This window comes from Vidua macroura, chromosome 10 (assembly GCF_024509145.1).
Source record: "Vidua macroura isolate BioBank_ID:100142 chromosome 10, ASM2450914v1, whole genome shotgun sequence".
NCBI classification, from domain to species: domain Eukaryota; kingdom Metazoa; phylum Chordata; class Aves; order Passeriformes; family Viduidae; genus Vidua; species Vidua macroura.
The window spans coordinates 18936010-20044997 of NC_071580.1; the positions used below are offsets into that span (position 1 = coordinate 18936010).

At 43.6% G+C, this 1108988-nt stretch overlaps 32 protein-coding genes, 3 long non-coding RNA genes and 39 other non-coding genes across 153 annotated transcripts; 44 read left to right on the forward strand and 30 right to left on the reverse strand.

The window, feature by feature from the left end:
* Positions 1–9076: 9076 nt before the first annotated feature.
* Positions 9077–36887, reverse strand: LOC128812150 (uncharacterized). Of its 2 annotated transcripts, XR_008438621.1 has the most exons (5): positions 36645–36887; positions 34814–34879; positions 9866–9931; positions 9465–9548; positions 9077–9376 (listed from the first exon to the last, which is right to left on the reverse strand). It is a non-coding gene; the product is annotated as an uncharacterized LOC128812150 (long non-coding RNA). The 2 variants fall into 2 exon arrangements; XR_008438620.1 differs by lacking the exons at positions 9077–9376; positions 9465–9548; positions 9866–9931 and adding exons at positions 26375–26463; positions 29441–29553.
* A 180-nt stretch (positions 36888–37067) lies between these two features.
* SLC25A36 (solute carrier family 25 member 36) lies at positions 37068–67955 on the forward strand. Its single transcript, XM_053986202.1, has 7 exons — positions 37068–37450; positions 46617–46787; positions 51197–51274; positions 53895–53995; positions 61388–61454; positions 62908–63197; positions 63920–67955. The coding sequence occupies exons 1-7, from the start codon at positions 37410–37412 to the stop codon at positions 64111–64113; spliced, it is 942 nt and encodes a 313-aa protein (XP_053842177.1). The 5' UTR covers positions 37068–37409; the 3' UTR covers positions 64114–67955.
* Positions 67956–103944: 35989 nt separating this feature from the next.
* SPSB4 (splA/ryanodine receptor domain and SOCS box containing 4) lies at positions 103945–262762 on the forward strand. Of its 16 annotated transcripts, XM_053986177.1 has the most exons (8): positions 103947–104073; positions 106251–106326; positions 108870–108954; positions 109053–109150; positions 110589–110682; positions 150859–151101; positions 204990–205846; positions 262543–262762. In XM_053986177.1, the coding sequence occupies exons 7-8, from the start codon at positions 205153–205155 to the stop codon at positions 262668–262670; spliced, it is 822 nt and encodes a 273-aa protein (XP_053842152.1). In that variant the 5' UTR covers positions 103947–104073; positions 106251–106326; positions 108870–108954; positions 109053–109150; positions 110589–110682; positions 150859–151101; positions 204990–205152; the 3' UTR covers positions 262671–262762. The 16 variants fall into 16 exon arrangements, 14 of the variants coding, with proteins under 14 accessions (XP_053842162.1, XP_053842152.1, XP_053842150.1 ...); XR_008438581.1 differs by lacking the exons at positions 110589–110682; positions 150859–151101; positions 262543–262762 and adding exons at positions 233790–234420; positions 235599–235748 and having other exon boundaries at positions 103945–104073; XR_008438580.1 differs by lacking the exons at positions 110589–110682; positions 150859–151101; positions 262543–262762 and adding exons at positions 233790–234223; positions 235599–235748 and having other exon boundaries at positions 103945–104073.
* A 15162-nt stretch (positions 262763–277924) lies between these two features.
* TRNAQ-CUG (transfer RNA glutamine (anticodon CUG)) lies at positions 277925–277996 on the forward strand. Its single transcript has one exon. It is a non-coding gene; the product is annotated as a tRNA-Gln (tRNA).
* Positions 277997–278517: 521 nt separating this feature from the next.
* On the reverse strand, positions 278518–284007 carry LOC128812110 (feather keratin Cos1-1/Cos1-3/Cos2-1-like). Of its 4 annotated transcripts, XM_053986323.1 has the most exons (4): positions 283989–284007; positions 282993–283079; positions 279519–279600; positions 278518–278991 (listed from the first exon to the last, which is right to left on the reverse strand). In XM_053986323.1, the coding sequence occupies exons 2-4, from the start codon at positions 282995–282997 to the stop codon at positions 278653–278655; spliced, it is 426 nt and encodes a 141-aa protein (XP_053842298.1). In that variant the 5' UTR covers positions 282998–283079; positions 283989–284007; the 3' UTR covers positions 278518–278652. The 4 variants fall into 4 exon arrangements, with proteins under 4 accessions (XP_053842298.1, XP_053842296.1, XP_053842297.1 ...); XM_053986321.1 differs by lacking the exon at positions 283989–284007 and having other exon boundaries at positions 282993–283204; XM_053986322.1 differs by lacking the exons at positions 282993–283079; positions 283989–284007 and adding an exon at positions 280398–280422.
* LOC128812111 (feather keratin Cos1-1/Cos1-3/Cos2-1-like) lies at positions 283227–284145 on the forward strand. 2 transcript variants are annotated; one of them, XR_008438605.1, is made up of 2 exons: positions 283227–283279; positions 283807–283993. XR_008438605.1 is itself a non-coding variant. In XM_053986324.1 (2 exons), the coding sequence occupies exons 1-2, from the start codon at positions 283578–283580 to the stop codon at positions 284143–284145; spliced, it is 402 nt and encodes a 133-aa protein (XP_053842299.1). In that variant the 5' UTR covers positions 283521–283577. The 2 variants fall into 2 exon arrangements, 1 of the variants encoding a protein (XP_053842299.1); XM_053986324.1 differs by lacking the exon at positions 283227–283279 and adding an exon at positions 283521–283640 and having other exon boundaries at positions 283807–284145.
* Positions 284146–284802: 657 nt separating this feature from the next.
* On the reverse strand, positions 284803–284874 carry TRNAQ-CUG (transfer RNA glutamine (anticodon CUG)). Its single transcript has one exon. It is a non-coding gene; the product is annotated as a tRNA-Gln (tRNA).
* A 908-nt stretch (positions 284875–285782) lies between these two features.
* Positions 285783–285854, reverse strand: TRNAM-CAU (transfer RNA methionine (anticodon CAU)). The gene has a single exon. It is a non-coding gene; the product is annotated as a tRNA-Met (tRNA).
* A 1021-nt stretch (positions 285855–286875) lies between these two features.
* Positions 286876–286957, reverse strand: TRNAS-AGA (transfer RNA serine (anticodon AGA)). The gene has a single exon. It is a non-coding gene; the product is annotated as a tRNA-Ser (tRNA).
* Positions 286958–293344: 6387 nt separating this feature from the next.
* On the forward strand, positions 293345–296272 carry LOC128811886 (feather keratin-like). Its single transcript, XM_053985824.1, has 6 exons — positions 293345–293369; positions 294146–294227; positions 294755–294972; positions 295085–295125; positions 295225–295287; positions 296226–296272. Exons 1-6 carry the CDS (start codon positions 293362–293364, stop codon positions 296270–296272), a joined length of 459 nt encoding a protein of 152 aa, XP_053841799.1. The 5' UTR covers positions 293345–293361.
* Positions 296273–297074: 802 nt separating this feature from the next.
* TRNAS-AGA (transfer RNA serine (anticodon AGA)) lies at positions 297075–297156 on the forward strand. Its single transcript has one exon. It is a non-coding gene; the product is annotated as a tRNA-Ser (tRNA).
* Positions 297157–298177: 1021 nt separating this feature from the next.
* TRNAM-CAU (transfer RNA methionine (anticodon CAU)) lies at positions 298178–298249 on the forward strand. Its single transcript has one exon. It is a non-coding gene; the product is annotated as a tRNA-Met (tRNA).
* A 908-nt stretch (positions 298250–299157) lies between these two features.
* TRNAQ-CUG (transfer RNA glutamine (anticodon CUG)) lies at positions 299158–299229 on the forward strand. Its single transcript has one exon. It is a non-coding gene; the product is annotated as a tRNA-Gln (tRNA).
* Positions 299230–299837: 608 nt separating this feature from the next.
* Positions 299838–300511, reverse strand: LOC128812345 (feather keratin Cos1-1/Cos1-3/Cos2-1-like). Its single transcript, XM_053986686.1, has 2 exons — positions 300392–300511; positions 299838–300225 (listed from the first exon to the last, which is right to left on the reverse strand). Exons 1-2 carry the CDS (start codon positions 300452–300454, stop codon positions 299887–299889), a joined length of 402 nt encoding a protein of 133 aa, XP_053842661.1. The 5' UTR covers positions 300455–300511; the 3' UTR covers positions 299838–299886.
* A 3927-nt stretch (positions 300512–304438) lies between these two features.
* LOC128812346 (uncharacterized) lies at positions 304439–305493 on the forward strand. The gene is made up of 2 exons (XR_008438691.1): positions 304439–304492; positions 305020–305493. It is a non-coding gene; the product is annotated as an uncharacterized LOC128812346 (long non-coding RNA).
* A 522-nt stretch (positions 305494–306015) lies between these two features.
* TRNAQ-CUG (transfer RNA glutamine (anticodon CUG)) lies at positions 306016–306087 on the reverse strand. The gene has a single exon. It is a non-coding gene; the product is annotated as a tRNA-Gln (tRNA).
* A 907-nt stretch (positions 306088–306994) lies between these two features.
* On the reverse strand, positions 306995–307066 carry TRNAM-CAU (transfer RNA methionine (anticodon CAU)). The gene has a single exon. It is a non-coding gene; the product is annotated as a tRNA-Met (tRNA).
* Positions 307067–308087: 1021 nt separating this feature from the next.
* TRNAS-AGA (transfer RNA serine (anticodon AGA)) lies at positions 308088–308169 on the reverse strand. The gene has a single exon. It is a non-coding gene; the product is annotated as a tRNA-Ser (tRNA).
* A 3863-nt stretch (positions 308170–312032) lies between these two features.
* On the reverse strand, positions 312033–313305 carry LOC128812344 (feather keratin Cos1-1/Cos1-3/Cos2-1-like). 2 transcript variants are annotated; one of them, XM_053986685.1, is made up of 2 exons: positions 313034–313305; positions 312033–312506 (listed from the first exon to the last, which is right to left on the reverse strand). In XM_053986685.1, exons 1-2 carry the CDS (start codon positions 313221–313223, stop codon positions 312409–312411), a joined length of 288 nt encoding a protein of 95 aa, XP_053842660.1. In that variant the 5' UTR covers positions 313224–313305; the 3' UTR covers positions 312033–312408. The 2 variants fall into 2 exon arrangements, with proteins under 2 accessions (XP_053842660.1, XP_053842659.1); XM_053986684.1 differs by lacking the exon at positions 313034–313305 and adding an exon at positions 312673–313027.
* A 5601-nt stretch (positions 313306–318906) lies between these two features.
* TRNAQ-CUG (transfer RNA glutamine (anticodon CUG)) lies at positions 318907–318978 on the reverse strand. Its single transcript has one exon. It is a non-coding gene; the product is annotated as a tRNA-Gln (tRNA).
* Positions 318979–323192: 4214 nt separating this feature from the next.
* Positions 323193–374105, forward strand: LIMS2 (LIM zinc finger domain containing 2). 3 transcript variants are annotated; one of them, XM_053986682.1, is made up of 11 exons: positions 323193–323310; positions 336875–337034; positions 337924–337990; positions 338270–338390; positions 347334–347483; positions 348319–348469; positions 349553–349645; positions 350535–350583; positions 350770–350845; positions 351651–351807; positions 374038–374105. In XM_053986682.1, the coding sequence occupies exons 1-10, from the start codon at positions 323300–323302 to the stop codon at positions 351796–351798; spliced, it is 1026 nt and encodes a 341-aa protein (XP_053842657.1). In that variant the 5' UTR covers positions 323193–323299; the 3' UTR covers positions 351799–351807; positions 374038–374105. The 3 variants fall into 3 exon arrangements, with proteins under 3 accessions (XP_053842657.1, XP_053842656.1, XP_053842658.1); XM_053986681.1 differs by lacking the exon at positions 374038–374105 and having other exon boundaries at positions 323194–323310; positions 351651–355886; XM_053986683.1 differs by lacking the exons at positions 323193–323310; positions 374038–374105 and adding an exon at positions 326746–326782 and having other exon boundaries at positions 351651–355886.
* Positions 338878–341274, reverse strand: GPR17 (G protein-coupled receptor 17). Its single transcript, XM_053986679.1, has one exon. It carries the CDS (start codon positions 341263–341265, stop codon positions 340234–340236), a length of 1032 nt encoding a protein of 343 aa, XP_053842654.1. The 5' UTR covers positions 341266–341274; the 3' UTR covers positions 338878–340233.
* On the reverse strand, positions 355877–404103 carry MYO7B (myosin VIIB). Of its 3 annotated transcripts, none has more exons than XM_053986639.1 (48): positions 404084–404103; positions 402705–402818; positions 401974–402126; positions 400577–400761; positions 399609–399730; positions 398777–398919; positions 398570–398683; positions 396786–396939; positions 395771–395847; positions 395340–395459; positions 394976–395118; positions 393374–393584; positions 391717–391852; positions 391307–391467; positions 388903–389040; positions 387774–387926; positions 387125–387223; positions 386488–386582; positions 385287–385371; positions 383954–384100; positions 383179–383280; positions 382423–382599; positions 381499–381708; positions 380399–380566; positions 380054–380134; positions 379426–379553; positions 377230–377356; positions 375734–375853; positions 374674–374847; positions 374060–374287; positions 373448–373615; positions 372745–372862; positions 372525–372651; positions 371627–371796; positions 370767–370948; positions 369849–369976; positions 369160–369317; positions 368561–368714; positions 366511–366666; positions 363903–364008; positions 363654–363767; positions 362707–362794; positions 361516–361622; positions 360872–361057; positions 359905–360021; positions 359176–359259; positions 358352–358471; positions 355877–357529 (listed from the first exon to the last, which is right to left on the reverse strand). In XM_053986639.1, exons 1-48 carry the CDS (start codon positions 404099–404101, stop codon positions 357446–357448), a joined length of 6450 nt encoding a protein of 2149 aa, XP_053842614.1. In that variant the 5' UTR covers positions 404102–404103; the 3' UTR covers positions 355877–357445. The 3 variants fall into 3 exon arrangements, with proteins under 3 accessions (XP_053842614.1, XP_053842613.1, XP_053842615.1); XM_053986638.1 differs by having other exon boundaries at positions 383882–384100; XM_053986640.1 differs by lacking the exon at positions 383179–383280 and adding an exon at positions 390634–390672 and having other exon boundaries at positions 383882–384100.
* A 6994-nt stretch (positions 404104–411097) lies between these two features.
* Positions 411098–426830, forward strand: IWS1 (interacts with SUPT6H, CTD assembly factor 1). 3 transcript variants are annotated; one of them, XM_053986660.1, is made up of 15 exons: positions 411098–411226; positions 411538–411653; positions 417435–418185; positions 418708–418903; positions 419145–419202; positions 419518–419618; positions 419889–420039; positions 421486–421568; positions 421849–421978; positions 422661–422778; positions 423487–423598; positions 423785–423841; positions 424023–424134; positions 424696–424853; positions 426398–426485. In XM_053986660.1, exons 1-14 carry the CDS (start codon positions 411193–411195, stop codon positions 424822–424824), a joined length of 2148 nt encoding a protein of 715 aa, XP_053842635.1. In that variant the 5' UTR covers positions 411098–411192; the 3' UTR covers positions 424825–424853; positions 426398–426485. The 3 variants fall into 3 exon arrangements, with proteins under 3 accessions (XP_053842635.1, XP_053842633.1, XP_053842634.1); XM_053986658.1 differs by lacking the exon at positions 424696–424853 and having other exon boundaries at positions 426398–426830; XM_053986659.1 differs by lacking the exon at positions 426398–426485 and having other exon boundaries at positions 424696–426045.
* A 445-nt stretch (positions 426831–427275) lies between these two features.
* On the reverse strand, positions 427276–432923 carry LOC128811887 (uncharacterized). Its single transcript, XM_053985825.1, is given in 9 exon segments — positions 427276–427505; positions 428827–428953; positions 428956–429242; positions 429245–429299; positions 432027–432051; positions 432053–432230; positions 432233–432313; positions 432316–432721; positions 432822–432923. Coding segments are annotated over 9 exon segments (1491 nt in total).
* A 2855-nt stretch (positions 432924–435778) lies between these two features.
* Positions 435779–444176, reverse strand: LOC128812338 (vitamin K-dependent protein C-like). The gene is made up of 9 exons (XM_053986668.1): positions 444097–444176; positions 443679–443762; positions 443137–443297; positions 442211–442235; positions 441581–441691; positions 440740–440880; positions 440284–440393; positions 439276–439393; positions 435779–436441 (listed from the first exon to the last, which is right to left on the reverse strand). The coding sequence occupies exons 2-9, from the start codon at positions 443743–443745 to the stop codon at positions 435879–435881; spliced, it is 1296 nt and encodes a 431-aa protein (XP_053842643.1). The 5' UTR covers positions 443746–443762; positions 444097–444176; the 3' UTR covers positions 435779–435878.
* A 1552-nt stretch (positions 444177–445728) lies between these two features.
* Positions 445729–507018, reverse strand: DGKD (diacylglycerol kinase delta). Of its 5 annotated transcripts, XR_008438690.1 has the most exons (31): positions 506835–507018; positions 491321–491431; positions 490564–490644; positions 476222–476326; positions 475282–475414; positions 474605–474711; positions 473964–474089; positions 472798–472900; positions 472129–472291; positions 470071–470179; positions 469193–469332; positions 468380–468464; positions 467732–467826; positions 467544–467643; positions 467116–467389; positions 465111–465272; positions 464238–464366; positions 463179–463275; positions 462777–462887; positions 461968–462064; positions 461103–461210; positions 460395–460508; positions 459869–460003; positions 457299–457450; positions 456426–456537; positions 456168–456260; positions 455711–455830; positions 455264–455381; positions 453884–454014; positions 451782–452764; positions 445739–445819 (listed from the first exon to the last, which is right to left on the reverse strand). XR_008438690.1 is itself a non-coding variant. In XM_053986648.1 (30 exons), exons 1-30 carry the CDS (start codon positions 506982–506984, stop codon positions 452675–452677), a joined length of 3651 nt encoding a protein of 1216 aa, XP_053842623.1. In that variant the 5' UTR covers positions 506985–507018; the 3' UTR covers positions 448622–452674. The 5 variants fall into 5 exon arrangements, 4 of the variants coding, with proteins under 4 accessions (XP_053842626.1, XP_053842623.1, XP_053842624.1 ...); XM_053986648.1 differs by lacking the exon at positions 445739–445819 and having other exon boundaries at positions 448622–452764; XM_053986651.1 differs by lacking the exons at positions 451782–452764; positions 453884–454014 and having other exon boundaries at positions 445729–445819.
* A 586-nt stretch (positions 507019–507604) lies between these two features.
* SAG (S-antigen visual arrestin) lies at positions 507605–522932 on the reverse strand. Of its 5 annotated transcripts, none has more exons than XM_053986673.1 (15): positions 522717–522932; positions 522485–522545; positions 522355–522399; positions 521873–522066; positions 521111–521170; positions 519979–520046; positions 519657–519792; positions 519254–519338; positions 518994–519066; positions 517866–518003; positions 517491–517568; positions 516575–516598; positions 516091–516155; positions 510826–510835; positions 507605–510216 (listed from the first exon to the last, which is right to left on the reverse strand). In XM_053986673.1, the coding sequence occupies exons 1-15, from the start codon at positions 522813–522815 to the stop codon at positions 510123–510125; spliced, it is 1230 nt and encodes a 409-aa protein (XP_053842648.1). In that variant the 5' UTR covers positions 522816–522932; the 3' UTR covers positions 507605–510122. The 5 variants fall into 5 exon arrangements, with proteins under 5 accessions (XP_053842648.1, XP_053842645.1, XP_053842646.1 ...); XM_053986670.1 differs by having other exon boundaries at positions 510826–510899; XM_053986672.1 differs by lacking the exon at positions 507605–510216 and adding an exon at positions 513766–513770 and having other exon boundaries at positions 510809–511856.
* Positions 522933–526691: 3759 nt separating this feature from the next.
* ATG16L1 (autophagy related 16 like 1) lies at positions 526692–548134 on the reverse strand. 6 transcript variants are annotated; one of them, XM_053986667.1, is made up of 19 exons: positions 547906–548134; positions 546786–546879; positions 544520–544625; positions 543004–543077; positions 542566–542817; positions 541626–541691; positions 538741–538827; positions 537915–537971; positions 537669–537716; positions 536870–536972; positions 534851–534956; positions 534661–534731; positions 533110–533181; positions 531057–531177; positions 530125–530230; positions 529457–529606; positions 529023–529070; positions 528554–528655; positions 526692–528173 (listed from the first exon to the last, which is right to left on the reverse strand). In XM_053986667.1, the coding sequence occupies exons 1-19, from the start codon at positions 548018–548020 to the stop codon at positions 528080–528082; spliced, it is 1872 nt and encodes a 623-aa protein (XP_053842642.1). In that variant the 5' UTR covers positions 548021–548134; the 3' UTR covers positions 526692–528079. The 6 variants fall into 6 exon arrangements, with proteins under 6 accessions (XP_053842642.1, XP_053842637.1, XP_053842636.1 ...); XM_053986662.1 differs by lacking the exon at positions 537669–537716; XM_053986661.1 differs by lacking the exon at positions 537669–537716 and having other exon boundaries at positions 538741–538830.
* LOC128812530 (small Cajal body-specific RNA 6) lies at positions 534059–534321 on the reverse strand. Its single transcript, XR_008438756.1, has one exon. It is a non-coding gene; the product is annotated as a small Cajal body-specific RNA 6 (non-coding RNA).
* LOC128812531 (small Cajal body-specific RNA 6) lies at positions 536392–536661 on the reverse strand. The gene has a single exon (XR_008438757.1). It is a non-coding gene; the product is annotated as a small Cajal body-specific RNA 6 (non-coding RNA).
* A 7089-nt stretch (positions 548135–555223) lies between the features above and the next one.
* INPP5D (inositol polyphosphate-5-phosphatase D) lies at positions 555224–617222 on the reverse strand. 6 transcript variants are annotated; one of them, XM_053986643.1, is made up of 29 exons: positions 615267–615344; positions 609878–610109; positions 604921–604984; positions 582295–582445; positions 580050–580221; positions 579520–579660; positions 573816–573903; positions 573013–573093; positions 572769–572840; positions 572372–572495; positions 571243–571349; positions 570626–570728; positions 569398–569594; positions 568542–568659; positions 567966–568062; positions 566771–566909; positions 565995–566103; positions 565751–565839; positions 565431–565512; positions 564187–564276; positions 563911–564024; positions 562704–562786; positions 561594–561681; positions 560709–560858; positions 559891–559984; positions 559551–559658; positions 558783–559052; positions 557020–557596; positions 555224–556267 (listed from the first exon to the last, which is right to left on the reverse strand). In XM_053986643.1, the coding sequence occupies exons 2-29, from the start codon at positions 610009–610011 to the stop codon at positions 556265–556267; spliced, it is 3645 nt and encodes a 1214-aa protein (XP_053842618.1). In that variant the 5' UTR covers positions 610012–610109; positions 615267–615344; the 3' UTR covers positions 555224–556264. The 6 variants fall into 6 exon arrangements, with proteins under 6 accessions (XP_053842618.1, XP_053842619.1, XP_053842622.1 ...); XM_053986644.1 differs by lacking the exon at positions 615267–615344 and adding an exon at positions 605169–605269 and having other exon boundaries at positions 609878–609925; XM_053986647.1 differs by lacking the exons at positions 609878–610109; positions 615267–615344 and adding an exon at positions 596672–596805 and having other exon boundaries at positions 604921–604980.
* On the reverse strand, positions 614318–650577 carry NEU2 (neuraminidase 2). Of its 5 annotated transcripts, XM_053986674.1 has the most exons (6): positions 650419–650577; positions 647894–648048; positions 646962–647064; positions 620846–620941; positions 617141–617345; positions 614318–615428 (listed from the first exon to the last, which is right to left on the reverse strand). In XM_053986674.1, exons 5-6 carry the CDS (start codon positions 617339–617341, stop codon positions 614490–614492), a joined length of 1140 nt encoding a protein of 379 aa, XP_053842649.1. In that variant the 5' UTR covers positions 617342–617345; positions 620846–620941; positions 646962–647064; positions 647894–648048; positions 650419–650577; the 3' UTR covers positions 614318–614489. The 5 variants fall into 5 exon arrangements, with proteins under 5 accessions (XP_053842649.1, XP_053842650.1, XP_053842652.1 ...); XM_053986675.1 differs by lacking the exon at positions 647894–648048; XM_053986677.1 differs by lacking the exons at positions 646962–647064; positions 647894–648048; positions 650419–650577 and adding an exon at positions 638349–638438.
* Positions 638492–675982, forward strand: NGEF (neuronal guanine nucleotide exchange factor). Of its 5 annotated transcripts, none has more exons than XM_053986653.1 (15): positions 638492–638771; positions 642069–642183; positions 651827–652012; positions 652120–652223; positions 656759–657033; positions 661398–661558; positions 661699–661851; positions 663817–663946; positions 664686–664760; positions 666693–666782; positions 668291–668454; positions 669481–669636; positions 672089–672168; positions 672627–672731; positions 673356–675982. In XM_053986653.1, the coding sequence occupies exons 1-15, from the start codon at positions 638504–638506 to the stop codon at positions 673526–673528; spliced, it is 2235 nt and encodes a 744-aa protein (XP_053842628.1). In that variant the 5' UTR covers positions 638492–638503; the 3' UTR covers positions 673529–675982. The 5 variants fall into 5 exon arrangements, with proteins under 5 accessions (XP_053842628.1, XP_053842629.1, XP_053842632.1 ...); XM_053986654.1 differs by having other exon boundaries at positions 638492–638606; XM_053986657.1 differs by lacking the exons at positions 638492–638771; positions 642069–642183 and adding an exon at positions 650683–650735.
* Positions 675983–676414: 432 nt separating this feature from the next.
* SNORC (secondary ossification center associated regulator of chondrocyte maturation) lies at positions 676415–687474 on the reverse strand. 4 transcript variants are annotated; one of them, XM_053986911.1, is made up of 4 exons: positions 687393–687474; positions 685294–685407; positions 677239–677427; positions 676415–676551 (listed from the first exon to the last, which is right to left on the reverse strand). In XM_053986911.1, exons 2-4 carry the CDS (start codon positions 685385–685387, stop codon positions 676442–676444), a joined length of 393 nt encoding a protein of 130 aa, XP_053842886.1. In that variant the 5' UTR covers positions 685388–685407; positions 687393–687474; the 3' UTR covers positions 676415–676441. The 4 variants fall into 4 exon arrangements, with proteins under 4 accessions (XP_053842886.1, XP_053842884.1, XP_053842885.1 ...); XM_053986909.1 differs by having other exon boundaries at positions 685962–687474; XM_053986910.1 differs by having other exon boundaries at positions 685294–687239; positions 687393–687403.
* A 1436-nt stretch (positions 687475–688910) lies between these two features.
* Positions 688911–762814, reverse strand: GIGYF2 (GRB10 interacting GYF protein 2). Of its 13 annotated transcripts, none has more exons than XM_053986894.1 (30): positions 762718–762813; positions 761826–762339; positions 751146–751225; positions 748439–748568; positions 746181–746276; positions 741114–741222; positions 734265–734376; positions 733676–733716; positions 713952–714131; positions 708935–709152; positions 708687–708846; positions 708409–708609; positions 707725–707915; positions 706860–707019; positions 704866–705032; positions 704404–704492; positions 703319–703426; positions 702679–702776; positions 702084–702184; positions 701131–701292; positions 699220–699321; positions 696198–696356; positions 694827–695063; positions 694107–694229; positions 693288–693491; positions 692960–693165; positions 692505–692659; positions 691888–692057; positions 691402–691549; positions 688911–689316 (listed from the first exon to the last, which is right to left on the reverse strand). In XM_053986894.1, the coding sequence occupies exons 3-30, from the start codon at positions 751184–751186 to the stop codon at positions 689249–689251; spliced, it is 3936 nt and encodes a 1311-aa protein (XP_053842869.1). In that variant the 5' UTR covers positions 751187–751225; positions 761826–762339; positions 762718–762813; the 3' UTR covers positions 688911–689248. The 13 variants fall into 13 exon arrangements, with proteins under 13 accessions (XP_053842869.1, XP_053842872.1, XP_053842871.1 ...); XM_053986897.1 differs by lacking the exon at positions 762718–762813 and having other exon boundaries at positions 761826–761852; positions 762153–762647; XM_053986896.1 differs by lacking the exon at positions 761826–762339 and having other exon boundaries at positions 762718–762814.
* KCNJ13 (potassium inwardly rectifying channel subfamily J member 13) lies at positions 719908–728973 on the forward strand. The gene is made up of 3 exons (XM_053986908.1): positions 719908–719994; positions 726062–726542; positions 727394–728973. Exons 2-3 carry the CDS (start codon positions 726065–726067, stop codon positions 728014–728016), a joined length of 1101 nt encoding a protein of 366 aa, XP_053842883.1. The 5' UTR covers positions 719908–719994; positions 726062–726064; the 3' UTR covers positions 728017–728973.
* A 4569-nt stretch (positions 762815–767383) lies between the features above and the next one.
* Positions 767384–784204, reverse strand: EFHD1 (EF-hand domain family member D1). Its single transcript, XM_053986465.1, has 4 exons — positions 783808–784204; positions 776175–776322; positions 770322–770456; positions 767384–769019 (listed from the first exon to the last, which is right to left on the reverse strand). The coding sequence occupies exons 1-4, from the start codon at positions 784101–784103 to the stop codon at positions 768885–768887; spliced, it is 714 nt and encodes a 237-aa protein (XP_053842440.1). The 5' UTR covers positions 784104–784204; the 3' UTR covers positions 767384–768884.
* A 5153-nt stretch (positions 784205–789357) lies between these two features.
* On the forward strand, positions 789358–789476 carry LOC128812501 (5S ribosomal RNA). The gene has a single exon (XR_008438728.1). It is a non-coding gene; the product is annotated as a 5S ribosomal RNA (ribosomal RNA).
* Positions 789477–789731: 255 nt separating this feature from the next.
* LOC128812512 (5S ribosomal RNA) lies at positions 789732–789850 on the forward strand. The gene has a single exon (XR_008438739.1). It is a non-coding gene; the product is annotated as a 5S ribosomal RNA (ribosomal RNA).
* A 255-nt stretch (positions 789851–790105) lies between these two features.
* Positions 790106–790224, forward strand: LOC128812524 (5S ribosomal RNA). Its single transcript, XR_008438750.1, has one exon. It is a non-coding gene; the product is annotated as a 5S ribosomal RNA (ribosomal RNA).
* A 255-nt stretch (positions 790225–790479) lies between these two features.
* LOC128812534 (5S ribosomal RNA) lies at positions 790480–790598 on the forward strand. Its single transcript, XR_008438760.1, has one exon. It is a non-coding gene; the product is annotated as a 5S ribosomal RNA (ribosomal RNA).
* A 255-nt stretch (positions 790599–790853) lies between these two features.
* On the forward strand, positions 790854–790972 carry LOC128812538 (5S ribosomal RNA). The gene has a single exon (XR_008438764.1). It is a non-coding gene; the product is annotated as a 5S ribosomal RNA (ribosomal RNA).
* A 246-nt stretch (positions 790973–791218) lies between these two features.
* On the forward strand, positions 791219–791337 carry LOC128812502 (5S ribosomal RNA). The gene has a single exon (XR_008438729.1). It is a non-coding gene; the product is annotated as a 5S ribosomal RNA (ribosomal RNA).
* Positions 791338–791586: 249 nt separating this feature from the next.
* On the forward strand, positions 791587–791705 carry LOC128812503 (5S ribosomal RNA). Its single transcript, XR_008438730.1, has one exon. It is a non-coding gene; the product is annotated as a 5S ribosomal RNA (ribosomal RNA).
* Positions 791706–791960: 255 nt separating this feature from the next.
* LOC128812504 (5S ribosomal RNA) lies at positions 791961–792079 on the forward strand. The gene has a single exon (XR_008438731.1). It is a non-coding gene; the product is annotated as a 5S ribosomal RNA (ribosomal RNA).
* Positions 792080–792328: 249 nt separating this feature from the next.
* Positions 792329–792447, forward strand: LOC128812525 (5S ribosomal RNA). The gene has a single exon (XR_008438751.1). It is a non-coding gene; the product is annotated as a 5S ribosomal RNA (ribosomal RNA).
* A 255-nt stretch (positions 792448–792702) lies between these two features.
* LOC128812520 (5S ribosomal RNA) lies at positions 792703–792821 on the forward strand. The gene has a single exon (XR_008438746.1). It is a non-coding gene; the product is annotated as a 5S ribosomal RNA (ribosomal RNA).
* A 255-nt stretch (positions 792822–793076) lies between these two features.
* LOC128812505 (5S ribosomal RNA) lies at positions 793077–793195 on the forward strand. Its single transcript, XR_008438732.1, has one exon. It is a non-coding gene; the product is annotated as a 5S ribosomal RNA (ribosomal RNA).
* Positions 793196–793450: 255 nt separating this feature from the next.
* On the forward strand, positions 793451–793569 carry LOC128812506 (5S ribosomal RNA). Its single transcript, XR_008438733.1, has one exon. It is a non-coding gene; the product is annotated as a 5S ribosomal RNA (ribosomal RNA).
* Positions 793570–793825: 256 nt separating this feature from the next.
* On the forward strand, positions 793826–793944 carry LOC128812507 (5S ribosomal RNA). The gene has a single exon (XR_008438734.1). It is a non-coding gene; the product is annotated as a 5S ribosomal RNA (ribosomal RNA).
* Positions 793945–794199: 255 nt separating this feature from the next.
* LOC128812508 (5S ribosomal RNA) lies at positions 794200–794318 on the forward strand. Its single transcript, XR_008438735.1, has one exon. It is a non-coding gene; the product is annotated as a 5S ribosomal RNA (ribosomal RNA).
* Positions 794319–794573: 255 nt separating this feature from the next.
* LOC128812509 (5S ribosomal RNA) lies at positions 794574–794692 on the forward strand. Its single transcript, XR_008438736.1, has one exon. It is a non-coding gene; the product is annotated as a 5S ribosomal RNA (ribosomal RNA).
* Positions 794693–794947: 255 nt separating this feature from the next.
* Positions 794948–795066, forward strand: LOC128812510 (5S ribosomal RNA). The gene has a single exon (XR_008438737.1). It is a non-coding gene; the product is annotated as a 5S ribosomal RNA (ribosomal RNA).
* Positions 795067–795315: 249 nt separating this feature from the next.
* Positions 795316–795434, forward strand: LOC128812511 (5S ribosomal RNA). The gene has a single exon (XR_008438738.1). It is a non-coding gene; the product is annotated as a 5S ribosomal RNA (ribosomal RNA).
* A 249-nt stretch (positions 795435–795683) lies between these two features.
* On the forward strand, positions 795684–795802 carry LOC128812513 (5S ribosomal RNA). Its single transcript, XR_008438740.1, has one exon. It is a non-coding gene; the product is annotated as a 5S ribosomal RNA (ribosomal RNA).
* A 255-nt stretch (positions 795803–796057) lies between these two features.
* On the forward strand, positions 796058–796176 carry LOC128812521 (5S ribosomal RNA). The gene has a single exon (XR_008438747.1). It is a non-coding gene; the product is annotated as a 5S ribosomal RNA (ribosomal RNA).
* A 255-nt stretch (positions 796177–796431) lies between these two features.
* On the forward strand, positions 796432–796550 carry LOC128812514 (5S ribosomal RNA). Its single transcript, XR_008438741.1, has one exon. It is a non-coding gene; the product is annotated as a 5S ribosomal RNA (ribosomal RNA).
* A 255-nt stretch (positions 796551–796805) lies between these two features.
* Positions 796806–796924, forward strand: LOC128812515 (5S ribosomal RNA). The gene has a single exon (XR_008438742.1). It is a non-coding gene; the product is annotated as a 5S ribosomal RNA (ribosomal RNA).
* A 249-nt stretch (positions 796925–797173) lies between these two features.
* On the forward strand, positions 797174–797292 carry LOC128812517 (5S ribosomal RNA). The gene has a single exon (XR_008438743.1). It is a non-coding gene; the product is annotated as a 5S ribosomal RNA (ribosomal RNA).
* A 255-nt stretch (positions 797293–797547) lies between these two features.
* Positions 797548–797666, forward strand: LOC128812522 (5S ribosomal RNA). Its single transcript, XR_008438748.1, has one exon. It is a non-coding gene; the product is annotated as a 5S ribosomal RNA (ribosomal RNA).
* Positions 797667–797945: 279 nt separating this feature from the next.
* Positions 797946–798064, forward strand: LOC128812523 (5S ribosomal RNA). Its single transcript, XR_008438749.1, has one exon. It is a non-coding gene; the product is annotated as a 5S ribosomal RNA (ribosomal RNA).
* Positions 798065–798313: 249 nt separating this feature from the next.
* On the forward strand, positions 798314–798432 carry LOC128812518 (5S ribosomal RNA). Its single transcript, XR_008438744.1, has one exon. It is a non-coding gene; the product is annotated as a 5S ribosomal RNA (ribosomal RNA).
* A 255-nt stretch (positions 798433–798687) lies between these two features.
* Positions 798688–798806, forward strand: LOC128812519 (5S ribosomal RNA). Its single transcript, XR_008438745.1, has one exon. It is a non-coding gene; the product is annotated as a 5S ribosomal RNA (ribosomal RNA).
* A 543-nt stretch (positions 798807–799349) lies between these two features.
* AIRE (autoimmune regulator) lies at positions 799350–803478 on the reverse strand. Its single transcript, XM_053985827.1, is given in 9 exon segments — positions 799350–799848; positions 799939–800148; positions 800219–800403; positions 800625–800983; positions 801087–801200; positions 801305–801376; positions 801471–801669; positions 801672–801905; positions 801998–803478. Coding segments are annotated over 9 exon segments (1707 nt in total). The 5' UTR covers positions 802139–803478; the 3' UTR covers positions 799350–799655.
* Positions 803479–805059: 1581 nt separating this feature from the next.
* LOC128812075 (uncharacterized) lies at positions 805060–809272 on the reverse strand. 2 transcript variants are annotated; one of them, XM_053986232.1, is made up of 2 exons: positions 809182–809272; positions 805060–808550 (listed from the first exon to the last, which is right to left on the reverse strand). In XM_053986232.1, the coding sequence occupies exon 2, from the start codon at positions 808515–808517 to the stop codon at positions 807669–807671; it is 849 nt and encodes a 282-aa protein (XP_053842207.1). In that variant the 5' UTR covers positions 808518–808550; positions 809182–809272; the 3' UTR covers positions 805060–807668. The 2 variants fall into 2 exon arrangements, with proteins under 2 accessions (XP_053842207.1, XP_053842208.1); XM_053986233.1 differs by lacking the exon at positions 809182–809272 and adding an exon at positions 808776–808850.
* Positions 809273–809306: 34 nt separating this feature from the next.
* Positions 809307–814743, forward strand: SCLY (selenocysteine lyase). Of its 4 annotated transcripts, none has more exons than XM_053986228.1 (14): positions 809307–809386; positions 809919–810013; positions 810084–810196; positions 810285–810385; positions 810524–810680; positions 810972–811099; positions 811200–811364; positions 811696–811802; positions 812138–812174; positions 812502–812585; positions 812737–812839; positions 813022–813097; positions 813756–813946; positions 814471–814556. In XM_053986228.1, the coding sequence occupies exons 2-13, from the start codon at positions 809964–809966 to the stop codon at positions 813913–813915; spliced, it is 1281 nt and encodes a 426-aa protein (XP_053842203.1). In that variant the 5' UTR covers positions 809307–809386; positions 809919–809963; the 3' UTR covers positions 813916–813946; positions 814471–814556. The 4 variants fall into 4 exon arrangements, with proteins under 4 accessions (XP_053842203.1, XP_053842206.1, XP_053842205.1 ...); XM_053986230.1 differs by lacking the exon at positions 809307–809386 and adding an exon at positions 809462–809556; XM_053986229.1 differs by lacking the exon at positions 809307–809386 and adding an exon at positions 809475–809595.
* A 368-nt stretch (positions 814744–815111) lies between these two features.
* On the reverse strand, positions 815112–821979 carry SLC35G2 (solute carrier family 35 member G2). Of its 2 annotated transcripts, none has more exons than XM_053986878.1 (3): positions 821661–821979; positions 817738–817808; positions 815112–817045 (listed from the first exon to the last, which is right to left on the reverse strand). In XM_053986878.1, exon 3 carries the CDS (start codon positions 817021–817023, stop codon positions 815794–815796), a length of 1230 nt encoding a protein of 409 aa, XP_053842853.1. In that variant the 5' UTR covers positions 817024–817045; positions 817738–817808; positions 821661–821979; the 3' UTR covers positions 815112–815793. The 2 variants fall into 2 exon arrangements, with proteins under 2 accessions (XP_053842853.1, XP_053842854.1); XM_053986879.1 differs by having other exon boundaries at positions 821636–821979.
* A 680-nt stretch (positions 821980–822659) lies between these two features.
* STAG1 (stromal antigen 1) lies at positions 822660–987725 on the forward strand. Of its 2 annotated transcripts, XM_053986886.1 has the most exons (34): positions 822660–822706; positions 862352–862486; positions 869422–869524; positions 878661–878825; positions 890139–890235; positions 915467–915543; positions 918516–918720; positions 921454–921605; positions 925694–925767; positions 933422–933545; positions 938560–938658; positions 943316–943395; positions 944995–945102; positions 947344–947458; positions 949549–949666; positions 950800–950903; positions 953656–953748; positions 953873–953962; positions 954143–954346; positions 957013–957083; positions 959998–960085; positions 961184–961264; positions 967880–967972; positions 970458–970632; positions 971400–971539; positions 973193–973294; positions 974768–974916; positions 975946–976074; positions 979429–979634; positions 981781–981952; positions 982996–983106; positions 983908–984022; positions 985336–985416; positions 985499–987725. In XM_053986886.1, exons 2-34 carry the CDS (start codon positions 862458–862460, stop codon positions 985520–985522), a joined length of 3774 nt encoding a protein of 1257 aa, XP_053842861.1. In that variant the 5' UTR covers positions 822660–822706; positions 862352–862457; the 3' UTR covers positions 985523–987725. The 2 variants fall into 2 exon arrangements, with proteins under 2 accessions (XP_053842861.1, XP_053842862.1); XM_053986887.1 differs by lacking the exons at positions 822660–822706; positions 862352–862486 and adding an exon at positions 863844–863916.
* Positions 987726–990122: 2397 nt separating this feature from the next.
* Positions 990123–1022917, reverse strand: PCCB (propionyl-CoA carboxylase subunit beta). Of its 3 annotated transcripts, none has more exons than XM_053986889.1 (15): positions 1022735–1022917; positions 1011425–1011544; positions 1009063–1009131; positions 1007951–1008007; positions 1005786–1005899; positions 1004694–1004804; positions 1004278–1004386; positions 1003265–1003385; positions 999106–999187; positions 997491–997614; positions 996092–996199; positions 992561–992661; positions 991312–991410; positions 991048–991141; positions 990123–990394 (listed from the first exon to the last, which is right to left on the reverse strand). In XM_053986889.1, the coding sequence occupies exons 2-15, from the start codon at positions 1011476–1011478 to the stop codon at positions 990273–990275; spliced, it is 1365 nt and encodes a 454-aa protein (XP_053842864.1). In that variant the 5' UTR covers positions 1011479–1011544; positions 1022735–1022917; the 3' UTR covers positions 990123–990272. The 3 variants fall into 3 exon arrangements, with proteins under 3 accessions (XP_053842864.1, XP_053842863.1, XP_053842865.1); XM_053986888.1 differs by lacking the exon at positions 1022735–1022917 and adding an exon at positions 1013191–1013350; XM_053986890.1 differs by lacking the exon at positions 1022735–1022917 and adding an exon at positions 1012988–1013138.
* Positions 1013461–1022724, forward strand: LOC128812465 (uncharacterized). 2 transcript variants are annotated; one of them, XR_008438723.1, is made up of 4 exons: positions 1013461–1014040; positions 1017791–1017978; positions 1018405–1018525; positions 1020138–1022724. It is a non-coding gene; the product is annotated as an uncharacterized LOC128812465 (long non-coding RNA). The 2 variants fall into 2 exon arrangements; XR_008438724.1 differs by lacking the exon at positions 1017791–1017978.
* A 570-nt stretch (positions 1022918–1023487) lies between the features above and the next one.
* On the forward strand, positions 1023488–1039551 carry MSL2 (MSL complex subunit 2). Of its 3 annotated transcripts, none has more exons than XM_053986454.1 (2): positions 1023488–1024050; positions 1036022–1039551. In XM_053986454.1, exons 1-2 carry the CDS (start codon positions 1023909–1023911, stop codon positions 1037617–1037619), a joined length of 1740 nt encoding a protein of 579 aa, XP_053842429.1. In that variant the 5' UTR covers positions 1023488–1023908; the 3' UTR covers positions 1037620–1039551. The 3 variants fall into 3 exon arrangements, with proteins under 3 accessions (XP_053842429.1, XP_053842431.1, XP_053842430.1); XM_053986456.1 differs by lacking the exon at positions 1023488–1024050 and adding an exon at positions 1024338–1024428; XM_053986455.1 differs by lacking the exon at positions 1023488–1024050 and adding an exon at positions 1033016–1033063.
* Positions 1039552–1042231: 2680 nt separating this feature from the next.
* On the reverse strand, positions 1042232–1094849 carry PPP2R3A (protein phosphatase 2 regulatory subunit B''alpha). Its single transcript, XM_053986200.1, has 14 exons — positions 1094779–1094849; positions 1080669–1083087; positions 1068168–1068428; positions 1066642–1066745; positions 1064080–1064182; positions 1062251–1062325; positions 1057235–1057321; positions 1054864–1055020; positions 1053372–1053420; positions 1052807–1052896; positions 1051689–1051864; positions 1051091–1051209; positions 1050215–1050321; positions 1042232–1046003 (listed from the first exon to the last, which is right to left on the reverse strand). The coding sequence occupies exons 2-14, from the start codon at positions 1082595–1082597 to the stop codon at positions 1045913–1045915; spliced, it is 3348 nt and encodes a 1115-aa protein (XP_053842175.1). The 5' UTR covers positions 1082598–1083087; positions 1094779–1094849; the 3' UTR covers positions 1042232–1045912.
* Positions 1094850–1099388: 4539 nt separating this feature from the next.
* On the forward strand, positions 1099389–1107985 carry DBR1 (debranching RNA lariats 1). The gene is made up of 8 exons (XM_053985894.1): positions 1099389–1099608; positions 1099702–1099826; positions 1099924–1100004; positions 1101021–1101106; positions 1101497–1101721; positions 1102538–1102618; positions 1104811–1104956; positions 1105460–1107985. The coding sequence occupies exons 1-8, from the start codon at positions 1099412–1099414 to the stop codon at positions 1106133–1106135; spliced, it is 1617 nt and encodes a 538-aa protein (XP_053841869.1). The 5' UTR covers positions 1099389–1099411; the 3' UTR covers positions 1106136–1107985.
* The last annotated feature ends 1003 nt before the right edge of the window (positions 1107986–1108988 follow it).

Here is a 1108988-nt window from a genome sequence, read left to right on the forward strand (position 1 = left end):
TGAGATGCCAGCAAAACTGGCTTTAGTGTCTGCATGCTTCCTGGCTTCTGAGGAATTCCCAGGTATCTTGCTGGGGAAGAATTCTGACCCTTCTGGCAGTACAGTACAAAACTGAAGAGTTGTCCATAAAGTTAGGAAAATTTTAAGCACATGATAGTATTTCCCTGTTGTATTTAGTTCTCAAGGAAACTGCTAACTTAAAAAGTAAAACCAGGGAAATCTACCTGGAAAAATAGTCTTCAGTAAGGACAACATCACTTCCAGCTTCCTTATGACCCCATTCTCTGACACACATCAAACCAGATCATGAGGGACCCCAGTGAGACATGAAAAGTGGTGGCTGTTTCCTCCTGAGTCATTCCTGATGGAGCATCAGGTCTGGATGCCAAATGAAGCTGTACCTGATGGCTTTGATGCAAAGTTCTTCCATTAAAATCAATATCGAGGGCACTTGTATGTCCTACACTGCTGTCCAAAATGTGAAGTTGGGAAAAGCCTTGGAAAACTTTATGGACACACGCACACACAGAAGTTGGCGTTGACATACAGATATTTTTCATACTGCCTTCTTTTTCACCAGAGAGGCAAAGAAGTCATATGGAACAGGAATGTCAGTCTCCTTAGACTATAGGCACTAGCACTACTTTGCATCAAAGCCAGCAGGTACAGCTCCATCTGGCATCCAGACCTGATGCTCCATCAGGAAACAATGTGTACATCAACACAGATAACATGGGTGGATGTAGAAGAAAACACCTTCAAATATGAATATTAAGTTATTGCTACTTGAAATATGGAGAACACTGAATAATTTAGGTATCTGAGTATCTTAGCATCCTATTTTTGTGCACAAGTCCCTTGGCTGAGAATGCAAGGCACATATAGTCTGGAGCCATGTCCTAGTTTAAGTAGAGATAAATAGCACTGCAAGATCCACCCTCCCAAAATTTTAATTCTTCCTGCTTATAATTAACACTGACTAACATATTGTGAATCAGCAGAAGACTTAAACACACGTACATGCACATCCTGCTGTATCAGATGAACTTCCAGTACAAACCCGTGTAACTGCTCCAAGGCAAGAATAGCAACATACTAAGCAGTTATAAAGCCAGACACTTTAACATAATTTATTTCTAGCTGCATTTGATACTCATGTCAGAATACACCTCACTTTTAGGGTTCAGTTCTTCTGCATTAACATAGAGAAGGCACTACCCCAGTGTGTAGGAACAAATAAGGAAGTGTGTAGAATGTAGAGATGAATGAGTTGTGGAGTATTTTTTCAGTGTGTCAGAGGAAAAACAGTCAGTCTGGCTAAGCCAGGTTTCGCTGTTTTATACCCACATATGGTGAGGATTTCAAGAATTAATTCCTTCCTCGCTACTTTAAGGTCTGTCAAAGGAACAAATCCAGTAACCTTAGGAGTAGCCCCAGTCTTAGGAGAACTTGCTTTCAGACAAGGAAGTGAAAAAGCCATATTTTAATACTTGATTCAGCCTGGAGGAACTTGCTGTGAACAGAAGTTACAAGCAGGAAACAGACAGTATTCCCAGAATATCTAAAAAACTGTAATTGTAGCACTGTCTGATTCCTTTTGGCTTCTCCTGTTCTTACAGATCTTTGCTGAGTACATTCTGTGAAGAAAAGAAAGTCCCCCCATTCTACTCGATACCCTTAGGCAGTTCATTCCTGAATCTTCTGGTGCCTCTGGGTGGGGGCCACCAATGAGGCTGGGCAGCACCCAGCTGTCCAGCTGGGTTAGGGCTGTCAGCACCCTTAGGGCCACAACACTTCTTTCCTCTCCATATGAACAACATTTCTTGTTTACAGCCGTTCACAGAGGCCCCTTCCTCAGTGATTTGTGTGGTGTATTAATCAGCTCTTTTAATATTCTACAAAGAGCATCCCTGGCTCTCAGCAATCAGCTCTTACAAGATTTCCACTATTAGTGCAGACACAAGTGAAGCATGGCAAACATCAACAAGAGAGGCAAGGGCCAGGATGCTGGGCTGGGATGTGATGCTGGGTCAGGAGAATGACACTTTCCTACAGCCTGAGGTCCAGCATGTGCAATGTGTTGGCAGCAAAGTTTACTTCAGTGGGTCTGATGATGGCTGGGAAGAAACTGTAACTTTTAGAGTGCTCTGTAAAATTATAGATGCTAAAAAGGCTATTTGGAGATTGCCCCTTATTACGTATATCATGAGGGGAAATGTAATTTTTCTATTTTTAGTATATTAAAGACAGGGTAATTTGTTTTAGGTTAAATGAGCAAATATCAGGCCAAATGAAGGTCACCTCTATCTTGCTGAATGCAAACTATCAGCATTCAGTGTTAATGAAGAGTGCCTGCCTGTGTAAATAATTTGCCATTGTCACTCTGAGGATTCACTTGTTTTTTTCCTTTTCAGAAAAACTGATGCTTTTGTCTTGTTAGTTTTTGCATACAGCTAACTGGCATGTTTCAAGGGCAGGACAAGATCAAGCAAAGATGGGAGGGTACTGAGTCAGGAATGTAAGAGAGGCAAATAATGTGCAGTGTGTGATGACAAAGAGAGACCATTTGATCATAGTCACTGCAGAGAGTAGCTAAATAGCACAAGTCCTGTGGATTGGCATCAGATTGCCCATAATGAAAAGAATTAGCAAAGACAGGGCCCAAACGCTCATTAGCTCAAGTACATGTCTGAAAACAAACATATCCATATGCATGGAGATGTCAGGAAGGATTAATCCCAGGATCTCAAGTGAAGAGTGATCCAGCTGCAGCAGATTGGAGAGCTTCATTTTCAGCTATTGGACAGACAGGGAGAATTTTGCTACTACTGCTACCCACAAAAAGCTGCAGGGCCTCTCAAAAATTAATTAGGGAACCCACCTGAAGGATCACAACTCCTATCTAAGGACCAAGACCTGAGGGATCCACCAAAATACTTCCTTACACATAGCATGGTAAGGAATACATGCCAGGGCCCTACCAACCAGACAGGCAGGGCAAGAATACTCTCAGTCTGACACTTATACAAAGGTCTACAGACAGCTCCCAGGGTGGAACCTCCTCTCCCTGTCTGTGCTGTGGGAGAACTGGGGATTGGATGCGTATCCCAACACCAAACATCTGCATACATTGTAAACTGCAGCCCAAATGTGGAGAAAATAGAGCAACGTGCCTTCCCCTCACTGACTGTCATTAAAGTGAGCTCTGGCTGCTTTTGCAGCTGCAGGAAACCAGAGGCTTGTTTTCCTGACAGCCTTCAAGTGAAGAGTTTTCTATTTTGAGAATTTCATTACCCTTCCCCACTCCTAGTAGTTTGATATTTCTTTTTAGAAGCTTGAAAGTAGTAATAACCACTGAAATTTGTCTATTTTTTCCCCTCAAAAACGGAAGCTCTAAAATTGAATTTGAACTTGAAACATTTAAGTGATTCTTTTTCCCCATGTAATGGCAGTCTTAGTAGATTCTTAAAATTTTTAAAGTAGTCTATATTGGTTGTGCTTATTTTGCAGGCTGATTTCAGACACAAAACGAGCTCTGTCATTCCCCAGTGACCTCAGTGGGGTTCTTTCAGGTTTACATCAGCATGAATAAGAGGAGGAGAATTAGCCCTTTTAAAAAGCAAGATAGCAATGCAAGCCTCTTGCCCAGAGTCAAGTGCGAGTTCTGAATGAAGAAAGCATTCTTACATTTAATGCATATTTGAGTTCTTCTGAATTCTGCTAATATTAGGTACATGTTTGAAGAATTTTTTTTAATCCTTTAAATGGGCTTAGATATAAAGCAAGCTGCCTCTCATGTTCTGCTCTCAGTTACACTGGTGTCAGATTTACTCCACCTCCAAGCATGAGAAGTAAAACCAAGCCAGGTGGGAATGATGGAGATGACCTGAGGTGTCTCAAAAAAACAATCAAAACTTGACACACCAACTATGCCAGGTTACTCCAATACATGCTTTTAAGACTTTATGGTTCTTTAGAGGGACCATGTACAGCTGGGAAAAAGGACAACTAAAACCTGCACAGGATGAAACTTTAGTATCTGTTTTTATGGCTGCTTGTATTTATAGAAGTAAACCACTGTATAAGTGTTGGGTTTACGTGTTAAATCTTCTCTGAGTAAAATGAGATTGCACTATTTGTATGTGGGTTTTTTATTTGCTAACTTGCACACCAGGAGCAAATGCTTGTTTCTTAGCAGACTCTAAAACAATGTGTGTTTACCTAAGGGTAAGGTCTACTGTCTAATGTTTAGAGGCCCCTATTTACAGTGCATTGTAAGTATGTTTGGATTTTTCTACTCTGACAGATTAGAAACCCCCTGCAGCAGTGAAAATATTTAACTGTAGATTTTTTGTAAACCTTCTGATGTGGTTTAACCTATCCCAGCTGAAACCAGGGCACCTTCAAATTTTTCCACTGAATAAACTGTTAATTAACTGTAGCAGTCTTCAGTATATTAACAGCTTGCTCACTGAAATTACTAAATAAGCAGTAGAATTGGTAAAAGACATTATTTCACAAAAGTCTAGCACTAACAGTCTTGGGTGTATTGTTTTCCCTCTCAAATGTACGTAATTACTCACTCTTACAACAAACCTGCCCCTATACCAGTCAGTATAGGGCTCACTACACTTTAGGTCCTTGTGATACTGAATCTCATAATTCAGGTCTTTAAGATCTAATTCATCTCAGCACTTGTCACAGCAGGCAAAACTGAGTTATGGACTGTTTTGTCCTCAGCCAATAGATGGGTGGGGTATTAAACCACATGGAGAAGAGAAAGCCAATTTACCACCCTGCATGCTTAAACAAATAAGCTGATTAAAAGAGACAGTGATTTTGTGTGACTTTCCTACAGCTGCTAAATAAAAAAAATAACAGTTTTCCTCTCTGATTTTAAAGTGAAATATTTCAGTTCTGAACAAAGGAGGTGGGTAAACAAGTGGCTTTGAGGACAAGAGGAAAGCATTGCTATTCTTTGCAATGAATGCCCTAAAGCATGAGAGCAGAGCACGCTCATTGTATCCATGATACTGCTGTCTCCCTAAGGCACAAAGGGATGGCAACGGGGCTCACACAACTTTCACTCCAGCCAAGTAGCAGGGATCCCGGTGGAGTTCCCATGGAGCTTTCATCAGAAATGGAGATTCACAGTGTGTTTAATCTCATCCCCTAAAGACTTTGCTCTGTGTCAGGCAGCAGCAGTGCATAAAGACTAGAACTGCAGTCTGGCAAACTGGGTCGAAAGTTGCACAGTTTACTGTAAATCAGCACATACACATCCTGTCCCCCCCCCCTCCCCGCCCCGAAAAACAAACAACAAACAAAAAAACCAACCCAAACTCAGGAGAAATTGAAGAAAGATCACACTTCAACCCACCAAATACAGAGTCTGAATTACGATGCCTCTGCTCATCAAAACATTGTTATTACAGAACAAACTCCTGTTGGAGTTGCAGCCTGTTTGTCACATGTGATTATGCCCAGTTCTTGCCCTCAATGTCAACAGAACGTAGGCACAAAGGCATTCATTAGTGAGCTCCCTGGTAAAACACACATGAAACTTTGCACAGGAGTGATATACTGAAGAATTTTTTGCCTGGAGAAAAAGAGACATTCATTGTCTGACTGCTCTAAAAATCTGAACATGATCAGGTCAGACAGATCTGCCCAAAAGGTTACTGTTTTATCTTATAAGATCCCAGGTAGTACCTCTGAAACAGCTGTTCTACAAATTTTCTCTTTAAAAGAGCAGTATAAAAAAAATACTTCCCGTACTATCTCAGCCTTGCCTCTAATTATTTCATTTTCTCTTTGTATTTTCGTTCTTCTGATACAGGTTACAGCTGAGACATTGTTATGTTAACCCAGAATTTCACAGGGTCACCAAACTCCTCCTGTCTATGTAATTTTGCAGAATTTTACCTTCAGGTAATTTGTGAATGGATGCAGAACAGAAATATTACTTAACATCAAATATGGATTAGTTTCACTGCTTCCTGAAGTTGAAGAGTGTTGTAAGAAAAGAGCTTAATTCAGCCTTTATTCCTGTACATTTTAAACATCTTTTAACACATTACCCAATCTGGTGTCATACCCACTTTTAACTTGAAGGCTTTTCAAGTACAGCTGATGGCAAACATGTTTCAGCTCTATAATTGCCTTCTCTTCTTTGTCAAAACCGGTGACAGAACACAAGTCCCTGAGCCAATAATATTGATATTAAAATGTGCTGTAAAAAAATCTTTTTAGGATAGTGATTCTTGTTACTCTGGCAAGGGATTATTTCAGCATCAACCAGTTATTCTGGCTGTGGGAACAAATTTCAAAAGTTACTCAAGTGTCCACAGGGACGCAACATGCTCTGCTTTCAGTTTTGCCTCTTACATTTTATCCTTTCCTTTTTCTTCACAAGACAATGGTAAAGAGGATCATTTGGTACTGCCAATTACAAAAATATTTTGTTTTCAGCCCACTTCTGTATTTTATTTTAATGGCCTTTTCAATGATTTCCAGCTGAATTGTAGGGAAATATTTTTAATTTTGCATATTCTGCTTGAAAAAACCTCACATTAATGCATGGAATATGAGAAATCATTATTGGAAAGGCTTCTTCAGGCTAAAGACTTCAGTTTTAGACAATGTTTTCTATTCACAACATAAATTGCATGATCTGAATGGTGTTCCCAGAGCTTTGTACTCATACTAAGCTCCACTGGGAAACTGCTAGTAACCAGTACTTTTTGTGGACTGTGTCTGTCTTTCCACTGGTGCTCTCACTACAAATGTGAGTAAGACATACATATCTCCCCCAGATCTGCTGGTTTCTGGCATGTCAAGAGAGGAATCATCAATAATAACTATTGATGCAAAGTCTACCCGGCAGTCAGGCACTCCTGGTGTCCCTCAGGGATCAGTGCTGGGATCAGCTCTAATGTCTTCATTAACGATTTGGATGATGGCACAGAGTGTGCTCTTGCCAGGCTTGCAAATAACACAGCTTTGGGATGGCAGGGCAGCCCATCAGAGGGACCTGAACAGCCTGGGGAAATGGGCTGACAGGAACCTGGGGAGTTAAACAACAAAAGCAAATACAGATTCCTGCATCTGGGATGGAATGACCCCTCACAACCCAGACAGGCTGGAGCCAAATCTCTGGGAAGCAGCTGTGCAGAAAAAAAACTGAAGGTCCAGGTGCACAAGTTCACATCAATCAGCAGCGTGTCCTTGGATCACAGGAGCCTAGGAGACACTGTGAGACCTCTCTGGGGTCTAACATCCAGCATTGGTCTCTCCAGTACAGGACAGATATTCGCATTCTGGAGTGAGCTGAGCAAGTGGCCACCCAGATGGTTTAGGGGGATGATGGAAGAGGGGAGGCAGAGAGAAATGGGCCTGTTAATGCTGGAAGAGAAAACACTCCAGGATGTCCTTGTCTGTGCTTCCCTGAGCAGAGGGTGCAGGGAAGATGGAGTCAGATTCTTCCTAAAGTGCACAGCAGTAGGATAAAGGCAACAGGCACAAGAAGGAACATAGGAAAGCAAGTAGGCAGAAAGAAAATTTTCTTACCATGAAAGTACTCAAATGCCCAGGCAGCTGTGGAATGTCCCTCCCTCTTTGCAGGTGTTTAAGACTCACCTGGACAGATGACACCACAATCTGATCTCATTAGGTTTGCTGTTAGCAGGGAGTTGGCCTAGGTGACCTCTGGAGGTCACAAAGGAACCCAAATTATTTTAAGACACTATAATTTCTATTTAGTATGATACAGAAAGAAAAGCTACAGGGAGCTGTTGACACTTAACCTGCAAATGGCTGGAAAACAACAGCAAGATAATCAATCTAATCAACAATGAGCCTGTTGGCCTATCTTTAAGAGGTTTTAAGATTTTAGGATACATTTTAAAGGTAAGAAATACTGAAGATGAAGTGATGAACAGACAATGAGATAATATCCTGTATCAGACTACCAGTAGCACACCCTTGAGATCATTCTAGTAATTTCTTTGATAAGAAATTCCAGGTAGTTTAGACCTGCTGTGATTAAATAGCACTTTAGGTTTTTCAGGCTGAGGAAAACATTTAGTGCAACAAGTATAAAGCAGCAAGGCATCTGATTAAACCAAGGAACTGATAAATCGTACCAAGATGAGAAGGCTGAAAATTGGTTCATAGATGGTCTTTTCAAGGACTGAAATTGGGATTACATCTCTTTAATATTTAATTTTGCCATTATCATTAAAAAGATGCAGAAGGTGATATTTGTCAATGTCAAAGGTGGGACATGGTATCAGCATCAGAGAAGACTGAAATATCCTGCAGATTGAACTGAACAATCTTTGGGATGACAGCATAGAAACTGGATGATATTTAATTGCACAGCACGCAAAGCCATGTATTTAAGGAATTGCAGCCAGCTGGAAATTACTAAGGAAAAAGATGTGGACGTGCTGGCAAATCACTCACATTCTGTCTGGTGTACAACACAACAAAAGGCTGTAATTTTTTACTCACTTTTTTGATGCTTCTAGATTTCCTACCAGAGAGCAACCCTGAATATTGTACAGTTTTTCACAACCAGCTTTTAATTTTTTAGAAACCTTTGGGTTTTCCATACAGCAAAATGTATATATGTGTGTGCACAGAGGAAGAGATGGAAAAAGATGAGACAGGGGAAATTCTGAAGTACAAATATAATTTTTAGGGTTGGGATTTTCTATTTAAATAAACAACACTAATTCCAGACACATATCTAAATACTGCTTTTGAAAACTTCTGGCAACACCTTGAGTTCCACGAAGGAAGGAACTACTCCAGTTAATTCTTTTGGAGGGACAGCAGGTGACATCTTGCCAGCTTTTCTTTTGGCAGTGTCATTTCCATGCTAGACCTATCCCAAAGATTTTGCGTGCCTGAGGTATTCAGAAAATGCTGTTGTTAGGCTGTGAAAGTCAGAAGTAACAATTTTCTTATACTGAATCATATTAACAAGTTCTCTTATTCTGCTCTGATAGTTTCTTATTTTATTATTATATGCATTATTAACTATGCTAGCAGCAGGACATAACAAATGCAAAATACTTGTTCAGGAACACTACTGTTTCCAGCAGGGAATAATTAAGAATGCATGTCAATAACATTTAGGATTCTAATGAATAAAAGATAACCCATGCAGGCAACTCAGAGACCTGCATAATTTTCTCCAAGAAGGTTAAAATGCATGATGAGTGCCTAATTCATAGGGAAGCACTTTTGGGTCATATATTTCAATAGCAGACAGGATGAGATCAAGGTTCAGGTAATATACAGGTTTGAAATTTCATCTTTCCTGCAGGAAGCCTTCAAAAGGATGTCAGAAATCTTCAGTGCAATTCACCTGAAAAGCAGAAAATACCTTGCAGAGGTGGCATTTTAGACCTTCAACACTTAGCAAAGAGAATATATATCAACATCAGAAACTTTACCTCTCATTCTTTGGGAGCACTGACTGCATTTCCCCAGCTGGATTTGAGTTGGTAAACAAGTGCTAAGCACAGCTATGTTCCAATCTCCATAACAGCAGCAAATGAAAGCAGTAAAGAATGTGACCATCAAACTGACCTTCTTTCAGACCCTCCACCATTCCTCTAATTCTCCTAATTGCCAGATGCAATTTAGTTTTACATCCCAAAACAACCTTGATTTTATTTTTTTCTAGAAAAACAGCAAAGGACAAAATGTGTTTCTGTGGCTCAGTCCATTTAGACCACATCATTTGCTTTAAACTTTGCTGTCTATGGCAAGTGTAAGCTGTAGCATTATTGGCTGAATCTTGTTGGATTCCACACCACAAAATTGTAACAGTGTTATTAGGAATGGCTCCTACCTCTTTAGTACTGTTCATTTTAATTGGCATTCTGCAGGCATTTTGAAGGCAGAGGTGAGATGGGGACTGTGGGGAGAGAAAACAACAAAGAAAGCAAGTGAAGGCTGTGATTGTAGAGAACACAGGCTTAGACAGCCAGGACTCAAAACACAGGCATTGGTACACAGATCCATTTGCAGTGCTACCTTTAAAACAGCAGATTTAAAAATTATCAGAAATTTCTAACACAAAAAGCACAAAGAAGACTAGTTTGCTGGTTTGGAATTTTTAGATGCCTGCCTCTCAGTTGCATTGATAAAACCAAATGCCGAAGTGCAGCTGATGTCTTGGCATCACCTCCTCCCTTATGCAACTGAATGGTTTTCCCAAATTTTAAAAAAAATTTCTTACAACCTGAACCAAACCTAGAGAATGTAATTGGTTTTGGATAAGTTACAACTGCCCTCCCTAGCAAGCAAGCAGACAGCAGCCAGGATTCCATGTGAGGCACTCAAAGGTTTCCAGACTGGCATCAGCACGTGGGAGGTGCCCAGGCACAGCCAGGCTTCTTCTGCAGGCTGGGACTGTTCAGGGCTGGTGCAAGGCACACAGAGGAAATAAGGGGCTTTGTGTGGCCCATTTTATCACTTGTAGAAGAAAAAAAATAATTTTTCTGTCAGTTTTTGTCAATACTGTTCACGATTATTTTCATCTCGTAAATGATTTTAATCTCACCTGGCAGCTTACCTCAACCTTTATGCCTTTATCCATGCAGGGACAGCCACTAACTAGTTTTGTTCCTATTCCAAGCTGGGGTAAGCTACTACAGAGCAGGATTTTAGGCAGCTTTACCTCTATCCCTGTGCTGTTGCCTAGACTACAATAGACTGGGTTTGGCCAGATTGGTTCCTATGATGGATGGGCACAATGAAATCTCTTCTGCCCCTCTGGGTACTTCTTTCCCCAGCAGCACAGTTCCCTCCCTAAGAACAAGCCCTTTCCCTTAGCCCACTGCCATGTCATGTGTAAAGTGTTTGGTTTTCCTCGTTATAGTCTCATCCCATTTCTTTCTCTTTCAATGCAGTTTCTTCTTCCTGTTATGAGGGAGATTAAATTTTTGTGTCCAGTTTTACTGTATTTGCTGTATTTTTTTAAAAGATGATGGAGTATTTCATCCATAGGCAGTGATGTGAATTTAACTTGGTTCCAGGGTCCTCCAGATTTCTAAACCTAGCTAATGCATTTCTGATCTTTTCAAGCTCTCAAGGACTTAGAACAAAACTCAGAAATATTATCAGAGCAAACCCTAAATTTAAATGCCAGGGAGTGAGCCAAAATAGTCTTACAAGCATTAGTTTAAAACCCTCAATTGACATGTTTGTTTAAAGGCAGTATTCAAGGTGCTGCTTGGCCACAGGAGATATAATTAAAATAGTGTTTCAGACAGGGAAAACAAAACCCTTCAAGCTGATCTCTTAGCCATGCTCACTAACTGCAATGATTTAGCCCAGGGAATATGTGATGATACTTTTACATCAGAGCTTTTGAGGGCATTTTTTAAAGAGTAAGCATGTGGTGGAGGTATATCGGGCAATTTGACATTGTAATATTGTCTGATCTCCACCAACCACATCCTGCAACCAACAGCAGGAAGCAAGGCATCAGCTGGCAGCTCTAAATTCATATTCCAAAGGCTGAGGTACATTTCACAAGCCATCTGTGGCCTGCTCTCAAAGGGACAGAAGGCACACAGGAGTGCTTGGAATTCTAATGAGTGCATTGGCTTGTCAGTGCCCTCTGCACTGGCACCCTGTTTCCCTTCACACTCCAAGTTATTTACCTTGAAAAGACAGCTAAGGACCTGTGCTAAGTCACCCTCTGTTCAGCCAAGGTGCAGTGCTTCCTGATATCCCAACCATACGCCTGCAACTCTCCTTTTTCCTTTCCTTCTCTGAGAAGACAGAGTTTCTTGCTTGGAATTAATCTAATGAGGATGAAGAAAGAGCCTCTTTGCTAAAATTAGAGTTAGAGAAATGCCAGATAATATTTCTCTAGTTTCTGAGAAATTCTACACAGCACTTACCATAGGCCAAGCAATAACTTACTTGATTTTTCTATCTTTTCACTGTCCAATCTGTGGACTCATGTAAGATTTGTCACTCTGACCATTTCCTGGAGATCTTTCAGAAGAAATTGTTACTACTCCTGAAAAATACTCTGGAAATCCCAAACAGGAACAGGATGACAAGAGAGGAGCTTCACTACAAGCAGAATAATTACATTAGAATTACTGTGGCACAACTGAAGACAGTATTTGGCCCTAAGTCTCTGGTTTCAGGCTGTAAGTGCAAATGTCTTTCTGCAAACAGCAGTTATACTACTTTCCAGCAAATTAGGCAACATTCCAGGAGGACACTTGGGTTTACTGGAAATGATCTTTTAATTCTTTGTAAATGAAGGACTGAAAATTATGGTCAGGTCAAGAAGGTCTGGGGTGCACTTCAGAATGTAGATCAATAGCCAGAAAAATTCCAAATAGACTCCCAGCTAAGTGTCAGTGCAGATTTTCCTCATGAAAAGAGTAAAGTGCTGCTCTATTGGCAAACTCATTATTCACTACTTAGCAGATGCAGTAATGACTTTAGGCAAATGTGAATATTGAACCTGAAAGGTCTCAGTACTATAAGCAGGAAACAAGCAGAAATGACAGTTGTGTTATGTCTTAGTCTCTCAGAGGGCCAACAGAGCAGAAAACAGGAACTCAGAATTTGAGCAAATTGTTCTTCTAGTGCAGAACTGTTCTAAGAGTAGAGGGGTGGAATGTGAAGCAGAAAAAAACCCTGTGAAGTACTTTCCTTGTTTACTGTGCCTTTCTTTCCTGAAGAGAGCAGGGGCCCCGTGAATGTGACACAATTTCTAGTAATGTGCAGGGCTGGATGGGTCACACAGACTCCTACACCCCTGCTACACCACTGGTGAGGGAAAACATGAACCATGGCTTCCTGCACAGCAATGGCAAGCTGAGCAAGGAGCATGGCCTGGGGAGCACACATGGAAGTCTGCATGAAACATACAGACCACACTTCATCAGCCAATGGCCTCTCCTTTGTGTAACAGCCTGAATAGCCACCTGGGCAGAGCTGGGTTATTCCAGGAGACAGTGCTTCTGACAGGTTCAAAGCTTCCCTAAAGAACAGAACAGATTCTTTTGCTGGCCCAAAAGCCCTTTGAGCAGCAAAGCCTCAGTGCTGTCATAAAGCTGGTTTGGGGTGGCAATGAGACAAGGCCAATGGAATAGAAATGGTCAGTAGGATTGGTTTAAAAGGAAAGGAAAAATGAAAAGGATTCATTTGGGACCTTGGGATAAGCTTGAGAACTGTGAACAGCAGAGTCAGCCCATAAATTTTCAGACAACAGCTGTGGCATCAGCAAGCTTTTTGGGGTTTGCAGAAGGCTTTTAATGACTTGAGTAAGAAAACTGCTTCTCCTGGAGCTCCATCTCTTTGCTCTTCAACAATTCTGTGAGCAACAGCTGTTCCTCTATCAGCAATGCCCTGAGGAGCTGGGGCTTGCTCTATAAGCTGAGAAAAAAGTGGGGCCAGGAGGAAGGTGTCTGCCCATTTCCCAAAGCACCCTCTCCCTCAGCTGGGGCAACATCTGGATTGTGCTAAGCCCAGTCTCCTTCAGCACAGGAGACAGCCTCCCATGGCCCTACATTCCAGCTTCTGTGCTACCACTTCAAACTGCTGAAGATGTAAATTACTCAGTCTGACAACCTCTACCCAAAAGTGGAAGCCAGTCTGCTGTTTTTCAACCAAGAGAAACATTTCTCTGGAAAATGAGAAAGTAACCATTTTTTAAGATGAGCTGAAAGAGGGAGGAGGGGGTTTATGAGGAAATTGGCTCTAGAGGACAAATATAAAAATGTCCTGTTGCATTGTGGATATAGATATAGGAGGGGAATGTAGGTGGTATTCCTTAGTGAGACCAATTTGCAAAGATAGTAAGTCAGAAAAAGAAATGAGAACCAGAATTCTGTCCATTTTCTGTACTATTTATCCTCCCTTGAGGTAGGAAACACCTTGTCTTTTAGAAGCTGGCAAATCTACGGACAACTACTGGAATTTGAAGTTATCAGACCAGGAAAAGTAAGAAAAGCAGTATTTTCTGCTTAATACACTGATATTTCATTGTAAAATAGATTTTATTCACCTAGCAACTCTATTTTGACTTCAGTGCAGTAAGCAAAGGTAAACATGAAGAATCACTTCTAGAACTAAATGGTACATGAAAAGGCTTAAAAAGAATATTTATTGTAAACATATATTGAAAAATCTACCATTCAGTGTTTGTAAGAAGTTTTTTCAGCTTCTGACTAGTGAATTTTTTTTCACAGGAGTAAATATTCATCTTCAAATACCGTAGGTTTCAGGCAATATTTTAAATTGTTCTTGGTTAGTTTGGTCTTTGTTGTTTGGTGGGTTGGTTTTCTACGTGGTTAAGAGGATTCATGCTACTTCCAAGGTAGCTAAAGTCTGTGAATGAAAGTCAATTGCCAGCTTCAGAAAAAGGACGTAGAAGTGAAATTTCTCTGATTTAAAACAAAGACTAGCATCCTGGTCATTCAACTTAGAACTCTGCCACAAATCTTCTTACCAGATCAGAAAGATCTGAGGCAGTGGGTCCAAACAATTTAAAGAATTGTACTCTAATAGTCAAGATGTTGAGGAAACTTTCCTTACCACTGCATTCTAACACACCCCCAGACTTGGAGGTCAGTGACACTCTATAGAGCAATCATTAGGTAACACCTCCCTCGTCCACTGTGCCTGAGACAGGTTAAGATGTTGCTGTGCCTATAGAAAAATACTGAACACTAAGGAATACATAAGCAAAACTTAACTGAACCATTCCTTTAATCCTCTGGTAAATCAAAACTGAATTTCTAGTTGTACAACCCAGCCTGCCCTGTTGCCTGAAGTTTCCTGGGATTCCTTCATATGAACAGTTTATTTCCCTCCCATCATTCAGTGTGAATAAAATAAATTTAGACATATAACATTAACTGACTAGTGAGATAAAAATCTCAATGCCACAACTCAAGCCTTTTCTATATCAAGCCTAGGGAAAAAAAGTGAACAATTAATATCCATGGCATTAATATAGGTAGAAGGACCTGTCACAACCACCAGCATTGATTCCCAAAAGCAACATCCCTCTGCCAAACACTTACATATTCTCAGCCCAACAAGAAAATTGCAGGGAAAACTGAAGCAGTTGAAGGCCACTCTGAATTCTGTCTGATTCTGCTTTGTTTGCAAGTGAAAACCCTTGTTGCACTATGGCACAGAACTGTCCTCAAAAATGTTAGATGGGGTTGTCATTTCCCAATAGACTGGGGGAAGCTGCTCTGGAAGAGGCTGTATTTTAATGGCACCTGATTTACTGTCATGAGGGCAATGTGCTGCAGATCTTGGCCTTAGTTCAATTTAAAACTGGAAACACCAGAACTATAACTAATTTAGCTAAGGGGAAGCTAGAGTAAACTGTGCTTTCTAAAAGCAGTTATTTTTATGATGTGTGAGGGGGAACCTTGCTGTTTCCTTCAGCCATACTGAGCAGACAGTTTAAAAAAGAAAGAAAAACTTGCACAGGGGGGAACACTTCCCAGGCCCCAACTCCCTTGGGATTCCCTCTCCTTGCATGTAAATTTTAAATGCTTGTCATGGCATGGATTAATTGAATAGGACTGTTTTTGTGGTGTCCAAACCACAGTGCACATCACCATTGCTTCATCTGTGTAATTTCCTTTGCACACCAGCTACTGTTCAGCTCTGTATAAGTAAGTAAGTAAATAAATAAATAAATAGAGCATCTCACTGCTTCAGTAGACCTCTGATTGTTGTAGATGCCAGCGAACCCAACAGGAAGGATGATGATGTCTGACTCCAGTTCAGAAGGCTGAATGATTTCTTTATTATAATTATGCTATAATACATTAATGTACTATATAAAGGAGGATACTAAAAACTACATGCTACTTTTTCTAACTATCATATCTCACTAACTCACAACTCGTGACCTTCTCTCGAGAGTCCACACACAGGTGGATCTGATTGGCCCTCAGGCCCAAACAATCCATGATCCAACCAAGTGATCACTCCAGGTAAACAATTCTCCAAACACATTCCACAAGAGAAAAACAAGGAGCAGAAATAGAAATTGTTTTCTCTTTCATTTCTCTCTGTTCGCCTTTCTGAAAAATCCTGAGAGCGAGAGAAATGTGCTTGCCACATCTGAACACTTGTCTACAACCATTTTCTGTGTCTTTCTTAAATGCACAAGCAAAATGTGCCATCAGTAGGAACAGGGCAATCTTTTGTGGTTTAGGATATGGCAAGTGCAGAAACACTTGGCATTTTGTAGTGTCCCTGCTCACTAACGCTGGCGTGCCCTGCCTCCCTGTGGTTACTGCTGTCCTGGCATATCACAACGTGTCCTCACAGCTCAGAGGAAATCACCTCCTGCAAGGATTGCCCGAGCAACTCCTTCTTTGGACTTGTTCAAGCCTGAGAATATTTTGGAATAAGCCAAAGGATGTTGTGGAGGCCAGGAGCATCATCAGTGGCAAAAAAAGCATTTCAGTAATGCTGGAGTTTCTCTAATGCTTCTCTGATTATGAACAGATATTAAAAAATACCACATAAAGTAAGAAGCATTGTAGTATAAATTAGCTGAATTCTGAGCTCGACTAATTAAATTAAATTTACTCTAAATTAACATATTAATATTTCAGGGCAAGGTTTCTCAAAGGAAGCATTTATAAATCTTTTGGCTACAATTTGATTAAACCTCTCTTTTTCCAGCCTAAAGCCTTTTTTTTAGCACAGGTATATCATGCATGTTTTCTTTCTAGTTAAAGGCTGTTTGTTATTAGCCTTTCCCTTTGATTTACAACAAAGAAGAAAAACAAATTACTGTGAATACTGAAGCACTTTCAACACTTTAGAACAATTTTCATTATTATATATCAACATTCACAATTGATTGCATAAAACAATCAACTGTATTTAGAACGTTTTAAAAACTCATTATTTCTCCTGGCCCTTGAAACATAGCTCACAACAGGTGATGATCTGTAGAGCTGAATTTTCAGTGTTATACCATGGATAGCTTTTAATATTTTTGACAGGCCTTGCAAGGGCTGAGCTCAGTCTCACTTCTCTGCACCACTAGAGGGCAAAATGTTCTCACAGAACTGCTTAAAAAGACAGAAAAATACATTCAAGATGTAAATTTTGGAAGTACAAAAGGTGTCCTGAAAACAAGAGGATTACAAAAATAAGGAAGAGAGATATTATAGTCCCCAAAATTTAGACAAAATAGAATTGTGTATTTGGAAGCCATGTATCTTCTTTAGCCTGAGATCCTCTGTCTGCATTTTTCAGTTATTCTAGAGTTATCAAACTAGAATAAAATTCTTCTATAACTGCAAATAAATAACAATGCCCTGTGGGATGCATGTCTGTCTCAACTTCAGGAAAATAGTTTTAGTGCACTATATTTTGTTCTTTGCTAATGACTTAATGCTCAAAATATCAATAGGCCATTAATAAACAGAGCTTCTACACACAATTCCTATCTGTTAATGCAGAGTCTAAATCAGATCTGCACAGATGTAAGAAGATTTTTTTTTCCCCCCATTATTAAATATTTGCTTAAGGGCCAGGATAGATGAAGAAAGGGTTTTTCCTGCCTCCACATTCACACATGTACAGACCACGAGCATTTGGACAACCTGATGTTCCCCCTTCTCTCAGCACCTCAGTCTGAGAAGGGCTGTCCTCACCTACAGAGAACAATTGCCTCCACCACTGTTTGTGTTAATGTGTGGCATTTTGGTAGCATCAAAAAGTGAAATGTGAATTCACCTATATTTTCACCTCAAAGAGTTCCCCCCAGATGAGGATAAGCCAATTAATACTTAAGGATATAACAGAAGTAGAGAGAAATCAGTGTTAATTGGTAAGTCAACACTTATCACCTGAAAATTTTTCCTCCAGTGCTACCTAAAAAAAATTATCATAGTTTTAAGGCTTGAGTCCTCCCTGAATAGTTTTTTTTATTCATTTCCTGTAACCAACATAAAACCAATACAGAAATTTTAGTCATTATTCTGAATTTCCTCTCTTAAGCTTTTACTTTCTCTGTGCCCACACATGAAGTTCTACAGAGACTTTGCACATGTTAAAGTAAACCCAGAGCTGCCCATTAAGGGCAACCTTTTACCTTTCTCCATCCTAAGTACTGGGGAAAAAAAAAGAAGGAAAAATTCTAACATAAATAAATATTTTGCATCTGAAAAAGGGATAGATGAATCCTTCTCAAAGGAAAGTGGCCTGGAACTGATGCAGATGCTCTCTCATGGCTTTTGTGTAAAAGACTGAGTTCAAATGATAAGTTGGAATGAAATTTTGGATGTAGCAGCATAGAGAGGAGGACTGGATTGAGATGAAGTCCTGTTTAATCCAATTTAGTAAAGTTTTACATTTAAATTGGTTCCTGTAGTAATGGTAAAGGAAAAATAAACTATATCTGATGTGTTTAACAATAACATGCATGTATCTGATGTGTTTAATCATAAGAAGTATGTTAGTCCCACAAAAGGGTCAAAGAGTTTTCAGAAATTGCAAAACAACAGGCCCTGCATTGATAAGAAAAAATGGGATTTCTTTCTCTTTACAAAGCAGTATTGCTAGAATAATTCCCCTACCAGTGCTTCTGTGAGTGGTGTTCTGAGAAAACTGGTCTGAACTGGCTCTCAGTCATTCACATGTCCTACTTTGAGCTTCTCTGGCCATGAGATTGAGTGCATCTTTTAATTAAACACTGGTTTTAATAATTCACTGGCAGATTTCTCAGGAACTGCTGGTACTAAGCTCCTTTCTACTATATTACTCATACCCAGATCAGAGAGATAATTGATGCCCAGATCCATCAAGACAGGCTGTGCAGACAGGGATGACTTGCACTTTTAGTGGTCCAGTTCTTCACACTAGGAGTGCTGGCTGCTGCTTCAACACCACAGAACAGCCATGAACCTAGGTGTCCTCTTCATGCGGGATACTTTCACCAAAATAAAAAATATTATCTTCCAGATACCTCATGAGATGGACTGCCCTGCTGGGAAATAGTGCAGTTCAGAATGGATCTCAGCATTGGCACCCATGAGGAACCAGTCACTCCAAGTACAGCAAAAATGCAGCTGCTGCTTCACCTCCTCCTGCAATTACTGATGTAAAGCCTGCAACACATGAGGCACAACTGCTGCCTAATTCAATCTGAGTAAATCTTTAGATGCTTTTCTGCTTCCTATATCTGAATCAGAAGAATAAGGCTATGTAAACATCTGTTTTTCTAGGACTCTGATATCTGAGTCAATATAAAGAGAAAACATTTTGAAAAGTACCATTTTGCTGCTGTAGAAATCCTTGCCTTGCCCATATCTTAAGTACAGCATGCAGATATGGTCTCTGCATCCCAAAGACACAAATTAATTAACAGAATGTAAATATAATAGAAAGTAAACATATCAGAAAGATGTGTGGCAATATTTCCCAGGTGTGCATAATTCCCAGAGCTACAGTGATCATGTACACTGGTTTAGAACCAGTGCCATTGTCCTCTGTTCTTTAACATAGCAGGGAGGATTGTTGGCTACCTTACTTGATAGAAGGAAAGTATTCCCACATAAGATTGACCTTAACTTTGCTAATTCCTTCCCTTCTCTGTCCTATTTATGTTGTTTCCCTGGTGTAGTGTATTTTCAAGGATTGTGCCTGACAGCCTGTGATTGATTCAAACTGGTGTGGCTACTTCATGAAAACTGGATCTTATTAGCTTAAATCAATTAAAAAGAACATGGGATTCTAAGGAGGAAATAATACTGGAGTAAAGGGATTTTTTCCCTGAGCCAACAGTATCCCATTAATTTATTTTCAAATAAATTATACTATTTAATATTAATTACTCAGATAGAAAAAGGACAGAAGAATACAACTGGCTGAGCTGAAAGCCACTCCCATGGAAGTCTTATTGAGTGCCACTGATTTAATTTTGGACAGGCTTTTGAACAGGCTCTCACTTTCTCTAGAACATGCATTCTACATGTTTATTTGAAGAAATCTGACTCAGCTTTTTAAAGCTGGGTATTGGAAATGAAAGATTCTCCCACAGAGCAGTGGATTCTGTACAGATAAGTGAGATCCAGCTCCAAGACTTTCTCAATGCCTTGTACCTGCAGCACTACCATTTTCTGTCTCTCTTCCACACTGCACCCAAGTGTGTGGCTTTGCACAGAGCTGGCATGAGCCCTTGCCTGATGAGTGCTCTTCACAGAAAGGAATTGTTCTGCTAAATTTATAACCTTTCTTAAAGACACTTCCATTTTACTTTTAGGGAAAAAAGTACAGAAAAGTCTGAGAAGGTCTGATTACTTCTGAAGGTCAAATAATTAATGTTCTTGATTTAAAGGAGGTGGCTGCAGTAAATTAAAATATCTGTAAGGTTCTAGGGTCTGTATTGGGGAAGCAGGAAAGCAAAATACTGGGAAGTTGCCAATTGAATCGTCCAGAGACTCTGCAGCCAGGACTGAATTTATAAACAGTAGAGGAAATTCTGCTGTCCCTTAGGCAACAGCTCAGCTGCAAGAAGTGAAGTATGAAACCTAATAACCCTGAGCTTGCAGGGCCCAGGGCATCAGTCATATACTGCTTTTAGAATGTCCCTCCTTCTAACTGGATTTATTTCAGTGACTCAGTTTTTAAGCCCCCATTCAGCAGTACCCAAATTAATATGCACAACTGGGAATTATAGGAGTAGGCCAAATTCAGCACTGTGAACTTGGCATAGCTTCCAAAGTTAGTAGAGATCTGCAACAGCTGAGAATGTGGCTCACTGACCATTCTCCATAAATTTATGATATAAAACAGACCAGACAACCTGGGAAGCACCTGGGAATGCTGGAAATTTGCAGTGGAAGTTAAGAAGGATCAGGTTTACACACACAGCTTGTTTGCTTCAAAGCCCAAATCTTGGTAGTTGTTTTCATTCATACCATTTATGCCACTGTCTTTATTGTGGAAGGAGACCTGCTGATCAGAGCAAGTGAAAAGAGAACCTGTCCTCAAACATAGCTTCTGATTTCTAGTAGAACAGAGGCGGGAACTAGAGTTTAAAAAAATAATCTCTTAAAAATGTAACTGAAAAAATACATCTTCCCATACCTACATTCTATAAAGGGTTGCTTTCTTTCCCAATCTGCTGACCAGGTAATGCCACCACAGCAGCCATTTTTGCACCTGAAGTAGCTTTGTGATATAAATAAAACCAGGTATGAGTGAAAATTAATTATACCAAAAGCAGAACTGATGTTATCAAAGCAATTTCAGAGTGCCTTGGGGATCAGTGAAGTGTGGGTCTATTTTAGTAACACTGAGAACCAACTACACTATTACATTTCCCTGCTGTTGTGGTCAGCAAACAGCACCAGCAAATTCACTGCCTGCACTCATCAGCAGCACCAACCTGCTCCTTTCTGCGTGTTCCCCACAGGACTGAAGGGGGAAAGCACAAGCTGCACATTTTTGAGCAACCAAAATGACTCTTTTTCCTTGCCTTGCTCTTAACTTGGTCCAAGAACTGAGCAAGTTGGGCAGATCTCAGACTAAGCCAAGGAAGTTTTCAAAAAGCAGCTGCATCTGCCTTAGTTTGTTATCTCTGGCTAAAAACCTGCAGTAACACCATCTTGTAGATGCTGGTATTGCTCTGATTGAAGGCAAACAATTCATGCAGTATTGCTTCAGGTTTTTATACATTTAAAGGCTTGTGCTGCAAGGCATGTTTTGAGTCAGAGGTTGGTCACATTTTTTCTTGCTAAAAGATAAGTTTCTCTCATTTCAGCCCTTGCTAAATCTATTTGATATTTAGACTATGTAGCATCTGATTATTCTGGTATTAAGGTTACATTGAGTCAAAATTTTCAGAAAAAGCATGGTTAGCACATGAATAAAATCTTTCTAAGCAGCCATTGTTCGATAAATGACATCTTTGATCCAGATTTCTTTATAACTCACACAACAGGGCTTATATAATTTGTTACTAATATTGGAAATTAACTGTGGGGTTATTAAAAAAAAACTGTCTCCATCTTTACATAAAAAATACTCAGACTAAGAGGGGCTGTGTAATTCTTCCAATTTCTTGTAGAGATGTCTCTGTGAGTAATGCTTATGAATATACAAATTCCACTTCATATATGCTCTGCTATCAAAGCCCTGTGAAGTCAGCAGAAGCAAGCCTGCACAGACTCCAGGTGGACTTCAGAGAGCACAGTTTTGCAGTCCTTTCAAAGGGGACTTTTTCTGAAGCAAAGTTAGCATATAGATGAAACTACTGTTTTTACAGCATCTAAATGTGCGTTATGTGTCAAATGACTTAAAATATGCTGTCAAATAACTCTGGCTTGTACACATATTTAGCCACTGGCAGAAACAAGCAGCAACTTTCCAAAGGCCACACTTGCTAGACCCTCAAGATCAGATCTGCTTAGTAGTGGTAGTAGTAGCAATACTGTAATAGGAGTAATTTGATTTTTTAAAATGCATATTTAGTAAACAGAAGGTAGTGTTACAATGCTTTTGTAGCTATCTGTTCAATATATGCCTCACACACCAATCTCAGGGGTCTTGGTGTTTCTGTTTTACTCACCCCAGTGCTGAGGAGCCTTGCAATATAACATTTTGTGCTTTCACACTCCCTTCCCCAGCATTGCTGATAACAACACAACTGGCTGGTTTTCATTAAAAGATTTTTAAAGAATTTATACAACACATTATTGCATTACTGTTTTTAAAGAGGCTGCAGTTTCCAGCTCTGCCCTGCTGAAAGGCACCATGAAACACCAATAAAGCACATGCCTGTCTGCTTTTGGCCAAATACATCTTTGCTACAGCAAATTCATTTTAGGCCCTTTCTACCACAGGCTGGACCTGCTTCCAGCTGAAGTTGGGCTCAAAGTGTGTTGTTAAACACAGTTTAAAGCTTGGCAGAGAGGAGCTCAAAAGCAAGATGGAAGGCAAGTCAGACAGGTGAAGGGTGGGGAAAGTACATTAGGATTTAATAACATCAGCAAAAGAGAATCTGTCAGTATCTTTGTGCTGGTTGGCAGTTAAAGAGTTCAGGATCAACTACCATATTTAATTCATATTGCTGTAGATTCATTTGCTTTGATGAAAAGCTACAATTTGATAACTGCCTGGAAAACACTCTTTCCAGTACAAGTTCTGCTTTGCCTTATCATGAGTTGTCAACACAACAATTCTCTTCAGAGCTGTTGCAGGTCAGACAGGGGCAGAACATAAAGGCCAAATCCAAATCCTTCTACATATCAAAAGGAGGGGAAGACTACAGTAGCCCTTAACATTATTTCTGGCCTAAACTAGGACTTCTGATTTCCCATTTTGCAATTTTTAAAAAAAACTTATTTTTTCCCATAATCTCTATATGTTTTTCCTAGATAAGCTCTAAGATACATCTGTTGAGAAACATTTCCATCTAACTTCAGAGTGAAATACAAGCTTTACACAAACATGCAATCTAACTCCTGAGGGAACTCACCACACCGCAGGGCAATCAAATCCACTCAATCTTATCCTCAACTTTGTTCATATCAGACTGAGAACACTTTGCCCTTCACCTCTGTGATTTTTCCAGGCAGCCCATAGAACCACTCCTTCTCTCTGGTCCTCTCTCACAGTGGTGATATTTTCAGCCAAGCTTTCCCAAAGCAGATGGAAGCAGTGAGCTTGTTTTGCACTGCTACCAAGGATCTTCCTCTCAAGGATATCAGCAGCTGTTAGTGATAGCAAATCCAAAGTTCAAACAACTGTCTCCATATCATTACTGTTCTCCATAAATCTCTCTTGGATTTTGAAATCAAACAAGTCAACCAAAACAAGGCCTCTAGCTACTCTTTGCATCGAAGAGCTGTTTTCTCTGAGTTTTAGTTGTTCTCAGGATTTTCAGCTAAAGAAAACACTTTGAATATAATCTCTCATATTGGTCCATAAAACAAGTTCTGTTTGTGTTAAAAATTGAAAGGCCACTCAGTGCTTTCCATGAAAAAAATATTTTCTCTCTTAAAAATCAAACAGTGCAAAAGTAATTTACCAATAAGAAAAAAAAAAAAAAAAACAAACTTCAATGAAAGTGAAAATACTCAGTGTTAGTAAAGACCCAACATCTTGAGCTTAAGCTGTCTGACTTCCTGTCCATTCACTACTTGACATTTTCTCTCTTCCTCTTTGAGTTATAGAGGTTTTAACCAGATCCTACCCAACTTTAGCCAAGCTGGCCTCTCCACCATTGCATGTTCTGGCAATCCTGTCACTTAGAAATTACTACAGTCTATAAAGTTTTAGGGTTCTCAGCTGAAGTACTAGCAGGGAAAACTGCCTTTTAGAGAAGTGCTGCAGCACAGATGGTAATAACAAATGTGACTCAAGGCAATGACTGTGTGCATAGGAGAGGGAAAGCAGCAAGGGCAAGGGGAAAATCTGGAACAAATCAATGTTTTATCGATGTCCTGCTGAAAAACCTACCGAGCTTGGTGCCTTCTTTCTCTGAACACATGGCTGAACTTTAGGTCCAGCAGAGCATGCAGTGACTGTTCTCATGTTGCTATGCACTTCCTTGAGGAAGGAACTGACTGGTGAGTGTGAGGACAGTCCCCATGCACTCACCTGTCCTACACTCACTTCCAGCCCAAATGCTCCCCATGCACAACAGCTGATGAGCCACAGCATGACCACAGTCAGCAGCCAAGCAGGAGAACAGAAAGATAGGGAGGGAAAAGGTATCAGCTCATCTGTCCTATCTTCTTGGAAGTACAAGCTGGTTCTCTGTGCTTAATAGGGTTTTAAATATTTCCTAGAAACTTGTCACTGAACCCAGGCCTTATGGGTGTTGCTGATTAAAAAAATAGTTTTTCACATTCTTCAAAGCACATCTCAACATAACTAATGGTACAGCACTAATCCTCCTCTCCCTTGGCATTCATACCTACAAGAGGTCTACGGACAGTGTATTTATACTCAGTACTGCACTAGAGCTTAGCCAAACTCAGACTTAGCTCTTTAGAACTCCTTATTCTTTAGAACCTGTGCAAATTATAATAAGAATATTTGCTTTTAGACTTAAACTTCAAAATATCAGACTGGCAGTTTTAATAATACAATTACAGAAGACTAAGTCTTTGTTCTGGTAGGTTTAATATACCAGAAATTCAGGCATACTGGATGCAAATGCATGCCTGCAAAATAAAATTTATCATAATCCAGTTGCAAAGCTAGTCTTGGATATTTTGATGAAAATCTGGACACATACCTTTAATGCTGGTCATTAAATCAATATGAAGCCCTGACTGTGTAAGTGCCCATAATATGACCCATTCAAAACGCATGTTTCATAAGAGTTCATGAAAAGGGCATCAAGCAGTGTAAGGGCAGAAACAGGCTGCCTTTGCTCTGAACCTTCAGGAGTAACTCACCAAGCCTTCCCCTAAAGCATCTGCACACTTATGGCTTTGGGGTCACCAGATGTGCTTGAACCACTTCCTTAAAGCTTGCTAGTATGAATGTTTCAAAAAGGAAAATGAGAAAAAATACCATGCATTGAGCTATTCTCTTCCAATATAGCCCCACATAGATGCTTTTGCAACACACTTCCACTGCAGTAGCTTATGTAAGTTAATACTACAATAAAAACATACATTCATGCAGTTAAGGAACTTAATTTACTGCAGTTTTCTCTGTAGTCTGGATTGTGGCTAGCAAAGGGTTAAAACAAGCATAGACAGAGCTCCAGGCAGTAGAAAGCCAGTTTGCACTGCTAATTCATTTGGGGACTCCAAGGGAACCTTTCCATCTTCTGCTCTAATATGTTAAAAAGTGGATGTGTCAGACATAAAACAATCTGTGCTCTTGCTGTAGGCACTTCCACTTGCAGGGCTCTTGCAGAAATGTTGCTACAATGGGTCTGCATTTGCTCCAAACCTTGCCTACAACACTGACTATGCACAGAAAAAAACCAGCTTTCTTGCTTTGCATACTTGTCATAAGAATGGAGAAAGGAACAGGGAGAGAAGAAGCATCAGAGAAAATGCAGAGACAAGAAGGCTTTGACTGGCTCAGCACTTAGAGAAATGCAGCCTGTCCCTGCTCCTCTCAGGAGGCTGGAACAGGAGCTGCTGCCAAGCTCTGCACAATCAGTAAGTTTCCACTCTCTAGCTGCATGAGCACACATTTTTGTCTCCAGGAGGAATGTGAGATCATCATGTGAATAGGAAGAGTGCAGAGTCCAAAGGGCTCCAAGCGGGACAGGCACAGATATTGATGAAAACAGTGTATCTAGAGAAGTTGAAAACATCCCTGATAGGAAAAGGACTTTGTTTTATTAAGATAAATACAGGAAAGGGAACCGCTGTCAATTACAACATCTCCAGTTCCAGGTCATGGAAGCACTTAGCACTGAACCACTTTTCTGAAGCCAGCTGGTTTTATCTGAAAGTAAATGCCAAGAAAAGAGGATAAGCAATATGTCAGGTCAGATCTTAGTTGTCCCACTTCACCCTGAATTCTCTGTAAATTTAGAACCTCCCAAAAGCCGTCCTACTCTTTTTCTCTCTTATAACATTTAGTAATTTCACCCTTCTATATGGAAAACTAGAAGTTCACTGGTTAGACTCCCTGCACCTAAACCTCATTGCCACATTCTCTCTCTCCCCTTCCTTTTTTTTTTTTTTTGTTGTTTTTTGTTTTTTTTTTTTTTTTTTTTGTTGTTTTGTGCCATTGGGGAAATGGGAAGACAGTGGTATGACCATTTCAAGTTTGGGAAAGAGACCACAAACACAAGCCATGCAAGGTTCTTGAGTTCAGAATGAAATAATCTTCAAGTACTTTTTCACTATTTACTGTTTTATAGACTTCAATGGAATAAAACTCTTTTATAGTCAGAAACAACACAAAAACAACCAATCCAAGTGAATTTATCTACCAATCCAGACATCTCTGTGTGAATAATGCTTGATATCTTTCACTCAGCCTTATTCCTGATGTAATTCTGTACACAAACCTCTCTCTTGGGTGTAGAAATATATATGGCTTCATCCATCTCACAGCTGGCTCTGCCTTCTTGCAAAATTACTGTGCAGTATCCAGTGCAATGTAAGAAATCACTATCAACTACCGGAGTGCGTTGCCTTTTGGCTCACTTTTCTAATAAGGTTCCTGTAAATCCTCTGAACTACAGCCAACTGAACACATCTGTTGTTGAGCAGAACACAACCCCATAAAGAGGCACTTCTCTCCTTTGCAAGCCCAAAATTACCAGCTCTTGGAGTCAGAACAACCTGCTTCCTACTTTTGAGGACAAACTCCCTGCCAAAGCACTTCTCAACAGATATTCTGATTCAGCACTTTCTTTTCCTGTCAAACAACAGTCTCAGCAATGGCACCTCTACCTACTGGAGACATCATTGCTTGGGGCCTATGAAACATGACTGGCAGCCAAAATATACACTCAACAAAAACAGAGATAAAACCATGGTATTTATCAAGACTATTAGATTACAAGACAGTGGAGGAAAAGAGGATATTAAAAATAAAGGTCAATGGATAAATATTGTAGTCTCACCCACCATAGAAAAGATCATTGTTGGCAAAGACATTTAGGAAATAGCACACTTAGGTTCCATTAGAGCCTGGAAGTGACACATTGAAGTTTGTTCAGTTTTATTCAAATTGAAGTATTTCCTTCACACATATGTGCATCACAATGAGCTTTCATTTTGAGTGTTGAAGTCATGCTGAAATAACTGGGAAGAAACCACTGGAAAATTAATGAGGTTGAAAAAAACCAAACCACTGTTTTCTGTGAAGAAGGTTTGGACACTGACATATTCACTCAAAATCTACACTCTGTGTTCTATGAAATAAGTTTGAGCACTGAAGTTTTCACCTGCCATGTCTGAATTATATTGCTTATAAACACAACCAGTGATTTGGCTGCTTCCTCTAAAGCTAAATTCACACACCCATTTAAGAAAGGGAAACATTATTGCACTGGAAGAACCCTGCTGTTTATCCTGATTTTAATTGATGTCTCCATTATCTGACCTCTCAAAAAGGCTACAAAAGCAAACACCACAGTACATGTCTGACTCACCTACTCTCTCCCTGCCCAGGCTGATTTATTGATTGCAGTTGAAGATTAGCCAACAGTGAAGTGCAACTGATGACACTCTGTGTGAATTAGGTTCCACACAGTCTGAGGAGCTGGAAATGTCACATTGTTTGAGGATGCTCAGTTTTATTCCAGCTGAAGTATTTCCTTCACACACACACACCAATGAATCACCTCCAGAACAGTGAGAGAAGTCACTTATCTGACCTGGTGGAACATAAGCCTGTCTTTTGATCACCAAATAGTTTTGGGTTTTACAGACTGCTACCTAATTGCATATCATTAACACCATGGTATGTGCTCCTTTCCAGCATTACATACCAGTACTGCTTAAAATATATGAGCAACATCCAACTCCAGCTGTAACATTCTTTCTTTCTTTCGAAAATGAGGAAATTGTTAGAGCTATATTTCTAAGTATTCTATCTAATTTTTTTCCCAGAATTAGGCTGAGATTGAAAATAAACTTCCACAACAACCCATTGAGATATAACAAGCAAAAAAACCCCCTATGTTTCTGAAATGGCATCAGCAGCTGGCAGTGCTGGCAAGTTTCTCATGCATAAAAATTTCAGGATATATTTGCCATCTGATTTTAATTACGGTTCCTCCAGTTAGAAAATATCACTAATAACTACAAGCAAGAAGTGCAAAAGAGAACAATTTTCAATATATCCTCACACCTTCAGTCTTTTCTGTCACTAAGTGACTGAGGAAAAAAAATTGTATCTTGGACTTGGTCTAGGATGGAATTCCTAAAGGCAACTCAGAGAATTAGAAAACAAAAATCCCATCTGTTCACAGCAAATATAAGTTTAGTGATATTGAAAGTCTCACTTGTATCACTTAACATATGCTCAGATCTCAGGATTCCCACCTCACTCCCCCAATAATTTAAATGTATCACTGCAATTGGTTTCAGTAACTCTCTTGCATAGTATGGCATGAGGGTCCCTGTAAATAACATGGACCCTTTTTCTTGGAATGTTCACCAATGTATTTTGAACTACTTTTCCCACCTATATTTCAAAGGTGGTTTGAACACACTGTTAATAAGGGTTCCTTCAATAGCTTTTTTTATAAAGTGCCACCCTCACATTTGTAAGGGAGTTGAATTATAACCTAGAGGCCTTGTTTCAGTGTTTTTTGTAAACAATAGGAATGCAGTGCTCTTATTGTGATAAATCCTCAGTACTTGTCAAACCCTGAGAATAATACATTCTTAATTTAAGTTTATGTTTACCAGAAGGAAGCAGCAGACATAATAACCTTAAATCCAACTCACTATTAGCTTACTTTTCTGGAATTAATTGTTGCAGAATGGCAAGTAACTTTTCCTCCAAATGCTACAAATTCAGATTTTTGAGAAGAAAGCCAACTACCCAAGTACTGTCATTCAGTGCTTGTTCCTTAAAAAAAAAAAAAATAAAAAAGACCAGAGGTTAAAGCCATTCAAAGAGACCTTTACATATTGTTAAAATAAAAACTTGTCATTTTGTTACCAACATATCTCAGAAGCCCTCTATCAGTATCTCTACCACCATCCCAGACATGCAGGGTCTACATATACTTGACAATTCTTTGAATGAAGTTGTAATGCTTCCCTCTTCCATCCTCCCTTAGATATCAGAATTGTCCATATCAATTTCTGAGGATTATTTCAACATCCACAATGATGACTTTATGTGAGTATTCATTATTTGAGTATTCTTATTCATTACACCAACAAACCAATAAAAAGACTGTGAAGGACAGTGGGAATGAGCAGTAGGAGCTGGGCTCCTACTCCTACTTCACCTTTATTCCAGTGGGGATGTCCCTTCCTTCCTTTGCAGTGACAGATGGTGGTTAGGAAGGAGAGCTTGGTTTAGAGTATTTGGCAGTATCTTTTTAAAAAAATAATTCAAAACATCTGCCCTAACAGAAGAGAGACAAGCCTCAAATTACACAGCAAAGCTCCCCTCAGACTCCACTTCATGAGAAAATATGGTCAAATATCTCAGAATTTCAACATTGTGCTCCATTCTGGATAAAATACAGTGACAGGCAAGGAATCAAACTTCCACTAATTTGAACTCAGGACTTGTAGAACACAGAAAACAAAGTCAGTACTGTACTACACAGCTGGATTTAGGAACACTGAATTCTGTTTGGAGACACTTGAAGCACATGTGCATTGCATAATCTCACACAGACTTGGCTTTGTGAACACATAGACTGCTTGGCACACATGGCAAACTAAAATCAAGATAAGAGTCAAATATAACTGGAAGAAAGAATAAAGAGTATATTCTTAGCCAGAAATTCTTGTATTTTGAGAGATGGAAATTGAAAATAACTTTTTTCAAAAAGAGACAGAAAATTTTCTAGTATGATTACAAATAGGGGGCTTTAAATCTAGGTCACCACTGACACTGGGTTATGCAGAGATTCTATTTCATTTATGGGGATAAATACATCATGTTTTATCATAAAAATATAATAAATTCAATTTCCTCATGACTTCATGTCATAGGAAAAAATTAAATATAGTTGTTCCCACCACAGTGACTAACAACCTAACTCCAAATCCAGTCAAAATTTGAAAAATTAGTTTGTCAAAGCCACCGCCATCAAATCTCACTCATGTCACATCACAAAAAAACACTGCTCTTTCCACAAGGCTGATAAAATCAAAGTCATTCAAGCTGCAATTTCATCAAGGCTAAGGCACATACAGCATGTTATGAATGAAACTACTTGAGGTTCATTGTGTCTAAACTTAGAAAAAACGCACAGAATATTTTGTAGAGTATTTTCAAAGAACTAGGGAAAAATAACTCACTATATTTGATTAGAGAACACTTGAAAAAATAAGTGAGCTTGTGCTTCACAGGAGAGGAAATAACACTGAGAAATGAAGAGTTACCAGGGCTTTTTATCTGGGACTGTGGTGTATCCCCAGAACTTACGTGAGCCCACTTGTGCTAAATAAATTCCAGAACAAATGGGGATTTCACCTGTTTGACCGGATGCCCTGTCCCAGAACCATTACTTGCTCATCATAAATCTTGTTAAGTTGTTTTAAAGGTCAAGTAAGTCCTTGTAAGGATCCTTGAAAGTAAAGTGCTTCACAAATTCTTGAATAAAATAGAGCAACTTGTAAGCGTTCCTTTTGGTTTTGTTAAACATCTTTTAAACTGGCATTGCTTACACTGTAAGTAGGTTCTTTCCATTTCTTCAAGTGCCTTTTCTAGGCAAAGGAATCACTTCCACAGGCTGTTCAGGGGCAGAAAATCAATTACAATCTGACCCTTTTCAAAAAACAAACCCAAATAAACTTTGGTCCCCCACCATTTCTGGAAGTAAATGAGACTGTCAGAAGAATCTGGAACATGATAAGACATTTCCATAGCCTACAGGAAACACTGAAACTTCTTACAATGAAAATAAAATTTGAAATACTTGCCCCATTAGGATAAACAACCTGTTAATAATACTCAGCATTTTCCCTTTGTAGTAGTAGCTGATGTAACAGTTTTCCTTCTAATTATGGTTTCTATACTTCAAAATAGAGACTCTAACTGAGCTTTGTGTCATGTGCATAATATCCAGGAAACAAACTATACTGTGCAGCTACACACCTGAACTTCCAATGAATTATCTCTTGCAGAAAACAAAGACTCCTGGCAATATTTCTTTAACTGGTTCATTAGCAATAATGAAGCTTATGTCTCTAATGTACACCTGGGTCAGCAAATTCCTTGTCCAGGCTTAGACAAGCTGGAGAAGTAACATCTTCTCCAGATGGACATTAATTATTAAACCACATTTAACTCACTCCCTAGGCAACTGCCAGTGGCTTGAAAACACTTCCATAACCTCCATGCACATCTAGGATAGGTGGGTTTGCTCAGTTGTCCAAAGCAGTCTGTTCACATGAAACACCAAAGGCCAACACAGCCCAGAGAGCAAGGGGTGCTGCTGTGATCCCTCCTCTGCACTGAGACCCAGCCTCTCCAAGAAACACAACAGCCAGGTGCAGGCAGTAACACACTACTGCTAAGCTCCCTGGATTTGCTTACTCCATATTTGCAAAACCTATGCAGTCACAGTCACACATTCATTCACCTTTTCTAAATGAGTTCCACTTCCTTCTGCCTTTTGATAAAAAAAAAAAAAAAAAAAAAAAAAAAAAAAAAAAATTAGAAGTTCTGTTTCATTTAGAAGTGAATAAATTTCTCAAATATTTGAAGTTTTCCACATCAGGAAATTTATCTCTGAGCCATGGGACATTGTTTACACAGCTCTTTCAAAATAAGCTAAAGACAGAATCCCTTGCTATGGTGATGGGCTAAAACAGAACTGCATCTTGGATTCACACCTTTCAAAAGAGGGATGCCTTGACAAGGTAACCCACCCATCTTGCCACAATTTGGAAGTCAACTGAGCATAGGGTGCATACAACACTAGAAAACTTTCATTCTACCCTCTAGATGCTGTAGAAAATCACATCACAGACTCTCACTTTTTCTTCTCTACCTGAATTTATTCATGACTCCTGGTGACTCTGCTAATATTGACCTTTAGCTTATGTAGTATTTGACTGCTCTGGTCTCCGTAGTTTATTGCTCTGACAGATGTTTTCAGCAGAAATCATCTTTTCTTAGCCTTTATTTACCCAGTCTAAACCAAACAAATCTTCTAAGTGTTCCTTGATATGATAAGGCATCCATTTGGCAGATAATCTCAATCACTTTTCCCTACACCTGATTCTCTGAATAAACCAGCTGTAAAAACTGACAGCTTGTCACTGCTGACCGTGGCTGTCATGAGGGCCAACCATGAGGAAGTATCTCCTTTACTCTGTAGTAAGTACCTGCACGTTCCTGTAAAACCCATATACCACTCTCCAAGTCCTCATTTACATGGCACTTATATCCCCATCCCTTTTTTAAAGATCAGCTGCTCCTCTTTTCTTCTTTCCCTACTTATTATCCTTTTTTCCTGTCCTCCTTTATTTTCTGAATATTATGTAAGCTACAGATTTTAGATAAACAAGCAACTGAGCAATAGACTTACAAATATGTGTTTACAAATGTGTATTACAAAGGTTTTTATGTCCTCAAGGAACAGAGGCTGCTCCATTTTCAAGCAAAAGAAGGCCTACACAAAGTATAAACAGTTGTTTATCACACCCTCCCTGCTGGCTTTCTTGGTCAAAAGGTTATTTCTAAATCTGTCACTGAGCTGTAGAATGGTTTTGATTAAAAATCTATCTTGTCTCATTCTGCTTCCTTAATTGTGAAATGGAGTTTAAAATATAATAATAAACAGATTGGTAGAAATGCATTGATATAATTGAGGCACTTTTTAAATCTCCCAGAGTGGTCAGATTTTGCTAGGATAGAGTAGATGTCTTGTACTTTACACCGTTGCACAAGTTCACTTCTACCATTTCAAAGGAGCACTACAAACACACTCATTTTGTTCACTTTCAGAATCAGTACACTTTATGAGCTAAAATATTCCTTGTAATATCTTGCTATGATTCCAGATTCACAACCTAAAATATGTCCAACTCCTGACAACAAAAACCCCAATTTCACCATTCATGCTGGTGGTATTTATCACTGGAGTCTGAGTCACACAAGTCAGAAGGCAAGTTATTTATAGGACAATCTTAAGATTTTGGGATTTATATGTCTAAAATTCTTCTCCCTTCATTGAAAAGTTCTCTGAACATACTAGCAGAGAGAAAAAGAACACTATGTGAGAACCAAACCACCATTTCTCTTATTTTGAACAGTTTATGGAAACAAACTAGATAAAATATCAGGAAAATTGTATTTAAAAGGGGGTAAAAACCTCAAAATCCACTCACCCCCACAAAAAAAATCTCATACAGATCTCATATGTACTAAAGAAACCCATGCAATTTCTTCCCAGAGGCTTACTCTAGATCTAAATTTAACCTTTCTACCTTCATTAGCAATAATGAAGCAGCTCAATTTCTCAGTGTCATTAATAAGCATGAGCTCAAGTCTCATTTCTAAGCCAGACATATCAGGAGATTACTGCTGGCTGTTTAACAAGCTGTACTTCATCCACTTACAAATGTTGAATCAAATTGCTTTTAAAAATGCCTTCCATGGCACACAGAAAATAATTTGAAAAAAAGGAAGCCTCAGTCACCCACTACTCCTTTTCCAAAGCACAAAAGTTGTCATTTAAGGTCTAATGTTAGCCTGACTTTCTTGTGAGAGCAGCTCACCGTTCTCCCTCTTGGAGTAACAGCCCACTCACATTTTGTTGCTGCCAAGTCCTCAGGCTTTACCTTGCTTTGTGTACTTGTAACGAGGTCTCACCTGAGCTGCCCCTGCAGGATCACCTACCTTTAGCCATTCCAGTTTGGGATGCATTCCCAACACTTCACCCCCTGGAATTTACAACCTATGACAGTTCTTCAGGCACAGACAATTTCTGTCAGTACTGATTCTGGCCCTGAGACAGCATAGATGTTAAGCCTTGGAAAACTGTGCCTTCCAGGGGGAATATTCCTTCTTCACTCCCATCGCACTCCCTGTGCAGTGCACGATTACTCAATCTTATTCCATCAGAAAGAAATACAGGAGAACATCACACATCCTCAGGAAAACCCACACCAAGTGCAATTACACAAAACATTACCTTGTGAACTTTAAACAAAATATGGCATAGTCTCTGACAATTTCTCAGATTATGAGTGTTGAGTTCCTACAAATAAAAAAACATGTAAAGAGAAGAACATGAAGTTAGTGGTCACAGTTTTGTGAATAGTCTACATTCACTCACTCTTCCAGAAGCTCTTGAAGTATTAGAAAGACTAAAGAAAATGAACATGAAGTTCTTATTCATACAAATCTTTGTAACATTGTATTTTTATTTAAAGTATCATTCACAGGCTATTTTCCCCATTGTCCAATCAATAAAGGGGTTACCATCGGTTGCAATATTTTAATAAATCACTTTTCTTTAGGTTACTTCCTGAAATGGCTCCTAGCTCTCTCCAATGGGCCAAAACACACTCTGAAGGGCTCTTTTTGATAATTTCCTTACTGCTGGAATTACTCATTTCAATGTAACCTCAATTGTACATGATTGCACTTTATAGCAAGAACACAAATCTTACTTTTGTCAGCTCTCAGCCCCCCATGCACAACACTGCGCACACAGCAGATATCGGAGGTGTGGCAGACTTTCATATTTTCTTTCACAATTAAAACACTCAATATGCACCCAAGGGTCCCACAACCACGGGACACTGAACCAATACAGTATTCCACACACAAAACAAGGAATTGGGGTCTTATAAATGGAAGGAATGAAACAGGGTGTTAGAGCAGGCTGGGATATGGATTAAAACTGTTAGCAAAACAAAGTGTAAAAATTTCTGGCAAACAATCAAACGTAACAGCTGTAAAGGCACCAACACATACAGTGAGAACTTTTAGCAGACACACAGCAGGCAGTAACAGTTGTTAGCACACACACAGAAAAGAAACACCTATTTTTTACAAAGTACACAAAACAACACATACAACAATGAAACTCAAAATTCCAAGACCAAAACCAATAGTAAAAGTCATCAGACTTCTTTTGGGGACTCTAACCCCTTTGTATTTCTTTCAGGGATTCCAGCCTCTTTTTTCTGGGACTTGAACCCCTCTGTATCTCTTTAGGGGAGTTCTATATCACTGTAACATCATCACATACACACCAGAACTAATTTACATTGTATGATCTCATGGTTATTAGACAGTTCTTTAGCACTGCACTTGCACCTCCACAGCTCGGGGGTTGTTGGGGGCCTTTGATGAAGGCTCCCACGGTCGTCTTCTCATCTGAATTTTTCAACTTTGTCCTTGGAGCATGTGCACTTACAGTGTTCTTTGGTCTGTCTGGTCTTAACCAGCCTAAATTCTTTGTTTTGTGGCTAACTGGCTTTGCACTCATCAATTTTTCATTAGTACTATACTTCTCTATCTCTAAAGCTATCCACCTGGCGAGTTTTTTTTCTTTTTTTGTCTATTCAGCATTAAGCAACTAGTTAACCATATATTAGCCATTGCATTGTATAAAAAGTTATGATTTCAGGTTATATAGGTATAAAGAGCTAATTCAGGTTATATAGGTATCAGGTTATACAGATATATAAAAAGTTATATTGATATCAGATTATATAGATATATCAGGTTATATTGATATATAAAAAGTCATGATTTAGGTTATATTGGTATCTTATAACTCAAGCTACATAAGCACCTTGTAACTTTGATCTAAGTTATATAGGCATCCCTTAATCCTTAAATTTTTGAGGAAAACCAAGATGAAAGCCACTCAGTGAGCCAGGATACTCCCTTCAGAAACAGCCAAGGAGCAGTGTTTGAGTGCCTCTTTGGGGAGATGGGATTGCTTCAGTAGCTGAGGATGACCCAGAATTCAAGAGTAAGAAGAAACAAAAACTAAGGCCACCACACACCTTACTAATGCTGCTGGTTTGGGGTGCTGAGGGCACTGGGGCTGTTTTCATACCCTTTTCCCCACATTTTCTGCACTTGCTGGTTGTCCCCTTCCCAGCCCCGGCGGCTGCGGGTGATAACAGAAGGGCTCAGGTTGGAAGGGACCACAGGGGGCATCTGGTCCCAGCTCCCTGCTCAGGCAGGGCCATCCCAGAGCACAGGGCGCAGCACTGGAACCCCACGGACAGTGCCCGCCACGGACAGTGCCCGCCACGGACAGTGCCCGCCACGGACAGTGCCCGCCACGGACAGTGCCCGCCACAGGCGCTCCCCGCCCGCGGCGCCGCCGCCTCACGGCGCTCCCGCCCCACCCGCCCGGCCGACATTATGAGGCAGCGCGCGCGTGACGTCAGATGCCGCAGCCAACGGCGGCCTCCGTTTAATTGGGGGCGAGGAGGTTCGTTGCATATTCACGAGACGGGCCCTGTATCTGCGCTGACGTCACGCTGCCGTAGCCAATATTTGCTCTGTTTGCGGGGTTCATGCATATTCATATATGCATATTCATAGCCGCGCACTTTCGGTGCTGCAGCAGCCGCGGCGAGGGGCGGGCCCGGCCCGGCCCCGCTTCCCTCACGGCCCGTGTGCCTGCGGAGCCGCGCCGGCAGCGGGAGGCGGAGCCGGCCCGCCCGTATTTATGCTGAGCCCTGCCAGGAGCGGCGCCGTGAGCGTGGGGCGGAAGCGCCCGGCAGCTCCTTCCTCCCGCCCGGGTGCAGGCGACGAGGATGAGCCAAAGAGACACCCTAGTGCATCTCTTTGCCGGCGGGTAGGTGAAGCCCCGGGAGCTGCTCCTGCGCTTGCCCGTTCTCCTCCCTGGGCTACGGATCTGGCCCCGCTCCCGCGCCCGCCGCTGGCTGGCCTCGGCGCGGGGGCGGCGGCGGCCTGGAGCGGCTGCCTGGGAACATCTCGGTAGGGCTGCGGGGGGCTGCCCCGCTCCTCTGTGCCCGAGGGGCCGCGGGGAGGAGAGAGGGGGCCGCGCTTTGCTTCCCGCCCCGTGCCCTGAGGCCTTTCCGGGCCCGCTGCGCGCGGTCGGGCCCGGCCCCGGGTGTTGCGTTTGTCACGGACGGAACGCGGGCCCTCGGGGAGGCGGGGGTGGAGGCTTCCCGTAAAACCTCCCTCTCTCTCTGATCGCAGTTCCCGGGTTTGTCCCTTATCTGGCGTTTCCGTGGAGGTGCACGCGGGGCCCGCCGTGCTTGGCTCCCCGGTGCCGGGGAGGCTGCCGGGACTCGCCTGGCGGGCTGGCAGTGCCCCGCCGGGCACGCTCCTGCCCAGTGCCCGCTGTATCCATGCCAGGCATGTTAACGCTCCAGTGCCTGCTGCCCTTCCTTGTGCGGCTTTGGCACGTGCAGCTCTCCAGCCACAAAGACAGAAGAAATGGGAGGGAAGAATGTACCCAGAAATAAAGATTTTAACCTTAGTTAGGTTTGAGGTAACTTTTATACCTTCACAGCTATTAATGAAGTTCAAAACGTTTGTTTTTAGGTTTCAGAATGTGTGGGCTGTATTTCTGAAGCCTGTGATTCTTCCAGGGGCAGGGTGGGAAGAACACCGAGCCTAAAAGGGAAAGCTGGTGGTCCTTCTGGGCTTGAGTGTAAGAATGTATTTGGGTAGTGAGCATGACTGTACAGAAGTGATAGGGGACACACCTTGCATCCCGTGAGAGAGCTTGAAGCTGTGATTTCCCTTTGTGCTCCTCATGGACAAAAATTAGCTTGCTGCTTCTGGACTGAGGTGCTTGAGGTGGAAGAGTAGTGTATTGATTGTGAGCAAGTCTGAGTGACTTGGATGCGTGTCAGTACTTTCTCTGCTTCTGGCACACTTTGAAGTATTGTACACCTGATCTAGTGCCTGTGTGGGAGCTTTATCATCCCCTTGATTTCTTGCACCCTGTTTAAGAGGAGAGTGCTTATGCAGCAGGGGTCCCAAGATGTAGTAGTGTGTACTGTTTTCTGCAGACTTTGCATCCTTGTAAGTATCCAGAAGAAAATAGCAGGAGCTCAAGAAAGATCAGGAGCTGCTGAAGAGAGTCCAGTAGAGGGCCACAAATATGATGAGGAGTCTGGAGCATCTGTGTTATGAGAACAGATTGGGGGAGCTGGGCTTGTTTTCTGGTCCGGTCTGGAGAAGAGACTGAGAGGGGATATCATTAATGCATATGAATATCTCCAAGAGCTGCCAAGAGAATGGTGCCAGACTTTTTTCAGTGGTGCTCAGCAACAAGACAATGAGCAGAGACCATAAACTAAAACACAAGAAGTTTCACCTCAACATGAGCAAGAACTTCTTTATGTTGAGGATGGCAGAGCACTGGAACAGGCTGCCCAGGGAGATTGTGGGGTTTCCTTCTCTGGAGACATTCCAAACCCATGTGGACATATTCCTGTGTTACCTGCTCCAGGTGACCCTACCTTGGCAGGGTCATTAGACAGTATGACCTGCAGAGGTCCCTGCCAGCCCTAAGGCTTCTGAGAGTGGTGCCTGATTGTAGCCCTTCAGCTTGACAGCTCTGCACAGGAGAGGTTACTGAGCAGAATTGTGCTGCTCTATTGTTATGTCAGAAACAGGTTTATAAATGTGAAACTTGAGAGCAGATGAGGATTGCTTAGCTCAGCTTGCTCATTCCTACTTAGTGCAGAGCAGTCTGGTCGATGGGTAGGTGCTGGCCAACTGGGTCAGGGGTTATGCTGTGAGGAAAAGGCTGAGTGTGAGCCACATGTTTCCTGTAACCGTAGTTCAGCCGATCTAACACTGTATTTGATCACATTTTGCAGTAGAGGAGTTAAAAACTAGGAAGCTTTGTAGCTTTGTTTGCCTTTAAGTTGCACCAGAGCCTCTATGGAAACACCATTACTATCTCTGTCTGCTGGTGCTTTTTTTCTTTTTTTTTTTTTTTTTAATATTCAAGTTCATTCTTCAGTTCCTGCTTTCTGTAATGAAACTTTGACAGATGACATTGCTGTTTAGTAACATGAGTGGGACTATCCTGGGATTTCTCTGTAGCTGCCTAAGGCTGTGTGCAGTTTTTTATATATATCTTCTCTTTTTCTCCCACTTAGTCAAATAGCAACTGTTGTCACTGTAGACATTATGTTGGTAGTGGAAACTCAGGTGCTTTTATTCTAAACCCAGGATGCAATTGAGCATTCTTCATTCTTAAATTAAAAAGTCATGTGATTGAAATGTAGGATGCAGATAAACATTTTTAATGTAAGTAGTAAGTTATGGCTGTTATGGTTGTTAGACTCATTTTAAAAAGTAGTAGAAAACCTTAATGTTTTGCTCTATAGGAAAGATTAATATGTTTTGGATATACTGCCTTGTAACCATAATGTGAAAATTCAGGTGTTGGCTACAAAAATAGTGTTCAGGTTTTCATGATTTATTCTTCTTTTCCAGAAAGCTTATGACAGTAATTGTGTATCATACAAACTTCCATCAGAACAGTGAACTTGTGTGAGTGTTGTTTCCTCAGCAGAAGGAGGGGTTTGGGTTAGGAGATGGACCGCTGCTTTTCTGACTTCACACTTGGATAGTCTCAGGTTTGCTTCTTTTCTTCACTCTTGGTGTTTCCTGCAGAAATTTGGCTGTTTTCTCATTTAGTGTGTGAGGAAGTAGAGGGAGGAGTGTCTTTATCTTGATCATAGAACTGTTTCAGTTGGTCTGTAATTGTATGATTACACTCTGTCTGACTGAGGCTCTTAGCAAATCCCTACGGTGGCTAAAACGGTGAAGGTGCAGAAAATGTATTTAACGAAAATGTTTGAGTTCTCAACAAGATCAGAAATGTACTGCTGAAATGCATGAAGTAAAGGTAAGAGGCCCTTGGGCTTTTCAGAAGGTTGTTAATAATGTGTAGCAGGTATTGTGATGATGGGGGCTTTTTCAGGAAAGAGCCACTTGAGCCATAACTGAGTTGCCAAGCACTCAGCTCCTCTCTGCCCTAAAATACATTCGTGGCATAACCATGAATGTATTTCAGAACAAGAGAGAAGGAGTTTAGTGCCTTTCTGTCCAAACTTGACGTTATCTTATATTCAGATCCACTTTTGTGTGAAATAAGACAGTCTTTGTGTAAAGCTTGGTGTTTGCTCCGTGGAGGTACTAAATTGTATGAAAATTGCTGTCAGTACTTGAGAAACTGTGCCACTGGTATTTTTCTCATATTTCTTTCTAGATGCTTTGGGCTGTTTTTGCTTAATACAAATGTTATTGTAAATATTGATTTACCCATCTCTTAATAAAAGCTACGCTGTTCATGTTGATGTTTGTTTTGGATAATGGAACCCAGTGATGCTTGATCCCCTGGTGGTGTTTTTCCTGGTTTCACTTGCAAGTTTCTATGTGGCAGCACATAGGGGGATTTTATCTTTACACTGTTCATTAGTCATCAAGAGTTAGATTAGTATTTGTAGTTTATGGATGTGAGTTTAACTTACACTTTCTAAGTTCCAGCAAAGAAACATAACTGGTGAGTAGAGTGATTAAGGGTTTGTGACTGCTAGTACTCTAGTTGAACAGTATTATACAGGGAAAACACCGAAAATTCAGGATTAATGAATGCTGTTTCTGAAAGCTGTACTTGCTAAAGCCCTTCTATACTCTCTGAAGACTGATAATATAAATGTAATATCCAAAGCTGTAACTTTGTTGATGTGAAAGTTACTCTGGTTGGAAGACATATGCATGAAACTGCGGATAGACTCAGGACCTGAATTTGCAGTAACTGATGAAGAGAGAAAATTTCTGTTCTGTTTGTAAATGGCTTGGATACTTTTTTTTTTGACAGAATTTTGAGCTCAGTTTACATGCTGTTTCATTTGACAGCCAGTGTTTGCATGGAACTTTCATTTTTGTACAGGAAAGATAAGTAGCTGGTAAAATACATGAATTAATGTAGACCCAAGATAACAGGGTCAAGGTTTATCTTGAAGTCTTTGAGGCTGTGGTTACAAGCATACTGTGAAAGGTGAATCTGAAACTAACACTAGGTAGCCATGGCTTTTATTTTCATAAAATACATCATTATCTCAAGGAATTAAAAAAATGTGCACTGACAGTGTTAGTTCAAAGTCAGGCTACACTGGCATTTGGAGTATCAGTCTGCTTTAGAGCATTTCTGGACAGTCCAGTGGCTGAATTTGAGACCCTCATCCATGCTGGAGCTGTCTTTGTTGGTACTTGCAGGGCTGAAAGGTAGCAGTAGAAGACACTTAGCTGCTCTGGACAAGGACAGTGACTCCTTAGCAGATACCTTAACCTTGCAATATTAAGAGGAAAACTTTCTTGTGTAGCTGTGGCTGGAAGGAGAACCTGGGATTTGAGTGCCAAACAGGTTTAGGTTTTTGAAGCATGTGTGTATTTTTTTCCTTGGAGTGTCACACAAACAATGCAGATGTGTCTGAGGAAAATGGTTGTCAGAGCTGTACCTGTTGAACAGTTAGCAGAATTTAAAGCCCAATAGTTCCAGGCTTGTTTCTGTTAAACCAGTGAGATGGTAGTCTTCTAAATCACCAGTTGGGATCAAATTAAATGTGTTGTGGGTAGTCGGGGTTTCTTTTGTTGGGCTTTTTTTTTCTTTTCAATATATGCTTTCTGGGGGAGAAATGTTCTCCTTAGTTTAGGAGACCATTGCCATCTTCCTAGACTCTTCAGTCCAAGAGATGTCAAGTAGACAACTGTTCTTAGTTTTGTTGTTTTTCTTTTAGGTTTGTTGTGATCCTGCACATGATAACTACATCTTGTGATGTCCATGTCTCTGTTCCACTGAGTGTGACGTCTCTTAAATTGTACCAGAAGGCTCAAGTTGCAATTTTAATTCTCTAGCTTGACTGTATTAATAGTGGGGTTTTAGTCTTCCCTCTTTAACTATGTGTTTATTTTTGTGAATTTACCTACTGATCTCTGCTTTTCTGCCTTTCAAATTACTTGGGGCCTACAGGTGGATTCTCATACCCTTTTATGATCAAGGTATTTTTTTGCTGAAAGTCAGCTTTGCAAGCTTTTTTTATATTCACGTGGTAAAGCTGAAGAAGGCTTGTAGTAAACATTGATTAGAGGCAAATATCACATTTAGGATAGAGAAGATGGGCAACTGGTCTTCTGAATAGCATTCACTGGAAACTGCAGTAAGCATTCAGACACAGGAGTGTCTCCGGACTTGCCTTTCTTCACTTCCCATTTATACTGTGTCAGCAGGAGTGTGTTCACCTACTTTAGCAGGTGAAATTCATCTAATCCTGGAGAAAAAGTTACACATTAGTAAATGTTCCTACAAGTCACACTTGTTGGGGCCTGGTGCATGCATGACTGGAGAAACTTAAGCCCAGAGTGGTTTTAGGTGGTGGAAATTTCTGAAGTAGTTTACAAAATCCCACCTGCATTATTGAGAAGAAAACTCCTATTTTTCAAACTGTTAAAAAAATGTTTTTCTGAAGTATTCTAGTTCCTAATTTGTGTTAAACCACAAACTAAAAGTATTCACCTTAATTTGAGCCATTGAAGAGGGGAGCAGGAAAGGTGGGAGCAATCTGCTGGCAATTTATAGAGCACTTCTTGTAGGCTGGAGCTGGTGGCTGGCTGTTAATGACCTGCTAGGACTCGAGCACAAAAATGTAGCTGTCTCTGGTGGTATTCCCAGTAGTGTGTTAAATAAGCAAGGCTGGAAATACATTTCTAAGTAAAATACACTGTCCTTGATGCTGTAACAGAACAGCTGCTATGCTTCTTAGAAGTTGCTTATTTGTACAGAGTGCATATTTTTAATTGTTTCTCATCTTTGTTTACACACAAGCTCTGTTTATTGACAGTTTTTCATAAATGAGTTTTTGTCAAGCCTTGAGGTGTTTATTTTAAAGGTCAAGTGAAATAGACAAGTCAGGGTATGAAATAGACAAGTCACTGGATTATGCCTTTGTTTAGAAGTTTAATTCAAACTCAGTGGATCTTGTGACCACTGAGAAAGTTCTGGTTCCTCAACATCCAGATGTTTCTTTCACTCCTTCAGTTTCAGATGTTGTCTCTGTTATATGGGGCTTTTTGAGGGCTGGGAAAGTGATGTGTTACTTTGACAAAGTAGAAATTGGGGATTTTGCCAAGACTCATGTTACAGAACCACACAGCACTGTAAAACTTCTTAGCTTTCTTCAGCTGTAACAAGAAATTTGAGATCTTGAAGATTGGGGATGAAGAAGAAGTTTAATTCAAACTTTCAATAGTTAGTGGAAAACATTGAAAATATTCTTGGGTTCAGTGGAGACATCTTAAATTGTTTAAGGAAAGCCTAACCAAAGAAACACAACACCAAGAAACTGCCAAGAGTGCTAATAATTTGAAATTACTTGAATGGCAGAATGTGGTGCAGGAAAAGGCTCTTAAAGGAAGGCAAGTGAATCTGCTGCTTCTTCAGGATGCATGTGAGCGTAGTGCTGGCTGCTGTTGTGTCTGCTGGCTGTCACTGACCAGTGCCTGCTGTAGACAAAAACAGCAAGCACAGAGTAGCTGTGTATGAGCCCTCTTCCCCAGTAATCCACTGCTGAGTGAAGGCTGTCTGACCATCCACCCTGAATGTCTGCTGGAAGTGCTGCAGTCAGGCATCCCTTGTGATTTGGGTGTGGTGCAGGGGAGCATACAGGGCATGAGCTCCAGGTCAGTGTTAATCTTCAACTTCAGAAAATTTTTCTGCTCTGATGTAGCGGGGGGGGGGGGGGGGTGAGAGGGGGTCAATTAAGGGTTCCAAACTCCAAGCCCTGTACAAGAATGCAGGTCAAGTTTTTTTGCTACTTCTGTGGCATTTATCTCATTAAAATAAACCATACCTTGTGCTTTCTCTTGTGATTACTGTTGCTTGAAAACAAGTTCTTGTGTAGCCTGTCCAAAATCAAATGCAGAAAAGCTTTTAAGAGAGTAAGCTCAAGGAGAACAGAAATAGAGGGGTTGCAGGAAAGGAAGTAAACTCTAAAGCCAACTTCCTTCATTGCCTGCACAGGCATGTTACCATGGAGTGGGGTCTGGCTTGAACTGCAGGAAATGCAGCTTTCTGTCGGTCTCAGAGCTTTAGAGCTTCAGTAGCTTCAGGTCAGATTGTTTTGGGAGCTGACCTACCTGTGCTTCTCATGTGCTGTTCATGCCTTGAACCTTCACGTTACAGGCTCTTACTGTTTCCAACCCTGGCTAAAATAAATACTAGCGTATCTACTCTCTTTCTGCACCTTTTAAATTTAAAATAAGTCTATTTATAGCTTACTGTTAGAAGTGAATTTGCTCATTCAGAGCAGGCTGCTCTAATGTCTGTGTCAGGCTGTAACTGCTTGTGTGCAGCACACACTGAAAAACTGTATTTCATCTTCCTGTGATAACACTTTTTTCCAGACTGGCAAAGAAACTCGATATCTTTCCTCAATTAAACCTTGAAAGAGAATAGACTTCAGTCTAATGTTGAAGCTAGGGTCGGGCAGGATGCCTTTAGGCTTAGTAAAAGGATACCTCTAGGTCACTGGGTTTAAATGGAGTGTTAAGTGAACATTAAGCTTCTACTTGGCAGTTCTACTGTCAGTTCACAAACAGATTAGGTTTGTAAGATGCAGTGCTGTATTTTTGGTATTCTCTGCAGTAGAAGAGTCATCAGACTACCCTCCTGTGAAAATATATAGGGTCTCTTGGGTCTTAGCTATTACTCCTAATTTGGACTGAACTATCCATTTCATTTTGGAAAATATCTTAAAATTACTTGAACAGGCTTATAGCTTATTAAAGAGTTTGGGGGTGTTTGACCTTCTTGTGTTAGAAAAAAAATAGCTGATAATTATCTTGTCAGAATCAAGTACTTCTTCTAGTTATGTATATGTTGTTATATATATTACAGGAAGCAAATATGGCCCCTTTGACTTCAGTACAAATTGTATTTACCTGTTAGTGGATTTCAGACTGAGCTGTATTAGCAGTAACACTTGAACTGAAATGTAGGTTTGCTTCTTTGGGTTGGATTGTTTGCTTGCTTTTTAAAGGAGGTAGGTAGTGTCCTGGCCATAGTTTTAAGAAGGGTGTTTAGCAACATTAAGAATACTGATATCTGAAGAGGTTCAAGAGACTGTCTTGGAACTCAGAATTTGTGGATTTGCTATTTTTTCCTCCAAGGCTGTAGTTACAGAGCTAGGACTGTAGATATTAATAACTGAGTTCTGAAGAAGCCCAGGAAGGCTCTGAGCAGAGCTGGGCAGGGCAGTGTGTTCTGGCTGTGCTGTGGTTGAGCAGAAGGGCAGCAACTGCTGTCAGCACAAGCTGTGCATGGCTTGCCTTGGTTTGCTCTCAGGAATGAGAGACTGAAGCAAACCCAGCAAGTCTTCACCTGGTCAGCCACATGAGCTCTTCTGGCTTTGTAGTTTCTGCTCTACAGTACCTGGTCTGCCTTGCTGAAGTGGGCAGGGCTTGGGAAGCACTTGGACAATTGCTGCTTTCATGGTACAATGACCAAAATACAACTGGGCTTTTGAAGATGTTACTAAATTGCATCACCACAGATTTTACCAGTTTTTACACCTAGTCCTATGTGCAAAATCCTTCTGCCCTTAAGGATTTTTGGCACCTTTTTTATGATCAGGAGCACACTAAACATTAAAGAAAAAAGTAAAATTTATTATAAGAAGTTAAACATTGAAGCTACTGAGTTACTTTCCAGAACTGATTTGAACAGTGTGTACTATGCACCTTCACTACGTTTTGTCTGTTTAAATTTTCACTTCAAGTTGTGGGGTTTGCAAACTGACTTAGCATTTTGCTTGCCTTCAAGGGCAAATAAGTGTCATTTTCACACATGTTCCCATTGGTTCTTCACTTTGTGCAGCGGGACTGTATTGACTATAATGTCAATTCTGTGTGAATCTATCCTTTAGTTTCTTTTTCTCTTAAAAACGTGATGATCCTGTTTATCATTGCAGATGTGGAGGTACTGTTGGTGCAATTCTGACATGTCCACTGGAAGTTGTAAAGACACGACTGCAGTCCTCCTCTGTGACTCTGTACATCTCTGAAGTTCATCTCAACACTCTGAATGGTGCTGCCGTCAACCGAGTAACCAGAGTTTCTCCTGGACCTCTCCACTGTCTGAAGTGAGTGTACCTGGCACAAGGGTTTGGGTTCATTCTGGGGAGGGAGGAGATCAAAATCTGTAAAAAGGATTCAGACTTTTATGTCTGTCATGATGCTACGAGGAGATGACTTTCCATATTTTGCCTTTTAACCGTGTTTCCAATTCTCTGAATGTTCTTCATGCTTGAGTTTGTATGTTGAAGTAGCCAGAGCATGTGTACCTTTTACAACTCACATCTCCAAACTGCATCCCCACAATTCACTAACACTTAAGTGCCAGACTCCCATTTTCATCCTGAAAAAACATTAGCATAAGACTTTTTCAAACTGTTTTGTGTCCAAATCATAGAGGTTACTAAATATGGAGGCAATTAAAATTAACTCAATTTCTTTCAACTTTCACCACCCACACAGTTTTTGCCTTTGAATATCTTCTGGTGTATGTGTGACTTGTAACATTCTTTTAGCCCTAGTAAGAAATAGCTAAGGCTGGCTTTTGCAGTGATCTGTGTTGTTTGTGTAGTGCCTCACTGAATGGGGGCTGCCTTTCCTCTCCTTGTTTGCAGCGCTTGTGTAGTTCAGGAGCCAGCAGGAAAGCTGTAAGGCTACAGTTAAACTGCTTGTATGGCCCACAGGAAGGGTTCACTTTTCCCTGGGAGACTCAGGCTAGCCAGTTCAGCAGAGGGGAGGTACCTTCAGTATTTGGGGATGAGGGGAGATTTCCTACAGGAGGGACCTGCTGCTTCTTGCATTAGAAAGCTGGTTGAGTCTTGACAACTTCTATCTTCTAGTCTTAATTAATTAGTAAGTAGTAGTTTGTAGAGAGCCCCCCTTCTGGCAGTTGAAGTGTAGGGTTTAAACTTAATCTGGTTAGAGCATAGCATTTGCTTAAATAGAGCTTGTAACCAAATAGCTTCTTGAATGGAAGATCATTCTTTTCATGAAAGTTTGGGTTCAGAGCCTTTCCATGGCTCTTTTTTCAGAGTCTGATTAGTGAACATGTTGGGAGCAGGTATGGGGGAAGGAAAGGCTTGGATTGTGACCAGCAAAGAGATCTGCTTGACTTAGTGGCTTCTCTTGATGGAAATAGAGTGCTTCAGCTTCTTTCTGCATGTTTGGTTATGGATTTATTTTCCATTTAAAAATGTATATCAATGAATAGCAGGTTGAATAGGTGTCTTTTTGTAATGCTTCTCTGCTAGAAGCCTGCTATGCTTTAAATGCATCCCTAAAACTGAAAATAACTTGGTATTCCCAGGAAGCAAATTCAGACTGAGGTAGAGGTAGCCCATGATGAACTTTATTGGTAGGGCTTGTTTGTTTTGTTAGTTTAACAATTGTCCTCTTGCACGTGCTGTTTATCTGTAATATAGGAATATCTCTTCTGCTGCTTTTGTTCTGTGCTTAGATGTGTTTTCTTTCAGGCCATTATCAAAGGGCTGAGATGCAAAGCCTGGGTTTCAAGTTCTTTAAATACAGTAAATATGAAAAATCCCAGATGACATGGCAGTGGACTCTGATAATAAAAATGCATATGTGCAGGACATAATTACTCTTGGTTAAGGTACTAGGGCTGTTTATGGGGAAATAAAACTGGATTTCTTTGTCACTGTCATGCCCTTACTGTCATTAGATATTTTTTGACTCATAGTTGCCAGGCTTTGGTTGTGTCATAGCAAATTTGGTGCAGTGCTCAAGACTCACATTACACAGTCTAAAAGCAGAGTGATTCAGGCAAATTATGTCAGAATTTCAGTGAACTGACTGCTGTAGAATCACTTCTGCATCTTAAGCATCAGTAGAAGTGATTTGAAAGGCATCTCTGTCAGGAAACAAACTCAAAAACAGATGACTCTATTTTCTGGCAACAAAAGAAAAATCTTTTTTTCTTAAATATCTGTGTTGCATATCATATTTCATTTTCTCATCATTCATGTTGCACAATCTAAACCTGAGGCCTTGCTAATGGAGATCTCACCGGCCTTCCAGTGCAGGCTCTCCATGTGACATAAGAAAGTCAGTTGAGGCTGTATGGAGCACTTGTCCTGCTCTTCCAACCAGGGATTTGCCCTTAACTGCTTTCAATAAACAAGTGCAGGCCCTGGCATCTGCTCTTTAGTGCAAAAAGTTTGTGTCTTATTCTCAGTGCCACCTCTGGCACTCCTCCAGCTGGTGTCTGAATGCAAAAGAGCATCAGTAACTACCTCCATTATAATCCTGTCTGTTGCAACCTCTCTTTAGCTCTTTGCTGTTCTGTTAGATTCTGATACTGTAGATCCAAAAGAAGCTAATAGACCTGGTACACTTCATTCCTAATTTTTGAAGACAGATTCCTGCTGCTTTGAATACATGTGTAGTTATATGTGCATATATGCATGATGTGGTAGTAGTGGCTTAGTGGATACAGATCATGTTAATTGGGTTCAGCATTGCAAGGCATAAAAATGCTTTCATGATGACAGACAGGTCCAAATAATTTGTATTTCCAAGGTGTCTTTGAGTGTATGTTCAGTATTTCAATTACTGCTGTGGAGCAGCAGATGCTGCCCACATAGTGAAATGATAGCTGATTGTTACGGACAAAGAGCTGGGATGTTGCTATACACATTAAATGTCAGTATTCCTAAATAGCAGTGGTAAGTGCAGAACCACTGGTTTATTTTTGGTTAGTGGAAGCAAAGGTAAACTTTCAGTTTGACTTAGCAGCAGAGCAGTGGTGAATCAGCACCGTTGAAATCAGGAAGTCAGAATAGGCTCGGCATCTCCTTTAGTGCTATAGATTGCTTTCACTTGTTTGTTCTGATAGTAAATTCCAAACAAAATGGCCATTTATACAAGGCTTTATTGAGTAATTGACCTGTCATTAACCTACATGGCTCTTTGAAGAAATATACAGAACTATTTGTGTGCATAGGCCAATGTTTCTAAATCAGTAAGCACAGGGCTTTGTTTTGTAGCATCTGGTAATGTAGTTAATTCTTAACTTTAAGTCTGGTTCTAAAGTAATTGCTAGAGCAATTTCCAGTAATGGGATGCAGGTAGTCCTTGTTTCTCCTTCCATGTCCTGGCATACCTTTTAAAATACTAATGTGATAAGCATCTAGATTGTGGGGCAGACTGATTTCACTAGAACTGAATTTTCATGCATAATCTTTTACTGTGCCAGGGTACCTTGCTGCATAGGTCTTCAGCTCTTCCTAAAATCCCCAACTCTATGGGATCCGTATTGCAAAACTAAAGGATTAATAATGCCTTATTTGAAGTCTCAACTTGCTGCTTGTACCATGCTTTCCTGTAAATTCCACAAATGTGCAAGTTTACACCCTGCTGCCACCCAAGCAGTCTATTCTGAGCTGTGTTTATAGTAGACATGGTGCTGGAGATGTGAGGACTCTGTATGGGTCACACTCCTGTCTCAGTTACTATCAGCGAATTATCTTGCATGGATAGGTAAGGATTGTCTTCCCTGGAATGAATCAAAAGCCAGAAAACCACTGGCTCCACAGCCCAGCAGCAGTGCTTGGTTAGGAGCACACAGGCAGCAGCTCAGAACTGACAGGAGGGAATCCCTGCCAGCCTCTAGGAAGGGTCACTTCTCACATTGAAGTTTTCAACTTTCTTTGGCTATAGTCAAAATAATCATCATGTCTTAAAGAAAAAAGGTAAGAATTGGCTTCTAGTTGAATACTTAGTGGATTTCAGCATTTTATGGTTATGAGGAAGGGAGGACCAATAGGAAAGCAGCCTTACAGATACAAACTTCTGCCAGGAAACTGCTCTGTTGGAGTCTTGTGGAATCACTCTGGGGTAGCACATGCAAAGCCATGTTGAGGTCTCTCTTTGAAAGGAGGAGATAAATTGCTAAAGGTGTCTCTGGCTGAATGTCATAGGCAGTAGAGCAACATCTTCCAGAGTGGCTCTCAGACAGCAATGACTGAGTGAAACTGGACTTCTGAAGTTTCTCTCCTCTCTTGCCTTTTGCTCCCTGGCCCTTCCACTCAAAAAAGTTCACAAACATTGGGAACTGAAGGGTGGTGAAAGGAGTGTAGTGTAGAATAAGTATTTTTGCCTCCTGAACAATCTACAACCTACATGAATGGGCACATTTCCATGCTTAGTATTTTCTCCCTGATTCAAGGACGCTTCCTTTAACTTTCTAACAGACAGCTCTGTACATGTATGTGTTCCTGTGTATAAGTTAAATTTGTATTGAGATCTCAAGTCTTACTTCTGCATTTTTTATGGTTTTCATAGTATGTTGAGCAATAATGTAATTTTTTATGCTGATTCTAGGAAATTACTAATCTTTTTGTGGTCCACACTGTATTATTGTCAGTTACTATGAAAGTTTTTCACATGATATAATTTTGGTGGTTAGTGCATTCCTTAATTTTGCTGTGTGTTACAGTATTGTCTTCTTGTTTTCTAGGATGATCTTGCAAAATGAAGGCCCTCGTTCTCTCTTCAGAGGGCTGGGTCCTAATTTAGTTGGTGTTGCTCCTTCCAGGTAAATACAAACATGCACAATAAATGAAATACCTTAAGGGCTTTAATGTGTATTTGAAACAAGTCTTGTATCTGCAGTTGTAAATACTTAATTAGCAGCAAGTAACCTTTGGTTCCTGGGGTAACTTTTTGGCTGAGGCATTGAGCCATTTATGTACTCCAGAGCTCCAGCTGTCTCAGCATTTCCTATCCTATGTGCTATTGTAATAGTATTTACTTTTGTGTGCTATCCTTTATGCAATGTTTTGTCCAGTTAAAAAGAAAAATTCTTAAGGAATTGCACATGTAAACTAAAGTCTGGCTCTTGGAAAATACAAAGGTGGGCTTAGCTTTCAGTTAATCCATCATTTTCAGGAAGCAATTATGTGATTGTAGCCTCAAAACACTGGATCTTCCTTCCTGAGTTCTGGTGAAGCACAGCCTCGTGCTCCCTTGCAGGAGGAAACCTGTTCTGAAACTTCAGAAGGGGTGAGACACTGGGTAGGAGGAGAGACTTAGCAGCTGTCCCAGAGAAAGCAGATCCAGCAGTGAACTGGGCTCCAAAGGGTACTGGGGCAGTGCAGGGCTGAGGATGTAAATCTCATCTCGTTGGCAGTGGTGTTGCTGTTGTCTGTTGCTCTCCATCAGCACAAATACTCCAGTTCCTCAGCTAGTGCTGGCAGGCAGAGAGGAGCACTTTATGCCAGAGTTTGAATTTATCCTTACATAGAACTGTTCGCTGAAGTTCAGTCCAAAAATAAGAGAATACATGGGAAGAGTATAGAAACAAAGCTGTGTAAAAGTAATATATTCTTTAGGCATGGATGAGGATATTTGATGTTTTTTCCTGGCTCTTTTTTTTTTCCTCTCTGTTTAAGAGAAGAGCCTTTATGCAGAGGGAATATGTTCCACAAAGGTTTTATTCTTTCCTTGACTTAGTGCCCTGCTTTTGTTTATTTGTTTTGTTTGGAAAGAAAACATTCCTGTCTCCTGCACACTCAGTTGGAGATTATCTTAACTTTACTGGTTTGAGGTTTCTGAAAAATACTACTAAACTGAACTTTAGCTCTGATGAGGTAATGTTCTTTAGATCCTCTGCATAAATAAGAAAAAAAAAAGTTAATGAAATAATTAGGTTATCTTTATTTTACAAATTTGAGGATTTAGGAATATCAGTGGTCCTTTCTGATCACTAATTTAGCACTGCCCTTTGGAAAAGCTGAAGTAAACCCAGTAGCATTTTTGTTCTTGACACCTACAGGATATCAGCACTTCCAAGTCTGGAGAGCCTGTACTTTTGTACAATAGATCAGTCTGTTCTATCAAATCTTCAATGTTGATATCACTTTAATAGCAATTTTTACCCAGGAATGGGATCCGTTGCATAAGTGACTATCTTCCATGAAGTATATCCTCAGCTGGAAAAAAAAAATCTATTTCTTTTCAGTTAATTATATGTTAAATCTTCTGTTTCCCTTTGGTTCTTCCCCTAGGTGAAATACTTAGCTTGCTAAAATGTCTGCTTGATGTAGTGTGTAAACCTTATTTATAAACACGTCTTCATTTCCCTCTGGCTGATTCTGTCTTCAACCAGCACTTCATTTCAATTAAGCATTAGCTAAGTGGATTTAACATCAGCTCTTTGTTTAAATAAGCTGTAGAGAAGCATATTTCATAACACATCCAGTGTACTTAACTGAGTTCAGGTTCCATTTTAGAAATTACACCCATAAAGCAAGCACTTTATCTTCTTTGTAATAAAGAAAAACATGTTCACACAACTAATGAGGTTAATGTTCTGCTTGGGAAAAGTGGCATGTTCCTTTTTTTCTCTTGCAGAGGGGTGTCTGTAGATTTAAAACAACTGAGTTACAACCTGAAATGTGAGGTTTATATGTGCTTAAAATAAGTTTTTTAGCTTTAATGAGTGAAAACACCCATTTTTTCATAATTTATTGAATTGGGTTGCTGACTTTGCCTAGCTTTGTTTGGATACCAGCTCACAGACTTGAGTAGCAGAAGTTTGCAGCATTTTTCATGGTGTGTTCAGAGACAAAAATTGGTGTCTATTATAAATACAGAACTCTGGAAACAAAATGTGAATCACAGCCTCACAGCTGTTCTAGCATTTAAAGTATAAACATTTATAACATCAATTTATCAGCATTTAAATCTTAAATGCTATAATAATAAGAATGTTGTGGGTTTTTTTTTTTTAAGAAGCTACATACTTGGTAGTTCTCTTCAAATTGTCCTGCTATTGAAATGAGTTTAGGTCCATTAGAGGAAGTTTGTTCTATTATTAATTTTGAATACTGAAACTTTTTCTGTGTTTTTTGTCCCTGGCTGAACTTCCTAGTGCCACAAAAATCACTGCCATATTTCAAACTTTCTGTCCTTCCCCTCACAAATTGGTAATTGGAGCTGTTGTGTGGAAAAAACAAGTTCAAGTGTCATGTTTAGATTCTTCATTTCCATTCCTTGAATAGTCCCACTACTTTGCAAGAGTTAATCCTTGAGTAGTTCTTTACTGGGGAAGGGAGTTTTAGCCCAAGATGTCAGTCAGTGAAGTTAATGGTGCTGCTCATTGAGAATTTTGAAATGTAAAACATAACATAACTTGAATTTTGTTCTAATTTTAGAGCAATATATTTTGCTGCTTACTCAAATTGCAAGGAAAAGTTGAACAATATTTTCAATCCAGATTCTACCCAGGTACACATGATTTCAGCTGGTGTGGCAGGTAAGGATCTGTAACTTTTTAGCTTCATCCTACAGTCATATCTGCAAATGAGAGGTGACAATAAATATGGAAAAAAAACCCCAACAAAACAGAACATGCTCAGTAATTGAATGATGTCTTTTTAGTGGTTATCTGCCTTGGCCTGTCATTAAACAGGCTCTCTGGAGAATATATGAATGAAACTGCTCTAAGTGATAAATAACAGTGTGTGTGAACAGTCTTCTCTAGAAAACCTGCATGCCTGCTTTTTCAGTTTAAATTTGTGAAATGAAAAATGTAGCCTTTCAAAACAGTAACTTGTTGCTCTGTAAGCTATAAACAATGTTTGCACTGACTTCTGGTTTAATTCTTCCTAATCAATTTTTTACTACCACTTTCTGCAACAGCTTTGTATATTTTAATTATTTTTGTCTTTCAGAAATGTGCCTGCAGTTATTTGTGTAAATTATATATAACAGTCCCTCCTTCTTTGTTCATATACCAGTCTATGAGAAGTTTGCTCTGCCACTAAAGAGTCAGAGAAGAGCAGATTTTTCATAGTTCTCATGTATTTTCATCTCTATAGAAATAATTCCTATTTTATATCTGTAGTGTAACTTTGGTGTATTTTAGCAGATAGAAATATTTGTTGCTTGATTTGAATATTTTGTGTTTTGGGATCATTAACAAGGGGGAGTTAAAGGCAACTGAGCTAAGTTATGGTCATGGACTTGTGCTGGGAAAATCAAAATTTGGATTTGCAACACTTTATCTGTTGTTGCCTGTGCCTTTCTGCACAAAAATAAATGTTCAGGTGTTTTTATGGGCCATGGGCACTTTACAGATGAATTCTAACAACTTAATTGTTGAAGTTTGTAACTCCTGTCAAATTTCACAGTTAGTCTGTAGAACGTGAGTACTGACAGTCTGGAACGGACTGATAAAGGTGTGATGTCAGAATAAGGAATAGGATTTGTTTTCTGTTTAATGCTTGCTAATAATCTGATACATAGAGATTTTATATAGTGTATAAAATATAAGTGACATGAGCTTTATACCTAAATTACACTAATGTTCATCTCTGGCACATGAAATGTTGTGACAGTTTTTAATCTTTAAGGTGTAAGAAGAGCTCTTTTATTTTTCCTGAGTCAGACAAGGACGATGCAGTGTTTGGTTTTTTTATCATCTAGGAGTGTTTTTGTTTCTAGGTGAACAGCATGGGGATTGGGATGGAAGGGGATTTAATGAAGAGTTCATCCTAATCAGTTAATTACATCAAGAAAGATGAAGAGTCTTCAGGTCCTTGTCAAGGGAATAAAACACGTCCTTAATTTGGGGGCAGGGGGAAGTGTGGACTATATAAACAAGTCTGTCCTCTGTTGAAGGCAACTTGTGCATCTCATGCAGTGCTGCAGACAGATGAAGATTCTAAGTGTTCCTCATCTTTGGAAGTTCCGGCCCTCATTCTGTAAAGCACATTTACAGGGACGTGCTGTAGTGCCTTTTCCTGGGTGTTTGCAGCCTCAGGCTGTAGTTTGTCATGGAGCTCTGTAGCTGCTTCCCTTCCAGAAGGTTGGTGTTGTGCATTTGTACATACAGCTGCAGTAGACTGGGGAAATGGATTTGAGCCTTAATTGCTATTTGCCTTTTTTTACTTCTGTGTACAAATTCTAACATTGAACAGCTCTTGGGGCTGTTAAGTTTCTTGTACTTCCCAGGTTCTGCAGTTGTATTTCTAAGCCACAGTCAGTGAAACAGAATGCTCAGTCCAGGCTCGGACCATAGGTCTTGGCATTGCACAGTACAGAAATTCTCAGGTTCTTTGACAAACAACATAACAATTCTCTATTCTGGCATTATTCTGATATATAAAAAGGACTCTGCAGTTAAAATTAACAGTGTTTTATTGGGAATGTGCTAACTTTGTTTTTGTAATTCTAATATATTTCAGAAAATGCACTTAAACCAGCTATTAACAGTTTTACCTGCAAGGTTTGTATTGCTGTATGATGCAAATCACCTTAAAGAAATGGCAAAATAACAGGGACAAGATCAAATTGCTCTTACTTGGTTGACAGGTTAATAGAGAAGATCATTGTAACATTTGCTTTGGAACCTAAGATTTCAAAATTGGCAAGGTGGATAAATACTTCAGAATTAGCAAAAAAAATAATCAGTGTTGGTGTTTTTCTTTTTCAGCTGCCATTGGTTTCAGTAAGGAATTGAATAATTCAGTCTTAAATGAGGGTTGTTGTTTTGTTGGTGGTTTTTTGGTGGGTTGGTATTTTTTGGATATGACCTTTCTGTTTCATGAAGTCTAATACCTAATTAGCATGAAGTGGGATTTGCATTTACAAAGCTTTTCCTGTAGGTTGCAAGATACAGTAATGATGCAAAAATACATTTTTAAGCAAAATAATTGTAACTTTGTTTTATTAAAGTACTACAAATAGTGAACTACAGTCAACTTTAAATTCTGTTTATTTGTATAATGTGCTAATACATGTCTCAGGCTAGAGTGATGTCATTATTAAATAAGGATGGTTTTATGCACTTGGTGGTTTTGGGAGTGAAAAGCTGAGGTATAGTATTTTAAGCATATTTTTTTTGTTGGTTGGTTTTAGGCCTGATTCTTCATTCTCAAAATACATATTTATGGTTTTAAGATTCTTCTACTAAGTTTGTTTTATTCTAAGGAGAGTGAAGTATCTACATGTTAGTAACTGATGCCTTATGCAAACAGAAATGAATGCTGTCTTCTTGCTGTGCTAGTTTCCAGCATATAGGGCACATCCCCTTCATACCTAAAATACCTGTGTTGACATGAAGTACTTAGCAATCCTTTTTGCTTACTCCTCAGCATAGTCGTGGTTCTCTTTTTGCAAACTAGGCCAGGGAATATATCTGAGCTTGGTACAAGACTGTTTGCTTGTGTGAAGAGTTGATTTCTGGACACTTCCAAGTTAGGCTAAATTCTCAGATTCACTATAAACTCTGCCTTCTCATTGCACTCAGACTCTCTCACCACAGAAGAAAAGCTGTAGATAACGGGATGAGATACTTGATTCCTGTATGGCTTTCTTGTTTGCTTTTTTAATTATTCACAGCCTCAATCACACAATGTGGTTGCAAATCTGCTGCAAAACTACTTTGCCTTGTATGGTGTTGCTATTTTTTCTAGAGCTTTACTGGCAAACCAACCCAAATGCAGATTTTTAAAAAAATATTATTTATTTATTTAAAACACTTTATTACTTAGGGATACATGACTTTGTAAGTTTTTTATGCTATGTACACAGTTAATTCATACCAAATAAAATGCATATTTAGTTCACTGATCTTAGGAAGTTGGATTTAATGAGGTATCTTTTCTGTCCCAAGACTAGGCTAGCTTTAGTGAACAGTATTTTCAAGGGAGTGGGGAAGGAGATTTCACTTGTAAATTTTCTATATAGGTAAGTATTTGGAGGTGTAAAATTAAATTGCTGCAAATGAGCAGAAATTTCAGTACTCAGTGCATTTTACACATCTATTTTAATATCTGTGGCCTGTTTTGATTATTTTTCTTTCTTTTTTTTCCTAAACTTTTACCTGCAAACAGTTAGATTTCCCAATAACTAATTGACAAATCCTTCCGCTGGGATTCGATTTGTACACTTGTGTCTGATGAGGTCACTGCTTGTTGTTATGATACAGAAAAGCCTGTGTCTATTTTAGGCATTTACTGTACATTTCTCCCGTGAAAAGAGTGAGATCGTGTCATCTCATGCTCCCCCTCCGCAGGTCACTTCCTGCAGCAATATGGACTAACTTAAACCTCGTGAGTACTGAACTGAGCGTCTCTTGCAGCCTCTAGTGTAAGAACCACACATTGGGTTTGTGATATCTATTGAATAAACACCGTAAGGGGAAGACACTTCTAGCTTGAACTCAGATGATGTGCATTGTGCAAAGACGTCACTTTTCCTTAACTCTGTTTAGAGTGATTTTTTTTTTTTCTCTGCCATTCAGGGAAAGGTAGGAAATACCTTTCACTGAGAGCTGCTACTGTACTTAGCTCTGGTCAACTGAAAGCCCCTACTGGGTTAAACAAGGCATTTTGGGAGTGTTTTTTTTCCCCAGTGTTCCAGAGCTGCCTTTAAAATGCTGCAGCTGATATTCTGTGTTGTCACATTTGTTCAAAGACCTCTCTTCTTTTTCTTTTTTAATATGTGTATATAATCCTTTCTGTCTCTTTCTGTTTACTCTTTTGGTTTGTTTTTATTTTACTACTTTTAAATTTTAATTCATCATTCCATGTTCACATGCGTCTGTATCAATTACATTGGCTTATAGATTAAAAAGCACCAACCCTGTCCTTTTAAATACGATGCATAATAGGAATACCTGGGATCTTACCTGTCAGTAGCTGGGATAGCTGCAAAAGTAGATTGAGATAATTCTGCCTGAAGCTGGGATACAATAAAATAAAACTACAGGAGTTTGTAGTATTGCCAGATTTATCTGTACTTGTCATGAATCTGGGATCTTTCTTGAGGGTGCAACACATTGATAGGCATTGTACAGTATTATAAAGATCACTGAGGCGTTTAAAAAGAAAAAAGGAAACAATTGGTGGAGTTTCATGGCAGTTGTTGAAAGTACCCAAAGTTTGTTTTAACAAATATTTTTGCTACAGATTTTCTGTATTTAAAAATCAAAGTTTATCTTCTGAAGGATCCTAAATGGTATGTTTCATGTTTTGGCGGGCTTTCCTTGGTGTCAGCACCAGTCAATTCATTTTTCTTCTTCACTAGCTGCATTTGCTGCATTAGCTGTAAGAATTGACCTGTAGTCATCTCATCTTGAAACCTGAATTATTGAAGGCCCTTTGATTTGAAAACTTTGGTTTGAACTGTCAGCTTAGGCCTGTGACAGCCATGGAGAAAAATACTGGCCATGTTGCTGAGTGTCTGATCCTACTGTTGGAGGTACTGCATTTAAATAATGCTTAGAGTGACCCCAGGAGTGCAGTTTTGAGTAGAGTAGGGGCTGCATCCAGTGCCAACCACTTTTCACTGGAAATTTCCAAAATACTCTTCCCAGCCAGCCTAGAAGTATCAGGCTGCTGCTATGGCTTAATACAGTCACTGCTGTCACTCAGCCACTGCCACTGATGGCACCTGTGCATTGCCTGGTCCAGACTGAGGATTTGCAGACAGCCTTATTTTGAGTTGAATATGAAGGAGAAAGGCTGTATGTTACAGTCTAAGAGTTACAAAATTCCAAAATGTGCAAATTAAATAGGAATGCAAAAGGATTTTTACCTTTGTTAACTTCTAATGAAGAACTAGGAGAGACATAAGAACTAATTTTGGTTTTTAGAGAAGTCTTTTGTGGAGGATGTGTTGGTAGGGAAAGAGTGATTTTTCCCCCACCTCATTTCAAAGCCTTTGCTGCAGTTCTGTGCATTTCCTAGTGCACTTCATGCCACAGAGATTCTGATTGGAAGTCAAATGAAATTAAAACTTTACTAGTGCCAGTGTAAAGAAATAAAACCATGCAAGAATGAAGTTTCCTTTCAGTGTAGTTGAACTCAGGCTAAGCACTATTGGAATCAGTGGAGTTTCTGTGACATGAAGTGACAAGTCAGACAGGTTATGGCTACTTGAGCTACAGAGTCTGTTTTGCACATGTGGTGTTTTAAAAACATCTCATGCCTTGTTATGGCAGAGTAGTTCCCCAGTGCTTTGAGTTTTTACATCATTATTTACCTCCATTAAATACAGATATAGAACTCTTGGCTTGTTAGGATTTCACTCCATTATGTGAAGGTTATATATGTACTGAGATATAGGAAAAATGAGTAGTGAATCAGAAAAAAAGAAAGCCAACTCCAAATCTTTATTATCTACCGTAGGAAGCTGCTTAGTTAATAAGTTTTAGTCAGTTTAAAAATCTGTTTAATCAGAAAATTGTTTTTAATCAGAAAATCTGTTTTTATTCTTCTGGTGTGGAATACCAGCTCAATCTTAGTAGCTGCCAAGTCTGATCATTTGTTTTTAGAACCTGAACTGAAAACTGTAGTGACCTGTTTAAGCTTTGAGGGTGGGCACAGATCAAACCTTAGAACAGTTAAGATCCCCTGGCATTTCTGAGTATTGCAGACCTTTGTGTGCAATGTAAACCTAGATTGTGATTGAACAGGAGTAAGGCGTATGCAACCCGTTCTGCTAAATCTGTTTCTGTGAGCTGTTAGTGATCTGATAAACGAGCTTATCAATAGCCTGTTGCTGGATAAGTACTGTGCCCAGCCATGCACTGAGCAAGGAGCTCTGTCCTTCCCCATACACCCAGTCCATCCCCTTGCAGGAGGGCAGTGTGTCTCTGTAGTTATAAACCAGCCATGTGTGTCACTTACAGAGCAAGTGTCTAAATTTATCATCTCTTGCCTGGCCATGTTCCAGCTTTTCCCTTTTCCTATTCTCTCCTGCAGACATGACACCTCATTGATGGTGCATGTGTGGTATTACAGCTTGAGACGATTTTTTTAATTTTACTTTTTTTCAGAGCTGCCTTTCACTCTGCTTTCTCTTTCTCTCTCCACGGTTGTGCAGAAGTAAGAGTAATTCTTACTTCTTTTTTATTTTCTTTTTTTCCTTTTTTTATCTTTTGTTTCCTTTTTTCTTTTTCTTTTGTTTTCTTTAGTGGACTGAAAATCAAAGCTTTAACCCTTGGCCCTTATGCAAGCCTGTGTAGTTGCTGTCTGTCTGAATAGTTAGAAGTCATAGTATTTACTTTAACAATTTAAACACTCATATGCTTGTAAAAGTATTCCAAGGCCAGCCAACAATCTCTGCTTTGAATACTAAATAAAAGATTAGCACTCAAATATAACTGCTCATTGTAGTTCAGTATTAAAAGGTCTCTTAATTTGCAATAATAAAAGCCTTTTAACTGCACAAAAAGTAGTATTTATTCAGTCTGCATGCTTTTAAACTCGGATTGTATTTCAGGTAACAAAGTAAATTGAGGCAATGTTTTATAGCATCTCAAATTGCTATTGCTGTCTCTGCAATGCATTCTTATTGACTTTTTTGCCCAATTGGCTGATATTTGTCTAGTTGGCATTGCTGTTCTGTGGTGTCAAAACAGGGTTGGTATTAGATAGGTAGAGGACTGTACTTAATTTGGCTTATTTTATATGGGGCATCTCTTGCTAAGAATCAAACTTACTCAATATTAATGTAAAATTTAAAAACAACCTAAGTGTTTATTGGCTGTATGGATTCACAAAATGGGGACTTCAGAAAAATCAGTATAGTCCGAGTTTTTGCATCCACTGTACCTTAACTGTGTGCAATTGGAACTTAGATGAATTTGTTCTTCTGGTATTATCACATCTAATTGTGTTATTTTTGCATTTTTTAGGCTTTACTGCGATCACAACAACTAATCCCATTTGGTTGGTAAAGACGCGATTACAGCTTGATGCAAGGTAGAGACAATAGGAAACCTCGCTGCTGTGATAACATTGTACTCAAGTGTTGTGAATCTGTTCTGCACTCCAAAGTAGAATGAATTCTTAAACATTCAGCATTTCAGGTTTGCAAAGTTGATGCTGGTCTCTGTTCAAGTTATACTATCACTTCTCTTTTTTAATCTGTTCTGAGACATGCTTGAGGCACTGTAGTAGACTGACCAGCAAATTTGGAATGAATTACAAGGTTAACAGTTCCATTAAAATCATGTTCTACCAGCCATATGCTTGCATTTTCATTCAGTAATATGTTCTCTTTAACTGTTGAGCAAAACATCCCTGAAATATGGATTCAGTATTATAGCAAATGTTTAGAAAAAGACTTTAAACATACTTAGGTTTTTTTTTTTATTGTGGCTTTTTTTTCCACATACAATGAGTTCTAGCTTATACAAAAGAAAATACTTCGTTCATGGATAGAAACAGGAATTGTCCTAATATGGGATAGTCAATAAATTGTTTGGACCTAGCATAGAATTGACTACAGAAATGGTTTATTGTGAAACTTGTAATGAAAGTAGAATTTTATGCAAACAGGAAGGAAGACAGACTTCTGTATTCCCATCTATTTAAACATGTAGGGGAGAGACTGGTATGATGCCATATGATGTGTCCATATGATTACCATAACTCCTTAGAAGGTTATTCTGCTGTTTTATTCTGTGACTTGCTCACTCAGACCTCTGCTGGCACAATCCATGTGCCTGCACTTGCAGCTGTAGTGAAGCACATCTCATGCAGTGTTGTCATGGATTTGCACAGTTGTGTACAGTATTCTAACTACTTCAATATGCACAACTCAATTCAGTGTGCAAGCTCAGAATGGGAATACAACTTCATTTGCAAATACTGCTTGAAATAGGTATATGTCTAATGAGCATTTTCCTTGACATCAGCAGTGGCTTAGTTCAATCGAGCAACAGCTCCCACTGTTGCACTGGTTGCTGTGCCAGTTGTTTGCTGAAAGCTGTAATGCTGAGGGCTGCTGTTTCAACTCCTAGCCACTGAATGCTGTGGAGCTCTTTATTGAGGCAACAATTAGGGCAAACCCACTATGCAAAAGGAAATGGTCATTTTTCTCATGAGTCACTGACATTGATAGTCCATTTGGGAGTCTGTTTCCAAACAGTTTAGTCCTTTATTGCATGAGAGTTGGAGAGGCCTAAGGCTGCTCAACGTTTGTTTGTGATACTTTTTCTTTAGTCACTGTGTGAAGTTTGACTTGGATTCCATGTAATGCTTTAGCTGTGTTTAGTGCTGAAGGCCTTTGAGACTGTCAGGTGACTTGGAGCCCCTCAGCACCAGTGTTGGGTATTTCCTAGGTCTTCTTGTCACTACAAACCTGTTTAATTAATTTTCCAGTCTTGCTGGTTGCACAAGTTGATACTCGGATTTGTTTTCTCCTTTTTAGGAATCGTGGGGAAAAGCGAATGAGCGCTTTTGAGTGTGCCCGCAAAGTTTATCGCTTGGATGGCTTTAGAGGCTTTTACCGGGGAATGTCTGCGTCCTACGCAGGCATATCTGAGACTGTTATTCACTTTGTCATTTATGAGAGTATTAAGAAAAAATTACTGGAGTATAAGACTGCTGCTGCCATGGACAATGAGGATGAGACAGCAAAAGAAGCATCAGACTTTGTTCGAATGATGATGGCTGCGGCCACTTCCAAAACGTGTGCAACATCAATAGCCTATCCCCATGGTAAGTGGGACGTGTGCAGCTGAGACCCCGAGTCAGAACCTTCAAAGGGAGTCTTCTCCGTGAGATTTGTAGCCAACTTTGGTTTACTTTGCTCAAGAAATATTTCCCTGTCTGAATATCAGATTTAGCAGGTCAACATGAGTATAGTATTCAGAAATGGAAGTGCTTTACAGTGGATATCCAGCATGACCTTTCTTAGGCAATGTTTATTTTGCCAGGGTATAGCCCAAGGTACTCAAAGAGGTACTTTTTCAGTTGAAATCTTTCCATATACTCAGCAATTTTCCATGATGTGCCAGCAAGTTCTTGTCTCCCTTCTAGGGATGCAGGCTGCCTAGTTTGTGTGTCAGTTGCACTTGATCTTCCTGCAAAGTAGTTCTGTATACATTGCTTGTTAATGAACTGAGTACTGAACTAATGTCAACTTCTGAGCTAACATGTAAGCCCAAGCAACAGTCCTCTTCTGGATTGTAGAACTTCTGAACTTGCCTAGTTTAGTCAAGTATCTAATACTTTCTCTCTTCTTACACATACTTGGTTTGCTACTCTGTTTGTTTTCTTCCTCCTTTTTTTTTTTTTTTTTTTTTAAAGAGGAGTTGTGAGATTGAGAACTTGGGGAGGGCTATTTAAAAATCCCTGATCAGTTGCTGGGAAAAATAACGAAAAGTGATGAATGTACCCACTCAATTTTTCTTTTTTTTCCACTGGTTTTCTTTATACAGAGGTTGTACGAACAAGACTAAGAGAAGAGGGAACAAAATACAGATCTTTCTTCCAGACACTCTCTTTGCTTGTGCGAGAGGAAGGGTATGGCTCCCTTTACCGAGGTTTAACTACACACCTGATCAGACAGATTCCAAACACGGCTATCATGATGTCCACCTATGAAGTTGTAGTCTACTTACTTGATGGATAGCAGTGTGGCAAGGTGAAAGAAGGTGGAAGACTGAAAGACTGGAGTGGACCACTGAATGTCAATGCCAATGTGGTGGGCTAAAGGAGCGTTGTATCAGGAACAAGCAGCTGTGGACAAAACAGAAGGTTGATTGTGGGCAACTCTGAATAATTTTGCTGCCTTTATTGTGTGGTCTCATGTCAGTGTGACAAATGGGAACTGCCCCTTAGGGAATGCCTTCATACATCTCTTAATTCAGAATTATTCTTTTCATCTAGACAAACTAGACAAAGCCATTGAGTCATCTTCAGAGACCTGATGGGTGAGGGAGGGGACATGAAATATGTTCCTGGGCAGTCCTATTACCTTCTCTTAGTGATTGCTCTCAAGTACATCATTTTTGTTCTGTTTTACTGCACAGTAACCTATGGGAGGAATGGGCAAGACAGTACTTTCATAGTTTTCTATACCTGACACTTCCGTTTAGTTGCTCTGAAGATTCATAAAGAGACTGAGGTAGTGTGGTAAGTGTGTAAAGTTTTCCATGTTGCTACCTCAAGACAAAATATGGTGCAGGGACCCAGAACAGTTATTTCTTCACTACAAAAGGTGATACCTGTTGTAGCTTTTGGGTTTGATTGTTCTTTTTTTTTTTTTTTTTCCTTGATATTTGAGCAGTGTTGTAGGTTAATGAGAGAGAGTCTGATTGTTCAACTCTTCAGGTTATCAGTCTGTTAATGTTGGTGTATGTGGACTCCTGGTCCTGCTGCATCATGCTTTTTCTTTTCTGGAACTTTTCCTAAGTAAGAGAGGCCTATGAAACATTGTCCTGTATCATCAGTTTTCCTTGCCAACCTGTTCAGGTCTCTCACACAGCTAAGGAAGTTGCTGAATGCCACTTTATAGCCTTTTTAAGGATTTGTAACGTGATGAGAAATGTCAACTAATCCAGCCTCCCATTTGTGAAGACAGGATTCACTCAGTTTCATGCTGCCTAAGCACAAGCTGTATTACCCTTAAATATCTGGCAAATCCTGCCTTGGATTGCCGGTGTTTATATGGGAGTACTGGGGGAGAACACATATCACTGTGGCTAGGGTGACCAGAAAGCAGAAACCAGTTGAAGTTGTGATAGATCTTGTCAGTGCAGACAGGCTCTGTGCAGAATGATGGAGAAATTGTAAATAGTATTTTCTTGAAAGCATTCCCCCTGATAAATGCTGTATCACTTCTGTCAGCTTGAGCCTGTGTACTGAGCTATAACCTTGTCCTCCACATTGTCTGATTATTCAGGCATTGGTTTTGTTCTGTAAGCCAATTGCAAAATAATGCCTTGCATTCAGCAGTGAGGCTTAGCTGGCTTATTCTGTTGTAATTTACAGAATTTTTCAAAATCATACAACTGGAGTGTCAAGCAGTTTAATGTTACAGGAAGTTTTACAGCTTTCCAGACAGATATCTTCTCAGTCTACATCCATTATCCTTATGAGAAAGATGATCATTTAGAAGTTGGGGTCAATAGCTTTCTCCATAAAAATGCTGCTACACTGGCATGGACAGAACTGTGCTCTCAGCTCTTCCAGTGTGGTACTTCAGTACACTTGAACTGTGCATCATGTGCAATGGCTTTATTTTATGAATGACTTCTTATGCACTTTGTGGCCTTCTTAGGGCTTATGACTTTTCTTCCTCTTACTGATTATCTGGAATCAAACAGTGTTTGAAATATGCAGTTTGGTTTTAAACCAAGCATGTGGTTTAATTCCTGTGTAAGCTGTGCAGGAGTTTATGCTGTAAATCCATAGTATCTCTGTGGCAATGGTTCTGTAGGCTCTGTGTAAAACCTCAAAGCTTGCAGAACAGTCAGTCTGGGTTTTTCTCGTTTGCTTTCCTTTATTTTGACCCTTGTTATGTTTTCCATACAGTGTCAAAGTATTTGAGTATTTCATGTAATTCTCTGTATTAATTGCTCGTCCTCTAAAAGCCACCCATAGTAAGTACATTGACCTTGCAGTTCTGTATTGACTTCCCTGCTTGGAAAATGTTCCCTTTTTAAAGACAAGACAGCATGGTCTGAGGGGTGACCATAGTGAACTTGATTGTCTCAAAGAGTGAAAGGAGTGCTTAAATGTTTTAAAGTGGGCTTTTTCTAGTGATCTCTCTAGGAAAAGACTGGAGTACTTATGACTGACCTAAGCCTTGATGTGATGATTTTGTTCAGATAAATACATGCAGGAATAGTGACCTACTGTAATTTTTGTGATGTAGAAGGTGGGTCACTCCTCAGGTTATGTAGATTACTCAGTCATAGCCAAAACTTAAATTGGCAAAGACCATACTCAGATTTGGTGAATACAGTGAATAAATACCTGGAGTAGCCTAGGCTTCGTGAGAGTTTCTCTCCTCTGTTTGGATACCTTGTCCCTTGGTTCTGTGTTTGACTCCCATTCCTGGGTATTCCCTGGGTACTGTGTGTGTGCCTTCTCTGGGTAAGAGCAGAGCCCCTGGAGGTGGTAAGTAGGACGATTTAACAAGGACAGTTGAATATGGGAGATAACAGCTAAAAGCAGACAATCAGCTCATTATTCCACCTCTATAAAGGATGTTCCTTGCAGCTTTGTTTTGAACTTCAGGGGTAGATCGTTTTGTCTTCTTTTGCATAACCAAACATAACCCAAACATTTCTTGGGATTTGTCATTATTTTTAAACTACAAGTACCTGCAAAATTACCTCCGATACATTTCCCAAAGATCTTTAAATTATTTATGTAGTTTTCTTGATATTTATTATAAAAACTTAAGGGAAATAACAAGATGCTTCATTCAATAATATCTTTAACTACAGAGCTGAAAGCAGTGCATTTAAACTTGGTCATCTTGATTTGTATTAGGATGCATTTATGTCCCACTTGTGCGTGCTAGACGACAGGACGTGTGAAGAGCTCTTTAGTCAGGAATTCGTTCCCCATTTCCCTGGCTGTGCTCGGAGCCGAGGTTGGCGCGCGGCGGGGCCGCAGCTCCGCGGCGCGGCCGGCAGGTGGCGCGCGCTCCGCGGGATCGCGGCAAGCGGGTCCCGGGAGCGGCGCCCGGAGCCGCCCCGCTCTGCCCGCCTGGAAGTGCGCTTACCCCAGCGAGCTGCGGAGCTTCCTGGTGTTGTGGTTGTAACCGAGACATCGCCTGTCCGCTTACCCATCTCTGCCCCTATCTCTGTTTACATGACGCACTCCGCATCTTCCCTTGCTGATTGAGGTGTTAATGACAGCGGATCGTTTGTTCGTTAATGACAGTTTCTGCTAGTCTGCTTTTCTTACGACATTTGCAACATTCCTCAGACTGCAGCATTGTATAAGAATGCTTCCAGAGACAAGAGTGGAGAGCTTTTATAAATGTTGCTTCCTGTTTAAACGGTTCCGATTTGGAAAACAAGCTGAATGCTGAAGTGTGCCTAGGTAAATGTACTACTTTTTTCAACTTTCTGTCTGTTAAGACTGAGTTATGTAAGTTTTTTCAGTTCTTCTATTTAAAAGTCTGCCTACCCTGCATATGTGAACATAACTATGCCCTCAGAGTCATAGCTAAACACTCACAGATGACAGATTGAGAACACTTCAGTACTCATGTGAGGTTTGCTATTATTCTTGCATACATGTAGTTGGCTGTAAACTGTGTGCATTTACTCTGTATTTATATAGTTAACTTTTTGTTTGGATTGCTTTAAACTTCAAAGCAAATTAAAATTATGTGCTTCTACTCAATGTTGCCTGCTGTGCTAAACTGTACACTGTTTTTAACCTTGGAATTTTTCTATTATTGATACATACCAGTGCCTGCACAGTTATGATTAAAAATGAAAAATTCATTAACCCAGTGAATCATTTTATCTTGTACCATTTTATAGTAGCTGAAAATAAGGTGTGTGTATTGTACCTTTAGTGTGGCCTTTTTGGAGGGATTCATGGATGACTTAAGCAGTATGTGTTGGTGCAGTTGGATTTGAACAGAGTTACCTCTACAGAACCAAGCAACCCTGTCTTGTCAACTGAGATTCAGGAGCTGGTGACCACAAAACTTGTGTCCATTTGAAGTGCCAGCTAGCATAAGCCACTGGTGACAAAACTGAAGGGCAGTAATTCCTTAAAATGCTCAGAGTTAATTGCATGTGAGGTTATAACCAAGTCCTTGAACCTGACACACTGTTAGATTTTGATATTGTTCTTCTTACAATAGTTGGTGTTTGATCTGAAGTCTGTCCTGAGCTTCCTCACAAATCATTCTGCAAAGTCATACATGGATTTTGTTTGATGAATGCTGTTTTTCCCCCTCAGTGTGTGTTCTGGAACTGAGTCTTTGCAGCCTGTAATACAGAGGCAGGCTTGATGTCTCTGATTTGATTCTTTCAGCCATTCAGAACTACTTCAAAACTTGCATTAAATCAGCACATCTGTGATAGCTTTTTTCTTTCACTAGGTATTACTGTGAATTGCCCTACCTTGCCACACTTTCTAGCTCCCAGGCCAGCCAGGCTTAGAGGTAATCAGTCTGCTGGAACCAGTAGAGACAAAGAGTGTTCTTATCCCTGACACATCTGAAATTATGCCTCTAACTGGCATAGCTGTAATTGTCTCTAATTGATCTTTCATTTTTACCCTGCAAAGGAGGCACTTTGGCAGGGCAGAGCTCAGGGTAAGTCTGTGGGGATGTTTTGAAGTTCATGCTGCTTTACAACCCCTTCTGCTAGAGGGGTTATGTTGAGCATGCCATGGTCAAAAAGGTTGTGTGTAAAATGAAGGTGTATTTAAAGTGCTAATTGGTTATGACTTGGCATTAATGCAGCAGTGCAGTCTGACAGATGCAGCCCAAAAGCACGTGAGGCTTGACAATGATGTCTTTCACAAAGGAAAGCCCTTAAATTTGATAATGCACTTACACTACAATAAAATGTACTTCCAAAGACAAACACTCCCTTCATCTTGTATGTGCTGCTGCCAGCCACTGTGCTCTGTGCTGAATCAAAACATCCTTATCTTCTTGCACAGCTTCTGTAAAAGGCAGGAAATGTCAGGACTGGAATCCAGTTTTCATGAGCAAATTGATGCAAACAGAATGGTGTCTTGAACTGTAAAAGGCGGATGGGAGCACAGGATCTTCTGTTTGTGTAGATGGAATATTTCAAGGGGTGCTCCTAAGACTGGGCTCACTGCTGCAGACACCTCAGTGATGAGGTTGTGTGAAGTTGACTAGAAGCTTTCCAAGACAAGCTCAAGATGGTGAAATGCTAGTAATTCCAGGTAAACCTCTACAAAGGCAATGTTTCCTCCATTATCTGTGACTGTTTGAAGGTTGATAGCTTTTTCTAATCCTGCTCTGTAGCACACACTGGGGATGGGACTGAGGATGTGCATGTTGGAATTGTCTGGAATGCAGCCAAAATGCAAAGCACTCTGTTTTGAGACTTGGTCATTCCCCCAAACTTCTAAAATGCAAGGTGCAAGTGAGGCAGCAAATACCTTAATGTAGGAGTGTCACCTTGTAATTAGAGACTAGATAACATAGAACCAGTATTTTAAAGGGAAAACAATTAAATAGCAAAACTACAGACTTGTGTCTATGGCAGAGTTCTAGAATACGCCCCTCTTTTGCAAAGTGTGTTACTGATACAAAGGTAACTGGCCAGTAAGCAAGAATTGCTGGTGTTAAAATAAGCTGATGATTATTTGTGATCATCTGTGTTTCACATGAAGTAAATGCAGGAGAGCAAATCCATATGAGGGTTTTGTGGAGCTATGGGATGTGGAGCCACAAAGGAAATCTCTTGTTTATTCCTACATGGGTAAGGTCTTGGCTAAAAGAGCAAGTGTTTTGTAATGGGCACTACTGGATTGCTGGTGAATACTGCAAGTTCTTGATGGCCTCTGAAGAAGACTTTGACAAAAACTATTCTTGGTATTGTCAAAATCATTTGGTGTGGTCAAATTTTTTTTCTCTCTCTCTGTGGGTATCTTCAAGCAGTTAATCACTGTAACTGAACAATAGGAGTTATTACATTGCTGATCTGAATCTGTCCTGGTCCAGTGCTACGTGATGATTTTCTGGCAGCATTAGTTCTGTCAGTGTGTGACATTGTCATACACTGAGATGGTAGGGGAGAATTCATGGCTTTCATAGGGGATGTTCTGGGCTGGTTCATCCTGGTGCATTCCTGTTTGCATGTAGTGAGGGAGAGTTTCTGCAATAAGCAGAGCTTTGGAGTACTGACTGGGGGAAGTGTGTGGGCATTGTAAAGTTTTCAAGGGAACTTGGTGAGAAGCTGACCTTGCCAAGTTACAGGCTGAGAATTTTGCTGGAAAGCATAAAAATCTGGAAGTTGGACACATCTGAGTTAGAGCAATACAAAGCATTATCCTTGCCATAACAAGAAGAAACAGGTAAAAATAGAGTGGAAGAAGTGAGTAGGTAATGTGGTTGGATTTGGCTTTATTAACATTTTTGTGATTTTGGGTTAGATGTGTAACAATATTTTTAAATGGGAAAGCTGTCCCCTTTGTCAGCAGCTCTCACCCAAGGGAAAAAAGCTCTCCAAGTACAACTTGGCAGAATTTTTATCCCAGTTTAGCTGTGCTAGATCCTTCCATTGAGAAGGTAACATTATGGATGCTTTTTAGGGCTACATCAGACTCTGTGCTGTTTCTAGCTCCTCAAGGCCTCCACAAGAATGCAGCAGAAATGTTTCTGTGAACTCAGGTCACCTCCCTCTAAAAAGAAAAGGCCAGTTCTCTTAGGACTGTTCAGTATTCTCTCAGGATAGACTTTGGCTAAAATGAGCACCAGCAAGAGCCTTTTGGATCTGAATGCTGAAGGGAGAGCACACGTCGTGAGAGAAGGTGCTCCCCAGTTTCTGTATTTATCCTTTAGATAGGAAAAGGAAGTGAATGCTGAAGAAATAACCCTGTTCTTGCTAAAGCCCAGTAACTGTGAATCTGTTCCCAGAAACAGGTCATTCTTCAAGGAATTCTGTGAGAAGTCACAATGGATGTCCTGAGGTATTCTCTTTCAGTCTATCCAGGAGTGAGGTCTGCTTGGGGAAAAGTTTCCCTCCTCATTCCCTGGAAATAGTTGAAGACAGATCCTGCTGTTAAGACTTTCACTGACCACAAATGCTACTTCCTGCAGAAAATTCTTAATGATGTGCAAATAACTTTTTTCCCTCTGGCTGCTAAAGGCAGGCAAGCTGAATTTGTTTCTAAGCTGGTAAGTTTTCATTATAGTTCTCAGTTACCTTTATTGTCTTCTGGATGTATTTTTTCCATTCTGTCTCTTCTGGAATGCAGTTAGCAGCAAAAGTTTAGAGTTCTGTTACCCTGCACTGCCACTGTAAATGTTTCTGGCCTTTGCAGTGACTTGCAAGTTGATTTGGGGAGTTCCAGCTGCATTCATGCTGGATATGCTTAGAGACTTGGAAATTTGCTATGAATTACTTGAAACAAGAATGATCTATTTTCACTGACACATTTTCCAGAGAGACTACTTGAGGGGAAATACTGAAAAATGACAACCATTCAGCTCTGCTTGTAGGGTGGTCCAGTATTATTCCCTAATTCGTTCAGGCAACAGACAAAGATTTAAAGTGCTTTCTTTGCAATATTAAAAAAAAAAAAAATCACAAAACCAGTATAAAAAAATATTGACCTTTCCCCATTAGGGAGAAGAATATCTGCCCTAGTCCCTACTTGTTATAAACCAAGGAGACCACTGCCAAAACTTTATAGCTGGGATGTAAATGGAATATTGCCTCTCGAGCAGGAGCAGCTCAGATCTGTTAAAACCACATACACATTTGGACACACAGGGCTGAACCAGTCAGAGCCAGCATTCCCAGAGCTCAGGACAGCCAGAACTGAACTTTCTTCCCACCACCTTCTTTCCCAGTATAAAAGATTGTTTCCTTATGGCAGGGCAGGGACACTGGAGTGGTCATCAGGTATGACGGAATATTTCTGTGGACAGCATTCTTGTAATTCTCAGGATCCAAACTTTTCACTTGGGCTGTCACTTATCTCACCCTTTTCACCCTCCATGGAAAGGTGATCAGCATTAATTTGGGAGGGATGGGATTTTTAGAGATTGCAGATATGGAAAGGTACTGAAAGTTGAGTAAAAGCATGAGAATTCTGACTTTCCAGAGAAGACAAAACTATGTGACCATCCCCCTTCTTCCCAAAGAGCTCAAGAAAGATACATCTTTGTGAAACGTTGAGCTTTATTCATCCCTAGCTGTGGAAAAACCTGTCACTCAAAAGGAGAGTTGGCAACATGTGGTGGCAGTATCTGCCATGCTTCGTATTCCTGAAGAGGAAATAAGATTCAGCACTGTAAATTTCTTCCTAAAGTAGGATTCATGGAAAGAGACAGCATCTGGAGAAAGCAGGGAGTTTCAGCTGCTTCTTCAAGTCCCTGGGATGAACAAGGCTCTGAACTGCACTCAGTGTTACACAGTATATACACATTGCTCAATTATATCCCATCTTTCCAGTTTGTTTTTTCTGAAAAAGGAGTAGAGGAACTTTCCCAGCACCTGGTTTCTCCTCAGCCTCATCTCCACCTGCAGCTTGGAGGGGAGATGGAACAAAGCTGCAGCAATTCCCAGGCCGCTTGATGTACTCCTTCCCTCTTTGCTTGAGCCAGATGTAAAAGTAAGAGGGATAAAGGGTGACTTTAAACTGTTAACAAGGAACAAAAACTCCTCCTAATTTGACTCTGCACCTCTTTACTAGATGTCTGTGTTTTTCTTTCAGTTGTAGATTTTGATGATAAAAACGGTAATGGAGAAAACATTATTATCTCACTAAGTACAGCGGTTTTTCTACAAGAAAACTGAAGTGGCATCGCAAAAAAAAGCTTGTAACAGAAACATCCACAACCATCCTGAGCTGACAGACTAAACAGCATTCTTGGGACTGAGCAAGAAGCCTGGCAGTCTCTGCTAAAGGCAGGGTAAGAGTGGAATATCAGCAAAATCACCCTGAAAAATAATAGGTGGGCTATATATAAGAGAAGGAAGAAATGGGTTAGGTTGCAAAGGGCCTTAAATTTGTCTTGTTCCAACTCCCCTGCCATGGATAGGACACCTCCACTAGACAGTGTTTTTTGTACTGACCTTGGCTAATTCACTCTCTTACATGAAATAAAGGCAAAGAAAAAGGAAAATAATTGAGGTATTAGTCAGCTGAGCTTTGCATAAGGAAAAATGAATTTATCAGCTCACTCCACTGCAGGGAACAAACAATTTAGCAGTAGTGTTCTCAAAATGGTTTATTATGCTTAAGTAGGTTTAGAGGTGCTTTCTACAGGAAGGACTGATGAGGTGACCTAATATGAGATGATTTTAAATCTCACCTATAGTCTTCTATGGAATTACGTCGAGGGAATTTGGATTATGATGAATATTATTACTGCAACATTGAGGAGTGTTAATCATGAACAACCTGGTCTAGTGGGAGGTGTCCCTGCCCATGGCAGAGGGGTTTGGAATGAGATGATCCTTCAGCTATCTTCCAACCAAACCCTTCTGTGATTCTATGAGCAGGACCTCTTTGTGCAAGTGACAGATGTGCACCTTTGGAATGTCAGCTGCCCTCTGAGGCCCCAGTTAATGCAGAATGTTTTAGGTTACTATTAGTGCATGCAAGTTAATTTTTTGCAAACTAAGTAAAAAAAATGGTGTAGTCAAACATTCTTGATTTAGCTTTCTCTTGGTTTAATTTTTGAAGATTTAGGAGTGTTAGTGGGAAGGGAAGCATTTCTACCTGTAATGTCTGAAGTACAGAGCTGTAATTTAGCCTGTTAAGTTGAAGCGTTACCAAGTGGTTCCTTGTGAAAAAACAGTCTAAGTCCAGGAAGCCCAGAGAGACTAGTGAAAATATTTCTGTTTTTGTAAAAGGTCATTTTGAACTTTTGACTCTGAAACTGGGGGCTTGTTCTTGACCTTGGCATTTCTGATCTCTGGACTGAGGGTGATCAAGAATATTGAAAACAGAGCTATAGAGGAGTACCCATTTTCACTTATGGAAACTGATAGTCTTTCAAGTATGTGAAAATCTGATCCAGCTTACAGTGGGTTTTTTCTGCCAGCCAACCCTCCTATTCACAGTGTAAATGACTGCACTTCTCCCTCTGGGCAAAATGGTGAATTTGTTCAGGCCCAAATATGTCTTTTCATTATGCAACTTTACCCCTTTCTATCAAAAGCAGCTTTTTTTTCCATGCAGTAACATGGCTTCCCCACTGTTTTTCTAGTCGTAAGAATTTCAGTGCAGAAACTGTGGTGTGGTGTATTGGGAATTGCTGCCAGCTAAAGCAATTCCAGTCATTGTTCTCCCAGCTGTATTTCTACCCCTCTGTGGACCTCCCACTTCAGCTTTCCCAGGTTAGTGGGAAGTCAAGAATTAACAAAGGTAAAATTACATGAATGCCTAAAAGATTAATATATGCTGATTATTTCCTTCTTTACAGGGAATCAAATATCTCCTGACATGAACAGAAAGTCTCTAACATGGTGAAAAGTTTGATACTGCTTGAGAAAGCACTTTGAAGGTTAAAGACAATGTTAGTATCTTACAGTGAGAATTATGTGCAGCACAGTAGGGTCACTGACAGTAAACCATGAATGGGCCATAGCACTTACAGAACAGAAGTACCACATAAATTCACATTCATAAATAACATCTGGAGTCCCATAGGGCAGCAAAGGAAGTATACTTGAGCTTTCTCATATTTTCCCTCCGTATGTGAAACATTATGAGAATTACTTCTTATTTAAGGTGACTAAATGTAAAGGGATGTACATATAAATTACTGAGATCAAGCTCTTGGGGCTGTATTTTAACATTTTGTTGAGCTTATTGTGATTGAGGTTCATTCTGTATTTGTAGTTTCTGATTATGTCAACCTAACTGTCAATCAGAAAATCTTGACCCATGCTGCTTAAGATGTATTTGGCACCTAACAGCAAGTTGTAGAATTAACAAATCAAGTGAACTATCTACTGTGCTTCCTACAGAGTCCATTTGCAGAGCTCTGTCTGAAATGGCACTGCCCTCCAGAGATGAGGATGTAAGACACTAGAAAGAGGTGGTGTTTTATATGACTAGTCAATATAAAAACATGATTCAGAGTGGGAATTCTAACAAAAAAAAAAAAAAAAAAAAAAAAAAAAACCCACAAAGTCATGACCCAGATCTTGAATAGCCTGGAAAAAGCTTGAATATATCAGTGTATGTTAGTGCTTTTGTTCACATGACTGATAAACATTTGGAAGTGGATATGACTTGAAAGGGAGAGTCTTTAGTAGGTCACACTTGTAGTAAATTTTCATTGATGGTATTTTCTGTACAGGTTGACATTAAGGATAATTTTTGTGGTTGATAAACCTGGTCAATTCTAGTAAGTCAGTAAGTTGTTTATGATATGAGAGTATCTAATACCTTGTGCTGGTGGCACTGCTGTTTAGATAGCTCATAATGTATCTCTCAAGGATTCATAAAATTTGCAGAAAAGGGACCTTGATGTACAGATTTAGTATTATTACTGAAAAACAGTGTGATTTGCAGGTGGTTTATGGCTTAAAAGTGGCCTGGGAATGATGGCAGAGAACTACACAGCAGGACCTTAAAGACCATTGAAAAGATAAGTCATTTTTTCCAGTTCAGAACTATCCTTGCCCAGCTCCCCAAAAGGGCCTTGCCACTCAGCCAGCCTGGTGTAAACCTGTCTTGTTACTGTTCTGTGACTTTTGTGCAAGGCTAGAGTAGCTACCAAAGCACCCACAAGCACATAAGAAATTACTCCTCTCTCACTTAGCAATGCAGGACCAAAGAGGACTCTTGTGTGGTTAAATCCAGGTCCTTGTGGGAGCTTGTGGCCTATACCATTCATAACTCTACCAGGCTTCATCTTTAAACTAATTAGGTTACTTGTTCCCCTGGGAATTTGCCTCAAAATCTGGCTTTCTTGTGTTGAAACTGCTCTAATTTACTGTCCTAGCTGGAGTCCATGGAAATTGATATCACCACTGACAATAACTGCCAGCAGTCCTCTAAAGAGTCACTTGTCATAGGTACTTTGTGTTGGGGAGAGTTTCCTTGATTTCCCTTTTTCTGCTGGCTTGCCTTTGCTTTTGAGTAGCATCTTGCATATGGAAAAGTGGCCTGGGTTGCCTTGTTCTTGGATTTGCGTAGTAAAAATGCTGTCTTATTTTTATTTTAAAACAGTTCTTCGTATTTGTACAAACAAGCTGAATAATCAGCCAGCTATTGTGTCTTACAGTTAGCAAATAGCACAGCTGGCCCAGCTTCTGTGCACCCCAGCAATTAGTTCAGACTGACTCTCTTGGGTTGTTTTTGCTGTATCTTGGATCTCAATTGCTGGTTTGCAGCACTGACTCACACGCTCTGTACAAAGTTTTTCTATGGCTCTATAGACACTACATTTCCTTTTGGTTATACATGAAATTATGACACCATTGATATATTTTTGCTTGTAATATTTTTGCTTGCATCCCTCTGTGGGCCTGATTCTGCCCTCCTAACCTGCCTAAATAAATCCTTCCCATATGATGCCATTGTGCCAGCCTACTACTGCTCTTCCAGCAGCACAGTGTAAGGCTATCCTGAGCAAACATTCCAGTGGTTTTTAGCTCTGCTTCATTGCTGCACACCTACAACTGCTCCTGTAACTTTGGGGAGCTGCTGTCCTGATGTTACTGCATTGTGTGTGTCTGACCTTCAAGCCTACAGAGTCCTTCAGTGGAGGGGTTGTTTAAAGTCATGGCAGAGTCAACACTTCCATTCCTGGCTCTGCAGCTGTGCACAGCCACCAGTAAATCATGTTCCCCTCTCAGTGGGAATTAGCCACGCACTGACAGGCTGGGGATATAAATAACAACGTGTGTGGAACTTAAGGTGCATTCAATTGATCTGTCTGATAATAAAATAATTCACTGGCAGCTGGTCTTTATTACAAATTTCGTCACTGTTACTGAAAAAGCTGAGTTGTTATCCTCCTTGGTTTTTTTTTGTTTTTTTTTTTCTGAGAAAGTTTTCCATTTCCCATTATTTCCTGCTGGGAACTGTATAATTCATAAAACAGGTGACTGCACTGTACTGATTGAGGCTAATGCCAACAGAAGGAGTCTTGAGGGGGGTGGAGGCGGGGGGAAGCTGTTCCTTTAGAGAGTGAAATCACTGAGTCTTATTTTTTAATAAAAATCTATCTTCTTTTGCACTGCTCTTGATGCCAAAGAGAAATAGATCTACAGGTATTTTAGTGAACCACAAAAAGCTGTCTCTTACTTTTCCCTTTGACAGAAATAGCTTCCTGCTAATTTCAGAAAGGCCTTCTCTGGACGCTGTACTTAGAGTGGTTTCCTGGATTCCTCCAGATGATACTTTGTTTCATTCAAAAGGGATTATACATTTTGGGCTCAGAGAGCCTTTAAATTAAAGCTGCTTAAGAGTAACTTAATTTATGCCAGTATTCTCTGTCCCTCAGGCTGTTATCTTGTGCCCTCATGTAAGGTATTTTCACCCAACCAACTGCAAGTCCTAACACAAGCCTTGCATAAGTGAAGCCATTAAATTGACAAGACCAAATGGGGAAAAATATTATAGGTGCATAGCAGTCAAATTATAAACTTAAATGAGCCAATAATAATTAATTTTTCTTTTTATTATTAGAATTTTGTTTTGATTGTTTGGGGAATTGGGGAATCCTGTGAAGCTGAGGTAAATCCTTTGATGTGTAACAGTTTATGAATATTTTCATCATGATATCTGATTGTTATACTCATGCTTTGAGATTATTTTCTTCATGAAGTGAAGTTAGTTTATGATTGAAATCATGCAAAACCCAAATAAGTAGTAGGTCTGTGACTGTAGTGCTGGACTGCTTTCAGTAAGGATTTTTCTTTGTCATTATTCAATTGAGATCTTGCAAATGAAAACCTTTTGCATTTTTGCCCCTATTCTGAGACAAAGACAGAGGGATATTTTGATATACCCAGGAATTGCTTCGGGGTCTGGGATAAGTGGGCACATTGGAAATAATCTTTGTTTTCTTAATACAGAACATTTCAGAACAGGACTGGCTTTTGTCTGAGGCAATGCACTGTCATCAGCTCTCTGCACATTTCCCTGCCATGCTCCTCTAGGTCAGACACTTTCAAGAACATGAAAATCTTCCTATGCAGGAAGATTAACTGGGATGTGGCTGAGGAGTGTGAGAGTGAGAAATAACTAAAAATATTTGAAAGGCATCATGCCTGGTATGGGCACAGGACAACAGCATGGGATGGGCTTGCAGGGATGGAGAAGGGGAGCAGCTGAATAGATGAATATTCAGACTATTTACAGGCTTCCTTCCAAATCTTGTTTAGAAGGCTGGCTTGCTTCCTTAATCTTAGTGAAGCTATCACTTCAGCTGTATTACTTGTAAGGATTTTTATTAATAGAACTGCTGGAGAGACTTTTGGTTTCTTGTTGCAAAATGTAAAGAACTACCACCACAATGTAAAATGAAAAGCAGGCTTTTTAAAATCACCACACAAAACTTCAGTGAACCTGAATGAAAATATAAATAGGCTCAGAGAACAAGTATAAAAGTATACATTTTGTTGCATCAAGCATGCTGTTCCAAAGGGGAGCTGTGAATTCAGCTTTGAATATTTTCTTGTCACAGGGATTGCTGTGACCTTCACAGTAGTGAAGGGGAAGGAGCTGTAGCTCGAAGGGAACAGGGCCTTCTTTTCCTTGCATGAGTATCTGAAGCTCTCCAGCTCTCCACTTTTCAGACTGGGAGGTTGTGTTTGACCATTCTGCACCCAGTTCTGACTGCTTTGCAAGGAATGTTGCTGGAGCTGCCCATTCCCCTGGTCTGGAAGCAGCAGTGCATAAATAAAGCTCTATTTGTGCCTGCCTCTTCCTGGGCCAGGTTGGAGAGTTTCTTCTCCAGCATGGTCCATCTTCTCCAGCATGGTCACCATTCCCTTTTGGAGGGAGTTGCTTCTTGGATGTGGTGTTGTGCACATCTCAATGTTGATTTCTAACACAAATCCATTGGAATAATCAGAGCTATGGTTTTTGTTTAACTGATCATTTTGTCAGGAAAGGATTAGAATATGCTTATATGTGTATCTTGCAGCAGTGAAAGCCAGAGATGGGACAAGCAGCTGGGGAGAGGATTAGGGTGACTGTATGTCCATGGTCTGGGCACCTGGACACACCTGCAGGTGGGTATCTCTTAAAGCTGTGCTTTAAATGTTAAATTTTCTTTTTCATACATAAATATTAGTTAAATACGTGGTTCCCATTGAAAGTCATCCTGAAGGTCAGGACTTGGGTGTTTAACTCCCCATTTGTGTCTTTTGAAAGCCTCCACTTTTCATTTTGCCAGTATGCAGCATTCCAGTGGGCCCAGCTAATTTTGAGGTACTCAACATAAGGAAAAAAATTATAATGTGAAAATGCTGTTAAATTTTACAAACCTGCTTTGCAATGCAAAACTCATTCACAGCAAAGAAGTTGAATCAAAGGCTCGCCACTGCCAACTAATTATTTAATGTTCTCCAGCTAATGTTGTTATGCTGCCAAAAATATGTTTCCATCTTTTTCTTTCCTCATTAGAGAAGGATAAGCTTATAAATTATTTTTCTGCTTGAGTTGTTTGATTTGGACTAAATTTTCTTTTGTGAAACTACAAGCCTGCTCTCTCTGCTCACCGGCAAACTTGGAAAGAATGGCACATCATCTCTTTGTTGCTGAAGCTAGAAGCAAATACATTTAATTGGGTTTTATCACACTTTCCAAACAAAATATATTAAAAATATTTATATGAGAATCCAGAGACCAAAATGAATGTGTGACTGCTTGTTTCTACAAGGCTTTGAATATAATGGTACAAAATAATGTGGTAGTTGGTTGCTTGTCAAAGACTTGAGAGATTTGCCTTCAGTTTGCTGGTCTTGTAAACCATTAGAGGTGCTGTGAGATTGCTGACAAGTAGCTTAAAAAAGGCTTTTCTTAGTACACACATGAGAACAAACCCTGGAACTGAGGTGCAGTTCAGAGGTGCTCAGGGTAAAGCAGGGAGTTCAACACCTGAACACAGATGCCCCTCAGTATCACCTGCAACTGGTGGCTTTGCTGCACACCAGGACTGAACAAACACTGGCACTCTGTCCATGTCAGTCAGGGGCTGTTGATGTGAGTGCAGGTAGGATCCCCTGGATTTGATCCTAATGTAAATTCACACCATATGTGTCCCCTTGTTGCAATATCCAAAGGTAAGTATTTTCTAGTACAAGTTTATTTTTTGGACAGCTTTGTAGCTGTCCCAGCTGGAGCTAGGAATTCATCAGCTCTTGCAAACAGCATATTTCAGTCTGGTTCAGAGACTGGGAAAGAAAGAAAACCCAGGATGTTACAGCTGTGATTTATTAAGTAGTGCTATCCTTCTGTTTCAGTGCCATGCTGTGCTTCCCTCAAAAGGGACAGAATTGGTTGGGTTACACTCCACAGAGACCCCGTTTCCCTCACTCCCACCCAGTTACTTGTGGTGTTGTGGTCTCAGTGGGATCTGTGACTGACAGCTACCCCAGGAGGCACCAGCCAGCTGCTCTGTGCAAGAATTCCAGAGACCCTTGCAGACCAGATTCCCAGCTTTAACTATCACTGCAAACAGAACCTGTCCTCTCAGTCTTGCTCCAGGTTCTGACCAGCCCTGTGTTAAGCTTGTCAGATTCCTGGAGATAACAGGTGAGGAGAATACACCTGTAAGGTGATGTGGTTTACAGGCTTCCTGTGCACCAGGGCACAGCAGAGCAATGGTTGGAAACAAGGGCAAAACACTGGGAAAAACAGGAGCATTTTCATCCAAACAGGTAGTGATCCCATACATAACCTTAGTGCAGAGACAGCTGGCAATGGTCAACTGGAAGCAATACTGCACTTTAGCTAAAGCAAACATGAATTTATTGAAATAGAGCTGTTCCTATGAGTAGGAAGCATTTGTATTTGTTTTGAGAAGTAAAGCCAGCAGGAGATTCCTTTGGGCTAAGAGTCAAAGCCTGAGATCTTCAAACTAAGGTCTAATTACAAGGCATTTCTAAAAATGTGCAAATAATCAGTCTGTCAGATTTTTGGCAGAGCTTTTGCTTGTATCTCCATAGTGAACCTGACAGTTTTAGTGCATGGAACTGGTTAGTCAAAGAAGTAATTGAGGAATTAAACTATTGTAGTTGGGTTCTTTTTAGCTAAATTCAGCATAAAACACTCTGTGGAAGTAAACGTCTTTAATGCCACGGGCGGAAATGGAACTAAGAAAAGGCAGGTTGAGGTCTTGGTGACGGTGGTTGAAGACTCTGAAGCAGAACCTGGCAAAGCTGTATTAGAAGGTTGGGTTTATCAGCTGTCTTGCAGGAGATGGATGTGCGGGACATCGGTCGAACTGCTGGAATTCCGTTAGGGGAGAAACGGGACGCGGGAGCGGCAGCGCCCCTGCCGGCCGTGCCCGGAACTGCACGGGCGGGAACGCCGGGCCGGCTCCCTGGTTCCGGGCGGTGTCAGTGCCAGGGCTGCTGGGTTTGTTTGCTTTGTTGTATATGCTAGTAAAGAACTGTTGTTCCTGTCCTCATATCTTTGCCTGAGAGCCCCTTAATTTCAAAATTATAATAATTTGGAGGGAGGGGGTTTACATTTTCCATTCCAAGGGAGGCTCCTGCCTTCCTTAGCAGACACCAGTCTTTCAAACCATGACAAAATTCCAATCCTGATAAAGGCCAGAGTAGGGGTGGTTGGGTTTTAGTTGGTTGTTTGTTGTTTTCTGGTTTTGTGGTGGTTTTTTGTTTTGTTTTGTTTTTGTTTGTTTGTTTGTTTTTGGGTTTTTTGTGTTTTTTTTTTTTTTTTTTTTTTTTGGTTGTTTTTTGGGGGGTTTTTGTTGTTGTTGTTTGTTTGGGTTTTTTTGGGTAAACTCTATTTTTTTATTTATTGCTGTTTTCTGGTTTCTGAATGCACAATGTATTCAGTGTTTGATCTCACACTGCATAGAATGTGTAAATCAGGTTCCTTGGCCTACAATGTGGATGCTCTGTTTGAGTCTATTGTAGTACAAAAGGGAGGAAGACGCTACAGACATTCAGATGGCAATTTAACTTTTATAGAAAAGGTTTTCTCTATAACATGGGCAGCCTTAAAGACCATACACAGCATCTGCCTCAAAACTCAGAACTCTGGTGTTCTGACTGTGATTGAGATGGTCTGTGCCTGAGCCTGTTGAGTTCCGGCTCTTTAGGGGCATCACAAATGAAATCACAGTACCCAGGAGAGTCCTTCTGTTGAGTAGCCTGAGTACAATCCAAAATCATAAAATCCTCCTGGCAGCATGGCACAGAGCTGGAGTGTTGAGCTCTTGTTCTCCAAGTCTCCATATCAGTTCATCTCAGCTGGAACTACCTGGGCTTTTTAATAGAGAAAACCACAGAAAATACTCAAAGTGGTACAAATGTTACTCTGCTTTCAGAGATTTGAGCCTCCATGTGATTATTTGCCATCTTTAACCATGGCCCTGCAGGCATTTAAAGATGACTGTGGAGCTGGGAGGGATTGAGCATCCAGACTTCCTTCCACCTGGGTTCCTGGCATCCACAGATGCAGTGCAAGTTCTGATCTTGATGAAGCTCATGGGAGTTGAGGTGACTTGCAGGACTGAGGAACTGGAGTCCTGGGCTCAGTAAAACTGCATTCACACTCACTTGTGTCAGCATGGATGTGTGATATCCTCAGGAAAAACACTGAAAGTGAGAACAGAGTACAGCAATCCAGTTATATGCAAAGGAAAGGACAAACTGCCCTTGGATGCTCCCAGGTCACTTGCCAGGGTTTGACTGCCAACCTCTTTCTCCTCAGCTTCATGAAACCTTTCCATTGCAGTGGTCATGTCCTACATGTCCTACATCTAACAATCTGAGTAAAGTGGTCTCTCTACAGTGGCTATTAAACAGTTTATGCCTCAGGCAGCGAGTGCCTATTTAACCACTCTTCAGAAGGCTGAAGGAAGTCTGAAAAGGTTTTTTAGCAGAGCTGCAGTAAAATCATTCAGAGCCATCTTACTTGCTTTCCTGAGGTTCTCCTGCTGCAGCTGAGATGCTGCTCTAGGAAGAAGCAGTGTTGTTCCAGCTTGCAGAATCTGTTTCCCTGAGCTGGTGCTCCTTGGTGGGTGGTGACTAATGGAATGATATTCTGAGCAGTGCCGCCGTATGGCTCAGGGGTGCTGAGAAACATCTCTGGGGTCAGTAACCGCTCACAAGTAGCTCTGAGTGTAACAAATGTTTCCATCAGGGTGAGTGGGATCCACCCACGTGTGCCCCTGATGAGCTGCTGTGAATGTGCACTGTGAGCTGGGATTTAAATTGACAGAAGCAAATTTGGAATGAAAAATTTGTAATGAAGAATTTTTATCTTCCATCCATTTTACTACATAGCTGTGTCCCATGTGCCTGCCTCCCAGCTGCACTTGTGGGACTTGGAAATCTTTTGTTTCCTCCCAGCTGAGAATCAAGTACGGGCCAGGGGGAAATACTGAGTTAGTCTTTATGAAATTCTTGCATTTGTTTGCAGTAGCTCAGAAACAGATTCATGGAGTTTGTTGCTGGTCTTACTTTTCTTTTACAAGGGCACTCTGGATAGAAGCAGCTTGTTTTAAAATGCATTAAGACATGATTTAAAAAGAAGTTCAGAAATCATTGCAGAGATGACTAAAGATTTTATTTTGTGAACTGTATGCTTTATTTTAAAATGCTGCCAAGTATTGATTATGGTCTTAAAAAATCTAAAGGACAGAGAACCTAAGTCAGGGACAGGATATTAATAGACATATTATCAGGTAAAAATAACAACTAATGTTTTGGGAGAGAGGGCATTTTCCTATTAGTTCACCAAATGCCCTATAAACAACACATTAAACTCCTCTCTTCCACTCTCTTGGCTTTCTGGTTTACCAAGTTTCCCTAGTGCAGCCTTGGAAGAGAATGAAAGAAAGAAATAGCTGTATGGTTTGTACCAAATCCCTTTGTGCCTTTGACACCTTTTGTTTCAAATCCCTGCTGTAGTATTTGACAGAGATGAGTCTGCCTGCAGGTAACATAATAGCCCGTGCTGCACTTAAAGGTAAAGGTGTCCTCTGTGTGGGCGTTAGTGAGCAGGGGAGGGCTGACCTGTGCCACTGCAGGCAGCTTCCAGTTGTTTCCTTACACAGCCTGCATTGGAGGGAGTTGTCCTGCTGGGACCTCCCAGTGAATCTGCTCCACTGCAGTTGCTTACATGCAGAAATGTTTGAGGTGATTTCCAGCTGTCCTTTGATGTGTACTAACAGGTAGATCCTGCAGGGAGACACAGTGTCATGGACACAAAGATCTGTTAGGAAACCACGTTCCTTCCAAAGGGCGTTTTGTTCTCTGGGCTCCTAATTAGCCCTTCCTTTGGGCAGCCTTGCTGTCTGGGAGCTGTTGCCTGTGGCAAGCAGAGGTGGAAGAGCTGGTACATCTGGATGCACTGAAGCACAGTCACTTGACAGATAACACGTTTGAGGTTTTACTTAATGCAGTTGGAAGTATAATTCAAAACTGGCATGAGCCAAGTTTAGGATGGTGGCATAGATTGAAGTGTCAAGGTCAAGAGTAGAGTGGGTCTAGTAAGGGTGAAAACTGCCAAATAGCTTTTTCCCTGCTGATAACACAAATTGTGCTACTTTAAGCCTATACAGACTGTATAAACCATATGACAATATTGCAGTGGATAGTGATGAAAGAGAATTATGCTAAAACTGAGGGCATATGTTATCTAACTAACATTATAATATATTATTCTATGGATTTCCAGTTATTGATAAGTTTGGCACTATTTTCAATTTTCCTTTTAAGTTAAATTAACTGTAACTATCTTACTCTTTACAATCATGCACACTCATTTTCACTTACAATGCTTGTGCATTTTAGCCAAGAAAAATGCATTTGTACAAACTGAAAACTCCTCCTGAACTGAATGGGAGTTTTATCTTTGGAATGACTGTGCATCACACAGAGTATTTCTGCAGCAAAGATATCAGAATGTTTCATTTGTGTGCACTAGGAGAATGGATCCTAGATAATGTCTCTGCTTAGGTTTAAAGTTCCATCTTAGAATTGGCTTTCAGAAAAGGACTGCTACAAAGAATGCAACACAGACTGCAGATTTTCAAAGACTTTTAACCTGTCTTTAATAGCACCTACCTATAACTTACACTTAACTTTACCTCTGGAATTAGCTGTTTTTTTATTGTTGTGGTTCAGTTTCATAGCATGGATGTATGACATGGTTCTGGCTGGATTGTGTTCAGAGTTCCCTGCTAGGTCAAGTCAATGATACATCCTACCTTACACTTAGATATTTCTGTACAAACCTTTTTAAGAATTTCAGTTTTATTGGATTATGTCCTTCCCTAAATTTAGGGGATGGTACCAGACCTACACAGACTGCAGTTCAATCATTTGTATTCCTCTAGTGTAGAAAAAGCCAGGGAATTGTCTGTGCCTTGGATCCGTTTCATCGGAGATACTGGCCCTGTGGGATGGGTGTTTGGGTTAGGGTTTGGCTTTCAAAAACATGGGAACAATCAGCCCACTCTTGGAAGGGCTTGGAGAGCCAGCATGGGGGCTGCTGTAGACTCAGTTCAGCTTCCATGGGAAGGGTGGCTGCTGCTTCTGTTTCCAATTAAGGATCACTCAAGCTTAGTTTCAGAAAAGGACTGATAACTCCTGCTACTTTCTGCACAGTTCTTATGGATTCTGAGTTCACTGGGGGACAGGGAAGTAAGTGTCTGTGCAATCAGCATAAGGCTCACTCGAGCAGCTGGATTAAAAGAGCATTTATCTTCCAACAGTATCGTTATCTTTAGGTACATCCAGAGGCACTGATTCCAGCAACACAAATAGGAAGCTGTACAAATGTACATTTCATGGGCCTGAATAATGTTATGTCAGGGAAGTGATCATAAAGCCAAAAATATTCTTGTCTATACAGAGGCAGGCAATCTTTAAATCTGACCAATAATTAGAAAAAAAGTATGTGTTAATAGTAATTAACTCTGAGTGGTGTCTTGGAAAGCATGAGGCTTTGCTTTATAGAGCCACTGTACAAGTGACTGATGCAGTCAAGATGATGATATTTTGCTGAGAGCAAGTCAAGAGAAAATTAAATAGTGCATGTTGGATATTGTTGTCCATAACACTAAAAGAATTGTATTGCTTTCCACTATTTCTAGCCTGACTTCTAAAGGTAAAAGACTAATCAATTCCCACTGTCATTGACAGTGTCTTGTGTCTCTCAAATTACCTCTACTAATCTTGTTTCTCTCCCTACTACCTAATTCCTGTGAAATTTCTGTGAAGCAACAGTAAAAATTATGGTCAAACAAGTTTCTTCCCAGTAGACAGTATCTGAGGAAAGGATCTCCATGAAGTGTCCTTGTCAAGGAGAACACCACAGGGTGAGTTTACACCTGACTGGGCGTCAAAGAAGCCACCAGAGACTGAGTGCTTTGACAAAGCTTCAGTTAAAGCTCTCAGCTGTGGAGATGCAGCAAACTTCAGTAGTCCTGCTGCTCACAAAGCAAACTGGCATCACTGAGTTGTAACTGGTCACGCTGGATGTTGTGTCTGTAGGTTGCTTAGGGCCTTGAGACTTCCAACTGCAGTAGCCATCCCATGGAGCTGAAAGTCACAGTAACTGAATAAGATGGTGCTGTTGGCACCATGACTACAAATGCCTTTCACCAGAAGAAAATTTGTTTTCCAAGTTTGTAGTTTATTGGATTTAATGGTAACTTGATTCCTTAACTGCTTTGTGAGCCCTTAGTCAGAAAAGCAGCTGAGATTCAGCATTTTTGCCCATCTTCATGGCATTTGATGAGGGGAAATTTCCCTAAATGTCCATCAGGTTTAACAATGACTAATCTTCAGTAACAGCTGGAATAACGCAAAACGCACTTGTTATGCAAAAATCTGCAAACATATGGCAAGAACAGTTCCTTGCTTCTGTTTCTACAGTTGAAAATGAGAAAGATTTTGCAATGTCATGGAAACAAAATGGCTGTGCTAATCTGGAAAGAGCAGTCCTGCATAGCTTTTCAAGGAGAAAAGAAGAAACCTGATGCTTGTTGAATGGCTGAGTCTCTCATGTATCAGTCTTGGATTGGCAATTTAGTGCTTTTGCATCTCTTTCCCTCATATTCATACACGAGCCAACGTTCCATCAAAAATAACCCGCTGCACTGCTATCCTTTCAGAGGAGAAATTCAAACATATTTGTTTGCGTGTTTTCATGCATTTGAAGAATATTTTACAATTAGGCTTACTATTAAGAAAATCACCCTGTGTAGCGACATAGTACCACAGCAATCCTTCTCCCAGAAATGCATACTGGTTGTTCTTTGGGGTCTAGTTTCCTAGTTGAACAAGTTTATCCCCACTGCATGAGGGAGAGAAAAATGTGTTCTCTGATTTCTTCAATGATAGCACATCATGGATGGCTTAGCAGCTATCAGGGTTTCAAGCCAGAATATTAAAGCATCAGCCAAGCTTTTCATACATATTTCCTGTTTGTGTGTCACACCCCAGGAAGGTGAATGTGAATAGAGGTCAGCAGCACATAATGAACATGCAAACAGTGTTGTAAGAACTAGTTCATCATGGCTGTAATTGTGCTAAGAAGGATCCTGATTTCTCTTTTCTGATTCACTTGGCAATTTATGTGTAAATTCTCATCTTCTCACTGGATATGTGCTAAAACCAAGGGGAGAATGTATTCCTTCCACTTACAAATTATGGCCAGTAGGTTTGTATGCACCAGTCACACTGGCTGTGGGCTCAGTGCTCTACTTCTATATGCAGATAACGACGGAAAAAAGGAAATGTCAAAACTTCGTTGGTGAGAAAGGCATTTCTAGCAATATATAGTAAGATGGATTCAAATCAGGGAATAATTAATATTTTCTCTTTCTGCAATTGGTATAATTTATGCCATGGCAATGGCTGAGGTCCCATTTGGTTGGTCACTGAAATAAAAGCCTCCTGAAGATCCCGGTCCTGCAATTTTTGTAGCTATCTTCCCACTTTCTCCTTAAATGGTTTGTAAAATCTGCCAAATGATAAAGTTTCTCATAAGTCAAACATGTTTTAAATGGCAGAAATATTAATGCAAACACTATTCCTGGTTTATGATATAAAGGAATATTTAAAATAGTGTAACAATATTTTTCAGCTCAAATACATCCTCATACTTTTATGGCCCTGTAAAGTATCCCACTTGCATGTGAGAATCCTAAGTAAAGAAAAATAGAGTGTACAATAAGAGGAGTGATTGCTCCTTTGAGAATTTGAGTGTCAAGTCTTACTGAAGTGATGAAATCTGGGTGCTGTTATAGATATCTGAGGGGATATGCTTTGTTACCCAGTGTAACATCCATAGACAAATTAGTCTGCACCTCAGAATTCCTGCATTTCATTTTCTGGAGTTCTGCTTTGCTCAAAGGCTGTCAGACAACTCCTACTGTCAGATGGCACCATAGAAAAGTAGAACAAACAGAAAATAATGTCAGTCTCTGCTCTTTCCCTCATCTTAGTGACTTTGCCTCTGCATCAAACTGGAGTATTTGCATCTCCTATTTCCCTTTAAGAAATAAATAGGTCAGTTTTCTGCAACAGGGTGGAATGAGCCAGCCATGTCCATGGTACTGCCACAGGCATGTGATTATTTACAAAATATGATTATTAACCATGTACTCAAGTGTTTCTCTACTACATTTTTCCTGGGGTGGTTCAGTAGTCTGTTGAAAATGTGCCTGAGACAGCCTAAAGAAATGCACTGAACAAGGATTCCTGCCTGGTGATTCAGTCCTTTCCAGTTTCCTGAAGGTCACCTCCAGCTGACTGTTCATGCTTCAGTTTCTCCTAGTTCCATTTCAATGCTCTGTGCTATAACAGGTTCCAGAATTCCATTTCTTAAATTGGCATCCTTAAAAAGCCCTGCTCTGAAAATCTAAACACTTTAATGATTATGTGAATCCACTCTGCAGGCTTTCATATAATAATTTTGGTTTTCTTCTTGTTGACATTCATAAACTAAAGCAGAGAATTCAAAAAAGAAGCAAAATACTTTAGACAATTGCTTCATCTCTGGTCTGGTTGCCAGGTGGATGCTATGGAGTAAAGCCTTTGCTTCTCTTTCATTGGAATCTTTAGAAAAATAGGTACCTTTTTCTTCTGTGAAGAATTTTGTTTAACGATGCATAGAAAATTGTATCTAATAGAACATCAATAAAGACTTTTCACTGTAAATGTGCACAAAGGGATTCACCCAGGATGGCATTTTCAACATTCTTAGCTCAGCAATCTCGTATACTTTTGTGTTATTTATTCATGGTTAGAGACACAGATTTGAACACAGCCCTGTGCCATGCACTTATTAAAATGTAAATGTCTGAAATCAGCCATTAGCTTTGTGTCCCAAGGTGACTTTATGATGATTGTATCCCCATTTGTCTGTTAAGCCCAGAGAGTTTTGCACCTTTAAGACTGGTTCTGAGAGTGAAGGGGGGGAAAGAAGAAGCACAGAGTTTGTTATCAGCAACTGCACTCGCCCCTCCACATTCCTGCTCCTGGAATATGTTGTTTGCGGACGGACAGACAGTGGGACAGAGCTCTCCTTTGCTTTTAGTTAGTTTTAGCTAGCTGAGGCAGAGAAGTTTCCTGGACTGTGGGTTTTTTTATTTTCCTTGGGACTGTTTAAACCTGCTCTGGACTGAACACCCAGAAGAGCACTGGCAGCTCGCACCTGTGGCCTGCCAGGCTGGGCCTGGGCTGTGGCATTTCCAGCACCAGAGGGACTGATAACAGACTGGGTGAGCTGAACTACAGCCCACCAAGCGGACTTGCTGAGTTTGTCATCTCTTTGGAGTGGCCAGAGATTTTATTGTTTAATATTGTTCATTTTCTGTGCTGATGAGTGTTTTGCCTGTTAAATAAACAGGTTTTTCCACTTTTTTATCCAAGGAAATCCTTTCCCAAACCAGTTGGAGGAGGGGCCACGTGAATTTACTTTCTCAAGGAATCCCTTTGGAGGTTTTCTCCCAAATTTGCCCTAAACCTGAACACTTTTGGATTCATGTTATTTGTGAATATGATAGTAAATTTGGAGTTGTTCTGAAGCAATAGTTATTCTGTGAGATATGTATGGGAAACCTCACTAAAGGGTCTTCTGTTTGCTTACACTGATATTATGTCTTTGTAGCTTTTGCTGTCTTGGGGCTATGTACTTACCCCTCTGCACGATGCTTTCATGTCATCACTAAGCATGCCTCAATGTTGTGAGGTTTTGGTTAAAGTTCTACAATATTTCAGATGGCTCACAACAGAGTAAGGAAATTGTATTGGGGAAAGAAAAAAATCTAGGCAATTTGTTTTGTCAGTCTTTTCAGCAGAAACTGGGCAGTCAGTGAGCTCGTAGCTGAAATACTCGAACTGGTAATGCCAAAACAGACAAGTGACAAAGCTAAGGAGGAGGTTGTAATGACAGTTCTGGTTTATCTGTGGCATCCTTTTGACTCACCACAACCCCTGATGTTTTGGGGAAAGAGAATATTAGGCTTTTGGGAGGCCTAGACTATATGGGCCATCTCTGCAGAAAGTTCAGAACAGGCACCATTTGTCTGCTTCAGGCCTCTTGATCAATTGCAGTAGGATTTTTCATCTGGCAGCTATTAATGTTTTGTACCTGATAAAACTGGAAAGAGCAGTTTGCAGAATTTGCAGTGGATGCTTAGAGCCTTAATTTCAAGGCACCTTACCTTCTTAAAATGCTTAAAGGGACCTAGAGCTCTTTATATGGCTTGTTTAAAACTAGCTCCCATTGCTCTGTGCTGCACTGTTACCTATATTCATAATGTTACCTGCATTATGAATATAACTGAGGTTGTGCCCTGCTGTAGGTTGGCCATGCTTCCTGACCTCTGCGAATTTGCATTATGATTTCTTGTCCAAGTCATGTGCAAATATATTTTCTCTTTTTATGTTCTCCTTCTGTCTCTGAGCAGATTCTGTAGCAAGGTGCCAGTGGGGTAGGAAATGAGCTGCCTCTCAGAAGCATCTGGAGATTACTGTGAGCTGGGCTGAGCTGGACCTCTTGCTCAGCTGGACAAACAACTCAGCTGGCAGCTCCGTGCTTTTTCTGCTGCTGTTTATTTTCTCCTTAAAGAGAAAGGTTTGAGAGAAAGACTCAAGTCCACCTGGGTATGCTGCATTTAAGGTAAAGGTTTTCTTCACTGAACAAGAGTGACGTTACTGACAGAAATATTTGAAAAATAGTAAATATTAGGAAATACTCTGATAAAATTATATCTTAGTGTATATGTTGAAATCCTAAAGTCATCTATAGAAGGAAGGTGTCCAGAATTAATTGCTCATTACAGATTTGGAGACTTTGAAGTTCCAGTCTCCTCCTGTAGCACAAAACCAAAGCACTTGCCTGAGAAAACACATGAGCGAAAGACAGGTCAAGTGAATAATACAAAACAGTGAATAATAGTTCTGGAAGGGAAACAGCAGGGAAAATGCCAGAAATAGCAAAAATCAATTTGCCACCACAGAGCTCTTAAAGCTAATATCTATTGAGGTAAGGTGCTGACCTCATTAACGGTATCAGGAACGTTTCCAATGGCATTAGCAGAGTTTTGCCTGATGAAATAAGGATGAGTGCAGGGGAGTGGGCTGCATTCAACTGAGACTGCCTTTGTTTCTCAGATTGCTCTGAGGCCTAGAAGAACCAAGGGAGGAAAAGTGGTGAACTCAGAAGGGTGTGAATTCCTCAAGTGGATGCAGCTCAGCCACGGTGCTGGAGCTTGAACTGCTTTGTATCAGTGCTGCACAAATATCTCCTTATCCCATACTCGCAATTTCCCTGTGAGGCTCTGTGATTCCTGAAGTGTTCACCAGGGCTGAAATCAACTCATCTCCACAGAAGCCTGGAAACCTGACTTTACTGGGCTCTCTAAAAGTATTTTGTTATATAACTTATGCAAATTCAGTGTAAAGCAAAACCCTGCATCTGTTTCTTGGAATAATTTTCATGTATCTAGAATCAGAGTTTAAATTATCTTTTAAGTTATTTATTTAATAGATATTGCTTAATATATTTTATTGTAGTAATAAAGTGCTTCAATTACCAAGTTAATATTTCCCAAGGAAAATCTGGCAAGTACTAAGTAAAAAGTGAATTGCTGCCCACAGCTGATAGTTTAATAGTGGAAATGCTATTTAATTTCATTATTATTCAAATTTATGTTCTGTTTTCTCAATTAGCATATAAATACTATAAATCTCTCATATGGAAAAAGCCTTATCGTGGAATATTTGTCATGATTATAAATAGCTGGGTAAGGCAAAATCTTGGATAACACATAGCAGTGAACACAAATTAGGCTGAACAGGGTTATGGCACGATGAGAAATGTTTATCTTCTCCAACTTAATTTCTGTGGAAGAATTTTTGGATCCTTATGTAGGTATCAAAATCTTTCCTTCTTAAATATACTCATGTAAAGGAATAACCATTTTCTTTTATGTGTATTTTTTTAGATGGTTTGCACACCTTTTCTGTATCAGAAGCCTTTTTTAAGGATAAGTTCAAGCTCCTCTTTTGCATCTTTAAAAATTGCTGCTAAAAGGATGCTATTCCTGTGGCCACCTTTTGCCCAGTATAGGTATAAATTAGTAATGCAGCTGAAGAAAATATGCTAAATCATTCTGCTCTCTCACTAGAGCAAGGACATAGATTCAGCAACATGAATGTTTATAAATGAGCACCATTTTAGATCAATGAAAGGGGAAGTGACAAAGCCAATGATTGGTTAAGAAAAATCTGTTTTCATCCCCATTTTGTGTGTGTAGACTGAAGTGCCAACATGTTCAGTAACAGCAGTAGGAGTAAGCAGCCTCTAGTGTTTTTAGGTACAAATTAACACCTTAACCTTTTTTTCCATTTTTAGTAGACAACCAGAATAGGCAAAGGAATATCAGTTTCATTTCCTCCCACAAAAATACTCAGCCTAAGAAATGACCTGTTGATACGATGTGTAACTTCAGACAAGGAGGTATCAACACCTTCTGCAAAGTACAGTGCAGTGCAATGATCTGAGAGCAAATCCACCCTGGAGCATGTCAGAAGCTGTACTGCACCAATGGGAATTTGAGCCTTGAGTAGAGATGAAAACTTGTAGGCTCAGGTAGAGCCCTGCCCTTTGTTTCTGCAGGTGGAACAAATGACACTTTGCATCCAAAAGGAGCAGCTGTGACTTGTGGCATTCACTGTTCTGGTTGAGCTGCTCAGTGCTTTCCTAACAGGTGGTGGGAACCACCCAAATTTCAGCAGGAGCCCCAGTCCCACAGGTGAATCCTCCCAGTAACAAGACAAACACTCTCTCTGCCATCTCTTTGGGCTTTTGCATCAGCTACCAGCCTTGCTTATGTTGTTTTTCAGACTGACTCTCAGGCTCTGAGAGTGAGAATCCTCACCCTCACTTTCCTCCAAGAGCTCACTGGTTTGATCCCACACCCTTCCACTGCTGGAACTGAGGAAGTGGGTATTGGGACTGATTTTTTTTTGGCTGATATGAAAGTTTGTCAGTTATTTCTCACATAGTATGCATGGCAATTGCTATTTGAACAGCTCTGAATCTGACAGCATCTGCTCCATGCCTGCCACTGCCCTGTCTGGTTTTAAAAGAAGAATAAATATTTCACTAACAGCTAAGAATTAGATGTTGCTCATTCACACATGAATAAAAATGTACTGGTTAACCATCCAGGGCATAGTGTCGCTGGGTCCCTGCCAGGTAACTGTATGAAAATGTTTGAATATTTTGAACTGAGGTTTATTTTTCCTTGGATGCCTTCTTAATCAGCCAAACTACTCAGAATGACCATTTTACCTGCTCAACATAATTAAGCATCAGTCATCTCATTTTCTTGATTCTAACTATTGATGGGTTTATAATTAAAACTCTTACATTTCTGCATAAATTTTTAACATTGAATTGGACAATTACCTAGGCAATCTAGTAGAGCAAATACATCTTTTTAACCTCTCTCTGAAACAAAACCACTAAAAAAAATCTTTGTGATTCCACTTTTCCAGCCCAGCACAGTCATGTTTTCTCCTGGTCTCTCAACTGAGTTAGCAGCATTATATCCTTGCCTCACAGATACTTTTGACAAGAATTGTAGTGGGACAGGTTTTAAGTTGCTTTGTCTGATTGAGAGTTCAAGCAAAGCCAGCATGTTAATGTAGGAATTTACTGGGCTTATGACATTTCCCTGCTTGGTGTGTCTGGGCTGCCCTGCCAAGCTGCCAGGGTTTCTACTGGAAAAGAGGGAAGCAAATGCTGTGTTTGATCTGGCTCTTGCAGAGTGTGGGAATCGTTAGGGATGTGTGAGCTCAGGTGAGCTGCTGCTCTGAGGTGTGAAACTTCTGTTGCTCCCAAAGCACTGACACTGTTCAGCCAAAGCCATCCAGACATTCCTTGTGCTTTTCAACCACCTGAATTTGGAAGGAGAGCTAATTAAAGATGTACAAAGCTTTATTTCTAACTTTATTATAATTGCAACAGTGACACAATTCTTCAGGTGAAACCTACAATGGAAGTGATGAAAACATGCATTTCAAATGAGAGCTCAAGATAAAAAGCAGAAGAGATCTTGTCTAGGGAAATTAACCTACCTACCCAGCTACTGTGTGATGGAAAAGTTATTTTTAGCATGCCTGTGACACGTTTGATAATTACTTTTTTCAGTAATCAAAGGCTGTATTTAACACAACAGAGATGAAACAGGGAGTTCAGCATGAAGGGAGAGATGTGTGTAATCATCTTTATCTGCTGATGTTGATGCTGTGGGAATGCACTGCCTCAGAAGTTACATGCTCAAAGAGGAGCAGAAATAATTACCTGTACTGAGTGACTGCTAATAATAAATATATAACTATTATAGATAATAATATAACTATATACATAAATATATAACTATAATAAATGTTAAAGTCACTTGTGAAGGACTTGGTCCCAATAGGTGCTTAGTGGCTGCAGAACCAGAACGATGGTAGCATGTGTGGCTCCCTCCTTTGTCAGCTAGTTTGTCCTCCTTTTCCACTCAGGCATCACCTAATATTGAGACACCATGGAGTTTCCTGGGTTGAGCCAGCTGCTGTGGGGTGCCCCTGTTGGGCAGTTCAGCCTGGATTTCCCCCAGAACCTGCAGGGTGAGGTGTGTAAGAGGAGAATTGTTAGGAACTCCAGCACTGGGGAAGGCAGGTTCTGCACTAAGCTAACACAGCAGCCAAGGGCCATGCAGAGCATCTTAGGTTTGGTTGCTTGCAAAAGAAAAGATCATCTTGGAGGGGAAAAAAACCCACAAAGCCCAAAACAGGATAAAATCCAGTAAGTCATACAAAACTACAAAAGTAATGGAACCTCACTTGAAAATCAGCATGGATTTTATATATTAGATATCTCTTGTCCATTTAGGCTTTTTTTTTTTTTTAATTAAATTAACAGCTTTCAAGTAAAGTACTGAAAAACACTTGAACTGGAGGGTTTTGGAACGAAATGACAGTTTTAATATGTAGTTTGTCAGCAACTGGGAACAGAATTTCTAGCCCCATTTTGCTGAGGGCATTTTCTCTATTTAGTCTCTTTCTGATCATCTCTACTGCCTGAGAAAGGAAAAATCTATGGTTTTATTAGCTGCACCGAAGAAATTGAGTGACAGGGGCTTTTCCCACAACTGACTTAGAAAAGAAGTTATAGCTGGGTTATGATTATTTTCTCCTGCCGTGATGAGAAGTCAGCACCAGTTTGGGACAGTCATGAATACAGATGATCTACAATAAGAATTAAATCCAGAATTTCATTCACCCTTCGAGCAGCAGCTCAATTTCTGTGCTCACTTCCTCATTAATAAATTTCCCTTCAAAGAACCATCATTAAATTATGTTTCTCTGCTTCTCAGGATGATGAGCACTTCCTAACTTAGTACTTACACAGTGGGAAAGAAATAATTCATTTTGAGCTTTTCAGTTCTCTCCACTGACTTGCAAGAGGAAAAAAATATTGTAATGACTCCTTTCAGGTCTGAAAAGAGGGTGAGATATATACTTACCCATCAATATACCTGGGACAGCATGTCCCCCACCATGAACATCTATGGTGTCTTCCTAAAGTTTATCACAAACTTTAGCAAAGTTTTAATATGTTTAGTTTAGTGGATTTCACTTGAAAAGTAAATGTAGTTACTTAAACTGGATTTTGAAATATCTGAAATGAAGAGTTTGGGAAGGCATTGGAGTCCAGTATATTCCCTACATTGTGTTAAAATTCAGTGCTTTCACAGAAGGTATTAGTTAGAATTATTTAAAGGTTGCACTTATGTTTCAAGGCTTTACCAGTCAAGCATCAGCCAGATGAAAATTTATAATTGGAATCTAATTTTCTAAAATTAAACATCATTTGAACCAAACAGCTCCTTGTGCAGCATCACATGGGTACCCTCAGTTGCACACAGCTGCCTGTGCTGGACCAAACTGATGAAACCTCATAGTTTAACTGTTGGAGGATGGTAGAGAAGGCAAAATTAATAGTTAAACACTCTATTTTTAACATTCATAGAATGGCCTGGGTTGGAAGGGACCTCAGATCATCTTGTTCCAGGCCCCCTGCAATGAGCAGGGACACTTTTTACTAGACCAGGTTGCTCCAACCTGAATTTAAATTTCCAGGGATGGGGCATCCACAATGTCTCTAGACAACCTGTGCCAGTGTTTCACCACCCTCATGGTAAAGAATTTTTTCCTATTATCTAATCAAAACCAGTCATCCACAAGCTGTTTAAAATCTGTACAATTATCTTACTTATTTTAGCTTAATTTTAACTTCATGCTCATTGTCTGAATTATTTTCTTCACTGGGGGGAAATGTAACTTAGTTCATTCTGTTACTCTCTGAAGAATCAACTGGGAAAACTTTACCAGAGGCATCAGGTATTTCATTAACTATGCATTTGAGCAAATTAATTTTCTCAACCTTGTTTCCTAAGAACAGGCAATTGTGCTGCAGAGATTCTATTGCTGTTACTGCACTATAATCCAAATATTGCTCTGGTGTGCTCTTCCCAGCCTACAGATTTGTCACTGGACTATTATGTTATGCTCCACTGTTTTTTCTAATTATACTATATATCCCTCTTCTCACAGGTTCCATCCCATCCAAACAATACATTTTAATCATTTGTTGGAACATCATTTCATAGCTTCTCCATAAATTCTTATTGCCAGTATTATTTCATCACACAAAGTCAGTTCAATGTTCTAAGTTTCAGCTTTGATTAGTGGTTCTGCTTTTTTTAGTTCTCCAGAAGACAGCTGGGCTTTCTATTATGGTATATGGAAATCAAGAGTATAATAAATTTGAGTGTGACTAGCTAAATTTCTGCTTATTCCAGTAACACTATTGTGTTGGAGCTATTGTGTTGGAGTTTGGTTTATTGTTTTTTTTTGAAGTTTGGTTTGCTGTTTATTCATGGTAATAATCCACTTTTTCCTCAGCAATTGGAGCATAACTAATACCAATTACAGCTTTTACCTATATCAGACTGCTTTGAAATCCATGTTGTTATGTTTACTCTTCACTATTTATATCTGGAATTTGAGGAAAATAAAATATGTATGTCAAGAAAGGAGAGAAAGAGGAAAATACACCTGCTCAGTTTGAGGGCTCAGTTGTTTCTGGTGTGAATTGAAGAACTGCAAAGTGGTACTTAGTTACCTAATTGCTCTCCATCAGTTTGAATGTGCAGTTTACTCCAGCTAAACATGAACCACTTGGTGTGAAAAGCAATTAAGAAGTAAAATCATAGACCCTAAACCCTCAGGTTCAGGCCATTTTATTATAACCCATTGATGATTCCCACACAGACTTTACTTTCCATTCAGGTAATTTAGTTTACAAACTATTTGAAAACTCATCTTCAGTTTATACCTGGTTGTTCCACATCTGAACAATATTACTTTGCTATTTTCAGATTTGGCTTAATTTATGATTATGTTATGTAATGACATCAAGATAATTAAACCACTCTCCATGACAGGATCTGTTTCAAATTTCCTGAAGCATCAATATGAGCCTGTTGTGTTACACTGTACAGGCGAAACCTAACCCTGCCCTCATCAAAAAAGAAAAAAAGAAAAAGAATTATTTTTTGCTTGAAGGAGGACAATATATTATCAGAGGGATCAAATTAGATATCTTGCATCCTCTTAATTTCTCAGAAGTTTGGAATGGGGGAACTCTGCCTCCATCAACAGCCCCAAAGTGCTCTCAGGCATGAGACGTGGAAAGGGAAAATCCCCACAGCACAAAAGCCACTGAAGTTAGTTGAGTTTGCCAGACCTGTCTGGGGTTCAGTTAACCCTGGGGTTCAGCGTCCTGGCACCTGTAGATGGCTTTCCTGAGCGTGCACAGGCTTGCAGCACCTCCTCCTCCTCCTCCTCCGGGGTGTGGCCAAAGGACAGTCGCACTCTCCTTGGATCCTCTTCCAATGCAAGCCCAGCCAAGCCTGAAATCGTCCTACCAGCTGCACACAAGCCGTGCTTTTGTTGAGCCCTCCCACTCCCTTCTCCCCTGTTCACACATCTTGCATCTTCACTCCTGGGAGAGCTCTGAACGCACAACATGTTTTCTGTGAAAGGACACAGAAGGAGCCAAACCATTTCCCATACACAGCTAGGGCACAGAAGTTTCCTATCTCATAGATGAAGAAACAGATTTGGTCTCAGGCAAGATGCCCTGGGCATCATGTCCTGTAGTGAGATAGTGAACAGAACATTTCCATCTCCTCCTCTCTCGAGGTGAATTTACAGATGGCTTACTCCTGCCTCTATTTTCAGTAATTTATTCTTGCACCCGAATCAGCAAATTAAAAAATGAGCTCTCTTCCTAGCTGACATTTGCATATTCATTAAACATTCAATTGAATTATTTCACAACATTTTAAATAATGTTCACAGACAGCTCAGGATGTACCTATCTCATGGTAATCTAAATTGGCAGAGCTGTACCTCAGACTTGAAAGGGCACCACTATTCCTCCCCATTGCTGCATTTTGGCAATGTCAGAAGGGGCTGAACTTCCAACAGGCACTTTACCATTGCAGACTGCCTCCCCTTCAATTCCAAATGCCTTTTAAATATTTCCATATTCAGCAGCACCAGAATTATCTTCATGAGCATACATGCATAAATAGGAATGCTTATAGGTCCTGGTATGTCATATTCTGATTTATATTCATGGGCTTGACAGTGAGGTTTGCTTTATATTCCATTCAATGACTTCATTAATATGAAATTAGCACAAAATGCAGTCAAATAATAGGAAGAATATAAACTGATGGACTGTCTTTTTAAATTCTGACTTGAGCTCCTCTGGTGAAGTCAACATTTTCTAGAAAATAGCTTTATTGAATACACTGGATTATATTATACAATCTTTATTTTTAAGGACATCTGTAATAGCTGGAAGATTAATCCATTAAAATGACAAAATACATTACACTGGTAATTTATCAGTTTGGCAAAGTATGTAAAAGACTGCCTTTCCTTGGGTGCAATGTACAAACACATTGTACATTGAGCACTGCAAGGTGAGATGTGTAATCATGAGGTAGTTGCTAAATCAAAGAAAAATAGCATAGTAATAGAACTTCTTTTGTTCACTCAAATGCTTATTGATTAATGTTTATTTTCTCATTTTGGTTCAATACACATTTTGTGAAAAAGCCAACTGCTGGTGACAAGAGAGCATATATGATTTGGCAGTGAATTAGTTTGGCACCAGACAGCAAATATGGCACTTAACAGAGCTCAGAAAACAAGTTTAGATATGATACAGAGTAAGGCTGGAGCTATATGGCTGAACATTAAAGCAGTATTCCTTCAAATTCACTAAAGGTTCAATTTTTCTCTAGGTTCCTAAGTCCCTGAAGGTTTTACAACCCTGACCCTGTCTTCTAGAAGTTTCAAAAGTTATACTTCAGTGAAAAAATTATATAATAGAAATATTTGCAAACCTTAACAAAAAGCACTTCTACTTGTTTGGCTCTTAGGAGTACTAATTAAATAGATGGCAGTAGAATCAATGTGCAGACTAAATGGATGTTTAAGTCATATACATAAGAGAATGTTTTTCTGATAGCTTGCACGCAGCTTTTCTATGGTGGGATTTACTGCTTGTGGGTACATGTGACCATGCTGGAAAGCACAGATGAAAATTGGAGGAATCTGAATTATTTCCTTCCTTAATTAATATTTACACAAACTTAAGCTGTCAGAGATTTGTAAAGAACCAGGATTTTCTAGGAGGGTTTTTTCTTACTTTCTTGCCATATCTCTCATTTTGTTAAAAAGCTTTAAAGAAACATAGCAGGAAGTAGCTTCTACAGTTGGAAAACAAATATTTAACTTCCCTAGAAATCATAATTAGAAAACTGCAAAGTCACCTGCAATTATGTCACTTTGACTGGAAACAGATTCCAGGGCTTTATCTCTTACATTAGTCATGCCTAAACTTGATCTTTAGTGATGATCGTGTAAATATAAGTCAAGACTACTGTATTAGTAACACCATCAAAGTTGACTTCAGGAGCTCATGTACAGCTTTCAGTAACTTGGACAAAAGGCACGGTCTCCTGGGGATGGTCTGGTCTTCTGACACCTTTTTTTATTCATTAAGTGAGGAATGGAAGAGATTTATTATGCAAAATCAGTAAGAAATAGTGGCATGATTCGTGAGGCTTATTACTACCTTAAAGTTTGTTGCCAACAAAATTTTGCTCAGGTTCCTGAAAAACTCTTTATTGTATCTTTAATGTGGCAATGACATATTTTTTTAAACTAATAATTGTATTTATTTTTATTATGTACAGAATCTACAGTGACATGAGCATTTACTAGAATTGGGAAATTTAAAAAGTTATTTCTCTCTATCTGAAGAAAAATATTACTGTCATTGCAAAGCTATTATTTCTATTCATTTTCAGTGTAACAAATTGGTTTTGCAAGATTTTATTCCTCTTCCCTCCCACCCCCCACATCTGTCTCATCTCTACTGATCTTAGGTTAATGAAGAGCCATATGGATATGGATTTTGTCTATGCAGAAAATATACAGATCTCATTTTAGGTTCAAACATAAATTTTCTTACAAAGAATACCAATGATGTTACTAATCACAGAGTGCCTTTATAACTTTATGTGCTAACTATATTTTTGATGATTACTTTTATGCTAGTTTATTCTTTTATGCCTAATTAGTCTTTGAATAACAGAGAGAATGATGCATACATCTATTCCTTCAGATTATCCATTCACAACATTTGAAGGCTTCTGTTTCCTAAAGCAAGCATACATGATAGTTTGATATAATTTTTTTAATTTGATTTTTGTCAAGGGACAGTGTCATAATTATTATTACTAATTATCAGGCTCATCAGTAGCAAGACTTACAGATGAGCCTCCTGTGTGTATCACTGTTCTGCAAGTCTGTGTTGAAGAACAAAGAATGTAAATTTGCTCTGATAAAAGCATGGGCTCACTGCAAGTTAGAGGAAATATGAAAACGAACTGGCATCCTTGATAACTCTGGGAGGGTTTGTGATTGCTGGTTTCATTTCTGTTCTGTATTGTCCTTCCTAATGTCACCTGGCATTTTCCTTTCAGCAGGGAGATGCTCTTGGCTGTGCCTACAAATTAGGTCGTAGAATGAATCTCTAAACTGGACAAGGCTCCACTAACAAAGCTGAGTTCTGTTTAAAATATATCATCATGTCATGACTGACCAAATACCTTTTAAAGATGATTGACTTTAATATAGGACTGCAAACTTTAATTTTACATATACTGGGTACCATTATGTACTAAATTGGATACGCAGTGCTTGGCTTTTAAATTTATGGCATCCCCATGACATTTCTTAACATGAAATGATGAGCAAATTTTCTGTCTTAACCCCTCTATCAATTTCTTAAGAAATTTTACCCCCTAACCTGGACTGTGCAGAACTCGTCAGGAAGCAGAATATTTGATTCTTTTAAATGCTAAGAAGATACTAGAAACAAAAAGGGCAGAAGATCAGCATTATTTGCCTTTTTCTGTGGCTACTTTGCCACTTACACAACTCACTGCCCTCTGGGCCTCTTCTAGCACAGCATCATTGGCATTTCAATCTAGAGAAAAGTTTTTAGTCATCATTACATGTTAATAAAATAGGGGGTTGTATTCCACATATGGAATGGGTAAGGTTCAGGACAGGAGTATTCAGCCTTTGATAGTGAAATTGTTAGGTGCTGGTATTTCATTATTCATTCATATCAGAGTAACTTTTACCACTTGAAGAAACAGATATATTCCCACTTTCCAAACATCAAATTCTCTGTTCTCCCACTGTAGTCCTGGTATACATGACACCATTTCTGAAGCTGAAAGGACAACATGATTTATACGTATAAAGGATATTTTGGGTAATTTTTGTAATGTTCTAATAAAAGTGATTGAATGTAACTTGTTCCTGCTTTCCAGGAGAGTGTTGTTGGATTTATAATATGAAATGGGTCAGAATTTATTGTGGTAGCACAAAAATCTCAAAAATTTTAGATCAACAGAGAAGTTCATATGTAAAAGATAGAACTTCCATGGCAATACACAGCAGTTTTATTGTGCTGAATTTGGAATGCACACAACCCTTTTATATCCTCACACATCTCATTGACCAGGAGAACTGAAATCAAAACCCCACCTGTCAGCATCAAATGTCACTACAGTGCCAGGGAGAAGTGGTTTCCAAGTTTTAGCTGTGTATTTCCATGCTTCAGCACACAAACACTGATTCATTTCACCAGCCATTAACATGGAAAAGATTCCCATCTCAGGGATCTGCTTTGGCTGTGCAGGTAAAGCAGGGAGCTACTCTGTGCCACTCCTCCCTTCCCTGGCTCAGCAGGAATGCTGGGGACAAGGAGGATGTAGCCCCACACTTCATGTTTGTGCTGCCGAAGCACACACTCAGCAGGTGTAGATTCCTTGTGCTTGTGAAAACAGAACGTTTTTATATGGTTTAGAACACAAGCTTTGAGTGTTTATTTAAAAATCAGGTCTAATTTATGCAGGTTCTTAATAGAAGTATATAAAAATTACGTAAGATGCATATACTTCCCTTCAGTGTGCATTGCATTTCCTGCGTGATAGGTGGAAACTTTTGATTTGTGTATTACTTGTTTTTTTCTTACAGCTGAGAGGGCAAGTTATGAAGCAGACAGATGTTCACAACTCGCATTTATAAGCTTAGAAACTTCCTACCAGATGCCAAGCCAGTCCATACTCCCAGATACCTATTCCAATACCTCTGACCCTTTCCACGGTAATCAACAGCAAACTATTCAGCAAAACTCTCTGCGATCCACAATCGAAAACTTTACATACTTCCACAGGTGTCTGCAAAAGTATTAAGTATCTATTTTCTGTAAGAAGGGCTACCTTCAGCAAGAGCAGCCGAGCGAAGAAGGCATGTTTGGTTCGGGAGCGCCGAGAGCTCCAACGGCGGAGCAGCAGCCCCGGGCTGTGGCCGCCGTTCCCCGGGCGTTGAGCGGGCGCGGGGCCGTCCCCTCCGCGGGCCGGGCTCCCCTCAGCGCGCCGGGGCAACGCCTGGGACCAGCGGGCGCCTCTCCAGCACGGGCACAGCCGGGATCCTGGGCCGGACCCCCTCGCCCCGCGGGGTGCGGGGAGCCGGCCCGGCGCTGCTGCCCGCGGTCGGTGAGTACCTCCCGCGGGCCGGGGCGGCCTGAGCCTGCCTGCGGTCCCTGAGGGGCGGCGGCTCCGTGCTTGCCTTGCCCCTGGCGGCTCCGCGGAGTGCCCCGGCCGTGAGGGGGGCACAGCTCACCATAGCCCGTGCCCGACCCGCCCGGCGGTGAGGGGGGCACGGCACAGCCCGATCCCGGCGGTGAGGGGGGTACGGCACAGCCCGATCCCGGCGGTGAGGGGGGCACGGCACAGCCCGATCCCGGCGGTGAGGGGGGGCACAGCGCAGCGACGCCTCCTGCCCGGCGGTGCCCGCTGAAGGGCAAAGGCACCCACCGCCCTGAGGGCCCCTCAGACGCCTCCGCCCCGGGGCGGCCCCAGCCGGCTCCTCCCTCCCCGGCAATTCGCTGCTCCCTCTCAGCGTCTCGAACGCTCCTGTGCCGAAGTCTTCTCGCCAGCTGAGTGCCTCCAGAATCTGGGGCGGAGGCACTTGATGCTGCCTATTTAACCACCTTTGTTTAAACTGCACTTTGTCAACGTTATCGGACGTATTTTCTTCCTGTTTTGCCTTGCTATTTTTCACCTATTAAGTGACGCAATGTGCCATACCCGGAGCGCGGGGGAGGATCACTGGTGCCGTGCGCGGGTGGCAGTGGGGTTTCGAGGCGGTGATGCTCCAGCTGGAGCGCTGTGCATCCCGCAGGAGCCCGGCACTGCTCCGGGAAGCGATGAGCGCTCGCTGGGTTATTCCAATACCGCTAATGAGGAGGAGGCACTGCGGCTTTGTCCCGCAGTGTCACGGGTGACCTCCCTTCAGACGTCTGTCAGCGATAGCGTCTCCCCGGGACGGTGTTTCAGTATTCATCCACGCTCGTGGCAAAATGGTTTTGTCGCCGCCCCTTTTTTCCCGCAGCGCTGCGGGCGCTGCTGATGTCACATCGCACAGCTTGGCGCTTCGTTCAGCACGCAGAAGAGATGCACAATTCCATCAACAGTTTTCTTCAGTCTGTCCTCTCAGCTGGTTTTGAGCGCTGGACAATGAAATCAAAATACCGTAAACCTGTACTTTTACATTGCTTTTGAAAACACAGAGCCCAAAGGGCCTTAAGGAGAATAAAAAGGATAAAAAGGGAACATTTGTTTCCACTATGTTGCAGATGTATCTTATTGAGTAATCGTGGTTTTTATTTTCCTTTTGTCATTATTCCCATATCTGTGAGATCGCAGAGGATCCGAAAGAAGCAGAGAGCTCCAGGTGGAGCTGGTCTTGCATTAACTGCTCTGAGAGCCCAGGTGACTGTTGAGCTGTCACAAATTTTGTGATGCAAAGAAATAAATCCTTTGGATTTTTACCTTTCTGCTTTCCCGTGGGTAGGAGTCTGTGTGCTCCTTTTAATGAGTGGTTAACAGTGGCACCAGTGGTGTCTCCACTTACTGCATAGAGAGATTTCACCTTGAGTATATTAAAAACTACCTATGCCTTCCTATTCTGTGGCAGTAGATGAGAAACTTACGCATTTAAGTAAGCACCTCTTTTAATAAATCAAAATCAGGCTTTTCATTAATAATGCCTTAAAATAGTTTGGATGCCTCTGCACCAGTGGGACTAAGAGGCTGGTGTCACTGAAGACTTACTCAGACTTATGCTCACATCTGCATCTGACGTTAGTGGCATTTAATCCTTATTTAATTCTGGAAGGCTTTAGAAGTTAAATGCCGTCACAGAAGAATTTGTGGAAAAGCTTGATTTTTGGGTCACATTTGTGGTTTGAGTCTGAATTTGTCAAATGAAAAGCAATTTTCGTTGGTCTTTGTAGTGGCAGCAGGACCAAACCTGAAGAGGAGAGAGCTGGGCTTATTGTGTGTTCTACAAGGATGTTCTTATGGATTTTGACCCATATTCATGCCAATGTGATGACTGTTTACTGAAGAGAAAAAGCAGTGGAGAAACAGCCAGGAATTCTGTTGCTGCACTGGTTTTTGGTTTGTTTTTTTTTTTTTTTTTCCATTTTCACTTGAGCAATTTTGTAGCTGTGCAATATATTTTTTCAAAAACTTTGCATGCTACTGTTTTGCAGTGCTGGTTTCTAGCTCTTTTTAGCATGTGAGGCTGTAAGTTCTACTTTCTTACTGCCTTCATTTCATAAGGATTGGTAGTGAATTTCCTAAACCAACACTAATTTATTTTCCAGATGCAAGCCTGGGACAGATGTTTTCAAAATGTTAACTGGTCCTAGAAGAATTAGAACTGCATGATCAAAGTATCAGGTTAGTTGTCATCAGCTCTTTTTCATAAAACCTCACTTTTTTGTATTACCATTTTGCTTTTCCTTGTGCTCATGGTCCTTTGGTTTATAAATTTAGGTATATTATTTATTATTATAGGTTTATTAGGTATATTATGGCTTATTGAATGAGTTTACCAACTCCTTGTAAAATAAACTCATACAATAAAGCAGTGTAAAGCTAAGTATTTCAGCTTTCCAGCAGGATTAAATATTTAATTCTGACTTTGAACATTCATGTGTTATCAACTTTTAAAATATCAGTGCTACATCCATTTGTCTTTGGAACTTCTTCAGCATCAGAAAGACTTAATGCCTGATTTTAGACCAACACATTTCCTTAATCTCCACAAAGAAACTTTACAAGCAGTTCAGAGTGCTTGTTTCAGATGCTGAAGTGAGTGAGAGAGAGTTCTCTCCTGTAGTTCAGAACTTGCTTCTGGGAGAGTAATTTCTGAATGGCATGCATCCATTCAAGGGTTTTAGATGATTTATCCATATTACCTAATTTACTCCTAATTAGCCTAAAATAAAACACTGTCCCTTTGGTTTGTGCTAATTTTGAAAGTGCAAACTACTTGAATTCCAAATGAGCACAGCCACACTGGGATTTAACAAGCTCACTGGTTTTGCCCAATCAAAAGTGTTATAAGTTTGTCACTGTAGACAAATTTGCATTTCATTCTGATGGTGAAAAGACTGATCCTTATTAAAATTACTGATACAGCTCCTGGTAACTTCCCCAAAAGTCTCAATCTCCAAGCCTGTTGATCACGTGTTCAGCAGCCCTTAAGGCAGAATTCCATAGGCAATAGTAAGTGTGAAGGACAATTGATTTTATATGGAACAGGGGCAACATAACTCAACTCTCAGTGCAAGTATTCCAATTAGAGTGGTTTTGCTTCCTGAGATAAATATTGCTTGTGTTCAAGGCCCTGATTTTGAATATTTTTCTGGACACAGTAAAATACATGGTTCTCATTTCTTTTTTATTTGTGTTCTATTTATTTGTGTCCCATATGAGGTATGTACTTCCAGTAAAGTTACTCCAGATTTTCTTTTAAGTGGATTCTGATGAGAATTCCTATCTCAGATCCCTTATCTGAAAGTCAGGCTCTGATAAAATGTACACAGACCTAACTGTGTCTGTGATAAAAGTTAAATGTGGATGTGCTGCAGCAGAAAACAAAGATTACAGCAGACATTTCCTAAATTATTCTAGAGACCTGTTCTGGTGCACTCCAGTAGTTGTGTAGTATTAGTTGAGTGTCTTTGACTTTTTGGCCTACTCAATTATATGCCTCTTAAACCCGAAGGTGCAATTTCTTGTTAAGATTCTCCTATTCTCTATTTATTAAACTGCTCTTTAAAACTCAGCTGAGACATGGTCTGGTCACAGACTGCTGGTGAATAATCAGCTTTATAGTCTGCAAATCCATTTTAAACATCTGTTGAGCAATGTAAGTGTGAAACATATAGCCAAATATGCCCTAGATGCTTCCCTTCTGCCCTACAAGGAAGGCAGCTTTTTAAGTCTTTCAGCTTTGAGACAAAGCAACAAAATCACTTTATTGCACTAGAGTTGTATGTTATTTTAGCAAATAGGATGAGTTCCTGAAAGACCAATTAACCTTCATATAAATGGACTGTGCTGTGATGCACAGTGCCCTTTGAAACCTCTATTGAAGTTTGCTGATGCTTACAGTGGCTGCTCACAAGAATAATTAGATGTTAAAATTATGATCCTTGGATATCCAAGAGGCTGTAAGGCAGTCTCAAGGGATCAAGGCCCTAGAGAATGGAAGGTGATAACCTGAAATCTGAAGGGGAGGTAAAGCAGTGCTTAACCAATACCATTCATTTTTATTTTGTTGACTGAAAATGATATCCAGTTTAGGAATAGTTGAATGCCTTCTGACAAGTAGAATGCTTCCTGACAATTTCAAAAGGTAGTTGATAAGTCATAGGTTGTTTCTTCATACATAATTCCTTCTCCTAGGAAAATGAAGGGTATAAGCAGTCCCATGTCAATCCTGCTGAAAGCCATGCTGCTGCTTAGCCAGCCTGCCTTAGCCAGTGCCTATTTCTTCTCTTTTGCATAAATAACATTCAGAAGTTTTGCCTTCCTTTAAGAACTATTATAGCATTTTTGATACATGCATACCTGTATGTTTGCTTGGGGCCCAGAGAATTGGAATGGAAGTTGATTGGATGAGGGATGGGCTGTTGCCTGTTCATACAGGGAACACGATCAGCAGTTCAGAAATGCAGTCCGGGGAGGGTGGGTTTAGTACTGTGGGGCAGAGGTTCCTGCAACAGCAGATCCTGCACAAATTTTGTTTATCCAAAATACTGCATTAATTTAATTACAGCTTGAATGATGTTTACTTCTGCTTATAAAGTCAAATAACATGTTATTGACTCTTCCTGGGTAATTTCATGGTTTCTTCTTCCTTTCCCATGTCTCAACTGGACAGCTGAAACAGGTTTAACACTTTATATTGTTATTTGTTCCATGGACAGCAGAGGTGATTCTTGCAGAAGAAAATGAGCTGTGTGCACTCTCATCACAGAGAAATACGAGTCCCATTTCTTCTGACTTCTCATACAAGTAGGTCTTTTGGGTTGGTGTTTTTAATATAAAATTGCTGGATGCAATTTCTGTTTTGATAATAAATGGAAGAAAACAAGCTTTTTGGGAATTGTCAGGTTCCAGGTGCTTTTTCTCAACACCATTCTGGCGGCTTAGGACTATGTGAGCAAGTGGAACTTCCCCAACAGCTCGTTCTGTTGTCAGTGGACTGCAGGTACAACATTCAACCTGTAAAAGTTTCTTGAAGTTTTTATGCTTTACTTTGCTACTGAAGTGTATTTTATGTGGACATTTAATATCTATAAATACCTAATATCTATATATATTACCTATATATCCTTTTTTGCATACAGATGTGTTTGGTGTATGCACACAGATTGCACCGAGTTATTACTCTGTGTGAATAAAGCTACTAAAATGTTCACTGTGAAGTGTAAGAGATGTAAGAATTATGAGTTAATATTCACAGATCAAGATATGTGAAGGTTTTGGGGGTCAAACAAATTACCTCCTGATGCATTCAAATTATTGCAGTGCATTTATTTACTCTAGAAATGTCTGAGTGGTCATACTTAAAAGATTTTGGAGAGCAGAATAAAGCAAAAGTTAATGAAAATAAAACATTTGCTTCTGAAAACTACACATCATGAAATATTCATAGTTGTTCTACAGACAATATGTATTTTATAAAGAGGAGTAAATAATTTTGTTGAAGCATTGCAGCGTGGCGTGTGCTGATTAATGCTGGAATGTAATTGTTTGACGTAATCAGAAGGGACAATATTTTGGGATAGCAGATATTTATGGTTTTGACCAAAAACATTGATTCCTAAAGATGGGGGTGTCCTGCCAGCATTCTGTGGGGTCTCTGCTGGTGACTAGATTGAGAATTGGAAAAATACATTACCGTTTCATTTCTTTTACAAATATTTTCACCATGAGAAGCATTTGCTACTTTAAATGCTCTGAATATACTTAGCATCCTGTTCTGGTTTTGACTCTGCTTATTGCTACCACTTATTAAAATTATTTTTAGTAGGATTAGTTGTCATGTTTCAAAAATAAGTAATTATCTTTAATTTTGTTTTTTTTTCTGGAAAGATTGCCCAACTTCAGGTGCACTGCTACTTTAGACTGCTGTTAAATTGAGCCATTAGTCTCCCCTGACTTCTTTCCTTTTTTTCCTGTCAGCTCAATTACAGATTGTCGGTGCTGAAGGAAATGCTCTTGGTGGTAGAGGGAAGTGTTAGCACCTGCTCTTAAAGGAGTTCCTTATTTCTTCCTGATGCACAAACCCCATGTGGTTTTAGAGAAGACCTTAATTGGTATCAAAGTTGTCTTAATCCCAATTCTTTGAAATTCAACTCAGTGGGTGTTAGGCTGGAATATTGTATAACTCCAGATGCTGAAATTCTTTGTTGTATCTTGTGTGGCTGTTTAGGGATGTCATTTTTAACCCGCTCATATAGTCTAGATTGTCAACAAACTATGCTGCAATAAAAATGCTCTAGGAATGCATTTATTTTGCTATTCTAAAGGAAATTGCAGTACAGCTAATTTGCAAATGAATATATTTAGAAGTTCTTCTGTTCAAATCTTGTAGTATTGATCTCACAAGCCAAGTCCTTGCTCAGGGTATTCTTTTGAACCAGGAAAAAAGTGAAGAGGCAGTAATTGCAGCTGTGATGATCTGTGGTTAATTTGAAACACTTTCAAAAACATCTTAAAAGGCTTCTGAAAATCAAGGTGAGTGGGAGATAAAGTACCAAAGTTGCTTATGAAAATAGCATTTAGGAACCTGAAACATCTGGAATGCAGACTTCAAAATGTGCTTCTCTTTCCTTCAAAAACGTTTTGGCACAGAGCTGTAGACACAGAATTAATTTTCTAAACTGTGGACTCTAAATTATACCTAGAAAACTTTTAAAATGTAAACCCTGTTGTCTTTATGCCTTGGTTTGTTTAAGAGCTGTCTGAGGTCTGATCATGGATGCGTTCAGATTTGCCAGAGTTCAGGGGTCTGTGGGGATTTTGCAGCAGAAGGGATAAAGAAGGGAGTGTATTGCTTTGTTCTTTTCTTCCTCGTTAAGCTTCCTTTTAGTCCCGCCTTCTGATAAGTACCTTAAAAGGAACAATCCTAATGAAGGGACTGAGCCTCAGGTGCCAGAGGTTCTTATGGCTGCTGGTGAGCCTGGTTCCTTTTGTTAGGCTGGAAGAGATAAAGAACTCAGTCTCCAGTAGAACTGCTGTGTAAGCTCACACCAGGTTCATACAGTCCATCCAGTTAAGTGAATTCAACAGAAGTGAGGAAATCAAATAAATAGTAAATTTAAGCTCCTGGGCCCAGCACTGAAAAAAATACTTCATTATTTGATTTTAAATGAATATCAAACTTGCAATATTTTATCAGCTAAACAATAATGTTCTTAGCAAAACACGATTGTGTTTATTGGAAATAAGGATGTATTTGAAGCTAAGGCTGTTTCTCCTTGAGAATGTTATTCTGGCAAATTTTTAGTCACTGTAAATGCTTCCTGTGGTAGAAGAGAAAGCAGTGCATGTGGTTAGCTCCTGTTACACTGAGATGCACTTTAAAAATCACTGTTATTTTCATGGAAGTATAAACTTTTATAATCCCTATATACAATCATTTATTTTTAATTAAACCGATGTGTTGTTAATGCTCTGCTGTGAATGTGCTGATAGTGTAACAGCAATAGCCATGGTGAATTGTGTGTGTGTGTGTGTGTGTTAGGGCAGAAAATCTGCTCAGAATGTGTTCTGTTACTTCCTTCTCCTTGGTTACCTCCCTCAAATTATTCCAATTTTTAAATGTTCCCTTTTTTAACCACTTTTTCCCAAAAGTATCCTGTATACTTCCTGCATGTCTGCATTGTATCATTCCAGTTCATCTGTTCAGACTGTTTGACTTTGAAGAACAGGGAGTGAGGGGACCTCACTCAGAGCTTTAGAAAGTAAATGCTGATTTTGGCCTTTTCTTTTTTAGTGTACAAATGATACTTTCTGTGAAGCCTGGTTTGTTTCTTCTCTGGGCCTGTTTTTGTCACTTTTAAAAACTTCAGTGGGAGTTTGAGGTTATCTCAAGTACTTGGGGGAAGACTCAAGGATGTGTGTACTCAGCTAGGTGTGTACTTATCCAATGGTACAATCTGGCCTCAAGTATTATAGGCTTTACAAAATCACTTGTGCAACATTTATTCACCAAAACATATTTTTGACTTGCAGACTTGTCCATCAAATCTCCTCTTTTTCATTCTAAGTCATGTGAAAACTTACCAGAAATTCTTCAGTTACTATATCAGTATCCTTTCTGCCTTGCTTAGTGCATATACATGACAGACTTCAAGAATTTCCATGTTCTGTTAATTCACTTTAAACTTAAGTATTTTAATGTTCACATTCTGCATAAATAGAGGCCATCAGTTGATTTAAGCAAATACATCCACACAGGTGAAATTTGTCTTAATATTAAGTTGTTACACAGAAAAGTCACTAAGCTCATCTAGGTCCTTCAAGTAAGCCAGACTAAAATGTGAATATTTATTACTTCTAAGCTGTCACTTCCATTTATGAAGGGACTCAAGATATCTTTGCTTCACAGCAAGCAGGTAAAGACAGTGACCTGCCCTTAAGTGATAGCTGAAGTTCTTGGCTGTATTTGTATTAAATTAGTTGTGAGTGTGCAATAATTTGCTTTATGCTCACTAAAATAGGTGCATCCAAGGTGCCACTACAAACATTAAGATGTGAAATACCCATTTGTTGAATTTACTTATAGGTGGACATAAATGTCCATAAATGTCTTTTCTCCATTTGTTGAATTTACTTATAGATGGACATAAATACACAGGGTAAGTGGTAAAATATTATAAATAACTATGTGGCCAATCCAAAATCAGGTTTTTTCACAACAGTAATAAAGCCTCACCAGCCCAGGGGGTTGACAGCTATTGATCCTGACTTTTATATGTAACTCAATTTTGTCTCTTACATTGAGGACTTAAAATTTTATCTACAATTATTTCCAGGTTCAAACAGTACTTATCCAGAAATATATATATATATATATATATATATATATATTTTTTTTTTTTTTAAGAACTGCACCTTGATTTGTAGGCTTTATTTGATCCCTACTGAAATCAATAGGACCTTTTTCTGGTGGCCTCAGTAAGTATTGGACTGGGCCCATAATTTACACTTGCAAATAATTTTGGCCACAAAACCCTATCTGCAGAAATGGATGTGATTCCTCAAAACCAGGCTATCTTCTGCTTGTGGGGTTTTTTTTGCAAGGGAATTTCAGTAACTGGCTGTGGTTTTTCCTTTATCCTCTGGGGTTATCAGAAGCACAGTAATTTTCAGCCATTGCTGGGTCAGGGTGACATGATTTATGGTTGCTTCCTTGAAAGGAAAGCTTTCTCTAGAGTTAAGAGGAGTTCTGCTCCACTGTGCCTGCTGTGATGTGTCAAAAGGAGAGAAACTGCTCCTTTAGGGTAGATGTGTTTTCTAGCTATAACTTGGGCTTTCTGTTTGCAAACCTGTCAGTCCACAAAGCAATTGATTCTCGCTAGCAAAGGGCACCGTAACTGGCTCAGATGTGATCAAAGGTAAGGGGGAAATGGCTTCTACTTTAACAGAAACAACGTGGATTTTGTCTCTGAATTCTCCCCCCACAAAATCAATCACAAAACCTTAAGGATGTTGGTTGTAGGTTTAGCTGGCAGGCACCAAATATCTGCAGAAACAGAAGAAAAGCCTCAATGTGCAGATTTAAATGTTTGCAAGACAAAAATCCAGTGTGTTTCTAATAGATTGTTTACCTCAGATGAACTAGAAACTGATTGACAACTTGAAGTCATACTCCAGAAAATATCTGAAGTACTTCTTTATTCTCAAGTAGAACTTTATTTAGAAACACTTTATTTAGAAACATGGTCTGGTAGAAATTTCAAGATTTATAAACAACCTTTAATCAAAGGATAGAGGATCAGTGAAAGAGACAAAGGGTTTGATATCTCCTACATGCTGGAGTAGAAGGAATTCCAGTTGGACAAGATATCCCTTCTTTGTACAATACTGTGGGCCTGGGTCTGGAAGGCAGCATCATGGCCATAGCATTAGGACTGACACTTTCAGTGAAGTGTAGCCCTTATGACTTAGATAGTTCAGGAGGACTTCACAGTGAAATGTTTATCCTCTAGGATGGGCTGTGAATAGCTTCTTCAAAAACTATTTTAAAATTACATTGCAAGTTAGTGGAAGGAACTTTAAATATTCTAAAAAGCAGAAACACCTGCAGTTTTCTCTGCTGTTTGCCTGCATTAATTCCAAGCATGTCAGAGAAGTGACACTGCCTTCCTCTGCAGAGAATAAATAACTCTGTCTGTGATAGGATTTCTGGAGATTTATTTTCTCTGCAAATACGCTATGTCCGTGAGCATGTAACTGGAATGACTTTCATCATACTTGGTGTTTGTAAGTTGATTTGTAATTAATACTGGCAAGCCTGAAGATATGGTCCTTTGTACCTTGGTGGATGCACATCAGATTCTTTGCCTTGTGAGAGGCTTTTGTGTGTTTTCATATTGCTCTTTGCTTGTTCACAGCAGTGAAGAATATAACCTTGGAAATAGTCCAGTGCTTTAAATCTATGGTGCTATGTTTAGTTGTGGTAATCAGGATGATGAATATATAATTTTAATTCTTACTATTTTTTTTCTGGAAATGTCACTCTTCAAGATAATGTAGGTAGCAATGCCAGTATATGTAATTATTCAAAGGTGAGGTATCAATTAAAGATAGATTCTTCCCTAACCAAGATGCAGAAGAAGGAAACCAGGACAGCCCTTTTAGATGGAAAAGGTTGGTCCATGACATCCAGCTCTAACTCTGTCAGAGAATTTAACAGAGTTTGCCAGATAAAAATTATTTAAACCTTGCAGGTTTTGGAGTTAAATGTTATTAAGAAGCTGTATTTCAAACCAGAGTGCTATCCCACTTCAAGTATATCTTCAAATATATCATGAGAAAATAGTGACCCTGGCTTGAAATGCTTTTAGTGGGCTCATCGCTGTTCTTTCCTACCCTCTCTGGGAAAAGACTCACCTGAGAGAGAGGAAAAGCCTGTGAGACTACTAAACAGTTCAAAAAAACTGAACAGAGATGTTTTAGCCTATCTCCTCTTCTATATGGCACTGTTAGGAATAATTTTGGGATTCCATTCCTGGATGAAACCAGGATGTATTCAGATCCCTGAAAAGTTTGCAAAGTACATTGCAGTGCTTCACAGTAATGGAGAAGATGAACCTTGGCTGTCTTTGAAAGAGTTTAGGGAAGAGACTCCCAAACTGAGATGGATGGGGTACAGTGGCAGCACAATCCTGCAGTAGCACAGTTAGCTGTCTTGTGTCCTTCATGACACCATGAAATTGCATTTGCAGCTTCCAGATTTTCTGTTTTAGATTCTGACACCCAAATCCCATGAGGCCAAAGGAGGGAAGTGAAGGGAACTTGCAATGCTGTGCAGACATAGAGGAAAATCCATCATGTCCCATAGCTTGGTGCTGTCTGGACTCTGCTTGTCTGGAAGCACCAGGGCTGGGACTGCATAGTCCCCTTTAGGGGTTTGGTTCAGGATTTTCCTCACAGCTTTGTGTGTTCAAGCAGGGCAGGGTAGCAAAGGGCACAGAGAGGAGCTGTGTTAGCAAGTCCTGGGAAAAGTTCTCCAGATACAAGAAACCAGAGACATAAGGTCCAGTGATTACGCCAGACCATTTTGACTTCTTTGGTTCCCAATTGTATCTTTTCAAATTTGGCTGCTAAACTGTAAAAGGTCTGGTTAAGCAGTCGCAATTCAGAGCAACAGTTCGGGGGCTTGGGCTTTTTTTGCTTCGTTGGGGGTTTTTGCCACAAACTGGCTTAAGGAAATTTTAGAAAAATAATTAGAAGTCTGTCAGCCAGTTTGGTTAAAACAAACACAAAATGGATGAAGCATTGGAACTGTGGAATTGATCTCTGTGGGCAGTTCTTACAGTGTGTGCTTTGGAGAGAGCTGTGCTGTCAAATGTGGGCTATGCTGTAGTTTATGGAGGCGACCTGCACTCAGCATTTAAGCATGTTTTTCTCTTTTTTTCCCCTTTGTTTCTAATGAGAAATTAATGCAGCACAACTTTTTTTATTTCTTACTGTGCACAGTTAGTCTGTAGAGGGTATGTGTACCAGGCTTGCTTCCTGGGGCAGAACTAATCCAATCATTTATGAATTTATCAGATTTTTTTCCTGTTCAGGCCAGGGGTAATCTCATGCACCTTTTTTTAAAATTCTTCTCTGGACTAAATGCTAGCTAGGCTAATCACCAAAAATTTAATTACCTTTTTTCTTTTAGGTTTTTTTGTGGTGGTTTTTTTTTTTTTTGGTTTTGTGTTCTGTTTCTTTGGGGTTTTTTTTTTTTTTTTTGGGGTTTTTTTTGGTTTTTTTTTGTTTTTTTTTTTGTTTTTGTTTTTGTTGTTGTTTTTTTGTTTTCTTTCTAGATGTGTGTAGTGTCACTTTACATCAAACTTCCTCTCTTTTAGGAACTGCATGATGATGCATCTGTTCATACTTTGTGCAGAAAATGATCACTGACTGCTTTTCTTTTGCAATGGCATTTACTGTTGATTGTGTTTGGCACACTGGTGCGCTTTGGTCACAGAGAAAGATTTGTGTTGTTCCATATCCTAATGGAAAACTTAGCCAGAACTGGGCTAGAAAGAGAGACATGAGGGCTACAGACATTGAAGAAACACTGAGAGGGGCACAGTTCCCTTCTCTTTGGGAAGCCTGCATTCCTCTTGAGCCATTCTTTCCTAAATGGGCTGTGTTGCTGCTCACTGACTGTACCAGTAGTTTGACAAAAAAAAAAAAAAAAAAAAAAAAAGAAAAAAAAAAAAAAAAAAAAAAAAAAAAAAAACAAAAAACAAGGGTACTGATAGCAAGAGAAGTATTGGACTGTTGGGAGGCAGGAATGATACCTTGGGGATCCCTGTTAGGACTGATTGATAAAGCTGTCCTGTGACTTACCTGGAAGGAGAAGCTGGCATGCCAGTAAAACTTCTAGAAGACATTAAATCAGGATAACTGTACACCAGTGTCAAGCTGTACAGAAGTTAGAATATGGACCAAAGCCTACAAAACACATAAAACATGAAAATATTGCCTGTTGAGTCTGGAAATCCTGTTTGTCTCTTCCCCTGACATATCTGAAGCAATTGGAAAACTTTAGTGGAGCAGACCACAATACATCAACTTTGCTGGGAAAAAAATGCCAGTATCAGAAAGGGTTTCATTTTTACATACTGAATGTGAATGTTTTCCTACAGAACTTTCTTGGAGAGCTGTGATGGGCCGGGGAAAGGGAGTTTTCAACTCTCTTGTCTGTGCATGCAGAAGCACTGGATAACATGGTAATTCCATTAGCCAAGCTGTTGTTGCCAGTCCAGCTGATTTTGCTGGAGAGAGGAAGTGTAAGCACTGTGCTAACTACAGGGCTGCACCTAAAAATAGTTCGTGGCTGTGATTACCTAGGCACAATCAAGCAGAATAAAAAGCTAGAATTGTCATACTGGCAAAATGATTCTGCAAAGAGGTGGCATTGCTTGGTTTAAGAAATAAATTTTAGGTGGTTTGATTCTCTACAATTTTTAACTAAGTTTTCATAATGAGCTATAGTCTCTAAATAAAAATCTTGGTTTTGCTGGCTCTAAACAAACTGATGCTTTCAGAAGCTGATCCCTCATTTTGGTAGTTGTGGATTCATCTATAGAAATCCCTGTTTCCAATTGATGCTCAGCCACTTCAGTTAGGAGTTTAAAGGTAAGTAGTGTGCCAGTACATGTCTGTGTTTTAAGGCCCAGATGTGAATCAGGTTCACGAAGATTGGCAGATGTGCTCTCGCAGTGGGGCACCTGCTGCTGCAGCCTCAGCAAGAGTGTCCCTGTCAGCCAAGGAGGGAACTGCTCTTCCTGAAGCTCACCTGAGCACTGAGAGACCTGCAGAAATCTGGAATGGTAAACTAACACCCTGCTGAGTTTATTCATATCAACAAAACCAGCACTTATAATTCTAACTCTTTTAACCATCTGGAATCTGATGAAATGTGTTCTCTAAATGAGCCAGTGAAGCTTTGTGGGGTTGCTGCTTTTACTGCAAGTACTCAGCTGTAAGAGTAGCATGGCTAGGTGGTCTCTTATGTGCAAGAAAATTCATTGCCTGAACCAGGGTAAATTTGCAGGATGTGGCATTTTAAAATGTCAGTAAGTTAAGTGGGGTCTTGTAAACATTTCTAGACAGGTTGTGGTTCATTGGCTTATTGTTTGACCATTTTGAATGGAAACATCCATGTGGTTTTATTACATCATGACTTGATTAATTACAGCCAGTTGAACACTAAATTACATCACCAAGATACCTAAACACTGAAGAGCTTTTAGTAGAAAGAATTCCAAATACTGTCAGAATTAAGTGTGGCATTTCCTGATTAAGATTGCTGTGGTGCAGATGTTAACACTGCCACTGCTGATTAAAACAAATGGTAAATAATCATTTGTTTTCTACAATTTGTAGAAAAATTGTAGAAAATTCAGTGAAAGTCATAGTTGCTTTAGTGGTTACTTCAATGAGCAAATTTATCCATTTTAGAGGACACTTAAGGTCTCTGTTGCTGACATCAAAAAATGCAAATAGTATAGATTGCTGCTTAATCAGTACCTTAATTTTTTCAAGAGCAAAAGCCTTCAAGGTTTTGGAAATGCTGAGTCTCCCACAGTATTTTTTGGTTTAAACTTAATTTTTTTTTTAATAAAGATGAAAAATACTAAGGATCTCAAGACACAGTAAAGTTGTAGAGAGTCCAAGATATTTTTACTTGCCTCTCTAAGTACAAACACAACTGTAAAGAGTTTGATCTCTTGGCAGTATCTGGTCTGCCATTAGGGCCCTCTTTCCATGAGGCTGGACTTGGGATTTTTAAAACTGAAAGCATCCCAGCTCTGGTGAGAAATAGCAGTGCCCTTGAGCAACTCAACCCATAGCAGCAGCCGCCCAAGGGAGCCTGGGGCTCTGTAAATTTTCACTGCTCTTTGTAGATTTGTTTGTAGATTTTTCTTTGTAGACTGCTTTGTTTGTAGATTTTGGGCTGTACATCAGCTTCTGCTTTCATGAAAAGTGAATATGCAAATGTGGGGTTTGTCTCACTGATAGAAGCCAAGTAAAAAGCAGTTCAGAAAATCAATAACTTGAAGTTAACATTTGTTTGAAGAGAATGGAGATTATATGGGTCTGTAGTCCAAAAAATGCTGCATTTATTGCTGTTTAAGAAATTCAGGATAATCAGATAATGAATGGTGCTGTGTGACTCCCCATACCAAGTATAATTTGGTAACAATAATTAGGTAGGGAGTTGATCTGTTCAGTTTCATTGGCAGTGCCATAAAAGGAGGCAGTAAGTTTAATGTGTGAAACTAGTAAACTGTCAGGTGTTAAATTAAACAGCATAACTCTCCTGCTGATGGGGATCTTAACTTTTTAGTGGTGGATATAAAATAGAGTACAACTTGGGGTAGTTTTTCCATATATATCAATTTCAGTGTAATTTAGGAGCTGTGGCCTTGGGAAATACCAGTGTCAGAGATCAGAGCAGTTGTTGATGTGGTGCCTCCAGTGCAGGGTGCCAGACGTGGCAGATAAATGTCAAAATTGGATCATGCCAGTATGATCTTAACAGGCTGGACTGTTAAGAGGTGTCACCATTGTGTGCTGGGACAAGGTTTCAATCAGTGACAAACTTGGACTAGTAGTAACTTATTTTAAAACTGTGCTTTAATAGCAAGACAATATTAAATCATGCACATTCATTACATAGTTTTGATTTTTTTGTCTGCTTTGATTCTTCTGTTCTTAATGGAAAAATCAGTTTTGAGTTTAGTACTGTTAACAACTAATGCCTTAAATGCTTTCCCTCCATAAATAGAACATTGCAAATATATAAATAACTACATTGCTTTGATGCCTAGATATGATTGTCTTATAATTAATTCATTTCCCAATAAGAAAACTAATTTTAGAAAACAAATTTTACTTATCTGTATTTCTTCAAAGGAATTTAATTTTGCCGCAATTCAGTTATGTAACCACAATTAATTCATTGTTAATGTTAATTAGAGTAAATATTTCTAAAATAATTGGATAACTTGAAGTGTGGCTAATGATTTTGACTATTTTTCCTTCAGAATTTCTCATTTAGTCAGTACTTCTAATGAGTATATGCCAAGAATATTATCATGTTTTCTGTTTCTTCTTTTATTTTTTAGATTTTTTTTCTGTTTAATTTCTGTTCTCTTTTCTTCAACACTAGATCTAAAAAATGTCAGCTATGACCAGATGTTGTTTGACTATCTCCTATATACCCTTTTAACCTGTTCTGTAGAGTTTCAAAACATTCATGCTGTAACATTGCAAAAGATACCCATGGGGGCTCATTTCTTCTTGTATTATTCACTGTTAGTGGAGCAAATTGCAGTATGTCAAGTGAGGCAGATGCCTTTTTATTTAGCATCAAAGCTTAACTTTTAAGTTTTAATTCTGTTTCAGGAAGAACTATTTATGGTGATTTTTATTTATACAGGGCAGGTATGAGAGCAATGTGAGAACTGGGAAATGGCCTCAGTTTCTCATTGAACCAGTTCCTGAAGTGAAATATTTCCATAAATCTTTTCATGTTAGGCTGAAATTCCTAACAGAAGAGTTATCTCATCAGTCTAATAAACATGCTATGGGATAGGTACCTAAGGCAGTCTGAAAATCCTCCCTCACTGCCTGATTTTCAAGCACAGAACCAGCAAGCACAAGGTGGCTCTGGCTGGGCTGGGCTGGGCAGAGCTGTGCTGGCAATGCCAGGCTGGGCACCCCCTGGTCCTGCAGTACCAGGTGCTCTTGTTATGCACTGAAGGCAGGGCAGGACTGGCAGCTGATTTGTTTGATGCTATTATTGGGAGGATGGCCAGCCCTGAGGCTTAAAAAGCATGGAGTAAATTGCAGTAATTGTTCAGTCCCCAGATATTTTCTCCCACATAGCTTTGGGTGTGTCAGACACTATTCGTTTTGTGTTAGATGACCCAGCTTAATGATGATGTCATATAAACCCAGTGAGAAATCAAAATGCCTTTTTTTTTTTCAAGAAAAAATCCTGTAAGATTTAGTAAGTACTGTTTACAAAGGGTAATTGATTGCCTCATTTGTGTGGCAGCGTGTTGCTATAGAATATGGCAGGCCTTTGCCAGGAAGAAGAAATTTGTATTCTCTGGAGGATGGGGACAAGTTCACATTCCTCTGTGATGGAGAGCTAGTTGCCACCCACAGATGGGAGAGCAAATTAAAGCAAGGTAATGAGTAAAGCTTCAGGTCAATTTTGTTTTGGTTGGTTTTTCTAATATAGTTTCCCCCTCTCCCAATAAAGTACTTTATACAGATAATAGAGTTCTTTGATAGAGAGAAGGTTCTGATTGTTGAAGCTTTTCTTCATTCTCTTCACCCTTTGCAGGTGCATTTGTAAGTACTTTTCATCTTGACTGAAAGTTTTATTTAGTTATTCCAAGGGATTTTTTTACCAGGTCTGAGATAAGGAATAAATCAATTATTTTCATTGTTAGAAGGTAGCTGCTTAAAGAGAAATCAATAACAGTGTCTGTGAGTGAGCTGTTGGCCAGTTGGCAATGTAATAGCCTAGCTTTGAAGAAAACAGAAAAAAATGCAAAATAAAAATAAATTATATTGGAGCTTAGGTTTAGGATAAAGATAAATTACTTGAAAGCTGATCTACTAGCCTGATGGGTTTTCCTGTCATAACCTATCATAGAAATCTTAATCTTTACTATAACCACTGACTCTCCTTTTGATTTTTGATTTGTATGGATTTTAATGAAATCCTGCTTGTAATTAACCCTTCTTTTCCATATACTTCAGACATTGGGAATACCACCAGGCTAGCCAAAACCAATTCGTATTAGTTTTTAGTATCAGTTTTTAGTATTAGTCTTAGGAAAAAATGTTATATTAATTGTGTTATGTGTAGGCACTTTCTCTAGGCTAAATATCAGTTTGAAAGTGAGCAAACAAGATTTAAGATTCATCATTAATGGAATGATGAGAAGATTTAAATCAAGGAAAGAGAAACTCTTTGAGAGCATCTTCCTTTTTCTTTACCACTGGCTCTAGGAAACTGAAGCTGATTGTGACTTTTCTGTGGGTGACTGACATAATATTTTAATTCCCACTGCACTCCTCATTTGTCAATTGGCTTGAAAAATCCAGGGATGATCAGAGCATTGGTGCCTGTTTTAACTCAGCTGAGTAATATTAAAAAATACATGCAGCCAGCAGAGCTTGTATTGGTTATGGTGTTTCTGAAAACAAGTATCTGCTCCTGTATTTTGTCTGTCTAATAATTATACTCTATTTTACAGGGTTTTTATGCAGTAAATTCTATCAAGTACTGTATTCCAGAGGTTCAGTAATAAAATCCTTGTCCTGTTAGAGTTGATGTAGGTCCTGTGACTTCAGGAGGATTAGCATTCAAAGCCTGCCAATGCAATGAATATGTTTCCTTCGAGTCATGTGTGGGAGATGAGGCAGCACAATTACTGCGGGATGGATTCCACGGGCCAGATGTTGGCAAATCTTCTTCATTTGGCTCGGTACCAGAAGAAAGCCCACTTCTCTCCCGCCAGCTGGCAGGCAGTCGGTCTTTTTGCCTCTGCAGCTCTTCATTTTCCATGAGCAAGTCACAAATGTTCAGCACAGAGTACAGCTGTGTCTCGGCAACATAAGGAGAGATGGTCATCACAGATCTTGGGCCTGTTTGTCAGGTTCCGCAGCTACAAACCTGTATGTGTCATGCAGGCTAAAACTGAAATCTTCCTTTCTTATTTCTCCTGTAAATTTATAGGACATGTGATATTTTTTCTGTTCTATTTCTGTAAATATGGAAGGTACAATTTATAAAAACAGAGTTTGAAATGGACCTCAGGTAGCTAATTGATTCTAGGAGTTTTGTTATTTATTATATGGAATTAGGAATTTGAGGATAATTATCCACCAGTCCTCTTTAGATAAGGCAATTTAACATGGAAGAAAAACTCTACCTAAATGTATTTTCTTTCTTTTCTTACATTTAAAAATTTGATTTTTAAATTTAAAAGTTTGATTGGTCATTGTTTTACCTTGGTAAGATATGATGTCAAGGCTTTCATTTTCATCTCTGAAATGTCTGTAAACTGAAAAGTGAAGAAAAGTTTCCATGGAGTAATAAAACAGATGCTTAGCATAGGGGTTTAGTTAACCTGATTAGAATAAATCTGGACTCCAGCCTCTTCCTTGCTGAGAATCAGTCTGTGGCAAGGCTGGAACAGCGTTCAGGCTGTAGTTCAGGCCCATGATGTGTGGTTCTTATGGATTCTTTCTCTGGGAAGTTAATGTTTGCTTTGAGAGAAGCAATTGGTGTGTGGGGAATAAAGTGATGTCTCACAGCTGCAGGAATCAGCTCTGGAGAAACGAGACATTGTGCAAAGAGTTTGATTTTTGTGAACAGCTTTTTGCAGCGTCGGTTTCTTTATCTGCAGCCAGTCAGACCCATGTTCACATTTCAATAATTAAATCTCTCTGTTTACTCTTCTAAATCCAATTTGGGCCATTTTTCAAAGACCACAGCTCCTTTGCCTGACATCTGAATATTTGGTTTATCTGAGCTCTGAGCTGGTCATGTATATTGAGTGTCTCTGGTTTGGATCTGCTTTTTTGATGGGTAAATGCCTCCTTGCAAATGGTCTACAGATCTCTGGTTTTAGGGCTGTGCTGCATCTATGACTTGGTGTTGGTTATTTTTGTTGTGGGTTATTGGGGTAAGGAGGCAGGCTGGGGAAAGCAGTGAAGGGCAAACTGTTAAAGAAGTTATATTGGGATGTGAAATGTGTATCCTAAGGTGTTAAGAGCTATTACATGGATCTGCAGCATTTCTGATACCGACATGGAGTAATTACACTTCTGTTTATGACTGATAGTTCAACTTCTGCCAGTGTTTCCATTATTAACTTCTGTTTTCTTGGAATTGTACTGCAGGCAGAGTCTGTATCTGGGTAATTTTATTAAAGCAGTTTTCAACAAGCTCGTTGGCTGTGCAAGCATGGAAAGAATATTAAATTAAAAGAAAATTCTGAACCCAGGGAACCTAATGGTCTGATATGGGATGTTAAGCTATGTCATCACTAATACAACATGCAATTTCTGCTTTGCTCTGATTATATGCAAAGTCAATGGTCTTTCAGCACCAGCAGCTTCAAAACCAAGTGTTTTAAACATTACAATAATAGCCTGAAAATCACAAGATCTTAAATAATGAGTTGGCTCTCCATTGCTTTCCACTTGTAAGAGAAGTTTGACACCAGGAGTAGCTGACCAGAGGCCAGCATTGCAGCAGAGCTTTGCCTCTTTTAGCTGCAGCCTTGGAGGAGTAGCTAAGCCAGGACTGTGAGCAACAGATTGCTCAGAAGATCTGCAAACATAGCTCCTGTGTGACTGTCCAGATTCAGACATTGGTTTACAGAGGTTATTTAGGATATCAAGTATAGACCTAAACTATAGGTTTATAAAACTGTAAACACACCCAACTTAATGAATGAATAGTTTTTCAAAAATGATAGCTGGATGGTGATATCCTCAGTTTTTGTGTCTGGGTTTAGGCATAATCCCAGGGTATGATATTCTGTGTGAGGGAGGCAGAGTGATCTGAGACAATCCCAGCAGGACCAGTGGAGAGCTTTTGGCCTTTTACATCTTCATCCATGTTTGTATGCAATATAATCTACGATGACAAATCTGAATTATTTCATAAGCCTCATCAGCACAGTAACTGGGAACTGCCTAGAATGCCTCCTAAAGACTTTTTTTTATTCTCTAAATGAGCATAAAATCTGGGAATTTGCCTTTGATCTCAGTATATTGAATGTGAATGCAGTTGCCTGATGTAGAGCAAGAGGCTGTGATGAATATGGATGTGGTGCTGCTGGCCTTTGTTAGTGCAGAGGTGCCTGGAGAGATGAAACAGGGAAGACCCACTGTGCTGATCTTATGCCTCAGCTCTTGATGAAGGATGTTTGATAACTTATTTTTGAGATTTTTTATTTGCTGTTCTCTCTTCTTTGTAAAAGATTTCTTTAAGAGAGGTCCCTAGTGATCTCTGACTGTACTACTTTACATCTTAGTAGTATTTTACTTTTGGATTAGGGGTTTAGTGAATCAAGCCTTCCTGCTTTCTAAACAAAAGAAACTTAACATTTCTAATTTTTCTTTTAGTCTCAAAACTTCCTAGTTAAAAACAAAAATCACTTAAGACATGGATAAGTCAGAATTTCACTGCCTTCTCCTTTCCCCCACTTCCTACCCCACATTGAAATATTAATTATATTTCAAGTTAGTTAACTGGTAAGATAGATACAGAATTAAGTTGTGCATTTGACAGCCTTAAGCAGTATTTTGTATATTTTTGGGACAGTTATCATAGCTGACATGAATTCATATTATTACTTTGTCAGGCTATAGTTGACAAACACTTTTTGACCTATTTTTTAAGTATAAATGTAATATTTATATTGTTTGGTATATTCCTCCATAAATTACAACTACACTCTGTAATTGTAAACATAGATTCTGACAATCAAATGATAGGTTTTTTATGTGTTCTAGTTTATTTTAGTTTTCCCCAGGAGCTTCAGCTAATTAATTAAAAAAAAAAAAAAAATTAAAACCCACAACTATTTATTTTCTCTCTCAAATGGAAAATAAAATAAACATAATCAAAAGAATTTTTATTTTGAATTGGAAATCAAGTATGTTTGTGCTGTACAAATTCTTTTTTTAAGTAGTTAAAGTATACAGGCTTCCCGCAGGCATTGCCAGAGGAAAGCAAAGGTATTTTGGGAGTAGAATAGAATTTAGAAGATCTATTGTCACATGTAGGATAGCTGGAATCCTGGAATAGTTTTGTTAATTGGTTTTGCTTATACTATGTAATTATGAAATCACCCATGTTGCATTCAAACTGTTGTCATCTGAGCTTCAAAATCAACACTTGAATTTAGAGCAATGGTTTCCTTATGAATATTCATGGTTATACTTTAGATAAGCCTTTACAGAGTTTCAGGTTGCAAGTTCAGTGGGAAGCTTGAGTTTTCAGCTGTCCCTCATAGTGGAAAGGATTCTGTGATGAAGAGGGACTTGGGAATGTCAATGGCAGAAATCTGGGACTGCATAGAAAAAAAGAATTGTAAAACATTCTGTAAGCAGAGGTACTGCATGCAGAAAGAAGACGGAGGAGAAATTGTATTCCAGCACACAAAGTTTCCCAAAGAGTTTCATAAGCACAACATAAAATTATAAAAAGTCTGCTTATTAAACCCTGGGAGAATTATATTGCTTGTAGAACTGCAGTCTGAATGTCACAGCAGCTACTAATTACAACCAGGAATGTTTACAGCATTGGAGATTAATGTAACCATACATTTCAGAGCATATACAGAATAATGAGAACAGAGTGGATGCATACAGGATGATGGAAGTTTAAGGTAATGCACACATTCTTAGCTGATTAATAATAATTTGATGCCTTCATGTAATACTTTACATGTCTTTACCATTGTACATGCCTCTAATTCATAAGTCTCTAAAACACCCTGAGGAAAAAAACTGGTTGAACATCTCTTTGTGCTGCTATCTTTGGATGTTGCCTCTGTGTTAGTAAAGATTCTTCTACTGGTAACTCCTTTCCCTATTTTCTTCATAATGTATCTCTCCTTGGTCTAGTTTTGTGGTTTTTCCATGAAGTTTTCCAAAACAGTAGATCCTAAGAGCTACTAACTCTTACTAGATGATGCTGTGTTTCTATTTTTTTGCTTCTTAAAGATTTGGCTCTTGAGTTTTAGCTAGGAAGGATTTAATGTTTTGATGGGGCTTCTTTCACCATGTGGCTTTTTGAAATTACTTTAACTAATTTCATTGGCAATTCACTGCTGCTTCTAGACCTAGAGTTATGAAACTGGTGTGCAGTCTGCTGGTACCTGCTGGGCTTTGGGAAATGCTCTGCAAGAACAAGCAGTCCAGAGGGCCTCTTGGGACAGAGTTTGATGAGAGGGCATTGCCACTTGGAAAGAACCAGAGATGACAGAGGAAAACACACAGCAACACTTTGCTCATAGTGTTGAAGCCAATGGATTTTTATTTTATGTTTCCCATGAGCTAAGAACATTTGTGCAGTCAGTTCCTCAGGTGTCTGGTAATTTGTTAGGGAGTCACCTGCTCACCATTTCACCTGATTTGTAACTTGTTTCTTGTATCTATCTCTGCTGTGGACCAAGCAAATGAATTTTTGAAACTTTTCCAGTACTCTTGGCATGGAAGTAAGAGCACATGTTGTTTGATGCCCAGATTTGGCAGTTTCTTGAAGGTGTTTCACTGTCTCATCTTCTTTTTAGAAGATGGACTTCATTAAGCATGATCAACTTTATCTTTTTTTTTCTCTCTTCTCAGACCCTGTCTTGCACTCAAATAATCACGAGCCAGCTGTTTCAGTGGGAAATTTATGCAACTGAATTTTGTAATTGGCCCAGTCAGCTTGCAAACTGCCACTTGATTTTGCTTCCCACACAAGTTTTCTCTTGGAAAGGGAGCTTTAATTTCCAGCTCTGACTGTCTCAAGCAGATGCCTTGTAGAGTGTGCTCATCCCCAGCAGTGGGGAACAGCAGCCCAGGCAGAATTCCTGGAGTCTGGAGCTCATGAGCATGGTCTGCAACACAAGGAAGGAGAGAGCCACAATAGGAATGCCTGCTGTGCTCTCAAGTTGCTGACTGGGGAGAAGCCTGGGAAAGCTCCACTAGCCCACACCAGCAGAACTGGAGGTGCTTCTGGAGGGTCCAGGTGCATCTTTTCAAAAATTACAAAATTAATATGAAATCTTCTCTCTATATTCTGGTATCCATTTTTATTTATTTTCTTACTCTTTTTTATTTATTTTTTTTTTACATCTCTATGATGGTGTGAACCTCTCACACCTTATAGGAAAATTATTTGGAGAACCTTTCTCTCTATGAGGGAAATGGAGTACCCCAGCTGTGCTTCCCAGGCTTGTTAATAGATCTGTTTTATTGTGTTCTGTTCCAGTGCCAGAGAATTTTGTCAGACAATCCACAGTGATTGATTCTAGGGAAACAAAATACCATTTCCTTCTGTTTTCAGTCTCGAGTCACACTGTAGCTCTCATACCAGATTTTTTTACCAGTAATTCCAGAATTCGTGCACTTGTCTACCCACAGCTGTTCAAAATTAACTGAAAATAACTTTCAATTCTAGTCTTCATGCCTAAAAGTTATGACTCAGAGACTAATAAAAATTGCCCATCATCCTTCTGGATTTTATTTGGAACAAAAAAGGTATGTCCCAGACAACAGTTTCTGTAACTTCTTGAGTTTCATATTGTTTTTCTTGATGTAAGGTGCTCCAGTGCTGCATGGAATAATTTTTTTTTTTTTCTGATTCTAACTTCAGGTCACCAGTAACAGAACTTGAGAATTTGATGCAACATTTACAGTTTACTTTGTCTTATTCTCCTTGCAGATGAACCTCTACAGAAAAGGTAGAAAGATAGAAAGACCCAGAAAACATGAATGTTCTTTCCATTTGCAAACTCTGTAGAAAGCCAGTGTTCCATCATAAGTTGAAGCTGATATAGAAATATTTGCAATGGCAATACACTGTTCTTAGTCACACATGTCAGGTGTGTTCTGCTGAGTAACAAAATGACAAATTTAAGCAGTGCCTGCAGGGGCCAGCATGCTGTCTGCTAGGCAGCCTCCCCCTTAATAATCATGAATTCACTGCTCTTCCTGGAAATGCTGCTTCTCTTGAGGATCACATCCATACAGTTCTCTTCCCATTGGCATTCTCCATTAAGGTGTTTGAAGTCTCTTGCTTCATAGTGGACATTTTTTATTTTGTTACTGTGCAGAACAAGCTGAGTGTTGAGCATGAGAAGAGGGGAGATGAGTAATCCTTGGAAAAAGCTGCTGGGACAAGTAAGTTGAATAGGAAAAAGGTGATGGGGAGGATGGGTTGAATGTAAAAAACATTCAGGTTGGAGTGGCTTGATAGGGAATAGTGAAATTTTATAAAAAGCTATTCCATAATAAAGCACATCCATTTTCCAAAATACTGTCACCCACAAGGCGTGCGAGTCTCTGTATGCCTGACAAGGTGAATCCATACCAATCCATCCTGTCAGGTTTAGACTGCTGCCTGTCACAGCCTAAAAACCAGCCAAGGTGTACTCACCTTTCCATTGGCACCAACTTCCAACAGTCATTCCATGTCATGTTGTCACAGAACAAGAGGAATAACATGAGTTACTGTGGGTCAATTTTATCCTAAATAGTTGGAAATTTACTCCTGACTTAGAATATTTCTGAAGTTCACTACCCCTTAAAAAACAACCTACAAAGAAGCAGCAATAGTAGCAGTATACTTTTCTGGAGCAATTTTAATTCTATGGGAAGATCTACCATATTATTTGCAGTCCCCCACAGGTTCTGATGTATTTTATGACGGGCTTAAGCCTTCAGTATTTCTCTGATTTTTGGTTCAGTTCCCTGTTGATTCATTTTCAAATTCTCCATGAATGAAAAGATAAAACATTTTTCTTTTGTTAACTATGTTGTCATAATATAACAGAAAAATAATACTGCACTAAATAAAATGCAATGTTGTTGCATTTCCTTCATGGAATGCTGAAATATTTTCATGCTCTTAGAAGTTTCATCCTTTGGATTTTGTACCTGGTGCATTTTCCCAGAGCTCTCTGGCTATGCAAAGCCAGCCAGTTTCCTTTGACAGAGATTGGTTCCACTGAGGACCTGCTCACTGGGACTGCATCTTTGGCTCAGTGCAGACAGCTGACCTTTGGGTTAACTCATAGTAATTTGCTTTTTCTATTTGTTAATGATTGGAGATTTTGTAGAGGATTTCTATGGCAGCAGAAGAGCAGATGAACAATAATGTATGTCTTCATTAAGCCTTCAGTATTTCTTTTGCATTGGACTTTTCTTTGGGTGGGAAGATCAAAGCCCTTATTCAACAGGGAATGGCATCAGAATTGTCCTTAAGTGAGCAAGTACCTACTGTACTTCTTAATTTACTTTTAGTGGAAGGATTGCACAGAGGCATTATCTGGAGTTCAGCAGTGTAGCTAGCCACTATATGTTTGGTTGGGATTTTTTTCTGTTTCCCCTGACATGGCTTTTGCCCCTTTCGAGGCTCATGGAAAGTTGCTCCATTACGTGCTATCCAAGCAGCCTGGGAATAGCCAGAGGTCTTTTTATCAGTTTTCCAGTGCATTCCCACACCTCTATTTTGCCTTGATAACCCACTATTTTGTCATTACCTTCCATGTTCCTTATGTAAAGTAGTATCAAAAGGTTTCAGATTATTTAATGGAGTTTTTAGCACTTCTTTTTTCCCTAACTTCTGGAGACAATATATTTTGCTGACTTCTACAGTGGTTTTTAATTTAAGACCCTTTTGTTTTTCTTTTCCCTTGTTTGTTCTCCCCGTTACCCCACAGTCCTTTTTTATCTTATAGCAGAGAGGGTTGCATTTATCTTTGAGCTTGTATTGATGTTCTTCCATTTACCTTGCTTTTTTATATGTGTATAAATAAATTTCTGTACATCACTAATGAGTGGTGTCTGCTGTAAAATCATTGTTTAGGTAACATTATAAAATTACTGAAACTTATATTAAAAATGTCTTTTCATATCACACCACACTTTTAAAAGTGGAATTGCAGACACTGGGCAAGTTTGAATTCAATTCTGATGTGACATGTTCTTATGCATTTAACATATGGCAGCAGCTTTTCTTTTTCTGGCTGTGATCCAAGCCTTGAGTCTCCATTCCTGTTTCTTTGCTCATTGAAACATCCAGTGGCTTTGGGTGGATTTCAGGAAAGGCTATTAGAAAAAAAAAAGGCAAAATAATGGTTAATGCAATGAAAAGTATATGAAATGCTGTCTAAACTGGGTAATTAACTGCTTTCTGGTGCTCTTCATTCCTATATCATCAACACCATTCCACCAAGTTTGGTTGCTTTTCTTTTTCATTTTGAAAATGTAAGGCTACTCTGCTTTGGGTTTGGATTGTCATTTTTCTATTGCAAATAAAACACACTTACTTTTGATGTTTTTGTCATTGGTAACTTAAGAATTTAATAAGATATTCCTATGAATACCTGTGTGCAATTACTGAGTGGTGTCCTTATAATTTATCACATTTAGATCATTTTTAGGATTGTGCTAATGAACAGCCTTGTTTGCATGTAACTTCCTATGTTAACAGAACGGTATGACAGTTCATAAAAATATTTAATGAAAATTTTATTGTCTTATTGTCTTATTTATTGTAGACAAATAAGTACTGTACAAAGCATACTTTTTTTTTTTTTCCTGTCAACTACTGCATCCTCCTTTACAGCAAAGCACTAATCTCAAACTATACCCCATGTTGTTTCCCGAAGTTCCTTTCTCTGGGTCTTCCTTTAGTTACTTTGTCTTTCTCTTCCTTAAGCAGCATGTTCAAACTGCCTGATGCACATGGTAACCTTTATGTCAACGTCAAATAGGATTGTTCTAAAAAGATCCACTGACAGAGTGAAAAGGAACAAACAAATCCATCAACTTGCTAAGCTGAGGTTAAAAAGACTGGAAATGTTAGCATTTAAATTTTAAAAATGTTGATCTCCTTCCAGCCTCCTACTTTCTGTGCTCAAGTCATATGAATTGGTAGGATATCAGCTGAGGGAAGTTAACCTCTGAAGCTTTTAGGGGGAAGCTGTTTAGTCTCCTTCAGTTCCCTGCTGACTCAGGGGAAAGAAGCTGGCAGATTGAGCTGGGAAGTGTGTATTTTGAGTGGACACATTCTCAGTTTTATTTATCTTCCAGCTCTGCTGCAAAGTGAAGGGCAAGTTTTAAACACTAATTTTGAACTAGTCATGAAATAGTCCTTCATGCTATGTTATCCTACTGTTAAAAGAAGTGGAGCTGACAACACTGGTTTCTAACCAGGAGCATGAAAAGTGTCCTTAGCTGTTTAAACTTTCTGGCTCTGTGGACAGTTTGGTGCCTGCTTAGAAACAGGCGAAAAAACTGATGGCTATCTTGAACTCCTATTTTAGATACTGTATCTCTCAAGCTAGAGAATAATTTCTTTATCTGCACAATGTTGGTCAGGAAGGAAAGAAGCTCCTGTTTCTTCTGTACAACTGTGGTATGTGCTGACAGGAAATGTGCTCTACACCCATGATGATGTGATGTGAAGCAGTCTTAGAAAAATTCCCTACTGCTCTGGAAGAGCATATTCCAGCAGAAGGAATAATTCAAGATGATGAGATTGGTAGTTTTAGTCTTGAAATCACTCTACTCTCATAATATCAAGAAGCAACAGGCCAAATTTCATTTATGGTTTTCCTTTTCATTCCTCAGTGAAATGTACTGCTTTATCTTGCAGGGTTCTCTAAGCTTTGGGAATCACTGCAGGGATGGCAAAGTCAAACAAAACTGTTTTATTTTAGTTATAATTACTCTGCCTGGTAGCAATTAGGAAATCAGAGAGGCTAGACCAGTTTTTAAGCAGCAGGAAGGCTATGTTTATTGAGATTTTCATACACTTTAAAATTATTTTTTTCCAAAGAGATTTTTCTGGAAGAAGTCTTTAAGGAGAAAGGTAAACTAATGAGAACTCAGAGTGGAGTGCAGTTGTGCTACCAATGTGTCCTTTTTGCTCTTTAGAACAAATAATCTTCCATCTTTTGCTCAATAGTGAAACCCTACAGTGGATTACCTTGCAGTAGTATTTTAATAGTCTCCATAATGATCATTAAGAGGGAAATGTAAGAAGAATTGTATGATGTAGTTGATCTTAATTTGGTATAAGTGAGTAAATTAAAGAGACATCTATTCTATGATTCGTTGGTTAAGCTACAGCAAGTTGCTGCACAGGATGCTGAAAGGTCAAAGCTGTTGTTTCTCAGTGATGTGTCAGAGCTTGTTTTGTTCTGTTCTCTTTCTTTGGCCACCTAATTATGGTTTGCCTGCAGAAGGGAACTGGATGATCCATGATGAGTGCTGTGCCTTTGGCAGATGGACATTGCAGTCATACTCTTAGGCTTTCATTTGCATGTTTCTTACATCTCTGTATTTGCACAGAAAAATTCTTAGAATACATTACAGTTCCAATTGTTACATAGCAAACAATTTTAAAGATACATTTCAGAGTTTTACCATTTGGCCAACACGTAGCTGTTGTTCTTACATAAGGTGATCCCCTGCAGTACAGACTGCAGCTGTACTCCAACCCTCTTTTTAACTGGCACCACATCCCAGGAACCCTTGCTTCTTGGCTGTGTATGGCTCAGCCTGGTTATTGAAAGAGGATGGTGCATTCCTGTCTGTGTGGAAAAATTCCTGGTGCACACTCATATTGGATGGCATGAATTTCTCTGAGCACTGTCAAGACCAGCACCCACCTCTTTAGAATATTTGTGCCCCCAGTGCTACTGATGTGCCTGTCCTGGGGAGTCCCCCACAGCTCTGGTGTCAGCTTGATGCCTGCACACTATCAAAATTTGTACTTATCTCTCTGGCTTGAACTTTTTTTTTGTTTGTTTGTTTGGTTGGTTTTTTTTTTGCCTAAAAAGCTGATTGTTTGTAGCCAATGTTGCTATAGAGACCCACTGTATATTGAATAGAAAAGGATGGCTGCCATGGAAGTGTGTTGAACCTAAATGTTAGATGTGACAAAACTTGCTGATACAGACTCACTGTCTGTAGGAAAATGTTAGTTGAGGAAAGACAGGGATTACTGCACCATCAGTTGATGATACTCAGATCATACATTCACGTGCATTAGATCTATTAAGTTATTTATGAGAAATAATCCAGATGTACACTCATGGGAATTAAGAATTTCCTTAATGTAATGTTATGAAAAGGACTTAATCCAAAGAGATACAAGGCTGTGTCTTTCCCAGTCAGCAAAAAACAAACCATGTTTAAGTGGCTTGCTGAGTTTACTTGGACACATCCATAAATGGCTTAAGAAACTGGATGAACGTGTAAATGTAAGAGTTGTAATTGTCTTTGAAATAAAAAGCAGAAATCTTCCAGACTGGAGCGCAATAAAGTCAAACCTTTTCTGAAACTATTTTGGCAACACACTCATAGGAATAATCAAAATGTGAGGATCAACTTGCAAACCTTGACAGAGTGTGCAATATTTCAGAGACAGGTAAGCAGAGAAAGGGAGGAGAGCAGACAGTGAACACATCCACAGGCAGTCTAAAATGAAGCTTGATGTGGCAGGTTTCTACCTGGGCACTTCCAAAATTCCAGCACTATGAGCATTTCTTTCTCTCCGACCCACAGCTGTTACAGTGAAGCTGAGTCTTTCTCAACAAAGCCTGTCTCTGAACTGAACTAATCCCTGCTGCTGCTTTTCAGAGTGGAAATGGTGTGCAGCAGGAGGGAAGGAAAAGATTAAATGATCCTTGACTTCAGTGCTCAGTGTTAGAATCCAGTTTAAAGAAAAGTGAAGATCTTACTGTTTTTGTGCAATTATGGACTTAGAACAAGTTTATTTTATGAGTGGTTTTATTTTTATCTTGAATTCACTGGTAAGAAGTTTAAGTTCTCTTGTTTGTACCCAATACCTTTTGTTTCCCTTAGCACCCCTTGTATCTATTGAGCCTTTAAAGTTTCTAATCTGTTGTGCCTATACATCTGTCTAAACACAAATGGTGTTTCTGATGTTTTTAACACCCTGAAGGAATTTGTAAACTCTGACCCCATGATTGACATTATTGGTTCTGACTGGCCATGGTTTGTTTTGGGCTGGCTGGGTACAGTAGCACTGGTGGAGGAGGCTGAGACACCACTTTTAGTTGTAGGATTTAAGAAATAATTGGTTTAAATGTTAAATTTCTTTGATGTTAGAATAAAATGGGCTGGCAAGCACAGTGCTTCTATACTTGTGCCTATAAATAGAACAAATTTTCCTTTTAAGCCTTTGATAAAGACTTGAACCAGCTGAAACGCCTGCTTCTTGTGTTCCAGCCACTAGCAATGAAATGACTTTAATATTTAAGTAACTGTTTTTATTAGACTCTGGTAGGCTTTAATAGGTGTTCCTGGAGTGCTGTTGACTTGCTCTTTATTGGTTAGCTGAGAGAGAAAGCTTTTATTCTTTTCCAGCAGGACCCTGAGGGTGTCATTCAACACCCTAGGGCAAGATGCTGAGCCAAACCCAGCAATAGGAGGCAATGAGAAATCTGGATTTGAGGGAAATAGGGCAGGTTAGGCCTCAGCTGCACTCTCAGTTTGTTGAATTTCATTTTTGACACATTCAAAATGTAATCATCAGGTACTATTTCCAACTGATGGCCTTAAAAATATGTTTATTCACACGAAATAATTTCTGTTGGTGCTTTGAACCAGACTAACTTTTATGTGAAAGATGGTTCTGATAAGTTGTCTTCTTGCGTTACATCAAAGACAACTTTGTCACTTTCAAAGAAATATTTTGAAGAAATAATAAACAATAGAAAATTGTACCATGAGACATTAGGTCTTCTGTGAAAGTAGGCCCTGCAGTGAGACTTCCTATCCTAACACTGTTAACCATCATTTTAGCAGGAGTGAATGTAAAGGATTTACATGTTAGACTGAAAAAAACAAAACAGAAATGCCATTTCCACTAGTTAACATTGAGTCTTTTGCAGTTTAAATTGGCATCTTTTTTGTTGGTTTGGGAAAGAATAAAGAACTTCTGGCTTGTTTAAAACCAACCAGCACAACAACAAAGTAGCAATAATTTTTGCTAGCTGGGGTGTTGATCTTTATCTTTTATGTTTGGGCTTATAATTTGAATTAAGGAAAAAATGTATATTTAGACTCTCTCCTAAGCTGTAGGATCCCTATTTGGTAGATAAATACTGCATTCCCATAAGGAATGTTGAAGCATCATTTGTTCCCACCAGATGTCACAATCCCTGTCTAAGGAGGTGCAGCTGGGACTCAGGCTAAAGCCTCTCTTTAGGGAAGGGAAATTCTGCAAAGGCTTGAGAAGTAAAACCAGAGCCACCACCCAGGCTGGTCAGTGCAGAACGGGACTGGGAAATGTCTGCACTTGCTGGAGTATTGTGATGACAGGATGTCCAGTCCTGGGGTAATTGTTAATAAAACAATTTGTTAACATTATTAAACTTCTTAGGCAAGACTGTTCAGAATAACTAGGTCTATTTATGGGAAGGGGTTTTCACATAGAAAATAAGTTAGGTTAGTGAGTGCTTACAGGAAATGAACTGTGTGTACCATGGAGATGCGATCATTTGTAAGCTACCCACGCAAATATGTAAGCTTGGTGCATTATTCCACGATCCAAGGAAAATGAATACAATTTTAAAATTTAAACTTTACCATTTAAGCTTTTCCTTCCAAATTACAGCGTAATTTTTGGAGTTTTTACAACCTTACTCTAAAAGTCTAAAGTAGCAAAAGTAGTATTATTCAGTGAGGATAATGCATATGTCTTTAACATATTTTTCTTGAAAAAAGGGATCTGTAAAATACCTTTACAACTAAAGGACTATTCCAACTAATTTTGCTGAAAATACTAAAAGTATCATCTTACAGGTAGGACCTGACACAGAAAATACCATCTGAAAAAATACTCTTTATAGGAAGATTTAAGCATATGTACCTAGGTTATAATAAAGTAATGAGAGTATTTGCTGTCAGATTCAGATTCTAGAGCATTAAACAGTCCAGAACTGAAATGCGAATGTGTGTTTTTCTGAGTTTTCACCTTGTTTTTCTGTTACTGCTTTCAGCAACTACTGTTGTCAACTGGGCACTGAGGATATTTTTTCTTCTGCACAGAAGTGTTGATGGGTTGGGAACACTGCTTTAGGGTTAATTTTCTGAAGTAATGTTTTGAAATGTGGTTATTTTTGTAAGTCACCAGTCAGAATAGAGCAGACAAACTAACAAAATGTGAAATATTGGGGCTGCTGGGGATGGATTGAAGACTAAATATAATTAAATTGAAACAACAGGATGAATGATGTCACGCTCAAAATAGAACTCACATAATTTACAGTCCAATTTGATGTAGTTACTGTTTCTTGCATGAGCAAGTCTAGGACATTGAGCAATGGGCATTTAGTGGTTAGTATTTAAAATATTACCAAAAAAGAGGAGTTTAGTAACAGAATTAATTGTTTAATTTAAAGGATACCACTTGATATAGAAGCTAAATAAGGTGAATCTCTACTTGTTAAACATAAAAAAAGAATATATATTTATTTGGTGGGGGAAGGTCCAAAGACATGGGCATAAATAGGTTGTCAGTTTCAGTAAGCAAATCTTTAAGATGAGATCAGAGAAGCAGCATCGTAATTTTCCCCCTAACACTTCCTAACCCCCAGTTTATAAATCCTAGTGGCATAGTGGGGTATGTTTTATAGCAAAGTACCTGTGTGTGACTCCTCCAGGCCTCCATGAGGTCCTGGCTGCTCCTCTCCATCCTGAGCTGTCTGATCAGCAGCTGCTCCCTGCCTTTTCTTAAGGGCTCTGTGTGTAGGAGAGACCACAGTGACCACAGTGCCTGGATCCAGCTGCTCCCTAGCAATCAAACACATGAGCAGAGATGAGGAATGCTGTTTGTTTAACTCATTCACACATGAGGACGGCTCTTCTCATTCAGTCCCTCTCCTGTCCTCTTCACAGAGGTGCATTCCTGACTCCTGGGTGGGGCATTGTTACTGCTGGACAGCCACAAAAACTGAGCATTGGAGCCTCCATGAGCTGTACACTCTCCATGACTGAACTGAAGAGTCTTCTTTGACCTATGCCTGAGAAGACTTTTCTGTCTTTTCTCTCAGCAATCATTTCACTTTCATTTCCCTCATGCACATGTAGCAGAACAAGTCATGTACTCTTGTGCAAGCACTGTTTGTAACACACATGGGATATTCTATATGGCTCCTTTTCTTTCAGAATCTTTCCAGATACCTGCTGACGCTTTTGTAAGGCTGAAATTTCAAAGGCCAGAAGCAGTTTTTTCTGTCCTGAGTTATAAGGGATACTGTTATTAAGCTGGATCAGTGTAGCAGTGTAAATCAGGGAGAATCACAACAGCCCTAAACTGTTCCCAGAGGTACGGGATGGAGCCTAAGTGCACCTGCACAGGAATTTTCTCTTCCTCCTCTAGCAGGATGCTGGGGCTGCATGTCCTGGTGTTGGAAGGATGAATTCTTTCAACTCACACTGAATGAGCTTCGGCTCCCTGAAAGTCCATTTCTCTCAGGTCTCTTTCTCCTCTGCTCTAACTGTGCCAGAAGCACAGAGAGCTGCTAAGCCCCAGGAACTAAGTTCATGGATACTGCGGTGGATTGACTTTTACTGAGCTGTGTGAGGAATTCAAGAGCATCTGTAATTGTTCAAAGTGCATTTACCTATGCCTAAGGTGACCAAGAGGAATTATCTATAGATAAATAAGAAATCTTTTGCCAACTAAGGCTACCATTGCAAATAGTAAAAAATCTGATCCATTTTTTATATATAAAAATAGTATATAAGCATTGTATTTTATGGACATTTGTATATTTGCATGTGTACATTTGTAATTTTGCTTCTTTCATATTGCAGAATTGCTAGAAAAACTAGTTTATTAGCTTTTCTTAAAAAAAAATTGATTAAAAAATTCTAGAAAGTTAGAAAGATTTGTTTGGCTTTCAGCAAGAATAAACATGTCAAGTTAAACATCCAAATCTAGGTAATTTAGTTCAGCTCTGACATTTCTGCCTTAGGCACTGATTGGAAATTTATGGTTTATGTCACAACCAGCCATCTAAGCTGCCTAATTTTGATCTTGATATGTCCATGAACAATATATTTTGGTTTATTTTGCCCTTGAAATTGAAACCTCTTTACTCTGCCTGTTTTTTAGCTAATTAATATTTTCCAATCTTCCAAAATGATTACACTTACTGTGGAGTAATGAGGAACTGGACCTTTTGCAAGGCAAATGCAGCTTAATTTGAAATGTTTATAAAAGCTGTGGGGTTTATTCCTGGTTCTTCTTATCAGGTGAAGAACTTTTCTGGAAATCTCTCACATATTTTACCAAGCAGTCAAACTTATGGGAAAAACAGTGTGACATTCCTTATGAAGCACCAGGCTTTTCACAGTGAAAGGATGAAAGACAACAGACATAAACTGAAACAAAACAGGTGTAGATTGGATGAAATCTCTCTCTTTTTTTTTTCTTTTTTCCTTTTTTTTTTAATATATGAGAGTGAGGCAGTGAAACAAGTTGCTTAGAGACATTCTGCAGTCTCCATCCTTTGAGAGTTTCAAGGCTCGACTTCATAAACGTTGAGCAACCTGATCTGACCTCATAAATGACCTGCTTTGAGCAGGAGTTTGGATTAGAGACTTCAGGTTTCTTCAGGTGATTTTTGTGCCAAGTCACCCAGTTGCTCTGACAGACATGCAACACCAGCCTTTTTTATATACAAGGAACATGTGTGTATGTTGCACAGGAAACACAGTCTGAAAATCAAAACCTCTGAGAAAGAGCTGTGCCTGAGGCACTTCAGTAGAATGAGCAGTTAAAATTGTACCTGTTTGAGAAACACCTCTAACAGACAATTGCTTCCCCTTACTGCTGTCCATTTTTGGGAGCTTTTCTGCTTTTTGTTGCCTTAAAGGCTTTAAGGTTATCTTCATCCTTTCTTGCCCGCTTGATCAGATGTAGAAGCACCTGTCTCAGAATTGGTTGCTACTTGGTTGCTACATTCCAACTTGAACCTCCTTTTCATTGTATGAAAAGGTTAAAATAAATATTCTGGGATATGCCTGAGAAATTACATTTATGTATTGAAGCTGTTCCTGTGCAACAAATAACGCAATAATTAACAAACTCAAAGATACAAGATATAAATGTCTGATAAGATGATTACAAAACTGGAAAGAACGCTTAAGAGCATCTCTTTACTAGAAAGAATGTGGTCTTAACTAGTGTTGAAGGGCTTATTTCTAACTCCCAGAGCTTAGAATTTCTTGGTTTGCTTGGAAGAAGTCTTTTTATATTCATAGACTTTTTTTTTTTTCCCCCATTACATGTCTCTGGTCATTATTTACAACCAAGTTCCTACTAACCCTTTGTTTAGCTGCTCTGATTCTGCTGCTGCAGGGAGAGTTAAGCTTTAAGGTAGGTTGAGAAATCCTGTTTTAAACTTTTGAATAGGGAAAACCAGTGCAGTGGTAGTGGAAAAGGAGCAGGAGGTGGCAAAATACAGTGATGTTTACAACTTTCAGGTTTGGTTGTTTGCAATGCAAGCCTGACAACTTAACTGGTCCAGTAAAAACAAAAAAGCTTCAAATGAATGAATTCTTCAGCAGGCATGCCAAACCAAGCATCCAAACAAAAACTGACCAACTGAAAAGAAACCCACATTTCTTACTGCTCCTTTGACCCAGAGCAGCTGCAGTGGTAGTAGGAAAGCTCTGCAGGGGCTTGGCCTCTGACTTGCACAAATGTCAGGCTGCACAGGGAGTAATGCTGGAGGAATCTTGTCCTCCTTCCCACTTCACAATCCCTTGTTTAGCTTTACATTTACTTATTTAGATATATATATATTTTTAAACTAAAAGTTCATCCCAAAATAAGAACTCTAGTTTCAGGTTGCCCCATGAATACCCCCAAACAGTGTTGGGATTCCCATGTAAAGCCCCTTCTGTAAGCTTTGAGTTGTTTATTCTCATATCAAGTAAACCTTTAATTTATACTGATTAAGAAAATCTAGCCCCTCCTCTAATGCAAATGTGTAAGGGTATTCTGAATTCTCTGTAATGGCTGAGCAGATTCAGACCCACGTGGCTCAGGTTCAATAGTGTTGTTTAAATCCACAATAGAAAAACCTTGCTAGCCAGCAGGAAAGCAAATATTCAAAGGTCTGGGAGCTCTATAGAGAACACTGACCATAATGCACTGTAAATTAATTTAAAACCACGTAATATCAAACATAAAGAGAATGTACACACAAGTTATTACTCATCTATAACCATATTTGATGTCTTTCCATCCTGGTGCTTATTTTGCAAAGATGTGGAGGCCTCACTAGTAGAGAATTCATAGAAATCCAGAAAGCACTAATATGAACCTGGGAAGAATAGAAGCAGTGCCTTCAAAGTACTCTTGTTATCTGTGTTTACCTGAGCATGGCAGGTCCAGTGCCCTGTGCTCAGTTGTAGCTTTCAGGGGTGAGAATTCAGTGCCTTCAGTTCTCAGTTGTGAGCACTTCTCTCTATTCTTTTCTGACCATTCTTTTTTGCCTTTCTTATGCTAAAAAGATTTACTTTTTAAAGCTTTTAACTTAAAAGAACATACTTCTTAGAGAAATGGTAATTTTAAGGCCAGCTGAAAAGGCTGACAAAAGTCCTATAACTGCCACATGGCCTCTCCCTTCCTTTGTACAGGTTGCAATTTGGCCTTTAGGGAAAGGCCAGCATTTGCAAAGCACCCCTGGGGTCTTATCTGTGGCTGGGACCCCTGAGTGATTCTGGCTGTGGGCTGCTTGCACCAAACTCCTGTGCCCAGTGGGGAGATGGATGAACAGTGTCTGTGCTTGGGAGAGCATCCTCTGTGCTCACAGCTGACTGTCAGCAGTGATCAGACACCTTGTGGGATCTGAGCCCCACCTTCCATGTCCGTGTCACTGCTGGGAATGTAATTGCATTAAAGTGCAAAGGGAAAAAATCCTGTGGTGTTTGATTTGAGCATGGTTTGAAGAAAAATTATTAAAGCACAGCTGATGCTGGGGTTTTGTTATAAACTTGTGTGAAGTGCCCATGCTGTTATTTGGGAAATAGAATGCAATGCTGAGTAAAAACCCAAAAAAAAAAAAAAAAAAAAAAAGCAACAAAACCACAGAAAGGAAATAAGCCATTAATCCTAGAAAACAAAGGGGAAAAGGACACAAAAGAGACACTTTTCTTCCATGCCACTTCTTCAAAGTGATTCTTCTTTATGCCATCTGATATAATTGTGGCACTGGCTGAGGTGATGTTTCTATCAAAGCACTCTCTGTTTTGTTTTTCCCTTTTTCATCTCTGATTGACAGTCCCACCAAGAAATAACAATGAAAAGGACTTTTATGGGATTAGATAGAGGCAGTTAAATTTCCTGGGGCACAAGGGTGTTTTGAGGAAAGGGATAAAAGTGTATTATTCTCTGGATAATCCTGACTGAAATATAAAGGACCGCTTCTGGTGAATAATTAGAGAAAATGTCCCCAAACTATCTTTAATTGGTATAGCATAAAAACATGTATTAACAGAGATGAAATATATTTTTGCTTTGTCTCAGATAAGTTAATAATCTGTTGTATTTTACTGGCACTGGATTGTAACTTTTATTATTGGTTCACTTTAGTAGCAATAGTGACTCAGTAACTGACTAAATCAGTAAAGTACAAAATTATTAAATGAGTATTAAGGTGAATCTTCATTTTATGGCATGACTTGTATTCTTGTATTTTCCTTCATGTTCTTCTTCTATAGGTAAGGGCATTTTGTTTTGCTTTATTTGTTTTTTTAACTCCCAGGAGAAAACATAAAAAGGATATGTATGACTGGCATTAATTTGTGTTCATGATCTGGATTGCTAGGAGATAAGAAGCTCTTTGTTCCTATCTATTGGAAAGTGTGCAGAAGAACAGCTACAGAATTAAGCTATGCAGCATTCACCTCCCTCATGTGACAGTCTGTTGTGTGCTGGGAATCAGCCTCAGGAAACCAAACACTATTCTGTGTTGATCTGCTGGTACTTACAGAAGGATTTTCTGAGGAGGTTGAAGCAAAGGAAGTTCAGTTCTTGCAATACTGTGTAGTCAGAGAACAGCCAGTTCATGAGCTCTGGAAATAACAAGTATTTCTCATGGTGTGGGGAAGCCTGTATGCTTGTAGCCTCTCAGGGCTACTGGGAGAAAAGCAGCACCAAATCAACTGTGCTGAGGGGGCTGCCCAGGAGCCTTGAGTGCAGTCCACAGGACAGGGGTATTGCATGCTGAATCCTCACTGTATCTTTGGGGTTTCACTTGGGTTGTCATGTTGAGCTGAGTTTGGACAGGTTGTTTTGTCCTTTGCAGAATGTCTTGCCTTGGTCTTGCTGACTTTATGCTGTGTGCATCTGAAGCTGCCTATTTTCTTTTTTTCTGTGGCTCGTGGTAGCTGCACTGTAACTTTCTGTGGGGAAAGAGGAAGAGAAATTACAGTCTGCCTGATCTTGATGGAAGCAACGTGCTTTGGTGCTTGCCAGTTTGAACTGTCAGCCAGGCATCAGCACATGTCAGAATCACAGTTCAGAACCACTGTCCTTGGATAATTCATTACCATGATAGCTGTAATCTTTCACACACTGCTCTGCCAAAAGGAAAAATGTAACATTTATAAAGAGAAATCATATGGAAAATTAGTGCTTATAAGAAAAAAAAATCTGTCATTTTTTACGACAGTGTTCAAAGTATTTTTGGAAAGTCTAGATATGTTGTGACAAAGTGTTTATGTCAAGGTTACTTCTTTCTTTGTGTGATGTGTAGTCATACATTTACCTATTGCTGAAATAAGTTTTGTGTCTTTAAAGTTTTAGTTTTATTAAAGAAAAGCATGTTCCTTTGAAAAAATATAAATATGCTCCCTTTGTCTGATATTTTGGCAGTGAACATTCTCTGTCCATCTCATTCTCACTGAGAATTGTCCCTTCTCTTCAGTGTGGCTATTTTAGTTCTGCTGAGACTGCCTCATACCAATGAACGATTTATGAAGACCACAGAACAAGTTTGAGGGGATTTACGTAGGTTGGGAAAGTTCTGGGGTTCTGCTGAAAGAAAAAGTTATTTTGTAACTTCCATATTACAACTCACAGTACTTAGTTTCCATTGCTGCCAATTTTAACTAGATCTACAGATAACATAAACCAAATTTATCTATTTCTGATGAGGTCATGATTCCTTAATGCGCTCAGAACATTTGGGCTGCCTGTTGCTGTTTTACCCAAACTCATTTTCAGCCTTTCAGCTTGTGCTTCTGCTGTTTTTCCAGGAAGAACTGAATCCATTTGCCTTTCTGCAGCAGCAGAGGAAGCTGAGGGTATGAGCACTGTGATGGTGCGGGCATTAACTGAGCCTCTGCAGAGGTGTTGGAAGCACTTGGAGCCTTCCACAGTTGGGTGGTCTGCGAAGCAGCCCACGGAGAGCCTGGGCTCTCAGCGGGAAAGGAAAGAATGCAATTACAGCCTAATTAGAAATCCAGATTCTCTTCTGCAAAATGTGTAGTTTCCTTTTCTGCCACAAAAGTGACCTTTAAGGCACTTAAAAACAAATGCTCCAGCAAAGAAATTACATAGTTCAGAATAGCCAGTAACCACTGGTTAGGTCTTCTGTTTCATTCATCTCTGCAATCTCCAACCACTTGCCTAGTGGCTACTCTGATGGGAAAATAGAGTCCAGTCATTACAAATCTCTCCCATAAAACCTCTTTGACATGAGTATGTTCCAAGGAAAAGGTTATTTTTTCCCTTCCTCCTTCCTGCACCCCTGAAATGAGCATATTCTGACTACAAGAAATTTTTTTGGAATATCCCTAACACCTCAACTAGCAGCTGCCGAGTGCTTTTTTTGTAGAGGAGTGAAGTAGTGTGCTCTGAACAATGTGGGAACTGGCCTTTCTGGAGAAGAAGCAGTCACTTGTGAACATGATTAATGACAAATCCATGCTGTGATGCTGATTGGGTACTTGCTTTGGGTGATGTCTAAGGAATTTATTAGTGGGTAAAAACAGTTTGCAGAAAGATCAGTTTACTAAATTGATCTAGCAGAGGTTTTTCCTGAAACTTACTACATGTTTTAGGATTGCAGGGAAGCATCTCTCCTCATGTTGTTAGATTCCTAGTGGAAATACTTGTCAGATATTCACAGTCAGATTTCATACCTGATTTCATCTCCACATAACTGTTAACTAGAATTTATTGATTATCTATGTTAATTATATATTTCAAAATGTCAATTCCCTTACTGCAGAGTTCTCAGATCATTTGGAAGCTTTATTTTTCCATTGACTTAGTCATGTCTCTTGAATATAACCGAGAAAAGCAGGAAGCAGCATGGAACTGTGTGAATAGCTCACACCAAGCAATATTTGACCTTGGAGTATCTTTTCTTTCCTTGCAGTGACTATTTCACTGTCAAGGGATGAATTGTCCATGAGTCCTGTTAGAACCAAGCTGTGGATAATGAATGTCCACAGCAGAGAATGACTCAATACTTCCCAATGGGTGATACAGGAAAGAGCAAAACAAATGAAGATGATGTGCTGCAAGGCCCAGGCTTTCCAATCTGAGTCAGCTACACCTGCCTTGGGCTTCTATTTTAGTATCCTTTTAAATCATCTGTTCCTCTGCTGAGATCCTTTACAGTAATGCAAACAGACTTTGTGAGCTGGGCCCTCTAAACTGACCTGAGATGGGGAAAGATTGCTGCCTAAACTGGGACAGGGTTCCACTTATGTGTTTGGAAGAAATAGTGTTGATGAAATTAAATTATAACTTTTTTTTACATAAACATGGGTATTTTGCCACTATGTCCATGATTGATATACTTCATACTGATAACTGATTTTTGGGGAAGAGAAAATCGAACTTATTAAAATACTTCAGGGCAAAGATGAGCACATCATCTGAATGCCACTGGTGCAGGTTGGGAACAGAGATAGCAGCAATCCCAAGCAGTAGAAGGAATCACGGGAATCACGGGAAACAGGAACCTACAGTATTTGTGAAGTCATTTAACCTACTTCCCTGCCCCAGGGCAGGGTTAAATTCATTTGGTGCAGTTTCAAAGTGATGCATGTTCATTTACACAGCTAGGCAGAATTTGGTTTTGGTTGGGTTACAGAACTAGCTAGTGAATACAGCCTGGAAGGGAGGAACCTCTGCTCAGAGGACTGGTCTGGGATTTGATACCTGTCAAGCCAATTCAGTGATCCATCAAATCACTCTCGTCATTCCTTCTCCATTGTACTGTGTGCAGTGTACAAAAAAGGACTGAGCAGGCTGCAAGCACCTCTTGGAGCACTCAGATCAATGGGGCCATACAAAGGCACGAATTCTCGTTCTTTAAAAACCAGCATAGCCCGGGGGCAATGTATGTGATTTACCAAGCCCTGCTGGTGGGACTGTGCTACTTTGTTTTACCTGGCACTGGGAGCTCAGGTGTCGTTTTACTGTTCTTTATTACACGATGCGGGTGTGCTCTGTCCAGTACCGCGAATCCCAGGAGAACAAGGTTTGTAAAGCAGCTCACACACAGAGGCACCTACGTGCACAACCACACAAATACTTGTTCATCACAGGTATCTACATATGTTCTGTTTGTCTCTGCCTCTCTGAACGTGAGCAGTCACCAGAGCATTTGTCCCTGTGCTGCTGGATTTTTATTATTCCAGTAGATGTCCCATCTGTGAAATAAAAGTGGCTTTCTCCTATGTCGCTGCAGTGATTGCGACCTACTTGGTCACAGGGAGTGTAAAATACCCACGGGAGATAAAAGTTCAGAAAATCCATACCGGTATGAGAACTCTCTTGGGTCGTTTGTCCCTCTGCTTGTCTGAAGTTATTGCCGATTTATATCATCCTGATGGAATCGTCAAGTTTGGGTTGGGAATAACAGATGAATCTAGCATGGCTAAAAGGAGTCTTGCAGCTCGAAGCTGTGTCCACCAACTCTCCCCAGTTCAGTCCCAGCACGGTGACCCCAGTCCCGCACAATGCCAGTGTCCTGTTTCCCTTCTGCCGTCGGTTCCTCTCATCCCCTCTCTGGGTTTGCATTGTGTCAGCCTCACAGGCAGCTTAGAGGAGTGTTTGATCTCCGGTTTTTCAATGTGTAACGCTTTTCCTAAGGCTATCACAGGGAACACAGAAAGGTGTCTGCTCATCCGTAACACATCTGAGCTAGCGGGGGCCAGGCTCGTTAGGATCTGTTAACAGGGACAATGCTCATTTGCCTTTCTAAGGGTAAATGTGGAGAGCTGTGTTGGAGTTTGGGTGGTTTGGAGTGTTTTGTTTTGAATTCTCTGCTCATACCAGCCCGGTTTAGCTTCTTTATATTGCTTTTTCAGCAAAGAAACTAAAACAATATCGACCCGGGTACTTAAACTACTAAGTGGCTTTGAATCTGTTTATTGAAGTCTGCTCAGTTTGGCCTGAATCTGAGGCTCTTCTGCGCTAATTCAAGTTACTTTTAATTAGTATATTTTTTTCTTCTGTACTCACTTGTTTTGGCTTCTTGCTGTTACAGTGTGTTAATATATGTGTTGTGTCGGATCCTATAAAAATCCCTTTTTTTGAGAGCTTTAAAGATGACAGTACTGTATGAAACTGTAGTGTGCTTTAATCACATTTTTCTCCTCTTAATCAGCCGTTATGGGTTCTGCCAGACGGTCAGATTACAGTCACAATTCGTCCAGAAATCTGCCTGTGTTCTTTATCCTCTCTTCCTAAATCAGGCTACCCTCTTCTATTTCATATTTATGTAATGCTCGTCTTTCAGAGATCCGTCCTTTTCCAGCATTATTTTCTCTCTCAAACCCAAACAGAAATACCCCCACACCCACACGCCACCCCGTGCTGGTGATGGCCCATTAAGCACCACGGACACCAGTAAATCCAGCATATGCCAGCAGTTTGCTGCAGTTATTCCTCACTCTGATGACAGCAGAGCTTGCCAGCCTGGTCCTTGCATTACAGAAACTCTTCTGTTACTCACTAGAGCTGCAGCTTTCCTCTCAGGCTGAATTTAGGTTCGAATGTCTTCTCTCCTCTCAGCCCTTTTAATCAGACATCATAAAGTACATTAGTAAATGACTTGCTTTCCCACTTCCACGACTAATGAGCACAGGGCAGAGCAGTGAGTGTCCTAAAAGCTCGCTGGTGAATGGATTGATTTCAATCTCCTTGGAAAAAGACTATGTTGTAATGGTGCCAAGTGAGGCATCTCATTCTGACAAATTCATTTAACCACAGGCAGTTCGTGCAGGAGCCACGTTCTCAGCTGACGCCCTGGTACAGACTGGCAATGGCAGCAATATTAGGAGATGCATGGGAAGGAGCTTAGACCCTGATCCTGTCTACAACTCCCTGTGAGAGAACAGATTTGGCAGCAGACAGACAAGGATTATGTGTTGCATCAGTAATTAATGTGGTACCCTGGGTTTTAAGAACGTATCCGTAGACAGCTCTGCTCTATTTTTTTTTTAACCAAAGTCATATGAGCAACATATTTAGATATTTTTAATATGCCTCCAGTCTCAAAAAAACCCCAAACAACAAAACAACACAAACCCCACCAAACCAACTCACAACAGCAATAAAACACCACCAAAAACCTTTAACAAAAGTAATAGAGTTTTGAGATAATTTGTAAGCCTACAAAAGGTGGGAAAGTGGGATTGTGGAGGGGGTTTTCTTTGTATTTGTTTATTTTTTTGGTTGTTTATTTACATTTATCTTAAAACTAGGACGATTTATATTTGTTTTTAATTCTTTAACTATACACTGAAAGCAAATCTTGAAATCAAGGACAGAATGCCCACGCATTTTGCTAGTTGCCATTGTATTCTAGACTAGTCAGAGTAAGGTAGGGAAACCTCTGGAGAGATTGTGCAGATCCTAGCTCTCAATGTGTCTGAGATGTAAAATAATAAACCTGATTTTTTTGTCTTGTTCATGAGTAAGACTTCAAGACTAGTTTATAATGGATAAAAGTTTACTTTTTTCCCTATGATTATAATATCTTTATTTCTTATAGGGGCAGAATCTTGAGTTTCATTTCTTTCTCCCTGACTCAGTACAGGCAATTCATTTCTCATATTTATACTTGCAAGCCTCAAGGATTTACATACTTTTCTGGGAAACACAAACCAGCTCCAGGCTAACAAATATTTGTGGACCTTAACACTACTTAAAGAACAGATGATAAAAAATAGAAGTAAAATAAAACATCCAGCTTGGCTATTTCACTATAAGATCTCATGGAATTTGTGACCTGACTCAGCATCTCTGAGCATTTGGATCTGAAAGTACTGCATCACCCAGAATATGTTCATGAATCAAAAGATGACAATTAAGAACAACAAAGAAAACCTCCTAAGTGTTAATTTAATTTGTTCTTCATGTTTGAATTTTGAAATTCCCTTCTGTAGTGGTAAAGAAAGTGGTCGGGAAACATTTGAGAGCATAGTGGATCTTGGCAAAACTAGTCCTGCTCTCCCTTTCTAAAACACATTGACCCCAAAAAAGGCTAAAACCCATGTAAGCAGTTTTAGATTATGAGCAGTGTTCTTGTTCCCTGTATGACATTTATTATCAGCCTTTGTATTGCCTTTCCATGGAAATCCTCCAAAAATATTTAGATTAATAAAGAGGTTAATAAAGGATGAACTCCTTCCTAGCAGGCAATGTGTTAGCAGCAACAATTTTGCTGTTACCAAGTATTTTTAAAATTTAAATTAATGCAAATATATGAAGCAAGTGAAAAAAAAAACCCAGATTTTTTCACATGCTATTCTTTTTCATGTATAGTTTTTCCTATACAACTTCTGACATTCCCTCACATTTTTTAAAGTTTTCCTTTAAAAAAAAAAAAAATAGGATAGTGCCAGGAAAATCAGCAATCTGCAAACACCAGAGGTTTATGTCCAAAAAAGAGACAGAGGAGTCCTTGAACTTTATTTGAATAAAGGGAGAGGGTCTATTGGGCCACACGCCCGTGGGCTTTTCTCTCTCGAGGTTTCACAGGCGCAGCCTCCCTTTTATCCTAAACCCCCGGCCCTGTGTTCCTCTTCCTTTCCCCATCGGCTGAGCTGCTAGCAAGGTACAGCCTTCCCAAACCACTTACCTCATATTCCCCCCTTGAACCTGGCATTTCACCCCAAACTTCAGCCTTGTGCAGACCCTTGCCTGTTCCAGGAGCCCAAACTGTCTGGGCCTGGTAAGGAACCTGTCCCCCAAAGTCAGTAGAGACATTAAGACCCATTCCGAAGACGTTAATACCCATTCCTTCAGCCATCGAATTGTTTGTAAAGATATTAGCACGCATCTCTCCTCTCAATAGCACATGGGATATTTTGCTCTGATTTTCTCCTCTAAACATGTGTATGTGCAGTTTATTACAGGTTAAATCACACTAGCTACCCTTTGTGTGAACTTTCACTGGGTCCAGATGAAATCAGGAAGAACAATGAAAGTCCTGGAAGCTACAGATTATTTCTTAATGATTGTTCTCGTTCGAGAGCCCCACGGGGTCTACAGCTTTTTCCTGGAGATAGTTTTGCCCATGTCTATCATCAGCTTCCTGGGAGAAATTATTTTGTCCTGTGGCTGGAAATGCTACCTGGGCTGCTCAAATGGATGGACAGTCTAATGGAAACTTTTCAGAGTTACAGAATTTTTGTCTTATAATATATCAGGAGATTTCTAATCCCTCACAGGCTCTGCAACTGTTACTTCCCCAGAAGTTTAAGTAGCAGTTCAAGTCATGAGATGTATAAACCAAGGAAGGAAAATGAAGACATAGGTGAGGGGAAGATAGGAAGTCTTAAAGTAAGGGGGAAATTATCCTTGTGTGTGTGTACAGACTTTTTATTTTGTTTTATTGCTAGCCATTTTTGCAACAAGCAGATTTACAAAGAGCTCATTGGTGATGTGGTGTGCTGCAGCAATTGGGATGTTCAAGATGTAGATAACGGAGTGTGGAAGATCAGACAGCCGCAGAAGCTGAGCTGGGTAGTGCTGCAGAGCTCCTGGCCCTGGTACAGTGGAAGCCGTGGGAGAGATAAAACTCAAGGCAAGAACAAAAATGAAGACACCATGTCTGGTCACTGACCCCTCTGAGGAGAGAAGAGGTAACAAGGACATTGCTGGCACAAAAGAATGTGACAGGGACTCGATAACAGAAAAGATTGTGTTACTAAAGGAACAGGGGCAAAGGGTTCTGACTGGAAAATTCTGTATTGAAGTTAGAGAGCTCTAAATACGGGTGATTAGTGTCATAAACTGGCTTTGCTTGCACAGCATGGCCCGTGTCTGTCAATCCCTGCAGTGGAGCACACAGCAGCATGCAGCAGTAGTCTCACTGCTGGGGCAAAGAACTCCGACTGTGTTCAGAGCTTTTTTGGGTCGGGCCGGGGGCTGGGCTTGGTGGTTGTTAACACCACCCATTGATCAGGTAGGACATGCCACAAAGCTTGTTTATAATGCTTTTCTCCGTCAAACAAAATAGTGCCTGTAGTGGTGAATAATGACTTCCAAATTAATCTCGCACTGGCCAGTTTGCCCAGATGTTTATTTGAAATAAAAGACCAACACTTCAGTAATTTTTGTTACTAAAACAGAGCCTGGACTGGTTCCAGGCGCATCCCCTGGTTTACTAAGTGTTGGGTTTGTGACAAACAAGGCCCACTCCTCAGATAAAATTTAAAGAAAATTAAATAAGGGACAATAGAGGACAAATTCAATAAAGCAAAAGGAACAGTGCTGGGTGCTTAGCTGCAGCAGGGAGCACACCAGTCAACACAGCAACACCTCTTATATACCCTGGGTATTGCATCAGCCAAATACATATTCATAAATGATTATATATATTAAAATATTTTAATATAGTTCCTCCTCTGTCCCTCCACTCCACAGAGCATATGCAGCCATCCTCGTTGTGGCCATCTGTTACTTTTTGAAACATTCAACAGGCCTCGATTCTTTCATTGGTTAAATGTTAACATTACAACAACTCCCAGCCAACATTGGTATCACGACGCAACATTTGCATTAAAAGAACTCTAAACTTTAGCAAAACTTCTCTGACAAAAGTCAACTTTATAAAACAGAATATTCACTCTAACAATTGTGGGAGCCAACACTGTAATATATTTATCACAGGTTGCTTGCTGAATTTTCCATGTAGGAGGAATTAAAAGAAAACAATCTTCTCTTTCTCTTCCTCTCCTCTCCTCTCTCCTCTCCTCTCCTCTCTCCTCTCCTCTCCTCTCCTCTCCTCTCCTCTCCTCTCCTCTCCTCTCCTCTCCTCTCCTCTCCTCTCCTCTCCTCTCCTCTCCTCTCCTCTCCTCTCCTCTCCTCTCCTCTCCTCTCCTCTCCTCTCCTCTCCTCTCCTCTCCTCTCCTCTCCTCTCCTCTCCTTCTTTTCACCAGTCTTAATACCCTTTTATGCTTACAAACCACATATTACATAAAAATAAATGCTAGGGACAAATCTAAGTTTAACATTGTTTTCAATTATACTTTTGCAGATATTGAGAAGCAATACCAATTCTCTCTGAAAGAGTTTTAATTCTTCATGTTCAATTACTGGGGAGCTCTGATTGCTCTAAATGAGTAATTGCAGTTGGCTGTGCAGTCTGGAGCTGATTGACCCTGCACTTGAAGGGACTCTCAAATGGTAATGGCCACATGTACTCCTTTACGCACGTGAAAGAGGTGTGTAATTACCCACAGTTAATGTGAACATCGGGATTCTTGCTTTCTGAGAGGACTTGAGAATAAATTTTGTAAATATATGATGTTATTATGCATTTTCCCTGTAATTGCTCACAGGAAATACTACGAAATAAATTAATGTTTGAAATATTAAAACTATAAAGGTCTCCATTCTTCAATACAGATTTTTATACTGCTACTCTTTGTACTTAGGTAGTACAAATGTTGTCATTTTTCTTTATAAATTAATTTCTTTTCATAAGTTGATTGTGTGTCAGATGATGAGTTATACCATGGGAAACTAACTCTTAGACAGTTTTCTTTCAGAGAAAGCCTACTAATTTTTTCTTTTTTTATGAAATCATACTAGGGCTGACATTTAGCAGGAATGTCTTATGAATTGGGAATTGTTCTCTCGTAGAAATTTTAAACTTTTCTGAAGGAAGTGCATTCATACAATGAAATCCTATTACATTCTGTAAGATAGTTTAGAAGCAATGTATAGAAATTACTCTGTTTTTAATATATTAATTTTATTAAGTTTTGATAATATATAGCTCTCTGGGGCTTTCTACTGAAAAAGGAAGAAAATTCAAACTTCTCATGAGTATGATTGATAATCTACTTTCTTTTGAATTAAATGTAGTATCTAAAGTCTTTTTTACCTTTTAATGAAAATATCAGTAGAAGAGCATGTTGTTTCAGCCTCAATTTTAACTAATATTAATAGAAAGGACAAGTTCTGTAAATATCTATGTACTTGAGTCCCACTGAAAATTAATCTGTGTAGAATTACTCAGGTAGTGTTAATATATGGAAAATTAAAAAGAAAAAGAACCCAAATGGACTCCAGTCACCAATTGTGCAAACAGTGTGCTCTTATTTATTTTTAACAGCACATGGTGAACTTAAAAATTGTGGATATGTAGTTACATTACATAATTTGTTCATTTAAATATATTTCTTAAGGCATCTTTTAAATTTTTCTTTTTATGCTAAGGACTTTATAGTTTGTCTATACAAATGTTGAAAGTTTAGGCTCAGTTCAACTGGGTTCAGCTGAAGGTGATGAAAGTTGTAGGTATTTTGTAAAGTACTTCCTTAATGGCTCTTTTGTGTATATATATATATATATATATGAAGTAGATTCTTTAAATTATTTAAGAATTCAATTTAAAATGTTTCTTTTAAAAATTGGGAATGATATACTGTGGTGCTGTTTGTCTAATCTGAGATGTTATTGATTATACCCTGATGCTGACAGAACAGTTTTTCTTCCTTTTGTGGCTTTTTCACCTTCAGAAATTGCACCAGGTGACTCAGATATCCACAGCCACATTCAGTGATATGTAAAATTAATGAATTATAAATCTCCAGGCAGAGTCTGAAGTTGTAATTAAAAGGAAATGTATTGGGTTTTTTTAAACAAACTTTGTAGATATTCTTAGGTAGTCAAACATGTAGAAATTAATTTCTCTGAGGTTTGCCATCCAAAGTCTGTCTGTGCCACAGTTCAGAGTGGGATCTCTTATTACTAAGACACAAAATGAATATATTAAAAATATACAGTCAGAGGTGGACATGATTACTGTATGACATAAATATTCACACTGTTATTAGTACAGACTGCAAATACACAAGTGAAAATCCCTTACCTACCTGTACTTTTGTGCTTGGGTAGGAATTGGTCTAAATTTAAAATCAACAAACAAATGGAAGAAGTAAACAAGAAAATAATCCAGACTGCCCCAGCCATCTGCTTGAAATACTATATTTGAAATCTATGTAATGGGAGTTACCACTACTTGGTTTTCAGACCAAATGCCATTGTAACTCAGCGAATAAATTAGTAGTTGTGAATTAGTGAATGAATTGTGGCTTTTCTATCTTTCTATTTCCCCATTGTCCTCAAGCAGACTGAGGACAACTTCTTGTTTATTTTGGCTTATGTTTGTCATTCACAGGTTATTTCAGCAAATCATTGCTGCCTGGCAAATCATTTGAGTTCCTTACTGTGAAAATGTGCTTTCTGATGGTTTGGGCTTCTGTTCCACAGTGAGTTTCATATGTACAGGATCTTCTTTAGTTTGATGCTCTTACATGAAATTTTAGGAAGAGTAATTTAGTGCAATGAGCGTAGAAACCAAAATTGACATCTTAAACCTGTCAGAATTAATGTACATTTCAGTTAAGGTTATGGGACCTTATATATGTACATACAGTTCTTGAAAGAACTGTAGGTTTGTGGAGCCTGTACAAAATCAAAGACAGAATTTGTCAGAAGAAAGGAAATGATGCAAAATATTTTCTTCTGTTCACTTATACTCTGAAAGACTCTGGAATCACAGGTTATTTTTAAACTCATAAATAAATTATACAAGTGAAAATGCAAAACTCCTGTTACACAGCTTTTCTCTGGTAATTTTTTATTTAGAAATAGCAAGGGAATCTTCTTAAATGGATCTTTCCCAGCATACCTGTGCGAGGAAAGGCGTGTGCTAATGTCTTTACAAACAATTGGATGGGTGAAGGAATGGGTGTTCATGTCTCTAGTGACTTTGGGGGGCGGGTTCCTTACAGTTTGGGCTCCTGGAACAGGCAAGGGTCTGCACAAGGCTGAAGTTTGGGGTGAAATGCCAGGTTCAAGGGGGGAATATGAGGTAAGTGGTTTGGGAAGGCTGTACCTTGCCAGCAGCTCAGCCGATGGGGAAAGGAAGAGGAACACAGGGCGGGGGGTTTAGGATAAAAGGGAGGCTGCGCCTGTGAAACCTCGAGAGAGAAAAGCCCGCGGGCGTGTGGCCCGGTGGACTCTCTCCCTTCATTCGAATGAAGTTGAAGGACTCCTCTGTCTCCTTTTTGGACATAAACCTCTTGGGGATTTTCCTGACTTCTGCAAAGAGAGGAGCAGTTGGTGTACAGGTGCTGTATCACAGTGCTTCCTATGTCATAGTTAAAGTGCTGCATATTTGGGGCTTTGGAGTGTGAAGGTAAGAGTCTGTACAGCTTCATGGGGCCTTAATAAACATTACAATGTATGTTTTGTGCTGAGAAACAATAAATTACTCTTTTTTTCTGCAGCAGATGGGGCAAATGATCAATGGGCTTCACCTCTTTCAGGAATTTGTGGTTTTGTTTAGCATTCTGGTTACATGAAGCAGAGGAATTTCATTCACTGTTTAGATGGAAAAATACGATTTAAATATTGTGTAGGGATTTTTTCTTCTTTGCAAAAGGTGCTTTTAAGACACAGCTTCTTTGGGATGCCCATTGCTCAGATGCCCTTTTCTTGGTATGCACTCTCACGCTACTCTCATGCTCTTACCTGGGGTGTAGCTGGTGGCAGAGCTTACAGGCAAACTAGGAAAAGGTTTGTCTCCCTGATGATTTGAGAGAGCTGCTAAGACTAAGTGGGAGGAAAAGAAACTCATTAATGCCTTTGCACAGAGTAGTACACTTTCTAAGCTTTCTAAACATTTGAGAAATGGTGATTGTCAGCACTCACACAGCACAGATGTGAGAGAATGGGGATGATTCACTGGCAGATCTATCGGAGGCAATGCCCAACTCAGCTTTTCAGCCAGGATTTTGCCCTGCCCTTTAGACTCATCCGTTTGGATGGAGCAGCCACCAAATCCTTAATCTCTGAACTCATACTTGCTTACAGCTATGAAATCTATTTCCTTACGATGAAATATCATGGTAATGTTTTAGAATATTATGTTGTTATGTAGGGTCTTAGTGGTCAGTAGTTAATAAGTAGTACTACTACTTATTAGTATGGACAGCATGGGTTCAGAAGTAACATTTGACTTTACACTGCAAGAAGCTTCTCTGGAGAGTAAGATTCACTGATTTTCCATTCCACATAGAAAGTAGCATCAGGTTATAAACATATCTTTAGAGTAAAAGTAATCCTATTTTTATATCTGCTTGATACTGTGGAAATTAGCTTGCTTGGGGCTTGCTTTGCAAACAAAAGGAAATTTTAAAAAATTAGTCTGCCAGAAGTGTCTGTTGTTTGTGTATATTATTGATTTAAAATCTCTGAGTAGAATAACATGGATAGATTCTCGAGGAAACACAAATACCTGCCTGTGACAAGTTGACAAAATCACAGTGGTGAAGGTGAAACATTTGTCAATAGTATTGCAAATGCTTTCCTCACCTGCAGGTTGTCACTGTCTCCATCACCCATTTGGGTGCGGCCAAATGGCAGGAAGAAAAGGTCCCGGTGCCACGTGTCCTCACACACACCTGTCAGCAGTGAGTGTGACACTGCCACCTCGTTCACTTCTCAGGTGCACCGGATTGGCTGGTGTAACCTGCTGGTGACTTTTATTTGGTATGTCAGGGATACACGCTGCGGTCTCAAAAAGTCCTGTGTGAGGATGTGCTCTCCAGCCCAGGGTTAGAGGAAGATTAGGGGGAACATCAAAGCTGAAGTTAAAATGAAAAAAGATGAGATAAAGCCAAGTTATTAGAGATCACTTTGAAGTGTTTACAGATTAAGCCCTGTCTCTTTTAAGTGGAATACTTATCTGCCTTTCACTATTTAAATTACAAGACACGACAGGCAGTGCTTTTCTAAGGGTTATTGTATGGCTGTGCTGTGCTAAACGGCATCAGGCCAGAGGCAAGGAACACCTGTAATAATCCTTTAACTATCTCTGTATACCGGTGTTAAGCAGACCTTTTGAAGGTGAGAAGACCACACAGAAACACACTTCCACGTAAGCGTTGTAGATGATGATGTGACACTGGCATTGGCCAGACTTGAGGATGGCTTTGTATTTTGGGACAGATAAGAGATCTTCTTGTAGAATATTTTAATGACATTTTACAAGAATCAAATTTATTACTCTCGATCATTTTTCAATGCCTCCTGTTCCTGCTACCTGTACTAATCGCTTTTGGCCTGTCAATCTTATTACAAGTGTTAGAACAAGCACAGGAGACCTGGTGACTGTTACTGTGCATGTGTTAATGCAAACAAGGGCAAACTGAGTCTCAGAATGTTTTTCTGCACAGAAAGGGACAGCTGGCTTTTCCTGTGTGGATATAATGGATATATATTTTGAGAAAAGTCATGACATTCCACAGATAATTCTAAATATTCATGGCCATACCCAGAATTATTACTTTTATGGTGTGAAATGAAAAATTGGTTTTTGTTTGGGTCTTTCTACAAAGTGATTTTTCCCTGGAGAGCCTGCAAGGTTCTTGCAGTACAAGGGTTAATAGAATCATATAGTAATTTTTTTGGAAGAGACTTATGCAGGTCATCTGGTCTAGCTTCCTGTAGGCACACAGTTTGTGGTGACTGGGAGTGGGGCTGGGCCAGAATGTGAGAAGCAGTGAGCAGCACTGACAGCAATGAGCCATGGGGTGCCCAGGGGCACTGACCAACCTCCAAAGGGAGCAGAGGGCACACAGGGGCACTGCATGAACATGAGGGGATAAAAGGCTGGGCTGAAGAACGAGAAGGGCAGATGCCTGAAGCTTTCTGAAGTGGAATGGTGTTACTCTGTGTGGGCAGATGCCTGAAGCCTTCTGATGAGGTGTGGTGTTACTCTGTATGGGGAATGCTTAAAGCTTTCTGAAACTGTGTGGTGATACTCTGTGTATTGTGGTTGTGTCGACCGTGGCAGCTTCCTAAGATGAAATGTAACAGGAGAGATGGGAGGCAGGAAGGGAATAATCAATACAAGGATATAAAAGTGTGCAATTCTCATCCATGTCAAATCACGGCTACTGGATGCAGAGTTATGTGTTTTAACAAGTAGTGGTGAGTTGTGACAAGTCCTTTGAGGGACAGCTTGACCAGTAAGTGTGCTGAGCAGTGAAGGGGAGGAGAAGGCAGGCTTGTTTCTGCTTTCCATTGAAAAAAATTCACCATTTTATAGTGTTAAATTTGCATTCCATAGAAGGGTTTTGTGCTTGGCTTTGAAAACAAGAAACTATCTATAGGTAGTGGAATGAAATACATTGTCCTGCCAAGTAACAGCATTTACTGGGAAAAAATAATCATAATAATGGCTTTGGATAATTGCAACAACATTTCATGGAAACATAATATGCTAAACAAATATCTTCTGTGGAGTTTTACTGCAGCCTGTGTATTCATCCCTTCTCTTGAGACCTGTTTCCTGTGATTTCTCTCAGGGCATCTCCCAGGCTGTTGTAGGAGGAAGTGTGCTCCTGGCTGGAAGTAGTTGGTCTGCCAGTAGGAGATTGGAATTGGATTGGGTGGTACCTTAATCTGAGGTGGGAGGAACACAAATTTCAAAGGTAGCTGTAAAGTAAAGCCTCTTCTGTTTGAATGAACCTTGAACACATACAGATGCCTGTGGTGGACATGAATTAGTCCTGGCTGCTTGTCAGTGGGAATGGGATTCCATGACAATCAACTTTCCTGAGGTTCAAACCCTCTCTTCCTGATTATGTGAAGATGCAGGTGCCTGATACCTGAGATATTGTAAGCAGCTGGAGTGCTCCCTTGGTTCCAGAAGTCTTTTTCAAGAGGATGAATACTGCAAAATTATTGCCTGTAGATCTTCAGGACTCATTGTTTAGTCCCAAGTCAACTAATGTGAGATTCATATGCATTGTGGGTTTTGTGGGTTGCTTTCCATAAAAAAAAACTTCTGCATTCCACACCCACATTTTCCTATTTATTTTTTAGTGCCATTTACAGTACAATAAAGGAATTTTGTTTTTTCATGGAAGGAAAATATTTCTTTTTTATATGGTGCCTTTCAATCCACAATTGATGCCTTTTAAGTATTTAAAATTTTACCATTAGAGTTACAGATCATTCATCATTGTCATTGCTGGAACTGAAGGTGTCTAATTGTAGTGCTTTCAATATGAGGAAGACTGACTGCCCCCTTCCATGCTACATCACTGTCACTCTCTACCAAGATACCTGTGCTGTTTTTGTCAGGGCTTGATGAAGCACTGAGAAGCTGAATATTTTCTGTGTTTGCTATCTGGTTCTGATATAAAGGAAAACTAAAGAAGCTACACAGCAAGCTGACCAGCAAATTTGATTACATTTAATATGTATTTATGATAACGTGAGAGGTTTCTAGGAAAAAGTGATTTCCCAAACTTCATGGTGCAGTCAGAGTAACAGCCCCTGTGGCCCAAAGCAGGAGATGGAATGTGCAGGCAGTGCCCACTGCACAGGCACAGGTTGAGTCAGCTGTGCTGCAGCTGGATGTGACAGCAGCCCCAGCCTAGGAGCCTCTCCTCAGGGATGTGTCCATCTCTCTGTGCTCCCTGGAAGCTGTTACATGTGCTGCAGCTCCGAGCCTGTGTGGCCCTAACCATGGCAGTGTGGATAGTTTTTCTTTCTGGGGGTACTTCAGTTTTGCTTAGCAATAATATTTTCAGTTCAGCAAATACTCTTTGGTGAAAGGTTCAAGTTAAATTCCAAACCAAGCTGCTGTATCATAATGAAATCCCTCTGGGTTTGTCCTGGGATTACACTACCTGTGCAACTGGCAAGTACTTTTTCCTCTGGGCAGAAGGTAATTTTATGGTAACGTGCACATGACACATAATTTTCATGTTAATGCTGTTTTCTCCTTGCAACAGTTAAAGGCACAATATTTGGCAGCATTCCTGCTAAAAAAATATGCCTTAGAAGATTGCTTTTTCATTATTTTTCCCTTAAATTCAAAAATGTATTTGGATTATAAATGAAACAAAATCATACCTTTATAAAGCACATTTGGAAACTATACCCAGACACAAACTTCCAGCTTCTCCCTGTCCAACACAGTGCCAGGACAGACATCCTGTTAGGTGAGGAAAGCAGATACAAGGAAATCAGAGTCCTTGCAGATGGTTAAAGGGGTACTGAAAGGTCTCTGCTGTTTCAGTGCTTTATGGGTATCAGTTGTATTGTATTGTATCTTGTGTGAAATGTTTTCCTTTGACACGGGGATAACCATCAGTATCACATAATAGGAAAGCTTATTAATCATTCATGAGTCTTATATTGACTATTGCTAAACACACCTTAGTATGTAATCCAGAAGACACAGGCAAATGAATTCTGAAGAAAGTAGTAATTTATGGTGAGAATTCCTGTTTTTGTCTGCTGCAGGTTTCCAGATTGCTTGAGCTTTCCTTGCACATGGCATAGCTGAATGGCTCTCAAGCAGTTTCCTGACAAGTATCATTTTCAGTTTCTATTTTTTTTTGCCACTTTTCTCCAAAATTGTCAATATGTTAGTTTATTATAGTTTGGTGGGTTTTTTTTTTCCCCCGGTTAAAAACTGCAGCGTGTTTATGTTTCTTTGCTAGGTGAGGAGGATTGGTAGAGGAGTTGCTTATTATGTGTCAGGTGAGAGAAAGCTCAGGCTGGGAAGAGCAGGAAATAATCGCTTGATGAGAGTAGCTGGACTGCATGGTGGGACATGACATGGACTTCAGGTTGTTCTGCCTGAGGTGTTTGGGTGGGAGAGCACTTCCTTGGAATGGTAATTAAAAGCTGTTGGATTGAACACAGTGTTTGTATTTGAACTTGCACTGTTTTACTGTTCAGCTCTCTAACAACATGTTAAGGGAGGAATGCTTATCTATCTTTATTCCAGGTCCCAATCCGTTTGGGATTTAGCTGTTTGGGGAATGTACAAGAGATGATGTTATTGAAACGAAATTTTTCTCTCTTGGTGCCTTGTGTTACTCTCATCGTTTAGGAACTAATGGAGGATGCTGTTTACCAATCTGGAGCTTTCTCTTCCAATCAGATTTCTAAAAAGGAGTTTCACAAACGCGTCAATACACAGTAAAAATGTTTCCTCACATTATAACTCAGACTGCTAAAATACGTGACTTCCTCAGATACATTTCCTTTACCTGCCCTTTTTGTTTCACTTGGCAAATAGGAGGTGGCCAGAAAAGTCTTTAGGATAAACCTTTAGATTGGAGTTGTCAGAATGGCCTAAGGGAATTTATGTGTCAAAATCCCTGCCCCAGCCAGAGGCTTTAAAACAGTATTTTATTCCTGCCTATCAGCTCATCAGCAACGATGGGACCAGATTAAGTCTTTCCATTCAGTCAGGTTTTGTGGGCTGATGTTAACGAAGTGTTTTAGCTGAGCCACTGGCTTTTTTTCTACAGCATCTGCTGATACACCCCAGAGGTTTCTCTCTCAACCCAAGGTCAGGCCCACCTTGGCTTTGCTGTAAGGTCAGGTACAATCGGCCCAATATGATTGTGAAAAGCATAATTTGCAAAAAATACTCTTTTTTGGGGTAAGATTAGTTTTTCCACTATTGATTTTTATTGTAATAAGAATTTATAGTACCTAAACAAAAACTGGTAGTGGTTACAATAAATTAATTTTCCTCTTGTTTATATCGCTGAGGATTGTGCCTATAAAAATTTTTATTGACTACAGCACTGTGCATGTCTCATTAAAAACATTCATCATTTTATGCTGGCATCTTTTATTATGTCATAAAACTGCAATGCTACATAATGCCTGTTTTTTCACCCCACTCTGGTAAAAAGCTTAAATCCTGCTTTCCTTTTTGAAAGGTAGACAGGTAGTTTTATGCTAGCAAGATTAGAGCTAAATGTTACCAACCACAGCCATATTCCTCAGGGAAAGATGAAACAAAATCCTGTGAGATGGTTTGGAGTTAGAATTCTTCATTTTGGTCATATCCCCTACCATCCATAGGTAGTGTAAGACAGGAAGTCTGTTAACTGACTTCAAGAAAAAGAGCTGCCTGATTTAAATTTAAATTGTATTGTTCAACAATGTTGTGTAATTAGATGGAAAAGCAGCAAAGTCCTTTTATTAGAGATGTCTTTGTAGACAGTAGCTATGAAAGCAGTGGTTGATGCTAATTACCATATTTTGTTTAAACTTCCATCTAAATGAAAGGATCATTCAATTCCGAAGCTGCAGCCATACAAAAACCACAAGTGCAGTTGAATTGCTGCTGCCAAGCAGATGGGGCTTTGATCAGAATAAGTTATTTGCAGCTTTATTGTCTGGCTGCCAGGGAGGGGCTCGTATTGAACCACCTCGCTCAGAAGAAGGGGAAGGAGAGAAGTGAGTCTTGCTGATCTAAGTTCATGGGAACATGAATTTTCCCATTCTTAGATTATTTTTGCAGATGAAAATCCAGTGTTGAAAAGAACAGCAGTAAGGCATTCGATATTGGGCTGCTGTAACGTGTCAGATGGGTTGGTAGGAAGGGATTGGAATGTTTATTTTAGAGGTATAGAGGGGGAACACAGTGTGTTGGGCAAGCTGACTGCATATTTCTCCAAGGTCATTTCTGTCTAGAGCATATGAGCTAAAACTTGCACTACTGTGCTTTCTCATTTTGTGTTTCACACCATGTGGAATGTACAAAAACTGAGCAGCCTCGCACATCCGGGATGCTCCCTGCAAAGACAGAGGTGGCCATTTACAAAGCCATCGAGAGAATGGGACTGGGGTAAGTGAGAAGGGGCTGAGAGTTTAGGGGGTTTTGGGGGATTGTGGGTTTTTCCCAGTTATATAGTATTCCATGTGCAAGGGGATCTTTATTTACAGCAATTCACTGATACAGAAACTGGTTTCCAACAGTGGAGAAGGAAGGAAGCATTACCTGGCACTGTGTGACTAAGAGATAGATCAGTCTAAAAGTAGATATGACAACTGTAGAAGAGGACTATCCTGAGAAATGCAGAGCAAGCTTGTTTTCTGTTTTTAAATTATATTGGCTGTTCTTAATCTTGTCTCTCAGTGAAAGTCTAGAAGTCAGAATTACTGATTGCTTCTGTGATCTTTTCAGTCAAAAAGTCTAGCCATGAACATGGTCTTATTCTGACCTGTACCATAACTATCTAGATTCAGGCATTAAAGCTTTCTCAAGCTCAGAAATGCAAAAGCAGAAAGGAGGGGAGTGTGGGGTAGGGGAAAAGCCAAACCCAGACTGATAACTCTGAATTTCTTCAATGTTGCACTACAAACACTGTGGCAGAACTGTATTATTTCCAGGCAATTACAGTTGGGGATGTTCTGAGGCCGCTTCAGAATTACATGTTTCTTCCTTTTTTCTGAGATGCTGGTCCTGTTTGTGTGCATTTTTGTACAAGCTGGAGCTCAGTGTTTGGGACATGGCCATGCATATAAAGATTGATAATGGTTTACCTCCAAAATACAGTGTGTGGCCTCAAATTGGTTTAGATCTTGAGATCTGTGTGATTGGTACAGTGGAAGTGGATTCAAGATAAAGCTGTAGATTTGCTGAGACTGGCTTCCATTTTCATTTACTCAATACAAAACCAAGCCAAATCAAAACCCTCAAAGTCAATAATTTAGATATATTTTGCTTTTTTCTTCTTTAAATTCATTCTTCTTCTTTTACAGTTGCACTTCTTGTCATCTCTGAAAATATCTCCAGGTGCTTTCCACATTAGAGGGGTTTCAAAAGAAAATATAACAATCTAGACCTTGTCAGACTATCTTTAAAAAAAAAAAAAAAGAAAAATGTTAAAGTGAAAGGGTATTTCTTAGCACTTAGAAATTTTAATCGCATTTTAGAAGTCAAGCTTCGTTTTAGAAGCACAGCAACACAGATGTCTTTGTTTTAAGTAAATTGAGTGATCTTCCCAAAAGAAATATGAACACGATTTTTGTAGTAAACAAAGAAAGCCAAATTTGTGTTAAAACAAACAGACTTTGGGTGCCAATTCTTACGCTTGCTTGAGAATTTTTAACCCCTCCTGCTTTGTCCCTGAAATAAGGCCATAATAGATATGTTTTAGTAGCTTATGCAGTAGAGTGTTATCATAAGCATAGGGCGGTGGAGCACACTCTAAAATTCCTTTAACTCCATGTTCACTGCCCCTAGAATGGCAGCTTGCCAAGTGGAGTGGTAAGGAATGAATGAGGCACCCAAATCTCCAGCTCTCCTGTAGGGATGACAAGCCAAAACTACACACTTCGGAGTAAGGGGATCAAATACTTGTTCCAAGACTGTATTAATCTGATTTTCTGAAAGATCTCAAAAGAATTTGAAAACTCTCAGGGCACAATTTTTGGAAAGTCTGTTGAATTGTAATATAGGCTGTCTTCCCCCCTCCCCCTTCTGTGAGTGGTGGTGAATAGGCAAAACCTTTTTATTATATTTTTGGCAGCAATATCATTAAAAAAAAAATAGAAGCAGAGGGGGATGACAGAAATCCTTTTAACAACCTCCTTTCTGTAAGTTTTGGCTTTTCTCCAGGTACAGAAGGCGTCAGTGGTGATGGAGAGAGAAGGCATTGGTGGCAGGCAGAAACTTTGAGGTTTCCGGGTTTTTTTTGTTGTTTTTTTTTTTTTTTCTTTTTCCATGATAATGGGGCAGTCCTGATTTCTATCAGCTGTAGAATTTGGTTTAATGAGAAGATAAAAATCTCATGTTTTGATCACACACAGCTCGAATTCGAGCAGAGCTGGGTGTCAGGTGAACCCTCGTGCTCAGGGCTGGACAGTGGGATGCAATGGGATTGCTCCCAGAGATCTGCTTCCCTCTCTCACTGCCTCATGCCAGGAACTACCTGGTCGAGACAGGAGTATGTGTGTACAGGCAGTCGTGGCTGTTGGCTCGTGGGGATTTCACCACAACATTTCCTTGATCAGTAGAACCTTTTCCTCAGTAAAATGCTCAGATCAATCCTCAAATTGAATTTTCAGGTGACGTATTATGGTATCATTTAAATACTTTTTGCTATCGAAATAGTCTTTGATGTACAATTAGATGCCGTTCTGAAATTTTCAAAACTGGGATTGAAAGTCTTTCCTTGTTGAACTTGCTGTGGTAAAGAATAATACATGTGCATACTCTGCCTTGCTTAAAGATCTGTGCAGATGGCCACTCCTTCCACTGAGCCAGAGCATGAAGCCAAGGGCTAACGTTGCAATTTGTTATCTTGACAGTACAATGGGTGTTGCAGTCTAATTTGCAGTTTTAAGAATTAATGGTGCAGTGATAAGAGGTGATAAAGATCATTATCTGTGTGAAGTAACAAGGAGCAGGACAGAGTTGTGTCATTTACTTTGATGCAAATAAGGCATTTGTTCCGCATTGCTCTGGCAGTTCAAATGAGGTGAAGCACATGCAGAAAATCAGAGAAAGTGTATTTGTGAGTATTTACCATACCTGTTCATTTACCACGAAGCTGTGTTAGAGACTGTTATGGCTTTATTGGCTGGTTCATATCTTTATATTTGGACATCTTTACCAGAACAAAATAAAAATGGTTAGCTGAAGAGCGCTGTACTTGTGTAGCTTGTTTTCTTTTTGCTTTTATTATTGAAACTTCAAGGTGTCTCATGAACCATTATCATAACGACCTCTCAGATTTCTGGTCTTATTGATTAATTAAAAATATAAAGTGACAGCTCTATGGCTGTAGTGATAGTTTGAAAATAAGAAATGCAGTATTTTTTTAACCAGGAAGGATGGAAAAGCTAACCGAATGCCGATCATTGCAAGTAATCTGAAACTGGCAGCAATTTGGAGAACTTCCCAAATTGTTAAGGGTGGATTACAACCATTTTGGCGTGTTTGCATTGGTTGTACAAAGGCATTTAATGCACTAGCTGCATGTTTTTACTGTATTTTGGGGGGCTATGAGTTCTTAGAAGCTTCCATGTAGTGATTTCAGTCTTTTCAGCCTTTCAAGAACTAGTTCAGTTTTCGAGTTGAAGTCTCTATGAAAAACATTATGGATTACTAAAGCAAAAGGCTCTGTGGGTTATGGATTTGTGTTGCTTTGTTTCTGCAAAGCTGGTGGTGCACAATATGGGTGTTTTCTGATTTATGGGGGAAATGAGTGCTCCCCAGGTTGAGGGTGAAATCAGTGTATTCAAGCTGTTGTACAGAGCTTCTACCTTTAGACTCTCACCTGAGGCTCAGGATTCCCATACAGTTAAAAGTAACACACAGGTACCCCCAGCAGGTTATTAACAAGGTAACAATAATTGTCACAGAACTAATTGATCTCTAGATGAGCATGCCCAGATCCATACAGACTCCCTGGTGCTGCCCTTCAGGGGTGAGTGCCCAGTGAAAGGACAGGAGCTCTGACCGTCCTGGGTTTGGACAGCCAGACCTTGTGGGCTCTGGGCTCTCAGCCACACCTCTGCAGCTGGGCTTGGGCACACTTCCACGGCTTTTGATGACCTCATTTTATAGACATCCCTGGTAGCGCCTCTGAATCACAGCAATCTGAGAACCTGTTGATGTGGAAAGGCTGCTCCAGGTAAGATTTTAATCTCCATGATGAGCTTTAATGTACGTTTTGTATATTCAGTGACCATCGGTGTCTCCATCTCTAGCGAGTTGTGATTGACTTCTGTTTTCTGCATAGTAGAATTTTCCTTATGTTCAAAGAGCAAAACTTGTGCAAACAAATATTCTTCATACACGTGGCCAATCTGCCACTAATTCTGAAGCGAGTCTACTTACAAAACAGGTGTAATTAAGGAAATATTTTTAAAAATACCTGTCCTGACAGTTCATAGTAGTTTTGTAAACTTTTGCCAGAACTTGAAAATTTCACAGGGATAGCTTTAGTAGGTATCAGCAGCATATTTAACCTAACTGTATGGTTTTGAGATAGATACATGAAAATGTATACAAGTATAATTTTCTAAAAATAAGAAATACAGCTTAAAATAACAGATCCTAATCTAAGAAATCTTTCCTCCATCTTACTAAAAGCAATCTCTTTCAGAGTAGGTTCACTAGAACACTGATTTGTTTCACTAAATTGATCCTTTTTTTTTCTGCTCTAAGAAAATCTACATGGTAAATTGCTTACATGGTAAATTACATAAATTGCTTAGAGAATTGTAGTTAACTCATTGAGAATTACTTTTTTTCTAGAAGGAGCATAATTGTGCATTTAACCAATTTTAGGATGTTTTTTTTTAAATTCAGAAAGAACTTTACTTTTGCAGAAGAGCCCTGGCAGGACAGACTGCAAAGGAAACAGGGAGAGCTTCCTCCAGGTTGTTTTGCTAAGGAGTGTTTTTCCCTTACAAGACTTTCCCCTCCCTGTTGGCTCAAGGTCAGCAGTGACTTTCCTGGCTTGCTTGAAGCACAGCAGCAATGAGAACACACTTCTGGAAATGTCTTTGTTGTCTGTTGCCCTTGGAACTTGTCCTTAAGGAGGGGGTTGTCCTTAAAAGTGTGGAAGAGAAACTTTCAGCCTTAGCTCAATTCCTTTTCCATGGATTCACAGATTGTGGAATGGGAGGCTTCATGTGTTTCTTGGGCTTTCTGCAGGTTCGTGCCCCTGTCCCCTGGCTCGCTGACACTGCAGAGATGTCACAGGGCAGGGGACAGGACAGCTGAGCTGCACCAGCCTTTGTGCTGCTCCTCAAGGTTTGCCCACCGCAGTTTCTCCAGCGCTTGATGTTAATTAGGACTTTGGTACATTGTCTTGAAGATTAATTAATGCTGTCATTGTTTTAGAGCTGATTGCTAATGAAATTAACAGACATCAATTCCTGTGCTCTGAAATGAAACAATAATATGAAATGATGAACAGTAATAGATTAAATGAACACTAATAGAAATGAACAACAATAGATTTCCATATCAGCTTGGTTTTGCAAGCATCTTTCCTGAGCTATATGGCAAGGTGGTACTAACTGGAGCTATGTGCAGTTCTACTCACTTTAAAAGTCCACCATTTCATTAGAAATGGCTTAAGAGGCCCTAAAAATACATTTGAATTGTAGTCACCTTCAGATACCTGTACCAAATATTGAGGGTTTTTTGTTTTTAATTTCCATATTCCCAAAGCAACAATATTTCAGTTTACAAGATCTGTTGTCAGCAGCATGAATTATTGTTATCAATCTATCTATCTTCCTACATAACATAATTTTCAAAAGCCTGCATTTTGCAAAATGGAAGTTGGTGCCTTATTTGGCTAAATGATGGTGTCATGGTTTGAAAGCCAGGTGTCTGCTAAGGAAGGCAGGAGCCTCCCTTGGAATGGAAAATGTAAACCCCCTCCCTCTGAATTACTGTCATTTTGAAATTAAGGGGCTCTCGGGCAAAGATATGAGGACAGGAATAACAGTTCTTTCCTCTAGTGTGCATAACACGGCAAACAAACACCAGCTGCTCTGGCACTGACAGCAACCAGAACCAGAGACCCGGTCCCAGCCGCTCTCACCGTGGCATCCCCTTCGGGGCAGTTCCTGTCACAGCATATATTTTGGCTACTTTTAAATTTCTTATGGCTCAAATTGGTCATAAAGGGCTCTACACTTAATATTTTAAATTTTTTCCCATCAGCGTTTTAAGCTACTTGCATAATGGTTTCAAGGTTATGTAATAAAATCAATCTTTAATTTATTTAATTTTCATAGATATGCTCAACATCTTCATTTTAGAAGTCTCATAAAGAGATTATCTTTTACTGAGGGATCAAAAACTTTTCGTGTAATTTTGTTTGTAAAAGTGTAGTTTTTAATTGGGCTTTTCCTTACCTGGAATTTTTCAGGGTGTAATTTTGGAGTTTTGTTTGTTGGTTGTTTTTTTTGTTTTGTTTTGAGGAGAATTATCGACACATTTTGCTTAGTGAAAATCTGTAAATATATGCAGTTGAACTAACATTTTGAAATGTTGATTGAACTGTATTTAATTTTTTCAATTATCTGGATCCACTTTATCAGGCAAAAAAACTAAGAATGTTCTCAAGAGTTCCTTATTCAAAGTCAAGTGTAACTATCTCGAAGCCCAGAGAGAGAAACGCATTCACGGGGAACCGGGTCTCAAAAGCAAGGTTTCAATGGCAAACAAGCAATTATTTCAATAAGAAAACAAACACCTGCTCCTGCTCCTTAAAAGCCAAAAGCAAAGAGAATGCAATGCCCCCTGCCAGCCCCCAAGGCAGGCACACTCTCCTGGGCAGACTGAGTCACTGCCTCGGGAGTTTGTGACCAGAGGCTCCCAGCTGAACAGCACTCCCCAGCTTTCTCTTTAAATAGACGTGCTTTTGGTGCCTCTTTACTGAACGTGCTCTTTGTTGGTTTTGAGCTTTCTGTAGCATCCTTCTCCTTTCATCTCTTAGATTTTGAAAACATTTTTGACAGTGTGATGTATTTAAAAAAAAAAAAAAATCTGTGTCCTTTAGGGGGGAATTTATTTTTATTTTTTTTAACCTAATAAAATTGTAAAGGATCTTGCCAAGGTTGAGTTCTTTGTGTTGATCTAAAGAACTTGAGTTAAAAGCTTTTTGAAGTATGTGGCAACTGCATCAGCAATTTATATGGATGGGAGATCAGCTATATAATAAATAACTTGCTGCATATTTATAATTTCTGAAAGCCTACTATCTTGTCCATTAAATAACTTTTTTTTAATTAAAAAAAAAAAAAACCCTCTAATTAAACACGTGGTAATGTTATGGTGTGATTAAGGGAAGTTTCATTTGAGCTGCAATTCATTTATTTGCCAACATTTTGACAATATACAATTTAACTCCATCTCTGACTCGAGCTCTCTGCATGGTAGTAACATTATTAGTTTAATGATAGAGCTGCTGAGTTACAATTCAGTGAGTGTGCAATTACAGAGCCCCCTGAGTAGCCTGTCCTCCTCCCTGCTCTGCTGGCAGAGATTCCTGGGAATGATGCCCTGGAGATGACTCACATTCCAGGTTGTGGTTCATTTCAGCATCCCACAGTAACACATTTTGGGGAAGAGAGGCCTGTGCTCCCAAATGATTTCTGGAGGGAAGGATTGACCACTCCCCCCCTACTCAATTGTATCAGGGTTTAACAGGGAATGCTCAAATCCTAAAACTAACAGGCAACAGCAAAATCTCACTCCACACCCTCAGCCATCGCCTCCTGTGACTCAAGCTTTGCTTTGCTTTCTTCCTGCAGAGCTAGGGAGAGGGTATGGAGGCTCATTCTCCATCCAGCTCAGAACAGGTGGGTGCTGAATGCCATTTCATACTCCTCTGAGCTGCCTCAGGGGCTCTCGAGTGCCCAGAGCCCAGCGAGGCCCTTGTAGGGGGTGGCAGGGCTGGTTTTCCTCCCTGCTTCGCTCCCCAGTCTGATTGTGCAGGCTCCTGCTGGAGGCACCTGCCTGCTCCTGGGAGCTCATGGCCAAAACCACAGAGGATGTGCTGCTCACACAGTTCCTCAAACTGCCTCTGCTGTCCAGAGTTCTGCTGTGAATGTGATTGTTTCAAGTCATGCTAAAACAAAGACTGATTTTGTGGTAATGTACCCATGTAGTAGAACTCTGAGCATCATCTGAAATTTAAAAGTAACAGAAATTCTCTTTTGGGATTGGACTGCGGATATGAGAGGGGGAAAAAAATTAATTTGACCCTCCTTCCAGGGTTTAATGTGAAACTTTGTTTTCCTAACCCATGATTGAAATAGTTGCCTTTAATGCTTCCTCATGTGAAAAATCTGGGGCAAAAGCAGTTGAGCACATGATCTCCAGTAATACCTGAAATGTATTATTTTGACTTGGTTTGTGCTCATGCTGTTCTGTCTACTGTGTGAAAACAAGGAGAGGTGACAAGATGACAATCTTTTTTCCCTTTTTCTGAGCAAAGAAGATAGTTTCTCCATATGTCAAACGTAACATTTTGGGTCTCATGTCTTATCAAATGTTCAGTCCTCCCTTTTTAGTACATCTGAAATAGACTGCAGCTTTGGTTGGTAAGGAAGGCAAGTGACTGTTTGGAAGGGGTAAGAAAACAAAAATGTCATGGAAACTTGTTTTAACTCAAGAAAGCCCAGTTTGTATATGTATATACATACATGTATATTTATTTTTTTTTAGGTATCATCATTGTTGTACATGTCTGTATTTGTATATGTCTGGCTTTTGTTTTGCAAGTGGTGGGCAGCTAATACAAAAGATGAATGTGGCCTTGCTGGCTGAGAGGAGCTGCTGGTTTGGGCTGGGATAAAGTTAATTCTGTTCCCTGCACAACGTCAAAGCCCTTTCTGCTTCTCACCCCACCACTGAGGAGACCTCGTGGTGCACAAGGACTGGGAGGAGACACAGCCAGGACAGCAACCCCAGCTGACCCCAGGGAATTTCTGTGTCATCATGCTCAGTGTGTGAGGCTGGGGGAAGAAGAAAGAAGGGGGAACTTTGGGAGGGAAGGCATTTGTCTTCCCAAGTGACTGTCACACACCCTGCTGTCCTCAGGGTGGCTGAACACCTGCCTGCCTAAGGGAGTGATGAATGAATTCCTTGCTCTGCTTTGCTTTTATACTTCATCTCACACCACCACCACAAATTCAGTTCTACCCTTCCCGTTCTCTCCCCCATCTGACAGGGGCAGTGAGCAAGGGGCTGTGTGGGGCTGAGTTGCTGGCAAGGGTTAAGCCATGATTGAGGGCATCTCAGATGATGGCAGGACAGGGCAAAAACCACCTAAGTCAGCATCCTCTGTGGCACTGAACTGTATCCTGCTCTGCTTAGATAAAAACTCAGCAAACGAATTTTGGGACTGTATTAGCATTATTGGTACTGAGAGGTTTTTTTAATGGTACTTTGTAGGCTTATAAAAAGAGAAAGGGAGCCTGTAAGTAGTATCAGTTTTCCCCAAAGACCTTGCAGAGTAAATGAGTTTGCCTTTTTGGAAGGCAGTTCTGATAAAGTTTGGTATTTTGCATGTGTACAAGATGGGGTTTATTTTTCTGGCACTACAGGCACATTTGATTGCTGGAACATGGTGTAATTACCAGCTAAACTCTGAACTTGGGCACTGAACAACACAAGATTGCTGTTACAGGTCCTCTTTCTTTCTTGTCAGCTCTTCTGGCATACGATAGAATTGGGAAGAATTTGCTGTTTGAACATACTTATTTTTCTGGACAGAACAATCTGCAACTGCAGATATTAAATGTTCCATTACATACCATGCATACAGAATCCATAAGACATTTTATAATATATTTTGGAGTATACCCTGAGAATGTAGCTCATTATTAGAGCTAAACAATTACTTTATTTCCCTTAAAGATGTTTTTTGCTAAGTCTGATTAAAAGAAAGAAAAAGAAGAGTTTTCTCTAAGTGAAAATAGTTGAAGTACTTGGAGTTCAGCATTGTGAAATCCAGAGTACCATGCAATTATTAAGGTAGGTACAAACCAGTCAGTCTATCAAATGAAAGGAGCTCTTGGCATAGCCTGATTCATGTACTGACTGCACTTCCTGGTGTCACAAAGTGAGGTATGTGACAGCACTCCTTCCCAAAAGGCTGTTCTCCTGTTAAAATCTTTGGATCATGGCATCTAGGAAGAAATTAATTGCAAGTTAATAACTTGTAGGTAGAAATGCTGTGTTGCAGGCCATGTTTTGGTCCAAGTAACTGGATGGGGGAAAAAAATTAGAGGTTACAAAGTCCTTTTTTAACTCTCAGCACAGAAAAATCTTAATTTTTCCAGTTCTCCTCTCCACAGTTTCCATTAAATGTCCTTTTTTCCCAGTGAATTCAAGGAAACTCAAGCTGTTAACTTGAGGATGGTGCTGTAGGATGGTGTGTGTAGCATGGAGTTGGTCTCAAGCTAAATGCAGGCTTAAATTTGAAAAGCAGGCTCAACTTAGAGACAAAATATACACTAGCATTAACTCCTAAGAAAACCAGGTTCTTATAGTGGAAATTCTGCCTGACTCAGCTACGTTGATATGAACAGGACTGTTTGATTGATGACAATGTATAACTCCAAAGATGAAAAAACAAAGATATCTCCAGCTGCACACATGCTTCATTTTCATTTTTTGAGAGTTGGAACTCTGCTGTGATAGAAATACAAAAGAAATCTTGGGTCTCAAGGTTTAGGGGCCTTTACGCCCAAACTGAAGATATCAGAGGGGACTCTCTAGTAGTCCTGAATAGTTTTTTTTATTCTTTCTATAAACAAATTAACGTAATCCTCTTTGATTTCTTTTTTTAAAGTTGCATTGTGTTTTCTCTGTGCTGATATGGTAGTGGCACATTTCTAAATTGGCTCAGTTTGATTTCATTCAAAATTCACATGCTTCCTGAATGGAAGCTCTCCTCAGTGTGTTCCTCATCCTTGTTCTTCCATGTCCTGCTGTACTGGTGTCATAGCTCAGCCCCAGCTGGTGCCTGAGCCCACACAGCCCCTCACTCACTCCCTTGTCTGATGTGGGGGGACAATGGGAAGAGTAAAAGGGCCAAAATTCATAAGCTGAGAGCAAGACAGTTCAACAGATAAAGCAAAGCAGAACAAGGAATGCATTTATGGCTTCCCCTGGGTGCAGTGCTCAGCCATCCCCAGGACAGCAGGGCTCCAGCAGGGTAAGGGTGACGTGGGACAGCACCACCATCGCTGGGACTGTTCCCTCCTTCCCTCCTGCCCCAGCTTTTCCTGTGTCTCCCCCAGTCCTTTTGCACCCCCACCCCACTCACTGCTGGGGTGAGCAGCAGGAGAGCCCTGCCTGCGTAGTCACTGCCCAGCAGTAACAAAAACAGCCCTGCATTCTCTCCACTGCTCCCAGCACAAATCCAAACTACAGCCCTGAACAAGCTACTCTGAAGAAAATTAACTCTATCCCAGCCAAAACCAGCACAACTTGTGGGAGCAGCTGTTACTACAATACCACCTTCTCCCCCAGCTGGCAGGCAGATGGGCTAATCCACAAAGAGCCACTATTTGTTCATGGATCAATTTTCAGAGTCTAAAGTGAACAACTGACAACCTTTCCAAAGATGCTGAACATGTCTGTGCCTGGGCAATGTTTCACAAAACAAGAAAAGTCTTTCAAGGCTTTTAAATATTCCTCTTTCTGTCTCTCTCACAACAGGAAGAAAGACAGACCACAGTAATTTTTTTTTTAAATTAGGAGGTTGTTTTGTGTACCCAAATACATAAATGCTCTGCCTTTTAAAATTTAATTCTATTTTTTCAAGAGAGAAAATATTACAAAAGGAAAAAGGAAGGACTTTTCTTTCCTAGACAGCAGCAACTGCAGTAGTTTAAGTATTTTACGAATTTGGCAAGGATTGTGCCTGATCAGAAGACTGATATGCTTTCTTGTATTGAGCTATGATCTCCTTGATTTTTTGGTTTTCCTGCTGACATTCCTGCTTTTTATTTAAATATTTGGTCTTTATAGCCTGTTGAGTCACTATATCCTTGCTGTTTAAATAAGATGTAAAACATTTTATCTTTTTTTTTTTCAGTTTTTTAGAAAAGCACAAGATGGGCTGGAAGTGACCTTGTTCTTTCAGAGTTTAGTTAGCAGTGGGATATATGCCAGAGTATATCTGACACTGTGTAATCTGCACATAAACCACCATAAGAAAAAGCTCTATTGGAGGGTAGCTTGTTACTTTATGAATCCTATTTTTTAATCAATCATAAAAGATTGGAAGATAAGTGAATTATGTCTGAGTGTGTCCAATGAGACTATTTGTTTTCTTTGTCTGCTCAGACCCTGAGTTTCTCTTGCAGAAGTCAGCCAGTGAGCTGTGTCTCCCCTGACAAACAATGAGCCAGAGCAGAACCTGGCTGCAGCCGTGTTGTTTTCCTTCACAGAGGTGGTACCTCTCTGGTAAGCCTCGTGCATCATCCCAGGTAGGGCTGTTCAGAGACAGTATTAACAGGGGGTTGCTGCCCTGCCGGGCCACTCTTTTCACTTCACAGCCCAGGATGTCCCAGGAGTTGTAGCAGCTTTGACAATAGCAGTGGAAGTGCTCTCCTGGCCCTCGAGCATTGTGTGCTTTTCACGTTTGTTCACCATCTGTCCTTGCTGGGGCTGACGCTGCCATGTGAGGGCTGCCTCCCCCATGCTCTGATGAGCTGCTTATGGCACCCTGAAAAAACCCCCTCACTAACCCAGAGACAAACAGGGGCCTTTGTAAGGCACACACTTCCCTATCCCCATGGTGCTTTTGTGTGTGCACCCTTCCCAACAGCCTTTTGTGTGTTCAGAGCCCAGATGGTTGCTGCAGACACAGCCTTTAGCAGAAGAATCATATTCTAATTGTCTAATGGACAATAAACAGTACTGACTTTGCTTCGGAGGTGAATTGGATGTCTTCAAGTGGAAGAAACAAGATCTCCTGGGGAAAATTGCTGACGATATGTATCACTGTAAATCTCAAACTGGGGAGGGAGGGAAGCTGAATAAATTAAAACTCCTTGTTGGGTTTGGTGAGGAAACAAGCACTGCAGAAATTGAAGATTAAACCCCAGAAAATATCATAGAATTAATAGAGTGTCTTTTATATCCTACTTTCTAGATTATTTCAGCTAAGCAGCTAATACAGCCTTTTTTTCTATGTTCTGAATTCACATGGGCCATATTTGATACCTGGAATGCTTAGCAGTTTAATTTTACTGAAACAAAATGCTTTTGAGAAGACTTTACAGTTGCTAGAGTATTCCCAGAAATTTCCAGTGCCAACAACTGAAAACCTTTGAGGCTCTTTTCCCTCTCTTCTGCCCTTCAAATAAGGGAACAGAAAAATGTGACACATCCTGGAGTTTCACATGTTGGTAGTCAGTCTGAGCAAAAAAAGAGTCCACACTGATATTAGTCAGGCTTAAGTGTTAACTTTGAGTAAGTATTCCAGGGTTGGAAAACAGACTTGTAGGGTTTTATGTTTGGTTTGGTTTTTTGTTTGGTTGTTTATTAATGGGATGAAAAAATGCGTTAATGTAAATTTTTTTGGTTCTCCAAGGCATGTTGCTAGAACATGTTTTTCTAATAGCTAAACAGAGATTTTTAATCTTTTTAAAAGTAGTAATTATCACCAGACTTTTTAACATACAAATTAAGATTATGAAATAGTAAAAGGCTTAGGTGTACTAATGGTTCCAGAATATTTTATATACAAGTATATTATTAAAAACCCTCTAAATCAAAGGTGATTGTCAGGAATTGCTGAGGAACAGCAATAGTGTATTTTTATAGGAAGAATTTGAATAAATCCGTCTTTGATACAGCTTCCATAAGTTTTGGAAACTGCAGGATTTTGCTTCCAGAAGAAAGGCAGAATGCAGGATAAACTGTGGCACTTCAGAAAAAAATGGATCTTTTTTGGACCTACCTCTTCATTTGTTTGATAGTTATATGTTGAAATCCCATGGAAGTTACTCACTGAGCAGCTTAGGAAAGCAGTTTGGAAACAAAAGCAGTCTGTTTCAGTTTAAAATTTTCTGGGCACTATGTACGAGAAATACATTACTATTATTTACATTTCCAGAAACACATTGTGGGGAAATCTGGGTGACAGACCTACCCACATGAGCTCATGACAGCATTTGAAAAAGCAATTGATGTGCTATGATTCTGCACACCCAAATTGCCTGTGATCCAAAGTATGCACCTTATGGCTTTCCACAACTAATTATTTTGGGATGTTGTATTCACATGAAAAGAAAAAAGGAGAGAAAGACCATTGCAGCCACTTCTTGCTAACTATTGACTCAAAACTTTCCTGTGGGAAAAGGAAAAAACCTATTCTCTCACTGGCTCAATGGACAAGAAGCAATATTATCAAAAGTATCAATAACATCTGAGTTTGCTTCAGTGTGTAGTAGCTGAGGTAACAGAATGAATGCACAGGGACCAAATGTAGCCAGGGAGGTTGGATCAGTCATGATTTAATCTAAATCAAGGTGAGATGCTATTGGTGCATCAAAGAGACTTAAGTGAGCTAATGAGGACCCACTTGCACCCCAAACTTGTCAGTGTGTCCTGTCCTTTAGCAAAACAACCACATTATGTCCAGTGTCAGCAGTCTTTCATACTGCCCTGGGTTTAGGTGTTGTTGTATCAGCTGTTGTCCCAGACTCTGCATCCATCTCTTCTAACTGAAAAATCTGTGATTAATTCTTCTCTTGACATCCACATTCCTGCAGTTGCATGTCATTCCTGCAATGTACTGAAGGCAGCATGTTGCAGTAATACCACTTGAAATTAAAGCAAGTGCAAGATATGATTACAGTTGTTATTAGAGTTCAAAGCAGAGACCACAGAGTTTGGGGTGTGAATTAGCCACCAGTCAGGTTCTGATGGACTTTGTGGCACTGCAATGACTTAAAGGGTCTGATGTAGTTTCAAAGCAAGTTTTAAGCAAAGGCCTGTATGACCTGGACTGCAGCAGCCAGCTGGAGGAGCCAGCAGGAGGCACAGGCTCTCTGGGCTTCCCAAACAGGAACTGCCACTTCAGAGACCATTCTCAGACAGAGGCTTCTGTGTTTGAATTTAACCACTGGAATTTGCTCCTAAGGTTATGCAGAACCCAAAATAAGTAAGTAGAATGAGTTTTGGATTGTTTTCAGTACTGTAATAATGATTTCCATTGTTTATCAAGTGACTCTGTTGCATCCTCTGAGATGTCCCTACCCTGTTTACTGCTGGCCCAGGCCAGGGAGTTGTTACAGTGTTTAAGGGAAAACCCTTCCCTAAAAGCCTTGTACTCTCTTGTTTCTGTGTTGGTGGAAACTTATGGTTGTCTTTGTCCAATGAAGTTTTGCCTGAGAGAAAAACTTGAATACCAGCTCCACAGAGAAAGAAACCAACTCCTTCAGATAGTCCTTGAGACCATGAGCTCTGATGGAGATAACACACCAAGGAAAATGAAGGGGAAGGTGAGCTGCTTTCTTCTTACCTGGGAGTATTTTGTATGCATAGTCTGATTTTTTTTTTCCCCCTCTTTTCTGATGTGTTTGGGAAAGGGACTTGACTGTGTTATATGAAGTACATAGTAAACTTTGGAAACACATCTGAGAGTGCAGGTAGCTCTGCTTTTGAATAGATGGACTTCTGACATTTTAAAATACTCTACTTTTGAATTATTAAGTATTTCTGAATGCCATCCTTATTTGTCAAATGTGGTATGCAGGATCTTTATCCTCAGTTAAGAATCTATGAACTAAGGAAACATTTAGGTAAGTGCTGATTTCCTCACCTCTGTGGGGTTTTGTCATTTGCTTGTAGGGGGATGAACTCTAAGAAGGTAAATTCTAACTTCTGCCCAATGGCCTAGGAAAGCAGGTCTCGGTTCCAGCAGCAATTTGTCAATTCATTAAGAGATGCAGTATCCTGGCTTCTTGGGAAATGGTTTTGCTAGGCTCCAAGGAGCAGTGGTAAGGTCTGATTTCATGGCTACCAGGATATGGCCAGGTCAGAATGGAAGCACCCAGGTAGAGAAGCTCTGTCCAGATGGTGTTTTGAATGGCTGGAGCAAGGCAGAGGCTGCTGTGCTTCTCTGGGTACTTCCATACAAATGTCCAGCATTCATGGAAGCAGAGCTATAGGACTGGAATACTCTTAAAGTTTAAATATCCTGTGTGAGAAGTTTGTGGACTTGAGACTACTATAGTTAAGGTCACAGCTTCATATATGGATATGTAAAATGCATGGAAATACAGATTTTCATAAAAAACTTGCACCTTTGGCTCCTCTGTAGGAATGATGACTGTAGTATTGCTGTACTTAAGAGGGCTGTTAGAAATAATATGCATTACCTAAGCACCATAAATGGAAATTATGGTGCAATGAAATACAGTTCTTTACAATCCATAAACCTCAGATGTGTATTTGTTTTGTCTTACGGATTTCTACGTGGGCTTTGTCCACACTGTCCATCAACTTAAAACCTTTTCTCTGTAGTCTCACTCAACTCTCCCCCTCTACCTTTATCTGGAGCTCACCCAAACTCCAATCTGGAAGGAGGAGGAATCCCAGGGATGTAGATACACAAGATATAGCAGTGCCTGAGCAGCTTTTTGTTGCAAGTTCCTCCTGCCTGTGCTGGGAGACAGCTCTGTCTGGAAAGCTGGGCAGCTGCAGGGCAGCTCAGCTTGCTACTAAAAACCAGAGCAGATGTAGGCACCCCAAGTATAGGAGTGCCCAGAAACCAGGTGGGTAAAATATTGGTGATTTGATGAGTTATTTAGATGGATCACAGGATCGGGACTCAGTACTTTTGTGAGTGTGTGTAGGAAATGTTTCCTAATTGCTTCTCAGTGGAGTTGAGGGTGTAAGAAGGTTCACCATGCAATAATGTGGAACTTACCTCGAAGTACTTCGAAGGGGTGTGTAGGGAAAGAACAAATTTGGGCAGTTACATTTTTTTGGCCTGCTGGCTATCAGATGCCAAGATACAACTTCAAATGATGAGTCTCATGTGAGACTCAAGTAGAAAGCAGATCTTCTTGATCTAAATCAACTTTCCTCACTTTTTCCTAACTGCACTTACTGTTTCATGGGCAACAGTGAAAAAGTTTTATTCTCAACTCTCTGCCCATCAATTCCAAGCGACTGGAGAGGCAGAAAATTTCTCACCTGGCCCTCACCACCTAACCATGTTTTCTGTCAGTCAAGCACCAAGTGTGTTATTCTTAAGATTTCCTTTCTGACTGTGATTTTTATTTTGTAAGGTAATTTCAAAGTAGTGGAAGATTTTGGGGAATGTGAGTAATGCACAGTGCTTATGACACAGCCTGGGTTCTGCCCTTTGTGATGCACAGCTCCAGGAACTGTACCAAATGGTTCATTTTGTTGACTTTTGTCAGAGAGTTTATCTTGAAAGGTTTGTAATGTTACACAAACATGTGCCTCTTCCTCCCCTCCCCAGGTATTTTATGGAATCAGCTCAAAATAATGGGCTGTATCTGTACCATGCTCAAGTGTGTTTTAAAATCATGTTAATATTTTAACAGGTGATTGTTTCCTATTCTTTTACATTCTCATCTATATACAAATAGCATGTTGTAGCCCTAATTAATCAAAATGACACTTTCTACACCCTCAAGTGTTTTCACATTTGCACATGAAGTGTGTTCCCAAAACTCTGTGCTGCCTGATTGATCTCTGCATTGTGCACTTTTCAGACCGATGTGTCTAAAGCTGGCTGAAAAGATACAAAGCTTAACTTCTAATGTGATTTCTTTAATCTCCTTTTGTAGAATTAGTATTACAAACCATGTAGAAAGTCTTTCCAACTTCGCTTTTTGCATCAAGCTTGGCACAGGCACAAAGGACCACATCCCATCTTACACTGGGAAACACACTGCTGGCTGCCAAAAGAAGTGTGAGGAGACATTACTCTTTTGGGAAAGGGTGTAAAAGAAACAAGGCTGTTAAAAACTGAGGAAAGCAAAACATCCTCCAAGGCACAGACTTGCCCCACTGACTGTTCAGACATGGCTCACTCTAGGGCTCCTCTTCCCAATGAGTGCCACAGAACAGACATTAGCTGGTGGTCACATCCAAGAGGAGGATTTACATTCAGTAACTTGTCTGCTGCTAAGGGCACAGATGACTACTCCTGTCCATGTATGCATATATAAACCAGACAAAGACTGCCTGAGGGAATGGGAAGCAGCAGAAAGCCTTTCCTAGGCATAAAGAACTGTGGAGCAGATAGAAAACCCCCATTCATCCTGTGCTTTCTATTTACTGTACATCCCAAAGGGGATGGGTCTCTGCAGGGCCTGGAGAGAAAATGGAGTTTAATACTCTCTTTAAAATATTTCATTTGGGTTCAGGAGTGTCTGACCCCTGGAGGCACCAGTAGGTCCCCACAGAAGAGGTGCTGCCATTGTCTGACACTTTTTCTGCCCACATGGCATGTGTGAAACACAGCCAGTTTTACAGCAACTCATATGGAGGATTTATTGACTGAAGACTCTCAAAGAATTTGCAGAATTTCCTTTCCATTTTTTTTATGGTCTGAGCATGGATATTTCTCTTGTCTGGCTCAGTTCTTTCCTAAAAGCCTGTCTGAACATTTTAGTAAAAGAAATAAAAATACTATAGAAATAAGCATCAGCATGAAAGTGGAGGGGGGAAAAATTTTGCCTTCTCCATTGTCAGAAGTATAGAGTGTAGGTAGAACAGCAGAATTTGAGGAAAAAATACTAATCAGTAAGGTTTTCCTCACCTTTCTGAATTTTTATTTTCTTGTCCTAGAAGAGACAGTTATTTTGTGTCACCTTTCTGGTCTAAGGTCTCTAAGAGAAGATAATCTAGTTTAGGGGTGAGAAGTGCACAGCTTGAGCAGAAGCAGCATGTAACATTTCTTGTCTTGATGTGGACCCAAGTACTGCATACATGAGAATACACGTGTGACAACCTATGCTGGTGTTCCTAGGGGCCAGAGGGGAGGGAGGGTGATTTGGGGCCCAGCTTATTGGGGTTAGAAACCACAGCTTTTCAGGTAGTTATTTACTGATATTAATGAGTAGTGATCGAAGCACTTGCCTTATGACTGTTTTGTAACTTGCACTGGTTTGACTGGACTTGCCTTGCCTGTAGCCTTCTAGAAGACGTGAAGCTCACCTAAGAGTGTGGGGTTGGTTTTGGCAGCCAAAAGTATAATTAGAGTTTCACCCGCACGTCTCTGGCTTACAGAGCCCGGATAACGCAAACCCCCCGGCAGCCCCAAGGACGCGTGTGCTGAGTTTTCACGGCAGCGCCCGATGCGCGGCACGAATCCCGCGTGCGATCCCCGCCCGGCTCCGGCTCCGGCTCGGCTCTGCCTCGCACACCATGGGCCGCCCGCAGGGACTCGCTAGCAGGACTTTGGGCGCCTCCCTGTTGCTTCCCCTCGCGGGCGGCACGCCGGAAGATGCTGCTGTCCTTTGCCGGAGGTGCGAAGCCGCTCGCTGTGGCCCGTAGGGCGGCGGCGAGACGCGGTGCTGACAAAGTTTGCCGGTGGCCGAGGGCCACTTTCACGCGTGAGCGGCGGGGGCCGCCCGGCTCTGCGGGCGCCGGAGCCGCGCCGCGTCCGCGGGGGCCGGGCCGGGCCGGGGGGAAGGGGCGTTGCCATCTGCTGTTAATTCCGCGGTCATTGGATTAGTAAGCAGCGGTGATGAGATCAGCGGGATCGGCTTTCGCGAGGGGGCACGGCGCTCCCCAGCTGTGCCGGCTCTCGCATGAGGCGGCGGCGGGCGGCGCAGGGGGAGGCAGCGCGCACAAAGCCCGGTAGCCGCCGCAGGCCGCCGCCCCCGGGCAGGGCTCCCGGGCGGCCCGAGCCCGCGGCGCCCGCCTCGCTCCGAGCGCGGCTCCCCCCGGCCGCCCCGGCTCCTCTCGCCTCCCCGGGGCAGCCGCAGGCAGCGGGCGGCGGGGAGCAGCCTCTGCTGGGCGGGCGCGCTCCGGGCGGGGGGCACGGGCTCCGAGCGTGGCGAGCTCGGCCACGGCGGCTCCCGAGTTTGGTTACTCGTGCTTCGCGTCTCGTCCCCGGTCTCTCCTCTCTGCCGGCATAGCGGATCGGTGGCGGTGCCGAGCTGGGGGTTTACGGTAAGTTTGCGATGAGCCAATCCCTCAGTTCGTGGGAATTCGGTGTTTTGTTGCACAGTATGTAAAGACGCGTTTGTGAGGGGATTTCTTGTTTTGGTTTGGTTTTTTTTTTTTTTAGTAGTGCTGGATTTCAAGCTGGTGTCTGAAGAAATACACTTGCATACCGTTTTCTGCTTTATAATGAAGTGCTTTACACTATAAATTAGTTTCTTGAGCTATGTAAGAGAATTATTTCTAGATGTTGGGTAAGCGGAGATTTACGTTTCTCATAAACTGAATGTGTCTGACTTTGCGCTGCCGGACGCAAACCCTTTCGCCTCATGATTGCCACAAGCTAATGTTTTACAGTGGTTGCTTGGTGCTTTTTCGGGCAGTAAAAGCCAGACCTCAGTTCAGGTGTTTAGACCAATCTGAAATATTAAACTATCTTTTCCGTAAGAGTATGAGGGTAGCTGAACCTTCGTCAAGACAAACCTGAATTCGCATGCGAGACTTGAGTTTCAACAAAGAAAGGTATTGACTGAATTTGCCCTCGCATTACTGGTAAGAGCTCGGAGCCAGGCAGTGGGTTTGCTGTCGCTGTTGGGAAGCTGTTCCTGCCGACGGACCAAGGGCAGGGGAGCTGAACGCTGCCCCCGCCGCCCCATTCGTTCCTGGAGGGGCTCCGGCGTTGATGTGGCAGCGTCAGTGCTGGCAGCAAGTCATTTGTATTTCTTTGTGCCTTGGAGTTGGAGTGTAGACTGCTACAGGGTGGAAAGTGTCCTATATAGATAGCCAGCTACCACTTCAGCTGCTGGTTTGATGCTGGCTATAGCCCTTCGGTGCTTAAGTCATACCTGATATTTTCACAGTGCTCTGTTTGCCTTCCGGTGACAGAAGCAATCCCTGATAAGATATCTCCACACTGCAAAAGAGCTTATCAGGAGAAAAAAAGCAGTGCCAGAGAGTTGATGCTTGTGGCTGAAAGTGGCCTGACTTGTGCAGTGTATCTCGAAGGATGCTGCATTTTTAATGTTGTTTCTGTAACTAAAGCAGCCCGTCAGGGACATGAATATCAAATTGCTGTTAGATTATTTGGTGCTGCTGACAGAGAAATGCCAGATACTGTACATTCTCCTAACAACAAGCGGAAGTTTTATAACTGGCCTTAGTCATGTAAGTCTGGTTTCCTTGGTAGCTAATGTGCCTCGGTGTCTTGCTGCTGACTCCGGATGTCCTTGGATGACCGTCCTGTGCTTCGGTGACCCTGCCGGGCTGAAGGGAGACTCGGTACTTCCCTGCATCACCGGGATGAGAAAACTTCCCAGCCCCGTGCCTTCCTGAGGCCCTCATGTGGGTGCTGCTCTGGAAGTACACACTGGTGCTGCTGGGCTCCGAGAGCCCTGTCTTCACTCCCGTCCCATCCCATCGGCCTGTTTGTCTTTCAAATGTCACTGCAGCCAGCTCTGAAGAACCGGGCTTTCTGCTCAACAGGCTCTGGGGCTCGGGACTGAGAAAGCAGTGCCACCTTTTTGCAAGGAGCTTTTCAGAGTTGTGAGACTTCTGGGGTTGTTTTTGTTATTGTTTTTGGGGGGGTGGTGTTTGGGTTTGTTTGTTTGTTTTTGAAGAAGTTGTTAATGGTTGGGGTTTTGTTTTGGTTTAGGTATTTGTTTGTTTTTTTTTTTTTTTAAGAAGCATACCCCCCCCCCCGCCATGAGAAGTACTAATTGGATATCTTGTTTCTTGAAAGAACAGATTTTTCTGATTCTTGGTTTGACCAAATTATAGTCATCTTTATGACTCATGTTTGTGCAGCATGTGAATTTCTGAATGATGGGACATCTCTCCTATGACTCCACAAGCAACAAGTCATCAACTTGTCAGGCTTCATTGTTGCTGTGCAAACTTTTTAAATGGATTTTCCATGTACCAAGAAAATTCAAGGCAGCTATTTTTGTCTCATTTTCCTTCACAATCACTGTTTTCCCCTCTTCTGTTTATAGGACATTGACCTCTTTCTATGGAGAAGGAAAATAATTTTCACAGTGGCACTCAATGACATGTTGCAGGACTCCATGTAATGGTTACTTTGTGTTTGCTTCTTTTAATTGAGACGGCTGGAGAGTTTTCCTATGAGGAGCTGATTTGCTTACCCATTTGAGACATAGTGACAGCAATTGAGGAAGAAAGCATTACATGATTTTCTGAGATATTATTGTTAAAAATCTTTGGCTAAAGTGATTATCAAGATCATGCTAGATACTCAACTGTTCCATCCTGGTAATTCTTCATGGCCAAGAAGAGAAAGGTAGAAAGAGGGATGCCTTATTCAAATTCTGTAAGCCATGCTGTGTTTTAGCTGTCTGCTCTCTTCAGTCTGCTTGGCTACTCGCTACTGCTGCACTGACATCCTCTGCTCAATTCTTTTTGTGCTGGAGCAACTTCACTTCAGTGTAAACTTGAGCTCTTGCAGTGGTAAATCCCAGGCTGAATAACAATAATGCAGAGTGGCCTTGATACTCACATCTATTTCCTGCATCAGTTAGTGATGCACTGCTCTGAATACGATAGCCATGTAAAGGAAATCTAGATGTATTTTCTTCTAGCAAGTTTCCCAGGATAGAGGATGGATGTAAATGTTGCTGGACTTCATAAATCCTCTCTGAAGACTGAGGCAAGACTGACGGTAGAGAGGAGTGGAGGCTGGTACTGCTGGGTGCCCGCCTTCCTGGCGCCATCCAGGAAGCAAAGCTGGGCTCGTTGCTGCAGGAATGAAGGGCTCCATGCTGGTGGATGGATGGATGGATGGATGGATGGATGGATGGATGGATGGAGTCCATCTGAGCTGTATCAATGTGGTGTGCACCTTGAGGCTCGTGAAGGTGCAGGCCACACGTGTTGTCCTGGGAATTTTAAGTGTTTATTAAGCCAGAATAGATCCGTTCTCTGTGATGAAGGCATTGGTTAAACCTGCCCACTGAACAGTTAACCAGTTTTTGAAATCAAAACTCTCGGTAAAGTTTCTATATTATGGATAAATATTTGCCTATAATTCTGGAAGTTGTTGTTGGACTGACTGAAAATCAACAAGTGCTGTGGATTGAAACTTGCCAAACCAGACAGCTACCTCACCGACTGTATTTTTGATGGGCTTGTGTACATGTTGGTGAATCTGTGTCACTCACTGCAGCACACACAGCCTTTGGGGGTGACTTCAGACTGTCTTTGCAACATGCTCTGCTAGCTGACTCAGGTTGTGCTGTAGGATAAGATGTTAATGTATCATGTGATTCCTGGAAGAGCAGTTCATGTCTTCTGACTTCTTTAACTTCAGTCAGTTAGGCTCAGGTTGTTTGGGGGGGTTGGTTGTTTGCTTTTTGCCTTGAAAAGGTGTGTGTGCATCGCTACCACTGCTGCTGGGCTGTGCACTGCCCATATACTGGAGACTGCTGCTCCAGAAGGGCTGAAGGCAGCTTCAGGGTAACTAACTTTCCCAAAGAACAGCAGATGTGTTATTTTGTTACAGTGTCCAAGCTGCTGTTGCTTGAAGCCAGCAGTGTAGTGTACTTGACCTGTGCTCCCTCAAGAGTTAAAATATCTGAAATGGTGGATGCTGTCTGAATCCTGCTTTCAGGTGACCTTTGCAAGATGTCAGGAAATGCCTTTTCTTCAGCTGCTTGTACAGCTCTACAGCCCACAAACATTTAGATTGGATGGTGATAAAGTTAAAAGTTTAGTTTTGGTTTGGTTTTTGTCTTTGGAAAGCTGGCAGTATATTCAGCAGCATTCACAGCCCATCAGGGAAAAATCTTTGCCTTGAAGAGATTTAACAGTGCTCTAGTGGCCTTGGTGGCAGCTTGGAAAAATGCATAAAGGAGAGCTAGAAAATGTGGGTTATGTTTTTGGTAGCAGTCGTGGTTAAGAGGAATTGGTTCTCACAGGGTGCCATGACTTCGGGCTAAGAACTGCCAGTAATTGATTGACTGGCAGTAATTGATTAAAACTTGATGGCTCTATTTTGGCTGCCTCTGCTCTATTAAAGACTGGCCCATCAAGAGTGCTGGACAGAGTTCACTACTTTCCTTCCTTTGGCTCCTTTTCCACCAGAAATGGAGTAGTGTCAGGTACTAGCCTGAAATGCAGATAAGTTTATTTTTATATTTTTTGGGGGTATCTTTTTTAAGTGGATGTCACCTTTGCCTCAGAGGCCAATGTGATGCAGCATTTTATTTCTGTAACAATTGAAATGCTGAAATTTTACATAATTTGCTGTGGTTTGGCCATAGCAATTAAGCATGTGAGGAGAATTTATATGTATTTCCATCCTTAGTAAGAGGTGAGGTGCCTGGACTTAAACATGGGTGCTCTGTGACCTAAATCTGTTCATGCTGAAGTCATTTGAACTTAGACCAATGCTGAGCAGTATTCTGTATAATTTTTTGCTTCCCTGTGCTTATTTTCTGTATCTTTGGATTGAACATTGTGGGGTAATCTTGCTTATGAGTAGTGTCAGATGACAAGTTTTATTGTGTTGCATTGCAGAGTGTGGTGACTTAGCAACTTTGAGGATTTGTCAGAGGCTGAAGGGACAAGTAAGCTTTGGTGTGCAGCAATGTAGGAAATCCATCTTGGAGCTGATTGCAATCTACTTCTTTCAGAGCTGTACAGCAGGCTCTTTAGATGAGTTTGCCTTCTTGACTTAAACATGCATTTCCAGAAGCTTGTTCTTATACTGCCTTTCTCATCCTAACCTATTGCTGAAGGGTGCTGTGCACTTGTCTGCAGTTGTGCCCTTCTGCAGTAGCAACTCCTAAGGAAAATTTTGCCAAGAGATTTTGAGAAAGAGAAAAAATTGTCTGTATTTACAGTGTCTCATCAGAAGAATAAGGATTTGCTTCCTGCAGAAATGGATCCATCCCTGGGACCTAACAATGGCCCACACTGCCGGAGCTCATCTCCTGAATCCTCCCCTTGCTGGGGTTGGGAGCTGCTGAGGGAATTCCCTGCCGAGGGGCTGGAATTTCTGCTTTGTCCTGAGGCAGTAGAGGCTTTGCTCTTCTATTCCTTCAGCAGTTTTCCTGCTTGGCACCTGAATATGGCCCAGATCTTTGTGAGAGGGGGAAGTGAGGCCAGTACCTAGAGACCATTCAGGCTCCATCTACACTTCACAGCAGCAGCCTCATGTAGCCTTTGTTAAAAAGAGTTCCTTGAATGTTCAAAAATCAACATATTTAGAGTTGCTTTTTTAAAGGAGTATTAATCATGCAAGAGCACTTGTATAGCTTTAGGCATGGAAAAAGGTGTGATTTTTCAAATCTGATGAAAGGTTTACGTACTTAATTATCATTTAATTTGAACTGCTTCTCCTCTATCTCTTCTTCAAATGAATGCAGAAACAAATTACCTCCAGCAGAAGGATGCCTTTTCTTATTAGATATTGGAGGTCATAATTTTAAAAAAGAGCCACATTGCACAAAGTATTTACATCAGTGCTGCATTTCATACTGAGAGTGTGCTGTCCACAGAAATCCCTACATGGTGGTTGTAGGCATAGTTATGAGCTGTGTGTTGGTTCTTTGTTTTTCTATAAGAATATTCTAAACAATAGGTTTGCTCTGGAAGAGTGAAAATGGCTTGGAAGAAAGTTGGCTGTTGTCTTTGAACACTGAACTAATTCTCAAAAATGTTGAGCTTATTTCCTAATTAAACTATTTCATGATAGAAGCCACACGAAATGAAGCAACAAATTCAGTGTTCTCAACAAGGACTATATTACTTCACATGGGAGAAAATGCATGAGAGTCAAATCTATATGTATAGCCAAAGAAACAGTTGGTTTAAGAGTGGTAATTTTGAGCTTTAACCACTTTCTGAGTTACTAGTGAAATTATAAACAATTTCTTGTTTTGTGATTGACTTTAAGGTAGCTTGGACACAGTAATCTGGTGGCTAGTACTGGTAACTGGTACTTTTGCAACTTTATTTTCCCAGTGTTTTAGACTCCATGTCCAGAATAAGCTCTGCTTTCATTTGCTTTTTACAACAGAATGATTGCAGTGTTGTGAAGTGAATGGTTGCTTTAAAATAAAGTTTATATGCTAATTTATTTGTACTCGTATTCCTTGCTCAATAATGCTATTGCATATAATTTTGTAGTGTGTCCTGTATTTTACTCCATTTATGTGAATTTTTGGTTCAAGTTATAAATAATCCCAAAATCCAGTGTAGCTGACCTGGGGATTTAAGAGTTAAAATTGAAACCTGGTCCTTATGGTGCTGTTTGTGTGGTGTTTTCTGGCTAAGACACTTTCTTGAGTTTAAAAAAAAGCCATTAAAATGAAAATTTACTGCTTCATTTGTTTGATTGTCTTGAAAGTTAATCCTAATTTAACATGTAAAAAGGTGTACTTGTAGATACTTCAAATTTGTGTAACAACTGTGCATGGGGAATTGAGTATCTGTTCCTCATGGCTTATGACTAGTCTGCTTGGATTTAAATTGAGGATCTGAAAGTGTGATAGGAGCACATGCTGAACTCTTTCAGAGACTTAGGGTATTTTGAGGCTCCAGCTAGCTCACCTGGGCAGTTCCATTACTTTGTTCTTTGCCTAGGAAAGGAGCAGCAGTAGCGCACCTCTAGACACGTACTAAACCTGAGAACAATAAATTAAATTCTGACCTTTGGTATTTTCATCCCATGCTTGAGCAAAGACCCTGTCTATGGAGCACATTTTGGGAGTCTGACCCTGCAAGGAGGTTCAGGTGCATTTTCATCTTGCTTTCAGAAATTATGGAGCATAAAGGAATCAAAAGACTGTTTTCCTTGTCGTTGAAAACTATTGTCAAGTGTGTCAGAGATGACAGAAGTTTGAACTAAAGTCAGTGGCACATCAAAGTCTATAAAAGACAGAAACATTGCCATCCCAACCTCATTTTACTGTGTTGCTGCATATTAGTGTTACATCTGGTTTGTTCCAGCACCTAACCATCCCTGCACTTCAGCACCATCAGCCTCTGATGCTGGTAACATCTGGGTAACACTTGCTGTGATATTCTCACTTCTAAGTGTACTGGTCATTCACTAAATATTTATAGAGTCCTTCGGTTTTGATGTTGCAAGATAAAAAGAGTGGGTTTTCTATCATCTTTTGTATTCAAAGGCAAATAATACATTGAAGCTGGTGATTATTTAAAATATTATCACATCAAGAAGTTCCTTTGTACTGGGGTCAGTGTTGACGTAACTGTTTCTAGCAGGCTAGAAAACCTTGCAGAGTTCACTGCTGGCTTGTTTAGACTAAGATGCAGTGTTGTAAGTCAATGATCATCTACCAAAGATGTGAGAATGTGCTCAGGAAGGATTTGTTACAACATGTGCAGTATCTTATCCTTTGAGTTTAAATAGAACAAGATGTATTAAACAAGCATGAGCATGAGATCTGGCATATGTCCTCGTTGTTTTTAAATTTTTTTGCATTCTTATTAGTGTTATTTGAAACCAAGTGTGTGGGTGGAGAGAAGGAAGAGAGGCTCACCTGTGAGATCTCTTGGTGGCAAAGTACTGAAGTGTGGACAGGGAAAGAGAGGAACATTCAACAGCAGTTTCTGAAGGTGCTGGAGAATAAGGTGATTAATTTGTCAAAGGGACTAAGGCTAAGTATTTGTCAGGATTTAAAAAATGAAACAGGGAGTGAAAGTAGACCTCCCAGGCAGGGTGCATGAAGGAAACCATCAGGAATTGCTGCAAGGTCCTCCTCCTTTGGTGCACAAACTCCTGTGAGGAGTCAGCAGTGAAGTGGCATCAGAACTTCCCTCACCTCAGTAAGCTGCAGTGGGATGGGAGGAGGTGCATGAGGCTGCTGCCTTGAGGTTGTGTCTAGGGATACAGTGGGCTTTCAGTTTATAATAATTGGGGTTTTTTTTCAGAGAGTCACCTTCAGCACTGATAATTTGCTTGCGTTTCCTGCTCTTAGACCCAGCAACAAGAATCAATAGTTTGTTTTCACTTGAATACACCTCTGTCTAGCAATGGTGAATAATAGTGCAAGGGAAGAAAAAAATCCATATGTTTTAGTTCATGACAGTTTGACTGCTGGAAAAAGGCACCAAAGGGAAATTCAGAGTGAAATGTCTCAACACTCTGGGGATGTGAGAGTGACTGATGAGCTTGCTTTGACTGCTTTACTCCATCCACATCCTGCTAATAGAGGACATGGCAGCAGGAAGTCTTTGGGAATGCAGAAACCAACCCCCTCCCTTCACTCCCTTTATTTTTAGATTTTGTTTTCCCTGTGGTAAAATCTTTGGAACGTGGGTGAGCAGTGCCCAGGGTTAGATAGAAATGTGACTCAGTAGTGCCTGCTGCCTGGTGTGCAGTCATTCAGGAAAAGAGCAGGAACTGTTTCTCTCACCCTGGGGTGAGAGAACTGGGGATGTAATTCCAGCTTGTGTAGTTCTGACATCATGTTTTCTATCTACATGGATGAAGATAGAGAATTGATGCAGAACTGTTTTTCTTTTAACCATTGGAAGAAGTGGAAAAACCATTGGCTAAACCTAGCATCTAAATTTAGACATCTGAATTAGCAATGCAGGAAGCAGTAGTGTAGCAAACAGCTCAGTTCCTCTGGAGCACTGCTGGCTGGCAGGATAGAAAATCTGGGCACTTAACAGATGCAGGCATCTCTTTACACCTCCTGGGAAAAATGTGTGTGGGATTCTTCCTCTGGGTAATCCTTAAGCCAAGGCTAAACTGGCAGTTTAACTTTTGTCAGAATTCCCAGTGAACGGGTTTTCACAAGGGATTTTTTTACTTGTAGTTTTTTTGGTCTGAATATTTGCTTACAGTAGGGTTTGCTTCCACAGCTGTTCTGCATTTGGTTTCCGTAGTGGTAAGGAATGTGGTGTGCTGCAATCAAAGCTGAGCCTAATAGTCTATTGTAGAAATAAGATTGTAAGGAAAAATTCAAGCAGTTACTTTATTACAGCAAAGATGTGTGGGTTGATGGTCTTGGTAGAATTCAGTTCAGTCTCGTGGTACAAGAAGAAATTTCATTACGTGTAATAATTAGCTTTTGAAATAAAGAGGATTATCTTTCATTTTAATCACCCTGCCTTAATAGCAGGGAAGAAAAACCATTTTATAAGAGTGCCAACTCTGTTCTCTGTGTTTTCTAAAATGACATTTTAATAGAATTTTATATTTATGGGACTGATACTTAAAACTTGTCATTCTTGTGGATTCTTACCTGTTCCCTCTGTATATTAACCAGCTGTCTTTTTAAAGACTGTAAGCTTCTGTCCTGCTTGGCTTGCCAAAAAAAATTCCACAAACAGTTCCTTGTGAGGAGAATTATTACTTACATTGATAATTTTTAACATGCAACTCTTTAATATTCAGCCACATTTCTCTTGTTAACACAAAGCATTGTATATATATACATCATATCCAGTATGTGAATAGCTTGTAAATAAATTACAAAAGTAGGTTTAAATTCATTAGTACTTAGCAAAACTAATGGATTGTAATCAGTGTAATGGCTGATGATAGATTGTGCTGTGCCAGCAGGGGAACTGGCTCCCAGAAGAAGTAACACCACCTCAGGAATGACTAGAGACTGGCTGGTGAATGTGTTCTTCTCCAGATGCTTTTTTAATTCCTTCAATTAACTTGATTAAGCAGCTTAGCTTGAGTAAGCAGAATTTGTAACTTGGAAGTTCTCCCATGTAGGATTTTCCCATTGCCTTAGGAATTAATTCCTTTGATACTGAGTCTGTGTACAGCAGGCAGCCGTGGTGGCTCCTGTCTTGCACAGACACGAGATGGTGTGTGCTCAGTATGAGGGGCACACACAGGGGTGCTGTTTCCCCTCTCTGCAGTTGGTTCTTGGCAGAAGTCATAAATCACAATGATTTCTGCATACTGCAATTGAATGGAGCCTGACTACCTTATTTTTTTATTGGTGTTGGAAGTGCCCTCCTGCTTAGATCACTCTGAGTCCTCCATCACGAGAGAGGGGAACACATTCTTCTCTGTGCCCTGTGGTTCCCAAGCAAGGGAATTGCATTTCCTAACTGTATGACCAGTGTCCCTCCCAGGTAACCCAGTGCATTCTCTTTTCTACCCAATGATTTATCTTCACAGCACATGTCATTAGGGAATAGGGAAAGGGATGTTAAATAGGGAGTCAGAAGGTAGCACAGAGTTCTTGTCCATCTGTCTGCTTTCCTTGAAGACATCCCCTCCCTTTCCAGCAAGGATGGTGGTTATGTTACAGTATCCTATATTTTTCAGAGCACAGAAAAGTGGCCTCAGCTGGAACCAATTTCTATCCTACAGATCCTTGTGGTAGTGGGGAACCCACCCATCAGTAACTACTGCAGCACAAACAGTATTGACTGCTGAGTATTGTGGCAGCCTGGAGCTCTGCAAGGCTCAGCTCTTGTGATTACAGCTACTGGCTCAACAAATTGTTTTCCAAATTGTAAGTCATTCGTTCTGGTCCTGGCTTGCAGTTTTTTGTATAATTATAAGTTTTTTGTATAATTATAAGTTTTTTCTGCAGTATCAGAAGTTGCAGTGTCTTATACAGATTGTCATAAAATCCATGCAGTAATTTCAGAAATTTAGATCTGTGCTTACAGGTGATTTTTTTTTTTTTCCCTTAGGAGACTTTCAGAGAGGAGCTTGGCACTACATAGACTTTTTCAGCTCCCTTTGATTATGCTGTGTTAATAAGATGATAATGTATTCTGATAATTGCTCATGAGTCTGCTACCTAATGAAAGGTGAGGGTTGAGTGTGCTTCCATATGCTTCTCTTTCTAGTAGTGCCAGGTGGGGAGGTAAATACCATAAAAAGATGCTAAAAAATGGGTAAAATTTTAAGCCAAATGTGGCTTCCCAGTATTAAGGAAATTGACAATGGGATGTACAGGAAAAGGAGGGGAAGGGTTGAAAAGGAAAGGGAAACTGGAAAGACTGGGATTGTATCAAGAAGCTATTAACCATAGATGTGATGAAGATGATGTGTGAGGCAATTGAAAATACTTTTGTTTTCCATTCCTTCCTTCACTGTGGAGGAAGACCTCTGTTCATGAGAGAGATTCTCCAGGTGGTTAGAAGTGTTAATAGACTTCTGGGTTTTAATGCTCCATTAAACTTTCATACTGTATAAATTATTTTCTTCAAACTTGCCTCTATTTTTTATCTCTTGACTATGAATTGTGACAAAGTTCATGCTAGATATGAAAATGCACTACTCCTCTGGATCCCATGATTCTTGTAGCAATTTCGGTGTCCACACAGCACTTCAGGGAACAGTTTATCTGTTCAAAGAATGGTTGGAATTTAAACCCCCTCAGATTTCCAGTATCCTTAGATATTTTTTTCCTTAACCTCTTGGCCAAAAGGCTTGCTTTCCTCCTCTGAAACTATTTGTAGTGTTTGTGCAGTATCCCACATGGTTTTACATTCAAGAGTGGTGTGGTTTGTACATGTCTTGCAAGTATTTTGCAGCAGTAAATGATTGTTTGAGAAATGCAAGTTTGCATTTAGGCTCAAGTGAACATCTTGGTTAGTTCAAATGGTTCTGGAAGGATCTTTGTATAAATTTACTTCATTTTATGCTACTTGTGCTGCTCTTGAGGATGTAGTAAACAAAGACCAGTTTAGCTCTGAAGCTGAAAAAAGAATAATTTTCCCAGTATTCGTTCAGGAATGCAGGCTATACTGACTGTATTATAATTTTTACAACTCAGTGCAAGGATGACTTATTTTCCTGGAGGTAGTCCTTTACTTTTAAAGATATTTCTAAATATTACTTTTATTCTTTATCATGCTGGAAATCACGATGATCTGTATATCCCAATACAATCTAGGGTTTTGTTTTTCCAGAATTAAAAACTCAGAGCACTTTGCTTTCAGTATATTCCACCTGTTGCTGAAGCTTAACTTGTAATTACTGATGTGCTTTCTCTCTGTCTAAAGTACTGCTGATCCAAATTTAGACTGAACACATTTTTCTCCAGGGCAGAACAGGTCCCTGCCTGAGTTATTGGAGAATCAGAGTCTGGCAGATTTAGATCATGTCTGGAAGATTGTCTGCAATCATATCAAATATGGGGTTTTTTTACGAAGATTAATTGGAATATGTTATTTTTTTTTTTTAATATAGCTTTTGCAAGGCTTCCAGGACACAGTCCTACTTATTTTATTTCATCTAAAGATTAAGTACTAGTATTTTTAGAATATTTTTAGTCCCATCAAAACTTGCATCCTGATGCAGCTTTCTTCCAAATAACTTTCAATCTTTTTTTCCTCCCTTTTCATCCAATGCATTAAAGAAGGAAATATAGTTTGCCACTAATTGTTACAAATAAAATGCTGCTTAAAAGAAAATTCCCTGCAGAAGACTGCTTAGTAGGGGGAACTAGAGTGTAAAGTTATTTTGAGAAATACAGGCCTTGTGTTTGAGCTTATAGATCACAGTTTGTGTTGAGTTGCCCTGTAGGCAGGCACAAAGCTGATTTATTTTTATCCATACCTCTATTAGGAAGTCTAGTGTGGGCTTTTTAAAGTGCTTTCCTGTGGTCAGAAATACCTGGAATTGTTGGCACTTGCAGCATGAATTTCTTTGAGGATGTACATTGTTAGGTCAGTAATAGAGAGATGTCAATGCTACTCCAAGTAGCAGCTTCTTCCACCATGGCTTTTTCCTAGTTGGAGGCTCTCTCTGATTTTAACACTGCCAAGTCGGGTAGTTTTTCTCCATAGAACAGTATTGATTTGAGAAAGCAGCCTTTCAACTTCATCTGGCTCTAGGACAATGAAAGAGCCAAAAAGAAAATCACATTCCACACAGCCAGCAGGACTTCACTGAGGGCAAACTATACCTGGCAAATTTAGTGGCCTTCTATGGTGAGATTATGGCATTGGTGGATCTGGGAAATGCATTTGCTATAATCTACCTGGATTTGTGCAAAGCATCTAACACTGTCCCACAGGACATCTTCGTTTCTAAACTGGAGAGACATGGATTTGATGAAAGAATCACTTGGTGGATAAGGAGTTGGCTAGAGCAGGGTGCCCAGAGATTTTATGGGTGCCCCATCCCAGGAAATGTTCAAGGTCAGGTTGGATGGGGCTTTGTACAGCCTGGTTTAAGGGCAGGTGTCCCTGACCTTGGCAGGGAGGTTGGAACTAAATCTTAAAATCACAGAATATCCTCAGTTGGAGGGCACCCAACAGGATCATTAAGCCAAACTTCTGGCCCTGCCACTCTTCCAGGACACTGCAAGAGTCACACCATGTGTCTGAGAGCATTGACCAAACACTTCTTGAACAGGCTTGGTGCTGTGACTTTCCCTGGGGAGCCTGTTCAGTGCCCAACCACCCTCTGGGTGAGAAATGTTTTCCTGATAGCCCACCTAAACCTCCCCTTACTCAGCTTTGTGCTATTAACCCGAGTCCTGATGATCTTTAAAGTGCCTTCCAGACCATTCTATGATTCACCACTATGAGACCCATTCTGGGTTCTCACCAGGTGTCCTTTGTGTCTTCAGAAGTCAGATTTTTGACATAACTGTCTGTGAATCTTTAACTCCTTAAAGTCCTGTGCCTTTCCCCAGCCTCTCCTGTGTTGCCAAGTGCCCTATTTCCTAAATTAATAAAAAAACAGACACAAAAATTCTACTTGGTAAAATGGAAAAGCTTTTATAAGCATGAGGAAAATCAATTTTGTTGCTTAGAGCTTAGGCAGTTTGTTTCTATGATATTACTTTCTCCATTATCTCCACTTGTCTGTGCAATTGTTCTCTACTGACAGATGGGCTTTAGTAGTGGCTGGTGTTTGAAACAGATGAAATTCATTGCTGTTGCTTAAATAATGTGGAGTTTTGCAAAAACATTTATTTGTTTAACAGGAAGTTTTGTCTTTTTGTCAGCCCTCCAAAGAAACTTGATTCGTTGCCTCACCTGGGAAATATAGAATCTGTGCAATCTGATTTTGTCATGATGTTTCTTTAACATATCTGAAGTGTGTTTACTTAATTTGTGTTGTTTAGAAGAAGGAACTGTGGGGCTGATGAAGCATTGCCTTCCTGGTTTTGTGTCTTGCGGCTGACTTGACATGAAATCTTCAGGACACTTTGCCTGCAGTTACAACTTTGATGTGAGCGCCTTCTCATCAGGGTTTCTTGGCAAGATGTGGCCTGGCAGCCCAGCCTGGTGTTCCATGTGCTCACTTCCAGGATGTCTGTCCTGTCCTGTAGGAACAGTTATTCCTGAGCCTGCTGCTGCTCTGTCAGAGTTGGCTGAGGGTGGCTATTGACTGAAGTAGCTGAAGGGGGAAGGATTGGGAGGGATGCAGATGGTGTGATTGTGTAAGTCTATTTTCCTATTAAACAAAAGAATACGCTTTTGTTCAGCATCAAACTTGTTCTCCTGCACTCATCTCCTGCATGTTTGTGCAAGAACAATGGCTGGGTTGCCTCCAGCCTTGCCCTCCCCCTCTCACTCTGCAGCCCTGACTGGGGGGAATGGGCCTGACCCCATGTGCATTTGTCCACCCATGGTTTGTCCAAGACAGCCTTCTGGGGCATCTCTTCTACACCAGTCTGTTCAGTTCCTGGGGGAAGAATATCTTCAGCTCTTGTCTGCTGTGTCTGGCCAGAGGCATGGTCTCTTTGTGTCACGGGACTCCTGCAGCACTGCTGGAAGTATTAATGACATCCAGGTCACATCAGGAACTGCCTCTGATGGGCTGCTTCAGCTGAGCACATCTCACAGGTGTTGTCTGTAACTGCTTCAGTCCTAATGGGAATTACACAAAGTGAGACTTGGATGCAAAAGATGATCACAAAAGTATCCTGTTTATTCCAGAAGCATTGCAAATTTTAAGCTGGCGGTGAATGTCTTTTTTATAGAAGATACTGAGGCAAGGCCTTAGAATCATCCACTGCAAAATGTACAGACAGGCACTGTGAGAGTGGAGCCATCTCTTGTGGAGTCTGGCAAATCTGCAGTAGCCTTGTGATGTTGTAGAGCCACAGAGCTGCCACTAGTGAGTGTTCCTCTTTAGCCCCATCCTACCATGGTACTGGTAATAACCAGTTGCAGACCGAGGCTCCCTTATGGTTTACAAAGCCTCGCCAAACTTGGAAAACACTGACACAATCACAGACTGAAGCTTGAGCTGGGGGGCCAAATTTTCACTCCAGTGTGATCTTACAGTTTCTGCAGTTGCAGTAAAGTTCTGGTGAACCATTCTATCAAGCCAGAGAAGCACTCATCTGTCTGACTGTCACTTTCTACCATCTGCAGGCCTGTCCTCAGTCTGCTCAGGGATCATCTCTGGCACATTCCCTGGAATTTGCAACTGGCTAGACTGAGGAATGATGCTTTCCAGGAGTATTTCTCTCATTTATGGCTTTTAACTTATTTCATTTTAAAGGCCAACTGGCTCCAGTGCACATTACAGCAAAAGGAACTGCAGTAAAAGAAAGGCAGTGGGAATGTATTCAGCCACATCTTGAGGCTGTCACTTAATGGATGTTCTGATTTTGAAACTGCAGCTGTAGGCCTATTGATCCTCTACAAAGCTATAGAGCTAAAATATAAAATGAATTGTCTAAAAAGAAATGGGTTAGGCTGGTGAAAAGTAGTAATGACTGGTGAGAAATTGCAATATCAAAATTTAATTATTCCTTGGGTTTTAAATCTCATGTGTGTGACACCTATTGGTATTACTTACTTGGTGAAGCATGGTGAGTAGAAATATAAAATGGCAAATGATCCTGTAAAATGCAAAGTGGAGCTGAAAGCGTAATTTTCAATTTAGTATTTAGCCTTTTTCGTGTGTTAATTTGCTCTTGTGATACAACCCTGACACTTGAATATTAAAAATGGTCGCATCGGCTGTTTGGGAAAAACAGGAAGGTATGTACTGTGACTGAAGGATGGAAGACGAATGATTTTGAAGAAAGAGGAAGATGTAAGCAGAAGCTCATGCCTGTGCTGAATTCTGACATGAAGTTTAGGTGTGCCCCTTAGGGCAGCTTGAAGTGACTGTGGAAATTTGCTCCTGGTTTGGACTGCTGCCTAAATGAATGGTTCTGCCTTTGAGATTTTAATTTTTTTCTCTCTCTTTCCTTTTGCCAGAGCAAGTATTTACATAACTGTCTGGTATTCTAGATCAGAGGGCTTATTCACCTGAAAATAACCTGGCAAAATAAAACACTAGATTTTACTCACTTTAGTTTTCTGAGGCAGACCCATTTCAAGGCCATTTGAATGCAGGTGGCTGAAGACAAAAGGGAATAATGACTAGGAAGGGGTGGTGGAAAGGATGTAGCAGCTTGAACATCTGTACCCTTATGGCAATTGTAGGATTGCATGGGTATTCCTGTTGTATACCCTGGAAAGAAAAGTGCTGTTTCCTTTCAGGAACTTAAGAACTGAAATATCACTAGTTTTAAAAGTACTTGCATAGTAAAAAAAGGTAATTTTTGTTGTATTGTGTTACTATATTTGTTTTTCAAATTGCATTGCTGTATTCTGAGAAGTGATTACACAGAAAAACTGTTTACAGACTTGAAGTATTTTCAGTTCATGTTTCTTCAGAATAGAAATGTCTTCATCTAAAACCAACTTTCAGCATGAAAGGGGAGAATTACAGAAACACATGCAGAGAGAGGAAGGCATAAAACCAACCCAAAACCTCAAGTCAGCTCCGTTCCAAAATACAGTAGATGGAAGTACTTAAAAATGAACATTCCACTGTATTCATTGCTACTCAGGATTCTTTCTGCATTCTTCGTCATATGACTAAACTGCTTCTAAGTCAGATGGTACAGATGGTATGGTATTTCAGATTATTCTAATTCCAAGCAGCTAAATGCACAGGTTTTTTTTAATAACAAGCTTATCCTGAATTTTGAAACAATTACATTTTTGTGGCATTACAAAACAAGTTACTCTTTACGGAGGAATGTCCTTGGGATTTTCAGGATTTGCATTCCTTTCAGGAATCGAAGAAGTCATGACTTAGTGCTGCATTGTTCATCCCACATATTAAATGTCATTTGCTAAGTGTGCATGCAGCATCGAATTTTGTCTGTAGCACAGGATAGCTTGGAATAGCCAAGCATTTTTGTCTGGTTGCATTGTTATTGCATATTCCCAGTTTGACCAAGGAAGCCAACATTGTTGATTTATTGCCCATTTTGAACAATGTTGGATACCAGGATCTATAGTTGAATCCAGGCTACCCAGTCTCTTTAAGTGCCAAAAATGTGCTTAATTCATTGTCACCCTCAAAACAGCGTTGTCATGGTTATGTAGCTGTTTGCACACAGGGAGCAAAGTTGATAGACACTGGGCCTTGTGCCTTCACATTGTCTGGCTGGGGGTGAAAGTCCTTGTCCTTGAACATACATAAACCCTTTTCATCGATTGGCCCAGTGTAACATATAATGTGTTTTTCTTCTTCCTAGTCCTCCTGTAGGGACTTTGGGACTGAAGTTACGTTCAGAGTGTTCAGACACTGTGTCTGTTCTGTTGAGGCATCTGGGGAAGGAGCAGTTTTGGTGCCCACAGAGGAGTGGCCTTGGTTCAGAGCCTACTGCTGCCTCTCTTGGCATTCAGGAGTCCTTGCTGGCTGGTGACAAAGCCCACGTTGTCAGGGGAGGTGGCACTGAGGTCTGGCTGCAGAAAGAAAAAAAAGAATGAGGGCCAACAGCAGAAAGAGTGAGAACTGCTCTGTAGACATTGGCAGTGCTGTTGGATAGAGGCATCTCCTTTCCTGCATTTCTGATAGCCACTTTCACTGGCCAGTGTCATTAGCTGGGACTCACCTTCTGTGTCTCGCTCTCGCCTTCTGTTTCTCACTCTTTGGGTAAGTGTTATTTTAGGAGGAACCTGAATCTTAGTGTGTTCCTAATGTACTTTTGAATTGTGTTTATGTGCTGTCATTTCTTATGCATGTTTGTCAAGCTTCCTGCATGTCTAGTTTGTGACCCAGAGGGAAATACAACTATGAATGCTGAAAGCTGACTTTGCTGAAAGCATGTTTCTTTTATCAGTATGTTCTACTGATGCCAACATACCAAACTTAAGAAATGCACCCTATTTAATGACAGCAAAGTGATGTCACAGCAAGCTTTATGTAGTAAGTGTAATTTGTGATTTTATTGTGAATGATTTCCCTAAATATTTTAGCAATCTGAATGAAGATACTGCTAAGTGACATTGACACGCTTTTCCTGTTTGGAGTTGTACTGTTCCTGTACAGTACATTTACTCTAATCATTGTAGCCTGACAAAGCTCAGCATGAATGGGAAACTGTGAGACAGAAATTATTTAGGCTGCAAAAACCAGCAGTCTTCTCACACAGGGACAAGTAGTGAAATTTAGTGTTAGTCACTAAACCAGTGCAATGGAGAGGTCATATATTAAGACAGTTCGAAATAGTTTGTTTTTTAACTCCTGTAGTGGTTTGAAATTACAGGAAGAGCAAAGATTTGGGAAAACCTTCAAAGCAAAGCTATACAGTGAAAATTGATGTTCTTTCTATTTCTGAATATTTATGTATCTGGTGAGAAGATTTAGGCAAGGAAATCTAAGTTTCTCTACAAGGTATAAGACTGCAGAAAGAGCAGTTGAATGACCCTGTGCTTTGAGAAGTTTCTATTAACTCAGGAGATGGTAAGAAGGTTCTGCAACCAAATATTTCTGTAAGTGAGTTGAACTCTAACGAGTCTGACAGGATTAATCTTCTGTCCCTAACCCAGAGCTTTTGGTAATGCTGTGTAGTGTATTCATCCTGTGCTGCAGACAGGAAGCAGGTCTGGGGTACCTTTGCCAGATGAATTGTCTGTCACTCCCCTTCCCTCCATGGGAGTGTGCATGGCTTTCCCACAGCTGCTGGTGTGAGGAGAAGCTCCTGCAGATCCCCATGGTAGTTGGGGCAAGTGTGACTTTCCTGAAGTTTCTGTGCTGCCAGTGTGTGACCTGTGGAAGTAGGGAAGATTTTTTTGGTGAAGACAGGCTGGGCCCTGGTGAGCTGCATCCCTCCAACAGCAGCTCGTGGTAGGGTGGAGGGCACAGTGGTGCTTCCCTGCTGTGCCATGCCTGAGCTGGGTCTCTGCCATCTGCCTGGTGTAAAAGGACAGGACACAGGCGAGGCCATAGATGATCATCTGCCTTTTGAGACACATTGCTCCTTCAAGCCCCCAAGGGGATTGTTGTGAGCCGCCAGGAGGACTTTATGGATGAGTTGCTCCCCATGGAGCTCACATTGCTGCTGCCGGGGCTGGGAGGCAAGACTGCTCCTCACATAAAGTCTTCATGTCAGCTACTACTCAGCTCCAGCAACCAGAGCTGCCTAACTGCAAGATTTTTGCACTGTTGTTCCATGGTAATGTTCATGTGTGATGAAAGACTTAGTATTGTAAGATACAGTTTCAAATTAAAGTACTTACTGAGGGCAGCCCAGAGTGCAGGCACAGTTGTGTGTATATCAAGGTACTCATAATGATGCATTTTACTCCTCTGAATTACTGATCTATCTATTAGCAGCCTGTTTATGTTACAGTTTGGGGCACATGAGGAAGAATGTCTGTGGCTTGCCAAGTGAGTCAATTCAGTGTTTATAATTCTTGGTGATTTGCCAGGCAAACATCTGTGCCAAGTTTAGTTTCTCATGTGATCAGGAAGTGATACAGCAGGATGCACTGAGGACTTCCCCGGCTGTCTCCCCTCAGTACTCTGATAGGAATGTGGCAATTGTCTTGTGTTTTAAAGTAGAAATTTTCAAAGGCATATGTAGAGCTAAATCTCAAATAGATGTCACTGACGTTCCCTTTGAAAGTCTGATGTTTTCCCCTTTTGTTTCCTTTCAAGCTCCAATAATCACTTTTTAAAAGAAGTTACTCAATCCCTGAGCATGTGTCCTCCTATGAAAGTTTGCTTACAACACTTATTCCTGTTGCTTCCTTGTGTGTGTATTAGTGTCACTATTTAATTTCTTCTGGGATTATAGGTGTGGAATAAAGTACTGAACTTGCTCTGCTGGGCCAAATTGGCATCATGGCTTTGAATCCTTGCATCAACCCATGAGTGCTTGTGCACTATTGGAAATGGGAAGCATCAGCTTAAGTATAATTGCTGTTTAAAGTTTTGAATTCCTCTTACGTGGTTTGGAAAGGAATAAGGGGGGTCATTCAAGTTGAGCTCACGTGGAGAGCTCCTGTGAACTGTGAGTCTACCTGCAAATGTGATATGAGGGGGTTGGATACTTGTGTATATTGTTTTATTTTCAATCATTAAAAGTAGTTGCAATGAGTTGGTGTTTCTTTTACACTGATGTGTGTGCGTATGCTCTTGTGGGAACCAGCCACCAGAAAATATTTTCCTGTAATAACTTAACTGTCATGTGGTTTTGAAAAATCACCTTTGTACTTTTACTTCTTTTTTGGTTTATTTTTTTTTTTTTAAGAAGACTAGATATGGTTTAATTTCTGTATTTAATACATGCTGAAAATATTTTACATGTTATTTGCCATTGGAAATAATAAGAAGACTTCATTTACTTCTCAAACTTTGGTTGGATGGTAAATTTTATAGGGTTTTTTTCTTAAACTTCTTTTTGTTCCCTTTAATTGTGCATACATGTTTCTTAGCTTCTTTCAGAAATTATCTTTGGAATGGGACTGTGTGTTTGGAGTAGAAGTTCTTTAAAAGGAAGAACATGGGCTTGACTTAGCAAGTGAAATATTGTAGGATTTTTTTTGCAAGAACATTTCTGCCCATCTGCTGTTTGGTATTTTATGACAAGCAGCTGTCACTTGGGCTCTTCAGCCTCTTGAGAGTGTGGAGATTTTTTGATTCTTGCAGCATGTCACCACTCTGTCAATAAATAAGCAGAGTGGGTCTACTCTACTATATTTGAACATTCCTGGATTTGGCACTGATCTTGCTAGAGGATAGAAGTATGTCTGCTGCTGCAGATACTCTATCTGATCCCATGTCAATCATGTATTTGAGTTTATAGCACTTTGTCTTCATTTCTATTCCTCTAGTACTTTCAGAAGTTCTTGATTTATCTCTACACTGTACTTGAACTCTAAAATGTGAACAAATCTAACTTATTCAGGCTGCAGAGAAACTTCTCCTGGTGCTTTTTTGCCCTGTTTGTCTGTGGAAGCAGAGAAATAATACATTTCAAAATCACGTATTCCCCATAATGTGTCTTGCTGTGTTTCAGGTCAGCTGAATACTGAAATACAGGAACTGTGGATTAGCCTGCTGTCCATTAGCATTAGGAACATCCCCAGTGGCAGTAGCTGCCCATTAGAAATGTCTGCCAAAGAAATGAAACAGCCATTCTTCGTTTTTCCTTCCATGGCTCCTTTTCCTACTTCCTTCCTTTTTTTTTTTTTTCCTTTTAGCTCCTTTATTTAAAAAACCACCCCAAAATCTTGATGAGTTTTGGATGTTTTTCTCCTTTTATTTAATGTCAGGGTAAATGAAAAAGAAACATGTAAATTTTGCTGCCATTTGCTGTTGGCTGCATTTGTTTTAATAAGGGCAGAGAAGCTGAAGTCTCTGTCACCAGGGTCCAGGACAGAGCATGTCTGGAAACAAAAGATTCTGACCTAGTGTGTGTCTGAGACTGAACCAAACGCACAAGTGAAAGTGAAGCTACTGCAGCACATAAAGTTTGTCACTGCTGTTGGAGAACAGCATCTGCCTGCTTTGGGCCCGCTGTGAACTTGGCCAGACAAAATAGGTGGAAGGGCAGAAGGTGAGGAATGTCTGCATCCTATCATGAATTGGAGGAAATGACTGTCTGCGCTCCGTGCGCTGGTGGGCTCCGCATCCTGCTGGCAGCCTGGCTAGCGCTGCAGGACACTGCACAAGGAGGAGTGAATTTAGCTCTGGTGTTTAAAATAGCTCCTAGGGATGAGAAGAAGAGCTTCAAAAATATGCTGTGGGTTTTCTGTTGGCTTTCTTAAACTAACTGGAAACTTTCTGCTTTCTTTCAGGAGCCTTTTTTACTCTGAAAACATTGCTGCTAAAAAACTCCAAACAGAAGGAGTAAATCCACTCAGCTTGTCAGGTCACTGGCTCAGTGAAACGGTGCTTTCATGAGGTGACGTTGGGCCAAAGTCAACTTTTCTTTCTCCTTTGTAAACCTGCAGCCAAGCAATGGGCCAGAAAATCTCAGGGAGCATAAAATCTGTGGATGTGAGGGAGCCCCCTTATAGACCCGTGAAACGAGAGCTGAGAGGCCCGGATTTCTGCAAGCCCGCGCGCCTGGACATGCTGTTGGATATGCCCCCTGCCAAGCTGGAGGTCCAGTACAAACACGCTTGGAATAACGAAGATCGCTCGTTAAATATATTTGTAAAGGAAGATGATAAACTGACTTTTCACAGACACCCGGTGGCCCAAAGCACAGATTGCATCCGGGGCAAGGTGGGCTACACGCGGGGCCTGCACGTGTGGCAGATCCACTGGCCCACGAGGCAGCGGGGCACTCACGCCGTGGTGGGCGTCTCCACGGCCGACGCGCCGCTGCACTCAGTGGGATACACGTCCTTGGTTGGTAGCAACAATGAATCCTGGGGCTGGGATCTGGGGCGCAACAAACTCTACCACAACTGTAAAAACCAGCCCGGGGTCACGTACCCCGTCTTTTTGGAACCAGATGAGTCTTTTGTACTCCCAGACTCCTTACTGGTGGTTTTGGATATGGATGAAGGGACGCTTAGCTTCATGGTTGATGGACAGTATCTTGGAGTGGCCTTCAGAGGACTAAAAGGGAAAAAACTTTACCCCATAGTCAGTGCAGTTTGGGGGCACTGTGAAATTACAATGAGATACATCAACGGACTTGACCGTAAGTGTTACCGCGTTTGCTCGTTGCCCTCTCAATTTTTCTAATGTAGGGGTTTTTCTTTCTCCTTTTGCTTTGGACAGTGTGCTGGGGGAGCAGATGGTTCAGCTGTGAGGACTGCACCCTGTATTTGCTGCCCACAATAAATATATCTGTGTCTTGTAATACATGGTATGGATTGTGTCAAAATACCTTCCTTTTTGACAGGCAGAGTGGCAAGAATTCTATGTTCAAAGAAGCTGAACAGGCTGAGAAAAAGATATTGAGAAGCTTCCTGGGTATATTTAACAGTAAAACTCTTGTTTACTGGAGGATATGTTTTAAATCTGTGGTTTCCAAATAGGATTTGTGGATCCTGTAAAAATTTCCTGTAGTAGTGGAAACTCTTACATGGTGTGCATAAACATACTTGAAGACTGGCCAGACAACTTTCTTTCTGTAGTTGCCTTCTCAGAACCCTCAGAAGCAGCTGTGGATCCCCAAGAATCTGGAAAGTCAGGTCAAATACTGCATTCAGCAGTTTTTCTGAAAGACAGCTGTGTTCCTTAGTTCATTTCAGAAGGTACTCTCTCAGGGTATTGTCCAGAAATCAAGGTTTTTGGATAAGCATGAGCTATTTTGGATCTAATGAAATTGTTACATAACAAGGAGAAGCATGTTGCTCCTGTGACCCCCCAAGCAGTGGCCCAGTAGAAGGTGAGTGGCAGAAGTGGGTCCTGTCCAGTTCTCCATGCACAGAAATGTGTGGGCTGTGCCAGGTCTGTGCCCAATTCACACACAGGAGCATGAACTGCCTCAGAACTCCCTGAACTGAGCCAGCTTGCAGGCAGAGTGAGCAGGCTACTGGCACACAAAAACAGGAGCCAAAATTTCTGTTTGGATGATCTTTAGCCCACCTATTCCTTCATGGTAGCTAAATTCAAAGAACATACTTGGAATAATATTTCTGTTTCCTTAGGGGATGTAACTAGAGATGTTAAGAGCAGGGGATCTGTTGCATGGCAGGGCTCAGTAGCTGCTGATAAAGCCCAGGGACCCCTTGCTGGTGAGGGCCACATCCTGCAAGAAGGATGCTATTCACTGTCAGCTGCTGGAAGCTGGAGAATAAAAGAATGGACAAGGTAGCAAGTGGAACTTGGTTTTTGTTTAAAACTGTATTATCTGAGGTGTAGTAGGAGCTACAAATATGAATATATAGAAAATAAATGACTGGGCAAAATGATCATGTTATTTTGGGCTCTTTGAATGGAACTTGGTCTTTCAAGAAGGCAGTAAGAGCAAGTGTTCAACACCTGCTTTTTAATTAGTAATTTCTAAAAAATTTACTATCCTTTTCCATTAGGACGGAGTGGTCTAAGATTTTTTTTCTGTCAAAAATTAATTCTCTGCTCATTAACCTTATATCTGACATACCAAGTAGAAACAAAATTAAATAGTTCAACCCTGCTTAAGATTACCTTTTCTAAACATCTGTAATAAGCTCTGGGGGAAAGACTTTTTATCCACAGAAGCCCTGCAGGTTTTACAGCTGATGCTAAACGACAGCTTCCCAAGTGCTTTCATACAGGGGAATATCCAAGGATCTTAAGTATTTTGCAATTACTGAGTCACTGCAGAATGATGTGCTGACAGTCTTTTTCTTGGATTGTGGGGAGAGAGACTTTTGCAAAAGCAGTTTTTATAATGCTGTGAATATCTGCCAAACTAAGCAAAGTACAGCTCAGCTTGGTCCACCACGTCCACACGAGGAATTGTTCTGCATTCCTTTTGTAGCTTTCACAGGGCTGCTCAAGGGAGCTCTAGGAAGATGAAAACACAGGAGGAGGATGTGAATGAGTTTGGTAGAAATTATAAAATAAAAGGGACTAAGTGGAGAAGGATAGCTGTGGTCTGTGAGATGGCAGAGAGAAAAATTCCCATCTAGTTTCTCGTGGGATAATTTTGCTGGAAGAGGCAGGATATCCCTGAGAAAGTCAAAGTCTCTATTATTTTTAAACACATGAACCCGTGGATAAAAGAAAACTTGTGAACTAAACTTTTATGTAAGCCTGAGTGTTAATCTGATCATGTGAAGAGGAAGTTTAAAGCTACTTTGCTATGGGGCAGTTTGACATCCTGGAATCACATCATTTGTTATCACATATTCACTGATCCATTACTGTCCTGCAACAAAAACAACATTCAAGAAACCAAATGAGCTTCTTTAGCTGGTGCTCCAGAGCAAACAGTCTCTTTACCACTAAAGGTGTTTCTATCCAGGCAGCCCTTGTGCAACAGTACAAATTTGGCTGTGGCACTCTCCATGTTTGCTCTCATTGCACTTTTGATTGCAGGTTTTTATAATTGCTTATTCTTGTGAAAATCAGAGCAAGTATTGAAGAGCAGTTGTGTTCACAAATTTAAATACATTTGAACATATATGTATGTGGGGAGTTGTTACTGTTTGATTCCTCTCTAACATTACCAAGCTCTTCTTTTTCCCTCCTTTTTTCCCCCTAATCTTTCTTGCCCCCCATTCCCTGGAATAATTTCCTACTCCTGAGTGCAGCTTTTGGTAGAACTGGCCATAAAAACTTAGCTGGTCTTGAAGCTGCTGTCAAACAGTGCCTCATAACTTTCTATTCAGTGATTGATTGTTGCCGTTCAGAATGCAAACCACAGCTTGTGATGGTTGTTTGTGTGGAGTCCTGCAGGGCAAGCAGAGACCTCCATGGCAGGGATTTCTAGTGTTTTCAATACTTGCTGCTTAAATTGAAGACCTCTGAATACTTTAAAGGCCTGTGTATTTCAGTTGCTTGGCAAAGAGTGAAAGGCTTTCAGGAATGGAAGAGTGAAAGGCTCAGATGATGGCTTTCATGCAGCTGCAATGAACTTAAACATACGTCACAGATGATGCAGACTTCCAAGTGTGTTAATTACTGCAGGGATGGCAGATTCACAGGAGGATAAGGCTGCAGGTCAAAGATCAAGGACCTGTGTGCCCTCTGGACTCTGGATATTGCTCCTAGAATAATGCTGTAATTAAAATCAGTTGTACTTCTGCCAGCTGCGTCTGATCCCCACAGTATTCTGCTTCAGAAACTACCTTGAACATCACATGATGATGATCTGTCACTTTACACAATAATTTTTTTCCCTTTTTTATTTTGAGAGACTTGGAGTTGCAACTGTTTTCAGGGTTTGGGAGGGACAGGACAGAGAGTGCTCATAAGAATTACATTGAGTTCTTCCCAGCACAAACTCCTTTGATAAAATGCTGTCAGTACCTACCACACTGTTTGCCTAGTTCCTAAGCTGGACAGAAGATAGAATTTTACATCAGTCTTCTGAATTACTGCCTATTGCAATAACTAGAAACCTCAAATAATATAAAAGCAGTAAATATTACTTTTCAGATCAGGATATGTGTTTGTTTACAAAAAGCTGGTCTATTTATATCTGGTGTCTGATGAGGAGTCCTGGAGACTGTTTATAGACTGGAACAGAGAAATAGCAAAACACTTCTGTGTAAATGTACACTGCAGATCATGACTGATCCGTTAGTGTTTAAACAAAGCATTGGGAGGACAATCAATATAACAATGCTGTGATGGAAAACTTGGTCATTGAGTAGGTAAACTGAACTCATTGCACTCTTTGCACTAAACCTCCCATAGTCCTTACTCAATTCTGAAAATAATTGTTGAGCTCAGGAAGTTAGAAGCATTTGTCTCAGAAGAGAAGACTTTACTTCCAAGTATAATTTGTGGAAAACATTTGTAAAATTTATATTTTATTGTTCTTGCAGGATGTGGCCCTCACCAGCAAGGGGTCCCTGGGCTTTATCAGCAGCTACTGAGCCCTGCCATGCAACAGATCCCCTGCTCTTAACATCTCTAGTTACATCCCCTAAGGAAACAGAAATATTATTCCAAGTATGTTCTTTGAATTTAGCTACCATGAAGGAATAGGTGGGCTAAAGATCATCCAAACAGAAATTTTGGCTCCTGTTTTTGTGTGCCAGTAGCCTGCTCACTCTGCCTGCAAGCTGGCTCAGTTCAGGGAGTTCTGAGGCAGTTCATGCTCCTGTGTGTGAATTGGGCCCAGGAAGAGTAGAGCAAATTCTTGCATCCTGGGTTGCCTGGGGAAAGGATGCTGATCCCTGTGGCTCCTGCCTCTCTTGGCTGCTGGCACTTGCAGCTCCAGGGAGGAGCTGGGGGTTGTTCTGTATTGAAGGGGGAGGGAGGAGAGGGCTCAGTGCACATCCTCTCTGCTTGCTGCTCCAGCTGCAGAACTTCTGGCTTGTGGGGTCTGTTCACTCCTTTTGCTCTCAGCTGTGCAAAGATCACAGTTTAACCCCTGAAACTCTTCTGGACCTGAGGCTCTGTGTGTTTAGCATTTTGAATTGAAGGTGATGCTTCTAAGCTAAAAGACCAATTTTGGAGCTATGCACAATTTCTTTCTCTTTCCTACTATTCTCAGTTTATTTTAATTCACATTGGTCTGTGTCTAACATACCACAATTGCTAGTTATAAACATACACTCTTCCCCTTGGAGGCTTTTTTGCCATAAAGAAATCTAAGTCAAAATTGTGACATTATTAACTGCCAGGAGAAATCCATAATCTCTCATCAGACTCTGGGTTTTCCCCCCTAATGGGTTTCAATTAAAAATTTTTAATAGACTTGGTTTTTTTGTTTATCTAAACTTGTTTTATGCTATTCATATAATACAAGACTCTGGAGGCTGCAATGGAAATAATGTACTCTGAAAATCCAGTATTGCTAAACCTTAGGAAGGATTTTCCCTACAGACATGCAGTCGGAGGATGAAGCTGCAGCAATTAAGCAGCCAATGCTGTGAAGAAGCAATCTTTAACTTTTGAGATAATTTAACAGGAAACAGCATTTTCAGTGGCTGCTTCAGGAGTCAGATAGCTATTGTTAGGGTTTTTTTGTCTTCTTCTAAATGAATTCCCGTTCCCTGGATTAAGTGCATTTTTTTGTCCTTTAATCCTAATTTGTTAACACTTTCTAATTAATTCTCAGCCTTTTCCCAGCAGGCTGAAACCACTGTATTGTCACTAGAATATGCTACTCTGCTAAGTGGCTTTTCACCCCAGCCACCCCCTGTCCCTTCTTGGTGGTCTCTGCATTACATCTCTCTCCCAGATACTCTTCATTTATTCAGTCCCCATTTCTTTCTTTCCTTCCCCAGCTGAGTTTCTCTTCTGTTGTCACACTAAGCAATAATAAATAACCTACCTTGTTTGTTTTTTTTTTTTTTTTTCCTTGTCCCCAACTTCAAGTAGTGCATTTTTGTTACTGGTAACTGTAGAAGATCAGGTGCAGTGTCACTCTTCTAGATAAGGACATTTCAAATTTAAGTGTGTGACTTTAGCTGTAATGATGAATGGGGTTTGTTTTATATAACTTTCCTGTTAAGACCTCCAGTGACAGAACCTCCTCTGACAATCTAAGGCACAGATCAGCTTTACAGTTAGCAAGTTTTTTGGTTTTATGGTTTGGGAGTTATTTGTGGATTTGGTTTCTTTTTTCCTTGCAGTCTTGTCTAATTTGTTTATTAGCAAGGGATCCAGTTATCATTGGCCTAGCACATAAGAAGGTGCTGGGATATTTTCTTTCAAGCTCAAAAGTTCCCAAGGCTAAGAGCAGCCATCAGTAGTCCACAGCTGGGCTGTGGATTCTTTGCATCCTGACATACCTGGTGTTTATTCGTCCCTCTCTGGTTCATAAAAGTGCCATGGCAACTGCCAAATCTACAGTTTTAAGGAAAAAAATGCTTGATAATGTGTTCTGATCATGTTTCCACTGATTTCCCATGTACCCTCTTTTTAAGAAATAAGTACCTTAAAGAGCAGTGACTACAGCTCTCTTCTCAAGATTGAAGTGAACAAGTTACACCATGAATATTGTACTTATTACACTAAAATAGCAACTTGATAGGCTTAATTCTTTCATGAATTTGGTCAAGCTACGATGGAATTGCTAAGCAATGTAAATTAATTCTCATAGGTTTGTATAAGAAGTGGAAGTTTGTAAAGGACTATTATTGTTGAATTTGCTCTATCTGTATTGCTTTTGGGAATTGTAGACTGTAAATCCAAGTTTCAGGGCAAACAGGGATACTACTGTCATGGAGTGAAATATTTATTTTATTGTCAAAATTGCACGTGCCTTTTAAATTTTGACTGTTTTCTGTTTCATACATGTTTCCTCATAAGTTATGTTTCTCCTTAAGATATTCCTTTGTCTCTCTAGCCATGGAAGTTTCTACCCTTCTGTAATTACAAGCTCTTTTTGCAGATGGCCTCTTTCTCCTAAATCCAGTGTAGCTTCTCTACTAGAGAGAAGCTACTAAACCTTCTTTACTAGAGTTAAACAACCTGATTTCTAGTTTGAGTTCAGAGAAAATTCCACTCTAAAAAAAGAGTGTGTTTTGGCTCACGAGTTCCTATACCAGTCTTCATATTACGGCAAAATTCATATTTTTTATGGTAAATTGACAGGCAATGGGCCTGAAAATGAGCATGTCCAGAGATGCTGCTGTGCTCTGCAGGTGGTTCCGCTGAAAGTAGTGCTGGTGCTCCCTGTGTACAGGAGAATAAAGTTGCACTAGCAGCAATGCTGTGTGGAAATAATGCTGAGGCTGTGAAGTGAAGTACTTGGAAGCTGGCAAACAGCAGAATAGGATTTGGTTTTTCTGCTGCTGTAATTCTGAGCTGGGCAGCCTTGTCCCACTATCTGGAGATAGTGTTTCACTCTGATAAAAGGTTGTAGGTTCAGCTGCAAATCATCCTTTTGTACTCACTTTTTCCTCGACTCTTTTCTCCCCAGCCCTGTATGTCCAGGAGTTGGTGTATTCTGTATTTCCCCAGACAGCCAGTGTGGAAACCCCCAGAGCGTGACAGTCCCTGTGTTCTCAGGTTCAGGTTTGTGCTGCCCTTTGAAGATAAGAGCAGAAAAACCCTGCTAGCAGGACAGCACTGGATCAAAGCTCCCCCTCATCTGCTTTGATTTGGCAATATTCCTTCAGTCTTTCACTTTAAACTGTTTGGGTTGGGATTGATGATCAAATCTGTCTTCTGGTCTGTTATCAAACCTGATTTTTGCTGAAAACCCTCCAATGCTAGAAGTGTGAGATGGGACATTTCAGTCTTCAGTGCTGGAACTCACTCAGGGTTGCAGCAGAGGAGGTGCTGGAAGTTATTGACAGAATTGAACTTCATGTATGTGTACTGAGAGGATGTGTTCAGATGATTTAATGTTAGCTGGTGATGAAATACAGAAGATAAAATGCTGACACTACAAAGAGAACTTCTCTTGGTGATTTCCAGAACACCAAGAACAGTTAGTCAAGCCTATACCTGTATTTTCCATGGTTATGCTTAAGACAACACATTTCATTTTCATACATGTGTCAAACTTGTGTCATGAATAGCAATATAAGAGTATATCCCTGCCTTCTGTGAACATTTCTTTCTGAAAGTAATGAACTTCCAGATGTGGGATATCTTTGGTTTCCCCTTCCCTTTTTTTTTTTTTTTTTTTTTTTTTTTTTTTTTTTTTTTTTTTTTTGAGAAGGTTCATATTAGCTCAGTCTCTACCAATTTCTTATCACTGGTTGTCCAAAAAAATTGCCTTATTCCAGAGAAGTGATTTGTATTAAACCAAAATGTATTATAAGCAAAGTAGGTAACATTAAAAAATGAAAACTTGTTTGACAGTTTTATTTCTCACAATAGACACTTTAATTTTTACAGCAATTTTTCCCCCCATTGGAAATGGGAATTCCATTTCTGCATGTGTTGGTTCAGACATGACATTTAAAGACATGGTGCTTCTGCTTTTCAATAAAAGTAACTAGAAAATTAATAATATTCTTGTGTGTGCCACCTACCTGCATGTCTATTCACTGTGTAACTGAATGGGCCACAAAGCTTTTGAGACAGCATCTTGAAGCTGAAAAAATCTACTTCCTCTTCCTTCTGGTTTCAACAAGTTTGACAGCTACAGTTTATGTGAGCAAGACAAAGTGATTAATTTCTTTTAGATCCTGCTGCATTCCCTCATTTCTTGTAGTGTTTACCTTTCATATTTTGGTATTCTCTTAAACATGAGCCTGTAATTGCTCTCAAAAATACATTTCTCTGTCCATCAGAAAAAAACAGAATGTGGAGTTATGCTAATGCCCTGTTCACTTGTTCAAAACCGAAATGCTTTATGCTTCTGAAAACTCCTAATTTTCAAGTGATTTGTATTATGTAAAATATATTTTGAAGATACTTAAAAAATATCTTTATGAAAGGGAAAATAATTTTTAAAGGCTTAGGAATTTGGTTTGTTTAGATCTGGTGCTCAAACAACCACAGCCAAGCAGTGTGTTTGGGGTTTCTGTACTGTCCATGACTGCTTCTCTTCCAGCCTTGCTTTTTGAGCTTTTCTATTCTTTGCAGTGTTAACTGCCACCCTGATGAATTAGCTCATGCACTTAAAATTTTTGTTATATTTTGACACTGGTGATGTCAAAGGCTCCCACTTCTCATGAAACAAGTGATGTTGGGGTGAGTGACTTGGGTTAGGTTGGTGTGGAATGTGTGCCTTGGCTCCAGAAGAAATACCATTTAATTTCTTGGTTCATACTGAGTTTCACAGCACTGGAAGGCCTCCTCATCACGTGTGTGGACTCACTCTATCTTTGTTGTTTTAACTCCAGCAGTTGCTTTAATGTGCTGTGCTGTAGCTGTGACTCCAGCCCTGCTGCATGCATGCTTGCCATATGTGTAAACAATTTGCTGATTTTAGTGGTATGACCTGCTGGCCTCTGCCTGTGTAAACAAATGGAGGCCAAAGTTCAGAGAGATCAGAGGGGAAACTTTAAACATCCTGCAAAATCTGCAGTCCATTAAGTGTACGTTAGTATTTGGTTACAGTCAATCCTTTTGTACTTCTGAGTAATTTGTTCATGGCATGTTTGGGAAAGGAGGGATGGCTTCACCTGGGGCTTGGGCTTGCACTGAGAAACCAGCTTCAGTGGTATTTTCTTGGAAAGGGAATGCTCACAGGTGCTTCACTTTTCATTTAGATTGAGATTTGAAAGTTAGGGTTGTGGGGACATTGGCCAAAGGGCTGTAGTGTGCAAAGAATGAATGATACGAGAGACCTGTGATACAAGCAACAGAATGAAATGTGTGGCAAAGAAGGGGGAAAAGCAAAGAAAAGGGAGAAGTGCCAGCAAAATCTAGAAAGATATACTTGAAAGAGCAAATGTGAATAAGGCACTAGTGCTTAAAAGGAAGAGAGAAGGCAGACAAGTCTGGAAAGAGGGTTAAAAAAAAAGATGCTGAGATTTTGACAGGAAATAAACCCTGACGTAGTAAGCCTAGTAGCACATGGAAAAGAAAGGTCAGGACTATCCAAGCTCTTGAATGGCCAGACATCCCTCCTGTACTTTCTTTACTCTCACCACCACTTTTTCCGGCAGGAGCTCTGAGTCCAACCCTCAGCTGTGTGATGTTAAGCACAGCCATGCTGAGCTTTCCTGGCCACTGCTTGTAGTTGCTTGTTACTTCTTTGTAAAACAGGCTAAGAGCCTGTATAAGTCAGAGAAACTGACATATGTTCCCTGTGTTTTTAGTATGAACTTTGCAGGAATCACTGTGATGCTATTGGCATCTCCCAGGATTGTTTGTTATTCATGACTTTACAACTGGAGTTTTCAATTTGAGTAGAAATGAGTGAGCTGTTAATATTTCTGGATCTGAGAGGCTAAATTAACTCTGCATATTTTTGAGTGACATATTCTTAATTTCTGATGGACTTCTATAAGTTTTTAAATGTTTTTTTCCCCCCTAGTTTTCAGGACTTACTGTAAATTTAAATCTGTTACTTCTGTGTTATAGATCTTGTGTCCTCTAAAATAATTTGCTAAACTTCCAGGTGTAGCTGATCATCAGGCAGATGTTCAAGGCATTTTATAATTTCATTTCAAGAATAAAGCAGAAATGAAATCATCTGTGATGCAAATGTTTTCAGAGTCCTGCATGTAACTTGATGTACTTGAAACACTGGAGTTCCAGCCTTTTAGCATCATCCCCAGCAGCATTTCAGATACTAAACTCTGATAACATCTCCAAAATGCAACTCAGTTAAGTGGGCAGCATCTGTATGCAAGCAGCAGCTTCCTGAGAATGTGATATTTTTCCTAAATCACTTATGCAGAGGAAGTTCCAGACTTCCTCTGGCCCATTTTTTCCTAACACCTTTAATACATAATGCATACATAGGCTATAATCTTAAAACATTCATGAAAATAAGTTTGTCTTTAAAACAGAACAGAGCAGGAACAAACCAGGATGGTTTGGACTTGGTACCAAAGGGGGTGATGCTTTCAGCAGCTTCCCTGGCCACAGAGCAGCAGTGCTGTACTTCTGATGCTCTTGATGCCTCAGCTCCTGGCTGGGTTGCACGTGAGGTGCTGCACACAGGAGCAGTTAGTGGTGACAGCTCTGCAGAGAAGGAGCTGCAGGAGGAAATGGCCAGGAATTGACTACTACAGAAAAATGAGTTTGGGGAGGGGTGCCTGGCAGTTTGGCTGCTGTCAGAGGTTCTCTCCTGGAGGGGGAAGCAGACCCTCTGTCCATGCTGCTTTAGAGCAAGAGGAGCCATTGCACTGTTGTGGTGGATGGGTTTCTCAGCAGCCCACAGCAAAGTCCTGGTCACCAAATGCCACTGCTCCAAGGAACTTCTCATCAGTTGGAATCACCATCTGCTTTCTGTTCCCCATATTATTGTGCTGATAGAAACTTCCTTAAAATGGCAATATACCAAGAAACATTTTGTGTATGAAATGTGAAGATGAAATCTAAGAGTCACTTTTACCGTGGTACACTAAATCACTTACTCCCCATGATTGTGAATCACTGTAATTTTGGTTTAACAGCAATTTACTCTAAGTTACTCATTTGCTTTATAAGACATCTTAACAAATTGTTTCAATAGGCATGTTATGTTAAATAGGAAAAAGGTTTGCTTTCTTAGGTAGAAAATAACAAAACATTTTGTAGACTTATTTGTTTTCCCAATCACTGACAATTCCTTGCAATAACAAATGGCATTGTTTGCTATTTTCCCCTCTCGTATGCTTAGCTACCCTTATAAGCAGGATAAGCCGTAGACCCAAAACCCTATCAACTTCAGCATCTTCTTGTTTTGTTCTCAGTACACAATTGCCTTCGCAGTGGTGATTTTTAAAAAAAGAGATTAGGCTTTTAAACTAGAACTTTTGGCTAACTCTGCGGTATTTATGAAGTAATGTATTAAAGGAGGTGTTTGGTAGGAGCTGCTCTTGGAGCCGGTGAAAATGAAAATCCAATGCTCTCTCTACTTGGGAAGTTGCTCAGTAATACAAAAAAACCCCACATTTATATAACCAACACAAGAGCACACATTAAGTGTAAAAAAACTTTGTTTTTTAAGCTTTTAGGATTAAGATTTTGAGCCAAAAAGGCAGATGGTAAATCCATTTCCCAATGCTAATCTGACAGTAATGTTCTGATCCTCTGTGGAGCTCAGTAATGCTGTGTGCTTCTGTGAAATCCACTGGCTGCTGGGAAGTGGTATCTCCTTGTGCAAGAAAGTCTTCTCTTCTTTAGCTGGAGATGGAGGAGTGTCTCCTTGTAGTGAGCAGGTGGGCAATGCTGTTTCTCTGCAGGAAGTATGATGACACGTCTTTTCAGAATTGGGGAAGAAGAGTTCCTTGGTGTCCTTCTCTGAGTGTACAGCTGTAAGCTGTCTTTCACTCATTCTTTCCTTTCTTTAATCTGCAAATGATACCGTCTCTATTTGCACAGATTTGAAAAATGGGCTCTGATCAGCTGATTCTGCCAGCTGTTTTGTAAAAACAGTATTTTAAAGTAGTCTTTGAGCTAAAATGTGAAAAATTACCTTTAAAGAAATTGGGGTAAACCAAGTGAGTTATACAAATGCAGTTGTGCAAAGCTGTCTAGATGTGTCTTGAACACAACCAGATTTTACTTGATCCCCTGAATAAACTCTAATACTCTTGTGTTTTTTAAAAAAGAACTATTTTCTTTGACTGTCAAAAAGTCACTAGTTTTGTTTAATGTGGAAAATCCTGATAAAGCTGATTCAATTTTAGAGCACTCCTTTAGCCTTGCAGAACAAGGAGGAGCCAAAGAGATGGATTTTGAGGTGGTAGATGAGGGAGGTACTGACTAAAGGCTCCTCTAGATCTTCTTGCTGCCACTGCTTTCAAAGACCTGTTCTTCTGTTTCTCTGTCCAAGTTAGTTGCAGTCACAGGAGTTTTTAGGGGCTCTTTGGTTTTGTTTGACAATTTTTACTCTGTTCTGCCTAGACTGCAGTAAATGGGTAAGCAAAGGGAGCCTTTTCACAGAAGGGCTGATGATCTGTATTACATGACACGTCCAAAGAATGAAGTGTTCTGGATTAAACAGGATTATATCTGTAATTTTTTCAGATCTTTATCTGGGTTATTTAAGGTAATAAGTTCCACATATGGCCACATTATAATTTTACAAATAAGTTTCTGCAGACAAAGCCAAACTATCTATGTTCCAAATGGGCCATCCAAGATGAATGGTACATATATTTCAGAGATATATAGATAGATATAGATATCTATATCTCTGTGTGTGTATGTAATTCTTATCCATTTTAGGGCCTTTCTTCAAATTCTCATAGAACACATTCAGCTATTTTTGGAAAAGTGAAACCAAATCCTTTATTAAACACGTAATTGTGTGGTGCAGACAGCAGTCTCCAAAGATGTTACTGCTCTTTTTGCCAGGAAATTGTAGCAGGGAATTCGATGCCTCCTGGGGCACTTCTGCCAGCAGTCTCCAGTCGCTTCCTGCCTCAAAGGGAAAAACAAGGAGCAGTAAATGATTTCTGGTTTTAATTAGGCTGACAACAATTCGTGCCCTGAAGTATGTTAGGAGAGACAGTCATTAAGTGTAGTGTCCCTGGAGGCATTTCCTGCCCCATCCGGGATTTGCTGGTGTGCAGCATCTCTTTTGGCTTTGTTTTGTGGTGACTCTGCAGCCCTCATATGGCCTTCTGTGTTCAGGCTACAGCAATTCTCACATCTCTCCTGTTGACACCTCAGACCTGCTTTGGCTGTGCTTTTGTATTTATCTAGATGTTCCAGTTAAGAAAACACGTATATTTTCAATTATCTATTCCACATTACGTACAATAGAGTCCACTACAGAGGACACCTCATCTAGTTTGTGCTCCCATTGATCCAGGCTGGAGATCTAGTGTTCAAATAAAGATTAAGTTAAAATTCTAACAAGAATTTGGGCTTTTGATATTAGAAACTCTAACAAAGGATAGTATGATTAGATAGGTGAATATATATGGCAATTATTTCATCGAAGGGAATGTAATGCTTTTTAGTTGTCTGAAGGTGGGAATGTGTGGAAGTAAGGGCAGTCCAATAGGTTTTGAAATTTCAGATACTTCAGAGAACCTGATGAAAGACTTGTATGTTGGTGAAGTTGAGCAGTTCTTTTGGGAACCTTCTTTAAAAACAGGCAAGAAAAGATGGAAGCAAATGGTCAGGTTCTAAGTTGGGAGGAGCTTATTAGTAGAATCTCTGCTGGGATCTACTCTGCTCAGTATGGTAACAGTGAATTGGAAAATAAGGTGAAGTAATTTAGACACAATCTTTTAAGGCAGATAAATCTAAACACAGGACTCTGAGCAGAGTCATTACTTGACATTAAAAAAGTAGGTGAGGTTTGGTGATGTTATGTGCCCAGTACTGTGTAACAGGATGGGGTGAGGGGAGCAAATCTACCTCTGTGTGGTGTGTGAGGAGTTCTGTGCAGGATGAACTGTTGCCACCTGGAAAGAGATCCTGGAGACACTGTGCATCATATGATGAAAATGTCACTCATGAGTGACCCACAGGGTGAATGTGATGCTGTGAATTGGGATAGAGCAGGGGAGTGGTGATATTGGTGTGGCCAGCTTGTGTCTTGATTACTGCACGCTCTCGTTGTCCATACCTGCCCTCTCCTACCCTTCCTTCCCAGATGCTAAAACATGTAAATAAATACCAAACTAAATAGGTACTAAAAATTAATAGTTTGAATATGAAGAAAAGCATGGCTTCTGCACAAGGAAAGAATAAATAAACCAGGATCTGACCAGTAGTCCACCTACATCTGTATCCAGTCCTCAACAGCAGCAACTACTAGCTGGCTAAGGGACAGTGTGGGAACTGGGTAAGCTTAGAGAGAGTGAGCCCTTTATTTCACTGATTCCTCTGAAGCTTCATTTCATCTGGGTGATTCCCTAGCCTCTAATCATCTGGATTTCATACTTTACCAGATGGATATGTGTTTAGTAACCCGTAATAGTTACTTTCCCAAAAGCTCTGGTCTTCTTCTGTGGAGCTATGTAAGCTTTTTGCATCCAGAGCACGTTGTGGCAGCTTACATATGTGTTATGTGACAAAACACCTCTCTTGATTTGTTTTGGCTTAACTCTTCAGCCTGAAAAATAACTGCAGAGAATATTAAAAAAATGCCTGTGCATTTATAAATGGCATAGAAAACATTGACTGTGGAAGGTTCTGTGTCAAAATCTGATGACAGAGGTGTTCCAGCAAAATACCAGGTGCCTTATTTAAAAAATATATATATATATACATTGAAAAAATCAGTCCTATAAATTATTGCACTGATATTATGTGAAAATCAAAAGTATAAATGGGCTTGAAAAGGAATGAAATATATTTATAAAGAATCTACTGATATTTATTGGGCATGCAGTCCAGTTACATCCTTCAGCACAAGAAATGTAATAAAATGGAAAACAAAAGAGTGCCAGGCAAATCATAAAATTATCTGTTCATAAAAAAAAGTTGGAATTTTATATGGTGCTTCCTCATATATTAAAATAAATACAAGATTTAGCTATGTGTTTTTTGAAACACCAAAAGGTAACAGAAGTGAATCTGTGATATGCACATTCTGTGATCTCTGGCAGGAGAGACAGGATAACGTGATATTTAGTAAAATGTCAAGTATTTCTGAAGAGCACTAAAGCTGATGCAGGAGTTGCAGCAGGGATTACAGGTTTGTCTGGTCATGTAAGGTGAATTTCATTTCCACTTCACCTCTATGAATAAGATGAAAATAAAATATGGAAATACTGCTGCTAGAATGATTTGATATTCTGTTTGTCACATGTGTTTTCCATTACCAAGTAAATGCTTAAAATACTTCCAGGAGACTGAAAGCAAGTTTTTGTCAGACACAGTTTATAAAATAGTTTCAACCACTTAAAATGGAAACAGCTTAAAATGGATTATTATAGGTAAGCCTAAAAACTGCCCTCAATAAAGATTAGACCATGGCAGAATTCCTGCTGTTGCTTGGTAGTGAAGTTAATTCTGTCCTTTTTCTTGAGCTGAATTTGGGCATCTGTTCACATTTAGGTAACCTTTAGACCTGAAAGGAAGCTGTGCATGCTGTTTGCAGGTATCCTTGTGGCTACTCACCAGCTGTTCATTCAGAACAGGTCACCACAAACTCACTGTAAATGTAAAACCTCCCTGGTGAAGAATGGGCACAGATCCTTTGCCTTCTCTCTCACTGCAGAAAGTAGAAGCAGCCCAACCTGTGAAGAGGGAAAATAGTCTGTTTAGAATGAAGTGTCTTATTAAGCCTGAGCTAAAAATCAGCTGTTAATTTAAACCCAGTACCAGTGCTTCAGCATAGCAAGGGAAGCAAATGCTGCCTCGTGACTAATTTTAGATCAACTTCATTAGACACAACTTTATAAGAGTTCTATTGGCACTGATCACATAACTGGTACAGTATCTGAAATAGGAATTGTATTCAAAAAATAGGGAAAAACAGCTATTGCTAAAATTGCTGATAGGTATCCTTGAAATGGCTTGCCTAAGGTGAGTTTTCTCTGATTTAGGGCAAATCTACCCTTTCTGGTCTGCTTACACCATGTGTGGATTGATTCCTTTTAAAGAAGGTGTATTTGTGTTGTAAACATTTGGTGACTGACACCAGTCTGCCCTGCCTTTCTGCATACAGTTGGACACTAATGTTCCACGATGTATCCTTGAAGTGTCATTTGGCAGGGGACAAAAGCTGCCTTTTGCCTCATGTCCTTGCAAGGCTGTCAGCCTAAGCCTTGGTGTAAGTTGGCTTTCTGTGGTTTGGTTGTGGAGCATAATTGCTGCTGAATCTGAGGGCAAGCAGTGAAGCATCAGGACACCCTTCTGGCAGTCAGTGAGGTTAGTGTGACTGTCTGTTGGAAATCCTCACCTCCACCAAAGCATTGCTAACAAATACATCACTGAAATAGTGTCCCAGTGGAGGTGTCTATTAGCAACACTTTGCTAGCTAAAAAAGATGGATTAAAAAAAAAGTTTATTTTTAACTTCCCTCTTTTTTAACCTGAGAAGGTTATTGGAAAAGATATTGAGTTTTTAGGAAAATTAGTTATGGATACCTTGGATCCCTGAACCAGCTGGGAGCAGTTCATTTGCAGATTGACTTATCTGCCAGCAGCCTTAATCTATTTGACATCCATTGATCCAGTCTATTAAAGAAGGTCACTTTCTTGTTATTGCCTGAATTTGAGCTTAAGATTCCAAACTGTCCAAATTTGGCAAAGTCTTTGATTAGGTAAAGAAGCCTTCTCCAGCTCAGAATGACACCACCAACCCCTGCCTTGTTTGTTCCAGGTTTTATCCTTCAGTAGCACCAGATGTTCTACAAGCTTAGTTTTCAGCAGACCTCCTGGGCCTGTTTATTGTCAGACTGTTGCACTGCAGTGTCAGGGAGGTCAGCAGTTGACCTATTAAAAAAAAAAAAAGTTGATTTCAGAGGAAAATAAAATGCCTGAAGTGACATGTGAAAGCAGTGTGCATTTTTAATGTTTAATTCTGTGTGAGAGAGTGAGTGAATGAGGGGATGTTTTGTTGTTGGCACCTAGCTTAAATTAAAAAAAAAATCAAACTGTGAGATTTAATTAATTTAGCGGGAGAACTTGCAGCAGCTTCTACATGACAGTTTAAAACCACACACCATTTGGGGTTTTTTATTTGGTTGGTTGCTTTAAACTGAGTGCTGTTTAAATCCCCTTTGCCTGGGGAGGCTGTGTTTTCCTGAGGTAGGATGCAGGGGTCACCCCTCAGCTGCTGGGGTTGTGCTTCAGCATTAAGATCTCTTTCAGAGCTGAGTGTGTGTCCTTCTAAAGGAGTTACCTAAGCTCTGTATATTTTCTACTTTTTTTGTGTCTCTAAATTGCTCTTTTTTCCCAAGTGTTGTTTATTATGCCCTGTAACTTGACAGTGTGGTCTGTGCAATCCTCCTCTACACTCCTTGCTGCTGTTTTATTGAGTGAAAGTGACCGCTTCAAAGACAATAATGTAACAGTGCTGTGATGATGTCAGGGTTTTGACACACTTCATGCTCTTTCTTGATGTTAAGGTCCTAATAAAGTGCCAAAAATACCCAGGAAGGGAACTGATAACATGTTGCACACATCACACGAAGGACTTGACTGTGAAAAGCATTGCTTTCCTTTTAATGTTGATGTTTTGGGTTTATTGTCTGGATGCAATTGAAAAAAAGAATCATCTACCCCCTTTTCTTAAAGAAATCTCTTTCCCTTCTCCCCAGCACTGTGGGACTTGGGTCACTTTTGATGCTCTGTTCATAGTTTGATTTTTCATCCTTTGCAAGCATTGAATTTGCTTTCTCTTGGGAAAGTGAAAATACTGAAGTAAGCAAACTTGGACTGCAGTCTCAAGATAAGAAGGGACTTTGAGGGTCAGTGTTGTCCAATGACATTTAATCCTTGACTAGATTGCTCCCAGAGCATAGGAGCTAAGTTTAGATACTGAGGCTGTGTTGAACATACTGAGTTAAGCTTAGAGGGGGAAGAAAAGTATATTAAATCACACAGGACAACTCTTTGTGTTATTTGTAATGCTCATGTTTTCAAGCATCTGAGAGAATAACATCTGTATTAATGAAACTGTAATAAATCCTGGACTGTAAAGAAAGGAGGGTAACTTCGTAGTATGGTCACTTTGGGCCACAGGATGATTTTTGAAGATAGAGTTATTAAATTTGTTTTCATTAAGGAAATTATTTGAGCTTCATATTGGGATTGACTCCCATTTAAGTAGTCATCAGCAAACTTAAAAAATTAGAAATATTAAAAACGGACAGAAGAGGCTTTTGTATAAGAAACAGTTTTATCAGATACTTTTTCTTGTTGTTACTCTCCATTTTTGAAGCATTTGTTTACTGCATTAGCTCTCTGTCCAAATTTTTATTTGCTATTAAATTCTATTACAAAGCTCTTTTGACTGCAGTACTGCTGTATAGAAATACAGACTATATTGTTAAGACATGTCCTGCTTGACATTGCTTTATTACAAAGGAACTTTTTGTGGAGAGAATGGCTGTCTGTCTTGCTTTGGGTAGCTGAGATTACTACAGCGTTAACATGGCCATGTGCTCCTAGGAAGTTCATAAAGCAAGGAACAAAGCTTGGCACTTCTTGAGCTGAAGAGCTTGTGTTGGGATGAGGCCAAACTAAACACCTCCACATTTATGATTTCCATCTCTCCTCAGCTGTTGGGGTTCCCTGGCACTTCTACCACTGCTCAGGGGCTGCCTGCAGGCACTGTGGATCCCACTGTTGTGTGAACAAATACTTGAAGAGCATCTGGGGAGAAATAAAATTCCAATTCTTTGACCATTTTAAGAGAAACTTTATTGCATCTGCCTTGACAAACAGGCAATTCCTGTAGGTGAGGGATTGCTGTTTTCCATGAGAGGAAGTGTTGAGAAATGTGTGGGCGAATCCATGCATTTTTCTATTGCTGTTTAAATGGGTACTTCAACATTAGATTTTAAAAAATGTGTAAACCAACCAGCAAACCATAAATCCTTATTAAAACTCACTGAAATTGTTGAAATGTGTATTTTTCTTGAAATCACACTCAAGCCTTGTTTGTTTCTTTCGGTTTTGTTTTAAAAAGTTCGGAAAAGTTCACTGTTCAGAAAACTCTACATCAAGTCCTATTCAGATTTTTCTCTCTCCCTCTCCATATGCCTACATATTTTTATAGGTATAAATAATAACCATAACATTCTTGAGCTTGAATAACCCTCTTCTGTCTTAGTCCATCAGGATGAGGTTGCCCTCATCCCTGTTGTACTCAGCTGTCTTGCTCCACTCCCTGCATGGTTCAGTGCTCCTGGCTGAATGCTCCTCCAGCCAGAACCCACATCATGCTCTAGGAGTTGGTATTCAAGGAAAAAATGACAAGAAAGAGCCCTTTGAAGTTCACATGTGCAGGGCCCAGCAGGAGCTGCTGGTTAGAAGGAAAATATGAACTAGAAGTTGTATGTTTTAGTAGTTAGGGTAATTTATTATCCTTTGGTACACTTTATTGGGATATGCAGTAAAATGCCCAGTTGTGTGGCTTTTTTCATTTAAGTTCAGCTACCTTGATACAGCTGCTAATTCTGCGTACTGGATCAGATCGGGGAGTTGCAGGGTGATTTTGTGGCTGTTGCTGTGCAGGGTCAAAGTTGGGTGATTTTGGTTCTCCTGGATGAAGGGGAGCTGCTGAGATCCATTCAGTCACAGCAGAGGTAAATTCTGCCTTGGCTTTGTTCTGCCACAGCGAGGGCAACTCCACTTCTGATTTTTCCACGAGTGCACAACTGAGCACCTCTGGAGATGCCCCTCCCTGGCCACTGGAGTAGGCTGTAGCTATGGCAGCCAAGGTGACTCTCCTGGTGCTGCTCAGAACGTGTTTATTGCTGTGAGGAGGCACATAAAGTGGCCATTGTGTTCTCCATTGGGAAATGGAAAATCAGCCCAGCCTGGGCATCTGTCAGTTCCTGGGCACAGCAAGGCAGCCTCTCCTCTCCTTCTGCATCACACGTGGAAGTTAAAGGGTTTCAGGTACACATGCTGCAAAGTAACCCTTAATACGGGGTCATTTCCATGGCCAGCTGGATAAAGCACAAAGCCTATGACAGATTTTTGGTGTGCAAAGCCTCTGATGCCCTTGAGAAATGCCTGGCTGGCAGCTGCTTCCATGGATCCCTGGGCAGGATGAGGAGCTGGTTTGAGAGATCTGTGCCATGGGGTTCTTGTCTCTTTGTCATTAAACATCATGTACTTACTAACATTTCTTTCAGACAGCAGCTAATGGAATTAGGGATATTTTATGTCATCTCTACATCAATAATGCAATATAGGCCACATCAAGAATTGATTTTTTTGGTGTATGTTTGGGGAAGGAAGCAGAAAGATAATTTAACTCCTGACAGTGAGGGATTTCTTTCTGTAACTCCAGTTTGATGTAGATTCTGGTTGTGACCTTGAAGTCACATCTAGAAGCAAAGAGGCTAATTAGTAGAATTTTGTAATTACTTTGGATGACTCCCTAAATTACAGCCATGCAATAAAATCAATACCCCTGGAGCAAAGCAAGTTGTACTGCAAAGACAGGTTAGTGTGTAGGGTTATTCTGGTTGTATTGTTGTGCTGCATAGGTTGTAGTATCAGTATTTTATTGTGTCTGCAAATTGGATGTTGGCTGGTTGAGTTTGTTTGGTTTTGTTGGTTTGGGGTTTTTTTTCTCCATGGAGAAAAAAAACTGTGAGCAGAATTGTTAATTCTTGCATGTGCTATTTCCACAGTCAGAGAAAATCAGCACTTCTGTTTGCTAGTGCCAAGTTTGCTGTGTCCTTCGAGAGGATCAGTGGCATCCTCTAAGCTGCCTCCAAAAGAGAGGAATAACTTGAGCTTGCTGTGCCTTTGCAGATGGTGAGGGAACGCTGTGACTTAGCAGAAATAATCCAAGGCAGGAGCATATCCAAAAGGAGATGGCAATTCCTTGGGGCAGTAGAGAGCATTGGCAGTGTTTTCTACTTCTAGATAAGCAAGGAATGGACTTATAGAAGCTGCAGGTTCAGTTGACAAAGCTTCCCCTGAAGGCTGACAGGAAGCTTTTAATTCAGCATTGAACATTGGAGAAGTCTGGATTTTGTATGCATGAGCTGACATACACCTGCTTGGGTTTGTTTACCCTGCATATTAAGTACTGAAAAAACAGTATTGATGTGTTTATTTCTACAATTTGATTTTTTTGTTGCACATTGTAAGTATATATTCAAACATTGTAGCAAGCATGTATTTGGGGACATGATGTGCAAGAACTGATATTTTAAACATAGAATTGTTTGTTCATTTGTTTTTTAAAGTGGAAAGGATTTCACATGAAGCTTTTGCTTATCTCTGTGGTACTGAAGACTTTCTGTTCAAGATGCAGCATTTCTGTGTAGCAAATACTTCAAAAGTCTTATGGCCGTTACTGTTAATTCACTGTTCTAATGGAGAGTATTTATTTATTGATGGATGGGTAGCATTTAGGTAGCATTTCCAGATTAATATCTTGGTTTTTTTCTTTGTTTTATAGGGTAATAAAGATAAGTAGGGTTTCTCTTTCATGCTGTTTTCTAGTGGTTTTTGAGTAATTCCTTGAATTTTTAAATGGGGTGCTAAAATATGAGGACAGGCATTTTGGTTCTGAAAATCCGCCCACATATATCATTCATTTCAAGAGAAAACTTTCTGGTAGGCTAAGTCTTGTGTCTTCATAGAGAAGCTTAGAAGGTCCATTTGATTTCAGACAAGGGCTTCAACCATGTCTCTTGCAGCTGAAGAGATATGAGATTAATATGAACATGTTGGATGCCTTTTGCATAGCACAGAATATTGTCTTTTATTAAGTATTAAAGGTTCTAACTCCATGCTGTGCTACAAACAGCTCCAGGGTTTCCTGGTATTTCTCCAGAAGTTCCTACAGGAGCTATTTGTGTGTTGGGCCGCCCAATGTTTCTGAGCACTGATGTAGTACAGAAGTCAAACTTCAGTGTCCTCGGGTTTAGTTTAGCAAAGGCATTTTGGCTTTTCCTATTATCTGAAGTGCTAAAGCCATAACCATGTACTGAGTGCCATTCCCAGTTCACAGCATCATCTCTATTTACCAAATTCTTCCAGTGTGTGCTTTGGTGAAATGAGGAGGAAGATCAATAAGACTTTCGGAGTGCAGACTTTGGCCTGTTTAGGAGACTTATTCAGAGAGATCCTTGGAAAACAGCCCTTAAAAACAAAGTAGTCCAGGAAAGGTGGGCATGCTTCAAAACAGAGATCCTGAGGGCACAGGAACAGACCGTCCCTGTGTGCTGAAAGATGAGTCGACGAGGCAGACGTCCAGCCTGGATGGACAATGAGGTTTTGAAGGAACTTAGGAATACAAAGAGGATGTATCATCTTTGGAAGGAGGGTCAGGTTCCTTAGGAAGTGTTTAAGTGGGTTACTAGAGCATGTAGGAAAAAAATTAGAGGAGCCGAAGCTCAGTTAGAACTTAATTTGGCAACTTTTGTAAAGTATAATAAGAAATGTTTTTACAAATATATTAACGGCAAAAGGAAGGGTAAGACCAACCTTTGTTCTTTACTGCATGCGGGTGGGAACTCAGTAACTACAGATGAGGAGAAGGCAGAGGGGCTTAAGGCCTTCTTTGCCTTGGTCTTTAGTGGGAGGATGGCTTGTCCTCGGGACAGCTGTCCTCCTGGGCTGGTAGATGATGTCAGGGAGCAGAATGGGCCCCTGTTACCCAGGAGGAGGCAATCAGAGAACTGCTGAGCTGCTTGGATGTTCATAAATCCACGGGACCAGATGGAATCCATTCCTGGGTGATGAGGGAGCTGGCAGATGAGCTTGCAAAGCTGCTCTCCATCATCTACCAGCAATCCTGGCTCACTGGGGAGGTTCCAGGCGACTGGAAGCTGGCCAATGTGATGCCCATTTACAAAAAGGGTGGGAAGCAGGATCCTAGCAATTATAGGCCAGTCAGCCTGACCTCAGTACCCGGCAAGGTTATGGAACAGTTTATATTGATTTCATCAGGCAGCACTTACAGGATGGCCGGGGTATCAGACCCAGCCAGCAGGGCTTTAGGAGGGGTAGGTCGTGCTTGACCAACCTGGTCTCCTTTTATGACCAAGTGGCCTGCCTGGGGGATGTGGGACAGGCTGTGGGTGTTGTGTACCTGCACTCCAGCAAGGCCTTTGACACTGTCTCCCACAGCACACTCCTGGAAAAGCTGTCAGCCCACGGCTTGGACAGGAGCAACCCCCCACTCAGGTGGGAGCTGGTCTCTATTTCCAAGCAACTGACAGAATGAGAGGACACAGTCTTAAGCTACTCCAAGGGAGAAATATAGGTTGGATGTTAGGAAAAAAGTTTTTTACAGAAAGAGTGATAAAGTACTGGAATTGTCTGCCCGGGGAGGTGGTGGAGTCACCATCCCTGGATGTGTTTAAAAAAAGATTGGATGTGGCACTCAGTGCCATGGTCTTGTTGAGGTGTTGGGGTATGGGTTGGACTCAATGATCTTGAAGGTCTCTTCCAACCCAGTGATTCTGTGATTCTGAAAATTCATTGAAAATCAACATGTAGGCACATGCTTGACTGTCCTTGAGGACCTCCTGGTGCCTGGTCAAAATCTGCAGAAAGAGCCCAACCCACCAGTGGCAGGAGCTGGTGACGAGCACATCCTGCTGAGCCAGCTGATCCGTCATTACCGATGGAGCTTAGGGATCCTGGCTCTCCTCCTGTACACCCTGCATTAAGGTAAGAGGCTGTGATTATAGACTGACTTAGCCAGTTAAAAAAAAAAAAAACAAAGCAAAACCACAAGCTCTTTCCAGCCTTTTATCAAATATTCTTTTGCTGATGCTGACAGGAATGAGAGCAGGCAGGCTGTGAATACACTTAACCCTCTTTTAAGTTTGTCTGTGGCAATGCAGACTCACATCCTTGCCTATAGACACATGGAGCAGACGTGGTCCTTGCCTGCAGCCTTGCTGAGTTGACTGTCTCTGTTACCAGTCTGTGCTATCAGCCATCATCTGGTCACGTTTATATTCTGCTGGCAAATCTGCCCCATCTAGATCATTGATGGAAAATGTCAAGTTTTTGTTTCTTCCGATGCTTCATCTTCCTGTGATGTATTAAATTTACGATAATTGATTTTTAAGTTATTGCATGCTGTTTAATGTACATGGCAAGGAGATGTGCACTCATGGCACTGGGATATCAGCCTTTGCAAGCACACAGGTACTGGAACTCTGGAATAAGTGCCTGTTTATTGGTGGGTTTACATGTACCAAAACATTAAAAATTATATATATTCTAGGATTATTTTTTTGTCATTGCATACGCAAGTAAAGACTTATATTCTAATGTATTTTAAACACAGAGCAAGGTCTTTGCAATTCACCTCTCTCTGTTTCTCATGGGCTGTCATTCTGTCTCCATCTTCCTTTGTGTGATTTCAGCTGAAGGGGGAAAACGGATGAATCATCCATCAGCTTATTGTAAGACAGTGTAGACAGCTGTAAATATATCCTGTCTGGAGATTGGATTCCAGTAATCAGCACAAAATAACCACTGACACCACACAGGGTAACTCTGAGCTCATCTCGCTCAAAAAAAGGGGATGAGGGAAAGGGATTAATGGTGCTAAAATAGCAAAGGGCAGTACTCCTCCTTGTGTACATCATGTGTGTCTCTGTGGTGTTTGTGGCCTCCACAAACTGCATGGGAACAATTAACTTGCACACTGTTGCTGTGGGCTAGTATCTTAATAAGGCTTTCTTTTAAAAATATTAATAATAAAAATCTAGACACGAGGGCACAGCAGTTTCTGCACCTAGGGCTAAACTTGTGGCATGGGGAACAGGTACATCATGGTACTCTTCTTAATTGTAGACAGCTTGGGTTGAAATCTTGAATTTTGCTTGCAGAAATATTTGAGGAGGATGTGGCTAAAATGGGATGTGTATTCATTTTTTATGAGCATGGCTCTTGTATGCCTGTGGTTCAAGACTTATGGCTTGCATGTCTCCAATTAAAGACTGAAAGAAGTGGAAGTGAGTGAAGTGAACCAGTTTCCCCTGCATATCTTGTGTTTGTTTATTTGGAGTGCTCAAAACTACCAAGGCAATAAGGCAAAATAGCTGCTTCCAAAGGCAAATGAGAAACATGGCCAAGAGCTAGGAATAGCATGAGGTTTGACATTATTTTCTGTCTGGCTGAAAAACAGCCAGAGAGACAACAAATATCCAGGAGAGATTAAGGAAGTGATTGCACTCTCTAACATTGCTATGGCCAGCTGCTAGATCCTTCAGGAATAGCATTTTAGCAGTATGGGTCTTTATTAAAGCCCCTTTATCTTTTTGGAGTTACTAGAGTGGTGAGGATCACTCCATAATAACCCTGTCAAAACCTGCCGTGACAATTATAAGTTTTATTTTACCCAATATTATGAGTTTCATAATCTGTTGAATATGTGCATAGTGTAAATTAGGGATTTTGCATTCATTTGAAAAAGGCTAATTTGTAGTGCCTCATGCAAATCAACTCTTTATTAAGAAGCTCCAGGGAGCATGTGTGTATGTTGTTTCCATGCCCTTCTCAGATGGATCTGTAGGTTGGAAGCTTCCACAGTACAGACCAGAAGAAGCAGGTCTCTGCCTGGCATATAGAAATGGGATTTAAGGAAGCATTCAAACAGTGATGCCTAGATTTGCTGTTTTGAAATGGAAATTGGTTGCAAAACAAAAATGTTGCTTTTATATGGGTTCTGATAGTCTTGCTAGTGCTGCTACAGGAGGCAGGAATGTAGTGAAAGATATTTTAATAACTAAAGCACCAAATAATCTTTCATTTCACCCTAGCTGTATATAGTTCATATTCGAAGAGTTGTTGCATCTGTTGGAAACTTCTCAGATTAACATAAAGTCTGTAATTCTGTTAAACAAATGTTTGAAATGTTCACATCAAACGCGGGTGCAGTGGGATTTACATACCTAGGTCTGGAAGTAGGTAGCCTGAAAATCCAGCTTGGCTTGTGGCTCCCCAGGTTCCTGTGCCTTCAGGAGGCCCCAGATTTGGTGTACAAGTGCCAGCAGTCCTGGGCCCCACACACTGTGTGTGGCTGAAAACCAGCAGGAAATGGAGCTCCTAGACTGGGGTTTAAGATGCTTAATCCTGGAAATAGTCTCTCTGTGGAAACTTGTATGAGTTAATCAGTGCTATTACATTGTTTGGGTTTTGTTTTTCTTCTCCTTGTTTCCCTCCAAGTTTTTAGAACCTAATAATATTACTAATTGTAATTTTAGTTCTCCTGGTGAGTGTCTTCCTCCTTGAAGCAGCAGCAGGTCTGCTGTCCCTGCTCTTGCTGGGCACAGAGTATAGGTGACAGTGCTGCTAATGAAGAGCAGGACTTGAACCAGCCAGAGCAGCAGCCCTCTCTCATTCATAGAGTAAAAATAATGAAAAATTTCCTCTTCCGATTCATGCATTTTTTTCTACTTTTCATGCATTACAAATTTCAAAAGAAGAGGAGGATGGTGACTGTGTGTGGTCTGAGGAAAGAGATTCACCAGTTTAGTACTGAAAGATGTGCCTTAACTGCTGAATCATCCTCTTGGGGATCCTCTGAACTTTGGCTGGAAAGAAGTGAACATACTGTCTCTGTGCAGTATAGCATAAATGTGGTGTCTTCCTCTAAGGACGTTGTATTTAATGTGAAATTTGTTATTTGCATTTAAAAATGTGTTCAGAAGTTTGTAAATAAGCAGCTCGGGTTAATTGTTGGAATTAGCATGTGCAAAATGCATGGTCTTTCCCAGAGGTAATTCTGGATGAGCACTTAAGGGTTTATTCCTTGCGCAGCTACCTCATCTTTTTCAGATGACTTGAAAGGCTGCCAGCATCTCTGCTGATTCAGAACAAGCTGATAGTGTTCTCTGCAGAGCTAGCTGCGTCTTTAGGGGCTGACCTGAATGAATTAACACAATGTTTATGGGGGACAGTCTGGGAAACAGGGACAGAATCAGTTTTAGAGAGCCTCTCTTCTCATGTAAAATCAAGCAAACCAAAATAGTAGCATATTTCATATACATGTAATTAGGAAATTTCAGTGGGCTGGCTGTCTGGTGAGCTAAGGAAGGTCATAGCTGGGTGGAGATCAGGAGCTTGTGTTTCTGTGTGTTTTCCAGGAATACATACAGCAGCTCAAGCTGCTGGCACAAGTGCTGTGGTGATATGAGATTCTTATGGCTATTGGTATTACAGGAAGTGGTGTTCCTGTATCAATGTCTCATTTTAATTTGCAAAAAATCTTGACTTGAATGCTATATAATATTGAAGATAATAGAGAATATGCAGAAAGTTGTATACAGTTGTCTGCAATATGGAACATGAAATTCTATTTTATTTTTTTTTTTTTCCTTTTCTGTGATGAAGTGATTGTTTTACTGTATTGTGGTCTACTTTCTACTTTAAAAACCTGGGGATGAGTTGCTGCCAACAGCACAGGAACACTTCTGTGGCTTTGCTTCCTAGTGGTGTGATGCAGGAGGAAACCCTGCACTCCCTGCTGTCAGTAGGGTTTGCAGTAAGTGCTATGGACTTGCTTCACCAGCTCTGGGCCTGACATCTCCTCATCCTTGTGGGCATCTTACCCCTTTTCTTACTGTTTTCCAACCCCTCAACCCTTTGGTTTCAGCTGATGTGCTGTAGCTCTGTGTATTTGGAGTTGTGTTCATATTCTGGATCTCCAGGTGTGTTGCTATAATCGAGGGCAACTTTTATCCTTTTGTTAACCAAGGAAACAAGATCAGAAACAGGTAATTGTATCACACTGCAGTTTATAAAAGAGAAATTATCAGATTAGGATTTACAGGATGGTTTTTTGAAACATATTTCCTTCCACTTTATTTCTCCTTTATTAGAAATCTGAAAATTATACTCTTTCAGGAAGTTTGAGCACTGAAATAAAGTCAGCGAGTGCAGGAGCTGAAGAAGCAGGAGCAGCCTGTGTGGAGAAGCCATGAGGCTCCCAGGGAGAGTGATGTTCCTGGAGTCTGGCTCTACCCTGGCCAGTTGTGATCCAAGGTGATGGAAACCCATTGGCATATTGCTGCAGACTGTTGGATTTTTTCCTTAAAATCTTTGAATAAGAGTATGAGGAGAAGAAATCCAATCCAGGCCTCATGTGTATCTGTGAATAATGATCTTCAGGAAGACAGACTCAGGGAATAAATCTGGTTTTTAAGAATGAGCACCTGTTGCTCTCCATGGAAGCGATAATCTGGAGCAGCTGCTGGTCAGGACCAGTGGTATGAGCTCTTGGCCCTGCTTTAGCACAGGGTGTTCCAGCCCCATGTGTGGACTCACTGATCTGCTTTATGGTAAACACAGGCAGCCCTTGGATCACGAAGACTGACAAATGGAAAGTCCCAGAGGACTCCTTGTTGTAGCCCCACATAAGTTCTTTTGCCCCTGGGAGGAGATATCACCCTCCACGCTGCCCTAGGCACTGCCTGCTCCTGTCCTTCCAGCCTCCCTGGAGCACAGAAACCCCCAGTGTTTTAAAGTGAATAAATGGGTATGTTTCTGTTTCTTGAACCTCATCTTTAGAATGTTAGAGCATAGTAAATTGCTGACCTGTGGTTGTGCTGCTTCTCTCATGTGCTGAACTGGCACTGATGGAGACAGGACTCCAGGAGGTTCTGATTTAACATGAGCTCAGAAACCTGGTGGCACTGATGAGCCCTTAAAAACCTATTTTTAGACTGGGAATACTGAAGACTGACAATGTAGTCTTTTGGGATCAGTCTTTTCCCATATTTCTCTGTAATGCCAGCTCAATGGCTGTTTTGTGTGCAGAATGTTTTCATAAAGTGAGGGGAAAAAACCAAACTCACAACATTTTAAGCTCTCATATAATCTAATGCAAGCACAGAGATTTCTGTGTAATTACAGGGGCTCTCTTCCGAAACCAGTAATTTTTCTCCTGTATCTTTCTTTCTTTCTTCCTCTTAAAGTGCCTGCAGATGACTTTGTGAAGATGCAATTGCCCTTACAAGGGCTGTGCAACGTCATGGTAATGTCATTTATGTAGACCCAGGTGCCTGCTGTATTTCAGTGATTTCATTTGAAAGAATTGGACTGATAAGCCTCAGGTCAGATCCACCATTTCTATACCTGTGCAGAAGTCTGAAATTGTGTGGCTTATGTAAGCAGACATGGGTATTTGCAAGCAGAAAATCAGAGGATGCTGCTTCATTAACCACTGCTTCTTATAATTTGCCTTTTGTAGAAAGTACCATGTACATGTGTATGTGTGCAAATGCTCAGAGAGTACATATACAAGTGTATGCACATGCACACCCTCTCAGCATTGGTATTATAAAATTTTAGTTGCAGCACCAGGCAAGCAGAGTTGTCCTGAGCACTCTCAGAAGAAAATCTTGGTTCCCAGAAAAGTCTTTCAAGCCCCAGTGCAGCTCACATTGAAGCAGTGCTTATTAGTAAGAGCTGTGGCCTTCTCAGTTATGTAAAAGTCACAAAGCATGTTATAATTATGTGAAAGAAGAGATTAAAAATTCCCTTCCCGTTTTCCTTCTCTCTCTACTATCTCTACTTATCTTTTTCATCTGTTTTGGGGTGTGTCTGTGTATTTAAAATTGTTGAGGGGCAGGGACATTTGTGGGTTTTTTTAAATATATCAGGATACTCCTTTAATGCATTAGAAATCACCATTTTTATTTGAATTTATTGCAGTGTTTTCTGGAAGCTGGGAGGAGGAAAAGACAAGTGGAACAGCAGTTGCCTCTTAGCTGTGTTAGATGGCTGCAACCTAAAGCACAAAACTAGCTCTTGAGATGACCAGACTTTTATGCTTCAACTTCTTTCTGTTAAAATACAAAAGACAATTTTGAAAAAAATTCTTTTTGTTCTGGCTTTTGCTGTTGTTCAGATATCATTTGTCAAGCTCAAGCAAGTGTGGTAAATCCATTGGCAGAGGCTTATCTGGGCCCGCAGTGCAGCACCAGCAGCACACTGAGCCCTGGGCCCAGGCCAGGTGCTTGGCCAAGCCAGATCACTTGATAAATGTTGATAACCCAATGGACAGTGGGGCAGCTTTCCACATTTGTCAAGGTATTAAATATGTTTATGGCAAAAAAAGTAATTACAGTATTTTTAGGTGTCCAATACATGCTACCAGCTGTATTAATTTTCCTTCCTCATCACTGTAGGTTTTCCATTATTCCTCTTTTCACAAGTCCTGATGAACTTCAGTGTTTCCATGACTCAGGCTATAATGCTTGTTAGTTTTTCAAAACATTTATCACAGTATCATGAGCCCCAGTGATTGAGACAATACACTTTGGAATGTGCACAGACAGATAATTGTAAGTAAAGCTCAGTTTATATCAGCAGAAAATAAAATCAGATTCCTAGCTGAGGCACTGGAGAACCCCTTGCACAGAGCACAGCCTCTCAGCAGCCATCTGGGTGTCCTGTGCTGCCCAGCCTGGGAACACCTGGCCTTGACAGGGAGGGCATCTCTTGCTGGACACTGCAAGACAAATTAGTGGATGCATTTCCTGAGCCTGAGAAGTGATAGCAAGATGAGGCCGCATTTCACAGAGCTTTTTTTAGGTCACTGTGGCTTGTCTGCCTGCAGAGGAGAAGCCTTTGTCAGTCAGCACTGCTGCTGTGAAGCACAGTGACGTTCTTCTGCTGACTCCAATAGCAGCGGATCGAGCCCTGTCTTGCTTGTAACAGCTGAAGTTCCTTTTCCCACCTCATTCCCACTCTGGCAGCATCTGGTGAGCATCTGCACGCTCTGTGTTGAAGCCACAACAATGAGACTTCTGTTACATGGAGTATTTTGGGAGAGGAAGAGGCTGTGTGAAAATTATCCTGGGGGGTGGCAGCTCATCCCAGCGTGTTTCCCATCACCCTTGGGTTGGTGCTGCTGATGCAGTGATCTGTTGCCTGGCAAGGAAACTTAAGCAACTTTGTCACAACAGAAGTTAAACCTTCTAGAGGAAATCATTCTCTGGAGCTGTGGCCTCCTTAATGAGTGGGAGCTGGGACTTGGGCGAGCTACAGAAGTAGGGCTGATGAAATAGAACTTTTGCTGCCTTTCATCTCTCGTAGCTTTAATTCAACAATGGCTTTTGCATTCAGTTATTTCATTTGGTCTCCTGCTGCAGTCAGGTTTGGAGACACATGTTGATTAAATTATTTAGTAGTAATAGATCTGAAGCACTCACATATAAGTTTACAGGAATATTAAAGAAGTCAAATGCTATTCCAGGTGGGAAATAATATTTGAGTAGATGATTCATAATAACATGAGCTCCTAAAACCTTCTCAGAATTGAGGGAGGGAAGGCAGTTTGTAAAAATAAACTCTAAATGTCAAGTTAATTTATTTTGTTGTAAATATTTATATATTATTGATAATAATGCATACCATAACAGTGCTATGCAACCAAGTTACTTTTTTCCCCGTTAAGCAAAAGAGTTTGTGTCTGATCAAAAAGCAGACCCCAAAGGAAGCCATTACAAGTCTGTGTTAATGTTTGTTCTTATCCTCTTAGTAACAGAAGTGGCTCAACGCTGTTTAGGTAGGCAAGCTGGGGGTGGCTTTTTTGTTGTTGGTTTTCCCCAGATCTTTCAGTAGAAATGCTTTAAGATTGAGAGTGAGGACTCCTGTCCCTGGATTGCCAGAGGGCCTTTCTGCTGGTCACGTTGCTGCCCCCATCCTCTCAGTGTCCTCATATTCAACAGGGGAGTCTGTGCCCACCCAACCTCTTCCTAGTCCAGTGCTTAAGTTACAGATTTTTTTTTTCATACACATCAAAGCTTACTCTAATTTAGCTTTTAAGCAGTCAGTGAGATTTCTACAGATAAATGTTTTTAACAAAGTCAGAACCAGAACAGACAAGTATTGGTTTTACAGTGAAGGCTGAGCAATCCTACCAAAAGTTAAGAAGGTGTGACTGGTGATAAACCTGCTTAATGCCTTCATTCCCCATTTAGTGAATGTCAGTAGATGTGTTTTTAAAAGGGGAGGGACTGGGCAGCCTGGACGAGGACTGCTCTGTTTGATGCTGGGGTTGCACCCTGCCAGCATGTGGGACCCAGGAGAGACAGGAGTGACGGTTCCTTCCTCGAAAGCCGCCCTGTCCGCGCTGCCAAGGGTGGGAGGCGGCCGGACACGAGCCCAGAGGTGACCTCGAGCTCAGCAGGACTCGAGTGGCTGCCAGAAGGAGCAGGAAGCTGAGGCATGGCCAAGGTCTGTGTCTCTGAGGCAATGGAAGAAACAGCTTCTCTGTGGATGTGCTGGAGGAATTTGTTCCAGCCCAGAAAACGGCTGAGTGGATTAGCAAAAGGCAAGGCAGATGACAGGACCTCACTGCCAAACCATGCCAGGAGGTTTCTTTAAAAACCTTCTAACTTGGTGTGTATTACCTATGGGAGCCAAATTACATTATTTAACATTTTCTTGCTCTAGTTTGTTCTGATGAAATTAGGGTTTGAAAATGGGTGTTTCTTTAGGGTAAAGTTTTCAGATGATCTTTCCCAAAATATTTGCAGACTTGCACATCCTTTTCTATTGCTCTCCAAATATTAAGGAGCAAGTAAATTTTTTAAGCTCTCATTTCTGTGAATAGAATAACAGCCAGAGAGAATGTATTTGCTCTGAATATTTGAGATCTGCAGAGCCGGTGTGTGCATGTGATGAAGCAGCTGGATTCAGCTGGTTATGGTGAATATCACACAAGATGCAGCAAGGAAGGTGTTGACTGGGGTGACACTTGCTAGTGAGTTTATAGCAGAGCTATGGGATTTAATGTCTGTATGCTCTGGAGAGGAGGATGGGATTTGAGAAAGTAGGCTGCATGGAGCAATGGAAAGGTCTGTGGTGGTGCTGTAATGAAGTAGTAATTCATCACTCTGGTGACCTGCAAGGAGAGGGTGTGGGGGGAAAACTCTTGGCTGAAATGATGTTTGACAGGTAAGTGACCATACATGCACAGAATAATAGAAAAAGCTTACTTGAAAACTCCTTACTTTTATAGTCTTAGTTAAACTTTGATTATGGGAGATCTGTCTGGAGCAGTCAAGCACATTGCTCTTCTCTGTCCACATCTGTGGGCTGTGTGAGGCCAGGAGTACTCTCTCCTCATTTGCCCTGCCTGCAGAGGAGCTGTCAGCAGGAAAGAAGATGATTCAGTGGGGGAAAGTACAGCTAAATCTCTTGTAAACAGTGAAACTACCAATGCTTCTGTCTGTCACAGGGTGCTGGAGCTTGGAGATGGGTGGGGCAGCAGGAGCTGGTGTCTGCCTGTGTTGGGGTGGCCGTGCTGGCAGGGACAGTGTGGTGCAGGGCTGGAGCTGGGGGCAGCTTGCACCCAGGCAATCTTTGGAGCAGGGGAAGAAGGAAGCTGGTTAGGGATAGAAAGATAAACAAGCAAAGGAGGTTTGAAGCATTAAATATTTCCCTGTCAGTAAGGGATTGAGCTCATAGTTTTCACTTGTAAAGGAATCAAAAAACCCCACTTGGAATTTATTTGCAGAGCACAGTAAGTACCTTGATTGACTTACAAAACAAGGAAAAACCGAAGCCTCTTCACTGGCAGCAGGATGCTCAGCATGGTGGTTCTCATGGCTGTGGGGTCAGGCCATGGGGAGGGCAGGAGGTGGCAGGTTGTGTCCTACTGCAGCTTCAGTGTGTGGAGTTGAGAACCAGCTCCTTTCCAATGCTCTTCATTGCTGGAGACAGCTCCATGTGCAATTGTATTTCTGTATTTCTCACTCAGGATCTTTGAAGTCACACACCCACCGCAGGCCAGAGCAGCAGCACCTCAGATACAGACAGAATGGACAAGGATGAGCCTGAGGCTGCACAGAAAAGGAGATTTAGACAGTGGAGGAGGGGCATGCATAGCCAAAGCAGAAAATGGGGGAAGGAGGAAAGAATCAATAGTTCATTAGATTTATAGAGTAGAAGAAGGAGAAATGGAATCAATAGTTCATCTGCTCTGGAGACTCTGCTTGTGAGATGTTGGTGGTTAAAGACATTATGCAACAGCTCATATCAGCATATGGGAAAGAATGAAGAAGTAGAAATTAATGTAAATTGTAAAGTTTGGTTTAAGGGAGCAGACCCCCTTCAAAAGAGCTTGTTGTCAAATTAAATAATTATTTGAAGTTCTTCAGCCTTCCTTCACCAACTCTGTCTGTGGCATGAACATCATTGCTCAAAATTCTGCAGTTTTCAACTGGGATTTCAGTGAATGTGAGTTTTGTCTACAGGCTTTGGCATTGTGGTTTTAATAGTTTACAGCCCAAGTAAAAAGTAAATACTGTATTGTAACAGATTTCAGACACGGGTGTGAACTTTTCTACAAATTTAGCTCACTGATTTAACACATATGGACTAGAAGTAATGCAGTCATGCAGTTTCTATGATTATACTGTAGAAAAATAATAGCTACTGTACTATGAGGGTGCATTTTTAGAAAGAAGGTTGCAAACATGAATGTTAGTTTGGACTGGCACTTCATAGTGGATGGAAATAGCTTAAGTGTAAAGGGCTGCTTTTAGTACAAAATAGCTATTTTTTGTGGGTTTATTAATGTAAAGGATTGTGTATTGGCCAGCATTAAGTGCTGATGGTCTCATTAGGACCCACTAAAGCACCTGTATAATAGCCACATGCACTGACATCTTCTAGTAACCCAAGAATTCTTTCTTGCCTTTAGGAATATCAGTTGGCTTAAATATTCATTCATGTTTCCTTGTTGTGCCTGAGGGAGAACAGTCAAGTTCTGTGAACTCTGCAATGGAAGTTCCTGCATTGTCTGTGAAAAGCAGAAGCAATCCCTTTGTCTACATGTGCCTCTGTAGGAGATGCAGCTCCTTTGCTTTCAGATAAAATACTGCAGCTCGCCTTTTTAATGGCTACAAATCATGGGAGCTTCAGAGATCGAGTTCCCTGTAGCCCTCTTAGCTGAGTGTACTCCTGTCCAGTCATGAATAATGCAGGACCTCATGGCTTTAGTAAGATACAGCTAATTCTCTTGGCCTTTAAGGATTTTTTTTCTCCCCATTATTACTTAGCTGCCATCCTGTTGGAAGGGAATTAATTAAATGCAAGTCTACAAAGGCTGGTGAATGTAGGAGACAATAACATTATATGGGAAAAGCAGCTCCAGAGTTCAAATTCTTCAGCAGAGATTTGTCTCTCTGGATTTACTAAACATCTCTCTTGTGCTGTGGACACACTTGGTCTGCCAATATTCAGCCAGTGTTGTGTGTAAAGCTTTATTAGATGCCGTGAACACCCCTGGGCACTGCTGTGTGGGAGAGGTGGGCAGGGCAGAGCAGGGAGCTGCACACACCAGGCAGGATCTGCAGCTGGTCCCACCTGTTCTCCTGGCCTTGCCAGTGAGCATGGCACTGAGGTGCTGGCAGAGTGCCCTTTGCAGTCCTTTTTCTATGTTTGATACCATAGCTGAAGGTCAGGCAGCTGTTGGAACACATATGCATCCTTCCTAGGATGGCTAGAGAAGAGAAACCTGCCTTTCTGTATTTGTTTATCCATATAGAATATCATTTTGAAAGTCTTACTTAAAGCTTAAATCTTCTCCTGTTTACCCAGCACAGCTGCAGGGAGAATTTCGGTGAGGTCTGTTCATTTTAGCAACATGTTCTCTCCATCTTGAGTAGGTAAGGCAAAACTTGAAAAGGCAGGGATTGACAAAGCACCTGCTAAAACAGACTGCTTTTTATAATCTGTAATTCAAATGTTTACTTCAAAAGGAAATACTTTGGTTGGCAGGCTGTGAAGTGTGTGATGACAGCTGAGTAAGCCTCAGCCTGTCTGGTTAACAGGAGGTAGAACCAGGTTGTGACACGTTGTGCTTTTTCTCAAGGCACAATTTTTCATCTGGTTAGCTCGATGTGCTGACCCCTGTAAAGAATAACTGAACCCCAACAAAATGATTTTTGATTCATGGCAAGCTGTAGCTGGACTGGCAAATCAGGAACATTTAAAGCCTTTTATGGTATCTACTGACATTTATATACAGTCCTAAATAGTTGATAATAGGTGAGATTTATTGGCCTAACATACAAACAGCTCAATGCTGTGTCTTAGTTCTTATTCATTCTCAAATGAGAAAGGGAGGCCTCTTACATCATTTCACAGTACATGAGAAACATTTTAGAAAACAATAGGTGATGGTAAAAGTAACTCAGGCTGACAACACTGTGTTATTTTCTTTGCTTAAGAGATGTTTCTTGTAAAAGAAAAGTGGTATTGTAAGATAAGATTTTTAAATCCACAGGTGCTGCATGTTATATGCAATTTTTATCTGGTTTAAATTTTTGCAAGTTCTAACAATTGTTTAATTGGTGCATAAATTACTTACATGTCTTGTTCTCCCTGACAGTGTTTCACTGAATTTTGTAAAGACTAATTACTGTCATCCCCAGTAGGGTAGTTCTTTTACATCAGCAATCATTCATAACTTACTAGGTGCCTGCAGCTACAAATCAGTCATTTAAGCAACCCTGGGAAGTGTTTCACATTATCCAGCCCATCTGGTAATGGAAGAAGCTTATGGTTCTAACCATATTATCAACTTGAAACCCAGCCATTTGAGAAGCACGGTAATTAGCAGTTCCCTCAGCCAGTGACCCTGAGTGTGCACGTGCCACTGTGTGCAGAATGCAGGGGCTTTTCCCTCTTTTTTGTCTGCCTAAAAGACTTGCAGGAGGACAGAAGGGCTGATTGGAGCTCTGATGTGGAGACAGGTAGTACATACAAAAATTAAACTAAACTAATTTAGTTGAATACTAATTTAAACTAAAGGCCACAGCTTTGTTCAACTGACTAGGCAGTTTCTGAGCATATATATATAAAACAGGTTATACCTTGAGACCCACCTTCCTTGAACTATCCCTCTGTCTGGAACAGGGCAGTGACAAGCTTTAATTTGGGCAGCAGTCGCTCATCCACCAGCCTGAGAGTCAGTGGGGCTGACTTCCAGGAGCAGGAGTCAGATGTGGCCAGCAGGAAGAGCCACGTGTCCTGTGAGCCTGTGTCACCTGCCCAGCCCTGCCCCTGCTGCAGTGCTGCTGCTCTGCTGCTCCAGCCAGGGCGTGCTTGGGAGCTGCCAACCGACACAAACACCACGTGGAGCCTGCTTGAAAGGCACATTTTGCATTGCTCCATGGTAATAGTGGGTATATTTTGTAGCAGAAGTCAATTTTAAAAATAAAAAAATAATGAAAAAGGTGTGTTTTATTGGATTCCTCAGCCATCTATTCAAAACCAGTTTATTTTAAATGGCCCTTGAATGAAAGGCAACTAGAAGTTTATTGCAAAAATGCAAAGTAACTTTCCTGTAGGTCTTGTAGGAAACAATATTTCTCTTTAGATTATAGCTGTATATTCAGTGTTTCATTTTCCAGTGCCTGTTGGAGTAATAAGAGGATAGAAATTAAAAATTTTTACTTATCCATTTTCCAATTCCCAGTTTATTTTTAGGTGTTGGAACTGACCTTTTGCTACTCTAATACTTGTTATAAGGGAAAGAAACTCAGCCTGCTCTAGGATGAGGCTCAATCAGGTAATGGAAGTGTGTACTGCATTACTTACAGTAGCAACATGGTAAACTCAATGACCCTTTCATTTTGTTTTTTTTTCAAGGCTTTTGTTCATCTGCCTGAAGACTTCTGTTTTTCTGGGCTGAACACTTCTAGCATCTTTTTCATCCCCACACTTCCATTCCTATTCTACAGGTACCAAATGATAAAACTCCCATAGTCTGTCTCAGGAGGTTATTTCACAGCTCATTTCTGGTATTCATTTTGGACCACTTTTGTTTCCAAACTTGTAGTATTTCCTGAGCAGTTGTTCTTCATGCTGAGAGCTGCCACATTTGATTTTTGTTTGTCCCATCATCTCCTCATTACTGCTTTCATTTTAAGAAGTTCTGTGGCATGAGTTCTTTTAATCTCTCCTCCCAAGCTAAATTTAGTCAACCTTAGGTCAGACTTAAATGTTGTAATATTGCATACAAGTGTTGGAACATTAGAACTGTACTAATGTAATGCAGTCATATACCACATACAATTTAATGGTTCTGCACCAGGAAACTGGATTAGGGAAGTTGAAGGCTGTTTTTTTCCTTGCTATGAACTGGAAGGAGCTGGAGATATGTCTGGGCTTTGCCTTGGAGTCACGCTCCATAATTCACCACTCGGAGACACTTTGTGTGTCCATCCCCTTGGCATGTTTTGCTGCCCAGTCTCAGAGCAAGCCATCTGTTATGCTCTTAGTATATTTCACAGTCACTTTTATTCAAATATGCTGAAAGCTGCTTAAGGAAGAGATTTTTTTCAGACTCATAAGTCTGACCGTGTGGAATGAGTGATGTCTAGCTTCGCTCTTCAAGACTGAATGGTTTAATAATGGAATTAGGGCAGGCACATCCAAACCCAGAGTGCTTCCACGTCATTCCTGCCTGCCTGAACAGCCACTGTGATTCCTTCCAGCTTGTCATGATCAACCAGAGTAAGATGACAGCATTCATCTTCTGAAAAATGAATCTGACAGGCGCTTTTGCTACTAAATTAGCACTGGGAGTTCTGTCAGCAGTACCCAAGCTGGCTCTTGGTGCTGGCAAGTGAGTAACCTCACCTCTTGGCTTATTTGCAGGAACTGCTGGCACTTAGGTGAGCCATTTTCTTTTCATCTAGATGAATCAGAATGCTCCAAAGGCAGTCCTTCTGAGTTTTTTTTAAAGCTTAGTTTGGTAGTTGTGCTTCAAAGGCAAGGATGCTGACAGAGTGATGAAACTGTTGGTAAATAATTTAGGCCATGGTTGCTACTGGTTGTGGAACCATATTTTACCCTTTATGAGCAGTGACTGAGTTGAAGTGAAGGTGAAACTTTATTTTAGAGTAAAGAAAGCTGCAATGAGTCAAGCTGTGGTGGCTCATGGTTGCTGTTCCTGGCTTTCCTGCCCTGCCCTGCAGCAGGGCAGGCAGGTAGGGCATGTGTGTTGCTGGGGAAGGAGGGGAGTGGGGTTACTGGGGTTCACACCATTCCCAAAGCCCTTGCTTCCCTCCCTGTGTGCAGGACAAGGTGGTTTCACAGTTTGCTCACTCTGGGTATGTCCCTTCTGTCCCACAAAGGTGCTGTGTGCGAGCCAAGTGAACGGCCCAGGCTAAGCCCAACAAACACTGTAGCTCCTCAAGAGAAGACCAGATGTTTCTGTTCATTTGTCCAGCTTAGATATTGTTGCATCTCTTCTTCGTTCTTGAAAAATAAAGAAGTATTTTACTTCACTCATTTTTATTGGTAACAAGAATAAACAAGCATATGATTTAATGCACTGTCTCCCTCACTGTTCCTCCCGAGTGGCACAGCTGGTTTGTTTTCAGAGCTCCTCTCTTTGGTATTGCTTTTAACTGAGCAAATTTCATTTCATGGAGGAGGCAGGTGCTCATTCTGTTAATATCTTTATGATTTTCTTCACTGTGTGAAAACTGCTGTAATGGAAGCCAGCCTGGCAGAAAGGTCACCTCCTTTTAATGACTTGGTATCTAGGTTTGGAGGCAAATTTCAGGAGAAAATGCCAGGAATGAGCATTTCCTCTAAGGAGAAAGGGCTTCAAGGACTCCCTTTTCTTCTGCCAATGAGAGAAATTGATACCAGCGGGTGAAAGTGGAGAAAAAAAGAGCTATTTATTAACAGGAAAAAAAAAAAAAAAAAAAAAAAAAGCACAGGGTGGGGGGAGGGGCACAAGGCACAGAAAAGGACTGAATAAATGCTAGGTATGAATTCCCAGACACCCCCCACCCACACACATAAAGCCACACGCCCACCACCAGCAGAACAAAAAACACCCAACAAAAAAAAACCAACCAAAAAAAAAAAAAAAAAGACCACAAAAAAAAAAAAACAACCAAAAAACAAACCACAAAAGCCCGGGGAAGAAAAATACATGGGCTGACCACATGGCTCAGAAAAAGTGGTGACTGGTCCCTTTTGCCTCTGGGAAGGGGAAGAGGAGTTCACTTAGCAGCCTGGAGCAGAGATGGGAAACATGTTGAATTTCTGGTGTGGGTCTCCTCCTCGCAGCAGCTGAAGCTGATGGATTTTAATCTCCTTGCTCATGTTGGTTCAGCTCCTCTGGGGTCTCGGGTTCGGGGTGGTTCCCCCGGCTCCCCGGCTGGGCCGAAAAGAAAAACAAGCCAAGCCAGAAACAGCTCAAGGGAGCAAAAAACAAAAAAAAAAGCCACTGTGAGGATTCCCAGTACAGCCTCCAGGTGAAGGGGAAGGGAAAAAACCTTCTTGCTTCAAGCTTGCAAAAAACCAGTCCAACAAAAGGAACAATGCAGCATCCCTGGTCCACGCTGTCCGGAGCACACCAGAGAGAGATTGCACAGAACTGTGCTGGGGGTTCCCGGGCTCCAACCCTCCCCATGTCCATCTGAAAGATCCAGCAGCCCTTTCTGGGCAGAAAGCAGATGATTGGCAAAACTGGAGGGGGTGTGCGTAGGAGAAGCTCTTGCGGGGAAAAAGGTGCCAGCTGTCCTGTACCAGAGCTGCAGCACTTGGAAAGGTGCTGCCTGACCACAGGTCAGATGCTCTTACTCAAATAAAAAAAAAAACAACTTCGCAGTTATTTAACAAACTATTTTGGAGCTCTTGAAAGTTAACTTTCTTAACTAATTCTTTGCAGAGTCTTTTGGTGCCTCTCCAAAAGCTTTCTTGAACCCTTTTGTTCTGTTTCAGATGTAGCAGGTTTCCATAATTAAGGGCTAGTTTAACTTTCTCTCTCTATGGCTGTTAGTCTGTGCAACATACAATTAATGTAGAAAAAGCAATATATAATTTGTTTATGCAGATGGACCACACTATTTTAAAGAATGTAGTAAAACTTGATGGTTTACCACTTAGAAACATTCTTAAATGTTCACAGTCTATGGTATTTCCCCAGAGTGATTTATAATAGAGCAAGAAATGGAAAGCTTAAGAAAAAGGAGGAGGGTTTGGATGGGAACACTTAAAATTTCTTGGCAGATGTTTACTGCTAGGGAAGCTTAGGGTTGTTTTCTCTTTCCTTCCAGGAGTGAGAGATTTCAAGGAGGAAATGGCAGATCTGGGTTCCTGAGAGTATTTTCTGAAGGCAAGCTCCGGGAGCAGCCTCATTTACATCACAGACCACATCCCTGGGAAAATGTAGCCTGGGTTTCTCACCTGGAGGCTGCCTGAGCTCTCTGAGCAGGGTGGCTGGCACTGCTGCCAGGCTGGGGCTCCCTGCACTGCCCACAGTTCATAGAGGAGCAGTAAGAAACAGCCTTTTTCTCCTTGGAGAAAATGGAGTCACAGAGGTGCAACTAGAAATTTAAATTACTGTTCCTGAAACCCAGGGGTAAAGACCTGCATAAGATTTAAACTGTTCTGGCATTGCATGAGCAGTGCTATTTTGCTCTTATCAGATACACTTCAGGGTTGTGATGTTTGAAATTCTCACAAATGGTAGATGCAGAAGGTCATGCTATCTATTACACTGAAAAAACAAATGAATTTACAGCAGGGGAAAGAAATGAATTTTTGGGGCAATAATCACTGTTTAAATTTCAGATAACAATTCTTACTTTTACATTCTTCTAAGCTTCCCAAAAACGTGGCTGACTTCTTCCAGTAGGTGGTTTTGGTAAGGCTCTGCAGGGTTAAGACCATACCCCATGTTACATCTGCAGAGCAGAGCTTGCACAGAGGAATCCTCAGAAGAGCTGGAGCCTCCAGAGAGCTGCTGGTTTGCTTACTTTTTGCTTTCTTTGTCATCCTTTCAACTCCCCTGCTTTGTGGGCTCTAAATTAGTTTGTGCGCAATATAATTAGTTTAATTGTCAAATTTAATTACTAAGGTTTTAATAATGGGTTGGAAATTCATGATGGACATGTTCCATCTGTTTGGCAATGGGTGTAGCTGTATATTAGCAGTGTATTTGTTGTAATACTTGTGTGTCTAATGGGCCATGCTGCCCAGGAGGTGAGTTTTGGGGAAACAGGAAAGCCAAAGCACGGCAGGTGTCGTCATTTTCTCTGTACTGCAGTTTTGGCCTGGATAGGCAGTGGGAAAGAAATGCCAAACCCCAGAACTGTGACTCTGCAATGGGTTTTCAGGAAGGAAACAGGCAGTAGCTATGTAAAACAGCACTGAAATGTCTGTAGGGAGCCATCAGCACCTAAGGGGTCACCAGGCATTGGGACCTTAGAGAAGACAGAAATTCCTGTAGGCTTGCTCTGAAGTACTTTTTCTCTAAATATTTTGTTACTAGTGATAAATCCCCTCCCATTCCTCTCCTTTCCCCCTCTGGTGCACTTTGTCCTAAGAGGAACCACAAGTCCTGGGCATGATTGGAATTCTGGTGGGGAGTGGCACAGTGTAACTCAGGGGGAACTGTATCCCTCCTGCCAAGAGCATGGCAAAAAGCTGAATCTTGTATCAAAACTGGGTAAAGCCCATAAGGAAAAATGTACATAAAACGAATTGAGCTTTGCATGCTTGGGGAATAATCATTGGAAGCAAGGATTCAGTCCTGCTGTGACTACGGAGCAACAGTTGAAGAGCAATAGGCAGGTTTGGAACCAGCAAAATTTTGAGACCTTTCTTGTCAGTGGTAATTGTTAAATCCATATGGATCATCCTAGGCATGAATTTGATGAAATTACAAGTATCATGCACAACTGGCTTCTAAAATAATATGGGATGCTTCTAAGAGAGAAGTGGATGAAATGTTTTTTATTTGGAATGTGTTCACGTGGTGTTGGAAGGTTACAAACACAATGTGCCCAGTCCTGGTCCACACTGGAAATCTGCTTGGAAGGACTGTGGTCTCCTGTTGCTGCAGGGTGAGCACTGCTTTTCTGAGACCCTCAGGCAGTGATACAAGTTGCTCTCTATGAAGTTTGCTTGTGTTCAGGCATAGAAGTTCTTGTTCAAAGCTGAATGGGAAAGGGGTCCAGGAGTTTTGAAGAATTGTCATTTGGCTTTGTTGTTTTGAAGGGGAGAATGTCCTGGAAGATCAGTTTTAATTGATGTTACCTACCAAGGAAGAGGTAGTGAGGAATAATATACAGTCCTGCTTTTGTCTTTGGAAGATACATCAATAAAGGAAAAAAAAATTTTAAACATTGCCCTTTTTACTAATCTGGAAAGTTACCTTAGAGACAGTGAAATGCATATTTCAATTTTTACCAAGATTCCAAATATCCAAAGCCCAGAATTCTGGTTTTGTGTCAGTAAATAAAAATTACAGTGTATATGATAAAAATATTTCATTCAGAATATGAAATTCATGACATCAACATTCAAATATGTCAAGCAGAGATGATGAAAGCAATGCACTGAACAGAGACACAGAGAAAGGAAAGCCTTTATTTTTCCTTTGTTCATTGATATTTTAACACTGATCTTGGGGTGGTGCTGGCCACTCCCGAACTGCTGTTGTCTTTGTCCATTACTAATCTCCTGCTCTCTCAACCTTCCCAGGCAGGGGCTCAGCAGGAGGGAGCATGCCCTGCCTCCCTGGAATGTCTGCAGAGGAAAGCAGGAGGGACAGACTGTGGAGGGCTCCAGGTCTCCCCTCTGTCACTGCAGCACGCACAGCTGCATTCTGAGTTCCCAGGGAGGTATCTGGATTGGTCACTGCCCTTCTTTCCTCATCACCTCTTGAGCTGGAAGGTGCTTGGAAGGCTAAAGTCAGCCCAGTTCTCTTTGCTTTGGTGCCCCTTTGGTTTTTGCTCTTGTCTCCCAGCTCTGAAGGAAAGCGTCTTCCTTGATGTGTTAGTCCTTCTTATTGAAGAATTTTTTCCTGATTTTTGAAAGAACAAGGAGATGCAAACCAGGTCTCAGCACTTTGGGAAGTGGGATACATCCTCTTTCTTCCCCTTACTGCTGGACTGCAGTCTGCTTTGGGGTTGTGGGTTTGATTCTCTGTATGGTTGAATAAGATGCAAAACAAGCATGAGGTCTTGGTCTCTCCTCCTGGAGTAAAAGCTTATCCAAAGTAAACAACAAACTAATGCTATGGGTTTAGAGGATGGGTTTGGAATGCTCCCCAGGAAGTCTGCTCTGGTTGGCTGTTCCCACCCCTAAGAAGGGTGGTTTTGGAGAGCTCTGTGTAGCTTTTTGCTCAGTCATTGTCTACATGATTAACTTAATTAGTTAAGAAATATCCAAGACATCAGAATGGCCTGAGCATGTTCCTATGCCCAAGGAGCCAGTGTTTATCTCAAAACTCTGAGTGCTTGGGAAAAAAAATCCAATTAATCTTACAGGCAGATTGACTTGGCAATCAGAAATGACTTGGCAACAGAGATAAAGTGAAATCTATATGGATGGGGGACCCCATTTAGCAGTATTTACCCTGGCAAAAATCCCTTTGGCTTTGCTGACAGTGCTGGTAGAGTCAAAAAGGCAGAGTCACCAGGGAGCAGAAGGAATTCAGTGGGAAGCCTTTTTTTGTGCTCTGTGTAATTCTGAATTGGGAGAGTTGTATCTTGGACTAAGTACCATTTTAAAGAATTTAGGCTTATAATTTAGCATTTCATCTCTTGCAGCAATGTTACCTAGATTTTTAGATAAAACAAGTAAAATACTCTGTGCCTGATGTTTCCAGACCCACAGGTAGAAGGGCATTTTCTTTTTAAAGCCCAGTTCACTGAGTGACACTGTTTGAGAGCAGGAGATTAGAAGATAGGGAAGGAGGCAGCTGATATGACTGAAAATAAGACAAATGGTCTAATAGGCCAGAAGATTTGACTGAAAAGAGTCAGAATGGGATTATATATGTACACTATAAAAATTATATATGTGTTTATATCTGCCACACAAGCTTAAAATGGGATTGATTTTTGTCCCTCAACTTTTTGGTTTTGTAATCTCATTAATAAAACCCTAAAAAATACTGTTCAAAATATGAGACTGATAGTTAAGGAGTCTGACCAGAATCTATTAATCTATTTTCTATTAGTGGAAATTTAGCATTGAATTGATACTCCAGTACCTGAAAAAAAACTAAAACAGAAGTCTCCACTATTATTCCCATTGAAGAACTTACTGTGTAAATTCAAAATTGATATTCCAAACTGTGCCAAAATAAATAAAATGTCAAAACCCCAAAAATGACCCAAAAATCCATCCCTGTTGTAGGGGCTGGAAATAGCCTCATTGTGTTCAGTAAGCTGTGCTGTCTGCTTGGCACTGTAATGAACCAAGTCATTTACTCTGGGACCGCAGTATGGGCTTGCATAAACTCACTTACTGTAGAAAACTGTGACCTGCATATTTACCAATGCACAGATCAGAAAACAGACCCTAATGGAGCTAAAACCATGTTGAAAACAGTTTCTATTTTGTATTAAGAAATCATTGCACATCTGCCCAGGTTGTAGAATTCTAGAAATGGGTTTTTTTTCTATTATATTAATCATGCACACACATAATAGTGAGCTGAGTGCCTCGTGCTCCTGCCTGAATGCCTTCAGGAATCTGAAAACACAAACATGAAGAAACTGTCATAAGGCTTTTTTTACATATTCAGTTTCTTTCATTTTAGTTTTTTATTTGCTATCAGCTGTATTAGTGGGTAGATGAGATTCCCTTTCCTAAAGAAATCAGGTGTGCAAGTACATGAAAGAGGTGAATGAATTGCTCAGCTTTGCTTTGTTGTTCCCAGATGCCTTTTTTAATTGCCAGCCTCACAGATTGACTTTGGGACCTGAAATTCTAGATAAATCTTTGTTCATAATAGCTTTCCTGCAGGCCAAATGATGCTTTCATTTACACCTGTGCATCTGCTGCCAGCTGGCAGCTGGGGCAGAGCGAGCTGGAACAGGCTGTTTATGGACAGAGCGTGTTTGGTAACGAATCAGTGAGAAGCAAGAACCCCAGAGCACAGCCACAGCACTCGGGCTCAGCTGTTCCTGGCTTTCTCCTCTTCTCCTCCTGGTCTTACACCTGTGGGGTCCTGTGCAGATGGTGGCCCTAAAACCACGAGTGGGGACAGAAGGACCAAGCATGAAGCTGGGAGATGTGTGAGGAGGAGAGGGTTGGGGTTAATGTCCCCCAGGTCATTCCTTGCTGCCCTCCCGTTTGTGCCTGAATTCATTGGAACAACGAGTGAGCACTCCTGAGGGAGGGTCACTGTGCAGAGTTTGAGAGATCCCAAGGAAATGTGTTGGCTGCATCTGTGGTGGGCTGCAGAGGACAGGGAGAAGTCGTGAATGGTATTACCCTCCACGCTGAGCTCTGAAAATATATTAAGCAGTGCTGTCAGGAGTAGGCTGATGGATGGTTGGAGAATGGCAGCAGGTCCATCCCAGCTGCCACCCACCCCCCCTTTCAGCTGTTCTGGCCAGAGAAGACAGCTCAGAGGGGGCTCCTGCTGTCCATGTGTCCAGAAGGACCAAGTACAGGAAAGTTTTGCTCAGTGATGCTGCCCTAGAGGTGAAGAAATTCAGCTGGAGGAAAACTCAAGTTAGCTATCAGATTCTAGGAATCCTGTGTGAAATTCCAGGGGGTGTTTCTGTGAGTTTTAATATTTATCTTCATGCTGTATCCCCCTACCCTACATGCCTAAGAACAAGAAAAGTCACTTCAGTGGGCAAACCACTCTGTAGCCCACCTAAACCACTCTGTAGCCCACCTACCCTCTCATCTCTCCCATCCCATCACTGGATTTGTTCTGGAGTGATAACACATCTCATACAGTGGCTGTAGAATGCATAATATGGAAATCCTCTTTCCACACTCATATTTCTCAGAAAATGGGTTTGTAAGATGACATGGCAGCAGTGCTGACTGTAGGTGGGGCAAAGGGGTGTGACATTTCAGACAGAGCTTTGCCAGCGTTGAAAGATGGTAACAAGAGTTTGTGATTGAGAGGAGCTGCACAATGGTGAGTGGAGGCAGCCCTGTGTGCTCTATCTGTGCTATGAGAGTGTATTTGTGTTCAAACTGAATGCTTTAGAAATGTGTTCAGAGAGCATCAGCTGTGTTTGCATGCCAGGAACAATAATGAATCCTAAATTCAGTATGAAAATAATTCAGATCATCTCCAGTACCCATTTACTGCTGGTGAAGATTATGGTGCTTAAGAAAAAAAATCACTTTCAACAAGTCCAAAATATAAATGGTACTAAACTAATGGGATCAAATTCATTATATTGAGCGTAATTGCAACTTCATGGCTCCAGATTTATTCCAATGTAATTCTGTTAATACCAAAACTAGAATAATAAAGTGATGAGTCAGGTCTATTGTTTGTAAATCTCCACTAGAGATCATTAGCTTGTATACAACTGCATTAAAATTTAAATGACATGCTGCTGTAATTTTTTCGCTTGGTTTGAGAAAATCTGCATATGTTGGAGCCTCTGGGTAATTTAAATTGAAGTAGTTGAGAAAATGTCATGTAACAATGATATGAGGAATGTAGTCAAATATTAATTGTCTCAAACAGCTCAGCACAGTCTGTAGTAATATAAGTAGGTGAGTCATCAGTTCTGCTACCCTGTCAATATGGTGAAACTTTAAAGAAAGCTGTAGTGTGGTGCAAAAGTTGCTTTGAAACAATTTAATTGCTAACTAGGGTAAACAACTTTGGTGTGAGACTGAACAGGCACACAGGAGACTATTGTGAGAGGTTCCAGCTGAGAAAGGGAGTTGTAAGCAGTGGAAATGCTGAATGAGGGTGTGTTATTTATTTCAGTGTGGTAGTGTGGAGAAATTGTGGTGAGGTTCCACCATGCTGGGCACAGTACAAGCAAAGATGACAGGGAGTACTTCACTGTCCCACACAATGAATATGTCACACAAAATGCAACAGGTAAAAAAGAGGCAAATGGGAGAAGGGCAGAGGGGGCAGTCAGGCAATCAGGGACCCACTGGGTTCACAGGGTGCCAACATTTTGGTTCTTTGCATGCTTCTCATTCATTCTCTTCCCCTCTCATCCTTAATTAGCTAACCCAAAATAAAAAATGTGTTTAAGAACAGCTGTGAAAATGTACAAGTTTGAATTTTAAGATATTTTAATCAGTATGATTAGTTTCCCACCAAGAAAGCTCCTCATCTTCTGGCATGCTATTAAGGCAGAAATGTGTAAATGAATGAAAGGAATTGGAAGAGGTTCACCAAAAATATCTTTGACTTCCTGCCCCCCTTTCCTGAGCAATAAGGACTTGTTCACAGCCATAAAGGCAGATATAGGTGTGTACCTATGCATACTATTTTATATGCCCATTTATGAAGCACATCTCATGAAGAGATAAAATGCAGGGAATTGTTTCAGCATATTTCAGTCAGGATGTTGCTCGCAGTGTGCGGGTGCCTGTTGCAATAGTTGCCTGCAGTGGTTTGTCCTTGAATCCTGAACTTTCCTTCAACTTTTTCTGTTATTACTTTTTCTATAAATCTGTCCATAAGCCCTGAACAACTTTGTCTTCGAACTCCAGTGCATCTACTCAGTGAAATTCTCATCCAAGCTTTAATCTTCTCTCACCTTGATCTATTTTAACTCCCCTCTTTATGGCCTGGCACACAAGCTGAATTTAATGGTGATAAAATTATTTCTGAGATTAAAAGCTATAAAGTTTACATTACAGATTAATCTGGGCCAAATCTCCATTCTCAACGTGGTAAATTTGGGGAAGGTTGATCAGGGAGGAGCTGAGGAGCCTGTGGTTGTAGCTTAGGCTCATCTCTGATGTCAAGCACATGGTTTTGTTTGTTGGTTTTAAAGAGTGTCTATTAATTTTTGGTGTCTTTGCTACTACAGAACATTTAAATCATCACTGAAGCAACTGTCCCAATTTACCTTCACACTGTGTTCAAGTGCAAAGCTTGAAATGTGGAAGTATCTGAGGGGAGGAGAAGAGCAAACAAATCAAGGCCAGAAAGGAAATCTTTCCAGCCCATCCTCCTTATTTACATTTTCCTGATGCACACAGGGAATGAATTCATGTGTCCTTTCTCTTTCAGAAGGGAAGTGGCCACTGGTTTTGCTTATGCTCTTTGTCACCATGCAAATGTATCAAGATATGGCAAAACAAGTTTATTACGCAGCTTTGCTGCATTTTTTAAAAAGCCACTTGTTTGCTGTTAAAACTCCTTATTGTCTGTTTTGCAATTTCTGAATCACAGTACAATAGAGCAGTACAATTTAGTAATCTAAACTGTAGAAATAGTGTAGTAAATGGTTTTAAAATATGAGCTATACCCTTGATTTTGATGGTGGAAATTGGATTATTATGATGCATATGTACCTTTAAATTAGCAGTTGTAGTTGAGAAAAAGAAGATTTTTCAGGTGTGTTTCCACAGTAAGGTGTGCATGTAGATTTGGCCTGGACCAGACTTTGTACTGTGCCTGTTCTTTGTATGGAATCTGGTGGGTCAGGGCCCTTTTTTGGGTGGATCATAAACCTACCTAGAGGGAAAGAACTATTAGAGACCAGGAGGAGCTTCTCAGAGGGGTTGCTGCAGGTATAGATGTGTCTGACTATAAATACAGCTTTCCTATAAATGTACACAGACAAATTACTTTTCTAAGAACACTCCTATAACCAATATGATTTAAAAAATGTTTAGGCCTATGCTTAAGTCCACTAAATTGAAATCTTTAGGAGGGAATTTTAAGCCTGTGTTGAATTCATTGAATTTAAGCTCTGATGTTTCTGAGTCAGGATCAGTTGTCTGAGTCTTGTTTGTCTACCTCCCAAACTCTATATTGCAAAAAAGACATTGCATGGAGCTGTGTATTTATGCTTATCCAACCCATAACAAGAGGCCACTTGTGCAGTAATAAGCAGACGAGACTCAGTTTCTTTATGTAGAATTTTTTTTTTTATTCACATAATTTATTTTTATATAGTTTTTACAGAGTTTGTGTTTAATTTTGATTGGCTAGTAGTTTTCTTGCCACTTAATTCATTGGTTAAATGGTGTTTTGTGTGTACATGCTAAGACTTTTTGTTTTACTCAGATGTTTACATTTTTCTTCTGTAGATTCTCATGGGCCAGATCTTTTGTTATTACAGGTGTAAAAGGTTCTCTTACTAGAATAGCTTGTTGTGTTAAGTGCTTTCACTCTTACGGTTTTTCACATGGAAGTTAGCTAGCTGCACTTAGAAGTAACAGGCTAGCTGGCAATTTAGCACAGCAAGGCTTGATTTTATAAGTCCTTTCTTCTATAATATCTTTACTTGTACGCAGCAGCCACTGGCTTTGGAGCTTGGTTTTGGTTGTTTTCATTCTGTTCTGCTTTTCAACGATTTTCCTCTCAAGAAAGCACAGCTGGAGAGCATTAACTGAAAACAAATGATGTTGCAGAATATCTGCTTGTTCACTGCTGCTTTTTCAGCTTAATTCTGCTAAATGGTGCTTGATTCAAGTTTTGAACTGCCCTTAGCTGCATTTAGCACTTAAAAGATAAACCTGTAAACCGATTCTCCCTTCCCAACCCAAGGTATGCAGAGGAGGATGGGAGGCGGGAGGGTTGCTCTTGAGACCGTCCCTCTGTTCAAGCTTTCTTGCCTTCCTTTCTCCCTTTAATATATTAAATTTCAAGTGCCGAATTTTTGTGGGATGCGGGTGAGCTCAAATACAGGGCGGTGTTTGTGGTGTTTTATGTATTTCACCTTCCCCACCGTGCCTGCTAAAAGCAAGGGCGGGTGTGGACAGCACAAAGCTTTATTTGTGCTGGCAGACAACTGCTGGAGACAGTGTCCCCTTATCAGCCCTGCCTGATAACACAGAATCTCCCCATCTGCCACCCCTGAGCTTTGTCACACGTGCTAAAGCTGCCGGCTGCTGGGCAGGGGGGATGGATAAACCTGTGACTTCGGGAGAAATGACAGTGCTCTCCTGAAAATCACACCGTGCCCTTTGGGAGTGCAGAATTCTTTGGAGAGGTGATTTAAATATGATTTCTAAGGTGCTTCACTGGTTTAGGCTGCAGAGCTTAAAGACATCTGTGGGGAAAATAGATAAGTGTTATCCTTTGTCTGAGTTTCCATTGCTGTTAGGAGATTTATTAGCATCTTTTATGGCTGGTCATAGCCTGTGTTCTTTAATATATTATTTGCAATTTCCTCTCTCTGGATTGTGCCATTTGAGGAACACAACTCAAATTTTCCATCAGTTGCATCAGGGAAGCCATAAATATGTCACAAGGGGTGTATTTATGTACCCTATTATGGGTTGGAAAGAATTTGGCCTGTACTGTGTAAAATTAAAACAATAATTAGGCTTTGACACAAAGGTTGGAAGGAAAACTCCTGGCTTACATATATTTGTGTGCGTATTGTGTGTGATAATTAAGTGGTAGTTGCAAATTTCTGCATACTCTAAATCACCCTAATGCAAACACTTAGGCCACGTTACCTCTTAGCAGGTGTCTTAATAACTGGGGGAGGGATGAAAATTGAGGAAAAAGAATTTAACAAAAGCATGCTGCAGTCTGTACAGTGGGCACTCAGTGGGTGTCCTGGTAGGGGACAGAGGATTGTCCCTCAGAGCAGGGGGACATCAGCTGAGTGCTGACAAGCCATGGAGAAGCTTTGCCTTCCCCCTTCACCCCGCCAGGCCCCAGTGTGAGACCGATGCTTTGTGTCCATATTGGAGCACGTTCCATGGCGAGGGCTCAGTCTCTGGGGGACGCCGTCCCTCTAAAGATCGTGATGCTCACTGACCTTGGCAAAGTATGAGCTAAAAATGGAGCCATGAAGGGCAGAACTGGAGTGCTGCTGACTTAGGGAGGTGCAGACTAGAGGGAGGAAGGAGAAGGGGGCGGGAAGGACACAAACAGTGGCATCAGGCTATGAACAGTGGCATCCTGCTTTTCCTCCCTTCCAGACTCCTCTCTGTGCACCATCAGGCAGCACTTCTGCAAGACTTCACATTCCCTTTCTTGAGGCATTGTGGCTTCAGCTCCTTAATGAGCTGGCTCGTCCCTTTTGAGAAAAGCAAAGTTAGGACTGGAGAGATGCCCTTCACTTATTTAGTGGTGTGCAATCACATCTCTGTCTCCTAACACTGTTTTTTTGTTGTTTTGTTTTGTTTTGTTTTTTAATCTGACTTTAAAACTGCCTTTCAGCAATTGGAAACATTAACATGGATTGTTGAATATAAGTGCTTTTTAATGAGTTTAAGGTCAAAACTATCAAAATATGAGGTAGCTTGGTGTCTCAGGTATGTATATAAAATAACTTAAAAAAATAAATTTCTTAAGTTCTGGTAACATCAGTTCTTCTGAAAACTTCCTTTGTCTTTCACTCAGCTTTAATTTTGCTGATTGTATTTCGCCCTCCCAATCATCTCTGCTTTTATAACATGAGATAAAAATATGTTCTTCATAGATTAATGAAAGCCATGAACATGAGGTGCTGTTAGAGCTTTATAAATTTATTTTTTAAAATAGTATTGTCATTTGGCAAATAAGTGTTGTCTGCTAAGAGCTGCTCTTTTGTGTGAGCCTATGTAACATTGCAGTTAATAACATTTAGTGTTATCAGCTGCTCGATGACTTTATCTCAACTACAAAAGCCTGTTTGCAGAGAGGAGGCAGCCTTGCTGGAGTGCCAGATTGTTAAATAAGTACAGGTTGCCAAAACTAAATGAACTTTTCAGCTGGTAATGATGTGCAAATTGCTCTCAAAAATGTATGTGCACTGGAGGAATGCTCACAGGCACAGGGTTGTGTCTGGTTACAAACGTTTCTTTGCCTTTGTCCTTAACCCAGCAGTGACACCATTAGAATGACAAGATCTGTATGTATAATAACACAGTTATTTTGTGTTACTAATAGCTGAGTTACTCAATAGCTATTTTAATTAATATAATTAACCAAATATATATTTAAGAGGATTTTAAGTTGTTAGCTATTCTATTAAATAGCCATTTTAGCTATATTATGGCCCTCTTGGTGAAATGCAGCTCTGGGTAAGAGGAGTGGCTGTGGTTGTGCTGCCAAAGTGTCCCCTTGGCTGTGACTGTAGTGTATGGAAAGGAAGGTTTGCAAATGGGCCTTTTTTTAAAAACTCCTGGTGCCAAAAGGGGAGACACACTGGAATTAAACCCTGACATGTCAATTAAGCAATTCTTGATTCATTTTTTTCTTTTCTTGAGAAATACTCTTCTGTAATGTGGCAGATATGAGGAGCTTCCTTTGGGTGAAGAAGTCTCAGGGTAAACCTCAGATGAGAAGGTGATCAGTTACAGCGTTCAGGAACGTGGCTGGGCTTGGCCCAGGCGTGGAGCTGTCACCCAAAAGCTGCAGTTTCTCTCCAGGTGCTGCTGCAGCCCAGAGGAAGCGCTGGGTTTCCTGTGCAAAGCTTGCTCCCTTGCCCTGGAGTGTCTCACCTTGGATTTCTTAGCCTGGTTGGGAATTTAGTACAAAGAGCCATTCTTGTGAATCATGTTTTCTTTGCAATTTTGCATTCCAGCTCAACAATTCATTCCTCTTTTTTTCTAATGGCGAGGACTTTACTGGAGTTCACATAACTTTGGAAAAATGGTTAGTTCAGGTTCTTTTGGGAGCCTCGAATGTTCCAGTTCCCATCCATTGGGAGTTGTTTTAAAAATACAACTCTTGGTACACCTAATATGCATTAGAATTAGTGGGGTGTTCTGACAGTTAATATCCCTGAATTTAAAAGTTTTTCAAAGGTAAATATTTAAAGGTGTGAAAGAAAGGCTTTTTCTGTAGCCAAGTTAAAGCTAATGATGTGTCTCCAGAGTATTCATCTTCCCATCTCTTGCATTATTAGACTGTTCTCAGCAGTATTTATATGATGTCAAATGAAAACAGCATTTTGGAAGTATGATTTGAATGTTTGAATGTGCTGTGGAGTGTTTTGGGTGCACCACGTCTGTGTGTGTGTTTTTCAGCTGGCATGGCAACATCCCCAAGTTGAACCAGTCCTTTCCCCTCTGCAAGGACTGAGTTACTCGTGGTACTTTTAGTCCTGCTTTGTGAAATATGCAGTGAAAAGGTGAGATGTGGTGAAGGGGGAGTGCCAGCATTAAGGTTCACACCAAGTGGTTAATAATAGTTCTGTCAAGTTAGGCTGCCTGAGAATTGTCAGTCTTTAATTTTAGAGTTCTGGCTTTGTCCCATAAACTGTTTCAAAACTAAGATTATTTCTTTTCCTGAATTCAATTTTTATTCATTTAGGACTATGCACAGCTACATACACTTTTAACTTAAAATGCTATTATTACAATTTTTTCTCAAGTTCTTATAGCCAGCAACCCAGAAAACATAATTTTTATTTAGTATTGTAGGACTAACCTGTTCTGAATTTGTTGTAGGTTCGAACTGCTGTTGGGTAGAATAAAAAGAATATAGTTCAATTTTCAAGTTGCAAAAACACATTTAGTATGTGCAATTTAGCAGCTGTTGCAAACACTTGAGGGCATTTTCTTCAGCATTTGAAAATTCCCTGTAGAAGTGAGACATTCATTTAGCATTTTAAGCTTGAAAAATAATTTAACCTTTCCTTAAATTGTGTTTTGAAGTTTGGGATTAACACTGTGCCTGGCTGCACAGATGGTTACATTTTACATATTCCTTTGTCTAGAAAAAAAAAAGAGACCACATGGTCAGTTAATGGCTTTAAACACTCCTAGTCCTCATTTTATATCTTCCTAATGGGACCTCAGAGATTGTGGGAAGATACTCAGAAAATTGTTGTTTATGGTGTAAGGCTTGTAAGATGTGTTGTATTCTGTGTCCCAGAACTCATGAGCTATTTTTGCTCCTGCTTATTAATCCTGGTTAATGAATTTCACAGCTTCATCCCTTAAGATTTTACATCCATAGTTCTGCTGTGGAAAAAAAATGAAAACTAAGATCACCTATGCAGAGAAAATGTTGTTTTACTAATGGAATGTGAGGGCTCTTATTTTGTAATTTTTAATAGGTAAAGTTATCAATGAGGTGTATTGTCAAGAAGTAGACTCCATATCAAGTCACTGAAGTGGTTATAAGCTAAAAAAGCTTTTTAGTCTTTCAGAATGCTTTCTAAGCTTTTTTGCAGCCACTTTGGGGAAATATCTTAGTGAACTGTGGACGACACAAATCAAATGTGATGTTGGGATAAATGATGGAAAATCCATTAAGTCGGTGGTGTGTCACTGGAGCAGACAATTCTAGCGTATAAATCCAGTCCTTAACTGGGTATTTTGTGCTCTGTAATGATTTTTTTTTTCAAGTACTTTTAAAAGTATCAGCTAACAGATTGATAGATTAACACATAATTATAGAATAAAGTCATGGAATGGTCCCTAAAAGGGACCTTAAAGGTCATCTGGTTCCACCCCCTGCCATGAGGGGACACCTTCTGCTAGGCAGTGTGTGTAAATCTGCACATGGCACATACAACAGATCTTGAGAAAACCACTGAGTGCTGTACAGTGCTGAGCACCTGTAAGAAAACTGTCAAGTTTATAAAATGTTATCATTACAATGTAGGCACAATACCTTTTTTTCCCCTCCATTTGAAAGTGCTAGTAAGGTTTTTAAGGCTACTACTCTTTTATCATGTAAAGAAGAAAAGTTTCCTTTAATCTTTAAAGTTCTTACCCTTTTAAGCAAGCATGTGCAACAAAATCCATCTGGTTGGAATTCTTAAAGATAGCAGTAACTGGTACAAGACTTCACAGCTTTATTCCAGTTCCCGTGGCAGAAGGATTTCCATTGCCAACACTGCAGTCACAGAGATGATTCTTCCTGCTATGAGGTGGAAGTTTTATGATGTTCCTGCAATTCTGTGCTAGCTTTGCAGGCCGGGATGGGATATAGGGGTGAGATGGTTTGAGGTGCTGGGGATCAGAGTTTGGGTCTCCAGCCTTAAGTGCTATCAGCAAGGCATTTCTAGCAGATACTTAATTCGCTTTGGTTAAATTGAACTTAAGACATCTGAAGATGTTGTTTATATATTTCGGGGGTGTTTGTGGGCATACATATGGGAACACACACTCTGCCTTCCAGTCAGCCAAATCCTCCTCCACTAATTTATTCACAGAGGAAAAGGTTATGTTTCCTCTAGATTTTGGAGGGTGTTTTGTTTAATTTTTTCTTCCAAAAGAGTTCCTAGAAAGAAAGGCTAAGAGAGTGTTGCTGGAAAAGCACTGTTGGCTGAGAAGTTTGGTTACCCCTAAGTGCCATTTCCAGTTCCTAAGATGCAGAAGGAGCTGGGATGTAAAGGTCAGAAGTTGCCAGTGTAGTTCATGTTAACACAAAATGATGAATGTTGTGTTATAAACACAGTAGAAACTCCCTGTCTTGTTTGAGATCTGGAAATGTAGTAACTTCTTGTGCTTGGCAGAGTGGCCTGAAGAGTGGTTTGGCATTATTGATTTAAACCTCCCAGATAAAGAAGCTCAGTGTGAAACTTTGCAGCCCCTTACTATGGGTGAAATGTAGAAAATTCTGCCTTGGCTTCTCTTGATTATCTTAATTGCCTCAAGGTACAAAGGTTTTCCCAATGCCATCACTATCATTATGACTGATCAATAGAATACAGAATCTCTGTTAATAAACAAAACCTTGTCTGTAAATGGAGATGCTGAAAAATTAACTCTTTGTTTTCTTTTCTTTCTCCTGTTTTTCCAGCGGAACCCCTGCCTTTAATGGACTTGTGCCGAAGATCAATTCGTTTTGCTCTTGGCAGAGACCGCCTGCATGACATAGAAATTCTACCTTTGCCTCTGTCTCTGAAAAATTATTTACAGTACCAATAAGACATCTAGAACCCTCTGGCCTCACATTGGACTTCATCAATGCAAATGGCAGAAAATTGTTTACAGCAAAATATAAATCTTTGTGATGGACACTGAAGTGTTATTTAATTTTTAATATATGTATTTTTTTCTGAACCAGTGAAAGCAGATCACTGCGGGGGACTACTAAAGAATGTGAAAACATTGATTTGATTGAGGTTCATGTGTTACCTGTTGCCTTTTGTGTTTACAGTCCTGAAGGCTATAATTCTCATCTCTCATACACTGATTGGTTTATCTTTGTTGCTTCTGGTAAATGCCAATAGAAAATCTGAACTGCAAGATTCAGTGTCCTGCAGGCAGAGCATTTTTCAATATTATGAGTTTCATTTTTCTCTCTCTCTCCTACACTTTACTCCAATAAATAAAAATAAATTAGCAAAGGAAAAGTCTTGATAGTAACTTTTGAAAAATATTTATACCTTGGTATGCAGAGTTGTTGAGAGTTCTGCATATTCAGTGCTCAACATAATTAGGCCTATAATATCTAAAAGCTCTAATATTTTAAAAAAGCAGATTATTGTCTAGAAGAAGAGAATGTGGTTTAAAAACATGAGAGGAAACAAACGGTTTATGTGTCAGATCAGTTTCTGGACTTGGTAACAGTAAGGTGCTGTTCATTGTTTTCAAGACCAAATCTAGTCCCTCCAAAGTTCTGCAGTTTATAACAATGTGTTCATTGTCCCAAGAATTTAGGATTTTCATATTTTAGGAAGCTTGTCACTTTTTTTTAAAAAAAAAAAAATTATAATTTTAATGTGGTATGAACGCTAAGTACTTTGTTTTCTTTTTAATGTATGTGTGGTTATAATGTTTATTTATCTGTTTAGTGTCTGGAGTTCTCATTTAACTGTTTCCCATCTTGGGGTGACTGATTCTGGCTTTTTCCCCAGCTCCATCTGAAATGTATCAGTTTTTCAGGCTCATCCCCTTTTTTTAAGATGCTGCTTTCTGTTTGTGTTTCTTACATGTTTAAAGTTATCTGCCTGAATCAGTTATCTAGTTTTTAAACTGGAAGTTGTTGTTAGGGCAGAATGTCAAATGTTTAGACTGAGCTGCCTTCAGCATATTTTAATGTGAATTTACTGATGAATGAGGAGAAAATTTCTAATAAAGTCTACTGTCCAAAGTAAAACTCCCATCTCCTTTGATGAAGTGTTAAAACTGCTCATAGCCCAGAGCTGAAGTTCAGTTCCTTGTGCAGCTTTGCAAATGTTTCTGTCTGGTTCTTCTGTGGTATTGCTGCTCTGGGTTCCTGTGTGAGACACATGGCAGGCAGTGGCCTGTCCCATTCTGGATTTATCCCATTCACCCTGAGTATGGCCATGCTCTTGCTTTCAGCACCATTCTGGTCAGATTCCTCTGAACAAAACCTCACTTCTGTGCCAAACTGTGCTTTGGGACTTGGTGCTTTTGAGGCAGTTTGGAGATTGACTGCTGTGCACTGATGATCCAGGCAAAACCACTGACCCACAGATGGCTGCCCTGCTCTCAGTCACCCCTGGGAACAGAATTACAGTTCCAGCTGGAAAAGAGAAATGTGAGATACAAAAACACAAGCAAGAGTGGAAGCAACAAGGACGAGGTAACACAGGGATGTCAAAAGTTAAATAACTAATATTTGATTGTCGGGGTTTGTCTGTAAGCTTCAGCATGGAATTATTTTGGACTTGCTTTCACTTAAGGTGAGAGGTACATGCTGCATTCCTTCCCTTAATCTTACAAAGGGGAAGAAACTACAGCAGTGATCCACATTTCTTACTTTTCCTCCTTGCTTTATTTGATGTAAACCTTTTGTCTCAGTAGGTACATTGGAAGAAGGAGCTGTAAAAGTACAATATTCACACAAGAGCTATAAAAGTATAATATTCACACAAAAGGCAGAACAAAGGTGTGTTGAGTGATCTGTCATAAGCAAAGTAGCTGTTCAGGAATGGCAATTCTGGTAGACCTTATTTTTCCACCACCAAAATCCATGTTAGGTAAGCATCCCCTAAAATTAGTGTTCTACTGTGTGTAACTACAGACTTCATGTTCCTTTGAATTACTGCAGGGACACAACTGTTCTTTCACTTGACCCAGACCAACAGCTTTTTAATGTTACAGTAAAGTGGGAATTGATATCATAAGACAAATTAATGGTGCCTCTGTATGTTAATTAACCTTTTACAGTTGTGTTGGAATTTTAGTTGATGCCCCTTCTGTGATGATTTCTCTAAACCAATCATCCTTATTTTAACTTTCAAATATTTTTCTAACATTTAGTGTTTTCCAAGGCATTATGGTTCTTACAGGAATAATTATTTATTATTTTACTGTTTCCTAATTACATGTTGTGATTCTGTGGATGGTAGATACACTCCTTCATATGGTACTAGGGCCATGGTTTGGGGGATCAAAGTGTGTTTGATACATCTTTCTTGGTCTGCAGAAGCCTTGTAATGAGACTGCAGCATGGAGAGTATCAATGACACTTCAGTGTTCTTCCTAACCATCCCTGAGCAAATGGATTCTCTTCCAAGAGGGTTTATAGGAAACATGGAGTACAGGTAAGGATGAATCAAGCATTGAGGCTAAACAAGTGGTCAGAGAAGCTCACAAAGAGTACCAGGAAGAGTCTCCTCTCTGCCAGTGAGCTCCAGCCTGGGTGCTGGGTCCCTCACACTGATTCTCCAGGCTCCCTTTACTGGAATGCAGACATTGTTCACTGTCTGCTTCAGGAAGGAATTGAGCAATGATTTATAAAGTAGCCACACATTGGCTTTTGCCCAAGTCAGAGGTCAGACAATAAGTTGTTACATTCCTTCAACCAAAGCAGTTGAAACTTTTCAGAATCTCTATCCTGGCCACCTAAATGCAGGAAGATCCCTACCCAGAGGTCCACTCTGGGCAATATCTGACAGTGAGGGTAATCACTTACTACAAAGCTGCACTACTTTGAGATTTGGAGTGAGATCTTCCTTGCCTTCATATTTTCAATTTCCAGCCACTTCTGCCTTTCATCACATGAAAAAACAGACAATCCATGTGGTGGTTTTCAGCTTCCACTGTATCTCTGTGCCTGAGCAAAAGGAATGCAGTTTCTCTAGACATGATGTGGAAGTCAATTTCAGAATCACAGAATATCCTGTGTTGGAAGGACCATAAGGATCATTGAGTCTGACTCTCAAGTGGATGGCCCATAAGGGGATCCAGCCCACAGCCTTTTATACCCTGCTCTGACCAACTGAGCTAATCTCACACCCACTGTTCCCAAGGGTGGTAAACTGAGGGGAGCAGAAGCTCTGTAATGCAAAACTCAGGAGTTTATTGGTAGCATTTGAAGAAAAAGGGCACATGCCTGGGAGCTGCAACCAAATTGCAACCTCTGTGATGAGTGTATGCTAAGTAGTGGGTTGCAAAAGGAAATATTTTACCTGCTCTGCATTTGGTTCTCTAATGTGGCCCCTTCCTAGGAATTGTTGATGGTTGAGAATCCTTTCTATTGTAACTGTGGTTAAGATTTGTGGGAACATGTATCATAGCTTCTCTACTTTACTTTCTCCCTATTGCCATTCTTCAGCCTTCTGAAACTCATGTGAGGTTGGGGAATTGATTGATCCCCCTGGAGTTGCTGCTTTGGTGATCACGATTCACAGATGCTATAACCTGAGTGACACATTGAGCTTTTACACTTACTGAAACGGTAATTTTGTAACACCTACATTTAGAGTCAAATTTGAGAAGCTGCTGTACTTTGATGTAGCAGCTGTCCCATGTGTCCTGCTACTGGGCTGACAGAGTCTGTTCTACAAAGGCTTTATTTCTGCCTCACATTGAGCCACTGGGGGTGTGTTGAAATGCCTGTGTTCTCATCCAGAGACTATGTAGTACAATCTGTAGGGAAATCACAAAGTTTTGTTTTAGGCTTTATATGTAGTCTTTCTGGTGTCCATGTTTTTATATCAACAGATAACCTCATGCTCAGGTAGGACCTAACTTTGGAGCAGTTTCTCAGTGTTCACTTGAAGCTGGGAAAAGCTGTTACAGAGCAGATGTGTACAAATAATTTAAGTGTTTTTGATAGTTACGAAAGAGCAGCAAGCCAGAAATGCTATAAAATTTCCTTCTCATCTCCATTACAGTTGGTATTGTTAAACTATAACCACATGTTCTCCTGTCAGTGGCAGGCTCTGCGCAGCGAGCTCTGTATCAGCTCCAGCAGAGCTCATTCAGGTGCAATTCCCACTGACATCAGCGGGAGATCTGCCTGAGTCAGCACTGCTGCCCTTGGTTCCCATGTAAAGATCCCCAAACATTTCCAACACATTGTATTGAGCCATAGTTTATTATATGTAAGCAGTGTCAAGCAGATGGTTTCTGCAGCAGTTTCTCTAATTTGGCAAAACATGCTGGCAAGTGTAGTTAGGTGAATGCTGTGAGAAAGTTGAACGAAAAAATGTGTCTCCTTGAGGCTGAGAGCAGCATTAAAGGGGGAGCCAGACTTCTTGGTTCCTTGGTGATGGTTTTCCATTTATAAACCTTTAGAATCTCAGTGGTTTTTATTCTCTATGCTTAAAAGTATGTAGGATCTTTATCCACTCCTGTTTATCTCAAAAGAATGTCTGATGACCATAAGGTGGAAATCCCTTTGTTTGCTCAATTCAAAAAGACACCAAAAAACCTCCTTTCTCCTTGGGAAATGTGGAAATGTTCTCTGTAGACATAGAGCCATGGGAAATATACAACACACACTAGCCTGGATGCCCCACCGGGTCCTGTTTTTTTCTTTTTCTTGAGGTAGCAGCTGTTGATTCAGAGAAGACTTCAGTGTGTTTTGCATGCATTGTCTAAAATAGAAACATTTGGAACCATCTGCAGCAAAGCTGAACCCTTCTGAAGGTATGTTAAACCAAATTTAGGTATGCTGTGGCGGGGGCAGAGAACAAAGGATCAGAGCTTAGGAGAATAGTTTTTGCCTTTTTTTTCTTTTTTAGCCCCACTATAGAGTACAAGTAAATTCAGAGGGGAAAGGAGTAAAGAAAAGTTGTTTATGCTGCCATCACCATCAGATGTTTAGTGTTGATGTTTAAAGCTTAAGCATCTTCCCCACTAAACCTTTGTTGCACAGCCTTAACATCCCAAGGCTCTACTGCTGATTGCTTCAGAAGCCTCTGAATGTCTCTGGGCTCTGCAGTTGTGTGTAATAATACCCAATCCCACATCTTGTCCTGTTAGACCTTAATTCATTAACTTCTGGGCGAAAAGCACAGCTGCTCTCTCATCACTGGCACTGCTGCAGGAACATGTGGGGGTACCCAAACCAGCTCCCATCGTCAGCAGAGAGAGCCCAGCCCTTGGCAGAGCAGAGCAGAGCAGAGCAGTTCCTATGCCAGGCAGCACAGGCACATCTGCAGCAGTGATGGATGGCTGAGCTCACATGGGTCTGCATTTCAGCTGCGAGGCAGCTTTGCAAATCCTGTTTAAAACAGCTGTCAGGATCAGGTACTTGCAGTTTCATTTGTGTAGCTGTGACAATTTGTAAGGTATGTATAGGCTCTGATCTCTGCAGGTGACAGTAGATGTAAAAGCAGAGCTCATGTTTTTAATACCTTTAACATATTAGGGGTGCTTTCAGTGGAGACAGGTACGTTGGATTTTCATGTACTGTTTCTCTGCCTTTTGAAAGTTACACCACGAAAGGCAGATGTCTTCAGACTTCTAAGGAAAAGCAAACAAAACACATAAATGAGGTGATATTTTATTTCTGCCAGTCCTCATGTATGACAAATGCTACTGCCAGTTTAAAATACCAGTCACAGGCCAGCATCACAGAGGCACTTTGCTGAGATCAGGATCTTCTCGGTGGTGTCTTTGTTGGTTTCCTCCATATTTACCTGTTTTTTAAAGAAGAAAAAGGCTTCAAAGTTATTCAACTTGCAAGCTTAACTTAAAAATGCATTATTCTAATGAATAAAATGCTTATAGCACACTTAAGACTTTATTACAGAGACACAAGAAACTGCTGCACACATACCTGGGAAACTAGTAAATGTTTTTAATGGGAAAATGGTTCAGCCTTTTCTCATTTTATTGAGAAAATCAGTTTGGCAAGTGCAGTGCTTCTTATGTAGCAAAATGTGAACAGCTGTAAGGCATGGGGCCAGAATTTCAGTATATGCATTTGGAAGTGACTTCTCAAGCATAGTAAAGGTACCTGTGACATTATTTTGGGGACTGAAGTTTTACTTCATTTGGAGATAACTTTTAACTTTTGGGAATTAATAAGATTTGGACCCTTCTAAGCTATTCTATTAGGGCTTGTCTAGAGATGAACCAAACAAAATTTCCCCTCATAAATTAAGCTACCTGGGTAAACTTGGCCTGGCATCAAGTGCTCCCGGTATTAAAATGTTTCCCAAGTCCTACCATCTAATTGCATAAATAAACCCTCATTGGAAAAAGCCATCTAGAAAAGGAAAGGATATTTTGAGTATTAAATTGGTCTCCAGAAGTTCTGAGATGAATTCCAAGTTGTGCCAGAAACTTTCATGTTCTTGTTTATTTGCTGATTATCCCTCCACCCCCGCCTCTACCATTTCCCGTGTACATCAAAGACAGCAATCCAATTTTTCCGATTTTTCACTGACCCAAGTTTTCATGATACAAATAAAACCACCCAGTTCATTTATGCATAATTTCTAATCTTCCTGCATCTTTTACTTCACTGGTATTTGAGACTCAGGCTGTGTTTCCCAAGATGAGCTTCATGAAAATCCACCTTGTAATTTCATTCTTCTCCTCACCATCCACTTTGGGGAAAGCATTCATAAGGTGAAGTGTCTTCACTGTTCATGACTCTAAGAGTCCACTCAAAGAATGCTGGGACATGTCACATTGGTAGCTTGCTGTTGAACTGATCTAATGAGTTAATAACTGTCCAGTTACTAAGGTCAGTGCCCCCAAATGGCCTCATTCTGTACACATACACAAAGACACAAGTGACCATTTCTAATTTGCAGCTAAAACACCTTTTGTCTTTTGTGTTTGCCTTTTATATGCAATTTCTCTTGACTCTTCTACTGGGGCCTCACTCTGGGAAACAGTGGGTGCTTCAACCTTCTGTGAGCCCAGTTTATTTTGCCTTCTCAGAAGGATCAGCAGTATTTAAAGTAACAATTTGTTTTAGATCAAAGTTCTTTGAGCTGTCACGAGCATTGCACAAGATTGGAATAAATATTAATTTTAATAATAGAGCCGTTTAATGTTGAGGTTTAAAACTCCATGTTTCAGTTGCTCTCACATCATTAACCCTCCCCCAGTAAGGAATGTTATACACAACTTTACTATCAGTGATTACTCCCATATAAAAATAAGAGAAATGAATCTGTAGTTGTAATACAGAAACTTCCTTCTGTCTGAGATCCGTGACTTCCAGTTTCCTGCTGAATCTGAGCTGAAAAAAAGAATTTGGAGAGGCTGGTTCCTTGCATTGCTTGGTATTCCCATCCCCCACAGAAATGGGAACAAATGTTTTTAATTGTCAAATAACCGATGATAAATGGACAGCTGGGATAGGAACCTATCCCAGGATGTTGTGTCTTGTGCACTAAAAGGTGAAATAATTTTTTTTTTCCCCAGAACTTTATCTCTCTAGAAAGATCTCCTCAGCATTTTTCTTCTGAACATCTTCATCCCACTGGACATGGGGAGATGCTTCTAATCCTTTTGAAATACCAGCCTCCTGGATCAGGCAAGTTAGTGACTCTGGAAAAGGAAGGACACTTTATATCATGCCCTTTTTATTTATATTATCTTTAGTTAAGGTTTTAAAGTTTTGTTTGGTTTATGGTTTTGGAATTTATTTGTAGAAATATAAAAAATGTTCTTTTTTTCTTTTGTGAGTTTCCTTACTGAATCAAAAAGTTTTTATGGTCTTGCTATAATTACAGAAACTGGAGGGTCAAATGATGTCTTTTATGAGATCAGCTGAATGAAACTGAAGAGACACTTTCAGACACAGAAATGTTTCACTGAAATACAAACACCGGTTTTCAAAGCTACATTCAGATAAAGGACTGTTTAAACTTGAACAGTTTTTAAGCTGCACAGAAATTTGAGAGTTGATAAATATATTGGTTCTGTGCCCTGTTATAATTTTTCCCATTCCTGAGCTACCAGCAGCTCCTGTGTGTTCTGCTGAACCTACCACCTTTCCTCTCTCTAATGACTTACTGAATCTTCCCTGTCTGTGTTGCAGGTACAAACCTCTTTGATGATATAACTGACTAACTTGTGCAAGTTAAACTTGTATCACGAGTTTGAAGCTGTATTTTGCCTTAAGGATCAAAGCTTCAGCCTGCATATCCTGAAAGCTGGTCTGGCTTTTAGAGTACAGCATTAGTCACATTAAAGATACTATCTTTGTAAATTCAATCCTGTTTATATCCTGCAGTAATGGTGTGTATGTTCACACCATCCCTTCCTACAGAGAAGCTAACTAAAAAGAGCAGATGTCATATATTTAATCAAGACCTTTCCCTTTCATGGTTTTCCTGTTCAAAGAAAACAAAGATGAATGAGTTCTGAGAATTTTAAGTCCTCTGCTGTTTGCACAGAGCTCCTTTTTGAATGGTTTTGTAGGTGTACATCTACTCTGCTGTCATGCAGAAACATGCTAGGAGCTTACTATGAATTTCTGTAAAGGAGTTCAGGCACGGGGCAGGGCTTCCCCTGGCCATAGGAGATTTGTTGGGGTTTGCTGTGTGTTCTTGTGTGGTGAGTAATGGGAACAGGTTGAGGCAGGGCATTAAAAATCCTGGTGATGCTGACTGGCGGGTGAGGCTGTGGAGGCATTAGCCAAGGCTGGGAATGCTGCTGAGCCTCTGCCTGCCCTTTCCCAGGTGTGTGCCGCTGACTGTGGCCAGTGCCACGGCCCTGTACTTCATGGATTGCTCTGAAAGAGGGGAGCTCTGCCAGGCAGATGCACCTGGCCACGCTCCTGGAGATGCTGCTGCACCTGATGGCAAACATTGACTGGGCTTTATTGCCAACATAAAACTCATCAGTTTTCTTATAATCCCCAGCAATTTGGTCCCCAGGGCTTTGTCATTCAGTCTCTTCTTACATTGGTTTGGAGGAGCTTGATCCCAAGGAGTGGGAGGTGTGTCCCTGTGTCCCTTTTCCCCTTTTTTCTGTTCCAGTTGTGGGAAATAACTGGATTTTGGTTATTTTCCATTGCAGTTCGCTGCAGATCCCAAAAAAACCCATCAGAGGAAGGATCATCGCTTGTCCTTCCACCACCAGGTGAGAGTAGAGATGGTCATATTTCAGGAGCCTAGTTTTGGAATATTTTATGGAATTGGCCAAGTAGCTTTTACTTCTGGGGTTTCCACAGTCTTTCCATGGCAGATACGTCCTGTACTTCAATTCAGTGCCACTCTGAGCTCTTAGTCCACAGGGAAGTGAACATTTTGGGAAGTTCTTACAGCTCTACTTAATGGTTTGTGGATTATGATGATTTTCTGGAAGTAGGCTATCCATCCTGACCTGTTTTCTTCCCACTCCCTGTCAGACTGTACCTGCAGAAAGGCTGAAGTGAGACCAGGATCTCCCTGAGGCTGAAGCTGGCAGAGTGGGAGATGTAAAAGACTGAAAAATTCTTTTTTGTCCCCTGAATCCCAAGACTCTGTATCTGTAAGATACTCCTTTCTTTGTGGCACCTTGGGGATACTTCCCAATGCATTGGGCAGAGGAACCTGTTGTGTGTCAGCATGGAAACCATCAGGACATACCAAGACCAGCCAGAGATGCAGGAAGAGATCTTCCTCTGGGCTGGAGTCAGATATTAGGTCAGTGTGGCTCCTTGGGAACATTTCCAAAGGACCATACCCTTCCTGTTTTCTGGAATCTCACCATGGACATTTAAAATTTTTATTTTAAAGAAGCCAGTCCAGGATTGGAAATGTCAGTCCAGGATTGGAAATTAGCTGTTCCATGGATTTATTTTTCACAATATGTTTTTAATTTGACACAGAAGTCCTCTCCTTCCCTCAAACCCTGTCTCGTTCAGCTTTGGGTCTTCTCAAAAACAATTCCCTGTCTACACCAATGAAAAATATTCCAAATTAAGGTACTCTGGGACTCTGCAACCTGGGCTCAGTTGGTCACTTGGAGCCCTTGGGAAGGAATTTGTCATCTCTTGTGAGCATTTACAAGCTCAACCTGAACATAATTGAAGAAATAAAAAACCCAAACCTACCCACCCTGCATGGGGAGCATGGGCAGGGCCTGGCACAGGAACGCGCACCGGGAGCTGTGGCACCGGCCGTGCCTAGCAGGGGCCAGGGCACCCATGGCTGCTCCATGCCTGGGATCTCAGGAGCAGGGCAAACTCCCACTGTCCATCCCTGGATTTGCCTCCTGCCGGCACTCAGCACCCCGGGCATGCACCCATGGCTGCTCCATGCCTGGGATCTCAGGAGCAGGGCAAACTCCCACTGTCCATCCCTGGATTTGCCACCTGCCGGCACTCAGCACCCCGGGTGCAAGTGCTCCAGTGCTGCTGCCTGGAGAGATTGGGGAAATGGGCATTAACCACTCCTGAGCTCTGGCTGGGGAAAGCATTTGGCACCTCTGGCATTTCAATAAAAACAGTTTCCATCATTTTGAAAATATGTTGAACCAACCCACAGGAGACAAATAAACCTTTCTCCATAAGTACAGGCCTAGGGATTACACAATTATTCCTATGCCTGGTCAAACAAACCAGCAGACAGTTTCTGGGGAGAGATTCCAGGCTCTTGTCTCCCTCCCTGGCTGTACAACATTTGCAGAGCACCAGGATCTGGATACTCAGGCCTTAATTTAAATCCCATAGATAGTAAGGAACAAGAAGTGTCCTAAAGGCATCTCCATTCATACTTCAGTTTTTCATATTTTAATTTTAAGTCTTCTGTCACGAATGAATTTTGCTCTTCTTTTGTTAAGAATATTCCACTCCCTTCTTCTTTAGGCATCACCATCCAGGAGATAAAATAAATGTGACAAGAAGTTTGGAATGCTGCTTCCAAGTCAAGTTACCTGGTAGGAAATTACTCCAGCTCTTTGTACCTCAGTGTGTTTTAAAAACAGCCTGGCCCTTCATGGCTGCAGACTCTCTGCTACTCCCAGGGGAGTAACATCAGCGGTGGTCTCATCCCAACTGTACACAAAAACATTGATTTGGGGTTGAATTTGGATGCAGATAGGTATGGGCCAATTTTGGAAAGCTTCAATCCCTGTTTTTCAGTGATTCAGTCAGTGACTGACTGGTGGGACCTTCAGGATGGTCACCCCTTTCCTGGGCACTATCCCTGCTCTGTGGTCTGTTCCCACTCCTGGCTTGGCCTCTTCTTTTAGTGGGAGGTAAACCACAAATGTTTGCCTTGCTGGTTTTTGGGACATCAGTGACTCCCCCAAGGCAGCTGGCAAAGCTCCTGTTTCCACACCCTCTGCCTCCCAAAGCCATGCTGGAGCCAAACAGAGCAAAGGAGATATCTTAGTTCCATGCTGGAAATTTCCACTTGTGCCCAAAAACCCAGAGAAACAGTGTCTGCCCCATCCTTGAAAGTGTCCAAGGCTGCACAGGGATTGGAGCAACATCAACTAGTGGATGGAATGGCAGGGGATGGATTAAAGGGATTCTTAAGGTCTCTTCACATCCAAAACCTTCTGGGATTCTATGATGATTATATGATGTCTCCCTGCATTTATTTTGCATCATTTCCTCTTAAATTTAATTTCTCAAATTTAGATGAGTTGTTAAAGGAATCACTTAAAAATTATTCCAGGGATAAAAAGGAGAGCGTCAAACATTAAAAAAATCATTCCTACATCCATCGAATCATTATTAATTGGAAGCCTATTCCCTCATTTTTGTCCTTTTTTGTTTTCCTGGAAAACCTTATGATCCTGCAGTTTCTCAGAGACATCTGATGGGATTACAGAAAGGTTTGCTCTGTCAGAGAGCCAGGGAGGTTTAGAACACTTCTTCCTCTCCATTTTTATTCTTTAACCAGGTTTCCCCCAGAAGGGTGTTGTGGAAGAAATTCAGAATTACTAGAAATGGATGAGGTGCACATTTTTTCTCCACTGTTTTTCACCTATATTCAAATTCTTGGAATTACCCTGAAATGAGCCCTAGGAAACTACTGTGAAAAAGATCACTCAGAGGAACATCTTAAAAGAGAAAACCACATTCAGCAGCAGCAAAAACAATCCCATTGCTATTTTTACCTGGTCTCTAGGTGCTCTGCCAGAGCTCCCTACAGCCACTCCCATTCACAGACAAGCACTGTGGAAGACATTCACTTTGCCCATGAGAGTAAGGAGGCAGTTTTGGACACGTTCTTTGCTGTGGAATGGGATGACAAAGTCCAGATGGTCTTTGTGGTCCCTTCCAAGCCAAACCACCCCGTGATTCCATGACAGGATCAGCACGTATCCCAATTCCATTCCAGAAACCTCCTCCCACTAACTGAGAACTTCCCCCGTCTTCTTTTTGCACCACATCAGGGATGTGCTGCCAAGTGCCACAGGCATGGGATGCCTCAGCATTCCCTGGGGATGCCATTCAAAGATGAACTTGTGGCCTCAATACTCCAAAATACTCTGTTGGCCCCAGTTCCAGTTTGGACTATGTCAAATAGCAATGTGGGGTGTTCCCTCTCACTTCCCACCATTGGGACAGCTCACACGGAATGTGAGCGACCTACTGCATTTGAAATTCCTGGCTTAAAAAGCAGGTGTTGTAATATCCCCTCCTGGGAATATCCAGAACACCAGGAGGGTCCCTGGAAGCTATGGGTAGGGACAGAGTCAGACAAACAATTGTAAACTGGTTTTCAGGAGATGCATCCACAGCCTGTGGCTTCAATGACTCCAGAGCTGTTCCTTCCCCTTGGGACAGCCAGGCAAAACATCTGTATGGATTTCTGACAGAAAAAACCTCCAAGCTACTTGGCTCTTGCCAAATCAAGGCCAGCATTCCCAACAGGCTCTAAGTAATAAACAGGAAAGACCATCTCACAGTGCATACCACAAACTGGGCACCACATTCCTCACTGGAACTGGACTGTTCCCAAATATCTGTGACAGCTAGGAGCATCCTCATTCCCCCACTCTTCCATTCGGGAGAAAAAGACAACACAGCCCTTAGACACTCAGTGTGTAATCCCAACAATCAAGGGAAGACCACCTTGCTCTGGGAAGAAATGTAATGCCCAGTTTTGGTCAAGACCAAAGAAACCCAAATAGCAGCACTGGTAACATTTCCAGGCATAGAGCTTCCCAGCTCCAAAAATGTAGCTCATTGGGTTCTTCCCTGGTGCCGTTCTGTTTGGATGCTGACTGTGAGACTGAAGGCTTAGGGTGGTTCTCAGCACTGAGAAGGAAAGTGATGATGGCAGAGTGTGTGCTGGTCAGTCGATGGGTGCAGTTGAAGGTGCAGGCAGCAGGAGCTTTCTCAGCTGGCACTTTTCTGAGCTCTGTTTTTCCAGATGTTTTCAGGTTTGTAGCCGGACTCTGAGAGAGTGAAAAGCTTTCTTAGGACAAAGGAGTTTGCTGCTGTTTGAGTGTGGTGTAAAGAAGGGTTTGCACTTGGAAGAGGAAGATCAGTGAAATCTTTTTGTCCTGACACCATTGATTTGAGAGCAGGGATGTTTCCAGCTTGCTTCTGGGCTTGGGGTGGTTTCGAGCTGGGCTTGGTGTGTGTCCTTCTTTTGCGAGTCAACACCACCATCGTGTGGTTGTGCTCATCAACACTGACAGTGCCCAGGAAAAAGGCAAGCGCTTTCCTGGCACGACCCCATCCGTGTGAGAGCAGTTTGTGGAAGAGCTCTGCTGTGCATCCTGGCTCTTGGAGACTGACAGAATGTGATCCTGCATGTAGCAAGGAAGGAAGAATCGTTTCATTGTTGGCTGTGCAGTTAATAGGCTGCAAAAGAAAAGGCAATTGCAAAAGAAAAGGCTTCTCTTTTAGAAGCTTTTCTGTGCCATCAGCTGCTCAACATGTAACTCGTACCCACTGAACTGCATCCAGCTCCCTGGATATCTGTATTTTCCTTCAAGCTCTGCATACCATCTTACCCTCTCACTCTTGCAGATCCCAAAGCCCTTCAAAACATCCAGCAACTGCTCCCAAAGAAAAATTCTGAGAACAAAAAGCCAGCACCGGCCTTTATAGTCCCTTTGCAGTATGTACACGAGAAGAAACACACTAGTGATGCAAACTTTCCTTCTCAACTCTATATATAGCATTCATCACATTGTCTCAAGGTGACAGTCCATGGCTAAAGTGAAGCATTCCCAGCTGTAGTTCAGACTGAGACATGTCCCAGGGCAGAAAGCATTTGCTGACCTTTCCTCTTCCTCTTTCCTGAGACCAAGGGGACCCTATGCCAGCCCACTGCCAGACAGTTTGCCCCTCACATTTCTGTCTAGAACTGACCCAGAAATGCCCAATTTTTATACAGTCACTGCCATCCTGGGAACAGATCCGGAATGGGAGGGGAGGGAGCAAGGTGGGGTGGAACACTCCGCAGCAAACCCCTGCCACCCAAAAGATGTCAGAATATGAAAGTCGCTCCTTGGGGCCATCTTCGTTCTTGCACTACTTAAATGTCCGAAGGTGTAGTTAATCTCAGCCGGGAAACTGAGCGCCTCCAAACTCTTGCCATAAAGCCAGGCCCCACTCAATCACTTGATGGCAACCCCCATGCTGCCATCATGCCCTGCCAGACCCCTTTCTGCGCTGCCTACACCAACTGTCCCACATGTGCCGCTGCTGTTGTGCCCACATATCCCCCAGAAAGCACTACAATCCCCCTTGCAGAGCAGTTCCAGCAGGCCGCTTGACTCAACAGTTGACAGGGACATTTCATGGCTACCCACTCCTTGGCCCCCTGACCTCAGCCCCAAGACAACCTCATCCTGCTCCCAGGCCCATGGCACCACAACCCAACAGCCCCTCTTGCCCTTAACAATACGAATACTCCGCTGGCCTGCCAGCATTGGCATTCTCTTCTTTACACAAACCCAACCCTCTTGCCTGAGAGTACACAAGGCAAGGGAGCTTGTGCTGTGTGAAGGTGACTTCCCAAGGTAACTTGCCCTAGGTGGGAAAGGGCTTGTTGCAAGGTGGGAAAGACAAGGCTGAGTGAGGCTCAGCACAGGAGCCAGAGGTGTCTGGGGCAGAAGGTCCTATGGTGTAATGGTGAGCACTCTGGACTCTGAATCCAGTGATCTGAGTTCAAATCTCAGTGGGACCTGGCCCTTTTGGTTCCCTCGGGCTTTCCCTCAGCATGCTTCCACACTCACAGCTCTCCTCGGCCGCTGCTGGTTCACTTGTGCAGTGTTCTCTGATGAATCACACAGCAGCTGAGCTGCAAGACCACCCGCTCCAAAACGGCTCAGGCACAGGAGCCTGCTCTGGGACCATTGCTCCTATGGCAGATGCATCCAGAAATGGAGACTGGGCTAGACAGCTCTGGGCAGCTGTTCCCAGCCTGGATCGTTCCCACAGCAACACCAGCTTACTGCCTGAGGCCTTACTTCTATGCCCAGCCCTGTCCGCTGCTCCTTTCTTGCTCCTTTCATCTGTGGCTTCTTTTCCTCTTTTCCCTGCCAATTTCCTTCTATTGCTCTGCAATCCCTTCAAGGAGCTCTACCAACACTGGGCACTGCCCCATCACGGGGGTTCCATTTGTAGCCATGGGAGAGGCAAGGATCTTCCTTGCAGAGCAGGCGGTAGGTGAGGGAGGAGGAGAACAAACGACCACGACTCTCCAGCAATGCTGCACAAAGGCTTTAATGAGAAGGAGCAAAAGCAGCGGCACAGAACAGAGACCAAGGAACACGTGTGGGGGGCCAGGGAGGGAAAGAGAAGGGCCCACTTGCCAGGGCCAGCGGGGACGATGCGCCGGCCTCAGCAGATCTGACCGCAGCGGGGGAAAGGCAGACACAGGCCTGAGCCCCCCAGGCCAAGGGAGCCCCCAGAAGAGATGGGAACCCCCGAGGTGCTGAGGGAGCTGCCCACAGCAGCTGACAGAGAGGATCCCACGGCTGTGCTCTGAGGGAAAGAGGTGAGGATGGGGCCCGGCAAGGTCACCACCACCGGCGAAGGCTCGATGTACACCGTGGAGTCAGCGCAGCGGGCGAGGCAGGGCTCACTGCAGCTGCTTGCAAGGGGGGTTGGGCCACAGGGGCCGCAGGGCCGTGGGGGACAGGGTCTGCAGCAGGACATCTCTCGGTGCAGGAGGCAAAGCTGCAACACAGAGCAGGGAGCACCAACCTGCCTCAGGATCGGTCTGTCTCTCTGTCCCTCAGCTCTCTCCAGGGACACATTTGCTCTTCAAACACACTCTGTGCCTACAGCTCCCACCACCCTGCTCGTGCCCTCCCAGTGGCACGGCACGGGAAGGCCGCCCCACCTCAGCAATAGCACCCAGCACAGTGGCTTTAAGGCCCCTGTGCAAAGACTGGTCACAGCCCATCTCCGGAACAGACGTGGCTGTGTTAGAGATGTCCCGGGATGCACTGGGACATTTTGTTACACCACGGCCGGTGCAAATTCTGCCGGGCACATCCCCCTGAGGCTGAGCCCCATGGATCCCCTTCTGCTGGAACAAAGCCCCCTCTTCCCAGCCGTCCCCAGCCACCAGCATGGAAAGGCTGACGGCCCTCCAACAGCTCTGTGTCAGGGCCAAGCTGAGGCAGCCCAAGGATCAAGCCGGGCAGCCTCCATGGCAGCACTTCAGCCCACAGGGAGGGATGGAGCGGACTCAGGCTTACCTGGTTCCTGGAGGAAAGGGAGGCCAGAGACGAGGATGCAGAGCCGGGAGCAGCGCAGCCTTTTATGCCGGGTCCCAGAGCCCTGTGGGGCCACAAACATTCCTTGTCTGTGAAACATCCAAACTCCTGGGAGTGGCCACTTGCGAGGCCTCGCTCCTGATGAGGTCCCTGCCACTGTCATCTCTAATTTTGTTCTCTTCCTTCTTACAACCCAAAATCCTGCGATGACTCTTCAAATCACTTGTGGATGGAATGGGCCTTGAAATCATCTAGCTCATGCCTCCTCAAACAGATTCTACCACTTCTCTAGACAACCTGTTGCAGTGTCCTACCCCTCTCAGAGGTAAAGGTTCCTTCCCAATATCTAATCTAAATATGATATCTAATCTAAATATGTGCTTTCAGTTTCCAACGACTAGCACTTGACCCGTCACTACACATCCCAACCAGGTATCCTTCCCTTTCTCAACTGAATGCCTCCTGGGAGCCTTCTCCTCTCTTTGCTACACAACCCCAACCCTCTCAGCCTGTCCTCACAGGGCAATGGCTCCAGCTGCCTGGTGCTCTTTGTGGCTCCTCTGGACTCACTGCAGCAGGTCCACGTGTTTCTTAGGCTGTGTGTTCTAGAGCTGGAGCCAGTACCCCAAGAACGGTGTCATGAGAGCCGAGTAGAGCAGGACAATCCCCTCCCTCGACCTGCTGCCCACACGGCCCTGGATGCAGCCCAGAACACGACTGGATTTTTGCACTGGGCTGCTAGCAGGCAGTGCAGGTCCGTGTTCAGTATTTCAACCACCAGAACCTGCAAGTCCCCCTCCACCGGGCTGCTCTCAACCCACTCAAGGCCTGGCCTGTGTCCAGGTTTGGGATTGCCCTGACCTTGGCATTTGACAACCAGAGCTCTGGCCTCAGTTTGGGAGGTTGGGCTCCTCCAGGAAACAAGGAAATCAACACGTAGGAAGGTGGTCAAAGGCATGCCTACATCTCTCCCTGAAAGACAAATTGACCCATTTTGTCAAAGACAAACTGACCCACTTTGCTCAGTGTCTCCAGCCCTGAGGCCGGGATCTGGATGGCGGCTTTGGGGAAGTGGCTGAGGGCAGGGAGCCCAAAGCTCATGGCTCCTTTTCCTGGGGCAGGCATCACTTTGCCCATTTAATTCATTTCACAGTTCAAAGGGATATTGGATCAGTCTCCCAGAGCTTGTGGGAATCATTGTGATGTGGAAGAGTTGGGAAAATCCATGAGCTTCAGGCAAACCTGAATCATGCTGATGTGGAAATGAGTGCACACGGTGCCCTGGACTCAGGCATTCCAGGGATACCAGAGCACATAGCCTCTTTCCTATGAAAGGTTTTGCCTTTGACAGGGGCATTTCCAGACCCTTTAGGACTGGTCTCAAACCACCTTCTACATCCATGTAATCCTGTGCTGCTGCTGCTGCTGCTGCTGCAGCTTTCCAGAAGCCATTGCCTTTGGGTGGCTGCTCAAGGGCCCAGGGGATGCAGGGCAACCCAGGATAATGGAGGCTGGGAGAGACCTCTGGAAGTCCTCTGCTCCTGCCCAGAGAAGAACAATCTTCCCAGCTGCCTCCAGAAGCTGTGGGCCTTGTCCCAGTGTCCTCTGAACACTGCCACTGTCAGACAGGTCCTTTTCTCCTGGGCAGCATTTCCAGGGATGCCCTGCACCCCCTGGGAGGCCACCAGGAGATGGAAAGGGCTCCTACAGATGAGCCTCCCAGGTCATCAAGGGGAAGGACCAGCAGGAGATGACACTGAGGCTGCCTGCACTGGTCAGCACATGCCGTGGCAGCCTGGAGAGCACAGGGCTGGGTATGTGCCGGGAATGCCACCTGCTCTGCATTGCACTCTCAGGCCAGTGACAAGGAACCCCTTTGGGGCAGAAGGGCTGGAAAGCAGAGAGAAAGTCTGCCCCAACAGAGCTTTCACTCTGAGTCCTCTGGGGAGCTTTCACCCCTAATCCTGAGAGTTCCTTACTGTCCATGTCCAGATCTCACCCCATGAGCCTGGCACCTGTTCACCCCATGGAGGGTGCACTTTCCTTGGCACTGCAGAGACCACATCTGGGTTGGTGTTCCCATTTGGTGTCCCCAGGGACAGGGGAGGTGTACGTGGGGATCTCTTACGGAGAGAGGCACTGCCAGAGGACCAGGCAGACCATAAGGGCTGCAGCACCTGACACCATGGGGGAGGCCGAGGGCACGGCGCTTGCACAACCTGCTGCAGATGGGCAAGGCGTGGAGGGGGGCATGGAGCTGCTGCCTCCACCACCTCCTGGGGGTTCTGGAGAGAATGGAGCCAAACTCTCCCGAGAGGTGCACTGTCAAAGGGCAAGAGGCAGCAATCACAAGCAGCATGAAAGAAAATCCCAGGGCTCCCTGGAGGAGGACAAGGGACAGGCCTGGGAGAGCCGTACAAGGGATAGTGACCTCTTTGATAAGCTGTGTCAGTGCTTAGAAGCCAGCAGGACAAGGCCCACAGCCTGCTGAGCAACTGGGACAGTTTGATCTGCCCAGAGCAGCTGATAGGAGCACAAGACCTCCAGAGCTCCACCCAGACCTTCTGGGGTTGATGTGGGGTACTCTGAGTCACTACAGCCCTTGAGCAGCCACCAAAGACCATGCCTGGGGAGACAGCAAATGCAGGAGATGGCAGACAAGCACCAGGTGGTCCACGACTGGGGATACAAGGTGGGGAAATATCCTTCACGGCAGCAGAACATTGAGGATATGAGCTCTGCTATCCCTTGAGCGCCTGAGTCTGCGGCACCCAGTCCACGGAAGGCCACACTGGGTGACTCAGGTTTGCCTGGAGCTCAGGGATTTTCCCAGCTCTTCCCCATCAGGATGACACCCGTGTGCTCTGAGAGACTGATCCAGTGTCCCTTTGAAATGTAAAATGCATGGAATGGGAAACCCCATCCCAGATCCAGGAAAAAACAGCTTTGGGCTCCCTGCCCTCAGCCTTTTCCCCCAAGCCACCAGCCAGGTCTCTGGCCTCTGGGATGAGCACGCTGAGCAGTACAGGTCAGTGTGGCTGTGGGGCTCTTTCAGGGAAGGACACAGCATCTCTTTGATCACAAAATCAGGCCGTGGCAAGCAAGTTCCCCATGGCTGTCACTCAGGCCTGCAGGGGACATCCATTCAGCTGAACATGGACTTTCCTTGTCACTGAGCTTTGCCACCTCCCTGCAGAGTTGGGTCTCTTCCCCACGATGGGGTTGTGCAGTGTTGACTTTGTGCCTCAACTGACCCACAGTCTTCTGTACGTCTGTGATGACCTGTGGGAGAAATGACTCTCAGGATTAGCCTGAGTGCCTGCACTGAAAGCTCCTGAGAGCTGACCTGCGGTGTCACTTAATGGCTGAATTTAACTGTAACTGGAGCCAAAGTAACCATCAAGAAGATCAAGTGACAGAATCTTATAGACACTAGACAAATGCAATTTAACTCACCTCATACACTGGCTTGGGACCTTGAAATGAAGTGCCCTTAGTAAGCCAGGAAACACAGGAATAATTTCCACGTAGGTTGGTGTGAAACTGGTGAAAAATGCGAGAGATGAAAGAGGCAGGGACCTCATCAGGAGCGAGGCCTCGCAAGTGGCCACTCCCAGGAGTTTGGATGTTTCACAGACAAGGAATGTTTGTGGCCCCACAGGGCTCTGGGACCCGGCATAAAAGGCTGCACTGCTCCCGGCTCTGCATCCTCGTCTCTGGCCTCCCTTTCCTCCAGGAACCAGGTAAGCCTGAGTCCGCTCCATCCCTCCCTGTGGGCTGAAGTGCTGCCATGGAGGCTGCCCGGCTTGATCCTTGGGCTGCCTCAGCTTGGCCCTGACACAGAGCTGTTGGAGGGCCGTCAGCCTTTCCATGCTGGTGGCTGGGGACGGCTGGGAAGAGGGGGCTTTGTTCCAGCAGAAGGGGATCCATGGGGCTCAGCCTCAGGGGGATGTGCCCGGCAGATTTTGCACCGGCCGTGGTGTAACAAAATGTCCCAGTGCATCCCGGGACATCTCTAACACAGCCACGTCTGTTCCGGAGATGGGCTGTGACCAGTCTTTGCACAGGGGCCTTAAAGCCACTGTGCTGGGTGCTATTGCTGAGGTGGGGCGGCCTTCCCGTGCCGTGCCACTGGGAGGGCACGAGCAGGGTGGTGGGAGCTGTAGGCACAGAGTGTGTTTGAAGAGCAAATGTGTCCCTGGAGAGAGCTGAGGGACAGAGAGACAGACCGATCCTGAGGCAGGTTGGTGCTCCCTGCTCTGTGTTGCAGCTTTGCCTCCTGCACCGAGAGATGTCCTGCTGCAGACCCTGTCCCCCACGGCCCTGCGGCCCCTGTGGCCCAACCCCCCTTGCAAGCAGCTGCAGTGAGCCCTGCCTCGCCCGCTGCGCTGACTCCACGGTGTACATCGAGCCTTCGCCGGTGGTGGTGACCTTGCCGGGCCCCATCCTCACCTCTTTCCCTCAGAGCACAGCCGTGGGATCCTCTCTGTCAGCTGCTGTGGGCAGCTCCCTCAGCACCTCGGGGGTTCCCATCTCTTCTGGGGGCTCCCTTGGCCTGGGGGGCTCAGGCCTGTGTCTGCCTTTCCCCCGCTGCGGTCAGATCTGCTGAGGCCGGCGCATCGTCCCCGCTGGCCCTGGCAAATGGGCGCTTCTCTTTCCCTCCCTGGCCCCCTACACGTGTTCCTTGGTCTCTGTTCTGTGCCGCTGCTTTTGCTCCTTCTCATTAAAGCCTTTGTGCAGCATTGCTGGAGAGTCGTGGTCGTTTGTTCTCCTCCTCCCTCACCTACCGCCTGCTCTGCAAGGAAGATCCTTGCCTCTCCCTTGGCTACAAATGGAACCCCAGTGATGGGGCAGTGCCCAGTGTTGGTAGAGCTCCTTGAAGGGATTGCAGAGCAATAGAAGGAAATTGGCAGGGAAAAGAGGAAAAGAAGCCACAGATGAAAGGAGCAAGAAAGGAGCAGCGGACAGGGCTGGGCATAGAAGTAAGGCCTCAGGCAGTAAGCTGGGTGTTGCTGTGGGAACGATCCAGGCTGGGAACAGCTGCCCAGAGCTGTCTAGCCCAGTCTCCATTTCTGGATGCATCTGCCATAGGAGCAATGGTCCCAGAGCAGGCTCCTGTGCCTGAGCCGTTTTGGAGCGGGTGGTCTTGCAGCTCAGCTGCTGTGTGATTCATCAGAGAACACTGCACAAGTGAACCAGCAGCGGCCGAGGAGAGCTGTGAGTGTGGAAGCATGCTGAGGGAAAGCCCGAGGGAACCAAAAGGGCCAGGTCCCACTGAGATTTGAACTCAGATCACTGGATTCAGAGTCCAGAGTGCTCACCATTACACCATAGGACCTCCTGCCCCAGACACCTCTGGCTCCTGTGCTGAGCCTCACTCAGCCTTGTCTTTCCCACCTTGCAGCAAGCCCTTTCCCACCCAGGGCAAGTTACCTTGGGAAGTCACCTTCACACAGCACAAGCTCCCTTGCCTTCTCTTCTCCAGCCCAAGACACTCCAGCCCCTTAAGGACTAATGGGACGGAAACATTGCTCCGTCTCTACAGAAGGTGAGGAAAGACCCTCTGGGGAACCCAGGAAAGGGGCTGGAGCGGCAAGGAGAAAGGGCAGGGGCCACACCAAGGGCTCAACAACGACTGACCTCCAGCTCCTCTGAGGAACAGGTTCGCTCACTGCCTGGGGTGACGGAGCCAGGAGCTGCTGGGAACTCTTCCCTCTCCCAAGGAGCTTGACTGCACAGCAATCCCAGGGCCACACAAGCCCAAATGCCTCCTCCAAGCAGGGCTGGAGACAAAGCAAGGAGAAGGCAACCCAGCGCCTGAGCCCCACTGCAACCCCAGCCTGATGTCCAGGTGCTCTCTGCCCACCTGGCCGCGGTGGCTCCCCACTCTCTGGGAGTCTCTGCAGGATCCAGGGCAGCTCCTGCACTTGGCTTTTGCCAAGGCCAACCTGGCTCAAAGCCAGTGTCTGCCTGCTGGGCTGGCAGGTGCCCGGAGTCCTGGGCAGGAGCCCGGCTGAGGGGAGCAGGAGCAGCGGCTCGACTGCTCTGCGGGAGAAGAAGATGCAGAGAGAAGGACCCGTGCCCTTCGCGACCAGGAGAGCTCAGGTGGCGTTATACGAGTCTGATCACTTTCACTAAAAGCAGGTAGCAAGGGAAGAGGAAGGCTACGGCCCAGTGTTGCCCAAAGAGCTAGAGCCAAGCAGGGTAAAAGCTGTTGGGCGAGGCAGCCTGGGTGAAAAAGGGCCATAGCAGAGGATGGTTTCGATCCATCGACCTCTGGGTTATGGGCCCAGCACGCTCCCGCTGCGCCACTCTGCTCCTCCTGAGCCCTGTCTGCCACTGCCCTCACCGCAGACTGATGCTGCCGGACACTGACGGCCCTCGCTCCTTCCCTTCCTCTCTCCTTGGCCTCCCCCACCCCACACAGTACACCCCCTGACAAACTCAGCTCCCTTCAGCCTGCGCGCCACAGCGCCAGGGCCCGGCCTTGCCCTTCTACCACGCCTCCCCCACACTGCCCTGCACAGACCCCCGCCCTTCGACGCCCACGCTGACGCTGCACCTGCTCAACGCACCCCCGCAGGCACCCTGCGGCCTTGGGCCCTGCTAGCCATGACGCCCTCTGAAATACAGACGCATCCCGACACCTGCCGCCCTGACCACACATCCTGCTCTGCTCCCTGCGCCCTGACGCACTGCACCTGCCGGACAGTTCAGATCTTCGCTGGCCAAGGAGGGACACGGGTTGCCTTTGCCTGCAATTGCCAACAATTGGAAACAATTCTCCTCTCGGACCTCTGCAAATTCGGCTGCCTCAGCTCAATGCTGCTCAGGGCTACTCTGAAGCAAAAGCTCTCAGTTCGGGGCACTTGGTGCCAAGCGGCTTGGCAAGCTGAGGGTCCTTGCCCTGAACACTTGGTGCTTCTGTGAGGTGATGAAATGCTCCGCTCCAGGCGTTGTCTGCGTTTCCCCTGCCCTTCATCATTGGTGCTGACAAGGCCTCGGAGCTTCTTTTCTCTTGCAGGGCTTCCCCCACAACAAGTGCCTTGGCTGCAGGGCACAGACCTTGCCCCAGCAATGGGCTTTTGTCCGCTCCTCCCTCACAAGTGGAGTCCCAGGGAGGCATTTCCCTGGTTTAGGGAGACACAAGACACTTTCCCTCAAAGCTCTTCAAACCCCATTAGCTCCTTTGCCTGTTCCTATGTCTGTTCCGGTATCCCTGAAGCGCTCCCTCCTCCCTGGTCCCTGACTGACCCTCGTGGTTCACACCTGCCACCCCGTGTGCGGGGGCAGCTCTGACTGTCTCACTGTGCCCGCAGCCCAAAAGGCACGTGAGCCCCGTAGTTGGCAGGATTCGAACCTGCGCGGGGAAACCCCAATGGATTTCTAGTCCATCGCCTTCACCACTCGGCCACAACTACCTGCTCCAGCCCTCCTGGCCCTGCTCATCACATACCCTGTGCCAACACACCCACACCCCGACGCTTCGGGCCAAGGCTCCTGTTACAAACCGCTCTTTGACACGGCTTCAAAAATCACTCGCAAGGCCAGCAGCAAAAGCCACAGTTCATATTACGGGAAAGCACTGCAAAGCTCCTTCTCCGCAAGATTCGCTCCACCACTTACAGGACACTTAACGCACCACAAGATTAAACAGCCAATGACAAACACAAAGCAAAATCCAAGCAATCACAACAGAAATTAAACAAGGACTATCCGCCGGACGTTGTCTGTGCGCTTGCCTGTGTTTGGATGTGTAGGACTCTGTGTCTCGGTGTGGCAAAAGACACTGGGGGCAAGCATATAAAGGAACGCGGCCTAAACCCTTGACAGCATGCAAACTTAACCTTTAACTCAGCTCGTACCTAAAACCTAATTAATACCTTACCCTTAAAATTTGACAGAGCAAAAACACTTAATAGCATTGAACCTAACTTACTACTTCAAAGTTATGCTTAGCAACTTAGCAAAAGAACAACACCTAGCAGCATTCCGGATAAGCCTATAACTGTAACTGAACCTTCCTTAGATCTCCAAAGTACTTAGACATCTAAGAAATCAGGATTTCCCCCAGATTTGCTATAGCAAATATATGCACACGTGCATGCCCACAGACATGCAGAGTCAGTACAAGCAACGTACCTGTGAAAAATTCCCCTCAGTGGCCAGTGAAACACGCACTTTGGGTGCCTTTGCATCTCCCAGCGGGCAAAGGGTCAGGCCTCAAGGAGTGAGGGTATCAGCCCGGGACTCGTCGTCGTTGGGCAACCCTCCAGGTAAAGCAACCCTGAGAGTTCACTGGCTGTGACAGCCGTCCCCCTCAGAGGGACATTGCTGGTCACAGCCTGCTGCGGTCCAGGAGAGCTCAAATGGTCTCCTTTTGGACCACTCTTTACAGGGTTGTAACAGAGCAGGCTTTAGTCGTAACAAGGTTTCATCCTGGCCGCAGTTTGTACTGGCATTTTCTTTGAAAGTGTGACAATGGGAATGTTGTGGCCTTCAGGAAACAACAATATTTTCCAAGACCGGTCATTTTTGAGGGGCATTTTTCATAGGTATATTTACACACCTAAATACAGAGTGTGTGTGTGTGTGTGTGTGTGTGTGTGCGTGTGTGCGTGTGTGTGTGCATGAGAGAGAGAGGATAGATAATGCTATGGATGTTGTCACTGGGAATTTGAAATTAAGTCCTTGCTGTGACTGTGGATCGAGTGCTGCCAAACCCTTTTGCACCCTTTTAATTTTGTCTCCTTATCCTTTGCTTATCATACACTTTGCCTATAAAACATTAACCATTGATTTCAATTCAATATTCTATTTGTGCTTCATACATTTAGTGAGTAACTGTGCCATCAGAGTGAACTTTGCCATCAAACTCTGTTGAAGCCACACTGCCTTTGTCCAGGCATGCAAAGAAATCCTTTTCTCCTTTCCAGCCCACAGTCCTCTACTCACACCATTGACACATCCCCACATGACCAACAGAAGAGAGAAGATTCATTTTGCTAGGCTTTTGTGAAGAAGATTGGATAGTTCAGAAAAGTTACTCCAAATATTGGTATGAACTTGCGGCGTGGGTTTTCACTCTCCCCGGCTGCACGCGGCTCTTGGGAGCCCAGCTGTGGCGTAGCTTCCACGTGCTGCCGGGGTTTGCTGCCGCGGGTTCCCGGACACGGCTCCGTGTCTCGGGCGCGTGGGCTGGCCAGCCTCTGTTACCGTGCGCTAGGGGGTCCGGCAAAGAGGTAAGGAATTTGTCCATTTACTCCGTGCTTGGCAGGAACGGTTTATTGGTCACACATGGCGCGGTTCGATGGAAAGACGCGACCGCTCCCGGCACTCGCATGGGAGAAAATGGCGCCTGGGTGCCGGCAGGACAGGGCTTTATGGAGGGGCGGGGCGAGAGAATCCACGGCCTGCCGGCCAATAGGGGCGGCTGCCGTGGCGGTGACACCAGCAACAGCGACCAACCAGAGAGCCCTGCAGGGGCGGGCACCGAGCCGCGGGCTGAGCGGGATCGTGTGGCTTGGGGTGGCCAGCACGGGGTTTCCCGGGGCCGGACAGCAAGGTGGTTACAGGAGCGGCACAGGGGTAAGGATCCGGCAGCGGGCAACATGGGGTCAGAAACCGCGGGGGGGGAACAACATGGGGGAAATGCGGGATTACAGAACTTGACTTATTTTAACATAAATTAAAAACCCTAATCTAAACCCAAACTCCGGGATGCAACATGAACTCTCACAAGGAACAAATTGGCACGGAGACCTGCAGGGCTGTGATCTCCAGGTTACTGACTCAAGCTCAGTGACTGAGGCTTTGGTGCTCTGGTGTAATTTCTGGCAGTTCTTAGAGCAGATGCTGGAAAGCTCAGGACTCACCCTGGCTGAGTGGTGATACGTGAGGGAGGAGGAGAACAAACGACCACGACTCTCCAGCAATGCTGCACAAAGGCTTTAATGAGAAGGAGCAAAAGCAGCGGCACAGAACAGAGACCAAGGAACACGTGTGGGGGGCCAGGGAGGGAAAGAGAAGGGCCCACTTGCCAGGGCCAGCGGGGACGATGCGCCGGCCTCAGCAGATCTGACCGCAGCGGGGGAAAGGCAGACACAGGCCTGAGCCCCCCAGGCCAAGGGAGCCCCCAGAAGAGATGGGAACCCCCGAGGTGCTGAGGGAGCTGCCCACAGCAGCTGACAGAGAGGATCCCACGGCTGTGCTCTGAGGGAAAGAGGTGAGGATGGGGCCCGGCAAGGTCACCGCCACCGGCGAAGCCTCGATGTAGAACATGGAGTCAGCGCAGCGGGCGAGGCAGGGCTCACTGCAGCTGCTTGCAAGGGGGGTTGGGCCACAGGGGCCGCAGGGCCGTGGGGGACAGGGTCTGCAGCAGGACATCTCTCGGTGCAGGAGGCAAAGCTGCAACACAGAGCAGGGAGCACCAACCTGCCTCAGGATCGGTCTGTCTCTCTGTCCCTCAGCTCTCTCCAGGGACACATTTGCTCTTCAAACACACTCTGTGCCTACAGCTCCCACCACCCTGCTCGTGCCCTCCCAGTGGCACGGCACGGGAAGGCCGCCCCACCTCAGCAATAGCACCCAGCACAGTGGCTTTAAGGCCCCTGTGCAAAGACTGGTCACAGCCCATCTCTGGAACAGACGTGGCTGTGTTAGAGATGTCCCGGGATGCACTGGGACATTTTGTTACACCACGGCCGGTGCAAATTCTGCCGGGCACATCCCCCTGAGGCTGAGCCCCGTTGATCCCCTTCTGCTGGAACAAAGCCCCCTCTTCCCAGCCGTCCCCAGCCACCAGCATGGAAAGGCTGACGGCCCTCCAACAGCTCTGTGTCAGGGCCAAGCTGAGGCAGCCCAAGGATCAAGCCGGGCAGCCTCCATGGCAGCACTTCAGCCCACAAGGAGGGATGGAGCGGACTCAGGCTTACCTGGTTCCTGGAGGAAAGGGAGGCCAGAGACGAGGATGCAGAGCCGGGAGCAGCGCAGCCTTTTATGCCGGGTCCCAGAGCCCTGTGGGGCCACAAACATTCCTTGTCTGTGAAACATCCAAACTCCTGGGAGTGGCCACTTGCGAGGCCTCGCTCCTGATGAGGTCCCTGCCTCTTTCATCTCTCGCATTTTTCACCAGTTTCACACCAACCTACGTGGAAATTATTCCTGTGTTTCCTGGCTTACTAAGGGCACTTCATTTCAAGGTCCCAAGCCAGTGTATAAGGTGAGTTAAATTGCATTTGTCTAGTGTCTATAAGATTTTGTCACTTGATCTTCTTGATGGTTACTCTGGCTCCCGTTAGAGTCAAAATCAGCCATTAAGTGACACCGCAGGTCAGCTCTCAGGAGCTTTCAGTGCAGGCACTCAGGCTAATCCTGAGAGTCATTTCTCCCACAGGTCATCACAGACGTACAGAAGACTGTGGGTCAGTTGAGGCACAAAGTCAACACTGCACAACCCCATCGTGGGGAAGAGACCCAACTCTGCAGGGAGGTGGCAAAGCTCAGTGACAAGGAAAGTCCATGTTCAGCTGAATGGATGTCCCCTGCAGGCCTGAGTGACAGCCATGGGGAACTTGCTTTCAGTCCACAGGCCGTGTGCCATGGCCTGGTTTTGTGATCAAAGAGATGCTGTGTCCTTCCCTGAAAGAGCCCCACAGCCACACTGACCTGTATTGCTCAGCGTGCTCATCCCAGAGGCCAGAGACCTGGCTGGTGGCTTGGGGGAAAAGGCTGAGGGCAGGGAGCCCAAAGCTGTTTTTTCCTGGATCTGGGATGGGGTTTCCCAATCATGCATTTTACATTTCAAAGGGACACTGGATCAGCCTCTCAGAGCACACGGGTGTCATCCTGATGTGGAAGAGCTGGGAAAATCCCTGAGCTCCAGGCAAACCTGAGTCACCCAGTGTGGCCTTCCGTGGACTGGGTGCCGCAGACTCAGGCGCTCAAGGGATAGCAGAGCTCATATCCTCAATGTTCTGCTGCCGTGAAGGATATTTCCCCACCTTGTATCCCCAGTCGTGGACCACCTGGTGCTTGTCTGCCATCTCCTGCATTTGCTGTCTCCCCAGGCATGGTCTTTGGTGGCTGCTCAAGGGCTGTAGTGACTCAGAGTACCCCACATCAACCCCAGAAGGTCTGGGTGGAGCTCTGGAGGTCTTGTGCTCCTATCAGCTGCTCTGGGCAGATCAAACTGTCCCAGTTGCTCAGCAGGCTGTGGGCTTTGTCCTGCTGGCTTCTAAGCACTGACACAGCTTATCAAAGAGGTCACTATCCCTTGTACTGCTCTCCCAGGCCTGTCCCTTGTCCTCCTCCAGGGAGCCCTGGGATTTTCTTTCATGCTGCTTGTGATTGCTGCCTCTTGCCCTTTGACAGTGCACCTCTCGGGAGAGTTTGGCTCCATTCTCTCCAGAACCCCCAGGAGGTGGTGGAGGCAGCAGCTCCATGCCCCCCTCCACGCCTTGCCCATCTGCAGCAGGTTGTGCAAGCGCCGTGCCCTCGGCCTCCCCCATGGTGTCAGGTGCTGCAGCCCTTATGGTCTGCCTGGTCCTCTGGCAGTGCCTCTCTCCGTAAGAGATCCCCACGTACACCTCCCCTGTCCCTGGGGACACCAAATGGGAACGCCAACCCAGATGTGGTCTCTGCAGTGCCAAGGAAAGTGCACCCTCCATGGGGTGAACAGATGCCAGGCTTATGGGGTGAGATCTGGACATGGACAGTAAGGAACTCTCAGGATTAGGGGTGAAAGCTCCCCAGAGGACTCAGAGTGAAAGCTCTGTTGGGGCAGACTTTCTCTCTGCTTTCCAGCCCTTCTGCCCCAAAGGGGTTCCTTGTCACTGGCCTGAGAGTGCAATGCAGAGCAGGTGGCATTCCCGGCACATACCCAGCCCTGTGCTCTCCAGGCTGCCACGGCATGTGCTGACCAGTGCAGGCAGCCTCAGTGTCATCTCCTGCTGGTCCTTCCCCTTGATGACCTGGGAGGCTCATCTGTAGGAGCCCTTTCCATCTCCTGGTGGCCTCCCAGGGGGTGCAGGGCATCCCTGGAAATGCTGCCCAGGAGAAAAGGACCTGTCTGACAGTGGCAGTGTTCAGAGGACACTGGGACAAGGCCCACAGCTTCTGGAGGCAGCTGGGAAGTTTGTTCTTCTCTGGGCAGGAGCAGAGGACTTCCAGAGGTCTCTCCCAGCCTCCATTATCCTGGGTTGCCCTGCATCCCCTGGGCCCTTGAGCAGCCACCCAAAGGCAATGGCTTCTGGAAAGCTGCAGCAGCAGCAGCAGCAGCAGCACAGGATTACATGGATGTAGAAGGTGGTTTGAGACCAGTCCTAAAGGGTCTGGAAATGCCCCTGTCAAAGGCAAAACCTTTCATAGGAAAGAGGCTATGTGCTCTGGTATCCCTGGAATGCCTGAGTCCAGGGCACCGTGTGCACTCATTTCCACATCAGCATGATTCAGGTTTGCCTGAAGCTCATGGATTTTCCCAACTCTTCCACATCACAATGATTCCCACAAGCTCTGGGAGACTGATCCAATATCCCTTTGAACTGTGAAATGAATTAAATGGGCAAAGTGATGCCTGCCCCAGGAAAAGGAGCCATGAGCTTTGGGCTCCCTGCCCTCAGCCACTTCCCCAAAGCCGCCATCCAGATCCCAGCCTCAGGGCTGGAGACACTGAGCAAAGTGGGTCAGTTTGTCTTTGACAAAATGGGTCAATTTGTCTTTCAGGGAGAGATGTAGGCATGCCTTTGACCACCTTCCTACGTGTTGATTTCCTTGTTTCCTGGAGGAGCCCAACCTCCCAAACTGAGGCCAGAGCTCTGGTTGTCAAATGCCAAGGTCAGGGCAATCCCAAACCTGGACACAGGCCAGGCCTTGAGTGGGTTGAGAGCAGCCCGGAGGAGGGGGACTTGCAGGTTCTGGTGGTTGAAATACTGAACACGGACCTGCACTGCCTGCTAGCAGCCCAGTGCAAAAATCCAGTCGTGTTCTGGGCTGCATCCGGGGCCGTGTGGGCAGCAGGTCGAGGGAGGGGATTGTCCTGCTCTACTCGGCTCTCATGACACCGTTCTTGGGGTACTGGCTCCAGCTCTAGAACACACAGCCTAAGAAACACATGGACCTGCTGCAGTGAGTCCAGAGGAGCCACAAAGAGCACCAGGCAGCTGGAGCCATTGCCCTGTGAGGACAGGCTGAGAGGGTTGGGGTTGTGTAGCAAAGAGAGGAGAAGGCTCCCAGGAGGCATTCAGTTGAGAAAGGGAAGGATACCAGGTTGGGATGTGCAGTGATGGGTCAAGTGCTACCAGTTCAAAACTGAAAGGAGGCATATTTAGATTAGGTACTGGGAAGGAACCTTTTCCTCCGAGAGGGGAGATACACTGGAACAGGTGGTCCAGAGAAGTAGTAGAAACCATTTTAGGTGGCTTGAGATAGATGATTTTAAGGTCCATCCACAAGTGATTTGAAGAGTCATCGCAAGATTTTGGGTTGCAAGAAGCAAGAGAACAAAATTAGAGATGACAGTGGCAGGGGCCTCATCAGGAGCGAGGCCTCGCAAGTGGCCACTCCCAGGAGTTTGGATGTTTCACAGACAAGGAATGTTTGTGGCCCCACAGGGCTCTGGGACCCGGCATAAAAGGCTGCGCTGCTCCCGGCTCTGCATCCTCGTCTCTGGCCTCCCTTTCCTCCAGGAACCAGGTAAGCCTGAGTCCGCTCCATCCCTCCCTGTGGGCTGAAGTGCTGCCATGGAGGCTGCCCGGCTTGATCCTTGGGCTGCCTCAGCTTGGCCCTGACACAGAGCTGTTGGAGGGCCGTCAGCCTTTCCATGCTGGTGGCTGGGGACGGCTGGGAAGAGGGGGCTTTGTTCCAGCAGAAGGGGATCCATGGGGCTCAGCCTCAGGGGGATGTGCCCGGCAGAATTTGCACCGGCCGTGGTGTAACAAAATGTCCCAGTGCATCCCGGGACATCTCTAACACAGCCACGTCTGTTCCGGAGATGGGCTGTGACCAGTCTTTGCACAGGGGCCTTAAAGCCACTGTGCTGGGTGCTATTGCTGAGGTGGGGCGGCCTTCCCGTGCCGTGCCACTGGGAGGGCACGAGCAGGGTGGTGGGAGCTGTAGGCACAGAGTGTGTTTGAAGAGCAAATGTGTCCCTGGAGAGAGCTGAGGGACAGAGAGACAGACCGATCCTGAGGCAGGTTGGTGCTCCCTGCTCTGTGTTGCAGCTTTGCCTCCTGCACCGAGAGATGTCCTGCTGCAGACCCTGTCCCCCACGGCCCTGCGGCCCCTGTGGCCCAACCCCCCTTGCAAGCAGCTGCAGTGAGCCCTGCCTCGCCCGCTGCGCTGACTCCACGGTGTACATCGAGGCTTCGCCGGTGGTGGTGACCTTGCCGGGCCCCATCCTCACCTCTTTCCCTCAGAGCACAGCCGTGGGATCCTCTCTGTCAGCTGCTGTGGGCAGCTCCCTCAGCACCTCGGGGGTTCCCATCTCTTCTGGGGGCTCCCTTGGCCTGGGGGGCTCAGGCCTGTGTCTGCCTTTCCCCCGCTGCGGTCAGATCTGCTGAGGCCGGCGCATCGTCCCCGCTGGCCCTGGCAAGTGGGCCCTTCTCTTTCCCTCCCTGGCCCCCCACACGTGTTCCTTGGTCTCTGTTCTGTGCCGCTGCTTTTGCTCCTTCTCATTAAAGCCTTTGTGCAGCATTGCTGGAGAGTCGTGGTCGTTTGTTCTCCTCCTCCCTCACCTACCACCAGCTCAGCCAGGGTGAGTCCTGAGCTTTCCAGCATCTGCTCTAAGAACTGCCAGAAATTACACCAGAGCACCAAAGCCTCAGTCACTGAGCTTGAGTCTGTAACCTGGAGATCACAGCTCTGCAGGTCTCCGTGCCAATTTGTTCCTTGTGAGAGTTCATACCAATATTTGGAGTTACATTTCTGAACTATCCAATCTTCTTCACAAAAGCCTAGCAAAATGAATCTTCTCTCTTCTGTTGGTCATGTGGGGATGTGTCAATGGTGTGAGTAGAGGACTGTGGGCTGGAAAGGAGAAAAGGATTTCTTTGCATGCCTGGACAAAGGCAGTGTGGCTTCAACAGAGTTTGATGGCAAAGTTCACTCTGATGGCACAGTTACTCACTAAATGTATGAAGCACAAATAGAATATTGAATTGAAATCAATGGTTAATGTTTTATAGGCAAAGTGTATGATAAGCAAAGGATAAGGAGACAAAATTAAAAGGGTGCAAAAGGGTTTGGCAGCACTCGATCCACAGTCACAGCAAGGACTTAATTTCAAATTCCCAGTGACAACATCCATAGCATTATCTATCCTCTCTCTCTCATGCACACACACACGCACACACGCACACACACACACACACACACACACACACTCTGTATTTAGGTGTGTAAATATACCTATGAAAAATGCCCCTCAAAAATGACCGGTCTTGGAAAATATTGTTGTTTCCTGAAGGCCACAACATTCCCATTGTCACACTTTCAAAGAAAATGCCAGTACAAACTGCGGCCAGGATGAAACCTTGTTACGACTAAAGCCTGCTCTGTTACAACCCTGTAAAGAGTGGTCCAAAAGGAGACCATTTGAGCTCTCCTGGACCGCAGCAGGCTGTGACCAGCAATGTCCCTCTGAGGGGGACGGCTGTCACAGCCAGTGAACTCTCAGGGTTGCTTTACCTGGAGGGTTGCCCAACGACGACGAGTCCCGGGCTGATACCCTCACTCCTTGAGGCCTGACCCTTTGCCCGCTGGGAGATGCAAAGGCACCCAAAGTGCGTGTTTCACTGGCCACTGAGGGGAATTTTTCACAGGTACGTTGCTTGTACTGACTCTGCATGTCTGTGGGCATGCACGTGTGCATATATTTGCTATAGCAAATCTGGGGGAAATCCTGATTTCTTAGATGTCTAAGTACTTTGGAGATCTAAGGAAGGTTCAGTTACAGTTATAGGCTTATCCGGAATGCTGCTAGGTGTTGTTCTTTTGCTAAGTTGCTAAGCATAACTTTGAAGTAGTAAGTTAGGTTCAATGCTATTAAGTGTTTTTGCTCTGTCAAATTTTAAGGGTAAGGTATTAATTAGGTTTTAGGTACGAGCTGAGTTAAAGGTTAAGTTTGCATGCTGTCAAGGGTTTAGGCCGCGTTCCTTTATATGCTTGCCCCCAGTGTCTTTTGCCACACCGAGACACAGAGTCCTACACATCCAAACACAGGCAAGCGCACAGACAACGTCCGGCGGATAGTCCTTGTTTAATTTCTGTTGTGATTGCTTGGATTTTGCTTTGTGTTTGTCATTGGCTGTTTAATCTTGTGGTGCGTTAAGTGTCCTGTAAGTGGTGGAGCGAATCTTGCGGAGAAGGAGCTTTGCAGTGCTTTCCCGTAATATGAACTGTGGCTTTTGCTGCTGGCCTTGCGAGTGATTTTTGAAGCCGTGTCAAAGAGCGGTTTGTAACAGGAGCCTTGGCCCGAAGCGTCGGGGTGTGGGTGTGTTGGCACAGGGTATGTGATGAGCAGGGCCAGGAGGGCTGGAGCAGGTAGTTGTGGCCGAGTGGTGAAGGCGATGGACTAGAAATCCATTGGGGTTTCCCCGCGCAGGTTCGAATCCTGCCAACTACGGGGCTCACGTGCCTTTTGGGCTGCGGGCACAGTGAGACAGTCAGAGCTGCCCCCGCACACGGGGTGGCAGGTGTGAACCACGAGGGTCAGTCAGGGACCAGGGAGGAGGGAGCGCTTCAGGGATACCGGAACAGACATAGGAACAGGCAAAGGAGCTAATGGGGTTTGAAGAGCTTTGAGGGAAAGTGTCTTGTGTCTCCCTAAACCAGGGAAATGCCTCCCTGGGACTCCACTTGTGAGGGAGGAGCGGACAAAAGCCCATTGCTGGGGCAAGGTCTGTGCCCTGCAGCCAAGGCACTTGTTGTGGGGGAAGCCCTGCAAGAGAAAAGAAGCTCCGAGGCCTTGTCAGCACCAATGATGAAGGGCAGGGGAAACGCAGACAACGCCTGGAGCGGAGCATTTCATCACCTCACAGAAGCACCAAGTGTTCAGGGCAAGGACCCTCAGCTTGCCAAGCCGCTTGGCACCAAGTGCCCCGAACTGAGAGCTTTTGCTTCAGAGTAGCCCTGAGCAGCATTGAGCTGAGGCAGCCGAATTTGCAGAGGTCCGAGAGGAGAATTGTTTCCAATTGTTGGCAATTGCAGGCAAAGGCAACCCGTGTCCCTCCTTGGCCAGCGAAGATCTGAACTGTCCGGCAGGTGCAGTGCGTCAGGGCGCAGGGAGCAGAGCAGGATGTGTGGTCAGGGCGGCAGGTGTCGGGATGCGTCTGTATTTCAGAGGGCGTCATGGCTAGCAGGGCCCAAGGCCGCAGGGTGCCTGCGGGGGTGCGTTGAGCAGGTGCAGCGTCAGCGTGGGCGTCGAAGGGCGGGGGTCTGTGCAGGGCAGTGTGGGGGAGGCGTGGTAGAAGGGCAAGGCCGGGCCCTGGCGCTGTGGCGCGCAGGCTGAAGGGAGCTGAGTTTGTCAGGGGGTGTACTGTGTGGGGTGGGGGAGGCCAAGGAGAGAGGAAGGGAAGGAGCGAGGGCCGTCAGTGTCCGGCAGCATCAGTCTGCGGTGAGGGCAGTGGCAGACAGGGCTCAGGAGGAGCAGAGTGGCGCAGCGGGAGCGTGCTGGGCCCATAACCCAGAGGTCGATGGATCGAAACCATCCTCTGCTATGGCCCTTTTTCACCCAGGCTGCCTCGCCCAACAGCTTTTACCCTGCTTGGCTCTAGCTCTTTGGGCAACACTGGGCCGTAGCCTTCCTCTTCCCTTGCTACCTGCTTTTAGTGAAAGTGATCAGACTCGTATAACGCCACCTGAGCTCTCCTGGTCGCGAAGGGCACGGGTCCTTCTCTCTGCATCTTCTTCTCCCGCAGAGCAGTCGAGCCGCTGCTCCTGCTCCCCTCAGCCGGGCTCCTGCCCAGGACTCCGGGCACCTGCCAGCCCAGCAGGCAGACACTGGCTTTGAGCCAGGTTGGCCTTGGCAAAAGCCAAGTGCAGGAGCTGCCCTGGATCCTGCAGAGACTCCCAGAGAGTGGGGAGCCACCGCGGCCAGGTGGGCAGAGAGCACCTGGACATCAGGCTGGGGTTGCAGTGGGGCTCAGGCGCTGGGTTGCCTTCTCCTTGCTTTGTCTCCAGCCCTGCTTGGAGGAGGCATTTGGGCTTGTGTGGCCCTGGGATTGCCGTGCAGTCAAGCTCCTTGGGAGAGGGAAGAGTTCCCAGCAGCTCCTGGCTCCGTCACCCCAGGCAGTGAGCGAACCTGTTCCTCAGAGGAGCTGGAGGTCAGTCGTTGTTGAGCCCTTGGTGTGGCCCCTGCCCTTTCTCCTTGCCGCTCCAGCCCCTTTCCTGGGTTCCCCAGAGGGTCTTTCCTCACCTTCTGTAGAGACGGAGCAATGTTTCCGTCCCATTAGTCCTTAAGGGGCTGGAGTGTCTTGGGCTGGAGAAGAGAAGGCAAGGGAGCTTGTGCTGTGTGAAGGTGACTTCCCAAGGTAACTTGCCCTGGGTGGGAAAGGGCTTGCTGCAAGGTGGGAAAGACAAGGCTGAGTGAGGCTCAGCACAGGAGCCAGAGGTGTCTGGGGCAGGAGGTCCTATGGTGTAATGGTGAGCACTCTGGACTCTGAATCCAGTGATCTGAGTTCAAATCTCAGTGGGACCTGGCCCTTTTGGTTCCCTCGGGCTTTCCCTCAGCATGCTTCCACACTCACAGCTCTCCTCGGCCGCTGCTGGTTCACTTGTGCAGTGTTCTCTGATGAATCACACAGCAGCTGAGCTGCAAGACCACCCGCTCCAAAACGGCTCAGGCACAGGAGCCTGCTCTGGGACCATTGCTCCTATGGCAGATGCATCCAGAAATGGAGACTGGGCTAGACAGCTCTGGGCAGCTGTTCCCAGCCTGGATCGTTCCCACAGCAACACCCAGCTTACTGCCTGAGGCCTTACTTCTATGCCCAGCCCTGTCCGCTGCTCCTTTCTTGCTCCTTTCATCTGTGGCTTCTTTTCCTCTTTTCCCTGCCAATTTCCTTCTATTGCTCTGCAATCCCTTCAAGGAGCTCTACCAACACTGGGCACTGCCCCATCACTGGGGTTCCATTTGTAGCCAAGGGAGAGGCAAGGATCTTCCTTGCAGAGCAGGCGGTAGGTGAGGGAGGAGGAGAACAAACGACCACGACTCTCCAGCAATGCTGCACAAAGGCTTTAATGAGAAGGAGCAAAAGCAGCGGCACAGAACAGAGACCAAGGAACACGTGTAGGGGGCCAGGGAGGGAAAGAGAAGCGCCCATTTGCCAGGGCCAGCGGGGACGATGCGCCGGCCTCAGCAGATCTGACCGCAGCGGGGGAAAGGCAGACACAGGCCTGAGCCCCCCAGGCCAAGGGAGCCCCCAGAAGAGATGGGAACCCCCGAGGTGCTGAGGGAGCTGCCCACAGCAGCTGACAGAGAGGATCCCACGGCTGTGCTCTGAGGGAAAGAGGTGAGGATGGGGCCCGGCAAGGTCACCACCACCGGCGAAGGCTCGATGTACACCGTGGAGTCAGCGCAGCGGGCGAGGCAGGGCTCACTGCAGCTGCTTGCAAGGGGGGTTGGGCCACAGGGGCCGCAGGGCCGTGGGGGACAGGGTCTGCAGCAGGACATCTCTCGGTGCAGGAGGCAAAGCTGCAACACAGAGCAGGGAGCACCAACCTGCCTCAGGATCGGTCTGTCTCTCTGTCCCTCAGCTCTCTCCAGGGACACATTTGCTCTTCAAACACACTCTGTGCCTACAGCTCCCACCACCCTGCTCGTGCCCTCCCAGTGGCACGGCACGGGAAGGCCGCCCCACCTCAGCAATAGCACCCAGCACAGTGGCTTTAAGGCCCCTGTGCAAAGACTGGTCACAGCCCATCTCCGGAACAGACGTGGCTGTGTTAGAGATGTCCCGGGATGCACTGGGACATTTTGTTACACCACGGCCGGTGCAAAATCTGCCGGGCACATCCCCCTGAGGCTGAGCCCCATGGATCCCCTTCTGCTGGAACAAAGCCCCCTCTTCCCAGCCGTCCCCAGCCACCAGCATGGAAAGGCTGACGGCCCTCCAACAGCTCTGTGTCAGGGCCAAGCTGAGGCAGCCCAAGGATCAAGCCGGGCAGCCTCCATGGCAGCACTTCAGCCCACAGGGAGGGATGGAGCGGACTCAGGCTTACCTGGTTCCTGGAGGAAAGGGAGGCCAGAGACGAGGATGCAGAGCCGGGAGCAGTGCAGCCTTTTATGCCGGGTCCCAGAGCCCTGTGGGGCCACAAACATTCCTTGTCTGTGAAACATCCAAACTCCTGGGAGTGGCCACTTGCGAGGCCTCGCTCCTGATGAGGTCCCTGCCTCTTTCATCTCTCGCATTTTTCACCAGTTTCACACCAACCTACGTGGAAATTATTCCTGTGTTTCCTGGCTTACTAAGGGCACTTCATTTCAAGGTCCCAAGCCAGTGTATGAGGTGAGTTAAATTGCATTTGTCTAGTGTCTATAAGATTCTGTCACTTGATCTTCTTGATGGTTACTTTGGCTCCAGTTACAGTTAAATTCAGCCATTAAGTGACACCGCAGGTCAGCTCTCAGGAGCTTTCAGTGCAGGCACTCAGGCTAATCCTGAGAGTCATTTCTCCCACAGGTCATCACAGACGTACAGAAGACTGTGGGTCAGTTGAGGCACAAAGTCAACACTGCACAACCCCATCGTGGGGAAGAGACCCAACTCTGCAGGGAGGTGGCAAAGCTCAGTGACAAGGAAAGTCCATGTTCAGCTGAATGGATGTCCCCTGCAGGCCTGAGTGACAGCCATGGGGAACTTGCTTGCCACGGCCTGATTTTGTGATCAAAGAGATGCTGTGTCCTTCCCTGAAAGAGCCCCACAGCCACACTGACCTGTACTGCTCAGCGTGCTCATCCCAGAGGCCAGAGACCTGGCTGGTGGCTTGGGGGAAAAGGCTGAGGGCAGGGAGCCCAAAGCTGTTTTTTCCTGGATCTGGGATGGGGTTTCCCATTCCATGCATTTTACATTTCAAAGGGACACTGGATCAGTCTCTCAGAGCACATGGGTGTCATCCTGATGGGGAAGAGCTGGGAAAATCCCTGAGCTCCAGGCAAACCTGAGTCACCCAATGTGGCCTTCCGTGGACTGGGTGCCGCAGACTCAGGCGCTCAAGGGATAGCAGAGCTCATATCCTCAATGTTCTGCTGCCGTGAAGGATATTTCCCCACCTTGTATCCCCAGTCGTGGACCACCTGGTGCTTGTCTGCCATCTCCTGCATTTGCTGTCTCCCCAGGCATGGTCTTTGGTGGCTGCTCAAGGGCTGTAGTGACTCAGAGTACCCCACATCAACCCCAGAAGGTCTGGGTGGAGCTCTGGAGGTCTTGTGCTCCTATCAGCTGCTCTGGGCAGATCAAACTGTCCCAGTTGCTCAGCAGGCTGTGGGCCTTGTCCTGCTGGCTTCTAAGCACTGACACAGCTTATCAAAGAGGTCACTATCCCTTGTACGGCTCTCCCAGGCCTGTCCCTTGTCCTCCTCCAGGGAGCCCTGGGATTTTCTTTCATGCTGCTTGTGATTGCTGCCTCTTGCCCTTTGACAGTGCACCTCTCGGGAGAGTTTGGCTCCATTCTCTCCAGAACCCCCAGGAGGTGGTGGAGGCAGCAGCTCCATGCCCCCCTCCACGCCTTGCCCATCTGCAGCAGGTTGTGCAAGCGCCGTGCCCTCGGCCTCCCCCATGGTGTCAGGTGCTGCAGCCCTTATGGTCTGCCTGGTCCTCTGGCAGTGCCTCTCTCCGTAAGAGATCCCCACGTACACCTCCCCTGTCCCTGGGGACACCAAATGGGAACACCAACCCAGATGTGGTCTCTGCAGTGCCAAGGAAAGTGCACCCTCCATGGGGTGAACAGGTGCCAGGCTCATGGGGTGAGATCTGGACATGGACAGTAAGGAACTCTCAGGATTAGGGGTGAAAGCTCTCCAGAGGACTCAGAGTGAAAGCTCTGTTGGGGCAGACTTTCTCTCTGCTTTCCAGCCCTTCTGCCCCAAAGGGGTTCCTTGTCACTGGCCTGAGAGTGCAATGCAGAGCAGGTGGCATTCCCGGCACATACCCAGCCCTGTGCTCTCCAGGCTGCCACGGCATGTGCTGACCAGTGCAGGCAGCCTCAGTGTCATCTCCTGCTGGTCCTTCCCCTTGATGACCTGGGAGGCTCATCTGTAGGAGCTCTTTCCATCTCCTGGTGGCCTCCCAGGGGGTGCAGGGCATCCCTGGAAATGCTGCCCAGGAGAAAAGGACCTGTCTGACAGTGGCAGTGTTCAGAGGACACTGGGACAAGGCCCACAGCTTCTGGAGGCAGCTGGGAAGATTGTTCTTCTCTGGGCAGGAGCAGAGGACTTCCAGAGGTCTCTCCCAGCCTCCATTATCCTGGGTTGCCCTGCATCCCCTGGGCCCTTGAGCAGCCACCCAAAGGCAATGGCTTCTGGAAAGCTGCAGCAGCAGCAGCAGCAGCAGCACAGGATTACATGGATGTAGAAGGTGGTTTGAGACCAGTCCTAAAGGGTCTGGAAATGCCCCTGTCAAAGGCAAAACCTTTCATAGGAAAGAGGCTATGTGCTCTGGTATCCCTGGAATGCCTGAGTCCAGGGCACCGTGTGCACTCATTTCCACATCAGCATGATTCAGGTTTGCCTGAAGCTCATGGATTTTCCCAACTCTTCCACATCACAATGATTCCCACAAGCTCTGGGAGACTGATCCAATATCCCTTTGAACTGTGAAATGAATTAAATGGGCAAAGTGATGCCTGCCCCAGGAAAAGGAGCCATGAGCTTTGGGCTCCCTGCCCTCAGCCACTTCCCCAAAGCCGCCATCCAGATCCCGGCCTCAGGGCTGGAGACACTGAGCAAAGTGGGTCAGTTTGTCTTTGACAAAATGGGTCAATTTGTCTTTCAGGGAGAGATGTAGGCATGCCTTTGACCACCTTCCTACGTGTTGATTTCCTTGTTTCCTGGAGGAGCCCAACCTCCCAAGCTGAGGCCAGAGCTCTGGTTGTCAAATGCCAAGGTCAGGGCAATCCCAAACCTGGACACAGGCCAGGCCTTGAGTGGGTTGAGAGCAGCCCGGTGGAGGGGGACTTGCAGGTTCTGGTGGTTGAAATACTGAACACGGACCTGCACTGCCTGCTAGCAGCCCAGTGCAAAAATCCAGTCGTGTTCTGGGCTGCATCCAGGGCCGTGTGGGCAGCAGGTCGAGGGAGGGGATTGTCCTGCTCTACTCGGCTCTCATGACACTGTTCTTGGGGTACTGGCTCCAGCTCTAGAACACACAGCCTAAGAAACACGTGGACCTGCTGCAGTGAGTCCAGAGGAGCCACAAAGAGCACCAGGCAGCTGGAGCCATTGCCCTGTGAGGACAGGCTGAGAGGGTTGGGGTTGTGTAGCAAAGAGAGGAGAAGGCTCCCAGGAGGCATTCAGTTGAGAAAGGGAAGGATACCAGGTTGGGATGTGCAGTGATGGGTCAAGTGCTACCAGTTCAAAACTGAAAGGAGGCATATTTAGATTAGGTACTGGGAAGGAACCTTTTCCTCCGAGAGGGGAGATACACTGGAACAGGTGGTCCAGAGAAGTAGTAGAAACCATTTTAGGTGGCTTGAGATAGATGATTTTAAGGTCCATCCACAAGTGATTTGAAGAGTCATCGCAAGATTTTGGGTTGCAAGAAGCAAGAGAACAAAATTAGAGATGACAGTGGCAGGGACCTCATCAGGAGCGAGGCCTCGCAAGTGGCCACTCCCAGGAGTTTGGATGTTTCACAGACAAGGAATGTTTGTGGCCCCACAGGGCTCTGGGACCCGGCATAAAAGGCTGTGCTGCTCCCGGCTCTGCATCCTCGTCTCTGGCCTCCCTTTCCTCCAGGAACCAGGTAAGCCTGAGTCCGCTCCATCCCTCCCTGTGGGCTGAAGTGCTGCCATGGAGGCTGCCCGGCTTGATCCTTGGGCTGCCTCAGCTTGGCCCTGACACAGAGCTGTTGGAGGGCCGTCAGCCTTTCCATGCTGGTGGCTGGGGACGGCTGGGAAGAGGGGGCTTTGTTCCAGCAGAAGGGGATCCATGGGGCTCAGCCTCAGGGGGATGTGCCCGGCAGATTTTGCACCGGCCGTGGTGTAACAAAATGTCCCAGTGCATCCCGGGACATCTCTAACACAGCCACGTCTGTTCCAGAGATGGGCTGTGACCAGTCTTTGCACAGGGGCCTTAAAGCCACTGTGCTGGGTGCTATTGCTGAGGTGGGGCGGCCTTCCCGTGCCGTGCCACTGGGAGGGCACGAGCAGGGTGGTGGGAGCTGTAGGCACAGAGTGTGTTTGAAGAGCAAATGTGTCCCTGGAGAGAGCTGAGGGACAGAGAGACAGACCGATCCTGAGGCAGGTTGGTGCTCCCTGCTCTGTGTTGCAGCTTTGCCTCCTGCACCGAGAGATGTCCTGCTGCAGACCCTGTCCCCCACGGCCCTGCGGCCCCTGTGGCCCAACCCCCCTTGCAAGCAGCTGCAGTGAGCCCTGCCTCGCCCGCTGCGCTGACTCCATGTTCTACATCGAGGCTTCGCCGGTGGCGGTGACCTTGCCGGGCCCCATCCTCACCTCTTTCCCTCAGAGCACAGCCGTGGGATCCTCTCTGTCAGCTGCTGTGGGCAGCTCCCTCAGCACCTCGGGGGTTCCCATCTCTTCTGGGGGCTCCCTTGGCCTGGGGGGCTCAGGCCTGTGTCTGCCTTTCCCCCGCTGCGGTCAGATCTGCTGAGGCCGGCGCATCGTCCCCGCTGGCCCTGGCAAGTGGGCCCTTCTCTTTCCCTCCCTGGCCCCCCACACGTGTTCCTTGGTCTCTGTTCTGTGCCGCTGCTTTTGCTCCTTCTCATTAAAGCCTTTGTGCAGCATTGCTGGAGAGTCGTGGTCGTTTGTTCTCCTCCTCCCTCACCTACCGCCTGCTCTGCAAGGAAGATCCTTGCCTCTCCCTTGGCTACAAATGGAACCCCAGTGATGGGGCAGTGCCCAGTGTTGGTAGAGCTCCTTGAAGGGATTGCAGAGCAATAGAAGGAAATTGGCAGGGAAAAGAGGAAAAGAAGCCACAGATGAAAGGAGCAAGAAAGGAGCAGCGGACAGGGCTGGGCATAGAAGTAAGGCCTCAGGCAGTAAGCTGGGTGTTGCTGTGGGAACGATCCAGGCTGGGAACAGCTGCCCAGAGCTGTCTAGCCCAGTCTCCATTTCTGGATGCATCTGCCATAGGAGCAATGGTCCCAGAGCAGGCTCCTGTGCCTGAGCCGTTTTGGAGCGGGTGGTCTTGCAGCTCAGCTGCTGTGTGATTCATCAGAGAACACTGCACAAGTGAACCAGCAGCGGCCGAGGAGAGCTGTGAGTGTGGAAGCATGCTGAGGGAAAGCCCGAGGGAACCAAAAGGGCCAGGTCCCACTGAGATTTGAACTCAGATCACTGGATTCAGAGTCCAGAGTGCTCACCATTACACCATAGGACCTCCTGCCCCAGACACCTCTGGCTCCTGTGCTGAGCCTCACTCAGCCTTGTCTTTCCCACCTTGCAGCAAGCCCTTTCCCACCCAGGGCAAGTTACCTTGGGAAGTCACCTTCACACAGCACAAGCTCCCTTGCCTTCTCTTCTCCAGCCCAAGACACTCCAGCCCCTTAAGGACTAATGGGACGGAAACATTGCTCCGTCTCTACAGAAGGTGAGGAAAGACCCTCTGGGGAACCCAGGAAAGGGGCTGGAGCGGCAAGGAGAAAGGGCAGGGGCCACACCAAGGGCTCAACAACGACTGACCTCCAGCTCCTCTGAGGAACAGGTTCGCTCACTGCCTGGGGTGACGGAGCCAGGAGCTGCTGGGAACTCTTCCCTCTCCCAAGGAGCTTGACTGCACAGCAATCCCAGGGCCACACAAGCCCAAATGCCTCCTCCAAGCAGGGCTGGAGACAAAGCAAGGAGAAGGCAACCCAGCGCCTGAGCCCCACTGCAACCCCAGCCTGATGTCCAGGTGCTCTCTGCCCACCTGGCCGCGGTGGCTCCCCACTCTCTGGGAGTCTCTGCAGGATCCAGGGCAGCTCCTGCACTTGGCTTTTGCCAAGGCCAACCTGGCTCAAAGCCAGTGTCTGCCTGCTGGGCTGGCAGGTGCCCAGAGTCCTGGGCAGGAGCCCGGCTGAGGGGAGCAGGAGCAGCGGCTCGACTGCTCTGCGGGAGAAGAAGATGCAGAGAGAAGGACCCGTGCCCTTCGCGACCAGGAGAGCTCAGGTGGCGTTATACGAGTCTGATCACTTTCACTAAAAGCAGGTAGCAAGGGAAGAAGAAGGCTACGGCCAGTGTTGCCCAAAGAGCTAGAGCCAAGCAGGGTAAAAGCTGTTGGGCGAGGCAGCCTGGGTGAAAAAGGGCCATAGCAGAGGATGGTTTCGATCCATCGACCTCTGGGTTATGGGCCCAGCACGCTCCCGCTGCGCCACTCTGCTCCTCCTGAGCCCTGTCTGCCACTGCCCTCACCGCAGACTGATGCTGCCGGACACTGACGGCCCTCGCTCCTTCCCTTCCTCTCTCCTTGGCCTCCCCCACCCCACACAGTACACCCCCTGACAAACTCAGCTCCCTTCAGCCTGCGCGCCACAGCGCCAGGGCCCGGCCTTGCCCTTCTACCACGCCTCCCCCACACTGCCCTGCACAGACCCCCGCCCTTCGACGCCCACGCTGACGCTGCACCTGCTCAACGCACCCCCGCAGGCACCCTGCGGCCTTGGGCCCTGCTAGCCATGACGCCCTCTGAAATACAGACGCATCCCGACACCTGCCGCCCTGACCACACATCCTGCTCTGCTCCCTGCGCCCTGACGCACTGCACCTGCCGGACAGTTCAGATCTTCGCTGGCCAAGGAGGGACACGGGTTGCCTTTGCCTGCAATTGCCAACAATTGGAAACAATTCTCCTCTCGGACCTCTGCAAATTCGGCTGCCTCAGCTCAATGCTGCTCAGGGCTACTCTGAAGCAAAAGCTCTCAGTTCGGGGCACTTGGTGCCAAGCGGCTTGGCAAGCTGAGGGTCCTTGCCCTGAACACTTGGTGCTTCTGTGAGGTGATGAAATGCTCCGCTCCAGGCGTTGTCTGCGTTTCCCCTGCCCTTCATCATTGGTGCTGACAAGGCCTCAGAGCTTCTTTTCTCTTGCAGGGCTTCCCCCACAACAAGTGCCTTGGCTGCAGGGCACAGACCTTGCCCCAGCAATGGGCTTTTGTCCGCTCCTCCCTCACAAGTGGAGTCCCAGGGAGGCATTTCCCTGGTTTAGGGAGACACAAGACACTTTCCCTCAAAGCTCTTCAAACCCCATTAGCTCTTTTGCCTGTTCCTATGTCTGTTCCGGTATCCCTGAAGCGCTCCCTCCTCCCTGGTCCCTGACTGACCCTCGTGGTTCACACCTGCCACCCCGTGTGCGGGGGCAGCTCTGACTGTCTCACTGTGCCCGCAGCCCAAAAGGCACGTGAGCCCCGTAGTTGGCAGGATTCGAACCTGCGCGGGGAAACCCCAATGGATTTCTAGTCCATCGCCTTCACCACTCGGCCACAACTACCTGCTCCAGCCCTCCTGGCCCTGCTCATCACATACCCTGTGCCAACACACCCACACCCCGACGCTTCGGGCCAAGGCTCCTGTTACAAACCGCTCTTTGACACGGCTTCAAAAATCACTCGCAAGGCCAGCAGCAAAAGCCACAGTTCATATTACGGGAAAGCACTGCAAAGCTCCTTCTCCGCAAGATTCGCTCCACCACTTACAGGACACTTAACGCACCACAAGATTAAACAGCCAATGACAAACACAAAGCAAAATCCAAGCAATCACAACAGAAATTAAACAAGGACTATCCGCCGGACGTTGTCTGTGCGCTTGCCTGTGTTTGGATGTGTAGGACTCTGTGTCTCGGTGTGGCAAAAGACACTGGGGGCAAGCATATAAAGGAACGCGGCCTAAACCCTTGACAGCATGCAAACTTAACCTTTAACTCAGCTCGTACCTAAAACCTAATTAATACCTTACCCTTAAAATTTGACAGAGCAAAAACACTTGTCATGGTTTGACACTGGCGCAATGCCAGCGCCCCCATGAAAATGCATCTTCCCCAAATAAATGCTGTGAGATGTTATCAGGAACAGAGCAGAGCAGGCCCAAGCTTAATAACAAAGGGAAAAAAAACTTTATTAAACTACTACTAACACAAAAACCACATAACTAAATCCAGGATGAAGACCTTTTAAATCACCCCTCCTCCTCCCAATTTCCAAAAACACCCACCATGAAACATCACCCGGGATTCCTGATCAAATTACCACCCTTCAGATAATCAATACTCAAACTATCAAGGGAGAGAGAAGTCTCTCTTGCACCACAGACCCCCCAGGAAACACAGTTGCCACACCCTGTGTTTCCCTGTCACACATGGCAACCGCCCGGAGAAAATCTGCCAGTGTGACCCTCTCCTTTCCATGTCACAGTGCTCTCACCACCGTGCATGGACAGACTGCTCATAGGGCTCCTTTAAGGATGCTTTGCCACGGACCCAAAGATACAATAGTTCAGTTTCTCATCCTGGGACTACAGTCTCCCCCATTTTCCCCTGGGGCCAAGGGTCCAAGAACAGAACTCATCTTCTTTCCCGAAGACAGAGGGCATCACCATTCCCTCCTCAGCTTTCTTCTGTTCTTGCCATTCCTGTGCGGTTAGAAGCTGAAGCAGGTCTCCTTGGGTCACCACTGCATCCCCCTAGAATGCAGTCTCTATTGCAGGAGATTTTGGTTCAGTCCGTGGCTAACAAGAAAAGTCCAGCCAAAAGCTACTTCATCATCTCCTCCCACCTAAATATTTCTTCTTCTAACATCTCAGGTCCCAGACTGTCTCTCTTCCACTACAAATCAAGGAGGAGTAATATTTTACAAAGCCCTCATTTCCTGGAAAGGGTTAAAAGTTCAGACTCCCTGGATGGCTGATATCTCGGTCCGGCGTTCCATCTCCCACACTGGACATCATCCCCCCCGTTCTCCTTCTCCTCTGCCGGCAAATCTCCAGGTGCTGCCAGGCTCTCTGTCACTTTCCCTCTGTGGGGGGGGGAACAAAGGCATCTCCGCTTCTCTCCACCCTTCCATCCACAGGAGCTGGCTCGGTTCCAGACCTTCAGCCCCTCGGCCTACCTGGACAAGGCCGCATGGCTTCCCCTCCCCCGCCCAGCCCATGGCTGGGCAGGGGAGAGTCTGCACTCTCTGAGGACCGGAACCAAAGAGACAGTTCCCCTGGGAGTTCTTGCTTTTAACCCCCTGTGTTCTCAGAGGCGTGTCCATACTTTCAGTGGTCACTCCAGGTGCCAATATCCAAACCTGACCACTGATTGGTTTGACCCAACTTCCTGGAAAAAATTCACTTCCATGTCAAACCACGACAACACTTAATAGCATTGAACCTAACTTACTACTTCAAAGTTATGCTTAGCAACTTAGCAAAAGAACAACACTTAGCAGCATTCCAGATAAGTCTATAACTGTAACTGAACCTTCCTTAGATCTCCAAGGTACTTAGACATCTAAGAAATCAGGATTTCCCCCAGATTTGCTATAGCAAATATATGCATATGTGCATGCCCACAGACATGCAGAGTCAGTACAAGCAACGTACCTGTGAAAAATTCCCCAGTGGCCAGTGAAACACGCACTTTGGGTGCCTTTGCATCTCCCAGCGGGCAAAGGGTCAGGCCTCAAGGAGTGAGGGTATCAGCCCGGGACTCGTCGTCGTTGGGCAACCCTCCAGGTAAAGCAACCCTGAGAGTTCACTGGCTGTGACAGCCGTCCCCCTCAGAGGGACATTGCTGGTCACAGCCTGCTGCGGTCCAGGAGAGCTCAAATGGTCTCCTTTTGGACCACTCTTTACAGGGTTGTAACAGAGCAGGCTTTAGTCGTAACAAGGTTTCATCCTGGCCGCAGTTTGTACTGGCATTTTCTTTGAAAGTGTGACAATGGGAATGTTGTGGCCTTCAGGAAACAACAATATTTTCCAAGACCAGTCATTTTTGAGGGGCATTTTTCATAGGTATATTTACACACCTAAATACAGAGTGTGTGTGTGTGTGTGTGTGTGTGTGTGTGTGCATGAGAGAGAGGATAGACAATGCTATGGATGTTGTCACTGGGAATTTGAAATTAAGTCCTTGCTGTGACTGTGGATCGAGTGCTGCCAAACCCTTTTGCACCCTTTTAATTTTGTCTCCTTATCCTTTGCTTATCATACACTTTGCCTATAAAACATTAACCATTGATTTCAATTCAATATTCTATTTGTGCTTCATACATTTAGTGAGTAACTGTGCCATCAGAGTGAACTTTGCCATCAAACTCTGTTGAAGCCACACTGCCTTTGTCCAGGCATGCAAAGAAGTGCTTTTCTCCTTTCCAGCCCACAGTCCTCTACTCACACCATTGACACATCCCCACATGACCAATAGAAGAGAGAAGATTCATTTTGCTAGGCTTTTGTGAAGAAGATTGGATAGTTCAGAAATGTAACTCAAAATATTGGTATGAACTTGCGGCGTGGGTTTTCACTCTCCCCGGCTGCACGCGGCTCTTGGGAGCCCAGCTGTGGCGTAGCTTCCACGTGCTGCCGGGGTTTGCTGCCGCGGGTTCCCGGACACGGCTCCGTGTCTCGGGCGCGTGGGCTGGCCAGCCTCTGTTACCGTGCGCTAGGGGGTCCGGCAAAGAGGTAAGGAATTTGTCCATTTACTCCGTGCTTGGCAGGAACGGTTTATTGGTCACACATGGCGCGGTTCGATGGAAAGACGCGACCGCTCCCGGCACTCGCATGGGAGAAAATGGCGCCTGGGTGCCGGCAGGACAGGGCTTTATGGAGGGGCGGGGCGAGAGAATCCACGGCCTGCCGGCCAATAGGGGCGGCTGCCGTGGCGGTGACACCAGCAACAGCGACCAACCAGAGAGCCCTGCAGGGGCGGGCACCGAGCCGCGGGCTGAGCGGGATCGTGTGGCTTGGGGTGGCCAGCACGGGGTTTCCCGGGGCCGGACAGCAAGGTGGTTACAGGAGCGGCACAGGGGTAAGGATCCGGCAGCGGGCAACATGGGGTCAGAAACCGCGGGGGGGAACAACATGGGGGAAATGCGGGATTACAGAACTTGACTTATTTTAACATAAATTAAAAACCCTAATCTAAACCCAAACTCCGGGATGCAACATGAACTCTCACAAGGAACAAATTGGCACGGAGACCTGCAGGGCTGTGATCTCCAGGTTACTGACTCAAGCTCAGTGACTGAGGCTTTGGTGCTCTGGTGTAATTTCTGGCAGTTCTTAGAGCAGATGCTGGAAAGCTCAGGACTCACCCTGGCTGAGTGGTGATACGTGAGGGAGGAGGAGAACAAACGACCACGACTCTCCAGCAATGCTGCACAAAGGCTTTAATGAGAAGGAGCAAAAGCAGCGGCACAGAACAGAGACCAAGGAACACGTGTGGGGGGCCAGGGAGGGAAAGAGAAGGGCCCACTTGCCAGGGCCAGCGGGGACGATGCGCCGGCCTCAGCAGATCTGACCGCAGCGGGGGAAAGGCAGACACAGGCCTGAGCCCCCCAGGCCAAGGGAGCCCCCAGAAGAGATGGGAACCCCCGAGGTGCTGAGGGAGCTGCCCACAGCAGCTGACAGAGAGGATCCCACGGCTGTGCTCTGAGGGAAAGAGGTGAGGATGGGGCCCGGCAAGGTCACCGCCACCGGCGAAGCCTCGATGTAGAACATGGAGTCAGCGCAGCGGGCGAGGCAGGGCTCACTGCAGCTGCTTGCAAGGGGGGTTGGGCCACAGGGGCCGCAGGGCCGTGGGGGACAGGGTCTGCAGCAGGACATCTCTCGGTGCAGGAGGCAAAGCTGCAACACAGAGCAGGGAGCACCAACCTGCCTCAGGATCGGTCTGTCTCTCTGTCCCTCAGCTCTCTCCAGGGACACATTTGCTCTTCAAACACACTCTGTGCCTACAGCTCCCACCACCCTGCTCGTGCCCTCCCAGTGGCACGGCACGGGAAGGCCGCCCCACCTCAGCAATAGCACCCAGCACAGTGGCTTTAAGGCCCCTGTGCAAAGACTGGTCACAGCCCATCTCCGGAACAGACGTGGCTGTGTTAGAGATGTCCCGGGATGCACTGGGACATTTTGTTACACCACGGCCGGTGCAAATTCTGCCGGGCACATCCCCCTGAGGCTGAGCCCCATGGATCCCCTTCTGCTGGAACAAAGCCCCCTCTTCCCAGCCGTCCCCAGCCACCAGCATGGAAAGGCTGACGGCCCTCCAACAGCTCTGTGTCAGGGCCAAGCTGAGGCAGCCCAAGGATCAAGCCGGGCAGCCTCCATGGCAGCACTTCAGCCCACAGGGAGGGATGGAGCGGACTCAGGCTTACCTGGTTCCTGGAGGAAAGGGAGGCCAGAGACGAGGATGCAGAGCCGGGAGCAGCGCAGCCTTTTATGCCGGGTCCCAGAGCCCTGTGGGGCCACAAACATTCCTTGTCTGTGAAACATCCAAACTCCTGGGAGTGGCCACTTGCGAGGCCTCGCTCCTGATGAGGTCCCTGCCTCTTTCATCTCTCGCATTTTTCACCAGTTTCACACCAACCTACGTGGAAATTATTCCTGTGTTTCCTGGCTTACTAAGGGCACTTCATTTCAAGGTCCCAAGCCAGTGTATAAGGTGAGTTAAATTGCATTTGTCTAGTGTCTATAAGATTTTGTCACTTGATCTTCTTGACGGTTACTTTGGCTCCAGTTAGAGTCAAAATCAGCCATTAAGTGACACCGCAGGTCAGCTCTCAGGAGCTTTCAGTGTAGGCACTCAGGCTAATCCTGAGAGTCATTTCTCCCACAGGTCATCACAGACGTACAGAAGACTGTGGGTCAGTTGAAGCACAAAGTCAACACTGCACAACCCCATCGTGGGGAAGAGACCCAACTCTGCAGGGAGGTGGCAAAGCTCAGTGACAAGGAAAGTCCATGTTCAGCTGAATGGATGTCCCCTGCAGGCCTGAGTGACAGCCATGGGGAACTTGCTTTCAGTCCACAGGCCGTGTGCCATGGCCTGGTTTTGTGATCAAAGAGATGCTGTGTCCTTCCCTGAAAGAGCCCCACAGCCACACTGACCTGTATTGCTCAGCGTGCTCATCCCAGAGGCCAGAGACCTGGCTGGTGGCTTGGGGGAAAAGGCTGAGGGCAGGGAGCCCAAAGCTGTTTTTTCCTGGATCTGGGATGGGGTTTCCCATTCCATGCATTTTACATTTCAAAGGGACACTGGATCAGTCTCTCAGAGCACATGGGTGTCATCCTGATGGGGAAGAGCTGGGAAAATCCCTGAGCTCCAGGCAAACCTGAGTCACCCAGTGTGGCCTTCTGTGGACTGGGTGCCGCAGACTCAGGCGCTCAAGGGATAGCAGAGCTCATATCCTCAATGTTCTGCTGCCGTGAAGGATATTTCCCCACCTTGTATCCCCAGTCGTGGACCACCTGGTGCTTGTCTGCCATCTCCTGCATTTGCTGTCTCCCCAGGCATGGTCTTTGGTGGCTGCTCAAGGGCTGTAGTGACTCAGAGTACCCCACATCAACCCCAGAAGGTCTGGGTGGAGCTCTGGAGGTCCTGTGCTCCTATCAGCTGCTCTGGGCAGATCAAACTGTCCCAGTTGCTCAGCAGGCTGTGGGCCTTGTCCTGCTGGCTTCTAAGCACTGACACAGCTTATCAAAGAGGTCACTATCCCTTGTATGGCTCTCCCAGGCCTGTCCCTTGTCCTCCTCCAGGGAGCCCTGGGATTTTCTTTCATGCTGCTTGTGATTGCTGCCTCTTGCCCTTTGACAGTGCACCTCTCGGGAGAGTTTGGCTCCATTCTCTCCAGAACCCCCAGGAGGTGGTGGAGGCAGCAGCTCCATGCCCCCCTCCACGCCTTGCCCATCTGCAGCAGGTTGTGCAAGCGCCGTGCCCTCGGCCTCCCCCATGGTGTCAGGTGCTGCAGCCCTTATGGTCTGCCTGGTCCTCTGGCAGTGCCTCTCTCCGTAAGAGATCCCCACGTACACCTCCCCTGTCCCTGGGGACACCAAATGGGAACGCCAACCCAGATGTGGTCTCTGCAGTGCCAAGGAAAGTGCACCCTCCATGGGGTGAACAGGTGCCAGGCTTATGGGGTGAGATCTGGACATGGACAGTAAGGAACTCTCAGGATTAGGGGTGAAAGCTCCCCAGAGGACTCAGAGTGAAAGCTCTGTTGGGGCAGACTTTCTCTCTGCTTTCCAGCCCTTCTGCCCCAAAGGGGTTCCTTGTCACTGGCCTGAGAGTGCAATGCAGAGCAGGTGGCATTCCCGGCACATACCCAGCCCTGTGCTCTCCAGGCTGCCACGGCATGTGCTGACCAGTGCAGGCAGCCTCAGTGTCATCTCCTGCTGGTCCTTCCCCTTGATGACCTGGGAGGCTCATCTGTAGGAGCCCTTTCCATCTCCTGGTGGCCTCCCAGGGGGTGCAGGGCATCCCTGGAAATGCTGCCCAGGAGAAAAGGACCTGTCTGACAGTGGCAGTGTTCAGAGGACAATGGGACAAGGCCCACAGCTTCTGGAGGCAGCTGGGAAGTTTTTTCTTCTCTGGGCAGGAGCAGAGGACTTCCAGAGGTCTCTCCCAGCCTCCATTATCCTGGGTTGCCCTTGTCCTGATCCGCTAGGACAAGCGGTGTCGTGATGGTTCATTTTACCAATCCCAAAGTGCAAAAACAGACAGCCGGGGACTTTTAGTTTAATCACAACAAATGCAACTTTATTGATTGTCAACTGCAAATGCGATAGATGGATTAGAAAGGAGATAAAGGACAGAGAGAGAGAGAGAGAGAGATAGAGGAGGGGGGGAATATAGCTACCAAGAGAAAGACGAAATCATTGTGTTCCAGACAATAGATCCGTCGTTGTTTCGTGTGGGTTCATGGAGACTATCTCAGAAAGTTACAGTTTATATAGTCTTAATCCAAAGCGAGTGACATCTGGCAAAACGGTGAGGGAGATTCACGGGCCATTGTGATGAGACGCTTTGGTCTGTAAAGCAGGGGCAAGCATACAAAAACAAGCCACGGCTTGTCAGAGCCTGTTTGAAACAGTGTGCGGTGGAAGCACAGCGAGCACACCTGCAAACAATCACTTGGCAAGCATCCACCTCAGCCAGGCTAGAACTCCTGTCAGGGGTCTTCAAGGTCCCTGCGATGGTCGGTAGGCAAATGAAGGAAATTTCGGAACATCTCATACAGCCCTGCATCCCCTGGGCCCTTGAGCAGCCACCCAAAGGCAATGGCTTCTGGAAAGCTGCAGCAGCAGCAGCAGCAGCAGCACAGGATTACATGGATGTAGAAGGTGGTTTGAGACCAGTCCTAAAGGGTCTGGAAATGCCCCTGTCAAAGGCAAAACCTTTCATAGGAAAGAGGCTATGTGCTCTGGTATCCCTGGAATGCCTGAGTCCAGGGCACCTTGTGCACTCATTTCCACATCAGCATGATTCAGGTTTGCCTGAAGCTCATGGATTTTCCCAACTCTTCCACATCACAATGATTCCCACAAGCTCTGGGAGACTGATCCAATATCCCTTTGAACTGTGAAATGAATTAAATGGGCAAAGTGATGCCTGCCCCAGGAAAAGGAGCCATGAGCTTTGGGCTCCCTGCCCTCAGCCACTTCCCCAAAGCCGCCATCCAGATCCCGGCCTCAGGGCTGGAGACACTGAGCAAAGTGGGTCAGTTTGTCTTTGACAAAATGGGTCAATTTGTCTTTCAGGGAGAGATGTAGGCATGCCTTTGACCACCTTCCTACGTGTTGATTTCCTTGTTTCCTGGAGGATCCCAACCTCCCAAGCTGAGGCCAGAGCTCTGGTTGTCAAATGCCAAGGTCAGGGCAATCCCAAACCAGGACACAGGCCAGGCCTTGAGTGGGTTGAGAGCAGCCCGGAGGAGGGGGACTTGCAGGTTCTGGTGGTTGAAATACTGAACACGGACCTGCACTGCCTGCTAGCAGCCCAGTGCAAAAATCCAGTCGTGTTCTGGGCTGCATCCAGGGCCGTGTGGGCAGCAGGTCGAGGGAGGGGATTGTCCTGCTCTACTCGGCTCTCATGACACCGTTCTTGGGGTACTGGCTCCAGCTCTAGAACACACAGCCTAAGAAACACATGGACCTGCTGCAGTGAGTCCAGAGGAGCCACAAAGAGCACCAGGCAGCTGGAGCCATTGCCCTGTGAGGACAGGCTGAGAGGGTTGGGGTTGTGTAGCAAAGAGAGGAGAAGGCTCCCAGGAGGCATTCAGTTGAGAAAGGGAAGGATACCAGGTTGGGATGTGCAGTGATGGGTCAAGTGCTACCAGTTCAAAACTGAAAGGAGGCATATTTAGATTAGGTACTGGGAAGGAACCTTTTCCTCCGAGAGGGGAGATACACTGGAACAGGTGGTCCAGAGAAGTAGTAGAAACCATTTTAGGTGGCTTGAGATAGATGATTTTAAGGTCCATCCACAAGTGATTTGAAGAGTCATCGCAAGATTTTGGGTTGCAAGAAGCAAGAGAACAAAATTAGAGATGACAGTGGCAGGGACCTCATCAGGAGCGAGGCCTCGCAAGTGGCCACTCCCAGGAGTTTGGATGTTTCACAGACAAGGAATGTTTGTGGCCCCACAGGGCTCTGGGACCCGGCATAAAAGGCTGTGCTGCTCCCGGCTCTGCATCCTCGTCTCTGGCCTCCCTTTCCTCCAGGAACCAGGTAAGCCTGAGTCCGCTCCATCCCTCCCTGTGGGCTGAAGTGCTGCCATGGAGGCTGCCCGGCTTGATCCTTGGGCTGCCTCAGCTTGGCCCTGACACAGAGCTGTTGGAGGGCCGTCAGCCTTTCCATGCTGGTGGCTGGGGACGGCTGGGAAGAGGGGGCTTTGTTCCAGCAGAAGGGGATCCATGGGGCTCAGCCTCAGGGGCATGTGCCCGGCAGAATTTGCACCGGCCGTGGTGTAACAAAATGTCCCAGTGCATCCCGGGACATCTCTAACACAGCCACGTCTGTTCCAGAGATGGGCTGTGACCAGTCTTTGCACAGGGGCCTTAAAGCCACTGTGCTGGGTGCTATTGCTGAGGTGGGGCGGCCTTCCCGTGCCGTGCCACTGGGAGGGCACGAGCAGGGTGGTGGGAGCTGTAGGCACAGAGTGTGTTTGAAGAGCAAATGTGTCCCTGGAGAGAGCTGAGGGACAGAGAGACAGACCGATCCTGAGGCAGGTTGGTGCTCCCTGCTCTGTGTTGCAGCTTTGCCTCCTGCACCGAGAGATGTCCTGCTGCAGACCCTGTCCCCCACGGCCCTGCGGCCCCTGTGGCCCAACCCCCCTTGCAAGCAGCTGCAGTGAGCCCTGCCTTGCCCGCTGCGCTGACTCCACGGTGTACATCGAGCCTTCGCCGGTGGTGGTGACCTTGCCGGGCCCCATCCTCACCTCTTTCCCTCAGAGCACAGCCGTGGGATCCTCTCTGTCAGCTGCTGTGGGCAGCTCCCTCAGCACCTCGGGGGTTCCCATCTCTTCTGGGGGCTCCCTTGGCCTGGGGGGCTCAGGCCTGTGTCTGCCTTTCCCCCGCTGCGGTCAGATCTGCTGAGGCCGGCGCATCGTCCCCGCTGGCCCTGGCAAGTGGGCCCTTCTCTTTCCCTCCCTGGCCCCCCACACGTGTTCCTTGGTCTCTGTTCTGTGCCGCTGCTTTTGCTCCTTCTCATTAAAGCCTTTGTGCAGCACTGCTGGAGAGTCGTGGTCGTTTGTTCTCCTCCTCCCTCACCTACCGCCTGCTCTGCAAGGAAGATCCTTGCCTCTCCCATGGCTACAAATGGAACCCCAGTGATGGGGCAGTGCCCAGTGTTGGTAGAGCTCCTTGAAGGGATTGCAGAGCAATAGAAGGAAATTGGCAGGGAAAAGAGGAAAAGAAGCCACAGATGAAAGGAGCAAGAAAGGAGCAGCGGACAGGGCTGGGCATAGAAGTAAGGCCTCAGGCAGTAAGCTGGTGTTGCTGTGGGAACGATCCAGGCTGGGAACAGCTGCCCAGAGCTGTCTAGCCCAGTCTCCATTTCTGGATGCATCTGCCATAGGAGCAATGGTCCCAGAGCAGGCTCCTGTGCCTGAGCCGTTTTGGAGCGGGTGGTCTTGCAGCTCAGCTGCTGTGTGATTCATCAGAGAACACTGCACAAGTGAACCAGCAGCGGCCGAGGAGAGCTGTGAGTGTGGAAGCATGCTGAGGGAAAGCCCGAGGGAACCAAAAGGGCCAGGTCCCACTGAGATTTGAACTCAGATCACTGGATTCAGAGTCCAGAGTGCTCACCATTACACCATAGGACCTCCTGCCCCAGACACCTCTGGCTCCTGTGCTGAGCCTCACTCAGCCTTGTCTTTCCCACCTTGCAGCAAGCCCTTTCCCACCCAGGGCAAGTTACCTTGGGAAGTCACCTTCACACAGCACAAGCTCCCTTGCCTTCTCTTCTCCAGCCCAAGATACTCCAGCCCCTTAAGGACTAATGGGACGGAAACATTGCTCCGTCTCTACAGAAGGTGAAGAAAGACCCTCTGGGGAACCCAGGAAAGGGGCTGGAGCGGCAAGGAGAAAGGGCAGGGGCCACACCAAGGGCTCAACAACGACTGACCTCCAGCTCCTCTGAGGAACAGGTTCGCTCACTGCCTGGGGTGACGGAGCAAGGAGCTGCTGGGAACTCTTCCCTCTCCCAAGGAGCTTGACTGCACGGCAATCCCAGGGCCACACAAGCCCAAATGCCTCCTCCAAGCAGGGCTGGAGACAAAGCAAGGAGAAGGCAACCCAGTGCCTGAGCCCCACTGCAACCCCAGCCTGATGTCCAGGTGCTCTCTGCCCACCTGGCCGCGGTGGCTCCCCACTCTCTGGGAGTCTCTGCAGGATCCAGGGCAGCTCCTGCACTTGGCTTTTGCCAAGGCCAACCTGGCTCAAAGCCAGTGTCTGCCTGCTGGGCTGGCAGGTGCCTGGAGTCCTGGGCAGGAGCCCGGCTGAGGGGAGCAGGAGCAGCAGCTCAACTGCTCTGGGGGAGAAGAATTTGAGGAGGGAAGAGGCCATGCCCTTCAGGACTGGGACAGGCCAGGCACTTTGGAGACAAGCTGAAGAAATCTGGTGTACCTTGGCAGGAATGGCCAAGCCCTGCTCAACCGCTCTGCCAAGCACGGCCCCACAAGGTTCCTGCAGCACTGCTGCTCCTCACTCCTGCTGCCCGCAGTCTGCGCTGCCTCCTGCTCCTCCAGTGCCCACAGGCACTGCCTCCTGCACCGCCACCACCTCACACCCTGGCCTGGCTCCTGCTCCTGTACCTCTCACACTGGCTGGCCCCTTCTTCCAGCCCCTTGCACACACCCCAGCTCCAGCTCCTGGCATGTACCTGTGCTCCTCTGGCTCTGACACATGGGCTTGGCAAACTGACACTGCTGGGTGCTCATAATGGAACCACTCCAGTTCTAGACTGCAAGTCCTGTTTCACCGGGGAATCCTCCATGTGCCCCTGGCCTTTCAGGAAACCTCTTCAGTGCTGTGGCTACTCTGCAGAATGGAATGCCATCTGGAATATTTACGTGTTCCAGCAACGGTGCTGGGGGTGCCACAAGCTTCACAGATGTTTTAGAGTTGTGGTGGCACCAGGAACCAGCTGCGTCCTGGGCAGGCCAATCCCTAAATGCTTTCCAGGAGAGATGTCACCCACAACACCCAGTGTCTCCTCCACTCCCAACACCCAGCCACCACTAGCCAATACCAATGTCCATTTGGAATACCTGCGTTGAGCACATGTGGAGCAGCCTGAGCCTCCTTTGCCCCTGCATAGGCCTGGAGGTGCTGTCCTGTGCCTGGGAAGCTGGGGATTGAGCTGCCTGCAGCGAAGGGAGGAATACCTGTGTGCCCGTAATATGCAGGGTCTTGTGGGTGAAGCTGTGCCTGCTGCTGCACAACTCCACGGCCACCTCTTGGCTGGGCCAGGTGGCAGGGGCAGAAGAAGAGGAGAGCTAGGGCCAGGTGTGTCCAGAGAGTTACAGGCAAACAGTTTGAAATTGTTGGGTGAGGCAGCCTTGGGGAAAGTGTGCCCTAGCAGAGAGTGGTTTCTATCCATGAACCTCTGAGTTATGGGCCCAGAACATTCCCACTGCACCACTTTGCACCTCCCAGGGTTTAAATTGGACCGCCCCCAACCCAGTCTGATGCTGCTGGCCCTCACTCTCTCCCTTCCTCCCTGTTCAGCTCTAGACACTAGACACACTTCTGTCATTCCTAGACATGTTAAGCTTTCTGAATAGATTTTCTACAAGATTTTAGACCCTTGCCAGTGCTACCTGGTTCTGCCCAAAGCCCCTAATGTGTATAATTTTTAAAGTATTTAATATAGTAAGCAAGAAAAAACATGAAGAGACAGTCCTGCCAACATCCATCCAGAGACTGGATCCTTCTGGTGGTGGTCTGAGGGCATGCTGGCAAGGTGTCAAAAGTCTTCGTGTGGAATTATGTTCCTGTTTACAAAATGCAGTGACAGCCTGCTCTAAATTGTCAATCCCAACAGCTGTTGATATGGCTCCCATTTATGCCTTTGAAAATTGGACCAAAGATTTTGCAATGATGTTCAGAATATAGAGCATAGCAATATGATACCAATTATGTAGCCCCAAATATGGCAAGAAATAGTACAATAAAACTTGTCTTATTGACCTTTTTTTCCTGCTTTTTTCCAGTTTATTCAGAAAATTGAAGGTCTCTTCTGATAGACACTTGCTTGTCTGCTGCTCATCTGAAGCACTTCCCACGATGGCATAGACACTCAGTTTAAAACACAGCCAAAAACCTAAGTGATATTAATTCAAGACTAAAGTATTCAATCAACACTGAATCAACTCCTGGAAAGTCAAGCTTTCTATCCTGGAAAGACAAGTCAAAAAAGTGAAACAAAAGAAAACTCTTGTACCAGTGCATCACAGCTGGGAAACATCACAGAGAAAACACTAGTGTTCACTTATTGTGAAAGGTTTGACTTGCATCTACCTCCCTGACTGTGCCCCAGGCAGGTCTGATGCTGCTTCTGCTCTGCCCTGAGTTCTGGCTTTCTCATTTGTGTGAATTCTTTCATTTGTGTAAGTTTTCTCATTCCTATGGATGCAAATGTCTGATGGCCTGGTTTTGCTGGCTGCCAGGCTCTCACCAGCATTCTCGCACTCCAGCTCCTCAGGAGGACAAGACAGGGGGAGAAAATGAGATGAAAACTCCTGTGGGTCAACATAAACACAGGGAGATCATTGACTGATTACCATGTGGGCAAACCAGACTGATCTGGGGAAAAAATAACTTACTTCCTTGCCAATCAAAATAGATTGGACAGTGAGGAATAAAGACATAATCAAAACACCTTCCCCCAACCCTCCTTATTCTTCCCAAGCTCAACTTCACTCCTTCAGTCCCAAATCCTCCAACTCCTCAATGAACAATTAGGAATTTTTTACTTTTTTTTTTTGTTGATTTTGTTTTACTTTGAGTTGTTGTTTTGTTTGCCTTTTCCCCTCTCTTTTCCTGATTAAAATATCTCCACTCAAATTTTTTTGCATTTTTGCATTTTTACTCTTCCAATTGTTTCCTTCATCCTATGAGGAGGGATCATTTTACTGAAGCCAGAGTTTCATAAAAGGAACTCATCAAAATCTAATACTGCATGGCAGTGTGGTGTTTTGCATTAGGATACCTGGCTAACAGTTACTCAGACAGTGATGGGAGGAACAATGTACAATTTTAAATGTTTACTGTAGGGATGAAAAATGAGATTGTTTGGACACCAGAAAACACAGAGAGCACAGAGAGAGTTTCTATCATCACTGTCAAGATGCAACAATACATGTAACAATGGTCACGGCATACCAGGCTATCTCACAAGATGAAAAAAAGAGTTTGAAATTGCTTTTGGTCAGAAGCTTCCTATGGCATTTGGTGATTCATTTTACATCAGAGTATGCTTGAACATGGGCAAGAAGGGATGACATGTTATCAAAAACATCGCATTTGGAGGGGCCCTCCTTGGGGAGCGCGGTCCCTCATCCTTTAGCAGCAATGGTTGCCATGACCACTTTCTAGAAGCCTTCCAGACCTATCCTCTGCACCCCGAGGGTAAAACGCCGGAAAGTCACTTCCCCTCGCCTCGGGGCTGTGTGCAGGGATGAGCAGCGCGCAGAACAGGCTGGAATCTCGCTGCTCTGATCTCAGGAACGAAGTCCCGAAGTCAGTGCGGTGTATGTGACTGCGCGCCAGGCAGCGGCTCGGCCAGCGCTGCCCCCCTCACCCCACACTCATAGTGGCTGCCATGTGTTTACTGCCAGGTGGGGCGAAGCAGCTTCGGCGGCAGGGCAGGGGCAAGCGCCGTGCCTGTGCCTGTGCCGCCGCCTCCCCCGTCCTTCCGCTCCGCAGCCTCGCTATTCCATATTCCTTTGCCTTTATAGGAAAAGTATGCGCAGGTCCGGGGGGGCTGCCCTGAGTCACCGAGGGCTGCGCTGCCCGCCCACGCCCAAGGGGCCGGGGCCGCCGCCGGGGCGGGGTCAGCGCTGGCCGCGGGGGCCGCAGCGCCGGGGCCGAGCCGCGTGTCCCGCCCCGCAGCCCCTCGGCCGCAGCGCGGGGTTCGCCGCCATGACGGGCAGGTGAGGCCGGGCACACGGGAGCCGGGCGGGGGTCTGGGCCGTGCCCGCCTTCAGCGCCCTGGGCCGGCCCTGACGTGTCGGGAACAGCTCCTTCTGGCCCCGGGTAGCGCCACGGGGGCCTGGCGGGAAGGGTCAGGGGAGAACCGTTTGCTGCTGGGAGGCCTGGGCGGAGCGGGGCACGCTCCGGCCCGGCGTGCAAGCTGGAGCTGCTCCGCTGTGCCCGAGCCCTGCACGGGGACACGGCGGAGGGCAGAGCAGCGGCAGAGCTGGGCGGGAGCAGCTGCAGATGTGAGCTGTGCTTGCTCAGCGGCCGGGCTCTCTGGCCGCACGGCGTGACCCGGGCTGGCAGCCTGCGCCCGGTGTGTCCGCACCGCTGCCCCGTCGGGGCCCTTCTCGCTGATCTACGCGCAGCCCCTCTGCCCTCACTCTCCTCTTCTTCGAGCTGGTCTTGGAGTTAACATGTTCTGGGAACTATTTAAATCTGGAGCTTGAGTCACCTCTTATGCTGTCTGACAGTGGAGAACGCTGTGAAGCAACTTAATTGACAGTTGTAAATGAGAAGAGGAGCGGGGAAGACATTTTCTGGCATTATGCGAGGGTTTGCACAAGTGCTTTAATGTCACTTTTTTGTCCCATCTGTAAAATAAAACCGAGACGTTATAAGCCGTTTGTGAAAATAAGCTTGCTTTTGTGAAATGTTTTGGAGATGAGAAGCATGAAGAAGTAATACTACAATTAGCAAGGTGCCCTTTTTAGGACACTCATCCTCGTGAGTCCTGCTATGTTACTGTAGTTCTGAAGCATTGTTCTTCGTGATTAGGAATACTGAGATGGATTCAGAGCACTTTGTGTATAAATATTCACTTTCCTTTTGTGTCAAGTCTTGATGTTTGTATTATGCAGCGTTTTCTGATCATTCAAAGTGGATCCTGGTTAGTGGGTTGTTTGGTGTGAGAACCTGCTGAATAATTATATATGCTCATTTATGATTTGGGATTGTATTCTATTTGGTCTCTGTGATGACAAATTGATGCTCTTGTGTCATAATACATGCTCAAAACCCTTCTGGGTTTTGTCTTGTGTCTTTAATGGTCCCTTTTTTATTTTTCTGACATGTGGAACAGGTGTGTATTTACAAGTTTACATTCATTATCCTACAGCTATAGGAATACTCAGGTGCCTTAAATGTTCACAGGTCATGGGTACCCATCCAGCTCTTAAATGGAGAAAGGATGGAGAAGACTTGAAAAGAACTGTGGCTATATGAACCCAGCTGATTTTATTTTTTCAAAATGGAGTGGCTTGGTACTGTTCAGAATGACAGGCTTACCTTGGGTGAAGTCACTCAGGAGGACAGTGGGAAGTGCTGGTGGACAGTAATCTTTTGTCTTCTCTCCACGCTGCCTCTGAAACTTGCCTGTTAAAGTGCAACACTGTTCACTGGAAGCTCTGACGTGAAGTGTGAGCCTGGGTGGACAATTCCAGGGTAGCTGAGATACTGCAAAGTGGGCAGTTCAAAGTGATGCAGGACTTCTGTTCCCTTTTCCTTGGGTTTACTTCAGAGAGTTGTTAAAATGAGCAGGCCTTGGCTTTAGCTTGTGAAAAGTGAATGCGGGTGTTATTTGATGTTTTCAGAAATGTTTGTCCTGGGAAGTTTGTCAGCTATGAACATTTATTTCTAAAGTTCTGTCTGCTGTCGTTCCCAGGACAGGACAATTAACTGAAGTTGTCACAGCTGTAACTCAGCTGGCTGTTTCCTTGTTAATAGTATCATCCATTTAGGGTAGTAGTTTCCCAGCAAAGCTTTGCAGTGTCTGTGTAACGTTGCACTGCTCAGCACCTTGCCTGGCCGATGCCATTGACAAGCACAGTGTTCAGTGTTGTTTTTCAGGCTGGGACAGACTCCTATGGCATTGGAAAGAATTCAGCATTGAGAATGTTCTTCCTTAGATCCAGCTACGGGTCACTCTGCTGAGTGCTAACCAGATGTTGTTCCCTGTTTGTTATCTGGGAGTCCTTCAAGTCTGCTGACGTTATGTAGTCAGATGTTCTCCAGCTTTTGGGACATGGGATTTTCAGGGTTCTGGGAGGAGATGAACTGCTTCACAGCTGGAGCATCCCCACAATATCCAACAGTGGGAACCTTCCTGAGTCAGGAAGGGGACATAAATGTCCCTTTGGTCTTGAAACTATTGACACAGGGAATGATTGTGTTGTTTTACAGTGTTTTAAAGTGAAGAAGACTGGAAAACATGGAGTACTGAAACAGTATTCTTTTTCACTTCACCTTCCTTATAAAGTAGAAATATGAAAGGGCTCTCTTCTAGATACTCTGATTACAGATGTATTATTATTATTAAAATACATGAAAAATAACTCCATTTTCATTGTGTTCTGTCTCATTTGGCTGCAGAGGCATCTCCTGAATTTAAAAAACTGCAGTGATTTGATGTATTGATTTTTAGTGTTAGGGAAAAATATAAGTCCAGGAAAAAGAAGTGCACATCTTTCTTTTTGTGTACTTATAATAAAAAATTACTAAAATTAGGTGACTATCTAGCAGATGAAATGCAAATCTTAAACATACCACTAGTTACATTTTTACAGTGTGAGGATTGTGTTTTGCTAGAGAAAACTGATAACTAGATAATTGGATTTTAGAAATAGTATTTGTGACTGCCAGGTCTGGGCTGGGCTATTGGGGAAATAGAGGAGGAGAACCACCTCCCTGGCCTGCTGGCCACACTCTTTAGTTTTATGAGGTTACGTGTTGTTTTAACTACATTTAAAAATGCATTCTGTATAAGAGATACTGTATTAGATGTAAGAACAGTATGTTTCTAAGCAGTCTTTCTGTGATTTTCAGTGTTGATAAATACAGTTGGTGTGATTTTTGGAACATTTAGAAGTTAACTATGGTACTTCTTACCAATAAATAAGGGAAGACGGCTTCTAGAATTGTATTTGATGTATTTAGTGCATCTGTTCAGTTTGACTTTTGCCTTTTTGAGGATTGTTGGAGTTTGGGATGGGGTTGATTAATTTTGTTTGGTTAGCTGGATTTTGTTGTTTTATTTTTCTTTGTCTTCATGATGGGCTTATTCCTAAGAAAGAAGATCTGTGAATGACCAGCAAGCAAAACATTGTCAAATGCCCACAGTAGAAACTAAACAAAAATGGAAGAGAGTTTACTTTAAAACTTTGCTGCTGTGGTGTTGATTAGAAAACTCAAAGGTGAAAAATGCCTGGGCTGTTTGGAGTTGCCTTTAGAAATGAATCTAATACAAAGCCCAAGAAAAAAATATTTCCCAAGTGCATGTTTCAGAGCATGATTATCTTCATAAGAAATTTTTGTTATCACTATACTTGGTCGAATTGGGATCTGGATACGCCTATGTACTTCCTGTAGTCAACAAAAGAAGAGCAGCTGCATTTACAGATATGCTTATTGATTGTTCCTAATCCAGTGAAGGTAAGAAATAACAGTATATTATTTTCAATTAGGCTAGCTGGTTAGATGCTTTTTTAATTCAGTAGAGAGCTGCTGCTGCTTTACATGAAGCAGTTGTAAGTAAAATGGTTTGAAAGAGGAAGGAGTATAAAGGACAATATTACAAAGGATTCTTGGTGCTGAGTGGACAATACCTGTATTAAATATATAAGATATATCTTATCTTATTAAATATATAAGAGGTATCTTATCTCTCTGAGTTAAAAGCAGCCATTTCTGCTCTTCTGGGTTGAAACTGTGGTTTTAATCTTAATCTTTCGATCTAAATTTGCTCTCTGTTGCTCTCTAGATAGAAAGGTCCTTAGTCTGTTCTAGGGCCATAGAGGTCCTTCTCTGAGGAAGAACCTGAAAATGCCTGAAAGAAACCTGGCTGCTTTCTTCTCTGCTTTGGCCCAGAAAATAACCACCTGTAAGAGTGTGGCATCAGCCCTATCTCTTCAAAGCAATCTATCAAGAGGGAAAGAAAAAACAAGCCCGTGCACTTCCACTGTGTGTGTGAGGTGGCAAGAGAGGAGTGAGTGAGTGAGCTTGTGTTGAGGGATAGGAAGACAGGATGTTTGCAGTTGAGATTTTGGGGTTTTTTTCTTTAATTCCCTCATCTTCCCTTTTGAAGAAGACAGTCATAGTTTCCATGGAAGAGTGATTATTTGAAAACCAATAGAATCATGTCATATGAGTCAGATAAAATCTTAAGTGTTTGAGAGAGAAGGACGGTTTTTGTCAGATTGCTTAAGGATAAGGGAGATTATTGTTGTGGTGATTTAATACTTTGCTTTTTGCTAGAAGTAAAAAGGTGATTTAATCTTACATTTTAAAAATTGTTTATTGCTCTAAAATGTCAAAGATCAGCAGAGATATCCAGTATGGAGGACATTTTTCTTTATTCCATTTGTATTGTAAAATAGAAATGGATAAACTACACTACATTCTGAAAGAAATGGTAGTGGCAGGTTGCTGTCAGGTCAGAAGCTGAAACTCTCAAGGAAATGGGAAATGCATAGTGGATTTTAAGGCTGCTGATTTGTGATTTTAAAAGTGTTTGGTTTTTTTTGGTTGTTTTTTTTTTTTTTTTTTTTGGTTTTGGTTTTTTTAGTTTACTAAAATGGAATTTGTTAGTAATGACTCTTACGATATTTTTCATGGTAATGCTTGAAGGCCAGAGAGCTCTGGAGCCTGGAATGCCAAGTATGTTCTTCCTCCCTGCTTCCTGACCCTCTGCTGTGTGCGACTGCTGCCGGCTTTGCAACCTTGTTTCTTGGAATATGCTTTGTCCAAGTGGAAGCAACAGCTCTGTTGTTTACAATATCCTTAGGACGTGGTGTGGTACAGCAGCCTGCAGGGAAGCACTTGGAGATGCCAGGGTCAGATACTGATGTGCAGTAAACTCTCTAGTGTTTGCTATCAAGAACCCTAGTAATCTGCTTTGCCTTTCTGCATTTTTCTGTGCTTTGATCAGAAAGTTTTCTTGATTTAAGTGTCTTAATTATGTGAAGACTCAGGATTTTTTTTTTTTACCTCACTTTTGGCATTTATACAGATGTGTTCTACAAGGCTAGGAAAGAATGAGGGGTTAATGTAGCCCTTAGTGTGCTGCATTAAGTAGATAATTCCTAGTGGAATACAGGAAAGAGGCTGTCAGATCTTTAAGAATATGGCAGAATGGCAGACAGGTTGTAAGAAGCAGTGCTTGATCGGGTGTCTATGCATCCTGCTTCAGCTCTTCTAAAATGTAAACGCAACTCCCCAAAGGAAGGTGACTCACTGAGTATCGGTGCTGCTGGTGTTGCTCCAGTTGTGTCCCTGCATTTCCCTGCAGAGGGGCCGTGGGTGCCATGGCCGGCCTGAGGCTCCGGGGGCTGGCAGCCTCCAAGCTTTACCAGCGCCGGCAGGATCGGCTGAGTGGCGCCGGGTCACTGCTGAGCAGCAGGACAGACACGGCAGCTGGGATTCCTGGGTATGTCTCCAAGAAGAAGGGAATGGTGTTGTTAAAGCATTTTCCAGGATTTGATAGATTTTCGGTTCTGGTGGTGGGGCTATTTTATTTAAAGTAAGAATTGTTGACACAGGGCCAGAGGGGATGAGGTCAGTTTGTTTTCATTTCCAAGTAGATTAAGAAGGAAAGAGCTTTCCTGATGAGAAAGCTTTCAGTTTTTAACAATAACAGGAAAGCAACAATGGAGAACCATTCCCATTTCAAGCTCTGTGCTAGACTGTTCAGAACCAGCATTAGTGCTTGTGTTGGTTTTGCATGGCCTGGTTTTTGGCGGGGGGGGGGGGGGGCACAGAGGTACCTTCTGTGAGAAGCTGGTAGAAGCTTCCAGCAGAGCCAGTTCCTGATGGCTCTGAAGATGGAGATGGCCAAGGCTGGGCCAGTTAGAACTATTGGTAATGCCTCTGTGATAACATATTGAAGAAGAAGATCAAAACAAAGTGGAGCACAGATTTTTCTAGCCAGAGAAGAGGAGGAGGTGAGAATACATGAGGGAAACACCATGGACACCAAAGTCACTGGAGAAGGAGCGGGAGAAGGGGCTTCAGGTGCTGGAGCTGAGATTCATCTGCAGCTTGTGGTGAGACCATGGTGTGAAGTAGCTGTGACCCTGCAGCCCATGGGGATCCACGGGGGATGCAGAGATCTACTCACAGCCCATGGGGGAGGTGCCCACGCTGGAGTGGGTGGATGCCTGGAGGAGGCTGTGATCTAGTGGGAGACCAGGTGGTGAGACTGGGCCCCTACTTGCAAGCTGGAGGAGGACTGCACCCCATGGAAGAGTGACCCATACCGCAACAGTTTAGGGAGGACTGCTGCTTGTGAGATTGGAACCACGTTGGAGAACTGTCTCCTGCGGGAAGGGACCCCATGGCGTAACAGAGGAATGACTTCTCTTACTGAGCAGTGGGAGAAACTGTGGGTGATGAACTGACCAAAACCACCATGCCCTGTGTCCCTGCACTCTCAGTGCGAAGGAGGGAGGTGTTGGGGGGGAAAAAGGTATTTCAAGGGTTTATTTTACTTCTTCTTATCCTCCGCTCACTTTTTTAGTAAGAAATTCACTTTATACCTCTAAGTTGAGCCTGTTAGCCCTTGGAGTGTTTTCTCCCAGTTCTTATCTCAGCTTATGAACCCTTTGTTTAATTTTTTTTTTTCCTCTGCCCAGCTGTGGCAGGGGAGGATGAGTGAGTGACTGTTTGGGTGCCTGGTGCTTAGCCAGTGTCAAACCATGACAGTGCTAGTAGTGCTGATGGTGAAGCATTTAGGCACTGTGGGAGTAAAAAAAGGGTGAAATGCAGTAATTTTTCAAAATGTTGATAAAATTCTATCATTCCTTGGGTTTTAGGGTTCAGTAGTCAATTCTTTACCTATACTGTTAACAGCGAGCTTGTTGATTTTAATTTTTGTAAATAACTCCCATCCAGCTTCAGAAACCGAAGCTTTCAATTGTAGCTGCTTCATGAGAACATGTAAACCAGAGCTTCTTAAATCTGTCCTGACAATTCCACTGCTTTATGTGTCATTACTTTTTCCATGCTTCACATTAAAATTTTACTCCTGAATTTTCCTTAGTTAATGTTGTGCAGGAGGTGAATTGTAGGTACACAGTTTGTGGTAATGGCCAAGCCTCATCCCCAGTGGGCCCAGCTGTGAGAAGCAGTGAGCAGCACTGACAGCAATGAGCCATGGAGTGCCCAGGGGCACTGACCAACCTCCAAAGGGAACAGAGGGCACACAGGGGCACTGCATGAACATGAGGGGATAAAAGGCTGGGCTAAAGAACAAGAAGGGCAGATGCCTGAAGCTTTCTGAAGTGCTGTGATGTCACTCTGTATGAGCAGATGCTTGAAGCCTTCTGAAGGGGTCTGGTGTTACTCTGGATGGGTTGAAGCTTTCTGAAATTGTGTTGTGGCTGTCTCAACTGCGATACGTGCCGCGGCAGTAAATTAGCAAGAGCTAAATCAAACTTAGTCTCTTGCATTTTGGGAGAACTGTGGGCTGCAACAGCAATATGGCATCTGAAGTCTGTGTCACTGGAGAGAGCAGTGAGCATCCAGGAGAGGTAATTTTCTTTTTCTAGAAGTCAGTTCTGAATTTGAGACTTTTCTTAGCAGGAAGTAGGCCTGATACTTACCTGGACATGAGGAATTAGTTTGGCCTCTCAATATGAATTGTGCATCCCTCACGAAAACCCTCCTTTTCCTGCTGTTTTCCTTTTAGCTAATAGCTCTTAGTTAGTTGGTAGTTTTTTTATTTTTCCTACAAGAAGCTATGGGTGTGAATGTATGAGAATTTAATGAGGAGGGGGGCTAACAAGGTGGTGAAAGAAATGGTGATGCCATTGAGTGGAGACAATGCTGGTCAGGAAAAGTAAGAAGCATGGAAGAGGCCCGTGAGAGGAAAGAAAAGCGCTGAAAAAGTAGATGTACAGGTAAATTGAGTACATTTTTCACATCATACTTCTTCAAGCAAAGTAAGCATAGAGCCTATATATTTTGGTTTTATTGAGCACAGTGCTGAAAACTTCAATCCCTTTGAGATGTTTCTCTCCTGAATTATTATATTTTATCCATGAGTTTTGAGCTAGTAATTTTTGCTTCTCCTTCTTGATAGACCTTGATGGTTTACGTCCTTTCTTCAGACAAAGAAGAGTAATCCAACAGTAGTGCTGCTGCTAGTTGGTGATAATTGATAAATACATGTGGGGAATGATCTGTGTTGTCAGTGCTGGTAAAGAAACATCACATTTAAGCTCCTTTGAGATAGTGGAAGTGAAGTAGAGAAAGCTCTAATGTGTGTAAGGAGTTATTTATCAAATAGACATTCTGGGTGAAGTGGTACATGCTTGATAATAAAAGGATGGTTTTCCTGTGTAAGAGGAGTAATTGATTTAAAACCTGTACATTTTTTTATGTTGCTGATATTTGCCTGGGCTGAGTGAACACTGCTACCTGTGTGTATTTATTGAGTAACTGGTCATGATTTACTGGCAAGTAAATGTCTTGGTTTTGAGAGGGACTCCCAAGTATCCATGGCATAGGACTTTTTTCTGTGTGACTACCAAGAGACTTTTGCTGCTAGTCTCAAAAGTCTGCCTGATTGCAGCATCCTGCAGGGCAAACACACGGACCTTGTACTGTGGCCTCAGCTGCAATATGTGCAATGTTTTTTTAACCCCTCCAATTTCTACTTAATTGCAAATTGCTGTTACTGGTAGGCGCAAGGAGAGATTTTTTTTTTTTCCATATTCTGACCATAAGTTGCATTTGTACATTTTTCTTAATTTTGGTTATCCCTGTTCTAAGTAAGAAAGAAAAATGTTTATTTCACTGAGAGTTTGGAGTCTACATGATCAAGGAAGATATACTGAGCGAAACACTATTCATTTCTTACTTAGTCAGTGAAAAAATACTTAGCATGAACTGAAAATTCAATGCAAGCATAAGAAGAAATGCTGAAAATGCTAAGCTATGCACATAGTTTGCCAAATGCACAACAAATCATACATTAAACAAATGGGAAATACTTTTTTCCAGAGTTTTATGACAAGTTTAATAATAACCAAACTAAAGAAGTTAATTCAGTCTGGGAAAGTTGTCTAGATAAGTCAATTGCAGCGAAGAGATTTTGGAATGATAAGGGTAGTTTGGGGCTGTTTTTCAGCAGTAGTTCATGAACTACTACCCTTCCTCTTTCTTCTGTCTTTGCATTAGTCATTATCTGTGAAATTAATCATAAAGTGTGGTATTGTCCCAGCAGATTTCATTTGTATCTTTGTCAACATTGAGGACTTTAAGCCACTAATGCTCAGCTGTGCTGTGGGGGTGGGAACCAGCCCTTCTCCTGGACTGCTGTCATTTTTTGTCTTGGCTGCTGCTGTCTGTGACACAAACAAGTGGTGATAGCTCTTCCAGTTTATTATATCTGTCTGTGCATTCATACTAGAAATGTAACCATATTGTGATATTTTCTGTATATTGCTCCTACTGGTAGACCAGAATGAGCAGGAAACACATTTTTAGGGTTCCCCAACATAGGTTTTGCTCTCTTGCTGCGGTTTGGTTAATGCCCTACATTCTTGTATCTCAAATTATTGTCTTGCTTTCTTTTTGTATTATCTGCAAGGTTTTGGGTCACTATTAAAGCAATTCTTCATTCAGCATTGTGATGGAAAACTCTGTGTGACACTAAAACCAAAAAGGTTTTGAAACCAATTAAAAAAACTTTTTTTTTTTTTTTTTTTTGACTGGGCTTTTCTGACAGAAGCACTCCTGCAGTTCCTTTCCTTCTGAGGCAAAATCTGAGACTGTTCATCTGTTCTCCTGATTGTCCAGTTGTCTGGTTCATTTTGTCTTGTAGCCATGTTTAAGATAATGAAATCTGCAAATGTGATGGTGAAAGCTGGAGCTCCTCTTCTAATCTCTTAGCAGTGAAATTATTGTATTTGCTTCTTTTTCCTTAATCTGTCACCAGTGGTAGATCCCTGTGAACAAATTTTTTCAAACAGGGGTAATATTGACTTCAGTGATAGAAGGAGGTAAAATGCTTTCAAATATTCCAGTAGTGTTTGTACCTGTGGCACAGAATGGGTTTCCTAGATAATGTCCACTTCTTTTAAAGGAGGAATTTTTGTTTCTCTCTTTTTTGTTCCTTTTTTTTTCCCTCATTTGGGACCTATGCTGGTACTTTATAGTAAATATTTCTGAGAAGTTAAAGCACGAGAATTCTAGTTATAATGGTAAAAACATAACTTCTGTAAATCAGGTACTTTGTCAAACATAATTTGTTAAAGATACAGCACATAATGATGAAAGATTGGGAAAAGCATTGTTTCAACGCTGGTATTTTTTGGGATTGTTCAGGACAGGATAACTTCAGGATGCTGATCTCATAGTGTTTTAACAGCCTTTCCTGTCTTTGTGTCACCAGCTTATTGTTAAAACAGAGGAAGATTCTCTATTTTACTGAATAGCAAAAAATCAATGAGCAAACAGAATAGAAGAAGTACTTTATATTGGGGACTGTCTTTTGTGGGAAAGATTGGGTGTAAATATCTGATGAGTGGCACAGCAAGTCAAACTTTTGAAAAGGATGGTTGTGGTGTTACTCTTCCTTCCTCCATGCTGCCAGCAGAAGTGCTTTTGCAGTAGTATAGCAAACTGAACCATAAAATTGCTGTGAATTAGCAAGGTGCTCCCTCTTCCTTCCAGCTTTGGTTAATTTTAACCTTGAGCTAGTTGAAAAAATGCTTGGTTTTGTATAAACAAGAGGGCACACAGGGGTGTGTACTCGGGGGAAATTAAGAAATTGGCAAATGTTGAAGTAAAACCTTTGAATAAATGCAAAGTCATATCTTTAGGGCAATGCTGAAGTGACAAATTGTAGCTTGAGTGCAAAACAATAAAATGTCTTAAGTGAAAATGGATGCAGAGTTATAAGTGGAAAAAGAGCAAGGGTGCAAAGCTCTCGGTGTGGATTGTCAAAGAGCTGCAGCTGCTGGTTTGCGTTACAGGAGATCCATGGTGGGAGCTGATGTGGTTCACTTGACTTCTGGTAGTCTGGCTCTTCCCAAAAGTTTCAGTTGAGTTTTAGCTGAAGCAGAGAACTGAGTTGTTATTTTTTATACTAGTTCTTTCATTTATATTTTCATGGACTAATAGTTTCTCTCATCTGCATAATGAGTCACACTCATTAGCTCGCTTGTGTGGACAGCTCAGATTGTGTCATGATCATCTTTCTTATGCCTTTGAGGAAATCTTGTCAGCAGCAGCATCAACATCAGAGGAGTCCCTGTGTCCTCATTATCTTTCTTATCAAGACAGCAGTGGGACTTGTGTGGGAATCCCTCCTGGTGTGTCTGGTGTGCAGTGTCCCAGCTGCACTGCATTTCAGTGTCTGGTGTGCAGTGTCCCAGCTGCACTGCATTTCAGTGTCTGGTGTGCAGTGTCCCAGCTGCACTGCATTTCAGTGTCTGGTGTGCAGTGTCCCAGCTGCACTGCATTTCATGCAGGAACGTGGCTGTGCAGGTTGCAGGCTGTAGTTGTTGTGAAATGCCATTGTGTGCCAATGTTGATATTGGCACTGGCGAGTCCCTTTGGAGAAAGAAAAAAGGAAGAAAATTAGGGTTTTTAAAATGTTGACTTCTTATTTATAAAGGAAAACACCCAACAAACACAACATAAGATGGTGCTTTGCTCTTAGTGTCTAGTGTGTAATACTTGCTGGTTTGCCTGGGTTTTTCTCCTAGAGGAGATTTTTCACTATGATGATAGCAGTCTTTATTAATCTTGGCTGTTGGCTAGCTCAAGTCTTGGAATTTGGGAACTGAATTCTTTCAACAGGGAAAAAGTACTTGAAGTGAAGATTGTATTTTCAAGTCCTGGTACAGATTTGTGTGGTGCAGCTGGAAGAGTGGTGACTAAAAACCAAACCAATAAGGTGTTGGCTTTGCTGCAAACACTGATGTTTTTGTGCTGACCTATTCCCTTGGCCCTGTGTCAGGATAAAAAATATTTCTTTAACCTATGATCTCTAGTTTATGAAATTACAGGATTTCTTCTTGTCCATAATTCCAATCCATGTCTGGTTTTTTTACGTATCCTTTGTACTGCAAGAAGGAAACAAGTTGTAACAAATTTTTGCTAAATTGGTACTCCATTCTTGAGACTATTGTGGTCTGTCTTGGTTTTTGCCTCCTTTGGAATTGCAGTGTAGAAAGAAAGTCTGGTTTGACTGAGGGGTTGCTCTAGGTCACAGCCTAGGATGTGCCCTAGGTGTCCCCTCTGCAGAGGGGAGACACTTGGCTCAGCTCAGCCAGGGAATCAGGGCTGGTTGTGCTGCCTCAGGAGTGTGAGGCTGCTCCCTGCTCATTCCAGTTGTGCTCAGGGCATGAAGCCCTGGAATACAGACATTGGCCTGGTTTTGCGGGGGATGTCTCTGACCAGAGGAAAGGGAATCTTCTGCTCCTGGAAAAATTTATTGAATCACTGTTTTCCATGAAGAGATGGGGAAAGTAACATGTTGGGCTGTTGAGTAACACAAACAATGGAAAATCAGTTCAGACTAACTTTGAATCTAAAAAGAGAAAAGAGCTTAGTAAGACAAGCTATCTTTCATTTTATGCATACATTACCTACCTCAGGAAAAGTACTATACAAATAGTTTGGAGATTTTTTTTTTAAATGGTGGCAGTTTTTTATACTTCCACCTATTCCAATCATGGAATTCAAAAGGTGTTCAGAAGGCATAAAATAGTTTTTCTGTATCTAAAAATGTAATAATATTGAGGTTTTATACTATTGAATAGTCTGGTGGTTAAAAGAAAGATCACACTGCAACATGAAACTGAGATGTATCTTATAATTTTTCCCTCCTAGTTTGCACACATGATAGACATTTTTAAATTGCATTAACTTAGATTAGCACACTGGCAAGCATGAAAATTTTGTGGAAGAGATTAGCATGATTCCTTATTTTAGGGTAGATCGAGGAAATATTCTCTATGTGATTTCTAAGTGTGGCTTGGGCAGGAGGGGTGGGTTTAGCCTCATGTTCTGAGGGAATGAAGCTGAGACATTGGCCAAGCCAGCTAGAGGAACTTCTCCCTGCCCATAGCTTTGTAATGCTTTGACAGTTTGAACTAATTTGTCAGAAGGACAGGGGATCGTAGAGGGGGAAATGCTTTGTTACTGTGACAGTGAAGGGGAGAGTGCAGTGGGATATCAGTGCTTATTACATATCAGAAGATTCATGTCCTGAGAAGGCCCAAGAAGTCAAGGTCATTAGGTTTGCTGGTCTCCAAACTGCTGGTTTGTGAAAAATTGTGGGTGTTTGCTATGAGCTATTAGCAGGGTGATGTAATGGGGTGAAATATTGGTGAAGTAGCCAAAAGTGTGCAATAGGTACATCTGCTACTTGACCTCATCTGCCACATATGAGTTGTCAGAACCTTATGTCAGTGACTCATTAACTCATTGATTTTTCTTTTTCCATGTAAAAGGGAGTTTAAAGCAGCTGGAATGTTGTGTTTATGAATGTTCTTACTCTTGTCTTTATTCCAGTAATATGTCTGATGCTCTGGCAAATGCCGTGTGCGAGCGCTGCCAGGCGCGGTTCGATCCCGCAGAGAGGATTGTGAACAGCAATGGGGAGCTCTATCACGAGAGCTGCTTTGTCTGTGCTCAGTGCTTCCGGCAGTTCCCAGAGGGACTCTTCTATGAGGTGGGTTCTCAGGCTGGTGAGAAGAGAAGAGAAATAGCTCTGGTAAAATGCAAGGAATTTTCAGCTTTCTTGCGTGTTTAATTTCTTAGCCCTAAATAATTGTTGCCATTTTTTGAGGAGCTTCCAAGTTAATTTCCCTCTTTTTCTTCTCATGTATTCCTTCGGTAACAGCAAAAGCTGCTCTTTGGGTAAGACATTTCAAAAAGAAAATAGTGTTTTGTTAATCATCACAGAATGACAAAATGGTTTGGGTTGGAAGGGACCTTACAAATCATCACATTCCAAACCCTGCAATGAGCAGGGCCACTTTCCATTGGACCAGGTTGCTCAAAGCACTGTCTAACCTGGCCTTAATATTTAATTAGACATAAGTAATTTTTTTGTCTTTATTTTTAGACATACTGTACCAAACTGTTCCAGTTGGGCAGCTGAAATACGTGAACCCATTTAAAAGCTAGGCTGAATTTTTTTTTACAGAATATGCACAAGTACATATTTTGAATGACACATTGTTTTAAACTTGATGTATTTTATTTTGATGTGAGTTTTAGCCTTGTGTAGGAGGAATAGTAGTTCTGAACTAAACTAAAGCAAAAATGAAATTAAAAGCAACTATAAGAAAGGGATTGGGGTATTCTTCAGGATTTTTACTGTCTTGTAGCATCATTGCTATTAATGTAGCTGTGCAAATTCACCATGAGGGTGAAGCCGTATGTGGATATTTCTTTAATGAGAGCCTTTAGGAGTTGAAAAACAGGTGTGTAGGGGCTAGAACTGGAAAATGTGACTGACCTTGACTAAATGGTCAATCAATAGAAAATCATGCTGAACTGTCAAGATGTAAAAGTAGTTCACTTATTCATGAGGGCTCCTTCTCTCTTGTTTACAGTTTGAAGGTAGGAAGTACTGTGAGCATGACTTCCAGATGCTGTTTGCTCCTTGCTGCGGGGAATGTGGTAAGAAGTGGCAAATATCAACACCAGGGCTGTGCAAAGCTCGCAGCATTGCTGGGACATCCGGCCTTGGGCTGGGATTGTTGGGGTTGTTTTAAGGAGTCAGGAGCTCTGGGTGAGAACAAAGCAGTGATTTTGGGTTGTTCTGGTTGTGGGAATAATTTGGAGTTTTTTCAAGTTAGACTGTAATAGTAATTTTGAAATTAAAGTGGAAGGACTGTAAAGGATAGTAGATTTTGATAAGACTGTTTTCTTCATGCATCTCCTGGTTTCCTTTTGCAGGTGAGTTCATTACTGGACGTGTTATCAAGGCAATGAACAACAACTGGCACCCAGAATGTTTCCGCTGTGAGCTCTGCGATATAACCCTTGCTGACCTGGGTTTTGTGAAGAATGCTGGCAGGTAGGATGGAGCAGGAGGTCAGAAAGTTTTATCAGTATATTATTGATAAAGCTGTGAGATGCTGAGGGTGGTCAGTTAGTTTTACACTGAGAAGGAAAGCTTGAAAACGTACAGAAGAAACTTTAGGAATAACTTGTTAGGTGAGAAGTTCTTCATCCAGTGAAACACATTCTTGTTTCCAACAAGAAACTCAAATTTTAGTGGCTAGTAAATGTGTTTTGGAAGAGAAAGGGATTTCAGGCAGAAGACAGCTTTCAGGGATTTCAGGCAGAAGGCTGCATAACAAATGAGAAAAAGGGATTATGTGATCTCAGGCAGGCTGTTTATCAAGTAAGCTGCTGAGCAGGAAATCAAGATGTAGCAAAAGGCCAAAAGAATAACACAATGATTACAGCAAAGTCTTTTCAGCCTGTGATTCCACTAGTCTTCAGAAATCATTTGTTTTAAATGCAAAAATACAAAAATGAATCCTAGAGGTCGATTAATGCATTTAATTCAGAAATAAGAAATAAAAATACAAAAGAGAGCTTATACAAAAGCATACCATTATAAGAAAATAAAACAATCCAGCAGTTAGCAGACAGTGTTGCACAATTCAGAGTTAATTTTAGACTTTCATATGTTATGAGCAAAGCCTAGTAGTTTCCTAGAGTTTATATTTTCACTGACTAAATGGTGAAGGAAGGAAGAAAAGGTCATATACTTCTATCTGTCCAGCAGGGAGTCCTCTCAAGTCCCTCTTCTTTTTCATACTGCATGCAGCCTCTGTGCCTTAGTTTTTGAGCAGGGCAAAATTGATTTTCTTTTGGCATCTCATCTTGCTAGAATGGGCTGTTGGAATAGCACTTAGGGTGTTTTGGGGAAGCAGTCAGGATAAAAGCAGTTCAAGCAAGATAAAGTATGTTTGATTTTGTAATTTGTGGACCAAATCTAAAATGGTAAGGAACTTGTTCCCAAAAGCATAGCAAAAAGAGGTGTGTGAATCTCTGTAACAATATATTTCACCTGCCACATGGTTTCCTATAATATTTATATCCATAGTATTGAAGCAGTCTTTTACTAAATGTTACTGGAAATTCTTGTGTTCTTTTTTTTTCCCTTTTCATTGTACCTGGTCTACCCTAGTCTGCCTGTCACTTCCAGGCATATTCTGCTGGATGCAATTGTTATCAGTGAGAATAAAGATAATCCCTTCTTTATCCATAGTGAAGGAATAAGTCACAAAAAAGAACTGTAAACCATCTTAAAGCTAGGAATCTTTTCTGTCTGAATTCCTGTCCAGGCTGGGTTAGTTGCTTCATTCTGGTCTCTTTTCTTTTTCTTGACACCATTTAGTGCCAATTTTCTCTCTATTACACATAAACGCTTTGAATTCAGAGACTTGAACAAGATGTGCAAATGTGGAGGTTTTTTCATCAGGCAGGTCTATCTCAGGAGTGGATCTCTACTGCTGGCACAATGTGAAATTTTAAATAAGGCTGTATGCGTTGTGCAGAGGAAGTACTGAGTGCTTTGGGAATTAAGTTCTTTGAAAAAAAATTAATACATGGGTCCATTTCCCTCAATGTCCCCTTCCCTATTCCTAAGTGCTCAACCCTCAGTTTCATTCCTTGGAAACCAGAAGATCTGTCCTTCTCTTTGCAGTTTCAGCAATACAAACACACGTGTTCTCTGTGGTCGAGGGTTTCTTGTTAATGGCAGTCCCATAAAAACAACAGAACTTCCCTTCTCAGGATGAGTTTGGCTCTCGTTGGACTGTCTTGCTGCATATTTGTGCTCTCAGCTGATTTTGGTGGAAGAGAGTGTTCTTAAGATGAAGCACTGACACTGACAAGAGTCATGTTCACAGTTCAGATTTAGCACTTAGTGAGCTTTCATTTGTCTTACCCTCATATGTTTGAGGCAACATTATGGTCTTTTTAATACAAAACAGATTGCACAATGCCTCACGGAATTTCTCAGCTACAAAAAAATACATGATGGGGTCGAAGGCCCCGTTGAGGCTGGTGAGGCAGGAGGTGATGCGGTTGCTGAGGGCCAGGAGACGCTGTGTTTCACAGGAAGCTTTGGTCCCGTTGTAATGGAGAATATAAATGTAGCGATTGACGTGGTAAGGTACAAAGCAAATTAGAAAGATCATCAAGACCATGATGATCATTTTGACAGCTTTTTCCTTCAGGTGTTTCTCAACTCTGTTCCCACTCTTCAGGCTCTGGATGATGAGTAAGTAGCAAGTCACAGTAGTAATAAAGGGGAAGGTGAATGCCACTGCTAAGGACACGAGGGCGTGGCGTGAGGCCTTTTCTCTGTAGAGCTGCAGGCAGACAGTTGTGTTTTTCATCTGGACCGTCTGCACACTGAGCAGCAGAGGTGCCATTGCCACACCAACGATGACCCACAGAAAGACACATGCCACGTGGGCATAGCGGGACCTGCGGAGCTTGATGGACTTCACAGGGTGCACAATGGCCAGGAAACGGTCAACGCTGATGCACATCAGGAAGTAGATACTGGCATACATGTTGAGGTAAAAAAGGAAGCCGGTGAGTCTGCATGGGATCTCACCAAATGGCCAATGGTTACCAGAAAAATGGTACACCAGCCGTGTGGGGAGAACCAGCACAAAGGACAGGTCAGCCACAGCAAGGTGCATCAGGAAAATGTTGGCAGGTGTGCCTGACTTTTGGTCCCGGATGAAAAGCCAAAGAGCCAGGGCATTGCCAGCAAAAGCCAGGATGAAGTCCAGAAAGTAGAAAGTGGCAAAAATCATATTCTCAAGGTGTGTCTCTTTGCCACATTGCTCTGATGTTTCCAAACTGAAATTTGATTGATTTGAGCAGTTGAAGAGTAGGCTTGAAGCTGCAGGCCCATTCATTTTCCCCCACAGTTCTGAAGAAGAAAAAGCCCTAAATGTGAAAGAATTAAGACATTATATTACTGAAGAGCCTGGATTTGTGGAAAACAAAACAAAACAAAACAAAACAAAAAAAGAAAACCCAAAAAAAAAACCCCTGAAAGACTGAAAAACCCATGTATGAAAGTCAGCAATGTCTCCTGTTTGCTAGCATCGGTGTTTGGTATGACAGGTCAGTCTGAATTTAAAGGTTACATTAGAATTCTGAATACCCTCTGCTCTGCTGGGTTTACCAGAGCAGTAATTCCTGTGGAAGGAACCCCAGTGAAGAGCTGCCTAGCTGGTGATGAGCTTGTCTCCAGCCCATGCTGAGGTCAGTTTTACAACCAGGTAGTGAGATGCTTGTGTGTCTGGTTAAGAGGAGTAGGAGTGAGTTCTGTATATCTAACTCAAAAGTACTTTGCATGTTTCAGTCTGAAAGCCTGATTTAGGACTAAGGAGTTCCTCATGAGTCAGCTTTTCTGAGCACAAGTATCTGTTGTAAGGTGATCCAGCTTAGAATATCTGTCTTGTTTTTAAAAGAGATAAAAGATAGATCAAGTATTGCTGTTATTTAAAAAAAACACAGGGTTCCTGAAAACCTTTGAGCATTATTTTCAAGTCCTGTGTTTAAGGCAAATGCACCTAGTTCCAATATAGGAGGAAACTTTTCAGATAGGTAGCAACATCTCTTTTGACACTGAACTGACCCAGGGAAGATTTTAAATAATGCCCATGCTGTCAGTCACCTCTCAAAAGTGTCATCCTTTCCTGCAGATTTATCTTCCACCATAGCTCTCTCTTTTCCTGCCTCAAAAGCCTGAGCTCCACTGTAGCTTATCCAGGGCCTTTTCCAAGTAGAAGCTTAGCAAAACTGGCTTAGCTTTGCCAGTCTCTGTTTGCAGTGTCCTGAACAGCATCAAGAAGTGTGATAGGGTTTTCTGAGCACCTCCCCATGGCTTTTTATACATTGCTTGTGTGTGGGTATAGGTGGTAGGGAAATGCAGGTGGTGTGAAATTCCAGCATTGTCTCTATTACTTGAATTCCTCAGAAGTGTTACAGTCTGTGCAGCAGTACCTCTATTTTGCTCTCCCTTGAATTTTGTACTGACTGACCATTTCTCCATAATACTCAATGCATCTTTTAATACATCCATTATGCACTGTGTCCAGCTCCCCTACAGATCTCATTGTTCAGATGCCTAAAAATATTGGGATCATAGAGAACTGAAATGGATTAAGGTCAAACAAATATATTGGAAAATGTAAGAAAGCTCCCAGGTAATTAATATCTTCAGTTTGGCTGCTGTTACTTCCAGGTGAACAGAAAACTGGAATAACTGGAGATTAATGTTCTGGGAGATCCAGAACATTAATTCTGTTTGGTTCACAGTTGAAGAGACAAAGTCAACAGCAGGGAGATTGGATGAAATTCAGAAATTGGAAGTTCTTCCTGTGGCCACAGAGGGCCCTTCTTACTTCATGCATTGCTGGATACCCTTCTGGATTTGAGTAGTTATAACAAGTTGCTATCTTGCCATTACTTGCAATTGCATGTGCAAGGAAGACTGTACAGTCCTTTTGTTCTTTTCTGTAAAAATACTTGTGAAATTGTGCTTTTACATACAAGGAAAATGCCCTGGTGATTTTTTTTTTTTTTTTGTGTATGAAGGTTGCAAGTTTACAGAGGAGACCACAGGTTTTTTGTTTATATTATTCATTTGTCCCTTACAAAGTAAAACCTGCAAGTATTCTTGAACCCAAGAGTTTAAAATTTGTATGGGGTAGTAACATTGACTCACATACTTGTCCTCCTTGGATGGAATTAGTTTAAATATGTATTTTTCTGTTGCATACCAAAAGAGAAACACATGAGACTGTGCCTTTTTACTGGCTGTTAATTTATGATGGTGCTTATCACCTCATGTTCTAGCTATTAACCCTTTTTTTTTCATGTCAGGCCCATTGTTTAATTATGCTTTTCATCTGTAAAAAGTGTAAATCAGGTGACCTTGTGTACACACCTGCTCAGGATAGTCTTATGGCTAAATGTTGCTCTATCCATGGTTGTGACACCTGAGCAAGCAGTAAACACTGGCTTGGAGCAGCTGAAAAAGCAGAAACCAGGGTTATCTGATGGAACAGACTGGGATGGCTCCTGTCTTATTGATAGTGCTTTAAATCAGTTCCCAAAGTGAAGGAGTAAGCAGACTTTTCCCTGTTTACAAGCTAATTATTAGGGGTTACACTAACCGATTCATTTGAGTTGATTTCCTGAGGCAGATCTTGGAAATTCAGATTCAGCTGAGTGTCAGTGCCAGACTTAGAACAGGCAACACTTCAAAACTGAGAGTTTTATCCTCACTGATGACAGCACTGAGTCTGCTATGGATTCCTGTACGGGTGTGCTTTCAGTGCAGAATGCTGTGGGTTGGAGTAGAAAGGAGAATGTCAGAGCTATCTGGAAGCCCAGTATGTCAGTGTCAGGAAGAGAGAGGCTTAGAACTGATGATAAAATTGAAATAGATTCAGTCTTTGCAAATGACAGCCTTCATAGGAGAGCTGCTGTTATCTAATTTACTTTTTAGAGCAAGGTGAAGTAAGATGTTATTCATTGTCTGGTTAGAAGTTATAGAAAAAGGAAGTGGCTCTCTTTCTAATTTTGCTTATGTTTTAAGTTAAAAGTAAATTTTAATTACAGCTTTAATTTTTTTTTTTGTAGTTCTAGTTAATGGGTGAAAATAGTGGTGTAGCACTTGAGTAGGTTCAGAAAAAAGCCAACATGTCACTAGAATTAATTGTTGGGCTTATTTTTAGGCCTTACATGTTTTCAACAGAATTCTACAGCTTTAGATAAGTAATAATTCTCTGACAGTGTGTTCTCTAGAAGGTGTTGAAAGCCCTTTGCAGTTATTTGCAATTCCACTCCTATTCTCCTTGGGTTTATCCTATAAATTTTAAATAAATGTGTTTAGTGTTTTTATGCTTACTGACAAAGCACTGGGATTCCTATAGTCTGTATAAATGCTAAGAGCAAACTAGAAACCTTCACAAATGACCTAGAATGTGTAGTCTGTGTTTAAGCTATATGGTGCAAGAGGCTGTCATTCCACAGACAGAAAACTCCTTTAGGAGTCTGGCTCATTATCCAATAATTTCTGCTTGGACTGCACTCTTGATGTTGTGTGAATATTTAGTGATTTACGTATTGCTGAACAGAGCACTGTTCTGGAATGAGCCATTATCCCAGGCCTCCCAGGGCTGAGCTGAAATGGGGATGTCACTGCTCATTTGAAATACATGCACACTGGCCATATTTCATGCCCTGTTTCTCTTCTGCTCAGAAGCAAGAGAACAATCCACAAGGCTGTCAGTACAGACATAACGCAGTCACTCTTTCAGCAGATGCTCTGTCTGTCATTAATGAAAGAACTAGCAGGAGAAATCTTTAGCTCTTTGTACACAGTTACCTGGCTAGTTGGGAGCTTTTGTTTGCCCACTGCAGATAAACTGACCTGTATGTTAGAGTTTGTGGTAGGTATCAGAAATTCCTGATCTTGCCTTCAGCTAGAGCAGTTTTTGATGTGGTTATAGTGGTTTGTGTGTTTTTATGATTATGACTTTAGTGTCTTGTCAAATCAAGAGTTTTCTATCTTTCACTCAAAGTACTCTTCATTAGAGATAGTCAATTTCTGACTGAAATTTTTCTCCTGAAAATCACTCTCTGCTGAGCCTGTATTTCATCTGAAATACTTGGTTATTGTGAGCATCAGTGTCAGAGAGCACTAGACATGCCGTACATTAGGTAAAAAAGTTTGAAAACCTTTTTTGTTTTGAAGGAGTGACATAAAGACGAGGAAATTATTTGAAGTTCAGAAAATGCTGCCTATTCTTAGATTCAGACATTTCCATTATATTTATCCACCTTGGTATGTGTTCTGCTCCTTATTGGCACCAGCTAAAACTAATGCCGTTTGGAAAGCTCCTAAAAAAAAAGCTCCTAAAGCTCCTACTAACAAAAGTTGGTCTCTTACCTCTTTACAATGCCGTCCTGTGGGTGCAGTATAGGGTCCTTTGGGGGAATATCTCAATGAACTCCTTCTGATGACAGCAAACTAGGTAGAAACAGCAGAGCAAACAAGATGATTCCAAGAGAATGCAGAGTTGCTGAGAGCAGAGAGGGGAGCCCCTCTATATAGTGTCCTCCTCGCTGTGATAGCACATTATCAGCTCAGTCACACAACAGAGCAGGGGACAGGACACCCCAGCACTGAGGAGCAGTCTTCATCCCAGCTGAGCTCTTGGCACTGGGGCTGCTGGTATAGATATGAGTATCCTGCATGAATATGCCAGTGTTCCTGGTGCTTACTGAAGGCTGCTACTGAACCTCCAGCCCTAAACACAGAATCCTTGGAGTCCCCTGATTATTTTAGGAGGGTGGAGAGATGCATTGTTTGGGGGAAATCTAGTATTAACAGACACAACAGGACACTTCAGAATGGGATAATTCCATAATGGTGGGAAGGGGGAGGGGGAGAGGGTTAGGGAGAGGGGAGGCTGCTATGGTAACAGCTTAGCCTGTCCAGCACTTCCCCTTGCTTCCAATAGAGAGGGTCTGTGGGAGGGCAGAGGGTTTGTGAGTGGGGAGGGGGGGTTGATAATGGTTTATCAGTGCAAATGGCTGAAGGCATCTCATTCAGCTGAATGAGAGGGGTCTCTTTCAGGACTCTTGCTTTGGGGTCCCCATGTCCAGCCCTGTATAATTACTCTGCATTTGACAGTGCTGAGTAAAATTGATGCCTTTATGCTGAGATGAGCACAGCTGTGTGTTTCCTTATAATGGGGTGCTGTCTGCTTTTTCTGGACTCTGTCTGGGCGGACAGTACTTCCAGCCCTGGGCAGAGACACTTGCTGACAGAAGGACTCAGATTTGGAGAGAATAATAATGATACTTAGCACTTAGACAGACACCTGCCAGCTGAGAGTCATAAATGTTTGAGGCCTCACAACAACATGTGTTGTATTCTTATCCTCATTTCACATATCTAAGGGTAAGTAATTCATCAGGGCGGAATTTTGGAAGGAGCCCCGTGAAGAACCAGCTACTTAATCCATAAACCTGCCCTTTCCATTTGAACTTTTTCTTTTGTCTGATGTATTCTGACAATGACTTGTAAATCTCAGTGAGTGTTTGACATAGTGATACAGTGAAAGGAATGAAGCAGACTTGTTTGTTTTGGGACAAAGCAACCCACAGAAGTCATTCTCTGTCATTTGTCTTTTACTATAAATTCTTCCCAGCCCACAGTGTTGCAGCTAGAGGGATAGATAATAGGCAAGAGCTTCTCCTCAGAGCTCTGAAGTATTGGGATAAAGCTGGTGGCTTCCATCAGCCTTTACAAGATTTTTTTTTATGCCTTTGCCTGAGCTTTTCTACCAGAAATTTGAGTTATCTGCCTATTTAGAAGGGTACTTGTAATGTGTTCAAGAATATGTGCTAGGAATACAGCTGCTTTCCCCACATAAAATTGCATGGTTCTTAATTTTCTTTGACTTAGGAGTAAAAGGAATTTGTAGGCAACAAGAGGTCTCTTGTTTTTCCTAGATATTGAAGACTAAGGAATCCAGCCATGGTAAAAGGCATTCAAGCAATGCACTTTGGTTTGATACATTTAATTCTCTCTCCTTGACTCCCTCCCAGTGCTGTAATGCCTCTGTTATGGATAGAGGGTGTTGCCACCTTTCCTTCCCAGCTATCAGAGAAGATCTGCAGGTTTGGAAAGGATCCCTAGAAGAATGACTGGGTGACATCCCTGATGGCACATAAATCAGTGAATGTTGGAGTAGTCTTCTAAGGAAATACAACTGTGTGACTGACTCATTCTTCTCTGTGCAACTGGTGTGAAACACTGGACACCAAACTGAATTATGTTTTGTCTGACCTCAGAAGACAGTTCTGTTACATAAAGTACTTCCTACAGTATGTATTATATGTTGTTTTAGGAGAAAGAGTTTTTTAATATTTTCTTTCCTTTACTGTGTTCAACCAGGCACCTGTGCAGGCCATGCCACAACCGTGAAAAAGCCAAGGGACTGGGCAAGTACATCTGTCAGAAGTGCCACTTGATAATTGATGAGCAGCCTCTGATGTTTAGGAATGATTCCTACCATCCAGATCACTTCAACTGCACCCACTGTGGGTATGTTGCCCTGCTGTAAACTCCGACAAAAAGGGAGAGAGACCAACAGTTGACTCAGCAGTGCAGTCCTTCCCAAGGTCTAAACTTTGCTGCCTTTGCATTGTTGAGCAAATAGAAATTGTGTGAGGAAAAACTGAAATAAATTTGGAAAAACTACAGAAATTTTAGTTTTATTTTGCCATTCAATATTCTCTTATTCTACCATTATAATGCTAGTTTATAATGAAAGTGAAAATAGTTCCGTGGCATGAACTTACCTCAAAGGCTGTGTGCAGATTACCGTAGTAGAGTTTTCCAAAGATAGGAGTTACTAGGCTGTCCAAAATAGTTTCACTTCTAATTCCTGGATAGAAAAAAAAAAGGATGGCTTGATGAGCTGTGTCAGTCTTGTGGCACTGTCCATTGCCATGCTGATACCTGTCTGACCTGAAGTACTTACCATGAAGACATTTTAGCTGGGCACAGTGCTGCCCCAGAATGGGTGACAGTGCATGTAAATGTCTCAGTGTTGAGCACTGCTAGGATGGTTCTTGCACTTGAGCTCTCCCATTCAGAGATACTTCAAGTCTTAGCGTGGCACTGTGAGTGCTCATGTAGGTGCACCTCGTATGTCTGAGAGGATCCAGCTGCAGACGTGATGGTCTCCATACCTTCTTCTCTGGCAAACTGAGAAAGCAGTTTTAGAAAGATGAGTTGACAATAACTGTATTTCACTAGCTAAAATGACTGCATTTCTAGCGTGACTCTTGCCTAAGTTAACTTCCAAGTTTAGTCTTCCAGCACTGGGCACCGAGGAGTTTCCCTCGGCGCCCTTAGCTCAGGGTCTGTGCCGCAGGAAGGAGCTGACGGCCGAGGCGCGGGAGCTGAAGGGGGAGCTGTACTGCCTGCCCTGCCACGACAAGATGGGCATCCCCATCTGCGGGGCCTGCCGCAGGCCCATCGAGGGCCGAGTGGTCAACGCTCTGGGGAAGCAGTGGCACGTCGAGGTGAGGCCTTCTGAACATGAACTTCCTTCTACAGCTGGTTTGGAAGGAGACTAGTGCTGCTTGGAAGCTGTAGACATGCAAGTGGTCTGTAATATATGAATTCAAACTAAACTCAGTTGTTTATGCTTCGGGTTGTCTTCACCTTTTATGGGTGAATTAGTTACAGCAGACCCATCAGGGTTCCAAAGAAAGCTTCACAACTTTTAAAATTTTTAAAATTTGTAATGATCCTTGCAGAATAGGGTTCACTGAAAAGCATTTACTTACTAATAAATTTATATATTTTGTATTATGTACTTAGATATATCCTCTCCAATTCGAGTTACCAGGCACTTAACAGTGTTGGAATTCTTACTGAAAGCTGAGCAATTATTGCTTTTTAAACCTTTTCAGCTCATTGTTTCTATAACTTTCAGCTGAGTCATCACAACTTGCTCTGAAGATTTTAGTCATCTTTGTTTCAGTCATTTATGCCTCCTCGGGCTTGACCTGAGAGAGATTCTGCTGCTCATTTGAGGTGTATTCATACCAATTATGTTTATGTTCCTATTTCTCTTCCTGAAACAAGCAAGATAATAGTCCACAAGTCTATCAGGATAGACACAATAGCATTGCCTTTCCAGCAGGTCTTCCATCTATCCTTAATACAACTCTTAATTACTATAAATAGACTAAATATCTCCTTTTTTTTTTTTTTTTTTTTTTTTTTTTTTTTTTTTTTTTTTTTGCTTCCATAAAGATCTTTCCTGTCTGTGCTTCATTAAAGCATTGAGGTAACAGCTTTAAATGAAAAGAGGTGGATTTAGATTAGAGACTGGGAAGAAATTCTTCCTGGTAAGGCCCTGAGGCCCTGGCACAGGTTGCCCAGAGAAGCCGTGGCTGCCCCAGCCCTGAAAGTGTCCAGGGCCAGGTTGGAAGGTTGGAATCAGATGAGCCTTAGGGTCCCTTCCAGCCCAAACTGTTCTGTGATCAAGTGTCATGTATTGAGCTAAGATTTATTGCCATGATTTTACCTGGTGATGGGAAAGTTGTTTTGCTTGCTTGCCATGGAATGTTGTTTTTTTTTTTTTTTTCCTTTTACAGCATTTTGTTTGTGCCAAGTGTGAGAAGCCATTCTTGGGGCACCGACACTATGAAAAAAAAGGGCTGGCCTATTGTGAGACTCATTATAATCAGGTAAATTCAGCCATCTGTGATGTAGGTACTTGTTGTGTCTGGCAAATGCTTTTTCATGTTTTATATATGCAAAGCTATGCAGATTTTGTATCATCTGAATTTGTAGATTCAATGAACTATTAAAAAATTAGTCAGATTTAACAAAAAAACTAGTTTTTCTTCGTAGAAAAGTGATGCTGAAAACAGAATAGAAATGTCTTGGGGACACTGATTTTAATTTGTGCCATCGATAGAAAATCACTGACCGTGGGTTGAGATTAAAATCCCTGTGATTTTACTTCTAATGTATTTGTGTGGGGTTCTTTGATAATTACTTCTTTCTGTGAGCATGAGGCAACTATTGTGTTGTCTAAATCATAGAAAAGTAGATTAATTTAAAAAAAAAAACAAACAGAAAAACCAATGAAACCCTGTTTTTTCGGTGTGATTAGACTGAACAATGCTTTGGTTTGGTATTTTCTAGTGTCAGATAAATAACTCTCTCATAAGAGGTAAGTGTTGCTGTTCTGACAGTAGCTGTATTTTAGCAGTAGTTCTATTTTGGGGTTTGTAGTTGAGCATCAGGAGATGTTTGTCTACACTAAGCATCATACTCTACCCATCCTTTCTTCTCCACAGGACTTTTAAGATCCCATAACAGTACTAGAGTGTGAGGCATCAACAAAAAAGGTTTTGTAGTATTTAGTGGTATGAGATCCAAAGGAACATAGACTATTTGGCAAGTGTATGAGAAGTTATTCAGAAGATTTAAATTGGTATATTTGGGGGCCACTGCTGTATCTGGGAATTCTTTGATTATTAGTATTTAATGTTCACACCAGCTGTGTGATTTGGGGACCCTGAGTAGTCAGCAACATGAGTTTGTATTCTTATTTCTCTTTCTGTGCAGCTCTTTGGAGATGTTTGCTACAACTGCAGCCACGTGATAGAGGGAGATGGTAAGATTTGTTCTCTCCTTGTTTTGGGTTGCTGTCCTTGTTTCATTTGTTAGTGCAGCTGTTGCAGTCCCACAGTTGCAAGACAACAGTGTTTGTTTTCACATCTGGCCTCATTTGAATTAGGATATAAATCTGAATTCAAACAATCCCTCAGTTTCCTCTTACTTGGTGCTTTTGCTTTTGCAGTGGTATCAGCTCTTAACAAGGCCTGGTGTGTGAATTGCTTCTCCTGCTCCACCTGCAACGTCAAGCTCACGCTGAAGTAAGTCAGTGTTTGTATTTTGGACCATGTGAGTGAGACATTTGTCCCTAAGGCAGGGTATCAGCCTGCCTCTGCCTCTCTGAAGGCCAATATACCTTTTCTCTGTGGGAACAGGTGCTTATAATTCCACTGATTTCAGCACTGAAAGGGAGCTGGCACTCAGCATCCTCTCTGATTTATTTTCCTTCATTAATATATTCTGTAAGGAGGCTGGGTAAGAGGAGAGCTCATTCAGCAGTACAGATGGAAGGCTCTAAACTTGGAGGAACTGCCTGTCCTGAACAACCTGCAGCCTCCATGTCTCCTTAACTGTGATTGCTCCCCTCAGTAACAGTATTTGCTATTGCATAGATTATTTTGAAATAAAATACTGTGGTATTTACCTCAAATATCTAGAAGAGGGGCAGGAAAAAAAAAAGCAATCCTACATTTCTCCTTTCTTAGGTTCAAACTCTTATCCTACTCTGCTGGGTTGGCTCCACTGGCCATATGAAAGAGCTCTAATTCATCCCAGAGGGAACCTCTGAAGTGACACTTGTATTCTACAGTAACAAAATTAGTATTTTAGACTGCTACATGTAAATATATAGCAAAATCTTGCTCCTTATTTACCTAGCAATGCTAAAGACCTCAGTTCACCGAAAAGAACCCAATCTCTATAGTTGCATCACCAGATGAGGAAATGAGTTGTTTTATAAATGACATAGAACCCTTGCAACAACACTGATGTAGATGCATGGAGATTTTAATTAGTGAAGCGTATAGTTTGCAAATACCATTTGAATAACTGTTCTTTGTGTTAAAGGAATAAATTTGTGGAGTTTGACATGAAGCCTGTGTGCAAGAAGTGCTATGAGAAATTCCCCCTGGAGCTGAAGAAACGTCTGAAGAAGTTGTCAGAGCTGGCATCCAAGAAGATCCATCCTAAAGCTTTAGATTTAAACTCTGCTTAAAGCAAACAGGTCTGTCAGTCTCCTGACTGCACTCTTAACACAAGCTGCTGCTCCCTGCAGCTGTTGATTACAGAAGCAATTACTAAGAAGTGGAACCAAAGATAAGTAGTACCTTCCCCTGCTTCTGGTGAGGTCTCTTGCATCTAGACTGTCCCTTTTCCCAAGCAATTGTCTATTAACACTGCAGGAAGAGGAGGATGAGTTCTGCTTCAGCAGTGCACAGGCTGATTATTAATTTGCTATTAACATTGCATTTTGCCTTTGTGGAGCTATACACAATCTTTCCTTCCTCAATTGAAATGTACTACTCTTTTCACTCTTCTAGTCTAAGGAATTTGAAAAAAGTGCTTAAATGTAGGGCTGGAAGAAATGTCAGATTTGCTCTTTCTCAATCAGAGTATCAGAATTTTTCTTCTTACTCTGGCTGAAGCAATTTTTAGGTTTTTTAATATATAGGCAATTAGTCTGAAAGTTGTCTTTCTTTACTACATGCAAAAAGTTCTGGTCTTTCTCCAGATTCCTACAGAGAATATATGGGTGCCCTATGCCATATCCCAGCCCTTCTGGTTTGTAGGCTTACTGGACAAGCCCAGAAACCAATAGCTATGGCATCTGCACTGCCCATTTAGGCCCAGTGTTAAGGCAGCTAAGAAGTTTCCTTTGCTGCTTCTGTGCTCAGAACTAAGGAGATTTCAGTTGTCAAGGCCATGTGAGCTTCTTCAGAATAGTTGGGCTCTCCTTAAGGAGAAGGTGGCTATGGCAAACTAAACATTTTATTAGAACTGACACTAATTTTCTCTGTTCTCTACTACTACATGGCTGGTAGAGCTTCTGCTGGTCAACACAAAGCATGTCCTGTCCATTGGCATAGCTGATATTTATTGAGACAGTGTGGCTGGAGCATTGGCTACACTTCTGCATAAAGAAACTGAATAAATAATATGGTACCAATTTAAGCACTTCAGTTTTCCCATTCTCACTTTATTTGCCAGCCAAGAATATGCTTGTTGGTCACACTCCAGAAGGCCCAATTATATGAAGGTGTTTCTAATGTTTACAGATTGTAGCAATTGTGGTGCTATGCAGAAAAAAACCTCAATTTTTCTTAAATTTTTTTTCCCAAATAAGAGTCCCATTCATCTTTCTGAGACCTGAGTGTACTTAAGGAGAGGATCTCAGACATGATGCTAACATCTCAAGCATATTGTCCTCCTCTGTAATTTTGCCTGTCACTAGTGAGGTTTCACTGGTCCTACTGTCTCTGCTACCACAACCCAAGGTGCTGAGAAATTTACTGCTTTTGGATATTCTCAATACTTCTTTAGAGATGAGCCATGAGCAGTGCTGTTCCTGAGCCCACCCACACGATGTATGATCCTAGTGAGCTTCTGAGTCCCCCAGAGGTGACCCCCATACTTCCTTGTGCTGAACTAAGCTGAGCAGCCTGAAAATCCCTTTCTATGCACAGTTGTGAGACTTGCCCCTTTGCAAGGCTGACAGGCACTGGAGGACTACTGTCCTTTGCATGATTTAAATCTTCCAAAAAGTGGCTGGTTTAGTCAGTCAGATGAACACAGCATTTGGGCCTGGACAACACCCTGCAGGCACAGGTAAATTAGGTAGCAAGAAGTTAAAGCTTCCCCACTTCTTGTATGTGTGAGCAGCAATTGGACTGGGGCAATTGTCTACCTTAGAACTGTGTTACTGTGCTCGCTGGATCAGTACCCATGGAACTGCACCAGTGATACCAAAGCAGTGGTAGGAAATCTGGATAAGTGATCAGAATCCCACATGTGAGACCATCTCTTAGAGTTTCACTGCCTTTGCTAACTCAGTTTCCCTTAGCTGCTTTGCTTTTTCTTGCTGTAAGTTATCATTATCTTTTAACTGGGTTATGCTGTATCCACTCTAACAATGATGAGGGGTAGGCCTAATTTTAGCAGTAAACTCTTTCATCTTCTGACCAATTTGCACTGCAGATTCCAGTAACAGTAGCTGCTTGTGTCACTGCCTTAGGAGAACACGTGGCTATTCACTGTTCTCTCACCAGCCTTAAAATGGTCTTTTAGTTAAGGGCACAAAGAACAGCATGTCTTTTGGTGCAGTCATGTGGCCTTGCAAAGACCTCCATTTACAATCAAACCTGTTGTTTGGTGTTTTGTCACAGCATAAAACACTTGAATTCTGACCTAGGTGCAGCTCAGTATGTTATGCAGATTCTTCTCAGCATAAAACATTCTGGTCTGTCCCTGTAATCTCAGTCACAGGCCCTATCTGATGCTGAATCTGAGCAGCTGTGTATCCCCAGCCTCCTGGGAAGTGGTGGAGGAACACACAGCCACACATTCCTGGTAAATATGGAAGGACTAAGTTAACTAGCAGCCAATAGGTAATATTCTTTCAGCAGCCACTCTCACATTCAGCAATGGAAAATGCACGTATGTGAATGGCATTACTTTTGTGCTGCCAGTGAAGATTTAATGTGTGCTTTCACCTTGTCTCGTGTTAGAGATTTGGCAGACCTAGAAAGCTTCAGAGCTCTAAGGAGAGTTGATATCATTCTCTTTGATAAGCTGTTCAGTTCTCTAGGATTTGGAATATGTCCTTATCTTCAGGATGTTTTGCAAAATTAATTGGTGAACAAAATAATTGTAATCCCTGATACTAATGGAGGGTGATATTCTCTTAAATTATTAATTTTTCATAATAATTTTTCTTATGCTTCTGCTGCCCATAGCCTGCAATGTGCAGAGTTACAGTAGTTTATATTACCAACAAACTTTTCTTGTGAGAGTGGAATTGAAGGAGTAGGAGAAATAACTATAAATGGCTTTAAAATATGCATCTTCCTCTACTTCTGTCAGTCTACTTTTTTAAGACCGAGTAGACTATAGTGCAAACTCAGAACTTCTCCTTAGTGCCTTGGTAGGCTGACAGGTTGGGTTTTGTTTTCTTTTTAATTAATATAGTCAAGGTGTCAGTAAGAAATAAGTGGCACGCTTTTTTCCATTGCTGTAAATAGACCTGCTGGCCAAATTCTTCCTAAGCATCACACCACTGGAGAATAGAGATTTATATGAAGGTTGAGTTTGGCTCAGAAATCTACACTTAATAGAAGATGTCTCATACTATACATTTATATTTATACCTAATTAATATTTATACCTAATTAAAATCACTAACACTCACGGAGTACACTTCAAAATGGTTTTGCTTTTAGAAAACATGGTATGTGAAGCTTGTTTTTTTTTTTCCAAAGGGTATGCTAATCATTTGCAGTCTTTCTTTGTGGCACTAATCCTCCCTCTAGATTTGTGTCCTGGTGTTTCTACAGCAGTCTGTGCAACGCTGGCAAACACTGGTCAGCCTTTTGTAGAGAGAGTTCCTGATGTGGCATGGCTGGTATTAGATGATATGACTGACATTCTTTCATAAGTGATTGGATGGAGAAGGAATAGATTGCAGGTAAACATGTAATAAACATGGTTATACTAGCTTGTAAAGCACTATTAAGTGCTGAGGGTATTAGATTGAGAAAAGAATTAGCAGCTCCCTGCCTTGGTTCAGGCCTTGATGGGTTCTGCACCATGTAGAGCTCTCACTTTATCACATGTTGTTTGAGCTGTCTAACCAAAACACATGATTGTAGACTGAAATGCTGTAATACTGTACCTTTGTATGTTCTTGTATTAAAGTTAACTGTAACACATTTTAAATCTTTACACAAAAAAAAATGGTATAGTGTACAGTTAATACCATATTTTCAGTGCTTAGCCAGAAACTGTTACCCTCTCCGAGGAGCTCTGGGATTGCTGAAACCTGAGGCACTGTTGTGGTGAATTCACATTTTGGACCTGTGCTGCTTCTGTGGTGATGTGTTGGTTGATGAGGATGTGAAGAAAGGGGTATCATCCTTTTAGTGGCCGTGTTGTACAAATTGTGTTGTGTATGTAATGAGCAGATGGGATACTATGATCATTTACACGATATAGTGGATATTTGGATGATTTAGGTTACATGGATCTGGAGCAAACATTCACTTGGTTAAAAAAAAGACATTGTTGTTGATTTTCTGCAGTCTTTACTTAAAAACCAGAAACAATACAGTTTGGCTGCAAAATTTCTTTTTGTACAGGTGAAGTGTTGAACATTTCTCACTTATAGCTAGTTAGTTAGATCAGACACTGGGTGACAAAACCACTCTGGGTAATGAGACTCCAGCATTTCCATTGCCAGCAATGGACATTACAGCAGGAGCATCTAACTGCTTGCAAAAAGATCAGCTATTCTGACAGGTGTGGCACTCATTTAGATGCACAAAGAGAGTGGGGCTCTTCCCTGCCACCCATACACAAAACTCCCACCAGCATTGAATTTTGCACACACATGTCTGAGGGAACAAGAGAACCATTGTGCATCCATTGGCAAAGTTGAGAGATCAGGCAGAGCTGTTTTTCCAGGACTGCCAGATGGTGTCTCAAGGAACTTGGTGTAAATGCTTTAAGACATGTTCATGTTTCACTGGGAGCAAGGGAGGAGTACTTGATCTGAGGGGGTAGCAGCTAAGCTTGCTCCCACCATAGTCTATATCTACTTTACACACTCAGAGCACACTCTGGTTTCCCTGGCACCAAAGCTATGTTTCTATAAAGCTCTTAGAGATTAACAAGTGCTGAATCAAATTTTACCACTCAAACTGTCTGCCAAACAGGAAGTAGAAAAGATCAGGACAAATTAGAGCTATTATTCTTGTCTCGTGAGGGAATGTCTGCATAACTCCAAACAGAACATTTTTGTAGAGCAGAAAAGTCTCTTGTCAACAGACCTCTGTTAGACTGAGTTCTTCAATTCTGATTTGGACTGAATAGCTCATCTATACCTTGAAATAGGAGCAACTAAAAGTGACGGACCCAAACCCCAGACTCATTTCAGAGCTTACTAGAAACTGCACAGTAGAAAGTGGTTGTAAGTTTCCAAGAGCATTATAACATGTGGAGCAAGGCTGTGGTGACTCAGGGGACAGCCTGCAAGTTCAGCAGCATGCAGGAAGGACAGTTACATTCTGACAGTAATTGGCTGTCAGTCTGCTGTCATGTGGAGCATGTAACCTAGGGACCAGAGGATGGAACCCAGCATCTTACCTTTCAAACTGCCCAGTTATCTACTACTAAAGGGCATCTCTCCACTCTTAGAATTGCCAATAGGAGGAAAAAAATTACCTTTGTTTCCAAAGACTCTTGGAGTTTGTGCATTTGGTAAGAGCATATACAATAAGGGGTATTTTCTTTCCAGAAGGAAGACGGCTCTTAATGTGTGTCTGTCTTTGAATGGAGGAGATTCAAGCTATTAGAAGGGGCTCTTACAGGGTTTCCCCACTCCCACAGAACATTAAAATCCATCTAAACTTTCTCTAAATCCAGTACCTGAATGGAATTCTCATACTACATCTAAGACAGAAGCGTTACACATATTTGAAAGCACATGCTCACTTGAACTTCTCTTGTAGTAGTATTTAGCAACTCAGTTCATTCAGTGTGTGATCAGAAGATCAATCAACAAGATTAATATTTTTTAAATGGCATTTCTTCTGGGATATGAAATTATAGATAGTTTGGCACAATACAGGTCGTGGGCTCTATTTCCACTCTCAGGCTGGGAGGTTCTTTTGCTTGTTTACAGCATTCATGAGCAGACGTACATAAGATGTTAACAGATCATCCATTTTGTAACCCTGTCAGGAAAGAAAAAAAGTCTTAAAATCTATCAGAGAGCTCCAGAAGCAAAAATAACTATCATTTCTTCCCTCGTCCATCATCTTCTCAGGTTCTTCCTTGCACAAACATCTTTTCTTTCAACATCTGTTTCGTTTAGTTATAATTTATCCATTCTTCCCTCTGCTTTTCATGGATTTCCAAAACTTTACAAACCATAGCTCTACTGTCTCCTTGGTATTCACTCTGTAGCTTGACTTGTACTTAAGATTCTTGTATTTAAGAATCCAAGCTTTTCTGTCAGAGTAGTTATACTTTAAAAGTCTGTTATCTTTACAAATCTACCTTTAAATATTAATACAGTGATGCTTCTCTGAGACTCTGAATAGTCTGAAACAAATTGTTAAAAAGGTGGCACCACTCCCTGGAAAATATGAAGTCTTACAAGGCTGGCATTACTACATAACTGGAGGCAGACATGCAAGACAGAAAGCTTCTTATGTAGCTTTGCAGTCTTAACTTTCTCAGATGGATAAAATTTTGATGCCTGGGAAGAATTTGGGACATTACTCTTTTTCCATGTGTGCTGTGTCATGCATCTTTGCATCAGATAGCATTATATATGAACTGAACCAGTTCTAAATGGCAGTTTTATTGACACAGCAGTGAATGCTTTTGGTATTTATTATATAATTGGCATAATTATGGTATATATAGTATAATTATTTTGGTATAATGTTGCACTGGTATTTATCTGGTTTTGCGCCATCTTTTGTAGGAATTGGGGTTGGAAAGGAAAAATTGGGATTTTGTTGTGTCTTAGTTGGCAAAATTCTTCTTACCAGAGATGTCTCACATAAGAGCCGGTTTCCTCGTACCAGGTTCCCTATGGTCATGTGAAAATACGTGCTCCCACTGCTCCAGTTGGAGATCTTATTGAAGGGGTAGACTACTAAAATATCCTGTAAAGAGAAACAAAGTGATCTACAGAACATTTCTCAAATGAAAAGAGGCTGTTACATAAGAAAACCTGTAGAGCCAGAGTATTCTTGTTCTTTCCCACTTCATTTATAAAAATCATGGATCAAGGTATTTCTTGCATTCAGATTAGTGGTATATTGTATTTTCACCAAACAGATCACACTAGTGAGACTTCCTTTCATTATATATTGATCTTTGCTTTAGCACACTGCCATTAGATTTACAATAATCTAAACCTATCTTTTGTTTGGTTATTGAAAGCAAATAGTGATACTCTCTTTTCCTGAGAACTTGCTAAGACCAGACTGTTGGGGTAAGACTGCAGCTAAACATGGCCATTCAGCCTGATCTCTTAGAGAGCTGGGGCTTACTGCAAAGCATTTTTCTGAAGCAGGTTCCTGGGTGCACTGCCTATCCATCTTCCTGATCTTACCACCTTGCCAGGTCTGTCATGATTCCCATGTCTTTTTTCAGAGATGCTCTATCCTATTCCTTTCCAGAGTAGAAACTGCAAAGAAGTGATTTGAGGCAGTAGCATTTTCTTCATTTTCACATAGAAAAAAAAAAATTAATAGAGAGCCTCTATCCTCTCCTAACATTCCTGGGCAAGGTCCTATCACTGTCTCTAAACTAGCAGGGTCCATTCAGTCCTTCCTTACATGGGCTTGTGAGAAGCAGCTGTTACCTTTGTCTTCTGATGTATCAGTGAGACTCCTTGCTTGTTGATTGCAATCAGTACAATCTCTGGGAAATTGGGCTCCGAGGCTTGCTGTAAATGAGTAACACAGCAAAATAAGCAGAAAATTGAGAAATTATCTGTATCAGGGGCTTAGTGACCTTTAACAATGTCCAGTGCTTCTTGTTCTCTTTCCCAAATGAACATCGAAACACTTTGGCCATATATTGATGACTTGAGCAAATGCTACATGACAGCAGAATCAAGTCCATTATTTACTGTGCTGTCTGATGACAAGTTTAATGCTTGATTGCAAAGCATTTAAGAGCCTAGTGAGGAGAAATTCAAGGTAACACATGGGAAATTTTTCTTAGATGATACTCTAGAATGAGAGGATTAGTACCATTCTGTTCTGAGGGAAGAGTCCCCAGAGAGATAATATTTGGCAGCATTTTCTTGTGGAGAGCAATGACAGGACAATTTAGCCCCCTATAGCTACTACACAAATGTAGTAGAGGTATTATAACTAGAGCAACAACATTGCCAATAAACAACAAGCACAGTTCAGAATGGATAAAGAATCCATCTCCCAACTTGGAAGGAACTGAGTTTTCTTCTATAGATTACAGAAATTCAGCTTGATAGTGTATTTTTACTTTCAGATATGGAATTGTAGTCAGTCTGGTTCCCTTGGCACTGATCTACTACCAAATCACTCACACAGGCCTTCAAACCTACCTTCACCTCAAAAAAGGCTGATCCAAATGTTGGCCACCGGTGTATCATTTTCAAGAAAGCAATCTTGGCCTCATCCACAGTTTTTCCTTCATGTTTACTGTATGCTGCAATAATGCTCTGTTTAGAAGAGGATACAAAAGCCAGCTGAGTTGGAGACAGGCAGGTTTCCAATGCCTAGCCTTAGCACTAAAGACAGCATCAGCTCATCACCACAATCAGGTTTTTTGCCTCAGCAGCAGAAAATTGAAAATGAAAACATTTGCTATGCCATGGGGTAAGGTAAGCCAGAACCCTCCAGTGTTCCTTGTTGCCCTGCTGGGGGAAGGAAGCCCAGCAGCCTGAGGAAATGGACTTCAGGGCAGAGGGGCAACATGAGATAAAACTCAGAAAGCCAGTGTTCAACACCCACGGACATTACATCTTTGGCTGAAAAATGGAGGGTGAATTTTCCCTTCATATTTGAAAGAATGTTCTGTGTTTTCCTCAGCAGACTAAGTGGTAAGTACCTGCTAAAACCTCCTTGCCCTTTTGGTGGATAAAAGAGCCTTTTGCTGTAAGTAGCATGGACATGGTGCAAGGAGATTGATTTGCTGCCAAGAAATTCTTATGAAATCCTTAATTTTCTATTTCTGTCTGATATCCTCAACCTCTGAGTCCCACTGCTGACTCTCTTATCTGCTAACTCTTTTTCTGGCCACTAGAAATAGATTAGTATCTCCAAGAAAGATGCACACTTCAGACAAGCCATTCAAGACTGCAGATATCTTTCAGAATTTTGGTAGAATATGTGAAATCTGGATTGTAAGAGGCAAATCTTTTTGCCTGCTGGCAAATCCAGCAATATCCAATACTGTCCCTCCAGAGTACTTTCAAAGACCATCTGATCAAAAATGTACTGTGGCTCAATGTGTTTTCTCTACTAAAGCTCTGTAAATGTAGTATGACTAATGAAAGCTGATGTTCTTACCTTCTTCCATTCGTCTGGTGCCACTGCTCGGAGCAGATTGTCTGGCACCAGCTCCTTCAGGATTTTGGGGATGGCTGCCAGCTGTGTGCGGTCGTTGTTGAAGCGCGCTTTATAAATCAGCCCTGCCAGCTGCACAGCTTCATCCTTGGAGCACTTGTGGTAGCCTCTGAGGTACTTTGGCAGCTCCTGGAAGAGACCAGCTCTGAATGCAGACAGAATGGGCTAAAGCAAACACTGACTTAAGCATTCTAAATTTGTGAGGTCAGGATGCAAGTCTTGCCAAACACAGTCCCAGGACATCCCAAGAACTTTTAGCTCCTTCTGAAGGTTCTCTGGATGATCTTTAAAGATCCTTTCCAACCCGAAACTCTCTGTGATTCTCTGATTTATAGAGTAAGATGAGCAATTCCACAGTACAATGAGGTAAAGGAGGTGTACTCTCAACATGTTCAGTATAGCTAAGCTGTGAACACTGAGAAATAAATCTGTTCTGAGGCTGAGCTGTGCCCCCCACCTCTGGAGGAGTTATTCTCTGGAGGCTCTATAATGCAGGCTTTCAAGAGGGAGACAGTAGTCCTGCAGACTTAATTTCTCACAAGAAATTAAGGTATCACAAGATACCTCTTCTTTAGGGAGCTGCTTACCTGGTGGTAATGGAAAATGGTATCAGCTTTCAGATCCTTGCCAGGAGTGACATTCAGCCACAGCTTTCTCATGAAGTACACCTCATAGGCCACAGACAGAGCAGCCCCTGAGGAGATCAGATTTTTTTAGTGTTCTCTGTGTCACTGATAGTCCTACAGTTTTTAAATGGCTTGTGAATTTCTTCAGAAATGTAATTATGGTTTTAATAGTAACAAACAAAATTACTAACAAAACAACACAAAAAGCCATTTTAGATGACATAAGAAATGATCAGTTTTCAGTTCCTGGACACTGCTCATACAATGATCAGATGGAGGAGAAGTTGAGGGACTACCATAGAATGTTTGTTATTGGTGCTCATGACAGCTGTCTGCTGGTGTGCAGTACACCCAAATTCTCTTACACAGGTGCAAATACATTTCCTGGTGGCTGTGCTTCTGAAATGAATTGTGATTTAGTGCACCCATATCTTTAAACTGATTTTCAGAGCTCCTAGCAGCTACATCAGCTGAGGGAAGAGAAGTTAGAAAGTCTTAGATATATAGACAGAGCTTCAGGGAGTTGAACCTCAGCTGTCCTGAAATATGCAAAGGTGAGGACAAATTGATACAGAGTTTGATATTGTTTTCAAAATGTGTATTATCCATTGGGCGGGGGGGGCTGGGATGGTAAGTGCAAGGAGTTGCTGTTATTATTATATTGTTTTATTCTAACAAGTTGTTCCTTAACACCATAATGTGTTTGGGTATCACCAGGTAATAACCTGGTTAAAAATTTTCTAACAACTCAAGAAATGGGAGTGACACTCTGTAAAGAACCTATTTGCATGTGTTGGCTGATTCTTAGTATTTGAGGATCAACCCATCTAACGTGCATGTATCCAGCTGTGTTTTGGATACAAAAGGTCAAAAAAATCTTCTGTACCAATTTAAAATTTCTGGAGAGATCCCCTCCCCACCCCCCCCTCCCCGCCTCTGAATTTTTGATAGCCAGTACTTGGCTGCATCAGGATCAGGTCACTGGATCTTTCTGCTGGTGCAGGCATTAGCCATGTATGTGCAAGCAAAAATGATACAAGACTCTGCTAAACACTTCCCAAGATGGAGTGAATCCTACTGGATGGATCAGCTACTTTCCAGTTCAACACAGCATCTCATGCAGCTTCTTGTCATGCTGGCAATTCTCCTTACCATCTTTTCCTGGCTTGTTCCTTCTGTTCCAGTCTGTCACCTGCCTTAGTGAGTCAAAGAAGTAGTCTGCTTCATTCTGACTGATCACCTGCAGAGGCCAAGCAGTGAAGGAGAGAAAGGAGGGGTTAGTACATCATATAAAATACTGCCTGTGCCACATACCCAAGTATCAGGCTGAATTTTCTTTCCCTGTCTACAGTGAGAGGGCAGAATTACAGCAGGAAAGAAGTAGAAAAATAGGAGGAGGAAGGCTCAATTTGCTTATATTTCATACTGGGATCTTTATTGCATCTTCTGTTGCTTTTTGCTTTCCAGGTTGCTTATTGAAGTCAAGCTGAAGATGCCTAGCTTATTCCCAGTCTCCTTCTCTTTGTAAAGTGTTGTTACATACTGTGTTTCTCTTTTCAGGAAGGCAGCACACCAGAAACTCCCTGTGCTAGGGCTCAGTGCTGCTTTTGCTTTAATCAGAGTTTCAAAGAGAAGGGACCTCTCAGCAAGACAGCCAGCCCAAGCTTCAGCTCAGGCAAAGCAGGCTCCCAGCAAACCAGAGAGTAATTAACTGGTGCTGTTGCCCCTGCTTTCCCTAATCCTAGAGGGCACTGTACATGTGCAGCACATCTGGGCAAAGTCTGAGTGAAAAAGGGTTGAATCCAGCAGTATGCAACCATCCTAGCAGCCTGGACTGCCTACATCTTCTCTGCTTTTAGTGCCACCTGGGTACTGGCAGAATGATAGAAGCTCTGCATCTCCATCCAGCTCCTTCAAGAGACTAAAAATAATTGTCAAGTGCTAAAAGTTCCAAGTTTAGGTTATATCCCCCCTCAGTAAGACAGAAGCAGTAATCACCTGCTCTGGTCCTTGGCTTTATACGGTTGTTTAGATGGCCTGGTAAATAATAAGAGAGCATGGGCAGCCTGGCTACCCTGCCAGAGTCAAGAAGGAGTTACCTTGTCTGCAATCTTCACAAAGAGGCTGAAACCTTCCCAGGAGTGCAGCTGCAATTTGGAAGCGATGTTCTGACACAGAGTCTGGATTTTGGTGTTTGTTCCCACATCAAATGTCTATGAAATAACAAGACTCTTGTTACACAGAGGAGAGGAAGAAATAAGAATACTGAATGTTTTCACACATGCTCCTGGATGAGCACATCGTGGCTGGAATAATGGTCAAGGCTGGGAAAACAAGTAAGTGCTCACCAGTTCTGTTTCGTTGGGGAAGCAAATCTTGTGTGAGATCTTAGTGTTGTTCTGTAAGATGGCCTCAACCTCCACAGGATGGGGTGCCCACTTCCTGCAGCCGCTCCTGGAAAATGCCACCACCATCATAAGAGAGATCCGTTTAATCACTGAGGAAATGAACAACAGTATTCCAGCCAAACAGCAGACACCCTCCAAAATGCCAGTACTCTGCGATGGGGCGGGCTCTAATGGACGTCCACCCCAGTGCAATTTCAGTGTATTAACAGCAAGAAACTGAGGGTCTTATTAGCATGTAAAGTGAAAGTCTGTTCTGTCTCTGCAAGGAGGCTGCATGAAGAAGACACCTTCCTAGCCAGCACCATTGCCTCTTCTATGGATTCGGCAGCATTTTTCCTTACTGACATGTGAATATAATGGCTACAAGGAGAAATATATTTTATTTAATTCCTGCATCAGCAAAAATATATGTATTTGGAGCCCAAGTACCAAAAAGGTCTGGAGGGCTGCTTGAAAGCATTTATATAAGAGCTGGAGTGCAATAACTGACTTAGGAGGTGCTTAAGCTGTACAAACCCAGTTCTTTGAAATTATACCTCAGAGCAGAGCTGCTTTTTACAGCAAAGGAACTGGCCCCAAAGTCTCAGTCATGCCAAAATCTTGACATAGTTAAAGTGAGAACAAATCTAGCAAATTACCTCCTGGGGCTGGTAAGTTCCTGTTCTCAGTGGCACAGAGCAGGCTGCTGAGGTATTTTGAACACCATTGCTTATGGGCCTCTCACACGGGGTCAGTCTCTCAGGAGAAGGTTACTCTGGATTCAAGCTTTAATTGTGTGGATTTGAATTTTTTTTTTTCTGTTCAATAAAGAATCATTTCCATTTGGAAAAGGAAAACTTCACTGTAACCAAGCTGAACAGCATGTGCTTTGTACTGTGCAGGCACTGTACAAAGTGTAGGCCTGCCCTACTCAGTCACCTTTTCCTGACCTGAGATCAGAGGGAGGCCCTGGGAGCTCAAGGAATTGCAGTAGTTTGGCTGCAGAGGCATAGGACTAACCACCTCTCCTTACAGCCTGAGCTAGGAATTCACTGCCAAGGTGAGATCTGCTTAACACCCATCACGGTGGTTCCCTGGCCAAGATTCTGGGGGTGAAGTTGTAAAGTGGTTTATGGCAGAAAAGGTGTGTACCCAAGGGCTCAGTTCGGTTCCCCTGTGTGTATTTAGGTCAATCTTTTGAGCTGCCTGCTCTACCCTTTCCAAAGAGACCAGGTTACTTACAGGGAGAAGTTGGACTAGATGATTGTTGAAGATCCCTTCCAACTGAAATAGTTTATTTTATTATGTTCTATTCTATCCTATCCTAAGCAGATGCAAGTTTAATCTTAGGAAAAGAACTGCTCTTAGAAGACAAGATTTGTCTTTGTTCTACTTCCCATCCCCCAGGCTCCAGATCTGGGGCAGTTTAGCAAATAAAATCCTCCTTCCAAGCAGCCCATTCTGCTTTCCCCTCCCTATTTGCTCTCTCTAAAGAAGCTCTGTGCAGCTCAACAGGGCTTAGAGCATGAATAGCACATGATATAGGGAGGCAGGAATTTTTAAGTCTTCTCCATAGAAATAAACAATGAATAGCATTCCTTGCCATGCATTTTTCAGACACTTCAAAAGCAAGTTCAATGTGTGGTGACATTTCACCAGCAGTGCCAAACCCCACCCACTGCAAGGGGGATATCCACTGTGTTAGTTCCCCTAAAGCCTGACCCGTGGGGCTCACAGACCAAACGTGTGGCCCAGCCCGAGGGAGAGGGGAAGATGCAGGAGCTGAAAGGAGAAATCATGGGCAAATTCTTTACTGATGAGGTCTGTGGCAGGCAAGTGGTAAATCACAGCACCATCAAAAGGGAGAAGGCTGGAGTCAACCTTGATGCCAAAGCTTTCTTCTCAGAGGGGCAAGCTGGGTTATTCCAGTGCTTGGAGGAATCTAGGGAAACCTTTCTCCTACAGTTCAGTTGAGCCTTACTGAAATCCTGTTAGCCCTTCCCCTCTCTTTGGTTGTGTCATGTCCCTTAGAATGACAACTCATTTGGAAGCTCGGGAAGCACTTGTGTTTTGGGGGTCTTGTTGCTTCAGCCTGGGGTAATGCCAAGTGGATGGAGAAATGCCTTGCTGTGAGCAGCCAGGTAAGAGTCAGGGCTTTATTCATTTGGGTTTTTTCAAAGAATGGGAATTGATTGTACTGATCCTTTCAACAAGGACATGCTGCCTCACCAAAGAAAAGTAAGGTCAGGATATCATCAGTGACATCATTCCAAGCTGCATGCCCTTTAGGATGTTTGAAATACCCAGCTCTGGGAGTCAAGTGATTATGTGTGGTGATGAACTTTTTAAAATGCTGCTAACTGAAATAAAAAAGTGAAACTGTGACATAGACCTCTCTCTTCAATGGTTTAAAGTCCATAAAGAAAGTTCAAAATAATGATCACTTGAAAAACCAAGATGTAAAGAGGAAAAGGAAAGTGACAGTCACACTATTTTAGCCCATGTGTTTTTTGGGACCTGATCACTGATATTTGAACACTTTGAGCTGGTTATATGCCAGATTATTTACCTCATTACTGTCTGAATCCTCCGACGGCACCCCGGGGCCAGTGTTTCTTTCTGACGTGTCTCTATGAACTTCTGGGCATGTTTGAGCAGTGACTTGCTGGGTGGGAAGAGGCCAGTGCAGAGCCAGAGGAGCTGCCAGCCCTTGGTCTCACTGTACCTGGGAACACAAAGTCAACAATTCTGCTACAGCCACATATAATTCTCTGACCACACACCAGCTACAGGGAAGAGAAATACACTCCCATCATGGTCCCATTGTGCAGAGAGCTGCAAATCAACAGAGCCTTCACCCAGGCTCTGGCATTCATTTGCTGTGCAACAACCACAGTCTGCATGTGAAGACAGTGCCGAGTCCTGCATGAGAAATACTTGTGACAGATGCAAACCTCATGAATAAATATAAATTCCACTTTAGCAGACATCTTAGCAGCAGTGACCCTGGTGCCATCCTCTTGGAAAGCCACTGTTGATTTGGTGTTCAAGCTCACATGTATTCAGATCGTGGTTTCTCAATGGATGTATTCACCTGCCCTCTGCACTGGGCAGCTTTGCTCAGGGCATGAACATTTTGCATGCACTGGCACTTACATGTACTCCTGTTCTGAAAAATGAACATGTTGATAGCATTATGTAGTGAGGTAGATACAGTTCTTAAATGCTCCAGATCAAGCTGGTTCTATTTTTCAGGCAGAAATCCAGTTCTTCTAGCTTCTGCATCTGTGAAATCTGACAGTTGAAGCTCTTCTGGCACCTTGCCCTCACCATTAAGAAAGGCTCTGCAGCCTTGAGGTGGTCAGTCATTCTGCCTCAAAGCCAGGAGCAGAACACGCTTCAGCTGTGTCCAAGGATTGCTCTGAAATGCTCACTGGTGTGAAGTGGTTTTGGTTGGGAAAGTCAGCATGTCTGGCTCTGAAAGGGCATCAGACTTCACTGAATAAAGAGGTTCTGGCTTCTTTATTCCCACTTACTGTTCTAATTTTGTAGATGAAGACAGACTATTTTAATCCCATTTATACTCTATAGAGTGGTGTTTGTGTCTGTGTGCAAGCAGGACATGGTCCACAACACAGCAGCCTGGGAAGGATGAAAGATTTGTTGCTCTGGCTGTTCTAATGAAAGTATATGCAAATAGCCACTTTTCAAGCATTGTTTTTTCCACATCAGTGATCCTGCTCACATTGGTGGAACACATCAGGCATGGCACTGGCACCATGGTTACAGATCATGCATTAAATAGCCTGTAAGATTAACTGCTTGCAAGGGAATTTACCATTCAACACTGACACACATGATGAAAGTTCCACTACATGCAATACTTGTGGAACAGAAGAAAGAAAATAAATAGAATGCATCCAGAAATGGACAAACTATTTTGTTCATAATTAATATTATTTTAAGCTGCTTTTTGCAATTCAGTTTTCCTGGATGTAGATCAAATTGTCATTTTGTGTGTGGGGAAGAAAACACCAGCCCTTTTCAGAGACTTCTTTGTGGTCAGGTGCCTCTGTAACCAATCTGTTCTGCAAGGCAGTTTTGTAACCTAATTAATATAACTACTCAAAAGTATTTATTCACTGGTGGTAAAAATCCAGTGTGAACTATGTTTCTGTGAGAGGGGAATGCTGCTGTTGGGAAGTTTAAATGGAGGGTTGTCAGGGCAGTCACAGACGGGATGCAAGGACTATGTAGTGCCAAATTTCCCGTACAGACTGCTTCGGGAGCAGGAGAGCCTCAGTGACACCTTGCCTGCCTCACACCACAAGGAGATGAGCATGGAATGCTGATGGGAGCAAAGCGGCAGCTCAGGGGAGATGATTGATGGTGCTCTCTGGCCTCTCCCTGCCAGGGAGTGGTCCTGAGCGCTCCACAAAGGTAAGCACTGGCAAAAGGGGGAAGGGAAACTGTTACTGCAACATTTGTTTACCCTTCCTCCTGCCCCCACTGCATCACAAATGCAGCAAGGGTTCCTTGCTGCAGTGCCAAGGATGCCCCCTGCACCTGAGGCCTGGCTCTGCAGGAGCAGGGTGTTTGTACCCAGGTAAATTAAATACCTGTTTCTGTTCTCAGTCAGTTGTTTCATAATCTGACAGTAAATCTCATCCCTCAGGACCTCCTCCTGAATAGCGGGCACAAATATCTGGTCAGTGACTTCCACGGAGGAGTGTGCCTGTTTTGAGGGGTAGTCTCCCATGAATTTCATGATGGGTGAATATGCTGTTAAGGAGAAAAGGAGAAGTTTCGGAAGGCAAATGGGAGGTTTCATCCAGATCCTAACACGCTAATGACTTTGTTGATGTCTAAGTGGCTAAAACTGGGAGGAAGGTCTAGAGCATGTTCCCTGTCTGTCCCCTTCCCCTTTGCAGCAGTACTGCTTGGCTGTGATTTTTACTGTGCTAGTAGCTGCATTCTCTGGGCATATGCAGTAAATCTCTCTCTAAAGCCACATTATTAGTTTAGTGAGCCATCATAGCTGTGGAGTACTGGGAGGAAATTGGAACATTTCCCTGTAGACAAGGGAAACAGATTTGATCCCCTCCATCTTTATGAAAATGTATCCCCTATAAGGTGGCTGAGGTATCTCAGTGGACCTAGCTAAGTCTTCCTTCCCCTTTAGTATTCTCAGATGCCAAAGAAAGGAGAGAAAGGATATCAATGAAGGCCTGACAGGCCAAATCCCGAAGATCAGGGTCTGTGCATGCTCTCTTCAGCAATGGCTGTTTCAGAGGCTCCTTGGAATGTGCCCATAGTTGACTGTGCCCACGGGATTTCTGGAGTACAGCTTTGCTGATGGATTCCTTTTCAGGAGTCCTGAATGAAGACAAGTGGAAGCAATACAAAATTACTGGATCAGTATTGCTATGAACAAAGGAGGTCATTATCATGAAGTCATATCTCTAGACCTGTTCTTTCACAAGACAGTGATCTCAGATCTCCTTTGATTCTGTAGGTCAACAAGAGCAGGGAAATGTAGTTTCCTGTACATCCAGAAGGTAGGAAGCTTGCAAAAAAAGAGGAGTTTTTAGAAAATTAATTTTCCCCTTACTTTCTGAAGCCTGAGATGATGTATATCCTCACTAGTTGGTAAGTGCTGAAGAAAGGGTGAGAAATAAGAATAGAGCCTGCTGGAAGAAGTCAGCCCAGTCAGTCCTCCCCTTTGCATTTCTGCAGACTTAAGATGCAATAGGCCATGGGCCAGAATCTCTGTATCCAAAATCACAATTACAGGGAACAAAAAGAAGAAACACAATCAGAAGCGGGAGATGCCATTACATAATAGGCTTTAAGGATTACTGATCAACAAGAACTTTTCTAGGGCATACTCTACACAGAGAGCTTCACCTGAAGTGTTCGTAGGAGAACTCCTCCAGGGTGTAAGGCTTCACCTTGATATCCTCTTCATTAGGTTCCTCCATGAAGGAGTTCTGTGAAGCTGTCCTCCTCTGGTCTGGAGACATCATCAGCAAACTCTGGAATAACACAGCCACACAGAGATGTCACATGAAGACAGGTCTCTGCAGGCACTGTCAGGTATTACTCAGCATATATGTGCAGGTAGCCCTGTGTGCTGCCCGAGACCTCCTGTCTCAAAAGCAGCATCTCCAGAGACTCAAGAAAGACCTGGGAACGGTTGACTCCAAGAAGCAATTTACACACACATGACAGTAGTGGACTTGAAAACGTATGTGATTATCCAAAGCACAGCACGTGTTTTACAATGCATCTGCTTCTCTCTAGTGTGTTTTGCCACCAGTTTTTCTGCTTTTTATCTGTTAGCACAGGGTCCAATATACTGAATCCTCATAACTGAAGACAAAAATTATTAGCAAAGCATTAATGAGAAACCTTGGCTCCCTCAAAGACCATACTCTCCTTAAGTTACCAGATGCACTCAGAGGTTCTCTTGAGGCATTATGTGATTACCACTCAAGCCCAGAGTGAATACAGGAAAATTCAACTGCACACCCATACCTGTTAATTGCTACTAGTTGCAGGCACTGAAATCTCCCATGGTGAATAGAGTGGATTTTGGGGTTTTTTTTAAGTCATTGCCTTTGTGCAGCTGCAGTCTTCTCCTTAGAGTCTGGGCTAGGTTTAGCTTTGCTTTCAGATAGGACAGAATTAAATGCTTTGTTTCAATGGGAGGTATAGAACTTATCTGACTTTGGAGGGACAATTATGTTCCAGTCATAAATTCAACCATATTAACATTTTTATCTTCTTCCAGTCTTTTCACATGGAGTGCTTAGCGTTCCTTACCAGCACTTGACTAGAGGGTTTTGTGAGGGAAGGAATGATGTAGATATCTTCCAAAAATACATTCCCTGTTTTGCCTGTCCTTTCATTCTGGGCACAGATCCAGCCAGAGTCTGCATCCAGCCTTTTGTCTTCGGTGAAGATTAGCAAGTCTCCCTTCTTGAATGACAGGATGCCAGGATCTTCTGGAAAACAGAATAAGGGGGTACTGTTCAGGCTTGACAGTCTGAGAAAATGTAAAGGGGTTGCAATGTAAAAGACAAGGAAATTGTATTTTGAAGGCCTGACTTCAGTTAGCAGTAGAAAGTGATTTGTGTAAATATGGCTAATTTTCCAGTAACACTTCAGAGAAATCACTTCTGTTTCCTCTGACACCCTGACTTTGATCCACTGAGGGCAATGGCAGAAATCCATTTGATTCACATGAATGCTGACTTTGTGTCTAGACTGGCAGCAAAGCATGGAAAGAAACTCAGTAGTTGTAAGTAGCTGAAGTTAATGTTTACATTTTAAACCACCTGTATTCCACAGGAAATTCCAGTTTACTGCCTCTGTGAAATTCTTCTGCAAAGTATTTCCAGAGCACCCACATCCAACTTCCTACGATAACCAAACTGGGTTCCTGGACACTATACTATCTAAATAAAATACATGAAGAAGGAGAAGGAAGAAGGAAAGGTTATTTGTGTGCAAAGGTCCTGAATCCCATTGCCTTATGCTTGGCATTGCTGTGCTGATGCATCCCCCAGGAGCAAAGGGACTCTTGATGAAGTTTTCCCTCTCCTCTTTGAGCACCTTCAAACAAGTGCTGTGGATTCTCTCATGATTTCTTCTACACCCTATAGAAGAGTTATGAGACTTACCCTGAGATTTCTTCTCATGCATTGCCACAGCAAATTGTGATCTTTTCTTCAGTCCTTCCAGGAACATCACCACCAGTTCAGCAATGACAACACTGTTTACAGATGTCAGAACAAACTCCTCGGCACGAAGTGTGATGAGAGTGCAACTCTGTCCGAATGACTTCACTGCCCTATGTATTATTGAACAATTTGTTACCAGAGCATCTGAAAAACTTACAGATCTGTAAACACAGCCAAGGCACCCATATCTCCTTTCAGGTAACTTCCTTACAGTGAATATTGGTAGTTCTAATTTGCCTTCCCATGAGCTGGTAGGTGTGAAGGACTGAAGAGGTTCAGCTTTGCTCTGGACTCCACCATGTTTTGTATGGAAGTGCTTCCATATAGACAAAAGAACACCCTTCTTTTGGAGTAACTTGACAACTAATTAAATCTCTGGCAGTCCTCACAGGGGGCTTTTTTTGTGTATGTAAGACCCTGTTCTCTGAGTGACCTGATGTAAGGATGTGTGCCATGAGCAAGCAGTAGTTAACTGCTTTTCTCAATGATCCTGTTCTGGTCCATGACACCCAAGAAATATGTGAACTCCCAGCATGCACAACAGACAATGGCTTAAGTGTGTCAGTTATTTGGACCATTCTTGTCTCAATGCTTGCCTATGCTTCCTTACACCTTTCTGACTGAATAGGATCACTTTACACCAGCTGGAAGGATCCAGTCCTTTCAGTATTTCCTTTACAAGGCTGCTCAGAAGTTTTCCCTTTCTCTTTCCTGGACCTAGGCTAAACCACCTTTCCAGACAGAGATCAAATCATCTACAGAGGTGGCATAGAAGGTATATCCTTTCTGAGTATGGAAGAGATGCCATCTTCAGATCTTGTCTTTCTGGGGCTCTCACCTGTTGGTGTGGATGCCAGTTATCTCTGGGAAGGTCAGCTCAAGGAGCCGCTTTTCTGACTCATCCAAGAAGCAGATGCCTTTCCAATTTATAGCAATGATGAAGTGGTTCTTAGGCAAGCTGGGTCCTGAAAATACAGAAAAAAATCCTTATCAATGCTATACAAGTCTTCTCCTATTGATCTTACATCTGTCCTCTATTCCCAGGCGCCAGGTATTACCTGAAAACTTAGTGACTTCAAAGAATCTGGAAAAAAGCAAAGGCCACTGAAAGCGAGCAAAATCTACAAGTTGCTCCTTCACAGTCTGAGAGGAGAGATGGTCTTGTGTGTATGGGGCCTGCAGGAAAAAAACACACCCAAGGTTTTCTCAGTAAAATCTGGTTTGCATGATCTGCAGACAATAAAGAACAAGCCCGATCTCAGAGATCCCAACAATCCTCTGCTGTTACTGGTGTCAAGGGAACTTGGAGAAAGTAAATCAGGAACGGTCTCCAGGGACCCACATGCAGCTAACAGTGCCCACATGCATCTGGATTCCAAATTTCCCTAAAATTCCACTGACCTATTCAAAGTCTAACACACCTTGGATGCCATGGAAAGAATTCAGGTAATCCCTTTCCAGATCAAAACCGATACTTCATGCCATCCCATCCTGACTTGGTCATCAGATGGAAAATAGAGCCTTAAAAGCTACTCTATTCAGAGATTTAAATGTACTTTTTCATTCTTCCCCCTTGCTCTTCATATGGAAGCATGAGTGCAAAGGTTTTCTGCTCCCCCAGACCTAATGAGCTCTTTGGGATCCACAAAGTGAGCTGGTTTTCCTTCTTCCCCTACAGACTATTCATAAATTAAAATAGTGAAAGAAGCAGAAGCTGGTGCTCAAGAGTGGTTACCCAGCAGTGCCTGACAAACCTCTTACCTTGGCATGTGCATAGGTTACAAGGCTCACCCACTTTTCCAGGGGCTTGGACTTCAGCTGTTTTACTGGGATACAGTCATTGAGCACCTTCTGTACAAGTTCATTGTGGATGGTATCTCCAAATTGGATATAACAATATTTTGCACCTATCTCCACCAAATCTTCCTCCTGAAACAATTAATCCATTAAAAGAGGCCTAGAAGGATGTCACAAAGGCTAGATAGCCTCTTTCAACCTTTGAACCATTTAGGAATGGGTTTTTTCAATTTTTGACTGCATAACTCTTAACAGTCGCCCAGCATAAGGAGGGATGAACGTCACACAGTCATAACATCAGAGAGATTATTAGCAAAGATATTTTAAAGTACGACCCAATTTACCCCTTTGGACATGCCTCTAAGCTCTCACATGAACTGGAAGTTGCAGGGAAGGAGAAAGGATTAATTAGAACTGGCAATGTGACAGCTGGCACAATCACCTGGACAGGGATTGTTCATTAAGAAGGGAAGGGTTGTTCACATCCACTACAAACTCAGTTCATATTCCTGCTTTTTAATGTGGGAAGCATTAATATAGTTTTGTCTCTTTAGGAGGATGAATCGGGAGACTCACCTTCTCACAGCGGTACTCTCCAAACCGAACGCCCCGGATGACTTGGTGGTAGATGAGATCAGTGCTGACAGGATCCTCCCGGGAGTTGTGCCAGGGGGTGAAGATTTCCTTGCGGAAGTAGAGGCGCCAGGGCGCGTGGCGTTCGTGTGTGCCCCGCTCCTTCACCAGCTGCTCGCACTGAGAGATGGCGTCCAGGACGTGGTCCCGGCCCCCGCCCAGCGACCAGACCTGCCGCAAAGGGACACTGCATTTACCGCCTTGCCTGCTCAATAAACACAAAGCTCCTGGTCTCCTGACTGCAAAAAAACTCAAAAAACGTAAGCAGATGAGTATGCGAGTTGTATGTGATAAGTGGATGTATTTTTACTAGTCAGCTATGTGGCAAAGGAAACCTGACAGGGCTGCAGCAAGAATTGCTGAGTGATGAGCCAACAGAAAGGCACAACAGGATTATCAGGCCTTGAGATCCATCTGGGATTCAGAACTGATTTAGTTTCAGTGCAGGACTGGGTTGAGGGTGTGCCAGAATTCAGGAATCCTCAGTGAGGCTGGTTGGGCAGCAGCAACTCCATGGAAAGAGAAGGGAGCTTTCATTCTGTTTTTCTACACTTTACCTTATCAAACACAGCAATGTAGAGCGAAAACCCAAAGACATCCTTCAGTTTGGTTTTATCTGCTATGAACTGACAGATCTCTTTGGCAGTGGAAGCAGAGTCTGCAGGAACAGTGATGCTTTGGCCATTCATCAGGGTGACATTAAACATAATGGGTTTCTTCTGCTTTGTTGCCTGTAAGTCAGAGTTAATAGAGAGAAAAAAATTGTGGACAAACCTTACTTTCTTCTGAAGAATGAAGTAAGCTTTTAGATCTAAGAGCTGCACACCCTGTACAACCTGGTCAACAATCTTTAAGTGAATCACCAACACCCACACAGTTTCTTCAAAGCGTGGTGATTCGTAAATATAAATAACATCCCTGGAGCAGCACTGGACTCAAGTTTTCTCCACCTCACAGCTCAGGAAAGCTGATAATCACATAACAGTGCCAACTGATAGACTTGTCATGAGCCACATTTGTCCTGATGACTTTTGGGAACAGCCTTATGTGCATCAGTGGAGAGATGGCCTGCAGCAAGTACACTGCCCAGGAAGATGTGTGTTAAGCAATAGGGTCCCTGAGATTTAGGGAGGAATTGAACTGAGGTCTTTACTTGAAGGGGAGGGGGGTTGTGATATTTAATTACTAGGGTGACATTTAAAGGAAGTGGAGGACAATATAGCACCATCATACTCCCTTCTTCCTCTAATTTTAAAAGCATAAGCTTTGCTGAGTTCTTTCCAAAAGTGACAGTAAGAGCTTTCCTCAGGAGGTTGTTTCTGGCCTGTGGTTCTTGAGTGGATGGAGATACCTTCCTGCAAATCATCTGCTGCTGCTTTCATACTTTACTGCATATAGGGTAACTGAATAGCCAGAAGAGGTGTATCCAAGAAACTGCCCAGACCAAGGTAGCTGGTCTTCAATCCCCTTGTGCAATTGCTTTCCATGATTTGATTTAGGAACGCCTGCTATTACAGATTAGTGAATGTAGTATAACTACAAAGTAAGTAGTATACTTACAAAAACCAGTATAAAATGTCCCAGTTCAATATAATTAAGCCAAAAGGGAGTTGCTACCTGAAGTTCCAGCCAGCTGGGAGGTTCAGTCCGGGCCCCGTTGCTGTAGGTGCGTCTCAGACGCTCAGCACAGTATGGAGCGTAGCCCGTGGGGCCATGGTGGATGAAATTCAACAGGTACTACGTGCACAGAGCAGGAGAAGGAGTTAGGAAACATTAATCCTCAGCAAATATTAAAAACCTTCTGCAGCTGATACACTAGATTAGAGTGATCCATTAGCTTTTAGTTCACCAGAAAATATTAAAGATTAGGGTTGGAATTAATGTCTTCAAAAAGGAGGCTTAAGACACTTAGTTTTCACTCATTCTTCAGAACTTTCAGTCCAAAGGGAGAGAAGATTTCTGTCAGTCTGTCCACCATGTTTAACTACATGAGTAGTGGAGACTTTGTTCTTATGGTTAGGTTAGAGCAAGAGTTAGTGTTTTCAACCCAAGAGCCTGAAGTCTTAGGACATGCTGTACGAATGAAGAGTTGGGAAGAGGATTTATGGCAGATTAGGTCTAATGAGGATTGATACTTTTAGTTCTACCAAGTTCTCTGGCAATATCAACTGAAGTCCATTATTAAGATGGGACATTTGAAGAGATGAATGGGATAAATTGAGCTTTTGGAGTCTGTATGGCTCTTGGATGACATGGACTTGTATTTATGTATTTGTATTTAGTGCAAGCATGGGTCATTCATCTGGTTATTTTAATGATTAAAAATATACCTAGACATAGGGTATGGTCATATCTTTCATTAATTCTGCATGGTTCTAAGTCTTTGGATGAAGACTGGTGTCAAAATATGCCTATGGCTTGTGATTGGTTTGTTCCAAGTAGTGTCTATTTAGCAGCATTTATGATTAGATTGATTATTTGGACTGGGGTGTTAGTAAAGCAAGGCTGAAGTTGCATGCACATCCACGGATCCTGTTTGCCTCTCAGATCTAGGAGGAAGCCTGATGTCCAGTTGGAGACACAGGTTGAGTTTTTATCCTGTGGTGAAGTGGATTTATCATCCATTTAAACTTGGAAATTAATAAATAATTAAAAAGTTGAAATATCTCTTGGACTTTTTAGGGCATAGAGATATAGGGTAAAGACAGATACAACTTGAAGGTGTAATTTCATACTGGGCTCCTGAATATTTTTAATCACTAGGGTTGTAACTGGAGACATCTTTTGGTTGTCTTTGGCTGGAAAGGCAGAATTGGAGAGGCTAAAATTTGCCAGATCCCTTGCAGATTATAGATATAAAATAAGAGCTGTGATGAACAATAGAATCCAGACTGTATTATGTGTAATGAAAAAAATTAAATATGAATGCAGCAATAATTTATTTGAATTCTCAGATAAGCATATGAGATGAGAAAGTTTCTGCTGAAACCACAGCACTAGCTACTCTGGAAGCCAAACATTTTATGAGGCTATCAGCATCAAAACATCAAAATACACAAGACACCAGCTCAGCTGAGGCGTGTGAGCTGCTGTAAGAAAGGTTAGCAGTGTACCTTCACAAACGTGTCTGAAGGAGGAAAGCAGCCAAGGCAAAGTGACAGCAGGATCCAGCCACGAGCATAGCTGCTCCTGTTGCTGTTTTCTGTGAGTTGTTTGCAAATCTGGCAATAAATCTCATCTCTGTAAAGAAACATGTGAGAGCAACAGATAATTCACTGTCTGAACTGTCTTGGCTACATTTCGACTGCAAGCTTGGCAGGATTGCAGCATGATGAAGTAGATCTGAGCTAGGTTCAACCACAACATCTAGGATAGCACCTGTAATGCACCACAGGGAGTAGCTTTGTTATGGAAAAGGCTCCAGGTATGCTTAGGGTCTTTTGCCACCCCTTCTAACTCAAGTGGAATTCCCATGCTGAATTAACTTCTGTGAGAAGCAGGGGGCCGTGCAGGAAAAACAACTGCTGGGTCATCCAGCTGTGAAATGGCATTTCTGTCCAAGAGTCTAGATGTGTAACTTGATCTGAGCTCTCTACAGCATGTGGGGTTTAGCTCATGGCTCTTGTCTGTCTGCTTGTAGGTGGATTTGGAGATAAGGATGGGGGACACCCCGCTTAATTTTATATCTACATATTTACACATTTACATATTTATATATTTTATTTATATTTATATATGAACTTGTGGTGTATCTTGTACAGAAATGGAGAAAGGAGTGCTTCTGAAAATGCAAGTTATCTGCATCAAGAACCTAAGGAAAACAGATGCAAAAATCTGCATACAAATAAAACTGCTATTAAAAAATAATCTTAATTTATTCTAGACTCTTGGAACACACATTTGTCAAATCTGATGTGAGAGAACATAAGTTGGATGAGTTTTTTGTTCCCTCATAGGACATTTGATGAAACACAAACTGAGGGTATAGGTACTTAGCCTGTGGCTATTATGATATATGGATTGAATGCAATTTTTGCCAGCTGAGCATTTGATTTAGGGAGTGTCTTGACTGAAACAAATTGACTGTGGATAGAGGAATGCAGCCCATGACTGAGGTCAAGGCACGGCCTGTGTCTGTGGGCTCTGTTAAAGACTAGTGCTTAGGATAAAAAAAGGAGAAGATTCATGAGGTCAGGTCAGAATCAATGAGCTTCTGCCATGTCCTCACACCATGCTTGGCCTCAGATCCAGCCTCACACTGCTTATGGTCAGGATTTCTCCTCAGTGTCTGATACACTCAGCAATCCAAACCTTTGACCGTCTCCGATGCGGGGACATTGCTTGAGTGCTCAAAAAGAGGCTATAGGGAAACCTTTCATCCACCTAGTATACATTAACTCCATATTTCTTCTGAGTGACTCTTCTCCCTCATTCTAGGGCAGTGCTCCACCTTCAAGTGCTATTGAGTCACAGCCCTGAGCTCTGCCCCTTTCCATACCTGTGGGGTATTCAGAAAGCTATACAGGGAGGCAGCTGGCCTAAACTGCAACATGAAAATACCAGAAAAGGCAGTAAGGGAGTCATTCTCCAGGACTGCAGAAAAAGGATGCTGGATTTCCTTGCAATGAGCACCTGGCCCTAGGAAGGGGGTACATGCCGCCGTGCCTACTCTGAAGCTCCCTGGCTTCGCCTGCCCGGCCAAGGCACGGTCAGCAGCGGGGGACACTCCCTTGTGTCTCGAGGAGATTCGGGGAGTGGCTAAGACAGAGCGCTTCGCTGTCTGCCTTGTATGGAGGAGAGGTATCCAAAGAGGTAATGAGGGAGTCAACTCAAGGCCGGGGAAAAAGTCTCAGGTTTAATCCACGCTCCGAGAAGCTCCGAATGCCATTGTATCCAACAGCCAAAAGTGCCCCCGAGGCTTTCACAACAGCTCAAATACCGGGGCGGTAACAAGGGGGAAGGGATGCCCACCACCCAATGAGGGGATCTGGGGGAGTGGAAGGCAGAAGGACAGACAGACACATAAACCAATGGGGGAAGTTTAAGGGAGGGACCCCTGGCCCTCATCCACTCACTCGATGCCCAAAGTGGAAGATTCTGGGAGAGTGGGATGGGGAGCCGAGTGATGGACAGGGTACCAGGGAGGGGACAGGGGAGTGACTGAGCACTTTCAGGGAGATGGGCGTTGGGGGAAAGGCAGGAAAGCTCAGGGTGGAACCACTGGGAGAAAATGGGGGGTGAAGGGGCAAAACATTACAGAACTGTTACAGAGATATAAAACCACAATACAACAGGTACATATTTCCTACCTGATGGCAGGACGCAGAATTGCATTGCCAATAATGAAGTGTACTTTTTCTAGGTTGGACATAGGTCTCTGAGAGATCGAGATGTCCTCTTGGAAAGCTTCTTCTCCACTTCGTAGCTGCTCTGTCACCTAAAAGAAACATTAGAACCCCAGAGTGCTCTAGAAATCTCCCCTCTTAGTAGGCAGCTCTCCCATAAATGAGAGACATTCCTTCTCTTACTGGCTAAAACTCTTCCCGCTCAGTGCAGGAGAACCAGGCCATATTACCCCCTTCCCTATAAAGGTAACTCATTAAATGTGCTGTTACAGCACTGTCTCTGGCTAGGAGAACTTTCTTGTACTGTCCTGTACAGCCCTAAGCACATGGTTCTCAGTCTGCTCAGGCCTCTGGGCAAGCTGTTCTGTAATGCCAACAATTCTCCTTGTGTTCTCTGCTACAGAACAGATGACATCAGTGCACATGGGGATCGTTTCCAAAGAACACTGCACCAGGTATCCCACAAAGGGCTGCCCTGGTTTGGCAGGGAAACAAGTTCTCAGCTGGGAGGTTGCTCACATAACATCTGTCAGAAGGTGAAGATAGGGTTTCAGGCAAGAAGAAAGGGAAGCAATTTATTTCCACCTCTTACCTTCCCTGTCAGCTTGGATGACCGTTTCAGTTTCAGGGATGAAATCCCCTTAGAAATCTTGTTATCCCTTCTGCCTTCTTTCTGCAATACACATTACCATTATAGGAAATCAGTTGAATGCACAGCAAGAATGATTCATTAAGGACAGAAAGATGCTCAAGTGAAGATGTTTTTGTTTTTTCCTCTCCTGCCAGAAAGAGCTGAGTGTCCTGCCAGGACTTTTGCACTTGTGGCATTTCAAGTACAGTAGCATGAAAGAGTTCCTTTGCTTTTCTCACTCTTGGTAGAACACCACAGAAACCAGGCAAAGCAAATGAAAACACAAATATAGCCTACTTGTCTCACCATATTTGGGCTGTCATTCCTCAACTGGACCTGGTTTTTCCTGCCAAGTGTGTCATAGATCTGTGTCATCACGGAGCTGCTCTTGGTGGTGGCACTCTTGGCAAACATTGCTGGCTCTGGCAGGTCCCCCATGAACCTCAGGATGATCACCCACACAGCTAGAGAAGCCTATAATAGCAGAAAGCACAGTCAGACAGTGCCAACAGGACCAACGGCTCCATGTCATTTCTGCCTGTTTAGATTAAGGGCATTTTCTGCCTTTACCCAGTCCAAATTGTTAAAATTCCCATTTCCTCTGGCTACCTACACAAAGAGTTTAGTTTCATACCAAACAACAAGACAGCAACACACAACACTTTCCTGCTAAAGGAAGAGGGTACAGCTCTGGTGGGAAGGTCAGATTTCCTCTATGATTGCTGAGCCCTCACCATTCCCTTTACTGGCACCTAGGAGATGTGCTGTGGCTGGAGGGAGGTGGTGAAGCCTTGGCTGAACTGCAGTCTGCATTTGCTGACCTGGACAGATAAGCAGTGGAGTGGAGTCGAGTTTGCCAGGACCCTTCATGCCCAAAACTAGAAAGCCAAGTAATAGCAAAGTTCTTGAAGCATGGGGTTTTCCATTCTGCCAAGGCTCCTTAGAATCAAGGAAAACGCCCTCCTCAATCCCCCTTCTGGTTCAATGGGATATTGAAGGCCTGGCCCTCCCCCTTCTGTCCTATCTCACAAACCAGCAACCCTAACAAGAGCAGAGATAAGCTCCTATGCTTCTTCTCTCATGCTTCTTCTCTCCAGTCCATTTTTGTCCCCAAAGGGTGTCTGGAGAAGTCAAAACACACCTTTGAGTTCCCTCTTTGGAAAAGAACAAACGTGACCAGAGATCCTGCATTGAGCAGGTATTTGTGTGAAGCATCTGCCAGCAAATAGCCAAAAAATGCTGATGGGAACTGCTGCTTTCAATACCATGGCTCAGGACTATCTCCTTGGCTCTGGAGTCTCTGGTTCCCAGGGCTGTGCCAGAGCCAGGACCCAAGGATGATGGGACCTGTAAAGCCAGGGCTGTGGAGAGAGCAGGTTCAATATGAACAACAAGGAGCAAGATACCAGGACATTGTCCTTGTCATCATGGTAGAGCAGTGGGTGCCGTAGCTGTCTCCGGATATGTGTATGTGTAGAAGACCCCTGGAAATAAGTAGCTGCAAACTTGGGGAAGGTGTATTCTTCCAAACCATGTGCTTCCTCTTCTAGCTCCACACTCATGGGAATCATGTCCAGGTCCACTTCCTCCAGCTTGTTGGGCATTGTTTCCAAGTCCTGTGCAGAACATGAGGGAAAAGCATATTTTCTTTTATTGAACTCTGATATGCTTATATTTAGTTTTGGTTTTTTTCCCCTTGGCCATAGGTCTTCCAGAATTTGCCTTTCCAGCTAACCCCAAAGCCATTTACAGTTGTTACCAACAAATCATTTGGACTCAGAGCTTGTCCTTCTGAGATGCATCCATTCCATATGGTCTTCCTGTCTTGGTCCTCAGCAAGAATATTGCTGATGGAAAATCCAGGTGTTACTGTTCACATCCTATACTTATCCATACCATTTTATTTTGCCCACCTCTTCCTACAAAATTCCAACCTCACAGCTATCAGGACAAGTATATCACAAATGTTGCCTTCTAGAATATGGTGTAACTTGTGTCATGAACTTTCAGCTTGTTTCAGACAGAAAATCACTGAGAGAACTGTCAGCAGAGCATGAGGTTGGTGCCAAAATGTAGAGGGTGGTACTGTTTGGCTGGGCCAAAGAAACAAATGCAAAGTTTGAAACTATATAGTCCCTAAACTGCATGTGACCAAAACTTTTGGGAACTCACCTCTGCAAGAGATGCCTTAGTGACTGGATAACTAATTTGGGGGATTCTTTCACTGTACAGAAGTTCACTAAACAGAACTGACCACTGATAGAATTCTAACAATCAGTGGATTTACACAAGGGATAAGCATGACCCATTACCAGTCTGCAGCTGTGTACCTCAAAACCCAGAGGAGCCTGTCCTTCTTGGCCTCCAATCACAGAAGGTAAAAACCCAAAAATTTTGTCCACCATTTCTTGGTCGCTGATAACATCATGATTTGTTGGTTTATTGGCAAGCACGTTCCTCTTCTGTCTTGCTTCTGCCTCCTCTCTCTCCTGAGTTAGCAGGTGTTCCTTTAAACACAGAAATAGGCATGACTTGAACATGAACATCATGAATGAATATCATTCTGCTAGAGTGAAGGGGTATGAAGATTAAACACTTTTACAAAGGTGTGTGACTGTGAGGTCCAGCTCTGCCAGTGCAGTGTTGAAACAGGAAGTCAAATGTTGCTTGTGTCAAGCAGTCACAAAGACCTGGCACATCAGCAGCAGGGCCCTGCTCTACAGCTGTCTTTATGGACTGTTGACCTATTGGTAATGATGTGCAATTATATAAGAATTTAATCAACAACAGATAATACAGGAAAACCACAGAATTTCTAACAGAAAACCCCACAATATTTAAAATTTTAAAATGTTTTGTGTCAGGAGACTTGTAATGGCATTGGGCATATTTGGCTAAAGTGCCACCTTATGCTGCAAACAGAAATGTGTATGTATTTGCCTTGTTATATTTTCAAAACATCATTAAAAATAGGGTTACAACTATGTCTTACCATTCTTTAAATATAGCAGTGCTCAGAGGTTTGAGCAAGTCCACAGGTGTGAGCTGGGTAATGCTGGCCAGTGTTCCTCCACCAGCATACCTACCTTTTGTAATTTCATAGCTTCTTCCCTTCCTTTCAGTGGTCCCAGGGCTTGGATGAGATGGTTTTCTTCTTTCAAGTGGATATTTCTGGCTTCCAGCTTGTTCTGTGGACAACAGGACTATTCTGTGACTGTTTGTACAACTGCTGAACCAACTCCCTTCTGCTTTTAACAAACTGTCCACACCAGGACTTTGTCCCAACAGAGTCTTAGTTCAAGATTTGACATTTTAGGGAACAGTCCATGGGTAGAAATCTGCAAACTGGCTTTGTCCTGTTTGTACAGCATTAGTACAGAAAGGAAATCAGGGAGAGGCCTCTCATGTGCTATAGACTGACAAGGGCAGCACCTACCAAGACACACTGCATTTGGATTCCCTTCTGGCAGTCCCTGAGTGCCACCTTGCTGTAGAAATTAATCTCCCCTTGCAGGACTGGCTGATACACACATATCTTTTCTCCCTTCTGTCACAGCCACTGCAGCTGTATCAGTGAAGTTTTGATCCATGATAATGATCACATAAAGCAAATGTAAACAAGATCAATCTGCTTAACATCTGCTTTTATACTTGGCAAGAGTTCAAAATAAAATACCCCAAAATGAATATCCACACCCAATGCTATGTTAAGGCAACACTTGCTGGTGCTAAAATCTCTATTGGAATTCCATAGAAGCAAGGTGTTCACAAGGTATCTGTGAGCATTACCTCCCTCTTTATCCTCTGGTAGGTTTGGCGAGCGAGCATGCCCCTTGCATATGCCTGTATGACACACGCAGCTTTCTTCTGCTCTGCCAGCTTCTGACGCAGCAGGAACCCGCGGCACAGGGCCTGGAAGCTGACGATCCGAGCCCGCGTGGCCTCGTACTGCTGAGCCAGCTGCCGGCTGCGGTACAGCGCCTGCAGGCGCCCGAAGCCCAGCAGCGCCTGCGCGTGGTGCAGAAAGAAGAACTCATTACGGTTCCAAACCATCGGGACAGGCTGGGATGTAAGTTGGGATGAGTAGAAGACAACAACATTTGGTAACTGGATAAAGAAACTGGAAGTAGGTAATGTAATATTGCCCTTTATGCTTTGTTTTCTACCAGTAATAGGCCTTTAAAACTAGTATATAGAGTTATTTGGGGATCTGTTCTAGGGAGTGGCTCCAGAAACTGACAATGGTAGCATGGGATTAGGACAAGAGAAGGAACAGAGCAGAAATGAAGCCAGGAGAATGGAAACAATCAGACAGGAATTGCATCACTGAATGTTTCTGACTAAAACTGGCAGTTTCTCCGTCCCATCTCAAATGGGATCTATGGGATATAATAATAATAATAACAACAGTAATAATAATAATAATCCCTGCCGCACAAATACATAATCTGTGAGTGCCCCCAGTTTTCCTCATCCAGAAAATGCACCATTTATAGAAGATCAGTTAGTTGTTTTCACACAGAATCACACAGAATCATCAAGGTTGGAAGAGACCTTCAAAATTATCTACTCCAGTTGTCAACCCAGCATCATCATAACTACCCCTAAACCATAGCCACAGGTGCCACATTCAGATGTCTCTTGAACACGTGCCAAGATGGTGACTCCACCACCAGCCTGGGCAACTTATTCCAGTGCCTGACCATTCTTTCAGTGAAATTTTTTTCCTAATATCTAATCTGAATCTGAACCTCCCCCAGCAACATTTTTAATAATGTGAGATTAATATAATGACTTTTCTGATAATTTTTTACAAATTCCCAGTTTTCCTGCAGTTTTCCAGTTGTGGAAGACACTTTGCTCATAGTGTGGTGGTGATGCACAAAGGCTAGGCTTGTGTTTCTGGCTATAAAAAGTGTGGAACCACTTATATGTCAGGTCTCTGGAGCCAGGCCTGCCAAAGGTGAGTTGGGTTCCTATTTCACCAAAAAGCAGAAATGTCTCAGGTTCAGCAAGGCCTGAGAGGTCCCAGAGCCCTCCTTGGACTTTATACCTTCCTTTACACCCTCTCATCTTGTCTATTCTCCCTTCAGTTGAGAAAATCTTGATTCCTAATATACCACTCAGTCTGGCAGGGCACAATATATAAACACACACACACAAATATATATTCATTGATACAACTTTATCTTACCATTCTGAATTCCTTCCGGCAGCAGTAGCCTCTCCAGGCTGACTGAATGGCTACAGCAGACCTCCTCTGTTTCAGGAACTGCTTCCTATGCAGACAGACATATGAGGTGACAAACAATAGGTTATTTATGTTGCTTCTTATGATAATAGTGGAGAATAAGGTGGCTTTTTTTTCTCTTTTATGGGATGTCCACAGTCTGATGTAAGCCTTGTTTGCTGCAAAAATACTCATAGCAACTACAGACCAAGTTAATTGCTGTGGTCAGAGAGCTCTGTAAGAACTGAAAACCCCTGACATCAAGACTGGACAAGTTAACTTCCCCATCTAGTAACCTCTTTCTCTCTGTTTTGCTGCCAGGACGAGGAGCCCATCTGAGCAAGATGAACCTCCCATGGTACAAACTCTCACACTGCAGCTGAAAAAGGCAGCACATAGCTCTGATGGGTTAAAAGTAAAAGCAAGGTGAGCCTTTTGGTTTGGATACTGTGTTGGATAGCAGGCAGAGTCTGAAAAAGAAAAGAGGGAAGTTTTGGGGCATTTGTGTCATGTTTTTTAGTTCTTCCTTCACTATGGTCAAGAGTATTTCTAAACCAAACCAAAACTCAGTCCTATATAATGGTTCTGATTGAGGGGATACAAGATCCATGAGTACAAATCATGATGTAAAGCATTTAATGAGGACAAACATTTTTTGACAGCAACTAAATTTCACTTCTGAAGATACTTCAAACTAAACCAGACACAATGCAAGAATTAGGCATCTTTGGCAAACAGAAGGACTAGTTAATTTCCATCTGATTCTTATCAACGTCTTGTATCAAAGAAGCATCCTAAATAAGAGAATTCTTGTAGTTCTGAGAAGGACACAGATTCCATGGGGATTTCCTGCTTTCCAGATGTCTACTGTTTACTGAAAATATTAAGAGCAAGTCATCCTTTCAAACCTTCCTTTTCATACATGCCACAGCCCCGCATTTTGAAAAACATCACAAAAATAACAAAACTGAGCCAAAACAAATCTTTGTCCAACATCTGCATAGATACACTGTGCATTATTACATGATGAGCATGAAATTTAGGCTGGTGGAAGGTATAGCCTGATACATTTTGCACTCAAAATGCAGCATGGAGTGTGTTAAGCTGCACCACAAAGATTAGCTACTTCAAAATAAAGCAAATTCCCTTCTGTAAGATCACTGACCTGTCCTTCAATCCTCTCATCACCTTCTGGATAAGAAGTACCTTATCTGTGAGTATATTTTGGCGTTGCAGCTCCAATACAGTGTCATGATGATCCTGTTAAAAGAAAATGTGGATATGCCAGCTTAGCAGACACACCTACAACCTCTGGAAATGGGACATATGATCAGAAAGTGGCCCAAAATCAGTATGATGTAGCATAATGTGACTAAAATGCATTTATGGGACTGCAGTAGGAAAAGTGCACACCACCTGACCAGACTTGGTCTAGATATAGCCATAAACAAGCAAGAATCTGCCTGAAGCAAGACTGTTTTCAACTAGGGGTATGCTACAGGCAAGGTGTCCTCTGCAACAGTGCACTGGTATCCTGTTCTTTTTTATGCTCCAATACATTGCAGTGTGCTGTTTCAGCTGCAGCGCTGTAGCACAGAAAAAGGATCAGCCTCTCCTACACCAAACAGTCTCAATTGAATTATTTGGCTTTCAAAAACAAAGGTCCACCCTCAGATTCAAGAGAGAGTTTGTAAGACAACCCAGTCCTCCTTGGTTGCTACTCTTGCACAAGCAGGCCAAGCTGTACTGTGAAGCATCCAGTTTTTCATGAGAAAAGACAATAAACTGTCCTTTTTACTTACTTTAAGGAAAATCTTGGTCCTTCCAACTTGCCAGCTTTCATCCTTGCCCAGCACTGCTTCAGAGATGCTGATGCAGCTCTGTCGAGTATCATTCTTCAGCTGATGTGCAAAAGCATCATGACGTTAGGGCTTGGCTGTGAAACACAGCAAGTACTATGCAAGGATCTATTGCCCTGCATTCCAAAGGGTGAAGAACAGGAACAGATGAGGTCTTGCAGACCTCTGGGCTGACAGTACAATGAATGAAAGTGGTTCAGCTCACATGGTCAGGAAGAGGAGGAACATGATTGCATGACTAAATATTCCAGAGTCAAGGTGTGAGGAGGACATCAGAGACCTGAGAAATATGTGATCACAGAAAAAAAACATCTGAGGGCAATGGGAATGGGGCTGATACCCTGCCTAGGATGTCTGTGAGAAGCAGGCCAAGGACAGCTGGACTTCAAAGCAACTGTGTTTTCAGCTAAGGTCGAAGGGAATATTTAACTATTTAGCTATAATTACTATGATAACAGTCCCTGTGATGACTTCTGTGCTGACAGCTCTCTCAACTCTGGCAGCATCATTCAAGAACTTCCTGCTGTGGGAAAGACTAAAGCCTCATAAGGAGAAGTTAGATTAGCCTCAAACCGTGTTTTTGCTTGCACACCTTTTGTCGAAGAGACCATGGCAGAAGAACTCTGTATCTCTCGAAGAACTCCTCAAAGCTGTAGCGAACGGGGTACCCAGCCTTCCTGATCTGAATGGTCTCCATCATCCCTGAATATCGCAGCTGTTTGATACATAGCTCCCGATCAAACAACTGAAGGGGAAAGCAGACAAGGAGGAGACTTAGCACTGATAAAAGGTACACGTGCAGTATCCCTCAGAACATGTCTATTAACCTCCAGCCTCAGAGGGCCTCCAATTGGCCTACTGTGCTTTTTTAAATTGTATTTTTCTTCCATGCACTAAATGAATTCATTTCAAGCATAAACAAGTCACCCCAAAGGGTCTTCAATTTTGTGTATGTCAGCAGTAAAAACAGTCTGTTAACTTCAGTCTGGCTACCATTTTTCATTCTACCATTTTTTGTCCTGCAATTTCAGATGAACAGTGAATTGATCATATAATTTTGTAGGTGTGAACAGATGCATTAGCAACTTAGGCCTTTGGGCATAGCATGCAAAGCACAGCAGGCATGCTGCTCTTTTCTTCTTATTATTGTTTAATCTTTTCTGAGTTTAAAAATTGGCTCACTAAGCCACATGCAGTGCTTCAAAAATTTTTAAATCACTTGACCAACACCATACAAGGTTTTACAGTAGAACCAGGTCAAAATCCCCCAAGTCCCAGCCACACATCCTAATGACAAATGGATGGTATGTCAGATTAAGCCAAATAACCCCTCTCACAAACTCCCACAGCTCTCCTATTCTCTCTCAGGCTATTTCATACTATGAGCACTGTTGATCCTAATGATTTTTGTTTGTTCCTGTGTTGAGGGGCTACAGATTTTTCAGTTTTGTCTTTATCTTTACCAAAAAGGAGTCTGTAACTCTACTCAGGAATACGCCTGTGTGTTTTTTTGCTATCCATTACTCTCTGGTGTTTTTTTGAGATGCTTTTGTAAATTAACCATGCTATATCCTCCTATTATGTTTATTGCAAGAATACCCTGTACTCCATCTATTCTTGGAAGCAGCCAAGTACAACTATAAAATGTTACACAGAAACGGAGAGCCTTTTCTCATTACAAACTTTACCAAAGGTAAGACTCTGTACTGTTAGAACATTACCAGTGGTTTCTTGTAGTCATTTGGCTTGATGCAGCGGATGAAGTATGGCTGGCACTGCTCAAGGATTTTCATTAGTTTTTCCAGGGACTGCTTGAACTGTCCTCCCAGTGTCGAGAGCCGCTTGGTGGTATCCAAGCCCTGGGAGGAGAAAGCACATGCTGACTGCAACATCATTCACTCTCAGAGGCCAATTAATAAACCTTTGTATTTTTGTACAATGTAACAGTATCACACAAGCACCAGAAAAAAAATTATTTACCTACATGGGAGCTACACTGGCCATCTGCACCTTATTAATTTGTGTTTATTCTTGTAAAGAAACCCCTCACTAAGTGCTTTCACCTAGTTGGGCACTAAGTTCTAGCAGCAGGGGTGGCTGTGGTGGAAGTAATTCCACCCACAGGAGCCCACATGTACCTGTCTGTTCCAACCAAGGCTGTGTTTAGTGCTGGGCCTGGGTGCCAAGCTGTGATTTGTGGGAGTGTGCCTGAAAGCTTGGTGAGAAACAGCCACTCCCAATGCAGGAATAAACTCCAAGCCAGATATTTTGCTGCCATCATAGCTAGGAATGCTAAAGATCCAGAACAGCCCATTCCTTAGGGATTAGGATGGCTGATCACCTTGCTCATTAATACTACAGTAAGCAGTGAAAAGGCAAACTTTTACTGGAGTATAAACTATGAGGCACTCCAGACTTTCCCAGCCTCTCTGACAGCACAATTCCACCTGTCTTTTTCACGCAAATCATCACATTAGTCCTAAGTTTCTACATCTCAGTATGGGCACATTAAATTACAGTGACAAGAGTACAGATTCCACTGAACAAAAGGACTCCACTGGCCTTTTACATACAGGCAATGAGCTGATCAGTGCAGCACAACACGGCCTGTTTGTTTGTTAGTTAGTTTGGGGGGTTTGGTCTGTTGTGGGTTCTTGGAATTTTTTCAAAGTAAATAATTTAAAGTCCAGTGGCTCCCCTTTACTTCTGTGATCTTTAGGGTACCTCATCCTGCTGTTCTTACTTCTAAAGTGCCCTTTTGAATACTCAGATTTCCACCCTCTGCTTTAGCTACAGGGCAAGGCTGCCCTCCAGTGATCAATCATTTGTGTCTTTTGAAAACAGCTCCTGGGAATTTCTCATTGCAGCTCTGATGCATCTTAGGGCTAGCAAGCACCCAAAGTAGGTATAATAACAACATATATGTATTTTACTGATTTCACTCTCAGGCCTCAGAGGCCTTTCTGCTGTACCATCAGTGGGATGGCCACACAAGGCCAAGGTCCATGCCCTCATGATCTCACACATGCAACATTGTTAAAGCTGAATTTGTTGTGGAGTTAATGGTGACTTTTCTGTTGTGGTGTGTCAGAAAAGGAACTCTAACAAAACTCAGGACAAAAAAGTGTTTTCTGGCACATCATTCATTATTCTTTTCTGTAGCCTGCTTCTTAGGCTTCCCAATGGTGGTCCCATTTATTTGAACATGAACAGCTAATTTCTGTGCATTCTGACATGGGGTAGCCCACATTTGTATTTCCTTTCTTGAGATGCTGCTGTACTTTTTTTTCAATAACACAGCCTTATTTATAGGGACAAGGCCCGTTAGAGCATTAGAGCAATGTAAATACACCTAATATTTAATCAGGAGGTATTCATAGCATTTAAGAGATGTTAAGCAAGTTATCTGCTGTTTATACCACTTCTGACATTCTTTGCCCCAGGATGTTTACCTGTCCGTGGCCAGGTGTTCTGGACAGCAAAAAGCCACACTGGGACAAAGACAGAGGAAGAAAGGACAAGATCAGAAAACAATGCCAGGAGAATAGACAGATAACAGGTAAGATAGCAAGCTGATTGTTCTGTATCCTGACAGGAAAACTCAGAGATGTAAACAAGCAAAAGCAAAAGTACCTTCACATACTGGTGACACTACATAGCTAAATGTTCAGAAATCAAGGTATTGGAAGTTGGAGCAGGACAGAGAACCTGAACTGTGCCCCACACTGTTTTGTAGTCCACTGCACTTCACACTTATTTTTACTAGGCACAGACACAACAGGCTCAGTGGAGTCTGTGATAATGACCCATCATGAATTTTGTCACATCCAGTCGGTGACAACATGTGGGAGGCATCAGGACTTGTGGTTCTGAAACAGCCTGCAGGCATGGCTACACAGATGGCCAGGGTGCACACCTGGGAGACAGGGCTGACATTGCACTTGTTTACAGCATGAACGCCAGACCCTGACTTTTCCTGCAGCCCCCTTGGCAGAAACAATTTGAATGAAAGAGACAGGGATTTGCAGAGACAGTACAAAAGAAAGAGGAGATCAAGAACAGCCAGAGCTTTATGGAAGGCAGGAGAAATTAGTTGTTTCTGCAAGACAGTGCCAGTAAACCAACCTTGTAGACCTGATCAGATCCAAGATGCCGAATGGTCCCACGTCCCAGAATATGTGGGGTTGTTTCCACCTGGAAAATCTCTCTCAGGAATTTGTTTTTGGAGGAATGGACCACTTGCATTACATTAGCACTCAGTGTGTCACGATTTTTCTCCAGGAAATCTATAGGATGGAAACAATATTAGCCTGTCACCTTGGCAGCCTGCTGGCTCTAGCACCACTGTCTACCTAAAATCCACTTTATTTCCAGTAACTTGCAGATTGGTTTAAAGTAATCCTTCTGATCTCCTGATCAACTTCAGATCAACACTACCCTGGAGAGCCACACATCCAGGTCATGCATCCATCATGCATCCAAGGGCAGGTCATGCTCTTCCCTTCACCCTCTGTATCCAGCAGAGATAGGCTCACCTTTTGATTCGTAAAAGACAACCCCAGCAAAGTGGTTGATGCCAAACTTGGTATCATGGACACTCTTAGGTGGGATGTAGACTTTACTTTTACCATGGAGGGAATTGATTTTGACTAGCATGGTGGCATCTGTGCCCTAGAAACAAATAGAGGTAAAAACGGATGGTTAAGCAGATTGTCCCCAGCACTGGCCTGTGCTCAGCAAACAAACAGAAGTGGTGCTTAGAGAAAACAAAAGCTCAAATTCTGCCCTTATGTGTGTAGTAGATCTGGAGAAAGTGCCAAAAGTATCCTCCCTTTTACACAGACCCCTGTCTCAAGCATCATGACAGAATACAATATCAAGCACAGGGCCTGATGTTCTAGGGCTGTACACAAGCCCCCATAACATTACTAACATCACCAGCTGGGCTGAGAGTTTACCAGATTTTTGGACCTTACAAGCAAAGCCCCCACCAACCTTCTCACACTCTGCTACCCAGGAAGCTGTAAGGGATGCCTCCTCCTTCTCCTGGGCAGGCACAGTTCTTCTTGCATTCCCCAGCTGGTGCAAGACTCAGAGATCCCTGGACGAATCCCTGAGCAGATCCCAGTCAGCATGGCCAGACCATGAGTTCCAGAGGCTAGGCAGTCAGCTGGGTGCTTCTCTTCAAGGGGTGCCATCATGATGCCATCCCCTCATGGGCCATGCGAGCTCTCTGCACTCACCTGCACCCAGGGCAGTGGGGGCTTTGCTCTCAGAAGTCACGTGCTCTGGGAATCATGGAAGAGGTGCTTTCTTGATCTGTGGGACCACCCTCTTCTTGGGGAAGAAAGGGGAAAGCTGTCTGCCTGTACATGATCCTCTCAAATAGTTACCTGAAGGACTACAAATGAGCTGAGGCAGGGGCTTGCTTTTCTGGACCATTGTCATCTGATTCCTGCACCAACACTCCAGTTTAGCCTCACCATGCTCTGCAGCCTATGAAAATGCTCTATAGGGATGACTGAGGTCAGATGCTACTTCATCTTTGCTCTTCTGACTGGCCTTTGCAGGATAACATTTCACAGAATCACAGAATCATGGCAGACAAAGCCACAGGCTTTCCCTCATGCACTAAACAGGTCACCTTGTCATGGAAGGAGTTCAGGTTAGTCAAGCAGGGCCCTTGCTGACTGGACCCAATCAACTTATTGCTCTGTACCTGCTCTGTGATGGTGTTCAAAATGATCTGTTTATGACCTTCCCTGGCACCAAGGCTAGCTGCCAGGCCTGTAGTTCCCCTTCAGTTCCTCACAATGGTGACATTGCTCAATTAAGTGTCAGCAAGGGGAAGAAAGAGCAAGCTGCAGCCCAGACCAACAGCAGAACAATACTCAAACAATAAACAATTTCAAAGATTTCCCAAGAAGCCCTTGTAAAATGGTCGGGACTCCTTCCTTCTCTGTCTGGAACAGCGGTAAGAGTTTCAACAGCAAGGCACTAGGAAGAGCACATTCCAGCAGAGAGTGAAGCAGTTGTGTAGTGAGCTAATTTGAAAGAAACATCTATGGGGAGAAGATATTGCCTCTCCTAATGTATCTGAAGGCCACTTTTGCACTTTTGTGTGTCTAAACCCAAGTGTTACCTGTGAGCTGTATGCAAAGCCAGGCATTATGAATGAAACCAGAAATTTACCTTTGGGAACCTGCTCTCTTCATCAATGAGGGAGATGATATTCATGGGCTTGAGTGCAATGACTTCCAGAGCCTGGTGGTTATCAGTGAAATCAATGTTGTTCCAGGCAATGTGCTCTGCAAGGTATTCCTCTTGCTCCAGCTTGAAGACATGGTGCACAAAGAACTGCTGAAGGTGCTCATTTGCAATATTAATGCACAGCTGCTCAAAGCTGGGGAAGAACAAGATGAAAGCCCGTGGTCATCTTTGGCCAGTGCTGCAGTGCTCTCTGCTACTTGTTTAGCCTCTGCAATAAATGCATTCCAGATACACCACTGCCATATTCCACAGTGCTGGTGACCACCATCGCTGCACATCGCCAATCTTAGCAATCCAAGGGAGGCATTTTCTGCTGTGGCAGAGACCAGCAGCAATGACCCAGCGGATGACTGAATGTTGCTGAGTAGGCAAGAAAAGATTTTTTATGTGTTTCAAGAAACTCCAGAGATAAATGGGAATATGTAACTGTGAAAATCGCTTGACTTATGAGCATGTGACATGTTTCTGCTTGCACTTTATGCTGCACCTGAGTATCATTACTGCATACTGTGTGTGTCTCTGGGGTGCTCACCACAGTGAGGACCCATGGGCACTGCAGATCTTGGGAACAGCACAAAATAACAGGAGAGAACACAAAAGTTAGAAGACAGACTGTAGAGATCCCAGATTCTGTTCCAAAAGTCACTGAGGAACATTATCCTGCTGAAGGCAAGAGGCATCAGTTGAAATGAATTGCAGAGACTGCAGAGTACTGCAGAGTACGTGCTGATGGTTTGTGGAGAACTGATGGTACCTGACAAATTGAGGGCTGCTACCCCTCCCCCCAGAGAGAAGGGCAAACAGAAATGCTGCTTTGGGAATGGAAACACCAGTGGAAGACACAGCAGTGACAGGCAGTGACACAATGATGTGCTGACCAGGAACTTTGCTGACCTGCCCTTAGGAGTAAAGAAATGAAGCAGAAAAAAAAAAAAAAAAAAAAAAAAAAAAAAAGCTAAAACCCAAAAAACCAACCAAGCAAAACCCACAAACAAACAAAAACCCAAAACCAACAACAACAGCAACAAAAAAAACAACCAAAAGAAACCCAAACTAAAATGGTAGAACACTGAGAAAAATGTAAGCATGAGCTGAAATGGGAAACACAACACAGTCTCCTTTGTACTACATGCCAAATGTATCCTAAGAAATATTGTAAAATGCTATGGAACAGGAAAGTTTGGTACAGAGACACAGGGATATACTACATCCTCACATAGTGGCTGCCTGCCATAATAGCTCCATAGCAATCTCCCTATAGAAAATTCCTCAGGTTCTGGAACAGACATGTGCAATACCTGCACTAAAATGAAGGCTGGGGAAGGAGGCAGAAATATGATCAAGACTGAAGAAAAATGGAATCTGCATGATCAAAACTGGGAAAATCCAGTAATGGAATTTTCACTATTTTTCTGAGAATCAGGATGATGATGAAAAAGCATGTGTTTCTTTGTTTTTTTCATTCTTTCCCTTTATGTCAGCTGTTTTTCAGCTTCCTATTGCATTGCATCTGGAGTTTCCTACCTGTTGTTGCTGAAGTTTTCAAACCCAAAAATGTCCAGCAGTCCAATGGATTGATGTCTGTCTTTAGGTTTCTGAGAAGCTGGGTTGAAAATGGCTGAGTTGATTTTGTTCACGATCCACAAGAAAATCCGTCCATATATACCCTGAGAAAAAAAAAAATAAATTAAAGAGGAATTAGAGCCCATCATTAGAGACTTTGGATATAACTTACTGCTTGCTATTGTGCTGTCAAGCTATGCCTGAGAACTGCAAAGGCCTGGAACCCCTGGGTCAATGTTTATCACATGGGGCTCCTCAGCCAGGAAGAAAGACAACTCTGAAAGCATCCCCGGTCTTTAAACAGGGAAGCTGTGAGCACCAGTACCTTCACAAAGGCATCCCTCCCATTGGCAGCTTGAACCACATTCAGAGGCCTGGACACGCTTTCTCCTCGGACAATGATGGAGAGGTTTGTGAGGCTGTTCTGGAGTTCACTCGAGTCCACCTGGAGAAACAGTCATGGTAACCTGGTCATTCCTGGTCATTGAACAAAGGAAATCCAGCAAAGTTTGTGTCAGGAGGAGGACTGTGACAAACTGCTTGTCTAGCAGCATCCACTGGCAACTTGCTGTCCCATTTAAAGTTCTCCCAGCTTGGAGAGACATCTGCAACAGCATGACTGGAGTGTCAGCAGGACAGAGGCAACATGCCTGTTGAATGTTCATTCCTACATTATCTCCAGAGATGTGCTCTGCCAGCGTGCTCATGGGACAAGGGAGAAGGAAGAACCAGCAGGAGAAGATGAGAGTCCATTACCTCGAGCAATTTGGTGGCGATGGAGAAGTGTGGAGAGTCTATCACATCAGAGCAGTCCAGGTTGTCGTACACGGCCGCTGCAAGGAAGAAACAGCCAGTCTCAGGGGGAACCATCACTGTTGTTAATGTAGCTGTATTTCTGTGACCCCATAACACTGGGAATGTGGCAAGGTACTCAGTTCTCATTTGAAACTGACAGGTTTGGTGAATTTACCAATGAAGGTCCTGATTTCACCTGGATCCTGAGATCTACAGGGCTCTGTCATGCCTAGAACGTCAGGCTAAAAACAGCAGCCAAACTGACAAGGTTATTCATTTAAAATAGTAATCTTTGGGGATCTGAGGACGTGATATCTGACTCCAGAAAATGTGTTTCTGGAAATGTTTTTCCTGTGTATCTGACTTGTGGGAAATTTAGACAACAAAGAGGAATAAAAGAAATCCCTAATTTTAGTAATCAACATTAATCCAAAGAATCCAGCTGGCATCTCTGTATCGGGCCTGCAGTATCACAAAGCAAGGAGCTCTTTTCTAAAATGTGAAAGCTTCTGGCATGTGCTGGTGGGTCACACTGTCACACTGTGCCTGTCCATTCCAGAAGTGCACCTGTGCAGGTAAGTGTTCAGCAGACTTAAGCAGGAGGATGACTGCTATTATGTCCAAGGCAAACATCACTCCTGTGTTATCTGGCCTGTGTAGAACAACAATCAGCAAATATAAGATGGCATTATACTCTGTTGTTTCAGTTTGTGTGATAAGGGCCTGTTTACAACCATGAAGACCTGACAGTGTAACAAAATAATAATAAGATGCTGTTTTTCAAATCACATAGCAGTGGAGTCACAAATCAGAATTTCATGGTGCTTATCTGCCTGCCCTTCCAGCTCTGTTCACCTGTTAGTACAGGTCAGAGCAGCACAACCTAATCTGTGCAGGTGGAAGCAGGAAGCACCCAAGGGAAGTACCTTTACCATCAAGTCTGAGGAAAGGTAAGCACAGGCAATGCTGACTTTACCTTGGAACTCTACATTCCCTAGGTGCAGGATCGCAGCCAGCAGCTTGCTGATGTCCCAGTGCTCAGAGTCTGAGAACATGAGGATCTTCATGGCCGAGCGGATGTGGGCATAATCCTTGGCATCATTCCGGCTGTCACAGGACATGCAGTTACCCTGCAAGTACCACACCAACAGGTAAGGAAGATCCTCCTGCTACCCAGACAAGGAAGAAAGCACGTGCAGCCTGACAAGCCTTTGTACACAGGGTGGCTATCCTGTGAGTCCACAAGGATGCAAAGTAAAAGCCTATTTAGACATTCTATATCCTCCTCCCATGATTGTAACTTCCTTCATCTTTTCTCTCAAAAAGAACGCATTAACAGAGGGCTCAATAATGCATTTCTCCAGGGCTAGACTGAATACTGGGGAAGCCAAAAGGAAAAGTTGGTGGGAAGGCTGCTCTGGAGCACAGAAGGACAAGGTTACCTACATTTACAAGGCCATGCCTGTTTCTTTGGTTTCCTCTCTCTGCCTTGTCAATGGAAAATTAAGAGCCCTCGTCCCAAACCAAAGAATGTTGGATAAGTAGTAGAAGGCAGATCTCAAAATAAAAATATTAGGTCCTAGTGGAAGGCAAATGGAAGCATCCAAGGCAGCATCAGAAGCACGTCCATCAAAGCTTGCACAGCAGGTCCTAGGATGCTGCTGCTAAGAGAAACTATTTTCAGCCGTAATGGAGATGGGGAAATGCCTTTTTTACCCTTGCCATTTCTGACAATATAGTGTGATAATCACAAAAATGAAATATTCCTAGACATTTCAGTTTACAGCATGTAAACATGCCAGCTTGTACCAAGAGCTGACCTTTACAAAACCATGGATATGTTCTCCTTTAATCAAATCCTCCTATTTTGGTATCACAGTGCCCTACTCTGACCCAGGAGCCTTTTTATGGAATAGCCAATGGGCTAATTCCACTAATTGCACTCATCAGTTTTGCTGCAAGATCACTGCCATTTTGAAAACATTACATTTGAAAAACCTCCACAACTTTAATGGTTTTGCTTTTGAGACTTCAGAAACAGACTTGTTTTCATTTCCTAGAAAATAGATGCCCAGCTCATCTAATTTCAGTAAAGGAAGGACTTAAACACATTCTTTCCACAGCTGTAGAACAGCCCAAATCTAACAGCTGGCATATTTAATATGAGGTATATACACAGGCTAAAGGATAGGATTTTCATCATGGCTTTCATGTCCTAAATCACGCAATTAGCAATTTCCACAACCTCACCTATGAAGATCCCACTTCTGCCACAATGGCATCGTAACTCATGATCATTAGCATCAAACATGGGAGGTTACACTGAATGCCAGCTGCCTGCATTATGTATATAAGATTTTTTAGATATAAGAACTAGGATTCTTATTAATTTTCCTCTAAGATACACATATGTGATTACTGTTCTCCCTGGCATGAGATCCCTTGCATTCCTTTGAAATCTGAGTGTCTGTGGAAGTGGGGGATGTTGTCCGCATTCTGTTTTAAGATGTCCTTTATGTTTCTTAGGTCTGACTTTGACAGAAAGCTTTGACCTGCCACAAGCTGCTTCCCACTGGTGGACAATACAGTAAGTGTCTGAAACTGATGCTCACAGCATTTTTGGTATTACTGCTTCTGGTACTCTAAGGGAAGGACTGTTCATATTTGGTAACTACCATCTGCAGCTCCTAGTGATTGCAATTGCACGATGGAAGAAGCAAATGGCAGAGGCATAATGGAGAATAAAGCAGAGATTATTACCATAGTGAGATAAGTGTACTCTGAAGCAGTGCCCAGATTCAGCATCTTTTTCTGCTCTGTATTCATCCCCATTAGCATGCAGTAGAAGATGTGATAGTTCCTCTCCTCTGGAGCCTAAAAATAAAAGAAATAGTCCAAGGGACTGCCTTGTCAGGATAAGCTTCTAACACAAGAACAGGCAGAACATACACCTGCCAGTGCCCTCACCTGCCGGCAAACCCGGGACTTCTCCAGGAGAAACTGTTCTATCCGGGCTCCTTCTATCACACCATTTTGGTTGAAGTGGATATCAATGTATTTCCCAAAGCGGCTTGAATTGTCATTTCGAATTGTCTTGGCATTTCCAAAAGCTGATGGGCAAGGGACAGAGATAGTATCTGTATTATTGCAGTTCGTGGACATCAAGCCTGTTTTTTTCCCCTTCTACTTTACTGCTAGTATTCTACACATTGTGTTCCAAATGACAGTGCTGAGAAGCACTGGAGAATGTCTTGTCTGAGTCTGTCTCCTGAAGAGAGGAGCAGGCATACTGTGCACCCAGAAAATTGGGTCCTAAAAGACATGTTCACGTGATCCAAATGTGGTCCATATCTGGCCAGCCAAGAGATCTGGGCAAGTCTGAAGACCTCCAGAATGATTTACTGAGAACATCTTGATCCCTGTGCAGAGAAAGATGGGTGTCTCAGGGAGCTCCCCTACAGATACAGCTATGCTTGGCCAGTCACTTTGTCACTGTCTAGGGCAAATGCCAAACCAGGGGGCTTTGCCTTGGGCTCTGCAATCCCAATGACTCTTGTGCTCCTGGCAGTTCCAGGGTGTATATACTACAGAGGCAACAACTCATCCTACAGTGTGAGAGCAAAGCTGCTGTGGACTGCATGGGAACAGGGCAGAAAAGTATAGAGAACATCTACAGTGCATCATCAGTGTTTCAGGGGGGTTACCAGTTAAGCAGATACAATGGTTCAAGGATCTGTTTCTGATTCATTTTATCCTGAGACAAATGTGGTAAATCAGCCATGTTTGCTAAGTAACCCACCTTCCAGGATGGGGTTGGCCTCTAGGATTTGCTGCTCTATCCAGGAATGCTGGCCACTGACAGCTGCGAGGAACTGTAGTATTAGCTTTGTACTTTCGGTTTTACCAGCACCAGATTCTCCACTGCAGTAAGAAATAAGATCATTACAGGCTTCCTTTCTTTTTTTGGTAACGTGGCAGACCAAGTTACAAAAAAAACAATCCCACTTAAATTTACCCTGTGAATGGCAGATCAGACTGTCTTTCATAGAGGGCTGGAAAATTTGAGTCTTTCATCATCTTATCTACTCAAATTTAAGTTGTTTCTCAGATTTAGGCTGAGAACTCAATTCTCCCACTAATTAAAAACAAGCAAATCCAGGGAAGACATTCTGTACCTGTACAAATTAAATGACCACTTGCTTTTCTTCTTTATTGCACTACCAGTTTGTCAATGCTAGTGTTAGCACATAGCTGAGTTGGCTCAGCTATAATCATATGCTATTGCAATGAGACTATCTGCTTCTTCACATTGATGACAAACAGAAAATGGATTCTTTATAGGAGGAAGAAAGTTTCCATCCACCTTTGGGTTAGCAGAGGTTATTTCTCTTGAGGAAATGTCTAGCCTTGGAAAATACATGTAACAAAATATCCTGTCTCCAAGGTAAAAGATAGCCCTACATCACACACACTCAGGTGTTATGTTTCTGTATGTAGTGACCACATGCAGAATGTACAACCACATGCAAAGATTCTGAGACAAAACAATGGGCTTCAGAAGTCCTTTGCTTACATTTTACCTTTTGCAGTCCTAACTGAAAAAGAAGGAGCAGGGAAGAAAATATTTCCTTCCTGTTGTCTCTAGTTTCATCTGTGCCCTTCCATTTGGAAGGTCTGGAGACCTTCCTATGTCCACCTGTGTCCACAAGATGCCCCAAACCATGCCAGACTTGGTTTCTGCTATTTGTCCTCTCTGAGTCCATTCACCTGATCACACAGCACTGGTCTCTCTTATTCCTCTTCATATTGAAGTAACAATTATCTGCAATGGCAAAGACATGAGGTGGAAGCTCTCCAATCCTCTTGTTACAGTAGAGTCTGATCTGATCCACCGTGTAGAGGGGCAGCAGCTGGTATGGATTCACTGCTACAAGGATTGATCCTGTGTAAGTCTGGAAAACAGTTGTGAGGATTATTGCTACAGCAAACCTGCAAACAAGAATACAACCAAAGCCACTTGCAGTATAAATCTAAACAGAAGCAGGAGGGAAGCCTAGGAGATCATAGCACTTGGGTGAGGCTGAGAGCCCAGTTCCTCACTATCAGCTGCTGGTACACATCCCAAGATAAGGAGGGGTTTGCCCAAGGAAGAATGCTAGGTGTGATCTCCTTGCTAAATGGCAGCTCAGTCCTCTGTCTCAAGCTGAAGTACACAGAAGTCCACTTTGACCTGGCACGTTGGTGCTATCATAAGGGGTTTTGCAGTGTTCTGTTAAGCTGCTTTTGTATTCTAGTGCAGATGTAGCTGAACTTTGCTAATGGACCAATTTACAGTTGTGCTATTCATACAGTGATTTAGAAACATTTGTAAACAGCACCACCAGTGAAATGAAGGAGGCTGTTGAAAGCTGTGGAGATACAAGGCAATAATATGGTTTGAAAACTACATTAAACAAATGTAGGCCACTAGAGTTTAATATAACAGGTCTATACACACACCTTGTTAGTTGTAACTGTAGGATATATAAAATCAGTCCTTTTTTACACTAAATATCATCACATCTATGGTTTAAGAGGCAGCTTCTTTCTAGTACTGTATATAATATGGGAGGCAAAGCATGGGAAAACATGAATATTAATTATAATATTACAAACTGGAAACTAAGGAAAAAGAAAATAAAAATGCCAAATTTCCCAGTTACAGATAAAACCTGTAATGGACAAAATATCCAAATTTATTCATTAGCCATCTTATTACAATAAAATCAAGTAAATGTTGGCCTGGACTGGGAGACAGTTGAAATCATGTCACTGCATACTAGTTAGGCTGATCCTCCAGGTAATAGCAGCAGTGAGCTGTAACGTGGGCTGGATTTAGTTCACTGTCAGTGGCTGGTGGCAATGATTGCTCTGGGAGAAAGTAAGTGGAGTCACTACCTGTGCCAGCACTGTGACTGAGGGGCTGCTGGTAGCTCTCTTCTTCACAGACAAAGTACTTGAGTGAAAGAAGAGAAAAACTGTGTTGTGTCTCCTTGGCACCCTCAGTCATTAAAGTCAGAGGGCCCCATGTGTGAAAGGCTCACAGGCTGCTCAAGTGTAGAAGCCGTTCCTGGAAGTGACCTGGAAGTGACCTGGCTGTTCCTGGAAGTGACTGTGGCACTCACATAGATTTTGTGCTCCTGATGTCGGATGAGGAGGTTGTGCACCATGCCAGCTTCATGGAGATCCCCGAGGCGGATCATGTCCTCTACCCCCTGGACGGAGGAAGGGTGCATCAGGTGCACCATGTGCATATTCCGAGCCGTGATCCAGTGCTCCTGACAAAGGCAAGGCACAGACTTTAACATGTCATGCTGTGGCTCAGGAGCAAACAAAGGGTTAGACTAGAGTGAGCTTCAGCATAATACATGCTCAAGCAAGCATGTTCTAACACACAGGTGACTGGCCTACAGGAATTAACTGGTTTAAAACACTGAATGAAGCCATTCAGGTGGGTTCTGAACCAATTTTAACACTGTTCAGAGTGTAACTCTGTCATCACAGGCAGAACATTGTATAAGGTAGGGATGAACTGATTTCAGTGGGATGATGTTTCCACCTAAAGTTTCACCAAATTTAGAGATTGGAGCCCATCCATTTCCTTTTCCTAACCATGTAGATATAACCTCTATCTTATGAAGTTCTGAATCTTCCTAATGCTCAGTCCTGGAGATATCAGGTGACCATCCTATACTTGCCTTATTTCTATAGCCTTTCTTCCAGTATATCCTACCTATATCAAAGTCAGACTACCTGGATAGATGGAGCTTTGGTCTGACCCAATAGGGCCTTCTTTTGTACTTTGTACTTTTACATTTTATGTTCATCTTTTACAGAAGTTTATAGCATAGCCCACCTTGCCTTCATCATCCTCCAGCAAGATCCGTCCTGAGTCAGATTCCTTCACAACTGCCCCAATAGGGACATTAAATTCACTGTTTGGTTGAGTGTCCAGCCACACATGATCACCCTGGGGAGAAAAAAGCTACTGTCAAGTACAGTGACATACTTGATGCCATGTAGCTCACAGGCAAACACCTCTTGGTCTTCCTATTTTAGTTATTTGATTTCTTTAACAGTGTTTAACTGAGTAAGTTCTTACTGCTTGCAGGCAGTACATTTACAGACCTCTGAATTCTACTCCCATCTCCACAGCTGATCTGGAACATGACTTTGGACAGGTCATCAAACCCAGCTGTCTCACAAGAGGAAATGAGGCAACACTTTTTCCAAGGACAGCAATAATGCAGCTCCAGTACCTCTCAGAGGCTGGCTGGGGGCATAGTGAATGCTGGGGAACTGGCTTGGCAGCCTCACATGAGCTCTGATACTTTCTCAGAAGAGATTCTTGAGAACATAGACTTTACCAGGAAAGAGAAATATAAAGGGAAATTTTAGATATATATTTTTCCTGCTATAGCTGAAATGTGAGTGCATCCATGATCTCTCTCATGAAAAAACCGACCAACATTCTTTATCCAGCCCAGTTCCTCTCTTCACATAGGTAGAGGCTTATCAACATCTGGCACCTCTGCAGAGCAAGCAAGAACCTGCTCTGCTGTGCCTGGAGAAAGGGGTGAGCCACAGCTGCCCTTTCCTAGGAATAAGCAACATCTTGGTGCTGCCTGTACCAGTGTCCTGGTTATACTTCCCTACTCCAGGCTCTCAGGAACACCTTACCTTGCTCCAGTCCCTAATACAAATTCAAACAGAAAGATGGAATAAAAACTGAACAGAGTTATAGATCAGTGGACTTTCTAGCTGTGTCTTGTCATATACAACTTTTGTTACACACCACAGCACCGATTGTCATAGTTTCAATGTTTTTACATTGAAACAAATAAAAAAAACATTGAAAAAAAATTTATTTTTCCTCTCAAAATACTTTGTGGCTTACATTTAAAACCAAACAACCAATTTTAAGCATCCATAAACACTGCACAAGATTATGAAGAATGTTACAGACTAACAGCTCTTATTTGTGTTAAATAAAACTCCAAAGGTAACTTGTGTAGTTTTAGTGCCACACCTTGTGACAGAGGTCACCTGCTCAACAAGAGGATGGCCTGGTAAGGCAAGACACCTCTGCTTCTCTAGTCTAGGATGAAATTGTTTATACCTTGTTGATACTGGGTTATTGCAACTTTCTTTTGATTGAATCATGATGGTAAGGTAATTTTCCTCCTCTTTGGGCCTCAGGCTAATCAGTCAATCAGAGCAAAGAGTAGGACTTACCTTTCTGAAAACCACCATTATGTTTCAGATCACTGTATGCAACCTGCATGCCAAAAACATAATGTTAGGTCAGAAAAGGGCTTTGATGAGAACAGACAGCAGGGTTTCCTTGCAAAAAAATAACATCAAAATGTCTTAAAATAATTTTGTTAAAGCAGAAGAGATCATAGTAAAATAGAACCAATGTAGAAACAATGACACCATCTACACAAAGCAAAGAACCTGCAGCACTGGGGTGGTGCTCTGAGTTCTACCACATAACACTGGAGATGCTCTCAGCCCTAAAGATTTCACTGTGCACATTTTCATACCAAATAATTCTCTCAGTCAAGTGCTAGGCACAATTATTGTCTGAACTTCAAGGTTGGCTCAATAATAAAAAGACTCCACAGTGCAATGTGATTTGATGCACAACAGAGTTACCTTTCGCTGGTCCATTGACCCAGCAGTTCAGTGGCTATCCCAGAGACACAGGTTTAATTAATACTTTCTGAGCTGAGTTCCCTCAGACCCTCCAGCTTGAACCCACCACCAAACAGAAACAAAGGCCTAGAGTTCACCTTCCTTGGCTAGAATGGGAGGGATTGCAATCAAGGCATGAACAGCAAAATAAGGGACTGGAGGGAACCACAATAAAATTAGGAATGCACTGTCAAGAACATAACAGCCAAAATATCAGTGGCCAGAAATCTACAGCAGTGCTTTAATTAAGGGATGATGCAGTTTAGGCTGTCCTAATCAGGAAACTGAAGTCTTCAAAGCAACTTTCTGTCCCACAGAGCTGGATTTTAGGAGTGATTCCATGGCTAGGATGATTTGCCAGCTGGTCTTTCATATTCTGTTATTCTTACAGTGAAGTCCTCATGATCTTATTCAGGACTCAGAGGCAGGACCTATGTATCAACTTCAACACTGAGATGGCCTGTTGCTGTGAGTGGTGCAGGGTGGCACAGAAGCACAGTCCTTGGCAAATATATGCTAAAGATGGGCCACAGTCAGCGACTCACAACTGATAAGCCCTTTTTCACCTGCACCAGAAAGCAAAATATGGCAAAGGAGTAGAAATATTGACCCCGAACAAGGAAGGAGTGGCAGATGCAAGCACAGAGACAGCCGTACAGTGTCACATCAAAGGGACAGCTGTCTCCAGATACGGTCTGACAGCAGCCAAGAGCAGACATGTAGGGAGGAGATGCCATATAATCCCAGGATATGCAGTTCCAACATTTAAAATTCTTATTCCCAGAGAAATTGTAAGTGGCCACCCCCTCCACCTGGTTGCATGGCCACTTCCTGGCCAAGCCTGTCTCTCTCTGCTGCTGCTCTTGACAAGGTAATGCTGCACCATATACCAAATCACACCCCACAGGATGGGAATTTACCTCTCCAGAAGAAATCTTCAGTGTGGCTTTTGCAACTCAGGTCCCTCTTTTTCATAAGCATTGGAGTAAGAAGGGAAAGGATGGTGAAAGTGGCCCTGGTGCCATTAAGTTACAGTTCTCCACTGCACACAGGAGGAAATGACTGAAGCACGGTTATTTATTACAGGACTTTGCTCCCAGTTCAGTGTATATGTCACTTCCATGTCAGGTGTTCCACGGAGCATGAAGGCTAATTCTTGCCTGAGTGAACCTTAAACTTCAGTCTCTCCACTAGGCCTGTATCCTTTCAGATTTCTGGAAAGCACTCCCAGAAGAAAACCCTTTAGTATCTGGTCTTATCCTGCTCCGACATGACTGACTTCCCTAGGACTGTCTCTCACCCTGTTATGTATGAAGAAAATCAGACCCTCATTCCTTCATCAAAACCTCCCCTTGGTTTTCCATAACTGTTTTCTGCAAGAAAATGCCCATCAATCTGTGTTCTGTCTGGTCTGTGTTTCACAGTACCTAGAGTTCAGACCAAAATTAACTCATCACATTTAACTGAAATTCATAATACAGACACACATAATTGGACAAAACATCCTGGTTTCACTCTCATTAATTTATCTCTCAACAAACACTCTGTCCCTGTGTTCCAGAATCTAGGTGCATGTTAACTCCCTAGTTGTCCACTTCTCTCTTCCCAAAATGGGACAGGATGGCCAAGAATTTTCCTCTGTCTGTTGGCTCCATATGTACTCTCTGTGGCCTTCTTGCAAAACTGGTAAAATTCCCATATGGGAAAGAAACACTAGTGTAGTACATATGTAGAGAGGCAGACACAGGGTTTCTGCAGCCAAAGCAAGAACTCAGGAATCAAGCACGTTCCAACATTCATGATGAGCCCAAACAGTGAAGATGAGATTTTTTCCAAGTCCCTTAACCCAGCCATGTCACCTTCCTCCAGGGCCCTGTGCACAACACTGTGCACTAGTCTGTGTACCCACTATTAAACATGCAAATGTAAATGTGCAATAATTGTGAGCATGTGCTAGTATACTTAATACCCTAATTCTTATTTTCTTGTTTCCTAGGTTCAGTGTGGCTGCACTGTATAATGGGGCCCCTGCTGTAGCTCCACATCCAAATCAGAGGTAAGTATTCAAGCATGACAATAAATAGTTGGGAGTAGCATGTGTTTATCAACATCACATATTTGTGTTTTAATGTCAGCCTCCTTACCAGAGTTTTTGTTCAAGTCTTACAGCAGCAGATACAGATGCAGAAATAAAATGTAGGCCTTTCAGGGCTCAGAGACTTTTGGAGAGAAGCAGAAAGCCACAGGGAGCTTTCTTCAAGTTTCTAACTGTGCAAATCATTCCTACTCAAAGATTTTGCTTCAAAGTAGTTATTTAGCAGACTTATTTTTGATACAGTATTTAGACGTCTATATGCTGTATGCGATTAACAAAATTCCAAGTACTGGTTTTATTAGGTAAAGGTCAAATAGTGGCAAAGAAATCAAAGCACATACCTTTATATTACCAAGGCAGATATCTAAACCCAAAGCTTTTTGTATAATTGGACAAAAAAATGCCATGCATATTCCTTCAGCAAACAAAACATACCTGCTGAAATTCCAAATGGAGCCTGTTTGGGGGCAGAGAATCTCATTTTAAAATTAACTACACTGTTAATACTTGTGCCCAAGACACAGTGCTTGGGCTACTTCAGAGAGAAGTACAGGATTTAGGTCCTATAGAGACTGTACTAGATGGAATCATAGGGAAATCAAGGTCATCTGAAAGAAAAGCACAACTTATTGTACAGCTGAAATATGCACTAGAGGGGAGATTTTGATTTCCACAGCTGACATACTCAAGAGGCAGAAAACAAAAGCTGAGGGAGCAGGGACTGATACACCAAGGGGAAGCAGCCAAGATGCTCTGTGCAGCACATGCAGCTAATGAGATGAGCAGGCTAAAGGTGCCTCCAGAGAAGGACCTGTGAGTGCACAGGGGCAGCTCAGGTTTGGCAGGCACTGAGCTGTGCAGACGAGGAAAGATGGGAGAGGAGCTTGCCAGGAATGAGCAACGCGATGTACTGCTGAACACAGAGTTTGATGAGCAGGGCACAGGAACATTTCTAGTGGTAATTAGGGGTGATCTGTAGCATGGTCTATGCTGATTAATTGTTGTAAGCTTTCCTTTAAGGAAATTGCTGATGGTGAAGATAGTGACATTACATCTTAAGTAATAAAGCTCAAAAAATTATTATGTAGCAAAACACTGGCACAGGCTGCCCAGATAAACTGTGGCTGCCCCATCCCTGGAAGTGTCCAAGGCCAGGTTGGACAGGGCTTGGAGCAACCTGGGATAGTGGAGGGTGCCCCTGCTATGGTGGAACTGGATGAGCTTTAAAGTCCCTTCCAATCCAAACCAGTCTGTGATTCTATGATGAATGCTGCACCGAGAAAAGCAACAAAATAAAATTGGATGAACCCTGGTGAATTTAATTCTGCTGTTGTTCAAAGTAATAGGTCTGTCCAGATAGACATGTGTTACCAAAACTGCCTCTTCCTGACACTTCCTAATTAAGAGATTGATGTCAGGATCAAAGGATTTAATTTGCTCATGGCACTACCTTTCATATTTTCTCTCCAGCTAAATCAAAGTGGCCTCGTCACTTCTGCATCACCAGGTCCTGGATACCAAACATCATTTTATGTTATTCTAGTTATTTCTCTGAGGTTTCTGAAACAAGGTGGATTGGGTGTAACAATTTGCAATTTAAACTGTTCATTCAGCAGTCCTACACTAACCTCCTTCCCTTCCTCTAAGCAGATTTGTAGCTCTAAGTCACTGATGTCTGTTAACTCTGAAAGGGGCAGTGCAGGAAACAAACTAAATAAGAAGTACATACCATTAAAGGATTTCCAAGTGCATCGCATGGTTTTCTTGAGCATTCTGTTCCTCAGGGAAAGGCTCATTTCATTCCAGCCTGTTCATGGAGTTCATGGAGCACAGTGAGGCAGACTGGCAGGGCTCTGGGATCTGTGTCATTACACACCTTCACACATGCCAAGTGGGCGCTGCTTACACTGCTTGGTAGAAGACAGGTCATTCTCCCCCACTGTGCAATCCCATTATGGTCTGACTGTCACTCCATCCTTCCTTTTGGAAAGCAGCCAGGATGGTATTACAGGAGTATGTTACAGACTGATACTGCCAAGCTCTGGCCCATGAGGAACAAAGGCATGTGCACGTTAGCGTGCACACGCACTTACTGCAGAACGAGGGCTGGAATGGATGCCCAGTTATTCACTATTGATGAGGTGAGGTTGTTTCAGACACAGTGCTCCCTCTCCTGTGTGATGCATGTGGCATGTCACAAGTAGGTTAGGAGGTTTCATTTCAGAAAGATTGGAATTCATAACAATTAGGAAGAAACTTCTGTGCCTCCTTCTGCTCTCAGTAAATGGGCAAAATCTCTATTCTTTCATCAGTGCTGCCTCAGTGCATCTGGAATTTGGGACAGTGGCTCACTGTAACTGCAGAACATGACATACACCTATAAAGAACTAATTTCCAAGGCATCATCATACTCTGATCCTCTTGGAAATTTAGTATGGGATAAATTTCTGTGTTTTCTAGGCCCCTTGGTACAATTTCCAGGTACCTGGGTACACATTATTCACCAGGGATTTTTGGGTTTTTTTTTTGCTAGTTTCTATTTATGTTTTCCCTTGTCCATTATTTTCTGATACACTACTCCCAAGTTATTTCCTTATTCCTTTATTTGTTGTGTTGTAAAGTTGTGATCCTGCCTTCTATTTAGTCAGTTGTGTAAAGTCATTCCATTTCTTTATGGAAGACAGAGAAGTGCAATGACAGGAGCCTCCCATCACATACTGCCACAAGTGCCTGCTCCTTCCAGAAAAGATCTCAGTGAAACCGCACAGCACAAAGACCTAAAAGAAGTAAAAATCATACAGGAACAGGAAAAAGGGCATGATACTATTAAGAGCATGGTCCTGAGACTTAAGGATCTTTGTGGCTATCTGAAAAAGACCAGAGCAGTAGAGCTAGGAACAGAGATATTATCTGTGTTTTATGGAAGCCTCTTTCAGAAAAAAAAAAAAAGTTTTCTGCATTGTTACTAAGAATTTAGGATTGTATCTGAGAAACATCTGATTCCATTGCCAAGTTCTCCTTCTAAGTGTTTTGCTGTAGAAGATGTTGAGTAATGACTCAGTTCTGAGAGTTAGCTGTGTTTAGCCTGGTACACTGAACTCCCTGCATGAAACTGTGCTTGCTGCTGGACAGAAAGTGTTGGTAAATAATGGCTTAACCTCTCTGCCATCCCCTCCAAGGCACCTCTAGCACAGAAGAATTAGACTCATTTTGGTCCGAATATTCAACTTACTAAATTTTGATGAGTCTGAACAAAGGTGCAGCACGCAGAATTAGAAAAGTCACTGTTGTTCAGAAATACACCAAATGACATGGACAGCAGTTTTCTATCTGTCTCATATTGACCTGTATTTCCCTAGAAAATGAAGGTGTTTTTATGACAGACTGAGGAGCAGGTCACCAGTACTGTATGCATTCATTAGACTCATCATTTTGAAATGCTGCAGGAACGACAGCAGCCATCCCTAATAACCCTCAACTAGCATATCATGTGCATGCCAAATACTTGAGTAATGCTACTACTACTTGAGTAATGCTACTACTCAGAGGATAGGGGCTATTGAAACAGAACACAACAATCCCTGAAAAACACGAGCATTGTTTTGCCCTGCCCACGTTCACTCCGGAAGTCACCATCCCCCGGGAGCTCAGGGTGAACTTTCAGTCAATCCTGAAAGGCTAAATCTGGAGGAGCCACCCACACATGAACTAGATTGAACTGGAGCTTCAGCCAGGCCAGTGAGGCCTCAGTGTGCTGGGAGAACCTGTCCTTCCTTTCCATGGCCATGGTGGGTCCCCTTCTAGCCAGCTGCAAACATGAACATTGCCAACCCCTTGCAGTATCAGAGCCCCTCGTGTGCCTGAGCTCTGGCTCTGCTTTGCCACCTTCTGATGCACGTTAATCTTGCTGATTTGGCTTGTAAAGACCAGATAAATTTACCTGTTAAACGTTTAAGTGGTAAAATATTTTCTGCTCTAGATCACTCTCCAGATCTCCCACCCTTAGTCACTGTGGGAAGCATGGCACCAGCTGCCCTTTGTCTGGCAGAAGGGAGATGTTGGGAACTCTCACGTAGCTCAGTGCTGTGGTTCCAAGCAGCCATTAACAGTGTCGGGGGTTGGTTTGGTCTCTTGGAAATTTCCGCAGGGCTCAGACCTTTGCCAGGATCACAACCAGGTCACACTGCCGTGGTCACCCAGGGGCTACAAACAGCCTTTTATCCTCCTTTTATCCTTCAGTTTCCCCAGCGCTTCAGCTACCGAGCTGAAATCAACCCGCATTCGAAGGGTGGGAGGGAAGCAGCCCGGCGAGGCCGAAGCGCGCCGGGGTTCGCTGTGGCGGAGCCCGAGCCCGCAGGGCGGGGCCGGCTGGGAGCGGCCGACGCCCCCTGGCGGCCGCTGCCCCGCCAGTCTCGCGAGAGCCGCGCGCGCGGGGCGGGGGTGCTGCTGGGCGGGGAGGCGCCATCTTGTTCCTGTGCGAGGCGGCGGGGCCGGGCCGGGCCCGCGCTGAGGGAGCGCCCAGGGCAGCGCCCGCCGCCACCGCGGGGCGGGCATGGACACCCACTATTACGGCGGGGAGCAGTCAGGTAGCGGCGCGGGGCGCAGGACCTTCCCGGGAGGGCGTCGGGCACGGCAGGGCCCGCGGGTTCGGGGGGCACAGCGGCGGGGCCCTGGCCCGAGGGCGGCGCGGCGGTAATTGCTTCGATAGCCCGGTGTCTGGGCAGTGCAGCAGTCGCTGCCCGCTTGGTGCAGGAGGTTTTGTGCGCTCCCGGGGGTGTCTGGGGTGGTTTGTTCGGACAGCCCCGTTTCCCTGCCCCGTTAGAACGGGAGCCCGCTCGGTTCCCGTGCGGTTCCTTTAAACGCTGAGTTTTACTTCCTTTTTTAAATGTCGGAATAGATGATGGAGGAGCTACTCCAGTGCAAGACGAGCGAGACTCAGGATCCGATGTGGAAGATGAAGGAAACGAACAACATTCTGGATCGGAGAATGGCAGTGTAGGACACCATTCAGAGGTACTAAGGGAGCTTTATCTAGATAAAGTTTACTTTCCTCTGAATTCTTCTTTGTTGTTGTTGAAAGTGGCATTCTCTCTTAACCGAGACATATGTGTTTATTTAGTTCTTCTTAAGGGTTCCATCGGGTAAAACTTTATTTCCATAAAAAAGCTTTGGATAGTCTCTTGACAAGTATGTTGGCTAGGGTTTGTTTGGTTTTTGTCTTGTTATGGTAGCACACACTATTCTGAACTTTAATAAGTTGTATTCGATTAGCCTCAATTTCACAAAGAGAAAATGCTGGGGGTTTAAAAGAGATGGATTATGAGGAATGTTAAATTGCACCTGAAATTCTGCACAGTGATGTAAGACCACATGCTTTGGAGGTGGGGATTTCCTTGACAGAGAATGAATGCTCTGCCATCTTCCATGTCAGATGGGGGCACTGACTTTTGAGTCTGCTTTGTGCTGGTTTTCACCTTATCATTCACAAAGGAGCAGCTGTGCATATGGAGCAGGTTAAGGTTCCTAAATGGGACCTGTTTTTCCTTTGAAGTGGTTCTCACTCGGAGAAGTGTTCAGCACGGAAAAGCTTTGGTCCAGGGTTGTTTCTGGGGCAGAGTCACTTCATTTGAGGATTGACTGGGCTGAGAAGGGGTTCTGGAAAAAGAGAAGGCTCCTTTTAGACTTCTAGGACAGTTTGGGAAGTTGAGATTTAATTTTTCAGAGTTGTTTGTGACTCACAATAGAGCTACATCAGGTCTTAGTTGGAAGGAATAATTTTGGCCTGTGAATTCAGGTGTTCTGCCAGCAAAGTTACAGAGAACTTTTTGATACTTAAAAAAAACTGTAATCAAAGCCATTTGATAGTGTTCTGTGTATTCTGCTGTATTTTATGTAAAGATCAGGATTTACTCTGACTAGGTTTCCAGTGTTATATGTTTTAGAAATTGCTTAAAATGCGACAAAGGCTGATGTGAGAGAAGGCTTGACTCCACTGTGGCATAGCTTGCAATCTTTTTTTTTTATTTTTTTCCCCCTGCCTTTATTGAATTCATACTTCCCTCAGAGTTAGAAAGTAGATGAAGATTGTATTTTTATAAAATGAAAGTTCTTCCCATGTATTTGAACTTAATTGTAAAGCACATTTGGAATTTACTTTTTTTGATAGGTGTTGATATTTCTAAGGGAAGAAATCAATTTGGTGTGAGGCAGCATCTCCTGTTATGACAATATAAAATTTCAGTGTGGCAGGAAACACATTTCTCAGGATGGGAAAAATAACTGTCTATCTGGAGGAATTTAGTACTTCTGTTTTAATGAAAGAAAAGTGTGATGAGTGTGTGGAGAGTCATGCTGCTGCTATAATTAATAATTATATTAATAATATATTTATTATATTAATATTATTAATATTTTTCTTCTGTGTCATTGGTTTATGCTTGATTATTGGTTCTTCCTTTTCTATACTTCTCTGAGATTTTTACTTTACTTACTGGGAATTGACTGTTGTTTACATCTGCAGTGTGTCTTCTTCAGATCTAGGTGAGCAGAAAGTACCAGTTACCATTGTTAACTGGTCCTCTTCATGTGCTGTATTATTTTAAAGACTTTGTTCTGTGATGGCAGTTGAATATTCCTCTATAGATAAAATACTTTAGAAAGTTAATTAAAATAAAAGAGCCAAGCTAAGTCACCTTCTGACCAATACTAAAAGAGAACTTGTTAAGCCTTAATGCTTTATTTGATTCAGCTCAAATCAAAATTCAAATATTTTGTTTTGCGATTTTATCTTTCCCTCCATTGAGTTCATTTTGCACTCAAAAGGCAATAAAGTGGAGCAGCCACCTCTGAAAGGAGTGGTTTTCAGTCATTTGTCATATTACTTACTCTAAATATTCTCTCCTCCTCTTATTTTCTTCATCTTTAGGAGTATGTGGGAGAAATGACACTCAAAGGTAATAAAACCTTTGAGACAGCCTAATCAGTTAAGTCTATTTAATTACTATTTTCTCTCTAATTTAGAACTCAGATGTAAAGAACTGAAGTTTTAAAATTTCAAACTTTTCTTTCAGGTTTTTAACTTTAAAGAAAAGGGGAATTCCGAGGAATTACTTATGTAGGTCTCAGGTATGTGGGTTTTTCTTTTCCACAATTCTTTTCTGGCTTTCCTTCCCCCAATCCCACTTTATCTATAAATGTTCTCCTTGATGTCCTTACTGATTCTGCTTTAGACAATTAGAATTAGTTTTAGTACAGTAATGAATCTGAAATCATGTTTACAGTGTTTGTCCAAGTCAGGCTCATACAGAAATCTATAATAACTTAGTTCTTACACTTCCACCGAGTTGCTGCTGCTTCATGAATTAAGTTGTGGTTAGTCTGTGGCTGTTAACAAATACAAATATGTGACACTTCTGAAAAAAAAGGAGAAACTTGCTGATCTGCCCATGATGGTTGTGTAGGTCTTAGTTTAACACTCACCTTTCATGAAATTGTTGTGGATGGGTTCAATTTTGTTGAAGTTACTAAATGATCAAAGAAGTAGCACTTAAAAGTGGCTGCATGTTGATCCAATAAAGTGCTTGGTAGCTGTAATTTTTATGTAGAAGTGTAACACTGTAAATTTGATTTTGATATATTCCTTATTTTATACTGTACTAAAGTCTCATTTTATAGAACTCATTAAACAAAAATTAAGGACATCTCAATTAAAATGTTTATAGATAAAGAGGAGGAAGAAAAGAAAGCAAAGGAATTAGAGAAAAATGCAGTAGCAATTACCTGAGACCTACTCAGTTTTGAGGATGTCTGATCTTTCAGTCAATCATTTGGAAAATGAAAACCAGAAAACTCAAAAATTACATATTTCATTTCTTTGAAAACAGTTTTGTAAAGATGAACAATTAAAAAAGGAAAAGTGAAGACTATCAAGCATACCCAGTAACGTTTTGTCATTTTACTGGGAAATTGGTCACTTTTTTTATCAATTATATTCCAAAACATGCAGATTCATTAATTTTTTAATTGTGTACAGAAGGCTCTTGCGCAGGGGGCTGCGGGCAGGTCCTGCCCTGTGCGGGGTCTCAGCTCTGCTGCAGAAGGTGCTCTGTGCTGCTGGCTGGGGGCTCGGGCAGCGCTGCACTCACTGACACAGTGGTGCTGCCTGGCTCAGCTTTGCACGCCGGCTCGAGGAGGTGCTGCCTGTGTGCCCAGAGCGTGCAGGGACACCTGTGTCACCTTGGGTGCTGCTTCTCCAGGTGGTCACAGTGCAGCAGTTGAGCTGCTGTGACCACTGGGTGAGTCTGGCAGCTGCGTGTCTGCTCTCCCTCGCCAAACATCTTCATTCTCAGGAGTGATGGTCAGTTTGCAGTAACAGATTAAAGATTCAGGATCTTGTAGTAATCTTCAGTAATAATGCTCTGTAATTATAGTGTCTTCTCACCAAGGTTTTGCATAAGAAGTTCTTTGTAATTTAGTGATTAATTCTGAACAGGTGCATCTATAACCTGCAGCCACACTTCTGACCTTAGAAATATGAAGAATCATTACTGATTCTTGTTGCTTCTCAATTTTGTTTATTTGTTCACCAAATAATTCCTAAACTGTAAGCTGGGAAGGTGGTGGTCCTAATATCTTAAAGAGGACTATTTTTATTCATTTTCTTGGGTTTGTTTGGCAAAATCCTTTATTACTGCTGACATAACTATCAGTACTAAGCATTCACCAGCTGGCATTGAGAGAAGACAGACAAACCCACACAAAATAAAATGGTAGAAAAACAAAGATTAAATAATTTTTGTTACTGTAGATTCCAGTTTGATTTCAGTGTTTCTCAATAACCTTACCTGTAACTGCTGTAGAATCTGCTTTCTGTTCTGTTTCCAGCTTCAGTTTTCTTTAGTCTAAAGTAATACAGTCAGGGAAGATCTGTGACGTACACCTATGATGGGTTTATATGGGACATACTAGGCAGGAGAAGGGCAATCAAAGTGATTTTTTGGTAAAGGAATAAAATATTAACAAGCTGAGAGCTGTTGAGTACATCCTCAACATTCTGTCACTTCCTAATATTAATATTTATTTAAAATTCCGGATTCAGGTTTTAACAAAACCGTGTTTCCTTTCTGTGAGGAGAAATGAGAATTACTGGATACGAAAGATTCAAAAGATGCATTGCTGTAGAGACAGGAACAAGCAGCAGAGAGAAAACAATTTAGATTGTTATACTAGCTGTTTGTAGTTAGCATTAAATAACATGGAAACAGTGAAGTAGTGTTTGAAGTGCATGTTCTAAAATTTCATGGTCCTGGGGTTTTTTTCATTGTTCAGTAACTTTGTTAGTCATTCTGCAGTAATTTAGAAGATCTTTGTCCAGTGCTAGCCAAAGGAATAAGTATATAAAGTCCAAAGTCTTAAAAAGCAATGCTCTTTGCCACTTAGAATAATTATGGAGGAAGTAGTTCCTAAAAGCAATTGAAATTAATTTTATTTAAAATTCTTCCTGCATCATGCATTTTAAAGATGAATAGTATTCTTTGTTGTAGGTGTAGAATTGCTACACCTACCTTTTTTATGGCTCTGAATGTGGGAGTAGAACAACTACAGAAAATAAAAATAGATAGAAAGTCTGTTTCCAAGGAAATTAAATTGCAGGAAAAAAAAGATTTGGAAACTTCAGGACACACAGGTCTTAAAGCATCTCCTATCGCAATAAATACTCAGTCTGCAAGTAGAAAAGGTTTATAGCTGAGACAAAATGACTGAGGAAAGCCTGACTGAGGCTTTGAGTATGCAAAAGAGAAGTTCCTTGTACAATGTTGTTGTTTTCAGCTGAAAACAGGATTATGGTGACAGTAGCTGTGAGAGCTGAATTAATGGAATGAGTTTTCAAGAATCTAATTCCATATTCTCAGGTAAATGCAATTGAGATTTTTTTCTCAAGTAGATTTTAGATGTTGGAAAGATAAAAGATGATGCTGTAATTACACTTAGCAAGGTGGCTTGTGAGATGTTCTCTTAAAAATGGAGTATGTGCCTCGGTATTTTTTGCTGTGTAGAAAAGTCAAAGGATTATTTCAGAAGTTGCCAGATGGGTGTGTTTGTGCATGGGTTATCTTGGATATCTGGATAAGCATGGGAGCTGTCAGCATAGCGGGGAGAGTAGTTGAATCTGAAACACAAAACTGGTTAACAGTAATACTCTGAAAGGTCTGACTAAAACTTTATTCTTGTTTTTTGGCTTGCTAGGCTTTTGCTCTTGAGTTATTCTTAAATAGGTTTCCTTGACAAAGAAGGAACAGGCGCTAGCTTCATTTGGAGCATAATTCATGTGCTGTTTCACTAAGATGCATTTCACACAGGAAACATCTGTTTGAGATCGTCAGGAAAATAAAATGACAAATGCAAGATGCTCTTTCTTGCCTTGTTCCTGGGAATTTCAACTAAACCACTTTGAATGCCTGACCTATTAAAACTAAAGTATTAAACCTTTACCCTTGAGCAACTGGACCCTTCTTAGACATGCTTATTTAAGTGTTTTATGAATTCTGTTACTGTTTTCAAAATACCATGGAGCTGCTTGATGGACATACTTCCATTGATAATACTTTCTTTGATGTAAAATACTTGATAGTCTTTTGATGCAAATTGTCTAATTATTTCTACATAGACATTATTTCAGTTTGCAGCACCTTGGGTAATCAAATTGGAGGAAGGACAAGCAAAAATTCAGAACATTTTTTCTTTACTTTTTAAGGTGTTTTTGCTTAGTTGTCTGAGATTATTTTTCTGTTTCAGAATGAACACAGTGATGGAGAAGATGATGGGCAAGTGGGAGAGCCTCATATGACAGACTCTGAAAATGAAGATAACCCAAGGCAAAAAGAAAGTGACTCAGATAATGAGGAGCCCCCAAATCACAATGTGAGTGATTCAGAAAATGAAGCAACTCATGGAGAGAAAGACAGTGACTCTGATACTGAGGACCATCCAAACCGGCATTTAAGTGACTCTGAAAATGAAGAGGCTTTAAATCATCAAGCGAGTGACTCTGACAATGGAGAACCTCCAAGGGATCACAGCAGTGATTTCGAAAATGAGGAATCACACAAGCAGCCAGCCAGTGACTCTGAGAGCGAGGAACTCCAGAAGCAGCCAGCCAGTGACTCCGAGAGTGAAGAGCTCCAGAAGCAGCCAGCCAGTGACTCTGAGAGTGAAGAGCCTCAGAAGCAGCCAGCCAGTGACTCCGAGAGTGAAGAGCCTCAGAAGCAGCCAGCCAGCGACTCGGAGAGCGAGGATGTGTCCAGACACAAGCAGATAGGCTCCGAAGATAGCGATGGGGAGGACAGGAAGGAAAAGGTGCAGAATGACTCTCATCATTCAGATAATGAACATGTAAGGAAAGGATTTCAGGGCTCTGACAGTGAAGACGAAGCTCCTAAGAGACATAAAATATCAGACAGTGATGAAGATGAAAAAGAGGAAGAAAAGACAGTGAAGAGGAAAACAGCCATCCTTTCTGATAGTGAGGATGACAGTGAGAAAACACGTAAGAAACTATACTGTGAAAACGTGCTGTGACAGGCAGTGGTGTGAAAGTTAAATCATTGCTTTTGCATTAATAAAGCCTCTAAGTGAGAAACCATAAATCAGATTTGGTTTTGGAGCAGAACTGCATTTGTAGAGGCTGTTCTGACTGCTTTGCTGTATAAATGTGTATATAACACTTCTGAGTAATAAGTAGGTCTAACAGAAGACTGTCAGGATCTAACTGGCATCTGTTGACATGGTAGTTTGTTATTTATTTACTTTGTTTCTGTTTCTCTAGTAATTTTTTCCTGTGTATTTTTTTAATACACTGGGAGTGAGAGATTTGAAATTACAAATTTTTTATGGGCGGATGTGGTGTATGGAAGCTCCAGTTACTGATTTAATAAAACACTTCAGAATGGACATGCTTTTTAGGAAATGGCAGTGGTTTGGTGTTGGAAGACTAGTCAGAGAATAATTTAGAGTAACAGTTGTCCCCTCTGTTATTGGGACATGTAGTAATGATCCTTTCTGCTGGCAGCTGCAAAAAAGGTACGAATCCTTTCCGATGCTGAAGAATCAGATAGTGACGCTGCTTCAGAGAAATCTGACAAAAGGAAGAAAAATGTTGTATCTGATAGTGAGGAGGAAGAAGAAGAAGAAGGAAAAGAGAATGCTGGGAAGAAAAAAGGAAAAGATCTGTTTGGCAGTGACAGTGAATCTGGAAATGAACAAGAGTAAGTGGGAAAGAATATGAATTCTTTCGCGGTTTTAGACAGTGGGAGTGATGGTGAATGGAAAATGGATAAATCCCAACCAGAGAATGACAGTTCACCTTCATTGGTGGCATGAAGAGAAAGGTTAATAGGAGGAGACAGAACAAAAGGGAGATCTTCACACAGTCATTAGCAATTTTGCAGAAAAGGTACATCTCATTGTTGTAGTCCAGGTAGATAAATGTTGCTGTTACCTTCACAGGAACCTGATTGCAGATATATTTGGAGAATCTGGTGATGAGGAAGAGGAGGAATTTACAGTAAGTGTTACTGTGGATATCTCCTGTTGACTTGCTAGATTTGAAGAGAATATATATGCTGCATCATTCATTTTTGTGAAATGACCAGACTCACTGGGGTACTCTTTGGGTTAAATAACATTAACAGCTCATCTTTTGGGAGAATTGTTGGTGTCACAACAATTGTTGGTAGTCACAGGGGGAATTAAAAGACTCTGTTAATCTTTCTAGATCCTCTGAAGACTTACCTGAATCTTTTTTAGTGTCAGTGTCAGATACCTGAGTAGATGCTCAATCCTGATCCATACACTGATTTGCACTATCTGTACTCATCAGGGTTTTAACCAGGAGGATTTGGAGGAAGAGAAGGGTGATGGAGACATGAAGGAGGCAGCAGATGAATCAGACTCTGATGATAACATCAAAAGAGGAAAGCAGTAAGTCATTGTGCTACATATTCCTTTCTTTATGCCAGATTTTGGTGAAAGGGCATTATGGACCCTGGATAGTACAGGTGTGCACATGTTGGGTATTACAGCAAGGTCTGAGGGTGTCTGGGAGCCTTTGGAACCCTTTGCTAGTTTTGCATTTTGCATACTGAGGATAATTATCTCACAGGGACCATGAGACACATTGTTGGTACAGTACAGAAACACAAAATTATTTCCTACCAAGGACCATCAGTTAACACTGTGGTTGTGTTTCAGCATGGACTTCATGTCAGATTTCGACATGATGCTGCAGCGGAAGAAGAGCATGAGTGGCAAGCGCAGGCGGAACCGTGATGGGGGAACTTTCATCAGTGACGCAGATGATGTGGTCAGTGCCATGATTGTGAAGATGAATGAAGCTGCTGAGGTAAGTTTTCCAGGCTCCAAACACACCCTGAAATTCAGTTCCCTTCTATGGGAAAATCATATGATTAATAAGATACAAAATTCTAGCTTGGGTTCAGCAGGAGTAATCTGTATGCTATGGAAAGCATCTAATGTCTATATAACCATTTAAATGTTATTTTGCTATTCTAAATTAAAACAGTCTGTTAAAATTTTGATAGAATACTAATTTTAAAAATTAGTTAAGTTGCTAAACTTTCATCAGCTGAGATCAAATTAGATAAAAAGGGATATATAGGTGGTCTCTAAACTACCTTGTAGTATGTTAAATACTGAGAAAGGGACTATACTTTAATTTCATTATAGTGTTACTGGCATGTGTCATACTTTGGTATTTGTTCCTGAGAAGAGCCCTTTTCCAAACTGTTTGAATGACAGTGCCATGGTAATGATATCAAAGTAACAGATTCATGGGACCTTCTGTCATGGCAGCCTGCCTTTTTCTAGGAGAAATGTTTAATATGTTACTGTGGAAGGTTTTTTGGGATCTTGCCTTTTGTCAGGTCTCTTCTGTTTTGTTGGAGTAGCAATCAAATTAATAAAGAGCACAGTGAAACCCGTTAAAACCAATTGAGGGATATACACGACTTGAGAAACTAGAGGAGCTTTGCAAATAACAACAACAACAAAATCTTCCTGAGAATGAGATCAGGATGCCAAGTTCAGAAAGATGGGGAGAGTGAGAAAGCAATTTGGAAGGCAACTGAAGCTTCTCAGGCTTGACAGGAAGGCCATTCTCAGACAAGATGACAGCCAGATACTTCAAATGAGATGGCAAAGTTTGAAATACAGGGGCAGGAAGAGAAAAGAGATGCATTAGAAGAATCTCCTCCCTTGCAATAAAACAAACATTGCACAGAAAGAGCCTTCAGTGGATTAGGACAAGTAGAAAGGAATTACCAGAGCTGGACAGAAATCTGTTTGATTGCACTGGGTGTTTTTTGTATGGGAGACAAGTTTTGAACAGATAGTGACAGTCAGGCCTTGGATGCAAGTAATTTTGAAATGACAGAGGGGAAAATACATGCTCTCCCTTGCCATTGTTCTGCTTAGCTATTTTTCTGTTTTTCAGGTGAGGCTTTACTTAACAAAGTGTTACCTGTGCACAGTATAAAGGACCTCCAGTTATTGTAGTCAATCTAAGTAATGAAGTGGAAAAAAAGTAAAATTAGGAGCACTCTCCTAATGTGATGCTTTTGTGGGAAATACTGACTTCTTTTTTCAAAGAAATTGTTGCATAATTGTTGGTGAGCTGTGGAGCAGGGGACAAAATTAGTGTAATCCCTCCCAAGTTGCACTTCTAGTTTAATAGACTAGTCTTTTTTTTTTTTTTGTAAGTGTTGCAAAAAATGGGAGTTGCTGATTTCTTTCTTTGATTAACTTGTGCTGATTCTTCAACTCTCTACAGGAGGATCGTCAGCTAAATACACAAAAGAAACCAGCACTGAAGAAATTAACTTTGCTACCAACTGTAGTTATGCATCTTAAAAAGTGAGTTGTCATTCTTTCAGTTAACTGTAACCTTGGGTAATAGTCTGAATTTGTAAGATTTCATGGAGTTACACTACAGCTATACTGAATACGCAGTAAAACACTTTTTATTCCAAGTAAATGCTGAAGCTAGGTGACCTCAAAAACATAAAATTACACATAATTTCCCCTCTTAATGTAACATGAAGCAAAGTCAAATGTGCTATTTTCCTGAAGGAACATCACATCTTAAGATGTTGCGATATTACATGATTTTTGGGCCTCTCTTTAAACCTTTTAGGCAGGATCTCAAAGAAACTTTCATCGATAGTGGTGTTATGTCTGCCATCAAAGAGTGGCTTTCTCCTCTTCCAGACCGAAGTCTGCCAGCACTAAAGATAAGAGAGGAGCTTCTGAAGATCCTGCAAGAGGTTTGGACCTGACTTTTCACCAGATTTGATTTGGAGCTTCTCCACAGTTTTACAGTTATGTGCTTTAGGGAAATGTGAGGTGACAAGTGAACTGCAGCTGTACCGATGGGCTTTGCAGTGAAACACACAAGGAAGCAACCTGCACAACAGGAGTGCTTGTGTAAAAGAATTTAGATGATTTGGCCCTGCCTGCCTGTTTCAGGTTTATATCCAAATTTAAGTGAAGAGTTACTTGCTGTGCATCCCTGAATTTTCTTCCCTTGTGGTCCCTTCTCTTTTCTGTTCTGTTAAAGTGTGCAGTGCATGGGAAGGTCCCTCACACTCAGTGTAGGCTTTCAGTGTCTGTGGCTAAGCTGATTGGTTGAGTGTCTTTGTCATGTAAGTTTTTATTTATAGAATGAATGATTTGAAGGCAGTAGCACAGTTTTGGGGTAATATAAACTAGAGAGCATTTGGAGCAAAAAGTTGTAGAAAGCTACCTAATTCTGTGTATAAACCAAGAATGTTATGGCAGATTTCTAGATTTAGGTGTTTAATACTTTAAACAATTCCCAGTGGGACAATGAAAACATTAAATTTTCCAAGCTGATTTAAGTGAAAGATCTTTCTGCAAAGTTCAGTGACACCATTAATGTTCAGACATAATTTATTGCTGTTTTCTGACTTTTCCTTTTCTCTGCAGCTGCCCAGTGTGAGCCAGGAGACCCTGAAGCACAGTGGCATTGGACGGGCTGTGATGTACCTGTACAAACACCCCAAGGAGTCGAGACCGAACAAGGACATGGCTGGGAAGCTGATCAGTATGTAAACCTGCCTGTGCCTTGTCTGAGATTCCACTGATGATGAATGGAACTTCTGCACTGGTTTCTGATGCACTGCTGTTGGCTGTAGAGTAGATTTTGCAACGTAGGAACCTCACTGATGTGTTTCATAACTTCGCAGAGCTCTTAACAAACACTTCTACATTAGCTTCTGCATGCACCTGTTTCATTGTCTTAAACCAGACGATGCCATTTGTTTTGCTGCGGTTCTCTTGGTTCATGTTCCAGATCTTTTGCATATGCTGCAAAGGCAGGAGGGTGCTGCCAGAGGACTCTTTATTCCATGGACTTCAGAAAGAACTTAGCTGACTGAATGTTAGCCATGGAATACATGTGGAATGTATTCCATCCAGAATGGCTTCAGATTGATGATAAACTTAAATTCTTTAGGACCTTTTCTGCATATTTTTAAAATGCCATTCCTGGGTTGTGCAGGAGGTCCTGACACTGAGTATTCTGAGAGCTTGGAGATGTTCTAGGAGAGCAGGCAACAAAGAGACTTTGGGGATGAAAGCTCTTGCCTTTTGTTCACTAGGCTAGTTTTCCATTAAATACTAAGGGCTCAAAAATTGTTTGGTTGAAAGGAAGTGTAAATACTTGCCACAAACTTTAAAAGCTGTACTTGATCACCAGAGTGGTTAAGAGAAACAAAGGCCTGGTCTTTGTTAACTAATCATTTTTTAATAGATGAATGGTCTCGACCCATCTTCGGCCTTACCTCAAACTACAAAGGCATGACCAGAGAAGAGAGGGAACAGAGAGATTTGGAACAGATGCCTCATCGAAGGAAAATGAGCAGGTAGGAGTAGCAGGCAGAAACACGAAATTCTTCTAAGACTTTGTCAAGAGAAACCAAGTGGTGTGTAAATACTAAAGGAAGGAAAAGGGTAAAAGGGTAGTCAGTTATGGTTTCTCTTTTAACATACTTTATTGTCTTTTTTAACATTTGTGTATAGATACCTATAAATACTTGTTTTTCTTGCAGCTCTGGTGGTCAGACTCCCCGTAGGGACCTGGAAAAAGTATTAACAGGAGAAGAAAAGTAGGTTGGGTATATAATTTTTTTTTTAAAGTGAAGTATTGTGGTGGCACTACCACTATGGAATTTCTGTAGAGGTTTTAGAGGCAGTGGTATACAGGGTGTTTCAGAGGAGTACACTGGGTGGCTTTACTTGTTTCTGGATAAGATTTGTCCATAATAGTCACATCCTTTTTTTCCGTAGGGCTCTCAGGCCCGGGGACCCTGGGTTCTGTGCCCGTGCAAGGGTCCCAATGCCCTCCAACAAAGACTATGTCGTCAGGCCCAAGTGGAACGTGGAGATGGAGTCCTCCAGGGTAAGCACTGGCAGTGTCCTGGTGACTGTTCGAAGCCTGGGATTCTGTCACCATATCAGCATGGTTTACTGTACAGGAGGGTAGTTCTTCTAAGGGCCTCTTTTAGTGAGTATGGACAGTAAATGCTCCGATAAGTAGGCTGCTCTAAGCTCATCACATGTTTTCACAGGAAAACATCTCTGACCAAAAATAGGTTTTTGAGTTAACTTTTCTAGAATTTCTCTCTCAGGTGAGAATCTGATTACAGGCCTCTTGCTTTGAAGCATTTTGAGCTAAAGCTGCAGTTCAGTACCTGTCTCACTGCACTGATGTTTTTATACCTCTCCCAGTTTTTGTATCATGTTCTAATAATATTCCAGTTTGGGAAACCTTTGAGGTTTTGGTAAACATTAACAGCTTCGGTGGAGGCCTTTGTGTTGCTTTGTCTTCATCCATCTACTCATACAGTTTCATTTAAAAGGGGTATATGTGGTAGAATGTGTGTAAGTGGGAGAAGTAACAATTGCTGTGCTGTCTGCTGTTCTTTCTCCTTCTGTCCATTAATTGAGATGTTGTTTCTAGCCCGGGACTATTAAGAGAGGTATTAGTCGCTTGGAAAAGCACAAGAGACGGTTTGCTGAACAGAAACGACTCAGCAAAGTGCATCGGGCCATCAAGTTCAGCATTGAAGGCAACAGGATGCCCCTGTAGCCATACCACTGCCTTCCCAAGTTGGAGAGGTATCCCTCGAGGGAGGTGTGAACAGTGCATGTGCTCCAGCTGTTGGCAGTTTGCACATGCAGGACAGGAGTGTGTACACCCTAACTTTAACCTGGAAAACTCTCCTTGAATTCTCTCGTGTCTGTACTGTGACCTACAAGGGAACTTGTACAGGAGAAAACAGGCTCTAGCACATAACCTCTGCCATGGCTCCTGCCTGCACAGTGTCAGGGTACCCAAATGACAGCAGTTCAGTGAGCTGTGCTCAAAACCAGCTTTGCACCACCTGTGGTTTTGAATGCTGTTCTGACACAATTAGGTTTTCCAGATTCACCTGAAGTGACATATGGGAATTCTTAGCCCTTGGTAAGGGCCTTGTGTCACTGCATGCCGGCGTCTGTGGCTGACCTCTGACTGGGGCACAGTGAGGTGTTTTTCACACCTCCTCGTTCAAGGAACTAGAATGATGTGAGACAGTAGGGGTGGTTGATGGGAGCTACAGAATGAGACCAGGGGGAGAAGAATCCTCTGCTGTGAGTGTGGGTTGGGAGAGCATGTATCAATGGGAATTGTTTTGACAATTCCTTGTCTGCATTTCAATGCTGTGAGCAGGGCTGCCACAAGCTAACAGTGACGGGAAGAGGTGAGCACAAGCCATAGATAACTGTTGAGTTCACATTAAGCTTCATATTTATTTGATTTTAAAAAGATATTTTCTTAAACATCACTGTGAAATTTTAGGTATAATTTCAACGAACAGATTTATGAATAAACCTTATTTTAAATCAGCATGTTAGGAGCACCTTCCTTAGCCATGGGAACTAGTTTCTAATGGATGTGTTTTTCAGATACTAAGTAGCATGTTTTGGATATCACTGTTTCTCCCACACTTAAAAGTGTCATGTTTCCATCACTTTTTGTTGTCTAGTTAAGGAAAATTGCCTTCTAGGAAGCACTGGCAATGGCTTGGAAGGTCCTTGCTGTTTGTCTTCAGTGGCATTTCAGCACACCATCGCTGAATTAATCTGTGCAGAATAACTGTTACGCCACCTGGTTTTCATTTGCAGTTCACATACAGAGATGAAATGCAATGCTTGTGTGATCAGCTTAGGCATTTCTTTTTGCTACCCCCTACACTGCCTTTGTTCAGTAATCCCTTCCTTGCTAAATACTAATCCCTGACCTTTAAAATAAATGGCAGCCTGAAATTGATGTGTCAGCCTTAGTCACAATGCATCTGTGTCTAACTCTCCTGCAAGAAGTCCATAGTGGTGACACTGGTGTGCTGTGGTTCTGACATAGCTCCAGCCAATAGATACAAAATTTCCAGATAGTATCCAGCCACACAGTGATTGACCCTGCACTGTGATGGCTGTGAGTGCCACTGGGCCCTGCAGCTACTGGGGGAAGCATTTTCCCCTTCTGGGAAGAGAACAGACAGATCAGCTGGGCCCAGTGGCTCCCCCAGCTCCTTGCCCAGGTGCAGCCTTGCATGTGCCGCTTGCCTTGGACCTCTGGGGCGTCTGCTTTTTTTCAGTGGTAATTATTAGTTTTATTTTTTAAGTTCCAGGGGACCTCTAAGAAAGGGGTGAGTCGACTGGACAAACAGATGCGGAAATTCACAGATATCAGGAAAAAAAGCAGATCGGCCCATGCAGTGAAAATCAGCATTGAGGGCAATAAGATGCCATTGTGACCCTTCACAGAATGCCCCATGAGCTCTGCTGTAAGACAATACACCCACAGACTCTTTGGAGACCTTTAAATTTTTTAACTTGTTTGGGGTGGGTTTGGTTTTTTTAGTTTGTTTTTTAAGTGAATCCTTAAATTGTTGGTTCAGGTTCTGGTAGAAGATGTTGTCTGAGGACTGTGAATATGGGGACTCCTTTTTCCTGATTGTATTTAAACTGGCCCTGTTGTGTCCTTTGTACAGATCATGTATTTGTTGTATTGCAACACTTAAAAAAATAAAACATCTTCTGGGGGTTTTTTTGGGAGGGGACTGCCTGTTCATTGCTCAGATGAAAGTATACACAGTCCACCTGGGATGTGGAAAAACAGAGGTTAATTTTTTGTTCAGCTTTGTCCATTTTCTTTTTATTAATTGTTATTTGTATTCATTATTAATCAGTCATTATATCTTTTTGAGATCTGCATCTATTGCTTTTGATTTAGATGTATTTTGACCATGTTCCATGCAAAGGAGTTTCTTTTCATGAAGATGAATGTAAAGTTTGGGAGAAAGCCAGCAGATTGACCACTAAAAATTTCAGCAGCTTCCAGCTAAAATGTCACTGTGGCTTACCAGTGACTTTGCAAAAGTCTGTTTTACTAGTGGGAAGGAGGACATTCTTGTGTTAGGGGGGATAATGCTGTTTGTTTGTTCCTGCTGCTACAGACTGACAATAGAATAACACCTGGTACTCTGTGGCTTCTTTGCCTCTACCTCTGAAAATGGCTGTCTCTGCTGAGGTTGCCTCCCATAAGAGGACTCTTGCCCAGGTAATTGGCAGTTGGCCTTTTTTCATTAAGAAAAAGCACCTTTGTGCTGGAGGAGCAGAGCCTCTGTAATGAATAGTCTGTAATTCTGTGGATCCTGGTGTTGGCTGAGTTACTGCTGGCACCCGTCATGGAGAGATTGCAAGTTTGTGTAGGGGTTGTTGAATTTGCCCCTGTGAGAGTGGAAGGAATGACAGTAACATAGAGTTGTGTGCTGGGACAGCAGCTTGAAGCAAGGAGAAGGCAAGCCCCTGTGCTGGCTGGGGAGCTAAAGAGCTCTGCTGCTTTCTCCAGGTATGTGTATAATGCAGTAGCCACCTCGGGGGTGTGTTTTTAGTATGCTGAGCCCTTCAGGGGCTTAGGGTTTGTTGTTTTTTTTTTTTAGTTTTAATTAATTTCTTGAAAGCCAGGACATTTTTTACTGCCATAGTGGCAGATGAAACACTGTGAAAAATAATTTAACTGTGTCCAGCTGTTCAGAGCCAGAGTCTGTTTGGCCTGGGAGGTTCAGGGGTTAGATGGGACTTTTTTTTTTCATCCCCCAACTTTTTTTGTAGTTCTGGTGCTAGAGTCTGGTCCTACTGTTTATGGGGGTTGCTCGGGGTTATTACTTCTACATCCTAAGAGGCGTTTCCCTGAAGTACTGAACCTGGTGGTCTTGTGTACTAAGACCTAAGATCTAATACAAATTCTTCCAGTCAAAATTATTCATAATAGCTGAGCACTACTTGTTCTCTGAGGAAAACAAAGGTTCTGTTGTGGAATGGTAAGAACAGACTTTGACAAGTGCTGGGGGTTTGTAATTATAACTTCACAGTCAATTGTAAGAAAGGGTCACAAAATCAAAACTTCTTTTAACATGAAACACAAAGATCAACTGTTCAAATTCCTGCCATAAAATCCTTCCTATCCTCCTGCAGCTAGGTCAGTTCCTGCTCGGTTTACACACAATTCCATACAGACATTAATTTTTGTATTGGAAAGCATCCGTAATTGTGATCTGTAATACAAGTTTGTATACAAATACAGATTTGTAAATACAAACCTGTAACTGATTTGTACTCGAGGTTGTACTTAGTGCCAGAACTTCAGCACTTCCTCTGTGTTCATTGTCTTGTGATGGACATTGTTACCACAACTGCATTTCCTTCAGTGAGCACTGAATTCACACAGGGCTGTGGGCCTGTAGGAACACAGGCTTGAGAATTGCTAAGTGCTTGCTTTCTCTAAAACAAAAAAATCTTCCTGATTCACATTAAGAGGAGTTATCTCTGCCTTTGTTACTTGCAGATGGTTCTTTATTATACACAAGTACTTTACTCAGCAATACTTAAAGAGCAATTTATGTATGTCAGAATTTCTTGGAGGGTAAGTTGATTTTACACCATTGCCTGAGCAGGCATAGTGTCATAGATTGAAACACTGTAACCAATAAAATTGATCCTGTTCTTAGAGGTGGTATTATAAAAGTCAATGGAAAAGTTCTAAAACCACCTCTGGTCTGGGGGATGTAGTTGGATACTCTGGTGTATACACCGTATTTCCCTTGCTTGGCACAGCCCTTGCCCCAGCCCCAGCTGACGGTGCCCAGAAGAAAGGAAGTGTTGCAGTGGGACACAGTGACAGAGGGCCCCTGGAGGGCCAGGGGAAGGGCCCCCTGCTGTCTCCCATGCAGGCAGCGGCTGTGGCCACGCTGTGCAGGCTGTCGGTGAGCTGCCTGGCCATGGCCCGCTGGCAGCGCTCCAGGCCCACGATGGGCAGCTGCACCTTCGTGATGAAGCGCAGGGTTGGAGCCCTCTCGTGTGTGGCAGCCCAGCTGCTGACCATCCACATTCTCCCCTCTTCGGAGAGCAGTGCAGCCAGGATAGGGCTGGGCAGGCAGATGGGAATCACAGACTCATTCAAAACAGCAGCAGAGCAACGTCACCACTGTAGTTGTTGGAATTGTCATGTTCAGCTCCGTTCAGCTATCTTTGTTCCTTGAATTCTCTCTGGTATTTGTCTCCTGCAGTCAGGACAGGTTAAAAATTTAAGCAAACTGAACAGCCTTGGTGATATTTTCACAGGGAACAGGAATGATAGGGGATTATAATGCTTGGATCTTTTGTTCTAACGTAGCACAGCCCAAACCAGATCCTGCTTGTGACAATGAGTTCTGATGCTGGCTGTGATCCTGCAGTCCAAACTCTCCAGGTGGCCTTTGGAGGCAAGACAGAGCTGGAGCCTGGATGCTGACACATCAGCAGAGATTATTTATTTTCCATAAATACTGTCAGTCGTTTTTAGTAAGCACTGTTGTGTCTAAACTTCCATGCAATTGTATGTTTTCCACTCAGGAACCTGACATCAGCATTAAGCTGCAGCTGGGTCTAAGACTGGAGAATTGTTTCCTGTCAGGAACGCTGTTTGCTCCCGCTACATATTCCTCTCCTCGAGGGTTCAGGCACAAAACTGTGTTTGCTGCAGCATTCCTGCTACAAAGGCTCCAGTTCCTGTGGCTGGAGCTGGGGAGAGGAGCTTTGTGCTCTAAGGCAGTTACAGGCTTAGTGGAAGAGGCAGCACAGGAGGAAACTGATCTCAAGGCTGATTGAAACCCAAAATGACCTTGAGCTCAGACTGTCCCCTGGGGGAACTCTTCAGCCTGAAGTGTCCCCTCGATGTGCTCAGTCTCTGTGCACAGTGAGTTTGCTAAAATGGGTGTGTGCTCTCAGGTTCTCAGTGAGAACAAAAGGGACCAGGTGGAGCACCACCTGGTCATGAGGTGCTCCCTAAATCCCAGAGCGGCTGGGCCTGTCTCAGCGCTGCCTTGCTGTGTCACACAAAGCACAGCTGTGGTCACAGGTGCCCGTGCTCACCAGGGGGCCGTGCTGGCGGCTGACAAGGTCGAGGCAGTGTCCAGCCCTGAGCAGCCAGCGCCGGCCGAGGGGGCTCCCGCCGCACATCCAATGTCCCGGCCGCTCCGGAGCAGCACCTGCGGGACGGGAGAGGTGGAACCCGGCTCTTGCACACCCTGTCGGCTGCAGGCCCGACCCTGTGTAAGGAACACGGCTGCTGGGAATGACCAGCACACCAAGCACAGGGGGGGTGAAATCAATAAAATTATTCAACTGCTGGGACAAGGGAGCAGACTATTTTAAATCACTAATATTGACAAAGAAATTGCCTGCTGAAGAGGCTGGCATTCTTCAGAAGGAACAATTATGACTGTGATTTTATTCATGTGGTTTGAAAAATTTTGGGGGCTGGGAACAGAAACACAAGGTGTAGTTCTTTGGGACTCTTATAATAAAATTTGTAATCATCTACACAGTAGCAAATGGACAAGTTAAAACATGCTGCTCTGTTTTTGATGTCTATGTTGTCTGTTCAAAGTTATAAGCTCCATCACTGCCTCAGCATCTCCTCAATTAAACTTCCCAGACCTGTTAATTCATGTGTTAAACTGAAATAAAAGCATAAATGTTGGTACTCTGTGCCTCCAGTGAAGTTCATAATCAAAGAGTGGAAAGGAGTGTGACACAGTCTGGCCTCCTACCATGGTCCAGCTCCTGGAGTTTTACATGACCCATTTTGACTTAATTCTATATACTATTGACGCTTTTAATTCTCTTCAGTAGTGCTAGAAATAAACACTGAAAAGTAGCAAAGAACAATTACCAGAAAAGGCTGCTGTCTTAGGTTATGCAAAACTCTTTAAAAAAACAGAATTAAATTTTTTTATATATATATATATATATATATATATATACAAGATTAAATTACAAATTGCCAGCTGTAAGGAAAATTTAAAACTTCCTCAACTTCTTTGATGGTAACACTTCAAGAAGAAAATGTACAAGTTGGAAGAAAATGTACAGGTTGGGCAGCATTCAAACAACATTCCCATCTACCAACCCAGAATCAGGCTAGATAGTAGAAACACCTAAAATTGGCTCATAGTGACATTTTCACTTGTCAAAGTGCACAATGAATGCACAGTCTACCCAGGCTCAGCCTTGGATTCTTCTACCTGTAAATACCTCCTGATGTGTGGAACTGGGAAATCCACTTGTATGACAGCAGTAAAACAGACTGAGGGTAACGTAAGGCTTTTTTAGATCAGAATTTCTGTGCCCTCACACAGCACTAGGACACTGACCAGAGACAATAGAGTGAAAATTAGTAACAAATAAGGACATGCACAAAAAATGCCCAAACCATGATTTAAAATCCAAAACAAGACAATGGAAACAAACATTCAGTTGTCCCTGTTTGCCACATGCACTTGCCTTCACCTTTAAGCCCTCAGTTTTACCTCCCTTACTATGATCAGCATTCTAAGGAACCTCACCTGGCCATGGAACTTGCCTTGTGAAAATTACCAGCCTTCCAAAAGGAGGCAAAGCCTGGCTTCTCCCCAAGAACATGCAGACACGACCTGAAAGCACTGATGATCTGACTGACTTAATAGAGAGGGTATTAACATTCCAATCCAAAAGCAAGATAAGGGGAAGAATGATAAAGGTATTTAAGGTCCCTATTATCAAAAAGCCTGGCAGAAGACTGAGAATTACATGTGGTTCCATTGCTCTTGACCTGAAAAAACAACTTTATAATGGCTTGATGAACTCTGCTCCTCCTGAGGACCCAGCGATGATGAAGTAAGAAAGCATTTAGGTGTGGTGTTTATGGTGAGATTGGAAGTAAAGTATTACCTGCCAGGGGCAATGTCCACGGTGCTCCTCCCGTTTCCCTGGAGTCCAAAGCAGAGCTGATGTTTGTCTGGGTGGTTTGAGGGGTGGACTGAGGCTTGTCTAAAACATCTCCCCAGCCACTGCCCTGATGCAGCACCTCATTCCCAGGCTGAACAGCCCCCATTCCATTCTGGCCAGAGCCCTCCCATCGCTGGTGTTGCCCATTGCATTTCCCACCGCTCCTTCCCACCTGGCTGCAGGTGCTGGGCTCTCCTTCTGCCCTGCAGGACCCTGGCTCGGCTCACCCTGGGCAGCCGGGGCTCCCCTGGCCTGCCAGGCCTGCCATTCTCCTCCACTGCCTCGTGGTGCTCAGCGACAGCCAGCTCTTGCCCTGCAGCACTGTCCCATAGTGGCTTCTGGGTCCCAGAGCCCACCAGTGTTTTGTTCCAGCTGAAAACATCTCCTGCCATCCCCATTTGTCCAGCGTCACCCTTTCTGCACACGCCCTGTCCAAAAGCATCCTTTAAAGTCTGCTTTTCCCCAACATCACCATGTTCCAGTTTTGTCTGTCTAACTGTGTCCTCTGTGCTCCCATTCCACTTGGGCACAACATCCCTGTGCTCCCACTGGCCCCTGTAGAGCCATTTCAGCCCCAGCCGCTGTTCCTCCAGAGCCCACCTGGCTTCCTGGCTTTGATCAGGCCACAGGAAACGGTGCTGGAGGGAAGAATGACAGAAACAAAGACTTGAGCTTAGGATATGTGGTGTCATGTTGAACTCAACACAGTGCTTTTCCTGTCCAAGGATGGTACTCAACCTTCCAGTAAGAGTCCGGGAACAACTCTGACACCATGATGTTCAACAGCCCCTTGGCCACCAACTGAGGTGTGCAGAGCTCATTGCCCAGACATGGGCCCATGGCTGTGCCTTCTCTGAGTCAGTAGCATCAGCCAGGAGCAGCCTGCCCAGGACCCTCTTCAGGACAGAATGCAGGCCCAGCACTGCCTTCCTGCCTTTTTTCTTGTGCATTTCAGAAAGTGTTTCTTCAACCCACAGGACTTTGTGTGCAGAACAGGAATGTAGTTTCAGTTTAAATGCTGAAATTGCCACAGTAACACAAAAAGGTAACTCGGAAGTACTACCTGAATATGAAAATGGGCAGCTGCTGTTGATATAGCACATCAGCAGGAGAAATGTCCCAAGGAGCTGCTCTCCATGTCAGTGAGATTCAGAACACTCTGACTTCCTTCAGAGGGAAAAGAAGAATCAAATTAGTCTGTTGTCAGGAAACCAGCCGGCAACAATGATGAAGTAGAAGCAAGAGGACAAGAGCAGAGACAAAGAAATCAGAATCTCCCCAGTTCAGTCTGACCTCATGTGCCTTGTTTCTCCAAGCCAGCCCAGCAAGAATCCCCACAGACAGAGGCTGAGCCAGCCCAGGCTGTGGTGCAGGGTCTGAACCAGAGTCCCAGTGGAAAAGCCTTGGGACAGGAGTGCAGGGGCCAGGCTCCAGAGGAGCAGGGGCCACTCCCAGCCACAGCTCAGTCCCTGCTGTGCTGGCTCTTGTGCCAAGGCAGATACACAACCAGCTAAGAGCTCCAGCAGTTCCAGCAGCCACTGTGCAATTCCTGATGGTCTTGGCAAGTAACATCATCCACTCCAACCCCAGCCAGGCACCAACCACCACGTACTTTGGAGTCACAGGTACAAGACAGAAGTTTGGATTTCTTGGCATTACCCTCCCACGCTGACTGATTTACCAGGATTCGACAGCATGTACCCCTCTGCTTCCTGCAGCATGTTTTCAAAAACACAGGATCCAGAGTGAGTTCACCTAAACAGAACCATGCAACTATACTCACTTTTTTCTTTCTTTTTTTAGAGGAAGACAGAAAAGAGATTTGGATGTACACCAGGAACAGCCATGAGGTCAAGACGTTGATCATTAACTTGTCACAAATATTGACAGAAGAGAGACAACCTGGATTCTGTGAAACACATTAGAAAACCAAAATCAGAAGAAAATTTCATGTGTGTTTCCACAAATATACACAGGTGCATTAAAAAGAGAATCAAAATGTCTTTAAAAATATCCTTCAGTAATAAAAGCCAGCTTTTGCAACAAATTTATTCAGGAAAATATGGAAATTTTGAGAGCAGATTTCTGACACTCCATGGCCTTCCAGCAGGTAAAACCAAGCCATTTGGAAAATACACAAGCTGCTCTGTAAACCTCTGCTGAAATATGCAGAGCTGGGAGGGTGCAGGAGGATTCACAGCAGTCACCAGCAGGCAGGCAAATATTGTCCTGTCACAGTCACAGCCACTCCAATTTCTGCTGTTACTCAGACCTGTGTTTTACTGGCTTTGAACACATTTGTGCAAGTCAGTGTTACAGGTTCCCTCTTCTCAATGCAGGCCTGGTGGGAAGGCTGCTGTTCAAAGCATTATTCTTTAACATTCGTCCATCCCTAAATCCTATCCCAAGGCAAAAAGACAAGGAGAGGAGAGAGACAGAGCCAGCAAGTGACACAGAAGCCCTTGGTTTGACTGCTACTTCTTCAGTGCATGACTCAGAATCCTCACTTGGGAATAAGCACAGAGGCAGCTTCTGAGGGAACAAATTTAAGAGATATTAAGCCTCTTTGCTGATATCATATTAAACTTCTTACAAACTCTAATAAAATTTTGTTATACCTGGGTTTTTTTTGTTTAACAATCTCGTCACAAGAGCAGACTGAAGTTCTTCACTGATGCAAACATGCATCCAAGCCCATCGAGATGTTGGAAACATCACTACAGCAGAGATAATTTTCCTTTTTCTTTCTACAATATTAATTACGTTTAACAAGTCTCAAGTACTAAGATTAGAATCAAGTATAAATTGTGATATTAAACTTCACTTGGACTATTGCTACTTCCTATGGACTTATTGGTGCTGTATGTCTTTGTTTACTGATATAAACATAGACAGAGACACAAGCAAACATGTGTTTATCAGTAAAAGCATCGGCAGTGCTAACACAGCCCGGAGCCCATTACACCCACAGAACAGGAATGAACAGAAGTGTTTGCTTGCTTGTTAATTAGAAGAGAATTACAGACTTCATGATAAATAGAGCCTGCAAAAGCTTGGAATTAAAGTGGGTTTTGTTTTGGGTTTTTGTTTGTTTTGGTTTTTGTTTGTTTGTTCAGGTTTTTGGGAATAACACTAAAGAGAGTTCCCACTCTCTTTTAAGGAAGTTTGGGAGGGTAAAATCTGGCATCAAGTGTGCAAAGAATGGAAAATACAGGTAAGTTACAGTAATCTGCTGAATCAACAATCTCTGAACACTGGAGTAAGGTGTGAAGAACTGGAGGTAGTAATGATGGAATAAAAATTTCACTGGGTTGAAAGGAAAATTATACAAATACCGAGCAAACCAAAACAGTTACTGTGGGTAATACCTTGCAGTACAGCTGAAATTACAGAACTGCACCTCTAGGTTATTTGCAAAACACATTTCTGTGTCCCCTCCTGTCTCCCCCGCAGCCAGTTCAGACATTTTACACAACTGATATTTTTATTTCAAAGATGGAGTTGCCTGACCACGGACAACCTTATTTTCTACAATGCTGTATGTACAGCATCTCAGCTAACAGAGGATATTTTCTTTCCTGTAAGGCCGAAGTAGGACCATGCCACAAATAAACAACATAACCTGCAACAAACCAATGTAAACAATAAAAAAAAGGAGGAAAAAAAATAGATACCAAAGAAAACAGCACACAAGGTTAGCACATACTCAATATTTAATACTGAAGATCTGACAGTACATTTTAATGCATACTGTCACTAGCACAGAGTCACAACATCCCAGACTCTGGATCAGAATCAACCCTTCAAAGGAGCTGATGTATCTATGTGGTGCTGGATCCACTCAAGGTACTGACTAACTTTGGTGTAGACTCCAAATTTCTCCTTTCTTCCACAGCCTTCACCCCAGCTCACCAGCCCTACCAAAAACCAAGTATCCTTATATCTAGCGAACATAGGGCCTCCGCTGTCGCCACGGCAGGAATCCTTCCTGTCTCCCAGGCTCCCAGCACACAGCATGTTGTCAGAGATATGGGAGCTCATGGCCTGGGCACACTCGTTGTGGGGCACGATGGGGATTTCGATGTACCTGAGGAGAGCAGCGTAGCTCTGGTTATCCTCGCTCACGCTGCCCCAGCCCGTCACCACCACCTGCTTCCCACTCCTCATCAGCTCCTGCTCTGCCAGGTTGCGGGTGGGAAGGCAGATTGGGAGCGCGTATTTGTAATACATCACATGCTCAGCCAAGTGCAGCATGGCTATGTCATTATCTGAGGTCTTCTTGGTGTAATTTTCATGGGTCACCCATTTATCAATCCAAATGGTTTGCTCATCTGCCTCAGGACGGAAGCGGAATTTACCTGGAAGAGCAAGCAAGATGACAGATGCTGTCAAAGCTTCCTTTACTTTGAAGACCAAAGCATCTGGATTACACTGGGCATTAGGACTGCACTCCATGTTTTTACTTCTCTTGTAATACAACTGTTTGTGTCATAAGTTAACAGTGTTCTTAACAGATGGACAAATCTCTAAACTTGCCATATTTACAAAAATCATGAAAACCTATAGACCTCTAGAGCTCTGGTTATCAGCTGAGAAACCAAATTGCCCTGTGGTGTTCATATTTCAGTACACCTGTGCAATGTGAGTCACCTTCAGGAGGAAAACCTTCTTGGAGTCAGCATTCAAAGCTGGGAGAGCAAGTCCACCACAAAACCGGGACATTTACAACAGGACATGAGCTTTATGCCACATAGCCAGGGCCTGAATGGCTGAATGTCAGCATTTGGAAGATAAAGTTGACCAACAGGTAAGATTATTCCTTTCTGAAATCTTACATATGTATTTTAAGGAATTTTTCACTGCTTAAGACTCCTCAGTTGCTATTTGTGCTACAAGATCATGGCTACTTCATGGGCCAAGCAGTTATGGAACAGCAAGCAAGAATCTATGTTGAAAAGGGCCAGAAATGCAAGAAGGCATTTGTGATACATCACAATAGGAAAGGCAGAGCTAGGTTTTCTGGCAGGCTGTCAATGGGGTCTTGCAAGTTTTTTTCTGTAAGGAGTGTCTCCAAGCATAGGGACTTACAAGCCACAGTAGTTACAGAAATATATTCTCAAAAGATCTCTTAAACCCAGCTTTGGATTCTTGGTCTTCCAGACCATTTATCTCTGAGTCTCTCTTCTTGCTCCTCTGCAGACAGAAAATGGACAGTTCACATGTGGCTGGAGCAGACAGCTGAAACTGCTCTGATGTCTTGTGCTGAGTGGCACAAGCCCCTGATGGACTTGCTAGTATTGAGCCAACAATCACAAATCAGTTTTTCTCTCCTATCACAATCTATTTTCTTTGCGGTGACAGTGCTTGCAGCACTCCTGAGGCAGCCTGAAGTCACTGTGGCTGGGGGCTGGCTGGCAGGGCTTTATTCCTGCCTCCACAAATACAAACTCTGCTTTAGGCCTCAGAAATAACTCTGGACTCAAGCACTGTCAGACCATCTCCTCTGAGGGGGGCAGAGTGGCTGTGCAGGAACACACTTGCTGTGGGGCCACACGCTCTGTACAGCAGCACAGCCACGAGCTGTCTCCATCCTGAGGCACCCACCAACCAGCGGGTGACACCTTTCGCACTGCAGTGACAGACTCCCTCACCCCCAGGGGGACACCCTTTGACTTCTGGTGGTTCATCCACCCCCAGAGTTTTAAATTCCAAAAATCCCGGATGTACACCTGGAGGTACTGAACCCAGAGGCTGTGGAAACGCATCAAATTCCTTCCACACAATAAGGACCATCATAATCTTGCTGCTGGCACAAAAAAAAACAAACAAAAAAACAAACTGTGAAGGCAGAAACATTAATTTGAATAGAACCATTACATCCACCTATCCGCTCTATCTTCTTGGAGTTCTGAACACACTTCTGGATGCTCTTAGGCTGGGGATGCAGGAACAAGAGCCACAAACAAGAAATACTGTGTTATTTCCAAATCCATCTTCCAAAACTTCAGCTACTCCGAGAACGAACTTTCTATTTCAAACACTAAAATGCCACATGAGCGCTGATACAAGACTTCTCCCCAGGCCAAGTGTAAACTCCGATGCAAGTTCCCAGTTTTGCTCCTGTTGATGGCAAGCTGCAGTGAGAAAAGTCCAGAAGGGTGTGGGGTATCCCAGCCTGACAGACACAGGTTGAGTAGCACCTGTGCAGGCTCAGTACAAACACTTTCCTGGCTGTCCGCATGGCCATGGCGATGTCTTCATCCGAAACTCTCCTCCTTGTCGCTCACAGATGTCTCCAGGTTTTTCTGATGAGAACTGCTTTTGTGGTGACAGATGTCTCTCTGTGAAAAGGTGAATATTCTGGCACTAAGAGGACCAAAGGCTACATCACACACTTTTTGATTTGTTCTTTATGTTGGATGTACAAAAACTTATTGTCTCTGCTCTCAAGCATCTGCACATCCACAGTGTGTATGGAACATGCACACAGACGTCTATTTTTAAGGCTATATACACAGACAATATATTGGCAGGACTCTCCACAAATACTGGGAATAATCTATCCTTTCACTAATGGAAAGCAAGCAGTTGAGCTATTAGGCCTCAACACCAATGTTAGATAGAAAACACTGTCTAAAAAAAAATCTAAGTGTGAATTAAATACTAATTATCTTTGTCTGTTAATTCAGGAGAAGCACTTACTTGACATAGTGACATTTTCTTATGCTCCAGAGCAGCAGAGCAAGTAAAGGCAGTGTTGCCATTCTGCAGCACCTCTCCAGTGAAACATTCTTAAGTAACAGTGTTTAAATACATGAAAAGGCAGGAAGAGGCCCTGTGACATTCTCCTTCTGGGATCAAGACTTTTTTTCAGTATTGGGATGGTCTTAAATATTTTCACCACCAGAAAAACATAGGCAGAAGAGACCAAGACTTTCTACTTTACAGACTAGCAGCAGTGCTCAGAAGACATCAGCTCACTTCCAGAGTAAGGCTCAAATAGCCCAAATGAAATCAGATTTTTACTAAACTTTGTTTTAAGCTAAGGTGCATATAAATAGTGCCTAGACAGACCATTCCTACAGCCAAGGACTTTTGTCTTCAGAACCTGCCAGTCTTTTCCCTGAGATGATAAATGTTAGGAAATAAACAGTTACATTTAAAAAACATAGGGACAGGTGATTTTCCATACCAAGTTTAACTCTGAACCCCTTGTTTTCCTCAAGGCAGTGTGCTGCTGTTAGGACCCAAGCTGGATGGATGAGAACACCCCCACACAGAAACGTCCCTTTGGTATTTTGCAGCATAATCTGAAACAAGACAAGGGAGGTGTGACACTGCATGGAGCACAGCTCACAGAATACTGTACTTATTCTTCTTGGGTGCTGCCAAATACCCAGACTTATCAAGCACCAAAGCATGTCACATTCACTGAAGCCAAAACTCTATAGGGGGACAAAAGTTCTATAAATAGAGTATCTGTGAAATACCTACAAAAAAGTTTTGAATGTCTTTCCTGAATGAGGGCTGGCTTCATCCAAATCATCATGGGCTGATGCTGGTCACTGCAAAGAAGCACTTTGTACTCAAAGCTTTGAAATACAGAGCACAAATGAGGGCTGTGTCCCACACCAGAGACCATCATCTCAGGCTGCAGCTCTCACACTGTGGTGTGTAAAAGGCCCTTTAATATCAAAGGGAACCAGGCGCTATTTATTTCCATTCACTAGTTCCATGGTAAGCTCTGTGAGGTCTCCTTTTTCTTTGCAATAAGCCAACCTGCCATGGCATATTTTGCTGATTAAGTCTGCTAATTTGAATTTATGACAGACAAGGCTTATAAGAAAGGGCAGGAAGATCACCTCCCACTGGAAGGCTGTTACAGGAGCTGAAGTACACATCACACACCATGAGTTCCCCAGGATGGAGCAACAGAGCAGGTGTGTGCCATCACCATCCTCTCTCTTGGCAGTGTTGGCACAGTTAGGTCAAAAACTTAACAAGGTCAAGAATCCTCACAGATACAAATTCTTCTTTCCTGCTACTCCAGCCTTTGGGATGCTTTTGAAAAAGCTAAGGGAATCTTAACTTCATATGACACCACCAGTAACAACACAAGAGCCTTTCTGGAGCTAGAGGGAGGCAGAGCAGTTCAGGAAGAGCCTGATCTATTTGTGGCAAAGAATCCCTTTCTCCTTACCTGCCAAGGGCTGCCTCCCCTTCTTCCAGCTGTTCCATCAATGAGCCGAATATTGAAATCTGCTTTGCCTTCAATGTAGTCCAACTTCACTCTTCCACAGGGGAACTCCACTGCAGAAGATGCAGAGAATTCACTAGCAAAGCCCAGGTCACCCAATCCTCTTTTTAGAGGATTTCCTCTGTCTAACCTAGGCAATATTGTTCAGAGGCTTCATGGAAGTCCCTTAGTGCTTGGCAGAGGAGGCAGTCTCCTGATTCCCCTCTATATCTCCATGAGGCAAACATGGATAAAGGGCCATAAAGTGGGTATGGAGCTGGGAAATGCAGTTACTCTTCACAGAATAGATGTTTTGAAAATGAGTACAAAGTGCACTGCAGACAAATCTCCCCTAAAACTCTTTTACATCAGTCTGAATCATCCTCTGTCAAAGCTGGACTACAAACATCCTGCTCTTACCTACAGGCTCACACGTGGTGTGGTCATCCTTGAGCTGATACCCCGATGCGCAGCTGCACAAGCGATGCTGCTCGGCAGGGTCCTCCCTGCAGAAATGTTCACAGCCCCCATTATCCATGGAACAGTTGCTGTATTTGACCTCTGTGGGAAAAACAAACAGCAAGAGAGATGTGGAGTTGGGAAGGCAGAGTCACAGAAAGGTAAGGTGGCAAAGTGACATCGTGCTTCAAGTGGGTAACAGCTGTAAATGGATTTAGAATGACAGTTGTGGCCTTCAGTGACACTCAGGCCCCTAGACAGTAAACAGACCTAGGTCCAGAATCAGGGAGTGGGGAGATGGAGGAAACAGATTACTAGAGACTAGAGAACAGAAAATGCCCTGTCACTATGTGCCAACTCCCACAGTGAAAACCTTTGATGATACACGACATACAATGCTCAGCCCTAAATATGCTATCCAGCTTTGGCCAAGGAAGGAACTGCCACAGTAATAAAATATTCGCAGTGGATTGGGTTTTCTCCTGTATTTAAAAACCCCACCATAATCCCTGTGTTGACAATTCTCAAGTAAACCTCTTCTTCACAGAGTTATTTACAGTATTGTCCAAAATTTAGATATCTCATACCTCTAAAATTATCCTATGGCAATACAAAGCTAATTTTGCTTTAGATAAGCACAGATAAACTTCTTACCACATCAAGAAGCAAGAGAGAAATCACATTAGTAAAGAAAGTAGTAAAGAAAGAATATGCTGTGCAATGACTGAAGTGTCTATCCCTATCACACAGAGATCCCCATCACAAAGGATGTTATTTTATAGTGAATTAAATGCAGAGTTACCATAATTGCACAAAACCCCCTCCCAGCCTTTGTTACAGATGCAGGAAAATTTTCCAATACTGTCCTTGCAGATCCCGTTGGAACAAGGATGTTGGTCACACTGATCTCCATCTGAAACAGAGGTAGGAAAACTCAGTCGCTGAACCATACAGAGCTCGCAGATCAAATGTCAACACAAACAGACCCTCTCCAGACTTCCAAGTGTCAGCCATGTTTCTGGCACTTAATGGTGACACCTCTGTGGCACTTGGCCAGAGACAGGGCCATCCCTTTGGGTTCTCAATTACATCTGCAGAGTGAGTGGAGTGGGCAGAAGGGGAGGAAAGAGTAAAGCCTGAAGGAGGCAGGGCAGCAGCAGGTTACTGCTGGACCACGTCAGGCATGGTTAGAGTATCAAAGCATTTTTCACCAATTCCTTAACTCTGGGAAGATGACTGATGATAGGTACAGGTGCACCTCAAGTGTTTTAGGAAGGTTGCTTGTATGATAGAACAGGAAAACATCCTCTGCACACCCCTTATGAGAGAGAATGAGAATTTGAATTAGTATATGACACATGGCAGGAAGAAGGCTGAGTACTGGTAACTCCTGAGGAAGCAGAGAGAAGTGATTGGGAAAGTCTTTACTTACCTACATACTTGCTCCAAAATTCTAGCTGTGGAGAAACAAAACTTGTATTACAGCGAGAAAACCATTTTCAAAAAGTGAGGGATTTCAAGTGTTTTGTAGTCTTGGCCAACAGGACACAGCACTTGGGTCAGTAACATCAGTCTCATTCTTCTTGGCAGTGTAGTGACTGGCACTACGAACCAAGAAAACCAGCCAATGATCCTCCTGTACTCTCTGTACTAAGCACAGACTCCCCTGCTCTCCTTGCAGGTCATTTTCTTGGCACTTACTGCCAGGTAAGTCACCTGAGTTCACTTAAGCCCAGTTATTCAAAACATGGGCATTCCAAGGACAGCCCCTCTCTCCTCTAGGGACAGCAAGGATGGGGTAATCCTATGCTTTGAGCTTACTCTGCTAAAAATAGCAACAGGGATACAACCCAACACAACAATTGAGTGTGGAAAGGGGCAGGAATCAGTAGACAGTAAACATAGTGTCCAATTCAAAATAGGAGTTTGGAGAAGGAGAGAAAGAATGCAGTGATAAGATAAATGTTTGTCAGGCATAACTGGGAGACTTGGAAGATACACTGAAAAGCAGCCAGGACTGGACAACAATGGAACAAAGGAATGGACAACAAAGGGGAAAGACTGGGAAAAACTTACTAGCAGCAAGAATAGCTAGGGGGGGGTCAAGCAAGGATTGGAATTAACTGTCTAGAACCTAAACCTCACCAGGTGGGTCAGGTGGGACATGCTTGAGTAGCCAAGCTTTGTGGCCTATAGAGGGGTAACTTGACAATCATTGTAACACAGTGACACTCAAAACCATGCCTACACACAAGGAGTCAGGAAAGATCTGTGTTCACTACTGACAGCATGATCTCCTGCACCCTGGATTGCAATATTTTAAGAAAATCATTGATTGGCTAAAAAAAACCAACTTACTGTTGCTTCCTTGGTTTCAAATATCTCACTGGCCTCCTCAAAGTCACAGACCTCTTCAACACACTCACGCTCCACAGAGCCTGACTTGAGCTCCTCCAGGAAAGTGTTTGACCGCTTCTGGATTCTCAGCACTTGGTTTGCATCTCTACTGCTGTAAAATACTGCAAGCAAAAAGGTGAGAGCAGAAGCAGAGAAAAGAGCTGCCTGAAAACTCATAGTGGTGCTTCCCAAAGGACACTTACAAGAACAAGAGCCTCTCTCCAGTACAGCAAGAGAGGCTGCCCTAGACACCATGTGCTGTCTATCCTGTGCTGCAGAAACAAGCCTCTGCCCTGTGGTACTCTGACATCTCATGGGGCTCAGTAGGGCTCTGACCAGACAGCTGCCATGGCCCCAGCACTGTCTGTCAACCTCTGCTAAAGAAAGTCAAACCCCCCCTAATGGGAATGATTCCAGCCACCCCCTCTGACTAACAGGGGAGCAGGAAATGAAACTCCACTGATTGGGAAAGGTTGAAGGCCATCTCTCAAAAGAATGCTTACTTGAGGTGCAGCAGCCCCAGGAAGTGCAGGCAGCCAGCAGCAGCCCCACAGTGAGGAGCTTCCACATCCTGCAGCAGGAGTCACCTGAGGAGAAGGCAGGTGTCAGGAAGAACACATTGCCAAGTGACACAAGACCCTGCTGCAGACAGTCCCCACCCATCCCGCTCAGCCAGCTCGCACACTGGCTTTTCAGAAAGCCACTTCTCTGCTGAATGCTCTGCTGTGCCTGTCTCTGACTCCAGCTCTGGAGCAGCTGTTCACTAGGGTCCCTCCAGACTGGTCTGCTCCTTCCCTTTAATACATCAGCCTGTCCTGACACCCTCCTCTTGTCAGTGGACATTTTTTACAAGCTTCATGCTCCATTAAAGCAAGCTGTACTTGGAAATCTCAAAGGATACAATACTTTTAAAGCACTTACTGCTTTATTCAGTGGGAATCAGTGTGATCTGTTCTTCCTCCATGAGCTCTGCTGGAACTTAGTTAATCCATAACTTCAGATATTTACTCTTTGGAGTGACATTAAGTGCTTTCTTTTTAGTTGTTAAACAAACAGAGCTCAGGGAGAGCTTGACCATTTACCTGCATACAGGGGAAAAGTAAAACAGCTGAGGCACCCACTCTGCCTTTCTCAAACCGTTTTCTCTTTTGATTTTCTGGTGAGTAGAAATGGTTATATATTATTTGCAAGTGTACATATCCAGTGCTGCGGTCTCTTGAGAGATCCTGCCCTCTTCTCACAGCACACAATCACCCAAAAGAGACACATATTGCAATTTTTAACAGTCCTCCTACTTCATTTGCTCATCAAAGCTTCCACCACAAAACAGCAAAGGGAACTAACCACCCCTGGCAGCCATGAGCAGATACCAGATGCTTGTATCAGCATATTGCATCTTCTGGTGTCCTGGGTTAGCTCTCATCAGAACAGAGTATTCTACTGAATTCTGAACACTAAGCATTTAGAGAAAACCCCCAATCCTTTTCAGATATTTTCTTGCATTGGAGGTGGTAGGAAGCAGCATGTCCGAGTTCTCTGCAAACAGTGTCTGCAGTGGCATCTCTGTGAGCTGTGCAGCAGAATTCCAGAATCACTCAGGTTGGAAAAGATCTCCAAGACCATCGAGTCTAAGCTGTGACTGATCCCCACCTTGTCACCCAGCCCAGAGCACTGAGTGCCACATCCAGTTGTTCCTTGAACACCTCCAGTAATGGGAACTCCAAACCTCTCTGGGCAGCCCCTTCCAATGCCTGACCACCCTTTGCAGGAAGAAATTCTTCCTGATGTTGAAGATACAGCATCTTCATGCAAATTACCTGTGCACCCAGGAGTCTTCTGGGGTCCCTCATCAGGGAAAGTGCCACCAGAGGTTAGGGAAAGATGGGCCCCCCAGCATCTCAGCTCACATCCCCGTGACACTGATTAGGAGAGCCCTGACTGCTTATAAAACTTTTATTTCCTTTTTCCCTCACAAATTTGGCCACGGACTTTCTTGAAAACAAGTTCTCTTTAAATGAAGTTCATCCATTTGGGACTTCAGTTTAAAAGATTGCTGCATCCATATCCCAGCTGAGGAAGAAGTGTGCACTACAAAGCTCTACTGGTACGTTCTTTATCCTCACTTCAGCCATTCAACAAGAAAGCTTCAACTGAGATTAATGACAACAGATTTTTGCTGCAAATTGAGTTTATGAAACACACCTGAAGACAGGAAATGTAAAATAGGAAACCTAAATAGATACACAGGTAATACCCTATATTACATGTATTATTCATATTTGTAGCTTACCCGGCCATTTGCTACCATGTAGGTTACGTGGTTTTGAATAAGAGTGGAAATTCAGGACACGCACACCAACTGCCAACCTCAAACATGCAAACCAATGGGTCAGCCTCCCAAAAACATCCTATTTTTTTTTTACTCCTGTACTGATACTCAGTAAGAATTAACTTACTTTTTCATCATCCCTTTTGTTTTGAGGGCTTGATTTTCCTGTTTTCTCCTGCCATTGTAGTGAAGAAATGAGTATTTTAAAAGCCAGCACTTGGGCTCTCAGGTGATCTTATGACTACAGGTGCAGGGGATTGAAGAAAAGATGGTCCAGGTACTTCAAGTTTTGCATGCCAGGGGATCAATTTCAATCTAAAAAAAAAAAAAAAAAAAATCACAGTGCTGGGCTGTTTTCTAGTTCATTTTCATTTTAAAAAATAGGATTTTTTTCTAAGGAGGGCTAGAAGAGGGTAAAGAGGAGAAAATAGAAACCTCACAAGAGAATGGCAAGACAGAAGCTCCATAAATTTAAATTAGCACTGTGGAGACTTCTGATTTAGTGTGTTATGAACAGGCACTAATAATCGAAGAACCCACCTCCTTGAAATAAAAAAAAAGCAAATTATCAAATGTGTTCTTGGCCTTTAGCCTCTTAGCCAGGACCACCAAATTACTCCTCTCAAATTTTTCTAAATTGAAATTAAAAATGTACATTTCTACAAATTAAATAAATTATAGACAGATGTAAATTTTGATAAAGAAGGAAACTGAAGTGGTAAAAAAAAAATCACATAAATCAAACCCCACAGCTCTTCAGCAATCATGCTGTGCTGCATCTATGAGCACTTCCTAGTTCATAACTTTTTATTTGCAACAAATCTGAATAATTCACTGAGCAATAAAAGCACCAAGCCTACTTTCTACATGCACACTGGAGCCTCTACCTGCCAGAACTCTATCAAAGTCTTCCTCTCATCCCAAGTCCTGATTTCTTGCAAGACTTACAGAAACAGTGTTCTGTCAGCCATCATCTCTCCCTGTGAACTGTTTGAAACAAGAGAGCAGTTCCAAATAGGCATTAAAAGGGGAAAGACAGGCTCATACACACAGCACCAGACAGACTGCACCTGCTTCCCTAGGAAACCCAAGCTGAAGTATCAGTTTCCTCAGGTCGCTCTTCTTAAAAGAAAAGGTCCTTAGAGCCCAAGGTTTTCCACAGTTGGGAGGAGCACTGGAACATGTGCCAGAAAGGCAAGAACACCTCTCCATGGAGAGCCTGTGTGCTGCTGGGAAGTGCTGTGAATCCAGTTTGCAGCCTGGGAACAAGAGGAATTCAACAACCTGTGCAGATATCGAATTCCTCCCAGCCTGTTACTTCCCTGGTTGGGATCTGCTCGCTGCTGGGGCTGCAGTTCTGTACAGCCTCTGCCAAGAGAGACCATCACCTTGCTCCAACTCCTCCTCTGGAGCAGCCCATCAATGCAAACCAACCTGCTCATGGAGGAGGACGTGAGAGCTTAGGCCACCTGCTTCCCTGCTCCCATAAAGAAAAGCCATAGGCCACAACTGGCTTGCATTTTACCATGAAGTCAACCAAAGGGGTCTTCTAGGTCATATGCACACTGCCTCAGCTCTTCTTTTCTTGTAAAGAAAAACACTCCCAGGTCACTAGGTAAATACAAAATGCTAGAACTCTTCAGACAGAAGTTGCTGGAGAACTGCCATCACTCTTTTAGCTGTTATCAATGTGGAATGTCACTTTCCAGTCTCAGGACCTTTTCATTCTGCTCTCATGAGAATTAAACACCTCAAGCTACTCCAGGCCCAGCTAGGGGGTGCACAGTTATTCATACTTTTGTATTTAAACTCACTGGTAGAGATCTTCACAGCACACCTTCCTCCCAACCCATTCCATCTTCCTGACATCCTTTAGGTAGTTAAATCAAACCAAGAGGATGTCAGCCCTGGGAAGGAGGTCTGACATTCTGTAATGACACAATGAGTGGGGCAGTAAGTTTTTTTTCTATTAGCTTCTGCCACATTACTGAAAAAATACCAAAATTAATTAACCTGTATCAGAGGAGTAAGAATATCTTCTGTCTCTGCTGCTGCCTTCTTTGCATGTTTTCTGTAGTGCCACTTAAAGCAGAGCCTGACTTTAAGGGTTTGATGCATGTGTGAGTAAACACAGTAGTTCTTCTTTTCTCCTTATTCTGGCTCCAGGTAACCAACACTGTAATGCTCAATTTTACCATTTTCATCATGCAAGAGTATGTAACATTAGAACGATGTTCCTGTTCCATACGCTATTCTCTCCATACTTCTGTTTAATTAGCACGTACAAAGATGTTTTTCACATGGAAAATATTCATGACCATTGTAACTTACTTTCCACCCACTTTGTGACAGTACTGTGGAACTCTACATCAATCCTCTCAATTTAAATAAATCTGCTGGAAGTTTCCTATCAGCATCTTATGAACACACCAATCTGTACAGACAGAAGAGAAAGCTTATCACAATCCACTCTATGGACTGCTCATCCAAATACCTCCAAATTTTTTTGTTTCAAGTTTACAGGTGTCATTTATGGCACTCAGTTTCTACATTTCATGAGAAAATTCACTTCTCCCACATTTCTGTAAATGTATTTTCACTTATTCCAGTCACTGTACATACTGCCTGCAATAAATGGAATAGGCAGAGGCTCAGGTGCAGGAGAGAACAACTGCTCCCATCTCATCCTGGCACTGCAGCACCATGGCCAGGAACAGCCACCTGAGGAGGAGTAACCAACACAGCCCTGCTGAGTCTGACAGAGTGCTCCCATCGAGCTGTGGGTTTGCTGCCAGCAGAGCTTTGATCAGGATGAGCACCAGTAGAAGCACCACATTTAAAACATCTTTTGTTCACTGCAAGACATAGCTAAAAAAACTAAACTACCTGATGCTTTCTACTCCATGCCAATTAAACCAACACAAAAAATGCTACAAAATTTACATTTTGCTACAACACTTACATTTACCATTTCCCTCCTCTCTAAGGAATAGCTCTGAACTTCTGGTGCAAGCCAGGATAAAACCATTTAATCGCAGCACAGGTTTTATTAGCTGGTTCCCATCTGATGGGCACAGCAGCCCTCTCACAACAAAATCAGTAACAGAGAATCCTTACTGGAAGCTCAGAAACATGTTTACTTTATATACAAGAAAAACATATTTACAACAAGTAAACTATGTACAAAAAAATCCCAAGAGACATTTCCATGGTAATCACTGTATAAATTAACAAAATAAATAGGAGGGAAGCAGGTCCCATTCTTAAGGCACAAAACCTTCTTCCCAAGACTGTACAGGGATTCACTTGCTTCCCGATGCTTTTAACAGGATCGCAGGAATGGTGGGGAGACCCCTGAGGAACAACAGTTGGTGGAGAATGATACAGACATGCAGTCACTGCTGACAGTTGTAGAAAAACATCATTTTTCATCCTTTCCTTTTTTACAGTACACACAACTTAAGATACAAAATATGTCTTGTAAACAGTCTGTTTTATAAATCACATCGCTATTATGCATATTTTAAAATAACACTAAAACAATGATCGAAGCTTTCCATACGATTTGGGTGCAGAAACAGACGTAGCACAGGTACTGAAGGCCTCAGCAGAGCTGGAGGCTCCCAGGTGCCAGGCCAGCACCGCCAGGCACCCAGTGGCACAGTTCCCCTTGGCCACTGTGCTGGCTCCTGCCAACATCCCACAAGGTACAACAAAGAGGCTCTACCAGCCGTCCTGAGGGCAGCCCAGGGCAGGGCACTGCCAACAGCCAAACCTCCCTTCAGTCTCCACTGCACGCAATCTCACTTAGCCCCAATCATCATTCCCCAGAATCTGCCATTAAATATCCACGATGGTGCCAGAATGTGAGAAATTGGACTGAAGCCTCTTCCAAGCAGAAGAAACCCTGTGCCCAGCTCACTGCAGCCACTGCCAGGGGTGAAGGATGTGAACAGAAGGTGCCGCATGGCTTTCACAGGAGTTGCTTTTCTTCAGGGACTAAACACCTGTCTGATATGTGCAGTTCTAGCTTCTCTCAGGCTGGTGCTCCTGAGACTGCTGGACAATCTCTTTTTGGCAAAGCAGCATATTTTTTACTAATTGTCATTCCTGAGTTTCTCTCCCACAAAAAATTATCAGATGTCAGAAGAGAAACTCAGGCAGTAGCCAAGAGTTCTACCTGGCTCCCTACTTTGCAGATAGCACTCACTGATAGCACTCACTGATGTTCAAGACAAGTTGTCTTCATCTATTCACAAAAATCTCGCCAACAGAAATCTGCACTGTTCCCAGTGAGACACACAGAACTACAACCCTTTGTGGTTTCATAGATCTAAACATTAATAAATATTCAAAGGCACTCAGGTTAAACGTGGATCCTGTTTTCTAGCTCTTAGAAGAAGGAAGAACTCCCTTCCTGCCTCTGATAAGTAAGACAGGAATATAGTGGCTGTCAACCCATTGATACATGTGCATGTGCACAAAAAGGATCTAAAGGCATTGACACACAGATCAAAAAAGCAAAAAAAAAAAAAAAAAGAAGATGCATCTGTGCAGGCCTCATCACTCATGCAAATGGCTAATGGCCATCAGGTCTTGATAGACATGGCATGAATTAAGGAACACACCTGAATGTAAAAACTCTTTGGATTCCTCTGTTGCTCTGGGCAGGAAGAGTAGAGAGGAGCTGTTTCTATGCAAGCAAGAATTTAATCCCTCAAGGATTTATGCAAGGCAAGAGCTTATTGTTTATGCATCTTTAATCATGAAGCTGCTGGGGAAAGTTTACAGAACAGCTCCTTCACTGCATATAGAACAAACACAGATCTCACCTGTTCTCTGGAGTTATCACCTGCCTTGCCCTCCTGCTGCACTCTCCTGGGAAGGCACATGGATGTCCCAGCCACGCACAATTCTGAGATAGACAGTGTGATGCACACACTGTGAGGTCACTGCACACCACCACTGAGGATGGCTGCATCCTGAGGCTCTCCTGAAGAGATTTCTCCTCATTTTCATCCAGACACTGCTCTGTGCCTCAACAAGCAATACAGTATGCTTGCAATTCCTACTTACCTGATACCTCAGGAATTCAATATAGTTAGAGGGAGTCTGTACTGATAAATAAAAACTACAGCTATGGAAGCAATTGCCAACATATACATAGGAGAAATACATTCAGGGCAAGGCTGGATATATTTCCTGCTCAGGCCCCACACTATTTATACTGTAAGTGTTTCTAGCTGGAACAAGCATGTTTAGTCTTCTTTTACCTACTCATGAGCAAACCCTGTTACTCGCCAGGCTGCAAGGAGACACATGGGTGAATGTGTCTGGTTAGAACAGACAGGCAGAGTCAGAATAACCCCTGGTGAAATACTAGGGAATTCAATGGAGTTTGCCCAGCTGAAACGAAATCAGCCCAGAGCCTTTATAAGCTGACAAATCTTTATATAAACTAATTTGACTGATTGTTATTAGACTAGAGAAGTGATACCAATTTGATAAAAATCCTTACAAGTAAAAAAGAATGATGTCCTCAGCAAATTATCTTTTATGCCACTGTGTATGTGGGCTTTTCTGTCAGCAACTGTAGCCAGACAGGTGCCCCCTCTGTAATAATAATAAAAAAAATAAATAAATACACAGAAAATGACAGAGTAATTAAAAATTTCTGCTGTCTCCCAAGTTTTACAGCACTGACTGTTGCCAAATTCCCTTTGCAGTGATAAAGATGGTGATATAACTATGCATGCTGGTCTTGGGCTTTAACAGCCACCCAACTGAGGTCAGCCATCTAGAAACTCTGATTCAGAGGCACTAATTTTTCCATGCTCCACTGTTGCTGGTACCAAAGGCAATTTATCAATATATTCCAGTTTTCATTATGATGCTCATTTGCTCAGTAACAATCTCCTTCTCTCAGAGTTCTTACAGGAGCCCCAATGTTTGACAGCATAAGGAATCTTTTAGGGGTACAGCCCAGGAGAAGTGAGCTACTCTAATCTTTTGTATCACCCTGGAGTGAAGGAGCAAGGCAGAAGAAAGAGAAGCAAGGTGGAAAAGCTACTGAAACCTAGACAGGTGAAAAGATACAAGTACTAGACTTAAATCACTTATTTTGTGACAGAAATAGTTTTGTACACTGCAAGCTGAAGTAAAGAAACAGCTCTCGTGTTTGTGGCCACATAAGTGGTACTGAACAGGCAGGAAGCTACACCGGGCCATTGACAGTCATATTGCTCCCTCCCTCAAGATGAAGCAAGTTGTCCTATACCTCCCTTCTTGTGCAGCACAAACAGCTCATTAGCTTTCCTCTCCCTTTTATCTGGTCTCTCAAAGATGAATTCAGAAGAAGGAATGTCAGAGCTGATTTCCTGTAACCATTTGTCTCTCCAGAATTTTCTTTTCTTACTGCCAGGAATTTCTGAACAATTGTCCGTGATGATTCAGCACCACATTTTTTGTGACAACCTAAAGGTTGTACCATTGCCCCTGGCTGGTAGAGGAGAGCAGGCCCAGCAGAAGGCCCCACCAGCTGGTGCAAACCCTGTCTAAAATGCATGCACTGTTTGTTGCAAAAGCATGAGTGAATGAGAATCACTTGATATTCATCGGAAGAGGTCTGCACTGGCTTCGAATTTCAGATGCAAATTACACACAGCTACAGATGCATTAAAAAGGGATTAGCAAGATGAAAGGAGAGGCTTTGTCCCACTTAAATATGCTAAATACAGGTGTGACACACAGATGAACAGGAAAGTTTTGGGTCTGAAAAGACTGTCAGATGCTCCTGAATTAAGACTGGCCAATACGTCTTTTGCCCTGAATGATTCTACTGTGATGAAGTTATCCAGTAAAGGTATCTGTGTTGCAGTTCTCAGGAGTCCTGCAGTGTCCCTGGAACCAGAACTTCCCACGACACAGGACATGGTTCTTCAAACAGCAAGTGAGTTCTCTCCAGGAGGCTCTGTCAACCACAGAGGAAGTGCCTCTCCAATGGATGCAGCCATACCCCACAGGAAAAAAGTAGCACCATGCTTGGTTGATATGAGCTCTGAACAGCTAAAATTTGGCTGTTCAGCAGAGATAGTTGTGAGCACATCTGCTTTGTGAGGTGACTGCTGTGCAGTTAGGGAGAATGGTAGACACAGGCTGTGAAAACAGAGGCTAAGCCTCGCTGGCAGGAGTATTCCGGCTCAGCTCCTTGATCCCGTGCAGTATCCTCTTCATGTGACCTACTTTGGTCACACCCAGGTCCTGTAAGAAAAAACAAAACCTTACTCTAAAAGAAAGGCAGAAGGAAACTCCAGGTGGCCAAGCAACAGTTACAAACTAGTCAGCCAGTTACAAAGAGAGGAGGAAACCAACCAGAAAAATTCCAAACCTGAGAGTTATATACAGAGCCTCAAACCACATGTCAAAAAGCTACTAAGGAATGCAGAGTGGGCACAGTGCAATGCGAAGAAACAACTATGGACTGTTAGCCAGAAACACAAATTGACTGTCAAAGGCTGTGAGAACAGAAAGAGCACATAGATGTCAAGGACCCAATTTAGAAGCCAAAACATGCAGGAAGAACTAACCAGTCACATCTGATAGCTGGTACCATGCAACAAACACAGGCTGTAGGTGGATGACATGCAGAGGGGTCAGCTACACAGCTTACAGCAAATCTCACCATGGGAAGATGGTAAAAATTATAAATAAAGGTTCAAGGGGCATCCAACAAATGCCACATACTACTTCAAAAAAAAACAAACAGTGTTTTCCTGGTCTATGCAAGTCACCAGAATGATGACACAATTCTCTTCTACATGCAAAGAACCACCACTTTCAATTTTTCCTCAGTAGAAACAATGTCTCCTGGTGAGGAGATGAAAAGTTGTGCAGTGTGGCTGCTAAGCCTGCTTAAAAAAGATTCTCTCCATCCATAAGCCTCATCAAAGTGCACAATCATTTTTTCTTGTAACAAAGAAGTATGATGATCCATTTGTCCAGTCACTGCATGGTAAGAACCAAATCTTCCCAATTACAGCACCTTCTGCAAAGATGGTACAGTAGCTGAGAAAAACTTCCGTCATTAAAATCAGAGACTCTCAAGAACACTACTGGCAATCTGTGTGCTGGACTGTATCATATGTCCAGGAAGCTGTGGCAGAACTGGACAGCTGGTCCCTCAACCAGCTCTTCTACTTCCCTGCTATGAAAAACCAGGGGACCCAAAAGGGTGAGAAAATAAAACGAGGCTGTAGTGAACCTGTTCATCTTGCCAAGGCACCTGGAATGAACAGCGGGCAGACCACTTCCAAGCACATTCAGCACAGGAGGTCATGCAGATGCAGCTGGCTATTTCTCATGAGCCGACCGTGAAAGTACCTTGAGGTCCCTCCGTTCAAGGTGCAGGAGCTCAGAGCCCCGGACGTCATGCCGGATGAAGATATCCTTATACTCACAAAGACTGAGGTGCTCAAGCCACGCCGCAACCTCCTCCGTTCCCCAGAGGTGAACTGTTAGAGATGGAAAAGCAGGAGTGCATTGAGTACCCAGAATCCCAGGAGACAGGGAGAGATGAGGACACCACAGCAGTCAGTGCCAGAGGAGGAGGGCAAGCAGGACCACAGTCTCTACCTAAGGGGAGGGCAGCACAACCTTCAATCTCAAATGAAGGAGGTAGGGCAAAAAAGGTAGGAGATGTTCTCTTAAGAAGAGTCCTGCTGCAGTACAGCCAGGAGGAAGTGCATATTTGTTTGGATGAGATGGCATATCTTTTCATAGGGGTAACTTTTTTCAAGTTTACACCCATGTTTAAGAAGAGTAAATTAATTGTGTAAATTCTGTGTACAAAACAACAGATTCATAAAATATATGATGGAGAATCACAGCACAGATCAGTTCGCACATTATTATGTACAACCACTTGCAATCAGTAAACAAAATGGCAACTTCTCTCCCCCTTGTCTGACGGAGAGAGGAAGAGTTTAGACTTCCACCTTCTTGCAGTCTCTAAATAAGAGAATAATAAAATTTCCCAGTTTTGGAAGGCAGTGAATGAACACCAGCCTGTCAGACAGGAGACTGTACCCACAACTCCATGGCTGAGGACAGGACCCAAGAGCTAACAGCACAGGTCATGCTTCTGAATTTTGGAAAAAGACTTCATAAGGAGAGCATAAACCAAAAATCAACTAGACCAATTTAAAGAGAAAGTGTCTTGAATGGCAATTTGTTGATTCATGGCCAGTTTTTATTTACTGACCAATAGGATTAAAGGTCAGGAAGCACCTGTGGTGATGCTGATTCCCAGCCAATTAGACATGAAACTTGATTAAGGCCTGAAGGTGAATCAATGAGAAAAGTATCATTTATTGTATCACAGAGAATAAGCAGTGAAAAGACTGGAGTTAAGCGGACTTGAGCCCCACAGTCATTTTTATACTTAAAATGCCAAAATCCTCAAATTCACTTCCCTAAACATCCTCTGAAATATCTGTGAAAATCTGTATAGTGTAGGGGAGAATTCTTCAGAGAGTACCTCCTGTTCCTGCTCACGAATGTTGGCATGGTACAGGGGGACCATGACTCAGAAGGGAGCAATAAGCTATTTTGCCACATGAAAAAGACTGACTAGACCTGCAAGAAGAGGCAGATGCAGATGAAACAGAAGGAGAGGATATGTGAGGAAACAGACCGAGAACAGGTAGTGGTGTGACCACACTGATGGGATAAAAAGACACAATGAATGAGCAGACTTGGTACCCGGCAATCCCATGCTACTGTGAGTCTCCTTATTTTTGTTGTTCTTCTCCTTTTTAAACTTGGTCACCAGGCGGAATTTGCCACTGCGACTGCGTTTAGAATAATCCAGCATCTGGTTCTGCAAGAACAGAAGGGAAAATCAAGCACACATAAACTGATTGGAATGGACTAAGAGCAACAAGCACTGTCAAGATCAGTTCCGTGATCTCGAAAGGAAAAAAAATCCTAAACTCATTCTCATCAAGACAGAAAAGGAAGCAGAGAAAGTTGATCCCATATTAGGCAAGGGATCTTGGCAGGAAATTACTTTCTTTAGCCCTAGGGAGTCAAGTTTATTTCTTAATATTTTTTTCTCACATCAGCCATATAGTAACAGGAAGTCAAACACACAGAGAGAACTAGGGAAAAAGAGAACAGGTAGGGAGAAATAGCCTTGGTCCTCCTCACCTCCTCATCACAGGGCTCCATAAGCTGCCACAGCCAAGGGATGTCTGCCAGTTTCCTCAGCTGGAGGTCCATGTCTGCCAGGGCTGCCTGGAGCTGCTCCTTCTGTGGAGGATCTAATTGCTGGATCAGGAATAGAAGAAAGGCAGAGTTAAAAGCCTCATGGTAGAACACACAGCCAGGCCCTTGTCTTGAAATTCCTAGCTAACAAAGCAGTTCCTTTGACAGGAAGTGCAGAGCAGGTACTCTGCCCAGACCAAGTTAACAACTCTTCTATTTTCTGAGCTTCAAGCTCCACAGCATAGTCGTGTAGCAAAATTTTCTGTAGCAAATGATTCCTGGATAGTAACATCTAAACTGACTTACAGAGTCCAAGACCAGCAAAATGCTAGGCCAAGGCAATAGGAGGAGAGGAGAGGAAGTGTGAGGCTGGTTTTTCCTCCTGCTTTATGCTCCTTACCAGTGCCATCTTGCCTGCCAGCAGCAGCTCTGTCTCATTGTGCAGGGCTTTGACATTATTCACCATCTCTACAACAAGGCTGCAGTTCAGACCCTGCAGGGAAGCAGTTCATGTACAAGTTAAGCTTAGAAGTGCACAGGTCTGAGCAGTCAAAAGGAAGAAGTCTTAGACTAGCAAGGCCTACTTTTGGTCATCTAGAATGGAAAACCAAGAGCTCTGGAGTGAGGACAAATGGGAGATGCCAAGTGAGTGCAGTACCTCTGTAGACTTGGATTTAGCGTAGACTTTGTCCATAGACTTGGAGCTGGCATTGACAGCATGGGCAAGCTCCTGTTCCATGTCCTGATAGGATTGAGCTATTTCCCGAATGCTAAAGAGAGAATTACAGATTGCATCAGCATATCAGATTGCATATGTTCAAATCAGGAGATCTCTCCTGACTGGGTATCCCATTTAAACACTCATCCAAGTGATGAGCCGAGCCGGGCTCATGGCAGGGGCACAGCCTCTGGCAAAGCAGGGCAGTTCTCCTGCCACACTGAGCATGCATAGGCAAGGAAATGCAGCTCTCTCACAGGAACAACATGTTCAATTCTGCACACAAACTGGGATCAGTTTGAAATACAACCCAGACATTTTAGTATGACTAGAGTGATGTGAAAGGCAGCTGCACTTACAGCAACCTTCTCTAATGACTCTGGGAACTTTCTCTCAGAAGCCCAATGGAATGCCTGACTAAAGGATAAGCAGGTAAGCATACATTCTGGGCATTGTACAAAAATTTCTGCTAGGCATCAGGGTTACAACAACCCAGGCTGTCATCTGAGCTCCTTGAGAGGCTTTTGTTTCTTTTCTGAAAAAACTACTTTATATTCAAAGGCAACAGGTTCTTTCAGGATTAAAGGATCCATGTTTGCTCATAAAAGTAACATATTTTGTTCAAAATGGCCTACGAAAGTTTATTCAGCTTTAGTCCTTGTTGAGCTGGGACACTGAACAACAAATGATGCTACTCTCAGTGACATGGACCAGCAATGTAGCTGAACAGGAACATCTCCAGAAACAGGAAGCAGGACAAGAACTTCAGGCCCTAAAGGAGGCTCTATTCACCAAAAGCAAGTTGAGTCACACCTGTGGATAAGAGCACCTGCAGCTTGACCAAACTGGATGATCTGGGTGGATTCTTCTTCAGACATGATCTCTGGTTGCAGAGAGAAAGAGGACGGTCGTGACAACTCACACTTCTGCTTGTCCTCCCAAGACTTCAGGGTGCTCTCAAATGCCTAAAAACACAGTAAGCAAACTATGAAGTACCTTGTAAAACTCCTATAAAAACCCAGTGACTGTGCCTATGCCTGTAAAACATGTAGATCTGGTACAGGCACTTTTCACTGCAGGGCCCAGTAGTTAAGTTGCTTATAACTTTGCTAAGTAGCTGTCTGGGATGAAGTTTTCCATGCCACATGCTTGCCTTGGCTGAATTTCTATTTAAGCACAGTTTTAGTCAAAATTACTGGGCAGTACTGAGAGCCAGACTTAAAAAATCCAACAATTCTCTACTGGTGGCAGCCTTTTCTTTGAGCAGCTGTATCACCTTTACACCTCAGTATTACTGAGACACTTCAGAGCTTGAAATTAAAAATGTTCAAGGCTCCTCCTTATCTGGAAGTAAACTGGGCTTCCCTAGGAACTGGTGGGCCAAGCATCTGAACTCAGAGCTAGGACCTGACACATTTGAAACCTTACTGATACTCCTGTGGGCAGCAGGTAGTGGTGTAGGAAGAAGCAAAACAGATCCAATGTAGAAGGATTTATATTGAATATGGTGAGAATGAAAACTATGGAGCCTTGTGGTAAAGCACTCTCTTCCCCTACTGCCTCTAACACTGGAAAACCAGGCTCTGTCAGCTCAGTGCAAGCTACCTGCCGATCTCACTCTTGCTGATGACTCTTTAGTGCTCCAGATGAGGCCAAACAAATACGGGAATTTGAGTTTTTCCATCTTCAGTTTAGGAAATTATATAACCCAAATCACATTTGAAAAATGTTACCAAAGGTACAGGGTCACATGCATCAAGTCCACTTCAACTGAAGAGGACAGGTTTGCTCTGTGAAAGAAGGAGTATGCAGTGACCTTTAAAAGGACAGCAGGAAAAACAAGGGTAAGTTGAGACAAAGTTGAGTGTGCAACTGCAAAACTGGAACCTCTTCCTCACTGGCAATTCCATGACTGCAAAACCAAGTTGGTAGGCAATTAGGAATGGGCTGGCACAATCATAGCTGTGATTTCTGATGGCCCAACACATAGCACACTCACAAGGGACTACCTTGTCTTCTCTGTCTCTTGTGCCACCTTTCCCACCATGCCCACACATAGGTTGCCTCTCCTTTTTTCCCTCCCTTTACCTTTACAGCAGCAATCCTGTTCTCTCTTGCTCTCTGTGCTATCTCTTTCAGTCATTGTCCCTCCAAGTGTCAATGTGATGCTGCAGAAGCTCTCTTACCCTTCACAAAAGATTGTGTGCACTATTCCTGTCTCCTCTCCACAACATTCACATCAGAGCTGACAGGACACTCTTTGAACTCAAAAGAGGATACATTCAGCTAGATATAAGGAAGGATTTTATATGATGAGGGGGATGAAACACTGGCACAGGTTGCCCAGAGAAGTGGTGGATGCCCCATCTCTGGCAACATTTAGACCACAGGCTCGATGGGGCTTTAAGCAACCTGGTCTAGTGGAAGGTGTCCCTCCCCAAGGGGCTTGGACTAGATGACCTTTAAAGTCCCTTCCAACCCAAACCATTCTGTGGTTCTATGATCAACACCCACTGCTCTCCCAGTTAAGAGGTCTCTGGTCTCCTGTCCTACCACGATAGGGGCTTTGTATGCCCACCTTTGCTCTCCTTTCATACTATCATCTTTGTCATTCCCTTGCCAGGCAATCTGCCTCAGGCCTGTGTATCAGGCTGCTTTCCCTTTTTCCCTTTGTTGTACTCCTTCTTATTGTGATTCAGCAGGTGAGTCCCTTTGCAGAGGACTTTGATTTGCTCTGGAAGCTGGGTAAAGGGGTGTTATGCTGGAAAATATGAAGATCTGCTCTCAACTGAACTGTTTATGCATGGACAGTCACAGAGCTGGGAGGACTCAAAGTGTGTCTGTGCCACAGCATGGTCTTTATCCTTTCCTTTGTCTCACCACTGCTCAGTCATATAGCAAAAGAGCAAGGAGGCTTCCTTATCTGCTGGTACTCATCAGATATATTTGAAAATTATGAGATGAGACTGACACACACTTCTGGAACAAGGCAAAAGACACTGTTTTGCATGGTCAATGAAGCCAGATACTGAATAACAATGACAAATTAAAACATTGACCGTCTGAATCTAGACAATCCACAGTGCTTGGCGAGGCAGGCATCCTGTAGAAAAAACAGCATGCAAGCATGTTAAGAAACACTGTCTTAAGGCAACTAGAAAAGGAAGTAAAATAAGCTTGCATAAACAACCTTACTTATGACATTTCCCAAGTGCTGAATGCAAGTTTAATCACGTTCTTTCCCAAAAGGTTTATGGTGTGTAATAAAATATGCTTCTTGCATTCACAAAGATCATGTTCACGTGTGGCCCTGTCCATGCTCTCCAGAAATATGTGACGTTGAAACACATGTATACTGCACAAGCAATTCAGGATGCTCTTACCCTGTCTCGGGTGAGGGTCTGTGCCCTGTTCTTATGAACAATCCAAATGTAACCTGGAGGCTGGATCCAGGCTTCTCCATCCACTTGCACAGGAACTCCTTCTTCTCCAAGGATTGCTATCTTTACTGTCCGGCACTGCAAGGAGTGACTGGGTCAGAAGAATGCTAAAAGGTTGATTTTCCAAAAGCATAAGCCATTCTCTGTCATTCCAAAGCCCCTCCCCAGGTGCTGTAGCTTTGGTGCTACTTGAGGCACACACATCTAGGCAGCAGGACACACCTCAGCCTTGAGCAGCGGGGAACACCTGCTTTGCCTTTGGACTAATCTGTATTTGAGTTGTTGGTCTAACTCCTACTAAAATGAATGCTAGCAAACAATTCCATACTCAAATTGCCCCTGAGCACGTCCATTTCCAACCCTGGCGAATGCTCTTTCCATGGACCAGACAGAGCAGAAAGAAGGGCTTTACAAAGTCCACCAGCTGGAGAGGGGGCAGGCAGGAAGAGCTCACAAAAGCAGCTGATACCTGTGCAATCCGGTGATGCTGTAGGTTTATCACACGTGATACTGCCATCTGCATGCTACCAAACACGGCTACCACCTCCAAAATCTTGTCATCAAAGGAAGGGGCTGTAAATGTCTGCCACATACAAGGGAGAGAGAATTCAGCTGAGGCACAGCTCTCTTGGAGATGTTTCCTTTACCCCCTATTGGTGCCAACCTGGGGGTTGGCTCTTAATTGTGCTCTTTAATCTGTATAAAATTAACAAGGTTAGAAAGTGAAGATCTGGAACGAGCTAGAAGTGAAAAAGGGAAGCTTCCAATTGCTAAAGTATAATTCAGACATGAAAGCTGTAGGTCATACGGCGATAATTATTTTTTTGAAAGTAGGCACTCCAAAATATTTCCAAAGAATACAACGTTTCTGAGTGAATCTAGCTGCCTTTGCTATCAAGGGGCTTTACTTCTCTTTACTTCTCTGTGTTGACAAGGGCAACCTAAAGAACTTCCTGCAGGTCCAAATGCTCTGGTGATGTTTTTTTCTAAATCCTTACAGACTGCCTGGGTATGAAAGCTGCTAAAGGTTAGGTTTCAGTATCTCAGCCACATCCAACAGAAAGTGCATGCAGACAGGCCCCCTGCCCTCTTCTTCCAAGCACTATTTTCAGAGGCTGTGACCTCAAAAGCAACAGTAAGTAGAAACATTTCCTGTACAGTCTTAGAGAATACTCACATCATCTTCCTTGGTTCCCCCCCAGAAGTTGGTGCCTCCTGCATAGCTGGGAATGTTGAGCACAGCAATCCCCTGGAGACTGGGCAGAGGGATTGGCCTCCCATCGCACTGCACAAAAATGAAGGCAACACTAGTCTCAGCCCAGCAGGAGAGAGACCCTCCTGCCAGAGCACATGCTCTGTGAACAGAAAACAGCCAGCACCATCTTAGTAATACAGTAATTCAGGTTTCTTCCTGTTCATTCTTGGCCTAGAAGAGTAGAAGGTATCCACTCAAGCCTCATGAGCCACACATCTTCTGGCAGACATGTTCTTCAACAAACTCTTGTTTCTTTTCCTCTAACAGGAATAGGACACACCTGAGAGGCTTGGCAAAGCCTCTTGATTTATTTCTCAAGAAAGTGGAATACAACTCCTGAAACATCCATGTGATGAGGGTCTTCTCCTGCAAGTTACCTGTTTATGCTGTACATGACCTATACAAAAGTATTTCTTTTCCAGCTGGATACACATCACAGCACAGTTAAATTCAGAACTTTCCACTGCACCCACCATCAAAAATTATGTGCTCACGTGAGAAACCACATGGAACGTAACAATCTTATCCATGCTGAACACTGCACTGCGAACAGCAAATACTTTCCAGCAGGATGATACTTCTTCCCTTTTGGGCTTAGAATACAAGTTATGCTCCTGAACCAGGAAAAGCCACTTTTAGTTAGCTCAGCGTGACACATAGCCAAGTACATTGTTTCAGGCAGACAAATGTCACCAAGCCAAATCACCATGCCAAAAATCACAGTGCCTGAAGGAGATGGAATTAGGCATCCCAGTCTTAGGAACACAAGAACATGCTAATTCCTCACCTCCAGCAAGACCTTCTGCTCCAGGTTTTTATATGTTCTGTGCAGCAGCTCCTTGGTCCCCAATACTCCATACCACATCATATTCTTAGTACGACTTCTAAGGGGGCAAACAAAAAGAGAAAAAGTCAGCACAGACATTTACCCTTTCACTAAGAAGGAATGAAATCTTCACATTGAAATGGTACCTGCTACATCCTTAACCACAAAGGTGCTTTGCTTCCAAAAGGGTCAATTGTTTCAAGTGGTCACTGTGCTAGAAAACTACTTCCCTTTAAGTAAATGTCAGGTAGGAATCAAGCATGAGTAACAGACACTACCAGAAATATACACAGACTGCCCTGGCACAGAACTTGTCCATCTCATACACCAAGACATCAACAGTGCTTGGCTGTATTAGCTCATATACAGCAAATATAGCCAATCCTAGGCTACACAAAGCATCCTGTAGTTGCTCAGGTATTCAAAAGGCCAAACCTGTGGTTTGTATTGAATCAGGATCAATGCCAAAACCAGCCTCTGCTGCATTTAGAATTGAGATGTGTTTCTCTCTGTGCGTGAGATGATATAAATAGAACCAATGTGCTAAATGTTGCTCCAATGTAGCAACTTAAATACCTTATAGCATAATGAACCAGTAATAAATCAGTAACTTATCTCTTCCATCATGATTTCAAGCCTTGAAGGAGCATTATGTAGACAATACACCTACTCAGCACATTGTACACAATCAGCTTCAAAACCACACAGAAGCATGAAGTGGTTCAGTCACTTTTGGCATAATTCCAAAGGTCATTTAAAACCAAACTCACCTGCATTTCTCTGGGTGCTCATCACGTTTGTTGTTGAAGTCCAAGGAAATCTTTGCATCCAGTCCAATTCCAAAGTAATTATTCATGACACACTTCTCAGTGTAACATTCACTGCCAAACAGAAGAACAAAACTTCCGCTCATAAGTCTTGTTACCATTTGGTGCGTATCTCACACAGAATCATTTAGATTGGAAAAGACCACCAAGCCCAACTGTGTCAGATGTGTGTCACTGCACATTCCATAAGCTGATCCTTAAGCTCTAGAATCCACCATATGAATCCATTTATGGAACTCCAGGCTGTTGCAGTCCATTACTTTGGTCCATAAATGAATCCCCCTCTCTGCTGAGGTCCGTTTGCAAATGCCCATGCCCTCCCTTCCAGCTCCTGAGCATACTCACAGATTTTCAGGCTCAGAGTTAAAGGGATCCGCATGGATCAACAATCGACTGATGACAGAGCTCCCAGGCAAAGAACCTGACATGCCAGCACGTATATCTGTAGGAAAATTGACCATGGAGAAGAGCATGACAAATAATAAGGAGAAAACAGGTAACGTCAAAGACTAGATAACAAGAGTTGATACATTCTTCCCTGTCATTCATGAAGAAAGCAAAGAGCATTAGTGTCTTCTTTCACTAACCCAGAGGTTAGTTCTTTTGACAAGGAGAAGGGTTTCTGGGGCTGCCTGCAGGGTTTCTGACTGACAGTGTACTGCCTAAGGCTAGCAGCACAGTTGTATAGAAACATGGAAAAGAGAAATAGGAGTTCTCTCTGCAGCAGCTTTTTTGTTCCAGGGTGAGACATGCAATATCCCTGATACAGTGAATAGAGAGAAAGGAGCAGGACTGAAGCTATGATCCAAGTTATTCAAGAATTACTGTCTCCTGCTTCTTAAATTATTAACTGGTGAACCACAAATAGTAGGTTTGTCAGAGAGAAAGGAAATTACCTGCTTCCAGAAGGAGCAATTTGAACAAGTAATTTGGGCGAAGAGATGGAAAGATACTGCTACACTGATGGGGAGAAGTTGCTGCACATCATGTGAGAGGTGGGAATTCTGCTGAGTCTGTGCACTTCCAGTCACTTCACATAAAGGAACTGCTGCTCTCAACCTATGGCTGCCATTCTTCAGAAATCTTTCTCAACAGCATCATCTCCCCCTTCTCATGGTTACTTTGAGATAAGTATCTCCTTACAATTGGCATCTAAATTCTGCCACTTCATGGCATTAATAGAAATCTGTGTCTAAGTCTTAGCTACAAACTGGAAACTACTACAGCTCATTCCAAGCCTCCACTTGCAGTTATCCACAAAGGGATTTCTCTCATGGTTGACCTTGCACAAAAGGGCATCTGGCAGGACAATCTCATGTTTTCACATGAGGACTGCAGCCTGTGCTGCAGTCACCTATGCTCCAGATGGCTGCCTCATTGGGAAGTGGTGGGTGTTATACCTACTTGGGTAGAGGATTTTTGTGTTCAGCATTGGCAAGTTGTCCCGACCTCCTGTCTGGGGAGGAAGAGATGCAGAGCTGCCCAGTGACAAACTTCCTTTGTTTATTAGTCTTTCACAAGGAGACTTGGAGGCTGTAAAACACAACACAAACTTGGCTATTGACAAACATAGTGCTGTGATTCAGACCAACGCAGGCCAAGCGGCAAGACTGGGTTAGGAATCACTCAACAGCAAAACACTTGAGCCCCCAGAAAACAAAAAAGTGACAGAACCAGTCATTAAGAGACAGAGATGTCAGATATGTGCTGCTGGAAAACCCCACAGAATGGAAGTACCAAAATGCCACAAGAAAAATGTTAGAAATGAGAAAAATGTTAGAGATGAGAAAAAGCTGGTGCCAGCAGCACAACAGATAGGTTATTTGGCTCCAAATCAATAATCAGGGAAGTTCCAAATGTATTAGCAGTGATCAAGGATCTCTAACAAATTACTCACATAACACAGTTATTAAAGCAAACTGGCTGCTGTTCTCTGTCATCTGCAAAGGATGACATGAAAAGTGCTCAAGACTGTCCTTGTCCAAGCACTGAAAACCAAGAGAATCCAGATTACTGGCTAAGGTGCAAGAAAATTTCTGAATCCTAGGTTTCATATGCTAAGATCATGGACCAACTATGAGAGATGCAGCAAAAAATTGAGTGTATAATGCATAGACTAGAACACAGAAACGTGCAAGGCCTGAAGAGCAATCATGCAAAAATTTGAGAAGAACAGAACACAGAAGGTAATACACATAACACCTCCTTCCCTTTTTATAACTAACAGAATTATAATCCACAGGCAAGATCTACATGGTGGCAGCCCCAAAGCAGTACCTTTCCTCTGGCTCCTCCCCTTGGACACTCCATAGCTGCTGCTGTGTGATGACTGCATGGATATTTTATCCTCGTTCCTCAGCTCCTTGCCTTCCTCAGAGGCTGAGAGACTAAGGAGGAAGCCCTCTTGCTCCTGGGTCTGAGCATTCTGCTCATCTACAGCTGTATGAAGAGATAAAGCAGGTGAGTACCTCACAGCTCTTCTGGCAAGGAATACCTCCCACTCATGTAAATAACAACAGGATGGGATTCTAAATGTCCTGATTCCTTAAAGGAAAGAATAGGAATAACACAAAGCTTTCCTTTATCATTTGTCTCAGCTCTGCTCTGGAGAGCTTTTGGAACCAGGTTGGCTTAGCCTCTTTGTTTACTTTGCTGAGCTCTTTAGCAGTCAGGCTCTAAATAGAAGTGTCTATTTTTAATGCCACAGGTACTCAGGCATCCTGAGATGTAAACTGTGCTAGAGGTGATGGGCTTCCATTTATTTGCACTTAGATGTTGCCAGGAATTCTAATCAGACAGACATGAAATGATTAATGAATTTCCTGTTTGTTTAATCTGTAGTGGTGCAATAACATAAGGCACTTGAAATGGGGACTTAGACACACATAATCAAAAAGGAAGAAAACAGCAGTCGGTAAAAACCAATACAATCAGAAGAAAGAATCAGATTGCACACTCTGGAAGAAGAAAAACAGTTTGGAAAAGCTGAACAAATACATCTGAAATGTAACTGGAGTTTGCTCGAGAGCTCGTAAGATTTAAACGCTAGCATGCTGCCTAAAGAAATCAAAACTTACTTCGCAAGCAATCAACAAGTCTTTTCCTCCCCAGCAGCCCCTGCCAGGGCTCAGCTCTGAATGCCCTCAGCTGCTCTACCAGCTCACTGCCTGCACAGATCACCCCCTTCTTTCAGTCTCTTCCTCTCTATTGTGCTGACCCGGTAGTTCAGCAGAACTACCCGTGAAGCAATCCAACCCACTCGTGCAGCAGAAACAGGAACACTTCTAGCTGGATTAAGCAAATTGCTTGGGCTCCAATAGAACTTCACAAACATCAAACTGGCGTACGGCAAGCAGCAGCAAAGTGAAGGAGCAGTGAGGTCAAGGCCTCCTGTTTCACCAGAAGTAGGCTGTTTGCTGGACTTCCACTATTCACCTCCAGCAAATGTTGTATACAGTGCTGCAGTGCTGGAAATCCAAGCAACTTTGCAATGATTTGTAACTTACTACACAGTTGTTCAGAGTGCACTCCTGGATGTGCATGGATGTTAGATCTGCAATTTCAATGCTTTTATCTCCAGTAACAATCTGTTAAGTACTTCCTTTGGTCTCAGTTAACCCCCGACTTTATGACTAACACTTGGAGACTGATGCCTTTCTAAGGAAAAGAAACTTGGAGCATTGGGGGTGTGTGCCTGGAGACAGACAAGGGTCAAGACATGGAGAAGAGGGTTACCTGCCTAAGAAGTTAACATCAGAACAGAAATTACTTGCACCAAAGTGCAGTATTATAAGTTTTTCCCAGGAACAAAGCTCATTTAAGAAGCTCCTGCCCTCTCCTGCAGTTGTACCACAGCAACGTTTTGCTGGCCTCTGCTATAAAGAAATTGAAACAATGTTAAAATACTTAAAATCCCTTCTTCCCAATTATTTTCAGATCTGTTTTACAGCAAGGCCACACAAAGATCTGCACTGACACAATTGCGGTATGGGTGGGGACAGGCAGGAAATGCAAATTAACAGTGTGGTAGGGTAGGAACTTCCTAAACCAGCCAGCTAGAAGAGAACACACCTTGAACTTCAGACTCATTTATTAAGCAATGTTTCCAGAAGGTGGGCTTGGTAGAGATGACACTGAAACTAAATGGTCAGAGTTACTGAATAGCTTCTCTAGCTCAGGAAAGCTGCTTTCAATAAAGAAGCCTGCTGCCCCCCAGAATAAAGGAAATTTATACTTCTTAAGAGGCTGTAGGAAGTGACAAGCAGGACTCCTGAAGGGTTACCTTTCTCTGCATGCTCTATTATCTGGCGAATGGCTTTTTTCAAGCTGTTGGCTCTCAGCATGAGCTGCTCTCGGGGACGGAATATCTGGGGCCGTGCAGTGCAGGCCGAGCCCACTGAGAGCTCACTTGAAGAGTCACCTGCACTGCCCGACCCATCCCCATCCTCTGTCTCCTCTGCAATGGTGGGAGGAGGGTTGGGCAGAGAGGAAGACGCTTGAGATTCATCATTCAGTGTCTTCAGCAATAAGTCCAGCTTCTCCTTCAGGACAGAGCACTACATGAAGAAGAACAACATGTGAGTAGAACTAACAGTTGCCTGGGTAGCTCATTCTTTCAGTGCTAACTGAACTGCTGCTAACCCAGTTCTCTGAAAACAGAGCAGTTTTACACTTCAGAAGCAGAAACCCAAACATTTTTTCAAATTTTACCTTCCTGGCCATGACCTCTGACTCCTCTGAGCTTTCTGTTGCCTTCTCATAGGCTTTCCCTACTCGAGCCACAAAATCCTTCACTGTCTCACAAAGTACTCTAGACAGAGGAGCAAAACAAAATCATGCAAGGGTTGTTGCAGGATTTTCACAGTGAAATTTAGATTAGTTGTCCTCTAAGTACTCACTTGGCTGAGGAGATCACCACTGAGTGTTGGTCAGAAGTCAAAATTTTGGACAAATGAGCAGCCACAGAATCTTCATAGCAGAGAATCTTCTGCACCTGTTGACAATCAGAAAGAAACACTGGGGTGCTGCTGCTTCCCAGCATTACAACATATGCTGTGAAATCCTGGCTCCTCTAAGAGTACCTATCACTCTACAGATTTTTTTTGCCCTGAAAAAGTTCCACAGAGTCCAGGGCTCTGTTACTCACTGAAGACCTGAACCTGATCAAGAAACTAATTCTGAACCTACAAATCATCAGCAGTCCTTAGAGTCTCTGATCAACTGCAAATCTGAAAGCACTGAGGGTCTTCATGACTGCTATGCAGTTTGCCACTATTTCAACAACTTGACATAATGAAGCAAATAAAAGCCAGTAATTTCCTTTCCATTCAATTCCAAAGTATCTTCTCATCCCTCATTATGGTTGTTGACTTTGGTAACCCAACCTCCATCTTTCTCCATAATGCTTCACTGACTTAAAGCCCTGGATCTTTGCAGCTCTGGCTACACCCATGGCTTAGCTCTGCTCCACTGGAGCTCAGCCACTGCCTCCTATCTCGTGTGCTCCAAGGCTGGTGCTCCAGACCCCTGCCCCTCCTGAGAAGTACCTCTGAATTCTCACTGCAATCTTCAGTGACTGTGGAAGTGGAGGCCTGGCGAGGGAGTTTGGTTTCATACACCATGATGCTCCACCTGTTGAAAATCATACTTGTCACTACAATGCAGATGGTTTCCTCTGTTATCCAAATATAACAGGTTAGAACCTCAAAGCAGAACAAACTGCACTTTGGGGAGCCATCACTGATATAAAGAAGCCACAGAGTGGCAATGGAAATACAGAAGGGCTGAACTGGGGAAGAAGGAAGCATGACACTATGAACAAGTATTCTACAGCACAGGGAATATCTCTACTTCTTCCCTCTCCACAAAAATTCCACTGGCATTACTTGATTCAACATAAGAGATGCCAAGATGCAACTCTAAAGGCATGAGACAGTCTTATATATTATGTACAAAGACATATACAGGAGGTATCAATACCAAGCATTGACACCCACTTCTGTATTTGGCTTTCACTTCTAAGCCAAGCTCAAGATAAACTGGTTTAGATTTACAAAGAAGAAATTGCTTTTAAAAAAAAGTCATAACTTTAAGGCTGTCTTAGGTTATGACATAAGTTTGGTTTCAAACTAGGACAAAGAAATCACAAATTCAATTGATGAGGACTCTGGGACAGAAGTGAGGACACTGGAACCCCAATAATTTCATTTTTTCTCACGAGAGGGTATCAGTAACAAAAATGTTATCTGGCATTAGTAAGAGGTCCAAAAGCTTGTCAGAGTCAGGACTGCCCCGTTCTCCTGGAAGGATATCTTCACACAACTCTTGAAGAGCAGATGATGTTAGTGATGGTTACCCACCTGTCCAGCATTTTGGTACTGGCCCTCTCCAGCTTCTCCAGGATCTGCGGGAGCTGGGTATCATCATCACAAGCAGAACCCCAGCCTAAAACACGGGCAAGGTCATTCCCTGTTCCCAAGGGCAGCACTCCCAACTGGCACTGCATTAGAGAAAAGGAAAATGAAAATGATATTCAAATGGGGAAACATGAGCCAGGAACAGCCATGAGTAACATGACTGATTCCTTAACACACCAGTCACTGGAAAACAGCTAATCCCAGGGTGGGAGAAAGTAACTGGATGGGGAAAACAGCCAGAAAAGCATACAATTAAGGAAAAATTTCCTGTACTTTTGGTTGTGAATTGAGAGAGGAGGATTTTACTGCTACCATGTCAAGGAGCACCTCGCTATAGTAAACCTCTTACAGATTTATATTTAGCCATCAGGTGGTGCCATTGTGTTTCTGTAAAATTAGCACAGACAGTTCCCAGGCAAAACAGTGCATGATATCTGTACCCCAGTGAAGTTACAGCCTATCCCTAAGACTCAGATACTACACCACAAGAATTAAAGGGAACAGAGCATAACCCATGTGGAACTCCCAAGTTTCCCAACCACAGCCCTTTCAGAGTATGTCTCTACTGGCGATGGAGCAGGAGTACTCAGAGCTACTCCTAAAGCTGGATCTTGTGGATGAACAATGGAGACAGGCATAAAGAATTAATCCATTACTGGATTTATTTCTTGCAGAAAACTAGTGCAAGAGCACTGCTATGGTAAGCTTTCAGCAGCTTCAGTCCTGGGGCAAATGATATCTGCATGACCAAGGAAAGTCCTCTTCAGCCCATGCTGTTGTTACTTCATTCCTTCATCCAACCAAGCTCCTGGGGCAGGTACCTGCTTGTGAAGGTTGAGGCTATCAATTTCAGAGAGAACCCAGCCAACACTTCCGTCCCCACCACAAACTAGAATCCGGAAAGTGTCAAATTTCTGGAATAAGCGTAAACTACAGAGAAGAGAAAGAAAAAAGCAAGAGGGAAAAACAATCAGCTGTTACAGAAAGAAATTATAATTCCAATCTAGGTAACAAACATGACAATGTTGCTTAAAGTAAGCACTGATTTTGCAATGAATACAGGTCACGGCCAGATTACAGATGAATTAAAATGGTTATAATTAAGAGATTATAAATGCAGCTAAGCAACTTACCATAGCTATTCACTACAGAAATATCTCCCAAGACATACTCATCTACTAAAGCAGGGCATTTTTGTCTCTACAGAAGAGGAGACAAGCATGTAATAGCTGATTATCCGTTGAATTAACTCCCTCTTGCAGCCTTGCTGCATCCACCCTAACATTAGCTATTTGTCACAGTTCTAAGTGCTCTGATGTCACTGCCTTCACACTCACAGCCATACCAACTAAAGCAAATCTTCAAGAGGGGGATCCTCATGCAGTCAATCAGCCATGAGATAACTGCAAGAGGATGTAAAACATCACAAGCTTTAGTTTTTCTGGGAAAGCAACATAAATCACTGCTCTGGTGCCTTGTCTGTCCCACAGGCAGGCAAACAGCTCACCAGGGTGAATTTCTCCATTCACCCTTTCCAGAATAATAAAAACAACCTCTCCTGTTTGAAACTGTGCTTCCTACTGAACATTTTTGAGATCTGCTCTTGCTTTTATTTTGGCTTTATATGTATGTTTTTTTACTATTATTATCTAAACAGGATTTGCTGTAGTACAGGATTTGCTGGCTTTACTCTGTACCATCACTTTCTTTTTAAGCAAATATATAAGAGCATCTCTTTTAGAAGTGTGCACCGCAGCTCAAGAAGGTAACTGATTCCCTCCTTTCCATTCCTGCTTGAAAGCAAAATTCCTCACAACAGTCAGTCTGGCCGGGGAGGGGAACAAGAAAGCACTTAATTTTACAAGTCTTTTATAAATTATTTTTCAGCGAAACACATCCCCTCGACAGAACACTGCAGTTTTACATGCCAGTGTTTTGCAATATGCTATGGCAAAGAACCACAACAGGACTCAGGAGAGCAGAACCCAATGACCACTAATCCAGGGACACTCCCAGATTCAGCCCCTGCATCTACAGATCTAGTCAAAGACTTGGAGTCACTGGGAGGAAAAGATGAAGAAAATTCACCTTGTGTTGGCTCTCATTATAAGGAGCACCAATTAATGACAAAAGTTACTTAAATCTGACGCAACAGAAAACCAATTGGAAGTGGACAAACTTAAGACAAAACTTTTCTTTTAAATGAGAGTTGCAAAAATACACAAAAGATGTTTATTTTACAGCACTCACTTTTTTTTATATCCACAGATACTCTAGCATAATTTGGCAAAAAGTCTGAAGCATAACTTAGATCCTAGGGCAGAACCAGCTTTACCAAAAGAGTAACACTCTTAAAGACTCAAAAGAGTCTCTCCACAATATCACCACAAAGTCTTTGAAGGATGGAAGTTATACAGACTTCTCAGATAAGTTACTTCTCAATAAATCTCATCTTGACAATATTAATTTGCTATCTATGACATCTGTTCACTTGAGTTAACTGAAATTAACTTTTCTTAGCAGTATATGAGGATGCCTGTTAAAAGACTGTTTGCTGACAAGTTTTCTTATGGGTTCAAGCTTTCCATGCTTGGTCTTCTTCCAGGGGAGTGTTTTTGGAATTCCCCCAAAATGCCTCAGGCTGTCTTGCTATTACTGATGAATGGATATAATAACCTTTGCGACAACATTTTTCGATTTTAGCTAATCAGTAACACTTAACACAGAGAGAGGAAAATCCCTCCAAACCTCACGTGTTTAGTTTTCTCTGAGGAATAGGTTCCCTGTTATATTTGAGGATGAGCTTAACCAAGTAAATCCCTTGTACTTTCTGGGTATTTACAAGGAATTTTTGTTTCAAAAAAAAAAAATCTGCCTACCCAAGGTGAGGTCCTCCATTCATGAGGTCAAAGACCTGGGCTGGATTCAGCAGTTGTTTGAATCTTCGCAGAAATTTTACACCTTGGTTGTCTCCACTTTTTGAGTTGACAAAGACCAACAAAGGGCTTGTGCAAGAAGGGGGACAGGTGGCTTTCCAGAAACCTGTTGGGGCAAAGGAAAGAGAGAGGGAGGAAAAGCCAAGAGATGTGAAGCTGCCCATGGGGATGGATGGAGAGAAAAACCAGCAGCCCACACCCCAGCCCAGCTATAAAGCAGCTAATATTTTCCTTGTGCTTATGGCACTCACTAGTGAATGCCAAATGTGCACAGCCCTGAATTCAGCAGAACCACACCTCATGCTGCCAAATGTCACACTTATGTCCTAGCAGTATGCCAAAATTTTCAGCTTCCCCAACCTTCCCAAACTGCTTCTGCAATATAGTTATTGTCAATAAATTTAATCAGCTGCAGCTCAGCAAACACTGATATTACAGGGAGATAAACTGAATGCAAAGCAAACAGTTCACTGTCATACTCAGCAAACTGGCGAGTTTCAGCAACAGCAAAAGCAGAACATTCAGCTGACAGAACCTGGCATTAATAGTGCCAGCTGAAGTGACTATGACTGAGAGGAAGTGAAAGAAGTGCTACTTACTAGGAATACTTACCATCTGAATCAATGCTGTTAAGAGCAGTAGGAGGAATGACAGACACTTTGCAGAGCCCAAGAGGGCACTTGTTTGGCAACAACTCTTTACATGCTGTGTGCACCTGGAAAAACCACCAAAAAGGAGTAATTCAGACTCTTTTGGACATTGTGGTATAACTCCTAAAGCCACCCAAAAGAAGTTGTAAGAGGAAGAATGGCAGAGGGGGTGAAATCACCAAAAAATGTCAATTGATAAATATATCAATAAAATTATTTTAAGAATGATCTAATCAGAGCCTTCTATGAATTCTCTTCTTTCCATTAGTATGTACTTTCCTGCCATTTGAATTTATGAGACCAGCACTTTCAGTGCTGAGAGAACCAGATACCAGCTTCTGTGGCTTTAGGAGCCTTCAGGCATTCTGCTTTCAAAATCCCAGCCTCAACTGAGAGATCTGAAGTAGCAACAAAAGAAAAAGCTGGGAACTCAAGAGAATAAGAAAGCAAAAAACAAACCAGGAAGACATGAGAGATATAAGAGGTAAAAGAAGAAAATATTAATGAAGCCACTCAAAAAAGGAAATACAAAGTAGAGCAGGGCTTTTCTGGTACACAAAGACTGTAAGATAGAGGGTTTGCTTGGCATTTGAGCCCCTCATTCTAAAAACATATTTTGTGATACTTCTCCTACTAGTATTATAGACAACTGAAAACACAGCAAGATCTGCATCACTTCAGTGGTTAGGCAAGAGCAATCTATTACAATGGAAGGGAAACTGCTATTATTAAAATAGCTGAGTATTCCTTATAGTTTGTTGAACCTTTTCAACCTGTAGAAATAACAAATAATGGCTCCTTAAAATCCAATGTAGTCCATGACAGAAGCTTTGATTCATGTCTACCGTACTTAGATTCTTCTATGAAAGCTCACTCTCAAAATAAAATGAGCTTGGCTAGAAGCAGGATACTTTTTTCAGGTCTTGCTTTTATATATCACAGCAACACTTTTGAGCACAAATTAAATTCCTATTTCTTGCAGAACAATAAAGTCCTTCATGGCAAACACTGACAGCATGGTTAGAGATTTTATTCTAAGCAAGTGTCATTAAAAGAACATACCATAGAGCTGATGAAAAGCTGTCCTTTTACTGAAAGGACACTTATGATCACACTTATTCAACTCACCATGGCTTTGCACCACAGGCAGCGCCAGTCTTGCAAACGCAGGACACTGCCACAGGTTTTATCACACACAGTGCATTTGGCACTCACGGGCAGGTTTCCTTCCAGCCACTGATGTGGCATTGAGATCTGCAAAAGGGACAGAAGCGTAAAAGTACAGGAGACATCATGACTCTGAGATACATAGAGAAGCAAGTCTTTATATGCACTGTTTAAGGACAGCAAAGGCAATTTCTAGAAAACACCTAAGGACCAATTCTGGCATTTTACATCATGCTCAAGCACAGAGTCCAGGTGACTCACCCCAGGCTACTCAGGAAACACTGACTTGCATGAGACATCCCAATATGCTAAGGTGCTGTTCCAAACACTCATTTCTTTTTCTTTTGCCAAAACTTAGATCAAGTTCCCCATGCCTCCAATTATTTAATCTCAACTCCCCCAGTCCACAGCAGTTTATTTCTACTCAGGAGTCCCTTGCTATCCTGGTTGGACTTTTCACACAAAATCTCATGATTTGACAGTAGAAATCTTTTCCATGTAAAGGCAGAATTTGCTATTTACAAAATGAAAAAAAAGCTACAGAACACAAGGCAGTGCCTCCCTATCAAGGCAAGGCTGGAAAAGTTCAAACTAACACCTACCCCATCTTCATCCTCAATGATATCCTTCCCAATAGAGGCCAGAGTTGTCCACTTGCAATTGTTGGTTGCCCGCACAGCACAGCGCTTGTGGGCTTTAAACTTGCACACTAGGGAGGAAGAAATGAATGTAATTAATCCTGCCTCAGGAGGTCTAACGTGGCAGCGTGTATTTGGCTCCAGAAGAAAGCATGGGCACACTCTATCCTTTTTAGCATCACCAAAACAATCAGCTCTAAGTGTTCTGATCTAGCTTTTAATTCTTGCCTTGTCATTTTTGCCAGTTGCTTGTACAAAGCTTAGTGATCAACTTGTTAAATTTAATATGATTTACATAGTCACACACTCCTCCGTCGTTTTACACAATGTAGGTGTCACCGCATTCATGTCAGACACATGAGCTGTGCCAGGCATTTCTGCTAAGCCAAAGCTGGGGAAAGGGGAACCTCCTGGCACTCAAACATTAAACAAAGATGTTCTTACAAATACAGTTATTCCCGTGAATAGGAGTCTTCTTTTGAATATTCTCTCAGACACCTCAGAAGTGTCTGAGAGGCACTTCTGCACTGTCATTGCAGACACATGACTTTAATAAGGGATGGCAGTATTTGGGTATACGGGCAAAAACAAAAATAAAACGAGGCTGTTTCTCCCCAGGCAAAAGACGAGAGCACACCTACCTTCACAGGACAGCCCATGTGACGTGACCCCAGACAAGGCCTCCCGACACACGTTGCAGTATGTTGGCCGGGCATGGGAGCAGGCGTACCAGTTATGCATCCCTGAGAAATGGTCCATGCTGTACTGGGTAGACTGATGATATAAATGTATTACAGCAAGGTCTAAAGTAGAGCAACAAGACTTTTTTTCTCAGAAGAGCTGCATGAAGCAGTCAGAAAAAGCAGAAACAGAGCAATTTTCACTAGGAAAGAGTGCGCCACATGCAGTTTATACACATTAGCTGAAACTCAAGAAGGTCTCTAAGGCAAAAGAGACTACCTGAAGAAGCCACACCTTCAGTACAGCTCCTGTACCACCTCCCATCCTTGTCTTACTACAAGTGTGTCTAGGGAAATGAACCGGATAATTTATCTGCTAAAGAATTTATCCCCATTTTTTTGTTGGATTAAATTTTCAGAAAGATCAGTTCCCCAGCCTGGCTCATTCTGTAGCAGAGAAATGCTTGTACCGGCATAAGGGAGGCAAGCATCAGAGTGGGGAAAACACAAGACGTCTTTTTGTGGTGGCACTGCTGGTCTCACTCACCCCAGGAAGCAGGTAGATGCACTGAAGCTGGCATACTATCAAGCAGGCAAGATGTGAATTGGGACAGGGAGAATAATTGAAAAATGAAAAGACAGTGGGAGGGAAACTTGGCTTCATAACCTATCCATGCTCTGAAAATTCTCTCTGAATTCCTAGGGGAGCATATACAAAGCCAAACATTCTTTGGAGAATCACTTCAATTTATTTAGGATAAATTTTACAGAAGGTCCTAACACTGTTACCCATTGTAGTCAATAAAATGACTTCTATTAAGTTCATTCGAGCTGACTCTCAAAACAAGCTGTGATTTAGCAGAGGAAGCACAGAATACAAAGAAACACATTTTCTTATTACCTCAAAATGTTCACGGTTTTGGACAGTCTTCAGTGCTGCGATCCAATCTTCCATCTCTTTTCTGTTGTCAGCACAAAGGATGAGCTTCCGACATGGAGTGATAATCTGAAGAGAGAAAATGAGGAGTGGACATGTCAGTGAGACAGCAAAATACCTTACCACTAGTGCAGTCTGTTGAAGCTATTTTCAGAGCTACACAATGAAAGTTATTTGCACCTCTGAACTGTGCTTCTCTTCCACCACAGCACACCTTAATTTCTTCCTAAATGTATAGAACCACCAAGATTTTAGCTGTCATTCCCAATACTGAACTGAGTAAAGAAATCTCTCATACCTAAATAACAGCACAACACAAATCAAGCATGGAGCAGCAGGAGTAATTATGTGCAGACCTTGCATAAGTATTTTTAAAGGACTTACTGTACTTTCAAAACTGGTAAGAACATAAAGACATTTTGTTAATAGCATAGTATACCAGTTTCTAGCAATTAATGAGTCAGATAACATACTCTACAATATCATTCTAAAATTTTGTTTAGTCATGACAATTTGTTTAGTCTCCCTCATGGGGAGGGGAGCAACAAAATAAGCAATTTGAACCGTCATGTTTTCTGAGGGCTTGTTCTACCTACTTAAAAGATATTCTAACAAATAGTCCCCTATCAGGCTGAAGCTCTGGTGAGTTTACCTCCCTCCAACAATCCCATCCTCAGTGTGTTTGTACCCTGGGCTAATTCCCATGCATTAGTTGCCCTGTGTTAAATAAACAATATTTTAACAAACCAGCAGAAGACATGCAGGGTGACCAAAGTTCCCCTTTGCCCAGGGAGACACCAGGCCTCTGTGTCCTCTACCACCAACTCCCTCTCCTTCAGTCAGCTGGTGGCAGCAGAGAGAAATAAAAGCTCTGCTTTTCAGAGGACCATGTCTGCTGTTCTCAGAGCTGCCCATTCAGCTGGAGTCCAGACTTGACTATATACCAACCGTTATTCTTCCTAAGACTAAAGTCTTTCTTCCCCACAGTGCAGTTATCTCACTGTCTCTTTTGCACACCTCTGCATTGATTTCCATCAAGCTGACTTAAATTAGATCAATACTGAAGTGTTTGCAAGACCTGGATTTAAGAAAAGCTGCATTAAGGTTGAGTACTGTTACTGTTAACAAAAATCAAAAGGCTCCCTTTTATGTCAATTCTAACATTTCCAGCAGTCCAGACTCTCCTGCACCCCTCTACATACAGTACATGAAAAAAATTTGTCTACATCATCTGCTTTTCAAGCAAATTGTACCTAACACCTGAAAGAATGGATTAAAATAAACTAGGATTGTGTCAATCTCATGAAGCCCAATCATTCAGCCAAAGTTTTGTTAATGAACACTAAAATACCCACACACATCACCCCAATACCTGATGTCCCGGTTTTCCAGTCTGTTTCTCACTTCTCTCATCATCATTCATAAAACAGATTAAAAATAAAAGCCTCTGAAGTTGAACACCAAACTTTTAGTTGATGTTGAAGTGCCTCAGAGCATTCGCCAAGAAATGTGGATGTAATGTCAACAAAAAAGATACACCTGGAAAGTTCTGCTTTATTTTAAGGTCTGCAATTTTTCAAACTGTGTTTCTTTTCATTCACAGACTGCAGATTCCCCTGCAATAACACCACCTTACCCAGAGGCACGACCAATACCTAGTAACCGGTGCTAGAGACACATGAAGTAGGCAATGAAAGGAACTAAATCTCTTTGTAAAGAAAGGACTGGCCATTCATATTAGAAACACAGTTTTTGCATTTGAAGCATTCTATCTTGGACAAAATGACCTGATCTGTATCAACTGTAAGCACACAGAAATAAATATTTACACTATTTTAAAAATAAAACTTTGAAGAAGTCCTCTCTTCCCTCACTTTCCTTTAAACATTTCCAGCTTTGAAAAAAAATTATTTTCAAAGAAGGTAATCACGGGAATGCTTCTTCTTCCTTGGGAAAGCAGGAAAGTGTTTAGTTAAATGCATTTCCATCAAAAACTCTTCTATGTAAGAATGTTTGCCCTAGAGAAACTTGTTCCAGAGCATGAAACACTGATGCATAAATCAGTATGAAGATAGAGAAAAACAAGGGGCATGTCTGAGTCCTGCTAAGAGGATGCAGCTTTTTCCCTGGAAGTAAAACCCAGGTTAACTTATTTGTTCAGACACCACTGGGCATCACTTTCTTCCTGGTAATAAGGCCAAGAACATCTATAGTTGCATATGTACAACAGTAGCACATATAAAGTCCAAACATCCTAGGATGAAGCATCCAAAGACCTTTCATGGCTGTAAAATCAGACAAATTCTGTAAGGAACCACCAGTTCATTTGAGTTACTGGCATGCTCTGGAGCACTAGGGAAGAACAGCTTCAGAACACTCATACTCAGTGCTGTCCCTTTTCCTATTTTTCTGCCTTTTTGGGTGGACAGAAGGAAAATGCAAACTAAACATAGTTTTTAATCACACTGGAAGACTAGAACTTTAAAACATTGACATAAAATACAGAAATACAGACATTCCTTTCATAAGAATTAATTTCTAAGGCTACTGTCTTCCTGGATAATTGGATAGAACATCCAATATAGAAAGCAACTAATTCCTTCTTAAGTCACCTACTGCATCATCTTAAAAATCCCCACATTCAGTGTTAGACAACCCTCTGTTCAAAGAACAAAGTCAAAGTTTATAAGACAAGAGGATAAATAAAGAGATCAAAAGATTTTCATACATGAATCATCCAGAAAAAGAGTCACAGAAATAAAATAAAGGGTCTATTGTGTAACTACAAACTGCAAATAAAAATGTAACTGTGCAGGACAAACATATGAAAACCATTCCCTATTAGTCAGTTCAATAGCATCATTTGCTCTGGGATTTATTGGTATTACCAGAGATGGGAAATAAAAGAATAAATCTCTTTAAAAAGCTCGCTCCTAAGGAGAACAAACTGAGACAACTCAGACTTCACTATGAAGGACAGACGAGATTTTAATGTAACTAGTGCAGCAATTATTTGGGGAAATGAAGAAACCATCCAAACCTGTTTTCCTGATTAATACGCAGCGGTATTACAGTTAAACATCTTAACAAGGATAATGAGGAATCCAGAAATGTGTTAACAGCCCCGTTCCTTTGCAGAGCAGTTCAGCAGCTCTGCTGTTCACACACCCCACACTCCCCAGCCCAGCCCAGGTACCTGGCGAGCATCAGCCCCTCGTGCCTGCCCTGTAGCGCAGCAGCTGCCGGCTCCTTCCTGCACGGGCTGTTGGGCAGCACGTGTGCTACTGCACTCGCTGAGCAACAGAAGCTCACACTCACACTCCTCCTGCCACTGTTCCCTCCCTCTCCTTGAACCAGCTATTTCAGCTCCAGACATCCCCCTGCTGAAGGATACTGACACAGGGGCAAGGCTGTTACATACACTGCACTGCACTGTCCAGGCAAGAGCAATGATCATTTTAACATCTCATAAAATCATTCTTGTTGTCTTGTTGTCTCAAAAGAAGCCATGCCAATCTTCCCCCTGGAAAGCTGTCCTTTCCCAGCCAGGAATCCAGGGAGTTCACTCTCAGTTACAACTGCAATGAGCCACCACTGTGGAACACAAGGCTTGGTTATCCCTGTTGGTGAACATGGCTACAAACGAGCATGGTCCAGCTATTTTTTTATGTTCCGGCTACAGCTTTTGACTAACATCCTGGAACAGTATATTCCACAGGATGACGACGCACTAGGTGAAGTAGCATTTCCTTTTATTTGTTCTAAATTTACAAAGCAGTAATGTCATCCAGTGACCTCTTGTTCTCATAAACGGAGAGCACAAAAACAACAATCTCACTGCTTCTGAGTTAGGATGAGGGCTGCCTTACTAGGAGTTAAAAAAAAAAAAGCAACAAAAAGTCTTCAGATTTATTTTTAATCTCATAGATTTTTGGCCTGTTTCGGGATTGGCAGAACTCTGAGCATTCCTGCCCCAAAACAGCTCAGAACTGTATTTAGATATGAGCAATTATGCAAATTAAAAGTGCTTGTTCTGCCTAAAAAGTGAGTATTAAAAACTTTTTTGATCCTAAATGCTACTGAACTTCTGGGTGTGATTCTTTAGATTTCACTCATTAGTAGAAACTGGGTGCCCAGTGCTCACTACATGGTAATATGATTGGCATCTAATCCTGACCAGAAAAAGAGCTCCACAGTCATGGTGGGGGGAAAAAAGGCTGCCAATCCCTCTAATCACTCCTGGAGAGTCATAAAAACACATGGGAATGGCAGAAAGGGTTAAAAACATTTCAAATAAGGAAAAAGGTTAATTACTAACTTCTCATTGCATATGAAACCCCTGAAATACATTTTGCAGAAATGGGGGTGATAGTCAGGTCCCCAGCAAGTAGTTATGTGCCCTCCATGAGTCATCTCAAGTCTATTAGAGAAATTCTCAATTTTCAAGCATGCCCACTCTAAATCTAAAAAAAATAAATTTGAAAATAACCACGCCTTCATTAGCTGTCTTATGCAAATACAGACACTTTTAACACTGAAAATTTAGCTTTATCTCCTCTCTCTGTCACACATGGTCCATTCCCTCTTACCAGCTGTTAACCCCACCTCTCATGTTGACCCACACTCCTCTGTCCAAAACTAACACCAGTTTACTGACATTTCAAATCCAGTCAGCTAACAAACAACAGAGCCAACAAAAGAAAACTCCTCATTTCATGTTCTAAAAATGGACTAATGTCCCTGGATGTCCTTCCCTGATGAACAGCTGTGAATAATCAGATTCGAAAGGCAGTCCCAAAAAGACTCCTGTATTAGACCAAATTTTAAACAGAAATCTGATATACTTCACCCTTTGTTGTACTGAGCAACTTTCCCCTTCCCAACAGCTGGAGCATAAACTTCATCCTCTTGTCTTGCTGCCACCCAAGACAACATTATCATCTCTGCTCACCTGGGGCATTTTCTGTCTGCCCAGAAACTTCTCAGCAATAAAGTGACAGGGTAGCCAAGCATGCCCGGGGACTGTTTGTTATCAGAGTACATCTGGTGAGCTCAGTGACCACAAAAGATGGCAAAGCAAGTTAAGACCACACTGGCCCAATCAGAGAGCTGACAGAAGAAATGTTGCGGGGGGAGATGGGGTGAGGGGACATTGAACTTCGCTAAACATAATTTTCCCGATGTGTGCATTTCTCAGAATGGCCAAATATGGGGGTATGAGAACACCTGTTCATTCTGACTGCTTCCTTTTACTCATATCCTGTTCTAATACAGACTTACATTCAAAGGTGCTAGCCATAAATCCCCCTAAGAGATCCTGCATTATTCCAAACAGTTGATGATTTGAGTACAGAGACAACAGGAATTTCTGGAGCTCTAGAGACCTAGAAACCAGAAAAAAAAAAAAAAAAAAAGTGCAAAACCTTCAGTTTGATCACATATGGCAAAGGTAAGGAAACCATCCCCCACCTGTAGCTAACTGCTATGTCTGCTTTGTATGGTGGAGAATGATCTTGGCATCCTGAGAGCCCAAGATTCAGGAAGGAAAACTGGGTGAGACTGTAATGAGGACCCAGCCATTTTTCCACTTCAGCTCCTGTTTCAGCGATAGCAGTAGTGAAATGAACACTGGAATACAATAAAACACCTCACCGGTATTCATCAGCAAGGTTCAACAACCAGCAAATCCACTGTGTTTCAAACACAATTACTGAACTCACACAGCCAAAATGGATTAAGTATGGACTAGCAAGTGCTACTCCCTTGGCAAATACACAAAAAAGAAGACTGTGAAAAAGGGAGAAGAAAACACAAAATTTGAGATTCAAACCAGCCTGTCTCAATGATGTCTGTTTCTGAAACAATTAACTCACTGCAGAGGTCAGTTAGAGCTCTCTAGAACTGCACCAATTCTCTTTCCCCAAAACCTGGATGATATGGGAAAGAAAAAGTAGCTTTTTATATAACACTGGAGAAATGCACCAGTTTTGTATGTTTTTTCATAATGCAAGATCATAGTTTCCTGCTAAAATGACCATCTTCCACCTATGGAAACTCTCATTTCCACCAAATAAAACAAGTCAATACTGGTCTTATAGTTGTGCCAAATTCCTTTCCCATTTTTTTTTAAACAGCAGTAACAAGATTTTCCTCAAAGCCCTAAGTGCCTAAATCTCTGTTCGCAATACACTGGCTATTTTATCCCCCCATGTGGCTGTTTTACTTTCATTTTCAATCTATAAAATCCAGGACAGTTCATTTCTATAGGAAAGCAGGCCCAGCATGTGTTGTGGTTCTCTTTAGGACCATTTTTACTTTATTAGGTTCACGTACCATGTAATCTGTCCCTCCTGAGCCAGGGCAGCAGTGCATCTTCTCTGAGCATTAGCACTGGCACTTATTGCGCTACGCTGTGCCACAGGTCAAGTTCAACTCGTGCTGACCCTCCATCTGGGATTTCTCCCAGTCCCTATCCTCCCCCTTGCTGCAGCAGGAAACTAGACCAGTCACAGCATTATCCCTGGGAAAATTATCATCTCTCATACCAGGGTCACATTCCTACAGGCTTCTGGAAACTGTTCCTAAACAAGGCACATTCCTGTTCTTGGCAATCGGCAAGAGGAGCATAGACAAGAAGAGGATTTTAAGACTTTAACAACAACTTAACAGATGTCAAAAGCTAGAGCATGCCACTGTTATCAGGTGAGAAAAGCAACTATCCTGGTAGTTCAGGTCTGTTAACCTCTAGAGATCTCCAAGGATGGAGCAGTACCCAATGGGAGTGGATAGAGTGGCTGTACCAACTGCCAAAGAATCTTACCACAGCTCTATTACCCACACACCCTCCACCTCATGCAGCAGATGCACATGCAACCCTTTACCTGTTTTCCAAAGGACACAGTCCTACCAGGAAGAGTTCCTAAACAGAACTACTCTGTTCAGAAACGGCAGCCCATTTAGGAAGGTAAAGGATATTTCAGAGTAAGCTTCCTACTCACTCAAACAGAAGTAAGCTGATGAAAAAAAAGGGGCAAGACTGTTCCCTAGTGGCAGAGCTGCTGTCTCAGTGGGCTCACACATGGCAAGGCTGGCACCCAGTAAATGACAACACTGAGCAATAAAAGATCCTAAAATGACCTGTTACAGAGAGTTTATTGTTCGTAGCAGTTCCTCATAGCCCCGTAACTTCAGCAGTGTTGAACAAAGGCTGGTAGCTATCACAAAAGGAAATTAATAGCTTTCAACAGTTTGATGAACCCAGGAGCTTTCCACACTGGGCCACCAGGCTAAGACAAGTCCTGTTCACGCACCATCAGAAGCACCAGAAATAGGGAGGCAACATTTCTGCAAGTAATGCTAGCAAGCCTCTCCCTGCATAAAAAGGAGCCTTTTCCTTCTAGAGTAGCTTCTATGTAAAGCTGAACATGTTCTCAAATGACCAGACCTTGTTCTACCCTTGTGCCCTCACCTGGAAGGGGAGAAGCAGGTAAAATCTGCAGTCTTAGGAAGGTTGGTGAAACCGCAATTCAGCATGACAGTTACGAAGAGCAAAGAGATTATCAAACAAAAGCTTCCAGTGTTCAGGCACAAGGGCAGATATTATTTCAAAGCTGTAAACTTCCCTTTACAAAAGCAAAAGCTCTTCACAGTCTCCTTCACTTTTCAGCTCCCTGTCTATCCTGTACCACTGTAAAACAGTTAAAGCTCAGTCTGATGACTTCTTACAGTAGTTTCATCTCTCTCAAAACCTCCCGCATATTTTTGAGTCACTCTGTAACGTACAGTAGCAATAGCCAGATCTCTCCACCCACAGCAACTTCTTCCAGACTCTCTAACTCTTCTCCATATTTATCTACTTTTTGGTAGTTTTTCTCCAGGTTTTTCCTTCTTTTGTGACAACAGACTAATAACCAGCTCCTACAGGAGGCTGGATTAAGAGTCCCAAAAATCCTTGACATGAAAGGATTTTAAATGACTATTTTCACTGACTAACAGTGACTCAGAATGGTCTGTTTACCAAAGGGCCTTTTCTCAAGGAGAAAAAAACTGAAGTCTGGATTACAAACTACTAAAATAGCAAAGTATTTTGAAACTGCAGCAGTTCTGACAGGAAATGGAGGCTGAACTGCACTTAATGAAGGAAGGTGGAAAACCAGCAGAGCAATTCTAGACACGGCAATACACGGCTCTACTCATCTTTTCACTTGCTTATAAAGGAAATTCTGACAGCTGCCAATATAAACAGAGTACAAGCACTAGCAAAGAGTGTACAATTCCTGAATGCGTACACACATGGGTGTGGAGAAGACTACAACCCCCAGCAAAAACTGAATTTCCAGCATGTGCTCCAATTTTGCCCAATTTAGAGACAAGAGTTTAAAAACAAGGAGAAAAGAACCATCCTCTTCAGAAGTCCCTCTTTTCTAATCTTCCCCTATTCCAAACATTAACAGGGCAATCCATGACTGTGTGAGAATTCAGGACACTTGGGACTGGCCTGTGTCACTATGTCTCCAGATCAATCAGTCTTTTTGCCCAGCTGATGCCTTCTCTCTGGTCCCTTTACCCCCTAGCAGAGGAAGCAGGGGAGAAAAATCCTCTCCCTTGCTAGGAAGCCCAGTGACTCCCTGGAGCATATGTTCAATTCCATTTTCTTCAGAGGGCTGAAGCCACACAGGACAGTTTAGGGAATCTGTGCAAGTGTCAAACCACGAAGATTTTCCTGATCTCTATCAGCCGAAGCTTGAAGTCCAACTATGACTTCCTGCAAAAAGCTTTGGAACAAAAGTTCTTACATTCTTTCTCGTCATAAAAATAAGTGTCATGCTCTTTCTCGAAGCCTGTATTTCAAATCAGCACAACCAACCTCTAATCTGGGTTTCTCTTGTTCCAACAGTGCCTTACAGGCACACAGCTCCTGTGCTAGGCAAGAGCAGCAAACTTTCTGTAGCTTCAGCAGCTCTATTTTCTTTCAAAACCAAACTCTTCAGAGAAGACTTCACTGCCTTCTCTACTGAAAAGAATATATTTTAATTTAAAAGCACCTACACAAATAATTCAACTTGACACAAAATCATGAACAGGCATAGGCACTTTCACTTCACTGTGAATGAACTGCAAACATCAACAACATACTCTCCCCATCAGGAAGGACTGTCAGCACTTCAATTTTTTACCCAAGCTCAAGCACTTTGGCCTCTGTTTATAGGAAAGGTTACTAATCCAGAAATGAAAATTCATGCTATTTCTCCATAGCATCAGTAAGCCCTGGGACAATACAGCAAAAATAGACACTCTGGAGGAGATCAGTAAAGTAAAACTTCACAAGACAGAAACCACCAACTTTGCTGCTGAATAAGAGTCAGTACTAAGTAATAAGGTTATAATATGAAAAAACTGTAGCACACCTTAGGCTTCCATACAGCTGGAGAATGACATCCATACTCCTTCTCAAAGATGATTGCACTCTCTCATTCAAGGGCACCAGCAACTCCCTGTTCCTCAGCCTACGAGAACCACTGTTGCCTCCAGTCATGCAAGTGCTCTGTAAGAGAGGTATTATTCTAACCTGAATACTTCCTCTCTCCTGGGACATTGGTCAGGGTGAATCATCAGTTAATAAATAGTATTTCTTAACTGGGTGCAGCATTTCCAACAGCACTGCAGGCACATTTCCCTTTACTCCTCTTCTAGAGAATACATCTACATGAATCCACTCAGGAGAGAACACCTGAACAATAAGAGCTTGTAGCAAACGTATGCCAAAGAACCTGAGCTTCTGATATCTGTTATGCTGGCACAGGTGCCATGTTTCCCAGTGCTAAATCCAGAAAACTCACTCCTGCTCTTACCTTTCACGTTCAATCTTCCTCTACACTAGTATCCAGAGCAGCCTACTCCCTCAGAAAAAAAACTAAACAGATTGCTTGACATGCAAGGATTAGTCTCGTCTGTGGTCAGTTTCTCTGAGCTACGTACCACTTGCCACAAGCTGATTAGCTGCCTGCTTAAGGAGGAGCTGGGATAAGTTTCCTTCTGACGGCAATGAAGTGAGAGGCAGGCGCTGACTGTAATAATATGCTGTTTCCTGTCTGCGGCTGAGCTGAGAGGTACTTCCCAACAAAAAAGGGTTTACAGGACCTCAGGAGCTCAAGCTCCACCTCTTGAAGTGAAGAGCCATTAACTGTGGAGGAGGGGTCACTAGCATGGCTCCTGGCACTCAAAAACGTGCTCTGAACCACCTTCCATTTCACCAAAGCATCAGAAAGAAGAAACCAAACTATATAAAATTCCCTCTCCACACAGAGGATAATTCTCCTACGGGATCTCAAAGCTCTGAATCAGATGGGGTAAGAAGTAAATGTTGTAATTCATGTTATGTGAATGAGGGTGAAAGTCCACACCACCACTTGGTAGCAATAACTGGAAAACATTTACCAAACCACCATGTGAGAATCATATTGGAACACAAGATATGTACCTGGGAAGATATGATGTCCTTTCCAGGCCCTCTCCTGACAATGACAGGCGTTTTTGACTACTATTAAAGAACCTTATCTTTATACAAATCCTCCACAAAAGGTCAATGAACTGCTAAGGAATCACTTCTTTAACTGTGCCAACTACACTAAAGGCAGCAGGCTTAACTCAGTTGGCACCTTCTAGAAAAGAGCAGATCTTCAGCCTACACACCAATCTGAGGAAGAACTTGTTCAGCACAAAAACATTTACAAAACTGGACTAAAGGAGATAATCCAAAGTCTTTTCAAAGACTTTTGAGGGGACAGCTGTGGTGGCAAAGTGTTGACCTGAGCAACAGGCAAGAGAGTGTTTGGTGTCCCCCATACCTTGCAGGTGTTGCAGAGGAGAACAAGCATGATGGATGGCTCAGGCCATGACTCAGGTAAAGCAGATAATTTTGAGACAGAGATCAGTAAAACCTAGGCTTCCCAGCATCATCTCGAGAAAATGCTACTCCAGATTAAAGCATGGAACTCATCCTCACTGTAGATTTTGTTTTAATGCTCCTCAGAGAACTGCAGGCCAGTCTATCATGTGGGCACCTTAACAAATCACAGTTACAGCAAAACTGCACTGTCCAAGAAAAAACTGTTAATGGAAAGAGCTAAAATCTCACTGTGAAGATCCAATGCACTCAGTGTGATCCCAAATCATCTATCAGCCTTTTAGAAATCACAAGAGGTTTTGAGGGTATGGCTAAGAAAGTGCTGCTCAGAAATCAGGGCCAGGCTCTGACCTCACCCATCCAATGCTGCTGATTTCTATTTTGTTAGGAGTACAAAATAGCACACACTGATGGCAAGAGTCCAGGCTAAAAGTTGACTGCTCTCTTTGAAATAAAGAGTCCTGAAGTAGCAGGACAACACGCTCATCATTGCATTTGTGCCCCAGCAGATCTTCTCTAAGGCCCTGTGCAAGACAGCAACCCTAGGAAAAGGCACTGGGGAGAGATCTATGCACCATAAACCAAGGGATCATACATGGAAAGCACCTGTCACAGCCCAGTCATCCCAGAAGAATTTACCTTGTAGACAGCTGACTCTCAAGGACAGAGATGGCAGAGATGTGACAGAACCAGAAAACACCACACCTAGAGGCCTGATGAGAGAAGAGAGCTCTGGCATGGGGCTGCTATAAGATTTATTCCCAGAGGCTTCCTATTAAATACCTCTGCAGCCACACTGCCTGACCTAAAGGAACAAAGCTAAACATAAAGCTTTTCATTACACATCAGGGAAAAGAGCAGTACAACACTGTAAGCTCAAAAATGCCCCATGTCACATGCTTCCAGCCCATTCTATAGCCATATATCCATTAACTCTGGGTAGCAGTCCTGAAAACTGTCCCCATTGCAAACAGGATACATTTACTGAGGAAATCTATGCAAGATCAACCAAGTAAACCACGGTGGAATTTGTTATTACACACTTTTTTTAAAAGGAAGAGGTCCGTATCTTAAAACTCACTTTTCTTGCTCTCCTTCCTGCTGATAGCAAACAAATTACCTTTCAGTCATGTCCTATGTAAAAGGTTTACCAGCAGCTATTTTTTAACCTTACTCCTTTCTCCATGCAGCACAACCTTTGCGGGCTTTATGCTCTGGTTTTCTCCTCTCATGAGGCTGCCTCGCCATGCTCCTCAGTGCACTTTCAACAGCTGTTCTTCTGACTGGTCAGCCCTTATTACCTCTTTGGTTTGGATAAACATTGTTCCTCCAAGTGGTTTATCTGATGTTTTTGTTGCTTGTCAGGAACTTAGGGGTGTCATTCAGGCAACCTGACCTGCAGAATCTATACATTAGGCAGTACAGATGCCTGCACAGAGGCTGAATTTTCTCAGAAAGAAACCATTCTTTTATAAATCTACAAGTAGCAGTCTCCATTGAAGAAAAGAGAAAACCAAAAAGAAAACCACAACATCTAAAACTCTGCTTACAACACCAAATGCTACATATTTTCAGTTTAGGAGAAAAACCTCAAATCATTTAACCCACTGATTTGAAACAGGGGAAAAAATGCATCAAAGAACTCTGAATTTTAGAAAGGAAGATACAGAGGGGAAGCAGAGTGGTCTCAAATAAAACCAACAGAAAACTGCATAACTGCAAGGGATCCAAAGCACTGACAGCAATGATGTAACAGAGCAAACAGCAGCAAGACTAGGCCACCTTCTGATTTCCTAAGTAGTTTTAAACCTCAAGGTAAATGATTCAAGTGCCTCCATAAGCCACAAAAAAAAAGAGCAGATAGAAATAAGGAGGAAACATATTTTTCTTGAATTTACCTAAGCACCGTGATATACTGCTCAGCTGGAGACAGCACAAACTGTATCTGCTTGAATTTCAAAGTAACCCTTTACCTTTTATCAGCTAGGGAAGGCAGAGCCTGATACCAGAGTCTTGGAAATAACTCTTCACTGTTTGACTCAAATGGGGCAATCTGAGAGAGCAAATACACTACTCCCTTCTGTCCCTAAGATGCAGTCTTCCTGACAGGTATTAGATCTCTCCCAGCTACAACAGTAAGCAGCACAGTAACAGTACACTTACCTGAAAAAACAGTCTTTATATATATTTCAAAAAACTGAAGCAAGATGCAGGATAAAATGCTTTTTTAACAGGTAAGTAACATCACAGTCTTGAAAACATATCCCCTACTCAAATCACTGCATAAAACTCTCTGAAGTCTCAACATTGACACCTGATATCAATATTTACTTACCATACCCAGATGTGTCTCCCACCTGTCCAACTACAGATGTAGAAAGCGTTTTCAAGCTTTGGGAAGGTGTTGGGGCTTTATCTGGACACAGGCATTACAAAGCCAAAAGCTACAGCTACACAACAGAAATGCCCTTTTGCAGATGTTTAAAGCAGCAGATCACTCCTGTGGCAGCACAAGGCACACTGCTCAGTGTTGGTCGCCACCTGCAGGACCAGGAGGGATTCTTCCCTCCACCTGGATTGCTCTCCCCTTCATTTTGCTTTAGAGCAACACTTCCTTTCCCCAGGCCCTCCTCCTCCTCTGTTCTGAGTCCCTCACAGCAGCGGTGTGGGGGTTTGCTGCTGTTTACCAGTTCGACACTCACCCTGCAGGGCTGATATTAATGGCTTTTTTTCTGTACAACAGGTGCTCCCCCAAATTTGAGCTTGCAGAACACCTATACCTTAGAAATACAATCATTCTTCCTCCTAGTTCCTGAGCCTGGAGAAAATGAAGCAGGGACACCACCACATTTCCAGACTGCAACTACTTAGCACACATTCCACATCTGACGAGTATCCTGAACCAATCCCACAGTTATTTCTGTGCTATTTCTTTCTGTTCCTCCTTTTGCTTTCCCACTATATATAGCATGCATATATAAACACACACACAGACACACACAAATAAAGTCAGAGAAAGAAGTTTACATATTTTAAAGCCTATGGGAAAAACTAAATTCCTTTAGCAAGATCTCCAGCACAAACATGAACATCACCTCTAACTCCCTCAGCAGAACAGATTTTTCTGTCCCACTGTGCAAACAGGTTCTATCAAACCCTCTTGGCTTACAGGGAAGAAAATCCCTGAATGCCAAGTCTTAGCACAATACGTAGTAACCTAAGGTATTTCCCTGAGGTAATTTCCCACATGAGTTATCAGATTGTAAAGAAAAGTAAGTTTATTATTTATTTTTCATGGAAGATGCTGTGAAGATTGTTCAGGTATTTTTCAACTCTACAAAAGAGATGGGATGTGGGGAAAAGATGGAAGATGAACATAAAACATTGCAAAAAGTCCTACCGTGAAGCTATTGTTGACATTCTTTGTGCTGGATTCTGCCACACTGGCATCTGTCAGATCCACCTCATCAAAAATAATGGACTGCAAAGAAAAAATCCAAAATCTCAATAAATTATTGAATCCAATGTATAAGCAGCAGACTCAAAGGGAGTCTGCCTAGCATGCTCCATATCACAGCTTTTTGTGATTTGAAGGAAAGACATAGCACGAACAACATCGAGGACCTGGAAGTCTAGTTCCATACACTAGAGATCACTCTGGCCTGCCTTCAGACAGTGAACACAATGACTTTATTTTTATTAAAGGATTATTTTAAAAGAACACCAAATAACTGTAGGTTTTGTTCTTGTGAAAAGAGACAGTTTTATATTTAGTTGACTATCAGCATACTAAACCAGAGGCATAGCAGCTCTGATTTGATAAATTCTAGCCTTGCTTGTCTACTTCACTTTCTCCTTTTGCTCGTATTCTCTTCTTTCTATTGATTCAGAGTCCATTCCCTACTAACATGCACCAAAGGGAGAAAAAATGTGGAAAAATCAGTATCACAGGTCCACATGATGCTTCACTTCAAAACCAAGGATTTCCAAGTGTGAGGCAAAACACAGGGATCTTCTAGTAGCTACAAAGCCTGAAGACCAGTGCCTAAAGAGCTCTTTTCTCTGCTGAGGGCTGCTTCCCCACTGACACCCACCTGCCTCCAAAGCCCCTCTACTGACTTCCTTCCTTGGCCTCACAGGTATTGTCAGGACCTTACCTTAGCAGTTTTTGCATAGTAGAGCGTTCGTCCTCGCAGCTTAAAGTATCGTCTCTTCCAGCGCTGGAAGGAGCTGGTCTGTTTCATGAGCATCCCCTCTTTTATGACAGTCTACAAAAGCATCAGAGGAGAGCAGTGAAGCATAGGTTTTACTAACAGGCACGTTTTCTGCTTCCCCAGCACACACCCGTACGGGCACAACTGGAGTTGGAGACCAATAACCTCAGTGCCCTCTGCTGGAAGCATTTCACAGATTCATTCAGCAAAACTGAGCAGCCTTCACAAGATAAAACTCTCATGAACAAACAACCCACACTGCGGTGAGGTTTCACCCTTGTCTCCAGTGCTATCACAATAACAAAGAAGATAAATAACTTAAAACTGAGTGAGCAGTTCAAATCTAACAGTGATTTGGGGAGTGTAACAGTTAAACTCACCAAGGTCTGATTTCAGTCACAGGTAATTGCACCTTTCATTTAATTGGCATCTGATTACCAGCACAAACACACCCAGGATATCTGTCTCTACCTCCAGCTGTGCTTGCGAACCAGCATCTACCTGGCACAGAGATGGCAAGCTGCAAGCCCAAGGGGTGAAGAGTGAAACCAGAGCAAAGAAGGAGCTCTATCCAACATCAGCATTTGGTATTCTTCAGAGAGTCTTGGCCCTGCTTCGGTACTCTCTGGCCAGCTGCCATTTCCCAGGGCTGCAGTGCCAGAACTGTCTGTGCACACTGACTTTCTTTCTTTAACTGCTTTATAACTAGACTGACATACCAGCATACACAGCCTCATGTGCTCGTTCATATACTGTGCATATGTGGGGGTATAGATTTAATCCACATATACTTCATTCAGGTTTGAATACCAACAGCTACATGAAAATAATCTCAAAAACTGCAGCTCAGAAAAACAAAAAAGTCATGGCTGAATGTCCAACCCCAAATTCCTGATTGTAAATACTGCCTAAGAGCTGCAAGCAGTGCTATGTCATGCCTTGGTACCACAAGAAACCTACTTCTCTCCCCAAAAGAGTTGCAGGAACCTACTTCTTGCTGAGAGCCCAATGAGATAAACACTCAGTTAAAAAACAGGACACAAATGGTCTGACAATCTTGTAAGACAGGTTATTCTGTATCTTGGTGCCAGGAAAATGACATAGCTTTAACATACCAGAGGTCTCAGTGGAATTCAGGTTTGTAACAGTCAGGTCGTTGATAACTATCAATTCACAAACAGCACCAAATGGACACTGCCAGGCTACTACAGCACACAAAATAAATACTCTTACTGATCCACAGGGTTTAGTTCATTTTAGAACTCCTTTCCAGGGCATTAAACTTGCTTTTAAAATGCTATATATATTTCTAATGTGTGCCTTTAGTTTTTGGAACAGCTGAGGATTTTGATACATTCCACATATAGTGGCCCTTGCCAAGCTCAAAGCTTCCTCAAAAACCACTTCGAAAAAAAAATGCTGACTATAAGGAGAAACATCCGTCTGACAATATTTGCATCTCTTTTGCTAGACTGAGCTATCCTTAAACTGGCCTGAGAGATCACAGGGTCTGGACCACCATGGTAAAGCCTCTACTCACAAATCAGCTGGAAAGGAGCAGGGTCCACATTCCACCAGATCCTAAAGAGAGCTGTCGGCTATAGAAGCCACTACAATGTTCTTCCTCCACTGTGTTGGGAAATAGAAAAGGGGAAGAGCTCCCCTGTCTCCTAGAAGAACAGCATCTACCTTGGATGCTGGGCACTGGCCAGCTCCAAGGTTAGCAAACCCCAAGCCTCATTGCATCCCAGTGATCTATTTGACAAAGCCACCTGCACAGTGGAAGAGATACCTGCTAGTGCTCAGGCAAACACCAGTTAGCGTGCCTGCTTCAGGCACACTGGGAATTGCCAAACTCCACAGAACTTCCACTAGAATGAAAAGAGAAAACAAAAATGCACAGTTGAGGATTAAGCTCCTATAAGAAAATGGCTGTTTCCCATAGCAGCTCCCCACACCTCTGAAGTAGTCACTGAAAGGCATCCTGGCACTCGTTTTCACAGGACACAGCAGCAGGAATACACTCAAAGAAGCCATAAAGCATTTAGTAGTGGCTTTAGGGTCCAGGAGTTAAACACACCATAGCAAAACCCAGAAACAAAATGTTAAACCACCTTAGAGCTGGTGTTATGTAAATAATCCAAAATTCAGACATTATCTTAGCTGAAGCTTCAGCATAAGAGAAAACGAAGTGCAAAAACTGACCAAGCAGCATCCCTTGCTGAAACAACCCTGCAGGCAAGGCCAGAGCTGAAGGCACTCATCTGGAACCCAGAAAGATGCATTCATGCTCCTACTCTGCCATGGACTTTTTATGAGTTCCCAATAAAGCAATTTTCACTCTGTGCGTCTCCATCCCCCATCTGTCAAGTGGAACAAAAAGCACTTGCCAACTCTGTGGAAACCCACTAAAATATATATTTCTCTCACAAGTTATTTTAACCTCCAGCACCTGAGTATCAAACAGAAATGTAAAGTACCACCATCAAAATTACCACATTAAAGAAATCACACATTTCTGCAGCTCATTTTTTTACAGGGAAGAAAATGGGAAAGTGGCAGATTTTCCAGCTTAAGGCAGAAACATGGAGTGATTTTTGCATTCCCTGGGAAAAATCATGTATAAATAAAAAATGAGACTAAGAAAGCAGCTACTGAACTCTGCAAAGCCCTGAACCAAAATTCGAGAGGAACAAAAAATCTTGAGGAAGACTCCTCGGTCGAAAAGCCCGAAGATATCCAGTCAGCCAGGAGGCTGATCAAAAAATAGCAACTTGCAGGAAGAGATTTCAGAGCTCTGTTGCTACGCTTGTTTACAGCTATGGTTAAACTGGGGTCAGCCAGAGCCCTTACGCACCCCAGGCTCAGGCAGCATCACTTTAGCCAAACTCTTGCCCAGCCCACCAGCACAGTAACTCTCAGCAAAACAATGCCTCTGCCTTCCTGCAGCTCCCATAGCTCCCACCCGCTCCCTCACCTGAGTTGGGCTCACTCACCTCTGCACAAGATGTGCATTCCTCCATTCCTCTTTTAAACCCTCTTTTTTTCTTTTTTTTTTTTTTCTTTACGAAAATGCTACACTTGCAGAGGTCACCTTGCCCCGGTCTAAGCGGCAGTTCCTGTCATTGCCAGGCTCTATCTATAGAAAACCTCACAGCTACCCAGCTCAGACATGAAAGGCCAGAACAGCTCCTTCTGCTCACAGCAAACACGCCTCTGGTTCAGCGCTGCCCATCTCTGCACGAGAGCAGCCGGGCTATTTATAGGCACTCAGTTCAGCACAGTTTGGTGGGTTTGGGCGGAAAGGGCCAGAGATAAGATCAAGATGACTTTATAAAATTATGTAGACATCACTGCCTTTCTCTTCCTCTATTTTGACTTTACAGCCAAAGGACTTGCTACTTGCAGAGGAATGCAGCTGCAGAAAATGAACTGGGGAAAGGGCCTGACTGCAAAGTAACACAAATTAAATAAAAGGGGGGAGATGAACAGCTACTTCTGCTCCCCAGCCTCTCCACAGATTTTTAATTGAAGATCTACTCTGATCAGATTACTGGGCATGTAATTCATCAAGATAAAAGTGAAATTGCTTCTCCCATAATGGAAAGAGAGTGTTAAATCTATTTTTAGTATCATATATTGGATCCTACGGGAAAAGCTACTGCCCTGATACACTATGAGGATGCGTATATAATTATGCACATCCTATCCAGGATAAATACTAAAATTGTTTGCAATGGAACTGTGCAGACTGTTTTCTATCCAGCTGAGTCCCTTTCCAGTGTGGTGTCCTGTGGCATGGCATTCCATGGGCAGATAATGCTATGAAAAAATGAATTATTGTCTCGGATCACGTGTAAAATGATGTGATAGCGGTTTCAACACTGACCCCTTTTATCATATTGCAAGTCAGTGTAAAAAAGGTTACTGAAAAAACTGACAATTTAAAACAACACTGCACATAGCAGAGTGTCTTAGGAAGTCTGAAAAGAACAAGATTAGATAACTGAAAGGCAAGGCCTAGGAAATTTCTAACATTTTAGTATTTATCTTTGGCCATGAAGAACAGCAACTTCCTGCAGAAAAAAAATCAGTTTATGGCAAGCAATACACAACCCTTCCCCCAGCTCATCCCCTTTCAAAACTTGACATTTAGGAAGAGCAATAATATGTTCTCAGATTTCTCCTGTCAAAATGGATGCAGGGTGCAGGCCTAATCCTGATTTGACAAAAGAAAAGTTTTGCCACTGACCTCAACAGGAATGGTTTCAAACAACTCAGAGGACTTAAAAAAAAGAACTTAAAAGAAAGAGAGCCTTGTGCTTCACTGTTTCCCCTTCCGGCCTTGTAAGAACAAGAAGCCAAAAGATTAACAGGAGCTGTTCAGAAAACCAACAAGACAAAATTGTGTTTTTGGCAGCACTGCTCCTCTGAGGTGTCTCTGCACCCAGTAACCCATGTCAGGTGGTCAGAGACAGCCTACACAGATTAAGTGCTTTCTACACTGATGAGTGATTCTACTAAAAGTTAGGAAGTATCACGTCAGATTTCAGCTACTTTCAGATTACTTCCCTTGTTCTCCTGCACATAGTAGTGCTCACCAAATGAAACACAGGAGTAGACAATCCCTTCCTGAAGCTTAAATCTATTGCCCCATTTGGAAGTAGGGCTCTTAATAAAACTGATTTCCTAATCTGGAAAACAATCCCTATTAGCCAGACTGAGGGTGACTATCAAGCATGTCCAGCTGTCAGGCTGGCAAGTGTCCCTCGGCACAGGGAGGCTCCAAACCATGTTTGATAGAGACAGAGGAAGAACAATGCAACTTATTTCATTGCTGAGATCATAACATATTCTTAGGGGCAATTACTCAGTGCAGCATATTAAAAACAAAAATTATGCTTCACTGACACGTCTTTCAAACGCAGAAAAAAACTATGTACAAGGTAACAGCAAAATGAAACAAAGCTATCTAAATAGCAGCTCAAGAATCCCAAACCCGAAGTCCCCAGCATGTGGATTTCTCTGTTGATCATGTGTCTTTAGAATGTAAAAACTTTAAGACACACACAGTTTCTATTTGTATGCACCACAAAACACTGATGCCAACCAAATGCAGAGAGGAAAAAACAAAATGCAAAAGTATATGCGGAACAGGGCTATCTTTATAGATGCTTACTAGGCAATTTTTACAGGCAGCTGAACCCCAGGGACCAAACAACCTCATCCAGTCACTGATTTTGAGTAAGCTGTGGCAAAAAGCATAGGAGTAGGCCTGCAGGCACTTCAACATGGCCATGCCATGCTAGGGCAGGCACAAATCTGAGTGCTGTACCTTGTGGGTAAAACAGTTTTAGTAGATGGTGTCATAAAAGCTCTCCGTGGTCATAAACATGAAACTAATTAATATTTACAAATCAAATAAAACACTGTAAATCCAACAATGAAACTATAGGAATAAATACAATCAACCCCATTGAATAAGACATGAAATGTCAAAAGGGTAGGGGTTAACAAGCTAATCTGAGAGCAACATCCTTCCACCAGACAGTGGTCACACCCTGGAAATGAACTCCCGGAAGCTTGGAGGGGGGAAATCTGGATCAGTAAAGCAATTCTAATGATGGGACACACAGAGAGCTATACAGATCTATAGGGGAGCACAAGGTAATTACAGTTTGCATAGTCCTGTTTGGAAATTCTACATTAAATGCACTTTGCTCTTGAAAAAGTGAAAATCGCATTAAGATTTCTTTCACTGGTATCAAAAGAGCAATACATTATGAGACCCCACTGCAAAAAAAAGGACTCCAGAAGAGGAGAAAAAGAAAAAAAAAAAAAATCAGAACTGGAATCAAATGTCAAAATAGAAGCTGGGGCAATAAGTCAGAGGCCCACTAACAGAAGATGAGCACTACAACTGAGGAAGGGGCTTACAGTACAGACCTTTGTACAGCCACATGGGAAAGCCTAAGAAAACTCTCCTAACAACATCCTCCCAATTCTCCTCTTGTAACTTCCAGACCTGCTGAATGAGCTGGACTTGGCACATCCAGCGAGAGACAAGCACGGTCAACAGCTCTCCTACAGCCTCCCTGCAACTCCTGAGCCAGCAGAATCCAGAGCAGAGCACAGCAACCTATCCATGAAGTAGCTGAGATGTCACTGAAACAGGTAATGCAAGCTCATTCCCCAGATCCACAGTAAAAAACAGGAGGTGGTATCAAATAAATACTGAAAAGGCTTTAATTTGCCTTGGCACAGATGAATGGTCAAAAACTTCATTAGTTAATGCTGCAGCCAATAAACAAAGAACAGGCCTTTGAATCAGCTTCTTTCAATACCAGGTTCAGCTGCTACTATTATGAACAACTCTCCTGAAAGGGATGCACAGTCACAGACCTTAAGTGAACAAATTACCAAATGAAAAACTTTTTGAGAGCACACAAAAATGTATATGGGGAAGGAAATACAACATACAGCGAATCAACGCACAACTCCTTGGTAAAATGAGCCCTGTCAGAGAGCTCCAAGAAAAGTACTAAAACAGATGAATATTCTGGTCAGCTACTTAGAAGGGAGAATGAAAAACACACCAGTACACTGATGCAGGATGAGTTAGGAGCTGGACAACTCCTGGCACACTAACTGCTTAGGCCTCAGGATGCTTTCCATAGGCTCCCAGCATCCTTCCCAAACATATTTATTGTAAGAGGGAAACTTGAGCACAAAACGCCAGTCAAACTATAGCAAAGATGGAAGATAAGGGCTCAAACCCATCCACAGAGAGAACTAAAGGCAAAAAGGCAACAGTTTAATAGCTACCTGAAAATTTTGGAATGGAATAAATCTGTAAATTTGTACTAATTAAATGTGAACTTCATACATTTAAGGACAAACATGAAAAGTTTGACTGTTATTTTTTCTACCATCTAAAATTATATATACATGACTACATCCCTTCCTTGGGCATTTCCGCTGTACACAAAATATGTCAAAACACGCTACCTACTGGAAAACCTTCTGAGACATGCCTGTCACAAGCTATGCACCAGCACCACAGAATCCCCTGCCTGAACTCAGAAGCATGTGGCTCTTCTGCTGAGGCACAGCAATCGAACCTCATTTGGAATCATAGCTTGTACACAGAACCCTCTAATGCCGCAGCCTGTACCCCCACAGCTTAAATCACAAGCTCTTATTCATTCAGAGAGACAAGTTACTACCAAAATCACGAGTCTAAGCCCCCCCCATCCACTTCACCAGGAAGCAGAAGGAGCCAGGCACTCACCATAGTGGGCTGTGAGGGCCATTTGACATGCGAGTACCAGGCTGGGAAGTGTGACCAGGGCGAGCACAGAACAGCGAACGTATGGGAAAGCACATGCAGAATACAGCTGCGGATCTCATCCTCACACTCACAACAACCCCATCCTTCCCACACCGCTGAACGTCATGGAGACCTTGGCCAAGTAGGAAGGAAAAATCAGCAGAAAGAGTAAGAGACCTTCAGGATATGGGAAAGTGAAAGTTATACCTTGAGGAAGAAAACTGAATCCTTTGCCCTGGTGCTGAGGAGGTTGAAAGAAAGCTTCCTCCCACTGTGTCAGGATTCCCATCACCTCTGCTACTGAATTCTGCAAGGAGCCTTGTTTGGTAGGGACTGGGAGATGCAGAGGCAAATCCTCATCCTTTTACTCCAACTGGTATTCAAATTGGTTGAGAGCAGAAAGCGGCTTTTGGCCTTTGGCCATTTAATTAATACTTAGGTATCTTAGAATTTATTTTTATCTCATCTGTAACAACTGTCGCAATCAGATTTTCCATATTTATGTATTAAACAACCTATGCTTTTAAGTTTTTTTTTCCTCATCTATTTAACATCATTTTTAAAGGATACTGCGAAGTTTTAATTTGTTTTTCCACTTCCCCTGTTTTAATGTCCTGCAAATACCTTTGACCATGCCAAAGACTTTTTGATCAGCACCAGCAACAACAAAAAAGATGAGCACAGCCCTGGGAACACCGTTTTGTTAACTTTCAGCTGAACAGAACAGAAGGGGATGGTTCCCCTTCTGTGAGTTCCCAGAATACTGATTTTTAATAAAACCTCAATGATAGATCTATACATTCTAGAGCATGCTCTGCCCTGCCTCAGCTGAGAGCAGCTCCAAGGGCAGGCAGCTTGTCTTCCCTGTTTTATCAGAGACATTTCTGTCTTTCAAAGACCACTGAAGGCAGCCGTCCCACAGGGTAAGACATTACCTGGAGCTTGCACCACCTGCCAAAGTTCCCAGATCTGGGGATGCCCTGGGTGAGTTCTTGCATTTGATACAAGAAGTATGTATCTACATTTTCCCTATAGGAAACTGTGGGTGGCATCACCATTCCTCCCTAGAAAATTACATGGATAAATTTACTAAAGCTTGCAAGTCTCAAGTGCAATGTGCTCAATACAAGCATTATGTGATTAAGAGGGCATTTCCTTTCTTAAAAAAGGCAAACCACAACATCAGAACAGTGATCAGATGAAAAACTTTTCAACTTAGCAATGAAATGGTGAGGAAACAAAATGTTCTATAAATAAAACCAAATGAAGCAATCCTGTAATAATCATTTGCCTAACTGAAGTGGTAATGTTGTAGCCATCAAACCAACCTTTTCCTCTCTGGATGAGAGGAGGGCAGGCAGCTTTAGACCTCCTCCTCTATGTAAGTGCTCTCATGTCCAGGTGTGGTCCAGGGCCTGCAGATTGCAAGCTCCACACCCTGTGGAAGCACTGCACTGCTGCTGCAGAGGTGCAGCACTACTGAACAGGGCATGCACAATAAGCTCATTACTTTCTGAAGTGTTTTATATAAAACATGTGAGGAGGGACCAGAAACCATGGGAGCTGCTGTGGAACAGTGCTGCTGCCTCAGCTATTCTGCCAGAAGCTCAACTACCCCTGGATGACTATCCCATCAGGCTGCAGTACCAAACAGAAACATCTTAATATAAATTCTTAGCGAAACAAGAAGCAGTAACTGCTCAGTTACTGAAAAGAAAAAGCAGGGAACAAACTGTTTCAGCAGAGAGTTAATAAAATATCCTTTAAATAATGGTTGGTGCATTTGAGATCTTGAAAAAAAGTGTTCCAAGAGGAACACGTGTTCACTTGGGACAGTAGTGTGCCGTGAAATTTCCAATGATGCTCTGCCAGTATCTAGGGTAAACCTTAAGCTTTCCAGGAATAGGGAAAAACTCTCTATATCTCATTTGTGCTTTCTCTTACATATAGCAGGTATAGCTTCAGAAAGAATCAGACTAGATTTGTAATTAAAGAAGATAAAGTTATGCAGTGTCTCACATGGTATACTGGATTTCCTAATCAGGTAATCTGGAGATAGATATTTCACAGTTTTCATTTATAATCCTGTACACCTCCAAAGTAAAAACTCAATAATTTTTCTGTAACAAGAGGTTTTGGGTAAGGGAAAATAGTCTAAATATTTTAATTAAGTTTTATTTTTAAAAAAGCAAGCAATTAAACCAAAACATTCAATACCTATGGGTTTTTTTATCTCTAATTTTATTAGAGAGAATAATTAGAAGCCTGGAAATGTTTTAGTGATGTGGTCTAAGTAAATCCAAGCTCTCAAAACATGCAAAAGTTTAATGTTGGCTCTTTAGTTCTTGGAACCTGATCTATAGTTAGAAGGAATGAGAAACGCTTCAAGTGCGTGTGGTTTTGTGCTTTGTTTTGTTGTGCGGCGGGATTTTTTAGTTTAGTTAGGGGTTTGTTGGCTTTTGTTTTTTTTTTATTTTAACAAGGAAGTAACAGCTGTTGCTTTCATACAACATCCAAAACTCTCCAGCAGCAAGGCAAACTTACAGTACACCACTGGAAACAGCGCTGGGAGGCTTCCCAAATTGTGTCAAAACAGATGAGTCTGAAGTGCACATGAAACAGAATGTATATTACGGGACAGAAACATTCATATAGCCTAAAATCCTACCTGTGTCTTGGTGCTCAGAGAAGAAACTAGTATGTTCATACTGTGAATCCAAGAAAATTCATGTCCTTAAACCTGTGCTCAAGATGTTCAGTTTCAGTTCAATAACAAAAACTTCTCCTTTTCAACAGTTCTCACTCTCTTTAGGTGAAGAGTTCCCAGTTTCTACCTGGATTAAAACATAAGCCACTACAATTTATAACACATGAAGATCCTAAAATGTCCTCTTTCAGATAGCCTTTTAGAAGGCAGCAAAACAAAACATACAGACATTTTAATATGTTTTAGTGGAAGACGACACAGACAGAATATGAATTGAGTAACAAATTCTGAAAAATTCCTTCTTCATTTCTTGCTTATTTCTTTTATAATATTGCTTTACTGAAATGCTTTGCTTCTTATCATAATACTTCTTTCAATATTTGTATTTCAAACTAATAAACTCGTCATTTTCCTCACTCTAATCTCAGGAAACCTTAAAACATTTGCCCTCCAGAAATAAAAATACCACTTCTTTACCTATAAAATGGACAGTTTATCTAATAGGCAATACAAGAAGAAATAAAATGAGCTTTCTTCAGCTGCCCATGCTACCCACCATATATCTGAGGACTCGGTGTAGTACACTCTGGAATCTTGAACAAAAAACAGGAGAAACATTTTGCTTTCCCCTGTTTTCCTGCCTTTATCCTGCAGGGTGGCTCCAAGACCTCAAGGCTACTGGTGAGAAAGAATCACAACTTCCCATAGCACAAAAAGCATCAGCTATACCTGGTACACAGCACAGAGAAGGGAAATGTGCTAGTTCAGACACTGAACAGTCTGTGCAGTGCAGCATAAAGCTCAACATCAGTTCATCTGTACTGCTTTTCAGAATATAAATGAACTTGACATATCTCTGCTACCAGAGCTAGACAGCTTCCCAGAAAGTTTGGAGAGTTGCTCGCTCTGTTAGCAACTCTGGTGAAATATACACTGCAAACTTGTCTTAAAAAGTTCAAGGCAATGATAAATGCTTATAAACTGAAAATATTACAGAGAAATTGCTTGTGAAAGTAAACAGAACTTAGACTAAACTAGTCTAAACAAGAAGTTCTCCTGATGCCACCCAAGGACGCTGCTGAAATCCTGTCTGGTAAACAAACTGAGAGCTCAACATACCAAAGCTGGCAGGCTGGAAATCCCACAGAACTGATGAATGAAATGGGAAAATGGCCTGTTCATCCACCCTCCAGCTTTCTGAGCATTGTAATGTGACGCTGGAAATGAAAGGTCAAGTTCAAAGGAAGAAGCACATTTCACTGTCAGAGCTTATAAAAGGTTCTGTGCTCCTTGGTTTCACACCCTCAGCTCCCAGGACCACTTTGAGTATTCCTGTGCCTCAGTCCATGCTGAGTGACAATGAGATGACATTACCACTTCAGCTGGTTCCAGCTGAGGTCTCAGCACTGCTTAGGAGGTGGGAGCAAGGTCCTGCAGTTGCCTCTCCTCACACACATCTTCCTTCTCTTAGCTCATTTCATCTCTTTCCTAATTCCTATCCATTCAAAAATACTTAATCTGCAGCTGCACCAACACCAGCCTGAGATCAGAGAGGAGCTAAAAGCAGTGCACTCTGAGGCCTTATGCTGGTTCAAGTCTGTCAGGTCTCAAAATGGCTGATGAAGCACACAATTCAGCCTCTGCTTCTCAGCCAGCTGAGACAAGACCACTCACATTACCTGCTATACCTTATCATGTGAGACTTTATTCTTTCCCCATAATAATAATAACAATTAAAAGACTGCTAAACATGCTTCCCTTATAGCTTCTTCTCTGCCTCAAAAATTCTTTCTAGCTAAAAGCAAGTAAGTACATTAGAACACAGTACTTCACTTTCCAAACACTGAGTCTTCCACTTCTCCTTACCCTGCCCACTGCCTCACAAGGGACAGGTTTATTGGCTGAAGAGATGTTACCTGTGATTTGCCTTTAGACCCTGCACATCAACACCTTAGTCCTTAAACATCCAAATGATTCCACTTCCCCACTACTATCACACCAAGCTACTTCAGTCAAATACAGTTGGACAATTGTGGGGCCTTGAGACAAATTCATTAAAGTTTTATGGTCTTGCAAGCAAGCAGCTTTACTTTACAGCATCTCTTAGGAAAACAGATGGCAGTACAAGAGGAAGGAAAACATACCTTCAAAGTGCTTGCAACTGTGACAAACAAGTAAATTCTGAGGAATTCCATGGGCACAACAGATTTCACACTCAAACTGTGATAACAGTAAGCTTCCATGGTGATTTAGTTGTACATACAGGCATGGTCTTAAGCTAGCTGCAGCAAAAGATGTAGTCGGAAGAGATTTATATCCTCAGGCCATAGTAAAAGTCTGCCTGCATCTCTTACTGTCACTGACAGACCTGTCCAACAGCTTCTACAGCTTACAGTAGTCAGCACTCTATCATTCAACAAATTCAGAATTACGTCTGCCTTTACAAAGGAAGAAAGCTCCTCAAAATCTCATCAAAACCATGACTACCTGCAAAGTTGTCTTTGCTTCTTGCCCTCAGGGCAAGGAAAGAGTATACATGCAGCAGCGTGCAGAAAAGACAATGACAAACTGAAATTACATCAACAAGCAATAGAACAAGTCAATCCTGAATACCATAATACCTGGGCTTACTTGGAAAATTTGACATGATTTAGTCAAAGGTTTTTGGCAGGTTAACACACAGCTGTTAACCTGTTACTGTCTACAGCTATTAAGCTGTGTTAACACACAGCTTAATAGCTGTAGGCAATATCTGTTTATAATCCTTGTTCTTAATATGCTTATGTTTGTGGCTGGTTTCGAAACAAGTGGCTGGTTTCGTCTTTTTCCAGCCATGCTGACACCAGAAGTGACGTAAAACAGGGAAAATTATTAAGTAGGGACAGGAGGATGTGTTCTGCTATAGCCAAACAAAAATACAATTCAATGCACCTTTCACCTTAGCATCTCTAACATCCTGCTATAAGAAAGAGCTCCCACTCTGACACTGGAAAAGCCATTGTATCCCTGCTCTCAACACAAACACCACCATGGAGAGAGACAGAGTATAGCATCCTTCCTTCCTGTTCACGAGACCCCTGCCACAAGTGGTGTTAAAAAATCCCAAGGTTCATCCAATCTCCAGCAAGCCAAATTCTTAATATTCAGCACTCTCGATACAGGAAAATATTTCAAAAGGTTTATTTTTTTTTTCACAGCAGAATAACAGACTATCTTAAGTCACCCAGTGCTACAGCACAGCCAAGATCTGCTTGATACAGAACATCAACAGGTTTAGAGGGCTCCAGTGTTTCCTGGTGTGGGCAAAAGAACCATCTGACAGCCCAACCCCACAGTGCCGCAGCCCAAGAAGCCAGTGGCAGCGCCAGCAGCACCTCACAGATGGAGGAAGCAGCCCCCTCACAGTCTGCACGTACCACTGCACTTTGTCACAGGGGTTTCATAACTGGCACCAACGCAGCCAAACAATGATGTGCAGCAGAATGATGGCAGGTCCTGTGTTTGAAAGCAGGGCAAATCAGCCAGCATGAGAAAGAGCCCTTTGAACAATGCTTAAGACACTGCACCATGCAGAGACATTTACTGTCCTTTGCTATGAGTACAAGAGAAGCAACACTGAGCTGCAGCACCAGCGCTGAGCGAGCTTTTGCATCCCCACAGCTGCACTGTGCTTGTCCATGCTGCAGAGACAAGGTGAGCACAAGGCAGGTGATGACAGAGTAACTAACCTGGTATTTCTAAGCAGAAACACATGACACAACAGTCCAAGAGTTACTCAGGAGCTTAGTGGCTACAAAGAAAAATCATGCTGCTATAATAAAAAAGAGTACAGAAAATGGAAACTCCCTATGTGTGGTTCCCAGTCTAAAACTGAAGAAAACCTTCACATCTTCTTTTACAGTAACAATACAGAAGAACTACAGTTTTGGTTATAGCTGCAGAATGTTGTTACTGCCCATAAAAATTTGGGCAGAATTATAATAACACCTTCTGGTGTTATTGTTCCAGGATGAGCCACAGACGGATAAAATATGACTGAACCAAGGGAACCTGGGTGGAAAGGACTGTTACCTTACCAGGAAGGCAAAGCAAGACAGACAAAGCTGTGAACAAAGACTAACCAGCTGTAAGATCACTGCTTGACTAGACAGAAAGCTAAATATTGTTATATGGCTACAGAAAGGTAAAACAGCACAGTGTGAGATGGGGAGAATTAGGATACACAAAAAGGATGGGAAGATGCTGAGGGAGGCACCACACAAAGACTGCAGGGAATAACGAGGGCTGCACCTTCCAGAGCAGAGCTGTGAAGATGAGACAGTGACTTGTGCCAGCTACATCAGGATCATGGAGGAAGGTGGTGTTGGAAAGCAATAATGGAACACTGTGACAGGGAGCTATGGCTGGGATGCGCAGAGGTTCTCAGGGAAGGCAGGGGGAGGTGAGGAAGGAGACCGTGGCAACTGTGACATGAGGAGAAATGGGGAGATGCAGCTTCATGGGGTGAGGATGCCCTTGAGGATTCAACTACCAGGTAAATGGAGCAGCACTAAGGAGTAGGAGCCCAAATCTGACCTCCATGACTCCAAGAAAATATCACAGAGAAAGAGGGTAAGGAAGGAAAGAAGTAAGACGGGGTCCTGCTGAGCTGCTCACTGAGTACACTGCTCACTGAGCTGGGTAAAGCTCCCTGGGAGGTCTGAACCTGGGCACTGAGAAGAAGGTGGCCTAAGCTGGGCTACTGGGGAGGGGAACTGGAGAGGTTCACAGACGCACCGGGGGCAACTCGAGGAGCCCCTGAGGGCAGTTTGTGGGGCACTAGCAGACGCTGAAGGGCATTTAGGGGGCAACTGTTAACGGGCACCTGAGAAACAGTTAATTATGGGGATCCCTGAGGGGCATTCTGGGGTTCACAAGTGCCTGGACAGCTGTTGGGGGTGTTGTCAGGGGATCTCTGCCGTGGGGGTTGAGGTTCACCAGCAGGACCCGGAGCGGTGGTTGGGCTGTCACCGAGAACGACGGGATAAATAAACCTTTCTAACACAGACAATATTTGTTACAATTGAAGATTTTCCAGCCAACAGGGGGAAAGGGGGAAATGGCCGAGTCGCTGAGGGGCGCTTTGGCGGATGTGAGGTGGTCACAGGCAGACTCCTGAGGGGTCGTTGTGAGGGGAGAGGAGTGGGATGTGGGGGGGATCACCGGCAGCTCCCTGAGGGACGGGCTCGGTGGCAGGCCCCAGGGGAAAGCTTCGGGGGTCTTTGGCAACTCCCAAAGCGGCGGCCCGGGCTGGCGGAGGCGCGGACCGTGCCGGGCGGGAGGGAGAGGCGGCGGCACCGATCGTAACGCGGAGGCAGCGCCGGCCGCAGCGCCTCCAGGACCCCGAGGCCCTGCCCGCGGCCCCCTCCCGCCGCACGCACCTTCTGGCGGATCTGCCCGGACGTCGAGACTTTGCGGATGAGCTTCTGCAGGGAGCCGGGCTCCTGCTCCGGCTCGCTGTCCGACGACTCCTCGGGCGCGGCGCCGGCGGCCGGCTCTGGCTGTGTCTGCTCAGCCCCCGCCGCCGCCATGCTGCACGGACCGGCGGCGCGCCCGGCGCCCCCTACCGGCCCCGCACGCGCGGCGCCCCCCAGCGGCGGCCGCGTCACACGGCGGCGGCAGCGGCGGCGGCGGGGCGGGAGGGGCCCGGCCGCCGTAACGGGACGGGCACGGCCACCCCGCCCCGCCGCGGCTCCCTGCGAACCGCCCGAGCGCCGATCGCAACGGCCCGGCCGTAGCTTCTTGGAGCCCGGACAAAGGTGTTCAGCGCAGCCCTCCCCGCTGAGGCGAGCCCGACAGTCGGGACTGCGGTCCCTATTGCTTCCCATTCTTCGTGGCTACTGCAGCACAGAATCACAGAGTCATTCGGGTTGGAAAAGACCTCCGACATCTCGAGTCCAGCCTATAACCGAACACCACCTTGGCAACCAGACCAGAGCACTGAGTGCCACGTTCCTTCGTTCCTTGAATACCTCCACTGACGAGCACACCACCGCCTCCCTGGACAGCCCCTCCCAAAGTTCGCCCCGTGTTCCCTGGATTTAATGACCTGCTGCGGGCACACCCCACCGCCCAGGCTCCACCTGCCGTGCAGCCCCCGCCCCGAAGGGCACTTCAGCGGCGCTGAGGCCGGACCGCTCCCACTGCCGAGCCCGCCCGGGGCCGCAGCAGCCCCGGCCCGGCCCCACTCCATTCGCAATGGCCAGGTAACTTCCTCCCGCCTCTCTAAGACCCATCAGCTACGGGCAGTGTAGTGTTCCCGCTGGGATCTCACGGAGATGTGCGAGGGGAAAGCGTCTGTCACGAAACCCATCCTGTCACGTATTTGCTCCAAGCTGTCTTCAAGCACAGCAGGTCCAGAGATGCCATCGCTCCCAGAGCGCATCCCTCTCCGGGAGCTGGCGAGCTCTTTACAAACAGAGTCCCACCACATCAAAGCCGCGGAGTCAGGAAATCGGATCTGCTCTCCCTCAGCGGTAAACAGGAGGAGCAGGCCACAGGTCTGACTCGGAAGAGCAACATAACACCAGAACCAGAAGAAAGGGAAGATAAAAGGCAGAGACCTATTTTCTGCTGACAGAAGTCAGCATCTGCTGCCCGAAGGGCCGGAGAAAAGTCCAGCTTGTCCTGCAGAACAGGGATCTGCAGGAACCAGCAGAAAGCCCTCCTTGCTCCCTAAGCAAATGACCAGCATGAACAAATAGTGTCTCAAAGTGCTTTCCCAAGCCCAGACAAAAGAACAGATTTAATAACCATTTAACAACCATTTCCTCCCCACTGCACAGAGTGCACTATGACTTTGTCCCACTTAGCTTACAGAAGTCATCACCACAACTGAATTTCAGAGCAATGTCAGGCAGCAACAGAGGGCCCTCACAAAGTAGACATATAAGAAATTCTTTAAAAAGGAAAAAAAAAATTAATCAGATCTCTGAGTTTACTGGTCCCATACTTACAGGTCTAGTTGCCAGAAACACTGAAGGAAAAACCTTTGTGGAGAAATACACACTCTGTAGTAAGACTCCTGTTCCCTCTTCTTCTCTTAGATCTTTAAAGGATTTTATGAATTCCTGCTCTCCAAGACCAGCATATTCACAAACAGTAATTTCTTCAACCTTACTGTATCTTCTGTGTGTTCTTGAGCCACCAACAAATTAGTAATAAAAATACCAGGGAAAAGCCTTCCCAGACATCTAGGTGCAAATACCTGACCCTCCCCCAAAGCTGAAATCACACAGAAATGATCCTGATCACAAACACCTGGAACTAGCCGGGTTCCTTTAGCAGCAAAACACCCAATGCAGAGCAAACATTGTGCCTCTTGCAATTCAAGCTAAGGTGAGACACCTGTGAAATGGACAGCACTGAGGAACAGGTGTATTAGGGGAGAGCACTGATGGAAACCTGAAATCAGCTGTGGTCTTAATTAACTGCATCCAGCATCTTAATTGAGACCAGTTTACAGAAGCAAGCAGCAAACAGATATAAGTGTGAAGTTCTTAATTCTATTTTCCAGAGCGTAGTGTAGGAAATGTAAGTCTATATTAATAAATGTGGGCCCTGCATTCAGACTTTCCAGGGAAATTTAAACCAGGGACGCTGAAAAGCAGATTTAAAGCAAAAATGAAAAAAATAAAACACCAGTTGTTTTACATGCAAAGTGTAATTAGCCGATGCAACTCACTTCAGCAGAAATCTATGTGAGATTCAGGAAAATAGCCGACATTTACATGGATAATGAGAATATCCAGATCAACAAGAGAAAACAAAGTTTGCAGAATGCAATCTTATTTCTTAGAGCATAAACCAACTACTGGCAGATGGATGTTGGGAAAGGCTCCTCAGGGAAGGCTGCGCCATAATTTCCTCCTTAATTTTCTTGCACCCTCTTTTGAAGCTGTTGCCTACAGGAAACTAGATTAAATACAGACTCTGTCTGGACTTGTATTTCTGTTTGGCATTGTATATAGGGAGCTTTAAGCAATTCATTGACAGTGCACATTTATCTCATCTTTAATAATGTGGTTATTAAGCATATTGCTAGAAAGCTAATACTGTGTATAAGCATTGTCTATGTTGTGGGAGACAACCTGTGAGATATTTACTGGTACAGAAAGTGAATGTAAAAGCCACATGGGGACAGAGCAAGCACTGAAAAAAATTACTGGCTGAATTTGGTAAAGCATCAATGCAAAAGCAACCAAAAGGAAGTAAAATCAGTTTTGTACAGTCTGCTGAGAAACTTTGATGAATCACCCATGGCTGCAAGCCAGCCTTCCAGGCTAGGATTTCATTCACTGGCACTTCAAAGTCATAGACTTTGACACTGAGTAAGTCCAGGCAGGCTGCATAAACTCCCATTTAAGCTCTCACCAGTGTTGAAAGCAACCAACCTTTTTATTAGGCAGCCCTGAAAGCAGAAGTCATGATATGGCAGGTGTCCTGTTGTCCTCTGGTAGCTCAAGTAAGAACCAGTTGTTGTGTTTGCCCCATTCAAGGTGAATCTTGTAATAAGCAATAGAGATTCCTGATGTCATGTCCACTGACCTCAGGGCTGATCCCTGGAAGACCATGCATGAACTGAGAACATGCAGATTACTAGAAACTTGGGTCCTACATTTGTAACTGAAGCCAGACAACACAGCTCCTCTGTCAGCCCGTTCTTTTAATCACTCATCAGTTGAGGGTGAATTCTTGTCCTCTTCATCAGGTGTATTTTTTAGCTGCTGACGAGCAAACTCCTCAAATACCAGCTCTGCTTCACTGCAATGAATGAAACACAGGTTTTTCAAAATGATGTTACCCTATTTTTACACCAATAGACTATAGGCAACAGAAGCCCACAACAGACTGATAGTGTTTCCTTTGTCTCCAAAGTGATTTGGATCACATTCCCACAAACACCATCTTCAGTGGTGCTATTCTACCTAAAATGAAAAGCAGTTGATTGAGCAAGTCAAGGCACAAACTGAGGATGTTTTTCATCTGTACTGAATCATGTCCGTTCCGGATACATATTTATCAGCTAGCTGAATAGCCTAGAGCTTGCAAGGGGCTTTGTCAAGCAATAAAATGTGAAACATTTGACCCTTACTGCTTCTATACTAAAATAGAGGCACATGGTCAAACCTAAATAAGTTCCTTGCACTTCCAGCTATAGAGCACAAACACACCCTATTAGGCAAAACACAATCTCTTAATCTATCTTCACATGGTCAGTCACTACTGTTTAACTCAGAGCAGTCATTTGTCAGGCCACAGTAACTTGCTCACTTTGGATTTTAAGCTGGGGATTTTTGGGAGTTTTGAGGAGTTTTTAAAGGAGTCAATACACAAGTGTAGCTAGAATGTGAAATACTAAATTAAACTTACCCATCCTTCCCTGCAGTCATGAGCATGCAGCAAAGGAGGAAAAAAGACACACCGTGTAGTCAGAACAGCAGATGCTAAAACATTTGCAAAATGTTTAATGCAAAAAAATGTATAGACCAGAGCAGTGACAAGAAGCAGCATTTGAAGCAGTACAAGCAGAATTCCAGAAAGTCTCAAAATGTGCATAACTACACCTGATGAGGCAAATCTCGATCTCCCAAATGGAAAAACATTCCAGCAATGATACCCAAGCTATCTGAAGGGCTGAGGAACCAAGGCAGATTTTCCCATCTAGGCTTGCTCGTGGTCACAGCTGTGGGAGACATCTATGCACACACCTGGACTCTGAGCTGACAGTGCTTGCATGACATGATGTTAGCTTTAATTGCTCTATCACTGTGATTGAAGAAGTCAGCTTAGACTTAGATGAGAAGACAATGCTCTTGTTCAATAAACATGAAGGTATTAAAATTAGAGGTCAAAGTACAGAAGCACCTCAGGGATCTCTCATCAGATGGGTTAAGGCTTTTGGGGCAACACTCCTGATTTCATCTTGCCCTAAAAATGGTTTCAAGACCTTTGGCATTTGTGTTTCTTTAGTGGGATCTTTGCTAACCACACTATAACAAATCCTGCTTACTAGCAGGATTCCTTGAAAGTTGTTTCAGCACAGCCTAAAATAAGCAGAAGACTGTATTTGCAGGGATTTTATTGTTCTCACAGTTATTTTAGGAAGGCATATTCACTTAACTGGCTTACTTCTCATGGGTTTGGGTCAGGGAGCAAAGCACCGTTGTTCTACAGAAATCAGCAGGAATCTGGGGCACAGCAGTGACTGGATAACTCACTACCTGGAGATTTCCCATCCACAACACACACTGCTGGAAAAGACAGCATTAAAAGTGTGCCAAAGGGGGCCACTCCAGCCAAAATGCCTCAAAGGATGGCTCATGTAAAGACACTCCTGATGGCATCTCTCCAGACCAGGACAGAAGCCAAGATGAAGTCTGGAAAGTCTCAGGACATGTATGCTTGATTGACATGAATTTAAAATGAAACATTTGGAACTTCTAAAATTTCCAACATATAAAGCATCATTCTCATTCCATTTTTTCTCCAATTTTTATTCTTTAGTCTGCTCTCTTTCCCCTCTGGAGGTACTTTCATTACTATGGGAACAGTGATATCAGTGATGTGGGTGAAGCTGAGCGAGATCCCCACCAGTGATTTGAAACTGATTTTACAAAATAGAGTGAGGGGGGAAATAGGTATTGTTTCAATTGGGCATATACTTAACTGTCAGATAAATGATTGCTGAGTCAATACACAGATAGTGTGGCAGCAGAGTACTGCTTATAATGTACCTCAGATGGAAGATTACATTCAAAGATGCCCCACTTCACCTTCAGGCTGCAACACTAACTCCAACATGCTGCAGTTGTACACTAGTATAAGTTAGGTCTACTCCAGAGTTTTCTGGCTGTCCTGTGGCTTATTTAATATTATAATATTAAAAAATTCTCAGAAAATGGGTAGACTTTTGCTTCTTTTAATTAGCATTCAAGTAATTGTTTTGAGGGTTGGGATGGGAGGGGGATTGATGAGGGTCCAGAATATCATCATCCTCTCAGGGAAGGGTTTTCTGGAAGCTTTTATTATGCAGCCACAGAAATTATTCCATGTAATTCAAGTCATAGCATGCAGTAATTTTCAGTATAAACTTGCTTTTAACCTCTCTTAACTTAATGGGGGAGAAAAGAAAAAGAGAGTGGGTTTTGTTATTTTCCAAGACATTCAATGCTTTAAAATTTCCTAATTTCTGAAAGTCAAAATACCAAAACAGGGAAAGTATTGCTTTACTGTTAGAAGGACAAAGCATTCCTGGGTTTCTTGAAAACAGCCCTTTTGTGCAAGTTTAATCAGGGAGCAGATAAATGGCCATTTGTTGAACAACAGCCAAAACAAAGGCCGGTGTCCAAGACATAGGCCCACAAAACGTAAAACATCAGAAGATTGGCAGGAAAACCCCAGACCAAAGAACTCATGCTGAGACCACAGCCTTGAGGAAAACTCAGCAGGAACTTCTGGGCTAACTGCTGACCAGGAAAGGTCTTGGAAGCATGAAGAGACACAGCCCCATTTGAATCTATCTTTAAAAGAAACAGATCTCTACACATTTTTTGTCAACAGGCGGAACAGACAGACTGCCAATGTGACAGGAGCTGCTTTGCCTAAAAATAACCACATGTGAGCCACATGGGTCCAGAAACAGTCACAAAACCAGCACACATGAAACATGCAAATCCTGACCTAGCAGAAGACCAAGAGAAGGAAGTGATAAACGCAGGGAAGGAAAGATAGCAAGCTGCTTCTTTTCTGTCTCCTGCAGGCATAGGGAAGAAAGATCAAGCAATCTGCAACAGCCATGCACTCTGACAGACCTGCTGTTTACTGAGTGATGAATGCTTCAGAGCTTGCTCACAGATAGCTAGAGAGGGCAAAGCCATCTGCTGTGAAATAGAGCACACAGCACTTGCTCACACTTGCCCCAGCTTGGCCCTGAAAAAAATTACATCATGTTCTCAGGAAGCTTATGTTTCTGAGCTTCTCTGTACTCAAGTCAGCCCTGCATGATTAAATGCATTGATGCTACACATTTTACTTCTGCCATAAATCACCTTGGCTAGAGAAAAGGATATTCCCCCACTGCAAAATAAATCACAATATGTGGCATTTTTAAATCCCACTCCAGCTTTAACTCTGTAAGATGGTTGCTCTGACTTCTTTCTGTTCTACCAGCTATGCCTTAAGACAATCAAGTGAGCGGGAAGGTGCAGTAGGCAAACTGGTCACTACTGACTCATGAATAAAAACAAAAGGGAATCAGAAAAGAAGACAAGGAGTGATCTCAAAACTCCCTGTGCATGCACCTTTGCCTACTCTCACTGCAGAAACTGCTGAACAAACCAACAAAGAAAAATTCCATATTTTGGGACCTTTGAGGGTCCAAACACTGTTGAAGCTCCATCTCTGCAATTAAGCCTGGATTTGCTTGATTCCAAATTAGATGGTATTTCACTAATGAAACACATTATGTTTCTCAGAGTTCATGAGCTAAAGTGGTAGAAGAAAAAATTAAAAAGCCTGAACTCAAAACTGGGAAAAGTGATGAAGCACAGTGCATGGAAAACTACCAACCAATAAAGCTGAAAAGCGTTTCAGTTTACCACCTTCATATGGGAGACTGTAATAAGCTCACACACCACATTACAGCACAGTTTTCAAGTCAGCTATTCAGGCTTCAGAGGAATTTTCTGTTGTGTTAGAGTATCTGTTTTTAAGAGAAAGCATTTATTTCCTGTGTTAACCATTTGCAGGGCTTTCCCATGGGATAGCTCCCGAAATTACCTGCGTTTTTTTCAATTTATAAGAAACCTGGTATTTCCATCTGTACAAAATGCATAGAACATAGCTGACACTTCTGACAGCAAGCTCCTAGAAGACTTTGATGTAGCAAACAACATGTGGGCTATGACTCTGGTAAGAGGATATGCTGGGGGAAGTGATCTGAGAAATAGTGCAGGTCTCCATTTTCCTTGTAAAGTCTTCTGCCCACATCCTTTTGAGTGTACTGTATAAAGGAGTACATCATCCCTCCTTTGAAATGATCTTAGAAGGCAGAATTGCCTGACTTCCATTTTTCCTCATATTACAAATGCTCCTGCCAGAAGTTTAAAGTAATAAAAAGGGGTTGTTGGCATTTCAACAAAAAAGTCATGTAAAAAAAAATCGCACCACTCTAAAAATGTAAAATTCTTTACAGTTGCCTAAACCTTTGGATGAGCCTTGTTAGAGGTTTCCAAGCTTTCCTTGATGTCCATGAAAGCTCCTGAGCTGCCCAGAGGTACTAGATGGCCCTCACTAGCCACATTCCTGGGATCACCAGTGGCATCCCAGCCTCCACCACTTCTGTGCCAAAGAGAATGTGCTGGCACTGCTCACAGCAGGGGCTTTCCCAGGGAAAATCAGTTTCCTGTAGGTGCAACTGTTACAGGAGAGAGAAAACCTACCTTTGCCCACTCCAGCACATCCATAATTACCAAAGCCTGATTCCCAACCAGAGCATCTGAATGTGGAGTGGATCACCAGCTCTCTTCTCATTGCTGACACTTGATTCCTCCAACAATTTCACACAGTAAGGACTCGAGTCACCCCTTTCTAATGCTTCCAGTATAGACCAAAGCATTTATCTAAGGATAACTCTTCTCAAAGGTTTCACTGTCACTTTCATGTGAAAGTTTCATGTTCTTAGAAACAGCAGCTTTAAGGCAGTTTGGGCACAAAGAGAAAATGAAAGGGGAAAAAAAAGGAGCACAAAAGCAGCCATGGCTTTTGTTTGAAGCTCATTAAACTTTGTGAGAGTAGGACAAGATGGGTCATTTGTAACAGCCACAGCAGGAAAGGGCTGGTGTGTCTGGTGGTCAAGAGAGGCTTCAGATGCTGTATGGGAGCTTCTGATTTAGAGTGAGCACCTTGCAATCTCTGGTGCTCACCACTGGTGAACAGAGCCAGCCAGGGCCTCAGGAAGTGGGAGGATGCTCCTGACAGCCTGTGGTTTTGGCATCTGATCCCAAGCCTCAAGATTGCTACTCACACTGTTATAGAGGTCCCTCACTTCCACACAGAGACCTAACATTGAAGAGATGTTAATCTTGGATAACCATTGAACAAGAAGGCCCCATCACAGACACCATGGCAAATGCCACATCAAGATAACAGGAACTCAAGACTCATCTGTACTTTTATCACCTCTTCACTTTGCTTAAAAGTATTTGGCTTTGTACAGTGCTCATGGGTGTTAGGTATTTTCTGCATCAGAATTTTTTTCTTTTTTTGCTTATACTGCAATCTGGCTGGGAATTGCTGACAGCTTCATATAGGATATTTTGCACTGCAGTCATAAGATTTAACTGTGCAGAGTTTCCCTCAAACCCCTGTTCTCTGAGCTGTGATTCCATGCATGAAAGATGAAAGGGAACATGAGTCTTTTCCATTTTCTCCCATCTTTGCATCCCTGCTCTCTGTTTAGTGCATGCAAGTTGATACATACATACACACACATATATATATTAAAACACAAACACACAGAACAGCTCCACACTGGAGCCTTGTAGGCTCTGAAGGCTTCCTGTAGCACAAATCACTCTAAGCCTTACAATGGTGAGATCTCAGCAGAGCCTGTCAATGAACAAAGGTGTAACTGACCTGCTGGGTTCTTTTCCTCAGGTTTGGGGTGCATGAGACGAAATGGCAGCTCTGTGCCCACTTCACTTTAGGGAGAAGAAAGAATGCATCAGATCCACAGCTCCACACACATGCCTGGTTCAGCCTCCTTCCTCCTTAGGCCAGCCTGAGCCCTCAGCTTCAGCTTCACCCATTCTTTCATATTTTTCTAATAATAATTTTCCTCTCAAAAAAGTTAAGCTCAAATTTCTCCACAAATATCCCAGGCATATTCACTTACATAGACTGGGTTTATTGTGTGCTGAATGTACTTGCATGTATATAAAATCAAAAGATATTTTTGTAATAGCTTCATTTTCAGAGGAGAACCACAAACTACTTGCTTCTAACAGCTTAAGGGACAGTTACTTTTTTAGGGAGGTGGGAATGGCAATTAAAAAAAAAAGAATAAACAGATGAACTAACAACTAGGACTGCATGGTCTGAAAAGGAAGATGACATTTACCTGGAAGTGAGGTCTCCCAGCATTCTACAAAAGAAAACAAGGAGAAACACGAAGAATATTTAATGCCTCTCTATTTTGGTTTCCTACAGGAAACAGCAAGTGCTGTTTAATTGGTGGACTACTGAAATCACTTTCCTGATGTACTGTTCTCTACTTGCCACAAATTCAACTGAACTCGTTTTTCAAAAAGGTAGTCTTACTTTTTCATGTCATTCTCATGGAGAAAGAGAGTGAGTTTTTGAACTCCTGACCAAGTGTTGGGCATGGCCCCTTTTCCAACAGCCAAAAGGCAAGTGGCTGACCACAGAAAGCAGCAGGCATTTTATCATGCTTTAGGCAAACCTTTGATGCATTTTTATACTAGAACGAAGCATAGATGAATGAAATACAAATGTAAATGGTGACTAGCATCAACCAAGAATCACTATTCTGGCCCTTTTTTTGTACTGTATCCTGGGTCTGTCTCGTGTTGGTAACATCAGCTTTACGCAGAAAGCTGGCTGAGTACAGAACCTGAGCTACAATGTTTATGACTCAGGCAGATGCTTTCACCTTCTGCTCTGGGAGAACAGCAATGCCAACATAAGAGGTTCACACAAAGTTTCACCTCACTTCTCACAAAATAGGTTACAGCTTTGAAACAAAAATTGCAATGCAAACATGAGGTTCCTACTTCAACCATAAAGTTATATGGTATCTAAGGAGAGTAACACAAACCCTTTGGCTCAGGGCAAGTTCTATGGATAGGCCAAGACTGTTTTCCAGGCAATTTATGCTTTATAGGGAGCCTCATATCCTATAACATGTGCCCTTTCTCTTGTGGTGGACTGTTCTGGTTTCTCCTCACTCTTCAATGACAAACATACTCTCCTCCCTTAATTCCAGGCAGATGTAGCAAAAAGTGTGTTACACTTACCCTGGAACAGTGAGCTTCACTTTGATCTTGTAGGAAACCAGAATCCCCATCACTGTCTTGTCTATTCCATCCTTAATGCTGCCAGAGAAAACAGAGAGCAGTGTGAGGTGGCACAGCAGTATAGCAACAACACACACCTGGAGCAAGAACTAGAACATCCGGAAAGTGGGAGGGCAGGCAAGCCTCAGGTACAGCCAAAACTTCTCCAGATCTGTGATCCCCATTCATCCTGAAGGAACATGATGGCATTAGCAATGGTGCTACATGTATCCATCTGGGCACAACTTTACAAAGTCCTGAGGGAGGTGTCTCCTCCATGCTCCCCTCTTCTCTGTAACTCTCCTACTACCTGGGACCATTTAAAACTTCACTCACATAGTACTAGAAGCCAAGTTGGTGTCCTCATCCTTCAGTTTTCCATCCAGAGCAATTTCCCGTGTCTCCCGGTTATTCGCAAGCAAGGGCAGAAGTGTCAGTGTCTTGGTCAGGCTACTGTTTGGCTGCACCTTTTCCCTGAAAATAAGAAGGGAAGGTGGTTACACACCCAACTAGGAGAATTTCAAAACAGATTACAAAGCTGCCCAAAAGGAGAGGAATTTATCTGTGCAAATTCAGTTGTCAACAATACAGAAGTCCACCTCTAATCTAGGCAGCAAAATCCCCTTTATAATCAACAGAGAAAAATAAGCACTTATAGAAAATGCTTAATTTCACATTAAGGCAGAGAAGTAGGTAAAATCCACAGAATAATAGAATAGTTTAGGTTGGAAAAGCCCTTTAAGATTATCAAGTCCAACCACTAACCAACACTGCCAAGGCCACCAGTGAACCATGTCCCTAAGTGCCACATTGACTTTTCCTAATATCTAATCTACACCTCCCTGGGTGCCACATCCTCTGTGCTGCAAAACTCTGAATTTGGACAAAATGAATCCTAGTTGAGAATACCAATACTGAATGGAAAACACGTCCCTAAGCTACAGAGGAGAACACTAGACAAAGTACCTGGGTATGCCCAACCCTCCTCACAGTGTGAGGTTCAGAGCTATACTGCCAGTACAGTGCAAAGAAGCAAGTGGTTCTCCTAACATCTACAGACTCAAGGTTTCTGTGGGCTTTGTCAGGCCAGAAGAAATTAAATGGAATGCTCTTGCTCAAGCAGGAGTCCATGACTTCCACTCAAACAGCAGCACCTTTCAGAAAAGTGTTGCAGATTTCCAGCAATTGGGAACCTTCCACCATCACCACTAAGCTTGTCTAGCAGGTAATTACTCTTCAAACCTATTCTGCAACATCCCCATTCCCTGAAAAAACATGAGGATCTCTGCTGCTCTGTGGAAAGGAGACCAGCTGCATCTAGACAGTATGAGTGGTGTGGCACACACGAGGCAAGAGGAGAGAGCACTGTAACAGCAGGAGACTGCCAGACTCTCAGTATGAGAACCTCTCATCACTGATGATGAGGGTAATGAAAAGGGTGAAGGAGCAGGAGCATTCACTCACTGTGCTTCCTCAGTAGCCACCACTTTGGTATAGAAGTCACTGGAGTACAGTACCACATTGGCCACCTGCTCCACTGAGGGAGAATGAAGAAAGCAGACACTCAGGTGTGTGCATGCACCACAAACAACACACTTGCCCCCACCCCAAGTCCAAGGAATGGGAAACATGGTGAAGAAAGCAGAAACCCCATCCATTAGAGCCTGAAGGGACCCCCAGGTCAGACAGCCTGACCTGGACAGAGACCAACAGCAAAAACATACCCTGGACTTTGATCTTCTTCACTGTTTTCTCTGTGTTGTTGTTGATGGTGACAGTGACTGGAATGGGCTCACCATGGTAGTATACCTATGAAGAATGTGATGCTCAGAAATCCAGCCAGGACACTTCTTCCAAGCCCAAACCCCTCTAGTTCCTCCAGATTACACCCCACATAGGGCAGACAGGGGAAGATGACCCCTCCCAGTGATTCATGACCCCTCCTTCAATGACTTCAAATGTGTTTGGTAACAGGGTTTCAACCACCCCTAGCAGTAGCCACTGACAGAAATTACATTAGAGCCCTTGAGTGCTGGGACAAGTCAGTCTCAGCTGAGAAAGCAGCAAAATGCCCATTGGCCTGCAGATACCACGATGCCCCCAGCTCCAGGGCAAATGCCCCCTCACCTCTTTACTGAGCCAAGCTTTCAGGTGCAGGGGCTTGTTGGACATGAAGAACTGCCAGGTGGTCTCTGCACAAGGCTGGGGTCCTGGCTTCTCCGGAGCATACTGCACCTTACGGATCAGCAGACGTGCAGAGTTCCTGGGAAGCAGCAGAGGACACCCATGGTGACTCCCAGTGCTTGGCAGAGGAAGGAGTTCTGCACTCCCATGTGCCCACAGCCAGGAAGTCACTGACAAGGGGGGCAAAGCTGAACAAACAACCCAGGCGCATCACTGGACCACCCATCTCCTTAAGGCAAAGCTGAAGAGAGACACATCCTGTTACCTCCTATGAATTCTCTCTTCCACATTTTCTGTTGAGAAAGCTTTCACCTCAAAGTCCACCCCACAAGTCTGCCAGAGAGAGAGAGGAGAGCTGTGAAATCAGGATCAGAAGACAGGAACATCTGCAGATGTTTCAGTATCTTTCTGCACACCAGAAACTGTCAGACTCCTGCCAGCTGCAAATTACTCTGGCCTCCCATCACTGTCACAGACATCCCTGACAACTGGTGTTGGCACATGCACCTGTTCTACAGTGCTTCTGATAAATGGGACTTAATCCCAGCCTCTGAAAGATGACATCCCTGCTCCTGGAAAGGCTTCCTGTGAGACCAGAGCTGGAAAGGTCACATCATAAGACTGACCAGTGTGCTCCGCTCTCTGGCCCACCCTGGGTTTCTGAACTGAATTTCTGAGTTGGCTTTGCAATGCCAAAACCAGCATCTAAGGAGTGGAAGTGATCATGCCAAGCTAACCTTTGCTTTAACAGGTTTATAGCATCGTGGGGCACCTGTGTGAGTCCCAGGTAATTCTCTGCAGAGACATTTTTGCACTAGATTCTACAACCCTCATCCCAACTTTGCCTGCTGGATTGCCTAGTTCTGCTGTCCAGACAAGCATCCAGTCAAGTATAAAAGGAATATTTTTAACAGTATCAGAAACCTTGCAGAACATATAATTATTTAGCGACTTTTACTACAGGGTCTTTTTCCTGTTTACACATATGTACAAGCCAGCTTTTCTCTGCATTTAATTCAGGGCAGGTCTTAACACAAGTTATTTATAGCAATCTGTGAGATTTTAGGCACTCAGTCTCCTTTTCTTTCATGTAGCTTCACAGCAACAATCATTTTATGTGCAGCCAAACCACAAATCATGTGATATTCTTAAAGAAGCTACAACACTGCAGATTTTGTAGTCTTGCTGCTATTTGTTTGGATTCCCTTTCTTATTCTGAGGATTTCAACTCCAATTCTCTGACACATACTTGTAGCCCTTAGCTCTTGACATTCGTGGCACAGCACAGTAAAATCAGTATCAGCTTCTCCTACTCTCAAGCTAAACAAATTCCCATGGTTTTCTTCCATCTAACTTTCCTTAACCAGGATAAGGCACAAGTGTCCCACTGGCCTCACCTTATCAACATCACGAGGTGCAGGCTGCAGACAGACTGAGCAAGGCAGGTAATCTGGAAACTGTGGGAGGAAGAAGAGGAAATGCCCCAAACCAATAGCACACAGATGTTTTAGGTAACATACTGCTCACAAAAGCAGTCCTGAAGACAAGGGGTCACTCATTGTAACACCGTATCCCTTTGGAATTCTGGCTAGTATACTTGCCTTGTATGAACAAATCCCTTTCTTCCAAAAATACTTTAAAAGTCAAGAAAGAAAAAAAAAAAGTCCATGTTCCTCAGGAACACTAAGACAGACATATGACTGACAGCACTGGAAGGATTTCCTGTTAGAATCTGGCAGTCAGCTGTCATTTGTCATCAGCTCTCCAAGACCTTTTCATCTCCTTATTTGATCCAAAGTTTTTAAAGGAAAAGGATTTGGCACTGGGGCAATGGTAAAAAGTATTCCAGCCCCTCAGGAATGGGAAGGCAAGAATATATGGGGCTGTTGCTAGCATAAAGCCATTGCAAATTCCCTTGCCTTTTTTAAGAAAACACTTCTCATAGTGCTGTGATCACTACACAGTTAGGATCTTCTTGCACTTTACCTCTCAGGATTGCAAGAAGAAAGAAAAACATTGGTACCACCACCTGTCATTCAAAACTGGAACTTGCAGAACACGAATTCGCTATTACTTCCCATCTTCAGTCCATCACCAGTCCTCAACAGCCTGATAAGTACAGGCAAGAAGAGAATCAGAGGCTCTTCTGAAATACTTACTGTAAAGAAAAAGGGATAAGCATTTTTCCCCAGCTTCTTTAGCAGAGATTCCTGCAAGAGGGTGAGAGACTCTGGCTTGTCAGCAGGTGGGTACACCTGGACCCTGGAGAAGAACAGGTCCCGGCGGAAGGTGAGGCCAATCACATCAATGTCTTCCTGGCCGTAGCGGAACGCGCAGGTGAGGGACACAAACACTGGCAAGAAGCACAGGACAGGTGAAACATGCAGCAGGATAACAGTGAAGCCAGGCTGGGATGGGGACACCTCCTGCCTCAGGGAGACATGGAAACTCATTTCAACACTTGCATAACCCAGTGACTATTCATCCCATGTGTAACAACAGATATTGCATTGATAAGAAGCCCATTCACTGAGGCAGAGAGTTATGTTTGTACCCTTAAAAGAATAAAAAGGTTCTACCTTAGCATCTCACTCAGAAACACAAACAATTTCTGAGACATACATTGCATAAAACCTCAAACCTTTTTTCCCCTTGATAATAGCAGGATCCACCAATACAACACCGTCTGAAAGAAAGGGAATAATCAAGATTAACATACATAAAAGCAGGGTTGAGAGCAGGAAGAGCAGCACATAACCTCGTGGACTTACCTACAGGTTCCACATTCCCTATGTTGTCAATGAAGTCCCGCTTTCCCAGGTAGATGGTCAGCTGTGGGGAGAGGATGACCACAGTTGAACTATAAAATGTTTGTAGTTGTTGAGGGAAGGGGGACACACACATCAGAGGGCTATAAATTTTGCAGAGAAAAAGACTGAAAAGACTTCTGTCTGACTACAGGTAAAACTCAAACCTAAATAAGCCCATTATTAATGTACTCACAGCTTTGTCACGGGTGCTTTTTCTGAAGATAACTTGTTTTTGAGCAGAATCAGCATTCTTCCCACCAATCCCAGTCTTTTGAGACTCAGGGCAGCTCATGGTCAAAGACAGGGATGTGACTGGGTGAATGAAGATTTTCTGTCCCAAAATGTCCTGCGCCAGATGCCTGGGAAAAATAGGTGGATGAGATAAAAGCGGTAGGTAAAGCACTGTACTCCTGTGCTGTTTCAGACCCCCTCACACATCCAAATGTGTGTCTAAAAGCTACAAAGGTGGTTTGTGTTGATAAGGAGTCAGACCAATCCCCAAATAAGAACTCATCTGTCCTGTTGCATTTTCCTCAACCAGAACCCAGTGCAACCCATCATGGGCAGAGCAGCACTGAGCTCAAAGCAGAATGCACCGTAAGGATAGAACAGCCCAGCCACCTGCCCAGAAAGGCAACAATTATACTTAGAGGTAGGGAACAGCTTGCACCTGAGGGGTAGAAAACATATGGAATAAAAATTCTTCAGGAGAAAAAGAAGGAGGGAGAGAAAAGCCGGGGGGAGGGGGGGGAAAGAGAATGGGGGAAAAATAAGAAAAGCAGTGGACAAAAGAAGAGAAGGGAAGAAGAGAAAGGGGAGACCACAAAGGCACAAGAGATATCCAGAGAGAGAAGTCCATAAAACCTAAGTGGTACAAAGCAGAGAGAGTAGCTTTTCATTTTGTTTTAAGTCATAAAATAGCATCCAGTTAATGATCAGACAGCAAATTTAAAATAAGGTGAAGCATTTCCCAAGTTAACAGAAGATTCAAGGTGGCTCCGGTAATCACCAATATGAACTGAATCACAGGATTAGACATATTCACAGGAAAAAAGGCTTTTGGCAGCTGTTGGATGAGGATCAACCTTAACCCATTAAGATTCTGAAGCAGAGTAGCAGCATCAGGAAAGGATGATGCCACACATACCCTGTCCTTACACTCCTCACCATCACAGCTGTGTGAATGAGAGCACTGTGCTAGACAGACCCCAGCTCTCATGGAGTATGACTGTCCTTGCAATTTGCCCCCATTCTATTTCTCAGCTTGCTTTCCCATTTTAAAACTGTTTCAAGAGTAGAAAAAGTTTCTAGGGCCTATTTGTAGATAACAAACCATAGAAAAAGGAAATACTTGCCTTCTTGGAAAGCTGAAAAAAATGTAAGGCAGACATTAGAAACAGACCATACACAAGTAAGCATTTCTGTTTTTATTAAGTAGGTTTTTCAAGTCCAGACTAGTATTTGTTGCTGACTAGACATGCTGTAGACTCAAAGAAACACACCAGCAAATAACATTAAATACCTTGCTGTGTTCCAAATGGCACAGGAGCTTCCACAGACAGTGATGGGCACTTCTAAATTATTGAAGAAAGATGAATTTTCCAAGGCAGCTGTGTCCTATGCTTCTTTGCATCTACCAGAGGGAATTACTGCCCTCTCCACAAACAAGGAAGACAATTTGTAGGGGATTTGAAAGCTTGTCTCTAGCTGCATGCATCCAGGATTTCAATAATTAATCCCTCTGCAAGAGCAAATATTGTACCTGGGCTAAGATTCGGTTGGGAAGTGGTTAAGTCAGCAACAACAAGGCATTACCTAAGGACACTCATGTAGTCAGTGAGTGAAGAGGTCTACAATGTCCTGTTCACATGTTTTGAAAAGACTAGACTGCTGTAGCACAGGACAGCTACTGAAAGCAGTTTATTCTAAAGCTCTATCTCCTCCTTTCTAGGGCTGCAAGACATGCAGCCTGGTAAGAAACTGAACAGACAAGAGTCATTTATGAAAAAGGGAGTTTATAAAACACTAAAATGCCATTTTCATGGCCTGTCAAACACTGAGAACAATGCACTAAGCAATTTATCTATTACTGCTTCACCAGCAGCCAACTGACATGCTGATGCAAAACAATACACTGCTGGTTTGTACAATCCCCTCCTCGATTTTCTTACAAAAGCACAACATTCGGGATTTAAGAAACACAGATATTTCAATTAACTTCAGCTTTGCTGTTCCTTAATCTTCCAAGAGTAGCTTTCCCCCAACCAGTGAACTTGGCCCTGATATTTTGCACAACAGTATACATTAACTTTTGGCTTGTGACCTGCAGGAACAGATGTAGCTTTCCTCTGGCTGCATCTGTTCATTTGATTACAAGGATCACATGATATCCTGTCCACTTGCCAGCCTAACTGCTCCCTCCAGCTCAAGCAACCTTGTAGTCACAGATCAAGCTTGCTTTTCACAAACAATCACTGACATTTGTCTGAATATAGTGGTCAGGGCTACACAAATTACTCAAAAAAAAAAAAAAAAAAAAAAAAAAAAAAAAAAAAAAAAAAAGAATGACAGAACCAACGTTCCTCAGCTCTTTCAGGGTTCCAGCAACATTTTATAAACTGGAGGTGGATTATTTGGAGAGCTTAATCACTACTCTGTCTAATCAACTCTGGCAAACACAAACCAGCCAGGCTGGAACCACAGAAATTCACATGTGCCTGTGCTGCAGAAGGAAAGTCAGGTCCTTATTGTAGGAAGTAAGAAAGAAGCCCCAGAGATGAAACTCAGTCACACTTTGCAAAAGCAAACGGGAGGAGGCTGGATTTGTACAAGTCTGTGCTGCAGCCACTGCAGCATTATTAGTTCTCTAAGAGAGGATGAGCATTCCTGTTGGCACATGTACCATTGCAAACATCTTCAGGGGATCTTGGAAACAGCTTCTCTGTAACACACGCTCCTAGTGCACCCGTAATCCAGAGAAAGATGTCCAACCCACCCCCAAATCCACTTGAAGGGCAGCTCCACCTCTGGCAGCAAAACTGCTACCACCACCTCTGCACTGCAGGTACCTTCATTTGTTCTTCTTCCCTCTGCAGGCTGAAGGATAAAAGGAGGCAATAAAAGTAATCAAAATATAGGAAAAAAAGAAAAGCTAAAATTGCTCACTAGAATTTCTTACATACTTGGTGCTAAGGAATTTTAATCTAAAATGCTTAAGGACTTAAGTTAGCTGGCTGTTATCCTTCAGCATTATTAACCTGCTTCATAAAAGCATCAACGGGCCCTTTGGGTAAGATCTGTGTCCATGTTGTAGAAAAACACAAGTGTAGCAGTCTAAATTATAAACATCCTAAACCCATTCTGATCCTTCTCAGCAGAGCTTGCAGTTTTTATTATGCTAATCTCCCAATAATCTTTCATCAAGCTGACTTGCTACTTCACGATCTGCTTTCCTGCAGTAACCAAGGTCACTTGGACTCATGGCAGGTGCCTTTTCAAGGACCATATGCCAGTGCAACAGGCAGCAGAAAAAATATCTTGCCTTTAGAAACTGTTCAGAATGCCAACTTTCCGTTTTTGCTACAGTTCTCACATCCATGAGCTGAATAAAAGCTTCTTTTCTTATGAAAAACAGAGGGTGCCCAGTGACGGCTATTGGTTATGAAATATGTACACTGAGGAGCTGAAGACTTTGCTTCATCACTCTGAAGCTGGAACCAGAGCAACATCTTCAACAGGGTTTTTGTGTTTTTAAAGAAATGTGCAACTCCTATTCCTGTCTTAAAAACTTGACAAGCTAGCAGTCAAAGTCTCACAGCAGAAAAAGACACCTATTTTTAGCAGTGTTTGAAATACAGATCCTGATTTCCTCAGTTCAGTAGTTTATCTAAAACATCCAACAATACATCAACCTTTCAAGGACAGAGACAGAGGCACTTGTTCAATGAGGCAAGACTTTCTTCAGTCTCAAGGCAGGACTACTGAGACAGTGCAAGCCCAGGCTGCACCTGCAGGACATCCAGCCTCAAGCTAAAAGCATTATCCTTTTTCCCCCTCTACACCAAATTCCCCAATTCACCAGGAAAATGGTATTTCAGGTCCCCCTCTGCACTCATTCCAAACAAGATCTCGCACACAGATGCACAAATAAATAAATCAGAGCAGTGTGGGGTTTTAAAAGCAGAACACCAGTTTATTTACAATCAAGTTCTTATGGGCAGCTGAATAAATAAAAACTTTGCCCCATATACTCTAATTCCCCTCTGCAGAAAGTGTCTGAACGAAAGGCTGGGTTAGAGGGAGCCTGTCAGACCAGCTCCCCCAACCCAGCCCCTCCAAAGAACACACTTCCATAGTAAAACACTATCGGGAAAGAAGAAAATAAAGTGCAAATAAAAAGGCAATAAAACGCTGGTGGCTTGTCTTGAGGCCCAGATGATGTGGAAAGGTTTGGCTGGATAAAGATATGCCAGGTAGCTCACGCTCAGACACATCATGGTTTAGGGTGCCAGAAGAGGGACAGAGCTAAGACACCGTTCCGTACCACAGAGGGCTCCAGCGCAAATGGGAATATTGCACGTGTGCTCAAGAACGGGGCAAGTGGCCTGGAATTGCCAGCACCAAAACAACGGATTTGGGATGTGATGCCACTGCTCCCCTGTGTGCTGACAGCCGCCAGGACAGGACGGATGAACAGAAAAAGGAACCAAACATCTGTATTCCAGGACTGAAGTCACAGGATTACTACATTCCTCATCACTGCAGCACAACTTCTACAACAACCTCAACAAGCTTAGCTCTCTCCTCACACCCAGTAATCAAAATTGCCTGTGGTATAAAAAGATGAAAAAACCTCCTATTTTGTGATGCCCAAGCTGCTGAAGGGCATTTCAACACAAGGGTGCAGAAGTCCTGAAGAACAGACCGTTACCTCAAGAACCGATACACAGAGTTCACATGACAGTGCTGGAGAGCCTGTGCCAGGATCAGAACAGATCTAAACTGACTTGATGACTCAAAGGCAGAGCTGTCAGATCCACTGGAGACTCATTAAAAGCTGTTCTAACACTTCAAACTGCCTAGGACGTGTTTCAGGATCTTCTCACCCCATGCCTGAACTAGGCCACCAGAACAGAACACAGGAGACAGAACATGCTTTAAGTTAGCATACACAATGACTTCTTTCCAAAGTTTCCACCTCAGAAGTGCTGTAGATACATTTGTGTGACAGGATATTTGGCACAGCTGTCTGGTGAGGAATCCCGCTAGTATCTTCAGCTCCACGTGGTGCATAGATACTGCAAGTAAAGGCATGACTAAGTAGCATTTTCCATCTACAACAGCTAATCCCATTCTGAGTCCGAGTGCCACAGTGCAGTTATGGCCATGAGAAGTCTCTGACTCAGGCTCCTTTCTCCATCGCTTTAGAACTTCCCTCTGGAAAGCAAAGCCCATGTGCTTGTCAGTATCCTGACTCTGGATGGATCTGGGCTCAGGTCTCCATGCTGCGCAGCCAGGGACCAGCACCACCACACACAGCCTTTCACCCTCCGTCAGTCAAAACTCAGACCACAGCACAGCCTTGTTTCCTTTGTCCACACTGACCACGTGGGCACCCGCTGGCGACCACGTGACTGCATTGATAGAAGAACTGAAAGGGAAGGCAAGAGTAAGTTTAAAAGAAAGCTGACCTCCACAACAACACTTAGCACTGAAATGAAATACTATTACCAATTAAACCCTCCCCCACTTTCTCACATCTCAAGAGACTTGGGCTTTTAATAAGTCTCAGAGAGGTACAATTTCTTCAAAATGTACTAAATGCACTTTATTAGAATCATATCTCAGTTTAACAACAAGAAATCTAATTCAATCTAGAGAACACTGCCATGAATCCACAAAGACTTTGCATATCAATAATTCTCACATGCCAATAAAAGTTGTAAAGCTGTACAACTCCAACTTTTTGATAGCTCAGCAAGATCCACAACCCAGATCCCCACCCTAGACTGCATGTCCCACTTCCCTCACCTGTGATGCTTTGCAAGCGTCCTCTCCAATTTCCCAGTGAGCACATTCCAAATGTAGAGGGCCCCATCAGCTGAGCCAGCAGCCACATAGTTACCATCAGGGCTGTGAGATCAGACCAGGCAAGGAAAGGCAAAGAACAATTTGCAAGTCAGCAATTTTCAGCACACATCATCATTCCACCCACAACTTCCTAAGCAAGCAACTTGGCATTAAATAGTCTTTTAGGAGTTATGTGTTATCACCTGCTAATACTAAGAGGTGAAAGCACTTTGAAATCAGAGCATTTCCAAGACATTGGATCAATATTTACAAATATACTCTGGCTTGACCAAGAGGTAACCTTGGACAAATTACAAACGCTGACCCGTTTTTCTAGCTGTAACTGGGGGCCAGTGCAGTCAAGCATCAGGAATCTCTCAGTTTAGCTGAGGACAAGTTTATCAGGTATCTTGTTTATGTCTGACCTTACCTGAACACAACTCTTGTCCAGTCAGAGCCACATTTGAATCCCTGGGCACTGGAAAATTAGAATCAGATAACTGTTAACTCCTTTATGAGAAGAGATACTCACTAAAGACAATGTTAAGCATTTCTGCATAGTTCAGAATAAACTCCAGCATCCCTTTATCCTAATTCATGTTTCTCATACACCCTTCTGTCAATGGCATCTGAAGAAATTCTTTCCTTTAGAACACAGACTTAAAAGCCAAGCTGCCTTCTTTAAAGAGAAACATGAGAAGATCCATTAGAGCAGATTTTTAATGTTTCTAGGCATTCTACAGAACTTTGCCATGTAGAAAAAAAAAAAGTCAGGAGACTGCAGTCTTCACAGAGCTCCTGCACCAAGGGTAACTCACAATACAAGGTACTGAAATTCAGTGTTCCTGTGAAGAATATACTCACCTGAATGTCTGCTTGACAGCACCAACCCGTAGATCAATGATCTTGAGTAGATCATCACGGGAACAGGTCAGAAGCTCTGTTCGCTCTGGGTTCAGGTCCAGAGCTGTGATTCTTCCCAGCAACTCCAGTTCTTTTACTATGCTTTCAGTCCTAAAGACAGAAAGAGGAAAGGAAAGAAAAAAAAAAAGTAAGAAAGCAGTGAACGAGGGTCCAGAAGCCAAACCAGTGCATCAAAACTTTGACTTGTCACAATATGGAAGAGAATAAAAAGGATTACTGGTTTATTCTTGCATTTTGTTTCTTTCCCAAGCTAGATCCCACCTTGTGGATAGCATTTCCAGCAAACAGTTGAGACACTACTTTCCTCACCACCCCACCCTAGAATACCAAGTACTGACCAATGAAAAATACTTATCAGCAAGCAGGCTGTCTTTCCAGAAAATAAATGGCATCCCAAAAAACAAACAAACCAACCCCAAAAAAACCCCAAACCTGTAATACCAAACAGCTTAAAAGGAGTAACAAAAGTATCTTTAATAGCTTTTTGCTGCTTTTATAATAGTCTCCCCAGCTACCAAGCTCAGGAAGAAGAATTCCCTACTTCATATTAACCTGACAGCAAACCCATAACCACTAATACACCATAAGCTCTCCTACAATAGTTTTACCTGATGTCCCAGAAACGAATTTTCTTATCAAAATGTCCACTCATTACACACTGCTCAGTACACACGATGTCATTGCAGCTAGATCCTGCAAACACTGTTTTTATACCTAAAAAGGAGAAACCAATGGTGACACACTTAAATTCACTTTGTCCAAACTGATGAAAACTGAGACAGAAAATAATCCCTAAACCCTCTCCCACCCATAGAGTGGCCACACAGCAGTGCCCAAGGAGTGGCATAGGGCAAACAGTCTTAAAATAATCCTGATTAAGTCTCCAACCTCTCTGCCCTTCTCAATCTCCTTTGCTGGGACTTGAAATGTTCCCATGACAGCTGCTTTACTTCCACTTCATATTTAGCCAGCTATAATTTGGTACTATTAAACAACATGAATCTGTCTCCTTGACCTATGCTTGCAATACAGGTATCAAGGTAACTTTGAATCTCAAATGCTCTCTCAGTGCAAGCAGGTTTAAGAGCCCCCAGTAGGAGAAAACCAAGGAAATATGGTGTTTCTCCCATAGAAAAGCCTGGATCCTAGCAATTCCTTCATTTGAGATGCTGAAATTTTTGGTATGTTTCCAAGAGACACTTCCAACCACCTCAGGGTTAAAAACCTGGCCTGGCTCCAAGTTTTTAGTGGAATACTAAAATACCCATCCCCAGACTCATAAACAAAGAACACTCCCAAAAACAGCTGCTCTCAGTGTAATAGCATTAACAGTGCTTCCTGCACACACAGGATTTGTTATTCCAGGTAACAGGCAGAAAGAATTCAGTTACTTAAGAAATAACAGAAAATGGGATGACTGCTAGCTCTTGCTATTTTTATACTGGCAAAAAGATTCAATAATTGATCTGACACCAGACTGCCAGGATCATTCAGCAGAAGCACAAAACATGGATGAAAGGCAGAAGTTAGGCTTCCTTACAAACTTTGCTGCGGAGGTCCCAGAGCTTGAGGGTCCGGTCATGACTTCCCGAAACAATACGTGCATTGTCCAGCAAGAACTTGGCTGACAGAACTTTACCACTGTGACCTGTAAGGGTGTGCTGGGGACAGGAGATTGACATGGTCAATCTGAGTATTTCCACTTTCTCAAATTGAAATTTGCATGTCTCCTGTATTGCTTGGCAGAAAAAACATCTAATACAGTTAAAAAGCTATCACCATTGAGTATGAGTGTTGATTATCAGAGTCCAGCCTGGAGCTGGGAAACACAGGTCACCTTTTGCTGCAGTTTCTCCAGTTACTCAGGAACCTGCCAGCTCCTTCCTCAACACTCTGTACATATACATTTCATGGACAGATGGCAACTGCAACACAGCCTTGCAGGACAAACCAAGGGGTTAAAGCATGCTGAAAATGGAAATTGTGCCTGTTTTCATATGGAGCTTCCCTCAAGGACACAACAGGATCCAGTCTCAACTGTTATTACATCTTAAAGCCTGAAAGCTGAGACAACCAGGGATTTCAGAAAAATTCCCTACAGCAGCTTCTTTAAGTGCAGAGGGAGGCTCTCTGGTGTTGAGAACATGAACCACATTGACTTAGAATTGCTCAACATTTACATACTAAATCACAAAGCAGACAATGAATTACTAAAGTAAGAGTTATGAAAAACAAGACAAAAATCTTTGTAGATAGTTAAGATTAAAAAAAAAATACTCAACAGAATTTTAAATTATATAAAGCAATCTGGGCTTGGCAAAACACAAAATAAAAGTCCTTAAGAATGGAAAGAAATGGGAGCTAAGTTTGGAAGAAAACCCAAAACTGACATATAAAACATCATCCCAAAAAGACCACCTTGCCTTAACAAAGGAATACAAACTCCAGCAAGGAGGATCTATCTTCCACTCTGCATCTCTCTTCCGCCCTTGCTGCACAGATATTACATACAGGTATTGCATTTAGGCAGGGAGTTTTGGCAAAGTTTGCAGTGATTTCATCTTTACTACCTCCTGCTTATGTGCAAGCCATGAAGAGTTCACAGTGCTCACACTTGAAACAGAGAGGACTATTTCATCTCAGAAACAATGAGTGCACTCCAAAGAATTACAGGAAGATTATGTGAATGTTTACAAGTGTACTAACCTTTTGCAGTGAGTAATTTATGTCTGCTAAACTTGTATTCACTATAATTCACATACAATAGTAGGTTTTGCAGCCAAAGAACTGATACTCTTCACTTTCCTAAGTAGAATGATATCTTTCCTTGACATCTCCAGACTGAGAACTACCCAATGAATTACAGTGCATCTGTTGGTTATAACCAACACTGAAATGTCAGAAGATTTGAATGTCAAAGTAGCATCTTACTAAAATAAAAAGTTGAGGAAAAGTGTACATAGGAAATGACAATCAAAAAAGGCTCTTGGAAAGCTGTGAAACTTTTCTTTTGGTCTATCAAAGGATTATTTTCAAATCAGAGGCAACTGTTAGAGAAAAATATGAGTACAAAGTATTTGGGAGGAAAGAGCTTTTCAAAAGACATTGAGGATGATGTCCAACATGTTGAGGCATGCTGCCTTGGACAGCCAGGCAGAGGGCTCCTTTTCCAGAATGCTGCTCCTGACTTAAAACAAAAGTCCCTCTTTGTCTTCCACAAAGTCCTTTTCAACAGCCTGTCCTTTGAGAGAGGCTGAAACATTGAGGTGGCTCTCCATAAATCGTAAGCATTTAAAGCTCCCCAGAGGGACACACAGAAGTGTACACACACTTTATGTGGCAAGGTTTTTCTAGGGGGGGTTGTATTGGGAAATTACACAGTAACTGGAGCTTCCTGCAAGGCTGTGTGGAGATCAACACTGTGTTTTAGGTCTTGCTGTGAAGATCTTTAAGAGATAAAGAACCTCTCAACAAAAAGAACTATTAAAAGTGTCTGTAAATGCCCAACTTCCAAAATTGCCATGTCCCCATTAGACAAAACTCGGAATACAAGACAGAAACAACCTTGCACTGCTTTGCCTTGCAAGACTCACCCGTAATCGATTGTCATCAACCGTCCAGATTCTGCTGGCAAAGTCATTTGAAGCTGCTAAGAGGTAAGAACCCTGTAAACACAAGATTCCTTTCAAATTCCTTCTGCTAGTCAATATGCAAACCAAATTCAAATATTTCCAATAAACCACTGAAACCATATTAGTGCTATTTTGTCAAAGGAAAAAAGGAATAAAACCAAAACCACAGTAGCAAATGCCAGTATGGAAAGCTAATGTAACCCTTCCCAAAGGGCTATGGCACCTGCTTCTCACAAAAATGGAAGGGTTTGTAGAATCATGGCTATAGATTATAACAAGAATAATGTATACCAATTATAAGAATAACCAGACCAGAAAAAGGAGATTCATCTCTCCTTTCTGCTGCAGTGAGAAAATGAGTTCTAGTTTACCCTCATCTGTTGTGGAGTTGTTTTCCTATTTTTTGTTTGGTTGTTTGTTTTTTTGTTTTGTTTTTTTTTTTTCCAGAGGAAAAAAGCCCTGCATCATCTACCCCCACTGCTTAGAAAGGTCTCAGAGTGGAATTTGTCTGATTCTTGCCATTTTCATTAACATTCTAGCATTTAAAGCTAAGATTTCAAAAATGAAATCTGCCTGAGGAGAGAGAAATCGACTTGTTCATGGCTTTAGGCTTAGGGCTTCCACAAGTCACCCATGATGGAGAATGGCCACCACAAAATTTAGGCTTGCAGTCCTGTCCATTACAAAAAACTTTCCTGAATCCTTGTAATCCTTTGCCATCTCACCCAGGCAACTCTCACAGCAAATGTGTTCAAGCGACTTGCCAAACCTCAGGACTAGTTTTACCTGCAGATTAACACCGCATCTCTAATGAGCTGGTCAGTGTCCAAAAGAAGGATCCTCTTGGGTATAATTTAGCACATAGAATCACCAAATGGCAGAAATCATATCAGCTTTGTGCTATGGAAGAGGTCTCAGCAGAAAAGTCAGATCACATGTCCAGTTAGACCTATCCAAGACCCCAAACTCCTTCAAGCAGGACTGTTGGATGCTGATCTCAGTCATGTCTCCGCTGCTCCAGGTGAACATGACCTGAGCACATCTCACACTGTCAGCAAACACTCTGCCAGCCACACCATTGCTGTGCCATGGCTGGGGAGAAACTGCTGGGAGAAGAGGGCATGGAACTGCAAGTCTTGGGATAATCAGACCTTTTACTATTCATCACAGACCTCAGTAAAGCACTCATGGAAAAAAAACTTCACAGAAATAAAGCCTCAGTGTATTTGCTTCTTCTGTGCTGTTATACCAGCTTCAGTGGAATGCTAATTTCTTTAAACAAAAATCCTTAACAGCCAAGGTCTGAGCTGCATATCATCATCTGAATTGTAAAGCAAGGATCAGAATTACTGCATCTTATCAAATAAAGAACTTTTGTACAATTTCAGCTACTTTCATGTTTTAACTAATTTCTTAGGTAACTTCAATTAGAATGGAAACAATAGTAGAGAACAACATAATTCCATTAATTTATTCCCAACCACAAACAGTGGATATTGCACAGATACTCACAGCACTATCAAATTCTATGCTGGTAATCCCAGCATTACTGCCAGAGAGGGAACCTTTGGGCTCACACCTATCTGCACAGAGAAAGATGAACAAAAACTTGAGCAATGGATTACAGCAGAAGTGTACACAAAGTAACCCGTAATACGAGTTTTTTTAGCATCCCACCAAACCCCAAAGCAAAAAGGTTTACCTCCCAAGACTTCCCAAAGTTTAACCCTCCGGTCCATGCCTCCTGTTGCTAGTAATCGGGAGCCAGGGCTGAACTGCACTGCATTCACCTCCCCATCATGTGCATCCTGAGGAGAGGAAGGAACAGAACAGCCACCCAAAAGGGAATTAGCATACACCCATAACCCACAGATCAGAAAGCTACAGAACTTAAAGGTTACACAGAATCACAGCTGTGCATCTTTCAGAGGAAATAAAGCCACAGACTGAAACTCTGCTGTGGCTGGTGGTGCACAGACAACAAAAAGGCCGATCTTTATCAGAAGAAAAAACAACGGCATATCAAAAAAAAACAGTAGCAATAACAAACTACCAAAAGCCATATAATGCTTCCTAAGCTTAGGCTCTTAAGTCACACCAGAAAAAAAAAAAATAAGGAAAGGACAGGACAAAAAACAGTAACAGGTAATGTGCTGTAGAAGGAAAGTAACTTTTCATTCCTCCATCTAGAGACAGCCATGGAACATGACCCAATCAGTTCATGCAACCATGGAACAATCAAGTCAGGCTTGAGTTAAGCAGGTCTGCTAGGAAACAGCACAGCAGATGCACTGTATTCTCTGGGTGTGTTGGTGATTCTGCAGTACAAGTGTGACAGCACCTGCTTGCAAAGGACTTGGGCTTAAGCTGTGCCTCCTCTCTGCAGATGCACTGACCCCCCAGCACCCCTGCTTCTCACAGTTTAATGTCCTGAAATCTTGAACTTTAAATACCTATGAGAATTTTAAAATTAATTCCTTTTTTATTCCTCTATTCATTTCACAGCTTTATACTACTTACCCACACAGTATTATCACCACAATCGTAATTATTGTTGAAGTATTTTCAGTAACTGCTCTTTCAAAACCAGCTTTTCTGGAAACATGTATTTTTATGGAACTTGTTGCTTGAATGTGGTCTTCCAACTCATATTTAAGGCTAATCTGATCTAGTGAAAGGCCTTGTCTAGAAGCTATGTCTGGGAATGATTCCTGAAGTGACTACCTTTTCCACCTCTTACTTGCCTCTTCAAAGGTGAGCCCAGTCTGGTCCCCACATTTGCCAAACCTCTGCCATAGATCCCCTGCATTAATTCCTGGAATGCTCTGCCAGACCTAGAGAAGTCTTGACCCTCCACCTGGGCTCAAAATACTGCAGCTAAAGCCCAACACCTCCTCCCCTAATGCCCCCTATTCAAGCCAGCTCCAGCTGCCATTTCAGTCATGACCCTACTCTCACCTGAGGTGACTTGCTACTCCCTCCATCCACAACTTCTACTACATAATATGATAACATGGCAGGCAAGAATACACATGCTTCCCTGCTGCAGTGAGCCACACTGATACTCTGGATGAAGAAAATCAGTCATTTAATATCCATGAAAAATCCACATCCAGCTCTGGAGTGCCTAAGAAAGCTCCAGAGGCATGTTCAAAAAAGCAGCTGCATTACAAGACAACTTACTTTCAGACAATGCACAAAAACTGAAGTTTGGCTTTATGAGTCCAAAGAACACATAAAGGAGGTCTCAGCTTGAAAACCTTTGATCATGCACAGCCAATGAAGACACCCCATCCCCATAAGCTCCTCTTCATCAGGTTTGTTGGATTACATTTGGTGCCACAACTCCCTTTACTGTGGAGAACTGGAACTGAATTAATCCCAAATTGTCAGCAATCTCTTCTTCAATCACAGCTCTACTATGGCATGATAGAATAGGGACTGCTGGGAGCCAAGGGGTAATGGGGTGGAATTTCCCTGTGCCCTCAGAAAACTTCTTTGTCATCATCGACCTCAGTAAGACAGACATCGAGCATACCAGCTCTGAGAAACATGTAGGGTAAGAATTAAATGGAATGAATGCTTCTACCAAACCAAGAATTCCTTCCTGTTTGGCAGCACTAATAGAAAGAGTCTCGGGATATCAGTTCTCACATTGGGGATTCTCTCCCTCTAAACCAGAACAAAGAATGGCAGAGCAGAGAATTCCTTCTGTACTCACAAAGACACATATGGCAGTAGTGGGCACTCTCACTTCTTTACTGACACCTGGATGTGGCTCTGCATTATCCTGGGGTGCAGGGAATGAGGACATAGAACGCCTCCTGAGATGAAACAAAGCAGAAACATTTTAAAATGAGAAATGAACACTGTTTCTCTTGAGTTCATCCTGATGTCTACCTGTCAATTAACTACTCTGTACAGAAAGTAAAAAATGGGGGAAGGTGCTTTTAACATCTTTTTTTTCATCCTATCTTTCAAAAATTACATTTGTCATGTAACACTATTCACTTGTGGCTTTAGATACTTCACAGTTCACCACATAAGTTATCTGAACTGATTACTGACCTCATTTTGGAGCAGTGTTTTAATGTTTTCAATAGGAAGAGAAACGTGGGACTGGCTGCAGCTCCACTGTTATGTTAAGACTCAACACCATTTCAGCACTACGTCCCAGGTAGCAAAATGCTCTGTTCCAAAGCTTGGGCTGCTCCATTTAAGCAAAGACATCCACCTACTGCAGAGCTTAGTTTAGAAGGATTGGCTCCATTCTGGATACAAAGCACAGAACCCAACGACGTATTTTAATTAACCCTACTAAAGGAGCAAAGTGCAGTGGAAAGTAAGAGCAAACCCCATGTAGTCTCTCCACAAAGAGGGGCTCATTGCCTCTCTCACTGTAGATAGTTTCTAACCAGAGTTATCAACTGCAGAATCTAATCAGCACAATGCAGCTGGGCTCCACGTTACTTCAATGGAATACAATCACATGCTGGACTAAGAGTGGATAATGTTTTCACCTGGCAGTATCAGAAGGCTGATGTCCCAAAAGGGGAGACTCAGACAGACTGGAGGGAAAGGTCAGAGGTCAGCACACGGCAAGATGGAAGAAACAGGAAGTTGAGGAGAACAAAAAAGAAAAAAAAAGAAAGGCAGAAGCTAGAAGGAAGGCTGAAAATACTCGTTTGCATTCCCTGCATCACCAAGATTTTGGTGTACATTGAAACCAATAAACAAAACAAGGAGGTGAAAGTGTTCTAACCTACCCAAAGATATTACTGATAGAGTCCAGAAGGCCTCCAGCTGGCTGGGAGAGTCGCTTACTGAAGGAGGGGAGGACAGGTTTAAACCTTGTGAATAGCTTCTTCACATAAAGATCAATACAAACATTTCATAGCAACATGTCTCCGGAAAGACTCCCTCCCCTCAGACCCAGCCCAGAGACAGAACAGCAAGGCAGGCATCAGTGCAAAAGTCATCAGTAACTACAACTCAGAACACGTTTTGTGGGTGAAGTTTCTTCAGTGTCCCTCAACCTCTCCCTGTGAATTGCTGGGTTTAGATAGAACAATCTGCCATGTCTGAAATTTCAATCAAATTAATCCATGATCTCAGTAACTACCTCTTACTTTCCACTCACTGCTATTTTAGAGAAAGAACAAGATGTATTTAATCTAGGTGAAGATTATTTTCAGCATTTCAGATAAACCCAGCTATTTGCAAATAGCTATTGCTATTGTGATATCAATAATCACATTGACATCTTGTAGAGTAATGGAGGCATAAAACAACAGGCATTGTAACAGCCACATTATTAACTATATAGTTTTTAAATATTTGTTTTAAAGATTAAACAAAGATTCTTCAGGCACTAGGATAATTTAGTTAAAACAGCAAAGGAAAACCAGCACATCTAAAGCATGGCAACAGAGGGTACAGCACATGAGTTTCCTACTGGTCTGGTAGAAGCATAAACTGTGTTCTACCTAAAGGCAACTAGAAACCTAAGTTACATTCCCACCATTGTTCCAGCTCTACTATGCTCCTTGTTCTTCCTCAGTGACATGCTACAAGGATCTCTTGCTCACAAACCTGGACGTCCGGCTGACAGCTCGCACTGGAGAGGTTTCCTCAGCTGTGTCAGAGGTTTCATCTGCAAGCACTTCGATATCATCATCCCTGCTGAAGTGAGAGAAAACACCTCCTTTTCAATCAGCCACTGACAGCATCAACTGACAGGATGGCACCGTTTCAGGGCCTGTCAGTGTCCATGCCCAGCGCACCCCAGTTTTATGAAGCTGTAGCAACACGCAGGTAGATCCAGGTAACACACACTGATGCAACTGCCAGAGATGTAATTCAACACACAGTGTCAGAAAATAGATATAGACAGCAACTAAATTTCAGGCTTTTTCCTTCCAGCTTCACTGGAAGATTCCACTTCACTGACAGCAGTGCTGGATTTCCACAACCTCTTGTTTCTGTTTTCAGACCTCCTTTTCACATTCTCTTTACTACAGGCATCCTATTGCAGCCCATAGCACTAACTACATACAGCATTTTAACAACCCACCACACCTGAGCAAGGCTGCACTACAGAGTGAATGACATTTGCTGGAGCAGTTACAGAACAACAAAAACATGAGTTACTGCAACACCAAGTATAAGTGATATCAGCACCTTTTTTGCTGTTTCTAAACAAGCAAGTGTTAAAGAAAGCACAAGAGGTTAATTGAATTTTCCTGCTTCACCTACACCAAAGACACCCTGATACTTTCTACACTGTTGTATTTCAGGTGCAGCACCATTAAGTGTAACAGCTGTTTTTGCTCACTCCATTAAAGTGTTGGTGGTCAGCTGAACACAAGTGTGAGGTTCCAACCCATGTAAAATGAATTAATCCAGCTAAATTGGATAAACTGACTCAGCCAGTGCTGAACATTTCCTCCGTTAGTCACCATGGGCTCTGACAGCCTAGTATTCTTTCCTTCAATGATGATTTTTCCTCCACTACTGATTTTGCAGACCAAACTATGTCAGAACCCAAGGTGTCCCTCAGACACTCTTGGATGTTCCGGGTCCAGGTCAGAAGCATCTGAGACCCTGGCATGCAGCCGGAAACCCCTGTGGTTTTGAATTTGATCCATGGAACAATTCACCAACCTTGCAGGAAGAACAAGAAATCACAAAAGTTTAGATATTTTAATAGAAGAAGTCACAAAGTGAAAGGAAGGATTTTTGAGTGCTGTACAGGGGGGTTTTAGGCCTTGTACAGAGGGGTTTGAGTTTTGTACATGGGGGTCAGAAGTTCTAAGATGGAGGGATTTGGGCGTTCCCTGTCCTCCTTGTTTCTCCTTCCTAACCTCCATGTTCTTGGTGATGTTGGCACTCACAGATTGGTTTAGAGTAGAAAGACACTGTTCAATATAGGTGATAATAGGCATTGGGGAAAAACTATAAACATTTAACATGTAATGTGTGATATAAAAGATGGCACCAGCCCCTGGGGCAGGCAGAGAGGGTCAGACGCAGAGGGAGAAGGAGTCCAAGAGAGTGTCAGGGAGTGTGTGTGCCTTGAGATAACATGCAATAAACTACCTTGAGACCGGACAACTGAAGACTACTGAGTCTTTCTTTGAAGGCCTGGGTTGGAGGAAAGACTTTACCACCTCCCAGGGCCACCCCAATTTGGGGGTGAGCCTCATCAAAACTATTTTTAAATACACTTTAGTAATGCTATTTGACTGAAGAGAAGTTTAAGTTCAACATTTAAATAACCAATTTGTGCCATCAGATAACACTCAGCTGCAAAAGCATTTAAAAGGACAAAATCAATTAATCTCATTTCAGAATATAGCTGCACTTTCAATTCTGAGATTTTGGAGGAGAGTATACATGAAAAGACTACAGAAAATATATTCGCTGATTGAATGTATCAGGCTGGTGTTCCAAGAAAATACTACCAAGTTCTGCCAATATTCATTTTTAAAAATGTAACGTTTCTGCTACTATGTGTAGCAAAAGAACTTTCCAAGTTAACAATGTATTTTTAAATAAATATAAACACCAGGGCACACCCCTGAAATGGTGTAGTTTTTCCCTTCAGTAAGCAGCACATTTACACAACAGAAACCCTCTCAAATTATAAAATCATGAAGAAGAAATCAAAGCCATCTCTGAAGCAGAGTTTGAGTAGTAAACAGAAGCAATTATACTACAGGGTAGCTTGCAGCACAGCACTTAATGTGACTCTGTGATGTGAACATAAAGAGAAAAGCTCTCCAGAAAAAGCCTGCAGGCTGCTCTGGCACCACGCAGCAGGGCCCAGGAACAGAGCATCAGATGCAGCTGTTCTAGACTGGGCAAACACAAACACCCTGGTCAGCCCAGCCCAGAGCACCCGCAGCTCCCACTGCCCACTTCAGCCACCTGATCCCACACCACCCAGGGCCAAACACAGCAGGGCAAGAACAAGGGACTAGAGGGATCTCTCTTCAGCTTACCAGGTAAAGTACTCTACTGGTTTTCCTGGCAGTATGGAACCCATGTATTTGCACCCAGGTTAATTCACTCAGTACCTGCTCCTACAGGAAATCCTTGAGCATGTTTGTAGTCTAACATTTTAAAATCCAGACACCTCCAGAGTAATTGGTTCATTATTTCACTGTTTCATGAAAAACTATCTTGAAGACCAAAGGCACATATCTCAGTATAAAAACATTTTTGTAACAACATCTATTGACCATATGAACCATTTCTGGGACTTTCACTCCAAGCGTCTATTTTCAGTCCTAAAAGAGCTCCTTCTCCTATAAGTTCAGGTAGGGAGAGTTACTGCATATTTTGACTTTACATGAGAAGTGCAAACACTCCTCTACATCACCCAATTTAGGAGTAACAAAGATACCATTTAACATGCTTCTGCATAAACCTGAGGCATAAACTGATGAAAGAGACTATAAATCAAAACTGCTTACGGTTCAACAGGCAAGGGTTCTTTGGCAGCTTCTGCCAGCTCCTTCTGCAGCCTGGCCTGGCGTCTCCTAAGAAAGAGTACCCAAGGTTATTAAAAAAGAAAAACAACAACATTTCCTTAATCCCATTCCAAAGGCTACCCTGCACAGCTTTGATGTGCCTCATAAGATTTAAAATTAAAAAAAAAAAAAATATCAGTACCCTGCTCTTCTTTTATCCTGCTTTTCAAGACACTGAGCAGGAGAGGCAGTTTTCTTACCAAGAGTAGCAAAGGACAACATCACTCAAGTGAGGCAATGAGACAAAGTGAACTTATGGCCCTTTATGAACCATATGAATATGCATTAGCTTGGAGAGCAAGAACTTGCCAGAATAATGATTATGTTAGTGAAGCTAATACAAAACTGCCAGCTACTGTGAGACTTGTAATACAGGTCAGTCTCTAGGTATCATTAGCTGGCAAGTAAACTGAAACAATTCAGAAGACTTATTTTGCAAGGAAAAAAAGCCATACAAATTACTTTTGCAGTAAGTTTTACATAGCTCAGTCTCATGGCAGATGCTCATTCTAGAGGAATGCAAAAAACACTGAAGTTAGTCAAATCAAAGAATGATAAAACTAGGAGCAGTATAAGATGCAATATGAACAAGAGAAGTCCAAATCTAATACCAGCAAAACCCCACAGTTTCTATCTGTTTTATGATCTTCAGCACACAGTTAAATGTTGCTGAAGAAACAAAAGAACGTGCTTTATTAATTTAAAAGACAGGAAAGTTTTCACAAAGTGTCTGTCTGTATTGGCTGGAAAAAGAAAGCTCTGGACTCTCACTGTGCTGTGCAAGAATAGAGATCTCAGAGGTCAAAACTAAATCTGGTTTTATCCTATTCACTCATAACTGAAAAACATATCAGTTTTATCAAACAAAGGTCATGGATCTCACCTTGAATCCTTTTCATTTTCTGCATTCAAACGATTGGCTTCTTGTGCTTTCTCTGCCATCCAACGTGAGACCAGCTCCTGGTTGTCTTCAGTAGTTTTCCTTAGTTTCTCCTCCAAGGCATTGAAGGTGATCTGGAGAGCATCATATTCATCTTTCAGTGTCTGATTAGCTCGCTCAAGATCTTGCAGTTTGCTACGCAATTCCTGGCACTCTGTTTCCAGTTCAGAAATCTTTTGCAAATATTCTGCAATCCTGGAATGGCAACAAAACATACAAAACCATGAGGAGCTCCTTTGGGACCTGCGCCATCTTCCTTGTGCTGTTTGCACAATGCCTCACAAAGGCATTTTTAGCCCTGGGCTAAGACTCCTAGAGATTATAACTCCAATAAAGAACTCCATCAGAAGTCTGGTCACAGACAAAACAGTTCTTACTCACTTGGCTTCATTCATCTGCATCTCTTTGTCCTTCTGCTGCATTTGGTTGTTCAAATCAATTACAGACTGGGCCAGCTGGAGAGAGGAGAAAATTGCATTACAAACTGCAGGGATGTCAGTAGATAACATACTGAGCAGCTTTCAGTGCAAGCACAGACTAATCTAGAATTAAAAGCATGGATCACACATTTCAGGTCTTTTTTACCCCAGCTTTCTATGCAGATCTGCTATACAGGTCATTAAATCAGAGAATCCACTTTCAAAAATGAATTGTCAAGAAGCTGCTGTCCTTTGATGTCTCTCTCTCTTCCCTCAAAAAGTTTCATTAATAGTCATATCAAACAAAATGTATATTAGGAAGAAATTTTAGTAGTGGAAAAATCAATACAGAAATTTAAAATTATCAAGTAAGTAAATTAAACAAATGAGTACTGACAACCAAGAAACAAATCATCCTGTTAGAGCCAGGACAGCCATTTCAGGAGACACACAGCTCTCACTGTGAACACAGGTACCACTAAGAGTTTTCTCACAGAGGAAGTTGCTGGTGGAGTGCCTGCAGAGCACAGGGAACAGTGAGGCAGAGGCCAGTGCTGCCAAGCTGCAGCTGCCAGCTCATAGCTTTCCCTGCAGCACAGCCTCAGCTGCCCAGGAAGAAGGAAGACTGATTTCTGGGAAGAGTGCCTGTCTGTGTAAGTGGTTTTAGGACACCAGGCAGGGAGCAAAGAAAGTACTTTGAGTGGCCTAACCACTTGGTGCACACCTCCTAGAGAAAACAGTCTCCTTTTGGAAAGCTCAGAATTGCTGACACTGGAGCTTCTCCACACCTCCAGTGGGGTGTGATCAGAGGAGCATGATAGCATACTTCAGGCCATTCACACCTTTTCCCTATCAAAGTGTGAGTCCCATTCAGCTTTCAGATTCATTCAGTCCACTGCTGTGCTTTTAAAAAATGCAATTCTGCTGCTGAAATTCCCTATCTCCTGGTCAAAAAAATCCGCAAAACACAAATATCCAAGACACCTGGCTTTTCCTCTCCTCCAGGCCCAAGTGTCATCATTACAGAACTCCTGAGCTCTGAACCAGCACTCCCTTTCCAGCCTAGCACTGTGGCTCTTTCAGCCTTGGCTGGTGCTTGTTTACTTGGCTGGTGCTGCAAAGAGAGACCAGTGAAACCACACACAGCCCCCTATGCCCCACTCATTCTATGTCTTTCCAAGTTCAGTTCAGTTCCAGATCAGTTCCTTCCTCCTCTAATACAATTAAAAACCTATTAATTAAGCAGAAAATTCAGCACTTAATAATCATGCTATGCTGACAATGTGAGCTCTCATGTCCTGGTGACAGTACTACAGACCAGCCTGTGTCTGGTTGATTTTAATAATCAAAAATTGGGGAAGCTTAAAAAAGGCTCTAGATGAAAGGAGGAAAAAATGATCATTAATGAGCCTGGTAAAATCATGGTCAGGCTCCCAAAAGGCCACATATGGACCACAGAGAACATAAGACTTTCCAACCTCGCCACGTTTCTTGTGCAGCTCAGTCAGCTCCTCTTGGTGCTTTATCTTCAGCTGGGCCAGTTCCTGCAGCTGAGCGTCGTTCCATGTGCTATCATGTCCTGGGCTGCAATTGGACAGAGAAGAAGAGATGTCCCAAACTAGAATCCAGTTGTTTCTGTGCCTTTGCCAGGGTCCAGACATTGCCTCCTTCGGAAGCTCTGTACACCAGGGACACAGGTGATTCATAACAAACCAAATCACACAGTACTGGAAAGTTACATCTCCTGAGCACTAGATTCACTTTTTGTACATTTCTAAACCAGAATTCACACTCCAAGGGAAGAGAACTAGCGTTTGCTTAAATTTGCATGAAGACATCTGAGTCTTGAAAGTACACTCTCTAAATTCTGGAACAATTACAAATATTTTACCACCCTGATTTGCTCTGGAGGGAGCTGGTAGACCTTGTAGATGCAAGATGTCTGGAGAGGGTACAGAACCAAAAGTCAGGAAACCAAGGGACTATTCCCAGGCTCTTGGGTTTACAGTCTCAGGTGTGACAAGTCACTCCTCCATTGGCTTGACTATACTCTTTTTGTGCATAAGTTTAAGTGCTTACTAATTGTGTTTTTTAACACTATTACTGTGAGACAAGCTTGAATTTTTACATATCAGAACATTTATATCACCCTCCTCCCCAAACAACTACAGAATGTAACATTCCTGTCTCTGAAAGCACAGAGACAGAAACAGAGAAAACCAAGCTTTTTAAAAAGCATATACACACACAGACTCTGAGCACATTATCAGCTATATTTTGAATATAGCTTTTAGAGCTTTTTTAAAAAATAATAATTTTAACAACAACACCATTATATCAGACAAACAGAACAAGGTAATTGCATCCTTTTCTGCAGTCATTTTGTGTTGTAACAGTCCAGGGAGATAATCCATCCAAATGTCTCACAGTGATACCAGTAACCTAATGTTCTTCCCAAAAAACAACCAACCAGCCCCTCACTGAACTAATGCTGCACTAACTGCATTTCCAAAAAAATGTGTGCAGACAAGAAACCAAGTCCTGTGGTAATATCCAACACATCCTATAGCTCCAGCCACACATACCTCTACAGCCAGAACTAGATACTACTCCTTGGCCTTGAGGGAAGTAAAAACAGTTTTCTCCAGCTATCTGGGATTAGAAAAGTAATTTTGTTTCAAAAACCTGTCATATACTGAGCACAGTATCAGAGTTCAGCTGAGTATTTACTTTCAGATGCTGCTTCTGTGTGTTTCTTCTCATCCACATTTAGTCCAGCCTCATCTCTCAGACCTGGCATTCAGCCAGAACACAATTCCCATAAATTGAATGGTTCGAGACAGCTGCAGCCATCAGAAAGCTTTGGGAACTTTCACATGGCTGTTAACTCCAGTCTGCTGGAGTTTTGCCTGCAATTCCTGTAAACCTAGCATTTCTTCCTTCTCTGCTATATTGGTTTGTTTTGTATCCCAATTAGACATGCTCATACAGTTCCCTGCTGTAGAGGGGTTCTGGTTTCAGGACAAGAGCAAAAAGAACCTCAACAGAGGAAGCAATTCTTACAGAAGTAGGAATTCTGAGCTCCTTGGCCCTGCCTTCTTTTCAGGTACACTGAGGGCAGAGCTGGCCAGCGCTCACCTGGAACAGACAGGCTGTCCAAGGGACAGTTCTGGCACAAGGGTTTGCTGTGCAGTCAAAAGCTAGCAGAACCTTCAGCAAAATGCTACTCTCAGGATAGGGCGGAAGCTTCCCAAGAAATCCTATTAAAAAGCAGGCACAAAGCACCTTCCTTTTGGTATCTGGTCCTTACTTAGGACTGACATTTTGCAATCATGGTTTATGTCTGTTCTCCCCTTTCATGTGATGACACAGATTGAAAGAAACTAAGCCATTAAACCATCCTATACTCAACAGGAAGAGCAGAAAAACACTGTAAGTGTTACAAGGCAAACAGACCACGAGCAGCAGCTCACTGTGGTCCACCTCTGTTCCATGAGTTTGTGATAAGTCAGCTTCCTTCCCAAATCTGGCCAGATCTTTCTGTGCTGCATACTCTGAACATACTGTAACTTTGTAACAGCCTTAGACACAGCTGTAAATTATATTTAGTCCAACAGAATTTCAGTTTGTTGTGTGTGAAGTCACTGTAGGGATCCAGGAGCTGTTTGTGTGAGGCATCAAACAGTGGTTTAGGTTACAAGGTGTATCACAAACAGCTGCTGACAAAAAAGGAGTGTTACATACCTGATCTCATGTCTGCTCTGCATATCATATTTTTCTGCTTGAAGTTTATCAGCCAGCACTGCATGAAGGTCTGATTTCTCCAGCAGCTTGTTATCTGCAGGAGCAAAAAGTGCACTTAAGACAACCAGAAAGCAAATCCAGATCCCCACCTTCTCCTGCCTAGATGACTAGCTACGATCCAGTCCCTTTAATTACTGTGACACAGCCAAATGCTACATGACACTCCACCACATCACTGTGCTCTCCCTCCTCTTTGATCTTAACAGGCACCATCCACCTACAACCCCAGGAACTCCTCATTAATCCAGATGCTGTGTGGGACTGGTCTTATGGAAGTTTAATAGAGAAAGAGAGAGCAACTTCTTAGGTGCATTGCTATCTGCTAAAACAGAGAGAGTTCAAAGTTCAGACTCTTTACAGCTCCTCAAAGGACAGCAACCAGGAGAACAGGCCTGGCAGAGAGGCCAAACCCAGCTCTGCCGTTTGTTTTCTCCACAGTGTGTGGGACCCCCCTTCCATCCTGACACAGCTGAGGCTGGAGAGGGGCGGGCAGGAAAGCCCTGAACAGAGAGTGCTGGCCCCTGGATAGCTCCAAATTTTACAAAAGACCACGAGCAGGGTCAATACCACCATTGTTCTCGGTTCCACAAGCAACTGGGCAGGAATTGTGCAGACAATTCAGACATTCAATCACTGTCCAGAGCACAAAGCGCTTCAGCCTCGCAGAGAACTGAAACAACTACAAATTTTCCTCTATAAAGCAGAATTTCCCGCTTTTCTGTTATTACAGACACGTCCCAAACAGTCCCGTGAAAGCGGCTCTGGCGAGGCCCCGGGGACCCTGTGCCACCACGGCTTTCCCACTTTGAATAAGAGCAGAAATCGCAGAATGATTCGGGCTGGAAAGGAGCACAGCGGGTCCTCAGGTCCCACCTCCCTGCTCAAGCAAGGTCATCCCATAGCACACGGCACCAGACAGAATCCAGTTCTGCAAAAACCTCCAGAGAGGAAGACTCCACACCCTCCCCACTGAGCAGAGTCTCCCTGCACATACTGATGGGCATCGGTGAGGGAGAAGAGAAGCGCTACTTCGGCCGCGCCCCCGCCGGGCCCCGCTTACACTGGGCGATGATCTCCTCGAAAGCCTGGCGCTGCAGCCGGTCCCGCCGCCGCAACTCCTCCGCGATGTGCCTCTTCCAGCGGGGAAACCCGGCGGCGCGCAGCCCCGACGCCATCTCCGCGGCAGGCCGGGGCGGAGCGGGCCGGGGCGGGCGGCGCGGGAGGGTCAGAGAGGCGGCGGGAGCGCGGGGAGGCGGCGGGAGCCCCCTCACAGCCAGGCCCGGGCCCGCGGCCGCGCCCCCGCACCCGCCATGGCACCGCGCTACGTCAGGGGCCCTCGCGTCTGTGCGGCGCGCCGCGACCGCGACAGAAGCTGCCCCGCCGCTGCCTGATGCCGTCCGCCCGCCTCCGGCGCCGCCGACTCCAGCACCGGTGTCCCCAGGCCGGAAAGCGCCGCGCGAAATCGCGCTGCAAACGCGGAGGCGGGGCCGGCCTCAGGCGGGAGAACAGGCGCTTTCTGAGGCGAGGAGGTCCCGCGCCGCGCCATTTTGTGCCCTCCGTGCAGGCGCCATCTTGAGAGTGGCCCCGCTGCCACGTTGAGTATGGCCCTATCGCCATCTTGAGAGCGGCTTCACCGCCATCTTGGCGTGTCTGAGCCGCCATCTTGAGAGCGTCTTCACCGCCCTCTTGGGTGCTCCGGTGCCGCCATCTTGAGAGTGGCCAACCCGCCATGTTGAGGCCCCGGCCGCCCGTAGCAGCGCATGCGCATAGGGCGGCCGCTGTGGGGTGTGATGGCCGCGCCGGGCCGCGGTGGAGTGGGCGCGGCGAGTCACAGAGCCCGAGCTTTGCGCGGTCACACCGCTCGCAGCTCAGCGTCCCTGCAGGGCCGGCAGCACTGTCTCGTGCTAGTGACACCAGCGGGGCTTTGGTGAGGTGAAGGGCTGGTGCCGCGTGACAACGGGACTGTCCGGCCTCGGCAGCTACTGCCGCACCTCTACCTGCCACTGTTAAAGCACGGGTGTTACTGTGAGTGAACATTAAACATTTATTAAGGGCTCCACAGAGAGCAGAGGGAATGTTGTACTACACTACGCAAGTGCGACACACCTGCAGTGCCATTTGTTGAGTGATCTTTGTACTCTTTCTCTCCTTTTACAAGACACCACCGCTTCCCTCATCACCTGCCGGGAGTCAGGGAATAATGGGATAGGGTCAGGCTGGGAGGGCCCACAGTGGCTCATCTGGTCCCACCTCCCTGCTCCAGAGCACAGGGCATAGGATTGTATCCAGAGGACTCTGGAATATCCCCTGTAAGGACAGTCCACACCTTTCTGAGCAATCTTTTCAGGGCTGGGGCACTGCCCTGGGAAGAAGTTCTGGCTCCTGTGCAGGGGGAATTCTTGGGATCAGTCCCTGCCCGTTCCTCTGATGCCATTGCTGACCCCCCAGAGCAGAGCCTGGGCTCCCTGTAGACGGGGACAGACAGGGACGAAGGCCACTCTTGAGGCTGAAGAGCCCCTGCTCAGCCTTCAAGGAGGGTGGTGGTGAAATGAAATGGAGCATGTAGGGCTTTCTAGGTAAAACTGCTTAATTTGGAACACGCCAGAAGCTACTATGCAACTCTCCTGGCACTCCCACCTTCTGGCCAGCCTCATGAAAAAGCCACACATTCTCTGGCAATTGTAAAAATCCATAACTCACTCCATTGCTCTACTTTCAACTGCTTAATGAGAGAAAAGATGTGTGCTAATGTCTTTACAAACAATTGGATGGGTGAAGGAATGGGTATTCATGTCTCTAGTGACTTTGGGGGGCGGGTTCCTTACAGTTTGGGCTCCTGGAACAGGCAAGGGTCTGCACAAGGCTGAAGTTTGGGGTGAAATGCCAGGTTCAAGGGGGGAATATGAGGTAAGTGGTTTGGGAAGGCTGTACCTTGCTAGCAGCTCAGCCGATGGGGAAAGGAAGAGGAACACAGGGCCGGGGGTTTAGGATAAAAGGGAGGCTGCGCCTGTGAAACCTCGAGAGAGAAAAGCCCGCGGGCGTGTGGCCCGGTGGACTCTCTCCCTTCATTCGAATGAAGTTGAAGGACTCCTCTGTCTCCTTTTTGGACATAAACCTCTGGCATTTGTGGATTTGCCTGACATTAACTTCCTAAGTAATGTGTTAGGTAACCATATTATTATAATTTAATTAGAAACTGGGCAGAACTCATAATGCTTTTTGTCTTGGACTGTCTAAATTGCTTTGTTTTTCTTTTGAGTAAGTGAATGAAGATGCAATTATGAAATTGTAACAGTGTGAAATAGATGATTCACTAGATTATTAGACTGGAGGAGAGTGTGCCGCTGGTTGAGTTAATAATAGCTCATGCTCTTGTTTTACAAAGTACACAATGCAGGAGGTTATGTGCATTCACTGTAAAGCTGATTTGGCCAAGTGTAAGCACACAGACTATATCATTCTACTTATACATCATGAAATCAAATTAGTTGTTTAAAAACTTAAAATTACCTGTAACTGTGTGAGAAGCAAGTTAATGGGAATTGGCTTTCACAGGGTATCATATGAATTGATATTAGATATTATAATGTTGTTAATATTAATATGTGATATAAAGTCGTTGATGTTGTTACAATGGCCTAGTTGTGAAGATGGTTTTGTATGTTGTAATGTGGGTTTATGAGTTTACATTGGACAGACTGTTGCTAGCCAAACCTTTGAGACACGACCTTAAAAGGAGTAGAACTTCATCCAGTGATAACCCTAATGACCACAGTGACGAAACTACGTCAGTGCCAAAAAGAGTGACATGGGGCAGGACTGTGTAAAATCAAAATAAATATGCATAAAGCTGATGTAAAACAAGGGGTATAAAAGGCGGAGCCACCATTCTGCGCATGAGCCTCTGGCATTTGGCCGCACTCCCAGCACTGTCCCTTTTGTTTTGCAAATTTTTTTATTGTTCTCAATAAAACTTTTGTAACTCTTTACTACTCAGGGTCTGGGTCGGTTATAACAACTGTAAGGTTAAGTCCTAATTCTACAGCTAAAGTTACTGAACTTCTAAAGGGCAGTGCTGAGAGAAATTCATCCTGTCAGATCTTCTTCTCTACATCTTTATCCTTTGAAGAGAAAGAGGAAAGCAACCAAAGCATGAGGAAAAGGGAAAGGCAAAAATAAAAAAATACAAGGATTAGATTCAATAACTCCTCTCCTGAGGCTTTAATATATAATCAGCCCCAAAGTTCCTCACTGAGTTTGAACTGCCAACCCTCTGGTTTTTTTTAGCCCCTCCAAAAAAATTCCTTCAGCTCATTTTTGAGAGCAGGCTTTTCTCACTAAAACTGGGAGGGAAAATAATTGTCTCCTATTTCTTTCAGCAAGGCAGGAAAAAGAATCAGTGTGAGTAGAAAAGACATGGGGGAAAAAGAAGTGTGTCCTCAAGCATTAGATAAATGAATTACATCAAACATTGCACGTTTTACTGTTTACAGCAGCTGCTAGAATGTTCCAAGGGACTTAAATTAATTGTTATCTGTATATGTTTGAATTTATAAAAATCACACTACGTTACAGATGTCTACCTTTCTGTAATCTTTGATTTCTGTAGTGGGCAGGACATCCTGATATTCTTTACTTTTTCTTTAGTACCTGCTAACAATGACTTTCCCACTCTAATACAATATTCTTAAATATATCTGAGATTTCTGGAAGTCTGTCCAATAGCACATGCCTGCTCTGTGTCATCATCTGTCATCCTGCTCTCCTTTTATATCCACAAGAACTGTAAGAGCACATGACAAAACAGCTTGTTCTGGCTGAAAGTGCTTCTTCACTTGAAGCACCTTTCTGCCACCAGCAGCATCAAAATCTGGCAATTTGTTCAACACTCCAATTCAGAAGTAAAAATTTCAGACTACCAACAAATTATTCTGCTTGTCAGGAAGCTCCTTCTGCAGTGAAGAAGCAAAAACTGTGCCTCCAATGAATATTGCACTCCACATCCATAGAGGGAAAAGCAGAACTTCTGGTGGAGACGTGTCCAGCTTTAGCTAGCACATTTCAGGAAGAATTGAGAATGTCAAACTATCTCAGCAGAAATGACAAATGTATATAGGAGATTTGATCCAGAAGGAAGACTTGGACAGTTGGAATTGTTTACCCTAACAAGGAGAAGACACATGGGAAACATGACAGCACTATGTAAATATGCATGTCAGAAAAATAAGACAATGTCCTGATCTGCTTGTTTATGTGGGAGAGGATTACACTGAAAGGGCCTAAAGTTAACCCCAAAAAATGGCTGCTAGAGATGAGGAAGGGCTGGTAGAAGCTGGTGAAGCTCAAAACAGGCTGCTTGAGGCAGATGAGAATCTTTGCTGCTGGAGGATTATAAGGCCACTTGAAAACATGGTGAAGCATTTTGTAGTTTACCCTTTGCTGGTATGTGAATGGATTGCAGGGCCCCCTCCAGCCCAGTTCTGATTCTGAGCTGGCTGTGTTGTAAATGACACTCGGGTGACAGAATGAATCCCTGCTCCAAGGTGAGTGGAGCAGGTTCTGATGGGATGTTTCCCTGAAGCTTGGCGCTCAGATTCACTTACTTCCTTCACTGCTTCCTGACTGGGAATCAGAAATGCTAATTTTCCAGGAAGATACTGATCACCAGTGTTCTTCCCAAAGTTACTCTCAAAACACCACTTTCAAATTCAGCTTTGTTTAGGATCTTCAGTTTACCTTTGAAAAGAGGGAACATGTCCCACACCTGGTCATTTTCTTTGTACTTCAAATCATAATGTCAAGATGCAAATTACTGTGAAGTATGGAGCAGACATAAATTCTGTGCTAACTCTCCATCCTTTCTGTTGCAAAGGTCTCTTTTTATTTTCCAGTCTCTTTGCTGCCTTTACTTTCTTTCCTTGTCTGACCTGTTTCTATGAGAGAGAGCTTTTACCCGCCTCCCTTCCGCTGGGTTCCCTCTCCTTCCACAAAGTCTTTGTTAGTTGCTTTTCTGTAACCTTTCTGCATGTTGCTGGACACCTTCATTCATTTCCATCCATGCATTCTCTCTCGAGCCCAACATTTACTACCCTGTTCTGTGCCATCTTTATTAGTTATGATATAATCTAATACTTCATGATAAGAGAGACTAATTTGTTTTCTATGTAACCTAGACCAGACCTTGGGAAAAATTGCAGTAAAGTGTTAATAATAACTGTAACGTGTAGCAGATTACCATCCCTGGTACAGAATGGTCTCAGTAAAATAGAACCACACAAATATGGAATAGCTGAGTCTGGATGGGTCTCTGGAGATTCTCCAGTCCAAGCATCACATTCAGCAGACCCGTGTCTGGTTTTTGTGATGGCTTCTGCAATACTGGGGTTTGTAAAACAGTTCTGATCACAGTTGTCTGAGATCTATAGAAGAATGTCAGTTAGTTTTGATCTACAAGGGCACACTGAAGTATCCCTTAGTTTAGCTAACTTGGGAGCTAGAGCAAAGATTATCTGCAAATAAAATTAATGAAACTGAATAATGGTAATGAACTCAGAACAGAAGTTCAGGGAAATTTGGTGATGCATAACGAGATAATGCTTTGTGATGATGCATAATAAGATAATGCAGAAAAAATATAGCAAATTACATTAGGCAAAAAGAAATCTTGCTCTTCTGTCAACCTGGGATTCAACTCTGAAAGAATTTCTGAGAAACTTCAGTAGTTTAACATAAGTGCAATCTTAAAATACTTCTTATTAGGAGCCTTATTTGAAGCAACACCATGCACACACTGTAGAGTTAGGAGGATCTTTTTCATATTCATGTGAGTAATAACTTGATGTTTGCTTACATATATATTTAGAAAGAACATCTCGTACCTCTGCAGCTAACACCTTTCCTACATTGAAAGGAGTATTTGGATTATTTTGTAGCACTTGCATAACGAATACTTCCATAGGCCTTTCAGAAATGCCCTGGGGACTGCAGCAGCCCTTTGGTGGCAGGTGTGACCAGCATGTGAGACAGTGCCAGCTGGGCAGAGAGAACAGGCAAAGCCATTGACCCCGTCACTAGATACTTCAGCCTCAACAACGTGAGCACCACACAGATGCAGCTGATGTAGCTGATGATCGAGAGGCTTTGCAGCACCGCTCACTTCCCCAAGCCCAGCCCACTGGCTGCACCTTTGATCTGTGTTATCAGCAAGGAACATCACAAATGACAGCAGGGACAGAGTCTTGTTGGCAAATGTCCCACAGGGGAAAGTGTCCATTTCTCTCAGGAAGAGATTATGGAAATAAAAATGAAATATCTGGGTATTGTCTATTACCAGTCCATCTGCTGATACTGGTTAGGAAGTCTCTGGGAACTGTCCTGCGTCACCTTGGTCAGTTATACTGACACCCACAGTTTATTCACACATAAGCATCTGAGCCTTTGCAATGTTATAAAAATAAGGAGCTTGGTCTGGAGGTGAATCAATTAATTTCTGGGGAATACGTCCCTTCAATCACATGGACTATTATTGTATTATCACAAGGACAACAGAAAATCATCGTAAAATTTTAGCAAACCTTTCATTTTAAAAACAAGTGGGAGGACAGTGACTAAATGGTTAGTTTTAAGCTGTACAGAAAAAGGGTGCTTGGTCCCAGTAGATTACAGGCTTAAGCAACATTATTTCTAACATCAGAATTATCCCCTTGCTATTTTGGAATAAGTAACTCACTTTAATTTGGTTTTCCTTCTGTTTTTCCTCTTCCCTTGAGCAATTTTCCGTAAGACCATACCTTTATTAGGAAGAAAATGTGTCGCCCACAACATCTTAGGAAAAGGCTTAAAGATGTCCTGTGGTGGTTGTACACTGAGAGGACAAGGAAGCTGGTGTTAGGTGCAACAGGTGCAGGCAGGAAATGGGGGGTTTAAAACTTACTGTGCAGCATAACATCCTGTAGCTGGGAACTTCAAGCATTTTTGACAGCTGGGTCTCCATGGAAATAAGTACAAAAAGACTCCAGCTATTTTAAGAACTTAAAATAAAGGATGCTGGAAGGTTATGGATAGATATTACATCTGGGGGAAATCAGTACATTTTTGAACAATTCATATCCTTCAGTTTATGTCTTTTGTTCATACTGCCTGTACCAACTTAACTGGACAACAGCAGAGATGGAAGAGAAATGTGCCTAGTTTGGCAGGAGGAACTCAGGCTCAGAGATGTGAGAAGAAGAAGCAGCTTGTATTCAGTTCTGCATTCTCAGTCATGTCTTCCCTGTTCTCCTTGGTGCCTTTGGTGTTTTCTGTCAGTGAGCAAGCTGGTGTAACACCCACCTAAAGCTGTATCATGTGACAGGCAGTTCTGAATTTTCAATAAAGAATGACCAGAAAGATGACTATTTTATTATTTTTTAAGTAATCAACACAGAAACAAGTAGCAGTGATTAAGTCACAACAGGCTTAGTCTAATAGTAACTACAGCATTAATACTTAACATGAATATAACAGAAATTACAAGTATGTTAACATTATTCATTCTCAGTCAATGAACAAAAGTGTACAGTAAGGTGAGCATTAGTCTATTAAGAATGCTCCAAAACCAGCTGGCCAGTGTCCTCCAAAGCAGAGTGCTTGCTGCCAGGCAGGCTGAGGTGCTGCTATCTGCCCCTACAGGCAGTTTTACTCCTGGGCTCCCATGGCTCTTTCCTCTTCCCCTATTTCTGCCTGTGGTTCTGGTGTTTCCCTCTGTCTGTTGGGGTATCAAAGAGGGCCTGCTTGAAGGCAAAGGAGCCGCAGTGCCACGGGCCGGTCCTCACTTGCTGTGTCCCCTGGGTGGTGCAGGGATGCAGCCCCGAGCTCCAGGCAAGGCTGGCTCCACTGAGAGTGTGACCTGCATCAGTATCTGCTATTCAGACTCCTTCCCACCCTCCCTGACCTCCTTGCTCCATGGATAGGACATGCTTTTGGAGCTGTACCGCTTTTAAGATGCTTTCTTTTACATATCACTCTTTTAATAGGAATCCCTGTAACACAAAATAGAAATCTTTCTTTTGTAGGAAGGGTTTTTTTGACAATGCACCCTTTCCATCTCCTAGTCCTTGTACCGTACCATCCTCTTTTCCAAAACATTTACTAATGCACGTACTTGGCCACCCACCTTCAATGGAAGTACCAAAGTGACACTCAAAAGAATAACTTGCATTTGGTATTGTGGTCCTGGCCCCTCTTGGTCTGAGCAACATAGGATAAACTTCTCAGCTAGAACATTTTCATAATCACAAGGAGGGCTGCACCCTCAAAAATAAAATTCCTCAGTCTTTTTTAGAATCAGACTAGAGGATATCAGTGTGAACAAAGCAGTAGTCTCCGTCATTCTTCCCATCAGGATTCCTCCTAGGGTACCACCAGCTGCTGTGTCGTGTTCACTGTAGAGACAAGAGAAGACATCAGCTTGTATATTGTCAATTCTACAAGTTTTGATGGAGATGGAAAAGAAAAAAATCCTACAGCCTGCTCAAGTGGGCTTTTTCTCCCAAATGCACTTACTAAGGCCTCCCCTACTTCTTCTCATACAGCTCATATGTTCTCTTGAAAAAAACTCCAAAGCCAACACAAAACTAAACCAAACCACAACAAATAAGCCCACCAGCCCAGGAAAGCATATATCTGATTATTTCTGTAGAGGGTTCAGTAATGGTTTTGGACACACTAAGTTGCTAAGTGTTTTCCACTAACTACTAACTGCTTTTAATCATCTTTTTATTACTTACAGCAAAGTCAATCCATTTTCCAGTACTACAGATTTCTGCTATCAGGCCAGGATCAGCCACTTTGAGGAACAGCACAGTGTGCCCAAAACAAGACATAGCAACATACTGACTATTTGCATTCCTCTTGTGGACCACCAGGCTTAAACAGTCCAGAAGAACATAAAAATTCCTGCAAAGCTAAGGCCATAGTTTCACAACATGCCATCCTCTGCAGCAATACTGCTTCAGGATATTCCCTGGCACCCCTTGCTCTGCAAGCCCTGTAGGTTTGTGGGACAGCAGTAAGCTTGGATAGGAACCATGGAGTGAGAACTTAGTGACTGAGCCAGTACTACTCTAATCACAGTGACATCACAGCCCAAGACAACTCCCACCCCACTTCATTCCCCGAGTAACGAGTAACACACCGGTGTAGTTGTCCTGCTGACTGGGCCCTCCTCCATCCGGTGCTTCCCGGAGTGCGGCAGCTCTGAACTGTCCCGATAATCACGGCCCTTGGAGTTCTGCATGTCCAGCACTGCCCGGCTCTTGGAGGGAAGGGGTGGCTTGTTCTGCTGTCCCTGGATGCTCAGGCTGACTTCAGTCCTTGATGGCTTCACGAGTTTTTTGAGCGGTGCCGAGTTTTCCAATGGGGTTGTCATCTTTGGTTTGCCTTGACTCTTTTCCCCTGTATTCTTTTCTTCCAATTGGCAGGAAGAAGTGTAGGACCGGAATCGCTGTGTGGGCACCAGGAAAGGTGGTGATGGCTGTTTGCCAGAGGTCTTGCTGCACTCAGGCTCCTGTGGCTTTGTGAGATGACAGCTCTGCTCAGGCAGTGGTGGCTGCTCTTTCCGCAAAGCCTTGGGATACTCCTGCTCTTTCTTGGGAGCCACCTTGCCCTTGGAGCCCATGGAGCCATACAGTGGGTTCTCGAACATCTCCGGCCTTTGCTGCCCCTCCTCCTGCAGCACAGGCTCTGCTGTGGATTTCCCCACATCAGGCAGCCTACAATCATGGAAGTAGGATGAAAAGGAGACTTGTGAAGAGCAAGCAAGACAGTCACTGACTGATTTAGAGAGAACATGAATAGTAAATGAGTGTGAGCAAATTAAACTGACTGCCTAAAGGGGCAACAAGAAAACAATTAAACTTGGGGAGAGAGAACAGAAGTGTGTTTAACAGAGGGAACAGAAGTGTGTTTTACTTTTTTTAATCATTAGTAACATGACAGCAGAGAACAGATATGCATAGCATTGTGTAAACTCCCTGCTAGGTTACAGTCCTGTCAAAGTGATGTTTGGCTTCTTTTTAAACACAGATAAACTACTGAGCCAAACTGTGCCAGGTCCTTTGATGACTCTGCGACACACACAATCTGAATTTGAATATTAATCTTCAGATCTGGTGGAGAGGATGGAAATGGTTGTCTAGAGGCTTAAAATAAGAACTCCCATCATACTGTGGCATTTTACAATTAGGTCAATCCCCTCTTGCTACCAATACAGCATGGTATTCCTAAGGAATCCTTTTCTTCTTTGTTATTACAGTCAACTTGGTAAATTTCTCCTTCTCTTCTTTTGCTACAGAATTAAACCTTCATATATCAGGCTGAGACAACAGGTTGTTCAGTCTGGAGAAGACTCCAAGGAGCCTTCCAGTGCATAAAGGGGACTTAATCAAAGGAGGGAGAGTGCAGATAATGACAGGACAAGGGGGAAGTTTTAAGACAGAAGAGGAGAGATTTAGGTTAGATGTTAGGAAGAAGGGTGCTGAGGCCCTGGCACAGGGAAGCTGTGGCTCTCCCATCCCTGGAAGTGTCCAAGGCAAGGGGCTTAAAGCACTCTGGGATAGTGGAAGGTGTCTCTCCCCATGACAGGGGGTGGAATGAGATAAGCTTTAGGGTCCATTCCAATCTAAACCATTCTATGATTCTAAGATTCCATTATTTAATTGTAAGTTTATCTCATTATCTTTAGCTTTCCTTTCACAAAAGTCTGAGGAACTGCTACACTAGTTTTCTTTGAGAATGTGATGTCAGCACTTGTGACCTTCACTTATCTTTCTAATTCTACAGATAAAATATGTAAAGAATATGCTGTACCTTGAACTCTCTAAACAGATAATGAAACAGTGACTGTGCAGAATGACAGGAGAGAGGAGCCCAGCCTCAGTGCAGAACTCAAACACTCACTGGTATTCTTGACTCCAATTACAAATGCTTCTGTTTGCTGTAGGCTGAAGGGATGGTTTTGGAGATAGAGGTGACAAGGAAGGTGATGTCGAGGATGACTGACTCTGCCCCATTAGGGAGGTGTTCTCTTTGGACTGCTGCTCATAGTTCCAGAGGGAAGGTGCCTGCTCTGATGAAGCTGTCTGCTTAAGCTGGCAGGTTGCAGAGGGCTGCTGAGAGAAGGCAGCCATGCCCAGGTAGTTGGGGTTGCTGATGTCTGTGGGGGTGGAGCTGCTCAAGAGAAGAAATATTGTTAGGGAGGTACATGCACAAATACGTTTGAGGTTTATTGTCTCCCTGCCAGCTACAAAGAAGTTAGTGCCCACTGACTGCTTAGATTAAATACTACCTTTTTTTTTTTTTTTTTTTTTTTTTTTTTTTTTTTTTTTTTTTTTTTTTTGTCACAGTTGCCTCAGAATCAGGGAATAAGTGGGAATCCTATTAGTGCCTCACTCCCCTTAGTCACTGGAGAGGAAGCAGCTGGGTCAAGACAACCTCCCCCATCCCTAAAATAGTTCCTGTGGCTGTAGCAGATGCTTCCCTTTCCAGGCTGCAGAGAGCACTCAACTTCTGCAGCCACATATAGGGGCTGTTATGGGTTTCTGGGCCCGGCCAGAAGCTGCCTGCAAGGAAAAGCCCCAGTGAAAACAGGTGAAAGGACAGCCTTACTCAGACTCATGCTACGACTCTTGGAAAGGAAAAGCCAAGCAGTTTAGGTGGCAAGGTTACCGTAAGACATCCTCCTTTCCCAGGCTGTCTGGAGAAGAGACAGCACTCCCCCAGTAGCGAGCGATGGCTGCTGCCTCTCTGGCCATCAGATGAGTAGATTTTGACTTTCTGTTGGAAATAAAAGGGCCTTTTTAAAGAGGGTTCAGGGACCCACTCTGGCTAATGCATTATCAGCTTTTGAAGCTTTGGGCACAGGAGCATTGACCAGTCCTGACCAGAGAGCCACTAAGCAGCTTCCCAGTGCTCAGCACACCTGTTGATGCTGCTCCCCAGCAAGCCCAATTTTGCATTTATGGTGCCAACCATTTTCCTGGAACTGACTTACCCACTTGCCCTTTACCTGTTAGTCTGATCCCAGTCTTTGTTAGGCTCTAAATTGCTGATGTTCTTTGGTTTCTGACCAGTGATTTCATCACGTTCAATCTTGACAAAATCTGAAGGAAAGAAGGGGCACACATATCTCGAGTCTGTCTGCTCAAGTTTTCTGTGTTCCCATGTTCATTAAAGCATCTCTCTTTGTCCATCAGAGTGATGGTCAGTTTTAAACTGTTGTTGCTGTTATGTTTTCAACTACCCACTAATACATGTCATGTCTTGTTGACAGAAGAAGAAGTGTGAGTCTTGAAGTACAAAGGTCATGACCTACCATACAGCCACATACAGTCATTTTACCATTGAGAATAATTGTAAATGGCTGCTTCTGTACTCTGAATGAGAACAAAAGATAGCAAGGTGAAAAAAGCAAAGTTTGTGATCTTCTAGCTACAGAACTGCTCATTGAGAGCCTGACATACTCTTTGCTCCCCAGGATGACTGGAGTAGGGAGAGCTTGGCATGGGAGTGTGTCATGTCACAAGTGGAAGATATCCCCATTCAGTAAAACCAGTGCGGGTGACAGATAGGGGGCTCTCTCAGTCTGCTGAATTTACTTGAATGATGATAAACCCCACAGAATCCAATCGTCGTGTCTTCCTGAAAGAGTACAGGTATGCTCCTGAGAGCTAACCATAGTCACACCTCCTTGCACTCAGCATCAAAAGCACTCTCTGTGACTATAGGCACTGCAGAGATAATTTTCAATTGCTTGACAGTTATCAGAAATCTTTTGAGGTGAGCATTCTTTAGCATGAGCATTGCAGAGATGATGATGTTCCTTACCGTACAGTTTCTCTCTCTGTTTTCCTTGTGATGTTTGTAACTTGATTTCACCTTGGAAGATCCCCGTTTTCTCTCCATGGTGTGTCAGCACAGTATGGATAGGAGCTAAGGATTCTGTTGCTTCTATTCGCAAGGCAATGCAGCCTTCCCCTAAAAGACAACAGGGAGACAATGAGGCTGGGACTGAGAAACTAAGCACTGAAATATTTTGTGCCATCTACTACCAATGCACTGACAGGTATGTGATTACTGGAGAGAATCTGCTTTGGATCACAGTAAGGAGCATCATATCGCCTGAGAAATTAGGGGCATTTATTTCACTTCATGTATGTGTCAAGGATTTGGGCATCAAAGTTACCTGTGGGTAATTTCAGGGTTCTGAGCTTCCACTCCTGGTAAGGAAAACATGAGCCTATGGCTGCTATTGCTGTTAATGGGATTTAGGCAAAGAGCCTTCTGTGGACAAGGACTGCATTCTCTGGCTACTGACAATCTGGGAGCCACAAGCACAGCCAAATACTTTTCTGTAGCCAGGAGAAATGCCTCAAGTAAGTGCAAGTGAAATAGGATTTGTATGTTCTGAATAAATGCATTTAAACATGCTGACTCCTGATTTAGTTCCTGTAAAGGACTTTCTTTTTAAACCACTGCTCTTTCAGAGCTGGTAAAGCTCAAACAGGTTGTTGCTTTGCATTCATATTCCTCTAATTATAATTACTTCACAAAATATTGACCACAGTGAATGTATATTTCTGTGTATGTTGAGTTCTAAATCATAGATGTTCAGTCTATAGGAGTTACTTTTGTTCTCTCCCACTCTTTCAGTAGTTTGGAAAAATCTAAGTAGATTTTGACTCATCCAGAACTTTAGAGCTAAGCACTTACCATAAGATTCATCACTGTCTGACGACTTAATGCTGATCAGGATATGTTGATCCAGTAGGTATTCTGGGTCTGAAATAATTGGAGTCAGCTGCAAAGACAAGTTAAGGTGGGTCAATACAACACATGGTTGACAGGAGCACACTTCTCCCTGGGACTCAGTCCCAAATGAGGAAAACCCTGCTGGATAAACCCATGAGGATATGATGTCACCTCCAGGATCAGCCTCTGATAATATCTGGATATCTGGGGTAGAAGGCAGCACTCTGAGTCCCAGCACAGCAAATAGAATGCTGCAAATCTGACACTCATGGGACGAGCTGCAGTTTTCTCCTGTAGTCCAGGACTGAAAATCACCTGAGGAGGAAGTCATCTGGACTCTGATTACAGTCTGTTCCCAAAAATCTGTCTGGCTGTTGTTGCAATCACTTATTGTAGAGTCTTTCCCCAGTTTCTCAGTGTAAGGCACTCTTCCAAAGTCAGCACTTCTGGGCTATTTATAAAGGTATTGACATGCACATTTGCTCCAAATCCAGGAGCTCCTGTAGTTCTTTCAACTCCCACCATGCCAAGAAATGAAGAACAGCTCTGATCTCAAGGACAGGGCTTGTGTCTGACACTGACACTCAGAATACGACTTCTGGACACTGATGTTCTTTTTAACACAGGTAAAAAATACTTAATCAACTTTTCTAAAATATACCAAGTTTTATCTAACCAGGCAAAGAAACTCCAGGGCAGAGTTACTCTCTAAGATGTTTTAGAAGTTTTATTTTCCGTTTAAAACTAAAAAAAAAAAAAATGGGCCTGCTCAAACCAGCATTATGTTCTCTAAAAAGGTGAGAAAAAAGTCATGGTCCTGAATGGCATAATCACACCAGCAAAATTCTTGATAGACATGTAAGTACACTGACATGGAAGTCCTTTCCTGTTTACAACATACTCTGTTTAGCCTAAGCCCATGCTGCCTTCTTACAGTCCCTTTAAGTGTAAACAAGACCACAACAGTGTTCCTGAAAGTAGTATTTATTAAAGTAAAAGACCTAATGTTGCTTATGGGATGAAAGTGGAAGCTTCTCTTCCATACGAATATGGAGATAAGTCCCAGTTTACCTTTGGAAGTGCCTCAACGAACTTTACCACAAGCTCCCCTTCATTTCCATCCTCATTTTCTCCTTCCTGGCTCTTTACAAAGCCTGCAAAGGGACAAGAAAGAAGTTTACCAGGAGAGAGACAGCAAGAACTGGGCTACAGATCCTCTTCACTATGTCTCCAAAAAGCCTACAACTATTCTCCTACTTGGATGCAAATTTTAAAAATATTAAGAAGCTTAAAGTCTGAGCTTTGGATGAATTTTTACACAGTAAATTTGCAAGTGGTTTTGCTAGAGCATTGTTAAATGGTTTCATTTTGCAGTTAAACTTGGCACTAAGGAGATCAGTGCATACATGGACTGGAGGATAAGAACATGACAGCTCTTCCTACGCCACTCAAGATAGCATACTTTTGAAATTCTAATTTAAGATTCGTAATACACTGTTTCCATAGAAATTTATGCAAATTTTGATACAGCCAAAAAATAATCTTTTATGGAACTGTCTTTGACACAGCGCTCTGACATGCGATAATGTGATGAAGCATCCACCAAAGGCTTGCTGTCCCACTTACAAGAGCAGTTCTGTGATGGGAGATTGCTTTAAAAAACCCACAGCAAGGGCACGTAGGCTTGTGTTACATAAACAGCTGAGACTCAGCCCCACAGCATGGGCACAGGCAGTAAAATCTGCAGTACTGTGGGGTACACAGTCCCACTTACAAAGTCACATTACTAGCATTCATTTCCCTTTTAGTTGAGCCTCGGACTTATTTTTTGTTAAACCAGGTTAATTTAATTATTTTAAATTATTTTTGCTAGGATAATGCAGATGTTTTATTTTGAAATCACGTGATCATTTGTAGCAGGCACAATTAGAAATTTAATCATGTCTTTACTACGTAGGCATTTTCTGTGTGATAAGCAAGATTAATATATGTTTCCCATCAAGAAAGGAATTATCAGATTGACAAACAAGGTGGCAAAACTGTTTGGAAGGCTACATGTCTAAGCATGGATTACAGCTACCTTGGGTGTGGGGTTTGCATTGTATTGCTGATAGTATAGAATGTCTTGAAAACTACAGCCAATCTTTAGGACATCCCTTTTTTTTGCACTGGAACAAATGAGCCACATAGCTATTTTTTTATAGCAAAGCAAGAAGAAGAAGAACTAATCCAAACATGCAGAAAACTTTCATAGAGAGAAAGATGGGCAAACCCATACTTTCTAAGCAGCTGGAATGAAACTCAATGTAGAACTTGGTCTGGGACTTGGTCTTCAGAGTAGCGTAGCAGTGCAGGAACTCTATCTCCCCTTGGGAATCTGTGTATTTGGAGTCTAGGAAAGAGGAAGGGAAAGTAATGTCACTTTCAGTAGGAGATAAAGAGAGGGCATTTTTGAGTGGACTCTTAAAGAACTGGCTTTTTCTCTCAGCATATACAAAGCAATGGATTCTGTATCCAAGGTGAAGATGGCACACATGCACCCAACCTGACTGACCGTTCTTGGAAACAAACTGTGAGGTGACTCCCACTTCAAAGGTGGCAAACACAGGACTGTGGTCACTTGTCATGATGTCAGTGGTGCAGCCTGCCAGGAGAAAGGGAGGACGGTTACTGCCCTGCTCCAGGGAGATCACTGTCAAAGAAATATTATTCTGTAATTTTCCAGAAAACGTAACAGTCTCTCTGGTAACTGTCTCTAGTCAAAAGTGTTCCTCTACATAAACTCATGTCAGTACACATGAATGTAACTCTTCTGTCAGAATACAGAAAGATTTGATTAAGGGACACCATTTTACTGTATTGTTTTGTAGATGACTGTCAATGTTAGATCCCTGCAGTAGAAAAAGCCCTTACAGGCTTCCTGGTTACCTCTGCAACATGCACAGCTAATTATAGAACTAATGTCAGGAGATCACACAAGAATACACTGGTGCTGCTTCAGTGCTACAAAGCAACTCCTGGCTCAGAGTTAACAGTGGGTGAGCAAGGCCTGATTGGATCTAAACACACACTGAGTTCCAGCAAACCCAGTCATTCCAGAGAGGCCTATTCAACCCCACACCTCAGCATCATGGGCTTTGTGATCAGATCAGCCTGCTTTATCCCTGAGAAACTTTCACAGCCCTGCTCCCAGTCCACCCATAGGAAACCATGAACAGCATACTCAGATGCTCAGTCCTACATATAGTTGATGACATTTCAGGAACTGGTATTTGAGTATTTTATTAAACAGGTTTTGTGGGCTTTTTCTCTTCCCTGCACTGCACTTTAGTGATGCTTCTCAGCAGGAAAGGGAACAGGCTCTTGGTACTACACAGTTCTTCTGGAATATGATTTGATACAAGAGATGTGTTTGCAGCTTCAGTCTCTGCCGACTGGACTGTGCACGCAGGGTCTGTCCTGCTGGCGCTCACTGTCAGGAGGTCCTGGTAGTGACTGCACAGGAAAAGTGGTGGTTGCTGCCAAGAAATAACTGGTGTAAAGTGATCCTACAGCATGGTCTAAAGTTGGACAGCTGCAACTGTCCAGGTGGTGTTCTGCATATAAAAGAATAACAGAATGAATTCCCAGCCCTGTAAGGTTACAGGCAGAGAGATTTTGGCTCCCTTCTGCCTCGTTTAACATCAGGTCCCTCTATGCTGAGTGCCTGGCAGTGCAGGGAGATCCTACAGACTCTGTTCTGAATCATTTCCGTTTCAGACTGGTTGCCTTGCTATTGACAATCTGTTCTCCACCCACCATAGGACTGACACACAACGTGCACCATGGGGTAGGATTTCCAGAGCACTCGATCACACCAGGATGGCAAATTGTACTTCATCTGCAAACCAAAGGAGAAGTAATGTCAAGAAGAATGGAAAGGGCCAGTTCACAAAAGAACAGGAAATTAATTCACCCAAGCACCATATATTTGTGTCAAGTCTTTTTGTTTGTATTGACTCCTTTCAAAACACTACAAGGGCAGAAAACAGAGAGATTGGTTTAGGTCACTTTGTTCTGCAGGAGTTGCTGTCACAGCTCTGCTATATACCTCTGAAGGGAAATCAGTTTTAACCTACCCCTGTAGCTTTTTGCTTGGTGTAAACATACTTCTCCCGCGTGCCTCTCTCAAAGCGGTAGGTTGGAGCAAAAGTAATCTCCTCTTCCTCTAAAACAGGGAAAGAGCTCGGTTACAGCTTGGCCATTGGGAACCCTCACCTGGGCAACAGAGCCACTGCCCTCTACACCCTGCCCCATGCTGGGGCTGGCAGATAACACTGGTGGATGTAGCAGAGGAACCTGCCAGCCAGTACAGGATCTCACCGAACTGCAGGAACACCTTTTGGTCTCTTCTCTCGAGGAGAAGCTGGTCGAAAGCCAGCAGCTCCGGATACTGCTGCTGCCTGATCTTCTGGATAATATTCTCTGCTTCCTGCCAACAGGGAAACAGCAGAGCTGCAGATGATGCAAAACTTCTTATAAATACTCCCTTCACAGGTTAACTGGTGAGTGCTCCTGAACTGTTTGACAGAGCTGTAGGCCCTGCCACTTCCCTGTCCTTCCCTTCACTGAAAAGCCCCAGCTTTTTTTGTGTGGCTGAACATTTGTCTATTAAAACAGGTATTGAAATGCCCACACATCCACTACACAGAACACACACACAACCACATGCACATTGAGACCGAGCTTGGTGTTTTCTCCCACATACTGAAACCTATCCAGTATTTATGAGGGCTTTCCTGTTCCTGAAGGCCTCTTTGAGCCATTCCAAGCTCACCAACCAGAGCAGAAAGGCAATCTCTGGATTGAACCATTCAGGGACAGATGCTTGTTCACAGTGGGAAAGAAAAGTTGGGAGGTTTGGGGAACCGAGGTTGCCTGAAGCAGCAAAGTGTGCCAGATGGCATTCCTGGGTCCATTAATCCTTGGAGAGGGCAAAAGGGATTTCCTTACTCTCCTTCAACTGGGGCCATACTCATGCCCTGGGGATCCCTTCTGTCTCCCCTCTTTTTGCCATGTTGCCCTAGATTGGAAGAAGAGAGCACTCCTATAGCAATAGAGCGTGCTGTCCCTGCAGGGCTTCCTGCAGTGTCCCGCACCGTCGGGGGCTGTTCCACACGGTAGTTCAAGTCTCCCAGCCAGAAAAGATGAGTAAAGCGATGAGTGATGTTAAATGGACTCAGTTTCTTATCTCCCAGAGTCAGGAAGCGCAGGATGTTCGTGTAGTTCTGGTTGCGTCTGTCAAGACAAGAAAACATCTGCCTGACATCCTAAATTGCCATGTAATTTCCAAATGCCTGGGATGGCAGAGGCTGCAGCTTTACCAGGATGGAGCTAATCCAACTCAGAGCTACAGAGGAGCAGATCAGAAACTGAGAACTTGCCACCCCAGCAGACAGGCCCAGGGAATGTGCTCCTGAAGCCACTTCTGCTGCCTTCTGGGGCTGTGCTTTTCTGAGCTACATGTCCTAGAAACCCAGCATTAGATTGTTTCCTTCACATTTCAGCAGCAAACACATAACTAGATTTTGGCAGCTTTTCCAGGCCCTGAGGAACCCTTCAGTAGAAGTTAACTTTATCAGTAGCAAAGACCCTGTGCAGAAATCCCACACCGTCTGTTTCCTGGACTGGCAAAGATGACAAGGCCAAACTCTTCATTTCAAGTCCAGTTCACTTTCAAAACCACTCCTTCCAGCTGCTCCAGCTCCTCCCAGTGTGGGCACTGATTTCCCAGTGGTGTCAGGATCTTTGCCTTCCAGTCCTATGCTGACCAGAACCTGCCTAATCCACAAACACTTATTTCACAGCTGGGTATAGAGAATTAGTCACCGCGGGGATATTCCTGTTCTACACCTCCCTCCTTGTATTCCTGAGGGATCTTTCTCAGCTGTGTCCTAGGGCTCACAGCACTGCCTACATTGAGAAGGAAGACAGTCCCCTTCAGCACATTATTTTGGGATGGGAAAAGCCTTCCTACATTTCTCCAAAACATTGTAGATCATGGAAATGTTTTCCTCATGCAGTGGGTTTTCATGACAGGTCATGCAAGTGTTGTGCGAGACTTTTATGCTTGGCACTGAAATAATTTCGCTATCCATTTGCCCTGCACCCAAGTGATATGGCCACATAGCAGAAGTCCCTTGTTTAAATGCCCTCCCAGGGGACAGTAAACAAATTTTTTTATGGTCAGGAAAACATGTTTGTGTCTGTCTGGTGGGCTGTCCTTCCAAATATGGCCCAGAGAATTTCACCCTGGCTCAACAGCCATTTTTGAGAGGGGCAGATGTATCTTACCTGTGTTTCTTTTCACTTCCTGAAGTCAAATGGCTGTTAACAAACCCAAAGGAGGTTCCATTAAACATGAATGACACCCCCACTGCTCCTTTATTACCTGGTAAAAGGGAAGCAAAAAATGACAAAAAATTAATCCACCTCCAGGCTGAGTCTAGCAAAGATAATAAAGCACCTAGCACATGTGAAGTAAAGTGAAGGATGGAGAAGAGAAACTGACTTAATCAACACAGAAAAAAATTAGTGCATACAGCACAGATTGTCAGAAGAAATTTTTAAGGGTGCTAAAAAATTAGTTGAAGGGACAGAAGTGCAACTTCCTTGTGAAACCCAAGAAAAAGCAATCCAATAGCCAGTCAACAGTGTTTGCTGGGAATATAAATGTATATATGTGTGTGTGTGCTAAGTATACACCCAGATAGATTTCCTCTCTTACAGGGTAAAACACAACCAGTGCTAGTGGGATATAACTTTAGGAGTGTCACATAAATGTTGCCCAAGGAGTGTTGTAGAAGAAGAGCTGTTCCTTGTGGGCTGAGCAGATCGCAGCTGCCTGGGCAGGCCCTGCCCGTGCCTCACCCAGCGTGTTTGCGATGCCTGTCTTCACATTGGCTGTGCAGATGTGACTGATGCGGTTCTCATGTTCTGGCTTGGCCAGGACAACGATCCTGATGTTCCAGAGGGTATGGATGGCTATCTGCAGGAATGGGAAGGGTAGAGGTTATATTTCTGCAAATACTTGCCGAGCTGCACTGTGGCTGCAGCATTCTTGACTCCTTCGATAGCACTGCTCCAGAAATTTTCTTCCTGTGCTCAGGATATATTTCTAATAATTTTAATCAATGCTGCAACCTTGCTATTTTCTAGTCCTCTTTTCTAGTTAATCTGTGGATCATCTTGCTTGAACAAAATAGTTTCCCAATCACCATGAGACTTAGCTTTCCAGATATGCTTAGATTTGTTTCTTGACATCACTGAAACCCAGGAATGTCCAAACCTGGTGTTAATAAGGTTCAAGTTTCTCTTATGACTCTGCTTGTGTACTGTTACATCCTACTTTGAAAGTGCAGTAGCCTAGGATGAGATCTAGGCTACAATTGGCTCAGGAAATTTAACAGGCTTCTCCTTTTTGAAAGTCAAAATAACACCAGCACTCGACCTGAGTGCTCAACATCTCCCCTTGCTCCTAGGCTGGCAGGGTCCCTGCTTTGGCCAGAGGGGTCACTGTCCATAGCAACAGGCCCATCTAGCCAGCTCCAGGGGGGCATCTTGTGGAGCCCACAGACATAGTCAGTTCATTCTCCTTCACCCAAATGCAATGAAAATAAAGGGAGGAGGTACAGGCAAAATCTCACTTATTCCCATCTCTTTTATTTGTACATCATGTACACCCTCATCTCCTGAGTTCCATGCAATAGCTAGAATAACCCCTCACCACTTTGAAGCTGATACTGGTGATTTCCTGCAGAGATTGCCTTAGGGTCTCCAGCCATTCCTTCTCCCCCTGGGGATCCTCCTGGGTGCCAATCACATAGATGTCATGAGGGATGTAGTCAGCAGTGTCATCACGAGTCCTCCCCTGCCCCTTGGAGAGGAACCAGGAGGTGATTTTCTTTGGGGCTGGGGCTGCACCTTTTATTAATACATCAAACACCAAAGGAAGTTAGAGCATGTTTGTCAAAACCAGGATGAAGATAACACACGGGGACAGAAATTATGGGCTTCGTATCTCATATCACTTTTGTATCAGCCAGGGCACACTATTCTAAGATGACAATGCTGTTACCCCCACCTGGGTCACTGAGAAAGAAGTGATTCTGCTTTGACCACCTTCCTCCTGTTGATCAGTTTTCCAAGGCCAAGGCTAGCCAGGAGTAAAGGCAGAGAGCTGTACTCCTCCTGGCCTACCATTGCCTTGACCTTATTCCTTAAGGATGGCCAAACACAGACAGCTCAGCTCACAGCAGCTGAACCAGGCTTCTGTCCCAAAAGGGAGAAAAATAACCTATATTTAACTGTCCTCAGCCACACCTTGTCCCCTTCTATAAGTACCACAGACACTCAGCTGTCTTCTGAGGCTGGACATGAACTGTCCCTAGTTAAATGAGAGCAGCTGATGTGCAGTTTTGTCACAGCACACCTCACAGCATATGTGGCAGATGAGATGGCCATGATATACAGAGTATCACCATACATTTTTGGAAATCTTCAACCTATACGGAGTAACATCATAGCACTTCAGAAGGCTGCGTCTGCCCTTCTTGTTCTAGCCCAGCCTTTTATCCCCTCATGTTCATGCAGTGCCCCTGTGTGCCCTCTGTTCCCTTTGGAGGTTGGTCAGTGCACCTGGGCACTCCTTGGCTCATTGCTGTCAGTGCTGCTCACCTGCTTCTCACAGCTGTGCCCATTGGGGATGAGGCTTGGCATAGCCCCACTCCCAATCACCACAAACTGTGTACCTACACAGTTTGTGGAATTGCTCCTGTCCTTTCTGCAAGGTGGATGATGATGTGCACTGGTGCACCAGTTTTGTGTCAGCCACAGTTCCCTGTCACTTGAGCAATCCTTCAGAACCCAACAGAGAGTCTGGAGCTTGTCATGCCAGCTGAGCACACCTTTAGGGAGTGTTTGAAGGAGTGCCCATGGCAGAAGGGAGCCCATACCCATATTCCAGGTGCCAATGAAGATGGTGATCATATCAGGCTCTGGTTGCTCTGAGTGTTTATTCTTCATCTGCTGTAAAAGCTGGCAGAACCCTTCTCTCTTCTAGATAGGGAAGAGTAAAGAAAATTAATGAGATACTTAACTCCGCTGACATGACCTCTTGAAAAACCTGCTGAACCAGGAAATTCCCAGCACACTTGAAGGGCAGATTAGCTCTGCACTATTCTGAAACCTTACAAGAGGCTGCCTTTCCTGTGGTGCTTTTTTAGGCATTTAGCTTGTGCATTGCTTTAACAAATGCTGAGCTGGTCAGAAAAAAAATGTTTTATTCCCTCTTTGTCTGTAAGAACCTTTTCACAGGGGCCATCTTGACTCCTTGCTTCTCCTCGGTGCTTGTTCTGTCCTCCTGCCTCAGTGGCAGCAGTCCAGTATCTCTCCCTTTAGACAGTATACTTGTTCATTTTCTGGATGTTTCCAGAACAAAGGAGAACATTATTTTTTACAAAGACAACTACTGTCCTTCAACAGTTCTACTTTCTACCAAGGAATGCCCCATGTTCCACTTCCACCTGGGCACCTGCTCCAGGCTGGCAGGAAAGAAACACCATGTACATACCTTGGAATCAGAAAAAATATATTCCTTCCGCTGTGTTTTTTCTTTTTCTGTTTCCAGAACAATAACCAGCTTGTTTGGAACCTTCTGGGACTTGATAAGCTGCAAGACTGAACACAGGCTGGGTGTCACAAGCTGCACTCACTGAAATAAGGGTCCCACCGAAACAAACAGAACTCTGCTCAAAGGCTTGGGATTTACATGGTATTTTCTGTCTGTCAGTTTGCCTTGCAGACCTGCATTTTAAAGTTGTTTAATCCTCTTCCCAATAGGAACAGATTTGGATTCCGAGTGAAGAGGACCCCCCAGAACTCTTCTGCTTGGAGCTCTTTTCCATCCCAAGCCTGGCACTGTGAAATGAAGCCTTAACTTTGTGCAGGCAACCCCCCTGTATCCCGAGCCAGCCTACATGTGTTCCTTCCCCATCTGTGAAAGAGGATGTAAGACCTCATTTGGTGGTAAAGGTGATTCCTTCCATCTAAAATAGCAGCTAATTATTATGAACACCAGGTGGAGAAAGCCATGCATGAAAGCTCATCTTTTCAATTACTGCCAGCAACAGGTTGATTTTCTAGCGGGAGAGAGCCCAAGGGTATAATCTACTCTCTCACAGATCTCTTTGTCTCAACTTCAGTGAGCTGCCTGTTCAGAAGGAAAACAGATAAAAGGGAAGTTGTTGGAATCAGGCAATCACAGTCCAAACAGGCGTTGCTCATGATGAGAGATACTGATCTACATACAAAAAAATCAAGGGAAATTCACCGAAAAATGTTACTGAAACTGAGTGTCTGGGATGGCTCTTTACCAGACACTCAAAATGGCTTTTTACCATGAAAAATCATCACAGAAGTCAGCATGTTCTTTTTTTCAAGTGGCACTGCTTTTCAGAAGAAAAATGGTTCTATTGCAATCAGCTCTATGGGGAATCTTCTACCAAAACCTGGTCCCTTGCAGTGCTGATTCCAGTGTCTTCATTTAGACCTGGAGATTGGGTCTAAAACAATCTGTGAAAGCTGGTTATCCTGCTACAGAGATGTCTGTGTCTTGCTGACTGGTGCTCATGCAGCACCCAGGACCTAGCAGAATTCCCAGAGCCTAGTTCAGCATTTGTGACATTAAGCTGACATCTTACTTTTCTTGTGGGTATAAAATTTGTCTTCTGGACCATCCTTAGATCTCTTGATAATCAGTTTTCCCATTTCCACATCCACTTTGAGTTGGATTTTTGAGAAAATTCCTAGGGAGTCAGTTTTCACCTAGTGGAATACAGAGAGGTTTTCCATGAGGGACCTTCTACACTTCAGTCACATGTATTACAAATGCAGCACTTCCCTTAATTCCTGGATGCATATCATTATGCCAGTCTCACCAGACATCTCTTAGGCATTTTCATGGTGCCAAACAGCACCCAGGAATAGCTGTTATCTCTGTGGCAGCAGAGCAAACTTCCCAGGAGCTGAGATACTGACATAAATCTGCATTACTGTCCTTCCACATTATGATCAGCATCGTTAAAGGAGTAAATTTACCTCAAAAGTGACAGGGGGGATAAGGGAGCGCCGGTGTGTTGAATCAGGACCTTCAATCAACAGTGTTTTCACCTGTAAAATAATTATGTCATTTATTGCTTGGTGATTCTGCACTACACTGAGAGTAATGAAATCAGAACAAAGAAATCTTACTGTGGCAGAGCACTGCACTGATGATGAACAAGAAACAAATTAGAGGCAAAGGAGGACAAGAAGATGATATAAAATAGCTTGAAAACTGTACCTTTTCTTCAATAGAAGACAGCAAAGAAATCAGCTGGTTGAGTTTCAATACAATATTGACTGGACTCGCTTCACCAAGCATCTGAAACCGCAGCACAGGTACAAAAAAGAGAGGGAGATGGGTGATTACCAAGCCCACAAAGCACAGCCTGGAGTGCAGTCCCAGGAATATCTCTCACAGGCCAAGGAGCAGCACTTGTTCCTTTGCCACTCTGATCTACAGCAGGTACCACAAGAACACAGAACATGCAGAAATGTGGGAGGCTGGAAGGACAAATCTGCAAACCTGTTCCATAGGGTCAAGGCAGCAGGCCGTGCATGGGAGTCCGCTTGCTGCTGGGGGCAAGCTCACATGACCAGGCCTGGGGCTCAGCAGAGTCCAGAAGTCCTGGACTTTTGGTTTTCTGGCAGGGAGAGGAAAGTCATGGGGACTTAAGTGGGCTTGGGAAAAGGAAGGATGTGGCAGTGAAACATCCTGGAGTGAGGTTTATGGAAAAAGAAGTGTGCAGTGCCAGCCCACATTCTGAGGGAGGATGGGGAGGTAGGAATCCTCAGGCAGTTGGTGGCATTTTCCTCTAGGACAGGAAGGGGGAGCAGGTGGAGAGGACTATGGAATAAGTGAAACTGCGGGACAGAACTCACTTTGTGCCCTCTGCACTGCAGCAGAATGAGGCTAAAGAGAATAGATGTTGTGTGTGCCCACCTGCACCCCACTGGCCATGGCTGCACACCAGAGCCATCCCTGCCCCCACTGACAGCCACCCACACATCTGTCCTGCTCTTCCCACCGCCCAGCCCCCTTACCTGGGAGCGCTGGTGGGTACCAGGATGCAGCTGCTGCTCAAACACCTTCTGGATGGACTCCAGAGATGGGAGAGTCCTCGAGGCCTCACTGGGAACACAGACACGGCACAAGTCTAAGGCTGTGGCCGGCTCCCTGGCTCTGTTCACACTTGGACAAAGCCTCACAGACAAGATGACAGGCACACGTTCACAACGGGCACATATCCACACTGGGCCTGCCCTCATCATGTGCCCTCTGAGCTGTGGGATGCGTGATGGGAGCAAATCCCAGCTGCTTGGTGACACGGTCAGCAGGGCAGTGTGAGTCACACAGCTGACTTTGCCTTGCAAAGCTGGAACATGGCTGCTCCTTGGGTTTTGCTTTGGAGGTTCTAACTTCCTAAATCTCCCCAGAAAGGTATCCCAGTCTGGGCAAAACCTGAAGATATGGTGTACAAGCAGCATCAACCCAACTATGCCAACTCATAGATCCAAGTGCACTCAAATGCCTCAGAGCCCAGCTCAGTCTGGTGCCTCTGAATGCTGCAGCTGTGGGAGCAGCTCGGTTCTGTACAGGACCTGTGCAGCTGCTATGGTTGCTGAGGGCAGTGCTGGGGACTCAGTATGAAGAGGAAACCAATTCACAGATATTTCATCTCACATGACAACGAGGGGCCAGGCGCAGCAAGGGTGTGGAAGAGGCAGCCCTTGATCTCCTGAGCAGAACCATTTACAGGTAACAATGACATTCCTCCAGCGCTTCCCAATGAGATTCCACAGGATGCTCATTTGTTGAAACACTGCTATGTGAATTTGGCACAGAAGCTGCATGCTGATAATGACAAGACTTATCCTGGAAAGAGCAGCCAGGGAGCACAGGTCAAAAGGAAGGTGATGGTGGTGAGCAGCACTAGGATGCTTGCACTGTGTCTAGTCAACTGTGGATATTAATGATTTCCCTCACTTTCCTAAGTCTGAATGGACTGAATTTTATTCCATGTTTGTTAGGGAAAGTGCTTCAAAGCAAAAGCATGCCTGCCTGAAGATATTTCTCTAGATGCTGAACCAAGGATGACTAATTGCCTAAATTAAACATTCATGTTTGACATTTCAGTCTGAAAGACTTGCCGTGGCACACACAGCAGTACAAGGCACATGTAGGAATCTGGTTCAGCTAATTTTATTTCTCCAATGCCACTGTTCAGCTCTGGATCACCTAGGGCCAGTGTCACTGCAAACAGTTTTGGCCCCAAACCCAAGAGTCCCATTGATTTCTGCAGCCATGGAGTCAGACCCCAGGAGGCTGCAAGCAGTTGCAGGAACATTGGGAGAAGTTTAGTTTGAGAAGAGTGGAAGGATATTTACTGTGATGTGCAGGGCATCTCTTGAAAACACAGCAGCAGCTGTTTGAAGCAACTCAGGAGTGATTTCACATGAGAAAACTGCCCTCTGTTCACAGTGCAACATGTAGGCTGTGTGTGAGGAGGAGGAGGAGGAACAGCTCCTGTGGGCGTTCAAGCCCACTAAAACCACAGGGTGGTTTTAATTACATTTGTAACTTGTTTTCTTCTCTTGACAGTATAAGTACCTTTAGTATTGCATTGAAGTGTCAGAAGCCTGTGTGTCCACATGCAGTTTCACAAGTGCTGGTAATACAAGTGCTTGAAAAACTGCCTTAAAAACTCTATGTGCATATTATCTATTGAGGGAGAGTAAAGAAGAATATGCAGAGCAGCAACTGATGACCATACTGATGGCTTCTGACAATAGCAGATTGAATAGACCACTATTGGTGTTTTTCACTGGAAGTTGAACAAATCCCCTTGCACGGGTAGTCCCAGCTCTCTCTGAGTCAGCTTTTCATCAGCTGAAGGATTCCCCTGGCCAAGGAAACTCTTGTATGGCAACTTCTTTAGCATGGAATGCCTCACAAAAGTATCCATCAGCCTTACAGGTCTTGGTTTTGTTTGTATATTTCCAGTATAAGATCTGCTAGAGGGAGTGGCCTCTCCCCAGGGTGGCTGTTCCTGGTCCCCCAGGCTCTAATAAGGAGATGTGCCCTGACACCCTTGGCCACTGCTAGCCCTAAAAGGTAGTAGTAGCAGAAGCAGCAGAGTTAAAACCAGCTTTCCCAGTCTCTGATGAACACTGGGGTCCAGGCCTTGCTAAATTAATCAAGGACAAAGGGTGAGGGAAGAGCTCACAAACTTTGCACTCTGGTCTGCTGCGCTTGAGCTTCTTGGCCAGATGTGCATCCTGCCCCTGCCCATGGGCAGTACCTGAACTGCCAAAGGCACAGTTCACAGTTGGTCCAGTTCCTCTCCCAGCCCCACTACTCACTATAAGCTCTTTTCTTCTGACCACTGAGCAGCTCCAGTACTGTCCCCTCTGCTTTGCTGACCTCAGCCGCCACCACAGCCCGGGGTCACAGCATGGGGCTGAGGAGCAAACGGCACTGGATGCTCCTTTCTCACAGTGCAGCGTGGCTGAGCCTGACCCTGAGAGATGGCACCACTGAGCACTGTGAGGTGGGGGAAGCCAGAGCACAGATCATAAAACCCTCACATTCCCAGCAAGTCTTTGTGGCTCCCCAGCAGCCGGGCCAGCCCAGCCACAACAAGTCTGTGCTGCACACTCATAATCCTCAGCACTGCCTGGAAATTCAGAGGAGCTTCAGCTCCACTGCAAGAGCTCCACTGTGCTGATTAAAAACTCTGGGGGTTTTGTTTTGTTTTTTAACCTATTCTCAAATAGTGTGAAAATAATGGAATTGGACATTAAAAGAAGACACCAAGAAGTAGCCTAGGAATAACCTGTACTTTCAGCTGGAATTCCCTGCACAGCTGAAGGAAGCTCAGGGAAATAAAAACTAAATTTAGGGAATGCCGCTGGTAAAATCTGAGTTTGGAAGTCACATAAGGGAAGTGAAAGGAATGAGACAGATTTGTCTTTACAAACAAACTGTGGGTCTGCTGATAAATTAAACTAGATACTGAGAGATAAAAGAAACAATGGGAAGAATTCCACTGATTGATGAAAGGAATGAAAGGGATTTGTCTTTACAAACAAACTGTGCGTCTGCTGATAAATAAAGGTAGATACTAAGAGATGAAGGAAGCAATAGGAGGAACCATGAATTACATAAGAATTCCACTGATTGACACAAAGAAAAGAAAAGGGGGGGTATATATTAGAAGGGGGTCTGTATTAATTGATTTGGGAAGTCTGTACCTCTCAAGTACCTCAGCCAATGGGGAAAGAGAGAGGGAAATGCGGTCGGGAAATTAGGATAAAAAGGAGGCTGTGTCCTCTAACAATTTGAGAGACCTCAGGGGAATGCCCCATGGCCTCTCCCTTTATTCAAATAAAGTAACAGGACTCCTCTGTTTCCTTTTTGGACATAAACCTCTGGTGTTTGTGGATTCATTTTCTTGACTGAAGTAATCTTAAACCCTAGACAGCCTCAGAGATTTAGTGTAAAACAGTAGGATACCCAAGCATCTGATTATTAGCCAGCTGAAGGTAAACAAGTAGTTTGGTTGGATGGTAGAGATCCACAAGACATTGTGAATAGAGGGGGAGAGGCTCCTCAGTGTCTGACAGGCACTGAAGGAGACACAGCCTGCAATACTGGAATGTCATGGCAAAATTCAGAAGGCAGCTCCAACAAACAAAAATAATGCAGGTATGGGAAGAAAATGCTGGGGTAGAACTGCATGAGGACATGCATTTCCATAGCTATGTTAAGTCACCAGAAGGACAGAGGGCAAGCCCTTGTCCTTTGCTGGGTTTGTGGTGGTGCAGTGTCCTGTCTTGGGGATGGTTTTTATCCCATATCCTCTTGTTTATTTTTGGTTTTGTTTTTTTTTTGTACTGTGTCCGGGGTGGTTGCAGCCCTCTCCCTAAAGTTTTTGCTACACTTGTTTGCCACCCCAGGTGTGCTGGCCTCTGCCGTTCCAGCCGCCGCCCCGAGGTTCCTGCTGCAGCCATTTCGCCGTCCGGAGGGCACCGGCCCGGCTGCCCCTGCGGGGCTGCAAGGGAAGCCCCTTTTCCCTCTCTCCCGCCATCACCCACGGGCAGAGCGGCGGCCACAGCGCCCCCTGCAGGCGCGGGGGAATCATCGCACCTGCCCTGCCCGGCCGGGAGCCACCAGCGCCCCTGCTGGCTGTGACCGGAACTGCACCGAAGGGAAAGTGCCTGCGGCCAAGAGAAGGCTGGTACTGGGTTTCTGTTTTTGTTTGTTGTTGCTGCTGTTGTTGTCCTTAGCTTGTCTTGTTATATATATAAAAAGAATATGTAAGAAAAAAAAAATATATATTCTAGTAAAGAACTGTTATTCCTTTTCTCGTACCTTTGCCTGAGAGCCCCTTAATTTCAAAGTTAAACAATTTGAATGGAAGGGGATCATATTTTCCATTCTAAGGGAGGTTCTCACCTTCCTTGGCAGACACCTGTCTTTCAAACCATGACATGTCCCTACATTCAGCAGGCTTCCACCAGCAGCGGAACTCATCCAGCTCTGCTTGAGGATGTCAGTTTGCAATGTCTAGTCACCAGAAATACTACAGAAAATCCAGAAATCTTAAAGATGTCCTGGCAGTTGAGTGAATTATAGCCTTGCTGCATTTCCTTTCTTTCATTTCTCCACATGCATTTATGAGGAATAGGGTTGTGAATCCCACATAAACTTAAGTAGAATAAGAAGTTGGAAATGGGAGAAACCAAATATCATTACAACAGCAGCACTGGAGGTATTTTAGTAACACAAGACTCTCACTTGTGATTTCATTCGATTTGAGCTTCCACTATTCTTAGCTGGCCACTTGGGTCTCCCCTCCTGTGTGTGTAGAGAAGCAAAACACTCAGGTAGGGTGCAGAAGGGCACCTCTTGGAACAATCTGTCCTCAGTCCTCACAGGGGCTTGTCTGTGGGCAGCTGGCTTCTAGGAGAACAGGATCAAGCCAGCAGCACAACTAGCCTCACCTGTGCATACACCAGAGAGAAGGGTATGGCAAGCCATGGAGAGAAGTGTGGAAATACATGCCCTCTGCTACAGAGTGCTCCAAGAGCTCTGCACAAGTTTGGGTGGTCCCTTTGATTACAGTCAGCAAGGGGGAAATAACATCCTTCCACCAGAGAAGGAGGGAGCTCTGCAATGTTCTAGCACCCTGTCAGAGTTTTTCTATTTGTGACATGGAAGGTCTACAAACAGGAATGGTAAAATTTGTAGACTCAAGAACAAGTCTAGGCTTGTTCCTTTTTTCATTTCAGCTGGCCTTCACCAACATCAGTGGAATCACTCCAAGTTCATAATGCATTAGTGGGAAGGAAAATCAGTGTTTAAAATCTAGTTATACACTAATTTGTGCTTGTTTCCATAAATGGCTTGTGCTTGACTATCCTGTGGGTGTCATTTATGCATTACCAAATTATGCAGTTAATCAGTTAGTGCTTTTTTTGTTTTGTTTCTTTCTAAACAAAGTATAAAATATAATACTCCGCTGTCTGAAACCACCTAGAAGAAAACTTGATTGTCAGAGCTGTCTCTTCTATATAGATTTCATATCTTTGGACCAGAATCACAGGTCATGACATCTAAATATTCTAGTTTTGCGGGAAAGGCAATTTCCTGTGCCAGAAATGAGGGTTCTGAATGCATTCACATGGAACCTTTGTTAGACTACAGTGTTATGGCATTACACTCTGAAAACCAGCTTCTAGTTACCTGAAGAGTCCTTTGCAAAGAGCTGTAAGTAATTTCTTCAGTTGAGGAAGATTGCTTGAGCCAGTCTGCACCATCTCAAAGTCACTGATGATGTGAACTCGCAGGTAATCCTGGATGAGTTTAAGATGCTCATCAGAGACACTGTGAAGGAAACAGACAGGTCAAAAGCCAGCTCTTCTCTCTACTCCCAAATATCAAACAGCTTTCTTATTTTTCTCAAATTCCCACTGTTTACGCACATGGCTAATAAACCAAGTTCTCTCAGATATTACCCATCCTTTATATTAAAAAACTATACCTCAGTGGAGAAAGTGTATGAGTGATTTTAATAATTCAGAAATGTATTTTTTCTAGACAACAGCTGGACTGTAAACAGCAGTCAATGCACTGTTGATCTGATTCTATTTTTTATTTGGTAGTATAAATGAGGAGTAATCTTGTTGAATCAAACAGATCCTCAGCTGTTCCAAACACAGAGGCCCAGCAAGCACAGAACTGGCCTGAAGGCTGGTTCAGCTGCCCTTCCTTACCTGCTTGTGTCCTGGTACTGCAGTCGCTGGAGTAGTGTCTCAGAAAGGGACAGTTTATTCACTTCTGCCACCCGTGAGTTTTCGGGGAGAGAACAGACCTCCTTTGTCTCACTGCTCGGCAGTGCCATGAGGATGTTGCGTGGGGGCAGGACAGGAGGTGTGGGTACCAGGTCTAGCAAGAAGGAAAGGAAAGGCACAGTCATTCTAGCACGGAAACCGGACATCTTGTCCCTCACCCCAGGCAGGGCAGAGCCCACCCTGTAGGGGCAGTATTTGCAGAAACCATCTCTTCCGACAGGTCTGTGGAGGAATATCAGAGCTGGGAAGCTCAAGGCTCAGCACTAGGTCAGCTGTTATTTCCAGGGGTGGCAGTGGTGTAAGAGCAGTGGGATGAAGTGTCAGGCTTGAACCTCACATGCAGACAGCACATGCCTCTGCCTCTGCCAGCAGTGAACCTCACCCCAGCCAGTTTTGACTCTCACATCTGCAGAGCAGCTGTGAAGGTTAATTTGTTAAGTTGAATATAATGCTTAGAGGACATAGCTGAACCTCACCCATGTCATTCCCATTATCATGGGGATCTACTACTGAGGCAGAATGGATGGAGGGACATGATGGAAGGAGCACCAGAAACTGCTAACGGATAGAAGTGAATGGCAAAAGTAAACAAACTGAGATGAAGAAAATAGACCCCATGACCCAGTGCATAGGGGCTAAATATCCTGCCTTGTCTTGCGGGCATTGAGTTGGAAGGAAAAAGGATTTTCCTGCTGCTCATCATATCTCCCTCTCCTGGAAGAAGAGTGGGCTCATCTCCACTGATCCCAACCATGGTTACCTTTCTTTTCATACCAATTGCTCCAACACTTTGTTACACATGTTGTATTGTAGCTGGTTGAGTTGTGAGGTTTTGTTTGGTTATTTCCTAATGGTGGAATCTGCATTACAAAAAGACCCCTAGGACTGACCCACTGCTTCTGGGCCACTGCTGTGATTCAGAGCCACCACAGCACTGAGACATGGGCAGTTAATCTGCAGGGTACTCATCTTCCACCTCTGCAGTTTCACATCTAAGATGACCAGACATCTGTAGGCCCTACATGGCTCCACCATGATGGCACAAAGTGCCTTAACAAAACTAAATTCTGTACATAAGCAGCCCAGACCCAGTGCTAATCTCTCTTCATCTGAAGTCTTGGATAGAATTTCATTCCCTGCTGCTTGCCTCTCTCTGTATTATTTTTGCTGTAGTTCCCTCCCCAGCCCTGAGAGCTGGAGACTCAGTACAACTGGCCAAAAGCCAGGAACATCTTTCCTGAGCAGCTTTGCAAAATTTTGTTCTATTTCTTCCAGAAAATTGCATACCAAAATCTTCCAGCTCCTGTTAGATATAACAGTGGATTCCATCAAAGACTTACACAGACACTGGGTTGCACAGGCACATCAACCTGCCCTAGTTCACAGGGCCTGTCCGTGTGTTCCAGAGATTGTGTCCTTCAGACAAGTTTGATTGCAGTGCTTATCATTTCCAGACAGACATCACACAGGACAGGAAGGATGGCTCTGTGTACATGACCTTCCTCTGGGAGAACTATGACATATCCAAGGGGTGATCCAGGAAAAATCCAAGGAATTATCTGAGACCAGTGAGTGTCAGGAACCCACAGTGGCATTTGATATAAAATAGTTGGGATGATGCCAATCACACCTCTTCATTATACACCTGCCTCTGTACATGGAGTTAGACTGTCTGCCACTGCCGGAGCTGTGCCCTCTGCTTTTGACTGTCAAAAATGTCACCTAAAGCAGAGCAGAGCAGCTGAGGGCTTTCAGATGCCCCTCAGTAGCTGCAGGTGCATGGCACAGCAGAAAAATGTGCTTCAAGCCCCAAGGGAGCATCTGTGTTTTGAGAGAGGCCCTACAGATGCAGGACAAGGAGAGGGTGCAGAGGTTTGGAAGAAGGCTGGGCATAAAGAGTTGGAGTCCAGATAAGGACACCAGATTAACCACCCCCACACCAGATGCAGTATACTTCCACAGAGGGTCTCAGTGTATTCCCTCCAGGTGCCATACCACAGGAGACATGAGGGTTCACTGCTGCAGGGCCTTGCCAGCTCAGGCCTCTCTATGCTCTGCTCTATTTTATGGCACAACATGTTCTAATCTCCTGCCTGCAGTGCATATCTCCAGTCAAGAGGTATGAGTCAAGGGTCTGCATCACCAAGTCACATCATGGGTTTCTTACCAGTGTCCTCCTCCAGCTCATCAGCAGCCTCCTCCTCTTCCCGCGGCACTGGATATTTGAGGTGCCATACCAGACCCATGTTCTCCTTCTTGTAATAGTCTATCAGTTCCTCCAGGTTCTGAAAGTATTTCACAGGGACACCCTCTGATGCCTGAAACAAAACACAGAGGCAGTCATGGCATGGGATTTCCTACCACACAAACATTGCCCCTTGCAGAAGGAAATCAAAGCCATAGAGAGGGGAAAAAGCCACTGCTGCTGCCCACAAGAGAACCTGCCCTGCTCTTGCTGCCCATCTGACCACAGGCTCTATGCAGAACAAACAGAAACAGATAAGCTCACACATTCCAGCCAGAGTCAGCACAGACACCAACCTCAAAGAGTCACTGAAGCCAAATGGAAGAGCTCTCTCACTGTGTTCAGGGTGATTGGCTTCACAGCAAAGGAAGATTTTAAAATCAAATAATTCTCCCGAATTAATCTTTGTATTCTCTCTTTTACTGAGCATAAAGCCCCTAGACTGTGTTATATTTTGTGGTATCCAGGAAGAATTTTTCTGTGAAATTGAAAGGTAAACATTGCTAAATCCAGCATCTTAGCATCCCTTCCAGGATTCAAAGGCTCAGAACTGGGTTCAAATGAAACAAGGTGCCACCCACACAGAAATGCTGGGATGGAGGTTTAGAGAGTGGCAAGGACTGCAAATGCGCATGGCACGACACTGTGTGTGCCAGCTGAATTTTGTGACCAAACCTGTCTCAAGCACACCCTGGCTATTAATCTCAGCAAATGGTTACCCACAGAGACCAAACACAGGGATAAAGTTTTAGAGGTGTTCAGAGCCAAAGCTTCAGAGTAATTATATCCACACATTTGGCACAGTGACTCTGCCAGCAGGAACAGCTGCTATCCCTCTAGGGGCAGCTGCTCTGCCCCCTTGCTTCAACCACAGACCCTACCAAAGACAGACTGAGCCATGGTCTCTCATGGCTCAGTACAGACCTGACCAAGGGAAAGGACCCTGCATCACCTTCCAAACTGCACTGAAGTGCCATCCAATCCCAAGGCTACAGCAACACACAGCCAAAGCTCTGATCCCTCTCCTTGGGGCACCCTCTTCCTGGCAGGGTGCTCCTTCTGGACAAAAGATTTTCCCACAGAAACCAAACCAAGAAGGCCCTGTCTTTATTTGCCATAAAAGATCAAGAAGTGGGGGCAGAATGGTAGAGAGCAATTGTTTTCCATCCCCACAAGGCTGTTGTTCTTGATTTAAAAGATCAACACTTGGAACTGCTCACAACTGGGCAATCTGAAGGAAGACCTGACCACCCCAATGGCAGGCTTGACTGGCACTGTTTTGCATGTATAAAACTAGATTTTGCATAGGAAACATGGTTAATTAGTAAGGAATTAAAGCTGTGACTCCAGTTTGACATAACTTGTTACACAGACATTCTGCCTCTGACTAACAGGCAGGGTATTTAAATTTATTTTGGGATTGCAATGATTGCCAGTAAAAAGTAGCACATACAAAGTTTAAATACGTGTTTGAAAAAGCTTATTTACTTGCCATTCATCTTTGCTCAGTTTCTTATTCTCTGTGAACTTTTTTTGTTTGAAAGTCAATTGTAGAAAATCCAAGAAATTAAACAGGCAAAAACCACAGCAGAACACAGGAAAATGTCTTCAGTGAGTCCTAGCAGCAACAAGATTTCTTTTTAACTTCTCCTAAAGAATAAAATCTCAGGCCAGAAATTAGGACAGTGCTTTCAATAGTGAACTGAACTTGAAGTCATCAGTACCCTCAGGCCTGCCATTAAAAATACCTTTCATTTTTAGCTACACCTGAAGATCTTTAAAGACTCAGCAAGGCACATTTTCACAACAGACATGGGTGATGTTTCTGAGAGCTCTGCCTGTAAAGCCTCCTTTTCTGTCTTCCATGTAACTGCTCCTGCATTTAACAAGATTTATTATTCTCATAAACTGGAAAATGTCATGTTCAGCATGAAGGCAATGTTTGGGCAAACACTGGACTATATTTTTGTGAGATGTTGAAACAATCATCGCTTAAAACGTCTCATGATCTTACCCAGTATAGGCCAAATATTGCTTTTCTAGAGCAGCACATTCAGAATGTGCTGAATTCAGAATGTGAGACTCTGCACATTCAGAATGACTTCTCATTTACACCAATTAATGCAAATAGTGTCTGGGTCCTCCCAGACTCTTCTGCTACTTGGTGCCAAGTGCGAAGGTTGAGAATCAGGGAAAACCATCAAGGAAAAAACAGCTCTAATCCATGGCATGAAAGGATTCTGAAGTCACAGTGCTGCACTGGAACAGACCTGGAATAGTTCAGCCAGTCTTCCATGCTTCTCTGTTCATCTTCCATGCAGTACCTTCATCTCTGAAATCCCCATTTTTGTGATTATTCATTGTCCAGCACCCCCCCAGCAGTCCAGAGGGCACTGTTAGAAGCTCTGGTGGTGGGGTGGCAGCACACTCAGTCTCCGTGACCTGCCCATGGGAGTGTTACCCACACTTTACCCTCTGGATAACCCTGCCTGGGCTGCCTTCTGCCCGCCTGCAGCCACCATAGATGGGCTGGAGCTCATGAGGCACAAGACTTGGGGTGGCTTGCTTTGCCATAAGCTACCCAAAGGGCACCTGGGAAAAAGCATCAGCCCCAACAGAGCACACAACGACACCCTAAAACACAACAAGGACAAACAGAGTCAGGGTTTCCTATGTGCATCCCTGTAGAAGAAAAGCTTTGCTGTCAGTACACTCTCACCTCTGGAATCACTGCAGCCTACTCGGCTCCTCCTCTTTCCAAACTCCTCCTTCACTTTCCTTTGCTACTTCACCACCTGCCTGCTTCCCCAGATCTTCCCTGACTGTGCCTGAAGGCCCCTGCCCTGTTCCTGCACAGCATCCCTGACACCCTCTGTGCCCAAACACTGTCTTCTCAGCCTTGTTCTGCCCCTCAGCTCCTGCTCTCCCAGGGTGCCTGCAGGAAGACAGACTGCCATGAACAGCACTTTTAAGGCCAAACAAAGTCTTGATAGAAGTGGTAGGAAAGGCTGAATTAGCACTTTTTGCTGCCAAGGATAGTTCAGTCTCTGAAACCGTCCTGGTCTCTAGTAAGCAGAAGAAGGAGCATTTTGCAACAGGCCTCCTTCCTCTAACTCACTGCACAGTCCAAAGCCTGTGTTCCAGCTCAAATTCCCCGGCATGGCCATCAGCCCTAGCTCTCATGCAGCCTGGCTAGGTGGACACATGAGCAGAGAGGCTCTGCTGTTACACACCCCTCCTAATCTGTTAACTTGGCCCACTGCGCCCAGCCACCTTTCTTGATGAAGCCCTCCCTTCTCCTCCATCAAGGATAACTGGAACTTGTGGCCATGTCGAGGAGCTGAGCTTTGCATGCATCTGAATCCAGATGCTCATTCCCAAAGAGAAGCAGTCTCCATTCCAGCAGTGCCAGCTCCTCTGACAGCCCACTTTCCCCAAGTCCAGTCAGGAGAAACAGGACCAACTCCCCATGGCACACAGTAAAATAAAGGACAGCATTTCATATTTTAAGACAGAATTCAGCAAAGAACTGAACACGTGGCCCGAGCAGCTGCACAGAGATAGATGAGAGCTGAAATAAGAAAATGGGGAACCGGCAGGGTCAGGAGCTCCAACCAACCATGGCCAAGCACAGAGGGAAGGATGGGCAGCCTCAAACCTGTTCAGCACACACTCATGGTGGGGGTGCTCGAAGGTCCTTCCCCACACCACAAAAGGCAGTGGCACCACCTTGCTACACATCAGCTCAGCTATCATAAAAGTCTGAAAGTAAAATCATTGGATTATTCTCATTCATTTACTTTTGTATTATAATTGTTATTATTTACAAAGACCTCAACAGAGGAAATGTGTGGGAAGGGCTGCACCCCTCCAACACACAGCCATGCCCAGCTGCCCTCTCTGCCTTTTGCCTGCACTATGAAACAAGCTCCTTCCAGTTCAAACACCCCCCAAACATCCCCACTCCCCACAAGAGAGCAGGACACCCTGTTTTGTGCTGCCTCCCTCTGCACAGAGGCACAGCAAACATTCTACATTGTTTGAAATGGGAGAGAGAACGTAAAAGCAAGATTTTGTTGCACTTGCTTCTCCTGTTGGAGAGGGGATGAGAACAAAGCCTGCATGACAGACAACAGTCACGTTGTTTGGCACACAAGTGCAAGGTACTCAGATACTGCCTGTGCTGCGTGAGCCTCTCCAAATCCAGCAGCTCATCATTTTGCTCCCAGCCACAGAGCAATAGAACCATGGCTGAGGCTGTGGTGTGTTTCCAGCCAGCGCTGCCTGGGACTGCAGGGACGATGCCTGAGCAGCATCAGTTGAACACGGAAAGTCTGGCTCAGTAATGTTGCTGTGAGTGCACACGTTGCCGGATGACCCCCCTGAGAGTTGGTCCCTGCCAGCAAGCAAGGAAAGCAGCCCAAATCTGGGACATCTGCTAGGACATCTGCTTTCTTCCCACTTGAACTTGTGGCAAAGGTTTATAGGTGGGGAAGGAAAAGTGGTGGTGGATAATGAAGTACGGGTATTGAGTCAGGTTGCGGAGCAAATTACCAAAAACTGGATTGATGGTAAACTATTAATAAATATCCTCCAGACAACTGCATTGGATGACAGGAGCAAGGCAAAATGCAGCCTAAACTTTACACAAGCTTGTTCTGGATTTTGAGACAGGAAGCAGAGGCAGAATAGGGCACTGTGAACAAACCAAAGCAGGATGGGGCAGCACAGAGCAAACTGGAGCCACCCCAGCAGAGCCAACAATGAAATCCACTTCCCGCCCCCCTGCCTGCATTTAGTAAGTAACTGTTTCCTCAGGGTTATCACAGGATAGATCTTGTTTTAATTGCACAGTGAATTGTTTCAAGTCATTATAAACGGGGATGGCAAGTGTCATCTCCATGGCAACACACCACATCCCCAGAAATGTGCTCACAGGGCTCATGGGACACCAGAGAGGTGTGGAGGGCAGACTCCCCCTCCGTGGGGTTCTTCCATCATCCCTGCTGGTACCTCAGCTTTGTGCTAATGGCAGCCATAACATATGGGAAGGAAACACCTAGTGAATGTATGCAATTTAGGGAACAGCCCACAAAACAGCAGAGTTGTACACAGGAATCTGGAGAACAGTGAATCAGAGCCTGAGCAGTAATTTTTAAAGCAGGAAGCTACATCTAAAGCAGAAGTCTCTCCAAGATCTATTAATGAGAGTGTCGTACAAGATGCAAGAAGAAATTCTTCTTCTGTACTTAGTTCCATAAGGCTTTAACTGGACTGCTGTGGCCAGCTTGGGGCACCAATTCTTATGGAACTTATAAGTGCCATAAACTATGGTACTTATAAAGTACCATAGAAAGTCCCAAGGAAAATTTCCAAGGAAGACTGAAGAGTTGGAAACTGGGTTTCACACAGAAAGCTTAGAAGGGCCTTGTATGGTCTGGCAAAGGGACAGCCTGGAGATGTCACAGCAGGAGTCTTACAAGTTTTAAATTCTCTTCTAAAGAAGATGGCAACCAGAGGTGCTGCAAGGCCCCAAGGGACAGCAGTGCCATGCACCCAGGCACTCCTCACAGCCAGCTAGCAAGTGTCTGATCCTGCCTCAGCCCAAAACCAGGCCAACGCTGGGCTCAGACATCTGCAGGGCCTCCTGCCACTCCAAACTCTGTGGCTAAGGGAAGCCCTCTGCAAATCTCCCAGCTTCCTTTATCCAGATCCAGAACCCTTGAAGAGCATGGGTAAAGCTGGACATGACCATGCTTTTCACCAGCTTTCAGACCTTCCATTTCTGACTCCAGCCCTTTTGGCTGTGAACCTTCTTTCCCACAGGATGTCTTGGTGTCTCCTGTCCCCCAGAGCCTGCCCCTGATTCTGCATGTCCTTCCAGTTTTCAATTTCCTCCAGTCCTCTGTATGCTCAGAGTACAATAGCTGAGCACAACTAGCTACAACTTGCTCTTGTTTTCTTGCTGAACTGGCTTCTAGGCTGTTCATTTCATGACGACAGGTACAACTAATGCCTTTAATCACTAGCCTTTGGTTAAATCTTGTGACCCCCTTTCCAAATTCAACCACCTGAACTTTTCAACAGGTTTTTGTATGGCTGTTGACCAGATAATCTGGTCTTCCTTTGTATCTGGTGTATTCAAGTAATACCATCTGGCCAAGAGAACTCCTTGCCAAAGACACTCCAAACAGGGGTTTAGTGAAGAGCAGCTGTGAACATGACTTTAAGAGAAGTTGCAAGACATGAAGTAAAAAGATGTAAAGCCTATGCTAAAATAGGAGAGGAACTGGTTAACTTGGGGTTCATTACAACAATTGTATAAATAGATGGCACAGGAAGTCTGGGGCCCTCAGAAGGAAGAGGAAGTGTTTTCCTTTCCTGTGCCAAGGCACAAGGAGGAACTAGGAAACTGATCATCTGGTTATACTGCTTGAGGCCAAATTTTTCTAACTAGAGTACCTTAAAACAGGTACTTAAACACATACATTGGCATTTCAGCAACTGGCAATAAGTTTTCTAAGTTACAAAATTCTTGCAAATACCCACCAGCTTAAATGGAAGCAGTAAATCAGAAAGATTTCTGTGGTAAGAAAGGCTGGCAGGAACTCTTATCTTCTTTTAGATTTGAAAAAAATATTATGTTTTGAGGTTTGGAAAAAAACTTGTCTTCAATACTCTCTGTTAGCTAGGAAGTCTAGGTGGCATTTTTAAATTGATGTTTGGCTCTCATGTAGACAAGCTTTTTGTATCTTAACTAAAGAAGTGAACCTAAGAGCTAAGAAATGCCTGGTAAATTATTTTTAAAAGCATTTTTAGCAACTTGGCTGTGTTTCACTTTCATTTTGTTAGCAAACCTGCCTTATTTTTAGATTGAATCTTATGCTAAGAAGTTTCAGGAACATTTCACAAAAACAGGATCGTAGACAGGAATCACAGCTGGGAGAAACAGCTACTTTCCAAAATATAAGCTACCCAGAAATGTACTCTAATTTGAATGCAACACCTCGGGCTTGGAAGAAATGGAGCTACTTAGGGACACAGAGGAAGAGAAGCAAGTGTGTGCCTGAGGAAAAGAGGGCTCCTGTGACCTGGAGGGTCAATAAAGAAATGATCTTTTATAAGAGGTGAGAACTTGTGGGCTGGCAAGAGAGTTCTGCTGCTGGATAAAGCTCAGCAAGAGGGCCTCTGCCAGGGAACTAAGCATGAGAGAAGAGGTAAAGGGAGGAATCTAGGGAACATGAGCAGAGGATGCTGGTGGGTGGCCAGAGCAGCACTTCCTCACTTGGAAAAAGATCATACAAATTTTGTGAAGAATAGCAGCACATTGTTAGTGCAGTTATAAGTCATACACCTTGAATAAGGTTGGAGGGAATGGAAGGCAAACAGTTGCTCTCTCCTCCAAGGTGAGAGATGATGGAGGCTTTTTGTCCCAATCCACTTCTGGTTTGGTCCTGATATTCAGGTTTGTTAACACATGTCACTTCTGCTACAGTGACCTTTTAAGACTTTGGGTGAAAATCATGGAATTCATAGAGTTCTGGGAAAGAGGTATTCAGAATTTCTGAAAGAGATGATTCATGGAAGGAAACAAGGAATTACAATTTAACAACAACTAAGCATGTATTACTTCTAGCTTGTGATCTTGGCTGAAAATCAGACATCCAAAAAAATTTGAGTTAAAAAAAGGAAAAAAAAAAAGAAAATTACTGTATTGTCAATCCTATAGAATTCCCTCTGTTCCTCCAGTGCAACTGAAGGATGCCAGTACATACTACCACAAGCTCCCGTTTTTTTAAGCATGATACTGACTTAAGAGACTGTATATTAATTACTCACACTGCATCACAATTCTATTCTTATTAAAAATTAGAAAAAATGGGAATGCAGAAGGTTTCCAATTTTGGGAAAGGCCATATCACTTTTTTCCTATGTGCAGTGTCACGGAAAGGACTTGAGAAGCACAATACATTCTTAGTTTCAAATGCTTCACATGTTCTGCGTGTGTGGAATGTGAGCCCAGTTGCAGTTAATCCTAAAAAAGATCCTGACTCTCATATCTGCTACTGTTGATCTCTTCTGGCTGTGCAAGAGTTCTCCTCTCTGTGATCCCATCCAAGCTTCGTTCTGGCAGCACAAAGACATGTCATGTTCACAGATAGGCAATGGTCCCATGGCAGAACTGGGACATTTGCAAATTAGGAGAGTCTGATGGAGGAAAGGAATATTGAAAGGAGTTCTCAGTAGAGTATAATTGGCTGCCAGATTTTTATCTCAAGTTCCTTGCTAAAATTCTACATCCTAAAGAAAAACATATTAGAAGCTCTGGAAGGTAAGCAATATGTGGAAGTCTTTTGAACTGGCATTCTCCACACATGATAAATACATAGATCATAAAACCAATGTACTCAGATCCTACTTAAAGACCCCGCTCCACTCTGCTCCAGCACTTCATGGTTCACCTGAAAATATGTTAATTGCCAAATATCCAACTAATATAGTTAGATAGAAGCCAATAAGAACACCAAACAATTCTATAAAGCACCAAGACCATGTACTTGGGATAGTTCTTCACATTCTTCACACTAAATAAACCATTCAAACTCTAGCCTTCAAAAAAGATATTGCCAATACAGCACATAATGATTCAGCTTGTAGCACCAAGAGAACCCTGCTGAGCAAACAACCCTTTCAGCATTTCTCTGTGTTATAATAAATAAGATTTACATCAACAAAAAGCAAACAACAGTTCCATGATGGAACATGAAGGACTGGTATTAAATTTAGCTACAGGGTGCAAGTCAGATGAGTTGATGATGAATGAGCAAGGACTGCAGATCCATGAGGATTTAGCACTTCTGTAGTGTGTAGGTGGAATTTAAGTTTTGGAGTATGCTACTTCTAAGAACTTTTGTGAATTTATCACAAGCCTTGTGCTTTTTGGTTTTCCACTGAAGAGCTTCAACACTTGAAGTCAAATGAAAATTTCCATTTTAATTTCTTCATAAAGTATCTAGCTCTAGTGCTTACCAAGATAACCTTGAAAACAAGTGTCCCAAAGAGCTATCAAGGCACCGAAGGCAGCAAATGTAGTACAGTCATTGTTTCTGAAGGCACCTAGTGGAGGTCATCATTGTGATTCTGTCAGTGCTCTCTGCTCACATTAGCTGGACTGGGAGAACTATTGCAGGTTACTTGCTTCTTATGGAAGTTCCCAAGCTCCCTTCAGCTTTTCCCTCTGTAGAAGGCAATAAATACATACCCAGGCAAGCATGTGTGGTGTTCGAAGTCCTAGGAGAAAGAACTTTTCCCTGAAACAGGTGAAGACATGCCCACAATGGCTGTGTATGCACAGCTGGGCAGGATCCCTCAGCCCACGTCAGTCTTATACTGAGTTCCTGGGGATCTTCTCCAACCTGTGCAGCAGACAGTGGAGGATCCATAATCAGCTCTCTGCTTTCCCTATTGTCTTCTTGGCTGAATTAATCCCAGTTTCAACTGTCACCAAGCACTAAATATGCATAAATTACATAAACTATCCAATGGGAAAGGAAAAAATATAAGATTTAAAAGGTAATACTTATTGAAGATATGCTGCTGAAGCAAAGCAATGCAGGCAGAAGGTGCATAGGAAGCAGCTGCATGCACCACATTGAACTGCATAATTTTCTGGGATTGCATAATTCAAACCCCTAAGCAATGCACAGTAAGGGTAGATGCCTTAGTTACAATTTCTGTCTTCAGTCTGCAGAATTTCTCAGGCTTTAGCTACAGCAACTGATTACTATGTTTGAGACACTACAGATGACCACTTGTCCTTTCTTTCAAGGGGCTGTCCCTTATTTCATTCAGTTCCTGCAAACTTTTAATCTGTTAGAAACCCTGAGCCATAGCTGCTGACTGAACAGATACAGAACCCAGCCTGAAGGAGCACCATCATTTAGCAAAACTAACCACAAAACTAAAACCAGAAAGAAAACACCCTTCAAACCCTATCCTTTTATGTTCTCCCCTGAACGACACTACTGGAATAAAAATAGTGGATGTTACACATTTTTTTGCTACACTTTGGCCCCTAAAATTGGACTCAGGATCTCTGGGTTTGCATGCACAGGAATGTACAATGACAACAGGCTACCCAGTGCCTCTGTGAGCATCCAGTGCCTGCCTGTGGCTCCTGCTATGTCTGATCACAAGGAACACTTGATACTAGGGCTGTTAAACAGCACAGGTCACTACAGCCCCATCAAGTTTAGTAAAAGAATAAGGCTTAACGCAGAGTTGCTTGGAAATTTTAACTCAGGCTTACCAGTCTGCTAACCGAGAGTAACCCCAGCCCACAGGGAGCTTCACCATCCTTTGCCCATGAGGTTTGCTGAATCCAGCTGTGCTGCTTGTTGACTTTTAAAATACTGCAGAGGGACAGCTTCAGAACCCTGGGATGGAACAGACCTCAACCAGTTTAGATTTTCAGAGGAGAACCAAGACTGAAAACTCTGACAGAAGTACAAATTGAAGACATAAGAAGTCAGACAACTGGGCAAAGGTCTGGGAACAACCAAAAGCTGCATTGTTTCTTCATTCTTTCAGAGGGACTGAAACAACTGAGTCTGAGCTATCTTTGCTAAAGTTTGTTTCGTTTCCCTAAACTATTTTGTCATTTGAAATCAAGCCTTGCATGCATTTATGCAGCCATCTGAAAATTCAAGGATACTAAATTTCATTTAAAAGCTGTAATAACTTCAACCACCAAAAGGTAAATTTGAAGAGTATTGGTGAAGCAGATCCTGTTTACCTAAAACAAGTGCAACTAGGACAATACTTTAAGTTGATATTCAAAGGGGATTGTATCTTTTTATTTTACATTTATGTCAGCAATACGCTGCAGCCCATGTAGGTTGTATTGGTCCCATTCCCCACGGGTGCAGTGCAGACTGACTGAATGAGATCTAACTGGAGCCTACGTGTCACTTGTGATGTGCTGGATGAGTTCCATGTCTGCATGGAGAGGGATGCAGCCTGCAATGATCCATCCCATCAGCAAATCAAGGTAGATCTCTGAAGAAGAAAGGACATATCCTTGTCAGTATGGAGTGTGGAAACAATTTTGTAGTGACAGCGATACTTGTCATAAGACTTATTGTACACAAATCTAATATCAGTGTTTTCCAAGACTCATTCCTATCTTAAATGCTCAGGACAAAAAGCCTCATACAGCACCTCATACAACAATATAATAATAATAATTTCTCTTTCTTTGAGGAAACAACTCAAGACTTGCCTGTAAATGAGCACTTTCCTCTATGGTCCATCATCCCTCAAAGCACAGAAGCAATAGAACACAGTGTTTCATTATCACACAGCTGAGAGGGAAATAATCTGTTGTCTTCCTGAATACCTGAAATTGAGTTACAAAGCTTCATCTGAAGTCTTTGGAAATATAAAATATTTCTAGTTGCTTCCCAACTAGAGCAGCCTATCCTTTGAGGACTGTACCCCATGGACGAGTGACCGACGCAACAACAATTCTGGAAAGACTGTTTGTCCATGGGAGGGATTCACGATGCAACAGTTTTGGCAGGACTGCTGCTCATGAGATTGGAGCCACATTGGAGAAGTTCATGGAGAACTGCCTCCCGTGGGAGGGACCCAAGGACCTAACAGAGAAAAAACTCCTCTCCTTGAGCAAACAGAAAAAGATCTTGGGTGACAAACTGACCAAAACCCCCATGCCCTGTCTCCCTGCGCTCTCAGTAGGAAAAGCGAGGGGCAGGGGGAAAAAAAGGTGGTTTACAGGCTTATTTTTCTCTCATTATCCTCCCCTGACTCTGTTAATAATAAATTTATCTTACACCTTTAAATTTCAACCTGTTTTGCCTTTAGAGTGTTTTTTCTCAGTCCTTATCTCAACTCATGAACCCTCTGTTAATTTTTTTTCCCTCTCCTCTGCTCAGCTGTAGCAGGAGAGGGTGAGCAAATGGCTTTCGTGGGTGCCTGGTGTTTGGCCAGTGTCAAACAACAAATACATAAAGGATAAGACAATCAAATGGATTGAACAACATGTGACTGTGATATGTGATAACATTCAAGCTAATATCCATCAAATCATTTCAAAATGAGAGCATTTTCTTGTTGATAATGTTGGTTGCGTAAGTTTTCAGGGTTTTTTTCTCATCTGCCATAAGAGTTCCAAATTTCAGGAAAATTTTCCTGTTGCTAGTCTAGGAGACATTGAGGTGGGTATGCCAGGGGCTCATCTAAGGGTTATACATGTTTGTAACTTGATTGGCTGCACACCCAAGCTCTTGTAGCAGAGTGGGAGGACGATCCAGCAGGACAGGAAAGAGCTGCTGGGTATGTGATTTTGGGTGGTCAAAGCCTTTCCAAAGGATAACAGCTGAAACAATTACTCTTCTAAAACAGTAATTGTTAAACTGCTTATTGTATAACAGCCCTAATCCTTATCTCCTGACTCTGGAAGGATTTTGCAGCTCCCAGAAGCTGCTTTGTACCTTCAGCAAGGATTGGCTATTTGCAATTTTCATTTGTTTGAGTGTGATGAAGGCTTTACAACATAACACAATTATTAGAGGGCAAACAGCAAAAGAAATTGATGACATTCATTCACATTTCACTTGTTAGAGGGAGATTTTGTCTGACAGCACAGATCCAGATAAAAGGAAAAGGGATTTCACTTCATGGTATGCATTAGCTTCCAAATACCTGGTTACATTTTCTGAATGTTGAAAAACAAAATAGTATCACTTTAACTTGACTTAAACCATATTCTCTGAATTACTTTTTTTTAATATTTCAGGAAACTGGAAACATTCTGGAAGGGTTCAAACTACACAAAAGCTGGATGTGGTTTGTTTGTATGAAGATTTCTGTATACTGAGAGATTCAGTAGCAGAAATGTGCAAGTTTCAGGAAATACCTAGCTCTCTTATTAAATGCTGCTTCTTTCAGCTTTCCAAAACCCTGTGTAGTGCATTAAGTTCATTCCTACCTCAGATACAAAAATGGAAAAAATATTTTGCTTGCATAAACAGATTTGGATAGTTTGCAAAAATATGAAATACATGGATTTTGCAAAGCCCTGATTGTAAAATATTTTCAGTCCTACATGTAAAGTGCTTTGCAAAGTGATTAAAATCAACATTAAATTATGCTGAAAAATATTAAAATTTTAACATCTACATTTTTTGGTAATAAAATGAAGCTTAATATAATTAAATTATGGTTTTGGACATACTAGAAATGTGCTGCCCTAACCATACTTCAATACATTGCGTATAAGTATTGTCTGGTTGTTCACTTATCCCTTCTTTCTATCCAAGAAAAGTGATCACCCTGATTAATCTCTCAGCCCTGCAGTGCCAACAGAGTCCCACGAGCACAGTGAGTTTTCTGCAGTAACAGATAACTCAGGTGAAATCTGTTCCATTCTCATCATTATGTTTTCTTAAGACAGCCTCTGTGCAATCTGCAAATGGCACAATCCTGTCAGCAGGATTGTGCCTGCCCTGTCTTCACTGCAGCCCATGAGGTTGTACAGTTACAAATGCCTCCCAGAGCTGTGACAGAAGCTGTAAGTGGTGGAGGGCTGAGCCTCACCTCAAGCCTTTTACTTTGCTTTATCACCCAATGACACCAGCTCCAGAGCAATTTCCCAGTAGAAAGGTTTTGATCAGATACAGATAGATTAGCAAAGTCCACAGCAAATCACGAAGGCCTGTTACAGAAAACCTTTCGGTAGCCACATGAGCCACAGCAGCACAGCACACTGAGATTACAGTGCAGCAACAAAGAGAACAACGAAAAGTTTCCATCTCTCTGCAAAGGGCTGACAATGGACTTGCACTGCAAATGGCACGGGCAGACAGTGTCTCTGACGTTGGCGACAGCAGCAGTGACACCAGGAATGCAGGAACTGAACTGAACTCATAGCTCTTATCAGATGCTGCTAGCAGGCCAGCAGCCTGCGCTCCAGAGCGAGTTTGCACACCGGATGGGGCCTCTGCCCCAGCTCCGCCCTGCAGGACTCATAAACAGAAGGCACAACTAATCCTGCTCAGGAGCAGGCACAATCCTGCTGACAACGATGTGTCAGGCACCCCTCTCATTGTGCGTCTTGCCCATCCCAGGAGAGAGAATTTCATTTGTTCTGGCATATTTAGTCAACCCACATACAGTGTATAAATCAAGATTGTTCCCAAAATACGTTTCTAGAAGTGCACTTCTAGGGGAGGGAGGGTTTCAGCAGAAAACCCTATACAGTGTTTAGGGCTTCTCCTACCTCCTGGGAGCCGCAGAGCACACTGGTGATCTGCTCTTAGTGTCAGTTGGCACCGTGAGTCACAGCTGCTGGCCTGCTTTCTAACTGCTCACATAGCACTATTTGCTTCCTGTTGCACAAAGCCCCGTGTCAGACTAGAAGAAAATTACCAGAAAAAGAAAAAAAAAAAAAAAAAAATAGCATATGATCACTCACTGTAAAACAGTGCTGCCAGGACATCTATAATTTTCACTGAAGTTAGCAAAACACACAAGTAAAAAGGATCAGGCCGTCCCTTTACAACAGGTAATAAGTACAAATGTAAGTAATTTTTTAAAATAGTGAATTTCAGCACAAATGCAAGAAGTGCTCATGCACACAGGAATGATAATCTGACACTATGACTGCAAAATGAATATTTCCTATGTTTCCCCATGGAGCAGGGAGCAGGAAGATGCATACACACTGCTGCCTTCTGAGAAAGAGCTGGGCAGCTAGGACAGCCCAGGGAGAGGAAGAGGAAACAAAGACAGGCTGTAACTTTAAAAACATTAATGGTTTCTTTACTGTAATACAGTCTCTTGTAAAGCATGAGAAGAAGGCTGCTTTTCCTGATCCCTTCTCACAACAAGGTAATCCACAAAACTCTGGAGTTGGCAAAACAGTTTTGCTCAAAGCAAAGAAAAAGTTATTAAAAAAATTAAGGGCCTTGGAGCATGTGCTATGTAAGGCATAGTTTTGGTTCAACATGACTTCCCCCTGTTAATGTAAAAAAAAAATGATGGGTCAGGTTAGGATTTTTCTGGGATTTTTTCCTCTTTCAGGGAATTTTCTCCCATTTGTTGCCTAAGAGATAATAAAGATGATACTTAAGAGAGACAAAAGATGTAGCCATAGAGGAAGGGGAAGGGTGCAGCTGGCTGCAGTCTGTTAGCTCAGGGGCTTTCTCTTTGGAAGTGCAGAAATGCCACGAGATTTTTGGCTGGGGCATGAGGGACTATTCTCAGCATCTTGCTCGCTGTTGGGATTGGAGGGGAGACACTGCTGCTGCTGCAGGGAGAATTCGCTGCCACCGCGGCGTTCTGTCCCTCACTGGTTCTCCTTACTGTGGGTGAGCCTCAGCTCAGCAGAGCGGCCGTGGGACTGGGACCTTGTTAACACCCGATCTCCCTGGGAAGGACACTCACCATCTATTCAGGTGCCTCAGGGGAAAACTCCTCCTCACTCCAAGGGAGCATCTCCCAGCTGCCTTCAGGAGCCCGGCTGCCGCTGCACAGCCCCGGCCATTTTCTGCCACTGCTTTGGGTTTTTGTTATACTTTAGCCTGAAACCAGCGCTCACTGGGACCCCCCCACTCCTTCTGCCACCTCTTGGGGCTCTTGCTACCCTTGGACTCGCTGCCCCTGGAGGCCTGCTGGCCTCTGCCGTTCCAGCCGCCGCCCCGAGGTTCCTGCTGCAGCCATTTCGCCGTCCGGAGGGCACCGGCCCGGCTGCCCCTGCGGGGCTGCAAGGGAAGCCCCTTTTCCCTCTCTCCCGCCATCACCCACGGGCAGAGCGGCGGCCACAGCGCCCCCTGCAGGCGCGGGGGAATCATCGCCCCTGCCCTGCCCGGCCAGGAGCCACCAGCGCCCCTGCTGGCTGTGACCGGAACTGCACCGAAGGGAAAGTGCCTGCGGCCGAGAGAAGGCCGAGAATACATAAATATACATTTTCTAGTCAAGAACTGTTATTGCTTTTCTCGTATCTTTGCCTGAAAGCCCCATAATTTTGAAGCTATAATAATTCAGAGGGAAGAGGATCATATTTTCCATTCTGAGGGAGATTCCTGCCTTCCTTGGCAGACTCCTGCCTTTCTAACGAAGGCAGGTGTCATGTTCAAATTGCTTATCTGGACTCTTTCAAAATGGTGATCCAATTTTTCCATCTGAAACAACACTTTCCTTCAACATCCTGGCAACACCATGATCACTTCTGAAAAGTTCAAAATCAAAATGAAACATTTCATGTGAAAGCACCTTTAAAAAAAAAAATTCCATTTTGCTCAAAAATATACAGTGCTTCCTATTTCTGCTCCAGGCAAGCTCTATTTCTGCCCTCTCCTCTGGGGCAGACAAAAGATATAAGCAGCATTTAAGGCACTGTGGATGGCATGAACCTCCATCTTTAGCAACCCACAACATTTCAAGATAGGATCTGGCTTGAAGCAAGAGCTCACCTAGAGGCATGAATGGAAGAGCAGACTTGAGGGTAACACAAGAAAAAAACCAAACCTGGTCAAGCACCAGGTCATACCCACAGGAAAGCACAATAAGGCTGCACCTTCCTCAGGCTGAGGCCAGATTCTGCCACCCAACACACAAGACAGCACATTATATATTATAATAATTATATATATATAATAGAACCAGAGAACCACATAATATGCTGAGCTGGAAGGGACCCACAGGATCATCAAGTCCAACTCCTAGCCTGGCACAGACATCCCGCCCTGTGCCTGGGAGCGTTGTCCAAATGTTTCTGGAGCTCTGGCATCCTTGGGGGCATCACCATTCCCTGGTGAGCCTGTTCAGTGCCCCACCACCCTCTGGGGGAAGAACCATTCACTGATATCCAACCTAATTGTCCCCTGACACAGCTCTAGCCATTCCCTTGGGTTCTGCCACTGGTCACCAGAGTGAAGAGATCAGTACCTGCCCCCACTCTTGCCCTCACAAGGAAGTTGTATGAGTCTCCCCACAGTTTCCTCTGCTCAAGCTGAACAGACCAAGTGCCCTCAGCAACACTTCATATGGCCTCTCCAGACCCTTCACCATCTTCATGGCCTCCTCTGGGCACTCTTCAATAGTTTGATGTCTTTTATATATTGTGGTACCTGAAACTACCCACAGGACTCAAGGTGAGTTTGCACATGCTACCAAAAGGCTGCTTTGCAGGTGACCCCAGTTTCTTAAGGAGACTCCACCTTTATCCACAAGCCAAAGCTGCTCCTGTAACTACTAGGTTCACTCAGCAGCTTTTACAAAGGACTTCTTTGGTGCCAGCCCTGTTTGTGCAGTGTTGCCATCTGTCCACCAGGATATCTCCCCCAGCCTTCACATACAGTGGCACGATGCCAGTGCTTGATCCTGTAAATGACCTATGAAGTGTTATCTAGCAGAACATAAGATGCAATCTAGTTGCCCCTGAGAAATTATTGATTTCACTGCACCAGCAGATAACATGAGCTATGAACTCCTGTCCAAGATGCACCAGAAACTGAAGGACATCAAAGTCCACTTTACCCTATTCCAATCCATATTTACTGACCAGCCAAGACCAGCGTCTTGTTCCTTCTCAGCACCTCTTTCAAGCATCCTCACTCATGAGGCAGGTTATATTCTTGGCAGTGACCCTTTGAAGGTGAAGTATATACAGGCAATAGAGGGTAAAGCATTAGGCAAGGGTAGTACCACAGGTTTTCAACAGCAGCTCTTGACCTCAGCACCTTCTCACACGGAACAAGAGTCAGTTGTAATGGGAACATCCTCACCTGACTGCAGCCTGCCAAGGTTGGCAGTTTAAGGGGGTTATTTTTTAGGCAACAGAGACAGGACCTGCCAAGGACACTTCAGCCACCCAGATGAGAAACTGGTTTCTTTCCTGCTCACTACAGATATAACTCGGCTTTGACTACATGACAGCTTTGACTGTACATCCAAATGAAGGGGGATGAATACTGATGTATCACACACATCCTCTGATCCTGGTAAGTGCAGCCAGGGATCGATGTTTAAAATTATTTTCAGTAACCCAGTCCTTGACTGGGCCAAGTTCCCCATTTGTTGAGGGGATGCTAAGGTCATAAGGAATGCAGAGTGGGCAGTGATGAGGGTCATATTGACACCTCAGCCAGTTGAATAAATTAGATGCTTTCAGTGACAGCACAGGAAAGTTATATCTTCTGTGAATCTGGATGGTAAGAACTGACCATAGATGCCTAGTTGAGAAAGGCAATTTTAGTGTCTTTAGTTTGTCTTTGGTGTTTAGTTTGGTCCCGTGATGCCCAAGGACTTCTTTGCTGCTTTACCCCTCTTTGCACAAACATGATTACACTTAGCTAGTCTCCAAATATTCAATAGCTACACATTAATTATGTCTCCCCACTGAAGCAAGGGAAAATCATATTTGTTTTCACAGAGAAGAAAGTAAAGTACCCCAGCTGTGATGTGCCCACAGGCAGGCAGCAGCTGAACTCACTCAGGGGCAGTTATTTCCAGCCTCCTGCCCCTGCTCCTGGATCTCTGTGTAATTGTGTTTTTTGCTCTCTTCCTGTTCTCTCTTATTGCAGCAAGAGTTTGTAAACTAGCAGGGATATCTTGACTATTTTGATGACTCAGACTAAAGATCTCTACTTGTTGCTACAGATCCTGTGTTTCAAGGAGTTTTCATTACCCTACCCTCCTTCCTTAAATGTTTTCATCAGCAGGATGCAAGTTTGATTCATCCAAGCCATGCTTTCATATATTCTAAAGTCTCAAGTAATGAAAGGAGAAAATTCATCAGAAAAGAAAGGCAAAAATTCTATTTGTGTTTAAAGAAAGCTGCCTGTTACAGTGACCTCTACAGCTCACTATGCTTTGGGGGGACACCAGATGAATTCCAGATATAGCAGGCAAGAGAGATTCCTGACCATGCTAACTGCTGTAGAGGTGCTACAGATGTAAATCCTAATGGCAGATCACAAACCATGCTACAAAACGCTGGAAGGACATATGCCAATATTTTTTTATTCAACCTGAATGCAAAAGTGCACCTTTGCATGCAAAAATGTGTACTTTCCTTTCTGCCACCTGTCCTTGAACAGTTAATTTAACCATGCAAAAAAAATGACACTATCATTCCATTAGGGTGGGACCAGGCTTGAGAAAAATCAAATGTAGTCTCCAAAACTCAACAAAAAAAGTGATGCAACTTGCACTTTAAGGGTGAAAAAACTTCACAGAGTGGCAGAGGGAGAGCTGTCATATCACATGTGCTGTGTATGTAGCTGTGATATTACAGATCTTCTAAACCTGCTGTCATCAAGAAAAATTCCTGACAGACAACAGTCCAGATCTGGGCAGGAAGACAGCCCTTTTTTTAGGAAGAAGTGCTGTGCAGGTTAAAAAAAAAAAAGATCACATTGATAATCAGGGCTCATATTTCTAATCAATACAGGCTAATCTCAAGATTGAGTATTGAATTTTTCCTAAATAATTTTTATAAACCCAGAAATGAGAAGCATCTACTGATTGCTGTATTAATTTAACACCTGATCTAGTTCCACAGGATTAGTAGACCCTTTCCTTTATTAATGGGATTTTTTAAAATATCCACGTTCCATCCTATTCAACAGCTTTTAGATCCTTGCAAAAAAGTAATTTTTCAAGAATCTGATCTTTTAAGACACATGAAGTAGTTTTTGATTTATCCAAAAATCGATAGACCAAAAAAAAGCCTGGGCCAGCTGGAACACTGTACCAAGAACAGCAGCCAAGAACACAGGACTGTTTTCCCTCTGAGCCTTAATTATAACTCTCACTGCATCTTTCTCTTGCCGGAAGAAGCCAACCCCCTTCATTTGCCTTTACCTCAGAACTGGAATAAGGCAGCACAAAGCAGGAGGTGTCATGTCTTCAAAACATGAGTTAACAACACACTGTATTTAGCCTCCTCCTGATATTCAACCTACAGCTCCTGGCAACCCAGCTTACAAAGGTACTCCACCACAGTCCCTCTGCACTCCATGACATAGGAACAAGAGAAATCCCTTGCAACCACAACATGGGACCCAAGAGAATCTCACAAATTTCTTGTTCATAAACCTTGATCCAGCAGGAGAGCTGCCCATTGCTACAGCACAGAGAAACAAAGATTTCTTACGGCTGCAGTGCTCTGTGCACTGTACAACTCCGCAGACAAGAATTGTACATGAAAACAGGCCCTTTGTCAGAGCAGAAACAATCACGGACCCAGTACAAATTGGGAAGCCCAACTCACATCTTCCTGGGTTGTAGTACACAGAACTCCCTGCACAGACCTTCCCTGGAAGGTGCTGTGAAGAGCCTGTGCACCCCAGCACTCTCCAGAGAGTAGCTGCACACAGGTACATTGCTCTCTGCTCAGGTTTCAAACTCTCCTGTCACTCATGGCATCGGTGTCCTGCTAGAACAGGCTGCAGGCCAGGCTGCATGTCCAGTGTTTCTCACGTGATCTGCCATCAGGGCAGCTGAGAGACAAGGAGGAGGCACAGCTTTCCCAGGGCACAGAGGGACAAAGTGTGGGGCTGTGTGGCTGCCTTTGCAGATACCCTCTGGCCTGCTTTTCTTCCTCTCCCACAGGGGAAAACCCAACATAGGATCATTTCTGTGCTTGTTTTCTAAAAGACAAAGCAGCTGTCAAACTCATACCACAAAGTTATTCAGCATTAGGGTTCCACAAGTTCCCTTCATCATACTGCTGCCAGTGCAAAAAGCAAGGACACCATTAGCAGTGCCAGGGTCCCATGCTAGCCATAACACAGAACTGGTGTGGGACATAGATAGTTGTGCCCATTGCCTGGGCCTCAGGTGTCCCCCAACACTCTCCCTGCCTGTGGGGCTCCATCTGTGAGCTTTCTGGCACAGTGAGACCCCAGTCTCTGCAGCTGCTCTGGGTACTGTCAAAGATAAACACCATATTACCTTCTGGGCTCTTACCACCACCACATCACACCAGCACAATGCACCAAAACACATGCTTTAGGACAGAATGGCTGGGATATATCACAAGATGGGGGAGTATCAAGTATCACTACAAAGAGCCTACAGCACAGTGTGGAGCCAGGTGGGAATGGCAAGTTATTGGTTCCAGCTGGGGTCTGGTCCCAGGCTTGCACCTGGCTGAGCCCGCACAAGTTCCTCAGCACAGTGTCAGCCAGTGCTTCATGAAGAGGGATGAACTCTCGTGACATGCCATAGTAACACTACAGACCCAGGTCATGTCCAGCATAGACTCCTGCTGCCAGTTCCTCCTCAGAAACAGAAGTGCAAGTGAGGCAGAGGAATCTCAATGGCTCTGGGGAATCCAGCTGTCAAGGCAACAGGGCCATAGTGGCTGGCCCTGGGCACACAGTCCTCTGGAGCGCAGCAGCAAGAGCCTGGAGTTAGCCTTGGAGGCAATACAGCTGTGTCTGTGCAGAGCTGCATCTGAGTGGGGCTCCTGAGAACAGCCCAAGATACTCAAAAGTAGTTCTTGAAGGAGCCAAGTTGGATCTGTGCACCCAGGACACACAATCCACCATTCTTACCAAAAGCCCACAGCTGAAAGCAAGCTGCCAGCATGCCACTGTTCTCACTAAGTCATGACTTCAGTTTCAGATATGCTGCCTCTTAGTGGAGATCTCAAAGAAACACTGATAACCCCAAAGCACATGAGGAAATACACAACTAACATGGTGCATGAGAGACGTATAAGCTGCTCATGAAGTTGGTAGAAATCTGATTTATAGTGTGGGAAGCTAGCTGTCAACTGAAATGGGAAGGAATTATTGCAGAACCACTCTGAATAGCAAAGCAGACTGGGTAGCCTGGGCATTTCCATTCCGTTTAGCAGGGAATGGCCTTGCAGCACTGACTGTGCCAAGAGCATGGGTCAGCTGCAGCTCCCACTGTTGCCCAGTAAACCCATGCCCAATTCTTGGGGCTGTAGGAGTCCACGCCTCCCTCCCCACCTCAAGTTTCATGGTTTATATTAAAAAATAGGGGCTGAGAGGTGGCACCGGAAAGGGAAGTGGCACCGGAAGGGGAAGCGGCTCATTTAGGCTCCTAAATCAAAATAGGAATAAACAGAACATCGGAAATTCCTGCCCTCAGTCTTGGTGCTTTCTGGATCCTGAGACCAGAACTCAATTTACATTCTCTAGGTGTAGGCAACTGTGCTACAATTTTGGATTGAAAAGATCCATGATGCATTGATAAGAAGTAGGCTTCAGAGGAAAAGTCATGCTGAGCTTCTCAGTTACATAAAACATGGCTGTGCCACTAGGAATTGAAGGCGTGTGTGTTAAAGAGTGTGCCAATGGCCACAGCTATGGAATGGACTGAACCGAAAACTGAAATCTCCACGGTAGCAGAGTGGAGACCAGCACTGTGCTGGCCTGACATTATTTAATTCCTTATATCTTTTTTTTTCTGCTGGTATTAGAATTACTTTGAAAACCAGCAGTTCTCAAATACATTTTTGTGGAACCAAATAGTACAGAGATGGCTTACCTGGACAATTAGTTTATTTTCTTTATCGGGCAGAATTCGGTAGGTATAAACGCAATTCCGGTACCTGGAACAGACCACAGGTGATATAAGGTTAGACCACGTCCAGAAGGGAATCTCACTATGGCATCCCTCCCTATGAGAAAAGACATTGGAAAATCCTGAGACATATAGATTGCTTCATGCACAAGGGTTTTAAACCATTTCTCTTTCTTACTTTCTTTTCCTGGAGCCTGCAGACTAACACAAACCTGAAGTGTTCCTGGTCACTGAAACAGGAACGTCTGCTTGGGGATGTCACTGCAGAAAGTGATATCAGCATTAGCTCTGAGGGAGTTATTCCACTCTTCTTCTGGCCGGAAAGAGAGAAAACACCAAGTGGCTCTAGCTGTCAGTAGAGCAGGTATCTCAGGAAGAAATGAAAAAGCAAAAATCCCAAAGGCAAAGGGCCAAAATCAGCAATAAATGAGTAAACTGAAGGGCTAGTGCATTGACTTGCATTGGAAAAAGCAAATAATGTATTTCAGCTAAATCACAGTACAACAGCTGATTGCCATGCACATTTTTATCCACAAATCCTAAACAAGAGTTTAAATGAAAACCCATCTCACCTGGTGTGGATGCACACTGTACATGCGCATCTGTAGGGCACCCACAACAAATACTTTGTCCCAGCTAAATTCAATTAGATTCTTATTTAAGGGAGAATGGAGGAGTCTTGTGTTCAGTGGAGGGTCACATCAATGCACAGGAGCCCAAGGGAAGCCTGAACAGCACTGTAAGCTTGACCTCCCTCAGCAGCTGCTGAGCTTTGTGCAGTTCACCCAAGAAGTATTGACTAGAAAATATATTTTCGCCTTCCTAACAACAAAAGATTGATCAAATCTTTTAAGTCATCTGCAAAGCACTTAAAAGATACAATATTGCTTTGAGCCACCAAAAGTTGCAAGTTCAAGCCCTTCCTTCTCAAAAGAAAGAACAGAATCCACACTCAGATCTTCCTTGGTTTGTAACAGAAACATTGCACTATCTGTGGAATTGTCACAAAATGTGGGCTGAGGTCAGCCCCCCAGCTGGGGAGATCAGGCAAATCAATAAACATCCTAATCTCTCAGAGTTGTGATGTGAGTCTATTCATCATACGCCTTTCAGAATCATTCCACACAGGAGAGAGGAGACTGCCAGGATTTCAGGCAGCGTTATATGAGGAGTCACAAAGAGACATTGGAAATGAAAATAAATTCCTCATAGATCATAGCTGAGTTTTTCCAGGATGTCTGGAGGACTGAGTCATGTATCCACATGAACGTGTGTCTTTTGATAGCATTAACGCAAAGGACGCAGAAGAATTCAAGCTGTTTCTAGAGCTCATTTCTCAGGCATCTATTTATTCACATCTGGTACAGAGCTGGAAGTCACAGACATGATCGCCAACTGTAGGACAGCTACAGCACTGCTAATTCCACCTATACCAGGGCAATCAGTGCCAGGTGAGGATATGAACCAAGGAAGAGTATGGGGTTTGTTTTTATATGTCAATGCAGCTCTCTTACACCATTTACTCCTGCTGATATTCAAATAGAGCTAAGCAGAATTATTTATGCAGCACAGACAATTTGTGGGGGGGGGGGGATTATGAAATTGATAAATGAAGCAGTCCAATGGCTCTCTTGCTCACAAGAGGACCCTGATGTGGCCTTCGCAGAAAGTGACCCATCACACAGACCATTCAAGGCTGCTGTCATAATGCTTGAAAAGAGGTTTAGGCTGAGGACCAGTAAGATCAGTATAAGAACAATGAAAGAAGGGTGGTTGGGTGAGACGGGAGAAGGGAGGAACACTCCTAGGATCAAAGGAGGAATCCTCCTTGCCAGTCCCCTAATTTAGTGCATGTGGATGGAGAAGACCGGGATTCTTACTCCATTTTTACCCTTAGGCTTCCTCTCCTCAGCATCCTGACTGTCAAGTTATATGGTCCCAGTCACCATCACATTCTAGGTCCTCCCTAAAAGCTGGGTTGAGTTCAGAATTGTTCAGTCATTGTTCAGGCTGTCCATGTGGAGGGTAAATAAAACATCAGCCTCGGCTTAAACAAGTCTCCAAGTACTTGTCATCTCTCTGTCCTCTCAACCAACCAGAGGAGGTAGCAGTGTGACAAGGCAGGCATTTTCTCCTTCCTCTCCTGCTGTATGTTTTTATGCACAGGTGATGATGTGCATATTGGGAGTGTCTGGAGCACTGAACAGGGCCGCTGTGCTAGGCCTGGTGCCATGTGCCAAGTGCATCATGAGAGAGACATGGCATTGAAAAGGACATCTCACAGGTAGGGTCCTCTTAGAGGGGTCCCAAAGCTGCAGCTGGTCCTTGAGTGTCACCTCCAGAAAATGTTGTTAGTCCTGCAGACATTCTTGGATGAACTGCCAACAGAAGATACCCTGAAGGAACGGTACCAGTTCAGGTGCAGGGAAGACTAAGCAGTCTCCTTTGGATTTCAGGATTCAGGCATTCCCCTCCAGGGGAGTAAAAAAGCCCATTTCTTGTCAATAAACTGACAGATCAAACTATTTAGGCACAGAGAAAGGAGGAGGAAAAGAGCTTTGCCTTTTGCCTTTTATGGGGCAGTGTGACCAGAGCAGGGGACAGCTGTGCAGGGGGAGGAGCATTCCCCAGTCTTTCACTCTCTAAATGCTGCTGCTCTAAGTTTCAGAAAAGAAGGCAAGGCACTCTTAAAAGGCTCTCCAAATACACCTCCCCTAACTTGTCTATATTTATACAAACCCTGTTTTTCTAAAGCAGCTCTTCAATGAAATCATTATTTCATTCTATGATATTATAATAATAAATGCTTTTGCTGGATCTTGATTGATCTGCCCAATAAATATTAGAGCTTTGTAGAATATGACATTTCTTTTTCAGAGCAAATTTCATGTTTTTTTGTTTTCCATATGTATACACAGTGACACCTGCTCCTTTTCAACATAATTCTCTTTCGTGGAAACAATTTGCAGTCAGCCTTTCAATTCCCCACTCACCCATTCTTTGTCTCCAGCCTCTCTATTTTTTAAACAGAAGTAACTGAAGAGCTCAAACTTCAAACACCTCCCAGTCAATAGCACAACTGAAACTGATACATCTCTGAGGAAGTTTTCAGCTTCAGCAAAGGTGCCCATTTTGTGGAGATGACATTCAGAGGGAAAGATCTATTCACCACCTCTCCACAAACTAACTGCAAGCCAGCATAAGCTGAAAGCTTGTCAGATCGTTTGACAGCAGTCTGCGTGATGTTTCCCAGACTTCCCAGACTTCCCAGCCCTTTGCACCTCTGATCCAGCTGCTCTTGGCTGGCAAGGCTGGGTGCTCCCTAATTCTTTAAGCAAGCCGTTCATATTAGCTACCTCAGAATGGATTTAAGAATATAACCTTTGGCTTCCGGTTCAGAAAATCGTGGTCATTATATTGTTTCTATTTCCTGATCCCATGTCTCTCAAGTCACAAAAGGCTTTCAAAGCCGGCTGCATAAACATTTACAATGGAAAAACTTATGCAAATGCGTGTTAGTAGGCTTTTTGCAGCACCTTCCCTTTCTATAATCCCCACCATCACTTGGTGAAAATATTTTGTGTACATACTGGTTACAAGTCAAATCAACAGGGTAATACTAAAATCACTCAATGGAAGCAACAGTCTGTTCTAATAAATTGTTCCCTGACTGACCACTTGGGCCCTCAGCCCCTGTTACAGGATTTTCTCTCCTCCTTCCTACTAGCACTGGCTATTCATCTGCAGCTGCCCTTCTTTCTCTGCTCCTTCCAGAAAGACAAAACTCTTCCCTGTGTTGTTTCAAGCACCTTAACAGGCAGACACTGAGGCTCTCTGCGCCTTGTGAAGACGCCCACTCCCAAGCCACCACTCCCTGGCAGTCCAACACCTATGCCCACGGGGCGGTTACCCAGCCCCATGGCACTCGGCAGCCGACAGTGCTGTCACCAGAATCTGACCTCAGAGACAAGCAGTTAGCCCAGAGTTATAAACAGCAGCACCATCTTCATCACTACAAGAAATATACTTTCAGACAGAAAATGAGAAACCTGCTTGTAATGTAATGTGGGATAAAGATTAAATGAGTTTCATTGATCTGCTGCAAAATGGCAGCAAAGAGGATCTGACAGAATCCCACACGGGCTCTCTTGATCACTCCTAAGCAAGGAGCAACTGTCTGATCTCTCTGTAAGACCAAGTTAAATGTCTCAGATTTTACCTATTGACTTCAGTCTCCTCTCAGCCCTGCTCTCCTGCCTCCAGGAAAAAAAAACCTGCCTCTCACAAACCCAGGGCAGGAGGTCTTGCTCTCTGGTTCCTGACCTAACCCAGAATGAGGGGATCAGGGCTGCCAGCACTTCTCTCCCTATTCCCCACGTGAAACATTAACCCCATGACCCACATTAATGATGCAGGTGGAATCACTGTTTTGCTGGGTATACTATTCACAGCTCCAGGAACTATTTCAAGCCTTTTGCTGAACGCAACACAGTACAAGCAGGGAGCTCAAACATACACTGAACCAGAGCAAGAAAAGTGCCTGGGAGGTCCCAGGCTCGGGACTGGGGTTACTAAAGATAAATATTTGACCGAAGTTGTTAAGACACTACAGAAGTTCAAGAGGTTATTTTCTCTCAGAGCATGGCAGCAGTGCCTTTGACCATTCTCTCCTTTTGAATCAGGGGCAGGAGCAGTGTGAGCAGTACAGGAGTACATAAACTATGGATTTATTCAGCCTGGCTCCTAACCTTTCCCCACCCCATTGGCCCAGTCTGGTGAAACCAGCGGAGCCCTGAGAAGGGCTGCACATTCCCAGTGAGTACAGCACCTGTTTGCCTCTGTGCTGGGGAGGAGGCAGGAGTGACCCCTGCCCAGCAGGGATAGCAGTGTGGGCTGAGGGCGCGGTGAACGCTGTACTTACAGCACGCAGAGTGCATATGCTGAAGCAATTGACTCACTGGCCCGCACAAGGAAGCTGCCATCCTTGCCTACTTTGGAGAGCAGGTCTTCAGCTCTGGAGCGAGTGATGTTGCCGTGGTACCAGCCCTGATCCATCGCTGGAGCTGGAGGAAACCTGAATGCCAACACAGGAGCTGCCAGAGCTGCCTGTGTGTCTGTGTGTAACGATCAGCCAGCTTCGGCTCACCAGCTTCCTGTTTCAATAGCACAGAGAGGGAAAGGAAACTCAGCCACGGACAACTTCCTCAACTCAAACAGCTCAGAGAGTGAGTGTGACATATCCCTGCAGCCCCCACTCTCCCTCTTCATGCTGCTGCTGAAGTGACTAGCAAGCCCACGTTCCCTGCCTTTCCCTCATGCTTTGTGTCCAAAAGTCCCAGCTGGTGATCTCTTCTACTCCCTCACAGATTCAGTCCCCCAGGTTTTGGTGGCCTGCTGTCCAATTTACGATCTCCTGCCAGATCCTTTGAGATTTCATCTTTTTCCTGTCTCTCTGTCCTACCCTCTACAGATCTCCATGGGGAATAAATAAATCTCTGATCAGAAACACACTGTGCATTAGGATACATAGCACTGACTGCCCCATTCTTGCCTTGACTAGTCCTATCTAACTAAGTGTGAGGAGGGAACTTCAAAGTATTGAAAAAACTAAAATAATTACTGCATGTCTCCACGCATAGAAGCAGATTGAAAGGCTGATTTGTGCTGGGGATTTTTGACCAAAGCTCCCTGTCAGCTACTGTGAGATGGATTCAAAGATCTTTCCTACTCTAAATCCCCAAAGGTGGGATAGAGCAAAGCTGTGTCTGCAACCTGCGTCAGAGAGGGGAGAACCGGAGCTTTCACTTCCCTTTTCTTTGTCTGTACATCTGTCCCTCAGCTATGCTGTGTGATATGCTTAGTGCTGCATCTCCAAGACATGTTTGCAGCAATGCCAGAATATTCCTACAGGGGCACTGCCTGCATGACAATTTTGGTTGTCTATCTTGTACCTCCAACCACACTGCCCTGTGCACATCCACATTTGAGCTATACCTGAAAGCAGCAGCTGAGCTGAAACTCAAAGTCCAGAGGCAGAGGAAAGGTGCAAACCCTGTTAGCCCTATGCAACCCTTGGTTCCCAGACCCAGGAGAAGTGCTGGAACTGCAGTACCTGGACCATGCACAAAGTGCTATGCTGTACACTGCATGGACAGCAAGGCAGGAGAGAACAGACTGTCACTGCACAGGGGGAAGCTAGAAAGACTAGAATGTGTGTGTGGAGTGGAGAGGGTGTGGAGAGGGAGAGTGAACCAGCACAACCCAGCATTCATCCCTGTAAGCCTTCTTGGTGCTCTCAGCTATGCAGAGGCTTGGTCTCCAGTGTCCAGCTTAACCTCTGCAGTAAGATGAAACTGTGGGCAGTGGCAGCCCAAAGCTGTGCAGCCAGAACAGGGCCCTGCTAGATGAGCAGAACTCCACCTTGCAGGGCTTCCTGTCCAGGCTGAGCAAGCACTGTCTGCACACAAAAATTAGCTCAGCTGAACCTGGCCTTCAGCTCCACCAACATCCACACGGGTCCTTAGCAGACAAACTCCTATGGATTCGGGTGCCTAAATGCAGTCAGACACAGAATGCCATGAAGTGGCTCTGCCAGTAGCTGTAAGCTACAGAGTGGTTACAAACTCTATTCTCCAAACCAAAATGAGAGTCTGAACATGGCAAAGGCACCATGCAGCTGCCCTGACAGCCCTGCCTGGCCACAGGGCACTGCTAACCTCACCTGCACCTTGGGATTTCTGCTACCTCCAGTATCTCCTCTGGAGCACAGCTGCAGCAGGAAGCAGAACAGCTCTGAATGTCAACCACTGCTTGACCTCACAGTGCTCTCCATGCAACAGACATATATCTGGATGCAGAGCAGACAGAGCTGCTCACAACATCAATTTTGATAGAATGAAACTATTTGGAGAGCTTCTCCTGATCTTCTGCAAACTAACACCAGGTAACAGGTAAAAGCCCTCGTTAGACATCTGAGACTAATCAGCTGCACACTTAGCTTCTATCCACCTCACCACCAACATAGATTTTTAGCAATCTGCTGCTATTTCCTTCAAATCCTGTGTCCAGGCACACACTAGTCCTTGACTTGGAGATAAAAACAAGGGGAGGGGATCCAAGTACAACTGATGACTGTGACAATCGAATATGCAGGCTGGTTTGTGTGAGGATTTCTTGGTCCTAAAAGAAAACAAAGTACAGCTCCAGCGGCTCAAAAGGTGAATCCCAATCTCCTAATATAAACGGCTCTGTGATCCCTAATGGCTTGTTAGCTTGGAATAATAGCTTATCTCCAAGACACTATAATAGACACTTTATCTGACCTGGCTTTGTTATAGATGTCCAGGTAGTACTGTACCAGATGGGTGTCCACACACTAGCGTCTCCAGAACCAGTAAATAAATACTGTCTGTGGCATCATTCAAGATGTACAGTGGTCACCCAGTTCCTCCTCTCCACTTATATTCAGCCTGTGCACTGCATCAGCATGGGAACTGCCAGGCTTAGAAACTTAAGTATGCATTTCCATGTCATGAAACGAAAGTATTCCATAGTACCTGATGAGGAGGTTAAGTCTATAGGGCAGCAGTTAGCTTTGCAGAAGGCTAAATATACCATTCCTGAATTAGGCATCAGTGACAGGCTGTTGGCCACAAAGGTTATTTAGACTCTGGCCAACATCTAAAGTGCATATGAGTAATACCCAAAAAGTACTGGCTACCTGAGCCACTCTGCTACTCCAGCCCAGCATGTTACTGACCTGCTGCTTGGGAAAAGCTTGACAAGTTACCAGTGTATCTGTGAAGGTCAAAAGATCCCTTCACTCCCATGGTATCTGCAGCATCCAGGTGCCCTGAAACAAATCTCCATAGTGAGGAAAGTCAGGGCCTCTTTTCCCAACATCCATGAAAGCTGTCGGTAGTAAAAGGCAAGGGTAGGAGCACTATGCAAACAGATATTCACAGACCTGAGCAGTGACACTGCAAAGGATCCTATGGGACTTAGTAGTGTTCACCAAAGGGGATGTGTTCTGAGAGACCTCTGAAAAGCAGGTGTTTTTCTTCACGAAGAGGGCGAACAAACATATTTACCTTGCAGTCATTGAACATGTGCACACACGCAGGATACAACACACAGGAAACAAGCACAGACTGGTTCATATGCAGAATTTTGTCCAGAGGCATGGGTAACACTTTTCTAGCTTCATCTGCTCTGATGTGTCTTGCATGGTAGCCATTTGTTTCTGGTCAGTCCCCTGTCTAGTCATTGTATAATGCCTCCTTTCAAAACACACTGTGTAGTAGTAGAATAGTGTCTCTCTCACCAAAACTAGAGCTGTTTCATTCAGAAATCTGCTGAAAATCTGTCTACACTGGAAAGCCTTCCAGCTTGAGTGTTTTATGTTACTCTGGCCTTGGTCAGTTCTCCTTCCTCTGACACTGGTGGTTTTTTGCAGAAAGTGGGGCAATGTTATTTGTTTGACATAGTACCTCATGCCAGTAATATTCTGTAATAACAAGACATGGAGTTGTCAACAATAAGAGTAGTTGCTATGTAGATCACAGCTTGGCAGTTGTGTTAGAAAGACCAGCAAGCACTTCCCCTCCTGACTCTAAATTGGGAGCTCCCTCTGCAGACCTGTCCTGATCCTGCAGTTTCCATATAGGCAAAATGCCATTTTTGCCACTTGCTCTGTCCCCCAACATGGAAGGGTCCTGGTGTCCTCATTGACTCCAGCTATCACTGCCCAGGGAGAGGGAGCAGCCAGAGCACGCAAAGCTGTGGTTTTCTTACACATGGGAAACTGCACCTTCTCAATGCAGTGTCAGCAAAAGGGCGAATAAGCAAGAAAATACAGCATGGGAAGTAAGGAGAAGGTTAAGTTAGGCAGAAGCCTCTGGGGTGCCTGGGAAGTCAACAAGGCAGCCCCAAAACTACTGAAGAAGTTGGCATGGAATATCCCAAGAGCAAGGGATCACATGGCCTTGCTGAAATAAGGAGACAGAAAGCCCTGGAAATTACAGGTGCCCGTATTCCTACACTGGTTGCAAGAAGCAGTGCTCCTTACCAGAGCGAAAGCAGCTTCCTGAAGAAGATGGCAGCAGACATAGGGTAGCAAGCCCAGTGCCCTCTCTAGAAGTTTCTCCACAACTTACTAAATATCACTCAGCATAACCTGCTGCCATTTGTTCCCTTGCAGCCCCTGCACTGTCAGCACACATGTCCCTGATGAAGTCTATCAGAGACCTCAAGATGAGAAGCCCTATACAAAGGTCACACTTGTTTTGGGCATATGATGTGTGAAAAAAAAGCCAAAGAGAAACACAAAAAGAGAGAACAGGCAATAGAAAACAAAACCAAATGTGTTGTGGTATGTTTAATGGACTTCACAATCTACAGACACAACAAGCCAACACCAAACTATGTGTGCAGCAGGAGTAAAAAAATACCCTTTTGCTAAGGGATGAGAAATGACAGTAAAAAGTATCAGCAAAGATGGTTTTTGGAAGGATGCTGATGGAAAGGCTTGAGACTCAGTGTTCTGAGGGAAAGGCTTGCTTCAAGGTGAACATGACAAAAATAATCTCTTCACATTGTCTGTGGGTCCCATATTCAAAGAGGCAGGAGAACAAAGGTGAGCCATCAGGCCCAACGCCCATGTACTGCAGATCCGAATAAGCACACAGGCCCTTGAAGAGTATGCTGGGTTTTGTCCAGTGTGCTGGATTTAAAGGGCTTTTGTTGAGGTAAATTCCTAAATCTTTTCGACCCCTTGGGTCTGTAGGATGAGCGTAGAGTAACCAACTATCTTGACATCTGGCATCCGGGGGAGGTGGAAAGGCAGTAACACTTCCATGGCATCCCGAGGGAGGTTCTATTAGCATTTCAACCCGCTGGCCTCCCTCGAAGTCCAGCCCATGGTTGTAGCTGACAGCCTGGATCCTGGCTCCCCTGTTACTCCTTGCATTGCAGTAAAGGACCTTTCTGCCACAGGTATGCACCTCTGCTACCTGGCACTCCACTGCACTCTCCTCCCCCACAAAGTTCCCCTTCTCCCATGTTATCCCATGGTCAGAGCTGATGAAGCAGAAGGCATGAGGGGTGGGGTGTTGCTTGGGGTCCAAGATACGATAGGCATAGGCAGGAATCACAAGGCTCCGGGCCTCATTGAGCAATTGCAATCCATGACCTGGACCCACCGCAAATGTGGCCCAGTTCTTGTACTCATTCCTAATGGTCCTGTCGGTGACATCCTGGGCAGTGCTCCAGGTGCGTCCTTGGTCCATGCTAGTGACGTAGCAGAGACGTACCAGGTTGATTTTTGTCCTCAGCTGATGCTGCTCAGAGATCTTTCCTGGGACGGCTATGAAGAACAAGATGAGTTTCCCCGAGACTTCATCATATACCGGGCAGGGGTTCATAGATCGGTGGCCTTCAAGCTGTGCACTGACAAGTGTCTCCATCCTTTTCCACTGCCATAGCCCGTGAGAAGAGAGACAAGAATGGAACACACTGTTACAAAGAGACCCACGTTATGGTGCAAGGATGTCTGGATAAAAGCTACAGAAGAGCATGGGAAGAACAGAAGCAGGGTAATGCATAGAGCAAGAAATGGGAAGACAATAATCTGGCATCACCAAAGGCAACTGAAAATTACTTTGATGACGCAAATCATGTACACTTCACCAAGCATGTGGGTTATATCCTTTTCAATTCCTTATCAGTTCCCTGAGGAACTGATAGCTCCATATCTCAATGCAGCTGGTGGCTGATGACACCCTTTAAAAAGCTATAGCGGCTGAATTTTCAGAAATCCTCACAAATATATATATATGGCACACAGACATGCCCGGTGGTCAAAGTGTGCTAGTACAGACACTGTGTCAATATTTTTTAGGAAGTCACAGAGAAACCCAAGCCCTTTTCAAGCATCCTGGATGATGACAAATCCCTGTTCATTCGGGCTCCTGTTCCTCCACTTTGATGTGAATGGGCAACCCAGCCTACACTGGGGCACCTTCCTAGGGCTGATTATGTGACTCTTGTGTGGAGATCTGGACCCTGAGCTGTCTGACTCAGAAAATAGGTCACAGAGCTGGTATAACTACCCAGCAAGCCCTGTTTTCTTCAAATGAATAGCACATAACGCAATCATGCTTCTAACACTAGCATTGCAATTAGAAAACTATGACTACATAGTGTTATTGGCTTGGTAAGCAAAGCAGTAGTTTTCAGTAAGATTATATTAATTAGCTTTTCTGCCCTGATTTGCTGATTAGCCTTTTTGTTCATATCTTATCTTTTTCTATCCAACTAATATTAACTTTTATTGAAAATGTAGTATTTCCATTTTAAGAAACTCTAGCATATGAACACAAATTACTAAGTTTATGACCAACTGAACCCCACTAACAGGGAATTACACAAGAGGTTACCTGAATGGTATGACACTGCAGGTGGGCTCAGAGGCTGCTTCTGCTAGGCAGACTCCAGCTCTTTCAGAGCCTATAATCTAAGACAACCAATGAAGGTTTGAATAGAAAAAAAAAAATTTTCCCCAAGACATTCATGCCTTTGCATATGCAAAAAATTATTATAAATAGAGTTTCCACTACCCCCAGACACACAGCAGCATAAGTGTTAATAATAACTGATAGGTTAATAAGGTAGCCAATTCACTGGCACCAGCAAAACAAACACTTCTTTTGCATGGAGAGACTAGCTATTCTCAATAGTTTTTTAAACCAGAAATTAGTCCTAAAATGATGAATTAAAAAAAAAAAAAAAAAAAAAAAAAGAATAGTCACTGATTACTAATTTACTCCTCCCCATTGTTGTGGCATTTCTTCCTCTTCCTTGAGGCATTTCTGCCTCTCCACCGCATTTTTCCTGCTAAAACAGGACTTTTGTCCCATCTCTGTATCTGCATCCCCAGCTCTGCAATGATGGGTCAAAGCCACCCCTAGAATATCGACTCCATTTTAGTCCCCCCAACAGCTGCCCATAGGGTTGAATCCCAGCACTTATAACGAGATGTGCATTATTTATAGGCAGATTTGTCTCCTGTACCTGGGGAGGAGAAGCTGCCCCGTCCCTACAGCAAGAGGGCAAATACATTCCATTCAGTGGGGCCAGGTGGGCAGAACAGGGGGCAGTGTCCCCCGCTTCTTCCCTGCACTGGTACCTGAACGTGTTGCGTGGCTGGGTCATACACGCCTCTGCGCATGGCTATCAGCTTGGCATGTTCATCCACCAGGTCTTCTCGTTCCTCAGCAAAGGCCAGGATCATGCTGAACCGTGGCAGGTAGAGCAGGGCTGGAATTCGATAGCTCCAGGTACCGTTCCGGAATAATGCTTCTTGCTCCAGGACAGGGAACGCAGCCATTGTGCTGGGGGGAAGAGGACAAAGCACACTGCATTTTCACCCAGCAAAGTGTCATGGGGCAGATTCCACTGCTTTTTGCTCTCTCTGCTCAGTGGGACTTGTTGGGCATTGAAACATACTTTCAGCTTTGTATTATCCTTCTGCTTTTCCAAAGAGACCCTAGGCATAACGCAGTAGCTGGAACTCAGGCCAAACTTACCCCAGGAACAGCCTGGCTGGTCTGACTGCTGGAGTGTTGCAAGGTAAGTACACCAAATACAGTTAATTAAAAAGCTGTGCTTTGTTTTGTCTTTCTAATTAAATGCACAGGCTGGGTTTTTGTTTTGTTTGTTTGGTTGGTTGGGTTTTTTTGTTTTTGTTTTTTTTTTCTTGTTTACTCTGTAATTCAGAAGACTGTTGATAATAAGACATTGTAGTCATTTCTCTCAAAAGACCATTAATTTCTCTTTTGAGGTTGTATCCAAAACTTGGCACAGAACTTCCACTTTGCCAAATATAAGCTTAAAATCCCATATAAATGACACACTGAGGCAATCCCTGGCCCCAGGTGTGCCCCAGTTTGAGGATGGCAAGCATCGAGCATGAATAAGGAAAGGAAAATAACACCCCTCCTTCCATAAGATCAAAAAACAGTCTGAATGGTGTCACATCACTTGGGATGTGACCAGGCAGAAACCTTGTCCTCTCTACAGTGATTTAATAGCAATGTTATGAAGGAAAGCAAACATGAGGGCCAATTTAGGGAAGCTGCCTCTGTGTAACTGGTCTGTGCTATGCCCCCACATATCCTCTCTTCCCCTCCTCAGACCTGTTTGACCCTCTGCCCTCTTGTACCAGTGAGCCAACTCATCTCAGTAAAAAAGCCAATAGATTAAGGGAATTGTGTCTCAGCAGATGGGGGAAAAATAAGAAAGAAAAAAAAGAAAAATATAAAATGAAAAAAAAAATCTCACATGATGCACCAGAAACTGAAGGCTTGGATATTCCCTGCTCAGCAGAGAAGGTGGGGAAGAAAAAAAAAGAAAAATCAATATTAAAAAATCAAGCCTTAGATCTCTGACGCATTGAGTGGGTAGGATAGCAGGAAGAAGATGACAATACACTATGAGTAAGAAATTCAAATGCCTCCTACCTCGCTGAGGCAAGACTTGCTGCCCTCTTCGTTGAGGATTCTCCTATTTACCTAAATCTTGGAAAGTGCTATAGCAGCTACTGGACATGGATTAGCTCCTGATGTTCTTGAAGGCTGCTTTGATAATTCAGGACCAGATATGGAGATAGCTGAAGAGTGCTTGTACCTACCTGGAGAATGCTTTGTACTCTTCCATCTTTAAGAAGATTATATTAGCTAGCCTAACTAACATAGACTTGGTAAATTTTGGGGGTTTTTTTAACAGCATTTATTTCTGAGTCAGGAAAACACAGATAAACTGAGTTTATCCTTCAGACAAGTCTGAAGCACAAGGCTACCAAGCTCACAGGACCATATATTCCACTGTATCCAGATCCATAGCTAGGCAGCAAGTGTTCAAATATTCCTTGTTTTTGCGTTCCAGGTACATAAATATCAGTGAGATTTTTGAACTCACATCACTGCTCAGAACGGTCTGAACTGCACTGCTCTACCTAAAGCCAGCTGTACAGTCCACAGCAAGCCCCAGCTCCACTGCCACTCCGATCCAAAGGCACTGGAAAGGGAAGTCAATTTCCCAGGAGCAGCTGCTCCCTCCTCATTGTCACAGAAGATACAGCAGCGTGAGGAAAGGCAGCAGCACTGCTACCATACAGAGTGTTACCAGAACTGGATACAGCTATCCATGCAATAACATGAAGGAAATAGGAAGACCTTCCTAGAACAAATAACTGTGCTGTTTGCTACTTACCAGCATGGATCTGGCTATTTATGGCTCCTGAAAGAGAAACTCACCAGTGTGCTTCCAGACTATTTAAAGGGAGATTATTTAAAGGGAGATTAGTCAGCCTGTCTAGTGCAGCACAGGTTCCCTAGTGTTTCTGCTCATTATGCCATCCTGATCTTGCAGTCCTGCTTCAGAGCAGGGCAACAGGGAAGGAAAAGAAAGGAAAAAAAAATAAAGAAGAAAAAAGGGAGAGAGAGAGAGAGAAATCTGGGCTGGTCCGTGAAGCCCTTGATAGAAAGCCAAGAGACCAGTGCCACAGGAGGCCATGCTGCAGCCTGCTGCACATGAGTCCCTCCTGTCTGAGCCTGTCACCTGCACGCAGCTCTGCCCACATTCTCAGCCCCTCTGTGACATGCTCACTGTGAGTGCCACAACATCTTCCACTTACTGCCAAATGGGGATTGAGGAAATAGCTGAACTGGGAGTAGCTGCCATAGAAACAAGCCTGAGGTTCCTGGACACAGCAACTATAATCAAGGAAAATACTGGAATCAAGTGACATTTCCATCTATCCAGAGACCAGACAGAGATACGTGTGTGTGTGTGTGTGTGTGTGTGTGTGTATACACTAGTACATACATTTCCCACACACAGTGTGGGTATTATGGCTGTATGTATATATATACATGCTATGTATCCACCTGCAAAGAAACTTTTCCATCCTTTTTTAAACACACAAAGTCAGTATTTAGCTTTTTTTGTGTTCTTCCTTGTGGATTCTCATGCAGAGCCTGAGTCATAACAGTGTGAGTTTCACACAGAATCAAAAATGCAGGATCTTTAAATAAGCTTTAAGTTCACAATATATATATTAAAAGAAAGCAAAATAGTGCTGATTTACTTGTCCAGCCAACTGAAAGGAATTGATTTTTCTTTTGACCCCAACCTGTATTCAAAGGCATGCTCACCAACTAGACCCTTCTGAATAAAAAAGAAGCAAAATTGGCAAATCATTGACTGGACAGCCATACAAAGAGTGTTCCAATGTTCATACTTCAGGAGTGCAGGAAGTCAAATCACACATGCTAGTCCTTCCAAGGCTACATTGCCAGGGGATGTGTCTGTCCATGATGCTACTGGGTTCCTAAACCTCACTGAAATAGCACTGGCTGGCCTGCAAGGAAGAAAAGAGTGTTGCAGCCAGCACACCCTAAGGACATGGGCAAGACAGAGATCCAGCAATAGCTTTTGAAACACTAAGAGCTAAATTGGAAAAAAAATATAAACTTCTAGGAATACAAAGGCCTGAAACAGAAGCAAGAGACTGGAGAGCTGTACACATGAAGACAAAAAATTGCTCAGACCAGTATCAATTCAACAACCTTGGACAGAGAGTTAGCTGTACTTTCATGAACTATAGGAGTAAGAAAGGGGAACTGGATGTAGTAATTTTTTTTCTTAAGGGAAAAAAATATGGCTGGTCAACTCTTTCTGGATGATAGAGGTACTAGTGAGGAGAAGGGAAATTTATCATGTAGCCATTAAGCCAATATCCGCTACTGTGTTTTGGTATTTACTGGAGTCTTTAATTTATTTTCCAGGTTTATCCTAGCAAAGTGTCGTATTCAGGGAGGCTGATGTTTACCTGCAATTCCTCTCCAAGGCACGAGGGAAGCTGCTGCACTGAGATCCAGTACCTCACCTCTGGGCAGGACTGGGCAGACAGGGAAAGATGAGCACACTGCAAACAGTAAGAGAAGAGGGAGTTAAACTGGAGGAAGCCATTACTCATCATTTGCAAGTTACACAGCTGTAATGATTTCCAAAGCAGAGACCGTTTCCAGCACACCAGAAGAGTCAAAAGAAATAAGTTGTCAACAAGTGAATCTATGGTGGATTTCATCCCTGGAAGGAGCCCAAGTGGCAGAAAAGAAAAGGTGCTGGTCGACACCAGAAGAGAGTACTTGTTCCTTCCACTTCTGTCCTTCAAGGCAGCTCACATGGACTTGGAGCAGGATGAGCCATTGCATGTTTATTTGCTTTAATCCTCTCCAAGAAAAGTGAGTAAAAAGCATAACATTTCCACTGGCCTCAGCTTCTGTAAAAACCTGTTCTGAACATGATCAGAACCAAGCTGAAATGACAGCATGTCTTTAAAACAAACCAGCAGAAATGAGGCAATATGCTGAACTTGATCCCTTGGTCCCTGTCAGAGAGCTCTACATTCTGTAGAGCAGGTAGCTGGTTCTTGAATGATTTCAGATAGGTCCCAAAAGAACTATCCAACTCATTAAGGGAGAGTCTGGGGGAAAAAAACAGAATAAAAAAAACCTGAGTCAAGTGCAAAACTCAACGAAAATTCCACTTTTCAAGGCAAGCACAAGAACCCAGGACTGATAATTTTCTACTCAGCATCAGACCTGGACTTACAGTGTTTTCCAAATGTATAAAGTCAACCAAGCATTATGCCAAAACACACTCCTTGTCTCACTTAAAGGGAAATAAGACATTTCTCTTGGGATATTGCATAGAGGGGTCCCAGAAGTCATCACGTTCCAGTTGTATACGGCTAAGAAATAGAAAATCCAGTTTGCTTCTAGAATAATTGCTGCACAGTACACTCCTGCATGGAAGTTTCCCTCCCTCCTAAGCAGCATGACTGTGCCTGTTTCTGCCAAAGCCCAGCATCAGAGCACTCCATCTCCAGCCTGCTTATGCCCTTAGACCCTAAACTAAATCTAGGCTATGGAATTTCTTAACAAGTCAAGCAACACACATTTATTTAGTCTACTAAATCACCCTCATTGTAAAGTCAGAAAGATGTTATCAGCAAAAACTGTCAAACAATAAACCTTAAACAAATTAAAACATTCAGAAATGTTTTTAAATGTTTTTAAAACTGACAAAGACACAAGATTGGAATTACTTTAATCCAGCGGCCAATTGAACTAAACTTTTTAAGCACACTGGAAACAGAAAGTTTCTTTTATGGTAAAAACGTCGTACCACATTTACAAGGGGATTTTCCATCACCCCAGTACGCGCTTTCCTAAACAATCAGTCAGGGTCTGCTTTCAAACTGTTGTGGCTCATCTTGGCAGTAGCTCCTGTGCCTTAAAGTGGACGTTTTCTTAGCAAGAGAGAGGAATCACATGAAACAGCAGTATTTTTCTTAAAATATATTTGGTGGGGGAATACACAAACTGCATTCCTATTTGAACCTACAAAATGCTGTATTTACCTTTTTAGTTCCTAGCAATATCCACAGTTATGAAAAGGAAAAAAATAAAAAGGAAAAGAAAAAATACCTTTTTTACTCTGTGTCTTCTGGAAGTCACATCAAAAGGAAATAAATAAATAAATAAACAAATAAAACCAGAACAAAAAAAAAGCACTCCTAATGGATTAGACAAAAGGGAAGGCTCACCACACTCTTACCAGCTAATCTCCGACCTGCAAAATTATTTATGTTGGCAGCAATGCCAGCTGTTGTGGATCCCCAGGAAAAGCTATCAGCTGGCATATAAACACAAGCTTACATTTAAATAGCAAACCTGTTTTGCATATAAGGGGTGGTTCTATGGGAGCCAGACAAACAATAGGGAAAGACTTTTACATTATCATAGTAATTAAGCAGCATGTTTCTACCTGCCTGCGTTGCCACACTATGGCACAGCTGTTGTTTCTATACAGTTCAGCATGCTGTCTTGTTTCTTGGTGCTTTACTCCCCTGGTGCTGAGGAAGGCAAAGTTCCGCTGGTTGCAGCATGTGGACTCCCAGTGCTTTCCCTCAGAGCTCTGGGAAAGTTTGCCTAAAGAACCCACAAAACTGATATAACCAACAGGTAATGGTGGTGTGATAATCTAACATTCTGTCTCCACACACCTCCAATCCATCAACATGTTCTTTATGGATAAGAAATGGGTTAACTCAGGAGTGGCCAGGCAGGAATGCAGGAATGACATGCTGATGCATTCAGGTGCAGCTCCCAGAGCCTCTGTGGAAGTGTTCCAAGGCCAAACTATCCCAGCAGCTGCAGGCAAGGAGCTACTGGGGGGAACCAAGCAGAGCGAGGAGAGTACAAGCCTAAGGTCACACCTGAGGAAGAAAGGGATGGCAGTACCCCTTCTCCCAGCTGTGCCCTGGCTGGCTGAGAGGCAGCACCTGCAGCTGCTGCAAGTACCCAAGCAAATCATTTCACAACTACATTGTGCTACTGCTGTCAGAGATGACAGCAGTATCCCATTTCCTCTCCCATTTCTTGCTGCATCCCTTGAGTTCCCCTCTTCTCTACTGAGTTTCCATTGCTGCCATTAACACTTCTTGTCTTTGAAATTATCTGAAAGAATGAGAATAACAATCCTGTGAACAGATCTTGCTAGTCGTGGAAAAAGAGTAAGAAAAGTCTCCTCATTTGATGGCAGTTGTGGTTGATCTGTGCAAGCCAAATAGGAAGCTGCAAAGATGTGGATTTACAACCAATCAGCTGAGCAACCAAATTAAGGTAATGCTTCTATATTACTCTGTTTCTCTTGGGCAACCCTGTATCCTTTCCTGTGCCAGCAAGAATCCTCATCTTACCTTGGCAAGCCATCAGAGGATATGAGACTGGCAAAAAATTAATCCAGGAAAAAAAAAAAAAAAGTGAACCGTTTCTGCTGGGTCATTGTCCTGGATTGCGTCAGCAAGAGTCCATCAAGCAGCAGAATCTGCAGCTGGAGCAGGAGCATGAAGCTGCTGACAGGAGGAGCAAACTCAGACCCAGACTAGCTCTTAGTCATTGGATCTAATTAGCTGCACTGTAAAACCACACCCCGTGTTTACGAACCTTGCCTAACTGGGCAGGTAAAGTATGGCCTTAATTGGGGCACACAAGAGAAAACTGAAGGCATTTGTATCTCACTGCATTACCTGGAATCAAACAAGTGTGTAAGGAAAAGTCCTTCCAGAGACAATATCATTGACATCCACCAGATACTAACTTTTAACAGTGGCTCCTGGAGAAAATCCAGAGTCAAGTAAAGCAGAAGCAATTAATAGAGGACAAAAGACATTGAAGAGGCTGCTAAGGTGCAGTCTGCCTGAGAGCGAGACATGAATGATTGCTTTATGGATTTCTTCCACTTTTTTCTTCTCCCTGGCTAGCAGCAGTGTTATTCAGGTGGTTTTCTGAGTCACACACTTGGCTTCTGCAGCCAGACAACCCATAAATACTCATTTGTTTAATAGAAATCACCTTTCCCTGCTGCAGCTTAAAACTGGTTGTCCATCTCTTCTGAGTGGAAGTCCCAAGTGTGGCTTGGTGTGGTGGCAATGGTTCCATGGGCTACAGTGGCAGCGTGCATATGGCAGAGTAGCTCTGCTTCTGGCCACCTCCCACCTTCCCTTATCGGCTCTTCCTCTCTGAGTAAGATTCCACACATTCCCCTGCAGCCAGCTGGGGTGCCCTGACTTTGACCCACTCTCCAGGACCAGTCAGTATCAGACATGGCTGTGCAGAAGTTAACAGTTTAGAAAGGCTAAATCTACTCCTAAAATGAAGGATGTGCTGCTTAGTCGTGCTATGAGGTTAAAATGAGGGAATCCCAGTGCAGGACAGTCCCACAATCAACATGCAGGTGCCCCACACTGCTTCCCTGCAGCCACCAACACCACAGCCAGCATCCAGGCTCCGGCACTGCTCTTCAGCCTCCAGCCCATAGCACAGACCTCTATTTGCAAAACCCCTGCCTTCTGATAAAAGAAAATGTGCTTTTCCCAAACAACATGTTGTGTTCTGAAACTATTTTACAAAACTGTTCCTTATTAATTATCAAAAATTGATGTCCCACTGTAGACATGCACAGCCTGATCCTTCCTCTTTCCTTTCAGTGTAAATCAAAGTCAGTGTCACCACTGAAGTTTAAAACAGGTTTAGGTCTGAGGAGGATCAAAATCTTCACTTCTATTGTTCCACACTTACTTCATTGCCCTTATATCTGATTGTTGTAATGAAAACGTTTTTAAAAAGGTTAAAAAATGCAAATGGGGTGTGTGGGTGCATTAATAAGAGGATATAAAAATAATGCAGAAGATAATATAATGACAGAATCCTGAACAATGGAGCATTTGAATTTGGAGGACCGTGTTCAGTTTTGGGTGCCACCTCTTAGGAAAGATATCGCAATAGCTGCAAATGGAGGCTGAGGAAAAGAATTGAGAAGCTAATGTTCATGAGTGTATGTGAAAAATTGGCAGGAAAACAAGAAATGGTAGATCTAGTGAGTGACAGGCAGTCCATTAAAAATTGCCAATGTATATTTCCCTTGCAAAATGCTCAAACTTGATTCCGTTGATTCCCAACATCATTAGAAAGGCAAGGCTGGCTCAGGTAATTCAGTGGTTTTGCTGTGCTGTACAGTGTAGCTGCTGTTGTCAAGCAGCTGTAGTTCAAATCAAGAGGTCTGTGGGGTCAGATCATGTGAAGCAGCAATTACATAGTACTGCAAATTTTAAGTTAAAACATGATGTACTGCTTTCCAGGCATTGGGAAACATGGTATCCTTGGTGCAGAGGATAAATCCTACAGACCTGGGCTTTGACTAAAAGTCTGTTATATCTCAGGAGGAAAAAAAAGACAAACAAGAAAAAGCCAAAGTAATAATAATTATGAATGTAAGAAGCAAATGCTAATGGCAGAGATCTTTGGGAAACAGAGTTCACTAGATGAGAAAACATCCACTGTTTTCTTTTAATGCCAATTCTAGTTAAGGAAAAGAGCCTCTGAGCACATTTGAGACGAGCACCTTACTATCCTTATCAACTGTAGGTACAACAGGCATGAGGAGCAGGTACTCTTTGGGTTTGTACTCTTTCACACTCCACTGACTCCACTTATATTACTTTTGATTTCCATCAGGAGGAGTAAGCACAGAATCCTGCTGCTGATTCCTGTCTCACAGTAAATACAATTTATTTCCTCACCTTGTGGAAAAAATTGGACAAAATAAAAAAAATATTCTCTTAACTCAAAGGGCAACAGCCTTATCCCATAGTAGACCTGTAAGCCTTCTGGCACTCTATGGTGAGTCATGGGTTTGTCACAGGGAAGGTTCCTCACCCTGTGAGAGACAACACCCTAAAAACAGCCTGCCTATTATACACATTACACCATTTCTCCATTTACTTTGCCCATTTGGAAGAAAAAAGAAAATACACTTTATTTTTGTTAGCAAAATGAATGGCATGATCTATGAGAAGCAAAGGAAGAGAGGTGGTGAGGTTTGAATACAAAAAGAGGATTGTAGAAGCAGGATTTATTTAGCCTTCAAAAAAAACCCACTGAGGAGTCACTGCAGCAATTTAACGATTGGAAAATGCAATAAAACCGTCATTTCTTGCTTCATGTACTCTGCAGTGCTCGGACACTCAGATGAGCAAATCTGAAGCACAAGTCTAGCTTAAATTCACCCTAGGCAAGTCTTGCAACAGATAGAAGCCCAAATTCCACTGCATCCTTCATTCCTGAGTCCTGCCAGCTCTCAGACCAGGAGTGCACAGGCCTGATGGCGACCTTGATTAATCATTACAGGATTAATTGCTGGCAGCCCTCTATGCCAGACCAGACCTTCAGCTGGTATAAAGGGACATTGACACTGGTGACCATGAATCTATTATGCTTGAGCTCAAATTAACCCAAGCTTAACTCAGCGAACATCTTCCATGGAGTAGGCTGGGCATACAGCTGCATTTTAAAAAGAGTAATGTTGTGACCAATTAAAATATTTTGAAATGAACAAGATACCTGGCAAGTTCAGTGAACTTCAAAAAGAAAATAAAAAACAAAGGAAAGATTAGCATCAAATTCAGCAGGCTATGTGATGCTTTTTCTAAGAGTCAATCCAAATGCAGTCTTAAAAATACAAAGTGAGTTATCCAAGTATGAAGGGAAAATTCTCTCCTAGGAATAGTACTGATCCAAGCAACCGCTAATATTTGTCTTCCTTTGAAGCACAGGGCCTAAGATGCCCCCAGAAGAGAGACGTTCAAATCACAGCAAGCAAGTAGTCCGGTAATAAGAAATTATTTCAAAAGGGAAAATTATCATAGGCATTTGGATTGATCCAAAAAGCCTTAAAATAAAACCAAGCTGGCTCTGCTGTATCTACCCCAGTGCCCAGGTATGTGAACACACATGAAATTAAGAAATGGCAATCTAAAAATAGTCATAAACATGTAGGTCTTTTCATCTCAAATGGCTGGAAATAATGTAAAGCAAGAGCAGTTTCTCATCCAGTGGGCCTTAAAAATGGAAGCAAATACTATTTACTGTTTCCACTTGAGTTTGCAGATTTGGACTGAAGTTTCGCCCAGTTGTTAAAGATTTATACGGTAGGTTTAACAATCCCCTGTCATTAAGCCTTGGCACAAGCAGTGCAAAGGACGTTCAGGGCATATTTGTACTAACTTATCTGGTAAAGAGAAAGCTGTTCCTTTAAACTGTGTTTGCTGTGACTCTGGAAACTGAGCAAACAAAATCTGAGGCACACTTTACTCTCAAGTCTAACTGACAGGAAGGTACAAGGACTGAAGGACAGTGAACTTCTGTAGGACATACCTGCCTCTGGATTCACAACTGAATTGCAAATCCCTAACAATTTGGGGGAGTTTAATTCAGACTTTATGGAAATACCTCATCCCAACGGCAAATGAGAGACTGGCTCAGCCCTTGAGTGTCAGGTGAGTAAAATCCTATTCTGGGGGGATGCTGGAAGAGGAACTGCCCGAGGAGGAAACCTCAGGCCACAAACAAAGGCACAAATCCAGTGCCCAAGAAAGAACTGACTTTGCTCTACAAGCAAAGTCACACTGAAGGAGTCCTGTGCAAGCCAGAGAGAGCACAGTTGTGACACTGTTGAAATACTGGCTGACAGAGAGGAGAGACACCACTGGGACAACCTGGTAGGCATAAAACCCACCACCCACAGGGAGAAGCCTAGTCAGAGGGGAGACCTAGACTGCAAAGAATGGCATTCATATGACCAAGTGAACAGCAAACATTCCCAAACCAACCAAGCTGTGTGTATTTTTCCAGGAGCAGCACAAGTTGTGATTTTTCCTGTCAAACAGTTTATGTGTGATCTTGCTTTAAAAAATATATATAAATAAAGACAGGAAATATGAAAAACAGCCTGTTTTCCTCTTACCTCCAGGCTGATCCTTCCTCTGAGCCAATTTTTCCTTTCACTCTCAGGAGGCCAATTGCTGTGAATCCAGTGTAGCTGTGAACTCTCTCCCAGCAATTATGTGTATTTTTAAATGCACAAAGTAAACAAGGACTCAAATTTCATAAGAACAAGGTAGCTCTTCTGATCTTAAACTATCAACAGATTCAACCGTTATAGTGGAACTGTCACTTCCAGACCTAGCTGAAAGTAGGAAATTGCACTAAAATAATGAAAACTATTTAGAATATTTGGCTGAACCTGCAAGAAGTACTAATTGGCTGGCATCCATTTTAACAGACAGACAGGTATTTTATTCAGGGCTGATTTTCTACAGATACAAATTGGGACTGTTAATTTGAACCTACTTTAAGAAAAACTCTAAATACAGATGTGTGAAACACCACAGTAACTTCCAGACAAGAAGAACCCAAAGAACCCATTGTCCCATATTGCTATATTTTGGACATTTGCAAGACAACATAAAATGCTTTAACAATACAATTACCCTCATCTGTCCCTGAGTATGTGGCCAGTGCCTGGGGATTTCACTCAGATTTTCCTTTTGAAAGTAGCTTGTTCTATGATTTCAATAGGCAATTATAATTTTCCCCTCAAATAGTTATGGGAGGAAATAATGCATGTTTCCAAGCACGACCCCATGGAAACTGCCCCATCATATCTAAAATAAGGAAAATTGACAAGACTCAGTAAAAGCCTGGAACAATCTGGAAGTCTCATCTCCCTCTTGCCTTCTCTTTCCTATATGAAATCATCTTGGAAAGAGATGTCTATGATAAAACAGGTCAAGCAGGCTACTCAATCTGCAAAACTTGGACTTTGCTTTTCCAAAAGGAAGCAATTCCTAAAACAATAACCCTTTTTAGGAGCAGTTGCAGTCAGCTCAAATAAAACTTAAAAAGAACAACAGGGCCACTGAGGAACTAGAAATCTAGACAAGATGCTTGCTTTTCACTTGGGGACTGAAATATAGAAAACATCAAACGAAAAATAACCAAAACCAAGAGAATACTCAATCTAGTTCATTTTTCCTTTAATTACAGTATGTTCCAGAGTTCTTTTGAGCACGTCAGGTTATCTCATGTCATGCTCTTGCACTTATATTGAGTTCCTGCTTAAGTAATTCAGAAGAAAAAAAGACTATAGAAAAATGCTGGAGTATTCACAAACTATAATATACTACTCCTAGTCTAGAGATGGGGAACTATGACTGACGTGCTCCAGATTTCCCAGGGAACTGCAGTAGAGCTAAGAAAATCCATCTATGCTCCCAGAACCCTATCCTGTGCCACAGCCATGAGATTAACTACCCTCGTCCCAGCCTTCCTCTTTCTGTGCTTGAAAACTGGGAATGAAGAGGAGGGTAAAAGCTGCTGTTAGAAGGAAAGATCCAGAAGGGAAAGTTTTGCCAACCTTTTCCAGCGCTTGGGTAAAGTGAGCTACAGAATTGCAGTTGCAGAAGCATGACACTAATTTGACAAGATGGAGACTCCTTGGGCATATACATGCAGCCAGAACACTGCATATGTCCCTTGTTTTCTACAGTACCATGCTGGCTGGGTCTGCAGCTGGCAAATTAGAGGCAAGTGGGGAAGGCTTGGGATTGATTGCCTAAGACCTGGGCTAGTCCCCTAGTATGGGGAGAGAAGAGGCTACTCTGCACTGGGAGTTGCATTCCAGCAAGCTTCTCTTCCCACCAGGGTCTAAATACGGCTATCTTGAAGGGGAAGTTTGCATTGGTCAATGCTGTTTGCTAATGAGTTTCCAGAGTTGTGTATCAAATGCTTTTCCTGAGTTACTAAAGACCCATGCAGTCAGAGTAACAGGCTGTAAGAATAGAATCAGCTTATGTCATGTTTGAAATTAGCTTGATGCAGTTGACAAGGATAGCATGGCATAGCAGCACTCCAAACCTGCCTGGCTTTTCAAACTAGCAGTAATCAGCCTAACAGGATTCTGATGTCTTAGTGACTTCTGGCTCTCCTGTAGCTACACATTTGCAAGCAGATTCACTAAACAGGCACTCCTTGGACCCTCCACCTAATAAACACTGAGGGAGGAAAAAGTGAGAACTCTACTATTTCTTGATGAACAAAATTAGCCTTCTCTTTCCCTGCTTCTATATGGAACCTTTCAAATGAAAAATCCTATGAATTCTTACCTTTCTGCAGTTCAAACAACCACCCATGCTCATTTCTTCCATAACAAGTGTCTAATACACAACCAGCAAATCTAGAAATAGAAGTGGGCATCATTCTGTTTTTCCCCAAGAGCAGCACAGGTCTTGTCTGCCCAAGGGACACTTGGCTTGTCTGCTTACTAATGAGTCTGTCTTGAAAAGCTTCAACCAAGACATCTATTAATCCTCCTTTTCCAAGTGTTCTAGAATTACTAAACCTCTCTGCTTTCAGCAAGGCATTATGCCCTGGATATTATTTCTCGTACTGTGTTTTTGACTAAATCATTTCATCAGAGACTAAAGCTTCCATAGCTTAGTGCTTTAAGTTTTTAAAGTAACTTCTACATTGCATACACATTCTGTGGCTAGAAGGCTTCACACAGCCCAAACAGAACAAACAAAAAGGAACAAGGACTCACAACTCCCACGTGCAATCCTGCAAAACAGAAGAGAGCACCAGGCAGACTGCTGAGAGCCTTCCTGTGTATGTACTTGCAGAGTACATGGGTATCTCCTGCTTTGAGGCTACATCCTGTGATTTGCCCCTAAGCCCTGAGCTGATAATTGTGTACTCCCCCCAGCCTAGGAGATGCAGTGATTTGGTGTTTAATTATTCACTTAACTTCCAGAGATAAACCTGGAAAACCTCAAGAGTTTTCAACCACAGCTACTTAGCAACAATTTCACGAGTATCTTCTCAGCAGAAATAAGGAATGGGATGGCATCAACAGCAAGAACATTTCATAAACAGCAGGAAGAAGGAAAGGCGGGTTCCTCTAGAAGCAGGAGTTCTTGTTAGTAGAGAGATATCAGTGATGTCAGAAGAACAAGGATGAGTTTTAAACATTTTATTTCTCAGGACTCTCTCAAAATCTTCGAGCAAAGATGCAATTTCACTATTGCATGTATAATAATTTAAGGAAAGGAATAGAAATAAGGTCAGATTTTTTGTTTTATTAGTATTATAATAAAAAGCAGAAAAGTTTTTAGATTTCCACTTGTGCTCTTCTGTATGATTTAAAAATGAGGTTGACTCCTTCTACACAGCTGTAGGGAACGTGTGTGTTTTTATATGTACATATACACATACGTAGTACAGCTCCAGAGGTGAAATTCTTTAACACCTTAGCTCTTGTCTATGGCTACATCTACTACATGAGGCCCAGGGGATGAAGCATTGAATTCAATGGGATAGGGCTGGACCACTCACTGAGTTGCATGGATTGAGCAAGGATGACAATTAGTAGCAGCATATAAGAAAGCACATCCTTTTAGATAATTGTTTTTGAATCATAAAGAATCAGTAAACAGTAAAAAAGATAAACCATGCTGCAGCAGAAAAATATGCAGCTTTTTACTGTTATTTACTAAGTATATATATATATATATTAGTTAATTTAAACAAAGTAGTGAAATAGGTCATGTTTCATGCAGAGGGAATTGTATGAAGGCATGTATCCTCTTCTGTCATGTGTCGTAACATTTGTAGAACACACTTATTTGGTGGTCGTATGGACACATGGCTTACCTTTATGCATAGAGCTACCCACAATGCCAGACTTAATTCCAGAAACAGTTTTAGAGCTAGTAAGAACATCTGAGTAATTTTTAGCCACTTTAAATGTACTGGTTTCTCTCTCCATCCCCATTCATTTGGTCTGAGGGTTTCAAAAGCACATGGTTTGGAGGATTTATTATATGGGTCCAATGTATTTATTTTTAGTAGCTGAAGTATTTCTAAAACAGGTTCTCTGTAACATGTGCAAGACAAAAAGGGTTTTCTTGTCACAAAAGTGTAATGAACTATATAATTCTGTCTTGGTTTTGCTTGCTATAAATAAGGTACCAGCATAGAATCATGGCAATAGAACCATTATGTTAGCTTCCTCAGCTGAAAGACTATCTCACAATCAGAGTGGTTGTCGTTTGATTCTGTTAAGGCTGGTTATAGAATTCAATCTTATTTACAAAATGAGCTCAAAATGTTTAATTTATGGAAACATGTGGGGTCAAACTACTTTATATTCTTTCAGCCAGCATTCCCAAACTCATGGTCTAATTTTCTCTGGCTTCTGCTCTGAACCTCTTTGGTCCATGTGTTACTATCTGGTCAGTCTGTTCTCATGCTCCACCTGTTTGTCTCTACCTCTGTGCCTTAATCAAATAATACCTTGGCCTTGCACCTAAATAGTTGAAATTCCTTTGTCATGTACATTGCTCTGGACATGCGCTTAAGTGTCTTTTGCTGCCACTTAATAGAAAGCATCAGGATTATAAACACTTCCAAGGATGGTGATCCCAGCCAGGAACAATGAAAATATAGATATTTGTGTAGTCAGGCAGTTGAGGGCTGTGAGAGCTTTAGGGTAAGATGTTACCACGCCCGTACATCCTTCTGCTGAAAGTCAGTCCCCCTGGAGCAGGGGTGGCTCAGCAGGACACGTGAGAGCGCCACACACTGGTTCCAAGTCTTCACCTCAACCACTGATGAGGCTTAAAAAAATTCATAGCTGCATCTGCTGAGAGCTAAATCTGCCAGAGCCTAGGGCTGAGTCTGTGGGTGTTAGTATTCCCCTGACTCAGACAGAAATATCTCCCAATGCAAATGCAGGCCTGAGCTTGGGCAGAGTCCCAGAGCCTCTGCCAGGGTCCTCTCGCATGTGGCACTCCTTAAGGGTTTGGCACCCGCATGAGCAAGAGCGGCTGTCGATGAGTAAGGCCTGTTGCTGGATTTTGGACTGTGCTGCATACCAGCAGAGCTGGGTTTGCCTCATTATCATGCAGAGTGAAAGAATTTAGAGATGACATTCCACTCCAATTAAAACCAAGTAACATGGACAAAAGTCACTGTCTAACACACGAGCAGGGATGTAATGGGGACTGTTGCTGATGGGAGACACAAGTTTGGTTTTGGTTTGCACAAGACTTTAAGAAAAGCATTTTAAAATTAAACCATTAAGATGCAGCTAAATTAGTATTTGCATGTACATTTAAAGAAGAAATATTAAAGGAGCCATGTTATTTATAAGGGCTTGAAGTCAAAATTCTGTCCTGAAAGAGCGCTATCTGGTTCATCAAATATACATGAAAGGTGCATCCCTATATTCAGCACACAAAACCTTCCAGATGAGTCATTAATAGAGCTTTTACACTTGAGATGACTTCAACACATAAAAAGGAAGAAAAGATTATAAGATTTTCTGCCTTTCTACAGCACAAACACACTACAGCCAAGACAGCAATTTCTGCATTGAGCCCCAAAACAAAATTATGTGGAGCTAGACATCATTTAAAGGGGCATCCAGCCATGGATGGATTTGAGCTGATGGCAAAACTAACACAGCACTAGGTAACACAGAGTAGGCGTTCACTGCCCTGTGTGATGAGAGCAGCCACCTGCATATTTTGAGTGGACACTCAGACACTGTTACCTTCATTCCTGGTGGTGGTAGGGACACAGTCAGACACATGCAATTCTTCTGTGACTGCATGTCCCTATATAGGCAAACCATTCAGTCAAGTTGTATTCATACCTGTTATTTTCTGCTTTGAAACATCCCTGAATCACACAGCTGGAGATTTCAGTCTGTCTCTAGTATTAATTGAGCAATCTTCATTACTCTTCCAGGCTGGGCAACAGTGTTGTATAATATCAGCAATTTGAGCAGTTTTAATTTCAAAATCCTTGTGTTAACTTCCTTATTACAGTGCTTAACACTTTTCAGTCAGCCAATACACCTTCCCACTTTAAAGAGGAATTAGGAATTTATTGAAGGACTGGATTCACCAGCAAGAAGAGCCACCAGTCTTGTCCTGCTGCACCCCTTCTATCACAGGGAAGGCTGGGAACAGGAAGCCAAGTAAGTCCCACATAAATGATTACCTTGTGGCAGTGGAAGAGAGGGTGCAGAAAAAATCCTCCCAGAGACACAGGCTGTCAGATCAGGGCCAGCACCAGGCACACCAAAATAGTCCATTATCCAGGACAACAAAGTACTAGGGAGGCAAAGAATCCATGATCCAGCTGCTGCTCTGCTGTGCTGGAGCTCTGGAAAACTGCCACTGAGAGAGGGGCCAGGGTGTGTGGAGCAGCAGGTTTGGCAGGGAAGGAGATGGCTCTTTCCAGCAGCTCAGACACCACTTGCACCCCTCCTGTCTCAGCAACAGCTGAGGCAGCCAGGTGGCTTTCCAGGGCTGCCAGCCCCCAGCAGCTCCCTCTGCTACCAGTGCCCACCGGCGCTGCCACCAGTGACAGACCACACAGTCTGCCTCTACCATGACTCGTTTAGCTGTGCCTGCCTGGCGCATCGTGGGATGAGGGAGAGATGCTCAACTGGTGCCAGAATGTACCTCCTGCTCCAAACTCCCACATCAAACTGCCCATAATAAACCCATTTGAAATACCTGCAGGTCTACATGGCTGCAATCTCAGCTTTCAGTCTGCAGCTTCTGCTTCTAAAAGCATCCTTATCTAAAAGCCCTAACTGGTTAACAGAAGTTACACCTAATACACCTTTGATACATCTGATACCCTTCATATTCCTCTAAGTCCACTCTCTTTATACAGTGGTCACATCCACAGCCAGCCCATGCCTTGAAAACACCTCCAGTTCCCACCCTCCCAGAGGTAGCAGTGCTCCCTGTTTCCTACACACATCCATATGTCCAGGTCCACACTGTTCTAGGAACCTCAGTCCCTTTTACAGCTTGTATTAGCATCTTACCCAACATCCCTGAGTTCAGCTGTTCTTGTACAAATTCATGGCATTTGCTGGTAAATGCCAGTTTTTTACATAAGCAAGTAAAATTTCTACACAGTCAAATTCCTGGAGGCTGGATTATGTGTGAGTCAAAATGCATATTTCTAGTGTTGCTGTATGTGCATCACTTGTTGGCTTCACTGTTGTCATCTTTCCCTTTTCCCTACAGACTGCTACTTTGGTCTCCATGAGCTCCAGGGAAGTGTTTGCCTGCAAAGCACATTCAGGTGGGTGGTGACTCAAGCCACGTGATTTCAAGGTGGCATGTGACTGTACTTGGGAGGGGTTACTCCTGACAAAAGACCTGGCACTCATCTACCTCTGACTATCAGAGATTAATACCTTCTTCAAAAATTCTCTACAAACACTCAGACAGGGGTAGTTAAGGTCCACACATGCTTGAGCCATTCTCTGTCACAGAATAGTTTGACTGCTACCAGAAAAAAGTAATACTAAATTTGAATGTATCCTTCAAATATATCCCTAGTTTTTTAATACACCTTAATTACTGGAAAAGTCAGGACTATTTGATTGACATATCAGTAAATGGTTTCTCAATACTTTCTTAGAGTATCAATTTTGAAATCAGAAGTATTGACTTCAGAAATGCAGTTTGTTCTTGAATTCTTCATTGGAGAAAGTAAAAAACAGTATATATTGTTTATAACCACCACACTAAATGAGTGCCCCTCTACCTCTCCTAGAAAACATGAAAGTCTCTCTCTCATCCATTGCTATCTTTGTTTCTGGTCAAGGATCTTGTTTGTTAGGGACTGATTGATAACCTGGAAACAAGTTAATTTTTCAGGACAGGCACCCTTTACTCCTCCGATGAACAAAAGAAGGAGTATCTGGCAAAGAGAAGCACACAGGTTTGCCAGGGGTACTGAACACATAGATGAGTCTTTGGGTAACCCAGCTGAGTGTCACCTGGCCATGCAGGGGGCTCCTTCTCTGCCAAGGAACTTTGTAAAAGCTCAACAATGACATCCATGTACTCTCATATTCACTGGGTAGGTGAAAGGGGAAAACAGTCTTCTCCATGCACATATGTGCATCTCTTTGCCTAATGACCCCTTTGGACATTTAATGGTTTTGAAACTACTCCTGACTGGTGAGCAGCTCCTGTGAAAACTTTATCCACTTTTTCAATAAAACACCAGCAGCAATTTGCAAAGCATTGCAAGTTACGTCAGCTTTGCAAAAGCCATGAGAGAGACAGGCCTCAGTATGAGTCACATGGACAAGGGGTGGCCACTTGAAGCACAAAGGAACTTTGATGTAGAGGAGATTGTTATAGGTTCATCTCCTCGAGTGCCAAGGCATAAAATAACCTATAGAAGAGAAATAAATAAAAAATTTAACAATTGTTAGAGTTGGGGTTAAGTAGGATTACAGCTGTAATATTAATTGTAGTCCACTTAGAAGACATACTTCCATCACAGTTGCAAGGATCAAGCCTTTGGGGCTCTAGTCTTGGGACAGAGAAAGGCAGAGGAAAAGAAGTAGCCTCTTCTTTCTTTTCAAACTATCTCCAACAGCAGCTGTTTTTATTCCGTTGTTCCACATACTCACAGAAAAAGAAGTAGGCTTAGTGAATCTCCATACCTCAGAGTAGTTTACAAACCAAACTTAAAACCACCAACAACAAATACGTCCTTCATACACTTCCATTAACTCTGGAAACAGTCCCAGAGCAACCACCATAGTTCCAAACAGCCCAAAAGGCAGAACTGAAGTCAGGATCCAAATTTAGAGCTGCATGCTGTGGTTAGGTTATGAAAGAAGAAAGCAGACTTTCTCCTCTGTAGAGCCAAGAAGCTCATGCCCAGTGCATGATTTCAGGGAGTGACCTTCTCTTTGTAAGGATAAATCATAGTGCCTTCAAAAAATACTGGAAAGCAGAGGATTCACAGATGATGGCCCAACTGTCCCTGACGTCCCAGGGTCTGCTAGAGTGACACCAGGGGCAAGCATGAGGAATGTTTATGGAACACATGAGTTCTCAGAGATTGCAGAAGACCCATAAAAAATGGAAACACCTACTTTCTAAGCTATCTTGTGCTTTGGATTTACTGTAACATAACAAACCAATGATACATGTGACTTCTTAAAACAGCATCTAACTAATCCACAGCACAGTTTTATGCCTTTCTCTCAGCCTGCTGTCGATTTTATATTCACATTTTCTATACAGCATCTCTTTTGATTACTCATGACAGCCCCATCAGTCATAAAATCATATTCAGGAAGATTTTGACAGCTGAAAGAATTCAGCAAAGGACCAGAGAATGCTTAAGTAATCCGTTCACATTTTACCCAGTCCCCCAAAGGCTGAAGGATCAACTGATGTTTTGCTGTTGTGATGTGCCTCCTAAAAATTCTTGGGAGCCCTGGCATAGTCCACATACTGACACACAGAGCAGAGGATTTTTGTGCTGAAGTCACTGTGTGAATGAGGAGGTACACTGGCACTGGACGGGAATTCTGAGAAAGCAAATCAAGCATCTGCACTCTATAACCTTGTCTCTTCTACCTTCATGCTCTACAGTTATGGATTTTTCTTCACTTATCTGCACGGCAGGAGTGAGTGCTGTTGATAAGTATTAGAAGGCACCCAGCCCTGTAAAAGGCATTAATTCTTCTCTATTACATGGAGAACTATACAGATAATAGACAGATTTATGGAGCTTTCTCTTCAGCTTTTACCTTCTATTTAGTAATATTTTCACTCTCATAAAAAAGGACATGGGCACTATCTGTTATACACTCTAAATCAACCAGTAATACCAAACCAAAATATAACATTCTTCCAGTAACATCTGTCATATGTCATGGAATGACAACCATGAGCATATCAAAACAGTGTTCAGGACATTAGAATAAGGCTTGTAAGGTGATGATGTCAGAATGATCTCCGATAAAAAGTCCTGTATAGTCCCTGTTATCCTAATCAGATGATGGACTATGGCCTCTGAACTAACCAGAACTTTGTCCTCTCTTCTCCTGTTCCGTTCTGTTTTGTCTGTCTCCAGCTCTAATCCAGATAAAGCTGATGGAGTTTTGGAAGCTACCTGTCTTCTGCTGCTCTGCTGCTGATCCACCATCTCAGTTGCCATAGAGACAAGTTCTGGAAGCCATGGATGAGCATGGGAGAGAAGCCACCCACAGGCTCTCCAGTGGTGGGCTCTGGCAGGGCCATTCTCAGCACGTACTGAGAGAGTCAGGTTCGGTCTCTGAAGGTGAGGAAGAGTCAGCAGGTGCTAACCCAGTGACGCACGAGGGGGACTTGCACACACAATACATTGCTATTCAAAGGAATTCCAGGTACTACCGATCCATGAGGCTTCCAAAAAGAGGGAAAAGAAAGACTTCGAGAGAGACAATGCACATGCAGCATGCTACAGGTGAGTACCCAAACAGCATTATGCTTCTTTTTCCAGTGAGATTAGAAACTAGAGGAGTCAATAGAACAGAAGGACAGGAAGATAGAAAGCAGCTCAGCAGTCAGCACATGACAGAACACCCCTGCCCTACAGCACAGTGGGCAGAGGAGTGCCATCCTTCTTTTTTCAGCTTGGAAATATAAAATGGTTGGATGTTTAAAGAAATCATGACAGAGAATCTAAACATACGTGGGACTCTGCACTGCCACTCCTCTGCTCTTTAAGAGAAAAATAACTTAGAGAAAGACATGAAGCTGTCAATGAAGCAGGGACTTCTTTAACATACAGAAATTACATATTCAAAAGTACAGAAAACAGCCAGCAAAACCAGAGGAAATTGCAATGGTTCGTTCTGAGGGACAAACAAGACTTCACGAAAGTGCAGTTACTGCTACTTTGCACTGAAGAGAGCTGTGAGAAACACCTAGGCTCCCTTTAAAAAAGGAGCCTGAAATAACAGGAGCACCATCCATAACATACATGCATTCAGCCGTGGCTTCAATAGAAAAGGAATGAGTTGGCTTTCCCTGAGTATGAATAGTACAGAGCATTACTGCAAGGCCAGGCTGGAACCAGGCATCTTTCAGGTGCCAGAGCTGGAACCTTGTCTGAGCAGCTGTCTGTGAAAGAAGCAAGGGAAAGATAGGAGAAATTAAGAGAGTGCCAGGAAATGAGCTACTGCAACACACTGAGAAGCACTGGAAACAGGGCTGCATGAAGGAAATTGAAGTGGTTTTAATCTAAGTCTGAAATGAGAGAGACCTGGAACGGGGAACATAGAAAATGCCCTTTGCTTCCATCTCCCAGATGCTGAATTTTAAAACTCCTTCACAGCAAAGCTACCTTATCCTATTTTCAGATTATAATCTAACATAACCAATGCTCTGGACTATGAACTTTGGATAGCTGTATGAATCAAGAAGATAACCACTGCTTATGTTCCACTGCTGTGCAAACCACTGAAAGCTATTGCTTTGTTATGTATCAGTAAAGCCCCCTCTTCAGCTCCTGAAAGTAGATCAAGTTCCTTAAGAAAAAAAAGAACAGACATCCTCCACCACCCAAATAAAAGGGGTGTGGGAAATGTCCCCAAGAAAATAGGTGTGTCCTGCCTGCCTCACCAAGGGAGCCATGCTATTTCAGTATAAAGGTCCATTCAACCCTGTGGCATGGACAGAAGGAAAATTCCCTCCTTTCTCCAAGTTTCCAAGTAGACAGCAGCAAAGAGCTCCTGTTTAATATTCAGCTACTGTTGCAATGAAGTTTGTGGATAAACTGAGTGTTGCCTATGCCAGAGCAGAGCTGCTCTCTACCCTGTGGGTGCAGACAGGACCAGAGCAGAGCCACCCTCTCCTCGCCTCCCGGAGCACTGCTGCAGAGCTAGCACAGCACAGACCCACCTTCCCTCCTGTTCTCGGGTGTCAGAGTGTCCCCACAGCTGCTGAGGAGGTCCTCACCTCTGCAATCTGCAGCTGGCAGTGCAGCAGCACCAGCACAGAAGGATTCACCTTCTTCATAGACCTGGAGCATGATGGCATCAGGATGTTGGCAGAGGAGGACATCCCTTATGTCTTGGCAAGTGTCATTGAAGAAGGACAAGTTAAGAGAAGGGCTTCTCTCTTAGCAACTCATTAGAGCATCCACAATGCTGACCTGTGCTTCTCTGCCACTCCCCTCCCTGTATTACCACTTCTGAAACAGGATTGGTTCCAAACAGGGCTTTTCCTTCCATGCCTGCAATTGTTCAGCAGTCCATAGTGGGGAACGTGTCTCTTCTCCAGTCCATACAGCAAGACCTGCCCTAGGAGCAATAGTTCTTTATCTGAGGTAACGGTAGCAAGTCCTCCTCAGACCTACAGCCTTTAAATTCAGCTAGGATTGTGTAAGCAGCACTTCTGCTCTCTCTATTTACTTCCCTGAATCCATTCCCTCTCCCTGAAACTGGACAGTGGGTGCTTCTAAACCAGCCTCATTTGAACTTCTGACAGCATTTGCTGACATGTATGGAAGCAAGGGATGGGTGAGCTATTTTATATTGCCTTCCAACCCATTTGAACAGCAGCTATCCAAGAATGTGACTCAAGCTCAAGTGTTAACCTGTTCTCATTTTGCTTAGGGAACAACTGGAGGGGAGGAGAGGGGAGGGCAAGAAGACAAGAAGAGACTGAAAAGACAGAGTAGGATACGAAATGAGAAAAATAAAGACTCAAGAAATGAGATCACAGAAAAACAATTTAAAATTATCTAAATCCAGCTGAGGGAAGGCTTCCATATAGGCACCCTTTGCACCAGCCCAGCTTTGGCTTATAGCCAAGAAGCTGTAAAACATAATAGATGCTTTTCTTTAACTGGAAAAAGAATTGTTGGGTTGTTTTGGTTTTTTTAAGCAATCTTCTTTGGCAGAAGAATAAAGTGTTTAAACTATTCAAAGTTAATAACTCACACTACTGTTTTATAAGGCCTTGGCTCTCTTTTAGGAAGTCTTGAAACTCTGGATGTCATCTCTCACATCTGAAAATTGATTTAAAAGGTGTATCAGAACCCTTCTTCAGTCAGAGCACTGACCTGACTGTGCTGTCACCAGTGTGAAAGACAAACAGAATTATGACTTAGAATAAAATATTTCTAATAAAAAACAGCAAGGCCATTTATCAACAAGCCTCAAACAATGGGAAATTTCATTTGAAAAGTGAGACACATCCTCTCCTGCCAACTATTGCAGTAGTGAGCCTTGGACTTAATGCAACTTTGACTCCCTGTGAAAGGATCAGTGGTTCATCTGAGGGAAATTGGAGAAGCAATTAAAAGTAAAGCTCCTCTCTCACCAAAACTAACCTTCAGTTTATCTAGTAAACTGAACATCTTCAGAAGGCAGATGCAGTAAAGCAGAGCAATAATGAAGCCTTGATTTGTCAAACCAAATATTGGCACGCACAGGCACACACAGCTGAACATTTTCTGCCTAAATAATTGCACTGAAAATCACTCATGTTGGGACCCAGCCTGCAGTGGTGAGAATGCTACTCTCATACATAAGAACTGATACCCTAAATCCAAATTCACCTTTTCTCAGCTGCATTTGCATTACACAAGCGGATGACACTTCAATCTTGTTTGAAAATCAAACCTAAAATGTAACCACCTTTGTGTCTTGTGGTTTTCCTGTTGCCTTTGGTGTCAACAAACCACTACATACAGTAAAGGTAAATTAGAAAAATTACTGTTTTAACACCCTCTTGGCTTTCTCTTATATCACAGGTTCACTCAAAAACTATGAGCCCATCAAAGAGCCTCTGAGTGTTTTATCACATAAGGGTTCACCATCTCCAGCAAACTCTGATCCAACAACTTTAGATGAATTATTGATCCAAAGGTAAGGAGGTTCCCATGCAGGTTATTCCCCATGCCTTCCCTGAAAACTAGTCTGTGGTGTCAGAGTGAGAATGCTTCTTTTGGGAAGGACAGCTGGATTTATCTGTAGCTCTGATCCATGCCTTCTCACCTTGACTTGTGGTGCTGCTTTCAGTCTTAATGACTTATACAGCAGAGTATTAGCATGGTGGTAAAAGGGTCTTATCCATGTGGGTTTGGGGAAGACAGTGAAGGAAAAAGGGGGAACAAGAAGACAGTGGGGAAGATGGAAAAAAGGGGAATGTGATGTAGGATCACCCAGCAGTGTTAGCAAACTGGGCAGACTGCCTTAAGCAGTTTCTTGAGAATAAGGAGAACCTGTGGGCATTTTGTTATGAACATCCCAGCATCAGGGTAATTCCATTCTTGGCCTTCATAGAGAGCTCTTCTGAAGCCTGTTACACAATCCTGCATGGAAAACAGGATTTTATAGCCAAAGAAGTAGCTACAAAGACTTTTTCTAAAATATCCAGACTTTTGCTTTTTACTTTAAAGAACTGATAAGCAACAGAGGCTTTCAGTGAGGTAGTCCTTTTTGGCTTAAATCCCTCAACAACAAAGGTCTAGCAGAAGACCCTGGTCCTGTATGTCAGAAATTTACATACATCCCATAAATCTGCCCTCACTCCTGCTCTCTTGCCACTGCAGCCAGGCAGAGAAAGGAGTAGCTACCTATCCCTACATTTTCAAATATAACTGAGGTTTTCTCCCAAACTCATTCTCCAACTACTCACCTCCTGTGTGTACAACTATGAGATAGTCCCTCCTTCTATTGTAGATCAAGCTGGAAGCAGTAAGCACTTGTCCTCTAAGGGTGCATGCATCCTGCTGCACCATCTGGTCCTAATTACTGAGACCAGCTGTGTTGGGGTAGTACAGAGTGCTTTCCCAGGCACCTTTCCTTCTGGAGAGGACTCCAACAGAACAATTTTAGCCAAATGTCAAGTTTGATTTAAATAAATTAATTGCCTTGGCCAAAATTGATTGCCCCTTGGCCATAAACTGAGCATATGAAACTAGACAGCCACAGTCTGCTGCAATGTCAAACCTATCTGTCTTCCTTTCCTTGGGGCATAATCATCACTGTCAGTCTGACATCCTGACACTGGCACTTAGGCAGCTCTGAAATATGCAATTTCTGATTCTCCCTGGAGCTAGAAACAATGAGCCTATGCTAGGAGTTGGTTGTATTAAAGATGCTGCTGTGCACAGAGCCTGGCAGGTCAGTACAGGTTCTAAGTCATGTGTCTGCTAAAAAGCAGGCAGTCCTGCTGAGTGGCATCTCTTGAAATTGAGCACAGAGATTTAACAGAGAATGAGACCAAAGTTCCAGCTCAAATTCAACCCATGTCCTCTTTCCTTTTCCAAAAGATCAGTTGTAATTTATAAGAGAACCACTAGAAATCTGCATTGCGAAAGCATGCAAGAGCCTAAAAAAATACCATTATTTGTAGTAATCAATAGTATCTCACTTCTATTTGGAAAAAATGGCCATTATGCAGATAATACATTTAAAATATTGCTGGTCTCAAGAAATACATTTAATTTCTCCTCAAAAGAATAAATCTGGTGCCTGCCAACTAACCATTCTTCTGAAAGCAGAAGCTAGCGGTTCTGCAGAAGAGACAGTACACGCACCTCTGACCAGGACTGGGAAGATCCATGACATTCTCAGGAGCAGATCACCACAGTCCTGAGGGCCAGCAGTGCTGCATCTCTTCACATTCAGAATCATCCTACAGCAACCATATCAATACTAGGGCTGGGCAGTCACAATCCCTTCTCCTTGCATGAAGATAATCAGCAAGTCTGACACAAATGGGTTCTTCACAGGCAAGGATGTAATTTCACATATAGCCATGCCACATAATTCAGGGCAGGAAGTAAACACAGCTGGGCAACATAGTAAAGAGCTCAGGAAAAGGAATTGTCACCTGCATTGTACTCAGATGGCATTTTGATTTGAATTTACATGTCTTTCAAAGCCCTGAGAGTAGTAGAGTAATTCACTGATCTCAGAACACTGATGTCTGAACACAAGATGCCCTCAAACATTATTGCTGGTGTTCCAAACTCTGGATTTGGACATACTTCCTCCAGAAGTATCCAGTAAGATACTTCCTGAGAGTTTTTTTGCCTAACTATGCTCAAATTATATTTTTCCCCATGACCTTTCTCTTATGTGATTTCCAGCTCTCCCTAAGCACTCTAGAGCTCTCCACAACATTCCACAGCTTCCTCTCAGTCTTGCCCATTGTACAAAGGTCCAAACCAGGTCCAAATGACAAGCCACTTCCCACCAACTCAGGGGATTTGCCCTGACCATATCAGTGCTGAAGTTCTAGCACAACTTCTGCTTCCCAGAGTAACCAGAGCCAAAACCCTGTAAGGAGCTGAACTCATAAAAAGCTGATCTTTCGTGCTGGGATCAGTCCTTCCCTCTCCGGTGTGGCAGCAGTTGTGCAGAGATCATCGAAAGCTGTCACAGAAGATACATTGGAAGAGAAACGCAGTGTGAAATTTCACTTTGCAAAGCTCATGGAGGCCATTGGTCTACCAGTGCAGAGCAAACTATTTCTTTATGCTGCTTATGAAACCTCCAATTCAGATAAACAAGGACCATATAAAAACCCTTTGATCACATGTGATCTAAGCTCAAAGAATGGAAGTACTACAACAATGAATACAAATAGTCATCTCTGGCAGCAAGAGGGAACCTAGCTCGTTTGAATTCCTGCAAACACATGTATTAGAGAGAAGCAGTATATATGTGAAGTAGCACAGCACTCTGAAGTGTGCTCATGTGAGTTTGGGTTAGCATCCCTTAGCCCAGCACTCTCGGTCCTGGGCAGCAGAGGGCACTGCTTTTATAGCCTGATTTAACCAGAAGAGCAGGAAAAGCCTCTAGAGAGTCCGGGACCTGGATTGCAAAAGGACTTATACCATATTTGAGCAAGCTTCATTCTACTTATGAAATACATTTCTTAAAGTTGCCTCCTCTTTATGCTGCCAATGGTGCTTCAATTTGCAAGTGGTGAAGTCATGAATAGCTGGTGCAAACACCTGTTGACCAAATCTTTAAATCTGGTTGCTCTACAACAAATTTTTGTTCTTTCAGAGACAGATAAATAGATTTTTTTTTCTATCCCTCTTTTTGTGCAATCTGCATCCTACAAAGTCTAAGAGCAACCATATTTGCAGGGAGAAGTATTTTTAAAACCAATAGATTTTCAGTAAAAATAGCCACTGTTGGTATTAAAATGTCATTACTGTCAAAATCTCATATTTCACAAGATCACGCAGAATAGCAAACAATAACATACACAATTCTAATAAAGCATCCTTCCAGCATATAGTAAATGTAGATCCCAATCCCAGCCTGCCCACCTATTCCACCCACTCTCTGCTTTCCAGGTTTTTCAGCCCCTTCACACTTTCATTACTGTGCAAGGTCTAGGCTTTGTCCTCTAGGTCTCCCAATCTGATCTGCTTCATCTGGACATGCCCTGACCCCCAAATTCTCCATCAATCTCTTTGTTTCACTCCTTTTCTATCAGCTTCAACTTGTAATTCTACACAATTCCCTCAGCTTACTATTTCCCAGACACATTCTTCTCACTTCCCCACCTGTGGCTTATATCTCAGTGTCCTTTTGGTCCTCAAGCTCTTCACCATTTGGCTCCTTATACAATCTTAGTAACCCATCCCTCCTCCTAGCTCCAGTGCCAAATTTTACAGTCTTTTCCAATTCACCGTTTCCTGAAGCATCCAGCTGTGGGTGAGTTCCTCTCTTCATAGCGGTCCCTGGTCCAGAAGTAGACCTCTTCCTCACCATGCTTGAGTCTTGCTCCTTCTGTTTTTCAGTCAAGTGGATTTCTTATCATGCTGATCACAGAAATTGCCTTTATTCACAGAAAGTGCCTAGATCTGGACCAGTCAGCTTTTACAGCTACAACATCAGAAATTTTCTCAGCCCTCAGCACAACACACATTCTCTCCATGGGCAGGAGCTCAGGAATTTTAGGTGCTAAAATCTAAGTCTAAAATTTGTGTGCATTGTGGACAGTGGAAAAGGACCTATAAGTCTATGGATTTTCATGAGTGTGGAGAAGATAAAACCCTTGCAATCCCTAAATGTCATTTTGCATATCAACAGAAAGCAAAGTTGCTTGAAGGAGAGAACAACAGGAATCCAATAATATTTTCCAATAATAAGAAATTATTGGGAAACAGGGATCCAATAATATTAAGTCTAATAAACAGTTTATTTTTTTATATATTAAAAAAACCCTTGTCTCTGGCAGATGGTCAGTAAGTAAAAGGATAACCCTGATGATTATGAGCCTCTAAATGTTAGAAACGCATAAAGATCTCATAAACAGAATTTCTGAACATTTTTAATTCTTGGTAAGGCTGCCAGTCCCAACAGATATAACTAAGGTATTTTGATGAAAGCTTAAGGAGCTTCAGAAGAACAGATATGTTCCTAGGCTTTAGGATCTAAAAATACTAGGGATGAGAATTTCTGCTGTCTACCATTAAAAAGTCAAAAATCAGGAATAGAAACTGCCCAGTCATACCAATTACTAAAATCACTGTTAAAATATACACATGAACAGAGGGAACCTGAATGAAACTGAGGTATGAAAAAGTCCTTCACTAGGTATAACATTCAAATCTATTAGTAACTTCACACTTCTCAATAATTTGGTTAGCTCAGATTTAAAAAGTGCTTCTTACCTCATCTTGTGGCCTTTCATGGTGTGAAACTCCCACTGACTAGAAGAGTTTGGGGAATTTTTCCTGAATAAGATCTGCTGGGCTCCCTCTTCTCTTTTAGTTGCTAGAACAGGAGATATAATTTCTAAAAATTGCTATAAGACAACATTTAGAAAATGCATTTAAATTTCATTTGAAAACAAGCTCGTTGCATGGCTTTATTCTGAGGATTGCTTTTGATTTGAAATATACATAATAAATCTTAATTAAAATGATTACTCATTTTTCAAAATTACTAGTGCCTCAAAATACAAACCAAAATTGGGAATTCATGCCTCAAGTGTAACTTAAATGAGATAATTGTGATAAACTAATTATAAACTCTCATCAATCATCACATTTTTAACACAACATGGACCAGGTCAGCCAGCATTTCAAATCTCTTCCAGCAGCAGTACAGTGAAGCTGGAAACAGTCTGCAACAACACAAACCCTTCTTTGCAGAATTATATGCAAGCTCCCTTTGCCCACAGGGAGCTGAACCATGATCATGCTCCATGTCAATAGAGCATGGCCACCAAGGATCTTTTCCAGTGCCTTTATGCTTGCAGACCCTAAGAATTCCAGAGACAAAACTGGGATTTGGTCTGTTGGGGCATTGCATGGCTTCTGTCACCTACAAGAGCAGAGGTCACACAGCACTGCTTCTGCAGTGCTGCAGGAGAATTATTATGGGGCTTTAATGTATATTGTTCTAGTAGTCAGATCCTTTCTTTCCCACTACAACTAGACAAGGAATTTTAGGATTAATTAAAGGGATTGAGGTGAGAAAACTGGTTTGCCATCATGAGTTTGTACTGATTTTGGTAACTGGGGAAAAACTCTTCAGGCTCTGGATCAAATTGCTTGTTGTTACAGTGAGAGAAAAAAATACACCTCCTCTAAACTCCTACCTCATGTTTAAGATTAGGTGGAGTAGGAACCTCTCCAGGCCTGAGCCTGCCATTTCACAGCAGTGAAAAATTATCCAAGGTGGCACTGCCATGGTCTTGACATCCATCTGCACGTCTGCCACTTCTGCTCCGTTGGCACTCCCTTTGAGCTCACTCTGTAGTGAGACAATACACACACAGATCTAGTTCTACCAAAAAAAGAGAATCATTTTCCAAGAGTTTAGCTGCCCAGACTTGCTTACTGTGAATGGGATAAGCTTGAGTGAGTGCTGGCATAAAAGCAGAGGTAGATATCTGCCTCAGGGAGTAGAATGAAAAAAAAAAAAAAAAAAAAAAGAATTGAGCAGCTATATCAGCTTAAACTGCATACAAAATCATAACAATTGTGGAAATAGGGAGGCATCTTATAGCTATTCTACTTCATAGAAATAGTTCAGTATTGACTGACTTAAAGTAGTATCTGGTGAATAGGGCATTTAGCATGTTCAAGAACCTTTCCAAGTGACCAGAGAAAGCAGAGCAGCTCCATGAAGAGACTGACCTGCCCTGGAACAGGCAGTAACATGTGGGATGCAATGGAATAATACACCTCTGACTCTAACCTGGATCCCCCACCCCCAGCATGAAGATCCCAGTCGCCAGACCACTCTGACAGAATCACTTGTTTGCCTGCCTTTAGTTTTTGTGTGAAACTTTAAAAGCTTTCTATTTTGTCCCCAAACAGAAAAGCAAGACTTAGAAAATCCCAGCAAATTTTGTAGGACAAAAATATCTCCTTCTTGCTAAATATAATTTTTGTGTTCCAGTCCCATGAGTACTGGGAACCCTCTGTCACCTCAGCTGGGAGAAAAAGTATTTCTCAGTATTTCTTGTTTTGTTTATGGATATTCCGTGTTACAAGAATAAAACTGGGAAGGAAGGAAGAACAACATCTTTGAAAGATCAAATTACAATTAAGAAAGAAACCATCGTAAAAGAAGGAAAAGTAGAGTACTGATCATTGCTATGCAGTGTAACAGCTCTCTGAGACACAGAAACACAAGCTGGGCCTGCCATGGCCATGGGGAGCATTTCACTTCTAGCTGCTGTTTCACCTCTTCAGAGCTTCCACTGGGTTTATTATCATTATTGCTTTCTGTGATATTTTCAAGTTTTCATCTCAGACCATAAGTAAAATTATGTTGGAAAAAGTGAAAGAAAAGGGAAGACAGGCAGGATCAAATTACCAGTTACAGGATCATAAGAAGATGCTTTCTATTTATGAATGTTTTTCATAGCATGACCCAGACATTTTTCTAAGAAATTTCAATTTTCAATAGATTTAACCCTTGAGAGTGAAGCAATGTGAGGGGTTAGGAGTCTGTTAAACTCTTAAAACATACTTCTGAAAGATTTGTTTTGTTTTTTTTAGTTAATACATCCAAAAGTTATCGTTAGATATACGTTCATTCTAGTAGTGTCAGTTAAGAGCTTATACACTGATTTCACTTTGCATACCGGAGAGAACTCCTCACTGCTCTTGGTCCTTCCCTTGAGAAAACAGTAAAGAGCATATCTGATTTTCCAGATTTCAGGGTAATGAAGAGGCTCCCTTTTTTTAAGAAATAAGCTTTTTAAAAGCCTACCCACTCTCTGAAACCCTTGACAATATTCTTGCCCTGAAAATAAGCCACCAAAAAATGAGCTTCAGATAGTTGCTGCTGCTTTATCCCTTCCACAAGGTTTTGGCCACCCCCACACTGACTTGGCTGCCCCAACCCCCTAATGCCCAGTGTTTAATGTCTGATAATGCATACTGACCATCTATCCAGTGACTATCTCAGCCACAGCTCTCAGGCTCTCATCCTCCTCTGTAAGTACAACACAGGCTCCAGCTCTCACCCTCACGCTGGTATTTCCTTTCAGTTGCCTGGTTCTTCTGACCTCCTGGTCTGGGACTGCACAAAGACCACACTCGCAGCCCTCTCTGAGCTCTCAATAACATTTCCAGCTGTTTTTCTTTCACATTCTGCTTCTTAATGACTTAACAACTGAGCTCTCCTGTGTGCCAAATCTAGATCTAGTTCACATAAGCTGAAGGAGTTTCTCTGGACGTATCATCATGTGCTGATTAAAAGCTATCCTATCATTTAGCAAAACCAATATAAAAATGATGAAAAGGAAGCCATTTTACACACACTGACCAACACATGGATTTTATGTTGTTGCATAAATTACTTTATCACATAACAGAAAAAAATCATGGTAATTTATGCAACAGGGAGAGAGCAAGCACAAGGAATAGCAGAGTATTTTTCCTCTGTTAACTCCTCAGTTACAACGTCGTGCAGATGACTTTTTTTTTTTTTTTTTTTGCTGAGGGCTACTAACGTGTGGTGAAGAGCTGCACCCAACCTGTCCAGAACCACTTGAACTGATGCAAGGATGTAACCGTACTCTGAAGCTCAAGAGAATTTATCCCTGAGGCAGAAAAACAATTAGCTGAACGAAGACAGATATAGATTACTGAGTACTGAGATACTTACTTCCTAAACGAGGGAATATATCCTTATGGCAGTAGCGACGCTAAGGAAGGGGAGATGAGGGAAATGACCGAGCGGGTGCGAAGCCCTGCCGGAGAAGGAGAGGCGAATAGCAGCCAATCCTGTGGGGTAATCAGGAGTGCGCTTCCCGGCAGGAGGGATTAGGCTGAGTTTCCCAGTTACATTCCTCCATCTCAGGGTTTCACTCCTGGAGAAGAAATGCACCATATGCACCAGATCTGGAAGCAGTTCAGGAGAACCCCCCGCTGCCACCCCCTTTCTTCCCTCAAAGCCGGCGCCATCCACACATAAGCAGAGAGGTGCAGGGGATGGGGGGCAGCGCTGCGCCCCGGGGCTGAGGGACGGGAGGTCAGTGCCGGGGCAGGACCCCCTCCCGGTGTGGGGTGGCCGTGCATGGAAGAGAGGGGCTGTGGCATGAGGTGGGACGGGGTGTGTGGGTGCTCGCTGGGGGAGGGTGCTTTGCTGGGGAGGGAGGGAGCGAACGGAGGAAAGGGCTTCCCTGCATCGAGGGAAGAAGCCCCTCTGCAGGAGCTCCGGGGGCATGGAGGTAGGGGGGCCTGTGAAGGTGGGGGGCCTCTGGGGCAGGGATTGCTGCCTTTTGGCGGGGCCCTTGGGGAGGAGGGAGTCAGCCTCCCGGCGGAGGAGGGACCTTCGCTGGAGGGGAACCGGGGAGCTGAGGAGGTCTCTGCGGGCTGGAGTACCGGGACCTGGGTGGGGGGCTCTGAGAAGGGAGCTTGTGGAGGAGGGGAACGACACGACACCTGAGGGGTCTGCGGGGGCTCGGAAAAGATTTTGGTGGCATTGAGAGGGTCTGCAGGGGGGGCTCTAAGAAGCTCTGGGGAAACTCGGGGGTCAGGCGGGAGCTCTGAGGGCTCCGAGGAACAGGGGTTGGGAACTGCCGGACTTCGAGGGTCTCGGGAGGGATTTAGGGAAGGTTGAGGGAGCTCCGCCGGCATTTGGCAGAACTCCGTAGAGCCTCGGAGAAAATCTGGGAACGAGGAGAAAGGCTGCAAGGGGCTAGGGGCGCTCTGAGGGGATGGTGGAAGCCCGCGGGAAGGCTCTGAGGGGGTCTCTATGGGGATAATCTGGGAAGGCTTTGAGGAGGGTCTGAGGGGAGGCTCTGAGGGGGCTCTGAGAGGATTTGGATGGAGAGCCCCCGGGGGTGCCTGACGGAAGGTCTGAGGGGAGGCTCTGAGGGGATTTGAGGAGGCTGTCTAGAGATTTTAGGGGAGAGCCATGGGGACGCTTTGGGAGAAGCGGGTGTCTAAGGAAAGACTCTGAGGAGACCAGCGAGGCTCTGAGGAGGCTTGGGGGCTCAGAGGGCCGGAGTGGGGGCGGGCTGCGGGGGTGCCCCGCGGGCGGTTGCAAGTCCCTTTTCCCTCCTGTGCAGGCTGCTGCCTTCCTACCCCCGTTACCGTGGCAACCACCCGGGCTCCCCCAGCCCCGCACCGCCGCCGCCGCTGCCGCCGGAGCTGCTGGGCAGCCGCCTGCCGCCACCAGACATGGAGCTACTGGCCGCGGCCCTCAGCGCCGCTTGCGCCTTCGACCAGGAGGGCTCGGCGGGACACCTCAGCAGGTGAGAGGGGGTGCTGAGAGCGGGAGCGCGGGGCGCGGGCGGGCGTAGGGGCCGCTCTCCCGCCGCTGTCCTGCCACTGCTCTGAGGGCGCCTCCGCCTCTCCGCAGGGTCCCCGCCGCCTCTGAGGAGACCCCTGCCCCCGGCACGGCCGCGGCACCGCCCGCACACCCCATGACGGCAGACTCCTGGAGGAACCTCATCGAGCACATCGGTAAGGAGCCGTGCCCATCGCGGGATGTCCGGCCGCCGCTGCGGCCTCAAACTTCGCCGCTTCTCCCGCTCCCCGCACCGACGGCGGCACAGCAGCCCCTAGAGGTGCCCCTCAGCCCGGCCGGACTGCACCTGCCGGGCCCCTGAACCCCCAAACCCAGAGCTAAAGACAAATGGTGCACAGATGGGGGGTGTTAAGGGTGGGGTAAAGGCTTGTGCTGCAGGTCCCCAGCTCCCTATCCTTGCTGGGAACCTCCTCATCATCATTACCGTGGCATTTTGAGGTCTTTAGGGGCATCAGGTTTGCACGTTGCCTGGCAGTGGATTAATGCTATTGCGGAACAGCCTAACCTTGTTCATAAATTACGATTATTCTTGTGATTACTAAACAATCATTAAGGCTACCCCAAACTTCCTACTAAAATATGATTTTGCATACTCCAGAAGGCATAAGACTAAAGTATTTTTTCATCCATCCTCTTGGACATTAGTTGTATGCACCAGGTTCTGCATCTATTCAGTGTAACAGCCACTGGCATAGCACTTTCAACACAAGAGTAAGTTATTTTACCCTTTGTGGTCTCTAAAAAGACAAAGTTGAGGTTATCTGGGTGACTATGGAGGAGACTGTTAAGCTTTTGCTCTTATGGTATTTTATCTTTATCTTTTGTGGGATGGGGAGAGGACCTCCACAGCTTGTTTCTTGGTTTCCCATATCAGAATTTTGACATTCCTCAGAGGGATTTCATCAACAGCAAAGCTAAATCTCATCCTGAGGCAGGTTTTATGGTGGGAATATAGAAGCTTTGTTTTTAAACACTCCTGCTCAGTTTCAGGAAATGGAATCAACATACTTGAATCTAGAGGGCAGGAATGTAGCACTTAGCATGGGAAAATCGAATATATAACTCTCACAAGCAGCAATGCAAACCTCCCTGGCAGAAATGAGAAGGCTTCTTAGGGTGTCTCTGCTGTTTGCTGCAGGCTGTAGCATGCAAGGCTGATTCTTGGTACACCTGATGCCTCTGGGACAGTGCTGGAAAAGGAGGCTGGTGTGAAACCAGCAGCCTGCCAGCATCTGTCAGACAAACCAGCTGAGTTTGGGGCCTCCTGGAGGAAAGTGGTGAACAATTTGCATGATTGTTGCCAGATCTGTTACCTCCTTTTGGCTGTGTAGATACTAACCTACCAAGGGAGCTGTGTCAAAACACTCTTAGTTTACTGGGACTGTGCACCTTAGAGGTGAGATAAAAATACTAAAACCAGCAGGAGTTCAGAGCAACCCAGTTGCTGTATTCATATATATTTTTATGTGTTGTATATCAGAGGGAAGCTGTGCAAAAACTCTGCACGCATCAGTGTAACTGCAAGTAGGTCTATTGCACCTTTATGGAGGAGACTGGGTTTTGACAATCTGAGGTGTTTTGTTTATCTCCACCAGAGATGTTACATCAAATGCCTGGAGCTCACTCACTCCTTCCTTCTCTCCTGCTTTTGAGACATTAGTGGACTCTTTGCTTGAAACTGGAGCAGAGAATTTCAGAGAAAACCTCTCTGGGCCTCCTGGGATTTTACATAGCTTTCAATGCAATAACATTTACTTGAAGAGCGCTGCTAACTCTCTAAGGCAAGGATTTCCACAATTAGTAACTAGTTTTTCAATTCCCCTCCCAGGTTTTAAGAGAGCTGGGAAGGGAGACTGTGACAGCAAAATTAAATGGAATAAACAAAAAGGGAAATGTCTGTTATGTACTATAAAAATTATATTAACATGCCTTATGAAGATCAGTCTTAAACACTTAAGCCAACAGATAACACCAAACTCATGCTCTGACCACAGGGTTAACCGTTAGCCAGGTCACAGTAGGGACAGTTGGGACATTAAGCAATGAAGGGAGCTTATGAAGGTCTCTGACATTTTGTACTTGTTCACTTACTGAAAGTAAACATTTACTAAATAATTATATAATCTGAGTCACATTCAGTTATTGATCCCAGCATTTTTTCTACACATTCAGTCAGTTCCTAGATGTCTTGTTGTCTCCTTTCAACATGTCAAAACCTTGTTCCTTGACCTTTCATCTGTTACCCCTCCTGTGCTGTGATCATCTCCTTTTCCATCTAGACAAGGCCATAGCTTCTCTCCATCTCTCTTATCTACATACTTTTTCTACTCATTGTAACCTCTTTACCAACATATGGGTAGACCCTTAGGGCAAAGACAGCAGGGATATCTTTTATCCTTGCTAGCACACCCTCCTTATTTCTTCCTACCCTTCTGCCTACACATCTACCTGTCTTTTGTCTTTTTTCTGTACCATCTTTCTGCTTTCTCCCCAGATTGCTCTCTTAGAGCTGGTAGAGCTTCAACCAGTCTCTCTTGCTGTCATTTCCAATTGAATTCTGATGGTGGATGCTTTCCATCAGTCAGATCTTTCCATGTCTGTATTTGCTTTGCCTGCCACTGACTGCTCCATAGCTCTTATCCAGTCAGTCAGAGAACCCGGAAACAAAACCAGCTTTCCTTATCTGGGTCTTATTTTGTTAAAAGCAAGAGATAAATAGCCTTTGGGATCTTTTAAAAAGGGCTGCTCTTCAGGTTTGCATGAAGGACCTTAAATTCCCCTTACACAAAGCATCCTCTGACTTGCAAGGCAGAGCCAGCAGCGCAACATGGCTGTATACCTGCAGTCAAACACTGCAAGTATCATTATCTCCAATTTGAGTAAAATAGACTACGCTTCAGTTTCCCAGTGTGTTTTCCCTTGAGTCAAGCACTGCCCACGCTGCTGCAGGATGTTGCTTCCCAGCTTGTCCTGCTCTCTATGGGGCAAAAAGAACCCAGAACCCTCGAGCACAGGCTGGCCATATGGATCAGTACCACCAAAAGCAGCTCCAATTTAGCAGGCTCTCTGCTACATACCTGAAGGAGTGTTTCCACCCTGCTACATCCTCCCTGATGGTGAAAAACAGCCTGAAATGCTTAGGAAAGCCATATAAACCTAGTTGACGCAGAGAGAAATTACATAAGTGGCAGCAGCATGCAAAACTTCAGGGGAAGTCTCCTCTGCTCAGTATTGTGTAGGAAGCTAACAGAAGACTGTATGGTTTCCTAGGCACAGCTACCCTTACTGCTATTTTAATCTGGTGTTGAACATCTTTCCAGGAAGAACAGATAAGAGGACACAGACTGCAGTAATGCTGTGCTTATTCCTGTGCCTTTCTCCAGCATATTTCCTATATAGTTTTAACACTGACTGGTACAGAGCCTCATTGAAACTGGTCCAGAGATTTAATAGGCAACAACATCTTCATTTCTGCCTGCTTTAGACAAACTTTTAATCCCATTGTTTCTCATTACACACAGAATCTCAGATCAAATATCATGAATACATGTGACCAGATAAATTTTAACCTCTAATGATTTATACAAAAATTATTTAGGATAGTTTTGTTAACATCAAAGGCTTTTCTCTTTATTCATTCATGTTACACTGCAATTCAAGTATAAACCAAGGAAGATAATGTAAACTGTGCTTCAGTTTCATTAAGGGAGGAAAGTGACTCAGTGTGCTCATGCTCTCCTGCCTTTACATGTCTTCTAAATTACATTTTATATTCAAGCAATTAAAATTCTGGGTCCTACAGATGGTTCAGAAAGAAAAATGGGACAGTTTGAAAGCCCTCAGAGAGACAAAGGATGTTCTAAAGATTGGCAGTGAACTTCAGGATTCCTACCTTTTCCGTGCTGTCAATTGATATTGGAGTGGAGGCAAATCCAGTGCAATTTCATCTACTCCTGAAGTTAGTAATTGAAACTTGGAAGACACCTGGTGTCATTGATGTGCTGCCCCATGGCGTGAACTCAGAGCCTGTTCCTTAGTGCTGTAGCAAATAGGTGCCTTTTGGACATTAATTTTGTATCTTCAAGCATCATAGAAGCTAAGATGGAAAACAGCAGGATATTAAGCAACATGTCCAAGACTAACCATAAGATCCAAAACAAACCTAGTCACTGTAGTTAGTTGTCCCAAAACTTCACCTGTCCAATGCCAGTAAAGCAGCTCAGTGTTTCCTCATTAAGGATTTTTGTGGCCATCAAATTGCTCCTTTTAAAGTCATTTCAATGTGAACAGTATTACTTTTCCAGACACACACTTAAACATAGACATCAGCCTGTATAATTTGTAACATCGTAATATAACAGAGAAAATCAAGGTTTAAAAGACATTTAAAAGCCTGACAAATCAGTTCTTTTATGTCTTCTGAGTGATCATGGATTCATCTGACTGTGTTACTAAATGTTTCGTGAGAGCAGATTGTTAACAAGACTTTAGATTTAGAAATGGCCTTCCATTTATAGTTTCCACTTCTGGCTGAAGTAGGAATACTGTAACAGGCTTTTCACCCTGCTTGGAAAAGACATCTCTCACCTCTGCTGAGGTGAACTAATGCAAAGCAGTTGTCCTTTCCCATAATACTTTTCTACTATCTCGTTCAATTGGAACCTCTCAGACCTGCTATGTTCCTTCCTAGGGCTCTTGTACCAGGAATATCGAGATAAATCTACACGCGAGGAGATTGAAACCAGGCGATTGCAAGATTCACAGACAGACCCTGAGGAGACTTCACCCAGTGAGGAAAACCCATCTGAAGCAGAACCCACAAGTACAATTGAAAACAAAGCTCCACCACAAATTAATTTGCTGAGAAATTCCAACTCCAGGTTCAACTTATGGCAGGATCTTCCTGAGGTCCAGAGCAGTGGTGTCCTCAGCATCCTCCAACCAGATGAGATCAAGCTGCAGGAGGTAATGGAGGGATATTACAAATATTTCTTAACTGTGTTGCTGCTTAAAAAATGGAGATTGAGTTAGGCCAAATGATCAAGATTTAAAAACTAAAAGCTTCACAGCAGTCACAGACAAGCCTTGCCCTGTTGAGTACTTTCTGAGTTGCACTGGTTAGCACACCATTCACTCTTTATTGTGAAACTGCAGACATTGTTCTATATGCTACTGCCGCTGGACGTTTCTGTACCAAAAGGAACTTCTTTTCCCTTTTCTGATTCAGTGTTAGGAGCAATTCACAAAGGAAGAGGGATATTTAGGAGGTTTTTACAAAAGAGTTTTTAGGAGGTTTTTACAAAAGAGTTACTCGTTTCAGGGCACAATAATCCTTTTCTGAAGTAACTATCAGGACACATAACTTTCCACCAGAAATCTTAAAAGAATTCAACCATTAACTGTAAGGTTTTGAATATGACATTAGTAGAAATAGAAGAGATAGAGATTGATAGATGTCCTTATATTTAATTGTTGTTACTTGGAGTCTATTGCAAACAGTAAAAAGTAATGACAGGTGTATTTGCATTTAGCTATGCAGTGCAGTGACATCACTATTTTAGAGCCATGTGCTGTGATTTACAGGACTACATCAAACACTGAAAGGAGTAGGTGGGGGTAGCTGTCACAAGTGATGACAACATCAGCTGCACCACAATTTACAACTGGTCGCTATTTTGGGTATCATGGGGAGTGTGAGTTCTTTGTCACTGCATAGCACTGCATTCATAGCCAGCAGTGGAGAGGGCAAACCCTGTTCAGTGTGCGGTTTGCATTGTGGTATGAGGAGTGGGCTTGCCAAGGCGTAATCCCATAAATCCAGCTGTACTCCTGCACCAGGACTGCTTCTGATGAGATGGTGAGATGGGTGTGGCAGTGTATCTGCCTAGCCCTGGCTCACAGGATTGTACCCAAAGTGCTGAAGAACATCTCGGGGTGTAAGCAGTCCCTCCTAAGTTCCCTGAGACTTCCAAAACCCACACAGTGCCAGTCCTGGCTAGGGCTGTAACTTGATTGTCACACTGGAAAGGTTCATCTTGTGCACCCCAAGGGCTGTGTTATTCACACCCTTAGTGGAGCAGACTGGTGTTTATATACAGTAGTTTGGGCTAGCACGCACAGGCTGTTAGTGTATCAGGGTTAGGGCTGAAGGTGAATGAAATTATTTGTTGTTTTTCCGTGTTCTTCTTCTGCACTGGTTATTTGGATTTGTTCTGTTTACCTGGCAAAACATGGTACTTCCAAGTGCCAGCATTAGAAACACAATCTGGCATCTGAAAAATTACAAGCTTTTATTTTTACTTCAAAATTAAGAATTTTTACAAAGAAATATTTTACTTAAAAGTGTGCATTATAGATTTCAAAACTTGTCTTTTCTGTTAAGTTACATTTGTTACCTGTATGTGTTTTTGGGAAAAAAATCTTGATGCTGCTAAACCCCAATATTAAGTGTGCACAATTTTCTTCTTTCTGTTAAAATAAACAGAATAAAGCAGTTGGAGAATGGGACAGTGCTGTCATAAAGAAGTGCTGTGCCTTCTCCACTGTTTATCAGACCTGAAATTTTCTTCCTGCTTGTCCTGGGATTAGCACAGTAAGAGATTGTAAAATTGCTCAAAGCCAGAAAGTTGTGAAATTGGCTGAACATTGAACAGATAGAGTGGAGAATTTGCTTTGTGAGGAGAATCAAGGTCAGAAAACAAGGAGGGCTAAAGAAGTCACTGAAGCTATTGAAGAGATGATGTTGAATTCAGCCTTGCTCTAAGCAAGCACTACTTGCTCTTGCAGTTCTGGAACTTTGTTCATGTTGGATGTGAACTGTGAGAGTGAGCTGTACATGAGGGCTTAATTTAGTGAATGTAAACTGTTCAGCATCATAAAGGAGAATTGGAGAAGTTTTCCTGAAGTACAGGACAGCAGAAATTCTGGAATAAATATCTTAAGGACAAAACTGTATTTTCTGACCCATTTTATCTTCAAAACTGTAGTAAACACAGGGGCTAGAAAAGCTTGCTTGTCTTCAGCCAGGAAAGGTGGAGCAAGAGTATTATTTTGATCATAGGGAGAAATACTGGTACACAAATGGAAAGAAAGTTGAACACCCTGCTTTGTAGCTGAGGAAGGGAACACCACCGTAGCTGTGACAGAGCAGGGCTTAAACAGTCAGAGAAAAAGTTGGTTATCTGAAATGATCTTCAAAGTGAAAGAGACTGGAACAAGAAGAGAAATCTGATGTTCATTAGTGGCAATGGTGGAAAATTACTGAGCAGCTTATCAATGCAAGAATTAAAAAAAAAGGGTTTTCAAGCATCAAAACAAGAAACTTGACTGGAAGAAGAGTGGATGCTTGAAAAGTGTCATGGAAAGTAATTTTTTTTATTGTTCCCATTGGAACAAACAAGACAGATATTTTCACTATAGAGTTCATTATTTCTTTAGTATAGCCTGCATTCTGGACCTGCCCTTGCAGGTCTGGCACCCTACACTATAGCAAACAGCAAACACAAATTCTACAGTCAGACTTAAGCAGAAAAAAAATCCTGACTTGGAGTCTCTGGAAAGCTGCAGCGCAAAATGATTGGAGGTGTCAATCTTCAGGATACCTGGAAGGGACAGGCTATCCTAACACACCCTGTATATCTTTGCCTATTTCCACCTCTCTCATTTATCAAATAAAAAGGTACAGTTAAAGCTGTAAAAGTTACATTTAGGACTGAGCCAGTTATGCAGAAAGAGAGAGGTTCTCTCACAGGTTCATCTAGTGCCTGGGTAAAGCTTCTGGAAGAAGCTGAGCTGATGCTCCTCCACTTTTCTCATTAGGAATCTGGCCTTGAAAAAAACCCAGCATCCTCTTATTTCTTAAACACTGTCTGTTCCATGGTCACTGACTAAGTTCATCTGCATAGACACCCTTTGCTCTGTCTTCCATCTGGGGGCTGTACAGACACAACCTCCTCCTCCTCTGGTGCAGGAAACCACTTGTTGGACTTAAGTGCCCATTGGGAACATTTCCTAGGCTGCCAACTCTGTGAAGAGCTGAAATGTCACTTAAATTGCTATTTTAGCAGCTCTGGATTGAGTAACAGTCCCTTCTTGCTGAACCCATTCACCCAGATCTTGGACTGCAGCACAGTGTCAGGGACACAACCCACGTCTCTACCTTGAGTTCTTATGTGATGCACAGTGATATTTCCAGGAAAAAGCCAAAAACTGATCAGTGGAAAATTCCAAATAATTTCTTTAAAGGGGAAAAACAGACAACAACCAAGCCACAAGACAGACCCCCAGCTAATTTAGAGTATATTTCTCTATGTACACATCACAAAAGCCACTGCATGTACCTGTGGCTCCATATGACCTCCTCAACATTAGCTGGGCCCCAGCAGCCAGTGAGAACCAGCAGAGCTCAGGGACTGACACTCACACTGCCTGGCCAGCTCCCCCCTCAGCAGGGTGCAACAGAGGAGCTGTGGGAACAAAGGGAGCATTGAAGCAGCTTTAGATTCAAGGGAGCAAAACTTTCACTGAGCTACCAACTACCTCCCTTAGTAAAGGCAGCATGGGCCATGGGCCCCAGGACAAGGAACCCAAGGTACCCCTTCATCAGGAGATGCCTGAAAGATCTAACAGCTTTTCATTTTCTGGAACCTCTTGTGAGAATCTTCACTTAATCTTACTTCAACTAATGGATTCAGTAGTTGTGTAAATAAACACCTTTTGTATCTACCTCTGAACAGAGACAACATATACTCACCCAGAGAGTAAGGAATCTCTGAGTGGTAATAGTGGAATGTCTCTGCAGCACTTGTAGAAGGTAGAAGACTTTATATCAACATCTCATTAAACTGATTTTTATCTCTGAATGAAACCATCAATTTGCCTTTCCACTTCCACAGACCACATCCTTGGCCTGAGGAAACCAGGCTTTGCTCCAGGCTTTTCCCTTCTAACAGGATCAGCAAAGGCTGAAATTTGGAGATTATTTATGATTTCTAGTAATACTTAGGGACTACTGTATCTTGTCCTGTTCTGTTGTGAATTGGGGCAGAAAAGTGTATGGCCAGGGCTGACCAGGGAGGCTTACTTGGACAGTAACAGCTGTATTTCCTCTAGGTCAGGGCTGATGGTTGTGAGAGGAAGACTCCCCTGATTAACTCACTATCTCCTGTAACATGTGGCAAATGCATTGTGGGCTTACCTCTCCCTGCAGCCTGGGCCTGCAGGGTGGGTGCAAGGTCCATGGCTGTACAGCACAGATGTTCTCATTAATGCCCGGTGTGCCTCTCTGTAGAACGTACCTGCTGACTTCCTTCTTTGGGATTTCCCCCCAGGCCATGTTTGAGCTGGTTACTTCCGAAGCATCATATTACAAGAGTCTGAATCTGCTGGTGTCTCACTTCATGGAGAATGAACGTCTGAAAAAGATCTTACACCAGTCTGAGGCACACATCCTCTTCTCCAACGTGCTGGATGTCATGGCTGTCAGTGAGCGGTAAGTTGGCTGCTGAATGGCACTGAAAGCAGCAGCTTTAGGCAACTGCAGTTGTAGAGGGATGGAGGAGCTGACTTCTCCTGGGAATTGCCTGGGACAGATAGGTCACAATTAATATGGGTGCTGACTTTCTCATTTAGCTTCCTGTTGGACCTCGAGCAGCGAGTGGAAGAGAACATTGTGATCTCGGACGTGTGTGATATTGTCTACCAGCACACAGTTAATCACTTCTCTGTGTACATCACCTACGTCTCCAACCAGACCTACCAGGAGAGAGCCTACAAGCAGCTTCTGTGAGTTCTAGCACTTATTGCTGAACTATTTTGCAAAATTTTACAGGCCACAGATTTAGCTGTAATTTTGGTATTTATGAGAAAGGGCTAGATAGCACAGAAATGGGGTTTCCCACTTCATGATTTCTCACTGCATCCGTAAAAAGAAAACACAATTAAAGGCTTTATAGTAAGGATTGGTTGATGCAGGTAACATGGCAAGTAAATTCAAGGACTTTCTCAACTGCAGGAAATATTTATGGTGCATGCAGGGCCATGTACATGCTTGTGTAATGCATGTATTTTTAACCTGCAAGTAGAGGCAAGAGATGGAAGGCCAAGAATATAATACAGATCTCTGATATTATAGAAGAATAGCCACTGCTTTTCCCAGCCTTCTCAGCAAGGCATCTCGAATTCATAACTATTCTTTTTCAGAACAACAGGATTTTCTTAAAAGGAGAAAAAAATGTTTAAAAAGCTATTTTCTTCACATTCTACTGTTATACACACAGATCTAGGTCCGAGGAGATAATCCAGCATATTTTTGTAGTATTTTTCAAGTGTAGCAAGTCTTTTGGTCCAGTAGGAATTCGCTGATACAAGCTCAAAACAACGAGTGCCCTACAAGCTTGTCTTTGAGAGGAGGAGAATCAATTTTTCTCTAGTTACAGTGTCCTGGATTCTTTCAGGACAGCCCATTGCACATGCTGCAGTGTATTTTTTCCTATAGCATCAGCTGGTTCAGGCAAGTGTAACAATGTTTAGTCCTTTCATTTCTCTGCTCTCTAACTTTTGAGGAAAAAAAATTTAAGGGGCTTTTACTGAGCTTGGCCTGCTGTTCTCTCAAAAAAGAGGGTACCACAGGGTTTTCTTCAGTCAGAGGTGCGCAATACAGCTGCAGAAAGAATTTGCCTACAGCCATTATCTAAACACTTAGAAGCAAAGAAAAAAAAATAGGCTGGGTTACTTGAGCTTGTAAGGGACATGTTGGAGATGAGGTGTTCCTAAATGTGAATACAGAGGGCAGCATTTTTGTCTGCAGGAATACATAAAGCAAGTTGAAAATAACTGACTCCCTTCCCCAGGCTCCCAGCTAGCACAGGAATTTTGCAACACTTGGCTGAACTAAAAGCCTGAGGTGTGTCACAGTTTCCCCCATTTGACTGTTCCTCAGACACAGGCAGTTCCATTCTGCTGTGAGTCACACTGTCACAGAGGTACCTGCTGCAGCAAGGAGGAATGCTGCCAATGGCTTCTTTCAAATGTTGTAAGAAACACATAGTACAGACAGGTTTTGCACAGTTAGCAACCTCTTTGCATTCATGCTGTTTTCACAACTAGCCAGGACTCCAGCAGCACAAGCATTGCTCAGGTTTGCTCAGTCCGTGGCTGCCAGGAAGCTTTGTCTGCCTGTGGCTCTGCTCTGCACAGCTGTGTCTGTAGCCCAGCCGTGCCCTCATCTCCTGCAAACATCATCAGGGAAGGCCCAGGCATGGCCCCTGCCCTTCTCAGCTCAGATAATGATTTCCATCCTCTAGCTAAGCAGCAAGGAATATTCAAGCTTGTGATACTTTGTGGCTTGTCTTGTTCTTATGACTGTGAATTTCACCTTATCACAAAGTTCCAACTGTGTAAAAATATATAATTATGCCTCTGACTCATTTACTTGGACACACACCCCATTCACATACACCTACACACGCAGTGTATGCTGCTGAGTTAGATATGAACACATGTGAGTACTGCTGTGGCTTGTACATTAGAAGTCTATTTTTTCCCTCCCCCAACACTATAAATAGTTTTAGATTTAAACTAAAATACACCCAGAGGCATTCAGTCCCCTCCTTCCCACTTCTCTCCTATTGGGAGAGATCAGGCAGATGCTGTCCCTGGGACCAAGCTGCTTTTGGGTCACCAGCCATATACCAGAGTCCCAGGCAGGGTAGCACTCAAAGTTCTCAGCTTCTCTCTCTCTCCTCTCAGCCAGGACAAACCAGCCTTTCGGGAAGTGATCTCACAGCTGGAGCTGGATCCAAAGTGCAAAGGCCTGTCTTTTTCTTCCTTCCTGATTCTGCCATTTCAAAGGATCACTCGACTCAAGCTGCTGGTGCAGGTAGAGTTTTACTCTTCTCTCTCTCACAAAGGACTTCTGGATTACTCGTGGAATTTTCCTTTCCAGCAGCTGTGAATGGGGCTTAGATACAGCCACAGTCGACCCTAGAACTAGATGAAGCCTTTCCACAGAGTCAGACATTCACCACAGCTATGGAAAAAGGATTTCAGTCACTCAGAGTCCATCCCCAAATTAGTATTGAATTTGCCATATAGCTTTTACTGAGTGAAAGAGTTGAGGAGGAGCTTTGTTGAGCTGCCAGAGGAGGTAGCAACAGTCCATTAATCCAGCTGCCTGACAGTTAGGATAGTGACACACACATGCAGAGCAGCTGGATGGCATGGGGATGCTACACCATGATGGCTTGGACCAGTCAGCCAGTGCTTTGCCACCTTATCTAAACACTGCTGGAGAACATGCTTCTAGGGATGAGGAAACAGCTCAGTCCCAAATGGTCTTATCCCCCTGGGATTACCTATAACACTATCTGTTAGTGCCAGGTCTAGTTATTTATTAAATTTTTTTCATAAAATAAGAATCTACCTGTTATATTTCTCTTAGATATAAGGTCAGATGGGAAGAAGTTTTAATGAGAAAGAGGAACTAAGAGGTGAAAGTCACTGTACTGTGTCACCTTTACTGTAATTAGGCTGATGGCCAGAAGTAGTTTGTAGGCTAGCAAAGACCTTTCTATTTTCACATTGGGATCAGCATTAACCAAGCCTTTCCTCCCCTGCAGAATATTTTGAAGAAAGTAGAAGAGAAATCTGACAGGGAATCCACTGCCCTGGATGCACATAAAGAACTGGAAACAGTAAGTTTGAATAAGTAAATGGAAGCCCATCAATGTTAAACCACCATGCTCATTTCACACACACACATCCCCCTGAAAAAATCACCTGCAGACTACATTCTGTCCAAGAGTGGTTTCTTTGAATTCTGTTGCTGTGTTTCAAGAGGTCTTTTTTTTCTAAAGTCTGAAAGATGGACTAGTCTACTTGCATTTAGATGTCAGTGACAGTGGATCCTTTGCTAACAATAGGTGTTTGTTTCTGCCATAGGAAAGGGCAGAGAATGTTTTCTCCAAGAACACAAAATGGTTTTTGCAGACACCTGAAGGTGATGGATCTGACTGAGAGGTGTGATTAGGTGCAGAGTATAACTGTGTCAGGTTCCTCCAACACAGCACACTTTTTCCTCCGACCTAGAATAACAGCTTCCTAATGAAGTACACAAGCCAGCTTTTAGCCCTCTTCCCTGAAGCTGGTAGGTAGGTGTGGTGTTCAGTTATGCTAGTTACTGATGTGTACAAAACCCCAGGAAGGCAGTGGGATGTTTCCCATCTGGGCTGTTCCTGATATGGCTTGACAGGATAATGAATGCCATATCTGAATGGTCTAGACATAGCTGTCAGCTGCATGGGCTGGGATAATGTTTCAACGCTTCTCCATCAGAAGCTTGGAACATCTCCTAACTCTAGCAGTTCAACACAAGTATTTGAAGTTGAAAACTGTGCTAGATCATCAGCCTAAGGATGGGCCTGCAGTCTCTGACTGAAACAGTAGAACAGAACAGGCTCTTGGATTTGCCCTGAACCAGTCTAGGAAGTGTCTGCGTGGAGATCACTAGGGATAAAGACAAGGACTTTATCAATGAAGGATGTTCTACATTGAGTTAGTATTTCCAGAATCCTTCTTGACACATCTGGTAGCCAATTATTTTTCCATTGGTCAGTAGCCTGAAGAAAGCTGTTCCTGTAGCATGCAGATGACTATAGCCGCTGATGGAGAAATGCTGGGTTTGTATTCAGTTATCAGTGACTCACGTGATCAGTTTACTAATTCTTTTGCACAGTTAAACACTTACCTGTAAGTGTTGAAGCTGAGATACCTAATATCCAGCTAGGTACAGGCATCACAACAGAGACCATTTGATGCTTATTTTTTCTGTAAGTTTATTTTCTCTCTTTCTATTTGAGAGGCAAGACATGATCACAGTTTCAGTTACTGATATTCTGTTTGATTTTGAGTAGCAGAAACAGAGCACAAAGTGGAGCTTGTTCTCCAATGTAATTTTTCTACCTAGCCAGTTCTCAAGAGAGTTGCTCCTTATGAAACAGGCAGTGGCATCTAGGTTAAGGTCCCTGTAACAGCATAGTGCTTGCACGTTGGTTGTGGTTTTTCAGTTAAAAGTTTGTACTCAGAATACAGCTGTGCTCTGTATGATGAACGTCTCTTTCCCTAGGACATTTCATAGCCCTGGCATCTAGTGCTGCTTGGCAGAACTACAGCATCTGCATTTTTGAAAAAAAAGATATTTGGCTTCGTTCTCACCTTGAAGATGATACTGCAAATGTACCTCATTTCAAGTGTTGGGAACAGGGAAAATGAGATATATGATGTGTCAGGTTCTGGAAAACAAGCTGTTCATTTTGCTGTGCAACCAGAAGCATTGTTTTATACTGTCTGGTTCAGTAACTGAATGTAGCCACCTAATATGTCCTCTGACAGTCAGCTTCCACCTGTAACACCTTCTGGGTGTTTGGGAGCTTTTTGGTTGTTCAGGTTTTGGGGTTTTTTTTCCCCTTCTCTTCTTCATGCACCCACAGTGCTGATAAAAGAACTTGGCTTTGTCAATTCCTGTTACGGCAGGGCACTGTTACCTGATTGTGGTCAGGCCTTTTCATGCTGTCCATCATCACTTACCTGCTTAAGGCCAGCAGAACCTTTGTGCTCTCTTTTCCCAGGTGGTGAAAGCGTGTAATGAAGGTGTCCGGAAGATGAGCCGAACAGAGCAGATGATCAGCATCCAGAAGAAACTAGAATTCAAGATAAAGGTATAAGCACAGGCTGGATAGTTTTGGTTCACTGTCTGCACTTTGCAGACAGCCTCCAAAGGGCCCCCTCCAAAGGGGCTGCTGCAGGCACAGCACCTCTGTGTGTGCTCAGTGCACACCTGCTGCAGAGGCTGGGTCAGGACCAAGGCCAGTGTGGTGTGCATGTACACAGGTGGGACACATTGGCATCACTTCTCCTGTGCACTGTGTTCCTGTTCCAGCACTCAGGCCTGGCTCTTCCCTCTTACCTCTCTTCAAAACACTGGTCAGTTTTCAGCTGCTATTTTACATACAAAATATATTAAAGGTAGATGAAAGCTACAAAGCAAAACACTTTAAAACTGAAAAATACCAAAGACTGTCCCACCATTTTAATTCTTTCCTGTTCTTACGCATTGTGTACAGTCTCTAAATACCTGCTGCTGATCTTTTTCAGCTCCACTGAGGGAATTACTACATCAATATTTAGGGGTGTCTCATCAGATCTCAGTTGATATATACCATGAAATTCCAGTGCTGAGTATGAAGTTGTCAGTTCTTTAATGCTACAGAGTTGCTTCTCAGGTCTCTCTGCTTCACAAAACTGTAGGGATCATACTTAGCTTCCAAGCAATCTTTTTATGGATGTGAACAACCAAAAAAAAATTTTTATTTTTATTTTTATAGAGCACTTTACCAGTGTGTCAGGGCTAGACCACAGGACAGCAGTAGATTAGGGAAGCAACGCAGTTGCTTCCACCTCTTGTAAAGCTGAGGCCGTAATGACAAGCAGCAGCTGGTCCATCTCTGGAGCAGATCTGCCTTGGGAACTGGCATGGGTAGGGCTCTTCTGGGGAGAAGAGTTGAAAAGAAAGATTGTGTCACCATGCATGTGTTGAGGACTGGGAGTGAAGGTAGAAAGAGTGACAGTTATACAGGTATTTTTCAATATTTCGGTCATATGGAAGTGTAGTATTCATCTAGTACAAGATGTGCTTTGTTCTGGGCTTCTTGATTTTAGCACAATATGTGTTGAAACTCCAGCAGAAATGCTGTGGTGGGTGCGTGGACAGTATCTCCTCCTGACTGGGACAGACCCAACCAGAGGAAACCTGTTTAATCTTGGATTTTTTGTAGCCAAAGGCCAAATCCGTGGTTTTAAAAGTCAGTCTTACTGTTTAGGAAAGTTCAGCCCAGGTGACAGGATCTCTCAGAGAGAGATCAGGGCATGGGCTGTTGTTTCATTCCACCACTTGGCACTCTAGCATTGCCATCCTTAAATATCTGTCCATCCTTGGGCTACTGCTGTACCCCTGTCAAACTTCTGTCACGTTGTGCTGGGCTGTGTGGATGGTAGAGCACAATGTCCTCTCCCTGCAGCTCTGCTCCAGCCTCTGCAGTGCAAGTTGTGGTGACAGGAGCTCACCACCCTTCCCTTTGCATCTCTTGGCACTTTCAGCATCATAACCACTTGAATCCATAGGGTTTTGCTGCTCTCCTAAACTTTGCCGTCTTTTCCTCCCTTCTAGTCTGTACCCATCATCTCTCACTCCCGCTGGCTGCTGAAGCAGGGGGAGCTGCAGCAAATGAATGGTCCAAAGACGTCACGAACACTTCGCACCAAGAAACTCTTCAGAGAAATCTATCTGTTCCTTTTCAATGATCTGCTGGTGATTTGCCGGCAAATTCCGGGGTGAGTGCAAAATTCAGGTAGTACACAGGATACTTCATTAGTTCTATTGCCCCAGGTTTATTCAACTTGTGATGCTGTGACCCCATCCTGTCCCTCAGGCACAGGCACATCCCTTGGCCTAACATATACACCTCCTTCCAGTAGTCACCTTACCTTTGAGCACAGCTGACTCTTTATGGGTGGCACAGCTCTCTCCAGCTGAAAATTCATGGCCAACAGGAGTTAAACAGATCCCAGGGCAGATCTGCCAGCAGAGTGACTATGCATCCAGCAGTTTCTGCAGGGTGGCAGTGAGTTACATTGACTGGTGAGCTGACCCTGGAAACCTGTCTTCCTGTCAGGAAGTGATTTTTGACTCATCACTTCCTGAAGAACAGCTCAGATTTAGTCATTTAAAACTCTAAGAAAGCTGACTGGAAAGTTAGAGTAGCAGAGAGGGGTATAAATTTCAGCCCGAGGCCAGCAGTTATATATGACATGGTGTAACCTGCCTGAGGAGGAGGAGAATGTTGTCATGCTGAGGACTGTGTCTTGTGCAAGCAGACACAGCAGCAGAGAACAGCATGCTCTTTGTGGCATGAATTAGACCCACTGGTAGGGAGTATCTTGCCCATCCACTGTTCCTAATGAACGTGTCGCCACAGTGTCTGTACGCTGGGAAATGTTTTGCTTCTGTGGCAACTTGTATCCAGAAAACACAGAGGCACTTCATAAATAGGAATTAATTAAGCCTCACAATCCCCTTTGAGGGGGCGCCATCTGTGTTTAGGACGCAAGGAGCTCAGACAGAGCAAGCAACTTGATCCAGGCCATGAGGGATGCCCAGGGCAGAGTATGGAGAGGGTTCCTTGCTTTGCAGTGGGTTTTCATAGCCACACGCACATCCCGTCCCACAGCAGGACATCTTTTTTCCTCCTTCCATGCAGCAGCTCCTGGTCTGTGTGCTCAGTACAGTTCTGGGTGGCTGAAGTCAAAGTCTCCTGCCATAACCACAGCTTTTCCTAATCTCTCTCTAACCTCTCCCAGGGACAAATACCAAGTGTTTGACTCTGCTCCCCGAGGGCTTCTTCGGGTAGAGGAGTTAGAAGATCAGGGGCAGAGTTTGGCCAATGTCTTCATCTTGAGGCTGCTAGAGAATGCAGATGACCGGGAGGCCAGCTACATGCTGAAGGCATCGTCCCAGTGAGTACCAGTCACCCCGCTATCACTCAGCAGTGCTCTCTCCCTGTATCCTGCCTTCATGGAGACCAGCTGTCCAGGCTTTCCATGGATGGGCTATGAGGGATCCCACTGCTGCAGCTGAGCTGGCCCTACCAACCTCTCTGCCCAGCATAATTCCCCTGAGGCTACTGAAAGCCCCATGGCTACTGGTCACCTAGGCAGATTTCTCTCCTCTGCGGTGTGTTTGAGGCCTCTGGGGTGGCAGTCCCTTTCTGGGACAGAGAGGTCAGAAATCAACCCAGGCACCAGGCCCCAGCTGATTTACAGACTGCAGCATATTCAGAAAGTAAAACCAAGCAGGATATACACTCACACACTCCAGTGGCTCCACTGACTCACAAGAATCGTGGCCATGCCTGACCAGCCCTGTGGAGCAAAGTGTCTCCTGCTTGTGGGTGAAGGTTGGGAGAAAAGGCTACTTCCTCCGTGTCTCCACAGCCAGTGCCAATCTTGTGCAGCCCTTCTGCAGCTCAGGGCCTCCTTGTCTCCCTGGATACAGATTTTCTGGCTCACTGATTTTTTACTTCAGGCTCCAACAAGCTCAGGCTGGGCAAATGATTCAGCTGACCCGATTGTTTTGGAGCACAGGGCATGGCTTTCTCACTGACCCGAGCATTACCAGGCCTACATTTTCTAGCCACCAGCTAAACAGCTCCTAGAGACTATGCACATCCCCAGGTTGATGTTGTCTGCTGTCAGCAGGCTGGTGTTCATCATCCATATTCCTAAATGAACTCCAGCCCCGGGGTTGCACCCTGAGCCGCTCCTCCCCCCCCACCACCACAGGATCAGCGTCAGGACAATGAGCCCCCAGTACAGTGAGCAGCTGCACCTTCTCCCCAGACATATGGCTGCAGTTCTGTTGCACTGAAAATAGAGATGTCAGTCACACTATGCAGGGCAAGCGCACGTGTGACGTCTGTGAGGCTTGGCTGTGCAACAAACGGTAAACCAGGCCAGGATTTGCTCAGCTCAGGGGAGGCAGTCGCAGGTCCGTGCTCTGCATCCTGTCCCATCTTCTAGGTGGCCACAGCAGGTATGTGATCTAGAACATGGGTTGCCAACAGGTCTTGAGCACTGAAATGTGACATATCAGCTGCTGAAGGCTGCTGTTTCAGAGATGCAAGAATGATGGAGGTAGTACTGGACACAGACTAAAAACAGTTAGAAGAGATAAGTGGGAGCCAAACAGAGACTTCTTCTACAGCTCTTGCATCAGGCAACAATGCTGCTCAGTGACAGCTTGCAGCTCATGCCCTGGGTGGGCTCTGCCAGGAGCTGACACTTTAATTGGACACAAGTGGTTGCACCAATACAACTGTAGTGTGGGTGGGCTCCTTGCAGACTGCAAGGAGCTGGGCACTGTGGGCGGATCCATGGAGCCCCGTAAGGATCTGTGTGCAGGGCCAGCATGCAGAGAGGGCCACAAGCATGGCAAGACTCTGGGTTTGACCTCTATATGTTATAGCTCCTCGGTGTTCAAGGCTCTCATCCCACACATCTTCATGTGATGTGACCTGCAAGTATTTCCACTGGTCCTTGGCATTGTTCTTCATACCTGAAGTATAAAGTATTCCCAACCCTACAGATCAACCTGCCAGCAGTTGTCCTTTACATACCCCTTTTAGGCCCCTCTCCTCCCTGAAGACACTCCCATGGCTTTTCATGTGTGTCAAGCTCAGGCTTTAAAACCACCTGAGAAGGTAGAAAACTGGCTCTCTGGCAGATGGAAGCACAGCTGGTCCTCCAGGCAGGAGCTGGAGCCTGTGAAGGTGAACTGCCCCATTTCCTCATGGGGCTGGGGGAAGGCCTGAGGGGAGCCAAGCCTGGGACTTCTCCAGCATTTGTGAGATCTTCACCCTCCCAACTGCAGGTCCAGGTTTTGCAGCGTTCTGTTCACATGGGTCTTGTTGCCAAGCAAGTGCTACCCTTGGTGTGCTGCAGTGCTCTTCTGCAAGGGAATTAATCAGCTCTGCCCTTTAAATGTTCCTACACAGCAGTTGTGGGAATAAATCGTTCCTGTAACTGCTTGCCTCCCAGAAAAACTGCTCCTGTTGACCAGCCCAGCCAGGAGCTGCCTTTGCTTGCTATTTCTCAGAGAATGCCAGGCCCCCCACCTTGCTGCTGGCTCTTGACAACAATGCTAACAGAGGGACCCTCCCCAGAAAGGGACCGTGCTGCCTGTGGGGGACAGCCAGGGCTGTGCAGCAGGGCCCAGAGCACTGTGTCACATGTGACATCCCAACCGGGGTGTGAAACAGTGGGGCTCAGCATCACGACTGCACCCAGGACCCTGGAGGGGCAGGCAGAAAAAGGCTGGGTGGAGGAACATGAAGTCCAGAACTGGCTGGGCAGAAGAACTAGAGATGTAGTTGTTGCATGTTCACAGCTTTGGTTTGTCTCCCCTGTCCAGGAGTGAAATGAAGCGCTGGATGATTTCACTAGCCCCAAACCGGAGAACCAAATTTGTTTCATTTACATCCAGACTTGTTGGTAAGAGACACAGCATGGGAGCTGGGAGCTCTTCACCCCTACCCCGGGGCACCTTATTCTGCCTGATCTCAGTGCAGCCACATATCTGGGACCTATGCTGAACCCTCCCCTGGGCTCCCCTCCTTTTCCACCATCAATACCTGCTTGTCTCTGGGCCTGGCCCTGACCTCAACCCCTCCAACCTGGGCTGGGCTGCACCAGCACTCTCCCTCCCATCCAGGCTGCTCATGGCTGGCTGCTCATGGCTAGCACTGTGGTGGTGACATGAACCCGGCTCCCTTCCCAAGAGTTGCTTCCCCAGTACCTGTGGCTGGGGCACTCCCTGGTTTCCCCAGAGGCCCTTACCAGATCAGAGGGACCATGTGCAGAGCTCATGGGGCTACAGCCACCCAAGCCGTGCTGTTCTTCAAGGGGCTCCATCCCAGTCCATCCCTCACTTTTGCCCTGTTCCTTGGCAGACTGCCCACAGATCCAGTGTGTCCACCCGTACGTGGCCCAGCAACCTGATGAGCTCTCCTTAGAACTGGCTGATGTCCTCAACATCCTGGACAAGACAGATGATGGTATGGGGATGGTATAGGGATGGGTTGGGAGTCCCTGTGGAAGGATGGGTTTGCTACAGGCAAGCAGCTGTAAGTCTCTCCCTCCAGCCAGGGAGAGGCTCTGGCATCAGCATCACAGCCAGAGAAGAAAGTTACTTTCTCCTAATAGCCAATCCAGGTTGCCTAAGTTGTGGCAACACTGGCACAGTCTCCCAGCACCAGCTGTGAGCCATGGTAGAGCTAGCACAGCCACTCCAGATATAATCCAGTGCTATTCTGGCCTTCATGATGCTTCACAGCCACGTGGTCCTACTCTCTGGGGTACTCTTGTAGCTGGTGGTCTCAGTCACATTGGATGTCTGCTGAGGACCACTCCTGTGGCTCCAGGGACAGCAGAGGGCACTTGGTGGCAGCAATGCCTGCTGGCATCCCTTGAGCCAGTTGTCCTCACACAATGCTGCTCAGGTGAGAAGGCCTTGCTGGATGGACAGCCTGGGTCTGCTCCAGTACAGGTGTCTGAGTAGCTTCCAGAAAGCTCTGCCAGCTTCAATGGTTCTTTCCAGCACAACTGTCCCACAACTGCACAACTGTGCAGGAGCAAGGGCCAGTCCTTCCCCACTTATGCCTATCTCTGTCTATACTCAGGCTGGATATTTGGGGAACGTCTTCATGACCAGGAGAGGGGCTGGTTCCCCAGTTCTATGGGGGAGGAGATCCTGAACCCCAAAATCCGAGCCCAGAACCTGAAGGAGTGTTTCCGGGTGCACAAGTCAGATGACAGTCAGAGAAGAAAACTGGGCAGCAGAAACCGCCAATGACAACCAGCATCCCCAAGCATCTGGAGTGCCTCAGGGAGGCAGAAGACAGAGGCTGCCAGCTGGGAGGAGTTGGCAGCTGTGGGACACTGTGGGGGACCTGGTGCACCGGACAAGGCATGCAGACCCATGAACAAACAGACTGTCATTCCTAGGCCCCCCAGAAGCACTGGTCCTTTCCTGGAGATCAGCGCTTTAAACTGTAAATAACCCTTTTCCAAGTGTTCTGTAAAGCCCCAAAGAGCATGAGCTCAACGGACACTGCCCAAAGGCCACCAGGTGCTGGCCAGATGAGCCACAAGTGCTGGCTTGGGCTGGCTCAGGCTGCTTGAGAAAGGCAGTGGCCACAAACAAGCAATTGATATCACCCGGTTTAAGCATGAACAGCTCATTGCTACCTTCCAAGTCTGGAGTGCTCTGAACCCAGTATCTCACAGGGGCAGAACTGAGGTCAAGCAGCAGTCTCAACTCTCTCAGAGCTCATTGACAACAGGCTGGGATGAGGTCCAGGAGCTCCACCACCCTAGTCCTGCTGTGAAGCTGCTGGGCTCATTCCCACAGGCAGATCCTCGATCTGCTTCCATTCAAATGCTCTGCAGTGCTCCACACCCAGCTCTTCTCCAGCAGCAGCCCAGCCTTGCCAGCTCTGGCCCACATCTCTGCCTGCCAACCTTGAAGCACATCTGGACACTGTCCCATGGCTCAGCCCCCTCTACCACAGCCTTCCTCCTTCTGCAGGGCCATTGCAGAACCTTTCCTGGTTGATCGTGCACTTGTGGTCTTTGCTACGCCCTGCTGCTAAGGCCAGAGCAGGGGTGGCTGTGCCAGCGCCATCTCGCACACCACACAAACCATTGGAGCACCAGCAGCCCCAGCTGCCACACAGCAGGTGAGTGACCTTAGCTGGGAGCTGCTGTCCTATGTGCTCTGGGAGGCCCAGCAACCGCTGCCTGCATGCTCATAACCCACCCCCACCAGCCTCCCTGTACAGGCTCACCTCCATGTAAATATGCGAGTCTTGTGGCCAGCAGAGCCAGCTCATCACTCCTTCCTGCTGTGGCACTGAGCAACTCATGAAGCCCCAGGCACAGCACTGAGAGCAGCGTGGGGGACAGACCCACAGCAGCCACCCCTTGTTCAACTGTCCCACACGTGGCTGAGGGCCTCTCAGCCACAAGCTGGGCCTAAGCCAGCATCCATTAGGAAAATCAATTATTTGGCACCTTTCTGTAACATGGCAAAGGATTGTCTTCCAGGCATTGTAGCCTGTACTGATTTATGCTCTGGCTGTGCTATGGTTGTGCTCAGAGGGGGGACAGAGAGCAGCTGCCAACAGAGCCACACAGAGGCCACGGGCATGGACAGGAGGAGCACAGCGATGCCAGCAGGAATGTGGGGAGAAAGCAGGAGCTTGGAAGCTATGAAGGGAGGCTACAGAACTGCTCTTTGGACTACATGGGGTGTGCAGTTTGAGGCTGAACACAGCTGAGGTGGGTTCCAAGGCTGTCCCTACTGACACCACACAGCCTTGGGCCAGCCAGCCCAGAGCCAGCACCCAGGACCAAAGTGGTGGGAGCCACAGCAGTGAAGGGGGAAGAAGGCATTCTTCATTCAGTGCCACTCCATTAGCATGTGAGAACAGCCAGCAGGGCTGTGCTGCCTTGGCCAGCTGTGGGAAGTTCATACTAGCCAGTAGTTCCCGGTCACTGCCCAGCCCCAGAGCTGGGCCAGGAAGGACTTGCAGCCTTCCTGGTACAGTAAGCAGATTTAATGGGGACACTCCAAGCCAGGTTCCTCCAGCAGCACCCCACAGTCACCTTTCTGAGATAACCAAACCTCCAGCTCAGGATCCAAACCTTGCAACAGCCACAAATTCACTAGTGCAAACCCCAGAAGAGCTCCAGCTCTAGGAATTTCTTAAAATTGCCTGAGAAATCACCTCATCTCACAGCATCCAGCTTTGCAGCCCAGCAGCCAGCCCAGTCCAGCACAGGCCTGCAGCCCCACGTGCCTGCCTGGCATGTTTCTCACAGCACAGAAATGCTCCCTTGCCCATCAGATGCTTCACCAGTTTGCCATAGCCAGGATGCCAGCTCCTCACAGCACTTCTCCAGGGAGAGGGGCTCAGTGCTGCTGTGCCCTGTTCCACCACTCACCACCAAGCCCTGGGATTGCTCCAGCCCCTCCTGCTCCGTTGTGATTCCATAGGACTCCAGACCCCACGCACAGGCTGTGCCGTTTTCACTGAATGGGATCCAGTGTTACTTCCTCAGACCCAGCCCTGCACGCCTCCATCTCCGTGATCTCCAGTGTTGTACAGGGCCAGGCCTGGGGCCCACAAGCACGGGCTGGAGCTCCCCAGCCCTTGCCAGGCTGCCTCAGTGAACTGAGGGGAACTTCTTGTTGTCTATTTCTTCCGTGTGATAAAATGTAGCTGAGCAAGCCAGCACCAAAACACTTGTGTGTCTCCTTCCTCCCCCAAACTGATCACTTGCCTCCTCTCCAGTCTCCTCTGGTGCAACTGGCCCAAATGCAGTGAGTCAAAATGGGGTTGCACATGAACTTGGGGTGGCTTACACCCATGAACAACCCTTCCCTAGGAAAGCTGTGCAGAGTGATGCCCAACATTGTTACCATCACCCAGAAGGGCTCTTTTGAGCTCCCTTCTCAAAGTGACACACTGCCACAGGTTCCTCCTGAGTGGGGTTGACAGGCCCTGCTAGGTCTGTGCCACCCAGGAGATACACACACACCAAGGGCAATGAGCAGTTGATGCAGCCTGGCTGTCCAGCACAGGGCCTGCAGTGCTTTTCCTGTATCTGTGGCACCATTTCTCCCAGGGCCCCAGGCAGACAGTTCAGGAGCAGTTGAGGGCTGGAGACAGGCCAGTTGTGTAACAAAAATGTTTTATTGAGTTCAGGAGGCCGAGAACTTTCTCAGTGTGATGACAACCAAGGCCACAAGCACAGATGTACCCAGGAGGGAGGCGATGACAATGGCACCAATAGCTCCAGGCCCCAGTGAGCCTGCAGGCAGAGAGAAAAAGGCATGAGGTCAGCAGAGGCAGTGGGGCTCAGATGGGAGGGCTGCAAGGATCTCCCCACACCCAGTGCATCCCCAGCATCAGGCCACACTCCATCCTGGGGCTCCCTGCACTGGCCACATCCCAGGTATCATCCTGTGCACCTTTGAGCAGGGGGCTGTAGCCAGCCACCACCACCTCAGCCAGCTCCCAGTGACAAGCACAGTTGCACAAAGTGGATCAGTGGTGCCCTGCTTTCCTGCTAACACACTGGAAGAATTGCTTTGCTTGCAGCAGGACCACATCTCAGCTTGTGCTTGCTGTCAGTCAGGAGCTGTGAGCCAGGAAAGGCACTCATGCTCCCTGTTCAGGGAGCTCCTGGCACATTCTGTCCTGGAGAGCCCTACCTACACTCAGGGCAGTTTTCTTTTCAGGGCAGGTGCCTGCCATGACAGGTCATGGGGCAGGAAGAAGCGTCTTGGAGCCATCTTGGGGCTGGCAAGAGCTCTGCAGCAGAGGTTTTTCAGCAGGGAAGTTTCCATGAGCAGGCAATAAAGGCAACCTTCCCCCTCCCCAGCAGTGTGGCTTTAAACCCTCCCGGGAGGTGACAGGCCCGCAGGGAGCAAATCTGTGAGGACGTCCCAGGCTGCTGCGGGAGTGAGCCCGGGCAGTCCCTCTCGCAGTCACTCACCGTCCCCTGTGTCCAGCCGGTGCAGGTGGGTGGTGTCCTCGGGCTCCAGCTCGGAGGTGTACGGGGGGAAGGCAGTGGCATCTGACAGCCGGGCGGTGGTGGTGGCAGCAGCGTCGAAGGGACCGGCTCCAGAGGGCAGCTCGGGCGGCTCGTTCCAGAAGGTGGGGACCGGGTCCTGTGGGTACTCTGCTGGAAGAAAAGCACCCACGGGCACGGGGGCCCAGTCAGGCTACTAGTGACAACCACAGCTCAGCAGGTCCCTGGGCCTCAGCTGCCTGCCAGGTGTCCCCGGGCTGGATGAACGGTGGGTGACCTGAGGGCTGAGAACTCCGGTGTGGCAGAGCTCTCCTCCGAGGAGACACCACCTCTGCTGAACCCACACCCAGAGCAGCCAAAGGCAATGTGCTTCTGTGGCAACCTACATGGGACAACACAGAGTGCCCTGACACCCTGCAACCTCTGCTCATGCACAAACAGGCCCCACATGAACATCTTCAGCTGGCTTGCTCATGGATGCCCTTGAGACTGGGCTGGGAAGGGCTGTCACACTGCTAACAGGCAGAGGCCACTGGACCACCTGCGCTGGCCATATTCATATCATCTCAGGGCCCTTTTGTCCTGCACCACCAGCCCGTGCAGTGCAGGATGCTGGAGGTGCTGGCACAGCACAGGACATGGCTCCCCCAGACAGGACCCCAGAGCCTCAACTTCCCCCTGCTGCACCCCCGCCATACCGGGGAGATGAAAGCCAGGCTGGGCTCTGTTTAATGTTACCACTCGTCTCCTGTTATTCCTTCCTGCCGTGGGTCAGAGACCAAGCCAGAGAGCCCTCCCTGTGTGTGGCTCAGCGAGTGCTCCCTGTCAATGCCCAGCCTTGTTAAGGTGGGCTCTGGCAGGAGCAGGAGACATTCCACAGCTCCCTGCCGAAACCGCTGGGAATGTTGCACTGGGATGGGGAAAAAACAGGGGTGAGAAAAAACGAACAACATTCACTGCCAGGGCCCTCCTGAACTGACACAATGGTTATCAGGACTGGGGAACATGGCGTCAAGAGCTGCAGTAAGCAGCCCGGGCTCCCTGGGGCAAAGCACAGAGGTATCCCTAAGCACCCCAGCTCTGGCATGTGAACCTTGGTGTACCAGGGGCACTTGAAGACTTGTCCCAGGCTCTCTGTGGCCCAGGAAGAGAGATGGCAGCAGCACATCTTGGCAGTACCAGCCCCATCTTTAAATGCCTGGAGCCCTCCTTGCCTCCTGTGGACAGAAGGTGCTGTGGGGGGAGAGCAAAGAATCCTCATTAATGGGCTGCACCACACTTTGTTCTCCCTTAAGATCCCTCCCTGGAACAGGAGGGCCAAAACACTCACATTTCCCTGCCGGTACAAACCCACTGAGAACTTACTGCAGGGTTTGCATCAAAGAGGAGCTCCCACCATGGCCAGAGCTATTCCACAATCTTCGGAACACAGCAAAGTTCTAGACTCATTTTGAAAGCTCTTTCAACAGGCAGAAAAGCTACAGAGTGTCCAGCGAGACAACTGCCAGGTTTAACCCTGGCCCAATGAGCATCGACAGAGACAAGTTCCCAGTGTGCAGCCTGTGCCAGTTAGACCCAGGCAGGAACCCACCAAAGCTGGCTATAGCAGAGAATGCAGTGTCCTCACACACTTGGTACATCCGTGGTCTCTGCATCAGAGGTGGCATCTCAGCTCCCCTGTACAAGCACACAGAGGTTTGTGTTCCACAAGAGCTCCCCACAAACACCTGAGCCTTTGCAGGGCCCTTCCCAACCTGTGCTGCAAAACCAACCAGCAGAGCTAAAGAATCATATCCCATCCCACGGCTCCTCCACAAAGTGCCATTTCCAGGGGACCTCTCTACTTTAAATCCTGTGGTTTCACAGCCAGAGAATGGAACAAGAGGAAATACAGAATTCAGTGAGCAAAAGTAGCTAAGCAGGAGAGAACCAAGCAGAGCTGGGCTATTTAGCTGGCAACAGTGGCGTGGGGAAGCTGTTGGTTCAGCAACAGACCAAACATATGGAATGCTTTGGAAGCCCTGGTTCCAGGCTGCTTTTGTAAGGGAGGAACTCCACACAGCCACACTCCAGCCGTGACCTTCGTGATTCTGTCAACACCCCCCTGGACCAGAACCAACACTGCCACTGTCCCCACCTGGCAGAGGAACGCAGTGCTGGGAGGACAGTGTTGCTTCCTTTCCCACGAATGTTTTTTTTCTCCAGAGCTGCATGTATGCCTTGCGTGTGACCAGGGACTGGTGTTAGCTCAGATGATCTGTAACAGATGCAGGCACCATCCAGGGAGACTGTATGACCTGGGCTGGGTCTTCCCAATCCCTGCTCTCAAAGGGATGAGGAGGGAGCACTATCTCTTCTAGCCATAGTGCAAAGGTCCCACAGGTGCCACGAGACCCAGAGGTGCCAGAAAGTCTCTCCTGTTCTCAAGTACATCTAACTCCTGAAATTTCTGGCAGCTCTCTTTAAACAGGGCACAGAGCTCATTTTTGATAGCCAAATACAGAGGAAACAGTCTAATTCATTTATGATCTCTGCTATTTTTAAAAACTTAGATGGCTGCTGGATATGTATTTTGTTAATTCCCCTCATCCAACTGACACACACTTTCAGTTTGCCCGCACAGAAAAGACAGAATATGCTTAGCATGCATTTGCTGTCCCAAGTTCTTGTGGTTTTATCCTACCAGCACTTCAGCCCAGGGAAACACAACCCCTTTCAGTCAGGTCTGGTGCCTCAGGAACAGTTGTGAGCTCAGAGGCAGCAGCAGATTCCTGCACACACATTGAAATACCTGCAGCTGAGCCTCCCCAGGAGCCAGGGCTCAGTGCTGGTCCCCTTTGCAGCTCCTGCCCCTCAATGCTGCTGGAACAGGTGCCAAGGGCCCTGCTGTGAGCACACAAGGTGGGGGAGCGTAAAACAAGAGGCAGGTTCCTCCAGAGCCCATTGCTGCAGCCTGGGAAATGTCTGCTCATAACAGCACTGTTCTCTCCAGGTCTCTCCTTTGATTTTCCCTCCTAACCTAAAAGCTCATGTCTTCACATGCCTCCACTCCTCCAGCTGAGAAGCCCAAGCACCCATCCACCCATCCTCATGCATCCAAGCAGGTTTCTTTAACAAGCAGAGGTTTCACACCTGCTTCCCTGACAGTCCCAAGGAGCGTCAGCCACACAGCTGGTGGCTGGGAGTGGAAGATCTCTAATGGACCCACATCAAATGCCACAATCCCATTTCAGTCCCCTGGTAAAAGCAAGAAAAGTGATGGGAAGGACAGAGTTTGTGTCAGGTACCAAACCCCAACGCATGCACACTATTAGTAAGATCTTATGTCTCCAAGTGAGACACAAGGGCCTTTTCCAGTCATCTCTTGGATAGAATCTGGAGAGAGTCTATCTACAGGCAGGGGACCCAGTCCAGGAAGTTCAGTTCTCTGCTCTGCTGCTGATGTTTTGGGTGACCACCCCAAGTCCTGTTCTTCCCAGGCTCAGTTTCTCTGTGCATGAGCAGGAGACGAGGATCTAAACATGATCCACAGAGAAAGCAGCACCAGAGTGGCCAGGCCTTCCTGCCCACACTGTCGCTGGCATTCTGACTGTGATGAGGGGGACGTGGCCTGTGAACCTCAACAACTGCCTCAGTGACATTTCTGGAGCCAGCAGCAGCCCTTCCCAAGGACAGGACAAAGTTGAAGGGAAGCTCCATGGCCATGGGGCAAGAAAACAGCAATCTTAACTTTGCGTGTAAAAACACCCAAACACGGCTACCATCTCCAGGGAGGGAGTGCAACCAAGAGCTGGAAACTAAATATCGAAGGTAAGGTAGTGCATGGCTTTCCTGTTCATCCAAGAATTTTGCAGAAATAAAGAACTAGCAAGAAACACACTCAAAATACATCATCCATCACAGAGCAGATGCTTAATACATGGGAGAAAGCCACGCATTAGCTGTGCTGCCATCAGTCTCAGGATCAGTCCCACCTCTAGAAAACTCCCGTGGCACACTCACGTGGTTTGCTTGCCCTGGAGGGACTCTGCAGGGGCAGCCGGGGGCACTTGGAGGGGCTGCCAGGCTGCTGAGGCACACGAGTGACCCACCACTGCCGAGGCTCTGTGCCTCAGTGCCGGCTGCTCCGCAGGGAGGGAAGCCTCCAGACCCTGGCACAAATGAGCTCTTCCCCAGCGTTAGCTCTGGCTGAGCACTGAAACAGAAGCTGAGGGCAACTGTTGCTTTCAGACTAACAGTAAAAGCCTTTTCATGAGAAATACAGCTGGAGAACACTTAGGAGAACAACATGCAATAATCTTATTGGCACTTTACTGGAGATGGAACTGGACAAAATGGACTAAAACTATTAGTGTTTTGCAGAAGGCCAGGTGGATGATGGTAGTTCTTCCTTCCCACATATTAATGCTACAGATTGTCTTTAGGGAAATCTCTTTGCTGCACTGTCTTCTTCCTCTCTCCAGCACAGGTTAGTTATAACTGAGATGAGGAAATGGGAACCAAATATCAGTTACCATAAAAAATACATGATGAGTTTTCCAAGTCATGCAGGGGCCAGTGGAACTCCAGACACATGGGCCATAGAGAGATCTAGAGGGGATAATGGCAAAGGCAACTTGACAGCACTGCTATTTCCATGCTCAGAAAGAAGAAGGTGGGGTGAGCTGCCAGTACAGTGATGTGGTAGCCAGTACCCCAGGTACTCAGTGACTGAAAGGTTAGACCGAACAGTCTCTACAAGTGACAGCCCCGGGGGATGCCAACCAAATCTGAAGGAACCAGACCCTCCCCACAGGCCAACTGTAAGACCTTTAAGCAGGCAGATGTGGCCACACCACATCACTGTCTCTGAAGGTTACTTGCCAGTGGCCAATAGTCACCTTCACACAAACTGACTTCAGCACCTTATCCTCATTCTCCACCTCCAACCTAGCTCCTTATTCAGGAGACAATACCAGTGTCAGAAATTTGTAAGGAGTGTTGGAAAAAAGCAAGGTTGAGTAAGGGCTTACAAAGTCCTGGTTCAAGTGTGGACAGATCTGCTGGAACAACTACATCTTTTCCTGAAATTTGCCAAACAAAACCTATTTACTGCTAAGTACTAGAATATTTAAGCTTTTAAAAATTTCCTAATAATCTTTTATTCTCCCATAGTTGAAAACAAAGACACACAAGAAAGACGTCCTTGGTCAGGGTGTTTTCCTGTGTCTTTAGTGTGTGTGCTCTGTTGCTTTTTCACCCCCAGACTCATTCTGACATGCTACTGCAGTAAAACATATTTCCACATTAGCTCAAAACAGGCTCATGAGCCCTCATGCGAGTTTAAATACCAAACATACACATGATTCAGAAGCCAATGCCTTGCAAAGCCTTTATACTAACTCGCACCTCACTTGGGGCTCTGAATACATTACAGGAATTGAAACTGGGTTTGCTGATAGGAAAAAAAAAAATCAGCTCTTCATAATCCTCCTGTGCTCTAGGCCTACGTGCCACATGGGTTTTGAGAAAGAGGAAGCGGAGAAAGCTTAGGTTTGTCACAGATCCTTGAGCTGGTTGTTTCCTGTTGCACCCAGATGATGTGGATAAAGGGGATAAAAGATGTGCTTGGTTGCCTCCCCACCTTTGACAAATGTGATGTTGGAAAGAGCTCCGTAACTTGGAGAAGTTCACACTTTCACCAGTCACAGAGCCCTGACCATGCTGTTCAGGAAATCAGACCAGCTGAGCAAGCAGCCAGGAGGGTGAGGAGACTCATCCTGGACATGGGGTCTGCACGACCCCATGGTCAGCGCTCTCAGAGGCAGAGCCGCTCCCGCTCACTCTGGAGGGCTCTGCTGGGGAGAGTCAGAGGTGCTGACACGAAAGGGCAGGGGCTGGTGAACTCCGAGGCCAGCAAGGGGTGTCCGGCCCCAGGTGGCCATGGCAGGCACAGGGCCAGGGCTGGGCTGAAAGGAGGCCTTCAGCAGCAACACAAAGGGCAGCCTGTGGAGGGCAAGGCCAGGAGCTCCTGTGTGCAGCAACACAGAGCTGCGGTTCTGATGGATACTAAGTAAACTTGTTTACAGAAAGGCAGGGCTGTGTGCGTATGTGCTGAGACCAGAGAGCTGTCTGTGTGCCCTTTCCCTCTTTGTCTGAGCCAGGCCGGAAATTTCCTTTTCTAATGGAGTAAAAGGCAGAAAAAGTTCCACTGTTCCTCAAAGCACCTGTACTGGGGGCAGGAACTCTCCACGTCTAATGCAGCGGAGAATCATTCTGCTCCTGGGATGGCTTACTGTCCAGGCTCTGTCTCTGTCCTCCTCTGTCCTCTCTGAGGGAGCAGGGAACAACCTGTTAGAGGCCTTACGTCTCTGAAGCACTGCAGAGAAAGCAGAGAAAGCACAAAATCTCTCCTACACCCCAAGATCTGAATATTGCACTCCCGAGTCCAAAGCCCTTCAAGCCTCACTGCACAAGCACAACTCACCCAGTAACAGGATCAAGTAAACTTGGGAGGGCATCACAGGAGCAAAGTGACACAGGGAGGCAGCGCCAGGCACAAACCACAGCTGCAATACCATAGCAAGCACATGGAAAAGCTGGCAAGGAGAGGGGCCAGAGCAAATGCACCAAATACTGGAAATTTAAAACGGCATAGAAGAGATCCCAGCTTGGAGAGGAAGCAGATTGAATTCTCCCTGGAAATCAACCACTTCCCGTAGAGTGAAATACTGCTAATGATTAAGACCTTACCTGGTTTGGGGGAAGAGCATGGCCAGTGCTTCTGAGAGTAAGACCAAGGCACAAACTGAAACTGTGTTAAAATTATTAATGTTCCACTGCACAAAAAAAGTTCATGGTTTGAGAAGGGAAGTATCCACTTTTTAGTGCTCATTTCTTAGTTACTTTGAAGGTTTCCCTTCAAAGGTGTCCTAGAAGGAGACTATATCAGCTGCACTAATTCTGCTCCTCCACCCACAGATGTTCCAGCCAAGCACAGCGGTGAATTTCCCTACCCATATGAAAGCTCCTTTAAAAAGAACTCCATAATTTGATCTGCTAGACAGCTGGCCAGATCTCCCTGCGAGGCAAGATGCTTAGAAGAAAGTGGGAGAGAACTGCAAAACAACATTGCTCCAGGTCTTGGAAGGCAGGACAGAAATTCAAGAAAACAGATGCTGTGCCTGTTATCTTGGCCCCAGCCATCTCTTCAGCCTCGCCTCCACTGCAAGAAAGGCTTTGGGGGAAGCAATTCCCCATTAGAGCTTCCACCTGTATGCTCAGAGCCCATCAGTGCAGTGGGTTTGGAAGTCAGTTTTTTCCCAGTTGTAAAACCCACCTCAGACCTGCAGCCTTTGAAGCTGCCTGTGCCCCCAGCTCCCTGCAGCCAGCACAGCTCTGCTGAAGGCAGGAGCAGATAAAGCTGAAATTAGTAACAATCCCCAGAAAAAAAGTGCCTTACACAAGGCATCTCTCCCATTCTCCTTCCCATCACCTCACTGAAAGCAAGTCAGAGCCAGGCACCTTTCCAGCACTGCCCTGGTGCCCCAGCTCCAGAGCAACCCCGTAAGGATGCACACTTGGCTCTGGACTGAGGTTTTCATGGACACTTCCCTACTTCTGCCTAAAGCAGCTGCTGTGCTCTGCTGCAGTACAGAGCACAGAAGGAACCAGGAATTGGCACACGTGCTTTAGCCAAAGAAAAATGTTTCTTTCCATAACTGTAACTTCTTCCTGCTATTGAAAGCTGAGGGGCAGCCTGTCCCATCAGCCGCTGAGAGGTTTTCAATCTCCTGCTGACTGATGTGCCCACTGACCCCCCCCACCCCCCAATGCTCACAAGAGGTGCTACTGCCATTCTGCTTAGGAAAAGTTAAAGGATTTTCTCCACTGAAAAGATATTCTTGCTCACCAGCAGCCCCCAAAGCTACTTTCCCTTACATATTTAGGGATGTTTTCAGGGAAGGGAGAAGAGAGAGGGGTAATGTAGTAAAGGATCTCCCATGCTTTTGGGCTTTAAATGCAAACAAAGCTCCTTACCTGCCAGCACAGCAGGGACCAGGATGCTGCACAGCGTTAGCACGACCAGGCGAAGGACTCTGTGGTAGGGCATGGCTTCCCTCAGGAAAAGCATCAGCAGGAATCCTTAGGACTCTTCAAAGCACAAAACAACTCAGAAATGTCACTGGTATAATAAAATTTTTTTTCAGTCAGGTAAGAAAAAAAAAGAAGAAAAAAAAAAAAGTCCCTCACAAGAGCAGCTGTGCAGAGAGTGCAAAGCCCAGCAGAGCCTCCCTCTCTCTGGCTCCAGGAGCACACCTCCTCCCAAAGGCAGCTCCACCCTCCCAAACTTGTGCCTAAAACCCCATAGGCAGCTAAGCAGAGCCATGAGGACCCTGCCAGGTCACCACACACACAAGCAGTTATTGGTGAGCCCTTCCCAGAGGCCACGAGGATGCTCCTGGAATGCCTTCCCTCGGGCTGGCCATCCCGAGGCACAGGAAATAACACAGGAGCCATTGGGGCAGCTCAGCCCAAGACCAAGCAGCCCATTTGAGGGCTCTGCTCTCCCCTCACTGTGCAGGGTGGCAGGGCATTGCAGGGTGGGGAGAGCAAAGAACAAGGGCCTCAATCTTCTGAGGCTAAAATGCTCTGACACAGAGCCAGAGCAGCTCCATGGCATCCTTGTTGCTGGGTGGAATACTTACAGAGCTGGCCTGGGAGCCATGGGTGGTCTCAGAACTGCTGTCAAAGTCTCCAAGTGTTCCAGGAAAGTCACCTTTGGCAGGCAATGCCAGCATCCTCCTCGGATCCCAACTGCTCAGGCACCACCTCCTCCCACCAGCCTCGGCCACTCTGCCCCTGCCTGCCTCTGGGGCTCATGACAGTTCATAGCACAGGAAACTCAGGTTTGCTTCAAATCACATTTGCAGCAACAAAGAATGGCAAAAGGATGAGGTGTATAAAAAGGGGAACACTCCAGCTGATTGTCACAGAAATTTCATTAGTATTTTGGTGCTGATATGATGATGAATACGTCATGGTTTCCCATCATGTAATGAATACATAAACACCTCCAATATCAGTTCTTTATGCTCTGAAAATAACACAAGTAGTTAAGTCTTAAATTTCAGATTTTTCTGCAGGAATTGCTTTGCATTTTGGAGCCCCTATTTTGCCCACCCCTACAGATCCAAATGACTCGTGCTATAGAAAAGGGACCTGTTTGTCACAGAAGGTGACAAGGCAGTCATCTGAGCACACAATCTGCACATGCCACCACCTTACCTTCATAGAAACACAGAGACCAGAGTATTTCAGTATTACCAACAGTGTTATCTTCCCCACTGATCCATTATCTACAGCTTCTCAGGAGCCAAGTGAGGTCCTCAAGGTTTGACAAATTATTGCACATTTTCCCTGCTTGCATTTCTGCATTTTCATTTAGCAATCAAGAAGCTGTTCCTTTCCTGCTTCCCAGCCAAGCTCAAAACTAATAACGCTTTTGTGTACTTGTAACACAGTGTAGAGCAGTACAAAATTAGCTTGCAGAAAATAGATCATACCACTAAAAAATCAGAAAGCACTTATGAACCATACACCTTATATGCTAAAACGAGAAGATATTAAAACAAAGGTTATCAGCCTAAACATAAACTGTTCTCTCAGACACCAGCTAAACATCATGCACAGCTACCGTGTAAGTTAGGCCTTAGCAGACTTATTTTCCATGGTCATGTGAATGGCAAGACATTTACCATTACCTTTACTGGGATTTTCCACACAAAAACAAGTAGAAAAAAAGGAAAGTAAGTCTAAAAAGAGAAACTTACAAGGTTTCCATGTGGACTTTAGGTTGAGGGGAGAAATAAAACACCTTATTTAGGGCAGTGCATTGGAGTGCACGGGGTGGGCACCAACTGGCAAAGGAGGCTCCGTGGCCAAGTGTTTGTGTTAAGAGCAAACCAGCCATGGCTTGATCTCCCCTGCATAAACAACACCAGCATGAATGCACACGTTTCTCTACAGACAGCAGAGGAAAATTAAAGCTTTCTTGTTAGAAATTTCCAATATCAACTTACTGGTGTTTATTTGAACTCTAAAATTATCAAGTAGAAAAACCAACCAGTATTCCTCACCAGGGAAGAAATAAAGCAGCAGCTGTTGTTCCACATCCTGTGTATCTATTGTTGTTTCTTGATGAAAACTGATGCAAGTTGAGTTTGGGTGGTTTTAGCACCAGGAATTATCTCAATACTCAGCTTTGACAAAAGCAAGCAGAAAGTTTTCTCTCAGATATAATACAACCAGGTTTTATTTAAGTTCTCTCTTTTTTCCCCCCCACACTGGCAAAAGTTCAGAGGGAGTTTAAAGTTTTGTAAACATTTTAACTACCCCTCTTCCCCCTTTTATGAATTTACAAAGCAAAGGAGACAGGGAGACCAGATTTGCAACAGTTCCAAGTCTCTCCATGCTATCGGATCCAAAAACTATATACAAGTCTGCAGCAGTCTCTGTATAGTTACTGTACATGTTTGGGGACGGGGGAAGAGAGAGGAGGAGGAGGGGAAGGTGACCCCAAAAAATGAATAAACCAAACAAAATAAACTCCAAAGCCAAACTGCTCTTGAGCAACTCAAACTGTTTTCTTTAGGCAGTGATGACAGAATAACAGACACCTTTATACAACTCCACCAAAACTGCAGCATATCTCCCTTCGCAGGTTACACCCCTCTGGGGACGGGAGATGGGACCAGGGGGTTCAAACTAAGTGCATTTGGCAGTTTTCCTTCTCTGTCGTTTGTGGTGTGTGTGTGGGGGTGGTGGGTGGTTACGTGGAGCAGGGAAGGTGGTGTTAATCTTTCGGTGAGAGAGGAAGGTTATGACTCCATAAACACTTAGAGGTTATGGATCCCAGTGAAGGTGCATGAAGTACTTTTAAGGTGTAGAAGATAAGCAGGGCCATCATTGCACAAAGCTTCGTCCTCCAGTGTCTCTCTCCATGACGAAAGGGCATTCTGCTCGATACCTAAGCACTGCTTCAAGTGACAACCAGCTGAGGCTGCTGGCACGTCTCTGAAAGCCAGGGTCCACCCTCTCCAGAGACTACAGATCCACACTGTAAAGATCCCACTGTCTCTTAAACGAGACAAATTTGCAGGAAAAGAGCTCAAAATAAACTGGTCCTAACCCTCTGAAGGTAGCACTTATGGGGTAAATTCAGCCTGAAAGAAGAGATGCCACCCCCCTTTTTCCAGAGCAGAAGTCCCCACTTGTCCAGGAAGGCTGGAGAATGCCGACAGGAACTCCACCAGCTTCAGCATCACCACCTAATGAAGACAGTCTCAAGCTTTCCCTCCAAAAATTATGTGCTGAGAAGGGCTGGCAGGGGGTGTGCAACTTCAAACCAACCCAAGCTAAACTGTGCCCGCTACCGCCCCTCTCCTGTTGCCAGTTTCTAAGGGTAGCTTATGAATGCAACTCCTGGCCAGGAGAGCACCTCTTGCCCTGATGGAGCAGCCAAGTCAGTATCTGTGTGGCATTTTGGTTTTGACCAACATCTGTTAACCACAAACTCTCAATCTCTCTCTCTCTCTCTCTCCATATGACTGCACGTGTTGGATGTGGTAAGAGTAACCAGGAGAAGGAAGCAATGCTTTGCAGAATCCCAATTGATTTTTTTTTCCAGGTATGTCAGCAGAATGAATCACAGCACAGTGAAAGCTTGCTGCCCAATTCAGCCTTGTTGTGAACAAAGCCTAACTCCCACCCTCCCGGGACTCTGAACAAAGTCCACTTGAGTGGGCTGACAGTAGGAACAATGCCTGTGCAGTCCTGGGCAGAAAGGGTTTGCTGGGGCCAGAGGAAGCAGCCTGAGATGATTGATCCTGTGATTCACTGCGAGGCAAAGAACAACACAAGGTGGAGAGTACGGTGTCCAAACAGAGAATCCATGGTTAACAGATGCAGGAAAAGCCAGTTGATTTGCACATGCTCAGTAGTCTTCCAAAGTCTCTATTTCTCCCATATTGAGCCGCTCTGATGAAGCATTCACTGAAAACCCTGTGAACCAAGAAGAACTGGTGTTAAAAATCTGGCTGTGGCATAGTGTACTTGATGCAAAACATCTGTTAAATGCAGTACCACGTGTAAGAGAAAGTGAATCTAGGGGTAATTCAGTAAGGCTACAGATGCAGTTACCCAAACTGTCTGATTTTTTCCTAGATAAACTAAAGATAATCAACTGTATATTTAGACAAGCATCACTTGTCTTTAAAACCAGATCAGAAGACTGTTTTCAAGTTCCATTTAAAAGATGTCACCTGCAGAGCCAGTAGGAGGCACATCTATACCTGGTGGCAACATGGCTCTGCAACATCTCGAAAGGGAGCGTGTTTAAGTCAACTGGTTCTTGGAAGTGGCTGTCAACACCATACTTACTTGGTCTGAGAGGAAGAAGTGGGCATGCTGAGAACTTGGAATGCACACGTGGAATGATGCTCCCACACTTCAGGAGTTGTGAGCAATTTTACCCTTTAAAGTCTCAATGCATGTACCTATGAAATCTAGTAGCAATTACATCTATTTCCATGCTTTTCTACAAGCTTCCCTCTCAGGAGTACAACATGAAAATGTACAAAGTTACCCAGGGCCATGCAGGTGGCTCAAGATGCACCCAAACTTCTATCCAACCTTTTAGCCGTATGTGTTGAGGACATGATGCACATGAGAAAAGTGTGAGAAAGAGTGAAAACACTTTCAGTAAGGAAACAAATCCAATAAATCAAATGCAGCTTTCCTATTGAAATCCCCTTTTTAAGGCTGTACAAACACCATGTGGCATATAAGAACAGGGAAAGTTTCCCCTTGTAAGGCAAAGTTGAACTCCAGTGTCTTGAGAGTGCTACACTGGTTTGCTCTGTGCTAGACAACCAACTGCCTTCCACTTCGAGAGATAAGAAATGCTCTGTTCAGTAGGTTTAGGAAAGTTGTTCTAGCTCCCTCACGTGGCTGTGTGGCCTAAAAGCATCTGAAACTATTCTGTAAAAGAGTATGCATTTTTAAAAAGCTGCACAGGCTACTTCCCTTCCAGCTGGAACTTCTAAATTGTATTTAGTGATTTCTTCTTCACATCACATGAGTTGTTTTTTTTTTTTAATATATTCAACTGAGTACCCAGATCAGACTCAGTGGATGGGCATAAGTCAGGATCCCACTGAGAAGTTCCATACACACCAGTGCAGAAATCACTGATTTAGTTGGAGTACTGACTTTGGTGAGACCAAAAATAGAAGAAAGGCAAAAACCAAAGGCAGGGCTCTGCTAGAGCCTTAAAAAAGCAGTGACTTCAGGTGGACAATACCTGTCTGCTCTAAAGCAATTGGGCTCAGCAGAAGCAGCACAACAAAGCCTGGCCTGGTGCAGTGCCCTGGCTTCCTCTCTGTCATACAGGGCACAAACACAGACATTTATTCCACAGGAACACAACAGTGATCTGTCATCCCACAGTGTCCATGCACTCACTATGGCCTTGTACCTTAAAAGCTACTGCAAAGAAACTTTTGCATAAAGTGCTACAGGGGACTGTTAAAACCAGCCTCACATAAAAATTAAGACACAGAACATAATAAATAAATAAAGGACTCCTAATGAGGTCATCATCTCCACAGTCTCCAACTGAAAATCTGTGACCACTTCAACCTTTGCTCTCTTTTCTGACTAGGGCAGTGGTCAGCTCCCAGCAAAAGGTGGCAAGGCAAAGACAGCCTCAGAAAGCTGCTCCTCATAAAGAAAGGAAAACACGCTTTTCTTCAAAGAACAAATCAGCATTAAAGCAATAAAATAGCCATAGGTCAACTCAAAAGAGGAAAGGGAATTTAACTGACATGCCTGAACTACTTAAGAGGTTTCCAGGTAATAACCCAGGTATGAAAGAGGCCATTACATGAGGTAAAGTTCAACAAAAGTTTTTCATGACACTCATACAGAATTTTTCAAATCATTAAATAAATAATACTACTGAAAAGAGTCTAAAGATATTCCAACTTTTGTACTCAAATTCAGAAGGTCCAATAAGAATCCTCTACATTCCCCAAAGCAAACCACCACTACCAAATTAAACACTGATTTTTAAAAACTGAAACGGACCTAACAAGCTGGGATCTGCTCGAACCATTTTCTGTTTCTTCTTTTTCTTCCCGCTCTGCACAGCCTCAAAGTTGGACTGCTGGTTGTTGCTCTGATTGGTCTGAAAGACTGAATGTAGCGAACTGTGGTTCATCCCCCACACTGAATCCTAGAGAACAAATTAAGAACAAGATTACAGAGCACAGTGAAGTCTGGTTTATTTATACACTAAATATTCAGAGAGCCCACAGCACTTCCTAAATCCATGTGGCAGCACTAGCTACTGATGTATCCACCTCATCTTCCCACAGCGCTTCCCAGATCACCATGCAAAAACACTCTGATCTACTGTTGGCCTCAACTGTTAAGTTACAAAGCAAACTTGATCCTGTGGTAAAAACTGGAAAGCTGCTTTCTTGTCTGCATTTGGCAGGACGGTGATGAATCCAGCAGGGTGCTGACTCTCCAGCCTCACACAGTCCCCAGGGAGAGCAGAGCCACCTTTACCTGCTGTTGCTGCTGTTGCCGCTGCTGACTGGCTTTCTGTTTGGCACGGCGCTCGAGGAACTGCTTGGCAAACTCCTTGGCCTCAGGAGTATCTCCAAGGTAGGCTCGGATGTAGTCATGGACCTCATAGGGAGACTCCACTTCCTTCAGGAAAGAAACAAATGTGGGAACTGCAAGAAGAAGACAGACCATGAGCGAATGCATGTTGATAGCAAACACACACATGCAATAAACAACAGTGCCAGATTCCTGTGTCAAATATTTGCTGGTCTAGTAGCTTGCCCTTCCCAGTTTCCCACAATAAAGCCCTTATCATGCAATGCAGGATGAAACTGGATCCTCATCTATCTGCTGGATAATGCTTCCATGACTACCAGAAATCCTCAGGAGGGCTCTGGCTGACAGACTTCAGAACTTTTTCAAACCCCACTGATTTGGTATAGTTAGGACAATGAAAACCTAAAAGAGGATGCAGCCAGTTCTTCTAGCCACTATTTAACGATGTCCTTTTGCTGAGTGCATTGGAAACATTGGTTTGATACCATTACAGTCCCTCAGAACTACTCTGTCAGGAAACAGAACAGGTATTGTTCCCCCCGTTTCTTTCCATCTCTTACCATCTAAGTTGTTGGCTGTGTTGAGTGCATGAAGCATCTGTTCACACCACTGAGTGAATCCATCCTGGGCTTTATTAACCCCCTGGAACAATTTCAACAGCTTCTCCTCTTCTTCTACCTTCTTGTTTTGTCTACTTGTAATACCTACAGATTTACTGAGGTAAAGAAAAAGCATATAATTAGATTATCAGTTACCAGGCTTACCCACAGTACCATATACAGTACAGTGTTGTAAGACTATTTTACAAGATGCAAACACTTTTTAAGAACAAAATAATTGTCTAAGCAAGTGATAAAATGAATGGTGAATGGTCACCTATTAGCTATTTTTGTTGTCAAAATAGATGCTGAATGACAGAGAAAAAAAAAAGGAAAACACATGATGTTCTAACTGCTAAGTGATCACGCCAGGAGTAGCAATCTTTCTTTGCAAAAGCTCCTTCCCCAGTTCCTACCTGAGGCTGGCATTGCTTTTGTTTTTATTGGTCGAGTTACGAGGTCCCACTTCCTTCACTGCATCATCCCAGAAACCCATGTTTGAGTTTTTGGTATCGGCGTTACTCCAGATGCTACTGACTAGGTCAGATGCCCACTGGTTGCTGGGATTCGTGTTTAGAGAGCCCCACACTGAATTCCCAATGCTGGTGTGCAGGTTAGAGTGCTGTTGAGACATAACAAAGAGATGCTGGTTATTAGCACAGACCCAGAAGAAAAGACATGAACAGACAGAGGGAACTGTCACGGCTGCTTTCCTCCATGTACTGATTAGATAAATAAACGTACCGTGGTATTTCTGACTCTGTTCGGCTGCTGGTGCTGCTGTTGCTGCTGTTTCTGCATCTGCCTTGCCTCTTCCTGCTGTATCTCCAGCAGGGACTTAGTGGTGCCTGTTGGTTTGGTGACATTACCCCAGCCTGACAATTTTTGCTGCTGTTGCTGCTGTTGTTGCTGGAGGGCCTTCATTAGTTCACGCTGCTGACGCCTTTGCTGTTGCATGCAAGACAAAAGTGCTTGTAAATACTTTCATATGATCATTACTATACAAAAGTCTAACTTGGAAACTGGTTTTAAACAGAATTCACAGAAGCCTGGCTGACCTATTATTGTTCTGAGCCATTACTGTTCCTCCAAAAAGGGAGACATTAGGTAACCAGTAAATATAAATTGTTTATTAGCCTTGGACAGATTAAATTTATCAAATCATTCCTACAGTCAGCTTCTTGGAAGATGACCTTCTCTCCTACCATCACTTGTTCCCCCCACAACCCATCCTCCCTTTAACTGCCCTGGTCTTGTGAATATCTTCAAACACATTAGAATATAGATGTGAAATAATTGTATACTGTTTTGTGAACATATTACACTCCCAAGGTTAAAAGGGTGCAGTTTTCCCTTCTTTCAGATTCTTGTACTAAGAAGCAATAAAAATTTTCACACAAGTGCTTACTGAACCTATGCCTGAAGGACAGGATTTTGAGTTATGCTATTTCAAAAAAACATTCCTCATCCTCACCATTCCTTCTAATAACTGAAGTGACAGCTAAGCAGTCCCACAGCTGAGTCCCCTCTAACAAGTTGCACTCCGCTGCTGTCAGTGTTTACCTCTTCTCGGAGCTGCCGTTCTCGTTCTTCTTCTAACTTTTGGATTTCGGCCAATGACAGTGTGGTCTGGGATTGACAAGCTCCTGAATTTGATTGCTGACCCCATGTTGAAGATGAAGGGAGCTGGGCCAAAATAGACACCATCAGGAATTACAAAACATTTGAGAACACTGCTGGAGTATAATCAGGAAAGAAACGGTATAAACCCAGGGGAAAAGAACGGCCACGTTTAAAGATTAACAAAACCCTAGAAAGTACTAAATGGTATAATGGTATAAATGGTGTAAGGTATGAAAAGGTAGACAATGTAAATTATACATTCTTTGAATTGCCCTCTGATGTATCAGTGTTTGACACACTGTATCAAGAATAATGTAACACATCATTACCTGAAAAAAAGCAATCCATTTAGATTTCAAAGACTTTAGGAATTTCAAGCTTTAGAAACTTTGCACTGGCCCTTGCTCATTGTGGCAAAACAAAACATCCGTGCCCACGTGTGATGCCTTCCCAGTGTGCTTCTATTGACAGAACATTTTCGGGTTTTAATTTGTAACTTCTCTTCCTCTTTCTTCTCGCATCAACTCTTTATCCTCTTCCCTCTCCAGACAGTTCATCCATCCCTGCTCTGCCCAAGCTACCAGAGACTGTCCTGAATGCAGCTGTGGCTTTACTTCCCATGCTGAGCTGAAAGGAAGTAAAACTGCAGGAACAGGTTACCTTCATTTGTGCAAGTTGCTGCTGTTGCTGCTGCTGCTGCAGCCGCCGTAAAGCCTCCTGCTGCTGCTGCCTCTGCCTCATGATCTCCTTCTGGCGCTGGAGTTCCAGCTCCTTGCGCTTCCGCTCCTCCTCCTCCAGCCGCTGCCGGGCCGCCTCCTCCTCCATGCGCAGCCGGCTCTCCTCCAGCCGCCGCTGAGCTTCCTCCTCTTCACGTGCCCATTTGGCAGCCTCCTCTTCCTTCCCAGGACACAAAAAGGAATAAGGTCTGAGGAGACTTTGCAGAATTTAAAATACTCAACTCTGTGGCACCGATATTCTGACAGAACAGAGAGGGACCATGTTATCTCTAATCTGTGCTGTTTGGGTTGTTTATTTACCTTTCCATTTCTCAGTAACAAAGTATTAACAGTCTGTATTCCCTAAAAATATATGTTTCCCATTGCTCCACCAAAGAACTTGGAAGAGAATGGCATCTCCCTCATTCACACCAGCTCATTTCTTACTACTTTCCTTCTAGTAGCTACACACTTTTCAGTCTGAGCTTCTGCCTGCTTGTACTACTTACAGTACCACCACACTTTCAGTGGAATAAAACTTCGCAAAAATAAGGAAAGAAGAGACAGGTGACAAAGATGGAGATATTTACTGTTGTTACTCAACAATAGAGTTCCACAGAAGACACTTCTGCTAACAAATGACAGAAATGGTGATGGACATCTTACAAAGGAGGACCCTGAAAAGGCATTTTTAAATCATAACCGTGAATTCTGAAATAGACTTGGAAGTTAATGTGAAGCCAATCATGTTTCAAGATTAGTTTGACCAAGGGACTGTGAGAATATCAATTAGGGGACTGGAAGCTCAATTCCCCAATAGGGACTTCTAATACTGACCCCAAGGAGAAAAAAATCCTGTTAATAAGAAAGGGAAGAAAAAAAGTTGAAACTCTGGTAATATAGTCTTGGCACTACACAGAAAAAACGGCAAAACTGATCATCTCAGATGACAAGATAACAAAGTAAAGGTCCTGAGAGTGTAAATTCAAAATAAACTGCTATTCCAATACTGTACTCTGCCTCAGAAAGGAGCATAAATACTGTGCTGCAAAGCCATTCTTAAGGCTAAATGTGAAGGCAGAACACTCACTCCCACCCAAATCTCTTTACCTAAGAGTACAGTGGTACTGATTGTTTTGTCTGAAGTCAGGATACAAGTAAACAACCTTTTCTCACTCAACTTGATACGGTTTGCAAGCTCTGCTTTCTTTAACCCAAACTGATGGTCTCTCAAGCACTGGTGCAAGTTTCAAAGCCTGTTTGTTGTGGCAGCCTCCATAATTAATCAGAAGAGGTCCCTTTTGTCATTTTTCACCTGTTTACGAATTAACTCCTCTCGCTGACGTCTTTCCTCCTCCTCTCTTCTTCTCTCCTCCAATCTCCTAAGTGCTTCCTCCTGTTGTTGCCTCTCCTCTTCCTCCCGCTGCCGCCTTAGTGCAATTTCCTGCTCTCGTTGTCGCCTGAGGGCCTCCTCCTGGAGTTGGGAACAAAATGTCAGTCTATAAATGCCATTTCATCAACAAACAACATCAGAACACAGATTACAGCATTGTCTGGCCAAATAAGTAGCCTCAAGAAAAGCTCCCTAGCTCCAAACTAAACTCTACCAAAACAGTGCATTAAGCACAACAAACCCACATGTTAACAAATATTTCTGATGCAATGTGCATCTCCTACATAAATTATTTTAACAAAAAACAGAAGACATAATTGCCCATCTTCGCTTTTAAGAAGACTGGCATTGAGAATGACAACAAAAGGTGAGACTCCTCTTTTCACTATACAGCACTAGCAGATGAACATTAGATCTATAAATATTTCAAAGTGTGGGTATCATTAATTCTTTCTGGTGAAGGCTGTCAGCTAAAAATTGGAAGCTTTTCCTACTTATAGGAGTTTCTGAATAGTGACTGTTCAAGAGCACTACAAAACTCAAACAACATCTCCAGACACCAGAAAGAAGCTGACACAGCCCAGTGTACTTAAGGACAGTTACTTTTGAAGTCTCAAGGGCTTTGACTGGGCTCTCCCTATACTATTTGAATATTTTGGGTAACAAGGTCTCTCAGGAGCTTTGATTTTGGGCTATCCCTAAATTGTTCAAATTGCTTCCAATAATTTTTATTCTGTTTTCCAAGTACTAAAATTATTTCCTTAACTTCAAAACTAAATGTTAGCACCCTTTCCTAGCAACATAAACAGACATTATTTCATTCTGCTACTTGGGTTTTTTTTGAGGAATGGGGTCAAGCAGCTTCCTGTATATTGTTAAATGGGATCCCACCTGGGGACCTCCTCCACCAGTTCTGACTTTCCCTTGCATAAAAAAGCCTTAGTTTTTGCAGTCTTTTCTGACCTACTTAAGGCCACCCTACTTTTCACCCCTTCTGTTGTCTGACTTACCCTACCAGCTCAACCTGAAGATCTTAATTTTTGGACCAGAACCTTTTTAAGCTTTTACAATTTTGCATTTTCCTTTAAAAATGACCACTACCGTAATCACACTCCTGCAAGTTTTTTATAAGCAATACATTATTCATAGGATGATTGGGGATTAACTGTGCAACACAGATGTAAACACTGGTAAATCAAGGGAAGACCCTTTTATCCAATCTGACACCAAAGATTCATGTACAAACAGCACAGATAAACTACACTACAGTTCCCTGAACAACTGCCCTGGGTTTTTCTCTGACAAAGAATTTCAGAAGCCTGCAACAAAACTGTCAGGAGACAGAAGATCTTTTGTAAGTAATCCCATGGCACTGAACAGCTGCTGGCTGCAAGCCACACAATTCACTCATATTCCTGAATATCACTTAAGTGGTTTGGTGCTAGATATAAGTGCAGTAAGTGGGTTTTTCCATTAGCTGGACATAGAACAATAGCCTGTGATTCATTTTCTCATTAATCAAATCAGCTTCAAGTGCAACACATACCACCTGAACCATTTTTGAAATTTGGGCCTTTAACTGTATTAATTTGACACATGCAGTCAAGTCACAGTAATCAAGTGTCCCCAGTACAAGTGCTGAAAAATTTCTGCTTGCTGTATCTTTTATTGAAAAGGCCGCTGAACAGGCTGAAGGTGTCAGTCTTTTTTGTTTGCCTGGAGACCACAGAGCAAGATCTCAAGCTCAGGAGTCCTCAGTGCCAGCCAGTCTGGGTGCTCTCACTGACAAAGCACATAGTACCTGGGAGAGATGAACAAAGTCACCAAGTCCTCCTTGGAGGGCTTGTCCCTTGAGTGGGACAACACTTCAGTGACATCGCTGCCCTACTTCCCCCTTGGGTAACAAGGCTAGAATTGCCATTAAAAAAGCTGTACAGGTCTCCTTATTGCTCAGGTATGCCAGGAGAGACACTGTTGAATGACATGAGTAAAAGACTTCTCTCCCCTACAAAACTAAAGATGAACAGTGTCTCACTGACACCAAAATAAAAAAGAAAAAAAAAGAAAAAAAAGAAAAAAAAAGAAAAAAAGAAAAAAAAAAGAAAAAAAAAGAAAAAAGAGAAAAAAGAAGAAAAAAAACCCCAACCCTGTAAGATATGAAAAGCTGGGAAACACAGCCTTTTTCCTGACTCTTCACAGCTATAAAAATGTTGTCTTAATATTTACTTCTGTATCTTATTATGTGATGTTTTTGTTTGACCAAAACCATTCAAAGCTCTCCAGCTTTCTCCAGCCACTGACTGGTATGGAAAACAATCAATCCTTTGGTTCTTAGTGTTCCCATGTTCGTAGATTCCTGCTCCAAGATATTCCCAGTGTTCTTTAGCATCTTTCTTAGTAATTGTTTTCAAACATACACATCTGGCTGTACAGACAGCTTATTTCACATCTTTTAAAAAATCTGTAGTATTACAAAAAAAATCCTTAAGCAGCAATCCCCAGTTCAATAGACTCTGGATTTTTAAGTAAAACAGAATTTTCAGATTTTTTTTGCAGTTGGTGACAACTGCAATTCTGCTTGTCTATTTTACTAGGGCTCACAAATCTTTTTATTCTCCTCTTTGAAACAGGTATTTTAAAGGGAGAACTAAAGACATAATTCAGAGAAAACAATAATTAACTGGTTATTAAACCTCAAATTTTGTTCCTGAAAGCAATCAATTATTACAAAATAGAATATACCAGACCAGAGACAAAAATGAAATACAGGAGCTACACAAGCTGGGCATTACTGTTTTCAATTCTACAGTGCAAAGTAATTGATGAAAACTGTGAACAGAACTGAATTCAACATTTGGTATGACATTTCATCCTACAGAATTGAATTTCTATTAGTTATTTTTTTTTTAATTTAGAATTCACCATCAACAGCATATTTACTAACCTTATATACTAGTCTTTTATGCAGTATTACATCAAAAGCCTTCCTGAAGTCCAGGCAGATTAAGTCTACTGCTTCACCCCTCTCAGCTCTCACTGTCATCTCCTCAAAAGAAGTTAATCAAATTTGTTAAGCATCATCTCCTCTGCATAAATCCATGCTAATAAATCAGTTCATCCCTGATTCTATAATGCCTTTCAGTACAGAAGTCAGATTCAAATAATGACCAGTTTCTTTTTTTAATACAGAATACAACATTATTTTCTCTTTCCAGAGAAGAGCTTAAACTCTTTGTTACCTTTTCAAGACATTACTGCTCAGAATTAAGCATTGTGGCAATTATTGCATTGGTAATGAACTAAAATACTTGCTGTTACTGCTTTTCAACCCCGTTCTGCTTCCTTCGTGTAAATAGTTATATTTCCCATGGCGTCTCAGAACGGGAGAGGCAGACTGTTTACTGTACAAATCCAAAGTGGACAAGAAAACTTTGGAATTTAACAGACATTGTTATACACAGAGGCAAAACTGTTAGTGAAAAGAAACAACCCAAGTCTACTTGAAGCCAGCACAGATGACACAAATTGAGTTACCAGCTGAAAAATGCATTCTTGTTATTGAACCAGATCTAAAGCAATTGATCTCAATAGTTAAACTTTTGAGTATCTTATTGCTTCAATGTTAGTTTGACCTCAAGTGGAGGATGCTTTTCTGTACAGCATAATGACTTCCTGCACACAAAGTAGATACATTAAAGCAAGGAGCCATTTATTTGCACACTTGATTCCAAAAGATACCATGAAATCATCTACATATTATACTGTACCAATTAAAATAGACCTTCTGTGACAAAACCCAAACCCTGAGTGAACAGAGATCTACAATGAACTTCCAACAAAACTAGAGATTCTAGAGGCTTCCTCAGATGTGTCTGACCCTTAAAGCAGGAACACGCTTTACAGCTGCCTAAGCTCATAAGAAATACTATAAAGGACAGAATTATTTAGTACTTTTGCCTATTATTCATGTGGTACTTTTCAGGACATTTACTGACTTACTCCTTAGAGAATAAGCTCAGTCTTGTGCTTGCCCTTATCCTTCACATGAAGAGTGAAAACTTTCACTGTCTTTCCCTCCTGCAACACTTAAGGAATAATTACATTTTCTTCCATACAGAATTCAGAAATAAATGCTAGAAATGCCAAACTAGTAATGTCTCCACTGTGTATTCTTGGATGATTAAGAATGTATTACACTTCCTACATTCATTTGCCTACTGCAACATTGACCACGTAATTCTTTTTAAGAAATATACTTGATCAAACTACATCCCTTCCTTTCCCAAGTATCAACTCAAGTAAAAAAGCTGACAGACTCTATTACCCAGATAATAATTTATTCAAAAAAATAATTTACTAAGTTAAAAAAAAAAAACAACAGGGGAAAAATAAGCTGAATGCCACATCACTTTTTGTCCACTATAGCCCTCTACCACTTATTCATTTGAAACAGTTGCTCAAGCTCCATCTACTCCAGAACATATCTTCATAAAACACTTGACTGCATAACTGGGAAATAAAGATCGAAACATGCAGTAACTGGGCAACTAACTAAAGTCTAACACTGACATTAAGAAGTTGAGAGGGAATATTCCACATGGAATAAAGGCCCTGCTCTCACAAACAGAAACCTATCTTAAAGTGAACCATCAAAGCCCATTTCTCAGATTGAAGTTTGGGCTCTTAAAAAAAAATCAAGAACGGAAGAATCATAATTTAATATACTCACATGAAAAATATTAAAACTGTCTTCATACACACCTACCAAAGATTACTTAGATCCCACAGGATTCTTAAAGTGAGTTTTATAAATTATTATAATTTATTAGAGATTAACTACATTGGGTAAACTCACTTGCTTCCTGCGGGCCAGTTCTTCTTCTTCCCGTCGTTTCCTCTCATCTTCCTGCTGCCTCCTAAGTAGCTCTTCTTGTTGCCTCCGAAGTTCCTCCTGCCTTTTCCTCTCCTCTTCCTCTCGTTTGGCCCTCATTTCCACTTCTCTCCTCTCTTGCTCTAGCTACAATTCACATAAAACTATACTCAGATGCAGGTAACGTATTCCTACACCATTTCTTAGGGCAACTCTGCTGATATTACAGTAACAGCTTAACAGATTAAGCCTCTGACAGATGCTCTCCCTTAATTGCAATTTTACCTATCAGCTGGCTGTCTACTGAGGTCAGATTCCTGAAACAGTCCAGAACAATTTTGGACAATTTCTGTTTGTAACAAACACCAGTTTTCCAGTCAGTCTTTCTACATCAGCTCCTCAAAATACCCTCTGACTTCAGAAGTGAGTAGTGAGTTGCTTTGCAGTCATCATAAAATAGTAATTTTCAGGAAACGTACAGAGTCATATAGGTTCAAACTGACAAAAATAATTTAATACTAGAGTACTTGTAGAATAACCCTACTAAATAGGAGTCTTATGATTCCCCAAACCAGTCTGGGTGAAAATCACAAGGATTAAGAGTACAACTACCTGGTCTCAACTCAGGGTTTGGCCTGACAGCTCATGATGATCTCAGTTTAAAACAGAGGTGGCCAGTGAAGAGGTTTTAATCACAAATGTAGAACACAACCACTATTTCAGAGGTCAGTAGTACCTCCACAGCAATGGTTTCCAAACAGCTGTCCACAAGGATTTCATAACTTGTCTTTATAACCCCTATTCTCTTTATGGTGTTTTCGATGAAAATCTAGTCAAAAATCATCCATTGAAGAGCTCAATCTTCCACTGGCTCAAGAACCACAATTACATTGCAGAAGAGCAATCCCAACTTCTTACAGTACAAAACAGTTTCTGACCTTTGCAGCCTTGGCCTTCTCGAGCTGCTGAAGTTGTTCTAGAGCTGGTCCCTGAGCTGCAGTATCAATGGGCAGATCCCAGACACTGCTTCCTTCCCAGACTAGACAGTGAAGAAAACAAACATTGACAAGCAAAAATAAGCACATGAACAAAACATAACTGAAAGGGGAGAATCTTGTTTATGCTGTTACTATGTTTTAGGAACTAAAATCATGTTAACACTTTTGCTTTAGTCAGTAGAGGGCCACCTTATCTTCCTGGAGATCAAGGCCTGTACATGACTGAAGGAAGGCTGGGATTCCTATGAAATTCCACAGAAGAACCAGCTATTCCAGCTCCTCCCATCAGAACAGAACATCCTTAAATAGAACAATCCCTTCAGATCTAGACTTCCATAACCACTGGAAAAGTTATTATATTCTTCACTGCTCCCAAATTAAACTTCTACTGTAAGGCAAAGTAGGCTGATCCAGTTAAACATCATGATGCAGAAATAATTTCCCTTGTGTCAAAAAGAGAGGAATCATCTCAAAGATGCTGATTTTTAACACATGGATTTTTCCCAAGAGACCTGACCCAGGCTAAGCACCTTACCTGTAGGCTGTGAAGCTGACTGAAGTTCCCATATTGAGCCAGTGTCCGGCACTGACACAGACCTTGTAACAGGCGGCATCATGTTCTGTTCAGATATTCTGTAATACCAACAGGAAGAGTCAACACGCCACTTCCATGGAGAGGAGTGCTCTGAACACTGAGATTCAGTAACTTGTAACACACTGCTTTCCTTCCACACCTCTATTTAAAACAAAAATATGATGTGGGCAACAGTAGCTGCTTGCAGAGCTCTTGCTGAGCTCACCCCTGCTGCTAAGTCAAGGGCTAAGCTACAGTTTTGCATTTGTTGCTTAGAGGCCAGTTTAAGGAACAAGCATCCAGTACTGCAGAACTGGCAAAGGTCCTTGGTGATCAGCACAACATATCTGTCAGACAGGTACAATTCAAACTCATTTCCATAAACACTCTCTGAAACAAAGGTTTATATAAAGAAGTACTCCATATCCTGAAACTGTTTCCTATTATTCTGAAACACATTCTCATTACTATCTTTAACACACATAATCCTAAAATATGAGAAAACTTAACTAGAACAGACAGCTGACAAAATATAATTATTGTTACATACAAACTAGAGCACAGGGAGAACAGAATTCAGTTCAAGCCTGGGCTAGCTCACCTCATCTTCAGGGCCTGGAACTGTTGAAGGAGAATAGCAAGCTGCTGCTGCTGCTGGGATGAGAGGGCTGCCTTCTGCTGCTGAGCCAGCATCTGTGCATACTGTTGTCTTCAAAAGAGAAGCAGATAAATGGTATTTGTTCACTTACACCCAAGTTGCAGGCAGATTCATGCTCTGGGACTAATACCCACTGACATATATAATGTACATGCTAAATACTAGAGGAAACCACAGCACAGGAGCTTGACAAGAATCGAAATACAAGAATATAGCCAGTTGGCTCACATGAGCAGAACCAGACTTCTCTTCACCCTCAGCTATGCCACCTGGCTATTATTGCCCCATGTTTGTCTCATAAGCTGTGCAACACTACTTCCTTTTTTGTCTAAATTCCATCATTTTAGCTCAAATTAATCTGGCTTTGATCACTGCCCATTTGCATTCAGTCTCTTCCCCAGTATGTCAAGGCATTGCCTAGCACAGGAGCAGGCTCTTGCCTCATTCAATCATGAGCCGACAATCAGTATTGAAAAACTATAGTCATGACACGTGCTTTCAGGATCCGCTTAAAAAAGAAGCCTGACTGCTTTCTTTCCTTCAAACTGCTGCAAAAACAGCTGTCAGGAGCTGGCCATAACTGCACACCTGAATTTCAAATTGCTTTGCCCAGCAGGACCTTCCACTGATCTTCAAACAGCTGAGCAAGCAGACCAAAGGTAAGTTCCACCTTCTCCATCTCCAGATCCAAAGATGTGTAGCCTTCTCCTGACATCAAAACATCTGAAGGTCATTACTACGACACCTGGGATTCAGACCAACCATAACAGCTACCTATAAAGCAAGTCTCACTAAACTAGCTATGTGTGACACTGGAAAGGACTCTGAAAAGCGAGCCTGGGGCAGATACACTGCCCTAATCCTGTACACTATCAACATCTCCAGTGTTTGTGGAAGCAGCTATTGCTGTTGTGAAGCACTCCCAGCCCCATTGCCCAAGGAAACAACAACAAGCAGCTGAACTTAGACGATTAAAAATGCAGACCAGAACACAGCCACTGGAAGATCTCTGGGACAAGAAGTCTTACTGTATTAAAAGATGCTGATACTGCAGGTGCTGCATTTGGATTAGAGCCAACTCCTGTTGTCTAGTCAGTCGCTCTTGGTCCAGCTCGCCCTATGTTAAGGGAAAAAACATTCTTTTTCAATAACATATATACTAAGAGTAGTAGATTGCAAATGAAAGCAATGTAGAAGTTGTATTTTGACCAGAAAAAAACGAAAATAGAAAAATACCTAGACCAAGATCAAGATTTACAAAGCCTGTGAAATATACAGCATCTTTACATATCACAGTACCCAGCCTCCCAGCCATACCAAGCATTTTTAAATTACACGTCTTTTCTACTCTTGCAAAAGTAATCTAACACCAAGTTCAACTTTGATGCTTGGAACACCTGCAATTCCAAGACAGAGTAGATGACACCTAAATTAATTAAATTCCCACTTGTTAGAGGACTATTTCAATACTGTAACTGTCACATAATTACCAGATGCGGAAGCGGTGCTGGGCCTGGAGTGAAGGGAACCCTGCCCCACATTTTCATGATGTCTCCAAGTGGCTGGAAAGTCTCATCACAGGCTCTCTTCACCAACAGTGACATTGTGAAGTATCCAGCCTGGAACCACTCTGCCATCTCCTGATTACTGAACGGACCTGAAATCATATCAACCAGCACACGTTGTGGGGAAGGGGAAGCAAGGCCAGGTTCAGCATGCTGGAAACAAGGAGCTGCCTATGGTCACACAGTGCCCAGCACCAGGCATTCCTGTCTGCCTCACCCACTCGTGGGGACACTGCTCATCCAAGGTTGGAGTGTCCATGCACATCTGCACAGGGGCTACAGCACTGCCCTACAGCCTCAGGAAAAATCCATGATGGCTTTCATCTTGCCTTGAAGGGAGACAGGTCAGCTCTGGGTGCAAGCCAAGCAGCCACCATGGTGTGGGGCTTGGGCCAGTCAATCCCCCTGCTGTCCTCCAGCAGCACTTACTGCTTCAGTCTCACAGCAGCTGCAGCTTCTACCCTGGAGCTCAGCAGTACCTGCTGGCTGACACTGCTCAAACCACAACTGCTGCTTTCTCAACTGCACTGCACAGATAATTAAACAATCTTAGCCTGCTTCAACTCTTGCCTTCAAACCAGAGGAACCCTCATGTTTTACACAAGTTTTGCTTCTGGAACTTAGCAGATAAACAGATTCACCTCTAATGAACAACTACATTTTTTAAGATAATGAGGATCCAGTTTCTTTCCTTTGTAAAAATCTACACTTTTCCTTCTCTTCCTCTTTTTTCCAAGAAAGGTTTCAGTCATTCCTTTCAAAGGAGGGTTCCTATACTAATTTTACATATTCAAATACACAGAAAATCAGTATAAAAATATTATTTAACCAAGTAAGAACCACATAAATAAGTTTTGCAAAACATCTTCTGAAAAGTAGGAACATTCAGTAACGCTTGCCTTCTCTGTAAGGAGTATCTCTTTCTTGATGTCACACTGAAGTACTTAATCCAGCAACAGAAATATTTAGATTGTCACCCACCAATAAACACTGAGCAGTGACTGACATACAATGAGCAAACAAAAGAACTTCATGGTCAACATTCTTTAAACTTAAACGGATGAAAAAAAAACCCCTAAAGACGTGCAATACCTGCAGACAAGAGATTGACACAGATCCCACAAACACCACCCCCACCAATCCTATCTGGAGTTCACAGCTGCGAAGTCATTCACACTACAGAGTGTGAAGTACAGCAAGGAAAGAATTCACTAATTCACTGTTTAACTGCACTTTTGGGAAGCAGACGCTAAACCGAGCCCTGGGACCTCCAAAGGAAATGTACCTTCTGAAAGCAAAGATGCAAGTATCTATATCAAAGGCCTGCTTCAAATTTTATTTACAAAAAAAAATTCTTAAGCAAAAATTGAAAGCAGGGAGTAGTTCCTATCTATTATATGAACTAACAAAGCAGTGGCAGCAAGTGTAATTTAAATTGAGATTCTGCACAAGCACTGGCTGGTGGAAACTTGATTCTTCTTTGCCCTCGATTCTAAACAAACCACCCTCCCTGACTATTCCACGTCCTCAGGCTGAGTCTAGAAAACCATTTTCAAGGTTTCTTGTGGATTCTTTACAACAACTACTTGAGTGGTCACATTCCTTGTTTGTTTCTGCTGTTATCTGGAAATCTGAGTAACTAATGGTATGTGAAACAGGTTTTAGTCTAACCTAATTTACAGGAACATGAACTGATGGCAAACCTCAGCCACGATAAAGCACAGTTCTGGACGTTTGGCCTGCTGAGCTCATGGGGGCAGTGATGGGTTGAAGACATTTTCAAAACCTAGTTCTAGAATGGTAAATTCCCTGTGCTGCTTTTGTAAAAAGAAGCACCAGCATTTTTTGGTGGTAATTCTGTGAAGAGCTCTTTAACAATTCTGTGAAACAAAAGAGAAGTGTAAATGGCACAGACCTACCCTGAATTTCTCCTTGTGGATCTTTGTAGTACCACTTCTGCATGGCTTCATGAAACAGGGGCATAGAGGAACCCTTTGCTCTGTGCTCTTGGATTTTTGCTGCTAGTCTTTCATCATCAAGGGCACTGTCCTGCAGATATGCCACCATTTTTTCTGCTTGCTGGAAGAGACATCAAAACCAGCAAGAAATAAAGAGTTAGATGGGGGCTTATAGATTTGGAAATGACTGTACCAAACACAACCACCTTGTGCTACCCAGTGCTCCAGAGTGTACCAGCAATGACAGGCAGCCCCAGGACAGGAGTGACTGCTACACAAACCTGGAGCTCTGTCTACCACACTTGTCAGGCAGAATCCTGAACAAGCACAGTTCACCTGCTTAGAAAAAGCTTTAGAGCAACTTGCCAAGGAGGTCCCATGCAGTACCACAGTGAAAAATAAAACAGGCATGGAAGCATGAGCACAAAGAAGGCTCTACATCTCAGCAGTCACTACAGTTTCATCAAGACAGTGTTGTGATTCACTTACAGGATTTTTGGTTGGGTTTTTGTTTGCTTGATGGTTTGTTTGTTTGGGGGTTTTAACAGACATACATAATTTATCAAGGCAAATCATAATGCTACTTGACAGTGGTCATAAGCACTATGGTCTCTAGCTCTTCAACTCGGGGTATAGCACAGAAAAATACAACAGCTTGAATTATTTGAAAAAAAAAAAAAAAAAAGAGGGAAGCAGCTTTCAGTATAAATTGTGGAGTGTAAAGTTTTAGCTGCATTTCTGATTTTATGAGCTTCAAATATTTCCTGCATTCCACATTCCTCCAGTCTCTCTATTGTCAACAACAAAGGAATTAGAGAAATTTTACCTGCTCTAGGTGTTTGAGGCCCTCTTCATCATCTGGATCAGTGGGAATGTTGCCCATGCCTGGAGCAGCTGTGACAGGTGTTTGAACTGGCCGCAGAGCAGGATTTGAATTGGAAACAGGAGGAGAAAGATGAGCAGAAGCAGCTGTGTCTGCAGAAATCTGTGGCAAAGGTTGAGCAAGAGAAGCCAAATCTAAAGAAAAATGTTTAAGTTAGTTCATTATCTTTAACATAAATGACAATTACTTTTAAGAACTTAATGCACAGAATATTCAACAGCTCAAATTTAGCACCAAAGCAAAAGTATTTTCAGATCTTCCTGAATGTACTGCTTACAGCACAGGTACCCAGCCTAACTTCAAGGAACAAACAGTTTAATTCTATGAGTGCAGAACTTGGCACATTTGAGCATATCCCATTTCCTGGCTACACACATTTGTCCAGGCTATTCTGCTGTACCACAGTAAGGCACATCCACAACTAGCTCATGTTTCTCTGGACCACAGTTCAGTGTGAAGTACCAGTGCACTGCAAGCATTTGAAATGGCATAGCCAACAAATCCTGTATTTATAAATGAGTTGGTGAATTCTGGCTTTCCATCACAAGTCCTTGCCTCTTTTAAGGGGCTAGGATTATTCACAGTGAGTAATGGAAACTTACTAAATTTATCTGTCAGGTTTATTACCTTCCCCTCTGTTGGACATTTTGGCTGACAGTGTATTCTCCACTTGATTCTCTTTATCTTCTGTTTTTTCTGTTCTTTCTGGCACAGAATCTTCCTTCCTCTCAAAAAGGTTTGTCTGCAGCGGGTCTGAAGGCTGGGATTTTGGTGGGGTGTCTGACCTGGCAGCTGGAGATGATGCCTGAGCTGCTTCTTCCACTGCTTCTGTAACAAGGCACAGTTCTAAGTAACTGAGTTAACAGAAATTCTACACTGACAGTTACAGAAGTCATCCCCCTTACCTGCCACTATTCTTTCTGTTTTCTCTCCCTCCTTCTTGGTCTTTTCATGATCTTTGGCTTCTTCATTGTGGCTCCCTTCAGAATCAGACCTTTCCTCCCCTTCCTCCACAGGCCGGAAGTCCATCTCCTGTTCCTCTGGTATTGGCTCCTTCTGCACTTTCTGCAAAGTCAATGCCATCATCCATAACCCACTTGACATCACAGGACATTTGCACCAAGTGACCCAAGGGCCCAAAGCAGCTTTTCACCTTTAAAGAGTGAAACGCTCCAGAGGAGTCAAACGTGCCCATTTCTTCCTCTGCATCCTCCAAGCACCACTCAGGGAGACTGTCCCTGTCGTCGTCCATGCTGCCGCTGCCGCAGCGCACGCGGCGATAGCCCCGCTCGTCATCTCGGTCCCGGAAATCAAACTCGAATCTCCGCCGTCGCTCCATGTGCTCCCGCCAGCCTGCGGAATGAGGGCCGTCTAAGGCAGGGAAAGGAGCTTTACCACACAGTCCTGGGGCAGTGCTCACACAACGGGGGGGGAAGGACACTGACAGCAATTCAGAAAGCTGCTACACGGTACAGCCCACCTATGAACAGGCAACTTCAAGGCAAAGAAAAGGAGCATCTTGCCAATAAGCAGGAGACTTTCAAATATTGTCCACTGTATATCCTCACATTATTAACTGTGGAATAAGCATTAAAAACCATGTAAGGCTAAAAAAGCTTGTCTACAAAATCTAAAACAGGCACCAAAATAAGACAAGCAACACTAGTTGCCAATTGAATTTACCAGCCATCATTGATTTCAGTCTTTTGTGGCACCTTTACATGTGTAAGATTTTGTGTTTTCCTTCAGGGGCTCTGCAGCAGTTGCATCCTGAACAAAACACCCATGTTTTTGCCTCTTGCCCTCAGGTATGCTTTTGTACACATACATGAAAAATGGAGTGACAACTGTTCAAATACCTTTGAAAGGACTGGTCAGTCTCTGGAATGGTTTTTTTAAGCCATGGAATACCAAAACTTGGAAAGATAAGAAATGGAAGAACATTCCCAATTCATGTATAAACTTCATATTCAGAAGACACCTTCATTCAGCCAAGCTTCAAATCCTCTGAGTGCAATAATGTTATTTAAGCTGTAAAGAGCTGGCTGCTAAGGAAAACAAATTGGGAGTGAAAGGACTGTTCACAGCTTTCCACGAAATACAAGCCATCTTTATCACAAAGGGGAAAGAAAAATGAAGGCACCTTAGAGATTTTCATGATGGCTGTTCTTAACTGGATAAAAAAAAAAGTTAATTTTTTTTTTTGCTCCACCAATCTGTGCACCAGAATTAGTGCAGCCTCACAGTATCAAATGTCTACCAAAAAAAAAAAAAAAAAACAAATCACAGAAAAGGGGAGAAACATGGTCCTGTTTAATGACTGATGAATGTTTCCACACTGACCTTAATACCCTAACAATTAATATTAGCCATGCAAAAAATCCACTTTTGTCTCACAAATACAGGAAATGTAAAACAAACTCCTTCCAGAAACATTCTGAACTTCAATCTTTAAATTTACCAAGGAAACAAATGTTAGACTTTAACAATGCCTTCACTATTCCATATGTGCTTATTTGCGAATAATTCCACTGGATAACTTAACCTACACTTCTAGTTATGCTTCGCAAAGAAAGTAACATTAAACCATCAAATCAGTGTTCTGAGGAAATCTTTTTAATGCTATTAAGGAAAGAGATTTAAGTGTGAGAGGTTGTTGACAACCAGACAGCATTTCTGATTTGAGTCCCTGGACAGACAGCTCCTCATTACAAGCAGCCATGTCCATGTCAGGGTTTCCAGCAGGGGAGAGTAGCCTGCATTGAAGGGAGCCTCTGTTTTTCTACAGTTCACATGTCAGTATCAGGAGTGCAGCTCTTCATAGTGAGACACAGAAATGTGGTTTCTAAAGGTGAATTCTAAGTACTTTGTTAAGCCCGGGTATCTTCAAAGTTCATATGAAGAACCATTTAGTCTGCTTGCAGAGATTTAGTCAAACCATCTTTTACAGCCCCCACATTTTCAGAGCTAGGTGGAGAGGCAAAAAGACATAGGTAGCAGACTCATGCCCTTGTTTCTTAGTAACAAAATATGTTTATAAAAGCCCAGTTAGAATATAGGCCATAATTCAGGTCTGAAATATTAGGCTGCCAACCTTTTAAAGCAAGCCAAGAGGAGAGATAAACCTGAATTCTTACCTTAAGTTTTTTAACCAGCAGTTAAGACACAAGCACAGCTTTAAGTTCAGCTCCATACTATCTCTAGGCAGTAGTTATATGTTCAATATTTCAAGTGTAGAGACAATTTTAAGCTTAATTTATCCCTTGCAATTTATGGTGACATTGTAGGTAAAAGACAGGACTACTGGCTGCTTCAGGAAATCCAAGAACACATCAGCCTTATTAATATCTATTTCTCTCTTTAAACTTTTATTCTCTAACTCTGCAGTAAAATTTTCCATATATACCAGAACAACACTAAATGCTAAACTGAACACTTCACAAAGGAATAGTACACTTTTCTGGCATTATATACAGACCTAGTTCTTCTTTTGCTCAATTTCAGAGCAAGATTCCCCAATGTACTTTAGTTGCTTCATGATATTTAAGAAATGCAAAGGAACAATGCCCAAAAATTCAACTCTAGTTGAATCACAGCACCTGAAAGTGTAGTGAATCAAGATGAATTTGAAAAACCTTTCAAACAAAGCAGTAACTGAAAAATCTTTATATGAGAGTACAGCCTAAGGCCTCTCTTAAATGCTTCTCAGGAAAAAGATCAATTTGAAAAGCTATTTAAGCAAAGACACAAAATAATATCAGAAATTCTAGTCAAGAAAAACTTAGTCCTATTCCTTAAGGCTGACTTGGTAACCAAAACCATAAGCATCTATAGATCAATCACTATTTTTGAGACCAAAACAGGTCTGTATATGTTTCTGACAAAACAGACTTGGCCTTGTAAATTTAAAGGGCAATCATTGTATGAATGCAAGAATTGGAGTAACAGAAAGAGGGGGTTTTTAGACATTTAAAATTTTAAAACATGGTTAAAAATTAAAAGGGAAAAAAAAAAAATTCTTCGAAGCAGCCAGTGAATCTAGATCTGTGATCACACTCTTCCAGCAGTTATTAAAGCCAGTGTAAAGATCCTAGCAGGGAATACACAGAGACAAGCCACAGGAAGGACCAACTAAACAAATTACAACAGTCCTCTGAAGATACTTCTCTATTTTTTAGCAGGACATATGACTATGCTATTACCTAACACCAGAGTAAGTACGAAGTAGTACTTTAAACCACGCCAATTTGAGTTAAACTCACTGTTTAAAGCAAAAATGTGATTTAAACCATTTTGATAGTTCTGTGGCTACTACTAAGAGGAGAATTCAAATACAGCTCTGATGAAAGCTGAAACTAGGACAATACAGCTGTCAGCTCAGGCTATCTCAAAATTAGCAACTTTTTTGCAAATTCACGTAAGTCTTTGAACAGGCTATCAATGATAGCTGCTAAAACTAACTTATAAGGGAAGTTCAGTTCATTTCTACTACACTGTAAATTCAAATAAGTAGTATTATTTTCCATGACAGAAGTGAGATGAATTTTCAAAACCTTTCTCAGAACATCCAAAAAGTTCAAGACCTGAATGAACTTCTGGAGTTTGAGGTCTACACTTCCTTTTAAGCTAAAGCATGCAGGCTGGTACTCACAGAACACTCCACTCCTGAGTATCACGCTGCATCATAAGGAAGCTGGCCTGATGTTGCCTCAACTAGATAACAAAGCAGCAGTGTCTGATCAACAACTGTGACCAAACACCAGGGAAAAGAAAATTATATTCTTCAAAATTTGCCTCTTAGCCTTGCTCTAAATAGAAAACATATGATGACAAATCAACCCCTGGGCTCATTGCTACATTTTAGTACAAGAGAACAGCTGTTTGAGAGCTGAGTTATAAACAGCTGTGAAGAAGGCTCAGAATAGAGGTCATGGTTGCTCCCAACAATAACTGTACAGAAAGTCTTGGGATGTTGAAAAGGGCAACAGAGCCATTGTAAGAGTGACTGGCACTTTTTTTTATTGAAGAGAAGTTGTCCACCTCAGCTCCAAAAATGTCCTGTGCTTTCTTTGCTTTCCTATTAAGTTTAGCATGGAGCAAAGGACACTCAAGCGGGGAGACCTTATCACCCTCTAGAACTACCAGAAAGAAGGTTTAGATGGGCATTAGGAGCAATTTCTTCACTGAAAGGGCTGTCAAGCATTAGCACAGATGCCCAGGGAGGTGGTGGAGGCCCCATCCCTGGAGAGATTTAAAAGCCATGTAGATGTGGCACTTAAGGACACGGTTTAGTGGTGGACTTGGCAGTGCTGGGCCAACTGTTGGGCTCAAACACCTTGAAGGTCTTTTCCAAACTTAACAATTTTATTATTCTATGAAGATGTAATAGTAGAAGGGCCTAATCCCCTCCTGGTAATCCAGAAGCCTTCTGCAGCCAAAAGATAGCCAAACCCAGGATCCCACACCAGGTATGACTGAATCTTTCTCCAAAAAGAAGGGAAAAAACTATAATATGTTTTAGTTCTACTACTGAAATACCAAGATCTGCTTTGTATTTCTCCTGCAATTTCAGCAATGCTGGAAAGCAAGTGAACAGACTTGCCTTGTCAGGCCTGGGAATGGGAGAGTGAAACCAAACAGGTGCCTGAAATTTATTGAGACAAGATATCCTGTAACTAACTACAAAATGTGTAGAGCAACATATTTTGAGATTTTCCAGGGATGCTTCTTAGCATAGCAAATACATCTGCAAAACTAGAAAGAGGTCAATGACCAGAGTGGTTTAGTGTCAGTGTCACTCTGTAGCATTAGGTATGCTGTCTAATATGGGTGATTTCAGCCCCCTCATTGTCACAGCCACAAAGAAACAGTACTATTAAAAACACCCCTTATTTTACCAGGTACATACACACCTGGAGCACAACACAGTGCACACCTGGAAAGTATTGTTCCCTTAAATATATTAGGGTACTGAAGATGCTAAAAGGAAAACAAAAGGCACAATTTTATGCTAATCATCTTGTGACCAGGAGCCACATGTGCCCAGAACAGTATTTAATCGCCAAAATTATATGAATTGATTTTTCCCTGAACGTGGCACCTCCCTCTCCTCATGGCCTTTTCCCTCTCTCTGTAACCACAGCTGCATGTTTGCCCAGCTCTGCTCTCACCTGGACTGTGAGGACGCCACCTCTCCCCATCCCTCCGTGACCCAGCCAGTCGCCAGCCTCCATCCTCATCTTCCCCATTCTGCTCCTCCCTGAAGATGCGCCAGTTCTCGCTCTCAGAGCGTATAAATTCGTGTTTCCTCCCCGCGGTCACTGTCCCACCTTCCTCAAAGTTTGGTCTCACTGCAAAGAAAACACAGGCCAGTGAACATGTGCCCTGTCTTTACAAACACAGAAATACAAAAGGGTTGAAATCTTGCTCTCTTGAAGTCAAAAAACGCACCAGAAGTGATTATAGGAACCTAGGAGAGAACAGAAACTCAAGAAGGAAACATGAGAGATTTAAGAAATCCAGGTCCCTATGTACTTTGGCAAAAGTACATATGTCCCTATGTACTTTGGCAAAAGACAAAAAAAAAAAAAATCTAGAAGGAAGCAAAGCATATAAGCAATTAGAACATGGATAGGAGAGGCAAAGGAGGAAAAGGTAGTTTAAGAGATGTAGGGAAATGTAACAGAAAGAAGTCAAAAGTGTGCAGAGAAAAAGAATAAACTGCTTTATCATGAAGTGTCTCAAGCTAAATGGGAGCACAGTGTACACATTATATAAACCAAACATACTTCCTAATTCTGTAATAAAAAGAAGGTGAAATCTATTTATTTAATCCAGCATACAGCAGTCTAACTATTAGGAAACACTGAAAATTTAAAGTAGCATTGAGGAATAAATAAGAAAAAAACTTAGCAATGTTAACATTATGCTGTGAATCCATCTTCTGCAGAGCCAAGGTCAGTGTATGAAGGGCTAGAAGCAACTATGCCTGAGCTGAAGGATAAGTCTACTAGAAGTTTAGGAGACAGGATAGTCTTTTAGTTGCCAATGTACATTATGTTATATTTAAAACAAAACATAAAATCCTGAAGTACTTATGAAGAGCAACCTTGCCAGAAAAGGATGATACAAATATTTTTATGAAAAGACTCCACATTATACACCAAGATTTCCAAGTCGTACACCAATATGCCAAGGTTTAACACAGATGCTGCTTTCACTGCTGACTTGCCCTGACAAGACAGCCCATCACTGAAATAAGTTTATTCAGCTGTGTAGCACCAGAATTGTCACAGGAACCACAGTGATGTCATTTCTTTACTGGTACCATAACCCAGTGTTAACCCGAAATTATGGTGCTCTCTATAAAAAGAAAAGTTTTCAAGTACTAAAGAAAGGTATACTGAATCTTCCATCTTAGAAAGTCCTAAAAACCAAAAATTTAAGATGTTATTTGGTGAAGTCTGTTTGGCATGCCTGCTTTCTTAGACAGGAAAAACAAAATAAAGTAGGATCATGTACTAAGACTCCTGAGGTAGAAAGAGACATTTTTAAGTATTTAGTTTAGGATGCATAGGAGAATGCTTTCTCAGCATCAGGCAATTTTTTCAGTCCATGAAAAAGATGAGGAAACAAAGAAGATCTGAAATTCTGTGGCATATCAGATCTCTGTTCAAAACATGAAAATTCTTCCTGCTACAGATACTGCACTCTGGAGACAGGAAGCACACACTGGCTCTTCTATTTTGTGTGCACCTTGGAAAAAAACTTCTTGGACATCCCTTCTCCACCATTTCAAAACACTGGAGGGAAAAAACCTTTATCTTTCTCCAGATCTAAATTTTTTTAATACTTTTCCCTTATGCTGTTCCCATATGAAGAGCTAAAGCACACTGGCTAATTTGAAGTCCAGCACCAGTACCTAATTTAAAGTCAAGCACCAGTACCAACAGGCAATGTCAGCTATGAAGCCAAGTATAACCCAGTTACACCTTTACTTCGCTAAAGGGGACATCTGGCTGAAGATCACTTCTGTATTTGCTGGGTTTTGAGAAACATAAAAATCTTCAGACAATATATTTTGGGGAGTCTCTGGTAATACTCCAAATAAAACGAAATTGCTGGAGGCACTCAACTCCCTTCATTTGGTACCTGTGATGCTGGCAACTTTTTATCTAGAGTGGTTAAATCTTTGCAGATGAAGTCAGCCACATTCTATATTTCCTGTGCTTCATGGAAAAGACAGGAAAGGAACAAGCTAGACAGAAAAATCCAAGTCTGGGAATTTTTTTTAATAGTTTTGGTATCTAAAAAATATAATGCAGACTACAGTAACAAAAAGTGCAGGGAAACCTCTCACCATTGCTCCTTGGATGGGCTTCCCATAGTAGAAAGGCAAAAGGCAAAGCTACAGAGCTGAGTCAGCTGGAAGTAAAACACACAGAGGTGCACAGGAGAGAGCTGCAACCCAACAGACCAGGGAGCCTAAGTCCCAGACAACAAGAAAAGTGCCTCATTCTTTATGAAATTATTTTAAAATGCTACAGAGAGGAAGAGAGATCCATTTTTTTTCATTTTGCATCACATTAGGTTTTTTCTTACTAAAACAGTTACCAAAAGAAAAAAGTTATTCGAATCACTATTTTGAGACATGAGAAGTAATATTTTTACCATTTATCTATTATTTTCATGAAGACTCACAGCTATTACTTGACACTTATTCAGTAACATTAATTTGAGCTATTTTAGACTCTACCAATAAAGGAAAAAAAGGGGATGTTATTCACTTTCACTGTAAGTTCAGCTGATTCTGAAGACTGCTCTTTAACACAGATAAGCTCTCAGCTCACAGGTCCTGTTCCACTCTTCCAAAAACATTTAGGAGGAAAGGTCACTCAAAGAATATTGTGCAGTCTGCTTTGCCACTGTATATCCAGATTTTAGCCCCACTGCACATCTACTCATACTATAGGCAAATCAAGGCAACTCAGGTTCTGTTAGTCCTTAGGACAGCAGATTTTGTTCCCAAGAACTGAACTATCAAAGTCAGGTTTTGTATGCTGAACTTGCAGAAAGTGGGGTTTGAAACATATCTCTGTAAAGGTTACAGAACATCAAATGCTGTTTGCCAAGACCAGACTCAAGTGAGATCCTGCCCCTCTTCTGATTTTAAATTCTGTAGCATTACAAATGTAGAAATGAAAAAAAAATCAAATATAAGGGGTCAGTATTATATCTGAGCATGGGATCACCTGTGGTTCCAAAACCTTTCCAAACACAGCAGCACTCCAGTGTCACATCAAAGACTGTTCTGATGCCACATTCAGTGGAATTAAGAGGAAAAAATGTAGTGTCTCATGACATACTTCAGTTTTCTTGTTTACTTCAGTTTTCTAGGACATCACAGCAAGCATCAAAGAACAAGGTATGTGTCCAAACAGGTCTGGCATTAGATGATCCTGAAGATTACACAGACCAGACAAGAAACTGGTTCTTTACAAACACAAACCAGTCACAGGTTAAGGATCAGAAAAATCAAGTTACCCAAGTGACAGAAAGACTCTGACAAACTGAATACAGGAATATTCCTACAGATTACATCTAAATTCATAACTTATAAAGTGCCAGTATACTCTTTGCAAACTGTTTTTAGATTTGAGAACAATAATTTCAGCTGAAATTACTTAGATCACAGAGTCAGGACTTGGCAATGTTTTAAGGATGAAAGAAACTAAAATGCAATCTATGGTTTTGCCTTGGACTAATTGACTGGACTTCCTGAAGAGAAGGAGCAGTAAAAGGGCACCTCTGTTCAGGCCTGTCACAAAGCCAGCTATGGTGTTTACAGAAAACTTCAGACAGAGCCGAGTGGTATCCAGCCAGAAAAGCCTACAGCTGTGCAACACTGATTTGAAGGGATACTGACTGTGGAGAACAAGACTGGATTCAGGGATGTGGCCCCATGGCAACACATTTATGAAGAGGACTTACTAACAGAATGGCAAATAACTTCTGTTCTCCAGGCTGTCAGCCCACGTTTCCTATGCCATCCTCACTGTCTGGAAAGAATAAACAGGAAAGTGATGACTGACAGCACTGCTGTTTCCTCTACAGAGGGGCAAGAACCAGGAGAGTCTATTAAGTACTTTGACTTGCTCTCTTCTCTCTGCTGCCTGCTATATAATTCCTCAAGAGGAAGATAAAAATAAAAACCTTTGCAGTCAGTGTTTTTAAAGGAACTGAAATAACTTTGCCTAAATGTGTAATTGCTTAGTTTATTTTACAGAAGAATAAAATAAATGAATAAATGTCCTTAAGATGATGCTTCTAAAGAAAGACTACCTTCTCAATTGAACACTATGGACAAGCTAGGAACACCACAAGAATACAAATACCATGAAGTGACTCCCAATGACAGATCAGAAGTTCTAAATCCCATTTCTAGCCTCAAATTTTCAATCTCTCTGCATAAAATCTCAATCTCAACAGCAGGTCTCAAAAACATACTATGAAATATAACCCTGTATTTTTTCACTAAATTATTAGTGAAATTCACTAAATAATTAGACCATTGTCTTCTGTCACCAGTGTGAGCCAATAGATTCAGAGGAATTAACAAGAGTTCAATTCCATAACACACCTGAAATACACACACTGTACCTAATTTCACCTGCTATACAACTGTGTAAATATTTCCAATTCATTCAGTTGAACTAGATTAGAAAACCAGTGACCACACAGTAAATACTTTCTACAACTCAAAAGATGGTTTCTAAGAAAATACTGTTTGAAACCAAAATCCTACTTGTAACTAAGTGAGGCTGTCTGCAGTGGAGGGAAGGGTGAAGGCAAGTCACACTGTCCTACAAGCCTTGTCACACTGGTGGGAGTCCCCTGGCACTACATTATTTGCCCTGGTTTTCAAAGTTACACTATGCCTATCAACTTTCAGTGCTGTGCCTGAACATGTATTAAAATGTTCCATACTAATGAAGCAAAAAATTAATGTTTTGCAATTTAGGGTTGGGGGAAGGTTAAAGAAGAAAAAAATAGGGAGGATTTTCTTTCCTAAGCAGGAAAGTCTACATTAATGATTTTCCCAGCAGGCCTTCAGTAGTTTTTCTGCAAACAACCACAGCCTTTGTTTCTCAGATCCTCTTACATCTGACGTTCAGTCAAAGCTCTCACATCAGCAGCTCACCAAGGGATAAAAAAAAAAAAAAAAAAAAAAAAAAAAGTGAACCAGTACTGTGTTCAGAACTGTCCTTAGTTGGTCCAGCAGGGAAACACACTGACCACTCTGCACAGCTGCTCACTCAGACATACCCTCAGCAACTCCTCTCATTTCATGAGTGAAAGAGCAAACAGCTTAAGCGAAAATGGTTTCATCTGCCGCGTGGAATCAGCAAGCCACCTAATCTGCCTTGTTTCATTCCTAGGCTTTAGCAAAATCCCGTGATTAATTCCATGTTTTCACAAAGGAGCAATGTGGAGATGGAAATGGCCAGGTCTACGTCTTCTGAGCAGCATTAGGCTGCAATTCAGCAACACCCTCCTGAGACCACAGGCTGCATCCACCTTTCCATTCACATTCCAGATTTTGGGACCTAACAGGAAAGGAAGAAGTGGAGCAGGAGAGGAACACAAGAGTGTCTCCCTTCACCCAAATGAACAGTAGTTCACCCTGGTTAGAGAAAAGGTATCAGTGAACAGTGTGGGTTTTCAGCAGCAATATGGGAACTTTTCCACTCAGCTTTTCCAAGGGAATTTTGGCCTTTTCAACTTTCATGCAAAACTTTAGGTTATACAAACCTAAAAATTTATCTTGATTAAGGAGGTGAGGAGAAAGGCACCCCTTCTCCAAGTAAGTGTTTGAGGATTTCTCCTTGGCTGCTAAGAGTTTGTGTTGGGTAAAGAAATGCTCCTAACAAACCAGCATTCTTTTCCACATGATCAGAGCCAACCAGCCCCCCTACAGGCAAAATGACCAATCAAATCAGCTTCAGATGGAAACCAATCCCCCCCCAGCATATAAACACAGGAATGAGACATACAAACCCATTTTTAAAGGTTTTGGGGTTTTTTTTAAATCGCTACCAACCACCTTGTGGGAAGTTTCTTGCTAGTGCTGGGACCAGTATACCAGACCAGAGCAGTTCCTCTCCTGGAGCCCAGGTTATCCCCTCCTCCTGCACAAAGACTCTCTGAAGACTGGTAAGTACACAGAACCACCATATTTTTTCTTCCTTTTTTCTTATTGTACAATTTGAATTGTTCTGTCACTCTTTAATCAAAGAAATCAAAGTTCTTTTCAGGGCAGAGTTCTATTTCCAAAGCTTGCTAAACTAAGTATCACCTTAAACAAAATGGTTGCTGATTTTTCCTCCTCAAAAAGAAGAAAATGCTCTCTCAGGTGACCACAGTCCTAAGAGCACACAGAGCAAATCCAAAGTCTTTATGCAGTATTTTTTCAAAAGTTTTTGAGATAAGTGCTGGAAAGGCTCGGCAGACAGGGAGCATTTACAAGCTCTGACTACAGCAGACGGGTGTCATGAAATTGGCCAAGAATTATGAAAAAGTCATTCTCACCTTGCTGCACTCATAACTCAGCATTCAGTTCCATCACAAATTACAAGAAACAAGCTTCACATCTTCAAATTTGCTTTTACCATCTCCAATTATATCTCAGACATCAACAGTTTTCAATCAATGCATTCATCCTTGTGCTTATGGACACAGAGCGAGCTGGCACCGCTACCCAGGACACCACATACAGACATGGAGTGAACTCCACTGTCCTGCAAAACTCAGCCATTCTAGGCAAGCCATGGGAAAGCCTGTATCACACAGGGCAGGACTGCTCTTCAAAAACAGCAAGTTCCACAAAAAAAGGGTGGCAACAAACTTCTATTACTGCAGCTTTACATCAAATAAAACCCTCCCTAGTAACTATCAAATTACTCCTCTGTTACTAATATTTAATTCTGCATTTAAGTTTCCTTGTAAGAATTTCATATATACTGGAATATTTTAAAGCCTTTACCAAGACTTTGCTTAAATGTTGCTTTTCTCCTTCTCTGAAAGTGGCCAGACTAGTTGGTCCACTCAGTCGCTACTTCAAAATCAAGAATTAGTGCTCATATGAATCTTCACAGTATTTATGTGAAAATACATTATATATAAAATGGAGCATCCCAAAAATCAAGTACATAAGCAGCTTTGTTTTCTGTACTATAAAAGGAGACATACCCTCCTATTTTACCACCTCTTTCTTTAAAGTGCATTCGGTAAAAAACTGTCACAGAAAGTCAAAAGTACCAGCTCTCACATCCTATCCTTTATGGCACTTGCTTTGAAAAGTAACTTGCAGTTGACAAATTCAAGTTTCCATTTTAACAAGACCTACTTATAAATGTAACAAGTCCTGAAAGCTTATCTTAATTCTGCACGCTGCTCAGAAGTAACAGTTTTGTCACAAACTACTTCAATTCATCTCAATGAGGCATTAGATACAAAACCAAAAGGACAAATCTGTTTGAAATGTTATCTGTTCTACTCACAACAGAAGCATAAGCTTTCAACCAATGCAGCTTCTCAAGCTGAATTACTTCCTACATTTCTAAGACTGTCCCCTAATGTAAGTTATATGATCCAGTAATTTCATCCATACTGAAAAAAACTTCATTTCCTAATAATAACGTCAGAGCATCTCCAAGGGTGGCCATTCACTCTTAAAAAACAATACACTATCATCTAAAAATAAAACCACACAAAATAGCCATTTTAATAGCATGAAAAAATGCCTTTAAAAATTATATTCTTAGTTTGTTCTTGTTGCAAAGTGCAGAGGCAGCAACAGACCTGCATAATCCTAGCTCAGAGCAGACAAGGTTTACATCTGAAGCTCGTACATGATCATGCAAACCCAGGCCAAGTAAAGAAGGAATGTACACATCTCCACAGGGGCATGCCACCACACGGATTCTAGTAAATCTCTGAATGATGCTGCAGTTATAAGCAGTTTTTGCAGTCACTCCCAGAAAATAGCAAGTCCTCGAGACCACTTTCCTGTTAGAACGAAGCAGCACAGCGCATAAACTGTTTCAAATCCCTTCCAAGGTCAATTAGAACAGACTTTGTTCAGACTAGAAGCTGGGCAAGTAGGACAGCACTGCAGAAGTCTCCCCTGAACACAACTCCTTACTCAGGCTCCTCAAAAGGTTGCAGATGCATTTGTGTATCAAGCTGAGAACAGGCTGGAAGTGTCACTTTGAATGCCTTCAACTGAGAAGGCAAATGGAAATGAACACAGCGCTGCCAATGAGTTTCCCTGCAACCCTACCAAAGTCCTAAGAAAAAACTAAGCAAGAGGAAAGGAGAGGAAATCAATGTGGTGGCATGGAACAGGAATACAATAAGGGCTGTTACAACACAAGGAAGACCTCAACCAAAAAGGCAAAGCATGGGAGAGCCACATGCTGGATCATGAATTTCAGAAATGCAAGCAACATCCCAAAGCTGTAAGGCAAGGTTTTATCACACATAAATCATTAGCCAGGCAGGTCAGTTTAAAACCTGTCCTACTGCTAGAAAGAATCTGTGATTTTTTAAAAAATTAGTACTCACCCTACCTTGATTTGTCTTAGAGGAGTGTATAAAAGAAAGAAGCCAGGATGAGGGACAAGATGATAAAAAAGCTAAGAACTGACTGCACACTGGTGTTGGTGATAATTTAGCTTTCAAGGAAGGTAAACAGGAAGGATTACACACAGCAAATGCAAGATAAGGGACTGGTCAGCATGCCAAAAGAGGTTTAGAAAAGTGATTTCTGACAGTTCCTGTATTTCTAGTCAGGGGCTATCAGCTGAGAAATGGAGAGACAAGAAACACCCCAAAGCTTCATCAACAATTGCGTAAGTCAGGAACCAGGAAAACCAAACCCACCGAATAATTTAACAAAGGCAGTTGAGAGAGATCACCGGACAAACCTGGATAAGAAACACTGCATGTATATTATAGCAGAGACCAGCGTTCTCCAACAAACATTGAATTTTTCTTCTCAAGTCAAAGTTTAATGTCTTTCCCAAAACACACACTGAAACAGGGATTAATGTGGGGTCATCAAGGACCATGCCAGGCAGGGGATTCAATCAGGTGGTCCAAATTGTACTTTGTAACTTTGCTAATTTATCACTAACATGGAAAGAAGGTACTTGTATTTTTTTACTATGGGCAAGCAAAGGTGTAGACAGAAGACATTAACACTTTTTAAATTCAAAGTCACATCTGCTCTTAAGCTGCCTCTGCTTTTGAGAATACAGAGGACCACTCCTCCAACCCAGGTAAGCTATTTCCCATGGGGCAGTTGCTCTTTTGCCTCTTACACCCAACTGCACTGCTCTCAGTGTCTATTTGCAGTTTCTTATCTGTTTTTCTCACTCCAAGAAGCGAAGACTTGTGGCTCTTAATCCATCAATAGCGCTTGAAAAAAGGGGTTTTGGAACTCGAGCTTACACATTTCCAATGCTATCCCTGCCACTGAGATAGAAAAGTAACACTTCCAACAGTCCTAGACTAGAAAAATCAGAGCACTGTACCAGTGCATAACCTGGTTAACCTCAGAAGGCAAATTCACCTGCTTGGTAGGCTCAAGGAGCAGAGACACAGGACTGTTCTGAAATGTGTTGTTGGGGGCTAATGCAGTGCCTTCAAAATCTGTCAGCAATCAATCCTCCCCCATTTAAAAAATTCCAAAGAACCTGACTGATTTTTTTCAGAGTTTAAGACAACATTAAGTGATCACCACCTTAAGAAGCTCCTTAATCAACAAATCTGAGATCCTACAATGCTGACAGCATTTGCTCTCACTCTCTAGTGTTCAAACACACTGCCTTAGCACTCGTGTGAAGATCTGAAGCACAGCCAGGAAAAGTGTACCATCTTAAGAATGTTTTCCTTTTTTTCTTAATGTACATAACACCACAGAAAAGGCTTCTGTCACCAATCAGTCAGCATCAGAATAATTTTCACAACATCTATTTGCTCTGTAAACCCATATTGCTTAGAGTCTACAAAGCAGATCTTGCCCTCAAAGTACCACAAGAATTTACAGGAAAACACAAGCTTTGACTTTTGGTTGTGTTTCGTTGTTTTGGGTTTTTTGTTGGTTTTCTGGTTTGTTTTGAATGCATGATGCATTCAGAGGCATTTTGTTCTTAAGTGTTCTCTATTCAAACAAGGGAGTGTTTCTTCTGAATACTGCTTACTCTGATAAAACCAAGGCACTGTTCAGAGCTCATTTTGAGCACAGTCCCCATCATCCTTTCTTATCCAGAGATGCTCATTTTACAGCTCCTTCAAGGTGTTCCAGAAGGGCTCATCTAAATCTTAACACAAGGACTGTGCTCTACAGACAAGTCACTAATCACTGGATTACTGAAATATATATAATTACATTCTGGTTACTGTACAGCAAAAGTGAGAACTGCCATTCAGGGAGCCATGCAGCAGATTGAAGAGCCAAGCCAGTGAAGGTGGGGGGTCATGCTATTAACTGGATGGACTACAACCGAAATCCCCCAAGAAAAGTAGCCTGGTACCATATGCCAGGAGAACCTCACTAAGTCCACCGCAGTCTCTGACACAGAGAATGATTTTAAAATATTCCTCCTGGGAGATGTGAACCAGAAAATTGAAAATAAGGGGAAAATTGCCAAATTCCACTCAGGCCATCATCTACTTTATCTCCCTCTGACTACAGCATGGATAGAAGTTATAGCTGGATGTTTTGAGAAAATTAAAAAAAAAAATTAGCTAAATAGTCACTGTGATGTCAATCCTCATATCTCAGTAGGCATTAAACATAAGTAAAACCAAAAGAGAATCTTCTGTAGTTACTAAAATTTGGTTGAAGGTTAAGCAAACAGTCATGTAAACTGCTGGTTTATGGGATCAAAGATCACAGGACAAATTTTCACCTACCATAAATTCATTCTGAATTTCAGGATCCTTACTTCTAATGCATTTCAAGAGAAAACTAGGATGGCACTGTTGAAAGGGAAAAATCCAATTCCTCTACGAAAAAATGTAATAGACTGAAACAGTCATCATTCAAAGAAAAGTCAAAATTGATAGGAAACCAAAACTGACTAAATACACCACATATAATTATAATTTGCAGAATTTACAGGTATTTTTAAATTCTCTGTTGTTCTACAAACAAGCTTCCTCACAACTTTCTTTAAACGGGTTGTACACATCATGAGGTCTCTATTTTACACAAACCTGTACTTAATTTTAATCTGCCCCATGTTAACTTTAAACATACAGTATTTATAAAACATATGGATTTGAGTGACCACTGTCTTTTCAAAAGACATTCACCAGCTCTGGCACACTCCACAAGCTTTGAGGTTTAAAAGCAAACAAAGGAGCCTAATATGCCAAATACCTACAGATATCCATTTTGCTTCCCATATCTGCAATTCCACCTTAATTCCCATATGCCTTCTGTCCTATTTTATTTGGTCACTAATAATAATTGCACTGCTCAGGCAGACTAGACTGGAAATTATGTCACAGTGTATTTTCTGAATTGCTCTCCTGCCCTCTTTTTACCTGATCCTTACATAAACAGCCTCAGACTCCCAAAAGCAGCTCTGCCCTGAATACTGTAATTCTGTTTAACTGGACATGGTGGGTGCAGACAGCAGACAATTCTTGAACTAGAAGAGTCAGAAAGGGCTAGTAGCTATAGTACAGCAGTCTCCTAAAATGCATAAATATGTTACAGAAATAATATAACGAACATTCTTTCCTTAGTACTATACTATTGTTAATAGTATTCATAATAGTACTGGTAAATTATTATACTCTGCTCAAAAAAAGTTAGAAAATCTGATATAATCAGCAAAATTCAGGTTCTTTTCACACACAATATGCCTAATCCCATCCCACTCACCCCCAAAGAATTAAAGCATGTGACTCCAATGTAAATTTAGGAAGGTAAAGTATGAAATTTTTATTTAAACAGCTAAGCAGGGAGAATTTGAGAAGTAGTCAGATTTTTAAACCTAATCTTTTTTAGCAAAGTATTACCACAAACAGTGGTAAATTCCTCTCCAGGCTCCTGACTTAATCTTCTCTGGATTGCAATGTATAAGCCCTCCTTTGTTGGCTGCAGTATTTCTACCCCTGCTGATGTGTCAGAAGCTGTGAACATTAGGCAAAATACAAATATGTGGCATTGTATCATTTTTTTTTCCTTTCTTCTCCTTTCTAGAAGATGACAACAGACACGATAGAGAGCAATAACACCAAATCCAGTGCTCCCCTCCTGACTCAGAGATACCTGAGGCTGGTGACCAAGGATGGACACAGCACGTTCCAGATGGCCGGTGCCCAAGGCAGAGGTGTGGCATACCTCCGAGACGTGTGGGGGATACTCATGGACATGCGCTGGAGATGGATGATGCTCGTCTTCTCAGCCTCCTTTGTCATTCACTGGCTGGTCTTTGCAGTGCTCTGGTATCTGCTGGCTGAGATGAATGGGGACCTGGAGCTGGATCACGATGCTCCACCTGACAACCACACTATATGTGTCAAGTACATCACCAGTTTTACAGCTGCCTTCTCCTTCTCGCTGGAGACGCAACTCACGATTGGCTACGGCACCATGTTCCCAAGTGGGGATTGTCCCAGTGCCATCGCACTGCTGGCAATCCAGATGGTCCTGGGGCTCATGCTAGAAGCCTTCCTCACAGGTAAAACTTCCTACTCCATCTTTATACACAACAGGCATAACAACTGGATTTAAGAATAGAGCTAGAAATAAATATTGTTCATTTTGATATATGAAAGAACAATTAAGGTTGCCACTACAAGGATGACAAGATTTCAACTATGCAGTACTAAAAGTTAAACACCTTTACTTAACAAAAGACAAATTAGGTGTTATCTATACCTGGACTTAAGAATTTCAATATTAATTGGAAAATACTTGTGATGGATCACTGCATATCACTCTCAATCATTTATTTCTTATACCATTCTCTCTCTCAGCTATCACCATATAAGTACAGTATGTAAAGTCAATTTGTTTTAACTTTTAAGGCATTCTTTCATCTAGCTGAGCTATCTTCATTAATCTTTAACTCAATGTTTATGCATTCCTCAGTACCCAATGCAATGAAAGTTTTTACAGTGTCACAGCTATTTTGAGGTATTTTAAGTTTTTTAAAATATTCTTCATGTTTAAAGTTATTCAAAATACTTTGGAAACACACAGGTTAGTTTACTGTGTACTGTATACTGTTCTACAGTATAACATACCAAGAGCAGTTTCTATTACCAATTACAGTTAAGTTGGGGCAAGCTAACAGCCTCCTTACAGCTACAGTTAACTTACAAATATTAATAAGTGAACATAATTTAGAAAAATAAGTATTTTAGGAAAGCTATACTTTTTTGAACAAAAGCAGGTTAGTATGATGCCAACCTAATAGTTTCCAAACATGGTCTTTCCAGCCTCAGTCTGCTTCTGCTCTCTTGGAACCTGCAGGGAACCAGCCCGGGCCCCATGCTCACACTGAGTTTGCTCTTTCCCATGCTCCAGGTGCTTTTGTGGCCAAGATTGCACGCCCGAAGAACCGGGCACTCTCCATCCGCTTCTCGCGCTCTGCTGTGGTCACACTCACTGAGGGCAAGCCTCACCTCATGTTCCAGGTGGCCAACACTCGCTCCAGCCCCCTGACCAGCGTGCAGATCTCTGCTATACTTTACCAAGAACAAGAGAGCGGGCAGCTGCACCAAACTAGCATTGACTTTCACCTGGACAGTGTCACTGCGGACGAGTGTCCTTTTTTCATTTTCCCACTGACCTACTACCACTCCATCACTGCATCCAGCCCACTGGCTGCTCTCCTTCAAAGAGAAGCTCCTCACCACTTTGAGCTGGTTGTCTTCCTGTCAGCTGTGCAGGAGGGCACAGGAGAAACGTGTCAGAGGAGAACATCCTACCTCCCGTCAGAGATCCTGGTGTACCACCGCTTTGCCTCCCTGCTAGCCCGCAATGCCAAAGGTGAATACCAGACCAAGATGGAGAATTTTGACAAGACTATCCCTGAGCTCCCAGCTGCAGCTGACTCAAAGAGTCCAAAAAGGACTGACAAGGAGATCCGCATCAATGGACAGCATACTGACAGCTTCCAGCTCTCGGAGACTGGCCTCACAGAGTAGAGATAACAGACCTTGAACTTTGTGCTTTTTTAATTATTATTACATTAAACTTGCGGGTTCCATTTAAAAAACTTACTTCCTTGCCTGCCCTGCCATCTTCTAGTGATCTCTCTCTTGTAGTCCCATGCTTTTGATTACAATGTGAAATACAGAGTGAAGAGAATGCGTGTGCCCACTGAGGAAAGGCTGCATTAACCACCCAGGATGAGGGCAGGTGCCTGAATCACAGTTCTAATTCTTGAGAAATTAGAAGAGCTATCTGAATTCACCAGACTATGATTAAAGCCGCAATGACCCTGAGAGATCTTCAAAACTCCCAAAGCTGATGAAAGTCATAATTGACCAGCTTGTGACAAAATGGACAACAAAACAAAAGCAGAAAACAATATGGGGTCATTCAGTGAATACATGAGTTCTGGAATAAGTAACCCTGTTCATCCAAAAGCCTAGCTTTTCTGTTCTCTCTTCTATCTCTTTGGGAATGCAGACTTACATCATTTTTCAGATGGATGGAAGTCCTGCCAATCTCTCGTGGCAGTGAACAGCACTCCAGCTGTGCTTATTAAGCGGAATTGTAAACCCTAACTGCAGTTCTTCATTCTGCCAAATAAGAGAGCATCTCACTCCCAGACAGGTTTAGGAAGACACTATCAAAAAATTTGGGTGTATATGACAAATACTGCAATGGAAATTTTTTCTTATTTGAAAACACTGAATAAATTATGTAGCAGTGAAAAAAAAAAAAAGACTATTTTTAATGAATGAATGTAAGGTTTTCTTAAAGGCCCTTACATTCCACATGTTTTCACCTTTGTGCTGCTTATCTCAAGTATATCTGACCCAGAAGGATGCACTATATATATATGAGAAGTAGAACTGCATCCATTGATATTTTATGCTTTTTAACATCAATCTTCGCCTGTACACACAGCACAAAAAATATTTAGAGACACTTGAATCAATTTTGAAATAAAAAATTAAAACAAACTATACATGAGACTTCTGTATTTAAGTGCCTCATAAACCTACTGCAATTAAGACGCCCCTCTGAAGCTCCTAAATAATTTAAGATGCTAAAGGAAAAACACAATTATGGATAACTACTTCCAAGCTCTCAACAAAAGCAGTGCCTATTAGGTGTTCATACCTGAACACTCAAGTAGAATTAAAATAAAGTTACCTTTCAAAGGTAAAAGACTTTTCCCAGAAACCCAGACGGCGTAAATAGCAACTGTCATTGACAATAGCATAAGACATTACCAAATATACTTCCTCTTAAATTCACCCAAGTGGTCAGCAGCAGGAAAAATGGCCTCAAGCTATCTGATGAGATAGCTTAAACTGAATTCTTCTCAAGTCACAAAACCTTTCACTGAAGTGTGTTCATAACCCAAACGGGGTCAGCAAAAAGCTGCTTTGGTTTAGGGTCTGGGGAATAACCCCACAGAAGCATTCCACACACAGTAGGGGAAGGAGGCAGAAGGGCCTCATTTTTGTTCCAACTGAGCTCTCATTCCAAAATAGTTCAAGTGTTGCCTTCCCCCATTGCAGACCTCAGACAGATTAGATTTATCACAGACACTCCCAAAATCTTTTTCAAACTTAATTCTATGGACAAGCTTTCATGACTATTTTGGAGCTTGGAGAGCAGCACACTATCAAGTTGCATTGCCTTCATCCCTCTTCATCACAGTTGTTTTTAGTTATTGACTCATACACAGTTTAAAGAACCCTTTTCCACCTTGTGTCAACACCAATAATTTTTAATTATTTCTTGCATTTTTTCCACATTCTCTATCAATGTAAGACATTGATAAGAGTCCTACAAATTAAAAGCCAGTGCAAGAGCAGTAAAAGACTCTCATGCAAAGGCTGAAATAGGGCAGCATTTTCTGTGAGGTATTGAGTATTGTTTGACAGCATTCTGGGTGAGGCATTATTTCTCCCATATATCACATGGGACTATAATCTCATTATTTAGAGCCAAAGATATACAATGCTATTTCTAATTTCAATTCACATCTAATCAAAGGTGGGCTGTTTTGTTTGATTTCTACATGACTTGATACTTTGAAGCTGTCCTGGTTTTAAAAGAATTTTATTTTTACAGATTTGGTTTAAAAGGGAGTACAACAGCAAGTATAAAGAAAAAATATGTTGTCAGTATATGCTAAATACAATCTTCAAATATTACATTTTGGAATGCAAAACTGAATGATACTGCAAAAGCTATTAGACAAAGAACTGTGTAGCTACTTCAGAACAAGGGCAAAAAATACATTAATATTGCTTTCAGTTCCAGAGAACTGGTGAATCATGGATGTCTGAAAGTACTGGAAATATGCCACAGCCCAAATTGGAGTAGAAACCTAGGAAAATTGCTGATAGGCTCTGATGCACCAACATAGCACTCCACGCTTTAGTATAGCAAGAGCAAACTGGTGATGAACCTACTGTGAATGCAACTCCTGCCAGCAAGACAGGGCAGGAGAACAAGCCAGGCAGAGGGAATGTATGCTTCAAAGAAACTGAACATCCTTTTTATAGCCACTTGAACACATCTTTTATATTCAAGTCTTCTGAACTTAACCAAAGCCCACACATAAAACAGAACTCAACCAGGTTCCACAACTGACTTACTAACAGGTTTGTTTAAACCACATAACAATTGTTCACTACCAGTTTATAACTGCTGGTAGCTAACCAAATCCCTTCAGCTACTAAGCTGGTATTAGTCAGGAGGCTGCACAGAAAATTAAGCAGCTTTTGTGAAGAGACAGACATGCTCAAGAAAGCAACTTGCTCATTTTCCTTGCTAATGGCCTCAGCCTTCCAAATACAATTTGAGTTCTAAGCGAAGTCTGTCAGAACTGAGACAATCTGCAACAAACTTGCAAATACTTTGTGCACCTTCAATCTGCATGGGGAAACACTGTTTAGGCTGAGAATCATTCAAATGTGACCTCACAAATTGTTGTGAGGACTGAAAAAGCAAATCATTAATTTTTAAGAACAGCATACTGATCATATTTGAGAAGTAAGTATTTGTTAAATTTCTTTTACTTTTTTAATCTCTTGGTTTTTAATTGAAGGTTCTTACATTGTCCTCCATTACAAATAATCAGAAGTTATTAAATATTTGATCTCTTAATAATTCTCTAATGGGATCATCCAGAACAAAGAACATGAAAAAGTTGGCAACTCAGAAAATTATGTAATCTGAATCCAATGCTCTATGAAACAGCAAGGAAAAATTGAAGCATGATAAAATTATAGAATAAAATCCTCAACTATGGAGTTTAATCATGGTAACAGAAACCAGTACAGGCATCTGCTAAGGCATGTGAGCCTGAATTATAATCTGTTTGTCAATTCCTTTCCTTTCTGCCTCCACAGCTTTGTGTGGATACTAGTGCTTGCTATTAACCTGGGACTTCTTTTGGCACATCTGTATCCCTCTCTCACACTCAAAATATTTTCTCATTGGAAAGCCATTACATAACAATAACTACTTGTAATTAACCAAGGCTTGAGTCAGAACAGACCAACACTTTCTGTCAATATTTCTGTGCTCTCCACCTGATCTCTCTTTGGAAGTAAAGGGGAGAGAAATGGTCTTCCCACTTACTGCAACATTAACCTCTAACATAGCAATACTATTGTTTAAACAGTATTTTTATAATAGAACTTCAGAAAGATTGAAGGTCTTTTGCCTCTCATACTGACTAGCAGAGAAATACAAGAGAATAAAGAAGAGCAATTAGGTACTCAAAGTTTCATAATTTGAGAATAAGCACATCATCTCTCACAATGAGCTTCCAACAAATTGCACCAGAGACACCATCTTCCCTAGGGAACAGTTCTTGGAAGACACATTCAACAGAGCCCTCATCACTAGCAGTTGCTACAAACACAAAATGCTCTACACTAGCTGCAGATTATCCCCTGGCAGACATCAACTTCTGAAAGGATATTTTGCACACTGTAAATTCTCCTCAATTTCAACTGAGAAATACATCTGATTCTATACCAATATGCAATATTTTTATTCTTCTTTATCAGAAACATGGTACATTCTATACCCTGGAACTGGAATTGTTGTATTTCTAATCACAACAAGAAGAAGCAGCTAAATAAATAAAACTAAATCAAACGTAGTAGATACTACTTCTATATCCTTTTTTCTTTTGTAAAAAATGCAGTCCTGAAATCTCAGTAGTACTTACTTTCCCCCATTTTAATTTTTTTCCTAAAAGATTTCTGAATACATAGATACATGGAAAGTCCAGAGTTTCACTACTGATACTTAAAACTGGCCAATCTCTGACCAATATCATATTATTTTCTAGAAGTATCCTCTTTTTAAAGGAGACAATGAGGAAAACATATACATCTTAATTTTGTGTTGACATTCAACTTAACAAGCAGAAAAATAAAAGCACTCTTTAGAAGCTGTGAACAATTCCTATATGGAGAGAGGACTGGAAGGGCTTTAAAAGCTCCTATGGCATGTGTCACCATGGTAATCCAGAAACTCATAAATATGGCAATTTATGCTACTCTTACTACAAAAATACCAACAGCTACGCAGGGATTAAAATACATTGCTGTCAATTTCTAATTACAATTGGATCTCTTTGGGTTTGTCTTTAAATTCAACCTGCAATTATCTCCTCTAATCTATGATTTCTCAGCATATTACCAAGAAGGGTATGTAGCCAAGACTCCTTTAGCAAAGCCAAAGATTCCTTGGGTCCTAAATAGGGAAGACACGTTGTCAGTAAGCTCTTACTAGTACAAAACCTCTCAGTAGGCACAGCTGTGCTCCATGCACAGGGAAACATGCCACGGAGAAAGAGAATGGGCACACCAGAGAACAAGCAACAACACATGAGCCCGCACAGCAGAAGTCACTGCAGTTACTAGATAGCCAAAGCTGCCCTGACATTCCCACCACCCTTAGAATGTCTATGTTTTATCTCCAAGATGACAAACCCATTCCAACTCAAGTTCAGATGTACTGGATCACAATTAAGGATCCAGCATTCTGACAGAACACAGCCAGTGTGAAGCATTTCAGAAACAGAACAGGGGAGGAACGAGACTGAAGAGCAGATAACCAGACTGAACAGGAGGTTCAAGATGATGACTTAACTAATTTGATCAACAGTAAATCCATCAGCATGGGAATTTCAGGACACTGCTGGATCTTTCTCACACTAGGAAGCATTCAAAAAAATTCAAGTTCAAATGATCAAGAAGTCCTAGGTATGAAAACAGCCCACACCAGGAATGCTTAAAGCTGCACTGAAAAAAGGCGTATTACTACAGCACGCCTATTCATCAGGAAAGGCTTCTTTCACAGAGGTACAGGAACTTAGTTCCAGTTGTAAACATCACAACTTCATTAAATAAACAGAACCTAATTACTCCTCATGCTTCTTATCTACCACACTTAAATGTCCAATAGTGAGAAAAACACAAAGTAAAAGAAACAACCCTGTGAGAACACACTTAGCAACCTGGCACAGTATCATGAATTTTGCATCAACAATATACTTGGAGCAATAAGAAAGGCTGATACATGTACAGATCCCTTCCCCCAAACACACCCTGCTCCTCCCTCCCATTTTCTGCCCACACAGTAACAAAACCATACCTGGATCTTTTCGCCCTGGTTTTTCAAAGCGTCTGTCTCCCCTAGAAAGGCAGAATAGAAGTTTCAAATAAGGTTTTGGAACTACTCCAAAAACTCATTTTAGGTATAGGTTTTGTTGGTTTTCTTTACTTGGTGGGAACTTTTTTAAAATCGGAGCTTGATGGACATTACCTTTAGAGGTCCAAGTAACAACTGAAATTTTCAGGAACACCAATACACACATGGCCCTTGGGAACTGGAAATGTTTTCAAATGTGCCCCTAAGTACTGTGAACAATGTCAAGACTAAAACTGAAGCAAATTCTTAGCACCAGCCTTCGATTGCAACTGTCATAATTTATGTTCTCTTAAAGTAGTTAGCTCCTTCTTCCCAGGAACTCAGCAGAAAAAAATCTTTGCAAGAAATGTTCTTTTACTTTCTCCAGAACCTCAAGAAACATTACTGTGTTTGACTCCATCTTAGAAATGCAGACACTTCACTCACAGGTATAACTAATTACCTTTCCTACAGTGTTTTTATGAAGTCAAAAGGCACAAATGGAAGCTGAACAGATGTGTGTAAAAAACTTTAAGGGCTAGAGTTCTGTTACCTTTCCTCCCAACTCTGTGATCTGTGCATTTCCCTGCCCCCTCCTCGCCCAAATCCACCCTCCACTTCATCAAAACTTCTTTGGTAGAAACCGCTTTCTCCTCGGCCTCTGCCTGAAAAGACAAAAAACACAAGTGTTTGTATAAATAATAATAGAAGTTGAAAGAATCAGGTAGGTTTCCCTTTCCAGGTGTCCCTGAGAACTAATCTTGCAGTCTTAAGCCCCAGTGAAATTATCTGGGACAAATGGAAAAAGGAACAACGACTGAAGAAAGTGTCTTATGCAAAAATTCTTATCAAGAAGTGCAAGACCAGACAGAACAGGCAAACAATTCTGAAATAAATATGATGCAGAAAAACACAGATACTTACCCAAGAGAAATTACCAAGTAAGTATGCATTGTTTACATAACATCCACATTGCACATGTGTGCTTCACAGACAAAAATCGTGTTACTTTTAACAGCAAACTCCAGTACAATGGCACTGCACTGTGGATGTACTCTAATTTTTGCTGTCAAGGGTCATAAAGGAGAAGGAAGCTATTAAGCTCCAGTGACTGCCAGCAAAAATCACCCCCAGGATCAGTGGGAAGAAAGGAGGATCACAGGATGGCTATAGGCAGGTCAGAATGAAGGAGGACATTAGCTATAGCTTAAAAATTATCCTACTGACCTTTTCAGTAAATGGTTCTCTATAGGCAGCTACCAAGTACCAAGCCTCAAGCCAAAAAGTTAGATATATCCTCAAGCAAAGCATCTCAAAGCACATCTTCAGGGCTTGAAAAGGCATGGGGTGTTTGGATAAAAGAAAACAAGCCCTACACAACAGGAAAACAACACCCACATACATCCCCAGCCCTTCAAAACAACTTCCAGCACTGATCAGATTAATGGATGGTGTGAAGTTTCCAGATCTACAAAAGAGAAATACTGCTTCACACAGTGCTCCAGCAGAAGAAATAGCAGGTTTCTAACCAGCTAATTTACAATTTCAAGATCTCATGGAAATAAGATGAACAAGTGGAACATCTATCAGCTAGTTGTCAGGATAATGCCTTGCCTACATACACATGTAGTCTCTACAGTCAAGTTTAGAACCTAAAAAGGACCTGGTAACTTGGCTGGGTAAGTATCTCAAACATCTATCTTTTCATTATTTCTCCCTTCCTGGCTTCAAGGAAAAAAAACATCTCAAAGCATGAGGTGCAAATCTGGCCAGGGATCTGCAGAAGTAAGAATGACCAAATGAAACAGGAAACAAACACCTTCAGAATGGACTGCAGTTCTTGCAGTCTTCTGAAGAAAATAGTAATAAAAAGCCTCTACATTTAAAATCTAAAGACACCTGGATGTATCAAGAAATCATACCATGTTTCACTATTTTATGACCAGAGAAATTTGAAATCATCAAGACAGGTGCAACAGTTTCTCTACTATTCCATACCAAATCTCTTAGAAGGGTTGGTAGGTGAAATGGGCAGAAAGTTGCTTTTCAGGCAGAGAAAAAGAAAAGTGATCCATAGATAATCCAGTCGGGGTCTTTAAATACACAAATGCTTTTGTATCAGGCAGAACCGGCTGCAGGGTGTAAAACCAACAATTTTAACATTCCCTTTAGACAAAACTAGCCTGTTCTATCACCAGCAAAGTTGATCAGTGGCAGATCTCCCAGAAACACAGAGATGCAGCCTTCCTTACCACAGTGTTTCGAGGATGCCTAAGTTCAGATGAAGACTGGATAAACTCAAAAAAGATAAACAAAATTCATTAACGGAGGCCACATCTGGTTCAGGAAATATGCTGAGCTGCAAACATCTGGCAGCTAAGCCTCTTCACCTTTGTGTTTTTCTCAGTCCTTATTCTCTTGCCAAGATGCCTTCTTTTGGCTGTTACTAGACTATGGCCATTATGGAGTTGAGCAAGCCCATGCCATATTCAGCATAGCTGTTTTTAGACAAACTCAGGGATAGGCAGAGGAGCTGACTGAGCACTCAAGGTAAAAGGAGAAATTAGCATCAGACCTAGGAGAGTTATTAGAAACACCTTCACTATGGGAAACCTGATACAAGGTTGACCATAGTCACACACGTAAAACAAGATGCAAAGGCAAGAAGCAGGAAGAAGTGATACAACATCAAAAATAGCATGATGTTTATCCAGTTAAAGCATTGTGGGTCCCCTAAAATCCCAGAAAAGGACTCAAAGTTTTTATTCTTCACAAATAAAAGCCAGGAAAGTTTCAGCAGCTCACCCAATAACGATCTTTGCCTAATTTCTTCATTACAGGAAAGCTCTTTTCCTTCCTCTCAGAAGAGATAATAAAGCAAAAGCAGTTCATAGAGTCAAAACAGAACAAAGGCACTGACTCATCTCCTGTCTCTGAGGTAGCAGAAGTGGGAAGTTGCATACACTTTCCCAACAAAAACAAAGCAGGCTTGTACAGTGAGCAGCAGCAGCACTGCAGCGCTCCCCTCTCAGGGTGAGCACATGCTGCACGCTGGGAGCAGCCACGCACCACCAGAGCCAGAGCATGGGTGATACAGGACATTTCACCAGCAAACAAAGCAAGTGTCCTGTACAAGAGCAAGAATCAGTTGTTTTACCAGCAGCATGGCTGATGGCTGTTCTAAAGTATGTGAAATCACAGCCTGAGAAACCTCCCCCCCCCGCTCACCACCCCTGTATGGTGGTCCATCAATATTTCAGTTGTGCTCAGCCACCAAAATGGTCTGAATTAAAAGATAACCTTGCAAAATATCCAAACAATTGATCTCAGGCATTCAGGTTAAGGCTGCCTGTGGGGACACAGTACTCAGCTGCCAGCTGCAGTGATACCACATAATACTGGCAGGGCTACTGAAGCCACATTTGCCCTGGCTGTGTTGCCACCCCATCCACGTATGGAAACAACATGGGCTCATCCAACAGTGCCAAGTAGAAGCACATGTGCAGCCCCAGCAGACACCAAGCAGACCACAGTGTGGGAAGCATCAAACAGATCCTACCAAGCTACAGAAGAGAAGCAGCCAGCCAAGGGAAACTGTAGCGTGCAAAGTCAGTCAGGCAAACTGTGGTGCACAAAGTCAGTCATTCAGCAAGTACTATGTGGGTGGGTCTGACCTGAAAGGCACACTAGGGCACAGCTAATGCTGGTCACAGAACGCACAAGAAATGCCTGCAGAGAGGATAAAACTGCACATGTAAGCACACCACCTGACATTCTGCTTCTGCACTCCTTGGCTTATTTTAAACAAAATGCCACTTCTGGAAAAAAAAAACACCTGGCACACAGGCAGCAGACTAAGTACATATGTTGCACAAAGTACTGAATGCAAAGCCAATAAATGTCAATAAACCCCTCAATTTAATAACAGAGTGGAGCAAATGTGTCATTTGTATTTCAGTAATGTCTCAAAAACCTCAGGATGAGGACATCAATCCACTGGACATTGCAATCATAACAGCTAAGTCTCTAACCTGAAAAATAGACAAGTTTGAATTTAAATAAAAATATAAGACAGAAGCAGGAGGGTAAGAAGCAGCACGAACTATCATTCTACTTATAATTACAAAAAAACCTAAAGCCCTACAGAATACAAGAAGCAAATTTTTGAAATTACAGCATAACTGGAGTTTACGATCTATAATCACAGTCATAATACTGTTTGGGAAAAACAGAATAACTGTAGTTCAATTACTGCTGTTTAGATATGCAAACATTACACTTTCACACCATTGACACACTTTCCAACAGCAGCAAAAACAGATTACAAAGGAGACAGGGTGGGTGGGGAAAGAGCTCTAATAGGAAGCAAAGGACCCTTCATAACAGTCTTAACCAAAAGGGAGAACAGCTACAAAACAAAGTGTCTGTAAGCTTACAGCCCATTCCAGGGACTATTTAAATCTCTCCTCATCCGAGGCTCTTATTCATGAATGTTGACATTCCAGTCCTGCCAGCACAAAGCACAGGGCTTAACTGCACACCACAGGGAGCTCCCAGGAAAACAAGTCAATTAGAAAAGAGTCACGTGCAAGTACTTGGTTTCTTCAGAGAAACTTCTTTTAAACTTCTTTTAAAAAATAATAAACCAACAAACCAAAAATCAAAGCAGCCTCCACATAGTAACCACGTTCTCATCATCACAACATAAGCATTTTCAGTAAAAGCTGGGGTGACCACCCAGAGAATATTTACTGAGTGTTATCTTGCAGTTTTAAATACTGGTAAGAGAATCCCATTTAGAGTTCTACCCATAACACCCCTTTAGCAGCATTTCTTTCCCTTGCCAATCCACCACAGATTGCTTCTTGCGCTCTCAAATGCTGGAACACAATTCTGTGATTTGTGCCTTAGTCAGGGAACTTCATTAACAAATCTAATCACACATGCAAATTCCTCTATAAAGCTGCTGTGGTGCAAGTCCCTTCAAGACAGAAATCTCATTTTGGTAAAGCTGAAGCCCACACTGACTCGGCAGCAGCTTTGCTGCACACAGCTGTGTAAAGTTCATGGAAAACACCAGAAAACCTTTTGAACTCGGGCAATTTTGCAGTGCAATAAGAATGTTTTCCAACTGTTAAGTGAGGCAGCTCATTTAGTGAACAAACTCCCAAGAAATTTCAAGTCCTTTTCACTGTAACCTGAAAAAACAAAATTGCATTTAAACCCTGCTACTTGCAAGTAAAGTTTTTGTAAACATTAACAGTCCTATATGGAATTTTCATAAATAACTATGGAATTTTCATAAATAACTATGGGGGAAAAGTCCTTGGCTAAAACAGCATCATGTGTGTAATTACGAAAATGGTACCATTTTGTCCTGGCAGAAGCCTTAACTTCTTTGCTGCAATAGAGAAACTTTGGGAAGATTCATCATGCCTAGAACCCAACACTAATTGTTCGTGGGAAGAAGAGGAGAAGAATGGAAGAAACAAGCAGCAACCAGGATCAATGAAAGAAGGAAAGCTCAGAAAGCTGAAGATATTTACTGCAGAAATGTGTCCTTAATAGCTTAGTCAGAGCAGCCTAACAAGCATACCATGTAACAATTCCAACACATTAAAAGATCAAATTAGGATAAACAAAAAAGAAAGTGAAAACTATTAATTTTGCAACAAAGTTCTTGCTAGTATTTCTTAACAAATCTTAAAAATTAACTATGAGGAACCAGGAATACATGCAACAGCTTTCAAACAGTCTTAATACTGCATACATTTTAAGTTCTGTCCACTAAAATGTAAGGAATCAAACTTTACTGCCAAACAAAAGAGTCATGCATATGAGTAGATTCAATAATAGAATTACTGGATTAGAAGCCATATTCTGCTACATTTAGCCTTACAACCTCACTGAAACTAGTGGGGGCAATTAAAAAACAACCCACTGCTCACTGCATAAGGATGACATTGTTAATAGTGCAGCAAGAAAACAAAGAGAAACTTGACAAAAGAAAGCTAAATAAAAGGTTTGCCAAATTAGAAATGGTCAAAGTATAAGATACTGAAACTAGAGAGCACACTAGTGGGTGTATGATCTCAAATCATCAAATTTTAAGCAGCAATAATTTAATTTGCAGAATTATGTCTTGATGCATCTAAAAAAAACAGCCGATACATGTATTCCTAGCAAAAGTGAAACATAGGTGGTAGAAACACACACATTAAAGTAAAACAAAAAAGCAACTCCCAAATGAGTAGACACTATATACATCTATATATATGCACACTTTTTTTTTAATTAAACCCTGAGCATTTGTGCAACTACAATGGCAAACAAAGGGGAAGCAGCAGGAAAATCTAGTGATAGTCTCATAAAGCTTTAAATTCATATCTTAGCTGGGAAGCAACCACAAGAAGACCAACAACAAGCTACAAGTATCTGAGAGATGTAAACTAAAAAGAAAGCAGGATTAAGGAATGAGAACAGAAATGAGAGAACATATTAAGTCAAAGCAAAATTCTGGTCAAGCCTCTAATTATATATGAAGTACTTTCTGAAGATCTTATTGAAAATACCACCCATTAAGGGCACGTAAAATTAAATTTAAAAGGGCTTTAAGAGAAATCTCACCTAAGCACCTGCAAAGACAGAGGTTACAAGATTATTTACTCAGTATTTCCAAGTTACTAGCTTCCTAGTATTCTAAATGCAACTCATCCTATTTATATATGAAGCCTCCCAAAAAGAGTTCACAGAAGTGCACACATTGAAAAGGAATTGCTAAGATAAATTCTGGGTTTAACAATTTGGTTTGACTTTAGCAATATGGCTTCAGGACATTTTCTCTATTCATTTGCAAATGTTTCAGGTGATCCTGGATGAGACAACTACAGTGATGCACCAGAACTGGAAAGACTCAAATGTCTCCCAAATTCAATTACATCTTTCCACTAACTGTTTATGCTCAGGATGTTAACAAATGAAGATGGCTTTTCAGAACACAACACAACTTATTACAACCATGATGTTTTAAGTATATTCATAGATTTTTCCTACCCTCTCCCTGTAAATTGGTTTTATGCTTTTAATAAAATTATTTCTAACAATTCTGAACCAAAGAATTTCCTATTCCGTCCCAAAACTACCTTCCCCTTTTGGTTTCCCACCCAGCAACCTGGCAAAGGCATATAACAGAGATACCAGTTGTGCACTAAGATGTGCAGAATCATCACTAAACACAATATTCATTCTCCAGAACCACCTTGTTGGAAAGGTTTCAAAGCTTTAAGCAAAAAGAAACTGGGCATGACAACACATGGCTCTAGCCAAGGTCCACTTAGTATCTCTGAGCAGCTTTGACCTGGATCACCTGGATCCATTGCAGCACACCTCATGGGCAGCTCACCTCGACCTCTAGAGGAACTTCGACCTCGAGGAGCCCCTACCACCGTTCCTCCTCCACGTCCCGTCAACCGCAGGACAGCAGCACTGTTTACAGACATCGAGAAATTTCTCTGCCAAGAAGAAAGAGTCACAGTCAGATTTCACTGAAAAAAACCTTCACAAAGAAACCACTAACAAATACACAAATAAACAATAAAAATCAAACAAAACAGGAAAAAACAAACATTTACCATTATCTTAAATTTGGCTCTGTTTTCATTACAAATTCTCTACAATTAATACAAGAAAGGAAAAGGATTCCACGCACACGTGAGCAGCTGAAGCAGTCTATAAAAAGGTCTTGGTCAATATTACCATTTCCAAGTTACTTAGCTGAGATTTCTATGCTCTGAAGTATTTGAACAGCTACTGACGCCTTTTTCAGGTGATGCCAACACAGAAGCCATTAGAACACCAGCAGTGTTAAACACACATTCTGCTGCAAAAAGAGACTGGCATCTGCCTATACCTGACACCAATAATTAATACCAACTCTAGACTTATTTCTTAAGCAAAGCAGGAACATGTAAAGACCAAGAGAACTTGAATAAAATTCTATTTACCAATGTCCTTTGAAGAAATAAGCCTTTTTATTCTCTAAATATCACAAGAGTAACTTATTTTAGGAAAAACTAAGTGTACTTAGGGCTTCTGAAATTTAAGTGATACTCATTTTCATAAGAAAATAAACACCAGTAAAATTCAACTTTAGCTTAATACAAAAATTGCTAAAAGAAAAAGCTATTTCAATAAAGAATGGATAAATACAACCAACTCTGACCCTATTCTCTGAGCACAAATACTTGGAAAACTGGGCCAAAGAATTCAGAAGCATGTACAGAAACATTAACAAGTAAATCTGAACTGACACACACTTTCTGAATGCAAAGGACTCCAAACAGCTGTTATATCAGGCTTCTTGAAAGGTACTTAGAGCTGGCAAGGTGCTTACATCAACTCATCTGAATTACTATGACTTTGAAGGTCTTCAGAGAACAATGAGACAAGTGATTACATACTATTTAAAATCTAAATCACTAACATCAAAGCCAACAGGAGATTTAACACATTACAGAAACATTTCAAAAACTGCTTGATATGTGCTCCCTACAAAACTAGATCTTCCTTCAAGAGAGAATTGGTAACTAATTAGACTTGAGGGGAAAGAAAAAATGCAGTCATGCATGGCAAAAAAGCAAGGTCAGCCTCCAGCAAATCTGTTTTCTGAGCTAGCTCTTAAAGTTTAAAGCAACTATTTCAACTGCAAGTCCAAAGGGACCATGTCCATCTGCCTCTGAGCAAACCACCACCTTTCCGGGTGTGGATACTTCCGCTTTTTTGTGAAGCGCTGAAATTTCACTACAAAAACATTTAAGCTATTTATCAAAATCTTTGTCTTGCATAGGAAATTCCTCTTTTTTTATGCTTTATTTATCCTGTAGGAATAATAATCTTATTTTCTTTTCCAATTCATTTTTGACTTGTCTGCCTGAACTCTGAGCAACATCTCCCTCTCCTCTGTAGAGCCTGCTGCAGTGTAGGCATAGTGGTAACAACCCACCTGGTAAGACACAGTAAGAAGTAAAAAAAGCAAAAGTCAAAAAAGCAAAAATTGCCCTGCTATTGATCAGCATATTCCTTCAATGACTAATGCTGATAATGCAAGAAGAACAAAGAACAAAGCTGCTGGAGAACAAAGCTGCTGCAAAACAGCTTCAGCAGCAAATGAAGATGTTTTAAGAAACAGATGTCAGGAAAATAACCAAGGAGGACACAAAAGCATGTCCGTTATACTCAGCAAGAGTTTGAGCCTCCCTTACTGTGCAAGCAGGTAAGATTAAGACAACCAAATTCTCCCCTAATGCAAATAGGAAAAACAGGAGCAGTAGGAAAGGCATTGCCAGTGCTCCTTGGTGGAAAGCCCTTTTAAAGCCATCTACAGAAACCTTCTTTGCTTCAACAGACACTACCTTGGAAAACACATCTTAGACAAATCTATGATTATAAATATATTGTATTTCTTTAAGTGAATCACTTGAACTCTAGGTTAGCTCAATTTTATCTTCAGAAAACTAACATTTTACATAAAAAGAACCAGCAATTCCATCTAAAGCACGTCCATGTCCTGTTACAGGGAACACTGTAGCCTTAAGTATCCAATTAAATACTACAAGACTAAACACATTTAAGTTCAAATTAACGTAGCTGACATGATCTGTCATCCATCCCTATATAATACATCTTTAATTCAGTTTGAGACATGTTCTTCCCATAGTACACATACAACTGGAGTGTCATCAGGTGCACAACACAGCAGGAATTGTTCTGAATCTAAGGCCAAAGTAATCCTGACATGCTCAGCTCTAACTGAACACTAACTATGCCAAAGGCACCGGTGGTCTGATCAGCCTCTCCTCTAAGGACTCCCAAAGCCCTGCCCCTCAAGTTCTGAGACAACAATTCTATCCTAAGTATTCATGGAGAGGCTAAAAAGGTCTTTTAAACTCTTTTGTCAATCTTAATTGTAAGAACTTTCCTGCACCAAAGCTAGCAGCAAACCCATTAATATTTACCTCAAGATCACATCTGAAAATGATTCTTAACGACAAACATGCTATGTCATGGGGAACAAACACTTAAAAAATGCCATTCCCTTGGTACCTCCTATCAGTCATGAACAGAGGAAAAAAAGGAAATGAAAAACCAGATTGTTCACATCCTCTGGGTCCCCAGAAAGCATTAAAATAAAAGCTTTCTTAAAAAGGGAGTATGGACCTCTTCTTCCAGATTATGATTTCTGTGGACATTTTAGAGAATTGTTAAACTGCTGAAAAGCTCCTGCATGATTACATACAGAAGTGAAGAGGTGAAGAGGAACAGGGAAAAGCTGTGACACAGTATACACCAACTCCTCAGGAGTTTTCCAGACTAGTGAAATACAGGGAACTGCAGCAGAGGACCACATCTATCCCTGATGCTCAGCAGCACTTACCATCTCATCTGTACTCTGCAGACTTTCAATACCATAGCCTTCAACTCATGTTATTCCTTGCAGAGAGTATCCTGACATACACCAGAAGTCAGCATCCCCTTAAACTGTAAGAGGCCTCTAAGTCCTCCCTGAAGGACTCCACCATGCATCAGCAAAAGAATACGTCCAAACACATTTACACAAAGGTTCAACATTTAGGTGTGCTACTGTTATGTCTGGCTGACCATTTCTGGGGTTTGCTCCTGAATCCCTTCTCTTCCTACTCAAAAACAGGAGCTAAGTAAGATAAGACTTCCCATAAAAGCATAGTCTCAATCTCAGCTGCCTTTTAAGACTAACTATGACATGAAGTGCTTACAGTGTATCCACATGAACTCAAATATAATAGCTGATTAAAAACTAAACCATTAGTATCTTGTGTGAAATGACAGCATCCTACAGAGACACAACTATAGACCAACTCTGAAGAGGAAGGAAGTCTAAAAAAGATGAAGAGGATATGCCAAAATACCCAGGCACAAAATGAAATTAAAAATTCAAGAACACAACAGCCTGGGGCAGACAAAGGAAGAAGGATGCTCTGATTTCTTAAGAAACTAATAGTAACACTACCCACCCCTGCAAAAATCAAATTACTCAAGCCAGTAAAAATACTCAGTTTCCTATTACAAATGAAACAAAAAATCCAAACCACAGTATTGTGAAGTAAGAGAAGTGCTAAGAAACACGACAAATTGGAGAGCAACTGTGAAATCAAAGGTTCTGACAGCCAAAAAGCAGAAATCAGTTCAGAGTCAAAAGTCAGAGGGTCTTATCCAGAGAAGATGGGCAGTTTTCTCCATTAGGAATCAAATTTAAAGCCAGAGATTTCAAACTACCCAGATGAGACATCCTTGAAATGGAATCCTTATGGACCTGTTCTCACTCTCATTTTATCCATCTCTATGTGGTTATATACCTATAGACACCAAAGGAGGAGATAAACAAGTAACTGCTTATATACAGAGCAGTTAACAGTATTGCATCTTCTTAATAAACATTAACAGTCAAAAAACTTCAGCATTTCTCTAACGAACACAAAACTGAGGCTACAGAACTTGGCTACTTTTGTGACTCTATAGTTACCAAAGAGAAGGTGGCAGAAAACTGTAGAAAATGTCACTGATCTGAAAATGGTGCATACTTAAAAATAGGTAACACTTCCCAGATGGTGATCCTGGATTTAACAACCTGTCTACCTTCAACAGGACAAAAAACATTTTTTCAAATTTAAGACAATAATTGAGCATGATTAGAATTTAAACTTTATGCTGACACAGTATGTTTTTATAATTCCTTTCTCTGTGTCCTAGGTTACAATGAAAAGGTGTAACCAAAAGTATGTATTCTATTACCATCTTCATAAGCTGTTTAAATAGGTGAGGCAGTGTTCTTTATCTCCTCTGTGACTCATCCCTGGTAACTCCCTCTGGGGGACTATCTCTACTAAAGGGCCATCAAGGTCTCCCATAACCTTGACTCCCCATGACTCACAAAATTACAGCACCCCATTGTGAGATGCCCCACCCAGGGAGAGGAACCAAACATTCTTACCTTTATATAATCTGAGGCTTGGAACACCAGGAGAGCACTACTACTGGATTCCCAGAGGACAAGAGCTCAATAACCACCGCTGGACATTCAGAGAAGGACCAGATCTTTCTACAGGATCACCACTTTGACAAAACCACATCCACCATTCCAAGAGGACTGCAGCCACCATGTAATGAGACTGCTACCACCTCCCTGACCAACAGGGTGTCAGGTCGTATCCTGACTCCGGCAGTTTTAAGTCAGAGTTTCTGTCCTACTGCCTTTATTTTAATTTTCCTATTAAACTGTAGTTCTGGCTTGGAATCTCCTGCTGGTTTGCTTTCAAATAGTACACTCTGAGATCTACTAATTTCAAATTTCACTGTTTTTCTTAATGGAAGCATACTCTTTATTATGTCATTATATTAATAACAATCTAAAGATTTAAAAACAAAAGATACAAACCTGTTCTTCTTCTGTAAAAGGTACAAGTGCCAGTGGTGGCAGGGGCTCCTCTTGTAAAATAGGCAAAAATTCCTTATCCAAAAGGTCTGAAGGTATCTGTATGAAAGAAAAAGAGCATTCTACTACATGCAAGTATTTCCACTTCAGGGATGATGCCACACACACCGATTCACAAAAAATTTTTATTCTTCCAACTCTGTCTCCATCTACCCAATACTTCCAGTACTCTTATTGGGGGTAGGTATAACTGTGCTGCAAATTTACAACCCTCAGAAAAGAAGTTCTTATAAACAAGGCATCCAAAGCATCACGCACCAACAAGGCCACAGACATCAGAACTCAAGCTTACACACCACTGCAGCTGAAATCTGAATCAAGTGACACTTCATCTGTTAAATTAAAAACTATTGCTTTTAACTTCAACACATTTTTATTGCCAAATTTTTAATTATCAAAACTGCCACCTACAGCAGAGAGGTTGTATTTGATTTGAAGTAAGCAACTCCAATTTATAACCAACCAGGAGAGCAAAAAAAAAAAAAAAATCAAAACCCAAACCACCACACCAGACCCAACCCAAACAAACAAAAAAGCCAAGTACAAAGAAAGAAACTATATGTACAGATTACCTAGAGAACACTAATGATATAAACCAAAATAAATGTTAACATTAATTTTGAATCAGAAGCTCCATCAATAGTTGTGACCTTGAGAATGTGGACAAGAACCTCCAATCACATACAGCCAAGTGAGCTCTAATTATGACAACTGCTTCAAAAATACTTAGTTCATAACACTAAAGACATTTTTTCATTTAGATACATGCTAGCAGATGTCTTCCTGCTTTCAGTCAGTCTCTCTTTTAATTAGAGATGCAACAGCTTAAAAACATTGCTGACATCCACTAGCTGACTTGAACCACTGTAAGGAGTCCTTTCAGTCTGCATAACTAGAATCACTCAATACCCTGGAAACATGTGGATAGCAAAAGAAAGACATACTCTAATCATAATGCCCTTCTGGCAAACACATAAGAAAATATTCTTTTGGACCATTCATATCAGAGAACTTCCTGTAACACAGGATATTTGAGGGTTGTTCTGAATCAGCCCCAAGAGCAGAGGTCTCAGCATCATCTGACATAACAAACACAAACTGCAAAAAACAACGACTTCTGACTGGCTGACCTATTCAAGCATAACATCAAGATTTAAACAGCAGTTTCCTGAAGTAGAACAGGACAATTCTGCATGTTAAAGCATGGCTTTAAGCTATACCACACTTAACAGACTGAGAAAAATCTTTGACATTCAATGCCCTTAGATCCATTATTTAAGCAATGCAGGGCTTCCAGTATTGTACAAGAATGTCAGCACAGCCAAGACAGGATACATGAAGCTGTGTGTGCACATCTCCATTCCAAGCTCAAAGCATAATCTCGACATAATTTCTTGCAGTCCCTCCTTCCCCCAAGGGATAAGCTCTCAGGGGCAGTCAGATCTCCAAGTCTGCTGCAACAATAAACACTGCCACCATCTAAAGAAAAACCCAATGTTTACAACTGCAAAATGTATTCATCATTTGCCTGAAAGATCTCTGAAATTTTGTATCATCTTTTACATCACTGAGAACCTTTGTTTGAAGTGAAACCAGAAGGAAGTTCTTGATTTTCTATACTGCTCTTATGCATTACATGTCATTGTTTCTGTGTCCCAATTGCCAGAGAAGGGAGCTACCTGAGGACTGCTCTCATTGGGCTAGTTACCTGCTAAAGTGAACTGACTTGAGATGGGATAGAGACCACCAGTTCTTTTTCAGATTATCTGCTCATATGATTTATTGCCTGACTTTGTAGCTGAATCAAATAACTATTATGCACTACATTAAATAAAATCCTACTGAGGCAAGCAGATCTGCACAGCTGCAAGGCAACTTTAACCCTCAGTCATCTGTGGCAGTGAGACTGAATATGGCAATCAGGTTTTTTTGTTCTCTGGGGTACAGGAAGTTACCCCTAAAATGGAAAATGGAAAAGAAAAAAAAAAAAAAAAAAGGCCATACACAAAAATACAAACAAATAAAACCCCCCCCCCAAACCATGCATACATGAAAACCCCCACAATCAGCCCTCTTCAGTCCAGGATTGCAAGGAATATGTGATGTCCTTGTCCATAACCACAAAATACAAACAACTATTCCTAATCACAAGACTGTCATTAGGAATACACACACAAGGCCACCTTCCTCTTCCTGCTCACCTTATTATCCTTTAGAAAAAGTGCCAACATTTCTTCTCTCCCATAGCGATAGTCTGCTAGTTTGTACTTCGGCAAAGCCGGAGACAGAGGAGGGGATGTCACACTCCCGCCACTAGACAAAGCTCGCAGCCTAAAAGAAAGCAGAAAAGCAATGAAAACTGAGTTGAGCATATCTTCACCTGTGCTACCATTCCTCTGCACATTTACAGATTTGACACAAACAAAATGAATACAATACTGAAAGTAAAGACATTAACAGTTCAGTTTAACTTTCAGTGCTTCAATACGAAAAGTGGAAGAACTCCCCCTTGTTTCACCCACAACCAGGAGAGTAAGAAAGAAAAAAATTCCCACAAGCACATCAAGGAATTCAACTTGCCCCAGGAAAATGCTTATGTTGACTATACAGCAAGCCAGCTACACCCCCCATAAGCCTTGCCTAAGCTATTCACACAGGCTGCACACAAATCAGTGGGACATCTTAATGACAACAGCTTCCTTTTGCCAAGAAAAATTCTTACCATGCTAGAGAGTGCAGCAAATATTAAGCTAAGGAAATAGTTTATTCAGATGTTTCATGAAGTTTAACAGAACAGCACAGTAAATTTTATAACAAAGTTTCTTCTTGTGTCTCTGGAATCTGTCCTTATCATAAATTCCTTTTACACAAGTTAAAATTAATGGCTTTTATTTTTTTTAGAGTGCATGTAACATCTAACTTAGGGTATCAATAAAAGAAAAATAAAATTTAAAAAAAGATATGTACAAAATATAGCGACACTCTACTTCAGAGACAATGGAAGCAGCAATCTAATAAATCTAATTTATGGTAACAGATAAATATGCTATTACATTGTTCTCATCCCACACAAGTAAGTTACTTGACTTCTTGCAAGTAGCATCTTACTGTTGTACATTATTCCCATTCTGCAGGTGAATTAGTCTCATTCTACATAGCTTCCTCAGCTACCCAAATACTTTGTATTTTTAAGTTTGAAGAATGTTTTACAAAAGGCTACGTGTGTCAAGAAACAAAACCCTGCCAATTTTCCTACATTCCCTTTGATGGGCAACTTAGACAAGTAGAACAGTAAAAGCTCTTCTCAGCAATCAAAAAATCCTTGGAAGGGAAGTAGCTCTAAATTAAAACAGTGATTCAGAGACTACCTTTCACCTAATTATTGAAGCATGCTTTGATTTGTTTTATTGTTCTTTAAACAGAAAAAAAGAAAAGCATTTGCAAGTCAAAAGCTGATCTTATTTTTTTAGTTTGGTGCCACCCCGTGGCAGTTCCTCTACATACCACTTCCAAACAAATTGGGCCTGCAGAAGAATTATTTAAAGGATTTGATGGCTCACTGCAATGTTCAGCACCAATCAGATCAAACATGACCCAGAGTTTCACTGTTAAGTGATACAGCAGCATACATGACGACATGACTATACCACAACCCAAAAGAAAAGTTATAAATCTTATGTTCCATTATTCCTGCAAAAATACACTAATTCACTGAAGTATAATATATGCTTCCATACATAATCTAATCTGGTTTTTAAACTAACTGGAGAGTCACTATGACAGTCCCCTCACTGTGACACAGCAATTAAGTTACTGTTGAAATATGTGCTTTTTTTAGAATTGTCTTCCCCCTTTTCTTTTTTTAATATAACTTTGGCTTCCATCCATCAAGAATCTAATCATGTCTGTCTCTTACACTGAAGAGCACTCCAGCCTGGTGGGTATATTTATAGATACTGATGAATTCATTCTTTAACTTTCTTTCATTCTAACAAAATAGACTGAGCTCTCATTGTTTCACAGGCTGCAAATCATGTCTTACTTCTTCACTGAATCCTCTCCAATTTCTGTATATTGTGTATAGAAATGTGTCAGCAAAAGTGAATGTATTCAAGTAACAGTTCTATCACATGCTATGCAGCAACTGTATTTCCTGTAACCACTCTACATTCCCATTCACACACTTGGACATCAATCACCCTTCAGAGACCACAACATTCACAATTCTTGTTTGTAACTGAAGTCACCAATATTTTAACAAGAAACTGGAACAAATACTGAATTATCACACCTGTGCAATTGCTCTTTAGCAAAAGCCAGGAGGACAATGCATGTCAGACAAGCTGTAAAACTAACAGCTGACAAAATTATATGACAGCATAGATTCCCTTAAACACAATAGCTCTCTTTTCCTGACACTTTTCAATACAAATGCACAGGACACTGATACAAAACTCACACTTTTACCATATTCCATACAGCAATTAGGTTTTTTAAAACTGGGAAAAGAAAAAGCTCGCTTAGCTATAGATTTAAGTATAGTGAGGAGAGTTTAAGAACTTCCTCATTAACATGCATCACATAGAAAGACTGAACAAGCACATCTTCAATTATTCTGTGCATACCTATGAGATCATAAACATTATTCTTCCTTCAAATGCTTGGCAGTAAGGTAAATATTATGCATTAACATAACAAAAATCCAACTCTATTCATACACAATGCTAATTCACAAAATGAAGACTAATTTTATAATATTGCTTTAGATCACAGGCCAGGGACTGAGGTGAAACAGGACAAAATAACATAGATATTATATCCCATTCAGTCCCATAATCAATTCTGCTCCAAAGGGAAAAAAATCCTTTTAAACAAGATCTGGAGTGTGACAAAACAGACAAAACTTACCATTCAGGCCCAAAGTTAAGTGTCTGAGTTTCTGCTGCCATTTTTTCCTGTTCTATTCCTCTTTTTTAAAAAGTGTGAACCTGAAAAATAAAGATATTTATTATGAAAACAGCTGGATTGATACAACCCTTCATAGATTAGTTCAAAATACAAAAGCACACCTGGTCATGCAAAGAAGTGAAAAAATTGACTACACTGATTTTTTTTTTTTTTTTGAAGGAATCCATTTCAGCTTTCCAACACAGATTGATTTAGTAAGATAGGAGCAACTGCATGAAGATTTCTTCCTTAAATCCCTCTTTTAAAAGCTCAAACAGGACACTGGATTAGGGTGTCTGAGGAAACAATTTGTACAAACACGGAGAACTTGATGCATAATCCTCTCCTCTAAGAACAGTAATGCTTAATTAACAGAATTGCCGCTTCCTGACAATTACAAGAGGATAAAAACCCCACTAGAATTACAGCAAGACAGATTTGCCAGCTGAGTGGCAGAGTATTCAAGAATTTTCCACTGCTCATTCTTGAAAAATAAGCCTTCTAAAGATTGAGTACATCCAATGCTACCAAATACTCCAAAATTCTGCAGGCAAGTGACAATATTTTTTTCATTCTTGGTTTTATTAAGTAAAAGAAATGTGTAACTTCAGACTTCAGCTGATTTCATTGCTACTAGCCAAGGTAGGTCCTGCAGACACTAGCAAAGCTCAAGTCAAGTTCCTACATATCCAGAGGGTATGGATAAGAGCAGATGAAGCCATACAGGAGGGAAAGAACAAGGGTATGGTAAGACTATGAACTTTTCCCTAACAGAACCGAGTCCAGCCCAGGCAGTTCTGGAGAAGTGTCTTTTCACACAATAAATAAAGCTCCTCTTTCCTTCCAGCAGAAGCCAAATCCAAATCTGCAGAGGTAGATAGTTTGGTTTTTTAAAAACCAAACACACTGTAGGTAAAGCCCAAGAAAAAGAAGAATTTGAAGCATCATCTTCAGACACTGGTTGATTAGACTTCAAGAAGCCATAACATCAGAGAGGGAACTTTGCTGTATCAGAACCATATCCCTTAGCAGATTCAGGGACTAAATAAGGAACTTCATGAGTTTGTCTATACTTTGTATAAAAAGGTGACGAAAAAGAAAAACAAAATCCAGGGAGACAGAGGTGGAAAGGGCATTAGTTACTGCAAAAAAACAAAAGAAAACTAGACAATGGAAGTTTTTTTCTTGTATCTATTCCACTCAAGTAATAATATTAAAGAAAATAAATCAAGATGCTCAAAGCAAGAAAATGATAAAACATGCTAAAACTAAATATGCTAAAATTGCTGGAGCAGATTTTACCCAAATACTTTGGGCATAAGATTACAAATGCTTATAAAACTCCCTGCAGTCTAAACCCACCAATTAACATTTGGCTTAGGTATTTTAACAACATGCTGTATCTTCTTTGTCCCATACACAAAGTAATTTATAGACAAATCTTAATGTTTTTATTTTCACAATAATTATAGACAATTAAATGGAATTACCCCTACTACCTGCACCAAAAGCTAATACAAACATACCCAGATATTCTCACAGGCCTAGTCTGAGATTATTTTGGTCTGATCTGAGCTGCCTTTTTGAAGCAGCTGACAGCTCATTAGAACATTCAAGCTATATCCATTCACCATCCTGCAAATCAAAATATAAAGTGAGGTACCCAAATACAACATGCAGCAGCCACAAGAGAAAATATTGTGGGGCAATTCAAGTAAACCATGATGCACACTTGGGGAGAAAGAAGCCTCTAACACAATTCCTAGTAGCTTTAATTGGATGGCTGTCCCTCCACTTCCTGCAATGCCTGTAATCCTTCTGCTGGGGGTGGTGCAGGGTGGAGAGGTTTCACATCAATCCAGGAGCATCACCAGGTAACCTGGGATCTTTAACTCCTAACATCAAAGCTAGTCTAGTAGCAGTAATACCAAAAAGGCTGGCACTCAGGGTTAAATAACAAAAACACAGCTGAAAAACATCAGATACAAGGACAAAGCACTAAAACCCAGTTAGAATCAAGCTGTTTACTGGTTCAGGACCCACTCTTCAGCCTCTGCATTATCTTCCCAAAAAATTGAGGATGCTGTGTCATGTTTCTCTATTAGACTTCTAAGCAGTTTAGCACCTACAAGAATGCTAGTCTCATCCCAGTGAGCTGCTGAATGGCTTTCCCTATCCCTCATTTTGGCCCCCGCACTTTGTTTTGTGAACTCTCCCTCTTCTGTAGTGCACTCAGGTAAGTTACTCCACCCCTAGAAGTTCTGACTGTATCAATTTTGAACTGAAAACAAGACAACTGTAAGTGAATGAAATTGTACTGAATACATCTCCTCCAAAACAGAATAAAACAGACATGCAAGAGATCTGAATAGGTGTGACAGGTGAACTGAACAGACAAGCTAGAAATAAAACACACATGAAAAAGAAATCACAGGCAAGGCTGAGAGAAAAATGTTGGGCAAGAAACACTCTGGAAATGGGCAATGATTTGGGAGGAGGAGGGCAGATAACAGGGAAAAGGCTCAGGAAAGCTAAGACAGCAAGTGCACCACAGGAAAACACTAAAGCCACATCAGAGCAGATGAAACAAAGGGAGTGGAAACCCTGTGCTGCTTCCGCTGGCTTTCAAAGTGGCAGCCAAAAGGGGAGAGCATGGAAGCCAACCTGAGAGGAACCTCTGACAGTGACTGCACACCACACCTGGCTCGTGTGCAGGAGAAGCTGCACTAACTGGAAAGGCAAGTTGGAGTGGACAAGGCAGTACTCGCATCACAGGAGATGAAAGTCAGGGTGGAGCAAGAAAAAGGATGAGGAATTCAGAGACGAGAATGAATGATCAGGTCACAAACTTCACGCCTTTTGCTTAGCCAAAATTGTTAACTTATCACATCTTTATTATCTAGATCACTTTCTTGGGTCTTAAAATTCAATATTAATAACAGAAATGTTGATTTTTGTCTTTATTAAAATGTTGCTTCCTTATTAATCAAGAATGGCAAGTTACAAAAATAACATATAACATATAAATAATATATACCTCCTTGATATAATTTGATGAGGGAAAACCACCTTTCTGAACAGCTAGTTTTGTGAGTTGAGGTCTTCTACAAATCAGAGGCTATTAATCAAGGAATCTCCACAGTACAGATTTTATATGGGCAGAGAGCACACAGACAGCCTCAAACCGAGCAAGAAACTGAGGCAATATTTTGATAATGGCAAGTTAACACCGCTGCCCAGCCAAGGCAGCTACCTGGTACTTCCCACCACTCCTCCAAACTGGAACATTTTTCCAAAGTTTTCTTCAAATAAGGTCAATACCTGATCAAGGTGTCAGTGCAACCCTACAAACAGTTGGGGTTTTCCTGCATATTTTTAGCGAAAAATGGAATTGGCTTGTAAACTGGAATTGGGACCCCATTCTCTTGAGGTGACAGCCACAACCAGCCACCAACCTGCTATCAATATGCAGGAGTGAAAAGAGAAGAAATCACATCAACCCCACCAACAACCTGCAGGCTGGCAAAGGGGAAAAAAGCCCCAATTTTGTCAGCTGTTTAATACCTTGAAAGTCAGAAGCCCACTCTCTGAACAGACACAAACTGTAATCTAATAACATGAAGCCTTTAAGTGGCTTTCACTCACAACTAACAGGTAATATTATATGTGCAGAAGCTGCCATCAGCAACACTCATTTCACTGGTTCACTTTAGGAACAATCGTTATTTTACCAAGCTTACAGTTTCTTAAATTATTTTTCAAGCTCAATACTTAGTACCTTACAAGTGTATTAAAGCTCTCAAACATCTGCTACAGACACAAGCCAGAACTTGATTCTACTAGCTAGATTTATGCGTTAAAATGCATAAGATGTTTCAGTTGAAGGTCTACAATGACTATGGGACATTTTGCCCCTAAGCTCAGGTATCTTATTTAAAACATACAGCTAGCTAATAAATATCAGACAAAAACTGTTTTGAGATTTGAAATATCAAAATTACCACGTTTTCTAGACTTTGCTCAACCTCACATAATTGCCATTAAGGTTCATTTGTTACTGATGGACACCTGCATTAAGATTTTCAGGCGATGTTGAATTCCTACATCTCCATTACAGAATTCTCTCAGCTAGTAGCATATGACTATCTGTCTCACCAAAATGTTCTGCTGTTCTGGGTAGAGACTAGCAAGACAGAAGTTCTTAGCATTCCAAGTTAAGCCTAGGCAATGGCTGCATTCAGGTCTGACCCATCTAATCTTTTCTGAAAAAAAAAAAATAAAAAAATTTGGATTGTCATTGCAATTTATAGCTTTGGGGGCACTGCGTGCTTAGGTTTTTAATTAACTTTGGAAACCTAAACCTTGAAAAAAAATATACCACTGATCCTTCCTATACACAGCTATTTTATTTTTAAATGGTCTACTCTTTGATCAGAGATGTTTAGGAAGAAAAGTATCTTTTCCTTTCAAGGTAGTTCTGTTGCTGCTGTAGGTCTGAAAGAGTCTTTTAAACCTAGACACTGGATGAAAATGTGAGAACCAAAATCCACAACAGAAACCCAACATGAGCAGACTTAAGTGCAAGGAAATGGGTTGTCCTTAAATAAATGTGGAGAAGGAATTTAACAGCAGTGTTCCACCATTCAACAGCAACATTACATCAAGATGAGAGAACTTCACCTTCCACAGGCAATAAAACATTCCACAGACAGCTACTAGAGCTAGCTAATGTCAGTGCCAGTAACTGTGTTTTAAAAAAAATTAACAGGTTGACTGAATAATTAATGCTGATTTTCTCTAATTCTTGAAATATTAAGGATGATCCACAACTGTATGCAAGCCACCTTTGAAGTATAATGGTAAACAGGATGACTGAGGTGGCTACACAACCTGTTTGATATTATTCACTGGCCAAATCAGACAACACTGATTAAAGGACACTGACATAATTAAGGCCAGGTAACATAGATTTATGGAAGACATGCAATCAAAATATACTTTTCTAAGAACAGAAATGTCATTGCTTGAGCAAGTAGATAAATTCTAACTTCTACAAAACATTTCAGTTCAGTAGAAAGGACAAAATCATTCAGAACCACACAAAAAGTCTCAAATCATCACAACCTAAGTTGTCTTCTCTTCTAAAGAATCTACAACAATCCATCTCAGACAGAACAAAATTCTCAAAACCAAGTAAGAGGTAAGAAGCTATCTTCTACAGAGTCTGTAACACTGGCCACCCAACTTCTAAAACATAAGGATGACAAACATGGATATGGTAAATAATGGAAATGACACATCATCAATAGTACCACCATGAATTATTCAATGACTCAGTCCAGTATAGCAGGTTGCACTGAATAAGGCAAAGTCAAGAGACTCACAGGCAGAAGACACAGGTGATATATAAGCAATGCAAGACTATTCTGGAAAAACACAGTCCTGAAACCATGCTGAGATGTATTACATTAATCAACTGAAAAGGAATATATGATACAACATTGACTAGAAGAGCTAACAAAAAAACATTTAACCCAGGAAAACAAAAATGCAGAGTAAATATATGCCAAATTTTACCACTGATGGGATACAGTGTCCTTTCTCCTTTAAGAGGCAAAAGATCAGGTGTTCAAAAATTGATAGAATCTGACAGACATGCCCTACAGTGAGAAGAAAAAACACCAACAACATACTAAAGCTCTATTTATTGAGCTTTGAGAAAAAATTAAGTATCTTAGTCTGTAAATGATCACTCAGGTAAAAACATCAGAAGACCCAAGTTTATTCAGTGAAGGGACTAAAGCAAAACATTCGGAGATAATCAACAAAGTTAGCTGGTTTTAGATCAACGTAAAAAAAAAAAAAAAAGAAAAAAGACAAAAAAAATAAAAGAAAAAAAAACAAAACAAAACAAAACCACTATTAGTCACATTATACAAGATGCCAGACAAGTCACAGGAGTCCCTTCTGGCTTACCAAACCTGATTCCTGATAAAGGCATGAATTTTCCAAGGCCTATCTACCCACACACCAGAAAGATTTTTCCTAAGGGAGCAATGTCCAAAACATCCACTTCTCCAGAAACTATGCCTCTATTATTACACTTACATTTCTAGATCTCTTGAAGTCTTATAACCTCCCTGTCCCAAATCCTTGACAAAGTATTTCAATCTCTTGGTAGTTTCTGTTCAAAAATTGTCCATGACTACCTCAAATGGCACTTTCAAACTGGCACTCCCCTGTTCACTGCACAGGTGCACCTAAAGCTTTATGGAGCACCTCAGCTTGCAACATGTTGCACCCTAGTCAGGAAGGACAAATACAAGTAGGCCTTCAAGGACAGAACTGACACAGGAGACTAACCAAGACCTATACACCTAATAACCAAATCCAAGAAAAATTTAAAACATTAAGTAACACAACTCCAAATGTTCTCCTCCTTTCCTACCTACTATTGCAAACTTGGTGGTTAGATGTAGGCTGGAGAGCTTTCCACTTCTTGCTTCACCTGCACACAGCCAAATGTGAATGATTTTCCCACTTCCTCCACCAGAACACAGCGTGACCTCCACCTTACCAGACTCCCAGCCAAAGGCAGACACCAGCGATTAAGCTCCAAGCAGAGTCAGGGAACCACACCCTTGGCCTTGCCACTGGCTGGAACACAAATGCTTCTCATTCCAAATCCTATCCCAAAATCCTGCCAGAGCTCACTTTTCAGCTTAAAAAAAAAAAAAAAAATCACTTCCAGATCTGCCTAACTTGTACATGGAAACTTGCTGGTAGATAACCATTTCATCTGTGCCCTTCCACAAGGCACTACAGACCAAGATGCCAAGTCTATCTACCTGCTCCCCAGCAGGGCCAGAAGCCAGACTGTGAAAGCAACCAAAACCCCACTGCACCACCTCTCTCCCACTCATCACACACATTATATAGTCCATACATATTTTCAAAGTGGAAGAACACAGCTTCAGACTACATTCACTGACAACAATCACTGAATTAAGAGATCTGGGTTGCTGAGAGGGTTCAGGGGTTCGTTTCTAACATGTCATTTAAATAACCAGCTTCTTTGGGCTTTGGAAATTCTCTCCCTCCCCTCCCACCCTGTTCCTTAAGGTTTCCTGCTCATGCAGTTCTGAGACATCCTATACTTCAGGAAACAAACATTCAATAGTGAGTGTTTAATAAATATTCTAACAGAGAGAATCAGCATGTCTATCAGACTGCATACTACATATGAACTACAATACTTTTTAATAGCTTATCAATTTTTGCAAAATTTGCTAAAAAAATTCACTTATTTTGATCTAAGAACAGTGTCTTTGTAAATTGACTTGTGATGTTAGCCTGATCCTGGCCTTAGTACACTCAAAACTTAGTATAACATAGAAAATCACATATGCAGATGATTCAGCATTAACTAAGCCTACCATAAAACCTTCCACTGGTTTTAATGGTGGTTGAATGGGGCCTCTGATTTATTAAGTTATGAAATGTTTTTACATAAAAACCTTGCCATATGCTATTCCATGATCAGCCTCACTCACTTTCTGTCACACACAGTCTAACACTGACGTCAGCCCTGCTTTGTGCAGGAGGCTGGAGCAGACAACCACCAAAGGCCCTTCCAACTAAATCATCCTCAGATTCTAACACAAGGGGCTCAAAAAATCAGTTTATAAATCCATTATTTGCTAACCAAACCGACTCCTTGCCACATGACATTCTGACTCTAAGGCTGAAGGCACATAAATTCAGCTGTTCAGCTACCTATCATCACAAAACTTCACCCAAAGTCATCTCAGCAGTGTCCAGAGTGTATCTCTTCCTTGTTTCTTCCAGTCTCAATGGACACACCACACATGGATCCCATCTGCTTTCACCCAAACTGATCTACCCATGGACAAGCCGGTATCTTTATGATAAAATACTACTAACAGAATGCAATTTACATTTATTGTCAAGAAGGGAAGGCACATGAAAAACCTGTTTCATTGTAACCAGAACCTGAAACAAGTATTTCTCTACTGAATAAAAAATTTCAACTAACAAAACATTTCACAAACTGCAGTGCATCATGATTATTTTCACTGGAATTATAACTATTTAACAGTACGAAAATAACTTTCTAACCAGTTTTTGTAACTGTATATGTAAGCTTGTTTATCTGTTTATAATGACAAACTACAGTAGCAGACCTACTAAAGCCATCAAGTTCTTGTTCTTTATTTCCCTAGATTATTTAAACATATGGCCAAAGAGAGAATTATGATAATTCACTGCTTTAATAACTGAGATGATCAAAAATTAGTAAGTGGTCCAAAAAGCAGTCAACAACACAGAATTTTAAAGCAATTCTCTAAATATCCATCAAAATTTTTCACTGACCTACACACTCTACAACCTCTACATAGCTCATGGGATTCCTTCTGCTTTTCTCTATAATCCTGAGGTCTATATATCCAGCTTCTATATATTAAAAGCTTTAAGGATTACAGGATAGGCTCACTCCTGAAAAAAACACACTTTCATTTCATGCTTGGGAAAAACCTCAGATGCATCAAAACAATTCTATGCATCCTTCCCATTAAAAAAGGAAGAGAGGCAAAGAAAAAATTCAATGGCAGCCTAGTTTCCCATGCAGGCATCAAGCCACCTCTACAGTGTCTAAATTCAAGGAATGCTTAATCACCTTTAGAGGAAATGGAATGAAAGCCCTCCCTCTGCAAAAAAAGAGAAGTGGACACATTTTGTAATCAAAACACAGTGGCAATCTCAGCTCCTAACAAAGCAATGCAAAGACCTCAGCCTGCTACAGTCTCCAGCTGCCATCTGAGCTAAACATAAAAAAAAAATGGTATTAAACATCCCCATGATGAACTGGTTATATATATCCACACACATATTACCACCAACCACAAGAGGGCCAATGCCATACAGACCTTGTCACTTAAAGCACTTAATTCTTAGCTCCATCCATAACTTAGGCACACCTTGAGCAAACTCGCTAAGTTTTCTCACTTCTGGTGATTTTCAAGCCAGATCCTTCGTGCAAACAAAACAAAACAAAATCAAAAAAAAAAAAAAAAAAAAAAAGCTCCGGAGTTCAGAGCAAGAGATACAAGGAGAGACTAAGCTGGGCTGGAAACTGACTTCATTCCCTAAAGAGCAAACCCCATCCCCCTGCAGCATTTCACACACCTTGCATTTCAAATGTCACTCTATGAATTAAAATAAATTGATGAGAAAACCACACAAAGCAAGAGTCTCTTTCAAGGCAAATGCTTCCTCAGTAAACAAAGAAAAAGGTTTCTCCTCACCAAGGCATCCAATGGCTCTCTAGCAAGCTCTGTAGGGAGAAGGCTCCCTTGCTCTGCCCCATGGTTCTATCTATAATCATGAATTATGTATAGTTTATCTCCACTAATCTTTGAGCAGAAGCACTGAAGGGGAAAAAAGTGAGAAAAAACCAAAAATTAATAAAAAACTGCTAGGAAATGGATTTGTTTTTTTCCTAAATCAGACTATGAGAGAACTTAATACCATACTTTGAAGAGTCATAGGGAAGAATGTTAAAGACTTCAATGAAAGAATAAGAAACATATATATGACAGTAACTTGAACTTGCAAGACCAGACAAAAGTAGACAAAATCAAATTTTCACTTACATAATCACAGGGATCATACTTTTAGTTTACTGTATGTTTTAGAAACACAAGCAAAAATGCTAACAGGAGCACCTGAGGATATTTTACAATCCTCAAGGTCAACACCTGTAACAAAAGTAAGAGTCCAAGTTTTCATTGTGGTATCAAATTTTTTTTAGGCACCCTTTGAAACAATTAACTGCTGCTCCAAAAACACATTACGTTTTAGTTCTATGCTCCTGCTTTCAAACACAGGCTCAAGAAACCATTCAGAAAAAGGCCCCAAAAGAAATACAGTGACCAGGTGTCCTCAGGCATATTCCTGTATCCAGGGGCTGGGAGAACCTGAGAAGCTCTTAAAACCATTCTACCCCAGTATTTACCCACAATATTGTCAGATACTGAGCAGTTTATCAAAGTCTCAACATAAAAGGTGACATCCAACTTCCAGGGCTAAAATTCTGCCTTCTCTTTAATCCAGCAGACTATTAGACAGAAACTTTGTTTTTTATAATCACACATTCATTCAGAAATTAACACCAACACACAACCACTGACATCAACTGACTTGTAGAACTACATGAACCTAGGGAGCAAAGCAGGTGCAGAAGGGGCCATGGACACTCAACATTTCTGCTGGCACCCCCAGGATTAATTAGGTCACACATTTTCACACCAGCATCAGCTAACTGCTCAAAGGATACCTATACAAATGCATGGCAAGAAAACCAACACCTCGTAGCAATAAAGCTCTTATTATCCACTGCAGTCACCACCCAATAACAAAACTTAAAAATACCAAAACAAAGCTTTTGTTGGTGACAACTGCAACCAATTTTGTTTACAAAGGTTTCCAATTATCACACTGTGTATCAACCAAATGCTCCATTCACAGAACAGCAAATTAATTTTTGTTTATTAAAGAGTTTCTTAAGAACAAAAGCAACCAGCAGAGTCATAAGAGAAAAAAAAAAAAATTCACACGTACTTTCCAGGAACTTGCTCAAGTCAGCTCCTGAAGCAAGAAAATAAAACGTGCAGCAAGAAGTTAGAGGAATATAATCAGAATCCAAAAGTCCTTTCCCCGCCCACCCAAGCAAACAGATATTCAGGAATTACAGTAAAAGCAGCACACCACAAACGTTGAACTGAATGTTACTGGGGAAACGTGGATTTTTATTGCAGAAACACTACTGGGCAAGTAGTGTTGGCCTACACCTTGTGTCAATTCAAAGTGCAATCACAGAGAACTGAAAGAGCCATAAGTGCTCTGTTGACACTGAAACTACTTGTCTTGGATCAATACCAAACGTACACAATTCTGATCGATGCTCTCTTCAGCCTGCCAAGGCTTCTCCAGTCAAACACTGCCGGTCACCGCTGCTCCCAACACCCTGCTGCCTGCGCGGGGGAAGGCTCGGAGCTCCCTCCTTCCTCGGCCAGTGCAACCCGACAGGGCCGGGCGTGCTCGAAGCGGGGCTCACCGCGGCGCTCCCGCTGGGCTGGGAGGGGACGAGCGAGTTCACAAGGGTCAGTGCGAGGGGAGACGGCCCCGGAGGGCGGTGAGGAGCGGCGGGCGCCCCGCCGCCGCCTGACAAGTACCAAGGACCCGCATGGAGAGCTCAAGGCCTGCTCGCCCCGGCTCCAACGACCCCGGCAGAAGCCCATGGGGAGCGCAGGGGGGTCCTCCAGGCGCACCCCCCCACCCCCCTGGGCGGCCTCACCTCCCCGTTAGGCCGCGGGGCGCCTCGGTGCTGCGGCAGCCGAGGCGGACAGGAGCAGCCGGCAGGGCCGGCGGTCAGATGGGGCGCGCGGCGGCGGGGGCGTGGTGGGGACGGCCGGGGCAGCGGCGGGGCTGGGCGGCGGCGGGACGGCGTTACCTGCGCTCCCGGGCGGAGAGTCCCTCACAGCCGCGGCGGCTCCTCAACCCAACAACACAAGATGGCGGGTGCGCCGCCACGCAGCGTCACGTGAGGGTGAGGCCACGCCCCCCCGGCCCCGCCGCGGGACCCGGATGAAGCAGCGGCGCTTCCCGCCCACCCTCCGTGTGACGTCATCCCGGAGAGGGGGCGGGTCTGCAGCGCCCCCTGCCGGACGCGCGAGCCCGCCGCAGCAGCACCCCCACCCCTTCCCCTGACAGCCCTGAGGGGAGAGGGCGCTGGAGGGAAATGCCTGCGCCGGGGGTCCCCGCGCCTCCCGCCCTGCCCCAACCCCCGCTAACCAAACCACTGCGTCAGTTCCCCTTGCACTCGGCACTGGTAAGGCCACACCTTGAGTCCTGTGTCCAGTTTTGGGCCTCTCAATTCGGGAAGGATATAAAGGGGCTGGAGCATGTCCAGAGAAGGGAACGAAGCTGAGGAAGGGTTACGGTCTGACGAGGAGCAGCTGAAGGAGCTGGGGGCGGGGCTCAGCCTGAAGAAAAGGAGGCTCAGGGGGGCCCTCCCTGCTCGCCACAGCTCCCGATGACAGGAGGGTACAGCCGGGGGCTGGGCTCTGCTCCTAGGGAACAAGGGACAGGAGAACATGGCCTTATGCTGCAGCAGGTGAGGTTTAGGTTGGATACTAGAATTCTTCACAGAAGGGATAATTAGACATTGGAAGGGGTTGTGAAGGGAGGTGGTGGAGTCACTGTTTCAGGAGGTGTTCAATGAGAATGCCTGGACTTGGCACTCAGTGCCCGGGTCTGGTTGATAAGGTGGGAATCAGTCCCAGGTTCAACTGGATGATCTCAGAGGTCTTTTTCAACCTGAATGATTCCGTGATTCTGCCCCCCTCTTGCCACGGTCTCACACACACACACACAGGCAGCCTCAGCAGTGCAGTGTGGCTCCCAGCCTTATCTCTTTCTTCTATGTGGTTCCATGAGGCAATCCAGCTTTATCGGTGGCCACGAGAATCTCTGTGAGGAGCCACCATGTGTGAGCACTCACAGTGCCCAGGCACCGAGGGCTGGACCTGCTCTTGCCCGGGCACTGGAGGAGCCCTGAGGACACTTTGCTGTGGGAGTCACCCTGGGAGGCAGCGGCAGCAGCTGCTGTTGCTGCTGACAGAGAAAGGGCATTAGATGATACATATTTTGACTCTTCTGATGGAAAAATCAGCAGCTCAAGGCAAACTTTCTTCAGCTAAAAATACCAGTTTATTTTTAGTCCCCAAACCCATATTAGTACATGAGGCAGAATAGACCCATGTGGTTCCTTCAGCGTAAAAAACTATTCTTGGCTGTTACGCATTGCTGAAGGTATAACCGTTTTCAGCTGAAACAGTTTCACTCTAATCATGATGTCAGCCACAACCCATGTAGCTTTCTCCATCCTTTTCTAGGTGAACAAATACTTGTCATTGTGTACTGAATGGCAGCCAAAAATGATGCAACAGTGAATACTAGTGATTTTTATGAGCTAATGGGTTGAAAGCCTGTAATTCTTGGGGCTTATTTTTAGCTGAGAGCTACATAGGACTACCTCACCCAAAAAACCTAGAATGGAATTTCTCCATTAGGAGGCTGGTATGGAAAAGCAAATCTCCCTAGAAAAGGGCTGGCCTCTGATAAGCTGCATTCAGTCCCCCTGGTTGTTGTCACACAGCTTGAGCCAATACTAATAATGATAAAGAGAGGGTGGGAGGGAGACTGATGCATTTCAAGCTGTCAGTGAGAACTTCCAATTTCATTGCAGAAGCAGCTGTGCCTTGTTATTCTACTTATCAAATGTGAGTTTGAGCACTCAAAAATATTTTCACATGCTCTAAGACAACCTTTATCTGAGATGGAAGATGTTCAGCATTTGTGGAAATTTTTTTATCCCAGTTAACACAAACATTATATTACTGAGACAAAAAAAAATCAAATTCAAGAAGCATCTGAAACATTCCTCATCTGCAGAACTTGGCATTTCTGTAAAATACCTCAAGGAAACTCAGATGACAATCTTTTGGTAATAGTAGATGCATCTTAAATCTTCCACAACTCATTCAAGCAGAACAGAGAGAATCTCATGAAAATTCAAGACTGTACCCGTGCAGTAAAATTCCTGCATGGCTCAATGACAGAATGTCAGCTGATATTGTGTAGGTGTGAAATCACCCCAGCAGCCAGTCTGGGCACCAAGGGCATGATGTACTTCAGAGCCCTGGATTACTGTGCCAATTCATTCACACTATTAAAAACCCAAGTGCAGGGAAGCTGCATCCCCAACAAACTATAAACTTTCCTTACTAATCCCTTGTTTTCACCCATTCTGGCTTGGAGGCAAGAGCCTGCCTCCCTCAGTACACTGGTCGAGCTATGAACACAGAGCACAGCTTTGAAATGATAAATAATGGTCACAAAGCAGCCCAGAAGGATGTGTCAGAGTCATGTTTCCCCTTGGCACTCCTGCATTTTGTTACTTGGAAAAGTGGTTCCCCTGTTTGTTGAAATAACCAGGGATTTTGTCTGGGAAGAGTCAATATGTTCTCAGCAGCCTCTGTTTTCCATGTCCTCATTTGTCACATCCCTAAAAATAATGAAAACAGCAGCAAAGCAGGCAAACATCCAACTGCAGTTTTTAAAGTCAGTCACTTCAATGCATCTGTCACCTCAGGTGGCTTGTGCTGAAAGATGGAATACCACAAACAAGCTGCTACTTCTGCAACCCTCAATTACTTCTGGATGTCTTGGGTTTATTTGGACACTCCTATAAGGTTAAAATGTTATTTTGTCACCTTAATCCTCACACATAAGCCCCAAACCCTGAGCCAGGAAGAACTTGATCACACCATTTCTCTTTCTCTCCACTGTGACCACACTGAGCTCTTTAGGTGAGACTTCCTGCTGCCATAGGCTGTCCCCTGCGGCCAAAGGCAATGACTGTGACAGGAGCATCCTTGAGAAATCCACTGCAATCTGAGCATCCAGACAGGCTGAACCCACCCTCAGTGCTGGCTGAAGTGCTAGTGACTCCTGTATTGCATTTTGCCTACTCTGGGCAAACTAATGTTTTGTTAAACAAAATCCCTTCAGGGATCAAGGACTACCTGAAGTTCCCATTCTAGATGAATGACTTGAGGCAAGTATTTATCCCTTCTGAGAAAGACCACTAAGTGCAACAGGTTTTTCATCAAGCTCCTCTACTTGCCATCACCAACTTAAGAGTCACTTGTGGCATGTCAGAAATACCAGAGAGGCGTTAATATATACCAGCAGGCACCACTAAAGAGAGCTGGGATTGCCAGGACCTTTGAGAGCCACCTGTGGTGACTCAGGCATAAAAGGACAGAACATCAAAGATTGTAGTAGATAAATTACAGGTAAATACAACTAAGTGTTTTCACATGGTTTTAGGTGGGAGATACAGCTGGGCAACTTCTCTTTAGTACTTCTGCATAACCTAATGACACTTAGCTAATCCAATAATTGCCAGTAAAACAGAACAATTTAGAAAGCAATTAATTTCCCAATGTGCATTTTTGCAAAGCTGATTTCAAAACACACATTGCTGCAACTTCCAAATAAATGCACATCCAAAAGCACTTATTGTTCACTGCACTGAATGCAGGGCCCAACTAACAGCACCTGTTTGAATTGAACAAAACCATAGACAATGCTCATTTCCTTACTGAAACTTGTCAGCTGGAGTTGACTCAATTCTATTAAAATAAAACCACTGAAAAGCCTTTTTTCACCCTCTTCTTCTGCAGCTCTGGACTCCTTACCCAGCTGCATGTGCAAAGCAGTACAACCCAGCAGTGCTTGCTATGCTGTAAAGAAAAAACAAACAAACAAAAACCAAACAAAAAAAAAAAAACAAACAAAAAACAACAAAATATAAATCAAGAGCTGCAGTGTCACAATTTTCCTGGGGAAATAGAGACTAAGGAATCTTCACCCAGATATCACCTGACCTCTGAGACCTGAGGACTCATAGACACAGTGAACGTATTGGCACAGAGCAGAGCTGCATGGGATAAAATATTTATATCAATGAATATAAATATTTATATTCATCTATATAAAATATAGAAGAATATAAATACTTCTGTTTCATCACTGGACCTGAAACAAGGCATGGTTAAACCTCTACCTGAACCCCCTTCTCAGAGTGGCCATGCCAGCAAAGCTTAGCAGATCAGCAATAGTAGAAACAAAATGCTTGGAGACATATTTTCAGGTATCCATGTATTTTTCTTTTTTCTCCCTTAATAAAGGCAGAAGCAGGAAATGCAAAGGGAATTCCAGCTGAAACAACCTGCCCAGCTCCCAGCTGGGGCACTACGGGGGCTGAGACAGAGGCTATTTTAAGATAAGGAAAGGCTGACAACCTTCAGATGTCAACATTTAGCAGTAGGCAGTATTTCAAGTATTTACACAGCCATATCCCTTTCTGAGGGAATGCAAACATTAGGGCTTTTTACACCAGAACTGCTGTGCAAAAGAGGAAGTGTTATCAAGAAGGGGTTGAACACTTCCCCCACTCATCCAAGTCAGGATGCCAAGCTTTGGGGATTACTATTGTAATTTGTGAAAACTGCTATATTCAAAGACCTGAAATAAGCCACAGACAAGACTGGAGATAACAATGCTTTATTTTTACATTTCAGCAACAGGAGAAATAATTGAAGATGAAATTATCTGCTTTGTTGTAAAGTATAAAAACATTTAATTATAAATATTTAGCTACAAAAGCGTGACTTATAAAATATAATCTGTGAAGATATATACACAGTTTAATCGTTTAGCAAGTCTTTCACCTGACATTAAAGAGTAGAGGTTTTTCTATTTATTATTCCATGCTCACAGTTTAGTGCTCACAGTTTAAGAAGCAAAACAGACAAGTGAAAAGATGACTGGTGAGTTTCTTTCTGGGGAAAAAAAATATAACATTTTGCCATGAATTTGGGCAAGAGCAGAGGCAAAATTTCACCAAATCCATTCTTGAGAGAGGTCTCTGAGGGAAGTTCCCCTGCCATGACCGACAGTGTTTATATCCAGACAAGCAGTGGACATCTCAACATTTGTGGGCAAGTTTCCCATGTTTCCAAGAAAAAAATGGCTAATAGTATAATGCAAGCCCTCAAAATTCAGTTCAGTTAAATGTGCTCACCTCCCTGCTCTCTGAGCAGGGGTTGCTCAGTATGCTATGCTGGTGTCCTCTGTTGTGCCTCTAATGAAATCAAACAACAATGTCACCTTCATGATTCAGGCTATGAGCAAATTTCCAAATAGAAAACCCCAGTGTGCCATCCAATTGCACTGTCCAGCTGACAATACTCCCTAAAAACGGATACAGCTGCCTAAGCCTGGAAAACAACAGTGAAGCTGTACAGTACACTAAATGTGATGGAATGTGAAAGAAGATAAATGGTCAGGCAACTCAGTTTTCTATTACTCGTTTAAGAGAGCCAGCTTCTTCCCTTTGAAGTCTTGGGGAATCTCACCTCTGATTGAAGGGTTTGTTACTATGGCACTTCAGAGAAGAAAAACTGGAAGACTCTTCAACATGCTGGGTGGCAGAAAATGCTACAGGAAATGATAGTGAATTTGATCCATGTCCCTAGTAATTATCTTTCTCTCTTCACAGTGTTTTCATGGTGCCTGTGGCACGGGGCTTTGAGGAATAAGGAAAGGGTGACAACACCCAACAGCAGTACAAACATACAGAAGTCAAACTGTACTTTGTACACCCTGATTTACACAAGACCTCATTACTTGCCTGTAAGAAAGGAATTAATATAGGATTAAGAGAAAAAGGATGTATAGGAAACAATGAAGTAGGCAAACATGACGCTTGTCAGTGCTCACCCATGATTTGCTACCTGCTGTTTCTGCTTTAGGGTCCTGTGCTCGTAACAGCTCAGAGCAAACAGTCCCTGCTATTCACATCATTATAACTGCATAGTAACTGCAAGAGTTGTGCCCTTAGGAGCTCAGGAGGATCTTCCGGAAAGGAAGGCTAGCAAAGCTGTGATGAGTTTTAGGCAGGATCCAAGCAGTTCTGTCCAGGCAGAGCCCTGATCTGGGAAACGTACCAAGTCGTGTGCAATTTCAGAGTGCATATTGGCTGGTTGGTTACTGGGTAAATGCAGACTTTAACTCCCTGAAAGCCGCTCGGCGGTGCTTCCTTTCCTCCTCTTCCCGCTTTCGCTCATCCTGCTCAGCTTTTATTTCTGCTTCAAACTTACTGGCTGAGGAGAGGGCTTGAGCCTTTACGAGACAGAGAGAAAATAAACAAGTGTCAGGCCTTGCATCAGAGGGAGAGCCAAAGCCTGAACTACTCCCAGATGAGCAACACAGAACTGCTTGCTGCACCTCCCAGTACTTGCTGGGATCCTCTGCCTGGACAGCTCAAGTATTAATTACACTGCAATGCTTGGGTGTTTACACACAATACCTGTTACTTTCCTTTACTTCAACATCAACAGAAGAAAGGTCACTTACTAGTAAGTCACTAACAAGTGACCAAAACAAGGCCATCAGTACTGGGTCACATACATTATTTCTGTAACCAGGCAGCAGGAATAGGTTGTGAGTATGCAGTGGGAGAAACTACTGCAGAAAACACTCTGAATCACAGCCAAATCTGAGAACATCATACTACACCATGGATAATCTGCAGATCAAAGAGACATTGTTTACTTGCTGGCTATTTTTCCAGCTTTCATCTCAGTACATCTGCTGTGCAATAGCTGTGTTAGGCTCTTGGGAAAAAACTTCTTATATAAACAAGCAGGATTATTTTCTCTCCAAGAGAGCTTTCAGAAAGGGTGCTTTGTCAGCTTCGGATGGTGTACAGCTCTTTCTGCCAACCCCAGGACCTGCAGAATTATTTTGATTCCAAAGGTTACAGAGAAAGAGATATCTGAAATCCTACACTCCAAAGCACTCCGTTCACCACTGAACTCAGAGTGTTCTCAGAGAAGGTTTTGCAAAATGGGAAAACTCTGTCTCTATTGCATTTGTTTTTCAGGACACTTTTGTCATTAAAAGAGGTCAGCCACCTAGTGTTGTACTACGACACAAAATAATTCACATATTTAGGCTAGATGTAAAAGAGGGAAAAGAGAGTTTATTTCTGACTTCTTAATATATAGAATTCTAAAAGTGACAGTGGATTGGAGGACAGAATTGCTACCTCTCCAATTACACTGGTCAAACTAACAGTCTATCAATTCTCTCTCCTTACAAAGAAGAATGAAAAATAATTATTATTTACATGACAGCATGTGAGAAACTCTAGTAGAAATACGTAAACATCAGAAGGTATAGAAAACTTTTAGAAGAACTTTAAAACTTTTAAAAGAACAGGGTGATAACCTAGTTCCAGCCACAGGGATATAGCTCAGCCAGTCAGTTCTACCAGGATAAGACCCAGAACACAGACTGTGAATTACACTGCTCTGGTGGGTTGACTGAGCCACAGAAAGACTCTAGCTAGAGTCCAACAAAACTTGAAAGGAAACTCAGCTACAGCTGAGTTTTTTCATATTCCTCTGTGCCACACCATACCTTAGCTTCAAAGAAGTTCTTGGCTCCTTTGACTCCCTCAATGGATACATCTATCTCCGAGAGCTTCGCAAGAGTCAATAGGCCGCTGTCCTCCTCGAGTTCCCCAGCTGCAGCTTTATGGAAAATCAGCAGGAACTAGCAAGACAGAGAGGAAACATTCAGGTTTTTCACTGAGGTACAAACAACTTAAAATACAAACAGCACAATCACCTGGAGAGGGATGGAATTCACATTTCAGAGCAAAGGAAACCAGGTCTATATAAACCAAGTGGCAGCAAGGAGCTTGTGCTCCAGTACACAGTCCTGTTACAGACTAAAAGCAGTAGGAATCTCACAGGAAAAGAAGGTTTCCCAGGAATCAGAGCCCTGATAAAGCACAGTTCCTACCAAGCCTGGGCTGCTATGTGGCCAGAGGAAGGAGGCCACTTCTGCACCTGCCAAATACAACCACTGGGCAGGCTCAGATATAGCTATGTCCCCACACCCTAATGGCATATTCACAAGCCCTCCACCAGCTTCCCCAGTGTTTAGGAACTCAGGTCACATCCCATGACAATGAAAGCAGGGCAAACAGCTCTGGTTCACCTCAGGCTCCCAGAACCAAAGCATTAGTGCAGTCCTTTTAGAGAGAACAGCAGCCCAGGTGCATGCCCTTGTGACAGAGTGGCTTGAACAAGTGTCCACAGAGCAAGTTGGTGTGAAACTTCTGTCCTGCACTGGACCATGGCTATTTAACAAATCCAGAGTCACTACAGCAGAGTGTGTATTGGGAAGTGAATTGCAAAGGGAAACAAACAAAAAAGTTGTATCTCATTCCACAAAAACATAATTTTTCTTTTTGTTTTAACAGAAGGAACAAAACCTGCCTGCTTAAAAATAAAGACCTCTGCACCACCATCCACCTGCCAACCAAACTCCAGGTTAAGATGTGGAAGCTCTAGGTGTACTTGCAGAGGTCCTGTAACTCCCTGCTATTCTTGGCAACCCCAGGAGGTGTCTCAGTGCTTGGAACAGTGCAGAGAGAACAGACACAAGGACAAGCCACTCAGGTACAGAAGGAGCACAAAGCAACAAAGCTGTGCCAGTGCAGCACTTCAGCCAAAGGGCTGCAGATACCAGGTAGGGCTGCCCTGAAATCCCTTTGCACAGGAACATCAAATATCTCTAGTGCTGTGTTCCTCAGACTGCCAGGCTGGGGAGTCTGATGTTTCCTACGGAGAGCTCGAGCTGCCCCAGAGGAGGGCAGCAGAGTCCCAGCATCCACACTGAGACAGCCCTACCTCAAGTTGCTCGCAGAAGCTGGTGCGAATGCAAGAGTTTGGGTAGGCCTCCCATGAGGAAGGGTGTGGAGATGACAGCAGCGCTGGCCGCTCTCTCACTCACCAGTCACTGCTCCATGCAACAGCCTCTTAACCTGTGAGTGCTCAGCACAGGGCAATCAGAAAGGAGGCTAGCCTAGGCAAGGGAATTTTTCCTTCTCCAAACACATTGTAGTTGGCTGACCCTGGCTGGATGCCAGACTACCAAAGCCACTCTATCACTCCCCTTCTCATCTGGATAGGGGAGAGAAAATATAACAAAAGTTCATGAGTTCTAAGGCCCTGGAGAGATTATTCACCAAAATACTGTCATAGGCAAAAAAGGCTCAACTTGGGGATATTAATTGAATTTATTACTACCAAAATCAGAGCAGGATAATGAGAAGTAAAATAAATCTTAAAGACACCTTCCCCTCACCCCTCCCTCCTTGCCAGCTCTACCTCCTGTCTCCAGCGGTACAGGGAGATAGGGAATGGGGGTTATGATCAGTTCTTCACAGGTTGTTCCTGCCACTGTGCAGAGAAGAGTCCTTCCCCTGCTCCAGCATGGGCTCCTCTATCCACAGGTCTGCAGGTCTCTGCCAGGAGCCTGCCTCAGCATGGGCTTCCCATGGGTTCACATCTTCCTTTCAGGCAACCACCTGCTCTGGCATGGGTATCCTCCATGGGCTGCAGGTGGATTTCTGCATCCCCATGGACCTCCATGGGCTGCAGGAGGACAGCCTGTTTCACCACAGGCTGCAGGGGAACCTCAGCTCCAGTACCTGGATCACCTCCTGTCCCTCCCTCTCCACTGACCAGATGTCTCACATATTCTCACTCCTCTCTTCTCTGGCCATAATTACCTCTGCACAAGAACTTTTTAACCTTCTTATATATGTTATCACAGAGGCACTACTATCATTCCAGATTGGCTCGCCTTAGTCAATGGCAGGAATGTCCTGGAGCAGACTGGTTATGGCTTACCAGACACAGGGGAAAATTTAAGAGCTTCTCACAGAAGCCACTCCTTGCAGACCCCCTGCTATGAAAACCTGGCCATGCAAACCCAATACACACTCATAAGAAACAAACCAAATAAATAGTTCACTGCTTTTCATGTAAGAAATAAATGGTTTCTTTTGGAAAGAAACCAAATCCTCCCCAAGACATCCTCTCACTCTGCTCAGATCCACTGGGCTCTGGCTAGTTCCCCTTTGCCACCATCAGGCACTGTGACACAGAGGGCTGGCAGCTAGGCTGGAATTAGTCATGCTTCCTTCTGCTCCACCCTTAAAGTCCCACTTCCTGGCATTGGAAAAGAGCAGTGGAGGCAGCACAATCCTGAGGTCTGATACAGCTGTCACCTGGGGAGGGACTGGGTCATGAGTACAAGTGAGCATGAATCATCCTGAAACTAAAGGATGGTACAGCAATTGTCTAGAAGAATATAGGTCGCTGTGGCCACAAAGGGCAGGCTGAGGTAACTTGGGACTAAGACACTGCTTAGGGTGGACAGAGCATAATGTCAGTTCCAAGGATCAAGCAAGGTGCACTACGGGACATCGTGCTGGTTCCCACAGGAGCTCAGCAGCAATCACTCCAGCACACAGCCTGCAGCCCACCTCACCTTGAGGTATTAGTTCTTACTAACTAGGAACACCAGCAGTCTGCATTCAGCTCCCATTGCCAGCCTGTGTAACACCCTTGCTGAGCCCAGGACACACCATGTACAGCTAAGTCTCAAGGAAATGTCAACATACAAGTAAAAGTGAATAACGAAGGTAAGTACCTTTCAAAGTTCTGCTCTTAAAGAGGACAACATGACCCACACTTTCCAACCCACTAACCTGGCAAATTGTATCTGCTCTCACATCCTTCATGATCCAAGACCTATGCCACAGAGCCAGGCTGGACATCATGCAACAAAAGGTGTGGGACTTTCAGGCAGCAGCAGTCTTGCAACAACAGCTTGCCAGAAAAGCAGCACTATGTAAGGATGTGGTTTGCACCAACCCTGGTAGCAAACACATCATGTGAGTCAACATTTCAGCTGGTGAGGGTATAGAGGGCAGTGGGTGGATTTCTGTGGGTTCTAGGTAGCAGCTCCAATTACACATTACTATCACAGCAATTAACTCCAGTTTCCTGTGGTAATGATGGAACTAGACAGTCAGAGGTGTGGGGTTTCCCCCCCCCCACCCCACTATACCTAATCTTTTTAAGCCTAAATGTCATTGCTTGACTCACAGCAGGAGTCTTGTACAGTTAATTGTTAATGTATTGGTGGATGTTCAAAGGTCAGTGGTAGAAGGCAGCTTTCCTAACAGGCCCTGTGGTTCATCAGCAGTCTGCTTGCCAGGCAACAGCTTATCTGGGATGGCAGGACACTACTCAAAGCAGTAGAAAAAGGTAATCTATTGCAAGTGAAAGAGGTCCCTACCAATTCTCTGGTCAGGCCACAAGAAGAGTACATTCACACGTAGGTATGCCAGGACTTGGTATTATCTGGATAGGCAGACAGGAGCCCTCCAGTACTATAGATGCACCCGATTGAGTTCAGACACTCATTTAAACCAGGTTTCTCCAGTATTATCTGAATGACCCAAGTCATCTAAGTCACCCTCCACATGCTTGCTTGTCACCACCAATGAGAAGCAGAATGGGACAGGTTATGGTTGAGGTCTCCTGACCCTCCAGGGAACCTGCTTCCCTGTCAGCCCTCTGCCTGAACACAGCAGCTGGACAGGGCACACCTGCTCCTCTCTACCACAGGAAGCTTTGTGTGTCTGCCAAAGCTGCTGTGTAATTTGTCCCCAGAGCTCTGCCAGTGATGCTCCCTCATTCCAACCCATGGGCCTCAAGCTTGCAATTGCATGACCATTGTTTCCCCTTCTGGCACAACACTTAAACAGCACCAGCTGCTGTGTGCCACATGCCAGGGGCTGGCAGCACAGGCGCCCCTGCAGGAGGCTGTGCTCCAAACAGGTGGCAGCAGAAGAGGAGCTGCTCTGCTACTTGTGCCATACCACTGATGCTAGGACATCATAGCATCTTTCAGGGCCTTGAGGATAAACGCATTTCTCTTCGATGGGAGAGAGCCCCTGCAGCAAGCCTGGAGGCTGTCCCCACCTGGAATGAAGGGTGGCCCAGAATGCACACAGAGGGCTCTTCAGCCTACACAGTGATTTGGCAATCAGAGACCTGGGGCCATGGGCATGGCGTTCTTCCTGCTCCACTGGATTCTTTGTTACCTCCAGTTCACCTCTGACCGGGCAGCAGGGAACTCAGGGACAGGTTCTCAGTTCCCAGATTTGCATATCCTTCCCCCTCTCTCAAAACCCAAGTCTTTGGCCTCTGTCTTTTCACGCTGCCCTCTTACAATGAAATAAATCCAACAAAGTCCTTGGGGCACGAAAGCAGAGGAAGATGGTATGATGTGCCAGCACAGAGAGATGGTGCAGCAGCTCTGTAAGTGACAGCCACCCATCATGCCCCAACCAGTGCAGTGCACCGCCCCAGCACTGCCAAAGCCCTCAAATTTCCACAATGGAGAGCTTGATGTTCTGAGCCCTAGCCTGGATGAGGCTTGGTGAGAACATCATGCCTACAGAAACTAGGGAGCCCAGCTGCTCAGGGCCCACCGCAGGCATCCCACAGGACAGAAGGAAGCAGCACAGCCCTCAAAACCAGTGCAGGACATAAGCAGTGCTTCCCCTCCTCTTGCTACGTAAGGGGCTATGGGTTAATTCAGAAAGCCACAGTGTGACATTTGCTTGTGACCGAGCCAGCTATCAAAGTCTGAGAGGAGGAAATGATGTAACAGGAGCTTTTGGTCCCTGGGGTCCCCCTTCCTGCTGAGATTATTTGGGTACCCCTGAGTGCATGCAGGTCACTGCTCAAATTTACTCTTCCTCTGCCTGGCAGAGGATCCTGGCTTGTCCTCCCAGCTGTCACAATACAGTGATAGCAGGCAGACCTGTTTGAGCTGTGTCCTGGCTGAGCCAGCATGCAGTACCAAACTGCTGTATCCACACATTTATTCCTTGCTGCAGGGAGGTGACCACCCCTCATAAAGCTTGCCATGAGTGTTCACTGCATGATGCAGAGAGGGTCCCAATACAAACTAGTGGAGAGAGCCTTTTGTGCCCCATGAGATGAGCTGCTCCAAGCAGAGCTCCTGCACTGCACCTGAAATGAGGCCTCAGCTGCTGTACCACAGGAGCCAAGCAATGAGACCTGGAAACTCAAGGGACCTAACTCCCTCCAGCTACAACAGTGAGCTCAGTGAGCACTCCCAGCAGCTGCAACAGGGCTCAAATGTGCTCCCAAAACAAGCAGGGAGGTTGGAGAGCTTTGGCATCAGGTACCATGACTGCCACATGGAGCTGGAGGTTAACAGTGCTCTGCACCCTTGGCATGGGGAAGCTCACCTCCTTCTCCACTGCACCCCACCACTGGAAAAACACAGAGGGGAGAGGGCTACCTACAGCCCAGCTGCCTCCTCCTTCAACCCCACAGCCACATCCCTGTCTGTTACTGCAGCCACCCTCACCTCACGGAAGCTGAGCTTCCCATCAAAGTCTTCATCCACCTCCTTGATCATGTTCTTCAGCCCCAGGTGGGTCTGCGGGGCTCCCAGCTTTTCCATCATGAGCTTCAGCTCCATCAAGTCAATATATCCATCCCGTCCCGAGTCATACCTGCAGGGTGCAAAGGGGAAAGGGTTAACCATCATCATCCCCATGCTCATCTCCCCAGAAGAGGAACCATGCACATGGATAAAGTCACTGTGTGGTTCAAAGCTTAGTGGAGAGGGGAAGCTGCACGACATGGCCAGTGCTGAGTTATATTAAGCTCAGGAAAGTAGCTGTCAACTTTCAGAGCTGTCTCACCAAAGAGAGAAGTACTCAGGGGAACTCAGACCAAACAACCCACACAGAAGGAGCACAGAGGAACTCAGCTTATCTCAGTGGGATTTCCATTTCACCATTTGCCTGTCCAGCACAAAGGCAACTTGCATGCAGCTTACACCATGCACCAACACGGTGAGGCAAAGGCATGCAGAGTCAGCTGCTGTCAGGTTTCCTGCTAGTTTCAAGGGAACAGAGACCAAGCAGAACCTCTTGGCAGAAAGCAATCTTTCTCTGTAAGCAGAACTCTCCCCCTCTAGCTATTAAGATCTTTTCTCTCCAAAATGCTTTTGAACTACAAGCAGCACCACTACAACACCTGCACTTCAGAGCAGCTGTTTATTCTCTGTCCCCGGGCAGAGCAGAAAAACAATCCCAGGGGAGCACAGCAATCCTAGCCAGGGCTGTGGTACCAGGGCTGCACCACAGGACCACCACAGAGGAAACCAGTGCCCACCTCCAGCAGCAAGACTAGAGTGGGACCACGCTCCCTATGGAGCACAAAGGACTGCAAGGACCCTTCAAAGGAGAGCACCCAAGCAAGGGGAGGAGTGTTTTAGGGTTGGGGAGGCAGCGAGTGATCTGCTGTGCACAGTCTGGGACTGTGCACCAACTCCTCCCAACATCTGCTGTGGGTGTGGGTAAAGCATCTGGCCCATCCAGCAACCAACACTTCACACCCACTAGGGCTATCACCGGCTTTCAAAGTCCAAAAGCTGCAGGCATGGGTGCTCTGTTATCAGCCAGTCAACAGCCCTCTTTCATCCTGGTCTTGCCATCAAGGTTCAGCACAGAGCTAAGGCTTCACAGGAGAGGACAGGGCAGGGTCTCCCAAGCTGGGCTCAGCCTTGGCATACAGCCTGCCACCATCTCAACCCTGAAGGAAACCCTAGGCACAGTGCTGAAGCTTTCCAGTGGACAGGAGCCAGTCAAATCCTCCCACCCATCACCTTTCATTGACTGTTAGCTCTCTTCCAAAGAGATAAGGGCTGTAGCCATCCCAGAGAGAGATCTGCACAGTTGTGGTTACCCTGGAAGAAAGCCCTTTCCCCAGCTGAATAACCTCACAGCCACAGAGGAAGCTGTGGCAAAGGAAGGCACGAACAAAGCCACCAGCCCCAAACTGCATACAGGCATGAGCAGCACAAGGCAGAGCTGGAGCCAAGATCTCTGCCCCTGCTTTAATGAACACAGGCACAGCATGCTTTTCCCCCAAACTAGGGTGGCCTCCATGACTTTCCAGAGTCCCACCACCCCCACAACTATTTCTGATACTCTTTATGGCTCTTAGTTTCCAAGGGTCCCAGGACTAAGAGAATCCCAAAGACAGAGATATAATTGCCAGACTAGGGGGCCCCTGTTACCAATCTGCCTACATTCTCTGAAACCAGCAAACCCATGAGCCCACCAGGCTGGATGGCTTTCTCTAAAACTAGGAAAGAAACCTCCATCAGAGCAGAAACCAGGTCACAGACCTGGGATGTCACAGGGAAGAAGTGCAGCAGGTTCTTCACAGCAAGGAAGGTGTCAGTTAATTAAAGCACATTCACAGCATTACCCAGCCCAGCACTGAGATGCACTTCCAAGACATCACAGAAGCATAGCAAGTGCAATATTTAATTGTCAATTTGCTTTGCTTTCAAGTTTGGGAGAAACGGTGCAGAGCTGTCACTGTTGGAGATGCAGTGCCTTTGATTAGACACAGCAGCAAAATGTGCAATGGCAGAAAGGCACCTGGGGTTGCATTTTTTCGGGGGCCCAGCAGGCTCATGCTGCCCTTTGACTGGATGCAGAAACAAAGTAATAACGAGGTCCCCTCCAAGGACTGTTCATCTGGGGTTGGGACACTGCCCAGCCCCACATGGAAGCTCTGTGTAACAGAGATGAAGGCAGAAGTAGGGCACAAGCCCAGCCCGTGCCTACCGTGCTCATCTCACCCTCCTGTTATGGACACTACCTGCAGATAAACACTGGCCCAGGGGCCAGTACACTGCCCTGAAAGGGTTAAGCGTGGGGCACAGCTTCAGGGCTCATCCCTGCAGAGAGGCAGGACAAAGCCAGGATTGTGAGAGATGGGGTCTTGCCAACAGTGGGCCTGGCTGAGCAGCACTCTGTACCAGCCACACAATGGGTGTTGAGCATGAATACAGCTGGTGCTGAGAAGCACCCAGAAATCAGGTTACCAGTCCCCTGCACTCAGGGACAGCCAGACAGAGGGGCACTGAAACCCAATGGAAACCCTGCAAACTGCTACATTCCCTCCCTGCCCCCTCGCCTCCTAAAACAGCCAAACTATTTTAGGACCTGGGTACAGCCACCCAGCTGCTGCACAGCCAGACTATTTAGGGAGACGCATATTTACATGGCGCAAGAAACAGCACTATTCATTCCTCACCACCCACCCCCAACAGACCACAGGCATTCAACACTGTGGGGCACAATGCAGACTGCACCTTGCTGGTCAGTTGATGCTCCCAGCACACCTCAGCCCTACCAAAGACCCCACAGTCTGCCTTTCAAGAGATCATAAAACTCCCCTGTCTGCCTTTTGGGAGCCCCCTTTCAGGGCCCTGGGCTCAGACAGCCTCAGATGCCTCTCACACACAGCTGCCCACATCCTGGTGATGGACAGCCATCACCTTCACAGAAGAGCTGGCACCAGGGCAAGTTAAACACATTTCAGCATCTGGGGGAGCCATCCCAACCTGAACTCCAGGAGTGGCTCGGCAAGAGCACACAGCACTCAGGTGTCTGGTGAGCCCTGCCATCACTCACTGTTCTGCTGTGACACCAGCGCTGTGCTTCCTTCAGACTCAAAGCTCCCTGGGGCATGAGCCAAGCCTCACCTGAGTGATGTGCAGGCATTACAGACAGAGTGGAATTGTGCCAACAGGCACAGACATCTCATGTCACAGGAAAGCCACTCCAGCAGCAGGTTGGTGCCATGGCTACAGCAGATCCCACCTGTAACAGCTGGGATGCTGCAGGCAGGTACAGGCACTGTGGCCGGCATGATAAAGCTTTGCCACACTGCTGCCACAGCAGCGTTCCTGGCAGCAAATGAGACACAGCAGTGACTGCCAAAATCTGCTGCAACAAGGATGCACCCAGATTCCAATGCTGGCTCGCTTCCACCGGGACTGCAGAGCGTGCCCGGCTGCTGAAGCACCAGGAGAGGAAAGCAGGAGACAAAATTGGAGGAAGGAGGGAATACTTGCTGAACAGCCCTGCTTAAGAGCACAAAGTCTGTTACGCACAATTACTGCCCAAGTATAAATGTTGCACTGGTGTTCCACAGGTGCTGGGGGTTTACATCGCAGAAGAAAGAGGGACGAGGAAGGGAGGAAAAAGGAGATGCCAAGGATTGAATTGCCTGTAGTGACTCTGCAGTCACGTTCCAGCTGCCTCTAAAGCCCCACTTAACAAAAAAGGGACAATTGAGAAATTACAGATGCTGAAGGATGAAACAGCAGTTTCGAAACATTCACATTTCTTGAGAAAAACTGGAATGAGAACCTGCCCTCCCTGTACATGTTTTACTGCACCTTACCTTGCTTCACATACTATGAGCACCTGTACTTTGATCTGCAGTTCCTGTATGCTGCAATGGCCTAATTGAGGCTTTGAAGTAAAGCAGTTGGAATAATGGTGCTAAAGTAATAATCTCCTCTTAAATATTTCAAATCCTAAGTAGCACTTTATTCCCTCTGACCATTGTGTTTCACCTTACATGGAGAAGGTAGTGCTAATCTCTGCTCCCTGATATCCAGTGATAGGGTAAATGGGAATGGTTCAAAACTGCCTCAGAGGAGGATCAGACTGGACCTGAGGAAGCCTTTTTTTCAGCCTGAGAGGGCTGTCAGACCCTGGAACAGGTTTCCTAGAAAGGTGGTCAGTGCCCCAAGCCTGTCAGGGTTTGAGAGACCTTTAGACAATGCCCTTAATAACAGGGCTTAACTTTTGGTCAACCCTGAAGCAATCAGGCAGTTGAACTAGACGTGATCATTGGTGGTCTATTCTAAATTGAATAGTCTATTCTACTGCCAAGAGCTTTGGAAATAATTCCTCCATACCAAGGTGGGGACAGGAACAGGCTCCTCAGCCACATGCAGCTTCACCCTCCCCAGCCCAGGCAGAAGGAGGTCTCCTGCTCTTGGAGAGACATGAGGGCAAAATGAGAGTCTCCTTCTCTAAGATCTTCTCCAAGATGTTGGGCAAGACCTGCAGGTCCAGGCTGAGTGCCTATGGGAATAACCTCCCTGCCCACTGGAAGTCCACAGACAGCCAGTCACAGACCAGAGACAGCCGGTCACATATGGCACACGGCAGCTCTGGAGAGAACATGTCTGCTGCAGCATGTCAGACGAGGCTGGGGCACCTGGCAAAGGGGCTCCTAAGTGGCTCCAGGAGGGCAAGGGGACATCACAGCCTCTCCCACCAGCAAGTCACTTAGGCAATGTGTGGGCAACACATGAAATTCCCTAGATATAAAAAGCAATAGCAAGTCTGGAATTTTCCAACTCCCTCATGCCCCACAGATGAAGCTGCTGTCTGTTTTCCTCCCCCTTACATTTCTTATAAAGGTCATTCCTGCTAGGCACAGCCTCACTGCCTGGCTTTCACACTACCCTCTGCCATTTTCCTGGACAAAGATGGCACCAAGGGGAGCTCTGAGACTCCAGAGGCCATGAGAGTTCACTTAAACAACTCAGGAAAGAACGGTTATCATGGTTATCACAGTCCTCACACACTGTCAGAATAGGCAGCTAATTAGGTCACATTATAATTAGCCTGAGCCGCAGACTTCCTGGTTTCTGCCAAAAAAATACCCACCCTGAGAGCTACCTGCACCCACCACTCCATCAGATACCTGCACCCCATCTCCAGTGGACTGGGGCCAAAAAGGACAGATGCTGACAAGATGAGGCTTGGACAAGAGAGGGGGGAAAAGTGAGCCCAGCTGTGGCAGCCAGAGCAAAGAGCATTATTTCTCCTGTGGAAGGATGCTCCTGGCATAGCTAGCAGCACACAACACTGGATGGAGCACTATATTTTGGGAAGTCCCACTTTCAGACGAGTTCTTTGCTTCCACCCTGGCAGTCACAGCCACCATCCATACCATGGGATGCCCTGACAGGCATTCAGGGTAGCCGCTATCACCAGGACATCTTTTCAGCTGAAGCACCATGACCCAGCCTACATCGTGCACAGAACCACAGGCTCAAATTTAGTCTGAACTAGAGATTTAAAAGTCTCACTAAACTGGTAAGAAACATTTTTTTTTTTTTTTGGATGGGAAGTTTCATAGTGGAAACTCAGCATCCTTTGACAATGAAAAGATACTAAAGGAAAAAAATAAGCCTTTGAGAGAGGGATGTAAGAAAGGCCACCCTGAATTGTAGTGGCCAGGGCCAATAAGCCATACAGAGAATTAAAGCCTTAATCACATTAACTCAAGCTCTGACTGGCAGGAATTAAGGGGAACATTTCCTCTCCTCATGGAGCACATGATGTCAGCCAATAGTTGAGACAGGTCACTGGCAGCAGATGGACCAAAGACCACATCCTCTGCCACTGCAAACCTCAGGTGCCTGTAACAGTAAACACCAGGACACAGTTTTCTGGCTGCCTGTCCAGGAAACACAACAGGGGAGCATGCAGCCCACCTTCTCCCCCCTTTGGCATCAGCAGTTCTCACAGGGTATGCAATGCTTTCCAGTTACATTGACCAGCTGATTAGCATTCAACTGCAAAGCCTAGCTTTTCCTGCTTACAGGGCTAGTGTTTAATGAGCTCATTGTTGAAAAATTAGGCTGCAATTCAGCTCTTCCACTTTTTATTTCCCAAAACCACCGCCATTACTTTCCTCTTCCCTATTGAGGCAGTGCCACTGCCCAGTCCAGGCTCTCATGCACAGCTTTCAGGTCTTGCCTGCATTGTTTGTCCTCCAGTCCTCACAAGCACCGTGTCTCAGCATTCCATAGAGTGGGATTCCCTTTAAGCACAGTGAAAAGGGACACAGGAGAGAGTGGAGCAGCAGTCCTGCCTGGACCACCTCGCTTCCTGCACCAACTGCCAACACAACACTGCCTGTGCAACAAAGAACTCCAAACTCCAGTAAGCTCACAAAAGCCCATCGCATGGTCTCCTGTGGCAACAGCCTGGCTGGGACAGGCAACATCCCGCAGCGCTGGGAGCTGACAGCATTCAACCAGCTCTTGATCGCCTCACAACAATCCAGGGTGCCCAAGGCAGCTTTCAGCTAGGAGAACAATGATCTAACAATTTACAAATCTCACTTCAGTCACCTCCATAAGGTCACCTCCACATCTTCACACCTTGCTCTATAGTCCTCCCATCTCCTGCCAGGCAGCAGCTCCCTCCCAGTCTGGCAGCCTGTTGTGGGGCTGGGAGGACACTGGTCCCCAGGAGCCCACGCGTCTTGGTGCTGGAGGGAAAACTGAGTGCAGACAAAGGTACCCAGACACAGCCTAACTGCAGGAGCCAGGACACGGTCTGGAGGAGAGAAAAGGTCAGGATCGTGGTCCCGGGCAGGGCCAAGCCTTTCTGCTTACAGAAGCAGCTCTCCCAGCAGCTTGACTTTAACACAAACCTTCCTGCTGGGAGGGGAATCCCATCCCAGCCCCCACGAAGGGGGTAGCAAGAGGAAGCTGTGCTCAACCTTTGCTTGGGTGCACGGGAAGGAGCACCAAGCCACCAAGCCCGGCAAACAGGACTTTGCGTGGAGCTAGGACGCTGCCAGGCAGAGCCAGCAAGGAGTGCTAGGGGTGCTCAGGGTCGCAGTTGTTTCGGGCAAATGTCCAGTGCCTCTGCCGGGCCCCGGGACACAGACCCACCTGGTACCCCAGGGTGTGGGGCAGAAGACTGCCTGTGTTCTCTCCCCGTCCCACCCAGAGCGTCCTGCAAAGCCATAGCTCCTGGGTGCCACCAGGAACAGCCGCCGTCCCAATCCCAGGCAGAGCAAAGGGCATGAGTTAAATGCAGGGCCGAGCCTCAGGCAAACTCTACGAGCCCCCGCGGCAAAGCACAGAGACAATCTGGGGATCAGATGGCGCTGCGAACGCGCCGCGGCTTCCTCCAGCCCGACCGCAAAACCGCGGAGAAATGCGAGCGTGCCGCCGAGAGCGGGCAGCCCTTCTCCAGATGTGCCCCCGGGGACCAGCAACGGGAGGGGCTGCGGGGGAAAGCAGAGTCCCAGCCCCGGAGCCCACGGGCCAGGCAGCGAGCCCCCCGCCCCGCTCCCGCCCCACTCACAGGCGGAACATGCGCTCCATGTCCTTGATCTGCCGGCGGCTGAACTCCTTGAACTCGGTGTAGGGGTTGAAGACAGCGGCCCGCCGGGGCTGCGCCGCGCCCTCGTTTATGTCCTGCCGCCGGCACAGCTTAGCACTCAGCTCTGCGCCCGCACTGGCCGTCAAGCAGCTCCGCTCTTCTACTTCCCCGGCCGCCGCCGCGCCCTTGAACGCCTCTGCCTCGCCCTCCGCCGCTGCCCCGCTCTCCTCCAGCTGCAGTCGCCGCTGCAGCTTCTGCGCCAGCTCCTGCGAGGCCATGGCCCGGCGCTCCCGCCGGCGAGCCGCGGTGCCGCCCGCCTCGGCCCCGCTCCGCTCCAGCCAGGACCGCCCGCCCCAGTGCGCAACTTTATTCCCTCACTTAGAGGGAGCGGGGCGGGACGGGGCGGGACGGGGCGGAGGGAGGCCGGGATGGGGCGGGCACTTAAGGAGGCGCGGCGGGACGGGGGGGAAAGAGGGGGAGGAAAGGGGGTGGGGGGAAAGATGGGGGCCGTGAATACTGTCGCCACTGCATGCGGAGGTACCCCGCGCATGTGGTGCGCCAGTATCCCCCAGGCTGACCTCTGACATGTATACTCTCCCACACAGCAGCCACCCCCCATATAGATGATCCACACAGGCTTTCTCCCCACATCCTCATGCAGGGAACCCCCCACTCCATGGTCACTCTCCGACGCTTCCCTCAACCGATAGGATCCTCCCCAGGTACCCCCTGCACCCCACAGCAGGGCGCTGCACTTGGCGCTGGGATGCACAGGCCACGTACATCCCACAACGCTGCCTGCTCTGCTCCGTTCCGTGGGGCGAGACGTGCCCCGAACCTGACCGGGAGCTCCCCGCGCTCGGGGAGAGCAGCAGGACCCCGTCGGCTCTCCAGGCGCTGCAGGGACGACGGAGATCAGGCTTGCCCCGCACCAGGGCAGAGGGACCCCTTAAGCACCTCCCTTCTCTTACCTCCTTGGTCTAAAATTAGCCCAGGACAAAGCTCGGCTCAGGCCTGGATTCCCTCTCCTTCCCCAGAGAACATGGGCAGCAGGCGGCCTCTTCCCACCACCCAGCCCCCCTTCCCAGGACAATGCCCAATGCCACCTCTGCTGTACCCCCGGCTCTTGCAGGGGTGTCCCTCCCAGGACTGTCAGTCCCTCGCCTGGCTGATGTGAGCCTGATGGCGTACCTGAGATGGTATTAGGGCTGGCGTGGGGCGGTTTACGGTGACGGCTGATGGGATTTACCCACCGGGGAGGAGGGGGAGAGAAAAGAACCGGCTCGGACACATCGCCTGCTTATGGCTCCCGCGTGCCCGAGCCTGTGCGTCATGGGGAACCGGTCCCAGCGTCTGTTATGTGGCTGTTTGACACCTCCGGGCAGGTAGTAAGCAGTTCTCTGATGTGGTGACCTGCAGCTGACCCTCTTGGATAAGCTCATTCCCACCAAACCTACTCAGAAAATGACTGATGAGGCCATCTGCAGCCACCCTGCCCCTACATACTGCCTGGGCAGCTCTAGGCTACCCCAGCGAGGGTCGGGAGGGTCAAGACGGCTGCAGGTTCACCACAGCATGTGACACAGGAAGGCCACTGCAGGTATATCACACCAGGACTGCCTGAAAACGGGCTGCTGTGTGGAAGGGGTGGCATATGCTATGCCCACACCGCACTGCCCTCACGCGGTACCACGTCTGTGATGGAGAGACGTTCCTTCCACCAGAGAGGAATGGGGAGGAGAGCGGGGAGCTCTGCCTGGGTCACTGGCCACCCTGAAGAACAACGAGCCCAACACATGGCGCATCTGTGCCTGCAGGGTGTCCAGGGAAAAGAGTAGTTGAGGGTGAAACCAGCAACTGCAAAGCCAGGCTGCCATCTGGTGGAAATAGAGCTCTAGGCTACAGCTATGGGTAGGAGACGGCCGCAAGGGACGGGTAGGAGAGGCTATGAAAGGTAAGCAAGGTAAGGCAGGGATTTGCATGCCCTTCCCTTCCCTTCCCTTCCCTTCCCTTCCCTTCCCTTCCCTTCCCTTCCCTTCCCTTCCCTTCCCTTCCCTTCCCTTCCCTTCCCTTCCCTTCCCTTCCCTTCCCTATAGTGATTCCAGCTCCATCCCTAACGTTGTTATCCTGACCCCATAATTCCTATCACAGACACACAGTCCTATCCCAGCCCTACAGTGATTCCAGCTCCAGCCCCACAAGCTCCACCAGCTCTGATGTTTCTGCTCCAGCTCTACATCCTCCTGATGCTGCCATGTGAAGCTGCTTCTGGATCAAGGCAGGATCTTCATTTCAGCTTCAGCTCTCTGGCGCTTCAGCTCCAGCCCTACAGTGCCTATCCCAGCCCCACAGCCCCTATCTAGCCCCACAGTGGTTTCACCCTAAGCCTCACATTCTCTATGAAACTGCCAGCTCTGCTGCTTCAGTTCCAGGTCCTCACCTTTCCACTGCCTCTGGCTAAAAGCTGCTCCTGGTTGTCACTTTGCTCCTGTGCTGTTGACAAGGCGATGAATCAGAAACTGTCATCACTTAAATATCTCTATGAGCTACCAAGCTCATCCCAATGGGGCCCCAACTTTGGGGGTAAATGAGCCCTGGCCTGAGCACACACCTTGCCCTGCACCCCACCTGCCCACAGGCCCCTCAGCCAGCATTGGGTGCTGGAAACAGCAGCTCGGTCTCTGGTTCCACACCCCAAAAGGTGCCCCTGGGCTGGCTCTGAGCCCCAGGATCAGCCCTGAGACCCCCACTCCCAGCTTGTGGGTGGTACCATTGCTGGGAGGGCTGAAACCCCCCCTGGCAGCTCCTGCAGCCCCCAAGCTTTCAGCTCCATCCCCTTCCCCATGGGATTTATCCACCTCCAGCCTCACCATTTCCATTGCTTCACATCAGTTTGGGTGTAGATCCACGTTCATTTTCTACCGATTCTATTTTATTATTTATTCTCTTAGTTTTACATTATTCTAGTTGTATTCATATTTATTTATACTGTTGCATTGTCATATTTTTATTTTATTCTATTTTTTATTCTATTACTAGATATATGATGTTTTTAAAATAAAAATTATAGGGCTGTTGCTGTGAGGCCAGAGGGCATATTGAAGCCCCTGGGGCTAAATCCAGACCCAAACCGATGTAGAGCAATGGAAACTCTGGAGCTAGATAAATCCCATGTGTCTGGGGGTAGAATCACTCTGGGGCTGGGGCTGGGATAGGGACTGTAGAGCTGTGTAACAGGATGCTCAGCCCTGAAATGTGGTCAAACAATTCGAACAATGCCCTATTTTGCAAGCTACCAACAGTGGGCTGAGAGGGGCATCATGTGCTGGTTTTTGGTGTTGAATCATGCTAAAAATTTGGCACACTATCTCAATCTGGCAGATCAGCCTCAACTCAACCTGCTGATAACAAGACAAAGATTTGGCAGATAAACTGCTAAATTGACCTGTAGCCATAAGACTACACCTCCTTCACACTATAAAAGTGCAGTCCACTTTCCATATAGTAGGTTCTTCTAATATATTCCTCCTCGGAGTGTGTGGAGATTCTTCCATTGGGTTTTAGGGATAGTCACCAAGGATACTCCTAAAGGTTAGAAGAAAGAGATTTGTCCACAGTCATTGGTATGGGTGAGTTACATCTGTCTCTAATAATGGTTTCTTTTTGCTAGCTTTAATATAATTGCTTTAATATTGCTTTGATCTGATGCACTATCCTATATTGTAGTATAATAGTTTTATCTTTTATAGTGTGTAGTAAATAATTCTGATTTAGTTATTTTTGTCTAATCATTTATCATAATAAATAATTCATTCTTAAAAATATATATCTGATTCACTGTCATTAAAACCTGTGGGACAAAGTTGTAAAACTTAAATTGTTGGCAAAGTCCGGGGCTGGGACTGGATCCAGCTGCCCCAGGCTCCTCTCTCTGAGAAGGAGTTTAGAAAGCAAGGGAATACTTTTTTGCACCTTGTGACACAATGGGAGGGCTTTTTAAATAAACTTTGTCTGAAGTTACCACTCCCACTCGTGACAGGCTGGAGCCAGAATGTGAATTCTAGAGCTGGAACTGAAGCATGAGAGATCTGGATGTGAAAAGAAGATCCAGCCCTGTTTCAGGAGCAGCTTCACCTGGAAGTGGTGGGAAGATGTGGAACTGAAGCTGAAGCAGTGGAGCTGGCAGAGAAATAAAAGGATGGAGCTGAAATGACTGCAGGATGGGATAAGGACTGTAGGGCTGGTACAGGGATTGTTGGGCTGGAATGCAACTTTAGGGATGGAGCTGAAATCACTATATGACTGGGATAGCAACTGTGGAGCTAGAATTGGAAAAAGAGTTTTTCAGGCTGGGTTTGGAATATGGATTCTAGAGTTGAAGTTGAAACCTCACAGATCTGCAACGAAAGTGAAGATCCTTCCACAACAAGAAGGAGAAGCTTCACCTGGAAGCAGAGGGAACATGCAAAGATGGAGCTGGTTAAATAAACATTGTGGGACTAGAGCCAGAATCACTGCGATGTTGGGATAGTGACTATAGGACTGCAGCTGAAATCACTGTAGGGTTGGGGTAGTAACTGTAGGCCTGGGATAGTGATTGTAGGGTTGGAATTGGGACTGTGCAGCCAGATTATGGGCTGTGGGTCAGGGTACGGTCTGTGGGCTGGGGGAGGGATTGCGGCCCGGAATAGGGACTGTGGGCCAAACTAGGGACAGTGGGCCGGGGAAGGTCTTGTGGGTGGAACAGGGACAGTGAGTCGGGATAGGGTCTGTAGGGCCGGGGTAGGGCCTATGGAGGCGGGATAGGGACTGTAGGACCGCGGTAGTGTTTGTAGTGCTGGGGTAGGGACTCTGGGGCAGGGGAGGGAAATCTCAGCTGGGGACGTCAAGCGCCACCAATCGTCACAAGCGGCAGGGAACGGATCGGCCAATCGCGACCGCCGGAACGCACGTTCACCAATGGCGTTCACCCGTTCCAAAGAGCCTTGGGCCCGCCAAGCCTACCGCCCGCCACGGCCCGGCCCGCGGACCGGCCTCGACCGCATTCCGCTCACGCGGCTCCTCGGACTGTGATCCACGGACAGGAAAAAGCGGGATTACGTTCCACAGAACCTTCGGGCCGGCGAGGAAGCAAATATAAACGTGATTTGCACCATAGTAAACATACGAAGACAGAAGCTGCTAATGAATGGCGATTAATTATCAGAATATAAAAAGCATCGGGCCCGGTTAGTACTTGGATGGGAGACCGCCTGGGAATACCGGGTGCTGTAGGCTTCTTTTGCTGGGTGGCAGGCGGTGTGTGGTTTTGCTTGGGCAGCCTGGGCGAGGGGCAGGAGGGCAGGGGCAGGTGTGCGTGGTGTGCGTGGTGTGCCTTTTGTGAGGTGTGTGCGTTGTGGGCTGGGGTGGGGGTGATGGTTCCGCTGTGGTGAGGGGCGTCGGTGTTGGGGGTGCGTCATGGGCGTGAGGTGGTGGGGCGTGTCGGGAGGCTGGTGGTGGGTGCTGGAGAGCGGTGCTGAGGGGCCGAGGGGTGCCTACGGCCATACCACCCTGAGAACGCCCGATCTCGTCTGATCTCGGAAGCTAAGCAGGGTCGGGCCCGGTTAGTACTTGGATGGGAGACCGCCTGGGAATACCGGGTGCTGTAGGCTTCTTTTGCTGGGTGGCAGGCGGTGTGTGGTTTTGCTTGGGCAGCCTGGGCGAGGGGCAGGAGGGCAGGGGCAGGTGTGCGTGGTGTGCGTGGTGTGCCTTTTGTGAGGTGTGTGCGTTGTGGGCTGGGGTGGGGGTGATGGTTCCGCTGTGGTGAGGGGCGTCGGTGTTGGGGGTGCGTCATGGGCGTGAGGTGGTGGGGCGTGTCGGGAGGCTGGTGGTGGGTGCTGGAGAGCGGTGCTGAGGGGTTGCGGGGTGCCTACGGCCATACCACCCTGAGAACGCCCGATCTCGTCTGATCTCGGAAGCTAAGCAGGGTCGGGCCCGGTTAGTACTTGGATGGGAGACCGCCTGGGAATACCGGGTGCTGTAGGCTTCTTTTGCTGGGTGGCAGGCGGTGTGTGGTTTTGCTTGGGCAGCCTGGGCGAGGGGCGGGAGGGCAGGGGCAGGTGTGCGTGGTGTGCGTGGTGTGCCTTTTGTGAGGTGTGTGCGTTGTGGGCTGGGGTGGGGGTGATGGTTCCGCTGTGGTGAGGGGCGTCGGTGTTGGGGGTGCGTCATGGGCGTGAGGTGGTGGGGCGTGTCGGGAGGCTGGTGGTGGGTGCTGGAGAGCGGTGCTGAGGGGCTGAGGGGTGCCTACGGCCATACCACCCTGAGAACGCCCGATCTCGTCTGATCTCGGAAGCTAAGCAGGGTCGGGCCCGGTTAGTACTTGGATGGGAGACCGCCTGGGAATACCGGGTGCTGTAGGCTTCTTTTGCTGGGTGGCAGGCGGTGTGTGGTTTTGCTTGGGCAGCCTGGGCGAGGGGCAGGAGGGCAGGGGCAGGTGTGCGTGGTGTGCGTGGTGTGCCTTTTGTGAGGTGTGTGCGTTGTGGGCTGGGGTGGGGGTGATGGTTTCGCTGTGGTGAGGGGCGTCGGTGTTGGGGGTGCGTCATGGGCGTGAGGTGGTGGGGCGTGTCGGGAGGCTGGTGGTGGGTGCTGGAGAGCGGTGCTGAGGGGCTGAGGGGTGCCTACGGCCATACCACCCTGAGAACGCCCGATCTCGTCTGATCTCGGAAGCTAAGCAGGGTCGGGCCCGGTTAGTACTTGGATGGGAGACCGCCTGGGAATACCGGGTGCTGTAGGCTTCTTTTGCTGGGTGGCAGGCGGTGTGTGGTTTTGCTTGGGCAGCCTGGGCGAGGGGCGGGAGGGCAGGGGCAGGTGTGCGTGGTGTGCGTGGTGTGCCTTTTGTGAGGTGTGTGCGTTGTGGGCTGGGGTGGGGGTGATGGTTCCGCTGTGGTGAGGGGCGTCGGTGTTGGGGGTGCGTCATGGGCGTGAGGTGGTGGGGCATGTCGGGAGGCTGGTGGTGGGTGCTGGAGAGCGGTGCTGAGGGGCTGAGGGGTGCCTACGGCCATACCACCCTGAGAACGCCCGATCTCGTCTGATCTCGGAAGCTAAGCAGGGTCGGGCCCGGTTAGTACTTGGATGGGAGACCGCCTGGGAATACCGGGTGCTGTAGGCTTCTTTTGCTGGGTGGCAGGCGGTGTGTGGTTTTGCTTGGGCAGCCTGGGCGAGGGGCGGGAGGGCAGGGGCAGGTGTGCGTGGTGTGCCTTTTGTGAGGTGTGTGCGTTGTGGGCTGGGGTGGGGGTGATGGTTCCGCTGTGGTGAGGGGCGTCGGTGTTGGGGGTGCGTCATGGGCGTGAGGTGGTGGGGCGTGTCGGGAGGCTGGTGGTGGGTGCTGGAGAGCGGTGCTGAGGGGTTGCGGGGTGCCTACGGCCATACCACCCTGAGAACGCCCGATCTCGTCTGATCTCGGAAGCTAAGCAGGGTCGGGCCCGGTTAGTACTTGGATGGGAGACCGCCTGGGAATACCGGGTGCTGTAGGCTTCTTTTGCTGGGTGGCAGGCGGTGTGTGGTTTTGCTTGGGCAGCCTGGGCGAGGGGCAGGAGGGCAGGTGTGCGTGGTGTGCGTGGTGTGCCTTTTGTGAGGTGTGTGCGTTGTGGGCTGGGGTGGGGGTGATGGTTCCGCTGTGGTGAGGGGCGTCGGTGTTGGGGGTGCGTCATGGGCGTGAGGTGGTGGGGCGTGTCGGGAGGCTGGTGGTGGGTGCTGGAGAGCGGTGCTGAGGGGTTGCGGGGTGCCTACGGCCATACCACCCTGAGAACGCCCGATCTCGTCTGATCTCGGAAGCTAAGCAGGGTCGGGCCCGGTTAGTACTTGGATGGGAGACCGCCTGGGAATACCGGGTGCTGTAGGCTTCTTTTGCTGGGTGGCAGGCGGTGTGTGGTTTTGCTTGGGCAGCCTGGGCGAGGGGCGGGAGGGCAGGGGCAGGTGTGCGTGGTGTGCGTGGTGTGCCTTTTGTGAGGTGTGTGCGTTGTGGGCTGGGGTGGGGGTGATGGTTCCGCTGTGGTGAGGGGCGTCGGTGTTGGGGGTGCGTCATGGGCGTGAGGTGGTGGGGCGTGTCGGGAGGCTGGTGGTGGGTGCTGGAGAGCGGTGCTGAGGGGTTGCGGGGTGCCTACGGCCATACCACCCTGAGAACGCCCGATCTCGTCTGATCTCGGAAGCTAAGCAGGGTCGGGCCCGGTTAGTACTTGGATGGGAGACCGCCTGGGAATACCGGGTGCTGTAGGCTTCTTTTGCTGGGTGGCAGGCGGTGTGTGGTTTTGCTTGGGCAGCCTGGGCGAGGGGCGGGAGGGCAGGTGTGCGTGGTGTGCGTGGTGTGCCTTTTGTGAGGTGTGTGCATTGTGGGCTGGGGTGGGGGTGATGGTTCCGCTGTGGTGAGGGGCGTCGGTGTTGGGGGTGCGTCATGGGCGTGAGGTGGTGGGGCGTGTCGGGAGGCTGGTGGTGGGTGCTGGAGAGCGGTGCTGAGGGGCTGAGGGGTGCCTACGGCCATACCACCCAGTGAACGCCCGATCTCGTCTGATCTCGGAAGCTAAGCAGGGTCGGGCCCGGTTAGTACTTGGATGGGAGACCGCCTGGGAATACCGGGTGCTGTAGGCTTCTTTTGCTGGGTGGCAGGCGGTGTGTGGTTTTGCTTGGGCAGCCTGGGCGAGGGGCAGGAGGGCAGGGGCAGGTGTGCGTGGTGTGCGTGGTGTGCCTTTTGTGAGGTGTGTGCGTTGTGGGCTGGGGTGGGGGTGATGGTTCCGCTGTGGTGAGGGGCGTCGGTGTTGGGGGTGCGTCATGGGCGTGAGGTGGTGGGGCGTGTCGGGAGGCTGGTGGTGGGTGCTGGAGAGCGGTGCTGAGGGGTTGCGGGGTGCCTACGGCCATACCACCCTGAGAATGCCCGATCTCGTCTGATCTCGGAAGCTAAGCAGGGTCGGGCCCGGTTAGTACTTGGATGGGAGACCGCCTGGGAATACCGGGTGCTGTAGGCTTCTTTTGCTGGGTGGCAGGCGGTGTGTGGTTTTGCTTGGGCAGCCTGGGCGAGGGGCGGGAGGGCAGGGGCAGGTGTGCGTGGTGTGCGTGGTGTGCCTTTTGTGAGGTGTGTGCGTTGTGGGCTGGGGTGGGGGTGATGGTTCCGCTGTGGTGAGGGGCGTCGGTGTTGGGGGTGCGTCATGGGCGTGAGGTGGTGGGGCGTGTCGGGAGGCTGGTGGTGGGTGCTGGAGAGCGGTGCTGAGGGGCTGAGGGGTGCCTACGGCCATACCACCCTGAGAACGCCCGATCTCGTCTGATCTCGGAAGCTAAGCAGGGTCGGGCCCGGTTAGTACTTGGATGGGAGACCGCCTGGGAATACCGGGTGCTGTAGGCTTCTTTTGCTGGGTGGCAGGCGGTGTGTGGTTTTGCTTGGGCAGCCTGGGCGAGGGGCGGGAGGGCAGGGGCAGGTGTGCGTGGTGTGCGTGGTGTGCCTTTTGTGAGGTGTGTGCGTTGTGGGCTGGGGTGGGGGTGATGGTTCCGCTGTGGTGAGGGGCGTCGGTGTTGGGGGTGCGTCATGGGCGTGAGGTGGTGGGGCGTGTCGGGAGGCTGGTGGTGGGTGCTGGAGAGCGATGCTGAGGGGCTGAGGGGTGCCTACGGCCATACCACCCTGAGAACGCCCGATCTCGTCTGATCTCGGAAGCTAAGCAGGGTCGGGCCCGGTTAGTACTTGGATGGGAGACCGCCTGGGAATACCGGGTGCTGTAGGCTTCTTTTGCTGGGTGGCAGGCGGTGTGTGGTTTTGCTTGGGCAGCCTGGGCGAGGGGCAGGAGGGCAGGGGCAGGTGTGCGTGGTGTGCGTGGTGTGCCTTTTGTGAGGTGTGTGCGTTGTGGGCTGGGGTGGGGGTGATGGTTCCGCTGTGGTGAGGGGCGTCGGTGTTTGGGGGTGCGTCATGGGCGTGAGGTGGTGGGGCGTGTCGGGAGGCTGGTGGTGGGTGCTGGAGAGCGGTGCTGAGGGGCTGAGGGGTGCCTACGGCCATACCACCCTGAGAACGCCCGATCTCGTCTGATCTCGGAAGCTAAGCAGGGTCGGGCCCGGTTAGTACTTGGATGGGAGACCGCCTGGGAATACCGGGTGCTGTAGGCTTCTTTTGCTGGGTGGCAGGCGGTGTGTGGTTTTGCTTGGGCAGCCTGGGCGAGGGGCGGGAGGGCAGGGGCAGGTGTGCGTGGTGTGCGTGGTGTGCCTTTTGTGAGGTGTGTGCGTTGTGGGCTGGGGTGGGGGTGATGGTTCCGCTGTGGTGAGGGGCGTCGGTGTTGGGGGTGCGTCATGGGCGTGAGGTGGTGGGGCGTGTCGGGAGGCTGGTGGTGGGTGCTGGAGAGCGGTGCTGAGGGGCTGAGGGGTGCCTACGGCCATACCACCCTGAGAACGCCCGATCTCGTCTGATCTCGGAAGCTAAGCAGGGTCGGGCCCGGTTAGTACTTGGATGGGAGACCGCCTGGGAATACCGGGTGCTGTAGGCTTCTTTTGCTGGGTGGCAGGCGGTGTGTGGTTTTGCTTGGGCAGCCTGGGCGAGGGGCGGGAGGGCAGGGGCAGGTGTGCGTGGTGTGCGTGGTGTGCCTTTTGTGAGGTGTGTGCGTTGTGGGCTGGGGTGGGGGTGATGGTTCCGCTGTGGTGAGGGGCGTCGGTGTTGGGGGTGCGTCATGGGCGTGAGGTGGTGGGGCGTGTCGGGAGGCTGGTGGTGGGTGCTGGAGAGCGGTGCTGAGGGGCTGAGGGGTGCCTACGGCCATACCACCCTGAGAACGCCCGATCTCGTCTGATCTCGGAAGCTAAGCAGGGTCGGGCCCGGTTAGTACTTGGATGGGAGACCGCCTGGGAATACCGGGTGCTGTAGGCTTCTTTTGCTGGGTGGCAGGCGGTGTGTGGTTTTGCTTGGGCAGCCTGGGCGAGGGGCGGGAGGGCAGGGGCAGGTGTGCGTGGTGTGCGTGGTGTGCCTTTTGTGAGGTGTGTGCGTTGTGGGCTGGGGTGGGGGTGATGGTTCCGCTGTGGTGAGGGGCGTCGGTGTTGGGGGTGCGTCATGGGCGTGAGGTGGTGGGGCGTGTCGGGAGGCTGGTGGTGGGTGCTGGAGAGCGGTGCTGAGGGGCTGAGGGGTGCCTACGGCCATACCACCCTGAGAACGCCCGATCTCGTCTGATCTCGGAAGCTAAGCAGGGTCGGGCCCGGTTAGTACTTGGATGGGAGACCGCCTGGGAATACCGGGTGCTGTAGGCTTCTTTTGCTGGGTGGCAGGCGGTGTGTGGTTTTGCTTGGGCAGCCTGGGCGAGGGGCGGGAGGGCAGGTGTGCGTGGTGTGCGTGGTGTGCCTTTTGTGAGGTGTGTGCGTTGTGGGCTGGGGTGGGGGTGATGGTTCCGCTGTGGTGAGGGGCGTCGGTGTTGGGGGTGCGTCATGGGCGTGAGGTGGTGGGGCGTGTCGGGAGGCTGGTGGTGGGTGCTGGAGAGCGGTGCTGAGGGGCTAAGGGGTGCCTACGGCCATACCACCCTGAGAACGCCCGATCTCGTCTGATCTCGGAAGCTAAGCAGGGTCGGGCCCGGTTAGTACTTGGATGGGAGACCGCCTGGGAATACCGGGTGCTGTAGGCTTCTTTTGCTGGGTGGCAGGCGGTGTGTGGTTTTGCTTGGGCAGCCTGGGCGAGGGGCGGGAGGGCAGGTGTGCGTGGTGTGCGTGGTGTGCCTTTTGTGAGGTGTGTGCGTTGTGGGCTGGGGTGGGGGTGATGGTTCCGCTGTGGTGAGGGGCGTCGGTGTTGGGGGTGCGTCATGGGCATGAGGTGGTGGGGCGTGTCGGGAGGCTGGTGGTGGGTGCTGGAGAGCGATGCTGAGGGGTTGTGGGGTGCCTACGGCCATACCACCCTGAGAACGCCCGATCTCGTCTGATCTCGGAAGCTAAGCAGGGTCGGGCCCGGTTAGTACTTGGATGGGAGACCGCCTGGGAATACCGGGTGCTGTAGGCTTCTTTTGCTGGGTGGCAGGCGGTGTGTGGTTTTGCTTGGGCAGCCTGGGCGAGGGGCAGGAGGGCAGGGGCAGGTGTGCGTGGTGTGCGTGGTGTGCCTTTTGTGAGGTGTGTGCGTTGTGGGCTGGGGTGGGGGTGATGGTTCCGCTGTGGTGAGGGGCGTCGGTGTTGGGGGTGCGTCATGGGCGTGAGGTGGTGGGGCGTGTCGGGAGGCTGGTGGTGGGTGCTGGAGAGCGGTGCTGAGGGGTTGCGGGGTGCCTACGGCCATACCACCCTGAGAATGCCCGATCTCGTCTGATCTCGGAAGCTAAGCAGGGTCGGGCCCGGTTAGTACTTGGATGGGAGACCGCCTGGGAATACCGGGTGCTGTAGGCTTCTTTTGCTGGGTGGCAGGCGGTGTGTGGTTTTGCTTGGGCAGCCTGGGCGAGGGGCGGGAGGGCAGGGGCAGGTGTGCGTGGTGTGCGTGGTGTGCCTTTTGTGAGGTGTGTGCGTTGTGGGCTGGGGTGGGGGTGATGGTTCCGCTGTGGTGAGGGGCGTCGGTGTTGGGGGTGCGTCATGGGCGTGAGGTGGTGGGGCGTGTCGGGAGGCTGGTGGTGGGTGCTGGAGAGCGGTGCTGAGGGGCTGAGGGGTGCCTACGGCCATACCACCCTGAGAACGCCCGATCTCGTCTGATCTCGGAAGCTAAGCAGGGTCGGGCCCGGTTAGTACTTGGATGGGAGACCGCCTGGGAATACCGGGTGCTGTAGGCTTCTTTTGCTGGGTGGCAGGCGGTGTGTGGTTTTGCTTGGGCAGCCTGGGCGAGGGGCGGGAGGGCAGGGGCAGGTGTGCGTGGTGTGCGTGGTGTGCCTTTTGTGAGGTGTGTGCGTTGTGGGCTGGGGTGGGGGTGATGGTTCCGCTGTGGTGAGGGGCGTCGGTGTTGGGGGTGCGTCATGGGCGTGAGGTGGTGGGGCGTGTCGGGAGGCTGGTGGTGGGTGCTGGAGAGCGGTGCTGAGGGGCTGAGGGGTGCCTACGGCCATACCACCCTGAGAACGCCCGATCTCGTCTGATCTCGGAAGCTAAGCAGGGTCGGGCCCGGTTAGTACTTGGATGGGAGACCGCCTGGGAATACCGGGTGCTGTAGGCTTCTTTTGCTGGGTGGCAGGCGGTGTGTGGTTTTGCTTGGGCAGCCTGGGCGAGGGGCGGGAGGGCAGGTGTGCGTGGTGTGCGTGGTGTGCCTTTTGTGAGGTGTGTGCGTTGTGGGCTGGGGTGGGGGTGATGGTTCCGCTGTGGTGAGGGGCGTCGGTGTTGGGGGTGCGTCATGGGCGTGAGGTGGTGGGGCGTGTCGGGAGGCTGGTGGTGGGTGCTGGAGAGCGATGCTGAGGGGTTGTGGGGTGCCTACGGCCATACCACCCTGAGAACGCCCGATCTCGTCTGATCTCGGAAGCTAAGCAGGGTCGGGCCCGGTTAGTACTTGGATGGGAGACCGCCTGGGAATACCGGGTGCTGTAGGCTTCTTTTGCTGGGTGGCAGGCGGTGTGTGGTTTTGCTTGGGCAGCCTGGGCGAGGGGCAGGAGGGCAGGGGCAGGTGTGCGTGGTGTGCGTGGTGTGCCTTTTGTGAGGTGTGTGCGTTGTGGGCTGGGGTGGGGGTGATGGTTCCGCTGTGGTGAGGGGCGTCGGTGTTGGGGGTGCGTCATGGGCGTGAGGTGGTGGGGCGTGTCGGGAGGCTGGTGGTGGGTGCTGGAGAGCGGTGCTGAGGGGTTGCGGGGTGCCTACGGCCATACCACCCTGAGAATGCCCGATCTCGTCTGATCTCGGAAGCTAAGCAGGGTCGGGCCCGGTTAGTACTTGGATGGGAGACCGCCTGGGAATACCGGGTGCTGTAGGCTTCTTTTGCTGGGTGGCAGGCGGTGTGTGGTTTTGCTTGGGCAGCCTGGGCGAGGGGCGGGAGGGCAGGGGCAGGTGTGCGTGGTGTGCGTGGTGTGCCTTTTGTGAGGTGTGTGCGTTGTGGGCTGGGGTGGGGGTGATGGTTCCGCTGTGGTGAGGGGCGTCGGTGTTGGGGGTGCGTCATGGGCGTGAGGTGGTGGGGCGTGTCGGGAGGCTGGTGGTGGGGCGTGTCGGGAGGCTGGTGGTGGGTGCTGGAGAGCGGTGCTGAGGGGTTGCGGGGTGCCTACGGCCATACCACCCTGAGAACGCCCGATCTCGTCTGATCTCGGAAGCTAAGCAGGGTCGGGCCCGTTTAGTACTTGGATGGGAGACCGCCTGGGAATACCGGGTGCTGTAGGCTTCTTTTGCTGGGTGGCAGGCGGTGTGTGGTTTTGCTTGGGCAGCCTGGGCGAGGGGCGGGAGGGCAGGTGTGCGTGGTGTGCGTGGTGTGCCTTTTGTGAGGTGTGTGCATTGTGGGCTGGGGTGGGGGTGATGGTTCCGCTGTGGTGAGGGGCGTCGGTGTTGGGGGTGCGTCATGGGCGTGAGGTGGTGGGGCGTGTCGGGAGGCTGGTGGTGGGTGCTGGAGAGCGGTGCTGAGGGGCTGAGGGGTGCCTACGGCCATACCACCCTGAGAACGCCCGATCTCGTCTGATCTCGGAAGCTAAGCAGGGTCGGGCCCGGTTAGTACTTGGATGGGAGACCGCCTGGGAATACCGGGTGCTGTAGGCTTCTTTTGCTGGGTGGCAGGCGGTGTGTGGTTTTGCTTGGGCAGCCTGGGCGAGGGGCAGGAGGGCAGGGGCAGGTGTGCGTGGTGTGCGTGGTGTGCCTTTTGTGAGGTGTGTGCGTTGTGGGCTGGGGTGGGGGTGATGGTTCCGCTGTGGTGAGGGGCGTCGGTGTTGGGGGTGCGTCATGGGCGTGAGGTGGTGGGGCGTGTCGGGAGGCTGGTGGTGGGTGCTGGAGAGCGGTGCTGAGGGGCTGAGGGGTGCCTACGGCCATACCACCCTGAGAACGCCCGATCTCGTCTGATCTCGGAAGCTAAGCAGGGTCGGGCCCGGTTAGTACTTGGATGGGAGACCGCCTGGGAATACCGGGTGCTGTAGGCTTCTTTTGTGTCCCTGTGCATTTTCATTTCATAAATTTATCTTTCCACTTCCCTTTTCTTTTTGGATTTGTTTATACATGTATTTTTCTTTAAATTTTTTTTCCTTTTAATTTGAAGAATGTTTTTATCTCTTGTTTCTTTTCTTTTGTTAAATTATGCTTATTGGATTTACTCTCGCATGTTGTTTATGTACATTTTCTGTTTGGTTATTCTCCGTTGAGGGTCACTGGGTGTGGCCTCCTGTCTGTCTCTGTCATTTTGTTATGTTCTGTTGATGGTCAGTGTTTTGTTCTGAGACTTTTTTGTGCTCTCATTATGCCTCAGTTTGTCTTGTTTTATGTGTGTCTCAGAGGGTTCTTTTTCATGGCTTGGGTTGTGAAGTCTTCTGCTTCGTCTGTGCACTAGGCAAGTAGCCCCTGGGTTTCTGCGAGTGGCCGTGCCATGGTCTGGAAAGCCCACTGCAAGATCCCATCCCACGTGCTCTGTGGGACAGCCCCAGTCATTTTCTATTCCTATCCCACTGCCTTCCCCTCTGTGCAGGTACATGCTGCCTGACCCACAGCCCTATGTCACCCTGTGGGCCACACCAGAGACATGGTCCCCTTTGCATGGAATCTGCCTGTTGGTGTCACACAGAGTCTTACCTCACCTAGCAGCGCATCGAGCTCCTCCCGGCTCAGCACAGGGTCACTGCCAAGAGCTGCATCCTCTGCCTGTGTGTGGGGAGATGTCCTGCCAGCTCCCTTGCTGCCCTCAGCTTGCTCATGTTCAGTCCCTCACCTGGTGTGGGCCCAGCTCATGCTCCCCCATTACAGCTTCACTAACTTGCCTCCATGTGGTGTCAGCCTGTCTATCCCTCACACTGCCTGACCCACCTCCACCTTCCTGCTCCCCTTAGGCCCCACTCTTCCTCTCTCACCCCGTTCCTGGCACTGCTTGTGCTGACCTTGGCTGCTGGAAGCAGTTGGTCTCCAGCTGCTGCAGTAGTGCCCAGACTGCCTGTGTCCAGGGTGCCCGTGCAGGACATGCACAGCTGAAGCCCCCTATACCATCAGGAATGACACAGACCAGTCAGGGCAGAACCGCCCAGGGAGGAACTAAGGCTGGGATGTGGGGCGTGATGGGGAACTCACCTGGGGTCCCCACTGGGAGCAGGACAGTGGTGGGGAGTGGGGATACGGGTGCAGCAGCGGCTGCAGACGCTCCCCTCCACCCCACCCGGCTGGGTGTCCCGCGCCGCCTCCCCCAGGATCTCGGCGGGTCTCTCCACAGGCAAGTCTGCCTCCAGCAGCTGGCCTGGTTCAGTCACATTCTCCACACAGGAGCCACATCGCCATGTCCCGCTGCACAGTGGGAGCAGAGCAGTGAGGGACGGCAGGGGGCACTGGCATCTCTGTGTGCCCTGGGACTCACCTGGGGACGTGGGGCAGTGGGGGCACCAGGCAGGCAAGGTGAAAGGCCCTGGGGCAGCCGTCACAGCAGATGAGCTCACCGCCATCACCGCATGCTGCACACTCATCCTCGTTCTCCTGCCCCCGGGGGAGTGGGCAGGGTGTCACTGCCACCCTCATGGGCTGAAGCCATGGCTGTGGCAAGGTCTTTCATCCCCCTTGCTCTCTCCCCCTGCATCACCCGCCCTGCACCAAATATACCAATCCTTTCAGGGTGGTAAAATTGCCTGTTTCTTGGGGGTCGTAACGTGGTGCACCCCCAGTAGCTGAACCCTGTGTTTCCTTTTCAAGGCCAGGGCAAATGGACATGCCAGGGAAACCCCAACAGTTCCTCCTGCGGGTGCATCAGGTGTCACATCCAGGGCTCACCTGGTGGGGCACAGGGTCCTGGCTGTAGACAGTGGCTGCTTGCAGCTGGCCCTGGGGGTGCAATTGGGGTTCCCTGTTCTGTTGGTGAGACAAGAAGGAGTTTGGAGAGGCACTGCTTGCACTGGGGGACCCACCCAGGCCATGGCTATGATGCCATGCAGGAACAACCCCCTGCCACAGCCTTGACAGCTGCACAAGATGGGGGTGAAAACATCTGAGGGGGGGGTATCTACACTTTGGCATGCCTTGGGCTGGGTGGGGGGCTTCAGGCTGTGGCTTTTGCTCCTGGCCTCTGGCTCCTCGCAGGCAGCTGGGGTATATGGCTTGTCACCAGCTCTGCTGCCTGTCTTGGAGCTGCCTGCAAGAGAGGCCAGAGGCAGCTCCAGCTCCCCTTCCTGAGGGTGGCTTCTGAATCTGGGGACTAAACTGGGCAGGAAGTGGCTGGGCTGGGCTGTACTTACTTGGATCCAGAACGTGTTTAATGAGGATGCCCTCGATGGCCCCACGGCTGACGGGCACCTCACCACCTGCCCCAGCCACCGCTCTCTGCACTGAGGCAGCCACTGCCTGGAGAGCTGCGGGCAGGGGAGTGGCTCAGTGGGGTGGGTAGCCCCCTGCCCACGGCTGTGGGCAAACAGGGCACACAGGCAGAAGCTGCCCTGGGGGTTTAGGCACTCACCGCTGGCACGAGAGGTGCGGGGGGTATCTGTGCCCTCCGGCTTCTTCACAGTCTTTGCCTTCACCAGGGGCCCTGCAGCATTGTGAGGATGGGCATCAGGGGGCACCCCACAACACCTCGGGGGCAGCACCCTGCCCCATCTCCATCCTGCTCTGGGTCTCCATACCAGGACTGGCACTGTGCCGTGGAGCGGGCTGTGCCGCCCGGGCCTTGTCCCGCTCCTCAGGGGCTTTCCTCTTGCCTTGGGGTCTGTGTGGGGCCGGTGCTGTGGGGCTCGGGGAGAGACGCCTTCCACGGCGCTGCCGTCCCAGCTCCACCTCTGCAAGAAGAATAGGGACAGGCACCAGCACCCTGGCTGTCACCCCTGCCCACTGTCAGCCCCCGGGCCAGTCCCAGGTGGGCCAGTCCCACCTGACCCCCTACTACCTCTGGGGAAGGCGCCGCGGAGAGGCCGGAGCCGGGAGTACCGCTCCAGGTTATAGTCCTTGAAGAGGACGGCCCAGAAGTCTCGGACGGCGGCAGTGTCGCGGCCCAGCAGCCAGGTGAGCAGCGCGTGGAAAGCGCGGTGGGAGCCCTCCCGCTCCGTCCGGCTCAGCGTCTCCTGCGGGGCACACCACCGCCCACGGGCTGCCCTCCAGCCCTCCGGCCCCAGCCCCCACAGCATGGCCGTCCTGTCCTGCTCCGCAGCCTCACCTTGAAGATGTGGTCAGGGACGACATCGTGGTCAGCCAGGCCATGCAGCAGCGGGAAGACGTCGTCCACTGCCATGGCGATCTCGGTGCGGTGCAGCTTCAGCAGGCGCCGCAGGTCCCCGTCGCTGCCCGGGCCCGCCATGCCCGGGGACACTGCCGGAGCCCGCAGCCGCCCGCGCACTGCCCTTTAATACACCTTGGCCGCGGCACCAGAAACCTCATTGGACTCCCGCAGCCCCACTCATTTCTGTACGAGGCTGTAACCTGAACCCGTTCCTCACGCGCGGGCGGCGGTGCCGGAGGGCAGCAGGCAGCGTGGGGTCGGCTGTGCCGCTGGTGAAGGACACCTAACCCGCATGGACCGCCCCAGGGTGACCAGGGAGAGGGGGTCAGTGAGGTCCTGGCGAGGGCTTCCCAGCTCTCTCCTATCTGCGGTCACCCAGGCGTCTCCCAAAATTTCTGGACTTTCCGCAGGACCTGTTTCTCTCATCCAGAAACTCGGCTGCAGGAGCATGTGGGAAGTAAGCACCCAGCAGCTGGGGGTGTGACGGCTAAGAGAGTCAGGTTGCCTTTGAATGTGTCCTCCACCCACACTGCCCACTTCCCTTCCCAGCATCTCTCATGGACCATGTGGTATGTCTCAAGATAGAAACACAGGGTACTGCAGGAGGAACTGTCTGGGTGCTCACATAATGAATGCATTCCAGAGACAGAGGAGCCAAGATGTGAGTGATTTAGGGGCACATTGGCCTGCAAAAGGATATAAAATGCTGCTGGAGACTGGGCCAGCTAAGCAAACTGCTCTCCTGCAAGGCAGCTTCTGTGGGGCAGCAGGAAGTGCTGACACACAAAGAAACTCCACAAAAGATGTGTTTGGGTACAAATGTGTTGAGGATGCTGAACAAGCAAACATCTCGCCAGAGCCATGGCAGTGCCACGAGTGCACCCAGGGAATACCTGGGCATGTGCAGCCCACAGCTCTGTCAATACCCACTTCCCAAAACTGAGCATATGGAGCTGCAAAAAGCTTGGAGCCAGGGAGAAGCTGGCTCCTTGAAAGCATCTAGCATAGAAAAGTCTGGGGGCCTGGCTGCTCTCTACCAGGTAGCTGGGAAAGAGAAAGCTCAACAGCTCCTACGCCAACTCCCAGACATTTGGATTTCCCCAGGATCAATTTCTAGCCTCCCTCACTCTGAAGGTGTGTCTGGGCTGCGCAGCAGGCTCTGCCAGGGGTGCTGTGGCTGTGCACAGCTGTCCCCAGGCCCCAGAGGAAACCCTGACCTGAGCAGGACTGGAGCATGGTGCAAGAGGGGACGCTGCTGGACAGCACAAGAGGATACAGGGAGGAACTTTCATTGCTATGTCTTAAAAGAATGGAGCAGTATCTACTGGCTCCAAAGCTGTGCCAGGAGGAAGCATCTGCTGTCAAGAAACTCAGGAAGAATAACAAGACAACACCCTTGGTGAGAGCAGGAAATACCCTTGTACGTGTCTGGTTAATAAATTAATGTGGTTGCCTTTGGAAAAGCTCGCCCTGCAGCTCTTTTCAGCATTCAGGGGGATTTTTCCTGTGGGGGCAGTGAAAGCCATAGGATGGGGGTAGGGCAGCTGCCAAGCCGGGTTCCTGTGCCCCACACCAGGATTTCTGTGCCTAGCTCTGCCACAGTGGGGATGGCTTCACCACCACCTGTGCCATACATCCCCCCTGTGGCAAAAAACGTGGGTGTCAGGTGACACAGGAGGTTCATCTCCCCTCCTGGAGCTCTGCCCAAGCCCGGCCACTGGCGCTGAGCACAAGCATAGTTGTGACACAGCCTCACAAGTCTGCTCTATTCTTCCCAGGAACACTGTTTTCCCCAGTATCTTGCCTATAGTGCCACAGTTTATCACTGCCACCCTGTGTTAAGCCATCTGGCACAGCTGGTCTAGGATGAGGCTCTGGCACTTCCCCCTGCCCACCCAGCTCCCTCGTGGGGAGGCACTGCCCAACACTCCATGAGCCATATGCCCACAGAGTTGGGCTTGGACTTGTTTTAAATTCCAGCTTTGTGACTCTTTCTGTGCTGAGTCACAGACGTTGTTTTCCACATCCAGCCCACTCACTAGAGCCATGATTTGCATTTTGGGTTGTTTTTTTTTGTGTTCCTTCCTCTTTCTGAGAGGGGCAGGAGGCAGAGCACTGGCCACGAGAGGCACATCCATGCTGGGAAATCAAGCGGGTGTTTCTGTATAACCTCACTCTGGCCAGCTCTAAGGAACTTGTAAAGGCTGCAAAAAGACAGCTTTTGCCTGGGGCTGGCATGTGCCCTGCCTGGCTGTCAGGGCCTCAGGCTGGGGTGCAGGGCTTTCAGGATGCCCTCTCCTTTCTATTGCTCCCCCTGCAGAAACCAGAAGGACTCAAGGGGCGAAGGTTGACAATGTTCTCCCCAAATACCCAGTAAAACCAGTGACTCAGCATCCAGCACAAGTATTTGTAGCCCCTGGGATGCACCTCAATTCCCTCCTGCAAAAGCTGTTGATGCAAACACGCTCCTTCCAGCATTTCCTTTCCAATTTCCCTTCCTTGCTGAAGTCCTGTGGTGCAAACCATTGCTGTGTCTCTTAGACACAACTGCCCCTCACTCATCTCAAACAGCATCCCTGAACCACAGTCGGGAGAGAACAGGCATCGGTGGAGCACTCAGGCATGGGATCACACCGGGAAGGCAGGGAGGCTCCACCTCTGTCACTGATGCCAATCCCACCACACCTGAGGCACACAGAGTCCTCATGAAACACTGCCATCATGTGCAGAGATTTTATTCCTCTCCCCTTACCTTCAGCTGCTCCAGGTTCCAGCATCTTTGAAAAAAAGGGCTTCATGTGGGCCCCTGTGCCAGATTCCCATTTCTTGCTGCTTCCCTACCACCACCCCACAAAGTCTGGACAGGAGCAGCTCCACCTGCATGCATCCCAGCTGCTCCTGCAAGGGCCTGGGAAGGAGAGCTAAAGCAGGGAAGATTTACTTTAGCTTCAGTTTCCTCTTTCCTCCCCCTTTAGAAAGAAGAAACAAAAGCCCAGAGGTATGTTATATTAATTTATTTGGGACACACCAAAAAGGAAAGTCAACAACTGTTAACGTACAAAAGTACAGAATCCTGGGACAAGATTTACTGTCCTGATTAAAAAGGCACCATGGTCCCAAAGAAGAGTAATCAGAATACCAGAATACATGATTTAGAAATTTTCCCCCTGTTGCAGCAGAAACAGAGCCAGGCTTTGGCTCTATCCACAGTCAAACCCAGTTAAAAAACCCAAATATTATTTTAATGTGATAAACTCTGCTCAGCCTGTATAGAATGTTATGGAAAGAATCACAGCCTAGAAGTTGGTCAGATTTTTTATCTTATTTTGAAACAGTGAAGGTGATTAATCACTGAATAGGTAACAAGGAGGACAGCAGAATGCTGACACCTGTGGCTCGACTTTGTCACACACGTCAGTTCAACTGAGACCAGCAGGCTGAGTGTGGGGCTTCTGAATGAAATGTAATTCCCTGTGGTAGACAGGAAGTCAAATTTGACAACCTTAAATTCCCTGAATCCCTGAAAATCATAAAGCACTATATAGCCGTGTTCCATATCCGAGCCAACCCAAATGGATTTGCTTTTCACACAAGCATTTATACATCAGCTATATCTGTAATAAAAAGGGGGCTTACAGCAGTTATTTAAAAACTTCTACTTTGGCGAGGTCCGAGCTTGGCTATATTCCCTGCTGAAACAGAGCTGCTGGTGTAGAGACCCAGTGAGAGGCTCAATCCAGCACCTCTGGGCTGGAAGGCAAATAGTTTAAATGTGACATAATTTGCATGGGGAGGTCAGTGAAGCATGTCAGAGAAAGGAGGTAAGAGGGAGGCTGCGAAGCCTCAGGCAGTGGAGGCTCAAGGGTGCTGCTACCAAACCTGTAAAACTACAAGTGGTGCAGAGCGCGCGGCGGGCACTAAATACTTTGGAGCAACTTACCATGAAGAACTTGTCAGAGACAGAGAGCAAGGACCTCGGCAGTAAGGAGCACGGTCCCCGAGAAGGGACACGCAGCTCACAGCCAGACAGATCTGTGCCAGGTGGCCGAGGCTGGAGCCTGCCTGGGCAGCCCAGCCGGGGCCGCTGTGTCCCAGGGGACCAGCAGCTGCTCTGTGTTTCATTCCTCCTTTGGCACAGGACTTCAAAGCAGTCCGAGGACTGATTCATCAAAAGTAAATGAACTGTCAAAATTATTCGTACATGCATTTATTGTTAAAGGGAGCAAAAGCCAAAGAATGAAAGAGCACGAGTTAACGTCAGTAAATGATGTGCAGGACGGAGAGGAAATAAACAGGGAAAAGCTGAGATACTGGAGTGGGGAAACCAACATTCACACTGGAAGGTAAATTTTAAAACCAGGCAAGTTTGCGCTCTTTCTACCACAGATCTTTTGTGGACAAATAGAGACTTGGGGGTTTTCCATTTTTAGTGTGCTCTGGCAAGGTTTGGGCATCTCACCAGAGAGATCTCCAGCACTGGGTTTCACTGGAAGTTCAAGTCTCTTACCTTTAAAAACCAGCAAAACAACTCTTAACTAAAAAAGTCACAGATACGTCACTGCTCAGGATGTATGTGGGCAAGAGGGTCACGCTTTGTTCAAACAACCTCCGGGTGGAAAACTACCATCTCCCCCCCTGCTGGTCTACAAACACCACCTCGGGGGTGGAAGAGCAAGCCCAGATCTGGGTGCCTGCTGCTGTGAACACCACAGCTACACCTGGGAAGGCTTATTCTTCCCTATGTCCTAAAAAGGCAGTATAACAGTTTATAAAATTACTCTCATCTTAAAACTAAATAATGCAATTTGCATTTTCTCCTATGTTAATCCCCTCCCCCAAAAGATAAAACATTACCACTTCATTTAGAATTCACACCCCAGATCCTAGATTAGGGACTTCATGATAAAACTCATCCAGTTATGGAAAGGTTTATCCTGATCAAGGAAACGTTGGTAAAATAGAATCTAGAATAAAACATTCAGAATCACCAATGCTTTAACAGCCAAAGCACTCCACTGTCTTCTGCTCTCTGCCTGTTCCTCAAGCAGGAGAGCAGTCCCTTTCCAAAAGCACAGCGTGCCTCTCTGGGGCTGGTGACACACGCTGCAAACCCACTTCCTTCCTGGCAGAAATGCCAGCTCCCGCAGGAAGAGGCCAAGCATCTTTCACCCCCACTGCAGCCAGGGCTCTTCAGCACAGGGATTTTCTGTTAGCAACAAGTCCAAGTTATCACCCTGCAGTAAATCCGTGTTCTGATTCACGCTGTTAGGCCACCACTGGCTCAGAAACGTTGAGACTTCCAAACCCCACGGATGCAGACAGGACCTTGGAAGAAGAGGCTTATTTGCTACGTAACCTTGGATCATCCGCTGCATTTGAGCCTTGGCATCGCTGGCTGCTGACAGCTCATCCTTCCAAATCCATATGGTTTAGTCCTTGCTGTCATTGTCATCATCCCAGCCCTCTTCCCTGGAGGCAGCATGTTCCTGAGCTCTGGCTTGAGGATCTACAACAATCACTTCCAATGGATGGTGGGATTTCAAACTTGCCTAACGTGTGCATTGCCACCTTGTACTCCAGCAGCTCTGCCCGCTCTCTGCGGCGGGCGCTAGCAGTTTTTCACCTTTTCCACAGTCTCGTAGAAGCCCGGCCTGACCCTGCGGATGCTCATCCGTATGTGCTCGCCCTCCAGGGGCAGGTCAGTGCCGGCAGCGGCCGCGGTGCAGCGGCGCTTCCGCCGGCCCCGCAGCGAGAAGGCCGGGGCGCCGCCGTTCTCCTCGTCCGCAGGGTACAGCTCGTCCACGCTTGTGCCCTCATCCGACTGCTCCTCGCCCTTGTACTTCATCTCCTTTGCCTTGCTGCTCTCCTTCTCTTCCCTGGCGAGCTTCCTGAAGTGCTCTAGACACTGTATCTTCTGCCTTCTCTCCATCATCTTCAGCTCCTGCTTCTCTGTGAAATCTTCGTAGTACATTTTTCTCTCACTCCTCTGATCTTCCAGAAACTTCCACTCGATGCTGGTCATTTTTATCCCACTGTACTCCTCCAGTTTATCCCTCATCTGCGTGTCTGTACAAAACACGTCGAAGAGCTTCTCTGAACTCTCGTTGAATCTGTCGGCTCGCTCGGAAAAAGCCTGGTTCTGTCTCTGCTTCCTGGTCTGGTACAATCGGGTGAATTCCTCATACATTTTGAGGATGAGTTTCTTTATGTTCTGCGTGGCGATGGTGTGCAGGTTGCAGACCAGCCAGTGTTCCTGCAGGTGCTCTGCGAGCAGCTGGGCCGCGTCCTCCTTGGAGCGCTGGGCCTGGCCGGCCCTCTTGGGCTGCAGCAGGTACAGCATGTTCTGCACCACATCCTTCTTGGTGGGCAGCACCCCCTGCGCGAAGCCCGAAGACTCCACGTATTCCACAGTCCCCAGGGTCTTCCGTGCCCTCACCTCAGTGTCCAGTGATTCCATCACTGCTCGGTAGTTCTGTGGTTACGACATAATCTGAAAGACAGGAGGAAAAGAGAAGAATGTGTCAAACGAGGCAGTTTTTTCCACGCAGCAGAAACAAGCCGATGTAAGCCGTGCTGAGGCCAATGGGACGCGGGGCTTTGCGGCGCTCCGCCGCTGTTGGACGGCTGCGTTAGCCCAGCCCATCCCAGCCCCTATTCCGCGAGCCTATCGCTCCTCGGAGCGGCTCCCAGAGCCTAATACGGCGCGTCTGCGTACGGGAATTCGGCTTTAATTGAGTTTTGCACTTCGCCTCGTCAATTCCAGCGCGGCAGGCACGCCGGGGCCGCAGCGCGGGCGCAGCGCCGGCCCGGCCGTGCCCTGCCCGCGGCTCCGCCCGCCTGACCCCGCGACAGCGCCCGAGCCGCCCGCTCCCCCCCCCGGCCCGGAGCACGGCCCGCAGCGCCGCAACCCCCCCCGGGGCACGGAGCCACGAGGCACGGCCGCCTTAGGCGCATCCCCGGGCGGCTCCCGCGTCGCGGCCCCGCACCGGGGGCCCCCGCACGCGGGGCCGCCTCCGCCGTGCGGCGCTGAGTCACGGCGCGGCGGGCCCCGGGGACCGCCCGCCCCAGCCCCGCGCGGAGGTCGTCGCTGCTCGCCCCGGCACCCCCTGCCCGGCGCTCACCGCCATCGCGCGGAGCGCGGCGCGGAGCCCGCGCGGGGCGCGGCACGGGAACCGCACCGACGGTGCCGCCGCCATCTTGACGAGGGGAAGCGCCGCCGCTCCCCGGCCTCGCGTCCGTCCCGGAAGTACCGCCCACCCCCGCGCGCCGGAAGCGCACCGCTCGCGAGCCACGCCCATTCCGACTCGGGCCGCGCGTGAGCAGCGCGTGAGTGACGCCCGCCGCGACGTGGGGGGGGGGGGGGAAAGGGGGACAGGGGGCTCGTGCACCGCCCGCAGCGGGAGCTCCACGCGCTCGCAGGGCCCCGGCCAATGGGCTGGCGGCAGCGGATTGGGCGGCGCGGCCGGGGAGCGGGGTTACTGCGGGGCAGCTGATTGGTCACTGCCCTGAGGGGGCAGCGGCCAGTGAGTTGATTGGTGGGTGCCTTCGCTGTGGGGCAGGAAGGAGGGAGCTGATTGGTGGGTGGTTTGGCTGTGGGGCAGGCAGGAGGGAGCTGATTGGTGGGTGCTTTGGCTGTGGGGCAGGCAGGAGGGAGCTGATTGGTGGGTGGTTTGGCTGTGGGGCAGGCGGGAGGGAGCTGATTGGTGGGTGCTTTGGCTGTGGGGCAGGCGGGAGGGAGCTGATTGGTGGGTGCTTTGGCTGTGGTCAGGCAGGAGGGTGATGGGCTGCTGTGATGCCCCAGGCAGGGCAGGTGCCTGGTCCCCCATGGGCAGCCACATGTCTGTAACCCCGATGCCAGGTTGGTGACGGCAGCCAGACGGTGGCAGTGACAGTGACAGCAGTGATGGGCGCGGGGACGGAGCCGGCGGAGGCGCAGTGTGACTCATTGGAGGGGTGAGGCCCTGGCCTGCCTCGTGCTCCCCCTGTGCCCCCCAGCACCGCTTATCTGCCCCTGCCCCTACAGGAGGGTCTACCTGGACTACAACGCCACCACTCCCCTGGCTCCCGAGGTGGCCCAGGCCATGTGGGATGCCATGTGGCAGGCCTGGGGCAACCCCAGCAGCTCCCACCCTGCAGGTAGGGACCAGGATGGTCCATGTTGCCTCCTCGGGCTGGGCCCCGTGCTGACAAGAGCCTGCAGGAGCTGCTAGATCTGGTCCTGCAGGCAGCAAGGCGAAGGAGCTCATCAGCAGCGCGCGGGAGAGCCTGGCGAAGATGCTAGGAGGCCGCCCCGAGGACATCGTCTTCACCTCGGGGGGCACAGAGGTGGGAGCAGGGGGGGACCCCCTTCCTGGGAATCCCTGCCTGCCATTCCCTCTCCAGCAAGTAGCAATGAGGAGGGTGGGGATGGAGGGCACTGTGCTCCTTCTGAGCCTCCATTTTCCCTCTCCTTCCCTCCTTCAGGCGAACAACATGGTGATCCACAGTGCCCGCAGGCACTTCCATGACAGCCAGCGTGGGATGGGGGACAGCCAGGGCATACCACACATCGTGACATCGAGCGTAGAGCACGACTCCATCCGCCTGCCACTGGAGCAGCTGGGGAGGGAGGGCCTGGCAGGTGAGTGCCACAGGCACAGATGAGGTTTGAATGGGGGACTTGTCTCTGCCGGTGTTTTTGGAGGAGGGCAAGATCCTGCATGTTCTGTGATGTTCCACTTTCTCCCCCTGGAGAAGGGCACCATTTCTCCCCGTGGTTGCCCATGTGGCTCCAGGCTGGACGTGTCACCTCCCTGCTCTGTGCCTGTGCTCCCACTGCCCACACACTCCTGCCCTGCTCAGTGGGGCACATGCAGCCCTGAGCACTCACAGCCTACCCAGCCAGCCTCAGGGCTTGTCTCCTGGCCTGCAGAAGCCACCTTTGTGCCTGTGTCCCCACGGAGCGGGCAGGCAGAGGTGGACGATGTCCTGGCCGCCATCCAGCCAAACACCTGCCTGGTCTCCCTCATGTTGGCCAATAACGAGACGGGGGTCATCATGGTGAGTGTGTGCAGAGAGGGGGATGGGGCAGAGATACCCTCGCAAAGAGGCGGTGACAGAGGGGAGCAGAAGGGATGCAGACCCTCATCGCTGCCACCAGCCCGTCGCAGAGCTGAGCCAGCGCATCTGTGCCCTCAACCGGCGCAGAGCAGCAGAGGGTCTGCCCAGGATCCTGGTGCACACAGATGCAGCACAGATGATTGGCAAGGGGTGCGTGGACGTGCAGGAGCTGGGCGTGGACTACCTGACCATCGTGGGACACAAGGTGTGGCCCTGCTCGTGTGGCCCAGCTGCTGATCACCCCGTGTGACATCTCTGCTGGGGTGCCAGCGGGACTTTGGGTGCCCCACGCAGCTTGGTAACTCACAGTAGCCAAAGTTCTCCTGCTGGGTGGTGCTCTGCAGATAGACTTCACTCCTGTGGAACTTGTCTGGGCTGGGGGCCAGGAGACTGAGCATGGGGAGCAGCTCAGTAATGGCTTGTGCCTGTGTGATGGGCAGGGGCCAGCACTGGAGGGCACTCAGATTTGGGCAGGAGGGCAGGAAGCACTGTCAGGGCTGTCAGTGTCCCCAGGGTCACTGTGGCTGTCCCCATAGTTCCACGGCCCACGGATTGGAGCGCTGTACATCCGCAGCCCCGGCACCGCCACCCCGCTGCACCCCATGCTCTTCGGAGGGGGACAGGAGAGGAGTTTCCGGCCAGGGTAAGGGTGCAGGTGGTTACCTGGAGAGCTGGGCCCCTGGCTGGTGGCCAAGCCACATGGGCTGCCTTGTCTGAGCTGAGCTGGCAGCTGTGTCACCTGCCAGCCCTGGGGTGAGCAGCCCAGCACGGCAAGGGAATGGATCCGTGCATGGAAACTCCCTGGAGCTCAAGCTTTGCCAAGCGTGTAACTTCAGGGTGGAACTGCCTCCTCAACCACCTCAGAGAGGTGTCCAGGAGCCCCTGCCAGCCGTGAGGGGTCACATGAGGAAATGTCTGTGTCTCAAGGTTGGGTTTCTGGTCTGGAGAAATAACTTAGTGATCCCTGTTCCCTTCCAGCACTGAGAACACCCCGATGATTGCCGGCCTTGGCCAGGTCAGTTGGAATGGTCAGGGGTGAGTGGTGCAGACCCAGCTCAGAGACAGCCACTTGTGCTCCCTGATCATCAGAAGGGACAAACTTGGGATATGTGGGAGGGAGGGTGAGCTGGGAAAGGTGGTGGGGCTTTCTGATGTCAGTCGAAGGAGGTCTTTGGCATGCTTGCTGCGGGTTTGCAGCCCTGACAGTCACCCAGCTCACATGGCACAGGGCACTGAGAGGGGACACAGGGGACCTGGCACTGCAGAGGCTGTTCTAGGCTGGGTTCACATCCCGGGGACAATGCTCCAGGGTCACTGGTGGAGCCTGTCTGTGTGTTCTCAGGCTGCAGAGTTAGTGAACAAGAACTGGGAGGCCTATGAGGCTCATATGCGGGATGTCCGGGATTACCTGGAGGCCACGCTGGAGGTGAGCACACGTGGTCCCTTCCCGCAGTCTCAGGCTGCAGGGTGTGGGGCCTGGAGCAGGGTGGATATGTCCCTCTGGCCCTGCCCACCCCTCATAAGGACAGAGCTGCTTGGAAACCCCAGAGAGGTTCACAGCCCTCTAATTTCTCCAGGCCTCCTTTGGGAAGCAGAGGATTTGCTTCAACAGTCACTTTAAGGGCTCCAAACGACTCTGCAACACCTGTAATTTCTCCATCCTGGGCTCAGGCCTTCAAGGTAGCTCTTATCCTGCTGCTGTCCCGTGATCGTTACACAGAGCCAAGCACCTGCCCCTCACAGCACCCGTGGCTGAGACTGACGGGCACTTGGCACGGCTCAGGCAGGGAGGTGAGGCAGGAGCAGCCCCTGGAGAGAGCCTTGGCAGTGTGAGAGCTGTGCTTGTGTTGCTTGTGCTGCAGGACGAAGGGTGCTGGCTCACTGCAAGGTGCTCCTCGCCAGCGTCGGGGCTGCCTGCCACTCTGAGAAGGGGGATCGGTGAGCAGACAGCTTTTCCAGCCCCTGGGTTCTTCCCAGAGGACAGCAGGTTGGGAGGGACGGAAACAGGACAGGGAAAGGGACGGTGGGTGGCTTGGGCAGCGTCACCTGGAACAAAGAAGGTATAGAGCTTTCCAGAGGGGCTGAATGGCTATGAAAGGGATTTTTGCAGGAGACACAGCTGGAATGCTTGATTGCTGCTTGGAAGGAGTTTGTCCTTCCCAGCTTTGGTTATCCAGCTAAGCTTGGAAGTACTCTTGAACTCCTGGCACTACCAGAAGAGAGCCTGCCCTGTTTCTGTGTGTGCCTGGCTCACCTGCTCCAGCCCTGCTTGGGTCTCCAGATGGTTCCTTTAGGGGATATGGGGCCTTGTGGGTGCATTTGGCCTGGTCTAGAGCAATGCCCTGTGGATGTAGCAGAGCTGCCAACCCACAGGGACATGGAACAGGCTCTTCTTAGAAGAGCCAGATCCCCCAGAGGGCAACAAGCCTAGTGGGATTGGGTGCCCCTGGAAAGCAAATGGGGCTGTGCAGGGGATAGGTGCCCTGGAGTGTTATCTGCAGATGTGATTTCTCCTGTGGCTTGGTGAGGCTCTCTGCTGATGTGTGGGGCTTCCTCGGCCTTCAAGTCCAACCTCCTCCTCCTGGCTGTGTTCCAGGCCCTCCCCAGTGCTGCTGAGCTGTGGGATTCCCCCAGAGGTGGCGCAGAACGCGCTGCGGCTGAGCGTGGGGCGTGGCACCACACGGGCAGATGTGGACAGGGCTGTGCAGGACCTCATGCAGGCTGTGGAGGAGCTGGAGCGGGACCAGGCCCCATAGACCCCTGAACTGATCCACCGACACCACTCAGGTTCTTGGGGTGGGCCCCGGGGTGTGAGCTGCCTGTGCCAGCCTGGGCTCAGGGGTGGCAGGGGGAGGTTCTGAGGAGAGGGCTCGGCTGCTTTGGGGCTGGGGCAGCTCCTCCAGGGCTTGCCCAGGACTCAGCCCTGCTGCACAGTGGAGGATTTTGCAGAGTCCTGTTGTCCAGTGCCCCTGGCTTGCCAGATGTACCTAGCTGGGTGCCTGCACAGGTATGTGTTGGCACAGCTGAGCCTCAGAACTCGAGTCCCTGCGAGGGACAGGCGTGGAAGCCATGGAAGGAGGAGCCTCATGACCTGGTTGCTTTCCACAAAGGAAGCTTTCCTGCTGCCTGAGCAGCCAGAGGAAGAAAGACCATCTGCCCCAGAGTGAAATAAGGAGTTGATAAGAAGCACAGCAGGATTCTGGGCTGGGAACTGCTCTGCCCTAAGCTGTCAAAGGGATTTCTGGCTGGGCAGAGCTTTCCCAGCACTGTTTTGCTTTACCTGCTCCCCTTTTCTTCTGTCCTTCCTACAGGGGGCAGAGCTCCTGTTACCAGCTCCATCTGCTCCTCAAGGAAACAGTTGTTGGGGCAGCTGTGACTGTGCCAGCACCTGAGGGACTCCTGCGTGGCCCAGGGGGTCTCTGTCATCACCAGCACTGGAGGACACAAGTGTCACGTGGATCAGGAGCATTGCCATCTGGGCTGGCTGATGTCAGGGAACTTGATCTCCCTAAGTATTCATAGGAATAAAAGTAATTGCTGCTTCTTTTCACAAGTAAAATATATTTTCTATGGGGGAAGCTGGATTGGTTGGAGCCATCTGAGTGATGCCTTTTCCCTCAGAAAATGCTCATGTCACAGAACAGAGGCACAGGCAGCTGGAGTGGGAGGCCAGGCCTGCAGGGCCTGGTTGGCACAGAGCCCATGGACAAAGGTGCTGGCCTTTCTCTTTACAGCCACACATTAGAATGACCAGGAATACTATTTGGGCTCATAAAACCCTGGGGCTCTTGGCAAATCTGATGTCTTCCTGGAGTTTTAGGACCTAAGCACCCTGACTGACGGTCACTGATGCTGCCAGGCTGGTCAGTATTACCATGCTGCTCACACCTCCATCTCAAATGCATTCTTTTATTTCTCCATTTTTTCCACTCCCTTGGATAATACTCAAAACCTCCTTTAGAAAAAAATATTCCATAGAAGGGATTTTGGTCTGTTGCAGGGCTTGATCCTTAATCTGTCATGGACCTCACAGTTCATGGGGACTTGTCACAGCTGTGACACAACTGGAGATTCAGTTTTTGGGGCTCATTTTCTCACACAGGACATGTGGGCTCCCTGTGTTGTTTTCAGCCAGAAATTTAGCCACAAAGCACAAAAAGCTTTACTGACTTCTTTATACGCACAGGAAATGGAAGTTTTAGCCACAGAAACTTAGCATTGCTCCATTTAGAATATGACAGCCAAAGCTTAAGAAGCATTACAGAGGAAATGACAATTTGGTTTGACCGTTTTAATGGCTTTGCTGCTCATCTTCCTACTACCACAGCACACATGAATGAGAGTCACTTTTGAGTCCCTCTGTATTGCTTTATCCAGAGAAGGTCAAGAAGAGCTTAAGAAGCATTTCAGTGGGCCAGCCTGTGCTGGCTGTGCTACTCTTTTGGGTATGACAAAATGGTTGTGTGCAGCAGAACAAATCCACTTGGCACGGGAGCCTGGAAATACCAACATTGCTACATCAGCTGAGAAGTGAAGTGGTAGAGAGAGGGCCTGGCCACTAGGCTTGGACACAGGAGTTGAAAGAAGTCACTTCCACATGGTCACAGCCAGAATCAGACATTGAAAACCAACATTCATTTACTGGACAAATCCACAATCTCCTGATAATCTTGCTTTCTTAATTCCTTCAAGGAAAGCTTATAACACGCAAGGAAAAAAACACTCACCAAAATAAGCACTGCCCCAACCAGATCACAAGTGCCTGGGAAGCTGTGCAGCACAAGGAGCTGCAGGACCATGGCGATGACGATCTCCAGGTGCTGCACAGTGCTCACCAGAGCGGGGTGGAACTTGCCCAGGGCATGGTAGACCCCCAGGAAGGCTGCAGTGGAGCACAGGCAGATGGCAAGGAGATAGCTCCACGTTTCCCCATCCAGTGGGACGATTGGCTCTTGGAGCAGGAACATGGTGGATGCTCCCCACACTGTTCCTGTCCAGCTGAAAGTGAACAGCGCTGTCCACATGCTGATGTTGTCTTTGATGGACCTGTAGATTATCATGGAGAGGGCAGTGGTCAGACCAGCCATGACGGTCATGGTATAACCAAAAGCTTCCTTCCAGGTGCTCAGCAAAGAGTTTTCCTCCCTAACAATGTTGGGGATCATGACCAGACAAACACCAAACACACTGCCAATGACAGTGAGTATGTCTATATAAGCCATTCCTTCATCTATGAGCAAAAAAGCCAGAATGGCACTGAACACCGTGGTGGTGGCCCTCCACATGATGGTCCCATTGCTGGGGGGCACTATGGAGAAGGAGGTGTAGGCACAGGTGATGGAGATGACATTGCAGACCCCATAGAGGAACAGCCGGAGCCTGTAGCCTTTGGGGCCGAAGGGAGGCTCGTGGTGATAGCACACAGCAATGAGGGACAGCACCTGCAGGACCGAGCGGATGAAAATCAGCTCCAGAGATGGCACTTTGGAACGGTCAGAAATTAATCTCGTGATCAGAGCCACACATCCGTGAGCCACGGCAGACCCAAAAAGGACTGCCCACGTTTTCCTGGACTGCAGAACATTTCCTTCAGGAAAGTGCTGGGATTGTCCAACCTCATCAGGTTTTGGCAGTTGTGCTGGCTTGGTGTCTATTGTACCAAAAAAACTATTTTCTCTCTTTTTCCCATCATTCAGTAGTCTTCTCTTAGGATTATCCTCCATAAATACTCCAGTATCTTCATTAAGATCCTCACATCCCTCTTCTCCTGGCTGGGGATAATGAGAGGTGTATTTCACTGTTACAGTGTTGGGGTGAATTTTCACTCGCTTTTTGACTGGGTGTTTTTGGGAAGATGTATCCATTTCCTTAGAGAAATGCCCTGGTCTTAAGAAAAAAAATGGAGATACACTGTTGTTTATTGAATAGTAAGAGATTAATGGATAAAAGTGCTTTTAGTGTTTACAAGCTATTTTTATCAACCAAATCCAAGTACTAGTAGCCAGTTCTCGGTTTTGCTTTAATTTTCCACTGAGTTACTGCTAAATACCTTTGATGGCTGGGCCATTTGGATCTCCTTAAAAGTCAACCATGGCACTTCACTTTAGTCACTAATTTTTGAGAATAACAGATTTTGTCATTATGCATGGTATACATAATGAATTGTAGTATATTCTAATAAGAAAGTTCTCTTGCTAAGCTTTTTACCCTGTGGTTATGCATTATTGTTAATGTCTTGCCAGTGTTACAAGATTACAGGAGAAATTTGGCTGGAGGAGATGACAGAGTAACACAGGGAAATAGGGAGCACCCCCGGGCAAGTCAGCAGTTTGCATATGGATAACAACACATCTTTGAACACAACTGTGACAGTGTTAAACCCTTCTGTCTCCTGTGTAGGGCCATTTCCCACTACACAAACAGTGCCTGTGATTCCTGTGGGGTGGAGCAGCTGTTTAATAAAGGCAGGGGTACGTCATTGAAATTACTGTTTTCACACTATCTGTTCAGAGCCTGCCAAGTGAAAACCTTCCCTGCCTTCTCCTCACCCCAGCAAATAAAACCCGTGCAGACCTTACCTGTGACAGACACATTCGATCCCAAGGCAGAGGGGGAAAACACTTCATAATCTACATCTTCAATGGGCTATCTAGACAGAAACAACAGTTGCTCTCAGGTACCAGCAGTGTAGGTTACAACCATCTTGGCACAGAAAGTAAAACCCAAGGGAGGCTCAAACCCCAAACCACTTTAGATGGAGAGAAAGCAATCAGTGGCATCTTGTCAAAACCGCTCCTCAGCCGTCTCCCGGAATTACTGAGGGAACTAATCCAAAGAACAAGTGGTGGCTTGTGAGCATAAGGTTCCTACAGCTCGACAACAAGCCAACCCAACCTCCTGTGCCTGCTGTGCTGCCCCACGGGCTGCAGAGCAGAGGGAGCCCAGGAGGACCTATCCTCCCTGCCCGGAGATCCCCCGCCTCCGGAGCCGAGCTCTGAGAGCAGCAGCAGCAGCTTGGCCTCTGCGCTGGCACCGCAGGAGGGGTACAGAGGGGTACAGACACTCCTTGTCCCCAGGGAGGACAGCAGCCTTCCTGGGGGTCCCGGTGGTGCAAGACCACAGCTGATGGCCAATGCGCTGAACGGCAGGACAGCAGATTGTCAGGGAGAGCGCAGGTCTAAAGGCAATGGTAAAGTGCGGGCAATAGTTCCTCACAGAAACACTGAAAATACCCCGGGGCCAGGTTCTGTGCTTGTAATCTGTGACAGCCAAGCACAGCCTGCGGCTCTGGCAAATTAATTTACATGAGAATGGGACAGTGCCTTTTTCCTCACAGGCTGAGTGTTCATTAACCCCCTGCTACACCCAACTGAGCTGTAGCCGACTTCAATGGGCTCTCGTAGGGATGAACGGGAGCAGGGACACGGGGCACCAGTCCCAGCTCTGGAGGAAGCAGCAGCACCAGTTTGGAGCTGCACAAGTACCACGGGCTGAGGACCCTCTCGAGCCCCCCCGTCTCTCAGGAGGCCTTGCCCAGCACTGCTGTTCACGTTTTTCTGCTGCAGACCCAGGGCGAGAGCTCACCCAGCACGCCCTGCACGGTGAAGAGCATTCCGGGGTGTTCATGGGCAGCTTCCTGGGCAAGGAACTTGGGAACGAGCAAATGAACGCCAGGGAGAGTAAACGGAGCAGGGCATCAGCTGTGCTAGCGGGCACTTCAAACAACACATCAACATTTACCAACACCTGCCAGAAATCTGCCCCAGGCTCACCTGCTACCTTCACTTTTCCTTCAGTTAAACTGTTCATTTCCGAATCTTAACATGCAAATGCAAACCGCACCGCATGAGCCCAGGAAGGCAGTGGTTTTCACCTGCACAGCTTTTCCTACCTAGCATTTTCATTGTGTTACAATCCACAGTTTTGCCTTGCAGCCTTAAAAAAATTAAGACTTTATTGCTTTAAGGCACAACATACTGGATCGTGAATGAAGTAAGTGGGAAGAAAAGAAGACAAAAGTGGACAACAGGAATTATTATTAGATTGACAGTAGACCACTGGGTAAACTCATTCATTTCCTTAAGAAACAGCTGACTAAACGCTGCAACTGTTCCTGAAAACAGAACCAAAACAGGTCATTTGTTACTGCGAGCATACAACGGTAACTTTCTTGGTTCCAGGCTTTAGATTACATTTTCTTTCAACAAATAGTTGCAAATTCAACATCACAGTTTCAAATGCGGCACTGGACCTGTGCAATGTATTCAGGGATCTCTCTGGAGGAAAACAATAGATGGTGAGTGTGTAGCTCAAAATGGCTGTTCTGCACAGAGCTGCTCAGCTGGGAACCAGAACAGTTGGGAGTCTGCGAAGTGCAAGGGCAAACACGTGTGAAAGGCAGGAGCCGGGAAGTAATAAAGAACAAAAACAAAACAAAACAAAACAAAAACAGGAATGCTTAGCCCAAATTTTCATTTTCCCAACTAAACACTGAGTGTATGACAAATGTGATGCCAACCCTCCTACAGCACATTTGTTTGTAGTCTTTGGTGACCTCGCTTTTCTTAACCACTGAGATTTTCTATGGAGACTGAGATTAGGGCATATCCCAGATCCATTATGTGTGCCCCTGACACAAATTTAAAATAGACAGAAATCAGCACAGGCTATACAGACAACTTGCTACTTCTCTTTCTGCCCATGCCTTTTGTGGAAATGACATGAACTTTTTTATTCTTCCTTCATATCTGGAAAGTTAACATGGGTTATTTGCATTTTCTATTAAAAACACAAGTTGATTTTGAATCAAGTTTAATACAAGGCTGATGATTAAGCACTATGCAAAATTCTCAAGTTATATAATAAACATTCCTAATTCAGCCTGGGACACCTATTTAAATTCCTAGCTTTGACTGCAAAGTGTGAAACCTGTTTTACCTGGGGGAACAAATAACCACTGTAGATGAAATAAATGGCATAGATCATTGATAGAATACAAACCATGATTTATTTTAAAAGAAAAAAATCCGAATACTCCCCTCCTTCCTTTCCTCAACCACTGCAAGTACTGGTTAGCCAGGTAGAAATAGGTGATTAGCTGCCCCTTGACTGCTGGGGGTGGGAGCCTGAACTCTCCTCCTGTTCCTGAAGGAATGAGGGCTTTGATGTCTGGTGATTCTAACCACTAATCTTGAATAAACTCACCAAAAAAATACTCTCATCTTCTGCCAGATTGGTTAAAATCAGTCAGGCTACTAAAGTGTTATTATGAAAGACTCACAGATGTGGCAATTCCAGCCACGGATGCAGAGTTGGGAAGAAGTCAGCTACCCCTGCACTCTGAAAAACGGGCTCCATAGGAATGCTCCTCTGCCTCGTCTGTGGAAAATCACCCCGTCCTGACCAGATCAGGCTGAAACTACCAGAGGGCTGGGAGCAGTCTCTACAGGATAACTACAGACTGGCAATTCTCCCTGAACATCACACAAAGGAAAGACCCACCCACCCCTGGAAAGGCACGAACTGACTGAACTCGTGCCACCTTCACTGAGCACATGTGTGCACCGACTTCTCAGCATAAGGGGTTTTCTTTTGATTCTGTATCAGGTGCAGGAAAATCTCCTATAGTCCTGTTTCAGCACCATTAAACCACCTGGATATTCTTACGTGTTTCATACTTCAGGCAACTGCACGTGCCAAGAGATCTACACTTAGGCGGTGTACAAGTACCTTTATCTTTTTAGCCAGATTGACATAAATCAATTTGACTAAAAATACATTCCAGTAAACTCAAGTCTTTATTAAAATTTAATGAATAGCAAAAGGTATTTAAGAAAATGAAGAAGCAATTTCATGAAAGGAGTTTTTAGCACTTAAGCACAAGAGCAAGCATTATACACAAACCAACAAACCAGTATCCCGTGTCTTCAAATTAATTGAGTCACGTCCAGCAGCACTGTCTGAAGGAAGAGCCAGTACAACCTTCACTGAATACAAATACAAACCCTACACTGAAGTCCCACGAGTTGTCTGTACATTTCTGATAATATTTTGCTACCCAAAAAACGACCTCTGTTTTTGCTAGCTCACTGAAGCAACCTCATTTGATGGGATATACCTTTAATTCTCCTTGCTTTTTCTAATCTCTTGCTGAATACGGGCTCCATTTGCAGCCATTTCCATGAAAAAAATGTTCTAATTTCTCCATTCATGCCTGTTGCAGCTCCTACCTCTGCAGCAGCAACACTTGCATTAAGTGATTTTGGGAGAAGAGCCACTTTGCCTGCAAACTTCCCATTCCAAAAACCCTTATCTGAACAAACCCCTTCAGATAGCAATTCCAGGCACAGGGGAAATAACAGAGAATACATTAACACTGAAATATAGGGGACTATACTGAAATATAGTCCCCTACAGCACAGGAAACCAGGAAAACAACTCAGTTAAATGTAAGAAAGGTTTTAAGAGGTACATTACAATGGGGAGAAGCACGAGACAGCACCTTCGGTCCATGACAGCAGATGACAGGTCGAGATTAGAGATACCTCACTCATTGCTTTGGATCCTCTCCCAAAAATCTGCAACCCCTGGCAGCCAGCGGTGCGCGCGGGGTGTGCAGGAGGGGACAGTCGCTCGCAAAGCGACCGAGCTCGGGAGCGCTGCGAGGAGGGCGGCACCAATCACGATGGCAACTGTCACCGATAAGAGGGCACTCGTCAGAGGACGCGGGGCGTCTCCATGGGAACCCCGGCAGCGGCTGCAGGGAAGCCCCTCCGGGCAGGAGCGGCCGAAGGGCGGTGGCTGCCCGGGCTCGGTCCTCGCCGTGCCGCGCCCTCCGCGACCGCCCCCGCCATGGCGGAGAGCGCCGGCCCCGCTCGGCCCCAGACACATCACTGCCACCGCCCTGGCGCCGCGGGGCGCGCCCGCCGAGGCGCCGCCGCGGGCTGGTGACGCGCTCCGGCCAGGCTGGGCCCTCGCCCCTGTTCTGTCGCGACAGTCGCGATCCCCTTCCCCCGCTCGTGTCCCTGTCCCCGCCGCTTCACTGGGCCCCGAGTCTGTGCCCTGCCCCCGCTCTGTCGCGACAGACGCCCCATCCGCCGGTGCCTGTGTCCCCGCCGGCTCTGTCGCGACAATCGTCATCCCCCCCCCCCCCCACCCGGGCGGTGTTTGTGGGCACGCGGCGCACGCGCGGCCGTTTCCGCGCGAAAGACGTTTTCCCGCGTGCCGCGCGCGCCGGGGCGGGGCCGCTTCCCCTCGTTCCCGCCCCTTCCTCTGCGCGCGGCGCAGCGGCGCGGGGCCGGGCGCGCGCGGTGCGGCGGCGCGGGCGGCAGGGGGCGCTGCGCGCCCGGCGCGCGGGGCGGCTGCGCCGTGGCGGGTCGGAAATGCCGCCAGGTGGCGGTTTAGGATCGCGGCCCCGCTGAGCCCCGCGCGGGCCCCGCCAGCGCCGCCGCCCCGGCCCCGGCCCGCGCCCGCCGGACCCCGCGCGCCGCCGCCGCTCCCGCAGCGCTCCCGGGGCGCTCCCGGGGCGCCGCCGCGGCGCGGCCCGAGGTGAGCGCGGCGCGCGGGGAGGGAGCGCGCGGGAGGCGCCGATCCAAGATGGAGGCGCGAGGGGCGGGGGCAGCGGGGCCGGGGCCGCTCGCTCGCTCGCTCGGTCTCCGCGGCGGCCGGGCCGGGAGCGGGCGCTGCCCGTGCGAGGAGAGAGGAGAAGGGGAGGGGAGGGAAGAGGAGGCGGCGCGGGGCGGGGCGGCTCCTGCCGGAGCAACGGGTCCCCCGGGCGCGGCGCTCTTCGCCGCCATCTCATTGTCCCCGCCGGGGCTTTGCCGGGGGCGCGGGGCCGAGCCGGGCCGGCCTCCCCCGCCGCCGGGCCTGCGCCCCGCTCGGGGTGGTGGCGGCCGCGGCGGGCCTGTGGGGGCGACGGGGGATGCTCGGGCGGAGCGGGGGTGGCGCTTCCGCCGCGCGGGGCTCGGTGGCGGCGGCCCCCGGCCGGCCCCGGGCGGCGGCGGAGGAGGGAAAGTTCCGGGAGCCGGTGGGCGGCCCGACCCGCCTTTGGCCCGGCCCGGCCCGGCCCGCCGCCGGGACCCAGCCCACGGGAGCGCCCGGGCCGCCCGAGTGCCTGGCCGGAATCCAGGGGGGCCAGGCCGGGGTGCAGCCCCGGGGCCGGGGACCCCCGCCCGCCGCTCCTGTTGCTCATCCCTGAGTTTCCAGTGCGGTGGCACCGGGGCGAGCGGCCGCCCCTCGGCTGGCCCGGGGCACAGAACCGTGTCACGCAGTCGTGGGGCTGCCCCGTGCTTTAAATGGGAAAAGCAGCGCGCCGAGCCCCGGGGATGGCGGGACCGGAGCCGGGATCCAGGGATCCACGGCTCCGGGAGCAGCCAAGTGCAGGCAGTGCTCTATGGCCGGTGCTGGGAGTGGGCGAGAGGCACAATTCCAGCTTGGGGTTCTGCACTGTTGAGCTCAAACATAGCAGAGGTCGTGCTTGGAGTAGTGGAAGGTTTCGGTGGTGGGTGCTGGTCACTTGGTACCTGGCCCATCCTGGGAAGTGGTGGACAGCCGCACTTTGCTTTCCCTGTGCTCCTGGGATGGAACAGGGAGTGTGAGCAGTGGCTGGGAGGAAGTGTGACTTGGGAGAAAGAAAATAGTTGTAGTATCCATGGAGAAACTTAAAGGGACGTGACTGTCAATACCGATGTCAAAAAACTTAGCTTCTGGGAAGACAGTGTGAGTTTAATTAAAGTGAGTTGAGCTGCTTTGTGAGTATTGATTATTTCAGTTGCATTTCACACAATTTTGTAGAGTCAGTCTAGTGATAGCATCTATTGTTGAGGTTGCTGAGGAATGAAAAACCTTCTCCAGATCGCACCACCAATGCAACTGTTACTAAACTGTGTCCTGTGTTTGGTGGGGCAGACGACATTAATGTCTGGGTTCATTAACTTTTCCGTGTTATTACACTAGTGAAAAAGGAGAGGTGTGAGAGAAGGATCCAAATTCGTTGGATCCAAAGCAGTTTGGTCTTGCCTAGTGCTATAGCAAGGTTATTTGATGAGTGGTTTTACAGTGTAACCCATCCACCCCTGAAGAAATCACTGGGCCACAAGGCAGTGTGCAGGTTGTCTGTCAAAAGGTGTCCTGACCATTTGAAGAAGTTCTTCCTATTGCAGAATTAGAGGCCAGTTTATTCTTTCTTTGTGTGTTTTTTGTTTTTTTTTTCTGACTCAATTGTGATGACTTTTTGTTGGAAAGCTTGGGAAAATACACGTAGGGGTGCAGAGGGCTTTGAAATGACACGCTAACCTGTGATGCAGCAGGATTTCCGTGTGAGCGGGAGTGGGGGGGCTGACTTCAGGATTGTGATTAATCTGAGAGGATGTATTTTTTACTGGCTGCTCAATAGAGATTGTGCAATTGAAATTCTTTGTTGCTGCTGCTGATGGACACATGGATTTACATCAGTGAGAGTAGGTAATGGGAACGAAGCTTTTCTGAAGCTGGGCGAACAATTAATGCCACTTCTGGAGGTTCTGAGCACTTCATCCATCTAGAGCCCCTGTGTCCAGAGGACTGCAGTCCACAGCCTCTGGTGCTTCCTAATATTTTACAAAGTGCTGGAGTTGCCAGGTTCACTGGGGGACAGCATTTCTGACCAAATGTCCCACCCAGTATGCTGTGGTCCAAAGTTGTGAGGGCAGCTGAAACCCTGCTACTGGAGCTGTGTGCCTGGGGTCTCTGAGCTTGCCACCCCCTGTCCTTGTCCACAGCCTGCCCTTCATGTTGTGCAGACTTGTACGTGACTTCTGCAACTGCAGTGCACCTTTTGAGAGCTGAGAAGGTTTGTGAACAAGATTATAGCTCATATTTGGATGCATTGACAAAATTTGTTCCTTGGGGTAGTCAGAAACTCGACAGGTGAATATTTTTCATGTGAAAGAACAAAATGTACCTCGAGTTTGTGGTGGTGACTGTGGAATCTCTTGTTTCTTTCCCTTGATTGTAAAGACATGCCCTGGTACAATCTGGCTAAATACTGGTAATTTAAATAACATTTTAGTGGGCAAGCGAGCCCATAGAACTGTAAAGATGCAGTGAGAGAAGTGCTGAATTGTGATTACTTTTTAAGAAGAATCCTTTTAGTGGGATGAGAACATGCCTTTATGGTAATATTGTGGTTTGTTTTCTGGTAACATGCACAAAAGCCTCTCACACCCTGCTGAGAATTCCAGAGTGCCAGATCTGTAATTACCACAAGACATACTGAAAAAGGCAAACTCTACTGAAGTTGTACAGGAATGTTAAAGCCAGAATTCAGATGCAGCACTGCTGAATGGCTGATCGGCCTCTCTGGGATCTCCCCATCCTCGGAGTTGTGGGATGAAGCTCTGGCTTCTGGTGCTTGGAGTCAAACCCAGAAGGTGATCCTGAATCTGGTGCCAAAATAAGGAGGTGCCTTATCTCAATCTGCTGTATTGACTTCAGGACTTAAAATGCCAGCCCACGTCTGCAAGATCTTTCCTGCTTTCTTGAAGGTTTTGGGGGTTTTCTTGTAGTCTCATTTATCAGTGGAGCTCTGAAACTCCAGTTGCAGATTGTCATCTCTTGCTTGTGCTGTGTCTGCTCATTTGGCTAAAAACAGAAAGGTCTGGAGTTGGTTTTTGCTCTTGGAGAAGAAAGGGAAATCCTACAAAGTTTGAGTTCATGAGCAGATAATTGTTTTGTTGTTTCTACCCACGGCATCCAGGGATATGCAGTATTTTGTTTTTCCATGCTGATTTTTTTCCATGTTGTTTTGTTGGTTTGGGTGTTCAATATGTAATCAGAACACAGAAACCTGTTTTTTTGTTCCCTTAGAAAATATGTGGTTTAGAGAGTGTTACTATGACCTCTTGCAACTTTTCAGTCTGAAAATGCACTTTCAAAAATAAGTGTTGTTTTGTGAAGGTGCACTCTGCTTTTTTTTTTTTTTAAGGCAGACCTCACCTTCAGCTTGCTGTAAGAGCTGAAGGGAAGGAACTGCAGAGGGAATCTTGTCCTTAGTTATGATTTTGTAGCTATGTGCCAATTTAATTTCTGACATGTCCTGTTGGAGGTCTGACTGTAGGCAATGGTTGCAGCACTTGGCAGCTCACGTGTCACTGTCAGAGAATACCCAGGAACTCAGGTGCTCTCCCTGTGGTTTGAAGGATCCGTGCTCCTGGCTTTGCCACATTTCCTTGTTTGCATCCCTGCAGGCATTTTATAGTTTGGAAAATGCTTTTTAATAATAACAGTGTGCTTGAGATAGCAGGTTGCCTCCAACAAGAGATCCATCAGGGCCCAAAGTGTCACCTGTGTCCTGTTCTGAACTGTAGGCATGACATGAACTTGGTAAATTTGGTAATTCTGCCTTAATTTTGGAGTATCTGGGGAGAAAATGCCTGTTTATGAATGCAGGTAATTCCATACGAAGTACAAGTAATGCAGATGCAAGGTTTTTCATGCCTTAGGCCCCTGACGTTGGTGAGTGCTGCTCTCTGTGCCCAGAGCTGGGAGCACTGGCTGGCCAAAGCTACCAGCACCCAGTCCCTGACCTGCTGCTCATCCTGCCCAGAGGGGATTTGGGTCTTAAAGACACAAAAAGGCTGCACATGGTGTGGTGGGACAGGCTCTCAGCCACAGTTTTCAGCATTATTAGACATGAGAGTGGGAGTGTGTTGTGAGCTCCAGTCACATAGTTATTAATAATTTATTTCAGAATTAGGAGCAGGAGGTGGAATTAAGTCTTTCCCCCTTCAGCTGAAGGGCAGGTTGTTTCAGGTGGTTCTCAAAAGTAATGTTTTACAAGAAAGCAGTGTGAGGGAACATCCAGCCAACTGTGTTCCTTGCTGTGCAAGGTTTCAGCAGCAGATATGTTATTTATTCTATAAATAAATCTAGTGAGTTTATATTCTGTAGCTCTACAAATAGCAGGCTTGTATTATATTGGCAGGTTAGTTGAATGAAAACAGTGTTGACAGATTGTTCAGCTCATAGGAAAAAAAGTATTTCTTTGTAGAGTTACTTAGGGATTATCCTGTGTGTCAGAAATGTTTCTAAATGTCAACTATTTTTCTACAATAAAATAATAAAAATTGAAACAATTAATCTTGAATACATTTTTACATACTAAAGCATACCGTGTGAAGGTGTTTTTTGAAACCAAAATCAAATAACAAGCTGAGTATCTGTTTGCTCTCCCCCACATGAGGGTTTCTTTCTCTCCTTTTAGGGTTAGAATCCCCAAGGACCTGGAAGATACCAACATGTTTGTGTTTATAAGTGGAAAATGAAACTTCATTTGCCAGCGGGTAATGAATTCCACCTTAAGTGCATGCTCAGTGTGCCAGTTTTGCATTGTTAATTTCTAGGTCTGTTCATTAAGACCACATGAGCTGGTTGCTGCCAGTGGAGTTGCACAAGATGGTTGAGCTGCTTTGCCAGGCTGCCTCAGCTGAGAGGAATCTGTGTCTCCACAGCTGTACAGCTCTCCCTTCCCTTTGTGCTGCTGCTGCCTTGACCTTCCCTGGAGCTGAATTCCCTACCTGGCAAACTGCTCTGCTTGGGAGGGAGGTTTTGCTGCTCAGTGAGTGGATCGAGTCAGGCTCTCAGAGTCAGGAGTTGATAGAGGTGATGCAAGGTCAGTGGCAGAAATACTTTTGAGGAAAAATGGTCCTGGAGATGGGGATCCTTCAGATGAGAGGTTCAGGTTGGCTCAGCTGTGCGTCCCTGTGCTGGGTGTGGATGTTCAGCATGGAGCCCATTGCTCTGTGTGCACTTGGGATTCTGTGGGTAACTCTTACCCTCTCTGGCTGCCCCCTGCCACCTCTGCTGTCTGCAGCCTGTGTCTGTTCTTCCCTTCCTCGGGGCTGGTCCTGCCCTACCAGAGTAGCCTGGTGCCATCAGCACATTGTTTGCATTCTGTTCTAGATGGAAGAGTGTCCCAGTGTGGCCTCCAGCTCATTCTCTCGGTATCATGGGGTTGTTTGGGTTGGAAGGGACCTTACAGATCATCTTGGGGACACCTTGTGCTCCAAACCCTATGTTCCTTGGGGCCCTGGGGCCCTTCTGTGGTGGCAGAGATGACCACTTGGTTTGCTCTTTGTCTCCTGTCTCTTCACCAGGTAACCCAACCCGTCTGTGCAAGGTCTGTTGTTGCCATGGCAGCCTAATTTCTTTAAAGGGCCTTTTCTGAAGAATGTTGTTAAATGTCTCTTGGAAATTAAAGCAGGCTTTGTCAAGTATAGTCCACTGGTGTAAGAGAGGGCCTTGTGAGAAATCCTGTAGATTTGTGGAACTTGACTTTCTTATACAAAAGGAAGGTTGATTTCCCTGTCTGAATGCTGTAGTTTATTTAGTTCCCTGCAGATCTGTTTTCTAGAATGCTTTCTACTAAATTAGGCTCACTAGACTGTAACATCAGAGTGTTAGGTGAGAGAGTAAACATAACTATAAATTATGTTCAAGAGTAAGCACTGCTTCAAGCAGTAGCATTTTATTTTGAAGGCTGATTTTTTTCTGGTTCACACATGTGGCTTCTTTGGCGTCTGATAGTTTTGTTTTTCCCACATCCTTACTTGAATAGGACATTGCTTGTGGGAAAGGAATTAAACATATCTTTTCTAAGAAATGAATATTTTTAACAATGGAGAGGTGCTTACATATTTTGGGATCTCTGTTTTCCTGAGTTCAGTGGAAATTGGTCCATGCACTGATAAATATTGATAGTGGAGATGGAGAAAAGGACAGAGAGAAGGAATATACACAGAGTACTCTCCTGTAGGCCTGTTCCTGTTGGCTACTGGGCTTAAACAAACCCAAACAAATGGTTGCAGCGATACTGTAAAACAAATAATGTAGCACAGGGAGTGCAAGTCAGCACTGCACAGGTCATCCTTGCACACAGAGCTGAGATTGGAGGGGCTGCCTGCCTTTGGCTGCTTCCAAACTGTGCTCAGCCATCTGTAACCTTTGTGCCCTGCTGTACAAAGTGCTCTGGGAATGGCAGTGAGAGTGCAGAAGGAGAGCTTCAGTGGGAAGGAGGGAAGCTCTTCTGCAGACTTGGCCACAGTTTTGGGTACTCTGCCCTTTGAGTCTCAGATCCTGGCTTGTTTATTCTTCACCTCCTTTCAGTTCTACAATCCTAGTGTTTCCCTTAAGCTCTTTGATGCTTTTTCTATTTTAGCACTAGCTGATTGTTCTGCTTGTATTTACATAAATCGAATAGAATTAACCTATAATGTGTCCTTTCACATGCCTCTGAGAAGGGTCAGTGTAGCTGATTGAAGAAATGGCATCATTTCTGTGGGTTTGTGTATCTCTTTTGCTCCCTAGTCAGAGGAATGATTTTTTTTAAAATATCTTTTGTTTCTGTAAGTTCCATTTGCAACAGATTTCTCTGACAAAGCAGTAAGATGGAACTGAAATTTAATTCCTGATTCAAAATGTTCCAGGGAAGTTTTGAATACTAATTATTGTGCTGTTGTAAAAGATACTGGAGATGCTCAGAACCTGGAGAGGTGTGTTTTGATATTGAACTGTTACACTTATTTTTCTTCCCAAAAGGAACCAGAGAACCTGCTTGTTTTTGCTTTACACACTCAAGTTCGTGTTGGTGGAACTATAAAGCACCAGCATCAAGGACAGAAAGCACTGGTGTGGGGGTTATGGTAATGAATCGGGAATTTCTTGTCTTGGAGGTAAATGTTTGTGAATGCCAGAGCCATTAGAGCTGGGAGGACAAACCTTTTCTATTGGTATGCCTTGCTTTTCTGATTTGTCATTGCTGGTTGTTGGTTCAGAGCTGTTGGTGTCCTGGTGGAAAGTTGAGAAGGAAAGACAAGGGCTAAGAGATAAGGCTGAGGGATAAGAATCAAGGGAAGCAAAGTGTCACGTTTGAGGGGTGGAGGGAGGAATTGCCACTTGGACCTGCCATTATTTCCTGGACATTTTGTTTCTCCAAGGTAAATACATTGCTACAAAACTGCTAAGACTTGAATGTGTATCCTTTTCTAAACTTGCAGAATATTTTCTTGGTGATCTCTGCCATAGAGAATTGCCAGGCCTTTTGCAAGAGTGTGCCATGCATCAGCATCATCCATAGCATTTGTGCAGGACTTGGAGCCCCTGTGCAGTGGCAGGAGGTACCCACGAGCATTTTCTGCAGTAAATTCTGAGCTATTGGCAGGGTATGTCACTGACAGAGTTTTATTGTGAAATACACAGCCGAGAATAACCTTTCACATCTTCCTCACCCATAAATTTTTGGCAGTCAGCTCCTTTGTTGTCTGTCCCTCAAACAACTTCCTTGACCTAAAGCCATGCTTTGATAACACCCACATCCAGGATTGAGCTATTGTGTCTGCCTCTGTCCCGAGGGCCACGTGTTGCTCCTCTTTGTAACTCGTGCTTGCATTCATGTCGATGTCAAAAGATAATGACTTTGTGTGGCAGTGGTCACAAAAAGCATTCAGCATGTGGGACAGTCAGCTCTGATTTGTAGTTCCCCAATTCTGATCTCTTCACCCACAGGCCTAGTAAATGACAAGTAGCAGCACTGTGAAGTGTCACAGAGTGCCACTGCAGTTTTATGCTGCTGGAATCCTGAGCCTGTGTGCAGGTTCACTGGTACTGGCTGAAGTGAGCCTGACACAGGGAAGAGCTTGTGGAGCCGAGCTGTCGTGGAACAATTATATAATTAAAGAACATGGGAATGTACAAAACCAGGGACTTCCAGCTCTTCAGAAGAAATAAATTCATGGTTAGCTCTCTGCACCAAATGAGGTGTCAGGGGTGAGAGGAACTGCTGTTCCTGGCACGTGATAGGGCAGCTGGTAGAGAAAGTGATGTTATGCAAAGTAACTGCAGATCCTGCAGCTCCTCAAGTGGCTTGTTTTATGTATGTATATAAGAAAGAGATGTCCTTTTTAATCTCTGGACAAGCTGCTGCTGGTGTTGGTGGCATGCCAGGCTCTTTGAGGGAAGACCCAAGAGCAGCAGGAGTGTCTTGAGGCAGTGTAGGAACTGTCCTGCCCTTCCTGTGGCTCCTGCCTCTGATGTTGCAGTCAGAGCTCCCTGAAATGGGGCCTGGGCTGGGAAGACAAAAAGCTGTGGGGAAGGAAGGGAAAAACGTGCTGTTAGAAGGCTAGAAATTATCTGAATATCATCTTACATTCACCACACTTGCCTATTAATAGCCAACAAAGAACAAAAATTTAATGCACAGGGCAGCCTCATTTGTACTATTTTTCTTTAGCTGTAAGCTCAGGCAGTTTGGGACTCGGTTGCTGGGGATTTTTTTTAATCCCCAAGGGGAATGTTGGTTTTTCCATTGTTATAGATGGCTCAGATGAGCAGGCCTGTGGTTGAGATTAGGTTAGGTTTTGTTAGGCAGTTACTCCCATCTTATTTAAAATAACACATGCCTTTGACAAATCAACTGTCTGGACTGGAAATTCCTGTGTTAAGTTTTTAGCTGCAGATTGATTATTTTTGTGGTGTTCCAACAAAACTTATTCAAATTTGAATATGAGATTAAGGTGGGGTGTTTTTTTGGCTTTTGTTTGGTTTTGTGTTTCTGTTTTTTGGTGGGTTGTTTTTTTATTTTTTTTTCTGTTTGTTTGGTTTGGCTTGGTTTTTTTAGGTGTGGTAAATATATCTTTTTCTAAGGATTTCAGTGGGCAATTCCTGCTGAGTTTTCATGCTTTAGGGTAAAGGCCAGTGGCTTTAATGAGATCATTGTTTCTCAGTTGTTAAAAAAAAAAAAAATCCACATTGCTTGATCATTTTATAATTGTCTGAAAAATAGCAAGTGGTAGCTTGGTTTGACTCGGATATCTCTTTCTTGCAGATTTTGTAGTTGTGCAGGTTTTGCATAGGAGCATTTTGTGTGTGCCACAGGGAGAGTAACCTTCACTGCATCCTTCCAACTCTGGGAAGGACAGGAGTTTGACAGACATCAGTCTGCTACTAGTGAACAGAAGCCATTCCTGAACACCAGAGCGTGTGAGGCACAACTCTGCAGGTTTGGAAACCAGGCTTTGATTTTTTGGTCTCTTGCCATAAAGTTGCCAAAAGGTGGAACTTGTCAGTCAGCTGTCTTTTGTGCTGTATCCTTGTTTCCTTCAAAGCAGGCAAGTTACTGAGGACTCAGATAAGGAACAAATGTCTTTCCTAACTTTGTTTAGGAGAGAACATGTATTTTGGATGAAATCTCCCAGAGGAACTTGAACAGATACTGATGGGAAGATCAGTAAACCCAGCAGGATATAACAGCATCGTGTGCTTGGGCACTTGAGAATGTCATAGTGGAAAATGAAATAAGGGAGCAAAGTCATGTGCTTTTTAAGCTGGCCAAGAGCTGACTGATGGCGTTGGGGTCAGAGTTGTTGGTGCTCAGGGTGCACCTCCACACAGTGTAGGCACACAGTTTGTGGTGACTGGGAGTGGGGCTGAGCGTCATCCCCAGTGGGCACAGCTGTGAGAAGCAGTGAGCAGCACTGACAGCAATGAGCCATGGAGTGCCCAGGGGCACTGACCAACCTCCAAAGGGAACAGAGGGCACACAGGGGCACTGCATGAACATGAGGGGATAAAAGGCTGGGCTGAAGAACAAGGGGAGCAGATGCTGCAGCTTCTGAGGTGACGTGATGTTACTCTGTATGGGCAGACACATGAAGCCTTCTGATGAGGTGTGGTGTTACTCTGTTTGGGTGAGTGCTTAAAGCCTTCTGAAATTGTGTGGTGACACTCTGTGTATTGTGGCTGTCTCAACTGTGACAACAGAGTGTCTCAGTTTGGCTGTGATCCTAGGTGGAAGGTTCCTGTCTTGGGAGTGCTTTGGTCACTTTGTCGTGTGAGTGTCCATGCTCTCATCACTGGAGCCCAGTGGCTCTAATATTATTTTTCCCCCTTAATTTTAAATGTTCTGATCATATGTGATGGGAAGAATTGATGCCACCCTGCCCCCATCATGTTCTTTTCTTTGCAGTATTTTTTTCCTTATCCTGCAGCTGATAAGAATTTTCCTGTATTACTAGCAGAGATTTAACCTTGCAGTATGATTTCTTGAGGACCAGTACCCAACATGTTGCAGTGGTTAATAGTTTCCTAAAATACCTGCTCTACAGTCCTCTATGCCTGGCTTTCAAGCGGAAGTTTTCTATTGTTTAGTCCTATAATTATCTTCCTTTAAGAACAGTAGTTCACTGTTGAAAAATTGCAAAGTGTTTATCACTTATATGTCTCCATCCTCTAACTGGAATGTCCTGTGTTGTGAGAATAGATGTTAGAAAGACTTTCACTGTTGTGGTTTTATTTAGTGAAAGAACTGGTATTGGAGTGTGTTTTTCTCTAATTATTTTATTTGAATTTTTTTCACTGATTTGTTTTGTGCACTGCTGGAATCTCTAGGGTCACAACTCTTAAGTCCAAAGTCATCTTGCTTTTACAGCCATTAAGGGATTATTGAAGCTGTAGACCTCTGTGCAGTCTTGTGTTTTACTGGAACAATGGACTTATACTAGGATGGTTATTTATTTACTTTTACTTTTGTGGCACTTCCTGGGCTTTTTTGTTCCTGGAAGAATACAGGAAAAACAAACAAACAAACAGAAAAACCAACCAAACAAAAAAACACACAAAAAAAACCCCCAAAAAATGGAGAGAGAGCTTGAGTTAATCCTGTTGTCTGTCTTGGGGTGTGACAATTTAGTGTTCTTGACAGCTGCTTGTCTAATATCTTAGTTGCTGGAAATTTCACTGCATTTCCTAAGCAGTTTATTCCAGTGCTATATGTTCTTACTGACTGGTTTGTTTCCAATGTTTAACTGACACATTTTGTAGTTAACTTTTGGGTTTTATTTCATCATAGTGAGCTATTTCTGGTGTACCTCAATGTCCATGAGCTGTCTTTTTTTTTTTTTTTTTTTTTTTTTTTTTTTTTTTTTTTCCTACTTGAGCTGTAACACAAACTGTGTCTTTGGGTTTCTCAGTGTTTCTCCCTGCCTCTGGTTTCCTTGTCCTCTGACCCAGCTTACAGCTTTGTAGACTCTCTCCTGTCAGTTCATATCTCGAAGTCTGGGCCCCCAAACTGGGCACTCTGTTCTGATGCTGATGATTTAGTGGTGCAATGTGGATTGTTCTTTGTTTATTTATTTATTGTGATAAGCTCTTCACAAGAGTCCCTTGCACTTCCCTCATCCTTTTGCTTGTTGTTAAATATGGAAGGCTTTGCAGGGCATCCCAGAGAACCTGCCTGGAACCTGGAGTCACTGTGGATTTCTGTCACCAAGAGCCACGGTCACCTTTGTCACAAAGGGAGGGATGGCACCAGCGTGGGAAGCGATTGTCACTGGTGAAACAAAGGGGCATTGGCCCGTGGCAGGGACAGCTTCCCGTGTGTAGCACTACAGCACAAACACAGGGTCAATCCCTGGCTGAGAGGGCATCAGAGAGCAGCTCTCCCCTTGCTCCTGGTGAGGAGCGGGAGGATGCTCTGGCTGATGCTGCTGGCTGATGCAGTTGTCTGTGCTGTCATTTGATTAGCTGCAGTCTTCAATATTCATGAAGAGCACTGAAGAAAGAGGCTGCCTTGTTTGTTCAGCATCAAGCTGCTGGAAGCATACATGGAACATTGGTTTCTCCACGTCCTTTGATTTCAAATGCTGCTTTTTTGTTATTATAAAATGGTACAAGTCTTCATGACAACTTTGACAATACGGAAAGAAGACTTGTTTTTTTTTTTTTTTTTTTTTTGTGGTAAAAGTATAATAGCAGCTGTAAGAGGAAAAAACTGGGAAAGAAAATTAAAATATGCAAAAACAGTTAAAAAGGGATGCATTTAATATGAATATAATCTGTGTGTTTCACAGACTTGCCCTAAAATTTTCCTAGGAAATGGCTGTCTTCCAGCATGGACAGCATTTGCAGCTTTTGTTTCTTACAAACTGTAGGTACATTTTTGTACCAAGCAGAGAGGTTTTGAGCTTTGAAACCAGTCTTCTAGTTATGACATCATTAGCAACATTTATTTATTGTCTGTTTATATCCTGTTGTATCCTGTTTGTATTCCTCATGTCACAGCATTTGTTTCCTATCAGTTTATAATTTTCAGGGAATAGCTTCAGACAGATCTGCTTTGATGCTCTACTGTTTAAAGTGCATTATGATTTGAAATCTGGATTTCACTCCTTATTTGCTTATTTTGAAACTGCCTTTTGCTGTGTTTTACAACCTAATTTGTCATGGGACTATATTGGTAGATGTGGGATGAAAATTAAAAATGGGTTAATTTATAAGTAAATAAATTGAACTAGGTTGTACTTTTTAGGCTTTACTGAATTTTGTTCACTTTGTAGCTTTATATTGTTCAGCATACCTAACTTTATTTTTTAGTGCTTTTTTTGTCCTCAGTTAGTGCTTTCCCACCTCTTTTTTTTTCTTTTAGGTGACAGGCTGACACCTTTGTTGCCCTCCTGTCACCAAGTGTCTGCTTTTGACTGATGAGCCTCTGTCCCCTCACCATTGTCGCTGCTTCCTCCAGGAGCAGTTTGGCTCCTGCTGGAGCACAGGGTCGTGTGCCTGGCAGCGCTGGAGGTTGTTCCAGGCCGTGCCCCGGGGAGGGGACAAGTGCCCCAGGCAGGTGTGGGACAAAGCGAGGCTGCTGTGTGTGTCACATAGCAGCGACAGTGCCAAGTGCTGCCTTTGCCAGCTCAGCAGCGGCCGCTACATTGTACAGGTGTTTGGAAACACACGGAGGGAATTTGACAGCTTTTAGGCGCTGTTTTGGCAGCAGATGGACGGGACTTCGAGTAGCAGGAAAATGCAGGGGACAGTGACTGAAGAGCCTTCCTTTGGTGCCACAAGCCCTCCCTCAGCTGCGGCTCCCGCGGAGCTGCTGTGCTGGGGGTGTTGCCGAGGCGTGTGGGAAGGCAGGGATCCACCTCTGCAGGTTACTCTGTGCTGTGCTCTGGTGGATGGGAGCTGGGATACGGGGGTTGGGGTGGAGGAGCAGCTGATGTTTTGGTTCTGTGCTCGTGTGGCTCGCAGGCTTTGTGGTGTAGTTGGGCATTCCACTGGGTGGGGCAGGCCAGAGGACAGCGGGAAATGAGTGGCTGCCCGGGAACCTGGCTGGTTCTCTGGGAATAGGCCTTTCTTCCCTATCATTGCAGCTGGGAGGCAGGCCATCAGCACTTTATCCTTCCAGTGTATCTCCCAGGGAAGCTCATCTCCATGATTACATCACTTATCTTACCACTGTATCTCCCTTTTTAATAGATGAGGAAGAGCCTTGACATCAATCTCTTACTTTCCCTTCTAATTGCCCTGAAAATCCAAGGGGAAAAAAAAGTCAACTGATCTCGGATCTCTTGAGAGTTTGGTACTGTGTGTGTATAAGGAGCTTGATCTTTCAATGTTTAAATCAAAATCAATTCACTCTTAGGATGTTTTTCTCTCTGCTTTCATCCATGTAGTGCACAATTCTGCCAGTTTCTCTTCTGCTCTGTTTTCTGTAGACTGCAATATTTCTAAGAATCCTTTCCTTGATCAAGCTCCAAAACTGTTTTCCTGCCCCTCCTCTTCACAGTGGCTGTATCTAAGTTCTTGATTAACAGATTCAACAGTTCAGTGTTAAAATAAGAAAAAGTTTGTGCTGTTTTATCACAATCTTGTAACTCTTTCTTATCTGAAATTAAAAAAAAAAAACAAAAAAAACCAAATCAAAACCCAAACACTAAAACAGACCAAAACAACAGCCAGTGGGAAGGGGAAGCTAAACAACTAAATATGGGGTATAACAACTCAAGGCAGAATTTCTTGCTTCTCACAGCCAAGAACTGCATGGTTGGGTGTCAGGAGCAGGAATCTCAGCAGCTACTGGCAGTGGTTTGTCCCTAAAATCATCTTTGCTTAGGAACTTTTAGATGTTCAAGATTCATTTTCCCTTGTAACTTGGGGGTTCTGCTCAGAAAACAGGAGATGGACTTCAAGCATTCATTTCAATCTTGTCTTGCTCTTGTAATGTCAGTTGTTGACTTAAGTAAACTGTCTTATGTTTGCAAGTCAGTATTTAATTACTGTGCTGATTGTTTTCTCTTCCATTTCCCTGCAATGGGGTTTAATTTATCCAAGTCTTCATCAGTCTGGGAGTTTGCAAGAAGATTAGAAATTAAACTGTACAGTAGAGAACAAGCAATAATAAATACCCTTTAAAATGTTAATTTTTAAATAATAAAAACCTCTCCTGTTAAAAATGATACTTTGAAATATGTTCTGGGTACCCACTTTCAAGTGAACTGAAATCTCTCTATGTTTTCTTTCTTCTTCCTTTGGCAATTAATCTCATAACCCATTCTCACAGATCATTCTTCTGGTGTTTTAGTAAGGTCGGCAGCTACTCTAAATGACACCCTTTTTTCAAATGTGGCTGCCCAATTAGAGAGATATCTTCTGTCTGCAAAGAACACATGGACACTCCTGTTACACAAACAATAGCTGTTCCATCTCTGCTCACTGTGTTCATGTATCAGTGCTCCCTCATTTGAGGAATAATTGAAAACTTGTGGAAGAGACTTATGTGCCCATTGATAAGGAGCTCATGAAACTTTTTATAGCTTTAAAGACAAAATTTTCTCAGCACTGCCCTAGGAATTCTGGAGAGATGTTTTTAGCTTCAATGTGAGGAATTTTGCTGAAACGAATAACTGTCTTATTTTGCATTCTGTTAACATGCCCAATATCTCTGAACTGCAAGATGGCTGTATTGACTGCAGTTAATATGTGAATAAAACATACAATAATACATATTAGTCTCTATAATATATATACAGTATATAAAATGAATAAAACATGAAAGTGTTGAAGAGTTCCCTGAATTCTGACTGCAAAGGAAGGTTTAAGGTTTGGGAGTGCTCAGGGCTGGGTTTCTCTGGTGCTATAGGTTCAGAGGGCTGGCACTGGAACAGGCTGTTCTTTAAGAGTGCAGTACCCACAGGTTCTGTTCAGGCTCTGGGTTATCTCACATCTGCTCATGGTGCTCTGTCTGCAAGGTCACATCCTTCTTACAGTCCTGGTTTTGAATGGTACCTACAGAAATAAGAACTTGTGGACAGGATTTGACTTAACTTTTTTTTTTTTTTTTTTTTTTTTTAATTGAAGACTGTAAGAAGAAAAACCCACAGGCATAAAAACCTCAAACACGTTCACAGGTGGAATTTTTGCTCCATGTACTGATTGAGAGTTACCTGTGAATTCTCTGGGAGTTCTATATTCAGGACTTTCTGTACTTAGGAAGGATGTGTGATTTTTTAGCATATATATTTTAGGATGCTGAACACCTGCTGTAAGTGCACAGTGAAGTCCAAGTTTCAGCCTGCAGGTAAGACAGGTGCCTTCCGTAGCAGATGCACAAGTAATTCCCCATGTTCCTGCAAAAGAGGAATAAGCCTTAAAAGCATTAGTTTAAAAAGGTAGTCAGTTCCCTTTTCTGTCCTTGGCAGTATTAAGACCAGAGCATTTTTGATAAAGAAATGTAAAAATCTGTGCTGGGAATCACACTAGAGTTGCAGGGCTTTTGGAGTTCCCATTCCTCTTGTGTTTCCTCTTCGAGCCAGGTGTGGGAAGGCCAGTTAGCAATCCTGCAGGGATGTGCTCCTTCCCAAGTGGCTGGGGGCCTGGGACAGACTGAGAATGTGTTTTTCTATAGATTTTACAAATGCACATTAAAGCAGTGTATCCTACTTGAAACCCATTATTTAGAAAGCCAAGTGTGACAGAGACAGGAGAACGTGGTAATCACAGCAGAACAGGCCAGGCTGAGGTAAAGAATGAGAGGTGGGATTGTTCTCTTCTGTTGGTCATGGGCTGGAAATCGATTAGTGTTGGACATGAAAAATGTAATTAATGATGAAAAGAGCCACTGGCAATTTGGAGTGTATCAAACATGAGCTGTGTAATGCAGTAGGGAGGTGAGCTCAACCACTTTAAATGGGAGAACCTGTCATATCTATAATATTAAAAATCTGTCATAGTAGTAGAAAACTGAAGTGTTAGAGTACTCAGTAATTTATAGTATTTAGCATTAAAAATCTGAACGAGCTAATTATGGGTATTAAAATGGCTGCAATAAAATTTGGACATTGAAAATTCATATAAGCTCTAAGCAGTAATTAAGGATGCTATTTTAATATATAAACTTGAGCAAAGAAAAATCCTCATGCAGCTCTCAAGGGAAAGTGTAGAAAGAAAAATGTGCTTTTAAATTCTTGTTGTCTCTTACTGGATTTAGTTGAATAACTAAGAAACGTGAAACTAGACTATTCTCATATATAGTATAATTTGAGATATTTCCATGTCCTTACTAAAATTGAAGAACATAGTCCTTTGCATGTTTATCTAATTTTATACTTCAGTTGATAGGGGATTAGAGACAAAGTTGTGAATTTTTTGTCTACTTTGTATTTTCTGGGATTTTTCTATTTTAGGGCTTCTGAGATCACAGTTGAAATAAGAGCTATACTTTTATGCCTAATCAAGGAGCTTCCTCATTTTTAGCTGGTGAAATATTTTTGGCACCCTTTTCTCAATCTGACCTTGCTGGGCTACTACAGCTGGGAGAGTGGCAGCTCCCTGAAGAAAAGAAGGAAAGCTCTGCTTTCAGCTGGCTCTGGATGACCCTTTTGGGGCTGGAACCTCCTCATGGAGCAGTCAGAGAAAATCCAGGCAAACTCCTTATCCACCTGCAGGCCTTTGCATAAGCTCAAACAGTAGCCACGAAGCTCCTGGGGAAAAGGGAGAAAGCCATTTGGCAAGAATGTACAAAGTCTCACCAATTTCTTCAGAAGCACAACAGAGGCTTAATGGATTATCTGAATATTGAGTTGTCACCTGGAATGGCACTTTTCCAAAAGAGATTTACATTATGTGTGTTCTTGAGCCATCCACCCTCTCCCCTTCCAGACAGGTAATGGTACATCAGTGACATGGAGTTGGATTAAGTACATTGCTCAGTTAGACTGGAGAAGATTAAGTAAATAAAATGGGGCCTTTCAGTTTGCCACCACTTTGTTTTTTAACTGCTTTCCACTGGGGATAATCAGAATTACCAAGATGTGCTCCTTTCTGCTAAAATTTTGGTGGTGTTTCTTTAGCACATGCTTTTGCCATTCATAGTTTGGGCCATGGCAGGTTTGAAAGTTCAGGCTAAAAATCCTTTGGGACAGGGAGGCATGCAGAGCTCACTTTTAAACTGTGCTTAATGATGAGTAATCTTTGTTCATTAATACCTGTGTTTGTTGATGAGTAATCTTTGATTAGCACCAGCATCATTGAACATCATTGCCTTTCTCTAAGAATACAGGAGGATTTGTGTTGAATTCTAGCTGTTCTAGGCTTTATGCCTCCCCTAAATGGAGTTTGAGCATGTCCAGTCACTCTTTTTGAAACCCAAAATAGAATTACCATCTTGTGTGTCGCTGAACAAATAATTCTGGAAATGTCTTAATTTGCTCTTTTTCTCTAAGTTTTACACTCACTACATTTTCCTTGAGAAGTATTTTTGAAAAATATTTAGTTGGCTTTTCCTCAAATCAGAAAGTGTTTGTTCTTTTTACATCTAGCTGTTCAGGTGGATGGCTATTACCTTGACCACTGGACTGAATTCTCCATGAAATAGTGGCAGGGCTCTGAGAGCACTCCTTTTGAATTATGTGCTCTTCAGCACTTCTCTTAGCAGGACCCTGATCAATACAGTACTTCATAATTCCTTGGGTTCAACTCAGATTTAGAGAGGATGTCAGGATTAATGTGTTCAAATTATTCTCTGGAAGCAATCATGCTGCTAGTTCATTCAGCAGACCAAATCAACTTGACCTGGACCAGGAAGCTGCCTCTCATCCTAAACCCTTATCATAATTTACTAAACCCTCTGTATTCATTGATGTTGCCTGTTCATACTACTGCTTTTCATATTATCAGAGAACTCATTAACAGCTTCCTCTTCTCTGAGATAATGGTGGTTTCTTAGAAGCCACATACCAGTCTGTTTTTTTCTTGTATCACCTCCTTTCCCTAATCCTTGAACCTTTCTTTCCCCTACTAAAAAATAAATAAGTAAAAGACTAGCAACTCAGAAGAGCAAAATGCTGAGCATTAAATCCTGTGCTGCTGAAGTTCTCGGATTAAGAGTTTTTTTAACTGCTGAATTCTGGGAGATTTTTGAAACAAAATTCTTTGAACTTGTACTAGTTTGGAAACAGAGAAATCAATTTTTTAAAACAGTTCTGCAGTACACATTTAATTGTCTGTGTTTATTCCAAATGCTTCTAAGGTAGAAAAGAAGCTTAAAGATTCTTGGCAAATACATACTACTTGGATAGAAACCCAAGAATTTTAACAGCTGTTTTCTGGAGAATGTCTTGGCTTTTCTTGTTCTTGGTGATTTATACCTATATGGGCAGTTTGATGTCACCTTTTGCTGATTTGTGGTTTTCAGTTTGGTTCTCTAAGGCAGCGTGGCTTTGCAAGTGTTTGAGTCACTCCTGTCACTGCCAGGACAGTGGGACAGAGGAGGGGACGAGGGAAAGAAGCTTGGGGTACTTTAATAATGCTAATTTTTGGTCTTTTGAATAGGATTAATATTTTTTATGGTTTGACATAACATGGTATTTAAATGCATTAGAAGGATTGAATTGCTGCATGTCTCTTTGGTGCACAGCCACTAATTTGAATTAAATTTGGAGGGGGTGGGAGGTCTCCAAAAGACAAATTCCTGCAGTTTTTGTGAAGGTAGATAATTGGCCAAAGTTACTCTCTTAACAGCTCTTTCCCACCCATCTTTTACACACTCTTCTAAAAAACCAAGAGCAGGATTTCAATTGTTTGAGAATCCACACAGTTACAGAACAGTAATCCATGAAGAACCAAGCTTCATTGTTTCCACAGCTTGTGGAACTGCTGGAAAAGACAAACAGAAAGGAAGAGTAAGTGTGCAGCAGTCTCAGATGGCCAAACCCTACGAAGAGAGCTTTTATCAGTGTATCAGCATGGCAGCAAAGACTTCTGATTCTGCGGTTCCTGGAAACAGAAATCATGTTTTGGTTCTGGAAGAAAATCTTAATCACAGTTTAAACTGGAGCAATTACATTCCCAGGAAAGGCATGAGGAGGGACAGAAAAATGTGTGTTGTACCTTCTCAGAAATCCCCACAAAGCAGCTGATCAGATTCAGGATCTCATTTGATGGCTCATGATGTGTTCTGGCAAATTCATTATTTTTAAAGTGGGGTTGTGCCTGACTCTTCCAAAGCCACATAATCCATCTACTGCATTGACAGAGAGAAGTCTGTGTACCAATCACTGTTCTTACTCTCTGGGTCAGGAGGTGGTTCCACTGCTGCTTGTACACTCCTTGTTTCTCTGGTGGGTGAGGGCAGGGGGCTTGGTGCACTCAGCCTCGGGCAGCAGAATGGGAATGCACCTTGATCATAAGAGGGAATATGGTTTTATTACATTTGATGCATATTGTATAAATGTTTATGGATTAGTATTTTACTTCTAATTTAAGAAGCAGTTTATTTGTATTAATTGCGTTTGAAACTTGACAGCTAGTTGGGAGCAATGATTCATTTACTGGGGAAAAATTCAGCTTGTTTGAGGTTTCAGGTTAAATTTGGCACTTTGAAATCTGGCTCTCCAGTGCAAACCGAGCTTTATGCAGTGCTGATGGCAAATGGGAAATTATTTCTAGTTAGCTAATAAATACAACTATTGACAGTTAAATACCAGAAAGGAGACACACCTTTAAATAAAATGAAAGCCTGGTGAGTTCTACAGCCTTATTAGAAGTCTTTTAAGAACTAAAATGTGGGAATTATCTCAATGATGAACAGATTACTGGAAAAAAGCCATGTAGGAGTCATTTAAACCATCAATTTTTCATGTTAGTGCTAATGTATTCATTTAGTAAGAAATTGTTATGTTCTTGCAATCCTGATAGCAAAGCTGATGTTAATGTGGCCTTTTGACTTCCATCTGAAGAAAAAGTGGAAGCCTAAGGACCACATGAATTTTCAGTGATAAGTGTCACGGCTCCAATGTTTAATTACAATGGCAAATTACGCATAAAGGGACAGTGGGATTTTGTAACACATCCTGATTATGTAAAGGCCAAGGCTGTATCTCCTCCTAACAGTGAGACAACAGCAGCGTAAGGATAAAATGTAAAAGGTACATCTTTAGGATCAAAAGAACACCTGAAATTATGGACCTAAAGGTCTGGTAGTCGGCAAATTATTTGTGGAGGGATGTTCTGGGAGGTAGGTAAGAATACAGTTAAACAGTGACCTCAGAACTCGCTGTAGGCTGCTGCTGGAAGGCACATCCAGCTTCCCTCCATCCTTCTGCCCTTGTTTGCCATGCTTTGTGCTCTTGCCAATGTAGTCTGCAGCACTTAATGTTTCAGAGGACTGTATTCTAAAATTGTGAATGTTTTATTTTTCAACTGGAAATGTTTCTTAGAAGAGGAGGCCCAGGAAAAGATATGAAGTATCTGAGTGCCAAGCAGAGAAGTAGTTATTTAGAGGGGCTTGCTGGCATACCTGACCTTGGTGACAGGAATGTAAAGACGGGCACAGACTCAAAAGAACAGGGGAGGGTTAGGACAGGGCAGGATGGAACCTTCATTTGGGTCAGTGAAGGAAAAGAATCAGAGAGGGATGGTGGTCCCTGACAGGGAGGTGTCCCAGCTCTGCCTGAATCTGCAATCCTTGAGCCACCGTCATGGAAAGAGGAGGAGAGGAAACTGCTCGAGTCTCACTCTGCATGGTCAGGGTTCTCACACTGGGTCTGTGAGAGGAACCAGCCTCCTGAAAATGCAAAGGAGAAGCTGGAAAGCTGATTCCAGCATGGCCTGGCTGTGTGGTTGGAGAAGTGGGGATGGCCATGGCATTCTGACTGCTGAGGAGCCATTGCCCTGTGAACTTCACCGGGTGCCTCAAGATACCAGGGTGGATGTCAAGACAAGTAGGGATTTTGTCCTGAATAAAGGGAAAGGTCCAGAGGGGAGAGGTAAATTTGGAAAGACACAAGAGCAACTGTAGTACTGAATGTAGGTGGTAGTGAAAGCTGGCCTGCATTGTTTATTGTCAGAGGGGTTTGCCAGGGTGGGATATAACGACATTTTTGAATAAGAAGGGACTCCCATATACTTATAATATTAGGGAATGAAAAGTATCACCTAAAAAGATAATACTGATGAAAAATCTAACTTGTGTAAATACAAGCAGTTGGGAATATATAGATTTTGGGAGTGTTCTGGGGAGTATGGCTACACACATGCATTTGTCTTGTGACTGGGCTTTTGGCCTCAGTAGAAGTACAGGTCTTTCTTCTGCCCTGTGTGGTGTTTTTATTATTGTAGATGTGTTAAAAAAAATTAGCCAGAAAATGGCACAGCTTTTTAATAACTTTGAAGATTAGGCTGTCTTGCTGTTCTAAATTATTTAAAGGTTTGATTCATGAAACTGTGATCAGCCAAAATCTGGATTAAAAAAAAAAAGATAATTACATTTTAAGATTCCTATTATAAAACCTGGAGAGCTATGTCTGTTGTTATCTCACTGGAAAGATGAAGAGACACTTCATTGTTGTATTTACAGTAGTTTTTAACTAGCCCTCTGCCTCATGACTGCTGCCAGCTGTCCACAGGTAGGAAGAAAAACGTTCTTCCATCTTCACGTGAGAAAGGAGATTTGAAGGCAGGTTTTTTTTTTTTTTTTGCTGTTCAGAAACTTTTCAGAACGTTACATTAACCATAACTAGAAATACTGGTTGGTTGTGCCTCTGCCTGCTTTGGTCCTGTGAAGTGTCAGCCAGATGCTGGGAGATAGAATTGCCCCTGTACCCTGACTCTGGGCCTCGCTGCCCCGGGGAGACTGCATCTCACAGCTCTCTTACAATATATGTTATGTATGTATAAGAATCAGACTTTCAGAGGTGGTCTTTGTTATCCAAGCTAAAAGGATTAGTTGTGATTCAGTTTTTAGAAAATCCTCCCTGTGAAGTCCAGGATAAGTGGAAAGTCCCTTCAGGAATTGCTGCACACATGTAACCAGGCCAGGGTTTTTGGTGGAGCTCACTTGGACTGAGCTGCTCCCTGAGGTCATGCAGAGGTTTGGGCAGGATTTCTGTCCCTTCCAGCCACCAGGCCCTCACACTCACACTTGCTTGTTCCGCCACCAGCGGGGTGAGAGAGAGAAATGGAAGGGTAAAAGCTGGACAACTCATGGGTTGAGAGAGGTTCAGTTTAACAGGGAAAGCAAAAGCTGCACATACAAGCAAAGGAAATCAAGGAATTCACTCAGCTCTCCCACAGGCAGGTGTGCTGCACCTCCAGGGGAGGGCCCAACACTGGTAACAGTGACTTGGGAAGACAAATGCCATCACTCCAAATGTCCCCCCTTCCTCCCTCTTCCCTCCAATTCATATACTATTCATGATGTCATGAGGTCTGAAATATCCCTTGGGTTGGTTTAGGTCACCTGTGTCCCATCCCTGGCATTGCCCTGGGAGGGCAGGGAAGGCCCTGGCTCTGTGTGAGCTCAGAACAGAAAGATCTCACTATTATCAACCTGTGTTCAGCACACACCCGAACACAGCCCCGTACCAGCCCCTGGGAAGGAAATTAACTCTACCCCAGTTGAAACCAGCATGGCCTTTTACTCTGTTTTCTGATACCCAGGAGGATTTCAGCTGGCATCAATACCAGTATATTGTCAAAGGCTGGGTGCTGTGAGAGCTTGATGTTCATCTCAAACAAGAAAATATTACAGGAAAGCGATTCTTATCTTTGTCATGTGAGAGAATAATTTGAACTGGATTTGGAGGATGTGAGAAAGGAAGTTGAAACACTTTTCAAGGTCACATTGGAGCTCAGAAGCTCTGCAGGCTTTCTCACCATGTCATTGATGCAGACAGCCCCTGGTGATCCAGGCTCTCTGCAAAGCTCATGCATCAGCCTTTATGTTCTGTACAGAGAATATTGTGCAGTTAGCAGTGCACTGACCTTCCCCTGCTCAGAGTGGCAGTCCATGGACAGCACAGGTGCCATAGCTGAGCCAGGTGAAGAACTGGAACTTAGGGCATTGCACTTGACTGAACATCACCTGCTGGTGTAAGGCAGGGCTGTGAGAGGAAACAACAGAAATGAGCTCCTCTGGGTAGTACTGGAGTATTCTTGAGTTTCTCATTGTGCTAGTTGAATTTTCTTGAAGTTTTTGCTCTGTGAATTGAATTTTAGATGTTCAGTTCTTTTCTGTGTTTATGCTTTGTATCTAACACTTATCACAAAAAACTGGTGGACACCTGCATCTAGGGAAAGGGACAATGTCACAGGCTTAGTCTGATGGCTAATTAGAAATAACCTGGCCACAGGATTTCATGAAGTCTTCCGAGGCTGAAAGTAGATACTCAGTTTGTTTACTCAATGTGTTTTCAAATCCATTGCTTCTTATTAGAGATTTCACTCAAAACATGTAACAGAAACTTAAATTATGTTTTCTGTCTGTTCCTATAGATTACTTTACAACTGAGTTGGACTTGCTTAAATTAGACATTTAATGATATTTACGAGTGATTTCCCCCTTTAAGACTGAACTGAAGTTTTTTCATACTTCATTAATTGTATGCACTTAAACAGGAATATAAGAGTTACATCTTGGTGCTAAATATGTGTCATTTGTTCCTTTTTTTCCATTGGTAGTGAGTCTAAGCCCACACTGGGTTTCCCAGTACTTACTTTTGTGGACATAAAGCCTCTGTGTTTATTTGTTAATTTTTTTTTAGTATGTGGTGTGTTCCTGTGAGCCATGGTTATTAATTGACAGATGAGTTACACTATGATGGCACTTAAAATGCACAACGTGTATTTCTGAAAGCAGTCGTTGCTATAGCAACTTTCTAGTAGGTCACTGGCGGTGTTGTGTGAGTGTGTGTGTATGATTTGGCTGTTAATGCAGACTAATACTGGTAGAAAAATGAGAAATGGGAGAGTCAGAAAGAAGGTAGCCCTTCCCCCCTCCCTGTCCTCTCCCCTCAAAACAGGATAAGAGAATTTTGTGGAGAAAATGCTTACTTAGGCTATTGCATGTATTGGCAAGAAACTGGCTATCATCTGCTATAATTAGATGCTTTCTTTCTATTTATGCAAAGATTATTAAAAAGCCTCCAAATGGCCTTAATCTGACTGTTTTTTCTTCGACATCTTAAGAGTTTGTTTAGGAGAGGACTCCATACTCAGTTGATCCAAAAGCAACGTGTTGTATTTATTGAGCATTAATACCTATTTTTGAAGTACATCTGTGGTATACTCTGGAATTTTGAGAAATTGGAGGGGTTTTCCCTCTTTTTTTGTAAGATCTTTCAGCAAGGTACAATACATTTCCGTGGCAGTTTAGGCCAATGCAGATCTCCTGGTCCTGTTCTTTCCTGGTTGTTCCCGTCTCTTCCCTAGCCCTGGTCCTGTGCTCATGCAAAAAAGGGATGAGCGAGTTCAGGGAGCTGATCCAAATACAAACAACTGGAAAAGAGTTTTTGAAATTGCTAGATGATTTCCTGGATTGTGCAAATGGGCAGAAAGCCAAGTGCCAATACAGCCCTGGGAAGGAGGAGCCACGGTGCCTGATGTTCAGGGCAGTGGACAGTAGTGACTGGCATTCCCAGACATTCATTCAGATGTTACTTCCTACTGACTCTGCTTTTTGTTTTGCTCTGAAACTTCGCTAAAAGTGCTTTGCAGAGGACTCTATCCCAAATGCTTTGCATTTGTGTTTTTCTCTGAAGTAGTTCTCTAATAGTGTCTCCCGGGTTTTTCTTTACTTTTAAATTTTTACTGCTCTATTTAGAGAGCATTCATATATCTCTTTTAAAGTGATCAACCTATAGCTAGGCCATTATTTTGAGTCTTGAATTAATACTGCCTTAAAATAACAGAAAATTAATGACTTATGGGAGCACATTCTAGATGGTGATAAATGAAAATAATGTAACATGTAGGAAGTGTACTATGATACTGTAATCTAATAGATTTTTTTTTCTCGGGTTATATATATTGTGGAGTGTTTAATGTGGGCTTTGTTATGTGTTGCCTCCTTTGTTCTGCAAAAGCTATGAAGAAGCTGTGCTGCATTTTCAATTGAATCAATATGGTAGAATTGCTGTGCTGCCTGGATGGGAGCAGGGAGGGCAGGAGGACTGGATCTGCTTCCCCCCTTCTCTTCTATTCCAGTGTCCCCTGTGTCTCCATTCACTGGTTTGCTGGGAGTATCCAAGCTGTTTAAAAAAAACTAAAAAAGGGGTTAGGAACATGTGGTCAGGAGCAGGAGGAAAAAGCAGGGACTGCATTTTAAACAACAGCAAGCAATCAGATTGGTTCAACCATTGTATGAAACCCCATCCCAAAACCCTATTGAAAAAGAAAGTATCTGTTCCATGTTGGTTTGGTTTATTATTATTATTCTTTGATATGTCACCATGTTCTCTGTGTTTTGAGAACTTGATTTGTGGAAATGCTATGTGTTGTTATAACCCCTGGATAAAAAACTTCCTTGATACTTTTTAAGTATTCAAATGATTGCTGAATGCTATATTAAATATATTTGTGTATACTGTGTGCTCTGGAAAAGCTTGCTCTAACTTTGCCTCAAGGGTGAAGGCAATGCTTATAGATTAATGTTTACATTTATTTGAATAATTTCTAGGGAAATGGAGGTAGGACCAGGTACAAGAGAAGTGAAAACTTGTGTCTTCCTTGTATTTTCTGTAAGGATTGTTCCTAGAGGAAATGTTCCCTTAGTTAACTCCTGGGGTTAAAATTTTTAGCTAGCATTTGCTCTTCAGAATCTCATGGGAATTGAGAATCTGTTTAAGGAAATGCTTCAAAATATTCTTACTCTTGCTCTCGCAGCCTGACAGTTTCAAATATCAGTTGCTGGATGTATTTTCATTTTATGTAGCTGTGTAAGATACTGAAAGTCCTCTGCTTGTTTTTCTGAAGCACAGAAGAAAGATTTGCAAATTCTTCAACATTTAAAGCTCTGTGGTCTGTTCTCTTCTCTGCAAAAACAAAAGCCAAGGAGTCTTACAGGGGGAAGTATCCTCTTGTGTGGATCAGCTGCTGGAGTTCCCCCCTCACTAGAGACCCTCAGCTTCTGTTTTCCATAGCTTCTGTAAAGTTTTGCTCAGTCTTACCAGCAGTGCTGAGGGTATTGTGCATTTTCTATTTCCAGCGTCTTATATTTGATGGTAGATGATTCTCTTCTAGGCACGAGGTTTTCTTTTCTCACCTGTTAATTTTTCTTTTTTCTTAGTCTATTGTTCCCAGGGAAAAGATTTGTAAGGCTGTCTGTGGGTAAGCAGGAGGTTGGTACTGTTGGAGACCATCACTGTAGCTTAGCAGAGAATTCTGTGAGTAGCAGTTCTTAAATTCCAGATGTTGAAGACTGTGCTCTGAACACTGGCCTTGACTGTGCTCTGAACACTGGCCTTAACTTCACCACTCTATCCTGAATGGAGCTTTGGCCTTGCACAGACACAAACCAGCAGATGCCTCTAAGCCCCCAGCACATTTCTAAACAAGTTTTGGTTGTTTCAGGGTAGCCTCAGGATCCCACATTTTTCCTGTTCTTGGGTCCCTCAGAGATGTTGGTTTGTGGCTTGGTTTCATCTGTTAGCCTGCTACTTGTGAGGTAGCTCACTGCAGCTACTCTGCACTTCTTCTGGTGATTAATACTTGGATTCTTTCCTCAATTCACAGTCAGGGTTAGCTGTCTTTGGGGATCAGGTGGGGAAGAGGTTTGGTACCTTAATTATTTCCTATGGGAGGATAATGGGTGTAGGTTGCTGGCAAAGCCCATGTTCCATTTTTCCAGTACCACAGGGTTTCCTCTCTGCTTGGGTATCTTTAGAAAAATAAAGCACTGGAACTGTTGATAGTGTTACTACCAACACCATGGAGCAGCCTTTATCTGCTGGCAGCTTTTCCAAGGGAGGCAAGATCTTTCTTGTGTCTCTTTTTAAGTGGTCCATTTTGGCTAAGCTTTAGTTAAGCTATTTTATTAGGCTGAAAACTACTGCATTAGTCCAATAAATTATTTGAGTAAATACTTCCCAGATCAAAAAATTCTTCCTTGTCTAGGGGGAAGGACTGCTGTCAGTGTTACCAGGAGAAAGTATTTTGGGCTAGGCTTTGAAGTTGGGAGCACAGAAATGAATTATGCTTGCACAGACACTGTCACACTAATTCCAGTTTTTGTCATCTGCTTGTCAAATAACTCTTCAGAAATAAAAAGAGGTGTTCCTGTATTTCTGTAAGCAATGCAAGATACAGTTATAAAAGAAATCATCAGTGTTTGCAATTTAGAGTATCCAAGTAAATTAGTGATAGCTTTGACGTTTGAGTTGCCACCGTGCCTTCAAAGTATTGAGTCAGGAGGGAAAACACTCAAAAGGGAAGTGTGGAAGATGGTGAGAAATCAGCTGTTGTGTGGTCAGTGCAGTTAGCAAAGCATGATTTGGTAATGCTGCACTGCAGTAAATCCACAGTTCACCTGTGTCCTTGTGCTCTCCACCTCCATTGCAGCATCACCTCTGCACCTTCCCTGGGCCAGGCAGGGCATGTGGGCTCTGAGCCGTGAGTCTGATAAACAGGACAAAAGCAGCCCTGCAGATCCTGCTCCCCTGCTCCACCTGTGCCAGAGCACTGGGCTCAGCCAGTGCCTCCTTTCAGAAATGCCCTTTTGAGGTACCGTCCTTCTGTCAGGCCTGTTGGTGTTTGACAACACAGCCAGAAATTGTCAGGAGATGGAGGGCAAACAGCCTGGATGGATGTGTAGTCCTTAAGAAAGGAAACTGAATTAGCTTCTTGTCCAGGTCATGCACACTGGTTTTTGTGTCCTTGCCTCTCCTCCTTGTACTTCTGATAATGTTTGTTTGGTTTGTCAGATTGTCCAGTTTGGAACTGGCTTCTCAACTGGTTTCACACAGTGTGATCATTATCTTCCACCTGTACACTCATCATTCCTGTATCTGGAAAAATGAAAAAGCAATGGAAGAGATATTGAGGTTTTTTCCAAACATTTTTTTCCCTGAGAAAGTTTCCCTTTTAATGGGTTTATTGTGCTACGCAAGACATTTTTAAATAACAAAGAGCAACCAATTTTGCCCCCCCTAGCTAGTCTTCCTAGGGTTTTTGACTAACCAATATTAATTTCTGAATGATAAAAACTTTTTTTCAGGATTATTTACTGAGCTAAAATAAATCTTTTCCCCAGGCACTAATTTGTCTTTTCCCGACTGCTATTTGCTTTTTGGCCTATTGCAGAACTGTTGCCAGTTGTACATAGTACTTGATAATAACTTAGTTCCTAGTTCTTATTATTTCTTTGTTAGGGAGGTCATTAGGAAATGTTGGTGGGTAGCCATCCCTCTTTTAGCTTATATTTTAATTCTTGAGTCCTTGGATTCTTTTTTTTCCCCTCATATCTCAATCTCAATCAGGAAAGGCTTGTAGGTAAAGGTAATGTATTTTTTAGGTTGATTGACATTGCTGTGAAAAAGCAGGCAAGCTCCTGGATTACACTGCTTTAGACTGAAATAATAATATTTAGATTGAAATAAAGCCACAGTCCTGAAGATCAGTACAGGTAGAAGGCAGTTGATTGCTGTGAGCTCTGCTGAGGTGTGGGGAGGTATTGCCTGTGGGGCAGAGAGATAAGTTATAGTGATGGAGAAAACTAATGTGGGATAAAGCCACTTTCCCTTTTGAATCAATTATTTAAAATGAATGTGAATCTTTATTTTCCAGCTGTGCACCTCCCTAAGTGTTTCGGATCAGTTTCAGATCAGATTCCATTAGGAGTGGAATGGTTTTGTTCTGGGAGGTGGTGTTCAGGCAAATCATCATTTTCTTGTTTGCTGCTCATCCTCTTGCTGTTCACCTGTGTAGTGTTGGGGAAGCCATTGGGCTTTGGGGAATTGTGTTAGCCTGTGGATTTACATTTGAATTTTGGTTGCAATATGAGGTCACCTGGGAAACATGCTTGCAAGGCTTTTTATTTCTAGCTCCAGTATGGCTGTGTGTGTCCATTGAAAAAAATGTGCTTTTCCTCACAATTTTGTTGTGGTGGTCAGGTTGTTTTAAGACAGATGAGAAGAAATTTTTTGATGTATGCTGTTTCAGTGAAGGATTTGACTGTAGTGCTGTTACAGGTCAAAAGCTGTGCCATGTGTACTAATGGAGGATGTACCATTGGTGAGGTTTGTTCAGCGATGCCGGTAGGTTTTTGTGTGAGGAAGTCTTTGGGGAGATTCTCTTGGCTTAGTGCAGTGCTGAGCGCTCACAGCACACACCCAGGCTCTTGGGGCACTGCCTCCACTTTATGGCTTGTTTGAGTTTCACATTGTTGGCTTCCTGACAGGAGGTGTTGGCCTGGTGGACAGGAAACCAGTCTCAGTGTAGGCTTTGGGAACGGTCTGATAGAGGTGTTTGGTGTCACACATTGGATGGCTTTGAAAGTGTAAGAGTCTTCAGAGGAAAAATACACATCACCTATATGGTTCAGAAGAGTAGGCTTGGTTGTACCTTTATAATCTTTGTTGAAGTAATAAGCTGATGAGGATTTCGGCCTGTTTATGAGTCTCGTCCACTGCCTTTAGACTGGGACAACATCAGGTTAGGATGGATTTGGACTATGTAGCAGCATGTGGACTCTGGAGTTCTTTTAAGTTCTTAAGGCAAAATGTGGTCGATGGGAAACTGATGATCTGACTTAGTGACTTTGTGATATCATTGATGGTTTGATGGAGGGATGATTTAAATTGCGTAGTTTGTCTTGTAACCAGCTCACTGAGTGGTGAAGAGGGGAATACTCTAATGTGTTCTGATGGGGTTTTTTTTCCATATGCTCTCCTTGGATTAATGACCTGCACAGCTTCTTGGTCTTGGGGAACACATAAGAAAATTCCTGGTAGAGGAGACTACTGTTGATTCATTTACTGTGAGGAGAATTTGAAGCAAATTTTAATGAAGAAGAACCAAGTTAGAGTTGCCTGCTTGTTTTGCTATTGACAGGATTTGAGATTACTCACAGCTTTTTCTTTGGTGTCTAGGACATGGTGAGATTTAGGGCTTGGGTGGTTTGTTTTTTTTCCCTGAAATGCTGCAAGTTGTGGATTGGTTCAGAAGAGGGATTGTTCTGGTACAAGGTGTAGTTGGAGGGTGTCTGGTTTGATATCAGGTTGAATTTTGTCAAGAAGTTGTTAAAGTTGGGAAGTAGAGGTTCATTCTGTAACTTTTCTATTGATATATATAATCTTTTTTTGATAACCTAATCTTTTATGGTCCCCCTCTGCTCCTTTTTTTTGACTCCTGTTCAGTTTTCACAAACTCTTTTTTAGGAGCAGCTTTTCAGGTGTTTATAATTTAGGTTCTCTGGCTAGTGGATATGGGAAGGATATGGAAATTATTCTCTCTCTGTGGTACATCCATATACTCTGTTGATAGTCCCATAGAATGTCAAGAATCAAAAAATCTGTGGTACCATGACCTCTTTTGAGAAGTCTCTTATATGCTAAAGCAAATGGGATTTAAAAAAATCATTTACAGAGTTACTTGGGCTAAAAATAATTAATAATGGAAGAAAAATGGCTTTCTTATATTTCCTGTTGAAATTTATTCCTGCTTAAATCAATAGCATCGGTAGAACCCCTGTCCACTTAATGCTAGTAAAAATGGTTACTAAAAGCAAGGGTGTTTGGACTGCCTCACTGCAGAGGGGATAGCATTATGGTCCTTATAAAATACTTAATGGATATTTACTAATCCATTTTTTAAATGCAACGTCACTTCTGAGCAGCTTGAAACATGAAGTCCTTAATTTAAAAAATCCATGTACCCTCATGTACACAAAAAAATATTGGAGTGAATAAGGAGCTGTAGTGGAACAGATGCCAATTAGCTGCATCAGGTTGAAGGTCAAGCTGAGCCTCCAACCTGTTGTTAGGCAGTAGTACAGGAGTCCATGGGGTTTTGTCATTGGAGCATTGCTGAATTCCCTGGACTCGGAAAAACTAGTGCACCGGGATCTTCCAGTTCCTGAACTGATAGCACTGAAAGACTCTTAGCCTAAAACTTTGTAGGGCTTATTTCTGGAGTAGATGAGAATACTGAGGAGAGGCTTTCAGTGCCTCAGTCACTCTGAGATCATGCCCAGAAATCTTTGCTGTTTGAGGGTCTTGGATCAGGACATCTTTGCAAGGCTGTCGATCTTGACAAGTCTGGCAATGAAGGAATCGACGGAGCTGTTGCTCCAAAGCTCAGAGTTTGAGATGTTGGCTTCCTGAAGGATCGGTTTTCAGTGGTGGGAATGCTTTAACAAAGTCCTCAACACCACCTCCTTCCTTTGAAGAACCGTTATACATTTGTGTTCTTTTGAGGAGAGTATTATAGGTGCCTATCAGCAAATTGGTGCAATATTACACATTAGGGTGGTACTACATTTTCTTCTACTTAATACATACAAGTCTCTATATTAGCCATTAAATATCCTTTCTCTGAGCAGCTAAGTTAGTACTTTAGTGACCTTATTTTCTTCTAGCCTTTGTGCACTTCCCCCATAAGTTCAAATGAGTACCAGAATCAGTCATTTTGCAGAGTTTTTAATTTATATGTGAATTCAAAATGCTTGTTTTCTTTTATAATCTGGAAAAAATGTTCTGCACTTCCTTTTGGCTTTTCTACTCAGAGTCCCCCATATGAGGAGAAAAGAAAAGACAAAGAGAACAAAACCGTGAACCATTCTGAGAGTTTTTTCCCTTTATTCCATCATTCTGCATGTCAGTCTTTGCTTCCTTTTTGTGAAAATTGGTTTTATTGTTGGCAGTTTTCCAGATACAATGAATAATAGAACACCAGATGTCCACTGCTGAGAAAAATTGCAGATGAGTAAACACTTTTCTGAGGTAGTATAAAAATCTATTAACGGTGCTTCTGGTGTGCCTGCAGACAGTGTGAGCTCCTGGCCTGCTGTGCTTTGTGCTGCACAGAGACGAATATCTACAGCCTCTGTGGCCCTCTATGTGTCTGACTCTACCAGGGATTCTTGCCTTCCTCTAGATGTGGATTATTTTCTAGGAATGAGCACTCACTGCAGTGCTTGAGTGTGATTTTAATCCCTGTATTTAGTTTTAATTATTGCCACACGTGTTTGATTGAAGGTAAAAGTCCCAGAAACATTAGAAGACATGGGGGTAAGAAAGGGTATGGAGATTTGGCCTAGTCCCCAGCCTTTCCCTCCAGCAGGCACAGCTCTGCTTGTGCCATGTTTTCAGACCCAAAGCAGGCTGTGTCCCAAAAGCCTTGTCTGGTTTTTCCCAGCTGTTTCAAGCTCCTCAGAATAAGCTTTCATCACAGATTTTGCCTGCTGCAACTGACAAACATGACCCATCTACTTGGGAAAAGCAAAAATATTCAGTAGTGGGTAATTCACATTTGATTGAGCAAACTATTGTCGAGCTTCACTGGTCCTTACCTGGTTTGTATGTGTCTTACCTGAGTTTTCCTTGCTGCAGTAAAACCCATTGCTTGTGTGTTCCCACTGAGGAAAAACTCTGTGTCCCTCTCCATTGCTTTTGCAGCAGTTTTTACATATGGGAAAAGAAGTCATCCTCTTTAGTCTGGTGTGTGTCCAGTTGTACCCTCCTGTTGCTTTCCTGGGCACAGTTGTGTTAGAGCCTCCTGGAACATTGGCTTGGCCCACTAAAATCAACTGTGCAAAACCTCAAGAGGCTTTTGGTCATTTTAGTGAGCTGAGTAAGCATCAGCTGATCAGAATGGTCCTTTTGGGGGGAACATTTAATTACCTTGATAACTTAAATTGTCTTGATAACTCACACTTTTCCTGTCCCTTTCATTATTCAGTCTTTTGCAAGTTTTTATTGATTGTTCAGTCTTTTGTTTGGAAGATGACTTGATTCCACAGTTTCTACAATAAGCAAAATCTCTCTCAACTTAAAATTTGTTTCATGAGGTTTTTTTATGATTCTCAATACTCTTGTATAATCTTAAAAAGACAATTGAGTTTATCTTCTCAAGATTCCTAAGCTTTGGAAATACAAGTGCAGAGAAACAGAAGGCTTCAAGGGTCCATCTGTTCTTTCTCACTGGTTGAGGACAGTAGAAGTAACTTAGTAGTAGAGCCCTTTTTGTTTTTTGTATTTTGTGTTTCGAGCAGGTAGGCATGAGGCTGGTAGGTAGCTGATGTTATCCTAATGGAGAGATGGGAAGGAGCAAGTCGTTAATTTAGACCTCAATCATTCAGATATTGGACTAACATTAGAACTCAGTGCCTTAACTCTTAGTCTTGTGCAATCAGCCCATAATTATCTGCCCTATGAGTGATGGAGTGCCCGTAGCCCCCGGTGATCTCAGCAACAGTTATGAATGCTCAGTGCTGCAGAAAATCAGGTCAAATTTCTTGAGAGTGTCCACAGAGGAAGGAGCAGTTATATCTGAAGAGTCTGTAAGAATAACAAAGGGAAAGCAAGCTTGTTTTCATATGCTCAGTCCATAAAACTTATGCTTATTAAAAAAAAATATAATTACCAATTGAAATTATAACATTTCTGTTCTTGAGCAAGCCAGAATCTATAGGCAATTGTTTTCATGAAGCATTGATTAGTATTTTTAGTATTAGCCATCCTAGGCATTAGAAAAAAGCAGTATATGAAAATATATTTAAAAGCTATTGGACTAAACACTAGAGATCAAACATTTGTCTGAGTGATGTGTGACATTTAAATTAATTATGCTACTATAGCCATGGTTAAAGGATTGTATCAGCTTTCCTGTGTGATCTTGGTGTCGGTGCCTTAGCACAGACCAGCACAGTACAGGAATTAACTGCTACCTTCTGGAAATGATAGCAGAAGATACAGAAAAACTGATTGGTTTTGGCAGCTCACACATTTTTAGAGACAGAAAACTAAGTATAGAAGTGTGGTGGCATGGCTCGGATGTTTTTGTCATGTAAGGATTTTATTCCCAGCTCTGGAAGAAGGGATTTGTGCAGCCTTTCAGTGCGAGGTCTTGTGTTTGGAATTTCGAGTGGCACAGAATAATTTCGCACGCTGTGATGTGACACTTCAGATGATTTTTCTGGCTGACTGGGCAGGACCTGTCGAGGCTAAAAGCATTTGGTGAGAGGAAGCAGCAACAGCTGTTTTGCCTGTAGAGTCAGTTCTGCATGTTGGTGCAACTGAGGAGACAACTGCAATTGAAGGCAATTTAAATGGATAGCTAGTGGTTGCCACAAAGTAGTTTTTGATCCCACAGATATGGGTAAAATGTCTGGTGATACCTGTAAAGAATGGAAGAAAAAAGAAACTTAAGTCAATGATAATAAGCATCTGCTAAATACTCCACTTTTGTGTACAGGTCTTTGTGTGGTTCTTGGCTGTACATTTATTGAACTTCACATCATCCCTGTGTGTCCAGTGCTGCAGTCTGCCCAGGTCCCTCTGAATAGCAGCACAAGCATCTGGTGTGTCAAACAGCTCTCCCAGGGTTTTGGGTTTGACAGTGACATGCCACTGCAGCTTGTACTAGAATGGCTAACAAGAACAGCAGAGGCACACTGGAGAGGGATGTAGGGTACTACTACTAATATATCCAGGATGATTTTGATGGGGGTAGGAGGTGAAGCATGGCCATGCTGTGCTAGCCTAGTTGATGCTGATATTTCCTCCTTCTGTCATGGTTTGACTGGATTAGGAATGCTGCAGACCACATAGAGAGCTTGCTATGCACCATAAGTAGTGAGGAACTCACTAGTGCTCAGTGATAATTTTTCTATCAGTTGGGCTTTCAATTTTGGTTCAAGTAATTATTAGAATGTGATAGAGTGCAATATATATTGTGCACAGAACTTCAATGAAGTTATTTTAAAGATGGGCTGAATGAGCATTATGCTTTGTTTGGCTTTAAATGATACTATGTCCTTTCAAAATCAGAGCTGGGAGTGGTGATCTAATGTGGTTTTCGATCAAGTGGCTGTAGGGTCAACATGAATTAATATGTTTCAAGTTCCAAACCTTTAGCAGAAATGAAGCTTATGCTTATAGAATATTTAATCCCAAGCAAACAAAAATTCCTGAGTGATGCAAAACGCATCATGGCATTTGGTAAATTTGTTACAAGGTTAGTTGCTGATGATTGTTTTTCTATTTCTGCAGGATTTAGAATTCATGTTTGCAATTTCTAGATACTATTTTCACTTTGCAGATGGGTAGCCGGGCAGGTGGGGTTTCCATGTTGTGCCCAAGACATTGGATAAAGCAGTGAAGGTTGGAATTGATCTGCCTGCATCTGATCCTCTCTTCTCTCTCACCTGGTTGATGGAAGCTCTGCTTGGCTGTACAGTGCAGGATTGTTTTTTGTGCTGATGCCTTTTCCTAGTGGTCAGATGCAAATTTTGGGCAAGAATATTGAGGGGACAAATCCTCTAAACTATGAAAAACTAGAGTTTTCCATGCCTTGTTTTCTGGTGCTGTGCAGGAGCATAACACACCATCATGTACTCCAGCAGGGAGCACTGAGGGAGAGAGCAGGGTCATTGGAAATGGGAAATGAAGGAAGGGGGTAAAGGTATGACCAATTAATTGTGGAAGACATTGCTTCATTTGTTTGAGCTGTTGTTTGAATATATTTTGCACTTGGGAAGGATAAGGTGATTTGGTCAACAAGGAAAGGATTTTGTATTAAAAGTCAGCCTAATGCCTGTTATCTTTTGTTTTGGGTGTCTTCTAGGCAATTGAATCAATAATGTAGTAACTGCTAGATTAAGTAGTTGATTTTCTTTGTTATTTAAGTTTTGGTTCAACTTTATAAGATGTAGGTACCTAGTCTACAATAGAGTTAATTTAACTTGATTTGGTTTTGTTGCTCTCAGAGAGTTGCTTGGAAGGATTCTGTCAGGATGTTGTCAGTCTTTTAATTTGTTTGGTTTTTGGCTAAAATGGGTGGATTACTTCAGCACTGGAGAGGTAAACAACCTAAGGACTGCAAAAAATGTGGGTACCTTTGTGTGTTAGTAAAAACTACAGGAAATATTGATGGAATGCATGTATTGGATTAATTGTTGTAGGATCCTAGTCTTTTTAAAACAGAGCTCATTATGAGATTGTTATTGAAATACTATAATAAGCCAGACAATCTACTAGAAAATATGTTTCTTATGAAGGCAGTTTTATATAATGGTCGTCGTGTCTGCCCTGACTATTATGCATGCTTGGAAAACAAGCAAAAAAGGGAAACATTTCCTTGTTTCCCATTGTATGTTTGAACTAAATGGTATCTTCTACTGCCTGCTTTATATTCCTCTATAGGTATTTTTAACTGCACCAGCATAAATTTATGTCATCTTAAAATATAGAGGCGCAGGTTCAAAAAACTGCAAAGGTACACAGGTCATTATAATTGGGATTGAATGAAAACATCAGACTTTCTTTTTCTAAACTAAAATAAGCAATTAACTGTATGTTAAAGGACTGTATTATGTTTATTTAACTCCAAATGTTGAAGTATGAAGTATTCCTCCCCCTGTTCTGTTCTCCAGGACAGGCGATAGTCCTGGAGAAAATAGTTATGTGTCTCAAGCTTTCAGGATGTTTTTTATCAATGACTTTGTTCTCAGGTGGAAGGAGAGAAAGAGGGAGAGTTTGATTTTTCCTGGTCATGAAAACATCATCTTTCAGAAATAGGTATTTCTTCTATTAAAACCAGAAAAACACGAAGGTTCATATTTGTGTAGTCCATAAGGATCAATGAATTTTCCACAGTTGTCAAACAGTCCTTGGATTTTGTCACACACTGGCTCTATTAATACAAAAGTGTAGGGGGGTAACTTTGTTGTCTTCTGATGGTCCAGTCTGAACTTCACCACAGAGGGGTGGCTTCTTCCAGTCCTGTTTCAGCAGCAGTTTCCTTTTTAGCATAAGGACAAGGAGAAAGCAGCATAGGCCCTTGCAGTTCCCTGATGTAGGTTTTCTGCCCCAGCACTGAGGGTCCAGCTGCCTTGGTCTTCTATTCTGCTTCTGGCTTTTTACACCCTTCACTCCATACTTCTAAGTCAGGACTTTGCTTTTCAAATAAGGTATCTCTGAGCAAGTGTCCTTTTCCTTGTGTGTGAGAGCACTTCCTTAGAGCAGCTGGATGTTGGTGCATCTGAGCATGCACAGCTAACAGTTGGGAAGGGTGATTAGGTTAAAAAGGAAAATAAAGAAAAGAAATCCCACATAGCAGTTGTACAGAATGCCTTAAATGTCTGTGGAAGATACCTCACCTGGAGCACACACAAATTTCCTTGAACTTCTTTAGAAAGCTTTTCTGGAAAGTAAGATTACCATGAATTCTGCTAGAATTAGAAAGTCTGGAGGTCCAAGATGGATAGTTTCCTTTGACATCCAGCTAGCATAACTTGTGTGTGTGTGAGACTGCTTGTGTGAGTACAAAAAAAAAAACCAAAAAAACCCCAACTTTTTTCTTCAATCTTGTTCAGTTTCTTCAGTTCTTGTTCAACTTCTTGTTCAGAAGTTGTAGTGAACTTCTCCGTTTCAGAGATCTGAATACTGCCTTTATTTTTTCATATAGGAAGTCAACTCAGAACTTAATGCTGTGTTTGTTTATGATAAATTCTTACCAGTGTCTGAAGTGGTTGCTTTATGTTGTGGACTGGATATGTCATTGCCCTGTTATGAGCAATTACATCTTTTGAAACACAGTAATGAGCAGTGTCTTTAATGAAGAAATGCTTGTGGAAGTAGCACAAATAGCACATATGACATTTTTGATCAAGGAGAACTCAGATTAACTTCTGTCTCATAGTGAAACTGGAGAGCTTTTACACCAGCCTGGTATATTGGCCCCTTTAAACCATTAATGCTGGAGTGGTGGTTTTAGCTCCAAACAGACTTTGTTTGTTAACGTGTTTGGCAACAAAATGGCTTGCTAATTATATGGTATAAAAAAATGTAAATTTCATGATAAGGCACCATAAGTAAAACTGTTGGTAGCACAAAGTAGTAAGTACTGGAAGAACTAGTTGTATGCAACTGAGTCTAATTGGAACTGTAATATGAAGAGGCAAAAAAGTCTGTTCATTCTGTACAGTTGGTAAATAAGCACTAGTGTATGTGTAGTAGGATGGAAATTATACTTTATATGCTGTACTGGTTTGTTTAGTACACTTTCATTTAACTCTTCTTCCTGGCTGGATTTTCCTCCTGCCTTGTGCAAAGCTACTAGTGCACAGGGAAAAAAATGCCCATCAAGAGGAAATAAATATTTAAATAAAAGAGTTTGAACATATCCCGTGTTCAAACATATCCCCACACAGTTGAGTCCTTGGTATTCCTTGCCATTGCTGAACTGCAGTGCTGCATGCAGCTCTTCATATTTCTCCAGGACGTGTAAAAGGGGAGACTGAAACAAACCTACGTAGTTTCTTAGTTTCTTTCTTTTCTCTTAGTTTCTTAGTTACTTGCTTTTCCTGCAAGACTAGGATGGCAGTTCTGTGTTTTATTACACTGCAGATTATTGAATCTGTCACATTGTGCCATTATTTAATGGTAAAGTCACATCTGCTGCCATTTGTCAGCTCCTTGGCTAGTCTTTTGGGTAGAGAAATGTTACTAGTGGGTGTAGTGACACCACAGATGCAGTCTACATTATTATTTAAACTTCAGTTTCATTAAGTTGAAATGCCTTCTGCTGCAGTTAGACCCTTCCACAGCTTCTGACTATTTTGTGAAGTTCAGTCACACAAAGCTGTGAGCCAGAGGGTCTGATTGAATAGATGTAGTGTCATTGAAACACACGTATATGTGGTAAACAAGTACAGGAGGTAATGCAGAACATTTAAAAATAAATTTTTATTTAATTGCACAAAGTTACCTAAACAGAAATGTAAAAACAGAATTCAAGAATATGATTAAGCTGTTTTGGGGTCATTCATTCTAAAGTTCTTGTGGTTTAATAGTGATGCTACTTCAAAATTGACCTTTTTTTTTGACAGCATGTTTTATTCAATGTATTACTATTTTGGAGTCACATCTAAAATTTTTTTTCTCTCTCTTACAGACTGGACTTTGACATTGCTTTCATGAAAGAGGTTTCCGAGTAGTAGTCTTACAATAACTTTGAGAAGAAGTTCTATGTAGCTCTTACTTCCAAGACTGCTGCAAAAATGATTACTTCAGATTTGCCAGTACTACAGTGAGTATACGCTTCTCTCTACATTTGAAATCTTGGCTTTAAAAAAGGTTGAAGTAAACAGAGAGGTGATTGTGAAGATAAAGCACAAGCTTGAAAGAAGTGCATGTTAGTGTGACTGTTCCAGGCCTCCTGTGTTTTCATGAGCTGAAAAACTGTGTAAAAAAACTGCAAAACACTTAATCTAAAAAAATATTTCTTTCTCTATATGGAGACTTAACTTTGCTCTGCAAAGCAAAACAAGGTCTTTGCTACTTGTATGCTTTAGAATGTTGTGAGATTTCAGCAGCATGTATTGGTTTTGGTCATAATGGACCATATTGTGTTTTCCAGTTGTGTATTTTCTTCCAATGAGCTGAATTTATTGTGCAAAAAGCCTTTGCCTGCTGCAGTTGAGGATCGCAAGTGTCATGAACGTGTTTTCATCCTGCTGGGAATTAGGAGTGGCTAATGCACATGGGAACATGGCTGTGCTTGGATAAAGTGAGCTACTGGGAAGAACAGAGTGAAAGTCTATAACAGGAGGAGCTGGAGAGTAAATCAAGTAGAATTAAGAAGGAATTTTAGAGACTGCAACCTGCTCTTCTCTTCACAGAGCAGGGAGAGCACACAAAGTGAGGAAGCTCATGGGGTGAGGTAATGACAGAGAAATCAAAACAGACCTAATGGGCTTGGCTTGAAGAAAATTAATTTATTGCTAATTAAAAAGGGTTTGGATGATGGTGAGAAACAAAGACAAAACCTACCAGGTGTTCCTTCTACCCCTGCCCTTACCTGAGTTCACTTTCAACCTTTCATCCCACGCTATCCCCTCATGCCCCAGTGTGGGTGCCCAGCCCACTCCAGGATGGGCTCCCCTCACAGAGCTCCCCCCCCTTTTCCCTCACAGAGCTGCCCCCACTGTGCCCTCACAGAGCCCTTCATGCCCTCACACTGCACAGGGCCCCCCACCATGCCCTTCATCCCCTCATACCACATAGAGCCCCCCATCGTGCCCTCACAGAGCCCTTCATGCCCTCACAGAGCCTTTCATGCCCTCACACCACACAGAGCCCCCCACTGTGCCCTCACAGAGCCCTTCATGCCCTCACAGAGCCCTTCATGCCCTCACACCACACAGAGCCCCCCACTGTGCCCTCACAGAGCCTTTCATGCCCTCACAGAGCCTTTCATGCCCTCACAGAGCCCTTCGTGCCCTCACAGAGCCCTTCGTGCCCTCACAGAGCCTTTCATGCCCTCACAGAGCCTTTCATGCCCTCACAGAGCCTTTCATGCCCTCACAGAGCCCTTCATGCCCTCACACCACACAGAGCCCCCCACTGTGCCCTCACAGAGCCCTTCATGCCCTCACAGGGCCCCGCACTGTTCCCTCACAGAGCTCCCTCTGTCACCACCCTGCTGCTAGTGCCAGGCACCTGTGCCATGTACATTTGGTAACTATCTAATGTTAGTTTATTTTTGTTTGGAATGTATTCTCTTTTTTTCTTTTTTTTTACCTCAGGGTGTGAAGGAACCCCAGTTTATTAGGGTTGGGTGGCATTCCAAGCTAAGATTTCAAGTCCTGTTATTTAAGAAACTGAATGGTTGGACAATTAAAAATAAATTTGTCTGACCTTAATAATAGCATGCTTTGCGTTACAGTTTTTTCTTGTATTTTTAAAACTTCTTTAAAAAATGTAGTTGTGGATGAGTACAGGCTAAAGCTGGGGATGACCTTGATGGGCAGCACTGAGGGGGAGTGTCAGCCTGAGGGGGTTCTTGTTAGCTTAGGGATTAGTTGTGGAAGAACATTTTCTTGGTTCATATTTCCTGGATTTGCCACATTCAAGAAGTGAGGGAATGTTTGTGAAGTATGCCAAGAACAAAAAACTAGGAGAATCTGTGGTGGTGGGAAAGGGATATTTGCATTCCCACTTCAAGGACCCAGATTGACTTAAAAAGTGAATGGAATATCACAGATTTTAAGGTTAAAAAGGGCATATTAATGGATTTGGTAACTCTACACACCAGCTGAAAAACCTGAGGGATGTTAAATATAGCAGCACATTCTTTAGTTAGAGCCACTGATATTAAACAAATTGAAGAGCGTGAGAAAACAATTTTTTTTTTTTTCCTGGTAAAGTTGGGAAACATTTAGTGCTACTCTATGAAGTGTTGGTGAGATGTCATCCTCAACAATACATGTAGTTTTGATTGCTTATGAGCAAGAGGAGATTTTTCATTTTCAAATAACTCAGAATGATTTGCAGATAAAGGTTTTGGGACTCTCCTGAGGGCTCAGAACATTGGCCAGTGTGGATGAAGTATCAAAGAAAGTGATAAATTCTAATTCCGAAGGTCCCAGTCATGCTGTCATCAGGAAGAGTGTTGGCTATGGGTGAGGAAACCTGAAGCAGTTTCTGGGCTAGGGAGTATTAGCTTCACACATTTATGAATTTGGGAAGACACAGTCCAGTTCCACACAGAACGCCGAGGTTTCCTTGCTAGCTCTTAAATGAATTATTTGAAGGATTATTATAATCTCCCATTCCTGTGCTTATTTTCTACTTCTTTTTGTAATGTTTTGTAATCTTTTTGGCTACCCTCTTTAAACAAACAATCCTAAAGCCAGTTTGATATGTTAATACACATTGCTTAGGACCATATCATATATTCCCTCCCAAATTCTTCTTTGTTGAGGGAACATGAAAGGAGAATATTTAACCTTTCTAGATTCATAGAAGTGGCTTTGGAACACAGTGAAGACAGGATTTCACTTATTGGTGGTTCAGATGTTTGGAGAAAACATTTGGTGTACTTGATCTGTGTGATGGACAGGTATGAATCTTCTCTCCATGCATGACTCATGTTTGCTCCTTAGATTTTTGAAGATCAGCCGTGAGAACTGATTCATCCATGATTCATGAGCCTGTGCATTTAGCCATTTTTCTTCATGAATGCTTTTTTTCACAAGGCTGAATCTGGTGATAGCAATTACTGAATTTATTGGCCAGAATGCTGAGCCCCTCAGCAATAGCTATAAAGGCTTATGGAAGTGTTTTGGTTCCTTTTTTTTACAAAACCTGAAACATGAACACAGGTTTTTGCTGTGGAATAGTAGAAGAAAGGTAAATTGATTTTAGTTTGTTTTACAGAGGTGTGAAATTTACTCTGTTAATGGAAACATTTTTCTCAGAAGCATGACATGGTAAAGGGCTGTCCAGTAATCTGGTAATTCTTCATTAACATGGATAGTTTCAAGGATTAGTAATTATAACTCTGGAATAATATCTGGAGTTTTTAGAAGGAATCCTGGAGTTGCTGCCACTTTCCTAGGATGCTTTAGTTACCACAGAAACCAGAAAGCAAAGCAGAGTATACCTGAGCAAAACTTGTCTCCTTTGCTCTGCTCACCCCGGTCTTGTAGGTCCCCTCCCACCTCTGTCAAATTCTCTTGGGTCCCTGTCATTTCAAAAGAGTCTTAAGAGAGGAAAGGCTTAGCTTTAGGCACTTCCACCTCTCCTTAGATGAGGCAGGTTTCCTTAGGCCCAGATTGTCTTCCCTCACAACAGCTTCAGGAAGGATAAATTATGACTAAGCCAAAGTTTCCCCCTCAGGTGCCTAGTCACACAAACGTGGAATGAGGATAGGATAATTCTGGTCTATTAAGATGTGGATAATTGCCACCAGATAAATTACTTCTTAGCAGTTCTGTGACATGTGTAGGGAATGAGGGAGATGGATGCTGGCCAGCTGCTTCTCTCACTGAGTGTTACAAACTGACAGGACTGCAGGCAGTTAGGAGATGCTGTACTGCTCTGAGCTGAGAAATAAGAGGAAAAGGGTGTGCTCTGTGTGTACCCAGAGCAACTGCAAGGCTGGGACAGAAGGAAGAGGCATAACCTCCCAAACTGAAAGGGCTCACAGCCGTGCTGGAAAGATGTTTGTGTGCAGGAGTTGGATGATTAAAACAGAATTCCTTGCTGCTTGAAATGATGTTGATTTTAATATGAAACCAGCTAAAGACTGGAGGTTGTCCTTGATCCTGTCTCCCTACTCCAAATAATGTGAGGATTGAAGGGAACCTAGTTTTTGATGTTTCCCCCTTGCTCCTTACATATATCCTTTGCTGGAAAGAAGTTTCCTTTCTTCCTCACATATTGTTAGGGTGACAGTTACTTTGTTTAATTTCAAACATTTATATTCAAGCTGCTTGTCTTGATCATCTTATCATCAATGGAGAGAAAACAAAATTTATAAGACTTAAACTGTCTGATCAGTTTTGGACACTCACCTTAGCATGAGGTATCTTGTACATTAAGATTTTCTGCATTGCATGTGTCTCTAATTTAGACTAGGTGCATCTTACCCTTAGTAGTAATTTATTGAGCTTTTCCCAAAAAGGGAAATGGGCAAAGAGGCTTCCAGCAAATCAGAGAAGTTTTACCAGAAGAATATTAAGAGAATCAGGTTTAAGGCAACAGTCTTTTTAAGGCAAAGAACAGAAGGTGGTTAATAACTTAACTGTTCCTTCCATGTGCAGTGTTTGGAAATACTTGAAATTTCCAGAACTAAATAGACAAATTTATCTGGAGGTTTTGCTAGACTGGACTGAGGCTGTAAATCAGCAGAAAGTCAAATTCTCTGTGGAGTAGATGCATGTGAAGTAGTAGTAAAGTTTAATTTATTTATATGGCTCTGGTGTTTCAAGGGAAGGGTTTGAGATGTTTGCCTAGGAGGATTGCTGAATCTGTTTTTAATAGAGAGAAATCTTTATCCTGATGATCCTAGGGGTGCAAGTTTATAAGCTAGCAAAGCACAGTGTTTCTCCCGGAATGGGGATATTGTTTAGATAGACACACCATGCCTGGAACTTTTCCAGTAAGGATCTGAGCAGACCAGAGAGAAAAGCTTTGGGGTTTTATTTTTAGAGAGAGCAATAGAGAATGGTTTTAATTTCTCTCCAGCAACCAGAAGGGAGTAAATACTTTTATGGGGTTCCTTACTTCTGTATTCAAAATCTATTAAAATCGCCATTGTTAGCCAGTGTGCATTTTTGTCAAATTGACTTGCAGCGTGATGAGCTATTTGAGTAAAGGCTGGATACATCCATCTGCACAAGCATGTTTTCAGCTGTACTTACTGCATTGCTTTTCTCTGCTGTGGCCCTAATCTACCAAATAATTTTGAACTCTATTTGGGGTATCTTTTATTTGATTTTAGGCTTTTTACATTTTTTGGGTGTTTTTCCAAATACGTAGCTTGATGCTAAGTTTTTCAAATTTTGTATTTTATGAGGTGCAAAAGCTACTTTTTAGCTGTATCACAACAAAGCTGCATTTTCAATATTTTGTAGAGGTACTGCATTACAAGCATGTAATTTGTGAACTCAAATGCACTTGAATAGTGGTTTTTCATCTAGGGTGCCTGATTTTCTGGGGTGTATAGAGTATTTAGAGATAATCCACTGAAGTTACTTTCAGTAAAAGAGTTTCATAGATATTCTTGTGCATTCTGGCTTTTGTAAAAGACTCTGTGGACCCCTTGGTGTTTATGTGCTTGCAAATAGAAAAAGCTTGGAAAACAATGTCTTAATATTAGAAATTCACCATAGTTCTGCAGGATGACTTGAGAGCAGACCTAGACAATACAGTAATTTCAGTAAAGAGGAGTATGAGAACATTCCCAGTTCTGATACAATATTATTTTTCTGCATTATTAAATAGCATTCTTGATGATACAACAAATTTCTGAAGTATTCCTGATCTATAAAGCAAAATACAAAATAACCCTCAGACAAAGTGAAAGATCTGTGTAGATCTTTGCTTGCTGGAGTGTCTCAGTTTCTCTAGAGCAGATCACTAATGCTGCTGTTCATGTTTGAGGCTCTATAAAATATGGAATAGGTCTGGTTTTCACCTACCCTTTGTCAAGTTGAACAGCAGCTGAACTCCTTTCACTTCAAGGAAAATATTTTGGATTTCAAGAAGTCTATGATAATAACTACACTTGACCCATCCTTGAGTACCCTAGAACGTTACTAGTTGTGAATTAAAATGTATAGAGATCTGGTGCACTGGTGGTCTTGCGCAGTAAAAGTAAAGCCCATCAGTAACAAGTGTGGTTTTGCATGTGAGCTGCTCTTGGGCAAGGTCTAATGCCTCAAAAGATCAATTACAATCTGAGTTTCTTCAAGCAGCCATGTCTGTTTGGAAGGCAGAGAAGTACCTGTGCCTCTGGCTGGGAGGGGTGGTGAAAATTAGGGAAATTTTTTTTTCTTATCATGAACTTAAATCTGAGATGGCAACAAATGAGAAATTATTGTTTGGGCTTCTCTGCTAACAGCAGTTGAGCAATGTCAAAGCTTTTCCATTGTACAAATGAAAATATTTTTCTAATTGCAAAAGTTAGAAATGTCGTCAGGTCAAAGGGAGTTTTTGGGTTTGGGCCTCACAGTCAGCATTAATTCTCTTTATTAATAGCTGCCCAAGCCCCTTGTCTTGGGGTGTGACTGAGAGCTGTGTGGAACCTTGTGTAACTGTGCTAATGATGAGACAGCTGGATTGGACTGCACATTGCTCCTGGGGCCTTGACAACAGCTCAGAAGCAGCTACAAAGAGTAAAAGGAAGTTCTTGGTAGTGAATACATTGTGGGATTGATGAATTGAGCATGTGCTGGTTAATATAGCCAGTTTTGAAGTTCACGTGTTTTCAAATTAAAATTAATTTAAAGAATTCCAGTCAATAAAATGACATTGCAGCTGATGTCAAAAGGGAAGGCCTTTTGCCAGGGCTAACAATGCTCATTTCCTTGGTTTGCAGAATAAATGGGGAAAGCCTTTTAAAGTCTTTTGTTGTTTATTTGTTTTCTGGTTTAGGACTGAGTATTTAATTGGTCAGTTACAGACTACTAGTTGATTTCAGATCATTTGAATTTATATAATGTTTTTCTCCCCTAGGGATTCTACAAATGAAACTACTGCACATTCAGATGCTGGCAGTGAGCTTGAAGAAGCAGAAGTCAAAGGAAAAAGAAAAAGGGGCCGACCCGGCAGGCCTCCAGTATGTGTTACTTATTTTGGTTTTGTTATGCATCTATTTAATTTATTTTTGTTTTGTAATGCATCTATTTATAATTGACTGCAGACTCTTTTTCATCTGATCATGTTGTGGTCACATAAATAGGCTTTTAATGAGTCCTGTGTCAGACTTGTCGTATGAAATATTCATCAAATTGATGTGCAAACAATGTTTGGAGTCCTTAAAAAAGGGCATTAAAATGATGTCATAATAGCTATTAATTTTTCTTTTGCTAGCTGCTCTCATGAACAATACCGTTTTGTTATTATTGTCATTACAACATTCTTCCAGATATGAGAATAACCTTGGTAAGTATAACCACTTTCTTCTTGAAAGTTGTAATGGACTTTAAGTGACAAATTACATTTGAGCCATCCTTTTATTGCTGATAATCTCTTAATGTGAGTGGAAGAATTACAGCATGATATTTACTAGATTCCTGAGAAAATCTATTAACACCTTTAAAAGTCATGTGATTGACATACACTGCATTGTACTTACAGACTGGCAGCTTCAGCATATCCCCTGGCGTAGTGCAGCAGGTGATATGGTTGTCTTTGCTGGCCTATCAGTAGGAACATACAGAAACAGTTCTCTATTACACGTGTATTAGGGAGGCTTTCTCTTTTATTTTAATCTATTTTATAAAATAGACAATTTATTGGAAAATAAAGGGAAAGTTCTGTGTATCATATTGTCCTTCATCTTTGTTCTTGAAGATGATCAGTTTAGTTCCCTTGGCTGTATCACTTGAAGTACACAGTGTGGAGTAAGACTTGGTGGGAACTTGTGTATTTGTTATTAATGAGTTTGATATATATAGCACTAGTAGATGGAAGTGATTTTTTTTTAACCCTGAGGGCTTTGATTCTAAGGCTTATCTCAAACCATGGGCTTGGTGAGGATGTAAGAATGGATAGATCCATGTGTTAGTCTCTCAGGCATGCTGGCCAAGCTGGAGCAAATTCCTCTTTACTGTTGATTTTCAATTTGCATCACAGTCTCTGGACTTACTCAGGGTGCCAGTATTTTAAATCCTGGTCATTTCTGGGCACATTGTCTTCCTTTTTGAAAGCTTTCAAACACTTTCCTATGATGCATATATTCTTCATTAGATAAATGGATTTGCTCATGAACATGAAGCCTCTTCAGAGCAAGCCTTAAAGAAGTGTTTAAAGAGAACAGCTTATCTGTTTACATAGCTTGTAAGCAAAGGCTAAAATGAAAAATTATCGTATGAATATTTAATTAGCAAATCTATGGGGTTTTGTAACTCTAATAAAAAAAAAGCAGGCTGGTGCAACCTGATTGCTAACCCAGAATGTTGTTACAATATACAAATTCAAGTTATAGCAACACATGGGGTATTTTGTACCCAGCACATACTCACTGGAAGGGAAAGGTGAATGTTACAAAAAGCATTTCTCATTCCTCTGCTTCACTTTATTAGTAGCTCCTATGGGAACATTTGCTGAAGCACTCTGCTGGTCCTGCTATCAGGTTTCTAGGGGAGGAATTGCTCATTTTGCTTAGAACAACTCCATGCTCATTAGGTGTGATTGTCAAGTGATGAACATGCAGAGGGAGCAGCCATTGCTTCATTCACAAAGTGATGGGGGCTGTGAGCTGACTGCTGCTGCTAAGGGGCAAGACCATAGGGTTATCAGGGGGAATTCTGTTGAAGCTTCATCTTAATGCTTAAGAGGAGTCAAAAAACCCCAAATCCAGTCTTAAAACTTAGAGGAAGAAAATAGAGAATGAAACAAATACAGTGTCCTTTATAAAACTGTAGTTTGTCAAAATTTGGAAGAATTTGCTCAGTTGCACTTTTTCTTTCCCTTTCGACCTCCATCCCAAAATCTCAGGAAAGCGTATATTAGGACTGGAAGAGTTGCAGAGAGGAAAAGCAATATGGTCATTTATGGAATGGGACTCAGCAGATCTCATTGCAGCCTCCTGGTCAGAGTGGAGTCAGCTTTGGGATCAGACCACATTGCTCATGGCTTTTCCAGTTTGATTTTGAAAACTACCAAGGCTGGAGACTGCACAGCCTCTCTTAGGTGCCTATTCCATTTTACTTCATGATAAATTTCTCCCTTGGTTCTTCAAAAAAAAAAAAAAAAAGCCCCAAAAGCAAAAAGCCACTCTAATGACTAGAGGATAGATGCAAAAACCTTGGAAAGGCTAATCTAGGCAATAGAATTTACAGCATTATTTGATGTTAAAAGTCAGGAACTTGGTAATTGTATTGCTTTATCAAATCATGTTGCCAGCCCAGCCACTTCCCTCAGGAGAATTGCCTGGTTCTTACAGGAGGTGCAGCTCTGACATTTTCCCCCCAACTCCTCACTACCATGGTTTTTGTTTCTTTCACAGGTACCACCTACCTTTATTGTCAGATGTGAAACAGATTAAAAGGTTTATTTAAGTTCAGAAATATTTTTCTTAGCTGAGATTTAGCTTAGATGATTTTAATTTCTGTTACAGACCTGAAGAATGGTAGCCCAAAGGCTCTTCTGATTTCTGTGGCTGGGATTTTTTTCTAACTTAAATATTATGATCTAATAAGATTTAATCTCTTCCTGCAAATGCATATTTGCTGATGTCCTTAGGCCATCACAACTACAGTGGCACATCTGCCATAAACATACTGACCTCTTTTGGAAAGGGATTTTACTTTGTGCTGCATGATCCAATTACAGAGCTGCATAGAATATATTCCATTAAATATATGTATGTATTTTAAACAGGTTTCTGCTGAGTGTCACAGAACGGACTTGACCTTTTATCAGAAAGATACACTACAATAAGAGGATTTTCCAGATTGTTTTCCAAAGAAAGACATTCTCTGTAGATTTGAAGCCTTTGTAAGAAGATAATGCTCATTTGAAAAACTGCCGTTTGTAACAAATACCTCTTCAGTTCATAGAGAACTGTAATGCTTTGGGGGTACCTTCACTTTGTAAAACACTTGGAACCAGTTGATCTTTAAGATTTCCTTTCAATCCAAGTCATTCCATTCTAAAACATTGCATTTCAAGGGGCAATTCATTGCCCCTTCGCTTCTATACGCTGTTCTAATGCGTACTTGACTGAGTAGGCTACATAGTCAATTTGCAAATAGATTAAGTGCATTGGTCATGCAGAATGGATCTCAGAATCTAACCTGACTGTCCTGAACTCCCTGGCCCTTGCTGTGAGTTTAGCAAGGGCTGCACCATGTCCTGCTCCAGTGGCTGGGGCTGGGTCTTGGCCATGTGCCCTTCTAAGCAGTGGGCCTTGTAGAGCAGATGTCCATGGAGTGACTGGCCAAGAGCTGAGCCTGTCCAGCCTGTGGCATATTGTGGTGTACATGTTTGTGATGCTGTATGTCAGGATACTGTCTGGGTATGTATTTAATGAATTCTGGGAATAGAATTTAACAAATTCTATTTAAGGAGTGACTTCTAACAGTGCTCTCCTTGAAATTGCTGAGTAATACTGGCCAAAATGCCCTCTCTGTCTGCTGCATTATTGAAATACATGGGTATGGATGTGCTCTCCTGTTCTGCGCAGGGGATTTGAAAGCCCAAGGGCTTATGATGCAGTATAGCATTCACGTCAGTGAGCTCAGGCTCAGATCACTTATTTACCCATCCTTTTATGTGTCCTCTTTTGGATAAACACTCTGTTCAGCATTGTTGGCATGCTTTATTTTAAACTACCTGGCCTCACCTTCCCAGGAGCTCAGATCGCTTGGCTTAAACTTCAGCTGCTGGAGGTTGAGGCAGTGAGAGAGATCCCTGGCTGTGTTTCAGATTTGAAGCAGGAGTAGACAGATTTAATCTCTAATTCAGAGGACAGGGAGAAACATCAGTTTGTCTGTTCCAGAGGTGGCAATTTGGAGATCTCTGCTGGTTTCTCTCTCATCCCATACTCAGAGCCACAGCCTATCTTTCTCCACTTAAAGCAAGAGGAAACAAGGCACATCTGATGCTTTTGTGCCAAGCAAAGCCTGTACAACTTTGCTTTCAGGTCCTTTTGTAGTTTTTGGTACGGAGGAGACAGACCACAATGCCTTATCTTTGCATTCATATGGGAAATTTTAACTTTGCAGCAGATTCCTGGCCTTATTTAATCTTGCAGTATAGATGTTAGATACAGCAGGGGATTGAGTTTTGCTTCTAGTTCCAAGTCTACGTGTCCTGATTAATAACAGGGAGGAATCCTCTTAGAAGAATTTCTTTTCATACAGTGGAGGTTTGTGGTTGGTGTGATTTAAATCAGTGTCCTGTTTCAGCTTGCCTGCCTGATGATTTAGGTCTGTCCCTTACAACTGAAGGGAGTCTGTAGTTCAGTAGAAATGCAGTGCATCGATAGCATCTTTGTGAAGACTTTTCTATCCTGTTACCTGTAGCATTATAAGTTTTCCTTTTAAGCTTTTGATGGGATGGTTGTATTTTTGGCAGTCTAATCTGTTCTTCATTTTTTTGTGGAAATAAGTATTTTTTTGGTAGTAAATGCCTCAGCTAGAAGAAATGAAATTATTCAAGCATTTACAGTATACTCTCTTGATTCTTTAAGATGACTTTGAAAGCTCTTGATAGATTTTTAAATAAGGGTGAAAAATAGCACTACCACTCCCATCACTGCCCCTGCTTTTTTTGTCCTAAACTGCAAGCGCTGCAGCTGAAGCAGCTCTGGGTGCAGCGGGTGTTAGGAGACCCACACCCATCTTTATTTGTAGGATGAGACTTTCCACAGGGAGCAATCTCTGTTTATTTGTTTGTTTCTAGGACCAAAACAGTCCACAGGACTGTTGGAATCCAAGAACCTTCTCCCTAGATAACCATTAAGATGGTATGAAATGTGTCATAGTCTTTTTATAATCTGGATTAATTCATGAAGACCTCAGGCATTAACATTCTTCCACTTAACAGAAGCTTATAACACAGGGCTTCTTGAGGGGCTGGTGCCTTGGAGAGGCAAGTTCTTCAGTCTTACTCAAGTGGAGGTTAAAAAGTTTCTTCCACCTTCCCAGGGAAGTGGGGTATTCAATTCCTCTAAATGACTCACAGTATGAATGCACATACAGGTCATTGTTTTCAGGTGGTGTGTTAGGAGTTACTGACTCTAGGACTTTCACTGCCTTTATTTCTTCATGAAGTGCATCACATCAACTTGGGGAAAGTTAATGGAAAATGTCAAGCCACTTTTACTTTTTTTTTTTGGTAGTGTGTGAATCGGTTTTCACTGTATTAATTGATTTTACAAATGTGGGTGACTTTATTTTCTTCACAGTCATTTTAAAGATATGAAAGGAAAAGTATTGTGTAGCTAATTTGTTACAAAATCCCAAACTGTCATCATTTTAGTTTAATTGCAGTCAAGGTGAGTATTTTGTTTCCTGTTGGCATTCATTTAAGCCTTAAAGCAACAGGTAAGGTATGTGACAATCAACATGGCCATGGTTGGTTGTTGCTTCTGTGGCATATTCTGGAACTTCTGAATTTCCTAATGCTGGTGTATATAAACCCTCAGCTTTTGTTGTCACAAATTTGAAAAATCATCAGTAATTTCTGTTTTCATTTGGCACCTCAGTCCATTTTGATAGCACACCAGCCCAGCTGTCCTGGGTTTTAGAGTGAAATCACAAATGCAACTGCTGCATCCTCTCAGCTCCATGCAGCACTTTTTGTGGTGTATGATTAAAAAGCCTCAAGCATTCTTACCTTGTCATGCTGCTTTATCCCTCTCTTTGGCAGTCCTAATTCACCCACTTCAGGGGGAACTTTCTGGTTGAAAGCTGTAAAATGGTGTGCAATAATCACAATTTTTGCTCCTGTTAGGGCTTGAGGTTCTGTTTTTTCTGTGTCTTGATGAGCATTTGGTGGATCCATGGGAGCAGACCTGCTATAAATTCACTCTCATCTTATGAAACATCTCATTTTATAGTTGCCAGTGATAGTCTTGACAGGTTTACTGGGGCCACACTCAACCTTGAGCAGGGCTGTTTCTGTGTGGAAGCTCTTGATGGCATTAGAGAACGAGTTTTTTTGTTTTTTGCAGAAGGATCACCTTTTCCTGTGAGTGCATGTGTCTCTTTTCTGGGATGGTTACCTGTGCCTGGCATCCTCAAAGCCAAACATAATTTTTAGATTTGTAGCTTTTGAAACTCCACTTCCAAGAGCAGCTTACCTTTGGAGATATGCCACGGATGCTCTGTATCATGAATGAGTCTTATCTGTGTTTCTACGGATGTACCAGTCCTGCCTTTGCCTTCATTTGCTCCAGTGGTGGTGGGGGATGTGTCCATCCTGGGATGGAATCATAGAATACCAGGTTGGAAGGGACCTCACACATCATTTGGTTCAACCTTGTCTGGCAAAAACACAGTCTAGAGAAGATGCCCTAGCAGCCTGTCTAGCTGAATCTGAACTGCTCAATGTTGAGGAACCCCCAAATTCCCTGGGGAGATTATTCTAGTGGCTGATTGGTTCTCTTTGAAGTAGGATTTTCTACTGAACTTTGTGCCCAGAGGCAGGAACCTGTATGAAGCTCAAACCCTGTCAACATGGCCTGCCAAGTTTCTTTCTGTAAATTCAGAGACATCATGTGCAAATAATGTTTGACAACTGCATTGTAATATTGTGTGTTAATGACTAAGGGAATGCCATGTGCTTTATGCTTGCAAAACTTTGGAGCACAAGACAGTTGCTGGAGGACCTATATACGTGACTTTGTTTCATCTTCACACTCTGGAGTGAGATTGAACTTGGGCTTCCTGCCAGATGCCTGCTGGGTGGAAGTGCTGAGGGGTGGAGCCCTTCCACTAGTGCCTTTCCACCTGAAGACAGTGTTAATCCTTGCCTAGCTCAGAAAGTTCACATTTTGGGTTTTCTTCAGTCTTGAGTGGAGCATCTTGTCTACTTGTTTTGTCTCTAGAGACAGGATTCAATACAGATCCTGCATCTGGATTTTGCTACCCCAGCTTGGATACACAATGGCTTTTGTTAGATGCAAGATTTTTCTCCACTCTGAGAGATGTTCTCATTGTCAAAAGAAAATCTGCTCCAGAGAGAAATTTTATTCAAATAGACTTGGTAATATACCTGGTGCTAATTCAGGGCCAGGATATTGAGGTATTTACTTGGATCTGAAGAACCTGGATTTACCCAGTAATTTGTCAGAAGTACATCTGTCAGTTATTTCTGTACCTCTTCTGAGGGCTCGGTGGTGAGCTCGCCCTTCCAGCTCAGACTGGGAGCCTTGGTCAAAGCACTCCCTTTTCCCAGGATACCTGACAAAGGGAATTGAAACTGGCCATTTATGTGCCTAGTGATTACACGTTTTGAGCCTGTGTCCATGGTCCTCATGCTCAGGTACTCAAACAGGCGGCTTTTCTCATTGCTTTCATTAACAAGGTAGCTTTGGATATGTGCATTTCACATCCATCTCTTACTTTTCCCTTCATTTTTGCAGCGTTTAATGTCTCTATTTCAATTACACATTGAGAAAACCTGAGCGTAGAGGGGGCTTGCATTAGTTTCTGAGGAGGGCATCGGTTTGCATTCAGGCTTTCATTTAGCAGTCCTTGTAGCTAGGTGAAGTGCTTACTGTCTCCCAGATGGAATAAGTGTATGGATTATACCTCTCAAAAGAGTCAATTTACTTCTAATTCTTTCCCATTTTAATAAATAGTGATCAAATGTCTCTTTTAAGCTCAGTAGAACTTAAACATTTCATATGTTGATTATATTCTTGCTGTTACAGGCAGCTTTGCACATATTTAAAAATTCACTGAGGAGATACTCTTTTGATCCTAAGTGCAAATGTTATCCAAAAAACGTCACAGAGATTGTACATTATTTTAAGCTTTCCAGCTTGCATTTCTATGCAAGTCCTTAATTGAATATTTGCAAGAGGCAGTTGCACTCTACCTTGCCCTTTGCTTCAGCCCTCTGGCCCCACCCCTTTTAAAGCAGTGATCCCTTTTAAAGCATGGGGAAAGCTGGACTTTTCAGGGCTGTCTTCTACCAGCTCTCTGTCAGAAATTAGATCCCTTTCCTCTGCAGTAAAATTCTCAATGTGTCTGCACTGTAATATGCAACTGAAAATGTTGACTTTGTGTTCTTTACTTAAAAGCATTAATAGAAACTCAGCTGACAATATACTTGAGTAAACGGTGCCATGAGGATATAGTCCAAAATTTAATCTTTGAGTTGCTTGTGTGTTGTTTTCTTTAACATAATTCCTCACAATAGCTTCATTGTTCTGTGGAAAACAGCAGATTTTGCTTTTGTTTGCCTCGCAGTAGGGAGAAAGAATAGAATATGGAAGTAAGAAATCTGATGTTATTTTCCCTTGAATTTTTTTGGTCTGTTTCACAAATGACTTAAATTCAGAGCAAACTGTTCAGTAGGTGAATCTTGACAGGTGGTGTCTATACCACCTGATTAAAACCTTGAAGAACATAGAAAAAATTTACATTAAATAATTTAGACTCAAATGGAAAATGTTTTAACTGAAAATTTTGAAGCAAGAGGCTGTTATGCTGATCTACTAAATCTGGCTGTACAAATCTGGTGATTTGAGTTGAAGAGCTGACTATGTACACTGTTTCTTATAAAAGTTGTATGAAAATGAAAATACAGAAAATTAATGTTAATGTGGCAAATGTATTTTTAATAACTTACTGTCTTAGAAAGATCATTCGTTAAAATCATTATTCTTAATGTCTGTGTTGTGTAAGACTCATACAGGGATTGACATGAACTGGTACTCCAGCATTGGGACTTCACCACTGTCTTGGGGTAACCACTACTTACCTTGGCATGGCAGTGGCTTTTAACTAGTCCCTCAACAACTACTGATAAATAAAATGATATGTACCTGACTGGATAAAGTCCTGATTTATTTTCCTAGCTGACCCTGCTTTGAGCAGGCGGTCAGGCTGGAGACCTCTGGAGATACCTTCCAGCCTGGCTCATCCCGTGATCTTTGTGTGTATAAATGTGTGTGAGGGTGTAACCACATAATGTTTATGGATTATAAAGATAAACTGTGTGTATAAAGAAACATTGGGTGATTTCAGATGTAGCTATAATCAACTTTCACTCTGCTGGTTTCCTTTGCTCAGTCTGCCACGAAGAAACCCCGGAAGTCCCCAGCGGACAAGGGACGTTCTGACGCTGGAGCTCGAGGAGCAAGTCGTGGGAGAGCCAACGGCCACCCGCAGCAGAATGGAGAAGGGGACCCTGTCACCTTGTTCGAGGTGGTTAAGCTGGGAAAGAGTGCTATGCAGGTAAAATATCTACTTGTGTTCCTCCTCACAATTCAGTGTATCCTGACTGGAGTCCAGTCTAAGCTCTGCTTTTGTAAACAGTAGTATTTTCTCATGACTGCATTGGTCCAACAGACTGCGTAGGATAAAGTACAGGACTGAGTGGGTTCTGATTGAGGGCTGTCATGTATCCTGCTGAAGAACAAGAGACCTGGCAGGGTCAAATGTGTTTCAAATTCTCCATTATTTTGTTCATTACTCCTAAGTTAAAAATGTATGTTGATATTAAGCATAAAGCTTTATATGGGCAAAAAGTGTATGAAAGTAATGATGGATCCAAGCCTTTTTCGTTCACTTGTTTTTTCAAGAATACCTGCTCACACAAGCAGTTTGGAGCACTTTGCACTGCAACTTGCATTCCTGCACCATCAGGACAGCAGGTGAAGGATAAACTATTTGCCTAGACTTCCACTGAGTCTGAGGGAAAGCGTTGACACATCCTGAAGGGAAATTTTTATTTATTGTAAAATAAATTAGATTGTCCTAGTTGCCCCTAGAAATGTTTCTTACCCTCTTATGTTTTGATCAGTTCAGTTTACAGGATGTGGGGCCAGGTGAGTTGCACTTCCAGATCCAGTACAGATGATTAGTTTTGAGAGTGTTGTGTGGTTTTTAGTAAGCTGCTGTGCTGCAGCCCTTGGTTTGATATGCAAAGGAGAAACAATGGGCCCAAAACACTCTTCAGCCCATGTAGTCCAAAGCCAACAGTCATTCCTGCTCTGAAGGATTGTTTAAGCAAACCTCCTTTACTTAGCATTTCAACAACACAGGACTTAGGCAGTATCAGTTAGTTTGTTAATTTGTACTTTTCTCATGCTGACTAACATGAGAAAAGTACAAATTAGGAAAATTAGGTCCTAAGTCCCATTCTCAATATTAATTTTAGTATAGCTAAAACCTAAGCCTCTTTTAAATCTCACAGAAATCAAATATTGCAAATGAGTGAAAGTTGTTGAAAATTTTCTGTCTCAAACCTGTGAAAAGTATGAGATTCAATATTAAAGAAGTAATATACAAGAAGGAAATGAGAATTTTTGTTCTTCATAGTTTCTGTGTTTACACTTATTCAGGATTGACCCTTCTTATCTAGTAGGTGAAGACAGAACAAATTTACTTGTAACAAAGCTATGGATTCCTTATGCCTTTTTCTCCTACAACAGAGCTTCCAACTTTGGTTTTCAGCACTTTTTCAAATTTTGTTTTTGGCAGGCATTGAGGAAACATCTGGAGTCTATTTTCTGGTTTTACTGTGGTACAGAACATACAATATACTTTATGTAGTATAGTTGACTTAGAGTTGTTGATATTTGCAGAAGCCAAATGGAAAGGAATGAGCGACTGCTTTGATATTTGATGACTCTGTGTGTATGTGGAATTGACTTTGATACTTTTTATCTATTTCAAAAGAGATGCTGACACAAGTCTCCTGCAGATTAAATTTAAAAAAATTGTCTGCATGTTTGTATTAAGAAACCTTTGGAATTCAGATACAAAGAAATTGAGAAGTGGAGAATTTGTATATGCATGTAGATATTGCATGTATATGCATTTGTATATGTATATGGATGTATGTCTTTATATTCACATAAACATACCTGTATCCATAAATCACATATGCATGTGATGCAAACATACACACATGCCTAACCTGCAGATAGGAGAAAAAGTACACAGCACCAGCTATGCAGGGGAAGATTATATGCAATAGGAAAGGAATAGGCATGAGTATTTGAAGGCCTTGTTTATGCAAACCAGCATAAACAACTTGAGCCCTAATTTCAGGAGTATGCATTGCTTGGGCACCTTTGAAAAATTTACTGTTGGTAAAAATATCCTAAAGAATTAAAGAAACCCTACAGTAGGGAAGAGAATGCAAAATGTGATTTAATATTTTTTAACTTGCACTTCTGGACAATCATCTCATGTGAAACGAAGGTTCTGTAAAGCAAATTTATTAGTGTCTTTATACTTGTATTTTTCTGTAATAGCTTAGAGATTTTGATGTAACAATTAGGAATGCTTGGCATTTTTGTTTTTCATATTTTGATGTAGGTTTTTTGTTCAGCTTTAGCAATTTTGTCAATATTGCAGTTTTCAAAAAAGCACCATATATTTGTATTTGGCCGAACATATTATTTCTCAATACTTAGTTCTTTCCCTGTAATATGAACATACTTTTTTTTCTAGTGATCCTGAGTTTGCTTCTAGCAATGAAAACCCAGGAAAATTCAATTAATATTTTCTGAGATTACATGGAAATCATGTGCTTTCATTTCTGATCTATCATCTCCTGCTGTTTGCTTTTAGAATTATTTTTTAGCTGTTAGATTTTTCTGGCTTTGTGATGCCAATTCATAAAAGTCTTTTGCTGAATTCAATTTTCACTTCTAAGCTTCTCTATTTTGGTTCTCACAGCAGGATTCATTTATTACTTCTCTTCAGGCTTATTGCTGGTTGCTTCTTCCAGGGAAATAAAATCAGTTTAATTTTTTGTATTTCAAGTATACATAATTCCAGGACTGCTCTTTGCATAAAATCTTTGCCTCTGTCATGAGGTGCAGCTTGTGTCTTGCTTGAACTCTGTAAATCTATTTGATGCCCACATTAAGTTGGTATCAGATGGTTGTCGGTGGTTTTCATTTGCTCTGTAACCTTTTGTACAGTTAGTGCTTCAGAAATTGTTCTGTCAGCAGCTCTCTGTGTATGAAGTGTGACATGACCTTCTCATGCTTTCTGCAGGTACAGTTTCAAGTGTTACTCCATTAAGACTGTACATAGAACTTCTTAAGTGATTTTTGTTTTCATAGTTAAACATGATACTCTTCTGCTTTTTGTCATTTATCTCTTCCATATATTTATTTTTTAGTTATATCATTTTATGGCGACAGCTATATCCTCTACATTTCCCTACTCTGAACTTCCATAGGCAGAACAGTCTCTATCAGCATTTCTCATGGGCTCAGCTGCCCACTGGTGGGAATGAAGGCTTGGGTGAGCCTCTGCTCTTCCAGGTGAGCCACCCAAGCAGAGACTGACTGGTAGCTAAAATCTTCAGACATCTCTGCAGTGATCTCTGACCCTGCTGTTAAGATGACAGGGAAATAAAGAACTTGTGATGAGATCAGATTTTGTTTAGGACTCAGACTGCAAATTTCTCATGAGCTATGACCAGTTATCTGTAATGAAGTTTGTACTACTGGTGGTCAAACCAAGCATGGAAATGTTCTGCTTTCTTGTCTGCAAAGGGTTTTGTTCCCCTAGAACATCGGGAGAATGCATCATCAGTAACTAGGAGGTGTTCAGTACCAAAACATGAACAGATCTGTGCCTTGATAATTCTGCAATATTCCATACATTACCAGTCACCCTTAATTGTTGTTGGCAGTTCACTACAGAGTAGAGACTGATTTTGAGGGAAAAAAACTTTTAAAAATTGCTGTCTCTGCTTATGCTCAGCTAATAAAAGGTAATCTTGGTGTTGATTAGATATAGTTCAGAATAAATATGGCTCCGTTATATGCCAACAGGTATTTTAAGATAAGTATCCAAGTATCTAGTGTGTTGAAATGGAATTTTTTCATGATGCCACCAGTTCTTCCTTGTCTTTCCAGAAATCAGGGATGCACGGGGTTCCTCACTGTTCTTACCTGCCCATCTTGGCACGTGGGGATTTGTGTCCTTTGAGGTTCCCTCGCTGTCCAAGTGAAGCAGTATTTGTAGCTCTGCTTACCCTGCCTTGGGAAGTCCATCTCTGGCAATAGGTCAGACTTATTCCTGATTAGAGTGACTGTAGAACTGTATTTACCTTGTGCAGGAGGAATTATGTGTGTTTTTACATAGATCCTTGAGATTAAGAACATCAGAGCAGCTGTAACTGGATTGTACCAAAAATCCAACAGCCTATCACTGACAATGGCAGCTAAAAAAGGGAATAAGGTGGCAAAAAAGAATTTTGGGTGTTCTCCCTTCCTCTGACTGTTGGCACTTCAGGGCCACTCTGGTGTCTGTTTTCAGGGGCCTTAATGGATCTCTCTTCTCTGAGTTTCTTTTGTCCCTCTGGAAGTGTCTTTTGCCTGATCACATCTCTGTGTCTCCCTCAGCTATTTCTGAAAGCAAAGATCTTTGAAGATTAAAAATATACAGACATACATGAAGCATTTAACACATGCTCTTTGTGTTTAAATGCATGTTTTAGTTTAATTGGCCTTTATTGTATTTTAACTGCTGGATCCTCCAGTTGAAGGATGGATAATAACTCAGGGTTTCCCCAGATTGTCTCAGAAACTCCTGAGGAGTTTGAACATGCAGTCTCTAAAGTTTACTGGGCAAAATTACTGCATCTGTTATTAACATTTAAACTAGTATCTTCGTTTTGCTCGACAGATTTCTTCTGTAGCCTAATCTTGCTTTACTTTTGATTCCATGGTACTGAATTAAAAAAAAAAAAAAATAGGTACATGGTTTTACAGTTGTTACACTGGGAACAATTTAGCCACCAAATGAAGCATTAATTAATTAGAGGAGTATCCCTTAATACCAAATCAAATTTTCTGCAGTCATCACACAAGGCTTCTTTTCCCTTGTGATTTAATAAGATGTGAGATGATTTTGCTCTTAATGTGAACATAAGTGCCAGTAGTGCAGTGTGTGAAAGCATTTGTACCTGAAAATACTCATTATACTTGGAGGCAGAGAAGTCTTTTGCTGTCTAGAATGTTGATGTTTTTTGAAGTGTCTGGGGTGATCTGTGAACCCTTTACAAACTGTGGGAGCAAAGGAATGCAAATCAGGTGTTTTAATAAATTGATGGATCTCTTGCTGGAGTAACTCCATTTTGTTTTGGCACTCCTCCAAGTATATTTTCATTCTGGTGCTCAATGTTTATGAGCAGTTTTGATGCTTTGTGGCATCATTCATGCCCATGATTGGCTCAGCTTAAAGAGACACAGCCGCTTGGAAACGGTAACGTGTCAACTGTGAGAGATGAGCACCTGCAAAACTTCTGTACCACCTTAGAAAATCTTCTTGGTGAGAGCTTTGTGTGGTGCACCCACATTTTCTGAGCACTCAGGTGAGGAACTGCTGCTCTGAGTAGTGTGGATCTGCTGGGCAAGAGTGCCCAGCCTCAGGAGTTCCTGTGATTTTAGTCTATTTGAAAGCAGAATTTTCCCAGTACCTTTTATGCACTCAGTGTAATGCCAGTTAACCTTTACCATTCTAAGATTCTCCTAAGATAATATTTTTTTTTTCTTTTGGTAGTGTTTTTTCTCCCAAATGGTTCAATGTAACATGTTTCATTGATTTCCCCGTGTAATGATATTTAATACCCCGTCTACTGCATAGAAATAAGTTATTTACACAAAAATGCCAAACATATAATTCTGTATTGACAGTATAAATACCCTAGTTTTATTGGGAAGAAATACTTCTAGGATTGTATATTCCTTTCCTCTCTGTGCTTCAAAAATTAAAAAGTTACGTAGGTAGATGCTGCAGAAAACAAATTTTCTCATCTTTGCTTACTGTTACCTAAAGTGAGATTTTTTTGGGTTTTTTAAAGAAAATCATTTTGGCTTATCAGGAAGTGCATGATAGGTGTTAGCAAAGTATGAACTCTTTCATAATTTAAAATACAATCCTTAGAGAAAAAGAATAAAGTGCATGTCCTCAAGCTGCAGTTCATTTTTATTATCCTTATATTAGGTTTTCACTGGGTGTATATTAGACTTTCTGCCTGCAGTTTGGAATGCAGCCAGGCACTCGTCCTGGAGTGTACTGCCCAATCTAAATTGCACATACTTTCACACATTAGGAACCACCTTCTCTCCAGTAGCTATCCGTGTAATTTCTTCAGTTTTAACAAAATATAGCCTTAAAAGGCTTTTATTCCTTTTTTAAACAACCCAACCTAAACAGATTCCCTTAAAAATTTTTATGCAGAGTGTTTTAAGTCTCTCACTACTTGCCTTTTTTTTTTTTTTCCTGGGTCCTTATTTTTAATGTACTAAGTTCTTCTCACTATCTGTTAAAGTGTAATTTCTGCTTTTCTATTTGAGTTGCTCTTTATACAGGTTACTGAAATATTTAATGTCACAGTGCATTCCTTTTTTAATCAGTTTAAAGTTTCATTTGAGTGACTTTCGGTTTTTCACTGAAGTTGTTAGTGTAAGCTTTGACTTTTGGATTTTTTTCTACCTTGATGTAAACACATTGCACACCCATTCTAGAGTAATTTTTTTCTTTCATATTCACTGTAAATGAAGCATGTCCATGATCAGTGGTATGAAATGGCAAATTATATAAAGTTCTTTATACTCTATTTGCCTTGGTTTACAGTTGACTGAGATCTTCCATTTTAACATGAACTTTGTATATGGTGTAATTTGTTTTCCCTTTTGTTTGTAGCACTGTTGCCATATGTTTACTTAATTGAAATTGTGAAATAGTTTTTTTTTAAATCAACTTTCATTAATATTTAGTGGGACTGTGCTAATTTACAGGAGCTGGCAAGGTGTCCTCTGCAGTCAGTCCTTCTGCTTCCGCCAGCACTTAATGCTCCTAAATTCTCTCGCGCTGGAGGAATATGAAATGGATCCATAGCTGCAAAGCCTAAAGGAGTTAATAAGATCACTAGCTTCATTATTTAATTCATTGAATCTGACTTGCTTTTACTGGCAACCCCAAGCTGCTGTTCCTCTTCAGCACCATAAAATGCTTTGGTTTATCTTTTAGCAGACTTTGAGATGTGGTCAATATTTCTGCAAGTTGATCGATTTGAAGTTGTTTACTCAGGCTGTGGATCTATTCTGCTACTTGCTTGACTTCATTTAGGCTTCTTACTTCTTTAGGGTTGCTTACCTGCCATATTCTTCAAATTATGCTCCATAGTTGTTCTTAAAACAGAATCATCAGAGAGTTCATTTCTGTGAGATTCTCTTGAAAACTGTTGCAGGCTTTGGAAAATCTTTGTACTGACTACATTTGTACCATACATCGTCTGCCATTTGCGGGAAACCTTGATTTTTTTTTTACTCAGTTCTCATAAGAATAGAAGCCATTTCATAATTTAAAAAAAAAACAGTTTGAGTCTTATTTTTGTTATGTACCTGTATGGGCTTGTTGACTGACCCAGAGATGTGGTGCATGTATGTAAGTGTGTGTGTATATGTGTTTAGATGTGTCCTGACAGCAGGGAGTGGAGGAAGGTTGTTGGTGTTACTGGAGTCATTTGGAGGTTTTATTTGTGGAATTAAGCTCATTGCCAAGGGAGCCTTTTCCTTGTGCATGTGCCTTGAAGTTGGTGAATCCCAAAAGCATGGGTGTGCTGCCCCTGGGCAGGCTGCAGCACATGTCCTTTAGGTCCTGTGCCTCCCCAGAATGCTGACTTTATCATGTATTTCATGCACAGCATGTAAGTGCACACTTCCATATGCTAAATCCATGCTCCCCCCTGCATCTGAAGGTAAAAACATCTGGAAGCAGATGGATACCACTGGAGCAGCTCATGGAATCTATTGCTGCCTTCTTTTCTAGGTGTTTTGTGGAAGTAGGCTGGGAGACTTGTGGGGATGAATTCTGGGAGTTGGAACCTGCTTGTAGCTACCTCCTTTCCAAAAGGGCCACCTGGTCCTTCCCTCTTGTCACCTCACATGCCTTCAAGGTGTTAATGATCTGTGCTTGGGTCAGGTGACAGGGAGGGGCAAGAACAGGACATCTCTGGGCAAGGGCATCAAATGTGGGCCATTTCCCTGAGTTTGCTCTTGGATTATGTATAAAAAGAGGGTTTGCTGTAACCTGGGACCTGTTGGTTAGAAATCCTTGGTTTTAATAGGAGTCCTTCTCTCTGTGCATATTTATGCAAAATAATTCCATTTTTGGCAAGGCTTGCATGTTGCACCATTTGCTACAGTGCTGCCTGTGGTTTGATTCCTTTTTTGCTTGTATTCAATTTTTTTTCCTGATATTTGTATTACTGCTGTTTTGTCTTGGTTCAGTTGATACTTGGTCTCTCTTTTGGGTCTAATGTGTGTCATTTTTATTTATTCATGTAGGGTTTTCAGTTTTTATAGCTCTTTTCTGTTACATCAAAAGTCAACAGTTTGAGTAAGTTCCAACTGTTGTAGCATATGTAGTCTGGCTTCATCATCTCCTGTTGCCTTAAACTGTAATCTCTAACAAAATTAGGCAGCCAGCATGCCAAGCGTGCGCAGGGGCTGAGTGTGTGGGCCTGTGGGTGTTATTTTGGGGCACTGATTTTTAGGGCTTAGTGAATGCAGTTCGTGTGTGGCTCTGTGCTGATGCTGGCAGGTCAGGTGCCTGTATGTGATTTGTTTCCTGCAGCCCCTCAGTCAGTGGGGCTCTCTTGGGGTAAACACAACATTGTGCAGCTCAATTACATTGTCCAGCTCTCCGCAGGTACCTGTTCGGAGCAGGGAGTTACACTGACTGTGTGTGAGAACCTTTGCTCTGATTTTTCTGTTTTTCTTATCTACTGCTGCCACTGAAGACTGCACTGCCTCAAGTCTGGTACCCAAGTCTGGAGATGAGCCACTTATCTTTATTTTTCTGTAAATTGCATGATGGTTTTGGGTTGAAAGTGCAAGTGCTGCACTGGTAGGACAGAGTGGGCTCCCAGTGCCCAAGGACACAGTGTGTCCCACACAATTCTTTTTGTACGACAGACAAAAAATAGAAGTGAGAGGAGCTGCCCTGATGCTGCAGTTTGAGATAGTGCTGCAAAAATCATCTAAATAATAGTATAAAAGAAACAGAAGAAAAATTTAAAGGTATTCCTTCACATTTCTTCCCTTGCCTCCCCATATTTTTAAGTCCAGATGGGTCCATTGGCAGTATTTATAGCACAATCCATGAGAAGCTGCAGTGGTATGGCTGAAGAGGCAGTGTGTTGTAGCAACAAACAGGAGTAAGACTGAACATGGGAGGGAATTTCTTGGGCCAGCCTTACTTCCACAGGGAGTGTTTTCTGTGAAACTCAGCTGTGGATAATGAACAGATGCTGGGAAACTAGTTATTAACACTCAGGGAAAGCAGCTGGGATTTCCCAGGCTGAAAGAAGAATATAGTAGACTTCAGAAACTGTCAGGAGATGTGTGACAAGAGTGGGCAAGGATAGAGATACAGAATTATTTCTGAGCAAGCCACATGGCACAGATAGGAATATTCTGCCTGGAAAGAGGTGACCAGATGGGAGCATGCAAAATGCAAACAGGAGCTTGGAGTTTGTTTTTTCTTGTTTCATAAGAATTGGGTCACGTCAAGTGGATCTAACAATTGTCAAGTTTAAAACACAATTATTATTTTGTTTTGCAATTATTCTTTTATTTTGCACAATGCTGCAAGACAATGTAGATATAAAGCTGGTTTAGACAGACATATCTATGAGAGAAGAAATTTGCTGGGGTCTTAAGGGTCTGGGACAATAACTCAAAAATATCAGTGTGTTCTTGAACTTTTCTTATGCTTTTCTCTACGTGTATAAGCCCTGTTGGGCAGGCAAACCTGTTGCCTGGCCCTGCACAGCTGCTATTTTCTTTAGTGTAAAAAATGGCTCTGGCAATTGCATGTTCTGATATCTACAGTAATAGAGCTGTTCAAACAAATCTTGTAAATTGGTAGTACACCAACAGCCTGGTCATTAAGCTCTGTCAATATTTGGTGTAGTAAATACTTTTTACATTCGGCTACACTTGGTTTCTGTGCCCTAGAGAATTTTGCTGATTGATTGAAATAATTGATATTTCCACTAACAGGTCTGAATTCATGATGAAATAACAGTGAGATAACATTCTAGATAACTGGTTTTGTGCTGCTGCTTCCTCAACTTGTGTGAAGCTTAGAGGCCAAGACTTGCTTTCTAATTTCTTCTAAGTAGCAGATGGACCCCTTTTTAAGATTGCTTCTCCTACAGGGTGTGTGTGTGGGGGATGTGTGTGTGTTTTGGGAGGCAAAACCTGTGAAAACTGAGTTTCCTGGCAAATTGGGTGTTTAGAGATTGATGCTGTTTGTTGGATAACATGATAGTACTGCTAGTCTGCTCCTGGCTCAAGGGTGAGTGTAGTGCTGTGTGTTAAACATGGAGTGCTTTGGCTCAGTTCAGAGTTCTCTGTGTCTCTGGTACACATACAAGTGGTTTGCTGCATCCTTTTCCTCACACACCTGCCAAGGGTAGTCTTGGGAGTTTGCACTTGGATAAACTGGAAACTGCAGAGGGATTTTTCAAGATCCCACCTTACAGCTACTAATTAAGAAAAAGGCAGATTTTTCTAAGAGATCAAATTTGGATTTTTTTTTGCCTTTCCTATTGATTTCTTTTTAGCATGGTAGAGGACAGTTGTGTGGGTATGGTGGGGTGTTTGTGTGTGTGGTTATTTAATTTTATAGAAATTCATTGTAGACCTGAACTGTCCAGAATAAACTAATCTATTTGCAAGGTGTGCTCTGATAACATAATCGAGCTTTTCCTAATGAATGCTGTTGCATGTGAGGAACAGAAAAGTTTCCTTTCCCTCATAAAATAAGTAAAGCATAATATTTGATTACATTCAATATACACAATTCCTTACCTACAGTGTTTATGTACCTGAGGAGCTTGGAATATCAGAGATGATGAAAATAGCTCCTGGCTAACTGTAGTTCTGAGGGCAGGTAAAAACTGAGTGTCCTATCCTGTGATCCAGGTAGCTTACAAACACCCTAAGTCCAACTTCTCTGTGTTATTTTATTTACTACGTATTCCTCATTATATTTTGTTTTCCTGAACTATTTACAGTGTTCCTGAGTGACTGAATGAGATATTAACTATGCAATATAAAATCAGTATTTATCCCAAAGTATTTCTACTCATCGGTTTTCTGGGAATATATGTTAGTCATTCTGAATAGAGTAGCAATATTTGGGGTTTTTTTCAACACAATTTTAAAACTGAAAAAATTCTCTAAGTAGTGTTGGGGAATTACAGTAATTTCAATTTGAACTTGTATTTATACAATATAATACCAGAAAATGGTGCATATAGTTCTACTCTCTAACAATATTTGTTCTGTCTCCACCTTGAGAGAAGGTGCATATATCTGAATTTGTAAACATGTATAATTATGCAGAGAGAGAAGGTGCAGATACCTGAATTTGTACACATGTATAATTATGCAAAATAAATACTCAAATATAAAATTATATTCTAAAAAGAATAAGTAATTTGCCTTTAATAAAACACTTTTTAAAAGTCTCTGATAAATATTCTTTTTTTCTTGACAGTCTGTGGTGGACGACTGGATTGAATCATATAAACAAGACAGGGACATAGCACTTCTGGATTTAATCAACTTCTTTATCCAGTGTTCAGGATGTCGAGGTACAGAACATGGGAAACAAGTTGTATAGAATAAATCTGACCTACAAACGTGTGTTAATGCAAATGCTGGTAAAGATGGGGAAGACACTTGGATTGGTGCTCCTTGTGTGCATGATTTGTATAGAAATACTGTCTGCATTCCAGAATAACTTGATTTAAAGCTTGTTTGTCAAGGGCTACCCTTTTTCTTTCTCACTTTCCTGTCATCATGCCAAAGTGTACAAATCCTCACTGAGACATTCTACTCATCAGCAGCAGGAGACAAAAGATCTGGTACTCCAGGTAGGCATAGCTTTATTTTCCCTTTTTGTTTCTTCCCAGTTTTTTTATTGCAAAAAATTAGTAGGTAACGATACCTTAACTTTGATATTTTTTCTTTCTTTTAGGAAAATGATTTTTTTTTTAACTGAAGAGGAAGGAATCAGGCTTCAATTCACAGCAAGAAGAATTTCCTGTGGATGAAGCATCAGTGTTATTTGTTCCTCTGTGATCCTTTATCACGTCAGCAGCGAGTGCCCTGCCTTTTATACCCTACTTAAGTAGTCTCCATTACCAGGCTGCAGCAGTCAGCCATTCTAGCATTCTGTTGCCACACTGTGCCTTCTAATGAATTTTTCATGTGTTGTCTTTTTTCAGTTAACTCAGCCTTGAAAAGAGACAGAGCTCCACTCTCTCTGTAGTACCCAGAACCAAGCTATTTACTGTTTTCTGATGCTTCCTAGAATTTACTTCAAATAGAGTTGAAAACAACTAATTAAGAAAATTCTAAGAGATCAAATTGTTTGGATTTTTTAGAAATAATTTAGAAATTCTTTTTCTTTATTTTGTATCTGATGTGGGAATACACCTTTAAGCATCAAATGGTCTGGGTAGAAGTCCCTTTTCTTCTTTCTTATGTATAAGGTGAAGTCTTGAGTAGTTAAAAGCATCAGAGAAAAGAAATAAGAACCATCAGCAGCTTCAGCAACCCTTTTTCATAGCTGAAGGAAATAAACTTATTTTGTGGATGACAGGAAAGACTGAAGCTCTGGGAGCATCTGTGAAAGGGCTGAAGGATAGGGCTTAGGTTACCAGCCTGTGTCAATGTCTGCACTGTTCACACAGAACCCCTGAAACCTTTTCCAGTTGTGTTTGGCAGCTTATGTGAACGTAGTTGTATTCTGTGTGCTTTTTCTTTTTTTTTTAACTCTCTCCTGAAGGTGTGTATATGAAAAAAAAGCAACCCCACAAGCTTATTTGTAAGGATTTGGGCAGCATTAAACCAAAGGCATCCTTGGCCATATGTTTATATTGTTGATGCAAGCTTTTGGTGAAGGCATATCATAAATACCTTCATTCCCCTGCTGCTCTCTAATTTATTCTCCCTTTCTTTCTCCTCATTAGAGAAAGCAGTGCTCTGATCAGACTCCTATTTTTTAAACCCCTTGTTGGTGAGTGATGCAGGCTGAATGCCCACTGTCAGCCATCTGCTGCTGGAGCAAGTGCTTCCCAGAAAAGCTTTCTGTTTCTGGCTGGGAGGCAGTAGCACTGCGAGTGCCTGATGTCACTGACTTACTTGGCTTTTCCTTGAATGGTGACTTTTCATTTTCAGTGCTCTGCTCTGTATCCCAGGGCTATCTCTGCTGAGCTTCTTTCAGTGCCTTCTCCTCCCAAACAGCAATGGTAGGAGAAAGGAAGCAAAAATTTCTTATCCCCAATCTATAATGTGTTTGGGAGATTTATTCCTGTGCTGGAATTTTTGCAGTGGGTACAGTAACAGCTGTAGAACAGGGTTAAAATCCTGGCAATTCTTTGCAGTTTCCAGTAATATACTTGTTTTCTAGAATAAATAAGCGCTTATCAGAAGAGAGTGGATTTTATTGGTAGTCCACCTAGGGTAAAGTGCATACCAAGCTGTCCTTAATGGAAATGAGAAATAGGGGTTGTTACATATTTTGTGAGGAAGACAAAGGTTCATTTTTACGGAAAGATCATATGTTATGACATCTTTATTTCCCTTTAGAGACTTCGTTGACATTCTTGCTTATTTCTAGTTCTCATAAATATAATCACCCCTTGTGAATCTCAACAACTGCTTTATCTTCCTTAATTTTCTTCTTTTGAATTTGCTCCACTAACATTGTCTTGGATTCTCTAGCCTCCTTTCCCAAAGTTGGATCTAAATGATGAATGATAATATATCTAAGTTTGTGATCATTAACTGAAGGGAGAAGGAGAACTAACTTGGGACGAAGTTTCTCAGGAAATTGTGATCCTAGGTTTAAAAATCTGCCATTTCAATAGTGCTTAGAATCACTTAGTATCTAAATATATGTAAAGTACATTTAGCTTGATGTGTCTTTCAGAAGTTTTGAGCAGGTGGAAGAGTGTGTGTCCATTTACTGGCTTTAATTAGACACTGAGGCACCAAACTTTCATTTAGCAGCACTATTGACCCTGAAAAAATACCTTTCTGTTTAGAGAAACATTAATTTTTATGTATTTATCCCATTCTCTTGGGCAGCACAGATGCTTGAATGAACCTCTTGGCATCTTCCAGCTTTGCTTGTAGCTGTTGCTGAAATGAGAAGTGATCTCTTGTAAATATGAGTAAGCAGGTGTATTATGTAAATTGTTAATACTAACAATTGTTAAATTAGTGGCTTCTGCTGGTGAATGTAAAATACCTGTGCAAAAATTAAAATTCAATAAATATTCAAGCATATCTGTCCTTTGTCAACTCTTCTGATTATCTAGTTAATGTATGTCCATTAAAAACATAGGAGATTAGGTTTTAGTGTGACTCCAGTAATCTTTCTGTGTTTTTAGAGTGCTAGTTGCTGTAAATGAGAAGTTTCCTGTATTGAACTGTCAAAACATCTCAGTTCAATAAGCAGATTTGCATGGGAGTTGGTCACTTGTCATGTCATCTTTCCTCTAGTTTGCCTGCTCAATCTGTACATATGTTGCCTTTGCTAATTTTGATTACAAAGAAGTGAAATGGTTATGTAAACAACTTTATCTTGCTTGCTTTTTTCATTTGAGAATACAAAAAATGTCCCTGCCTTTCACAGCTTGTCTGTATAGTCTTTTCCATCATGTTATGTTGAATTTTTGTGGCAGAAAAATGGTTAACAAGGACTGATACATTCAGCGATTCACTTTTTGTTTCTAACCCTTTTAAAATGTGTTGCTGCTTCTGGAGGGAGGATCTTGTATCAGATAGTACCTTAGAAAGATAAAAAGGTAAGTGTTAAAATACTACTTCTTTATGGAAAAACAGCAAAAATGCTGTTTGCCATCCTTGAAAATAAAACAGGTATGTCTGTTGGTAGTAGGTATTTATTTTCCGTAGGATTTACAATCTGTAAAGCAGGTGGTGTTGTATTTGCCTTCTTATTTCTAAGTCAGGAGCAAAATTTCAGAGTTTTCATTATTAGGGAACTTTTTGACATTAGCTTGTAATGATAAAGGCCTTTTTTCAGTTAAGTGCCACTGGACTGGGAGTGGAGATGTGTCTACACTACTCAGCTTTTTTCCATCTCCATTGCTGGTGCTTTGGTCTGCAGCATTGTGGATTCAGGCACTCTCCTTCCTTGCAGAAGTGTTACAGTTCAATGTTTAGTGTTTTCTGGGGGGTTTTGTGAGCTCTTTTCCATTGTTTTCTTCTTTGTAGCTTTTCCCCCTTTTTTATCTTCTCCTTTTGAATGTTTATGTAAAGCACAGAATTGAGTGCTGAGCTCTCTGAGCTGGTTGCAAGCAAACTGAAATGTCTAATCAGCAATATGTATGTGAGGTCCCAGAAGGATTATAACTGTGTCAGTGTGATGCTGCATCAGGGCTAATTAGCTCTGCCTCTCAGACTGAGTAATTAGCTCAGGTATCCTGCTCTGCTGCTATGACAACCAGGCTGTTTCCATTTCTGGAGCTCCCTGGATTTAGAGCTGACTTGGGTATCTGCATGGCTGTCATCTTGTGCCTTCTGTTATTGATAGAAAACAAACAGAAAGCTCCTCGAGCACTCTGACCTTTCTACATTTTCAAGGCAGAGAGCCATGCATGTGGAATAAATATTTTTTTTCCTAACCAGAAGCAATTAGTGGTTGAAACAGCCTCTTGAGCTGTGAAGGAAAACCAGCCACTGAGTCCATGGGAGAAAAGAAGCTTTCTTTTGCAGGGTAGAAGGGTCTCACATAATTGAAGAGGAAACTACTTGACTGCTTTCAAGTGCACAGTGAAATTATTCCCATTCCTTCTTTCCTACCCATCTCCATCATTAGCTTTCCCTCTCATCTGTTTTCTGCTGGGTAAGCCAGAGACCTGTACATTTTTAAGCAGGTTTTCAGAAGTGGTCATAGATGAGCAAATATTCTAGCTGTCACCTCTTGGCCTGGATTGCTGGTGCTGCTTAAGGCTGGGTTTTTCTCAGTTGTGAGTAAGCAGAGATCTATCTGACACTTTCCCCAGGGCTTAAAGCCAGAGTCCTTTGTGGAACTTTTCCTGTGAAGCAAACATTGGGGGTTCCATTCCACACTGTCTTCCCACTTCATCCTCGAGTGCCTGGCTGTTACTCACTTGTTCTACATCCTCTGTCAAATTCTGATTGAATGGCACAAACTGTGCCAATAAGTGCAGGAGTTCTGAGTTAACTTGCTCATTTTGGTTTTTATTAATGTTCTATGAGCTTAATTAAGAGCAAACTAATAGATTTCTGCTTTGGCAAAGGAAATTGAAGGCTAAAACCAGGAAAATGTAGCATAGAGTGGCTGTGTCTGGCAAAAGCAGTCAACAAGCAAATACGTGCTTTGCTGTTGGAAAGAATTCCAGAAACAAATTAGCCAGGAAATAGTTTTATTTACTCTGAATAATAATATTTTAATAAGGGAGTGTAACATGGTAATTAGAGAAGAGGTCTAAAAAAAATTACTTGTCCGTGGTTTTGTTTTGTGATCGATAGAATTGTTGTTCTGTACAGGTGGATATTACAGACCACAAAGAAGACTTTGGTAAATCTAAATCCCTGCATATGGGCCTTTTGCAGGGAACTGCAGAGAGTGAGAAATGTTGCTGACTTTGACATGTGTTAAAAAGCTTTACCTCTTGAGTCATTCAGTTATTATTAAGAAGTTGATATCATAAATATTTTGTATTGTGACCAAATTAGAAAATACTGCAATTCATTGCATTGGAGCTTGTATTTTTATTAAGTGTATAAAGTCTGCTTTCTCACAGTTTCTTCAACAAAATCCCTTTTCAGTGTGTGAATATAGGGGAGAATGTTGCAAAGTAAGAACTAATACACATTTTGAAAAATTGTTACTTACTTGTGTAGGATTTAAGTCATAGCAATGGCAAGGATTTCTAAAATATTTTGTATGCATAGTATAAAGAAATAAATGCAGCCCAACAACTATTAAGCAGTTAAAAACATGTTGTTAACCACATGTAAAAATGGGAAGATTAGACTGTAGGATGGAAATGGCTTGATCTTAATTTCATGTGTGGTGTAGATAAACAAAGCCAAGTACTTCTTGGTTATGAGCCTTAGGTAATTTTTACAGTGTGTGTATCTTGAAGTGAAAGCTTGCAAAATTTAAACTAAAAATAAGATGCAAATTGCTTGGGTGAAAGGTAAATCAAATTACCACACATACATTAAATGTTTCATTAGTTCTTTAAATAGCTGTAGGTAGGGTTAAAAAGTTCATATCAGACACTTGACAATTAATATGGTTATGTCAAAATTAATTTTTTGTGAAGAAATACAAATAGTTAATATCTGCTGACATTCTGGAAATTAAAGCATTGGTTTTGTTGTGTGTATAGTTTTAAATCAGAAAGGTTTTTACTATTTCTTTCTGTTTGCGTCTGAATGTATTTGTACTTGCCATCTCATTTATTCTTTCTTCCTTACTATTTCTTTTTCCTCTTCTTCAGCTATTCAAAGATTCTTTGGCTATAAGGAAAGGAATTATAATTACTTCTAAAATTCTTTTAAACTCTGCTTGTTACTGTCTTTGGGGGATGAGAAGAGTTGAAAAAAAAATCCCATCTGAAAGTGTAACAAAGTGTTGGAAGTAGTGCAATACATTTTATAGCCACTTGTGAACTAATAGTATCTCTTTCCCAAAAGATGTATCCTGCTACTTTCAAAAACAAATGAGAAAAAGCCATAGGAATTTACTTTCTGTGCAGGAGACATGAAGGAAGGGCACACTGGTTTGTGGTTTGAAAATCTGAATGAAATACCTGGTGTGCTGTGTTCTGACTGCAGTCCAAGGTTTCCCTCTGTGAATTGGTAGCAGGAGCGATAGTAATTTAAACCAAACATATCTTTATTTTTTGCTACCTGAATATATCAAACTATTCACATTGCATGTACAACAGCAGACCAAAAAGGACCTGGCTTAAAATCAGCTATTAACTAATCTATGGGTATGAATTAATAGAAACTTCTAAATAATTTTAAATAAATTTATTGAATTAATTGACAGAACTTGTGGTACTAGAATATTTTAGAGTGAATCTATAATGTAAGGAAAGACAAATTAGCTATGAAATGAATTCTGCACTGCTAGTTCTGTATAATAAGTTCAAATCTCTGCTGAAAATGAAAGCACTCCTTGTAAGCTTGGAACAAAGTCTGTGTTCTGCCCCTCTGCACTACTAAGTAAACTCAGAGCTTGTAAAATTATTTTTGGCACTGCTCATTGGAGAAAAATTATGCAAGGAGTTAAAATACTATTGCCTGTTTTCTACTATATTAATTTAATTACATCCATATTGATCTGGAAAATAGTGCTACTCACATGACTACAGAGGTGAAACTTGAGGAGTCTCTCAGCTAGGCCGTGCTTTTTAATGCTGCAGCTTTCCATGAGAAGAGCAGTAAATATCTCTTGGTGTTAATAATTCCAGATAGTTGCTGCCTTACTAGCCAGATCTGTGCCATTTCCTCTTTATTTATGGTTTTTTTTTTTTTCTGTATTACACAAATTTATTACAGGAGGAACACCCTTTGTACTAAGCAGAGGAGTAAAAGCCTTAGTGTGATTTATTTTTGCAGTATGATTCTCAGACTTGTGAACAAATTATGTCAGTGTATGAGTTTGCTAGCTGTGTGTAAGATACATTGCTGGATTTACTGTAGATGACAGGTGCTTCCTGAGGAGACAAAAATTAATTATAAAAAGCAACCAAATACTACTAGATCTTAGATCCTCTCTGACTGGATCACAAATTGGGAAAGTACTCATGTCTCTGGCCTTTCCAAACATGCAAATTCTGCTGAAGGTTTAGTCAGACCTCTTGCAGACCAAAGGTAGGAATTAAATTGTAAAAAAGATACTTCTCTCAGCAAACACTGTAATTACAGTTCTCTCTCTGCATTAGTGAAGCCACAGACTTATTTGATTAAGTGCAGGGCTGATACACTGCAGTAATTATTTCTGCAGAGAAGATGAGGCTGATAAGAAAGGGTCTGTATCCTAATGAAAAAGTGGTATTCTCTGGCACAAAGAAAGTGGTTAAACCAAGCCCAGTATTCTGTTAATCTGCAGGTATTCAGGAGTAGCTGGGTATAGGGAAAAAAAGCTTGGGTTTCAAAGAAGAGACATCCTAAACTGGAAGAAGTGGACTCTGCAGCAGATCCAGTTCTGCTCACATTCCACCACTGCCTACTTCTTTCCTTATTTATATCAGTCTGATCAGATTGCCTCTGTTGTCTTTAACCTGAACTGTGACCAGTTGAACCTTACAATTGTTCATGTCATTTTAACTGGAAGCTACAGCATTTTCTAGCACTGCTGGTGTCAAAGTTATTACAGGGCAGAATCGTGTAAATAGCCTTTCCTTGTCTTTTCCCTATTTGCATGGAGCAGGAAGTGTGGTGGGATGTTTTTGAATGCCTGGAAGGGTAGGAATGGGTGTTGTACAAAAGTGCTCCCAGACCCTGCAGGAGCAGCCAGGAGTTCCCTGGCCAGCAGCCTCTGTCCCCTTGTTTAAGCCCAGCAGAGCTGAGCCCAGTTCTTGGGTGACTGTCACCAACTCTGCACTGGTGTAGAGTTTTGCATTTCTTTCTGGTAATGCAAGCAGCCTAAATTTAAACTTTGAACTACTGGTGTTGGCCCTCGACCTGTAGCATTGGCCCTGGGTGTGAGGGGATGAAGCTCAAAGCACCTCAGGCTGATGAGAGCCCTTTGCCTCAGGAGCAGTCCCTGGCCTTTAACAGGCACCATCCCTTGTGGGAATTGGCTTCTACAAAGTCATTACATCAGTTTTTGGAAAACCATTTATGTAGTTTGTCAGATTTACTACAATCTCTACTCTTTATTTTGTTTATTTCATCATTATTGAAATAAATGTTCTGGATAACCTAATAGTTCTTGTGACTTAAGAAAAAGGGCCTAGAAATACTTTCAGCAGCTTATGAGAGTGAAAACAAGCTGTATGTATATTTAGTCACATGGAAGTAGATGTAGTGGAATTTCAATCTGTGGTGACACAAATAATGGCAGTTTTCTGTACTGTTGTTTCAAACCTTCTTTGCCCCCACCTTGATTTTCAGCTTATGTTCTTCAAGTCACTTCAATTAGCCATTCAAAGTGACTTTTTTTTCATTGATGAAGAGGCAGATGTATTTCAAGAAGACAACATTTTTTAAGGTTAATAAAGTATTTCTGTTATTCCTGTGATCTCACAGCCTACCTTGTAAGCTACTACTTTTTTTCCTTATGGTGGAGAAGACTGAAAAATACAAAATTTGATATCTGGTGAGTCTCTTTCCACAGTTCTCCACTGGGCTTAACAACAGGTTTTCTTTCCGAAGTTTGGAACCAAAAGAAATAGAGAATCTCACCAACTAGAGCCTATGTATGGAAGTCCTGCTGTAGGCAGTGGCTGTGTGTACCACAGTGTATTTTTAAGGAGCTCCTTTGGTTCCAAGGATACTGCTCACATGACATGTTTGAAGGGATGTCAACTGGATTCCTCAAAGTAGTCCTTTCAGATTTGTCGGACAACCTAAAAAGGCATGGAATTCCATGCTGTTGTGACTGCGACTGTAAATTGGCCTCTGATCTTGGGACCTGTGTCACTTTTGGAGTCTGAAACTGTTGCTGAATGGCCACAGTCAAGTTGCTCAGTGACCTTTCTGCTCTCAAGTCTATGTCTTGTAACAATTTTATGTCTTAGTTTTACTTACTGTTTAGAACCAGCTGTAGACTCTCACTTATTCCCTATCATTAAGACATATAGTGGGTATCATTAAAATTCTGTCTTTAGAGCCTTTGAAAACAGTTTACTTCTCATCTGCAGTGAGGGGTTATTCTAAAGCTTGTGGCCTAACAAAACAAAAATCTTAAGTGATTTTTGCAGTTCATGGAATTGTAAAATGGGTTGGATGGGAAGGGACTTCAAGGCTCATCTTATGCCACCCCTGCCATGGTCAGGGACACCTTCCACTATCCCAGGTTACTCCAAGCCCCATCTAACCTGGCCTTGGACACTTCCAGGGATCCAGGGGTAGCCACAGCTTCTCTGGGCAACCTCTGCCAGGGCCTCAGCACCCTCACAGGGAAGAATTCCTTCCCAATATCCCATCTGACCCTGCCCTCGGGCAGTAGGAAGCCATTCCCTGTATCCGTTCCCTCCATCCCTTGTCCAAAGTCTCTCTCCAGCTCTCCTGGAGTCCCTTTAGGCACTGGCAGGGGCTCTGAGGTCTCCCTGGATCCTTCCCTTCTCCAGGTGAACACGCCTAGCTCTCCCAGCCTGGCTCCAGAGTAGAGGGGCTCCAGCCCTTGGAGCATCTCCGTGGCCTCCTCTGGACTTGCTCCAGCAGCTCCGTGCCTGTCCTGTGTTGGGAGCCCCAGGGCTGGAGGCAGCTCTGCAGTGGTGGTCTCACCTGAGCAGAGGGGGAGAATCCCCTCCCCTGCCCTGCTGCCCATGATGTGGGATGAGCCCAGGATGGGGCTCTGTGAGCACAAACGGCTGGGTCACAGCCAGTTTTTCATCCACCTGTTCCAATTAGAGTCACACACACTGATGTATTTACATTTAAAGAGAAAAGGAAATACATTCAACTGTTACGCCTGTCTGGACATTATCATTTCATCCTGTCATGGCACCATCAATAGAATATCAGCAGATCACATTCTTTTCAGGTTCAGAGGAAAGGAATCAATTCGTTTTCATTTCTTGTTTTATAATTTGGTGAATTGGATAAGTGGTCAGTGACAGAGTAGCTTTTTGCTCCAAAGAGTGAGAAGGTTGAGTTAGAGTTGGCAGCACTTTGATCTCTTAATTTTCCAATGGTTGCAACAGGTTGAATTGTCTTTTCAATCAATCACCAGGGAATTTGCTTCCAGAAGATGTAAACCTTTCCATTAATATAGAGAAGAAAATATATGTCAGTCAACTCCTGGTACCACTTATGATATTTCAGTACCAGATTGAATCTTAAGTCCTGATAAACAAAGGAAGGAGATTCAACTGCCATGAATTTTTTATCTGATTTACAAAGGATTTAATCTTAGTGATAATGGTGCAGAAAGCCAGGCTGAGTTACTCTTTGTTCTCAAAAATTGTTAATGTATTTTTTTTTCTCTTGCACTTTTTTTTTCCCCTTTTCCCCCTGAAGGCACCAGGCTTGTGGGGCTGAAACCAAATAGTGAAGGTTTATTATTGATGCAGAAATTTGCCTTACTGGTGTCATATGCTTATTCTAAAAGAATAAGAATTTTTACTAAGACTAAAGAAACAACTTTTTCTGATATTTCACTCTTGAATATATTTGTTGTAAACATCTAACTGAACTAATGGATTAGAGTTTAATTGTTGATGTTTGTGTTTGGAATTGCTTACTCTTCTGTCAAACAGATACTTCTATTTTTTCTCCTTTTTGTGGTGTGTGAATACACTTGAGCTGTAAAGATTTTTGAATATTTTCTCTGTCCTGCGTTCAGCTCTGCTTGTAGCACTTACAGGAGAAAGTGGCAAACAGGAAAGGTTCCAGCCAAGACCCATTAATAGAAGCATTTGCAAACCATTTTGTGTAATAGCAGTGATGGATATTCTCACTCTCAAATTTTAATATTCAGCCCTTTTTTCCCCTCTGGTTTCCATGGTAGCCTGTAACAGCAGGATTATTCTTCAATTATGTGCTGTGTGTAAAAATCACTTTATAGAGCTCTGAGCTGGCTACTTCCTTGGGAAGAACAGGCTGCTTTTGGGGAAGGGGAGCAGTCCTCAGCCTGGGAAGTGCTCCCTTCTGCCTGTGCTGAGCGAAGCTTGCAGTTCCTTCTGACTGGAAACAGGGAGAGGCATCATACTGTGATGAAAAATGCATTTAACCCTTAGGGAGTTGGAGACTTTGATCTCATGCAAACAGTTCAAGGTGGCAGGGATTGTGAAAATGGGCAATCCTCCCTGCATTTCTTTCTTACTTTTGTCAATCTGTAATAACAGCAACCAAGTATTAAATATCACAGAATCTCAGGATGGTTTGGGTTGGAAGGGATCTTAAAGCTCCTATTGTTCCACCTCCTGTTGTGGGCAGGGACACCTTCCACTATCCCAGGTTGCTCCAAGCCCTGTCCAACCTGGCCTTGGACACTTCCAGGGATCCAAGGGCAGCCCCAGCTTCTCTGGGCAACCTCTGCCAGAGCCTCACCACCCTCACAGGGAGGAATTCCTTCCCAATATCTCACCTAACCCTGCCTTCTGACAGTGGGAAGCCATTCCTCATTGTCCTGTCACTCCAGGCCTTTGTCCAAAGTCCCTCTCCAGCTCTCTTAGAGCTCCCTTATGCACTGAAAGGTGCATAAAACCTCCCTAGAGACCTATAAAATTAATTACTTGTATGAAGTCTCATTTGTAGGGAAGATGCAAGGAGAAAGTGAAACTGAAACACTTGTAGCAGTGGAATGAAGGATGGAAAGGTAAACTTGTGCCTTTCAATGCAGCAAAGTATAAGGGGAAAGGAAGAAATTATGGATTCTGAAAACTGCAAGAAAGGAATGTGTACTTTTTAGGACACATCTCCACAGAGGAGCTTAGGAAGCAGGAGAAAAGAGAGGGAGGCAGGCATATATCCTAGTGGTTTTGCTTTGCTTCAACAGCCAAAAAAGCAATTTTCTCCTTTTACCTGATGAACACACTGCTTTAAGGTACTGCAGAATGACGGAGCCAGGATATACCACTGAACAGGGCCAGAAATTACAGTCTAACTCCATTTTTTAATAATCTCATCAAGCAGGTGATTCAGGTGTAGCACCCCTTGGTGTTTATGTTGTGAGCTTCAAGGACAATTTCATGGGGGAAGGACAAGAAAGCAATTAATGGCTAAAAGTCTATGTTGACAGGAAGGAGAATGTAGTTATGCCCAAAAAAAAGGATACTCTATAGAGTACTCAGCCTTCTGGTTAAACTTAAAAATGTGAATATGTTACAGGAAGGCATCCTGATATTAAGGCTTCCAGACATCTTAAAGTGGGGGAGAGGGAGACTGAAATGTCCTAAAAGGAAAATTTGCTGAAAGGTGTGGGGGGGAAATACTGTTTGTTACAAAATACTGAGAAAACGAAATGCCCTTTACAAAATAAAACACTTGATGAAGGTTCTGTTAAAATATTTTGTTTTACAGTATCACTCTGTATTTTTCCACTTTAAAGATTTTTTACACTAAGCTGTAAGACACAGCCAGAGGAGTTACAGGGTTGGTTAACCTGGTCTGGCGGAAGTTGTTTCTGTCCGTGGCAGGGGCTTGGAACAAGATGAGCTTTAAGATCCCTTCAACCCAAACCATTCTGTGAGTCAGCTGGCTGCTTTATTCTGTGTCTTGCATTTGTGTATCTACCAGGAATTATATGGTGTGTTTACACAGCCATTTTTAATTTGCACAAAATATACCATTTCAACTCTTTCTGGTAGTTAAATTTGTAAGATAGAGGATCCAAAGCAATGTAAGAGGAGTTATAACTAAGAATTTAAGAATTTTTTTCTGATTAAATATGCTTTACTTGCAGTGCTCCTCTGTGTTTTTCTTCTTTCCTTTTTACTTAGCAGCACTTGATTAATTTTCCCCCTTGAGTCCACTATCTTTATGTTAATTAATATACTCAGACTTTTCATTCCCTCTTGTATTCCATATGCCGTTTATTATTATTTGTCTTTCAGCACTCTTTTCAGGGCCTCCTGCTTTATTACTTTTGCAAAGTTTTGGGTTTCTAGTATTAATAAGTTTATACAAGTGAACCTTTTTTATATTTTACTCTCAAATACTCCTTAGTGAATCTTAGACACAGACTGTTGAGAAACACATTGTGTGTTGAGCTTTCCTAGTTTTCGGTCCTATTTCCACATTCCCGTTTATATTTGTCCTGTCAACACTTGCTGTGATCTGTGTGTGTTCCAGCAGTTTATCTTTTCTCAATTCTGAGGTGACAGTTCCCTCTTGCATTGTATTTTTAGAAGCATATCGGGACTTTTATGGATTTTGGCTCTAATATATGCTCTCTCATTCTCTTACCCATGCCAAAACATGTTGAGCAAGTATTCATTGTGTTGTTTTAACTTCACTTTTGATATGATGCTTCCTCTTATTTTTCTATAGTAGCCAAGTTCCAACCAAAAATTTAGAAGTTAAAGTTTTCCTTAAGGGCATTTTATCAACAGGGTTTCTTCTGGTTATCTTTGTAAATCCCTTTTAAGTAAAGATCCTTTCTCTGCTCTGGAAATGGCCGAACCAGGAACAGAGTCATTCATATCAAAAGCTTTTGAGGCAGCAGATAGAAAATCTGTGCCACTCCTAGAGGGGAGGTTTTCCAGATAATATGGGACCTGTTTAAACCATTGCTGTTACTAGTTTCCTACTCCTCCTCAAATTGCTTAAAAACTAAGCTCAGAGTACCCAGACTTCTTAAAGTTCATGGGATGGAAACTTGAAGTCCTTGATTTTTTCTGATAGATAGATATTTGCAATAAGGAAAAAGCAGGAATGCAGCCTAGGAATGGAGTAAGGATTGGCTCTGGGAAACCTGGAGTTTAGCAGTCCCTTTGGTGTGCCCTTGCTAATAAGGTTTGGCACTGTATAGATACCAAATGCAGACACCCCTGTAGTCCTGATCCTTCCCTTTCACGTGCAGGAGCAGCAAATAGTTACAGGAAAATGCAGAGGCCCTGAACTGAGAGTGTTTCTTCAGAGCTGTGTCTGGGAAGCTCTCATGTAAGTAAGAGCAGCTTCCTCGAGGAAAATGAAGAAAGGGCAGTTCTCTCAAGGGACAGGAGGCAGCTGAGCAAGGAGCAGAGTATGATGGTCCATCAGCAGCTGCAAGGGACTTGCGTTTGGCTTGCTGAGCTCTGTCAGATCTTTGGCAACTCCCAGGTGTGGTACAAAAAGTCTGACCTCTTGTTTCTCTCTTTTTTCCCCTTCTTAGTTTTCCTATTACATACCATGTTTTGTGGTCTCTAGAGCCTGTCACATCAATGGAAAATCTCTAAATTACTTCTCTTTTTGTATTTTTTAGGACTTGACTTTAATCTTCCCTACTTTACTACTTCTGAGAAACACTGAGAAATACAGGTAGAAATAAGAGTAACAGATGGTAGAGGAAAGGATCAAATCTCCATCAGGGAAAGCAGAAAGACTGAGGGAAAGAGGATAGACCATGCCTATCCTCCTGTCATTGTCTTTTGCCTCCTGACTTTATGGAAAGTGGAGGTACCATGTTTTATGGCATTTTGTTTTATGAGCTGGAGAGATGTTGATGCTGAGTAAGAAGAGGTTTGGTCCTCTAATAAAGAAAATACCTTTTAGCAAAAACATGTGAAGGTGTGTTGCAATGCTGACAGCATGTGTGTGGGTAACTGCTGAGTTCTGGGAACCTGCAGATGGGAAAAGCATATCCATAGAAAGTGGAAGGAAGGGTGGACACTGAAGTAAATGTCTTTGGTTTCTGTGAAAGTGAGCTTGAAGTTCTTGGAAGCATGAAATGTGGATAAGTGTGATGTGGTTAAGAGAGTCAGCCTGGATTTCCAGGAGGCCTTCTGAGGAGTCCTCACTCTACTGAGCAAGGAGAAACTTGGCAGCAGCATTGCTCCGCTTTAAAAAGGCTGAAGGAAGATCTTGCTGCTTTCTTCAATTATTGAAGGACTAGAGAGAAGGGGACTGCAGACTCTTCACATGGTTCTGTGCCAGGTAACAAGTTGAAATGTGGGGAATTCTAGTTTGACAGAATGGAAAACATTTCTGCCGTGAGGTGGTCAGGCACCAGAGGCAGAAGCGCTCCCTTTGTGGGTTCACTGTCCTAGAAAAAGACTCACCTGGTCTCTGCTTTGGGAGGGGTTTGGACTAGTGACAGCTACCTGAAATTATTCTACAATTCTAGACTTCTAAAGAAGGTAAGAAGCTGTTGGTCCTTCTGTGGACAGCATTTGGTAAAAATAATAGGAAATAGAATAGGGATAAATAATACTGTGTTAAAATAGTAATTAGATACTTACTGCTTTTAAAATTGGTGATTAAACCTTTTAGCTATCCAGAAGAATGCATAATAAAGAATCTATAGTATATGAAGCCTATTCCAGTATGGTGGAACAGAAATCCATTATTCTTCCTTCGAGAAGTACTCAGTGTTTTAAAAGTTGCTCTGGGGTTTATTGTAGAAAGTACAGAAGTGGTAGAAAGCAATTGCTCTCCCTTGAAATGAGTTTATCAGACAGGTTGAATGTTTTCAAGGCCATTGTTATTACATTATCCCACACCTGAGCTTGTGTTATAACAAGAGACACCTGGTGCCAAGCCTCAGCTCACTCAGCAAGTACTTATAGCCAGTGGAAAACTCCCCCAAGAGCCTAGGACTGGAGCTGTGCCCCAGGGACGGGGCACAGGGAGGATGCTTGTTAGCAATGACAATACTGTTTTCTCTCCATTGGTGGCTATAGAAATGCTTACTCAGCAGGAATGTGCTCATGTTTGGGTTTTCAGGCTCTTGTCATGTCACCTGACCCCACTGAGAAGTGTCTGGCGCCACTGCCCCCTCAGATCAGGTGTTTGTGCACACAGGTTCCTCTGTGAGGAGGGAAGAACTTGTGCTCACACTGGGCTCCTCGTTTCAGAGGGAAGCTTTGGTGGGGGCCTGTTCACAGGGTAGGTGAGGGGGGAGAGCAGATGTGAAAACAGCCTGTAATAAAGTCACTCAGAAAGAGGAGAAAGACCTAAATGCACTTAGTGCAAATATTTACATTGTTGTATCTTACACTTAACTTAGAGCTCAGCGTCCACACTACCTATGTTTATATTGCTGGATTTGAGTCAATTCTGACAGCAGACAGCCAAAGGCTGCTTCCACACATGCACTGATAAGTTGTAGTTACTCACATTCTGTTCTTGGAGCCTGCTGTCATTGGGAATAATCTGAAAATACAACCTCTGTGCTTGGCAGTGCTCTGAGAGGCAAAGTTAAGAATTAGAAATAAAGGGCAAATTTATGTGTACATATATTAGACATGAAAAATCTCTCTCAAACTTACATTGCATCTGCACCTTGAACATTGAATGTAGCTATGACCATTCCACTTCCTAAAGGATATACAGATTTAGAGAGAAAACCCAGGAATGTGGAACAGAATAGCAAATAGAATAGTTTTTCATGCATTGCAAAAAGATCCTGCTTTATCAAATAAAATGATCAAGCAGCAGTTTTAGAAATAGAATGAGGTATCTTCTGAAGGAGTGTGGGGCTGAACTGCAGGTTGCATTGATGCAGAGTTCTGTGGAGATGGAAATTACAAATGAGTTAAGAGATGATGGATCCACTATCAGCTGTTAAATGCAGTAGTCACAGTGTGCCTTAACACTCTAGAGCTCAGGAGAACTCTGAACTACTGCCAAATCTGAGATTTGTGTGATGCTGACTTGTGTTTGCATTCTGCCTAACACCCGGTGCTGATTGCTGAGTACAGGAATCCCGAGGTTAATTTGTTTCATCACATCCACCAGGAAGATTCTTAACAAACATCTGCTTTACAGCACATGTGCAGGAAGCACAGCATGAGCAGTGCTCACAGAAATGAACCTTGGAACCAGCCCTGGGAGAGCAGGTGGGAAGTTTCAGCAGAGCATTTCTTGGATGTGTGCTTTTACCTCTCTCCTCAAGTGTGAGTGTCCTCTGTGGCCACAGACTCCTCATTCAGCCAGGGTCACCTGGGGCAGTGCAGGGCAGGACATGGCTGCGGGGCCACTTGAGAGCTGAGGCTTCCATGAGCAAAAGCTGTAAGACATTGCCAGGAGCAAACTGCTGCCTTTGGGGCAGCACAGGCTCCTCAGCTTTTCACTCACGTTCAGGTCACTGACTGCTGTTCAAAGTTACCTTATAAAGAGGTTGGTGCCATATGAGAATTGCTACTTTAAGTCATCAAAGCATGAAAAGATCTCTTATGAAATAATTCAGTGAAAATACTACATTGCAAGTTTAGTGTCTTTGGTTAGTAATTATGTAGCTTCATGTAAATCATCTCTGTGAGGATGCAAAGCAGCTTACACTTGGCAAATGCTATAGAGCCATTTCAAACTAGCCTTATCAGCCTTAAACCCAGAGCTTTACGGGAGTTTTCTTTATCAAAATTTTAAGACTTAAGCACATTAAGTGTACTGTTTCTGATGCACTAAATTATGTAGGCCTACTTCTTTTTAAACTAGTAGTCTGGGGACTGAGCATGCTTTCTTGCTGAAGAGCATTTTACCAGTTTCTGCCTATGGCATCCTTTGGCAGTCTTGGCTGGCAGCTGTCAGTCTAGCTGTTCTAAATAATTATGTTACCAGCAAACTATCTGCTCCATTATTATCCTTTCTTTCAAAGCATTTATATCTGCTGTGGAACATATTTTTTCAACATCTTTACATGGAAAGATCTATTGGTAGGTTCATTTTGTTCTGAAAACTGACCATTTTTGCTATATCTGTTTTCCTGGTTTTAATCTGAAAATTTTTCTTGCATATAATTATTGCACATCAGCTCCTTTAAGAAAATGAGGGAGGTCATTGTAGGATTTTGAAAATGTCTCTGTGTTGCATAAATGTATGATTTTTAGGTGGTTATTGATGCCTTATGGAGCTCCAGGGGGGGTGTGAAGCACTACTTGACAAATAACATCAACCCTTGAACAGACACAGCAGATCTGTAGTACAACACCTCCCAGTCTGACACAGCAGTCACATTTAATGGTGTGTAGTTCTTTGGATCACTCCTGAATTCATTATTTTTTTCCTTTTTTATTCTTCTGACATTCAACATAGTTTAAGCAAGTAACAAATTCTCGCACATAATTGCAGTTTCAGAATTTCATAAGATCTATTTTCTTTAAAGTAGGGATGAAGTTTCTGTCTCTTTACACTATATGAATATGTACTTTTTTCTTTTCTGCAAGGGGAAACAATTGGATTGTCAGTGACATACATCGTTCTCTTTGTAAAAATCTCTGATTATCTTCAATGTATTTCTTCCCATACTTGTAATGAGGAAATCAGTGCCATCACTGTTATCTTCTGGATCAAATAACATTTTGGATTTTAAGAGATTAGCAGTTCAAATCATATGAAATGCTAGCTATGTATATAAAGTTATCAACTCTTTCATCTCATTCAGAGCTTTGAACTTCTAAGTGTAATACAGAATTGCTCTTAAAGTGGAATAATTGTCATTGAATTTGAGTATCAAAAATAGCAAGGATTTGATATTAAATTCCACTGTATTGCACAGTGACCTGTATGGTAGTAAAAAACAATTAATAAATCCTCCCAGATTTACTGATAACCTTTAATTATGCTCCTTATAGATATTGACAGTGTTAACATTACTGATTGTTTTAAGCACAGACTGATGGAATTGTTTAGATTGGAAAAGCCCTCTGACACTACTGAGTTCAGCCCTTCCCCAGCACTGCCAAGGCCATCACTCTCCCATGTCCCCAAGTGCCACATCCACATGGCTTTTAAGTCCCTGCAATGATGGGGACTTCAGCACTGCCCTCGTCAGCCTGTGCCAGGCCTGGACAACTCTTCTGGTGAAGAAATTGTCCCTAATATCCAACCTAACCCTCCTCTGGCACAGCTTAAGGTTATTTCCTCTTGCCCTGGTGCTTGTTACTTGAGAGAAGTGTCTGACCCCAGCTCGCTACCACCTCCCTCGAGGCAGCGAGTCCAAAGGTGTTCCTTGCACCTTCTTACTGAGTGTGCCCTCGATCCCCTCATCCAGATCGTGGCTAAAGGCACTAAACAGGAGTGACCCCAGCACTGGGCCCTGGGGACAGCCCTTGTTACCAGCCACCACCTGGGCTCCATTCCCCCTGCTCCCTGGGCCCACCATCCAGCCGGTTTTTAACCCCATGAAAACTCTGCCCATCCAAGCCATGAACAGCCAGTTTCTCTGGAGAAGGCTGTGGGAAATGATCAGAGGCTTTTCTGATGTCCAGGTAGGGCCTCCACAGTCCTTCCCTCATCCCCTTAGCAGGTCATAGAAGGAGGTCAGGTTGATCAAGCAGGGCCTGGCCTGTCTTTCATAAACCCACACTGGCTAGGCCTGGTCTCTAAAGCTAAATTTTTTTGAAAACTCTGATATTATATTGAGATTTCCATACTGGAGAAGATGTCATCTTCTAGGCTAAATCGATGTGAAAGGACAGCAGAAACAATTAAGATAATTTCTAAATTACAGTAGGAACAAAGTGTTTCCTCTGTTATATCTAAGTTATATAAACCAGAATAGTAATGGATTTCTGGGCCTGGTGTAATGAAAGAGGTAAAATTGAACATACTTTAGTTGTGGTCCCTTGGACTGTCCTGTTCTCTCCCAGTGACAGTGGCTGTTGGATGTACATGCCATGGTGGGCACAGAGTGGGGTCTGTAGGTGGCAGACAGGGAGCAGAGAGCACTAAAGGGCCATAAGGACAGTGAAAAGACTCTTAACAACCAAAGTTTCCTCATTCCACAGTCATTTCCACAGATTTCCTTTCAGATTTTCCCAGCTTTAACAGCACCTTGCAGTAAAAGTGGCAATGCTAATGTAGTTCTCTGTAATGACTTTCCTTCATTCAATTTTCATTCAATTCCAAAAAATTGCCTGGAAGGATTTTTAGCAAAATCAAGATCTGAAAATTCAGGAAAAGGAGTTTGCCACTAAATCCTTGTCCTGTGTAATGTTTACATTTGTTCTGAAATCCAGAATAGCTTTCCTGAAAATGTCTAGGTGACAGAAGGGGAGAGAAGCCAGGAGTTTCTGCTGGAGACATCTCCTATGAGCCACCAAAACAGGAAGGCAGACAAAAAAGCTTCACTACTGTTTATACTTGGTATATAGAGCTGCATGATGTACAGTAGTTGGGAAAGGGACTCAAACTAGTGAGGTGCCATCAAAGAGTAGACTTAGAGCCAGTTAAAGATTGTTCAGTGAATTCTTACAGTGTGGTGGTGACAAGTTTTTTATACAGAAAATGAAGACCACATGGAAAATAACCTTCTCTACAGGAAATTCTCATCATTTGTGGCTGTACTGTGTATAAGGCTTTCACATTGCAAAGAGGTTTTACAGAATACATTCAAACATATTTTTGGTTTTGTTGTAGGAGGATAGACTTAGGTGAACCATTAGAATAATTTTTAACAGTTATCTATGATTCTGTTTGATAAGGTTTTAATTGCACAAGACTGTACTTATTTTTCCACTGGGATTCTTGCTGATTCATTCAGTAAGAGTTCACTGGCAAAAGCTGCTCTAAGGATGAATTGGCTGTGTGCCTTATAGGAAGCTTCTGTCTTTTGAATACTGCTTCACTGGCAGCAGAAGTTGGGCAGTGTAGAGTCCATGCAGCAGGAAGAACTGGGGAGTAAATCAATGAAAGGGTCTTCTATTCCTACATGTGTGGAAATTCAACCAAATACTTGGACTGACTTCTTTCTCAAGTCTCAACTTCTGGTCTCAGCAAAGAGTTTCAGTTTTTAGGGACAGAAATCAATAGAAAGTCAGGAGCTCTGGTGGGATTTAGGAGTCTCAGCATCTATTTGGATATGCTTCACCTGCCCCACTACTGCTTCTATTTAAATTAATGATTAACATGTATTGATTCCAGTGAGGTAAGAGCTACGTCAGTGTTCTTACATGATCATGAGCAAGCCACAGAAAATGAACTTTTCTACTGGCCTGAGTAAGTTTGGGTAGATTCACGCATCTCTCTTCTGGAAACAGTCAGTGGAAATGCTACAGCAGAGTATCCTGACCCAGGCTGAGCATTGAGAAATCATGTGCTCCTGATGGTTTGACTTCAGTCTTTATCATCTATCACATGGAATTTGTCAGTACCACTTCTCAGATGATTGAAAACTGCACTTAAGGACATTATAGAAGTGGATTATTTCTTATGATCTAAATTATATGTGGGACAAAAGGTATAGGAGTTACACATTGAATGATATCAAGAGAGATAAATACTGCCTATCTCGCAGTTCTATAATCACCATCCATCCTCACACATATTTTATTAAACTTGCCCTCTCTTGGCAATTTCAATTAGGTTGTGGTGCTGTGGTCCCTACTATTCACTTTGAGCGATGCAAAAGAGCACATTTTGGTTTTTATGTACTTTCCTGGCCAAATCTCCTTGTGTCTTCTTCTCAGAATAAATTTTTCTCCTGTTTTTCCAGTTTGTGTGTTTGAGAGGTCAGTCTAATCAGTTACCATGATTTTAAGGTACCACAATTAATCCTCCTTTGGCAGGGGATTGTGGGCTTATTTCATATCCATTCATGTCAGTCTTGAGCTGCAATTTTCTCACTGCTTTTCTTGAAGCTTACTCAGTGTGGACAGGTGGTCTAAAAGAGAAGGGATGAAATTGTCTGTGCAGCTTTGGTGAATAAAGGTCCCCATGGTGAAAACTGACCATATAGTATAGGTAGTATCCTCCATAGTATATAATTTATTGCCATCAGCAGTTTACATTTCAGGAGTATGTGACTGTCAGTGGGCTCCTAGAGCTGATGTTTCTCTCATCTGACTTTTCTTTTCCTGTAGAAATCCCAGAGCTGCCATGTGCAGGAGGCCACTGGAGTGTGACACTTGGTGTGATAGTGTTCCCTGATTGCCAGCAGTGGTCAGCACCAGTACCTCCTGTTTGCAGCAGGAAAGGCAGTCATGGGACCACCCACATCCCAAGGGTAACCCTGTTTAACTCCTGGTGGCAAAGGCTGGTGGTTGCTCAGACTTGAGGGCTTTTGCATCCTATAAATCTCTTGAAGATCTTCATTGTTGCTTTGCTTTTACAGGGCTTACTAATAAAACTGGTTATTCTTCTCACTCTAAATACACTGAGTCCACGGTGTGTTATATCTCTCAGAAATACTATATCTGGTTTTGTACACAATTTAGGGTTTTTTAAGGTGTATTCATCCAGTTTTGCATAGGCCTCTTTAGTCTTTCACTTCTCTCATTGAAATTAAATTTTGTGCTCTGTATGGGTTTTTTCTTTTCACTCTTAAAGGCTGTGTTGTGTTGGGTGCTGTGATTATTGACAAATTATGTTGATATCTGTTTTATCTGAAAGTTAAACTGGAATTTGGTCATTAAGGAAATAAGTGTCAGCGAGAAGACTTTTTAAAACACAATATATGTGAATAGGTTTTAACTGAGAACTTAGTCCTGAAGTAAAATAGGCTTCTCAATTTTTAATGGATTAAGACAATTTCAATTCTTTTCACTAAATACAGAGTGAGAGCTTCATGGCAGAGGTAAAACTCAGCTTAGAAAAGGACATGAAGTGCCTTGAGTAAGGTAAAGACTTCAGGGATGCATGCCACTCCTCACTTGTACTTTATAGACAATCTGTTACATTTTAAGAATTCACCTGAAAATGGGAAAATTTTGCTTTTCACTAATCATAAAAACTACGGGTTTGAATAATGTTGACCACTGCAGTGCTGAAATGTTGTGGTAACACCATGAAATCTGCGCAAAGCCTTCGTAGCATACTTACAGTGTTAAATGAGTTTGCCAGAAAAACAAATGGGACTGTGCTGTGATTGGGTGGGGGAGAGATGGTGGAAGGAAAAGCAGTCAGGCCAGGGCCATTGCCTACTGCCAGATAAGCAGAAACACCCCTTGTGCTTTCCATGACTTCTGTAAACTGAGTCCTGAAAAGTGAGGGGAAGAATGGGACAGGACAGTGGGTAAGTGCTGTTCTCCACTCCAAGCGCTTGGCCGTGTGGAGCTCTTGCCCACCCTGGCAGCCCTGGGAGATGTCAGGAGTGTGTCTCCTGGTGTGTGCACATCCCTGCCTCCTGGTCCTAAAGAACTGCACCACTGTTTGTTGGAAGGTGTTGGAGGATCTCCCCAGCCTCAGCTATGGCACCTCTGCGTGAGGATCAGCAACACCCTCCGAGTGCCCAGGGAGGGATGGTGCTCTCTCGGTTCTGATCATGCAAGGTAAACATGGCCATGACTGCAGAGAAGCTGAGGCTATGGCAGGTTATTAGAAGAAGCCATGAATAGATAAGAATAGCATTAGCATCAAGGCCATAAACCAGTAAAATAGCAAAGGTCAGTAAGTTCCTCTTTGACTGAGGGGTATGCTGCCAGTGGGAAGAGCAGCAGACACCAGCATGCTGTGGGGAAAAGGGGCATTCCTGCAGCAGAGGGGGTTTGCAATTGTACCTGTACACTGTTCTGAGACATACTGGGAAACTGCTTCATTTAGCCAAAAAAAAACTTTCAGGACTGGGAGAAAGATTAAAATATATCTGCATGTACAGATGATTTCCAAGCTGAGAAAATATATTTTCAACTGTCACCTGGTGGTATTCTCTTGGGTTCCTGGTTTTATGTTGATATACTGCATTAGTAATTGTTTGTTAATGATACGGAAATTACCACGCACAAATTTAAATTGCTGTTGTCAGAACTGAGGTTGACAGTATTACCCAGTACGAAATAGATAACAAGTATTATTTCAGGAAGAAGCAAAGGCAATTCAAGAAATCAGTATTTAATTTGCCTTGTACAACTGTATCCATACTAACGTAGAGAGACTCGATGTGCTCTAACTGTGTTTGCATGTTTTGAAATGCATATATTTCTAATGCTCTTTTTTAAGGAATAAAATACCAGAATGAAAACATTTGCATAATATTTAGTATATTTAAATTATCTTTATTTATCCTTTGTGGAGTGACTAATACCGTTAGCTGTTAAGCTGCTTCTATTATGGTCTCAATTTTTGAAGCCATGCAGTAGCTTATTAATCCAGTTGAACTTTTTGCAAAACCTGAGGGACTTACTCTTTGTAACGTTAATGATGTTGGGGTGGATTTTGTAGTTCTGCAGTTTGCTTAATTTTTCTGAATTTCCTCCATTAACAAAAGATTATGAAGTGATGAAGAGAAGATCATGCAGCAGCAGCAGCAAAAAAAAGATCTTTATGTTGCCCTGGGTTGTATGGTTAGACATTTAGATAGTGTCTAGTTGAGGAGGCAATAATATGTCAGAATACTTTATTTGTATACTGATTGAATTTTGATCAAGACACAAGAATTTTCATTTATAGCTATTGTGTTGTTCTATTTTCAATTTTGGTAACTTTGATTTACAATGAAAAATTAATCCTATCAACTCCAGTGTTCAGGTAACAAGGAAGAGTGGAAAATCTTTGTGAAAGAATAACAACGATACAGTTGCTGCTTCTGATGGTGAGCTGGCTCATGTCTTGGCTGAGCCCTTTGGAGCCTCTGGGTTTGGAAAACGTGCCTCAGTCAATAAACCATGCTGGTCCTGCGCTGGACAGTGTGAAAACTTCCAGTGGGTGCATAGAGAACCTGAATATATGTCATCCAGGGCACTCAGCATGGAGTGTCTGTGAAACTGAAAGATGGTGCTCATTTGATTTTGCAGACAAAATTGAAAGCCTTGGGCAGCTGCAGACATAACACAAGCCCTCCATGGTTATCACTGCTTTATCACTTTTGCTTGGCTGCGAAGAGTGGAAGGATGGAAAATGGTACCAATTCCTCATTTGAAAGCACATTACAGGACAGATGAGTTCTCTTTGCCTACTTCTTCAAGAGACAGCTTTTTTCAAAGCATTCCTGTTATTGTTGCAGTCTGCATATTCTTATATGTATCACTGAGCTGTTTGTTTAGCAGCAGAAGAACATTGATATTTTGATGTAGAAAACCATGTTGTGTTCATTTCTTTTGTTCTTTCATTACATTACAGGTACAGTAAGAATTGAAATGTTCAGGAACATGCAAAACGCAGAAATCATAAGGAAAATGACAGAAGAATTTGATGAGGTAGAGTACACAAATAGTTGTTTGAAGCATTATGAAATATATTACTGTCATACTTCTGGTTTAAATTAAAAATGCAATGGGCCAGTGGATAATTAATGTCTCAGTGTGGGAAACTGCACTGACAAGCAAAGCAGCAACTTCAGCTGTTGGATGCAGAGTAACAGGGCAGAGGGAGGTTCATCAGAGGAGGGAGGAAGGGCAACTGGAGACGTCTCATCCACTGAGAGTGGTGGTGGCATTCTGGGTGCTGAACTTCAGCTCTTGGGAGTGCCGTTGTACAACAAAGAGCTCCAGATTCTTGACACATCAGATTCATGAGACAGGATTACAGTATTCTGCTGTTTTCTCTGTGCAAATTAATGTTTTGTGCATTTTAAATGGCAATTTAAACCAAATAGGAACTTGACATGAAAATTACCATTTTGGAACAGTGATACAGAAAGTAATACTCTTTCAAAAGATCTGAGCATTTTGTTTGAAACAAGTAAATTACAATTCAGACCGGGTATCTTCTGTCAAAATAAAAGTGTTCCTAATGGTAAATGGTTTTTAGCATTGAGATTTTTGAATTGTGTTTTCTTTGATTTTGGTGTATAAAAAGCTGAATATTCTGAGTGTTCATTTTGTTTAGTCAGGAAAACTAAAGCTGGAGCAGGAATTTCTCTAGGACAGCAGTGTCTCTGACCTGTTCTAAATGAATGCCAAGCCTGTGATTCAGAAAGTTAAGCAGGAAAATAATAAATACAAGAAATGCTCTTTTTCAGGATGTATTTACACACAATTTCCTTCTTTGCCACAGCCTTGAACAACAAAATGTTTCCATTAATTCCTGACTACAGCCATAGGGGTGCTTCTTTTGTTGTGTGGTTGTCCCATAGTTGATGAAGGGAGTGTTTTTCAAAAAATTGTTTTTAAAAACTGTCAAAGTTTTTTCTCACAGGAGGAAAAAACCTCTTCCTATGAATGTACTTGAAAGCAACATCTCTCAAAGAGTTGCAGTTATTCTTTCTCCATTGCCTAAAACTTTTCAGAATGTCTAGTTCTAAAAAAAAGTTTCATTTCTAGCTTCTGCCTTAACGTTTGAATGGATTTGTGAGAGAATTTGTGGAGTTAAGTACAAAAGCATAAAATTGTTAGTCCTAGGCTGCAACCCAATGGATATTTTGAAATCTGGAATAAACTGTTGGCACCTGTAATAGCTCCCCCAGTGCCCCAGAAATCCCAAACTTCCCATTGTTCCATGAGTGCTGCAGGAATTAGCTGGCTGCAGGCCTGAATTTTGCATTTATAGCAGGGATTGAAGTATTGATTTTCCTCCTCATGAGTGGAGAAATGCTTGTGCAGGATTTAAACAATGGAAATAACTTTGTTCACAAAGTTCACTTTGGGACATGGAATTCTATGGACATCCATTGGCTGCACTGTTTGGCTGCTTGGCTTAGGAGTACAGGTGTTTTGTAGGTGAATTCCCTTGTAATTTTTGTGCTAGAGCTGGCAGGTGAACAAAGACTTGGTTTACTTTGAATTTTCTAGGCACTGGGCCATCAAGTATTGTGTCAGCATCACTAATATATCCCATTTTTATTGGTATTCAAGAACAAAAGATCCATGAAGTGACTTTATTGTAAATTTATTCTTCCCATTTCAGCCAGATGAGGTGTTCATGGTACAGTCTTCATAGGCTTTTCAAAAGAGTTGTCTGATACGTACTTGTAGGTTAAAAATACACCACACAGAGATGAGTAGTTACACACAGCACTTCAGATTACGAGGATCTGTTCCAAAAGATTGCTTATACACACACCTCGAGGAAGCATATGTTATGTATCAAAGTTCACATGTAAAGATCCATAGGTCATTTTGGTGTGGTTGAAATGGGTGTGATTTGGTTAAATGTGATGGCTAAAGGGTTTTCTGTAGGGGGATGCTGTTTATGAAGTTCAGATTCAAGGTTGTTTGATTGCAGCTCCTCTGTGCTGACATTGCTGCCTTTGCATGTTTCAGGCTGGGTGATAAGTCCTGAGGAGGAAAGTGTTTGTTCCTCACAAAACCACAGAATAAATGTGTACAAATGGATGTGACTTTGGTACTACTGACTTCTTATGCTGGCTGAGAGATTCACGGTGGAGCATTACTGCCTTGATGTTTTGGATACTCTGGAATTGGCTTGCAAATCAAGTGGTCAGGGAGATTTATACTCAGGCTTTTTCACTGAGGGGAAAAAGCATTTTCTGATTGTGGGGGAACAGTCTCCCTATAATGCAGTATATATAGTGAAGGTAGTAAGAGCAGACCTGGAGAGGCGTTAAATGAACATGCCCAGTCCAATCTTGTAATAATTTTTTGAAGATGAAGTGTATGAATCTGTAGTAAAACTTCCATTACTGTTATCAGAAGGCAAGTTTTACCACTAGAAAAAGGCTGCATTTACAAGATAAAAGAGGGTGGTGCTTGCTTTCTGATAAGGAAACTGTAAGCTTGAGTAAACCGTACTCAGCTGTAAGCTTGAGCAAAGCAAAGTTTTTGGGGAGGGGCAGCCAGCTGATTAGAATATTAACCTGAAGTTGAAGTGGGGATGGAGAATGACACAAACTGTCAATCACACAAGCCTTTTTTAAAGTTTTGACCTTAAACACTTTGAAATATTCCTGTCTCATCCTTTACTCCCACTTCCTAACCAAGGATACAAAGAAGAGAATTTGGTCTTGATACTTATTTTGGACTATACGGAGCCAATACTCCAAGTAAAAAACAATTACAATTATGTCTTTGCAAAAGTGGTTTCATGCCAATGAGCCTCCTTGTTTATTGAAGAATTATGTGTTGGTTTTATTTGTTATTTTCCTTTGGCTTGAAGGAACAAGATGATGTTTATTTTAGAACCATAGACCACAATGGCTACACCAACATTAAAATAAATCAAATGGGAAGACCTTTAATACTTGATTTTTTTTTCTTCTGTTGTTCTGCAGGACAGTGGTGATTATCCCCTGACCATGCCTGGGCCCCAGTGGAAGAAGTTCCGCTCCAACTTCTGCGAGTTCATCGGGGTGCTGATCCGGCAGTGCCAGTACAGCATCATCTACGACGAGTACATGATGGACACGGTGATCTCGCTGCTCACCGGCCTCTCCGACTCGCAGGTCCGCGCCTTCCGGCACACCAGCACGCTGGCTGGTGAGTGAGTGCCCAGGAGGGCTCTGTCACAGATCTTGCTGCTGCTTATCCACTGCCAGGAGCACTTGTAATTTGGATTGAGGTGGACCCTGACCAACATTAAAACTGTGGAAAGCTTCATCAAATCCAAGTACCACATATGGTACAACTATACGTAAAATACTCCTTTTTTATTTGGAAAGTAGCTTCCTGAGGCACTTAGGGATTCCTGTCATCCCCAGGGCCTCCAGTGAATCCTGAGAATCGGGAGTGACGTGCTTATGTCTTGTATTTTGTTATTAATTGTTCACTTGTTGTACAGAATGTTGGAGTAATTATATATTTTAGAGTATAAATTTATTCTAAAGAAGTGTCAGGACAGTTGTATTATAAAAGAGTTTCCATTCACCAGAAAAGATAATCTGTGCTTCTGGAGAAGCATAAGGTTTGGGATTACTGGGCCGTGGTTGTAGGGCTCCCTGTCTTCTGCCTGCAGCCACACCACCTTCAAGTGCAGCTGCCTCACCTAAGGAAAGCCCTGGGTGTGTCATTAAGTAGAAATGGGCTTTCCTTGTGTATTTCATCACACCTATATGAGATGTCTTCTCTAAGAGGGATGAATTGCTCTCCACAAGGAACTATTCTTCCCAATTACAAAGCACTACCAGAGTGGCTGGCTTGGGTGTAGGTGTCTACAGCTGGTCATGTCGGATGATAAGAAATCGGTCTTATTGCAGGGTTCATAGATCATACCAGATATTTGAAACTCTTAGAGCAGACATTTGTCATAATCTGAATGTTTCTATGGCCAGTATTTATTACTATTTAGTCTTTCCACAGTCAGCCTCATACACATTTTTTCAGTTTCGAGTGTACCAATACCCAGTGTTAAAAAAATACGATCTGAATTTATTTAAAATTTCATTTCTTCTTATGAATCAAAGAAAGAGGCAAATTTCCAGTGATATTGCAAAAACAACTCTAGATTTGAGTGGATTTTGATTTTAAAAGTGAAACCCAAACCCTTCAACTCACATTGACTGAACTCCTTTGGAAACACATTCCCTTAACATCTTCACCATACTTAGCAATGGGATGGTAAAACCATGAATTATGCAGGCTTAGCTTCCAGGTTTGGAGTTTCCTCTTCAAATTCAGTATGCCAAGGTGAATACTCTTTGAGCCTAGATAATCTGCTGGAAATCCATGCCTGTTATTTAAACTCTGTTCCCTTCCATCTGATGCTGTCTGCAGTTCTGGGTGGTTTTGATTTGCTCTTTGCTCAGACTGTGGTTGATTGGTTTAGGGAAGAGTTTATGGAGTGAGGTTTGCACTCCAGTCCCTGGGATTGATTGGTCCATCCTTGCATAGGGCAGATGTTTGGAAAGTATGACGAGCTTGATTAAAAGACAGGAAACAGAAGCACTTAAAACAGTTATTTCCCAAGACCTGTGCTCTGCAGACTAAAGAGTTACCACTGTTTGGAATGGATTCTGTGGCTAGAAGCTTGCAGCAAGAATAAGCTGATGCTAAAGCTGAGGTTCATCACAACAGACTGCAGTTATTTCAGCCACTGTTGACTTCTTGCATTAATGACACATTTATATAACATAACATAACATAACATAACATAACATAACATAACATAACATAACATAACATCATGGATGGGAGCTGCCAAAGATCTCAACATTTACCAGTGATAATACATGCCATTTATTTATTTATTTGCTTGATGTGACAAGCTTGAGGCTTTGCTTTGATTCTACAAATTTCCTTCAAGTTGTTTTTAGCACATTTAATTGTGTTGCAGCCCAAAAGAGCAGAGGTCAACATGATGCCATAGAGCTCAGTCTTGATCAAGTTTTTGAAAATCTGCTTATAGACTGGCATTTTTTCTTGAAGGAGTGTTTGTAGGTCCTTGTTTTCCATTTTCGTCTATGCTAGTCAGTTGAAATGAGAGATGATTCATTGTAGGAAGAAGTACCTGTAGGTTACCAGTTTTGAGCTATAGCAGTGTAAATCAATCCAAGGTAGCCTCACCTCTCCATTTGTGTGGTTGCTTTTCTACCTTGAAGCAATGCTGCACATTTAGAGGAGCATGCAGAGAGGATGTGATAGTTTGTTGCATTATTTTGCTGTTTTTTCAATAACATAAAATGTGTTGTACTATGTAACCACACAAAACTTGGGAAAGACCCTTATTCATATTTTTTGTAAAAATAAATTTTAGTACTGAAAAGCAGACACGAACACTATCATATCCAGCATGTGTAAAAATAAAAATTGCATTTTTATTTGGCTGTACAGCTGACTTTAGAGCAATGTCAGACCTGCATTTAGAGAAGCTGTGCTGTGGTCCCTTGTGAACTGAGCCATCCTCAGCAGCCATTGGTTAAGGTCACCCTTAGTGTGGAGCCATCTCTGCTGGCACTCTTCTATGCAGAAATGGCTGTAGCTCCCCAGCAGCTGCCTTCATGGTGCCCTGATGCTGCAGGCTCAGGTGCTGGCTCCCTGGTGCACTCAGAGCTCATCTGGAGAAGACAGCAAGGAGCACTGCCTGCAGCTCAGTGTGGGATATAGACTCTGCTTTCTGACTATGGGCCAATCACCGGGGTATTGCCTGGGTGGAAGTGCCTATCCAGATGGCTTTGCCAGGGTTGAGAGGCTTTTTGCTATGAGTATTTGCTGAGGAAATATTTTCTGAGCTCTGACTACAGGTAAAGAGTCATAATCTGTCTTGTGCCTTTGCAGCTATGAAGCTTATGACTGCTCTTGTGAATGTTGCCTTAAACCTGAGCATTCATCAGGACAATACACAGAGGCAGTATGAAGCTGAGAGAAACAAAATGATTGGCAAAAGAGCTAATGAAAGATTGGAGCTGCTGCTTCAGAAAAGAAAAGAGGCAAGTGAAAAGATTTTTTTTTTTTTCCCTGGTTCATATGCATTCCCTCCAACAGAAAGCCCAGGGTGGTTTGTGACTTGAGTACCACAGTGAAAAAGAACTTAGTTCTGCAGTGGTGTTTGTGTGATCTCAAGCAGACTACTTAAATCCTGTACTGCCACATTCAGTTGAGTTTGTGGTGCTGTTTTGCACGCAAAGGAGAATTCTGTTCTCAAGCTTCTATGAATGACCAGGCAGGAAGAGTCTCAAACTGTAAGCAGTCACTGTTCTGGTGATGCAGAAAGATTCTGACAAGAGGATCACACATTCCCTCCCTGCACTGCCCAGTTTTCCCCTTGATCACTGCAGTTATTCCACAGTGTCTCATTACTACTTCTTTTTTAGCTGCTTTCAGGAAACACTGTGGAGTTGAGGCTATAGCACCTGTTCTCAGGGAGAAGGAGCTAGGGAGACATTAAAGTCGCCTTTAGTAAGTACCAGCCTGGCATTAGGTGAGAAAAACCATTAGAAGGTTGCTGTAATCATCCCTAAATAAAGTATTATATCACAGGAAATTTCAGTTTTAGAGGTGTACTTAAATTTAAAGTGACAAGTAGAAAATTAATACACATACATCCAAACAAACATAATGTGTAAAGATGCCAAGTAAAACTCATAAGAGAAATTGAAAAATCAAAGTTTGTATGGCTTAGATTTAAATTTATTATTTTTAATATATTAGTTTTGAATTTTCTCCACCACTGTTTTACTCTGGCAATTAAAGATGTCTGGGTGCTTTGTCTGTGTGCACCTTGAATTCCTTTAGGTGTAACTTTGACTCAGAATTGCTTGACTTTGTAGTCTTTGTCTGGGGATAATTACAATTATGTGTTTCTATTTTACCCCTATGATCTGTAGCACAACTTTATTTGGTTTTCATACTTCTTGAAAAGCATGCATTAAGATACAATGCAAGAACAATCTCTCCTGCCTAAACAGTGAGAGAAACATTTTTAATTAAATATTAAATTGAATGTGAGTTCTTAAGCATTTTTAAAAGCAAAATAGCTGGAACAGAGTTTGTATTACACATTTGTTGATTGTTGCTTTGAATTTGCAAAGAACAAAGGCACTAATTGCACAGATTACCTTGGGCTGGTGGCTCTGTGGCTGGGGACTCCTCTGACCCATTCCCCAGCCGCTCTTTCAGAGCAGCAGGACATCCTCTCTCTGGGGAGCTGTAGCAAGGATGCCCAGGCTGCACAGGGCTGGGGAGCCTTGACAGGAGAAGGAGCATTTCTTAGTCCTTACCTTTGGCTCTGTGTCTTCAGGGGCTCTCATCTCACTGCTCATGACAGCTGAGCAAAGCATTGCCTGGCTATAGCCAGATTGAGTATGTCCATGGGGTTAAGCACACCAGGGGCACCTGGGCAGAAGAGATCTGTTAGGATTAGATTACTTAATGCTCTGTGGAAGAATTCCTGACATAATACTGTATATTTCCAGTGTTTAAATACACTGAATTGACAGTGGCATTCTGTGCTGGCACTTCCTCAGTTGATTCTTTGATGAAGTGCCATCCTAACAACCCCTCCTGAGCACATACATGTGCATGTGTTGGTCTTCATGAGCTGATTGAGAGACAGCTCACTAACTGAGTGTGGCAGGTTAGTCTGAAGCAGAGGAGATGGAGCACTTCCTAAGTGTTTCATTCTCAGGCCATCATCTACAGGCCTGGTGGGAGAGCCATGCATGGAGCTCTGTCTCATCAATGAGATTTTCAACTCAAGTGGATTATTTACGTAGCAATATGCCACAAAGCAGAGAAAAATTGTCTTTTTAGTATCTGCCAGTAGTAATTCAAATTTTGTGTTTGTCATACATGTCTTTTTCAGCTTCCAAACCTGCTTGCAGAGTCAGCAAGAGAATGTTTCCCTCATTTTTTACCTCAGTTTAAGAGGGGGGGTGTTAAATCATTTTTGCATTGGTAAAAGCAGGAATCCCAAGACACAGATTCTCTCTCAAGATACTTGAAGTTAAGCACTCAGATTCAAGTGCATGATTTAAAAAACTTGAAACTACAGAAAGCAGTTAGAGTTTCAGAGAAAATTCATTATTGAATCTAAAATATATTAGAGAATGATATCCTTTAAATGTTAGGTAAAAGGGATCTCACATGGACCTACTGAATCTCTGATTCTGCTTCCACACCAGCTGTGCCCCAACACCTGGATACCTGTACCAGATGATAATTTACCATGTTCATAGTGAACTGTAAATTCTGTGCAGAAGAAGAGGGTGGAAGCCATCTGTGCTGTCCCTTCATCTGTGCTGCTCAGGCCTCTACTGTGCTGCTTCACTTTGCACTCAGAGAGATGTCAAAGTACACTTTTTTCAGAATCTCAACTTTCTCATGGCTCAGAAAGTCCATCCTCTCCTACCTGTCTTCTGTGGTGTGGTTTTATACCAAGAAATCATTCCCTGAGTTCTCTGTGAGCTCTGGTAGCTTTTCAGAATGCCTCCTGAGGCTTCTTGGTTCATTCCCATCCTCATTTTACTGCACAGCCTGTGCTAGGCTGTCTCTACCTCCAATGTTGCTGTGGATGTTTCCCTGTCTGTTGCCTGTGGAGTGAGGAGTTGAGGAGTGATTAGGAACTCACAGTCCCCTTTGGGTTATGAATTCTCAAACAAGCATTTAGTCTGTGCATATTTGGGTTGAGCTGATGCTGCAAACCATGCTTTTCCCAGAGGCCATGTCTAAATATGCTTGGTTTGTGTATGCAGAGCTGGTGTGGACCCAGCTCTTCCCTTTGTACATAATCCCTTTTACTGTGAAATTAGTTTCTTTGGCAGTCTTTTGACAATTCAGTCAAGAGCCCTCAATGCCTTGGTTTCTCCACATGCAAATTGAAGACAGCACCTCCTTATGCTTTAATGAACTGGGAGGCTTCACTCCCTGAGTTCTGAAGCTACTTCAGCTTGTACCTGGAAGATGCAGTAGAAATATTTGGCTGAAAAATAGAAGCCCTTAGGTGAAAGTGTTTCAGAGCTGATGCCATGCAGGAGGTCAAACCAGCTGATCACAATTTTGCTTCTGGCTTTAAAACCTTTTATCTGTTAAATATATACAGCCATAATTATGCAGGTTTAATTATTTTATGCATATGTGCACTCCAGCAGCAAGGCTCTGTTGTGGTTTTCCTGCTGTGAAAGTGTGGACAAATTTACATTCCTACATTGTGATGCTGTACTTGGACTGTAATGAACACCTTGATGGAAGAACGATGGCTGCTCCAAAAACTGGTTGGATAAAATTGGTGTCATCTTATTAACAAAGCTGCATTTAGGTGTAATTAAGTTATACTTAGTTTAGTACAAGATCTGACAGTATGAGAATACTGTAATTAATTCCAAGTTGTGTTAACATATTAATTGACACAAGGTAAGCTTCCCATAGTACTTGCAAAACGTGCTCATATTACCCAGGAAGTGAAAAGATTTTTTAAAAAGTGCTCTTATTTATAAAAGCATGCTCATAACACCTTTTCATTTGGAATTTGGTTTGGTTTCTTACGGGCTAAGGCCTGGCCTGGATGTCAGATGTGCTCCGGTCCTGGAAATCTTCCTGCTTCTGAAACCCAGTTATTGTGGGTGCTGAAGTTCAAGCAACTGACAGTCTTTTACTTAAGATTGAGAAAGTCTTCAACTCTTTTTCTTAAATAGAACATTAATTTTTTAAATTGTTTCTGCAGCTGTCATTCATTCAGCTCTGTGTTTCCCTGTGAACACAGCACTGCTGAAATTACTGCACACATTGTCTCTATTGTCTCATTTTCAGTAGCAAAAGTTTATGATCACTTCAAAGAATTAATTAGACTAAATTGATGTTTGTAGTGAATGTTCATTTTCTTCCATTAAGATATTGCATATATAATGTAAATATTTGTATGTATATGCACACAATATAGGCATGTGCTGGAAAAGCAGAAATTGTGAATTTACTCAAATGCTCTTCCAAGGTGGTCTAAGGTTTCCCAATAGGGAATTGTAGAATACCAAATTATAATCACCAATGATCTTTTATTTATTTTGTGTTTTGTTTTTCACAGCTACAAGAAAACCAAGATGAAATCGAAAATATGATGAACTCTATTTTTAAGGGTATATTTGTTCATAGATACCGGTAAGAAAATGCATGTTCCAGTAGGCTCTGCTAACAAAGTGTGTTCATAAGGAAAGTCAAGGGCAGTTTCTGGGTTGATTTTCTTCTGATGTAATATTCTAGATGCTGCAAGATCACTGTCAAAAACACTTGAAGTTATGGAAGAATATACAAATTGTAATTAATTACTCAATAATTTACAATAATTTAGAAAATATTTTTACAAAATATTTTTTACAAAATATTACTACTAATAATTATTCAATAGAGCCATCCACAGAACTTTCTTTTAATTCAGTAGACAGCTTTAAAGGGTTGTGGGAGACATGGGCTTTCAATCTTTGCATTTTGAAAAGAAAAGTTGTCCATGTTTGGAGCACATAAATGACATATCTTAAGAATAATCAAATAATTACTGTGTATCATAGCATAGCAGTTGTCCTCCAGCCTGTATTTCCTTTTGTATGTCTTGGGTGTAAACAGCAAATTTGGAATATGGTTTACCAGAAAGCAGTAGTCTTTTAAAATAGATTTAGGGTTGTTGTGCATCACAAGATGCCTCAGAGCATCTGCATCACCTTGGTGCAACCAACTCTTTAAGTGTTAATTGACTTGCTGAAATCAAAAGATAAAATTCCAGGGCACCAAACTATGCAATTAACCTTTCAGATTTCAGTTCTGCTTGAAAGGTTTATAACTTACGGAATCTTTTAGGAAAATGGCAGGAAAAAAGGGTGTATGAGAAGAGGGTTAGAAGGTGAAGAGGAACCCATAGTTCAGACTGTAATTTGGGGAAAAGCACACAGGAAACCGAGAAGGTGCTCATACTTGACAAATGTGTGAGTGTGAGTAGTACAGTGGGGTTGGAGAGTGTCTCCTCAGTACCTGAGCATGCAAAGAAAGTTCCTGGTTTATGGTGAGGAAGCCTTGAGCTCCTTGGCAGCAGGAAGATGGGTATGCAGAGCCAGCAGCTACATGAGTGTGCTAGATCATGTAGCACTCACACCATTTTGTAAGGAGAGCAGCTTTCATGGCATAGATAAAAAAGCTCAAGAAATTAAATTCTAAGAGTGTTTCCATTTTTATCCCTTAAGAACTTAGTGTATTATTTCAAACAAAACATTAATTTAAAATATCCTCTTAGTAGTTCATAATCTTGCGTGGGATTGGAAAAAAACTCAGCCTTTTGGTGGTCTGCATTCTGGTGATTTTGCTTTTTCTTTTGAAATCCCCCTTTTACAAAAAAAAGTTTCTTTTCATGCCTCCTGCCACCACTAGTAAAGACCTGATTTTGCTGATGTTACTGTAAAAAAGGAGAGAGGAGAGACCAAATCAATAAACTCCATCCATGTCCTGGGAAAAAGGTGCCCATGGTGGCCCTGTTAGACCAGTAGGGAATTGACTGAAATCAGACAGGTGGTGGCACCACTTGTGCCACTGTTCAGAGGGGTCAGGAGGAAACTGTTGCCACCCTGCTCCCAGAGGCACAGTGTGAGCACTAGCCATCCCTGACGTTTTGGGGAGCCCCAAAGAGTCTCTTACAACATACACCAAACTATGAGTAATGGTACACAACAGAGAGCACAGAGTGACACTCCTGCACTCACAGCTGGATGAGAAAATAGAGGGGGGAAAACATCTGTGTGAAACCCAGCTAATTGACAACAAAGCCCAGAGGGGCTAAAATGTAAAGGATTGTGAACTACTACCTGCTTTCATAACTTCTTAATTCTTGAATCTTCCTTCTCTCAAATAGTTAAAATTATTTATAAACTTCATGATTTTACAGGCCTTAGACCATGCACAAGTGGTGATGATTTCTAAAGAATGTTACTTTAATTATTCCCAGAGAATAAGTCCCCTCCTTCAATAAGATTCAGACTCAGCCACAGTGATTCATGCTTAGTGACCTTTGTATCTTAAATAACGAGTCCTTGACCTAAACAAAACTCCCAAAAGTGTTTCATTCAGAATGTGTCTTCTGACAAGTGTTGCAGTGAGATTACATCTTCTTGCTGTAGATTGGCTTCCAATTTACTGGAAGATTCAGTCCTCACTTCTCTTACCAAGGGAATAAAAAATTGCAGAAATAACTAAAGAGTTTTCTAGGTATAATGCTAGTCTAGTGTGAACAGCAGATTTGGTCAAAAATTGAGTATTCTTAATAAGCATGCAGGAAATGTACCCACCTCACTGCATGTTGCCTTTTCTCCTTCCTCAGCCATTTGTTCTCACTAAGTTTCTGTGACTTTATGATATATTTGGTTGTCCAATGTTTTTTTTATCCTTTTTTTTTAACCTTAAAAATGAGTTTAAAACTTTTTTTTTTTTTTGACTGAGGTCAGAAGCTGAAAATTGCTTGCAAGGTACATGTGTATAAAAAAAAAAAAGGAGAGGTCTATTTTTGCATTTTAATTGTATCTCATATCAGAGATAACCGAATCTGAGATAATTGCCACATCACTGCTCAGATGTAATGAGTATTTATAAAATGTTCATCCCTCTAAACCATTATCTTAACCAAGGTGTCAGAGTTTTGGTTTGGCTCTTTCCCTGTCCAGGACTTAGCACTTCAGACACATTCCCCTTTCAGAGGGCAAGATCGAGAGATCTCAAATTCCTGTTCTACTTCATAGCATCTTTTTTGTTTTGAGTGCTCAAAGATGTTTTCCTCCAGGTATGACTGTTCAGAAAAACGGAACTGTTACAGTTTTAGCTTATGGCAGACCAGAATGATCTTCACACTGATGGACACAGTGGGTTTGAGAATATATTCAGGGCATGAGCCTGTCCTGAGGTAATGTTTTGTCAGTACTGGCAAATAAAGTAAACCTTGCCAAATCTAGATGGCATTGTCATTTTTATGGAGAAGATGCTTCTGTCTCCTTCCTAGGTGTTCCTTTGCCTGCTACAGAGTAAATAGGATTATGCTGACATGGGAATTCCAAGTTACATGGGAATTTCACTGTGGGAAACAAGACATGGCAAAAAGGGAGAAGGGGTTATTGGATGACAGTTTGGTGAGGAAGCACAAACCAGTCAGCACAGGGAAATAAAACCTAAACCAAACCAGAGAAAAATCCTTCTCCCTGCACCCTAAATGTTTTACCCTAAGGATGCAAAATGTACTTATTAGGTGACAAGGAAATGCATTAGGTATGTTTGAAAAAACAGTCAGAAATTGCTGGTGTCACTTAAAGGCATAGAAAAAAGAGAAGGCAAAAAGTTGCATAATTTAATTTACGTGAGTTTGACCTTTCTATGAAGTTTAAAAGCACACGCTGCTCCCTTCCCTGCAGAGCTGTGCCTCATAATTCATTCAGGCAAAGGTGTTGGGACAGGAACTCTTTGAGAAGCACAGGAGTCACAGATCCATAAAGCTACATCTCAGAATCCATGTCATGCCTTCAAACAATAAATTCCTTGGCCTGGCAGGAGCACTGGGTATTCAGCCTACTAACAGGTTATTGGAATAGATATTTAAATAGCCACTGTGCACAGGAGCATTTAGGAATGGGAGTGCTGTGTGCAGCCCCTCCCATGAAGGGGATATGCAGTGAGCATTCACCAGAACTTTTGGAAGTTGGCTCTGAACTCTTGCTTTTCTAACCCTTCTTCTTTTATGGGGTCCTAATTCAGCTCCAGAGATGAGAATCATAGAAAAAAAGAAGTACAAAAGATATTTTTGTCCAGTTGTCATTATAATTGCATCTTCAGAATGTTTCTAAACTGATAGGCAGCCCAAGAGATGGGCCCACTTCTGTCCAAGTGGAGTAGTGTGGTCCTGTGCAGCTGCTCCATTTCCTGTCCCTTGGGTGGTGGGAGTTTGAGCTTCCATCCCACAGAAAGCCTAAGGCAGTGAGTCACCCTTGTTTCTGTCCTTGTTAGAAAGTTTTCCTCCCAGCCCAACCTATTGACTGAAATTTCTGTATTTTTCTGTTCATACTGGTTTGCCTGTTGAGTAATACCACTGTCTTCTGATGGTTATCTGCAGTTCTGGCTGTCTCAGAACAGGGTGTGAGAAGCAGCACCTCCAGTGGTTAGATTGGACAAGCAGGTGCAATGAGAGTAGTCAGGCTCCTGTAGGAGCTTCCAAGAAGCCTTGAAGCAGTTCCTGCTCTGCTGGTCATCCCCAGGTCATGCCTTGATCTGACTCAGCACTGGCAGTGCTGTAGGATGTGAGCATCCAGGGCACTGCACGTCAGCCAGGTTTGCTTAGAGAGCTTTCAGTTCAGTTGTGATTAACCTTGTGAGTTTGTGATTAAACACACTGAAAGAACCCGTGAGCTGGAGCTGAAGCTGACAACCACTCCAGCAACCCTGAGGAGCACACTGCTCTGCACCTGACATTTCCCAAATATCCATCTGAGACTCTGTGACTCAGGTGCTGAATACTTCTGGCCTTAATCACAATTCCTGTGTGTACTTAGGCATGAAAGGTACATTGAAGTGGCACTTGGAGTGGTGCTGGTAAAATCTGTTTCCTGACACTGCTGTGGTTTGTCCTAAGGTTTATGGGCATGTCTTGTCAAGCCAAAATTTCAAAAGGAAATGCAGAATTTCTTATCTGTGCCCCTTTTGTCAAATCCTTTCAGAAGTTGCATCATGGAGGATCTCTTTACCCAGAGTAGGAACTTAGGCTGTGAATTGTGCTGTGAATATTTTCACCTTGTAGATCTTTCTTTGCATTTTGTGCTGAAAAGAGAGTTAAAATATTTCATGTCTAATATCTGTAAATGCCATGTTAGTTTTCATCTCTGTGCTGGACTAGATTCTATTCCTTTCTAGAAGCATTTGGCAAGTAATACAAGCTTACATCACTGATTTATAATTAGGATAATTAATAATTCATTCATTATTCCAGAAACACTTCCAGTGCAGGTATAATTAGTATTTATATGTTCTTGTGCCATCCAGAAATAATGTGTATTTTCAAAAACATAAACAATTCATAGTGACCAGAAGCTAAAATGTATTTAACTGTATAAAAAATTAGAAGAAAAGAATGACAGTTTAATAACAAGCTATTACCACATTGAAAGCAAAAGTACAAAGATTTTTTTGGCTGTATTGTGTTTGATACAGCATTGTATGGGCTTGGAGTCCATCTTAGTGATTCCTGCAGCAACACAAGTGATTCTGATCAGTGATAGTTACCTGGAAGGTGTTGTGGAGTGGGAAGTGGTGTCTCACAACTTCCCCTGCTTCTCCAGCAGCTTGAGTCTGTTTGCTGGTCTCACATGCCTTATCTTTGATTCTGTCTTATTTTCAATTATACTGGAGATGTTAAATTCTTACTATACTAAATCTCCTAATAAGTTGAATAGCTTTCTTCTTTCTTTCTTTCTTTGTTTTTTTAATTAGCAGCTTGGACTGAGTGTCTGTAGTGCTGAGGGATCCCTGAGAAGGCTTTTTAATCAAGAAGCAGATTTTCACTGTCTGCCTAGGGAAGCTTGAATGCACTCTTAGAGAAAACATGATTTTTCCTGCTTTTTGGCTGGCTGTGCTGCATGATTAAATAGTTGTTGACATTTAGGTTCTTTTTGGGATTGCCATTAAATCCTTCCAAAATCCTTTACAGTTAGTAAATTTATAAGGTGGTGAAGTAACTTACTTGGATGTGAGGACTTGGGCTGTCATCCCCTAGTAAGAATGTCTTCCTCACTACTTTGTGTTGCTGCAGATGTGGCTCCACATTTTTTATTGATTTATATTTACTAGTCTTTTAGGTTTTTCCTGTAAGTCTTGCATTTGTCCACCTATATTTTGCTTTTTAAATTGTTTAAAAGTAACTCCACATAAGAGAACATATATATATGCGACTATAGTAATAGTTTTAACTAAAACTTGTCTTCATTATGGTTGCCTTTCCCATAAGGAATGCGGTTTTTAACCTTTGAGTGTGATATTTAGCACATTGGTCCTTACACTACTTAAGCCTGTTTGAGAAATCCCTAGTAGGAGCAACTTGTTTGATGCCCTGCCCTGCTCCTAATGCAGCTTGTCTCCATTGTAGATTGCCCCTTACCTTGCTTCTGAGGTTACAGAGGCTTCAGGAAGCTGGACAGACCAGGTTTACTGATGCTGTTGGGAAGTTGTTAAAATTAATGTTTCTCCTAGGTAGAGAGAGACAGTGGCAGTGGTTTGGTGGCATTCACACAGGTGTACCCCTCAGGTTATTGCATTAAATGCATTACATGCTTTTTATGCTTTCCTGCTGTTGCAGCAGTACAGTTTCCTCCCTACAAGTTGAATTCAAACACTGAGACGTGCCTGGAGAAGTTCCCCTGGCCTTGTGTGATGCTGAGCTTGGTTCGTGGTCCCTGTGGGACCTGGGGTTCCAGCTCAGGGTCTGCAAAGTCAGGGGCAGGACAGAGGCACTGGATCAGCTGGGACAGCCTGCAGGAGGGGAGTACATAGCTCCAGTATGGAGTCACCAGGGGGCTGCTGCTTTGGGTTAGGGCTATGAACCTCTGCAGTGTCTTGACCAGAAGAGTGAGGGCATTTTATTTGTATTTTGTAAAATCGATTACTTTCAGAACAGTGCAGTTTTTCGTTTTTGCAATTATTCTCTTGCTTAAAGCTTGAAATTTTTCTTTCCTTCCCATAAATTAAATTTCATTTTGGGGCTCTGTTGGTCTGGTTTAGATTTAAATTGATGTTTATTACTTTTCCAAGAAGATTTTTTTCCATAAAAATACAAAATAAGGGTCTCAATTACAAGCAAGTTCCAGTGTTCGCAAAGCATCAGACATTCCCTTCTTCTTTACAGTGACTCTTTGTGTTCTTCTTGTATTACAGCTGAAATTTGGGACTGTGAGGCAGTGCCAGCTGGAGTGGCACAAGTGATTTCTCATGGTAACAGATGTCCCAGAGATGGAATTACTGAAGGGACAGATGGCCCCCATCCCTTTTCCCGTTGTTTCAGTATTAGTAAAGATGCCATGCTCCATGTCAGGCAGGCAGGAAAGTGCCAATAAAATGGAAAGCATTTCCATCATGGTCTCCTTAGGTGACCTCTCCGGTTTCCTGCCACCCCTCCTCACTAAGCAGCTGATAAGTCTGCCTGAGATATCTTTGCTGACTTGCCACAGTTGGAATGTAGGATAAAAGCAAGAAAATGGGAAGAAACCAATGCTGAAGTACAAAATTCTCATGGGTTTTGTTGTAGGAGTGTTCATGGGGGGTATAAAATGAGATCTCTTCATGTAGCAAATTCCACTGTGCTCCTCTGGAGGAGGAGGTGCCTTTGGCTAAACCAAATAGCTTCTCCCACCTTGCAATGGTTCTGCACCTCGAGCTGGAGACAGGGCGGCAAAGCAAGTGTCAGTGATGCTGTTTCAGAAATGATTGCCCAGAGGTTTGTGGCTTGGGTTCACAATTCTTTTTGAAAAGAGAAAGGTTAAAGATGGAGTAATAGACTAAGAAGCAAACTTGGGTGAGAATTTCTTTATGTAGAGGAAGTGCAGGAGCATATATAAACACTGAAATTACTAGATCAGTGAGTTCAAGGATGTAGAGGAACAGAAAATCAGTGAGATGGCAGTAAGAACAGTGACAGGCCTCACATAGTGGGGTTCATGACAAGTAAAAGCAGAATATTATAGCTATGGGAATGAGAAGTATATGTGTCTGTAATCTGGCTAATCCTTGTTCTTTTCTTTTTCTATATTAGTGATGCTATTGCTGAGATTAGAGCTGTCTGTATTGAAGAAATTGGTGTCTGGATGAAAATGTACAGTGATGCCTTCCTGAATGATAGTTATTTAAAATACGTTGGTTGGACACTACATGACAGGGTGAGTATTATGTATTCCCACACACAGCAGAGTGCACTGGAGGCAGCTGCTGCTGTGCTGCCCAGCACAGCAGCATCCTTGGCTTACAAAGAGATTGTTCTGTTTCCTCACCTGGTATCCTTCAATCAGGTCACTTCCAGGTATTAAATTAGGAGGCAGTACTCCCAGTCTGCTTGGTCCATGTGCTTTTCATGTGGTCAGTCTCTGATGAAGTATCTTGACAGAAATTCTTCCATAGGGCTTTTTTGTTGTTTACAAGAGAAAAGAAGTCTCCTCAGAGCACCCTTGAGAGCCTCTGTGTCTGAAGCAGAATGGAAAAGGAATTTCCATGTTTCCATTTACATTGCCCAAAAGTTAGAGGGAAAAAGGAGATCTCTGGGTCCTCAATAGACACCATTGGTTCCAGAACCAGTGGAGTGCTCATCAGTTCACTTTCTCTTCCTTGAAGAATCTTTTCAAGGTTCTCTTTAGCTTTTTCTTCAGAAAATTGTTGAAACACTTCAGAGCCACTGCACTGTGTTTCAGTGAATGCTGGACATGGAAACGCAGCCATGGCAGTGCCTGGAGGGACAGAGCTGCTGCTCTGTATCCCTTGTTGGTGACATCACTGTGCCTCACAAGCTGCCACGCTCCAGGAGAAGACATCATTGTTCAAGTTAGCATACCAGTGGGGAGGTCAGCTCAGGTTGGAGGATCAGGATTTGAGCTGTGTGGAGGGCTTTGTTTTACTAGGACTTATAATTTAAATAAATTATTCCTTGAATAATTGCAGTGGATATTTGGGAGCACATTCTAAACCTTGTAGAACATTTCCACAAAGTAGCACCTCCAGAATGTAGTGGAGTTGCATTTCACAGCTCTCAGCTCCCTCCTAGTGTCTTTGAAGTCCATCAATTTCTCACATCACTCCCTTTACCCATCTGTGGAATCTCACACTCTCATCTGTCACATCCAGCAATTTCTCATGTCATGTGCAGTATTTTCTCACACCCTCTTCAGTTAGTTTAACCTCAGGGCAGGGTCTAGTCATCTACCTGCAGCCTTAACACATATTTATTCCTCAGCTATTTTAAAATTAACGTGTTCTTTCATAGCAGAGAAATTTTGAATTACGGTGTTAGGGTAAAAAAATGGACCATTTGAACCAGGCACAGTAGAATTCTGTCAGACTTGCTCTTCCTCTCTTTTGTAAGGTTTTTTGTTGCAGGCCACAGGAGTGCCTTGGGGTTCTAAGTCTTTAAATCACTAATGTGTTTAATGTCCCAGGCCACCTGATAGGTGGTGGGGTTTTATTGATGTTGTGGATGTGTCATCTACAGAGTGAGACAGACTGTAGGCAGAATGGGGAAGAGTCTGGGGCAGGTGTCAAAGGATAAAAAGGGAGGGAATGGAGAGAGAGGGAGGACATTTTGGGAGGCACAGAGAGGAGGGTGGAGGTGCAATAGGAAGAATATATTGGAAAAAGCTGGAGTGAGAGCCAACTGAAAATGCAAAGCCTCCAGAAGTACTTAACAGCTCCAAACAACTCCAAAATCCCTTAACAGCATGGTTTTCATTGGCACCGCCTGAAAAAACTGCCAGCTGGTACCCAAGTTTCTTGATTTTGCTTTGCTTTGATCAGGAGATAATTTTTGCTGTAATTGGTATTTTAAAATATGAAGGCTGAGGCAATAGCCATAAGCTATTTCCACTTCACATGAACAGCAGTCACCCCAAAATTATTAACTTCTCTGGAAATTTACTGCTGCAAAAAGGAGACAGCAGTGCAGGAGATTCCAGAGCAGTTTCATATTCTACTTCAGAAGACATACAAATTAAACTACAGGGAAGAACAGTTCTTACATTTCTTTGTAGTAGCTCCAATGTAGTCTTTCAGAGGTAGAATACAGAAGTTTAGTTCTCTAACTTGGAAAATCCTTATATTTTGTATGTTAATCATGTCTCCCAGATTTCACAAAATGTCTATAGGGATTTTTTTTTTATATATAGATTCGCATTTGAATGTGGCTTTCAAGTTTTGCCTTTCTCTGCTTTTAAGCATCTTTTTTTCTTGTGTATCTGGGAGCATAAATTTAAAGTGTGTAAACTGTGATATAATTGCATTTAAAAACTCTCTTGAAAATAAGAATGTTAAATTAGACTGTTCAGTCTTAATTTTCACCTACTTCATTGATGCGTGGAACTGTTTTGAAACCGTAATTATCTCTAGATACCTGGACAGTCACGGTTCTTAAAACAAGTTCCTAACACATAAGAAAATGCTTTTTCCTTCTTTGCATTCCTCTTACTTCGCTTATTGTCTGTTTCTGTGGAGAGGATGAACCCAGGGTGCTCTGGAACAGATGTTCCTCTTGTGCTTGACCTCCTAATGAATGAATGAATGAATTAGTTAAATAAGTTCATCTCTTAGTTTATTAAGTCTCTTGCCGGCCTTCCTGTCCATCCCTGCTTGCAGCATTTACGCTGGCATAAGTTTCTTAAGAGTCACCCTAACCTGAGCATTCTCACCCAATTACTTCCTTGCTGGGAAGGTGTTTGGGGTGTTGAAAGCTCTTGTGAGCTGGATGATTCTCACAGTTAGGAAGAACCATCTCGTGTGTGGTGTGTTGAGTGTCAGTGGCACATTGCTACTCCTCCACTCTGGACTGGAGAGCATCCACACACACCTTCACCCTGCCCTTCTTTGCTTCCTGTCCAGCTCACTGCCCTTTAGGCTTCCAGGGCGTTCCTGCCACTCACCTCCACTGATGTTGTTTTAAAACCTTCTTACCAGGATTAGCAAGCTGATGTACAGGAGCTCTTCCCTCTCCAAAGAGGTGAATTCCATCCTTGACCAACAGTTCAAAAGACAGAGAAAGTCCTCCTTCATCATTCTTCTGCCATAGGGGCAGTCATTTCCAGGGTTGGCCTTTGTGTCTCTTAGTCCTGCTCCCAGCCAGAGGGACCAGATGTAACATAGCTTTTCGCTCTCTCTCTTCCTCACCTGCTCCTGCAGTCCCTTTTCCTCAGATCTGGTCCAGGACACTTTGGTTAGGGCCTGGCTGCAGTCTTCTGGCAGGGCATGCGAGGAGCCATACAAGGAGCCCGTGCTCAGGGTGTGGTTCCTGCCTGCCTGGCTGCCTTTGGTGGCTTGAGCTTTACAGAGAGCCCAGTACAGGGCCTGGACTGAGCTCTGCAACCATGGATCCACAGAGTTTGGGGAAGTCTCCAAGGGCTTTGGGCTCTATGGGCCCAAACAATCTGAGCCTGCTCTGCACAGGTCTTGGGTCCCATCGTGGGTGAGTTTTACATTTGGCTGTGTGCTCACAGGTGGGACAGGCTCCAGTGCAGCTGTAACTAAAGCTGCTGCCTTACTGTGCCTTACAGTGTTCATGCAGGCCAGAGCTAGCCTGATCCTAGGTCCTGATCCTCTGGGGCTCAGCAAGCTGAGGCCATCAGAGGCCCATGTCCTGTGAGTGGTGATGACTCCAGACATCCTGGGCATTTATGAGCATCACAGAACAGAGGAGGACGCCATTTCTGGTACTGCCACACAGGTGCTATTAAAAAAAAGAATGTCAAGCAGCATTTCTCTGGGCTTTTTTAGCAGTTGATCAAATCCATGTAATTTTTCTTCAAGAAAGTTCTTTTCTGTACCTTGAAAGATCTTATGTTAGATCTCTTGAAATGTAGCTTATATCTCATTGACTTTCTCTGCAGTGGTAGTCAAAAAGATCCCTAGAAGAGAACACGATTTCTCAGAGACTCCTCATGGATATAGAGAGATGATTTCTCAAGAACAATTGTACTTCATGGAAGTTCTTCTGAAAATCCAACTTCTGTGCTGCTTTTGTCTTCTATTTCAAATTTTGAAATAGGTGTGAAGGAGGAAAGAAACTGTAAAATTTGGATTTATATCTTCTGGTTTTTATGTCAGTCTGTGAATGTTCTTTCAGTTTTTAGTGTGATCACTTTTTAAGTACAGACTGGATTCTGGAATAGATAGTTTCAGAAATTAAGCCCTCTGGGTATGGAGTTTTATTTATGAAGCTCAACAGTTCATTTTAGTTCTTCAGCAACTTAAGGCCTTAGACTTGGTAGTGTCTTCACTTTCATAAAAGTAAATTGACACTGCAGTGAACTATACAGAGTATATTTGAATAGATTTGCGTTTATAACCTTTTCCCTATCCACAAATATTTTTCAACAAATTTTCCACCTGCAGCACAGGGGCTCCAGTCCCTCTCTTCATCAGCAGTGTTCGTGCAGGACACAAGCCTTGATCCACCGGCCCTGTCCTGTGACACCTCCATTTCCTGCTGCAGCCCACCAGACCAGAGCAGTCCCCAGCAGTTGGGAATGAGCTGCTGCCACCAGCACAGCTCAGGCACAGGGACACAAGTCACCCTTCTTCCCACGGGCTCCGCGGGCTGTGGCTCAGATGTGTTGTTCCTGTGGCAGCAGCCTGCTCCCCACTGGAGGATCTCTCACACCTTTTGCATCCTTCAGCCTGTGCTATCCTGTTGTGAGGGATGGAGTGTAAAACATGTGGGGATAACAAATGCAATGTGTGTGCCCTGTGTTCCTGTCCTTGGAGCTAGCTGAGTTGCTGAGCCCGTGCCCAGTCATTTTGAGCCCCTGTGCACTGATTGTGAGCATGAGCTGTCAGCCACGGGCCTGTGGGCTCCTTCCTGAAAGACAAACAGCCACACTGCCTGCACCAACCACCTGGAGATCCTACATCCTTACTTTGGATTTACTTGCTACATTCTTTTTGTGGAGTCACTTGAAAGGGAAGCACTAACAGACATATAAGTGATGGGACATTAATTCTTTCTGTATGCAGATAGGAACAAATTTAACATTGTAGGTGACTGCATGTGGGTTTTGGTTTTTAGCTAAATTGCAAATTGGCTTTGGTCATTTGCATAAAATTTTAAATGTACATTAAACAAATTACAGTATTATGTTTTTTAATATTCATGTGCATTTGGTTGAAGTATTCTGACAGCTAACCTCAGTGTTTTTTATTTAGCAAGGTGAAGTGAGGTTGAAGTGTTTGAAAGCTCTTCAGAGTCTGTATACCAACAGAGAGTTGTTTCCCAAACTGGAGCTGTTCACTAATAGATTCAAGGTAAGAAGAAATACAGTTTTTGGAAGGAGGACAGAAAGTAAAAGTGTCCTCATCCTGTTGTGGTCTTTGAGTCACATCTATTAAGAATAAACTCATTAGTTTGTAACAAGGCTCGTAACTGCACTACTGAAACTGTGTTACTGAATGCTGAAATTAAGCCAAATGCATTTCCCAGGGTTTATCTTGGAAGATTTGTCAGACTTAACTAGGATGATTATTTGTCTGTATGTATTATTTATAGTTTATATATTGTCCTTATTCAATCTGTCTGTACTTACTTAATTTTATATTTATGAATTTAAAGGATGTATACTAACACAATCTAAAATATAGCTGAAAGTAGCAGCCTATAATGAAAGATTGTTTATTGCACAGCTTTTTTAGCTCGATGTGTGCTTGTGTTTGGAGTGAGAGTCACTTGGATGTGCACCACAGTCCTACACAGTGAACTGGCCTCACTGCAGAACAGGAGTTCACATTGTGCTTCCAAACCCCTTGAGCCAGATTAGTCCTTCAGGAGACAAGTGCTGGGGGGGATATTTCATGGGTTTTTTATTAGAACAAACTTTTTGTGTAATAATCTGGATAAGAATGTGGCTGTTAATTCACTTTGTGGTCTGACTGCTTTATTGTACAAGTGAACTGTCTGGAGAGATGGGTGTGGAAACACTGTCCCTGCTCTTGTTTGGGTGCCTGGTGAGGAGAGTGTTCAGGCACTGGCACCATGTCAGCTGCTCCCTTTCCCTGTGGCTCTTGTGTTCTGCAGAACACACTACTGTGGGAAAGGCTACCCCCAAGGAAAAACTCATTTATCTCATTTAAATCTTTATTAGAATGCTGATGAAAAAATTTGTTTAGAAAAGAAACAGAGCTGACTGGTTTATTTTAACTTAAATCATTATTATAATGCTGATAAAAAATTCTGTTTAGAAAAGTGGAAATGTAAATATTTATAAATACTGTGCACAGGACTTAAACTTCTCCTTGTAGATTTTCCCTGTATGTAAACAATTTATAAAAACATGATAATCAGCCTTTTACCACATTCACTTGAGATGCAGAAAAAAGATTCTTAACCTGCAATAAGCCTAGATATTAAGGAAGGCTTTTTTCCAAAATGGTAATTATATAATAGAGCAGACTCTTTATTAATAGTCTCCTTCATTTAAGATAACAGTCTTAAAGGGCAGATTAAATAAATGTCTGCCAGAAATGAACTAAGTATAGTTGACTAAAGTAGGAGATAAAACTCGATCATTTTAAGAAACCAGTTTAGGACCTGCATTCTACTAATTTTATAATGCCTGTTTCTGGGACTGTTGCAGTAAAGACAGAATTTCCTCTCATAGGAGAGAACCTGGCAAACAGGTTCAGACCTCAAACTTATTCTCTAATGCCTCCATAAGTCTGGTTTGCTTTATCCTCACTGGACAACCAGAAAAATGGACCCTCCAACTCTGCTGATTTTCCTGTTCCCTCTGTGCAGATTTAGATTTGTTTATATATGCTTCTTCTGTAATTCCATTTATTTTTAAAATGACCACTAAAGCTCTCGCAAGCTTTTATCTACTTCTCTTCACTAGGAAATGTGCTGGATGCTTCTTTGTCATGATCCCATAATTTGTAAGGGAAAAGACTGCTTTGAGGCTGAACTCTCCCAAGCACCTGCAAAACTTTCAGGACAATTGGAGACATTTTGGGCAATAGTTACTCTGTAATGTACTCCAGAAAACTACAGGGACATGAAACCTCTAAATACATCCTGCTTTTCACAGCACAGAAGTTCTCTTAAAGGAAGCTAGGCTAGCCTGTGCATTGCTGCTTGGCTTGGGATGGCACAAGGAATTTTCATTTCTGTCAAAGAGGTTCAGAGGGAAGGGAGCCTTGCCAGGAATTAATCTTTCTTCTGTCCCATAAAAGCTGGTTTTACTACAGAAATCTCTATCTTATGAAATAAATAAGAGGAAAATGTGTGCTCAAAGTCTCTGTGAGCCTAGAGAACAAATTTGTTTAACATAATGATTAATCCCTTTCAGTTTCTGCCACATCAAGAGAACAAAAAGCTGGCATGGCCTAAATGCCTGCACTTGGATTTACAGCTGTGCTGTCAGGGATGTGGCCTTTGGCACCAGGATGGAGCAAAGTTCCAAATTAATGCTTTTTGAATCTCTGATACATTAGCTAAATGTCTTGCCACCACAGACTCTACCACCACCTCTTTGAAAAATAATTGACCTTACTGCCATTTTCAGTTCCATGGCTACTTATTTATACGTCTTCATCAGAATTTAATCAACCTGCACAGTTCAGCTGGTATTCAGTTCCATCCATTCAAACTGAGAGAAATCTCTCTAGAGGTCTTCTAGCTGTTTAAAGAATAAATTAATTTGATCCAGAGTGCCTTGTGCTGGTGTGTTAATATTTCACCTCCTTCCAGAGAGCTGTGACAAGGATGTGATCCTTCCCTTTTTCAAAGAAAAATGCCTGTTCTTTCCAGCATTTGTAAGAGTAGGTGATATGCTGGAAAATAAGCTTCGTCCATAAAAACAAAAATTTGTCCATCAAAGAGAAGACTTTTTGTTTTCCATCAAGAAGTCCTGTCTGATACAGACATTAACTGACCCCATATGGAAAAGCTGTGAATTAACTCCTCTGCAGTCAGGGCCAGAGGCCCTCATCCCTCACCCTGTGCTGTCTCCACAGCCTGGGAGCACAAGGAGAGATTGGCTCTTCAGTCTGCCTTGTTCACAACCTAACATAGAATGGAAAACTGATCTTCAGAGACATGGAGAATTCGTATTTCAGCTTAAAAATCCAGCCTGTGCCCTGTTCTGCTGCTGTACAATGGCACAGGGAATCTCTGTAAAGGCAAATTGAGCAGATGGGGGTTGGAACTTCCTGAGCTACTGAAGTTACACCTTCAGAGGCACTGAGTGTGTGGGTCTTTCTGGGAAGGCTTTTGGGGCCTGGCCTGGCAGGTGCCACCACTCAGACATCTCCCCAACCAGGGCAGAAAATGACACATCCATGCTGTTTATTTTAAGCCTGATATTTTTGGGGGAAATTGAGAGAACGGTCTTTAAGGATAAGGAAACCTTCTCATGTCAGTTGGTTTCAAAGTCCGAAAGGACTCCAGATTCAGAGGGTACCTCCTGCTCTGTGGACAGGAGAGGGGATTCCCTCCCTAAGGTATCCTGGAGTGCAAGATAAACTCTGAGGGAATACCTTAAATTCTACTGAGACATTCAAGATCAGTATCTCTGGCTGTTCTTTCTCTTGGTGCTGTTACTGCTGTTCCTTGGCTGGGACCTTAGGAAAAGTTGACAGCAGTTTTTTTGTCTTGTCCATAACAGAGTGTCCTGTGCAGAAAGTTGTTTCTTTGAGTGTCTTCATGGACTTCTCACAGTCTTTAAAACGGTTTAGAGCTACATGAAATGTATCAAATTCCCCAGGAACTTCATAATGATTGATAGAGGCTCCTTCAGTCACAGTGACAAAAAGTGTCTCTGCATTCCTGATTTTGTTGGGAAGTAACACCTGAGACAGGCACGATGCATTTTTAAAGTACTGATCTGAAATTTCTGTATCGGAATAAACATCAGTTGCTTGATGTTCTCCTTCAGCCCTTAAATGCATGGAATAGTAGAGAAGAAAGGTGAAAACCTTTATTTTGACCTGGTTTGTTCTAGTGGCTTTCACTGTTGTTGCCTTACACTTCCCTTGTTTCTTTTCCAGTCCCTGATTACTATTTTTCCATATCCCAAAATGTCATAGAGTACCTACTCATTCCTGAAGCAGGTTAAGCCAGCAAAATCAAGTTTGATTTTCAGGTGGCCTGATTTCTCTTCAGTAACTTGCTCAGTCAGGCAAAGAGCACTGAGACATACTGCATTTTTATGGCTGGATGGAAATTCTCCCCAGATAGGAAGGACAACATACACCAATCACAGCTATTTTTGCCAGTAAGCAAATGGAACCTAAGGAGAAAGAAACCCTTAAAAGACTTCTCATAACTACAGGGAAGTAGAAGTTAGAAAATCATTAGATTTGATAGGAGAATGATGTGCTTGTCTCCACTAGAGAGTATGGGAAAACACAAAATCAAACCACGGAATTCCTCACTTTCCTGGGGAAGCTTTGTAGTGTAATTCTTGAGATCTGTGTCAAACCTTGAGATGTAGCCAGGAAAAAGGTCACAACTTTACAGGCAGCCTGCAGATGCATGAATTCAGGTGTGATTTTTCTTCACAGTATTTCCATTTATGCAGCATTCCTTCCTCTGAAATTACTTGGTTGCAGGGAAATGAAATGGGGAAGTTTTTCTGCTGTTGTTCAACCCAAGTATGTGACTTTTCAGGAGAGACCTGTTAAATTTTTAAATTAATTCAACCCAGAACAGTGCTGTAGCTCCCAAGTCTCCTCCCTACCTTTCTGGCAAACACACAAGGATAAGGACTGTTGAAGCACTTGTTCCTGTTCTTATACCACACAGCTAAGGGGTACATTAAAAGTTCAGGTAATATTGAGGGGCTCTCATTGTCAGCGTGCAGTTGAAACATCTTTCTCCCCAGAAGTATTTCTTTTATAACCTGTTGAATTTTCCATCTGCTGGCCTTGCTGTGTTTGTGCCTGTGACTGACCTCGAGTTGCCTTGCAGGACCGCATTGTGTCCATGACCCTGGACAAGGAGTACGATGTTGCTGTGGAAGCCATTCGATTGGTCACGCTCATCCTCCAGTGAGTGCTGCTCCAACCCCTGCACTCCCTTGGAAAATTCCCATAACCACTAACATTTGAGTGACTTGAGTGCTTTGCTTGTGTATTGAAGTGAATGTGTTACTTTACACTTAGTATGAAGGTGAACTGAACATATAATGTGGACATGAAGCTAAAGGTAGATATTTTCTTTCATGGAAATACAAGAGGCAAAGCTTAAAAATGTGTGGATGTTTTGGCATCCACACATTAGTGCATCCATTGCGTGGAAAATGCCAAAGGGCATTTCTACCTTTTACCAAGGGCAGAACAACTGTCCTCCCAAAATGAGTGCCTGTGGGTTATGCTTGCTAGAGTAACTCCAGCAGTAACACAGATCCAGTGTAGAGTTGATTGATTTCCTGACACAGTTGAAAAGAGTCACCTGGTAGGACACCTACTTCCAGGCTTTTCCATGTGGGCATGCAATGGCTCCCCTGAGGTAAGGATCACCTCAGACATCCTCCCACATGCTGATGTGGATGGAACCAGCCTTTCCCCAGCAGCCTCGTGAGTGTGCACCTGGAGGGGCACTGCTAGGCTTTTATAATATATTTATTAAAAGCTGTATTAAAGAACACCTGAGATCTCTGCTAAACAGAGATTAGCATTGTAATATTAGCAAGAAATGAAAACTTGCATCTGCTGTTATATTTTTAAAGTAAATATAACACATATGATCTGGAATGTTGTTTAGACCACTTACCTACCCTGTATTATTAGCAATTTTTGGGAACACAGTAAGTTTTAAGGTCAGAAATTACCCAATACCCTTTTTTTTTTTTTTTTTTTTTGTCTGTTCCTGCTTTCTTTTTGGTTGCCTATTGAAAGCACAGGCAATGCTAAATGCATTTAGCACCAGAAGAGTCTGGGTCACCTTGAAGCGCACAGGGCTGCTTATATTAATATTCTGGCAGGTAGGAACTCCAAAAAGGTGTCTGGAACAATCCTGGTGGGGAATGACCAATTAAAATTATGTCTAGTATGAAGCCAAATGATTTAGAGTCCTGATATATAAATGGTTCTGATGGATGCCAACTGAACAAGGTTGGAGGTAATATCCTGATTGTGACAGTGCTGGTATTTTTATATCATTTTTGCTACCATTCTGGGACAGGCTGCCCAGGGAAGTGTTCAAAAATGGGGACATGGATTAGTGGTGAACACAGTGGGCCCAGGTTAATGGTTGGACTCAGTGTGCATGGAAGTCTTTCCCAACCTAAAGGATTCTGTGATTCCAGGTTTTTAGTTTATGATGTTTGATGAGTGTTCAGCATCTTGCAGTATGTGCATTAAAGTTTGTGTGATGATCTAAGGAATAAGCAGAGGAGGGTTTGTATTATTTTATCTCTCTATTGATACAACTGGGAGAAGGAAATCAGAGAAACTTCCAGTTTTACAGGCCTTTTAAATACCTCTGTATTTTCAAGTTGAACCAAAGATCTTTGAAGTCCTTGTTCAACCATGTAGGATTTTGTGGGAAGTGAACCAACCTTGTAGCTGTCCCAAGTGAGCTGTGGGAGGTGAGGGGATGGAAATGAAACCTCTGCTGTAGTTCAGGTGTTATTGTGACTCTTTCAGTGGGAGTGAGGAGGCTCTGTCCAATGAAGACTGTGAGAATGTGTATCACCTGGTGTACTCAGCACACCGGCCTGTGGCAGTAGCAGCTGGGGAATTCCTCCACAAAAAGTAAGTCATCAGTTGCCCTGGAATAAGACCAAGTTTGTGAATACTTCCTAGAGAGGTAACATCAAAAAGAAAAGAAGCAGTGGAGTGAAATATTCCAATTTATCAAATCAGGTATTTCATTTAAACCAGAGACTTTATTCTCTTGTTTAAATAAGATCTGAGGACTTGAAGAAACTGATTATACATTTTTCTTGCTCTGCAATTCAGGTAACATTTCCTAACTCCTTGAGGGTTAAATATACAAAGGCTGCACAAACTTCTAAAGTTGGTTTAAGTCCTGCAGCACTTGCTGAATTCCTGGTGTGATAAGATATGTATATTTGGCTTGTAGTCTGTGGTGATCTACCTGATAAATCAACAGTCACAATTTTTAGCAAGCTTTAAGCCAGTTTATTTCTCTGTTGTGAACTTGGGAGGTTTTTATGTAGCATTAACTACAAAATTTGTTTCTAAACTCACTGCCTTCCCCTGAAAATATGCTGCATTATGGTTACATCTTTCATGTCCTCACTATGCCAAAGGACATGAGCCAGCTTTTCCATGGATGTGAGTCACACCACCTCAGTAACTGTGACCAGGGCATTGCCATATCATGGGAGTTAACCTCTTCTTTTTATTGTTTGCAGTTAAAAATCTTCCAGCAGGAATTTGATTTTTCCCCTCATGGGTTGTGACATTAGAGTTTGTATTACATATATATAGGATTTATATTAGAACCTAGGTTATCTAATTTTTTCATGCCAAGATACAAGTAGGAAACAATACACAAAGACATCTGTTTTTCTTTGCCAGTGCTCTATTTTTCTATGGTTTATTAAGGATTTACAACTCCACATTGTAATTGTAAGCTTTCACTGGTGGATTTTTGGAATTCCAGCTTTGTGATCAAGCACTATCTGTTTCAAGGAATATATGTGCAGATCTCCGTTACCAACAAGACATTGTGCTAGTTACTGAAAAGGGTTAGGTTCTCATTAAAAATACTCCCTAAAATGCCTTTATTAATCAACATGTGGCAAAATACTTTTGAAAAATGCCTCAAAGGTAAATAAGGACGTACCTGCACCTCAGTGTTCTTAGGATAAAGACAAAACTTCATTCTGACTTCTTTTACAAGGTACTAAGCTGTGTTCTGTAAATGTGTCTCAAGGCTAACAGCATGAAGACAAGATTATCCCATTCTTAACTAATTTTGTCTTGGTTTCTGCAAAGAAAATCTTAAATTAGTTAGAATCTATTTCAGGCACTTGAGGTGTGATTTATCCCACCTATTTTAATACATTTCACTATCACTTTCTCGGTGATAATCATCAGACATGCTCTCTGTACTTAGCAAAGGAAAGCAAATAGTACAGAGGATATAAAGGATTACCAAATACAGAGGATCACTGGCTCAACCCTGAAGTGCAGGTTATAAGGTATCTAAGCACCTGCAGAGATGCTAATTGCTTATGTGTTAAGATAAGCAGGAAGGATGAGGTGATGTTTTTAACTAAAATACAACAATTTGTGTGTAACTTGTCTTTCTCTTCAGTGAATTACAGCAGTGAAATCAGAATTCTGTGTTTCACGTGTTAATCTGCTTTGTGATTTCACTGTAAAAGCCAGGAACAGTCTTCAAACTTCTCAAAGTAAAACAATCATTGCTGTAACAGTAATACTGGCACATCTGAGGTCTCTTGGAAAATTTGAACATTGAGAGGAGTTTGGCATGCGACCATGCATCAGGGAACTCAGTGCAGAGTGTGTCACTCACCTCTAAAACCCAAAATAATGAGTAGGAGCTGTTTTTCTTTGATGCTGCTCCTGGTACCTGAGGTTGGCTGTTTGATGTATGTCAGGTTTGTTGTGTACCATGTCCCAGCCAAAGTGATACAACCTTAGCTCTCAGTGCATTGGTGCAGTAGGTGCTGCCTCCATTGCAAGACTGGATAAGGTATAAATGAAAAACTGTACAAATGATGCAAATACTTGAAACTCTGCAAAACTTTCAATGTAAGTAGGTTTTGGAGAACTTTTTCCCCGTGTGAAATTCTTCCAGCCTTGTGAACTCAAAGACTGAAGACAAATTCATCTTTTCAGACAGGCAGAGGTTGTGGCCTCTTTCCCTTGAAAGAAATAGCTTGAGATACTTGCACTGTTTTATGAACAAATTTACTATATCAAGAATGAATGCTCATCATATTCTTGCAGAAATGAGAATTGTTGTGATAGCCATGGGCTCCTTCTGCTTATTTTCAGGCTGTTCAGCAGACATGATCCCCAAGCTGAAGAGGCTCTAGCAAAGAGGAGGGGGCGAAATAGCCCAAATGGAAACCTTATTAGAATGTTGGTTCTTTTCTTTCTTGAAAGTGAGGTAAAAAAGTAATTTTTAACCTTTAAATGTTTAATAAAACGTGAAACTTAAGTAGTGATTTATCAACATACAGTAATAAATTGTCTTCCTTTTTTTTTATATTTTCAGAAATACCATAAGCCCTTTTCCCTGCCCCTCCATTTCCTTGTCCATTAAGGAAATTGATCTGAAAATCTTCATGGTTTATTTAACTCATGCATGTCCCCACTGTACTGACACTGCATTGCTGGTGCTGTGGTGGCTGCCAGGCTGCATTGCTGCACACAAATGGAAATGGTTCTTTGCTTACATAACCATGCAAGAATACCTCTGGAGTTATTTTTTGTGGAGTAAAATAATTTGAAACAGGCCAGAACAAAAACTGCATAATCTCTCCAATTCTGATCAGAATCGTAGATGAACTCCATGGGAAGAACCTGAGGGTCCTTACCTCAGAGCAGAGTCAGCTGTGAGATGAGATGAGGTGAGGTCTCTCAGGCCTATATGCAGATGAATCTTGGAAACAATGGAGGTTGAGGAAAACAAGCATAGATGTGGTGACATGAAGTGTTTGATGAACACACCCAGGGTGGGATTGTGCCCATGATTTATAGAGACAACATCTATGGGAAATTGTATTGTACATGTAGTAACAGTAATAGAGATGGGGAATGGCAGTGGAGGGAGGAAAGTTTGAGAAGATACTGTCAGGTACAGGATGTTCTTAAGATAGAGGGGAAAAGGTTCAGAATTATTCATTTGATTTGATAATAAGTAGATTGAAAGAAAGGAATGACAGAAATATTTCTCTAGAGAAGGGAGGGTAGTATATGTTGGGTAAAAAGCAGAAGTAAAGATACTACAATTGGTTATTTTAATTGTTATGAAGCCTTGAACAAGAGACTTGACTGTGAGAATGAAAAGAAACACTCAGAGTTGCTGAGAAGGAAGAACAAAATTTTGGTACAGTGTTCCTGTTTTTTAAAAACACCTCATAAACCTACAAATTAATCTGGATGAAATGTCACTACCTGTGTGAGCCTTCCGTCTGCCACCTGAATGGATTTTTAGTTCTAGCTTTATTAAAACTTAGATTGTAAAGTTCATTGTGTTTTACAGTGTAGACACCTTAGATGTGAATGTGATTTGAGTTCCTGAGCACTGACCTTGTTTGTCCTCCTAAGGAGAAAAGAAACTGCTCCACTCCCAAAGCCAAGATCAGCAAAGTGCCTCCGATGCTGCTCCCTGAGGGTCACTTCTCTCTCAGGGCCAGTTTTTGCTATTGTTGTTTTTGAGAGAGTTGTTAGGAGCCAAGTAGAATATTCTGACTCCAGTTTTAGTAAAGAGTTGGAGAATTGGGAGTTTGCATGTGGGTGGGATGAGTTAAAGCTGCAGCCTGGGGTGCATTCAAGGGAGTGAACCTTGCCCTGCAGCAGTAACTCTGTGACATTTTACCGAAAGCTGTCAGAAACAGGAGGGGAGTGTACAGACACCTCCTTCTCTGCACTTGGGGATGTTTTCCAGCTAAGGAGTCAGTCCCTGGCAAGCACAAGCCGTGTTTTGTGCTTGTTACTTTTTGGTAGTAGCTATGAATTATTTTCTCACTTTACAACAGTTGTGTTTAATTCACATGAAAACATTTTTTGAAGTTGAGGTTAGTGTTAAATCTACAACCCCTGAAGTCACCAGGGTTTTTGCTCCTTTTTTTCTGAGCACATAGCAGCATGTATGAAAACCAATTGCTTGTTCCAAACAAATACATTACAACTCTCATGCCTCACCATCTCTCCTTTTTGTAATGCAGTGAGAAAGTGAGGGAAGGTAAGTTTACAGCTTCTGGGTCAAAACTCTGGGAAAGATTTTTCACAAACAAGCAGCTTTGTGCAAAAGAAGCTCAGTTTGGTATTATTTAATTTCTGTTAAAACATAACCCCATTGCACTGGTGTCATTCAGTTGGGAGAAAACCTTCCTGAATTCGTTTCAAACTGACTGTTCTTTCCAACTATCACAAGATATATGCCCAGGACACTCTGTGGCCACATGATTATGAAAGTTGAAGAACTGGTGCTTATACCAAGAGCTGTACTGATGATTGCTTTGGATTTTCTAGTTGCATGAACATGCAGCCTATTTGGTGGACAGCTTGTGGGAGAGCTCTCAAGAACTGCTGAAAGACTGGGAATGTATGACAGAATTGCTCTTGGAGGAGCCAGTCCAAGGAGAAGAAGGTATTGGATTAACCCAGTGCTTCCTTGATATTGCACAGTATTGTTAATTATTCCTTAAATACCTCTGCCACCCATAGTGAAACATCTTTTTATGTTGTAGTTTGTTTGGAAAACATATTTGAAGATTTTGGGTTAATCTATTTTTAATGTACTTTCCTTCAAAAGCAGCAATTTGTACTCTATTTTTCTTTTTATTTGTACTCTGGAGGATTTTTTAATCAAGTGTGCTGCACTGTGGTTCCCTAATATTAAAGGGAGTTTACTCAAGTCTTAACTTGATTTTGTCTGAATGTTTAAATAACTATTTCAATAAATTAAATAGCTAATACAATTTTGAATAAACAAGCACTTCAGGTGATGCTAATTAATATGGGGCTTTTCCAGGCAATGTGAACACAATGAATTCTCAAGAGAAAAAACAAAGGGGATTCTTTCACCATTAGTTTCAGATTTCCTTTTGCTGATAATAGACCTGGCTGCACAAAGTAGCTAAGGAGACTGGGGGCAAAGTGTCTGTAAGGTTAATGAGTGTCATTCAAGATCCTTTATAATTCCTCAGGGTTCTCCTGCTTCAGGGGCCTTCAAAGGGCTTAGGTGTTTGAAAAATCAGTGTTCCCGGCATGATGTTCCTCATCATGTCCATGCTTCAAAGGCTGGCCTTTTGGTATGCACCTGCTACAGTGGGGGTATTTACAGGGTAATTTCCTTAGGAAATGAGGCACTTTGCTTCCTTGATTCTGCTTAGCCTAGTGGGGTTTGATCCTCCAAATATGAGTAGAAGCACTTGCCAAAGAGCAGAGAATTTATGAGGAAATGACAGTGAATTGTCTGTCACTGTTTCTCCTCTATGACTCTCCCTTATTTTGTAGGTCTTCCTTACGTTCCCCTTCATTGATCCTTTTTTCCAGCCTACATTTCTCTGGGCTGCTTTCACTTCTGCCATGTCCATTTTGAGAGGATGTGAATGGCAGATCAAAGAGGCGGCAGGAAAGCCTCGATAAATGTGACAAAGTACCTTGTGTGTGGTGTTCCGTGCTGCTGTGTGCTCCCCTGTTGCTGTGTGTTCCCCTGCTGTCCCACACGTGTCCCCGTTGTGCTGCCTTGCCCCCAGTGATGCCCTGTTGTCCCCGCAGCGATGTCGGACCGGCAGGAGAGCGCTCTGATCGAGCTCATGGTGTGCACCATCAGACAGGCTGCCGAGGCACATCCCCCCGTGGGCAGGGGCACCGGCAAGAGGGTGAGTGGGGCTGCAGCTGCCTGCCTGTCACCAGAGCATGGAAGATATTTGTAACACCACTTTGGACACTCTTGCAGTAGAGTTTTTCAATTGGTGTTTGCTGTTTCATCTGAACACTTGTAAGAAAAATATTAGAAACTCTGTTTCTGGACACTTGGTTTTCTCTTTGTTTGATTTTGGGGTTTGCTTTGGCAAGTTAAGCAATATAAATTTTCAGTATAAAAGTTTTTTTTATTGTATTTTTGGATGTTCTTTTTATCATACCCCTGCCTTCTATTTGTAATGTACCCACATCATCATCCCCTAATGTTGAAACTAGATTAGAGTGGGAAGTGTAGGAGCAGAGCAGACTACCTCTGACTGTGTTCCATGAAAACAAACGTGCTGCTAATATGGACATAAAATTTGCAGGCACTGGGAGTTGGTGCCCTTTCCATGCTTGGTCATTTTTGAGATCTGACTGGACAAAGCCCTGATCCTCCCAGTGTGACCCCTGGGCTGACTCTGCTTTGAGCAGGAGGCCTAGGACTGGGACCAGTTTGAATGTGTCTGTGCTTTTAGGCATCCATCCTCTTAGGCCTCTTCCACTGAGTGCCCTAAAAATTTCAGAACTTTACATTCTGGCCAAATTGCCTCTTTAGTTTATTTTATAGGGACTGTTTGAGCACCAGCGGAAGGCCATTCCTAAAGCTGGACATGCAGTTTTAAATACTTCCTTCTAAGTCACAGGGTCAGGGTAATATCAGGATTTCAGCTGTATTTAAATATAACATCCATGTTCCAAAGCAGTCTCAGCTTCTTAAGCATATTCACCTGATTTTTGGTAGCCCCCAACTCATTTAGGATAGACAAAACCCACGTGCATATATGTTTTTTCTTTAAACATCCATTCTAAATAATGATAACTAGTTTTTAAAACCACAGATTTAATAAAGACAAAATCTGGAGTGTCTTGGCATTCTCTATTGCTAAAATAATGCAGTTACTTAACTTTGTAATTTTTTATGTGCCAAAGCAGTTGAGTCTCATGTCCAGAAACAGCATCCCAGGAAAAGCTCCAAGAAACCATCAGTTTAAACATGCTTTATGTACTTTAATTTATAAAGTGTGTTCTTAGGAATTTCTAATTTATTAAAACATTTCAGGGTTAAGGAGGGAATCCATGAAAGCACTTACTGAAATTTACACAAGCGTGTCTTATCTTTTGTTAGGAAAACTGTATTGTAAGCACAACTTTTTTTGTCTCAAGCTGCAAACCCTTCTAGCAGTCAAAGTGACCTTTAAATTAAAAAAAAAAAAATCATGTTGGTGTTTTCTATTTGAAGCACCAAATAATGTCAGTATTAACTTTCCAGGTATTTTCTCTTTCTCAAGAGATCTACAGCTCAATTCACTGAAGTTCAGCAAATTGCTTAGTCTTAAGTTTTCAATGTCTGTATTTGGAGCTAAAGAAAACAGATCAGTAAAACAAATTCCACCTTCTGAAGGATGATCAAAAGAGCCTGGAATTCATGCTGGGGACCCAGATCAATTCCCAGTGCCAGGGAACAGCCATATTTGGTCACCAGAACACGACTGGGCTGTCAGGGTTGGGATTCTGACCTGGGTTTGTACTGCTTTGAGCTTGGCTGGTACTGCCCTGGTGGGTGTGCAGGGGCTGAGGCTGCCATCCCTGGGGCCATCCCTGCACCTTGCACTGTGCAAGTGGTGTCTTGTCCTGGTCACTGATCCATTCCCCGCCACTTCCATGGCTGTTTTGGGTTCCTGCTGGCACAGTGCCTGGCATCCAACCACATGCCTTGTGTCCAGCTGCTCCTCCTCCCTTGCAGAGCCATGTAGGGGTCCCACTTAGCTTTTGCTTCTTTTCAGTTAGAGCATGGGTTGTGGAATGGTAACTGCAGGGATCTCTGCTTTGTCCCTGGAGATTCATCCTGTCTCATGATCCCACCAACTTCTTCTCCGAGTTGAAATGGGAACAGATTTCTAATTAAGCACTCACCTTCTTGTGAAGTAGTTTCTCCTCTGACTTTAGCTTGTAACCCTTACTCTCCAATTTGGCTGATTGGCTATATGTGAATCATTAGCTAACTTGAGTATTTCATTACCATTATTTTTTCTCAAAAGTATTCTTTTCTTTCCTGAAGCCAGGAAGCCAGATCTAAGCTTTGATGAAGTATGCCGGTTTGATTATTGTCCCTCTGGTTACTGTTTCAAGGGGGTTTTGTTCTGACAGTGCTTCAGTACCTCACTGTGAACTTGGATGTACATTTTCACTGAGAATTCCATTCCATTTATAGAGGAGACCATGAATCTGCTAATGAAAATCATTGTTACAGTGTGGTTTGATTTTGGTTTTCTTAATTATACTTCAGTTTGCCCTAAGGTATTACATTAACGCTTGGTTTAATGTGTGAAAGCCAGAGTTTAGTACAGTTGGAAGCAATTGCAAAAATTCCACTGACTGGGGTTATATTTGAATTTCAATCCTAAAAAGATGTTAATGTGTGGAGACAATGTCATGCTGGGTGATACTGTATTTTCCTTGTCAATCACAGCTGCTTAGGACACAGAGTCCTCCCTCTTCAATCACTGTTCAGCCCAAATGTGTTTTGAGTTTTTTTATTCCCTCCTCATCTGATTTAGTAAAAAATACACTTGCATGGGTTTTTGTTTGTAATACAATGTTTAGAAAAGTTAATGAATGCTATATGCAGAAAATGTATTTACTGTAGTTATGTTTGATCACTTCCAGGTCTTGACAGCAAAAGAAAGAAAAACTCAGATAGACGACAGAAATAAATTGACTGAGCATTTCATTATTGCACTTCCCATGCTGCTATCAAAGGTACAGTTTTCAACAAAATAAATCTTTCACTGGGATTTACAGCTGTCTTTAAACTTTCTCATGTTGTAGTGCAGGAGTTTATTTTTACTTCCCTGTTGTTTATTTTGTTGCCATGATGTTCCAGTATTCCGCTGACGCCGAGAAGGTTGCAAACCTCCTGCAAATCCCTCAGTACTTTGACCTGGAAATCTACAGCACGGGCAGAATGGAAAAGGTATCGTGCCTTGGGCAGGAAGTGTGGCTGCTCTCAGGTGTGACCACTGTTCAGCCCCACAGTGCTGTGCCTTTGTTTGGCACGTGAGCAATGCAGCCTTGGTTGGGTGTTGTGGCAGTGGCTTTGCTCAGTGTCATTGTCCCATTGAGGGGAAAGCTGAAGTTCTTTTCTGCTCTGCAGCATTTGGATGCCTTACTGAAGCAGATTAAGTTTGTTGTGGAAAAGCATGTGGAATCAGATGTTCTGGAAGCCTGCAGCAAAACCTACAGCATCCTCTGCAGTGAAGAATACACCATCCAGAACAGAGTTGACATAGCCCACAGCCAACTTATTGATGAATTTGTGGATCGATTTAACCATTCTGTTGAGGATCTACTGCAGGAGGTTCGTTTTCTTAAAATTGTTGAACTGCCTAAAATATGGTAGGATAGGCTACAGAAAAACATTCTTAGCAAGCCATTAAATTACCCATCTGAAGATATAGTGCAGCAGCAGCTATTTCATAATTATTTGGAGCTACTTCTCCCTGTGGAAAGTCCCTTACAGCAGCCATTAAACCTTCAAATCATTGATGGTTAAGACAAGACTATGGAACAATCCTGCTTCTGAAAATTTAGTTGAGTATTAAAACAATGCACATAAGGAATTAAGTGGATCAATGGGTGAAAGATGATGAAAAATGCAGAGGAAGTTATACTTACATTAATGTTTTTAGTGATTCCAGTAGTCCCAGATGTATATGTAGGCAGCAAAATCAAGATTGGATTATGTTTAGAATGGAAGAGAGAATTTAAGAAAATATGTATAATGGCATATTAAAAGAGCCCTGGAAAGAGTAAAAGATACAGGTCTGGAACCTGGAAGTACCTGGATTTAGTTGTAAGAATTTATTCTTCTAAATTTCATAAGGCAGAATAGATTAAATAGAATAGAAAGAATAGAAACCGTACTCATTTTTTCCTCCTTTGCAGCAATTTAACTTTGTGTAGCACTACTTAATTTGTTGTAATTTTCATGCCTTTTAAACTTAACATGGGAGCTGCACAGACCTTTTTCTTTGCTTGTAGTCATGCACTTCACTGTAGTGGATACAGTTATTTTCTGATGTACATTTAGGAAAGTTAAGCTAAGTCCCTGATACAGAATGGCATATTAAAGGAAATACGCCCTTTTTCCTATTTTAATGTAACATGCGACATACAGGCACACTGTAAATATGCCTTGTCACATTGCAGAGTAAATAAAAATGTTTGTATAGCTGCAGAAATGTGCATGAGTGAAAGGGCAGCACAGCACAGAGGAGATGGGGCACCACTGTGCATTCTTTAGTAAAATACATGGAGCTCTCTGCCTGTCTGCCATTTTTGGTGTACTTTCTCCTAAGTACTACTTTTCTCCTACTTTTTGATCAGAACCTGGAAAAACAGTCCAGAATTTGTGCTCCATCTCTGCCCACCTGTGTGTGCCAAAGGAATCCTTCCAGTTACGCCTTAGCCTGGGTTTTTGAAGTTTCTCACCTCTGGCCAACAGGACCAAAACCTGACTTGTGCAGCAAAAAGGGCTAAGGCTGGACTGCCACAGCAGAGTCCAGCTGCAGAACCACCTGAGCTGTGCACACCCAATGGATGCCCAGCAACTTAGCACTGGAAATAGTGGCCTTAGAGAGCCTTCCTGGACCTGCTCCAAAGGTCCCTCTGGCCTTACCCTCTTACCCAAGGGGAGTCAGAGGAGAGCACTGAGGTGCTGGGATTTATAAATGCCTTCCCAAAAGTCTTTTCGGGAGTAGTGGACTAGGAGAGAAAAAGATTTTTCCTACAATTTTCCTTAATTTTGTTTTTTCTTTAGAATTGCTCTATGACTGCTGTTGAATCAGGAAGCCAGTACCTGCTTATTCCCACTCCTTTTCCTTTCACCTCTCTTTGCCAGTGGCTTCCCTTTGTGCTGCAGTGCAGAAAGCAGCCTGGGGCTGCTGGGCAGAGCAAGGGCTGGGCTCCTGAGGGGCTGTGGGCCAGGGACACCACACTCCCTGTCCTTTACACCACAGGGAGCACAGAGGCGGCGAGGCCTCGTGGTCCTGGTGCGTGTTCTCTCCCAGGAGGGCAGGGCTGAGGCTTGCAGAGAAACTCTGTGTCTGAAAGGCATCTGAGAAATTAATTAAGGGGCTTAGATCTCTAAGGAAAAGCAAGTGCATAGGTCAGACATGGGACATAACCAAGACAAAAGTAGGAGAAGACAAGAATGAGAACAGCAGTAGCAAGGATTTAAAATTATGTCCTTTGTGATACTCTATTTAAAGTGATGTTTGTTTGAATAATTAATTTTAATAAGTCTATTTCATCATTTTAAAGACATTTTAAATTTTAAAAATTGCATACCAGTACCTAAGCAAGTATCCCACTGCTTTATGGCTTCTCACTGGGCTGTTAATGAGAGAAACATTGATTGACAATTGCATCTGAAGGCAGGAAGATGTTTTAATTGTTAGGCTTTTAGGTGGAAAAGAAATTATCAAAATGAAATGGAGAAGAAGAATTGTTGCAAGTGGGGAAGGTGTATTTTCATGAGGGCACTGGCATTGCACCCACGTCAAACCATGACAGTTTCTTATTTTAAAAAATTGCTGGAAAAATTAGGGTCAGAAATACCTTATTTTCACTTGATTCACTAAGAGAATTTGCTGTTTAGTTTGCAAAAAATTCTAAAATTGTGTTGTCGCATGTTCATCAACTGGTGATTAAAGCTGGTGGTTCAGTCCTTTTTGTAAAATAAGACAGAACTCAGATTTTGGTCTTGGGAATGATTTCTACTGCTAGAGGATATGGGTTTGGATATTAACACAGTGATAATGCTGAATATTGTCACATAATCTTGCTTGTTTTTTATGATGTGCAGTGGTTACTTAAATATTGTGGAAGGTACATAAAAGTCACTGGAAATTTTGGAGACAGTTTTGATATCCGTATAAACCCCTAAGAAGCTGCCCCTGCCTGTGCAGCAATGTACTGGGCTGAATTACTGGGCTCTCCTCATGAATTGCCTTTCCTTTGCAGGGAGAAGAAGCTGATGATGATGACATATACAATGTGCTCTCCACACTGAAGAGGTTGACATCTTTTCACAAGTAGGTGGTTTCCCTCACAAATTTGTGATGTTAATTTTATCCTTTCAGCGAGTATCAGCAGTGTCAGGTATGGGGAAATGAGAAAACACATGGCCTCAAATCTGAAGTGGAGATGGAGGAGTGACTGGTGGTGTTTGTCATTAGAAGTGTTTGGGTTGATCTGGGTCCTTGCTCAGTTTGTGTCATGACCTTTGCAGATGGGATTTGCAGGTGGCACCCCCTCCCTTGCACCCAGTGCTCTTACACCCATGAGTAAATTACTACAGGTCCTGCTCCCCTGCATGGCACAGTCAGGGCACAAAGAACACTTCTCTGCCACAAACCTGTGCTTTGGGCATCAGCTTATGGAGCCTACAGGAAGCTGTTTCTCAATGCCTTTGAGCTGCTTCTCCTCAAAATTATAGAATTAATTAGTAGTAGCAATAATAATAATTAATAGTTTATGGTGAGAGCCTGGAAGATGCATTTTCTTCCTGCAGTTGAATTGTTAGCCAAATTTCCCTGTGTGGATTGCACAGAATCTCCCTCACCAGGCACAAATCAGCTTTTCAGGTTCCTGCTGCTCTCAGACCTGTGGGCATCCTCAGCATGTGCAGAGCAACCTGGAGAACTTCACTGGAACTGTGAATTCTGGAGCACAGCACAAAGGCCTGATCTTCCCTCTAACTGCATGAAGCATTTGTCCCTGTCAGCATCAGAAAAAGCTTCATGTGCAGGTGGCAGAGAGCCACCAATCATTTCTTCCTTATCACAGTGTAGGAGAGGACATTCCTTCTGCCAGCTCTTTCATACATCTTGGTATTTTTACAACTTTGTGATTTCATTTCTCTCTCTGTGCTTAGACTTCACTTATCCTGAATCCTGCATCTGTCTGAAATGGCTCTGCAATATCTACTCTTTGTTGCCATTCAAGGAGAATCCCACAAACATCATTAAATCCTTACTAATTTCCATAGTGCAGCAGGCTGACACATGTGCAGATGAGGTTTGCAGTCTCCCTGGTAACCCGCTGGAGCCACGTCTGCCTTTCCTGAGGGGACTTGGGGAAAATTCTGCGTTGTGTGAATTTTCTTCCTGGGAGCCTCTCTGTCAATCTGAACCTCTGTGGAGAATTGTGTGGTGTCCAAGATGCCTTTATAACTATGGTTTTGATGGTTAAGTAGCTCCAAAGAGATAAAGAGGTACCAGTATATGCCTAACTGTAATGAAACTGAAAGTTTCAATTGAAAATCTGTGTGTAAGTTGTACATAGTTGGAATTTTTCAACTCTAGAAGCTGAAGAGCCGTTCCTGAGCTCAGCTATAATGCAGAGGGCAGGGAGCTGAGTGTCCCCAGCTGTGGGGACATGGCCCCTGTGCTGGCTGCCTGATGGGGAATTTCTGAACTGAAAAGGCAGGAATGAGACAGTTTTTCCTTTCATATTCTCTGTAGGATAATCTCTGCAGGTATCTGCCTCTGCACACCAAGGAGACTTTACTGCTTTAATTACAGTGCTGTAATTAAGGAAGTACCACTCTGCCTTGCTGGCAACCCTGTGATTTATGGAAGCAGCGTCTCTGTGCTTAATATCTCCAGTCAGAGGCAGCTCTCTGGCAGCCTCTAATTTATCTGTGAAACATTTTGTTTTAGTACCTCAAAAAGACCATCTAAGTCTGCAAAATAATTTTACACTTTTTACATTTTTAGTTCCAGTATTTTTTTTAAGTTTCCCTATTCTTCTTGAACTGGAAGTTAAGGTGCACCTTGGCTTTACTGGCCCAGCCCTGGAGTGCACAATGCACTCTGATGGTTGTTTTCTGTGAAGCTCTTACCAGTGACATTTTCCAGGGCTAGCATGCTCCAGTGTGGGAGGTGTTTCATGGCAGGGCTTCCAAGAGGACCTGGGCATTGCCAGTCCTGAGTTCAGCCTCTGTCCCTTTTGGAACTGGAGAGTTATTCCTTCTGGCTGAGCAGGGCAGTTAATGGTTTGACCCAGGGCAGGCACAGCAGTGGGAGGAGTGAGCTTGGCTGGGTGACCCAGGTGCTGGGATGAGTCAGATGCAAGAGGCTGCTGCATCCAGTTGAGACTCCCAATTCACTCTCAGTATCCCTTCTTCCAGGTGGGTATTTCAATCAGCAAGTTTCTTTTATAGACGTATTGCAAACTGTTTCAAATTATCTCAGTTTATTTCCACTGCAGAAAATGTTTTAAACTTAAATTTACTTGCTGAGAGAGTATTTTTGTCTTTCAGGCAACCTGATGTTTTTCAGTTTCTTCTGTATTTCTCACTCTATTAAAAAGCCATTTCATGAGCTGTTGAGGTCTGTAAGGCTACAGCCTTACAGAGTATTTGTCCCTAATGTCATTTTTATTCCTCTCACTGATGAAATCAGGTTGGTGCAACTGAAATGTGGAACAGTGAGAGGGATGGCAGCCACCATCTCTATCTCATGTCCATGTGTTATCATATGTTCTCACCTCAGATATTCAGGGTATTTACTATCTAGTGATAATGTGTATTCTTTTTTCTAAATGGGACAGTAGAAAAATATACAACTTCATTTTGCTTAAAGCCATTTTTATTCAGTAGATATTGATAGAGCTTTGGTTGTAGTTTCTACTGCAATGCCAGGGGAGGGTTTTCTGGAGTTCTATCAACGTTTCTATAAGAGGAAAGATAACTTAGAGAGAGAAGCAGCAGCTATGTTTAAGTAGCCTTTATAGGTGTATGGTATGGAGAGAGTTTATCTCCTCCCTACAAAAATCCCAGGTAGTAAAACATTTTTCCTGGATTATCAGAAAGCCTGACTTGTGCTTTTAGCATGGAGTGAGCTGCTGTGCAACTGCTTGGTCAGCTGTGGAAACCACCAAAGCCCTCTGGGCTGCGGGTTCTGAGGAACACAATTAATCCCTCTTTATTTCCTCTTGTTCCAGTGCTCATGATCTGACCAAATGGGATCTGTTCAGTAACTGCTACAGACTGCTGAGAACTGGAATTGAACACGGAGCTATGCCAGAACAGGTACCCTTAACAACACCTGCACTGCATCACTAGGGTGTCCGAGATCTAAGGAGTCTGCTTATATAGAAATTCAAAAGTTCCATGCACTTTAGTGATGTGGGAAGAACTGAGTTTGGAATGAAATTTATAATGGAATTAAGCGCTGTCTAAGAGGTGGAAAACCTTGGATTCTGTGATTTTCTGTGAGCTCCTTCCCTCACCTTTCTCACCTGTAAAGTTGGGAATTGCTGGCATTCCTGACTCTGAAAAGCAGTGCATCAGTCCTGATGTTTACACTGAAACCCAACATTGTAAGCCTTGGCTGCAATTAGAATTATCACAAATTATTATTGTGCATGGAAGGTAAGATGAAAGCTTTTGAAAACCAGGAAACTAGAACATCCTAGTGGAGTTCTTTTAGTGAACACATCTTGGACTTTGTTCCTTCAGAGTTCTGTTTTTGTTTCTCATGGATGAGCACAGGCTGCCAGCCAGTCTCAGTTTCTGGGTCTGACAGTGTGTGGCTCTCCAAATGCCTCCGTAAGACTTTATGGGAAAGGTCCTGAAATCTGAGCTCTCTCAGTATTTCTTCCTGCAGGCCACCCGGAGGAGTTTGCACCTCACCTAAATTTGAACTGTTCAGGAGACACCATGGATGCTTTTCTGGGCCCCAGGAATATGACCCTGGTTTTCTCCATGGGACAAGTTGTATTTTCTCCCTTTTTTTAGCAATTTGGCTACATGTTCATTTTACAGTGTAACAGATTTCTAGGCTGCTTAATAGTGAAGCCAGGTTTAGAGATATTTCAACAGATGCTTTTGACCTGAGAGATGTAGGTGTTGGGTTGTACTTCTGTCATGCTGTGACATCCCCTCCTGCTGTACCCCAGTGCTGTTTTCTCGTGTTTCCCAGATTTACACAGTATTTTTTCACCTCTAGTAGGTTGATTTCTTATTGCACCAAACCAACCAAGGAAAAACTTGATACCCTTGAAAATAAAAAGTGCTAAGAGCTGCTCCTGTCCTTTCACCACAAAATGCATGATAGATATCCCATATACTTCCTGCTGTGCCTGCTGTTAGCAGCGTGCTGAGATTCTGTGTGTTTTTGTGTTACAGATCGTTGTCCAGGCACTGCAGTGTTCCCACTACTCTATTCTCTGGCAGCTGGTGAAAATCACTGAGGGCTCCCCTTCCAAAGTAAGTGGCCATTTGATCAAACAGATTTTACTCACAGAACACAACTTACCTAGAAAGGTGTTACACCCGATTTCTTTGTAACTTCCATTCTTGCCATCATTTGTTGTCATATATAGCACATAAAACGTTGACATTGAGATTTGTTCCATGTTTCAGGATCTGTTTAACATCATGCATGTGTCTAAGCAATGCAGATAGTTTTTATCAGGATTTTATAGCAGCTGATTATTATATTTTTATTGCTGAGGATAATAAACACACTTTATTGTGAGTACTGCAGTTTGTGTTGCTGATAAGGAATGTTGACATGAACAGTTGTGAGCAATACTGTTGATCTGTAGACCACAAATAGCTTAATCTTGATGTGTAGTTACCTTGTTTATCCTCTAATGACACCCTTTATGTTGCAATAGAAATGGCAGGACACTGGCAGTAATGATTGCTAATAAAAAGCAAATGCACACAGAGTATTATGCAATCAGGACAAGGTGACATGACTTTTCCAGGACCTTTCCTTAGCGCTTTTCTCAGTCAGAGGCCAGCATCCTGTTTTTTCAGAGCTTTTTCAAAAGTAATACATCAAATTAAAATTATATGAAAACTGAAGTAATAATTGTACTTCTCCATCAGTATTGAAAAGGTAAAGATGTTATACTGAAGTTCTACTCAAATAACATTTAATGCATAGAAAAGTGATAAAAATACATCTCTGAGTTGTTTTGAATACTGATATTAACATTTAAAAATAGCTACTAGAAAGAAAGAAATAATTTTTATTCTTTATTCTGGCTTTTGTTCCAATTTCCCCCTCTCACCCTCTTTCTCATTAGCATGGGCTGCTGGTTCCCTGCAGAACTGAGTGCTCAGAGCACCTGGGCACTGTCTGCAACACCTTTTTTCAGTCTTCCCCACCTGCTCTGAGGTGCTGGGTGGTGCTGGGGTTCTCACCCACTCCTGAGGACTCCAGCAGCCCTGTCCTCCTGTCTGCCCTGGGGGCAAATGCCCAGACACTTGCAAAATTCTCATCACCCGTCACTGCATTTCTCCATTTTTTTGAACAAACTACAATAAATTGCTGCAGTATAGCACAGGTGGTGCAGGGATAGCTGTCAGCATTGCTGGAAAAAAACTTCATGTTTTCTTGTGTCTCACTTACAGCAAAAGAAGCATACTTAACTGTAACCTCCAGCTGGGGATTAACATACAGCCTCTCTCTGCATGGAGTGAGATATAAACTTTGCATTTTGATGTCCAGGCATTCAAGTGGCTGCTGTTACATCATGACCATGATGGCCCAATTCAACTGAAAGAGAAAAAGACCTTTATTTATTTCAGTGGCTGTGATTTTCTTACAGACAAGCTTAGTGCAAGCACCCTGTGGCTTTGCCTACTTTTTCAAAATAAGATGTTGTTTTGTGAGGTAATTGCAGAAGAGCTTTGATCTCTCCTGTAGTTCTAATCATGTTGTGATTTATAACATAGTTACAACATAACATAGTTCATAGGAGTGTAAAGGAAAAGACCTCCAAAGGGTCACTCCAGAATGGCCATGCCAAATAAAAGTCAGTTTGGCTTTGCCCCATGAAAATCATAATTACTGTCACCTAGAGAACTCCTAGGAATTTCTTGTTTGGGGTTCCACCCCAGCCTCTACAAAATGAGTTTTGTGCATGCTTAGTTCCAGGAAAGCCCTGCATTATTGCCCTGCAGCTCTTCAGAGTGGCAGCAGCCTCAGCTGAGGGCAAAGAGACAACCACAGACCTGCTGTGGCTGGAGCATTTTGCTATCAAACTTTCCACTCTAGTTTGTTCACTGTGAAAATAGATCTGATTTGCACTGTATCTGGCATTTCATCCATTGGGAAATCATTTTGTCCATGGCTGGTTTATAAGTCATTATTTAGGCTTGGAAGTTGGTAGACATTAAAGGGCACCTTTGTCTACCTAAACTTGTAAGGTTTAGGTAGACAAAGGCATTAACAGAAGCATCTCAGAATGAAAAACAGTTATTTCATGGGTATTTTGGAAGTATTCAGGCTTTTATGGGAACATTTCTGGCACAGCAGTTTACTATGTAGGTCCATGCAGGATCCTAGGGCTACTTTGCTGTTTCTATAATGATCTCAGGGCAGAGAGGGGTGATGGTGTGTAGCCTCACGTGGCATCTTTAGTAGACCAATGGATATAGCTGCAAAAAGTAGAGAGGGTTTTGGGCTCACAAGCCTTTCAGATTTGAGATAAAAGCAGAAGATTACAAAGCAAAAGACCAGCTGGAAGCAATTGCTTGGTTTCTATTTAGATACAAATCAGGTAAACTCTGACAGGGAAGAAAAAGGTTGTTGGTACCTGTAGAGCAGGGATGAGAGCAGAGAAGGGAAAGGTAGTAAGAGAGTTAGGAGGAGAATTAGTGGGGAAGGAAGATAGATAAAAAATGAAAATGGAGAGAAGAGGAATTTATAATATGTCATAAAACTAAGCTTAGGTCTTTGGTTTTCTATATCCCATAGATTTATGAATTTTTGTTCCCAGGCTCATGTTTCAAAGATGATTTTTTAACTTTCCCTTGAACAACTATGCTGAGAGATCAGAGATGGAGGGATTGATTTGTAAGAAATGTTCATCTGCTGCCAGCTGGGTCATTTATGTGACCTCATGCTGGCAGTAGTAGCTGCTCTGTTTCACCTCGTGAGGTCCCATTTAAATAGTCAATGCACAGGATAAAGTATATGAACATTTTGGAGCTGTAAGTACAGGAATAAAAGATGGAAAACAAGTATCTTGGCAGGTTTTACATTTGTTGTTTATGTGTGCTTTGCATCCATCAGGTGCACCTTTTATTGCAGGGAGTTTGCAGGTGTGATGGGGAATTCTGGTAAGGTTTCCTTCAAAGTGAATTCTTTGGCTACAGTTCAGAATTGCTTGGTAATTTTTATATCTTGTATTGATTCTGTGGTGGAGTCATACTTGACAACCATAGGCATACACTGGGAACAGAGTTGTTTTGAAATGAAGTTACTTTTTGTCTGGTGTTCAAATGGCTTCCAAAATACAGCTCTGTCCTAAGAGAACTGTCCTTGTTTGGGAACTGTCCTGGGCATTATGGCCAAGCCAGGGTACATTCATTGCTGGATGAGGGATATATCATATTACAGCTGTTGGGCATGTTCTGGATCATGGCTCCATACCTGATCCAGCTGTTTTGGACTGGAGCCTCCATGTGTGTGGCAGGGAAAAGCTCAACTCTCGTGGTTTAAATCTAATTAGGATCAAGTCAGCACATTGATTTATTAACAGCACATAATTGACCTACAGCTAGTTCCACACAGCTCCAGGATAACTATCAGCTCTACAGAATACAGGACCAGAATATTGGACACTTCTATGATGTTAATGAACACCTACAAATTCCAAACTTGCCCTTCAGCTGGTCACAGTATCTTCCCCAAGATACACACAAAGAGCTCTTGTTTCTCCAGGCTGTTACCAGAGGGTGAGGTGCCCCTCACTGTTCAATATCATTTGTAAATAGAGCCAAAGGGAGTGTCTTTGATACATCTTTATCAGCATAAAAATGTATCAAAGATATTTTAGCAGAAGGATGATAATTAATGATTATTTGAATTATTAAGAAAGTCCAGATTCTCTGCCCAACAACAAAGATTTCACCAGTTAAATATGGCAGATTTATTTTGAAACACTTCTTAAAGCTAGCCTGTGGAGAGAAGGGTGTCCTGTGGAGTCATCTTGGTGTCTAAAATCGGAAAGGAAAAATTTATTACTGAAAGGAAGGCTGCAGCAGGTAAGAATGAAATGTGTAATCCTTGAAATATCCACAGTCTGATGTTTATCCTTTAGTCTCCCTCTGTCCCTGTTCAGTGGAGGCTGAGGCTGTGGGGCTGTTTGTGCAAACTGGTGCTCTTTGGGGTAACCAGCACTGTACTGGGGGAAGAAAGCTCATCCTCCATAACTTTGGGAGCAGCCTCTTGTAGCCTGGAGGAAAACTCCTCCTCAGGTGGAAAGGGGTTTGAGGGTGGTTCCAAAGGAAACTGGTAATTTCTCCCCTGGAGTTCTCTCATCTGTCAGTCTGGGGGAGCAGGTACAGTACTGAGGCAGGAGACTTGGGGATTAGAGCAGACACTTGTTTCCACCTGGATTTCTTCAGCCATGTCCCAGGTACCCAGGACATTGTACTGTGCACTGTATGTGTATGGACTGAGAAGGAAATACTTGCAGAACAACAGAGTCCTAAAACTTAGAACAGTAAAAATAAAGCATGACTAGAGCAAACCTTGAGAGGCAAGACAGAGGTCAACCAGTTGTGAGTAAGCAGCAGCCAGAGTTGCCAAATGCATGGCTATTAGAGTGTGATTAGTGTGCAGAGGACTTAGGAGAGGGGATTTTAAAAGGGATTTAAAGAACAATGTGGTCATTTGGTGACTTTTCATATGGGCATGATGACAGAAGACAGAAAAAGCTAAAGGGAAGAAAAAAGTCACAAGGTACAGAAGGTTGGACCATTTCCCACAGTTGGGGTGGAAGCTGAGGGTTCTTCAACCCTGTGAAGTTGAAGCTAATACTGCAAATAGTAAGTGGAAAAGCAGTGAGCACATAGGGAGAAGAGGATGGGGTTTGGGTGATGAATATAGCAAAAGCACAGCATTTTAAAATTACTTCAGTGGAAAAAACAAGCTTTAGTTTAAAGCTAGAAAGTACCTGAAGAGTTGTAGACACGGGTATTTCAGCACCCTGGTTTGGGTGGTGGCACAGACTCCAGTCCTTGATCTCAGCAGCTCGTTCTTGTTCCTGCCATGGAGCAGTTAAATTGCAGAGTTGTGACCTCGTGGTTTTGTCTAACAGCCAACAGGGTGATAAAATGGTTTCATAGCAGCTTTTCTACTGAAGGCAGATCAGGTGCTCACACCTCAAGAGCCTGGGTTTGTGCACTCCAAAATGCTCAAAGTCTTGGAAATCTATTTTTTTTTCTTCCCATTTTCTCTGTTGAAAAAAATCCCCACTCTTCAGCCGTGTGGGGATTTCTCCAAACTCAGAAGAGTTCCAGATGGTGTTCAGCTGGGCTTTCTCCTGCTGTCTGTAACTTTGCAATATGAATCTCTATCATGCTATGCTGTCAGGAGAGAGGGTATTAAATATACCATGTACCTGCTTGTTAGTCACTTTGACAGAAAGAAAAATGAGAGATAGACTAATTCCCTTTTTAACCTGTATGTAGTTTTTTTCATAGGTTTTAGTTTCTCTGTTGAGTTCATGAGCATCTAAATGGAAAGTAAATGCAACAGAAAGCATGAAGGTGACTAATCCCAGTGCCTTAAGGGGTAAATCAGGTGATTATGTAACAGTGAACTGATAAGCCTGGCATCAGTTCTAGGTAGAATCTTGGCGTGGGAGATAGAAAACACAGTTGGTACAAGGCTGAAGAGACAACAGCTAACATTGGAAGAAACACATCAATTTCTTGTTGACAAGATTGCATTTTTGACTGAGAAGAAAATCAATTGAAACACCAATATCTCTAAAACATTAATACCACATTGCATTTCAGGTGTATGTTTGGATTTAATGTAATTCATATTCAATAGCTCAAAACTGATCCATATATTAAAGAAAAATTGTAGGTGAGCAATCCTTGCTCAATGGAATAGTTTCTGATGCATTCTGGGAGAGATCTGTTCTCTCCTATGAAAGGGTAATTTTTATCAGTCATCTGGGAAGGCCCTGAAAATGGGAATGATATAGATCAATTGGTGAACAAAACACAGTTTAAAAATTTTTAAAAGAGGCATCTTAATGCTGCCAAATGGAAGGCTTATATCCAGGAAAAAGAGAGGTGATTAATGGCAAGTTGTGGATTAGAACAGAGCAGAGCTGTCTTACAGATTCTGCAATGGCAGGGTAATGCAGTAGCACCATGGCTGCATCACCAGAGAAAAACTGCTCAGGAATAGGAAGGTGAGGGAGGGCACAGACTTTGAAGTGTCCATATCAGCAAATCCCACTCACTCCACTGGAAATGATGAGAAGTTCAGAGCTTTGGGAATGCTCTGGGTGCCTGGGCATGCTGGCATTCCTGTGTTGTGCTGTGAACCAGCACAGGGAGAACATATGGACCACAAAAAGGCTCTGCAGTAAACACAGAACAACGAGAGCTCGTGGCAGGAAGCACAAGAAAAGCTAAAACAAGAACTGAGACACATGGGCTGAACAGCCAGCATCAGTAAAACATTTCAGCAAGGAAAACATTGCATGTGCATTATGTAGGTTCTTCACATTTGCTTGGAGGTTGTTCTGCAGGACATTCTCTCTTCCATGTGGAAGCTGAGAGGGCTGTCCTGGGGGAAGGTCTGCAGAGCATGGGCCAGCCATCCTGCTGGCCTGCATCTCATTTCATTTAATTGGGGGTTCTTGCTTTCTTTCAGGTGATTGGTTCCTCATCACTGTAAAACCAAGGGACTGTTTCTGTGTGTGTTCTCTTTGAATAGCTTATTTCTTTCACAGCTTTTTGTTGAATGTATGAAATCATCACCATTTCTTTATTTTGCTTCCTCCGAGAAACCTCTTACTAATTTTTATATACTTTCTTTTTTAATGTTTATTCCAGGAGGACTTGTTGGTATTGAGGAAAACTGTGAAATCCTTCCTGGCTGTCTGCCAGCAGTGTCTATCAAATGTCAACACTCCAGTCAAAGAACAGGTAAAGAAAATGTCTGTCTCTTCGAAAAGTGAGTGTTAAATTAGTAGTAAAACTCAAGACAACACTACATCAAGCTTAAAGTAAAATAATCTGTGCTCCTGTCTAAATAAATCTGAACAAACAGCCCAGAAGAGCAGCTGTATTAACAGAACTTCCAAAGCACAGCTCATGACAAATTAACTTTTGGTTAACAGTAAGGAAGAATTACCTGGATGCTCAGGCTCATTTCCAGCCCTTGTGACTTCAGGCATCCAACTCGGTCACCTCAGATTAAAGACTTCTCCTGCAGACACTGGATTAAAAGATGGAAATAGGCACTTTTGGAGGGTGACTGAGACCTCAAATGGGCTGAATCTTTTTGGATTTTTTCCCATTGAATCAAAGGGTTTGTTGAAATAATTAAGTCTGTCTCTGCAGGACACAGCAGCTGGTTTGTTAGCTGAGGTTATGTGAATATACACTGATTTATGTCAATGACATTTTTTTACAAGTGGCATTTCTATCAAACCTCCCCAGATTTTGCAAAGAATATAACTAATAACTGGCCTGTGTTTTTTGCCTGTGGTATTTAAAAGATAATACTTCTTAAAAGACACTTCTATTTCTTTGAAAGATAGCTCTGCTTGGCATTTACTCTCTGTTCTTCAGGTTGCTAAATATAAACATTAAATGCTCAGAGATGTCAGTAGTTTATGTTTTTCTAAAAGACTTGTGTGTCATTGGCTTCCAGCAGATTTTACTTTAGTAATTGTTTTTTAATATTCAGAGTAGTTACTCTTGGCATATTATATAATGTGAAAATATCTTCTAGCTCCATGCAAATACCTCCCTTCCAGCTCGAGCTGGACCTGACGTCCTTCCTGCCTCAGCAAATGGCAAATGTTCCTTGCTATTCCTGCAGCGGGTTTCTTCTTGAGGTGTATTAACATAGGTTTGTTCTCTTCTTACCAGTGGCCACAATGGTTTTTTCATTGATAATTTAAACTTTCTTTAGAAGCTCCTTTGCAGTTCCCAGTTGTGGGGAAGTTTTCAAGCCTCAACCAGACAAACTCATGCCCAAGCAGGCCCAGAGAGTGTCCTGGGTAGAGTAGGCTGGACTAGAGACTCCAGGGACCCATTCCAGCTGACTCTTCTGTGATTTGCTCTTGTTTTCTTCCTTAAAAAGTATATGTCTGTGATAGCAGGACTGCTACTGGATATTTTTTTTGAGAATTATGTGCAAATTGTATTGTCTCCCTACCGTACTTGATCCTTGCTCCAGACATTCTTTCCAGACAACGTTGATGTCCATATCAAAGGAAGGAAAAATGTATGAACTATTTAGAGAAACAAGACTGAAACATTTCAACTTTTCCATGAGTGTTTGAGGGAAATAAATATCCTGTGACTGAGCCCACTGCTGCCTTTATATGGGTCAGAACTTAGCACCAGCAGTGCATTACTCATCTGCTCTTTTTTAGAGGTCTGCATTAGGAAGAGCTTCAGTTCTATTGAGTACCAGGGGAGTTTAGAGCAGGTGAGATCATCATTGGAATGAATCACAGCCTTTTGGATCAAAGGGAGAAATATCCCAAATAGCAACATCTGTTCCTAATGTCTCAACAGAACACAGTTTACAATGATTTGCATCTGTTCTTGCCTGAGTGTGGCTCATTCAGATTTTATAACATACTCCCAGAAATAAGGGAGCCACTAGGAAGTTCAGCATTTACAGATTTTATTTTGGAAATTTGTAAAGTTTTCAGGAACTGAGGTTAAAAATAAAGAAGCTATGAAGAAAAAGGCTTCAGAAAGGTGCTGAATGTGATCAAATGCAGACAGCTGGCTGTGAGATCCCAACAAAAGCCATTTGGGGGCAAGACAGAGTTATTGCCATGCAGGAATGAGCCCTTGGAAGAAAGGGAGGTAGTGACAGCTGCCTTCTTTCCTGTCTCAGATAATGAGGGTATAATAGCAATGAGCATAAATCATGGACAATTCTGCCCAGGTTGATTTTTGTCTGGATTTGAAAGCTGTGCAGACAAACTTCTGCAAGAATTTCCTTGCTATGGCTGTTTGCATTTTTGGGGTCTGACAGTGACTCAGCTTGAATTTTCCCTCAGTGTTGTTCATGTTTTTACTTGTTTGATTTTTTTTGACTGTTTATCAAAAAAGATGTGCTCTCTTTACTACAAATTTTGCTGCAGGCCTTGGATCAGAGATAGATTTAGAGTTCTTTTCCTAGAAAAGAAATGGAAGTTTAATATGGGTCATCTGGGACATGGAGAAGGTAATAACCACAGTTCCTGACCTAGGAACCAAAGGCACAGCATTCCAAAGTAGAGGAAACCATTATGGAATACTTTTCACAGCACATAAACAACTACACCTGGGAACAGTTTAAGAAGCTGTTTAATAGTAGCAGGGGATATCTGGAAATTAGATCAGTGGTACTTTGTTTTCCCTTCTTGACTTGTCACTGCATTCATTCTCTTTTGCCTTTCAGGCTTTCATGCTGCTCTGTGATCTCCTGATGATTTTTAGTCACCAGCTGATGACGGGAGGTCGAGAAGGGCTCCAGCCTTTGGTGTTCAATCCAGACTCAGGCCTCCAGTCAGAACTTCTCAGTTTTGTCATGGATCATGTATTTATTGACCAAGATGATGAAAATCAGAGCATGGGTATGTTTAGCTTTTTTTTTTTCCATAACAGACACAGAAGAAAGGAGAAAATAGAATTTTCTGATCAGTTTGTTTATATATAGTTTTCAGAAGTATTCCTACTTTATTTTTGGAAGGTCACTACTCTGAAGTTTCTTATATACATTGTGAAATATGCTTTTATTATATAATGACTATATCTAAGATTTTATCTGTGTAGTTTATTTTTCATTCACAGAGGGAAGCCTTGCGCATAGGGACTTAATATTTATGGCATTGCCATTCAGTGTTAATGCTTCTTACAACTAGATTTTACTTCCTGTTGTTCAGAGCCATTGATTTCACATCTGAAAATCCAAGGCATGCAGAAGTTTACTGGTGCTTCTGATTTTTCTTTTGTTAAATATTTATAGCTTAGTCACATTAATGGAGCCTCTGTGAAGGTCCTGTGTTTGAGAAGTTAAGCAAGAACATTCAACAAGTGTTCACTGTGGCCTTTCACAGGGTATAGGAAATAAATGACTCAGTTCCATGTGGATTATATTCAGGATCTCCTCAGGATTATGGAGAGCAGCCTTGGTCAGTAGTGTGTCACGTTCCTAAACTTCCCTGGAAGTTTTCAAGTAGGCGGGACTCAAGACTTACCACCTTTCATTTTAGCTTCTTCTCCAACAATCCTTCTTGCTTCATGTTCAAGAATGGATTTTTTTCTAAAAGTTCCCTTTGATAATGTTGTTTTAGAGCTTTACAGTTACTTACGAACATTCTGTTGTTGATGATGCTTTCAGAGGGAGATGAAGAAGATGAAGCCAACAAAATAGAAGCTTTACATAAGAGAAGAAACCTTCTGGCTGCCTTTAGCAAGCTGATCATTTATGACATTGTGGACATGCATGCAGCAGCAGATATCTTCAAACACTATATGAAGGTACAGGCCGTGCATCCTCCTGTCCTGACTGAGGCCAGTCTGCAGTGTTAGGGCTTCTCCTGCCATCCCTGCCAGGACTGTGGTTACAGCCCAAACACTCCTGAAAGCTTTTTCAGCTTTATTTGATCCTGTGTGGTACTTTTTCCTTTCTAAATGACACGTGGTACTGAGCAGCAGTGAGCTCTGACCTCTTTGTAGCACATGTGCTTCTTTTAGGGCAGCACCAAAAGCTGGTCCTGAGGTGCTGAGTATTTCCAGAGAGGCTCCACTCTACAGAGAGTTTCTTACCCTGCTCCTCAGATTCATCTCTAGAATCCCCAATAAGTTACCTGTTCCATGTCATGTTCCACTGTCAGTCTCCCAGGCTTGGTGGTTGCCATGAGGTGGCAGGGTTCTTGTCAGAGGAGGTTGGCTTAAACAGGACAGCAGGAAAAAAAAGCTCTGTATGGTTGTGCTGTAAGTGGGTCTGTGGTGACTGAATGTCTTCTCAACTTTGGCTGCTTCCACAGAGCTTTTAGGCCCAGTGAAGGTCAGAAGGACCTCAGCTCCTGCTGCCCCTGTGCATGGGAGTTCACCTGCCAGAGCAGGCACATCAGCAGTCCTGCCACTGACCCGTCAGGTCCTGTCTCACCTGTCCCTGCTGGGGATTTGGTCATCACAGAGATGACAATCCAAGGGGAAGAACTGGAAGATAGAGCAGGTCCTTTACTCTAGACACTCTTTGAGATGATGGTGTGAAATGTAAAGGGTTTAACTTGAAATTCTCCTGTTCATCAGACTCACATAGCACAATAAAATTCCCAGGACATACTGTAGCCATTAGTCAGGGTTAGTCTTGCTTAGGGATTCTTTGCCAGAGTGGGAGTTTGAAACTGAAGCTGTCACCATCCAGGTGAGTTCCCTCCCTGCTGCTCTAGGTTGGGCTTCTCCTCTTCCCATGCCCCTCCTTCTCTTAAAGCTGGGAGAGAGGGAGAGAAATTTAATTTGAATTACTACCAAAGAAGGCAAAGGCAGTATTTTAGGAGGAATGAAAAGAAGTGACTGCAAATGCAGAAACATCAATGAGGCTGAAAGAATACTGTTGGGGGAAAAAGAACCTATTCTCAGCTTGTAATGATAATACAGCTTTTCTACCCAGATGGGCAGCACCATAGGCTGTGGCTTTCAGCAACCATTCTGTTAACATAAAGAGAAACAGCACTCCATGCTGACTTATTCCTTACTCCCCTTTTTGGCTGTAGTGAATTCCTTTCCCCTCAGTGTACAAGGAGCACACACCTCTGTGCTGGTGTGTGTTCACACCTGCTTCTTAAGGGGGAGTTGGATCAATGTCATATTGTTGCTTGGAATTGGCAGCCCTGGGTCACCTTCATCAAGTGCTTTGTTTGAGGCAGGAAATGCTCTTTTGTTTGGTTTTCAACATGTTTGTTACAGAAGATAATAAATACAGAAGTTCCCTACCTTATCGCAGGGTTTGGTTTAAATTTTGATACTGAAGCATTCCTCCTCACTCACACCAAAAATCTGGATTTGAGCAACTGCTGCCTTTTCAAATAAAGAAGTACAAGTAATCTTCCTCTTGGGAAAACTTTAAGAAATTGTATAAGATATTTGATTTAAAGGTTTTTGGTTTTTATTCACATTTTTTCCTAGTACTACAATGACTATGGAGATATCATTAAGGAAACCCTGAGCAAAACCAGGCAAATTGATAAAATCCAGTGTGCAAAGACACTCATTCTCAGTTTGCAACAGGTAAGAGCATTGATTTTTTTTTTGTTAGAAATGCCTCATTGCAAAAAGCCCTGGCCAGGATTTCCTCTGATGCACTTTACAGAGAAGCAGAAGTGCTGCACTTCCTTAGGACATTTTCTTCATTTCCCTGCTCCCCGGGTTCAGGCTGTCACTGCCCCTTTGTCTCAGTAATCTCTGTCTCCATAGGCCACACTGGCAAAGTTTGGGCAGATAAAAATGGAAGGGAGGGAGAGAAGAGCCTTGGAGGCAGTTTGGGCCAAGCTGATTCATGGCATTTGTTTATTGATCCCAAGTCAACAAGAAGAATTAGGATGGCTTTTTATTCTTAGCATTTGCTGAATAATGCATCTTCCTTATACTTTGTCTAAATACTGATGAATTTTTCAAATTTCAAGCTAATTAAGTCTTCCAATACTGTTAGACATGTTTTTTCCCAGAAAAATTCACTTTACATCGACCGTAAATTACTGCCTGGTGATGAAATCTATCAAGCAACAGCACAAAGTGCACTAAATACCACTTAGGCCCTTGAAGTACCAGGTATAGCCATTGCTCAGAGAAATTACTTCTGCTAATTAGATGCTCTCAAATGAGCTGGACCTCCCAAAGTTCCTTGTAAAGGGATTTCCTGTAGCAGTCTGGAAGCTGAGAGAGATCTGTGCAAACCTGAGAAAAACAGATGTACTTGCAGAAGAATCAGGGAGTGTCAAAGCAGCCCATGTCTGTAAAACTTGGCGAGGGGGAAGCAGGTGCCACAGATCAGTCAGGCTGGCAAAATTCCATGAAAAACGAGAGGAACTCTTTGCAAGTGTCTCAGTGATAGGTAGCAGCCAGTGTGGATTTGTCAAGAAGGAATCCTGTCCAATTAAGCTGTTGTCATTAATTACATGGTAACAGAGCTTTTGGTGATGAGAGAAACAGTGGCTGTAATGGAGCCTGATTTAATATCCTCACTGGCACTGTCTCTCAGGATACCCTCAGAAAGCAGTGAAAGAGATGGGGTGTAAATGGCAGTGCCAGGAGAGGTGGAACTGGCTGGAAAAGCATTAAGCACTTGAATACTGTGCTGGGAGGGCCTTGGAGGCAGCAGTGCTGGGCAAACAGGCCCTGAGGCTACAGTGGAGGAGCTGCAGTTTTGATCCCCAAATTCAAGGCACCACCTGATCTGATGGGTCATGGAGGTGCTTAAGAGAACAGCACGAGAATGCAGGACCTTGATAAGTTGGGAGGATGATAGATGGAATTCAGGGAGGATGGGTGCAGAATTCCACTGAAATAACTCCGCAAGTACAAGCCGGGGGACAGCTGGCAAACAGCAGAGGGACAGAAGAAATTCTGGCAGGTGACAGGGACTGCGTTATGTCTCAGTCATTGCAAAGGCCATTCTCAGGTGGAGCAGGTTTAGAACCCAAGTCTTTCTCAGTGAAAGTGTTTCCCACCTCACAGATGTCAACCTCTGAACTCTCTCTGCAGCTGTTCAATGAGCTTGTTCAGGAGCAAGGTCCCAACCTGGACAGGACATCTGCCCACGTAAGTGGCATTAAGGAGCTGGCCCGGCGGTTTGCCCTCACTTTCGGCCTGGATCAGATCAAGACAAGAGAGGCTGTGGCCACACTACACAAGTGAGTGGTGGTAAATAAACTAGATTTTTACACTACTTCAGATTAAAACTCTTGTTCAGCATTCCCTTTCTCAGGATACATAACCTCAACAGGCCATGGAATAATTATATATTTTTTCTACTTAAAGTGGAGGGGTCTACATGTATGTAGGTAGAAAGGAAACAAACTAGCTGCTACCTAATTTTTTTTTTAAATTTATTGGCATGGTTATGTTTGTTTATCTCAGGTGGGTTGTGTCTAACAACTAAGGATGGTTCTTTGTTCCACACCACTGTGGATTCTGGAGGAACTAAGGGCTCTTTTGAAAAGATACTCTGAAAATATTTTGGAAATCTTTTAAAGTGGACTGAAAATTTTTATGCAAGTGCTGCATAGAAAAGCATGGAAAGGTTCTGCTAAATTTAAATTATGACTTTGCCGTGCCATAAAAAAGTTTTAAATGCTAAGATTTGGTGTCTCAGAGACTCAGTCCTTGAGACCAAAATCAGCATGGCTTGGTCAGGATGCACCAGTCCTCAGCCAGGCAGGAGTCAGGGGACACTCGTGCCTTGCTGGGTGAGGGAAGGGACAGTGTTCTCTTTAGTCACAGGTGGCAAAGCAGAAACGAGTGTGTCCCTACTCTGGGGACTCAATTCTCTGCTCTGGCTGCAGAGGTTGGCTCCTGTTTGATCTGACACATTCCATGGAGCTCCTGCCCTGGGCTGCACCTGCCCAGTTCCCACACTGGGCAAGTACCCTCTTCCAGGGACTGGCCATGTGCTTCTCTGAGGGGGGGCTCACAAATCCACAGGGAACTCTGCATTCCCCTTTGTCCAAAAGCTGCTGTTTGTTAGTAAGGGGAATTACATTGTCATGGTATTTGAGGATACAAACAGTTTCATCACAGCTCAGATTTGGGGCAACTTGTCTGGTTTTTGGGTTGGGGTTTTTTTTTTTTGCCTTTTTGGGTTTGGGTTTTTTTTTGTGGGGTTTTTTTGGGTTTGTTTTTTGTTGCAAATGTCTGAACATGTTAATATTTCTGTACTGTAGAGATGGCATAGAGTTTGCCTTCAAATACCAGAATCAGAAAGGACAAGACTATCCACCTCCTAACCTTGCTTTCCTGGAAGTGCTTAGTGAATTTTCTTCCAAGCTCCTGAGACAGGACAAAAAGACTGTGTAAGTAATGCTCTGTTTTCTTCCCTGGACTCTGTTAATCCCTGCAATGTGGGTTTCAGCTCTCTCCTTTGAGGTTTCTACAATCTAACCGGGGCTGCAGAAAGTCCCTGAGACATTTCACATGCATACTTACTCATCCTTTTGTGTTTTAAAGTAATAAAAATAAAAGGGAAAAGAAAAATGAGACCCACTAATGAGGTGAATTTGAGACCTCCCCAAAACAATGTTGTTTAAAATTTCTCACAGGGTATTGAAAATTAGAAGTCCTTTTTTAGGCCAGAGGAAAAGAAATTAAACATTAGCAGTGCAGGGAATTTACAGGCTGTCACCACTGCAGTAGCACCTGTTTCTGTTGTATATTTACATAAATTGTAAGCCTGTATTTGTTGTTTCTTTTAATATTGGAAGAGGACTCCAGTCAAACATCAGCCAAGCACTGTGTGCCCAGTGTGGAACTAAATTCACTGAATAACTTTATGACCAGTTTAAAAGTGCAGTTGCCTCATCTGCTGATTTAGGGTTATAGGTGTCTTTCCAGTCAATTCTGTGACCTCACTGAGTGTTAGTCAAAAGATCAACTGGAATGACCTCAACTGACGCTTTCTGTCAGACCTTACTAAGAAGGTTTGACTGATGTTTTTCTGTGAAGACATTTCTTTAAAAGGACTTTTCTGTTAGGGTTAACAACTATGGACATTACAAGTTGATGTGTGCAGTAAGAAATGCAGCTTGGTTAACTTTGTATCATTTTTCATGTGTACACACTTGAACCAATTTCACTTTTTCACTGTATCAATAATTTCTCAATTCAGCAAACACTGTAGGACAAATAGTTAAAGGAGATAGGGAATGGGATGATCCAGCTAGGCTGTCTTGGCACTCCATTTGTGCATCTGCTCTTCATTGTTATATCCTGGAATATTCTCAGTCGCTATCCTCTTCTTCAGGACAGGACTTAAGTATAACAGGATTTTACAGCTTGTCTTCTTAGCTGAAGATTCTTTTGCATGGTGGTCTAAGTGCCACTGGCCTGTTTCCTGTGAATTTAGTGAAGTTTAGCCTTTCAGCAGAGTCATCCCTTCCACAAGTTTCCGGTGTCTGACATTTAAAGTTATGTCATGCTGTCCCTGACAGCTTCTGTTAACCTGAGCCTTTGAGTGAAATTCAGTTCTTCAGGACATTTTGTTCCTTCACCTTCCATGTTGCCACTTAAATTCTTTCTCAAAGGTTCCCCTGCCCACACACACAACCAGTGGCTGCTCCTGCAGGGGTATAAGGATTGCTGTGGTGGAATATCTATACCTGAGCTATGACCTCAGCTGAATCCAATGATCCTGAAAAGAAATTGGTCCTTTAGGGCCTGATTTATCCGATCTGTGCCAGACTGCTGTGTTGGGATGCGTTCAGCCCTGCCCCAGACCCTACAGGCTGTGGTGAACATGAGAAGGGTTCAGCACAACTTGCTGATATGTGAGGGTGGCTCCACTCCTGCCCAGAGTGCTCCACTGACAGGACAGGAGTGGGATGCTGCATTTGCCCTTTTCTGTAGTTCTTCCAGTCCATAGGGATCTCTCTCTTGCCACAGGGGCTGCCTGTGTGCAGGAAGGTCCATGACCACCATCTGCTGGAGAAGTCCCTCCCTCCCTGCCCAGAGGCTCTCCCCAGACTCAGCAATGGACTCTTGTCTGCAGCCAGAAGTGCTCTGGAGCCCTCACAGTCTCAGGAACATGTGGCTGCCCAGGTTCTCCAGCTTGGCTTCCCTGCCTCAACCCCCAAATCATCCAACCCAAGAGCATGCAGGTGTCAGGGCATTGCTCCAGAACATCCTTACTGACAGGATCCAGCACACACTGCTGTTCCACAGGGCTTCTGCTTCCTTCTGCTGGGCTGCTGGCTTTTTTCTCTGGGGCTAGAAAAGGGAGAAGCTTCCAGTTAAGGAGTGAAGCAGCAACACTGATATTATTTAGTTTTCCTAGCCTGTTAATCTGGCTATTCATTTTATGAGTAACCTTCAGAACTGGTGATAGCCATTTATGGATTTATTAAAATCTATGGATTTCACATAAAATTGTTCATGTAAGGTGCCAGACTCATACAGCTGGAGAAAAAGAATTTGTACTAACACTGTGTTACAAACCCATTAAAGCAGATACAGGCAGGGAAATCCTGAGGAACTAATGTAGGACAGAATAGAGGAGATTGTCCTTGGAGGTGCTTATTTCCATTTATTTCTCTGAAAGACACAGTTGGCTTAGACTGGACACTGACTAGTGGGTGTCAGGTGACACAGAGCCTCAACATGGTGTTCTCACTTCTGGAAATTTAGAGTTGATAGGAACTGCCAGTGTGAAGCTCCCCCAAAATGCTGAGGAGAAGATTTGGCATGAAGTTTGGCATCCAGGCAGTAAAGAACTCCCAAGTGGTGTCATTTTCCTCTTTCACAGTTTGGCCATAAACGTGCAATCTGGTTTTCTAAATACAAACTGGAGGAAGAAAAACTTCTTACTTTCCAGGACTCTTCTAAAGCTATGAAGCACTCAAGTGGCATGGTTGGGTACCATAAAATAGAGAATACACTAAGAAGTTCCCCTTGCTGCCAGGTTTGGGAGTTAATATATGCATGAAAAAGGGAAGGAGGAAACATTAACAGTATTGAATAAAAGAGTAGACAGGAACCTGCTGTTTTTTGAACAAAGTTATGCCATTCACTGAATTAAAAACCTGATGTGATTGTCACCCTCACATGAGCAGTGTGGCTCCTGGGCCTGTTCTGGAGTTGGGCTGTGTAACAATTCTGAGCTGCCATGAGTTAACAGAGGAAACCCCTGCCTTTCCATGTGGAATGTGTGGAGTTGACTCCCACTGCTGGCAACCTGGCAAGGTGGTATTAAAGGAAATTGTGACAGAGGGGTGCAGGAAGTGATGCTGAAGTACCCGAGTTCTCTTACCAAACTTCTGAATGTTTGGCTCTGCAGCCTGCAACTCATTAGAATGACATTATGTAGATTTCCATGTTCATTTTAGAGATTACTTCTAATTCCATAATTAAATAATCAATGGAAAAAGAAAACAGTTCCTATGCCCTCCAGACCAGGAGGGAGTTGTTGGTTCTTCCTTTCAGTTAACACATGTGCACTGGACTTCTCATGGCAGTGGACCAGGTGTTCAAATTTTTTATGGAAAAATAAATGCCTGCATTTGACTAACCCATTTCTCTTGTTCCAGGATGCCAAAGGATGTCCTGCATCCTTGCAGCCGTGGCTCTGATGCAGCCTGGCTGCTGACACAGTGGCCATATCCGGGTGTCTATGGGGAGATTGCTGCACCTCTGTACCCCCTGTCTTTCCTTTCCAGGCACACCTACTTGGAGAAGTTCCTGACAGAGCAGATGATGGAGAGGAGAGAGGACGTTTGGCTGCCGCTGATCTCGTACCGGAACTCGCTGGTGACGGGCGGCGAGGACGACAGGATGTCCGTGAACAGCGGCAGCAGCAGCAGCAAGGCCTCCTCTGTGAGGAACAAGAAGGGCCGACCCCCCCTCCACAAAAAGAGAGTGGAAGGTTAGTGAGGGCACAGGGCTTTGCATTCTGGACACTCAGGAGAGGGGACTTTACCAGTTCATGCAGAAATACATGATATGTTCTGGATGTGGCAGGACCAAGGCATCTGTTCTGCTGGTTCTGTGAGGCCTGGGCATGTCTTTAGGGGAAATACCACCACAGCCCCCTGTTCCTGTTTGTCTTGACCAAGATTGGCAAGCAGAGCTGTTAAAAGCTGTTCCTGCTGCTGGAAGAGGTGTTTGTGGAGTTACCTGCTCTTTCTCACTCCTGGACTGCTGGATTTCTGCCTGTGATTCCCTCTGGAAAGCTGTTAATTCTCAGGGATTTGGAGCAGATTCCAGGCAGAAATTCTGCTAACAGATCCCTGTTGTTGCAAGGCCATTGGAAACACTAAAAAGACATAATTTTTGTTTAAAATAGTACTGATATCTAGTATTGTCTGCATTTACTCTTTCTGGGACCTCAGATGTGTTCATGAGGAATCTGGCTGTGATAGCAAATTTCTTACAAGGCTGCATCAGTTCCTGGTCAATCTGTGTGCTGTAGTGTGGACGTCTGTGAATACTAATTTGTTGTTCCACAATACAATAGATGGGAATGGGATCTTAAACTTCAAGGGTTTTTCCACAGTCAGTATCTATGACAGTAACCCCTCAGTAAGGAATCTAGTGCCCATTTGCCTGAATATACAGCAATTTCCGAAACTACTCAAAATTCTCAAAAGTTTGCCCATACAGCCAGATCCATTCTCCACTGCAGCTCATGGTGAACAGTCCCTGCACCAAGTCCTTTTCACAGCCCTATTATAGGTACATAAAATACTGGCTCCTTTCTTCAGGCACTATTTTTCTTCTTTCAGGATGCCAAGATTTTCACAGAATTCAGCTACTGAGGTTTTATTCTTTCCTCTTGTTGCCATTTTCATTCTACTCTACTGTATTTTACCAATGTTTTTTTTTTAGCCCTGGGAGGTGTAGGAGCATCTTTGCCTCCCAGTAAGGAAAATCTCAGGCTTAAGATGAAGTTTTTAGACTTTGCTTACCTCATACTCTTTTGTGTCACCCTCTTTCAATGATCAATAGAAGGGAGAATTGATTTCCAACACTTTCCATTTGAGGATCTCCTTTGTTTGTTTCTTTAATTTCTACTCTAAAGGATCTAACAGAAAGGTCACTGCAGAAATTACTGTCGCATCAATGAACCATATCCAGTCCCCTCTGGTTCCTTTCTCACCTAAATCTAGCATAGACTGGCTTGGAGAACATTCCCTGTTGCTTCTGAGAGGAAATGTGCTCTGTGACATTTCTTCAAGATGCCTTAAGGAAATCAATAGCTTTTTAAAAAAATAATCCCTAACATGAAAAATTATTCAAAGGTAAATTTGAGAATAAATAGGCAGCTTTTTAGACATTTATGCCTAAAGGGTAGTAAAAGGCAATGGAAGAATGAGCAGATCCATGGAGAGATCCCAATCTACTTTTCTCACCACACATTTCCTGTTAGTAAATCTGTGATCTTATCATCTCTGTTGTCATCTCCTGTCTTTCACTCCAGCAACTGAATTTTTGTCTACATGTCTCTGGCTGCACGCTTCCTGCTCTAACCCATTCTCAAGTCCTCCCTCTTCCTCCTCTCTGCTTTGCTCCCTTCCCAACATAAACACAGGATCCCAGCTAGACCTTCAGTCATCTTTATCTCATTTTTATTGCTAAGTGTCCCGTCCCTGCTCCACTCCAGTGGTTCTGACAATTCTAAAGATCTGGAGTGACCAGATTTTGGGGTTTGTGCTCACCTTGTCTTAGTGTTTAACTGTATCTTGGTTGCTGTAGGTGCATGAGATTAACAGTCTCCAATTGTAAACTCAGGAATTGGGAATTACTTTGGTTGCTTATGTTCAAGATACTGCAGCACAGCCTCAACTGCTGGGTATGACTTTATTTGCAATGGGATTTGTGTTTGTTCCCTTTAAATTATTGTTATTGCTAGGAATAGAGGGTAGTAGTACTTAAAGAACAGAATCTAAAATTAGAACTGAAAATCTTACAATTCCAAGCATTTATCCAGGTTATCCCTTAGTGCACACTTGTTTGAATGCTGCCCTGCATGTGGTCAGAAATTAGCAGTGATTTCAGTGTTCTCTCTCTAGATGAGAGCCTGGAAGGCTCCTGGCTGAACAGGAATGAGAACATCCATACTCCAGGGACACTGCAGACACCTCAGCTCACCTCCACTGTCCTGAGAGAGAACACCAGACAAATGGGAGAGCAGATCCAGGAGCACGAGTCGGAGCAGGGATCTGAACAGGATTTTTTACACAAGTAAGTCTTGGAATTTCAGCATCAACTACAGTCAGCCAGGCAAAGGAATTGCTTGTGGTTTATAGTGATACTGTTAGCCTGTGGCTCCAGAGATGCAGTGTTGATTTGCAAAGCCACCTGGAAATGCCTTGACTACAGCTCAGCAATACTTGGATTGTCTTCAGGTCCCAGAAAAATATGTTGTAATGGAATAATAGTAGGAATTCCTTATGTTAAAACTATCTCATAGCATAGCGATGCAGTTCTGGTCAAATCATCCTAGTGCTTGTGTCCCAGGCTGGGTGGAACTGTTTCTTTGCAAGACCTGTAGATACTGTCTTTTCTTTCCCCCTGCCTCATATCAGAGTTAAGGTGTTCCAGACACCCTGACTGATATTTTCTAAATTTCCAGCTGCTGAGCCAGTAATTCCTGTTCTGAGGTAATTGCCCTAAATTATATATTCTTTTTGTCCCTTTGCTCCCATTTTATCACCTCCATTTAGAGGGAAAGCATTGGTTATTTCCTGTCAGTGGGTGTTGCCAGCAGGTACTGCCAGGATGCAGCAGGTGAGCACAGGCTGGTTGGTGGCATCAGCAGTGCAGCCTGGAAGGTATTTACATGTGGGTGAGGTACTGGCCCTTAAGTTGATCAGGGTATTTATGTAAAAACCATTTGTTTTTCACATTGTGTGACATTTTTGTCAGTTACTGATTTGGATCCATTCTTGCTCATATTTTGCCTCATCTGACACAACAAAGTACTATTTAATAGTAACAAACTTTCGAAGTGCTCCTGCTCCAGGTGCCTGCCCCTAATGAAGGAGCAATGTCGCTGTTTCCATACCTGCTTTTATTGCAACAGTTAATTGATTTTTTTGTGCACATACAGTGAGAGGAGACAGACTGTGGAAGGGAATCCAGAAGATGTGTACAATGATGGATGGGATTTAATTATCCTAATCTGAAGCATGGCCAGACACAGAACTTGGAGACAGAAACTGCTCCACGATAGGCAGCTCAGAACTGTTACTGCTGTCGGTCCTAACTTACTCCCTGTGTGTCAGTCCCCAGATGCAGATCTCGTGGCTGGGCCAGCAGAAGCTGGAGGATCTCAATCGAAAGGACAGGACAGGAATGAACTACATGAAAGGCAGAAGTGGTGTAAGGCATGCAGTGTAAGTGCTCACAGGCTGCTGCCCTCAGCAGAACCATGTGCAGGACACCACAGTGAATGTTATCTTTCCTGCTGGTTGCCAGTCATTTCTGTGCCTTTCTGCTGAAGGCAGAGGGACAGTTTGTAGTGCTGGGATGGATCCAGCCCAGCACTGCCATTCTCTGACTGTGGCCAGACACCAGGCCCAGTGACAGGGTGCAGTTCCCCGTTCCTCAGAGGGGTTCCATGATTTGTGTGCTGTGTAATTTCCTGTGAGCTCTGCCCACAAGCTTGTTCCTGTGTCTGCACTCTCCGGCCTTTTTTGCCAAGGTGTCCCCCTGTGCAGTAATGGAGGGAACACACATGGGTGAACACTGGGGCACCACATATACTCTGTGCTGATCCCACAGAGTCATTCAGCATGGGGGCTGGAATCCTTACAGCCTTTGGAACTGGGCTTGAAGGCACTGCTGGAGTCACAGGGCTTTACCAGTGATCCTGGCAAACAGTGTCACTCCTCCTTGTTAAAAGGGCAGGCAAACACAAGAGGAGTTACTGCCCTGTTCTTGTTGGGGACAACTTCAATTACTGGTCATAGTGCTGTCAGTGGGACTTGCTGCATTAGCCTGGGCCAGGGTTTGGGGAGGGGAGTTTATGTGTGATTTTCCTGTTCGGTATTCCAGAGAGCCTGTTGGCTTTACCCTCAGCATCAGGGTTTGAGTGAAGGCATTAAATGATAGGATTTGAGCATTCTTTTTTTATTACAAAGATCAGGGCTGGGAAGTTTTTCTGCTTGGAAATAACTCTCTCTCTATTTAATCAGACGAGGTCTAATGGAAGATGACGCTGAGCCCATCTTTGAAGATGTAATGATGTCCTCACGAGGCCAGCTAGAGGACATGAATGAAGAATTTGAGGACACAATGGTCATTGATCTGGTCAGTAAATCTTATCAATGGCAAGTTTAAGACAGTTGAAAGCTAATTTAAAAGGAATTTTAGAAGTGTAAACAAAAATTTCCAAATTTTTGAGTCTGGACTCTGGTTGTCTGAATGTTAGAGTAGAAGTGATGTGAGCACTTCCCAGAGCCTCCAGCTGCAGGCTCGAGCCCAGTGGGTTTGTTTCACAGCCACACAAGGAGCTTTGCTTAGTGCTCCTTCTTCCCAAGAATGATTATTGGGCAGCTTCTGGCAGCAGCACCATCACACACCTCAGACTTGTCAGCCCACAAGGATCAAGTTATGAGTTACTTGGCTGTGCTGACACAGCTCTTTATTGCAGCCACAACGTGTCACAGCCAAGGGGTCCCACTCTTTCCCTTCCATGGTTAGTTTGATTTTGAGGAGGTGGGCTGGGCAGGGGATCCTTACTCAAGGTCTCAGCAGGTCACAGCCAGAGTCCTGCTGGCACAGCAGGAGGGAGCACACGCACTGTGTGTGGGTGGGAGCTCCTTAAACAGGAATTGCTCCCAAACAGGTCCCATCATCAAGGGCACCCTCAGTCCCTTCCAGTACTGTGCTGACTGCTGGTAGAAGTTCCTTGCAGCACTTACAACCTTAACTGGGCACCCCTCTGGAATGACTGCTCCTTTGTAAAATGGGATAAAGGAGCAGTTTGCTTTACACACCTCACCATTTTTCTGCTTTTCTGTTTCTCCTTTCACATCCAAACAACAAGCCCTAGGTTATATTAGGATTGGGCTAAGTATCTTGGGAAAGGCTGCCACATTCTGAGGTTATTGCCAGCACTCATGTAATTACCAAGTAACATCCAAGGCAAGGAAAGGAAGGACTTGATCAAGCCAGTGAGGCTCACACTTACTCTTGTGCTCATGGGGAAGGACACCACCAAGGGTTTAAGCCTCAAAAATATTTCACTCTCTTCCATACCCTTTTTGTTGGTAAATCTATTTTTGACCATGTCAGAGCTCAAATTTCTCTATGAACTTGAAGCATAGACAGTTAAGAGGGAGTTTCTCCTGCTGTCTTCAGTCCCAATACAGAAACATCCTTAAGTCAGCAAGAACCTTGGGCAAGTCCTTAACTATGAGCACAGAGTTAGAATTAGAACCCATCAGCTTTTACGCCATTCCTTCTATAATAGAGAGTTGAGGGACTGGGCTGTCCTGTGTCAGGACCTTTGTCCCAGAGGTTTTGTGGCACTGGGGGGAAGGTGAGGGGCAGGCACAGGTGGCCCTGTGGCGGGCAGGGCTCCCTGTGCCCCGTGCTGTTCCAACTCCCGTGTGTTGCAGCCGCCGTCGCGGAACCGGCGCGAGCGCGCGGAGCTGCGGCCGGACTTCTTCGACTCGGCGGCGATCATCGAGGACGATTCAGTAAGGCCTGGCTCCTTCTGCTTGCTGTGAGCTCTGCTCTTGTCCCACCCCACGTAACCGCTGTCTTTTCCCCCTTTTCCAGGGATTTGGCATGCCCATGTTCTGAAGTCTGGCGAAGACCTTTTACAAACTTGGAACTCTATTGTTTAGAGCTAGAGGCCTATATACTGTGATAGCTTGTATGAAAACCACATTTTTGATGTGATACGGTTTGATTTTTAACCAAATGATTGAGGTCAACCCCTTGGTGTAGTGACGGAGAGAAGAGGAGCTTCTTAATGACACACGGGAATGTTGGCCAATCCAGTCACCTCAGAAGGGCTGACCTAAAAAATCATTTGTATCCCTGTTCTTGACTGTCCTAATATGGATTTTTTTTTTCCTGGATGAGGAGGAAGTTTTAAATTGTTAAGACAGCTGTCAAAATAAACACTGTTCTACATATGTTTTCTGAAAACAACATTGAGTGAAAACAGAACTTTTTTAACTTTATTTTTCTGCTGTACAATTTAAAACAGTTTTAACATTTGCCTTTTTATGTTTTCAGAGCTAGCCATTTTTATTAAACCTATGCCTATCAGCCACTGATTAGCAAGGCTGCTGTAAGCAGGTCGTTCTGGCTACGGAAAAGTGTTTTGGAACACACTGGATTTGATTAACATTATGGTACGCTTATGTCCTCTCATAGGCATGGAGAAGAACACTCTCAGAGAAGAGGTTAGAATTCTAATGACGTGCATCTCTGCCAAAAAATTTCAGATTCTGATATGATAAACCCAGATTTTATACTCTTGAGAAGATTTATTTTTATTTATAATGGGACATGAAGTAAGAGATGTCCATGAAGCCACTTTTCCAACAGATGCTGTGTAACATTCATTTTATATAGCACATGGGGACACAAAACCAGTAAATTTTCTATTGGTACTTGCTCTGTGCATTTTTAGCAACTTATACCAGCAAATAAAGTATTCTCAGTAAAACACACAAACGGTTCTCAAGTAATCACTTTGCTGTTTTTACTACCTACTTCAAGCCTGCCAACACAAGGTACATAAACAGCAACTTTCCTATTAAAAAAAAATAGTTCAAGGGTGGGGGAAAGGATCACTTTAGCATACTAAAAGTAATTTTAACTGTACCATAAAACAGAGTCTACTTTCCATGCCGTAAATACCCTTTTCGCTATTTTTGTAAATTAATTTTGCCAGTTAGAAGTACTGTATGTGCTGCATAGAAATTTGTGCTTAGATGGTGAAGTTCTTAAGCTTACAATGGACTACAGCTACATTTTCAGTGTTAACTGTGCATATTGAGAGTAATTCTTTGGGAAAAAGATATGATTTTTCAAAAAAGCTAAAAACATCAAAAAAAATTCCAAAAAAACCCAAAACATTCTCAGCTAATTCATTGTACTAAGATATTTTTCAATGTCTTCAATAATTTGGAATTTCATTATGCTTCGATTTTTTGACTCGACCTAGTAGCTGCTCCTTACCCAGCCTGGCCTGGCACCAGCAGTGCTGGCCCTCCACAGCTCCAGATCTCCAACAACTGGCCCCAAAATCTTCATCTTTCTGCACTCAGTAGCAGTTGGGATACAAAGCAGACTGACCCACTTGGAGCACAGCAGTTTCAGAGGTGCTTTAGTTTTAGCAACTACAGAATAATCACGGAGCTTTTTTCTGTTTCAAGCTTACTGGACACCAGCCCAACCCCTCAGTGCCCAGATGGGCAGGGAAAGAGCCCAAACTGACCCAGCCCAGCACCTCACCCAGCTGAGCTTGGCTCTCACAACACGTGCAGTTCTCAGACACGGTTGCCAAAAATGTTTGACCAGGTAATTCAGCCATTCCTTAGTGTGGGTTGGGGATGTATTGATCCCAAGAAGTAGCTGGAACTTTATAAACCCCATTACCTCCCTCTGTGCACCCCCATGGCCTGGGGGCAGGAATGGCTGCAGGACCTGTCCCAGGATCACTCTGTGAGCATGGTGGCACAACAGATGCTGCCCAGTTTGAGTCAGAGTCTCAGACAAACCTTGTGCTTCACAGTCCTCTGTGTGGAAAACTGATTCCTAATTTAACATTGTAGAATACTGTATAACAAACATTTATTATCATGGTACCTGCAATGGGTCTCCAGTTCAGTTTGCAGTCAATAGGTTTTTGTATTATGAGTGTCTCCTTGATTGGTTTTGCTAGTAATTCTGTAAATTGTACATTTACAATATGAGGTTTTTTTTTTCCTTTTGTACAATTTAAAACTGATGCTTCACCTTTCATTTAATAAACTATTCAAAATCATGAGTATGATGAGCACCCTCTTCACTATAGTTTTCTTTTAAGTGTTTGTTTGGACCATCACATTTTGTCATTGCATTAAGTAGTAGGAAATTCAAGGAATTATTAAAGGCAAAACTGACAGGTAGCTTTCATGTTGTCCAGGCTTCACAACCAGACCTGTACCCCACTCCCTTACCCACTCAGCCCCAAGAGTGATGGAAACCCTCTCTGAGCTTCTTTCTCCCCTCCACCATGGTGTAGTTTGGTTGTGGGGGGCGGGGGTAGAGGGGTGGTGAATGTGAGATTCCTGTAAATCTGGGAAGGCCCCAGACCAGATGCAAGAGCTGCACTGCTAAAAGTTACAATTTCTTGAACTGCCACAAGGTTTGAGAAGAATTTCTCTCTTCTGCCCTATATGTCTGAAGTGACCTGGAATCTGTGGGAAGAAACTGCCATGGGAAAGGCTTGAAAGTTCTAACAACCAGCTGGGCTAAATGAAGTTTCACAGATTCCTGAAACAAAATGTCCATGTTACTCCCATGTCTCAGGGAGCAAGGTGCTATTTTTGTCCAATCCATGAAAGATTTCATCTCTGTAGTGCTAAAGAAAACTGACTGCTTTATCACCTGGCCCACTTCCTAAGGAAAAATCACTGGAGTTACAAAAAGGAACAAGATGCAGCAGCTGAGGCACAGGGATGATTCAAAGTCTCAACTACTCCCAAGACAGAGGATGAAATTCAGCTCAGTCTCCAACTGCATGTAAGTTATGGCAACTCCTGCTGCACTGAGGAACACAGTAAGTAATTTGCCTTGCTGCTAAGTTCAAGGGCTACACATTATTTAAGGGATTTCATTTTGTACCTCTTGTTTTTTTAGGTGACTGGACTTCAAGGAAATTCTCAGAAGCCTGGCCAGAGCAGCTTTTGAGCCTGTTTCCAACATGTCCTGGTAGAGCAGCTGCCTGTTTGGAAATGGAGAGGATCTAAAAGCCCAGTTCTTGTGCTGGCAAGGAATGGGAGAGAGGATGGAGTCTGTAGCAATACTGAGGTTAGGAAACAACTAACAAAGCTGTACTTTCCTCTTTATGACAAGTGGGTTTCTCATGGATTGTGTCCTTCTGACTCTGGGCAAGCTGAAGAAGCTGTGTATGTATCCCTTCACCTATCACAGCTTCTGCCTCTAAACCAGCTTTACCTTTGGAAAATCTTCTTGGGCATTATAAACCCTTACAGCTTTCTCACAGTTAACTAGGAACTCTCACCATGGCCATGACACCCACCACAGTAGCATTTACCTTCCCTTGTTGCTGCAGTGAGCTCTGTTCCCTGGGACAGCACCAAGAGCCTTTTCACGCTGAGGCACAGACATGTGCCACAGCCAGGACAGCCAGTGTGTCTCCAACCTGAAGGTGCTGCCTCCCATGCATCCAAAAACCTGGGGAGCTGGAACTCCTACTTGTAATGTTCCTTTTATATTGTGCTTTTAGATTGTTTAGCTGTTGCTTTTCCTCCCCCCACCAGGTAGAGGCTCCAAGCTCCACAGCTCTACTCACTGCACTTTCCTGGGAAGAGAAGCTGCCTGGGACACGGCCATCCTACCCCTCTCCTCCTTCAGGCTCCTGCTGGCTCCTGCTCCTCCTGCAGCAGCTGCAGCGCAGGTAGGGAGGCTCTGTCACACAACAAATGTCAGAGCAGCCAGGTGACTACAGCAGCAGCACTAAATGTGACAGGGGCTGTTCCTCACTGTCTTGGGGCTGGAGGGAAGTTGCAGCTTCTACTGAGCAGGTGAGCACAGGCCCAGGGCTGATCAGAGTAACACCTCCTGCAGTGGTTCCTGGCAAGGCTGGCAAATAATCCCAGAGAAAGGAGGCTGGAAGGGGCCTCTGGAGGTCTCTGTTCCAGCCTCTGCTGAGGGAGGAGGGTTTGCATGTCACACCAAAACTGCCCTTTTTTGTCTGCTGTCCTTATGAGGGGGCTGGCTGTGCCTCCCCTGTGCCACCCACCCCTGTCCTGGGACTCTGAGACCCAGCTGCTGCAGCCAGCAGGGAAAAGCTGCCACAGGCCAGACTAACAGAGGAACAGAACAACTGAGTCCAGGATCAGCAGGGCCTGGTCTCCAGGGCACTGGAACCCAAGCTCAGGATTTTCCTCTCTGAGTCAGTGGTGCAGGAAGTGGAGTCAGATTCCAAGGTCTGTGGCCAGTGGAATATCCTTGAACTCTGCAGGGGTCCAACTTCCCAGCAGTGGGAGGTGGCTCAGTCCTGCCTGAGCCACCTCCAGGGCCTATGGAATGAGGGAGCCAAGTGAGTATTTGACCTTGAGCAATTAGTAACAGCTCACCTGCAGCAGGCAGGGCAGGGTGCATTGAGTATTAACCACCAAGAAAGGGTTTAGTGAGGTGAGCTGGTCAGACGCCCAAATTAAATATATACTATGATTTATTGATAATTATTGGCAAAAATCAAAATGAAAATAACTATTTCTATTGCCAAACAGACCTCCATTGACCAGATAGTTAACCAGAATTCATGTTCAGAATGTCTCCCAGCATGGGCAGCCCCTGCTCACCCTCAGAGCGGGATGTTGGCGTGTTTCTTCCAAGGACTGGACTGGGATTTACTGGCCAGTATATCGAGGTCGTGGCAGATGCGTGTGCGGGTGGTCGAAGGCTGGATGATGTCATCAACAAACCCTGCAAAAGATTAAAACAAAAAAGTCCTTAACCTGACCAACCATGAAGTGTTTGCCTCCCAGCCTTCTATATCTAGGCTAACCCATAAGTTAGCAAAATCAAAACAATGGTTGGAATAAATAAGTTCACAAGTTATAAATTAACTACATTTAAAATAGACTAAGAAGGAAACATTCCTGAGTCAATTTTTTCAATTTTGAGTACAACTTGCCTTTTAGAGCACAGATACTGCCCCAAAACTGTAAGTAAAAACAGTGGAAGAACTTGCTCCTGAGAGTTCTGGAGAACATAACTGAACTGGGCCCTTTCTTCAGACCACTGCTTTGCATCTAGGGCAGCATAACAGATTGTCAAAGCACCTGTGCTATAAAGGAAAAGGCTGAATTTTGAGACACCTTCTACTGTCTACACAACTGGAAATTCACTTTGCAGAGCAGTCCCCACTTTTCACCACGCTCTTTGCAGCTGAAGATGTGTCTTGTGTCCAGATGTTGTCCACATGCACAGGCCGTGGTTAAGCATCACCTTTCTAACTCAGACACAACTCTCTTACCTAAATAACTTAATTGTTCACAAAAGGTTTACTCAATAGCACAACTTAATCTCCATGCAATGGCAAACCAAATGGAACACAGTATAGGAGACAACCATACCTCTTATGGCAGCAGGGAAGGGGTTTGCAAACTTATCCACATACTCCTCCTCTGCATTTGCCTCCTTTCCTCTGAAGATGATCTGGACAGCACCCTGGGAACAGAAGGGCTTGGTCAGTGACAGTCCCTCAGGCCATGCCCTCCAGGTGAGGGCATGGGAGCACTGCCCCTGCCTGCAGCACCAGGACAGCCAATGGTGCTGGCATGGCACTGGTGCTGCTGGCAGGGCACTGCTGCACCACAGTGAGAGGGGCCTGGACTCACCTTGGCTCCCATCACGGCCACCTCAGCTGTGGGCCAGGCGTAATTCACATCTCCTCGTAAGTGCTTGGAGCTCATCACGTCGTAGGCACCCCCATAGGCCTGCAACAGAAACCAGGGCACCCACTCCACAAGTGGCCTTGCAGCAGCAACAGCCTGCATTGCTCCTGCAGCTTTTTCTAGTCCAGAGACAAGCAGCTAGGGCTGGATTTTGCCTGAAGGAGAGCATGAGCATCTCCACTTTGTGGCAGCAATCTCCTAGGAACAGACACCACTTCAGCCAGAGCCCCAAAAGAGCAAGGAAGGGGGCTGCTGGTGGTAACCAAGCCCATTCTGCAAGGCAGGCAGGAAAGGGTCAGTGTGTATCCAGACCAGCAGGCCTCAACCTGCACCTTGCACATGCACACAAACCAACCAGGCAGTGTGCTTCTGGAATTTCCTGGCCAGGGAATGCAGCACTCAGGCTCTGCAGTGCTCCACTCTGGAACTGGAAATGCTCCAGACAGCAGTGATGAACAGATACTGCAGGACTGCAGAGCAAACTGCAGTGCAGTCCCTGTCAGGGCAGTACTGAACAGTGCAGCAAGGCTGCAGGATTGAAAAATACTGCATGGAAATACTCAGAGAAGGCAAAGGAACAGAAAGTTCTTTTAGATTTTTGCCGTGATAAGCCAAAAGCATATCAGAAAAACGAGCAGGAGGGGCAGAGGAGCAAGGAGAAGGCTAAGGCTGTAAGGTGCCAGATTATGGCAGTAGGGTGTCAGGTACCTTATGGAGAAAGGAAGATGAGCTAGAGCATAGCAGAAGTCTGGGGAGGAAAAGAAATCACATGAGTGTTCAACCCGTAGACACAGCAGAAGACAGATACAGCCAGTGCTGGGTTTGCAGAGGGAGGCTCAGAAGGCAAGACAAGAGAAAGAATCGCTGCAAACAGATGACATGTCCTTAGTGAGACAGGCTGGGTGACATGGGGCAAGTACTTGAGTGAAGGCATTCCGGAGAGAAAGGAGGGAGCAGAAAGTGGAAGTTCCTGATGGGTACAGAGACAGGAGGAAGGAAGGAACTGAGGTAGTGGTCTGGGAATAGAAGTGGCTTCTTGTAATGTTACAAAAGGAGGTGTTACCAAATGGGACAGAGATGCAACAATGATAGAAAACACCACTGGGACAGACAGACAAAGCTTGGTTTAACTAAAATTGCCACTAGTGCAAAGAGGAACTCTGGAAGATCTCCATGGAATTTGCCAGCTTACCTTTCTAGTGATGACAGTGATCTTAGGCACAGTTGCCTCTGCAAAGGCAAACAGCAGCTTGGCGCCGTGCCGTATGATCCCCCCGTACTCCTGAGCCGTGCCTGCAAAGGACAGGGAATTGCTTCACTCCAGAGAATTCACACAACCCCATCATCTGTCACCAGGAGCAAACCTGACCACCACCACAGCCATGTTAATACCCTGGAGAAGATCATGCCAGGCAATGTTCTCTGCAAGATACTGAACAACTCAAAAATCAGAGCAGCAGCTATTTGTATGGAAGGTCACAGAAGCAAAGCTCAGCAGATGGGACCTTCCTAGGAAGAAAATACAGTTGGAGCATTTTCAAGACTCCAGATGTGACCAGCAGTAGGAAACACCCTGGAGTCACTTCTCCAGAAACCTCACCTTCCAAGCCCCCTCTTTCCTACACCACACAGAAAGCAGCTTGACTACTCTACCATACTGAGGACCTACCCTAGTTGTCCTTCAAGGCAGCCCAGGATGATGGACCTTAAAAGACAGAGCATGAATTCCACAGCAGGTGCTTCTGGAGAATGACCACAGGCAACAAACAGGAATGCAAGCCATCCATGTGACAGGATACCCTTCTGTCCCAAAGACAGGCTCATCTGATTGGACTTGGAATCAGCAATCCCCTGTAATTTACTTTTAGGACTGTGAATTTCAGATATAACTCTACAGTAACTTCCTAGCAGTTTATTCACGTCCTGACTTTAGCTTTTAGCACATGGAGATGGATTTTCTATGGATTTTTTTTTCATGTAAGTAAAACTTCTGTGAGATTGAAGAACTTACTTGGTAGTGTGTTTGCTGGCTTAACATTACTGTTTCCCCTCAGGTATAAGTTGAGTGTCTGAAAATTTCTGCCTACACTTACAAATGTCTGCTCTCAGCGCAGTTTCACTTCTGATCCTTGCCTTTCCCTGCAGCCAGTGGGACCTGCCAAGCCCACAGACCCTTCCTGCAGCAAGAATCAGAACAGCCTGGGGGGATTCATCCCCAAGGAGCAGCCTGAGCCCAGCTGGGACACCCAGTCCAGGCCCAGGAGCTGGGGAGCAGTCCCAGACCTCATTTCCAGGCACAGCCTGTTTCTAATCCACACCTAGAACAGAGCAGCCAGTCACTTAATGCTTCCAGTGTAAAATTGTGCAGGTATTTGAAGTATTTACACTGCCACCTATGACCAATTAACATAAACTCTTATCTGGCCACAGATTCAGTCCCAGCCTTGTTCTAAATACGTATTTTTATCCAGTTACATGTTATGAACACCTTAAATGTCACCTCTGTGCACACCTGTGAAAACTGGGGGCTACTCAAGTGTTCAGGTCACTGATGCTGGGAGAGGTTTTGTACACTGCTGTGAGCCAGTGTGACAGGTGCTTTCTCCTTCTGTACTGGACAGGGAGATGGGATGAGGATGTCACCCTCAAAATTTGTTACTTAATCTGAGATTTCTAATGCTAATGGGCTAATCTTGCCAAATTCCTTAAAACACAAGTTTTTGGATCATAATCAAACCTCAGGTCTCATCTCTTCAGGTTTGTCTTTTTAACTTTTCTTACGTTTATTTGCTTTCCAACCAACATTTTATTGTGCAGTATCAAGTCAGTACTTTGAATTAGCAATATGGAAATAGTTCTTAGATTCTGAGCAACTGCTCAAATCTGGATTGCTGGAGTGTCTGCTTACACCAAGCCACTCCCTGGACTGTACCAGAGGAGGCAGCTGAGCCTACACTGGGGAGAAAGGAGAGGAACTCCTGGTTAAAATGTGCCAACTCCATTGTGTTAAAGCAGGAACTGGAATGCTGAATAGTCACATTCTGATGCTTTGAGAACTGCAGAGGCCTCAAGGTTTTAAACCTGCATGGTTTATACAACAGTATTAACATTAGATTTGATTGTACAACATTTATAGTCCTCTCTCAACCTGTTTTGTAATGGGTCATTTTAATATTACCTGCTCAGAGAGCCTCTGCTGAAAGCAGGCTCATCACAGCCCTTTCCTCACTGATGTACCTCTAAACACAGGCATTTTCCACTGAGAAGTGTCTTGGAGCAGCAAGAGACACAGACGGGGCCGTGTATAACCAAATCAGTGCCAGTGAAAACACACCTTTGCCCCAGAGCTTCACCCTGTCCCCCTGTCCCCCAACAGAGGCTGGAAAAGGTAATCCATTCTCAGGGATCTTGGGGGCTTTGAATGAGGGGTAGTGGGTGGGTCAGACCTTGCTCTGGTGACCTGCCCCCTGTACCTCCAGCCCCACAGTGTCTGTCAGCCAAGGCACACTGAAGGCAGCCCCCCAGTGTTGCCTGAGTGGCTGAGAGACTGCAAGTTCCACCTGGGAGGAAGACCCAGGAGGGGCCAAAGAAGTCTGACCCTGAGGCAGGCTTCTTTGCACATTGTCCTTTAACCCTACCTTCATCTTGGAGTTTTACATCACTGGAACCTAAGAGCTGGTAGCTGTTTTTCTCTCTTCCTTCTTCTCCTAACTCTTTTCTTACAGAATGTGGCATTGAATGGGTTTAAAGGTTTTCTATGTTCAGTGGTCTAAGTCTGCGTTGTGATAAGTGATGTTATGTTGCATTTACTCTTCTGCCAATATTCCTTAACTTTCTATAGTTTTCCAGTAAACTTTAGCATTCTGTATCTCTTGAGAGTATTTGGTTGGGATTTTCTCCTTTGTGTCTATTCAGAAGAAAAGAACCTTGGTTTAGCCCTAGGTCTGTAACACCCCCTCTGGACAGCAGGTGCAGTAGGTGGAGAAGCCAGGTTTTCCTGCTGCAGCAGAGCCTCAAGAGCAACACGTGCCAGGATCAGCTGAGGGACTGCAGCAGATGTGGGTGGAACATCCTCAAGTGGCCCAGGCTGCCACTGCTCCCTTCCCAGAGCCAGCAGTGCCAGCTCTCCCCTCATCCTGTCCCACGGGCTGGGGGACAGCACTGGACTGCCTCCCCTGGCCCAGCACAGCCTGTGCAGGGCCTGCTGCTGCCATACTGCCCAGCAAGAGCTGTGGAGATCAAACAACCAGTACACAGCAACCAGTAACTTCACACCACTTACAACAAGGGCAGCATCTCCAGGGAATGCAGGTTTTTTCTTTGCACAGGTCACAGTCACAGCTTTTGGCAGTAGGACAGAGCTTTCCAGTGCATGGTATCCCCAAGCCTGGCCCTGGCAAACTGGCCATCCCAGTGTCTCTGCCAGGCTGCTGGAGACTGCAGTAGTACCTGACTGTGTGCTGTCTCTCTCCTCAGAGAACTCCAGCAAAGCCTTGTAACTCCTGAAAACACTGGTTAGTTAGGCACTATTGCATTTTCCTACAATTTTTTGCACATTTCACTATCCTTTTGTGATGACTACTGTAGTTAGAATACAGAGTTTCTGTCCCAAAAAGAGGGATTTTAAAACCTGGTTTAAGTCTACTGTAGCAGTCTTCTCAGAGTTCTGAAAATTAGCACCAACACCTCCATGCACCACATGAACTCTAAGGATAAGGCATACCTGGCAGAAACCCAGGAACATCCACAAACGTGATCAGGGGGATGTTGAAGGCATCACAGAACCGAACAAAGCGGGCTCCTTTCACAGAAGAATTTATGTCTAAGCACCCTGAGGTTAAGAACACAGAAAAAGGGGTTAGCAACTCCAGGGATCTGCAATAATTCAAGGTACCTCAAAACCACACTATTTTAGCTGTATTGTCTTCTGAAAACAAAGGAAAAGCTTATCTGTAGATAATGTGGAGATAATTTGCCATGAAGCTTTCCTGGTTTAGGACTAAGATCACAGAAGAAGCTACATTCAAAGGCTCATTTCATTTTTCCGACGCCGTGTGCAAAGACTTTCAATTCCAAAACATAACAATTTAATTACATACATGTAAATTAAAATATTTTTCGTTAACTGTCTCTTCATTAGTATTTTTCAGATCAGTCATATTGAAAGGTTACCAAGTTCTCCATTAAAAAAACACGAACATTAAACAGTCCAATAAGTTTTTGAGAAAGATCAGCATTTCTGGTAGACACACTGTGAAGTGTTTCTGTTTCAGTGCCCTTTAGAATTATGTTATGCACAACTATATTAAAACACAAAACACAACACATTTTGTATCAAAGCCTCTATATGAAACATTAAAATGAGCTGTTAACATTTAAAATACTAAATTAAGGTTAAATTTATATTAAAACCTTCTGTGTAGTATCTTGATGGCCACATCTTGCAGAGATGAAACACCATACCGGGTCATCTCATTTTCCCAAACAGATACAAGAATTAAAAACAAGGAGTAAACCAGAACATTCTGACTGGGGAAGGTCACTTCAGAAATTACTGAGTAAGGAGAGAAAGCAAAATCCCTGGATTAAAAAGGGTGATCTTAGCTAGAGTTGCACGTTGTACCTTCAGATTCAAACCATGTGAGGTCAAGAGCTCCACACTTACGCATCTGCAAGCTTTGCACTGTTCAGCTACAGTGAGATAACAAAGTCCCCTCACCCTACAGATGAGTTTTAGGGATTTTAGTGCCGTGGAAGGAAGTGTGAGGTTTCCATGCTGAGATTAACCCAGTTAATTACAGGCTGCTGCCAAATGAGTGGTGGTCTGCTCCCTGCCCCCACCCCCCCACCTCACATGCAGCTGCTGCTCCTCCTCTTGGGCTGGATGCAGCACTGATTTAGTTACCTGGGAGCAAGATCACCTTGTTGAGCCACTAAAGAAATGGTTTGCAGTTCGTTTCACATCTCACAGCTGTATTACAGTGAGGTTCAAGACAAAGCAAGTGGTGGAAAAACACAGACTGAGTGGAGGAGCACACAATAAAACAGCTCTGACCTTACACAGCGTTCAGAGAAAGAGACAGAGGCAAGGCACTGTTAAGAGTCTCACACTGGACTCTAACCTGAGGCTACTTTGGGCTGGTTGCCCACGATCCCAACGGTCCGTCCATTCATCCTGGCAAATCCAACCACGATGTTCCTGGCATAGGTTGGCATGATCTCAAAGAATTCCCTCTCATCCACAATCTGCAAAGGGGAGAGGCAGGCAGAGCCCATGAGGCCAAAGAGAGGTGCATAAATACACAGGCAAACACAAACTCAGTTACCTTAGTATTGCAACTTTTAAAACAGTTCAGTACTTGCAGAATTTTGAAGGAAGGAGAGGGAGGGAAAACTTTTAGTCTTTGCAGCCTTCATTGCAAGAATTAAGTAGTCCTACAAAAACTACCAAAACTGCCAGTTAAGCATTCCATCAGGGAACACCTTTATGATTGAAGGGAGCCTTTCTTCCTGACTTAGAACAAAATGCAAATCACATGTTAAGAACTTTCTCACATCTTAATTAGCAACAGACTTACAGACCAATTTCCAGTGATAAAACAGTACTTCCTGGAGCTCAGAAGCTCCCTGTGACAAATTTGATGTAATCTCTCTGTCTTGGTAAGCTCAGAGCCCTTTCCTGGAGCAGCCAGCACAGCCCTGCTGCCCCAGGGTCAGTGCTGGGTGTGCCCCAGGGAATGCAGGGAATACAGTGCCCAGCCAGCATCCACCTGGAACCACACACCCGTGTGGCTGCACTTCCCTCGGGCTGGAGCTCAGCGTGTGCCCTGCCAAGGGACAGTCCTGGTGCATGAGGCACGATCAGAACTCAGCATGTTCCAGGAGATCAGAATTATCCATGGAGCAGTAGCGACACCTACACATGGCTGCCTGGGCTTCCAGCAGGATTCCCCAGTTCCATCTGTTTATGGCAGCTGTACCCATATACACTGCAGTGTGCCAGTCATTTCATTAGCATCAGTCTTAAAAAAGTTGTGAAAAATGTAAGCAGTATAAAAGTGGTGTTATTTCTTTCCCAAAATCTGTGGGAGGGGTTGAGGGTTTTCTCCTAATTCACCTAATGATTTTTATTACATGCCACCTTTTAACTTTCATCAGACACACAGTGCTGAAAATCACAGTGGAAGATTCCAGGGATTAGAAATACCCTGAGCTTGCTTTCACCACTAAAATGAGTCTAAATGCAGCCAGTTGCAAACTTTGTAATTTGAAAAAAATAGACATACATTTTCTTGTACTGCATATGTACATAACTATCCCTTAGCATAAACAGGGAAGAGTAAATCTCTGCATTCTGGGTACTTCATTACTTTGATACAAAAGTGCCAGAATCCAAGACAGAAGCACCAAGGTTCAGGGAGGGGCCAAGCAACAGAACTCAAGGGGGGTTCTGACCCCAGAAAGAACTGAATTGCAGTATCCTTCATCTGTATAGTTGTTTATACAGCATAAGATGTATCCTGAAAACAAATCTTAGGATTCTGTTAAAATATTTTTCTCCCTGCAGTTTTTGTTGCCCATTCACAGCTACTACACAGACAGAAATAGTCACTTTTAAAGACTAAAACAAATAAGTGACAGTATCTCTATCTTCAGTGCCATCCCACCGGTTTCTGTCAATTATTTAAACCCAGAATGTAATATATGCATCTTTAATCTGAACACTGTCAGACTTACAGAGTGTATGATATCCAGCATATCATAGGCTTTGGCTGACTCACTTGGCACAATGGCGTCCAGCTCTGGAACCAGACGGTCACTGTGGAGAGCAAGTAAGTGTGAGCAACAACATGTAAAGACCAAATGAATACCAAGACCAAAAACTCAAGTAAACATTTCCACCTCTCAGAAACTTCAGAAACCTCCTCAAATATGGGGAAAAAACCGGTTCTCTTAATCTCGGGCAGCCTGAGCAGGCTCCTCCTGAAGGAGACCCCTCTTCCAGAGGCACCCGTGCTTAGGAAGCCCCGATCAGCACGGCCCAGCGGGGCTGCGCGGAGGCGGCCGGGAGGCGGCCGGGCTGCAGGGGGCACTGCCGGCTCACGGGACAGCCGGGTGTGGCTGATGCCTTAAGTTTTAGCTTTCATGTCTTTCAGATTCTCTACTGCCTTAGTGTGTGACTCTGAACTTCATATGAAGTGTTAGTAAATTCTCTTCACAGGATAGTTAGACTAAACAATCCTTTTCCAGCTTGAGAACCAAGGACAACTGTTACAGCCTCAGGCCCAAAAAGTATCAACAATGGCAAATTGAGCAGAGCAAACCAGGAGATGGGACTCCATAATGTGCAGCTGTAATTGGACAATTGACCAAATGGACCAAAACTTATAAAACTTATAAAAGTGTGTAAACTCGTGAGTGGTCATCCACCTTGGGCAGAGCCACGGCCGGGCTCTTGTACTGCCCAAGGTGTAGCCTTTAAAAGCCTTTTAATAAATACCTACTTTATTCCTTTAACTCTGTCTAGCCTCTGTTCTGGGTCAGCCTCTCAAGGCACCATGGGGACACAGCCGAGAGGCTGCCAGGCTGCAGGGGACACGGGGGCTGGTGGCAGGACCACTCATCAGCTCAGGGGCGCTGGCAGCAGAGCCCTGTCCCTACAGAGCCCTTCTCCCAGGGCAGCCCGAGGCTCCCTGTCACACACCAGGAGCTCAGGAACTGCACACTCACCCTGCCCTGCCCATGCTGTCACCCGGGGCTGGGAACACACTGAGCTGCAGGAAACCTTTCCATGCTCATTTCCCCACCCCAAACAAGCAGAGAGTGGGGAAAACATCTCCACACTCTCTGTCTTCCCTTCACAGGCTGTGTTTAAAGACACTTTCCCGTTTCTCCACTTACAGTGACACATTTTCACGTGGAGTTTTCCTGTAACACAGATCCTGCCATGCCATCAGCAGGGACAGGATCAGTTCCCCTGCTTTGATCACATTACCCTCATTAGGGACCCACTGGGTCTGAGGATTCAGTACAGCGGTGTCAATTTTTATGAGTCACCACTGAGAAGGTTTCAGGGAGTATAATATTTGTGCTATTCCATAAAAATAGTGATCTGTTACAAATGGTGTTTTTCTATGGGAGTTCTTACTGAATTAATATTTTAACAATGCCATGATTTAGTACATTTTGAATAAGACAACACAAGGCTCTAGACACACAATTCAAAACTGAAGAAAGTGATGTGAAGTTTGACAAAAATCAGATAACAGTTTGAAGTGCAGCCCCGTGGCTGTCTCTGTGCTCCCTCAGACACACGGGAGGGAGGCACAGCCCCTTGCAGGGAAGGGAAGCGACACAGCTATTTATAGAACAAACCCCACAGCAACACTTCAAGTGCTTTTTCCACACAAATGTTGCATACAAACACTTCCATAAAATTATATAATGGAACCTTAATCTAAAGAAGTTAAACTTGTTTTAACATACTAAGCCCCAAGATAAAAATGATTCTAAACTTTCTTGTCAGTAAAATAGATATGGATGTGCTCCAAGGTCTGTCCTGTGACCTGTGGTACCCAAAGGATAGAAGTGAAAAAATTAGATTATTGCTCCCATAAATTCACAGTGCTGAAGGAAATTTTAACAGCATTAAAATAGCCATCAGCAAAATGAAGGCATTATCCAGGATTCCACATTTGAAAATCTCATTCCAACGTCTACAGACACAGGACATCTGGAGCTTGCTGCTGTACTCACTGAGCTTCAGAGGTGTTTCTCACAGATCCCACTCAGTGGGACAGAACTGCTGCTCATTGTTAAAGCCTGTGACAGCTGGAGACACCCTCACCAGATGGACACTGGGTTTCATTCAATGCAGAAGTGAAACTGCACTTGGTTATTACCAACAGTTGGCAATAACCTCCTCCAGAAGTTTGTAGAGACACAGAGAGAGGTAAAATCCCACCGTGTCACAGAGGAAATGCAATGCATCAGACACCTCCCAAAGGCAGTGGACATGTCACCAGGGACAACTGGATACTGCAAGGATCTTGCAAGTCCTTGGAACCCAGGCCACCAACAACACACACTCACCAACACAAGCATCAGCAGCCAAGGCTGGCATTTTTCAACATCAAAAAGAACTTACCTAAATAGAGGGAAAAACAAACCAACCAAACAACCCCCAACAGACCCAGGACTTCACAATAAAAGCACAAGTAGGTTACATTTAATTTGCATCATTTGTGGCAATTTTTTGTGTGGTGAAAACAGTGCAGTAAGAAAGCAATTACTCCAGAGGAACGGACTGGGACTGGAGCAGCTGTAAGGATCAAACACATCAATCCCAAGCAGAAGGAATCTATTAAGATGTCAGTATGTCCAGATGAAATAATATCAATCTGTGCATTAGGACCATAAATGGGAGAACTATTGGAGATGCTGCTATAAAACCCAATAAATTTAACAAATACATCTGCCTTCACATGTATAAAGGCTACTAAATTGAAATTCTTAGTATAAATTGCATTATTATATCTCATGCCTTGTAAAAGATTAGTTCTTTTTTTTCTTAAGGGAGACAAGTATCTTATACTTTAGTAGCTACAACCTAACTGACTGCTTCTCACAAATAAACTGCCTGTTATAAAGTAGATTGATTTAAAAAATGGACTGTTGCTTCTATAGTGAAATTAAAATACCAAAATCAAGTCTGTAGAGATCAATAATCCCAGTACAACTTGTTGAATCCTTATAAAGATCATTATAACCTCAGAGATAATCCCCCAACTCAGCAAATAATACAAGAGATTTGCTTTGGTTTTGTCACTATCAAACCAGAGCACTCGAGATCAGAACCAGACCGGTAGAGTTTAATGAACTCCTAAAGATCAACATCTACCTCAGAAAAAATGTAGGACTAGTAATTAATTGACCTGTCTGGCCATTCTCTAAAAGAAAATGGCAAATTTATTTTTTAAAAAAAGTGAGAAATGTATCTCAGGGACCAGTGCAGTGGTAAAATCAATCCAAAAGCACCTCCCCAAACAAACTGTTACACAGACACTGAAAAGCACCGTGAGGGATGAAGAGAAAATAACCTTCAAGACTCACATGTTAAAATCCTCACACATGAAGAGCCCCAAGACACATCACACACATGTGAGGAGCTGAAAGGAACATATTCAGGCACCACCCCCATGCAGGAGAGTGCAACAGCCTCTTGAGGGTTCCCTAGGGAAAGGGCTGAATTTCAAGTGCAACTGGAGCTTGGGTCAAAATGCTTTTACTCCACTGACATTCTCTGCCTTTCACTCCTAGCAAGGGTCTCTGCTCAGTGTCCCATGCTGTCTCTCTGGCTGTCTCTCAGCTCCTGGAAAAATTCCCTGATAAAAGTCCAGACAGTTGCCATTTTTCCCCTCTTGAAATGACTCAAGTTCTTCTTGTATTATGTTGCCAACTCCACAATGAGCCTGAGACAAGTACATAACACACAAATCTTTCTGCCTCCTTGTTGCCTGCCCACCTCTAACCCTTAAGAGCAGAACTCATCCAACAGACACAGCTGACAGAACAGGGCAAGTTCTCCCCACTGCCACTCACTGTGCTATTTCCTACCTCTCTCACTTGTTCCAAGGGACTGGGCAGCCCACCTGGACAGAGATTGCTTTTCCCCACATTCTGCACATAGCCTGGACAACAGTCCTTTCAGAAAACAGAATTAAACCTAACAGCGAACACGCTCATGTTGGAACACTTCCCATATTCACATAGCAGAATGCAGAATTACCTGCCAAGATCCCAGGCACAGAACACCCATGTCTCTGTGCCCCTTAAGCCAGAGAAGCCATGAAATGCAGTGCTCAGAGAGCACTGAGCTCAGCCAGGCTCCCCTTACCTGGGATCATGGCACTCGCAGACTGGAGCTGGATCCCGGTTGCTCAGGGGTAAATAATTAAAGAACTCTCGGAGGTTCAGCAGAGCATCGATGTCATTCTCAAAGGCTCTGTGTGCAACTCCTGCACAGACACAGCAAAGCAGGTATGAAATCATTGTGCAAGCTTTCCTTTCCAAATACATACCAATAAAGATAGAAATAAGCAACAGCAGGACTCTAAGCTTGAGCTATTAACAATCAGGAGTCTTAAGCCATCAAATCTGACCAGCTAAAGATATCTAGAAAACATGTGCTGTGTCAGACTTCCTCCAGAACAGGTCTGGATTGTTGACCTCATATTTAAAATAATGTGAAGCTGTTTATCAGTTGGCACAGCCCTACCTGGACTCCAGCCTTCTGGAACTCTGATCAGGTGCTGCACCCAAGTGTTGAACTACAAGTGCTTTTTATAAAAGGGCTGGATCTGGGCAGCATCTGTGTGTGTGGTTTCAGTTCATCATCAGCTCAGTTCACACAGAATTTGAGATTCCACAATCATTTGAGTCTTGAGAAGATTCATGACTCACAGATGTTTTCACAGAGGGGAAAAAAGGGAAGAAGTGCTTCAGCTCACACTGCCACTTGGTTTATAGCAGTTCAATCAATTACATTAGTGAGCAAACAAGGGACTGTTGAGAATCTTTCAACCCATGCAAATGTCTGGACAACAAACAAAAAAACCCCACCCCAGGCAGACTTCACTAAGCCCTACTCCCTGACAATCTTCCCACTTCTAGCATATTTTGTGGGTTTGCTACTTTCTCTTCCAAATCCCAGAACTCTCCCACATTCCCTCTTTTGTGTTCTGTTACTAAACAGGAGCTGCAGGAAAGCAGATGCAGAGTCAGATCCTGTGCTTAGGCAGAGCTTTGTCCCTTAGACTCGTCAGCATTGGCCAATGGGCTGTTTAGCCAGAAGCACTCTCATTTTCTTTGAGCACAGTAAGCATGTTCAGTAAAGCCCCCAGCTCTCACCAGACACTGTAGTGTGTGTCTTTGCACCCCCCAGCTGCTCCTGGGTGACATCTTCATTGGTGACAGACTTCACCACGTCAGGCCCGGTGATAAATAGGTAGGATGTGTCCTGGGGGAAGGGGAAAAGCAGAAACTGTGAATGCTACTGCCAAGCTGCAAAAGCACCTAAGGAACAGCCACAGCCTCTAGAGACTTCCCCTAAAATAAGAAGGGGGACAAACTTCTAAAAAAGGCTGCATTGCATTAAAAATCCACTGAAAATGCAATTTTCCACAAGTTATTTGGGAAAGTTCTTCTCAACTTTTCATGCAAAATAAAAATCCAAAGCAGGAGATCATCTTGGAAAATACCCATTCCCATGTGGTCACTTAGTGTGTGATCAGTGTCACCAGCAGCAGCTCAGGACAAACCCTTACCTTCACCATGAATGTGAAATCAGTTAAGGCAGGAGAATATACAGCTCCACCAGCACAAGGACCCATGATGAGGGAGATTTGGGGAATGACACCAGAACACAAAACATTTCTCTGAAAAAGGAAAAAAAAAAACCTGGTTTTACCAAAGAAGTGCATCTTTAAATCTGTGCCCAGATTCTGCAAAAATTCACCATCACAAACAGGACTGTTTAATCTACTGGCAGACAAATATCTGGAGATAATATCTTGATGCAAATTGAACCAAAACTAATTTGTTATTTCTGTTCCCATACAGTTGATTCCCTATACCATGCAATGACTGCAAAGGAGATAACATGAGCCACCTCAACAGATGCTGCCAGGGCAAAAACTGCACCAAGCCTGGATAGGAAGGAGTGGATGTCCCTGACATTTCAATATGGAGGTAGACTGTACTCAGAGGTAGAAGTAAGCTTACTGACCAGCTGGGGAGGGATTTTTTTTAAATCATGTTTCTGCACTGGCTTGAGTTTTACACAAAGGTGAATGGTTGCTGTCCAACATGGATGGTGTGTTGTCCAAAAAACCACTTATACTGCTTGTTGCTTGACTGGGTCACAATAACTTCTGGAACTGTTCCTTCCAGACTGCACCACCCCAAAACCTATCAGCATCTGACTGACCTGACATCCCACCTGCTTTCCTACTGAAAGGACAGTGTTCTGTGCACTCAATTTGATGCAAAGTATTTTAGCAGCATACAAAAGAATGTAATTTCTGTGAAAAAATGAGCAGCAGTATGCCTAGGGGAAAAATTCTTGTATTAACCACAAAAATCCTCTAGGACATAAAACCTTCACCAGAACAATCAACATTGGACATCCCCATTCTCACTACACATTGGATCACAGAGCTTTACAGAGCTCAGCATGACCCTTGTTTAAGACATGGGTACATTTGCCCAAATCCAAGAAAAGAACTAATGTCTGAGTCTGTTTTATCCATTGGTTGAAACAGAACAATAACCTTAACATTTACTTACAAACACCCACTTGCATGTTTTTCCCACCTTTGAGGATGTCAAACTCCCTGTCCATCCAGCAGTCAACTCACCAAAAATATGTCTGCATAGCCTGCCAAGGACTCCACTCCCTCCTGGATACGGGCTCCTCCAGAGTCATTCAGCCCAATCACAGGTGCTCCAACCATGGCAGCTTGATCCATGATCTAGTGATGAACACAAACTCCTCAGTATTGACCCAGCTAAGCTGAACCCAAAAAAATATCTGTTTTCCCAGCTGGGCATCTCCACACTCAGCACTGGATTTGGATAAAGCAGTGTAAGTGACACAGTCACAGGAGAGGGGCCTGTGCAGTTGAGGCCCCTCCCTGTTCATAAGGGGCCTCAACTGCACCTCAAACATCCCCTCAGATATGTCTCATCTACCCTTCAAAGTTTGTTGCAGTGGTGGCTGTGGAATCTCTCTAAGCTGTATATTCTAATGCTTGATTACCCTTTTTAGAACTTCTTTGGGAGGACTAAATTACATCTTTCCTCCAGAAATTTAAACATTACATTTGTCTTGATACACAGCAGTGAGGGAGAGCAATAAGGTATTCTTGGCCTTTACTTTTGTGAACATTCAAGTACCTCAAATCTCTCTTCAGTCTTCATATTGCTTTTCATGTTTCTAGGCTAAGCACCATCAATTCAGTCCCACATCCTGTTTTCTAGAGCTCTGATCACTTTGGTTTGGTCAAGACCATACACAATACTATAACAGAGCCTTAAGTAGGAGGACTGAATTCCTTACATTTCTTGCACAAAATATTCCTGATTATTGAATTCCAGTAAAATGCCTGCCATTTTCATAACACTACAGCACTGGTACATTATGTTAAGATCTGTTTTAACATCAAGTTCTGCTTTAGCTCCTAAATAATTTTTGTAAAACATCAGTTAATCCCCATTTTGCATTTTGAAGTTGCTTTTCCTGCCCTTTCAATCATTGCATTAAAATTATTTCAGACAATCTTTAACTTGCTAAGTGATTTACAATTCCAGTCTCATCTTTCAGAGTGCTTGTAGTATCAACCTTGAATTTTATCTTGCCTAGAAACACAGAAACTACACTTGGTGCCACTCAAGTCAGTGGTTTTGAGTCTCTCCGGAGACTCAAAACTCCAGCCCAAACAGAACCTCTGTACAGCCCTAGAATTCACTGACACGTTCTGCTGTTTTCCAGGGACCTATATATGGACCTTCTTTCCCAAGGCTCTTCCAAGTTCTTCCTAAAACACATACCAAAGACTGAGCCCCAAAGCAACTGATGCCCCCAGAGCCTTCCAGCTTTGGAGCCCACCAAGAACAGCACCAACCAGGAAGGACCCACATTTTCTCTAGCTCTGATCAGACCCTGCTGCTTTAGAGAGAAGAGATCAAAGAAAACCCACCAGAAAGCCTCCCATCATTCCAGTGCCATTGCATCCCTCCCCAGTACAGACATCACAAAGCTCCAGTGTGAAAGGGTAATTCAAGTCCTTCCCAGTATCAAGACCTGGTAAAAGCAAATAGTTGTTATCTAGCCCAAAGTCTTCATGTTTTCCAGTTTTATATCCACAGACTCCTGAGGAGCCTATGCCAAACAGCAGTTATTTCCACAGCATAAAAGGCCTTGTGCAACAAAAACCTTGTTTCTGATTCCATGGCAAGAAAATTCAAGAAGGTTTCCCAGTTCACACCACTCAACACTCATGCATGAAAGAGTTCTTGTCTACCCAGTCCTGGGATTCAAAAACTCTTCTAGCAAGACAAGCAGACAAATAGAAATAAATAGCCACAAGTGTCTGATAAGAGAAACTCTCAGGGTCAAGGTGACCTCCAAGTTGTAAAACTGTTTATCTTCAGGCTGTTTACTTGTTACATTTGCTTTTTCTTAAATATTACACACTTTCACAGCACACTGTTTAGAGGAAGAAGTTTCTCCAAATTAATTCCTCTTTTCTCCAGTGGACAATGAGCACTTAATTTATGTTTGTACTTGCAAGTCTCTCATCCTTTGCAGTAGAGTAGAAGACAGAACTTAATATAACAAAGTGAGTATTACCTGGAAAAGCTCACTCACACTCAAAAAGTTTCCAGAGGCACTAGTCTCAGGCATGGCACACGTCAGAGCCCACTAAAGTCAGTCACCAAACATTTTCTCCAAAGTCGTAATCACAACAGACTGAAAAAAGAATGCTGACAATTTTTTTGGTTTTCTTCTGTGCCATATTACCTTGCAGATCTTCTGGGCATGAGCTCCAGATAAACTGCCTCCAAATACAGTAAAATCCTGAAAGTAAAGCAAATTTTCAGATTAGGGAAAGAATAATTTCAGTAAAATGCTGTCAACTTTTGCTAGTAAATAATATAAACCTACAGTGCTCTGTATTTGTTATGCTGCTTCAAAACAACTGACTCCCTCAGTGCAGCCTGCAGATGATCCCAGCCTCCTTTACAAGGAGGAAATACAAACCCAGACACCAGTCACCATTCTAGACTTATGAGTTATGTCCAAGGGGTGCTGTAGGGACTATGTCAGCCAAAATGCCTAAGCAGAAAAATCTCTAACAGGCCCTAGGACTGACCCAGAAGAAAAAGAGGATATTGACACCTACTGGCACAAACAGAGCCAGCTCCTGGGGAGTTTCTCTGCTGCATTCCCACTGAGTCTTACTCTCAAAGAAGTCCCAAAAACTGTGTGGACAGAGACAGCATGGCTATGACTAACATTTGAACCAAAAAGGTTCAGCATCTCAGGAGGTAGCTCAATTTGGAGGGAAAAAGGTTTTTAAATATAAAAAGGGAGGGGTGTATCATGGAGGGGCACTCTTAAATTCTATTACTATAAAAACTGCCCCCTACTTGTGTTCTAAAATGTAGGTCTGTGTTTGGCTCCTGTCCACATGTTCAGGCCCATGTAACAGGGTCTCTCCTTGGAAGGAGCACACATCCAAGATAAAAAAGGCAGAGTGTACGCCTTGCTCCAAGGTAACACAGCAACAGCCACTTTGGCCATGACAGCAAGCAGAACAAAGGCTACTTTGTGGCCCAGAACAGAGCAGCAGTTAGTAATGATCTGAAAGAAAGCCTTTCTTTTACAATGAGCGACCAAGATAAGTCTCTACCTAAGATGTTTTGTCTGAAATACTTTTATTTTAATATAAAAAATGTATTTTAACAAAAAAGTATATTTTATCTATTTATATGCTTTCTATCACATGCTTTTTTGCTGCTTCTTATCTGAGAGTGCTCTGCTTCCTCCCACAGGTATATGGCCACGCTGAACTATTGTGAACTTATCCTTTGAAATATGTTCACACTACTTAAGAACAAGTAAAACTTTACCTGACTGAAAACATAGGCTAGTCTCCCATTAATCCGTCCACGGCCTGTCACCACACTGTCACCAGGATACTGCATTAAAAACAGATAAATTCATTGAAAATAATAGAAAAATCAAAGCAACTATGATGTCTACTAAAATTTTCACAAACTCCTACTAAGACAAAGCAAAGACTGATTTCCTGGGAAGTCTCATCTTCTATGTCTGCAGTGAGGGCTCCACAAAAATTCTCCCCAACTGTGAGAAGGAAAACTAGTGGTAATATCACATATTCATTATGCATTAGAGTAAAGATTAGTGAACTTAGCAGTTTCCCTTCAAATTTAGCACATCTGGAGTAAAGGCAAATCATGCCTTCAGAGATAGGATAGGATGCACCTTTTATCAGGACTAGCTGATGTTTTTGAAAGAATGGACATAATGCACAAACCTCTGAGATGCTGATACAGGACAAAAAATAACCCTGGACAGGTCCAAAAATATAATTACAGTCACCTCAAATGTTTGAGCTTGCCCTGTCCCATTTTTTACCATGTAAATAAGGGAAGAAAGAGCTGGCCAAGGAAATGGAGCCTGAGAGTCTTAAAATGTGCTTCATCTATACTGTATCACTTTCTAGTAAAGAAAATATATAGAAGTCTTTCAAGACAACAGTAGGAAAGGAACTTTACTGGGTTGTCAGTAAAAAAGGGAATTTCAGGCACTGAAGTGCTTTTTGTTGTTTAGTATTAAAAAAAAAAAAAAAAAGAAAGGAAAAAGGGAAGTGTGTGGTGCAGGACCCACGCTAAGGACCATTTATGCCCAGGTGGTCTGTTATCAGGAAGGTCACACCTGTCTGGTGCCTCTTCTCAGGCTGCACACACAGCACTGCTCTAAGCCCCTGGCACACAGAACAGCAGCACACACCTGTACTTCAGCCACTGCCACATGCAGGTGACTCTCAAAAGCCCCAGCAGCCCACAGAGCAGCCTGGATGTGAGCTCAAGTCCTACCCTATCCTCAGAAAGTTCCAGGGACTCTGAGAAATCCAATGCTAAACTAATATTCCAGCTCAGTGGCCACAGTTAGGTCATCTGTTGTGAAACTGTGCTCTGTAAACATAATCTGCAGCTCACTGAAGGGTAAAATCTGAAGCACAAGGGAAAAAATTAACCCTCTTGTCACACTCGGGACTCTGCTGCTCCTCCTATTTTCAGAAACAGCAATTTGTTATCAACAGTGTGAGATGCAGCATGGAGTAACAATGAGAGGCAACACAGGCAGTTACTTGAGTTTGCTGGGGAACAGAGTAAAAAAAATAGAGGAAAAAAGATGATTGCTCTGCTATCCCCTGACAGGGGAGGTGGTCTAACACAACATCCTTCCCAGCACCAAGTGTCATCAGCCTCCCCTCCAACACCACAAACAAACCTTCACCTTTGTCGTTCCCAGCAGCCCTGCTGGAACCCTGCTGTCCCCTCTCTCATCCACAGGCTGCAATCCTACAACCTGAAGGACTGAAACCCAATGAACTGGTTTAAGAACTGCACAAACAGAAGCTGTAGCCACTGTGTGCAGCACAGGGCACACACAGAGCAGCTCCTCACCCTACACCAACAACCCACAGGAAACAGCCTTTGGCTACAGGAAGATTCACAGTGAACAGGCACATCAGCACCAGCCACTGACATCCCAGCAGCTCACTGGTCCCTTCTACCAAACCACAGCAGGACACTTTTCCCAGGTACAGCATTATCAGGCATCAACATTATGGTGAGAGACTTTGGGGAGACACAGATTTTCCCTGTGTGTGTGGAACTCCCTGTACCATGCTGGTTTAGGATACAAGACCACAAGTCCAGAAAGTGCCTTAGCAAGCAGGGTGCAAATGGCTAACAAAGCAGTACAAATAATGGGACTCCTAAACATCCAGATCAGATTGTAAAGCCCTCAAGGATTTTATGACTGTAATAGTCTGGCTGGCATAATTATAGATCCGAGTTGTTTCATCCAGTAACTCTAATCCTATCTGTAGGGAAGCAGAAGCATCTACCTCGATTTGTTCCTTGTATCTAATCTGATTGACAAAATTGCACCAACAAAGCTCTGCAGCCTCCTCTACTGTTTAAAATGCAAATCTAAGACAATTCCCAGGAAGTTATTTGAACCAAATAGATGACCTTATAAAAAAGGTATCAAGTTTAGACAACAGAAAACTCTGTAAGCTGTTAAATGGAAACAGCAGTAAGAGCAAATTTACAAAACAAAATTATACATAAAAAGAAAGCAAATAGTAAAAATCACGTGTGGATAGCCCATTTTCAACCAGTGGGCTGGCTGCACAGCAGAGGACTCTGAAACAAGAGATATATGACATAAAACTACCTTATTCTTACTAGAGTCCATCCCAAAGTCAGTACATCTGTGTTCCACAAACATGTCATATTCATCAAAACTGTCGGGGTCCAACAGCAGCAGAATTCGTTCCCTTGCTGTCAGCTTTCCCTGAAACAGAGCAAGCAACAATTAACAGAGCCACCAGGTGATTGTGGCTGTTTGCTGACCCCCAGCACATGCAGTTTAATCAAGCAAAACCTCACCTGATCTGCTACACAGGGTCCATTAAGCAACTGCAGGCCCCTAAAGCTGGAAACAGCCTGTGCAGTGATTATCCTCCTCAAAAACAAACCCAATGCAAGCCAGACTCTGAAAAGAAGGCTGACTGTTGGAGCAGCAGTACCACAGGAGAAAGGAAACAATCTCAGAGACTTTTAAACAGAATATAAATGCATCACAGCTATTTCTGCTTACACATTTAAATGCTGCTACTAAGGCCTTTTTTCTATTCTTAACCAGGAGCCCTTCCATAGCTAGACCAGTCCTCCCCAACAGCCCAGGGTTCAATTCATTACACTCAAATATTATTTGATTGCAGTAAATAAGAGGGAAGAGGAAGTGTGACTCCCAGCCTGCAGGGATCTCCTGACAAAATCCTTCTGGTTTTTTTCCTGCTGGACACTACTACAGGCAAAAGTAGGGTAAGGGCCAAGAACAGAATCAATTGACCAGATATACATGTCGCTTGCTCAGTGTTATGTAGTAAAAAATGACTGCAGTTATTTATATCTTAATCTACCAAACAAATCTGTTTTTTCCAACCATGGTAAGTATCTGTCTGCAAACGGCAGGGCACCTGGGTTGTCTCCTTTAGGGGATGATGTGACCCTGCATCAACATGACATTATTACACAGCTCTGCTTCTACAAAATATCTGACCAGTAGGCCAAAAAACTCATGAAAAACAGCAAATGCAGGAAAGCCTAACATAAGCCAAAGTTTTAGTTTCTATAAAACGTAAGTTGTTCGAGGCCCTAGACGTGCAGAAGTGCTGTATATGGATGTGTCAGTGTCCTGAATGTAACTCAGCCAGACTGAACTCTCTTCAGGTGTTGTATACCTGGGGAGGGACACAGCTGACAGACAGACTGATCACTGAGGGAGCCTTCATGGGAATCGCCATCCCCACCTCCTTGATGCCTACAAACCACCTGACACCTTGCACCACACTGAAAAGGGGTCCCAGCAAGAAGCAAATAAACAGAAACAGGAAACCTCTGCTGCCACCCCCATCAGCACTGCCTACATTCTTTAACGACAGAGGCAGGAGACTAAAAACCCACCTGTTGTCATCCCTCCCACCTGTCTTTTCCTCTGCCTTATATCCACTCTTCTCTTTGCTCTCATCTCAGAGATCAGCTTAAATTTGCAACAGCGGTGTGAAGATGAAGCTGTTGCTCAGAAGTGTTAAGCAACCTAGAACTGATTTACCATACACTGACAGGCAGAAGCTGCAACTTCTGTCTACACTACCTCTCACACATATTGCCGCCAACCTCGGTGGCCACTCTGAGGTAAAGGAATTAGTAAAGCAATTGTTCTTTCTTTTACCTAGAATAACAGGCAATGCAGTCTTAAGTGCTGCTTGAGGAAAGCTTTCCGCAAAGGGGAAAAGGTGCAGGTGCCACGCAAACCCGCGAGTCCCCAGAGCCGAGCAGAGCCCCGCCGTGCACGGCCTGCCCTCCCCGGCGAGCGTGCTCCCGGCGGCAGCGGGACAGGGCTTTGTCCCCTCCGGCCACCTTTGCTGAGCTCACCCGCTTGTGCTGGGCGTCGATGCGGGCCTGGCCGCCGCCGAGCAGCGCGGCGCGGCGCTTCTCCTCGATGCGCTGGGGCACGGCGGCCGGGCCGGTCCCCGAGGCGGCGCGGCCCCGGCACAACCCCACCGCCCGCCGCAGCACCCGCACGGCCGCCATGTCCCGGCGCTGCGCCTGCGCGCCCGCCCCGGCCCGGCCCGGCCCCGGCCCCGCACCGCCGCCCGGGTGTCGCGACTGTGGCCGGGCGGTGCGGGGCACACGGCTCCGGGAGGCCCGGGCAGGGCCGCTGCCAGCACCGGGCCCGGCGCAGGCCGCTGCCCGAGCCCAGCCCTCCGCGGCCAGATTGTTCATCGCTGTTGCCTGTGCGCAGAGACCAGCGGGAAAATGCATCAGCTTTTCCCCCTTTCCTGCGTGGCGGAGACATTTGTGGCGCTTCTGAAGTGGGGAAGGCAAGCAGAGGTGTCAGCTCGCAAGATTAGCTGTCCTCTCTTTGTTTCAAATGCCAGAAAGTATTTGTTAGGAAAACAGTCCTTGTGACACAGCGGCACCGATTCCCTGCCGCCTCCTATGAAGAGGCACTGTGGTTCTTGTCACGGCACACTTTGCGACGGAGGAGGCAAACGGAGACCCCGTGAGAAGGGAGTGGGCCAGGACGTGCGGGGAATACGCAGCGCACACAGCGATTGCCCGAGCTGCAGTGTATCCGCAATCCAGAGATCTGATGTCATCGCCTCCCAGGCAGTTCTCCAGTGTGCAGGCGCAGCCATCTGTGCAGCGGATCATTTGTTACCCCTGTAGGCCTCCGACACCGACCACCAACAAACCACCGGCCAGCTCCAAGCAGGGCGAGGTGAGTATTGCCGTAAGTGTGCACATACCACACATGAAATGCATGGGCATGGCCCTGTAGATACCGCAAGTCTGAGGAATCTCCAAGAATGGAAATTCTTGGATTACATAGCATCTACAAGCTGTTGTACGATAACTCATTTTGAAAGGGCTCTTAGGCTCCAGTCCAGCGTCCTACTCAAAACAGACTCAGCACTGAATTCATACCAGTTTTCTTAGGGCTTTTGTCAGTTGGATCTTAAAAGTCTGCAAGGACAGAGGCTGGCACACCTGTCCCAGTACTGGTTCCAGTGCCTGACTGGCTCCATGGGGAACTGATTGCCCCCAACTCATTCTACTCAGTAGCAACCTGCTCAGTTTCAGTTTAGGACAGCTGCCTCTTGTCCTCTGCCTGTGCACTTCAGCCAGGAGGGGTTAGTGAGGTGACAGCCATAGGCTCTCCAGTACCAGAAAGCAGCTGCCAGGGATGTCCCCGGTGTCCACTCCAGGCTAACAAAGATAAAGCCCAGTCCCCCAGCCTCTCCTCCTGGGGCAAGTGCTCCAGCCCTTTACCATCATGCTGCCCTCCTCACCCTGATGTGCTAGATTAGACACAGCTGCATAGCAAGAGATCCTGTCAGAAAGCTCTCCCAGGGTAAGACGTCTGACATACACTGCTCTTTCTTCATCCACAGAACCTCACTTTGTCACTAGAAGGCACTGAGGTTGGTCACGCAATTTATTCCTGGTTAATCTATACTGGCTATTCCCAATCACTTTCTGCATGTGACCACAAAAGGCAGCCAAGAACACTTGTGCCATGGCTTTCCTCCCAGACCAAATTGAGGGGGATCATCTGACAGTCCCAGGCTTTTTGTAGATGGGAGTAACCCCAGGCTTTCCCCAGCCATCAAGGATCTCCCTGATCTCCATGACCTTTCAAGGATAATGGTGGCATCACTTGCCAACTCTCTCCACTCACCTGGGTCATCCTGGTTGGTCCCCCTGAATGTGTCAAACTCTCAGTAGCTGCTGTCTCAACCACCCCCCCCCACTACAGGAGCACTCTCCTTGAGCCCTGTCTGCAAGCACAAAGGCCTGGGGAGATTTTGGCAATGAAGATCAGGACAAGAAAGGCATCAAGTAGCTCAGCCCACACACTGCTGAGCAGGAGGCTGTTTCAGCCCCCAGCCAGAGTAGCTGCAGGATGCCAGCTGCATTCCTGACCTATCTGTGAGATAGCTGCTCCTTGACAGCAGCCAAACAGGCATTTCACCTTCCCCACTCAGGAAGTTTCTCCTGGTCACAAAACAGCCCAGGGAAAAATCAGACCACAGATATTTGAAGCAAAAGTCTCCACTGCCCCCCCTCAGATGGGTTCAGCATCACTCAGGCTGCCTGCAATAGCTTCTTCATTAAAAATACACTCAAAAGAGCAACTCCGCAACTTCAGAAATTCAAATAACCATTATTCAGAACATGGGTCACATGCAAAAGAGGTTGGGAATCTGCATTCTGGGAACAAAGGGGTTTCAAAAAGCCTCTATCCTGGAAGACAAGGCTAGCATGGCAGGGGGAGCCAGCAGAGGCAAAAGGGCATTCTTTGGATAGTTGAAGTTCTGCCCAATAGAAGAGTAGAAGGGGAGACAGAATTGTCAAGAATTGGAGGTTACATATTAAAAAAAGAGGGGGAAGAGGCCAAAAAATTCTTTTAGGAGCAACTTGCTGGAAGTATGAATATTAGTGAATTCTTTTTCAAATACTTAAGAAGGAAGCACGCCAGAGATTCTGGCAATAAGACAAGCCAAGATTAAAGGGATTGTTCAGACTATCCCACAGAAAAAATAATTATTATTTTTGGTTTGTTTTATCTGAATCCAGTGCAAAGGAACTTGAGAAGATTTCTTAGCTAAAAAGCCTGGTTTTCCTAGGTTTTTACTTGAATGTTTACTGGGTACACTGAAGGTCCTGTTTCACCCCCAAAGAGTAGAAGATTAAGTTATAGAACAAATCCTTCAGGACCAAACTGTTTTCACCTCAGTGTTATAAGGTCCTTCAGAGATAACTTGCTTAAATTTAAAGTCTCTTTCTAAAAACTCCTATGGGAGGTGGCTAGTGCAATGTCAGTTTTTAAGAGAGGCATTAATGGACCTAAGAAAACTTTAAACCTGTAAGTCCAATATGAATTATGAAGCAAAATGCCAAAAAGTCCACCAACCCAACCCACAAAACCCAGTATTAGCAAACACATAAACAGGACATACTGGGGAGCAGTTGGCAGAGATTTTGTATAGAGATTCCTGCCATGCACATCTAGTGGCTTTATTTAGTGGAGTCAAACATATAAAACGGAGATCCTGTTCAAATCAGAACTCAGATTTCCAGAGGCCTTTGAGAATATCGCAGATTAGGAGCTCTTGAAACTAAGTTGTCATTAGATTAAAAGGAATTCACTTCATAGAACTCAGAGAGAAATGTAATTCAAGTGGATGTTAAGATGCACTGGGGAAAACCAAACCCCAAGAATACATGTCTGTTCACAAAAGGAACAAGTTCACAATAACCCTGCAAAAACATCAGCTCCATTTTCAATAGCAGCCAAAGAGTCAAAAGGTCCTGGATACAGTAAGAAGGAATCTACCTAGGAATATAAAATGAAAGGAGCTGCTAGTCTCTCTGTAGGTCCCCAAGACACAAATTGCTGGAAGAGTATGCTAGGAAAATATCCCTACATATTTGTCACTGCCTGCTTTTGGAAGTGGGATACTAGACTCAATTCTGATAGTCATTCGTACAGTCCAATATTGTTAGAATTGTCAAGCTAGAGATTGTCCCAAGGATGCATCAGAAACTGAAAATTCTCCAGGCAGTTTCTCAAGAAGTCCCCACAATGCAAATCAGTGAAAGAGGAGCAAGTATTTAGAGGCCAAATTCAGTTACAAGAGGACTTTAAACCATGAGAGAATAGTCTCCTGATATTCATTTTTTTCATATTCAGTGAAATAGTAATTTGTGCTTGGTTTTGGTAAACAGAAGTGGGAAATAAAACTCAGTTCCATTATCAAATTTGTATTCCTTTAGGGAACCACCCAAGGTGAAAGTCAGCTGATCTGTTTAAATCAGAGGGGTAACTCAGGTGTGTAAGAGGCACATTCTTCTCGTATGTATGGTAGGATAATCCCTAAACCCAAATTAAACTGGAATACATGCAGAGTTGAACCAGTATTTCTGCATTAGCAGTTTGGCTCAGAATCAGCTCAACTATTTAGTGTTAATCCCAGATCATCTCTATTTGCTCTGGGCTGTTCCAAAGTGAGAGTCCTGTTCTGACAGAGCTCCTGCACTCCTGGAAGCACAGGTTTAGACCAGGCTCACAACCCACATCAGAGATGAGCTGGGCACTCACCAAAGGAGCAGATCTCCTCCAAAACTGGATTTATAGATACTAAGGCCAGAAGCAACTGCTGTGATTACATCAGACATGCTGCACAACATGAGATTGTCTCAGAAAGATATTCTATGAATTACATATTTTAATCAACTATTAAATACTTGTATTGCATTGTTAAAAGGAGAACTTCATATTCTTTGATACAGTGAAATAATCAGTCTTTACTGGTTTCTCAAAAAAGCCTGTTGAACACTTCTGAGTAAAGATGAAGTGTTTGTCAGGAGGTCACTACAAAGGACCTACTGAAAGATGTAGTTGTAGTCTTACAGCTTCAAAAAAAGGAAAAGCACCACAGAGATTAACCATCTCTCTGTCATCAAGCACAAGACTTCTCACTACAGGACACCAGAAATGCTCTAGTCAAAAAAGAGGTGCACAGAGGACATATGGTTCTAAGAAGTCACCTTTAGGAAGTCACAGTAATACTTACTTGTCTGGATGGGAACAAAGCAGTTAAGGAAACAAGTAAAGCCAGTGTTTTCCAGCAGCTCTTCTGTCCCACTTAACAGGTAAGCCACAAAAGAGAAGGGCCAGAATATCCCTGCTTAAGTCATAACAGTAAAACAAACCGCTAAGCTATTTTTTTTTTTTTGAATGAGTGGCTCCCTGTGTGAGTTTCTGTAGTACTTCTCAACCTCACAGCTCAGAGGGCAGTAGGGAAGAGCACGATGCTCCTGGAAGCAAAAGTCAACAGCCAGCTCAATTATGCCAATTCGTTTATGCAAATGCAGAACTTGCTCACATGCCCCTCCCAAACCTGAGCTGGCAAACAGGTGTAAGAGCTACAGCAGGAGTAGAGTTCACCTGGGCTGACAGAGGGCACAGGAGCTTCCTGGCACATAGAAACCAACATGAACCCCCAGCTTAAACAAGCAACAGCTGTCTTTGGATTTACAACTCTATATCCAGAAAGAACTTTTAATTTCTTTGTTTAGCAACATCAGAAAAACATTAACAGCTTCAGTGAGGAGGTGGACTGCTGTGAGCTCTATCAATGCTCTCATTCTATGCTTCTGACATGCATATTGGGAATCTGTGTTGTGACCCTTTTGAAAGGTAAGCTAAACAGATTTTTTTCATAAGCTGCAATATAAAGTTGACTCACATGGTTCATGAAAGTAAAACTATAAGGCAAAAATAACTGAAAAAGAGGGATTTGATCTTACCTGACAGAACTTCAGAGTTGCACAGATGTACCTCTTGACTTCTGCTTATACAATTTAATAACAACAGGAGGAATTTGATTACCAAAGATCTAATATGATAGGCAAAATGCATGTACTTGATGCTGATTCAAATAGAACAATTATTAGGCCAGACATTCTCACACAGCTGGAGAAAAGATATTGCAGCTACACCCACTAGCCTGGTTCAAACTGGGGAAGGGCTGGGAGAACTGAAAGAGAAAGCTGTGCTGAACAATAAATGCTGGAGGACATGCCCTACAAATTCATCCTATGAAAATTCCCTTCAAATATATCACCCAAATGAAGTAAATGAATTGTGGGGTACTGGCTTGTGGAGAATAATAAGCAAACCCCTTAACAATAGTGATGTAGTGGGTGGGGTTTGTACTGAGATCCCAAGGACCTTAAAATTGTTGGGGAATATTCCTTCTCAGGTCCTTGTGACTCTAAACCACAAATAGATTCCTGTTTATTTGCTGGGTGTTTCTGAAGGACGTAGATGGTTAAAAAATACCAAAGAACACCAAGCAAACAAAACCTCACACACAGTTACAAAGAGCTGGTGGGTCTAACAGGCACTGCTGTAAAACTGTACAGCATTGAATATTCCAACATCCAACAACAGATAAGAAATGTTCTGGCTTAGAACAAGGAATTCCTCCTACCGGTAAAGACACAAGTTCTACTGCACTATTCCAGGTCTCAAGATTGATAATGGAGATACCTTTTTTGTTTTGTTTCATTTCCACCAAAAAGAAAAAAAAGCTGCTTGCAAAAAATAGGCCCAAATAAAAAAGCAGAAATTGGCTTTATCATATGTGGAGGTGAACTTGAATGAGAGGGCCATTGCAACCACTCCTATAATAAAAAAAAAAAAAAGTGTGTCCCTGGTGTTGTGGGTGTGAACCTCTCAAAACAAAACCAGCAATTCTCAGAGGGATGTTGGTAAGAGATTAGTAAGCAACCTGGAACAATGTAAAAATAATATTTTTGAACACTGAGGTGAAAATTTGTTCTAGTGGTGAAGTCTATGCTTTGTTCATGAATATAAAAGGGAGGCAAAACCAATGGGCTGGGAGTACCAATATGCTCTGCTTTACCAGGATTCCAAAGGCATGTCATGGCTGGACACCCCCTGGAATATTTGGGAGTTAACAAAACTTAAAAGGACAATCCTATGAGACAAATTCAAGGCAAATTAAAAAGGCACAAACAAGGGAATTTGTGCAGCTTGTACTGCAGGAGTGGTCTCTGCAGCTGTGTCTCGTTGGGATGGTAACAAGGGTGAGCAGGTAGCCATGGGTCACATAACAAAGGGCCACAGGCTTTGCAGAGTTATGACAGCCATCCCAAGCTCCTCTGACTGCTTTCTAGCAAAAATCAATCTGTGTCTTTCTTGGAAGCTGGGGGGGGGGATGGTTCTTGTTCCTTTCTTCTGCAGTTACTGTGATTACCTATTTACTTTGTTAATTCTTTAATAGCATCAGCCCAGAAAACACTGTGTTGTTGGAACAATCCCTCTGGTCTTAGCCTGCCTCGCCTCATGATACTCAAAATGCAGTGACACAGAAGGAAGCCTACATCAAGTCAAACAAGCAAGCAATTAGAAACAAGCTTGCCATTGGCAGCCAGCTGATGGAAAAAACAAACTCCCTAACAAAACAACAAGAAAACCTCACTATTTTAGTCACATCCAAGCTTTCAGAGGCAGTCTGTGTGCTGACCTGTATTTTTTTTTTCTACTTAGTTGATACCTTTCTCTTAAAGATGCAGTGCTACAGTTATCAGACACTTTAGGATGTACCACTTCCACAGCAGAAGGAACTTAACACAGGGAGTTACCTGAACACCTCACGTTCTTTAATATACATTTACAAAGAACTATTCATTGAGATCTAAATGTTTATTCTGTTCAAGTGCTGTAGGGAAGAATCAAAAACTATCACCCAAGGACCTAGGCCATTAACACAGGTATCTGTGTTTGGCAGAGTTAATAGGCATTATTCTAACCTAATCTGAACAAGGAGTCTAGTTTTTCCCAAACACAGAGCATTGATAGAAACTAGAAAATGAAAAAACATTTTTATTTCACCCTTATTTTCCAGTTAAGCTACAAGGAGATTTACTCAATCATTTATAGAGTGTTTCAGTGCCTGTTCAAAGTTAAGCACTTAAGCACCTCCCACTGGCCAGGGAAGGAGACCGGTCCCACAACGCCGTTAGTTATAGCATGAGGGAGCAGCAAAGGTGGCTGCTGCTGGGGGAAAGGTGAGCCAGGGAGGTACGAGCAAGGCAGGCAGAGAAGCAGTGCCAACTACAAGAAAGAGTCCCACAGTACCTGAGTGAGGAGAGCAGAGCAGGGCCAGCAGCAGCGAGAAGGGTGAGGCCTTGAGCAGCAGCCATCTGCAGCAAGGAACAGGTCCGAGGGCAAAGCAGGCAGCCAGCAGGGCAGACACAGAGTCAAGGAAGCAAAAGACTAGCTCTCATGCTTGGGAGAAGCTCCTAAGGCACAGCAGAGAAGGCTCAAGTGGAACTTTTCCCCACCTGGCTGTTTTTCAGCAGCCTGATGGGGGTCACACAGGTGCAGCACATCATGGCTGAGCCAACCCCTGGGGCAGTGAGGCTGCAGAGCTGGGGGGGCACTCAAGCCCTCACAGTTACTGTCACCACCCCACTTGTCCCAGTGGTCACAAACAGCTGAGGCCCTAACCCACCCTCTTGAGACAGCAGGACTCCTCCAGCAGGATAGTGATGCTGACAGACTGAACAAATGATCAACAGAGGCAAGAAGAATTATATCTGCTGCATGGACTGCACTATTGGAAATGAACTCAAGGGTCTGGATAGAAAAGAAGTGAAATTCAGCAGATCAGCCAGCAATAATGGGGGAAAGAAAAGTACTAAGGCCTTCCTCTGGTCTAAAAGGTATGACCTAGTCAGTCTTGCTACTCTTGCAGTTTCATATTCTATTATTACCCTGATTTTCAAGAGCAAAAATTCTTTGTAGCTAGGAGAGTTAATATTATCTGTCTTGCCAGGATTGCAATTGCTCTTAGGTGGAATCCAGAGCTATGCATTTAGCTCCATCAGTGAGTGACAGAATAGTGCAGGTTAATGCTCTGGATGGGGATATTGGGGTTTGGCCCTGGAATCCTACTGCTGTCAACTGCTGAATCCCAATCTGTGGATGATACCTTAAAGGAGTGTATCCCAGAAATTAGACAAGACTGGTAAAACTCTGGGTGTTGGGTGTCAAGTGAGTTCCTTGCCTAAGAGCCAGAGCAGCATGAGAGGGAGCTGGGAAGGGCTGAGAGTGTTCAGAGTTTGGCAGAGGACGTGATACAGGGAGGTGTGTATGAGAATGTGGACATGGTGGGAATTTTCTGGATGTTATTTCAGTCTTTTGGCTTGGTTCAGCACAGAAGGTGTTCCTGGCAGTGAGCTGAAGAAGGAATTGGGCATTGTACAAGCAATGTAACAGCAGGCTGATAGTGAGAATGAAGATGCTGTGCCTTGGAGTGAAGTCAGGTTGGGGATTCAATGTGTGCAAGGAGTTACAGTCCAGAGATGGCTACTGAGTGTTTGCTGGGAAGCAGAAGGGCATTGTAGATCTGCATGGTAATGTGGAGATGCACCCACACGGGCTATACCTGGGCCATGTGGGAACAGTGCCAAGTGGGGAATGAGCTGCTTGGTGAGGACCACAAGAGCTAAATGAGTATTTGGAGTCAAGACCCAAATTCCTGTATTTTGTGTGTACACTCATTTTGTGTTGGGCTGGAAAGATTGGGGGATTCATGAAGTGAACAAGGAACTAAAAGATCCAGGTGGAACTCCTTGATTAGTTTCACATGGGCAATTCTAAGTGAACACAGAGGGCGAAGTGGGAAAAAGGAGAAGCTCTGTCAGGCAGTTCCCCAAAACACCAAACACAGAAGCAGGGAGAGGGCTGCTCGATAGTGCTGGCAGTGTTGCAACACAGGATCTGGAAGTCTGTGGAATGGCCGTGGTGCTTACATACGAAATAAAACAAGTTCCCTCCATAAAAGTCCTGCCTGTGCCTATATCTTGGTCATACCTGCTCTCAGCCTGTGCATCCACTGCTGTGCTATACGTGGGGTTTCCAGCAGGAACACTTGTGACAGACTTCTGTCCACAGAGCCGTGTGTAGGAAGGAGGCTGGCGATGGCCTGAGGGGTCTGTGCGCTGCGCGGCTCCCGCGCCACCTCTCCCAAGAGCTGCCAGGCCCCGCAGCTCCCCGGACTCGCTGGCGGAGGGGGCCGGCGTGTCAGCCGGCGGCGCAAGGTATTGACAGGCCTGGCCGCAGGTTCCAGCACGGCCTGAGGGCAGAGGCGGGGCCGCTTCCTCGGCCCGAGCGGAGGCGCTCGCCATGACAGGGGCGGGACGCGGCGTCCGCGCCCGGCCGCCGTGAGGGGGCAAAGCCGAGACACGGCGTGGCGGGGGTGCGCGGGGCGGCGTGCGGGGCCGGTGTGCGGGGCCGGGCCGGGCCGGGGCGCCGAGCGGAGCCCCGTCCGTCAGGAGCTCGCGGGGCCCATGGCGGGCGCCGAGGCAGCGCGCGCCCCTCCCGCCCTGCTGCGCGCGGCCCCCGCTGCCAGGTCGGGCGCCGCTAGAGGGCGCCGGCTCCCCCCCCGCCCCGCTGCGGGCGCGCATGCGCGGCGCGGGCGGCGGCGATGGCCCCGCAGTGACGGCCGGATCTAACGGCGCCACCGCGGAGCGCGCGCGGCCCGCCCGGCCCTGCCCGCGCGCCCACCGGCCCCGCGCAGGAGGCGGCGCCGCCGCCGCGGTGATGCGGCCGCGGTGAGCCCCGGGTGCCTCCGCCGCCCTCCCGCCGCATCGGGCAGCGCGGCCCCGCCGCCGCCCCGCGCCCGTTCGCGGATCCTTGCCTGCGGCCGCCGCCATGCCGGGCCGCCGCTGAGGGAGGCGCCGACAGCAGCAGGGGCCCCGCGGCGGGGCGGGTATGGCCCGCAGGGACCTGCAGTAGCGCCGCTGCCGCCCGGGCCGAGCCGCCGCTCGGAGCGAGGCCTCCCCCGCGGGAGGCGGAGGAGCAGCCGGCGCGGCCCCCTCTGGCAGGGCCGCCGCGGCCTCCGCGCTGCCGCCGCCGCGGCCGCGCGGCTCCAGGTGGCCCCGGACCAAGGTGACACCCGGCCGGCCCCCGCCCCGGGGCCACCTGCCCCCGCGGCCCGCGCAGACCTTCTTCGCACCGCGCAGCCGGCGGCGAGCGAGCGGCGGCGATGAACCCGGTGAATGCCACTGCTCTCTACGTGTCCGCGAGCCGCCTGGTGCTCAACTACGACCCGGCGGACCCCCAGTCCTTTTCCGAGATTAACAAGCTCCTGCCCTACTTCAGGCAGTCCCTCTCCTGCTGCGTGTGCGGTGAGGATCTTTCTTTTGTTCCTGCACAATGAGCCTCCCCGGGGCTCCCGCACGGCCCTGGGCCCGCACCGGGGCTAGCTCGGCCTCGCCTCGCCCGGCCCGGTCCGGGGCAGCTCTCGGCAAAGTTTGCCGGGCCCGGAGTCTCCGGTGCCGCGGCCGCCGGGGGGGCGGCTCGGCGCTCGGGAGCGGCGGAGTGGGAACTGCCCGGGCTGAACCCGCCCCCGGCGCGGGGCAGCCGCGGGCAGGGCCGGTCACAAGGGCAGGGAGGCGGCAGGGGCTGTGTCTCAACAGCCGCGCACGCTGCGAAGGCGGTGGCGGCGCGGAGAGAGTGTTTGCCTCAAAATGCAGCGCTTTATTATGATCACTGCTTCATCGAGGGTACGGCAGTTGTCAGTGGTTATTGAAATATCCCGGTGTAGTGGAGTTAATCGCTTTAAAAAAGCGATGACTAAGAGCGAGTGTGGTAAAAGATATCCAAAACGATATACAGACCGTAGAGGCAGGGAAAGAGGAACTTCGTAATTTTTTCCCCCCTCCTTGAAATGTAAACAATAAGTAATTCCGATTGAAAGCCAGGAATTTTGAGCTGACAGAAACAATTTTTTTTTTTTGTGCCTAGTGGATAAATGTTCTGTAACAATAATTACCATAAAAAGCAAACAGGCTGGAAGTCTGCTGGGCTTTCCCCGCTCCTGTCCCCCAGAAAAGAGCGTTCTGTGTGCTGTGGGCAAAGGCAGTATCCGGAATTTCGGTGCTACGGTCTGGGGAATACTGGGAAGGAATTGCATTCTGCTGTGTTTACGGAGTGGGGGCATGTGTCCGTCCTGGGAAGAAGCTCTGGAATAAACTGTTAGGTTTCCTTGAACTTCCCTTTGAAGCCTTGGTCAGTGTCGGGAGTGGGCTCTGACCTGTTAGACCTCTTGGTTGTTAAATTTTTTAAATCTCCTTTTTTCCCTCTGGTAGTTTTAAGTCCTACCCTGTTTGTGTTTGTATTTTCCTGACAGAGTGGTTTTATGTTCAGTATGTTTGTCGATACCAATGTGTGTGTTACACTGGGTTTGAATTGAATCACTAGGGTTTAGAAAGTTAAATATTTTATTTATTTACAGGATCAGGGTTTAACTGTTGAGACGGCTAAAGTAGCGTTAGATGCTTCCTATCCTCTCGCTATTGGCTCCTCCCACCTAAAGTCTTTGAAAATAGAGATCTGTTTGCACTGGGAAAGAGGGAGCCCGTTCCCAGGATCTCTGCATCGTCATTTCCTGAAGTAATTTGTCTTAAGGATTTTTCCTCATGGAATCCCGATGCTAGTGTTGATGCATCTCTGCTTTTTATTTCTTATCACCTTAGGCCTAATTGATTCCAACGCCAGCTGTGCTTTCTTCCCATAAATTCCTCCTGCTTTTGGTCAAAAACTAGACTGCTTTTGCCAAAAAATATTGAAATATCGTTCTGATTTTATTTAATAAGATATTTGCATTGCTGTGCTCTCTGGCCTCTCTACTTTAAGCCTGGTCTTCTAAAATGTGTTCTTTGTTCTCCTTGCCTTGCCTTCTTCCCTTATTGGCCTTTTGCAATCTTAGTTTTACACTCTGTGCTGTTGAAATTGTCCATCTTTAATTTGTCCCTGCCCAAATTCCTGAGCTTTTTTCCTCCCTTCTTCAGCTTTTCTTGCTTGGTTTTTCTGTCACTCTTAGTTTGGTGAAGCAAACCACGTTTTTAGTTTGTTTTCTTCTGTTTCCTTGTGCCTCCATGGATATTCCTATTTAAAAACTACCTCTTGATGGTTCCGCTTTCTCTCTTGACCCTTTGTTTTCTTTGAGTATTAGGGTTATTCCTTTGGTGTATATTTTTTTTTTTTCCTACTGTGGCCAGCTCTCAGATAACTGTAGCTGCTGTTTATTTGAAATGTTTTGCTTACAGCTGATTAACCAGTCTTATCTGTACCTCCTGGACTCCCGTTTGTGGTGTGTCAGTATCCAGGGGCCTCAGTAAATTCCACACTCTCTGTGAAGCCATGCAATAAAGCAGAGTTACTCAGGTGTCTGTCTGGAGCCTGAGGTGGCCATGGGGCAGTGGGCCTGCCCCACACAGAACTGCTCACTCTGGTGTTCCCAGTGTCACAAATCTACAGTTCAGACTGGTAAAGGCCAGTCCATCTTTTTCTCATTTGCTTTTTGTATTCCTTTTCTCTTAGTGCTAAGAGCTGTTACACCTTTTACACCTTAGTACTTTAGGTCATTAAACCCTATACAACCATCAACCATTTAGCTTTGGTGTTTTAAAAGATTAAAGTCTTAAGAACTGAAGGCTACATTAAGAGATCATGACAGTGAGCACTATGACCACCCAAAACTCTGCCAGAATCCCAGAATATTCTGAGTTGGAAGGGACCCACAAGGGCCATGGAATGTTAATGAAAGGCCATGGAGGGACTGAACACAGAACCTTGGTGTTCTCAGCACCCTGCTCTGACCAGCTGAGCTAACTGTGCACTGTGGGTTTGGGGTGGGTTTTTTGTTTTAATACTTGATAGCTTTTCTGATGCTCACTTCTTGCTGCCCTGTTTGTCTTTTTAGACCATGAGATCCAAATACCTGGCTCTGGGTCCATGTACATGGAACTTGGAGTGTCTGGTACTTTCCTTGCACAGATCTTTACAAAGTGCCGAGTGCTTTGTTGGAGAAATGCTACAGGAAGTATCAGCAGTGGTTAAAGTCTCAAGTGTTGGACTTCTAGGAATTCCCTTGGGAAGTTACTGCACAAATTAGTGCTCCTTAGGTCATCAGCTTTTTCTCAGTGTGTAATCTCTCTTGACTGTATTCTGTAATGTTTTGTTATGCTGTAGGTATTAATTCCATGGTCCAGATTGTCCCTTTAATTTTAGGGAACGGTTTTTAGGAGAAATGAGTGCTAGCTCCATAAATCAGCTAACATTCCTGGGCTTCCACTGTGCTCCCAAAGCACGAGGCATAAGCCAGCTCATTTCCTTGTGATCCCATAGTCTTTTACACCAGCTCACATAGCAGGGGGTGGCAGAAGTTTTTGGACCCACATAATTATGAAGTTCTAATTAAAGCTCTGATTTCAGATTCAGATTGGCACACATGGAATTGCAGCAGTAGAAAGCCAAAATGTAAATACAGTATGTCAGTGTAAGTCAGCTGAATCAGTTCTGGGTGGATTCAAGGTCTCCCTCTTGCCTCATGATGGGTGATAAGGGTTCAGTTCTGTAGCTGGAGCAGCCGTGTGTGTATTTCTAGGATTTAAGTGTGATCATGTGACAGTTTCCTGGACAGTGCTGTAGGTAATACATCATCCTTTTATAGGGATGTATAAGACAATATTTCCTAGAGCTTTTAAAACTTGAAAATAACTGCTCCCAAGTGTGCATTAGGCAGAAGGGCTGTGCCTTGTGTGTTTTGAGGATGTGAAATACAAGTTTCAGCCTCTGGAATAAAGTGATTATTATAAAATTGCATGTTAATACACATTTAGTTTAAAAATAGTATAGTAGAATTTATGCAACAAACTTCCGTGTTTTAAAGGTGCTGTCTATTGGGGTAAACATCTTAGCAGTGCCATTCTCTGGTTCAGATACCATGCAGGTAACTGCAAATCATTGGTCTTTTCAGCATTAAGAGCCTTCTCTGAAATTCTTGTAAGAGTTTAAATGCTTGTAAGAGATAGGATTGCCAGGCAGATCAGCTTAGCTTTTTATCCATAGAAAACTTCATTGTGGAATCTCTGAAAGATATTTCAAAGGTATGTAAAAGATTGTTATTGCTGTTTGAGAGAGTTCTTGGAAGCTGGCAGAGCTGCAGGACAGCGTCTTATGCTTGGCCAGGAACCCAGCTGGTGCTGGGAAATACAGGATGAGAATACAGTTCTTGTCTTAAACATCCTGTAATCTCAGTAAGGGGATGTGAGACAACATGTGGCTTTAGGGAGATTAGGGGGGAGGAACAAAGAAAGCCATGGCAGCACTGACTGGTACCTCACAGAGCCCCATCCGGTGTTCTGAGGCAGCTCTTGATAATTTTAGCCAGGGGGTTGAAGGCTCAGTGCTGCGGTAGCATTGTGGAAGCAACTCCCAAGCATGGGCAATGGCATGGATTGCCAAAAAAATAAAATAAGAACTGTTAGCTTTTGCTTTTCTATATAAAGATTAGTGGAAGGATGTTATTTCCCTCCTGCTTTTGTGTCAAAGCAATAACCTGTTTTGAGAGTTTTATACTGCCAAAGTAAGTTGAATGGAGTGTATAATTACATATTATAATCAATTATACTTGGCACTAGATCTGAAATGTCTCCATAGTTGGTGGTATACAGTTGTGTACAATTTTCCACTTTGTGCCATTCTGTTCATGTGAAGGCTTCTCCTCCTCTTCCTCGCCCCTCTCTGAGGTAATTCTCCTTTGCTTCTGCAGTTCCTGTGTCCCCCAATACCCTTCCCTGGTCGGCAGCTCTTGGGGTGTGGTTGGAACTCTTGGTTCCAGGTCCCAGGCAGAGCTCAGTGCTGTGGGCTGCACTCTGTCACTGGGAAATGGTGGGAACAGGGCCTGGACAGTTGGACTGAACTGCCCTCACAGGGGAGATACTTGAGTGACACCTAAACAGATGGAAACTTTCTGGAAAATTTAGTTTCCTGTCACAGACATGGAATAAGGGAGATGAAACAAATTCCCATTCTAATAAACCTTAATTATATGGATTATACTGGAGTTTCCATTTGGGATGTGAGCCATGGCTAAGTTGAGCTTGGGTAACAGAGTGTTACGAGTGAAAAAAGCATGAGTTTTTTAAGTTTTGGGATGGAAGAGTTCAGCTTAGGACTTCTTTGTTGTCCATTCCTCCTAGGTTGAGGAGAGTGAAGGCTGATTCATGATCTGTGCTGCCAGATCAGAGTTGCCTTTTATGTTTGAAAATTGGTCTGGTTCTGTGGGGTTTTTTAGGTATTTTCTCCATTGACATTTTCTTCTTTCCTCTGTTTTCAGTTATGAGAAATACTGTAAACAAAACTACTGGTAGTTTTTAAAAGTACATGATTTTCCCCTTAAAACTGGTCATGAATGGTTGTCAAAACATTTCTGAATTTGTGGAGAATGTGAAAAATAATCAGCATCTCTGAAACAACCATCAGAGAGTATGGACTAGGGGACTAAGTACCTATAAAAAACCTTCTGCTGCTGGTATTCTGTGTGTCCTTGTTCTGGAGAGCAGTTGTCTATAAAATGTCCAGTCACACATCTCTGTATACACCAGTTTTTACTCAAGAATATGTTGGGTGATTTCCTCTTAAAATCTCCCTACTCAACTTCGTTTCCCTTTCCTGTTTTCAAACCCTGTGTGTGACTCCTGGGAGAACTGCTTTGTCAAGGTTGTCTGCATTGTACTGCAGAAGTTTTGATAACAGAAAGTTCTACCAGTAGAATTCAAATTGGTTTCTAAACTAAAAATACCCCTCTGCCTTAGAAGAAAATTGAGTAGGAAGAGAAGTAGCTGTGGTCCCCTCGGTGGCAGCTGGGTGACAGTGACTTCCAAAGAGGGTTACAGTGCTGTCTTTGCTGGGATTGGGGAGGAGTGCTCCTGCTTGAGGAGCTGGGAGGTGATGGATGGCTTTGGTGGTGCCTGAAGATACTGATTAAAGCAATTGTGTTCCCGAGTGTTTAGAGAGGAGTTAATGTGCTGCCAGGAGGCATTTTTATTGGGATGGCTGAGCTCTGCCGGTCCGTGGGCAGGGAGCACTCCAGCACACCTTCCTCTGCCTTTGTTTGCTTTGCTACCCAAGATTTACACGTCAGGCCTCTCAATAGGGACTGAGCGTTCCTGGATATTGTGTTGGAGTCTTTAGTAAGGCCAGAAAGCATTCCCTGGGGCTGGGCAGTGACTGGAGAAGTGATGGCAGTACAGCCTTTCCGGAGCACGGTGCTTTGCAGGGAGCAGAGCTCTCCTGCTCTCCTGCAGGAATCGCACCGAGGCCCGCAGTGATGTAATTTGGTATTCCGGGTCTCCTGAGCCTGCCCACGGCTGGCTCCCTCTGCGCTGTGCCCTTGGGGAGCACACTTCACTCTGAGATTCTGATGCTCCAGCATTTTTGTTTAGTGTGGAAAAACTGTTTTCATTACTTTTTGTTTGCTCAGGGAATGTGATGAACTTGATCTATAACTTCCAAGGCAAGTTCTAACTCTTGTGAGTGTTTCTGCAGCTTAGAAACATGTTATTATTTTATACCCATAGGAGAAATGTTAATTTTGCTATTTGAAACTTCTCAAAATACAGCAATCTTGACTTTTGGAAAACATCATTATGTGAAAATTTTATATTACTGCATGGTGAAAAAGATTAAATTATCCATCTTCTCAAAGCCTCAAAGTTTGAACTTTACCACCTAGTTTGTTAAAAATACATTTAGAATTTTTCCTGTCAGGGATTTTGTAAGCACAAGGACTTTGAGACAGAACTATAACTTTGACATAGGACTTAGTAAAAATGTTCTGTTGTTTCTTATGTGGGGGGTGAACTCAAATAACAAGGCAGTCAGTCCCTTCTGCAACTATAATGTAATTTGTTGTAGTTTTTTTTCCTTGAACTTTAGCTAAATAGGTTGACTGTATTTCTCCAGATATGAAGAAAAATAATCTAACTGTCTTCTGATCATGGTTAAATTGGGTTCCCATGGTGTTCAGGCAAAAACAGTGCTGTTTTTATTTTTTCAGAGAGTTATACAAACATCAATTCATTAATCACAACTGTCTCTATATGAGGGTAATAATGTCTTTAGCAATTTTTTCATAGTTGTGTGTTCATGGAGGATGTGCAGAAATATTCAGTAGCCAGCAGAATGTTTTCTATGATAAAATTTTGAAATAAGTATTTTTAGTTGATTTGGGTTTTTTTTAAATGCTTTTTTCATGTCCCCCACATTTCCATTAGACCCAGCAGGGAATTTATAAGTGTTTGTGGATGTCTTGGTCAAGTTCTGGCGATGTGGTTGGGGTGATCTAAGGGCAGGGTGGTGTTTGCAGGAAGAAATAATTTCTCGTAGTTCACAGGGAAACTCTCATTGTTTCTTAGAGTTCTGTGCTGGGAGTCTTGGGAAACATTTTTATTTCTACTTTTTGGCTGAATTGAACAATTTCTCTGTACAGAACCTTGTGTCAAAGCCCATGACAGGATCACACATCTGTGGTGCTGTTGTTGTGAGCTGCCCTCAGCTCCGCACCGTGTTCTGCAGCCGTGGGTTCAGAGCTTTGCCCCTGGACAGATGTGGTTGTATCTCAGCTAAGAGCACGGTGCTCTGCACGTCTTGGGAACGTGCTTTGGGAATGCTGTGCAGTGGGTGGGACACCTGGGGACAGGGGATCCAGCAGGTTTCACTGAGAGGAGCTGCCCAGTATTTTTCTTCCTGGGACAACTGCTAGGGCAGGGGTAGGACAGACATTGGTCTGGGGATTCTGGTTTCTGACTTTGGTGCAGTTTTGGTGAAATGCATCAAATCTAACATGATCCAACCCACCCTGAGTGTAGGTCTGGAAGTGGGGGGTGTTAGGGCTTGGGATCTGTGAGACCTTTCCCTACTGTCATGTCCATGACAGCTGGCCCTTGCACTAACCTCTGTGAGTCAGAATGTGTTCAGTTTTCATGTTTTTCAGGAAGTTCTCAGATCTCCCACCCCTCTAAAACAGATCCCACACATTTGTTGTATTCCTCTGCAGATGGCTGACAGACCTTTTTGCTGCTCATCATATGCCTGCCTGTCTGTCGTCAGATAGTTTTGCAAATACTGCTTTTAGGGGATTTATCCAACTCGGGAAACACTGCTTTTGTGAGGGTATTTTCTGTTGTGTTTTGCCTTAAAGCCTCGTTGAGTTGCTGCTCATTCTTCAGTGGGCTCCAGCTGATCATTTTCTGGGTGAGAAGATGCTGTGTGGAGTGGCAGGGAGCAGTTCAGGGAAGGTGGTGGGGAGAGCAGGGCTTTTCCTTCCCACAGTGCTGCAGCTGAAGCTCTGGAGCTGCAGGTAGAGGGGTGGCTGAGCACAAATTCCCCTGTGCAGTGGTGTCACAGCAGGTGAGAACCAGCTCCTGTCCTTCAGGAGCTCCTGAGCTCTGAAGCTTGCACGTGGCAAGTTGTTGGAGCTTTCTGGCTGTTGCTAATTATTTTAGTAGAAACAATCAGATGATGTTTAATTCCAAAATGAAAAGGCTGACAGTATAGCAGTGCAGCTGTCAAAGCTCCAGATGTGGATATGACTTTGGGGTCCTTGGCATGTAGAAGTGTGTATGTGAAACCTCAGATGGGTAGAGCTTCCTGTTCCTCAGAGCTTGGTAGAGGCTCAGCATTTCTGTTTCTGTAGTCGTGGTTTAAAAATAAGCTCGTGCTCACTGTGCTGTTTGATTGGCACAGATTGGTGGGTGGGCTCCCTTGCTGCCCTCTCCTTATGTGTCCCATGGATGCCCCCAGTGCTGGCTGAGCACCACGGTGCCAGAGCACTTCTGGTGATCCCGGTGCAGCCAGGGTGAACCCCAGGGATACATTTGTATTTGTAAAAAAAAAATTGACTTTTTTTTTCTGTTGTACTTCATGAAATTAAAAGTTTAATAATGAAATAATTCTTAAGACTTTGGGTTGCTGGAATAGCAAAGATAATTTTCAGTGATTAATGTTCCAGTAGCATTTCCAAGAACCCTAAATTAAATATTTGTGTTTAGCCCTTTCCTGCCTTTGCTGAGGATAGGTGAGAATGGCTGGAAGTACCTGTTCAAGCCTTTCTTCCCAGGGAATTTCATCCATTAGGAGCGTATTTGCTGGGCACAGACACCTAACAATTGTTTTGATTCCCAATTCTTCTCCTCCCTTTGGTCTCAGAGACACAATTTGCAGATGCTTCCCCTTGTCCCTGCAGCTGTGAAATAATGCTCATTAAGGACCACAGCAGGAAGTATTCCATGTGGTTTAAGTGACCTCGCTCCAGCTCCCTGGACAGCCTTTCCAGATCAGCTGGGATGTTTGGTAAATAATATATTAAAAGTTTTTCCTCTTTATGTGCTCCTCATTAATTGTGGGTGTGATATTAATGTATGTATTTTGTCAACCTTTATGAAATCAGGATAGTTAAGAGCTGATGTGGAATGAAAGTCTTGTATTGGAGGCTTTGTAAGAACACAATTTTGCCTTTGGTGTATTGATAAACCCCTTAGAAAAGAGAGTGAGAAAAGACAGAGCAGAGTTCAGTAACACCAGGCTACACAGGGCTGTAAAACTGAAGGTCTGCAGTGAGGAATTGTGGAAGGGTCTAATGCAGGTCAGTGGCTGCACAATAAAATGAAAAATTACATTTAGCTTAGAGAAATACTAAATTACAAACATGGAAAAATATTAACTTCAGGGCCCACCATGCTTGTATCTTGGAGATCTACATAAATTTTCAAATTTCTAGAGAGGGGCAGCACTGATGGCCACTAGGCAAAAGTGAGATCTTGGCCTTGCAAAACTTCAAGGTTCCAAAACAGCTCAGGTGCTGTTTGTGGGACAGTGCTGCTGACTTAGTGCCCTTCCCTGAGTATTACAAGTAATGAAACTTAATTTTATGGGAAATTAGCATCTCATGGTTGACTTTTTTTTTTTTTTTTAAACTTGTCAGTTCTAAGACTGAGGAGAGTGGTAATGCCACAGAATCCATACAAGAGAGAAACTTTTAAGAATGAATATTCAATGAGATATGAGTTGAAACAGAAAATATTCCCACAGCTCAGGCATTCCTAATGTCTCTCCAGTGTAGGTTGCCTGGCATTTACTGGGAGTAGAACTTGCTCTGTTCTTCCTGGCAGGGAGAGCATGTGAAGTGTTTTGTCTTGTCAGTCCGTCTGGTTTTTCCCTCAAAGCCTCCAGAAATTTAAATTTTCCTGTATCCTCTTTTAGCATTTGTACTTATTCAGGAGTTTCAGCCAAATTTATTTTGGGAGAAATAAAACACACTGTTGGTGATGCCTTTTTTAAAAATCTAATTAAAATTTAAGGTGGTATCTTGTTATTTGGTGCCATCTCTGAAGTATTTTAGTTCTGTAAAGCATCGTAACTCAGCCTTATTTATTGTCCTAAGGAGCCAAGAAAGGCCGCTGGTGTATAAGGAGTGCACCCAGCTACTTTGTGTCATTAATTAATTGGGAATTAATTAATGCTGGTGGCTTTTGGCCCTGGGAGCACTGTAGTTCCAGGGCTCTGAAGTGTCTGCACTGGCCAGGGCACAGCTCCTGCTGGTCCTGTTGGACTCAGGATTCAGGGGGGCTGGACCATTGGTGGTGAACTCTCTGCTGAAGGACAGAACTTCTTCGAGGAGCTGGTGGGATTTAAAGTTTCGGTTTTTTCTCTTCAGGGAACTTTTCTCCTAAAATCAAGTTCCATCGTAGGACCACAATGGCCACAACTCTGCCTGTGTTGCTTATATTGTGTCATTTCAAGGGAACTTGGGGAAAAAATCCAGTAATTTCCCCCTACGGGTTGGACTGTGTGACTTCATGTTCCATCTGTTGGCTTTAAACCTTCCCAGCTTGATGTGATGAGTGTTTTGTCTTCTCCTGGTGGCGTCTTGTCACACTGTCACGCAGGGCAGGGTTCGTTCTGTGCCACTGTCTGTGCCACCTGCCAGCTTGCTGAACAACTGTATTTATTAAAAATTACTGTGTAATGCCAGCCTGAGCACTGACTCTTGTGATTTGTTGCTCAAAACTCAGTTTACATCAAGCCACACCCACTGAATGATGGCTCAGGTGGAGGGCTGGGAGCAACCCCTTCCCAAAGAGGGATCAGGGAATGCAGGGAAAAGAGATCAGAGGAGTAAGGAGAGAAAATATCTTTTGATGTTTTGGGGTTTTTATCCCAGTCTGATTTGATATATGCACTTTGCTTCCTCTTCCCAAGTTGTTTAATTTTATTCACTTGTTGCAGCAGATTGTTTTCACTTTGGGAAATCTGGGTGGGAATTCCCTGATGGCTGTAACTCATCCAGCAGGAGAAGGGTCTGATCAAAGCTGAGAATGTGCTGCTGGGAGGGGAGGGAGGGAGGGAGGCCCATTGCTGGGGATGACTACAGATACTCTGCAATTTAATTTAGGAGATGGAATATCTTTCTGGCCTAGAGCTGCCTGGAAATAGCAAAGCACTACTGTCACTTTCTGGATATAGGAACTAGATGGATTGTTTCTCTACAGAATTTAGTTTCACTTGTTCTTTCATATTTTATCCTTAGGTAATATTTGAGTTGTTCTTAAGGAAAACCAAAACCATTCTTCCAGGTTTTTACAGTTTTGGGGATCTGCAGACAAAACCTTCCAGACTGTCAGTGCTGGGGGTCTGAAGCTTTCTGGGCTGTCAGGGGTGTATGGATTCCTTTAGTAGCTGATTTTTATTCATTTTTTATTCTAAACAGTAAAATATTGAAAAAAATTCTTTATTCTGGTGGCTTCACTAAATGCTGAATGAAAAATAACACGAAGTCTTCTTCTGTTTAGGGGTGGATAGTTCATAATTTTTACATTCTTTTCAGAGTTTTCCCTCTGCTCAGTTCCCATTTGTTATTATGAATTCTATTAAAATCTTTGCAGTAAGTTGTCACAGGAGTTTATTATTTCACTTTTGGTAAATTCATAGTGATCTTGTGTGTTCTGTAAGTTTCCGTGGACAAAGCTGAAGGGGCAAAGGTGATCAGTAGTGTTGTAGTTGAGAATGTTTCTAAAGCAGCAGCACACAAGTTGTGGTGTGATGGTTTTCTTCTAATTTTTATCTAATGTTTTAAAACCAGGTTGGCAGCTGTGAGAATTTGTACATGCGATTGTTTGGATGGGATGTTTTTCTTGTGAATAACTCAACTTCTTGAGTAACTTTTTTTGATAGTACAAAAAAATTAATCCAATAATGTCCCGTAAACCTGCCTCAAGTCCATTGTAATTTTCCTCTTCCTTTTTCCCGTAGGAAATTTGCTACAAGACCCTATTGCTCCTACCAACTCCAATTGTCAGCATTATGTCTGCAAAACGTGTAAAGGCAAGAAGATGATGATGAAGCCCTCGTGTAGCTGGTGCAAGGACTACGAGCAGTTTGAGGAGAACAAGCAGCTGAGCATCCTGGTGAACTGCTACAAGAAGCTGTGTGAGTACATCACGCAGACGCCGCTGGCCCGGGACATCATCCAGGCCGTGGATTGCTCTGCAGACCTGCTGGCTCTGCTCAAGGATGGGGCACCTCTCCACGAGGAGACGGAGAAATCCTCGGATGCAGCCCTGGCTCTGTGTCTGACGCATTCCCCGGTCCCTTCCACCTCGGAGCTGGCGACGGACACGCCGGGGGGGTTCACGGCGCTGCCTGAGAGCGGCCCCAGCCTGGACCTGCGGGGCTCCGTCATCAACGGCTTGCCGCCCTGCAACGGGCTGTCGGTGGAGAAGCTCGGCGTGAGCATCCCCTCTCCCGAGCACGCCAGCGCCATCGATGTGTGCAGCACCGGTGATTACATCAAAACGGAGGACATCCCCGGCAGCCTGCAGCCCGTGTGTGACACCGTGGCCACCAGCGACCTGTGCCCCGCGGGCATCGACATCTGTGGCTTCAGTGAGGACATCAAGCCGGGCGGGTCGCTGCTGCTCAGCGTCGAGGAGGTGCTGCGCAGCCTGGAGACCGTGTCCAGCAGCGAGGTGTGCGACTCCAACCTGCAGCCCGGCTTGGAGGCAAACATGGCCAACGGCCCCTTCCTGCAGCTCTCCCCCCCTCCCCTCAGCCATAACATTTTCATGTCCACAGATGCTTCTCCTCATGGGCTCTCCTGCACGGCAGCCACGCCCAAGGTGGTGAAGCTGAACAGGAAGCGCTCTCGCTCCGAAAGCGACAGCGAGAAGGTTCAGCCTCTGCCCATCTCCAGCATCATCTGCGGCCCAACGCTGGGAGCATCGGCTCCCGTGACAGTCAAACAGGAAAATAAAATGTCTTTGCAGCCTATTGCGACTGTACCTAATGGAGGAACTACTCCCAAAATCAGTAAAACTGTGCTCCTGTCTAACAAAAGCATGAAAAAGAACTTAGAACATGCCCCTAAGAAATCCCACCCGAAAGCCAAACCAGGGGTGCTGAAAACAAAAGACAAGGCAAAGGAGAAAGTTCCCAGCAGTAACGTTATGCCAGGAAGCCCAACCAAAACTGTGTATAAAAAGCCACAAGAAAAGAAAGGGTGTAAATGTGGTCGTGCCACCCAAAATCCAAGTGTTCTTACATGCCGTGGCCAACGCTGCCCTTGCTACTCTAACCGCAAAGCCTGCCTTGACTGCATATGCCGTGGCTGCCAAAACTCCTACATGGCTAACGGGGAGAAGAAGCTGGAGGCCTTTGCAGTGCCAGAAAAGGCCTTGGAGCAGACTCGGCTTACTTTGGGCATTAATGTGACAAGCATTGCTGTGCGCAATGCCAGCACAAGCACCAGTGTAATCAATGTGACAGGGTCACCAGTAACGACGTTTTTAGCTGCCAGTACACACGATGAGAAAAGTTTGGATGAAGCTATAGACATGAGATATGACTGTTAAACTTTTCTTTCTTTTCCCTGCCATCTGTAGGGGAACTGCTACAGGTTTAAGGCAGCTATGGTTCTGTTTAACTTGCTGGAGCTCCTGCGTTTAGATCACTTGTATCAAGTGTTTTTCATTGCTATGTTCTGTGTATTAGTGTCTGGGAAATAGTTGCAGATAATGGAGGAGTTACCCTAAAACTGTTTTTAGTTCTTACAGCACCTCATAGTTTGAGATGGATTGCTGATGTAAATGATTTTATCACAAGATCTTTTGACAAGAAGTATATTGACCTCATTGTACTTGCTTATGCTTTGTGCTCAGTCAAAGCTTCAGCTTCAGTGTAGCATCCAGATAGTGCATCTCAACTGTGCTAGATGATGGTGTAGAGAAATAATTATTTGATGGGTTACAGTCACCATGAGCAGGAAATGACCTGACATTCCTGTGGGAAAGGCAGCACTGAGCTGGGGGATACACTCTGGAAAGGGTAGGTAGTGGTGATTGTGAGAATTGGTTGTGCCCTCTACTGAACAGCATACAGTTAAAAAAGAGTAATAAATATACTGAGCGAGCTGGCAGGCCAAAAGGCATCTCAGGCTGCAGGCAAAGCTCAGGAGGGTCAGGTGGATGCAAAGGTCGAGCTCCAGCTTGGATACCCTGTCCTGGTAATGTCATCATCATCCTTGGGGTTTGTCTTCCTGACACTTCACAGGTCATGTCCCTGCTCAGTTGCCCCTCTGTGCCAGCCCCCTGTGCGTCACAAGTCGCTGAGGGGCTGGGCTGGGGGAGAACATCACTGGTACCCTGTGAAGGTTCAAGTTCTGTTAGCACCATCGTCTCCCTTTCCCGAGTTCCTGCTTTTTTACTGCTGTTGCTTCTAGGGAAGAGAAGGGGTTTTGTGGGTTACAGGAAGTCCTTGGCTGATTTTCCCCCCTCTGGTGCTGATCAGTGCCAGGGCTACAGGGAGATGCTGCAGCACTTATCACCACTGGGGGGGTTGTTTGATCAGGTTTGTACCAGAGCTGGGACCCCTCCCACGGAGGGGAGTTCCCTGCTGACAGGCACCTCCCAGCCAGGGCACAGGATCGAGGGCTATCAAAGGTCAAATTTTTGGGGTGTTTGCTAAACAGAATAAGCTATATATAACTCACTCCACCCTGAACCTATCTCACTTTTTGCTGAAATGCTGAAAGCAGCTTTTGAAGGTCATTGCTTTTCAACCTGGGCCAAAAGTCTTCTCGAAAATAGAAAAATAACACAAAGTTGTCAAGCTTATCTGGAAAAGTGTTACAATGAAAGAATTCCTCTTAGGAATTCAGCTTTGTGCAAAAATGGTTGATCTCAGCGCAATCCCTAAATAAGAGTGCAGGCACAAGATTTAGTTGTGCCTTCAGGGCTTCTTTGGAAGCCTAAAAAGTTGAGATTGCTTTGTGAAAGTAGAAATTCTCTTGGAATGATAGAGCACAACCCGAACATGGGCTGACTCGAACACAAACATTACTGTCTGATTTTAAAGGCCATTCCTGTTTCAGCAGCATGTTAAATAGTGTGTGGATTTTTTTAGTTCCTTTCCTGCTTCCATCTTCCCTTTTCCTCAGGCACAGCCCCCACGGTGCTTTCCAGCCCGGCGCTGGGTGTGCTTTGATTTGGCACAAAGCACGTACAATGACGGTTCCTCACCGAGAAATGAGCAAAGCCCTTTGGACACAAATGGCACCTCCTTTTGTTTTGTAGTGTACCATGGTGTCATTTTCTGTGAATGTGGTCAGAGCTTTTTGTTGGTTTTGGTTTGTTTCTCCCCCCGTCTTTTTTGTGGGGTGGGCAGGGTGGGGGGTTAAAGCCATAGGAAGAAAAATGTGATGTACGTGTCCAGTCTGTACTTTTTTGTTTTTGTTTTGCAAGAAGAGTTGAAAAATATTTTTGATAATGAGTAAATGGTGGAAAATGCTTCTTAGTATTCTTGTCTTTATTTGCCAACCCAAGTACCTAAGATCTGTGTTTTTTAGCCCTCATGAGATTTAACGATGTCCTATTAAAATGTATTTAGTTAAACTTGTATGTGATTTTTGTGTTGACCCAGAGGGATCCTACCAGTCTCTAATTTGGTGGTTTGATCGTGACCTACTAATGTAAATCTGTTTATTAGTCCACTACGTGTAAGCAAAGTAGCGAACTGGAGTCTGGGAGCGGCTGCACAGCACGGGTTGTGTCGGAATGCTTTTGCAGAGCTGTTCAGTTTTGCCAAGATTGTTGATGGTACATTTTTAGGACTTTCATTAAATTAAATACAAAGTACCCTTGCTCCAGAAATGTGGGAGTATTTGGAATCTTTACTATCTCACTGCTGCATTCAATGTGGTACCAAAAGTTGGAGAACTTAGGTCAAGAGTGTTTTGGAGCGTCGACAGGAGAGCCCTGATGGTTAATGTAAAACTGCAAATGGTAGATTCAGGTTGTTTCTAAAAACATTTCCTTTTATGCTGCCACATTCTTGAAATGTATATTAAAATTCAAATTGATTTAATAAATGTTAGTTTTCTAATTCTATTTGGCAATTGCTGAAGGCATCAGTGTGGCATATGTTGAACTCACTGTCTAAGTACTACTTAGTGTGTTGATGACTAATTCTTTAATTGTTTAAATTAGGGTTGGCTTGGTTTGGTTTCCTTGCCCTCCTGGCTAGTTGTTTGTGAGCTGAGCAATGGAAAGGATAGTCTTGGTGCTGACAGGAATTCCAGCAGCTCCAGCTGGGAAAGCATTCCTTCCACAGCAGCTTCCTGCTTTGGGGCCTTCCTGCCTTGGCTTGGGCAGAGAGCAGGGTGAGAACGCAGTCCAGCACAGCCCAGGAGGGACTTGTCCCTGCTGCCCATCCCGAGGAGCTGGAGAGTCACTGGTGGGTGCAGCTCAGTGATTAGTTGAGCTCCAGCCTGGCCCCAGCTGGGCTGCCCGGAATTCCTGGCGTTCCTCCTGCGGGGCTTTGGATCTGGGGAGCTGTTCTCAGTGTTAGCACAGAGAGAGCTGCTTGGAGATTTCTTATAGAGGAAGTGTGTGATATTCCAGTTTTCTTCCCAATCCCCTTGAAGGCAGGGATTAACTGCCAAACTTTATTAAAACCTTGTAATTTGTAGAGCAGAGTCAAAAAGAAAAAGCAGGTTTTGGTCACGTGTAGTGGTACAAAATCCAGTGCTTCTGACCATCCAGATCTGAACATAGTTATGAACAAGGAGGAGAACCCCTCTATGCTTCCATGTGGAGTGGAAGGGCTCTTCCCAGGTATCACACATTAGGACATGTTAAAAAACATTCAGACACACAAGTCAATGTGGCTGTTGGTGATAGGGCTTAGAGGGCAGGGTGGTGCTCTCAAAGGTTGGATTTGGTGATCATGGGGGTCTTTTCCAACCTTAACGATCCTGCAACAAACCAGGGGTTGGGATTAAATCCCAGAGGAGGGGGGACAGAGAGAAGAACATTCCCCACTGGATGTGTTACCTTGCAGCTCTCCCAGCAGGAGCTGTTCTCGCTCCCTGGCTTGTCTGACCACAGTGCAGAGCCAGGGGCACTGGGGGCACAGCAGCCTCTCCCTGCAGATGTTCTTCCCTTGCATGGGAGCTGAAAACATTCCCAGGAACAGCTGCCCTTGGTGCCTTCAGCACAGCCCGGGACTGCCCCTGCCAGTCCCAGCATTCGGTGGTGTCAGAAGAACCTGCAGAGTTACAGAGAAATAAACCCGAAAAGCCTGTTTGCCAAGGCAGGTACGTCTGGCACAGCAGGGAGCTGCTCCCTCAGTGAAACTCCCAAGAGTTCCAAGAACAGATCCCACAGCTGTGGCACAGGGATGGTGCAGAGGTTCTGGTGTGAGCCAGCACAGAAGCATCTTTTTACTGCATGCAAGAAGCACACCCTCCCCAGATAATTCTTATTTAAATTCTGCGCAAATCAGTTAGAAAAGGATTTTTGATTGCTAAATTGGAGAACTGAAAAGATACAAACAAGCACCTTTGTAAAGATCATTCCATGCGTGTGGCACAGCTGAGGAAATCCCCTCTGAAAGGTAGGTGATGCTGTTTCTGGTACTACCAAGAACATCGCAGGCAGGTCTTTGGTCTTAACTGTTTAAATTTAGAAATTGAAGTGCTTCTGATACCCTAAAGAAATTCAAGAAAAGGTGACCGTTCTATAGACACATTTAGTCACTCCTTGGTGAAGCAATACAAGAGCAATACACTGCATACACTCTGCTTGAGTATTTGCATACAGGTAAATTAGAAAAGGCACTACTAGTTTTCCCTTTCTTTTTCATATTTTTTCTTTTTTTTTCTTTGTTTATTTCATTTGCAAAAGATCCAAGAGATATCTCCTTTTTTTCGGACAGGTTGAAATGAAGGAGTTGGATGTTTTGAGCACAGAGGGACAGTGCTCCCTGTGAGGACACAGATGAGAGAGAGGTCAGTGGTCAGATTGGTTTATCCCAGTATTTTTGAGAAGAAAGCCTGGAATTTTGGCTTTGGAAGGCATTTGCTTACAGGTAGCTGGGTGGTGTGAACTCACCACAGCAGGGAAGGAGATTTTGGCACCGCAGCTGGAGATGAAGTGAGCAGTAACACTACCCCACCACCAAGACAGGTTTTCCTTTTTAAATTCAAAAGTCCTTTATTTGCCAAAAAAGAATATAAAGTAAAAATACAAAGAGCAAACCATGCCACCACAAAATGTCTCCAAAACTACTTTTACAAAGTATGAGAACTTTTATTATTATTATTAAATATTCCGTTTCTAACCCCCTCACCCAGTGATACAGTGAGAAGATGAGCACACAAGAGGAAGCTCTGTTTATGTTTTTCTTACAGTAGCTTGTGCTCATCCCTGAGGTTCAATTTTGTTTGCATAGACCTAAGATACTGATCTAGAGACGCCAAATCCATACTGTTACAATGATATTTCAGTGAACTTAGCGTTGGTCTTTCAGGACTATTTTGTTTTAGAAACTAAACCCAGTACCTTGGTTAGAGTGTCTTGAGTCAGCTTCGTTAAATCCTTGGTTCAGGAGAGCAGGAAAGCTTTGGAATCCCTCTTTTGCTGCCCATGTCTGTTCTGCAGCACTTGCCCCTCAGAGGCAGGAGGGGAGCTGGAGCAGTGCCCAGGGTTCACTGCCAAAAACTGGGATGCAGCAAGTACTACTGAGAAAAAATCCAACTAGTACCATTCCAGCAGTAGTACTGAGCCATACCTCCCATCTTAGTACTGCAGAGAGAAAATATTTGTGATACAACAGTAAAAAGCAAGGGGTTTGTAAGAACACAGGGCTTCAATTTGCTAGACAAAAGCAGACTAGAAACAAATAAGCACAATCATATTTTTATCATGCAAAACTGAATTTTACTCACTTTTCTGACTACTTGTAAGGAAAAAGCCTTCAGTGTGAGCTGGATGTGCACTGAAAAATGCAGGATGTGTCCTTCCCAGGATGCAACATCTGAAGTGGCACTGACATGGAGTCAGGAGGCAGAGCCAGAGCCAAGGGACTCCTGCAAATCTTTTGGGCAGGGATTCTGGGGCTGCTTCACTGCAGCTGAGCAGCCCTGCTGGCTGGACACATGCACCCTTGACTATCCCAGAAAAAAGCAAATTTGGGACAGAAGTTCCCAAATTTACCTCACTTAAATTCTGCAGAGTTACAAACCTTCCATCCAGAGCAGCTAAGTCACAAGTGGGGTGTAGAACAACTCCTCTATGAATGCACATGTGCCTGCTGAATTGTGCTTATTTTCAAGTACTTTAGGGACAGAGAATGGATTTCCATTCCTGGAATATTACTGCAGATTTTGCACTGCCACCACAGTAGCAGTGGCTTCTACAGCTTGTCCTTCTATTCACATAGAATGCAAAATATTTGCTGTAATTTTTTTTTTTTAATTAGCTTGTGTTGACCTACCAGAAAGCATGGATTGGGTTTGGATTCATTCTATTTTGTTGTAGCAGTACTGGATGTCTGTTTGAAGGAGAGAGGGGGTGGGTTTGGGCTCAGCAGAGCAGCTATCAGCTTCCTGTCTCCATTTATTTAACCAAACCTTGGGAAGGCAGCTGGTGAGTTTTACCAGACTCTGGCTTCTGACTTCTGCAAAGAAAGGCACCAGTTTAGGCTGGTGGGGTGTGAGGTGGGAGCCTGAATTCAGGGATGAGTTGAATTAAAGGCCCTCTGCAAAAGGCAAATAAGAAGGACTCTGAAGTGGTGGGTGACTGAGGCTTTCCAGAACTGGCAAACAAGCCACTGCAGTACTGCTGCTGCTGGAGGACCATGAGGGTTTCATTTCCTTTTGAGGAATCTTAGTCTTTGGAGAGATGCAAAGGGACATCAAACTGAAAGGCTCCTCTGGACCATGGCAGTGAGTGAGGGGTGGACTCTTGCTGTGCCCAGGTTCTTCTCAGAAAAACGTGGCTGGAGCAGCAGCTGTGGGACCTCCATCCTGTGTCCATTCTTGCAGTCAGTTCCTTGGTGGTTCTGCATTTGGGCATTTGTGGAATCACCCCCAGGGAAGGTTTTCCCTTCAAGGTTATGGCAGTGATGGAGATGGGATCCAGACATGCTGTGTGCTTGCTGCATTCCAGGGGCTTGTCTTGGTTTGGTCGGGGTGCTCCCTGCTTCACCTGTTACTACGGGATGCAGGTCACCTGGCAGGGCCTTTGCTACCAATGTGGGCATCCAGAAGTTTCCCAAATACCAAGTCCAGGATCCTGGGGGGTGTGTATGCATCTGGTCAGTTCAACCTGAAACCTTCCTCTCTTCCTGAGTTTGATCGTGGGAGAGTTCTGACCCCAGGGAAGCAGCAGCACATCCCCCTGGGCAGTAGCAGGCAGGCCTTGGGCTTCAGAGGCTCCTGGAAAAGCCCAGACTGCACTGGAGTGATCAGCCCGGTCCTCATTTGGATACTGACCCCTGGAGGCACTGCAGAGATCCAGTCCCGTCCTGTCCGTGGGGACACACGAGTTCTGCAGCGCCCGGGTGTGCTCTGCCTCCAGAGCAGGGGCAGGCAGCTCCCAGGAATTCTGGCAGGAGGCACAGCTTGAGGCTCTCACAGGGAGGTAGCAGGAGATACAGGGCACACACAGCAACCCAGCATCACAGACTGGGCACAGCTGGGAGGGCTCAGACCTGTCCCAGCTGAGAAGGTAAGGCCCAGACCTGCTTGTACATATATGGGGCTAAAATTAAGAATTTGTTCTAATCACCCCTGTGCTGAACCACAGTCCCTGCTGGCCAGCTGCAGCAGCAGTGTGTGCTGAGAGCAGAGATATCACTCGTGATTCTAGGGGGAAAGTCCATTTAATTTTGCACTTAAAGCAAGAATTCATTAGTTACAGCATTTCCTCCCTGAGCCTGGGAGAAAAATTAATTTTGGCAATAATACAGACTAATTCCTTTACTGGTTAAAAGAGGGGGTTGCTTTTTTTCTTCATTATCTCAGCTTAGTCTCTTGGTTAAAGAGGTTGAAGAAGGCTACAGGAGAGGAGAACACAGGCATGGACGGAACTGGTGCACAGCAGTCTCAACACAGTGGCTCAACAGCAGAGATCTGTATTTGCTGTAAATACTCTGCAAAACACTTGTACAAAGTAGAAATCTACACAGACAAAGCTCTGGCCAGAGGCAGATGAGCACAGGAGGGGACACAGGGCTAGAACAGGTAACTCTGTCTCAAATTCCTAGAGAACATGATGTGGTGTAGTGCTGAAACTGCTCACAGATCCACAGCAGTGAAACAGTCCAGCAGCCAGTGGAAGAGCTGGGGGCAAAGGGATCTCATCTCCCCATGCACAGGCACGTTCCCTTTGTTTCCAGGACAGGAAGGAAAAAAAGAACTTCACTGTGACCTGTGTTTTAAAAGATTTCTAGACACACATTGAAGTTAATTTGGCAGCTCTTTTGTCACTCCTGGTGTAAAGCCAAGGGGACAGAGTGGCACAGCACAGAACTGAGAAATGACCACTACAGATGTTGCATGCAGCTGTTACAATCATTAGATGCTGGCATTTATTGCACATCTGGGGACATAACAGAATTTATATATAAATGAAACAAGGTGCAATCACCATTTTCAGTGAGTGTGCACAATAACACATTGTAAAAAGCCTTTTCATAGAAATTACCTTATTGCAATTACACAGGAAGACAAAAAGGGGTCTCAAGTTTCAGTGTACAAAATAAAGCACATTGTTCCAATGACAGATTTAAGGAAAACCCCCAAGTGCCTTGGGACTGAATGCTATCCAGTTTGAAAGACATGGTGTGTCTTCCACTTCTCTATGCTCAGAGATCTGAGATAATTAGCTTGTCTGACTTGTCTCCAGTTTCAGGGGGAGGTAAGACTTCATCTGTGTCATAGTCATCTTCACATGATCTGCAAAGAGAAAAGGTGTGTCTTTAAAAGCTGTATTTTGGTTTTCGGGGCTGTTATTTCAGTGGTTACTAAGTCAGCTGGCTAAAATGCAGGCGCATGTGAGAGGTGAACCTTGAGGAGGAGATTCCTGAGGCATGAGGAAGAGGGTGGGAGTCATCAGTACTCTGACAGCAGACACGGATCTGTGCTCCCATCCAGCCTCGTCTCACTGGTGTTCAGCATTAGAAAATTTGAATCCAGCTTCAATAACAATTGTCAGGAACTCCCAGAGCCTCACTAGTTCAGTGTAGAAATAAAGTAATCCAACCACAGCCCTGGGCCCCAGAGGAGCCTTGGCTCAGAAACACCTGGTTCAAAGCATCTTCTGGCTGAGGTGTGTTTTGACAGACACAGAACAATTGTGGCCATGCTTTCATGTTCCTCTCTCCCTCAGTTGCAAGTTTGATATCCAGGATGGAGCATTTATGGTCTGAGGAGGTTTGGTGGGAATTCCCAGCTCCAGCTCACTATCCAGGCTGGCTGGGTTCCATGACCTGCAGCACAGGATATGGCTCTGGAGCTCTCAGCTCATTCCTAGTCCCAAGAAATGATGTTTTTAAGATGTTTCCCTTCAGTCACAGCATACTATGAGTTAGTTTTGCAGGGCTCCCAAGAAATTAAAGTTCTCCCTTTTGTTCTAAAGCAAGGTTGCTCACAAAGGAAATGCTGGAGCATTTGTGCTCCAACTGCAGCATTGGTACTCCAATGGCCAGGATAGGAATGGCTTTTTGTGTTCAGTGGTAAACTGGGCTGCAAAAAGGTGAACTCTTTTGGATAGCCCAGCATGGATGTGCCAGGAAGGAATTGTTTACGCCCTCCTGTGGTGTTTTTCCCTTGGCTGACCCATATGCAAGCACAGCAAACCCTTGGGAGGCTGTCAGGGTCTGTCCTGCTCTAGACAGGATGCTCCCTGTGTGCAGGGGAGACCAGCCCGGACATTCCTGGAGAACACTGTCCTCTCTCTCTTCCATAAGGAAAGCACCTGCTTAGTAATTCTGCCACCTTCTGGATTCTTGCATAAGTGGGAGAAGGGAAACGGTCTGGTCTAGATCCTCTTCTGACCACATGTGCAAGGTTGCCAAAATATGTGCAATTTGCACCCTTCTTGCCTCGATGGTGCCTGTGGGGGCTGTGTTGCCCTGCCTCTCCCATCAGGAATGGACTGGGAATGTTTGTAGGTGCCTCAGCTTCTCTAATCTCTCCTTGGTTTAAAGGATGCAGCTGAGGAAAACTTTGTTTTGCCATTTGAATGCTGTTCTTAGAATGTTCCTTTTGTATCTCCTTTTCCTCCAATTCTACCACCTTCTGTTAGCCTTGTCCCTTTCTCTCCTACAAATGGAACATGACTTCTTCCCTGCACTGCACAGTCACCAGGGGAATGTGCAGCTGAAGCAGCTGGAGCTCCATTGTAATCTTTTTCTTCAGGCATCTTTTGCTTCTGCACTAAACCCTCTCATGTCTGCTTCCAAAGGACTTCCCACTGTCCTTTCCCAGTGAATTACTTTTCCACTGCACTGGTTTGCTCCTTAAGGCTCAACAGTGCCTGCCTTTTCCATCCTGGAATAAATGCTTTCCACCTTTATAGCTCAGGAGCTTCTCTGGGATGCTTTTGAACAAGATTAGCACTAAAGGCAGTCAATCCTTGCTCTCCCCCCAGGCCAGTTTCAGAACTTCAGTCCCATGAAAACAAATATGGGCTTGTGTAGGTTAAATACCCATTCCTTAAACTCAACTGTGGCAACCCTAGGCTGTTCAGAGGAGGGAAATTACTCCAGGGAATTCTTTGTCCTTCCTTCTGGCAAACACACATTTTGGCTCTGCGTGGTTCAACGATGTCTTTATTCCCCCTTTCCCTTCCTCACACTGCTGGGTTCTAGGAATGAAGCAGATGAGCCATCAGACAACTGGAGGGAGACAAGAACAATGTCTAAGCTGCCTAAACCAACATCCTCTGATCCTATGCCTCCGTCCCCCCTCTCCACCCTGAGCAGGATGCTCTGCATTGTGCCCTGGCTCCCTGTTGCTCAGGGGACATTTTCCTACCAGCAGCTGATAAAAGATGCTCTTCCTCCTTCTTTTCCTTCCCTTGTAGAAAGATCTCTTTACCTGAAGACAATGATGGTTTCCATGTCCATCAGCTGGCTGAGGCTGAGTTCTGGGACAAGAACCAAGCACTGCTGCCCTGCCCTGCAGGGAAGGCTTGGCTTGCTGCAAAACCAAGGCTTGTATCTGCATCAAAGGCTTGTGCTGGCCAGAGCCAGCTGTTGGTGCTGCCTCCAGAGAGCAGTGTGAGTATCCATTCCCCAGGGACAGCCTCTCTCTGTGGAATCCCACACAGGTCAGAGAGCAGAGTGTGGCTGAGAAGAGCTCAGACCAGCTGAGGCTTCCAGTGAAATGTGATGCTTTATTGTTGTCTCGAGCATGACAAGACCTTCCTCTTATTTTTGGTGACTGCAGCTCTCAATGGAGTCCAGCATCCTGGAAGTATCTGTGGATACTGCAGTATCCACTGCCTTGATGAGATTCCCATTCTGGGAGCAGGGCTCTCTCCTGGGCATGCCTCAGCCAGCTTTAGACTGACTGGCTTTAGAAACTTTCCTTCCAGAGAAGCAGGGACAGGGCTAATCACTGTAGTGGGACACACTCATTAATGCATCTGTGATTGCTGAATGATTATTGTTTTCAAATGTATTCATAAGACAAAGACCATATTTCATGTTCTGCCAGCTAACTTAGCCAAAAATCTTCCAGTCTCTCCCAGAGCTCACCAGGAATTGTCTTGGTTCTGTCCCTGCTCCCCGTTTCTGTCATCCTCAAAACACAGCAGAAATTATGTATGTGCAAAAACTCAATGGCTCTTTCTGGCAACTTTGTCTGGGCATCCAGCTCTTTTTCTTTTTCCTTTCTTTTTTCCTTCGTGGTCTGTTGCTATGCTCCACAAATGAGATCTAATCCTGCTGCCATGACTACAGAGCTTTTCAGGGGCTCTTAAAAGCTAGCAGCCAGGTTGCTGACATGCTCTTTGCAGGAAGACACAGAGCTGCTTCAGACCAAAAATCTGACACCACCTGTTACTCTTCCCCTGGTTTTGGTGACTTTGGGAATTCATGGTCCTGCATGAAGCTTTAATGGCAACCTCCTGTTTCTCTTCTGTGCTGAGGACACAGGTGTTGCAAAGCAGCTGCAGGGAATGCAGCAATTTCATCTTCCATTATGAAGGCCAGAGAAAAGGCCAGGCAGCTCAGAGGGGCTGAGGGAACAGCCTGTTGCTGTTTGGATGCACAGGCAGAGAGGGGAACAGCTCTTAATAGCTTTGCAAATCTCTGTGGCTTATTAGTAGGTGCTACTGTTATCTCAAGCAATTTCCAGTGTGGGAAGTTTTGAAAATGATGCAATTTTCTCAATACTCTACTGGCCCTATAAATACTGCTTAAGACTGGATGCAATCCTGAATCAGGCAGGATTAACACAGGGTAAGCATTCTTTGGGTGGTTGAAAGAAATATTCTCAATAAGACGCCAACACAGACACAAATCTAAAGAAAGATTAGACTGAGTCTCCATTTATCTGCAGGAAGCCCTTGCTCACAGAGAAGTTCTGGAACAACTGCTCTGCCTAAATTCACTGGCTAAAGATAGCTGATGTGTCTGTCCAGAATCTTACAGAAGGCTGAAAACTGAGTGTAGGTATTGAAGAAACCAAATGTTTACAAAAAAGTCTCAACAAACTTAGTAAATGAATGAAAATATTGATGTATAACTTACAAAGAGCACAGACTAATAGACAAAGTTGGACTAAAGAAAGTCTCTGCTAGGTATAATAAATGTAACAGAGCTACAGCTTCTAATCTATGACAGTGTGACATGGTCAATACACGGCCAAGACCAGCAAAAGTCTTTTGATATCTATTTTTGTATGGTGACCAAAACAAATAGGCTTTGCCTTTTTCCCCCCTTCACAGATGTATGCAGCTGATCCAAGTGGCTGCCCCCCAACACTACTCCACTCCTGCTGTAGGAGCAGCTGTCCTGGGCCTCACGTGCTCCGGAGTGCAGTCCAAATGCTCACCCCACTGCTGCACTCCCTCTGCTGGCAGTGGCAGCACGTGCCCCCACCGGAGCCCAGCTGGAGGCAGCTGTGTGTGCCCAGGGCAGTGCCAGGCCCGTGCTCACCCCTCCTGGAGCTGCTCATTGCCAGACTCCTCGGCCACCAGGATCTCGTACTCCTCAGCCGCATACCTGTCCCAGTCTGAGGGCTCGGGGCTGTCGCTGTCCATGTCCTAAAGAGATCACACAGTCAGCCTCCAGGGTAGTAAAGAATGGATGGAAACAGCCAGGCAAAAGTTGCCTTAACTGAGAAAGTCACAACCATCTTGGAGTGTTTTAACATCTGCACATAAAGGACTATGAAAAAATACCTCTCAGGGTCTGTAAAACTCAGCATGTGACCTGAGATGCCAACAAACTATATCTGCTCCACTTCAGAAATGCAACCACCACACACTTGCTGTGCTCTAGCACAGTTTGTGCACTCCATACAGGACAGAAGAACTCAGTGGTTTCACATCTGTCCATCAAAGGTTAATTGTAACTGACCTTTTGAGGGACTCTTAACAGTTTGCTAAGTTAGGGCAAGTTTTAGAGAAGATTACAGGAACACCTCTATAAGTACCTGGCCCTCTGCCATTTACTACAGGATGGGGATAGCAAGTTATCCCCCTGGTCCCACTTGACTGCTTTTATGATGATCCAGTTTAAGCGAACAAACCAAGTGGTTCTGTCTTGGGATGTATTTAAGCATTGAGTCATGGAACCACAAAGTTTCTATTGCAGATTATGTAGGAACAACTGTGAGGGAACCAGAGCTGGTTTTGGCATCCCCTCCACTTTTCTGCACTTTGAGCAGATAAGAGGCTTCTGGGAGACAATCATTAAGCTGTACTTATGAAAAAAAAGTGTTCTTTTACTCAGTTGGATTTTCCCTACATCCAGGAGACCTCCAAAGATGAGTGTGAGATTTCCTTATTTAGAAATAAAGGCAATTTATACCTTTTGGACTGCAAAGGGATCCCTCTGTTCATTGTCCAGATATTTCTCTAAATTGAAGAAGGTGTTGAAGAACACGTGAGCCATTCTGCACCTCTTCAGGTCTCGCAAGGTTACTCTTCCTACAGAAAAACCCCACATGGTTGTGTTACTGAGGTCTTACAAAGGTTTTAATTGTAACACCAGTAGGCTTCAATAGCACAAAATTCCTTCCCAAGTCAGTCAAGGATTTTAACATTATTCAATAAATGGGTGTGTTTATTAAGCTTAAATCTCACATACATATGGAGGCCTTTGACATTCATGTGAAATATGAAGGCATGTGAATGGGGATGGTTCCATTTTACAGTGTAGACTGTCAGAACATCCCACAGCTGGAGCACACAAGAATTGTTGACTCAGTCCCAGGCAATTAATTCACAAGCTCTCTTGTTTTAGTATTTCAGCCCTCCTGATGAACAACATCATGGCCCAACGTGCAGTAACTTCTGCCCTGCAACTCTCACACAGGGCTCTGCCTGTAGATGGGTTTCACAGTGGCTTTACCTTCTCAATTCCCACAAATGAAAGGGAATGAAACCTCTGCCTAAACAGGACTTACCTTCCCTCTCTGGCTTAACGAGGTCCAGCATCTGGCACAACAGGTCCTGGAAGGGCAGTGGCTCTATGCCCATCACCTCCATGCGCTCACACTGCTCCTCATAGAAGTATTCCAGCTCGTACATGGACAGCACCCCGTCCCCATCCAGGTCCATGCAGCGGAACCAGTACTCGATGCTGGGAACACAGCAGGGACACTGCAGACTGCACTGGGACATCCACACAGCAGAGACTGCAGCACTGCACATTCTCCCTACCCACCCCCAAGGCTCTTCTGCCACAGCCTGGCATAAACCCAGGGATGACAAGACACGTTGGGAAGGGTCAGGGCACAGGCCAACACTCCAAGCATCTCCTGCAGCACAGCCACACTCATTGCCTGTCTCACCTGTACCCTGTGTTCACTGTGCTGCAGCCCAAGAGGAGCTCACGTAGGGCAGGGAGTCCCTGCCTGACCCACCAGCAAGAGCTGGCCAAATAGAGCCAGCTCTGAGCCCAGGACACTGCAGGGACCTTGGTGAGAGACAAGGCAGCTGTGTCATGCACTCATTTCTTCCTTTATACACAAGGCAGAGCTCTCAGGCAGCTGCACTCTGCATCCCTCCTCCCCTCTGGAGATTCCAAGCCTGGAGTTCTGGATTCTTCTTCCCTTGTTATGTGTAAGATTCCTCGTGCTAACGCTCACATACACACCTGGATCATCTCTGCACAGCAGTCTCCTCCTGGCTGTACAAATCAGGCCACAGGCAGGTTTTACAAAGTGCCACACTGAGGTTTCCCCACAAACCCTCCTTACCCACTCCACCTATGAAGGGATGTGCCCAACTGCTGCCATCACCTCAGGAGTGTGTGCTCAGAGCCAGTGCCTCATGGCATGAGGTCATCAAAGGCACTGGTGACTATCAAGACATTAAAAATTACAAGAAAACTCTGCTTCTATACAATTTTTCCTCAAGAAAGGCAAATTATTTGACCAACCATTACCAGTAAGATGTTTTCTTTCTAACAACCTCCAGACCCCAAGCTGCTCTCTCCTGTAGAAAGTGGTAGGTCACAGAAGTTTCCATGCCTTATTTGCTCATCTCAATGATTTTACTAATCCACAGAAATCAGTCTCACCTTGTAGCACTCCTTTTGTCTTCCTCTGAAATCAAGAGCCACACAAAATCCGCGTAACTCATGCGCCCTTCCTTTTGAACTTCAGTGCCTCTAGAAGACATGGCAGTAAAAGAATAATTAAAAATCACCAGGCCCCTAAAGATGTCATCAAAGATATTTTTCAAATCATTAGCGAGAGAAAATGGGGCACTGTCACCTATTTAGCCATTACTCCCTGCACCCTGCAGCACCAGGTACAGCATTTGCTGCCTTTTATCACTGCAGAGCTGAAGCTCATCTGCCACATCCCCTCCCACAGCACATCCCTTTTCAGAGACTTCAAAGCAGTGCTCTCCAGCTATCCCTGTGCCATGTCTTCCAGCTATGCCCAGTTATCCCATCCTATGGGATTTTTGTTTTGTTTTCTGAAGTTACCCAGAAGTCTCGCTCCATGTTCAGGCAGCTCCAGCTGGAGCACCCTCTTGGAAACCATTCTGATCACGGGCATTTCTGAGAATAACTTGTATTTCTCAGCCTGACAGAAACTGCCTTCACTTCTTCCCCCAAGCAGTGTGCTACTCCTTACCTCACCACAGCACCGCTGAATATCCGCTCAATGATCCTGTTTGACAAAGCTGGAAACAAGGAAAGCAGGGAGAAAATGAAGCTACAGCTCACAGCAATAACAACAACCAGTTGTTCATGCTGAATCCACACAAAGCCCCTTCCCATTGTTAAAAGAAGGCTCTAACTACACCGTCTGTCTAACCACCCTCTGTTTAGCAGCATTTTCTAAAACCCCAAGATGATTCTCCCAGTGTGTCTGCCTTTGTATCCTTCCAATGACCACAGTGTCCCACAAAGATGGCAACTGTTATCTGGATCCTTGGAAATGGGCATGCTACTCCTACTTTGCTGCAGTAGGATTTGTCACATAGAAGAAGGAGACTATCCCAGTGTGTACTGCAAAAGAAGTTCAGTTATCAAGCAAAAATGACACAAATCCCTACAAAACACTTTTGAGGAAAGGACGGGCTGTGGCAACCATGCTGCAGGGAAGACAATGAAACACCAGCATAAAGGTGAGGCTCTGCCAGCCAGGAGATATGTGTGGGACAGATTGTTATGGCAGAGCACAAGCCAAGCAGCAGGTACCAGCTCTGGGCAGGATTTGCACAGTGACCTCACCACCCCAGGCAGCTGAGCCCCACCTGGACTCCTTCTACACTCCTGTGGTCCAGGCACAGTTCTGGCACTGCACCCCATGGCTTCTCCCCTTAATCCTTGGCTCCCCCCAGCATCTCAGGGTGCCTCTCAAGCCTCCTGTGCAACAAATACTCCTTTCCACACTGCTGTAGTTTCCCAGCAGGGACCAATCTCCCAGATCATCCATCCCAAAGGATGACTCCTCCATCCCCACCCACCCAGCCCTTTGATCAAAACTCCTGAGCCCTGTGGCTGCCACGCTCCCCCAGAACCCCCGTGGCCTCTCCATAAATGCCTGCACTTGGAACACATGGGTGTTTTAGCCCTTTGTGGATTTGTATTCCATTAATTTATCTATGGCACTTCAACCTACCAAAACAAAGAGCATAACTTCTGGAAAGGAGGTTCTATTGTGAACTGAAGAGATACTCTCCAGAGTCCATCTGCAAGCTGAAACCCCCCAAGCTTCACTGGGCTCTGGATTCCTCTCATGCATAAGTAGATTGCACTTCAACAGTCTCTGAAGCTCCTATGGGCTTATCCTTCTTGTCCCTAATTCCAAGTTCCTGCAAAGCCCTCAGTAAATAATAAACCAGTTTCATGACATTATTTTAGCCTTTCCTCCTGGCAGTGACCCACACATGAACAGAAGCTCTATCTGTAGCTACTCATGCATAAAATAGGGTGTCCTGCAGTTCTCTGTGTCTAAGCTTGTACAACTCCTTCTCTAAAGCAACATTTATTTAAGAGATGGGTGGCTACATTAAAACTTTTTCTGAGGCATCAAATTAAGAAATTAAAGGCAGGCTTTAGTCTTCAGTAGGAACATTCTGTTTTCAGCAATGCCCTCACCACATTTGCAGGCAGCATACCTTGATCACTGTACCTAGCCAGGTCCTTCTGGCTGATGTAAAGGTCATGGTCAGTATCCAGCTCCCAGAATTTGCAGTATATGACATAAAAGTGCTCGTAGGAGAAGTAATCTGTGATCTGATTTATGTCATCCTCTTCTTCCAAGAGAGCAAGAGTCTGAAAGGGTACAAATACAGTGGGAAATTAAAGCTGGATGAAGAGGCAGCTCAGCAGCTGAAGTGCTCCAGTTTCTCAGGAAGCTGGGTGAACACAGCCCTGAGAACTAACCCGAAGTGCAGCCTTTCCCCAAGAGATGTGGTTGCTGTATTCCTTAGCAGGCACTTACAGAGCACCTGGCTTGGCCATCCTGCTTAGCACAACATCTCTACCACTCCTGTTAACAACTTTTGCTCATCTTCAGCTCTAATGAAGAGTGAGGCAGAGACACAGGAACACAAACTGCTGTGTCAGCTGGGCTCCATGGTCTGGGAAACAATCCTGACCTGCACCAGAGACTCTGAGAGCCACTTCCAGCAGCATGTCCACAGTCTTCCACAGGACCTGAGGTATGTCTTTACACATCACACATCCCTGTCTGCCTCCTGAAGGGCAAAACCAAGTCTTGTTCCAGACTCACACCAGGACTGGGACAGGAGGGATGGACCCCAAACTAATTACATTGACTTCCCAGTGCTGTTGCAGGAATCATTCTGGTTTAACTGGGAGGCTCAGACAGATTTCCAACCATAACATCTGTTGACATGTCTTACTAGAAAACATTTAGTGCTAACATCCATGTTTCATTCCCACTTTATACCTCCCTGTCCTTCCTAGCAACAAGAGGCATTTGCACATTTCCCAGTGCCACCTCCCTACTTTTCTTCTTGGTGCTGAGGCCATGAGACACCAGAAGCCTTCTTGTCTAATAAATCATGGCTCCAATGAGCTGCAGGCCTGGTCCCTCCTGCCCTCACAGCCTCTCCCAAGGGAGCAGGCAAAACACAGCCTGAGCTATCCCAGGGAATGGTGTCCCCAGGCAGGCAGGCTCACTGGCCCTGCTACCCATAACCATAAAAACAGAGGCTGTGTTATGTGTTGGCACTGGTATTTCAATATCAACTTCCAGCCACCTCCACATCCAAGGAATCCAACTGAATCCAAAGAAAACTCTCCCATCCTGCTATCCACCAGGTTCAGTGACATTCTGGTAGGGATAACAGGACAGCATTGCCAGACTGTTGTGACTTGCTGACACCCAAGTCTCAACACCTTTGATCCATCACTCACTGGCCTCTCCAGACTGTGTGTGTGTGTCTCTCTCTTTACAGATGACAACCACTGGGGAGCTTTTGCCATAATTACTTTTTTTCTTTTGTAGATCACACCCAAAGATGCCATTTAGACATGCAGCAAGGAGCTGAACTTCCCTGCTGCAGGAGATGAAAGGCAGAATAGATATGAAAGAGGAAAAATTGAGAGAATGTTTAAAGGGAGAAAATTAGTGAATAAAGATGCAGGATAATCCAGGAAGATCTATTTGTAACAGAGGTTGGAAAGGAACAGGGATCCCAGGGCATGAACCAATTCAAAGGAGCACTCATTTTTCCATTAGCTGATGGGGTCAAGAAGGGGAGATGATGTCTGAAAAGAGAAAGAATGTGAATTCATACTTTAGGGGTTTGAAGAAGACAGCACTCTACACCTGGAAGGGCACAGGACACAGGAAGGGGAAATCTCACTGCTTCAGCCAGTCCTTCACCTTTCAGCTCAAGATTTTCTGGCCCTTTAGGTTGGGCTGGACATGAGCAGCCTGAGACAGTCTTAACCTGGTGCTCTTTTGGACAAAACACACAGAGGACAGGGATCCAAATCCTGACATAAGGACACACTGCAGGCACTGGAACAAGAACTAAGCTCCATTCAGTCTCCTGTGGAGAACAGCTCCTGAGGTGCCTCATCCTGCAATTGCAGAGATATTCCTGACCAGCTGTCAGTGGGCTGAGGGCTGCCTAGGAGGCAGGAAATTGGCTCTCCTACCCCTGCCATTCCTGCAGCTCTTCTTGGCTGCTTGTGAGCCACTTCACATGGGTGCAGTGCCATGTCCTGCTTCCCTTCCTGCTGTCTGGACCAGGAGCCAGACTGCTGCTCCATGTGGCCTCAGAGCAGGAAAACAGTAATGTCCTGACCTTCTCTCAGTGCCCTGGGGCCATTCCTGTCCTTGCTCTTCTCATCTCAACTCAGACACAGCTCCTCCAGTAGCCCCAGCAGAGTCCTGGCCCTGAGCACCTGGCTCACCCCACTGCAGCCCAGGTGCAGCTCCCTCACCACTCAGCCACAGGAACAAGGAATGCTGCTGCACTCTGGATCCTGCTCCCACAGAAACCCACGTACTTGCAGGAAGTTGCTTTTCCTCAGCTCTGTTAGAGTGATCTTCCCTGACCAGGATCGATTGACTGTGTAGAATATCCTCTGGATAACCTGCAACAAATGAACAGTGCTCTTGAAATCAACTCCTGAAACACAGAAGTTTGGGAATTTAAATGCAGTACCTTGGTTTATTCACTCATCCTAAGGAAGCCTCTTTTTGAAAACAGTTTTGGGATCTTTTCTGTAGATACCACTATCCTTAATTGACTACACAGTCTGAAAGCAACATTTGCTTCTTAAACAGTATTATCCCTTTCCAGTGTGAAAACATTTTCATTCTCTCAACTGACCTCTTTGGGCATGCAGATGTATTACTTATGTCAGGAAACATGCTCAAAGTGCTGATGAATCACTTTGAGTTTTTCACGTTTAAGGGGATGTTGTTTGCATGGATCCCCAATGAAATAGAGTTCTAGGGGAGGAAAAACAAATTACTTCTGATTCTTCTGGTTCCTGCAGAGGAAGCAACACATGTAAATGAAAGGCACAGTGAATGTCTGACCCATTGTAACTATAACAATGCCTCGTGTTCCCAGTGCCTCTGCTGAAAGTAAGCAGTTCAGTAAGAAGTTCTGTTTGCAATTATTTTGGGCAGGTGTTAAACTTGTTTGGCTCCTTTCCAGATCTGCCTGTGGTGAAAGTGAGCAAAAATCATGGGGGAGAGGCACAGAACTCTCAGAAGCCAAAAGCAAACAGCTCCCAGTGTGAGACTGAGGTCACTCTCAAGCTCCTCAAAAAAAGCAAACAGACCTTCCCAATCTGCTCCTTGTCAGCTGTCAAGTAACATCACAGAGTGGGGAAAAACAAATGTGTGACCAAGCACATGCAAGAATAAACCTAACAGGGCAAACAACAACAAATAAATATCACTGGCACGAGAAAGGAGGAATAGAATTAATTTGACTTATCAGCACTGAAATTTTGTTGACCAAACCTACCACAAACCTTTGGTATCTCTAACATGTAAGAACATTAGTAACCTTTAGTGCACACTATTCCAACACAAAAATTAACTTTACACAACAATGTGGACATTACAGGGATTCATCAAGCTAGCAGATTAAAAGGGATGGATTTCTCTTTTAGCCAGAACTAGCTTCAAGTGGGCAACCACTACTGAAGGGCCATCTTTGGACTCAGTCAAATAAGTGCTGGTTCTTGGTCCAGAACAGATCCAGAACCAAGTATGAGATTGCTCCCAACAATCTGCTTTGAGATAGACAGTGAGACAGCAACTGATGATGGCACACACAACTCTGAGAGCAACAAGAATGAGGAGAGGATTCAAATGTATCCTGAAGAGACAGAATTGATTGATTCAACTTAGCTGAATGTGACACCTTTTGGTAACACTGCAGGCCCTTCATCACTCCAGGCCTAAGAGGTGGATATCCTGTTGGGTGTAATTTTAATTAAAAACAGACCAAAAACCAGATCTATCCTAACTGTAGCAATCACTGAGCAATGTTCTATGGCCTCTGCAGCACAAGATATCAGATTAGGTAATCATAATGATCCATTCTGGTCTTAAGCACAGTGTTTATTTCTTCTTTCACACCTCTGGTAGCCACTGTCATTCTGGTCTCTATTTCTGGACTTTGGCTTTTGCTTCCAGCTTGCACAAGAGCTCAGAGACTGGACTGGTCTCACCTCACACATAACCAATTATCACACCTGACAACTTCATAGCAACTCCCAAAAATACAGGGTGTTCATACCATTCCAAGGACTCAAAAATAGCAATCCCAAGAATCAGAAAGAGGACCCCATACCAGTAATTCTTCTTTTCCCCTGCCTGCAGGGTAGTAGAAGACAACAAACTATTCCCATTTGTGACACAAACTGTTTGTCTACCAGACCACATTGATAAAGATGTTCCATCTGCTCCCTCCTCACCTATCTGTAAAAAAAAAGCTACTCAGAGGTAAAATGGGTTGTTCACGTCTCTTACCATGTCTAGTCACTCACTGAAGGGTTTATTATTCAAATAATGGCCCAGTTTCCATGGACAGTACATAGTATATATCTCACTATAAAGTCTCAGTACTTATCTTTTTCTTTTCCAGGTTGTAAACGCCAAGCTGTCAAAAAAGGCATTTGGGAAACATCCTAGATCATTACCCAGCCTGAGATGATGTGCAGCATGCAAGTTATACTTGTCACTCGGGCCATAACTGGCTTCATTCTTCTGAGTTCAGTACACAACCATAGACCCACAGAACATCTCGAGGTGGAAGAGGGCACAAGGATCATGGAGCCAAATTCTTAATTAGCCTTTAGAAAGAGGAGCCTCTTTCTACTTCCCCATTATCCTCATGTAATTGAGCTCCAGGCCCAAACCATTCATGGATGAGTTCCAGACCTTTCCTCAGTCTTCCCACACAAGAACAAAAGCAATTCCATTTCTGGACAAAACAGGAACCTTTATTAATCCCTGTGGCCATTGTCCCCTTACACATTTACATTGATGCTACTGTATAAGCTGAAGCACTTTTCCACAAGCTTTAATATTTAAACTGTTTTTAGCACACAGCTTTCCAAGAGCAGCATGCACTGGTTTGAACATTTGGGTAGAAGTCACACTAAAGCTTTACAACAAATGCACAGGATAGTCTGTGATGTTCTGCATCATCTTCACCAGCTTCAGGAGTTGTCTCTGTTGAAACAAACACAACTGGTTTAGTAATACAGTGGCCAATAAAACAGATATGCTACAGATGAAATTCCAGCCTGCTGTGTCCAAAAGGCCCCTTTAAAGGGTTCTGAGGTGGCAGTAAGAACTGAAATGTGCATTCACATCTTACCCATCCTAGACTGTGAGGTCACTCTCCAGGAGATTTCAGCCAAGTGATGCTGTACCCAGCAATGAACACATTGTCCTTATGGCCCTTGCCTGTAACACAAACATGAACTGTGATTCTTGTGTGGCAGCAAATACACCACTCTGTCTCTGTAAGGAGGTAAAAGGCACTCTACCTTGAAGCAATGAAAATCATCCCAGTGGTCTCAAAATCCAAGGACGAAGCTGTTTCCTTCCTGGTGGAAATACTGGATTTTTTAACATTAAAGAGGGGTGTGCCAAACTGTCTGTGAAAGGAGAGGTGAGCAATAGGAACTCCTGCTATCAGAGAGCAGAGCCACTGCTGCAGAGGACCGAGTGCTGCCCCTCTAGATGGGCACAGCCTGCCCAGCAGCCTCCTGCCTCCCCAGGTGCTGGTCCTGCTCCAGCCCAGGGAGATTCTGCTGTCAGCACAGACCCCCAGAGCAGTGCTGTCCTGACAGCTGAAGGACAGCTTATCTTTGTTAGGTGTGCTGCTCCACAGCCCTCTCCTCAGCTCCAGGCACCACCATTCCCTGCTCCCTTTGGAGCAAGCCTTGGAATCCACCTGTGTCCCAGCACGGCCAGGAAGGATGCCCAAAGGCTCCCACTGCAGCAGGAAAGCACAGCAGACACACAGGCAGGATCAAGAAGCACTCAGGAGCTTCATGTACTTATGGAACTCTGGTTCTGTGACTGCTTTGGTGACACAGCACCAAACCCAGGCACCAGGGAAGTGGTGCAAAGGGAGAGAGGAAGAAAAAGGTGTTGCCCTTTAGCAGCAGCCTGCACTTCAGTTATCTGGAAGTGGAAGCTCAGCTTCACACAGCTGGTCTCAGCTACATCATGCAGTGCCCCTGGTGAGTCCAGAAAAGGCAGCAAGGGTGATCATGTGAGGGATTACTCTACAAAGACATTTGTTTCTTGCCTGAAAAATACAGGAACAGTGTGTGATTTAAGAGGAACCCATAAAGGCAGATGCAGAGAATTGGCTTTGTCAGCAGCCAGGGCAACTACACGTGGCATTGACCCATGGATATTGCAGTCAGAAATCAACCCTAGTGTGACCTTAAACCTTTCAGTCTCACCCTTCCATACACTTGAAACACCAAATACCAGTGTGCATTGTACCACAGGCACTTTCCACTCTCACCCATTCATCTCCTCATGTGCCTCCATAATTCCCTGGCCATTCCTATACCTGTTCTGGCTTAATGTTTATGTTGTCTTGCTCCACAGGGACTAAACATATTGATTATACACTGTCATGTTCAAGTGCATCTAAAACATTTACAATGGATTCTCATTATACATTTTCATTAGTGTGACAGTTCAGGGTTTGCCCTGAAGAAGTGTCTTTGTGCCATCTGCTCCTTACAGGAAAAGCATGTGTGTGCCAGGAGCCTCCCAGCTGCCATGTGTGGTGCAGCCCCAGGCAGGCCCTGGCAAGCAAACAGGAAAAACTTTAAGCCCTGAGCCCTGCTGGAATACAGCTCCCACCAGGTTTGTCATTATTTGAATTTGTTACTGCTGCAGAGAGAAAACTTCCCAACATTTATACCTTTTATCCATATTCACACCCAACAGCAGTCAAGCTCAAGGCCTAAAAAAAGTACAAACATACTTAGGTAAAGTACCAGCCTAAGTGCTGACTGCAGAGCTGGAACAAAGCTACTGAACAAACCCCAGACACAAAAGCTTGGGGACAGAGAGCTTGGACAGGCATCCTGGCAAAAGGAAGGTTGGACAGCAGATCCCTGGAGGCAAAGGGCGCTTTGTACTGAGGAACAGTCACAGATTCTCCAAGCCTCATTGACAGAAACCTTCACACAGGCAGTCTTCCATGTCTCAGCAGCCCAGCATAATTCAGGGTGACTTAGCAGCTCCCAAAGACCAAAGAACTTCTTTTCCATTCATCAAGCCAAAAAAGATGGTTTTATAGATTTGCTTAAGACCAGAAAGAACCATTATTAACCTTTGGAATAACCCTTGGCACACACAAGCAGATTATTTCTCTTTTGGAAGCAGTTGTTAAAATACCTATTGGTCAGTAATATTAAAAACACCTATATTTTTAAATAACTGAAGGATTTGCTGGTAGCAACAGTGACAGATCCCAAAGGGAGGCAGAGGCATCACAGAGGATCAAAGAAGCAGCCTACCGTTGTAATATACCGGGAATGGAACTCCGGAGCATCCTTCAGGAACGTGAGGCCAGGATGAGATTCTACCACATCCTGCAAGGTAAGAGAAAATGAAATGAAATAGATTTTCTTCTCCTTTTAATGCTTAGAAATTACTGGGTTTACAAACCAATACTTTTGCTTACTCTTGAAACTATTTGCAGCATTAACAACAAAACTGAAATCTTTTAATCTATCAATAGAACCTTCTATTACAGTAACAGAATGCATTTGCTGGGCAATACGCACCTGGTGGGCCAGTTTGATTTACTTAAGGACAGAAAAACAAAGGAAGAGAGTTAGTGAGTAGATGAAAAGTCATTTTCATTGAATGACACAAAAATTAATTAGTTGACCATGCAACTATCTCTTCTCCACGATTTTTGTTTTCCTCCATTCACTGAAGATATTAACACTTGTTAGAACTAGGTGTCAGAAATAAACATTCCTTGAGAAAGTCTCCATGTGCAATGAAAGCTCTGTGAGCCTCAGAATGCTTACAGATACGATCAGTGCTTTTCCAAAACTCACTCGGACTACCTGTGGAGATGCCTCTTTCTCAAGAGAAGCTTTTTGTAAGTCAAACACTGGCTCACAATGCCAAATCTGCATGATCAAATCCATGGATAAACTGCTCAGATCCTGAATGAATCAGTTCAGATCCTGTATGAATCAACGCCTGTATAATTTCTCCATGTCTGACTCCTCTACCCTTTAAAGGTGTTCCAAGTTCTGCTGTGCCTGTTCCATGCCATGGTGCCCTCAGGGGTGTGATATGCCCAAATTTTGGGCAGCATAACAGTATGTCTCAGATGGTGGCGTAAATCAAGGTAATTTTGCTGATCTCTGGCTGACTGATAGACAGGACTGTGCATGCCTTGGATTACACCAGGAGCTAAAGAGAAGAGCTGCAATCCACCAGGAAAGGCAGTGTGCCCAGTGGAGAAGAGATGAAGAGAAACATGGGAAAATTTACTCATCACAGCCCGGGTTCTGTTTGAGACACAAACAGCCAGCACAGACACAAAATCTTTCCCCAAAGCAGCATCTCCACAGAGGTTTTACCCAGAGGGCAGCACTGTGTGCGAAATCTAGGGATGTATGGAAAAGATCAGAAAAGGTGTAACTTCTGATCAGAGGAGCAGATGGACGTGATTTATAGACACTATAGAGAAGCCCTATCCAGACCTTGCATAAATGGCCACAAATAATTAAAACAACTATACTTTGTTAAAGTTAATGAAAGGGAAAGATAGACATGAAACAAGGATGTGCAGATTTAGCCTGAATATTAGGGAAAAAATAAGCAGTGACATTTGTGCACTAGCAGGTTTAGAGACATATACAGAACAATTGGAACTGCAGAAATTTTGCCAAGATTTCCATGTGATACTGTATCTGGTAGTCTGGCTAGACAAATTTAATTATAACTGTCTTGCCAAGCAACTTTTACAACTTTTCCAATAAGTTTTTATGTTGTGCTTGACTATCAACAGCAGCAAGTATTTTTCCCACAATATCCACATTGAGAAATGGGGCAAATTGCAGCCTGGTTACCAGGCACTGATAAATACGAATCCTGACAAAAGACCAGTCCTCAATGCCTTTAGCAGGATTTGTAGCAGCTGGTTTGGCACTTAAGCACTTCAAAAGCTTATTTCTATTTCACTCCAAAACGAACCCCACCCAGGTGCTGTTCAAACCAAAGGTCTGCTCGTCCTTGGTAAACATTTAATGCCATGGAAACAAAGAAGGTGCCAAGTGAACGCAGCTCTGTGCCCACCGTGCCTGCGGAGCTGTGGCAGTACCTGCAGCAGCGGGATGAAGTCCTCCTGTTGTAGGCAGTCACAGCCAGGCTTTGCCAGAAGGGAAGTGAACCTGGAGGCATCGTCGTGGCAGCTCCGCAGGATTCTGTGGGAGAGGGGAGGAGTTACTCCCAGCCCTTTGCAGCGCCCAGGAGCCCCGGGAGGGTCACAAAGGCCTCACAGCACAATACACCTGTGCTGGGAGTCACTCAAATGCTGACCTCAGACTGCCAGCACTTCCTTCAAGGTCTTTCAGCTGCACCAGGGCACCCAGCAGGGATTTTTTCCAGGTTAACACTGCTGTGGTAAAGCAGCTTTCTTACTATGCACCTGTGGAATCAGAGTAAGCAACCTGACTCTTACCAATGCTGCAGGCTCACTCCAAGTGAACAGCACCAGCCCAGTGGGATGCCACAGGATGTGCTCTCCAATGTAACCCTTCACTATACCGCAATATCTGGGGAGATTGCCAAACTACAGGGACTGAATATTCACCCAGAAAAATCACTTCTCAGAAGAAAAAAGGGTATCCCCAGTTAATTATGGCCCATCTAGAGCTGTGCACCAAATCCATAGAGAACAGCCTAACAAAGGCATTAGTAAGACTGAGCATTTGAAGAAGAGTGTAAACTCAGTCCCCTGTGGTTGGCAGTGTGTATCAGAGACTATCTGTCTCTGTCTTCTTCTCACACAAAACACTGCACTGGCCAAAGGTATCACAGTTATGTGATTCACTCCAGAGAAACTCATGAAGAGAGGAACTCCATGCCATTTACCAAACACTGGTAACAGAACACAACATTTGGATATATCAAACACCATGTTGTTCACATAGTATTAGGGAAACTCAGAAAACTACGCTGTTTTCTTCATTAACTCTGAAAATACAAATGCACTGTAATTATTTACTGTGAGTGATTATTCACCACTTTCCTCTCTTGAAAGTGCATGAACATAGTACTCAAGTGGCTGTAGTTCTCCAGCAGAGATCACACTAACTTGTTTCCTGCTAATTCTGGCCTCATCACTCTGGGAAAGGCAGACTACAAAAAAAGGGTTCTTTTAAATAAAGCAAAAAAATATTTAGCAATCCTTTTGGCTGCACATTCCTATCATGGTAACTGTCAATTTACAGATATACTCTAAATCAGCTGCAGAAAGTGTCTTAAAATATCTGGCACATAAAGATGAATCCCAAAGCCCTGTTTTAGCCACAAACAAAAAGATCTGACATTCAGAAGTGTTTTATATTGAGCATTTCCTATAGAACTGACAAGCAGTGAGCACATGGCAGTTTGAGAAGTCAGTCATCTACTAAGAAAATTGAAATTAGGCTTCACAGCAACTAAAGATACCTGGTATAAAGTTACACCTGTGTTCACATAGCTGCAGTTGAACTTTACCAGAAATACTGCATTTCTTCAGTTATTCAGCTTTCCAGCAAAGATTTTGTAACTGTCAGAGGGGAAGAGGAGGGGAAAAAAATAATATCTTTCTAAAAGAGCAATTAAGTGAGAAAAGCATACAAAACTTGGCTTGGAAATGGGTTAGTTAAAAAGATACAGAAGAGGGACATGACCACAGTCTGCAAATATCTGAAGGATGTGAAAATCAGAGAAGTGAAAATGTGGTATCATACATTAGGGATTAATTAGAAGTAATTGGAGGAACCTAAGGAAGGAAAATATATTGTCTGTATCAAGACAAACTTAGAGATCACAGTCGCCCCTAACATTTTTGTAATTTTGCCAGGGTAACTAGAAGCTGTTTTGACAACATCATCACAGGAAATACTTTGGGAATAGAGGGTTAAAGGCTACGTCAAGAATCTGAAGAGCAGCCATTAAGTAAAAAATTGGAACTCTCTCTGGAGAGGAGATGGAGATGCTGTTCAGGTGTTTCACAAAGTAGACTAAAGCCTGAACTGCCCTGGAGGGAAAAAGATTAGGCAAGAGAACAAGTCTGCTCCATGTCAGAGCTGACTCCAAGCATGATGCATCCATCCAGAGCTCTCCACTTTCACAGTGTGGACTGTCAAACTCCACAGATAAATTCAATAGCTTGCTTGGGAAAGGTAGTAACTATTAAAGCTCCCAGAGTACCCAGTTATATGATGATGCTTATTTCCACATTCCTCTTTCTGTCCTGTAACACTATCACATACCTCCTCTCCCAGTTCCCAAATGGCACTTGCTTAGTGCACCAGTGTAGAGCAATAAGGCTGGGCACAAATATACCCCAAATCCACAAACAACTACCAGCTACCTCAGAATAGCTGACATTTCTGGGGAGCTTGTAAATATATTTTATAGACCAACTAACTTAAAATATCTTACTATCTATACAATTACTTCCAAGTGTGTGGACGTCACATGGAAACAAGTGTTCCGAGGGTTCGGGGGAAAAAATCTCAAGCTGATGGAGATTTTTAAGCCACTTAAAGAAGAGGAAAATTGTATGAAAAGTCTGGTGGAAAAGAAGGGGGAAAAAAAAAAAGACTTGTATGGCAGGCTGATCCAGGCTGATCTCTTCTTCCAGAAAGAGTTTTGCATTTGCTATACTCACTTTCTCCACATGGACACAAAGGAGTGCACAGAGACACGTCCTGTCCTCTCTCCCCCAGATGCACTGAACAGAGGTGCTTTCCAGTAGAGTGGGCAGCCACATATCTGTAAGGAAAAAGCAGGGCAAGGAGGAATACAAGAGCAGTCCCAAGAGGAATCTGCTCATTTACACACCAGATTCATCACTGAGACTTGATTTCCCTTGTGTAAAGTGGTAATGGCTTTCTGACTCACCTGTGTGCCATTTACTGCATGCCAAGGTTGAGAACTCACACACAACTTTCTACTTTGTCATGTGCCTTTTCAAGTGGCTGAAAAACACTCCTCTCAGGCTAGGAAAAGGATCTGGACTACTCAAGCTCTGAACTGTCTAGCACAATTCCCTAGGAAGTGGAATGGAGAGACAGGCACCTCCTTCCAGAAGGACACTCACCCCAGCTACATCCCCCACCCACCCTAAAAGAGGAGGGCCTATTCTCCTATGGGATAACCTGTCACAGGCAGCAAGGGAAACTCAAGTCTAATTACAGATAATTAATGACTAAATGCCTAAAGGTGAAGTAAATCCCACTCTGCAATTTTCAGTGCAGTGCCTTCCACCCAGCATTATTTCAAATACTGCAAGATCTCAACAGGGGAACACAAAAATGAAAGCACACATGGGAAGGATTGATTCCAGTCAAAGGACTCCCTGACCAGCACTTTTGAACCAGCCTCTGCAGAAGCTGCTGGCTCTCAATGGCAGTCCATGAAAGCTTGGAGAGAGCACATTGCTCAGTTTACAGTGCCAGAGATTCATTCAGGGCAAGCTGATCATCCAGGATGTGTGTGATAAATGCTGGTTTTAGATCAGCAGCACTGTGAACTGCAGCTGAGGGAGAGAGAAAGAGAAGGGACCATCTTGTGTGCTCCCACACAAGTGCTGTGTGCTGTCCCCTGAAGGCAGAACTCATCACCAGCTGTACCACCTGCCCTGTGGGTACTGAACGTGCACAGCTCAGGGGCTGGGGGTCACTGGACATTTCCCCCTTCCACATCCACGGAGCTGGAAGTTGGAAGCTGCTTCCTCACACAACACTGTAATAGCACCTACAGCTCATGCTAGCTGAGCAGGACAGCTACAAAAAGCCACAAAAAGGGCAGCTGATACTACCTGAAACCACAGAAGCAGAGAAGGTTTTGCCTCTGAGTTTCTCAATCTTCTGAGCAGAAATATGAAGGAATGGAGAAAGAAAAACGCAATTTGTATTTGCTATGAAATCTTAGCGAACTGCTTCATAAATCAAAGCAAGAACAAACACATATCTGATGTGACAATCAGCAAACTGAACTCATTTTTGTTTACTATTATCTAAATCTAAACAAAAAACTTCAGCTCAAAAGGAAACTGGTTCTTTTTTTCTCCTACAAAAGCCGTGAGGTAGACTGAAACTAAAACAAAGTATCTCTCCCAAAATTAAAAACCTAAAGAAAAGATTCACAGAATCATTAAGGTTGGAAAAGACCTCCAAGACTATCAGTGGTTACCTTGGCAATTTTCCCCATTTCACAGATGTTTGCTTTCCCATCTTCAAACTCTGTAAAGGCCTCTTCAATCCTGGCAATGATTTCTTCATGGTTAGTGCAGACATTTGGGAGTCCTTTAGGGAAGTAGAAACGTGGAATGTTTATGGGCACAGGGGTACTGCTGGTGGCTTTATTCACAGGCAGAGGAGTGCAAGTGCTAACCACAGGCTGCAGGGGGGCTGGGGATGAAGTTCCTGCCTTCTTCTCTTGTTTGCTTTGAACCTGAAAATACAATGAATAACAAACACATTTTAACACCATGGTACATGGAGCAGGAAAAAACAGTTTGTGCTTCCAGTGATTAGGAGGAAAATAAAAGCCCACCAACAATTAAATTATGGCACAGGGATAAAAACACATCTTAAATAGACAATTTAAATTTTCTGCATTATTAACCAGTGCGAATTTAGGATGTCACACCTGCTTTTATGCTATTTCTAAGCATTTTACATATGTAGCTGTGGCTCATGATTTCCTATTGAGTCACTCTGCAACTCAGTGAGACCACAGATAAGGACAATGCTATTTCCTCTCATGCTGGACTTGGTCTTGTCATTCTGCCCCATGAACAACAAAGTATCTGCTCTTCAGTATTTCCCCTCTGAACCAGAGCACCCACCCACACAAACAGCTTGCCTGAAGTATGAGCAAGGCTACATTCAAACAAGGACATTTTCCATCCATTGGGAGTATAATTAGCTTTGCCAAAGCACTGCTTCAGAGATAAATTAAGAAAATATTTTCAGGACTTCCTTCCCCACTTCAACTAGCCTTTTATTTTATGCCCAACTTAAACAGACCCAGACCTAATTTTGTGAAAGGTACTAAGCACTGGTAAATCAATTTTTTCATCAGGAATTAGGAGCAGCCAGCAGAGTGTCATTAGGCACTCACATTATGTCTTTTCCTCACTCCTCTCCTAGCTGCAACAAATATATGGCTGATATGGTGGTCCCCACTGGATCTCCAGTTCTAGCTCTACATCACAGGCAGCATTTGTATTTAAGTACACAATGAGACCCTAAAGCAGGGAATTTTTCAGACATGGGAGGGAACATTTTTATAACTTTGATAAGTAACTACAGTATAAGCTACAAAATCAGCTGCTGGAATGTGGAAGGATGAGGAATTCCCTGCTTCCCCCAGGGAGACACTCCTTCCTGGGAAAAGGCAACAGGCTTTCCCACTGCACAATGGTTCCAATGCAAGACTTTTATTAATATAACAACATATGTGATAAGGCGCAGAAGGCAACAGTCAAGTAAATACAGCTGTGACTTTCAGCTTTGTTTATTCTAACTGTTTCAAAACAAAATGGTTTCAGGATAAAGCAACCAAGTCTGAGTCCACTAAATGCAGAAGAATGTATATGATGAACTGACTTTACTACATTATTTTCTTTAAACTTGGAGCTTTTTTTTGTAACACATACTGAACCTCCCAACTTAGCCACAGATTTACTTGCAATGAGGTAAAGAAGTGAGAATTGTAAAGGCTTCTTTAAGCACTACTTTTACCTGGAGTTTATAATACTTTATAACCCATTCATCAGAGACCCATGAAAGAAGAGAGAGAAGGATTTTTCTCCTCTTCACTCCTCTGCTTCATGGCTCTTTCTTTAAATGTTTCTTCTCCCAAATGCTGTCCCATTTCAGGAGCAGGAACACCGGCACACACATCCCACCAGCCAGAACAAAGTTTTGTCCTTAGCTGCGCTGTACATTAAACCTGGAGCTTGGGGTTCTTCAAGTTGTCTTCTCCTCTGTCTTGCTACACAGAAAAAGCTGGAGGTCATTTTCAGTCTTCAATATTTCTAACAATACCAGTATTCAGAGTTTGAACAGCTCTCTCTTTGGAGAGCCAGCCTGATCACCAACACCTGTTCTCCCTCCTGTCATCCTTGACTGTTCCTCCTCAGACACTGCACATCTTTGTGTCTGCTCCTGAGTGACGCTGGAGCTCAGAGGGGGCCAGGGAGTTCCTGGGGCTCATGAGGGCTGGAGGACAGTGAGCATCAGCCCTGGTCACTCTGTCCCACGGTAGGACAACGCAGGTGATCTGAGGTGGTGGCAGAGGTGAAGGTGGGGAGAGCTGGACACTCACTTTGGGAGCACGGTTCACTGGCTAAAATAAAAGACAACCTTTCTCCCAGCTTCCTCCTGCCCTTTCCTCAGCAGAGCAGCAAAAGCAAAGCCCAGACCAAGTGAATGTGTGTGGGGAGGGAGCACCTGGCCCCAGTTCAGGGATCACACAAATCACCACTTCTGCTTCTACCATCTGCTCTCACCCTGCCCCTCTGCCCCTCCTGCTTCTCCAGCCAGGACCCAGCTCTGCTCAGGAGTTTTCCCTTTCTGGATCCCAGCAGAGGGGAAGTCCCCGCCAGTCTCTCACAGCACCATATTCATACAAACAATGCAAAGCTGGAACAGATCTCGAGGTGCCAACTGCAGCCACTTGACTTCTATAATAGGACTTCACATCAGTTTGCTCGAGGCCACTTCTCATAAACAGGTTTATTGCTCCCTAATCTCTTCAGGATACACAGGCACTCCCGGCTGCCAGCACTGGGAGGAACGAAGAGAAATGACTCAAACTTAACAAAAAATTCCACAAACCAGGACGTTCTTTCAAAAGATACTGACTCTTCACTGTAACAACACATCCCCTTCCCTTACAGTACAAGGGAATGCTAAAATTGTATTTTTGTTTTCTTGGAAACTGAAGAAAAGTCCTCAAGTAGAGCACAACAGCACGGGGCCATCTTTGAACTTTGTCTTCTTCCTTCTCATATAAGAAATGAGCTGTTTATGACACAAAGAGAAAAAAAAAGTAGCAACTAGTCCTTGAGGATTTTGTTCCCTAGAACAACCTTACAAATTAATACTCTGGGATGGGTATAACCAAATGCAAACCACTGTGGGGACAAGAAGAAGTTAATTACAACTTTTTGTGAAAAAAATTTAAGAAAGTGGTATGACGGGAAATTCTGTGGAAATTCCTTGGAAATAAACAGTTTCTTATTGCAAAAAATTAGCCTTAAATGCTGTTTGTCTAGCAGGACACACTTCTCCAACAGGGATGTGCATTTTCAGAGGGGACAACTAAGAAAGGAAATGACAAATACTCTAATAAATCTCTCAGCTTTGTTACAGTAATTAACAGATAAACTTTTTTTCCTTTCTTTTCTCAAGAGAAAGGTGAGATTAAAGGTCATTTTTAAATGCCACTCTGTCGCATTCTATAATTCACTCTAACTAAAATCTGTCTATCCACTATATCACCTTTTGCCAGCCATACAATTTATTTACGGACAGACAAAAATAGTGACATCTGTGTTATAAATAAACCAGACAGAACTACAGCCTCATTGTAGCTACACAAACAAAGCACAGACTAAACCTCTGCCATCCCAGCCTGTCTCCCAGGGATGTGCCAGTCCCAGCAGAAAACTCCATGGAAGGAAGCAGTATCACACAAAGTGCTCAAATTCTTTCTACTCCTTCCTCCTGGTCCCAGGCTCCAACAGGGTCCTAGATAATACATTTACCAGTTTCTTGCTTTATTTCCAAACGGGATATTGTAATCCTCTTTTCTAGGGTACAGTGACTCAGCCTGGGTTCTCGCAGTCCACAATGCTGACTTAATGTCTCCTTTCATTTTTCATAGTTCCTGCCTTCCTGAAGTCTGATGGTACCTGGACACAAGCCATCCTCAGAGCTCATCAGCTCTCCAGCACTGGTTTGTATCTCTCACCCGAGACTTTCTCTTCCTTTCCCTCCCTGAAGCCCTCTCCCATCAATGAACCTTCCTGCTGCCCCTTTCTTACCTATTTCTAAGGACAGCAAGAACAAAGGCTCATCTGCACATGGCTCCAAACATCACAGAGCTATGAGAAAATGCATTTCTGGAGAGAATATTTTCTTCTACTAAACAAACTCCAGAAACAAAGCCCAATCACAGCAAAACAAAAATGAGAACAAACTCTACCTAAGCAACTCAGAAACCCAAAAGGATTTAGGTGGGAGTAGACACAGTGCTAATTATAAGGTTGGATCAAGTTCCTCATGGCCTTCCCCAATCGAGTTTTGCAAACAGAGGCATCACACACCTCCACTGCCAAGTGTGCCTCTAGACCTTGGACCTCAGCACCAGCTCAGGCTGAGAACACACTGGCTGAGCAACAGCCCTGCAGAACAGGGCTGGTGGAGGGGACACTGCACACAGGCTGAGCATGAGCCTGCAGCGAGGGCTGATTACAAATAAGGCCAATGATGTCCTGGACTGCCTTAGGAGTAAGGCCAGGAAGTTTTTATCTCCATCTGACAGGAGTGAGGCTGCATCTGGGTTCCTGGGACCAGTTTTGGGCCTTCACTTCAAAAAAATGATGGGAAGAGACCAGCCAGAGACATGAAGGAGGGAAATCAGAAAGCTGGGACGAGGATCAGGCAGCAGGAGACACTCAGGGCTGGCCCTGGCTAGCTAGGGGAAGGGGAAGCCAAGGGATGGGCCAAACACAGCCTGCAGCTCTTGGAGGTGCAGTTACAGTGACAATGGAACCAAAGTGCAGCTTGGGAGGGTTAGGCTGGAGGACACTGAGGGAAGTACAGCTTGCGAGAGGTCACCAAGAGGGGCTGGGCAAATCCCTATCCTTAGGGAAAGCCAGTGCTGATGTGACCCAGTGTTAGAAATAGTATTCCTTCAAGTGAGTTGTTGGGCTAGAGACCTCCCTTCCTCCCAACACTGCTATGGGAGGCTCTCTGATCCTTCCATAAACAGCTCTGCAAAAGATAAGCACAAGAACTGAAATTTCCAGCTCTTGAAATAGAAGTTTACCAACACCCTTCTTCCCCACTTTCCTGGCCAACATCTGTGTGTTCCACAAAGCAAAGAGGTGTTCATTCACCTCTCTGCCCTCTGTCACCACCTTATCACCTTTCCACCTGCCAGCACTTTTGTTTTCTTAGTGGGCCTAGTTATCTCTACTTTGAGCTCATCCCAAGCCCCAGGTATAGCCCACCCCACAAGGCATAAAATTTAATTACACCTCACTGCTGCCACGTGGGAGAACCCCTATCCCTGCCCTTCACCTCCAGAGATCCATTGTCACTCTGGGAAGAGATTTAACCCACGTGGAAAGGCAGCAAACAGACTTGGCTTTGTTGCTGGATGATGTGCTATGAATTATGGCAGCTCACAGAAAGACCTGTGGGGCCCAGGACAAGAGAAGGCTCACACATGGTGAGAAGGCAGCAAGAAAAGAAGAAAAAGACCCTCTTTTTTGAACACTGCAGTATTTCACTTGCCTTGAACTGGCAGCCCCAGAACAATAATTCCCAATGCATTCAGCAGAGAAATTGTTCCTGCTTCAGACCAGGCAGAGGGCTCGTGGACCAAAGCCTCGTCCATTTTTCCAGCTGTTTTACCCGGAGGTCTCATCCCTCCCTGCAAACCCTACCCCGGTTATATCCTTAGTGACCAGACTAACTCTGGAGAGGGAATTTAGCTGTGCTGCGGTTCCTGACACGGCTCTGCCCCGCCCAAGCCATTACTGCACATTATTACCTCATCCAATTCTCCCCCAGGGAGTGAAAAACACACGTTCCAGAGATTAACCTCTGAGATGTACTTTAACCTGTCAGCAGAACGCATGAAAAAATGTGCCATAATATGTTTTGGAGCAATTTTAATGCTGTTTCTTAGGAAACAGCTGCACTGCTCCTAATCTCAATTTTTTAACGTCCTCACAGGGTCACCCATTATTTAAATATAGATAAAGCTCAAGATGGGCCGATCTCAGCAAATTGTGAACCCTCTAAATCTGGAGTGACTACATGTCCATTTGGTGTCCTAGCACATCCAATCTTTTGTCAGTTGTTCCAGAGAGCGAGTACAGCAGCTGGGATTTACCAAAAGCACACAGTTGTGATACAATTTCCATTTCTATGGCTACACCTCTGTGATATTCAGGGTCTTTTCCGGACTAAATTATTCCATTATCTCCTTCAGTCACAACCCAGAGAGGGTAGGAAACAGCACAAAGAAGCACCTTGAGATGGTAAAATCATAAAAACCAAAGCCAGGTGGGCTGGTCTGCACAGATTTGTAAAGTTCACAGCAGACAGCAGAACCGTGTGGTTCTTCCAACATGCAACAACAAACATTCAGAGCAATCACACAAAAAATCTCACAGAAAATATGTAAGTCTTACAATACTTCTCCTCATTATTAAATCACTACTCTTGCTGTTAATTTCTCCCCTTGTTTACAAAGACATTTTAACTCTGCAATCTAAGCCTGGAAGGTTTATTTTTAAACCTGCTGGTATCTAGCTGCAAATAACTTTCTGCAAATAGACACGCCTAGAGGGGACACAGATTGATTCTCTGATCCAATAAAAAATAAAATAAAAAAAAAAAAAAAAAATAAAGAAATGCCAAGTGTCCAAACCTGGGCCTGCTGGAAGGCCTTGAGCCGCCTCTTGAATCGAGATGGAAGAACAAAGTCACAGCCCTTGGCAAGGAAAGCTAGCTCCCCTCCCAGATCTGGGTCCCTCCGCAGAGAACTCTCCTTGATCATCATCCTGGGCAGCTCCTAAGCAGATGTTGACCTTTCCAGAAGGGGCACGGGCACTCTGGAGGAGACCACGTCAAGACCAGCACGTTGCTTTCTTGGGTTTGATTTTTTACAGGCAAAAGAATGACAAATGGCTTCAACACATTATGTCTTCTCTCTCTTCACAAGGACAACATCTAGCAATTTTATCTCACTCCTGAAGCCAGAGTTCCCTACTTGAACCAATATTCAAAGTGTCTTTCAGTACCACCAGGATCTTCTGCCTTCTTGTAATATTTTAATTGAGAAACATGATCTACAAGTGAATCTATTTCCCTGCTGGCTACATGACAGACAATCTGTCCTTGGCTTGTAATAGGCCAGGGGTGACATGAGAAAGGAAGCACCCACCACCACTACCAAGAGCTCTAAAATTAGATGCCCTGCAGAAGTGGCTAAATATACCATCTTCCCCAATAGTTCCTACTTTGTGTGCTCCAGTGCTGAGACCTGAGGGGCACCTCTGGGTCAGTCAGGCTCAGCTAGAGTTAAACCAGGCTCAGCCAAAGGCCCTGCCTGTGGGATGGCAGTGGTTTGAGGTCCCTGCTGCTGAGGTGATGAAGCACAGGAGCAGCATTAGTTGCCACTCTCAACTGAAGGCTGTAATTTTCAAAAAACATAATTTTTTCCTTCTTGCTGGAAAAAGCAAATCATGTAGTTCCTTTAATGCCAAGCAAGCACATAAGGACAATCTTGAATAATAAGCTCAGTCATTCCCAAGCAGCTCTTAAGAAAACAGTTTCCTAAAGACATCAAAATGCATCATTCTTGTTATTCACTTTCCCCATAACTCTCATGAGGCAAAGGCAAAGCAATTCTCAGGGGACAATAGTCTACTTTTTCTCTGCACAACTTGGAGCAAGCAGACTTCAAACCCTTGCTCTTTGTCTAGGCTTGTTAGAAGTGTGTTCTCCTTCTCTTATCATGAGAATGGTGCTGAACAAGGGCCTAAATCCAATTCTTCCCACACAAAAGAGTCCTATGGAGTGCTTCCCCTACATGACTGTAAAGCGTGAGCCGCTCTGCCAGGATGCTAAGTTCAGTAACACAGAAAAACACCCAATTTTGAGCTAGCAGGGCTTGCTCTCATCAAGGTATTGCATTTGAAATGCACAGATCTCAGTGAGGCTCACAACAGAAAGCTTTTATTGAACATGTGCCTCTGATGTCTTTTCCTGGGCTCCTGTAGAAAGCCCCAAGTTAACATGAAGTCCAAATGAGTACAAAGCCTAAGAGAGTTGCACAAAGAGGATGGGGATGAAAAAATAACCTCCAAAAAGGAAAAGGCAGGCAGGAATGTCTGAAGAGGAACTGCCACAAAATAAAGGGTACAGAGATCTATATGCAACACATTTGGAACAAATTTGTTTTTTCTTACTCTGACAATTTTTCCTAAACATTAAGGCAACACCTAAAGAGTCCATGAGGCTGCACTGTACAGGGAGTGCTGCAGATCTCATGCAGCAGCATGTCAGGAGGTGATTTATTGTAAATCATCTGTGGCAAGTGATGGATTACTTCATGTTCTGCTTACAGCCTGCAGAGGAAATGAAGCCCAAGGAACCTCTCTGACCTCCAGCTGCATCCAGATCAGCTACAGAGACCTTTGACAGACGTATGCATTAAAGAGACACACTAATCTAGCAGCCACTAGTTCCTACTTTAAAAAACCAGCACAGCCAAATATTTTTCATGCTCAAATTAACGAGTCACAAAGGATCTCAGATGTTTGGGAGGTTTTCACTTATAACCTGAAAAAATGCAAGTAATCCAGAGGCAAGGCTCACTGTGAGTGTATTCCAATGTCTTGGAATAGGTTTCTAGCATGCTGCTTCCTGTCCTCAAAATACACAAGGTGAGTATAAATAAAAATATAAATACACAGTACTATGAGAAATCGACAGTAAGAGAATCTTGTTTCAACACCTTCAAAGTCAGCTGGACAAAACCCTCAGCAGAAAAGTCTGGTCTCAACAGCCAGACCAAGTGCACAAACCACAAACCCAGAAATCCCTCCTTGCTGTAGCTGACCCAGGTTAAAGGTGAGAGATTCCAGATTGCCTGTAAATTGCCTTTCATTCTGAGATACTTTAGATTCACTTAGACTTGTTTTTATTTCAGTAACTGTTACAACAGAAAAAAAAGCCCATAGTTATTCACTATTTGTGTTGAGATGTAATGAATAATTGATGTTTGAAAGGAGCACAGATTGTGTGTATAGCTTAAGTGACAGATATTATCAATATCTGATCAAAACAATTTTTAACATATGTAAGATGAAAGTTGATTTTCCAGAGAGTTTTACATTATATTTTAGGCACATTTTGAGAATATAGAATTATTTCAGAACAAAATTAAAGTTACTGTGACATTATAGAAGCCACTTTTTACAATTAATCACCCCATACAAGATCCTTGAAGAGAATATCATTTATTTGCAAAACAAAAATGTGAACAAAATTATGAAAGGGGCAGAATTACAAAGTTGCAAGGTCAACTTTGACTTTCTATGATTCAGAAACAGTTAATTCCACTCAGAGCCTTCTTAGGGCCCCCTGATTTAAGCACACAACACAGACATTTTGATACAAAAAAGCAGAGTGTGTGGCCTTTAAATGGTGGTTCAGGACACAGGAAATTAAGAACCTTCTGAGAATCCCAGAAACATCAGTCATTCAGGAGAGGCAGGATTAAACAGACACTACCTAGAGCCCACCCAGAGGAAATATGCAAACAAGGAACAGCCTCTGGATACTTCACTCAAGGCTCTACCACCTGAGATATAGCATGGTTATAAAGGTGGTCTCATCAACCCCACAAACCCTCTGCTCCCAGACCCACAGTCCCTGGCCAGAAATGGTTGGATCACTCATCTGACATCAGCCTGAGCTATTCCACTTGCTAAGATGGCAGGAAAAAAAAGTTAGTTAGGTTTAACTTATATACAAGCACCATAGTCAGGATAAAGAGGGTTTCAGAACAATACAATAGGAAGTAGAGGCATGGAGGAGAGAGAAATGGGAAGCAGAACTGCTCTTTCTGGCTCACTACAACACAAGTAATCCTTTTGAGGAGATACTCAAGAGCAGAGGGACAAAAACCAAAAGGGTCTCTTTGTATCAAAGCCCAGCCCTGACCTCTGCTCCCAAAATTATTCATAAACTTTATTCAACAGCTCTTAAAATACAACACATGAGCAAAACATGCAGAGCCTGCACCACACACACTGGATTCTGAAAACAGAAGGACCATGTTGCTTAGAGATTTTTCTAGGCTTCTTTCACTAGAGCACCACTCCAAGCATTAGGTGAATTTACTTTGTCAAATCAGCCAACCTCTACAGGTGGCAGATCAAGGATACAGACAGGTTACAGTCAAAAACATCCACCACTGACTCCTCCAAGGACTTTGCATATGACATTTTACTCAAAGGCAGCATTCTTTACCTTCCAACATACGCCAACACCCAGCATTTCTGCAGGTCAGCTCAGAGCATCCCAACAGCCCCATTTCCACCTTCTTCATTGCTTACTGGTTCCAGTCTCCCCCAGTTCCCTCAAACCTGCTGGTCAATCCAGCCCTCCTCACTACAGACAAAAATACTGATCTCTAAAAGGCAACTGCATTCTTCTCACTGAACTATTTCTTTCAAAACCAACATACTAAAAAATCAGCTTAAGACAGGCACAGAGAACAGGAAATCCCAAAACAAATAGTTCAGAGGTTTAGAGATAAGCAACGGAAAACTGGATCTCAGAATGGGAAATGTTGGACAGTCTAAAAGTATGCAATGCTTCCTGGCCTGCCCAAAAGAAGCATGATGCCCTTATTATGGGCTCTGCAAAACTGATGGACTTCTTGAGTATTCGTTTCCTAGTTTCTAAATATTTGGGTTTTGAAGATGAAGAGGCAAGTAATCCTTTTGTTCTCTGTGGAGTATCATAATTGGGTTTATGATAAAGAGGAAGTCTGTTGCTGATATAAATTAGCACAGATTTAACAAAGATAGGCCAGCTGAGCCAGAGAACAGCCTGGTCTGAAGGATTCTCCCTCTCCTTTTTCATTGCTTAGCATTTGAGGGATATTAAATATGTCACAACCTTCACAAACAAAAGGTGTGCTGTGTTGTCACCAGTCTGAGAGCTCTGAGGTTTCTGCATGTGTGCCCAGCTATTTGATAACAGTTTTATGAGCCTTAAGAAAATACAACAAATACTTTGCATAATTGAGGCACACATGCAATACCAAGTGAGAATCCACATGCAGCTTCAATTACATCCAGAGTGACCCAGGAATATGGATGTATTCCTTAGATGCTACACCTAGCAAGGGACACGTCTATGCCACAAATAACAGTAAACCTCAGGGCAAGTGCAGAGCCAGCAGCCCAGTGCCTTGTGCCCACTGCTGAGGGGACCAGCTGCCTCCACATCCTCTGCCTCCCCAAAACAGCTCTTCTCTCCCAGGGTCTTTGGTTCTGGGCATCTGCACAAGGCAGGAGTCGTGTGACTGCACGGAGGAGCAGAGCTCTGGTAGCTGTGGAGCACATGTCCATAGAAGGCAGGCTGGGAGCAAACTAACACACAGCTAGGTGGGATCAGGGGAGCACAACCTGCCAAGGCATCACACTGAGAAGCCACTTGGCAGCATAAATGCAGCCCATTTTCAAGCATTACATAAAATCTGCCACAAAGTCAGTGTCACACTTCATCAAACACATTTTTGTTTGAACTCACAAGTCAGAAAATTTTCTAAAATAATGTACAAGGCAAGATTACAAGGGATTACTTTAGAGATTTTGGAGCTGTTTAATTTTACACACTCTGAGGAAAAATATTCTTTCCCTTGCTGAAAATATCAGAATACCATTTTCTGTAAGCAAAGTCTCCCAGAGCAACAACAGAAACTCTTGGAGAGCCTGGTCTAAAAGGATCTCAGTGTCATCATGTAGGGTAAGACACAATCCATGCACTCTTTTTCAAAACTGCATCAAATTTTGGGCTAAAGTGGCCAGTTCTGAAAACATGCACATTTAGTTCCAACTGGAAGAAATTGTGAAAGTTCACTTACAACCTGGGCACTTCTTCAGTGCCTATGTGGAAGGGGAATTTTGGAAATTGAAGTCCTCTCTACAGTTACTGCCTACTTGGAAGTATGGCAACAAGTTTTCTTGAGATTTGGCAGCCATTACCAAACGAAAAGCACTGAGTGCTCAACAGACAGCCCTGGCTTCCCTCTGAAGCAGGCTCTCATCAAGACCCTTTTTCCTGGGAAAACCTGCTCCTCATCTGAGATATAAGCAATGCAGACACTACATGACTCCATGTACTGGGGACAGGGAAAGCAAAACTAAATCCTCTGAGATTCTGTCCTTTGTCCCATGGAGGATTGATCTCTTTAGGAACCAGTGATGAGGAGGACAAGAAAGGCTGCTCAGAGATGGGAAAGGGAGAGGTGGAAGAATCAGTTCTCACTGAACTGCTGAGAGGCAGTCCAATATTTGGTCCCAGAAATAAAGTTATTATTTATACTTATTGAAGTAATTATTACTACACCCTATTATAAGGGACCCATTTAAACCACAGGCAAACAGTCTACAGGAGCACCAGCAGGAAAGGATCAAGCTCAAAGGTGAAACTCCATGTCAGGATCTATTTTCTCATGGGTTTCAGTTTCCTTTTTTTTTTGTTTATATTTAAATAAAGGCTACATTTCTGCCAGGTTGAACACATTATTCCACACTGCAGCATTCAAAGCACAATGCATCACTTAGATGCAATTCCCCACACTCCCCCTCATTTTCCCATGTTTGTTTTACTCACTATCCCATCAAAAGTTTTATTGTCTTACCTTTATTATTTCTGGGGCCTGCTGAATTGAAGTTGGAACAGAGTCTCTGGAGGCAGCCCCAGCATGGCTTTTTTGCCCTGCAAGCAGGGACTGTGAAGGAGTTGCTAAAGTTTCCTGGAGAATTTGCATCACTTCCCTCTCCTTGGACAAACTTCCCTTGCCTGTCTGGAATTCCACCAGCTCCTGGGCAAAGTCCTCAATGCTTCCCAGGATACGCAGTAGAAGGGCTTTGTCATCCTCTTCCATTTTATGACCGTTGGTTTCCATGATTTTTGACAAAGAAGAGGGGGGGTCAGCAGGTTTACTTTTGGGTTCAAGAGCCAGAGGTGGAGCCTGCCTACCCTGCCTGCCAGACACATGCAGTGAGGCGGGTTCGCCCTCCTTCCGAGAGGGTTCCCTCAGAGTACTCTGCATTTTCTGTGAGAAGCTCTCCAAGTCCAGCAGCAGTTTGTCTATCTCCTCCTTGTCCACCCTACTGCATGTCTGGGCTCCTTTGGGGACAGCAGCTTGGGCACCACACAACACAGGGTCTGACACTGCTTTTAAAGAAGCAGTTTGCTCAGGAGCATCTCCTGCCCTGGCCTGCTCTGTTTTAGCATCAGCAGCAAGGTCTGAACCAGCAGCTCGCTGGTAGCTGCACTCCAGGCTCTGCCAGCCCCCCTTCTGCTCTGCCTTCTTCTCTGTCCCTGCTGTTCTGTCCCCATCAGACTCCTCCTCGATGTACAGCGCCTCAGTGGCAGACGTGCAGTCGCAGGGGCTCGGGGCTGGTGACTGAGGTAGAGCATCTTTCACCGCTCTCACGCTGCTCTCTGGAGGGACAGTGGGCAGGGAGCTGGAGGTGAAGCTCACAGTACCTGTCTGGATGGACTGGGAGGTGCTTGTCACGTCACCCTGACCGAGAGGAACTGCACTTGAGGATGGCAGCTGAATGATATCTTCATACCTGGGTGGCTGCTCATCACCAAATACCAGGGGAAAGGGAGTTTGCTGCAAGCCATGGAAACAGTTCATCAGCTCTGCCCAGTCACTCGCTTCCCTCTGCCCCGCTGTCTTCAGCTCAAAGGGCAGCTTTTTCAGGTAGGAAGAAAATCTTGTCATCAGATTCATGTACATCATCTCTGAATTAGCCAGGGGATCATTGCTGTTCCCTCCACCGATGTCTGCAGACTTCTTCTTGATGCAGTGTTTGATTATGTCTGTGCACTTCTTCAGATCCTCTGAGCACTTGAGCAGGATGTCCAGGCACACCTTAATATCCCCACCAGAAGAACCATCTAGCTTGTGTTTTTCTAGAATCTGGGTAATGAGGTTTTCTTCAGGGAAGGAATGAGGGCAGAAGGGAACCACAGAATTTGTGGTGACTTCTCGGGCATCACTGCTCTCCTGCCATTTCTCCACAGGTGAGGGACTTTGCAAAAAGCCACATGGAGGGCAGTTCTCATCATTGTTAAAGTGCCCGTAAATCAAGTCAAAATCAAAGGATCGTCTGCTGAAAGACTCTGACCGAACTTTCCTTCCCTTTCTGTAGGCCACATGACTGGAAGAGTTTTTGAGCTTTTCAAAGGAGAATTCCTTTATTTTACCACTGGCAAGGTTTATTGCCTCACCAGTAATATCTTTTAAACTGCTGGAGGCTTGCATTGAAAAGCCCTTCTTGATTCTTGGATTATTTGGGAGGATTTGGTGATAGTCCTCATTTCCAGCCAAGGCAAGACCATTTTCAGGAACAGGAATTTTATGGTCCAGGTTGGCATCTTGGACACTGAGCTCTGCACAGACACTGTGGTGAGCAACTATGCAGGTGAGTCCCTGTCTGAGGAGCTGGCAGGAGCCTGTGCAGTAGTGCACAGTGTGCTGGGAGGGCTGCTCTACCAGCACACTGCTGTAGCAGTTCACTGAAGTCACCATCAGCCTGTAGGTCGCTGCCATAGCACAGACCAGGCTGGAAGTGAGGCTGCAAAACTCACCATGAACTTCACAAGGAAAAGCTCACTTTTCACAGCCACACCAGATTGGATGAAAACATTCAAATGTCAGTTGGAAACATCCAAACTGTGTGAAGAGCTACTGCCTTGGAAAGCCCTGGAGAAGTCTGGAGTGGTTTCAGCAGTACAGTTACAACAACTAGTGCAACTTGCATATGGTTTAACTTAAGGCACCTCAATGCTCATATTCCATGCTCAGCAGAGGTGCAGCACGAGCTGCTCCATTTCCAATGGTCCAGGTAGCTTCTCCAGCAGAGGCCATAAAATCCAGTCAGTTTTAAGGCAGAAGTGACAAGTCAACAATTTTTGTTTGACCCTTTTTCTCTCTTTTTGGGTGGGTCAGTAAAAGGTAGATAATCCAGTAGCATGTGCAGAGAAAAAAAAATCCACAGTGTACTTGGGAGATTCCTCTCTCACACTGGTGACACAGGTCCCTGCAAAGAAATAAAGGTGACAGTCATTATGATTGCCATGAATTGTGCAGCCTTGTCTACTACCAAACATCTGGCACCAGACAGAACAACCAGCACACAGGCCTGCACAGAACAGAGTAGGCTGATAGTCTTCTTTCACTCAGATCTACCATATAAGAGCAGTGCTGAGGAGCTGGCCTATATTTATACACAGGCTGTCTGTGTGCTGCCATTTTAACAGCTCTATTTTAGCCACTCATTAATTTTTTTCAGACTTGCTTTTTTTCCTCCCTAGACCGAGCAAAACATTACCTTTAATTCTAATAGAGCAAAACATTTTAATCCTGTTGTGAATTTCTGCCTTTTGTTTTCCAAGGCTCTAAAGATAAGGCAAAGGGCAGCAGAGAAAAGCACTTTCAGGATTTCCAAGCTCTCTGGATTATAAAAAGCTGCAAAAAGCCTGCAGCAAAGTAGCTGAATGCCTCTAAGAATGCACAGTCTTTAGTAAAGGCCACATTGGCTTCCATTTGCCTTTCACCAAGGTCTCTGGGATCATAACAATATATTTTAAGGAGGAATTACTGTTGCTCTTACAACCCATAAATAGCAGCATATTTAATACAGTAAGTCCACTGCTGTAGACATTGAGGATAGTAACATTTGTATAAAGGTTAAGCCTATGAAAACTAGGAATTGAGTGTTTTACACTTAGCACAGTCATTTCCAGCTGCATTTCCTATTATCATGGTCAGAACTGCACCAGAAAAAACCTCAAAAGCTGTTTAACTTTGTTATGAAAAAAAGCAAATCTCAGATTTAAGGGTCTTGCATTTTAGACATTGCCTCATCTTTCTTTAGTACATGAACAATCAAATGAAAACACCCCAGTGAAATTCTGAGCACCCTCTATTCCTGTACAAACAGAAATCTATTTAATAAAGCATTATTATATCACACAGCTAAGTCACTCCACAGCATGGGTTTATTTTGGTTTCTTCAAAGGCAAATATCCAGCACTGCGAAAGGCCAGGCCTGCACCTGATGAAAGCACTGCCCTCCCCACAGTTCCATCCCACCAACTTAGCTCAAAGCCTGGACAAACACAGCCCACACAAGGCAAGTTCCCTAAGAGTTTGGTACTGTTGTAATTACCCACTGTGGAGAGCACAAGTCTAAATATTCACATTTTACATATTTTAAAGCCTTAAGTTAAAATTGAGAAGCAGTGATTCAAGAGTGTTCAATGGAATTTGTGATGTGCCATGTCTGCTCACTGCAGTTCTAGGAGTGGCACAGGTAAAGAACTCTTCCCACTTTGTTCTTTGGATTATATAAAGCATAGCAAAGATTGCATTCAGAATGAAGAGCTAACTGCCATGCTGGGCTCTGTAACAGGCTGCCACCTGCCCATCCCAGCTGCGGGCCAAGCAGCTCCTCGGCTCCTCCTGTCATGGCCTGCCCCTCTCCACACCCACTGGCACTGCCCCAAAGCCCCTCCGGCGTGGGAGGGCCCTGCCAAGGGATGAGCAGAGGCATGAGGTGTGCCCCTTGCCCAGGGAACAGCAGTGGTACCAGCTGTGCCCCAGCCACTGCAGTGAGTCAAGGCACCAGTGGAGAAAGGGCATGCACAGAACCCTTTTCACACCCTGAGGTGCTCACACCATCACTCACAAAGCCAGGGAAGACATTTCACACACTCCACTCACGCTTCACTGCCACATGTGCTAAGCCCTCTGCTGAATCAGAGCCACAGTTTAAAAAGTGCTGTTGGCTCCCCAATGCCTTCATGGGCTCTGTCAGGAAACTCATGCTAGGCCTCCAAAAAGTCCACTGATCCATGGACTCCCTTCAACACATCAGGGTAAGAGGTCTGCTGCTTTTCTGAGCCTCCATCAACTTCAAACAAGCCTTCTGGCATTTCCTGAAATGACTGCTATATAATACTTAGAGAAACGAGAAGCCTTCAGGGACAGCAAGTTTGATGAAGAATTAATATTGCTTCTCAAAAAGCACAGAACTTCCTGGGGGCTCCTTCCTCCCTCTGTGTCATACACAGCAAGGACAGACTGGTCTTCTTTTAGCAGCAAAGAACAGTTTGGGTTTATACCTAATTTGGGCAATAATTACATCTTGATTAAGTTATCTCTTAATTAGAGTAATAATGTATTACTCATGGTCTCCTCCTCTGTCACTCCAAGGGTAGTTTCCTCCCGCCACATCACTGACTAAGCTGGTTTCTCTAATTCTTTAAGCCACCTTCAAGCAATGAAGTTTTTGCGTGTGTAAGGGTTATTCCTTCAAGGAAGAGCTCACCTGGATTCCCAGCCTAAATGGACTTTTTTTTTTTTTTTTTTTGTTCGACCTTGTATTGCCAGCTATTTCCAATAACAAGGTGTTTATGCAATGATTGCTGCACTCTCTAATCCCTTTTCAGTTTTCCTCTGGTACTATCACCAACCAACACAATGCAAACACAAATTTGCCCAGGCCAACACAAGGACTGCTGCCTCCTGCCTCTGCTGTCAGCACCTTTTACTGCTGCATCCGAGGAGGAAGTAATCAAACAAACAATACAAAACCCCAATATCCTCTTTCCTACCATACTAATGTCTTTTCAGTAATTATTTACTAATTGTTTTATGATCACTGTCTGCAGAAACATGCTCAGGTTATTCAAGGGCTGTAGCAGCACAAATCCTTACAGATGCAGAGTAGAAATTTCTCTCCCACTGCCTTGGCCAAGGTAGGACATGCTCAGCTTGCAGCTTTATTTGAATGTGATGCGTTGAACATGATCCAGCATGCAAACCTAGTCAGGACAAAGCCTGAGAGAGGAGTATCCCTGTTTTCAGATCTGGGAATGCAGCCTCAAGCTGAGCTTCAGTTGTGACTCTTGGTGGTTGACTAAAACCTACTATTTATAAGTAGAATGAAAAGACCAAATGCATCAAGAAACTTTCCTACTTGGCTCTTTCCAGGCTGCAACTTCATTCCAGTTTGACTCTAGAGTAGCCCCCAGTTCAGAACCGCTGCAGAAAGATTCTGTAATTAGGACTGCTGCCATGAAACCAGCCCAGCCCCAGGGATACAGGACTGGCTTCACAACACAAACTGTGAATGAATAGTGCTTCTTGTGTGACTGCAGAATAATGCTTTATGTCTGTCCTATCTCTGCAAGATGACATGAATTACTTTCCAAAGGAAAAAATTATTGCAGATACTAACTATATAAAAGGTTATTCCATGAGACACACAAGAGATTCTATTCATGCAAAGATTATGCAGAAGTTAAAGAATTGAACAATGACAATCTGTTCAGATTGGGACTGTCAGCCAGCACTTGCAAACTGAAGTCTAGAAAGCTACAGGACAGGGCTCCAATACCTCTGAAAGTCTCTAACTCACCAAAAGTCTTCTTGAACCCTTATCTGCAGCACTAGCAACAGGAGCTAGAAGCCACCATAACACAGTATTGAGTAAGCCAGCCTTCCTGCACCAGGACATGGCCTGAGCATCACTGTGGAACTGCTTGTTTCTAAAGGAAGGTGTTGTAGGACCAACCCTCCAGTTTGGTACTCTTGCAAAAGAAAACAAAGACTGAATAACCTGTTTGTCATTTGGACAGTCACCAGTATAGCTTCAGGTATACCACCATGCCTGTGTAATCAGGTGTCAGGTCTTACCCCCTTTAGAAGGGCTGGTGGTACCAAAAAGCAGCATTTAACTTATCTTCTTATTTAGAAATGATTGGGTTTTGTTTAGAATTTTCTGAGCAAAGTAGATTTGGGAGCAAGCTATATGGATTATAGAAGAAAAAAAGCAGGCAAACAACAAAGTAATGTTTCTTTCCAAGAAATTTTTGTAACAAATCCAGTTCCACTGAATTAAGTGGAAATTTTACAACCAGACACTTAATAAATTATTTTGGAACACAAAGGAACTGATTAACAACTCGCCATCACTTGCACAATTTTTTACTTCTCATAAAAGGAACAGGAGACTAAAAAGAGTAACTTTTCTTCCTATATTGAAAAAGTTTGGAAGTTGTTTCTTTGTCCTGTATTTCTTATATTTTTACAGCTTATAATATTTTGATGTGCTTAATGGCAACAGAACTATTTTGTATGTAGGACTTATGTAGGAAGTGCAGCTTTTCAGTCCTCAGGACCAGCAGAAATTTGATGTATGTGCACACATTTCAGGGACAGTAGAAGAAACCACTAACAACACGTGCAGTCTGGGGATTACAGGGGCTTATACCACTGACACTGGCACAGCAACCAGAACCTTTAGAATCTTTATTTCTAAAAGGTTTTAGCTACAAGCTATTTCATGTTTTAGAAGCTGCAACAAACTGTGATGGCTACGAATCCCAACTTGCCTCATAACCCCAGTTAGAGGAGCTGACCTACTCAAAGTAAGCACTTCTATTTGAACCAGAGGACATGTCCTCATATTCTCAAGTGCTTCAGTATTTAATTACACACATTCTAGAAAAAGGGTCATCATTTCCCATTGAAGTACGTTCAACATCAGGTTCCACAAACAGCTATCCCACTTTCTTATGCTAAATTAAAAGAGCTTTCAGGAAGACAAATTTCCTCACCTACAAGTACTAACACAGTATAATCAAATCACCTCTTAGCATTTTGCAAGAGTGCCAGAGAGTCTGAAAGATATCTTCAGTCATGGCTATAAATCTTTATCTGAGTTCTGTCTGTAACTTGCTATTGTTCTCACAAAACCATGGCAGAAGTGGGATTCACTTCACCTACACAGCCATGAAGTGTTTGGTCCTGCTGTCTGTAGGCAATGCAGATAGGGAGGCACCTCAAAAACAAAGATCATCCCACTGAGTTTAACAATCTAGTTTCGAGATGATGAGTTACATTAGATGAATCCCATCCTTCAGGATTACACAAGAACACAGGAAAAACCATTTCTGTCTCCAACAGTGGTTAAATGGCAATGCTCAAGGAGCAGTATTAGAAAGATACTGTATTTCCTAGGAGTAGTCTCCTGGCCTCCAACTGTTTCCAGTTCATGGGAACTGTGAAGCTGGATGTGGTTTGTGTGTACTTACTAACATTTGGAGGATTTCTCTCCTATTTCTTCCTTGAGCACCCCTGAATTCAACAGAAATTTTTTGCGTCCTGAGCATCTTTTGACAAGACATTTTACCATCCACCACTCCTTTCAACCCTGTCACTCACCAGCTTCAGTAAGCCAAGATCTTGTACTGAAACACTGCACAAACACTACATCTCCATGCACACTGTCCACAGCATTCCCAAATTTACAGAGCTCCATGTCATCCCACTGCCTTCTCTTTCCCTCCTCTTAGCTTACTCAGTTCTCCTAGTGCAGAAGCCACTTTGCACCTCTAAGCATTCCCACTGCCCCTCTCATAAGCTTTTCCGGTTCAATTACACACTTTAAGACACAGGAACCCAAAGTGGACAGAGCATTCAGGAAAGATGAGAACCACAGGCAGAAATTAATTTTTGAGCTGCTTTTCAAAAATCAGTATTATCCCTATATAGTGTTTTCCCCTTTCCAGCCTCACTGCTTTCAGATAATGTATTCTCAAGTGTCTGCTCTCATAACCACCTGGGTTAACTCACTCTGTCCTTCTTCCTACTTGTCTTCCAAGAGGAAATAAAGATACTATTGTCCTTTGTAAAATGCTCAGAGATCTACTGAGAGAACACTCCATTCAATAGGAAGGTGTTCACTTTTAGAGATCAATATTTTCATGTAGCCTCAGAAAAAAGTTTCAGAAATGGGCAGTAATAATGATCCAGAGGTCTTGAACAGCTATTCTGTGAGGAATGATGGAGCAGGATCAGGCACTTCAGGTCAGAAGAGAGATGACTTCAGAGAAATATAAATCTCCACGGAAAGGGCAGATAGGGTCTGACTGCTCACCTACTGCTCAGCACAAGAACTAGGCGGTCAGTGCCACAAGAAGCAGGGTAAGACAAGCACCCACATGCAAACCTGGGAAATGTCTCACCAGAGGATGCCACGGACCCAGAAAGGCTCTGGAGAGTCAAGGGGCCATGTTTTTATACATCCCCTGTCAAAAGCCACCACCTTTTACATGGGTGCCACTTGACATCATTTAATTCTTGCTATGCTGGGGTGGCAAAATAAACAGGGATATTCCCATGGCTGCAGATTTCTATCCCAATCCTTCCTCTTATCCTTCCTACTTCCAAACATGTATTTTCCACATTAAGTTCCAGTTTATTTGGTTACTCTTTTTACAAAAGCTTTTCAGTCATGTGTTTGTCTGTAATATTAACTACAACACTTTGGAGAGGGGAGAACATCTGCACCTAACTTTGGGAGGATACGTTATTCATATAATGAAATTCAATATATTCATACAGCAATTCATATCACAAAAACACTATGGATTTACACCATGGCATGCTGGTTTGCTTTCTCTTCTTTTCCGAAAGACGTCTTTTTTATTTGCCTTTTTTTGTTGTTTTTGATTGCTGCTGAGCGAGTTTCACAGAGCCTTATCTGCAGGCTTAAAAGATCTCTTTCTTGAATGGCACAGATTCTCATGAGCTCATCCCTGCACAGGCACAGGGCGTTGTTTATTCCTTGTGCACATTAGTTTATATCTGCTGGTATCAAGTACCTACAACCAAGTACTGTGAGAACCTTCTGTAACTACAGCCAGCTTTTGTTTCTGCTACCCTAATTCTGTGATTTTCAGCATATACTGTCACTTCATTACTCAGCCTCTCTTCCAGGCCATTTATAACTTGGTTCAACAACACAAGCCTTCACACAGATCCCCCCCAGGAGTGAAGAGTGATCCCTCTTCCCTAGAAAAGCTGACAGTCCTTCCTAGGCTTTAACCAGGTATTAATTACTGAGAAAGCTACACTGCTGCTCGATGGCAGTTCATGTCCTTTAAGGAGCACTAACAAAGTCCTTTGTTAATCTCTCTCTGAAAACCCAGACACAGCAGAATATTTGCTTGTTTGTCTTTCATGCCTTCTTGTCCAAGAGCTCCAGACCATCAAACTTTACCAGCTGTAGCTGGACTTCAGCATTCCTGCAGTGACCCATGGAGGTCACTGCAATGGGAACACTTACCAAGGCAGGCTTCCAAGCAGACCTGACCTTGAGCCTCACTGTCCTGCCTCACTGTGGAAGGACCATTAACACTGCTCCGCAGTCACTGTGCACTCAGAGAAGTCAGTTTTTTACACTGAGAAATCTCTTTTGATAGATTTACCCTAAAGAAAAATAATCCCCCAACACTAACTTAAATGCTGCTGTCCACATTTACAGCAGCAACATAAGGCAAGCCCACCACTCAAAAAGTTCTGGGCTAGTATCAATAATAGTAATAGTATTCACTGATTTTTAAAAATAAACCTGGCAGTAGATCATAATCTGTTGTTTTAAAATACTGACTTGCAGTTAGTAAATGCAGTATTATTCAGTGTAACTCCTCCAGGTTAAGTGACAGGGTTATCTAATACTCCAGGGCCTCTATCCCCTTCACAAACACCAGCACAGAGTCCCTGAACACGAGCATACCAGAAACTGCTGGGGAGCACCAGTGCACGGGCCATGCAAAGCTTGTTACTGGGATGTCAGCTGGGAAGGAGAAGAGTTAACAGTACCAGGAAAGATGTCACCCTTTTCAGCTTTTCTGAAATACCTTTCTTCAACTTTCCATTTGCACAGTCTTGGAACTAAAACTGACCAGACAGGAATTTGTGCCCCATGAGACTGGTTTCCAGTTAGATGAGACAGCAAGAGAGTAAAAGCTCACACGATTTTTCCACATAATGCCAACCCATTACACATAAACACTTTGCCAACTAATTATGGTTCCAGCCTCAGGTCTGTGTAGACCCACCAATATTGCCTGAGCTCTGACATACTGACAGAAAATAAGGTGACCAACCAGTAAAACACTGGAGGTGGACAAGTTTCAAAAGCACATAATTAGCAAGGCTCAGGGCAGAGGTCAGAAAGCCTGCTTGATTAAGTAACGTGTCTCCTGGCTGTTTATAACCGTATATGGAAAGACATAATTTCATATTAGCAAGATAAATTTATTGTTCCTGGGATGTTAATTCAGTATTAAGAGTATCCATTCACTTTACACTAATTAAAGTGATTTTATTTAAGTGTTAAAATAACAAAGGAAGATTTGTGTCCAAGACAGCATTCCCTGAGTCATTAACTTCTGATGACACTGAGGTTACAATTTACAGATTCCCTGAAACCATTTTTGGAAACTTACTTTGAAGTTAAATTTCTCCTGTAGCAGAGTAGCCATCTGCTAGTGGTCTGCAGAATAAATACACTTTTAATTTGATAACAACTAAGACAAAACAATTGTTTTCATTTATTGCCCATTTATTCAGAGCTCATGCATTTCTCATTGCTTGACATATCCAACTTCTTCAGGTCTTCTATGTATCACATTGGAGTCACTTAAACCCTCAAGCATTAAAAATTTTGGGTAAAATTCTCTTTGTCTAAGGTGATAGCCCATTTCTCCAGGGCAGCCTCAGTTCCCAGCCCATATTTGGCCCCAGCTGGAGTACGGCCGTGGCTATTCCATGGGTCAGCAACAAGCACAGTGACACAGAAAAGCTCTGACTCTGTGCTGCATTCCCACCCTCTCCTCTGAGGCACAGTCCCAGGAGCAAGGAGCTGTCATTCCCACCAGCCATACCTTGCACAAGCCCATTCCTGCCAGCCTCCATCTCACACTGGGAACAGCAGCAGCTGTCGAAATGCAACAAATTACACCAAAAGGTGCAGCATGTCCTGGCATTCAACAAGTCTGGCACTGCTACAGATTTTTGTGCCTGTGCTTTCAATAAGCCACCCCAGAGGCACAGAGGCAGTGTGCTCAAAGCAAGGCACGGTTTAAGGGAGCATAACTTTTCTGTCCCCCGTCCTCTACCAAGGAAAACTAAAGGTGTTTAATTACTGACATCCCAGTAAGATTGAGGGAATAATTTCTCCTGTGTCTTTATTAACCCAGGGAGATTTACAAACAACAATGAAGCAAAGAGAATTTCCATTAACTTCTCTCTTTTCCCTGTGTATTTAAATAGAAGCAGATAAAAAAGAAAAGTAATACACATAGGAAAAAACCAAAGAGAAAACCAGATAAATGCAAAGATTACCTCACTTTAAGTGGATAGCCGTGTTCACATTTGTGAAGCTGCATATTCATTAAAATGAAGTAATTTTTAACTAGCTCGTGTTTTACATGTATGACCTCGGGTATTGCCTCCTGCACCCTACCCAGACATTATTCTGCAGTCAGAATTACTCATTTCTCCATCAGCAGAGTATTTGCATGCTAATCAAACACTGATTAATTGTTAACATGGTTAATTACCAACATTGATAATATTTTCCAGTATTATCCTCATTTTACCCTGCAAAGAGAATACATCTGTTTCTGGGGCTCAAGCTCTGATTTTTCAAAGTATGTGACATGAGGGAGTGTTTCATTTGGTCAAAGCAAAGCACCTGCTTAGTCACAACTGCCCTGGCAGTCCTAGCTCAAAAATTCCACAAACCAGACCCAGGGACATAAGCAGCAGAGGAAATACAAAAGTGAATTCTGCTGGAAGAATCTTGTCCCATAACACACATAAAAACAGTTCTTTATGACAGCACTCAACTAGGTTAATTATGGATGAGAAAATTCCCCTCTTCCCGTAGCTCTACTTTGCTGTTCCATTTCTGACAGAATTGGAGCACAGGATCTAAGCTGTAACTGAACCTTCAGAAAAGTTCAATGTAACAGGAGAAAGCCTGGTCTTACAGGGAAGAAGAACATGCAGTCATTTAAGTCAAATCAGTATTGGAAAACATTTACACAACGAAGGCAAAGCAAGCTTTGTCCCACATCAGGACATGCCAGCTTCAGAGTCACTTCAAGTCAGGTTTTCTGTGTAATTCAAGGGCCAGAGATGTTCTCTATGGAGAACGGTCCCTATTAAAAACAAAAAAACACCAGCCAACACTCACCCCACCCATGGAAAAAAAAAAGGGAAAACAAATTCCACCATGCAGCATCATATTTATACCTCCAGGGCTACCAGCAATGAATGTCAGACCGCAGGGCTCCACCACAGAGCTTTCTGAACTGCCTGAGCCACATTATTCATCACCTGCTCCACAAGTTGCAGCTGAAGGAAATGAAATAGAGGCTTTACCAGAAAATCTCTGCAGTGTTTGGCCATCACACATCAGTCAGCTATAATTTGAGGAGCTTTGCCCACAGCTACCTTTAACATTACACCTGTGTGTAAATTACAACTACAATATAATATGATGAGGCAGTGGTTGCAAAGGTCTAGGTAATGGAAACGGGCCATGTGCCACCAGGGAACTTCGACTTTTCTCTTTCATTTTCAGGCAAATATAAATCAGTTGCAACCGATACATAGTGTTACCCTTTCCAGATATATAAATACTGGGAAAAAAAACCAAACAACCCACCACTGTCTCATGCTTCAGTTTCTCAGAATCCAGCAGACATTAAACACATAATTTTACATAACAAAATCTAACAGTACTGACAATCTCCTCAAAGTTCTCACTAAAATAACCTCCCCCTACACAACCTAAGAGAGCAGACCTGCCAAGCTTGAGAGATTGACAAGAAAAAATCAAGAAAGAAGGTGACTTAAATAAATGGTTATTAAATTTTTTGGAAGAGTTATTTCCTGAAACAGGCATCACATCATGTGAGCTAAAGCCATGAGACACCATCACCAAGACAAAAGTGGCCAGCCTTGCAGGCAGCACTTCAACAGCAAACAGCTTGGGGGACTACCTGCCTCTGGAATCCTTCCCCAGCCTGCATTTCTGCAAAGACTGGAGCACAGAGCAGCACACCTCCCAGGGTTTCCTTCTTCAGCAGGAAAAAAAAGAGAGTTAATATAATTAGTCCCAGGCTTAAAAATATTTACATTACTCGAGACCAACGCAGTCTGATGACCTGCAGAGAGAACTACTCCGGCAGGAACACCTCTTTCATAAATCATTCCACTCGTTATTCAAACTCAGTTTCACAAGTTTATGCTCAACTTAATCTCGAATTCATCTGCCCGTGAACCAAGCAGTCTGGTATCCAAAGCCGTTGCCTTTCTCACTCATGAAGAAATACATCGGGGAAAAAACTGAATCCTGCTTTTATGACCACATATTCATTCACAGCTGCAGTGAAGATAATGGAAGGTCCAGCTACCCAGGGTACTGGGGCAAGCGGTCACAGAAAAAGAACAGCCTGAGGACCTCTCACCGGAGTTAACCTCCAGCTCTCAACAGCCAGCACCTCCGGGCCAGCCCGGGCTGGGGACACGCTGTGCTCAGAACCTGCTACGCCTAAGCCCCTGGGGACAACTCTCCGGGGACAGCTCACAGCCCCGACCCGGGACACCACGGAGCCCCGGTGCTTCAACGCGTGCGGGGCGAGCATCGCCTCCCGCCTATGCCCAGCACTGCCGGTCCCCACCGCCCTCAGCACACCCCGCCAGACCCTCCGGGACCGCGCCAGCGCCCACACCGGGACCCCCCGCACCGCCTCCTCATCGGCAGACACAGCCCCGGGCTCCCGCCGCCGGGCCCCGCGGGACCGACCCACTGCCCAGACAGGGCGAGCTCCGGCCCCGGGCCCCGCCGCTCGCCCGCACGTACCCGCCGGGGCAGCGCCCCGTCCCGTCCCATGGCCAGCGCCTCTCCCGCCGCCGGGCGCGCTCCGCCGCCCGCCCCGGCCGCCCCTTCCGCACGGCCGGGCCCGCCCAGCGCCGCGAGCCGGGGGGCGGGGGCGGAGACGGGTCCCGCCTCAGAGAGCCCCCGGGCCGCCCCACGGCCCGTCCGCGCCTCTGCCCCGCCTGCGGCTCGCCAATCGTCGCGGACGGCGGGTTTTGTTTTTCCCTCAGGAACGCCACCAACGCCCTTATAGAATCGCGGAATCGTCAAGGTTGGCAGAGACCTCCAAGATCATCCAGCCCGAGCATGCAGCCAGCACTGCCACTGTAACCACTAAACCACATCAGCCAGCGCCAGATCCAGACGCCTTTTGTACACCTCCTCGGACCATGACTCCATCACCTACCTGGCAACCTATTCCAATGCCTGGCCGCTCAAACAGTGAATTTTTTTTTCTAATAGCTAATCTGAATTTCCCCTGTCTTGCCTTAGGGCCATTTCCTCCTGTTGTCTCACTGCAGGCACGGCAGAGACCGGCCCCACCTCACTACAGCCTCCTGTCAGGGACTTGTGCAGAGCGAGGAGGTCCCCCTGAGCCTTCTCAAAGCTAAACAAACCCAGCTCCCTCAGGTGTTCCTCATGGGGCATGTTTTCTAGACCCTTCCCAAGCCTTGTTGCCCTTCTCTGGATATGCTACAGCCCCTCAATGTCCTTTTAGAAGTGAAGGGCCCAGAACTGAATGCAGTGCAGCATCACCAATGCTGAGTACAGGGAGGAATGACTTCCTTGGTCCTACTGGTTACAATGCCCTCGATACAGGCCAGGATGCCACTGGCCTTCTTGGCCACGCTGCTGGCTCATATCCAGGTGCTGTCGACCAGCCCCCAAGAGTCCCTCCCTACCAAGCAGCTCTCAAGCCACCCCTGCCCCAGGCTGCAGCTGCAGGAGGTTGCTGTGACCCAAGTGCAGGATGTGGCACTTGACCTTACTGAACCTTATGCTGCTGTCCTCAGCCCTTTGATCGAGTCTGTCCAGGTCTCTCTGCAGAACCTTCCTGCCCTTGAGTAGATCAACACTCCCAACCAGCCTGGTGTCATCTGCAAATTTACTGAGAGTTGCTTCATCTCTTCCTCCAGACAGCTTCCAGCCCTCATTGGCTGGAGGCTATCAGTAGTGCCCTCCAGCAAAGCACTGTCCTCTGGCAAAAGGTGCAAATTAAGAGGGAAAGAGCCCTGTTGGTGCAGCTGGAACAGGGAGGCAGCTGCAGTGCCTCAACCCAGAACAGGCCCTGCGTTGGCAGCTATGTTGCTGCACTGCAGATCATGTTGCAATCATCAGACATGATCTAGGGGAGGAGATGCCCAAAGACACCTGGACACAGCTGCAGGTAAGCCAAGTGATATTCAGACCAGCCTCGTGGGGCCTTTACCTAAGGGAGCTTTAGTCTTGTCTGGTTGCAGCAGCCCCTCCCTTCAGTTGCACACACACGCCAACCTGCCACCTCACATGCTCTCACAGCTTACAGGGGCAGCTCAAAATCTCAGCTGGAACACATCTGATTTGTCTTTTGCACTCCAGTGTATCTCCCTCTCCTTCACAAACACTGTCACCCAGCACTTCTCCTGTACCTCCCTTCTCAGCCATGCTGTCCCTCCCCAAAAGTCAGACAGATGCCTCCCTTTTGCTGTTCCTCTTCATTTTAGTAATATGTAAATCATGCTAGAAACCTGTTAGTATACTCTAAAAACACTAGGAAGCACTTGACAGAAAAAATCTTCAAAAGCTCTTCTCATTCCATTCTCAGAGATGAGGGAAGCAACTCTTATCATCCACAGCCCCTTTGAATGCCTTTTATTCTTAATTTCTCTGCAGAGAAAAACTACTTTCATGGTACCAAACTACCACAGTCAGCTCAGGAAGAAACCATTATTTACTGCTCAGTGCAGGCAGGCAAGATCCAAAAGGGCAACCCAAGCAATCTACTGACCTGAGCTTGCTTGTTGGGACTTTTCCCTCCTTGGCCTCACAGTTCCCTGGCCATTCATGCAGGACAGGATGTGCACTCGGTCCTCTGCTGCAGGACTGAACATTCAGGCATGAGACACATGCACAGGCAACTGGGGCAAGAGACTGTGACTGCAAAACCCAGTCCAAGGCCAAACATTGGTCATCTATGCGCTGGAAGAGAGCTGTGCTTCAGTCACATGGGTTTTCAAACAGTCTTGAAGGACTGAACAAAATCACAATAACATAGTTAAATATTAACTTGCTGCCACTTACCCTGTAAACAGCAGCATGGCTGATTCCCTTTGTGCTCTGGAAAGGTCAGAGCAGTTTTGCTCAGTGAACACTGAGTTTAATTACAGATATTGAGATGCATCATGAGTAGTGTACAAGTACTAAAATACTAAAAGACTATGACAAAAAATACTATGACATAAAAGAAGCCCAACTTTATAGACTCTATTGTGCACCAGTTCACTTGGGATAAGTGGCACATGGAGTATAAGAAATGAGCCTGAGCCAACAAACTCAGGAAATACAATTAGAGTATCAGTTTACCTTGCCTGTCTGGGGATGAATTTGGGTGGGCAGGTATCTCAGGAAGCTCCTCGAGATGGTGTACCCTGGGTAAGGTGGTATCTTCCAGAGATTCATGGACCTTTCCTGTCTCTCACCCCCTTCCTTTCAGGAAGTCTGAGAGATGGCAAACACAAGAGGTTGTTGTTCTTCCCCAGAGAGTTGGAAAGCTTTTCCAGGAGACGTGCTGGACTGATGAGTTCTTGCACTACTCCAGATAGGTCTAAGCAAAGTTAGTGAAAGAGCCAAGTGCACCCGAAGTGCTCCCGTGTGTGCTTTCCCCTTGGAGACTTGTGGGGTTTAGAAACCAGAGGAATTTTCCCCTTCAGTTCAGCTGGGCTTGGACGAGCCCCAAAGTACACAGAGTAATGTAACGCTGTGAAATTATGAAATGTAGGAGACAACACTCATATTTTCTTAGTATCAAAAGAGAGGCCATTATGTAATGCTTGCTACCATGGGGGAACAGGAATGTCTACTTGGTTCCATGATTACAGGGGAAGTAGTAGCAAGTTAATGCTTAACTATGTCCTTGCAATTTGGTTCAATCCCAAGACTTAAAAAACCTCCAAAGCAGTCATGAAGTGGAAAAAGTCTGGAGTGGTTTTACTACGTGACAATACAAGGCCACCCTACAATCCAGTCCAATCCACTGCCCTTCCAAAGCAGGAAATCAGTGCTCTCCAAAGAGGAGCCTGTCAGTCCGCGAGGAAAAGGGGAGACCCGATTTCTCACCCCGCCTCATAAGCGCCTGCCCTGGTGATGTCACTGACTCTTCCTTCCCCTGTGTGCTAAAAAGTTACAGAAGCCAGGGCTTTGGCTATGCTAAAAACACGCCTGCCTGAGACTGAACTGGCCCCGACTCGGTGTTTTATCAGCTCAAACGCCAGGTAGAAGTGTGCACAGCCACTGCTCATGCTGCTCCACCACCACTTTGTGGTCTGTGAGGCACGCGAGAGGGATAAGTACAGCTTGTGCTGCTCCCCACTGGGCTGGCCGAGGAGGTGCGGGCAGTGCTCGGCGGGAGCCGGGGGAGCCGGACAGCCCTCCCAGTGCAGCCTTCCCTGTGCAGCCCGGCTACCCCCGCAGGGGCTCCTGCCCCGCTGCACCACCCCACTCTGTGAGTGTGACGGGCCTTCCTACTGCAGACCGTGGTGCTCATCGCTGTGCCTGTGTTACTGCCCAGAGTGAAGGTCCCACTGGTCAGCTACAGAACCACAGAGTCAGTCACTAAGGCTGGAAAAGACCTCCTGAGATCATCGAGCTCAGCCTGTGGCCGATCCCCGCCTTGACAAGCAGACCAGGGCACCGAGTGCCACGTGCAGTCTTTCCGTAAACACCTCCAGGGATGGTGACTTCACCGCCTCCCTCGGCAGCCCATTTTCCAGTGTCTCATCACCGTTTACATGAAGGAATTCCTCCTGATGTCCAACCTAAACCTCTCCTGGTGCAGCCTGAGGCCATGTCCTCCTGTCCTGTCCCTTGTTCCCTGGGACCAGAGCCCGACCTCCCCCTGGCTGCACCCTCCTGTCAACAGGGAGTTGTGGAGAGCAGGAAGGGCCCCCATGAGCCTCCTTTTCTTCAGGCTGAGCCCCCCCCAGGTTCTCCTCTCAGACTGGTGACCCTTTCCCAGCTCCGCTCTCTGCTCTGAACTCGCTCCAGAACACCTCCAGGGACGGTGACTGCACCACCTCCCCGGGCAGCCCATTGCAATGCCTGGCCACCCTTTCTGTGAAGAACGGGCAAGGCTGGAAGGCATCGGCGGATGTCACCGGGTCCGACCTCCCTGCTCGGGTGGTGCGGGAGGGGACCAGCCCTGCGAGCAGGGCTCTCGGCAGCCCGGGGGCAGCGCTGACGAAGGGGCGGGCCCAGCTCCCCCCGCACCGCTGTGTCCCCGCGGCTCGGGACCCCCCGAGCGGTGTCTCCCGCACGGCGCAGGCGCGGCGGTGACGCAAAGGAGCGCGGGGAGGTGACGCAAGGCGCGCGCGGCGGTGACGCGAAAGGCGCGCGCCGTGGCCGCTCAACTGCTGCGGTGGCGATGAAGGTGGCGGTGGCCGGGTGCTGCCACGGCGCCCTGGACAAGATGTACGAGACGCTGGAGCTGCTGCAGCGGCGCCACAACGTGCGGCCCGACCTGCTGCTCTGCTGCGGGGACTTCCAGGCCGTGCGCAACGAGGCGGACCTGCGGTGCATGGCCGTGCCGGCCAAGTACCGGCACATGCAGACCTTCTACCGGTGAGCGCCGCCGGCCCGGCCCCGGCCCCGGCCCCGGCCCCGGCCCGACCCACGCGGGCTTGGCCGGGTCCAGCAGCTGCCGTGTCTCCGCAGGTACTACTCGGGCGAGAAGAAAGCCCCGGTGCTCACCGTGTTCATCGGCGGCAACCACGAGGCTTCCAACCACCTGCAGGAGCTGCCCTACGGCGGGTGGGTCGCGCCCAACATCTACTACTTGGGTAAGGTCCCTCCGCTCCAGTCCCGGTCCCCCGGCGATTTCCCCCACAGCCCCTGCCCTGCCCGGCCCCTCCGTGACCTCCCTCCCGTGTCCCGCAGGTTACGCGGGCGTGGTGCGGTTCCGCGGCGTGAGGATCGGCGGCATCTCGGGCATCTTCAAGTCTCACGACTACCGGAAAGGTACCGGGGCAGCGGGACCGGCGGGGCGGGCAGCCGAGAGGGGAGGGGAGAGCCAGGGCCGCAGCGTCGTGTGAGAGTCTGGCTGTGCTCAGCCCTGAAACGTCTCTTAGTCTGGAAACCACCCTTGGTTCAATACACGGATTTTTCTGGAGTTGGTAGATGAGTCTGTAGCTGCCCGGCGACCACAGCAGGAAGCAAGGAGCCTTTGGAGTGTTGTTGGAACAGTGTTGATTTTTCCATGGCAGTGTTCTTTCAGCGTGCAGTGCAACACTGATTTTCCTTGAGTGAAACAGTCAGTTTGTAACTGTGACACTATATAAGTGTATTGCCCTGCCTTGAAGTTTAGGGCCAGTACATCTTGTTCCTCCTGGTTATGTGGGTGTGTATTCAAGAGTTCTTCCTGGGAAGGGTGTCACAGATGATACCCCATGTCAGTGAGTAGAAGATAGTTTATTCTTTCTGATCTCAGCACTTGAAAGAATGGTCTCTGTGGTTACTGTACTGTGCTGTCTTTACTAACAAATACCTTCAGAGAAGCTTTGCAAAATACTGAACCAGTTTTCTAGAACACTTGGTTGTGTCTAATACTTGCCAACACTAATTCAATTTGCTGTCATCAAGGGGGCACTTTATATGCCTGAATATTGCATGAGGGAGATGAGACTCTTTAGACAATAACTAAACCAGCAATTTTTCTGTTAATTCTGTAGAGTATGTAGGAGCTATGCTAGGCATTTATGTGTTTTGTCCCAAGGCAAAGTTGGAAACTCATCCCTTTGTCAGGGTACATGTTGGTGCTTCCGGAGCCTGTGGTGTCTGTGGACAGTGACTGGGATGTTTAGGCTGCTGCTGAACCTGTTAAGCTGTAGTTTCATGGTGGCAGCACTCTGAACAATCATGAAAAATCACAGCCTTGTATTTGGGGTTACTCTAGGTGCCTGTGTGACCCAAAAAAAACCTGCAGTGTTGGAGGGAACTAGTGATTCAGGCAACTATTCTTGTTTCCAACATTTCAGGCCACTTTGAGTGCCCACCATACAACCAGCAGACCATCAGAAGTGCTTACCATGTGAGGAATATTGAAGTCTTCAAACTCAAACAGGTCAGTGAAAAGCCCATTTTTTAAACAAGGGTGATTTTCATTAATTTGGAAACAGGACGTTAAAGCTACTCTGATCACATGTGCTGAATATTGAACATGCTTTGACAGGTTGATCAGACATCTGAGGGGTGTGTCCTTTGAGGAGGAATATTGTGCTTAGCCATTATCCCTTTTAAATAAAGCTTTTAAAAGTTTCCTGGGGAGGAAGATGCCTTTGATTGTGGGCAGAGGACTTGCTCTCTATCTGTGATTTCCTCTGAGTGCCTGACTTATGGTGATGACATGAACTCTTTTATAATGCAGTATAAAGCACAGCTGGCTGCCTCAAGTAATTTCTAAACCCCTTTGTCAATATGTTGTATTTATGCCATGTGCTTTTTGGCCTGACAGCTAAAGCGTCCCATCGATATATTTATGTCACATGACTGGCCAAGGAGCATCTATCACTATGGAAACAAGAAACAGCTCCTCAAAATGAAATCCTTCTTCCGTCAAGAAGTGGAGAGCAACACGTTGGGAAGCCCTGCTGCTTCAGAGCTTCTGCAGCACCTGAAACCCACCTACTGGTTCTCAGCACATCTCCACGTTAAATTTGCAGCTTTCATGCAACACGAGGTAAAGGGGGACAGAAAATGAATGTATGTGTCCCAGGCACACTTTAGAATTCTTATGCAGGTAATCATGTCCAGAAAAGCAATTTAGGGGTTTTTGTTCTTAAAACTCAAGTTAAAACCATGAAAGATTAAATGGTGTTAGGAGTACTGTTTTAAATTAAAGAGATGTTATAAATGAAGGGTGTAACTCCCTAATCTTCAGGAACAGCATGGAATAGCTATTGTTCTTGAAACATGTGAATTTAACTGTATAGAAAAGCACTCTCCTGCTCTGTTGAGGAAGCAGATAACTTGACAATAGGTGAGAAAAAGGAGGCAATTTCAAATAAGGTGGTAAGGGAGTGACTGAAGAGGATGGTTGCCTGACAGTGGGAGGATCCCTGTAGTACAGCTTTGCAGGTCTGGTAGCCCAGGTTTAAGCCAAAAAGCAGCCTGTAGTTGAAACAGTTATTTCTGAAGTGGTGCCAGTCCTATTTGCAAGTTAATTAGATGAAAAAATGTAACTCCAGACCTTGTAGGCTCAGCAAGTCTGTTTCCAATTAAGTTGCAGTTTCTCTTTTTGCTCCAAGGCTGGATGTGCTCAGCTGCCTTGGTTAGTGCTGAAATGTAGCTCTTGCTTTATCTTGCTAATATCTGCACCCTGCTTCCTGTTAGACTCCCAGTGAAGTCTGTCATTCTCTTTGTCCCTGCTAATTTCCTATTTCAGAAAATATTTTTCTGTAGAAATTAACCCCTTAAACCTGTCTATACAGCTTGTTTAGAATGGTCAAATGTCACATAAGTGCTAATAATTGTGTTAACACTATTTGCTTTCTAGACAAACTCCAAAGAAGAGTTACCAAAAGCAACCAAGTTTCTGGCTCTGGATAAATGCTTGCCACACAGAGACTTCCTGCAGGTGATGAACATTTTTAGAAGGTTTTCACTTTAAGTATTTAATTTGTTTGAACTGCTAGTGCTATTCTTAGGTATAAGATGAAGAATAGTGCTGATAAGTGGAGGAATTTTAAAGAAACTAGGAATGCTGGGTGTATGGAATAGTCTTTGTAGGATTTTGTCCTGAACTAAGCAGACCATGTTGTGTAGGTGCAGTGTTTCCTTAATCTTACCATTTCCATCCAGCTTAGAACAAGTACCTGACTCCAGTGGATGAGTATAAAATAGATTGGTGTGAGAGTGAGCTGCTGACAGCATGTTTTTCAAATGCACTGAAGTGTTTTACTAGTCTTAGAGTAGCTTTTATTTATCATGCCAAGGGGAAGATGGTTCATTGTCTGTCCTTTGGATGTGTCGTGGGATCCATTTGCCCTAGTAAATACCTTTGAAGGTGGAAGAGAGTATGAGGATGGGCTCTATGCAAAGGGACATGAATGCTTGTCCAGACTTAAAATCCTATAACAAAACTGATCTGGATTAGTACTCCCTCCAGCAGCATAAAGGGTTTAATTATTTTGTGGAGTATTTAAAGTTAGAGTCTGACTAGGGCTTTGGCTAACCCACATGGTTTGATTTGGGTTAATGTCACTGAAGACAAAGTGATCCGAATTTCAATTCATCATAAAAGAGTTTAAAAATATTTCCTCTTAATTCATAGCTGTGCTAAGAGTGGTGTTCATACAGCAGAATGACTGTTCTTGTCAGTTTTTGGTGTGTATTCACCTAGAAGTGTCTTGGTTTGAAAGAGAGATGTCTGCCAAAGAAGGTGGGAGCCTCTCTTGGAATAGAAAATATGGCCCCGTACCCTCCAAATTATTACAGCTTTTAAATTATGAGGCTTTCAGGCAAAGATATGAGAAAAGCAATAACAGTTCTTGACTAGAAAATGTATATTTATGTATTCTCGGCCTTCTCTCGGCCGCAGGCACTTTCCCTTCGGTGCAGTTCCGGTCACAGCCAGCAGGGGCGCTGGTGGCTCCTGGCCGGGCAGGGCAGGGGCGATGATTCCCCCGCGCCTGCAGGGGGCGCTGTGGCCGCCGCTCTGCCCGTGGGTGATGGCGGGAGAGAGGGAAAAGGGGCTTCCCTTGCAGCCCCGCAGGGGCAGCCGGGCCGGTGCCCTCCGGACGGCGAAATGGCTGCAGCAGGAACCTCGGGGCGGCGGCTGGAACGGCAGAGGCCAGCAGGCCTCCAGGGGCAGCGAGTCCAAGGGTAGCAAGAGCCCCAAGAGGTGGCAGAAGGAGTGGGGGGGTCCCAGTGAGCGCTGGTTTCAGGCTAAAGTATAACAAAAACCCAAAGCAGTGGCAGAAAATGGCCGGGGCTGTGCAGCGGCAGCCGGGCTCCTGAAGGCAGCTGGGAGATGCTCCCTTGGAGTGAGGAGGAGTTTTCCCCTGAGGCACCTGAATAGATGGTGAGTGTCCTTCCCAGGGAGATCGGGTGTTAACAAGGTCCCAGTCCCACGGCCGCTCTGCTGAGCTGAGGCTCACCCACAGTAAGGAGAACCAGTGAGGGACAGAACGCCGCGGTGGCAGCGAATTCTCCCTGCAGCAGCAGCCTGGCACCAAGACCACAACTGTCTCACCTCTGACCCTGAGAGCGAGCAAGGGCTGACACCAGCCCCTCACCCCCATCCAAAATCTGGCAGTATCTCTGCCTTTCCCAAGAGAAAACCCCCCACCTAAGAGATGTAGCAAACTGCATACCCTCCCTTGTCCTAGCCACATCTTTTTTCTCTTAAGTATCTGTTGTTCCGGTCTCTTGGGCAACAAATGGGAGAAAAATTCCCAAAGAGAAACTGAAAAAAAAAAAAAGGAACAAATCCTGCCCTCCAACAAAAGGCAGCATGAATTTAGAAGCAGGCAAATTCTAAGTTCCATCACTGTCCAATTGCTGGCAGTAAGGGAGAGAGTGTGTTCTGCTTTTTAATTGCTGTAAGCTGAAATTTAGAAATGCTTTTTTTACTGTTACTGATTGTCCTTTGTTAGCCCTTCATGGGGGGCTGGCTTGAGAGGACTTGTTTGGTTGAGACCACAAGCTCAATGTACTTTAAACTTCATTAAAACTCTGTACAGTGAAAGTAACATTTGAAACTTTAATCAGCTTCTGGTGTCAAGAGAAATAACTCACTTCATCTGTTTTCTGTGTGTTTGTAAGTAGATAATAGACGTGGAGCATGATCCCAACGCAGGCGACTCACTGGAGTACGATGCCGAGTGGATTGCAATCCTCAAGGCCACCAACAGTCTTGTTAATGTGACCCAGAGCTCCTGGAATATGCCTGAAAACAATGGCCTCCATGCCAAGTAAGTTGTCTTCAAAACAGAGATGAAAGTGTGGTTTGATTGTTTGTTTGTTCTGGACTGGAAGTAAAATTATATTGGAGTTGTGTTTCTGTTCTGCAGCCTGTAATGCCTGTAGGACTTGCTAAATGCCTTGGAAAGAAAAGGGGATGTTGACAAAGGATGTAGTCTAAAGCACACAACTTCATTACTATTCTACCTGGGCAGTTAATTTTGTTTTGCAAACTTAGATACCAGCATTTGAGGAATGAAACTATACCATGAGGCTGAAAATCAGGCTGGGTTATGGGCATGGGTTGACATAATACACTAATCCTTGGTGGGGAGAAGGGTGTCTCAGTACTGACCAAAAGAAAATGAAAACCTTCCTGAAAAAGCACTTGAGGAGTAAAGTGTCTATTGTAAAATGAATTTATAATCCATCTTTGAAGGTTGCACTGTGTGGTGGGAACAGGCAGTACCTTTTGACTTGCTACACTTGTTTAAACTTTATGCACTTGATTTAGGTGGGATTACAGTGTGACAGAAGAAGCCATTAAAGAGGTGCTAGAAGAGCTGAACCATGACCTCAAAATTCCTTGCAACTTCACATTGACAGCTGCTTGCTATGATCCCAGCAAGCCCCAAAAAAACATGGAGCCAGTTCATACCATCAATCCACAGACCACTGAGTTCTGTGCCCAGTTTGGCCTCACTGACATCAATGACAGGATCCAGCAGGCTAAAGAAGAGAGCTCAGGACGAGGTGAATGTGAAGAGGAGGAGGAAGAGGAGATGGACAGTACTGGGTCAGCAGAGGAACCCAGTGAATACAATACAGATAATTCTGGCCTCTCATCCTTTAATCCTGATGAAATAATGCTGGATGAAGAAGGTGGCGATGAAGACTTGAGTACATGTTCTGTAGATCCCTCCCCTGATCACCCTCCTGAGTTCTCTACGAGCTTCTCCGACATCCGGATCATGCCAGACTCCATGGTGGTGTCGTCTGACGATGCCATGGACTCCAACAACGAGGAACTGGAGAAGTCTGGTGGAAGCAAGCAGGTGGAGGAAAAGAGCTCCACTGAGAGGTCGTTAAAGCGCATCAGTGGTGATGAGAACGGGAACAGTGGTGTTAAAAAAATCAAGAGAAGGAACCAAGCTATCTATGCTGCAGAGGATGAAGATAAAACAGATTAATACTTCACAGGGTGTGTAACTAAATTCTCTCCCAGCCTTTCTGTGGGAAGGTGGTGAGAATTGTACTGGACTATGTGTGCTTTTAATGTCACATGATCTTAGTCATGTTACTTTCCTAAGCTCAGAGGCTGGATGTACTTCTCACAGGGAAGGTGGTTTACACAGAATAGACATCATAGAAAGAAGCTGAGACTTTTCCAACAAAGTACTTTGTCAAAGGATGTAAAGCTCGTATATCCTTGATTTTGCTTCAGTTCTTGGTGTATGGTGTATACTCCATATCTTCAGCTGAACCAGACTCGCCATGCTTGTTTAACAAGAACTTTTAAACTGTAGCCTGAGTCCAAGCGAGAGGATGTCTGACTTACAAGACTGAATGATTTTATTTTATTGCTTTTATCTTGTTTTATACTGAACTATTAATACAAAGTAGCATACGCAATAACCCTATGAATGAAATTTGAAAACAGAATTCCCATGATAACAAAACAGCAATAGAAGAATTAAGATTTTTGTTTCTGGTAATAGTCATGCCACAGAAAAAGTTCTTGGTCATAAACAAAACAATATGTATTGTCCAGGATTGGCTTTTAATTACAGTTCTGTTACCAAACCAAGTCTTGATTTGGAGAATTACGGTTTTATGGGGACCATGGAAGGGTGCATCTTTGTTCTTAAAAACTCATTTTCGTTCTGTTTTTTAAAATTTGAGAACAATGTCTTAAAATGGAAGTAGTTAGGAAGGATGGGTTCCTAAATGTGGACACCACCATTGTCTCAACTCTGACTAATTAGAGCTGTGTTTTGTGTTCATACAGGGTGGTGGGAGCATAAGTTGTCTGAGACAGTAACAGCTCCCATTATCATTAGGGTGACTTTTCACTTGTCATTTCAGTAGCCGTAACTTGCTGAACTCTTAAAACTGGATTTGGACTCTTCCAAAGCACCTTTGTAATCTTCAGCTTAGGGAGAACAGGAGCTGTCAGAATAGAGACCCTCTTGGAAGTTTTCTTTTTTATTTTTTTTGCCCTGAATTATTAGTAAATGGCACTACTTTGGCCTAAGAGGCTATGGGGATAAAACTGAGTGAATTCATGAAAATGGCAATGTTTTCAAGCATATGCCATTAGACTCATTAGCCTTCCTGACAGATGGAATTCTTCATGGCTGTGCCTGCCCCAAGAGCAGAAGTAGCTCCTGTGCTTTTCCTCCTCCAAGGAACAGGAACTGAGAAGGAGAAATCATCCTGACAGGAACAGGGAACTGGACAGGGAGCAGTGAGTGAAATGCATATGAGTGTGAGTTGTGTATCAGGGTCAGGAATCCTGTCTTTAAATAATTTCCATGATCTGGGGTTCATCTTGCTTCCTCTCCTGTCAAAAGCAGTTCACAACAAAAACTAAACATGTTAAGTATTCAAGGGCTAGAAAAGGGCATAATTAATGCTCTCAACAGTTCAATTAACAGCTCATCTGTCAGAACAGCCACCAAAGACCTGTGCTGAGGTATGAGGAGAAACTGTGAGAAACCCGCCAAGTGACACTCAGGGTATGTAAAATAGCTGTGAACTGTCAGGTAAGTTATTGAAGCAGACGAGTCTCTTTAAGGGTCCTGGGTCTGCAGCGGTAAAATCTTAATCATGCCTCATGATCTGAACACTATAATGGAAATAAAGTATTTTAAATATAAATTCTGTTACGGATTTGAAAAGCCTCCCAAGGAACCTAAGCATGGCATTGAACTCTCAGGGTCTGTGCACAGGAATAGAAGATGTATCTTGCATGTAATAGACTTTTCAGTCTGATTCCTTTTGTTTTTAAAATAAACTTCTGTCCTATGTTGTCCCATGACTCCCCCCGCCTTGTGATAAATGTGTTTCTAGAAGGCAGGAGACTTAGACAAGATGCAACCTTTTTGAACCTTTAAAGATTTTTCAATAAAGTATTTCAGCATCCATTGAGCAGAGTGCAGCTGGTGAACACAGTGAACATTAATGTTTTTTCAGTGTGAATCATGTCTGACCTCTAGAGTTGCCGTGCCCTTTCTTGCAGTTGTTCACACTCTCTTTGCGTTTTGCAGTGTCCTCCCCTACCTTGCTTTCATCCATTATGGATTTTCCGTGTTGGCAGGATTCTCTGCTGCAAGGAGGATTCAGTAGAAGTGCTGAGCTTCTCCAGTAGAGGCCAGATACTTCAAAAAGGAAAACTCTAGGGAATGCTGACAAATTTAAATTGGCTTTTAAGACCCAAAGTCTCCAGTCCTCTTTAAAAAGGAGATTTAGAGTCTCTCTGAAAACTTCTGAAATTTTGATGAGAAACCTCTGGAAAACGTTTCTCTGTACAACCCTTGTATTGCAGTGTTTTCAGTGAGTGTACTTAGTCTGAAACTGATTTTCCTGTTATTAATGCTTGAGAAAATGCTGTTCCATCCCAGGCCAGCACAAAGGTTTTTTCACAGCATGTCATCAGTCTGCTCAGAGAAAAACAGCAAAGAGGTATAGCCTTTATTTTTAAATTAATTTTAAAATTAAATCTACTAAAGTCACCTCGTGACTGCATCCTATGTTTATTGTACTCCCGTTATCCTGTGCAGTCTCTAGCAGCTGCCAAACCTCTGTTTTCCTGGGAAGGGCATAGGTTGAGAGGTATGAACCCGAGCTGTGATGTTTCTGCTATCTTTTCCTGGTTTTACCATCCTCCTCCCATTTAGTTCTGACTTCAGGGTGGGCACAGTCAGTGTCCCCATGCCTCAGGCTGTGTAATACGGTGGGGCTAGTAAAAAAATAGCAGATCTTACAGACCCTGTAGCACATCTTAGTGAAGTCCTGGGTTGTTTGGGGTGTTTTCATGAAAA

Coding starts and splice junctions, on each gene's coding strand:
- LIMS2 (XM_053986682.1), top strand. Junction 337,035..337,923: donor CAGAGGGACTCTTCTATGAG/GTGGGTTCTCAG, acceptor TCTTGTTTACAG/TTTGAAGGTAGGAAGTACTG. Junction 348,470..349,552: donor GGAAGCAGTGGCACGTCGAG/GTGAGGCCTTCT, acceptor TTCCTTTTACAG/CATTTTGTTTGTGCCAAGTG.
- GPR17 (XM_053986679.1), bottom strand. CDS start 341,265: ATGAATGGGCCTGCAGCTTCAAGCCTACTCTTCAACTGCTCAAATCAA.
- SLC35G2 (XM_053986878.1), bottom strand. CDS start 817,023: ATGGATACATCTTCCCAAAAACACCCAGTCAAAAAGCGAGTGAAAATT.
- IWS1 (XM_053986658.1), top strand. CDS start 411,193: ATGGACACCCACTATTACGGCGGGGAGCAGTCAG. Junction 418,186..418,707: donor GGATGACAGTGAGAAAACAC/GTAAGAAACTAT, acceptor TTCTGCTGGCAG/CTGCAAAAAAGGTACGAATC. Junction 419,203..419,517: donor AGGAAGAGGAGGAATTTACA/GTAAGTGTTACT, acceptor TGTACTCATCAG/GGTTTTAACCAGGAGGATTT.
- SLC25A36 (XM_053986202.1), top strand. CDS start 37,410: ATGAGCCAAAGAGACACCCTAGTGCATCTCTTTGCCGGCGG. Junction 37,451..46,616: donor GTGCATCTCTTTGCCGGCGG/GTAGGTGAAGCC, acceptor TTATCATTGCAG/ATGTGGAGGTACTGTTGGTG. Junction 63,198..63,919: donor ATCAATAGCCTATCCCCATG/GTAAGTGGGACG, acceptor TTCTTTATACAG/AGGTTGTACGAACAAGACTA.
- MYO7B (XM_053986638.1), bottom strand. Junction 391,853..393,373: donor AAGAGAGCAGGTTCCCAAAG/GTAAATTTCTGG, acceptor ATTTGTTTCTAG/GGCACAGATGCCACCATGCT. Junction 389,041..391,306: donor GATCTGATCAGGTCTACAAG/GTTGGTTTACTG, acceptor TTCTCCTCCCAG/GGCTTGGATACCACCAAGCG.
- KCNJ13 (XM_053986908.1), top strand. CDS start 726,065: ATGACAACAGACACGATAGAGAGCAATAACACCAAATCCAGTGCTCCC. Junction 726,543..727,393: donor GCTAGAAGCCTTCCTCACAG/GTAAAACTTCCT, acceptor CCCATGCTCCAG/GTGCTTTTGTGGCCAAGATT.
- NEU2 (XM_053986675.1), bottom strand. CDS start 617,341: ATGGCTGCGTTCCCTGTCCTGGAGCAAGAAGCATTATTCCGGAACGGT. Junction 615,429..617,140: donor CAGCCACGCAACACGTTCAG/GTACCAGTGCAG, acceptor GGGCTATGGCAG/TGGAAAAGGATGGAGACACT.
- NGEF (XM_053986653.1), top strand. CDS start 638,504: ATGGATGAGCATGGGAGAGAAGCCACCCACAGGCTCTCCAGTGGTGGG. Junction 661,559..661,698: donor GTCATGGCTGTCAGTGAGCG/GTAAGTTGGCTG, acceptor TTTCTCATTTAG/CTTCCTGTTGGACCTCGAGC. Junction 668,455..669,480: donor ATTTGCCGGCAAATTCCGGG/GTGAGTGCAAAA, acceptor AACCTCTCCCAG/GGACAAATACCAAGTGTTTG.
- SAG (XM_053986672.1), bottom strand. CDS start 522,815: ATGAGCTGCCCTGAGTCTCAAAAGACTGGGATTGGTGGGAAGAATGCT. Junction 519,067..519,253: donor GAAGAAGATCAAAGTCCAGG/GTATGTTTTTGC, acceptor ATTCTCCCTCAG/TGGAGCAGGTGGCCAATGTG. Junction 516,156..516,574: donor CTGGGAGACCTCACTTCCAG/GTAAATGTCATC, acceptor TTCTCCCTAAAG/TGAAGTGGGCACAGAGCTGC.
- MSL2 (XM_053986454.1), top strand. CDS start 1,023,909: ATGAACCCGGTGAATGCCACTGCTCTCTACGTGTCCGCGAGCCGCCTG. Junction 1,024,051..1,036,021: donor CCTCTCCTGCTGCGTGTGCG/GTGAGGATCTTT, acceptor TTTTTCCCGTAG/GAAATTTGCTACAAGACCCT.
- ATG16L1 (XM_053986667.1), bottom strand. CDS start 548,020: ATGGCGTCGGGGCTGCGCGCCGCCGGGTTTCCCCGCTGGAAGAGGCAC. Junction 541,692..542,565: donor GAAAATGAAAAGGATTCAAG/GTGAGATCCATG, acceptor ACTCTTTCTTAG/GAGACGCCAGGCCAGGCTGC. Junction 537,717..537,914: donor TCTATCAGTAATATCTTTGG/GTAGGTTAGAAC, acceptor CTTTCCCTCCAG/TCTGTCTGAGTCTCCCCTTT.
- DBR1 (XM_053985894.1), top strand. CDS start 1,099,412: ATGAAGGTGGCGGTGGCCGGGTGCTGCCACGGCGCCCTGGACAAGATG. Junction 1,101,107..1,101,496: donor AAGTCTTCAAACTCAAACAG/GTCAGTGAAAAG, acceptor TTGGCCTGACAG/CTAAAGCGTCCCATCGATAT. Junction 1,101,722..1,102,537: donor CAGCTTTCATGCAACACGAG/GTAAAGGGGGAC, acceptor TTTGCTTTCTAG/ACAAACTCCAAAGAAGAGTT.
- LOC128812110 (XM_053986320.1), bottom strand. CDS start 279,391: ATGCTGGTGGCTGGGGACGGCTGGGAAGAGGGGGCTTTGTTCCAGCAG. Junction 278,992..279,157: donor TGCTGGGTGCTATTGCTGAG/GTGGGGCGGCCT, acceptor TCTGTGTTGCAG/CTTTGCCTCCTGCACCGAGA.
- GIGYF2 (XM_053986896.1), bottom strand. CDS start 751,186: ATGGCAGCAGAAACTCAGACACTTAACTTTGGGCCTGAATG. Junction 705,033..706,859: donor TCCACAAGGAGAAATTCAGG/GTAGGTCTGTGC, acceptor ATATGATTTCAG/GTCCGTTCAGTAATCAGGAG. Junction 703,427..704,403: donor TATCAGCATCTTTTAATACA/GTAAGACTTCTT, acceptor TCTCTTTTGAAG/ACAACAGTATGCACAGATGC.
- PCCB (XM_053986888.1), bottom strand. CDS start 1,013,349: ATGGCGGCCGTGCGGGTGCTGCGGCGGGCGGTGGGGTTGTGCCGGGGC. Junction 1,008,008..1,009,062: donor TAGCCTATGTTTTCAGTCAG/GTAAAGTTTTAC, acceptor CTTTACTTTCAG/GATTTTACTGTATTTGGAGG. Junction 1,003,386..1,004,277: donor GACACACACTACAGTGTCTG/GTGAGAGCTGGG, acceptor GTGTCTGTGCAG/GAGTTGCACACAGAGCCTTT.
- INPP5D (XM_053986641.1), bottom strand. CDS start 610,011: ATGGATCAGGGCTGGTACCACGGCAACATCACTCGCTCCAGAGCTGAA. Junction 582,446..604,920: donor AAAATAAACTAATTGTCCAG/GTAAGCCATCTC, acceptor GTTTTGTTTCAG/GCATCAGAGGGTGTCCCTGT. Junction 568,063..568,541: donor AGGCATCGCAAACACGCTGG/GTGAGGCACGGG, acceptor CCCTTTTACCAG/GTAATAAAGGAGCAGTGGGG.
- LOC128812075 (XM_053986232.1), bottom strand. CDS start 808,517: ATGGAATCACTGGACACTGAGGTGAGGGCACGGAAGACCCTGGGGACT.
- STAG1 (XM_053986886.1), top strand. CDS start 862,458: ATGATTACTTCAGATTTGCCAGTACTACA. Junction 970,633..971,399: donor TGATGAAAATCAGAGCATGG/GTATGTTTAGCT, acceptor TGATGCTTTCAG/AGGGAGATGAAGAAGATGAA. Junction 985,417..985,498: donor CGATCATCGAGGACGATTCA/GTAAGGCCTGGC, acceptor CCCCTTTTCCAG/GGATTTGGCATGCCCATGTT.
- DGKD (XM_053986648.1), bottom strand. CDS start 506,984: ATGGCGGCGGCGGGGGCTGAGCAGACACAGCCAGAGCCGGCCGCCGGC. Junction 468,465..469,192: donor AGTACCAAAATGCTGGACAG/GTGGGTAACCAT, acceptor GATTTTCAACAG/GTGGAGCATCATGGTGTATG. Junction 460,004..460,394: donor AGCATCACCGGATTGCACAG/GTATCAGCTGCT, acceptor CACTCCTTGCAG/TGCCGGACAGTAAAGATAGC.
- LOC128811886 (XM_053985824.1), top strand. Junction 295,126..295,224: donor GTCCCCGCTGGCCCTGGCAA/GTGGGCCCTTCT, acceptor GCCTTTGTGCAG/CATTGCTGGAGAGTCGTGGT. Junction 295,288..296,225: donor CTACCACCAGCTCAGCCAGG/GTGAGTCCTGAG, acceptor CTTTACCTGGAG/GGTTGCCCAACGACGACGAG.
- EFHD1 (XM_053986465.1), bottom strand. CDS start 784,103: ATGGCCTCGCAGGAGCTGGCGCAGAAGCTGCAGCGGCGACTGCAGCTG. Junction 776,323..783,807: donor ATGGAGCGCATGTTCCGCCT/GTGAGTGGGGCG, acceptor TGCACCCTGCAG/GTATGACTCGGGACGGGATG. Junction 770,457..776,174: donor GGAAGCTCAGCTTCCGTGAG/GTGAGGGTGGCT, acceptor CTGTCTTGCTAG/TTCCTGCTGATTTTCCATAA.
- LOC128812111 (XM_053986324.1), top strand. CDS start 283,578: ATGGGCTGTGACCAGTCTTTGCACAGGGGCCTTAAAGCCACTGTGCTG. Junction 283,641..283,806: donor TGCTGGGTGCTATTGCTGAG/GTGGGGCGGCCT, acceptor TCTGTGTTGCAG/CTTTGCCTCCTGCACCGAGA.
- LOC128812345 (XM_053986686.1), bottom strand. CDS start 300,454: ATGGGCTGTGACCAGTCTTTGCACAGGGGCCTTAAAGCCACTGTGCTG. Junction 300,226..300,391: donor TGCTGGGTGCTATTGCTGAG/GTGGGGCGGCCT, acceptor TCTGTGTTGCAG/CTTTGCCTCCTGCACCGAGA.
- SPSB4 (XM_053986176.1), top strand. CDS start 205,153: ATGGGCCAGAAAATCTCAGGGAGCATAAAATCTGTGGATGTGAGGGAG. Junction 205,847..262,542: donor ATACATCAACGGACTTGACC/GTAAGTGTTACC, acceptor CTGTTTTTCCAG/CGGAACCCCTGCCTTTAATG.
- LOC128812338 (XM_053986668.1), bottom strand. CDS start 443,745: ATGTGGAAGCTCCTCACTGTGGGGCTGCTGCTGGCTGCCTGCACTTCC. Junction 441,692..442,210: donor ATTTTGGAGCAAGTATGTAG/GTAAGTAAAGAC, acceptor CCTCTGTTTCAG/ATGGAGATCAGTGTGACCAA. Junction 440,394..440,739: donor CACCACGTGTGAGCCTGTAG/GTAAGAGCAGGA, acceptor CATCTTCTGCAG/TGGAGTTCCCCTGTGGAAGA.
- LOC128812344 (XM_053986684.1), bottom strand. CDS start 312,906: ATGCTGGTGGCTGGGGACGGCTGGGAAGAGGGGGCTTTGTTCCAGCAG. Junction 312,507..312,672: donor TGCTGGGTGCTATTGCTGAG/GTGGGGCGGCCT, acceptor TCTGTGTTGCAG/CTTTGCCTCCTGCACCGAGA.
- SNORC (XM_053986911.1), bottom strand. CDS start 685,387: ATGCTTTTCCTGAGGGAAGCCATGCCCTACCACAGAGTCCTTCGCCTG. Junction 677,428..685,293: donor GGTCCCTGCTGTGCTGGCAG/GTAAGGAGCTTT, acceptor CTTTTCTTCCAG/CAGAGTACCCACAGGACCCG. Junction 676,552..677,238: donor CCGGCTGGACACAGGGGACG/GTGAGTGACTGC, acceptor CTCTGCCTGCAG/GCTCACTGGGGCCTGGAGCT.
- PPP2R3A (XM_053986200.1), bottom strand. CDS start 1,082,597: ATGGCAGCGACCTACAGGCTGATGGTGACTTCAGTGAACTGCTACAGC. Junction 1,050,322..1,051,090: donor ATCCCTTTGCAGTCCAAAAG/GTATAAATTGCC, acceptor TGATCTCTTTAG/GACATGGACAGCGACAGCCC. Junction 1,046,004..1,050,214: donor AATGAGCAGCTCCAGGAGGG/GTGAGCACGGGC, acceptor TTCTCTTTGCAG/ATCATGTGAAGATGACTATG.
- SCLY (XM_053986228.1), top strand. CDS start 809,964: ATGGGCGCGGGGACGGAGCCGGCGGAGGCGCAGTGTGACTCATTGGAG. Junction 810,014..810,083: donor CAGTGTGACTCATTGGAGGG/GTGAGGCCCTGG, acceptor CTGCCCCTACAG/GAGGGTCTACCTGGACTACA. Junction 811,100..811,199: donor ACGAGACGGGGGTCATCATG/GTGAGTGTGTGC, acceptor CGCTGCCACCAG/CCCGTCGCAGAGCTGAGCCA.